At 41.7% G+C, this 1,029,998-nt stretch overlaps 16 protein-coding genes and 3 pseudogenes across 19 annotated transcripts; 3 read left to right on the forward strand and 16 right to left on the reverse strand.

The window, feature by feature from the left end:
- Nucleotides 1–16,749: 16,749 nt before the first annotated feature.
- On the reverse strand, nucleotides 16,750–27,342 carry LOC148105950 (NLR family CARD domain-containing protein 3-like). Its single transcript, XM_087838008.1, has 4 exons — nucleotides 27,331–27,342; nucleotides 20,666–20,901; nucleotides 19,918–19,968; nucleotides 16,750–18,582 (listed from the first exon to the last, which is right to left on the reverse strand). The coding sequence occupies exons 2-4, from the start codon at nucleotides 20,892–20,894 to the stop codon at nucleotides 16,784–16,786; spliced, it is 2,079 nt and encodes a 692-aa protein (XP_087694134.1). The 5' UTR covers nucleotides 20,895–20,901; nucleotides 27,331–27,342; the 3' UTR covers nucleotides 16,750–16,783.
- Nucleotides 27,343–44,570: 17,228 nt separating this feature from the next.
- Nucleotides 44,571–95,650, reverse strand: LOC148105951 (NACHT, LRR and PYD domains-containing protein 3-like). Its single transcript, XM_087838003.1, has 17 exons — nucleotides 95,606–95,650; nucleotides 94,827–94,879; nucleotides 80,120–80,404; nucleotides 76,027–77,800; nucleotides 71,538–71,711; nucleotides 64,271–64,444; nucleotides 60,181–60,227; nucleotides 59,500–60,032; nucleotides 59,367–59,416; nucleotides 59,099–59,130; nucleotides 58,477–58,541; nucleotides 58,116–58,165; nucleotides 50,947–51,161; nucleotides 49,680–49,942; nucleotides 49,226–49,339; nucleotides 48,129–48,270; nucleotides 44,571–46,238 (listed from the first exon to the last, which is right to left on the reverse strand). The coding sequence occupies exons 2-17, from the start codon at nucleotides 94,873–94,875 to the stop codon at nucleotides 45,931–45,933; spliced, it is 4,275 nt and encodes a 1,424-aa protein (XP_087694129.1). The 5' UTR covers nucleotides 94,876–94,879; nucleotides 95,606–95,650; the 3' UTR covers nucleotides 44,571–45,930.
- Nucleotides 78,342–79,054, forward strand: LOC148105952 (uncharacterized). Its single transcript, XM_087838042.1, has one exon. The coding sequence runs from the start codon at nucleotides 78,419–78,421 to the stop codon at nucleotides 79,052–79,054; it is 636 nt and encodes a 211-aa protein (XP_087694168.1). The 5' UTR covers nucleotides 78,342–78,418.
- Nucleotides 95,651–175,108: 79,458 nt separating the features above from the next.
- LOC148105953 (protein NLRC3-like) lies at nucleotides 175,109–196,337 on the reverse strand. The gene is made up of 8 exons (XM_087838007.1): nucleotides 196,215–196,337; nucleotides 187,806–187,937; nucleotides 187,620–187,721; nucleotides 186,231–186,309; nucleotides 178,246–178,319; nucleotides 178,118–178,197; nucleotides 176,142–177,966; nucleotides 175,109–175,286 (listed from the first exon to the last, which is right to left on the reverse strand). The coding sequence occupies exons 2-8, from the start codon at nucleotides 187,892–187,894 to the stop codon at nucleotides 175,109–175,111; spliced, it is 2,427 nt and encodes an 808-aa protein (XP_087694133.1). The 5' UTR covers nucleotides 187,895–187,937; nucleotides 196,215–196,337.
- A 40,644-nt stretch (nucleotides 196,338–236,981) lies between these two features.
- Nucleotides 236,982–237,719, reverse strand: LOC148105954 (uncharacterized; annotated as a pseudogene).
- Nucleotides 237,720–263,899: 26,180 nt separating this feature from the next.
- LOC148105955 (neoverrucotoxin subunit alpha-like) lies at nucleotides 263,900–280,698 on the reverse strand. Its single transcript, XM_087838029.1, has 3 exons — nucleotides 280,487–280,698; nucleotides 265,042–265,088; nucleotides 263,900–264,893 (listed from the first exon to the last, which is right to left on the reverse strand). The coding sequence occupies exons 1-3, from the start codon at nucleotides 280,696–280,698 to the stop codon at nucleotides 264,349–264,351; spliced, it is 804 nt and encodes a 267-aa protein (XP_087694155.1). The 3' UTR covers nucleotides 263,900–264,348.
- A 43,968-nt stretch (nucleotides 280,699–324,666) lies between these two features.
- LOC148105956 (protein NLRC3-like) lies at nucleotides 324,667–376,631 on the reverse strand. Of its 2 annotated transcripts, XM_087838002.1 has the most exons (10): nucleotides 376,558–376,631; nucleotides 370,110–370,394; nucleotides 367,667–369,458; nucleotides 362,883–363,056; nucleotides 362,632–362,663; nucleotides 362,490–362,544; nucleotides 348,767–348,940; nucleotides 338,116–338,289; nucleotides 326,667–326,713; nucleotides 324,667–326,518 (listed from the first exon to the last, which is right to left on the reverse strand). In XM_087838002.1, exons 1-10 carry the CDS (start codon nucleotides 376,604–376,606, stop codon nucleotides 325,983–325,985), a joined length of 3,318 nt encoding a protein of 1,105 aa, XP_087694128.1. In that variant the 5' UTR covers nucleotides 376,607–376,631; the 3' UTR covers nucleotides 324,667–325,982. The 2 variants fall into 2 exon arrangements, with proteins under 2 accessions (XP_087694128.1, XP_087694127.1); XM_087838001.1 differs by having other exon boundaries at nucleotides 362,490–362,663; nucleotides 376,558–376,606.
- Nucleotides 376,632–414,797: 38,166 nt separating this feature from the next.
- On the reverse strand, nucleotides 414,798–418,920 carry LOC148105957 (uncharacterized; annotated as a pseudogene).
- Nucleotides 418,921–428,207: 9,287 nt separating this feature from the next.
- LOC148105958 (uncharacterized) lies at nucleotides 428,208–429,499 on the forward strand. The gene is made up of 4 exons (XM_087838024.1): nucleotides 428,208–428,583; nucleotides 428,768–429,010; nucleotides 429,154–429,297; nucleotides 429,369–429,499. Exons 1-4 carry the CDS (start codon nucleotides 428,208–428,210, stop codon nucleotides 429,446–429,448), a joined length of 843 nt encoding a protein of 280 aa, XP_087694150.1. The 3' UTR covers nucleotides 429,449–429,499.
- An 11,961-nt stretch (nucleotides 429,500–441,460) lies between these two features.
- On the reverse strand, nucleotides 441,461–968,414 carry LOC102787331 (uncharacterized). The gene is made up of 38 exons (XM_087838425.1): nucleotides 968,289–968,414; nucleotides 968,100–968,204; nucleotides 965,626–965,816; nucleotides 962,265–962,330; nucleotides 961,836–962,018; nucleotides 915,461–915,783; nucleotides 912,356–912,444; nucleotides 912,152–912,271; nucleotides 909,748–909,872; nucleotides 908,288–909,631; nucleotides 907,686–908,161; nucleotides 901,535–901,542; nucleotides 897,732–897,905; nucleotides 886,597–886,776; nucleotides 884,124–884,173; nucleotides 781,058–781,159; nucleotides 751,678–751,696; nucleotides 751,478–751,609; nucleotides 711,781–711,882; nucleotides 710,828–710,906; nucleotides 709,935–710,136; nucleotides 704,052–705,852; nucleotides 699,816–699,989; nucleotides 694,091–694,264; nucleotides 687,248–687,421; nucleotides 655,523–655,627; nucleotides 655,454–655,480; nucleotides 649,719–649,892; nucleotides 644,092–644,265; nucleotides 599,440–599,610; nucleotides 599,090–599,263; nucleotides 595,630–595,803; nucleotides 560,161–560,334; nucleotides 503,522–503,695; nucleotides 455,050–455,223; nucleotides 445,142–445,315; nucleotides 442,379–442,425; nucleotides 441,461–442,230 (listed from the first exon to the last, which is right to left on the reverse strand). Exons 1-38 carry the CDS (start codon nucleotides 968,375–968,377, stop codon nucleotides 441,695–441,697), a joined length of 8,760 nt encoding a protein of 2,919 aa, XP_087694551.1. The 5' UTR covers nucleotides 968,378–968,414; the 3' UTR covers nucleotides 441,461–441,694.
- LOC148105959 (stonustoxin subunit beta-like) lies at nucleotides 586,117–587,016 on the reverse strand (the record flags this gene model as incomplete). Its single annotated transcript, XM_087830857.1, has 1 exon — nucleotides 586,117–587,016. A coding segment is annotated over one exon (591 nt), but the record flags the coding sequence as incomplete, so codon positions are not given.
- On the reverse strand, nucleotides 599,730–625,605 carry LOC148105960 (protein NLRC3-like). Its single transcript, XM_087838005.1, has 9 exons — nucleotides 625,238–625,605; nucleotides 607,101–607,227; nucleotides 606,972–607,016; nucleotides 606,600–606,698; nucleotides 606,354–606,467; nucleotides 604,984–605,059; nucleotides 603,163–603,367; nucleotides 601,187–603,011; nucleotides 599,730–599,997 (listed from the first exon to the last, which is right to left on the reverse strand). Exons 2-9 carry the CDS (start codon nucleotides 607,187–607,189, stop codon nucleotides 599,730–599,732), a joined length of 2,721 nt encoding a protein of 906 aa, XP_087694131.1. The 5' UTR covers nucleotides 607,190–607,227; nucleotides 625,238–625,605.
- LOC148105961 (uncharacterized) lies at nucleotides 615,778–617,996 on the forward strand. The gene is made up of 2 exons (XM_087830863.1): nucleotides 615,778–616,158; nucleotides 617,495–617,996. Exons 1-2 carry the CDS (start codon nucleotides 615,824–615,826, stop codon nucleotides 617,994–617,996), a joined length of 837 nt encoding a protein of 278 aa, XP_087686989.1. The 5' UTR covers nucleotides 615,778–615,823.
- On the reverse strand, nucleotides 812,392–840,138 carry LOC148105962 (protein NLRC3-like). Its single transcript, XM_087830873.1, has 7 exons — nucleotides 840,111–840,138; nucleotides 839,752–839,889; nucleotides 832,312–834,091; nucleotides 830,207–830,380; nucleotides 826,850–827,023; nucleotides 813,528–813,574; nucleotides 812,392–813,379 (listed from the first exon to the last, which is right to left on the reverse strand). The coding sequence occupies exons 1-7, from the start codon at nucleotides 840,136–840,138 to the stop codon at nucleotides 812,841–812,843; spliced, it is 2,880 nt and encodes a 959-aa protein (XP_087686999.1). The 3' UTR covers nucleotides 812,392–812,840.
- LOC148105963 (stonustoxin subunit alpha-like) lies at nucleotides 868,843–877,433 on the reverse strand. Its single transcript, XM_087838006.1, has 3 exons — nucleotides 877,363–877,433; nucleotides 869,979–870,025; nucleotides 868,843–869,830 (listed from the first exon to the last, which is right to left on the reverse strand). Exons 1-3 carry the CDS (start codon nucleotides 877,416–877,418, stop codon nucleotides 869,292–869,294), a joined length of 642 nt encoding a protein of 213 aa, XP_087694132.1. The 5' UTR covers nucleotides 877,419–877,433; the 3' UTR covers nucleotides 868,843–869,291.
- On the reverse strand, nucleotides 924,594–928,099 carry LOC148105964 (uncharacterized; annotated as a pseudogene).
- On the reverse strand, nucleotides 957,702–960,549 carry LOC148105965 (protein NLRC3-like). Its single transcript, XM_087838011.1, has 2 exons — nucleotides 959,411–960,549; nucleotides 957,702–957,969 (listed from the first exon to the last, which is right to left on the reverse strand). Exons 1-2 carry the CDS (start codon nucleotides 960,496–960,498, stop codon nucleotides 957,702–957,704), a joined length of 1,356 nt encoding a protein of 451 aa, XP_087694137.1. The 5' UTR covers nucleotides 960,499–960,549.
- Nucleotides 968,415–992,483: 24,069 nt separating the features above from the next.
- Nucleotides 992,484–995,481, reverse strand: LOC148105966 (uncharacterized). 2 transcript variants are annotated; one of them, XM_087838036.1, is made up of 7 exons: nucleotides 995,148–995,481; nucleotides 994,949–995,042; nucleotides 994,753–994,864; nucleotides 994,452–994,678; nucleotides 994,191–994,356; nucleotides 993,964–994,091; nucleotides 992,484–993,855 (listed from the first exon to the last, which is right to left on the reverse strand). In XM_087838036.1, exons 1-7 carry the CDS (start codon nucleotides 995,186–995,188, stop codon nucleotides 993,538–993,540), a joined length of 1,086 nt encoding a protein of 361 aa, XP_087694162.1. In that variant the 5' UTR covers nucleotides 995,189–995,481; the 3' UTR covers nucleotides 992,484–993,537. The 2 variants fall into 2 exon arrangements, with proteins under 2 accessions (XP_087694162.1, XP_087694161.1); XM_087838035.1 differs by lacking the exons at nucleotides 994,949–995,042; nucleotides 995,148–995,481 and having other exon boundaries at nucleotides 994,452–994,666; nucleotides 994,753–994,851.
- A 13,424-nt stretch (nucleotides 995,482–1,008,905) lies between these two features.
- On the reverse strand, nucleotides 1,008,906–1,011,903 carry LOC148105967 (uncharacterized). Of its 2 annotated transcripts, XM_087838040.1 has the most exons (7): nucleotides 1,011,570–1,011,903; nucleotides 1,011,371–1,011,464; nucleotides 1,011,175–1,011,286; nucleotides 1,010,874–1,011,100; nucleotides 1,010,613–1,010,778; nucleotides 1,010,386–1,010,513; nucleotides 1,008,906–1,010,277 (listed from the first exon to the last, which is right to left on the reverse strand). In XM_087838040.1, exons 1-7 carry the CDS (start codon nucleotides 1,011,608–1,011,610, stop codon nucleotides 1,009,960–1,009,962), a joined length of 1,086 nt encoding a protein of 361 aa, XP_087694166.1. In that variant the 5' UTR covers nucleotides 1,011,611–1,011,903; the 3' UTR covers nucleotides 1,008,906–1,009,959. The 2 variants fall into 2 exon arrangements, with proteins under 2 accessions (XP_087694166.1, XP_087694165.1); XM_087838039.1 differs by lacking the exons at nucleotides 1,011,371–1,011,464; nucleotides 1,011,570–1,011,903 and having other exon boundaries at nucleotides 1,010,874–1,011,088; nucleotides 1,011,175–1,011,273.
- Nucleotides 1,011,904–1,029,998: the final 18,095 nt, after the last annotated feature.

Consider the following 1,029,998-nt stretch of genomic DNA (forward strand, 5'->3'; position numbering starts at 1 on the left):
GTGGCTCCGTAAGAAGCATTTGAAAGTCCTGGAGTGGCCTAGCCAGTCTCCAGACCTCAACCCCATAGAAAATCTGTGGCGGGAGTTGAAAGTCCGTGTTGCTCGGCGACAGCCCCAAAACATCACTGCTCTTGAGAAGATCTGCATGGAGGAATGGGCCAAAATACCAGCTACTGTGTGTGCAAACCTGGTAAAGACCTATAGTAAACGTTTGACCTCTGTTATTGCCAACAAAGGTTATGTTACAAAGTATTGAGTTGTATTTTTGTTATTGACCAAATACTTATTTTCCACCCTGATTTACGAATAAATTCTTTACAAATCCTACCATGTGAATTCATGGATTTTTTTTTTCCACATTCTGTCTCTCACAGTTGAAGTGTACCTCTGGTGCAAATTACTGACCACTGTCATCATTTTAAGTGGGGGAACTTGCACAATCGGTGGCTGACTAAATACTTTTTTGCCCCACTGTATATAGAACACATTACATGGAACTATAAACACAAACTGGGGGGGTGCCCATGCTGCAATCATGGTGAACAAATAAGTAAATAATCAAGCAATAGTAATAGAAGTAAAAAAAAGCAAAAACAAAAAAACAACAACAACCAAGTAATGGTGAGATCAAGTGAAGTCAGCCCTCGTGGGGGTAATGAATTGGATCCAATTGTTCCAAATTTGGTAGAATTTGGCTTTTTGATTTCTTAACAGATATGTAAGTTTTTCCATTCCAAACATCTCTAAAATGATCCCAAACCAGTCATCTAGGGTATGCTGGGCTGAACTTAACCATCTTCTAGTAATTGATTTTTTACTTGCCACCAAGAGTAATTTCACCAACTTAATCTCACTCCTACGTTCCAGAAAGGGGACCAAACCATGTATAAAACCTTAAAATCTAAAGGTATTTGAACGTTAAAGACTGCACTTAAGGAGACCTGAACGTTTTTTAAACTTGGGACAGTTCCAAAAGACATGAAAATGGTTAGCAACAGTCGAGCCGCATTGTCTCCAGCATTGCATATAAGCCCCTTTGTATCTCTCCTGATATGGAGTCTTGAGGTACCTAATAATATTCTTCCAGCTCATAGAACTGGACGTGGACCACTGGCAGTACCAAACATTTTCCCACTTCCCCACAGAAATGGCAATCCCTGATTCCCTTTCCCATTTATCCTTAGTGTATAAAGTGTTATCTTTGCTGGCACTAGAGAGAGCTTTGTATAGTTTAGAAATAGATTTAGTAGGGGTCATGGTTGTGGCATTTTTCAATGTGAGGAAAAAATGCGACTCAGCATCATTGAAGTCGGACAGTTTGCATTCATGATCAATATATGCTCTCAGCTATAAGTATCTATAAAAGTCGTATTTTGTCAGGTTGTGATTGTCCCGTAAGGCCTCAAATCTGAGCACAATATTTCTATGAGTAAGAGAGAGGAATGTTGTAAGGCCATAGGATATCCATGCTTTAAAGTTAGAGTCGTGTCAGTTTGGAATAAAATCCGAGTCGAAAGCAACCCACCTGAAAATTTTAAGCATTTTGTGTATCCCACAGATGTTGATTACCTTCTGCCAAACTTGGAGGGTGTGGGTTAACCAGGGGTTCCCCAGCTTTTCCAGCCGGCACATTAGACCCTTATCTGCCATTACAGCTTGTAGGGGGAATCGGTCCAACAGGTTGGACTCCAGTTCCTTCCACCTAGCCGTGTATGTTTCGTTACACCAATATAAGAGGGGGGTTATTTGAGCGGCATAATAGTAATTCCGGAAGCAGGGGAGACCCAATCCTCCCTTTTCCTTGGGGAGCTGGAGGGTAGTATATTTAATCCTTGGCTTTTGGCCCTGCCAGATAAATCTGGGGATCCATTTGTCCCACTCAATGAATTGGTAATCGCTCACTTCTATTGGCAAGTTTCTAAAAAGATAGAGCAGTCTGGGGAGCATGTTCATCTTGAGTGCGGTTACCCAGGAGCTGAGACTCAGAAAAGGACCAGATTCAATCTGTGCAAATCAGCTTTTATACTTGCAGATATTGGCTCGTAGTTTGCCTGAAAGAGCCCCAAGAGGTCCGCAGTCAGATATATTCCCAGGTACTTAATTTTCTCATTATCCAAATTTACTTTAAATTTCCTACGTAAAGCTGCAGAAGCTGTATAATTTAAAGTCATCACCTGTGTTTTTGAAATATTGACCTTATAACCAGGTAACTTCCCAAAATCACTTAAAGTAGACATCAACTCACTAAAAGACCTCTCTGGCTCCCCCAGGCAGACCAGTACATCATCGGCGAACATTACCACTTTATGTTCAACTCCTGACAATGCAATACCCCTAATGTTATGATTTTGTCTAATCGCTTGGCCTAATGTTTCGATGAATAAATCAAAGAGAAGTGGCGAGATTGCACAACCCTGCCTACAGCCACGTTCCAGAGCAAAGGGCGTGGAGAGATCACCATTCACCTTAATACGGGCTGAGGGTCGAGCATACAGACCTTGGATTACTCTAATAAACCTGTCTTGAAAGCCAAACTTCCCCAGAACCTTATACAGAAATACCCATCTGACGGAATCGAAGGCTTTCTCAGCGTCCAAGCTTCCTATTATTGATCGAGTTTTGTTCTTTTGTATTTGAGTAGAGATGTGTAATATTATCCTAATATTGTCAGTTGTTTGTCTATAGTGAATGAAACCAGTCTGATCTAAATTGATGAGGTCAGGTAGCAACTTCTCCAGTCTATGGGCAAGAATAGAAGTAAATAGTTTGTAATCCAAGTTAAGGACACTGATTGGTCGATAGTTTCCACATTATCGTTTATCTTTCCCCTCTTTTGGGATAATTGAAATAGTTGCCTCCCTCCAGGAGGGTGGGATTTCTCCCTCCTGTAGGATGTAGTTAAATTACTTAAGCAATGTGGGGACTAGATCTGCCCTCAGGGTGCAATACCACTGAGAACTGAACCCGTCCGGCCCAACTGCCTTACCTGGTTTTAATCTGGAAAGAGCTGCATTAATTTCTTCCACTAAAATTGGGATGTGTTAGAAACTAATTTTGAGAGACGGGGAGTGAAGGTAATTCTAGAGAGCTAAGAAAGGCATCTATACAAATCTCCTCCGTAGCATTGGGCTGTGAGTACAGCTCCCTAAAGAAGGTCTCAAAACATTTCTGAATGTCTTGTCTTGGGGTCCTTGATTTGGTATATCGTACTTTTCTCTAGTTGTTTGCGTAATGTATGTGCCAGATATTTTGCAGATTTCCCTCCTGTCTCATAGTATTTCTGCCTCAAAAAAATTAAGTTATTTTGGGCCTCCTGGGTGTAAATATCATTAATTTCACCCTGTATTTTCCTAATATCCTTCTCTACAGTAGGATTTGCGGTGTTTATGTCTTCCTGTTCTTTCAACTTTAAATTTACCTGTAGATCTGCTAATTTTTGCCCTTTAATTCTCTTTAAGTGGGAGGCGATAGAAATTAATTTACCTCTCATTACCTTTGCTTTGAGCATATCCCAAAGAATAGTTGGAGATACCTCCCCTGTGTCATTAACATCTAGAAATTCTTTAATGTCTACCTTTAATTTGGAAACTATGGCAGGATCATTAAGGTGCGAGTTAAATTTCCACAGTGTGGTACGTTTTTTCCTAGCCACCTGCAAAGATAGAGAGATAGGACTGTGGTCAGATAGATCTCTTGTTAATATGTCACAGTCCCTGACCCTAAACCTTTCAACTTTAAACATGAAAAAGTAGTCCATCCTTGCATACACTTTAAATGAACCAGAGTAATGAGTGAAATCTCTGGTAGCTGCGTAGCGGTCCCTCCATACATCTATTATCCCCATTTCTACCATATAGGAATTGACTTTTCTAGTAAGTGCTGTTACCTGGTTGGTTGCGGAGGAGGAGTCTAGTTTAGGGTCAAGTCTAAAGTTAAAACCCCCCCACAAACATATTCCTATAGAATAGCATATCGCTCCCGGGGGGAACATAAACATTTAAAATTGTGATTTCAGACCCCTCTATCCTTTCTGTTATTCTAACAAATCTGCCTTCCTCGTCACAGAGTTCTGAGATATGTTCATAGTTAAGTGTACCAGAGATAAATGTAGCAACACCCCTCTTGTGTTTGGACTTAACGGAAGAGGAGAATACATATTTAAAATCATTTCTTTTCAATCTCAAGTGATCTACTTGGTTCATGTGTGTCTCCTGAAGTAGTGCAATCTGGGCCTTCTCCTTCCTTAGTTTGGACAGTATCTTATTCATCTTAATCACGTTCAGAACCCCGTTAACATTAAAAGAGATTACTTGCAAACTCAATAGCAGCAGGCAACCCCCTCTTAAAACAGTAACAAGTGAAAAAGTTAGGAATGAACTGAAAACATTTGAACATAACTGGAGCTTGAAAGTTCCTAAGCTGGCTTCTGACAGTGGAGCACTTCCACTGACACCCTCACAACTTGAAGGGAAACCCCTTATTACTCCCTGAGTTAGGGGGCCTTCCACTGCGACGAGCACACAGCACAAGAAGCCCCACCCATTTTACCTCGACAGTAACCATAATTCACCATGTTGTCCATAGCTAATACATAACATTAAATTAGTTCTCTTCACGTCTGTATACTTGCAGCTTCTCTCTATAGCTGCCGACCACCAACTCCCCGCCACAGCGGGCATCTTTGTAGTTTTTCTCTGAGGGTGGCCGGTGGTGTAATCACCTTTACCGGCAGGCCGCGACTTGCCAGGTCAGCTGTTGCCTCCTCCACCGTGTTGTAGGTTTTCGCTCCTTCTTCGGAAAAAAACCTTAAGGCACGCTGAGTAGAGGGTCCTAAACCGTAGATTCTTCTCTTTTAGGACCTTTCGTGCCTCTGCACACTCCTTCCTCAAAGCCATTATCTCAGGGGGGAAATCGTGGTCGAGGTTGATCTTGCTGGAATTCAGCATAAAACCTTTCTTTTGCCAAACAAGCCTCAGCACTTCTTCTTTAACCATGAAGCACAGGAATTTTACCAGGATTGATCTGGGTTGGGAGCCGTCCGGATGGAGTAACGATAACGCTCTGTGTGCTCTCTGAATTTGTAACGGTGTTGATGGTGGGATGGCGAGATTCTCCCGGAGTAGCTTCTCCACAAAGTGGGCCATAGATGGAGCTCCCGATTCTGCTCCCTCCGGCACCCCGTACAGTCTGAGTGAATCCCTCCTCGAGTAAGCCTCCGGTGATGTTAGTTCTGTTTGAAACTTTTCCTGCATTGTTAGTATCTCAGACAAAATCTCGTCTGTGTTCTGGAGCTTATCTTTGTGTTCAGCAACCCTGGTTTCCACATCGTTAAGCCGCGCATTGGCTTTATCCAACTCACCCCTTATTTCCAGCAGTTGCGCTTTCGTCTCTTTTTGAAATTCTTTCACCTCTTTCCCAACGCCTCTCAGTTCTTTCAGTATCAGCGTCAAACTTGCTGGGTCATCCTAAACTTCTGTCCCAGAATCCTCGCGGCTAGGAGAGTGGCCTCGGCTAGCCCCATAGGGGCTAACATTAGCCCCTTCTGTTAGCTGCACGTTGTCATCTTCCACGTTTTCGAATGTTAACTTCTTAGCTCTTTTGTTCTTTCTGGACTTCATTTAGGCCCCTTTTTCCTCTTTATGTGCATTTAAATGGTAAAAGGCCTGTATTTGTATAGCGCTTTTACTAGTCCCGCCTAGGGACCCCAAAGCACTTTACACACCCAGTCATCTACCCATTCACACACACACATTCACACACTGGTGGAGGCAAACTAGAGTTGTAGCCACAGCTGCCCTGGGGCAGACTGACAGAAGCGAGGCTGCCATATAGCGTCATCGGCCCTTCCAACACCAGTAGGCAGTAGGTGAAGTGTCTTGCCCAAGGACACAACGACCGAGACTGTCCGAGCCGGCAACCTTCGGATTACAAGGCAAACTCCCAGCTCTTGAGCCACGATCGCCCCTTAATACACTTACTGTATTAATTTACTTGGGGCAGTTTTAATAAGTTTTGGTCAAGAGCTCTCTTACTAGGTTGCCATCCCCACGAGCGCCGGAACTGGAAGCCTTGAATAAAATGTTTAATTGGTTCAGTTTAAAAAACAAATGTCAAATGATCTGACCTCAGAGTATTTAGTTTACAGTTTAAACTTTGTAGTCCAGCAGACAGAAACTTCACTCCTGAATCCTGCACATTTTCGATACTCAGGTCCAGCTCTTTCAGAGTAGAGGACTGAGAGCTGAGCATTGAGGACACAGCTTCACAGTTTTCTGCTAAAAGTTCACAGACGTTGAGTCTGAAAATAAAAACATGAACAAAGACTGATGTTAAAGTGTAATCAGGGTGCAATAACTAATCTTATATTTTAAGAATCCTTGTTGTTTTATGCTGAGCAGATGTGCTACGAAACAACAGTAAATTGATCAAGTTTATTTATTTTCTCAGTTAAAAACAAACAAACAAACAAACAAACAAAAGAAAAAGATGAATACAAATCGATCAGACCTCAGAATATTCAGTTTGGCTTGTGGGCTCTCCACTGCATCAGACAGAAGCTTTACTGCTGAATAATTCAGGCTTTTGGTACTCAGGTCCAGCTCTCTCAGACTACAGGACTGGGAGCTGATGACTGACAGCAAATGTTCACAGCCTCTCTCTGACAGGAGACAGCTGCTCAGCCTGAAAAAAATAACAAGAATACCCAAAACAATAATATTTATTATCAAATAAAATCTCTTTATATGTTGAACCTAAGTAATCAAATGTGTACAAATGAGTACACTACAATGCACAATTAACTAAAAAAATGTTCAAGAATTTAAGTGTAACAGAAGAAAAATATTTCAAATTAAACACAATTATTCCAATGTATGTAAATGGAAACCAGTGAAGAGCAGGTTAATTTAGTGACAGTAGTTCAGTGTCTGCTGGCACAGGCCTGTGAGTACTGCAGTATTACAGTTTCTACAGTACTGCTGGTCACTTTATTAATTCTAATATCTGTGATTACTGAAAATGTACTTATAAACCACCTGCAACTCAACACCTCAAAGACTAAGGAACTGGTTGTGGACTTTTGGGAGGTCCAGAGCAGGTCCACTGCCGGTTCAGATAGGGGGGGAGGAGGTGGAGGTGGTCAACAAGTACAAGTACCTCGGGCTGTGGGTGGACAATAAACTGGACTGGTCATGCAACACAGAGCACCTGTACAAAAAAGCCCAAAGCCGACTGTACTTCCTCAGGAGGCTGAGGTCTTTTAACATCTGCATGAAGCTCCTGAGGCTGTTTTACCAGTCGGTGGTTGCTGGAGTACTGTTCTATGCTGTGGTGTGCTGGGGGAGCAGCACAGCAAAGAAGGACTCATCCAGGCTGGAAAAACTGATCAGGAAGGCTGGCTCTGTGGTCGGCATGAAGCTGGACACTCTGGTGTCAGTGGCAGAGAAAAGGACACTAAAGAAACTGCTGGACATTATGGACAATGCTGGGCATCCTCTGCACACGGCCATAAACAACCAGAAGAGTCTGTTCAGTGACAGGTTGCTTCTCCCAAAGACAAGAACCAACAGACTTAAAAACTCCTTTGTCCCACACGCCATCAAACTGTTTAACTCCTCTCTGGAGGGGAGAGGGAGGGGAAACAGGAGGACAAAGGAGGGGGGAACAACTAAGCTGTAGTGCCTCTCCACTTCACTGTGCAATTACCTTTTGTGCAATACTTTTTGTTAATAATCAGCGGTGCAATAGACTCCATACTTGAAATGTGCAATTCACTTGTATTTTTATTTTTATTTTTATTCCTATTTATTCTATTTATCCCCTTTGTATATTTTATCTATATATGTCTTTGTATTTATATATGTGTGTGTGTATATATATATATATACATCCATCCATTCATTTCCGCTTTCCTTTTCAGGGTCGCGGGGGGCGCTGGAGCCTATCCCAGGTGTCATAGGGCGAGAGGCGGGGTACACCCTGGACAGGTCGCCAGTCTGTCGCAGGGCCAACACACAGGGACAGACAACCATTCGCACTCACATTCACTCGCACATTCACACCTAATGGCAATTTGGATTTTCCAATTAACCTATCCCCACAAGCTGCATGTCTTTGGACGGTGGGAGGAAGCCGGAGTACCCGGAGAGAACCCACGCAAACAAGGGGAGAACATGCAAACTCCACACAGAAAGACCCCGGCCTGATGGTGGAATTGAACTCAGGACCTTCTTGCTGTGCGGCAACAGTGCTAACCACCGTGCCACCGTGCTGTATATATATATATATATATAATATTCTTAATTCTGTAACTTCTGTCGGTGCTGTGCTTTTTGGAAAACAAATTTCCCAGAGGAACCCACCCGAGGGATTAATAAAGTTTGTTTTTTTTTATCTATAAATAATGTATCACATCCTGGACTTGGTGCAGACTCTCGTTTCATTTTCTGTCTAAAAGCTGCTTTGGCTCATTCCCCTTTAAAGCCCCGCTCTCCCTAAGGGCCAACTTTATTTTGATTGGATGATTTCATAAAGCACGCTGAAGGGCAGTAGCCAGTTATCATGAACTCCATCTCCTCCACCTTCTGGTTTAGAAATTATAAGAAACTGTAAACCTCATAAAAACTCGTCTTGATGCATAATCAGTCATCCAGGTTAGTAAATCCCAAAAGTTGATTCTGTTCATCTGGACGTAGCGCTTTCAGTAGGAGAAACGTTTCGTCACTCATCCAGGTGACTTCTTCAGTCTCAGCTGACTGCAGGTTTCCAACCCTATAAAAAGAACATTTGCATAATGACTGAAACCAGCCCACTGAAGGAACAATAGGGTGGGAGGTCAGTTCCTTGGTCATTAGGTTTCAGTCATTATGCAAATGTACTTTTTATAAGATTGGGGAAAGCTGCAGTTAGCTGAGCCTGAAGAAGTCACCTCGATGAGTGACAAAACGTTTCTCCCGCTGAAAACGCTACGTCCAGATGAACAGAATCAAACTGTGGGGGGCTCATAAAATCATAATTAGAAATCTTCTCAGATGTATTTTTACATTTTAGATCCACAGCAACAAAGTTCACAGCAGGACGTCTCTGTTCAGTAATTATTATGCCTATTACCTGCAAACTGTGAGGTACGCAGGTAATGTCAGGTAAACACTAGCTGTCTGAAACTGTTCCTGTTAAATGTGTGTATAAAGAAAATAAGCTGAAATACAGAGACTGGATGGATCTGTGCTCTGACTTTGACACCAAACATTTCTTACTGTTAAAAGGGAGTTTTTCCTTCCCACTGTCGCCAAAGTTCTTGCTCATAGGGGGTCATATGATTGTTGGGTTTTTCTCTGTATCTATTACTGTACGATCTACTGTACAATATAAAGTGCCTTGAGGCGACTATTGTTGTGATTTGGCGTTATATAAATAAAATTGAATTGAATTGAATTACATCCCATTTCAGGTACCTGGAACCTGAACCTTCTCTGGAAACCTGGGACGCTGGCGGGTTTCTCTTGCTTACCTATCTGCTCATCCTCTTTCTTTCTGCTCGCATGATGATTTCCTGGTTGAGTTTGTAAAGACTTTTGCTCAGGACCTTCTTGCTGTGCGGCAACAGTGCTAACCACCGTCCGCTGTATTTTTTTCAGTCATTAAATCAAACCATGGAAGATCAGCTTGCTTCTCGCGATGAACCTGTCTGTTTTCGATTCCACACCAGGGTCTGCCCACTGGTAAGTTCGGGGATAAGGGTGGAGGATACTCACACAAACAAAAACAAAAAAAACCCAGATTGCAAATCCAAGTCTCTGTGCTAGTTAACCAGGCCTTTCAGGCTCTTGTTTAATCAGAACCTCATGGAGTCTGAGTTAGCGAGACAGTTAAACATCCCTCTATGCGCCCTTAATCCACCCATTCCCACTAAGTCATTAAATAACCGAGTGTCCCGTCACATAACTCACCGCACAGAGCCTGTCACCCCTGGCAATCACAAGAAAACACCTTTTTTGCTTTTCATGCACCTCACAAACCACTCATACTTGGGTTTCCTTGGCTAGAATTACATAACCCACACTTAGACTGGTCAGGTCAGAGGGTGGAACCGTCAACCAACACTGAGACTGTTTTAGCTCTCTCCTCTGTGCCCACCAAATGTCATGATCTTCAGGAAGTATTTAGCAAAAGTAAAGCGCTTTCACTGCCACCTCACAGACCACATGACTGTACCATAGAACTACTCTCTGGCTCCACCCGGCCTTCTAGCTGGCTGCATAACCTGTCTAGACCTGAGTGTGCGGCTATGGAAAAGTACATTAAGGAATCCCTCGGTGCAGGCATAATCCAACGATTGTCATCTCAAGTTGGAACTTCTTTTTAGAGGGGGAAAATGATGGCTCTCTCTGGCCATGCATTTACTTCAGGGGCCTCAATGATATTACCATCAAGAATACGTACCTATTACCTCATTAGCTCTGCTTTCAGGCCATTTCACAGCGCCACCTCCGCAACGCTTACCACTTTTTCCAGATCAATCAGGGAGACAAGTGGAACACCGTTTTAAACAAGCCATTGGGGGACTATGAGTATTTGGTCATGCCGCCTGGGTTAACTAATGCTCCCGCAATGTTTCAAGATTAGTTAACGACGTCCTCCGGGACTTCCTTGACAGGTTCATATTGGTGTATCTGGATATCATCATCTATTTTTCCAACGTTTGCTGGAGAAAAAAACCATATGTCAAAGCAGAAAAGGGTGAATTCCATTGCTCATCAATAACTTTTTTCGGTTACATTTTGGCACGGGGGCAGGTGAAGACGGATCTGGCAAAAGTCAAAGCTTGCACAGAGTGGCCTACCCCTTGTACCCATTGTAGATTCTAGAAGCATCTCCAATGGGTTTTGGGATTAGCAAATTTTTATAGACGGTTCATTTGCAACCATAGTCAGGTAGCTGCACCACTCAAGTCTCAGCAAGCATCTGAGACCAAGACCTATTTCCGGAAACCTACCATAGAGCCCACTTTATGCTCACAGCTTCAAATTGACTTCCGCCACAGTTCACAGTTTATGTTAAAAATTAAAAGTGTCAAGTTACTGTGTGTAAATAAAGCCTTCACGTCTAGTAATATTCAGTTCCCTCACCTTTGCCTGTATTTTGGGTTCACCATGTTGTTCTGGCCACACCAAGATAACAGATTTATATTTGAAAAAAGAAAAGAGACATTGGGGATAGGGCTGGGCCATATTATACCGTTCACGATAATACCGGTAGAAAGCTAGGCAACGATAAGAAAATGACATATCGCGATAGAATATGGGTAAAACACACATGCGCAGTGCTGAAAAAGCACGGAGAATGCACGGTAACGGAGAATGTGAATGGGGAAAGTAGATTGTTGAGTGAAAAGGATGAGCCAGAATTGTTTTGTAAAAATGGTGCAGCTTAACTGGTTTGGTGCTTGTCCGTCAGATACACAAAAAAGCACTTTTTTTGTAGAACATGCAAGCGGGCCGTTGTAATTGCCGTATTTGTCAGACTAAGGTGCTTGTAAATCTGGGAGGAATCTGGGTCCTAAACTCCGTCCTTTAAAGTCCCAAAGTCAAACGAACATCACTGAGAGTTTAAAACTATCTAAATTCTTTCACCTTTAATGAAATGATCAGGATTGCTACTTTACCAGGTGTAACTATTTAGTTTAACGTCCAGGCATCCATGAAAAAAGAATTCATTACATTTAACGGAGTTAGAAGTTAGCAGGAAGTTAGCAGAAGTTAGCTCGCTAGTTTCGCTAGTTACCTAAACATGATGTAGCATGTTCTGACTGAGAGATTTCTGAAAAAATTCAAACGTAAAGCTCTGCTATCACTTCCAACATAAATAGAGACAGGAAACAAAACAGCAGTGACGTTTGTAGGGTTACTGAAGTTGGGCTAGCTGGTATATAATGATGTGCTACGTGATCGCTAGCTACACAGCTGTGTTAGCATAACATAAACAGTGAAGCTGGAGGATGAACGCTAACACTTTTCCACTCGATAAAAGTTAACATGAAGGTTCCTGATGGTTAGAGACAAATGCAATCGCATGGCAGGATGCTGTAAACGGACCAAACTTCAGTCAGGAGAACAACTGAGATAATCCATCCACAATACGAGGTTAGTCATTAATATACTGCAACAACATGGGAATAGAGCCGCTGTGATAGAATACAGCATTAATGAATCAATGGTACAGAAGTGGAGGAAGCAAGAACAATGAATTGAATAAAGTTTGATTCATCTGACTGCTTTGTTTCGCTTAATGTGTCTTATAATCCCGTGCAGCTTATGGTCTGAAAAATAAGTATTTGACTTTTTTATTTGGCACACTGCAGTTTAATGTTGCAAAGCACCTCTTTTTTAACTTCGGTGGATATTATACATGGTTATGCTCAGGATATGTCAGCCCATTTCAGTGTTGGGAAGGTTACTTTTAAAATATATTCCATTACAGAATACAGAATACATGCCCCAAAATGTATTTTGTAACGTATTCCGTTACGTTACTCAATGAGAGTAACGTATTCTGAATACTTTGGATTACTTAATATATTATCATGCTGTTTACAACAATGTGAATGTACTATTGCTGTGATTTATTACTGTTACTGACGGTCCGCGGCTCCGAACTGTAGTAAAGGGACCTCTGGCTAATACGGTGGGTTCGTGTCGGGCTCGTAGCCGAAAACTAGCTTTACTTTGTTGTCTGGGTCAACTTTGCTAGCGAGAGACAGAGAGAGGCGTTGAACGGCTGCTCCAACGGAGCTTATTGTTTTTGGAGGAAAACACGAACACAGTGTACAGCCGAGTCTTAATTGCTTACTTACAACTGGGCTTGTCAGGCACTCTTCTTGGCTGCAGTGGTTATTATTATATTTACATGCTTCCAGCTCCCGTTTTTGCTCGATGACAGCTCGTACTTTTCCTTTTTCTCCCTCCCTCGCTCACAGACACATCACGTGTATGGCAGTCCATTCTCCCTGCAGCACGGACTACACTGCCCATGATGCTACATTCTTTAGAGCCTGTAGCATTCTGCCTATTAGCTTAGCACAACAACAAGAAAAAGGCCTCTCTCACCCAGGAAACACGCAGAGAGAGAGCGTCACCCTGTAACCATGGCAACCGTAACACTGCCGCCTGGAACAACAGAACGTAGCTGTCAAACAAAACCCAAACAGTCCTGACCCGCCACAATATGAAACAGGAAAGTACCGCCGTGTAATCCATTTATTTCAATAAAGTAACTGTATTCTAAATACCACCTTTTTAAACGGTAACTGTAACGGAATACAGTTACTCATATTTTGTATTTGAAATACGTAACGGCGGTACATGTATTCCGTTACTCCCCAACACTGGCCCATTTCTACTGGAAATGCCTTTTGGTTAAACTTTCAGCAAGGAATTTGCATTTGCACTGTTAAATGTTTATATAGCTTTAATGCCTATAAAAACAGCTACTTGTTTAAGTAAAATGAATGGATCGGGGTTTTTTGGGCTAGTAAAGTTGTGGAGTTGTATTTTGTCTCGCAGAAATTATATCATCAGTTATATCGTTATCGCAAATTTTCAAATATGTATCGTGATATATATTTTTGGCCATATCGCCCTGCCCTAATTGGGGATTGCAATAAAGGTGAGACACAAACCAGACCTTAAAATAAGAACATCTGAAAAAGATGAAGATGCAGTCTGGTAGCTCAAGTATTTGCTTTAGAAAAAACAGAGCTAAAGTCCTGGTTGTTGGAGACAAGTGAACAACTGTCAGAGGGGCTGAAGCAGGGCTGGACTGGGACAAAAAAATCGGCCCGGGCATTTTGACTAGAGACTGGCCCACCAGGTATTATAGAAAAAAAAAACGCTGTTGTCACAGTGATAGACAGTGTCTTGTTGGTATATATGTATCAATCTAATAAACTACACCATCCTCCCTATTCTGGTATTCTAAACAGTACTTAAACCCAAAGACTGCTTGGTCGAGTTAACCTCCTGAACTATCTACAAAACATGGTGGAAACCTGAAATTAAGACAGAGAAGACTAGAGGTGAGACATGATCATTACTCAATATTAAAAAAAATAAAGGACAGATTTATATATATATTCATAAACTATTCATTTGCCACATCAATAAACAGCATGGCAGGGCAATATATTTTTTCCAACATGGCAACCTTTGAAAAGTGAAAAGAAACAGAAAGACAGGTGAGAAAGAATAAAACTTAATTGACTTTTTGATGGCATTCTACACACAGTACTGGTACAGAATCTAGAAAATGTGGAAAATACTGACATCATATACAGTACTTATTATTAACCCTTTAAAGCCGGTCAGAGTGGACACGCTCCATTTTGCGTAACTATTTTAAAATCCCGGTAGCACTGCAACCACGTAAGCTAGCGCAATAATTTTTTTTGCATATGAAACCGGAGGAGTTGTACTTACATCTTATGCCATCAGCTTGTCCTAGGTCACCGTTTCCTTCCACATATAGCTTTGCAAAAACTGCATAAAAAGCACTTGCAGCAACAAAAACATAATATTCCAGAAACACGCTTTGCCGATCCGATCAGCTGTTTGTAACACTTCCTACGTCCATCAGCGTGAACTATTGCATGTCAGAAACCGGAAGTGACGTCATTTTGCGGAAATGTAGTTTTTTACCATCAGAGCCTCATGAGCCTATACTGGTGTTTTTAAAAGTTATCTTTGACTTTATGACTTTCTGTGTCGTTTCTCGGATGCTTAGGACTCATATTGCACTGCTGGAAATAGTTTATTTTGATGCATATGCTGCTTTTTTGCAAATTTGCATCATAATATTTATTTTCGTTTTTCCTGCAGTATATAAAAAAATGGTGTATGGTGTATGTATGTGAACTATGAAGACACGTAAAATAAATTTCCTGTGGTGGGAAACGATTTTTTGTGCAACTTTTTTGTATTTACAGTTTTGAGGGATAAGCCTCTTAAATTTCTCTAACTAGAAATATATGTTTAAAAAAAACAAAAATTATTTTCAATTTTTTTGTAGTTTATTGCACTTTTTTTGCAATTTGTGTAATTACTATGCACTTAATGCATATATATTATTAAAATTTAGGCTGTAATGGTTGTATTGATGTATAGCAACATGAAATGCTCCCAAAAATGGCTCCACAGCATGTAAAAATATAATATAAGCTCTGGTGGACTTGGTTCTATGGTAGGTCTTAAAGGCTTAATTTCTGAAGAAATTAAGATGGGACTCTGAAAAAAATTACTATGTACAATAATGATTTCTTTACATTTTACATCAGATGAAAAGGTTTGGTATAAGACTCAGATAATTATTTGTTAAAAGCTAAACATTTTAAATGAGAATAACATAGAAAAGTATTTCTTTGTGCCCCCCTTTCCCTGTTAATGCCCTACCTGGCCCGCTGGCAAAACTTGACCTGCTAGACCCGCCCCTGCACAGTTACCAGCTGTCAGCTACTTAGAAAAAGATCCTGGTGTTATTTGTCTCTCAGAAACAGTTTATAACTTCAACTCATTCATGTCACCTAAAAGGTAAACCTGTTTCTCCATCACCTGTTCAGCTCTGATGATTCAGTAAGGACATCTCCTGGTTTCATCTTCATGTTTCCCTCTCACCACATATCCAAACTGACATCACGACCAGCAGCTTTACAGCTGTGGTTTCAGCAAACATCAGCTGATACTAGAAATTAATATTAAATTCTAACAACAGCTGATCAAGCTTAAACGTGCTGCTGTTGTTTAACCTCCGCTGGTTTCTTCTTTCTGGCGCAAAGTGAGCAATAAACAAACAAGAGAGAAAAGCCGATCAGCTGATCGTTGATCAGTTTCATGATTGAAATAACAACAGGGGAAAGAGGGAGAGACAATGAGAGAAGAAGAAACAGCTGCAGCATAAAGACGCAGAATAACTCCAGCTTTGTGTCTTTTTCATCCGAACTGTGTTCCTTTTCAGCTCAACACAAATATGTTCTCTGAATACGAGATGATTCCGTGTTTTGCGGGACGGTTGGAAACTAATTAACCTTAATAAAATAAATTTCACTATCAGTAACATCATCATAACCCGCCCAGCAGTATAGAAACTCCATCATGCTAGCTAGTACGCAGTACGAGTTATTGTAACTGACTGTAAAAAGTCAGCATAATGAAAATAAACTCCACCTAAACTTGGTTTATATCTGACCCAGATAGACTGCAGGTCACCTGAAGTTCAGTTCCCCTGACACTCGGACCGACACCGGCGGCCGCCTCGGGTCTCTCCTCCTCCTGCCTCACCTTTCCATCATCCACCTGCCAGCGTGTTGCACCTGCTGGCCTCCACCACTTGCTAATGTTACTCAATCTGTGAAAGTTCCGCAATAGCCACCACCAAAAAGTTGAGTTATTTTTATACATCTGCCAGCATCGGGCCAATATACCACCTTTTAGTGTTTATACCGTTACGAAAAAAAAACCCCATATGCCCCTAAAAATGAAAAAAATCCTCCAGCTATGGGCTGAATGATCAGCGCTCACGTTCTTATAGGCTGGATCTGGATTGTGCTTTGATTAGAGTTAAAGACAAAAATATTTCAGAAATGATGACATGTTCTGCTGGAGTGAAATATTTAAAGTATCATATTTGACTAAGTGACTATGTTTTTATTTTTTATTAAAAGGCGGTGTTCTTTGAACTGAGCACCTCTGATTTATTTCCCATGATTTTAAGAATGAAGCGATGAGTTCATATTTACTTACAGAGCTTTGTTGGAGGCTTTGACCACTGGCAGCAGCATCAGAAGAGCCTCCTCTGAAGCAGAGTATTTCTTCAGGTCAAACACATCCAGATCTTTTTCTGATGACAGTAAGATGAAGACCAGAGCTGACCACTGAGCAGGAGACAGTTCATCTGTGGAGAGACTTCCTGATCTCAGGGACTGTTGGATCTCCTCCACTAGAGAACGATCATTCAGTTCATTCAGACAGTGAAACAGATTGATGCTTTTCTCTGCAGACAGATCCTCACTGAGCTCCTCCTTGATGTACTGGACTGTTTCCTGATTAGTCTGAGAGCTACTTCCTGTCTGTGTCAGCAGACCTCGTAGGAGAGTCTGATTGGTCTGCAGTGAAAGACCCAGGAGGAAGCGGAGGAACAAGTCCAGGTGTCCATTTGGACTCTGTAGGGCCTTCTTCACAGCACTCTGGTAGAAGTGTTTCTCTGCAGATTCTTTTGTGTCAGACCTCTTGGAGGTTGTTTGTTGTTCTTCCAGCAGATTGAGTCCAGAGTTGATGAAGGTCAGATGGACATGAAGAGCAGCCAGAAACTCCTGAACACTCAGATGGACAAAGCAGTGGACTGTTTCTTGGAACATTTCAAACTTATCTGCTTTAAAGATCTGTGTGAACACTCCTGAGTACACTGAGGCTTCTCTGATATCGATGCCACACTCTGTCAGGTCTGGTTCATAGAAGATCAGGTTTCCTTTCTGCAGCTGATCAAAAGCCAGTTTTCCCAGTGACTCCATCATCTTCCTGTTGTCTGGATTCCAGTGTGGATCAGTCTCAGCTCGTCCATCATACTTGGTGCCTTTTGTTTTTAAGAAAAGCAGCAAAAGGCGTAGGTACAGCTCTGTGAGGCTCTTAGGTAGATCTTGACTCTCTCTTTTCTTCATGGCACACTCCAGAACTGTAGCAGTGATCCAGCAGAAGACTGGGATGTGACACATGATGTGGAGGCTTCGTGATGTCTTGATGTGGGAGATGATCCTGCTGGCCTGCTCCTCATCTATGAATCTCTTCCTGAAGCACTCCTCCTTCTGTGGGTCAGTGAACCCTCTGACCTCTGTCACCATGCTAACACACTGAGGAGGGATCTGATTGGCTGCTGCAGGTCGTGTGGTTATCCAGAGGCGAGCAGAGGGAAGCAGTTCCCCCCTGATGAGGTTTATCAGCAGCACATCCACTGAGGTGGACACTCTAGGGTCAGTTAGGATTGTAGTTTTGTGGAAGTCCAGAGGAAGTCGACACTCATCCAGACCATCAAAGATGAACACAACCTGGAAGTCTTCAAAGCTGCTTCCTGCTTCTTTGGTTTCAGTAAAGAAGCGATGAACAAGTCCCATCAAGCTGAACTCTTCCTCTTTCAGCACATTCAGCTCTCTGAAAGTGAATGGAAATATGAACTGGATGTCCTGGTTGGCTTTGTCTTCAGCCCAGTCCAGGCTGTATTTCTGTGTTAAGACTGTTTTCCCAATGCCAGCCACTCCCTTTGTCAGCACTGTTCTGATTGGTTCATCTCTTCCAGGTGAGGCTTTAAAGATGTCTTCTTGTCTGATTGTTGTTTCTGGTCTGTGTGGTTTCCTGGATGCTGTTTCAATCTGTCTGACCTCATGTTCATCATTGACCTCTGCAGTCCCTCCCTCTGTGATGTAGAGCTCTGTGTAGATCTGATTCAGAAGGGTTGGGTTTCCTGCTTTAGCGATCCCCTCAAACACACACTCGAACTTCTTCTTCAGCTTAGACTTGAGTTTAAGTTGACACCTCTGAAGAATCTCTGAATAAAAACAGTAGTTGAGATGATTAGTCTACTATGGTCCATACATTGCCAACAACTTATATATACATCTATTTGCATCTTAATAACTTTTGTTTAAATCTCATTAGATGTTTGTGTAGCATATGAGTTATACTTTTGAATTTCACCAAAACATGCTCTGTTTAGTGAAATATTTAATTTTGTGTTTTAATCTCCTGCCTATGTCATCCGTGTCTGTGTGTTTTTTTGTGTTTGTGTGCGCTTCGTAGGCGCGTGCATGTGTGCCCGGGTCACAGCTCCTTTCAGCATGGCCGGAGGTAAGTCACTGCCACGTTGCTCTCAGCTAATGAAAGTTTATTAAGACCACAAGCTGCAATTTGAGTATAGCTGAACTGCCGCATTTTGGTCTGTTGTTAACAGACTCGTTCGGTATAAGTTTTGTAGATGGCAGATTTCACTAATTTAACTTTTTTTTAATGAGTTTTAGCCCAAAGATGCAGCTGTAACGTTAACATACCATTTTTTTTAAACAGCATGCACTGTTTTCTTTTGTCAGGAGACTCACAGGCCTTTATTTCTATGTGTTGCAGGTATGGGGATGTGGTTTTTCATTGATTGCCTTTGTGGTACAGTGTTGTATTGCCTGTTGGATGGTGTTTATTAATATGATTATATTTGAGTTTAACGTTTGAATTATAAGCACCAAAAAGTTGGGTCCTGGTTATTAAGTTGAATTTGTTTGTCTGATTGTTCAATTATTTTCGAATAATTTTGTTTTATTGTTCCTATAAGTTGTTTTTGATGATTTTTCTGATATATTATTTATTTTATGCTTTTTGTTGTTTTTTGAGAGCTTAATTGAAAATTTTAAAACAATTCATTGTATTTGATGCTACTTCAACAGCGGTCGATCATGGAAATATGGTATCTAACCAGATTCTTACTCTGGATGGCATTACCTTGGCCTCCAGTAACACTGTGAGGAACCTTGGAGTCATTTTTGACCAAGACATGTCCTTCAACGCACATATTAAACAAATATGTAAGACTGCTTTCTTCCATTTGTGCAACATCTCTAAAGTTAGAAATATCCTGTCTCAGAGTGATGCTGAAAAACTAGTTCATGAATTTATTACTTCCAGACTGGACTACTGTAATTCATTATTATCAGGAAGTCCGGAAAATCCTGCTCCTCACATGCAAGGTCTTAAATAATCAGGCCCCATCTTATCTTAATGACCTTGTAATACCATATCACCCTATTAGAGCACTTCGCTCTCGCTCTGCAGGCCTACTTGTTGTTCCTAGAGTATTTAAAAGTAGAATGGGAGGCAGAGCCTTCAGTTTTCAGGCCCCTCTTCTGTGGAACCAGCTTCCAGTTTGGATTCGGGAGACAGACACTATCTCTACTTTCAAGATTAGGCTTAAAACTTTCCTCTTTGCTAAAGCATATAGTTAGGGCTGGACCATGTTGCACTGATTTTGAAAGCGTGAAGGTTTAAATGTTTTATGAAGTCATTGTATAACTTTCCTAAAGCATGATTTGTTTGACTATTTCTGATCAGAGCTCTGATTGGTCAGCTCAGAGTTCATGTGTTTCTGCCTCATCCATGTCTCTTCAGACAGACTGATGAATACTTACCTTCTGATTCTGATGGATGTGATGAGGCTGAGGGAGTTCCTGTTGGAGGAAAGTGCACCTTAAATCATGAGCTTTTTAAAAATGAAAATCAAAACCTGTGTAGATTCAAAATAATGTAAATGTAAACTTGTACTCAAATCAAATCAAATCACTTTTATTGTCACATCACATGTGCAGGTACACTGGTACAGTACATGCGAGTGAAATTCTTGTGTGCGAGCTTCACAAGCAACAGAGTTGTTCAAAAATACAATAACGTAAAACAAGCAAAATATAAGAATGGCTAAATCTGAAAGTAATAAATATATGTACAATATATAAGAGTATATGCATTACTGGATGTGTATACTCAAAGGTTATTTGAGGAGGAAAGAGAAAACTAAGTTCAATATATACAATAAATTATGAGAATGTTGTGTCTTCCTAACACACTGACTGTTTATTTTTTCTCTGACTGACCTTTTTTCATCTTCTTTAAAATCAACCCCGCCACCTCCATCACATGGTCAGTAGTATATGTTTCCACCATGAGATCCACTGTTCTCGTTCTGCTTGCTTTCTCCAGGCGGCTCTTTTTGATGGGCGTGAAATCACCTCCCTTCTGCAGGTGCCAGTGGAAACGGTCAAGCTCCTTTTCTCCCAAATCATCCAGCATGTCCAGCAGCTGCTCCTTAACAGACGCCTCCATCTTTGACCTGTAAGTCATGAGAGAACATGAATCACGGTCTCACCACACTTTATTTTTTACTTATTTAATATATTTCACAGCAGATTACATGTTTATTCTGGATTATTTAGATTTTACTTATGACTGACTTTTCTGGATTATTCTGTGGTGAGAATAACATCACACACTGAATGGTAAAGAATCAATAATGAATAAAATACAGTAGGGGGCAGCCTTGTGGAGAGCTGGTGTTAAGGCTGAGGAAAGATGAAGCCCCCACTGAACACGGTCTGACAGGGAGTCTCTGATCCAGGAACAATTAGAAAACAACCAGAAAACTTAAAATCAGCTGAAGTATATGAAAAATGTAATATGAAGTCAACACTCAAACTAGTTTTTATCAAGATTATACTGGCACCAGTTTGACATGAGGTTTCTAAATCTGCTCTGCAGTCAGGAACATGGTGTCAAGAAGACATTGTCATATAACAGTTCCAATATAATTATCTGATGATGGGGTAACTCTGGTCCTTGGAGATATTCTCAGGTTGCTGTTGATCCTAATGAGCTGTTTCTCCTCTATTACAGCAGACAAACATCAGCTGTACTTAAAGGCACTAAGTGCTGCACACAGGCTGGAGCTGATGCACTCGCTCTACAGAAGCACAGGAGTTTCAAAGTCCAAACTTCTTTCTGCTGGTTTCAGGTGGAAAGTTCTTACTTTCTCACCCTGACTGAACTATTCATCGTCCTCCATCCAGCAACACCTGAGTGGAAGTTCCCACCTACACTGTGTTTGAAGCAAAGCACAAAGGAGATGCCTGCTGGAGCAGCTGGAGTCCTACAGACACAAACACCTCCTACTAGTGATGTTCGATTCGTGAACGAATCGTTCAATACTCGAGAATCACTTTACTGACTCGTGAATCATGATTCACAAGCCCAACTGACTGTTAAGCAATTTTGATAGGAAATTGCTTAATTTTAGAAATGTTTTTGCTCTTTTTTGCTCTATAAAATAGTTGATTTTTTTAGAATCATTCATCTTAGCAGTGGGATTTACATGAAAAAAGAAACAAATTAAGTTTGAGTGAAAATGTACATTTTTTGCACTCTCTGGTCAACTGACTCAGTGAATCAAATGACTCAAAAAAACCCGATTCACTTTGGTGAGTGACTCATTAAAACTCGATTCAGTAAAAAGAATCAAATTTACCATCACTACTCCTACATTCTTTACACCCTGACTGCTGTGTTTGTGGAAACACTCCTACACACACCGCTTCACATATGAACATGTTTGTGAAACAGAGCTGACCTGAAATTAAACATGATTGAGAGGAAACACAAATCATTAATGTGCACATCAACTCAAATCCTCCTTTCCATCATGTGTGCTGTCTATGGTAATAAGAAAAATAAGAAGTGACAGTTTGTCTCTCTAAGTGTGGTAATGTGGACAGAAAACAAAAGGAAGGTGGACGAGGCAACACAAGGTGTCAAAAGATGTATTCTAAGACACTTCTTCAGCTTCGAATCAGAGAGGAGAAACATACAGTTTTTACTTGCAGCAAGGGCAGTCACAGAACACTCGCACAGAAGTGAGCGCTCCGAGACTCGCGCCCTGCCACTGCCCTGGTCTTTATTTATATACATCGGTGGGTGTGTTTGTTCATTACATTGGGATGTGGTTTCGTATATGTGTGCGTGTGGGGGGGGGGCAAAGTGTGACCCCATGAAGACTTCCCTAAACCTGCTGGTCTGGAAGTCCAGCAGTTCATCTAAACAAAAGGCACTTAGAGTAAAACAGATAGAGATACGTTTATCCTATCATAAAACAATAAAAGAAGGTATGCCCCTTTCCCACGCTCCCAGGATGTGGGTGTGGGTGTAAAAGCCAGAGCACTCTGAAGAGGAGTGAACGCACCCCCCTCTTCATGCTACACAGACCTCCTAGGATGAGACATTCTTTCAATATGCCATCAACTATATACTTCTAAACACAAATGATTACAAGCAGTATTCTACCATAAGTAAATTTATATTATTAAAAGATTATAATGACTACTAGGGTACAATTTCCCCTTGACACAAGGATATTGTTTTGATTTTCTGTTGTTGGTTGTTTTTTTCCTAACTGTGAATTTTTGATTTAAAAAGGAGGAGAATTTTAAGAGTTACAGCTCTGTGTTACGTACTCTCTACCCCAAAAGGTGGAGGTGGCAGAGTTTTATTGGGAGTGGCAAACAGGGACACCATTAGAAATGAGTCTATTAGAGGGACAGCTGAGGTCAAACACACAAAGAGTGAGACTGACATATGCTCTTTGAGTTAAGTCTGTGTACAAATAGAAATTGATAACTATTATTTGGTATTATTATATAGGAACATAGCATTTTAGAGTACAAGTAATTATGACTTTTTATACTAAATCTGATTAAAACACTTTGAAAATAAATACTACATTCATCTACATTCGTTTTATTAATTTCTAACATGATTCTTCTGTCTCAACATCTCACTTTGCCTTAGACATACCTGATAACTAATATCTAATTATCTGTTAATGTTTTCACTAATTTAATATAATAATTTTATTTGGTCTAATGAAGTCAGCATAAATAAACAATGCAAACATTTGTGTTGTTGTAATTACTTCCTGTTGAAGCAGATTCAATATAACAAACATTTATATTGTTATAACATTTATAACAAAGGATTTTTAAACAGACAGAAGCCAACAGGTTTAATTCAATTCATTACTACATCTATACATCCACCTGCACTGTAATTATAAAGACCTCCAACCTCCAACAGTTGTTGACACTATAACTGCTTATGGTCAAACAGATGTGCAAATCTGACAGTAGGTGGACCAGTGACCACGCTCAGGCTGCAGTTAGTGAGCAGGAGAGCAGAGGTGATAGTAGGGCTGTGCGATAGGACCAAAATCTCTGATCCCGATATAAGACATCTATCATCCCAATAACGATATAAATCACAGAAATTTAACATTTTCTGTCAATTCTGTGAATCTCGGGGAACTCGAATTGTGTGAAGTGTTTCCAGTGGGGAGTCATGTACCTGGAATCGAGTGTTTTGACCAATGTATGAAACGATACATTTTTTGACGTAAGTTCTTTGTATTTTCTTCGTGAGTATTTATTACACGGTGTGCTGTGGGGAAAAGCCTGTTCTAACGTTTGAGTCTAAGGTTTATTTTTTAGCACCTGACGGCTCTCTGCATCCTCTTTCACCGGATTCCGTTTATTTTGAAAACTCTCAACAGGATCTTGAGCTTTATTGTGAAAGGTTCATGTGCCAAAAAAACAAGATGATGGCAGAGCCACGCTACCTAATACTATGTGGTACTACCCATCCTTAAAATTCCCTGAATTTTAAGGATGGGTCGGTGTAGCCTTCATGGCCAAACATATCCCAGACTTCATAGCGTCGCGGTGGTTTGGATAATTTTGCCGCAGACGGCGGAAGCGGAGTGGCCAAAGAGTAAACTTTGAAAAGTAAGTACTGAATATTATGTCACTTATTTATGCGCAAATGTGTAATAATGAAGAACATTAAAACATTACTGTTGGCCACATGTCGGGAAAGTTATGTGACATCAGCGATGTTTGTACTAACTTGGTTTTAAAGCCTTTACTTCAAAACATACGTTGTTCAATAGTTGACTTTAATCTAACAGAGAATGTGATGATTTTATGGATAATTAAAGTCAGTCATATATCCACAAACACAACAAGCTGAAAGTCAGTGATGCTGCTCGGTTTGCAGTCCTGAATATCACGGCACAAGCAGGATTCACTGCACTGTTAATGTTAGCTATGTTATATTGCTGCCTCTGTTCGGTGGTGTCGAGCCAAACGGACTTTAACGTGTGTTTGAACGAGCTGACGGTTCACTCGTTAAGCTGAAAGAAAGATGCTTTAATCACAGCAGTCACACATGTGTCCACTGTACCATCTGGAACTCTTCTTGTTTAGCACTCGTAATAACACAAACACTAAATCCTCCTGTTTGTAGCAGTGTTGTTGGGCTTCATATCTGTACTGAACAGTCATATAAGATTAGCTAGTAAATAACAAATAGTTAATGTTGTTCATGAGACTAAAGTCAGTGTAAATATGAGATGGCCAATATTATAGTTATTATACTAATCATTATAAGTTATTACAGCAGTGAGTTTGAACTGTCAAATCAAATCACTTCTATTGTCACATCACATGTGAGTGAACTCTGTGTCAAATACTGAGCTTCAGTAAAGATACAAGTTGCAGCTATTTATATGTTATTATATTCATATATTTTCTGTTTTCTATGAACTTTCTTTCATCAGTGATGGAAGTGATGATGTTGCAGAAGCTCAGAGGAAACTTTGAGACTTCATCAAACTGATAGATTCACTCACTGGAAGGTAAAACTGTGATGAACCATCAACTAAGGCTCTCAGGAGGCCAAAGGTCCCTGAATGTAACTGTGCAGTAGATTCATTGAGTGTTTGAAACCTGACGACTTCCATATGTTTTCATTCTACACACAAGAAGTCCTTTTCTCATTGGTTTGATTTGAGTTTTCATTTGAGTTTTCTGAGTCTCGTATTTGGAGTCGAGTCTAATCAATGATCTGACAGAAGAACATTAAAAAGGATTTACCAGTGTTGTCAAAATTAACATGTAGGGTTAGGGTTAGGGGGTTCATCTGTTATCATGATTAACATGATAAAAATCTTTAACACGACACATCTGGAGTGCAGAACGACTCAAAATCCCTGAAATGTTTCTATCAACGCACTTCGGGCAGTTTGTCCAAGTAGAGTTACCTTTGCACACGTGCAGATGTGCAGCACATCTGTTAGTGACGGGCAGCTGAACCAATCAGCTCAATATGGAAGATGATAAACACACACTGACCTCTTGATGGAAAGTTTGAGTATTAAAAAAATAACAAGACGGACCAGCCAACCAACATGAAGGATTCTGCACATTGTGACAGAAGGAATTTTCTTTTCACCGAAGCACTTCCAGCTTAAAATATCACAATAATGCAAAGCACTGATGACACAACTGCCAAGTGGACAAACTGCAGACCTGTTAATATTGTTAATAACATAGTTTTGGTTCCTCGTGTCAAAGACTTGAAGAAGAGTGACAGAGTGTGTTAGACTGCTGCACGATCAGTGCCACCTCCACAGACTTGTGAAGAAAATGATTGTTTTACAGATGGGCTCAGATTCAGGATCAGCTGAGGAGTTTGTGGCTGACAGAATCATGCACGTACAGAGCAGAGCCCATCATTAGCATGCAGGACTGTCCCTGGGGGGGTCGGCTCATTCAGGAGGTTAATCAATGTTTATAGTCGTTCAATAAACATGTTAAGTGTGTAAATTTGCCCTTTTCTTTCGAGTCTGTTTGCTCATGAAATGAAATTTGATTAGTTTACATTAAAAATGATATTTAATCGTGATTAATCCAAATTAATCCACAGTAACCCTGTGATGAATCTGATTAAACATTTTCATTAACAGCAGTAATATAGATTATATATTAGTGCACACTTACCTTTTAGTATATATGTTTGTTACAAAGTTGTATTTACAGGAGAGAAGCTGAGTTAAAGACTGAAGAAAACTATTAAGTCTCTTTGAATTGAAGCGTTTAACATTCTTTGTGTTTATTCTGCATTTACTTCATTATATGGTGTAAACGTCTGTTACAGGCTTAAATATAAAGTTGAAAAAATGTAACTGCAGCTATTGATCAAGTAATTGTGATTAATCACGATTAATGACAGAAAATTGTGTCATTAATTAGTCACGTTTTAATCTACTGACAGCACTAGTGTTTACTCTTGTGCCTCCAACTGTTTTAGACCCTTTCAACACCTTCGTGGTCAAAAACGTACACGCACAAAATCTACAATAAAATCCTCATGCAGCAATAGGACAGACACACAATCATTTATCTCTTTGTCTCAAACACACACACGTGTATTCAAAGCCTCGATTTGTTCATATTTCATTTGTTGTGTTTTTATCTTCAGCGTTTTCAGTGTTGGTGCATTTTACACCAAAAATGTTTCCATTGATGAATCAGATTGATTTGAATGTGTTTCACACACATCCATACAAATCCCTCCCTGGTGGTCACATGACTCTATAACATAACAGGAGTCATGTGACAAGAGTTTCATGCTGTGGCCTAAAATGTCAAAACGGTTGAATGTGGTGGAGTAAAAATGTGAGATATCAACTACTTTTCTTCAATATGAAATGTTTGCAGGGCCTGACAGGAAGTGGACGGACGCTCTGATCACTTCCTGTTTGCTGAAGTGGGTTTTCAGTTGTTTAAAAACCAAAGGCTTGTTTTAAAAGACAGTTTAAATGGGACTGAGGGAACGACGTGTTTGTACTGCAGTTTATATCCAACAACTAACAGCTCACCTCTCTGCAGCAGACACAGAGCTGGGTGGAGGTCCAGGCTGGTTCCTGTGAATAATGATGGAGCAGTGATGTGAGTGCTGAGCTGTGACATGGAGAAGAGTCATGGACAGTTAGAGATGGTCATCTCACCTCTGAGCTTTGGTCTGGCTCTCATGTTCCCCACACAGAGTGCTTTTAGAGGGAGGGACTCCCTCCTCTCTGTCCTCACACTGATCCATGCTGCTCAATTCACATCAGCTCACACACACTTTCTACCTTCACCTGCAGAGGAAACACAAATCATTCATGTGCACATCAACTGGAATCCTCCTTTCATCATGTGTGCTGTCCAAATATCAGCTGCTTCTTTCCTGCTTCATCTCAGTGTCAGCTGAATGCAGTCAGACAGCAGTGTGAGGCAGAGGAAGCTGCCATCAGCTGCTCTACTATCAGTCCACTAGATGGAGCCTGAAGCACACACGATGCATTCACTGACACACACTGATTCACTGTGACTGGAAGCTTCAGTCAGTTCAACACGTGTGAACAACATTTTAAACATTTCAGCTGATCCATGATTCAAAGAGGATCAACAGAGTTAAAGCTTCACACTAATTCTTCCTGCTGAGTGTGCAGAGAACTGCACACACACTGATTTACTGTTTGGGAAATTAGAAAAATGTTCGTCTTGAACTGGCTGCGTAATGCAGACAGGGTAGGACCCGAATATAACGGCGAAACATCTTCAAGCAACTTACAGACGTCCAGATGCTTTTCTTTCCATGCTCCTTAAACTACGATGACCTGTATGACTGAGAACCTTCACAGGAAAAATGAAACACACTGAACAAAGAATACAAGACTTTCACAATAAAACAGCAAACAAAGGAACGCAACACTGACACGTGAGCTTGACAGAGGAGTGGAGGAAAGGCAGACGAGAGTGAGCGAGGGAAAGAGGAGACAAGAGAGACATGACAGGCTGAGGAAATATAGAATGGAGCACCAGGCCTCACACAAACACAGACACACACAGAGACACACAGACACACACAAACACAGAGACACACAGACACACACAGAGACACACAGAGACACACAGAGACTCACAGACACACATAGACACACACAGAGACACACAGAGACACACAGAGACACAGAGGGAATCTAATGATCAAGGAACTAAACAGGAAGTATAAGAAACTCAAAGGAGCATAAATAAGACTGTAAATGAACCAGAACATAAACCATAATACAAAACACAGAAACCCACAGTGTTGGGTCAAAGGGACCCAGAACCATTAAAGTTCTTTTCTTTGCTCTTCACTGTTTGAGTGCAAACAGACTCCACATTAAACTATGACAGCATCGTCCCTGCTGCTGCTGTCAGACCTGTTATTCACTCACTGCTCGCCAGTGTTTCTAATGAGTTTTACTCATCCATGAAAGTTTAAAGCTTGCACTTACAAGCAATGTTCCCTCTAATTTTTCATGTGTCTGAACGAACACACAAACTCCCTGAGCGATCCACTGTGAGCGACATTAGATGTGTGCACTGTGGTCACGCCAGCGTCGAATCCATCCAAGTTACATGTTTGTTAAAATAATCAAATTACAGCATTTATGTTAGACGACTTTTAATTAACTTTTATCCCACTTACAATGAAAATTTAAAAAAAAATCTTGTTCATGACCTGTGTAGTATGTTAACATACTACACAGTATGTTAACATACTAATGCTTTTCAAATTAAAAGCAGCACTTCCTGTTTCCATGGAGGAAATGTAAACCACGTAGGAGCTTTAAACATTAATGTGTTTTCAAATTAAAAGCAGCACTTCCTGTTTCCATGGAGGAAATGTAAACCACGTGGGAGCTTTAAACATTAATGTGTTTTCAAATTAAAAGCAGCACTTCCTGTTTCCATGGAGGAAATGTAAACCACGTGGAAGCTTTAAACATTAATGTGTTTTCAAATTAAAAGCAGCACTTCCTGTTTCCATGGAGGAAATGTAAACCACGTGGGAGCTTTAAACATTAATGTGTTTTCAAATTAAAAGCAGCACTTCCTGTTTCCATGGAGGAAATGTAAACCACGTGGGAGCTTTAAACATTAATGTGTTTTCAAATTAAAAGCAGCACTTCCTGTTTCCATGGAGGAAATGTAAACCACGTGGGAGCTTTAAACATTAATGTGTTTTCAAATTAAAAGCAGCACTTCCTGTTTCCATGGAGGAAATGTAAACCACGTGGGAGCTTTAAACATTAATGTGTTTTCAAATTAAAAGCAGCACTTCCTGTTTCCATGGAGGAAATGTAAACCACGTGGGAGCTTTAAACATTAATGTGTTTTCAAATTAAAAGCAGCACTTCCTGTTTCCATGGAGGAAATGTAAACCACGTGGGAGCTTTAAACATTAATGTGTTTTCAAATTAAAAGCAGCACTTCCTGTTTCCATGGAGGAAATGTAAACCACGTGGAAGCTTTAAACATTAATGTGTTTTCAAATTAAAAGCAGCACGTCCTGTTTCCATGGAGGAAATGTAAACCACGTGGGAGCTTTAAACATTAATGTGTTTTCAAATTAAAAGCAGCACTTCCTTTTTCCATGGAGGAAATGTAAACCACGTGGGAGCTTTAAACATTAATGTGTTTTCAAATTAAAAGCAGCACTTCCTGTTTCCATGGAGGAAATGTAAATCATGTGGGAGCTTTAAACATTAATGTGTTTTCAAATTAAAACAGCACTTCCTGTTTCCATGGAGGAAATGTAAACCACGTGGGAGCTTTAAACATTAATGTGTTTTCAAATTAAAACAGCACTTCCTGTTTCCATGGAGGAAATGTAAACCACGTGGGAGCTTTAAACATTAATGTGTTTTCAAATTAAAAGCAGCACTTCCTGTTTCCATGGAGGAAATGTAAATCACGTGGGAGCTTTAAACATTAATGTGTTTTCAAATTAAAAGCAGCACTTCCTTTTTCCATGGAGGAAATGTAAACCATGTGGGAGCTTTAAACATTAATTTGTTTTCAAATTAAAAGCAGCACTTCCTGTTTCCATGGAGGAAATGTAAACCACGTGGCAGCTTTAAACATTAATGTGTTTTCAAATTAAAAGCAGCACTTCCTGTTTCCATGGAGGAAATGTAAATCACGTGGAAGTTTTAAACATTAATGTGTTTTCAAATTAAAAGCAGCACTTCCTGTTTCCATGGAGGAAATGTAAACCACGTGGAAGCTATAAACATTAATGTGTTTTCAAATTAAAAGCAGCACTTCCTGTTTCCATGGAGGAAATGTAAACCACGTGGGAGCTTTAAACATTAATGTGTTTTCAAATTAAAAGCAGCACTTCCTGTTTCCATGGAGGAAATGTAAACCACGTGGGAGCTTTAAACATTAATGTGTTTTCAAATTAAAAGCAGCACTTCCTGTTTCCATGGAGGAAATGTAAACCACGTGGAAGCTTTAAACATTAATGTGTTTTCAAATTAAAAGCAGCACTTCCTGTTTCCATGGAGGAAATGTAAACCACGTGGGAGCTTTAAACATTAATGTGTTTTCAAATTAAAAGCAGCACTTCCTGTTTCCATGGAGGAAATGTAAACCACGTGGGAGCTTTAAACATTAATGTGTTTTCAAATTAAAAGCAGCACTTCCTGTTTCCATGGAGGAAATGTAAACCACGTGGAAGCTTTAAACATTAATGTGTTTTCAAATTAAAAGCAGCACTTCCTGTTTCCATGGAGGAAATGTAAACCACGTGGGAGCTTTAAACATTAATGTGTTTTCAAATTAAAAGCAGCACTTCCTGTTTCCATGGAGGAAATGTAAATCACGTGGGAGCTTTAAACATTAATGTGTTTTCAAATTAAAAGCAGCACTTCCTGTTTCCATGGAGGAAATGTAAACCACGTGGGAGCTTTAAACATTAATGTGTTTTCAAATTAAAAGCAGCACTTCCTGTTTCCATGGAGGAAATGTAAACCACGTGGGAGCTTTAAACATTAATGTGTTTTCAAATTAAAAGCAGCACTTCCTGTTTCCATGGAGGAAATGTAAATCACGTGGGAGCTTTAAACATTAATGTGTTTTCAAATTAAAAGCAGCACTTCCTTTTTCCATGGAGGAAATGTAAACCATGTGGGAGCTTTAAACATTAATTTGTTTTCAAATTAAAAGCAGCACTTCCTGTTTCCATGGAGGAAATGTAAACCACGTGGCAGCTTTAAACATTAATGTGTTTTCAAATTAAAAGCAGCACTTCCTGTTTCCATGGAGGAAATGTAAATCACGTGGAAGTTTTAAACATTAATGTGTTTTCAAATTAAAAGCAGCACTTCCTGTTTCCATGGAGGAAATGTAAACCACGTGGAAGCTATAAACATTAATGTGTTTTCAAATTAAAAGCAGCACTTCCTGTTTCCATGGAGGAAATGTAAACCACGTGGGAGCTTTAAACATTAATGTGTTTTCAAATTAAAAGCAGCACTTCCTGTTTCCATGGAGGAAATGTAAACCACGTGGGAGCTTTAAACATTAATGTGTTTTCAAATTAAAAGCAGCACTTCCTGTTTCCATGGAGGAAATGTAAACCACGTGGAAGCTTTAAACATTAATGTGTTTTCAAATTAAAAGCAGCACTTCCTGTTTCCATGGAGGAAATGTAAACCACGTGGGAGCTTTAAACATTAATGTGTTTTCAAATTAAAAGCAGCACTTCCTGTTTCCATGGAGGAAATGTAAACCACGTGGGAGCTTTAAACATTAATGTGTTTTCAAATTAAAAGCAGCACTTCCTGTTTCCATGGAGGAAATGTAAACCACGTGGAAGCTTTAAACATTAATGTGTTTTCAAATTAAAAGCAGCACTTCCTGTTTCCATGGAGGAAATGTAAACCACGTGGGAGCTTTAAACATTAATGTGTTTTCAAATTAAAAGCAGCACTTCCTGTTTCCATGGAGGAAATGTAAATCACGTGGGAGCTTTAAACATTAATGTGTTTTCAAATTAAAAGCAGCACTTCCTGTTTCCATGGAGGAAATGTAAACCACGTGGGAGCTTTAAACATTAATGTGATGCTGTTGACGTCTCATTTTCAGACAAATAGAAGAAAGGAAGTGTGAGGTCTGAGGTCTGGTCCTTCTAATAAAGATGCATTTCCTCCAGTATAGCCATGAACTCGTGGGGCTGAATGATCACATGTTATCACAGTGATCATGAGGCTCAAAGTAAAAAGTTCAAATAGACTGAAACACTGTAGATAAAGGTCAGAGGTCACGTTGATGCCTTCATGTTTGACCACAGAACGGTCAGTCTGTGTAACAGACTCTGTGATCAGTGATCAGTGCTGTGGGTCCAGGTCAGATGTTGGATCTCTGATTCTTTCACGTCCATGTTAAACAGCTGCTGCGATGAACTGTGACTGTTAGCAGTAATTAAATATGTCTGCACACTGTGAGAGAGCCGTCCTCCATCAGTGAGGCTGACAAACGCTCACACTGGGAACAGGAAGCAGATTTCTGTCTGACTGTCCTGATGGACAAAGGATGAAATCCTCTGTGACACAGTCAGCCTGTTACAGCCCATAATAACAATGAACACTTATTAAAATATGAAAGGATCACGTTAGATAAAACTGTTTTTAATAACATATGTAAACAGATCCAACAACATTGACACAATTAAGATCAAATCATTAGTTCCAGCTCACATGGACTGGAGTGAGGACACCAGTGACTGAAAGAACCAGTGTTTCCATCAGACTCATGAACATCATCATGTGTTATGTTAGTGTCTCATTCAGCACAGACACATTATTTCTGTTAGGTCCTGTCAGCTGTCAGCACTCTGTACAAGCACGACTGTGAACAACAGACTTCTTTTAAATGTGTCACATAAACATTCAGTGTGGATTTGATCCAGATGTTTCTCCGTATGTAAGTTACTCAGGCATCAAATAGATTTGAAGTCTTTATGATCCTGAGCTGACTTCAAACAAGGAGCTTCTCAGACTAACAGCACGAGCACAAAACTGAAAGGATGAGAAACAAAAGTTTGATTTTAATGCTTCACAGAAAATCTATTTGAATACGCTGGAGACTCATTTAGGTCACTGCTGTTGTTTCACTCAGTGCAGCGTTTCTGAAATGTCTTTGTATTATAGTGAATTTTGAGCTTTGCAGGATACAAAGAAGAAGAAATCAAAGATTACAGCAGGTAGTTGTACAGAGGACGTCAGCTGATGGAGCAGAGGGAGGCCGACTGTGGATGAATGAGGAGGTGAAGGCCTGCAGGCGGGTGGAGACAGAGGAGGTGATGTCACTAATGACTTCAGAGCAGCTTTCTCCTTATTAACATAGTTGTTTGGTCACGTTGTGTTGTAATGAGACACGTACAGTTTGTGGACCCGGGGCTTTGTGTGTTTGTGATCAGTCTTGGTGTTGAGGATTTCTCATGTTCAGCTCCAACAAAGTTGGAGCTAAAACTCTTCCTGTAGCCACGTGTGCTTTGCATTCTGCAGCAAAGTTCTACAGATGTGCAAAGATCTGGGCGAGCAATGAGCTGTGACATCAACATGAACTTTCTGTTTCCTCCAAAAGTCCACAGCACTTCCTGTTGTTGCTCAGACGTGACTGAGAACTCTTTGAAATGACTTAGCGTTAGCTGTATGCTAGCTACACTCTGACTTTCAGCTCAACGTCTTTTGCCACCAGGATGTTTCCCTCAAAGATGCTCGTAGGTGGATCTGACTGTGGACAATCACCACCTGCGCCGCCCTGATCAGATACCCAGCTGGGATAATGAGCTCGCCAAAGGAGAAGACTGAAAGCACTGACACGAGGAAGGAACGAGTCAGAGGACCAGTGAGTGTCAGCAGAACCACTGTTCAGGACGAGACCACAGACATCAGCCACGACTGACCGTGTACTTAGTGAAAACCTCAGACAGCAGAAAGCAGAGAAAGAGGAGGAGCAAGGAGAGCAGCCATGATGGAAGGACGGGTATGTACCAGCAGCAGATAGAGGAAGTGGCTCTGTAGATATTTATAGTCAGTCCTCATGCATGTGCTGTGCATATAGTAAGTGTCTGTCATGAAGCTGTCATGTGTGCATATCTGTGGTCAGTAAAGCTGATTGTGATTAATAGCTACACCACAGAGTGCCCAAAGAGTTGTTGCATTGTTAGCCTTGTTTAGGGAGGGCTGGGGTTTCTTTGGAGCCCCAATTCATTAAAGTTAGTTCAGCACCGAGTGAAAAGAATCCCTGAAGACTCAGCACAGAAAGTGTGGGACACAAGTTTGCTTTGGAGACATGGACTGAGTTAGAAAACTAGCCAACATGATTTATAACGGACAGTCATCATTAATGATGGAGAACTGAAAGGACATGAAGGCTGTGCTGTTACACTTTTTGATAGCTGGAAACTTTAACTGTCATCAGAAAACATCAAATATTCTGGATCCTCTCTGCAGTGTCTCGTCTTTCCTCTGTGACTTCCGTGGATTTTAGCTCAAAAATGTTTTTAAATGGTTTGTCAGCAAACTGACCTCTGACCTCTACAGTACTGACCTGTACAAAGAGCTGTCAGTCTCAGCTCTTCTCTCCCAGCACTGGTGGAGCAGGTGTAGTCGCTGCTGACAGCCATTGTTGGTTTTCTCAGAGACAGGCGGAGGTCTGCAGTGTTGAGAGCATCAGCTCTCATCGATGTGCGCCGCTGTAACGCTGCTTTTGTCCTCTGAGATCACCAGGTATGAAATCCGAGTACTGACAGGGCAGCAGGACAGATCTTTCCCCCTCATTCACTTCCATGAGCACAGCCAAGGCATGCTGGGAAACTGAGGACACACCAACAGATGTAGAAATGACCTGCATGCTGTGGGTTTGTCTCCTCACAGGTGACCAATTAGCTGCAGAAACCCAAGCCAGGTGTGTGAATACTGACACATGGACTCTTCTTTATAATAACTACACAATAGTGAGCATTAGTATGTAGTTTATTAATGGAACCAAACTGTTCCTGTTATAGCTGACTTTCAGGACCTCCAAGTCTGCACTTATGTTTATTATCAGTTGGAGCCCCTCCTCATTCTTCTTCTTCTTCTTTGGTGCAACCCTGTAAATTTTGGGTTACCACTTTGGCCCCTCCCCTTTGCTACAATTCCCCTGTGGGAGAGGTCGGTGTCATTTCTTTCCCAACACTGTACAACACACATATAATGTATATTTAGCCACCCTGATGTTTCTGATTGTGTTTTTAGGTCAATTATTGTCATCATTGTGTCTTTGCTAGATGCTGTGAATGTGTAGTACGTGTGTGCCACAAATGTGTTACAGGCACAGTCTATGCTAGCATTCAATTCAATTCAATTCAATTCAATTTTATTTATATAGCGCCAAATCACAACAAAAGTCACCTCAAGGTGCTTCATTATAGGTTTATTACTCAGAAAATGATTAATGAAGTATTTAGATAATAATGATGTTTCAGATGATTAACATACAGGATAATTCTGGTTCTATAAATGTTATGAAGTTTGATTTCTCTGAGGTTTCATAAATACTCATCTCTGACTGTAATTTCTGGTAACTGAGGCACTTACTAGTCGTTATTGTTAGTTAGTGCTTTTGTCTGATCTCAACGAAGGTGACGATTATTCAGACTTTCAGGAGGTTTTAGATGAAACTGAAAGGCCCACAGAACCAAACACGTCTCAGCTGTGATCACAGCAGAAACAGAAAAACACAAAGTGATCAAACACATACCAAAGCCTACACTGCCATCTAGTGACAGAAACTAGTACTGCTAGACAACCAGGCTGCTTTAAAGCAGGTGATATTTAGGTTGAAAAATAAAAAATAAGTTGATAATAAACATTTGACAAAATCTTTTGGCAGCTAACATCTGGAAGTGAGCTGTTCTTTGGTGGTAATTAACAGTTTATTCTTGTTGGTAATTATGTAATGAAGGGTAGCAGTAAAAGTCACACACACACAGAAATGTTCCTCCATGGCTGACAACAACAACTACAGACACGTCTGTGACTGCGATGAACACCTGAGTGTAAGACGAGGACTGAATATGATACAGTAACAGTCAAATATGAATGTGTGTAACAGCATGATTATGTATTATACATATATCAGAAATATGTGACATTTTACAGCATGTCAAATCTATCTGAACATGAAACCAGTGTTAAAACCATTTCAGTCTCAGTCAGTGTTACTGAAACATTCATCTCCAACAGCATCACTGACAGACAGTTGGAGCAGCTACAGTCAAATCATTGATCAGTGTTTTTAGAACATTAGCTGCTGTTGCTGCACTAGTGCTGCTGCTCTCTTTCTCTTATTGTAGGTCTTTAGCTAACAACATCAAGTGTCTTCATGTGACTGTTGTCTAATGTTCAAATGTAGATAACACCACCTGCACCACCCTGTTCCACAGCACAGCCCTCTCATGTAGGCTTGGCTGCAGCACATATTAGCAGCTGCAGTGACATCAGCTTTCTGTGCAGCACTAGACAGGAGATCCCGCTCCATAGTGTCATCACATCTACAGACGGTTACATGTTCTCACCTGGTAATAAGAAGCTCCAAGATTAACAGACTGAAGGAAATACAAATGAAAGTTACAGTAAACTGAAATCTTGGAAACACAACATGAAACAGCGTGGGAAATATGTTCATGTTGCATAAAACATGTGTTGCATTACAGATATTTATATATTTAAGGTGGGATGGGCTCATCCACCCACTCTCACACCATCATATCACCATCCTGGGTTAGTGTCTTGGTCTCAGCTCACAACATCAGCACAGTCTGGGCTTGGCTGAGGTAGTTGAGTGGTTCTTGTTGTCCCTGACAGCTGCAGGGACAGTGCCATCAGCCATGCAGCAGCACAATGACTGCTCAAAGTCAGTGTGGCTCAGTCTACTGTAAACATTGTCCTAAAGTGGTGGCAAAGTGGCTGCAAGCTGCCTGTACATGCACTCCCAGTACGTGCACCTGCAGATGATATCCACAAAGCTCTGAGTGTCACAGAGTGGGCCTGTGCTCAGGTCACTCTGCCCCATTGAATTCTACTGACAGAGTTTTACAAGTGTGAGGAAAGTTATATATACAAGTTGGTGGCTGATAAGTTCTTGTAGTGACACCTCACCCCGTGGTTCTTATTGGTTAATAGTAGCTTAGAGCATCTGCACCAATCATAAAAGCACCAAGTTTGGAGCTCGTGGGTCTCTGCAAGTAAGTCCCTGTAATGTTGGCCAAGCCTGATATACTAGAAACATCTGTCATTACCAGCAGATGAAGCTGCCCTTAAAGCAGGATCTCACTTTAAACCTGACAAAGAATTTGCTATTAGCATACTATGGTTATATGTCTCTCTCTCCTGTCTCTCACCTGTCTGCCTGGGCGGAGCTCAGCTGGGCTCCGCCCTTGGCCCACGCACCTGCCGTGAATCTACCTGATGACCTGGACTCGTCGTGTGATTACTCTGTTTATGCTCACCGCAGTTCTCTTGTGCTCAGGTTCTCGGACTCGTCCGTGACCCCGATCTGTTTCCCTGGTGGCGTGGAGTGGAGTGAGAGTGAGTGTGCTGAAAACAAATACGAGAGGAGCGAGTGAGCAGAGCGTGTGTTGGACTTTGTCCCTTTTCCCCTGGACCATTGCACATCCTGCCCTGTACACGTGGGGTTTGTAAATAAATGTACGACTGCTGTTCTATGTCTGTGAAGCTTCTCAGTCATCCAGGTCATCGTAGTCAAAGGAGCTTGCAAAGAAAAGCGTCTGGACTTCTTTAAGTTGCTTGAAGACGTTTCACCTTCATCCGAGAAGCTTCTTCAGTTCTAAGGTCAAATGGTGGAGAGTCCCAGATATAAACCTAGTGGGAGTTTCCCCCCACAGAGGGACAAAAGGACCCCTGATGATCCTCAAATCGCCTGAGCCAAGGTGTAAACTGGGTGTGGGTCCCAATCAGCCAGAGTTTCAGGTGAGTTCATTGTGAAACCTGGCCCCACCTTATCATGTGATTTCCTGAGGTCAGATGTCCCAGGATGTGAGTGGGCGTTAAGGCGTCTGGGGAGGGAACTCAAAACTGGATTATAGATGGCAGAGAGTTGGTGTCGTAAACCACCGCCTCTGTTCAAAGATGGTCGCTGACAGTGGACATAGATGCTTCTTTCACTCCTCTTTCAAACCATCTGTCCTCTCTGTCCAAAATGTGAACACTGGCATCCTCAAAGAGTGACCTTTGACCTTTAGATGCAGATGGACAGCTGAGTCTTGTCCTGTGGAGGTGGCTCTTCTGTGTTGTGCGCTTGTGAAGTGGCTGTTTGGTCTCTCCGATGTAGAGGTCTGGGCATTCCTCGCTGCTGTACAGCAAACACCACATTGTTAAGTCTGTGTTTTGGAGTTTTGTCTTTCGGGTGAACCAGTTTGTGTCTGAGTGTGTTGCTGGGTCTGAAGTACACCGGGATGTCATGCTTGGAGAAAACCCTCCTGAGTTTCTCTGATACACCGGCTACATAGGGGATGACAATGTTGTTGCGTCTGTCCTTCTTATCCTCCCTCGCTGGTGTCTGATCTTCTTTTCTGGGCCTCTTTGCTGACTTTATAAACGCCCAGTTAGGATAAATAGGGTGACCGTCTCCCTGACTGCTCCTGCTGCCCTCCAACATCTCCAGCTTCAACGGACTTTAGGATTATTTTCCAACTGTTAATTATCCGAGCCATTTCCTGTCATGTTTGATATATTACACTGACATGTTTTTCACCTTATTTAGCCTCATTTTCAAACTTGTGAGATAAATAAAGCATTTCTTATGTTAAGTAATGATTAATTATGACGTCACAAAGGAATAATCCTATTATCACATCCTGATGAGTTTGATCCTGAAGCAGCTTTTATGTCAAACTTGCTGCCTGTTTGACACCCGTCAGAGTCTCTGCAGAGGTTTTAGTTGCAGGCTGACGCTGCGGTGATGTGCTGCCACCTGCTGGCAGCTTCCTGTAACTACACAGTCTGTGTGAACAGCTCCACAGGCGTTCAGTCCCTGTAGTGTCTACTCCACAGTGGGAGCTTGTGCACTCTGTGTGCTGGTGTGAACACTGAGCTGAGAGCATCAGCGACCATAACCAACTAAACAACCAAATCCCACATGTTGACTTTTTTTTAATTGGTCGACATGGTGCATTTTTCCACTGATAGGAAACGTGGATTTTTTCCTTTCTTTACTGTTTTCGCGATGTCCTTAGAAAACGCTTAAAACACACAATTGAGGACAGTGTTTAGTAAAAAGCGTGGCTGATATATATCATCATAACTCTGGATTTACTGGCCTGTAATTAAAATTTAAAACTTTGAAGTCTGAACTTTCAATGTGGCTGAAACAGAGACTCAGCGTGGCTGCAGCTTGTTGCTGTGTCAGCTTACATCAGTCATGTGATTTGGAGGTGCAGCGTGTCCGTGGACCACAGAGGGTTAATAACACTCACCTTCCTCCATTTCCACAGTGTAACATCCACCCAGCTTTGTAAAATCCGAAATTCCCATGGTGTTGTTCAAAATGTGCTCTGGCACAATCATGAGCATCGCTTGCTACTGAAAACAAGAAGAAAGCCGGTCCTGCTGTGGGCTGAACCATTTGTTAATGGGGGGGGGGGGGGACACTATGCAATATATTCAGTTTTAGCATTTATATTCACTGCTGACTGTAACTACGTTCAAACTGTTAATGCGATCTTATTTTAATAAACAACACTGTCACTCTACACCTGAGCCATAGACCACACCCTCCACCTCAATATACACCACAGTTTTCTCTGCTATGGAAATGAGATCAGGAGGAAATCATTATTATTATTATTGAATAAATGCTCACATTAATGTGGGCTTATTTGTTTCATATTAGAAACATTAGTTGAGTGTTTTTAGTATAAAATGGTGAAAGTCCCTCTTTTTGCTCCTCCCCTCACCTGTGGATGGACGGTGCTGTTACCGTGGTGACAGCTTGGATGTGTTTCAGTCCTGCCTGGTTATCACTGCAGGAATCTTTCACATTTATTACAGGTAATAACTCTGATTTTTCTGTGTATTATGAACTAAATGTATCCTGATACACACAGAGATGGATGAGCAGAGGTCACATGATGAAAGAACAAACATGGAGTCTTTGATTTATTTAGATATTTATTGATGAATGCAAACAAACCCTGACACTGAACCATCGTCCAGCTTTCACAGAACAAACCTGATCACATGACCTGCTGACCCAAACAGTGAAAAGCTCCATGGCAACAACAACAAACAGCCTCACATATGTTAACAGAGGCTGTTAGAAGCACAGAGTCTTTACAGTCTTTCTCCTGTTTGTACACAGATCTCTGCACATCTTCATCACAGTTACTCACAGACGTGCAGAGTGTGTGGATATCAAAGCTAAGTTTCCACCATGTTTGTAGTCTGTACTGGGACTCATGGAGCATCTCTCTATGAGCACTCAGTGCTTTAAACAGTGAGTCCCAGTTTAACCAGCAGCCTTCACACCACACATCACACAGACATGGAAACTTCAAACCCTCAGACTGAAGACACCATCAGAAATAAATAGATTGTGATGAAGATGAAGAACTGGAACAGTTTGCTGTGGTTTCTTCTGTTCCTGTCAGAAATAAGAGTCTGGCAGCACTTTGCTCTCCTTCCACATGTTTAAGGAGGAAGTGAAGAAGAGCGAGTGAGTCGTCTTCCTCTGTGGGCCCAACATCAGGCAGCAGCCACGTATTTTTAAAAACCCAGCACACTGCTTCAGAAACACTGAGTCCAGGTGACCAGAGTCATGTGATCAGTGAGGTCTTCACTCAGGACGTCACAGCTTCAGGACCTGATTCAGAGGTTTATAAGGACGTGGATCATTGGTGCTGATGTTGTGTGAGAGCTGGTGAACCATGGGGAACATAAATAACAACCAGGCCATCAGCAATTCTACCCCCAGCTCTAAAACCTACATAATACACTATACATATAGTTATATAGGTTATAGTATGTTATATATAAACGTAGCTGAAGCAGTTTCATTTGTAGCTTCACGCTGCACTTCATATGTTTGTCCACCAGATGGCAGCACAGAGCCCTGTGTTGGAAAGCTTTGAGTAATGAAGCGTTTTCAATCCAAGCTTCAGAAAGCTTCATGTGGTCATTGTTGGGTTCAATATTGAGGAGGGTTAGAGGAGGTAATCAACTTTCAAAATAACAACACTGATCCGGCCAGGTGGAGTCAAACGATGATTTAATGCACGCGTGGGGGGACCACCGCCGTACGCAGACAGCGCTGATCCCCGACTTACAGAGCATAAGCAGATGCTTTATATACCATCAGGGCTTAAATTTAATACGCCCCTTCAACGTCAATCAGATACAGGTCATACATAGGTTTCAAAACCACAAAGACTTTTAACACAGTTTAAAATAACGTTGTCTCCGTCTCCACAGCAGATGCTTCCTGTCAGCCTTCTGACTTTCACTTCTCGTCTGGAACACCAGACCCACACCCTGCAAGAAACTGTTCCTCTTTTTGCAGAGACAATTTTGCAGTTGCAAGCAAACATGACTAACCTCTCACCTATAAATGAGTCTATCTACTGTGTGTGTGTGTGTGTGTGTGTGTGTGTGTGTGTGTGTGTGTGTGTGTGTGTGTGGCTCGACCTCACACGAACTTTGTCTTATGAGAAGAGAGGCCAATTCTCATGTGCATAATAACCTAACTGAAACTATATCTGTAATATGTTGAATAAATGTTTTAATCAAATGAGTGCCCCTACTTCAAAGCTTAATAAAAAGATATAAATGACTAAAAGATAACAATGAATAACCTGGTTATTCAAATAGCATCCTCCCAACAGCTCCTCAAAGTACCTTTCACAAGCATGCTCTGCAAAAGCCTGCACTTCCTGTCTACTTTGGCACAGAGTGTACTCAGAGTTAGGCCTTTCAGAATCAGCACATACACATTTAAGATTATAACAAGCATTCAAAAGCATTTAAGATCATTGATTTAACTCAACAGTTTAACGTGGTTATAACTGCACCTGTAATAAAGGCTAATTGGGTACCAATATGTTTAAACATCTGAATGCAATATCAATGCTGTAGATTATGTTATTAATGTTAGTACTGCAATGGTAATGATGATGATTATTAACAATAGCAGGAAAATAGTTTCCCTAATCCCCACATCATCAAGGAAGCAACCAGGAAATATCTGCTGTGTGTAAAAACAGCAACACAAGAATCCAGAATGAAGACAAGAAACTCAAAGCTCACACACAAAACAGGTGGAGCTAATTTTGTGACGTGTTTCTGTAAAAACACCACAGAAGTGAATCATCAAAGTTTCCATGTGAGCTGATGATGCTGCTGCAGAGTTTCTGTGAACCTCCTGTGACCCCGCCTCCTCATACAGAGACATCTTATTGCTCTTCAAACTGCATCACGTGGACACATGTGATTGTGTATTGTAGTATTGATCCCAATGCTGGTATTAGTACTGGATCAATAACACTGGATGGATGCGTTCAGCATGGAGCCCCTGAGCTGTGTTACAGACAAACATGAAAACTGACAGGTCTGTGTCATTCACAGTCTGTAACACTTCTAAACAACAGAGGCTGACCCAAGTGCCTCAGAGCCAGGAACGCTCACATCACAGCTCTCTAAATAAGCCAGTTTCAAAATAAGAGCTGAAAGCTGTGTTTGGTTGTGTTAGCTTATTATTGTGGAGACTAACATTCAGTGATTCAGTTTAAATACAGGAGTCACTTTTGGGCCCAGCAGATAAAACAGAGCCAATATTTCCTTCTTTATTTAAGTGACGAGTGTCACAGATGTGACCTAGTAAAGTGTAGCTGAACATTAGTAACGTTATTAACACTCTCAGCTCGTCCTTGTTCCAGACCTGAAGATCCTCTTCTTTCATTCAGCAGCAGCTTCAGGTCTCTGATGGTCCAGGGCTTGTTGTTGGGAAACAGCCCTGCTGGGATGATGGTGTCCTCACAGAAACAGTCAGTGATGCTGTTGATCTCCATCACAGAGCACGTCCCAGTCTGCAGTCTCAGTCCTGCAGGGCCTCGCTGGCTTCCTGACTCCACCCAGTCAACAACAGGAAGTGTTTGAAGTGCAGGAACAAACTGAGGCTGTGGTCAAACAGGAGTTTTTATCTCCTCGCTCTGACTCTCACTGTGGCCCCGCTGCTGTGTCAACATGTGTTTGTGCTAAACAATGATGGAAAGTGTTATAAATGACTTGTTGGCCTCTGATCTGTCACAAACAGCTGAAACGTGTCTCTCATGAGTCACATGAAGGTTTTTGACAGAAAGGACAAAAAGCAGCTGCAGTCAGTTTGTGTCATTTTTATATTTATTCATCTGGGAGAAAAATCTGAGGGACATTAAAATGTGTTTTTCAACAGAGACAAGCACATAAATATAACAGAACAGGTAAATGAACATATTTCAAGTAAACAGCTGGACTGATCAGGTCCAAACACACAGTGATAAACTTGTCAAACAGCTGTCATATCTTTATATATAAGCTCTTTATAAATCCTGTTCACTGCAGTCTGTTTACTAATAATGTCAAACTGTTAGAAACACAGAAACATCAGAATCGTCTTTGTTCACATAAACCTGTCTGGGATCCTTTGTTGTTCTTTTGATGCAGAGTTACATTATAAATATAAAGAGTTTCCCAAATTTCCCAGAGGAACCTACCCGAGGGATTAATAAAGTTCTATCTTATCTCTTATCTTATCTTATTTCAGAGTCTCATCAGTTTTCCTACATGTCTTTATTGAACACATCAGCAGGGCTGAAGCTCTCATGTTAAACACACACTGATCTATGGACACGTTCATGTGTTTCTAACAGAACCAGGCTGTTATCAGCCCTGCACTAACATTATGTCACACACACTGAATGTAACAGTGACAGTTTACATCATCACACAATCAGCTGTGATTGTTTCACTGTCATCAAACTAGTCAACAGGAAGTAGAATCAATAGAAACCAATCATTTACTGACAGCATGTCTGATGGAAATAAGTGCAGATTATGTATGAAGTATAACTGCACACAGTAACTGTATTACAATAAGGACTTAAAAGCGCCCTCTGCTGGAGTGTTTCAGTACTGCGTTAACTAGAATACACCACCTCCTCCTCCTCCTGACACCACCTGCTACAGCTCTACTCTTCTATGACTACAGTCATCCACAGCACTGATGTGAGGTCACATGGTTCATATGTAAGGAGCACAGAGACGTCCTAGCAGCTGACCTCAGGTCAGTTTAATGACTGTGAGCAGCAGCTGTGTTATTGTCACTGTGACAGGGAGACACTCTCAGACACAGCGCTCATGTCAGCTTGTTCTCATGCAGGAGGATCAGGAGCTCCATGTTTGTCTTTGTGTTTGAATCATGATGTGTTTGTGCCATCAGAGTCTGTCATGAGTACTCAGGGTTTCACAGCAGCTCTTCTGAATGCTGACGAGGACTCCAACCTCATGTTTCACCTCTCTGAGCTTCTGATGTCTGTGAACACTCGTGTTTCTTCTCTGGGCTCATCTGGACAAAAACACCTTTCTGTGTTTTATATATGGAAAGCTCCTGACCATGCATGGAGGGTTTCACCCCAAGCCCAGCACTCTGAGGCTGTACGCTAAGCGAGAGGAAAGAGGCCGGGGACTGGTGAGTGTCAGCACCACGGTCCAGGATGAGATAACAAACATCCACGAATACATCAGGAACATGGCCCCAACCGACCGCGTGCTCAGTGAATACCTCAGGCAGTAGAAACCCAAGAAAGAGGAGGAAGAGGAGGCACCATCCTGGAAGAACAGGCCACTGCACGGTATGTACCAGCAGATAGCGGACATCCAGAAATCCTACCAGTAGCTGGACAAAGCTGGGCTGAAAGACAGCACAGAGGCACTAATCATGGCAGCACAAGAACAAGCTCTGAGTACAAGATCCATAGAGGCTGGGGTCTATCACACCAGGCAAGACCCCAGGTGCAGGCTGTGTAAAGATGAGACAATCCAGCACATAACAACAGGGTGCAAGATGCTAGCAGGCAAGGCATTCATGGAACACCATAACGGACTGTCCTTCACAGCCTCGCCTCTGTCAGTGCGCCCCACGGCAGCTGTGGCTACAATGTAGCTGCCATCACCAGTGTGTGAATGTGTGTGTGAATGGGTGGATAACTGGATGTGTAAAGCGGTTTGGGGTCCTTAGGGACTAGTAAAGCGCTATACAAATGCAGGCCATTTACCATTTGTTTTCAGCTGCCATCATGACATTACAATCATACGCAGTACACACAGGAAGTAACTCACAACCAGACACAGCAGGATGGTGCCCAGCAACAGTGAAATTCAGCAATTTCAAGAATCTGTGGACAAATAAAACCCCAACAAAAAACACAGAACACCACAGTATGAAGTGGGCGGGTCTGGATGGGTCCTGAGATACAAAGGTTTTATGTGTCATCAGTTTAAAAGTATGATGATGTATGATGAGTGAAGCATTTAATGTTTAGATCCAGCTGAAGCTCCACCTTAGCTGAGGCCGAGGGTGTCAAAAAGGTGTTTATCCAACTTACGGAGAGCATCAATCAGGAATGAGCTGGCTCTTTCTCCTTTGTTTCGCACCAAATCAATCACATGTCGAGCTCGTTCAGCCCTGGGTTTGATTCTGGCTGCTTCCATTTCCTCCATAGTTATAATTTCTTCTCGGAGCAGCCTGTCCAGCAGCTGATTCAGAGTCGAATCCGACACCTTTTCCACAAACTGAATCCGAACTGAGAACAGACGCTTGTCTGGTGTGAGGCTCTGGAGCCTCGGCTGATTGTCTCTGCTCTGAACATCTGAGGACAGAGCAAAAAAGAAGAGAGATTCTTGATAACAGAACAGTCTAAGTTTTGTTGAATCCAGAGAAATCTCTGCAGGTAATCAATCATCACTGAACGTCGCTGATCTTCACTCAATAACAGCATGAATCATGAAACGTGGCTGGAGACAAATTCAGCAGATACAATTTAATTTAATGTTTATCATGAGAGAGCAGACAAGATCAGAAACGAGTCCATCAGCAGGGTAGCCCGCTGACAGAGAGGCTGAGAAGTTTGCACATGTGCAGAGGAGGGAGAAAGGATGATGAAGATGGAGCTGCCAGGCAAGAGGAAAAGAGGCATACCTCAAAGAAGATTCATGGATACAGTGAAGGAGGACGTACAGAGAGTTGGTGTGACAAAGGAGGATACTAGGATATGGAGATGAGACAGATGATCTTAAATAGAGTGGCTAAAAGAAGAAGAAGAGAAGAATGAAGGAGAAAATGATAAATCATTTACATATATATCCTGAGAACTGCGGGGAAAAGAATCTTCCGTTTCAACTTTTATATGTGATTTTCAGCCTCTATGGAGCTAAGTGGAAATGGAAAGCCCAGGATGTCCTCTATTTAGGACCAAGTCAAAATATATAGACAAAAACAAATGTCCATTACAGAGGACACAAATGAATAGACTGGTTCTCAGGAGAATAGCAGCATATATGTGTATACAGTCAAGCCCATAATCATTCATACCCCTGGAAAATTTTGATTTAAAGTTACTGTTATTCAAGCAGCAAGTTCTCTTTTGACTGGAAATGACAAAGGTGTGTCCGAAAAGATAATAAGACAATGTACAAGAGGTACCATTGTGGGGAAAAAAATAGTTCTCAGCTTTTATTTACATTTGAGCAAAAAGTGTAATTTCCAAAATTATTCATACCCTCACAAACTTTCACAGTCTCTGGGAAAATCCAAAGTTCTTTACCATTCCAAATGGTCCAAGTTACCCTAATTAATTGAGAACAGCTGTGTTAACAGGTTTCAACAGGTAAAAAAAAAAAAGGGCAGCTCTCCCCAGGACCTGCCATTGTGCATTGTGGCTGCTCACAAGTCAGGAAATGGTTACAAGGCCATATCTAAATGTTTCTCAGTTCCAGTGGCTACAGTGCAAAGTATTATTAAATAATATAAGATGTTCTGCACTGTGGAAAATCTCAAAAGACATGGTCGGAAGCCAAAAATGACGAAGACGAAGACGTCAGGTCTTCTGTGTTATGATAAGATGAAACGAAAACTGAATTTTTGGCCAAAGTTATGTTTTCTTCATCGGGGGTTAAAAAAAGGAGAAGCCTTCAACCCCAAGAATACCATCCCCACTCTCAAATATGGTGGTGGGAACCTAATGCTTTGGGTGTGCTTTTCAGCCAATGGACCAGGGAACCTAATTACAGCAAACGACACCATGAAAAAAAGAGCAATACATGAAGATTCTTAACAACAACATCAGGCAGTCTGCAGAGAAACCTGGCCTTGGGCACCAGTGGACATTTCAGCACGACAATGACCCAAAACACACAGCAAAAGAAATGGTGACGAAATGGTTAGCAGACAAAAACATTAGCGTTTTGCAGTGGTCCAGCCAGACTCCTGACTTGAATCCAATTGAGAATCTGTGGAGAGAGCTAAAGATCAGGGTGACGGCAAGGAGGCCGTCGAACCTGAAAGAGTTGGAGCTCATTGCTAAAGATGAATGGGCATAAAGACCTGTGGAGAAAAGTTCATTTGAAATTATAGGAAGTGTTTGATTGCTATAAAGGCTTTTCTGCTCATATATCTAGGTAGATCGATCTATCTATCACACACTCACTGCTTCTATTTTACTTTTAGCTCAAATTAAATTGTGAGTGGATGAAGACTTTACCTGTCACATAAACTTCGTGCTCCCAGACCTCGTTGTCTATTTGGTCTCGGATTGTTAGTGTGAATTCTTTCATGTTTATAGGAAGCTGGATCACATATGTTGGGAAGTAGTTTGGTCCAAACTCCACAGGAAATTCAGCTCTCTGAAAACCAGAAGCAGAGACTCAGTACCTTTATCCAAATGAGTTTTATTAGGTAATATAAGAATGACTGTGCTCAGCAATTGTGATTGAGTGAGTATGAGTCATTGGTATGTTTTGTTTTGGGGTTTTTTTGCTTTTAATTAACTTGTTTCTTTTTTCTTTTCTTTAAGAGTGGATGTCCTGGATTTTAATTTAAAACTTCTTGGGTCCCCCCACATATCTGACATCCTCACTAATGCTGGGCTGACACTGTGTGAGGTTTGGCCCATTTTTAGCCGATTTTTCAGTCATGCGACTGTCTTGGTGATCTGCCCGAATTTCGCCTTCATGGTGTGTCGTGCGTCGTGTAGTATACGTGGGGTAACGAGAAGCGATTAACACCTCATGACCAGCTCCCGCGTTAGTTTTCAGTTCAGTTTAGGCAGCCCTTCAGTCTTTCAGTCAGATGTTCTGATTTTCTGTTCATCCTGTCATCACAATAAACGTCATCCACATTCTTTACTGGCACGCAAATCCAGCATTTGGGTCCATTTTTTTCCCAACATCCTAACCACGACTGTCTGACAAAATGACAAGAACCATGCTGCAAAGACATGGACCCAGCGGACCCAGAACTACACGAGCAGCAGTAAGTAGCGCTCTTTCTGGTGAGGGACCTGGGGATTAGACTGTGGCTAATGCCCCAACATGAGTAAGTCTTTGTGAGTTTCTTTATTTCCCAAAATCCCAAATAACAAAGTTTTAATTAGATGTAATGATCATTTGTTCCTGTGAAACCACTTTTAAAGAAAATTGCACACTTTAATAGGAAACATATGCAGGAGCTTCCTTGATTCCCTCCAAAACAAAAAAAAAATATTGGCGTCATCAGCAAATAATACTAGTTTTTAAACTGCAAAAACCTGGAGGTGGTTATAAACATCTGTTTGGTCTTTTTTCCATTTGGAGAACTTACCTTGGGTCGGATTGTTTCATCTGTTTGAAAGTGAACAGTGTAAGTCTGCTCTTTGATGAGTTTACAGTTAGAAGCCACTGTGATGTTGTAAGAACCTGGATGCTGTGCTTTCACCTTAAGAAACAGGACAGCATTTTATTTAGAAGTTTCATTCTCAACAGAGTCTGAGACATCAGCTCAATCTCTTATTGCTGACCCACAGATGTTGCCATCACATGATGAAAATAAAAAACGCTACTTTTTACAATGGCAACACTAAAACAAGAACAAAATATTTGAATGATATAAGCCTGATATATACACAAAGCTATCTATTGATTCATACACATCCATAAATATATATACTTTATACATACACAACATTTCATGAGCTTCTCGAAGAAAAAAATACTGAGTACTATACTGAGCTTCTGTTAGCACTAAGGAAAAAGATGAAGATGTATTACTGTCTTACCTCGGGCAGTGGGATGTTGCTTGGCAGGAGAAACACATCAAGGTACTTTTCCAACTCTACTTTTCTGAGGAACAATAAAACTTGGGCCCTAACTGGTGTTGTGTTATTCCAAAACCTCTTTAGGAAGTCCCACACAAGGCCCAAGGCAGAAAAGTGGGGAAGTTCCACAATCACATGAGTATCTGTGATCTTCAGCGGCTCAAGAATGTTCATTCCATCATCAGAGAAGTGGATAACAGACAGTGAACTGTCAGAAAGTAGAGCTGTGAAAACAAAGACAGTTTTTGTCACTCAAATGTTCTTAATTGTCTTTCTTAATTTCTTATTCTAGGACTTTAGAACTTTCAAGCAAATAAGTGAACAGTAATTGATGGTACTCCATTGTACTAAAAATACAAATGCATTAGTTTTACTTTACAGAATATAGAGAGTTACAAATTTATTTTGTTATCCGTCTAATAATGAAAATCCACTGAGCCCACAGGTGTAGCTCCCAGTTTTACCCTTGCACTATGTTCTATTACGTGTCTTCTCCTTCCCCCTACTGGCCTATGTGCATGTTGCTATATAGCTTATGTTTTTTGCTCTTGTATTAGAATTTCTTTCATTTATGTGTTGATGTATTCTCTTAGTAACAGCGCTTTTATGTCACCTGGTTTACCATGTCTGGTTCACACAGTTGCAAAGACTGTGGGAGCCTGGTTATTGTATCTCGGGAAATGGGGGCATTCACACAGAAAGCCTGGCACCGGGGAGGAATGCACAGGTAGTGAAGTTTTTAACTCTTTCTTTCGGGGAGACAAAAGGAGTAAGCAACAGCTGTGTAATGCCTTTCATTTTGTAGAAGGTATTTAAACCCAGGACTATGCTGGGATTCGGAGAGACTCTGCTGGTCAGTGTCCTGTTATGGCCGCTCTCTCTCACTTTTTTATTAAAAGATGCTAGCTACTGCTCATAGTTGTATGCAGACTTTATTAAATGAAAATTGCCATAACACTCTCAACACTAAAGAGTTTTTGATCTGGACAGAAGAGCTGATCACTAAAAAGCTGCTTCTCTCACCTCAATCATCATACAGCTGCTGCAGAAGTTTCTGTTTATGACTTCTAGTCTGTTCCCAACTAAGAAAACGGAACAGACTGAAGAGAACACAAATTCCACAAGATATTGGGACAGAAGCTTTTTTTTTTTCAGATTGTGTAACACACTCTGCAGCCTGCAGGGGGCAGTAATAGCTTCTGGCAGTCGCATACAGTAATTTGCTCACCTTCCGCTCTTTCGCAGTGTGGGAAGTGGAGCTGATGAACTGCATCCTCACAGCCCTTGATGTCAAACAGTGGCCCTGCAGCTGTCTTGCCATTTGATTGGAGGATACTCTGATCCCACTGGATAATCCTGTACAGAAGCTCCGCCTCCTGACTCACATCAAACGCCAGTCCAGTCAGAGAACACTGGAACAGACCTGAACCAGGACACTTAAATCTGTGGGACAAAGAAAAGAAGAGAGAAATAGAAATAGTGAAGTAAAATAAAGTCTAGATAGCTGCAGTTTAAAATGTAAAAATACTCTCTCATCCCTGCGGGCGGGCTTTATGCTTTAAGCTCAGGTCCTGTACCAGAGGCTTGGGAGCTTGAGTATCCTGGACTTTTACTGGTCCTAGGACTGCACTCTTCTAGACAGAGATCTTAGATGATGTTCCTGGGACCTGCTGGAGCAACTAGCTGGGGGGTGTTCTCGAGCTCTTCTCCGAGCCCTTAGTACTTCTGTAGTTTTGTGTCTTCACTCTTCCTGATGTTCGTCATTTGGCATCACTACATCTATGTTGGTTGGTTAGCCATCACCATTTTGTCCGTCTGTATCTGGAAGACCCGTCCGCGAATCACTACCTCATCGTGGTGGAGGGGTTTGTGTGTCCCAGGGATCCCAGGGGCTATGTTGTCTGGGGGCTTTTGCCACCTGGTAGGGTCTCCCATGGCAAATTGGTCCTGGGTGAGAGACCAGACAAAGAGGGATTCAGAAGACCCCTATGAAAAGACCATAAAGGGGACAGTTTACTCTGCCCGGGATAGGGTTATCAGTTACCTCAATGCACGGCTTGGGCTCTGGAACCAGTCTCCTAGAGAGGGGATGGACTCTGTCTCAGTCTGGAGTTGCCCCTGGTGAGAGGAGGTTGGCTGGGGTGGGTATCTTGGTATCCCTTCAGCTTGCTGCCTGTATGTTGGGGTTTCTCCCAGTCGACGAGTGTTTAGTTCCCTGCGCCTCCAGGTTGGGGAACGGGTCTTGACCGTCGTATGTGCTTATGTGCCAAGTGGCGGTTCAGAGTACCCAGCCTTCTTGGAGTCCCTGGGTGGGGTACTGGAGGGTGCTCCACCTGTCCTACTGGGAGACTTCAATGCTCACATGGGCAACGACAGCGAGACCTGGAGGGGCATGATTGGGAGGAATGGCCTCCCGGATCTGAACCCGAGTGGTGCTTTGTTTTTGGTTATCTGTGCAAACCGCAGTTTGGCCATAACAAACACCATGTCCGAACATAAGTGTCCATAAGTGCTCATGGCACCAGGACGCTCTAGGCCGCAGGTTGATGATCGATTTTGTAATCATATCATCAGACCTAAGGCTATATGTTCTGGACACTCTGTCAAGTGATCACCACCTGGTGGTCAGTTGGATCAGCTGGCAGGGGAGGAAGCTGGAGAGACCTGGCGTGCCCCAAACATATAGTGAGGGTGTGCGGGGAATGCCTAGCAGAGGCCCCGATATGGGAGATCTTCAACACACACCTCTGCAGAGCTTCAACAGCATTCAGAGGGAGACTGGGGACAGTGAGTCAGAATGGACCATGTTCAGCATCTCCATTGCTGAAGCCGCGGCTCTGAGCTGCGGCCGCGAGGTGGTTGGTGCCTGTCGTGGTGGCAATCCCCGAACCAAATGGTGGACACCAGAGGTGAGGGGAGCCACCAAGCTGTAGGAGTCCTATTGGGATTGGTTAGCCTGTGGGACTTCGGAGGCAGCTGATAAGTACCACCAGGCCAAGCGGAACGCGGCACAGGCAGTGGCTGAAGTAAAAACTCCAGTGTGGGAGGAGTTTGGAGAGGCCATGGAAAAGCACTTTTCCATGGCCTGCCTCGAAGAGATTCTCGCAAACCGTCAGTCGATTCAGGAGGGGAAAGTGGTGTGCTACCTTAACCGTGTATAGTGCGGGTGGAGCACTGCTGATTTCGGCTGAGAAAATTGTCAGGCAGTGGAAGAAATACTTTGAGGACCTCTTTAATCCCACTGGCACGTCTGCCGTGCAGGAAACACAGTCTGGGGACAAATGGGATGACCCGCCAATCTCCGGGGACATGGTCACTGATGCAGTTAAACAACTCTTTGGTAGCAGAGCCCTTGGGATGGATGAGGTCTGCCCCGACTTCCTGAAGACTCTTGATGTTGTAGGGTTGTCTTGGTTGACACGCCTCTGCAATGTTGCGTGGAGAACAAGGGCAGTAGCCCTGGATTAGCAGACCAGGGTGTCGCTTCCCGTCTTTAAGAACGGGGACCGTAGAGTGTGTTCCAAATATACGGGAATCACACTCCTAAGCCTCCCTGGGAAGGTGTATGCCAGGGTGCTGGAAAGGAGAGTCCGTCCGTTAGTCGAACCTTTGATACAGGAGGAACAATACAGTTTTCGTCCTGGTCATGGAACATTTAATCAGCTCTTTATACTCTCAAGGATTCTTGAGGGTGCATGGGAGTTTGCTCAACCAGTCTACATGTTTACAGTGGGAAGAACAGTAAAAACAGTAAAAACTGCGTTTTCTAAGGATAGCGCTAGCAAACACTCTCCGCTTGCGAGTGGGGAAAAAAAAGAAAAAAGACCTTTTCCCTATTGGTGTTAAAGTTTACCATTTCAGCCAATCAAAAAAATTGATATGGCAACATGTGGCACTTGGTTGTTTAGGGAGAAGGGGAAGTTTTAGGAGTGACACCCACGACGGAATGCGGGCCTGTGGTGTTCTCCTCTGTCTTATACTGAACACAAACTATTTTTTGGACTGGCACAAATCATTTGTGTGCCTTCTCATTTGATGCAGCACAATTGATTGTTCTGTAAATAGACTTAAATTGTTATATAAAAAACGCCTGAGGCCTTGGCTACATTTTTAGGCAAATAGTACCATATACCTTTAGTTGTTTGCAAAACTTGTGCATAATTTTTAGAAATGTACAATTTGTATTTGCATTTCAAATTATGAAAATGATTCGTTAATAGTGATGTGCGGATCGATCCTGAAATATCGATTCCTCCGATACCAATCATTTATGTTCTAGAATCGATTCTCACATTAAAATATCGATATTTTAGTAATTTAGGGTAAATTTGTAGTTTATCATTAACAGGAACACAGTGGAAAGAAACTATAACATCCGGATTGTCTACGTTCAAAGGAAGTACTTCCTCTTCCGCCTTTCATAGTCATGTGCAAAATACAGCTGTTTAAATATCTCGCAGCCCCTTGGTGTGCGCACTCACAACAATGGCTGAGCGTAATTGGAGTCGTGCGAACATGCTTCTTATACACACGCAGTTACTGTCCCTCCATTTAGAAAGGCAGAGGCGTCACGGTGTAATTATTTTACATGTAGTTGTTGTTTTCTTGTGTAATAATATTCAACATTTCTATCAATACATTTTTCAAAAAATGCTTCTCTGTGCAAAATGGGTTTAAAAACATAAACAGCTGTGGGATCCTGTTAGTCCGTGATTTAGACAGGGGGAACAAATCGTGTCAGGATCAGCGTGATGTTATTTGTATCCCGCTGTAACTTTACTGTATAAAGAGCTAACATCTCCAAAATGTCAGGAGTAGTTAGTCATTACAACAAGTGTTTGTGAACTAAAAATCAAGAATGTGGAATCCTGTTTGTCTGTGATGTGGAGAGCCCAGCGCTTGCTTCTGACGAAGGGAAAACCAACCCTGCAGGGAGACCTACCTCGGCACTTGTGCAGGTGAAGCCAAAGGGAAGATTTGCTTCACTATATTTTCTAGTCTTTGGCTTAGAATGAAGTTGGTTTGGAAACATATTCAGCGATGCTTCATCTCCTGCTTTGCGTTTGTGTAGGTGCCCTGTGCTAGCAGTGTCCAAGCGTTTTTGTTTTTTTTTCCCCTTTTCATACCGCGCCCCCCCTAGGGGGTGGGCCCCACACAGTTCTGTATTAATGAAAGATTTGTGCCACTTGTTGTATGAACACGTTGATTAATGCTATTTAAAACCGTAACAATGAGGATCAGCAAGAAACCTTTGAAAGCGTTATGGCCAACTGTGACTAGTCCAACAAAGGGTTATTTCAGTTTGGCACTGCTAAGTATATGCATAGGACCTCTTTTCTGTATGCAGCTGCCTTTAACTGGACAGCAGAATCATGCAGCTGTTCGGGTGGCTGTAAAACAAATGCCTGCGGTCCTTTAAGTCGCTGTAAAACAGAAGCATACAGCTCTCTGAATGACTGTAACACAAAAGCAGGCAGCTCTTTAAATGACGGTAAAGGAAAGGCAGGCAGCCCTTTAAAGGGCTGTAATGCAGATGTGTACAGCCCTTTCAATGTTTCTATAAGCAAATAAATCTGCTGAAAGGGTACCAGATAGCAGGAGGAGGGGTCACTGATCCTATATAAGAGGAGGGTTGATATGCTCCAGTGCTGTTTCTTTCCTGTCTCTGTGTGTGTTTTCTGATTGTGCTTTAAGGCTTTACACCCTGGGGTTACTTCAGTTTTCATTTGCTTTGCTTTCTATGTGTTATTTCTGCTATAAATGTACTGTTCTACTGTATAACAATGTTATACAAACTATGTTCTGAGAATTCTACTGTTTTCCAGAGTATCATTATGAGTGATTCAATTTGAATTGGACCTGAAAAGCTGGACCTCCACAGCGTTAGTGGGATAAGGTTATCATATTGGCTTAAAAAATGGCAACCAAAGGTGGTGTGGATCGGTGAAATGATGTCTTGTTCACTCTTGGAATACAGCTTGATGTCATCCATGTAGCTGATGATGATTGCTCTGTTCCATAGTCGGTATCCATAGCCAGTCTTGGCAATGATCTCCTTGAGGGGGTTCAGGCCTATGCAGAACACCAGTGGGAACAGAGCATCTTCTTGGTAGGATCCTGCACTTGATACTGACTTGTGCTATTGGCTTGAAGTTGGCCTCTACTGTTGCACGCCACATCCCTATTGAGTTCCTGATGAAGGCTCTTAGGGTCCTTGTTAATCTTGTATAGTTCTAGACATTCCAGGATCCAGGTGTGGGGCATTGAGTCATAGGCCTTCTTGTAATCAATCCAGGAAGTGCACAGGTTGGTTGGCCTAGTCTTGCAGTCTCAGGTGACTGCTCTGTCTACCAGTAGCTGGTGTTTTGCACCTCTGGTCTTTTTGCCAATCCCTTTCTGTGCCCGGCTCATGTATTAACTGATGAAAAAGCTACATCCAGATGAATAAATCAACCTTTGGGGTTATACTACACACACTATACTGATGATCAGGAAGCCACAAGAACAACACTGGTTATCATCTAGCTAAGTTAATCCAGCATTCCCCCGACACATTCACAAGAAAGAGGTTGAGTTGGCAGCACATGACCAATAACAAAGGGTGTTTCATGCATCATATGACTTTGACAAAAACAAACAATATTTCGATGAGTACCGTCTCAACCAGAGATGTTATTAAAATTGTGAAGAAGTCTGTAAAGAACATAAAAATATAGCAGTAACATACAACACTGCTGTTAAAAAGATGAGATGAATATTGCAGAAGTTTTTTTTAGCTAATTTGTTGATATGACAAACAATAAATCAATGCATACATTATCCTTCTAAACAAACATAAAAGGTAACATTTATTAAGTTATCATGGGGGAATTTGGACTAATTGCAAAAGTCAATTTAAGATGACTACTAGCTTTTTAAATCTGTTAAAAACATCACAGATTCACAGATTGCTCAGCAGAGAAAGACTAAGGAAGAAACATTCTTATATACAACAATTTTTAATAAACTGTCCTTTATTTGCATTTCATGCTGCTGTATGATTTTTATCATGTGACTCTGGCACTGGCACTGAACCCACATGCCTTTCTTTGGATGCTTATGAGATATTTAAGTGTCAGTGGGGATTTGAACAATTCATGAGAATTCTTGAGAAATGCCTCACAATCAGACAATGGATGGAATCCTGGCGGCTATCCTGCCTGTTGTCTTTAACCATCTTTCATCAGGACTTCAGGATTTGTAGTCCACATGTAGTACAGATGTTCCTGTACACTACCCCATCCCATTGATTGTGAGTCTCAGTGTATGCTGTCCCAATCTCCATCTAAATCCTGCTAGTATGTGCTGGATAATCTCCAGGGCACTTGGGCCCTGTCGGCTATGGTAGACTAGTGCCTCTATGGATTTTGTGCTCAGGGACTGTGGTTCCATGATCAGAGCCCTTGTGATGGCTTTTTTGCCTTTGAGCTTTGATATCAGTGGCATCTCCTGCTTCCAACAGCTCATTATTCCAGCTGGGTATCTGATGACCAGTAGGGCATATCTATTGATGGCTTAGATCTCAGTCCTACCGTTCAGCTGTCTGTAACTGTCTTACTTTCTGGAGGTATTTGGCTGTGGCTGACCTTGCTGCATCTTTATCATAGTTTGTATTAGCCTGTGGTATACGTAAATACTTGTAGCTGCCCTGTAAATCTATATCTATATCTTCAATCTGGATCACCTTTGCTGCCTTTGCATCGATTTGGCCACACATATCCAGTCTGAATGAAAACCTGATGTCCTCACTGTAGATCCAGGAGAGGTGGATCAGTTAGTCAATGTCTCACTCACTCCTAGCTTGCAGCTATATATTATCCCTTTACAGGAGATGGTTATTATTTTTATTTGATATTTTTCAGTTTTTTAATTTAAGAGATTATGACTTTACTGTCCCAGTTTTCTGCATGCTTGTTGCATTATATTTATTTCCTTTTGTACATTATCCCATTTCCAACCTGCATGTGATATTATTTGCAATCAGCAGTACATTATCATCATCATTATTCTGAATATCATTTCCCAAAGTTTGCAGGATTTTATCCTTTATCCTCAAGAAGTGAGATAAAGGACAACCTGTAACCCCCCCCCCCCCCCCCCCCCAAAAAAAAAAAAAAAAAAAATCCTCTCTCACTTTCCAGTTTTGTAGGTAATTTCATCACATCAATAAGCTGGTTAGCCTCCCACACTTTAACACAAAACATGAGCGGCCACATCTACATTTTTAACTACAACAGAAGAAAAGTGCGACGACAGGAGGGGGAAGATGTAGTTACCACAGGGACACAAGCAGGGGTCTGATGAGCTTCAGCTGTAACAAACATATACACGCAGACTTAAATGTTTTTACAGGATTACCTGTAGAAGATGTGTGCAGATTCACTGTAGACTTCAGGTGTGAAACTTGACTGAAAACAGCAACATTAGAGGTTTTAGGACAAATACCTGAACATTATTTGGAGAAAAACTTGTGTTGTGCAGGTTGTTAATCACCTGTACAATAAGTAGCAAGAAGGGTAAACAACTGTCCTAAAATTATATTTTACTATGAATGAGAACAAAACCTGATTGCACTCTGATAACACAAAGCTTTCATGTATAGTGATGAATGAGTTCATGTGCTGACAGTTTGTTCTACAAGGGTTAAGAAAAAGTACCAATGTACAACGGAGGCTTGTTAAATCTATGCTTGAGAGTTTTCAAATATCTGAAAGCTCACCTTGATCCTCTTTGTGTTGTCCTCTGACAAACCAGGCTGCGTGTCTGGTTTTACACTGGAAACACCTGATGAGAAGATTGGCAACAGATGATATGAAGAATTTGGCCTTTTAAACAGTTAAGATCACTTTCCAGAAAAGCTATTTGAAGCTACAGGATGTTTGAGTGCTTTCCTCCATATGATGTGTGCTCATAGTTCTGGGGATTGGTCCAAATAATGTGATTCAAATTCTGATTCACTCCCCTTCAAGCTTTTCATGATGTGCATACGAGGGGTGTATATTTTAGTGTTTCAGAGCCAGTTAGTTAGTCTGCTATAACCTGAAAACCCTCTCTGAAACTGGGCACCTCACAAAAACCCCAAAACAATCATGATAGATAAATAGATAAATAAATATTATATTATATTATTTATTATATAATAAATATAAATATAGAAGTGTGTGATAGGGTGGAAAGTCAACTCACAGGTGTGATTACATGTTTGTTTGTTTTTTACCAAGCTTCCACTACAATGTAATAATACATTTGACAGTAATGTATTATCACTGTTTAGACCAGGTCCATTTTAAGATCAGATTTTGTTCTTGATTGATGGATGGGAGGACAGTTTGAGTACTCACAGGAAGTTTTAATCATCTTGAACTCATCAACCCTGCAGAAACAAAAAACAGTATTTTCAAAGTAAATATTTAAGTCTATTCTGACTAAAGGGAACATTAATTGAGTCTGTGTCTGCTGATCCAGTTTATAGGTTAGTCTGCTACCTTGTACATCACACAAAAGTACAAACCTTTCTATCTTAAAAATAACTGAAATTTTATCTGAAGGAAATTATCACATCATTTGTTACTTCATGTTCAGTTTTTTTGGATTTAATAAGGTGGCTACCGGGATGAAGGACTTTCAGCCTCACTCGTCATCTGTGTTCTTCTGGTATCCTGAAATGAACAGGAAAAATATTAGCAAGAAATTCCACATAGCTGATTGTTTCTATGACAGAAAGAGACTGCTGATACTCAACTGCATACAGGGACACTGAGGAACCACGAGACCAGAGTCTAAACCCAGGATAAAGAGTTTGAGTGAATGTGGTGTTGAAGGTGTGGAGGTGGATCAGAGTGTCAGAGGAGACTCTGTAGAAGGACAGAGTGCCAGCAGGACAGTCCACATACACTGCTGCTCTGTTAGAGACAGAGGAGGAGGAGGAGGAGATGGATGTGTGTCTGTTATTGTGCCAGACAGACTCAGGACCATCATCAGAGCACTCCAGACTCCAGGACTGATCATTGTGTCCAAACCCACAGTCATCTCTGTCTCCTTTCCTTCTGGTGCTTCTGTAACTCACTGATATATCAACTCTTCTTCTCCACTCGACCTCCCAGTAACAGCGACCAGTCAGACCATTTCTACACAGCAGCTGAGGACGAACATCAAATCTGTCTGGATGATCAGGATATGACTGAACCTCCTCCACACGTGTCACCTTCCTGTTGTTGTCAGACAGTTGGAGCTTTGTGTTCACTGTGTTTGTGTCGATTGTGAGTTGACAGGAATCTGATGGAGAGAACAAACACAATCCAGCTGCAGTTATTGATCCATCATCTGTTCATTGATGGACCCTTTGATGAATACTCCTGACATGATGAAGATGGTTGAATGTGTGCTGCTTTGTTTTCATGAATCCCATTAAAAACACACTTACACTTCCTCAGACCTGGTCTCAACCATCGGACTCCAGCAGGCTCCACCCTGAAAGGAGGAGGGGGGTCAGAGCAGCACAGTCAGCATGCACACATGGACATTACATGGCTCTCATACACACACTGTTACACACTGAGCTCAAAGCTCGGCTCCACTGTTTTATTCAAAGAAATCTACATTTATTTATCAGCACATTTAAAAACAGCTTGAGCCAAAGTGCTGCACAGAGTAGAGAGAAAATAGGAAACATACACAGTAATTACTATAAAGACTCGTCAGAATTGAAAGCTACAGAGTACAAATGTGTTTCCAACCGGGTTTTAAAAATGTCGAGTGTTGGTGACGACCTGATGTGAAGGGCGACTGTTCCAGAGTTTGGCTGCAGCGATCGATAAAGCTCACCTCTGTTTTTACGTCTAGTTCTGGTCAGAAGCTACTTATCTGCAGACCTGAGGGATCGACTTGGATTATTTTGTTAAAGAGAGATAAGATGGAGCCAATCCATTCAGAGATTTAAAGACAAACAACAAGATCTGGAAGTGGATTCTACCACGTACTGGTAACCAGTGGAAAAAGCTGGAAAAAGCTGGTGATGGGTCGTCTAGCACAGACCCACCGCTGGAACCAGACAATTCATGAGGGAGAGAACTGTGACAGCGCCGTTCCTTCACTTGACCTCAGTCGCTCTCGTCTGCTCCCTCGTAACACTGCTCTTTATTGAGGTTACATGAATATGCATAAGTTCATTAACATATGACGTCTTACACAGGTATGAACAAAGAGTACCAGTCTGTGCATAGTGTAGGTGTGTGTGTGTGTGTGTGTGTGTGTGTGTGTGTGTGTTTGTGTGTGTGTGTGTGTTCCAGATGTGACCCTGTGACCCCAAAGCTGGTGCTAAGAGTCCAGTGGTCCCCCTAACAAAGGGCTCTTATACTTAACCAGACACAGAGTAGGTGTCCTCCTACACCAGGGGTCAGCAACCTTTAAGACCCATAGAGCCACTTGGACCCGGTTTCCACGCAAAAGAAAACTCTGGGAGCCGCAAATACTTTTTGAAATCTAAAATGAAGATAACACTGTATATATTGTTTTTACCTTTATGCTTTGTGTGAACAATTAAGGTGTGTTGCTTATGAAATCCATGAAGTGCTACAGAGAAAATTACATTTTATTTATGCAATTAACACATTTTGAACTCTTAAAGAAATATAACGAAAGGAAAGACACCCAGCTGAACTAAAATGATCCATGTAGCAAACAAAAACTGTTGTGAGCAGCCACCCTTATATCGCCTTTTGGGCTTTTGGAGCCTTGACTTGACTTTTAAAAAATAATTGAAAAAAAGAACTATGCTGCTGAAAGACGAAAAATAGATATTCGCAAAATTCTGCCTAAATATGTTTTTTACCTGGTTAATGTGTGTGGCGGGGCGTGGTCTGCAGCGCCGCTGCAGGGGAGGCGGACGCACCTGAGCGGCACCCGCAATCATGCCTCGACGCCTTAACGTCTGTGCTATCTGTGCTGTTGTGTTGTGTTGGTGTGTGTCGGGCTGTGAGCTGCAAAGCTACAGCCGGCTGTATACGTACAGCAACCGTGTGTGAAAAGTGGTCAATAAAGAGATGCTGAAAAGCGTGTTCATGCAAACATCGTCGGGTCTGCGGTGTGTCGGGTTTACAATGGGACTTCTGCTCCTGAGCCTCTGTGCACAGTGTCTGCAGATCGGGGCTGTACGAAGTCACTTTCATCTTTACGCAGGACTGTAAGCTTCTGTGAGGCGTGAGCGGTGTTTGTTTTTAACATAGTTCACAGTGGAGAACAGCTGCTGACATAATGTGGATTCGAAGACACGAAGATGCTAAGTATGCTGCCATGAGCAGCTAATTCTAATTAGGGGTGAATAATTATTACCAGCTAATGCTAATGTCATTTTCCCTTCCCTTTTAACAATGTGAGCAGCTAGTGCTAGGTAGGCTGATGCTAACAGCTAATGCTAATTTGATATAAATTAGCATTATATTAGTAAGGAGTTAATGTTAATTAGACTGCCATAAGTGGCTAATGCTAATTTTAGGTGAATAGGAATTGGCAGCTAATGCTAATACCATATTTTATTGCCTTATAACAATGTGAACAGCTATTGCTAAGTAGGTTGCCGTTATTAGCTAATGCTAATTCATCTGCTAATGCTAACAATGTTTTTCTCTTACATTTTAACAATATGATTAGCTAATGCTTATATTATTTTTCTTTCAATTTTAACAATGTGATGCGTGTTACCGTTAATAACTATTGCTAATTTGATGTGAATTAGCATTATCAAATAATGCTAACTATTTTCCTTTGCATTAAAACAATGTGAGGACTTATGCTAAGTAGGCTGCCATTACTAGCATTACCATCATCCGTTAATACTAACTCTTTTCCCTTACATTATAACAATGTGAGCAGCTAATGCTAAGAATGCTGCTGTTATTAGCTAATGCTAATTTGATGCGAATTTGCTTGCATTATCAGGTAATGCCAGCAATGTTGTATCTTACTTTTTATTACTTTTTAACAATTTCAGCAGCTAATGCTAAGACTACTTTCATTTCAGTTAAGCCTATTTAACATTAAGTAACTTCATTTAGCATTAAGAAGTTTATGCTAAATAGGCTACCATTAGTGGCTAATGCTAATTTTAGGTGAATAAACATTGGCAACTAATGCTAATACCATATTCTCTTGAATAATACCGTTTTCTCTTTCCTTATAACAATATGAGCAACTAATGCTAATTTGATGTAAATTAGCATTATATTAGGGAGTAATTTGAGGTGAATAAGCATTAGTAGCTAACGCTAATACCCTTTTCTCGTGTGTTATAATGATGTGAGACGTTAATATTGTTCTCAAACAACAGAATGAGAATGAAATATTGATTCTAAATGGGCCCATAAACAACATTAGCTTAGCAGCATTAGCTTATCAGAGTTTCCATCATGGTCACACAAATCCTTAGCAGAGCAAAGTGGCCTACTTAGCAATAGCTGCTGTGGGATTATAATATTACTTTATGCCATGTTAGACCCCTAATTAAAGATTGTGAATTATTATGTAGTTTTAATTTGCATTATTCTCCTGAATTAGAAGAAGGTGATAACTATTACATTTGTTAAACTGATTTGCATTACATTAGACTGCTGATTTAATGTGAATGAATGATATTGTTTTATGATGCATTATACTGCTGAGTTATAAGAAATACTCTTCGCAGAAAGTCATCGCCTTATTTGTCTGATTAGAAGAGAACAGAGCATACCGGAGAGGTTTTCTGCCCCATCTCAGCAGGAGGAGATAAACAGGGAGCCAAGGTCGTAGCTTAGGTGCCGTGTGAGAGAAAGAATATGAATGTTTAGGCTTTTATGATTAGCTGGGGGCCACTAGAGGCTATAAGAGTTTGATCAATGCTCCACCAGTTTGAGATCTGGTGCTGTCTGCGTACGGTGTCCATCTCCCACGCGTGTACATTAAAATCATCGTTTGACTCAAACCGGCCGGACCAGTGTTGTTGTTTTGGTTTTCCTCTTGTATCCATCACCAATATTTGAATAAGTAACACTGCTCAAGTTGTAGAAAGCAAGGGAAAACAGTATTAGCATTAGCTGCTAAATGTGCACTTGAGAACAAATATATTGAATGTGAATGTAGAGTTTCCAGTATTTAAGCTTCCATTTCCAAATGTTAGCTGCTCCTGTCTACCTCTTTGTCACACACACAGACTGAAATGATTCACAGCCTTGTTTCATCCTTCTGTCACTATCACTGAGGACATAGCATGGGAAACATACACATGGCTGACACTTTATTAGGTACACAGTGGCATTTATCTTAGGTACACCTGTGACCTAAATGTTCCTGCAAACAGACTCCTTGGAGACCCCTACATAAATATCCATGTACTATCCAGCTAGACTAGTGTGTCTGTCCCTGAAAATATTCCTGCATGTGTGATTGTTCATGTGTCATCTGCAGGAAACAAACAGGAAGTGAGTGAAGGACACAGGAAATGTTTCCAGCTCTTCCTCCTCTATCAGACATTCTCTCCATACCTGAGAGTGTCCAGTCTCCAGCCTGGATCCTTCAGTCCAGCCGACAGGAGCTTCATTCCTGAGTCACCTGGATGATTGTAACTCAGGTCCAGCTCTCTCAGATGGGAGGGGTTGGAGCTCAGAGCTGAGACCAGAGAAGTACAGCCTTCTTCTGTGATCAGACAGCCTGACAGACTGCAGACACACAAAACATCTCAAGCTGTTTAACAGAGTAAGGTAACAGCCTCCAATATTAGAGAGAAAGCCCCAAACATCAGACAATCCACTGTGAGCAGCACTTGGTGATGGTGGGAAGAAGAACTCCCTTTGACACAAAGATCCTCCCAGTGAAAACAAGCTCCAGGAGGAGCATCTACCAAGACTGGTTGCAGGGTGAGGGGAAAGAGAAGAGATGAGCTCAGAGACAAGAACCAAACAAACTAAGGAGAGAGAAGACAAAAGTTAAGGACATGCAGTAGTGACATATAAAAGCATCAAAAGTGAAAAGAGGGGAGAAGAAAGCAGAGGATCATGGGAAGTCCACCAACAGCCTGAGCCTATAACAGCATAACTAAGGGATGGTTCAGGGTCACCTGATCCAGCTCGAACTATAAGCTTTATCAAAAAGGAAAGTTTGAAGCTGATCTTCAAAGTAGAGAGGGTGTCTGTCTCCAGAACTCAAACTGGGAGCTGCTTCCACACCCAGTCCAACATAGCCAGGCTTTCTTTGCTGATTTGACAAAACCTCAAATGCCAGTCAGAGAGGATGAGCATCATCACAGTGATGATCATTTCTCTGTTAACCCAGGCTTTCTGCTTCAGGATCTGTGCACGCTCACAGAACAAGGAGACCTTTAAACATTATTTCACTAAATGGATGGACTGAGCTCAGCCTACAGATGAACTGGTGCCAGAGATCATAAAGAAAATCAAACAGTCAAATTCAACACTTTTAATGGAAATATGAGATTAATGCTGCAGACAATCATGAACCTGCTGAATTCATGAACATCAAGAATGCAGTGAGTGGTAAAATAAAGATTTGACCTCAGTGTGCTCAGTGTTCCTGTCTATTCCTAACATATTCCTAACATGATAGCTGCACTTTAGAGCTCTAAAACTGGAACTGACACATATTTAAACTCTACATGTGTGGTGGGGCGTGGTCTGCGATGCCGTGCGGACGCACCTGCACGGCATCCGCAATCACGCCCGCCGTGTTAAAACACGGGGACTCAGGGGTTGGTGTGGGGTTGTGGTGGTGTGATGCAAATATTCAATAAAGATGGCTCAAAACATGGATCTGTGGTCCCGTCGTGCCTTAATTCCACCACAACATGTTACTCAGTACATTCAGTTCTGACACTCGCCCACAGTCTAACAAAGGAAACATGGAGATCACATTAGTTTGTCATCAAAGTCTAATTATTAGAGCAACTTAACCTGTTATTATCTTGTTAACTCATTAATTGATTAACGTCAGCAATTATTTTAATCACAGTTTTTAAAATCATGATTATTGTCAAAGTGCTCACTGGCTCTGAATATAAAAGCCATGGGTCACAGGAGGAATGTTGATCAGTGCTGGCTTGAAATGGGAGTCATTATGCATCTCAGCCAATGGGAGCATTGAGGGTGGGCCTAATACTACTGCAGCGCTCACATGACCCAGGACAGAAAGAAAGGGGCGGGGACAGAAACATGGAGACAGGTACAGATCTTTGACATGTTCATTTTAAACTGTTCCAGGAGGCAGTGTTGATACAACTAAAGTTATCTGGAAGCAAAGTTGAGTTTTTTATCGTCGGAGTACTTCATGTCTGAAGTATCACTTAAATGCATTACACGCTGTTGATGGCAGCAAACAAACCACCCAAACAAACAGAGGTGGGAGGCTTGGGCAGACGACGTAGATTCAGCTTGTGGGAGGAGTCTAGATAAACCAAAGAAAGACAAGCTAACATACGCCATAGTGAAGTGAGTAGCTACAAACTTCAGGCCGATTATTGTTGTTGAAGAAGTCGGTCTGAGGAACGTTCTTAGGATCAACAAATGACGGCATGTATGAGCCTCCCTCAAGATGCAGCATCACAAGAAGAACACATGAGCTGTAGAAAAAAGAGAGACTACAAAAGCCACGGTGTTACAACATGAACCAGCTGTTGGTCTCTCTGGAGACTACTGGACGTAGCTGGGTAACCATGGTTACCTGGGAGTTACAGAAACGTGCAGAACATGTGATTCATGTTGCACAGCAGTGGGACATTTGAAATAAAGTCAGCACACTCAGTACAGATAGTGCATCAAATATGATGCTGCTGCCAGACGTCTGCCTTTGAACACGTCCCTGCATCGCGCACAACACCAAGGTTGCCATGGCAATCACAGCTAACAGGGACAAAGTGCACAGCTGGAAGCCTGCAGGTATATTTAACATGATGTATTTCTCAGTGTCCTGTCTGTGTGTGAGAGACAAACAGCCTCTGTATGTGTGTGTAAATACAACATGAATATGTAGAGGACATGTTTGTGGATATAAGTAAATGAATGCTCTGCGTCATTTGAATCTTTGATTCTTGTTTCTGTTGCAGGTTTTTGACTGAACTTCTGGGAGGAGAAACGTTGGTTTCATTTCTGTGATTCTGTGTTTTGTCATCTCTCTCAGGTGAGGGAGAGCTCAGATGATGACCCCGCCTACGTGGTCAAATTCAAGTCTACATTCAGAACAGACCTGGAGACACGCAAGCAAAATGCCAACATTGTATATGTGAAAACTGCTGCTGCACTGGAGCCAGATTCAAGGAGCTCAAGTGTTTACCCAGATCTTACTGAACTTACTGAAGGAACAGAGGGTTGTTGGAGGGAAACCTGTGGAAGCAACAACATCCGAGCCACCAGAGAAAAAGTTGGCCCTATTGGTGCTTCATCAGAGTGTGATTGTGAACAGGAGGAAGACTCAGCTGAGAACAGTGTGGTGGATACAGAGCAGAGCCCACCATCAGTACAGAGGCCTGTCCATTAGAGTGCTGCTCCAAACATGTTGCTGCTCATATTGTACAGAAGAAGAAAGTTTCTTTACCATCAGAAAATGTCAATGAGCTTGTGAGTCTTAGCAGCTGGCTCGGTGCAGAGGAGGAAGAAAATGCCAAGTCAGAGGAAGATAAATGCAGTTCATGTTGTCAACTCAACTTGGACTATTGAAAGAGTTTTTCTTTGTCTTGTTTCTGACTGAGATTCTCCAAAGGAAATCAAGCACAAACTAACACTTCACACACTCAAAGTCCCTGCACAGTAAATGAGCTGATGAGCGTTTGTGCTGCTCCCTGATAACAGAACAATAGTTCTATTTAATATTTTAATATTTTAATATAATAATAATATTTATTTAAAAGACATGCTGTGGAAGAGAGACAGAGGTTAATAACAGATATGATTCAACACAGAGAGGTCTGTTAATACATAGTGAGCGAGAAAGGTGACTGGAAAGGAAAAACTCAATGCATCATGGGAATCCCCCAGCAGCCTACATCTATTGCAGCATAACTAAGGGAGGATTCAGGGTCACCTGGTCCAGCCCTAACTATATGCTTTAGCAAAAAGGAAAGTTTTAAGCCTAATCTTAAAAGTAGAGATAGTGTCTGTCTCCCGAATCCAAACTGGAAGCTGGTTCCACAGAAGAGGGGCCTGAAAACTGAAGGCTCTCACTCCCATTCTACTTTTAAATACTCTAGGAACAACAAGTAGGCCTGCAGAGCGGGAGCGAAGTGCTCTAATAGGGTGATATGGTACTACAAGGTCATTACGATAAGATGGGGCCTGATTATTTAAGACCTTGTATGTGAGGAGCAGGATTTTGAATTCAATTCTGGATTTAACTGGAAGCCAATGAAGGGAAGCCAAAACAGGAGAAATATGCTCTCTCTTTCTAGTCCCTGTCAGTACTCTTGCTGCAGGATTTTGGATTAGCTGAAGGCTTTTCAGTGAGTTTTTTGGACATCCTGATAATAATGAATTGCAGTAGTCCAGCCTGGAAGTAATAAATGCATGAACTAGTTTTTCAGCGTCACTCTGAGACAGGATATTTCTAATTTTAGAGATGTTGCGCAAATGGAAGAACGCAGTCTTACATATTTGTTTAATATGTGCGTTGAAGGACATATCCTGGTCAAAAATGACTCCAAGGTTCCTCACAGTGTTACTGGAGGCCAAGGTAATGCCATCCAGAGTAAGAATCTGGTTAGATACCATATTTCTAAGCTTTTCAGCGCCGAGTACAATGACCAGTTGTACTCGGTTTTATCTGAGTTAAGAAGCAGAAAGTTAGTGGCCATCCAAGTCTTTATGTCTTTAAGACATTCCTGCAGTTTAACTAATTGGTGTGTGTTATCTGGCTTCATGGACAGATAGAGCTGGGTGTCATCTGCATAGCAGTGGATTATAACTTAATGGATTATAACTTGTGACATTCATCAAGGAATCCTGCTCTCCGAATTATTTCCAAGAACACTGAGCTGGAACACATCTACAGTGCTGAAAGTCCCCATCTCACCACCAACCTCTCTGTGCACATTCACTTTTCAACCCTTTGTGAGACACTAAAGGTGTAAATCTGAGTATTTATCTATGTTAGTGCAAAAACCTCTAATAGGTTGGTTTAGTCTTTCCAAGTCATAACTTCCCTTGGATCTGCGGTCCAGGCTCCTAAAATCATCCTAGTTTAACAAGCACTACAATCTAGAGGAGAGCTGCACTAACAGGTGTGACTGATAAGATCTGACCTGCAAGGACACTCATGTTTATGTGTATCAGGACAAGCAGGGAAGACCTGGAAATCAAGACTGTCAGGCTGCCTGAGTCCTCTCACCCACATCAGCTCAGAAATCTGCATTATCTACTGAGTCACACTCAGAGTATCAGAAATCAGAAGTTCTACAAAGAGTAGAACCAGACTTCCTGTATAGAGGTCTGCGGTCTACACACCCTGACCATCACTCCAGCTGAAAACATCACACTTCCATTAAAGTTGGTGAGAAAATGTTGAGCAGGATGAGCTGCTGGCTAATCTGGAGGCTGTAGCAGCAGCTCACAGTCACAGTGGATTTCCACTCATGAAAAAGCTTATATTTACAGTAAGTCTTATCCTTCCCCTTTTCCCTGCCAGTCACCGCCAATGTTCCCTCTAATGTTTCATGTGTCTGAGCGAAACCACAAACTCCCTGAGCGGTCCCTTGGACCACTGTGAGCAACAGCAGACGTGTGCACTGTGGTCACGCCAGCGTCTAATCCATCCTAGTTACGGTTAATTAAAATAATCAAATTACAGCAATTACATTTATGTTAGACTACTTTTGATGAACTGTTTTAGCCCACTTACAATGAAAATGTAAAAAAAAATCTCGTTCATGACCTGTGTAGTATGTTAACACTATTGGAAGGAAAAATAACTTGAACTCCAATTATGAAAACACAACTTTCTTTCTTCTTTTTTTAAAAATAAAGCTCTGACTTGTATTATGAGTCTGTGGTCTGGGAGAGAGTCTGTAACTCTCTGTCTGCAAAATACAGGATATAATGACCAATGTTGGGCAATTAATTATATAGTTACTTCTTCAAAAAAGTTACTGAGTTTTGCATACAACAAAGTTTGTTGCAATAAATACTGAATAGTATCGTTGTTATAAACAACAATACTATTCAAGAAGAAAACCAAACATTTTATATATTTTTATCATAACTCTGGTTTTACGTGGCCGATCAACACAATTTAAAAACTGGTATAAAGTCCACACTTTTTCCGTCAGTTGTTCTGTCTCTCCTGCTCACATCTCCAATGGTTGTACACGTTGTCATTAACGTGGCTTCACTCCACATCAGCCGCTTTGCTAGCTAAAACACCGGTGTCGGCACATAAAGACGCTGACATAGCCTGTCAGCGACATTGATTAGCTGCGTATATACGAATGTGAATCATTGGCTGGACTATGGGATAAGGTGGCATCGTTCTAATCCCATACGGGAGCAGCTGGTCACTTACTGACTAACACTGCAAAACAGAATTGTTAAAGTTTTAATTTTAAATTCAATTGAGATTTGATTTTTTTTTTGTGCGCAACACAGATTTTCTGTGCGCAGAGACCGTGCCAGCAGTGCGCAATTGCGCACCTGCGCATCTTAGAGGGAACATTGGGAACCACCACAGTTCACTTCAACAAAACTTTACTTCAGATTTGTTTTCATGTTGTGATCCAGTGATGAGAGCTGTTTCCCCCATGTCCAGTCCTTGTACTAAGCTAGGCTAAACATGTCCAGTGCCTGTCTCTGTGCAGCTTTTAATCTGATGTTAATAAGGTAGAAATGGAGGAAGAAGAAAATGACTTCATCAATCAACATGCAGCTACCAACCCAAATGGTGAGGTGGTGGTTAGTTATTACTGTTGGTTATGATCCCCTACATTATCCTACATTCAAATATATTCTCCAGCTACAATAGTGTTTGTGTTCGTAAAAGGATTTTATGAATGTGTTATTGTTCATGTCACATCTGTATGAAACAAAGAGGAAGTGAGGTTTATCCTTCATGATCACAAACTGTTCCAGCATGTAAACCTGAGATCTGTGTGGAGCAGCTGACCTGTACGATGTGCTCAACACAAACATTATTTACCATCACTTACTGTGTGACTGAACCACTTGGGTGTATGAAACATCGCTTTTAGTTTTAATAGCTCATGGCAACATTCAGACGTGAATATATATAGTAACACTTTGATTTGTTACAGTGAGGAGACTGTTGAAGGGAACGATGAGGGGAAACTGTAACAGCAGCAACAGAAACCAGGAGACAAAGCTGAGGTCTGGGTTTCCTCTATGCTACACACAGCCTCCTGCTCCTGTACTTTAGTAAACACATAAATATCTCCAAGTACATTTACTTCAGAAACTCTATTAAACTCATTACAAGTTTACTTCAGCTTTAAATTACTCACAACATCAGCACACATGAGTAAACAAAGTAACTCACACAGCTACTGTTCAAGTTTAGTCATCTTTAATACAAAAATACCTCATTATTATGAATCTCACAGCTACCTCCTCATTGAACTGAACAATAATTCTGTTTTACCATTAAAACAAAATATGTGACTGTAAAAAAATCTTCAGACAGTAATTAAGAATCTCCTAAGCAATCCAAAGCTAAAGAAAAGTTCACCTGCCAATTCTATAAAGCTTGGTTGTTTATACAATAATATCATTTAATGATCAGCAGTGGGGATGTTTGTATCCTGACCTGAGAGTTTCCAGTGTACAATGTGGACTCTGCAGTACAGCAGACAGAAACTTCACTCCTGAATCCCGCAGGTCATTGTTACTCAGGTCCAGCTCTTTCAGACTAGAGGACTGGGAGTTGAGAACTGAGGACAGAGCATCACAGATTCTCTCTGAGAGGTTACAGCCACTCAGTCTGGAAGAAAACAAACAAATTAATTAAATCAGTCAAATGAAACATTTTTTAATGCCAGCATGCAATACAATTATTGGTTAACAAAATAGCTTCATTAAAACACAACTCTTTTTCTATATCAGCACTAACTCCTTGTAAGCTCCACCTACTCCACCTTCTGAGTCAGAAGACATGAAAACAAAGTGTAAATCTAGTAGAAACATGATTGGAAATCTTCTCAGATCCATTTGTACATTTAGAGCCTGATACTGAAATATAGCAGCACCAAAATTCACAGCAGCAAAGGGTTCTTGCTGATCTGAGCTGGCTTGGCCCTGGCTTATTGAAGATTAAAGAAAGCGGAATCAGCTGTTCAAAACCCCACAAGGCTGCCCGCTGTGACTGAAACAATGGGCTCATTGAACGCAGCATGGATAAGATCTTGAAGAAGCTCATGGCGGTCATGAGTTCTCAGACTTTGCTAATAACCTCTCGGAGAACCTCGTGGCTCTCCAATGGGAGATTGAGAGACAAGTGACCGACTGTTAGATCAGCTGTGAAATTGACATGCAGTTGTTCGGACAAAAGAAAACCACCATCATTTCATGCGGCTAACATACCGGCGCCAGCTGTGTTCTCAAGGCTGGAGCTGAACATAACAAATCTCACCCTGATAGCAGACGGTGTTTAGACTGTTACTTCCCATCCTAAGCATGATTATCCCCTCCCTGTTGTAGCTCAGTCTGAGGGGAGTTCTTTTTTCTCCTCACCTTTCCTGATGTTGTGCATTTTCCGCTGTTCGGTTCCAAGTCGCTGCTCTAGCGGCTGACCGGCCAGCTACCTAGCCTGATGTGATGTTTGTGTATTGTATGTACAGTTGGCAAGGTCAGTATCCTAATTGCCCCTTAAAAATAAATACAGTGTTCTGAATCTGAATCTGAATAGATTACAGAAGACGACTCTGTTCAGTAAATATTACGCTCATGCTGTCAAGAAATACCAAAGGTAGGTAAAACTCTGGTTGTTGCAGCCATCCAGTATGACATGCTTTGTACTCTTCTGCTGCAGTTTGTGACAGCTGGTTGATGAGTTGTGAAAGATGATGAAACGACCACTTCACTCAATGTTTTTCTTCTAAACTGGATGTAATTTTGGCAGCCGAGAGTTTTTCACAATCTATCCCAGCTGCAAATAAGAACACATCAAATAAATAACTTTACCCACTTGGATCCTTATCATTCAAGATTGTGAAAAGATTCTCTACTCAGAGAATACTGGTTATGTTAGATGAGAGAGATGATTTGGAAGATGATGAAGGGGAAGAGTTTTCAGAACTTGAGGCCTTTTGTCTTCACTGTATAGGACAGAAAAGACAGGAAGGGAGGAGCAGTGAGGAGAATGACACACAGGAAATGGTCTTGGGCAGACTCAAACCAGGCCCTGGAGTCACGACTCTAACTTTCAGTACATGGGTCACCTGCTCAGCCAGGTAAGCTACAGCAGTCAGCAGTGTGTGAGTTAATTTGAAGACAATGATAACTATAAGTCAGGTAAAAAAAAATACTTATCATCAACCAACAAGGGGAAAACTGAGCTTGAATGACCAAGCTTTGACCAAGGGTGGCTCACTCCTCGGTCTTCTTGCCCAAGGAGTGAACCACCCTGCATGGCCATCAATGTGGTGCAACCAAGGCCATCATACAGTACAGGCCATCCAAGCTGATTTTTAACTTTTCATTCCAGATACCACCTTAAAAATCATCTAGATTAGGATATGTTGGCTGATTTGAATTGTGTTCTAGATCCAATCACAACAAACAGAGAGCTGTTGTGTGTCCAAGGTGACCAGGAAGAATATATACATGCATAAAGTCAATAAAGTCAGAAGGTTTGCTTTAGACTGTGCTGCAGTTTATCATCAAAGACTGACAACCAGGCACCATGCTGCCAATAAATGGCATCAAGTCTGACTTTAGTTTACTTTTTTTTTTTAATCAGGATTAAATTTTATAGCAACCACAGCAGAGATAACCAGGGAAGGTGTGCTTGAGGGGATATAGCTACAACAGCTGGTTTCAGACTGAAGATGAACTGAGGTGCTGCACCCAAGTCTGCAGGTTCAGGGAGGGACAAACATCTGCTGCAACCAAATTGGAGTGAGAGGAGTGAGCAGGCCAACAACAACAAAGAAACAACAAACAAACTGTGGAAGACCGAAGCAGAGTTTAGTTTAAAGTGGAACTAAGGATGTTTCTCTGGCTGCCATGATTCACTGAGTAATTCAAATGCTTTCTTTAACCCTCCTCTTGTGTTAGCTTTCTGTTATCATCTCTTATGTTAACGGGTCGGTTTTGACCCGTGAATTAAATCAGTTATAAAATACACTAAAAACAATAAGTGATCATCCAATTTGTTTCTCATCTCTTGGTTATCTTGTTAGGCTTCCTTATCCATGAAAGTGTTGGTTTTAATACTTTTGGTGTGGGCCTGTGGGTCTTTTTTTGTCACAATACCCCTCGATTTCGATTAAAAAAAATTGTAAAATTAACCTCAAGAGAATCATATTAATAAATAAAAGGTTTTTGTGTTACCTGACTATTACTGAGGGGTATAGGACACATCTCTTAAATAAATCTGTTTTATTGATTTTTTTCATTTTAAGTTTAATTACTAAAATGACATCTATGGTGTTACGGGTCAATTTCGACCCATAGATCATCAAGAAAAGACAAAAAAAAATGTTGTTTTTTAGCAGTAGACCTTTAATATAAACTGAAAAAAAAGAAAAAGTCCACTACTCCTTTCTTTTGGTTATAATCGTGGGTAATTGTGGGCTTTTTATCACTTCCCAATGATACAGCTACATCTTTGTGAAGTTCCCTTTGTGAAGTTCTTGTCCGAGGTCATATCTGGTAAAAAATAAAATAAAATATTACAGCTGATATTGTGATCCTGCAGTCCAGTGGTCATATCGAGGACCACACATTTTCATTGTTTCTTCTCAGGGGTGCCACTCACAGCTTTGACTGTGAAAATCTGTACATTCCAGCCATAGTTGGTTTTTGCATCACAAGCTTCCCAGATTTTTCTGCCGTATTTCCCTTGCTTACTGGGTATGTATTGCCGGTAGGGGGCATTTTCCTCGAAAAGTGGACAAGACGTTCATCCACTGTCACCTCTGGCCCTGGGATGAACATCAGGGGAAGAAGCTGCACCCATCTCTCCCAGACATCCCTGATGGGAGCAAGCTTGTCAGACCTCGGTCTGGTCTCTCTGTTGTCAAATCTGAGGACTCGTGAATGAAAATGATATCAAATGTGTGAAGTGACATCGTTGCCCAGAAAATGATCAGATGTGTCTGTGTCTTCTGGATGATAGTCCACATTGTCTTCCTCCTAGAAACCTGCCCATCTGAATCTCTATGCTGCTCTGTGTCCTCTCCTTCATTTTCACCAAAAATATGATGCAGAACTTGGCTCACTGTGAATCTTCTTCTTATTTTTGTATGCTGCAAATTGTAAATGTGCAGTTTGGAAGTCAAATGGCCACTCAAATGAGTGACTTCACCTCACATGTCTTGACATGTCCCGTCTTTATTTTGTTTTGTTTTTGTGCAGGTATACTGCAAAAAACACGCAAAATAAGAATCCCCTAAAGCTCATATGATTAGGAGAGGAGCTTGCTGTCAATGTTTTAGCTGACAGTGCACTTATGATTTCAGTTTTGGCTTTAATTATTGCTTTATACTCATAATATTATACCTGGGTCGAAACCGACCCTAACAACACAAAGGTCATAATTTCAACTAGGGCATTTTATAATTTAGTGAAAATATTTTTTTTTGTTTTATTTTGTAGAAATAGAGGTTCCTGACAAAGTCAAAAAGCCTTGATACAATAAACAAATGTTTGTGATTTGTTTTATGCATTTGAAATTTTAAATGGGTCGGTTCCGACCCTAACACGAGAGGAAGGTTAATGCAGGACCCACCATGCATGTAAAAGCAAGTGTTTCACCAATATTTGTGACTAAAAATAGACCTGCAGTAGAAATGCACCCAGGAGCATGCATGTGAATATAAAGTATCACAACATTAGGCACATGCAGCCTAGTGTTTAAACAAAGACTGATAACATAACAGCAGCAGTGATGATCAGAGTTTATGGTGAATTCAGCGTCTCGAGTACACCGAGTTCTGGAGCCATCAAAGAGGTTACAGTTGTATTGGAGAAATCCCAAAACTTTACAAATTCATACAAAGACAGAAAGCCTGGTGAAATAAATGACTGACACAGTTAGATGTTATAAGTAAAGACATGAGTACAAATGTACTCACAGAGCTTTGTTGGAGGCTTTGACCACTGGCAGCAGCCTCAGAAGAGCCTCCTCTGAAGCAGAGTATTTCTTCAGGTCAAACACATCCAGATCTTCTTCTGATGACAGTAAGATGAAGACCAGAGCTGACCACTGGGCAGGAGACAGTTTATCTGTGGAGAGACTTCCTGATCTCAGGGACTGTTGGATCTCCTCCACTAGAGAACGATCATTCAGTTCATTTAGACAGTGGAACAGATTGATGCTTTTCTCTGCAGACAGATTCTCACTGAGCTTCTCCTTGATGTACTTGACTGTTTCCTGATTTGTCTGTGAGCTACTTCCTGTCTGTGTCAGCAGACCTCGTAGGAGACTCTGATTGGTCTGAAGGGAAAGACCCAGGAGGAAGCGAAGGAACAAGTCCAGGTGTCCATTTGGACTCTGTAAGGCCTTGTTCACAGCACTCTGGTGGAGAGATGGTTCAAACCACCAGTAGGTTGTTTGTTGTTGTTCCAGCAGATTGAGTCCAGAGTTGATGAAGGTCAGATGGACATGAAGAGCAGCCAGAAACTCCTGAACACTCAGATGGATGAAACAGAACACCATGTCCTGGTACAGTCCTCTCTCCTCTTTAAAGATCTGTGTGAACACTCCTGAGTACACTGAGGCTGCTCTGATATCGATGCCACACTCTGTCAGGTCTGATTCATAGAAGATCAGGTTTCCTTTCTGCAGCTGATCAAAAGCCAGTTTTCCCAGAGACTCAATCATCTTCCTGCTCTCTGGACTCCAGTGTGGATCTGTCTCAGCTCCTCCATCATACTTGACCTTTTTCACTTTGGCCTGAACCACCAGGAAGTGGATGTACATCTCAGTCAGGGTCTTGGGCAGCTCTCCTCCCTCTCTGGTTTCCAGCACATCCTCCAGAACTGTAGCAGTGATCCAGCAGAAGACTGGGATGTGGCACATGATGTGGAGGCTTCGAGCTTTCTTGATGTGGGAGATGATCCTGCTGGCCTGCTCCTCATCTCTGAATCTCTTCCTGAAGTACTCCTCCTTCTGTGGGTCAGTGAACCCTCTGACCTCTGTCACCCTGTGAACACAGACAGGAGGGATCTGATTGGCTGCTGCAGGTCGTGTGGTTATCCAGAGGCGAGCAGAGGGAAGCAGTTTCCCCCTGATGAGGTTTATCAGCAGCACATCCACTGAGGTGGACTTTCTAGGGTCAGTTAGGATTGTATTTTTGTGGAAGTCCAGAGGAGGTCGACACTCATCCAGACCATCAAAGATGAACACAACTTGGAAGTCTTCAAAGCTGCAGATTCCTGCTTCTTTGGTTTCAGTAAAGAAGTGATGAACAAGTCCCACCAAGCTGAACTCCTCTTTCAGCACATTCAGCTCTCTGAAAGTGAATGGAAATATGAACTGGATGTCCTGGTTGGCTTTGTCTTCAGCCCAGTCCAGGGTGTATTTCTGTGTTAAGACTGTTTTCCCAATGCCAGCCACTCCCTTTGTCAGCACTGTTCTGATTGGTTCATCTCTTCCAGGTGTGTCTTTAAAGATCTCTTCTTGTCTGATTGTTGTTTCTGGTCTTTCTGGTTTCCTGGATGCTGTTTCAATCTGTCTGACCTCATGTTCATCATTGACCTCTGCAGTCCCTCCCTCTGTGATGTAGAGCTCTGTGTAGATCTGATTCAGAAGGGTTGGGTTTCCTGCTTTAGCGATGCCCTCAAACACACACTGGAACCTCTTCTTCAAGACAGACTTAAGTTTAGGCTGACACTTCTGAAGATCATCTGAATCAAAAAAAGGAAAAAAGAAGGAAAAATACAAATCTGCTTTGAAGGAGATATCTGACGTACTTTGCCCTTTGTTGAGCCTATCATACATTTTAGTTTTTAATATACTTATTCTACCAGAAATTCATTAAAAAAGGGGCTACAGGAATTCCTAAATGTAATTCCTGAAAACAGCCACATTAAATGATTTGAACCTACACATCTGCATTGCTTTGCAACTTTTCATATGTACCTGATGCCAACATGTGCAGGCTAAACAGGTTTCTGCTGTCTGTGCCTCTTCTCCAAACTTTGTTACCAAAAATACCAACATTGAAGTGTCATAATGTACCCCACTGCTATGTTATTTAAAGACGCATCTGAGAGAGATTCAGTAATTCACATTTAATTCTTGTCGTAAATTACAATGGCGAAAGATAATGTAAACCCTTTCTGGCCACACTAAACATGTGCCTTCTCTTTTGGCTCTTGGCGAAGGCAGTCGCACTTTTCTCCTCTCCTCCTTACCCTTATCTTCCCTGCTTAGCCTCTTGTGTCCTTGTTTTGTCTCGTGCATATTTCACTTTCCCTGGAACACTCTCTCACAGTCTGTGTCTAAAAACCTAAAAGAGAATTATGGATTTGATCAACTGGTCTCTGAATCCTATTGACACCCTTCTCTCAACGAGAAGTCTGGGCTCGGGAGAGCCCGAGTGCCCTGGAGGGACTTTCCCTGCCGGATACACGATGGACGGGTGGCAGACATGGAGGGTCGTGTGCCCGGCGGGACTGTCGATCGAGTACGCTGAAGATATCTACCTATTCGGAACCATGATAACAGGGTTCTTGCTGATCGGAGCTGGCTTGGCCTTGGCTTACCGGAGAATTAAGAAAGCGGAACCGGCTGTTCAAACCCCCACAAGGCTACCCGCTGGGATTGAAACGATGGGACGAGGTGCGGCTTCTCAGAAAGGGCTCACTGAATGCAGCATGGTTAAGAGCTTGGAGGTGCTAACGGCTGCAGTGAAGGCTCAGAATAACACCTCTGAGCGTATATTGGATTACATCAGGGAAGAATCCACCCGGAACAACACCTCAGGGCGTAAGCTGGAATACATCGCGGATCAGTTGGCTGTGGTCGTGAGGTCTCAGAATCTGCTCTGTGAGCAAAAGCCTGAAAAGACCACAGAATTGAAGGTAAATAACATAATGGAGAGGCTCGCAGCTATCCAACGGGAGATTGAGAGACCAGTGTCGGTGTCGGAGTGTTAAAAACAGCTTGAAATTCTCATGAGTTGTTTGTAAAAGAAAAATCACCATTATATTGCGGCTACCCCTTCGGCGCCAGTTGTTGGCTCAAGGCCGGAGCTGAACAAAAACTCCCTGATAACGACTGTGTTGAGTCTGTTCCTTCCCATTCCATGCAAGGCCACCTGGGTTGGCTGGTAGACTGTTTACTTAGCCTGATAGGGCGGAGGACACTGTCTCAGCTGAACTATGGACACGCACACACATACACTTACGCTGATAAGCACTCACTCATCCTCCCTCCCCTTCCAATGCCTTCGATGCTTGTTGCCTCCTGGGAACACGAGGCGGGTCTGGGCCCGCGCTGGAGAGTTGGCGCAGTGGCAGGATGGCTGCTGTGTTGCCTGGGATTACTCCTTATCCCCTACCCACCCTGTTGCTGGTCACGTGCTCTATAATGTTGTACTGTGGACATTTATGTGCTTTCTGTGCAGAGGAGTTTTTTTGTTTCCTGTTCTCATGCTGTCCTCCTATAGCCCAGCATGAGTAGAGGTCTCTTTTTTTCCTCTTGTACTTTCCCATTGTAGTGTATATTTCAGTGTTGTTTCTATAATGCAACGTTCTCTGACTTGTATCCCCATGTGATGTCTGTGTTGTGTGTGTATGGTCGGGGGGCGGGTTCATTCCACTGCAGGGCAACCTGCCACTGCAGGTAGCGAATAAATTTGAACTTGAACTTGAACTTGATTATATAAAAATGTGGCATTTTTTTCATTAAACATTTAAGTCAAATGACTGATGCTTTTCTTTTTAAGGCAATCAGTTTGCATGGTTTTTAAAAGTAAAGAACACTTGTGTTTAATTAAATACAGCTCACATTAGATCTAAGTAGTTTCACAGGTTTATGATGATCATCAAAATTCCTCCATGTACTTTAGAAAATATATTTGCAGACATTTAACAAATCCAAACATTCGTCGTAGAATGACGTACTTGCCCTCTCCTTTTTCTTACAATGAATTCTGAGGTTTCACTGTCACATCTCAACAAACTGCAAGGTGACCATTTTTATTCATGGCATGACCTCACCTTGTTGAGCAGATGGATCAGAGTTTAAACGCAGCTGAGAGAAAAGAGAAGGATCTTTGATCTGAAGATGTTTGATTGTTATCTTGCATCCTTTGTCTCCTTTTTTCCTCACTGTGTCGATGAAGCTGCGTGCCTTATCTGCTCTGACTGGGTTCCCCTCCAGTATCGATTCTTTCTCCAACTCATTTAAGACAGTGTCACATACGAGGGCCTCAAGGAGCTGTGTGAGGATTTCTGTTGTTACCCTCCAGACAAAGGCTGACCGCACCCTGGCAAGCTCCTCCTCTACAGAAAGAAGAAAGAGACATAAACATGCCTCTCAGTCAAAATCATGTGAAAAATACAGTGGAACCCCGACTTATGAATACCCCATGTCACGAAATATTCAAGTTACGAAGGCACTGAACAGCAATATTTCTGCCCGTGTTATGGCAAAATGCCCGTGTAACAAAATCCGCTGGCTATGATTGGCTGAGCCTACAATGCCCACAAGGCCTTCCGAATCATGTGACAACCCCTTAGCTTCCGTACTTGCGCTTTGCTGTTCCACTTGAACGACGTATTGTTGTTCTAGTTAGCAATTAGCCTAAAGCCTATCGTTCAGCATCGCCTCACTTAAAAATCGCGATGGGTGCTTCGACTTACAAAAATTCTCGACTTACGAAAGACCCTCGGGAACGGATTCATTTCGTAAGTTGGGGTTCCGCTGTATTCTAACTTTGTTGAATTAACACTTCATCATCTCATCAACAAATACTGAATTTTAGGGTGTGTGGGGTTAAAATGATGCCAGCTTAAAATGAAACTGAAGAAAAAATTGAAACTGAAAAATTGGTCCACCACAAGGATTGGGTCCCCCGACACAAACAGAGTAACATAGTGTACGCTGTTAAGTGCAGGAGGATTGCCAGGATTTATACATCGGGGAAAAAACCTCTGGCGAAGCGGATGGCACAACACAGAAGAGCTACCTCGTCAGGCCAGGACTCTGCTGTCTATTTACACCTACAGGCCAGTGGACACTCTTTCTATGATGAGGATGTACACATCCTGGACAGGGAGGAACGCTGGTTTGAGCGTGGAGTCAAGGAGGCCATTTACGTGAAAAGGGAAAGACCATCTCTGAATCGAGGAGGGGGCCTAAGGGTACATCTTTCGCCATCTTACAGTGCTGTGATTGCAGCCATTCCCCAACTCTCTGTGAATGGTACTCATGGCCATTGATCAGTGGTCTTTGATCAGTGGGTTTTGGTCAGTGGTTGTTGATCAATGGTCATGAGAATTTGCATAATTGTGATTAAGGAACTGACCTCACAGCCCATTGTTCCTTCAGTGGGCTGGTTTCAGTCATTATGCAAATGTACTGTTTATAAGATTGGGGAAACCTGCATTCAGCTGAGACTGAAGAAGTCACTTGGATGAGTGACGAAACGTTTCTCCCAGAAAACGCTACGTCCAGATGAACAGAATCAACTTTTGGAGAAAAATAATATTGTAACCAATACACAGATGATCTGTATTGCTATGCAGCTGTTCTATATTGCTATACAGACGGGCAGGTATACAGGTATACTCAAAAGTGTTAAATGTTTTGGTGTTAGTGGTCTTCTTGCAAAAGTAGAGTTAATTTTACTCTAACTAGAGTCACATTCTTTTAATGCAACTCTGAGGTGTAAAATGAAAGTAGTTAAAATCGAGTGTTAAAAATGAGTGTTTCTATGTCAAATCTGGAGGTGTTACAATGGAAACATTAACTCTTGACCTCTTAACTCTGAACTCCTAGAGGGGCTATGACACCAATAGAGTAAATTCACAGACTCTGCCCCCAGCACCATAGGCTCCAATCGAAGCTGAAGTGAAGCCGTTTCAGAACATTTTGCTCTACATATTTGAGTTGTTTGCCATGCTTGGTAAGTCATGTTTTCAAAGATTGTTTCAATTATTATTATTAGCTTTTACTTCTGTGGCTCTTTGGAGTTGAGGCAAAGCTGTGTGAAAGGCATTAGCCATGCTGCTCGCTGATAGCATAATATTCTGTTTTAGCTAGCTGAAAGGTATTGTTTGCGGGCAAATACCACAGCCTTGAAAAAAAGCTTACATGTGAATTTTCAGTCAAATTTTTGGTCAAATATGCCTAAAACAATGTCTAGAATGTGAAATGTTGGTATAATGGTGCTACTTGAAGCCTGAAAATGATCTCCCACAAAAAAACGAGCAAACAGCAGTAGCAGATGTCCTGACGTTCTACGTTAGCATTTAGATCCCTCCAGAGTTTTGTGCACACGGTTTAGGTAAAAATGAAAAAGGTTGAGGTTTTACATTTAGTTCAGTATTACCTGTTCCTTGTGTCCTTGTCTTTTGGGAAAATACTTTACACAAGTAATGGCTCAAAAATGATTCCTTTTTTTTTACTGTGCTGCAATTGATTACCAGATTATTTGTGCCATTAATTAGTGACAACTAATTTTTATTCACTCTCCACATAGGATATGCTTCTGAAGATGGAATATGGGGGAGAGCAGAAGTGCGTTGAAGTTCCACAAAGTGATGATTGAAGGACATGCATATTGTATTGAAGAAATAAGTGATGAGAATGCTGTTATTTGCATTTACCAGCTCACCTATGTCAGACCTTTTGATAAACAAAATTCTAATGAAAGTGAGAACATGTACACTGTTACATCTTTCAGAAAATGTTTTGAAATTGTGGTGCACAGTTCAGAATAAATGTTTTTCAAAAACCATTGCGTCTTTTTAGTAAATGTTTATTTCCAAAGAAATTTCTAGAAGTTCAGAACAGTAAAATTCCAGATTTTTAGAATTAATTAGAAGATAACTCTTACGTAATTAAACTAAAATACTCTTTGAGAGTTAATATATAAACTCTTAACACCTAGCTTGCATTAGTAAGTGTTAAATTATCAACTCCAGACTCCTGATTTGGTGTTTAACACTAAATCAGAGTTAACGTACCAACTCTCCAAAAAGAATTAAATTAACACTCTCTGGTGTGGACCCATATAGACACTTTAATAGTGTTGAAATCAAATCTGACAGTGTTAATTTGGACATGCTGGAGTGCTATGAAAATATCTACAGTAGTGGAAGCGTAGCTCTCTAACAGTATACACACTATAACAGAGACTACACCATGTCAGTGTCCTAAAACTACAACAGTAACCAATGTGGTGAATGTTGATAATGAAATGATCATGGTCACTGGGAGGAGGAGTGTAGAAGGGTTAGGTGAGTGTGGATGGAAAGGCTCAGCAGAGGACTGAGTTCAGTAGGGTGACAGCTGTGGTGAAGAAGCTGTTCCTAAACCTGCTGGTTTTAGTCTAAAGGCTCCTGTAGCACCTTCTGGAGGGGAGGAGCTGGAAGAGTTTATTGGCAGGATGAGAGGAGTCAGAGAATGATGCGTGCTCGGCGTAGACATCTCTTCCTGTGGACATCCTCAATGGCAGGAAGTGGAGTCCCTGTGATGCGTTGGGCGGTTTTCACCACCCGCTGCAGTGCCTTGTGGTCAGCAACAGAGCAGTTCCCATACCAGACTGTGACACAGTTGGTCAGGATGCTCTCTATCACACAGTGGTAGAAGTTACCCAGTATGTCATTAGACAGGTGATTCTTCTTCAGGGTCCTCAACAAAAAGAGGCGCTGATGGGCCTTCTTGACCAGGCTGGAGGTGTTAGTTGACCAGGACAGATTCTCAGAGATGTGGATCGCCAAGAACTTGAAGCTAGAGACCCGTCCAACAGCTGTGCAATTTATGTAGATGGGGACATGGGGGTCTCTCTTCTCTTTACTGAAGACCACAATGAGCTCTTTGGTTTTGCTGGTATTCAGGAGCAGGCTATTGTCAGCACCACACAGCTAGGTGCTTTACCTCTTCCTTGTAGCAGACTCATCGTTGTCACTGATGAGACAGTCACCGTAGTGTCATCTGCAGACTTGATGATGGAGTTGGATCCATACTAAGGTCTGCAGTCATAGAGGAACGGGCTCAGCACACAGCCCTGTGAAGTGCCAGTGTGAGTGTGACAGTGGTAGAGCTTAAGCAGGGCGATATGGCCAAAAATATTTATCACGATATATATTTGAAAATTTGCGATAACGATATAACTGACGATATAATTTCTGCGAGACAAAATACAACTCCCCAACTTTACTAGCGCAAAAAAAACCCCATCCATTTATTTTCACTTAAAACAAGCAGCTGTTTTTTTTATGTGCATTAAAGCTATATAAACATTTAACAGTGCAAATGCAAAATCCTTGCTGAAAGTTTAACCAAAGGGCATCTCCAGTAGAAATGGGCTGATATATCCAGAGCATAACCATGTATAATATCCACTGAAAGAGGTGCTTTGCAACATTAAACTGCAGTGTGCACAATAAAAAAGTCAAATATGTATTTTTTGGACCATAAGGTGCACGGGATTATAAGGCAACAAAACAGTCAGATAAATCAAACTTTATTCAACTCATTCTTCCTGCACTTCTGTACCATTGATTCATTAATGCTGCATTCTATCACAGCTGCTCTATTCCCATGTTGTTGCAGTATATTAATGACTAACCTTGTATTGTGGATGGATTATTTCAGTTGTTCTCCTGACTGAAGTTTGGTCCGTTCACAGCATCCTACCATGAGACTGCATTTGTCTCTAACCATCAGAAACCTTCACGTTAACTTTTATCGAGTGGAAAAGTGTTAGCGTTCATCCTCCAGCTTCACTGTTTATGTTATGTTAACATAGCTGTGCCGCTAGGACGGAGTTTAGGACCCAGATTGCTCCCAGATTTCCGAGCACCTTAGTCCGACAAATACGGCAATAATGACGGCCCGCTTGCATGTTCTACAAAAAAATGTGCTGACGGACAAACACCAAACCAGTTAAGTTGCACCATTTTTACAAACTAATTCTGGTTCATCCGTTTCACTCAATCTGCTTTTCCCATTCTCATTCTCAGTTACCGCCGTGCTTTTTCGGCACTGCGCATGCGCGATTTACCCATATTCTATAGCGATATTTCATTTTCTTATTGTTGCCTAGCATTGTACCGGTATTACCATGAACGGTATAATATGGCCCAGCCCTAGTAGAGCTGTTATGGCCTGACCTTACATGCTGAGGTCTGTTGGTCAGAAAGTCCATGAGCCATGATCCAGGTACAGATGGAGTTGCTGAGTCCAAGATCCACAAGTTTGGTGATCAGCTTGGAGGATAGAACTGTACTGAATGCTGAGCTGAAGTCAACTAACAGCATTTTTGCACAAGTATTCTTGTTGTTCAGGTGTGAGAGTACACAGTGAAGAGCTGTGGATACAGCATCCTCTGTACTCCATTGTTTTGATTGACAAATTGGTGAGGATCCAGTGTGGGGGCAAGCATGTCTTGAGGTGCATGTCCTGTAATGCGTCAGGGCCAGCAGCTTTTTGAGCTTTGCTTTGTGTAATGTTATAAATAGTTGGATAATCCTCAGAGTCTCTTGACTTTTACATAAAGATATTATATTCAGTTTATTCCTGTAGAAAGTTATATACTTAAAAATATATGTATATATACAGTGGGGCAAAAAAGTATTTAGTCAGCCACCGATTGTGCAAGTTCCCCCACTTAAAATGATGACAGAGGTCAGTAATTTGCACCAGAGGTACACTTCAACTGTGAGAGACAGAATGTGAAAAAAAATCCATGAATTCACATGGTAATTTATTCGTAAATCAGGGTGGAAAATAAGTATTTGGTCAATAACAAAAATACAACTCAATACTTTGTAACATAACCTTTGTTGGCAATAACAGAGGTCAAACGTTTACTATAGGTCTTTACCAGGTTTGCACACACAGTAGCTGGTATTTTGGCCCATTCCTCCATGCAGATCTTCTCAAGAGCAGTGATGTTTTGGGGCTGTCGCCGAGCAACACGGACTTTCAACTCCCGCCACAGATTTTCTATGGGGTTGAGGTCTGGAGACTGGCTAGGCCACTCCAGGACTTTCAAATGCTTCTTACGGAGCCACTCCTTTGTTGCCCGGGCGGTGTGTTTTGGATCATTGTCATGTTGGAAGACCCAGCCTCGTTTCATCTTCAAAGTTCTCACTGATGGAAGGAGGTTTTGGCTCAAAATCTCACGATACTTGGCCCCATTCATTCTGTCCTTAACACGGATCAGTCGTCCTGTCCCCTTGGCAGAAAAACAGCCCCATAGCATGATGTTTCCACCCCCATGCTTCACAGTAGGTATGGTGTTCTTGGGATGCAACTCAGTATTCTTCTTCCTCCAAACACGACGAGTTGAGTTTATACCAAAAAGTTCTACTTTGGTTTCATCTGACCACATGACATTCTCCCAATCCTCTGCTGTATCATCCATGTGCTCTCTGGCAAACTTCAGACGGGCCTGGACATGCACTGGCTTCAGCAGCGGAACACATCTGGCACTGCGGGATTTGATTCCCTGCCGTTGTAGTGTGTTACTGATGGTGACCTTTGTTACTTTGGTCCCAGCTCTCTGCAGGTCATTCACCAGGTCCCCCCGTGTGGTTCTGGAATCTTTGCTCACCGTTCTCATGATCATTTTGACCCCACGGGATGAGATATTGCGTGGAGCCCCAGATCGAGGGAGATTATCAGTGGTCTTGTATGTCTTCCATTTTCTGATGATTGCTCCCACAGTTAGATTCACTCTTCCCAGTCTGGTGCAGGTCTACAATTCTTTTCCTGGTGTCCTTCGAAAGCTCTTTGGTCTTGGCCATGGCGGAGTTTGGAGTCTGACTGGTTGAGGCTGTGGACAGGTGTCTTTTATACAGATGATGAGGTCAAACAGGTGCCATTCATACAGGTAACGAGTGGGGGACAGAAAAGCTTCTTACAGAAGACGTTACAGGTCTGTGAGAGCCAGGGATTTTCCTTGTTTGAGGTGACCAAATACTTATTTTCCACCCTGATTTACGAATAAATTCTTTACAAATCCTACCATGTGAATTCATGGATTTTTTTTTCACATTCTGTCTCTCACAGTTGAAGTGTACCTCTGGTGCAAATTACTGACCTCTGTCATCATTTTGAGTGGGGGAACTTGCACAATCGGTGGCTGACTAAATACTTTTTTGCCCCACTGTATCTGGTTCCTGGTTACTCTGGTATAAATGACTCTGAATCACTTTATGGTAAATAACACACTATTGGCAAAAAAAAAAAAAACCTGTGAAAGAATTCCAGATCACAAGTCTGTAGTTCGACATACAAGTGACGACCTTTGACATTCATCATTTTATTTAATTGCGTCAGAGAAACTCAAACGTGCTCTTCATGCAGCTGAGTACATCAAGTGTTTAAAACTGAAGCTGTGCAGGTCTGAGATCAGCAGCTTTGTGAAACACCAAGCTGAGGTCCTGTTAATGCTGATATATTGTGACTAGGGATGGGTATTGATAAGATTTTCACGATTCCGATTCCATTTTCGATTCTGTTTAACGATTCGATACTTTATCGATTCTCTTATCGATTCTTTTTAAAAAAGGAGAACCCTAAGTTCGATTAGCTTAGAACTTTTTTTTATATCTTCGCTTTGAACAAGATAAAATTTAGGAGTAACATGGCCTTACAATCCCAACAGTGAGATCTTAAGAGATCCAGCCTATGGCTCTTCAATGGGGTGTCACAGGGTCCCCAGGAAACAAAATTGTAAATGTAAAATAATACAGTAAATATTCTTCTGTAGCAATTACACAAGAATATCCAGTAATGTTCCTGCCTACTATTAAACACACTCACTTACCGAAAATCGGGGGCATCTGCTGTGGCAAATGGGTGCAAGCCTTTTACCACAAACTTAGTCACTGCTCGGTGACATTCGTCTATCCTGGCCTGAAAGGAGACGCTAACGGTAGACTGCAGCGAGAACTGCCAGCATCTGAGGCAGCCAGACTCTGTCTCTCTCATCATGGTCACCTAAATGCACAGTAATGGCACGTTTTGTAATAAGGCAGATCGCGCTAATATAATATGCACTCTTAGTTGATTATTTACCTGCCGCATTAACGGGAGAGGACGTGCAAACGTTACCGCTGCTGCTGGGTTGAGATTCACGAGTCCGGAGCGGAATTAAAAACACGACATTCATTTAAGGTCATCGCGTGTTTTGTGAGCAAATGCTTTTGCATTTTCGTAGTGTTTCCTCCCTTAAATGAAATATCTACTTTTCAAGTATTGCAAGTTGCCCTGTTGTCATCCGTTCTCGTAAAGTATAACCAAACTTTTGAGCGTTTGAGCCGCTTAGGCGCCGTGTTTCCTGCCAGGTAAATGACGCTCCGCAACGTGGTGACGTCATTCGGGGCGACTGGAATCGATAAGGGAATCGTTTGCAAAAATGGCAAACAATTCCAAGGAATTGAAACAGTGGGAACCGGTTCTCAACAAGAACCGGTTTTCGATACCCATCCCTAATTGTGACACAGTTACATTTCAATTCAATTTTATTTATATAGCGCCAAATCACGACAACAGTTGCCTGAAGGTGCTTTATATTGTACAGTAGATCGTACAATAATAGTTACAGAGAAAAACCCAACATTCATATGATACATGGGTGATTGATGCTTTTGACTTTGTTTTTATCAATAAAACAGCTGCAGCTTTCACTACAGAACATGTGGTGCTTTAACCTTTGTACTGTTTTCATCAGTTCATTCTGCAGTTAACATGTGAACATGTTGGATGATCTGTCTGCTGTCACTGGGTGGTGCTGAGGTCTGAATCTGAGGACAGCTCCTGTAATCACAAAGACAACAGAACCATCACAAACTGAAATATAAAGTTTATCTCAAATCTGAAATAGAGCTGATCCTTCTCTGTCCTTGTACACCCAGGATCTGAAGTTCTTCTCTTACATTTCTTAAGTTCTTCAGCTCTGCTGACATATGAGCTGTTTATTTTTTAAAGCCGTATATACCAACAGATTTTCCAATATAATGTTAACCTTTGAGTTGTTGGTGCTTTGTGAATGGAAATCTCCATACATGAGCAGATGGAGCAGGTTTCAGTGGTGGTTCAGTCTGCTGCTGCACTGTGGTCACCAACATACAGAGGTATCATAACAAATATTAATGCTTTTAATTAATGCTTTTTTCCCTCTCAAAGGATGTAAGCTGTACTGCACATGTAACTTTGTGAACAATACCTCAAAAAGAATGATTCAGACTGTTTTATTTAACCTGAATATTTGAAACAAACTTAATAAAAGCAATACACAGAGTCAGAGCTTAAAATGTAATCAGTGGAAAAATGAAACACACATTTTAACTTAAGCTGCCAAGCAGAAGTATTTGGTTTGAGTACATAAATATTAGGCTTTGCTATTTAATCTGTAATTAATGATTAATGAGGGGTTACTAAAGTGCAAGCCTTTTTTAAAATATGTGTTAATATCCTTACAGATGTGGCAAAAGAGTGAAAACATGCTGCTGTTTGCACATATTTAATAATCAGCTCTGCACAGGAGCTGCAGAAGAGTCCAGCCTGTTGCTCTTACAGTGTAATACTCATAATAAAAGTACAGTAACTGTGGTTAGTTACTGACTGAGCAGCCCGGTGCGTTTCTGTTAATTTCGTTCACCTGCACGGGTTAGCTAAACAAACTTTACAAAACAAGTTTTCCCCACAGCCAAGTGCCCATCTTAGTTAGCTAGCTAAGGATGTTAGCTACAGATTAGCTTACAAACACCTTTCACTTACCAAAAATATTGTGGCAGCTCTCAGGTCCTTCTGTCAGGTAGATACTGAAGAACACCTGAGTCTGTCAGTTTGAAACAGTCGGTAAACGCTGGACCTCCTCTCAGCGTCCCCGCTCTATGTGCCGTTCAGAGATACGCAAGTTTCTTCATGACTGCGGCTGCTGCAGATATTAGGTCATCCATGATTTCTACAGTCACTGGTCAGCAATATAATGTGCGCAAACATATGTGGCTCATATATGTGGCTCCACCCCTTAAGCGCACCCTCAGATGCCTAAACAGTGCCAGCTAATTGAAGCTGAAAAAATAACTGTACGTGGAAAAAAACGGTGTAAGTGTGAAAACATGGCAGTGAGTGAGTTTTTTCTTTAAATTTCTATATTTATGTTTTTTCACTATCATTGTGTGGATGCTTTAAGGCATCCACACTATTGTTTTCCTGTTTCTCTTTATTCTTTATTATTTATTATTATTCTTCAAGTTGCTCCGTTTTTTCGCCGTTTAACTACTTCCACAATTTTTATGCTATTTTCACCATTCAAACTTTAAACTATTCTGCTATTTCTGCTAATTTATGCTATGATTTTTGCTATTTATAACTATTATACTTTTTAAAATATTAAGCTTTTTTCCTTTAATTTGTCCCATTGAAATGAATGGGAAACTTCTGCAATTCTGCTAAAACTTGCTCGTTTTTGAAACTTAACTACTTCCTCATACTTTCACATAGAAACTCCATTTAAACTTTAAAATGTTCACAAATTATTGAGCTATTCGTGTATGATTCAGCTTTTTCATATCTTTTACCGTTTTCATCTTATCCCTCTTTAAGTTTTGAGTTTCATCTTTCTGATTTTTCACAAAATACATGGGTTGTTATGGTTGCTATGCACTTGGTTCTAAGTGAGGCACTGTAAGTTTCGCAGTCTTCTCTTCATGTCCGAACAACTTCTTGCTACTTGCTCAATTTTCACTCAAATTCCACAAATTATACATCAAAACGTAGGTATTTTTGCTGGCTTTCAGAAAATATCACTATCATTGTTTTGGGATTTATAGAATTTTGGCAAATCTCCTCAGACCAACACAAAGTCGGAAAACTCTCCATAGAAAGTCAATGGAGAGTTTGTTCAAAATCACCGCCTGATTTCTGTAATGAGAGGTATATTCGAATCGTCATATCTCCTTAACGAAGCAAAGTTAAGACATGAGGCTTGTGCCAATATATCTTCAGACACTCCTGACGCTCACAATTCAAGAATTTTTGTCTCACCTATTACCATTTGGCCATGAATTACGTTTGTTTGAGGGTAGGAAATCCGTCCTTCGCTCAGATTTCTTCAGATTTCAAACTCTGGAAATGAACCACTTTTTTCTCTCGTCATATCTTTTTAATGGATTTCTATAGAGACCTGAAAATTTCCATGGTTGTTCACTAAAGCCTGCTGTCTCTTACGGTGAAAGAATGATATCGATACTCCAAATAGATTTTGAGTTACAAAGCGTTGTTTGAGGGCAAGTCAACGCAGTTTTTGGTTCGCCTCTACTCAGTTATGGTGCATTACAAGTCAAATATCTTTAATAATTCATATTTTAATGATAAATTGTCAACACTTGAAGATTCCCCCATCTCTTCTGAACAAAACGGTGTAAGAATGACCGTTCTAGCCCCTACGGTTAGGAAATTATGGCCATTTGTTTGGAGGGTAGTCCTCACTATGAGAAATAGACTGCAAAAATCCTGTCTCTCTGCTGTGTGTGTAAAAACGGCTGCACCTCTTTTGGCGGGAAAAAGTACACAGCCTCTCTGATTGGTGGATTCAAATTTAGCAGCTCCCAGGCTGCTTGACTGACCTACAAAGTTGCTTCTCTCTCCCTCTGTGTGTGTGTGTGTGTGTGTGTGTGTGTGTATTTCTGCTTTTTATAGTATTTCTGCTAAATTATAGTATTTCTGCTTTTTATCGTATTTCTGCTTATTATAGTATTTCTACTTTTTATAGGATTTCTGCTTAATATAGTATTTCTGCTTAATATAGTATTTCTGCTTTTTATAGGATTTGTGCTCAATTATAGTATTTCTGCTCAATTATAGTATTTCTGCTTTTTATAGTATTTCTGCTTAATATAGTATTTCTGCTAAATTATAGTATTTCTGCTTTTTATAGTATTCCTGCTAAATTATAGTATTTCTGCTTTTTATAGTATTTCAGCTTAATATAGTATTTCTGCTAAATTATAGTATTTCTGCTTAATATAGTGTGTCTGCTTGATATAGGATTTCTGCTCAATTATAGTATTTCTGCTCAATTATAGTATTTCTGCTTTTTATAGTATTTCTGCTTAATATAGTATTTCTGCTAAATTATAGTATTTCTGCTTAATATAGTATTTCTGCTAAATTATAGTATTTCTGCTTTTTATAGTATTTCAGCTTAATATAGTATTTCTGCTAAATTATAGTATTTCTGCTTTTTATAGGATTTGTGCTTAATATAGGATTTCTGCTTAATATAGTATTTCTGCTAAATTATAGTATTTCTGCTTTTTATAGTATTTCAGCTTAATATAGGATTTCTGCTAAATTATACTATTTCTGCTTTTTATAGGATTTGTGCTTAATATAGGATTTCTGCTTAATATAGTATGTCTGCTTAATATAGGATTTCTGCTCAATTATAGTATTTCTGCTTTTTATAGTATTTCTGCTTAATATAGTATTTCTACTTAATTATAGTATTTCTGCTAAATCATAGTATTTCTGCTTTTTATAGTATTTCTGCTTAATATAGTATTTCTGCTAAATTATAGTATTTCTGCTTTTTATAGTATTTCTGCTTAATATAGTATTTCTGCTAAATTATAATATTTCTGCTTTTTATAGGATTTGTGCTTAATATAGGATTTGTGCTTAATATAGTATTTCTGCTTAATTATAGTATTTCTGCTTTTTATAGTATTTCTGCTAAATTATAGTATTTCTGCTTAATATAGTATTTCTGCTTTTTATAGTATTTCTGCTTAATATAGTATTTCTGCTAAATTATAGTATTTCTGCTTTTTATAGTATTCGTGCTAAAACATAGTATTTCTACTAAATGTAGTATTTATGCTTAATCATACTATTTCTATATATTACTGCCAGGTCCCCAAGCAGCCAATCCTCTGTGACGACTGAGACATTCAAATTTACAAATCAGGGCCTGCACGGCTTCCCAGCCAGCCAATCATATCTGAGGTGTTCCGTTGCTTCTCTTGTCATATCTCAGCGACGGTTGTACAAAGAGCAATGAAAATCGCAGTCAGGGGTACACCAAAGTCCGCTGATTCACCCAGTACAATAATTATGCTTCTAGTCCACCTAGTTTTTGAGTTACGCGACATTTTGTAACTCCAAAAAACGCCGTTTTTCGCCTCTCACAGCGATCTAATTCTGACTGCTCATGACCCTGTTTTCCAGGCGCCTGTTCTCTTTCCCAGTGGCGCAGTTGGTAATGACAGGGGTCTGCAACCAAAAGGTCGTGGATTCAATTACACCTTGATCAACATGTTTTTCTCCCTACAAATTAATACACTATCACAGACCAGTAATTCATATTGTTTATTTATTACAATTCTTCAAACTTTTATCATTTTACCAGCTTTTCTAATATGGACCTCATATTCTTGTTAACAGTCCATGGCACAAATACTGTTCCCTTTAGGCTCTGTGTATGTGTGTGTGTATCAATATTTCTCCCATTTTAAAGTACTACTCCTCCATAATTGTATTTCTGTTAAATCAAAGTACTTTTACTACATCTTAGTACTTCTGCTCAATCATAGTATTTCTGCTCAATCATAGTATTTTTTCCAAATCATGGTTTTTGTGCCAAATCATAACATTTATGTTATGTTATAGTATTACTACTAAGTGGAGGAATTTCTGTCATGTTACAGTATATGTGCTGATTACAGTATTTCTACTAAATCATATTATTTCTACTATATTATATTTTTCTTTCTAAATATAGCATTTCTGCTATATAATTGTATTTCTGCTATGTTCTAGTATTTGTGCTAAACCAGAGTATTTGTGCTGAAACATAGTATTTCTGCCAAATGATAGTATTTCTGCTTAATTATAGTATTTGTGCTTTTTATAGTATTTCTGCTTTTTATAGGATTTGTGCTTAATATAGTATTTGTGCTTAATATAGTATTTCTGCTAAATTATAGTATTTCTGCTTTTTATAGTATTTGTGCTAAAACATAGTATTAATTTAAAATTACAATATTCATAGTTCATCACAGTGTCTCTGGTAAAACACAGTATTTCTGCTATGTTGTACTATTTTTCTAAATCATAGTGTTTTTGTAATGTTTAAGTATTTTCGGCTAAATATATTCTTTCTGTTATCTTATACTATTTCTCCTAAATCCTTGTATTTTTGAGAAGTAATCATGTTTCTGGTAAGTTACAGTATTTCTGCCAAGTTCTGCTTTGCTATTGTATTTCTGCCAAGTATTATGTTTCCTCTAATATATTGCAGTTCTGCCAAGTTATTACATTTTAGCAAAGTTCCTTTTACAATTTCTGCAACTTTTCAACTTTTTCAGCTAGTTTTTGCAGACAGCTTCAGCTTTAAAGCATCCACACTGCATTTTCGCAGGAAATGCAAATTTTTCTAGTTTTTTTTCACTTTCAATACATTTGTTTCAGTTTCAATATTTTTTCAGTTTCGTTTTAAGGTGGCATCGTTTTAACCTCATATGTGGGTTCGAAGTCCAAAAAAGTCCAGTTGTTTCTCTGCCAAACTCCTCAGACTGGAAGTTCTCATGTTATAAAAAAGTCCCAAAGAAAGATTAAGGCAAAGATTAGGACAGGTTACAACTCGTGAATTTTATGTACTTATCACAGTTACAAAAAAGAATCTGCCTGAAGTCTATACATCCATACATCTCATCATACAAAGCACTGATCTCCTACCTGCTGATGGAGCTGCTTTGACTGGCTGTTCTTTAGGTTCTTCCATCATCTTTCTATAAAAACACGAGGAGATGATTTCACCAAAAGAAACAGTGAACACAGTCTGGGTGTCACATCATATGAATTTGTGTCATGGTTTAGTGTACGGGCCACACAAACTAAAACTGATCTGTGTAAAAGAAAACATCGATGACATGTCAATGCAGTGATAACCTCATGATATTTGGGGAATAGAGGTTTTTACTTTTTCAGATATTTGTTCAGTATAATGAAAAAATAATCTGACAATACAAACCTAAAATACTTTGTTCCCTGTCTGCGACTTTGTGCGTCTCTGCTGTTAGTGCTTAAAGGAAGTTTTAAACTTAAAATACTTCCCCACATATGTGACTGTGGTCTCTGGGGCCATTATCCTGAAACACTGGGGCTCAGCCCTGAAAGCTTTGCTATCTTCATTTGATAACAGCAGCTGTTTAAAGTTCTTATGAATGTAAATGTGAGACACTGTGTGCTCACAGCTAAAGGCTGCAGTCAGCTGTGTTAGAGCGTCCAATGATCCTTTAATAAACACTCAGAGCTCCATGTTAAGGAAGTTATTTAATAAAAGCGGGGTGGAGACGTGACTGTGATGGTCCAAATGTGTCTTAAACCAGATGAAATGACAGTTACAGCTGAGCCTGTGTGTCCTTTGAGACACTGCTCTCCTACAGAGATGAATTTTAGAAACCAGGAAACATCAAATCATTTAAATCAGAGAGTTCATGTTACTAACAGCTCACCTCTCTGCAGCAGACACAGAGCTGGGTGGAGGTCCAGGTGGGTTCCTGTGAATAATGATGGAGCAGTGATGTGAGTGCTGAGCTGTGACATGGAGAAGAGTCATGGACAGTTAGAGATGGTCATCTCACCTCTGAGCTTTGGTCTGGCTCTCATGTTCCCCACACAGAGTGCTTTTAGAGGGAGGGACTCCCTCCTCTCTGTCCTCACACTGATCCATGCTGCTCAATTCACATCAGCTCACACACACTTTCTACCTTCACCTGCAGAGGAAACACAAATCATTCATGTGCACATCAACTGAAATCCTCCTTTCCATCATGTGTGCTGTCCAAATATCAGCTGCTTCTTTCCTGCTTCATCTCAGTGTCAGCTGAATGCAGTCAGACAGCAGTGTGAGGCAGAGGAAGCTGCCATCAGCTGCTCTACTATCAGTCCACTAGATGGAGCCTGAAGCACACACGATGCATTCACTGACACACACTGATTCACTGTGACTGGAAGCTTCACTCAGTTCAACACGTGTGAACAACATTTTAAACATTTCAGCTGATCCAGGATTCAAAGAGGATCAGCAGAGTTAAAGCTTCACACTAATTCTTCCTGCTGAGTTTGCAGAGAACTGCACACACACTGATTTACTGCTAATGAGAAGCTTCTTCCATCCAGTAATTCATCATCCATCAGCTCTGCTGCTGCTCTCAGTCCTGGACTCTGATCACAAACTAAAAGCAGCTTTTTAACTCGTGTCTGTAAGAACTCTTAGTGTTAGCTTAGTGTTAGCTTAGTGTTAGCTTAGTGTTAGCATGCTGTGTGGATGACTGAGAACCTTCACAGGAAAAAAGAAACACACTGAACAAAGAATGCAAGACTTTCACAATAAAACAGCAAACAAAGGAACGCAACACTGACACGTGAGCTTGACAGAGGAGTGGAGGAAAGGCAGACGAGAGTGAGCGAGGGAAAGAGGAGACAAGAGAGACATGACATGCTGAGGAAATATAGAATGGAGCACCAGGCCTCACACAAACACAGAGACACACAAACACACACAAACACAGACACACACAGAGACACACAGACACACACAGAGACACACAGAGACACACACAAACACACACAAACACAGAGGGAATCTAATGATCAAGGAACTAAAGAGGAAGTATAAGAAACTCAAAGCAGCATAAATAAGACTGTAAATGAACCAGAACATAAACCATAATACAAAACACAAGAAACGCAAAGTGTTGGGTCAAAGGGACCCAGAACCATCACAGTACGTTTCTTTGCTCTTCACTGTTTGAGTGCAAACAGACTCCACGTTAAACTATGACAGCATCGTCACTGCTGCTGCTGTCAGACCTGTTATTCACTCACTGCTCGCCAGTGTTTCTAATGAGTTTTACTCATCCATGAGAGTTTAAAGCACTTACAAGCAATGTTCCCTCTAATTTTTCATTTGTCTGAGCGAACACACAAACTCCCTGAGCGATCCACTGTAAGCGACATCAGACGTGTGCACTGTGATCACGCCAGCGTCGAATCATCCAAGTTACATGTTTATTAAAGTAATCTAATTACAGCATTTATGTTAGACTACTTTTAATTAACTGCTTTATCCCACTTACAATGAAAATTAAAAAAAAAATCTTGTTCAAGACCTGTGTAGCATGTTAACGCTATTGGAAGGAAAAATAACTTGAACTCCAATTTTGAAAACACAACTTTCTTTTTTCAATAAAGCTCTGACTTGTATGATGAGTCTGTGGTCTGGGAGAGAGTCTGTAACTCTGTCTGCAAAATACAGTAAATAATGACCAATGTTGGGCAGTTAATTATATAGTTACTTCTTCAAAAAAGTAACTGAGTTATGCAAACAAAGTTTTTTGCAGCTATTTACCTAAAAATGCAGCCAAGACGGTTTTTTTAAATCAACATTTCAAACAATTTACAGAACAATCAGCTGTTCTGCATCAAATCTGATGCCACACAAATTATTTGTGTCACTCCAAAATTAATTTCTGTCCACTATGAGATGAAGGAGAACAACAGCCTGATACCTGCAGGCCTGACAGCAGCAGATGTATCACTGCTGTAACACCTGTAACACTCAGCAGTCGCCTCATTGTTCTGACACACACAACAACACTATTGACTACACTACACACTAACTACACACTAACTACACACTAACGACACACTAACGACACACTAACTACACACTAACTACACAAGATTTGCTCTAAACGTCTCAAATCTCTCACATCTCAAACACCGCTGTCACTCCGTTTCTTAACAACTAAATGCCATGTTTTGATTGGTCGACATGGTACATTTTTCGACCAATAGGAAAGGGTGAGGTTTTTTTGGTGTTGTTTTTGCTCACAGGCTTTTGAGCGTTTTCCTTGTAAAACGCAGTTTTTACCGTTTCTTCCTGCAGTAAATATAAACAACGACAGTATTCAGGAAGAAAACCAAACATTGCAGATATTTTATCATAACTCTGGTTTTACGTGGCCGATCAACACAATTTAAAAACTGGTATAAAGTCCACACTTTTCCCGTCAGTTGTTCCGTCTGTCCTGCTCACATCTCCAATGGTTATACATGTTGTCATTAACGTGGCTTCACTCCACATCAGCCGCTTTGCTAAAACACCGGCACATATTTACTTTAATTTCAATTCAGGTTAGAATTCTTTGTGTGTGCGCAACACAGATTTTCTCTGCGCAGAGACCGTGCCAACAGTGCAATTGCGCACGTGCGCAGCTTAGAGGGAACATTGCTGGTGACTACCAATAAAATGAGTGTGCTTCACTGTCAGAGCTACGGTGATTCAACCAGTAGGTTGAATGACTTGATAATAAAAATATTTGTTTGATGCTTTGCATTGAGGCGCATTGTTGAATTTGCAGGGAAACAATAACCACAGATCAATTGTTCAAACCACTACAGTAGGGAGCCATGTTATGAATAATAAACAAATAATAATACTAATACTACTAATAATAATAATGTTAATTTAAGTAATTGTTTTCGACTGAACATCACATATAATGTAACAAGCAGTAAATTCAGGTTAAGTGCATAATCAGCATTTGGAGGAGCTCCTTATCCTTCTCTTTACTGCTCACCTCTTACAAAGTGTTCACACAGTTTGCTAGCCTCTTTCAGCCTGCTAGCTATGCTAACAAGTCTACTACACACACTTGACTCGGTCACATGACAGACAGCAGAGATAGCTGCTCTGCTAGCTAAGCTAACTCATGTTAAAGGTCAAAGAAATGAGGCGATGCTGCTGGGAGTTATGTCACAGACTAGCAGAATTTAGTTATTCAGCATAATATTTAATCCTTATTATCTGCTCCTCTCACCTCTGTTTACATCTGAAAACAAGAAAATTTAGCCAACAGTTTATTAGCTTTGGTGAAATTATAAACAGGTATCAGCGCGGTCACCTATACTGTCCTTTAATGCTGGAGCAGCAGGAACACCAGTTAATCTAAAATCTCCTTTTCTCTCTAAAAAAGTGACAGCAGAATGAGTCAAAGACAGAAACCTTATATAAACACCAAATATTCACTTCCTGATCCAAGATTCAAAGAGGATGTTGAACTTACTCAGCTTCTTCTTCTCATGAACGTCTTCACTCTGCAGCTCTCTGCTGTCTGGACCAGGTCTGTGTAGAAACAGAGAAAATCCTCTGCTTCTTCTCCGTCAGCAGTCGTCTGTGTCTGCAGACTGCGTCAGATTAAACACTTCACACCAGCAAAGAGTCTGAAGCTCACAGGTCAAAGGTCAGCTGCTGCACCTTTTGTGATATTAATTTGATCAATAGTTAACCTGCAGCAGGTTTCTGCTCCAACTCCAACACACAGAAAACAACCCTGAGAACAAATCAGATGATGTGTGGGTGTGTCTGCAGGCTTCAATAAACGAGCATTAAACACTCAGCAAAGAGGCTGAAGCTCACAGGTCAAAGGTCAGCTGCCACACTGTATATAACAATTCACTTTTGAACAGTAGATAGCCTGCAGGCGTCTCTGCAGTGATAAACAGTTTACACATTAAACACTGAACCATAAAAGAAGCTTAAGCTGCAGCTCACAGGTCAAAGCTCAGCTGCTGCACCCAGTTATGAGTTTAAATAAATCATTAATCATGATCTTTTCCCTCTCAGCACTTTCACTTGGCCTTGGGGTGTTTTGACTGAGCTACACTGTATGTTTCAAATGTTGTAAATAAATTGGGAGTTAGGGCTGGGCAATATGGCCTAAAATCCATATTGCGGTATAATTTGAAGCACGTGCGGTAACGATATATATCGCGATATATTCTTTTCTTCTGTATAACGTGTTTTCCACACTATAAGGCTTAAAATCCTTTAATTTTCTCAAAAATCAAGAGTGTGGCTTATGTATGAATTCTGGTTGTGCTTACTGACCTCGAACCGATTTGGGCAGAAATCTGTTAAAAATGTTTTAGTACAACTTTGGTAAGCCGCACTGCTTGATGGATCGTCAGAGCATTACGGCTGCCGTAGGGAGGAGCTTCACGGAGTAATCTGGGTCCAAAACTCCATCCGCTTCAGGTCCCAAAGTCAAACGAACACTGAGAGTTAAAAACGGTCTAAATTCTTTCATCTTTAATAAAATCATCAGCGTTGCTGCTTTACCAGGTGTAACAATTAAGTTTAACATCCAGGCATCCATGAAAACAGAATTTATTAAATTTAACGGAGTTAGACGTTAACAGGAAGTTAGCTCGCTAGTGTACACCTAAACATTTCATACCATGTTCTGACTGAGAGATCTTTGAAACGAATTCAAACGTACAGCTCTGCTACCACTTCCAACATAAATGAAGACAGAAACTAAACAGCAGTGGCGTTTGCAGGGTTACTGAAGTTGGACTACCTGGTATATAATGTTGTGCTACGTGATTGCTAGCGACACAGCTATGTTAGCATAACATTAGCACAGTGAAGCTGGAGGATGAACGCCAACTTTTCTTCCACTCGATGAAAGTTAACGTGAGGGATTCTGGTGGTCAGGGACAAATGCAATCGCATAGCAGGATGCTATACACGGGCCAAACTTCAGTCAGGAGAACAACTGAGATTATTCATCCACAATACGAGGTTAGTGATTAATATACTGCAACAACATGGGAAAAGAGCAGCTGCAGAGAATTCAACATTAATGAATCAATGTTATGGAAGTGGAGGAAGCGCAGTTTTTGGCTTTCCTCATATTTCAAAAGTGCTTCATCTCTTTGCTATGACTGTCGCCCGCCATAATTGCAGATGATAATGGTTGCTGTAGCCACTGCGATGCTTTCGACCAAAAAAGGCGCAGCTTGATGACATCATCAACATGCGCTAACGCGATAGAGTGATATAGTCAAAGGCCCTTTCTCGCATTCTCGCGTTCTCGGCGAGACCGGACTTGCCGAGAATGCGAGCACGGACTCGCGATTTGTACAATTGGAACGCCAGCATACTTAATGATGTCACAGGTCCGGAGTTTTTACTGCCGTCCCCTCTTAATTTAATAAAAATCTTTAAGAACAGTTCAGTAGCAGCGCCTCGCTCGTCACTTCTCACAGTAGATGACTTTAAACTATGGCCCGATGTTAGCTACATCCACATTATTAATGACTTGTATTTTCCGAAGGTGTTGTTGGCAAGGAATTGTGTAATTATAAGAGCACTGAGGCGTATAATTACCTGCACAGCAACAACATTGATAAAGTACTGCTCAACAAACAAGACGACTTTATTTTTCTTAAAGCAGCTGTAGAGCCGAGCCAGAGCGCTAATCAAGCTAAACACTTAGCATGGCTAATGCTAAGAGAAAGTGGAGTAGTGGAGACAGTCGGCTGTTCCTGTATCGCCGGATTAGGGAAATCATGTAGTCATGCTGCTGTTCTGTGGAGGGTATTTCACTTATCTGGATATCAAAATGTTTAAATGACTGAAACAGAAACACTGGACTGGTCAAAGGCTGACTGGGGAGTCACGCTACTGCCATCTAGCCAAGTATTACATGGAGCACTGTTTACTGTTTACATGTCAAAGCCACTCGTTAACTTTGTGTGGGCTGTATGCTGCACAACCACAGGTTAAATACACCACTTTGTTTGAAGACATCTGTAGCACTGCCTCAGTTCTGGATGTTTCCACAGACTCCTCTGTGCACCTAAAGAAAAGGTCAAAGGTCAGCAGCACACGGAGTTGGGACAATTCTTCATTTACAAACAACAGTCGCACAAACTATACAATTATTTTCCTCCAATTAGGACTTTTCACTTGCAGAAATGGTCCTGTGTGATTTCTAGGCTGTGATATAAAAACTAGTTCCTAATGGCACCGATTCACTCAGTAAACATGTGTTTCCTTCACCAACCTCACACACAGATCCAATAAGATCAGGAAGTGGGCAGTATAGTACAATATGTGTTATTTTGTACTGTACTGCCCAAACTAAAGATCTGCTGAAGTGTTGGAAATGATTCAGATGTTTATTTTGGACGATACAGCAGAAGATCAGACATGAAAGTGGAGATAACACAGAAGACCTGCAGCAAAGGGTCAGAGGTCAGACTGGGCCACTGGATTCAACAATGAGCCAATGATCATCAAGTAGTGACTAAAGCAGAGCCCTGACGTTCTGACATTTATCACACAGTTAGAACAAATGTCTGCTGATGACTTCATCTCATGAAACGACTGATAGATGTCAATTCATTGATCAGCTGAGCTGCTGCTGCTGATCTTCATCGTGCACAGAAACATTCAGCTTGTTTCAATCAGTAAATAACTCCCACTACTCTCAGTTTGAACTGTTCCCACTCAAAATGCTGTGAGAACAATGATCATTGTAGAACTTCACAAACATCACGTGTTGTTTTCCACATGTAAGATCAGCAAACATACAGAAACTTCCTGTTGCCACACACGGCCTCTAAAATCTCTTCCACGGTTTCTGTCTGAAGTCCACTCTCTGTGTCGGATCCACAGGAAACAACAAGATCTTATTAACATGGTTTTCAATGTGTCTCCTTCCAAAAAGTCCAACCAATGAACAAATGTGTGTATTTGTGGAGGCCGAACAAAAGCATGACACATTTCTCTGTTTCTATAAACTGGTGTCAAACACAAATATGAAGAGTTTCCTTGACAGACTCCAAAATGCCCCCGCAGTGAATCAAAGGGAAATCCTACAGTGTGGCCAGAGAATCTTAATGGCTCCAACATCAACACATCCACAATGTTGGATCCAGTTCTACCTCACAGAGTTACTAAGACACAACCTCTGCCAGCATTACAACAGCTCCACCTGCTTCACCTGCCTCCTCAGCATCTGTACACCTGAAGAGAAAAGAAAGGCTCCAACAGCTCAAATCTACAAAGGATTCATGAAGTTTTATCCAACAATAACATGTTTGCCTTCCACAGTGTGCTGTTAGACACCACTGTACCTCTGCCATTTCAAAAAGAGCAGCTTGGTAACATTTTGGCTCCAAACACTTTGTGTTTAAGTTCCTAATCTTTGTTTTCTTTGTGAAGCCGACAACATCTTGAGCTTTTTGACTCATAGAAACATCATTTTGTTCTTTAGATGACAGCAGATTGGGACTGAATAATCAATCACTATCAAACCAATAAAGACAAAAATGCTGATTTTACAGGAACTTTGTTGGAGAAGCTGTAAAGACATGAAACTGGTGGAGATCCCAAACCAGTTGATAGTGCTGATTATTCCAAATAAAGCTGTTTTCCATTTGAGATGAAATGACTTTCTGTCCTGATATATAATAAAGATGTTAGTTGTTTTTGAGCCCCTGTATTAAAAGTAGATCCAGTTTAAAGTCAGCTTGAGTTTGATGTCTTTATGTCAAAGCTGCTCATGATGTTGAGCTGCTGATGGAATAAAAACAGTGATAAATCTCCTCAATATAAAAGCATGTAGTCCAGACTTAAATGTAGCCTATTGTTAGCTGAGGTCCACACACAGTGTTTGACAGTGTAAACTGTGTGAAAGGGCTGCTGGTGGAGCTCACTAGGATGAGCAGGTGACCATGTGCCACGAGGTGGAGAGCAGCTGGCCTGGCTTTGATTCTGACCACGCCCCCTTTCTCTCTCCCTCTGCTTTGCTGTCACTTATCTTCACTGCTCTGTCCAATAAAGCTGAAAAAGGCCCCAAATCAAAGAAATCTGCCTGCAGCCTCTGAAATGTCTTCTGTTTCCTTCCCGACGGCTTTTTCACCGTCAGCCCATCAGACAGTCCAGCAGCATTTATGATGATGTCATGATGTTGAAGAGACTGCTATGGTGGCCTCCCATGACCCCCAGCCTCATCTACACTGAGATGCAGACATTTGAAAACATTCAGCAGACAACTGAATAATACTCCAACACAACAGTCTGTGTACAGACACACACTGACCTTTCATATAGTCAAAGGAGTCAATCAAACACAGCTAGTTGAGTCATTTCTTGTGTGAGTCTAAAGTGAATCTAGTATTTGAAAGTCCACTTCCTGTATTTGTTGTTGAAGACTTCTTCAGCTTCTTCTCGAGGACATCAGCTGCTTGTTTGGCAGCATAGGCAGTTAAGAAGCTTCCTGAAAAACACTGAACAGTGAGTTCACTGTGGCATATGACAAATTCAGCTTTCTATGTGCAAATGTGTCTGTGTCAACCTTTCAAATGCTGTTGAATCCAAAACATCAGCGGCTCCTTGGCTGCTCACTTCATGCACTTCTGTCTTTGTGACAGTCCAATGACATCACAGCTGTTTCCACCCCCAGTGTCTCAGGACTGGACACCTTTAAACATGTCGAGGATCAAACAGCCGTCCAGCTAAACATACATGAAACTATCAAAGCTGACAATCATTCCAATAACATCTAATGGTACATATATATAGACACAGCACTACAAGGAAATGGCTCTCAGCATCTGGCTGTGGTAACAAATGAGTCCCTGTTTGTGTTCAGATTGTGTGCATGTTTTAGACGTGTGTCACATGTAGAAACACAAAAATCCCACAATGACACAAAGATTGGTTTGACACAACTGTGCAGCTGTAAGTTGTTTCTAATGATTCATTGAAGCTCTTCTAACATTCTGGAGACGATCAGTACATGAATCTGTTCAACACGACAACAATTTGACTTCAATGTGAACGTTTGCCATTAAATAACCTTCTTCATCCAGCTGACAGCATCCTTCATCCTATGATATGAACAGTTCCTCCTGTTGATGACAAACCTCTGACATGATCTGCTTGAGGAGCTTTTTCATGTGAAGCTCTCGTGAAAAATGAAGAAATCTAATAGATTTAACTGATGAAAGCATTTTCATTTCAATCATTCTACACTTCCGCCTGTAGTCCGTTGTGCCACGTGCAGGACACACACGCTTCAGCAGTGGATGATCTCCATTTTGTCCGAGGTAAGATTATCTTCATTTGTACGAATATACGACACGTTTTAAACAGTAACGTGTAGCAGTTTAGAGTAAAAGTTCTAAACAGTATGATACGTCAAAATTAGATTAATAATGACCGCTGTAATGACAGTATCGTATTTTTACACAAAATGGCACGAAGTGGACTGCTAGCATAAGGTCACTTTCCAAGCCTTCACAGCTGTGTTACTTCAGAGCTTTGACTAACCACGTTTACCATATTAAAAATATATCAATGATGTATTTCGATGGGCTGTAGCCTCCCTCATTTACTTTTAACATTTTATGAAAAAGTTTTGCACTCAGCAGTGAGTGATGTAGTTAAAATCATTTGTGCAGGATTTTGTCAGTCACAGTTTTTCAAAGCTTTTGTCTCCACGCAGTTTTTCAGTTGTGGTAATGAAGCTAAAGTGGCTCAGTCCAGCAAAATAACTGGTTTTCATTTTCATGCTGTCGGAGCCCCGTGACTTTAGTGCAGGCACAGCTCACATAGAGGGACGATGCAAGTTTCCAGTTAAACTTGGTCGTGTATCAGTGAGACCCATGCTCAGTCACGATGTTTCTGCAGAACGATCTTCAAGACAAAGGTACACTCAGGAAGTAATATAGTAATACGTGTTTAATCTGACATAAGTCTTTCATCATTTCTATGTTTAACACCCGATGGTGTTTGGATACAGAGATGACCTTGTGTAGATTAAAAGGACATCTTTTCAAATATGGGAAGATATATACAGTATATAAATACACAAATAGTGTTATTTCATGTCATGATCTGTCACCAGATCGGTGCAGAAAATAGAGTCTATCCCCTTTTTAATCTAATAAAGAGTTTCATTGTTTTATATGTGAGCCTCACCTTTAAAAATTTAGTATTAATTCAAATTTGTCTTTAACAATTTGTGTGTGTTTTTACTTTGGAGAGTGCGATTGTTATTAATGTTGTGTTCTTTTCAGTTGTTGGAAGATGCCTCAACTTAAATTCAGCTGATCAGTATGTAGACTATGCATTTTGAATAGGTTGTGATGGATGATTGTATTAAATTAAACTACTAGTTTTGAAATTGAAGCAGCAGAAAATGACTAAGTTGACCCTACTTAATCTAACGTAACTTTGCCCATTTACATTTTATTCTAGGTTGAACGAGATAGAGCTCCATGTAATCACTGATGACCAAATGGAGAAGTTGGCTCTTCCATCAGGATCCCACCAACAGTAGAGGAGCTGCAAAGTGTTGTGAAGGATACCTTTGGGATTTCAAACGACTTCAGTCTTCAGTATTTTAAACCAAAATTTCAGGACTACTGTGAAGGTTGTTGGCATCACCCTGGTCATCCTGCCAGTTTTCGGCAGCCCCTCTGATCAACTGTCAACTGACTATGACTCATCATCCAATCCAGTTGTGTCCAATGCAGACTCTGCTGCAACCACATCTTCTCAGGACACCATTATTCTCAAAAGGCAGAAGTTCACAGATCATTGTGAGCCGAAGCTGTTCCCCACAGTCTGCATATGAAACTGAAATGTACCTGGAAAGAGCCACGAGGAGTATAAAAAGAGTGGAAATCTTCTGCCCACCTCCAAAGTAAAGACTGACATTCTCGAGAAGTTGGCTGAAACTGTATTTTCAATTATGGCCTATTCTTCCTATTATTTTGGGGCAAGCACTAGTGAAGAATTTCAGTGCAAACAATCTGAATTAATCAGAAAAATGTTATATTATAAATTTTGTATATGTTTTATATTCCACAATAAAAACAATTACTGTTTGAATGTTGTCTTTGTGAAATTGATTCATTTTACTCAGAAAAGAAGTTAAATTAATTTGATTTTCTCTTATTATTCAGTCATTAATTATGAAGTTTAATTGGAAAATTAGTGAATCCAACTTGAGTTTTAATTAAAAACAAAAAGTTTAAATTTTTTTGTAATGGATATTTTAGTCATTTTTTACTAAACCTTTGCCAGATCGTTAGTAAATTCAAATTAATTTTTCTCAGAGATTCATTTCAAATGAACTAATTTTTTGTTACAATTAGCAATTTTAACCTTCAATTTGAGATTTTGTCCCTAAATTCAACACATATTTACAAGAGAATGTTAATAATATATATTATTGTTTTTTGTTGAAATTTAATTAACATTTTATCTAAATTTTACATAAATCACTTGAAATTAAAATCTACTTAAGTAAAGTAAGTGTCACGTTGTTGCCATGGGTTTTTTAAGTAACCTCTAGTCACAGTTTTTACAGCACATACAGAGAAATGTAGACAGGATGTGCAGCCAGTGCAGTAAATGGTCTAAATATCAGCTCTTTAGAAAATGATCCTGATGAACATGAAACTAACATCCAATGAGAAACACAGCTTCCTTGTTTCATGTCCAATAACAATCAATGAAGAGCTAATAAAGAGCTATTCTATTGTAAAATGCTGAGATGATTATTAGACAGAACCCAGCGGCTCAACAAAAGCCTGCATTGAAAATCTATATGAAAGTAATCTATGCTCATATATGGCAAAATCCTTTAACTGTCACTGTGTTTTTCATCTGTGCTCTTGTTGGTTGGACAAGTTTGTAAATGACAAAGAGCTCAGTGGACTTTACATCCATCAAATCCTGTTAGATGTTCGGATTGTTTTTCCTTCACAGCTTTGTGATGAAGGCTAAAGAACAGAGATATGAACTATTGCCAATATGAATCCTGATGGCATGACATGGGCATAGACCCACCAAAGCAACACTCAGCTCACCTCATTCCAGGCGCTTGTCTGCTGGAGACCATGAGCCTTGTTAGTCACACATTAGCACCGTGGTAGGAAACAGCCTCCATCATTTCATTAGATCTGAATTTGGACTGTTTCCCTCTGGATGAACCAAGTCTGTCAAATCTATTGATCCAACACAAACTATCAAACACATTGGCTCACAGTCAGATTGGCTTTGTATGGATGGTGTAACAGGGGGCTGGGAAAGGATGCTGAAAGCTGAATATAATACAGAACAATAACAGGACATATAATAGTGTAGCAAACATGATCTTCAACAGGCACACTTCTATTATTCATGATCACAAACACAAAGAACTTGTGCAGCCCTGATATCAGCCCTAATATATGAGTGTGTTTGCCCAAAGATTGAAACAGCATCAACATGACAGCTGTAAGAAATCTTCTCTCAGCCTTGTTTGGCAGAAGATCCCTGCAACAAAGATTGTAGCTGAAAGATGACGTGTGTAAAGTTTGCTCTTTGGGAGGGTTGAGGCTGTTTTTAGACCTTTGATAGTTTCCAATCCAGTTCTGAAAGACAGAAATAAAAACAACATCATTAAGATCAGATCATGGAGCTGTTTTCTGCCTTGTTTCTATCTTCACATTACAAGACTTTACTACAATAAAGATGCTAACATGTATCTGTAGCAACAACATCATTGAATCTATAACAACTGGAGCCAAACCAGTGGCCTCTGCTGGCATCACTGGTGAGCCAACACTTCCTTGTTGGATGCAGATTTCAGGGCTTCCTTTTGCTCCTCCGTTATAACTGTTCTCTCTTCTCAACAAATGATGACACAAAGGAATCAGCAGTAACAAAGATGATGCTGAAGAGAAGCACACATTTCACACATATAACAGACCAGTCCAGTTACACACACCTCTGCTTGACATTAGGCCTCAAACAAAGACACAAAACACTAACTTGACTCTAAATAGAAGAAACGAGCAGCTTTTTCTGTTCTGTGCTTATTTATATTTGACACACATGCTTCTCTTTGTGCAAACACACATTGCACTATAAGGGTAACCTAGCACACAATGATTGGACAGCACAGTGATGATGCTGGGAGATCCTATACGCAGCAACACAGAAACACTGAGAACAAAACTTTAAACATTGATTATATTGAGATAAGCAGCCGACCCAGTCTAGATAAAGGCGAGCAGCTGGGACCGCTGCTGCACCAAAAACAGGTTTCAGTGTTTCCATGTGTGTGTGTGATGTCTTTACTTATACTGGTCAATAGACTTTAGTCAACACATTATTGAAAGGTGTTACACATGAAATAAAAACAGTGTTTCATCTTTATTCCTCTGAAGCAGCTGCATTATAACCAATCTGCTCCTTTGTGGCCATTTAAAACAGCCTTAAATAACTGTTGTTATATTTGTTGCAGTTTCTGCTCCTCTTGGACAGACGACTCTTGAAAAGACATTTTTGAATTTCAACTTTTAACTGGATAAATATCGGATATATAAACGTCTGCAACAAACTGATTCCAGCTTCTACCTCATGATAGGAATGTTTTTGTGGCTCAAGATGACCTGATATCTTTCATGATGGAGACATTTGACACATGTTTCACATATTATAGACCAACAAGTTATTCATAGCAGTTTAAATACGGGGAGTCACTTTTGGGCCCAGCAGATAAAACAGAGCCAATATTTCCTTCTTTATTTAAGTGACGTGTGTCACAGATGTGACCTAGTAAAGTGTAGCTGAACATTAGTAACGTTATTAACACTCTCAGCTCGTCCTTGTTCCAGACCTGAAGATCCTCTTCTTTCATTCAGCAGCAGCTTCAGGTCTCTGATGGTCCAGGGCTTGTTGTTGGGAAACAGCCCTGCTGGGATGATGGTGTCCTCACAGAAACAGTCAGTGATGCTGTTGATCTCCATCACAGAGCACGTCCCAGTCTGCAGTCTCAGTCCTGCAGGGCCTCGCTGGCTTCCTGACTCCACCCAGTCAACAACAGGAAGTGTTTGAAGTGCAGGAACAAACTGAGGCTGTGGTCAAACAGGAGTTTTTATCTCCTCGCTCTGACTCTCACTGCGGCCCCGCTGCTGTGTCAACATGTGTTTGTGCTAAACAATGATGGAAAGTGTTATAAATGACTTGTTGGCCTCTGATCTGTCACAAACAGCTGAAACGTGTCTCTCATGAGTCACATGAAGGTTTTTGACAGAAAGGACAAAAAGTAGCTGCAGTCAGTTTGTGTCATTTTTATATTTATTCATCTGGGAGAAAAATCTGAGGGACATTAAAATGTGTTTTTCAACAGAGACAAGAACATAAATATAACAGAACAGGTAAATGAACATATTTCAAGTAAACAGCTGGACTGATCAGGTCCAAACACACAGTGATAAACTTGTCAAACAGCTGTCATATCTTTATATATAAGCTCTTTATAAATCCTGTTCACTGCAGTCTGTTTACTAATAATGTCAAACTGTTAGAAACACAGAAACATCAGAATCGTCTTTGTTCACATAAACCTGTCTGGGATCCTTTGTTGTTCTTTTGATGCAGAGTTACATTATAAATATAAAGAGTTATTTCAGAGTCTCATCAGTTTTCCTACATGTCTTTATTGAACACATCAGCAGGGCTGAAGCTCTCATGTTAAACACACACTGATCTATGGACACGTTCATGTGTTTCTAACAGAACCAGGCTGTTATCAGCCCTGCACTAACATTATGTCACACACACTGAATGTAACAGTGACAGTTTACATCATCACACAATCAGCTGTGATTGTTTCACTGTCATCAAACTAGTCAACAGGAAGTAGAATCAATAGAAACCAATCATTTACTGACAGCATGTCTGATGGAAATAAGTGCAGATTATGTATGAAGTATAACTGCACAGAGTAACTGTATTACAATAAGGACTTAACAGCGCCCTCTGCTGGAGTGTTTCAGTACTGTGTTGTGCATGCTGCTGTGGTGCACCCCACTCTCACTCTACACCTGAGCCATAGACCACACCCTCCACCTCAATATACACCACAGTTTTCTCTGCTATGGAAATGAGATCAGCAGGAAATCATGATTATTATTATTGAATAAATGCTCACATTAATGTGGGCTTATTTGTTTCATATTAGAAACATTAGTTGAGTGTTTTTAGTATAAATTGGTGAAAGTCCCTCTTTTTGCTCCTCCCCTCACCTGTGGATGGACGGTGCTGTTACCGTGGTGACAGCTTGGATGTGTTTCAGTCCTGCCTGGTTATCACTGCAGGAATCTTTACTTTCACATTTATTACAGGTAATAACTCTGATTTTTCTGTGTATTATGAACTAAATGTATCCTGATACACACAGAGATGGATGAGCAGAGGTCACATGATGAAAGAAAAAACATGGAGTCTTTGATTTATTTAGATATTTATTGATGAATGCAAACAAACCCTGACACTGAACCATCGTCCAGCTTTCACAGAACAAACCTGATCACATGACCTGCTGACCCAAACAGTGAAAAGCTCCATGGCAACAACAACAAACAGCCTGACATATGTTAACAGAGGCTGTTAGAAGCACAGAGTCTTTACAGTCTTTCTCCTGTTTGTACACAGATCTCTGCACATCTTCATCACAGTTACTCACAGACGTGCAGAGTGTGTGGATATCAAAGCTAAGTTTCCACCATGTTTGTAGTCTGTACTGGGACTCATGGAGCATCTCTCTATGAGCACTCAGTGCTTTAAACAGTGAGTCCCAGTTTAACCAGCAGCCTTCACACCACACATCACACAGACATGGAAACTTCAAACCCTCAGACTGAAGACACCATCAGAAATAAATAGATTGTGATGAAGATGAAGAACTGGAACAGTTTGCTGTGGTTTCTTCTGTTCCTGTCAGAAATAAGAGTCTGGCAGCACTTTGCTCTCCTTCCACATGTTTAAGGAGGAAGTGAAGAAGAGCGAGTGAGTCGTCTTCCTCTGTGGGCCCAACATCAGGCAGCAGCCACGTATTTTTAAAAACCCAGCACACTGCTTCAGAAACACTGAGTCAGGTGACCAGAGTCATGTGATCAGTGAGGTCTTCACTCAGGACGTCACAGCTTCAGGACCTGATTCAGAGGTTTATAAGGACGTGGATCATTGGTGCTGATGTTGTGTGAGAGCTGGTGAACCATGGGGAACATAAATAACAACCAGGCCATCAGCAATTCTACCCCCAGCTCTAAAACCTACATAATACACTATACATATAGTTATATAGGTTATAGTATGTTATATATAAACGTTCTGACTTTCACTTCTCGTCTGGAACACCAGACCCACACCCTGCAAGAAACTGTTCCTCTTTTTGCAGAGACAATTTTGCAGTTGCAAGCAAACATGACTAACCTCTCACCTATGAATGAGTCTATCTACTGTGTGTGTGTGTGTGCTGCAGTTATTGATCCATCATCTGTTCATTGATTGACACTTTGATGATGACTCCTGACATGATGAAGATGGTTGAATGTGTGCTGCTTTGTTTTCATGAATCCCATTAAAAACACACTTACACTTCCTCAGACCTGGTCTCAACCATCGGACTCCAGCAGGCTCCACCCTGAAAGGAGGAGGGGGTCAGAGCAGCACAGTCAGCATGCACACATGGACATTACATGGCTCTCATACACACACTGTTACACACTGAGCTCAAAGCTCGGCTCCACTGTTTTATTCAAAGAAATCTACATTTATTTATCAGCACATTTAAAAACAGCTTGAGCCAAAGTGCTGCACAGAGTAGAGAGAAAATAGGAAACATACACAGTAATTACTATAAAGACTCGTCAGAATTGAAAGCTACAGAGTACAAATGTGTTTCCAACCGGGTTTTAAAAATGTCGAGTGTTGGTGACGACCTGATGTGAAGGGCGACTGTTCCAGAGTTTGGCTGCAGCGATCGATAAAGCTCACCTCTGTTTTTACGTCTAGTTCTGGTCAGAAGCTACTTATCTGCAGACCTGAGGGCTCGACTTGGATTATTTTGTTAAAGAGAGATAAGATGGAGCCAATCCATTCAGAGATTTAAAGACAAACAACCAGATCTGGAAGTGGATTCTACCACGTACTGGTAACCAGTGGAAAAAGCTGGAAAAAGCTGGTGATGGGTCGTCTAGCACAGACCCACCGCTGGAACCAGACAATTCATGAGGGAGAGAACTGTGACAGCGCCGTTCCTTCACTTGACCTCAGTCGCTCTCGTCTGCTCCCTCGTAACACTGCTCTTTATTGAGGTTACATGAATATGCATAAGTTCATTAACATATGACGTCTTACACAGGTATGAACAAAGAGTACCAGTCTGTGCATAGTGTAGGTGTGTGTGTGTGTGTGTGTGTGTGTGTGTTCCAGATGTGACCCTGTGACCCCAAAGCTGCTGCTAAGAGTCCAGTGGTCCCCCTAACAAAGGGCTCTTATACTTAACCAGACACAGAGTAGGTGTCCTCCTACACCAGGGGTCTCAAACTCGCGGCCCGGGGGCCAATTGCGGCCCGCAGGATGATAGTTTTTGGCCCCCACCTTAATATGAAATTTAATGTTAGTTTGATAATGTATGACACTTTACAGTGTTGTGTGCGGAGCTGAATTAACCCACCAATCAGGGTGGGATATGGATCTCAGGGGACACCAGCCGGGCTTGATGCAAGCAGGGAAACATTTCTCAATGAGTAAAAGTTACAGCAGCGTTGCCCTGGAGTGTTTCTTTCTTTTCTGTGCCTGGCTGGCTTCCTCCTTTCTATTGGGCAAACGCGGACATTCGCCGCAGCGCGCTGCGTTCACAACACTTCAAAAAAAGTTGTTTTTTTTTAAGTTGCTGCCCAGCGGGAGCAATTCATGACGACACAAACGCCACGGTGTTCGTGTCATCATGAAAGACATGAACATCGTGCGTAAAAACAAAGGAGACTGCTACTGGCTTTTTATCTGTCGATCGCCGTGCTACGGTTGTTACGGTAGCTACCAGTCTGTGTGTGTGTGTTCCAGATGTGACCCTGTGACCCCAAAGCTGGTGCTAAGAGTGCAGTGCTCCCCCTAAATAAGGGCTCTTATACTTAACCTGAGGTGGATGCAAAATACCAGGGAGATGAGAGAGCAAACCGGGTTGTTTGATCTTCTTTTCTGTGCCTCTTTGCTGACTTTAAAAACGCCCATTTAGGATAGCCGCACGTTTTGAGTGCTTCCTTTACATGTGTGTGTTCCTTCTTTTTCCCTTCAGGCTTAGAGGGAACATGTTCTGCCCGGTGGTGTAGGGTCTGGAGTAATTAGGACCCTACACCACAAAGAAAAGAAGATCAGACACCAGCGAGGGAGGATAAGAAGGACAGGCGCAACAACATTGTCATCCCCTATGCAGCCGGTGTATCAGAGAAACTCAGGAGGGTTTTCTCCAAGCATGACATCCCGGTGCATTTCAGACCCAGCAACACACTCAGACACAAACTGGTTCACCCGAAAGACAAAACGCCAAAACACAGACTTAACAATGTGGTGTATGCCGTACAGTGCAGCGAGGAATGCCCAGACCTCTACATTGGAGAGACCAAACAGCCACTTCACAAGCGCATGGCACAACACAGAAGAGCGACCTCCACAGGACAAGATTCAGCTGTCCATCTGCATCTTAAGGATAAAGGACACTGTTTCGAGGATGCCAATGTTCACATTTTGGACAGAGAGGACAGATGGTTTGAAAGAGGAGTGAAAGAAGCCATCTATGTCCACTGTGAGCGACCATCTTTGAACAGAGGCGGTGGTTTACGACACCAACTCTCTGCCATCTATAATCCAGTTTTGAGATCCCTTCCCAGACGCCTTAAGGCCCACTCACACCCTGGGCCATCTGACCTCAGGAATTCGCATGATAAGGTGGGGCCAGGTTTCACAATGAACTCACCCGAAACTCTGGCTGATTGGGACCCACACCCAGTTCCACACCTTGGCTCAGGCGATTAGAGGATCATCAGGGGGTCCTTTTGTCCCTCTGTGGGGGGACACTCCCACTAGGGTTATATCTGGGACTCACCACCATTTGACCTTAGAACTGAAGAAGCCTCTCGGATGAGAGGTGAAACGTCTTCAAGTAACTTAAAGAAGTCCAGACGCTTTTCTTTGCAAGCTCCTTTGACTACGAGTAGCTAATGTGAACACTTTTTTTATTCAATTTTAACTTTTCCTCTGCGATGTGAAGAGTTAATGCTAAATAGGACGCCATTAGTGGCTAATTCTAATTTTAGATGAAAAAGCATTAAAAGCTAATGCTAATACCATATTTTCTTGCTTTATATCAATATTAGTAGCTAATGCTAGATATGTAGCCATCATTAGCTAATGCTAATTTAGCCACTAATGCTAACAATGTTTTTGCAAACTCTTTTCCCTTGCATTATAACAATATGACCAGCTAATGCTAAGAAGGCTGCCATTATTAGGTAAAGCTAATTATTATGTGTGTCAGCATTATCCGCTGCTGCTAGCAATGTTTTATCTTACCTTTTAACAATATCAGCAGCTATAGCTAACATTACTTTCATTTCACTTAAGCCTATTTAGCATTAATTAACTTCATTTAGCATTAAGAAGTTTATGCTAAATAGGCTACCATTAGTGGCTAATGCTAATTTTAGGTGACTAAGCATTGGCAACTAATGCTTATACCATATTCTCTTGATTTGTAACAATATGAGCAGCCGTAGGTTGCCGTTATTAGCTAATGCTAATTTATCCGCTAATGCTAACTATGTTTTCTCTTACTTATTAAAAATGATAGTAGCTAAAACTAATACTCTTTTCCGTTGGGTAACAACGAAGTGAGGAGTTAATGCTAAGTAGGCAGCTTTTAGCGGCTTATTCCAATTAGGGGTGAATAATTATTAGCAGCTAATGCTAATACCGTTTTCTCTTTTCTTATAACAATATGAGCAGCTAATGCTAATTTGATGTAAATTAGCATTATATTAGTGAGGAGTTAATGACTAATATAAATTATAAATATAAATTATAAATTAGCATTATATCAGTGAGGAGTTAATGACTAATATAAATTATAAATATAAATTATAAATTAGCATTATATTAGTGAGGAGTTAATGCTAAGTAGGCTGCCATGAGTGACTCTTTTCCCTTGCATTATAACAATGTGAAGGGTTTATGCTAAGTAGGCTCCCATTAGCAGCTAAAGCTAATTTGAGGTGAATAAGCATTAGTAGCTAACGCTGATACCCTTTTCTCTTGTGTTATAATGATGTGAGACGTTAATATTGTTCTCAAACAACAGAATGAGAATGAAATATTGATTCTAACAGGGCCCATAAACAGCATTATCTGAGCAGCATTAGCTTATCAGAGTTTCCATCATGGTCACACAAATCCTTAGCAGAGCAAAGTGGCCTACTTAGCAATAGCTGCTCAAGTTGTAGAAAGCAAGGGAAAACAGTATTAGCATTAGCTAAATGTGCACTTGAGAACAAATTTATTGTGAATTCAGCCGTGAATGTAGAGTTTGTCATTATTTAAGCTTCCATTTCCAAATGTTAGCTGCTCCTGTCTTCCTCTTTATCACACACACAGACTGAAATGATTCACAGCCTTGTTTCATCCTTCTGTCACTATCACTGTGGACATACAGCATGGGAAACATACACATGGCTGACACTTTATTAGGTACACTGGCATCTATCTCAGGTACACCTGTGACCTAAATGTTCCTGCAAACAGACTCCTTGGAGACCCTCTACATAAATATCCATGTACTATCCAGTTAGTGTGTCTGTCCCTGAAAATATTCCTGCATGTGTGATTGTTCATGTCTCATCTGCAGCAAACAAACAGGAAGTGAGTGAAGGACACAGGAAATGTTTCCAGCTTTTCCTCCTATATCAGACATTCTCTCCATACCTGAGAGTGTCCAGTCTCCAGCCTGGATCCTTCAGTCCAGCCGACAGCAGCTTCAGTCCTGAGTCACCTGGATGATTGTAGCTCAGGTCCAGCTCTCTCAGATAGGAGGGGTTGGAGGTCAGAGCTGAGGCCAGGGAAGTACAGCCTTCCTTTGTGATCAGACAGCCTGACAGACTGCAGACACACAAAACATCAATCCGTCTGTTATCCATCTCTATGGCAGCATAACTAAGGGATGGTTCAGGGTCACCTGATCCAGCTCTAACTATAAGCTTTATCAAAAAGGAAAGTTTGCAGCTGATCTTCAAAGTAGAGAGGGTGTCTGCCATCACAATTTTACCTAAAGAAGGTAAGAACAAAGAGTATTGCAATAACTATAGACCCATTTCCCTTCTTGATAACGATTACAAACTGTACGCCTCGATTATTAGCAAAAGACTTCAAAACTTTGTACCAGATTTGATAGAAGTGGACCAAACCGGATTCATTAAGGGACGTCAGGCACAGAATAATATAAGGAGAGTCCTTCACATTATCGACAATGCAGAAAAGACCAATATCAGTACTGTGTTAATAAGTTTAGATCAAGAAAAGGCATTTGATAGTGTTAGTTGGCTCTTCCTATTTGAAGTATTGAAAAAAATTTGGGTTTAAGGACAGTTCAATACAATGTATAAGGACAATTTATAATCAACCTACAGCCAGAATCAAGGTGAATGGTAGCCTGACGGACAGAATTCGGCTACATAGAGGTACAAAACAGGGCTGTGTCTTGTCACCAATTCTTTTTGCTTTATATGCTGAGCCACTAGCGCAAGCAGTGCGGCAGCATCCAAATCTGGAGGGGGTAACTCTTGCCGGACAAAAACATCTTATTGGATTATTTGCTGATGATGTCATTGCTTTCTTACGAGATCCTGACAAGTGCTTTCCAACTTTGATGCAACTATTCCATACCTTCGAACACTTGTCGGGCTACAAAATTAATGTACCCAAAACACAAATTTTATCATTCAGTTATACACCTTCTCAAAAGATTAGAGATGAATATAAATTAAATTGGCACTTGAATACCATGAAATATTTGGGCGTAACCTTGACAAAATCATTATCTGCTATGTTGGACACAAACTACAATCAGGTGCAGGGTAACATAAAAAAAGACCTAGAAAGGTGGTCAACAACACCTACAAACTTTTACTCTAGAATTCAAATAATAAAGATGAACGTTCTCCCAAGATTGCTATACATGTTTCAATCACTCCCACTTCCTATACCTCAAAGAAAATTGAAAGTGTGGGACAAGATGATCTCAAGGTTTATATGGGATGGGAAGAAGCCCAGAACAAGGCTAACAACATTGCAACTCCCGAAGTTTAAGGGAGGGATGGCTTTGCCTAACCTAAGGGAATACTTTTACGCAGCCCAACTTAGACCTCTTGTTGGTTGGTGTAGACCAGAATATGAGGCACGGTGGAAGGAAGTTGAAATTGAAATTGAAATGAAAGGAAATTGAGAAAGAAATTGAGGGAAACAAAATTCAAGTGTATCTCTGACAAACAATTAATGACCTCTTACAAAAGTAGAATGAATCAAATTGTGAAATTTACATTAGACATATGGCACACAGTAATAGAAAAACATCAGTTAAAAGAACAATTATTTTTGCTGAGATGGTTTAGACATGATAAAAAATTTAAGCCGGGACAATTGGACCAAACATTCAAACGGTGGGAGTTAAAAGGGATTACAGCAGTTTGTACTCTAATGAAAAATGGAAGACTAATGAGTTTACAACAATTAAAAATAAATACAAATTGGAAAATAGAGATTTTTTTAGATATCTGCAAGTTAGGGATTATTGCGTAAAGCAAATAAAGTCTGACTGGCTTGAAAAATCATTGGGTATTGTTGGAATAGTAAAAAATTGCTATGAACATAAACAATTTAAAGCCATTTCCACTTTCTATAGATCATTAGAAGAAGATAGACAGGACACAACCTTTTACCTTAAAAAGAAATGGGAAGCTGAACTGGCCATAACTATAACAGAGAAGGAATGGGTCAGTATGTGTGAAATACAACACAGCACAACGAATTCGCCGTTGTGGAGGGAATTTTGCTGGAAAAATTTGACACGTTTTTTCATTACACCCAAAATTAAAAGCAAACAGACCTCAAGTCCACAGAAATGTTGGAGACTGTGTGGAGAAACAGAAGCAGACCATTCACATGTATTCTGGAAGTGCATAAAAATTAAAAAGAAGACCTTAAAATGACCATGGATAATATTCTGGGTTATGCACTTCCAAACACCTGCCAAGTGATGTATCTAGGAAACATAAAAGAACAGATACAAAAGGAGGACTATATCTAGTTAAAATAATTCTAGCCGCAACCAAAAAAGCAATCACAAAGAAGTGGTTACACCCAGACCCTCCCACTCAGCGAGATTGGATTAGTATTGTAGATCTCAGAGATGGAAAAAATAACATTCAATATTAGACTGATGGGATGTAAATACGATAGACAATGGAGGAAGTGGAAAGCATTCCGAGTAAAGTAGAGAGGGTGTCTGTCTCCTGAACTCAAACTGGGAGCTGCTTCCACACCCAGTCCAACATAGCCAGGCTTTCTTTGCTGCTTTGACAAAACCTCAAATCCCACCAGAGATGATGAGCATCATCACAGTGATGATCATTTCTCTGTAACCCAGGCTTTCTGCTTCAGGATCTGTGCACGCTCACAGAACAAGGAGACCTTTAAACATCATTTCACTAAATGGATGGACTGAGCTCGGCCTACAGATGAACTGGTGCCAGAGATCATAAAGAACATCAAACAGTCAAATTCAACACTTTTAATGGAAATATGAGATTAATGCTGCAGACAATCATGAACCTGCTGAATTCATGAACATCAAGAATGCAGCGAGTGGTAAAATAAAGATTTGACCTCAGTGTGCTCAGTGTTCCTGTCTATTCCTAACATATTCCTAACATGATAGCTGCACTTTAGAGCTCTAAAACTGGAACTGACACATAAAAATACTGAGAACACAGACTAGCAGCCACTGCATGGCCTCGAGTACCTATGTGGTGCGTTCAAAGAGCATCAGCACAGACATGGTGGGTTCAATAATATAGGACATAACAATTTCTACGGCAAAAATACTATCAATGAATGAGCCATAACATTTTAGCCATGTAAACATGTTATCAGTGGGCTTTCCAACAATTTACATTGATCATTAAAAGATAAAATACGTGAGTCGAGGTCACTACGAGCCATGTGAGGGTCAAACATGGCAGAGAACCTTCCAGCAGCATCTTGGTTTATAATCCGCCTTTGGGTCATCAGTTTAGGAGATGAAGGATCCAAGTAAAATAACAAGTTAAACTAGAAAGCGAAAATTTCAGAAAAAATTTTAAGTGTGCCTATGCCGCTGCAAATCAGTGTCGTTTGCCATTCATCATTCAGATCTGCAGACGCTGTGCACAGAGGTTCATGAGCAGAAGTCCCATTGTACCACGGCAGACCCGACAATGTTTGCATGAACACGCTTTGTAGCATTACTTTATTGACCACTTTTCACACATGGTTGCTGTACCCACACAGCCGGCTGTAGCTTTTCATCTCACAGCCCGACACACACCAAAAAAACAGCCGAGAGAGCACAGACTTTACGCCTGAGAGGCGTGATTGCAGATGCCGCTCAGGTGGGTCCACCTCCCCTGCAGCGGCACTGCAGACCACGCCCCGCCACACACATCAAACACGTAAAATAAATATTTATGCACTTTTGCATTCACTTTTTGTTATTTTTACACAGTGTTCTGAATGATTAACAATGGTCTACAGCCAATCTTGTGTATTATTATACAAACTTTGGTTGTAAGATTCAGATAACTATTTAATAAAAGCTAAATATTTTATATGAGAGTAAGAAAGAAAAGTATTTCTTTGTGCCCCCCTTTCCCTGTTAATGCCCTACCTGGCCCCCTGGCAAAAGCTTTGCTAGATCCGGCCCTGCACAGTTACCAGCTGTCAGCTACTTAGAAAAGGATCCTGGTGTTATTTGTCTCTCAGAAACAGTTCATAACTTCAACTCATTCATGTCACCTAAAAGGTAAACCTGTTTCTCCATCACCAGTTCAGCTCTGATGATTCAGTAAGGACATCTCCTGGTTTGGACCAGCCCTTTTTTTCAGCTGTGGCTCCAGCAAACATCAGCTGATACTAGAAATTAAAATCAAAGGAATTCTAACAACAGCTGATCAACCTTAAACGTGCTGCTGTTGTTTAGCGCGATAAACAAACAAGAGAGAAAAGCCGATCATTGATAAGTTTCATGACTGAAGTTTCAACAAGCGAGAGAATGACAGGAGAGGCTGTCAGCTGTATAGAAACTCCGTCGTGCTACAAATAAACTACACCTAAACTCGGTTTATATCTGACCCAAATAGAGTGCAGTTCATAACTTCTTACCTGAAATTCAGTTCTTTGTTCTTTGTTCTTTGTTCTGCCCTTTGTTGGAGCTCCGCGTTAGCCACCACCAAACAACTCAGTTATTTTTCCCACATCGACCAGCATCTGGACAACCACCTTTCACTGTTTATACCATTACTAAAATTAATAAATGAATTCATAAGTCCAGCTAAGAAACAGTCTCTTGGCGAGCGATCGGGTGGTGAAACGAGTGTCAGCCGCCTCACTGTAAGCCAAGCCCGGGTGCTTTTTAGTGAAGAGACGCTAGCCGCGCTAGCTACTTAGCCGCGCTAGCAGTAACATCGTAAGTTGCTAATATGGGATGTTTTGACAAAACGAGCAGATATTTGACGTTTACACACCTACATTCTCGCCTGAAAATATCTTAAAAGTTTATTTTCTGACCTAGAAACAGTAATAAAAGCAATATATTAAACAAAGTGGTGGCCGCCATTGTTTGAGTCGGTAGAGGCGTGCTATGAATTGTGGGATATGGAGTTTTCCACCAAGCATACACCCTTGCGGTTACCGTAACTATTCAATGGCACACTTAATAAATGGTTTTTAGAGAACTGACCATCATCTGTGACTCAAATGCAGAAAAGGAGTCCGAGGTCATCAGACTGCATGTGAATCTGTCCTGGTAAACAACAGCGAGTCCTCCACCACGTCCTAAAAGACGTGGAGTTCAGATGACGAAGCAGCCAGTCGGGCAGATTTCATTCAAGTGGACATAATCAATATTCCCTCTAAGCTGTGCGTGTGCGCAATCCGCTGACACGGTCTCTGCACACAGAAAATCTGCATTGCGCACAAAAAGATATCTAACCTGAATTGAAATGAAAATAAATACGTTAATAATTCTGTTTTGCAGTGTTAGTCAGTGACTGTAGTTTTCTCTGGTCCCCTCCCCAATCAGACCAGGAGTGACATGTTTAGCCGCATGTTCTCCTTAAATTGCTGGCTGTCTGAGTGGTGTCCCAGAAACGATGTGGGCTTCATAGATAATTGGCAAACCTTCTGGAGGAAACCTGGTCTTGTTAGGAGAGATGGCATCCATCCCACTTTGGATGGAGCAGCTCTCATTTCTAGAAATATCGACAAATTTATTAAACCCCTCAAAACATGACTATCCAGAGTTGGGACCAGGAAGCAGAGTTGCAGTCTTACACGCCTCTCTGCAGCTTCTCTCCTCCTGCTACCCCCCCAAAAACCCATCTCCATAGAGACTGTGTCTGCTTCCAAAAAGACAAAAAACAAACTAAATACCAGCAACAAACAACTTAAACATTTACAAAGAAAGAACAATACAGTATCCACATCTGAACCAAAGAGTAAAACAGTGAAATGTGGATTATTAAATATTAGGTCTCTCTCCTCCAAGTCTCTGTTAGTACATGACTTAATAATTGATCAACAAATTGATTTACTCTGCCTTACAGAAACCTGGTTGCAGCAGGATGATTATGTTAGTTTAAATGAATCAACACCCCCGAGTCATTCTAACTACCAGAAATCTCGAAGCACAGGTCGAGGGGGCGGTGTGGCAACAATTTTTCACACCAGTCTATTAATTAATGAAAGACCAAGACAGACTTTTAAGTCATTTGAAAGCCTGATGCTTAGCATTGTCCACCCCAGCTGTGAAACTCAGAAACCAGTCTTACTTGTTATCATCTATCGTCCACCTGGGCCTTACACAGAGTTTCTGTCTGATTTCTCAGACTTTTTATCTGATTTAGTTCTGAGCTCAGATAAAATAATTATTGTGGGTGATTTTAACATCCATGTTGATGCTAAAAATGACAGCCTCAACATGGCATTTAATCTGTTGTTAGACTCAATTGGTTTCTCTCAAAATGTAAAAGAACCCACCCACCACTTTAATCACACTCTAGATCTTGTTTTAACATATGGCATAGAAACTGAACATTTAACAGTGTTTCCTGAAAACCCTCTCCTGTCTGATCATTTCTTGATAACATTTACATTTACAATAATTGATTACGCAGCAGTGGAGAGTGGACTTTATCAAAGTAGATGTCTTTCTGAAAGCGCTGTAACTAAGTTTAAGAATATAATCCAGCCACTGTTATCATCGTCAATGCCCTGTACCAACACAGAGCAGAGCAGCTATCTGAACGCTACCCCAACAGAGGTCGATTATCTTGTTAATAATTTCACCTCCTCACTACGTACGACTCTGGATACTGTAGCTCCAGTGAAAACTAAGGTCTCTAATCAGAAGTACCTGACCCCGTGGTATAATTCTCAAACACGTACCCTAAAGCAGATGACTCGTAATCTGGAGAGGAAATGGCGTGTCACAAATTTAGAGGATCATCATTTAGCCTGGAGAAATAGTTTGTTGCTTTATAAGAAAGCCCTCCGCAAAGCCAGAACAGCTTACTACTCATCACTGATTGAAGAAAATAAGAACAACCCCAGGTTTCTCTTCAGCACTGTAGCCAGGCTGACAAAAAGTCAGAGCTCTTTTGAGCCAACCATCCCTTTAACGTTAACTAGTGATGACTTCATGAACTTCTTCACAAATAAAATTTTTATCATTAGAGAAAAAATTACCAATAATCATCCCACAGATGTAATATTATCTACAGCTACTCTTAGTTCCATTGATGTTAAGTTAGACTCTTTTTCTCCAATCGATCTTTCTGAGTTAACTTCAATAATTACTTCCTCCAAACCATCAACGTGTCTTTTAGACCCCATTCCTACAAAACTGCTCAAAGAAGTCCTGCCATTGATTAATTCTTCGATCTTATATATGATCAACCTATCTCTAATAATCGGCTATGTACCACAGGCCTTCAAGGTGGCTGCAGTTAAACCTTTACTCAAAAAGCCATCTCTAGACCCAGCAGTCTTAGCTAATTATAGGCCAATCTCCAACCTTCCTTTCATATCAAAAATCCTTGAAAGAGTAGTTGTCAAACAGCTAACAGATCATCTGCAGAGGAATGGTTTATTTGAAGAGTTTCAGTCAGGTTTCAGAGTTCATCACAGCACAGAAACAGCTTTAGTGAAGGTTACAAATGATCTTCTTATGGCCTCTGACAGTGGACTCATCTCTGTGCTTGTCCTTCTTGACCTTAGTGCAGCATTCGATACTGTTGACCATAATATCCTATTAGAGTGATTAGAACATGCTGTAGGTATTACAGGTATTGCACTGCAGTGGTTTGTATCATATCTATCTAATAGACTCCAATTTGTGCATGTAAATGGAGAGTCCTCTTCACACACTGAGGTTAATTATGGAGTTCCACAGGGTTCAGTGCTAGGACCAATTCTGTTTACATTATACATGCTTCCCCTAGGCAGCATCATTAGAAGACATAGCATACATTTTCACTGCTATGCAGATGACACCCAGCTCTATCTGTCCATGAAGCCAGATAACACACACCAATTAGTTAAACTGCAGGAATGTCTTAAAGACATAAAGACTTGGATGGCCACTAACTTTCTGCTTCTTAACTCAGATAAAACTGAGGTCATTGTACTCGGCGCTGAAAAGCTTAGAAATATGGTATCTAACCAGATTCTTACTCTGGATGGCATTACCTTGGCCTCCAGTAACACTGTGAGGAACCTTGGAGTCATTTTTGACCAGGACATGTCCTTCAACGCACATATTAAACAAATATGTAAGACTGCGTTCTTCCATTTGCGCAACATCTCTAAAATTAGAAATATCCTGTCTCAGAGTGACGCTGAAAAACTAGTTCATGCATTTATTACTTCCAGGCTGGACTACTGCAATTCATTATTATCAGGATGTCCAAAAAACTCACTGAAAAGCCTTCAGTTAATCCAAAATGCTGCAGCAAGAGTACTGACAGGGACTAGAAAGAGAGAGCATATTTCTCCTGTTTTGGCTTCCCTTCATTGGCTTCCTGTTAAATCCAGAATTGAATTCAAAATCCTGCTCCTCACATACAAGGTCTTAAATAATCAGGCCCCATCTTATCTTAATGACCTTGTAGTACCATATCACCCTATTAGAGCACTTCGTTCCCGCTCTGCAGGCCTACTTGTTGTTCCTAGAGTATTTAAAAGTAGAATGGGAGGGAGAGCCTTCAGTTTTCAGGCCCCTCTTCTGTGGAACCAGCTTCCAGTTTGGATTCGGGAGACAGACACTATCTCTACTTTTAAGATTAGGCTTAAAACTTTCCTTTTTGCTAAGGCATATAGTTAGGGCTGGACCAGGTGACCCTGAATCCTCCCTTAGTTATGCTGCAATAGATGTAGGCTGCCGGGGGATTCCCATGATGCATTGAGTTTTTCCTTTCCAGTCACCTTTCTCACTCACTATGTGTTAACAGACCTCTCTGTATTGAATCGTATCTGTTATTAATCTCTGTCTCTCTTCCACAGCATGTCTTTATCCTGTCTTCCTTCTCTCACCCCAACCGGTCGCAGCAGATGGCCGCCCCTCCCTGAGCCTGGTTCTGCCGGAGGTTTCTTCCTGTTAAAAGGGAGTTTTTCCTTCCCACTGTCGCCAAAGTGCTTGCTCATAGGGGGTCATATGATTGTTGGGTTTTTCTCTGTATCTATGAAGCGCCTTGAGGCGACTTTTGTTGTGATTTGGCGCTATATAAACAAAATTGAATTGAATTGAACTGACTGGCTGCTCCCATATGGGATTAGAACGATGTCGCCTTATCCCATAGTCCAGCCAATGATTCACATTCGTATATATGCAGCTAATCAACGTGGTTGACAGGCTATGACAGTGTCCTTATGTGCCGACACCGGTGTTTTGGTTGATGTGGAGTGAAGCCATGTTAATGACAACGTGATCCAGTGATCCAAGGGACCGCTCAGGGAGTTTGTGTGTTCGCTCAGACACATGAAACATTAGAGGGAACATTGGACATAATCCTTATTTTGCTGCCACGTCTCAGTCAGACACATCAAATCTAGAGACTCTTTAATAAAGAGATCGCTTAGAATAAATGATTTGTTTGTTATGGAGCGAACGTTAAGCAGGGCCAACCGAGTTGATGACGGTCGATCTGCAAAATCAACAGCTGACTGCAGCGGCACTTGAAATAAAAACCAATGCACCCCTGTGGACCTGCTGGGCAGGGCGGCGACTCCAGAGCTGGGAGAAGCAATGATCGATGAGCAGACATAACTGTTATCAATAAAAACAGTGAACATTTGATGGACACACCGTGAGAAACTGCTTTTGAGCCACAGAGCCCAGGACCGGCGTAACATATTAACTAAATGTCAGGAGAGGAAGTGGCCGCAGGCACCAGGATTCTCCCCACAGCCAAGAAGCTAGCCTCTGGTACCTTCTCAGTTTCACCTGGACATCGGCCCTCGTTCCCCTTTTCAATCTCTTGAGGGTGGAAGTCCTGCGGGTTGTGAAGAGTAGAGCACCAGGGGAGGAAGAGTTTTTCTGTTCAGCTGTTACAGTAGCTCTCCACTGAATCTTTGATGTTAAACCCTTTAAGACCTACCATAGAACCAGGTCCGCCAGAGCTTATCTTTAGATAAGCTCACAGATACGCAAAGAAGGAGATGAAGCATCGCTGAATATGTTTCCAAACCAACTTCATTCTAAGCCAAAGACTAGAAAATATGGTGAAGCAAATCTTCCCTTTGGCTTCACCTGCACAAGTGCCGAGGTAGGTCTCCCTGCAGATTGGTTTACCCTTCGTCGGGAGCAGCGCTGGGCTGTTTAAATCACGGACAAACAGGATCCCACATTCTTGATTTTTAGTTCACAAACACTTGTTGTAATGACTAACTACTCCTGACATGTTGGAGATGTTTGCTCTTTATACAGTAAAGTTACAGTGGGACACAAATAACATCAGACTGATCCGGCCACGATTTGTTCCCCGGTTCAAATCACAGACAAACAGGATCCCACAGTTGTTGATGTTTTTGAACCAATTTCCACAGAGAGGCATTTTTTGAAAATGTATTGACAGCAATGTTGATTATTATTACAGAAGAAGAAACAACAACTACCCGTGACACCTTTGTAAATGGAGGGACAGTAACTGCGTGTAAAACCTGCAGATACTCAGATTAACAGTATTTTGTCTCTATCTGCCATTCTGCACTTCATCTCATGTAAACAATAACGTGGCGCACAGCGTGACGTGAAAACAGGCGCAACCTTTGACGTTGCCAGATGAACTCTGTATTCCTCGTCTGCAAAAAAGGAGTTTTAAATAATCTCATTTTTTGGTGATTTGAAACGCTGTTTGGATGAAACAGCTGTGTTTTCAAAAATACCCGTGTAGGTGTGGACGTAGCGTAAAAGAGTTAGTAGTTTATTTTCTTACTACCTGTAATTTATTGCAGGTTACTTGTATTTGCGTAATTGTTTACTAAATGTTTGAAGTGTGAAATAAACCGCAATGGAGCAAAATATGGGAGTGTGTGGTTGGAGAATGTGTTAGTGCGTGTGCATGCTGTTCACACGTGGGGGGGCGCGAACGTTTTTCGTGTAAAACAAAGGGGGGGACCAGCAAAAAAAAAGTTTGGGAACCACTGCTGTAGTGCCATTTTGGGGAGCAGTTCAAGTTGCTATACATCAATACAACCGTTATAGCCCAAATTTTAATAATATGTATGCATTCAGTCCATAGTAACTACATATACAGCAAAAAAGTGCAATAAACTAGAAAAAATTTAAAATAGTTTTGGTTTGTATTTTTACATATATTTGTAGTTAGAGAAATTTAAGAGGTTTATCCCTCAAAACTGAAGAACTAAAAAAGTTGCACAAAATAGTTTCCAACCACAGGAAATGTAATTTGAGTGTATCCATAGTTGTATTTTTGAGATACACCAAATTTTATATACTGCATGAAAAACTAAAATAAATATTATAATGCGAATTTGCAAGAAAAACTGCAGTGCATCAAAAAATTTTTTACAACTGTGTAATTTGAGTTCTAAGCCTCCCAGAAACTATACAGAAAAGCATAAACTCAAACATGACTTTTGAAAACACCAGTGTAGGCTTATAAGGCCTTGAAGGTAAAAAAACAAACAACTAGAATTTACGCAAAAATGATGTCACTTCAGGTTTCGGGCAGGTAATGGCGGACATACGATAGTTCGGGCTGACATCTATTCCAATGTAGGAAGTGCTATGAACAGCTGATCGGATTGGCAAAGCGTGTTTCTGGAATATTACTTTTTTGTTGCTGCAAGTGGTTTTCATGCAACTTTTCCAAAGCTATGTGTGGAAGGAAACGGTGACCTAGGATAAGCTGGATGCATAAGATGTAAGTACAACTCCGGTTTCACATGCTTTCACTAGCTTATGTGGTTGCAGATCTACAGGCATTTAAAAATAGTTACGCAAAACTGAGCGTTCCCGCTCTGACCGGCCTTAAAGGGTTAACAGTATCTCCCAATCATAATTTAAAGCAGCAGAAATGAAGTCAGAACTCAAAAGAGCAAAAATGACTTTACAAAAAATGATTGACGACAGTGAAAAACTACATTGTTGCCTCCAGCGAGCTGCAGCAGCAGAAAAGCCAAACACAGGCGCCATCTTGTTTGACAGAAGATCTTAGCACACAGCAGCTACAAGCATAGAATGCACCACTATTGTTCAAATGGAAGAAATAGAAAACACTCAATAAAACCTTCGACAGCTGAAACTAATGTAGACAATGTCAGGGGAGGAAGTCAAACTGAACTTATGACACCAAGCACGATAACTACCAAAATAATGCAGGAAAAGTAAACTAAGACACCCTAAAGCAACTAAACAGAGCAGCTAACAATAAACAAGAAGTGTAAACTATAAAAACACAGAAGCTAACATGCTAACATGGCTAACACTAGCATCACTGTATGTAGCCCAACTCTTCTCACAGCAACATACAACTGTCATGGCTAGACGTCTCACTGATTGGCTCATGTTAGCTTGTGAAAATATAAAGTCCCAGCAGTACTAGCTGTTTTATATACTGTTTAAAATAAGCTAAATGTGCTTATAATGTGTTAATAAAGGCTGAAGCAGCTAGCATTGTTAGCATCAGCACCAAGCCCTGTTACATTTGTACACTGTTAGAGCAATGGCTCCAATCTACAGCCCTTAAAATAATGATTAAAATGCTGTGATTGCAGCCATTCCCCAACTCTCTGTGAATGGTTCTCATGGCCATTGATCAGTGGGCTTTGATCAGTGGGCCTTGATCAGTAGTTGTTGATCAATGGTCATGAGAATTTGCATAATTATGATTAAGGAACTGACCTCATGGACCTGAGACCTCCCTGAAATCTGACCAGCCACTTTAACCAGGTTGTTAAGTCTGGTCTTATTATTCAGGGACATATTACCGTACCAAGCAATGATAAAGAAAGTTAAAACAGATTCAATAAAACTTTTGTAAAAAACAGTCATCATTTCAGATGAAACATTGAAACCTCTCAACCTCCTTAAAAAGTCTTTGTACAACCTTTTTCACTGTAGCAGCAAGATGTGACTCAAAGGACAGAGTCTTATCAAGAACAACCCCCAAATACTTATAACTGTCCACCAGTTCAATGGCTGCACATTTACCACTGTTAGTGCAGGATGGGGGGATGACTTCCTGAAGTCAATAACCATGTCCTGGTTTTCAAGGTGTTGATCATTAAGAAGGACTGATCACACCACGAAACAAACTCATCCCCAACAGGCCCATGGGAATCCTCTTCACCATGAAGGAGGCTTACAATGACTGTGTCATCTGCATATTTAATGAAATGCCTGTTGGCCTGTGTACTGCGACAGTCATTAGTGTACAAAATATACAGTAGAGGAGAGAGACAACAACCTTGTGGTGAGCCAGCAGAAGAGTTCAGCTGTTTGGAAAAACAACCGTTTACTCTCACACACTGAGATCTGTCAGTTAAAAAGTCTAAAATCCAACCAACAAGATTAAGATCAAGTTTAAACTGGTTAAGAAGCTTATCAACTAAAAGATGTGGCTGGATAGAATTAACAGCTGAAGAAAAATCAATAAATAAGAGCCGAGCATGAGCTTTGGCGCCATCAAGATGGCGATAAAGGAAGTTCAACAGAGTGACCACTGCATCATCAACACCTCTACGAGGCCTGTATGCAAATTGTAGTGGGTCTATAAACTTCTCTACTTGCTGCAGGATCTCCTTCCTCACAAGTTTTTCAAAGGACTTCATCACTAAGGATGTTAAAGCAACAGGCCTAAAATCATGTAATGATGTAGGTTTTGTGGTCTTAGCAACTGGAGAAATAATTGATTTTTTCCTCTGGAACCTTCTGTTGCTGAAGAGATAAAAGAAAGATGTAATAAAAAATACTGCATAATTGCTCAGCACATGTTCTAAGCACCTGGACACAAATATTATCAGGACCTGGACTTTTATTAGTCTTACTCTTTTTAAAAAGATTTCCCACCCTTCTTTCAACAAAGAACAAAGCTGGGGGGCTCTGGTGCTCTCTATTAAGGAATCAAGCGTATTCCTTGAATTATTATTATCATTAAATCTCAAATAAAATCTATTCAGCTCATTGGCTAACTGAGAGCCTGAGCTAAAACCAGGGAGACTTATCTTATTACAGTCACTGTAACAGTGGCCAGTCATGTGTTTCATGCCTGCCCAGGCAACCCTTAAGTTATTGCTACCCATCTCCGCCTCTACCTTATCCTTGTATTTTATTTTGGCTTTTTTAATTTCTGATCTGATCTCCTTCCTAATTTCTCTAACTTTCAAGATATTCTCTTCAATAAAAGCTTTTTTCCTTTCATGAATCAGCCTCATAAGAGCTTTTGAAGACCATGGTTTGTTATTAGGGAAAAAATGCACAACCTTTGAAGGGATAATCATGCCTCTGCAAAATGAGATATAGCTGCAGACAACGTCAGTGAGTTCATTAATGTCTCTACATGATTCTGTAAACACCGACCAGTCTGTACAGTCAAAGCGGCCCTGCAGGGCTAAAGAGGCGTCATCACTTGAAATCTTTGTGCGGTGTTTCCTCACTTTCTCTCTTCTCAGTGCAGTCTTGTAAACTGGCAGAAGATGCACCGTGTTGTGATCCGAGGATCCGAGGGCGGGGCCAGCCACAGATGTATACGCACCTTTTATGGAACCGTAACATAGATCCAGAGTCTTATTGAAGCGTGTGGGACAGTTCACATACTGATAAAAACTGCTCAGTGTTTTCTTCAAGTCGCAGCGATTAAAGTCCCCAAGAACAATATTAGGAGCCTCGGGAGAGAGAGATTGTAGTGAGTTGATGACGTTGGAGATGGTGTCAGTCACGTTTTTACACCATTTCTGATTTATATACAAACACACCCCTCCTCCTTGAGATTTCTGGGTAGCTCCGGGGTCTCAATCCAAATGTATGGGAAACCCGAAGCCATTTAGTTCCAGAGAACAATCAGGGTCAGAGTCCTTGAGCCAAGTCTCTGTGAATGCCATTAGACATGTATCCCTGTAGTCACGTAAGTGTGCGACATTCAAATGCAGTTCATCCAATTTACTCCTCAGAGACTGCAAATTAGCCAGGATTATTGATGGTAAAGGAATACTATTGTATCGTATTTACAATCGCTGATGTAGGCCTCCCTTCTTACCCCGCTTCCTTGCTTTGACTCTGTTAAAAACAAAAGTGCCCCTGTCGTTACTGGATAATGCATAGCTGGGAAACACTGGAGGGTGAGAAGAGTCCAGAGACGGGCCTTTCCACCGAAGATCCAGAAGATACTCCCCTGAGTATGTAATTGTTTGAGAGTAGCAATGACTCCAAACGACCGTCAGGATTGCCAATAAAACCATGCGAAATAAAAAACCCTTACTCTTCGTTAAAAGAAGTTCCACAAAGCACAAGCCGATGCTATAGGTTTTCCTCAGGCAAAAAAAAATATATTTAAAGGAATAAAAGAATGAAATAAAATAAGTTAAAACACTGACAGAGAGAGACAACCTGCTGGTTGCCGCAAGAGCAGCGCCCCTCTTTCTAGTCTAGTCTAGATTGAGAATGCATCAAGACCACTCACTCACCCTTCCCTCCCGCCTCTCAGCTGCTGAAACTCACAGTTTGTTACCATGGAAGAGTCACTCCTTCATCTGAGATGAAGCCTGATAGTCTGACTGATGCAACATAACATTTAGTCTACACTTTCGTTTTTGTGCAAAGATGATAAGCAGACTAAAGGAAAAGTATATGAACTCAGTTCCACCACTGTTAAAAAAACAGTGTCTGACTTGCAATTTGCTGCTGCAGTAATGTAAGTAAAATAATCTGAAAGTCACTATTTGACTAAATTATTTAGATGAGAAAATATATATTTAACACATTTGAGGAAATACTAATAAAATAAACAAAATAAATGTCCAATTTAGAAATCTTATTCTTTTCTGCTCTATAAAATAGTTGTTTTTATTTTTCAATCACTCATCGTAGCTGTGGGATTTACATGAAAATAAAAACAAATTAAGTTTGAGTGAAAAAGTACATTTTTGGCACTCTCTGGGCAACTGACTCAGTGACTCAAATGACTTAAAAAACCTGATTCATTTTGGTGAGTGACTCATTTAAACTCGATTCAGTATAAAGAATCAAATTTACCATCACTAATACAAATCCCTTTGGAGAAAACAGCTTTAAAACATGTATTGTTAAATTCCAGATGTTTCTTTGCAAGGAAAACTCAAACACTGAAACAATACCACCAGTAACCTGCTACATATGGAAATGTGGTGTCATTAAAGACATAATAATTTCATTAATACCCAATATCCAGCAAAATATGTAATTTGTACATTTTGTTCCTAACGAAATCAAATGTATATATTGTGGAAGATTAGCCAAATTTATGTAAAATGGCCAGTACATGAATTTTGTTTAAAAATAAACAAACATATGACTGTGACAAATTTTACACAGTAATTCAGAGTCTAATAATCCACTCAAATATAAAGATAAGTTCAGCTAAAAGCTCTATAGATAAGTCAATCAATAATATAATTCACATTTTAAATGATCATATGTGTTAAAGTTTGAATCCTGACCTGAGAGTTTCCACTGCACATTGTGAACTCTTTAGTCCACCAGACAGAAGCTTCACTCCTGAATCCTGCAGGTCACAGTTACTCAGGTCCAGCTCTCTCAGACTGGAGGACTGGGCTCTAAGGACTGAGCACAGGGCTTCACAGCTTCTCTCTGACAGGTTACAGCCACCCAGTCTGAAAAATAAAAGATAATCTATAATACTTATGTAAAGTTTGTTATTATATTACATGCCATCTTTTTTATTTTTGATGAAACCTTAACATACTATGATACAACATCATATGGATGAACTAGAATAAAATGTTTTTTTTTTAATATATCTTTATTTGGATTGGACAGGAAAAAACATCTGCATAGCAGTATATGAATGACATGGGAACAAAGTCCTCCCAGGATTTAGATTAAGTCCAGGAGAGCAAATGATAAACAAAGTGATCAGCGGGTGCATATTAACCTCCACTAGCTATTACTAGGAGAGTTGCTCGCATGCTCTCCCGAAGGAGATATATAGAACACATTACAGGGAACTATAAACACAAACTGGGGTGGTGCCCATGCTGCAATCATGGTGAATAAATAAGTAAATAAACAAGCAATAGTAATAGAAGAAAATGTAACAAAAAACCAAAAAAACAACCAAGTAATAGTGAGATCAAGTGAAGTCAGCCCTCGTGGGGGTAATGAATTGGATCCAATTGTTCCAAATTTGATAGAATTTGGCTTTTTGATTTCTTAACAGATATGTAAGTTTTTCCATCCTAAATATCTCTAAAATGATCCCAAACCAGTCATCTAGGGTAGGCTGGGCTGGGCTTAACCATCTTCTAGTAATTGTTTTTTTTACTGGCCAACAAGAGTAATTGCACCAACTTAATCTCACTCCAATGTTCCAGAAAGGGGACAAAACCCATGTATAAAACCTTAAAATCTAAAGGTATTTGAACGTTAAAGACTGCACTTAAGGAGACCTGAACACCTATCCAAAAGTTTTTTAACTTGGGACAGTCCCAAAAGACATGAAAATGGTTAGTAACAGTCGAGCCGCATTGTCTCCAGCATTGCATAAAAGCCCCTTTGTATCTCTCCTGATATGGAGACTTGAAGTACCTAATAATATTCTTCCAGCCATGTTCCTTCCAGCTCATAGAACTGGACGTGGACCACTGGGAGGACCAAACATTTTCCCACTCCCCCACAGAAATAACAATCCCTGATTCCCTTTCCCATTTATCCTTAGTGTATAAAGTATTATCCTTGCTGGCACTAGAGAGAGCTTTGTATAGTTTAGAAATAGATTTAGTAGGGGTCATGGTTGTGGCATTTTTCAGGATGAGGAAAAAATGCGACTCAACATCATTGAAATGAGACAGGTAGCATTCATGATCAATATATGATCTCAGCTGTAAGTATCTATGAAAGTTATATTTTGTCAGGTTGTGATTGTCCCGTAAGGCCTCAAATCTGAGCACAACATTTCTATGAGTAAGAGAGAGGAATGTCGTAAGGCCATAGGATATCCATGCTTTAAAGTTAGAGTCGTGTCTGTTTGGAAAAAAATCCGAGTCGAAAGCAAACCACCTGAAAATGTTTAGCATTTTGTGTATCCCACAGATGTTGATTACCTTCTGCCAAACTTGGAGGGTGTGGGTTAACCAGGGGTTCCCCAGCTTTTCCAGCCGGCACATTAGACCCTTATCTGCCATTACAGCTTGCAGAGGGAATCGGTCCAACAGGTTGGACTCCAGTTCCTTCCACCTAGCCGTGTATGTTTCGTTACACCAATATAAGAGGGGGGTTATTTGAGCGGCATAATAGTAATTCCTGAGGCAGGGGAGACCCAATCCTCCCTTTTCCTTGGGGAACTGGGGGGGGGGGGGGGGGGGGGCATATTTAATCCTTGGCTTTCGGACCTGCCAGATAAATCTGGAGATCCATTTGTCCCACTCAATAAATTGGTAATCGCTCACTTCTATTGGCAAGTTTCTAAAAAGATAAAGCAGTCTGGGGAGCGTGTTCATCTTGATTACCCGGGAGCTGAGACTCAAGAAGGGGACCAGATTCCATCTTTGCAAATCAGCTTTTATACTTGCAGATATCGGCTCGTAGTTTGCTTGAAAGAGCCCCAAGAGGTCTGCAGTCAAATATATTCCCAGGTATTTAATTTCCTCATTATCCCAATTTACTTTAAATTTCCTATGTAAAGCTACAGAGGCTGTATAATTTAAAGTCATCACCTGTGTTTTTGAAATATTGACCTTATAACCAGATAACTTCCCCAAATCACTTAAAGACCTCTCTGGCTCCCCCAGGCAGACCAGTACATCATCGGCAAACATTACCACTTTATGTTCAACTCCTGACAGCGCAACACCCCTAATGTTATGATTTTGTCTAATCGCTTGGCCTAATGTTTCTATGAATAAATCAAAGAGAAGTGGCGAGATTGCACAACCCCGGCTACAGCCACGTTCCAGACCAAAGGGCTTAGACAAATCATCATTTACCTTATTACAGGCTGAGGGTCGAGCATACAGACCTTGGATTACTCTAATAAACTTGTCTTGAAAGCCAAACTTCCCCAGAACCTTATACAGAAATACCCATCTGACAGAGTCGAAGGCTTTCTCAGCGTCCAAGCTTCCTATTATTGATTGAGTTTTGTTCTTTTGTATTTGAGTAGAGATGTGTAATATTCTCCTAATATTGTCAGTTGTTTGTCTATAGTGAATGAAACCAGTCTGATCTAAATCCATGAGGTCAGGTAGCAACTTCTCCAGTCTACGAGCAAGAATAGAAGTAAATAGTTTGTAATCCAAGTTAAGGACACTGATTGGTCGATAGTTTCCACATTATCGTTTATCTTTCCCCTCTTTTGGGATAACTGAAGTAGTTGCCTCCCTCTAGGAGGGTGGGATTTCTCCCTCCTGTAGGATGTAGTTAAATGACTTCAGCAATGTGGGGACTAGATCTGCCCTCAGGGTGCGATACCACTGAGAACTGAACCCGTCCAGCCCAACTGCCTTACCTGGTTTTAATCTGGAAAGAGCTGCAATAATTTCTTCCACTAAAATTGGGATGTGTTAGAAACTCATTTTGAGAGACGGGGAGTGAAGGTAATTCTAGAGAGCTAAGAAAGGCATCAATACAATTCTCCCCCGTAGCATTGGGCTGTGAGTACAGCTCCCTAAAAAAGGTCTCAAAACATTTCTGAATGTCTTCTAATTTTGTTTGCAGAATATTAGTCTTGGGGTCCTTGATTTGGTATATCGTACTTTCCTTTAGTTGTTTGCGTAATTTATGTGCCAGATATTTTGCAGATTTCCCTCCTGTCTCATAGTATTTCTGCCTCAAAAAAATTAAGTTATTTTGGGCCTCCTGGGTGTAAATATCATTAATTTCACCCTGTATTTTCCTGATATCCTGCTTTACAGTAAGATTTGTGGTGTTTATGTCTTCCTGTTCTTTCAACGTTAAATTTGCCTGTAGATCTGCTAATTTCTGCCCTTTAATTCTCTTTAAGTGGGAGGCGATACAAATTAATTTACCTCTCATTACCGCTTTGAGCGTATCCCAAAGAATAGTTGGAGATACCTCCCCTGTGTCATTAACATCTAGAAATTCTTTAATGTCTATCTTTAATTTGGAAACTATGGCAGGATCATTAAGGTGCGAGTTAAATTTCCACAGTGTGGTACATTTTTTCCTAGCCACCTGCAAAGATAGAGAGATAGGACTGTGGTCAGTTAGATCTCTTGTTAATATGTCACAGTCACAGTCCCTGACCCTAAACCTATCAACTTTAAACATGAAAAAGTAGTCCAGCCTTGCATACACTTTAAATGAACAAGAGTAATGAGTGAAATCTCTGGTAGATGCGTAGCAATCCCTCCATACATCTATTATCCCCATCTCTACCATGAATTGAATTTTCTAGTAAGTGCTGTTACCTGGTTGGTCGGGGTGGAGGAGTCTAGTTTAGGGTCAAGTCTAAAGTTAACCCCCCCCCCCCCCCCCCCCCCCCCACAGACAACTATCCCCTGAGAATCCACCATTAAATCAAACATATTCCTATAGAATAGCCAATCTCTAGCATAAACATTTAATATTGTGATTTCAGACCCCTCTATCCTTTCTGTTATTCTAACAAATCTGCCTTCCTCGACACAGAGTTCTGAGATATGTTCATAGTTAAGTGTACCAGAGATAAGTGTAGCCACACCCCTCTTGTGTTTGGACTTAACGGAAGAGGAGAATACATATTTAAAACCCTTTCTTTTCAATCTCAAGTGATCTACTTGGTTCATGTGTGTCTCCTGAAGTAATGCAATCTGGGCCTTCTCCTTCCTGAGTCTGGACGGTATCTTATTCATCTTAATCACGTTCGGAACCCCGTTAACATTAAAAGAGATTACTTTCACTGACTCACTTCCCATAAAGATATATTAAGTTACCACAGCGCATAAACTCAATAGCACTGTTTTAAGAGGGGGTTGCCTCCCTCTTAAAACAGTAACAAGTGAAAAAAGTCAGGAATGAACTGAAAACATTTGAATATAACTGGAGCTTGAAAGCTCCTAGGCTGGCTTCTGACAGTGGAGCACTTCCACTGACACCCTCACAACTTGAAGGGAAACCCCTTATTACTCCCTGAGTTAGGGGGCCTTCCACTGCGACGGCACTCACAGCACGAGAAGCCCCACCCATTTTAGCTCGACAGTAACCATAATTCACCATGTTGTCCATAGCTAATACATAACATTAAATTAGTTCTCTTCATGTCTGTATATACTTGCAGCTTCTCTCTATATCCCGCAGCTCCTCGGATCTGACGCGGACGCCGACCACCAACTCCCCGCCACAGCGGGTATCTTTGTAGTTTTTCTCTGGGGGTGGCTGGTGGTGTAATCACCTTTACCTGCAGGCCCCGACTCGCCAGGTCAGCTGTTGCCTCCTCCACCGTGTTGTAGGTTTTCGGTCCTTCTTCGAAAAAAACCTTAAGGCGCGCTGAGTAGAGGGTCCTAAACCGTAGATTCTTCTCTTTTAGGACCTTTCGTGCCTCTGCATACTCCTTCCTCAATGCCATGATCTCAGGGGGGAAATCGTGGTCGAGGTTGATCTTGCTGGAATTCAGCATAAAACCTTTCTTTTGCCAAGCGAGCCTCAGCACTTCTTCTTTAACCGTGAAGCACAGGAATTTTACCAGGATCGATCTGGGTTGGGAGCCGTCTGGAGGGAGTAACGATAACACTCTGTGTGCTCTCTGAATTTGTAACGGTGTTGATGGTGGGATGGCGAGATTCTCCCAGAGTAGCTTCTCCACAAAGTGGGCCATAGATGGAGCTCCTGGTTCTGCTCCCTCCGGCACCCCGTACAGTCTGAGTGACTCCCTCCTCGAGTAAGCCTCCAGTGATGTTAGTTCTGTTTGAAACTTTTCGTGCATGCTTTCTTCCATTTGCGCAACATCTCTAAAATTAGAAATATCCTGTCTCAGAGTGATGCTGAAAAACTAGTTCATGCATTTATTACTTCCAGGCTGGACTATTGTAATTCATTATTATAAGCAGGATGTCCAAAAAACTCACTTAAAAGCCTTCAGTTAATCCAAAATGCTGCAGCAAGAGTACTGACAGGGACTAGAAAGAGAGAGCAGATTTCTCCTGTTTTGGCTTCCCTTCATTGGCTTCCTGTTAAATCCAGAATTCAAAATCCTGCTCCTCACATACAAGGTCTTAAATAATCAGGCCCCATCTTATCTTAATGACCTTGTAGTACCATATCACCCTATTAGAGCACTTCGCTCTCACACTGCAGGCCTACTTGTTGTTCCTAGAGTATTTAAAAGTAGAATGGGAGGCAGAGCCTTCAGTTTTCAGGCCCCTCTCCTGTGGAACCAGCTTCCAGTTTGGATTCAGGAGACAGACACTGTCTCTACTTTTAAGATTAGGCTTCAAACTTTCCTTTTTGCTAAAGCATATAGTTAGGGCTGGACCAGGTGACCCTGAATCCTCCCTTAGTTATGCTGCAATAGACGTAGGCTGCCGGGGGATTCCCATGATGCATTGAGTTTTTCCTTTCCAGTCACCTTTCTCACTCACTATGTATTAATAGACCTCTCTGCACTGAATCATATCTGTTATTAACCTCTGTCTCTCTTCCACAGCATGTCTTTATCCTGTCTTCCTTCTCTCACCCCAACCAATCACAGTAGATGGCCCCGCCCGTCCCTGAGCCTGGTTCTGCCGGAGGTTTCTTCCTTTTAAAAGGGAGTTTTTCCTTCCCACTGTCGCCAAAGTGCTTGCTCATAGGGGGTTCATATGATTGTTGGGTTTTACTCTTTATCTATGAAGCGCCTTGAGGTGACTTTTGTTGTGATTTGGCACTATATAAATAAAATTGAATTGCATTGTTAGTATCTCAGACAAAATCTCGTCTGTGTTCTGGAGCTTATCTTCGTGTTCAGCAACCCTGGTTTCCACATCGTTAAGCCGCGCATTGGCTTTATCCAACTCACCCCTTATTTCCAGCAGTTGCGCTTTCGTGTCTTTTCGAAATTCTTTCACCTCTCTCCCAATGCCTCTCAGTTTTTTCAGGAGGTGGGAGAGTGGCCTCGGCTAGCCCCATAGGGGCTAACGTTAGCCTCTTCTGTTAGCTGCACGTTGTCATCTTCCACGTTTTTGAACGTTAACTTCTTAGCTTTTTTGTTCTTTCTGGACGTAATTTAGCCCCCTTTTTCCTCTTTATGTGCACTTAGATAGTATATTAATTTACTTGGGGCAGTTTTAATAAGTTTCAGTCGAGAGCTCTCTTACTAGGTTGACATCCCCACGAGCGCCGGAACCGGAAGCCTTGAATAAAATGTTTAATTGGTTCATTTTAAAAAAACAAAATGTCAATTGATCTGACCTCAGAGTATTTAGTTTACACTTTAAACTTTGTAGTCCAGCAGACAGAAACGTCACTCCTGAATCTTGCACATTTTTGATACTCAGGTCCAGCTCTGTCAGAGTAGAGGACTGAGAGCTGAGCATTGAGGACACAGCTTCACAGTTTTTCGCTAAAAGTTCACAGATGTTGAGTCTGAAAATGAAAACATGAACAAAGACTGATGTTAAAGTGTAATCAGGGTGCAATAACTAATCTTATATTTTAAGAATCCTTGTTGTTTTATGCTGAGCAGATGTGGTACAAAACAACAGTAAATTGATCAAGTTTACCTTTACTGTTTAAATTGCTGGATTTATTTTCTCAGTTAAAAACAAAACAAACAAAAGAAAAAAGAATACAAATCGGTCAGACCTCAGAACATTCAGTTTGGCGTGTGGACTCTCCACTACAGCAGACAGAAGCTTTACTGCTGAATCATTCAGGGTGTTGGTGCTCAGGTCCAGCTCTCTCAGACTACAGGACTGGGACCTGACATCTGACAACAAATCTGTACAGCCTTTCTCTGACAGGTTACAGCTGCTCAGCCTGAAAAAATAGCAAGAACAACAAAAAAATAATATTTATTATCAAATAAAATCTCTTTATATGTTGAACCTAGGTAATCAAATGTGTACAAATGAGTACACTACAATGCACAATTAAATAAAAAAAGTTCAAGAATTTAAGTGTAACAGAAGAAAAATATTTCAAATTAAACACAATTATTCCAATGTATGTAAATGGAAACCAGTGAAGAGCAGCTTAATTTAGTGACAGTAGTTCAGTGTCTGCTGGCACAGGCCTGTGAGTACTGCAGTATTGCAGTTACTACAGTACTGCTGGTCACTTTATTAATTCTAATATGTGTGATTACTGTAAATGTACTTATAAATAATGTATCACATCCTGGACTTGGTGCAGACTCTCGTTTCATTTTCTGTCTAAAAGCTGCTTTGGCTCATTCCCCTTTAAAGCCCCTCTCTCCCTAAAGGCCAACTTTATTTTGATTGGATGATTTCATAAAGCACGCTGATAAAATCATGATTAGAAATCTTCTCAGATGTATTTTTACATTTTAGATCCACAGCAACAAAGTTCACAGCAGGACGTCTCTGTTCAGTAATTATTATGCCCATTACCTGCAAACTGTGAGGTATGCAGGTAATGTCAGGTAAACACTAGCTGTCTGAAACTGTTCCTGTTAAATGTGTGTATAAAGAAAATAAGCTGAAATACAGAGACTGGATGGATCTGTGCTTTGACACCAAACATTTCTTCCTGTTAAAAGGGAGTTTTTCCTTCCCACTGTCGCCAAAGTTCTTGCTCATAGGGGGTCATATGATTGTTGGGTTTTTCTCTGTATCTATTACTGTACGATCTACTGTACAATATAAAGCGCATTGAGGTGACTGTTGTTGTGATTTGGCGCTATATAAATAAAATTGAATTGAATTGAATTACATCCCATTTCAGGTACCTGAACCTTCTCTGGAAACCTGGGACGCTTGCGGGTTTCTCTTGCTTACCTATCTGCTCATCCTCTTTCTTTCTGCTCGCATGATGATTTCCTGGTTGAGTTTGTAAAGACTTTTGCTCAGGACCTTCTTGCTGTGCGGCAACAGTGCTAACCACCGTCCGCTGTATTTTTTTCAGTCATTAAATCAAACCATGAAAGATCAGCTTGCTTCTCGCGATGAACCTGTATGTTTTCGATTCCACACCAGGGTCTGCCCACTGGTAAGTTCAGGGATAAGGGTGGAGGATACTCACACAAACAAAAAAAACCCAGATTGCAAATCCAAGTCTCTGTGCTAGTTAACCAGGCCTTTCAGGCTCTTGTTCAATCAGAACCTTATGGAGTCTGAGTTAGCGAGACAGTTAAACATCCCTCTATGCGCCCTCAATCCGCCCATTCTCACTAAGTCATTAAATAACCGAGTGTCCCCTCACATAACTCACCGCACAGAGCCTGTCACCCCTGGCAATCACAAGAAAACACCTTTTTTGCTTTTCATGCACCTCACAAACCACTCATACCCGGGTTTCCTTGGCTAGAATTACATAACCCACACTTAGACTGGTCAGGTCAGAGGGTGGAACCGTCAACCAACACTGAGACTGTTTTAGCTCTCTCCTCTGTGCCCACCAAATGTCATGATCTTCAGGAAGTATTTAGCAAAAGTAAAGCGCTTTCACTGCCACCTCACAGACCACATGACTGTACCATAGAACTACTCTCTGGCTCCACCCAGCCTTCTAGCTGGCTGCATAACCTGTCTAGACCTGAGTGTGCGGCTATGGAAAAGTACATTAAGGAATCCCTCGGCGCAGGCATAATCCAACAATTGTCATCTCAAGTTGGAACTTCTTTTTAGAGAGGGAAAATGATGGCTCTCTCTGGCCATGCATTTACTTCAGGGTCCTCAGTGATATTACCATCAAGAATAAGTACCTATTACCTCATTAGCTCTGCTTTCAGGCCATTTCACAGCGCCACCTCCGCAACGCTTACCACTTTTTCCAGATCAATCAGGCAGACAAGTGGAAGACCGTTTTAAACATGCCATTGGGGGACTACAAGTATTTGGTCATGCCGCCTGGGTTAACTAATGCTCCCGCAATGTTTCAAGATTAGTTAACGACGTCCTCCGGGACTTCCTTGACAGGTTCATATTGGTGTAAATCAAAAGTGTCAAGTTACTGTGTGTAAATAAAGCCTTCACGTCTAGTAATATTCAGTTCCCTCACCTTTGCCTGTATTTTGGGTTCACCATGTTGTTCTGGCCACACCGAGATAACAGATTTATATTTGAAAAAAGAAAAGAGACATTGGGGATAGGGCTGGGCCATATTATACCGTTCACGATAATACCGGTAGAAAGCAAGGCAACGATAAGAAAATGACATATCGCGATAGAATATGGGTAAAACACACATGCGCAGTGCCGAAATAGCATGGAGAATGCACGGTAACGGAGAATGTGAATGGGGAAAGTAGATTGTTGAGTGAAAAGGATGAGCCAGAATTGTTTTGTAAAAATGGTGCAGCTTAACTGGTTTGGTGTTTGTCCGTCAGATACACAAAAAAGCACTTTTTTTGTAGAACATGCAAGCGGGCCGTCGTTATTGCCGTATTTGTCAGACTAAGGTGCTTGTAAATCTGGGAGGAATCTGGGTCCTAAACTCCGTCCTTTAAAGTCCCAAAGTCAAACGAACATCACTGAGAGTTTAAAACTGTCTAAATTCTTTCACCTTTAATGAAATGATCAGGATTGCTACTTTACCAGGTGTAACTATTTAGTTTAACGTCCAGGCATCCATGAAAAAAGAATTCATTACATTTAACGGAGATAGAAGTTAGCAGGAAGTTAGCGGAAGTTAGCTCGCTAGTTTTGCTAGTTACCTAAACATGATGTAGCATGTTATGATTGAGAGATTTCTGAAAAAATTCAAACGTAAAGCTCTGCTATCACTTCCAACATAAATGGAGACAGGAAAATAAACAGCAGTGACGTTTGTAGGGTTACTGAAGTTGGGCTAGCTGGTATATAATGATGTGCTACGTGATCGCTAGCTACACAGCTGTGTTAGCATAACATAAACAGTGAAGCTGGAGGATGAACGCTAACACTTTTCCACTCGATAAAAGTTAACATGAAGGTTCCTGATGGTTAGCGACAAATGCAATCGCATGGCAGGATGCTGTAAACGGACCAAACTTCAGTCAGGAGAACAACTGAGATAATCCATCCACAATACAAGGTTAGTCATTAATATACTGCAACAACATGGGAATAGAGCCGCTGTGATAGGATACAGCATTAATGAATCAATGGTACAGAAGTGGAGGAAGCAAGAACAATGAATTGAATAACGTTTGATTTATCTGACTGCTTTGTTTCGCTTAATGTGTCTTATAATCCCGTGCAGTTTATGGTCCGAAAAATACGTATTTGACTTTTTTATTTGGCACACTGCAGTTTAATGTTGCAAAGCACCTCTTTTTAACTTCAGTGGATATTATACATGGTTATGCTCAGGATATGTCAGCCCATTTCAGTGTTGGGAAGGTTACTTTTAAAATGTATTCCATTACAGATTACAGAATAAATGCCCCAAAATGTATTCTGTAACGTATTCCATTACGTTACTCAATGAGAGTAACGTATTCTGAATACTCTGGATTACTTAATATATTATCATGCTGTTTACAACTACTTGAATGTACTATTGCTGTGATTTATTACTGTTACTGACGGTCCGCGGCTCCGAACCGTAGTAAAGGGACCTCTGGCTAATACGGTGGGTTCGTGTCGGGCTCGTAGCTGAAAACTACCTTTACTTTGTTGTCTGGGTCAACTTTGCTAGCGAGAGACAGAGAGAGGCGTTGAAAGGCTGCTCCAACAGAACTTATTGTTTTTGGAGGAAAACACGAACACGGTGTACAGTCAAGTCTTAATAGCTTACTTACAACTGGGCTCGTCAGGCACTCTTCTTGGCTGCAGTGGTTATTATTATATTTACATGCTTCCAGCTCCCATTTTTGCTCGATGACAGCTCGTACTTTTCCTTTTTCTCCCTCCCTCGCTCACAGACACATAACGGGTATGGCAGTCCATTCTCCCTGCAGCACGGACTACACTGCCCATGATGCTACATTCTTTAGAGCCTGTAGCATTCTGCCTATTAGCTTAGCACAACAACAACAAAAAGGCCTCTCTCACCCAGGAAACACGCAGAGAGAGAGCGTCACCCTGTAACCATGGCAACCGTAACGCTGCCGCCTGGAACAACAGAACATAGCTGTCAAACAAAACCCAAACATTCCTGACCCGCCACAATATGAAACAGGGAATTACCGCCGTGTAATCCATTTATTTCAACAAAGTAACTGTATTCTAAATACCACCTTTTTAAACGGTAACTGTAACGGAATACAGTTACTCATATTTTGTATTTGAAATACGTAATGGCGGTACATGTATTCCGTTATTCCCCAACACTGGCCCATTTCTACTGGAAATGCCTTTTGGTTAAACTTTCAGCAAGGAATTTGCATTTGCACTGTTAAATGTTTATATAGCTTTAATGCCTATAAAAACAGCTACTTGTTTAAGTAAAATGAATGGACCGGGGTTTTTTGCGCTAGTAAAGTTGTGGAGTTGTATTTTGTCTCGCAGAAATTATATCGTCAGTTATATCGTTATCGCAAATTTTAAAATATATATCGTGATATATATTTTTGGCCATATCGCCCTGCCCTAATTGGGGATTGCAATAAAGGTGAGACACAAACCAGACCTTAAAATAAGAACATCTGAAAAAGATGAAGATGCAGTCTGGTAGCTCAAGTATTTGCTTTAGAAAAAACAGAGCTAAAGTCCTGGTTGTTGGAGACAAGCTGCTCATGATGTTGAGCTGCTGATGGAATAAAAACAGTGAAAAATCTCCTCAATATAAAAGCATGTAGTCCAGACTTAAATGTAGCCTATTGTTAGCTGAGGTCGACACACAGTGTTTGACAGTGTAAACTGTGTGAAAGGGCTGCTGGTGGAGCTCACTAGGATGAGCAGGTGACCATGTGCCACGAGGTGGAGAGCAGCTGGCCTGGCTTTGATTCTGACCACGCCCCCTTTCTCTCTCCCTCTGCTTTGCTGTCACTTATCTTCACTGCTCTGTCCAATAAAGCTGAAAAAGGCCCCAAATCGAAGAAATCTGCCTGCAGCCTCTGAAATGTCTTCTGTTTCCTTCCAGACGGCTTTTTCACCGTCAGCCCATCAGACAGTCCAGCAGCATTTATGATGATGTCATGATGTTGAAGAGACTGCTATGGTGGCCTCCCATGACCCCCATTCTACACTGAGAAGCAGACATTTGAAAACATTCAGCAGACAACTGAATGATAGTACAACACAACAGTCTGTGTACAGACACACACTGACCTTTCATAGAGTCAAAGGAGTCAATCAAACACAGCTAGTTGAGTCATTTCTCTGTGAGTCTAAAGTGAATCTAGTATTTGAAAGTCCACTTCCTGTATTTGTTGTTGAAGACTTCTTCAGCTTCTTCTCAAGGACATCAGCTGCTTGTTTGGCAGCAGAGGCAGTTAAGAAGCTTCCTGAAAAACACTGAACAGTGAGTTCACTGTGGCATATGACAAATTCAGCTTTCTATGTGCAAATGTGTCTGTGTCAACCTTTCAAATGCTGTTGAATCCAAAACATCAGCGGCTCCTTGGCTGCTCACTTCATGCACTTCTGTCTTTGTGACAGTCCAATGACATCACAGCTGTTTCCACCCCCAGTGTCTCAGGACTGGACACCTTTAAACATGTCGAGGATCAAACAGCCGTCCAGCTAAACACACATGAAACTATCAAAGCTGACAATCATTCCAATAACATCTAATGGTTCATATATATAGACACAGCACTACAAGGAAATGGCTCTCAGCATCTGGCTGTGGTAACAAATGAGTCCCTGTTTGTGTTCAGATTGTGTGCATGTTTTAGACGTGTGTCACATGTAGAAACACAACAATCCCACAATGACACAAAGATTGGTTTGACACAACTGTGCAGCTGTAAGTTGTTTCTAATGATTCATTGAAGCTCTTCTAACATTCTGGAGACGATCAGTACATGAATCTGTTCAACACGACAACAATTTGACTTCAATGTGAACGTTTGCCATTAAATCACCTTCTTCATCCAGCTGACAGCATCCTTCATCCTATGATATTAACAGTTCCTCCTGTTGATGACAAACCTCTGACATGATCTGCTTGAGGAGCTTTTTCATGTGAAGCTCTCTGAGCTCAGGGCTAAGTTGCTGTGTTTCATCTTTAAGAGCTGCTGCCTCCTCGCCGGACTTGTTCTTCTTCTCCTAATGACACCATTTCTGCTTCATATCTTTCACTGGGCCTAAAACAGATGAAGAGTAGATCTACTGCTGTTCACTGTTTGTGTCAATATGGAGAAATATGAACAGACAAACACAGCACACACTGTAAAAACTGTGATTTGGGTTAATTAGTATCTAATAGGAAAGTAATACTCAGTAAAAACATGTATGTGTTGTTTTAATTAAATCTAAGCAAAATTAAACATTTTTGAGATGTTCAGTTATTTAAATTTACACAATTTTGTTTGGGGTAAATTAAGCAATAGTTTGTTGAGCAGATTTAACAAAAATGTATGAGTACCGTGAAAAATGAAGAAATCTAATAGATTTAACTGATGAAAGCATTTTCATTTCAATCATTCTACACTTCCGCCTGTAGTCCGTTGTGCCACGTGCAGGACACACACGCTTCAGCAGTGGATGATCTCCATTTTGTCCGAGGTAAGATTATTTGTACGAATATACGACACGTTTTAAACAGTAACGTGTAGCAGTTTAGAGTAAAAGTTCTAAACAGTATGATATGTCAAAATTAGATTAATAATGACCACTGTAATGACAGTATCGTATTTTTACACAAAATGCCACGAAGTGGACTGCTAGCATAAGGTCACTTTCCAAGCCTTCACAGCTGTGTTACTTCAGAGCTTTGACTAACCACGTTTACCATATTAAAAAATATATCAATGATGTATTTCGATGGGCTGTAGCCTCCCTCGTTTACTTTTAACATTTTATGAAAAAGTTTTGCACTCAGCAGTGAGTGATGTAGTTAAAATCATTTGTGCAGGATTTTGTCAGTCACAGTTTTTCAAAGCTTTTGTCTCCACGCAGTTTTTCAGTTGTGGTAATGAAGCTAAAGTGGCTCAGTCCAGCAAAATAACTGGTTTTCATTTTCATGCTGTCGGAGCCCCGTGACTTTAGTGCAGGCACAGCTCACATAGAGGGATGATGCAAGTTTCCAGTTAAACTTGGTCGTGTATCAGTGAGACCCACGCTCAGTCATGATGTTTCTGTAGAACGATCTTCAAGACAAAGGTACACTCAGGAAGTAATATAGTAATACGTGTTTAATCTGACATAAGTCTTTCATCATTTCTATGTTTAACACCCGATGGTGTTTGGATACAGAGATTACCTTGTGTGGATTAAAAGGACATCTTTTCAAGTATGGGAAGATATATACAGTATATAAATACACAAATAGTGTTATTTCATGTCATGATCTGTCACCAGATCAGTGCAGAAAATAGAGTCTATCCCCTTTTTAATCTAATAAAGAGTTTCATTGTTTTATATGTGAACCTCAACTTTAAAAATTTTAGTATTAATTCAAATTTGTCTTTAACAATTTGTGTGTGTAAAATATTTACTTTGGAGAGTGCGATTGTTATTAATGTTGTGTTCTTTTCAGTTGTTTGAAGATCCCTCAACTTAAATTCAGCTGATCAGTATGTAGACTATGCATTTTGAATAGGTTGTGATGGATGATTGTATTAAATTAAACTACTAGTTTTGAAATTGAAGCAGCAAAAAATGACCAAGTTGACCCTACTTAATCTAACGTAACTCTGCCCTTTTACGTTTTATTCTAGGTTGAACGAGATAGAGCTCCGTGTAATCACTGATGACCAAATGGAGAAGTTGGTTCTTCCATCAGGATCCCACCAACAGCAGAGGAGCTGCAAAGTGTTGTGAAGGATACCTTTGGGATTTCAAACGACTTCAGTCTTCAGTATTTTAAACCAAAATGTCAGGACTACTGTGAAGGTTGTTGGCATCACCCTGGTCATCCTGCCAATTTTCGGCAGCCTCTCTGATCAACTGTCAACTGACTATGACTCATCATCCAATCCAGTTGTGTCCAATGCAGACTCTGCTGCAACCACATCTTCTCAGGACACCATTATTCTCAAAAGGCAGAAGTTCACAGAACGTTGTGAGCCGAAGCTGTTCCCCACAGTCTGCATATGAAACTGAAATGTACCTGGAAAGAGCCACCGAGGAGTATAAAAAGAGTGGAAATCTTCTGCCCACCTCCAAAGTAAAGACTGACATTCTCGAGAAGTTGGCTGAAACTGTATTTTCAATTATGGCCTATTCTTCCTATTATTTTGGGGCGAGCACTAGTGAAGAATTTCAGTGCATACAATCTAAATTAATCAGAAAAATGTTATATTATAAATTTTGTATATGTTTTATATTCCACAATAAAAACAATTACTGTTTGAATGTTGTCTTTTCTCTTACTATTCAGTCATTAATTATAAAGTTTAATTGGAAAATTAGTGAATCCAACTTGAGTTTTAATTAAAAACAAAAAGTTTTAATTTTTTTGTAATGGATATTTTAGTCATTTTTTACTAAACCTTTGCCAGATGGTTAGTAAATTCAAAGTAATTTTTCTCAGAGATTCATTTCAAATTAACTAATTTTTTGTTACAATTAGCAATTTTAACCTTCAATTTGAGATTTTGTCCCTAAATTCAACACATATTTACAAGAGAATGTTAATAATATATATTATTGTTTTTTGTTGAAATTTAATTAACATTTTATCTAAATTTTACATAAATCACTTGAAATTAAAATCTACTTAAGTAAAGTAAGTGTCACGTTGTTGCCATAGGTTTTTTAAGTAACCTCTAGTCACAGTTTTTACAGCACATACAGAGAAATGTAGACAGGATGTGCAGCCAGTGCAGTAAATGGTCTAAATATCAGCTCTTTAGAAAATGATCCTGATGAACATGAAACTAACATCCAATGAGAAACACAGCTTCCTTGTTTCATGTCCAATAACAATCAATGAAGAGCTAATAAAGAGCTGTTCTATTGTAAAATGCTGAGATGATTATTAGATAGAACCCAGCGGCTCACCAAAAGCCTGCATTGAAAATCTATATGAAAGTAATCTATGCTCATATATGGCAAAATCCTTTAACTGTCACTGTGTTTTTCATCTGTGCTCTTGTTGGTTGGACAAGTTTGTAAAGGACAAAGAGCTCAGTGGACTTTGCATCCATCAAATCCTGTTAGATGTTTGGATTGTTTTTCCTTCACAGCTTTGTGATGAAGGCTAAAGAACAGAGATATGAACTATTGCCAATATGAATCCTGATGCATGACGTGGGCATAGACCCACCAAAGCAACACTCAGCTCACCTCATTCCAGGCGCTTGTCTGCTGGAGACCATGAGCCTTGTTAGTCACACATTAGCACCGTGGTAGGAAACAGCCTCCATCATCTCATTAGATCTGAATTTGGACTGTTTCCCTCTGGATGAACCAAGTCTGTCAAATCTATTGATCCAACACAAACTATCAAACACATCGGCTCACAGTCAGATTGGCTTTGTATGGATGGTGTAACAGGGGGCTGGGAAAGGATGCTGAAAGCTGAATATAATACAGAACAATAACAGGACATATAATAATGCAGCAAACATGATCTTCAACAGGCACACTTCGATTATTCATGATCACAAACACAAAGAACTTGTGCAGCCCTGATATCAGCCCTAATATATGAGTGTGTTTGCCCAAAGATTGAAACAGCATCAACATGACAGCTGTAAGAAATCTTCTCTCAGCCTTGTTTGGCAGAAGATCCCTGCAACAAAGATTGTAGCTGAAAGATGACGTGTGTAAAGTGTGTAAAGTTTGCTCTTTTGGAGGGTTGAGGCTGTTTTTAGACCTTTGATAGTTTCCAATCCAGTTCTGAAAGACAGAAATAAAAACAACATCATTAAGATCAGATCATGGAGCTGTTTTCTGCCTTGTTTCTATCTTCACATTACAAGACTTTACTACAATAAAGATGCTAACATGTATCTGTAGCAACAACATCATTGAATCTAGAACAACTGGAGCCAAACCAGTGGCCTCTGCTGGGATCACTGGTGAGCCAACACTTCCTTGTTGGATGCAGATTTCAGGGCTTCCTTTTGCTCCTCCGTTATAACTGTTCTCTCTTCTCAACAAATGATGACACAAAGGAATCAGCAGTGACAAAGATGATGCTGAAGAGAAGCACACATTTCACACATATAACAGACCAGTCCAGTTACACACACCTCTGCTTGACATTAGGCCTCAAACAAAGACACAAAACACTAACTTGACTCTAAATAGAAGAAACGAGCAGCTTTTTCTGTTCTGTGCTTATTTATATTTGACCAACATGCTTCTCTTTGTGCAAACACACATTGCACTATAAGGGTAACCTAGCACACAATGATTGGACAGCACAGTGATGATGCTGGGAGATCCTATACGAAGCAACACAGAAACACTGAGAACAAAACTTTAAACATTGATTATATTGAGATAAGCAGCCGACCCAGTCTAGATAAAGGCGAGCAGCTGGGACCGCTGCTGCACCAAAAACAGGTTTCAGTGTTTCCATGTGTGTGTGTGATGTCTTTACTTATACTGGTCAATAGACTTTAGTCAACACATTATTGAAAGGTGTTACACATGAAATAAAAACAGTGTTTCATCTTTATTCCTCTGAAGCAGCTGCATTATAACCAATCTGCTCCTTTGTGGCCATTTAAAACAGCCTTAAATAACTGTTGTTATATTTGTTGCAGTTTCTGCTCCTCTTGGACAGACGACTCTTGAAAAGACATGTTTGAATTTCAACTTTTAACTGGATAAATATCGGATATATAAACGTCTGCAACAAACTGATTCCAGCTTCTACCTCATGATAGGAATGTTTTTGTGGCTCAAGATGACCTGATATCTTCCATGATGGAGACATTTGACACATGTTTCACATATTATAGACCAACAAGTTATTCATAGCAGTTTAAATACGGGGAGTCACTTTTGGGCCCAGCAGATAAAACAGAGCCAATATTTCCTTCTTTATTTAAGTGACGTGTGTCACAGATGTGACCTAGTAAAGTGTAGCTGAACATTAGTAACGTTATTAACACTCTCAGCTCGTCCTTGTTCCAGACCTGAAGATCCTCTTCTTTCATTCAGCAGCAGCTTCAGGTCTCTGATGGTCCAGGGCTTGTTGTTGGGAAACAGCCCTGCTGGGATGATGGTGTCCTCACAGAAACAGTCAGTGATGCTGTTGATCTCCATCACAGAGCACGTCCCAGTCTGCAGTCTCAGTCCTTGCAGGGCCTCGCTGGCTTCCTGACTCCACCCAGTCAACAACAGGAAGTGTTTGAAGTGCAGGAACAAACTGAGGCTGTGGTCAAACAGGAGTTTTGATCTCCTCGCTCTGACTCTCACTGCGGCCCCGCTGCTGTGTCAACATGTGTTTGTGCTAAACAATGATGGAAAGTGTTATAAATGACTTGTTGGCCTCTGATCTGTCACAAACAGCTGAAACGTGTCTCTCATGAGTCACATGAAGGTTTTTGACAGAAAGGACAAAAAGTAGCTGCAGTCAGTTTGTGTCATTTTTATATTTATTCATCTGGGAGAAAAATCTGAGGGACATTAAAATGTGTTTTTCAACAGAGACAAGAACATAAATATAACAGAACAGGTAAAGGAAGATATTTCAAGTGAACAGCTGGACTGATCAGGTCCAAACACACAGTGATAAACTTGTCAAACAGCTGTCATATCTTTATATAGAAGCTCTTTATAAATCCTGTTCACTGCAGTCTGTTTACTAATAATGTCAAACTGTTAGAAACACAGAAACATCAGAATCGTCTTTGTTCACATAAACCTGTCTGGGATCCTTTGTTGTTCTTTTGATGCAGAGTTACATTATAAATATAAAGAGTTATTTCAGAGTCTCATCAGTTTTCCTACATGTCTTTATTGAACACATCAGCAGGGCTGAAGCTCTCATGTTAAACACACACTGATCTATGGACACGTTCATGTGTTTCTAACAGAAGCAGGCTGTTATCAGCCCTGCACTAACATTATGTCACACACACTGAATGTAACAGTGACAGTTTACATCATCACACAATCAGCTGTGATTGTTTCACTGTCATCAAACTAGTCAACAGGAAGTAGAATCAATAGAAACCAATCATTTACTGACAGCATGTCTGATGGAAATAAGTGCAGATTATGTATGAAGTATAACTGCACACAGTAACTGTATTACAATAAGGACGTAACAGCGCCCTCTGCTGGAGTGTTTCAGTACTGCGTTAACTAGAATACACCACCTCCTCCTCCTCCTCACACCACCTGCTACAGCTCTACTCTTCTATGACTACAGTCATCCACAGCACTGATGTGAGGTCACATGGTTCATATGTAAGGAGCACAGAGACGTCCTAGCAGCTGACCTCAGGTCAGTTTAATGACTGTGAGCAGCAGCTGTGTTATTGTCACTGTGACAGGGAGACACTCTCAGACACAGCGCTCGTGTCAGCTTGTTCTCATGCAGGAGGATCAGGAGCTCCATGTTTGTCTTTCTGTTTGAATCATGATGTGTTTGTGCCATCAGAGTCTGTCATGAGTACTCAGGGTTTCACAGCAGCTCTTCTGAATGCTGACGAGGACTCCAACCTCATGTTTCACCTCTCTGAGCTTCTGATGTCTGTGAACACTCGTGTTTCTTCTCTGGGCTCATCTGGACAAAAACACCTTTCTGTGTTTGGCTCCAGCCTCATTCTGACTGACAGGAAGTGTGTTATCCATGAGCTGCACTTCTGTGAGAAAGTTTCCTGCTGTGTTTCCTGTCTGTGGACAAACACGAGTGTTTCAGCTGAGGACTTGGTTCCTTCCACCTGTCCATACAGGACATCACGCTGTCTTTTCTTTGATTTCTCTGACTCGTGTATCATGCATCGTGCATTTCCTGTTAGCTGCCATAACAGGTAACACAGTTAAGGTTTCAGAAAAAGTATTCTGTCGTTTGTTTGCTCGATCATGCCTTAAACACATCAAAATGCATAGTGGGATTATAATACAAGTGAATACTGTGACAAGCACTGGTACTGAATAGGCAATCACTTAGCAGCAAGGTGAATCGGTGATGCATTAGTGTGGTCGGCACTTCCTCTTCTTTGATTGGGTGAAATGAGTTGAAAGTAATTGGATGAGGGAACCATGGGGAGTGCCCTGCATAATTTCAATAAAACGCCGTTTTAAACGCCGTTACAGCTGGCACAGAACGCCGTAAAAAACGCCGTTCAAAGATGCATAAAAACGGCGTTTTCTGCCGAGCGGCGTAAAAAACGGCGTTTCCGTCTGTCTTTGAACGCCGCTTTTTACGTCACTCGGATGGTGCGTTCAGGGCGCCATTCGAGTGACGTAAAAAGCGCCGTTTGTCGGAACAGAACGCCGTTTTTTTCGGCGTTTTGAATAATTTAACGGCGTTTTTTACGCCATTTCTTAGCCAAACGGGTTAGAAAAGTGGCGATTTTTGGCACTAATGGCTTGCCATATTATATGGACGCAAACGCACGCTGGTGCGCGTCTTTTATTTTGACAGCGAATGCGCACATGCGGACCACTTATGTGCACCCGTGTAAATAACATAATGTTCTGCCGGGTGTGTTGTTGGTTTTCCCTCGATTTCTGAGTCGACAAGCGCCTTTGTTACTGGGACCAGTAAATTTAAGAAAGGCCCCCATTAGAACCCATGAGAAATGCAAGAAATGCATTATTACTCAGTCTGCAATATCTTTCCCAGAACAAACACCAACTGCAAATAACATACAAAAAATAAACCTGAAAAATCAGTTTAAAACAGCGTACTATGTTGCAAAGAGTGAACTACCACGGGCACAATGTAGCAGTCTTTGCAAACTTCAAAAAGCAAATGGCCTCGATCTTGGTTCCACTTGCCTCTTACCCGTGACTTCAGTCGAAATTTCAAATTCAGGATCTGACACAGACTGATTCATCTCCTACACAGTTCTTACAAGTTAATAGAAATTTCTGTTCAATTAGAACAAAGTATTTGAGTTGATGATTGTAATTTTTATACAATGTTGTAATTTGTGTTTTTTTGATTAATGTTTTGTTTCCGTTACAATATTATACTTTAATGTATAATATTGTAAAGGAAACAAAACAGGAAACAAAGCATCAATGAAAAAAATTGCTCTCTTTTTTATTCGGGCTACTTAAATTTATTTTGGGCTACCAAAAACTGAAGAGTCCCTGCCCGAAGGGCTACCAGGGATTTTGAAATTTTGCGAGCCCTGATGCTGCTAACATGTCCTCACTCGACATCAGTGCAACTATAAAAAGCTATTTAGTTTAAAAATGACTAAACAATGTTACCAGTATGGGAATGTTAACTTAACTTACCTGACTGTGGCAGCTCTTTGGAGAAAATTCCGCGTGCGTCACAGCTCTCAGACCGCGCGCCTGCGGACTGGTACTAATCAACACTGTGTGGAGTTAAGTCTTCACTCCGTGTCTACAGAACACTGACTTTTAACTCTGACGTTAGAGCTGCTTTACTCCTCACAGAGTTGTAAATACTCTCTCTAGGTTAAAATAGGTTTACACTGAAATATTGACACTCCATTTTTTACTGTGCACCTGTGTAAAATCCCAAATTCCCATGGTGTTGTTCAAAATGTGCTCTGGCACAATCATGAGCATCGCTTGCTACTGAAAACAAGAAGAAAGCCGGTCCTGCTGTGGGCTGAACCATTTGTTAATGGGGGGGGGGGGGACACTATGCAATATATTCAGTTTTAGCATTTATATTCACTGCTGACTGTAACTACGCTCAAACTGTTAATGCGATCTTATTTTAATAAACAACACTGTCACTCTACACCTGAGCCATAGACCACACCCTCCACCTCAATATACACCACAGTTTTCTCTGCTATGGAAATGAGATCAGGAGGAAATCATTATTATTATTATTGAATAAATGCTCACATTAATGTGGGCTTATTTGTTTCATATTAGAAACATTAGTTGAGTGTTTTTAGTATAAAATGGTGAAAGTCCCTCTTTTTGCTCCTCCCCTCACCTGTGGATGGACGGTGCTGTTACCGTGGTGACAGCTTGGATGTGTTTCAATCCTGCCTGGTTATCACTGCAGGAATCTTTACTTTCACATTTATTACAGGTAATAACTCAGATTTTTCTGTGTATTATGAACTAAATGTATCCTGATACACACAGAGATGGATGAGCAGAGGTCACATGATGAAAGAACAAACATGGAGTCTTTGATTTATTTAGATATTTATTGATGAATGCAAACAAACCCTGACACTGAACCATCGTCCAGCTTTCACAGAACAAACCTGATCACATGACCTGCTGACCCAAACAGTGAAAAGCTCCATGGCAACAACAACAAACAGCCTCACATATGTTAACAGAGGCTGTTAGAAGCACAGAGTCTTTACAGTCTTTCTCCTGTTTGTACACAGATCTCTGCACATCTTCATCACAGTTACTCACAGACGTGCAGAGTGTGTGGATATCAAAGCTAAGTTTCCACCATGTTTGTAGTCTGTACTGGGACTCATGGAGCATCTCTCTATGAGCACTCAGTGCTTTAAACAGTGAGTCCCAGTTTAACCAGCAGCCTTCACACCACACATCACACAGACATGGAAACTTCAAACCCTCAGACTGAAGACACCATCAGAAATAAATAGATTGTGATGAAGATGAAGAACTGGAACAGTTTGCTGTGGTTTCTTCTGTTCCTGTCAGAAATAAGAGTCTGGCAGCACTTTGCTCTCCTTCCACATGTTTAAGGAGGAAGTGAAGAAGAGCGAGTGAGTCGTCTTCCTCTGTGGGCCCAACATCAGGCAGCAGCCACGTATTTTTAAAAACCCAGCACACTGCTTCAGAAACACTGAGTCCAGGTGTCCAGAGTCATGTGATCAGTGAGGTCTTCACTCAGGACGTCACAGCTTCAGGACCTGATTCAGAGGTTTATAAGGACGTGGATCATTGGTGCTGATGTTGTGTGAGAGCTGGTGAACCATGGGGAACATAAATAACAACCAGGCCATCAGCAATTCTACCCCCAGCTCTAAAACCTACATAATACACTATACATATAGTTATATAGGTTATAGTATGTTATATATAAACGTAGCTGAAGCAGTTTCATTTGTAGCTTCACGCTGCACTTCATATGTTTGTCCACCAGATGGCAGCACAGAGGCCTGTGTTGGAAAGCTTTGAGTAATGAAGCGTTTTCAATCCAAGCTTCAGAAAGCTTCATGTGGTCATTGTTGGGTTCAATATTGAGGAGGGTTAGAGGAGGTAATCAACTTTCAAAATAACAACACTGATCCGGCCAGGTGGAGTCAAACGATGATTTAATGCACGCGTGGGGGGACCACCGCTGTACGCAGACAGCGCCGATCCCCGACTTACAGAGCATAAGCAGATGCTTTATATACCATCAGGGCTTAAATTTAATACGCCCCTTCAACGTCAATCAGATACAGGTCATACATAGGTTTCAAAACCACAAAGACTTTTAACACAGTTTAAAATAACATTGTCTCCGTCTCCACAGCAGATGCTTCCTGTCAGCATTCTGACTTTCACTTCTCGTCTGGAACACCAGACCCACACCCTGCAAGAAACTGTTCCTCTTTTTGCAGAGACAAGTTTGCAGTTGCAAGCAAACATGACTAACCTCTCACCTATAAATGAGTCTATCTACTGTGTGTGTGTGTGTGTGTGTGTGTGTGTGTGTGTGTGTGTGTGTGTGTGTGTGTGGCTCGACCTCACATGAACTTTGTCTTATGAGAAGAGAGGCCAATTCTCATGTGCATAATAACCTAACTGAAACTATATCTGTAATATGTTGAATAAATGTTTTAATCAAATGAGTGCCCCTACTTCAAAGCTTCATAAAAAGATATAAATGACTAAAAGATAACAATGAATAACCTGGTTATTCAAATAGCATCCTCCCAACAGCTCCTCGAAGTACCTTTCACAAGCACGCTCTGCAAAAGCCTGCACTTCCTGTCTACTTTGGCACAGAGTGTACTCAGAGTTAGGCCTTTCAGAATCAGCACATACACATTTAAGATTATAACAAGCATTCAAAAGCATTTAAGATCATTGATTTAACTCAACAGTTTAACGTGGTTATAACTGCACCTGTAATAAAGGCTAATTGGGTACCAACATGTTTAAACATCTGAATGCAATATCAATGCTGTAGATTATGTTATTAATGTTAGTACTGCAATGGTAATGATGATGATTATTAACAATAGCAGTAAAATAGTTTCCCTAATCCCCACATCATCAAGGAAGCAACCAGGAAATATCTGCTGTGTGTAAAAACAGCAACACAAGAATCCAGAATGAAGACAAGAAACTCAAAGCTCACACACAAAACAGGTGGAGCTAATTTTGTGACGTGTTTCTGTAAAAACACCACAGAAGTGAATCATCAAAGTTTCCATGTGAGCTGATGATGCTGCTGCAGAGTTTCTGTGAACCTCCTGTGACCCCGCCTCCTCATACAGAGACATCTTATTGCTCTTCAAACTGCATCACGTGGACACATGTGATTGTGTATTGTAGTATTGATCCCAATGCTGGTATTAGTACTGGATCAATAACACTGGATGGATGCGTTCAGCATGGAGCCCCTGAGCTGTGTTACAGACAAACATGAAAACTGACAGGTCTGTGTCATTCACAGTCTGTAACACTTCTAAACAACAGAGGCTGACCCAAGTGCCTCAGAGCCAGGCACGCTCACATCACAGCTCTCTAAATAAGCCAGTTTCAAAATAAGAGCTGAAAGCTGTGTTTGCTTGTGTTAGCTTATTATTGTGGAGACTAACATTCAGTGATCATGTGTTCAGACTCATAATGATTACTCTCAGAAATCCTGATCTTTGTATTTACTGTGTGTTGGATCAATAACTGAGATTCATCGTATCACACAGCTGTGCTGCTGCTGCTGGTGATGTCAGCACATCTGGAACAATACGAGGTATCTGCTACCAGACTGAGCAGGACGTGAGACCTGTGGACTGTTTAAAGCTGTCCCTCCACAGCTCACTCAGACCTGATCCACACCTCAGTGATATTCTCTGACTTCCTCAGTAGAGACAGAAACCATTCAGATCTGGGACGATCAGCTGACTGATGATGTCACACAGACTGTGTTTTTCAGGAACAGTGATTCTGATGTGAGCCTGCTAGCTGACAGCAGACCTGATGAAACCACATGTTCACATCTGTGAGGACAGACTGGACTCTTTGACTGCATCTTGGTTCTCCTCAGAGGTCTGTACAGGAGCATGTCCACCCCCACTGAAGATCTCAGTCACTGTGAAACATAGAAAGCTGCTTGTGTAGCCTCTGCCTCACATGTAGATACAGCTACAGGTTTCTCTGTCAGTCAGACTGAAACAGTGTCCTGATGCTGCATCATTCAGCTCTGTGCCCCAGTCAGCATCACTGTGAGCTACCAGTGTCAGTGTTTCTGCCCTTTTCCTGTAACACTACACTCAGCACAGGCTCAGCTGCTATCCAGTGTTGGACTTTGGCTTCAGCTGCTGTGATAGATCCTCTAACATAGATCAGCTCTGCTACATGTTGTTAGATAAGTGCAGCTGCCTGTCATGTCCTGATGTTTCTCTGGCTCAGCAGCTTCTCCATCAGAGGTTCACATGGAGCTGATCCAGTATCTCCAGTAACTGTGTTCTGTGCCTCACTGGTTCATCCTTCTGTCTGTGTGACGTCAGTCAGATGTTGAAGTTAAACTCTGTAATCTTCACTGTGTCACAGAGTTCAGTGAGTCCCGTTATTCACAGTATCAATCAGATCATCAGAGAACAGCTGATCAGCAATCAGTGGTGCCAACAGCACCTCCTGTGGTGAGAGGATGCAATAATGCAATGTAGCATTTTTACACTCAACACTTCCAGTCATGGAAACTGTCTGTTGGATCTGTTTGACGTTGCTTTCTTGTGTTGCTTTCTTGGTTAGAGTTCCTCACAAATGTCCAGATTATTCTTCTAATGAGGCGTCGACCATGTTTTCAGTTCTTTGGAAGAAAACATCGCCCTTTGCCATCCTTACTTTTCTTTGACTTCTTCAAATGCAGCTGAACTCCAGCTGGTATTTTATTGGACTTTGCAGCTGTTTCTGGTCATCAGTTCATTCCTGCAAACCTCTGAACCTGAACAACAATGATGCTGCATTGCTGGCTGATCCCAAAATGTTGATTCTGTTCATCTGGACGTTTTCAGAAACGTTTGCTCACTGATCAGGTGACTTCTTCAGTCTCAGCTGACTGCAGCTTTACAACCTTACAAACAGCACATTTGCACAATGACTGAAACCAGCAGCAGCAGCACCTGATATATATGATACTAATATAATACATATACATATATAATCCATACTAATGATGAAGGAACTGAGCTCACAGTCCATTGTTCATTCAGTGAACTACTCAGTTTATTTTGGGCCTCAGAAATGCTCACTCTGTTTGTACATCACTGTCAGCAATAGACTCATTCTGCTGTGTGGACAGGAACACATGTGACATCACTTCCTGTTTGTTTGTGACTGAAGAGGAAGAAGTTTACAAGGAATCATTTAGAAGAGTTTCAAACATCAACTGATTGAATCCATGAATCTGAAAACGTGTTTGTGAGTGAAAGAGACAGACATGTACAGACTGAACTATCTGTTCAACAGTCAGAGTGTTTCTGTAACAGGGACACTGAGGCACCAGGAGACCAGAGATAAAACCCAAACCCAGGATAAAGAGTTTGAGTGAATGTGGTGTTGAAGGTGTGGAGGTGGATCAGAGTGTCAGAGGAGACTCTGTAGAAGGACAGAGTGCCAGCAGGACAGTCCACATACACTGCTGCTCTGTTAGAGACAGAGGAGGAGGAGGAGGAGGAGATTGATGTTACTCTCTTATTGTGCCTGACAGACTGAGGACCATCATCAGAGCAGATCAGACTCCAGGACTGATCATTGTAACCAAACCTACAGTCATCACCGTCTCCTTTCCTTCTGATGCTTCTGTAACTCACTGATATAAAAACGGTTCCTCTCCACTCGACCTCCCAGTAACAGCGACCAGTCAGACCATTTCTACACAGCAGCTGAGGACGAACATCAAATCTGTCTGGATGATCAGGATATGACTGAACCTCCTGCACAAATATCACCTTCCTGTTGTTGTCAGACAGTTGGAGGTTTGTGTTCACTGTGTTTGTGTCGATTGTGAGTTGACAGGAATCTGATGGAGAGAACAAACACAATCCAGCTGCAGTTATTGATCCATCATCTGTTCATTGATTGACACTTTGATGATGACTCCTGACATGATGAAGATGGTTGAATGTGTGCTGCTTTGTTTTCATGAATCCCATTAAAAACACACTTACACTTCCTCAGACCTGGTCTCAACCATCGGACTCCAGCAGGCTCCACCCTGAAAGGAGGAGGGGGGTCAGAGCAGCACAGTCAGCATGCACACATGGACATTACATGGCTCTCATACACACACTGTTACACACTGAGCTCAAAGCTCGGCTCCACTGTTTTATTCAAAGAAATCTACATTTATTTATCAGCACATTTAAAAACAGCTTGAGCCAAAGTGCTGCACAGAGTAGAGATAAAATAGGAAACATACACAGTAATTACTATAAAGACTCGTCAGGATTGAAAGCTACAGAGTACAAATGTGTTTCCAACCGGGTTTTAAAAATGTCGAGTGTTGGTGACGACCTGATGTGAAGGGCGACTGTTCCAGAGTTTGGCTGCAGCGATCGATAAAGCTCACCTCTGTTTTTACGTCTAGTTCTGGTCAGAAGCTACTTATCTGCAGACCTGAGGGCTCGACTTGGATTATTTTGTTAAAGAGCGATAAGATGGAGCCAATCCATTCAGAGATTTAAAGACAAACAACCAGATCTTGAAGTGGATTCTACCACGTACTGGTAACCAGTGGAAAAAGCTGGAAAAAGCTGGTGATGGGTCGTCTAGCACAGACCCACCGCTGGAACCAGACAATTCATGAGGGAGAGAACTGTGACAGCGCCGTTCCTTCACTTGACCTCAGTCGCTCTCGTCTGCTCCCTCGTAACACTGCTCTTTATTGAGGTTACATGAATATGCATAAGTTCATTAACATATGACGTCTTACACAGGTATGAAAAAAGAGTACCAGTCTGTGCATAGTGTAGGTATGTGTGTGTGTGTGTGTGTGTGTGTGTGTGTGTGTGTGTTCCAGATGTGACCCTGTGACCCCAAAGCTGGTGCTAAGAGTCCAGTGGTCCCCCTAACAAAGGGCTCTTATACTTAACCAGACACAGAGTAGGTGTCCTCCTACACCAGGGGTCTCAAACTCGCGGCCCGCGGGCCAATTGCGGCCCGCAGGATGATATTTTTTGGCCCCCACCTTAATATGAAAATTTAATGTTAGTTTGATAATGTATGACACTTTACAGTGTTGTGTGTGGAGCTGAATTAACCCACCAATCAGGGTGGGATATGGATCTCAGGGGACACCAGCCGGGCTTGATGCAAGCAGGGAAACATTTCTCAATGAGTGAAAGTTACAGCAGCGTTGCCCTGGAGTGTTTCTTTCTTTTCTGTGCCTGGCTGGCTTCCTCCTTTCTATTGGGCAAACGCGGACATTCGCCCCAGCGTGCTGCATTCACAACACTTTAAAAAAAGTTGGTTTTTTTAAGTTGCTGCCCAGCGGGACATTATACGTATATAGATTTATACACACATCAGTGGGAGTTTTAGTTATTTTTTCACAGAGAGAGATCTCATATTAACTCTCAAAGTGACGCGTAGGCGGCGGGATAAAAGAAAAGTAATGAACTCAATGCAGCCCAATTTAGTCTGCAGTCACATAGCGACACCTGTTCATCGGCAAGAACAGTCGAGCGTAGAAACAAAGGAGACTGCTACCGGCTTCTTATCTGCCGATCGCCGTGCTACGGTTGCAAGAAAAAGAAGCAGAAATGACGTTCTCTACGCGTTGAGACGTTTCCCGTCCGTCGGCTAAACGCTTGATTGAAACTTCAATGCGACAGTGACACCAAGTAGAGTTATAAATGTTACATAGCCCCAAACATGTCTTTTTCAAAGCCTGCGGTGAAGAGAAAGGTTGGTGATGAGCACCGACAATTTCAGGAAAAGTGGGAAATGCAATATTTCTTTGTTGAGCACAGGGGCACCCCGACCTGTCTTATTTGCACAGAGAAAGTTGCGCTGCACAAGGAATACAATTTGAAACGTCATTACACAACTAGACATGCTGAGGTGGATGCAAAATACCAGGGAGATGAGAGAGCGAACCGGGTTGCCAGTCTTAAAACAGATCTACTGAGGCAGCAAGATTTCTTCAAGAAACCAAAGAGAATAATGCAGCAGTCGAAGCCACGTGGTTAGTGAGATGATTGCTAAAGCAGGGAAGCCATTCACAGAAGGTGAATTTGTCTAAAAGTGCATGTTGCAGGCTGCAAATATAGTCTGTCCGGGAAAGAAAGGTCAGTTTAGCAACATCAGCCTTTCTGCCAACACCGCAGCAGATCGCATTTCTGACCTGTCAAGTGACATTTATGACCAACTGTGTGAGAAAGCCAAATGTTTCAGTGTATACTCAGTCGCTCTTGATGAGACCACAGACATCACCGACACTGCCCAGCTCCCAATGTATGTCCGTGGTGTTGATGACAGTTTTGAAGTGATGGAGGAGCTGCTCACAGTAATTCCAAAGCATGGTCAGACCACCGCCCAGCAGATATTTACAAGCTGTGTGATGCCATTGAGAATGTTGGTTTGCCATGGAAGAGGTTTGTTGGAATAACAACAGATGGAGCGCCATCAATGACAGCGAGGAAAAATGGACTGGTGGCACTTGTTCAAAAAAAACTGGAAGAGGAAGGCGTGGAGGAGGCCATTGCTCTGCACTGCATTATCCATCAGCAGGTCCTTTGCAGCAAATGCCTGAAGTTTGACAATGTGATGTCTATTGTTGTGAAATGCATCAACCAAATCAGATCCAGGGGCTTAAAGCACCGAAGGTTCTGTGCTTTTTTAGAGGAAATGGAGTCAGAATATGGGGATGTGCTCGACTTCACTGAGGTACGTTGGCTCAGCAGGGGAAATGTATTAAAGAGACTTTTTGAGTTGAGAGCAGAAGTGAAGCCTTCATGGAGAAGGATGGAGTTAGTGTTCCTGTGCTAACTGATCCCAAATGGCTCATGGACTTAGCTTTTCTTGTTGATATAACACATGAGCTTAATGTACTGAACAAGACGTTACAAGGCCAGGGGCAACTTGTCAGTGCTGCCTATGACAACGTGAGAGCATTCTCCACAAAACTTGCGCTCTGGAAAGCTCAGCTCTCTCAGACAAACCTTTGCCATTTCCCAGCATGCAAGGCACTCGTGGATGCAGGCACACCATTCAGTGCTGACAAGTATGTTGATGTCATTTTGAGGCTACAGGAGGAATTTGATCACAGATTTGCTGACTTCAAGACACACAGAGCCACCTTTCAAATTTTTGTGGACCCCTTCTCCTTTGATGTGCAAGATGCCCCTTCTGTGCTTCAAATGGAGCTCATTGAGCTGCAGTGCAACTCTGAACTCAAAGCAAAGTTCAGGGAGGTGAGTGGAAAAGCAGACAAGCTTGGACAATTTTTGAGAGAATTGAGCCCTAGTTTCCCTCGGCTTTCCCCAATGTTCAAGCGGACCATGTGCCTTTTTGGTAGCACATACTTGTGCGAAAATCTCTTCTCCACTTTGAACTTCAATAAGTCCAAGTACAGGTCCAGACTTACGGATGATCATCTTCAAGACATACTGAGGGTCGCAACTGCTTCCTCCCTCAGACCAAATCTGGCTTGACTATGCGAGAGGAAACGCTGCCAGGTCTCTAGCAGCAAGGAGTAGGCAAGAGAAGCCATGTTCAGAAGAACAGTTCATTTTCTACAGTGTTCCATTCATGTTCAGAAGAAGGTTATAGAACTGTTAATACAGACATTTCAATCTAAATACAGCAGCTATAGAAGACTGAAAAAAACCCACAAGTTCACTGACTAAAAATATCTTATTATTTTATTTATGTATTACAGATTGATTTATTTTCTTTTTAATTCTTAATTTGTTTATTTATTTTTCATATTTTGTGTTAAAAAATAAAAATAAAGAGATTTGAGAAGATTGGAATTTTTTGACCATCCCTTTCTTGTGGAAAACCTAAAACGGCCCAGCCTCACCCAGACTCTGCCTGCAGCGGCCCCCAGCTAAATTGAGTTTGAGACCCCTGTCCTACACCATAAATCAGTAAGAGAGGGTACGACCTCTCTCATGGCCCCAAGTGGTGTGTGCATGCCAGAGCACTCTGGAAGGCACACAGAGACTACTAAGGATCAAACCTCTATCATCATGCAATTGATTATACAACTCTAAGCATATATGAGTAAATATTTCTAAGCATAAATGACAATCAATAATATAAACCTTACAGCTGATTTTAATAACAGAATTTATTTGTTTCTCAAATTAGAAAGAGCTATCGAGCTACACTCCTAAATCTTTAGTTCTTAACTTTTCCAGTGGGCCAAGGTCGACATTATTTGCTAATGCTAAATAGACTTATTAACTAATGCTAATTTAATTTGAATTAGCATTATGCACTAATGCTAACACTTACTTTTGTGAGTAGCTAATGCTAACACTATTTCTCTTAACTTTATAACAATGTGAACGGCTAATGCTAACACTCTTTTTCCTAGCATTACAACATCTGAGCTGCTAATGCTAAGTAGGCCGCCATTAGCACCTACGTCTAATTTAAGGCAAATACGCATTAGAACCTAATGCTCATATCGTTTTCCTTTGCTTTATAACAATGTGAGCAGCTACTGCTAAATAGCATTAGCTAATAACAGCAGTCTACTTTAATGCAAGTTAGCATCATTTGCATTATAACGATGTGAGGAGTTAATGCTAAGTATGCTGCCATTAGCAGCTAATTCTAATTAGGGGTGAATAATTATTACCAGCTAATGCTAATATCGTTTTCTCTTCCCTTTTAACAATGTGAGCAGCTAGTGCTAGGTAGGCTGATGCTAAAAGCTAATGCTAAAGCTAAAGCTAATTTGATGTGAATTAGCATTACATTAGTGAGGAGTTAATGCTAAGTAGACTGCCATTAGTGGCTAATGCTAATTTTAGGTGAATAGGAATTGGCAGCAAATGCTAATACCATATTTTCTTGGTTTATAAAAATGTGACCAGCTAAAACTAAGTAGGTTGCCGTTAGTAGCTAATATTAATTTGAGGTTAATTAGCATTATTCGCTTATGCTAACGAAGTTTTTTCTTACTTTTAAACAATAGGAGTAGCTAATGTGAAAACTTTTTTTATTCAATTTTAACTTTTCCCCTGCAATGTGAAGAGTTAATGCTAAATAGGATGCCATTAGTGGCTAATTCTAATTTTAGTTGAAAAAGCATTAAAAGCTAATGTTAATAGCATATTGTCTTGCTTTATATCAATATCAGTAGCTAATGCTAGGTATGTAGCCATCATTAGCTAATGCTAATTTAGGTGAATTAGCATTAGCCACTAATGCTAACTATGTTTTTGCCAACTCTTTTCCCTTGCATTATAACAATATGAGCAGCTAATGGTAAGAAGGCTGCCATTATTAGGTAATGCTAATTATTATGTGTGTTAGCATTATCCTCTGCTGCTAGCAATTTTTTATCTTACACTTTAACAATACCAGCAGCTATAGCTAACATTACTTTCATTTTAGTTAAGCTTATTTAGCATTAATTAACTTCATTTAACAATAAGAAGTTTATGCTACATAGGCTACCATTAGTGGCTAATACTAATTTTAGGTGAATAAGCATTGGCAACTAATGCTAATACCATATTCTCTTGATTTCTAACAATGTGAGCAGCTAGTGCTAAGTAGGCTGATATTAGCAGCTAATGCTAATTTGATGTGAATTAGCATTGTATTAGTGAGGAGTTAATGTTAAGTAGATTGCCATTAGTCACTAATTCTAATTTTAGGTAAATAGAAATTGGCAGCTAATGCTAATACCATATTTTCTTGCCTTATAACAATGTGACCAGCTAATGCTAAGCAGGTGCCGTTATTAGCTAATACTAATTTGAGGTGAATTAGCATTATCCAGTTATGCTAACAATGTTTTTTCTTACTTTTTAACAATACGCCATTAGTGGCTAATTCTAATTAGGGGTTAATAATTATTACCAGCTAATGCTAATATCACTTTCTCTTCCCCTTTAACAATGTGAGCAGCTAGTACTGCTCATACTGTTTGCTTTGTAAGAATGACAGCAGCTAATGATACAAAGTCTACCCTTATTAACTTATGCTAATTTGATGTGAATTAGCATTATCCGGTAATGGTAACTGTTTTCCCCTGCATTACAACGACGTCAGGAGTTAATGCTAAGTAGGCTGCCATTAGGGGCTAACTCTAATTAGGGGTGAATAATTATTAGCATAAGCTAATGCTTAACTAATACTACGTTGACGTGAATTAGCATTATGCACACTGCTAATACTGTTTTCCCTTACTTTTTAACAATGGTCATGTCCAAATTCATGGGCTGCATCCTCCTTAGGCCGCATTTGTAGACCGATTATGTCACAGCGTACTCCTTTTCCCCGAATTTGAAGGATGGGTCGGGTGTGTCCTTCGTGGCCCACCATGTCCCAGAATTCATAGTGCGGCCCAGCCAAACTCCAGTTTCCAACAATGGCGGCAGCTACTAAGTTTTAAAATTACTCATACTAATCCTTCTGGGTCACAAAATAAACTTTTAACATATTTTCAGGCAAAAAAGTAGCTGTGTAAACATCAACTATCTGCTCTGTTTATCAAGATATCGCATATTTGCAAAAGTGCTTTGACGTTTTCGGAGACGTCTGTTACCCAACAGCTTGATAGCTAGCCGAGAGCTCGAGGGTCACTGAAGCCGCCGAGAACGGCACAACTCCCGGCACATCATTTTCAGATCACCGCAGACTTTTGCTACTCGGGTTAAACGTAATATATAAGTCACTTAGACAACCTAAAAATTTTATTGTTGGGCTTTTTTCAGTGTTTTGTTTGTTCGTGAGTAAATCAGTTTGGCTGAGATTAAACTTATTCGATTAGATTAGATAAAATAAAACTTTATTAATGCCCCGGGTGGGTTCCTCCTTGGTTTTTACACAGCTGACAAAAGTCACACAGAAAACTAATTAAACGGTAGTATGAGACGGTCGAGAATTTACGCCAGTGTCCTGTTATATTTTAGATAGCAAGGAGCAGACGGCCGAGTTTATTAAACTCCACGAGACAGCGATGACGCTAATCAGAAGGCTAGACCGTCCAATTTCCCCAGCCGTTTACTTCTGGCCTACCCGACCTTCTGAGGACCTGGCCCAGGTAGACCGCGAAGGCCGGGTCCTCAGGAGGATGCAGCCCATGAATTTGGACATGACCAATGTGAGCGGCTAATTCTAAGTACGCTGTTGTAAATAGCTAATGCTAATTTAATGTGAGTTAGCATTATCCAATAATAATAACACTGTTTTCTCTTACTTATTAAAAATGATAGTAGCTAATACTAATACTCTTTTCCGTTGGATAACAACGAAGTGAGGAGTTAATGCTAAGTAGGCTGCTTTTAGCGGCTTATTCTAATTAGGGGTGAATAATTATTAGCAGCTAATGCTAATAACGTTTTCTCTTTCCTTATAACAATATGAGCAGCTAATCCTGATTTGATGTAAATTAGCATTATATTAGTGAGGAGTTAAAGCTAAGTAGGCTGCCATTAGCAGCTAAAGGTAATTTGAGGTGAATAAGCACTAGTAGCTAATGCTAATACCCTTTTCTCTTGTGTTATAATGATGTGACGTTAATGCTAAATAGGCTGCCATGAGTGACTCTTTTTCCTTGCATTATAATGATGTGAAGGGTTTATGCTTACTAGGCTCCCATTAGGAGCTAAAGCTAATTTGAGGTGAATAAGCATTAGCAGCTAACCCTAATACCCTTTTCTCTTGTGTTATAATGATGTGAGACGTCAATATTGTTCTCAAACAACAGAATAAGAATGAAATATTGATTCTAACAGGGCCCATAAACAGCATTATCTTAGCAGCATTAGCTTATCAGAGTTTCCATCATGGTCACACAAATCCTTAGCAGAGCAAAGTGGCCTACTTAGCAATAGCTGCTCAAGTTGTAGAAAGCAAGGGAAAACAGTATTAGCATTAGCTGCTAAATGTGCACTTGAGAACAAATTATTGTGAATTCAGCCGTGAATGTAGAGTTTGTCATTATTTAAGCTTCCATTTCCAAATGTTAGCTGCTCCTGTCTGCCTCTGTCACACACACAGACTGAAATGATTCACAGCCTTGTTTCATCTTTCTGTCAGTGTCACTGAGACTGTGGACATACAGCATGGGAAACATACACATGGCAGACACTTTATTAGGTACACAGTGCCCACTATCTCAGGTACACCTGTGACCTAATAAAGTCTAAAGTTGCAAAATGTTGTCTCTGTCCAAATATTTATGGACCTAACTGTAGGTCTACTTTTAATGAAAGTCTCAACATGACTTATCAGTTATCATTAATGTTCCTGCAAACAGACTCCTTGGAGACCCCCAACATAAATATCCATGTACTATCCAGCTAGACTAGTGTGTCTGTCCCTGAAAATATTCCTGCATGTGTGATTGTTCATGTCTTATCTGCAGGAAACAAACAGGAAGTGAGTGAAGGACACAGGAAATGTTTCCAGCTCTTCCTCCTCTATCAGACATTCTCTCCATACCTGAGAGTGTCCAGTCTCCAGCCTGGATCCTTCAGTCCAGCCGACAGCAGCTTCATTCCTGAGACACCTGGATGATTGTAGCTCAGGTCCAGCTCTCTCAGATGGGAGGGGTTGGAGCTCAGAGCGGAGGCCAGAGAAGTACAGCCTTTCTCTGTGATCAGACAGCCTGACAGACTGCAGACACACAAAACAACAATCTATCTGTCAACAATCGTTTTCTCTTTGTCACAATAACATCTATCCATTTACATCCATTCAATGTAACTTTATTTAAAAGTGACAATTCCCAAAAGACAACAACAGTCATCTGAAGCTGTTTAACACAGTAAGGTAACAGCCTCCAATATTAGAGAGAAAGCCCCAACCATCAGACAATTGTGGAGATACAGAAATTCTTTTATTGCTGCCGTATAATCTGCATCATTATAACTGCATTAATAACATTCTTTACAGCATTATTCCATCTAATAATATTTCTCACAGTATTGATATTGCATTAAAGTTGTCTATTGAAGATGTTCATTTGAGGATCCTTCCATTATGTTAACTTTTATTACAAGTACGGTCAGAAGTATTTCATACACATTGCAAATTTGTGCTTATTTCGAGTTGATGTTCAGTTCATTAAGGGTCTTAAGCATCACTGGCGTGACTGTCCAGGTGATCCATGCTGAGGGAAACTAGAACAGGATGATTGCATGCATGCTTACAATACATATAACACATAATCTAGGAATGTGTCAGGCCTGAGGCCTTAACTCATTTGGTGTCTCACTATATTTTACTCTACTTGGCAACAGATGACCAGAGTCAATAATTATCCCCAGAGACCCTGAGGGCTTGAAGTTTATTACCTTGTATGGAAGGTGTTATAGAAAAGAGAAGTTCTATGTCTGTTTATAGCCATTAAAGATGTACAAGATGTACCATTAACTGTGACTAATGTCTGGAACCTATTTTAATCTGTAATTGATGCAATGGGGGCGGGGGGGGGGGGGGGGGGGCGTGTACCCCACTGCTTTATAAGTATCCACAACATGTATTTTGGTCAGAAGACATATGCTGATGATTTCTCCTGTGTGTTAATAAACTCATCGTTTGATTGCACTTCTCTGGGGCCTCCGTGGTTTGTCTCACTGCTCTACATTGATCGATTTCACGACACAATCCACTGTGAGCAGCACTTGGTGATGGTGGGAAGAAGAACTCCCTTTGACACAAAGATCCTCCCAGTGAAAACAGGCTCCAGGAGGAGCATCTACCATGACTGGTTGCAGGGTGAGGGGAAAGAGAAGAGATGAGCTCAGAGAGACAAGAACAAAACACAAACTAAGGAGAGAGAAGACACAAGACATGCAGTAGTGACATATAAAAGCATCAGGAGTGAAACGAGGGGAGTGGAGAAGAAAGCAGAGCATCATGGGAAGTCCACCAACAGCCTGAGCCTATAGCAGCATAACTAAGGGATGGTTCACCTGATCCAGCTTGAACTATAAGCTCTATCAAAAAGGAAAGTTTGCAGCTGATCTTCAAAGTAGAGAGGGTGTCTGTCTCCTGAACTCAAACTGGGAGCTGCTTCCACACCAAGTCCAACATAGCCAGGCTGAGTTGTTAGATTAGTCCAACGTAAAGTCAGAAAGTCATCACTTATGTCACATTTTAGTGCAAATGTACAACAACTGTCCAAAAGTTATTTCTAAATCTGATATTAAACAGTTTAAATGGTGAAAAAAGCTGTAAAGAAAACAGAAAGAGTCAATAAAAGCCTCTTTAGAGGGTCACCAGTTTAAAACTCAGACATTTAAACTGGTGATTCTCTTTCTCTGCTCCATTTCCTCTCTAGACTTCCTGTTCCTAGGAGGGATTTGATTGGCTAAACGTCCTTTTAGCCTTTGATTAGTTCTTTGGGTGCTAATCAAAGAGGAAAACACACGAGTCATGTGAAATGACATAAGGAGCGCTCTGATTGGTTGGGATTGACAAAATGCCACAGGTGGCATACCTGCTGCTTCCATGTTAGCATGTTAGCTTCAACAGCTGGTCAGTGTGAGAGCAGAAGATGATATCAGTGACATCCAAACAAGGAAGGAAGAGACTGTTGAAGGCAGCAAGCTGTGACTGCTGTGAACAGTGTTCTCACACTATTTTCTCCCTGTGTCAACATACATGAGGCTGCTTCAGGTGCAACACACCACAAACACCTTTATACAACTAAATATACTGAGAACACACTGCTGTGGTTGCTGTGGTAACCATCCATATATCCAGATGTTTGGGGCCGAGTCTGCTTCCTCATCCTTGGGAAAAACCCTCAAAGTTTGATGTGTTTTTTTTGTGATTTGGTTTTATTTGTTGTTCTATACACTGTGAAACAAAGCTAGAAGCCCCTGTGGTGCAGTGGGGGACTCAAACCCAGGACCCAACCTGCTCCAACAACAGTCAGAGAGAACAGTCTCATTTTCTGTTCATTAGGAAAACATCAATAAAGAGCAGCACATGTTTATAGAGGCACATTCAGACCAATGACAACAGTCCATTCACACTGACCTCCACCTTTTTAAATGTGAGTAAACACATCATGGTTCTGGTGCTGATGTGGTATCAGGGACAGGTGATGATTTTGAACTCAGTCTGAGGTTTGATTACATTGAACCTGCACTGCTTTCTCCTGTTTATGACACATTTATACCCAAAGTCTCAGCTGGATAACAAAGAACAAGGAAAAACACATTTGTTGAGAGAATTGTTAACAAATGTGGTGAGAGTGTTGTAATAGTTACAGACAGAACTATGATTTATTTATTTAAATGCATTCAAGGACATTTTTTTACTCACGTTATGTCTCTTCCACGATGTTATTTTTCTCTCCTACAACGTACGTTACAATTACATTAGCATGACCATTTATCCAAATTAGGTGATGACTTCATCTAGCGACTTCCAGCGACTTTTAGGACAGCCAATAGCAATTTTCCTTACTGAGGAGTTGGCAACACTAGGAGCAGTGGGTGGATGGCAGCATCATCATGAAGGATCAGTGTGAGAATACATCATCATCCACAAAGAAAATCAGTCTGAGTGTCTGACGTTCTTGTTAGAAAGACGCAGTCGCAGCTTGTGGGTGCAGTTAGCTGGTTTGCTAGTTAGCTGCTCTGCTAGTTAGCTGGGAGCCAAGTCACTCGAACATTTGATGCTAAACTGTCTAAACTGTGTGAGCAGCATTCATTGCTGCTCTGTGTTACTCTCCAGCCTCTCTTTAACTTAGTCCTCTCAGTTTTTTCCTCCTTACAAACTAGAAAACCTTCTTTTTCAGCTTCTCCTCCACACCCGAGCTGTGGCTAAGGTGCTACCAGCACGCAGGCTCGGTGTGTCCAAATTCATGGGCTGCATCCTCCTGAGGACACATTTGTAGACCGATAACGTCACAGCGACGCACCGAAGGCTGTCCAAATTCCTCCGAATGCAGCCGACAAATGCGTCCTCCTTTTCCCCGAATTTGAAGGATGGGTCGGGTGTGTCCTTCGTGGCCCACCATATCCCAGAATTCATAGTGCGGCCCAGCCAAACTCCAGTTTCCGGTAATGGCGACCGCTACTAAGTTTTAAAATTACTCTTATTAATCTTCCTGGGTCACAAAATAAACTTTTAACATATTTTCAGGCGAGAATGTGGGTGTGTAAACTTCAAATATTTGCTCGGTTTATCAAGATATCGCATATTTGCAAAAGTGCTTCGACGTTTTCGGAGATGTCTGTTACCCACCAACTCAATAGCTAGCCGAGAGCTCGAGGGTCACTGAAGCCGCAGAGAACGGCACAACTCCCGGCACATCATTTTCAGATCACCGCGGACTTTCGCTACTCAGGTTAAAAGTAATATTAGTAACATATGACTGAATCTATATCTCACTTAAAGCTTTCTGTAAATTAAAGAATCAGTGAAAATGAGGCACTTCAGCTGATTTTAAACAAAAACTCTGAACATAACCTGATCCAGACCAGGTTATTGGTTCAGCATCAGTAACCACGGTGATCTAGCCAGGTAGAAACAGAGCTAGACAGAGACAGACAAAAATTTATGCTCACAATCACACATCTCCAGTTAACCTTACATGCATGTTTTTGGACTGTGGGAGGAAGCAGAGAACCTGAAGACAACCCACACAAGCCACACACGGGGTGGCTGTAGCTCAGGTGGCAGAGCGGATCAGCCACTAACCAGAAGGTTGGTGGTTCAATCCCAGGCTGCTCCAGTCTGCATGCCAAATATTCTTGGGCAAGATACTAACCCCATGTTGCTCTCCGATGCATCCATCGGAGTGTGAATGTGTATGAATGTTAGATACTTAGCACTTAAGCTTAGAAGTGCTTGTGTGAATGGGTGTGATTGGGTGAATGAATTAGCTGTATAAAGCGCTTTGAGTGCTCGGACAGAGTAGAAAAGCGCTATATAAGAACCAGTCCATTTACCATTTACACTATCACTCTTATTTACAGAATTATAATCTAATTAGATGATAAAGTAATAAATTATTTGGTATTTTAATGAAAATACATTTTAGCAATAGTTTATAGGTCAACAATTATAGTTAAAAAAAGTGACAAATCAAACAGTCAATAAAACCTTCTACAGCTGAAACTAACCGACAATGTCGGGGGAGGAAGTAAAAGTAAAAACCAGAGACGATAACTACCAAAATAAAACAGGAAGTGAACAACATTCAAGCTCACTTTAAGCTCAACAGTCAAATTCTGTTTTGTATTAATCTATTGTTTTGAATTTTTATTTACATTTTGTTTAAGTGAGGCAATGAGTCATATCACTATGACCAAATATATATTTCATCTTTTCAGTCAGAAATAATCAATTGATCATATTTTTATTACTAAATGTTTCTGAAAATCAAATTCTGATATCTGAACAAACAGCTCTGTAAAAACCTTAAGAATACAGGAATCGAACTAGAAGGTTTGGTGGATGAAGCACTGCTAAAATAAAGAATTTGAACTCAGAGGAGCAGATGGGACATTTCATTGCAAATGAAAGACAGAAAGTGAACAAATATCACTAAAAACCCCAGACACTAATTTCTACATTAAGACTTTTTTAAAAATCAATTTACTGTTTATGCAGTAATAGAAATCAGGTTTAACGTGATCATCAATGGAAAATTTTTAAATCCTCACCTGAGAGTTTCCATTTTACAGTGTGGACTCTTCAGTCCTTCAGACAGAAGCTTCACTCCTGAATCCTGCAGGTCAGAGTTACTCAGGTCCAGCTGTCTCAGACTAGAGGACTGGGAGCTGAGAGCTGAGGACAGCGCTTCACAGCCTCTCTCTGAGAGCTTACAGTGACTCAGTCTGAAAAATGACAGATAAACATTAAACAAACACTGTTGTTAAGTTGCAATGAGGGTGCACTAAAGAGTTATTAAATTTAGAAATTAATCCTGTTTTTTTACTGAGAGTCAACAAATGGATGACGCTGACATTTGTTAACTGACAATGGTCAATCAATTCTGGTATTCTATTGCAAATGCCAATTGGGCTCCATGTGCCGGGCAGTGCATTAGCACCAAAGTAGCTGACATATTGATCAATAACTCTCTGCTCATTAAATTATCATAAAACTATTACAGAAGTTTAACTGACTTTTTTCCCATTTAGTGGATTCTTATTGGTTAATTCTGTCAAAATTCTTCATTTTAGGCTTTATTTAAAGTTTTAGTCCTTACTTTAAGTCCCAGTCTATATTTCTGACTTTCTACAATCCTACAGCTCTTCTCACATCTGAGATCTTCCAGTCAAAGGCTTTTACTGGTCCCACTAACTCATTTATTCAGACTCTAGTATTCAGAGTGGCCTTTAACTAGTTTTAGGCTGTATGATGTTCAGTGTTTGCTGTTTAATGTTTTTATCTTCTGTGTTTTTTATTGCCTGTTTCTATTGTAAAGCACTTTGTGGTTTTTGAGCTGTGAAAGCTGCTGTATAAATAAATTTTACTTACAGGATGATTCTGGACATGACTTTGATAAAAGCTGACACCCAGATATGTTTAAGACACTCTGACATTTTCTGCTGCTATCAAACATTAACTATAATATACTGTATTTAGTGCTGATGATCATTCAAATAAATATGTTTAAGTTTTTAAGGGTCCATCACACATTACACTGTTTATGTTATAAATAAAAGCCTGATCACATGTTTACTCACAGAGCTTTGTTGGTGGCTTTGACCACTGGCAGCAGCCTCAGAAGAGCCTCCTCTGAAGTAGAGTATTTCTGCAGGTCAAACACATCCAGATCTTTTTCTGATGACAGTAAGATGAAGACCAGAGCTGACCACTGAGCAGGAGACAGTTTATCTGTGGAGAGACTTCCTGATCTCAGGGACTGTTGGATCTCCTCCACTAGAGAACGATCATTCAGTTCATTCAGACAGTGGAACAGATTGATGCTTTTCTCTGCAGACAGATTCTCACTGAGCTTCTCCTTGATGTACTGGACTGTTTCCTGATTGGTCTGTGAACTACTTCCTGTCTGTGTCAGCAGACCTCGTAGGAGACTTTGATTGGTCTGCAGTGAAAGACCCAGGAGGAAGCGGAGGAACAAGTCCAGGTGTCCATTTGGACTCTGTAAGGCCTTGTCCACAGCACTCTCGTAGAAGTGTTTCTCTGCAGATTGAACTTCGTTTTGTAATTCTTTTTTTCCAAACAATTTAAACGACTTGGATGTTGTTTGTTGTTCTTCCAGCAGATTGAGTCCAGAGTTGATGAAGGTCAGATGGACATGAAGAGCAGCCAGAAACTCCTGAACACTCAGATGGATGAAGCAGAACACCTTGTCCTGGTACAGTCCTCTCTCCTCTTTAAAGATCTGTGTGAACACTCCTGAGTACACTGAGGCTGCTCTGATATCGATGCCACACTTTGTCAGGTCTGATTCATAGAAGATCAGGTTTCCTTTCTGCAGCTGATCAAAAGCCAGTTTTCCCAGAGTCTCCATCATCTTCCTGCTCTTTGGACTCCAGTGTGGATCTGTCTCAGCTCCTGAATCATACTTGACCTTCTTCACTTTGGCCTGAACCACCAGGAAGTGGATGTACATCTCAGTCAGGGTCTTGGGCAGCTCTCCTCCCTCTCTGGTTTCCAGCACATTCTCCAGAACTGTAGCAGTGATCCAGCAGAAGACTGGGATGTGGCACATGATGTGGAGGCTTCGAGATGTCTTGATGTGGGAGATGATCCTGCTGGCCTGCTCCTCATCTTTGAATCTCTTCCTGAAGTACTCCTCCTTCAGTGGGTCAGTGAACCCTCTGACCTCTGTCACCATGCCAACACACTCAGGAGGGATCTGATTGGCTGCTGCAGGTCGTGTGGTTATCCAGACGCGAGCAGAGGGAAGCAGTTTCCCCCTGATGAGGTTTATCAGCAGCACATCCACTGAGGTGGACTTTCTAGGGTCAGTTAGGATTGTAGTTTTGTGGAAGTCCAGAGGAAGTCGACACTCATCCAGACCATCAAAGATGAACACAACCTGGAAGTCTTCAAAGCTGCAGATTCCTGCTTCTTTGGTTTCAGTAAAGAAGTGATGAACAAGTCCCACCAAGCTGAACTTTTTCTTTTTCAGCACATTCAGCTCTCTGAAAGTGAATGGAAACATGAACTGGATGTCCTGGTTGGCTTTGTCTTCAGCCCAGTCCAGGGTGTATTTCTGTGTTAAGACTGTTTTCCCAATGCCAGCCACTCCCTTTGTCAGCACTGTTCTGATTGGTTCATCTCTTCCAGGTGAGGCTTTAAAGATGTCTTCTTGTCTGATTGTTGTTTCTGGTCTGTCTGGTTTCCTGGATGCTTTTTCAATCTGTCTGACCTCATGTTCATCATTGACCTCTGCAGTCCCTCCCTCTGTGATGTAGAGCTCTGTGTAGATCTGATTCAGAAGGGTTGGGTTTCCTGCTTTAGCGATGCCCTCAAACACACACTGGAACTTCTTCTTCAGGGTGGATTTAAGGTTACGATGACAAACTACAGCTGGAAGTTCTGAATAATAATAATAAAAATACAACTTTAACAATCACATTTTACAAAATGCTGATGACAATTTCTGACCCACTGAGAAATGACCGAACACACTGGTGTCACAAGTGTCTCATTTATCCAGCAGCTTAAATCTTTAGATAAATCCTCTTACGTCTCTGCAGACGGTCAGCCAGCTCCTCCTGCTTCATTCTCCTCAGGAAGTCCACTGTGATCTTCACAAATGCCTCTCTGCTGCTCCTCTGCTCATCATCCTCCCTCTTAAACTCCAAGCACTGGGGCTTATTTGGATTCAGAGCCTTCTGGATCTTCTTCAGCTCGTTCTTCACAAAAGTGATGATGTTGTCCTCCAGCAGCTGGAACAGAATACTTTATGAATGACCCACCACTCTGAACTTCAGTCTCCACAACATCCACTTCTTTACGATCAAGGGGCATATCATCCACGACCTCTTCACCAATTATAAGTTTGACTTTATCTGATTAACTGAGACATTCTCCACAACGTTGATTCTGTTCATATGAATGCAGCGATTTCAGTGGGAGAAACATTTCACTGGTGTTCAGAGCTGAACTATCAACAGGTTGATGATCAAAGCCAGAAATTTGGAGATGTTATAGGTGACTGAGTTGATCGTACAGACAACTGGTCTTAAAGGTTCACTCTGTTTGCGCATACAGATCTGTATTTAAGGTTTGACTCTCATCATCACTGGAGCACAAGCTGGGTGTCATCAGGACGCTACAACACAGAACAAACACCATCCCCACAGACACAGCAGCCAGGGAAGCAAAAGAACATCACATCAAGAAGGCCTGAGTAAATGTGAACGCTGGTTTGAGGGCGGAGTCAAGGAGGCCATTTATGTGAAAAGGGAAAGACCATCTCTGAATGGAGGAGGGGCCAAAGGGTACATCTGTCACCAGCTTACAATGCTGTGATTGCAGCCATTCCCCAACTCTCTTTGAACTGGACTCATGAGCATTGATCAGTGGTTGTTGATAAATGGTCCTGACAATATGCATACCAATGATCAAGGAACTGACCTCCCAGCCCATTGTTCCTTCAGTGGGCTGGTTTCAATCATTATACAAATGTCCTGTTTATAAGATTGAAACCTGCAGTCAGCTGAGACTGAAGAAGTCACCTGATGATGATGAAATGTTTCTCCCACTGAAAACATCCAGATGAACAGAATCAACTTTTTTGGGATTTACGTACCTGGATGATTGAGCATCAAGACACAACTCAGACTTTTCTCAGATGAATAAATCCTCTCCTCCAGCCTTGTTTACATCTACCAGCCCTGTGGCGCTGCCCAAGGACAATAATCTATGTGAGAGGTGGAAAGTCATACAGGTATCTGCTCCTGCCTTCAGTTATTTTTATCTACTGTGTGTCAACTGGCTGAACCTACTGCAACTGTCTACTGTCTCCCTAAACTCAGCAATGACTTAGTGATCTATCCATTCTCTGACCAAAGACATCCTGCTGCAGGATGTTAACATAGCAGCCAATGATGATCCGGCTCACTGTGAACAACACATTTGGACCTGATTTGCTGCTCTGGTTTACACGTGAACTTTGACTGCTGTCACCAACTTGAGAGGCTCCATAGAAAACTGGACTTGTCCAAAAAAAGATGTATACAAATCACAAACTACATTACAAGGACAGCATTGCTCAATCAACTCTAATTACTATTGCCATGTTATCTCTTCTAATTAAGGTACAGACACTCAAACTAGCTGCTTTCAGTGAGAAGTCAAATGTCTGAATATGAGCTGGAAGCTGCTGAGAGTCCTCCCTCCTTCCCGTGGGGTTTACTTTCTCTACTACTTTCAATATAAACACGCCCCTTTCATGCACCTGCAGAGGGCCACCAGCAGATGGAGCTGTCTTAAACAAATCCACTTGGATAGTTAGCTGTTGATGATTTTATGATTGTAGGATTTTGAGTTATTCTTCAGATTTATTTAAACACTTATATTGTGCACAAGTGTTGAGTGACCCATAATTTCTCTGTACTTTTCATAAGAGCAGCCAGACTTTCAGCTAGTTTTTTTCTTTTTGAAGTGCTCTGCAGGCTTTATGAAGCTGCGTCAAAGTTGTTCTTTGGACATTGGCTGCTTTTTAACCCTTGGATGCACAACCTACCAATACCTACACTCTTCCACGAGTGGGGTCAAAAATGACCCCAAATAGAAACAATGCATTTTGCTACAAACTCGGTTTTTATTTTTCAAAATCTTTAAAACAAAGAGTTGTAATATTTTCATATTTGAGGTATTCCTCATAAAACATGTTTGTGACATGAGGCCCTTTGCATTTTTATTTATTTTTTCATTAATTTTAAGAAATTGGAGTTTTTGTATCACTTCTATAACTTTTGTAAGCTTGCTCGGCATATACTGCAAAAGCTGGGCCTTCCCTCTGAAAGGCACAAGTTGTTCATCCATTGTAACACAATCACTAGGGATGAATTTCTGCCTGCAGTTGACCAGGAACAGGCCCCATATGTAGCGGAAAGCTTCTACGTGGTTTGTTTTCAGTAGGTAGGCTCTGGTCCTCTTGCCATCAAAGTGCAAGACGTGCGAATATCTTCAAATCTTTGAATTGACATAGTGGCCTTAAACAATGGGTTATGCAGAGGACTCCCAAAAAACACACTGACTGGTACATCCCAGTTCTTCTCACTTCCTGCAAGATTGGTCAATCAAATGAAGGCCAGGAGCTGATGTTTGATTACATTTTCCGCTCTTTTCCCCTGTCTGTGGCTACTCTTCGTGCCTCCATGTTTGTGCATGTCAGCACCTCTTCTATTATATTATCAGACATGAACATCTTCCATACATCTATTGGGGAGACAGTACTAAACCCAGGTGCAAGCCCTGGCTGACTAATTCAGAATATTGTGGCTAGAGCAGTAAGAGGGGCTCATTCTGTTGGACTCAATATCCATTTCCTCTTCAAAGGACTCATCAGAGGACTCCTCTGTATCTGACTGGCCTTGTTCAATGGGGGGGACAATAGTCTGGGTCCTCTATAACTGAGATGCCCGATGTCCGAGTCAATGCTGCCGATGGGCTCTTCATCCCATCCATCCTGGATCATTTGTAGGGCAAGGTCCACAGGGATCCTTGCTGGCCTCATAGCAGCCATGTTACTTTAGATATTTAAAAAAAAACATCAGAAAGTATAATGTTTGAAATGCACAGAAAACTATAAACAGGGCTGCACATAAATGGTCCGCAGGTGCGCATTCGCTGTCAAAATAAAAGACGTGCACCATATAAGAAGTTGGAACGCTCGTTTGCGTACATAAGATGTTCTGGAGGAGAACAGACATTTGTTCAGAACTCTTAAAGATGTTGAAGAAGCTCCTTTAAGCAATTACTTTGGTGTTCCTCCACCGCAAAAGAAGTGCATATTCTCAGAATTTCTGGGAACACTTCTATTTTGACAGCGAATGCGCACCTGCAGACCACTTATGTGCAGCCCTGACTATAAATTATATATGTTACTGTGTAAAAATTAATTCCTGATCCATCAGAAGTGTAAGTGGGACAGTCAGAGTTGCTAAGAATGAAAGTTTCATAGAAGATTCCATAGGAACTGCTTGGGGTCATTTTTGACCCCACTTGTGGAAGAGTGGGGTAGTGATACAAAAACTGCATTTTCTTTAAATTAATTAATGAAAAAATAAATAAAAATGCAAATGGCATCATGTTACAAACATATTTTATGAGGAATACCTGGAATATGAATATATTACAACTTTTCATTTTAAAGATTTTGAAGAAAAACAACCGATGGGGTCATTTTTGACCCCACGTGTGCATCTAATGTTAGGAGGTGGTGGGTAGGTGTATTGTTGTTTTTAGGGTTTTGTTTCCCTTCTTGGCACAGGTAGGCAGGGCGGGGCTTGATGGCATTCCGGCACACCTGCGGCGCATCAGACGTCATCAGTGAGCGCTTTTATGGAGCTGAATCTCGGACGTCTGGTGTCGAAGTATTGTCGTTTTCATAAGTGGTAACGTGTTGGTGCAAGCTGAATCTGTTGATTCCACGCGATTGAGCTGCATGTTGTAGGATCCATCATCTGCCTGCTTCTCCTTTGTTTTAGCCTGTCCCGCTGCCTGCTCGCCTGCCTAGTTTTCTGTGTGTGGGCTTCTGTGGATCCGTGACGGAGAATTATTTCATACCAGGCTGTGACCACCGCTACAGCTGTATGTCGGTGTTGCAAGTAAGCTCTCCAACTCTCCTCGTCCAATTTTAGTTTAACTCTCGGCTATCGACGTACTCTGTAACTTTGTTTGTCCCTCGCTTTTAGGTAATTCTGGTGCGTCATCGGTCCGCCCGCATACCTCGGCTCCGTCTCATCCTTTCAGTGCTGCTCTCTGTGCACATTTTTATCTGTCACTGTATATAGCCCCTTCCCTTGTAAATCTGTGTATATAAATCTGCATCACTACAATCCTGTGCGCGTGTGTGTTTCTGCCACTAAATCCATCCGGGTAAAAGTCCCCTTAACATCTAAGGGTTAAATCATTTTCAGTCCTCGTACAGGAACATTCTTCAAGCTAAATCCAAGTGTGTTAGACCAGAGTTAACTTGATAGATATGTGTGGGTGTGTAACTCTTAGAAGCTGTTTGGCTGCTTTTTATGGGGGCTGGGTCTTTGGAAAGTGAGCAAACCACAGTTTTAGTAACACAATCTGAACTGCACACTTTAACAAACAACATGAGATTTTAACAGTAATGTCAAAATCCTGTGATTCACTGTTATTAAGCACAAACACATCTATGGCCCCGTTTCCATTAGTAGCTGCTCAGATCGACTCACCACAGGTCGCCACGACTGGACTGGATCCACTGGTTTCCATTACAGTTGAGGACGACCTAATGTGGTAATTCTCACTGATCTCAACTACAAACTGTTTCGCTTTGGTTTCTGTTTAAAGCCTCGATGTTTAAAACGTTTCCCTGTGATCAATGTTCCCTCTAATGTTTCATGTGTCTGAACACACAAACTCCCTGAGCGTCCCTTGGACCACTGTGAGCAACAGCAGACGTGTGCACTGTGGTCACGCCAGCATCGAATCATCCAAGTTACATGTTTATTAAAGTAATCTAATTACAGCATTTATGTTAGACTACTTTTTTTCTTCTTTTTTTTATGAATTTATATAGTTTGTAGCAACTGAAAATAAAATAAATTCATAAAAAAAAAATGTTAGACTACTTTTAATTAACTGCTTTTGCCCACTTACAATGAAAATGTAAAACAACCTTGTTCATGACCTGTGTAGCATGTTAACACTATTGGAAGTAAAAATAACTTGAAATCCAATTTTGAAAACACAACTTTCTTTCTTTTTTTTTTTAAAATAAAGTTCTGACTTGTATTGTGACTCTGTGGTCTGGGAGAGAGTCTGTAACTCTGGATGCAAAATACAGGATATAATGACCAATGTTGGGCAATTAATTATATAGTTACTTCTTCAAAAAGGTAAAACAAAGTTTTTTGCAGCTGTTTACCTAAAAATGCAGCCAAGGCGTTTTTTTAAATAAACATTTCAAACTATTTACAGAACAATCAGCTGTTCTGCATCAAATCTGATGCCACACAAATTATTTGTGCCAATCCAAAAAATAATCTCTGTCCACTATGAGATGAAGGAGAACAACAGCCTGATACCTGCAGGCCTGACAGCAGCAGATGTGTCACTGCTGTAACACCTGTAACATTCAGCAGTCGCCTCATTGTTCTGACACACACAACAAAACTATTGACTACACTACACACTAACTACACAAGATTTGCGCTAAACGTCACAAATCTCTCACACCTCAAAACACGCCGTCACTCCTAAAACTTCCCCCTTCCTAAACAACTAAATGTCATGTTGCCACATCATGTTTTGATTGGTCGACATGGTTCATTTTACCACCAATAGGAAAGGCTGGGGGGTGTTTTGGTTTCATCTTTGCTCACAGGCTTTTGAGCGTTTTCCTTATAAAACGCTGTTTTTACCGTTTCTTCCCGCAGTAAATATAAACAATGACAGTATTCAGGAAGAAAAACAAACAACCAAACCAACTCCAATGGTTGTACACGTTGTCATTAATGTGCAGGGCTCGCAAAATTGCTAGCCCGACGTCCCGGGGCTAGCGATTTTTCCAGTCGGGCTACCAAAATCTATCTCTGCCCTGCACGTCGGGCTGTCATAGGAAAAATATATGTCAATGCTTTTGCGTTCTTTCAGAAATGTAGCTGGGTAATTATGTCATTGGCATCGGCCACTGTCAATATGTGACATACTGAAATCGCGTTTGAATTTGCGCTTGTTTTTTGCTTTCACTTTGCAATCGCGCGAACTGTGTATAGAGAGCGACAGCACTGATTGGTGAGTGATGATAATTTGCGCACCAATTCTTCTGACATCTTATCAATCGTTACTATGCAAACATGACAAGTGAAATCTCCCGCAGCTTAAACATGTGAGAGGTTGATCGCGCAGAGAATCGCTGAGCGTTATGTGAGTGCGTGTGTAAAAGCAGCAGGATGTATATTTTAGTTCTGCTGAGCCAAATAAGACAGGTCAGGGTGAAGAAGTGACAGCCAAAGAAAAGCTTACCACAAAACGGAAAAGTTATGACAAATCAGACTATAAGGCAAAAAGAAAGTGCAGCTTTATGGTTTCATGGACAAAAGAATTTCTGTGGCTGCAATATGACGAGCTAAATAACCAGGGCTGCACATAAGTGGTCCGCAGGTGCGCATTCGCTGTCAAAATAAAAAACGCGCACAAGATAAGAAGTTGCAACGCGTGTTTGCGTACATAAGATTTTCAGGAGGAGGACAGACATTTGTTTAGAACTCTTAAAGATGTTGAAGAAGCTCCTTTAAGCAGTTACTGTAATGTTCCTCCACCTCCAAAGAAATGTCAGAAGGAGTCCGAACCACAAAAGAAGCGCGTATTCTCGGAAAAGTGGTTGCAGGAGGTGAGCTGGCTTCAAACAAATGATGAACGCACAGAGATGTGGTGCAGAATGTGCCGTGAAAATCCCACTCTAGGACAAAAACAGCCTTTTATATGGACGCAAACTCGTGTTGCAACTTCTTATCTGGTGCGCGTCTTTTATTTTGACAGTGAATGCGCACATGTGGACCACTTATGTGCACCCGTGTAAATAACATAATGTTCTGCCGGGTGTGTTGTTGGTTTTCCCTCGATTTCTGAGTCGACAAGCGCCTTTGTTACTGGGACCAGTCATTTTAAGAAAGGCCCCCATTAGAAATGCATTATTGCTCAGTCTCCAATATCTTCCCCAGAACAAACACCAATTGCAAATAACAAACTAAAAATAAACCTGAAAAATCAGTTTAGACCAGCGTACTATGTTGCAAAGAGTGAACTACCACTGGCACAATTTAGCACAATGTAGCAGTCTTTGCAAACTTCAAAAAGCAAATGGCCTCGATCTTGGTTCCACTTGCCTCTTACCCGTGACTTCAGTGGAAATTTTAAATTCAGGATCTGACACAGACTGATTCATGTTCTACACAGTTCATAGAAATTTCTGTTCAATTAGAACCAAGTATTTGAGTTGATGATTGTAATTTTTATACAATGTTGTAATTTGTGTTTCAACAATTTTTTGATTAATGTTTTGTTTCCGTTACAATATTAAAGTATTGTAACGGAAACCAAACAGGAAACAAAACATCGATCAAAAAAATTGCTCTCTTTTTTATTCGGGCTACTTAAATTTATTTTGAGTCCCTGCCCGAAGGGCTACCAGGGATTTTGAAATTTTGCGAGCCCTGATGTGGCTTCACTCCACATCAGCCGCTTTGCTCGCTAAAACACCGGTGTTGGCACATAAGGACGCTGTCATAGCCTGTCAGCGACATTGATTAGCTGCGTATATACGAATGTGAATCACATCATTGGCTGGAGCAGCCAGTCACTGACAAACACTGCAAAACAGAATTGTTAACGCATTTACTTTAATTTCAATTCAGGTGGATTTTTTTTGTGTGCAACGCAGATTTTCTGTGCACAGAGACGTGCCAGCAGTGCACAATTGCACACGTGCAGCTTAGAGGGAACATTGCCTGTGATCACATTTGCACCGTCTGATTTCAAAGTTTGTTTCTTTTGGACATTTAGTCCACAGAGTCCTTGGTGTTCTGAAAGGGACCTATAAATAAATGTATTATTAACAATAATAAAGTAGTTGTTGTACATGTACAGACCATAAATATGGAGTCCAGCTGTGTTTGATGCTGCTGGGCAGACTGACCACTGGGAACCTCTGAGTTCTGCTGGTCCACTCTGTGGAGGAACCATGGACACACACACACACACACACACACACACACACACACACACACACACACACACACACACACACACAGACACACACACACACACTTTGATGATTGAAATGTGAATTTAGCCTCTAAAAGCTGTGTTCAGTCACTTTTGCTGCTTCCCTTGTTGCATCTGTATTTGTAGTTTCTCTGTCAGAGATCAAAATGATCAATAATACAAATGATCCTCCAGAGTCCTTCCACTGTTATCCTGATCACTGACACTTCTTTGTTGTGTTTTAAACTCTGTAAAAACACAAAGATCATAATTCCCTGAATGACTTCAGTGTTTTTCTAACTGAACTTTGTTTCAAAGGCAGTTTCTCAGTAAATGTACTTGTGTGTACTTGTGAAACGTCATCATTCACAGATCAAGTACGTTTCAACTCAAAGTACGTATAAAGCCAAGTGTGTAAGTTCATCTCTGAATGTTTGTGATTCCTACGTTAAGTTTAACAACGATATATGAAGCTGGGACGTCTGTGCGCTGCTGAGTCTGTTTGTTTGTTCATTCCAACCATCAAACTGTTCACCTGCAGCACAGTTTGTTTGTTTTTCAAAGTAAAACTGTGAAACACTTTTTTCATACTTGTTTTTTTCATACAACAGCTCACACTGACATCATCCTGATAAAAGATGAGTGCAGGAAAACCGTGTTTGCATTTATTTGCACTGCTTTCCATGTGTGAATGAGGCGAGTATCAAAGTGCTCAGAGGAGAAAAGCTCCATATAAGAACCATTACTCCCAGTATTATTCCAAACTGGTCCAGCCTATAAAGATGAACTCTGTGTGAACAGCTGACCTGTGTCATGTGACCAAGAACACAAACATGATCTACTGTCAGATCAGGACACGTCACAGTTACTGTGTTACTGTTTAACAGCACACTGCAACATTCACACGTTCATCTAACAAACTGGATCATTAACAGCTGCATTTTCACACGTCTCACTTTGATTCACTACAGATTCAGCAGACAGAAAGAAGCTGATGAGGAAACAACAGTTCAGTTCATTTCTGTCCTGGTTGATGAAGATGGCAGCACTGCTGAGGAGCAGGAAGTGGGGATCAGACTGAGTGAAGAGTTTCAGGACAGAGAGTTTGAGAACATCTCCTCTTCCTAAAAATAATCTCTGAGTATCTGCTGTGTTTGTGGAAACACTCCAACACACAGCGCTGCACATATGAACATGTGTGTGAAACAGAGCTGACATTAAACATGATGGAGGATTTATTCACAAACACACAACAACATTTACACACACATTACCTCTCTGCAGGACGACACACGTCTGATTTAAAGGTAACAACAGCATCTTTAGACCCGTCACTCTGTAAGGACACAGAGCTGGGTGGAGGTCCAGGCTGGTTCCTGTGAATAATGATGGAGCAGTGATGTGAGTGCTGAGCTGTGACATGGAGAAGAGTCATGGACAGTTAGAGATGGTCATCTCACCTCTGAGCTTTGGTCTGGCTCTCATGTTCCCCACACAGAGTGCTTTTAGAGGGAGGGACTCCCTCCTCTCTGTCCTCACACTGATCCATGCTGCTCAATTCACATCAGCTCACACACACTTTCTACCTTCACCTGCAGAGGAAACACAAATCATTCATGTGCACATCAACTGAAATCCTCTATAACAAGGCGAACTGAACCTTGTGCTACATTAATATAATAATAAAATAATGTTAGCACATGGGAATAGAAACTTTGTTACAGTCTAAATTTTAATTCTAATCAATACTCAGCTTGACCATTGTTGTGTACGTCACAAGCAGAGAAACATAAAGGTAAGAAAAGCTGTATTTTGTTGCCTAAATTGTAGAGGGTGACCTTGCCTCTGCACCTAAACAGAAACATGAGAACAGTCAGACATAAAGTGGAATTCAGCAGGTGGAAGAAGCCTAAGATGTAACCTGACTCTGACCATGAACACTACAGTCACTGTACTGCACTCCAGCACAGTAAATCCACAGCACCGCAACCTGACCTGTAGAGTGTTTGAATAACACAAAGGTAATTTACCTCAGTTTGTTCTGTGGGACATTTCACAATAAAACAAAATCATCAAATACAAATATCTGATTCAACAATGATCAGATAGAAATTACATGTAAAGTCTATTAAAGTCTATAAAACTTGTCCTTCACTCTCTTCTAATATGCCTACATGCTTATATAGGGTTAAACCTGTGGTTGCATTGTGCATTTAGTTGCAACTCATAACTTCAGCATCTGTATTAGAAATAACAGACGGCTTTTTTTGTTGTTTGGGGTTTTTTTTGGGGGGGGGGGGGGCTTTGTTGGGAAAAATATATCTGTAATCACTTTGATTTTTCTTTTGAAGTTTAAAATAGATCAGTGCTAAAATCATGACAATATGAAACAAATTTAATGTTTATTAATGGATACAAGACTTAAATGAACATATCACTAGAACCCCGTGTAATAACCTCCACGCTTTACAAAAACCTGCCTATTTATGCAGTTTTTTAACAAACGTTTTATCAACATTAACCTTTATATTGAACTTAAACCTGTCTTCAGTTGGATTTGTGATTATTTTCAAGTTTCAGCATTTTTAAATGATCAGCATCCAAAATCGCATCATCATATTCACTTCTGTTTACGCAGGCATTTTAACATCCACAGAATTTGTAGATCAAGTTTGTTTGTTAAACTCCTGCATGTTTTTGTTTTGTTCCTGGTACTTTTAAAGGTCTTTCTTATTGTCAGTGCTGCACATGTGGATTTCATTCATCGCACTTGTTTTGACTTCTGAGTGTAGAGTCTATAAAAACTAATTTAAAGCTTTTTCCCTCCAGCTTCTCTGTTATTGTCATCAGTCGGCCACGCTCACACAAATCCACCTAATATGAAGTTAATTAAATAATAAAAGGACTATGAATTATTGACATTTTAGTCCCTGTTGTTTTTAAACCTGTATTACTGCGCTATAAATGAATCATTATACTGTTTTGTTATAAGCTCAGTGATTCCAGCAGCTTCTCTGGGTTATTTCCATCAATTTAGACTCAATTTAGACAGTCAGCTATTACATTTGTTTAGATATTCCACTTTCTGTACTCCAGATTCATCAGTTTCTGTGTTTATCAAAATCTTTAACCAAACTAAAGATATCTGTGAAATGGACGGTATATTCAGTTCATGTAAATATATCTGCATTTACTCCAGGTGACATCACTCCAGTTGTTTTGATGGTGGCTCCTAATATTTAACCTACTCTTTCACAGAAGAGCTGCCTAATCGCTGAGTAACTTTGTTTCTTTTTTGATTCAGGTTTACTTGAGTGCACATGTATTTTGGGTTTAGTCAGTGAAGTAACTTTATGTAATTCAAAGTTCAATTAATTTTTATTTTATTCCAGTTCATCTGTTAATCCCCCCCCCCCCCCTCTCTTTAAATCAGTTTGCTTCTGATTGCTCCTCTGTTACTTCTACAAACAGTATCTGCTGCTTAGGGCCACCACTTCCTCCACGTGTCGCTGCGGAGATTCAGAAAATGAATCTGAACCTGAAAAACAGATTTTCTCTGTGTTTTATTGGAAATCTTTTTTTCTTATATTTTCTCCCCTGACATGTAGATCTGTACTGTATTAGAGTTCATAGCGGGAACAAAGATCCCAGCATGATTTCTCTGTTTGGGAAATCTTCCAGTTATTTCCTTGAACCTGGTTAGTGAACTGAGTCAGTGCTAGACTGTATAAATGCTGTTTCACTGGATGCTACCACATAAAACACATTTAGCAGCTCACCATTCTCTAAGGCTACGTTCACTCTGCAGGTCTTGATGCTCAATTCAGATTGTTTGATCAAATCTGATTGTTTTGTCTGCTCGTTCACACTACAAATAAAATGCGACAGCAAACGCGCTCTAGTGTGAACGCTCAAAGCAGCCGCATGCACAAAAGAAGACGTCACACACAACGCGCTCTGTTTAGACCCAGACCAACAGTATTGTTTGACTGATGGCCCTTAATATAAAGACTTCAGACTTTACCTTTCCTAATTTTTGCTTTAAGTTATTGTGTTATTTCCATAATAATGTAAATAACCTAATAATGATCCTTATTGCTGTTTTAGAGGAGCGCTGCTTCAAAGGATAGTTGCAGATTTCTGTCAGAATCTGCAGATTATACAGAACAAATAAAATGTTCACGTTTCTCCAACGTTGTCTTCCCAACAGTTTCACTGGATGGACAGGAAGCGTTCATGATGTCTTCTCCAGCGCTGATAATTGGCGTCTGTCTCGTGTCAGTGACGTAAAAGACGGATTTAAAGTGACATGACCATCAAACAGCAGCTTTCTGAAACATCAGATATGTATCAGATTCAGGACCACATACGAAAGTGACCCAGATCGGATTTGAAAATATCAGATTTGTGCCGTTCACACTGTCACCATGATGGATTTGGGTCACATAGGGTCAAAAAAGTCGGATTTGATGCGCTTTCGCCTGCAGTGTGAACGTAGCCTAATATGGAGAACACCAGATCTGCAGCAGGGTTTGGATTTTTGTCATTTTATCCTGATGGCATGTGAACAAGGTTTTTGTTTGATTGTTTGTTTTAAATCAGCTAACTTGTGGAGAAACTAGAAAGAAAAACTTCTAAAGATCCTCAAACACAGTCCGATCAGAAGAAGTGGGTCCTGAGCATTAAAGTCAGCATTAGCTCTCTGCTCTGTCTTACATCATTTTCATGAAAAGATATTTTAATGATTTTGGTGTTTTCAGCCAAGGAAACCATGTCCATGAACATTTATAGCACCAAAATAGAAAAACTAGTAGCTGCATGCAGCATAGTTTCAGTTTTCAGAACACCTGATCTCAGTGATGCACCAATGGTAACAACACTCATTTAACAGAGCTGTATAAAGGCTAAGAGACATCAGGGGTTTGATTTAGATCATACATCTGATTTATTTTATGTCATGACATAAAATAAATTTGTTTTATGTCAAGTAAATTAAAATATCTCACTTCCTGTTCTGTTCTATCAACTCCATCAGTTTCTGTGATGCCTCAGTGATCAGCCATCAACAGAAGAAGGTTTAACTTCCTCATGTTTAAGTGCGTCACACTATGCCTGTGTTTGAACATTAAACATGTTATTACATGTAACTTTACTGTGCGCTGTTTCTTCTGTTTTTGAATCAAGTCTTCTGTTTTTCATGAATAAACGAGTCCTTGTTAAAGATGTTAAAGGAAAGCATCAGCAGTCAGGAACAGATGGCTTCGAGCCCTCTGCTGACCAGGAGCAGCACAAGGTCTTAGACAGACTCAGACCTGATCTTCTGGACACAACCGTCTGATTCTTGTTAAAAAAGTTCAGATCTTTCTATCTGAACATTTCCCACACAGGTAAGAATTCACAAAGGACCAAACAACTAATTACTTTTGTCCCTTGAACAGTTCATTTGTGTTTAATTTGAAACAGATCAAACACTAGTATCAGGCTTGCGTTCTGCACTTTATATCTTACACATCTTCAGTTATGGAGTGAGAGGTTTAAATGTGTTTGAGGCTGTGAGACTTTGCTCTTACATTAAAGTCATGATTTACTGAGAATTCATCACAACAAACAGAATCGTAACATGCATCAGTTCAACTATTTAACTCATCTAAATGTACCATTAAGTGACTGGATAAATGGATTTAATACAAGAGTAACCTGGTTCGTTGGCAAAGGTTTGTAGCTAAATTCAGGGCAACAAACTTAAATACAATCAAGTGACTCTTCATTCAGACTGAAAATAGTTCAAAAAGGACAAAGTTCAAGGTGTTCAACAAAAAATTGCAAAGACTTCAATGGGATGGCAACACACAGACACAAGAGACACACTGTGACCAACTAACAGTGATTAAAATCTTCAAACACTAAAAGAAGTCAGACTCAGGTCCCTGATTAAAACACAATAAACACAAAACCCTCAGAGTGTGACAGCAGCAATCAATGTGTTCATCACAATAGAAAGACACAGAAAAGCAGAAGAGTCCAAATATATTTTTAAACTTGTGTATTTTAAACTTGCAAACTCCATATGCAGATATTATCAGCACACACAGCATTTAAAACATGAATCTTATGTCTGATTGACTTTGCAGTGACCCTGAACTAAACTGAGCTGCTTTGTTTTGTGTTTTTTCACTTCAGTAAAACCTGAATGCCAACTTCTTAACAACAAACTGATTTGATCTCTTTGTCCTTGTTTAAAGGGAAAAACAATGTTACATGACGATACTGATTAGTGTCAGTTGGGTCTAAAGTTACACACAGAACCATTTAAACTGTTGATCACAGTAACAAATGTTTAAGTGCAGAGTAACTGACTGATAATCAGTGTGGATTCCAATCAATCAATAATCTATAATCATGTGTCTTCAAACACAAGCGATCCAAAGTGTGTCCTGAAATAAGAGCTGAACATCTGGTCCAAACATCACAGAGCAGAAACAAACAAACTGTTAAAGGAGGAAACAACACAAACGTACAGTTTCTTCAAACACCAACAACAAGCTCCACAGCTGGACACCAAACACAGAAACCCAGGTGAGCTGCTTCCTGGAAGGAGGCGGGACTCCACCTGAAGTAGGACAGGAGTCAGATTTTCACAATAAGAGCATGCTATTCTCTAGTTAATTTAAGATTTGGCTCATTCCTTCTCATTGCCATTTCAAGGTACTAACACAAGTTTATACGTCACAGTTCTTTAATACGTCGGCTCAACTGTCAACAACGTTGAGTCCAGATGTGTGGACAGCTTTCGTGCTTCCTCAAACCTTTGTTCAAGTTCAATACAGTGCTCCCTCATTATAACGCGGTTGTACAAAAGCCAGTTGGCAGAACTGACGAACAGAGCCACATCTGCAGAGTAAATATATCAGCATACAGCTGCCAAATAGCCAATGAGCGGGAAGGCAACCCATCCTCTTCACCAATCAGAAGACACAATTCTACCTCATCATTACGCTTCGACGCAGAGAGTTCGGTCAGAGCTGCAGGTGGGGAGAGTCAGCAGAGGTGTGCGTCCATGAGACTGTAAGTTTCTGTGTTTTATCCTGTTTGTTCTTTGCTGCGGCCATTATCCTCCTTTGTTTACATCCTTGGCGCACACTTAGTTTACCGAATGTTACTGTCATTTACTGCGAAGCAGCCTCTGCCAGGCGCTCATTATGGGACCGTCACTAATTTCTCATGTTGGCACTTGTGTAAAGTGCCTAGTTAGGATTTATGTAAATAGTTGTGACGGAGTTACACCGTCCTGGGCCGCAGACAGCTGATCTGGGCGCATACACGCACCACCACCATTAGTTTCTACAATTACTGTGAATGACGTGTTTGTACTGCCATTTATATCCAACAACATCAAGCAGTTAAATCAGAGAGTTCATGTTACTAACAGCTCAGCTCTCTGCAGCAGACAGAGGCTGGACTTTAAAATCAATGAAGCGATCTTTAGACGCGTCACTCTTTAAGGACACACAGCTGGGTTCAGGTCCAGCAGGTCTCCCATAGATCCTGTTAGAGAAGAAAAATGTGTTTTTCATTTGCAGGCACAGAAGCGATTGAAGACTAAGCACACCTTCATTATCCTAAAGAGAAACTGGTTTGCAGGCTAAACATAAGCAGTGTAAGTCTCTGCAATGTAAGAACAGAGATAAACACTGTCATTTACACTGTTTAGGATTATGGTCGTACTGTGAGCAGCTGGAGTTTAAATGTATTGTATTATATGTATGTAAGAATTCCTCTGGGTTATTCAAAGAAAAGGCTGAGGATGAGTTGGTTAGAGCACAGAGTTTAAATACATGGACTGAACCATGTGACCTTTACAGACAGCTGGGACCAGAGTCGAGCTTTGCCCTGAAATCTTTGCTGTTTTCACTTGATAACAGCAGCTGTTTAAAGTTACTGAGTGTGTTTGACAGTAAAGTGAATGTAAATGTGAGACACTGTGTGCTCACAGCTAAAGGCTGCAGTCAGCTGTGTTAGAGCCTCTTTCACACAATGATCCTTTAATAAACACTCAGAGCTCCATGTTGATGAAGCAGTCATGTGTGAGCTTGTGTGCTGACATGTTGACAGTTTGACTTCAGCTTTTACTGAAGAAAATCCACAGAAGGCTGAAAGTGAAGCATCACTTCCTGTTTGAGGAGAGCCAACAGTCTGTTTACACGTCGTGTCTGAGTTACAGCTGGAATAAATGATCATTTGCAAAGTCAAAGGAGCTTGCAAAGAAAAGCGTCTGGACTTCTTTAAGTTACTTGAAGACGTTTCACCTTCATCCGAGAGGCTTCTTCAGTTCTAAGGTCAAATGGTGGAGAGTCCCAGATATGACCCTAGTGGGAGTGTCCCCCCACAGAGGGACAAAGGGATCCCCTGATGATCCTCTAATCGCCTGAGCCAAGGTGTGGAACTGGGTGTGGGTCCCAATCAGCCAGAGTTTCAGGTGAGTTCATTGTGAAACCTGGCCCCACCTTATCATGCGATTTCCTGAGGTCAGATGACCCAGGATGTGAGTGGGCATTAAGGCGTCTGGGGAGGGATCTCAAAACTGGATTATAGATGGCAGAGAGTTGGTGTCGTAAACCACCGCCTCTGTTCAAAGATGGTCGCTCACAGTGGACATAGATGCTTCTTTCACTCCTCTTTCAAACCATCTGTCCTCTCTGTCCAAAATGTGAACATTGGCATCCTCAAAGAGTGATCTTTGACCTTAAGATGCAGATGGACAGCTGAGTCTTGTCCTGTGGAGGTGGCTCTTCTGTGTTGTGCCATGCGCTTGTGAAGTGGCTGTTTGGTCTCTCCGATGTAGAGGTCTGGGCATTCCTCGCTGCTGTACAGCAAACACCACATTGTTAAGTCTGTGTTTTGGTGTTTTGTCTTTCGGGTGAACCAGTTTCTGTCTGAGTGTGTTGCTGGGTCTGAAGTACACCGGGATGTCATGCTTGGAGAAAACCCTCCTGAGTTTCTCTGATACACCGGCTACATAGGGGATGACAATGTTGTTGCGCCTGTCCTTCTTATCCTCCCTCGCTGGTGTCTGATCTTCTTTTCTGTGCCTCTTTGCTGACTTTAAGAACGCCCATTTAGGGTAGCCGCACATTTTGAGAGCTTCCTTTACATGTGTGTGTTCCTTCTTTTTCCCTTCAGGCTTAGAGGGAACATGTTCTGCACGGTGGTGTAGGGTCCTAATTACTCCAAGTTTGTGTTCCAGAGGGTGATGGGAGTAAACTTCGCAATGATTTGCAAAGTCTGCTGCTCTTTCTGTAACCATCTGACCATCAACTAACTCTGTGCTGCTGCTGCTCTCATTCACAAAGTGCTCAATTACATTTTTAACTCGTGTAAGAGCTCTTAGTGTTAGCTTAGCGTTAGCTTAGCGTTAGCTTAGCGTTAGCTTAGTGTTAGCATGCTGTGTGGCTAGCTTAGCGTCAGAGCTCTGCAGGTGTCTCGTGTGTAAATATTAATCACAGTGACAGTAAAGGAGGTAAAGGGCTGTGACGTCATCACGTACGCTGCGTCCTCTGTGAGTTCACTCAGAGCCCACAAAGTACAAACTACAAGTACACAAACACGAACGTAGCTCAGAGTGGCGGACACACTCGGCCTCGTTGGTCCAGCTGTGAGTCTGTTACCGTGAACTATGGAGCGGCAGATTTGTGCTGAACTAAGCTGCACACAGCTGATGTTAGCCAGGAAAACATTACACACTGACTTTAATGGAGAGACCGGAAATACAAACACACACAGTTTGTTGTGTGAAGAAATCAAACATGAGCTGAACAAACAGTGAAGTTCCTAAAGACAAACTGTTAAAGGAGGAAACAAAGCAAACTTACAGTTTCTTCACACACCAACAACAAGCTCCACTCCACACCTGGACACTAAACACGGACACACAGGTGAGCTGCTTCCTGGAAGGAGGCGGGACTCCACCTGAAACTCAGCACAGGTGGGAGGGGCTCAGCTCTGTGTGTGCTGATGTGTTAATTTTAAAAATATGCGTCTGACTGCTCAGACTGAGTCAGAGTAAAGTTCACATGCTGACGTGTGGAGACATGAAACCTTGTTGTAGCTGCAGGTGTGAACACACTGATCCCAGATCAGCTCTGCTGTATTTGTAACATGAACATTTCTGCTGCAAAGCTTCAAATGTTCAGCATGTTTCTCTGTTTCCAGTCTATAGATCCAGTCACACTTTCTACCTTCACCTGTGCAGGAAAGACTGAGAGCAGAGCTGAAACCAAGCGTCCAATCAGTGAGCAGCATCAACACCTGAGCTTCATTCAGACTCTGTTATTGAAGATGTTGTTGGTACAAAGTTCATCTGCTGCTCACATGAATCCATGAAAGATTTATTTCACTGAATGTTTCTTCAAAGCTCATTTCAACCTGTTGAAGTCAGAGGCGGAGCCAGACCTGGTATACACCCGGTATTTTTTTTATCCATTTATCCATTTACATCATTTACATACATTATCCGGTAATTTATCCATTTACATCAGCTGTGATGGATCAAGGACACATGTAAAACCTGCAGGGACACCAGCCCTCGTGGACTGGGATTGGGGACCCCTGCTTTAAATGGACTGACCAACTTGTTACCTGGGATGGTTTTAGAGGTCTGGACACTGAGTGGATTAATCGAAGCATTATCAGCTGAAATGCAACAAATCTCTGCTACATTTGATGTAACTGAACTCTGGCCTTGAGCACCAGTCCAACACAGCGCTTTACTAAACACTTTAAGGCTCATGTAGCCCCATTCTTTCAGATTGCACAGCTGCCTCCTGGTTTTTGTCACATATTGGTGTTTTGTTGCCCACAGATGTGCATCGTAGTATAGTTTTGGATTTGGACTCAGATACTAACAGACAGAAACAAAGAGAAGCTGTCTTCTCTGAAGATGGTCTGCCTGGACTCGTGATGACACCAGAAGGTGAAGCACACGCGATGCATTCACTGGTACACTTTGAGTTTGAGAGAACTGCACACAGATTCACTGTTTTGGAAACTAGAAAAACGTTCTTGTCATGAACTGGCTGTGTATGCAGGCAGGATAGGACCCAAATGCAGACTCATAGGTGGGACGTTAACTTAATATAACACAGCTTTATTTGCTGAATGGAAAAAGTAATACTAAACTAAACTCACAGAGAAACACACAAAGAATAACACAGCCTTTAGAAACAAGGATGAACACAACAGACAGAAGCAAACAGAGGGCTTCAATACACAATGATGAGGGAACAGAAAACACACAGGGAACACAGCTGAGGCCAATTAGACACAACGAGACCAGGGAAACAAGATGAAACACACTGAACGAGAATGCAAGACTTTCACAATAAAACAGGAAACAAAGAAACACAATACTGACAAGTGAGCTTGACAGGGGAGTGGAGGAAAGGCAAACGAGAGGGAGCGAGGGAGCATGAGGGAGCACAAGAAAGAGGAGACAAGAGAGACACGACGGGCTGGGGAAGCAGAATGGAACACAAGGACTCACACACACACACATTAACACAAACACACATTAACACAGACACACACAGAGATACACAGAGGGCATCTAATAATCAAGGAACTAAACAGGAAATATAAGAAACACAAAACAGCATAACTAAGACTGTAAATGAACCAGAACAAAAACCATAATACAAAATATCACCAAAACACAGAAACCCACAGTGTTGTGTCAAAAGGACCCAGAACCATCACAGTACTTTTCTTTGCTCTTCACTGTTTGAGTGCAGACAGACTCCACATTAAACTATGACAGCACCGTCCCTGCTGCTGCTGTCAGACCTGTTATTCACTCAATACTCGCCAGTGTTTCTAATGAGTTTTACTCATCCATGAAAGTTTAAAGCTTGCACTTACAAGCAATGTTCCCTCTAATTTTTCATGTGTCTGAGCGAACACACAAACTCCCTGAGCGATCCACTGTGAGCGACAGCAGACGTGTGCGCTGTGGTCACGCCAGCGTCGAATCCATCCAAGTTACATGTTTATTAAAGTAATCTAATTACAGCATTTATGTTAGACTACTTTTAATTAACTCTTTTATCCCACTTACAATGAAAATAAAAAAAAAAAACTTGTTGATGACCTGTGTAGCATGTTAACGCTATTGGAAGTAAAAAATAAAGATCTGACTTGTATTATGAGTCTGTGGTCTGGGAGAGAGTCTGTAACTCTGTCTGCAAAATACAGTAAATAATGACCAATGTTGGGCAATTAATTATATAGTTACTTCTTCAAAAAAGTAACTGAGTTATGCAACAAAGGATTTTGCAGCTGTTTACCTAAAAATGCAGCCAAGGCATTTTTAAATAAACAAACTATTTACAGAACAATTAGCTGTTCTGCATCAAATCTGATGCCACACAAATTATTTGTGTCACTCCAAAAATAATTTCTGTCCACTATGAGATGAAGGAGAACAACAGCATGATACCTGCAGGCCTGACAGCAGCAGATGTATCACTGCTGTAACACCTGTAACACTCAGCAGTCGCCTCATTGTTCTGACACACAACAAAACTATTGACTACACTACACACTAACTACACACTAACTACACACTAACTACACGCTAACTACACACTAACTACACACTAACTACACACAACTACACAAGATTTGCTCTAAACGTCTCAAATCTCTCACATCTCAAAACACCGCCATCACTCCGTTTCTTAACAACTAAATGCCATGTTTTGATTGGTTGTCATGGTACATTTTTCAACCAATAGGAAAGGGCGGGGATTTTTGGTGTTGTTTTTGCTCACAGGCTTTCGAGCGTTTTCCTTATAAAACACCGTTTTTCCCGTTTCTTCCTGCAGTAAATATAAACAACGACAGTATTCAAGAAGAAAACCAAACATTGCAGATATTTTTATCATAACTCTGGTTTTACGTGGCCGATCAACACAATTTAAAAACTGGTATAAAGTCCACACTTTTCCCGTCAGTTGTTCCATCTGTCCTGCTCACATCTCCAATGGTTGTACACGTTGTCATTAACGTGGCTTCACTCCACATCAGCTGCTTTGCTAAAACACCGGCACATATTTATTTTAATTTCAATTCAGGTTAGAATTCTTTGTTTGTGCGCAACACAGATTTTCTCTGCGCAGAGACCGTGCCAACAGTGCGCAATTGCGCACGTGCGCAGCTTAGAGGGAACATTGATGGTGACTACCAATAAAAATGAGTGTGCTTCACTGTCAGAGCTACGGTGATTCAACCAGTAGGTTGAATGACTTGATAATAAAAATATTAGTTTGATGCTTTGCATTGAGGCGCATTGTTGAATTTGGAGGGACAAAATAACCACAGATCAACTGTTCAAACCACTACAGTAGGGAGCCATGTTATGAATAATAAACAAATAATAATACTAATACTACTAATAATAATAATGTTCATTTAAGTAAATGTTTTCGACTGAACATCACATATAATGTAACAAGCAGTAAATTCAGGTTAAGTGCATTATCAGCATTTGGAGGATCTCCTTATCCTTCTCTTTACTGCTCACCTCTTATAAAGTGTTCACACAGTTTGCTAGCCTCTTTCAGCCTGCTAGCTATGCTAACAAGTCTACTACACACACTTGACTCGGTCACATGACAGACAGCAGAGATAGCTGCTCTGCTAGCTAAGCTAACTCATGTTAAAGGTCAAAGAAATGAGTCGATGCTGCTGGGAGTTATGTCACAGACTAGCAGAATTTAGTTATTCAGCATATATTTAATCCTTATTATCTGCTCCTCTCACCTCTGTTTACATCTGAAAACAAGAAAATTTAGCCAACAGTTTATTAGCTTTGGTGAAATTCTAAACAGGTATCAGCGTGGTCACCTATACTGTCCTTTAATGCTGGAGCAGCAGGAACACCAGTTAATCTGAAATCTCCTTTTCTCTCTAAAAAAGTGACAGCAGACTGAGTCAAAGACAGAAACCTTATATTCTTATATTCTTATTTATATAAACACCAAATATTCACTTCCTGATCCAGGATTCAAAGAGGATGTTGAACTTACTCAGCTTCTTCTTCTCGTGAACGTCTTCACTCTGCAGCTCTCTGCTGTCTGGACCAGGTCTGTGTAGAAACAGAGAAAATCCTCTGCTTCTTCTCCGTCAGCAGTCGTCTGTGTCTGCAGACTGCGTCAGATTAAACACTTCACACCAGCAAAGAGTCTGAAGCTCACAGGTCAAAGGTCAGCTGCTGCACCTTTTGTTATATTAATTTGATCAATAATTAACCTGCAGCAGGTTTCTGCTCCAACTCCAACACACAGAAAACAACCCTGAGAACAAATCAGATGATGTGTGGGTGTGTCTGCAGGCTTCAATAGATGAGCATTAAACACTCAGCAAAGAGGCTGAAGCTCACAGGTCAAAGGTCAGCTGCCACACTGAATATAACAATTCACTTTTGAACAGTAGATAGCCTGTAGGCGTCTCTGCAGTGATAAACAGTTTACACATTAAACACTGAACCATAAAAGAAGCTTAAGCTGCAGCTCACAGGTCAAAGCTCAGCTGCTGCACCCAGTTATGAGTTTAAATAAATCATTAATCCTGATCTTTTCCCTCTCAGCACTTTCACTTGGCCTTGGGGTGTTTGGACTGAGCTACACTGTATGTTTCAAATGTTGTAAATAAATTGGGAGTTAGGGCTGGGCAATATGGCCTAAAATCCATATCACGGTATAATTTGAAGCATCAAGAGTGTGGCTTATGTATGAATTCTGGTTGTGCTTACTGACCTCGAACCGATTTGGGCAGAAATCTGTTAAAAAATGTTTTAGTACAACTTTGGTAAGCCGCACTGCTTGATGGATCGTCAGAGCATTACGGCTGCCGTAGTGAGGAGCTTCACGGAGTAATCTGGGTCCTAAACTCCGTCAACTTCAGGTCCCAAAGCCAAACGAACACTGAGAGTTAAAAACGGTCTAAATTCTTTCATATTTAATAGAATCATCAACGTTGCTGCTTTACCAGGTGTAACAATTAAGTTTAACATCCAGGCATCCATGAAAACAGAATTTATTAAATTTAACGGAGTTAGAAGTTAACAGGAAGTTAGCTCGCTAGTGTACACCTAAACATTTCATACCATGTTCTGACAGAGATTTTTGAAACTAATTCAAACGTACAGCTCTGCTACCACTTCCAACATAAATGAAGACAGAAACTAAACAGCAGTGACGTTTGCAGGGTTACTGAAGTTGGACTACCTGGTATATAATGTTGTGCTACGTGATTGCTAGCGACACAGCTATGTTAGCATAACATTAGCACAGTGAAGCTGGAGGATGAACGCTAACTTTTTTTTCCACTCGATGAAAGTTAACGTGAGGGATTCTGGTGGTCAGGGACAAATGCAACCGCAAAGCAGGATGCTATACACAGACCAAACTTCAGTCAGGAGAACAACTGAGATTATTCATCCACAATACGAGGTTAGTTATTAATATACTGCTACAACATGGGAACAGAGCAGCTGCAGAGAATTCCACATTAATGAATCAATGTTACGGAAGTGGAGGAAGCGCAGTTTTTGGCTTTCCTCATATTTCAAAAGTGCTTCATCTCTTTGCTATGACTGTCGCTTGCCATAATTGCAGATGATAATGGTTGCTGTTGCCACTGCGATGCTTTCGACCAAAAAAGGCGCAGCTTGATGACATCATCAACATGCGCTAACGCGATAGAGTGATATAGTCAAAGGCCCTTTCTCGCATTCTCGCATTCTCGCGTTCTCGGCGAGACCGGACTTGCCGAGAATTTGAGCACGGACTTGCGATTTGTACATTTGGAACACCAGCGTACTTAATGATGTCACAGGTCCGGAGTTTTTACTGCCGTCCCCTCTTAATTTAACTGTGAGTAATATGTTATGAAGCTTCAATCACAGCCAAACCGGTTTACTCAGGAACAAATAAAACACTGAAATAAACCAAACATTAACATTTAGAAGTGATCTAAGTGACTTATATATCATGTTTAACCTCAGTAGTGAAATCTCTATTAATAAAAATAGTGTACATACCTTAATAAAAACAAGCAGGTGAGATGTTAGAAAGCTTTTATTTTTATTTTAGTGGACACTCAATACAATAGACAGCTGCTGGGGTTTGTTTAACCTCAGTAGTGAAATCTCTATTAATAAAAATAGTGTACATGTACATACGTGTACATACCTTAATAAAAACAAGCAGGTGAGATGTTAGAACGCTTTTATTTTTATTTTAGTGGACACTCAATACAATAGACAGCTGCTTGGGTTTGGGGTTTGTTAACCTGAGCAGCGAAAAGACCGCAGGGGGGTGGGGGGGGTGGGGGGGTTGAAAACAGTCCGCTAATCTCGCCGGCTGTAATAATCCTCGACCTCGCTGTCTGCTATGGAGCTGGCGGGTCACAGACGTCTCCGAAAACGTTGGAGCGCGTTTGGAAATATATGATATCTTGATAAATCGAGCAGATATTTGAAGTTTACACAGCTACATTCTCGCTTGAAATAACTTAAACGTTTATTTTGTTACCCAGAAAGAGTAATATTTAAAAGTTTTTAGCCCCGCTCGTCCGCCATTGCCGCGTTTGAGTTTTGGACAAAATGCATTCTGGGATATTTAGCTGTACCAAGTCCACACAAGTCACCACCGATGCATGCTCGATAAAACGGGCGGAGCGAGAACTCGGCTTGATGCGTACTTTGAATTGGAACAGTACTTGGTCTCCGACTGATGACGTATCACGAGTAGACGAGAACGCAAGTATGCACAAGTACGCATTTTGAGAAAGGGCAAAAATCTCTATCGTTGACCAAATTTAATCGATTCTATCGTCTATCGTTTATATCACCCATTCCTACTGGGAGTGATTTGGTTGTATTGGTTTGTTTGTTGGTTTTATGTTTCCATGTAGATGAATGAAGACAGATTCACTCTTACCTTTTCAAAATGGCTATAAGGTAGACTAGGTCTATGCTTTTCTGCCTCTTCACAGATAATCCCAGTGATTTTCCCTTGGTCTGAAGTCTCACCTGATCTTGTGATATTGAGAGTCATCTGCCTTTGAGGCAGCTAACCAAACAGTGTTCTCTAAACTCTTTAACTTTAATATATTTTGATATATTTCAGATTTCTGAGCTCTGATCTGACTCTGTGCCAGTAGTTCCTTAATATGACTTTAGTTTGATCAATAATTAACCTGCAGAAAGTTTCTGTTCCGACTTGCCGAACAACCCTGAGAACAAATAATATGATGTGGGTGTGTCTGCAGGCTTCAGCACTGTGAGCATTAAACACAATAAAAGACTCACAAGTTCCTGCTCAAAGGTCAGCTGTCTTTAGATCAATCATTAACCTGCAGCAGGTTGTGGCCTGATGTGTTTGTAAGAGTTTCACTTTCAGGAGGAGAAGATTTAAACGAGTCACATAAATGTGAACTACAAAGTCTGTGACACACAATGTTGTGCAAACTGCATGAAATCTGACCTGAAGAAATCCAGTCTTCTGCCTGTTGTGGTCGTGACAGCTGCTCGTAGGAGAGTTTGTTTGTAGGAGGTGGAGATGTTCTCAGAATGAGTGCGTAATCGTCTCTTTGTGTAGACGCTAAAAGCTGTGAGCCAAAACTCTCTGCTCTGAAACTCTTCACTCAGTCCTCACGCTGAGAGTTTAGAGGCTGAACTTATTGTTCCTTCATAACACTGTTTTCATGAAACAGCAGAAATGAGCTTCTGTTTCTCAGCAGTGTGCTCACAGAGAGCCACTCCTCTCTGCTCAGTCTGAACAAATCAAAGTGAAACGTCAGTGAAAATGCAGCTGCTGATCAAACTGTGTCAGATTAATGTCTCAATGTTTCACTGTGAGGTTAAAAAATACATAAAAATGATTTAAAGAAGTAGGAGGCAGATTTTCACAATAAGAGCACTTTGTTTTTAATTCAGTTAATGTCAAACTGTCATCAACACCTCTGCGTTGTCTCCGTCTCCGAGCAGATTCAGGCATTACTCAAATAATAAAGGCTTTTTATTACTATTATACTTTTCATTAGTCTCCAGGTTGATGATTATAAACAGAATTATTAAAGTTTTTATCATTTCAGGCTGAAAATCAACATGAATTTGGTTCTAATCAAAGAAGCTCCTTTAATGTGTGTCATTAAAATCCTCACACAGACTTAAAAAGGCGACATTAACATTAAAATAAATGAAAGAAGCTTCAGCTGAGAGCTTCATGCAGTCATCATAAACAGCTCATAGCAGTCACAGCTCTTTATTACGCAGCTTTGCAGGAATTAAAGTGGCTGAAGTGTCAGAGTTTGAGTGAGAAGCTGCTTTATGAACAGCTGTAGACACTTCTTTACTATTTCTTCATAAATCAAACACACAGGTTTGTCTGTAGATGATTTAAAGTGTGTCGTTGTGCAGTTAAAGCTGTTTGTGTGACGCCCTGACCTCCTGTGAATGAAACAGCCAATCAGATCAATCAGACAGAGAGCAGGAAGTGTTGTGTGTTTGTGACAGAACAAGGAAACAGTGATGATGATGAACATAAAGATCCTCTGATGACGTGTTTGTGTTTCCTGTTACAGTAACGCTTGTTCATCTGTTGCTCTCCTACACTTTCCTATAAATAAAGGAGAAAAAGTCCATTTAGTTTCATTTCCTAAAGCTCAGAGTTACACTTCACATTCCTGCAGTCACATCAAAAAGCTTCACTTTGGTCCAACATCTACATGTTAACATGAAACACAGAGATACTCAGAACATCTGGAACATCTGCACTTTGACCCAAACTGTTATAGCCAGGATATTTTCTACATATTTCTTATGTTGGACCTGTTTGAACTGTAAACGACCTGTAATCATCTGTAAATGGTGTGAGGCACACTGAGGCCACCTACAGGGCAGCTGGGGAACAGCAGGGATCTGAAATCATATGAGATGTTAGTGAGTGAGAAGAACAAACGGACTTAAGATAGCTCGAAGTGATCAAAGTTGATATAAAACAGAAGATAAATCCACTGATTCTTTGTAAAGTTCATCTGCTGCTCACATGAATCCATGAAAGATTTATTTCACTGAATGTTTGTTCAAAGCTCATTTCAACCTGTTGAAGTCATGAATGAAAGTGCAGACTGAGAGTGGATCACATGATGTTTAAGGTGTGTCATGTGACATGTTCAGTATTGTCACACATGTCTAGATTGTCCCTGATATCATAGCTGCTCAAACACTGATGATTATATTTGAAGAATTATTACTGATGGCAGCAAAGTTTGAATGGAGCTCTCTGTCTGTGCTGATTTGTCGCCCTCTGGAGGTCAAAACACAAACTGCATGATGTCACTGTAACCACCACAGTGACAGGAAGTGTTTTTAAATGATGAAATATGTCAGTGATGGTGATAGTGTGTTCATCACAGAAGTTCAGGCTTCATGTTGACATGATTCAAAGTGAAAGCAGAGAAACTGGAATGAATCGGGTGTTTTTACCTGGTGTAAATGGCAACACAAGGTGTATAGACAGTAGAGATGTTTTAAAAATCTTTAAGAACAGTTCAGTAGCAGCGCCTCGCTCGTCACTTCTCACGGTAGATGACTTTAAACTATGGCCCGATGTTAGCTACATCCACATTATTAATGACTTGTATTTTCCGAAGGCGTTGTTGGCGAGGAATTGTGTAATTATAAGAGCACCGAGGCGTATAATTACCTGCACAGCAACAACATTGATAAAGTACTGCTCAACAAACAAGACAACTTTATTTTTCTTAAAGCAGCTGTAGAGCCGAGCCAGAGCGCTAATCAAGCTAAACACTTAGCATGGCTAATGCTAAGAGAAAGTGGAGTAGTGGAGACAGTCGGCTGTTCCTGTATCGCCGGATTAGGGAAATCATGTAGTCATGCTGCTGTTCTGTGGAGGGTATTTCACCTATCTGGATATCACAATGTTTAAATGACTGAAACAGAAACACTGGACTGGTCAAAGGCTGACTGGGGAGTCACGCTAATGCCATCTAGCCAAGTATTACATGGAGCACTGTTTACTGTTTACATGTCAAAGCCACTCGTTAACTTTGTGTGGGCTGTATGCTGCACAATCACAGGTTAAATACACCACTTTATTTGAAGACATCTGTAGCACTGCCTCAGTTCTGGATGTTTCCACAGACTCCTCTGTGCACCTAAAGAAAAGGTCAAAGGTCAGCAGCACATGTAGTTGGGACAATTCTTCATTTACAAAGAACAGTCGCACAAACTAGACAATTATTTTCCTCCAATTAGGACTTTTCACTTGCAGAAATGGTCCTGTGTGATTTCTAGGCTGTGATATAAAAACTAGTTCCTGATGGCAGCGATTCACTCAGTAAACATGTGTTTCCTTCACCGACCTCACACACAGATCCAATAAGATCAGGAAGTGGGCAGTATAGTACCACAGGAAACAACAAGATCTTATTAACATGGTTTTCAATGTGTCTCCTTCCAAAAAGTCCAACCAATGAACAAATGTGTATATTTGTGGAGGCCGAACAAAAGCATGACACATTTCTCTGTTTCTATAAACTGGTGTCAAACACAAACATGAAGAGTTTCATTGACAGACTCCAAAATGCCCCTGCAGTGAATCAAAGGGAAATCCTACAGTGTGGCCAGAGAATCTTAATGGCTCCAACATCAACACATCCACAATGTTGGATCCAGTTCTACCTCACAGAGTTACTAAGACACACCCTCTGCCAGCATTACAACAGCTCCACCTGCTTCACCTGCCTCCTCAGCAAGGAGTCAATCAAACACAGCTAGTTGAGTCATTTCTTGTGTGAGTCTAAAGTGAATCTAGTATTTGAAAGTCCACTTCCTGTATTTGTTGTTGAAGACTTCTTCAGCTTCTTCTCAAGGACATCAGCTGCTTGTTTGGCAGCAGAGGCAGTTAAGAAGCTTCCTGAAAAACACTGAACAGTGAGTTCACTGTGGCATATGACAAATTCAGCTTTCTATGTGCAAATGTGTCTGTGTCAACCTTTCAAATGCTGTTGAATCCAAAATATCAGCGGCTCCTTGGCTGCTCACTTCATGCACTTCTGTCTTTGTGACAGTCCAATGACATCACAGCTGTTTCCACCCCCAGTGTCTCAGGACTGGACACCTTTAAACATGTCGAGGATCAAACAGCCGTCCAGCTAAACATACATGAAACTAGCAAAGCTGACAATCATTCCAATAACATCTAATGGTTCATATATATAGACACAGCACTACAAGGAAATGGCTCTCAGCATCTGGCTGTGGTAACAAATGAGTCCCTGTTTGTGTTCAGATTGTGTGCATGTTTTAGACGTGTGTCACATGTAGAAACACAAAAATCCCACAATGACACAAAGATTGGTTTGACACAACTGTGCAGCTGTAAGTTGTTTCTAATGATTCATTGAAGCTCTTCTAACATTCTGGAGACGATCAGTACATGAATCTGTTCAACACGACAACAATTTGACTTCAATGTGAACGTTTGCCATTAAATAACCTTCTTCATCCAGCTGACAAGCATCCTTCATCCTATGATATTAACAGTTCCTCCTGTTGATGACAAACCTCTGACATGATCTGCTTGAGGAGCTTTTTCATGTGAAGCTCTCTGAGCTCAGGGCTAAGCTGCTGTGTTTCATCTTTAAGAGCTGCTGCCTCCTCGCCGGACTTGTTCTTCTCTTCTTCTCCTAATGACACCATTTCTGCTTCATATCTTTCACTGGGTCTAAAACAGATGAAGAGTAGATCTACTGCTGTTCACTGTTTGTGTCAATATGGAGAAATATGAACAGACAAACACAGCACACACTGTAAAAACTGTGATTTGGGTTAATTAGTATCTAATAGGAAAGTAATACTCAGTAAAAACATGTATATGTTGTTTTAATTAAATCTAAGCAAAATGAAACATTTTTGAGATGTTCAGTTATTTAAATTTACACAATTTTGTTTGGGGTAAATTAAGCAATAGTTTGTTGAGCAGATTTAACAAAAATGTATGAGTACCGTGAAAAATGAAGAAATCTAATAGATTTAACTGATGAAAGCATTTTCATTTCAATCATTCTACACTTCCGCCTGTAGTCCGTTGTGCCACGTGCAGGACACACACGCTTCAGCAGTGGATGATCTCCATTTTGTCCGAGGTAAGATTATCTTAATTTGTACGAATATACGACACGTTTTAAACAGTAACGTGTAGCAGTTTAGAGTAAAAGTTCTAAACAGTATGATACGTCAAAATTAGATTAATAATGACCACTGTAATGACAGTATCGTATTTTTACACAAAATGGCACGAAGTGGACTGCTAGCATAAGGTCACTTTCCAAGCCTTCACAGCTGTGTTACTTCAGAGCTTTGACTAACCACGTTTACCATATTAAAAAATATATCAATGATGTATTTCGATGGGCTGTAGCCTCCCTCATTTACTTTTAACATTTTATGAAAAAGTTTTGCACTCAGCAGTGATGTAGTTAAAATCATTTGTGCAGGATTTTGTCAGTCACAGTTTTTCAAAGCTTTTGTCTCCACGCAGTTTTTCAGTTGTGGTAATGAAGCTAAAGTGGCTCAGTCCAGCAAAATAACTGGTTTTCATTTTCATGCTGTCGGAGCCCCGTGACTTTAGTGCAGGCACAGCTCACATAGAGGGATGATGCAAGTTTCCAGTTAAACTTGGTCGTGTATCAGTGAGACCCACGCTCAGTCACGATGTTTCTGTAGAACGATCTTCAAGACAAAGGTACACTCAGGAAGTAATATAGTAATACGTGTTTAATCTGACATAAGTCTTTCATCATTTCTATGTTTAACACCCGATGGTGTTTGGATACAGAGATGACCTTGTGTGGATTAAAAGGACATCTTTTCAAGTATGGGAAGATATATACAGTATATAAATACACAAATAGTGTTATTTCATGTCATGATCTGTCACCAGATCGGTACAGAAAATAGAGTCTATCCCCTTTTTAATCTAATAAAGAGTTTCATTGTTTTATATGTGAACCTCACCTTTAAAAATTTTAGTATCAATTCAAATTTGTCTTTAACAATTTGTGTGTGTTTAATTGTTACTTTGGAGAGTGCGATTGTTATTAATGTTGTGTTCTTTTCAGTTGTTGGAAGATCCCTCAACTTAAAGTCAGCTGATCAGTATGTAGACTATGCATATTGAATAGGTTGTGATGGATGATTGTATTGAATTAAACTACTAGTTTTGAAATTGAAGCAGCAGAAAATGACCAAGTTGACCCTACTTAATCTAACGTAACTCTGCCCATTTACATTTTATTCTAGGTTGAACGAGATAGAGCTCCGTGTAATCACTGATGACCAAATGGAGAAGTTGGTTCTTCCATCAGGATCCCACCAACAGTAGAGGAGCTGCAAAGTGTTGTGAAGGATACCTTTGGGATTTCAAACGACTTCAGTCTTCAGTATTTTAAACCAAAATTTCAGGACTACTGTGAAGGTTGTTGGCATCACCCTGGTCATCCTGCCAGTTTTCGGCAGCCCCTCTGATCAACTGTCAACTGACTATGACTCATCATCCAATCCAGTTGTGTCCAATCCAGACTCTGCTGCAACCACATCTTCTCAGGACACCATTATTCTCAAAAGGCAGAAGTTCACAGAACGTTGTGAGCCGAAGCTGTTCCCCACAGTCTGCATATGAAACTGAAATGTACCTGGAAAGAGCCACCGAGGAGTATAAAAAGAGTGGAAATCTTCTGCCCACCTCCAAAGTAAAGACTGACATTCTCGAGAAGTTGGCTGAAACTGTATTTTCAATTATGGCCTATTCTTCCTATTATTTTGGGGCGAGCACTAGTGAAGAATTTCAGTGCATACAATCTAAATTAATCAGAAAAATGTTATATTATAAATTTTGTATATGTTTTATATTCCACAATAAAAACAATTACTGTTTGAATGTTGTCTTTGTGAAATTGATTCATTTTACTCAGAAAAGAAGTTAAATTAATTTGATTTTCTCTTACTATTCAGTCATTAATTATGAAGTTTAATTGGAAAATTAGTGAATCCAATTTGAGTTTTAATTAAAAACAAAAAGTTTTAATTTTTTTGTAATGGATATTTTAGTCATTTTTTACTAAACCTTTGCCAGATCGTTAGTAAATTCAAAGTAATTTATCTCAGAGATTCATTTCAAATGAACTAATTTTTTGTTACAATTAGGCAATTTTAACCTTCAATTTGAGATTTTTTCCCTAAATTCAACACATATTTACAAGAGAATGTTAATAATATATATTATTGTTTTTTGTTGAAATGTAATTAACATTTTATCTAAATTTTACATAAATCACTTGAAATTAAAATCTACTTAAGTAAATTAAGTGTCACATTGTTGCCATAGGTTTTTTAAGTAACCTATAGTCACAGTTTTTACAGCACATACAGAGAAATGTAGACAGGATGTGCAGCCAGTGCAGTAAATGGTCTAAATATCAGCTCTTTAGAAAATGATCCTGATGAACATGAAACTAACATCCAATGAGAAACACAGCTTCCTTGTTTCATGTCCAATAACAATCAATGAATAGCTAATAAAGAGCTATTCTATTGTAAAATGCTGAGATGATTATTAGACAGAACCCAGCGGCTCACCAAAAGCCTGCATTGAAAATCTATATGAAAGTAATTTATGCTCATATATGGCAAAATCCTTTAACTGTCACTGTGTTTGTCATCTGTGCTCTTGTTGGTTGGACAAGTTTCTAAATGGCAAAGAGCTCAGTGGACTTTGCATCCATCAAATCCTGTTAGATGTTTGGATTGTTTTTCCTTCACAGCTTTGTGATGAAGGCTAAAGAACAGAGATATGAACTATTGCCAATATGAATCCTGATGGCATGACGTGGGCATAGACCCACCAAAGCAACACTCAGCTCACCTCATTCCAGGCGCTTGTCTGCTGGAGACCATGAGCCTTGTTAGTCACACATTAGCACCGTGGTAGGAAACAGCCTCCATCATTTCATTAGATCTGAATTTGGACTGTTTCCCTCTGGATGAACCAAGTCTGTCAAATCTATTGATCCAACACAAACAAACACATTGGCTCACAGTCAGATTGGCTTTGTATGGATGGTGTAACAGGGGGCTGGGAAAGGATGCTGAAAGCTGAATATAATACAGAACAATAACAGGACATATAATAATGTAGCAAACATGATCTTCAACAGGCACACTTCTATTATTCATGATCACAAACACAAAGAACTTGTGCAGCCCTGATATCAGCCCTAATATATGAGTGTGTTTGCCCAAAGATTGAAACAGCATCAACATGACAGCTGTAAGAAATCTTCTCTCAGCCTTGTTTGGCAGAAGATCCCAGCAACAAAGATTGTAGCTGAAAGATGACGTGTGTAAAGTTTGCTCTTTTGGAGGGTTGAGGCTGTTTTTAGACCTTTGATAGTTTCCAATCCAGTTCTGAAAGACAGAAATAAAAACAACATCATTAAGATCAGATCATGGAGCTGTTTCCTGCCTTGTTTCTATCTTCACATTACAAGACTTTACTACAATAAAGATGCTAACATGTATCTGTAGCAACAACATCATTGAATCTATAACAACTGGAGCCAAACCAGTGGCCTCTGCTGGGATCACTGGTGAGCCAACACTTCCTTGTTGGATGCAGATTTCAGGGCTTCCTTTTGCTCCTCCGTTATAACTGTTCTCTCTTCTCAACAAATGATGACACAAAGGAATCAGCAGTGACAAAGATGATGCTGAAGAGAAGCACACATTTCACACATATAACAGACCAGTCCAGTTACACACACCTCTGCTTGACATTAGGCCTCAAACAAAGACACAAAACACTAACTTGACTCTAAATAGAAGAAACGAGCAGCTTTTCCTGTTCTGTGCTTATTTATATTTGACACACATGCTTCTCTTTGTGCAAACACACATTGCACTATAAGGGTAACCTAGCACACAATGATTGGACAGCACAGTGATGATGCTGGGAGATCCTATACGAAGCAACACAGAAACACTGAGAACAAAACTTTAAACATTGATTATATTGAGATAAGCAGCCGACCCAGTCTAGATAAAGGCGAGCAGCTGGGACCGCTGCTGCACCAAAAACAGGTTTCAGTGTTTCCATGTGTGTGTGTGATGTCTTTACTTATACTGGTCAATAGACTTTAGTCAACACATTATTGAAAGGTGTTACACATGAAATAAAAACAGTGTTTCATCTTTATTCCTCTGAAGCAGCTGCATTATAACCAATCTGCTCCTTTGTGGCCATTTAAAACAGCCTTAAATAACTGTTGTTATATTTGTTGCAGTTTCTGCTCCTCTTGGACAGACGACTCTTGAAAAGACATTTTTGAATTTCAACTTTTAACTGGATAAATATCGGATATATAAACGTCTGCAACAAACTGATTCCAGCTTCTACCTCATGATAGGAATGTTTTTGTGGCTCAAGATGACCTGATATCTTTCATGATGGAGACATTTGACACATGTTTCACATATTATAGACCAACAAGTTATTCATAGCAGTTTAAATACGGGGAGTCACTTTTGGGCCCAGCAGATAAAACAGAGCCAATATTTCCTTCTTTATTTAAGTGACGTGTGTCACAGATGTGACCTAGTAAAGTGTAGCTGAACATTAGTAACGTTATTAACACTCTCAGCTCGTCCTTGTTCCAGACCTGAAGATCCTCTTCTTTCATTCAGCAGCAGCTTCAGGTCTCTGATGGTCCAGGGCTTGTTGTTGGGAAACAGCCCTGCTGGGATGATGGTGTCCTCACAGAAACAGTCAGTGATGCTGTTGATCTCCATCACAGAGCACGTCCCAGTCTGCAGTCTCAGTCCTGCAGGGCCTCACTGGCTTCAACTCAGTGAGTTCACATTAACAGAAGTAACTTGCTGTGTCCCATCTCATGGTCTGCACGCTTGAAGTACGCATTTTAAGTGCGGTTACGTCACCGCCACGCGACGACGGCTGTCCCAATTCGAAGTGTACTTCAAATGCATACTCCAAATGCGCCGTCAATTTCCCCAAATATCAAGCGTGGTCCGGTGCACGCTTCGTGGTCCCGTATATCCCACAATTCATAGCGCGGCGGTGGGTGTGGATAATTTTGCCGCAAAATACGGCAGAATGGAGCGGCCGAATATGACGTCAGTTATTCATGTGCGAATGTTTAATAATGAAGAACATTAAAACATTGCTGTTGGCCACATGTAGGCAAAGTTATGTGACACTAGTGATGTTTGTACTTTCAGCATTAACTTGGTTTTAAAGCCTTTACTTCTAAATATACATATAGTCGACCTTAATCTTACAGAGAATCTGATGATTTTATGGATAATTAAAGTCAGTCATATATCCACAAACACAACAAGCTGAAAGTCAGTGATATATATATATATATATATATATATATATATATATATATATATATATATATATATATATATATATATATATCACTGACTTTCAGACATCACTTCCTGTTTGTTTGTGACTGAAGAGGAAGAAGTTTACAAGGAATCATTTAGAAGAGTTTCAAACATCAACTGATTGAATCCATGAATCTGAAAACATGTTTGTGAGTGAAAGAGACAGACATGTACAGACTGAACTATCTGTTCAACAGTCAGAGTGTTTCTGTAACAGGAGACACTCTTTACACCCCACTCAGCACAGGGACACTGAGGAACCAGGACAGTCAAATCCAAACCCAGGATAAAGAGTTTGAGTGAATGTGGTGTTGAAGGTGTGGAGGTGGATCAGAGAGTCAGAGGAGACTCTGTAGAAGGACAGAGTGCCAGCAGGACAGTCCACATACATTGCTGCTCTGTTAGAGACAGAGGAGGAGGAGGAGGAGGAGATGGAGACTCTTACTCTTTTATTGCAAAGGACAGACTGACCATTTTTAGAGCACCGCAGAGTCCAGGACTGATCATTGCGTCCAAACCCACAGTCATCACTGACTCCTTTCCTTCTGATGCTTCTGTAAATCACTGATATATAAACGTCTCCTCTCCACTCGACCTCCCAGTAACAGCGACCAGTCAGACCATCTCTACACAGAAATTGAGGATAAAAACCATCAAATCTGTCTGGATGATCAGGATATGACTGAACCTTCCACACACGTGTCACCTTCCTGTTGTTGTCAGACAGTTGGAGCTCTGTGTGCACTGTGTTTGTGTCGATAGTGAGTTGACAGGAATCTGATGGAGAGAACAAACACAATCCAGCTGCAGTTATTGATCCATCATCTGTTCATTGATTGACACTTTGATGATGACTCCTGACATGATGAAGATGGTTGAATGTGTGCTGCTTTGTTTTCATGAATCCCATTAAAAACACACTTACACTTCCTCAGACGTGGTCTCAACCATCGGACTCCAGCAGGCTCCACCCTGAAAGGAGGAGGGGGGTCAGAGCAGCACAGTCAGCATGCACACATGGACATTACATGGCTCTCATACACACACTGTTACACACTGAGCTCAAAGCTCGGCTCCACTGTTTTATTCAAAGAAATCTACATTTATTTATCAGCACATTTAAAAACAGCTTGAGCCAAAGTGCTGCACAGAGTAGAGATAAAATAGGAAACATACACAGTAATTACTATAAAGACTCATCAGGATTGAAAGCTACAGAGTACAAATGTGTTTCCAACCGGGTTTTAAAAATGTCGAGTGTTGGTGACGACCTGATGTGAAGGGCGACTGTTCCAGAGTTTGGCTGCAGCGATCGATAAAGCTCACCTCTGTTTTTACGTCTAGTTCTGGTCAGAAGCTACTTATCTGCAGACCTGAGGGCTCGACTTGGATTATTTTGTTAAAGAGAGATAAGATGGAGCCAATCCATTCAGAGATTTAAAGACAAACAACAAGATCTGGAAGTGGATTCTACCACGTACTGGTAACCAGTGGAAAAAGCTGGAAAAAGCTGGTGATGGGTCGTCTAGCACAGACCCACCGCTGGAACCAGACAATTCATGAGGAAGAGAACTGTGACAGCGCCGTTCCTTCACTTGACCTCAGTCGCTCTCGTCTGCTCCCTCGTAACACTGCTCTTTATTGAGGTTACATGAATATGCATAAGTTCATTAACATATGACGTCTTACACAGGTATGAACAAAGAGTACCAGTCTGTGCATAGTGTAGGTATGTGTGTGTGTGTGTGTGTGTGTGTGTGTGTGTGTTCCAGATGTGACCCTGTGACCCCAAAGCTGGTGCTAAGAGTCCAGTGGTCCCCCTAACAAAGGGCTCTTATACTTAACCAGACACAGAGTAGGTGTCCTCCTACACCAGGGGTCTCAAACTCGCGGCCCGCGGGCCAATTGCGGCCCGCAGGACGATAGTTTTTGGGCCCCACCTTAATATGAAAATTTAATGTTAGTTTGATAATGTATGACACTTTATAGTGTTGTGTGCGGAGCTGAATTAACCCACCAATCAGGGTGGGATATGGATCTCAGGGGACACCAGCCGGGCTTGATGCAAGCAGGGAAACATTTCTCAATGAGTAAAAGTTACAGCAGCGTTGCCCTGGAGGGTTTCTTTCTTTTCTGTGCCTGGCTGGCTTCCTCCTTTCTATTGGGCAAACGCGGACATTCGCCCCAGCGTGCTGCGTTCACAACACTTCAAAAAAAGTTGTTTTTTTTAAGTTGCTGCCCAGCGGGACATTATACGTATATAGATTTATACACACGTCAGTGGGATTTTTAGTTATTTTTTCACAGAGAAAGATCTCATATTAACTCTCAAAGTGATGCGTAGGCGGCGGGATAAAAGAAAAGTAATGAACTCAATGCAGCCCAATTTAGTCTGCAGTCACATAGCGACACCTGTTCATCGGCAATAACAGTCCCCGGTAACCCGGACTAATTATAGGGTCTCACTGTAATTTGTGGGTCGATGTTTTTTATTTGCATCACTCCGTTTGCATTGCAGCATATATGAACATTACATATATTTCAATATAATGTAAAAGCAGTCAAAACAACTGACATCAGAAACAGGTAATGTTATTTGTTATATGTCACGGTGTCATTTCCACATCTTTCTCCTGTAACAACAGCCCAGCGCCGTGAGCAGTCACCTTTTTTGCGCTCGCTATCCCTGTACTTTCTAACATCTGCAAATGCCACGGTGTTCGTGTCGTCATGAAAGACATGAACATCGAGCGTAAAAACAAAGGAGACTGCTACCGGCTTTTTATCTGCCGATTGCCGTGCTACAGTTGCAAGAAAAAGAAGCAGAAATGACGTTCTCTACGCGTTGAGACGTTCCCCATCCGTCGGCTAAACGCTTGATTGAAACTTCAATGCGACAGTGACACCAAGTAGAATTATAAATGTTACATAGCCCCAAAGATGTCTTTTTCAAAGCCTGCGGTGAAGAGAAAGGTTGGTGATGAGCACCGACAATTTCAGGAAAAGTGGGAAATGCAATATTTCTTTGTTGAGCACAGGGGCACCCCAAACTGTCTTATTTGCAGAGAGAAAGTTGTGCTGCACAAGGAATACAATTTGAAACGTCATTACACAACTAGACATGCTGAGGTGGATGCAAAATACCAGGGAGATGAGAGAGCGAACCGGGTTGCCAGTCTTAAAACAGATCTACTGAGGCAGCAAGATTTCTTCAAGAAAGCAACCAAAGAGAATAATGCAGCAGTCGAAGCCACGTGGTTAGTGAGATGATTGCTAAAGCAGGGAAGCCATTCACAGAAGGTGAATTTGTCTAAAAGTGCATATTGCAGGCTGCAAATATAGTCTGTCCGGGAAAGAAAGGTCAGTTTAGCAACATCAGCCTTTCTGCCAACACCGCAGCAGATCGCATTTCTGACCTGTCAAGTGACATTTATGACCAACTGTGTGAGAAAGTCAAATGTTTCAGTGTATACTCAGTCGCTCTTGATGAGACAACAGACATCACCGACACTGCCCAGCTCCCAATGTATGTCCGTGGTGTTGATGACAGTTTTGAAGTGATGGAGGAGCTGCTCACAGTAATTCCAATGCATGGCCAGACCACCGCTCAGCAGATATTTACAAGCTGTGTGATGCCATTGAGAATGTTGGTTTGCCATGAAAGAGGTTTGTTGGAATAACAACAGATGGGGCGCCATCAATGACAGGGAGGAAAAATGGACTGGTGGCACTTGTTCAAAAAAAACTGGAAGAGGAAGGCGTGGAGGAGGCCATTGCTCTGCACTGCATTATCCATCAGCAGGTCCTTTGTAGCAAATGCTGAAGTTTGACAATGTGATGTCTATTGTTGTGAAATGCATCAACCAAATCAGATCCAGGGGCTTAAAGCACCGAAGGTTCTGTGCTTTTTTAGAGGAAATGGAGTCAGAATATGGGGATGTGCTCGACTTCACTGAGGTACGTTTGCTCAGCAGGGGAAATGTATTAAAGAGACTTTTTGAGTTGAGAGCAGAAGTGAAGCCTTCATGGAGAAGGATGGAGTTAGTGTTCCTGTGCTAACTGATCCCAAATGGCTCATGGACTTAGCTTTTCTTGTTGATATAACACATGAGCTTAATGTACTGAACAAGACGTTACAAGGCCAGGGGCAACTTGTCAGTGCTGCCTATGACAACGTGAGAGCATTCTCCACAAAACTTGCGCTCTGGAAAGCTCAGCTCTCTCAGACAAACCTTTGCCATTTCCCAGCATGCAAGGCACTCGTGGATGCAGGCACACCATTCAGTGCTGACAAGTATGTTGATCTCATTTTGAGGCTACAGGAGGAATTTGATCACAGATTTGCTGACTTCAAGACACACAGAGCCACCTTTCAAATTTTTGCAGACCCCTTCTCCTTTGATGTGCAAGATGCCCCTTCTGTGCTTCAGTTGGAGCTCATTGAGCTGCAGTGCAACTCTGAACTCAAAGCAAAGTTCAGGGAGGTGAGTGGAAAAGCAGACAAGCTTGGACAATTTTTGAGAGAATTGAGCCCTAGTTTCCCTCGGCTTTCCCCAATGTTCAAGCGGACCATGTGCCTTTTTGGTAGCACATACTTGTGCGAAAAGCTCTTCTCCACTTTGAACTTCAATAAGTCCAAGTACAGGTCCAGACTTACGGATGATCATCTTCAAGACATACTGAGTGTCGCAACTGCTTCCTTCCTCAGGCCAAATCTGGCTCGGCTATGCGAGAGGAAAAACTCAATGCTCATATCGTTTTCCTTTTCTTTACAACAATGTGAGCAGCTACTGCTAAATAGCATTAGCTAATAACAGCAGTCTAATTTAATGCAAGTTAGCCTCATTTGCATTATAACGATGTGAGGAGTTAATGCCAAGTATGCTGCCATTAGCGACTAATTCTAATTAGGGGTGAATAATTATTACCAGCTAATGCTAATATTGTTTTTTCTTCCCTTTTAACAATATGAGCTGGAATATGAGCTAGTGCTAGGTAGGCTGATGCTAGCAGCTGATGCTAAAGCTAAAGCATTTCTACTTATAATAATATAATAATGCTGTTTATGGGCCCTGTTAGAATCAATATTTCATTCTCATTCTGTTGTTTGAGAACAATAACAGAAAAATGTACACTTGAGAACAAATTTATTGTGAATTCAGCTGTGAATGTGGAGTTTGTCATTATTTAACCTTCCATTTCCAAATGTTAGTTGACACTTTATTAGGTACACTGGCATCTATCTCAGGTACACCTGTGACCTACATGTTCCTGCAAACAGACTCCTTGGAGACCCCTACATAAATATCGATGTACTATCCAGCTAGACTAGTGTGTCTGTCCCTGAAAATATTCCTGCATGTGTGATTGTTCATGTCTCATCTGCAAGAAACTAACAGGAAGTGAGTGAAGGACACAGGAAATGTTTCCAGCTCTTCCTCCTCTATCAGACATTCTTCATACCTGAGAGTGTCCAGTCTCCAGCCTGGTTCCTTCAGTTCAGCCGACAGCAGCTTCATTCCTGAGTCACCTGGATGATTGTAGCTCAGGTCCAGCTCTCTCAGATGGGAGGAGTTGGAGCTCAGAGCTAAGGCCAGAGAAGTACAGCCTTCCTCAGTGATCAGACAGGCTGACAGACTGCAGACACACAAAACAACAATCTATCTGTCACAATAACATCTTTCCATTTACATCCATTCAATGTAACTTTATTTATAAGTGACAATACCCAACAGACAACAACAGTCATCTGAAGCTGTTTAACAGTGTAAGGTAACAGCCTCCAATATTAGAGAGAAAGCCCCAAACATGAGACAATCCACTGTGAGCAGCACTTGGTGATGGTGGGAAGGAGGAACTCCTTTTTACACAAAGATCCTCCCTGTGAAAACAGGCTCCAGGAGGAGCATCTACCATGACTGGTTGCAGGGTGAGGGGAAAGAGAAGAGATGAGCTCAGAGAGACAAGAACAAAACACAAACTAAGGAGACAGAAGACAAAAGTTAAGGACATGCAGTAGTGACATATAAAAGCATCAGGAGTGAAAAGAGGGGAGAAGAAAGCAGAGCATCATGGGTCCACCAACAGCCTGAGCCTATAGCAGCATAACTAAGGGTTTGTTCAGGGTCACCTGATCCAGCTCGAACTATAAGCTTTATCAAAAAGGAAAGTTTGAAGCTGATCTTCAAAGTAGAGAGGGTGTCTATCTCCTGAACTCAAATTGGGAGCTGCTGCCACACCCAGTCCAACATAGCCAGGCTTTCTTTGCTGCTTTGACAAAACCTCAAATCCCAGTCAGAGATGACGAGCATCATCACAGTGATGATTAACCCAGGCTTTCTGCTTCAGGATCTGTGCACACTCACAGAACAAGGAGACCTTTAAACATCATTTCACTAAATGGATGGACTGAGCTCAGCCTACAGATGAACTGGTGCCAGAGATCATAAAGAACATCAAACAGTCAAATTCAACACTTTAGATGGAAATATGAGATTAATGCTGCAGACAATCATGAACCCTATTGCCAGTCTTGGCAGCCGGGGGTCAGTCCGCCAGGGCCTCCGCTCCTGGCCGCCACCCGGCACACAATGCACCCGACCCCTATGGCGCCTCCTGCGGGTGGTGGGCCTGCGGGAGGATGGGCCCATGTCTCCTCTTCGGGCTGTGCCCGGCCGGGCCCCATGGACTAAGGCCCGGCCACCAGACGCTCGCCCTCGGGCACCCTCCCCGGGCCTGGCTCCAGGGCGGGGCCCCGGTAACCCTATCCCGGGCAGGGTAAACTGTTCCCTCGGTGTTTTTTTCATAGGGGTCTTCTGAATCGCTCTTTGTCTGGTCCCTCACCCAGGACCAATTTGCCATGGGAGACCCTACCAGGGGGCAAAAGCCCCCAGACAACATAGCCCCTGGGATCCCTGGGACACACAAACCCCTCCACCACGATAAGGTTGCGATTCACGGAGGAGAGGCCCCAGTCCGCGAGATCTTCAACGCACACCTCCGGCAGAGCTTCAACAGCATTCCGAGGGAGGCGGGGGACATCGAGTCCGAATGGACCATGTTCAGCGCCTCCATTGCCGATGCTGCTGCATTGAGCTGCGGCCGCAAGGTGGTTGGTGCCTGCCGTGGTGGTAATCCCCGAACCAAATGGTGGACACCAGAGGTGACGGGAGCCACCAGGCTGAAGAAGGAGTCCTATCAGGCTTGGTTAGCCTGTGGGACTCCGGAGGCAGCCGACAGGTATCGACAGGCCAAGCGGAATGCGGCTCGGGCAGTGGCTGAAGCTAAAACTCGGGTGTGGGAGGAGTTCGGAGAGGCCATGGAAAAAGACTTTCGGACTGCCTCGAAGAGGTTCTGGCAAACCGTCAGGCGTCTCAGGAGGGGAAAGCGGTGCTCTACCTGCACTGTGTATAGTGCTGGCGGAGCGCTGCTGACGTCGACTGAGAAAATTGTCAGGCGGTGGAAGGAATACTTCGAGGACCTCCTTAATCCCACTGACGCGTCTTCCAAGGAGGAAGCAGAGTCTGGGGATGAGGGGAATGACCCGCCAATTTCTAGGGGCGAGGTCACTGAGGCAGTTAAACAACTCCTTGGTGGCAGAGCCCCTGGTGTTGATGAGGTCCGCCCCGAGTTCCTGAAGGCTCTGGACGTTGTAGGGCTGTCCTGGCTGACACGCCTCTGCAATGTTGCGTGGAGATCAGGGGCAGTACCCGTGGATTGGCAGACCGGGGTGGTGGTCCCCATCTTTAAGAAGGGGGACCGGAGGGTGTGTTCCAACTACAGGGGGATCACACTCCTCAGCCTCCCCGGGAAAGTCTATGCCAGGGTGCTGGAAAGGAGAGTTCGTCCGCTAGTCGAACCTCTGATGCAGGAGGAACAATGCGGTTTTCGTCCTGGTCGCGGAACACTGGACCAGCTCTTCATCCTCTCGAGGATACTTGAGGGTGCATGGGAGTTTGCCCAACCAGTCTACATGTGTTTTGTGGACTTGGAGAAGGCATTCGACCGTGTCCCTCGGGGTGTCCTGTGGGAGGTGTTGCGGGAGTATGGGGTGTCTGGCCCATTGCTACGGGCCATTCGATCCCTATACAACCGTTGCAAGAGCTTGGTTCGCATTGCCGGCAATAAGTCGGACTCGTTCCCGGTGGGTGATGGGCTCCGCCAGGGCTGCCCTTTGTCACCGGTTCTGTTCATAATTTTTATGGACAGGATTTCTAGGCGCAGCCAAGTGGCGGAGGGCTTTCGCTTTGGTGGCCTCAGGATCTCATCTCTGATCTTTGCGGATGATGTGGTTCTGTTGGCTTCATCGGGTGAGGGCCTCCAGCTCACACTGGAGCGGTTCGCAGCCGAGTGTGACGCAGCGGGAATGAGGATCAGCACCTCCAAATCTGAGGCCATGGTTCTCAGCCGGAAAAGGGTGGAGTGCCCACTCCGGGTCGGGGATGAGGTCCTGCCCCAAGTGGAGGAGTTCAAGTATCTCGGGGTCTTGTTCGCGAGTGATGGGAGAAGGGAGCTGGAGATCGACAGACGGATTGGGGCTGCAGCTGCAGTAATGCAGACGCTGCACCGGTCCGTCGTGGTGAAGAGGGAGCTGAGTGTAAAAGCGAAGCTCTCAATTTACCGGTCGATCTACGTCCCTACCCTCACCTATGGCCACGAGCTGTGGGTAGTGACCGAAAGGACGAGATCGCGGATACAAGCGGCGGAAATGAGCTTCCTCCGAAGGGTGGCTGGCATCTCCCTTAGAGATAGGGTGAGAAGTTCGGCCATCCGGGAGCGGCTCAGAGTAGAGCCGCTGCTGCTCCACATCGAAAGGAGCCAGCTGAGGTGGTTTGGGCATCTGGTAAGGATGCCCCCTGGGCGCCTCCTGGGTGAGGTGTTCCAGGCATGTCCCACCGGGAGGAGGCCCCGGGGCAGACCCAGGACACGCTGGAGAGATTATATCTCTCGGCTGGCCTGGGAACGCCTTGGTGTTCCCCCGGATGAGCTGGAGGAGGTGGCTGGGGAGAGGGAGGTCTGGGCCTCTTTGCTTAGGCTGCTGCCCCCGCGACCCGGCCCCGGATAAAGCGGATGAAGATGGATGGACAATCATGAACCTGCTGAATTCATGAACATCAAGAATGCAGCGAGTGGTAAAATAAAGATTTGACCTCAGTGTGCTCAGTGTTCCTGTCTATTCCTAACATATTCCTAACATGATAGCTGCACTTTAGAGCTCTAAAACTGGAACTGACACATGTTTAAACTCTACATGTTACTCAGTACATTCAGTTCTGACACTCGCCCACAGTCCAACAAAGGAAACATGGAGATCACATCAATTTGTCATCAAAGTCTAATTATTAGGGCAACTTAACCTGTTATTATCTCGTTAACTCATTAATTGATTAACGTCAGCAATAATTTTAATCACAGTTTTTAAAATCATGAATATTGTGAAAGTGCCCACTGGCTCTGAATATAAAAGCCATGGGTCACAGGAGGGATGTTGATCAGTGCTGGCTTGAAATGGGCGTCATTATGCGTCTCAGCCAATGGGAGCATTGAGGGTTGGCCTAATACTACTGCAGCGCTCACATGAGCCAGGAAAGAAAGAAAGGGGCGGGGACAGAAACATGGAGACAGGTACAGATCTTTGACATGTTCAGTTTAAACTGTTCCAGGAGGCAGTGTTGATACAACTAAAGTTATCTGGAAGCAAAGTTGAGTTTTTCTATTGTTGGAGTACTTCATGTCTGAAGTATCACTTAAATGCATTACACGCTGTTGATGGCAGCAAACAAACCACCCAAACAAACAGAGGTGGGAGGCTTGGGCAGACTACGTAGATTCAGCTGGTGGGAGGAGTCTAGATAAACCAAAGAAAGACAAGCTAACAAACGCCACAGTGAAGTGAGTAGCTACAAACTGCAGGCTGATTATTGTTGTTGAAGAAGTCGGTCTGAGGAACGTTCTTAGGATCAACAAATGACGGCATGTATGAGCCTCAGGACGCACCATCACAAGAAGAACACATGAGCTGTAGAAAAAGGAGAGACTAGGAAAGCCACGGTGTTATAACATGAACCTGCTGTTGGTCTCTCTGGAGACTACTGGACGTAGCTGGGTAACCATGGTTACCTGGGAGTTACAGAAATGTGCAGAACATGTGATTCATGTTGCACAGCAGTGGGACATTTGAAATAAAGTCAGCACACGCAGTACAGATTGTGCATCAAATATGATGCTGCTGCCAGACGTCTGCCTTTGAACACGTCCCTGCATCGCGCACAACACCAAGGTTGCCATGGCAATCCCAGCTAACAGGGACAAAGTGCACAGCTGGAAGCCTGCAGGTATATTTAACATGATGTATTTCTCAGTGTCCTGTCTGTGTGTGAGAGACAAACAGCCTCTGTATGTGTGTGTAAATACAGCATGAATATGTAGAGGACATGTTTGTGGATATAAGTAAATGAATGCTCTGCGTCATTTGAATGTTTGATTCTTGTTTCTGTTGCAGGTCTGTGACTGAACTTCTGGGAGGAGAAACGTTGGTTTCATGCTCTGTGATTCTGTGTTTTGTCATCTCTCTCAGGTGATTGAGAGCTCAGATGATGACCCCGCCTACGTGGTCAAATTCAAATCTACATTCAGAACAGACCTGGAGACACGCAAGCAAAATGCCAACATTGTATATGTGAAAACTGCTGCTGCACTGGAGCCAGATTCAAGGAGCTCAAGTGTTTACCCAGATCTTACTGAACTTACTGAAGGAACAGAGGGTTGTTGGAGGGAAACCTGTGGAAGCAACAACATCCGAGCCACCAGAGAAAAAGTTGGCCCTGTTGGTGCTTCATCAGAGTGTGATTGTGAACAGGAGGAAGACTCAGCTGAGAACAGTGTGGTGGATACAGAGCAGAGCCCACCATCAGTACAGAGGCCTGTCCATTAGAGTGCTGCTCCAAACATGCAGCACATGTACTTGGCCACAGCTGCAACATCTGTACCTGTGAAAGCTTGTTCTCTGTTGCTGCTCATATTGTACAGAAGAAGAGAGTTTCTTTACCATCAGAAAATGTCAATGAGCTTGTGTGTCTCAGCAGCTGGCTCGGCGCAGAGGAGGAAGAACATGTCAAGTCAGAGGAAAATAAATGCAGTTCATGTTGTCAACTCAACCTGGACTATTGAAAGAGATTTTCTTTGTCTTGTTTCTGACTGAGATTCTCCAAAGGAAAGCCAGCACAAACACACACTTCACACACTTAAAGTCCCTGCACAGTAAATGAGCTGATGAGCGTTTGTGCTGCTCCCTGATAACAGAACAATAGTTCTGCTGCTTCCTGTTCTGAAAACACACATTTATAAATGTTCACTTGGTGTTGATCAAAGGTATGTTGGTGGCTCTGGACGCTGAGGGGAACTTTGTAAAAAACTAGATCAAATGTTAACGTCCTGGCAGAGGCAAAGAACTTTGATTTGATATTTGATTAGATTCATGTTTCAGCTCAGACTGACAGAAATATTTGAACTGCTGCTGTGTTAAAGGGAACACTGCTGTTAGAAAGCACCTGATCTGTTTCTGCACACTGAATGTTGCACTTCTCATACTGCAGTACTATTAAAATAAGTACACAATACACTACTTTTGAACTCATGATTGAATGTTGCTGTAACAAAGCCATTAATGTGATTCAAAGTGTTCATGGTTTCCCAGCACAACAAATGATTGCACAAGTGTGACTGATCCACTTTCTAATGTGTGTGTAGCCCACACTGTGTGTCACTGTGTCACAGGTGAGTCTGTGTATCCAGGTTCTATGAGGAGAACAGGATATAGTGACTGAGTCCAGCAGCTTAAAGTCTGACTCCATCCTCCATTTAAATAACTCACACCATGTTACGGCTGTGGCCATAAGAACACTGTGTGGGCTGTTTTGTTCTGTCTCTTTACTGTGCTTAAGACTCTTTGAAGGTCCCTCCCCTAATGAAGAGTAGTGAGCAGCTGATTGGACCGTGGAACACGTGACCGTGTTCAAAAAGCCGCTCTGACAGCTCCCGCCGGAGGGAGAGAGAGAGAGAGTGGAGCGAGCAAGTAGCTTGACAACCTATACTTTTGCTGTATATTTGTGCTCTGTGAGACCTGGTGTATTAACTTAGCCTTAGGCTGAAGCGGAAGGGGTGAGCCGCCTTTTTCTTTGGGAACAGTTTTCTCCTGTTTTCCGGGTTAGGCTAGTATTGTCATTTGTTTGTTCTGTTTTCTTTCGTAGGGTTTAGTTAGTTTTCTCTGGTGGGACTTAGTTGGTTTTGTTTATTATTTTGGCCTGGGTTCACCCTGGAGCTATGTTTCATTACCTTTAATAAAATCACCTTTTTTTACTCACAACTGGTTTCGGATGTTTGGCTTGGGAACCAGGGCGGGTATTTGTCTCTCTCTCCTCCAACCTTATGTGCGTCTCTACACACCTAGACTAGGGCGTAACACACCAACAACTGAATAGCTTTGCCTTTGTGCAGCTGACACTTCATTTTAATGTCCTTCTATTCTGGTTCATCTGGTTTCAGTTTCTATAAGCACACAGGTTTCATCAGTGACTCTATGACCTCAGTAATCTTTGCTGGGCCTTAATGCTCTGAAAAAAGCTGCACATCACAAGACTAAATAGAAATGAATCAGTCTTTCATTTCTCACTGCTGTTGGACTCCAGCTCTCAATGTCCCACCATAACCCATGGAAAGAATTACTGTCCATCCTGGCTCCTGAACATGAAGCTGATGAAGATGGAGTATTGTGAGGGCTGATGATGATGATGATGAAGAATCCAGGAGCAGTGGGTGGATGGCAGCATCAGCATGAAGGATCAGTGTGAGAATACATCATCATCCACAAAGGAAACCAGTCTGAGTGTCTGACGCTCTTGTTAGAAAAACGCAGTCCCAGCAGTTAGCTTGTCTGCTAGTTAGCTGAGAGCTAACTCACTTGTACATTGAATACCAAACCGTGCAAACCAGGGGTGTCAAACATATGGCCCGTGGGCCAAATCCAGCCCTTGAGATAATTTCATATGTCAAATATTGATGAATTTTTAGGCTTGCTGATAATCAATGTGAGCACGGCTGAGATTTTCTTCTGATGAGCAAACCATGTGGCCAAAGACTTTAAGAGACAGACTGCGATCATACCATTATGTGAAAGAAGACGGAAATGTCCCATAGACAGCAAGGGTAGTGGTAGAGACCAGGTACAGAGAAATGGGAGCTGTATTGAAATGCAAGCGTGTCAGGAAAGAGTGGAAAGGCAAAATGAGCAGCATCTGGCTGCATTTCAGTGATATTGGAGACCACAAAGCTGAGTGCAAAATTTATATAGGAGATATACAGGAGACGCTGACAGTAGAACTGATAAAATTAGGAGCTGGCTAAAGTGAGACCCATTTTTATTTCCACCCATTTTCCATTGTGGAGGACAAAAGGTTTCAAACTCGTCCAGGTCTTAAACCTCACGTATGTTCTTCCTAATAGCAGTAAATGGATAAAAATGAGGCTTTTATGAAAACACTGAATAAAACTTGCTGCCTCTAAAAAGACTAAATGTACAGTTCAGTATTGAATACTACATAAAATAAACTATATATAAAGTGTGTCTGAATGGCAGAGATGCAGAAATATGTGCATATAGCACAGAGCCACGGCTCAGTGTCTGAATGAGTCTCACAGACCTGAATGTGCTGTTGAAGCCATTTATAATTATAACGTAATTCTTTACTCGTTTGATCTGCTCCTTTCCAAAAGCGACCAGACGTAGAAGGTTTTGGACTTTTAACTATATTTTCTTACGTTTTACAACTTTTCTTACTGTTAAAAACCTCGTTATGGCCATTCATGCTATACAAAGTAATTAGACATGTGTGGTATCTACAGAAATGTCAGAATCTCAGCTAAAAGTTCACAAAACCATCTCAACAACCACCAAACAGCTAAAACGGCAGGTGAACAGATTACACAAAAAAGATGTAAACACAAATCCCTCTGATCATCTGTTTTTTAAACATGAAGTGTTGTTTTGGATGTTCATTTACTGCTGGTTCAGTGAATTTTGGTTGGACAGTGATGAAACCTGCAGTCTCAGAATCTGTGAGAAGTCTGCTTTCAGCACGCAACAGCATTGTTGTGTTGTGTGCTGTGGATTCACCTCTGCAAACTCATCACTGTTTTACCATCATGTTTCTACTTAGACAATAACAAAGGAAGCAGTTCCCAGGAACTACTTCCTGTCTTGTTAACATAAGAGTATGTTGCCCTTCAAAACACCTCCACTTCTCCTCTTATTAGAGGACTGCCTTATTATTAATATGCTAATTCTGTCAGTTGATGAAAGAAAAATGCTTGATCTCACCTGAGAGTTTCCAGTGTACAGTGTGGACTCTTCAGTCCTTCAGACAGAAGCTTCACGCCTGAATCCTTCAGGTCATTGTTACTCAGGTCCAGCTGTCTCATACTAGAGGACTGGGAGTTGAGAACTGAGGACAGAGCTTCACAGCTTCTCTCTGAGAGGTTACAGCCACACAGTCTGGAAGAAAACAAACAAACAAATTAATTAAATCAGTCAAATGAAATATTTGTTAATGCCAGCATGCAATACAATTATTGGTTAACTAAATAGCTTCATTAAAACTCAACTTTTCTTCTATATCAGCACTTACTCCTTGTAAGCTCCACCTGCTACACCTTCTGAGTCAGAAGACATGAAAACAAACTGTAAATCTAGTAGAAACATGATTGGAAATCTTCTCAGATCCATTTGTACATTTAGAGCCTGATACTGAAATATAGCAGCACGGACATTCACAGCAGCAAAGGGTTCTTGCTGATCTGAGCTGGCTTGGCCCTGGCTTATTGAAGATTAAAGAAAGCGGAATCAGCTGTTCAAAACCCCACAAGGCTGCCCGCTGTGACTGAAACAATGGGACGGGTCGTGACTTCTCAAAATGGGCTCATTGAACGCAGCACGGATAAGATCATGAAGAAGCTCATGGCGGTCGTGAGTTCTCAGACTTTGCTCTTTGAACGCAAAACTGATAACCTCTCGGGGAAACTCGTGGCTCTCCAACGGGAGATTGAGAGACGAGTGACGGACTGTTAGATGAGCTGTGAAATTGACATGCAGTTGTTCGCACCAAAGAAAACCACCATCATTTCATGCGGCTAACATACCGGTGCCAGCTGTGGTCTCAAGGCTGGAGCTGAACATAACAAATCTCACCCTGATGACAAATGGTGTTTAGACTGTTCCTTCCCATCCTAAGCATGCTTATCCTCTCCCGGTGCAGACGGTGGGTCGAGGGGACCAGCGCAAATGCTGCAAGCCCGGATGCGCTGTCTACACCGGCTGTCTCTCACCTTTTACTCATCCCTGTTGCTTGTCATGTGTTTCTATGGCGCATTAAGAGTGTTCATGTGCTCTGCGCTAAAGTCATTTTTTTCTGTTCTCAAACTGATCTCCCTGTTGGACCTCAGTCTGGTGGGAGTTCTTTTTTCTCCTCATCTTTCCTGATGTTGTGCATTTTCTGCTGTTCGGTTCCAGGTCGCTGCTCTAGCGGCTGACCGGCCAGCTAACTAGCCTGACCTGTCTCCCCAATGTGATGTTTGTGTATTGTATGTACGGTTGGCAAGGTCAGTATCCTAATTGCCCCTTGGAAATAAATACAGTGTTCTGAATCTGTATCTGAAAAGATTACAAAAGACGACTCTGTTCAGTAAATATTACGCTCATGCTGTCAAGAAATTCCAAAGGTAGGTAAAACTCTGGTTGTTGCAGCCATCCAGTATGACATGCTTTGTACTGTTCTGCTGCAGTTTGTGACACCTGGTTGATGAGTTGTGAAGGATGATGAAACAAACACTTCACTCAATGTTTTTCTTCTACACTGTATGTAATTTTGGCAGCCGAGAGTTTTTCACAATCTATCTCAGCTGCAAATAGGAACACAACAAATAACTAACTTTACCCACTTGGATCCTTATCATTCAAGATTGTGAAAAGATTCTCTACTCAGAGAATACTGGCGATGTTAGATGAGAGAAATGATTTGGAAGATGATGAAGGGGAAGAGTTTTCAGAACTTCAGGCCTTTTGTCTTCACTGTATAGGACAGAGAAGACAGGAAGGGAGGGAGAAATGAGGAGAATAACACACAGGAAATGGTCTTGGGCAGACTCAAACCAGGAGTCTTGATGCGACTCTAACCTTCAGTACGTGGGTCACCTGCTCAGCCAGGTAAGCTACAGCAGTCAGCAGTGTGTGAGTTAATTTTCTTTATTTTATTTTATTTATATCTTTAATAGTAATCTTTAATGGTTTCAGCACATCGTAGTTCAAGGGGTTAAGAGGGGACTCTGATTACTGCGCCTTCACTGGGTTTTATGTTAGTTCATTTTTCAAAATCATGATCAGGTCTGTGACATACAAAGAAGAGAGAACAGAATACACGAATCTCGTATATACAGGGGTTACAGTGGGCTGGAATGATCCAGAACAGGGCTGTACCTTTCATTTTTTAATTTATTTATTTTCTTTGGAAACTTCTATTTAAAAATTTTTTTTTCACAAATTATGGTCACAATACATAATGAAAACGTTGCCATTATACACAAAAAACAAAAAACAAACAAAAAAGGAAACCCCCCTTCCTCCCCACCCAAGGATCATGTAAAGAGAAACAGAACAATATATGTCACACATCTGGAAAATACATTTTTATATAGTCAATAAATGGGTTCCAAGTCGCAGAGAATTTTTGTTGTGATGAGAGAACTCTGTATCTAAGTTTTTCCAGTGGTAAAAAGAAAAGCACCTCCTTTAACCATTGTATGTATGAAGGAGTCTTATCAGACTTCCAGTGGAATAGAATAAGTCTATGGGCAAGCAATGTAGCAAATGCTATGGCATTTTCCTGAGATTTACTAATTTTGTATTGAGATGGCATAACTCCAAAAATGCGGAAATCAAGCACTAAATTCTGCGCACTAATATAAGATAATGCTTTAAATATATTTCCCCAGTAATTATCCAGGTTCGGACAAGACCACATCATGTGACCCTGATTTGCTGGTTTATGTCCACACCTGGGACAGGCAGGATCGGCTTCTGGGAAAAATTTTGAAAGCCTCTCTCTTGTATAATGAAGACGATGAAGAATTTTAAACTGAACTAGAAAAAAAATTTGCATTTCCTGCGAAAATGCTGTGTGGATGCCTTAACGCTGAAGATGTCTGCTGAAAAAAAAGATTGCCCTGAGCAGGATTTGAACCTGGCCCTTCTGGTCTCAAGGCAGCTACTCATCTCACTGAGCCAAACTCAGTCTCAAAAAGAAGAGGTGGAGAGACTGACAATTCTGCTGAAATGAGCAGGAGCTGCTGAGAATTGTGCTGATAAGAGGTGAAAAGGCTGAAAATTTTTCAGAAGAGGTGAATAAGCAGAATTTGGGCAGAAAAGAGGTGAAAATTCTGAAAAATCTGCTGAAAAGAGTTCAATCAGCAGAATTTCTGCTGAAAAAAGGTGAATGACCAGAATTCTGCTGAAAATAGCAGAAGCTGCTGAGAATTATGCTGATAAGAGGTGAAATGTTTGAAGATTTGGCAGAAAAGAGGTAAATCAGCAGAATTTAATCTCATACTCATCTCACTGAGCCAAACTGGTTCTCATATAACTGAAAAAAGGTGAAAAACCTGAAAATTCTTATTAAAAACAGCAGAAGAGGCTGAGAAAATACTGAACTTTCTGGTGAAAAGAGGCACAACAACCTGGTTCTGCTCAATTTCAGTCCACCAATCAGAGGTAGTGCTTCTGTCTGCTTCATCAGGCTGTGTACTTGTATGTATTTCTGCCATGGACTGTTAACAAGAATCTGAGGTCCATATTAGAAAAGCTGCTAAAATCATAAAACTTTGCAGAATTGTAATAAATTATCAATATGAATTACTGGTCTGTGATAGTGTATCAATTTGTAGTGAAAAAAACATGTGGACAAGGTGGAATTGAACCCACGACCTTTGGACTTCAGACCCGTGTCATTACCAACTGCGCCACTGGGAAACAGAGTAGGTGCTTGGAAAACAGGGTGGTGAGCAGTCAGAATTAGATCGCGGTAAGAGGCGAAAAACGCCGTTTTTTAGAGTTACAAAACGTCGTGTAACTCAAAAACTAGGTGGGATGGAAACAAAATACTTGTACTGGGTTAATCAGCCGACTTTGGTGAACTTTAACTGCGATTTTCATAGCTCTTTGTAACTCTGTCGCGGAGATATGACGAGAGAAGAAACGGCTTCATTTTCAGAGTTGAAAACTGAGAGGAGGACAGATTTAAACCCCTCAAACAAGTCTAACTCATCTCAGAACGGTAATAGGTGAGAAAATAATTCTTGAATTGTGAGCGTCAGGAGTGTCTGAAGATATACGGGGACAAGCCTCATGTCTTAACTTCGCTTCGTTAAGGAGATATGTTGATTTGAAAATGCCTTCAGTTTCAGTATTTCAGCTGTGAGTTTCACAACCTCCCCATAGACTTTGAATGGGGAGTTTTTAGACCTTGTGTCACTTCGAGGCAAATTGTGAAAAAACCGTAACTCGCACGATAATTATAGTTACACGGTCTTAAAGCCAGCAACAATACCTACGTTTTGATGTATAATTTGTGGAAGTTGAGTGGAAATTGAGCGAGTAGCAAGAAGTTGTTCGGACATGAAGAGAAACTTCAGAAAGCACCAGCTCTCACTCTGAGTTAATTGCATAGCAACCATAACAACGCATATATTTTCTGAAAAATCACAAAGCTGCAACTGAAAACTTAAAGAGGCATTAAATGAAAACGTTAACAGATATGAAAAAGCTGAATCACACACGAAAAGCCCAATCATTTGAGAACGTTTTAAAGTTTGAATGGAGTTTCTAGGTGAAAGTATGAGGAAGTAGTTAAGTTTGAAAAACAAGCAAGTTTTAGCAGAATTGTGGAAGTTTTCCATTCATTTCAATGGGACAAAAAAAAGGAAAAAAGTGTAATATTTTAAAAAGTATAATAGTAATAAACACCAAAAGATATAGCTGGAATTAGCAGAAATAGCAGAACAGTTTAGAGTTTGAACGGAGAAAATCGGCTGAAAACTGAGGGAGTAGTTAAGTGCCGAAAAACGTGGAGCAACTATAAGAATAAAGTTTAAAGAGAAACAGGAACTCAATAGTGTGGATGCCTTTGAGGGCATCCACACAATTAAACCATGGCGAATGCAAAGGGAGGACGTATGTATACGATTCAAACAAGATCTCCACTCATCATCAGATAAATCCACCCCAATGTCTTTTTCCCAATTATTTTTATTATTTATTATTTTTTTTCCCCAAGTAATAGGCCTTAAGTTCTGTATCAGTTTGTATATGACGGAGATTCTCCTTTTGCCAAAAGGATCTATTTCCAAAAAGGTATCCACTTGATTTTTAGGAGGTAGGTAGGGGAAAGAAGGAAACAATGTTTTTGCAAAACTTCGTATTTGCAGATATCTAAACATATGTGAGGTTGGTATATTGTAATCTCTCATCAGAGCGTCAAAGGTGTTAAAAGTTTCTCCTGAAAATAAATTGTAAAAAAAACTTCAAACCATTATTGTGCCAAATTTGGAATGCTTGGCAAAAAAAAGTGTTAAAAGCAACTGGGAAAAAATTACTAACCTGTTGCAAACAGAAGTGCCTTCTGAATTGAAACCATATTTTAATAGATGTTGTTACAACTGGATTTGTTATTTTCTGTTTTTGATTTAGAGCTAGGGATGAGGTTAGGAGGGGAAGTGGATTAGACATCAGTTCCATTTTTACCCAAGCCTTACCCTCGCTGTTCTCATAAACATATTTCCAGTGCAATAATTTGGTGATATTAGCCGCCCTGTAGTAAAAGATAAAATTTGGCAACCCTAGACCACCAGCCTCTTTTGGTACTTCCAAATATGATTTTTCTGTTCTGGGATTTGAATTTTTCCAAATAAATGTTGCTATTAATCTGTCTAAATCTTTGAAACTTGATTTGGTTATAAAAAAAGGAACCATTTGGAAAACATAGAGAAATTTTGGCAAGACTGCCATTTTAACTATATTTATTCTGCCTGCTAATGAGATTGGAAGTATTGCCCATTTTTTAAAATCTTGTGATGTTTGTTCTAATAAAGTGTCAAAATTATGAATCCGCAACTCGTTCATTGTGCGGGTTATATTTATTCCCAAATATTTAAACGTTTCTTTTTCTAATTTAAAAGGGAAGGCAGAGAAATCTTGCGCTATGTTATTAATAGGGAACAGTAGGCTTTTTGAATAGTTCAATTTGTATCCAGATATGTGTCCGAAGTGGTCTAATACCTAAAGCAATTTAGGGATTGATGCCGTTGGATTAGATATATACGGCAATAAATCGTCTGCATACAATGATACTTTGTGCACTGTCCTGTCCCTAGAGATTCCGGCAACCTGATCGTCCTCCCTAAGAGCGATAGCTAAAGGTTCAATTACTAAATTGAAAAGATAGGGAGATAAACTACAGCCTTGCCTGCAGCCTCTACCAAGCTGAAAAATGTCAGAGGTTCCATTATTTGTCCTCACTGCTGCAACTGGAGAGGAATACAGTATTTTAATCCATTTTTGAAACAATGGGCCAAATTCAAATTTAATTAGGACCGCATGAAGATATGGCCATTCTATACGGTCGAAGGCCTTTTCTGAATCAAGAAAAATTATTATTTCTGAATTTTCTTTTGGTTCTTATGCATATAAAATATTAAATAGGCGGCGCATATTATAAAATGACTGTCACCCTGGTATAAAGCCGGTTTGATCAGGATTAATAATTTTTGGCAGTATAAGATCGATTCTATTAGCTAAGATTTTTGTGAGAATTTTGTAATCACAATTTAAGAGGCTCACCGGTCTGTAGGAGCTGCATTGTGAGGGATCCTTACCCTTTTTGTACAGCACAGAAATTATGGCTTGTTTCATAGTATCTGGTATTTTCTCTTGAAAGAATATTTCCTTTTATACATCTTTGAGTATTGGCGCTAATTTGTCTATAAACATTTTATATAGTTCAATAGGGAAACCATCAGGTCCCGGTGCCTTGTTACTTTGCATTGATTTAATTACTTCGACAATTTCACTAATGGTTATCTCTCTATCAATTTCTGTTCTGTCATTTACAGATATTTGTGGAATTGGTATTCTATCAAGCATTTCAGCAACCTTTTTTTCATCAACCGGATCTGACGTATAAAGATTGGAATAGAACATTTTAAACTGGTCATTAATGGCTTTCGGATCGGACATCTTTTCTCCAGGGGTTTTACAGATTTCAGAAATTGTGTTAGCTGATATGGATTGCTTAATTTGATGTGCCAAAAGTTTTCTGGCTCTTTCCCCATGTTCATAGAACTTTTGCCTTGATTTGAAAAATAAACTTTCTGTTTGCTGAATGGACAGAATTTTGTTTTCTGAATTTAGAAATAATTTTCTCTTTTAGAGGTCTGGTGTTGGATTTTCCGCATATAAGCAATCAATCTCTTTTATACTGTTGGCTAGGTTGTTCATTTGTTGTAAGTATTTCTTTTTTTGAAATGATACATATGAAATTATCTGGCCTCTAAGATAGTGCCTCCCATACAACAGTCATTTTCATCCCTTGGGTTTGATTTGTCTCTAAGAAAAACTGTATTTGCTCAGAGACCATTTTTTTTTAGTTAAGAGTAAAGGATCAAGTCGCCAGGCCAGTTTTTGACTTGAGCGTTCATAAAAATTAACATCTAATTGTACTGGACTATGGTCTGAGATAACAATAGAGTTGTATTGGCAATCTAAAACCTTGGGAAGAATTCTATTATCTACAACAAAAAAATCTATCCGTGAGTATGACCGGTGCACAGGTGAGAAAAATGAGAATTGTTTAGATGTAGGATTTTTGTTCCTCCAGGGGTCAAAAAAAGCATAGGTTTGCATAAAGGATTTTAGGAACATTACCCGCTTTTGAAATTTTGCTATCAGGTTTTGGATTTGATCTGTCAAGTTGAGGATTAAGCACGCAGTTAAAGTCACCACCCAGAATCAAATGGGACTCTGTTAAATCTGGCAGGTGTTTTAAAAAGGTACAATAAAAATTTGGGTCGTCCCAGTTTGGTCTGTATACATTTGCAAGAATTACTTGTTTCCCATACAACCTGCCCTGTATAATAATATATCTCCCTCTGGTATCCGCCACAGTTGATAGTGGAATAAATGGAATCCCCTTCCTAATTAGAATAGCCACACCCCGTGATCTATCCTCAAATTTTGAGCTAAATATTTGGCTTATCCATGTTTTTTTTAGTTTAATTTGTTCACTTGATCGGAGGTGTGTTTCTTGCAGATATACAACATCGGATCTGAATGATTTGTAATGAGTAAAAACCCTTGTGCGTTTAACGGGATTATTTATACCTTTAACATTCCAGCTTATAAAACGAAGAGGCAGATGACTTTGCGAGCTTGCCATTCAGGTACCAAAATGCAGGTGCAGAAAAAATATGTCCCAACCTCTGGAACCCCCCCTCCCCCCCAAAAAAGAGGGGGAGAAAGAGAAGAAAGAAAAAAAAAGGGAAAAAAAATAAATAAATAAATAAAACAAGCTTCAAAACCCCATGCTGATCTACTATTATCCCTGGGATCGCAACCCTCCAGGCTAGGATAGCACAGTGACTAAACATACTGTTAACCCTCAAACAGCCTCTCAACTGGGCAAATGTATAACATTTAATAACTAAACAAAACTCCAGAACTTATATTTTCCACTTTCCCCGTGTTTATTCTAATCAAATGCCCCAGAATAACAGCAATATCTCGAGCATATCAAAAATCGGAACAAAGTAGGAAGGCACTGTATTTATAATAAATTAAATCAAAATCATTATACCTTCCGGCCTTTTATGAGTATGGCCCAATTAATTACTTGACTTCTCCCCAACACCGACGTATAACTATGTCCCTTGAGTTCAAACAATCGCACATGTGAAGTCCAACTTATCTATTCTCACTCGGCTGTACCTCTCACGGCCGTAGTAAGTCTTTTTTGATGAAGTCTATTGCAGCCGCTGGGTAGGTGAAACGATTGTCCTGTTTGAAACGACTGGAAAAGCAGCTCGTTTCTTTGCCACCATTGCTGTAAAATCAGGAAAAATGCTTATCTTCATGTCCTGCAGCAGCAACGGCTGCGACTTGGCGGCCCTTCGGAACACCTCTTCCTTCTCTTGGTAATAGTGAAACTTCACCACGATTGCCCTGGGGGAGTTTCCCTGTTGACCCGAGCTTCGATGAGCGCGGTACAGCATCGGAATAAAATCGAGGCCCAGTATGTCTTTCAGCATTGTAGCAATAACTGCCGTGGGTTTCCCGGTGTTTTCAAAGCCCTCCTTCACCCCTACAATGCGTGCATTGCACCGGCGTTGTCGCCCCTCGATGTCGTCCAACTTCCTGGTCAACTTAGCAACGTCCGATTTAGGCTTGCTAACCTCGTTTTCCAACTCCACTGTCCGGTCTGAATAAGTATTCAAACCAAACTCAACACTTTCCAAAACGGGTCTCTTGCTTCTCCAGATCTTCTTTGATTGTATCTATTTTATCATTTAAATCTTTTGTGCTTGAATCGATACGGTCCAATATTCTCTTTTCAGAGCTAACAATCGCTCTCATAATCTCACTCATGTCAGGGGGTGGTGCCTCCGGTCTGTCCTCAGCATGGTCCGAGGCTTTTGCGGTCTGCTCTTTCCCCGATCTAGTTTTGCTCATATTTCATACAACGTAGCTTTGAAGATGTAAAAAGTGCCTCAGAGCAGCACACAGGCGTGTTATCGTACTGTTATTAAAAGTTTGTTAGTTTTGGAGCAGTGGAATTATGAAAAAAGTTAGTCCATTGAGGAGCCCTGTACAACACGTCTTCACATGGCTACCAGACACGCCCCCTCCTAGGGGCGTGTCTGGTAGCCATGACACGCTGTGTCTGTGTGAGTTAATTTGAAGACAATGATGACTATAAGTCAGGTAAAAAAAAAAATACTATCATCAACCAACAAGGGGAAAACAGTGAGCTTGAATGACCAAGCTTTGATCAAGGGTGGCTCACTCCTCGGTCTTCTTGCCCAAGGAGTGAACCACCCTGCATGGCTATCAATGTGGTGCAACCAAGGCCATCATACAGTACAGGCCATCCAAGCTGATTTTTAACTTTTCGTCCCAGATACCACCTTAAAAATCATCAAGATTAGGATATGTTGGCTGTTCTAGATCCAATCACAACGAACAGAGAGCTGTTGTGTGTCCAAGGTGAACAGGAAGAATATATACATGCATAAAGTCAATAAAGTCAGAAGGTTTGCTTTAGACTGTGCTGCAGTTTATCATCAAAGACTGACAAACAGGCACCATGCTGCAATAAATGGCATCAAGTCTGACTTTAGTTTACTTTTTTTTATTCTTTGTTTTTTAAATCAAGATTACATTTTATAGCAACCACGGCAGAGATAACCAGGGAAGGTGTTCTTGAGGGGATATAGCTAAAACATCTGGTTTCAGACTGAAGATGAACTGAGGTGCTGCACCCAAGTCTGCAGGTTCAGGGAGGGACAAACATCTGCTGCAACCAGATTGGAGTGAGAGGAGAGAGCAGGCCAACAACAACAAAGAAACAACAAACACACTGTGGAAGACCGAAGCAGAGTTTAGTTTAAAGTGGAACTAAGGATGTTTCTCTGTCTGCCATGATTCACTGAGTAATTCAAATGCTTTCTTTAATGCAGGACCCACCATGCATGTAAAAGCAAGTGTTTCACCAATAATTGTGACTAAAAATAGACCTGCAGTAGAAATGTATCTAGGAGCATGCATGTGAATATAAAGTATCACAACATTAGGCACATGCAGCCTAAGTTCTTAAACAAAGACTGATAACATAACAGCAGCAGTGATGATCAGAGTTTATGGTGGATTCAGCGTCTCTAGTACACCGAGTTCTGGAGGCATCAAAGAGGTTACAGTTGTATTGGAGAAATCCCAAAACGTTAGGATACAAATTCATAAAAAGACAGAAAGCCTGGTGAAATAAATTACTGACACAGTTGGATGTTAAAAGTAAAGACATGAGTACAAATGTACTCACAGAGCTTTGTTGGAGGCTTTGACCACCGGCAGCAGCCACAGAAGAGCCTCCTCTGAAGCAGAGTATTTCTTCAGGTCAAACTCATCCAGATCTTTTTCTGATGACAGTAAGATGAAGACCAGAGCTGACCACTGAGCAGGAGACAGTTTATCTGTGGAGAGACTTCCTGATCTCAGGGACTGTTGGATCTCCTCCACTAGAGAACGATCATTCAGTTCATTCAGGCAGTGAAACAGATTGATGCTTTTCTCTGCAGACAGATTCTTACTGAGCTTCTTCTTGATGTACTCGACTGTTTTCTGATTGGTCTGTGAATTACTTCCTGTCTGTGTCAGCAGACCTCGTAGGAGAGTCTGATTGGTCTGCAGTGAAAGACCCAGGAGGAAGCGGAGGAACAAGTCCAGGTGTCCATTTGGACTCTGTAAGGCCTTGTTCACAGCACTCTGGTGGAGAGATTGAAGTTTTAGTTTGTTAAATAGTTTAGACCACATGGACGTTGTTTGTTGTTGTTCCATCAGATTGAGCCCAGAATTGATGAAGGTCAGATGGACATAAAGAGCAGCCAGAAACTCCTGAACACTCAGATGGATGAAGCAGAACACCTTGTCCTGGTACAGTCCTCTCTCCTCTTTAAAGATCTGTGTGAACACTCCTGAGTACACTGAGGCTGTGCTGATATCGATGCCACACTCTAACAAGTCTGATTCATAGAATATTAGGTTTCCTTTCTGCAGCTGATCAAAAGCCAGTTTTCCCAGAGACTCCATCATCTTCCTGCTCTCTGGACTCCAGTGTGGATCTGTCTCAGCTCCTCCATCATACTTGACCTTCTTCACTTTGGCCTGAACCACCAGGAAGTGGATGTACATCTCAGTCAGGGTCTTGGGCAGCTGTCCTCCTTCTCTGGTTTCCAGCACATCCTCCAGAACTGTAGCAGTGATCCAGCAGAAGACTGGGATGTGGCACATGATGTGGAGGCTTCGTGATGTCTTGATGTGGGAGATGATCCTGCTGGCCTGCTCCTCATCTCTGAATCTCTTCCTGAAGTACTCCTCCTTCTGTTGGTCAGTGAACCCTCTGACCTCTGTCACCATGCCAACACAGTCAGGAGGGATCTGATTGGCTGCTGCAGGTCGTGTGGTTATCCAGAGGCGAGCAGAGGGAAGCAGTTTCTGAGGTGGACTTTCTAGGGTCAGTTAGGATTGTAGTTTTGTGGAAGTCCAGAGGAAGTCGACACTCATCCAGACCATCAAAGATGAACACTACCTGGAAGTCTTTAAAGCTGCAGATTCCTGCTTCTTTGGTTTCAGTAAAGAAGTGTTGAACAAGTTCCACCAAGCTGAACTTTTCCTCTTTCAGCACATTCAGCTCTCTGAAAGTGAATGGAAATATGAACTGGATGTCCTGGTTGGCTTTGTCTTCAGCCCAGTCCAGGCTGTATTTCTGTGTTAAGACTGTTTTGCCAATGCCAGCCACTCCCTTTGTCAGCACTGTTCTGATTGGTTCATCTCTTCCAGGTGAGGCTTTAAAGATGTCTTCTTGTCTGATTGTTGTTTCTGGTCTGTCTGGTTTCCTGGATGCTGTTTCAATCTGTCTGACCTCATGTTCATCATTGACCTCTGCAGTCCCTCCCTCTGTGATGTAGAGCTCTGTGTAGATCTGATTCAGGAGGGTTGGGTTTCCTGGTTTAGCGATCCCCTCAAACACACACTGGAACTTCTTCTTCAGAGCAGATTTAAGGTCACGATGACAAACTGCAGCTTGAAGTTCTGAATGAGAAGAAAAATAAACACTCAATTCCAAAAATAACTCATCTTTAAAACATGTTGCTCCATCTTCCATCTCTGGAAAATGTCTCATTTATCCAGCAGCTTAAATCTTTACAGAAATCCTCTTACTGCTCTGCAGACGGTCAGCAAGCTCCTCCTGCTTCATTCTCCTCAGGAAGTTCACTGTGATCTTCACAAATGCCTCTCTGCTGCTGCTCCTCTGACTCTCTAAGCATTCTGGGTAACCTGGACTCAGAACCTTCTGGATCTTCTTCAGCTCTTTCTTCACAAAAGTGATAATGTTGTCCTCCAGCAGCTGGAACAGAATACTTTATGAATGAGCCAATCAGACTGAAATCATGGAGCCAAACATCAGATCCATGTTGGACACACTGACAATCCACTGGTCTACAAAGAGCAGCATGGAGATGACTGTGAACAGAACAGATGTAACAGTAGTTGTTGTACATGTAGAGACCATAAATATGGAGTCCAGCTGTGTTTGATGCTGCTGGGCAGACTGACCACTGGGAACCTCTGAGCTCTGCTGGTCCACTCTGTGGAGGAACCATGAAGGATTAGATCCACACAGGATAAAGATCCAGGAGTTTCTACTCAAATAACTTCATCTTAATCAGGTTTGTCAAGTTTTAAACTCTCAGATTCTGAAAATATGGGTCATTTTTACTAAGTTTATGGACGTCCTTTCAGTGGTGATGTCAGGGATGATTTTGAAGAAGCTCATTAAACTGAACCATCAGCAGATCACTGCTCCAAAACCAGAACATGATCCGAGGTCTCCCTCCACCACCAGAACACCAGCTTTACTAACGTGGTAGATCAGTGTAGTACAGATCAGTAACTGATGAGTCATTTTATCAAAATCACTGAGTGCTTCACATCTGAGCCTCTGATGTTTCTGTAGACATTTTGCATATTTAATGAATGTCTGACAGCTTTACATTCATTCTATGAATACAGTGGAAATGTTGTGTTATAGTCTCCATGTTTTTTGCAGCATCATAAATTCTTAAGTTCACAAAATTAGATTCTTTTTTCACAGCTGAAAAACAACAACATTTATTCTCTATTGAAATCTGCATCGTCCACTCCAAAGGTCACAATCTGAAGGTAACATCTGGTTTTGTTGCCTGTGATTAAATCTGAGCATCAGTATGGTGGGATTTATCCACTACATCCACACCACTGTGGTTCAGTGTTGTCCTGATGGAGTCTCATTAACAGCAGCCAGTATGATCCAGGCTTTAGCTGCTGGGTCTCTTTGTGACCTCTCAGACTGTTTAACAGATCAGACACAAAGAGAATCAGAGCAGCTCTGTTCTTTAAAGACAAACATGAACCCACTCAGGTCACACTTTCCCCACAGATATGAGCATCACTGTCCTCAAACAGCAAATGACCAAGTCTAACATTTGGATCTTTTCTCTTTCATTGTTTTCTTTTTAATGAATGTTGTAACAATCTGAGGATGTTTCAGGTCATATTTATCCAGGAAACACAAACATGTAAAGGAGTCATCACAGCTCTCTGACCTCGTTGGTCCAGGTTCAGCACTGAAGCCTGGATTAAAATCTTTGGACTGGTCACTCCTCACAGACGGACAGCTGGACCCTGCAGACTGAAGACCAAATATTCACAGCATGTTTCTGTTTGTGGCAGAAACATCTGTTTCACATCATGTACAGCGGCCTCACTTAGGGCGCGGTCGGCCTCGTTGGTCCAGCTGTGAGTCCAGTAAAAGTTGAAGTACTAATTCAATTTCTTTACTAAACTAAAAGTAAAAAGTACAGGTTCTTAAATATACTCAAAGTAAGAAAGTAAAACTAACTCGTTTCTACCACCTGCTTTTGTCCAAAGCTCACTGAACCTTGTGCTATATTAATATAATAATTAAATATCAGTAGATGGAAATACAAACTTTTTAATTCTGATTGTACTCAGCTTGAATCAAAGCACAGTTAGTCTGCCTCGGTTTTTTTGCAGGATGTTGCTGCATTTGAAATGACCTGGCACTTTAAAAATGTTTTTCCCTTTATTCTCCTCTTCAGTAGGCTAGCTAGATGCTGAAGTACCACAACTGCAACTTATGGACACCTGCAGTCATTCACTGTCAGAAAGAACAGAAAGTAATTGTTATGGTCCTGGATCTCTGACCCAGTGTTTATGTGTTTTGTGGGTTAATTAATATTCTTTGATTTAGTGTTAATCATGGTTCAGTTTCCTTGCATCCCCTGTGTACAGTGGCGGTTTTTGATACGAGCGACATGGGCCGCTGCTCACAACTCGCAAGATAAAACAAAATAAAAACAAATCAACAAACACAAAAACTGAAGATATCATGATATAGACTAGTAATTTGCACCGATGTGTTTTCTAAATTCTATCACACACATATACGTGAAAAGTGAGCGCGAGGGCCCTCGGTGCACCTGGAGTCCCAGAAAGAAAAAAAAAACCCTAAACAAAGCAAATCTTTGCACTAAGGTGTAGGTCTGTTAGGTTATGTTGTGGTGATTCTCAGGTTGGGGGATGGGTGTTCATACTGGAGTGAAAAATTAAAACCAATGGAAGATGGACAAGAAAAGGTCAAAGGTCATCAGGCTCTCAGTTTAGAAAAAAGAGAAAAGAAGAGGAGAAACAAGTAAAAGATAAATGTAAGCAGATGTGACTTCGGATGATGGCAGTTATTATGTATCCTGAAACAGGATAACATTCATTAGTAGGGAAAACTGCTGTTTACCTTTGTTAGCCACTTGGCTATGGTAGTAAACAGTAGATAGACAGTAGACACTGATGTGGCTTATTGAATCTTTTGGACTGTGTTCAGTATTAATTAGCCATTAATTAGAAGAAGAGATGTATTGTTGATTTGTCTGTTATTCTCAGTGTGTGATGAATTATAATGGCTGTTTGTTAGCCAATGCTATCTATCTGTGTGTATGTGTATGTGTATGTGTGTACGCACACACACAGACACACATGAACTGGAAAAATTTGAATATCTTGCAAAAGTTCATTTATTTCACTAATTCAACTTAAAATGTGAAACTAATATCAACTCAGTACATATAAAGCAAGATATTTCAAGCCTTTATTTTTTAGAATTTTATTTTTTAGAATTTTTTATAGTTTTGATGATTATGGCTTACACCTTATGAAGTTGATTAGTTCCAGCTTTTGTTTAACTGAATTTCTCTGAGGAACCAACTCGAGGGATTAATAAAGTTCTCTCTCTGTTTCCCCTCTTTAGCCTCGTTACAAACACTACAGCTAACAAGTGGATTTTCCTGTTTTAGCTCAGCCAGCAAACAAAGCAGCACCACTTATTGCTGAAGAGACAGAGAGTGAAAGTTTTTAAATAAGCTCATTGCTGCAGCAAAGAGCAGCACAACAGTGAGACAGATTTTTAGCTTCAGTGTGTTTATTCTCCACTAAGTCATTGGTTCTGTCACTAATTAGCTAACAAAAAACTAATCTATGTCTATTAGCAACCAACCAACTCAAAGAGTTCATGTTACTAAAAGCTCACCTCTCTGCAGCAGACACAGGCTGGAATTTAAAATTAAAGGGCTCATCTTTAGACGCGTCACTCTGTAAGGACACACAGCTGGGTCCAGGTTCAGGTCCAGCAGGTCTCCCATGGATCCTGTCAGAGAAGAAAAATGTGTTTTGAGAATGAGCAGAAGGAAACTCCAAACTAGTGTTTCACAGTGTAAGAAAAGAGCGCCACCCAGGGGTCATTTACACTGTGCAGGACTATTGATGGTCCCACTGTGAGCAGTAGGAGTTTAAATGTTGGACATGTTTTATAGAATAAAGGAATAAAGGTTCAGTGACTTCCTTTGAGATGTAGTTTAGAGACCAGGAAACATCAAACAGTTCATTTAAATCAGATAAACTGACATCAAAGAGTTCATGTTACTAACAGCTCACCTCTCTACAGCAGACACAGGCTGGACTTTAAAATTAAAGATGGCATCTTTAGACTTGTCACTCTGTAAGGACCCAGAGCTCATTATATGGTGTAAACGTCTGTTACAAGCTTAAATATAAAGTTGAAAAAATGTAACTGCAGTTATTGATCAAGTAATTGTGATTAATCACGATTAATGACAGAAAATTGTGTCATTAATTAGTAATTTTTTAATCTACTGACAGCACTAGTGTTTACTTTTGTGCCTCCAACTGTTTTACGCCCTTTCAACACCTTCAAGGTCAAAAGTGTACACGCAAAAAATCTACAATAAAATCCTCATGCAGCAATAGGACAGACACACAATCCATTTATCTCTTTGTCTCAAACACACACACGTGTATTCAAAGCCTCGATTTGTTCATATTTCATTTGTTATGTTTTTATCTTCAGCGTTTTCAGTGTTGGTGCATTTTACACCAAAAATGTTTCCATTGATGAATCAGATTGATTTGAATGTGTTTCACACACATCCATACAAATCACTCCCTGGTGGTCACATGACTCTATAACATAACAAGAGTCATGTGACAAGAGTTTCATGCTGTGGCCTAAAATGTCAAAATGGTTGAATGTGGTGGAGTAAAAATGTGAGATGTCAACTACTTTTCTTCAATATGAAATGTTTGCAGGGCCTGACAGGAAGTGGACGGACGCTCTGATCACTTCCTGTTTGCTGAAGAGGGTTTTCAGTTGTTTAAAAACCAAAGGCTTGTTTTAAAAGACAGTTTAAATGGGACTGAGGGAATAACGTGTTTGTACTGCAGTTTATATCCAACAACATCAAGCAGTTAAATCAAAGAGTTCATGTTACTAACAGCTCACCTCTCTGCAGCAGACACAGGCTGGACTTTAAAATCAATGAAGTGATCTTTAGACCGGTCACTCTTTAAGGACACAGAGCTGGGTGGAGGTCCAGGCTGGTTCCTGTGAATAATGATGGAGCAGTGATGTGAGTGCTGAGCTGTGACATGGAGAAGAGTCATGCACAGTTAGAGATGGTCATCTCACCTCTGAGCTTTGGTCTGGCTCTCATGTTCCCCACACAGAGTGCTTTTAGAGGGAGGGACTCCCTCCTCTCTGTCCTCACCCTGATCCATGCTGCTCAATTCACATCAGCTCACACACACTTTCTACCTTCACCTGCAGTGGAAACCCCAATCATTCATGTGCACATCAACTGAGCGCTGCAGAGGTCGTGTCTGGTGTGTTGGACTAACATCCATCTGCGACACAGCTTTCATCAGTTCACTACAAAAAGTGTTACAGAGCCTAGTTCAGCCTCCTGCAGCATCTGGACTTCCCGGGAACCTATGTCAGGATCCTGTTTGTGGACTTCAGCTCTGCCTTCAACACCATCCTTCCAGACCATCTCCAAGACAAGCTTACCCAGATGAATCTGCCTGATCCCAACTGCCGGTGGATCACTGACTTCCTGACAGACAGGAAGCAGCATGTGAGGCTGGGAAAGAATGTCTCGGACTCCCGGACCATCAGCACCGGCTCCCCTCAGGGCTGTGTTCTTTCTCCTCTGCTCTCCTCCCTGTACACTAACTGCTGCACCTCCACCCACCAGTCTGTCAAGCTAATCAAGTTTGCAGATGACACCACCATTATTGGACTCATCTCGGACGGGGATGAGTCTGCCTACAGGAGGGAGGTTGAACGTCTGGTGTCCTGGTGCAGCGTGTTGTGCGCTCTGCTGAGAAGGTGATTGGCTGCAGACTTCCATCTCTGCAGGACCTACACACCTCCAGGACACTGGGGCGTGCAGCTCGGATCACAGCTGACCCTTCTCACCCTGGACACAGTCTGTTTGACCTGCTCCCCTCAGGCAGGAGACTCCGGTCCATTCGCACCAGAACCTCTCGCCATAAGAACAGTTTCTTCCCCTCTGCTGTTGGACTCATGAACAATAACCGTATGACTGTTCCCACCACTAACACATGACCATACACTGTGTTCACTGCATCTGTTCCATTTTTGCACTGATCACCACCTGCATTCATGTATATATCTATCTACTTAGCACTTTTAATTTTTATTTTTATGTTTCTTTAAGCATTGTCTGCCAGAATGTTTTGCACTAAGTAGCACAGCAATTTCCTAATGTTGTAAACCTGCTCAACATTTGGCAATAAAACCCTTTCTGATTCTGATTCTGATCCCAAATCCTCAATTACTGTAGTTCTACAAAGCAGCAGGTCCAACATGGCTGCAGAGAGCAGCTTTATGTCAGTAACAATGTCCAGGACCAAGCTGACTGCTTAAGTTGGGCATACACTGTGTGATCTTTGGACCATTTTGAGACCATTTTTCACTCTTGTGACTGTTTTGGGGATCGGCCCGAGTTTGCCCTTAATTGTGTGTTGTGCATCGTGTAATACACATGGGGTAATGAGAAGCAATTAATGCCTCACGACCAGCTCCTGATCAGCAATCACAAGAAAATCAAATCTATTTGCATCAGGGCATATAGTGTGAGACCCTGCATCGTGACCTACAAACTTTTAACCCCTGAGATTCAGTTATTTGAGCAGTTTGAGCACAAGCCGAATAACGTGACTGAAAAAAATCACAGTGTATACCCAGCGAGACAGTTCATACTCTGATAACTAGCAGCATTTAGTTCTCCAGCAGTTCACCGGCAGGGATAGCTCAGTAGGTAGAGTGGTCGCCCCATGATTGGAAGGCCAGGGATTCGAATTCACTGAACGGCTACCCTGAGGTACCCTTGAGCAAGGTACTGTCCCTACACACTGCTCCCCGGGCATTACATTATTATATTAAAATTAAAACCTCTGTTTACCTCTGAAAACAAGAACATTTAGCCAACAGTTTATTAGCTTTGGTGAAATTATGAACAGGCATCAGTGCGGTCACCTATACTGTCCTTTCAAGATTCTTTATTTGTCACGTGCACAGTTATACAAGTACAACACGCAGTGAAATGTATCCTGACGCGCTCCTCGACTGTGTACAAAGAGACAGAACATTATATACATGAAGTGAATATATACAGGAGGACATTATGTGCAGTTAGTAGCATTTAGCTTTAGTGCTGAAGCAGCAGGACCAGTTCATCTGCAAAAAACAGGCATTCATTGGCTCTTAAAACAATGGTGGCTTTGCCAAGCACCAAAGTCTTTTGGACTGTCCCTCGATATCAGTGCTGTTATTCAACTTATTTACTGTTTCACAGGAAAATGCATTTAACATGTTAAAGAGCTAAAGCATGACGTCACAGATGATACTGAAGCAAACAATCAGTCCAGACTGAGTTCTTCATCATTGGTACCATTGCTTTGTTTTTAGGCAGCAGCAGTGAAACCTTAAGAAAACAAAGTGTAAATGTTGATGAAGTTTAAACTTTGCCAGCACGTCTCCTCTGCCTGCAAACGATGGAGAGAGATGTTAGTGAAGTTTAGACCTTTGACCCACAGGAAGGTTTTTAAAGACACAATGGCTGTGTCCCATTTCAGGGTCTGCATGCTTGAAGTACGCATTTTAAGTGCGGTTACGTCACCGCCACGCGACGACGGCTGTCCCAATTCGAAGTGTACTTGAAATGCATACTCCAAATGCGCCGTCGATTTCACCAAATATCAAGCGTGGTCCGGTGCACGCTTCGTGGTCCCATATATCCCACAATTCATAGCGCAGCGGTGGGTGTTGATAATTTTGCCGCAAGAAGGGAGCGCCGAAAAGTGAACTGTCAAAAGTAAGTACTAAATATGACGTCACTTATTCATGTGTGAATGTTTAATAATGAAGAACATTAAAACATTGCTGTTGGCCACATGTCAGCAGAGTTATGTGACACTAGTGATGTTTGTACTTTCAGCATTAACTTGGATATACATATAGTCGACCTTAATCTTACAGAGAATCTGATGATTTTATGGATAATTAAAGTCAGTCATATATCCACAAACAAAACAAGCTGAAAGACAGTGATATATATATATATCTATATATATATATATCATAATAATCTGACAATACTATAATATTGGCCATATTATATTTACATTACCATAGTGAGATGACTTTAGTGTCATGAACAACATTAGCTAATTATTATTTACTAGCTACTCTTAAATGACTGTTCAGTACAGAAATGAAGCCCAACAATCATGTTTTACAGTCCTGTGGTCTCAGCCTCAGATACTCAACTAATCAAAGTGATGTCATGACAAAAATGAATGACCAACAAAACATTTTTCTCCTTCATTTCTGTCAAACAAAGCTGTATGAAACGTGTCTCGCGGTTAGTATCATGGCTGCTAGGCAACCTGAACAGCGCGACGAAGGCTAGACCGTCCCATTTCACAAGCCTCTCACTTCCGCACTTCTCGTACTTATAGTACGCACCGTACGTACTACGCGTACTTCAAGCGTGCAGACCCTGAAATGGGACACAGCTAATGATCAGGTTAGTGAAGGTGAGCACGATAAACCGAGCTGATCAGTAATTGTTCAGGTTTTTGTAAAACATGTAATCAGACTGATTTGTGTTTGTGTTGGATTGAAAGCAGCACTTGTGAGTCCTCACACAAACCAATGCACACATTATAAATATTAGTTTACACTGATGGATCATGTTGAACCTATTCGTAGCATTTTGGAGGCATATTTCACATTTCACTGGTTACAGTTTGTTGTCCTATTAAACAATCTGCAGATCTGAACATTTAAAGAGTGTCAGAGTGAAAAACATCACTGAGTGGAAACAGAATCCAACAGGAATGAGCAGCAGAGCGCTGACTGATGATGACTGCAGTAATGACGTGTTTGATTAAGTTTGAGCTGATGTTTAAAATAAATTGATAAATAATCTGTACACAGTTTGATTGGTTTGTTTTTCTAACCAGGACAGCAGAGAGACGAGGAGGAGGAGGAGAGACCAGATGAGACGAAGAGTGCAGCAGATTGATGAAACAGTGAAGAAGAGGAAAGCGTCTGACAGAGCAGACCCAGTTTACAGGAGCCATTATGGCTCAATAGAAGCTCTGAGGTCACTCTGTCAACATGTCAGCACACAAGCTCACACATGACTGCTTCATCAACATGGAGCTCTGAGTGTTTATTAAAGAATCATTGTGTGAAAGAGGCTCTGACACAGCTGACTGCAGCCTTTAGCTGTGAGCACACAGTGTCTCACATTTACATTCACTTTACTGTCAAACACACTCAGTAACTTTAAACAGCTGCTGTGTTTCCAGGGCTGAGCACCCAGTGTTTCAGGATCCAGTGTTTCCCCTGATCAGGTCTAAGATATCTGCCTGCACTGACTGCAGGGCCCAGCTACAGGATCATGTTCAGCTATAAATAGACTACATGTTTTACAGGGACTGTCAGCACTAAGGGAGAAGAGGAAAAACTAAACAGGACACAAACAAACAAACACAGTTTCTTTATAAAGAAATAAGTCAGACTGTTTGATTCCAACCAATCAATAATCTATAATCATGTGGATTTGTCTTCAAACACAAGAGTGATCAAAGTTTGTCCTGAAATAAGAGCTGAACATTTAGGTCCAAACATCACAGGAACAGTCAAACTGTTAAAGGAGGAAACAAAGCAAACTTACAATTTGTTCACACAGGAACAACAAGCTCCAGCGTCTCCACCTGTCAGCCGCGCCAGCTGCTGCTCTTCTCCTGGACCTCAGACAGCAGGTGGTGCAGTCTCAGTGACTGGATGTTCTCTTCAAACTGGTGAAATCTGAACATCAGCACGTCACAGCGGGACACTAAACATAGCTCCGAGCTATGCCGGGAGCAGTCGGGTGGTCGGGCTGTACACAGGCACACACTCTGACGTTCAGCTCTCCGTTCCTCCTTCACATTCTTCATATATCCATGTTGGAGAGTGTAAATACCGGGGCTGAATGCCCTTTGTACCAGAAAATACACCTCTTAACAATGCAAAGCTGTCAGCACAGGTGGTAAAAGTACACACAGTATTTATTTAAGTAGAAGCACTGATACTAGTGTTGAAAAATACTCTAATAAAAAGTAAAGGCTCTGAAATGTACTGAAAGTAAGAAAGTAAAAAGTAGCTCATTGTAGGACAATGGTAACCTATTGTAACTTTAACATTTTTAATATAATACAATATTATCATAATTGATGTGTGGATCACCAGCATCACTAATTGAAGCACTTTAAAAATCTCCCTTATTTCAGCTGTGATCACACACTTTGGTTTTCAGAGAAATGGCCAACAAAAGGAAAGACTTGACTGAGTGAAAAAGGATGGAGATCCAAGCTGGTGATGATCCAGTGCAGCTGGTCTCAGGGAATAAAGAAACAGCCTGATCAGCTTCTCTACAAAAACAAGGAGAGTTTCATGTTGTGCTTGAATATGTCTGTTAGTTATAAACTGCCTCTATTGGAGCTGAATGCTGTGATGTGTCTGCAGCTCTACATGTATTATAGGAACATGAATGATGATAATCCACAGCAGATCTGAGCAAAACCAAAACTCTGTTCTTTCAATGGTAGCGTGTACAAATTCACTTTGTTTTCTAGTCATTTCCCACCTAACTTTTCTCAATACTAAACTTTGTATTTGGATTCTTTGGATTTGAAGCTACATTAACTGCAACTGCTGAAGTTCCTGTATGAAGCCAACAAGTGTGAAAATCCAAAGTGAGTATGTTTTCTTTAAAGCTCAGATGGAACTTGGTGGACTAACATGCAAACTGAGGCTGTATTCAGGACTTTGTCACACTGGTATATGAAGAGTGGGACCAAGAGAAAGTGTGCACACACAATGGTCACTTCATGCTTGCTCTTCTCCAGCCTCTGGTGTCACTTTGTCCTTACTTGTGTTGTTATTGTCTTATTTGTTGTGATTGAGGCTCTGTGAACACAAGCAGAGGCTTTTGCTTGGGAAGTAACCGTGAGCTGGTTTTCAGAGGCTTCTCTAACATTTAATGGTGCTGAAATATGTCAAACTTTTCTCCTCGACTTTAACAGCTGAGAGCATTTTGAGCACAGCGGAGAAAAAGGTGTGCATGAAGGATTTTGATGTTTAAGTGTTGTCACTGCTGAGGATTGGTGGACGCAGATCTTTATTCACTTAGCTGCTGTTTACAGGTTCAAAGTCTTCATCAGAACAAGCTCTTCTAATTGGACTTTGCTCTTAACTGTCTTTGAAAAGCAACAAATCCAGTAAATGTAGTTTGATCTTAAAGTTTGGTCTAAAAACGTCCTGTCAGCCCTGTGCTGAGAGGGCTGTGCTCATCTATCCTTCCTGTTCTAATAAAGCCACATTTCAGGAACACCTTCTTTAAATGTGTTCAGCTTTTTCATACAGCACAACTTAACAAACACATTTAGTCTCAAAGCACATTATATTTATATATAAGACTTTCTTGCTTTAACTGACTGTTTTAACCTCCTTCAGTGGGTAAATGAACCAACCCATGTTAAAGTTATGTTACGGACTAGCCACTCAAATTTTCAAACTGCTGCTAAAATGGCTAAGGCATCTTTTTTTCCAAAGTCATTCTGGCTAATGGTCACAAGCCCCGTATGTTATTTAAAATGTTTAATTCTGTTGTTAATCCTTGTTCTGATATGCCTTTACCATATTCACAAGTTCTTTATGAGCGTTTTCAAATTCTTTTTTTAGATAAGGTTTCATCTTTTAGGTCTTCCTCCTCATCTGCTTCTTGTCCTGTTTTTTCCTCTGAGTGTAATCCAACTTTTTTTTTATCATCAACAATTTTTATTTATTTCATGTTAAGCTTCAATAACAGAACTAAAGGATAAATACATAAATAAATAATTCAAAAAAAAAGTTATCTTATTCTTTCTTTGCACACCAATCCCCACACCACCACTCTGTCATTACTCCTGACCAAAAGGGGGACCAAATACAATCATATTGATGCAATTTGTCTAATAAACCATAAGTCACTTTTTCGTAAGACGCCAACTGAGCCATTGTCTTTAGCCACTCTTCATAGGGAGGGGGGTTCTTTTTCCATCAATGTCTTAGCAGGACACGTTTGGCCGTAGTAAGAGCCAGAATAATCCATCTTTTTGTATAACTGGAAAAATCTCCATCAGAAAGTTCTGTGGTTATACCAAGTATGGACAGTTTTGGTGAGATACCAAATCTCCTATTTAAAACACTGAAAATTACCTCCATTATATTTTTCCACCAATCTTGAAGTGCCAAACAGCTCCATAAGATATGTAAAATCAAAGCATTTTGACCATCACATCTCCAACATTCGTCCGTAGAGGCCAGGTTCCTTTTATACAATTGTTGCAGTGTTCGATGCCACCTATGGATTATCTTAAGCTGAATAAATCTACTGCCTGTTTCTTTATACATAGTATTAACATTTTGAAAACATGAATCCCATTCAACTGAAGATATGTCCAATGCCACGTCCTGGGCCCAGTAGCCCTTAACTTTCAGGAGAGGGTCAGCTGACCGTTCTTGCAATAAGTGATAAATCTTAGCGGTGATGCCTTTACCCAAGGGTGATCTTGAGAGCAGGACTTACACAGGGCTGCCCACAGGACAACATATCTCCAGAATTGATTATGTTGCAACTTATATAACTCCACAATTTTATCAAAGCTTAAAAAACATTTAGTCCCACCGTCAAACAAATCTGATACATTAAGGATGCCTGCCTTACGCCACTGTAACCAGTCAACCGATGTCCCTCCAATTAAAATTATTTTATTCCCCCATAAGGTTGCCGAAGGAGATTTAATAAAGTCCCAGCGACCCGCCCTATGTAATTTACACCACAATGTCTTTGCATTTGCAATTATAGGATGGGTAAGTTTATAACTGGTATCAAACAGCTCCCTCCCAGGAGAAATACTGCAATTAACTTCCGTCTCTATATGGGACCAGATGGGTTTAACTGGTGCAGTAGGTAACCAAGCTCTAAGTTGTTTCACGTTCATCACCCAATAATACCATTGGAAATTAGGCAATGAAACACCTCCTTGTTTTGCACTCGCTTGAAGTTTCTTAATACTTAAACGATGTGGTTAGCTACCCCAAAGAAACTGCCGGATCAAAAAATCCAGATCTTTGAAATACTTATCTGGAATGTGTAATGGAATATTGGATAAAATATAAAAGATCATGGGTGCAGTCATCATCTTAATACAACTAATTTTACCACATATTGTGAGACGTATTCTGGACCATCTACCAAATTCCATTTTTATTCTTTATTCTTGGAGTGTAATCCAACTTTTTATCAATTTGAGCCCGTGTTACTTTCGACTCTGAAGCAGCTGGTTGATCAACTGAAAAACACCATTACTGTGTTTGATATTCTCCCATCATGCATTGTTAAGAGCTGCTTTGATGTAATTGGGCTGAGCATTCTATTCTTAATGAATTTTTCTCTACTCTCTGGATCTGTCCCACTGGCCTTTAAGCATGCTGTAGTCCAGCCTATTCTGAAAAAAAAGAATCGTGATTGTTATGATCTCTTGAACTATGGACCGATCTCTAAGCTTCCGTTTCTGTCCAAGATCCTGGAGCGACTAGTTCTTTCTCAGCTTCAGGCATATTTAGACGTGAACAACATTGCAGAGAAATTTCAGTCTGCCTTTAAGCCACGGCACAGCACTGAAATGTCCTTGCTTAGAGTTCCCAATTACCTTCTTGTAAGCACTGACTCTGGACGCTCTGTGGTCCTGGTTTTATTGGACCTTTCCTCGGCTTTTGATATGGTGGATCATAACATTCTTCAGCTAAGACTTGAGGATACTGTGGGTATTAGAGGCAGTGCCATCAACTGGTTTAAATCTTATCTCGCTGACAGGTCATTCTCGGTTAATTTGGGCAACATCTCATCTTCCTCTGTACCTGTACGCTGTGGTATGCCTCAAGGATCTCTATTAGGCCCTATTCTCTTCTCATTATCCTCTTGGAGCAATTTTTCAGAAGTATAATATTGCCTTTCATTGCTATGCTGATGATATACAGATTTATGTTGAGATTACTGATGATCTTGCTATGTCAGTGAATGCATGCGTGAGGTTAAAGATTGGTTCAAGAGTAATTCTCTTGTCCTGAATGAAAAGAAAATGGAGATCGTGGTGTTCGATAGTAAAATCCCCTGCAACCAATTGTGTGCTGCTCTGATGCCCTTTGCTAGCTCCCCTTCTGATTATGCGAGAAGGGTCTGGCTGCAGCCACTGGGGAGCGCCATATTGGGACCTCCACAGTAACCGGAAACACATGACCTCCACACTAACCGGAAACACGTGACCTCCACACTAACCGGAAACACGTGACCTCCACAGTAGGTGGAAATACGTTCCCGCATGGATTTGTTTTTTTTGTCTCGTTCCTGCATGGATCATTAACCTGGCAAATCGATCGTAAAGATTGGTACAGAGTCTTCCATGTATAAATTTGCTGTTAATAATATATAATTCTAGGAATCATCTACTTTGCTTACACTGATGTTGGCACTTTGTTAGCGTTACAACAACGGTCAGACCCCCGAGGTATCTAAACTTAAGTAAGGAATGTGTGCACTTTTAACACCTCTGACTAGCATTTAGTGGTCCCTTTCAAACGTATTTGATTTTTGCTTGTTATTGAACAAATTCACTGCTTTTCACTATCTGATATCAATGCACATTGTTCCATTTACTGCATATTGTGCTTTATTCATGTCTCTCATTCCACCTGCATCAACATTGTAAAGTTTGTCACAAAGAGATTTATATATTTATAAATACTAATATTCTCTATTCCATTCTGTTCTGCTTTTTTATTGCCCAGATTTTAGTTAGCCTTTGTTCAATTGTCTGTTATATGTCAATAGATACGTATGTCACAAATAAAAGTGTCTTGTAAATTATGTTTTTGTAAAGAATTTTCTCCCCAAATCTCTTACATGCTAACTGTAATGTGTTATTTCTGCTAAAACCTGAACCTAAATGTGTATATGGTGTTTTTCTGTTTTTCTCTCTGTTTAAGATGCAAATATCAAATTGGAATTCTGCCTCCAAGCCAGAATTGCAGGAATGCACAACGTGTTGGCTGTTTCACTGCCCTCTGTGCCCCACAGCCCTAATGTCAGGGCAAAGATTGAGGAGCAAATAAATGGACACATTAAAAATGCTTTGCCTTTCAAAGGTATGTTAGTATTAAATATACCTCATAGTTAAAGTTATAAATATACACTTCTTTTCAGCACTTCTGCAGTCTCTCTGTTGACTTTTCACATTGTACAGTTCAGTTCATTCATCAGCAAGAGAAAAAAGTGTGTTTTCATTAAATATTTTTTTTCTTGTTCACCACATTTCCTGACCGCTCTTGTGATCCACACCATTTTGCTTTCATTATTGACGATGGCTTGGATATTTTTGTTAATATGTACAATCTGATTGTTAGATAAAATGATTGCATTCTATACAACTGCATTTAAATTACATGTTGTTGTTGTTGTTGTTTTTCTCTTTCTTACAGACAAAATGATATGCCGGTGCACTTTCACTGCCCTGTCTGTAACATGACAGTCATACAGCGTGGGGATATGGCAAGGCAATTATTGTCATGTCAGCATTCAGGACTGCTCCCCACTGAACTCTCCGTGGAGCCCCGCCTCCCTCCCGCTGCACTCTCCGTGGAGCACCATCTCCCTCTCAATGTCTTGTCTCCAGCATCTAAACCATTTTCTGAATCTTCAGTTGAACATTAATGTGCTCTACCCTCTGTGCTAAATGAAACTGTGGTTTGTGGAAAGTCCATGATAATGAAACACCCTTACTGTGGTCTTACTCTTCTTACAAAAAAAAAAACTTCAAGGCTCACATGATGAGGAGGCATTCAAACAGGTCAACAGATGTTTGCCTGGCCTGCCATCTGCAGTGTTTTTGTGTAGAGGGACTTCTTCTTCTTTGTTTTTCAGTTTGCAGAGGACATGGAGCTCTTTTTAAATGTGCTGACGAGCAGAGACTACAGGTCAATGTGATGTCTGACACTTAATGGACAGATGAAGGCCCTGGCTGTTTGTTTGTGTTTTTTATGTGTTCTTTGCAAGCTCCTTTGACTATGTGTTGTTGTTGTTTTTTTCAGTGTGGAAAATTCCAATTAAGCTTATTATAAAATGTTGTTCACTTGTTTTATGTCCATACTTATAGTAAAATTTTTTAGTGTAAATGTAACAGCATTGTTTATACTTGTAACGTCAAAGTAAAAAGCTTACAGTTGCTATTAACATTAATGTATTATCCTGTAATCAATAATATTTTTAGACATTTTACGAATTAACCCTCTGATCTCTATCCTCGCCATTTGGGGCCACTTCACTTCTTTTTTTTTTTTGACTACTACACTGCAGTGGATCAAAAGAATGATGCAGGTTTGATCTTAATAGTTGTGTGTGTTTGTGCATGACATTGCAACGCAAACATGTATTTGCAAGATAGACTGGAATAAATTATGATGCATCAAATATTACACAGGCTGCAGTGAATTTTTGTTGATACAGGTTATTGAGCTTTGAGTTTCCCAGTCAAAGTTAGCTTTGACACACATGCTAACACTTTTACTCTTGTACATTTCATAGCAAGACACCATAGCCAAAATATTAGCTCTCAAAAAAAATTCAAAGCTGCAGCTGCAGCACACACAGCAACAAACACTGTTAGTAAATGTGTCCTGGAGTTTCTGCAGGTGCAAAAAGTACTGCTGCTGTAAGACTAACAGCTTCCTCACTTATATTTCTGGAAAGATGGCACGAAGGGCATCACTGCTCATCTCTACAATCTCCCACATCTTGGAATACAAGCCCCTGTCCCATGAAAACCACTTCACAGTAGTAGGAGTCCACTAAAACCTACAAATGAAGAGTGATCCTGGAAGAAATCAGGCGCACACTAGTGACCTCAACAATTGCAAGACAGCCTTGTCCCCGATGCTTATATGAAGAAAAAAAAAATACGAAGATTTATGAAACCATTAGGACTTTATTACTGTTTTATCTGAAAAGCTACTGGTAATATATAACCTAACTGGGATTTAAAGTGTAAAACACAGAATGTCGATAAAATTTTGGTTTTGATGAAAAGGACTGGAGCTAATTTAAAGTGTCGGTCCGTAAAAGTAGATAAATGTTTTAATAAATATACGTTTTACAGCATTTTGTGAACATAAACAAAAGTGTTCATTTTTGGCAACGAACAAGCTGAGAGTTTTATGGATTTTGCTCTCCTTGAACAAAAATAATAGTGCATGATAATCAATGTGGATGTTAATCAATTAGATGTCCCAGACTCTACTATTAATAATATAGCAGTCCCTATCGTGGGAGTTATGTTCGCTACGCAAAGTAGGCAACTTTATTTTTTACAATTATTATAGATGTTTTAAGACTGTAAAACCCCTCACTACATGCTTTATACACTTTTCTCAGACAAGCATGAACATTTTCAAACTTTTCTCTTTTGTTTAAACACTCTTAAAGTTCAACCCACCATAGAAACATAAGTCCAGTATTACAAAATGAAATCGTGCAAACCTTTTCGTGTGCAGATTTATATAAATTCGACAAGCTAAACGCATTCTGTAGTGTACAGCAGTGGTCCCTAACCGTTTTTGCACCACGGTCCAGTTTAATGTCAGACAATATTTTCATGGAGCGGCCTTTAAGGTGTCGCGGATAAATACAACAAAATAAAATGATACAGACAAAGACAAAAGCTGTGGTATTTTGTAAATACTACTACTACTACTAATAATAATAATAATAAACGCAAATTCACTGTGTGACTGTGTAACTTTATTTGCAGGGTCCTCCTGAAATGCACCAACAACATTGAGAGTAACGTCCTCCTCTCTGCTTCTTGATGCTCTCTGGTCGCTATGCTAACGCGTAAATAGTTCTTTCAAAATAAGACACAACAAGACCACAACATGGGAAAAGACCCAGGACCGCTGCTGTACAGGATACACTGTACTAGGTTGATTGGCAATGGTCTACAGCAATCACAATGCACAACACAATGTACTGTAAAAAATAAATAAATAAATTTAAAAAATCAGCGAAACAGTCGGCAAAAGGTGAACCGCGTTATTGTGAGGGACCATTGTACAATAATTTCCAGTAGCACTGCTGATATATGATATGTTGTTTTTTTTTGAGGTTGTCTTCAAACAGGTGCATTGTACTAGAAAAAGGTGTTTGAAGGATTAAAAATGTAAAAAGTCTTTTTTTTTTTAATAAACCCAGATTGTTAAAAAAAACACTTAGAATCAAATTTATTTATCAGCAGCATCAATAACAAAATACACTTTAGTTTTCGCTGTCAAAGTCGATTTAGCTGAAGTTATGTGTTTCCGGTTAGTGTGGAGGTCGCAATATGGTGCTCCCCAGTGGCTGCAGCCAGATGCTCTTGCTGTTTCCTGTGTGAGCGAGCGCCTTTTTGTTATTGTTGTGCTAAGCTAATAGGCAGAATGCTACAGGTATAGCTCTAAAGAATGTAGCATCATAGGCAGTGTAGTCCGTGCTGCAGGGAGAATGCCATACACATTATGTGTCTGTGAGCGAGGGAGGGAGAAAAAGGAAAAGTACGAGCTGTCATCGAGCAGAAACGGGAGCTGATGATGTTGGGAGAACAAAACTTTAAACATTGATTATATTGAGATAAGCAGCCGACCCAGTCTAGATAAAGGCGAGCAGCTGGGACCGCTGCTGCACCAAAAAACAGGTTTCAGTGTTTCCATGTGTGTGTGTGATGTCTTTACTTATACTGGTCAATAGACTTTAGTCAACACATTATTGAAAGGTGTTACACATGAAATAAAAACAGTGTTTCATCTTTATTCCTCTGAAGCAGCTGCATTATAACCAATCTGCTCCTTTGTGGCCATTTAAAACAGCCTTAAATAACTGTTGTTATATTTGTTGCAGTTTCTGCTCCTCTTGGACAGACGACTCTTGAAAAGACATTTTTGAATTTCAACTTTTAACTGGATAAATATCGGATATATAAACGTCTGCAACAAACTGATTCCAGCTTCTACCTCATGATAGGAATGTTTTTGTGGCTCAAGATGACCTGATATCTTTCATGATGGAGACATTTGACACATGTTTCACATATTATAGACCAACAAGTTATTCATAGCAGTTTAAATACAGGGAGTCACTTTTGGGCCCAGCAGATAAAACAGAGCCAATATTTCCTTCTTTATTTAAGTGACGTGTGTCACAGATGTGACCTAGTAAAGTGTAGCTGAACATTAGTAACGTTATTAACACTCTCAGCTCGTCCTTGTTCCAGACCTGAAGATCCTCTTCTTTCATTCAGCAGCAGCTTCAGGTCTCTGATGGTCCAGGGCTTGTTGTTGGGAAACAGCCCTGCTGGGATGATGGTGTCCTCACAGAAACAGTCAGTGATGCTGTTGATCTCCATCACAGAGCACGTCCCAGTGTGCAGTCTCAGTCCTGCAGGGCCTCACTGGCTTCCTTATAAATCCTGTGCAGATTATGTATGAAGTATAACTGCACACAGTAACTGTATGACAACAAGGACTTAACAGCGCCCTCTTCTGGAGTCTTTCAGTACTGTATGGTGCACCCCACCCTCACTCTACACCTGAGCAATAGACCACACCCTCCACCTCAATATACACCACAGTTTTCTCTGCTATGGAAATGAGATCAGGAGGAAATCATTATTATTATGATTTAATAAATGCTCACATTAATGTGGGCTTATTTGTTTCATATTAGAAACATTAGTTGAGTGTTTTTAGTATAAAATGGTGAAAGTCCCTCTTTTTGCTCCTCCCCTCACCTGTGGATGGACGGTGCTGTTACCGTGGTGACAGCTTGGATGTGTTTCAGTCCTACCTGGTTATCACTGCAGGAATCTTTACTTTCACATTTATTACAGGTAATAACTCTGATTTTTCTGTGTATTATGAACTAAATGTATCCTGATACACACAGAGATGGATGAGCAGAGGTCACATGATGAAAGAACAAACATGGAGTCTTTGATTTATTTAGATATTTATTGATGAATGCAAACAAACCCTGACACTGAACCATCGTCCAGCTTTCACAGAACAAACCTGATCACATGACCTGCTGACCCAAACAGTGAAAAGCTCCATGGCAACAACAACAAACAGCCTCACATATGTTAACAGAGGCTGTTAGAAGCACAGAGTCTTTACAGTCTTTCTCCTGTTTGTACACAGATCTCTGCACATCTTCATCACAGTTACTCACAGACGTGCAGAGTGTGTGGATATCAAAGCTAAGTTTCCACCATGTTTGTAGTCTGTACTGGGACTCATGGAGCATCTCTCTATGAGCACTCAGTGCTTTAAACAGTGAGTCCCAGTTTAACCAGCAGCCTTCACACCACACATCACACAGACATGGAAACTTCAAACCCTCAGACTGAAGACACCATCAGAAATAAATAGATTGTGATGAAGATGAAGAACTGGAACAGTTTGCTGTGGTTTCTTCTGTTCCTGTCAGAAATAAGAGTCTGGCAGCACTTTGCTCTCCTTCCACATGTTTAAGGAGGAAGTGAAGAAGAGCGAGTGAGTCGTCTTCCTCTGTGGGCCCAACATCAGGCAGCAGCCACGTATTTTTAAAAACCCAGCACACTGCTTCAGAAACACTGAGTCCAGGTGTCCAGAGTCATGTGATCAGTGAGGTCTTCACTCAGGACGTCACAGCTTCAGGACCTGATTCAGAGGTTTATAAGGACGTGGATCATTGGTGCTGATGTTGTGTGAGAGCTGGTGAACCATGGGGAACATAAATAACAACCAGGCCATCAGCAATTCTACCCCCAGCTCTAAAACCTACATAATACACTATACATATAGTTATATAGGTTATAGTATGTTATATATAAACGTAGCTGAAGCAGTTTCATTTGTAGCTTCACGCTGCACTTCATATGTTTGTCCACCAGATGGCAGCACAGAGGCCTGTGTTGGAAAGCTTTGAGTAATGAAGCGTTTTCAATCCAAGCTTCAGAAAGCTTCATGTGGTCATCAAGGAAGCAACCAGGAAATATCTGTTGTGTGTAAAAACAGCAACACAAGAATCCAGAATGAAGACAAGAAACTCAAAGCTCACACACAAAACAGGTGGAGCTAATTTTGTGACGTGTTTCTGTAAAAACACCACAGAAGTGAATCATCAAAGTTTCCATGTGAGCTGATGATGCTGCTGCAGAGTTTCTGTGAACCTCCTGTGACCCCGCCTCCTCATACAGAGACATCTTATTGCTCTTCAAACTGCATCACGTGGACACATGTGATTGTGTAGTGTAGTATTGATCCCAATGCTGGTATCAGTACTGGATCAATAACACTGGATGGATGCGTTCAGCATGGAGCCCCTGAGCTGTGTTACAGACAAACATGGAAAACTGACAGGTCTGTGTCATTCACAGTCTGTAACACTTCTAAACAACAGAGGCTGACCCAAGTGCCTCAGAGCCAGGCACGCTCACATCACAGCTCTCTAAATAAGCCAGTTTCAAAATAAGAGCTGAAAGCTGTGTTTGCTTGTGTTAGCTTATTATTGTGGAGACTAACATTCAGTGATCATGTGTTCAGACTCATAATGATTCCTCTCAGAAATCCTGATCTTTGTATTTACTGTGTGTTGGATCAATAACTGAGATCCATCGTATCACACAGCTGTGCTGCTGCTGCTGGTGATGTCAGCACATCTGGAACAATACGAGGTATCTGCTACCAGACTGAGCAGGACGTGAGACCTGTGGACTGTTTAAAGCTGTCCCTCCACAGCTCACTCAGACCTGATCCACACCTCAGTGATATTCTCTGACTTCCTCAGTAGAGACAGAAACCATTCAGATCTGGGACGATCAGCTGACTGATGATGTCACACAGACTGTGTTTTTCAGGAACAGTGATTCTGATGTGAGCCTGCTAGCTGACAGCAGACCTGATGAAACCACATGTTCACATCTGTGAGGACAGACTGGACTCTTTGACTGCACCTTGGTTCTCCTCAGAGGTCTGTACAGGAGCATGTCCACCCCCACTGAAGATCTCAGTCACTGTGAAACATAGAAAGCTGCTTGTGTAGCCTCTGCCTCACATGTAGATACAGCTACAGGTTTCTCTGTCAGTCAGACTGAAACAGTGTCCTGAAGCTGCATCATTCAGCTCTGTGCCCCAGGCAGCATCACTGTGAGCTACCAGTGTCAGTGTTTCTGCCCTTTTCCTGTAACACTACACTCAGCACAGGCTCAGCTGCTATCCAGTGTTGGACTTTGGCTTCAGCTGCTGTGATAGATCCTCTAACATAGATCAGCTCTGCTACATGTTGTTAGATAAGTGCAGCTGCCTGTCATGTCCTGATGTTTCTCTGGCTCAGCAGCTTCTCCATCAGAGGTTCACATGGAGCTGATCCAGTATCTCCAGTAACTGTGTTCTGTGCCTCACTGGTTCATCCTTCTGTCTGTGTGACGTCAGTCAGATGTTGACGTTAAACTCTGTAATCTTCACTGTGTCACAGAGTTCAGTGAGTCCCGTTATTCACAGTATCAATCAGATCATCAGAGAACAGCTGATCAGCAATCAGTGGTGCCAACAGCACCTCCTGTGGTGAGAGGATGCAATAATGCAATGTAGCATTTTTACACTCAACACTTCCAGTCATGGAAACTGTCTGTTGGATCTGTTTGACGTTGCTTTCTTGTGTTGCTTTCTTGGTTAGAGTTCCTCACAAATGTCCAGATTATTCTTCTAATGAGGCGTCGACCATGTTTTCAGTTCTTTGGAAGAAAACATCGCCCTTTGCCATCCTTACTTTTCTTTGACTTCTTCAAATGCAGCTGAACTCCAGCTGGTATTTTATTGGACTTTGCAGCTGTTTCTGGTCATCAGTTCATTCCTGCAAACCTCTGAACCTGAACAACAATGATGCTGCATTGCTGGCTGATCCCAAAAGGTTGATTCTGTTCATCTGGACGTTTTCAGAAACCTTTGCTCACTGATCAGGTGACTTCTTCAGTCTCAGCTGACTGCAGCTTTACAACCTTACAAACAGCACATTTGCACAATGACTGAAACCAGCAGCAGCAGCACCTGATATATATGATACTAATATAATACATATACATATATAATCCATACTGATGATGAAGGAACTGAGCTCACAGTCCATTGTTCATTCAGTGAACTACTCAGTTTATTTTGGGCCTCAGAAATGCTCACTCTGTTTGTACATCACTGTCAGCAATAGACTCATTCTGCTGTGTGGACAGGAACACATGTGACATCACTTCCTGTTTGTTTGTGACTGAAGAGGAAGAAGTTTACAAGGAATCATTTAGAAGAGTTTCAAACATCAACTGATTGAATCCATGAATCTGAAAACGTGTTTGTGAGTGAAAGAGACAGACATGTACAGACTGAACTATCTGTTCAACAGTCAGAGTGTTTCTGTAACAGGAGACACTCTTTACACCCCACTCAGCACAGGGACACTGAGCAACCAGGAGACCAGACCCTAAACCCAGGATAAAGAGTTTGAGTGAATGTGGTGTTGAAGGTGTGGAGGTGGATCAGAGTGTCAGAGGAGACTCTGTAGAAGGACAGAGTGCCAGCAGGACAGTCCACATACACTGCTGCTCTGTTAGAGACAGAGGAGGAGGAGGAGGAGGAGGAGGAGGAGGAGGAGGATGTTGGTGTCTTATTGTGCCAGACATAACGAGGACCATCATAATCACAGATCAGACTCCAGGACTGATCATTGAATCCAAACAAACAGTCACCACTGTCTCCTTTCCTTCTGATGCTTCTGTAACTCACTGATATAAAAACGTGTCCTCTCCACTCGACCTCCCAGTAACAGCGACCAGTCAGACCATTTCTACACAGCAGCTGATAAACATCAAATCTGTCTGGATGATCAGGATATGACTGAACCTTCTTCACACGTGTCACCTTCCTGTTGTTGTCAGACAGTTGGAGCTTTGTGTTCACTGTGTTTGTGTCAATTGTGAGTTGACAGGAATCTGATGGAGAGAACAAACACAATCCAGCTGCAGTTATTGATCCATCATCTGTTCATTGATTGACACTTTGATGATGACTCCTGACATGATGAAGATGGTTGAATGTGTGCTGCTTTGTTTTCATGAATCCCATTAAAAACACACTTACACTTCCTCAGACCTGGTCTCAACCATCGGACTCCAGCAGGCTCCACCCTGAAAGGAGGAGGGGGGTCAGAGCAGCACAGTCAGCATGCACACATGGACATTACATGGCTCTCATACACACACTGTTACACACTGAGCTCAAAGCTCGGCTCCACTGTTTTATTCAAAGAAATCTACATTTATTTATCAGCACATTTAAAAACAGGTTGAGCCAAAGTGCTGCACAGAGTAGAGAGAAAATAGGAAACATACACAGTAATTACTATAAAGACTCGTCAGAATTGAAAGCTACAGAGTACAAATGTGTTTCCAACCGGGTTTTAAAAATGTCGAGTGTTGGTGACGACCTGATGTGAAGGGCGACTGTTCCAGAGTTTGGCTGCAGCCATCGATAAAGCTCACCTCTGTTTTTACGTCTAGTTCTGGTCAGAAGCTACTTATCTGCAGACCTGAGGGCTCGACTTGGATTATTTTGTTAAAGAGAGATAAGATGGAGCCAATCCATTCAGAGATTTAAAGACAACAACAAGATCTGGAAGTGGATTCTACCACGTACTGGTAACCAGTGGAAAAAGCTGGAAAAAGCTGGTGATGGGTCGTCTAGCACAGACCCACCGCTGGAACCAGACAATTCATGAGGGAGAGAACTGTGACAGCGCCGTTCCTTCACTTGACCTCAGTCGCTCTCGTCTGCTCCCTCGTAACACTGCTCTTTATTGAGGTTACATGAATATGCATAAGTTCATTAACATATGACGTCTTACACAGGTATGAACAAAGAGTACCAGTCTGTGCATAGTGTAGGTATGTGTGTGTGTGTGTGTGTGTTCCAGATGTGACCCTGTGACCCCAAAGCTGGTGCTAAGAGTCCAGTGGTCCCATTAAAAAAGGGCTCTTATACTTAACCAGACACAGAGTAGGTGTCCTCCTACACCATGGGTCTCAAACTCGCGGCCCGTGGGCCAGTTGCGGCCCGCAGGACGATAGTTTTTGGCCCCCACCTTAATATGAAAATTTAATGTTAGTTTGATAATGTGCTCATCCGTGAATCGCAACCTTATCGTGGTGGAGGGGTTTGTGTGTCCCAGGGATCCCAGGGGCTATGTTGTCTGGGGGCTTTTGCCCCCTGGTAGGGTCTCCCATGGCAAATTGGTCCTGGGTGAGGGACCAGACAAAGAGCGATTCAGAAGACCCCTATGAAAAAAACACAGAGGGAACAGTTTACCCTGCCCGGGATAGGGTTACCGGGGCCCCGCCCTGGAGCCAGGCCCGGGGAGGGTGCCCGAGGGCGAGCGTCTGGTGGCCGGGCCTTAGTCCATGGGGCCCGGCCGGGCACAGCCCGAAGAGGAGACATGGGCCCATCCTCCCGCAGGCCCACCACCCGCAGGAGGCGCCATAGGGGTCGGGTGCATTGTGTGCCGGGTGGTGGCCAGGAGCGGAGGCCCTGGTGGACTGACCCCCCTCTGCCAAGACTGGCAATAGGGACATGGAATGTCACCTCTCTGGTGGGGAAGGAGCCTGAGTTAGTGCGTGAGGTTGAGAGGTACCGGCTAGATATAGTCGGGCTCACCTCTACGCACGGCTTGGGCTCTGGAACCAGTCTCCTGGAGAGGGGCTGGACTCTGTCTCAGTCTGGAGTTGCCCCTGGTGAGAGGCGGCGGGCTGGGGTGGGTATTCTAATATCCCCTCGGCTTGCTGCCGGTACGTTGGGGTTTTTCCCGGTGGACGAGAGGGTTTGTTCCCTGCGCCTTAGGGTCGGGGAACGGGTCCTGACTGTCATCTGCGCTTATGCGCCGAGTGGCAGTTCGGAGTACCCAGCCTTCTTAGAGTCCCTGGGGGGGGTGCTGGAAGGTGCTCCACCTGGAGACTCTGTTGTCCTACTGGGAGACTTCAATGCTCACGTGGGTAACGACAGCGAGACCTGGAGGGGCGTGATTGGGAGGAACGGCCTCCCTGATCTGAACCCGAGCGGTGCTTTGTTATTGGACTTCTGTGCTAATCACAGTTTGGCCATAACGAACACCTTGTTCGAACATAAGAGTGTCCATAAGTGCACGTGGCACCAGGACGCTCTAGGCCGTAGGTCGATGATCGATTTTGTAATCGTATCACCAGACCTGCGACCATATGTTCTGGACACTCGGGTAAAGAGAGGGGCTGAGCTGTCAACTGATCACCACCTGGTGGTGAGTTGAATCAGGTGGCGGGGGAGGATGCTGGACAGACCTGGTGCACCTAAACGCGTAGTGAGGGTGTGCTGGGAACGACTAGCAGAGGCCCCAGTCCGCGAGATCTTCAACGCACACCTCCGGCAGAGCTTCAACAGCATTCCGAGAGAGGCGGGGGACATCGAGTCCGAATGGACCATGTTCAGCGCCTCCATTGCCGACGCTGCTGCATTGAGCTGCGGCCGCAAGGTGGTTGGTGCCTGCCGTGGTGGTAATCCCCGAACCAAATGGTGGACACCAGAGGTGAAGGGAGCCACCAGGCTGAAGAAGGAGTCCTATCGGGCTTGGTTAGCCTGTGGGACTCCGGAGGCAGCCGACAGGTATCGACAGGCCAAGCGGAATGCGGCTCGGGCAGTGGCTGAAGCAAAAACTCGGGTGTGGGAGGAGTTCGGAGAGGCCATGGAAAAAGACTTTTGGACTGCCTCGAAGAGGTTCTGGCAAACCGTCAGGCGTCTCAGGAGGGGAAAGCGGTGCTCTACCTGCACTGTGTATAGTGCTGGCGGAGCGCTGCTGACGTCGACTGAGAAAATTGTCAGGCGGTGGAAGGAATACTTCGAGGACCTCCTTAATCCCACTGACGCGTCTTCCAAGGAGGAAGCAGAGTCTGGGGATGAGGGGAATGACCCACCAATTTCTGGGGGCGAGGTCACTGAGGCAGTTAAACAACTCCTTGGTGGCAGAGCCCCTGGTGTTGATGAGGTCCGCCCCGAGTTCCTGAAGGCTCTGGACGTTGTAGGGCTGTCCTGGTTGACACGCCTCTACAATGTTGCGTGGAGATCAGGGGCGGTACCCGTGGATTGGCAGACCGGGGTGGTGGTCCCCATCTTTAAGAAGGGGGACCGGAGGGTGTGTTCCAACTACAGGGGGATCACACTCCTCAGCCTCCCCGGGAAAGTCTATGCCAGGGTGCTGGAAAGGAGAGTTCGTCCGCTAGTCGAACCTCTGATGCAGGAGGAACAATGCGGTTTTCGTCCTGGTCGCGGAACACTGGACCAGCTCTTCATCCTCTCGAGGATACTTGAGGGTGCATGGGAGTTTGCCCAACCAGTCTACATGTGTTTTGTGGACTTGGAGAAGGCATTCGACCGTGTCCCTCGGGGTGTCCTGTGGGAGGTGTTGCGGGAGTATGGGGTGTCTGGCCCATTGCTACGGGCCATTCGATCCCTATACAACCGTTGCAAGAGCTTGGTTCGCATTGCCGGCAATAAGTCGGACTCGTTCCCGGTGGGTGATGGGCTCCGCCAGGGCTGCCCTTTGTCACCGGTTCTGTTCATAATTTTTATGGACAGGATTTCTAGGCGCAGCCAAGTGGCGGAGGGCTTTCGCTTTGGTGGCCTCAGGATCTCATCTCTGATCTTTGCGGATGATGTGGTTCTGTTGGCTTCATCGGGTGAGGGCCTCCAGCTCGCACTGGAGCGGTTCGCAGCCGAGTGTGACGCAGCGGGAATGAGGATCAGCACCTCCAAATCTGAGGCCATGGTTCTCAGCCGGAAAAGGGTGGAGTGCCCACTCCGGGTCGGGGATGAGGTCCTGCCCCAAGTGGAGGAGTTCAAGTATCTCGGGGTCTTGTTCGCGAGTGATGGGAGAAGGGAGCCGGAGATCGACAGACGGATTGGGGCTGCAGCTGCAGTAATGCAGACGCTGCACCGGTCCGTCGTGGTGAAGAGGGAGCTGAGTGTAAAAGCGAAGCTCTCAATTTACCGGTCGATCTACGTCCCTACCCTCACCTATGGCCACGAGCTGTGGGTAGTGACCGAAAGGACAAGATCGCGGATACAAGCGGCGGAAATGAGCTTCCTCCGAAGGGTGGCTGGCATCTCCCTTAGAGATAGGGTGAGAAGTTCGGCCATCCGGGAGGGGCTCAGAGTAGAGCCGGTGCTGCTCCACATCGAAAGGAGCCAGCTGAGGTGGTTTGGGCATCTGGTAAGGATGCCCCCTGGGCGCCTCCTGGGTGAGGTGTTCCAGGCATGTCCCACCGGGAGGAGGCCCCGGGGCAGACCCAGGACACGCTGGAGAGATTATATCTCTCGGCTGGCCTGGGAACGCCTTGGTGTTCCCCCGGATGAGCTGGGGGAGGTGGCTGGGGAGAGGGAGGTCTGGGCCTCTTTGCTTAGGCTGCTGCCCCCGCGACCCGGCCCCGGATAAAGCGGATGAAGATTGATGGATGGATGATAATGTATGACACTTTACAGTGTTGTGTGCGGAGCTGAATTAACCCACCAATCAGGGTGTGATATGGATCTCAGGGGACACCAGCCGGGCTTGATGCAAGCAGGGAAACATTTCTCAATGAGTGAAAGTTACAGCAGCGTTGCCCTGGAGTGTTTCTTTCTTTTCTGTGCCTGGCTGGCTTCCTCCTTTCTATAGGGCAAACGCGGACATTCGCCCCAGCGCGCTGCGTTCACAACACTTCAAAAAAAGTTGGTTTTTTTAAGTTGCTGCCCAGCGGGACATTATACGTATATAGATTTATACACACGTCAGTGGGATTTTTAGTTATTTTTTCACAGAGAGAGATCTCATATTAACTCTCAAAGTGATGCGTAGGAAGGTTGCCAGTCTTAAAACAGATCTACTGAGGCAGCAAGATTTCTTCAAGAAAGCAACCAAAGAGAATAATGCAGCAGTCGAAGCCACGTGGTTAGTGAGATGATTGCTAAAGCAGGGAAGCCATTCACAGAAGGGGAATTTGTCTAAAAGTGCATATTGCAGGCTGCAAATATAGTCTGTCCGGGAAAGAAAGGTCAGTTTAGCAACATCAGCCTTTCTGCCAGTTGAGTTGAGAGCAGAAGTGAAGCCTTCATGGAAAAGGATGGAGTTAGTGTTCCTGTGCTAACTGATCCCAAATGGCTCATGGACTTAGCTTTTCTTGTTGATATAACACATGAGCTTAATGTACTGAACAAGACGTTACAAGGCCAGGGGCAACTTGTCAGTGCTGCCTATGACAACGTGAGAGCATTCTCCACAAAACTTGCGCTCTGGAAAGCTCAGCTCTCTCAGACAAACCTTTGCCATTTCCCAGCATGCAAGGCACTCGTGGATGCAGGCACACCATTCAGTGCTGACAAGTATGTTGATGTCATTTTGAGGCTACAGGAGGAATTTGATCACAGATTTGCTGACTTCAAGACACACAGAGCCACCTTTCAAATTTTTGCGGACCCCTTCTCCTTTGATGTGCAAGATGCCCCTTCTGTGCTTCAAATGGAGCTCATTGAGCTGCAGCGCAACTCTGAACTCAAAGCAAAGTTCAGGGAGGTGAGTGGAAAAGCAGACAAGCTTGGACAATTTTTGAGAGAATTGAGCCCTAGCTTCCCTCGGCTTTCCCGAATGTTCAAGCGGACCATGTGCCTTTTTGGTAGCACATACTTGTGCAAATAGCTCTTCTCCACTTTGAACTTCAATAAGTCCAAGTACAGGTCCAGACTTACGGATGATCATCTTCAAGACATACTGAGGGTCACAACTGCTTCCTCCCTCAGGCCAAATCTGGCTCGGCTATGCGAGAGGAAACGCTGCCAGGTCTCTAGCAGCAAGGAGTAGGCAAGAGAAGCCATGTTCAGAAGAACAGTTCATTTTCTACAGTGTTCCATTCATGTTCAGAAGGTTATAGAACTCTTAATACAGACATTTCAATCTAACTACAGCAGATATAGAAGACTGAAAAAAACACACAAGTTCACTGACTAAAAATATCTTATTATTTTATTTATGTATTACAGATTGATTTATTATTAATTCTTCATTTGTTTATTTATTTTTCATATTTTGTGTTAAAAATAAAAATAAAGAGATTTGAGAAGATTGGAATTTTTTAACCATGCCTTTCTTGTGGAAAACCTAATGCGGCCCAGCCTCAGACTCTGCCTGCAGCGGCCCCCAGCTAAATTGAGTTTGAGACCCCTGTCCTACACCATAAATCAGTAAGAGAGGGTACGACCTCTCTCATGGCCTCAAGTGGCGTGTGCATGCCAGAGCACTCTGGAAGGCACACACAGTCTTTACAGACTACTAAGGATCAAACCTCTATCATTATGCAATCGATTATAAAACTCTAAGCATATATGAGTAAATATTTCTAAACATAAATGACAATCAACAATATAAACCTTACAGCTGGTTTTAATAACAGAATTCATTTGTTTCTCAAATGAGAATGAGCTATCGAGAAACACTCCTAAATCTTTAGTTCTTAACTTTTCCAGTGGGCCAAGGTCAACATTATCTGCTAATGCTAAATAGGCTGCCGTTATTAACTAATGCTAATTTTATGTGAATTAGCATTATGCACTAATGCTAACACTTACTTTTTAACAATGTGAGTAGCTAACGCTAACACTATTTCCCTTAACTTTATAACAGTGTGAACGGCTAATACTAACACTCTTTTTCCTAGCATTACAACATCTGAGCTGCTAATGCTTAGTAGGCCGCCATTAGTACCTACGTCTAATTTAAGGCAAATACGCATTAGAACCTAATTCTCATATCGTTTTCCTTTGCTTCATAACAATGTGAGCAGCTACTTCTAAATAGCATTAGCTAATAAGCCTCGGCTTCGCACCTTGCACTCACCCTTAGCTAGCCAGGCCCCTGTAGCTGGTGCAGCCGAAGATAGCGCAGGCCCCGCTAGCTGTACCCCGGCAGACCCCAAGCAGCTGGGGAAAGGCTGGGTAACGGTGAGGAGGAAGCGTAGTCCTAAACAGAAGCCCCAGGTACACCACCAACCCGTTCATGTGTCTAACCGTTTTTCCCCACTCGGTGACACACCCGCTGGGGGTCAAACTCTGGTAATTGGTGATTCTGTTCTCAGACATGTGAAGCTAGAGACACCGGCAACCATAGTCAATTGTCTTCCAGGGGCCAGAGCAGGCGACATTGAAGGAAATTTAAAACTGCTGGCTAAGGGTAAACGTAAATTCAGTAAAATCATAATTCACGTCGGCAGTAATGACACCCGGTTACGCCAATCGGAGGTCACTAAAATCAATATTGAATCGGTGTGCAACTTTGCCAAAACAATGTCGGACTCTGTAGTTTTCTCTGGTCCCCTCCCCAATCAGACCAGGAGTGACATGTTTAGCCGCATGTTCTCCTTAAATTGCTGGCTGTCTGAGTGGTGTCCCAGAAACGATGTGGGCTTCATAGATAATTGGCAAACCTTCTGGAGGAAACCTGGTCTTGTTAGGAGAGATGGCATCCATCCCACTTTGGATGGAGCAGCTCTCATTTCTAGAAATATGGACAAATTTATTAAACCCCTCAAAACATGACTATCCAGAGTTGGGACCAGGAAGCAGAGTTGCAGTCTTACACGCCTCTCTGCAGCTTCTCTCCTCCTGCTACCCCCCCAAAAACCCATCTCCATAGAGACTGTGTCTGCTTCCAAAAAGACAAAAAACAAACTAAAAACCAGCAACAAACAACTTAAACATTTACAAAGAAAGAACAATACAGTATCCACATCTGAACCAAAGAGCAAAACAGTGAAATGTGGATTATTAAATATTAGGTCTCTCTCTTCCAAGTCTCTGTTAGTACATGACTTAATAATTGATCAACAAATTGATTTACTCTGCCTTACAGAAACCTGGTTGCAGCAGGATGATTATGTTAGTTTAAATGAATCAACACCCCCGAGTCATTCTAACTACCAGAAATCTCGAAGCACAGGTCGAGGGGGCGGTGTGGCTGCAATTTTTCACACCAGTCTATTAATTAATGAAAGACCAAGACAGACTTTTAATTCATTTGAAAGCCTGATGCTTAACATTATCCACCCTAGCTGTGTAACTCAGAAACCAGTCTTACTTGTTATCATCTATCGTCCACCTGGGCCTTACACAGAGTTTCTGTCTGATTTCTCCGACTTTATATCTGATTTAGTTCTGAGCTCAGATAAAATAATAATTGTGGGTGATTTTAACATCCATGTAGATGCTAAAAATGACAGCCTCAACATGGCATTCAATCTGTTGTTAGACTCTATTGGTTTCTCTCAAAATGTAAAAGAACCCACCCACCACTTTAATCACACTCTAGATTTGGTTTTAACATATGGCATAGAAACTGAACATTTAACAGTGTTTCCTGAAAACCCTCTCCTGTCTGATCATTTCTTGATAACATTTACATTTACAATAATTGATTACGCAGCAGTGGAGAGTAGACTTTATCAAAGTAGATGTCTTTCTGAAAGCGCTGTAACTAAATTTAAGAATATAATCCAGCCACTGTTATCATCGTCAATGCCCTGTACCAACACAGAGCAGAGTAGCTATCTGAACGCTACCCCAACAGAGGTTGATTATCTTGTTAATAATTTCACCGCCTCACTACGTACGACTCTGGATACTGTAGCTCCAGTGAAAACTAAGGTCTCTAATCAGAAGTACATGACCCCGTGGTACAATTCTCAAACACGTACCCTAAAGCAGACGACTCGTAATCTGGAGAGGAAATGGCGTGTCACAAATTTAGAGGATCATCATTTAGCCTGGAGAAATAGTTTGTTGCTTTATAAGAAAGCCCTCCGCAAAGCCAGAACAGCTTACTATTCGTCACTGATTGAAGAAAATAAGAACAACCCCAGGTTTCTCTTCAGCACTGTAGCCAGGCTGACAAAAAGCCAGAGCTCTTTTGAGCCAACCATCCCTTTAACGTTAACTAGTGATGACTTCATGAACTTCTTCACAAATAAAATTTTTATCATTAGAGAAAAAATTACCAATAATCATCCCACAGATGTAATATTATCTACAGCTACTTGTAGTTCCATTGATGTTAAGTTAGACTCTTTTTTTCCAATCGATCTTTCTGAGTTAACGTCAATAATTACTTCCTCCAAACCATCAACGTGTCTTTTAGACCCCATTCCTAAAAAACTGCTCAAAGAAGTTCTGCCATTGATTAATTCTTCGATCTTATATATGATCAACCTATCTCTAATAATCGGCTATGTACCACAGGCCTTCAAGGTGGCTGCAGTTAAACCTTTACTCAAAAAGCCATCTCTAGACCCAGCAGTCTTAGCTAATTATAGGCCAATCTCCAACCTTCCTTTCATATCAAAAATCCTTGAAAGAGTAGTTGTCAAACAGCTAACAGATCATCTGCAGAGGAATGGTTTATTTGAAGAGTTTCAGTCAGGTTTCAGAGCTCATCACAGCACAGAAACAGCTTTAGTGAAGGTTACAAATGATCTTCTTATGGCCTCTGACAGTGGACTCATCTCTGTGCTTGTCCTTCTTGACCTTAGTGCAGCATTCGATACTGTTGACCATAATATTCTATTAGAGCGATTAGAACATGCTGTTGGTATTACAGGTATTGCACTGCAGTGGTTTGTATCATATCTATCTAATAGACTCCAATTTGTGCATGTAAATGGAGAGTCCTCTTCACACACTGAGGTTAATTATGGAGTTCCACAAGGTTCAGTGCTAGGACCAATTCTGTTTACATTATACATGCTTCCCCTAGGCAGCATCATTAGAAGACATAGCATACATTTTCACTGCTATGCAGATGACACCCAGCTCTATCTGTCCATGAAGCCAGATAACACACACCAATTAGTTAAACTGCAGGAATGTCTTAAAGACATAAAAACTTGGATGGCCACTAACTTTCTCCTTCTCAACTCAGATAAAACTGAGGTCATTGTACTCGGCGCTGAAAAGCTTAGAAATTTGGTATCTAACCAGATTCTTACTCTGGATGGCATTACCTTGGCCTCCAGTAACACTGTGAGGAACCTTGGAGTCATTTTTGACCAGGATATGTCCTTCAACGCACATATTAAACAAATATGTAAGACTGCGTTCTTCCATTTGCGCAACATCTCTAAAATTAGAAATATCCTGTCTCAGAGTGACGCTGAAAAACTAGTTCATGCATTTATTACTTCCAGGCTGGACTACTGCAATTCATTATTATCAGGATGTCCAAAAAACTCACTGAAAAGCCTTCAGTTAATCCAAAATGCTGCAGCAAGAGTACTGACAGGGACTAGAAAGAGAGAGCATATTTCTCCTGTTTTGGCTTCCCTTCATTGGCTTCCTGTTAAATCCAGAATTGAATTCAAAATCCTGCTCCTCACATACAAGGTCTTAAATAATCAGGCCCCATCTTATCTTAATGACCTTGTAGTACCATATCACCCTATTAGAGCACTTCGCTCTCACACTGCAGGCCTACTTGTTGTTCCTAGAGTATTTAAAAGTAGAATGGGAGGGAGAGCCTTCAGTTTTCAGGCCCCTCTTCTGTGGAACCAGCTTCCAGTTTGGATTCGGGAGACAGACACTATCTCTACTTTTAAGATTAGGCTTAAAACTTTCCTTTTTGCTAAGGCATATAGTTAGGGCTGGACCAGGTGACCCTGAATCCTCCCTTAGTTATGCTGCAATAGATGTAGGCTGCCGGGGGATTCCCATGATGCATTGAGTTTTTCCTTTCCAGTCACCTTTCTCACTCACTATGTGTTAATAGACCTCTCTGTATTGAACCGTATCTGTTATTAATCTCTGTCTCTCTTCCACAGCATGTCTTTTATCCTGTCTTCCTTCTCTCACCCCAACCGGTCGCAGCAGATGGCCGCCCCTCCCTGAGCCTGGTTCTGCCGGAGGTTTCTTCCTGTTAAAAGGGAGTTTTTCCTTCCCACTGTCGCCAAAGTCCTTGCTCATAGGGGGTCATATGATTGTTGGGCTTTTCTCTGTATCTATGAAGCGCCTTGAGGCAACATTTGTTGTGATTTGGCGCTATATAAATAAAATTGAATTGAATTGAATTGAATTGAATAATAACAGCAGTCTAATTTAATGCAAGGTAGCCTCATTTGCATTATAACGATGTGAGGAGTTAATGCTAAGTATGCTGCCATTAGCAGCTAATTCTAATTAGGAGTGAATAATTATTACCAGCTAATGCTAATATCGTTTTCTCTTCCCTTTTAACAATGTGAGCAGCTAGTGCTAGGTAGGCTGATGCTAGCAGCTAATGCTAAAGGTAAAGATAATTTGATGTGAATTAGCATTACATTAGTGAGGGGTTAATGCTAAGTAGACTGCCATTAGCAGGTAATGCTAATTTTAGGTGAATAGGAATTGGCAGCTAATGCTAATACCATATTTTCTTACTTTATAACAATGTGACCAGCTAATGCTAAGTAGGTTGCCGTTATAACTAATACTAATTTGAGGTGAATTAGCCTTATCTGCTTATGCTAACATTGTTTTTTCTTACTTTTTAACAATACGAGTAGCTAATGTGAACACTTTTTTATTCAATTTTAACTTTTCCCCTGCGATGTGAAGAGTTAATGCTAAATAGGACACCATTAGTGGCTAATTCTAATTTTAGATGAAAATGCATTAAAAGCTAATGCTAATGCTCATAATAATATCATATTTTCTTGCTTTAAATCAATATCAGTAGCTAATGCTAGGTACGTAGCCATCATTAGCCAATGCCAATTTAGGTGAATTAGCATTATCCACTAATGCTAACAATGTTTTTGCCCACTCTTTTCCCTTGCATTATGAAAATAAGCAGCTAATGCTAAGAAGGCTGCCATTATTAGGTAATGCTAATTATTTTTTGTGTTAGCATTATCTGCTTCTTCTAGCAATGTTTTATCTTACGTTTTAACAATATCAGCAGCTAATGCTAACATTACTTTCATTTCAGTTAAGCCTATTTAGCATTAATTATCTTCATTAAGCATTAAGAAGTTTATGCTAAATAGGCTACCATTAGTGGCTAATGCTAATTTTAGGTGAATAAGCATTGGCAACTAATGCTAATACCATATTCTCTTGATTTCTAACAATGTGAGCAGCTAATGCTAAGTAGGTTGCCGTTATTAGCTAATGCTATTTTATCCGCTAATGCTAACAATGTTTTTTCTTACATTTTAACAATGTGATGTGTGTTACTGTTAATAACTATTTGATGCGAGTTAGCATTACCCGATAATGCTAACACTTTTCCCTTCCCTTTTAATATTGTGAGCAGCTAGTGCTTAGTAGGCTGATGTTAGCAGCTAATGCTAATTTGATGTGAATTAGCATTGTATTAGTGAGGAGGCAATGTTGAGTAGATTGCCATTTGTCACTAATGCTAATTTTAGGTAAATAGAAATTGGCAGCTAATGCTAATACCATATTTTCTTGCCTTATAACAATGTGACCAGCTAATGCTAAGCAGGTGCCGTTAATAGCCAATACTAATTTGAGATGAATTAGCATTATCCGCTTATGCTAACAATGTTTTTTCTTACTTTTTAACAATACGCCATTAGTGGCTAATTCCAAATTTAGATGAAAGAGGATTAACAGCTAATGCTCATACTGTTTGCTTTATAAGAATGACAGCAGCTAATGATACGAAGTCTACCGTTATTAACGAATGCTAATTTGATGTGAATTAGTATTATCCGATAATGGTAACTCTTTTCCCCTGCATTATAGCAATGTCAGGAGTTAATGCTAAGTAGGCTGCTTTTAGCGGCTTATTCTAATTAGGGGTGAATAATTATTAGCAGCTAATGCTAATACCGTTTTCTCTTTTCTTTATAAGAATATGAGCAGCTAATGCTAATTTGATGTAAATTAGCATTATATTAGTGAGGAGTTAATGCTAAGTAGGATGGCATTAGCAGCTAAAGGTAATTTGAGGTGAATAAGCACTAGTAGCTAATGCTAATACCCTTTTCCCTTGCATTATAATGATGTGAAGGGTTTATTCTAAGTTGGCTCCCATTAGCAGCTAAAGCTAATTTGAGGTGAATAAGCATTAGTAGCTAACCCTAATACCCTTTTCTCTTGTGTTACAATGATGTGAAACATTAATATTGTTCTCAAACAACAGAATGAGAATGAAACATTGATTCTAACAGGGCCCATAAACAGCATTAGCTTAGCAGCATTAGATTATCAGAGTTTCCATCATGGTCACACAAATCCTTAGCAGAGCAAAGTAGCCTACTTAGCAATAGCTGCTCAAGTTGTAGAAAGCAAAGGGTAAACAGTATTAGCATTAGCTGCTAAATGTGCACTTAAGAACAAATCTATTGTGAATTCAGCCGTGAATGTAGAGTTTCCAATAAGCTTCCATTTCCAAATGTTAGCTGCTCCTGTCTGGCTCTTTGTCACACACACAGACTGAAATGATTCACAGCCTTGTTTCATCCTTCTGTCAGTGTCACTGACTGTCACTGTGACAATGGAAATACAGCATGGGAAACATACACAGGTGTAACCCACATACAATGAGGGTACCACTTTAAGGACTGATATGAGGAGAGATGGACATCCTGCCCAACCAATCAAAATGCACAGGTCCCAGTATGCTTTGACCAATGGGAGAGCAGCTTGCCGCTGTATGTCCCACCCACATGCTCTGTGTTCGCTGCTATGTGTGGAGGTAGTCGCATGCTGGCAGGAGAAAAGAGAGACTGAAGCTTTTGAGCTGGAAAAAGTATTAGATATAAGTTGCAACCAACTGTGCTGCACATAAGTTCACTGGTTATCAGCTACCTTTCATGTTAAAAGTAGCCACAGTGAGTAAACAGGCAAATGCTGAAGTTTCCTGGTGACTTTAGAAAGTACCGCGTGGAGCTAAACTGTTAGCCTTTGTTAGCTCTGGTTGCTATCAACTGCCTGAAAGTTCATCTCAATCTGCTTCCAGAAGTAAGGTAACACTTGAAGCGCAACTTATGTTTATTTTCCTTCACGTCGTATTACGGTTATTAAAGAGAAAAACAACATGTCCTGTTACGTTATTTAGAGCCCCGCATTTTCCGACCGAGAGACACCATGCCATTGTCTTTGGCCGTGATGCACTGAGATCGGTGAGCACATGTTGTATGTCTCAGTTATTTCACGTCTGTTTCACATTTTATTGTTGAGGAACTGAATTAATCTCAATTGTTTGATTAATAATTGTCGCATATGCGACATATATGCATATGCACTGACTTTACTTGGTTTAATGCATAGTTTGTGTAAGAGAAATGTTTTATTTTTGCAAATTTGAGTATTTTTATTGCAAATTGATGTTGAATGTGACTTCAACAATATCCTGAATTGTGAATTATAGCTAGAACAGCATAATTAATATTTGAATTGCTCTTCTGACCCTGTCTGTTGACAGGTCAGGTTTTTTTTTGTATGCTGAATTGTTCCTGAGGTGGATTCCTCTGGTGAAATAGATGGCGAGCCTTCCCACCTGGACTTAGAGAGACTGAGATTCGCTTCTTTTCCACTTGATGATCTGCTGCACCTTGCGGTGTGGTAGGACTGTATCACTCACACTTTCACGCACAGCTGGTTATACATAAGACTACTGACTGACATTCTCTCACCCCTATTTTCTTTCACACCCTGGGAATTTTTTGGACTTTACCCCTTGGACATTTTTTATTTGAGACTTTAAATAATGAGCTGTTGTGTAGAACATTCTCCACAAGTGAAAAGAGTGTGAGATTTTCATTTGAATGTACATTGGATTTGTGTAATCTGTTTGTATAAGAGTTAAGGAGTCAGGTTACTAGCACCCGAACATTGAAACCCGAACATTGAAAACCAAAAGTAACACTTGACCAAGTCATTGCTTTAGCAGTTTATGTGTTTTACTTTTCTTTTAATTTTTGTAAGTTTCCTTTCTACCATTGTAAAGCATCTTTAACCTGTGCTTGTCAACCTTATGGTTTATTTCACTAAAGTTGGCTAGTTCTTTTGAGTTACATTCTTGTCTCTGTGTCTCATTTAAACACACCCCTGTGCTCCTATAGTCGAGCCTATTGGCCCATTGATATATTCTTTTCAACAATTCCCCTTACTGTGTTAAACATGGCTGACACTTTATTGGGTACACAGTGGCCACTATCTCAGGTACACCTGTGACCTAATAAAGTGTATCTAAAGTTACAAAATGTTGTCTCTGTCCAAATATTTATGGACCTAACTGTAGGTCTACTTTTAATGAAACTCTCAACATGACTTATCACTTATCATTAATGTTCCTGCAAACAGACTTCTTGGAGATCCTCTACATAAATATCCATGTACTATCCAGCTAGACTAGTGTGTCTGTCCCTGGAAATATTCCTGCATGTGTGATTGTTCATGTCTCATCTGCAGGAAACAAACAAAGTGAGAAGGACACAGGAAATGTTTCCAACTCTTCCTCCTCTATCAGACATTCTCTCCATACCTGAGAGTGTCCAGTCTCCAGCCTGGATCCTTCAGTCCAGCCGACAGCAGCTTCATTCCTGAGACACCTGGATGATTGTAGCTCAGGTCCAGCTCTCTCAGATGGGAGGGGTTGGAGCTCAGAGCGGAGGCCAGAGAAGTACAACTTTCCACTGTAATCAGACAGCCTGACAGGCTGCAGACACACAAAACAACAATCCGTCTGTTATCCATCTCTATGGCAGCATAACTAAGGGATGGTTCAGGGACACCTGATCCAGCTCTAACTATAAGCTTTATCAAAAAGGAAAGTTTGAAGCTGATCTTCAAAGTAGAGAGGGTGTCTGTCTCCTGAACTCACACTGGGAGTTGCTTCCACACCTAGTCCAACATAGCCAGGCTTTCTTTGCTGCTTTGACAAAACCTCAAATCCCAGTCAGAGATGATGAGCATCATCACAGTGATGATCATTTCTCTGTTAACCCAGGCTTTCTGCTTCAGGATCTGTGCACGCTCACAGAACAAGGAGACCTTCAAACATCATTTCACTAAATGGATGGACTGAGCTCAGCCTGCAGATGAACTGGATAAAGATTTGACCTCAGTGTGCTCAGTGTTACTGTCTATTCCTAACATATTCCTAACATGATAGCTGCACTTTAGAGCTCTAAAACTGGAACTGACACATATTTAAACTCTACATGTTACTCAGTACATTCAGTTCTGACACTCGCCCACAGTCCAACAAAGGAAACATGGAGATCACATCAGTTTGACACCAAAGTCTAATTATTCCAGAGTGCAGTGTTGATACAACTAAATTATTTTTAAGCAAGGTTGAGTTTTTTATTGTCGGAGTACTTAAAGTCTGAAGTATGACTTAAATGCATTACACGCTGTTGATGGCAGCAAATAAAACACCTGCTTGGGCAGACAACGTAGGATCAGCTTGTGGGAGGAGTCTAGATAAACCAAAGAAAGACAAGCTAACAAACGCCACAGTGAAGTGAGTAGCTACAAACTGCAGGCTGATTAGTGTTGTTTAAGAATTCGGCCTGAGGAACATTCTTAGGATCAACAAATGACGGCATGCATGAGCCTCCCTCAAGACGCACCATCACAAGAAGAATACATGAGCTGTAGAAAAAGGAAAGACTACGAAAGCCACAGCGTTACAACGTGCACCAGCTGTTTGTCTCTCTGGAGACTACTGGGCGTGGCTGGGCTACCATGGTTACTTGGAAGTTACAGTACATGATATTAATGAAGAGTGGGAACTGCGTTCTATAGCAAACAATTTGTTATGAGGTAATCAGCTGATCTTAGTTTAACTGGAAGCCCTTCACAATAATTGCAAAGTCTTTATTTTGTCCAACTACCATCAGTTCATCTGTACTGATGGTAACTTAAAGTCACACTAATATCGTTTAGTTTGTATAGTTTATGTAGTAGAAGTATACTACAGTACCCTGATCACTGATAGGATAGATTTATGTAGATATACACCTTTGTGTTTAACATTACTGCATTCTAGTACTGTGATCTTTGTCCTTATATATGGTTATGTTAGCTATACTGATGTATGTACATATATGTACACATATATGTACATACATATAACTGGATATGTAACTTATCTATTCATCTTATTTGTCATGTATTTGTATTGTGTACTTCCTTTTTGTAAGAAACCACACACGTGATCACAGCCACAAGAATCAATCAGTGAAAGAATAAAGTGCCTCAATCCGAACCTTAAGCTCCTTATTCCACACGCTGGGATCATTTGGCCTTCAGTGGTGTTCTGGCTGACACACCGGAGTGACCGGAGTGCTAAAGAGTGAATCAGACACACCAGTGTCATCCCTGATATCTCCACTACATTTAATCGTGCTTCAGATTGTGGCTGCCGTTAGCTGGACTGCTAGTTAGCCGGTGTGCTAGTTAGCCAGTGTGCTTGTTAGCCAGTGTGCTAGTCAGCTGGTGTGCTGACCAGCGAACCAGTAGGTTACAAGATGAGCTTGTCTGTCTGATGAGCCAGCTCTCTCTGCCTTGGTCGTTGTGTCCTTGGGCAAGACACTTCACCTACCGCTTACTGGTGATGACCAGAGGCGCCGATGGCGCAATATGGCAGCCTCGCTTCTGTCAGTCTGTCCCAAGGCAGCTGTGGCTACAACTGTAGCTGCCTCCACCAGTGTGTGAGAGTGAATGAATAGTGGAATTGTAAAGGGTCTTTGAGGGTCTTTGAGGGTCTCGAAAAGCGCTATATAAATGCAATCCATTATTATTATTAAGAACATCTTTAGGCCTGACTGTGCTCATTCTTCCTCCAATCTCTCCTTACCTAAGATAACAACTACATCAGTATTAGCTCAATAACAATTTCTGCAATACAATGGTGGACATTCATTTTTAAACCTTGTGTAAAACGATAAAACCTAAAAGTCTGAGTATTATTCTTTGTGCAAACAGCTCTTGCAGGTTCCCCCGGACTTAATAATTAAATAATAATAATAAAAATAACCTTTCCTTTGAGCAACTGTTCAGGCTACTAAACTCATCCCAGAAATAACAAGTGACACCATTAATAGTGGAGCTACCTTTAACAGGTGAAACTGATTTGACCTATAAGGCTACTGCAGTTACTTCTTATCAGGGTTAGTAGGGAAGACATCTGGATGAGGTAGTTAGTAGTAAGTAGTTAGTACCGGGCGAGTCCCCTCCCCCACACATCGGCACCAGAACCCTGTATTATCTACAGGGTAAGACTGCCTGTTTTATCAAACTATGGCCATTACTACTGTGATCATTTGCAGCCCACTGTGCCGTTCTCTCTGCTGGGATGAACCACTGGAGCTCACCCAGTCATCCCTTTCTTTCTCTCAAGAAGAAGAGAAATAAATATATTTATTATGTTACGAGTCTAATATTCTTTAAATAAAACTGTAATAAATAAATCAAGAAAGAAGATTTGGTGGCTCCAAGTGTTGTAGAAGAAAAGATAAACATCTCATTTTGAGAAATCAGCCTTTAAAATTAAGTAAGTACTGTGAATAAAAAACAAACAGCGAGCCAATCAGTAGTCGCCAATATCCTCCTAATTTCATTCACAAAGAAATCAAATATATATACTATTGGCCCAAAGGAGCCTAAATCTTTAAATTAGGCAGTACATGAAGTATTTTTTAAATAAACAAAGACATGACTATAACAACTTTTAGTAATTCAGAGTCCAATTATCCGCTCAAATGTAAATAAAAGTTCACTTGACAGCTGTATAAAAGTTACCTGTTTATACAACAATATAAATCACATTTCAAATGATCATCTGTGGAAAAGTTTGAATCCTGACCTGAGAGTTTCCACTGCACACTGTGAACTCTTTAGTCCAGCAGACAGAAGCTTCTCTCCAGAATCCTGCAGGTCAGAGTTACTCAGGTCCAGCTCTCTCAGACTGGAGGACTGGGAGCTGAGGACTGAGGACAGAGCTTCACAGCTTCTCTCTGACAGGTTACAGCCACTCAGTCTGAAAAATAAAAGACAGTCTATACAACAAATACTCAGGTAGAGTTTGTTAATACATTTCAGAACATTAAATCTTGACTTTCTATTTTTAAAGGAAACATAAACATACTAAGATATAACATCATATGGATGAACTGTAATTAATAATTCTAAAAACTAAATGTTTTCTGATCTGACCTCAGAGTATTCAGTTTACAGTTTAAACGTTGTAGTCCAACAGACAGAAGCTTCACTCCTGAATCCTGCAGCTTTCTGATACTCAGGGCCAGCTCTGTCAGACTAGAGGACTGTGAGCTGAGAACTGAGGACAGAGCTTCACAGTTTTCCTCTGAGAGTTCATAGATGTTAAGTCTGAAGATAAAAACATGAATAAAGATTGTTGTTAAAGTGTAATCAGGGTGCAATAGCTTATTGTCTTGTGCTGAGCAGGTTAGTAAAACTTCACTGTAACTTGGAAATGAATAAAAATGCTACGAAACAAGGATAACTGGATAAAGACATAAACAAAAACAAACATCAAACACATAAACAAACAGAAGGAAACAGAATACAAATTGATCTGACCTCAGAACATTCAGTTTGGCGTGTGGACTCTCCATTGCAGAAGACAGAAGCTTTACTGCTGAAGCCTTCAGGCTGTAGGTACTCAGGTCCAGCTCTCTCAGACTACAGGACTGGGAGCTGACGACTGACAACAAATTTTCACAGCCTTCCTCTGAGACGTTACAGCTGCTCAGTCCGAGAGAGAAAAGGAAAAAACAAAAACAAAACAAACAATATATGTGATCAAATTAAATTTGTTTATATGTTGAACCTTTTTTTTAAATTTTATTTTAAACCTACGAGACTATGAGTGCTACCAATCCAGTGCACATGATTGGTACCTTGATGGTACCTTGCTCAGGGGTACCACAGGGTAGCTATTTGGTGGATTCGACCCCTGACCTTACAATCATGGTGCGACCACTCTACCTACTTAGCTAATAATTCTGTGTACACTATCATACAATATTAACTAAAACAATTATTTTTAGAAAATTTTACTAATTCAATAATCATTATGCTCATTACCTGTGTACTGTGAGGAACACTGGATTTTAAACACTAGCTGTATAAAACTCTTCCTGTTAAAGGTGCGTATAAATGACATGAGCTGAAATGCAGACTTCATGGAGAATGTTTGCTGTCAGGATATGTCAAAGACAAAGCAGAGATCCATCCAGTCTCTTCCACTAAGCCCACAGAGGGACAGACAACCACAATCACCAGGTAAGCTAACTGCATGTCTGTGGACAGTGGGAGAAAACTGTAGAGGACCCAGAGTGAACCCACTGTATTTCTGTGGTAACAGTGGTTATGGAAGCCTTACAGTTACATATGGTTACTGACAAGAAACACGGCCTTAGAGGCAATTTCAGTAATGAATACCGAAGTTATCCCTCCATACGGGATGAAAACATGACAGCACAGCAGAGATTTATATTTAAAAAGTGAGAGTGTGGACTGAAAGTGAGATACAAACTTGAACTTAAATTACGAACATCAGAAAAAGATGTAGGTGAAGTCTGGCAGGTGAAGTTTGTGCTTTAGAATAAAACAACCAAACTCCTGGAGTTGGAGACAAGTGAACAAGCTGAGGATAATAAACCTGTAAGAGGGGCTGAAGCATCAGAGCTCATGTTCTTATAGGCTGGGTCTGGATTGTCCTTTGATAAGAGTTACAGAACAAAGTGTGTTTCAGAAATGCTGGAGTGAAACTTTAAAACTACCATATATTTACTGAGTGACTGATGATCATTTAATTCACTATTTTAAAAAAAAAATGTTACAGTGCTCTTTGAACTCAGCATTTCTGATTTATTTCCCATGATTTTAACAATGAAGCGATGACAACATGTTTACTTACAGAGCTTTGTTGGAGGCTTTGACCACTGGCAGCAGCCTCAGAAGAGCCTCCTCTGAAGTAGAGTATTTCTTGAAGTCAAACTCATCCAGATCTTCTTCTGATGACAGTAAGATGAAGGTCAGAGCTGAGCACTGAGCAGGAGACAGTTTACCTGTGGAGAGACTTCCTGAAGTCCTGTGCTGTTGGATCTCCTCCACAAGAGAACGATCATTCAGTTCATTGAGACAGTGGATCAGATTGATGCTTTTCTCTGCAGACAGATTCTCACTGAGCTTCTCCTTGATGTACTGGACTGTTTCCTGATTGGTCTGTGAGCTACTTCCTGTCTGTGTCAGCAGACCTCGTAAGAGAGTCTGATTGGTCTTCAGCGAAAGACCCAGGAGGAAGCGGAGAAACAAGTCCAGGTGTCCATTTGGACTCAGTAAGGCCTTGTTCACAGCACTCTGATGGAAAGATAGTTTAAACATCATGGAGGTTGTTTGTTGTTCTTCCAGCAGATTTTTTCCAGAGTTGATGAAGGTCAGATGGACATGAAGAGCAGCCAGAAACTCCTGAACACTCAGATGGATGAAGCAGAACACCTTGTCCTGGTACAGTCCTCTCTCCTCTTTAAAGATCTGTGTGAACACTCCTGAGTACACTGAGGCTGCTCTGATATCGATGCCACACTCTGTCAGGTCTGATTCATAGAAGATCAGGTTTCCTTTCTGCAGCTGATCAAAAGCCAGTTTTCCCAGAGACTCCATCATCTTCCTGCTCTCTGGACTCCAGTGTGGATCTGTCTCAGCTCCTCCATCATACTTGACCTTCTTCACTTTGGCCTGAACCACCAGGAAGTGGATGTACATCTCAGTCAGGGTCTTGGGCAGCTCTCCTCCCTCTCTGGTTTCCAGCACATCCTCCAGAACTGTAGCAGTGATCCAGCAGAAGACTGGGATGTGACACATGATGTGGAGGCTTCGTGATGTCTTGATGTGGGAGATGATCCTGCTGGCCAGCTCCTCATCTCTGAATCTCTTCCTGAAGTACTCCTCCTTCTGTGGGTCAGTGAACCCTCTGACCTCTGTCACCATGCCAAAAAACCCAGGAGGGATCTGATTGGCTGCTGCAGGTCGTGTGGTTATCCAGAGGCGAGCAGAGGGAAGCAGTTTCCCCCTGATGAGGTTTATCAGCAGCACATCCACTGAGGTGGACTTTCTAGGGTCAGTCAGGATTGTAGTTTTGTGGAAGTCCAGAGGAAGTCGACACTCATCCAGACCATCAAAGATGAACACAACCTGGAAGTCTTCAAAGCTGCAGATTCCTGCTTCTTTGGTTTCAGTAAAGAAGTGATGAACAAGTCCCACCAAGCTGAACTTTTTCTTTTTCAGCACATTCAGCTCTCTGAACGTGAATGGAAATATGAACTGGATGTCCTGGTTGGCTTTGTCTTCAGCCCAGTCCAGGGTGTATTTCTGTGTTAAGACTGTTTTCCCAATGCCAGCCACTCCCTTTGTCAGCACTGTTCTGATTGGTTCATCTCTTCCAGGTGAGGCTTTAAAGATGTCTTCTTGTCTGATTGTTGTTTCTGGTCTGTGTGGTTTCCTGGATGCTGTTTCAATCTGTCTGACCTCATGTTCATCATTGACCTCTGCAGTCCCTCCCTCTGTGATGTAGAGCTCTGTGTAGATCTGATTCAGAAGGGTTGGGTTTCCTGCTTTAGCGATCCCCTCAAACACACACTGGAACTTCTTCTTCAGAGCAGATTTAAGGTTACGATGACAAACTGCAGCTGGAAGTTCTGAATAATAATAATAAAAATACAACTTCAACAATCATGTTTTACAAAATGCTGATGACAATTTCTGACCCACTGAGAAATGACTGAACACACTGGTGTCACAAGTCTCTCATTTATCCAGCAGCTTAAATCTTTAGATAAATCCTCTTACGTCTCTGCAGACGGTCAGCCAGCTCCTCCTGCTTCATTCTCCTCAGGAAGTCCACTGTGATCTTCACAAATGCCTCTCTGCTGTTTCTCCTCTGCTCATCATCCTCCCTCTGAAACTCCAAGCACTGAGGCTTATTTGGATTCAGAGCCTTCTGGATCTTCTTCAGCTCGTTCTTCACAAAAGTGATGATGTTGTCCTCCAGCAGCTGGAACAGAATACTTTATGAATGAGCCAATCAGACTGAACTTCAGTGTTCAGTTCAGTTCACTGCTCAGATCGACTCACCACAGGTCGCCACGACTGGACTGGATCCACTGGTTTCCATTACAGTTGAGGACCACCTGATGTGGTCGTCTCAATATAGCCGAGTGTCAACTCACATCATTAGTAAGTGTTAATGCTCCTAATTACCATCATATTTGTCATTTATTGCTCAAAGTTATTGTAGAAACAGTTATTCAGCTTCATTCTCACTGATCTCAACTACAAACTGTTTCACTTTGGTTTTTGTTTAAAGCCTCGATGTTTAAAACGTTTCCCTGTGATCAATGTTCCCTCTAATGTTTCATGTGTCTGAACACACAAACTCCCTGAGCGTCCCTTGGACCACTGTGAGCAACAGCAGACGTGTGCACTGTGGTCACGCCAGCATCGAATCCATTCAAGTTACATGTTTATTAAAGTAATCAAATTACAGCATTTATGTTAGACTACTTTTAATTAACTGCTTTAGCCCACTTACAATGAAAATTAAAAACAATCTTGTTCCTGACCTGTGTAGTATGTTAACACTATTGGAAGTAAAAATAACTTGAACTCCAATTTTGAAAACACAACTTTATTTATTTATTTATTTATTTATTATTAAGCTCTGACTTGTATTATGAGTCTGTGGTCTGGGAGAGAGTCTGTAACTCTGGATGTAAAATACATCCAGAGTATGACCAGTGCTGTATAATGTATAATATAATAACCAGTATAATGACCAGTGCTGGGCAATTAATTATATAGTTACTTCTTCAAAAAGGTAAAACAAAGTAAATGGCCTGCATTTGTATAGCACTTTACTCAGTCCCTAAGGAGCTTTACACTACATTCACCCATTCACACACTGGTGATGCTACATTGTAGCCACAGCCATCCTGGGGCGCACTGACAGAGGCGAGGCTGCCGGACACTGGCACCACCGGGCCCTCTGACCACCACCAGTAGGCAAACATTGGGTTAGTATCTTGCCCAAGGATATGTGGCATGCAGCCAGGAGGCAGCCTGGGATCGAACCACCGACCTTCTGTTTAGTGGCTGACCTGCTCTGCCACCTGAGCTACAGCCACCCCGGTTTTTTTGCAGCTGTTTACCTAAAAATGCAGCCAAGGCATTTTTTAAACAAACATTTCAAACTATTTACAGAACAATCAGCTGTTCTGCATCAAATCTGATGCCACACAAATTATTTGTGTCACTCCAAAAATAATTTCTGTCCACTATGAGATGAAGGAGAACAACAGCCTGATACCTGCAGGCCTGACAGCAGCAGATGTATCACTGCTGTAACACCTGTAACACTCAGCAGTCGCCTCATTGTTCTGACACACACAACAACACTACTGACTACACTACACACTAACTACACACTGACTACACGCTAACTACACGCTAACTACACACTAACTACACACTGACTACACAAGATTTGTGCTAATCTCTGAACCTCTGAGCTCTGCTGCTCCACTCTGTGGAGGAACCAAGGACACACACACACAGACACACACACACTTTGATGATTGAAATGTGAATTTAGCCTCTAAAAGCTGTGTTCAGTCACTTTTGCTGCTTCCCTTGTTGCATCTGTATTTGTAGTTTCTCTGTCAGAGATCAAAATGATCAATAATACAAATGATCCTCCAGAGTCCTTCCACTGTTATCCTGATCACTGACACTTCTTTGTTGTGTTTTAAACTCTGTAAAAACACAAAGATCATAATTCCCTGAATGACTTCAGTGTTTTTCTAACTGAACTTTGTTTCAAAGGCAGTTTCTCAGTAAATGTACTTGTGTGTACTTGTGAAACGTCATCATTCACAGATCAAGTACGTTTCAACTCAAAGTACGTATAAAGCCAAGTGTGTAAGTTCATCTCTGAATGTTTGTGATTCCTACGTTAAGTTTAACAACGATATATGAAGCTGGGACGTCTGTGCGCTGCTGAGTCTGTTTGTTTGTTCATTCCAACCATCAAACTGTTCACCTGCAGCACAGTTTGTTTGTTTTTCAAAGTAAAACTGTGAAACACTTTTTTCATATTTGTTTTTTTCATACAACAGCTCACACTGACATCATCCTGATAAAAGATGAGTGCAGGAAAACCGTGTTTGCATTTATTTGCACTGCTTTCCATGTGTGAATGAGGCGAGTATCAAAGTGCTCAGAGGAGAAAAGCTCCATATAAGAACCATTACTCCCAGTATTATTCCAAACTGGTCCAGCCTATAAAGATGAACTCTGTGTGAACAGCTGACCTGTGTCATGTGACCAAGAACACAAACATGATCTACTGTCAGATCAGGACACGTCACAGTTACTGTGTTACTGTTTAACAGCACACTGCAACATTCACACGTTCATCTAACAAACTGGATCATTAACAGCTGCATTTTCACACGTTTCACTTTGATTCACTACAGATTCAGCAGACAGAAAGAAGTTGATAAGGAAACAACAGTTCAGTTCATTTCTGTCCTGGTTGATGAAGATGGCAGCACTGCTGAGGAGCAGGAAGTGGGGATCAGACTGAGTGAAGAGTTTCAGGACAGAGAGTTTGAGAACATCTCCTCTTCCTAAAAATAATCTCTGAGTATCTGCTGTGTTTGTGGAAACACTCCAACACACAGCGCTGCACATATGAACATGTGTGTGAAACAGAGCTGACATTAAACATGATGGAGGATTTATTCACAAACACACAACAACATTTACACACACATTACCTCTCTGCAGGACGACACACGTCTGATTTAAAGTCAACACCAGCATCTTTAGACCGGTCACTCTGTAAGGACACAGAGCTGGGTGGAGGTCCAGGCTGCTTCCTGTGAATAATGATGGAGCAGTGATGTGAGTGCTGAGCTGTGACATGGAGAAGAGTCATGGACAGTTAGAGATGGTCATCATCAGATATCAACTACTTTTCTTCAATATGAAATGTTTGCAGGGCCTGACAGGAAGTGGACAGACGCTCTGATCACTTCCTGTTTGCTGAAGTGGGTTTTCAGTTGTTTAAAAACCAAAGGCTTGTTTTAAAAGACAGTTTAAATGGGACTGAGGGAACGACATGTTTGTACTGCAGTTTATATCCAACAACATCGAGCAGTTTAATCAAAGAGTTCATGTTACTAACAGCTCACCTCTCTGCAGCAGATACAGGCTGGACTTTAAAATCAATGGGACGATCATTAGACCAGTCACTCTGTAAGGACACAGAGCTGGGTGGAGGTCCAGGCTGGTTTCTGTGAAAAACCATCATGGACATGTTAACAAGCAGCATCACGTGGCACAAACACTTTGTGTTCCTGTCATCTGCAAGCAACAGGAAGTTCATTAATAAAAGTGGGATGGAGACGTGACTGTGATGGTCCAAATGTGTCTTAAACCAGATGAAATGAAATTACAGCTGAGCCTGTGTGTCCTTTGAGACACTGCTCTCCTACAGAGATGCTTTTTAGAAACCAGGAAACATCAAATCATTTAAATCAGAGAGTTCATGTTACTAACAGCTCACCTCTCTGCAGCAGAGAAATCAATGGGGGAAGTTCTAGACCGGCAACTCTTGAAGGACAGGCTGGAATCTGAATCAGAGTCTGAATCAGGTTAAGGTCCATGTTGGTTCCTGTGAATAATGATGGAGCAGTGATGTGAGTGCTGAGCTGTGACATGGAGAAGAGTCATGGACAGTTAGAGATGGTCATCTCACCTCTGAGCTTTGGTCTGGCTCTCATGTTCCCCACACAGAGTGCTTTTAGAGGGAGGGACTCCCTCCTCTCTGTCCTCACACTGATCCATGCTGCTCAATTCACATCAGCTCACACACACTTTCTACCTTCACCTGCAGAGGAAACACAAATCATTCATGTGCACATCAACTGAAATCCTCTATAACAAGGCGAACTGAACCTTGTGCTACATTAATATAATAATAAAATAATGTTAGCACATGGGAATAGAAACTTTGTTACAGTCTAAATTTTAATTCTAATCAATACTCAGCTTGACCATTGTTGTGTACGTCACAAGCAGAGAAACATAAAGGTAAGAAAAGCTGTATTTTGTTGCCTAAATTGTAGAGGGTGACCTTGCCTCTGCACCTAAACAGAAAAATGAGAACAGTCAGACATAAAGTGGAATTCAGCAGGTGGAAGAAGCCTAAGATGTAACCTGACTCTGACCATGAACACTACAGTCACTGTACTGCACTCCAGCACAGTAAATCCACAGCACCGCAACCTGACCTGTAGAGTGTTTGAATAACACAAAGGTAATTTACCTCAGTTTGTTCTGTGGGACATTTCACAATAAAACAAAATCATCAAATACAAATATCTGATTCAACAATGATCAGATAGAAATTACATGTAAAGTCTATTAAAGTCTATAAAACTTGTCCTTCACTCTCTTCTAATATGCCTACATGCTTATATAGGGTTAAACCTGTGGTTGCATTGTGCATTTAGTTGCAACTCATAACTTCAGCATCTGTATTAGAAATAACAGACGGCTTTTTTTGTTGTTTGGGGTTTTTTGTTGTTTGGGGTTTTTTTATTGGGGGGGGGGGGGCTTTGTTGGGTAAAATATATTACAGGCATTTTAACATCCACAGAATTTGTAGATCAAGTTTGTTTGTTAAACTCCTGCATGCTTTTGTTTTGTTCCTGGTACTTTTAAAGGTCTTTCTTATTGTCAGTGCTGCACATGTGGATTTCATTCATCGCACTTGTTTTGACTTCTGAGTGTAGAGTCTATAAAAACTAATTTAAAGCTTTTTTCCCTCCAGCTTCTCTGTTATTGTCATCAGTCGGCCACGCTCACACAAATCCACCTAATATGAAGTTAATTAAATAATAAAAGGACTATGAATTATTGACATTTTAGTCCCTGTTGTTTTTAAACCTGTATTACTGCGCTATAAATGAATCATTATACTGTTTTGTTATAAGCTCAGTGATTCCAGCAGCTTCTCTGGGTTATTTCCATCAATTTAGACTCAATTTAGACAGTCAGCTATTACATTTGTTTAGATATTCCACTTTCTGTCCTCCAGATTCATCAATTTCTGTGTTTATCAAAATCTTTAACCAAACTAAAGATATCTGTGAAATGGACGGTATATTCAGTTCATGTAAATATATCTGCATTTACTCCAGGTGACATCACTCCAGTTGTTTTGATGGTGGCTCCTAATATTTAACCTACTCTTTCACAGAAGAGCTGCCTAATCGCTGAGTAACTTTGTTTCTTTTTTGATTCAGGTTTACTTGAGTGCACATGTATTTTGGGTTTAGTCAGTGAAGTAACTTTATGTAATTCAAAGTTCAATTAATTTTTATTTTATTCCAGTTCATCTGTTAATCCCCCCCCCCCCCTCTCTTTAAATCAGTTTGCTTCTGATTGCTCCTCTGTTACTTCTACAAACAGTATCTGCTGCTTAGGGCCACCACTTCCTCCACGTGTCGCTGCGGAGATTCAGAAAATGAATCTGAACCTGAAAAACAGATTTTCTATGTGTTTTATTGGAAATCTTTGTTTCTTATATTTTCTCCCCTGACATGTAGATCTGTACTGTATTAGAGTTCATAGCGGGAACAAAGATCCCAGCATGATTCCTCTGTTTGGGAAATCTTCCAGTTATTTCCTTGAACCTGGTTAGTGAACTGAGTCAGTGCTAGACTGTATAAATGCTGTTTCACTGGATGCTACCACATAAAACACATTTAGCAGCTCACCATTCTCTAAGGCTACGTTCACTCTGCAGGTCTTGATGCTCAATTCAGATTTTTTGATCAAATCTGATTGTTTTGTCTGCTCGTTCACACTACAAATAAAATGTGACAGCAAACGCGCTCTAGTGTGAACGCTCAAAGCGGCGCATGCGCAAAAGAAGACGTCACACACAACGCGCTCTGTTTAGACCCAGAGCAACAGTATTGTTTGACTGATGACCTTAATATAAAGACTTCAGACTTTATGTTTCCCACTTTTTGCTTTAAGTTATAAAGTTATTGTGTTATTTACATTTGGCCTAATAATGATCCTTATTGCTGTTTTTTGAGGTTTAAATGCGTTTGAGGCTGTGAGACTTTGCTCTTACATTAAAGTCATGATTTACTGAGAATTCATCACAACAAACAGAATCGTAACATGCATCAGTTCAACTATTTAACTCATCTAAATGTACCATTAAGTGACTGGATAAATGTATTTAATACAAGAGTAACCTGGTTCGTTGGCAAAGGTTTGTAGCTAAATTCAGGGCAACAAACTTAAATACAATCAAGTGACTCTTCATTCAGACTGAAAATAGTTCAAAAAGGACAAAGTTCAAAGTGTTCAACAAAAAATTGCAAAGACTTCAATGTGATGGCAACACACAGACACAAGAGACACACTGTGACCAACTAACAGTGATTAAAATCTTCAAACACTAAAAGAAGTCAGACTCAGGTCCCTGATTAAAACACAATAAACACAAAACCCTCAGAGTGTGACAGCAGCAATCAATGTGTTCATCACAATAGAAAGACACAGAAAAGCAGAAGAGTCCAAATATATTTTTAAACTTGTGTATTTTAAACTTGCAAACTCCATATGCAGATATTATCAGCACACACAGCATTTAAAACATGAATCTTAAAACATGAACCGGGATGTTCGTCTCCTCCTGAAGGCCCGCAACACTGCCTTTAGGTCAGGAGATGCACACGCCTACAGTACAGCCAGGGCTAATCTAAAGAAGGGCATCAAAAAAGCCAAACACCACTACAAAAAGAAGGTAGAAGAACACTTCTCCAACTCCAACCCCCGACGCATGTGGCAAGGACTCCAGACCATTACAGACTACAGGACCACCAAACCCTCCCCCGCATCCTCTGATGTCTCCTTCCTCAACGAGCTCAACAACTTTTATGCTCGTTTTGAGCGAGGGAATCCAACAACCACAACCAAAGCAGACATGACGCCAGACCACCAACCTCTGACTCTCTCCCCCACCGATGTAGGAGCGGTGCTGAGCAGGATCAATGTCCACAAGGCTGCAGGTCCTGATGGCATCCCTGGGCGCGTTCTCAGAGCGTGTTCTGGGGAGCTTGCAGGAGTGCTCACAGACATATTCAACCTGTCCTTGGCCTACGCTGTGGTACCGGCCTGCTTCAAATCCACCTCCATCGTCCCGATACCCAAAAACTCCAACCCATCTTGCCTCAATGACTACCGCCCAGTAGCACTCACCCCCATCATCACTAAGTGCTTAGAGCAGCTGGTCCTAGCACACTTCAAATCCTGTCTCCCCCCCACCCTGGACCCCCACCAATTCGCATACCGCCAGAACAGGAGCACAGAGGATGCAGTCTCCATCGCACTGCACTCTGTCCTCTCACACCTGGACAACAACAACACATACACCAGAATGCTGTTTATAGACTTCAGTTCAGCATTCAATACAATCCTCCCCTCACAACTCATCAGGAAACTGACAGACGTGGGCATCAGTTCCCTCATCTGCAAATGGTTACTGGACTTCCTGACCAACCGCCCCCAACATGTCCGGCTGGATAACCACTGCTCATCTACAATCACAATGAACACCGGTGTACCACAAGGATGTGTGATGAGCCCTTTCCTCTACTCCCTCTTCACCCACGACTGCAGACCTGCTGATGTTTCCAACACCATCATTAAGTTTGCAGATGACACCACGGTGATTGGCCTCATCAGTGACAACGATGAGGCCGCCTACAGGGAGGAGGTGGATCGTCTGGCTGAGTGGTGCGACAGAAACAACCTGCTGCTTAACACCGAGAAGACCAAGGAGCTCATCGTGGACTACAGGAGGAATGCTGACCCACATCCACCCATCCACATTAAGGGGACGGCTGTGGAGCGTGTGAGCAGCTTCAAGTTCCTGGGAGTCCACATCTCCGAGGATCTCATCTGGACGACCAGCTGCTCCAAGCTGGTCAAGAAGGCTCACCAGCGCCTCTTCTTCTTGAGGACTCTGAGGAAGAACCACCTGTCCTCAGACATCCTGGTGAACTTCTATCGCTGTACCATCGAGAGCATCCTGACCAACTGTATAACAGTCTGGTATGGGAACTGCTCTGCCTCGGACCGGAAGGCGTTGCAGAGGGTCGTGAAAACTGCCCAGCGCATCGCCGGAGCACCACTTCCTGCCATAAAGGACATCTACAGGAAGCGGTGTCTGAAAAGGGCTGGGAAAATCATCAAAGACCCCAGTCACCCATCACATGGACTCTTCACCCTCCTGCCCTCTGGGAGGCGCTACAGGAGCCTCCGGACTAAGACCACCAGGTACCGGAACAGCTTCTTCCCCACAGCTGTCAGACTCCTGAACTCTGCCTCCTGACATCTGACCCACGTTAAACTCATGGACTGGACATACACACACCCACAACCACCTACACACACACACAATGGACAACCGTACCCTCAAACACACAATAATAACATGGACTGAACCACCATTCACAATCACTAGCACTTTATAGCCTCTGTAGAAATTATCCACATATCTCACTTATCTTAACTGCACTACTGTATAGTTCTGTGTAAATAATCATACGATAATTTTTAATCCTACAACTGTTTATAACTTGCATAGTTCACATTTCTGTATAACTGTATATCTCAGATTTCTGTATAGTTTTTTGATTTTTTTTTTATTTTCATATTTATATCCTGTACATAGCTGTACATAGCTGTACATAGCTTGTACTCACTACAGCCTGTACATACTTATAGTTATAGAATATTCCTAACATACTTCATACCGTGTACATTATAACATACCATAATAGACCCATTTCTGTAACATACTTACATATCTATATTATTGCTAATATATATTGTAATATATCTATATCACTAAAGCACTTCTGGATGGATGCAAACTGCATTTCGTTGCCCTGTACCTGTGCATGTGCAATGACAATAAAGTTGAATTCTAATTCTAATTCTAATTCTAAATCTTATGTCTGATTGACTTTGCAGTGACCCTGAACTAAACTGAGCTGCTTTGTTTTGTGTTTTTTCACTTCAGTAAAACCTGAATGCCAACTTCTTAACAACAAACTGATTTGATCTCTTTGTCCTTGTTTAAAGGGAAAAACAATGTTACATGACGATACTGATTAGTGTCAGTAGGGTCTAAAGTTACACACAGAACCATTTAAACTGTTGATCACAGTAACAAATGTTTAAGTGCAGAGTAACTGACTGATAATCAGTGTGGATTCCAATCAATCAATAATCTATAATCATGTGTCTTCAAACACAAGCGATCCAAAGTGTGTCCTGAAATAAGAGCTGAACATCTGGTCCAAACATCACAGAGCAGAAACAAACAAACTGTTAAAGGAGGAAACAACACAAACGTACAGTTTCTTCAAACACCAACAACAAGCTCCACAGCTGGACACCAAACACAGAAACCCAGGTGAGCTGCTTCCTGGAAGGAGGCGGGACTCCACCTGAAGTAGGACAGGAGTCAGATTTTCACATTAAGAGCATGCTATTCTCTAGTTAATTTAAGATTTGGCTCATTCCTTCTCATTGCCACTTCAAGGTACTAACACTTATTTCATGTGGGAAAGCGCCCTTAACCCCTTCAAAGTTTATACGTCACAGTTCTTTAATACGTCGGCTCAACTGTCAACAACGTTGAGTCCAGATGTGTGGACAGCTTTGTGCTTCCTCAAACCTTTGTTCAAGTTCAATACAGTGCTCCCTCATTATAACGCGGTTGTACAAAAGCCAGTTGGCAGAACTGACGAACAGAGCCACATCTGCAGAGTAAATATATCAGTATACAGCTGCCAAATAGCCAATGAGCGGGAAGGCAACCCATCCTCTTCACCAATCAGAAGACACAATTCTACCTCATCATTACGCTTCGACGCAGAGAGTTCGGTCAGAGCTGCAGGTGGGGAGAGTCAGCAGAGGTGTGCGTCCATGAGACTGTAAGTTTCTGTGTTTTATCCTGTTTGTTCTTTGCTGCGGCCATTATCCTCCTTTGTTTAAATCCTTGGCGCACACTTAGTTTACCGAATGTTACTGTCATTTACTGCGAAGCAGCCTCTGCCAGGCGCTCATTATGGGACCGTCACTAATTTCTCATGTTGGCACTTGTGTAAAGTGCCTAGTTAGGATTTATGTAAATAGTTGTGACGGAGTTACACCGTCCTGGGCCGCAGACAGCTGATCTGGGCGCATACACGCACCACCACCATTAGTTTCTACAATTACTGTGAATGACGTGTTTGTACTGCCATTTATATCCAACAACATCAAGAGATAAACAAGTCAAGATAAATAAGTCTTGGCAATGTAAGAACAGAGATAAACACTGTCATTTACACTGTTCCCGATTATGGTCGTACTGTGAGCAGCTGGAGTTTAAATGTATTATATGTATGTAAGAATTCCTCTGGGTTATTCAAAGAAAAGGCTGAGGATGAGTTGGTTAGAGCACAGAGTTTAAATACATGGACTGAACCATGTGACCTTTACAGACAGCTGGGACCAGAGTCGAGCTTTGCCCTGAAATCTTTGCTGTTTTCACTTGATAACAGCAGCTGTTTAAAGTTACTGAGTGTGTTTGACAGTAAAGTGAATGTAAATGTGAGACACTGTGTGCTCACAGCTAAAGGCTGCAGTCAGCTGTGTTAGAGCCTCTTTCACACAATGATCCTTTAATAAACACTCAGAGCTCCATGTTGATGAAGCAGACATCTGTGAGCTTGTGTGCTGACATGTTGACAGTTTGACTTCAGCTTTTACTGAAGAAAATCCACAGAAGGCTGAAAGTGAAGCATCACTTCCTGTTTGAGGAGAGCCAACAGTCTGTTTACACGTCATGTCTGAGTTACAGCTGGAATAAATGATCATTTGCAAAGTCTGCTGCTCTTTCTGTAACCATCTGACCATCAACTAACTCTGTGCTGCTGCTGCTCTCATTCACAAAGTGCTCAATTACATTTTTAACTCGTGTAAGAGCTCTTAGTGTTAGCTTAGTGTTAGCTTAGCGTTAGCTTAGCGTTAGCTTAGTGTTAGCTTAGTGTTAGCTTAGTGTTAGCTTAGCGTTAGCTTAGCGTTAGCTTAGCATTAGCATGCTGTGTGGCTAGCTTAGCGTCAGAGCTCTGCAGGTGTCTCGTGTGTAAATATTAATCACACTGACAGTAAAGGAGGTAAAGGGCTGTGACGTCATCACGTACGCTGCGTCCTCTGTGGGCTCTGAGTGAACTCACAAAGTACAAACTACAAGTACACAAACACGAACGTAGCTCAGAGTGGCGGACACACTCGGCCTCGTTGGTCCAGCTGTGAGTCCGTTACCGTGAACTATGGAGCGGCAGATTTGTGCTGAACTAAGCTGCACACAGCTGATGTTAGCCAGGAAAACATTACACACTGACTTTAATGGAGAGACCGGAAATACAAACACACACAGTTTGTTGTGTGAAGAAATCAAACATGAGCTGAACAAACAGTAAAGTTCCTAAAGACAAACTGTTAAAGGAGGAAACAAAGCAAACTTACAGTTTCTTCACACACCAACAACAAGCTCCACTCCACACCTGGACACTAAACACGGACACACAGGTGAGCTGCTTCCTGGAAGGAGGCGGGGCTCCACCTGAAACTCAGCACAGGTGGGAGGGGCTCAGCTCTGTGTGTGCTGATGTGTTAACTTTAAAAATCTGCGTCTGACTGCTCAGACTGAGTCAGAGTAAAGTTCACATGCTGACGTGTGGAGACATGAAACCTTGTTGTAGCTGCAGGTGTGAACACACTGATCCCAGATCAGCTCTGCTGTATTTGTAACATGAACATTTCTGCTGCAAAGCTTCAAATGTTCAGCATGTTTCTCTGTTTCCAGTCTATAGATCCAGTCACACTTTCTACCTTCACCTGTGCAGGAAAGACTGAGAGCAGAGCTGAAACCAAGCGTCCAATCAGTGAGCAGCATCAACACCTGAGCTTCATTCAGACTCTGTTATGTTATCATTGAAGATGTTGTGTGAATGAAATGATGTAAATATCCAAACAACTTCTTGTATGAAGCAGTCACTGATACACTACTGTGTCGCTGACACACACTGTGCGAGGTCACTTCCTGTGTTTGCTCTTAGAAACATGGCTGTACAGTGTTGTATGTGAGCAGCACACAGCCATACGTCAGCACATCTTCTACATTTACACAGTCAGGCTGTATTAGCAGAACAAAGAAACGCTGTGGATGCTCCTCATTTGAGCAAATGTCACTCTGATCCAAAACAAACAGGAAAATGCATCAATACAGAAGATGACAGAGCCAATCAGAAATGTGCATATTACTGCTCAGAGCTGCAGCTTCACTCAACAACTTGTCATATCCAGATTGTTGACACGAGTGATGAAAGGTGTGCTTGTGTTCTCAGAGCTCTGCTTTTTAAACTGGAGCTTATTCCTTCTTCTGATTGGTCGATCTGTGAGCGACTTCCACAACAATGAAATACAGTCAGACTGAGATCCACCACAACTCACAGCTCATCTTTACTACAATCATGTTTTTCAGTCCCATCAGGAAAAGTTTGGGATCCAATAAGATCCACTTAGAGTGGATGTTTCCACTCAGTGTTCCCACATCTTCCAAAGCCGTGGAATTTCCCGACACTGCCACAGACAATGAAATAATGTTCCTTTATCTTGTGAACACTTTCCACAGTTCTCAGGTATATTTGATTCTATGTATTGATCCCAGTGCTGTCACATAAATCCTCATTAACCATCTGTGCTGGATTCATCTGAGATGTGCATAAATGTAGTGCGAGCACTTTTCCAAACACTTTCTGATGTTTCACTTTCACAATCTTCCTTCTCGTCCCTCGACTGTTCTGATGAGAACAGCGTCAGTGTGTGATCAAACTTTGAGACGATACCTTTACTGAAACCATGTGAGTTTAGTGTTTCTTCCAGAGCAGAAAGGAGGTTTGGAAAGATGACATATTCTGGTTCACAGACATAAAACTTCTGAGCTCAGCAAGTTCTTCATTCAGGATCTGGTTTCTAAACTCCAGGATCATCCAGAGCAGCAGTTTAGTTTGCAGGTTCACTTTATCTCCTGTATATTTAACTTCAGCTGTGCTCTCAGACCGACCGTGGACCCAGCAGAACTGGGTTCAGATCTCTGGGGCCACTTACATCACCTTCATGTCCCGGGTCCATGAGAGCTCTTCAACACCACCTGGTGTTGAACTCTACAGGACCAGTGACTGTAGTACAGAACCATCACTGTGTGAGGACACAAACCAGTATGTTTGATGGTGAGGACCCAGTAAACGATCTAAACACTGCAGATTTAAGATAAGATAAGATGACCTTTATTAGTCCCACAGGTGGGAAATTTGTTCAAAAAGATAAGAAAGAAACTCAGAATGAGCAGAGCTGCTGTAACAGGCTGCCGCACACGCCGCAAGTAAAGAGGCTGATGCTAAATGATGAGGTCACTAAACAGGAAGTACAGAAAGATTTAACTGTGTGTCACATGATGATGTCACAGTCTCGCTGTCTACCCTGTGGGAGGGGCCTAAAGTAGGCATGAGCATTACAGCCATTTCCTCCAGACTGAGAAAACAAAGCTGAAGCAGAGAAACTAGAGACAGAGCAGCAGCAGCCACACAGACAGGAGGCGTCTGCATCAGTGACTCTTTGACATTATGTCCACATCAAAGCAGACACACACTGGGACAACACACAGGAAGATGATGGACGAGGTGGGAGGCGGAGCTAGTCTCCAGTTTCACCAATCACAATCCATCAGGACTGTTCATCAAATGAAACGCTCGCGTCGTAACGAGACGTCGACACGACCAAACGCCATCACAGACACGTCTCTGCTCGCTGTCAGAAGACGAGGACGATGAAACAGGAAGGATTGAACTCTTCTGTGACATCAACGCCAGCAGAGGCTGAAACACATCCTGACCTTGAACATCACAGATCCCCACGGGCACACTCCCATCTCACACATCACATCCTGTAAGAGGAGGAGAGCGCCGGGGTCGTGCTCAGGAGATATGAAGTTCAGTTAGAGCAAAGAGCATAAAGCAGCATGTAAACAAAGTGCACAGGGTTCATTCATGTTTGCAGGGCGCCCATCACTGCGCCGCCACAGCTGGAAGTGTGTGCGAGTGTTCAGTCACCCTGCAGGGATCTGTGATTACTCTCAGAGAAAACCAATCATGATACAGACACTTTTCTTTCTCCCTGCTGGAGGTTGGCTGGACTTCTTTACTGTCCAACAGCTGAGCTGGACAGAAACAATCCCAGGTTTCCCTGACTGAAGGTCACCATGCTCACCTCAGCGTGGGAGGAGTTTCAGGCCTTCAGACAGACGGCTGCAGGTCAGTGCTGCACCGACGTTGTTGGGTCCTGAGTCATGGGGACAGCAAACGACTTGTCAAAGCATCTGCAGGAGAAGAAAGCTGAACTTTATTAAGCAGCAAAAGGACATCAAAGCACTAGATGTGAGTAAAGAGCTGCTCCTCGGCCCCATCATCGTGTGCTCGCTGCAGCTTCTACATCAGGTTCTAGTGGACAACCATGAACCTGAACTCAACACCTCAAACTGTCCAGCAGCTCTTTGTGTCTCCACGTCTCTGCTGGATGGACTCACCCACTGAAGCCAGGACTCAGTGTGGAGCTGGGTGTGGAAAACGTCCTGTATCACCATCACATGACACAGAGGGTCCACAGAGGGTGTCACGGGTAAGCTCACGGTCACTGGGAGGCTGAGTGTGGAGTCAGTGTTGCTGTGGTTTGTGTGTGTGTGGAGATGAAACACACCAGTGTGTCCTGTCACATCTGTTTGACCTCTGTCACAGTGAGCTGACCTCTGCTCCTCCTGCGTCTCTCACTGGACTAACTTTGTTAGCTGGACAACGATCGTGTCCACAAAATGTTTCCTTACAAGGTGAACGACGTTTCATTTAAACTGAATCTTGGATTTTATTGTGAAAAACCTCCTTCAAACATGTCCGAGCGTTACAGAGTCTGTGGATTTTCCCACAGACGTTGCTCCTGTGCTTCCACAGCTGTCACACAGACACATTACCGACTTCATGTCCAACGAAAGCTGCCAGATTTGTACTTTTCCACATCCTTAAATGTGTTTTCAAATTAAAAGCAGCACTTCCTGTTTCCATGGAGGAAATGTAAACCACGTGGAAGCTTTAAACATTAATGTGTTTTCAAATTAAAAGCAGCACTTCCTGTTTCCATGGAGGAAATGTAAACCACGTGGAATCTTTAAACATTAATGTGTTTTCAAATTAAAAGCAGCACTTCCTGTTTCCATGGAGGAAATGTAAACCACGTGGAATCTTTAAACATTAATGTGTTTTCAAATTAAAAGCAGCACTTCCTGTTTCCATGGAGGAAATGTAAACCACGTGGAATCTTTAAACATTAATGTGTTTTCAAATTAAAAGCAGCACTTCCTGTTTCCATTGAGGAAATGTAAACCACGTGGAAGCTTTAAACATTAATGTGTTTTCAAATTAAAAGCAGCACTTCCTGTTTCCATGGAGGAAATGTAAACCACGTGGAAGCTTTAAACATTCATGTGTTTTCAAATTAAAAGCAGCACTTCCTGTTTCCATGGAGGAAATGTAAACCACGTGGGAGCTTTAAACATTAATGTGTTTTCACATTAAAAGCAGCACTTCCTGTTTCCATGGAGGAAATGTAAACCACGTGGGAGCTTTAAACATTAACGTGTTTTCAAATTAAAAGCAGCACTTCCTGTTTCCATGGAGGAAATGTAAACCACGTGGGAGCTTTAAACATTAATGTGTTTTCAAATTAAAAGCAGCACTTCCTGTTTCTATGGAGGAAATGTAAACCACGTGGAAGCTTTAAACATTAATGTGTTTTCAAATTAAAAGCAGCACTTCCTGTTTCCATGGAGGAAATGTAAACCACGTGGAAGCTTTAAACATTAATGTGTTTTCAAATTAAAAGCAGCACTTCCTGTTTCCATGGAGGAAATGTAAACCACGTGGGAGCTTTAAACATTAATGTGATGCTGTTGACGTCTCATTTTCAGACAAATAGAAGAAAGGAAGTGTGAGGTCTGAGGTCTGGTCCTTCTAATAAAGATGCATTTCCTCCAGTATAGCCATGAACTCGTGGGGCTGAATGATCACATGTTATCACAGTGATCATGAGGCTCAAAGTAAAAAGTTCAAATAGACTGAAACACTGTAGATAAAGGTCAGAGGTCACGTTGATGCCTTCATGTTTGACCACAGAACGGTCAGTCTGTGTAACAGACTCTGTGATCAGTGATCAGTGCTGTGGGTCCAGGTCAGATGTTGGGTCTCTGATTCTTTCACGTCCATGTTAAACAGCTGCTGCGATGAACTGTGACTGTTAGCAGTAATTAAATATGTCTGCACACTGTGAGAGAGCCGTCCTCCATCAGTGAGGCTGACAAACGCTCACACTGGGAACAGGAAGCAGATTTCTGTCTGACTGTCCTGATGGACAAAGGATGAAATCCTCTGTGACACAGTCAGCCTGTTACAGCCCATAATAACAATGAACACTTATTAAAATATGAAAGGATCACGTTAGATAAAACTGTTTTTAATAACATATGTAAACAGATCCAACAACATTGACACAATTAAGATCAAATCATTAGTTCCAGCTCACATGGACTGGAGTGAGGACACCAGTGACTGAAAGAACCAGTGTTTCCATCAGACTCATGAACATCATCATGTGTTATGTTAGTGTCTCATTCAGCACAGACACATTATTTCTGTTAGGTCCTGTCAGCTGTCAGCACTCTGTACAAGCACGACTGTGAACAACAGACTTCTTTTAAATGTGTCACATAAACATTCAGTGTGGATTTGATCCAGATGTTTCTCCGTATGTAAGTTACTCAGGCATCAAATAGATTTGAAGTCTTTATGATCCTGAGCTGACTTCAAACAAGGAGCTTCTCAGACTAACAGCACGAGCACAAAACTGAAAGGATGAGAAACAAAAGTTTGATTTTAATGCTTCACAGAAAATCTATTTGAATACGCTGGAGACTCATTTAGGTCACTGCTGTTGTTTCACTCAGTGCAGCGTTTCTGAAATGTCTTTGTATTATAGTGTATTTTGAGCTTTGCAGGATACAAAGAAGAAGAAATCAAAGATTACAGCAGGTAGTTGTACAGAGGACGTCAGCTGATGGAGCAGAGGGAGGCCGACTGTGGATGAATGAGGAGGTGAAGGCCTGCAGGCGGGTGGAGACAGAGGAGGTGATGTCACTAATGACTTCAGAGCAGCTTTCTCCTTATTAACATAGTTGTTTGGTCACGTTGTGTTGTAATGAGACACGTACAGTTTGTGGACCCGGGGCTTTGTGTGTTTGTGATCAGTCTTGGTGTTGAGGATTTCTCATGTTCAGCTCCAACAAAGTTGGAGCTAAATCTCTTCCTGTAGCCACGTGTGCTTTGCATTCTGCAGCAAAGTTCTACAGATGTGCAAAGATCTGGGCGAGCAATGAGCTGTGACATCAACATGAACTTTCTGTTTCCTCCAAAAGTCCACAGCACTTCCTGTTGTTGCTCAGACGTGACTGAGAACTCTTTGAAATGACTTAGCGTTAGCTGTATGCTAGCTACACTCTGACTTTCAGCTCAACGTCTTTTGCCACCAGGATGTTTCCCTCAAAGATGCTCGTAGGTGGATCTGACTGTGGCCAATCACCACCTGCGCCGCCCTGATCAGATACCCAGCTGGGATAATGAGCTCGCCAAAGGAGAAGACTGAAAGCACTGACACGAGGAAGGAACGAGTCAGAGGACCAGTGAGTGTCAGCAGAACCACTGTTCAGGACGAGACCACAGACATCAGCCACGACTGACCGTGTACTTAGTGAAAACCTCAGACAGCAGAAAGCAGAGAAAGAGGAGGAGCAAGGAGAGCAGCCATGATGGAAGGACGGGTATGTACCAGCAGCAGATAGAGGAAGTGGCTCTGTAGATATTTATAGTCAGTCCTCATGCATGTGCTGTACATATAGTAAGTGTCTGTCATGAAGCTGTCATGTGTGCATATCTGTGGTCAGTAAAGCTGCTTGTGATTAATAGCTACACCACAGAGTGCCCAAAGAGTTGTTGCATTGTTAGCCTTGTTTAGGGAGGGCTGGGGTTTCTTTGGAGCCCCAATTCATTAAAGTTAGTTCAGCACCGAGTGAAAAGAATCCCTGAAGACTCAGCACAGAAAGTGTGGGACACAAGTTTGCTTTGGAGACATGGACTGAGTTAGAAAACTAGCCAACATGATTTATAACGGACAGTCATCATTAATGATGGAGAACTGAAAGGACATGAAGGCTGCGCTGTTACACTTTTTGATAGCTGGAAACTTTAACTGTCATCAGAAAACATCAAATATTCTGGATCCTCTCTGCAGTGTCTCGTCTTTCCTCTGTGACTTCCGTGGATTTTAGCTCAAAAATGTTTTTAAATGGTTTGTCAGCAAACTGACCTCTGACCTCTACAGTACTGACCTGTACAAAGAGCTGTCAGTCTCAGCTCTTCTCTCCCAGCACTGGTGGAGCAGGTGTAGTCGCTGCTGACAGCCATTGTTGGTTTTCTCAGAGACAGGCGGAGGTCTGCAGTGTTGAGAGCATCAGCTCTCATCGATGTGCGCCGCTGTAACGCTGCTTTTGTCCTCTGAGATCACCAGGTATGAAATCCGAGTACTGACAGGGCAGCAGGACAGATCTTTCCCCCTCATTCACTTCCATGAGCACAGCCAAGGCATGCTGGGAAACTGAGGACACACCAACAGATGTAGAAATGACCTGCATGCTGTGGGTTTGTCTCCTCACAGGTGACCAATTAGCTGCAGAAACCCAAGCCAGGTGTCTGAATACTGACACATGGACTCTTCTTTATAATAACTACACAATAGTGAGCATTAGTATGTAGTTTATTAATGGAACCAAACTGTTCCTGCTATAGCTGACTTTCAGGACCTCCAAGTCTGCACTTATGTTTATTATCAGTTGGAGCCCCTCCTCATTCTTCTTCTTCTTCTTTGGTGCAACCCTGTAAATTTTGGGGTACCCCTTTGGCCCCTCCCCTTTGCTACAATTCCCCTGTGGGAGAGGTCGGTGTCATTTCTTTCCCAACACTGTACAACACACATATAATGTATATTTAGCCACCCTGATGTTTCTGATTGTGTTTTTAGGTCAATTATTGTCATCATTGTGTCTTTGCTAGATGCTGTGAATGTGTAGTACGTGTGTGCCACAAATGTGTTACAGGCACAGTCTATGCTAGCATGAATAGATCTTGCTAGCTTGGAAGTTGTGGTGGGTGGAGCTAACCCTTGTCCCTCCTGTTTGCATTTGGTTGTAGGAGCTGGAGCGAGCAAGTTAATGACTTGGAGGTCTTTGTTTCTTTGACCTTTCATTGTCAGACACAACGTAGGAACACGCCGGTTACATTAAGACAGATTTAAAAGATCTGGATCAATAAGTTCAGAACATCATCAGTGACAGCAGTTTTATATGTCTAAAGTATGACACACAGACAGACCAGTTATTTAGGAGCTGTTATGGTTGTAAATTATAGGTTTATTACTCAGAAAATGATTAATGAAGTATTTAGATAATAATAATGTTTCAGATGATTAACATACAGGATAATTCTGGTTCTATAAATGTTATGAAGTTTGATTTCTCTGAGGTTTCATAAATACTCATCTCTGACTGTAATTTCTGGTAACTGAGACACTTACTAGTTGTTATTGTTAGTTAGCGCTTTTGTCTGATCTCAACGAAGGTGACGATTATTCAGACTTTCAGGAGGTTTTAGATGAAACTGAAAGGCCCACAGAACCAAACACGTCTCAGCTGTGATCACAGCAGAAACAGAAAAACACAAAGTGATCAAACACATACCAAAGCCTACACTGCCATCTAGTGACAGAAACTAGTACTGCTAGACAACCAGGCTGCTTTAAAGCAGGTGATATTTAGGTTGAAAAATAAAAAATAAGTTGATAATAAACATTTGACAAAATCTTTTGGCAGCTAACATCTGGAAGTGAGCTGTTCTTTGGTGGTAATTAACAGTTTATTCTTGTTGGTAATTATGTAATGAAGGGTAGCAGTAAAAGTCACACACACACAGAAATGTTCCTCCATGGCTGACAACAACAACTACAGACACGTCTGTGACTGCGATGAACACCTGAGTGTAAGACGAGGACTGAATATGATACAGTAACAGTCAAATATGAATGTGTGTAACAGCATGATTATGTATTATACATATATCAGAAATATGTGACATTTTACAGCATGTCAAATCTATCTGAACATGAAACCAGTGTTAAAACCATTTCAGTCTCAGTCAGTGTTACTGAAACATTCATCTCCAACAGCATCACTGACAGACAGTTGGAGCAGCTACAGTCAAATCATTGATCAGTGTTTTTAGAACATTAGCTGCTGTTGCTGCACTAGTGCTGCTGCTCTCTTTCTCTTATTGTAGGTCTTTAGCTAACAACATCAAGTGTCTTCATGTGACTGTTGTCTAATGTTCAAATGTAGATAACACCACCTGCACCACCCTGTTCCACAGCACAGCCCTCTCATGTAGGCTTGGCTGCAGCACATATTAGCAGCTGCAGTGACATCAGCTTTCTGTGCAGCACTAGACAGGAGATCCCGCTCCATAGTGTCATCACATCTACAGACGGTTACATGTTCTCACCTGGTAATAAGAAGCTCCAAGATTAACAGACTGAAGGAAATACAAATGAAAGTTACAGTAAACTGAAATCTTGGAAACACAACATGAAACAGCGTGGGAAATATGTTCATGTTGCATAAAACATGTGTTGCATTACAGATATTTCTATATTTAAGGTGGGATGGGCTCATCCACCCACTCTCACACCATCATATCACCATCCTGGGTTAGTGTCTTGGTCTCAGCTCACAACATCAGCACAGTCTCGGCTTGGCTGAGGTAGTTGAGTGGTTCTTGTTGTCCCTGACAGCTGCAGGGACAGTGCCATCAGCCATGCAGCAGCACAATGACTGCTCAAAGTCAGTGTGGCTCAGTCTACTGTAAACATTGTCCTAAAGTGGTGGCAAAGTGGCTGCAAGCTGCCTGTACATGCACTCCCAGTACGTGCACCTGCAGATGATATCCACAAAGCTCTGAGTGTCACAGAGTGGGCCTGTGCTCAGGTCACTCTGCCCCATTGAATTCTACTGACAGAGTTTTACAAGTGTGAGGAAAGTTATATATACAAGTTGGTGGCTGATAAGTTCTTGTAGTGACACCTCACCCCGTGGTTCTTATTGGTTAATAGTAGCTTAGAGCATCTGCACCAATCATAAAAGCACCAAGTTTGGAGCTCGTGGGTCTCTGCAAGTAAGTCCCTGTAATGTTGGCCAAGCCTGATATACTAGAAACTTCTGTCATTACCAGCAGATGAAGCTGCCCTTAAAGCAGGATCTCACTTTAAACCTGACTAAAGAATTTGCTATTAGCATACTATGGTTATATGTCTCTCTCTCCTGTCTCTCACCTGTCTGCCTGGGCGGAGCTCAGCTGGGCTCCGCCCTTGGCCCACGCACCTGCCGTGAATCTACCTGATGACCTGGACTCGTCGTGTGATTACTCTGTTTATGCTCAGTTCTCTTGTGCTCAGGTTCTCGGACTCGTCCGTGACCCCGATCTGTTTCCCTGGTGGCGTGGAGTGGAGTGAGAGTGAGTGAGCTGAAAACAAATACGAGAGGAGCGAGTGAGCAGAGCGTGTGTTGGACTTTGTCCCTTTTCCCCTGGACCATTGCACATCCTGCCCTGTACACGTGGGGTTTGTAAATAAATGTACGACTGCTGTTCTATGTCTGTGAAGGTTCTCAGTCATCCAGGTCATCGTAGTCAAAGGAGCTGCAAAGAAAAGCGTCTGGACTTCTTTAAGTTGCTTGAAGACGTTTCACCTTCATCCGAGAAGCTTCTTCAGTTCTAAGGTCAAATGGTGGAGAGTCCCAGATATAAACCTAGTGGGAGTTTCCCCCCACAGAGGGACAAAAGGACCCCTGATGATCCTCTAATCGCCTGAGCCAAGGTGTAAACTGGGTGTGGGTCCCAATCAGCCAGAGTTTCAGGTGAGCTCATTGTGAAACCTGGCCCCACCTTATCATGTGATTTCCTGAGGTCAGATGGCCCAGGATGTGAGTGGGCGTTAAGGCGTCTGGGGAGGAACTCAAAACTGGATTATAGATGCAGAGAGTTGGTGTCGTAAACCACCGCCTCTGTTCAAAGATGGTCGCTCACAGTGGACATAGATGCTTCTTTCACTCCTCTTTCAAACCATCTGTCCTCTCTGTCCAAAATGTGAACATTGGCATCCTCAAAGAGTGACCTTTGACCTTTAGATGCAGATGGACAGCTGAGTCTTGTCCTGTGGAGGTGGCTCTTCTGTGTTGTGCTCTTGTGAAGTGGCTGTTTGGTCTCTCCGATGTAGAGGTCTGGGCATTCCTCGCTGCTGTACAGCAAACACCACATTGTTAAGTCTGTGTTTTGGAGTTTTGTCTTTCGGGTGAACCAGTTTGTGTCTGAGTGTGTTGCTGGGTCTGAAGTACACCGGGATGTCGTGTTTGGAGAAAACCCTCCTGAGTTTCTCTGATACACCGGCTACATAGGGGATGACAATGTTGTTGCGTCTGTCCTTCTTATGCTCCCTCGCTGGTGTCTGATCTTCTTTTCATCTCATCTTCTTCTGACTTTATAAACGCCCAGTTAGGATAACTAGGGTGACCATCTCCCTGACTGCTCCTGCTGCCCTCCAACATCTCCAGCTTCAACGGACTTTAGGATTATTTTCCAACTGTTAATTATCCGAGCCATTTCCTGTCATGTTTGATATATTACACTGACATGTTTTTCACCTTATTTAGCCTCATTTTCAAACTTGTGAGATAAATAAAGCATTTCTTATGTTAAGTAATGATTAATTATGACGTCACAAAGGAATCATCCTATTATCACATCCTGATGAGTTTGATCCTGAAGCAGCTTTTATGTCAAACTTGCTGCCTGTTTGACACCCGTCAGAGTCTCTGCAGAGGTTTTAGTTGCAGGCTGACGCTGCGGTGATGTGCTGCCACCTGCTGGCAGCTTCCTGTAACTACACAGTCTGTGTGAACAGCTCCACAGGCGTTCAGTCCCTGTAGTGTCTACTCCACAGTGGGAGCTTGTGCACTCTGTGTGCTGGTGTGAACACTGAGCTGAGAGCATCAGCGACCATAACCATCCATTTCTTAAACACAGAGGTCTCTGCTGTGGTTCCTCTCACTCACCACCAGGTGAGGATTTCCTGTCATTGACACTCACTGGACCCAAACAGGTAATTATAGTGTAAAAAGCTGTTTGTCTACGAGCTTGTCTCTCACACTATCATGTGATTTCCTGAGGTCAGATGGCCCAGGATGTGAGTGGGAAGGGATCTTAGGGGGACACTCCAACAGGGTTAAATCTGGGACTCTTCACCATTTGAAGATTTAAGCCCTAGAATTGAAGAAGCTTCTCAGATGAAGGTGAAACGTCTTCAAGCAGCTTAAGTCCAGACGCTTTTCTTTCCAAGCTCCTTCGACTACGATGACCTGGATGAACCTTCATGGACATACTGACATAAACTGATCTGTAGAAGAAAATGTAGAAAAATGACTTATATGATAAAACATGTTTATGATAGTTTAAGATATATTTCATACATCACACTGACTCCACTCTGACATCACTGATCAATAATCAAACAGATCAAACTGATTGATCAGCCATCAGAGGAGTGGGATCAATGGAGCTGCTTCTGTTCCTGATGTTTGATCCTGGACCTGCAGAGGAGACACGACAGCTTCACACAGAAACACAATAAAAGAATAAGTGAAAGCAGAGAGAACCAAGTGAAAGTGAACAAACACCTGTAACTGTGAGCAGCACGACTCTCCATCGATGATGTTTCCCTGGCTCCAGGCCACACAGCTGTCTCTCTCTGTGGGGCGTTTAAGGGTCAGGCTGAACCGTCCGCTTTTCACACGCTCGTCTTTCTTTCACTCGGTCTATGTTGCAATCTGGACTGCAGAAACTGAGCCCTTTGAAAACAATGATGCATTTTAGTCATATGATGCAGTCATGTGACCAATTAAACTGAGTGGGTGGACGGCATTATACAGCAGTTCTTTTGTTTGCTCTCAGTTTTGACAGCCCTGTTAAAGATTAATATCAGTTTATACATGCTGCAGATAGCTCCACATAAAACTTTTCCTCCACATTTGGCAGCGAAGCTTCAAAGAGCCGGAAAGTAAATAAACAGCACATGGAGATGACTTCCTGTGTGAGGCTTCAGTGTTAGTGGAGCCGCTAAAAGTGGTGGATCTAAATCTGCACCTCAAAGTGCGTTTGCATACAAGTAGAAGGGGAGTGAGTGGGTCAGCGCTCAGGGCTCAGACACTAAGTTGGCCTTGAACACACCATTTATTTCCATGGAAACAGACACAACCAGAGTTACAGGTTAAAATCCCCTATACAATAAAAAGAGTCTCAACACGCTAAAAACCAGCCGCAGAAATAACTCTACACTGTCAACACAAAGGCTAAACTAATGTTTCCATAGGCTAAAATTCCCATAATGCCACAGTCCAGCCACACGCGGGCAGATGTTCCTGATCTGAAACAGGAGAGGAATTTCTCTTCCGGGATGGAAACCATGCCGGAACAAGGGGGCGGGGCTCCTGTCGCAGACCTGTCTCCTCCTGACAGCGCGTCACAGTCCCGCCCCACTCCACACCTGAACACGGCCTCCGTCGTAGCCAGATGCAGGCAGAGGGACACCTGCTGTGGATTGCATCGCCTCCCACTATGCTGGCTTGTGCGCGTTTCTTTTCCTCCTGCTCGCCTTTCGTGCGTCGCCTTCCCATCTCTGCCTCACTATCCCCTTTAACAGGTCAGCCTGGCAGCTGATAGGCCGCCTCGGGGAACGCCCCCACCTCCACAGGTGCTACTATTGTGCGCTTAGTCCACAGTGGATTAAAAGAATATTGTGCAACAACACTAACACACAATATCAGGATAAAACCTGATATTTAAATAAACAAACATATAAATATGACAATAAAATGATGGAAGTAGAACCAACACTATGTACCAATGCACAGTCTGATCAAACTGTGTGACATCAGCATGTTTCACACAGCTGTGACATTAAAGATCAAACTAATAATGAATCACTTTGTTTGTGCAGCAGCGTCAGGAAATGTTCAGGAGCTCGTCTCTTCCTTCCAGCTGCTCTGATGGATCAATAAACCTGTGATAATGTTGTAAAGTGAGTTTGTTTCTGCACTGTGTGAACTCGACACACACACTGAGTCAGTTTCTGGAGCATCCAGCACACAGTCTGACTGCAGCTCTGCTGGACCTGAGCGATCCCTCTGATCTTCTTCTTTCTAATCCTGTCCATCCTGCTCACCTCCAACCAAACTCTCAGCATCTTCAGCTCTGCCACCTGCAGCTCCTCCTGTCTGTGTGCCACCGTCTCCATCACAGCAGGTCTCACTGCATCTCCTCCTCTTCACTCTTACTGCTCTCCTCCTGTCATAGATCAATCAGCCCTGACCTCCTCCTCATCTCTCCTTGTTTGTACTTTCTCTTCTCTGCAGACTCTCCTCCTCACTCTCACTGCAGATCATAACTTTGTCTGCAAACATCAGAGTGTTCATCAGCACTGCAAACGATAAAGGGCTCAGAGCCACCTCTTTGTGACCCCCACTGCCTGAGCCTGTGAGTATTTAGAAAGTAGAAGGACAGAAACTCCAGGTGTGGACGAGGCTCGTTGCATCATCCCCAAAAACAGCTGCTGCTGTGATTCCTGCTGAAGTGTCTGAATATCAGGAAATGTTAAAGAAACAATCGTAAAGTTGTGTTTCCAGTTTGTCGTTATTAGAAACATTATCAGCCACAGGCTGAATGGATTAAATGGAGTAAACTGATACTGGTCCCACCATGACCTCTGACCTCCTACCTGCATCTACAGCACTGAGCCCTGACAGTGAGCAGCACTTGTTTCTTCAGCAGGATGTTTCCCTCCCTGCTGCAGACGGTGCAGGTGGAGGTGTTTGTGTCTCCATCTGTGGGTATTTCAGGGTCAGACTGAGGTCTCCAGGTTACAGCAGCTTTCTCTTCATCTTCGTTGGGTCTCTGTAAAACTTGTGTGTCTCAGTTTGTTCCTGATGTGTTCCTGACTCGTTCTTTGGTAACTAGTCTGCAGCGTCCTGTAAAGTGCTGCAGACATGTTGGATGAAGAGCAGAAGAACAGACAGACTGAGCCTCCACAGTCGGCCGTGTCTCACACGCTTCGTTTCTTTGGGCCTCAGCATCAGCAACGTGTCTGCAGAGGATGTAGGTTTGAGTGACCACAACTGCGTCTTTGTTGACCTTCACTTGAGGACATGCCATTGGATAAAAGAGTCGATTTTAAACTTTAGACACAAAACTCAGATCAGAAAATGGGAGAAATTCCAAAGTTTTGTTTGACACAATCAGCTGTTGTGTCTCGAGCTGCCTCACCTATAAATGTGCGCTCTACAGCAGACAGCAACAAAAGTCTGATTTTCTGTAGATAAGATCAAAGAAATCGATGACAAACCCCCCCAGAGCGTTCTTGTTGTGGCAGCTCACTGCTGCTCTACTTTTACACCTGTGACATTTGATGAGAATTAGCCGTCTTCAGCTCCCTCAGATATTCTCCCCACAAAGCTTTTTGCCTTGTAAACCGTTTTAACGCTTTTCTTCAGACTGGAGTGTTCCAGCTTTTTCAAACATGCTGTTGTGGAAGCAAAGCTCAGCAAACCCAGCTTAGATCCAACATTATAGATCAGTTTCTCCTTCAGGTCAAAGCTTGTTGAGAAGCCGCTTGCTGCCCACCTCACAGCCTGCTTGAAGAAACACGACATCTATGACCGTTTCCACTCTGGTTTTGGTCAAATGCATCCACTGACACTGCACTACTAACAGGAACCAGTTATACTGTGATGTCAGCAGATGGTGGAAAATACACAGTCCTGGTCTTGTTGGAGCTCTCCTGCTCTGAACATCTGAAGCTCTCCACCACATGACTGAGCACAACTCAGGGAGGAACATTTACTGAAGCTGCTGCAACATTTCCTGTCAGCACATGATTGTGTGACAGTCAAGGAGCCACCAGAGGACACCTGCTAACAGGGCTGGGTATCCTCACTGATTTCTACAATCCATTCACTTTTAATCGCTGAAGTTTGCCTCAGACAGTCAGAAATATTATCATTCATTTCCATATTTTGATATCTATAAAAAGAAAGCTGACACTGTGAGACTTCATCAGAGGTGTGAGCATCACAGCAGATGTGTCAAAGTAACTGAGGATAAAACAGAAAAACATGAAGCAGATTTTCCTGGCCTGGCTTTTTATAGCAGATGACCTTAAAAATATTCTGCAGTAGAACAAAAACACATGTGAACATGACCTGATGAAGTGAAGCAGAGCAAAGTTACAGAGGTTTGATTACAGACACAGCTGAGAGTTTTGCAGTTTTGCATCATTTTACAAAGTTTGTTCAGTTTGAACAGCAGAAATGAGACTAAGTCAAAAACAACAACAAACCCAGCGGCCCACAGCGCTGTCAACAACGGTAGACTGGTGGGTAATAACAAGCCAATAATGCAGAAAACAGAGATTTTTAGATGGAAACTGATTCTGATGCGTCTTTGTGCAGAATCCGTGTTCCTGCTCTCAGTTACTGTTTTAGCTGTTTGATGGTTGTTGAAACTGTGGCAGCTTTAACCTGAGATTCAGCCGTTTCGGGTAAAATACATTTATATTTAAAAATCGATTCAGGATTTTAATGGATCAATGTGACATTATCCAAGCTAGAATCGATTTAATCACTAATCAAAACCCACCCCTACCTGCTAACCATCGGCATTATGGGTAGTGTAGTAGGAGACACTCACCTGACTTAAAATAGTGCCGGAAATGAAATAAAAGACCTCCAGAGACGATGAATACAAGAACCAGGAGAGCCAGGAGAATCAGGAGAACCAGGAGAGCCAGGAGATTCTCTCCTGGTCATGGTCTGCATCTGCACCTCAATCCTTCCATATCCCTCACGGTCCCTGCAATTTAAAAATGAAAACGTCCCCTGAAAACCCTCTTTTGCCCTCTGTCAGCTTATCACAATCAGACATGCACAATCAAGTTGTGCATTGTCTCTTAAAAATTCCCAGGGCTTCTCCCCTGGAGTAGCTTCACTCCAGGCCCTGTCGTAAGAAAAAACATTAGCCAGTGGTGTGTCCTGCTGTAAATCATGTGATTAGATCCCACGATTAACCCTCTGCTGTGGAAAAAGTGATGTAGATGTTAGCGCAGCGCATCTGTATGAACACTTTCTCACAGTGAGCTCTGCACTGTAAACAATACAAGGTCATGAATAACACACTGCTGGTAAATTCACAAAGGCACAGAAAGTGGTGATTAAAAGGTTATATCAGCACGGCCCAAAAGCTCATGCAACCTGCTGCTGTCACCTTTCTGCTCCTGTAAAAAGAAACATACATACATCCACCCTTTTGTCAGGTCAAGGTGGAGGTGCAATCTTGCATACTGGTGTCAACTTAGTCAAAGCTTTCGTCAGTCCAGTCAGTCCCCATTTTTTATTGGCTGACAGTAGAACCTCTCGTGACACAATAAGTTTCTACTGCCAGCAATGACGTCATTTCAAAAAGGAAAAAAAGAATTTAGACTGGATTACCTCGCTGAATCCTTTTGACAGGGACTTGTTTTCTGATTGTCCCAAATAAGTGGCTTTCTCCTGAGCCCATTTTAATTTTGGAGAAGCTCACTTGCGATTGAAAAAATAAAAATATGAAGGCCTCTTGTTAGAACTTGTCTAAGCGTACTCTCTTAGAATGATAGATCATAACTGGTTCAAAGTGGTACCAAAGGAAAATGCATCATAAATATCCAAAACTTTCATCCACCAGTCACACCTCACACAACAGCAATATTCTATCAGATAATGAGTTTTGTTTTCCAAATGTGTGTCATGATAAGACCTCCCCCACACATCAGAAACAAGAAACTCAATAATCTATTAGTCTCCACTCATCTGACCCTCCTGCAGCATTCTGTTCACCCCTGCAATGATTCAATCATCCTTCCCCAAAAATAACACTAGTTCACTCGTCTATGTATCACTTCTTAACCTACTAAGTGAACCGGACAAGATGATGGTAACAGAAATGTAACTTAAAATGCTATTTGGTCTTCATGAGTTTCATTGCATGTGTGTTCTTTTCAATTCTCCACGCAAGGCAGTCGTTTTTCTTCCCAGTTTCCTAAACCCAAATTTCATTCCCACACTACAACAGCCTTCCTCCATGTCCTCCCCTGCTCCTTCCACTGTGGTCTCATCTCTCCCCCTTGCAGCAGTCCAATGAGAGTCAGTTGTCTCTCAGCTTTGTCCTGTTTTCCACTGTCTCATTTTGCCATTTTGCTCCAAAAGTGGCAAATGTCCAACTCAGGCAGTCTTTTCAAAGGTCCATTCACACACAGTGAAGTTGCAGCTCGTTGGAAATGCACATTCATCCATCCAGTCATGATGATGCTATTTTTCTCCTTGCTGTCGCTGTCTTGCACAGCTGCTGCTGCTGCTGGACCTTTTCTTCACTGCTCAGGATACTGCGGTGAGATACATCTCTTTGTTCTGGATCTGCATTTCTTGTCTTCAGAGAGAGATTCTTGGAGCTTGTGTTCTCAGGGTGACAAACACATGGAAGTTAAGCTGTAAAACAATTCAGCCAAAACTTGGCTTGAGTGTTTCTATGTTAACCTATAATTTTCTTCCAACTGCTGCACGTGGAAAATTGATCTGGGTCTGCTCTTCACCTGCAAGTGACACACTGAGACATTTTGATCTCTCGCAGCTTAAAACAACACATCTCCCCTCTCTGGTTCTGAATTACCCTTTCTTAAAAACCCAGAGATATTGTAGTTGTTCTACGTTGAAAACCACCAAACCCTCTTCCTATTTTATTGCTTATTTTTACCAACAATTCTGTTAAAAATAAATTTTTCGTGTGTCCACCCTAGGGGAGCTGGTGGCCTGCAGTACCACCCTCTCCCGCTAGTTGGAAACAACTTTTACAAACATTTCTACACTCCTCTCTCTTTTTTTTTCTTTCTTGTTTTTGTTCCCCATTTTCAACATTTTGTGACCCCATTTCTCACTGTTTTTATACACACATCAACTTTTCCCACACAACCATTCTCTGCAATCTTACACACCACACATTTACTCAATTCTTACCATACAGTCACGTATTGAGTTTTGTCTCTGGCCACCCGGTGAAGTGCTTGCCACAGTCGACCCTCGAGCCGCTAATCTGGCTCCGCTGACTGCCCCTGGAATCTAGATTCTCTATTACTGCACGAGATGTCTCTCGTGAGGTTCCTTGCCTTCTACGGACCAAGAACGAACACCGCCACCCCCAATCTCCTTTGAAGAAGTTAGGATCTTTTAGAAGACGCTAGAGATGTCACTCCGTGATTCAATTCAATTCAATTCAATTTTATTTATATAGCGCCAAATCACAACAAATGTCGCCTCAAGGCACTTCATAGATACAGAGAAAAGCCCAACAATCATATGGCCCCTGTGAGCAAGCACTTTGGCGACAGTGGGAAGGAAAAACTCCCTTTTAACAGGAAGAAACCTCCGGCAGAACCAGGCTCAGGGAGGGGCGGCCATCTGCTGCGACCGGTTGGGGTGAGAGAAGGAAGACAGGATAAAAGACATGCTGTGGAAGGGAGACAGAGATTAATAACAGATACGATTCAATACAGAGAGGTCTGTTAATACATAGTGAGTGAGAAAGGTGACTGGAAAGGAAAAACTCAATGCATCATGGGAATCCCCTGGCAGCCTACATCTATTGCAGCATAACTAAGGGAGGATTCAGGGTCACCTGGTCCAGCCCTAACTATATGCTTTAGCAAAAAGGAAAGTTTGAAGCCTAATCTTGAAAGTAGAGATAGTGTCTGTCTCCCGAATCCAAACTGGAAGCTGGTTCCACAGAAGAGGGGCCTGAAAACTGAAGGCTCTGCCTCCCATTCTAATTTTTAAATACTCTAGGAACAACAAGTAGGCCTGCAGAGTGGGAGCGAAGTGCTCTAATAGGGTAATATGGTACTACAAGGTCATTAAGATAAGATGGGGCCTGATTATTTAAGACCTTGTATGTGAGGAGCAGGATTTTGAATTCAATTCTGGATTTAACAGGAAGCCAATGAAGGGAAGCCAAAACAGGAGAAATATGCTCTCTCTTTCTAGTCCCTGTCAGTACTCTTGCTGCAGCATTTTGGATTAGCTGAAGGCTTTTCAGTGAGTTTTTTGGACATCCTGATAATAATGAATTGCAGTAGTCCAGTCTGGAAGTAATAAATGCATGAACTAGTTTTTCAGCGTCACTCTGAGACAGGATATTTCTAATTTTAGAGATGTTGCGCAAATGGAAGAACGCAGTCTTACATATTTGTTTAATATGTGCGTTGAAGGACATATCCTGGTCAAAAATGACTCCAAGGTTCCTCACAGTGTTACTGGAGGCCAAGGTAATGCCATCCAGAGTAAGAATCTGGTTAGATACCATATTTCTAAGCTTTTCAGCGCCGAGTACAATGACCTCAGTTTTATCTGAGTTAAGAAGCAGAAAGTTAGTGGCCATCCAAGTCTTTATGTCTTTAAGACATTCCTGCAGTTTAACTAATTGGTGTGTGTTATCTGGCTTCATGGACAGATAGAGCTGGGTGTCATCTGCATAGCAGTGAAAATGTATGCTATGTCTTCTAATGATGCTGCCTAAGGGAAGCATGTATAATGTAAACAGAATTGGTCCTAGCACTGAACCCTGTGGAACTCCATAATCAACCTCAGTGTGTGAAGAGGACTCTCCATTCACATGCACAAATTGGAGTCTATTAGGTAGATATGATACAAACCACTGCAGTGCAATACCTGTAATACCTACAGCATGTTCTAATCGCTCTAATAGGATATTATGGTCAACAGTATCGAATGCTGCACTAAGGTCAAGAAGGACAAGCACAGAGATGAGTCCACTGTCAGAGGCCATAAGAAGATCATTTGTAACCTTCACTAAAGCTGTTTCTGTGCTGTGATGAGCTCTGAAACCTGACTGAAACTCTTCAAATAAACCATTCCTCTGCATTCTACACGAAGACTCTCCGTGATTCTACACGAAGACTCCTTCGGAGCTCTTGCCCTGGAAGGTCGTAACACGTTCACCTTCTTGAGCTCCCCGAAGGCTGCAACACGCTCACCTCTTTGGCCAGACACAAAACTTTCCATGACTGTATACAAGTTAGCTACAACTCACCCATCTGCAGGGTCCCCTCAAAATGGTCTCGGTGGTGACTGAAACACACGGCTCCGTGACTCCTCCATTTCCTTTGCTTCAACAGCTGATAGGACAAAAGCAGCTTTTTCCTCAGGGGTGATCAGCCCGTCCACCGGAACCGGTGTTCAGTGACCACGCGGACTATCCCATCCTCGTTGCCATTTTGTTGTGGAAGTTTTCCACTTAAATAAAGCCTGCAGACGAGCGGTGAGCGGTAGCTAACATTCTTTAATCCAAACAGGCAAAGAACATACAACCAAGCTTGATGGAGAGCCTACATGACCACGGGGCATGGTCAGCAGAGTCTCTCTGAGCCTAGCATGGCTCTCAGTTAAACACCTTCTTCAGGAACAAAAGGCAGTACACAGCTGTTTCACACCTTAAGGTTCACACTCCCTTGCTTCCAGAATCCTCGAAGAGACAAAAGACTCTTCCTGTGGAGTTCCTGTTTCCCCCAACATCCTTACTGCACCCCCTCTTAACGTATGAGTGTCAGACATGTTAAAATCCAGTGGCACCAAGGCATCATACAATAATGTGATTAATAAGTGAAAGAAATTCCTATACACGTGGTTAGCCTATTCAACGTAAATTACACACGAACAACATTAAGCTCCTCACGCAGAGAAGAACGGCTGCTGCTGCTGCATCATCATCATTTCTGCTATACTGGCAGGGCTAGGGGCCAGGACTCTCCTCTTTGGGTTTTTGGGGGATGTTGCTAACTCCGGGTCCGATAACAGGCACCACACCTGCAGTAGATGTGCTCGGTGTGAGGTCTCGCAGCAAGCTATCAAATACGGCGCATTTCTCGGCTTTTAAAAAAACGCTATGCGTCGCCAGGTGTTTCATCAGATTTGAGGTGTTACCTCCTTTGACAGTATCACAGTATCAGCTTAAAGCACTTGTTGCAGCTGCTGAGTTTGCATATTTTGCTGTGAAGTACAGCCAGACTTTGACCGCTTCGCCTTGGGCATTTTTAATCTGTAGCTCTGCTCTAAAAGAACGTACGTACCTGGACCCGCCTACTACGCTTGCAAAGGTAAAATGATTGGCTAGAATCTAAAGTGTATCACAGTTCAGGAAAAAAAAGCACAGAAATGTGCGCTGCTTTTCGGTCTGGTTACTACCGTTTATGTCAGAACCGGTGCCATCATGGCACATCATCATCATCATCCCTAATTGTTAGACACCACTGTACCTCTGCCATTTCAAAAAGAGCAGCTTGCTAACATTTTGGCTCCAAACACTTTGTGTTTAAGTTCCTAATCTTTGTTTTCTTTGTGAAGCCGACAACATCTGGAGCTTTTTGACTCATAGAAACATCATTTTGTTCTTTAGATGACAGCAGATTGGGACTGAATAATCAATCACTATCAAACCAATAAAGACAAAAATGCTGATTTTACAGGAACTTTGTTGAAGAAGCTGTAAAGACATGAAACTGGTGGAGATCCCAAACCAGTTGATAGTGCTGATTATTCCAAATAAAGCTGTTTTCATTTGAGATTAAATGACTTTCTGTCCTGATATATAATAAAGATGTTAGTTGTTTTTGAGCCCCTGTATTAAAAGTAGATCCAGTTTAAAGTCAGCTTGAGTTTGATGTCTTTATGTCAAAGCTGCTCATGATGTTGAGCTGCTGATGGAATAAAAACAGTGAAAAATCTCCTCAATATAAAAGCATGTAGTCCAGACTTAAATGTAGCCTATTGTTAGCTGAGGTCCACACACAGTGTTTGACAGTGTAAACTGTGTGAAAGGGCTGCTGGTGGAGCTCACTAGGATGAGCAGGTGACCATGTGCCACGAGGTGGAGAGAAGCTGGCCTGGCTTTGATTCTGACCACGTCCCCTTTCTCTCTCCTTCTGCTTTGCTGTCACTTATCTTCACTGCTCTGTCCAATAATGCTGAAAAAGGCCCCAAATCAAAGAAATCTGCCTGCAGCCTCTGAAATGTCTTCTGTTTCCTTCCCGACGGCTTTTTCACCGTCAGCCCATCAGACAGTCCAGCAGCATTTATGATGATGTCATGATGTTGAAGAGACTGCTATGGTGGCCTCCCATGACCCCCAGCCTCATCTACACTGAGATGCAGACATTTTGACAGACATGTTTCTACTCTTGGACAGACGACTCTTGAAAAGACATTTTTGAATTGAATTGAATTGAAGATCAAACAGATCAAACAAAAGAAACAGGAGTTGTTATCTCCTCGCTCTGACTCTCACTGCGGCCCCGCTGCTGTGTCAACATGTGTTTGTGCTAAACAATGATGGAAAGTGTTATAAATGACTTGTTGGCCTCTGATCTGTCACAAACAGCTGAAACGTGTCTCTCATGAGTCACATGAAGGTTTTTGACAGAAAGGACAAAAAGTAGCTGCAGTCAGTTTGTGTCATTTTTACATTTATTCATCTGGGAGAAAAATCTGAGGGACATTAAAATGTGTTTTTCAACAGAGACAAGAACATAAATATAACAGAACAGGTAAATGAACATATTTCAAGTAAACAGCTGGACTGATCAGGTCCAAACACACAGTGATAAACTTGTCAAACAGCTGTCATATCTTTATATATAAGCTCTTTATAAATCCTGTTCACTGCAGTCTGTTTACTAATAATGTCAAACTGTTAGAAACACAGAAACATCAGAATCGTCTTTGTTCACATAAACCTGTCTGGGATCCTTTGTTGTTCTTTTGATGCAGAGTTACATTATAAATATAAAGAGTTATTTCAGAGTCTCATCAGTTTTCCTACATGTCTTTATTGAACACATCAGCAGGGCTGAAGCTCTCATGTTAAACACACACTGATCTATGGACACGTTCATGTGTTTCTAACAGAACCAGGCTGTTATCAGCCCTGCACTAACATTATGTCACACACACTGAATGTAACAGTGACAGTTTACATCATCACACAATCAGCTGTGATTGTTTCACTGTCATCAAACTAGTCAACAGGAAGTAGAATCAATAGAAACCAATCATTTACTGACAGCATGTCTGATGGAAATAAGTGCAGTTTATGTAGGAAGTATAACTGCACACAGTAACTGTATTACAATAAGGACTTAACAGCGCCCTCTGCTGGAGTTACCATGGTGACAGTTTGGATGTGTTTCAGTCCTGCCTGGTTATCACTGCAGGAATCTTTACTTTCACATTTATTACAGGTAATAACTCTGATTTTTCTGTGTATTATGAGCTAAATGTATCCTGATACACACAGAGATGGATGAGCAGAGGTCACATGATGAAAGAAAAAACATGGAGTCTTTGATTTATTTAGATATTTATTGATGAATGCAAACAAACCCTGACACTGAACCATCGTCCAGCTTTCACAGAACAAACCTGATCACATGACCTGCTGACCCAAACAGTGAAAAGCTCCATGGCAACAACAACAAACAGCCTCACATATGTTAACAGAGGCTGTTAGAAGCACAGAGTCTTTACAGTCTTTCTCCTGTTTGTACACAGATCTCTGCACATCTTCATCACAGTTACTCACAGACGTGCAGAGTGTGTGGATATCAAAGCTAAGTTTCCACCATGTTTGTAGTCTGTACTGGGACTCATGGAGCATCTCTCTATGAGCACTCAGTGCTTTAAACAGTGAGTCCCAGTTTAACCAGCAGCCTTCACACCACACATCACACAGACATGGAAACTTCAAACCCTCAGACTGAAGACACCATCAGAAATAAATAGATTGTGATGAAGATGAAGAACTGGAACAGTTTGCTGTGGTTTCTTCTGTTCCTGTCAGAAATAAGAGTCTGGCAGCACTTTGCTCTCCTTCCACATGTTTAAGGAGGAAGTGAAGAAGAGCGAGTGAGTCGTCTTCCTCTGTGGGCCCAACATCAGGCAGCAGCCACGTATTTGTAGTGTTTCCTGGGAAACGTAGCACACATGGTGTTCTTCTGCTGTTTCCTCCTTTCACTGAGTGTGAAATACTGACGCTGTGCTGTTGTTCACAGAGGGGAGCTGATTCTAGCTGCAGCTGGACTCTGTCATCTAACTGAATGTGTTGGTGCTGATCACGGGGCTCTGAGGGGGGAGCAGCAGGAGGACTCTGGATACTGACGTCAGTGTATCTGTGGAAGCTCACACAGCGTGTCTCTGTCATTCAATATTGTGCTATATATTGTATCTAGCAATATTGCTCCTGTGACCCCGCCTCCTGATACAGAGACATCTTATTGCTCTTCAAACTGCATCACGTGGACACATGTGATTGTATATTGTAGTATTGATCCCAATGCCTGTGGAACTCCAGTAACTGTGTTCTGTGCCTCACTGGTTCATCCTTCTGTCTGTGTGACGTCAGTCAGATGTTGAAGTTAAACTCTGTAATCTTCACTGTGTCACAGAGTTCAGTGAGTCCCGTTATTCACAGTATCAATCAGATCATCAGAGAACAGCTGATCAGCAATCAGTGGTGCCAACAGCACCTCCTGTGGTGAGAGGATGCAATAATGCAATGTAGCATTTTTACACTCAACACTTCCAGTCATGGAAACTGTCTGTTGGATCTGTTTGACGTTGCTTTCTTGTGTTGCTTTCTTGGTTAGAGTTCCTCACAAATGTCCAGATTATTCTTCTAATGAGGCGTCGACCATGTTTTCAGTTCTTTGGAAGAAAACATCGCCCTTTGCCATCCTTACTTTTCTTTGACTTCTTCAAATGCAGCTGAACTCCAGCTGGTATTTTATTGGACTTTGCAGCTGTTTCTGGTCATCAGTTCATTCCTGCAAACCTCTGAACCTGAACAACAATGATGCTGCATTGCTGGCTGATCCCAAAAGGTTGATTCTGTTCATCTGGACGTTTTCAGAAACGTTTGCTCACTGATCAGGTGACTTCTTCAGTCTCAGCTGACTGCAGCTTTACAACCTTACAAACAGCACATTTGCACAATGACTGAAACCAGCAGCAGCAGCACCTGATATATATGATACTAATATAATACATATACATATATAATCCATACTAATGATGAAGGAACTGAGCTCACAGTCCATTGTTCATTCAGTGAACTACTCAGTTTATTTTGGGCCTCAGAAATGCTCACTCTGTTTGTACATCACTGTCAGCAATAGACTCATTCTGCTGTGTGGACAGGAACACATGTGACATCACTTCCTGTTTGTTTGTGACTGAAGAGGAAGAAGTTTACAAGGAATCATTTAGAAGAGTTTCAAACATCAACTGATTGAATCCATGAATCTGAAAACGTGTTTGTGAGTGAAAGAGACAGACATGTACAGACTGAACTATCTGTTCAACAGTCAGAGTGTTTCTGTAACAGGAGACACTCTTTACACCCCACTCAGCACAGGGACACTGAGCAACCAGCCCAGACTCTAAACCCAGGATAAAGAGTTTGAGTGAATGTGGTGTTGAAGGTGTGGAGGTGGATCAGAGTGTCAGAGGAGACTCTGTAGAAGGACAGAGTGCCAGCAGGACAGTCCACATACACTGCTGCTCTGTTAGAGACAGAGGAGGAGGAGGAGGAGGAGGAGATGGATGTTCGACTGTTATTGTGGATGACAGAACGAGGACCATCATCAGAGCAGAACAGACTCCAGGACTGATCATTCCATCCAAACAAACAATCATCACTGTCTCCTTTCCTTCTGATGCTTCTGTAACTCACTGATATAAAAACGTTTCCTCTCCACTCGACCTCCCAGTAACAGCGACCAGTCAGACCATTTCTACACAGCAGCTGAGGACGAACATCAAATCTGTCTGGATGATCAGGATATGACTGAACCTCCCACACACGTGTCACCTTCCTGTTGTTGTCAGACAGTTGGAGGTTTGTGTTCACTGTGTTTGTGTCGATTGTGAGTTGACAGGAATCTGATGGAGAGAACAAACACAATCCAGCTGCAGTTATTGATCCATCATCGGTTCATTGATTGACACTTTGATGATGACTCCTGACATGATGAAGATGGTTGAATGTGTGCTGCTTTGTTTTCATGAATCCCATTAAAAACACACTTACACTTCCTCAGACCTGGTCTCAACCATCGGACTCCAGCAGGCTCCACCCTGAAAGGAGGAGGGGGGTCAGAGCAGCACAGTCAGCATGCACACATGGACATTACATGGCTCTCATACACACACTGTTACACACTGAGCTCAAAGCTCGGCTCCACTGTTTTATTCAAAGAAATCTACATTTATTTATCAGCACATTTAAAAACAGGTTGAGCCAAAGTGCTGCACAGAGTAGAGAGAAAATAGGAAACATACACAGTAATTACTATAAAGACTCGTCACAATTGAAAGCTACAGAGTACAAATGTGTTTCCAACCAGGTTTTAAAAATGTCGAGTGTTGGTGACGACCTGATGTGAAAGGCGACTGTTCCAGAGTTTGGCTGCAGCGATCGATAAAGCTCACCTCTGTTTTTACGTCTAGTTCTGGTCAGAAGCTACTTATCTGCAGACCTGAGGGCTCGACTTGGATTATTTTGTTAAAGAGAGATAAGATGGAGCCAATCCATTCAGAGATTTAAAGACAAACAACAAGATCTGGAAGTGGATTCTACCACGTACTGGTAACCAGTGGAAAAAGCTGGAAAAAGCTGGTGATGGGTCGTCTAGCACAGACACACCGCTGGAACCAGACAATTCATGAGGGAGAGAACTGTGACAGCGCCGTTCCTTCACTTGACCTCAGTCGCTCTCGTCTGCTCCCTCGTAACACTGCTCTTTATTGAGGTTACGTGAATATGCATAAGTTCATTAACATATGACGTCTTACACAGGTATGAACAAAGAGTACCAGTCTGTGCATAGTGTAGGTATGTGTGTGTGTGTGTGTGTGTGTGTGTGTGTTCCAGATGTGACCCTGTGACCCCAAAGCTGGTGCTAAGAGTCCAGCCGTCCCCCTAACAAAGGGCTCTTATACTTAACCAGACACAGAGTAGGTGTCCTCCTACACCAGGGGTCTCAAACTCGCGGCCCGCAGGATGATATTTTTTGGCCCCCACCTTAATATGAAAATTTAATGTTTGTTTGATAATGTATGACACTTTACAGTGTTGTGTGCGGAGCTGAATTAACCCACCAATCAGGGTGGGATATGGATCTCAGGGGACACCAGCCGGCCTTGATGCAAGCAGGGAAACATTTCTCAATGAGTAAAAGTTACAGCAGCGTTGCCCTGGAGTGTTTCTTTCTTTTCTGTGCCTGGCTGGCTTCCTCCTTTCTATTGGGCAAACGCGGACATTCACCCCAGCGCGCTGCGTTCACAACACTTCAGAAAAAGTTGTTTTTAAGTTGCTGTCCAGCGGGACATTATACGTATATAGATTTATACACCCGTCAGTGGGAGTTTTAGTTATTTTTTCACAGAGAGAGATCTCATATTAACTCTCAAAGTGATGCGTAGGCGGCGGGATAAAAGAAAAGTAATGAACTCAATGCAGCCCAATTTAGTCTGCAGTCACATAGCGACACCTGTTCATCGGCAATAACAGTCCCCGGTAACCCGGACTAATTATAGGGTCGCACCGTAATTTGTGGGTCGATGTTTTTTATTTGCATCACTCCGTTTGCATTGCAGCATACATGAACATTACATATATTTCAATATAATGTAAAAGCAGTCAAAACAACTAACATCAGAAACAGGTGATGTTATTTGTTATATGTCACGGTGTCATTTCCGCTTCTTTCTCCTGTAACAACAGCCCGGCGCCATGAGCAGTCGCCTTTTTTGCGCTTGCTATCCCTGTACTTTCTACCATCTGCAAACGCCATGGTGTTCGTGTCGTCATGAAAGACATGAACATCGAGCGTAAAAACAAAGGAGACTGCTACCGGCTTTTTATCTGCCGATCGCCGTGCTACGGTTGCAAGAAAAAGAAGCAGAAATGACGTTCTCTTCCCGTTGAGACGTTCCCCGTCCGTCGGCTAAACGCTTGATTGAAACTTCAATGCGACAGTGACACCAAGTAGAATTATAAATGTTACATAGCCCCAAACATGTCTTTCTCAAAGCCTGCGGTGAAGAGAAAGGTTGGTGATGAGCACCTACAATTTCAGGAAAAGTGGGAAATGCAATATTTCTTTGTTGAGCACAGGGGCACCCCGACCTGTCTTATTTGCACAGAGAAAGTTGCGGTGCACAAGGAATACAATTTGAAACGTCATTACACAACTAGACATGCTGAGGTGGATGCAAAATAACAGGGAGATGAGGGAGCGAACCGGGTTGCCAGTCTTAAAACAGATCTACTGAGGCAGCAAGATTTCTTCAAGAAAGCAACCAAAGAGAATAATGCAGCAGTCGAAGCCACGTGGTTAGTGAGATGATTGCTAAAGCAGGGAAGCCATTCACAGAAGGTGAATTTGTCTAAAAGTGCATATTGCAGGCTGCAAATATAGTCTGTCCGGGAAAGAAAGGTCAGTTTAGCAACATCAGCCTTTCTGCTAACACCGCAGCAGATCGCATTTCTGACCTGTCAAGTGACATTTATGACCAACTGTGTGAGAAAGCCAAATGTTTCAGTGTATACTCAGTCGCTCTTAATGAGACCACAGACATCACCGACACTGCCCAGCTCCCAATGTATGTCCGTGGTGTTGATGACAGTTTTGAAGTGATGGAGGAGCTGCTCACAGTAATTCCAATGCATGGCCAGACCACCAGAGCAGATATTTACAAGCTGTGTGATGCCATTGAGAATGTTGGTTTGCCATGGAAGAGGTTTGTTGGAATAACAACAGATGGAGCGCCATCAATGACAGGGAGGAAAAATGGACTGGTGGCACTTGTTCAAAAAAAAATGGAAGAGGAAGGCGTGGAGGAGGCCATTGCTCTGCACTGCATTATCCATCAGCAGGTCCTTTGCAGCAAATGCCTGAAGTTTGACAATGTGATGTCTATTGTTGTGAAATGCATCAACCAAATCAGATCCAGGGGCTTAAAGCACCGAAGGTTCTGTGCTTTTTTAGAGGAAATGGAGTCAGAATATGGGGATGTGCTCGACTTCACTGAGGTACGTTGGCTCAGCAGGGGAAATGTATTAAAGAGACTTTTTGAGTTGAGAGCAGAAGTGAAGCCTTCATGGAGAAGGATGGAGTTAGTGTTCCTGTGCTAACTGATCCCAAATGGCTCATGGACTTAGCTTTTCTTGTTGATATAACACATGAGCTTAATGTACTGAACAAGACGTTACAAGGCCAGGGGCAACTTGTCAGTGCTGCCTATGACAACGTGAGAGCATTCTCCACCAAACTTGCGCTCTGGAAAGCTCAGCTCTCTCAGACAAACCTTTGCCATTTCCCAGCATGCAAGGCACTCGTGGATGCAGGCACACCATTCAGTGCTGACAAGTATGTTGATGTCATTTTGAGGCTACAGGAGGAATTTGATCACAGATTTGCTGACTTCAAGACACACAGAGCCACCTTTCAAATTTTTGCAGACCCCTTCTCCTTTGATGTGCAAGATGCCCCTTCTGTGCTTCAAATGGAGCTCATTGAGCTGCAGTGCAACTCTGAACTCAAAGCAAAGTTCAGGGAGGTGAGTGGAAAAGCAGACAAGCTTGGACAATTTTTGAGAGAATTGAGCCCTAGTTTCCCTCGGCTTTCCCCAATGTTCAAGCGGACCATGTGCCTTTTTGGTAGCACATACTTGTGCGAAAAGCTCTTCTCCACTTTGAACTTCAATAAGTCCAAGTACAGGTCCAGACTTATGGATGATCATCTTCAAGACATACTGAGGGTCGCAACTGCTTCCTCCCTCAGGCCAAATCTGGCTCGGCTATGCGAGAGGAAACGCTGCCAGGTCTCTAGCAGCAAGGAGTAGGCAAGAGAAGCCATGTTCAGAAGAACAGTTCATTTTCTACAGTGTTCCATTCATGTTCAGAAGAAGGTTATAGAACTGTTAATACAGACATTTCAATCTAAATACAGCAGATATAGAAGACCAAAAAAACACACAAGTTCACTGATTAAAAATATCTTATTATTATTTTATTTATGTATTACAGATTGATTTATTTTCTTATTAATTCTTCATTTGTTTATTTATTTTTCATATTTTGTTGGCTTCATCGGGTGAGGGCCTCCAGCTCGCACTGGAGCGGTTCGCAGCCGAGTGTGAAGCAGCGGGAATGAGGATCAGCACCTCCAAATCTGAGGCCATGATTCTCAGCCGGAAAAGGGTGGAGTGCCCACTCCGGGTCGGGGATGAGGTCCTGCCCCAACTGGAGGAGTTCAAGTATCTCAGGGTCTTGTTCGCGAGTGATGGGAGAAGGGAGCCGGAGATCGACAGACGGATTGGGGCTGCAGCTGCAGTAATGCAGACGCTGCACCGGTCCGTCGTGGTGAAGAGGGAGCTGAGTGTAAAAGCGAAGCTCTCAATTTACCGGTCGATCTACGTCCCTACCCTCACCTATGGCCACGAGCTGTGGGTAGTGACCGAAAGGACGAGATCGCGGATACAAGCGGCGGAAATGAGCTTCCTCCGAAGGGTGGCTGGCATCTCCCTTAGAGATAGGGTGAGAAGTTCGGCCATCCGGGAGGGGCTCAGGGTAGAGCCGCTGCTGCTCCACGTCGAAAGGAGCCAGCTGAGGTGGTTTGGGCATCTGACAAGGATGCCCCCTGGGCGCCTCCTGGGTGAGGTGTTCCAGGCATGTCCCACCGGGAGGAGGCCCCGGGGCAGACCCAGGACACGCTGGAGAGATTATATCTCTCGGCTGGCCTGGGAACGCCTTGGTGTTCGTCCGGATGAGCTGGAGGAGGTGGCTGGGGAGAGGGAGGTCTGGGCCTCTTTGCTTAGGCTGCTGCCCCCGCAACCCGGCCCCGGATAAAGCGGATGAAGATGGATGGATGGATGGATGTTTTAAAAAATAAAAATAAAGAGATTTGAGAAGATTGGAATTTTTTAACCATGCCTTTCTTGTGGAAAACCTAATGCGGCCCAGCCTCACCCAGACTCTGCCTGCAGCGGTCCCCAGCTAAATTGAGTTTGAGACCCCTGTCCTACACCATAAATCAGTAAGAGAGGGTACGACCTCTCTCATGGCCCCAAGTGGTGTGTGCATACCAGAGCACTCTGGAAGGCACACAGTCTTTACAGACTACTAAGGATCAAACCTCTTTCATTATGCAATCGATTATACAACTCTAAGCATATATGAGTAAATATTTCTAAGCATAAATGACAATCAATAATATAAACCGTACAGCTGGTTTTAATAACAGAATTTATTTGTTTCTCAAATGAGAAAGAGCTATCGAGAAACAATCCTAAATCTTTAGTTCTTAACTTTTCCAGTGGGCCAAGGTCGACATTATCTGCTAATGCTAAATAGGATGCCGTTATTAACTAATGCTAATTTGATGTGAATTAGCATTATGCACTAATGCTAACACTTACTTTTTAAAAATGTGAGTAGCTAACGCTAACACTATTTTCCTTTACTTTATAACAATGTGAACGGCTAATGCTAACACTATTTTCCCTAGCATTACAACATCTGAGCTGCTAATGCTAAGTAGGCCGCCATTAGCACCTACGTCTAATTTAAGGCAAATACGCATTAGAACCTAATGCTCATATCGTTTTCCTTTGCTTTATAACAATGTGAGCAGCTACTGCTAAATAGCATTAGCTAATAACAGCAGTCTAATTTAAATCAAGTTAGCCTCATTTGCATTATAACGATGTGAGGAGTTAATGCTAAGTATGCTGCCATTAGCAGCTAATTCTAATTAGGGGTGAATAATTATTACCAGCTAACCACCAGTTTTCTCTTCCCTTTTAACAATGTGAGCAGCTAGTGCTAAGTAGGTTGCTGTTATTAGCTAATACTAATTTGAGGTGAATTAGCATTATCCACTTATGCTAACAATGTTTTTTCGTACTTTTTAACAATATGAGTAGCTAATGTGAATACTATTTTTCATTCAATTTTAACTTTTCCCCTGGGATGTGAAGAGTTAATGGTAAATAGGACGCCATTAATAGCCAATTCTAATTTTAGCTGAATAACCATTAGCAGCTAATGCTAATACCATATTTTCTAATTTGACGTGAATTAGCATCATCTGTTAATGCTAACTCTTTTCCCTTGCATTATAACAATGTGAGCAGCTAATGCTAAGAAGGCTGCTGTTATTAGCTAATGCTAATTTGATGCGAGTTTAGCATTATCGGGTAATGCTAACACTTTTCCCTTCCCTTTTAACAATGTTTGTAGCTAGTGCTAGGTAGGCTGATGCTAGCAGCTAATGCTAATTTGATGTAAATTAGCATTATATTAGTGAGGAGTTAATACTAAGTAGACTGCCATTAGTGGCTAATGCTAATTTTAGATGAAAAGGAATTGGCAGCTAATGCTAATACCATATTTTCTTGCTTCATAACAAACAATGTGACCAGCTAATACTTAGTAGGTTGCCGTTATTAGCTAATACTAATTTGAGGTGAATTAGCATTATCCGCTTATGCTAACAAAGTTTTTTCTTACTTTTTAACAATACGAGTAGCTAATGTGAACACTTTTTTTATTCAATTTTAACTTTTCCTCTGCGATGTGAAGAGTTAATGCTAAATAGGATGCCATTAGTGGCTAATTCTAATTTTAGATGAAAAAGCATTAAAAGCTAATGTTAATACCATATTTTCTTGCTTTATATCAATATCAGTATCAATAGCTAATGCTAGGTATGTAGCCATCATTAGCTAATGCTAATTTAGCCACTAATGCTAACAATGTTTTTGCCAACTCTTTTCCCTTGCATTATAACAATATGACCAGCTAATGCTAAGAAGGCTGCCATTATTAAGTAATGCTAATTATTATGTGTGTCAGCATTATCCGCTGCTACTAGCAATGTTTTATCTTACCTTTTAACAATATCAGCAGCTATAGCTAACATTACTTTCATTTCACTTAAGCCTATTTAGCATTAATTAACTTCATTTAGCATTAAGACGTTTATGCTAAATAGGCTACCATTAGTGGCTAATGCTAATTTTAGGTGACTAAGCATTTGGCAACTAATGCTTATACCATATTCTCTTGATTTCTAACAATATGAGCAGCTACTGCTAAGTAGGTTGCCGTTATTAGCTAATGCTAATTTATCCGCTAATGCTAACAATGTTTTTTCTTACATTTTAACAATGTGATGTGTGTTAGCGTTAATAACTATTGCTAATTTGATGTGAATTAGCATTATCAAATAATGCTAAATACCTTCCCTTGCATTATAACAATGTGAGAAGATAATGCTAAGTAGGCTGATGTTAGCAGCTAATGCTAATTTGATGTGAATTAGCATTGTATTAGTGAGGAGTTAATGTTAAGTAGATTAGCATTAGCGACTAATGGCAATTTTAGGTAAATAGAAATTGGCAGCTAAGGCTAATACCATATTTTCTTGCCTTGTAACAATGTGACCAGCTAATGCTAAGCAGGTACTGTTATTAGCTAATATTAATTTGAGGTGAATTAGCATTATCCGCTTATGCTAACAATGTTTTTTCTTACTTTTTAACAATACGCCATTAGTGGCTAATTCTAATTTTAGATGAAAAAGCATTAACAGCTAATGCTCATACTGTTTGCTTTGTAAGAATGACAGCCGCTAATGATACGAGGTCTACCGTTATTAACTAATGCTAATTTGATGTGAATTAGCATTATCCGATAATGGTAACTCTTTTCCCCTGCATTACAACGACGTCAGGAGTTAATGCTAAGTAGGCTGCCATTAGGGGCTAACTCTAATTAGGGGTGAATAATTATTAGCATCTAATGCTAATACCGTTTTCTCTTTCCTTATAACAACTTGAGCAGCTAATGCTAATTTGATGTGAATTAGCATTATATTAGGGAGCAGTTAATGCTAAGTAGGCTGCCCTTATTAACTAATACTACGTTGACGTGAATTAGCATTATGCACTACTGCTAATACTGTTTTCCCTTACTTTTTAACAATGGTCGTGTCCAAATTCATGGGCTGCATCCTCCTGAGGCCGCATTTGTAGACCGATTACGTCACAGCGACGCGCTGAAGGCTGTCCAAATTCGTAGACTCCTCCGAATGCAGCTGACAAATGCGTCCTCCTTTTCCCCAAATTTGAAGGATGGGTCGGGTGTGTCCTTCGTGGCCCACCATATCCCAGAATTCATAGCGCGGCCCAGCCAAACTCCAGTTTCCAACAATGGCGCCAGCTACTAAGTTTTAAAATTACTCATACTAATCCTTCTGAGTCACAAAAGAAACTTTTAACATGTTTTCAGGCGAGAAAGTAGCTGTGTAAACTAGAGATGGACCGATCCGATATTACGTATCGGTATCGGTCCGATACTGACCCAAATTACTGGATCGGATATCGGCGAGAAATAAAAAATGTAATCCGATCCATTAAATATCAAAAAAGCACCTCACAAAACTTGCTACAGGCGTAACTCGGCTCATAACCGTATGCATCACCTGATCGAGCTGCTGTGTGTATTTGTAGCCTTGCTAGCAAACCAGCATTTCATCTCCAAGGAAGTTTTCCCAGAGAGAAGTAAAGCAAGTGTGTAAGTTCATCTCTGAATGTTTGTAAAGCATTCCCACGTTAAGCTTAACAACCATACCTGGAGCGACTGCCTCTCTCTCTCTCCCTCCTGCTGCTACTTCAATTGTGAAACTGCTTAATGATCAGCTGATCAGCTTTTCTGTCGAGAGTCTGTCTGTCTTCTTAGTTTTTGGCCCACTTCTCACCAAAAAGAGGAAACCAGCGGCTGAACAACAGCAGCACTTTTAAGCTTGATAAGCTGTTGTTAGAATTTATTTAATATTACTTTCTACACCAGGATCTTTTGTAGCTGACGGCTGGTAACTGTGCAGGGGCGGATCTAGCAAAGTGTAGCCAGGGGGCCCGATAGGGCATGAACAGGGAAAAGGGGGCACAAAGACATACTTTTCATTCTTATTCTCATTTAAAATGTCGAGCTTTTAATAAATAATTATCTGACTCTTACACCCAAAGTTTTAATCTGATGTAAAATATATAGAAGTCCATTACTGTATATAGTAACTGTTAAGTCTAATATACCCTAGTAAGCTATAGTACTTTTTCCTTTGGGAAGGTACCATCTGTGCAGTCTGCAATTCTGTTGAAGAAAGATGTTGAATCTATTTAATTATTCTTGAAAAATAATTTATTTCTGTGCATTTTTCCCCCTGCATCAAATTAAATTTGATTACATCAATTAAGCATCATGAGTTGGAGGTTGGGCGGTGGTTCCCTTTTTTTTTTTTTTGCTGGGAGTTTGCAACCCTATTAGTTAGGTTGCTTAATATTTCTGCTAAGTACTATTTAAAATACCAGAATAGGGAGGATGGAGTAGGTTTAAGTGTATTAGATTGATCAGTGTTGCTGAACTATGAAATATAGTGCAGTGTATTTTTTACATACAGGTATAACCGAATAGCTTTAGTTATTTATTTAAACTTGAGTATAAACTTATACAAAATGCAGCAAGGTATTAAAAAAACTTTTATTGATTAAAAAACACACTATATCGGATTCATATCGGTATCGGCAGATATCCAAATTTATGATATCGGTATCGGTATCGGACATTAAAAAAGTGGTATCGTGCCATCTCTAGTGTAAACATCAAATATCTGCTCGGTTTATCAAGATATTGCATATTTCCAAAAGTGCTTCGACGTTTTCGGAGACGTCTGTTACCCACCAGCTCGATAGCTAGCCGAGAGCTCGAGGGTCACTGAAGCCGCCGAGAACGACAACTCCCGGCACATCATTTTCAGATCACCGCGGACTTTTGTTACTCGGGTTAAACGTAATATATAAGTCACTTAGACAACCTAAAAATGTTATTGTTGGGCTTTTTTCAGTGTTTTGTTTGTTCGCGAGTAAATCGGTTTACGATTACGTAATTAAAAATTACGATTAGATTAGATAAAATAAAACTTTATTAATCCCCCGGGTGGGTTCCTCCTTGGTTTTTACACAGCTGACTAAACGTCAAACAGAAAACTAATTAAACAGTAGTATGAGACGGTCGAGAATTTACGCCAGTGTCCTGTTATATTTTAGATAGCAAGGAGCAGACGGCCGAGTTTATTAAACTCCACTGAGACAGCGGTGACGCTAATCAGAAGGGTAGACCATCCAATTTTCCCAGCCGTTTACTTCCAGCCTATCCGACCTTCTGAGGACCCGGCCCACGTCGAACGCGAAGGCGTCCTCCTCAGGAGGATCCATGAATTTGGACATGACCAATGTGAGCGGCTAATTCTAAGTACGCTGTTGTAAATAGCTAATGCTAATTTAATGTGAGTTAGCATTATCCAATAATGCTAACACTGTTTTCTCTTACTTATTAAAAATGATAGTAGCTAATACTAACACTCTTTTCCGTTGGGTAAAAACGAAGTGAGGAGTTAATGCTAAGTAGGCAGCTTTTAGCGGTTTATTCTAATTAGGGGTGAATAATTATTAGCAGCTAATGCTAATACCGTTTTCTCTTTTCTTATAACAATATGAGCAGCTAATGCTAATTTGATGTAAATTAGCATTATATTAGTGAGGAGTTAATGACTAATATAAATTATAAATATAAATTATAAATTAGCATTATATTAGTGAGGAGTTAATGCTAAGTAGGCTGCCATGAGTGACTCTTTTCCCTTGCATTATAACGATGTGAAGGGTTTATGCTAAGTAGGCTCCCATTAGCAGCTAAAGCTAGTTTGAGGTGAATAAGCATTAGTAGCTAATGCTAATACCCTTTTCTCTTGTGTTATAATGATGTGAGACGTTAATATTGTTCTCAAACAACAGAATGAGAATGAAATATTGATTCTAACAGGGCCCATAAACAGCATTATCTTAGCAGCATTAGCTTATCAGAGTTTCCATCATGGTCACACAAATCCTTAGCAGAGCAAAGTGGCCTACTTAGCAATAGCTGCTCAAGTTATAGAAAGCAAGGGAAAACAGTATTAGCATTAGCTAAATGTGCACTTGAGAACAAATTTATTGTGAATTCAGCCGTGAATTTAGAGTTTGTCATTATTTAAGCTTCCATTTCAAAATGTTAGCTGCTCCTGTCTGCCTCTTTATCACACACACAGACTGAAATGATTCACAGCCTTGTTTCATCCTTCTGTCACTATCACTGTGGACATACAGCATGGGAAACATACACATGGCTGACACTTTATTAGGTACACTGGCATCTATCTCAGGTACACCTGTGACCTAAATGTTCCTGCAAAAAGACTCCTTGGAGACCCCCTACATAAATATCCATGTACTATCCAGTTAGTGTGTCTGTCCCTGAAAATATTCCTGCATGTGTGATTGTTCATGTCTCATCTGCAGCAAACAAACAGGAAGTGAGTGAAGGACACAGGAAATGTTTCCAGCTCTTCCTCCTCTATCAGACATTCTCTCCATACCTGAGAGTGTCCAGTCTCAAGCCTGGATCCGTCAGTCCAGCCGACAGCAGCTTCAGTCCTGAGTCACCTGGATGATTGTAGCTCAGGTCCAGCTCTCTCAGATGGGAGGGGTTGGAGGTCACAGCTGAGGCCAGGGAAGTACAGCCTTCCTCTGTGATCAGACAGCCTGACAGACTGCAGACACACAAAACAACAATCCGTCTGTTATCCATCTCTATGGCAGCATAGCTAAGGGATGGTTCAGGGTCACCTGATCCAGCTCTAACTATAAGCTTTAAAAAAAGGAAAGTTTGCAGCTGATCTTCAAAGTAGAGAGGGTGTCTGCCATCATCACAATTTTACCTAAAGAAGGTAAGAACAAAGAGTATTGCAAGAACTATAGACCCATTTCCTTTCTTAATAACGATTACAAACAGTATGCCTCGATTATTAGCGAAACACTTCAAAACTTTGTACCAGATTTGATAGAAGTGGACCAAACCGGATTCATTAAGGGACGTCAGGCACAGGATAATATAAGGAGAGTCCTTCACATTATCGACAATGCAGAAAAGACCAATATCAGTACTGTGTTAATAAGTTTAGATCAAGAAAAGGCATTTAATAGTGTTAGTTGGCTCTTCCTATTTGAAGTATTGAAAAAATTTGGGTTTAAGGACCGTTCAATACAATGTATAAGGACAATTTATAATCAACCTACAGCCAGAATCAAGGTGAATGGTAGCCTGACGGACAGAATTCGGCTACATAGAGGTACAAAACAGGGCTTTGTCTTGTCACCAATTCTTTTTGCTTTATATGCCGAGCCACTAGCTCAAGCAGTGCGGCAGCATCCAAATCTGTAGGGGGTAACTCTTGCCGGACAAAAACATCTTATTGGATTATTTGCTGACGATGTCATTGCTTTCTTACGAGATCCTTACAAGTGCTTTCCAACTTTGATGCAACTATTCCATACCTTCGAACACTTGTCAGGCTACAAAATTAATGTACCCAAAACACAAATTTTATCATTCAGTTATACACCTTCTCAAAAGATTAGAGATGAATATAAATTAAATTGGCACTTTGATACCATGAAATATTTGGGCGTCATTATCTGCTATGTTGGACACAAACTACAATCAGGTGGAGGGTAACAAAAAAAGACCTAGAACGGTGGTCAACAACATCTACAAACTTTTACTCTAGAATTCAAATATTAAAGATGAACGTTCTCCCAAGATTGCTATACATGTTTCAATCACTCCCACTTCCTATACCTCAAAGAAAATTTAAAGTATGGGACAAGATGATCTCAAGGTTTATATGGGATGGGAAGAAGCCCAGAACAAGGCTAACAACATTGCAACTCCCGAAGTGTAAGGGAGGGATGGCTTTGCCTAACCTAAGGGAATACTTTTACGCAGCCCAACTTAGACCTCTTGTTGGTTGGTGTAGACCAGAATATGAGGCACGGTGGAAGGAAGTTGAAATTGAAATTGAAATGAAAGGAAATTGAGAAAGAAATTAAGGGAAACAAAATTCAAATTTGTATCTCTGACAAACAATTAATGACCTCTTACAAAAGTAGAATGAATCAAATTGTGAAATTTACATTAGACATATGGCACACAGTAATAGAAAAACATCAGTTAAAAGAACAATTATTTTTGCTGAGATGGTTTAGACATGATAAAAAATTTAAGCCGGGACAATTGGACCAAACATTCAAACGGTGGGAGTTAAAAGGGATTACAGCAGTTTGTACTCTAATGAAAAATGGAAGACTAATGAGTTTCCAACAATTAAAAATAAATACAAATTGGAAAAGAGAGATTTTTTTAGATATCTGCAAGTTAGGGATTATTGCGTAAAGCAAATAAAGTCTGACTGGCTTGAAAAATCATTGGGTATTGTTGGAATAGTAAAAAATTGCTATGAACATAAACAATTTAAAGCCATTTCCACTTTCTATAGATCATTAGAAGAAGATAGACAGGACACAACCTTTTACCTTAAAAAGAAATGGGAAGCTGAACTGGCCATAACTATAACAGAGAAGGAATGGGTCAGTATGTGTGAAATACAACACAGCACAACGAATTCGCCGTTGTGGAGGGAATTTTGCTGGAAAAATTTGACACGTTTTTTCATTACACCCAAAATTAAAAGCAAACAGACCTCAAGTCCACAGAAATGTTGGAGACTGTGTGGAGAAACAGAAGCAGATCATTCACATGTATTCTGGAAGTGCATAAAAATTAAAAAGAAGACCTTAAAATGACCATGGATAATATTCTGGGTTATGCACTTCCAAACACCTGCCAAGTGATGTATCTAGGAAACATAAAAGAACAGATACAAAAGGAGGACTATATCTAGTTAAAATAATTCTAGCCGCAACCAAAAAAGCAATCACAAAGAAGTGGTTACACCCAGACCCTCCCACTCAGCGAGATTGGATTAGTATTGTAGATCTCAGAGATGGAAAAAATAACATTCAATATTAGACTGATGGGATGTAAATACGATAGACAATGGAGGAAGTGGAAAGCATTCCGAGTAAAGTAGAGAGGGTGTCTGTCTCCTGAACTCAAACTGGGAGCTGCTGCCACACCCAGTCCAACATAGCCAGGCTTTCTTTGCTGCTTTGACAAAACCTCAAATCCCACCAGAGATGATGAGCATCATCACAGTGATGATCATTTCTCTGTAACCCAGGCTTTCTGCTTCAGGATCTGTGCACGCTCACAGAACAAGGAGACCTTTAAACATCATTTCACTAAATGGATGGACTGAGCTCAGCCTACAGATGAACTGGTGCCAGAGATCATAAAGAACATCAAACAGTCAAATTCAACACTTTTAATGGAAATATGAGATTAATGCTGCAGACAATCATGAACCTGCTGAATTCATGAACATCAAGAATGCAGCGAGTGGTAAAATAAAGATTTGACCTCAGTGTGCTCAGTGTTCCTGTCTATTCCTAACATATTCCTAACATGATAGCTGCACTTTAGAGCTCTAAAACTGGAACTGACACATAAAAATACTGAGAACACAGACTAGCAGCCACTGCATGGCCTCGAGTACCTATGTGGTGCGTTCAAAGAGCATCAGCACAGACATGGTGGGTTCAATAATATAGGACATAACAATTTCTACGGCGAAAATACTATCAATGAATGAGCCATAACATTTTAGCCATGCAAACATGTTATCAGTGGGCTTTCCAACAATTTACATTGATCATTAAAAGATAAAATACGTGAGTCGAGGTCACTACGAGCCATGTGAGGGTCAAACATGGCAGAGAACCTTCCAGCAGCATCTTGGTTTATAATCCGCCTTTGGGTCATCAGTTTAGGAGATGAAGGATCCAAGTAAAATAACAAGTTAAACTAGAAAGCGAAAATTTCAGAAGAAATTTTAAGTGTGCCTATGCCGCTGCAAATCAGTGTCGTTTGCCATTCATCATTCAGATCTGCAGACGCTGTGCACAGAGGTTCATGAGCAGAAGTCCCATTGTACCACGGCAGACCCGACAATGTTTGCATGAACACGCTTTGTAGCATTACTTTATTGACCACTTTTCACACATGGTTGGTGTACCCACACAGCTGGCTGTAGCTTTTCATCTCACAGCCCGACACACACCAAAAACAACAGCCGAGAGAGCACAGACTTTATGCCTGAGAGGCGTGATTGCAGATGCCGCTCAGGTGGGTCCACCTCCCCTGCAGCGGCACTGCAGACCACGCCCCGCCACACACATCAAACACGTAAAATAAATATTTGTGCACTTTTGCATTCACTTTTTGTTATTTTTACACAGTGTTCTGAATGATTAACAATGGTCTACAGCCAATCTTGTGTATTATTATACAAACTTTGGTTGTAAGATTCAGATAACTATTTAATAAAAGCTAAATATTTTATATGAGAGTAAGAAAGAAAAGTATTTCTTTGTGCCCCCCTTTCCCTGTTAATGCCCTACCTGGCCCCCTGGCAAAAGCTTTGCTAGATCCGCCCCTGCACAGTTACCAGCTGTCAGCTACTTAGAAAAGGATCCTGGTGTTATTTGTCTCTCAGAAACAGTTCATAACTTCAACTCATTCATGTCACCTAAAAGGTAAACCTGTTTCTCCATCACCAGTTCAGCTCTGATGATTCAGTAAGGACATCTCCTGGTTTGGACCAGCCCTTTTTTTCAGCTGTGGCTCCAGCAAACATCAGCTGATACTAGAAATTAAAATCAAATGAATTCTAACAACAGCTGATCAACCTTAAACGTGCTGCTGTTGTTTAGCGCGATAAACAAACAAGAGAGAAAAGCCGATCATTGATCAGTTTCATGACTGAAGTTTCAACAAGCGAGAGAATGACAGGAGAGGCTGTCATAAAGTTCAACATCAGTAACTTAGCTCGCACACAGCACACAGGCATTTTTTGAAAATGTATTGATAGCAATGTTGAATATTATTACAGAAGAAAAAACAACTACCCGTGACGCCTTTGTAAATGGAGGGACAGTAACTGCGTGTAAAACCTGCAGACAGTCAGATTAACAGTATTTTGTCTCTATCTGCCATTCTGCACTTCATCTCATGTAAACAATAACGTGGCGCACAGCGTGACGTGAAAACAGGCGCAACCTTTGACGTTGCCAGATGAACTCTGTATTCCTCGTCCGCAAAAAAGGAGTTTTAAAAAATCTCAGTTTTTGGTGATTTGAAACGCTGTTTGGATGAAACAGCTGCGTTTTCAAAAATACCCGTGTAGGTGCGGATGTAGCGTAAAAGAGTTAGTAGTTTATTTTCTTACTACCTGTAATTTATTGCAGGTTACTTGTATTTGCGTAATTGTTTACTAAATGTTTGAAGTGTGAAATAAACCGCAATGGAGCAAAATATGGGAGTGTGTGGTTGGAGGATGTGTTAGTGCGTGTGCATGCTGTTCACACGCGCGGGGGGGCGCGAACGTTTTTCGTGTAAAACAAAGGGGGGCCCAGCAAAAAAAGTTTGGGAACCACTGCTGTAGTGCCATTTTGGGGAGCAGTTCAATTGCTATACATCAATACAACCTTTATAGCCCAAATTTTAATAATATGTATGCATTCAGTCCATAGTAACTACATATATAGCAAAAAAGTGCAATAAACTAGAAAAAATTTAAAATAGTTTTGTTTTGTATTTTTACATATATTTGTAGTTAGAAAAATTTAAGAGGTTTATCCCTCAAAACTGAAGAACCAAAAAAAAGTTAAACAAAATAGTTTCCAACCACAGGAAATGTAATTTGAGTGTATCCATAGTTGTATTTTTGAGATACACCAGATTGTATATACTGCATGAAAAACTAAAATAAATATTATAATGCGAATTTGCAAGAAAAACTGCAGTGCATCAAAATAAACTATTTCCAACTGTGTAATTTGAGTTCTAAGCCTCCCAGAAACTATACAGAAAAGCATAAACTCAAACATGACTTTTGAAAACACCAGTGTAGGCTTATAAGGCCTTGAAGGTAAAAAAAACAAACAACTAGAATTTCTGCAAAAATGACGTCACTTCAGGTTTCGGGCAGGTAATGGCGGACATACGATAGTTCGGGCTGACATCTATTCCAACGTACGAAGTGCTATGAACAGCTGATCGGATTGGCAAAGCGTGTTTCTGGAATATTACTTTTTTGTTGCTGCAAGTGCTTTTCATGCAACTTTTGCAAAGCTATGTGTGGAAGGAAACGGTGACCTAGGATAAGCTGGATGCATAAGATATAAGTACAACTCCGGTTTCACATGCAAAAATAAACATTATTGCACTAGCTTATGTGGTTGCAGATCTACAGGCATTTAAAAATAGTTACGCAAAACTGAGCGTTCCCACTCTGACCAGCCTTAAAGGGTTAACAGTATCTCCCAATCATAATTTAAAGCAGCAGAAATGAAGTCAGAACTCAAAAGAGCAAAAATGACTTTACAAAAAATGATTGACGACAGTGAAAAACTACATTGTTGCCTCCATCGAGCTGTAGCGGCGGAAAAGCCAAACACAGGCGCCATCTTGTTTGACAGAAGATCTTAGCACACAGCAGCTACAAGCATAGAGTGCACCACTATTGTTCAAATGGAAGAAAAAGAAAACACTCAATAAAACCTTCGACAGCTGAAACTAATGTAGACAATGTCAGGGGAGGAAGTCAACCTGAACTTATGACACCAAGCACAATAACTACCAAAATAAAGCAGGAAAAGTAAACTAAGACACCCTAAAGCAACTAAACAGAGCAGCTAACAATAAACAAGAAGTGTAAACTATAAAAACACAGAAGCTAACATGCTAACATGGCTAACACTAGCATCACTGTATGTAGCCCAACTCTTCTCACAGCAACATACAACTGTCATGGCTAGACGTCTCACTGATTGGCTCATGTTAGCTTGTGAAAATATAAAGTCCCAGCAGTACTAGCTGTTTTATATACTGTTTAAAATAAGCTAAATGTGCTTATAATGTGTAAATAAAGGCTGATGCAGCTAGCACTGTTAGCATCAGCACTAAACCCTGTTACATTTGTACACTGTTAGAGCAATGGCTCCAATCTACAGCCTTTAAAATAATGATTAAAATGCTGTGATTGCAGCCATTCCCCAACTCTCTGTGAATGGTTCTCATGGCCATTGATCAGTGGGCTTTGATCAGTGGGCCTTGATCAGTAGTTGTTGATCAATGGTCATGAGAATTTGCATAATTATGATTAAGGAACTGACCTCATGGACCTGAGACCTCCCTGAAATCTTACCAGCCACTTTAACCAGGTTGTTTAGTCTGGTCTTATTATTCAGGGACATATTACCGTACCAAGCAATGATAAAGAAAGTTAAAACAGATTCAATAAATTTTTTATAAAAAAGAGTCATCATTTCAGATGAAACATTGAAACCTCTCAACCTCCTTAAAAAGTCTTTGTACAACCTTTTTCACTGTAGCAGCAAGATGTGACTCAAAGGACAGAGTCTTATCAAGAACAACCCCCAAATACTTATAACTGTCCACCAGTTCAATGGCAGCACATTTACCACTGTTAGTGCAGGATGGGGGGATGTCTTCCTGAAGTCAATAACCATGTCCTGGTTTTCAAGGTGTTGATCATTAAGAAGGACTGATCACACCACGAAACAAACTCATCCACAACCATGGGAATCCTCTTCACCATGAAGGAGGCTTACAATGACTGTGTCATCTGCATATTTAATGAAATGCCTGTTGGTCAGTGTACTGCAACAGTCATTAGTGTACAAAATATACAGTAGAGGAGAGAGACAACAACCTTGTGGTGAGCCAGCAGAAGAGTTCAGCTGTTTGGAAAAACAGCCGTTTACTCTCACACACTGAGATCTGTGAGTTAAAAAGTCCAACCAACACGATTAAGATCAAGTTTAAACTGGTTAAGAAGCTTATCAACTAAAAGATGTGGTTGGATAGAATTAAAAGCTGAAGAAAAATCAATAAATAAGAGCCGAGCATGAGCTTTGGCGCCATCAAGATGGCGATAAAGGAAGTTCAACAGAGTGACCACTGCATCATCAACACCTCTACGAGGCCTGTATGCAAATTGTAGTGGGTCTATAAACTTCTCTACTTGCTGCAGAATCTCCTTCCTCACAAGTTTTTCAAAGGACTTCATCACTAAGGATGTTAGAGCGACAGAACTAAAATCATTTAATGATGTAGGTTTTGTGGTCTTAGCAACTGGAGAAATAATTGATTTTTTCCTCTGGAACCTTCTGTTGCTGAAGAGATAAAAGAAAGATGTAATAAAAAATACTGCATAATTGCTCAGCACATGTTCTAAGCACCTGGCCACAAATATTATCAGGACCTGGACTTTTATTAGTCTTACTCATTTTAAAAAGATTTCCCACCCTTCTTTCATCAAAGAACAAAGCTGGGGGGCTCTGGTGCTCTCTATTAAGAAATCAAGCGTATTCCTTGAATTATTATTATCATTAAATCTCAAATAAAATCTATTCAGCTCATTGGCTAACTGAGAGTCTGAGCTAAAACCAGTGAGACTTATCTTATTACAGTCACTGTAACAGTGAGTAGTCATGTGTTTCATGCCTGCCCAGGCAACCCTTAAGTTATTGCTACCCATCTCCGCCTCTACCTTATCCTTGTATTTTATTTTGGCTTTTTTAATTTCTGATCTGATCTCCTTCCTAATTTCTCTAACTTTCAAGATATTCCCTTCAATAAAAGCTTTTTTCCTTTCATGAATCAGCCTCATAAGATCTTTTGAAGACCATGGTTTGTTATTAGGGAAAAAATGCACAACCTTTGAAGGGATAATCATGTCTCTGCAAAAGGAGATGTAGCTGCAGACAACGTCAGTGAGTTCATTAATGTCTCTACATGATTCTGTAAACACCGACCAGTCTGTACAGTCAAAGCAGCCCTGCAGGGCTAAAGAGGCGTCATCACTCCAAACCTTTATGCGGTGTTTCCTCACTTTCTCTCTTCTCAGTACAGTCTTGTAAACTGGCAGAAGATGCACCGTGTTGTGATCCGAGGATCCGAGGGCGGGGCCAGCCACAGATGTATATGCACCTTTTATGGAACCGTAACATAGATCCAGAGTCTTATTGAAGCGTGTGGGACAGTTCACATAATGATAAAAACTGCTCAGTGTTTTCTTCAAGTCGCAGCGATTAAAGTCAACAAGAACAATATTAGGAGCCTCAGGAGAGAGAGATTGTAGTGAGTGGATGACGTTGGAGATGGTGTCAGTCGCATTCTTGGGATTCGCTTTAGGGTGGATGTAAACGACGATGACGTTGATCTGTGGGAATTCCCTCGGCAGATAAAACGACCTCAAAGACACAGAGAGGAGCTCAATGTCAGGCAGACACACTTGTCTACGAACGGTCACGTTTTTACACCATTTCTGATTTATATACAAACACACCCCTCCTCCTTGAGATTTCTGGGTAGCTCCGGGGTCTCGATCCAAATATATGGGAAACCCGAAGCCATTTAGTTCCAGAGAACAATCAGGGTCAGAGTCCTTGAGCCAAGTCTCTGTGAATGCCATTAGACATGTATCCCTGTAGTCACGTAAGTGTGCGACATTCAAATGCAGTTCATCCAATTTACTCCTCAGAGACTGCACATTAGCCAGGATTATTGATGGTAAAGGAATACGATTGCAATCGCTGTAGGCCTCCCTTCTTACCCCGCTTCCTTGCTTTGACTCTGTTAAAAACAAAAGTACCCCTTTCGTTACTGGATAATTCATAGCTGGGAAACACTGGAGGGTGAGAAGAGTCCAGAGACGGGCCTTTCCACCGAAGATCCAGAATGTAATTGTTTGAGAGTAGCAATGACTCCAAACAACCGTCAGGATTGCCAATAAAACCATGCGAAATAAAAAACCCATCTTCGTTAAAAGAAGTTCCACAAAGCACAAGCCGATGCTATAGGATTTCCTCAGGCAAAATATATATATAAAGGAATAAAAGAATGAAATAAAATAAGTTAAAACACTGACAGAGAGAGACAACCTGCTGGTCGCCGTAAGAGCAGCGCCCCTCTTTCTAGTCTAGTCTAGATTGAGAATGCATCAAGAACACTCACTCACCCTTCCCTCCTGCCTCTCAGCTGCTGACACTCACAGTTTGTTACCATGGAAGAGTCACTCCTTCATCTGAGATGAAGCCTGATAGTCTGACTGATGCAACTTAACATTTAGTCTACACTTTCGTTTTTGGGCAAAGATAATAAGCAGACTAAAGGAAAAATATATGAACTCAGTTCCACCACTATTAAAAAAAACAAAAAAAAAAAAACAGTGTCTGATTTGCAATCTGCTGCTGCAGTAATGTAAGTAAAATAATCTGAAAGTCACTATTTGACTAAATTATTTAGATGAAAAAATATATATTTAACACATCTGAGGAAATACTAATAAAATAAACAAGATAAATGTCCGATTTAGAAATCTTATTCTTTTCTGCTGTATAAAATAGTTGTTTTTATTTTTCAATCACTCATCGTAGCAGTAGGATTTACATGAAAATAAAAACAAATTAGGTTTGAGTGAAAAAGTACATTTTTGGCACTCTCTGGGCAACTGACTCAGTGACTCAAATGACTTAAAAAACCTGATTCATTTTGGTGAGTGACTCATTTAAACTCGATTCGGTAAAAATATTCAAATTTACCATCACTAATACAAATCCCTTTGGAGAAAACAGCTTTAAAACATGTATTGTTAAATTCCAGATGTTTCTTTGCAAGGAAAACTCAAACACTGAAACAATACCACCAGTAACCTCCTACAAATGGAAATGTGGTGTCATTAAAGACATAATAATTTCATTAATACCCAATATCCAGCAAAATATGTAATTTGTACAGTTTGTTCCTAATGAAATCAAATGTATATATTGTGGAAGATTAGCCAAATTTCTGTAAAATGGCCAGTACTTGAATTTTGTTTAAAAATAAACAAACATATGACTGTGACAAATTTTACACAGTAATTCAGTCTAATAATCCACTCAAATATAAATATAAGTTCAGCTAAAAGCTCTATAGATAAGTCAATCAATAATATAATTCATATTTTAAATGATCATATGTGTTAAAGTTTGAATCCTGACCTGAGAGTTTCCACTGCACACTGTGAACTCTTTAGTCCAGCAGACAGAAGCTTCACTCCTGAATCCTGCAGGTCACAGTTACTCAGGTCCAGCTCTCTTAGACTGGAGGACTGGGCGCTAAGGACTGAGCACAGGGCTTCACAGCTTCTCTCTGACAGGTTACAGCCACCCAGTCTGAAAAATAAAAGATAATCTATAATACTTATGTAAAGTTTGTTATTATATTACATGCCATCTTTTTATTTTTGATGAAACCTTAACATACTACGATACAACATCATATGGATGAACTAGAATAAAATGTTTTTTTTAAATGATATCTTTATTTGGATTGGACAGGAAAAAACCATCTGCATAGCAGTATTTGAATAACATGGGTCCTTCCAGGTTTTAGATTAAATCCGGGAGAGCAAATGATAAACAAAGTGATCAGCGGGTGCATATTAACCTCCACTAGCTATTACTAGGAGAGTTGCTCGCATGCTCTCCCGAAGGAGATATATAGAACACATTACATGGAACTATAAACACAAACTGGGGGGGGGGGGTGCCCATGCTGCAATTATTGTGAACAAATAAGTAAATAAACAAGCAATAGTAATACAAGTAAATGTAAAAAAACCCAAAAAAACAACCAAGTAATAGTGAGATCAAGTGAAGTCAGCCCTCGTGGGGGTAATGAATTGGATCCAATTGTTCCAAATTTGATAGAATTTGGCTTTTTGATTTCTTAACAGATATGTACAGTGGGGCAAAAAAATATTTAGTCAGCCACCGATTGTGCAAGTTCCCCCACTTAAAATGATGACAGAGGTCAGTAATTTGCACCAGAGGTACACTTCAACTGTGAGAGACAGAATGTGAAAAAAAAATCCATGAATTCACATGGTAGGATTTGTGAAGAATTTATTTGTAAATCAGGGTGGAAAATAAGTATTTGGTCAATAACAAAAATACAACTCAATACTTTGTAACATAACCTTTGTTGGCAATAACAGAGGTCAAACGTTTACTATAGGTCTTTACCAGGTTTGCACACACAGTAGCTGGTATTTTGGCCCATTCCTCCATGCAGATCTTCTCAAGAGCAGTGATGTTTTGGGGCTGTCGCCGAGCAACACGGACTTTCAACTCCCGCCACAGATTTACTATGGGGTTGAGGTCTGGAGACTGGCTAGGCCACTCCAGGACTTTCAAATGCTTCTTACGGAGCCACTCCTTTGTTGCCCGGGCGGTGTGTTTTGGATCATTGTCATGTTGGAAGACCCAGCCTCGTTTCATCTTCAAAGTTCTCACTGATGGAAGGAGGTTTTGGCTCAAAATCTCACGATACTTGGCCCCAGGCTTCAGCAGTGGAACATGTCTGGCACTGCGGGATTTGATTCCCTTCCGTTGTAGTGTGTTACTGATGGTGACCTTTGTTACTTTGGTCCCAGCTCTCTGCAGGTCATTCACCAGGTCCCCCCGTGTGGTTCTGGGATCTTTGCTCACCGTTCTCATGATCATTTTGACCCCACGGGATGAGATCTTGCGTGGAGCCCCAGATCGAGGGAGATTATCAGTGGTCTTGTATGTCCATTTTCTGATGATTGCTCCCACAGTTGATTTTTTCACACCAAGCTGCTTGCCTATTGTAGATTCACTCTTCCCAGTCTGGTGCAGGTCTACAATTCTTTTCCTGGTGTCCTTCGAAAGCTCTTTGGTCTTGGCCATGGCGGAATTTGGAGTCTGACTGGTTGAGGCTGTGGACAGGTGTCTTTTATACAGATGATGAGATCAAACAGGTGCCATTCATACAGGTAACGAGTGGGGGACAGAAAAGCTTCTTACAGAAGACGTTACAGGTCTGTGAGAGCCAGGGATTTTCCTTGTTTGAGGTGACCAAATACTTATTTTCCACCCTGATTTACGAATAAATTCTTTACAAATCCTACCATGTGAATTCATGGATTTTTTTTTCACATTCTGTCTCTCACAGTTGAAGTGTACCTCTGGTGCAAATTACTGACCTCTGTCATCATTTTAAGTGGGGGAACTTGAACAATCGGTGGCTGACTAAATACTTTTTTGCCCCACTGTAAGTTTTTCCATCCTAAACATCTCTAAAATGATCCCAAACCAGTCATCTAGGGTAGGCTGGGCTGGGCTTAAACATCTTCTAGTAATTGTTTTTTTACTTGCCACCATGAGTAATTGCACCAACTTAATCTCACGCCTACGTTCCAGAAAGGGGACCAAACCCATGTATAAAACCTTAAAATCTAAAGGTATTTGAACGTTAAAGACTGCACTTAAGGAGACCTGAACGTTTTTTAACTTGGGACAGTCCCAAAAGACATGAAAATGGTTAGCAACAGTTGAGCCGCATTGTCTCCAGCATTACATATAAGCCCCTTTGTATCTCTCCTGATATGGAGTCTTGAAGTACCTCATAATATTCTTCCAGCCATGTTCCTTCCAGCTCATAGAACTGGACGTGGACCTCTGGCAGTACCAAACATTTTCCCACTTCCCCACAGAAATAGCAATCCCTGATTCCCTTTCCCATTTATCCTTAGTGTATAAAGTGTTATCCTTGCTGGCACTAGAGAGAGCTTTGTATAGTTTAGAAATAGATTTAGTAGGGGTCATGGTTGTGGCATTTTTCAGGATGAGGAAAAAATGCTACTCAACACCACTGAAGTCGGACAGTTTGCATTCATGATCAATATATGATCTCAGCTGTAAGTATCTATGAAAGTTGTATTTTGTCAGGTTGTGATTGTCCCGTAAGGCCTCAAATCTGAGCACAATATTTCTATGAGTAAGAGAGAGGAATGTTGTAAGGCCACAGGATATCCATGCTTTAAAGTTAGAGTTGTGTCAGTTTGGAATAAAATCCGAGTCGAAAGTAACCCACCTGAAAATTTTTAGCATGTTGTGTATCCCACAGATGTTGATTACCTTCTGCCAAACTTGGAGGGTGTGGGTTAACCAGGGGTTCCCCAGCTTTTCCAGTCGGCACATTAGACCCTTATCTGCCATTACAGCTTGTAGGAGGAATCGGTCCAACAGGTTTGACTCCAGTTCCTTCCACCTAGCCGTGTATGTTTCGTTACACCAATATAAGAGGGGGGTTATTTGAGCAGTAATTCCTGAGGCAGGGGGAGCTGGAGGGTAGCATAATTAATCCTTTGCTTTCAGCCCTGCCAGATAAATCTGGAGATCCATTTATCCCATCCATCCATCCATCCATTCACTTCCGCTTCTCCTTTTCATGGTCGCGGGGGGCGCTGGAGCCTATCCCAGCTGTCATAGGGCGAGAGGCGGGGTACACCCTGGACAGGTCGCCAGTCTGTCGCAGGGCCAACACACAGGGACAGACAACCGTTCACACTCACATTCACTCGCACATTCACATCTAATGGCAATTTGGATTTTCCAAATAACCTATCCCCACAAGCTGCATGTCTTTGGACGGTGGGCAACAGTGCTAACCACCGTGCCACCGTGCTGCCTTCCAATTGTCCCACTCAATAAATTGGTAATCGCAGTAATGGGATTCATGGGACGTCTGAGCTAGATGGTCTTCGTTTGTTCCTGGGCTAACGATTGAGGAGAGAGCTGCTGGGAAGGGAAGCAAATAGCCCATCCTGTATTTCTTGGGGATGGTGTGCGTCACATAAACGTGAGTTAATGTTCCATGCTTAAGATGCTTACCCTGCTACTCGTGTGTATTGGTTTTAGTTACCTTTAGCATATGTGGGGGCGATCGTGGCTCAAGAGTTGGGAGTTCGCCTTGTAATCGGAAGGTTGCCGGTTTGAGCCCCGGCTTGGACAGTCTTGGTCGTTGTGTCCTTGGGCAAGACACTTCACCCGTTGCCTACTGGTGGTGGTCAGAGGGCCCAGTGGCGCCAGTGTCTGGCAGCCTCGCCTCTGTCAGTGCGCCCCAGGGTGGCTGTGGCTACAATGTAGCTTGCCATCAACAGTGTGTGAATGTGTGTGTGAATGCGTGGATGACTGGATATGTAAAGCGCCTTGGGGTCCTTAGGGACTAGTAAAGCGCTATATAAATACAGACCATTTACCATTTACCATGTGCTAGTTAGCAATAGCTTTGGCAGCCCAGTTATTTAATTGTTTTGGGCTTGTTACAGCTTTGTTTGTTCCCTCTGCCAATTTATGTGAATTTGTATACTGTAATATCTGTATCACTGTATTACGTAGTGGCTAAGTAGGGGACTGACTGTTTACTAAGTGCATCAGTGTAAATAGATCATCTCTTGTGTTGGAGTGCCCTCTTGTGGCGCCTTTTGGGTAGTGCCTTAGTAAACGTGAACCCTGTAAGAAGTGGTATCAGACTGATTTGTAGTGGAGGAATTTGTTGCCAGTTTTCTTAATCTTTAATCTGTATTCATGTTGTAATGCATACCCTGTTCTTAATCATAGAAACCACACCATATCACCTCTCCACATCCTCCTACTGTATGCCATACCCCCCTGTACCATCCATCTGACCGCCAATAAACTTCACCTGTGGTAATCTAATCCCTGGATGTCAGCCTCTCCTTCTGACTGAGGATAGCTACTATTGCAGCACCACCCAGCATTAAACTGACGTACACCATTCTGTACAGAACCCGTCAGGCCCAACTGCCTTACCTGGTTTTAATCTGGAAAGAGCTGCATTAATTTCTTCCACTAAAATTGGGATGTGTTAGAAAATCATTTTGAGAGACGGGGAGTGAAGGTAATTCTAGAGAGCTAAGAAAGGCATCTATACAATTCTCCTTCGTAGCATTGGGCTGTGAGTACAGCTCCCTAAAGAAGGTCTCAAAACATTTCTGAATGTCTTCTAATTTTCTTTGCAGAATATTAGTCTTGGGGTCCTTGATTTGGTATATCGTACTTTCCTTTAGTTGTTTGCGTAATTTATGTGCCAGATATTTTGCAGATTTCCCTCCTGTCTCATAGTATTTCTGCCTCAAAAAAATTAAGTTATTTTGGGCCTCCTGGGTGTAAATATCATTAATTTCACCCTGTATTTTCCTGATATCCTGCTTTACAGTAGGATTTGTGGTGTTTATGTCTTCCTGTTCTTTCAACTTTAAATTTACCTGTAGATCTGCTAATTTTTGCCCTTTAATTCTCTTTAAGTTGGAGGCGATAGAAATGAATTTACCTCTCATTACCGCTTTGAGCGTATCCCAAAGAATAGTTGGAGATACCTCCCCTGTGTCATTAACATCTAGAAATTCTTTAATGTCTACCTTTAATTTGGAAACTATGGTAGGATCATTAAGGTGCGAGTTAAATTTTCACAGTGTGGTACGTTTTTTCCTAGCCACCTGCAAAGATAGAGAGATAGGACTGTGGTCAGATAGATCGCTTGTTAATATGTCACAGTCCCTGACCCTAAACCTATCAACTTTAAACATGAAAAAGTAGTCCAGCCTTGCATACACTTTAAATGAACCAGAGTAATGAGTGAAATCTCTGGTAGATGCGTAGCAATCCCTCCATACATCTATTATCCCCATCTCTACCATGAATTGACTTTTCTAGTAAGTGCTGTTACCTGGTTGGTCGGGGTGGAGGAGTCTAGTTTAGGGTCAAGTCTGAAGGCGACCATTCTCCCCCCAATTTCTCCCTATTTTCCACCCGGACAACAAAACTAAAAAAAACATTTCCCAGACTGGCCCAGCCAATTCCAGTTTCCAACAATGGCTACTATTACTGCAGCTACTTAGTTTTAATATTACTCTTATTACTCTTTCTGGGTCGCAAAATAAACTTTTAACACATTTTCAGGCGAGAATGTGGCTGTGTAAATGTCAAATAACTTAAACATGTTATTGTTTGGCCTTTTTCAGTGCTTTAGTTGTGTTTTATTTGTTGGTGAGTAAATCAGTTTGGCTGAGATTAAAGTTATTAGATTAAATTAGATTAAATAAAACTTTACTAATCCCTCGGGAGGATTCCTCTGGGTTCTCACACAGCTGAATAAACTGCTGTGTGAAAACAGCAGTTTATTCGACCATCTACGCCAGCGTCCGGTTATATTTTAGACAGCAAGGAGCAGACGGCAGGTGACGTAATTCTGAAGGCTAGACCGTCCAATTTCACAGTCGCTCATTTCCGGTCTACCCGGCTTTCGGAGGACCCGGCCCACTTAGACCACAAAGGCCGGATCCTCAGGTGGACACAACCTCTTAATTTGGACACCCCCGGCCTGTTTCCGGCCGGACAATAATAACGGTGACATTTAACTTATTTTATCCGATAAATAAACACTGTAAGATTTAAGTTTTTTGTATATATATGTACATGTATATCCCCCCAGCCCCTTTGAATGTGTCCCTAATTCTTAGGTCTCAAGGTTGGCAAGTAGGTGCTAGGCTTGTTCCACATCAGTCTAAAATTGTATGTAACCATGAATAATGTGATGCCATGTCCACCAGGAGAGACTGGACAGTATAGATGTAAAACAAATATGCCAGCAGTTCATTTCAGCTAACGAGAGGAGCAGGCATGTGTTTGTTGTGTGGGCATGTAGTCCATGTCTGTTGCTGTAACAGTAGTTCATGTTTAGAGTAAAACATCCCAGCTCACTGATCTGATAGAGGGCAGTAGTGCCTAAAATGTTGCATAATGTTGCTGAGAGATCTTTTACTTTGTGGTAATCTTAGATGAGTAGTTTTATGGACAAAACCCACCAGATCATTCAGTGTTCCCTTAGTGCTAATGTGTCAGAGATGTTGGTGTACTATAACTGAAGCAATGTTGTTAAGTCCTTAAAGTCATATTCTTTTATTGTCATGACTGTATTTGAAGCTATTTTTACTTTTGTATGATACCTGATTTATATGGAATATGGCTGAAGTAAACTAAAGCCTAAAGTCATTTGTTTAATAGTAATTTAACATTATATAATTCACATACAAAACTATGAATTGTAATTTTAAACAGTTTAAAAGCATGTAGAATAGCAGATGTAGGCAAGTATATTTCTCCCTTTTTTTAAAAATCAGGAAGCAAAAACAAAAAGGAAAAAATTAGAAACGGGGCAGGGGTCGATGGTTGAACCATCCATCCCCACCAATGCCACAACCAAATCTACACCCTTGCCCACAAGACTCACTTCCCATAAAGATATATTAAATTACCACAGCGCATAAACTCTATAGCAGCAGGCAACCCCCTCTTAAAACAGTAACAAGTGAAAAAAGTTAGGAATGAACTGAAAACATTTGAACATAACTGGAGCTTGAAAGCTCCTAAGCTGGCTTCTGACAGTGGAGCACTTCCACTGACACCCTCACAACTTGAAGGGAAACCCCTTATTACTCCCTGAGTTAGGGGGCCTTCCACTGCGATGGCACTTACAGCACGAGAAGCCCCACCCATTTTAGCTCGACAGTAACCATAATTCACCATGTTGTCCATAGCTAATACATAACATTAAATTAGTTCTCTTCACGTCTGTATATACTTGCAGCTTCTCTCTATATCCCGCAGCTCCTCGGATCTGACGCGGACGCCGATCACCAACTCCCCGCCACAGCGGGCCTCTTTGTAGTTTTTCTCTGGGGGTTGCCGGTGGTGTAATCACCTTTACCGGCAGGCCCCGACTTGCCAGGTCAGCTGTTGCCTCTTCCACCGTGTTGTAGGTTTTCGCTCCTTCTTCGAAAAAAACCTTAAGGCGCGCTGAGTAGAGGGTCCTAAACCGTACATTCTTCTCTTTTAGGACCTTTCGTGCCTCTGCATACTCCTTCCTCAAAGCCATGATCTCAGGAGGGAAATTGTGGTCGAGGTTGATCTTGCTGGAATTCAGCATAAAACCTTTCTTTTGCCAAGCGAGCCTCAGCACTTCTTCTTTAACCGTGAAGCACAAGAATTTTACCAGGATCGATCTGGGTTGGGAGCCGTCTGGAGGGAGTAACGATAACGCTCTGTGTGCTCTCTGAATTTGTAATGGTGTTGATGGTGGGATGGCGAGATTTTCCCGGAGTAGCTTCTCCACAAAGTGGGCCATAGATGGAGCTCCCGGTTCTGCTCCCTCCGGCACCCCGTACAGTCTGAGCGACTCCCTCCTCGAGTAAGCCTCCAGAGATGTTAGTTTTGTTTGAAACTTTTCCTGCATTGTTAGTATCTCAGACAAAATCTCGTCTGTGTTCTGGAGCTTATCTTTGTGTTCAGCAACCCTGGTTTCCACATCGTTAAGCCGCACATTGGCTTTATCCAACTCACCCCTTATTTCCAGCAGTTGTGCTTTCGTGTCTTTTCGAAATTCTTTTACCTCTTTCCCAATGCCTCTCAGTTCTTTCAGTATCAGCGTCACACTTGCTGGGTCATCCTCATCTTCTGTCCCAGAATCCTCGCGGCTAGGAGTGGGAGAGTGGCCCCGGCTAGCCCCATAGGGGCTAACGTTAGCCCCTTCTGTTAGCTGCACGTTGTCATCTTCCACGTTTTCGAACGTTAACTTCTTAGCTCTTTTGTTCTTTCTGGACGTCATTTAGGCCCCTTTTTCCTCTTTATGTGCACTTAGATAGTGTATTGATTTACTTGGGGCAGCTTTAATAAGTTTCAGTCGAGAGCTCTCTTACTAGGTAGCCATCCCCACGAGCGCCGGAACCGGAAGCCTTGAATAAAATGTTTAATTGGTTCATTTTAAAAAACAAAATATCTTGAGGCTGGGCTTGAGGAACGAGGCTGAAGCTCAAAGGCCACAGTGACTGACAGCTGCGAGTAAAGTGACTTGAATCCTTGTTGACTTACAGGCAATCGGACGATTACAGAGAAGGCAGGCAAGCACTACATGTTTCTGTTACTTCATGGTATACTAGTTGTCACCGTTTTAACACTTGCTTCTTATGTTTCTTTTGTAATATTTTGAATTAATGTTCACTGATCCCTAGAAGGTTCGACTTATACTGGGATATACACTTAGTACTTTAAAGTTAAGGTTATATGGAGTTTCTATGTAGCAGGAGTTTGGGCTAGGAGGTTGAAGTTGTTGGGAATATACTGCGGTCACCTTAGTTCAGAAAGGGGACCTAGTGGGTGGGGTGGGGTGGGGGGAACTATGGCCCCGAGTTATTGTTCCTGTGTTTGTTTGCTTTGGTTGTATGTGGGGTTTTTTTTGTTTTGTTTTGGGGTTTTTTGTTTTGTTTTCTCTTGTCCCCTCCCATGTACGGTCATCTTGTCATTGTCACCAGATTTCAGTAAAACATATATATGGCTAGTTATAGCACTAACAATAGTACTATTAGATTCTTGTCTTGGAATGTGAAAGGCTTGAACAGTCCGGTAAAGAGATCTCGGGTTCTCAGCCACTTAAAACATCTCAGTGCAGATGTAGCTTTTCTCCAGGAGACTCATTTGCGAGTCGAAGATCATAAAAGACTTAAACCTTCATGGATAGGTCATATGTTTCACTCAAACTTTGATATTCGAGCCAGAGGAGTGGCAATTTTAATTAGGAATGAGATACATTTTTCTCTCACTAAATTGATTGCTGACAAAAATGGACGATATCTAATTGTTGTAGGGACCCTCATGAATAACCCAGTGGTTTTAGTGAACGTCTATGCCCCAAACTTTGACAACGCTCTGTTTGCTAATAATCTTTTGAGGATGATTCCTGACTTAAATACACACCTCCTGAAATTCGGAGGTGATTTAAACTGCGATATTGACCCAGCTTTAGACAAATCTGCCACTGGCTCTAAAGCATCATCTGCTATGTCCAGGGCTTTCTCACACTTTATGACCCAAAATGATTGATCCTTGGAGGTTTTTTAATCCCCAAGCCAGAGAATATTCCTTTTTTTCAAATGTTCATCACACATATTCTCGGATCGATTACTTTTTTATACATGGCTCCATGGCTTCTAAGGTTTGCAACTCTGAATATCTCCCGATTGTTATATCTGATCATGCTCCATTAGTCCTGGATATGGCTTTGTCTCCTGGCTATAGACCTCAGCACCCATGGAGGTTGAACTCTCTTCTTTTGTCTGATTCAGCTTTCTGTGACTATATCTCATCTGCAATTGATAACTTCTTAACTACGAATGAGTCTGAGGATATCTCAAATTCTCTGCTATGGAAAACTCTTAAAGCATACCTCAGGGGCCAAATAATTTCCTATTTATCTCACCTATCTAAATCAAAGAAAGCTAAGCAAAATGAACTTTCTGCCAAAATTCAAGCTCTAGACCGGCAACACGCTCAAACTCCCTCACCTGAAATATATAAGCAGCGTCTTAACCTGCAATCGGAGTTCAGTCTCCTGTTGACTCATGATGCAGAGCAATTGTTATTACGGTCCCGTGGCAACTATTATGAACATGGTGATAAAGCCTCTCGTCTGCTAGCCCAACAGCTACGTCACCAATCGGCATCTTGCCAAATTTTGCAAATTAGAAATGAATCGGGAACTTTGACTTCTGATCCAACGGAAATCAACTCAATTTTTAAGTCATTTTATAGTTCTCTGTATACATCAGAGTTCCCCTCTAATTCTATAGATATGAACCAGTTTCTTAACAAATTGGATACCCCTACAATTACAACCTCAACAGCAGCAGAAATTGATGCACCACTCACTTTGGATGAGGTTATATCGTCAATCACATCCTTACAGTCTGGAAAGTCCCCTGGTCCCGATGGGTTCCCTGCCGAATTTTATAAAAAATTCCACTTAAAACTGGCCCCTTTGCTGCTGTCGGTTTTTGAGGAGTCACTGAAATGCGGCTCTCTCCCTCAGACACTAAGACAGGCTTCTATCTCATTACTGCATAAAGAGAGAAAGGATCCTATCTGTTGTGGCTCCTATCGACCAATAAGCCTCTTAATGTAGACTTTAAAATCTTATCCAAACTGCTAGCAACCCGTTTGGAAAGAGTTCTCCCTTCTATTATATCAGACGAACAGACAGGCTTTATTAAAGGAAGACATTCCTTTTTTAATATACGGTCCCTTCTTAATATAATATACTCCAAAAAACATAGCACCGTCCCTGAGGTGGTGATCTCATTGGATGCTGAAAAAGCATTCGATCGAGTGGAATGGGAGTATCTTTTCGCAGTCTTGAGGAAATTTGGTTTTGGTGACAGTTTTATATCTTGGATTCACCTTTTATATACTACGCCACTGGCATCTGTTTGTAGTAATAATGTGAATCACGTGGTACAAATCAAGGTTGCCCACTCTCACTTTTACTTTTTACTTTAGCAATAGAGCCTCTTTCTGTGACTCTCAGAACCTCGCCTCTGTTTCAAGGGGTTATTCGTGGTGGTACGGAATATAGGGTTGCTCTGTATGCAGATGACTTATTACTATATGTTACAAATCCAACAATTCATTTATCCTCTGTAATGAAAATACTTCTGAGTTTTGGCTCTTTCTCTGGGTACAAGATTAATATACAAAAAAGTGAATGTTTTCCTATAAACCCAGCTGCAAAAGAGCTTAGACAGACAGATTTTAATTTCCATTTAGCTTCTTCAGGTTTTAGATATCTAGGAGTGCATATTACCAGTTCATTTAAAGCTTTGCGAACAGCAAATCTTAACCCTTTGCTGACCTATGTAAGGTTGGCTTTTCAAAGGTGGGCAAATCTTCCTGTATCACTTCTTGGCAGGATTAATATTATAAAAATGAATATTCTACCTAAATTCCTCTATATTTTTCAGTGTATCCCATTGTTTCTACCTAAGTCCTTTTTCAAATCTGTGAATCGAATGATTTCATCATTTATATGGGCAAATAAAACTTAAAACTTTCCTTTTTGCTAAAGCATATAGTTAGGGCTGGACCAGGTGACCCTGAATCCTCCCTTAGTTATGCTGCAATAGATGTAGGCTGCCGGGGGATTCCCATGATGCATTGAGTTTTTCCTTTCCAGTCACCTTTCTTACTCACTATGTATTAACAGACCTCTCTGTATTGAATCGTATCTGTTATTAATCTCTGTCTCTCTTCCACAGCATGTCTTTATCCTGTCTTCCTTCTCTCACCCCAACCGGTCGCAGCAGATGGCCGCCCCTCCCTGAGCCTGGTTCTGCCGGAGGTTTCTTCCTGTTAAAAGGGAGTTTTTCCTTCCCACTGTCGCCAAAGTGCTTGCTCATAGGGGGTCATATGATTGTTGGGCTTTTCTCTGTATCTATGAAGCGCCTTGAGGCGACATTTGTTGTGATTTGGCGCTATATAAATAAAATTGAATTGAATTGAATTGAATAAGACCCCCAGGATTAGTATGACCTCATTACAACAGGGTAAGCTCAGTAGGGGTCTTGCTCTGCCCAACTTGATGTTTTATTATTGGGCAGCCAACATTCAGAAGTATACCTATTGGCTGACTGATCCTCAGGCTTCTTGGCGTTGCCTTGAGGCTCAATCATGTTTCTCTTCCTCACTCCCAGCACTATTATTTTCATCCCTTCCTGTCTCCCTGTTAGGATTCACATTCAACCCTGTTCAAATTGGCTCTCTAAAAATATGGTATCAATTCTGGCGTCACTTCAATTCTGTCTCTGCTTCTGCTCTGACCCCAATCTGCAACAACCACCTCTTCCCCCCATTCCTGGCAGACTCCTCTTTCCGTATATGGGCAAGAAAAGGTATCAAATGTTTTTATGACTTCTTCAAAGATAACATTTTTCTCAGCTTTAGTGAACTTTGTTCTTTGTATAATTTGCCCTCGTATCATTTGTTCCGCTACTTTCAAATAAGACACTGTGCATCTTCTATCTTACCAGAGTTTCCAAGTCAACCTCTCAAGCCTTGGTGGGAAGACTTATTCCAGTTGAAGCCTCACAGTAAGGCTCTAATATCACAAATATATACTTTAATTATGGCATCGGGCAATTACTCAACCAAGAAATTTGCCTCGAGTTGGGAACAGGAACTGGGCCTTCAGTTTGTTGAAGGTTACTGGGACAAAGTAATTGACAGAATTCATTCTTCAGCCTCATGTGCAATCTAAAATATACCCCAGCATTCCTGACCTGTGCAACAGATGCAATACCTCCCCCTGTGATTTAAGTCATGTTTTTTGCCTGCGCGTCACATCAATTATACTGGACTTTTTACTCTGAAGTGCTCTCTCATGTTTTGAGCGTTACTCTCAAACCATGTCCACTAGTTGCCATTTTTGGTGTTTCTGAGAACGCCACCCTAAACCTTAGTCGTAAGCAACTGGATATTATCGCTTTCACTTCACTGCTGGCACGACGTCGAATTTTGCTGTCCTGGAAAGCTCCTCACCCTCCAGCCTGATCACGTTGGCTGGAAAATGTTATGTTTTTTTTAAAAATGGAGAAAATAAAATTTAGACTCAGAAGAAATGTTAATAAGTTCTCACAGCTGTGGCAGCCTTTTATCATTTACTTTAACTCATTGAAAACACTTACAACAGACTAAACTTTTGTACCACAGGGTTCCCTTTTGTTATGGTTTTGGGAGGGAGTTAATTTGTTTTTTTAATTATTATTTTGTTTGTTTGTTTGTTTGTTTTTTGTTGTTTTCTGTGTGTGGGTTGTTGTTTTTTTTTGTTTTTCTTCCTTTTTCCCTGTTTTTTTACCTCTTTCTTTTTTCTGTTTTATTGTTATCATCCTAATCTTAATGGCCTAATTTGTTTTGATATGTCTTTATATCGGTTGGTACTTGCTTTATTGGGCCTGATATGTCAAATTACATGTGCAAAACTTTATAAATAAAGAGGGAAACAAAATCTGACCTCAGAGTATTTAGTTTACAGTTTAAACTTTGTAGTCCAGCAGACAGAAGCTTCACTCCTGAATCCTGCACATTTTTGATACTCAGGTCCAGCTCTGTCAGAGTAGAGGACTGAGAGCTGAGCATTGATGACACAGCTTCACAGTTTTCCGCTAAAAGTTCACAGACGTTGAGTCTGAAAATGAAAACATGAACAAAGACTGATGTTAAAGTGTAATCAGGGTGCAATAACTAATCTTATATTTTAAGAATCCTTGTTGTTTTATGCTGAGCAGATGTGGTATGAAACAACAGTAAATTGATCAAGTTTACCTTAACTGTTTAAATTGCTGGATTTATTTTCTCAGTTAAAAACAAAACAAACAAAAGAAAAAAGAATACAAATCGGTCAGACCTCAGAACATTCAGTTTGGCGTGAGGACTCTCCACTGCAGCAGACAGAAGCTTTACTGCTGAATCAATCAGTCTGTTGGTGCTCAGGTCCAGCTCTCTCAGACTACAGGACTGGGAGCTGACGACTGACAACAAATCTGTACAGCCTTTCTCTGACAGGTTACAGCTGCTCAGCCTGAAAAAATAACAAGAACAACAAAACAATAATATTTATTATCAAATAAAATCTCTTTATATGTTGAACCTTTGTAATCAAATGTGTACAAATGAGTACACTACAATGCACAATTAAATAAAAAAAGTTCAAGAATTTAAGTGTAACAGAAGAAAAATATTTCAAATTAAACACAATTATTCCAATGTATGTAAATGGAAACCAGTGAAGAGCAGCTTAATTGAGTGACAGTAGTTCAGTGTCTGCTGGCACAGGCCTGTGAGTACTGCCGTATTACAGTTACTACAGTACTGCTGGTCACTTTATTAATTCTAATATGTGTATTACTGTAAATGTAGTTATAAATAATGTATCACATCCTGGACTTGGTGCAGACTCTCGTTTCATTTTCTGTCTAAAAGCTGGTTTGGCTCATTCCCCTTTAAAGCCCCGCTCTCCCTAAGGGCCAACTTTATTTTGATTGGATGATTTCATAAAGCACGCTGAAGGGCTGTAGCCAGTTATCATGAGCTCCATCTCCTCCACCTTCTGGTTTAGAAATTATAAGAAACTGTAAACCTCATAAAAAGTCGACTTGATGCATGCTCAGTCATCCAGGTTAGTAAATCCCAAAAGTTGATTCTGTTCATCTGGACGTAGCGCTTTCAGTAGGAGAAACGTTTCGTCATTCATCCAGGTGACTTCTTCAGTCTCAGCTGACTGCAGGTTTCCAACCGTATAAAAAAGGACATTTGCATAATGACTTAAACCAGCCCACTAAAGGAACAATAGGCTGGGAGGTCAGTTCCTTGGTCATTAGGTTTCAGTCATTATGCAAATGTACTTTTTATAAGATTGGGGAAAGCTGCAGTTAGCTGAGCCTGAAGAAGTCCCCTTGATGAGTGACAAAACGGTTCTCCCGCTGAGAACGCTACGTCCAGATGAACAGAATCAAACTGTGGGGGCTCATAAAATCATGATTAGAAATCTTTTCAGATGTATTTTTACATTTTAGATCCACAGCAACAAAGTTCACAGCAGGACGTCTCTGTTCAGTAATTATTATGCCCATTACCTGCAAACTGTGAGGTACGCAGGTAATGCCAGGTAAACACTAGCTGTCTGAAACTGTTCCTGTTAAATGTGTGTATAAAGGAAATAAGCTGAAATACAGAGACTGGATGGATCTTTGCTTTGACTTTGACGCCAAACTTTTCTTCCTGTTAAAAGGGAGTTTTTCCTTCCCACTGTCGCCAAAGTGCTTGCTCATAGAGGGTCATATGATTGTTGAGTTTTTCTCTGTATCTATTACTGTACGATCTACTGTACAATATAAAGCGCCTTGAGGCGACTGTTGTTGTGATTTGGCGCTATATAAATAAAATTGAATTGAATTGAATTACATCCCATTTCAGGTACCTGGAACCTGAACCTTCTCTGGAAACCTGGGATGCTGGCGGGTTTCTCTTGCTTACCTATCTGCTCATCCTCTTTCTTTCTGCTCGCATGATGATTTCCTGGTTGAGTTTGTAAAGACTTTTGCTCAGGACCTTCTTGCTGTGCGGCAACAGTGCTAACCACCGTCCGCTTTATTTTTTTCAGTCATTAAATCAAACCATGAAAGATCAGCTTGCTTCTCGCGATGAACCTGTCTGTTTTCGATTCCACACCAGGGTCTGCCCACTGGTAAGTTCAGGGATAAGGGTGGAGGATACTAACACAAACAAAAAAAACCCAGATTGCAACTCCAAGTCTCTGTGCTTTTTAACCAGGCCTTTCAGGCTCTTGTTCAATCAGAACCTCATGGAGTCTGAGTTAGCGAGACAGTTAAACATCCCTCTATGCGCCCTTAATCCGCCCATTCTCACTAAGTCATTAAATAACCGAGTGTCCCCTCACATAACTCACCGCACAGAGCCTGTCACCCCTGGCAATCTCAAGAAAACACCTTTTTTGCTTTTCATGCACCTCACAAACCACTCATACTCGGGTTTCCTAGAATTACATAACCCACACTTAGACTGGTCAGGTCAGAGGGTAATCAGTTAGAGTCTGTTCTGTCAAATTTCCTTGTTTCCGCCCGTCCACCGGAACCTGTGGAATCATCAACCAACACTGATACTGTTTTAGCTCTCTCCTCTGTGCCCACCAAATGTCATGATCTTCAGGAAGTATTTAGCAAAAGTAAAGCGCTTTCACTGCCACCTCACAGACCACATGACTGCACCATAGAACTACTCTCTGGCTCCACCCAGCCTTCTAGCTGGCTGTATAACCTGTCTAGACCTGAGTGTGCGGCTATGGAAAAGTACATTAAGGAATCCCTCGGTGCAGGCATAATCCAACGATTGTCATCTCAAGTTGGAACTTCTTTTTTGTGGGGAAAAAGGATGGCTCTCTGGCCATGCATTTACTTCAGGGGCCTCAGTGATATTACCATCAAGAATAAGTACCTATTACCTCATTAGCTCTGCTTTCAGGCCATTTCACAGCGCCACAGGATTTACAAAACCCCACCTCCGCAACGCTTACCACTTTTTCCAGATCAATCAGGGAGACAAGTGGAAGACCGTTTTAAACATGCCATTGGGGGACTACGAGTATTTGATCATGCCGCCTGGGTTAACTAATGCTCCCGCAATGTTTCAACATTAGTTAACGATGTCCTCCGGGACTTCCTTGAAAGTTTTGTATTGGTGTATCTGGATGATATCCTCATTTTTCCCAAAACCTGCCAGGAACATCAGTCTCATGTCCATGCTATTTTTCCAACGTTTGCTGGAGAATAAACCTTATGTCAAAGCAGAAAAGTGTGAATTCCACTCCTCATCAATAACTTTTTTCGGTTACATATTGGCAAGGGGGCAGGTGAAGACGGATCTGGCAAAAGTGAAAGCTTTCACAGAGTGGCCTTCCCCTTGTACCCATTGTAGATCCCAGAAGCATCTCCAATGGGTTTTGGGAATAGCAAATTTTTATAGACGGTTCATTTGCCACTATAGTCAGGTAGCTGCACCACTCAAGTCTCAGCATGCATCTGGTCCCCCAAAGCTAAAACTGCATTCACCAAACTGAAGTATCTGTTCACCACGGCACCTTTTTGGTTCACCCTGATCACAGTTATCATTGTAAAGGTGGACACATCAGAAATTGGAGAAGGGAGAGGTAAATGATGCCAAGTGAAAGAGAATGCTTTGGGGGGGGGGGGGGGGGTGTCATGCTGCTGTCATGGTCTGTGTGAGCAGCTGTGGCTTCCCACTAGACTCTGGTTTCTGCCTTTGGGTGGAGCCTGGTCAGCCTGTCCATTGTCCACAGTAATCTACTAGGCTGAATATAACATCAGCACTCTCAAGACCTCTACTAACCTCCTAATCCTCGGATCATCTACTCACCCTTGCAGTTCAGTCACGTTTTCCTGGATGCTGGTCTTCTTGATTCACTCACAGCCACATTAATGCCTTTCGTCTCTTAGACTTACTGGACCACTTTGCCTGGATTCAAAGCTAACAAGTACTCACCCAGACCTCACCACCTGCCTTCCCCAAGTTGCTTTTCAACTGCTGACAAGTAAACGGTAAATGGACTGATTCTTATATTGTGTTTTTCTACTTTCCCGGAGTACTCAAAGCGCTCTATACAACATGCCACATCCACCCAATCACACCCATTCTCACAAACACTTTATCTGTACTTAGTGCTTTCTAAGTACATTCACACACATTCATACTCTGATGGATGCATCGGAGAGCAAGTTGGGGTTAGTATCTTGCCCAAGGATACTTGACAGGCAGACTTGAGGAGCCAGGGATCGAACCACCAACCTTCCGATCAGTAGGTCAGATCAGACCAGCTTTACCTCCTGAGCTACAGAAACCCCAAGTAAGACATTGAAGATAACCTCGTTCACTTACTGTAACCTCCACCAGTGATCTTTCTGATGCTGCTCTACCTCTGTTACAGTGAATCAGATTACCATCAACCAAGACCCATTTCCAGGAACCTACCATAGAGCCCACTTCATGCTCACAGCTTCAAGTACTTGACTTCCGCCATAGTTCACAGTTCATGTTAAAAATTCCAAGTGTCAAGTTCCTGTGTGTAAATAAAGCCTTCACGTCTAGTAATATTCAGTTCCTTCACCTTTGTCTGTATTTTGGGTTCACCATGTTGTTCTGGCCACACCGAGGTAACATATTTATATTTGAAAAACAGAGAGACATTGGGGATTGCAATAAAGATGAGACACAAACCAGACCTTAAAATAAGAACATCTGAAAAAGATGTAGGTGCAGTCTGGTAGCTCAAGTATTTGCTTTAAAAAAAAACAGAGTTAAACTCCTGGTTGTTGGAGACAAGTGAACAACTGGAGGATAATAAACCTGTCATAGGGGCTGAAGGATAAGAGCTCATGTTCTTATAGGCTGGATCTGGATTGTGCTTTGATTAGAGTTAAAGACAAAAATATTTCAGAAATGCTGACATGTCCTGCTGGAGAGAAATATTTAAAGTATCACATTTGACTAAGTGACTATTTTTTAATTTTTCTTAAAAGGCAGTGATCTTTGAACTGAGCACCTCTGATTTATTTCCCATGATTTTAAGAATGAAGCGATGAGTTCATGTTTACTCACAGAGCTTTGTTGGAGGCTTTGACCACTGGCAGCAGCCTCAGAAGAGCCTCCTCTGAAGCATAGTATTTCTTCAGGTCAAACACATCCAGATCTTTTTCTGATGACAGTAAGATGAAGACCAGAGCTGACCACTGAGCAGGAGACAGTTCATCTGTGGAGAGACTTCCTGATCTCAGGGACTGTTGGATCTCCTCCACTAGAGAACGATCATTCAGTTCATTCAGACAGTGGAACAGATTGATGCTTTTCTCTGCAGACAGATCCTCACTGAGCTTCTCCTTGATGTACTGGACTGTTTCCTGATTGGTCTGTGAGCTACTTCCTGTCTGTGTCAGCAGACCTCGTAGGAGACTCTGATTGGTCTGCAGGGAAAGACCCAGGAGGAAGCGGAGGAACAAGTCCAGGTGTCCATTTGGACTCTGTAAGGCCTTGTTCACAGCACTCTGGTAGAAGTGTTTCTCTGCAGATTCTCCTGTGTCAGACTTCTTTGGGGTTGTTTGTTCTTCCAGCAGATTGAGTCCAGAGTTGATGAAGGTCAGATGGACATGAAGAGCAGCCAGAAACTCCTGAACACTCAGATGGATGAAGCAGAACACCATGTCCTGGTACAGTCCTCTCTCCTCTTTAAAGATCTGTGTGAACACTCCTGAGTACACTGAGGCTGCTCTGATATCGATGCCACACTCAGTCAGGTCTGATTCATAGAAGATCAGGTTTCCTTTCTGCAGCTGATCAAAAGCCAGTTTTCCCAGAGACTCAATCATCTTCCTGCTCTCTGGACTCCAGTGTGGATCTGTCTCAGCTCCTCCATCATACTTGACCTTCTTCACTTTGGCCTGAACCACCAGGAAGTGGATGTACATCTCAGTCAGGGTCTTGGGCAGCTCTCCTCCCCCTCTGGTTTCCAGCACATCCTCCAGAACTGTAGCAGTGATCCAGCAGAAGACTGGGATGTGGCACATGATGTGGAGGCTTCGTGATGTCTTGATGTGGGAGATGATCCTGCTGGCTTGCTCCTCATCTCTGAATCTCTTCCTGAAGTACTCCTCCTTCTGTGGGTCAGTGAACCCTCTGACCTCTGTCACCATGTCGACACAGACAGGAGGGATCTGATTGGCTGCTGCAGGTCGTGTGGTTATCCAGAGGTGAGCAGAGGGAAGCAGTTTCCCCCTGATGAGGTTTGTCAGCAGCACATCCACTGAGGTGGACTTTCTAGGGTCAGTTAGGATTGTAGTTTTGTGGAAGTCCAGAGGAAGTCGACACTCATCCAGACCATCAAAGATGAACACAACCTGGAAGTCTTCAAAGCTGCAGATTCCTGCTTCTTTGGTTTCAGTAAAGAAGTGATGAACAAGTCCCACCAAGCTGAACTCTTCCTCTTTCAGCACATTCAGCTCTCTGAAAGTGAATGGAAATATGAACTGGATGTCCTGGTTGGCTTTGTCTTGAGCCCAGTCCAGGCTGTATTTCTGTGTTAAGACTGTTTTCCCAATGCCAGCCACTCCCTTTGTCAGCACTGTTCTGATTGGTTTATCTCTTCCAGGTGTGTCTTTAAAGATGTCTTCTTGTCTGATTGTTGTTTCTGGTCTGTCTCGTTTCCTGGATGCTGTTTCAATCCGTCTGACCTCATGTTCATTATTGACCTCTGCAGTCCCTCCCTCTGTGATGTAGAGCTCTGTGTAGATCTGATTCAGAAGGGTTTGGTTTCCTGCTTTAGCGATGCCCTCAAACACACACTGGAACTTCTTCTTCAAGACAGACTTAAGTTTAGGCTGACACTTCTGAAGAGCATCTGAATCAAAAAAAGGAAAAAAGAAGGAAAAATACAAATCTGGTCTGAAGGAGCTATGTGATGTACTAAACAAGTTAAACAGGTTTCTGCTTTCTGTGCCTCTTCTCCAAACTTTGTTACCAAAAATAACAACATTGAAATGTCATAATGTTCCCCACTGCTATGTTATTTAAAGAAGCATCTGAGAGAGATTCAGTAATTCACATTTAATTCTTGTCATAAATTACAATGGCGAAAGATAATGTAAACCCTTTCTGTCCACAATTTACTTTATAATATGTAAATGTGGGATTTTTTTCATTAAACATTTAAGTCAAATGACCGATGCTCAAACAGTATCCTCTTGTTAGAGAAACACTCTGACTTTTCTTTTTTTAAGGCAATCAGTTTGCAAGTAAAGAACACTTGTGTTTAATTAAATACAGCTCACATTAGATCTAAGTAGTTTCACGGGTTTATGATGATCATCAAAATTCCTCCATGTACTTTAGAAAATACATTTGCAGGCATTTAACAAATCCAAACATTCGTCATAGAATGACGTTCTTGCCCTCTCCTTTTTCTTACAATGAATTCTGAGGTTTCACTTTCACATCTCAACAAACTGCAAGGTGACCATTTTTATTCATGGTATATGATACATGACCTCACCTTGTTGAGCAGATGGATCAGAGTAAAAACACAGCTGAGTGGAAAGGTATCTGTCTTTGGTCTCAAGATGTTTGATTGTTATCTTGCATGCTTCGTCTCCCTTTTTCCTCACTGTGTCGATGAAGCTGCGTGCCTTGTCTGCTCTGAGTGGGTTCCCCTCCAGTATCGATTCTTCCTCCAACTTATTTAAGACACCATCACTTACAAGGGCCTCAAGGAGCAGTTTAAGGATTTCTATTGTTACCCTCCAGACAAAGGCTGACCGCACCCTGGCAAGCTCCTCCTCTACAGGAAGAAGAAAAAGACATAAACATGCTTCTCAGTCAAAATCATGTGAAAAATACAGTGGAACCCCGACTTACGAATACCCCATTTAACACAAAAAATTCAAGTTACGAAGGCAATGAATGGCAATATTTCTGCCCCTGATATGGCAAAATGCCCGTGTAACAAAATCCGCTGGCTCTGATTGGCTGAGCCTACAATGCCCACAAGGCCTTCCGAATCATGTGACAACCCCTTGGCTTCCGTACTCGTGCTTCGCTGTTCCACTTGAACGGCGTATTGTTGTTCTAGTTAGCAATTAGCCTAAAGCCTATCGTTCAGCATCACCTCACTCAAAAGGTGCAATGGCTGCTTCGACTTAAGAAAATTTTCGACTTACGAAAGACCCTCGGGAACGGATTAATTTCATAAGTCGGGGTTCCACTGTATTCTAACTTTGTTCAATTAACACTTCAACATCTCATCAACAAATACTGAATTTTAGGGTGTGTGGGGTTAAAATGATGCCAGCTTAAAATGAAACTGAAGAAAAAATTGAAACTGAAAAATAATATTGTAACCGATACACAGATGATCTGTATAGCATACAGCTGTTCTTGTCACAAACAAGGATGCAGTGGACTCAAGAGCAGACTCAATTGCTCGAACTATGTACAATTTATTGAAAGGAAAAGGAACTTAAACAAGACTGGGTCTAACAGAAATTATTCACAGGAACTGAGGGAGGCCCGAGGGCGGCGAAACGAACGTTGAACACAAGGAGAACATGGGCGGGAACTTCTGCAAACACAGGAGAAAGGTTTTACTGAATGGGAAACAATTAAATGGCAGAGGTGAGTGGTACTAGTGGAGAGACTTGTGTTTACTTGAAAACACCGGCTATTAGGCGGGGAAGGGGTTGCCGTGGGAGCGTCCCAGGGATGGTTGAGAGTGTGGGGAAGCTGGTCCAGGTTCCAAGGTGTCCAGGGGAGTTGAATTATGGGCTGGAGGGCAGGCGGAGGAGAAGGTGAGTGTGAAGTCCTAGGGTTCTAGGCAGACTGGAAAATGGGAAGGAAACAGAACCAGCTTAAAAACCCTCTAGATGGAGGCCCGGAAATTGGAAGCAGGTGATGAGCTGGCCAACTCCACCCCAGGAGATGGACAACAGGAACCTGGACCACACCCGACCAGGCACTCCCACGGCATATGACAGTTCTATATTGCTATACAGACAGGCAGACGTGGGTCGAGTATCCAAAAATTGTACTCAAGTAAGAGTAGACTTACTTTAAAATATTATTACTCAAGTAAAAGTGAAAAGTAGTCGTCAAAAAAGTTACACAAGTACTTGGCGAAAAGACTACTCAAGTAGCGAGTAACTGTTTGAAATGTCCGATTTATTTTATAAATAAATGCTATCAGACAAACAAAAATAAATAAATATACAAATTTTAGTATTTTCAACAGGAACATATGTAAAAAACTCAACAAAATAAGGCACAACAATTCTAATTTCCAGATTTCAGTTTTTCACAACATAAAGCTTTTTTCACCAATACCTTCAGTAAATAATATAAATATATAAACAGTGCAAACAATTTCCAGTGACAAGATATGCTGTAAACTTTAGATTCATTTTTGCTCCAAATGGCATAGCAGCCTCAGAGAAAACATTAGAACGAGGCATCTTCAACATATTTTCATACAAGGCAGCTCAGTGTACCATAAGTTGTATGGGTGTGAATCTATTTCTTCATATTTAGCAAAATGTTCCATTTCTTCACTCAGTGGGGTGATGGTTAAGCTTCAGCAGCAGTTTGCTCTCAAGGTTCTTTCTGTGAAGCTCTAACTGTTTAGCAGTGAACAGGAGTCCTGCATGACTGAGAAGTCCTTCACAAGCTCCAGATGCAGGAAGAGCTGTATTGATTTGATCGAGAGCTTCTTGATGTGAGGAACGCCATGCAATAGATCCACATCTCCAGTGAATGGACATGAAAGGTACCTCTCCAGCTCCCCTGCTTCTGGCTTTCCTGACCCCATGGATCCATCATCTTCGTCAAATAGGCCGCTGTTTATGCTGGCCTCATCCAGCTCTGTGTCTAGGTGATGTCTGATGAAGTGGAGACCTGTGGAAAGATGTAAGCTTTTCAAAAGGTCTGGTCATTATAGTGCTGTATACACTGCCAAGCTGCGGATGTTTGGCAAGAAAATTTGATCACACTGGAGATGTTTTTACTAACAAAATCTTGCATTCCGGATCAAGTTTAAAATAAGAACGCGTGCAAGTACGAACGTGAGAATTACGTATATTGTAATAGGTATATTGTACCTACATGATAGTATATTGTACAAACATGAAAAGTATATTGTTAGAACAATATATATCTAATATTGTTAGAACAATAGTATACTATAATAATAAACTTTTCACGTTATAATGTGATATAGCTCTATTTTTCTTTTGCCTGGGTGGCGGCTCTACGCTTCCGTACTACGTTTCTGTATCCAACGCTTTTCAATGTGGCCTCACAAAATTATTATGACTACAACAACCATGAAAAGAGTTGGATGGACATTGCTACTCAATCACAGCTGCCTGGTCAATGTTTTTCATTAGTAATTTTGTATAAGCTTCATGTTATGAATGCACAGTTTAAGTACTCAGGTCGCATCAGAGCATCAGGCCATATAGTGTGAGACCCTGCATCGTGACCTATGAACTTTTAACCTCTGCGATTTAATTGTACAGTTTGAGCAGGAGCTGAATAACGTGACTGAAAGAAATCGCAGTGTTTGCTAGAGATGGACCGATCCCATATTACGTATCGGTATCGGTCCGATACTGACCCAAATTACTGGATCGGATATCGGCGAGAAATAAAAAATGTAATCCGATCCATGAAATATCAAAAAAGCACCTCACAAAGCTTGCTACCCGGCGTAACTCGGCTCATAACTGTAGCACGTAGCAGCAGTGTGCATCACGTGATAGAGCGGCTGTGTGTATTTGTAGCCTTGCTAGCAAACCAGCATTTCATCTATGAGGAAGTTTTCCCAGAGAGAAGTAAAGCAAGTGTGTAAGTTCATCTCTGAATGTCTGTAAAGCATTCCCACGTTAAGCTTAACAACCATACCTGGAGCGACTGCCTCTCTCTCTCTCTCCTGCTGCTTCAATCCTGAAACTGCTTAATAATCAGCTGATCGGCTTTTCTGTCGGGACTCCGTCTCTCTTCTTAGTTTTTGGCCCACTTTGCACCAGAAAGAGGAAACCAGCGGCTGAACAACAGCAGCACGTTTAAGCTTGATAAGCTGTTGTTAGAATTTATTTAATATTACTTTCTACACCAGGATCTTTTCTCCACGTAGCTGACGGCTGGTAATTGTGCAGGGGCGGATCTAGCAAAGTTTAGGCAAGGGGGCCGATAGGGCATGAACAGGGAAAAGGGGGCACAAAGACATACTTTTCTTTCTTATTCTCATTTAAAATGTCTAGCTTTTAATAAATAATTATCTGAATCTTACACCCAAAGTTTTAATCTGATGTAAAATATATAGAAGTCCATTACTGTATATAGTAACTGTTAAGTCTAATATACCCTAGTAAGCTATACTACTTTTTCCTTTGGGAAGATACCATCTGTGAATTCTGCAATTCTGTTGAAGAAAGATGTTGAATCTATTTAATTATTCTTGAAAAATAATTTATTTTTGTGCATTTCCCCCCTGCATCAAATTAAATTTGATTACATCGATTAAGCATCATGAGGTGGAGGGTGGTTCCCTATTTTTTATTTTTTTTGCTGGGAGTTTGCAACCCTATTAGTTAGGTTGCTTAAAATTTCTTCTAAGTACTCTTTAAAATACCAGAATAGGGAGGATGGAGCAGGTTTAACTTTATTAGATTGATCAGTGTTGCTGAACTATGACATATTTTGGACGCAGTGTATTTTTTACATACAGGTATAACAGAATAGCTTTAGTGTTGTTGTCTATTTAAACTTGAGTATGAACTTATACAAAATGCAACAAGATATTAAAAAAACGTTTTGTTGATTAAAAAACACACTATATCGGATTCATATCGGTATCGGCAGATATCCAAATTTATGATATCGGTATCGATATCGGACATAAAAAAGTGGTATCGTGCCATCTCTAGTGTTTGCCCAGCTTAGTGCAGACTGTTTAAACTAAACAAGCTGCTGTTTCACATAATAAACCCTGTCAGCCGCAGTATTGCCTTCTGTTTTAACAGTTAAAGCAGTAGAGATTAGCTGTTTGCATGTGCGTGGAACTCTAGCTTGTTTAACCATGCTAGCTGTTAGCTTATAGCTCACACTAGCTAACCAGCGAGCAGTTAAAAAGACAGCTGACGCTGCACAAAACACCCACAAACTTATCTCACTACAACGTAGCGCCGAAAATATGACTCGCGGCTCGAGCTCGACACAGCGTCTGTAACATAAGACTGACATCCAGCTAACCACAGCGAAAAAGATATTTAGAGAAAACTTACCGTTTCCTCAGGTTACACGAGCTGAGTTGTTTCACGCTGAAAAGTTGGTTTGTTTTGGCTCTCACTGAAGATACAGCTGTTCTTTTGTGCTGCTTTTAAGCGAAACATTCTTTGTATGTGAGGAAAATGCTGTTCATCCTCTTCAGCTCTAGCGTAGACTCTGCCATGTTTTCATGTGTTTCTTCTTTCCATGTGTCGCTACTTTGAAACGCTTGGGCGGCTCTGCCCGCCACAGTTTCAAACTGGTCATGTGACTGCATGGCCACATCTGATTGGTAAAAAAGTTACAGGAAACTCCACCGGCGGCATGTTATCTAATGTGTTAAACTAATTATTTTTTTTAAAGTAACGAGTCGAATTTTGGAAATGTAGCAGAGTAAAAGTACCGTTTCTTCTTCACAAATGTACTCAAGTAAAAGTAAAAAGTATCGTGCAAAAAAGGTACTTTAAAAGTACATTTTTTTCAAAAACTTACTCAAGTAAATGTAACGGAGTAAATGTAACTCGTTACTACCCACCTCTGCAGACGGGCAGGTATACAGGTATACTATGAACAAACATACATATTTGATGAAGCACTGTGAGGTAAACAGATCTACAGAGTGCTATGAAAATATCTACAGTAGTGGAAGCGTAGCTCTCTAACAGTGTACACACTATAACAGAGACTACACCATGTCAGTGTCCTAAAACTACAGCAGTAACCAACGTGGTGAATGTTGATAATGAAAGGATCATGGTCACTGGGAGGAGGAGTGTAGAAGGGTTAGGTGAGTGTGGATGGAAAGGCTCAGCGGGGACTGAATTCAGTAGGGTGACAGCTGTGGGGAAGAAGCTGTTCCTAAACCTGCTGGTTTTAGTCTGAAGGCTCCTGTAGCGCCTTCTGGAGGAGAGGAGCTGGAGGAGTTTATTGGCAGGATGAGAGGAGTCTGAGAATGATGCGTGCTCGGCATAGAAATCTCTTCCTGTGGACATCCTCAATGGCAGGAAGTAGAGTCCCTGAAGAACATACTGAAGAACACCTGAGTCTGTCAGTTTGAAACAGTCGGTAAACGCTGGACCTCCTCTCAGCGTCCCCGCTCTATGTGCCGTTCAGAGATACGCAAGTTTCTTCATGACTGCGGCTGCTGCAGATATTAGGTCATCCATGATTTCTACAGTCACTGGTCAGCAATATAATGTGCGCAAACATATGTGGCTCATATATGTGGCTCCGCCCCTCAAGCGCGCCCTCAGATGTCTAAACAGTGCCAGCTAATTGAAGCTGAAAAAATAACTGTACGTGGAAAAAAAACGATGTAAGTGTGAAAACATGGCAGTGAGTGAGTTTTTTCTTTAAATTTCTATATTTATGTTTTTTCACTATCAGTTTTTTTTTCACTTTCAATACATTTGTTTCAGTTTCAATATTTTTTCAGTTTCATTTTAAGGTGGCATCGTTTTAACCCCATATGTGGGTTAAAAGTACAAAAAAGTCCAGTTGTTTCTCTGCCAAACTCCTTAGACTGGAAGTTCTCATGTTATAAAAAAGTCCCAAAGAAAGATTAAGGCAAAGATTAGGACAGGTTACAGCTCGTGAATTTTATGTACTTATCACAGTTACAAAAAAGAATCTGCCTGAAGTCTATACATTCATACATCTCATCATACAAAGCACTGATCTCCTACCTGCTGATGGAGCTGCTTTGACTGGCTGTTCTTTAGGTTCTTCCATCATCTTTCTATAAAAACACGAGAAGATGATTTCACCAAAAGAAACAGTGAACACAGTCTGGGTGTCACATCATATGAATTTGTCATGGTTTAGTGTACGGGCCACATACACTAAAACTGGTCTGTGTGAAAGAACACATCGATGACATGTCAATGCAGTGATAACCTCATGATATTTGGGGAATAGAGGTTTTTACTTTTTCAGATATTTGTTCAGTATAATGATTAAATAATCTGACCATACAAACCTAAAATACTTTGTTCCCTGTCTGCGACTTTGTGCGTCTCTGCTGTTAGTGCTTAAAGGAAGTTTTAAACTTAAAATACTTCCCCACATATGTGACTGTGGTCTCTGGGGCCATTATCCTGAAACACTGGGGCTCAGCCCTGAAAGCTTTGCTATCTTCACTTGATAACAGCAGCTGTTTAAAGTTACTGAGTGTGTTTGACAGTAAAGTGAATTTAAATGTGAGACACTGTGTGCTCACAGCTAAAGGCTGCAGTCAGCTGTGTCAGAGCGTCCAATGATCCTTTAATAAACACTCAGAGCTCCATGTTAAGGAAGTTAATTAATAAAAGTGGGATGGAGACGTGACTGTGATGGTCCAAATGTGTCTTAAACCAGATGAAATGACAGCTGAGCCTGTGTGTCCTTTGAGACACTGCTCTCCTACAGAGATGCATTTTAGAAACCAGGAAACATCAAATCATTTAAATCAGAGAGTTCATGTTACTAACAGCTCACCTCTCTGCAGCAGACACAGAGCTGGACTTTAAAAGAAATGGGACGACCTTTAGACCGGTCACTCTGTAAGGACACAGAGCTGGATGGAGGTCCAGGTGGGTTCCTGTGAAAAACCATCATGGACATGTTAACAATTCCTGCAGCATCACGTGGCACAAACACTTTGTGTTCCTGTCATCTGCAAACAACAGGAAGTTAATTAATAAAAGCGGGATGGAGACGTGACTGTGATGGTCCAAATGTGTCTTAAACCAGATGAAATGACAGTTACAGCTGAGCCTGTGTGTCCTTATAGACACTGCTCTGCTACAGAGATGCTTTTTAGAAACCAGGAAACATCAAATCATTTAAATCAGAGAGTTCATGTTACTAACAGCTCACCTCTCTGCAGCAGACACAGAGCAGGGTGGAGGTCCAGGCTGGTTCCTGTGAATAATGATGGAGCAGTGATGTGAGTGCTGAGCTGTGACATGGAGAAGAGTCATGGACAGTTAGAGATGGTCATCTCACCTCTGAGCTTTGGTCTGGCTCTCATGTTCCCCACACAGAGTGCTTTTAGAGGGAGGGACTCCCTCCTCTCTGTCCTCACACTGATCCATGCTGCTCAATTCACATCAGCTCACACACACTTTCTACCTTCACCTGCAGAGGAAACACAAATCATTCATGTGCACATCAACTGAAATCCTCCTTTCATCATGTGTGCTGTCCAAATATCAGCTGCTTCTTTCCTGCTTCATCTCAGTGTCAGCTGAATGCAGTCAGACAGCAGTGTGAGGCAGAGGAAGCTGCCATCAGCTGCTCTACTATCAGTCCACTAGATGGAGCCTGAAGCACACACGATGCATTCACTGTGACAGGAAGCTTCAGTCAGTTCAACACTGTGAACAACATTTTAAACATTTCAGCTGATCTATGATTCAAAGAGGATCAGCAGAGTTAAAGCTTCACACTAATTATTCCTGCTGAGTTTGCAGAGAACTGCACACACACTGATTCACTGCTAATGAGAAGCTTCTTCCATCCAGTAATTCATCATCCATCAGCTCTGCTGCTGCTCTCAGTCCTGGATTCTGATCACAAACTAAAAGCAGCTTTTTAACTCGTGTCTGTAAGAGCTCTTAGTGTTAGCTTAGCGTTAGCTTAGTGTTAGCATGCTGTGTGGCTAGCTTAGCGTCAGAGCTCTGCAGGTGTCTCGTGTGGTAAGGAGGTAAAGGGCTGTGACGTCATTGTGTGATTCTTACTCTGAATCTGAATAAGTACGCGGGACCACTGTGTGCGGTAAGACCATCTCTTTACTCACTGTATTGCCATCTCCCGGCATGCATTGCCAGTGCGTAACACGTAATTACACAATCAAACAATGAACACATACTGCCCATACAACAAATGTACCAGAGACAATTATGAATACACCACATCTCCCCTTTTAAACAAAAACAGAATATTACTTTTCTCAGGACAGAACTTTAAACCAGACTACCTCTTGACTCTTTTTTTTCTTTCTCTTTTTCAAAGCCATACAAGAACATCTGGCCAACAATCTGCATTACATTTTTAACCTTTTGTTTTCTTTTTTTTTTGACAACTCTTTTTAGATTTATTTTACTGTGCTCTACAAAACCATTATAACACAGTTATATAACAACAACCTCTTTTTTTTTTCTTACAGATTTAACTTTTTAGGTTTAACTATTGGCCTCCCTGACTTGGTTCTGACCACATCACTGTTAACAGGTGTAGCAGGGATCACACTGGGTGTTTGAGGCTTCTGCAACACAGGCACGTTAACAGGTTCATGCACTGGTGAACTTAAAGGAATCAAATGCACGCGATTACGCCTCACAGTCCCTTGTGGTAACTCCACTGTGTATGATCGGGGTGTAGAGTGATTTTGGATAACAGTGCCTGTAGTTTTGACATCAGTCACCCAAACTTGCTCTCCTGGGGACAGGCTGCATAAAGGTTTTGCGTGGTGGCGCCTGTTGAAGTTTGCCATGTCCATCATCCTCTTCTCCCTTTCCTTTTGAGCGAGCAGTGCATCGTCCGGCAGTGTAGGCTCCAGCTGCGATGGAAGTATCGGCAGTGTGGTTCGCAGACGTCTGCCTATTAAAAGCTCTGCGGGGCTGTATCCGGACTGCAGTGGTGTAGCTCTATAGGCAAGAAGAGCTAGATAAGGATCAGCTGCTTTTTTCAGAAGATTTTTTACAATCTGCACAGCACGTTCTGCTTCTCCATTACTTTGCGGAAACTTGGGGCTGCTTGTGATGTGTTTAAAGCCGTACGCTGCTGCAAAGTCTGTAAAGGTTTGACCTGAATACTGCAGCCCATTATCAGACATGAGGACCTCTGGGATGCCATGATGGGCAAAGAAAGATTTCAGGTGAGTAATGACGTCGTTTGATTTTGTCCTGTTTAACAAAGCAATCTCAACAAATCTAGAGTGATAGTCAACAGCGAGAAGGTAAGTTTTCCCTCCCAGCTCGAAAAGATCTGTGCCCACTCTCTGCCATGGGCGGGCAGGGTATTCTGTTGGCATGAGTGGCTCACTGTTATTGTGTCTTTCTTGAATACACGTTTTGCACTTGAGCACCATCTCAGAGATTTGTTGACTCAGCCCGGGCCACCACACTGTTTGGCGTGCACGAGCTTTGCATTTTACAACACCTTGGTGTCCTTCGTGTAGTTTTTTCAGCACCTCGTTTCTCATTGCTGAAGGAATGACAAGCCGTGTGTCTTTTAGCAAAAGGCCGTCTTCAACAGTGAGCGTGGCTCGGTCAGGCCAGTAATTTCGCAGTAAAGGCTCTTGTTTTGCATGTTCTGGCCAGCCTTTGGTGCACATGACGCGAGCACACACACTGTCGCTTTTCAGTTGTTCCTTCAGTGTTAGCATATATGATGAACTGACAGGCATGTTTGCTACAATACTGTCCACATATATGTCTCTGCTTTCCATTAGCTCTTTGTCTGTAAGGTTCATTGGTTTTTACAGAGGTGAGTGGGACAAAGTATCTGCTGTCCAGAGCGATTTCCCTGGGGCGTACTGCACAGTGTACGAGTAACGCATGAGTCTCATTCTGAATCGCTGGATCCTGGGTGGCAAGAGATCCAGAGCTTGTCCTCCCAGTAAGGAAACGAGAGGTTTGTGGTCAGTTTCAAGACAAAAATGTTTACCAATCAGGAAATCACGAAAACGCTCACACGCCCATGTAGATGCCAGTGCCTCTTTTTCCACTTGTGCGTATCGTTGTTCTGTAGGAGAAAGGGACCTCGATGCATACGCCACTGGTCGCCATCCTTCTTCCCACAGCTGCAAAAGAACACCTCCGAGACCATAGGATGAAGCATCTGCTGATACTTTAATGTCTCTGTTGGGGTCATACATTGCGAGCACTGGGGGTGAGGTCAGGGCATCTCTTAATGTTTTGAAAGCTCTCGCTTGGTCAGTTCCCCAATACCATGCGTTCTTTTTGGAAAGATCTCGCAGGGCTTTGTCTTTTTCAGCTAAATGGGGGTGTCACAACCCGGCTCATAGGAAGTGACAATCAAGAGGGAGACCACACACAGGCTTTAAAGGCTGTAAGACATATTTAATGAAAGTAGATAAAGCAACTTAAAGACGATTTAAAGGACATAACAGCCATCCTGAACTTCCATGACGGGTGGCAGACCGAGAGAGCCAGAGCCCAAAAGCCAGCCTCAGGTTCAGTCAAGGTGTCTTTTATATACACTGGGACTGGCCTCAGGTGTGCTGCATCAATAATTGGGTCAGCTCCACCTACCTGCAAGAAACAGGTAAAAGAAAAAGCAAAACACAAGGCCAGCCCACTGGCCGTCACACTTCCCCCCATAGAACAGGGTCTCACCCTGAATTGGCAAACACGTTTACATTATGAATTTGCAACTAGAAGAACATGCACATATTAAATCCATAACATATATACACACACATGCCACCTCACTTTCAACACCTTTTGTATGCTCAAAAGTCATCTTCAGCTCAACTCCAACCTCAGCAACCTTGGTACCTAGGAGCAATTTAAGAGGAAGGAAAACGATACTGGAGAGGACATACTTTAAAGCATATGAGGAGTGAAGCTGCTGGTTACAAAGGGGCATGGGACAAAGCATCTGCCAAGACATTATGTTTGCCCTTAATGTGCTGGATATCCAAATTGCAAGGCTGCAAAAAGAGGGCCCACCGCATGAGCCTCTGATTTGGGTTCTGCAATGAGTTCAACAAAGTGAGGGGGTTATGGTCAGAAAATACCTCAATTGGCCGAGCAGAATCTAAATATACCCTAAAATGTTGCAAGGCCAAGACTAATGCCAAAGCTTCCTTTTCAATGACCGAATAATTCAGCTGATGGGAGTTGAACTTCTTGGAATAGAAACTAACTGGATGTGCAGTACTTTGCTTGTCAGCTTGGACTAGAACAGCACCTGCACCAATGTGGCTTGCGTCCACATACAGCTTGAAGGGCTGATCCAGACGAGGTGCTAAAAGCACAGGTTCAGAGCACAGTAAAGCTTTTACATCCCAAAAAGCTTGCTGGCATGCTGCAGACCAAATAAACTTTACTTTGGCCTTCAACAAATCAGTCAGAGGAGCAACCACTGTTGAGAAGTTTCGACAAAAACAGCGATAATAACCGACCAGACCCAAAAACCTCATGAGTTCTTTTTTGGTTACTGGAACAGGGAACTCTTTGATGGCCAACACCTTTGCATCAACTGGCCTCACATAACCTTGGCCCACAACCTTACCAAGATAGGTCACAGTTGCTTTTGCAAATTCACATTTTGCCAGGTTGATAGTCAGATTTCCCCAGACTAGTCGTTCAAACAGAGTGCGAATACGATCCAGATGATCCTCCCAAGTGCTACTATATACCACCACGTCATCTAGGTAAACAGCACAGCCTTTCAGCCCATTAACAACCATATTCATGAGTCGCTGAAATGTAGCTGGAGCATTGCGTAAACCAAAACCCATGACTGTATATGAATAAAGACCAGATGGTGTGATGAAAGCAGATATTTCCTGAGCTCTGGGAGTCAGTGGCACCTGCCAATATCCCTTCAACAGATCAAACTTGCTCACATATATTGCTGCACCAACTTGGTCAATACAGTCGTCAATACGAGGCAAGGGATAGGAATCGGGTTTGGTCACTGCATTTACTTTACGAAAGTCTGTGCAACAACGTGGTGATTTATCAACTTTTTCAACCAACAAACATGGGGAAGCCCAGCTTGATGACGACGGCACTGCAATGTTGTTTTCCAACATGTACTGAACTTCCTTATCAATTATCCTCCTCTTTTCCTCAGAGACCCTGTAGAACCTCTGCCGGATTGGTTTTGCATCACCCACATCAATATCATGCTCTATCAAAGTTGTTTTAGAAGGTGTGTCTCTAAACAAGGTTGGATACCTTTTAATTAATGCAGACAGTTCTGCACATTTGTCAGCAGGCAAATGGCCCAACAGCACATTCAAGCTCTGAAGAGTTTCTGAATTCTTCAGACGACCAAGCAATAAAGGATCATCAGGTGCTGCCACATCCTCCCCCCCACAATCTGACTGTGCCATTGTACAAGCAGTCAACCCTGGACTCGATGTGGAAGGAGAAATGAGAGAGCCTGACAGACCGACGGATAGAGGACGAACATGATAGGGTTTCAACAAATTGACATGGCAAAGTTGATTTCTTTTCCGGCGATCTGGGGTAGCAATCAGATAATTCTGTTCAGACAGTTTCTGTACCATGGTGTAAGGCCCAGCAAACCGTGCCTGGAACGGTGATCCTGCAATGGCAATAAAGCCAAAACCTGGTCACCCGCACTAAACTGCTGCTCTTCAGAACGCTGGTCATACAAATATTTCATCTTGACCTGAGCCTTTTCAAGGTTCTGTTTTGCCAACTGACCTGCCACATACAGTCTGTGCTGAAAACCATTAACATAATCTATCAAGTTCACTGGTGGTTCACCTGACAACCACTTATCGCACAGCACTGTCAAACCGAACTTTGTGGCCAAAGACCAAGTCATTTGGGCTAAACCCAGTACTCTCCTGGCACACTTCTCGCGCCGCCAACAGAAGCCACGGTAAACCTTCCTCCCAGTCACTCCTCATTTCGGTGCAATAGGCACGTAACAAGGACTTCAGCGTTTGATGGAAGCGCTCTAAAGCACCTTGGCTCTGTGGATGATAAGGAGAGGCTTTATTATGTACAATATTCAACAGCTTAAGAACTTGTGCAAACAGATTTGACGAAAAGTTTGATCCCTGGTCACTCTGAATAATCTTCGGTATGCCAAATATAGAAATAAACCGCGTCAAAGCCTTCACCACAGACTTAGCTGTGATGGTACGTAGTGGATATGCAGCAGGATAACGCGTAACCTGGCACATTACAGTCAACAGATACTCTGAACCAGATTTTGATCTAGGAAGAGGACCCACACAGTCAATGATCAAATGTTCAAATGGGTTACTCACAGCAGGGATGGGACAAAGTGGAGCAGGTTTAATAGACTGATTTGGCTTACCTACAATTTGGCAAGTATGGCAGGTCTTAATGTAAGCTGAAACATCACGCTTAAGACGTGGCCAAAAGAAGTATCGCAAGATGTAATTATAAGTCTTCGTCACTCCCAAATGCCCAGATTTGTCATGAGAACACATCAACACCTCGTCACGGTATTTAGTTGGAAGCACAATCTGGACAACTGGACTTCCAACACAGTCCAACCCTTGCGGAATCCACCTACGGACTAGTACATCGTTCTGCAGAAAATAACCAGAGGCTGCACTTCTAGCGTCATCACTAGGTTGCACTTTGTGAAACAGCTCAGTCAGTGAAGCATCAGCACGCTGTGCTTGAATTAACTCTTGCTGGGAAACTGACAAATGTTCAGGAACAATCAAATCTGGTTCAACCTGACACTCTTCTGCTTGAGTTACAGGCTCTGCATCCTTTTTAGCTGCAGCCCTTGTAACAACACAAGCTACAAAGTCAGGAAAACCCTGTTCACACTCATGGGACTCATTCAGAACGCTAGATTTAACAGGTAAAGAATTGTCAGCCCAGACTCGATTTCCAGCCAAATCATTCCCTAAAATCACATGTACGCCCTCAAGGGGCAAAGCAGGACGAACACCAAGGCAGATATCATCATCCACAAAACTGCATGACAGTCTGACTTTATGCAATGGGGCACAGATAGTGGTTAAACCCATGCCTTGAACAAGTACACACTCACCAGTATCAGTAACCTGTGAAAATGGCAACATGGAAGCTAAGATAAAAGAATCCTTCGCTCCTGTGTCACGTAAAATCTTTACAGGAACTTTATGAACATCACCCGGGAGTGAGACAAACCCATCTGACACAAAATCCTCAAACCCCGAATAGCTCTCCGAGTCAGACTTAGGCGAAACTGGCGTCTCTCGAGAGACAACTGAAATTTCCCGTGCAGGAATGGTAAGAGCCGCAGGCTTAACCTGTTTGCCTGTACGTGCCAACTTGCTTTTCAACAAGGGACATTCTGCTTTCCAGTGTCCATCGCCATGGCAGTAGTTGCATGCTTGACCAAACTTACTGGGCTTCACACCACCAACGGCCTTCACAGGAACCGATGACATAAACTTAGTTTGACCAAAAGCTCTAGCGGGAGCACCAACTGAAAAACAGTTTCTACCAACCTGCCCCTTACGTGCCAAGATATATTCATCTGCCAATTTAGCAGCGTCAGAAACTGTTGTCACTTCCCGTTCAGCAATGTAAGTGGCAACCTCAGGAGGAACACAATTTTTAAACTGCTCCAATACCATTAACTCACATAAATCCTTAAAAGTTGACACTCTCAGTGCAGAACACCACCTGTTGAAGTGTTTAGTTAAATCCTTCGCAAACTCTATATGCGACTGCTTATCAGACTTCCTCCATGATCTGAAACGTTGACGGTAAGCTTCTGGTACCAACTCATATGCCTTCAGAACTGCATCTTTAACAGTAGCAAAACACCGACAATCAATTGCACTGAGTGCTGAATAAGCTTCCTGAGCCTTTCCAGTCAAAACAGACTGTAACATAATCACACAGTCAGCTTCTGGCCACCCTCCCAATTCAGCAATGCGTTCAAAAAGGGAGAAAAAGGCATCTGGCTCTCTTTCATCAAATTTCGGCACCAAGCGCAAATTACGCACAATATCAAAAGTTTCAAGTCCTAGTGGAGGAGACTCTTTAGCCTCAACACCACCTGATAACTTGCCCGCCTTGATTAGGTCTAGCCGATACTGCTCTAGCTCCAACTTTTCCTTTTCTAAAGAATGCCTTACACATTCTTTCTCAATGTTCAGCTTGTCTCTTTCCATTTGTAATAGTAACAACTCCTTTTGCTGCTCAAAAGACAAAGCAACGGCAGTTGAGACCACGGACTGATCAACCTCAGCCACTAAGGTCTGCATTTTACCTGGCAACACGCCCCTCTTTGCTAATGCAGCCTTCAACACTCCTTTAATCTCATCTTTCAACCGCCGTTTATCTCCAACGTCGACATCATAATGTTCAGCAAGTTTTAAAAGTTGTTCCCTAGTACAACTATTCAAGAAGTCTTCCGAAGGAGACTGAACAAAAGCATCAACCGTAGCCATAACAGCAAAGTATTGATTCTCGACATGCAATTGAAAACAGCACTTTCCCACTAACTGCCTAACCAAAATCTATTTAACTAAAACCTAGTCTTCATGCAGTTACTTACGGTGGGTATTTATGCACTAAAAACCGCCAGAAAGAGAAAGGCAACTGCACAAACTGCGACCCCCTCAAACCTGGGGACGTGCTCCCGAGACAACTGCTCTAACCGTGTTCACCGCAACAGAAATTTCAGTGAATGATTCTCAAGAGAGAAACACTCCTTCAACCTAACCGGGAAAGCACTGATTTTCACTCATGCACATTCAATACTCAACACAGCGCATGCTGTAGCTCACACAAGACAGCAGACCAACAGTAGCTCCAGTAAACAACAGTGTTAACATGACTGCCTCCACTTAATCTGCCTAACCAAATAGCCTCCCAAACACAATACACAGCAAACCCAGAATATCCAAACACCACCAATAACCAAACTGATCAGCAATCAACTCAACAATTGCCTACAAGGCAAGCCCTAGCCAAGACACAACTAGACAAGCAGCTGCAAACAGACCAGCTCTCAATCAAATGTTAGAAAGCTCACCCAAACCAGGAAAATTGCACAGACGATCCCGGACGAGCACCCATTTGTCACAACCCGGCTCATAGGAAGTGACAATCAAGAGGGAGACCACACACAGGCTTTAAAGGCTGTAAGACATATTTAATGAAAGTAGATAAAGCAACTTAAAGACGATTTAAAGGACATAACAGCCATCCTGAACTTCCATGACGGGTGGCAGACCGAGAGAGCCAGAGCCCAAAAGCCAGCCTCAGGTTCAGTCAAGGTGTCTTTTATATACACTGGGACTGGCCTCAGGTGTGCTGCATCAATAATTGGGTCAGCTCCACCTACCTGCAAGAAACAGGTAAAAGAAAAAGCAAAACACAAGGCCAGCCCACTGGCCGTCACAGGGGATGAACTTGCCCACTTGATTCACCATGCCCAGAAAACTGCGCAACTCTGACACATTAGTTGGCTCTGTCATTTCTGTAATTGCCTCCGTTTTCTTCGGGTCAGGACTGATTCCTGTATCCGCAATGATGTGACCCAAGAAAGCAACCTTGCTCTGGGAGAGCTCGCATTTTTCAACATTCAGTGTTATGCCTGCTTTTTCCAATCTTTGCAGTGTAGCATGGAGACGGGAATCATGCTCCTGATGGTTACGTCCCCACACCAACACATCGTCAATGTGACACACCACACCTTCGAGACCCTCGATGACCTCCGCCATCATGCGTTGAAAGTGTTTGGGCGCTGAGTTGATCCCAAACGGTAGACGGTTAAAGTGGAACCGCCCAAAGGGTGTGATGAAGGTGGTGAGTTTGGCAGACTCATTGGACAGGGGAATCTGCCAGAAGCCCATGTTGGCATCCAGTTTGCTAAACACTTTGGCTCCTGCGAGCATTCCGAGACTTTGTTCAACCGATGGCAGCACATATTTTTCCCTGCACACATACTCATTTAGTCCGGTAAAGTCTACGCAAAGTCTTAGCCTAGGGCTGTTTTTCTTTGGAACAACAACCAATTCGTTGGTTCCTCAACTCGGGTAATGACACCAAGCTCTTCCATTCGTTGGAGTTCCTCCTTTACCCTTCCCATTAGAGGCAGAGGAAGCCTTCGCGGAGTTTTGAGTGAGTACGGCACAGCATTCGGTTTGAGTTTAATGTGATAGGCCCGCTGCACTTTCCCTAGACCATTGCAAAGTTTAGGGTAAGTAGTCTTCAGAGTGTCCATTGAAACCGTGTCAACTCGCACCAGCAGGCCAAGAGCTGTAATGGCGGGCAGGCCTAGCAGTGGAGTGCTCAGGTTTCTTACAACATAGACCTTCTCTGTTGTCTGTTTTGCGCCGTAGTTGAGCTGTAGCTTTGTAAAACCTGCAACGTCCAGTGGTGTTTTTCCAGGGCCTAACAAAGGTTTTTCTGGCTGCTGGAGAACTGGTCTGTGTTCGTTAGCAAAAATCTTTGATAAGTCCGAGTCAGCTATTACAGTCACATCTGCTCCAGTATCCAGTTTGAAAGTGATTTTTGCATCTTTCACTTGTATGATGGCTGTCCACGCCTGGCCCTCACTGGAAACTGAGCCTAGGAAGAAACCTTGCTCCTCTTCCTCCTCAATACTTTGCACTGTCTTGCTTTGTCTGCAGACGCGCTGGTAGTGACCTTTTTTTCCACATAAATGACATTTTGCATCATTTGCTGGGCACTCGGGTTTCGGATGTGGAGAGCCTCCGCACTTGTAGCATTTATTACTTTGTCTCTTGCTATATTGCTGTTGTGTTTTGGCAGTTTTATTTTTGAACATGTTGAACTTTGTTTTGTCGTGCTTTTGTATCACTCTGTCAACAGTTTTTGCATTTACTTGCATTATATTTGTTTCGCTTCTCAAAGCTGACTGTTGCTTTTTGATTTCTTCTGACTGCCTGGCCATATTTATAGCTTTATCCAAGTCCAAGTCTTTTCCATCTGCATGCGCTCAGACAGCCTCGTGTCGGCCAAGCCCACTACTATTCTGTCTCTTATCAGCTCATCGTGGAGCGGTCCGTAGTTACAGTGCTCTGCTAATGCATGCAAGGCAGTCACGAATGCATCAACAGTCTCATTCAGCTCTTGTTTGCGCATATTAAAACGTGCGCGCTCATAAACAACATTTTTCCTGACAATGAAAAAGTTGTGGAAGCTATCTCTCACTTTAGCATAGTCCCGTTGGTCTGCATCACTTAACTTTAGTCCTCTCAGGACGTCATCCGCTTCGTCTCCCATACAATATATGAGAGTATTCACTTGATTTTCCTCCGAGCTCGCAGACAGATTACTTGCCTGACGGAATCTCTCGAAGCGACGGACCCATCTTGTCCATTCGTGTGGTTTGGAAAAATCAAAGGGCTCCGGTGGTTGGATGCTAAACGTAGCGCTGGGAGTGTTAGCCGCGGTGCTAACTCCTGCCCTCGGACGATCGTCTACGTCGTCATTCTGCATTTTGTTTCCACCTTCCCCTTCTCCTCACACTCGGCAGATGTCTGGAGTCTTACGATTCACACAGCACTTCTGACACCATGTGTGGTTCTTACTCTGAATCTGAATAAGTACGCGGGACCACTGTGTGCGGTAAAACCATCTCTTTACTCACTGTATTGCCATCTCCCGGCATGCATTGCCAGTGCGTAACACGTAATTACACAATCAAACAATGAACACATACTGCCCATACAACAAATGTACCAGAGACAATTATGAATACACCACAGTCATCACGTACGCTGCGTCCTCTGTGGGCTCTGAGTGAACTCAAAGTACAAACTACAAGTACACAAACACGAACGTAGCTCAGAGTGGCGGACACACTCGGCCTCGTTGGTCCAGCTGTGAGTCCGTTACCGTGAACTATGGAGCGGCAGATTTGTGCTGAACTAAGCTGCACACAGCTGATGTTAGCCAGGAAAACATTACACACTGACTTTAATGGAGAGACCGGAAATACAAACACACACAGTTTGTTGTGTGAAGAAATCAAACATGAGCTGAACAAACAGTAAAGTCCCTAAAGACAAACTGTTAAAGGAGGAAACAAAGCAAACTTACAGTTTCTTCACACAACAACAACAAGCTCCACAGCTGCACACTAAACACGGACACACAGGTGATTCCTGGAAGGAGGCGGGGCTTCACCTGAAGCAGGACAGGTGGAGACTTGATAAGAATTTTCCCCTTACAGGGAGGAGGCTGATCTTCAGATGAGTTCCTGTTAAATGTGATGAAACAAAGTTAAAAGTGGACTCAGTCTTGTCTGATTTCACTCTGTTTTTCACTGAGCAGGTTGAAGTTTTATTAATGAAAATCAGCAGAGCTTGGTACTGATGGAAGAACCTCCTCTAATCGCTGTCATTCAGAGTGATCCAACCTGTTTGTGAATGCAGCTCACAGACTCTCTACAGCTGTTCGTTTTTTTAATGTTTGTCAACATCTACAAAGATTTTAGTTTTATATTATAAACATGTAAAAACTATTCTCACCGAGAAAAAGCAAAGATTGAATGTCACAGCTCAAAGTCTGACTTTTCCTACTAAAATAAAACGTGTGAGTGACGTGTCAGTAGAATTGAGCCAACTGGTTGTCTTCATTTTCAGTTCTGATGAGCTCAAATGTTTAAGATCATCAGTTTAAAAAAGCATAAGGCCGTGGATCCTTAAGGTTTTTATGGTTTGAGTTTACAGTGAGAGGTGTTTATAATGATGTTGGCTGTTTTCCAGTTGAACAATCTTCCAGGGAAGTTTAAACTAGAACAACGAGTCACTGCCTGCAGCAGAGCTTCAGTTGGCAGCATTCCTGATCTTTGTGGAGCAGCAACAACATGTTGTTAACAGAGCTGTATAAAGACTGACTCACCTCACCAGGCTCTCTTTCATTCACATCATACACAACATTTACTTCATTACAAGCTGTGTTGGTCAAGTTACTTGAAATAAGTACTCAGTTACTAATTACTGATTACTTCTCCAAGGAAGTAATCCCATGTCTTTACTGATTACTTATTTTCAAAAGTAATTGGTTACTTTACTCTTTAAAAAACATGACTTGAATACGTAATAAAGTAGAAAGTAGACGTTTCAGCCCGAGACTTTGATTTTTTCTGCATAATCCATCATATAGAAATGAATCAAATTAAAAAGCCTTTCTTTTAATCGTTTTATTGTTTTTAATCTTTTTATTTTATGCAGAAAGAAAAGAAGAAAAAGAACTTTGTGCTGAGAACAAGTGAAAAAGTTGAACTTGTAGCTGAAAAGGGGTCAAGGAGCTGAAATGTTTACTGAAAAGAGCTGAAAAACAGAAAATTGTGCTGAAAAAAGGTGAAAAAGCTGAAAATTCTGCTAAAACAGCAGTCGAGGCTGATATTTTTCAGCTACTCATCTCACTGAGTCACTGGTTCTCAAATAACTGAAAAAAGGTGAAAAAGCTAAAAATTCTGATTAAAAACAGCAGAAGAGGCTGAGATTTGTGCTGATAAGAGGTGAAAACACTGAACTCTGTGGTGAAAAGAGGCAGAACAACCTGGTTCTGCTCAATTTCAGTCCACCAATCGGAGGTGCTGCTTCTGTCTGCTTCATCAGGCTGTGTACTTGTATGTATTTCTGCCATGGAGTGTTAACAAGAATCTGAGGTCCATATTAGAAAAGCTGCTAAAATCATAAAACTGCAGAATTGTAATAAATTATCAATATGAATTACTGGTCTGTGATAGTGTATTAATTTGTAGGGAAAAAAACATGTTGAACAAGGTGGAATTGAACCCAGGGAGCACATGTGGATACGCTAGCATTCATTCACAGGCTAACACAGCTAAGAAATCATTAGCAGCTTCTACAAGCACATTTCCAACAAAACATCGTATCCTGACTGGTTTGATAACTCAGACACCAGACTGTGAACCACAATTCACTTTGCAAATAAACCAGATTCACCAGGATCTTCTTCACAGAATAAACTCTGTGGTTCAACACGTTACTGGACAGAAACTTTGACAACAGCTTTGTGCATCTACAAAACAAAATCAGTGCTCAAAACCTCGTTTCATGGAGCTAAATAAACACAGGCTCTATATACAGAGAAACTCACCCTGCTCCATGCAGACAGATGAGCATGAGCAGCACTACGGTGCATTCACGGGACATGGGGAAACTCACTGCTCTACAAAAAGTAACATTTAAAATAAAACACCATAGCAATAAAATAACCAGAGATTACACTCTCCCTCTCTGAACAGCAGGAGTCTCTTCATGCATCGTTGACCAACGTGGACGTGGTGGAGTAACAGTTTTGGAGAATGCAACAGCTGAGGTTTGAGAAAAGGAGCTAATAGCCAAGGTCAGTGACGGTAAAGGAGGTAAAGGGCTGTGACGTCATCACGTACGCTGCGTCCTCTGTGGGCTCTGAGTGAACTCACAAAGTACAAACTACAAGTACACAAACACGAACGTAGCTCAGAGTGGCGGACACACTCGGCCTCGTTGGTCCAGCTGTGAGTCCGTTACCGTGAACTATGGAGCGGCAGATTTGTGCTGAACTAAGCTGCACACAGCTGATGTTAGTCAGGAAACATTACACACTGACTTTAATGGAGAGACCGGAAATACAAACACACACAGTTTGTTGTGTGAAGAAATCAAACATGAGCTGAACAAACAGTAAAGTTCCTAAAGACAAACTGTTAAAGGAGGAAACAAAGCAAACTTACAGCTTCTTCACACACCAACAACAAGCTCCACAGCTGCACACTAAACACGGACACGCAGGTGATTCCTGGAAGGAGGCGGGGCTTCACCTGAAGCAGGACAGGTGGAGACTTGATAAGAATTTTCTCCTTACAGGGAGGAGGCTGATCTTCAGATGAGTTCCTGTTAAATGTGACGAAACAAAGTTAAAAGTGGACTCAGTCTTGTCTGATTTCACTCTGTTTTTCACTGAGCAGGTTGAAGTTTTATTAATGAAAATCAGCAGAGCTTGGTACTGATGGAAGAACCTCCTCTAATCGCTGTCATTCAGAGTGATCCAACCTGTTTGTGAATGCAGCTCACAGACTCTCTACATTTCCACACGACTTCACAGACTGATGGTGTTTTTCCTTCAAACAAACTTTACTGAGAACACTCAGTGACACTCATGGACGCTCCAACAGAGTGAAGATGGTGATCAGCATGAAGAAAACTTTAGAGAGCTCTCAGAGCTGCTGAGCTACTCACAGTGGAGACTCAAAGTCAGGATTTTAACCTTTTTAAGCATCTGTATTAAAGCAGATGTGCAGATCTAATATTAAACAGTGCTGTCATATACAGGCTCACCTCCAGGAATAAACATGCACACACATAAACTTGTGTTCATGCAGACATTAAATAGGAACATAAAAAATGATTTGATCAACACTTACAGTTCAGATCAGGCAGAGTGGAGCTGTTTATAAAGACCAGTCAAATCTAAGATAAGATCATGAGAGGTGGAAACAAAATCCCCAAATGACTTGTTTGTATTTTAATGTCACAATAACTCGTGTGTTGCTCACCTAAAGTATAGAAAATGAAAAAAGTCCATTGAGTTTAATGTCATCAAATGAATGTTGCAGCTCATTTTCACTGCAGAGAGATAAAAAGGTTTAGTATCTACGTGTTAGCTGATGTTTGTTTGCTTACAGCTGTTCGTTTTATTAATGTTTGTCAAGGAATGACTGAATAACATCTGTAACATCTACAAAGATTTTAGTTTTATATTATAATAATGTAAAATATTCTCACCGAGAAAAAGCAAAGATTGAATGTCACAGCTCAATGTCTGACTTTTCCTACTAAAATAAAATGTGTGAGTGATACGTGTCAGGCACGCTGTCCATCTCAGCTGAGTACACTCAACTTCCCTCTGATGCATCAGTTTGGTTAAGTGCTATAAATAAATAAATAGATCAAATAAAGTAGCAACATAAAGTGTCCTGAGATCTTGGTGTTTAAAAAACTGAATCCTTTTAGAGCTGAATCGTTGTATCTACAGCCTCCAAGGAAACCGGTGACTTCACTTCTCTTGTAATGAAGCACATATTTCTACCAACTGATGGTTTCTGTATCACATCCAGGGGCGATTTTTGCCCATTTTTGGGGGTGCTTTGATTAATTTTTTGGGGGTGCTTCAGCAAATATAAAAATATAAAAAGCATACAGTACTTAATTGAGATGGAACATTTTAACAACAAAAGTATACAGTGGGGCAAAAAAGTATTTAGTCAGCCACCGATTGTGCAAGTTCCCCCACTTAAAATGATGACAGAGGTCAGTAATTTGCACCAGAGGTACACTTCAACTGTGAGAGACAGAATGTGAAAAAAAAATCCATGAATTCACATGGTAGGATTTGTAAAGAATTTATTCGTAAATCAGGGTGGAAAATAAGTATTTGGTCACCTCAAACAAGGAAAATCCCTGGCTCTCACAGACCTGTAACGTCTTCTGTAAGAAGCTTTTCTGTCCCCCACTCGTTACCTGTATGAATGGCACCTGTTTGACCTCATCATCTGTATAAAAGACACCTGTCCACAGCCTCAACCAGTCACACTCAAAACTCCGCCATGGCCAAGACCAAAGAGCTTTTGAAGGACACCAGGAAAAGAATTGTAGACCTGCACCAGACTGGGAAGAGTGAATCTACAATAGGCAAGCAGCTTGGTGTGAAAAAATCAACTGTGGGAGCAATCATCAGAAAATGGAAGACATACAAGACCACTGATAATCTCCCTCGATCTGGGGCTCCACGCAAGATCTCATCCCGTGGGGTCAAAATGATCATGAGAACGGTGAGCAAAGATCCCAGAACCACACGGGGGGACCTGGTGAATGACCTGCAGAGAGCTGGGACCAAAGTAACAAAGGTCACCATCAGTAACACACTACAACGGCAGGGAATCAAATCCCGCAGTGCCAGACGTGTTCCGCTGCTGAAGCCAGTGCATGTCCAGGCCCGTCTGAAGTTTGCCAGAGAGCACATGGATGATACAGCAGAGGATTGGGAGAATGTCATGTGGTCAGATGAAACCAAAGTAGAACTTTTTGGTATAAACTCAACTCGTCGTGTTTGGAGGAAGAAGAATACTGAGTTGCATCCCAAGAACACCATACCTACTGTGAAGCATGGGGGTGGAAACATCATGCTATGGGGCTGTTTTTCTGCCAAGGGGACAGGACGACTGATCCGTGTTAAGGACAGAATGAATGGGGCCAAGTATCGTGAGATTTTGAGCCAAAACCTCCTTCCATCAGTGAGAACTTTGAAGATGAAACGAGGCTGGGTCTTCCAACATGACAATGATCCAAAACACACCGCCCGGGCAACAAAGGAGTGGCTCCGTAAGAAGCATTTGAAAGTCCTGGAGTGGCCTAGCCAGTCTCCAGACCTCAACCCCATAGAAAATCTGTGGCGGGAGTTGAAAGTCCGTGTTGCTCGGCGACAGCCCCAAAACATCACTGCTCTTGAGAAGATCTGCATGGAGGAATGGGCCAAAATACCAGCTACTGTGTGTGCAAACCTGGTAAAGACCTATAGTAAACGTTTGACCTCTGTTATTGCCAACAAAGGTTATGTTACAAAGTATTGAGTTGTATTTTTGTTATTGACCAAATACTTATTTTCCACCCTGATTTACGAATAAATTCTTTACAAATCCTACCATGTGAATTCATGGATTTTTTTTTTTTTTTTTTTTTTTTTCACATCAGTCAGACCATGTTTCTGTTTAGCTGAAAAACATTACACCAGGTAACCTGCAGTGTTGAAAACGTCTTTCCCGACGATGTTTCCTCTCTACAATCCGTCGTGCTCTGAAGTAAAATCAGCGATATTTGACCGTCCTTTTGCTCCCATTGAAATGTATACAAACTATTTAAAATATAAAACTTAAAATTGTCTGTAGCCTGCTGTTGTTACCACTGTCCTGTTTGAAATGTAATGAGAGAAACTGCTTATTTTATCATATGTGCATATTGAACCCAAGGTACTAACTAGCTAACTGACTAGATTTCTATTAATCTTATAACTCCTGGTGTGTGTGTGTGTAGAGAGAGACAGCCAGGTTCATATTGGATATAAGGACGTTTTTTTTCCAAAAAAGGAGCCACATTCAGGTAAAAGTGTAAAATCAAATGATCTGTCAATAAAGGATAATGTTGGATCAGTGTTTTAATATTTATATCCTTTATTAGATGTGCAAGTGGTTTGGTTATTTGCCTTTTGGTTGAAAGTAAACCGAGAGAGGACTTTTTTTATTAGTGATCTTAATAGTAGTTTTTTTTTTAATCTAATTGAATACAATCTATTTGTGTATGATTGTCAGTCCAAAGACGGAGAGAGGAAAGAGGGGAACATGAGGAGAAAGTTCAGGAAGAACCAGGTAAGGAAACAGACAGGGAGTACTAACAGGCAAAACAGAAACTGTTAAACTGGCAAAGAAAACAAAAACTAATTTTACTCATACAATCTGGAATTTGTTTTCTCCCTATATTAAAGCTGCTATAATGAATCTGCTAAACAAACTGGGTTGTCAGCCCTGGCACTGCATTACCATATTGAACTTCAGTCAGAGGAAGTCACGGTCGCCAAAAACTTTTTGAAGCTCAAGAGTGAGGCTGGTGCCATCTCAGATATGTTAACATTGTACAATCTTCTGGATAATCAGATCTTCCTCACACTGAAAACTGTTGTTCAGCTGTATCTGTGAGAGGTCTTTTAATGTCTTGAGTCAGCTCCATACCTGGCTGAGAAGGACCATGGGTGATGAATGGGACTAAAGAATAAGTTTACAGCAGTTTAAGACATAGTGGTCGTGACCTTTTGACACTGATGAAGTAATCAGGTGGCTGCTTGTGCATAGAGTGATTAGTTTAATCATGTGTGTGTATGTATTGTTTAATTTTACCCCAATTCTTTTATCTTTGGGCTGAAGGAAGAACAACACTCGGCGTTTAATGCCAACACGTTCTAACTCCCAAAGCGTAACATTTTATGCTAGGTGACAAATCGTCAACATATTAAGTTTTCAGCCACCCAACACGGTCCTAAATGACGACCTCGTAAAATAAGGAAATATGAGAACCGTTTGGACTCAATCTACATATGTTCGCTCTTTTTCTTCGAATCCCTTGGGAAAACACTATTTAACGTCATTAAAGTGCTGGTTAAGGTAAAGAATAAGGTTATGGTTAGGGATAAGGTTAGGTTAAGGGCTGGAATACAGGGCTGGAACGTCTCTTACCACGGGACCGTCATTCAACTGGAATTCATCCGTAACCCGGCGCGTAACATAAAAACGTGGAAGGTCACCTTTTGCGTTCCTCAGGAACGCCTCGGGATGGGACAAAACGTCGGGATGTTATGCCTTGGGAGTGAGAACGGTCTGTTAATGCTCAATCAACAATCTCTTTATTCCATACAACACTTTGAGCATTACAAACGCCTGGATGGGAGATGTGCACAGGAGGGTGTCTGGCAAAATCTCAAAGTGTCTGACCATTTCTCACATTGTTATAGCTTCGCCCCCCTTCAAAGTCATAAAACCTAAACATTCACATTCTTTCTCTCTCTCAGTGAGCCTAAGTTATGACCTTGGTTTCCTGTTCGGTATGTTCTGTTCCTCCTAATCAGAGAAATAAGGCCATGATTCTACACAAACAACATTTCTTATAAATCAGCATATAATGCATCATAAAAATGTAATATCCCATTCCTGTTTTTTTCTCAGAATAATCAATCAATTAATAAGTATTACATGTACTTGGGGATTTTACTAGCTCAGCATCCAACATCAAAATCCACTGGGGCAGTTCCCGCAGCACACAGACATCAACAACCTTTGGTCGTGTCCAAATTCATGGGCTGCTTCCTCCTGAGGCCGCATTTGTAGACCGATAACGTCACAGTGACACACCGAAGGCTGTCCAAATTCCTCCGAATGCAGCCGACAAACGCGTCCTCCTTTTCCCCAAATTTGAAGGATGGGTCGGGTTTATCCTTCGTGGCCCACCATATCCCAGAATTCATAGCGCGGCCCAGCCAAACTCCAGTTTCCAACAATGGCGGCAGCTACTAAGTTTTAAAATTACTCATACTAATCTTTCTGGGTCACAAAATAAACTTTTAACATATTTTCAGGCGAGAAAGTAGCTGTGTAAACATCAAATATCTGCTCAGTTCATCAAGATATCGCATATTTGCAAAAGTGCTTCGACATTTTCTGAGACGTCTGTTACCCAACAGCTCGATAGCTAGCCAGGAGGTCGAGGGTCACTGAAGCCGCCGAGAACGGCACAACTCCCGGCACATCATTTTCAGATCACCGCGGAGTTTTGCTACTCGGGTTAAATGTAATATATAAGTCACTTAGACAACCTAAAAATGTTATTGTTGGGCTTTTTTCAGTGTTTTGTTTGTTCGTGAGTAAATCGGTTTGGCTGAGATTAAAGTTATTAGATTAGATTAGATAAAATAAAACTTTATTAATCCCCCGGGTGGGTTCCTCTGGGATTTTCACACAGCTGACTAAACGTCAAACAGAAAACTGATTAAACAGAAGTGTGAGACGGTCGAGAATTTACGCCAGTGTCCTGTTATATTTTAGATAGCAAGGAGCAGACGGCCGAGTTTATTAAACTCCACCCACACAGCAGTGACGCTAATCAGAAGGCTAGATCGTCCCATTTCCCCAGCCGTTTACTTCCAGCCTACCCGACCTTCTGAGGACCCGGCCCACGTAGACCGCAAAGACCGGGTCCTCAGGAGGATGCAGCCCATGAATTTGGACACGACTTTTGTCTCTCAAAACTAGGTGCCTGCTGTTCCCTCTCTTTCTCCTTCCTCCTTATCTCATGTCCTTGCTTCCCACTTCTTCGCACACTATGTTCTCCTTGCTTTTTGTGTATATGTGTGTGTGTGTGTGTGTGTGTGTGTATGTGTGTGTGTACGTGCATGTACACATAGCATTTTGCAATGTGGTGGATTATCTCAGGGACATCTTATCACAACCTACACCTGGGATCTTTCATGGTGTGGTAGACCCCAGCCTTTATTACTCTTAAGGCTTGTTCCTTTGGTGTCATGATTAGTTCCTCTGTCCTGTCTTTTAGGCTACATTCACACACGCGGTAAAAAAAAATCTGACTTTTTTTTACCGTATGTGACCCGATCATGGTTGACAGTTTGAACATCACAAATCTGATATTTTCAAATCCGACTCAGGTCACTTTTGTATGTGGCACTGAATCTGATACATATCTGATGTTTTAGAAAGCGACTGCTGTTTGAATGGTCGTGTTGCATTAAATCCGTCTTTTAGGTCACTGACACAAGCCAATTATCAGTGCCGGAGAACACATACCTCTGCACCGAGGTAGCAGCCACTGCTCCAAACAAGGCCATTGTTAAAGCACAGCCTCTATTTTTTCTCAGTGTCCTTCTTTCTCTAATTAATTTGTCAAAATACTGTCGGTTACGATGTGCAGAAATCGATAGACTCCTGCAACAACACCTACTAGCTCTGTAGTTGCCATTTTTATTTCTGTAAACAGACTGCATTGTGTGTGACGTTTTCTTTTGCGCATGCGGCCGCTTTGAGGACCGTGAACCGTTCACACTAGAGCACGTTTGTTGTCACATTTTATTTGTAGTGTGAACAAACAGACAAAAAAAATCAGATTTGATCAAAAAATCAGAATTGAGCATTAAGACCTGCAGTGTGAACGTAGGTCAAGCCAGGCCTCTGGTCAAGGACCCAAACTTGAAGGACAAAAACCACCAGCAGGGGCAACTGGGTAACGTTTATCTTATATTATTGAAAGGTCTTTGTATTCCTAGGTAAAGGAGAGAGGCGCAAGCAGGTGGTGTAAAATCTAGGAAAGTATGTTGCTGGTTGGTGAAAAGCTAGTGTGTTTATCCAGAGTGAGGGATTCTGACAGTCACAGTGATTCTGAAGTAAACATTCGTCCTATTGTGAGAGTGGAAGCAGAAGAACAATGAAAAGACAAAAATAACTGTAAGTGAATATCAAACAGGACAGCAGTCAGGTGAAGAACAGCTGCCACTCCTTAAACACACCAGCCTGATGAAGCTAAACATCACCAGCTGTTTGGGGGAAACTAAATCTACGGATTAAAAATACAAAGTGTAAAGTGAACACAAACTCTCAGATTATGGCAGCAACAATCAAAGTGATCATCACAGCACAACGACATGGAAACACTGAAAACTCCAAATGTATTTCTTAAATATGGACTCGGGTCACAGCCTCCATATTAAGACACTCAGGCTGAAGGATCAACAGACTAACCCAGGGGTGGGCAGTCCCAGTCCACGAGGGCCGGTGTCCTGCAGGTTTTAGATCTCACCTTGGGTCAACACACCTGAATCACATGATTAGTTCGTTACCAGGCCTCTGGGGAACTTCAGGACATGTTGAGGAGCTAATTTAGCCTTTAAATCAGCTGTTGGTTCAAGGACACGTCTAAAACCTGCAGGACACCGGCCCTCGTGGACTGAGATCGCCCACCCCTGGACTAATCCACCAGGCAGGAAGTATCATTGGTCAAAATTTGGAGGGGTTGAATTCAGTGAGGGTCAGAGGTCACTGAACAAACTGCTCTCAATGATAGACAATCTGTCACACCTGCTCTACTCCACAATCCTGAGGCAGCAGAGCTCCTTCTCCCTCAGACTGATCCAACCATAAAGAACGCTTCATTAATTCTTTTCTCTCCATAAAGCTGTAAAATAACTGTTCGTTCTGTGGCAGGTGAACACACCTGTCAGCCACAATATCACAAACACACTTTGTATTAAACCTTCATGCAGCTGTTTTGTAAATATTATTTAATAAGGCAATTTGCACTTCTCTCATGTACAATGACGGTCTTACCTTTACTCTGATTACTTCCTGTTCTCTTTGTTTTGTCCCTGATGTATGTAAAAATCTATATTTCCATCTCACTGACTTTGCTTACAGGAACACTAAACGGAGCTTTTCAATTCTTTTGGTTTCTTTCCACATGACTTCATTCAAACCTGAATGTTGACGTCTTTGGTACAGTGATTTTATCTGTTCTATTGTTCTGTTAGTGATGATTGATTACTGATCAGTGTCTCCTACAGGTTATTCTGATGTTCTCACAATAACAGAAATGTTTCAGTCCAGATGAACTGATAAATGGAATCTGCTTTAAATTCTAAAGAGTGTGTTAGTTTTCAGGTTTCACTCAGAGCTGATGAACCAACAGATTACTGTCTTTGTGCTGAACTGAAAACAGATTGAAGATAAGAGCTTGATGCCAAAGCTTGTCTGCATTCTGATGTCTCGTGTGATGTGGACTGAAGAAAAGCTGCCAGTAGGTCCGACATCGTGTCAGGAAGTGATCCACACTTTAAGTCAGCTCTCTCTGTGGAACAGCAAAGTAGGAAACAACAGCAGGTGTCCATAAAGCATCAAAGTCAAACTAAAGTCTATTTAGTTCAATTCAATCTGATTTATATGGCACCAAATTACAAGAGTCACAAAAAAACTCCCTTTAACAGGAAGAAACTTCCAGCAGAGCCAGGCTCAGGGAGGGGCACTGACCTATTGATTGTGAGGGGAGGGAGACAGAAACTTATAATAACTAATGGTTAAATGGTGAGAGGTATGTCAACACATAGATAGTAAAAAGTGAGTGAAGAAGAAGAAGTGTTCAATGGGGTGGTGTGGCTGTGGTTAAGTAGGAAGCTCATCTATTAGATGGAACATTTGTGGTTTAATATGAGAATGCTCCAGTCTGCATGTTAAATATCCTGTCGCAAGATAACCTCAAGTTTCTGTCACGCATCAGTCAGAGCATGAATCTGTGTGAATGTTCGATGGAGCACCAGTAGAAAAAGTGAATGAAGAAAGGTTTATAAAGTGCTTTGAATGCTTCAGGAAAGTGCTGTTTAAGAAATAGTCCATTTGCAGTTTACCCCATGAGCCTCGGATTATTACAGCATACTTAAGGTAGGTTTCAGGGTCTATTCATTTGATTTCTCACATCAGATTAAACTGTTTGCTGACCTTTATTGGTCAGTTTATTTTCCAAGTATCAAAAACACCGGTGTTAAAGTTTCTCCTGAAATAAGGAAAGACAAATTGAGAAGTCAGGACTCCACCTGAAGCAGGACAGGTGAGAGGGGCTCAACTCTGCATGTGTTTTGATATGCTTGTTTAAAAATCTGCCGTCTGACTGCTCAGACTGAGTCAGAGTAAAGTTCACATGCTGACGTGTGAACACACTGATAACGGCTCAGCTCTGAAAGACTGTTTGTGTCACGGTCCAGCAGATCTGCCTGAGAAATCCTCTGCTACATGTGGGTAATGTGTTCCCCTCTTTTCTCTCTCCTCTGTCGCCTGGGTGGAGTTCATCGTGGGCTCCACCCTTGGCCTACTTACCTGGGAGATGAGTAACACCTGCGTCTCACTAACTGGCCTCTAGTGAAGGGAAGAAGTGAAATTTCTCTTCGCTGGATCATTGCTGGACTGTATCAGTGAAATCCTGGCGAGGACACAACTAATCTAGTGGCCCTTGGTCGTCATTTCCCTGTGTACAGACACTCTGGATCTGCCCTTGTTCTCTACGGAGATTCTGGTGCAAGAGAGGTGTGAGAGACTGGTGAGATGCAGAGAGAGAAGAGGCCCCTGCTTGTCCCTGCACCCTTGTATATAGCACGTTATCACTGTCGAACATTTCACCTCATGAATAAACTCTCTGTTCTTCTTCCTTTGAGCAAAACAGTCCTGCGTTTGAGTCCCTCCAGTTGCTGTAACAGTTTGCTGTATTTGTAACATGAACATTTCTGCTGCAAAGCTTCAAATGTTCAGCATGTTTCTCTGTTTCCAGTCTATAGATCCAGTCACACTTTCTACCTTCACCTGTGCAGGAAAGACTGAGAGCAGAGCTGAAACCAAGCGTCCAATCAGTGAGCAGCATCAACACCTGAGCTTCATTCAGACTCTGTTATGTTATCATTGAAGATGTTGTGTGAATGAAATGATGTAAATATCCAAACAACTTCTTGTATGAAGCAGTCACTGATACACTACTGTGTCGCTGACACACACTGTGCGAGGTCACTTCCTGTGTTTGCTCTTAGAAACATGGCTGTACAGTGTTGTATGTGAGCAGCACACAGCCATACGTCAGCACATCTTCTACATTTACACAGTCAGGCTGTATTAGCAGAACAAAGAAACGCTGTGGATGCTCCTCATTTGAACAAATGTCACTCTGATCCAAAACAAACAGGAAAATGCATCAATACAGAAGATGACAGAGCCAATCAGAAATGTGCATATTACTGCTCAGAGCTGCAGCTTCACTCAACAACTTGTCATATCCAGATTGTTGACACGAGTGATGAAAGGTGTGCTTGTGTTCTCAGAGCTCTGCTTTTTAAACTGGAGCTTATTCCTTCTTCTGATTGGTCGATCTGTGAGCGACTTCCACAACAATGAAATACAGTCAGACTGAGATCCACCACAACTCACAGCTCATCTTTACTACAATCATGTTTTTCAGTCCCATCAGGAAAAGTTTGGGATCCAATAAGATCCACTTAGAGTGGATGTTTCCACTCAGTGTTCCCACATCTTCCAAAGCCGTGGAATTTCCCGACACTGCCACAGACAATGAAATAATGTTCCTTTATCTTGTGAACACTTTCCACAGTTCTCAGGTATGTTTGATTCTATGTATTCATCCCAGTGCTGTCACATAAATCCTCATTAACCATCTGTGCTGGATTCATCTGAGATGTGCATAAATGTAGTGCGAGCACTTTTCCAATCACTTTCTGATGTTTCACTTTCACAATCTTCCTTCTCGTCCCTCGACTGTTCTGATGAGAACAGCGTCAGTGTGTGATCAAACTTTGAGACGATACCTTTACTGAAACCATGTGAGTTTAGTGTTTCTTCCAGAGCAGAAAGGAGGTTTGGAAAGATGACATATTCTGGTTCACAGACATAAAACTTCTGAGCTCAGCAAGTTCTTCATTCAGGATCTGGTTTCTAAACTCCAGGATCATCCAGAGCAGCAGTTTAGTTTGCAGGTTCACTTTATCTCCTGTATATTTAACTTCAGCTGTGCTCTCAGACCGACCGTGGACCCAGCAGAACTGGGTTCAGATCTCTGGGGCCACTTACATCACCTTCATGTCCCGGGTCCATGAGAGCTCTTCAACACCACCTGGTGTTGAACTCTACAGGACCAGTGACTGTAGTACAGAACCATCACTGTGTGAGGACACAAACCAGTATGTTTGATGGTGAGGACCCAGTAAACGATCTAAATACTGCAGATTTAAGAGAAGATAAGATGACCTTTATTAGTCCCACAGGTGGGAAATTTGTTCAAAAAGATAAGAAAGAAACTCAGAATGAGCAGAGCTGCTGTAACAGGCTGCCGCACACGCCGCAAGTAAAGAGGCTGATGCTAAATGATGAGGTCACTAAACAGGAAGTACAGAAAGATTTAACTGTGTGTCACATGATGATGTCACAGTCTCTCTGTCTACCCTGTGGGAGGGGCCTAAAGTAGGCATGAGCATTACAGCCATTTCCTCCAGACTGAGAAAACAAAGCTGAAGCAGAGAAACTAGAGACAGAGCAGCAGCAGCCACACAGACAGGAGGCGTCTGCATCAGTGACTCTTTGACATTATGTCCACATCAAAGCAGACACACACTGGGACAACACACAGGAAGATGATGGACGAGGTGGGAGGCGGAGCTAGTCTCCAGTTTCACCAATCACAATCCATCAGGACCGTTCATCAAATGAAACGCTCGCGTCGTAACGAGACGTCGACACGACCAAACGCCATCACAGACACGTCTCTGCTCGCTGTCAGAAGACGAGGACGATGAAACAGGAAGGATTGAACTCTTCTGTGACATCAACGCCAGCAGAGGCTGAAACACGTCCTGACCTTGAACATCACAGATCCCCACGGGCACACTCCCATCTCACACATCACATCCTGTAAGAGGAGGAGAGCGCCGGGGTCGTGCTCAGGAGATATGAAGTTCAGTTAGAGCAAAGAGCATAAAGCAGCATGTAAACAAAGTGCACAGGGTTCATTCATGTTTGCAGGGCGCCCATCACTGCGCCGCCACAGCTGGAAGTGTGTGCGAGTGTTCAGTCACCCTGCAGGGATCTGTGATTACTCTCAGAGAAAACCAATCATGATACAGACACTTTTCTTTCTCCCTGCTGGAGGTTGGCTGGACTTCTTTACTGTCCAACAGCTGAGCTGGACAGAAACAATCCCAGGTTTCCCTGACTGAAGGTCACCATGCTCACCTCAGCGTGGGAGGAGTTTCAGGCCTTCAGACAGACGGCTGCAGGTCAGTGCTGCACCGACGTTGTTGGGTCCTGAGTCATGGGGACAGCAAACGACTTGTCAAAGCATCTGCAGGAGAAGAAAGCTGAACTTTATTAAGCAGCAAAAGGACATCAAAGCACTAGATGTGAGTAAAGAGCTGCTCCTCGGCCCCATCATCGTGTGCTCGCTGCAGCTTCTACATCAGGTTCTAGTGGACAACCATGAACCTGAACTCAACACCTGAAACTGTCCAGCAGCTCTTTGTGTCTCCACGTCTCTGCTGGATGGACTCACCCACTGAAGCCAGGACTCAGTGTGGAGCTGGGTGTGGAAAACGTCCTGTATCACCATCACATGACACAGAGGGTCCACAGAGGGTGTCACGGGTAAGCTCACGGTCACTGGGAGGCTGAGTGTGGAGTCAGTGTTGCTGTGGTTTGTGTGTGTGTGGAGATGAAACACACCAGTGTGTCCTGTCACATCTGTTTGACCTCTGTCACAGTGAGCTGACCTCTGCTCCTCCTGCGTCTCTCACTGGACAAACTTTGTTAGCTGGACAACGATCGTGTCCACAAAATGTTTCCTTACAAGGTGAACGACGTTTCATTTAAACTGAATCTTGGATTTTATTGTGAAAAACCTCCTTCAAACATGTCCGAGCGTTACAGAGTCTGTGGATTTTCCCACAGACGTTGCTCCTGTGCTTCCACAGCTGTCACACAGACACATTACCGACTTCATGTCCAACGAAAGCTGCCAGATTTGTACTTTTCCACATCCTTAAATGTGTTTTCAAATTAAAAGCAGCACTTCCTGTTTCCATGGAGGAAATGTAAACCACGTGGGAGCTTTAAACATTAATGTGTTTTCAAATTAAAAGCAGCACTTCCTGTTTCCATGGAGGAAATGTAAACCACGTGGAAGCTTTAAACATTAATGTGTTTTCAAATTAAAAGCAGCACTTCCTGTTTCCATGGAGGAAATGTAAACCACGTGGGAGCTTTAAACATTAATGTGTTTTCAAATTAAAAGCAGCACTTCCTGTTTCCATGGAGGAAATGTAAACCACGTGGGAGCTTTAAACATTAATGTGTTTTCAAATTAAAAGCAGCACTTCCTGTTACCATGGAGGAAATGTAAACCACGTGGGAGCTTTAAACATTAATGTGTTTTCAAATTAAAAGCAGCACTTCCTGTTTCCATGGAGGAAATGTAAACCACGTGGGAGCTTTAAACATTAATGTATTTTCAAATTAAAAGCAGCACTTCCTGTTTCCATGGAGGAAATGTAAACCACGTGGGAGCTTTAAACATTAATGTGTTTTCAAATTAAAAGCAGCACTTCCTGTTTCCATGGAGGAAATGTAAACCACGTGCGAGCTTTAAACATTAATGTGTTTTCAAATTAAAAGCAGCACTTCCTGTTTCCATGGAGGAAATGTAAACCACGTGGGAGCTTTAAACATTAATGTGTTTTCAAATTAAAAGCAGCACTTCCTGTTTCCATGGAGGAAATGTAAACCACGTAGGAGCTTTAAACATTAATGTGTTTTCAAATTAAAAGCAGCACTTCCTGTTTCCATGGAGGAAATGTAAACCACGTGGAAGCTTTAAACATTAATGTGTTTTCAAATTAAAAGCAGCACTTCCTGTTTCCATGGAGGAAATGTAAACCACGTGGAAGCTTTAAACATTAATGTGTTTTCAAATTAAAAGCAGCACTTCCTGTTTCCATGGAGGAAATGTAAACCACGTGGAAGCTTTAAACATTAATGTGTTTTCAAATTAAAAGCAGCACTTCCTGTTTCCATGGAGGAAATGTAAACCACGTGGGAGCTTTAAACATTAATGTGTTTTCAAATTAAAAGCAGCACTTCCTGTTTCCATGGAGGAAATGTAAACCACGTGGGAGCTTTAAACATTAATGTGTTTTCAAATTAAAAGCAGCACTTCCTGTTTCCATGGAGGAAATGTAAACCACGTGGAAGCTTTAAACATTAATGTGTTTTCAAATTAAAAGCAGCACTTCCTGTTTCCATGGAGGAAATGTAAACCACGTGGAAGCTTTAAACATTAATGTGTTTTCAAATTAAAAGCAGCACTTCCTGTTTCCATGGAGGAAATGTAAAACACGTGGGAGCTTTAAACATTAATGTGTTTTCAAATTAAAAGCAGCACTTCCTGTTTCCATGGAGGAAATGTAAACCACGTGGGAGCTTTAAACATTAATGTGATGCTGTTGACGTCTCATTTTCAGACAAATAGAAGAAAGGAAGTGTGAGGTCTGAGGTCTGGTCCTTCTAATAAAGATGCATTTCCTCCAGTATAGCCATGAACTCGTGGGGCTGAATGATCACATGTTATCACAGTGATCATGAGGCTCAAAGTAAAAAGTTCAAATAGACTGAAACACTGTAGATAAAGGTCAGAGGTCACGTTGATGCCTTCATGTTTGACCACAGAACGGTCAGTCTGTGTAACAGACTCTGTGATCAGTGATCAGTGCTGTGGGTCCAGGTCAGATGTTGGATCTCTGATTCTTTCACGTCCATGTTAAACAGCTGCTGCGATGAACTGTGACTGTTAGCAGTAATTAAATATGTCTGCACACTGTGAGAGAGCCGTCCTCCATCAGTGAGGCTGACAAACGCTCACACTGGGAACAGGAAGCAGATTTCTGTCTGACTGTCCTGATGGACAAAGGATGAAATCCTCTGTGACACAGTCAGCCTGTTACAGCCCATAATAACAATGAACACTTATTAAAATATGAAAGGATCACGTTAGATAAAACTGTTTTTAATAACATATGTAAACAGATCCAACAACATTGACACAATTAAGATCAAATCATTAGTTCCAGCTCACATGGACTGGAGTGAGGACACCAGTGACTGAAAGAACCAGTGTTTCCATCAGACTCATGAACATCATCATGTGTTATGTTAGTGTCTCATTCAGCACAGACACATTATTTCTGTTAGGTCCTGTCAGCTGTCAGCACTCTGTACAAGCACGACTGTGAACAACAGACTTCTTTTAAATGTGTCACATAAACATTCAGTGTGGATTTGATCCAGATGTTTCTCCGTATGTAAGTTACTCAGGCATCAAATAGATTTGAAGTCTTTATGATCCTGAGCTGACTTCAAACAAGGAGCTTCTCAGACTAACAGCACGAGCACAAAACTGAAAGGATGAGAAACAAAAGTTTGATTTTAATGCTTCACAGAAAATCTATTTGAATACGCTGGAGACTCATTTAGGTCACTGCTGTTGTTTCACTCAGTGCAGCGTTTCTGAAATGTCTTTGTATTATAGTGAATTTTGAGCTTTGCAGGATACAAAGAAGAAGAAATCAAAGATTACAGCAGGTAGTTGTACAGAGGACGTCAGCTGATGGAGCAGAGGGAGGCCGACTGTGGATGAATGAGGAGGTGAAGGCCTGCAGGCGGGTGGAGACAGAGGAGGTGATGTCACTAATGACTTCAGAGCAGCTTTCTCCTTATTAACATAGTTGTTTGGTCACGTTGTGTTGTAATGAGACACGTACAGTTTGTGGACCCGGGGCTTTGTGTGTTTGTGATCAGTCTTGGTGTTGAGGATTTCTCATGTTCAGCTCCAACAAAGTTGGAGCTAAAACTCTTCCTGTAGCCACGTGTGCTTTGCATTCTGCAGCAAAGTTCTACAGATGTGCAAAGATCTGGGCGAGCAATGAGCTGTGACATCAACATGAACTTTCTGTTTCCTCCAAAAGTCCACAGCACTTCCTGTTGTTGCTCAGACGTGACTGAGAACTCTTTGAAATGACTTAGCGTTAGCTGTATGCTAGCTACACTCTGACTTTCAGCTCAACGTCTTTTGCCACCAGGATGTTTCCCTCAAAGATGCTCGTAGGTGGATCTGACTGTGGCCAATCACCACCTGCGCCGCCCTGATCAGATACCCAGCTGGGATAATGAGCTCGCCAAAGGAGAAGACTGAAAGCACTGACACGAGGAAGGAACGAGTCAGAGGACCAGTGAGTGTCAGCAGAACCACTGTTCAGGACGAGACCACAGACATCAGCCACGACTGACCGTGTACTTAGTGAAAACCTCAGACAGCAGAAAGCAGAGAAAGAGGAGGAGCAAGGAGAGCAGCCATGATGGAAGGACGGGTATGTACCAGCAGCAGATAGAGGAAGTGGCTCTGTAGATATTTATAGTATTTATATATTACGCGTGCTAATTTATGGTTCGTAGACAGTTGTTTGGTGTTAGCATTAGCACATTAGCACGCAGCTCCTCAAGTAATTATTTTAATTTCTCACTCATCTACACTGTATTTTATTGTTACAGTTTCACACCTGCCATATAAACCAAAGTCTAAACCCACTCTGGCGTCAGTGACTTTTGTGTGGAGGTGTTTAACTCCTGGATAGTAGAAAGTGGTTCTACGAGGCCAGTACAGAGATAAATAAAGCATTTCTTATGTTAAGTAATGATTAATTATGACGTCACAAATGAATCATCCTATTATCACATCCTGATGAGTTTGATCCTGAAGCAGCTTTTATGTCTAACTTGCTCTCACTCACCACCAGGTGAGGATTTCCTGTCATTGACACTCACTGGACCCAAACAGGTAATTATAGTGTAAAAAGCTGTTTGTCTACGAGCTTGTCTCTCACACTATCATGTGATTTCCTGAGGTCAGATGGCCCAGGATGTGAGTGGGAAGGGATCTTAGGGGGACACTCCAACAGGGTTAAATCTGGGACTCTTCACCATTTGAAGATTTAAGCCCTAGAATTGAAGAAGCTTCTCAGATGAAGGTGAAACGTCTTCAAGCAGCTTAAAGAAGTCCAGACGCTTTTCTTTCCAAGCTCCTTCGACTACGATGACCTGGATGAACCTTCATGGACATACTGACATAAACTGATCTGTAGAAGAAAATGTAGAAAAATGACTAATATGATAAAACATGTTTATGATAGTTTAAGATATATTTCATACATCACACTGACTCCACTCTGACATCACTGATCAATAATCAAACAGATCAAACTGATTGATCAGCCATCAGAGGAGTGGGATCAATGGAGCTGCTTCTGTTCCTGATGTTTGATCCTGGACCTGCAGAGGAGACACGACAGCTTCACACAGAAACACAATAAAAGAATAAGTGAAAGCAGAGAGAACCAAGTGAAAGTGAACAAACACCTGTAACTGTGAGCAGCACGACTCTCCATCGATGATGTTTCCCTGGCTCCAGGCCACACAGCTGTCTCTCTCTGTGGGGCGTTTAAGGGTCAGGCTGAACCGTCCGCTTTTCACACGCTCGTCTTTCTTTCACTCGGTCTATGTTGCAATCTGGACTGCAGAAACTGAGCCCTTTGAAAACAATGATGCATTTTAGTCATATGATGCAGTCATGTGACCAATTAAACTGAGTGGGTGGACGGCATTATACAGCAGTTCTTTTGTTTGCTCTCAGTTGTGACAGCCCTGTTAAAGATTAATATCAGTTTATACATGCTGCAGATAGCTCCACATAAAACTTTTCCTCCACATTTGGCAGCGAAGCTTCAAAGAGCCGGAAAGTAAATAAACAGCACATGGAGATGACTTCCTGTGTGAGGCTTCAGTGTTAGTGGAGCCGCTAAAAGTGGTGGATCTAAATCTGCACCTCAAAGTGCTTTTGCATACAAGTAGAAGGGGAGTGAGTGGGTCAGCGCTCAGGGCTCAGACACTAAGTTGGCCTTAAACACACCATTTATTTCCATGGAAACAGACACAACCAGAGTTACAGGTTAAAATCCCCTATACAATAAAAAGAGTCTCAACACGCTAAAAACCAGCCGCAGAAATAACTCTACACTGTCAACACAAAGGCTAAACTAATGTTTCCATATGCTAAAATTCCCATAATGCCACAGTCCAGCCACACGCGGGCAAATGTTCCTGATCTGAAACAGGAGAGGAATTTCTCTTCCGGGATGGAAACCACGCCGGAACAAGGGGGCGGGGCTCCTGTCGCAGACCTGTCTCCTCCTGACAGCGCGTCACAGTCCCGCCCCACTCCACACCTGAACACGGCCTCCGTCGTAGCCAGATGCAGGCAGAGGGACACCTGCTGTGGATTGCATCGCCTCCCACTATGCTGGCTTGTGCGCGTTTCTTTTCCTCCTGCTCGCCTTTCGTGCGTCGCCTTCCCATCTCTGCCTCACTATCCCCTTTAACAGGTCAGCCTGGCAGCCGCCATGGGGAACGCCCCCACCTCCACAGGTGCTACTATTGTGCGCTTAGTCCACAGTGGATTAAAAGAATATTGTGCAACAACACTAACACACAATATCAGGATAAAACCTCCATCCATCCATTCGTTTCCGCTTATCCTTTTCAGGGTCGCGGGGGGCGCTGGAGCCTATCCCAGCTGTCATAGGGCGAGAGGCGGGGTACACCCCCCAGATAGCAAGGAAACATTGAAACAATGTTGAGTCAATATCAGGCGACATCATTGAATCAACGTTGAAGTGTGACGTTGATCTAACGTCACTCTTGCACCCTTTTTTAATGTTGAAACAACGTCAGGTTTTGATGTTGAATCAATGTTGAAACCTGACATTGATTCAACGTTATATTTTCTAATACTGTTGACATTGAAACAATGTCAGATTCTGATATTGAAACACTGTTGAGCTATGGTGTTGATTTTCCACCTCTTTCGCACAGTTGCTTTTCATTAAAACAACAGTTAAATCATGACTGGAAATCTACCTTTCTTTATAGGTATTTTAACCAATACTAAACTACTGCATGTTTCCATCAATACTTAAACCACCTAAACACATAATTGTGTTTTATAAAAAAAAAGTCTCAAAATGTATTAATATCCTAAAATAAGAAAGCATTGCATGTGATGTAACAGAGAAAAAAACTAAACAAAAAAGGTCAATAGGCATGTTTTGTTTGCTAAATACTTTATTAAAAACACAATTTCCTATTTACATTTATATGTTTCACAGAAGTTTTTCATTTTTTACTCTGGGATGGGGATGCATGATGTGCATCCTGCACCACCCATACGATCTGGGGCGTATCGGAGCCATTTCTGCACTGCTTGTGCAAAGACAAACTCTGACATAGAGTTTGCCCCTAACTGCTGCGTCAGGCCATCTAGGACAAAAATACACACACACAAACAAACAAAGTGAATTAGAGCACATGAATAAGCTCTTGTTAACTGTCTTCAGCGGGGAGAAAGTATGTAAACTCCTAGGCTGATAAACATGAAAGTCACCAGGCGTAAATCTGCAAACTGCCGCATTTGATTCCCAAAGAGCTAGAGCGGAAAAAGTGATAAGTCTTAGCATGGTGTGCCATGTATCCTTTAAAACAAAATAAACATGGGGTCCTAGGGGTGTACAAACTACAACCCGAGGACTAAATAAGCCAAAGACCAAAGACTCCATCTCCAGATTAACCGGACATGAAAGTCTTGTTATTAAGAAAGACAAAGTAATATAGCCAAAAAAACTGTAAACTTACCAAATATGCATTTGCAGAGCGCTGTATCTTTAAATGCCCTCTTTTGCTTTGTCTGGTCTTTTATTTTTTTCCCTGCCCAGTCCAGTAGCGAGGCCAGCTCGTTTGTAATGGCATAAGCCATTACACGGCGGACTCGCACCTCCAGTGTGGTCCCTCCAACCAAGGCAAAGCGTCTCACCTATAGACACATTTTAAGAGATGGAATTAGCGTGTCTCATGTCTTAAATGTGTATGCGTATGCTTGTGTGTTTAATCAACAGGCCGTTGTTATGTATTTAAATCACATCTGACAGCTATTACACTTTATAGTTACAAAGTGTACATAACCTTTATATACTTACCATTGCCTTATTTGCCTCTTATGATTGAAGAGCTGCCTCTGCATTGTTTAGCTCCTCAATGTTGTGCAAGGGCAAATCCAGAGGCAGTACCCCAGCATCTACCGATTGATTGCAGCCGGTATTGCGGATGGCTCTGACCTCCTCGCGGAGTTCGTTAACTGCTCGCGTCAGGTCTGACAGCATAGTTAACATCTTTTGTGAGGTCGCATCTGTTTAAAAAAAACAATTCTAGAAAGATTAATGGCTTAAGCAGTGAGAGGCGAAAAACTAATGTATCCATAAGTGATGGTGTAACATTCTGCATTCAAGTACAAGTTGTTCTAACTGCTAAGAGCTTTTGCTAGTTTTTGCCTGTCACATATATTTGATATTTGTATATGTAGCTGCCATCACCAGTGCATGAATTATGTGTGAATAGGTGGATAACTGAATGTGTAAAGCGCTTTGGGGTCCTTAGAGACTAGTTAAAGCGCTGTACAAATATAGGCCATTTACCATTTATACCATGTAAAATCTGAAATTCAAAGACTTTCGAACTTGCCTTGTAATAGTGGCCTCACAGAGTCTCTGGAATCTACAGAAAAACAAATCACAACAAGATGACATTCAGGAGTATAAACTGGTGTTTTGAAGATAAGAGTACAATGACATTGTGATTCAGCTTTAAAACAATTTTAAAAGCATACCATCTATAGGGAAGGCCTCGACATCAGACTCAGCATGCTGGGGAAATCGCAAAGCTGTGTCGGTTGTGCTGGAGTTGTGCTGGAGTGGAGAAAGGTGCCGCCAGCTGGGTGGGGCATTATGATGCCTGCTGTCAGTGGGCTCGGGGGAAGACTGCGGAGTGGTGAGGGCTGTTTAGAAAAAGATATTTTTTTTTAAAGTATTTAAGAATACAGACAACTTGTCAAAAAAGTTTCCTTGTGTCACACACAGATATGTACAAAGACACTAGACAGTATTTTATTACCTGGTATTTTCACTCGAGGGGCCTGGGGAAACCTTTTTTTTGTGGGCTGCTCATCCTCTGAGTCACTATATGTGTACAGGGGATTTGGTCTAAAGACAAAAAGTTGAAAACGGTCATAAGTAATTACAAATGTGCTTTTGGAATATTTTTTCCTAAAGTTACAGTTTGATTTATAAAAACACACACAGGAAACGGAGATGTGCAAGAAGGTACAGTATACAAGGAATTTTTGAAGTGCACAAGTGTACACGGCTTTGCATTTTGAAAAAGTTTACAAGCTTCCACTTTTTGGACTATATTATGTGGTGATATTGCAGTATGCAAGCACCACAGATATTTATAAAAGACAAGATCATAAATTCTTAGCAATCAAAGATATGTTTGTGAAATAAAAAAAAGTTTTACTTGTGCTTTCTTTTATGAGTGGTATGAGTTTCAGCTTCGGACTGAAGGTCAGACGTATCACAGTGTTCATTTAGATATTTCTGAAGACTGCGTTCTGCTTCGTGAAATGTGTCTGGAAGTACAAACACAATGTATGGCCAGACATAAATTAGGACACGAAAAACTTGTTATTGTTACATTTATACAACATCAACCCAGATGATACCCACCATGGCTTATTAGAAGTCGGACTGGTGTGTAGGTGGGCCATGTTGCACCAGGATGAACTCTCCTCTTTACTGCGGCGTGGATCCTGAATGTGTCTCGCGGAGGATATGGAGGCCATGACAATTTCTCCCCATTTATCCATGAACTAGGGACAATTTCGGTACCACCAGTGCTGAACTGCACAATGCACCAGTCTTTCATTTTTATCTTTTTTATTTTACTTGGAGTCCTTTTTTGCCCTGTCTAGGATAAACAGGAAACATATAATTACAATATATTTCATAGTCACTAAAAAACTTGATCTATTGACTGAACTAAATTATAAATAGTAGCTTAAAATGTATATAGGCAACAATTACAAGCAAACGCGATAAAACAAACTCTTTTTTTATTGACTATGCATGATTGGCAATGCAATGAAAGCTGTGTTGTCTGGACAAAGAAAATATTTGCCAGTAACATTATTGAGCTTTGTAATGCCAGGTCTGCTGTTCAGCTGCGACACTCTGTATCATCCAATTCTGGATGACGGTAAGGGGTACTGAAAGTAAGACTCTTTGTGACAAAACTTTTGGAAAATAACAAATGTGTCACCATCTACTTTCACAATGTTGCGGATTAAAGCAATGTCATCGACTACCTGCACACAGTTGTCCCCATCCCCTACAGACAAGATGTACTTTTCTGTCACTACTTTCTTGTACTGCTCTGAATGGTGTATCGGAGCCACAAGTGGACCATCATAATGCTGATGCATTAACTTTTGTGCTTTTCTTGGTGGTGCTTGCTTCACATCCGGTTTTTCAGAAAGTCTTTTTACAATTTGTTGTAAAGGCAAGTGAGGCTTTCGCAAGAGATGTTTAATCTGGCCTAAATAATTTTCATAGGGGAAAGCAGCAATGTTATCTAACGTGCCAAAGAGTCTATATTCTTCTGACAGGTGTGTCAGCTGGTGTACGTTGTATGTGATTTCATCCCTACCATACAATTCGCCGAAGTGAGAAACAAATGACACCAGGAATTCATTGGCACAATTGACCATTTCATTAGACATAGAGGGGGATAACAGCAGATGCATTGCTACAGAAAACAACATAAAGTTATCATAGAACTCAACTGGAATGCTATTCCTAAGCACTACGGGCCCTGTGTACAACATAAAATTTCGCAACTCTGTTGCTTTCCATCTATCAATTTCAGACAATTCCCTTGGCTTGCGGTTAAACTCATTTGGTGTATAAGGTCGCAGAGCTTTCAACTTTTCTGAAATTTCACCTACTGTTCGACTGGACAGCCTTGTTGCAAGTACTTTGCCCTTTGTCCACAAGTATATGAGTTTTCTTGTGACTCCAAGACAACATAGATGCATATAATCCAAGGGAAACATCGTTATCATCTTAACCATACCAGCTAAAGGAGACAATGTTTGATTCAAGTGGTGGTCTTCATCAATCATCAACTGAAAATCTGCATCCGTTCTAAGCTTTGCATTAACTTCTGGGTACGTCATTTTGTTCTTCCATTCACCTACTTGAACACATTTATCACAACCAGAATAACCATTATGAGCCTTTATGTTTTTAATGAAAGCTCTTGCAGGTGCATCACACACAAATGAACATACTTTAACTGTTATCTGGCAGCTATTGTAAATAATGCCATACTTCACAATGTGCCTGAGGTCCTTCACAAATGGGTCCAAGAACTGAACTACACTTTTTGGCTTACAAAGACCACAGTAGAGACCAACAAGGAATGGTGATTTTGTGTAGTCAACATTTGCAATTGCAAGAATTGGCCAGAACTGAAGTTTACTGCTTTTGAAAAGGGGTAAACCATCTATATTAAACTGCAATTTTAAGTCGTTCAACTTGGCAGGCAAGATCAAGGATTTTAGTCGAGAGACCAACCCTTTAGCCAAACCAAAATGATGGTATTCCCCACCATCCATTTTTATTGTGTTTATTTGACCTTGCGTTCTGAGAACTGTCCAGGCATCTTTTGGTAGGTCTGGGTGAAACACACGCAAAATTCCCAAGAGTGCTGTTACTGCCACCAACGAGACTGAAAATGTAGAAGCCCAGTATCTTAAACTTGTTATTAAGAATTCAGTATTTGGCGCTTCATCATCAGCTTCGTCATCACTATTATCAGAATCAAACGGTGGTGCATGGCAACCAAAGCTGTCAAAACTAAAGTCACAGTCATTATCCGTGTCGGGTGATACATGGGTCTCACATACTTCTGAAATCTGCTCATAACAGCAACTGGTAAATACTTGACTGTCAATACCTGGGTGACAACAGTGGGACACTGTAATTTGCACCTCCTTGACCAGCGTGATGTCATTGTCAGTGTATATCAGATTAAACAAATAGTGCTATATTTGGAAATAGTCAAATAAGCAAATTGTTTAACACTAGGAATTTTTTTAAGGACGTGAGTTTCTTACTTATCGATGGGTGGATGGTAGTTACCAAATCAGATCTGTAAAAAAGAGGAAAAATAGGGAACAATGTCAATAAAGAGGGAAAACTACATACAAAGATGGCTCATAGAAGCCGAGTCCTATGTGTGAAGGGACAGTAACTGCATGTGTATATGTAAGCATTTAAACACTGAAGATAATAAAATTAACAGTATTTTGTCTAAGTCTGCCATTGTATGAATTCATGGCACCGAGACAAAAACTTGGTGCACAGTGTGGCGTCAAAATAGGCGCACACCCTGCGTTTTCTCCGTTTTCCTCGTCCACACGTAAATGCTAAAACGTAAAGTTAGGTGAGCGTGCAGCGTAAAGTTCGGTGAGCGTGCAGCGTAAAGTTCGGTGAGCGTGCAGCGTAAAGTTAGGTGGGCGTGCAACGTAAAGTTTGAATTGAGTGCTAATCGAAGCGGGTGCTCTTCAATCATTAAAAGTAACAAAGTCATTGAACACATTTATACAGTTACCTTTACGTTTATCAATCATATATCTCAGATTTACAATTTTTTGTAGTACTATGCTAAAAAGAAACTACAGAGCGAAAGTCTGGGTCAAGCGAAGCGACGGCAAGAACAAAGGAACCCTCGAAGCGTTAAAGCTAGCTAGCTAGCTAGCTTTGTAAGGGAATATAACGGAAAAGTTTGAAACGAAAATGTTTTCTTTGTTGATAGACTTTGTTCGCTGTGCAATTTATTTGTTGCCGGTTTGTAAGATGAAAGTAGACACAATTTCGGGTTCCCATATTTTGTCCGAAACTTTACATTAACAAGTTTGTTTGTTTTTTACTGTTATTCAAATGCAACTGTGGAAATAACGAATAGAACAAAAATCATTCATTCTTACCTTATACTAATCGTGGTGCAGGCCAGTGCAGTGCATGAACTGATGCCTTCTCCGGTCCGCTGAGAGTAATGTCCCGCTCTACTGTACAAGACAATGGTTACCTGGAGGGATGTACCACTGTGAGAGGGGGTGCTTTGGAATAGTCCAAGTGGTAGCAGCTTAAATTTCCCGCTCAACCATAAATCTATGGTTTTTCAACGTGATTGTTGTCGCCTTGTCAACTATAAATAGATCAACAATCAACGATGACAGAACAACAGTGAATCAATGTTATTTCAATGTCAGTGTCAGGTTTCATCAGTATTTCAGTGTTGTTTCAACATTGGTTTTGTGTTGACATTTCAACCCTGACAATTCTGATGGTTCAGATGGAAAATCAACATCTGTTCAATGTCTCCTTGCTATCTGGGCCTGGACAGGTCGCCAGTTTGTCGCAGGACCAACACACAGGGACAGACAACCATTCGCACTCACATTCACTCGCACATTCACACCTAGTGACAATTTGGATTATCCAATTAACCTATCCCCACAAGCTGCATGTCTTTGGATGGTGGGAGGAAGCCGGAGTACCCGGAGGGAGACGCACGCAAACACGGGGAGAACATGCAAACTCCACAGAGAAAGACCCCGGCCTGATGGTGGAATTGAACTCAGGACCTTCTTGCTGTGCGGCAACAATGCTAACCACCGTGCCACCGTGCTAAATACCGTGCAGGATAAAACCTGATATTTAAATATCAATAAACAAACATATAAATATGACGATGCAAGTAAAACCAACACTATGTACCAATGCACAGTCTGATCAAACTGTGTGACATCAGCATGTTTCACACAGCTGTGACATTAAAGATCAAACTAATAATGAATCACTTTGTTTGTGCAGCAGCGTCAGGAAATGTTCAGGAGCTCGTCTCTTCCTTCCAGCTGCTCTGATGGATCAATAAACCTGTGATAATGTTGTAAAGTGAGTTTGTTTCTGCACTGTGTGAACTCGACACACACACTGAGTCAGTTTCTGGAGCATCCAGCACACAGTCTGACTGCAGCTCTGCTGGACCTGAGCGATCCCTCTGATCTTCTTCTTTCTAATCCTGTCCATCCTGCTCACCTCCAACCAAACTCTCAGCATCTTCAGCTCTGCCACCTGCAGCTCCTCCTGTCTGTGTGCCACCGTCTCCATCACAGCAGGTCTCACTGCATCTCCTCCTCTTCACTCTTACTGCTCTCCTCCTGTCATAGATCAATCAGCCCTGACCTCCTCCTCATCTCTCCTTGTTTGTACTTTCTCTTCTCTGCAGACTCTCCTCCTCACTCTCACTGCAGATCATAACTTTGTCTGCAAACATCAGAGTGTTCATCAGCACTGCAAACGATAAAGGGCTCAGAGCCACCTCTTTGTGACCCCCACTGCCTGAGCCTGTGAGTATTTAGAAAGTAGAAGGACAGAAACTCCAGGTGTGGACGAGGCTCGTTGCATCATCCCCAAAAACAGCTGCTGCTGTGATTCCTGCTGAAGTGTCGGAATATCAGGAAATGTTAAAGAAACAATCGTAAAGTTGTGTTTCCAGTTTGTCGTTATTAGAAACATTATCAGCCACAGGCTGAATGGATTAAATGGAGTAAACTGATACTGGTCCCACCATGACCTCTGACCTCTGACCTGCATCTACAGCACTGAGCCCTGACAGTGAGCGGCACTTGTTTCTTCAGCAGGATGTTTCCCTCCCTGCTGCAGACGGTGCAGGTGGAGGTGTTTGTGTCTCCATCTGTGGGTATTTCAGGGTCAGACTGAGGTCTCCAGGTTACAGCAGCTTTCTCTTCATCTTTGTTGGGTCTCTGTAAAACTTGTGTGTCTCAGTTTGTTCCTGATGTGTTCCTGACTCGTTCTTTGGTAACTAGTCTGCAGCGTCCTGTAAAGTGCTGCAGACATGTTGGATGAAGAGCAGAAGAACAGACAGACTGAGCCTCCACAGTCGGCCGTGTCTCACACGCTTCGTTTCTTTGGGCCTCAGCATCAGCAACGTGTCTGCGGAGGATGTAGGTTTGAGTGACCACAACTGCGTCTTTGTTGACCTTCACTTGAGGACATGCCATTGGATAAAAGAGTCGATTTTAAACTTTAGACACAAAACTCAGATCAGAAAATGGGAGAAATTCCAAAGTTTTGTTGGACACAATCAGCTGTTGCGTCTCGAGCTGCCTCACCTATAAATGTGCGCTCTACAGCAGACAGCAACAAAAGTCTGATTTTCTGTAGATAAGATCAAAGAAATCGATGACAAACCCCCCCAGAGCGTTCTTGTTGTGGCAGCTCACTGCTGCTCTACTTTTACACCTGTGACATTTGATGATAATTAGCCGTCTTCAGCTCCCTCAGATATTCTCCCCACAAAGCTTTTTGCCTTGTAAACCGTTTTAACGCTTTTCTTCAGACTGGAGTGTTCCAGCTTTTTCAAACATGCTGTTGTGGAAGCAAAGCTCAGTAAACCCAGCTTAGATCCAACATTACATCAACAGTTCAGTTTCTCCTTCAGGTCAAAGCTTGTTGAGAAGCCGCTTGCTGCCCACCTCACAGCCTGCTTGAAGAAACACGACATCTATGACCGTTTCCACTCTGGTTTTGGTCAAATGCATCCACTGACACTGCACTACTAACAGGAACCAGTTATACTGTGATGTCAGCAGATGGTGGAAAATACACAGTCCTGGTCTTGTTGGAGCTCTCCTGCTCTGAACATCTGAAGCTCTCCACCACATGACTGAGCACAACTCAGGGAGGAACATTTACTGAAGCTGCTGCAACATTTCCTGTCAGCACATGATTGTGTGACAGTCAAGGAGCCACCAGAGGACACCTGCTAACAGGGCTGGGTATCCTCACTGATTTCTACAATCCATTCACTTTTAATCGCTGAAGTTTGCCTCAGACAGTCAGAAATATTATCATTCATTTCCATATTTTTATATCTATAAAAAGAAAGCTGACACTGTGAGACTTCATCAGAGGTGTGAGCATCACAGCAGATGTGTCAAAGTAACTGAGGATAAAACAGAAAAACATGAAGCAGATTTTCCTGGCCTGGCTTTTTATAGCAGATGACCTTAAAAATATTCTGCAGTAGAACAAAAACACATGTGAACATGACCTGATGAAGTGAAGCAGAGCAAAGTTACAGAGGTTTGATTACAGACACAGCTGAGAGTTTTGCAGTTTTGCATCATTTTACAAAGTTTGTTCAGTTTTGAACAGCAGAAATGAGACTAAGTCAAAAACAACAACAAACCCAGCGGCCGACAGCGCTGTCAACAACGGTAGACTGGTGGGTAATAACAAGCCAATAATGCAGAAAACCTCCAGAGACGATGAGAACAAGAACCAAGAGAACCAGCAGAACCAGCAGAACCAGCAGAACCAGCAGAGCTGTGGCCCAGCATGGAAATGGTTCTGTAGAGAGACACAAATTGGCAGGTGACCTTTGACTGAATGTAATGAATTAAAGAATGTGCTTAGATTTAAAATGGTGAAGCAAGCATGCTTATTGTGACGATATTAAAAGTTCAGTTTGAGTGATTGTGATCGTCTACAGCAGGGTTTTGGTTTGATGTTGACCTTTGACCTGCAGTGGGACATCTCTCAGTCTAAATGATCTGACGGAGCAGGTGTAGGTGGCGCTGTCAGGCAGGTGGAGGTTGGTCAGGTTCAGGCTGAGGTCTCCAGTTTCCAGAGCGTCAGTCTTCATGGATGTTCGGCCGCTGTAACGCTGGTTTGGATCTTTCAGTTCGTCTCCTTGAAGCTGGTGGACGGTTGCAGGACTGAGGTGGGAGCGACTCCACACCACTGTGGGGCGGTCCAGTTCAAAAGTGGGAAACTCACAGGGCAGCAGGACAAACAGCTCTCCCTCATACAGCTCCACAGCCGAGGCATGCTGGGAAACTGAGGACACAGACAGAGTCCATGTGTCACTTTGAGATCAAACGTGGACAGCTTCAGTTACAGAATATCAAATATCTACATATAGAAATAAAATCACTGTGCAGGTGAAATAAATAAATACAGTAAAGAAAGAAATAAGACCTGGTATAAGTGAAAAGTCTGAGTTCAGCTCGTCGGCTCACAGAAACACTGACTTCCTGTTATTAATGAGGTGGCTGTGGGAACAGGTAGGAGGCTCCTGATTGGTTCATAAGGTGTGAATAAATGTGTCATGTAGCAGAAAGCAAAGCCACATCAGGCCTTAGAAGGAATTCATGAAAGTGTGAAATCTGTCTGCAGTGCAGTGGAGTGATCTCCTCCCTATGAATGAAGTTAGAAGTCTGGAAGTTTAGGAAGCAGCTGCACGTCAGGAAGCACAAATGTGATGAGGAGAAGGCGTGGAGCGCTGTGTCAGGCTCTGCTGTGGAAAGCTATGAACTTTTGCATGTTTTCAACTGGAAGAAGAAGCAGGATGTGAACTTTGTAGGTCAAAACAAAGCTCAGGGTCAAATTTGATCCAGTACTCGTGTCACCATCTGTGTTGGGCAAGTTACTTTGAAAAAGTAATTCATTATAGTTACTAGTTACTTCTTCAAAAAAGTAACTGAGTTAGTAACTGACTTACAATATTCTAAAAGTAATTAATTACTTGAAAAGTAACTATTGCGTTACTTTTAAAAAAAAGTTTAACCCTCTGGGGTCTAGGGTATAATTGGCCATTTTAACTACTTTTGTTGTTTCCTCCACATTTTACCTTTAAAAACTATTTATTTGCCTTGTTTGGTCTCATCAGCACAACCTCACATGTCTGAATTTACAGTTATGTTTTCATTTTGACTGTATTAACACAATTGATCTAAAATCACACAAAAAACATAAAATCAGAGTAGAAAAAGTTATTTTTTTACTGTAACAACCACAAACATGTTTAATGAATCATATTTCATAACTAAAAAAATCCTATGCACAAGTTTTGCAAACAACAAAGTTATTTGCATCCATTTACCTTTTACCCTTTTTCAAATAAACATTTCAAACTATTTACAGAACAATCAGCTGTTCTTCAATAAGATGCCACAAATTATTTGTGCCACTCCAAAAACATAATTTCTGTCCACTATAAAGGAAACATCACAGCCTGATACCTGCAGGCCTGACAGCAGCAGGTGTGTCACTGCTGTTTCTACCTGGAGACAGCAGTCGCCTCATTGTTCTGACACACAACACAAAACTATCCACAACACTACACACTAACTACACACTAACTACACATTAATTACACATTAACTACACACTCCAAACACGCTAAATGTCACAAATCTCTCACATCTCAAAACTCTCTCTCTCTCTCTCTCTCTCTCTCTCGCCGTCACTCATAAAACTCCTTTTTGTTTTTTCTCCCATAAGCAGAGAGCGCTCGCTGCGCTGTCCTTAGACTGTAAACGTGAAGAAACTATTGAGGAACAAACACACGTATATCTTGTTTATCATGACTCTGGTTTTACTGGCCTATCAACACAGTTTATAAACTGGTATATGTCACCTTGTTGCTTTGTCATCTTTAAGTGGTCATGCGATTGTTTTGCCCCCTGAGCTCCAGGTGTTGTGCTAGACAGTGATCGTGATCACCGTCCACGGGAGCTTAAAGCTGTAGCGTCCAGATTACTTACAGCTACTTCCTGCAGCTGATATAAGATGCTGTAAGCTGAACACAGCTTCAACCGTCTGTTTGTTGAAAAATAGTAACGGACCACATTTTCTTGTTAGTAACTGTAACGGCGTTGTAACGATAGGAATAGTAATTAGTTAGATTACTCGTTACTGAAAAAAGTAACGCCGTTAGTAACGCCGTTAGTAACGCCGTTAGTAACGCCGTTATTCCCATCACTGGTCACGATACTGATGTCCTGACTGCTGATCAGCTGATCGGTCCTTTCATGGTTTATCAGAGGACAAAGAAACTTGATAACTTGATTTAGCTTGGACACTCCACTAATCAGAGAGCTCCATCAGAGACCTTACAGTAACTACTAAGCTGCTGAGCCTGTTTGCAGACAGAGGAGGAGCTCCTGGTGATCCGTGTGGGACTAAAAAGCTCTGATAACGTCCATCCAGCAGCTGATAACAGGGACATTTGTTGCCATGTCAGAGCTGCACAGTCAATCATCAGTTTGGCTCTTTAGTTTGAAGAGTTCAAAGCAGCAGCAGAGAATCTAAAGTGTGTCACACAGCACCAAGTTTCCTTTGGTCACATATGAAATGTGAGTCAGAGCTTCAACTACACAACAACACACACAGCAGCTGATTGTAACATGAGCTCATCTGAAAGCCACCAAGAAGAATCCAGTGATTTGAAAGTTGCTGCTTTGGATTGTTAGTTTGATCTGAATCAGAATCCAGTGTTTGATGGAAATCTACTCCTGAAACAATGAATCAGGTTAAAATACTTTATATCAGTGAAGATGTATAATGTAATGTACAGTGGGTTGGTCCCGACGTCACTGAAGCGCTTCTTGACAGCTGCCAGTAAGGTTGCTTTCATTGTCTTGACGCCGTGGTCCTCGTCTGTTTCTCTGTTTAGAAGTCTCACTAGCACAGTCACAGCTGGGATGACATCAGAGGCTAGTGCGTCGTAGCTGCTCACTTTTTTAGTTAGTTCCTCAAAGGGGGCGAGGACGGCAACAGTCGTCTCCATAAGAGCCCATTGGTGAGCGGTGAGATAGTCAGGGAGTTTGTGCTCGGACACGCCCAGCACTCGCTTTTGCTCCATGAGGGACTGGACATGTAATACGTGCTGTTCCAGCGCGTCTGTACGTCCTGCTGCAGTCTCTTTATTGGCTGGTTGAGCTGTCCCTGAATGTCCTCGAGGCGGGAGTAGGCTAAGGTGGTTTAAAATGCCCAACTATTTTCTGTCCCACTGCTATAGCATCAGCTATGCTCCTCTGTGCTAATAAGCGTGGGTAAATAAGCGTGGGTAAATAAGCGTGGGTAAATAAGCGTGGGTAAACTCTTTGTACTCGTTGTCGTGTTGGGATTTTGGTGCTTGATTAAATTACTTGTGTTAAATGCGCTACCTTTAGAGCCTCCTCTGGACAATTTCGCTGAGCACAATTTGCAGTCCGCCTTTGTTTTCGCGTCTTCGTTCACTTTGAAATATTTCCACACGGCTGATATGTCTCGCCTCGACTTCTCCCAGCCCTGAGCTGCAGCCGGGGCCTGGGGGCGGGCACTCGGGGCCTGTGGGCGGGCACTCGGCGCCTGTGATTAACCCCTTACATGCCGCTCAAACATAGACAGGTCTCAGACCGTGGTATCGGTCCCTGGTCTTGGGGGACTTTTAACGAGTACGAGTACTTTAGAAAATGTGGTATCGAGCCCGATACCAGATACTGTTATCGGTATCGGTGCATCCCTAGTAATCATTGTGGCAAGCGGGCTGTTGACAGGAACAATGATGGACTCTTTGAAGCATGTCGGAATCTCGGCTTTGGCCAGGGAGAGGTTGAAGATCTCCGTGAACACCAGTGCTAGCTGGTCAGCGCAGGCTCTCAGCACCTGACAAGGGATTGCATCTGATCCTGCTGCCTTCCTTGTCTTCACTTTCCTAAAAGCTTTCATCATGGGATGCTCTGTCATGAAGAAAGCTTTGTCTTCACTGGTGCTCTCTGCATGCAGCCGTTTGTTCTTTTATTTGCCGCAGTGTCGAAGCGAGCATAAAATGTGTTCAGCCAGTGAAGCGTTGACATTCCTCATTTAAGAAGCTGGTTGTTTATAGTCCATTATTGTCCCCAATCCCTTCCACAGACAAATGGTTTTTTTTTTGGTTTTTTTTAAAATTTAAATAGGTTTTAGTGGGCGAAAGAATAAATAATAGACATGGACACAAATATTGTTTACCCCCGCGCCTTTTTTATTTATGGGGGGAAAAAGCATTTAAACTACATTTCAATTCAAAACAGAGAAAAAAACAATATCCCCAGCCAAAACTGGGCAGTCTTAAAAATAAAGTGCTATTTTAAGTTTTTTAAGTACATTTTCAAAATGGTATTGTCTTTAAATAATAATATAAATTTTCAACATAAAGTGCAGTTTTTCTTCTTAATAAAATAAGGCAGCAACATGAAAGGTTATTTGACCAGCTTCACCTTTAAACTCTGAGTAACATTAGCCAAGATTATTTTTAAAACAGTGTGATCATTTTAGTGCAAAAACGAACAAACCCATTGCACTCACAATATCTCCATGCTTATTTAGAGTCTGTCTCTTTCAGCCAGTTATTTAGACAAACTAGCCTGTTCACATTTTCAGAGCTCAGGGCAGCTCTCGTTTTGTTACTATGTGACCTGCAGGTGAGAACAGTCTCTCACATGGGACAGAAGTGGCAGGACTAATCAGACAGGCCAGGACAGACAGCTGTGGGTGGGTCCCTGCTCGACTGGACCATCACTGCAGCGGTAGTCTGTCTGGCTGCTGGTGGATTTTGCTCTGTACAAACTCAGGGCCCTGTTACACAGGGCGTCTTTATCTGAATCACAGAGGAGCAAGCTCTTTGTCTTTGCTGGCTCCTTTGTGGTAGCATTGTTACACTGTTCCTGCAGCAGGACCTCAAGGCTGCTCCAAACCTCTTCTCGCTCTTTCCTTGATAGACACTTTAAAACCTTAAAGTGTGGGTCGAGCACTGTAGCTATCTGGAGCCACTGATGGTTGAGTGTAGCTACACATTGGGATGTGCAAAGCTGGTAGAGACATACCCTAAACAACTGGCAGCTGTAATTGCAGCAAAGGTGGTTCTACAAAGTATTGACTCAGGGGGCTGAATAATTACGCACACCCCACTTTGCAGTTATTTATTTGTAAGAAATGTTTGGAATCATGTGTGATTTTTGTTCCACTTCTCACGTGTGCACCACTTTGTGTTGATTCATGTTTGTGGCTGTAATGTGACAACATGTGGAAAAGTTCACAATACTTTTGCAAGCCACTGTATTTTGAGTCATCGTCGGAACATGAGACGTATGTCTCACCTGCAAGAAGCTCAGTCACAAACCTGTAGTAGACAGTTCAAGAAAGTAATTTTTAATCTACACAATAACTGTCAACTAAAGAGCTTTTTGAAGAAAGAGTAACAATAAGTTAAAACAGTTTTATTTACCTGCATGGCTCAAGGACAGTCGCCAGCTTTTGGATTTTTACCACTTGCTACTGGTGTATTTCCTCCATACTAGTGGGGCTATCTGTAATGCATCTAATTTTGCTTTTTTTTCAGTGTCATAAAGCTGTTGAATATTACTTGAAATAGTCTTTTGGCACAGCAGTTGGAAAGTTGGATCACCTGATGCTAACTTCAGCACATTTTGTCCGATGTTGACTTACTAATTTAGGTTCTGAAGCCAGTCCAGGTTTGGGCTGCCAAACTGGGACTACTAGCACTAACAGCTCCGGCAGTTTCTGTGCTCGCTGCAAAGTGTTTTGCATTTACATGGTACCGTAACGTTGAAGTGCTTCGGTGGTATGCAAACTCATTTTTGCACAGATTGAACAAAACCACGCTATAATCAAGGCTTCCATTGTTGCTTCCATGTTTAGTGGGTAAAAAAAAACAAAACTTCACATTTTAAAAGATGTCTACTAACAGTTTCTGAATGGTACAGAGCTGTATTTCACAATATTACAAAATAAGAAATTTGTAGTGAAAACAAAATGAAGAAAATACTGTTTGCTGTGTAGCCTAAAGAGCTTGGAAGCTGCAGCTTTTTTTGCACTATCCTACTGTATATCCTGTATACTAGTATACAGGATATACAGTAGGATATACAGTAGTGTATTACTGTATACTAGTATTCTTATTGTATATATTGTATGTCTTATTCCTCTGTTCCTCTGTCTCTCTTGCTGCATTGAGCATGTGTATGACAAAAGAATTTCTCTCGGGATAAATAAAGTTCTTCTTATCTTATTTTATCTTATATGCTATATAAATTTTCATTGAACTCTCATGCTGAATTGAGTAAATATGGCAAACTGTACTGCAAAACTATTTTTTTTAATAATATTTAACTAAATATTAAATATTTAAATATTTAATATTTAAATAAATAAATATTTAGTCAGAGTTAAATATTTAACTATTTAACTTATTTTTTGAGTTATAATTACAGAACAATTTGGAAACCAAACCATATTGAATTTTGCACTACCTGGACAGGGCAGTGTAAATGACCATGGCAGACCCGATCTCATTTGAAAGCTCTCCAGCATCTTTATTAACACACGGTTGCTGAAACAGAACACTCAACGGCTGCAGCTCTCCCACTGCCAGCTGCACACATCACCAAGAACGACAAAAAAAAAAAACACAGGAAAGAACAGCTTTTTATGCCGGCGAGGCATGATTGCAGGTGCTGCGCAGATGCATCCATCTCGCCTGCAGCAGCATCACAGACCACGACCCGCCACAGGCAGTCTACTGATAATTAGGTTTTTGAAGTCAAGACATGATCCCTAATAGACACCAGTGGAAACAATTAATGGTTCATCTACATGCAACCCTGATACTGAGTGCAATGGTGTGTGTGTGTGTGTGTGTGTGTGTGTGTGTGTGTGTGTGTCCTCCAGTGTTTCTGAATGTCAGTCCAAACCGTCCTCAGTTCTTCTCAGGAGAGTCTGTGACTCTGACCTGTGAGGGGGTTCACAGCCCTGATGGTTGGACCCTGAAGAGAAGAAATTACATAGAAATAAAGAGCTGTGGTGAAGACTTTGGCCAGTTTGATGGTTCCTCATGCATCATCTCAGATCTGGAAGCGATGTCATCTTACTGGTGTGAGGACAGATCAGGACAGAAGAGTGACGAGCTCAACATCTATGTATCAGGTACAGAATCTTTGTGATGATTTGGTGTCTTTTTCTGTTGTTTTTGTGGTGATTTGAGACTTTGACCTGCTGCAGGTGCTTTTATTTGCTGCTCATGTTGTTTATAAGTCTGTTACAGAGTTGCTGTACAATCATCCACTAGCTTCATGAGTTTGTGTTTCTTTGTCTGTCTGTACTTGTTTAGATGACGTGATCCTAGAAATGCCTGCTCTGCCAGTGATGGCAGGAAGTAATGTCACTTTGAGCTGCAGACCTCGTTATGACAGTTACAGAGTCATCTCCATCGACAGGGAGTCTGACAGGGAGAGCTTCTCTGCAGTCCACACCATCTATAATGTGCAAAGGTCTGATGAAGGCGTCTACAGCTGCAGTGTAATCTACACTGATATGGTGATGGTATCAGGTCATAGCAGGCTGACTGTTGCAGGTATTTAAAGCTAACAGCAACACCTGTTTCTGATTGAGTGACAGCTCATGCTGAAGTAGAGTGTTGACCTTCCAGTATTTAGCACCTCAATGTGACTGAAACACAAACTTGTCCTTATTTCCATGTGTTCTGCTCTTCCTCAGCTCCTCATCCTGATCCCACATCTCCTTCTCCTCCTCTGTCTGTGTCTATGCTCAGAGTCTTCTGCCATCTGCTGGTTGTAAGTCTGTACTGCATCTCCACCATCCTGATGCTGTTGATCTGCTGTAGCAGGAACAGGAACTCAGGTGAAAACTCAGATATGCACTAACACAGACTCTAATCCACCTCCATTATAACATCTTAACTCTGCCTACAGGAGAGGAACCTGCCATATCCATGTATGATGATGTCACTGCTGATGTCACCACTGATGTCACCACTGAGCATGAGTTCTGAACTCAAATCTGAAGGAGCTGCACTGTAACATTTATGCCTAAATATTTCCACATGTAGCATTGTGCTTTAACAACAACAAAAAATTACCTCGTGGCCGCCTGCCACTTCGGAGGTCCTAGAACAATAACTTTACAGTCCTGCGCATTCTAAATTAAAACATAAAATAATTAGAACACCATACATTACAAATTTTCACAATATTATAATACAGTTATAGCAAATGACAAATACCTTGTACAGCTGGTAGACTAACCAGGCCTCTGCAGATAGCTCGCTGAACTCCTTAGCGTGATTATTAAACGTGGGCTCACAGGCTATATTATCACGACCAAACTTCGCGATAATAGCGGTGTAACAAAACTTGTTCTTTGTGACAAGATAAACATGTCTCCTATACAAGATAAACACACCTTTACAATATTGTCCACAGAAATGTACAAGCAAGAACATTTTAACTGCTGCAACCATGAAGATGGTCTAGAAGCCTGTTATTATTATTATTTAAATTTAAGGGAACATCTGATTCCTTCCACAGATTTTTTTAATGACATTAATAAAGATATTTCTTTAGATTTTGTCCCTTAGAAGTAGTTCAAGAATTATTTTAGATTTGAAAGAAGGGGTTTTTTTCTTCAGAATTGGGGATTTGAGTGTCTACGTAGGTTCTCAGTCATCCAGGTCATGGTAATCTGAGGAGCTTGGGAAAAGAAGGGACTGGACTTCTTTAGGTTTCTTAAAGAGGTTTCATCAGAGACACTTCTTCATTTCTAAGACCAAATGGTGGAGAGTATTTAAGCCCTGGTGGAATTTCTCCCTTAAGAAGGCTGCCGACCCACTTTTGATCATGTGACTCATCACATGAACTAAGGTCTTCTCTCAGAAATGCAGTCTTACACGACTCTCATCTCTCCTCCTGTTATCCCCCAAAACCCCATTTCCATAGAGACTGTGTCAGCTCCCAAACAGACAAAAAACAAACTAAAAACCAACAAAAAAACAACTTAAACATAAAAAATCACAAAGAAAGAGTATCCAGTATCAGTAACAGTATCCACGACAGCACCAAAGAGTAAAACAGTGAAATGTGGATTATTAAACATTAGGTCTCTCTCTTCTAAGTTTCTCTTAGTACAGAAACGTATGACTCTGGGTACTGTAGCTCCCGTGAAAAAGAGAGCTTCATATCAGAAGTACTTGAGTCCCTGGTATAGCTCTCAAACCTTAAAGCAGATAACTTGAAAGCTGGAGATGAAATGGTGTTTCACAAAGATCATCATTTAGCCTGGAGAAATAGGGTTTCTGGGTTGGACTCTATATGAGCAGCTTCCACTCTGGTTTCACTGTTAAACACACTTGTTTGATTTCACTTGTAAAAGTTGAAAAATATTTTATTGCAAAATTATTTGTTGGTACATCTTTTGAGGGTCAAATATCTTGTTTGATTTGAGGAATGAACTGTTAGGGTGGAAAAAATGAATCAGGTTAAAATACTTTAAATCAGTGAGGATGTATAATGTAATTTAACATGTTGATAATGGTTGTAGTGGGCTTGTAATTTAAATGTGTTCTGATTAAATGTGACATTAATGGTGACGCTGCATAAACCCTGATTAAACAGTTCTATTAGTGGGTCTGTGTGATCAGCATCAGTGGGTTAAGCTGAGGCCTTGACTAGTAGAACGTCATGTTGGTGACAACACATGAGCCAACATCAGACTCCGAGCGCTACGATGCTAAAGATCAGAAGATCCAGTGTGACATCATCGTTACCTGGCAACAGAAGCCCTCATCTGACTTTATTGGAGGATATTTACACCAGCAACACTGTTTAGTTTGATATGACGGATTAACAACATGCTGTGATGTCCAGTTCATCTTTAATAGATACTGGATCTAATCAGTCAGCAGATATTTGATCAGCTTATTTATAACTATACTAGAAACAAATACAACTGTGTTGGTGATTCATGCAAACTTGCATATCAGCCCTTGAAGGTTTTGTAGTATTGAGAACAAAGAGGCTGTGTTAGGGCTGAAAAGCCCGACTTGTTCTCCTCTGCAGGTCATCAAATGTACCACAGAAGTTTGTATTTGCACAAGCCTGTATATGTTTGATGGCTTTATTATTCTCTGTTCAAAGACAATAACTGTGGAAAATGTCTCATGTAGCATCAGCTTCATTTAAAAATGACTGCAAACATTTAGAGAACATGTGCTGCTGTTTGTCCTACATTTCAACACTGAATGAACCCTGAAAACGTGATGGCAGCTGGCAGATTGGAGTTCACATGAAATATCGGCTGTATGAAGACTGGAAAATATAGATGATACAAATATGCAGCCAAACATTTGTGGACATGGATAAACTCTCTGATCCAAAAAGCAGGAAGTGACACAGCTAGAAAATAAAAGTGTGTAACAGCTGAAGTCAAATGTAATGCAGAGTTGAATCTGCACTTGGATCATCTGTGAAAGGTCCACATGTAGGGATTACATGAGTCCTGATGTTTGTCAGTGCAGCTTGATAACTCCATCTACTGTGGGCTACATATACTGGGCTGGTAGCTCCATAGTGTTGGAAAGAAACTATTAAATGTGCAAATTTAAACTCAGAGGCTCTTCTAACACAGGAGCCATGTTGAGTTTACAGCCGACCTCCAGCAGTCTGAAATGGAATGAAGCCCATTGACAGCCAGCAGGTCTAAACAGGAACGCAGCCATTTGTATGCGTGGCAATGATGTGGCTGCAGCTGACACAGGATTGGTTCAAACTAAACATCAGACACATTTCACAGAGTTCACAAATAAACTCACGTTTTTATCTTTGAAGATCATCATGAAGTAGAATTGATGGTCCAGTAGAAACAGCAGGAGGTTTGAGCCCTTCTGATGCAGCAGAAACAGGATTTGGAGGAAGATGTTAATAGATTAGAAAGAATTGTACACTGTGGATCAATGCAAGTCTTTCTAGATAGACAGATCTTTAATAATCCCTCAGGTAGGTTCCTCTGGGACAGTCACAGATAGAGACACCAATTCTGACGTCCTATGAAAGTTTGAATTTTCATCACTCGTCATGTACACAGATGTTAATTCTACATATTCCTAGTACTGAACTCTAAATCAATATGAAGAAAATGCTCCTACTAATCTGCATATATGTTGATATCAAATCCTTTTCCAGCACATGGATAAATCTCTATAAATCTTTCAGTCTGATCAGAATGGGCACAGTGTTGTTATTGCAGCTCTCCCTGATGTTTGAAAAGCTAAATGTCCATTTTAAAGTGGTCGTGTGTAGGATTGTGTTTCCTTCCTTTGTGCAGTTCTTACAGTAAACATGTTTGAATGTTTCCTGTTCCCCTGATGCTGCTTCCTGTTGGATAAAGTTGGTTTGGAATAACATGTTCTTATAGGTTTCAATGAGCTTCAAACTGTGATCCACTTACAAAACTGTCTCATTTTATTGGAACGATCCACATTTGCATCCATTCACAGTACCTTTGACATCTGAACACGTTTGTACACATGATGAAAGGACAGATGGTGTTTGTGTGTCCTTCTTAAACTCAGTGTGAATGTTTCATCATGTAGAACGACTTAGAACAAAGTCTTTGGGAACATTTGGAGAACACGTTTAGGAAAGTAACATCCTGGTAGAACATTTTCTTAAAGCAAAGCAGAGCTGCAACATGACTGTGAGCATTCAGAAGAATAAAGTCAGAATACTTTATTATTATGAAGACTAAAGTGCACCTTAATGCTGCCAATGAATACACATGTTCTTTGTGAAAGCATGTGTGAGCACAGCTGACATGCACTACACTGACCCCACTCGCCCCATTTCTTCATCCACTTCTTGCTCTTGTGCTTGAAATGAGACGCAGACAAAGCAAAAGTAAGAGGCTCTAAAATCCAAAAAATAGTCTGTCCTGGGAAACGTAGCACACATGGTGTTCTTCTGCTGTTTCCTCCTTTCACTGAGTGTGAAACACTGACGCTGTGCTGTTGTTCACAGAGGGGAGCTGATTCTAGCTGCAGCTGGACTCTGTCATCTAACTGAATGTGTTGGTGCTGATCACGGGGCTCTGAGGGGGGAGCAGCAGGAGGACTCTGGATACTGACGTCAGTGTATCTGTGGAAGCTCACACAGCGTGTCTCTGTCATTCAATATTGTGCTATATATTGTATCTATGCAAAGATGAACAGACTGTGTATTCACTGGTCTCTGTGCTGCTGACTGCTTTGCTGCAGCTCTGATGTCATCATCACTCCCTCCTCCACCCTCAGCAGTCCCAGCATGCTGCTGTGGTGCACCCCACCCTCACTCTACACCTGAGCCATAGACCACACCCTCCACCTCAATATCCACCACAGTTTTCTCTGCTATGGAAATGAGATCAGGAGGAAATCATTATTATTATTATTGAATAAATGCTCACATTAATGTGGGCTTATTTGTTTCATATTAGAAACATTAGTTGAGTGTTTTTAGTATAAAATGGTGAAAGTCCCTCTTTTTGCTCCTCCCCTCACCTGTGGATGGACGGTGCTGTTACCGTGGTGACAGCTTGGATGTGTTTCAGTGCTGCCTGGTTATCACTGCAGGAATCTTTACTTTCACATTTATTACAGGTAATAACTCTGATTTTTCTGTGTATTATGAACTAAATGTATCCTGATACACACAGAGATGGATGAGCAGAGGTCACATGATGAAAGAACAAACATGGAGTCTTTGATTTATTTAGATATTTATTGATGAATGCAAACAAACCCTGACACTGAACCATCGTCCAGCTTTCACAGAACAAACCTGATCACATGACCTGCTGACCCAAACAGTGAAAAGCTCCATGGCAACAACAACAAACAGCCTCACATATGTTAACAGAGGCTGTTAGAAGCACAGAGTCTTTACAGTCATTCTCCTGTTTGGACACAGATCTCTGCACATCTTCATCACAGTTACTCACAGACGTGCAGAGTGTGTGGATATCAAAGCTAAGTTTCCACCATGTTTGTAGTCTGTACTGGGACTCATGGAGCATCTCTCTATGAGCACTCAGTGCTTTAAACAGTGAGTCCCAGTTTAACCAGCAGCCTTCACACCACACATCACACAGACATGGAAACTTCAAACCCTCAGACTGAAGACACCATCAGAAATAAATAGATTGTGATGAAGATGAAGAACTGGAACAGTTTGCTGTGGTTTCTTCTGTTCCTGTCAGAAATAAGAGTCTGGCAGCACAGAGGCCTGTGTTGGAAAGCTTTGAGTAATGAAGCGTTTTCAATCCAAGCTTCAGAAAGCTTCATGTGGTCATTGTTGGGTTCAATATTGAGGAGGGTTAGAGGAGGTCATCAACTTTCAAAATAACAACACTGATCCGGCCAGGTGGAGTCAAACGATGATTTAATGCACGCGTGGGGGGACCACCGCCGTACGCAGACAGCGCCGATCCCCGACTTACAGAGCATAAGCAGATGCTTTATATACCATCAGGGCTTAAATTTAATACGCCCCTTCAACGTCAATCAGATACAGGTCATACATAGGTTTCAAAACCACAAAGACTTTTAACACAGTTTAAAATAACATTGTCTCCGTCTCCACAGCAGATGCTTCCTGTCAGCCTTCTGACTTTCACTTCTCGTCTGGAACACCAGACCCACACCCTGCAAGAAACTGTTCCTCTTTTTGCAGAGACAAGTTTGCAGTTGCAAGCAAACATGACTAACGTCTCACCTATAAATGAGTCTATGTACTGTGTGTGTGTGTGTGTGTGTGTGTGTGTGTGTGTGTGTGTGTGTGTGTGTGTGTGTGTGTATGTGGCTCGACCTCACACGAACTTTGTCTTATGAGAAGAGAGGCCAATTCTCATGTGCATAATAACCTGACTGAAACTATATCTGTAATATGTTGAATAAATGTTTTAATCAAATGAGTGCCCCTACTTCAAAGCTCAATAAAAAGATATAAATGACTAAAAGATAACAATGAATAACCTGGTTATTCAAATAGCATCCTCCCAACAGCTCCTCAAAGTACCTTTCACAAGCACGCTCTGCAAAAGCCTGCACTTCCTGTCTACTTTGGCACAGAGTGTACTCAGAGTTAGGCCTTTCAGAATCAGCACATACACATTTAAGATTATAACAAGCATTCAAAAGCATTTAAGATCATTGATTTAACTCAACAGTTTAACGTGGTTATAACTGCACCTGTAATAAAGGCTAATTGGGTACCAATATGTTTAAACATCTGAATGCAATATCAATGCTGTAGATTATGTTATTAATGTTAGTACTGCAATGGTAATGATGATGATTATTAACAATAGCAGTAAAATAGTTTCCCTAATCCCCACATCATCAAGGAAGCAACCAGGAAATATCTGCTGTGTGTAAAAACAGCAACACAAGAATCCAGAATGAAGACAAGAAACTCAAAGCTCACACACAAAACAGGTGGAGCTAATTTTGTGACGTGTTTCTGTAAAAACACCACAGAAGTGAATCATCAAAGTTTCCATGTGAGCTGATGATGCTGCTGCAGAGTTTCTGTGAACCTCCTGTGACCCCGCCTCCTCATACAGAGACATCTTATTGCTCTTCAAACTGCATCACGTGGACACATGTGATTGTGTATTGTAGTATTGATCCCAATGCTGGTATTAGTACTGGATCAATAACACTGGATGGATGCGTTCAGCATGGAGCCCCTGAGCTGTGTTACAGACAAACATGGAAAACTGACAGGTCTGTGTCATTCACAGTCTGTAACACTTCTAAACAACAGAGGCTGACCCAAGTGCCTCAGAGCCAGGCACGCTCACATCACAGCTCTCTAAATAAGCCAGTTTCAAAATAAGAGCTGAAAGCTGTGTTTGGTTGTGTTAGCTTATTATTGTGGAGACTAACATTCAGTGATCATGTGTTCAGACTCATAATGATTACTCTCAGAAATCCTGATCTTTGTATTTACTGTGTGTTGGATCAATAACTGAGATTCATCGTATCACACAGCTGTGCTGCTGCTGCTGGTGATGTCAGCACATCTGGAACAATACGAGGTATCTGCTACCAGACTGAGCAGGACGTGAGACCTGTGGACTGTTTAAAGCTGTCCCTCCACAGCTCACTCAGACCTGATCCACACCTCAGTGATATTCTCTGACTTCCTCAGTAGAGACAGAAACCATTCAGATCTGGGACGATCAGCTGACTGATGATGTCACACAGACTGTGTTTTTCAGGAACAGTGATTCTGATGTGAGCCTGCTAGCTGACAGCAGACCTGATGAAACCACATGTTCACATCTGTGAGGACAGACTGGACTCTTTGACTGCACCTTGGTTCTCCTCAGAGGTCTGTACAGGAGCATGTCCACCCCCACTGAAGATCTCAGTCACTGTGAAACATAGAAAGCTGCTTGTGTAGCCTCTGCCTCACATGTAGATACAGCTACAGGTTTCTCTGTCAGTCAGACTGAAACAGTGTCCTGATGCCGCATCATTCAGCTCTGTGCCCCAGTCAGCATCACTGTGAGCTACCAGTGTCAGTGTTTCTGCCCTTTTCCTGTAACACTACACTCAGCACAGGCTCAGCTGCTATCCAGTGTTGGACTTTGGCTTCAGCTGCTGTGATAGATCCTCTAACATAGATCAGCTCTGCTACATGTTGTTAGATAAGTGCAGCTGCCTGTCATGTCCTGATGTTTCTCTGGCTCAGCAGCTTCTCCATCAGAGGTTCACATGGAGCTAATCCAGTATCTCCAGTAACTGTGTTCTGTGCCTCACTGGTTCATCCTTCTGTCTGTGTGACGTCAGTCAGATGTTGAAGTTAAACTCTGTAATCTTCACTGTGTCACAGAGTTCAGTGAGTCCCGTTATTCACAGTATCAATCAGATCATCAGAGAACAGCTGATCAGCAATCAGTGGTGCCAACAGCACCTCCTGTGGTGAGAGGATGCAATAATGCAATGTAGCATTTTCACACTCAACACTTCCAGTCATGGAAACTGTCTGTTGGATCTGTTTGACGTTGCTTTCTTGTGTTGCTTTCTTGGTTAGAGTTCCTCACAAATGTCCAGATTATTCTTCTAATGAGGCGTCGACCATGTTTTCAGTTCTTTGGAAGAAAACATCGCCCTTTGCCATCCTTACTTTTCTTTGACTTCTTCAAATGCAGCTGAACTCCAGCTGGTATTTTATTGGACTTTGCAGCTGTTTCTGGTCATCAGTTCATTCCTGCAAACCTCTGAACCTGAACAACAATGATGCTGCATTGCTGGCTGATCCCAAAAGGTTGATTCTGTTCATCTGGACGTTTTCACAAACGTTTGCTCACTGATCAGGTGACTTCTTCAGTCTCAGCTGACTGCAGCTTTACAACCTTACAAACAGCACATTTGCACAATGACTGAAACCAGCAGCAGCAGCACCTGATATATATGATACTAATATAATACATATACATATATAATCCATACTAATGATGAAGGAACTGAGCTCACAGTCTATTGTTCATTCAGTGAACTACTCAGTTTATTTTGGGCTCAGAAATGCTCGCTCTATTTTTACATCCGTCCTTCTCTGCGCCTTGGAGTAGTACTCCTTATTGTTTTGTTTTTGTTTTTATGCTCAGTAGGTGGCTGTGCACTAATAACCTATGACAGACATATGCTTTTGAATCTCCGATTCTCTTACACCCACTGTCCGGATCCATGTTGGACCCTGGGTGACGCAACCCCTCTATGGCCGAACTCCCTCACCAGTATGTCCTGCCTACCTCTCTCCAACGTGCACAGGAAACGTTACAGGAAACGGGGTAGAAGGTTTTTGCGTCCATTTTAAGGCTTACCTTAAAGCCAAGGTTACGGATTATCCATTTGCAAGCCGAGATATTCTACGCGTCATCCACTCCTTCAGAGGCCACCCTGATGCTAAACTGCTGAGTCATCGGTGGATCTGCCCCGCTGGTTTTCAAACCTACCCAGCCCTTCCAGGTGCTTGCCTTCCTGTTCGGTCCTGGATAACGTCCTCCGGTCTTGGCGTCCATCACAACAACCTCAGCGTCCTGCGACGTGCCACCGCTGGTGACCTAGCTCCTCGGACACGGATGGCTTTATTTAATGCCAGGTCGCTGACGAACAAGGCTTTTCTTTTAAATGACTTTTTTCTCGCCGCGGGACTGGACGTTATACTCCTGACGGAGATGTGGATTTCTCCCAGTGAGTTCATCTCTGAGCTTCTCCCTCCAGACTGTGTCTTTTTTAGCTTGCCGAGGTTCACTGGCAGAGGTGGTGGCTTAGCTTCGGTTTTTAAAAACAAACATAAAGTTCGGCTGCTACCCTCCCCTACCTACCCTAGCTTTGAAGCACAGCTACTGGAGATGACTGGCTCTTTGACTACTCTGTGTGTTGTGGTCTATCGTCCGCCTAAATACAACAAGACTTTCATCTCTGAATTTGCTGACTTTTTCAGGATCTGCTCTTTTTAAATATGGCTATGTTCTTATTACTGCCGATTTTAATATACATGTCTGCTGTAAGAACGACCCATTGGCTAAAGATTTTCTTGCATTAACTGACTCTTTTAACCTCACTCAGTGGGTTATTGAACCAACCCATGCTAAAGGCCATACCCTTGACCTGGTCTTCTCATATGGCTTGGACATCTGCATCAAGAATATAAACAATGCTGGGTTCTCTGACCACTCCCCGGTCATCTTTGATGTTGACTTAGGTAATACTGAATTGCACCTTGAGGCCCTCCTTTGCCCTATGCGTACAGTTAATGCTGAAACTGTGGCAAATTTTTCTGCTTCTTTTTTGAATTCTGCATCCACTACGTTTGATTGTTTTACCTCTCATATGGTTGAGGACTTTGCCAACACCTTTTTAACCATATGCTCCTCTATCCTTGACACTGTTGCACCTATTAAAATGAAGCACCCTAGAACTTATTCTCAGTGTTGGTTAAACGACTCTACACGCACCTTACGACGTGTGCGTCGACGCGATGAGAGGAGGTGGAGAAAAGATAAACTCCAGGTATCTTATGAAATCCTACGTACCAGCCGCTCGAAATTCCAAACTGCTGCCAAAATGGCCAAAGCAGCTTTTCTATCAAAAATTATCCTGGCAATGGTCACAACCCCCGAACACTATTTAAAATTTTTAATTCTGTGGTCAATCCCTGCCCTGTTATGCCGCTGGCGTGCTCTCCGGCTCTTTGCGAACAATTTTTAAATCACTTTTTAGATAAAGTTTCATCTCTTAAGTCTTCACTTCCTTTAATGTCAAGCCCTGTTTTTACCCCTGACTGTTCGCCTACTTTCCATCAGTTTGAGCCTGTGTCACTTCTTACTCTCAAGCGTTTAGTTGAACAACTAAGCAATACTAATCCTATACATGATACTCTCCCATCTCGCATAGTTAAGGACTGCTTCGATGTAATTGGACCCAGTATTTTAACGCTATTGAATTTTTCCTTACTCTCTGGCTGCGTCCTGTCAGCTTTTAAACATGCTATAGTTCAGCCTGTTCTTAAAAAAAGGAACCTTGATTATAATGATTATGTGAATTACAGGCCGATCTCTAAGCTCCTGTTCCTGTCCAAAATCCTTGAGAAGATAGTTCTTCTACAACTCCAGGCATAACTGGATGAGAACAACATTAATGATAAATTCCAGTCTGCCTTCAAACCACATCATAGCACCGAAACAGCGTTGCTTAGAGTCCTTAACGATCTTCTTCTAATTGCTGATAATGGACGATCACAACATCTTATTAGCGAGGCTTGAGCATACTGTAGGCATTAAAGGTGTTGCCCTTGATTGGTTTAAATCATACCTCTCCAATAGGTTCTTCTCTGTCAACCTGGGCACTTGCTCTTCCTCCGCTGCACCTGTCTGCTGCGGCGTGCCTCAAGGATCTGTGTTAGGCCCTATTCTTTTCTCACTGTATATGCTCCCTCTACGTGCAATCTTTGAGAAATACCGCACCGCTTTCCACTGCTATGCTGACGATATACAGATCTACTTTGAACTAAATGATGATCTTGCTTTGTCCTTGCACTGTTTCCAAGAGTGCATGCGCAAGGTCAAAGAATGGCTCCTAGCAAACTCTCTTATCCTAAAGGATAAGAAAACTGAATTTGTGGTATTTGGCAGCAACGTTCCTCGTGGCCAACTTCGTGATGCCTTTGGTTCCCTTACCAGCTCCCTTTCTGACACTGTTAGCAATCTGGGCGTGTTGCTTGACAGCTTATTCAAACTCGATAAACAAGTGTCTGCTGTAGTTAGATCTAGTTTCTACCAACTCCGTCTCATCTCTAAGGCTAGGCAGTATGTTCCGCATAAGGACCTGGAAAAGCTCATCCACGCCTTTGTGACCTCAAGGCTGGATTACTGTAACTCACTTTTTTGGTCTTCATTCTGCCCTCCTTCATAGACTGCAGACAGTCCAAAATGCTGCAGCACGCATTCTGACCAGAACTGGGAAGTTTGCCTGTATCACTCCTGTTCTAGCTGACTTGCATTGTCTACCCATAAAATACCGCATCCAATTTAAAATACTGCTGCTTACGTTTAAAATTACCAACAACACAGCACCGAGCTACCTTAAGCTACCTTGCCCTGGCTGCACCAGAGATGTGGAATAAACTTCCGATTGTGATCCGTCTGATTCCATCCAATCTTTTAAATCACGGTTAAAAACCTATTTGTTTAATCTCGCCTTTCCTGGTTGTTAATGCTCGCACCTGACTTTTAGACATATTCTATTTTTTCTTATACATGTTTTTATGGATTGTGCTTTTATTATGTTTTTATTTTGATATGCATTTTATATTACCCCTGTGTATTAGTGGCATTGACCTGTGAGGGTATTTGAAACTTTGCTAGGGCATTATAATACTCGTGTTACTTCTCTGTCTCTTATGTTAAGCACTTTGGTATACCGCTGGTTTTTAAATGTGCTCTATAAATAAAGATTGTTGTTGTTGTAGACTCATTCTGCTGTGTGGACAGGAACACATGTGACATCACTTCCTGTTTGTTTGTGACTGAAGAGGAAGAAGTTTACAAGGAATCATTTAGAAGAGTTTCAAACATCAACTGATTAAATCCATGAATCTGAAAACGTGTTTGTGAGTGAAAGAGACAGACATGTACAGACTGAACTATCTGTTCAACAGTCAGAGTGTTTCTGTAACAGGAGACACTCTTTACACCCCACTCAGCACAGGGACACTGAGGAACCAAGAAAGACTGTAAACCCAGGATAAAGAGTTTGAGTGAATGTGGTGTTGAAGGTGTGGAGGTGGATCAGAGTGTCAGAGGAGACTCTGTAGAAGGACAGAGTGCCAGCAGGACAGTCCACATACACTGCTGCTCTGTTAGAGACAGAGGAGGAGGAGGAGGAGGAGGAGGAGATGGATGTTGATCTCTTATTGTGCCAGACAGACTGAGGACCATCATCAGAGCAGCTCAGACTCCAGGACTGATCATTGTTTCCAAACACACAGTCACCGCCTCCTTTCCTTCTGATACTTCTGTAACTCACTGATATAAAAACGTCTCCTCTCCACTCGACCTCCCAGTAACAGCGACCAGTCAGACCATTTCTACACAGCAGCTGAAGATAAACATCAAATCTGTCTGGATGATCACGATATGGCTGAATCTTCCTCACATGTGTCACCTTCCTGTTGTTGTCAGACAGCTGGAGCTTTGTGTTCACTGTGTTTGTGTCGATTGTGAGTTGACAGGAATCTGATGGAGAGAACAAACACAATCCAGCTGCAGTTATTGATCCATCATCTGTTCATTGATTGACACTTTGATGATGACTCCTGACATGATGAAGATGGTTGAATGTGTGCTGCTTTGTTTTCATGAATCCCATTAAAAACACACTTACACTTCCTCAGACCTGGTCTCAACCATCGGACTCCAGCAGGCTCCACCCTGAAAGGAGGAGGGGGGTCAGAGCAGCACAGTCAGCATGCACACATGGACATTACATGGCTCTCATACACACACTGTTACACACTGAGCTCAAAGCTCGGCTCCGCTGTTTTATTCAAAGAAATCTACATTTATTTATCAGCACATTTAAAAACAGCTTGAGCCAAAGTGCTGCACAGAGTAGAGATAAAATAGGAAACATACACAGTAATTACTATAAAGACTCGTCAGAATTGAAAGCTACAGAGTACAAATGTGTTTCCAACTGGGTTTTAAAAATGTTGAGTGTTGGTGACGACCTGATGTGAAGGGCGACTGTTCCAGAGTTTGGCTGCAGCGATCGATAAAGCTCACCTCTGTTTTTACGTCTAGTTCTGGTCAGAAGCTACTTATCTGCAGACCTGAGGGCTCGACTTGGATTATTTTGTTAAAGAGAGATAAGATGGAGCCAATCCATTCAGAGATTTAAAGACAAACAACCAGATCTGGAAGTGGATTCTACGACGTACTGGTAACCAGTGGTAAAACCTGGAAAAAGCTGGTGATGGGTCGTCTAGCACAGACCCACTGCTGGAACCAGACAATTCATGAGGGAGAGAACTGTGACAGCGCCGTTCCTTCACTTGATCTCAGTCGCTCTCGTCTGCTCCCTCGTAACACTGCTCTTTATTGAGGTTACATGAATATGCATAAGTTCATTAACATATGATGTCTTACACAGGTATGAACAAAGAGTACCAGTCTGTGCATAGTGTAGGTATGTGTGTGTGTGTGTGTTCCAGATGTGACCCTGTGAAGACTCCCCAAAGCTGGTGCTACGAGTCCAGTGGTCCCCCTAACAAAGGGCTCTTATACTTAACCAGACACAGAGTAGGTGTCCTCCTACACCATAAATCAGTAAGAGAAGGTACGACCTCTCTCATGACCTTAAGGTGTGTGTGCATGCCAGAGCACTCTGGAAGGCACACAGAGTCTTCACAGACTACTAAGGATCGAACCTCTATCATTATGCAATCGATTATAAAACTCATGTATGAGTAAATATTTCTAAGCAAATCTTACAGCTGGTTTTAAAAGCAGAATTTATCCATCCATCCATCCATTCGCTTCCGCTTATCCTTTTCAGGGTCGCGGGGGGCGCTGGAGCCTATCCCAGCTGTCATATAGCTATCAAGAAACACTCCTAAATCTTTAGCAAACAGAGTTCTGAACTTTTCCAGTGGGCCAAGGTCAACATTATTCGATAATGCTAATTCTTTTCCTTTGCATTATAACAATGTGAGGAGTTAATGCTAAGTATACTGCCATTAGCGGCTAATTCTAATTAGGGGTAAAAAATCATTACCAGCTAATGCTAATATCGTTTTTTCTTCCCTTTTAACAATGTGAACAGCTAGCAGCTAATGCTAATTTGACGTGAATTAGCATTATATTAGTGAGGAGTTAATGCTAAGTAGACAGCCATTATTGGCTAATGCTAATTTTAGGTGAATAGGAATTGGCATCTAATGCTAATACCATATTTTCTTGCTTTATAACAATGTGACCAGCTAATGCTAAGTAGGTTACCGTTATTGGCTAATACTAATTTGAGGTGAATTAGCATTATCCGTTAATGCCAACAATATTTTTTCTTACTTTTTAACAATATGAGTAGGTAATGTGAACACTTTTTTTCATTCAATTTTAACTTTTCCCCTGCGATGTGAAGAGTTAATGCTAAATAGGATGCCATTAGTGGCTAATTCTAATTTTAGATGAAAAAGCATTAGCAGCTAATGCTCATATTGTTTTCCTTTGCTTTTTAAGAATGAAAGCAGCTAATGATACAAAGTCTACGATTATTAACTATTGCTAATTTGATGTGAATTAGCATTATCCGATAATGGTAACCCTTTTCCCCTGCATTATAACGATGTCAGGAGTTAATGCTAAGTAGGCTGCTTTTAGGGACTAACTCTAATTATGTGAATAATTATTAGCAGCTAATGCTAATATTGTTTTCCCTTCCCTTTTAACAATGTGAGCAGCTAATGCTAATTTGATGTGAATTAGCATTATATTAGTGAGGAGTTAATGCTAAGTAGGCTACCATTAGCAGCTAAAGCTAATTTGAGGTGAATAAGCATTAGTAGCTAACGCTAATACCCTTTTCTCTTGTGTTATAATGATGTGAGAAGTTAATGCTAAATAGGCTTCCATGAGTGACTCCTTTCCCTTGCATTATAAAGATGTGAAGAGTTTATGCTACGTAAGCTGCCATTAGCAGCTAATGCTAATACTGTTTTCCCTTGCTTTATACAACTTGAGCAGCTATTGCTAAGTAGGCCACTTTGCTCTGCTAAGGATTTGTGTGACCATGATGGAAACTCTGATAAGCTAATGCTGCTAAGCTAATGCTGTTTATGGGCCCTGTTATAATCAATATTTCATTCTCATTCTGTTGTTTGAGAACAATAACAGAAAAATGTGCACTTGAGAACAAATTTATTATGAATTCAGCTGTGAATGTAGAGTTTCTCATTATTTAAGTTTCCATTTCCAAATGTTAGCTGACACTTTATTAGGTACACTGGCATATATCTCAGGTACACCTGTGACCTAGATGTTCCTGCAAACAGACTCCTTGGAGACCCCTACATAAATATCCACATACTATCCACATAAACAGGAAAATGTTTCCAGCTCTTCCTCCTCTATCAGACATTCTTCATACCTGAGAGTGTCCAGCCTCCAGCCTGGTTCCTTCAGTCCAACCGACAGCAGCTTCATTCCTGAGTCACCTGGATGATTGTAGCTCAGGTCCAGCTCTCTCAGATGGGTGGGATTGGAGCTCAGAGCTGAGGCCAGAGTAGTACAGCCTTCCTCTGTGATCAGACAGCCTGACAGACTGCAGACACACAAAACAACAATCTATCTGTCAACAACCGTTTTCACTTTGTCACAATAACATCTATCCATTTACATCCATTCAATGTAACTTTATTTATAAGTGACAATACCCAACAGACAAAAACAGTCATCTGAAGCTGTTTAACAGTGTAAGGTAACAGCCTCCAATATTAGAGAGAAAGCCCCAAACATCAGACAATCCACTGTGAGCAGCACTTGGTAATGGTGGGAAGAAGAACTCCCTTTGACACAAAGATCCTCCCAGTGAAAACAGGCTCCAGGAGGAGCAGCTACCATGACTGGTTGCAGGGTGAGGGGAAAGAGAAGAGATGAGCTCAGAGAGACAAGAACAAAACACAAACTAAGGAGAGAGAAGACAAAACATAAGGACACGCAGTAGTGACATATAAAAGCATCAGGAGTGAAAAGAGGGGAGTGGAGAAGAAAGCAGAGCATCATGGGAAGTCCACCAACAGCCTGAATCTATAGCAGCATAACTAAGGGATGGTTCAGGGTCACCTGATCCAGCTCGAACTATAAGCTTTATCAAAAAGGAAAGCTTGAAGCTGATCTTCAAAGTAAAGAGGGTGTCTGTCTCCTGAACTCAAACTGGGAGCTGCTTCCACACCCAGTCCAACATAGCCAGGCTTTCTTTGCTGCTTTGACAAAACCTCAAATCCCAGTCAGAGACGATGAGCATCATCACAGTGATGATCAGTTCTCTGTTAACCCAGGCTTTCTGCTTCAGGATTTGTGCACGCTCACAGAACAAGGAGACCTTTAAACATCATTTCACTAAATGGATGGACTGAGCTCAGCCTACAGATGAACTGGTGCCAGAGATCATAAAGAACATCAAACAGTCAAATTCAACACTTTTAATGGAAATATGAGATTAATGCTGCAGACAATCATGAACCTGCTGAATTCATGAACATCAAGAATGTAGCGAGTGGTAAAATAAAGATTTGACCTCAGTGTGCTCAGTGTTCTTGTCTATTCCTAACATATTCCTAACATGATAGCTGCACTTTAGAGCTCTAAATCTGGAACTGACACATATTTAAACTCTACATGTTACTCAGTACATTCAGTTCTGACACTCGCCCACAGTCCAACAAAGGAAACATGGAGATCACATCAGTTTGTCATCAAAGTCTAATTATTAGGGCAACTTAACCTGTTATTATCTCGTTAACTCATTAATTGATTAACGTCAGCAATTATTTTAATCACAGTTTTTAAAATCATGATTATTGTGAAAGTGCTCACTGGCTCTGAATATAAAAGCCATGGGTCACAGGAGAGATGTTGATCAGTGCTGACTTGAAATGGGCGTCATTATGCGTCTCAGCCAGTGGGAGCATTGAGGGTGGGCCTAATACTACTGCAGCGCTCACATGACTCAGGACAGACAGAAAGGGGCGGGGACAGAAACATGGAGACAGGTACAGATCTTTGACATGTTCATTCTAAACTGTTCCAGGAGGCAGTGTTGATACAACTAAAGTTATCTGGAAGCAAAGTTGAGTTTTTTATCACCGGAATACTTCATGTCTGAAGTATCACTTAAATGCATTACACGCTGTTGATGGCAGCAAACAAACAACCCAAACAAACAGAGGTGGGAGGCTTGGGCAGACTACGTAGATTCAGCTTGTGGGAGGAGTCTAGATAAACCAAAGAAAGACAAGCTAACAAACGCCACAGTGAAGTGAGTAGCTACAAACTGCTGGCTGATTAGTGTTGTTGAAGAAGTCGGTCTGAGGAACGTTCTTAGGATCAACAAATGATGGCATGTATGAGCCTCCCTCAAGACGCAGCATCACAAGAAGAACACATGAGATGTAGAAAAAGGAGAGACTAAGAAAGCCACGGTGTTACAACATGAACCTGCTGTTGGTCTCTCTGCAGACTACTGGGCGTAGCTGGGTAACCATGTTTACCTGGGAGTTACAGAAATGTGCAGAACATGTGATTCATGTTGCACAGCAGTGGGACATTTGAAATAAAGTCAGCACACTCAGTACAGATAGTGCATCAAATATGATGCTGCTGCCAGACGTCTGCCTTTGAACACGTCCCTGCATCACGTACAACACCAAGGTTGCCATGGCAATCACAGCTAACAGGGACAAAGTGCACAGCTGGAAGCCTGCAGGTATATTTAACATGATGTATTTCTCAGTGTCCTGTCTGTGTGTGAGAGACAAACAGCCTCTGTATGTGTGTGTAAATACAGCATGAATATGTAGAGGACATGTTTGTGGATATAAGTAAATGAATGCTCTGCGTCATTTGAATCTTTGATTCTTGTTTCTGTTGCAGGTCTGTGACTGAACTTCTGGGAGGAGAAACGTTGGTTTCATGCTCTGTGATTCTGTGTTTTGTCATCTCTCTGATGGTGATGGAGAGCTGAGATGATGACCCCGCCTACGTGGTCAAATTCAAGTCTACATTCAGAACAGACCTGGAGACACGCAAAATGCCAACATTGTATATGTGAAAACTGCTGCTTTACTGGAGCCAGATTCAAGGAGCTCAAGTGTTCACCCAGATCTTACTGAACTTACTGAAGGAACAGAGGGTTGTTGGAGGGAAACCTGTGGAAGCAACAACATCCGAGCCACCAGAGAAAAAGTTGGCCCTGTTGGTGCTTCATCAGAGTGTGATTGTTAACAGGAGGAAGACTCAGCTGAGAACAGTGTGGTGGATACAGAGCAGAGCCCACCATCAGTACAGAGGCCTGTCCATTAGAGTGCTGCTCCAAATATGCAGCACATGTACTTGGCCACAGCTGCAACATCTGTACCTGTGAAAGCTTGTTCTCTGTTGCTGCTCATATTGTACAGAAGAAGAGAGTTTCTTTATCATCAGAAAATGTCAATGAGCTTGTGTGTCTTAGCAGCTGGCTCGGTGCAGAGGAGGAAGAACATGTCAAGTCAGAGGAAGATAAATGCAGTTCATGTTGTCAACTCAACCTGGACTATTGAAAGAGTTTTTCTTTGTCTTGTTTCTGACTGAGATTCTCCAAAGGAAATCCAGCACAAACACACACTTCACACACTCAAAGTCCTGCACAGTAAATGAGCTGATGAGCGTTTGTGCTGCTCCCTGATAACAGAACAATAGTTCTGCTGGTTCCTGTTCTGAAAACACACATTTATAAATGTTCACTTGCTGTTGATCAAAGGTATGTTGGTGGCTCTGGACGCTGAGGGGAACTTTGTAAAAAACTAGATCAAATGTTAACGTCCTGGCAGAGGCAAAGAACTTTGATTTGATATTTGATTAGATTCATGTTTCAGCTCAGACTGACAGAAATATTTGAACTGCTACTGTGTTAAAGGTAACACTGCTGTTAGAAAGCACCTGATTTGTTTCTGCACACTGAATGTTGCACTTCTCATACTGCAGTACTATTAAAATAAGTACACAATACACTACTTTTGAACTCGTGATTGAATGTTGCTGTAACAAAGCCATTAATGGTGATTCAAAGTGTTCATGGTTTCCCAACACAACAAATGACTGTACAAGTGTGACTGATCCACTTTCTAATGTGTGTGTAGCCCACACTGTGTGTCACTGTGTCACAGGTGAGTCTGTGTATCCAGGTTCTATGAGGAGAACAGGATATAGTGACTGAGTCCAGCAGCTTAAAGTCTGAATCCATCCTCCATTTAAATAACTCAGACCAACAAATGAATAGCTTTGCTTTTGTGTAGCTGACACTTCATTTTAATGTCCTTCTATTCTGGTTCATTTGGTTTCAGTTTCTGTAAGCACACAGGTTTCATCAGGGACTCTATGACCTCAGTAATCTTTGCTGGGCCTCAATGCTCTGAACAAAGCTGCATCAGCATGAAGGATCAGTGTGAGAAAAAGATCGAGGCACAGAAACATTTTGAAAGAGAGATAAAGCAGCTAAAATCAGGTCTAAAAGTAAAGCAGAGTATAAGTTGAATAAAGGACACTCAAGGCTGGCTTGGAAAGGAATGAAGTCCATGGTGGGGATGCAGAACAAGGACCAAAGATGAATGTGATGCTGAATCAGCAGAAGACTTGGACTCATTTGATTCCATCTTTGATATCATTGATTTCAATGAAGAGCTTTGTGATTGTAGCAAAGGGCTGGTAGCGCTGAGAGTGACACTGATGAGGTGTCTGTGAAGGTTCGCAGTCATCTAAAGAGCTTAGAAAAAAAGGCATCTGGACTTCTTTAAGTTTCTTGAAGACGTTTCACCTTTCACCTCTCATCCAAGAAGCTTCTTTATTTCTAGAGTCAAATGGTGGAGAGTCCCAGATTAGCCTCTGTACAAACAGACTTCAGCCATATGAGAGTGATGGTGAGTGAATGAGAGCACACACAGGACACTCTGATCTCTGAATGTGTGTGACTCAGTGAAAAAGAGGATTGTACTGGATATACTGTGACTGACAAACAGAGTTTAAAGAGAAAGGTGTTTGGATTAAAATGGATTATGCTAAAGTGAACGTGCTAATGAAATATGAACTGACTGAAATGTGAAGTGAAGATAATTCAGATGTAAAAGAGAGAGAGGGGGTGATAATAAGGTGGGGCTGAAGATCAGTGAAGGGCATGTAAACACCTGATTGGTTGAGTAGATATGAGATTGACAGTTTCACAGTTTTCCCTGTGGATTATAACTTTAAGAAGATGTGACATTCATCAAGGAATCCTGCTCTCCGGATTATTTCCATGAACACTGAGCTGGAACACATCTACAGTGCTGAAAGTGCCTCCATCTCACCACCAACCTCTCTGTGCACATTTACTTTTCAATCCTTTGTGAGACACTAAAGATGTAAATCTGAGTATTATTCTATGTTAGTGCAAACACCTCTAATAGGTTGGTTTAGTCTTTCCAAGTCATAACTTCCCTTGGAGTCTGCGGTCCAGGCTCCTAAAATCATCCTAGTTTAACAAGCACTACAATCTAGAGGAGAGCTGCACTAACAGGAGTGACTGATAAGATCTGACCTGCAAGGATACTCATGTTTATTTATATCAGGACAAGCAGGGAAGACCTGGACATCAACTCTGTCAGGCTGCCTGAGTCCGCTCATCCACATCAGCTCAGAGCTCTGCATTATCTACCGAGTCAGACTCAGAGGATCAGGGATCAGAAGTTGTACAAAGAGTAGAACCAGACTTCCTGTATAGAGGTCTGTGGGCCTACTGATCCACAGTGTCAGCACAACTTTCACATCATATTCATCTCAGCTCCAAACAGCTGAAGCCAACAGGAAGCAGCTTTAAACAAACACAACAAGAGAAAAAAACGCTGAATGTTTCACATTAAAGTCGTACATTTATCATAAAAACATGAAAAAGTCGTGTTTTTCCTTCCAGGAACCACATGGCTTCACTTTTAAAGGTGAAGTGTGAAAGAAATGGACATATTTGAAGTCCAACACCTTTTTTCCAGTCACATTATTAAAGCAGACAAACTACAAGCTCATTTTCATTCCAACAAGTCATCTTCTGACCTGGACTAACAACACTGGTCTCTATGTGCAGCTGGCTGTGAGACCAGTGCTCAGGGAGCGTCTACAAAGTGCAACACTGAAAGAACATCACACACTTGCTGTGTCCCAATTCGGGGTATGCACGCTTGAAGTACACGCACTACGCGTACTACGGACGGTGCGTACTATAAGTACGAGAAGTGCGGAAGTGAGAGGCTTGTGAAATGGGACGGTATATGCTTCGTCGCGCAACCATGATACTAACCGCGAGACACGTTACATACAGCTTTGTTTGACAGAAATGAAGGAGAAAATTGTTTTGTTGGTCAATCATTTTTGTCATGACATCACTTTGATTAGTTGAGTATCTGAGGCTGAGACCACAGGACTGTAAAACATGATTCAAGGGCTTCATTTCTGTACTGAACAGTCATTTAAGATTAGCTAGTAAATAATAATTAGTTAATGTTGTTCATGAGACTAAAGTCATCTCACTATGGTAATGTAAATATAATATGGCCAATATTATAGTATTGTCAGGTTATATATATATATATATATATATATATATATATATATATATATATATATATATATATATATATATCACTGACTTTCAGCTTGTTGTGTTTGTGGATATATGACTGACTTTAATTATCCATAAAATCATCAGATTCTCTGTAAGATTAAGGTCGACTATATGTATATTTACAAGTAGAGGCTTTAAAACCAAGTTAATGCTGATAGTACAAACATCACTAGTGTCACATAACTTTGCCGACATGTGGCCAACAGCAATGTTTTAATGTTCTTCGTTATTAAACATTCGTACATGAATAAGTGACGTCATATTCAGTACTTACTTTTGACAGTTCACTTTTCGGCCGCTCCCTTCTGCCGTATTTTGCGGCAAAATTATCCACACCCACCACCGCGCTATGAATTGTGGGATATATGGGACCACGACGCGTGCACCGGACCACGCTTGATATTTGGGGAAATCGACGGCGCATTTGGAGTATGCATTTGAAGTACACTTCGAATTGGGACAGCCGTCGTCGCGTGGCGGTGACGTAACCGCACTTAAAATGCGTACTTCAAGCGTGCATACCCCGAATTGGGACACAGCAACTAATTTGCTTCCATCATCCAACCTGAAGAGGAAACAGAGACGCCTCCCCTTCAAAGTAAAAGCTGCTCCTTTTGGACACAGGATCAAAGAAAGTCTACAGTATAACATAGAAAAGACAGAACAAAGTTTTGGTTGTTTTTAAATTGTGCAGAAATGAAACTACACTAAGCTCAAATATGTGACAGACATTTCATCCCATGTCAGTTTGGCCTCATCCTGGGCCGGATTATCCAGCACACACTCTGACCACAGGCCCAGGGGCCACGCACAGCTGGGCTCCATCCAAGAGACAGGAAACAAACCAACACAATAATAAAAAGCACCATGTGATCTTCTTACATCTTCAAGACAAACATAGTAAAAACACAAGCATATTTGTTTCCTGATAAAATGATGTGACAGGTAGAACAGAGTAAAGTGGTGGTGTTACAGCCTTTCTCCCCTCTGCTGCCGAGGCTGTTAGTCTCTCCCAAACTCAGCTACAGGACTTCCAAATGAATGAAAGCAGCAGAAGTGGCTTTACAAATGAAAGAGGAAGAGGAGAAGAAGAGGAGAGGGAGGCCACCTTGACCATCACTCCAGCTGAAAACATCACACTTCCAATTAAGTTGGTGAGAAAATGTTGAGCAGGATGAGCTGCTGGCTAATCTGGAAGCTGTAGCAGCAGCTCACAGTCACAGTGGATTTCCACTCATGAAAAAGCTCTGGCTGCTTCATTTCTCATCTCATATCAGAGACTTTAATGCTTCACTGAAGCTGTACTGTGATGCTTCCTTTCCATATTCAGCCCAATGTGCTCTGTATTGTTTTATGCAGGTCATCTAAACAGGGATGAGCAGCTCATTTCAATATAAAAGGTTGGAACTGTAAATAAAACAAACAGAGCTCATAAACTGAAACTGATTTCATTTTTTCAGCAGGAACATTTTAGTTGTTCCTTTATCAATACATACATAATTATATTTACAGTAAGTCTTATCATTCCCCTTTTCCCTGCCAGTCACCGCCAATGTTCCCTCTAATGTTTCATGTGTCTGAGCGAACACACAAACTCCCTGAGCGTCCCTTGGACCACTGTGAGCAAAAGCAGACGTGTGCACTGTGGTCACACCAGCATCGAATCCATCCAAGTTACATGTTTATTAAAATAATCAAATTACAGCATTTACATTTATGTTAAACTACTTTTAATTAACTGATGTAGCCCACTTACAATGAAAATGTAAAACAATCTTGTTCATGACCTGTAGCATGTTAAGACTATTAGAAGTAAAAATAACTTTGAAAACACAACTTTCTTTCTTTTTTAAAAAAAAATAAAGCTCTGACTTGTATTATGAGTCTGTGGTCTGGGAGGGAGTCTGTAACTCTCTGTCTGTAAAATACAGTAAATAATGACCAATGTTGGGCAGTTAATTATATAGTTACTTCTTCAAAAAAGTTACTGAGTTTTGCAAATAACAAAGTTTGTTGCAATAAATACTGAATAGTATCGTTGTTATAAACAACAATACTATTCAGGAAGAAAACCAAACATTGCAGATATTTTTATCATAACTCTGGTTTTACGTGGCCGATCAACACAATTTAAAAACTGGTATAAAGTCCACACTTGGTCCGTCAATTGTTCCGTCTGTCCTGCTCACATCTCCAATGGTTGTACACGTTGTCATTAACGTGGCTTCACTCCACATCAGCCGCTTTCCTTGCTAAAACACCGGTGTCGGCACATAGGGACGCTGTCATAGCCTGTCAGCGACGCTGTTTAGCTGCATATATACGAATGTGAATCGCATCATTGGCTGGACTATGGGATAAGGTGGCATTGTTCTAATCCCATACGGGAGCAGCCAGTCACTGACTGACTAACACTACAAAACAGAATTGTTAAAGTTTTAATTTTAATTTCAATTGAGATTTGATTTTTTTTTTTTTTGTGCGCAACACAGATTTTCTGTGCACAGAGACCATGCCAGCAGTGCACAGTTGCGCACGTGCGCAGCTTAGAGGGAACATTGGGCACCACCACAGTTCACTTCAACAAAACTTTACTTCAGATTTGTTTTCATGTTTTGATCCAGTGATGAGAGCCGTTTCCCCCATGTCCAGTCCTTGTACTAAGCTAGGCTAAACATGTCCAGTGCCTGTCTCTGTGCAGCTTTTAATCTGATGTTAATAAGGTAGAAATGGAGGAAGAAGAAAATGACTTCATCAATTAACATGAGGCTACCAACCCAAATGGTGAGGTGGTGGTTAGTTATTACTGTTGTTTATGATCCCCTACATTATCCTACATTCAAATATATTCTCCAGCTACAATAGTGTTTGTGTTCCTAAAAGGATTTCATGAATGTGTTATTGTTCATGTCACATCTGTATGAAACAAAGAGGAAGTGAGGTTTATCCTTCATGATCACAAACTGTTCCAGCATGTAAACCTGAGATCTGTGTGGAGCAGCTGACCTGTACGATGTGCTCAACACAACATTACTTACCATCAGTTACTGTGTGGCTGAACCAAGTGGGTGTATGAAACATCACTTTTAGTTTTAATAGCACAGGGCAACATTCAGACGTGAATCTATACAGTAACAATTTGATTTGTTACAGTGAGGAGACTGTTGAAGGGAACGATGAGGGTAAACTGTAACAGCAGCAACATAAACCAGGAGACAAAGCTGAGGTCTGGGTTCCTCTATGCTACACACAGCCTCCTGCTCCTGTGCTTTAGTAAACACATAAATATCTCCAAGTACACTTACTTCAGAAACTCTATTGAACTCATTACAAGTTTACTTCAGCTTTAAATTACTCACAACATCAGCACACATGAGTAAACAAAGTGTCTCACACAGCTACTGTTCAAGTTTAGTCATTTTTAATACAAGTATACCTCATTATTATGAATCTCACAGCTACCTGCTCATTAAACTGAACAATAATTCTGTTTTACCATTAAAACAAAATATGTGACTGTAAAAAAATCTTCAGACAGTAATGAAGAAACTCATAAGCAATCCAAAGATTAAGAAAAGTTCACCTGCCAATTCTATAAAGCTTGGTTGTTTATACAATAATATCATTTAATGATATGTTTGGATCCTGACCTGAGAGTTTCCAGTGTACAATGTGGACTCTGCAGTGCAGCAGACAGAAGCTTCACTTCTGATTCCCGCAGGTCATTGTTACTCAAGTCCAGCTCTTTCAGACTAGAGGACTGGGAGTTGAGAACTGAGGACAGAGCATCACAGCTTCTCTCTGAGAGGTTACAGCCACTCAGTCTGGAAGAAAACAAACAAACAAATTAATTAAATCAGTCAAATGAAACATTTTTTAATGCCAACATGCAATACAATTATTGGTTAACTAAATAGCTTCATTAAAACACAACTCTTCTTCTATATCAGCACTTGTAAGCTCCACCTGCTCCACCTTCTGAGTCAGAAGACATGAAAACAAACTGTAAATCTAGTAGAAACATGATTGGAAATCTTCTCAGATCCATTTATACATTTAGAGCCTGATACTGAAATATAGCAGCACGGACATTCACAGCAGCAAAGGGTTCTTGCTGATCTGAGCTGGCTTGGCCCTGGCTTATTGAAGATTAAAGAAAGTGGAATCAGCTGTTCAAAACCCCACAAGGCTGCCCGCTGTAACTGAAACAATGGGACGGGTCGTGACTTCTCAAAATGGGTTCATTGAACACAGCACGGATAAGATCTTGAAGAAGCTCATGGCGGTCGTGAGTTCTCAGACTTTGCTCTTTGAGTGCAAAACTGATAACCTCTCGGAGAAGCTTGTGGCTCTCCAACGGGAGATTGAGAGACGAGTGACGGACTGTTAGATGAGCTGTGAAATTGACATGCAGTTGTTCGCACCAAAGAAAACCACCATCATTTCATGCGGCTAACATACCGGCGCCAGCTGTGGTCTCAAGGCTGGAGCTGAACATAACAAATCTCACCCTGATAACAGATGGTGTTTAGACTGTTCCTTCCCATCCTAAGCATGCTTATCCCCTCCCGGTGCAGAATGTGGGTCGAGTGGACCAGCACTAATGCTGCAGGCCCGGATGCGCTGTCTACACTGGCTGTCTCTCACCTTTTACCCATCCCTGTTGCTTGTCATGTGTTTCTATAGCGCATTAAGAGTTTTCATATGTTCTGCGCTAAGGTCATTTTTTTTCTGTTCTCAAACTGATCTCCCTGTTGGAGCTCAGTCTGGAGGGAGTTCTTTTTTCTCCTCATCTTTGCTGATGTTGTGCATTTTCCGCTGTTCGGTTCCGGGTCACTGCTCTAGCGGCTGACCGGCCAGCTACCTAGCCTGACCTGTCTCTCCAATGTGATGTTTGTGTATTGTATGTACAGTTGGCAAGGTCAGTATCCTAATTGCCCCTTTAAAATAAATACAGTGTTCTGAATCTGAATCTGTAAAGATTACAGAAGATGACTCTGTTCAGTAAATATTACGCTCATGCTGTCAAGAAATACCAAAGGTAGGTAAAACTCTGGTTGTTGCAGCCATCCAGTATGACATGCTTTGTATTGTTCTGCTGCAGTTTGTGAAACCTGGTTGATGAGTTGTGAAGGATGATTAAACAAACACTTCACTCAATGTTTTTCTTCTAAAGTGGATGTAATTTTGGCAGCCGAGAGTTTTTCACACTCTATCCCAGCTGCAAATAAGAACACAACAAATAAATAACTTTACCCACTTGGATCCTTATCATTCAAGATTGTGAAAAGATTCTCTACTCAGAGAATACTGGTGACTTTAGATGAGAGAGATGATTTGGAAGATGATGAAGGGGAAGAGTTTTCAGAACTTGAGGCCTTTTGTCTTCACTGTATAGGACAGAGAAGACAGAAAGGGAGGGAGAAGTGAGGAGAATAACACACAGGAAATGGTCTTGGGCAGACTCAAACCAGGCCCTGGAGTCACGACTCTAACTTTCAGTACATGGGTCACCTGCTCAGCCAGGTAAGCTACAGCAGTCAGCAGTGTGTGAGTTAATTTGAAGACAATAATGACTATAAGTCAGGTAAAAAAAAACAAAAAACTTATCATCAACCAAAGAGGGGAAAACAGTGAGCTTGAATGACCAAGCTTTGACCAAGGGTGGCTCACTCCTCGGTCTTCTTGTCCAAGTAGTGAACCACCCTGCATGGCTATCAATGTGGTGCAACCAAGGCCATCATACAGTACAGGCCATCCAAGCTGATTTTTAACTTTTCGTCCCAGATACCACCTTCAAAATCATCTAGATTACTACATGTTGGCTGATCTGAATTGTGTTCTAGATCCAGTCACAACAAACAGAGAGCTGTTGTGTGTCCAAGGTGAACAGGAAGAATATATACATGCATAAAGTCAATAAAGTCAGAAGGTTTGCTTTAGACTGTGCTGCAGTTTATCATCAAAGACTGACAAACAGACACCATGCTGCCAATAAATGGCATCAAGTCTGACTTAAGGTTTTTCTTTTTCTTTTTTAAATCAAGATTACATTTTATAGCAACCACAGCAGAGATAACCAGGGAAGGTGTGCTTGAGGGGATATAGCTAAAACAGCTGGTTTAAGACTGAAGATGAACTGAGGTGCTGCACCCAAGTCTGCAGGTTCAGGGAGGGACAAACATCTGCTGCAGCCAGATTGGAGTGAGAGGAGAGAGCAGGCCAACAACAACAAAGAAACAACAAACTCACTGTGGAAGACCGAAGCAGAGTTTAGTTTAAAGTGGAACTAAGGATGTTTCTCTGGCTGCCATGATTCACTGAGTAATTCAAATGCTTTCTTTAATGCAGGACCCATCCATGCATGTAAAAGCAAGTGTTTCACCAACATTTGTGACTAAAAATTGACCTGCAGTAGAAATGTATCTAGGAGCATGCATGTGAATATAAAGTATCACAACATTAGGCACATGCAGCCTAAGTTTTTAAACAAAGACTGATAACATAACAGCAGCAGTGATGATCAGAGTTTATGGTGAATTCAGCGTCTCGAGTACACCGAGTTCTGGAGGCATCAAAGAGGTTACAGTTGTATTGGAGAAATCCCAAAACTTTACAAATTCATAAAAAGACAGAAAGCCTGGTGAAAAAAATTACTGACACAGTTGGATGTCAAAAGTAAAGACATGAGTACAAATGTACTCACAGAGCTTTGTTGGAGGCTTTGACCACTGGCAGCAGCCTCAGAAGAGCCTCCTCTGAAGCAGAATATTTCTTCAGGTCAAACACATCCAGATCTTTTTCTGATGACAGTAAGATGAAGACCAGAGCTGACCACTGAGCAGGAGACAGTTTATCTGTGGAGAGACGTCCTGATCTCAGGGACTGTTGGATCTCCTCCAGTAGAGAACGATCATTCAGTTCATTCAGACAGTGGATCAGATTGATGCTTTTCTCTGCAGACAGATTCTCACTGAGCTTCTTCTTGATATACTGGACTGTTTCCTGATTGGTCTGTGAGCTACTTACTGTCTGTGTCAACAGACCTCGTAGGAGATTCTGATTGGTCTGCAGTGAAAGACCCAGGAGGAAGCGGAGGAACAAGTCCAGGTGTCCATTTGGACTCTGTAAGGCCTTCTTCACAGCACTCTGGTGGAGAGATTGAAGTTTTAGTTTGTTAAATAATTTAGATTTCTTGGAGGTTGTTTGTTGTTGTTCCATCAGATTGAGCCCAGAGTTGATGAAGGTCAGATGGACATGAAGAGCAGCCAGAAACTCCTGAACACTCAGATGGATGAAGCAGAACACCTTGTTCTGGTACAGTCCGCTCTCCTCTTTAAAGATCTGTGTGAACACTCCTGAGTACACTGAGGCTGCTCTGATATTGATGCCACACTCTGTCAGGTCTGATTCATAGAAGATCAGGTTTCCTTTCTGCAGCTGATCAAAAGCCAGTTTTCCCAGAGACTCCATCATCTTCCTGCTCTCTGGACTCCAGTGTGGATCTGTCTCAGCTCCTCCATCATACTTGACCTTCTTCACTTTGGCCTGAACCACCAGGAAGTGGATGTACATCTCAGTCAGGGTCTTGGGCAGCTGTCCTCCCTCTCTGGTTTCCAGCACATCCTCCAGAACTGTAGCAGTGATCCAGCAGAAGACTGGGATGTGGCACATGATGTGGAGGCTTCGTGATGTCTTGATGTGGGAGATGATCCTGCTGGCCTGCTCCTCATCTCTGAATCTCTTCCTGAAGTACTCCTCCTTCTGTGGGTCAGTGAACCCTCTGACCTCTGTCACCATGCCAACACAGTCAGGAGGGATCTGATTGGCTGCTGCAGGTCGTGTGGTTATCCAGAGGCGAGCAGAGGGAAGCAGTTTCCCCCTGATGAGGTTTATCAGCAGCACATCCACTGAGGTGGACTTTCTAGGGTCAGTTAGGATTGTAGTTTTGTGGAAGTCCAGAGGAGGTCGACACTCATCCAGACCATCAAAGATGAACACAACATGGAAGTCTTCAAAGCTGCAGATTCCTGCTTCTTTGGTTTCAGTAAAGAAGTGATGAACAAGTCCCACCAAGCTGAACTTTTCCTCTTTCAGCACATTCAGCTCTCTGAAAGTGAATGGAAACATGAACTGGATGTCCTGGTTGGCTTTGCCTTCAGCCCAGTCCAGGCTGTATTTCTGTGTTAAGACTGTTTTCCCAATGCCAGCCACTCCCTTTGTCAGCACTGTTCTGATTGGTTCATCTCTTCCAGGTGAGGCTTTAAAGATGTCTTCTTGTCTGATTGTTGTTTCTGGTCTGTCTGGTTTCCTGGATGCTGTTTCAATCTGTCTGACCTCATGTTCATCATTGACCTCTGCAGTCCCTCCCTCTGTGATGTAGAGCTCTGTGTAGATCTGATTCAGAAGGGTTGGGTTTCCTGCTTTAGCGATCCCCTCAAACACACACTGGACCTTCTTCTTCAGAGCAGATTTAAGTTTACGATGACAAACTGCAGCTTTAAGTTCTGAATGAGAAGAAAAATAAACACTCAATTCCAAAAAGAACTAATCTTTAAAACATGTTTCTCCATCTTCCATCTCTGGAAAATGTTCATTTATCCAGCAGCTTAAATCTTTAGATAAATCCTCTTACTGCTCTGCAGACGGTAAGCCAGCTTCTCCTGCTTCATTCTCCTCAGGAAGTCCACTGTGATCTTCACAAATGCCTCTCTGCTGTTTCTCCTCTGCTCATCATCCTCCCTCTGAAACTCCAAGCACTGGGGCTTATTTGTATTCAGAGCCTTCTGGATCTTCTTCAGCTCGTTCTTCACAAAAGTGATGATGTTGTCCTCCAGCAGCTGGAACAGAATATTTATGAATGAGTCAATCAGACTGAAATCATGGAGCCAAACATCAGATCCATGTTGGACACACTGACAATCCACTGGTCTACAAAGAGCAGCATGGAGATGACTGTGAACAGAACAGATGTAACAGTAGTTGTTGTACATGTACAGACCATAAATATGGAGTCCAGCTGTGTTTGATGCTGCTGGGCAGACTGACCACTGGGAACCTCTGAGCTCTGCTGGTCCACTCTGTGGAGGAACCATGAAGGATTAGATCAACACAGGAGAAAGATCCAGGAGTTTCTGCTCAAATAACGTCATCTGAATCAGGTTTGCCAAGCTTTAAACTCTCAGATTGTTAAAAAATGAGCCATTTTTACTAAATTTATGGACGTCCTTTCAGTGGTGATTTCAGGGATGATTTTGTAGAAGCTCATTGAACTGAACCATCAGCAGATCACTGCTCCAAAACCAGAACATGATCCGAGGTCTCCCTCCACCACCAGAACACCAGCTTTACTAACGTGGTAGATCAGTGTAGTACAGATCAATAACTGATGAGTCATTTTATTAAAATCACAGAGTGCTTCACATCTGACCCTCTGATGTTTCTGTAGACATTTTGCATATTTAATGAATGTCTGACAGTTTTACATTCATTCTATGAATACAGTGGAAATGTTGTGTTATAGTCTCCATGTTTTTTCCAGCATCATAAATTCTTAAGTTCAGAAAATTAGATTCTTTTTTCACAGCTGAACAACAACAACATTTATTCTCTATTGAAATCTGCATCGTCCACTCCAAAGGTCACAATCTGAAGGTAACATCTGGTTTTGTTCCCTGTGATTAAATCTGAGCATCAGTATGGTGGGATTTATCCACTACATCCACACCACTGTGGCTCAGTGTTGTCCTGATGGAGTCTCATTAACAGCAGCCAGTATGATCCAGGCTTTAGCTGCTGGGTCTCTGTGTGACCTCTCAGACTGTTTAACAGATCAGACACAAAGAGAACCAGAGCAGCTCTGTTCTTTAAAGACAAACATGAACCCACTCAGGTCACACTTTCCCCACAGATATGAGCATCACTGTCCTCAAACAGCAAATGACCAAGTCTAACATTTGGATCTTTTCTCTTTCATTGTTTTCTTTTTAATGAATCTTTGTAACAATCTGAGGATGTTTCAGGTCATATTTATCCAGGAAACACAAACATGTAAAGGAGTCATCACAGCTCTCTGACCTCGTTGGTCCAGGTTCTCCACTGAAGAATGGAGGTTCCTCTTTGGACCGGTCACTCCTCACAGATGGACAGCTGGACCCTGCAGACTGTGACCTCTGAACTCTGCAGACACAAACATGATTGAAGCAGCTGTGATCACACAGACTGCAGATAATGCAGCTGTTTCCTGTCAGTAACAGTCCTCTTAGATCAGAGTTCAGCTTTTTACAGGAAAACTGGACAAAACTGATTTTTGTTACAGATTCATTTTCATTTCCTCTCAGCTCACAAACACAGTCAGACAATCAACCAGAATCAACACTGATTATAATGTCAGTGCAGAATTATTTCTGTAACTCAGTGTGTTCAGCTCTCTGACCTCGTTGGTCCAGGTTCACCACTGAAGTCTGGAGGATTTAGATCTTTGGACTCGTCACTCTTACAGCTGGACCCTGCAGACTCTGCTCTGTCCTCCTCTTCCTCCATCATTTTCTTCAGTCAGTCTGAGAGGTAAACCACAAACACTCAGCGAGTTCACATTAACAGGAGTAACTGAGTTACAGTTGCTGACCTCTGACCTGTCATGTAACCTAGAAACCAGGTCAATATGTCTGTAGGTTCAGTCATCCAGGTCATTTGATCTAAGGAGCTTGGAGAGAAAAGAGACGTCTTTAAGTTTCTTGTAGACGTTTCATCCAAGAAGCTTCTTCAGCTCTAAAACCAAACGGTGGAGAGTCCCAGATATTTAAACCTGAGACAGAAAGAGACGCCCACTATTGATCATGTGATGAGTCACATGATCAATAGTGGGTCAACAATATAACAACAATATAAACACTTATTTCAAGGAGGAAACTGAGAGCCTTTCCACCAGCACAGACATCTGGAGCACAGACACCTGGAGCACAGACACCTGGAGCACAGACATCTGGAGCACAGACACCTGGAGCACAGACACCTGGAGCACAAACACCAGGAGTACAGACATCTGGAGCACAAACACCAGGAGTACAGACATCTGGAGCACAAACACCAGGAACACCAACACCTGGAGCACAAACACCTGGATCACAGACATCTGGAGCACAGACATCTGGAGCACAGACACCTGGAGCACAAACATCTGGAGCACAGACACCTGGAGCACAGACACCTGGAGCACAGACACCTGGAGCACAAACATCTGGAGCACAGACATCTGGAGCACAGACACCTGGAGCACAAACACCAGGAGTACAGACATCTGGAGCACAAACACCAGGAAAACCAACACCTGGAGCACAGACATCTGGAGCACAGACATCTGGAGCACAGACACCTGGAGCACAAACATCTGGAGCACAGACATCTGGAGCACAGACATCTAGAGCACAGACATGTGGAGCACAAACATCTGGAGCACAAACATCTGGAGCAGCATGTCGATGCTGTTGGCTGAGATCCTGAAGACTGAAGTCCAGGCAGCTCCAGCAATGATCCACTGATGTGTTTTTATTCCATGTATTAATGTTTTTATTGACAGAGATGACGTTTGTGTGTCAGTGATGCAGTGACTGTTGTTGTTAACTGTACAGGCTGGTTAGACTCTATGAAACAGATCATACAGATCTCTGCATGTTAGAAGAGACTATTAAAGGTCATGAATGAGACAAAGGCAGGGAGGCGTCCTTTACAGCTAAACAGCAGAGTGAGAGAACAGCCAGCACCTCTACATTTATCACATTATACAGCACATGTATGATACTGACAGGGATGATAAGAATTTAGTGATTCTGATTCCATCATTGATATTACTTATTGATTCTCAGTAGCTCTGCTTTGACAGTCACCACCATCACTGAGCAGCATATCAAAGACATTTGTGCACATTAACTGCATGTTGTGGGTCAAATGTTTGTGCATGTTGGAGGCATTTCCTCTTTGTTGTGATCAGTGTTGGTCATTACTCAAAAAAGTTATTATTACACATATTACACAGAACACTTTAATTAAAGGTAATGGAGTACGTTACTTCATTACTCCTCATAACATTACTTTGATGTTACTGTGTAAAATGAACAAATGAGCATGTAACAATCTAAAGCTGAGGTACAGCCCCACACACCAACACAGATCCTGATGAAGTCACGTGATCTTTCTCTGAGTGTTTATAAATCAAAGATGAAACAGCACAAAGACACTTATGGAAGAAATATAGTATCATCAGAATTCAACTATTTTTAGACATTGAATTTATAACACAAAATTTTTATCCTCCAAATTTCCCTGCAAAAAATTTCACCTGCAAAAATTCAACTGCAAAAGCGATGAACTTGAATGACCCAAGCCAGAGCAATCAGCACTAGATCGAGTCGAGCGGCTCTCAGCCAATTAAATTACTCTGTTTGATCACATGACACCATTAGCCAATAGTGTCTCCCCTAAAAGAGAGCTGTTTAAAGGTGAGTGATTAAGTTTTTCTCCTAAATAGGGATAATTACAGAATGCCTAGTCCTACTTAAAATCCCATTCATTTTTATTTTATTATATCATCTACTCAAACTAAGGAAAACGTTTGACTAACTCAAAGACAATTTCCACGCCTCCCCTGCCTGTCTGCAGAGGCAGTTTTGAAAACAAGGCAAACATTAGAAATATTAAAATGGAAATATAGGATTAATATAAAATACACAGCAAATTCAAAAGTGTTAAATGTTTTGGTGTTAGTAGTCTTAGAGTTAATTTTACTCTAAGTAGAGTCACATTCTTTTAATGTAACTCTGAGGTGTAAAATGATAGTAGTTAAAATCGAGTGTTAAAAATGAGTGTTTCTATTTCAAATCTGGAGGTGTTACAATAGAAACATTAACTCTTGACCTCTTAACTCTGAACTCCTACAGGGGCTATGACACCAATAGAGTAAATTCACAGACTCCGCCCCCAGCACCATAGGCTCCAATCGAAGCTGAAGTGAAGCCGTTTCAGAACATTTTGCTCTACATATTTGAGTTGTTTGCCATGCTTGGTAAGTCATGTTTTCAAAGATTGTTTCAATTATTATTATTAGCCTTTACTTCTGTGGCTCTTTGGAGTTGAGACAAAGCTGTGTGAAAGGCATTAGCCATGTTGCTCGCTGATAGCATAATATTCTGTTTTAGCTAGCTATTGTTTGCGGGCAAATGCCACAGCCTTGAAAAAAAGCTTGCAGGTGAATTTTCAGTCAAATTTCTTGGTCAAATACACTTAAAACAATGTCTAGAATGTGAAATGTTGGTATAATGGTGCTACTTGAAGCCTGAAAACGATCTCCCATAAAAAAACGAGCAAACAGCAGTAGCAGATGTCCCGACTGAGTTCTACGTTAGCGTTTAGATCCTCCAGAGTTTTGTGCACACGGTTTAGGTAAAATGAAAAAGGTTGAGGTTTTAAATTTAGTTCAGTATTACCTGTTGCCTGTGTCCTTGTCTTTTGGGAAAATACTTTACACAAGTAATGACTCAAAAATGATTCCTTTTTTTTTTTTTACTGTGCTGCAATTGATTTGTGCCATTAATTAGTGTCAACTATTTTTTATTCATCTCCACATAGGATATGCTTGTGAAGATGGAATATGGGGGAGAGCAGAAGTGCGTTGAAGTTCCACAAAGTGATGAATGAAGGACATGTATATTGTATTTTGTATTTATTGAAATAAGTGATGAGAATGCTGTTATTTGCATTTACCAGCTCATCTATGTCAGACCTTTTGATAAACAAAGTTCTAATGAAAGTGAGAACATGTACACTGTTACATCTTTCAGAAAATGTTTTGAAATTGTGGTGCAAAGTTCAGAATAAATGTTTTTCAAAAACCATTGCATCTTTTTAGTAAATGTTTATTTCCAAAAGAAATTTCTAGAAGTTCAGAACAGTAAAATTCCCACTTTTTAGAATTAATTAGAAGATAACTCTTACGTAGTTAAACTAAAATACTCTTTGAGAGTTAATATATAAACTCTTAACACCAAGTGTTAAATTATCAACTACAGAGAGATTTGGTGTTTAACACTAAATCAGAGTTAACATACCAACTCTCCAAAAAGAGTTAAATAACACTCTCTGGTGTGGACCCATATAGACACTTTAAAAGTGTTGAAATCAAATCTGACAGTGTTAATTTGGACATGCTGGATTTGCTGTGTACAATTAGGGAAAATGTAAGGAACACAATGTAAATGATATTGTAAAGTCATAAAAACAGCATACTCCGATTAAAAGAAACATGTAATTGGGTAGGATGATAATAATAATAATAATATTAAAAAAACATGTACAAGATGGGCATGTATACTTGTACCCAGAATTAAACTACTATAAAGTTGTAGCATGCCAGACCATCTTGACTGAATGTCACTGCGCTTTTATGGTAGACGTACTCAAATTGGTATCTAATAAATTATTAATTCTTAGATTTTATCAAATGTTAATTTATAAATTGTTTCTGTCTTTATATGTTTGTTTCAGATTATGCAAGATGAAATTATTCAGTGAGCAAGACACTTGCTGTAGTCTTTCTAAAGTAAACCTTGTATTCTGATTCATCACAGCAGCAGTTCGGTTGGATGATGTCAGCAACTGCAGCTGAGAGCCGCTCGACTCGATCTAGTGCTGATTGCTTGGGTCATTCAAGTTCATCACTTTTGGAGGTGAATATTTTTGCAGGGAAATTTGGAGGATAAAAATTCAGTGTTATAAATTCAATGTCTAAAAACAGTTGAATTCTGATGATACTATATTTCTTCCATAGACACTTCAAAGTGATTCTACTGTAGAAACATGAACAGGTAGAAACCTGCAGCCTGACTGCTCATCACTTTGTTACCTGTTCAGGTTCAGCAGCAGCAGCTCACTTTATCACGGTGCTGGTCTGGGGTCAGTGTTTACTCAGCTTTAACGTCCCTCTGGGTTCTTGGCTAGCTTAGCGTTAGCTTAGTGTTTTGTTTTGTTTTTTATTAGTAATATTAACATACAAACAAAATGCATCATATATTACAGATTCAGAGAATAAACATTCCTTACATATTAGCAACTTTCATACATAGGAAAAAGAAAATATAAAGATGGGGTCACATAATTTAACAGACTATTAACTCACTAAATCAAAATCATCCACAAAGGAAACAAAATAGCAGCCTTTTTCTTTTTAACTAAGGTCAAAGATTTAACCAACAGGTTTAAGTCCAGTAAGCTAGTGTTGGTTTAGTCTTAAAAAAACGAAATTTATGTATAAATTGCTTGCACAAGATTAATAACACATTAACACCATAATTAGCTTTCTTTTCTTTCAAAAACACTCCAAACATTATAATATTTAAGGTAAATGGGGTAATTTGAATCCCACTGGAAAAAAGTCAGGTATGAAGTTAGCTTAGCGTTAGCATGCTGTGTGGCTAGCTTAGCGTCAGAGCTCTGCAGGTGTCTCGTGTGTAAATATTAATCACAGTAACAGTAAAGGAGGTAAAGGGCTGTGACGTCACATCCGTCACATCTGTCACATCCGTCACAGATGACGTCACAGTGACTGAGCGAATGAACCCTATTGTAAGCTGAATTAGCGTCATTACAAACGTGTGTTAAATTTGATTTAGTGATAGTCGAGTGTGTTTATGTTTGTCTGTGTGGAGAGGATTGATTGGAATAGTGATGATGATGTCCGCTATCACTGTCAATTGTCAGTAAACACTTCACGTGAAGATTCATCTGGCTGATGAATCTTCACTTGAGATATTACAAAGTCTGTATTATCAACTCTGTAATTAGGCGCCATTCTTCTTATTTTACGGCGCTGTTGTTCAATCGGGGGACGCTCTCTGTTGAGGAGAAAAGCATGAATTTGTTTGTATACGGATTATCTATTGTTTAAATGTCCCAGTAGTCGAAAAGGAGTCAGAGCTGTTGAGAAATGCTAAGAGCTAACTGGGCGCTAACCGTGTCATTCAAATATATTGAATGTCGCAATGTTGGCAAAGAGTGGAAGTGACGTAAGATTTGCGCATGAGGGGTAAGGGTTTCCGGTACGGATCGGGTAGTGACAGTCTCGTGTGTAAATATTAATCACAGTGACAGTAAAGGAGGTAAAGGGCTGTGACGTCATCACGTACGCTGCGTCCTCTGTGGGCTCTGAGTGAACTCACAAAGTACAAACTACAAGTACACAAACACGAACGTAGCTCAGAGTGGCGGACACACTCGGCCTCGTTGGTCCAGCTGTGAGTCCGTTACCGTGAACTATGGAGCGGCAGATTTGTGCTGAACTAAGCTGCACACAGCTGATGTTAGCCAGGAAAACATTACACACTGACTTTAATGGAGAGACCGGAAATACAAACACACACAGTTTGTTGTGTGAAGAAATCAAACATGAGCTGAACAAACAGTAAAGTTCCTAAAGACAAACTGTTAAAGGAGGAAACAAAGCAAACTTACAGTTTCTTCACACACCAACAACAAGCTCCACTCCACACCTGGACACTAAACACGGACACACAGGTGAGCTGCTTCCTGGAAGGAGGCGGGGCTCCACCTGAAACTCAGCACTGGTGGGAGGGGCTCAGCTCTGTGTGTGCTGATGTGTTAACTTTAAAAATCTGCGTCTGACTGCTCAGACTGAGTCAGAGTAAAGTTCACATGCTGACGTGTGGAGACATGAAACCTTGTTGTAGCTGCAGGTGTGAACACACTGATCCCAGATCAGCTCTGCTGTATTTGTAACATGAACATTTCTGCTGCAAAGCTTCAAATGTTCAGCATGTTTCTCTGTTTCCAGTCTATAGATCCAGTCACACTTTCTACCTTCACCTGTGCAGGAAAGACTGAGAGCAGAGCTGAAACCAAGCGTCCAATCAGTGAGCAGCATCAACACCTGAGCTTCATTCAGACTCTGTTATGTTATCATTGAAGATGTTGTGTGAATGAAATGATGTAAATATCCAAACAACTTCTTGTATGAAGCAGTCACTGATACACTACTGTGTCGCTGACACACACTGTGCGAGGTCACTTCCTGTGTTTGCTCTTAGAAACATGGCTGTACAGTGTTGTATGTGAGCAGCACACAGCCATACGTCAGCACATCTTCTACATTTCCACAGTCAGGCTGTATTAGCAGAACAAAGAAACGCTGTGGATGCTCCTCATTTGAACAAATGTCACTCTGATCCAAAACAAACAGGAAAATGCATCAATACAGAAGATGACAGAGCCAATCAGAAATGTGCATATTACTGCTCAGAGCTGCAGCTTCACTCAACAACTTGTCATATCCAGATTGTTGACACGAGTGATGAAAGGTGTGCTTGTGTTCTCAGAGCTCTGCTTTTTAAACTGGAGCTTATTCCTTCTTCTGATTGGTCGATCTGTGAGCGACTTCCACAACAATGAAATACAGTCAGACTGAGATCCACCAAAACTCACAGCTCATCTTTACTACAATCATGTTTTTCAGTCCCATCAGGAAAAGTTTGGGATCCAATAAGATCCACTTAGAGTGGATGTTTCCACTCAGTGTTCCCACATCTTCCAAAGCCAACAACAGCTGAGCTGAACAGAAACAATCCCAGGTTTCCCTGACTGAAGGTCACCATGCTCACCTCAGCGTGGGAGGAGTTTCAGGCCTTCAGACAGACGGCTGCAGGTCAGTGCTGCACCGACGTTGTTGGGTCCTGAGTCATGGGGACAGCAAACGACTTGTCAAAGCATCTGCAGGAGAAGAAAGCTGAACTTTATTAAGCAGCAAAAGGACATCAAAGCACTAGATGTGAGTAAAGAGCTGCTCCTCGGCCCCATCATCGTGTGCTCGCTGCAGCTTCTACATCAGGTTCTAGTGGACAACCATGAACCTGAACTCAACACCTGAAACTGTCCAGCAGCTCTTTGTGTCTCCACGTCTCTGCTGGATGGACTCACCCACTGAAGCCAGGACTCAGTGTGGAGCTGGGTGTGGAAAACGTCCTGTATCACCATCACATGACACAGAGGGTCCACAGAGGGTGTCACGGGTAAGCTCACGGTCACTGGGAGGCTGAGTGTGGAGTCAGTGTTGCTGTGGTTTGTGTGTGTGTGGAGATGAAACACACCAGTGTGTCCTGTCACATCTGTTTGACCTCTGTCACAGTGAGCTGACCTCTGCTCCTCCTGCGTCTCTCACTGGACTAACTTTGTTAGCTGGACAACCATCGTGTCCACAAAATGTTTCCTTACAAGGTGAACGACGTTTCATTTAAACTGAATCTTGAATTTTATTGTGAAAAACCTCCTTCAAACATGTCCGAGCGTTACAGAGTCTGTGGATTTTCCCACAGACGTTGCTCCTGTGCTTCCACAGCTGTCACACAGACACATTACCGACTTCATGTCCAACGAAAGCTGCCAGATTTGTACTTTTCCACATCCTTAAATGTGTTTTCAAATTAAAAGCAGCACTTCCTGTTTCCATGGAGGAAATGTAAACCACGTGGAAGCTTTAAACATTAATGTGTTTTCAAATTAAAAGCAGCACTTCCTGTTTCCATGGAGGAAATGTAAACCACGTGGAAGCTTTAAACATTAATGTGTTTTCAAATTAAAAGCAGCACTTCCTGTTTCCATGGAGGAAATGTAAACCACGTGGAAGCTTTAAACATTAATGTGTTTTCAAATTAAAAGCAGCACTTCCTGTTTCCATGGAGGAAATGTAAACCACGTGGAAGCTTTAAACATTAATGTGTTTTCAAATTAAAAGCAGCACTTCCTGTTTCCATGGAGGAAATGTAAACCACGTGGAAGCTTTAAACATTAATGTGTTTTCAAATTAAAAGCAGCACTTCCTGTTTCCATGGAGGAAATGTAAACCACGTGGGAGCTTTAAACATTAATGTGATGCTGTTGACGTCTCATTTTCAGACAAATAGAAGAAAGGAAGTGTGAGGTCTGAGGTCTGGTCCTTCTAATAAAGATGCATTTCCTCCAGTATAGCCATGAACTCGTGGGGCTGAATGATCACATGTTATCACAGTGATCATGAGGCTCAAAGTAAAAAGTTCAAATAGACTGAAACACTGTAGATAAAGGTCAGAGGTCACGTTGATGCCTTCATGTTTGACCACAGAACGGTCAGTCTGTGTAACAGACTCTGTGATCAGTGATCAGTGCTGTGGGTCCAGGTCAGATGTTGGATCTCTGATTCTTTCACGTCCATGTTAAACAGCTGCTGCGATGAACTGTGACTGTTAGCAGTAATTAAATATGTCTGCACACTGTGAGAGAGCCGTCCTCCATCAGTGAGGCTGACAAACGCTCACACTGGGAACAGGAAGCAGATTTCTGTCTGACTGTCCTGATGGACAAAGGATGAAATCCTCTGTGACACAGTCAGCCTGTTACAGCCCATAATAACAATGAACACTTATTAAAATATGAAAGGATCACGTTAGATAAAACTGTTTTTAATAACATATGTAAACAGATCCAACAACATTGACACAATTAAGATCAAATCATTAGTTCCAGCTCACATGGACTGGAGTGAGGACACCAGTGACTGAAAGAACCAGTGTGTCCATCAGACTCATGAACATCATCATGTGTTATGTTAGTGTCTCATTCAGCACAGACACATTATTTCTGTTAGGTCCTGTCAGCTGTCAGCACTCTGTACAAGCACGACTGTGAACAACAGACTTCTTTTAAATGTGTCACAGAAACATTCAGTGTGGATTTGATCCAGATGTTTCTCCGTATGTAAGTTACTCAGGCATCAAATAGATTTGAAGTCTTTATGATCCTGAGCTGACTTCAAACAAGGAGCTTCTCAGACTAACAGCACGAGCACAAAACTGAAAGGATGAGAAACAAAAGTTTGATTTTAATTCTTCACAGCAAATCTCTTTGAATACGCTGGAGACTCATTTAGGTCACTGCTGTTGTTTCACTCAGTGCAGCGTTTCTGAAATGTCTTTGTATTATAGTGAATTTTGAGCTTTGCAGGATACAAAGAAGAAGAAATCAAAGATTACAGCAGGTAGTTGTACAGAGGACGTCAGCTGATGGAGCAGAGGGAGGCCGACTGTGGATGAATGAGGAGGTGAAGGCCTGCAGGCGGGTGGAGACAGAGGAGGTGATGTCACTAATGACTTCAGAGCAGCTTTCTCCTTATTAACATAGTTGTTTGGTCACGTTGTGTTGTAATGAGACACGTACAGTTTGTGGACCCGGGGCTTTGTGTGTTTGTGATCAGTCTTGGTGTTGAGGATTTCTCATGTTCAGCTCCAACAAAGTTGGAGCTAAAACTCTTCCTGTAGCCACGTGTGCTTTGCATTCTGCAGCAAAGTTCTACAGATGTGCAAAGATCTGGGCGAGCAATGAGCTGTGACATCAACATGAACTGTCTGTTTCCTCCAAAAGTCCACAGCACTTCCTGTTGTTGCTCAGACGTGACTGAGAACTCTTTGAAATGACTTAGCGTTAGCTGTATGCTAGCTACACTCTGACTTTCAGCTCAACGTCTTTTGCCACCAGGATGTTTCCCTCAAAGATGCTCGTAGGTGGATCTGACTGTGGCCAATCACCACCTGCGCCGCCCTGATCAGATACCCAGCTGGGATAATGAGCTCGCCAAAGGAGAAGACTGAAAGCACTGACACGAGGAAGGAACGAGTCAGAGGACCAGTGAGTGTCAGCAGAACCACTGTTCAGGACGAGACCACAGACATCAGCCACGACTGACCGTGTACTTAGTGAAAACCTCAGACAGCAGAAAGCAGAGAAAGAGGAGGAGCAAGGAGAGCAGCCATGATGGAAGGACGGGTATGTACCAGCAGCAGATAGAGGAAGTGGCTCTGTAGATATTTATAGTCAGTCCTCATGCATGTGCTGTGCATATAGTAAGTGTCTGTCATGAAGCTGTCATGTGTGCATATCTGTGGTCAGTAAAGCTGATTGTGATTAATAGCTACACCACAGAGTGCCCAAAGAGTTGTTGCATTGTTAGCCTTGTTTAGGGAGGGCTGGGGTTTCTTTGGAGCCCCAATTCATTAAAGTTAGTTCAGCACCGAGTGAAAAGAATCCCTGAAGACTCAGCACAGAAAGTGTGGGACACAAGTTTGCTTTGGAGACATGGACTGAGTTAGAAAACTAGCCAACATGATTTATAACGGACAGTCATCATTAATGATGGAGAACTGAAAGGACATGAAGGCTGCGCTGTTACACTTTTTGATAGCTGGAAACTTTAACTGTCATCAGAAAACATCAAATATTCTGGATCCTCTCTGCAGTGTCTCGTCTTTCCTCTGTGACTTCCGTGGATTTTAGCTCAAAAATGTTTTTAAATGGTTTGTCAGCAAACTGACCTCTGACCTCTACAGTACTGACCTGTACAAAGAGCTGTCAGTCTCAGCTCTTCTCTCCCAGCACTGGTGGAGCAGGTGTAGTCGCTGCTGACAGCCATTGTTGGTTTTCTCAGAGACAGGCGGAGGTCTGCAGTGTTGAGAGCATCAGCTCTCATCGATGTGCGCCGCTGTAACGCTGCTTTTGTCCTCTGAGATCACCAGGTATGAAATCCGAGTACTGACAGGGCAGCAGGACAGATCTTTCCCCCTCATTCACTTCCATGAGCACAGCCAAGGCATGCTGGGAAACTGAGGACACACCAACAGATGTAGAAATGACCTGCATGCTGTGGGTTTGTCTCCTCACAGGTGACCAATTAGCTGCAGAAACCCAAGCCAGGTGTCTGAATACTGACACATGGACTCTTCTTTATAATAACTACACAATAGTGAGCATTAGTATGTAGTTTATTAATGGAACCAAACTGTTCCTGTTATAGCTGACTTTCAGGACCTCCAAGTCTGCACTTATGTTTATTATCAGTTGGAGCCCCTCCTCATTCTTCTTCTTCTTCTTTGGTGCAACCCTGTAAATTTTGGGGTACCCCTTTGGCCCCTCCCCTTTGCTACAATTCCCCTGTGGGAGAGGTCGGTGTCATTTCTTTCCCAACACTGTACAACACACATATAATGTATATTTAGCCACCCTGATGTTTCTGATTGTGTTTTTAGGTCAATTATTGTCATCATTGTGTCTTTGCTAGATGCTGTGAATGTGTAGTACGTGTGTGCCACAAATGTGTTACAGGCACAGTCTATGCTAGCATGAATAGATCTTGCTAGCTTGGAAGTTGTGGTGGGTGGAGCTAACCCTCGTCCCTCCTGTTTGCATTTGGTTGTAGGAGCTGGAGCGAGCAAGTTAATGACTTGGAGCTCTTTGTTTCTTTGACCTTTCATTGTCAGACACAACGTAGGAACACGCCAGTTACATTAAGACAGATTTAAAAGATCTGGATCAATAAGTTCAGAACATCATCAGTGACAGCAGTTTTATATGTCTAAAGTATGACACACAGACAGACCAGTTATTTAGGAGCTGTTATGGTTGTAAATTATAGGTTTATTACTCAGAAAATGATTAATGAAGTATTTAGATAATAATGATGTTTCAGATGATTAACATACAGGATAATTCTGGTTCTATAAATGTTATGAAGTTTGATTTCTCTGAGGTTTCATAAATACTCATCTCTGACTGTAATTTCTGGTAACTGAGGCACTTACTAGTTGTTATTGTTAGTTAGTGCTTTTGTCTGATCTCAACGAAGGTGACGATTATTCAGACTTTCAGGAGGTTTTAGATGAAACTGAAAGGCCCACAGAACCAAACACGTCTCAGCTGTGATCACAGCAGAAACAGAAAAACACAAAGTGATCAAACACATACCAAAGCCTACACTGCCATCTAGTGACAGAAACTAGTACTGCTAGACAACCAGGCTGCTTTAAAGCAGGTGATATTTAGGTTGAAAAATAAAAAATAAGTTGATAATAAACATTTGACAAAATCTTTTGGCAGCTAACATCTGGAAGTGAGCTGTTCTTTGGTGGTAATTAACAGTTTATTCTTGTTGGTAATTATGTAATGAAGGGTAGCAGTAAAAGTCACACACACACAGAAATGTTCCTCCATGGCTGACAACAACAACTACAGACACGTCTGTGACTGCGATGAACACCTGAGTGTAAGACGAGGACTGAATATGATACAGTAACAGTCAAATATGAATGTGTGTAACAGCATGATTATGTATTATACATATATCAGAAATATGTGACATTTTACAGCATGTCAAATCTATCTGAACATGAAACCAGTGTTAAAACCATTTCAGTCTCAGTCAGTGTTACTGAAACATTCATCTCCAACAGCATCACTGACAGACAGTTGGAGCAGCTACAGTCAAATCATTGATCAGTGTTTTTACAACATTAGCTGCTGTTGCTGCACTAGTGCTGCTGCTCTCTTTCTCTTATTGTAGGTCTTTAGCTAACAACATCAAGTGTCTTCATGTGACTGTTGTCTAATGTTCAAATGTAGATAACACCACCTGCACCACCCTGTTCCACAGCACAGCCCTCTCATGTAGGCTTGGCTGCAGCACATATTAGCAGCTGCAGTGACATCAGCTTTCTGTGCAGCACTAGACAGGAGATCCCGCTCCATAGTGTCATCACATCTACAGACGGTTACATGTTCTCACCTGGTAATAAGAAGCTCCAAGATTAACAGACTGAAGGAAATACAAATGAAAGTTACAGTAAACTGAAATCTTGGAAACACAACATGAAACAGCATGGGAAATATGTTCATGTTGCATAAAACATGTGTTGCATTACAGATATTTCTATATTTAAGGTGGGATGGGCTCATCCACCCACTCTCACACCATCATATCACCATCCTGGGTTAGTGTCTTGGTCTCAGCTCACAACATCAGCACAGTCTCGGCTTGGCTGAGGTAGTTGAGTGGTTCTTGTTGTCCCTGACAGCTGCAGGGACAGTGCCATCAGCCATGCAGCAGCACAATGACTGCTCAAAGTCAGTGTGGCTCAGTCTACTGTAAACATTGTCCTAAAGTGGTGGCAAAGTGGCTGCAAGCTGCCTGTACATGCACTCCCAGTACGTGCACCTGCAGATGATATCCACAAAGCTCTGAGTGTCACAGAGTGGGCCTGTGCTCAGGTCACTCTGCCCCATTGAATTCTACTGACAGAGTTTTACAAGTGTGAGGAAAGTTATATATACAAGTTGGTGGCTGATAAGTTCTTGTAGTGACACCTCACCCCGTGGTTCTTATTGGTTAATAGTAGCTTAGAGCATCTGCACCAATCATAAAAGCACCAAGTTTGGAGCTCGTGGGTCTCTGCAAGTAAGTCCCTGTAATGTTGGCCAAGCCTGATATACTAGAAACATCTGTCATTACCAGCAGATGAAGCTGCCCTTAAAGCAGGATCTCACTTTAAACCTGACTAAAGAATTTGCTATTAGCATACTATGGTTATATGTCTCTCTCTCCTGTCTCTCACCTGTCTGCCTGGGCGGAGCTCAGCTGGGCTCCGCCCTTGGCCCACGCACCTGCCATGAATCTACCTGATGACCTGGACTCGTCGTGTGATTACTCTGTTTATGCTCACCGCAGTTCTCTTGTGCTCAGGTTCTCGGACTCGTCCGTGACCCCGATCTGTTTCCCTGGTGGCGTGGAGTGGAGTGAGAGTGAGTGAGCTGAAAACAAATACGAGAGGAGCGAGTGAGCAGAGCGTGTGTTGGACTTTGTCCCTTTTCCTCTGGACCATTGCACATCCTGCCCTGTACACGTGGGGTTTTGTAAATAAATGTACGACTGCTGTTCTATGTCTGTGAAGGTTCTCAGTCATCCAGGTCATCGTAGTCAAAGGAGCTGCAAAGAAAAGCGTCTGGACTTCTTTAAGTTACTTGAAGACGTTTCACCTTCATCCGAGAAGCTTCTTCAGTTCAAAGGTCAAATGGTGGAGAGTCCCAGATATAAACCTAGTGGGAGTTTCCCCCCACAGAGGGACAAAAGGACCCCCTGATGATCCTCTAATCGCCTGAGCCAAGGTGTAAACTGGGTGTGGGTCCCAGTCAGCCAGAGTTTCAGGTAAGCTCGTTGTGAAACCTGGCCCCACCTTATCATGTGATTTCCTGAGGTCAGATGGCCCAGGGTGTGAGTGGGCGTTAAGGCGTCTGGGGAGGGATCTCAAAACTGGATTATAGATGGCAGAGAGTTGGTGTCGTAAACCACCGCCTCTGTTCAAAGATGGTCGCTCACAGTGGACATAGATGCTTCATTCACTCCTCTTTCAAACCATCTGTCCTCTCTGTCCAAAATGTGAACACTGGCATCCTCAAAGAGTGACCTTTGACCTTTAGATGCAGATGGACAGCTGAGTCTTGTCCTGTGGAGGTGGCTCTTCTGTGTTGTGCCATGCGCTTGTGAAGTGGCTGTTTGGTCTCTCCGATGTAGAGGTCTGGGCATTCCTCGCTGCTGTACAGCAAACACCACATTGTTAAGTCTGTGTTTTGGAGTTTTGTCTTTCGGGTGAACCAGTTTGTGTCTGAGTGTGTTGCTGGGTCTGAAGTACACCGGGATGTCATGTTTGGAGAAAACCCTCCTGAGTTTCTCTGATACACCGGCTACATAGGGGATGACAATGTTGTTGCGTCTGTCCTTCTTATCCTCCCTCGCTGGTGTCTGATCTTCTTTTCTGGGCCTCTTTGCTGACTTTATAAACGCCCAGTTAGGATAACTAGGGTGACCATCTCCCTGACTGCTCCTGCTGCCCTCCAACATCTCCAGCTTCAACGGACTTTAGGATTATTTTCCAGCTGTTAATTATCCGAGCCATTTCCTGTCATGTTTGATATATTACACTGACATGTTTTTCACCTTATTTAGCCTCATTTTCAAACTTGCGAGATAAATAAAGCATTTCTTATGTTAAGTAATGATTAATTATGATGTCACAAAGGAATAATCCTATTATCACATCCTGATGAGTTTGATCCTGAAGCAGCTTTTATGTCAAACTTGCTGCCTGTTTGACACCCGTCAGAGTCTCTGCAGAGGTTTTAGTTGCAGGCTGACGCTGCGGTGATGTGCTGCCACCTGCTGGCAGCTTCCTGTAACTACACAGTCTGTGTGAACAGCTCCACAGGCGTTCAGTCCCTGTAGTGTCTACTCCACAGTGGGAGCTTGTGTGCTGGTGTGAACACTGAGCTGAGAGCATCAGCGACCATAACCATCCATTTCTTAAACACAGAGGTCTCTGCTGTGGTTCCTCTCACTCACCACCAGGTGAGGATTTCCTGTCATTGACACTCACTGGACCCAAACAGGTAATTATAGTGTAAAAAGCTGTTTGTCTACGAGCTTGTCTCTCACACTATCATGTGATTTCCTGAGGTCAGATGGCCCAGGATGTGAGTGGGAAGGGATCTTAGGGGGACACTCCAACAGGGTTAAATCTGGGACTCTTCACCATTTGAAGATTTAAGCCCTAGAATTGAAGAAGCTTCTCAGATGAAGGTGAAACGTCTTCAAGCAGCTTAAAGAAGTCCAGACGCTTTTCTTTCCAAGCTCCTTCGACTACGATGACCTGGATGAACCTTCATGGACATACTGACATAAACTGATCTGTAGAAGAAAATGTAGAAAAATGACTTATATGATAAAACATGTTTATGATAGTTTAAGATATATTTCATACATCACACTGACTCCACTCTGACATCACTGATCAATAATCAAACAGATCAAACTGATTGATCAGCCATCAGAGGAGTGGGATCAATGGAGCTGCTTCTGTTCCTGATGTTTGATCCTGGACCTGCAGAGGAGACACGACAGCTTCACACAGAAACACAATAAAAGAATGAGTGAAAGCAGAGAGAACCAAGTGAAAGTGAACAAACACCTGTAACTGTGAGCAGCACGACTCTCCATCGATGATGTTTCCCTGGCTCCAGGCCACACAGCTGTCTCTCTCTGTGGGGCGTTTAAGGGTCAGGCTGAACCGTCCGCTTTTCACACGCTCGTCTTTCTTTCACTCCGTCTATGTTGCAATCTGGACTGCAGAAACTGAGCCCTTTGAAAACAATGATGCATTTTAGTCATATGATGCAGTCATGTGACCAATTAAACTGAGTGGGTGGACGGCATTATACAGCAGTTCTTTTGTTTGCTCTCAGTTTTGACAGCCCTGTTAAAGATTAATATCAGTTTATACATGCTGCAGATAGCTCCACATAAAACTTTTCCTCCACATTTGGCAGCGAAGCTTCAAAGAGCCGGAAAGTAAATAAACAGCACATGGAGATGACTTCCTGTGTGAGGCTTCAGTGTTAGTGGAGCCGCTAAAAGTGGTGGATCTAAATCTGCACCTCAAAGTGCGTTTGCATACAAGTAGAAGGGGAGTGAGTGGGTCAGCGCTCAGGGCTCAGACACTAAGTTGGCCTTAAACACACCATTTATTTCCATGGAAACAGACACAACCAGAGTTACAGGTTAAAATCCCCTATACAATAAAAAGAGTCTCAACACGCTAAAAACCAGCCGCAGAAATAACTCTACACTGTCAACACAAAGGCTAAACTAATGTTTCCATAGGCTAAAATTCCCATAATGCCACAGTCCAGCCACACGCGGGCAGATGTTCCTGATCTGAAACAGGAGAGGAATTTCTCTTCCGGGATGGAAACCACGCCGGAACAAGGGGGCGGGGCTCCTGTCGCAGACCTGTCTCCTCCTGACAGCGCGTCACAGTCCTGCCCCACTCCACACCTGAACACGGCCTCCGTCGTAGCCAGATGCAGGCAGAGGGACACCTGCTGTGGATTGCATCGCCTCCCACTATGCTGGCTTGTGCGCGTTTCTTTTCCTCCTGCTCGCCTTTCGTGCGTCGCCTTCCCATCTCTGCCTCACTATCCCCTTTAACAGGTCAGCCTGGCGGCTGATAGGCCGCCTCGGGGAACGCCCCCACCTCCACAGGTGCTACTATTGTCTGCTTAGTCCACAGTGGATTAAAAGAATATTGTGCAACAACACTAACACACAATATCAGGATAAACCTGATATTTAAATAAACAAACATATAAATATGACAATAAAATCATGGAAGTAAAAGCAACACTATGTACCAATGCACAGTCTGATCAAACTGTGTGACATCAGCATGTTTCACACAGCTGTGACATTAAAGATCAAACTAATAATGAATCACTTTGTTTGTGCAGCAGCGTCAGGAAATGTTCAGGAGCTCGTCTCTTCCTTCCAGCTGCTCTGATGGATCAATAAACCTGTGATAATGTTGTAAAGTGAGTTTGTTTCTGCACTGTGTGAACTCGACACACACACTGAGTCAGTTTCTGGAGCATCCAGCACACAGTCTGACTGCAGCTCTGCTGGACCTGAGCGATCCCTCTGATCTTCTTCTTTCTAATCCTGTCCATCCTGCTCACCTCCAACCAAACTCTCAGCATCTTCAGCTCTGCCACCTGCAGCTCCTCCTGTCTGTGTGCCACCGTCTCCATCACAGCAGGTCTCACTGCATCTCCTCCTCTTCACTCTTACTGCTCTCCTCCTGTCATAGATCAATCAGCCCTGACCTCCTCCTCATCTCTCCTTGTTTGTACTTTCTCTTCTCTGCAGACTCTCCTCCTCACTCTCACTGCAGATCATAACTTTGTCTGCAAACATCAGAGTGTTCATCAGCACTGCAAACGATAAAGGGCTCAGAGCCACCTCTTTGTGACCCCCACTGCCTGAGCCTGTGAGTATTTAGAAAGTAGAAGGACAGAAACTCCAGGTGTGGACGAGGCTCGTTGCATCATCCCCAAAAACAGCTGCTGCTGTGATTCCTGCTGAAGTGTCTGAATATCAGGAAATGTTAAAGAAACAATCGTAAAGTTGTGTTTCCAGTTTGTCGTTATTAGAAACATTATCAGCCACAGGCTGAATGGATTCAATGGAGTAAACTGATACTGGTCCCACCATGACCTCTGACCTCTGACCTGCATCTACAGCACTGAGCCCTGACAGTGAGCAGCACTTGTTTCTTCAGCAGGATGTTTCCCTCCCTGCTGCAGACGGTGCAGGTGGAGGTGTTTGTGTCTCCATCTGTGGGTATTTCAGGGTCAGACTGAGGTCTCCAGGTTACAGCAGCTTTCTCTTCATCTTCGTTGGGTCTCTGTAAAACTTGTGTGTCTCAGTTTGTTCCTGATGTGTTCCTGACTCGTTCTTTGGTAACTAGTCTGCAGCGTCCTGTAAAGTGCTGCAGACATGTTGGATGAAGAGCAGAAGAACAGACAGACTGAGCCTCCACAGTCGGCCGTGTCTCACACGCTTCGTTTCTTTGGGCCTCAGCATCAGCAACGTGTCTGCGGAGGATGTAGGTTTGAGTGACCACAACTGCGTCTTTGTTGACCTTCACTTGAGGACATGCCATTGGATAAAAGAGTCGATTTTAAACTTTAGACACAAAACTCAGATCAGAAAATGGGAGAAATCCCAAAGTTTTGTTTGACACAATCAGCTGTTGCGTCTCGAGCTGCCTCACCTATAAATGTGCGCTCTACAGCAGACAGCAACAAAAGTCTGATTTTCTGTAGATAAGATCAAAGAAATCGATGACAAACCCCCCCAGAGCGTTCTTGTTGTGGCAGCTCACTGCTGCTCTACTTTTACACCTGTGACATTTGATGATAATTAGCCGTCTTCAGCTCCCTCAGATATTCTCCCCACAAAGCTTTTTGCCTTGTAAACCGTTTTAACGCTTTTCTTCAGACTGGAGTGTTCCAGCTTTTTCAAACATGCCGTTGTGGAAGCAAAGCTCAGCAAACCCAGCTTAGATCCAACATTATAGATCAGTTTCTCCTTCAGGTCAAAGCTTGTTGAGAAGCCGCTTGCTGCCCACCTCACAGCCTGCTTGAAGAAACACGACATCTATGACCGTTTCCACTCTGGTTTTGGTCAAATGCATCCACTGACACTGCACTACTAACAGGAACCAGTTATACTGTGATGTCAGCAGATGGTGGAAAATACACAGTCCTGGTCTTGTTGGAGCTCTCCTGCTCTGAACATCTGAAGCTCTCCACCACATGACTGAGCACAACTCAGGGAGGAACATTTACTGAAGCTGCTGCAACATTTCCTGTCAGCACATGATTGTGTGACAGTCAAGGAGCCACCAGAGGACACCTGCTAACAGGGCTGGGTATCCTCACTGATTTCTACAATCCATTCACTTTTAATTGCTGAAGTTTGCCTCAGACAGTCAGAAATATTATCATTCATTTCCATATTTTTATATCTATAAAAAGAAAGCTGACACTGTGAGACTTCATCAGAGGTGTGAGCATCACAGCAGATGTGTCAAAGTAACTGAGGATAAAACAGAAAAACATGAAGCAGATTTTCCTGGCCTGGCTTTTTATAGCAGATGACCTTAAAAATATTCTGCAGTAGAACAAAAACACATGTGAACATGACCTGATGAAGTGAAGCAGAGCAAAGTTACAGAGGTTTGATTACAGACACAGCTGAGAGTTTTGCAGTTTTGCATCATTTTACAAAGTTTGTTCAGTTTGAACAGCAGAAATGAGACTAAGTCAAAAACAACAACAAACCCAGCGGCCGACAGCGCTGTCAACAACGGTAGACTGGTGGGTAATAACAAGCCAATAATGCAGAAAACAGAGATTTTTAGATGGAAACTGATTCTGATGCGTCTTTGTGCAGAATCCATGTTCCTGCTCTCAGTTACTGTTTTAGCTGTTTGATGGTTGTTGAAACTGTGGGAGCTTTAACCTGAGATTCAGGCGTTTCAGGTAAAATACATTTATATTTAAAAATCGATTCAGGATTTTAATGGATCAATGTGACGTTATCCAAGCTAGAATCGATTTAATCACTAATCAAAACCCACCCCTACCTGCTAACCATCGGCATTATGGGTAGTGTAGTAGGAGACACTCACCTGACTTAAAATAGTGCCGGAAATGAAATAAAAGACCTCCAGAGACGATGAGTACAAGAACCAGGAGAACCAGTAGTACCAGGAGAATCAGGAGAACCAGCACAACCAGGAAGACCAGGAGAACCAGGAGAATCAGCAGAACCAGGAGAAGCAGGAGTACCAGGAGAATCAGGAGAACCAGCAGAACCAGGAGAACCAGGAGAACCAGGAGATTCTCTCTATCTAACTATCGGAAAAAGATCTTACATTTCCACGTGCATGTGAGATTGCCATATTCATGGAACTCGCTTCGAAAAATACGATGGAGTTCTCAGGACGCCAGGACATTCACCACGTAAATGCCTTAACAAATGCTCCAATTTTTTTTACCAAAGGATGGAAAGGACAGAACAGGCAAGAGGGCAATAACAAAGCAAAGAACTGGAAGGGACCTAAAAAAGACACAGGAGTGAAGCAACCATGTTATCGTTGTGGTGGAAAGCATTCAGCACGTGAGTGCAAATTTAAGAGTGAAAAGTGTCATGTTTGTGCAAAAATAGGACACATTGCACGTGCTTGCAGGAATAAAAAATTCAATCAGCAAACTCAGTATTTGGAAACTGAGGATGAATGCTCAAGTAGGAATGATGAAGCTGAACTTTTTGGAGTTTATTCAATGTACTCCATCACCTCCAGTGAGAAGGGATACACAGTGGATGTTGCTCTTGGAAGCAAGAACACCACCATGCTGCTGGATATAGGATCAGCAGTGTCAGTGGTATCAGACAAGTATTATCAGATGCATCTCACTCATTTCCCTATAAAACCAGCCAGTGGGCTAAAGCTCAGGATCCAACACAAACTATCAAACACATTGGCTCACAGTCAGATTGGCTTTGTATGGATGGTGTAACAGGGGGCTGGGAAAGGATGCTGAAAGCTGAATATAATACAGAACAATAACAGGACATATAATCATGTAGCAAACATGATCTTCAACAGGCACACTTCTATTATTCATGATCACAAACACAAAGAACTTGTGCAGCCCTGATATCAGCCCTAATATATGAGTGTGTTTGCCCAAAGATTGAAACAGCATCAACATGACAGCTGTAAGAAATCTTCTCTCAGCCTTGTTTGGCAGAAGATCCCTGCAACAAATATTGTAGCTGAAAGATGACGTGTGTAAAGTTTGCTCTTTGGGAGGGTTGAGGCTGTTTTTAGACCTTTGATAGTTTCCAATCCAGTTCTGAAAGACAGAAATAAAAACAACATCATTAAGATCAGATCATGGAGCTGTTTTCTGCCTTGTTTCTATCTTCACATTACAAGACTTTACTACAATAAAGATGCTAACATGTATCTGTAGCAACAACATCATTGAATCTAGAACAACTGGAGCCAAACCAGTGGCCTCTGCTGGGATCACTGGTGAGCCAACACTTCCTTGTTGGATGCAGATTTCAGGGCTTCCTTTTGCTCCTCCGTTATAACTGTTCTCTCTTCTCAACAAATGATGACACAAAGGAATCAGCAGTGACAAAGATGATGCTGAAGAGAAGCACACATTTCACACATATAACAGACCAGTCCAGTTACACACACCTCTGCTTGACATTAGGCCTCAAACAAAGACACAAAACACTAACTTGACTCTAAATAGAAGAAACGAGCAGCTTTTTCTGTTCTGTGCTTATTTATATTTGACACACATGCTTCTCTTTGTGCAAACACACATTGCACTATAAGGGTAACCTAGCACACAACGATTGGACAGTACAGTGATGATGCTGGGAGATCCTATACGAAGCAACACAGAAACACTGAGAACAAAACTTTAAACATTGATTATACTGAGATAAGCAGCCGACCCAGTCTAGATAAAGGCGAGCAGCTGGGACCGCTGCTGCACCAAAAACAGGTTTCAGTGTTTCCATGTGTGTGTGTGTGATGTCTTTACTTATACTGGTCAATAGACTTTAGTCAACACATTATTGAAAGGTGTTACACATGAAATAAAAACAGTGTTTCATCTTTATTCCTCTGAAGCAGCTGCATTATAACCAATCTGCTCCTTTGTGGCCATTTAAAACAGCCTTAAATAACTGTTGTTATATTTGTTGCAGTTTCTGCTCCTCTTGGACAGACGACTCTTGAAAAGACATTTTTGAATTTCAACTTTTAACTGGATAAATATCGGATATATAAACGTCTGCAACAAACTGATTCCAGCTTCTACCTCATGATAGGAATGTTTTTGTGGCTCAAGATGACCTGATATCTTTCATGATGGAGACATTTGACACATGTTTCACATATTATAGACCAACAAGTTATTCATAGCAGTTTAAATACGGGGAGTCACTTTTGGGCCCAGCAGATAAAACAGAGCAAATATTTCCTTCTTTATTTAAGTGACGTGTGTCACAGATGTGACCTAGTAAAGTGTAGCTGAACATTAGTAACGTTATTAACACTCTCAGCTCGTCCTTGATCCAGACCTGAAGATCCTCTTCTTTCATTCAGCAGCAGCTTCAGGTCTCTGATGGTCCAGGGCTTGTTGTTGGGAAACAGCCCTGCTGGGATGATGGTGTCCTCACAGAAACAGTCAGTGATGCTGTTGATCTCCATCACAGAGCACGTCCCAGTCTGCAGTCTCAGTCCTGCAGGGCCTCGCTGGCTTCCTGACTCCACCCAGTCAACAACAGGAAGTGTTTGAAGTGCAGGAACAAACTGAGGCTGTGGTCAAACAGGAGTTTGACCGCTGCTGTGTCAACATGTGTTTGTGCTAAACAATGATGGAAAGTGTTATAAATGACTTGTTGGCCTCTGATCTGTCACAAACAGCTGAAACGTGTCTCTCATGAGTCACATGAAGGTTTTTGACAGAAAGGACAAAAAGTAGCTGCAGTCAGTTTGTGTCATTTTATATTTATTCATCTGGGAGAAAAATCTGAGGGACATTAAAATGTGTTTTTCAACAGAGACAAGAACATAAATATAACAGAACAGGTAAATGAACATATTTCAAGTAAACAGTTGGACTGATCAGGTCCAAACACACAGTGATAAACTTGTCAAACAGCTGTCATATCTTTATATATAAGCTCTTTATAAATCCTGTTCACTGCAGTCTGTTTACTAATAATGTCAAACTGTTAGAAACACAGAAACATCAGAATCGTCTTTGTTCACATAAACCTGTCTGGGATCCTTTGTTGTTCTTTTGATGCAGAGTTACATTATAAATATAAAGAGTTATTTCAGAGTCTCATCAGTTTTCCTACATGTCTTTATTGAACACATCAGCAGGGCTGAAGCTCTCATGTTAAACACACACTGATCTATGGACACGTTCATGTGTTTCTAACAGAACCAGGCTGTTATCAGCCCTGCACTAACATTATGTCACACACACTGAATGTAACAGTGACAGTTTACATCATCACACAATCAGCTGTGATTGTTTCACTGTCATCAAACTAGTCAAAAGAAAGTAGAATCAATAGAAACCAATCATTTACTGACAGCATGTCTGATGGAAATAAGTGCAGATTATGTATGAAGTATAACTGCACACAGTAATGTGTTACAATAAGGACTTAACAGCGCCCTCTGCTGGAGTGTTTCAGTACTGTGTGGTGCACCCCACCCTCACTCTACACCTGAGCCATAGACCACACCCTCCACCTCAATATACACCACAGTTTTCTCTGCTATGGAAATGAGATCAGGAGGAAATCATTATTATTATTATTGAATAAATGCTCACATTAATGTGGGCTTATTTGTTTCATATTAGAAACATTAGTTGAGTGTTTTTAGTATAAAATGGTGAAAGTCCCTCTTTTTGCTCCTCCCCTCACCTGTGGATGGACGGTGCTGTTACCGTGGTGACAGCTTGGATGTGTTTCAGTCCTGCCTGGTTATCACTGCAGGAATCTTTACTTTCACATTTATTACAGGTAATAACTCTGATTTTTCTGTGTATTATGAACTAAATGTATCCTGATACACACAGAGATGGATGAGCAGAGGTCACATGATGAAAGAAAAAACATGGAGTCTTTGATTTATTTAGATATTTATTGATGAATGCAAACAAACCCTGACACTGAACCATCGTCCAGCTTTCACAGAACAAACCTGATCACATGACCTGCTGACCCAAACAGTGAAAAGCTCCATGGCAACAACAACAAACAGCCTCACATATGTTAACAGAGGCTGTTAGAAGCACAGAGTCTTTACAGTCTTTCTCCTGTTTGTACACAGATCTCTGCACATCTTCATCACAGTTACTCACAGACGTGCAGAGTGTGTGGATATCAAAGCTAAGTTTCCACCATGTTTGTAGTCTGTACTGGGACTCATGGAGCATCTCTCTATGAGCACTCAGTGCTTTAAACAGTGAGTCCCAGTTTAACCAGCAGCCTTCACACCACACATCACACAGACATGGAAACTTCAAACCCTCAGACTGAAGACACCATCAGAAATAAATAGATTGTGATGAAGATGAAGAACTGGAACAGTTTGCTGTGGTTTCTTCTGTTCCTGTCAGAAATAAGAGTCTGGCAGCACTTTGCTCTCCTTCCACATGTTTAAGGAGGAAGTGAAGAAGAGCGAGTGAGTCGTCTTCCTCTGTGGGCCCAACATCAGGCAGCAGCCACGTATTTTTAAAAACCCAGCACACTGCTTCAGAAACACTGAGTCCAGGTGACCAGAGTCATGTGATCAGTGAGGTCTTCACTCAGGACGTCACAGCTTCAGGACCTGATTCAGAGGTTTATAAGGACGTGGATCATTGGTGCGGATGTTGTGTGAGAGCTGGTGAACCATGGGGAACATAAATAACAACCAGGCCATCAGCAATTCTACCCCCAGCTCTAAAACCTACATAATACACTATACATATAGTTATATAGGTTATAGTATGTTATATATAAACGTAGCTGAAGCAGTTTAATTTGTAGCTTCACGCTGCACTTCATATGTTTGTCCACCAGATGGCAGCACAGAGGCCTGTGTTGGAAAGCTTTGAGTAATGAAGCGTTTTCAATCCAAGCTTCAGAAAGCTTCATGTGGTCATCAAGGAAGCAACCAGGAAATATCTGCTGTGTGTAAAAACAGCAACACAAGAATCCAGAATGAAGACAAGAAACTCAAAGCTCACACACAAAACAGGTGGAGCTAATTTTGTGACGTGTTTCTGTAAAAACACCACAGAAGTGAATCATCAAAGTTTCCATGTGAGCTGATGATGCTGCTGCAGAGTTTCTGTGAACCTCCTGTGACCCCGCCTCCTCATACAGAGACATCTTATTGCTCTTCAAACTGCATCACGTGGACATATGTGATTGTGTATTGTAGTATTGATCCCAATGCTGGTATTAGTACTGGATCAATAACACTGGATGGATGCATTCAGCATGGAGCCCCTGAGCTGTGTTACAGACAAACATGAAAACTGACAGGTCTGTGTCATTCACAGTCTGTAACACTTCTAAACAACAGAGGCTGACCCAAGTGCCTCAGAGCCAGGCACGCTCACATCACAGCTCTCTAAATAAGCCAGTTTCAAAATAAGAGCTGAAAGCTGTGTTTGGTTGTGTTAGCTTATTATTGTGGAGACTAACATTCAGTGATCATGTGTTCAGACTCATAATGATTACTCTCAGAAATCCTGATCTTTGTATTTACTGTGTGTTGGATCAATAACTGAGATTCATCGTATCACACAGCTGTGCTGCTGCTGCTGGTGATGTCAGCACATCTGGAACAATACGAGGTATCTGCTACCAGACTGAGCAGGACGTGAGACCTGTGGACTGTTTAAAGCTGTCCCTCCACAGCTCACTCAGACCTGATCCACACCTCAGTGATATTCTCTGACTTCCTCAGTAGAGACAGAAACCATTCAGATCTGGGACGATCAGCTGACTGATGATGTCACACAGACTGTGTTTTTCAGGAACAGTGATTCTGATGTGAGCCTGCTAGCTGACAGCAGACCTGATGAAACCACATGTTCACATCTGTGAGGACAGACTGGACTCTTTGACTGCACCTTGGTTCTCCTCAGAGGTCTGTACAGGAGCATGTCCACCCCCACTGAAGATCTCAGTCACTGTGAAACATAGAAAGCTGCTTGTGTAGCCTCTGCCTCACATGTAGATACAGCTACAGGTTTCTCTGTCAGTCAGACTGAAACAGTGTCCTGATGCTGCATCATTCAGCTCTGTGCCCCAGTCAGCATCACTGTGAGCTACCAGTGTCAGTGTTTCTGCCCTTTTCCTGTAACACTACACTCAGCACAGGCTCAGCTGCTATCCAGTGTTGGACTTTGGCTTCAGCTGCTGTGATAGATCCTCTAACATAGATCAGCTCTGCTACATGTTGTTAGATAAGTGCAGCTGCCTGTCATGTCCTGATGTTTCTCTGGCTCAGCAGCTTCTCCATCAGAGGTTCACATGGAGCTGATCCAGTATCTCCAGTAACTGTGTTCTGTGCCTCACTGGTTCATCCTTCTGTCTGTGTGACGTCAGTCAGATGTTGAAGTTAAACTCTGTAATCTTCACTGTGTCACAGAGTTCAGTGAGTCCCGTTATTCACAGTATCAATCAGATCATCAGAGAACAGCTGATCAGCAATCAGTGGTGCCAACAGCACCTCCTGTGGTGAGAGGATGCAATAATGCAATGTAGCATTTTTACACTCAACACTTGCAGTCATGGAAAGTGTCTGTTGGATCTGTTTGACGTTGCTTTCTTGTGTTGCTTTCTTGGTTAGAGTTCCTCACAAATGTCCAGATTATTCTTCTAATGAGGCGTCGACCATGTTTTCAGTTCTTTGGAAGAAAACATCGCCCTTTGCCATCCTTACTTTTCTTTGACTTCTTCAAATACAGCTGAACTCCAGCTGGTATTTTATTGGACTTTGCAGCTGTTTCTGGTCATCAGTTCATTCCTGCAAACCTCTGAACCTGAACAACAATGATGCTGCATTGCTGGCTGATCCCAAAAGGTTGATTCTGTTCATCTGGACGTTTTCAGAAACGTTTGCTCACTGATCAGGTGACTTCTTCAGTCTCAGCTGACTGCAGCTTTACAACCTTACAAACAGCACATTTGCACAATGACTGAAACCAGCAGCAGCAGCACCTGATATATATGATACTAATATAATACATATAAATATATAATCCATACTAATGATGAAGGAACTGAGCTCACAGTCCATTGTTCATTCAGTGAACTACTCAGTTTATTTTGGGCCTCAGAAATGCTCACTCTGTTTGTACATCACTGTCAGCAATAGACTCATTCTGCTGTGTGGACAGGAACACATGTGACATCACTTCCTGTTTGTTTGTGACTGAAGAGGAAGAAGTTTACAAGGAATCATTTAGAAGAGTTTCAAACATCAACTGATTGAATCCATGAATCTGAAAACGTGTTTGTGAGTGAAAGAGACAGAAATGTACAGACTGAACTATCTGTTCAACAGTCAGAGTGTTTCTGTAACAGGAGACACTCTTTACACCCCACTCAGCACAGGGACACTGAGGCACCAGGAAAGACATAAAACCCAGGATAAAGAGTTTGAGTGAATGTGGTGTTGAAGGTGTGGAGGTGGATCAGAGTGTCAGAGGAGACTCTGTAGAAGGACAGAGTGCCAGAAGGACAGTCCACATACACTGCTGCTCTGTTAGAGACAGAGGAGGAGGAGGAGGAGGAGGAGGAGGAGATGGATGTTGGTCTCTTATTGTGCCTGACAAACTGAGGACCATCATCAGAGCAGTTCAGAATCCAGGACTGATCATTTCCTCCAAACACACAGTCAGCACTGTGTCCTTTCCTTCTGATGCTTCTGTAACTCACTGATATATAAACTCTTCCTCTCCACTCGACCTCCCAGTAACTGCGACCAGTCAGACCATCTCTACACAGCAGCTGATAATCATCAAATCTGTCTGGATGATCAGGATATGACTGAACCTCCTCCACACGTGTCACCTTCCTGTTGTTGTCAGACAGTTGGAGCTTTGTGTTCACTGTGTTTGTGTCGATTGTGAGTTGACAGGAATCTGATGGAGAGAACAAACACAATCCAGCTGCAGTTATTGATCCATCATCTGTTCATTGATTGACACTTTGATGATGACTCCTGACATGATGAAGATGGTTGAATGTGTGCTGCTTTGTTTTCATGAATCCCATTAAAAACACACTTACACTTCCTCAGACCTGGTGTCAACCATCGGACTCCAGCAGGCTCCACCCTGAAAGGAGGAGGGGGGTCAGAGCAGCACAGTCAGCATGCACACATGGACATTACATGGCTCTCATACACACACTGTTACACACTGAGCTCAAAGCTCGGCTCCACTGTTTTATTCAAAGAAATCGACATTTATTTATCAGCACATTTAAAAACAGCTTGAGCCAAAGTGCTGCACAGAGTAGAGAGAAAATAGGAAACATACACAGTAATTACTATAAAGACTCGTCAGAATTGAAAGCTACAGAGTACAAATGTGTTTCCAACTGGGTTTTAAAAATGTCGAGTGTTGGTGACGACCTGATGTGAAGGGCGACTGTTCCAGAGTTTGGCTGCAGCGATCGATAAAGCTCACCTCTGTTTTTACGTCTAGTTCTGGTCAGAAGCTACTTATCTGCAGACCTGAGGGCTCGACTTGGATTATTTTGTTAAAGAGAGATAAGATGGAGCCAATCACTCAGAGATTTAAAGACAAACAACCAGATCTGGAAGTGGATTCTACCACGTACTGGTAACCAGTGGAAAAAGCTGGAAAAAGCTGGTGATGGGTCGTCTAGCACAGACCCACCGCTGGAACCAGACAATTCATGAGGGAGAGAACTGTGACATCACCGTTCCTTCACTTGACCTCAGTCGCTCTCGTCTGCTCCCTCGTAACACTGCTCTTTATTGAGGTTACATGAATATGCATAAGTTCATTAACATATGACGTCTTACACAGGTATGAACAAAGAGTACCAGTCTGTGCATAGTGTAGGTATGTGTGTGTGTGTGTGTGTGTGTGTGTGTGTGTGTGTGTGTGTGTGTGTGTGTGTGAGTTCCAGATGTGACCCCAAAGCTGGTGCTAAGAGTCCAGTGGTCCCCCTAACAAAGGGCTCTTATACTTAACCAGACACAGAGTAGGTGTCCTCCTACACCAGGGGTCTCAAACTCGCGGCCCGCGGGCCAATTGCGGCCCGCAGGACGATAGTTTTTGGCCCCCACCTTAATATGAAAATTTAATGTTAGTTTGATAATGTATGACACTTTACAGTGTTGTGTGCGGAGCTGAATTAACCCACCAATCAGGGTGGGATATGGATCTCAGGGGACACCAGCCGGGCTTGATGCAAGCAGGGAAACATTTCTCAATGAGTAAAAGTTACAGCAGCGTTGCCCTGGAGTGTTTCTTTCTTTTCTGTGCCTGGCTGGCTTCCTCCTTTCTATTGGGCAAACGCGGACATTCGCCCCAGCGCGCTGCGTTCACAACACTTCAAAAAAAGTTGCAGTCGCCTTTTTTACGCTCGCTATCCCTGTACTTTCTACCATCTGCAAACGCCACGGTGTTCGTGTCGTCTTGAAAGACATGAACATCGAGCGTAAAAACAAAGGAGACTGCTACCGGCTTTTTATCTGCCGATCGCCGATCGCTAAGGTTGCAAGAAAAAGAAGCAGAAATGACGTTCTCTACGCGTTGAGACGTTCCCCGTCCGTCGGCTAAACGCCTGATTGAAACTTCAATGTGACAGTGACACCAAGTAGAATTATAAATGTTACATAGGCCCAAACATGTCTTTTTCAAAGCCTGCGGTGAAGAGAAAGGTTGGTGATGAGCACCGACAATTTCAGGAAAAGTGGGAAATGCAATATTTCTTTGTTGAGCACAGGGGCACCCCGACCTGTCTTATTTGCACAGAGAAAGTTGCGGTGCACAAGGAATACAATTTGAAACGTCATTACACAACTAGACATGCTGAGGTGGATGCAAAATACCAGGGAGATGAGAGAGCGAACCGGGTTGCCAGTCTTAAAACAGATCTACTGAGGCAGCAAGATTTCTTCAAGAAAGCAACCAAAGAGAATAATGCAGCAGTCGAAGCCACGTGGTTAGTGAGATGATTGCTAAAGCAGGGAAGCCATTCACAGAAGGTGAATTTGTCTAAAAGTGCATATTGCAGGCTGCAAATATAGTCTGTCCGGGAAAGAAAGGTCAGTTTAGCAACATCAGCCTTTCTGCCAACACCGCAGCAGATCGCATTTCTGACCTGTCAAGTGACATTTATGACCAACTGTGTGAGAAAGCCAAATGTTTCAGTGTATACTCAGTCGCTCTTGATGAGACCACAGACATCACCGACACTGCCCAGCTCCCAATGTATGTCCGTGGTGTTGATGACAGTTTTGAAGTGATGGAGGAGCTGCTCACAGTAATTCCAATGCATGGCCAGACCACCGCTCAGCAGATATTTACAAGCTGTGTGATGCCATTGAGAATGTTGGTTTGCCATGGAAGAGGTTTGTTGGAATAACAACAGATGGAGCGCCATCAATGACAGGGAGGAAAAATGGACTGGTGGCACTTGTTCAAAAAAAACTGGAAGAGGAAGGCGTGGAGGAGGCCATTGCTCTGCACTGCATTATCCATCAGCAGGTCCTTTGCAGCAAATGCCTGAAATTTGACAATGTGATGTCTATTGTTGTGAAATGCATCAACCAAATCAGATCCAGGGGCTTAAAGCACCGAAGGTTCTGTGCTTTTTTAGAGGAAATGGAGTCAGAATATGGGGATGTGCTCGACTTCACTGAGGTACGTTGGCTCAGCAGGGGAAATGTATTAAAGAGATTTTTGAGTTGAGAGCAGAAGTGAAGCCTTCATGGAGAAGGATGGAGTTAGTGTTCCTGTGCTAACTGATCCCAAATGGCTCATGGACTTAGCTTTTCTTGTTGATATAACACATGAGCTTAATGTACTGAACAAGACGTTACAAGGCCAGGGGCAACTTGTCAGTGCTGCCTATGACAACGTGAGAGCATTCTCCACAAAACTTGCGCTCTGGGAAGCTCAGCTCTCTCAGACAAACCTTTGCCATTTCCCAGCATGCAAGGCACTCGTGGATGCAGGCACACCATTCAGTGCTGACAAGTATGTTGATGTCATTTTGAGGCTACAGGAGGAATTTGATCACAGATTTGCTCACTTCAAGACACACAGAGCCACCTTTCAAATTTTTGCGGACCCCTTCTCCTTTGATGTGCAAGATGCCCCTTCTGTGCTTCAAATGGAGCTCATTGAGCTGCAGTGCAACTCTGAACTCAAAGCAAAGTTCAGGGAGGTGAGTGGAAAAGCAGACAAGCTTGGACAATTTTTGAGAGAATTGAGCCCTAGTTTCCCTCGGCTTTCCCCAATGTTCAAGCGGACCATGTGCCTTTTTGGTAGCACATACTTGTGCGAAAAGCTCATCTCCACTTTGAACTTCAATAAGTCCAAGTACAGGTCCAGACTTATGGATGATCATCTTCAAGACATACTGAGGGTCGCAACTGCTTCCTCCCTCAGGCCAAATCTGGCTCGGCTATGCGAGAGGAAACGCTGCCAGGTCTCTAGCAGCAAGGAGTAGGCAAGAGAAGCCATGTTCAGAAGAACAGTTCATTTTCTACAATGTTCCATTCATGTTCAGAAGAAGGTTATAGAACTGTTAATACAGACATTTCAAACTAAATACAGCAGATATAGAAGACTGAAAAAAAACACATAAGTTCACTGACTAAAAATATCTTATTATTATTTTATTTATGTATTACAGATTGATTTATTTTATATTAATTCTTAATTTGTTTATTTATTTTTCATATTTTGTGTTAAAAAATAAATAAATAAAGAGATTTGAGAAGATTGGAATTTTTTAACCATGTCTTTCTTGTGGAAAACCTAACGTGGCCCAGCCTCACCCAGACTCTGCCTGCAGCGGCCCCCAGCTAAATTGAGTTTGAGACCCCTGTCCTACACCATAAATCAGTAAGAGAGGGTACGACCTCTCTCATGGCCCCAAGTGGTGTGTGCATGCCAGAGCACTCTGGAAGGCACAGAGTCTTTACAGACTACTAAGGATCAAACCTCTATCATCATGCAATCGATTATAAAACTAAGCATATATGAGTAAATATTTCTAAGGATAAATGACAATCAACAATATAAACCTTACAGCTGGTTTTAATAACAGAATTCATTTGTTTCTCAAATGAGAAAGAGCTACCGAGAAACATTCCTAAATCTTTAGTTCTTAACTTTTCCAGTGGGCCAAGGTAAACATTATCTGCTAATGGTAAATGGGCTGCCGTTATTAACTAATGCTAATTTGATGTGAATTAGCATTATGCACTAATGCTAACACTTACTTTTTAACAATGTGAGTAGCTAATGCTAACACTATTTCCCTTAACTTTATAACAATGTGAACTGCTAATGCTAACACTCTTTTTCCTAGCATTAAAACATCTGAGCTGCTAATGCTAAGTAGGCCGCCATTAGCACCATTAGGTAGGCTGATGCTAGCAGCTAATGCTAAAGCTAAAGCTAATTTGATGTGAATTAGCATTACATTAGTGAGGAGTTAATGCTAAGTAGACTGCCATTAGTGGCTAATGCTAATTTTAGGTAAATAGGAATTGGCAGCTAATGCTAATACCATATTTTCTTGCTTTATAACAATGTGACCAGCTAATACTTAGTAGGTTGTCGTTATTAGCTAATAGTAATTTGAGGTGAATTAGCATTATCCCCTTATGCTAACAATGTTTTTTCTTACTTTTTAACAATACGAGTAGCTAATGTGAACACTTTTTTTATTCAATTTTAACTTTCCCCCTGCGATGTGAAGAGTTAATGCTAAATAGGATGCCATTAGTGGCCAATTCTAATTTTAGATGAAAAAGCATTAAAAGCTAATGCTAATACCATATTTTCTTGCTTTAAATCAATATCAGTAGCTAATGCCAGGTACGTAGCCATCATTAGCTAATGCTTATTTAGGTGAATTAGCATTATCCACTAATGCTAACAATGTTTTTGCCCACTCTTTTCCCTTGCATTATGACAATATAAGCAGCTAATGCTAAGAAGGCTGGCATTATTAGGTAATGCTAATTATTATGTTTGTTAGCATTATCCGCTGCTGCTAGCAATGTTTTATCTTACCTTTTTACAATAGCAGCAGCTAATGCTAACATTACTTTCATTTCAGTTAAGCCTATTTAGCATTAATTAACTTCATTAAGCATTAAGAAGTTTATGCTAAATAGGCTACGATTAGTGGCTAATGCTAATTTTAGGTGAATAAGCATTGGCAACTAATGCTAATACCATATTCTCTTGATTTCTAACAATGTGAGCAGCTAATGCTAAGAAGGTTGTTATTAGGTAATGCTAATTTGATGCGAGTTAGCATTAGCCGATAATGCTAAAACTTTTCCCTTCCCTTTTAATAATGTGAGCAGCTAGTGCTAAGTAGGCTGATGTTAGCAGCTAATGCTAATTTGCTGTGAATTAGCATTGTATTAGTGACGAGTTAATGTTAAATAGATTGCAATCAGTCGCTAATGCTAATTTTAGGTAAATAGAAATTGGCAGCTAATGCAAATACCATATTTTCTTGCCTCATAACAATGTGACCAGCTAATGCTAAGCAGGTGCCGTTATTAGCTAATACTAATTTGAGGTGAATTAGCATTATCCGCTTATGCTAACAATGTTTTTTCTTACTTTTTAACAATACGCTATTAGTGGCTAATTCTAATTAGGGGTGAATAATTCATTTTCTCTTCCCCTTTAACAATGTGAGCAGCTAGTACTGCTCATACTGTTTGCTTTGTAAGCATGACAGCAGCTAATGATACGAAGTCTACCCTTATTAACTAATGCTAATTTGATGTGAATTAGCATTGATAATGGTAACTCTTTTCCTTTGCATTACAACGACGTCAGGAGTTAATGCTAAGTAGGATGCCAAGAGGAGCTAACTCTAATTAGGGGTGAATAATTATTAGCAGCTAATGCTAATACCGTTTTTTCATTATGCATTAGCATTATGCACACTGCTAATACTGTTTTCCCTTACTTTTTAACAATGGTCGTGTCCAAATTCATGGGCTGCATCCTCCTGAGGCTGCATTTGTAGACCGATTACGTCACAGCGATGCACCGAAGGCTGTCCAAATTCGTAGACTCCTCCGATTGCAGCCGACAAATGCGTACTCCTTTTCCCCAAATTTGAAGGATGGGTCAGGTGTGTCCTTCGTGGCTCACCATATCCCAGAATTCATAGCGCGGCCCAGCCAAACTCCAGTTTCTAACAATGGCGGCAGCTACTAAGTTTTAAAATTACGCCTACTAATCCTTCTGGGTCACAAAATAAACTTTTACCATATTTTCAGGCAAGAAAGTAGCTGTGTAAACATCAAATATCTGCTCGGTTTATCAAGATATTGCATATTTGCAAAAGTGCTTCGACGTTTTCGGAGACGTCTGTTACCCAACAGCTCGATAGCAAGCCGGGGGGTTCAATGGTCAGAAGTGTGAGACGGTCAATAATTTACGTCAGTGTCCTGCTATATTTTAGATAGCAAGGAGCAGACGGCCGAGTTTATTAAACTCCACCGAGACAGCGGTGATGCTAATCAGAAGGGTAGACCATCCAATTTCCCCAGCCGTTTATTTCCGGCCTACCCGACCTTCTGAGGACCTGGCCCACGTAGACTGCGAAGGCCGGGTCCTCAGGAGGATGCAGCACATGAATCTGCACATGACCAATGTGAGCGGCTAATTCTAAGTACGCTGTTGTAAATATCTGATGCTAATTTAATGTGTGTTAGCATTATCCAATAATGCTAACAATGTTTTCGCTTACTTATTAAAAATGATAGTAGCTAATACTAATACTCTTTTCCGTTGGGTAACAACGAAGTGAGGAGTTAATGCTAAGTAGGCTGCTTTTAGCGGCTTATTCTAATTAGGGGTGAATAATTATTAGCAGCTAATGCTAATACTGTTTTCTCTTTCCTTATAACAATATGAGCAGCTAATGCTAATTTGATGTAAATTAGCATTATATTAGTGAGGAGTTAATGCTAAGTAGGCTACTATTAGCAGCTAAAGGTAATTTGAGGTGAATAAGCACTAGTAGGTAATGCTAATACCCTTTTCTCTTGTGTTATAATGATGTGACGTTAATGCTAAATAGGCTGCCATGAGTGACTCTTTTTCCTTGCATTATAATGATGTGAAGGGTTTATGCTAAGTAGGCTTCCATTAGCAGCTAAAGCTAATTTGAGGTGAATAAGCATTTATAGCTAACGCTAATACCCTTTTCTCTTGTGTAATAATGATGTGAGACGTTAATATTGTTCTCAAACAACAGAATGAGAATGAAATATTGATTCCAACAGGGCCCATAAACAGCATCAGCTTAGCAGCATTAGCTTATCAGAGTTTCCATCATGGTCACACAAATCCTTAGCAGAGCAAAGTGGCCTACTTAGCAATAGCTCCTCAAGTTGTAGAAAGTAAGGGAAAACAGTATTAGCATTAGCTGCTAAATGTGCACTTGAGAACAAATTATTGTGAATTCTGGTGTGAATGTAGAGTTTGTCATTATTTAAGCTTCCATTTCCAAATTTTAGCTGCTCCTGTCTGCCTCTTTGTCACACACACAGACTGAAATGATTCACAGCCTTGTTTCATCCTTCTGTCAGTGTCACTGAGACTGTGGACATACAGCATGGGAAACATACACATGGCTGACACTTTATTAGGTACACAGTGCCCACTATCTCAGGTACACCTGTGACCTAATAAAGTCTAAAGTTACAAAATGTTGTCTCTGTCCAAATATTTATGGACCTAACTGTAGGTCTACTTTTAATGAAACTCTCAACATGACTTATCAGTTATAATTAATGTTCCTGCAAACAGACTCCTTGGAGACCCCCTACATAAATATCCATGTACTATCCAGCTAGACTAGTGTGTCTGTCCTTGAAAATATTCCTGCATGTGTGATTGTTCATGTGTCATCTGCAGGAAACAAACAGGAAGTGAGTGAAGGACACAGGAAATGTTTCCAGCTCTTCCTGCTCTATCAGACATTCTCTTCATACCTGAGAGTGTCCAGTCTCCAGCCTGGATCATTAAGTCCAGCCGACAGCAGCTTCATTCCTGAGTCACCCGGATGATTGTAGCTCAGGTCCAGCTGTCTCAGATGGGAGGGGTTGGAGCTCAGAGCTAAGGCCAGAGAAGTACAGCCTTCCTCTGTGATCAGACAGCCTGACAGACTGCAGACACACAAAACAACAATCTATCTGTCAACAATCGTTTTCTCTTTGTCACAATAACATCTATCCATTTACATCCATTCAATGTAACTTTATTTAAAAGTGACAATTCCCAACAGACAACAACAGTCATCTGAAGCTGTTTAACAGTGTAAGGGCCTCCAATATTAGAGAGAAAGCACCTACCATCAGACAATTGTGGAGATACAGAAATTCTTTTATTGCTGCCGTATAATCTGCATCATTATAACTGCATTAATAACATTCTTTACAGCATTATTCCATCTAATAATATTTCTCACAGTATTGATATTGCATTAAAGTTGTCTATTGAAGATGTTCATTTGAGGATCCTTCCATTATGTTAACTTTTATTACAAGTACGGTCAGAAGTATTTCATACACATTGCATATTTGTGCTTATTTCGAGTTGAGGTTCGGTTCATTAAGGGTCTTAAGCTTCACTGGCGTGACTGTCCAGGTGATACATGCTGAGGGAAACTAGAACAGGATGATTGCATGCATGCTTAAAATACATATAACACATATAATCTAGGAATTTGTCAGGCCTGAGGCCTTAACTCATTTGGTGTCTCACTATATTTTACTCTACTTGGCAACAGATGACCAGAGTCAATAATTAGCCCCAGAGACCCTGAGGGCTTGAAGTTTATTACCTTGTATGGAAGGTGTTATAGAAAAGAGAAGTTCTATGTCTGTTTATAGCCATTAAAGATGTACAAGATGTACCATTAACTGTGACTAATGTCTGGAACCTATTTTAATCTGACTATTTTTATTGACGCCATGGGGGGGCGTATACCCCACTGCTTTGTAAGTGTCCACAACATGTATTTTTGTCAGAAGACATAGGCTGATGTTTTCTCCTGTGTGTTAATAAACTCATCGTTTGATTGCACTTCTCTGGGGTCTCCGTGGTTTGTCTCACTGCTCTACATTGATCGATTTCGCGACACAATCCACTGTGAGCAGCACTTGGTGATGGTGGGAAGAAGAACTCACTTTGACACAAAGATCCTCCCAGTCAAAACAGGCTCCAGGAGGAGCATCTACCATGACTGGTTGCAGGGTGAGGGGAAAGAGAAGAGATGAGCTCAGAGAGACAAGAACAAAACACAAACTAAGGAGAGAGAAGACAAAAGACATGCAGTAGTGACATATAAAAGCATCAGGAGTGAAAAGAGGGGAGTGGAGAAGAAAGCAGACCATCATGGAAAGAACCAACAGCCTGAGCCTATAGCAGCATAACTAAGGGATGGTTCACCTGATCCAGCTCGAACTATAAGCTTTATCAAAAAGGAAATTTGCAGCTGATCTTCAAAGTAGAGAGGGTGTCTGTCTCCTGAACTCAAACTGGGAGCTGCTTCCACACCAAGTCCAACATAGCCAGGCTGAGTCGTTAGATTAGTCCAACGTAAAGTCAGAAAGTCATTACTTATGAAACATTTTAGTGCAAATGTAGAAAAACTGTCCAAAAGTTATTTCTAAATCTGATATTAAACAGTTTAAATGGTGAAAAAATCTGTAAAGAAAACAGAGTCAATAAAAGCCTCTTTAGAGGGTCACCAGTTTAAAACTCAGACATTTAAACTGGTGATTCTCCTTCTCTGCTCCATTTCCTCTCTAGACTTCCTGTTCCTAGGAGGGATTTGATTGGCTGAACGTCCTTTTAGCCTTTCTTTAGTTCTTTGGGTGCTAATCAAAGAGGAAAACACATGAGTCATGTGACGTGACATAAGGAGCGCTTTGATTGGTTGGGATTGACAAACTATGGTGCTGTTTGCAAGCTTCTCTTTGCAGAGGCAAGAAAATCTCTTAGATAGGGATGAGACGCTCCACAGTGACGTTTCCACACTTTGGAGCTTCTGAAGTGCAGATGTTTGGAAACGCTGCTCCAACGTGTGGTTCAAACACTCAGATCACGTGACCTCAGCTGCCACAGGTGGCATACCTGCTGCTTCCATGTTAGCATGTTAGCTTCAACAGGTGGTCAGTGTGAGAGCAGAAGATGATATCAGTGACATCCAAACAAGGAAGGAAGAGACTGTTGAAGGTAGCGAGCTGTGACTGCTGTGAACAGTGTTCTCACACTATTTTCTCCCTGTGTCAACATACATGAGGCTGTTTCAGCAGCAACACACCACAAACACCTTTATACAACTAAATATACTGAGAGCACACTGCTGTGGTTGCTGTGGTAACCATCCATATATCCAGATGTTTGGGGCCGAGTCTACTTCCTCATCCTTGGTTAAACCCTCAAAGTTTGATGTGTTTTTTTGTGATTTGGTTTTATTTGTTGTTCTACACACTGTGAAACAAAGCTAGAAGCCCCTGTGGTGCAGTGGGGGACTCAAACCCAGGACCCAACCTGCTCCAACAACAGTCAGAAGGATTTTGTTAAGTCTCATTTTCTGTTCATTAGGAAAACATCAATAATGAAGAGCACATGTTTATAGAGGCACATTCAGACCAATGACAACAGTCCATTCACACTGACCTCCACCTTTTTAAATGTGAGTAAACACATCATGGTTCTGGTGCTGATGTGGTATCAGGGACAGGTGATGATTTTGAACTCAGTCTGAGGTTTGATTACATTGAACCTGCACTGCTTTCTCCTGTTTATGACACATTTATACCCAAAGTCTCAGCTGGATAACAAAGAACGAGGAAAAACACATTTGTTGAGAGAATTGTTAACAGATGTGGTGAGAGTGTTATAATAGTTACAGACAGAACTATCATTTATTTATTTAAATGCATTCCAGGACGTTTTTTACTCACGTTATGTCGCTTCCACGATGTTATTTTTCTCTCCTACAACGTACGTTACAATTACATTAGCATGACCATTTATCCAAATTAGGCGATGACATCATTTAGCGACTTCCAGCGACGTTTAGGACAGCCAATAGCAATTTCCCTTACTGAGGAGTTGGCAACACTAGAAGCAGTGGGTGGATGGCAGCATCATCATGAAGGATCAGTGTGAGAATACATCATCATCCACAAAGAAAATCAGTCTGAGTGTCTGACGCTCTTGTTAGAAAGACGCAGTCGCAGCTTGTGGGTGCAGTTAGCTGGTTTGCTAGTTAGCTGCTCTGCTAGTTAGCTGGGAGCTAACTCACTCGAACATTTGATGCTAAACTGTCTAAACTGTGTGAGCAGCATTCATTGCTGCTCTGTGTTACTCTCCAGCCTCTCTTTAACTTAGTCCCCTCAGTTTTTTCCTCCTTACAAACTAGAAAACCTTCTTTTTCAGCTTCTCCTCCACACCCGAGCTGTGGCTAAGGTGCTACCAGCACGCAGGCTCGGTGTGTCCAAATTCATGGGCTGCATCCTCCTGAGGAAACATTTGTAGACCGATAACGTCACAGCGACGCACCGAAAGCTGTCCAAATTCCTCCGAATGCAGCCGACAAATGCGTCCTCCTTTTCCCCGAATTTGAAGGATGGGTCGGGTGTGTCCTTCGTGGCCCACCATATCCCAGAATTCATAGTGCGGCCCAGCCAAACTCCAGTTTCTGGTAATGGCGACCGCTACTAAGTTTTAAAATTACTCTTATTAATCTTCCTGGGTGACAAAATAAACTTTTAACATATTTTCAGTCGAGAATGTGGGTGTGGAAACTTCAAATATCTGCTCGGTTTAAGTGCTTCGACGTTTTCCGAGACGTCTGCTACCCACCAGCTCGATAGCTAGTTGAGAGCTCGAGGGTCACTGAAGCCGCCGAGAACGGCACAACTCCCGGCACATCATTTTCAGATCACCACGGACTTTCGCTACTCAGGTTAAAAGTAATATTAGTAACATATGACCTAATCTATATCTCACTTAAAGCTTTCTGTAAATGAAAGAATCAGTGAAAATGAGTCACTTCAGCTGATTTTAAACAAAAACTCTGAACATAACCTGATCCAGACCAGGTTATTGATTCAGCATCAGTAACCACGGTGATGTAGGCAGGTAGAAACAGAGCTAGACAGAGAAAGACAAACATTTATGCTCACAATCACACATCTCCAGTTAACCTTGCATGCATGTTTTTGGACTGTGGGAGGAAGCAGAGAACCTGAAGACAACCCACACAGGCCACACTATCACTCTTATTTACAGAATTATAATCTAATTAGATGATAAAGTAATAATTTTTTTGGCATTTTAATGAAAATACATTTTAGCAATAGTTTATAAGTCAACAATTATAGTTTAAAAAAGTGACAAATCAAACAGTCAATAAAATCTTCTACAGCTGAAACTAATGTAGACAATGTCGGGGGAGGAAGTAAAAGTAAAAACCAGAGACGTTAACTACCAAAATAAAACAGGAAGTGAATAACATTCAAGCTCACTTTGAGCTCAACAGTCAAATTCTGTTTTGTATTAATCTATTGTTTTGAATTGTTGTTTACATTTTATGTTTAAGTGAGGCAATGAGTCATATCACTATGACCAAATATATATTTCATCTTTTCAGTCAGAAATAATCAATTGATCATATTTTTATTACTAAATGTTTCTGAAAATCACATTCTGATATCTGAACAAACAGCTCTGTAAAAAACTTCAGAATACAGGAATCGAACTAGAAGGTTTGGTGGATGAAGCACTGCTAAAATAAAGATTTTGGACTCAGAGGAGCAGATGGGACATTTCATTGCAAATGAAAGACAGAAAGTGAACAAATATCACTAAAAACCCCAGACACTAATTTCTACATTAAGACTTTTTTAAAAATCAATTTACTGTTTATGCAGTAATAGAAATCAGGTTTAACGTGATCATCAATGAAAAATTTTAAATCCTGACCTGAGAGTTTCCATTTTACAGCGTGGACTCTTCAGTCCTTCAGACAGAAACTTCACTCCTGAATCCTGCAGGTCAGAGTTACTCAGGTCCAGCTGTCTCAGACTAGAGGACTGGGAGCTGAGAGCTGAGGACAGAGCTTCATAGCCTCTCTCTGAGAGCTTACAGTGACTCAGTCTGAAAAATGACAGATAAACATTAAACAAACACTGTCGTTAAGTTGCAATGAGGGTGCACAAAAGAGTTTTTAGATTTTGCAATAAATCCTGTTTTTTTACTGAGAGTCAACAAATGGATGATGCTGACATTTGTTAACTGACAATGGTCAATCAATTCTGGTATTCTATTGCAAATGCCAATTGGGCTCCATGTGCCGGGCAGTGCATTAGCACCAAACTAGCTGACATATTGATCAATAACTCTCTGCTCATTAAATTATCATAAAACTATTACAGAAGTTTAACTGACTTTTTTCCCATTTAATGGATTCTTATTGGTTAATTCTGTCATAATTCTTCATTTTAGGCTTTATTTAAAGTTTTAGTCCTTACTTTAAGTCCCAGTCTATATTTCTGACTTTCTACAATCCTACAGCTCTTCTCACATCTGAGATCTTCCAGTTAAAGGCTGTTACTGGTCCCACTAACTCATTTATTCAGACTCTAGTATTCAGAGTGGCCTTTAACTAGTTTTAGGCTGTATGATGTTCAGTGTTTGCTGTTTAATGTTTTTATCTTCTGTGTTTTTATTGGCTGTTTCTATTGTAAAGCACTTTGTGGTTTTTGACCTGTGAAAGCTGCTGTATAAATAAATTTTACTTACAGGATGATTCTGGATATGACTTTGATTAAAGCTGAAGTCCATATATGTCTAAGACACTCTGACATTTACTGCTGCTATCAAACATTAAATATAATATACTGTATTTATCATGTAAATAAATATGTTTACGTTTTTAAGGGTCCATCACACACTACACTGTTTATGTTATAAATAAAAGCCTGATCACATGTTTACTCACAGAGCTTTGTTGGAGGCTTTGACCACTGGCAGCAGCCTCAGAAGAGCCTCCTCTGAAGCAGAGTATTTCTGCAGGTCAAACACATCCAGATCTTTTTCTGATGACAGTAAGATGAAGACCAGAGCTGACCACTGAGCAGGAGACAGTTTATCTGTGGAGAGACGTCCTGATCTCAGGGACTGTTGGATCTCCTCCACTAGAGAACGATCATTCAGTTCATTCAGACAGTGGAACAGATTGATGCTTTTCTCTGCAGACAGATTCTTACTGAGCTTCTCCTTGATATACTGGACTGCTTCTTGATTGGTCTGTGAACTACTTCCTGTCTGTGTCAGCAGACCTCGTAGGAGACTTTGATTGGTCTGCAGTGAAAGACCCAGGAGGAAGCGGAGGAACAAGTCCAGGTGTCCATTTGGACTCTGTAAGGCCTTGTTCACAGAACTCTGGTAGAAGTGTTTCTCTGCAGATTGAACTTCTTTCTGTAATTCTTTTTTTCCAAACAATTTAAACCACTTGGTTTTTGTTTTTTGTTCTTCCAGCAGATTGAGTCCAGAGTTGATGAAGGTCAGATGGACATGAAGAGCAGCCAGAAACTCCTGAACACTCAGATGGATGAAGCAGAACACCTTGTCCTGGTACAGTCCTCTCTCCTCTTTAAAGATCTGTGTGAACACTCCTGAGTACACTGAGGCTGCTCTGATATCGATGCCACACTCTGTCAGGTCTGATTCATAGAAGATCAGGTTTCCTTTCTGCAGCTGATCAAAAGCCAGTTTTCCCAGAGACTCCATCATCTTCCTGCTCTCTGGACTCCAGTGTGGATCTGTCTCAGCCCCTCCATCATACTTGACCTTCTTCACTTTGGCCTGAACCACCAGGAAGTGGATGTACATCTCAGTCAGGGTCTTGGGCAGCTGTCCTCCCTCTCTGGTTTCCAGCACATCCTCCAGAACTGTAGCAGTGATCCAGCAGAAGACTGGGATGTGGCACATGATGTGGAGGCTTCGAGCTTTCTTGATGTGGGAGATGATCCTGCTGGCCTGCTTCTTATCTCTGAATCTCTTCCTGAAGTACTCCTCCTTCTGTGGGTCAGTGAACCCTCTGACCTCTGTCACCATGCCAACACAGTCAGGAGGGATCTGATTGGCTGCTGCAGGTCGTGTGGTTATCCAGAGGCGAGCAGAGGGAAGCAGTTTCCCCCTGATGAGGTTTATCAGCAGCACATCCACTGAGGTGGACTTTCTAGGGTCAGTTAGGATTGTAGTTTTGTGGAAGTCCAGAGGAAGTCGACACTCATCCAGACCATCAAAGATGAACACAACCTGGAAGTCTTCAAAGCTGCAGATTCCTGCTTCTTTGGTTTCAGTAAAGAAGTGATGAACAAGTCCCACCAAGCTGAACTTTTCCTCTTGCAGCACATTCAGCTCTCTGAAAGTGAATGGAAATATGAACTGGATGTCCTGGTTGGCTTTGTCTTCAGCCCAGTCCAGGCTGTATTTCTGTGTTAAGACTGTTTTCCCAATGCCAGCCACTCCCTTTGTCAGCACTGTTCTGATTGGTTCATCTCTTCCAGGTGAGGCTTTAAAGATGTCTTCTTGTCTGATTGTTGTTTCTGGTCTGTCTGGTTTCCTGGATGCTGTTTCAATCTGTCTGACCTCATGTTCATCATTGACCTCTGCAGTCCCTCCCTCTGTGATGTAGAGCTCTGTGTAGATCTGATTCAGAAGGGTTGGGTTTCCTGCTTTAGCAATGCCCTCAAACACACACTGGAACTTCTTCTTCAGTGCAGATTTAAGGTTACGATGACAAACTGCAGCTTGAAGTTCTGAATGAGAAGAAAAATAAACACTCAGTTCCAAATTCAATTCAATTCAATTCAAATTCAATCTCAATTCCAAAAAGAACTAATCTTTAAAACATGTTGCTCCATCTTCCATCTCTGGAAAATGTTCATTTATCCAGCAGCTTAAATCTTTAGATAAATCCTCTTACTGCTCTGCAGATGGTCAGCCAGCTCCTCCTGCTTCATTCTCCTCAGGAAGTCCACTGTGATCTTCACAAATGCCTCTCTGCTGCTGCTTCTCTGACTCTCTAAGCATTCTGGGTAATCTGGACTCAGAACCTTCTGGATCTTCTTCAGCTCGTTCTTCACAAAAGTGATGATGTTGTCCTCCAGCAGCTGGAACAGAATACTTTATGAATGAGCCAATCAGACTGAAATCATGGAGCCAAACATCAGATCCATGTTGGACACACAGACAATCCACTGGTCTACAAAGAGCAGCATGGAGATGACTGTGAACAGAACAGATGTAACAGTAGTTGTTGTACATGTACAGACCATAAATATGGAGTCCAGCTGTGTTTGATGCTGCTGGGCAGACTGACCACTGGGAACCTCTGAGCTCTGCTGGTCCACTCTGTGGAGGAACCATGAAGGATTAGATCCACACAGGATAAAGATCCAGGAGTTTCTGCTCAAATAACTTCATCTGAATCAACTTTATCAAGTTTTAGACTCTCAGATTCTGAAGATAGATTTTCTGTTTTCTATGAACTTTCTTTCATCAGTGATGGAAGTGATGATGTTGCCGAAGCTCAGAGGAAACTTTGAGACTTCATCAAACTGATAAATTCACTCACTGGAAGGTAAAACTGTGATGAACCATCAACTAATGCTCTCAGGAGGCCAAAGGTCCCTGAATGTAACTGTGCAGTAGATTCATCGAGTGTTTGAAACTTGACGACTTCCATATGTTTTCATTCTAACACAAGAAGTCCCTTTCTCATTGGTTTGATTTGAGTTTTCATTTGAGTTTTCTGAGTCTCGTATTTGGAGTCGAGTCTAATCAATGATCTGACAGAAGAACATTAATTATTATTTATTATAAATGATTATATATTATTATATATTAGTGCATACTTACCTTTTAGTATATATGTTTGTTACAAAGTTGTATTTACAGGAGAGAAGCTGAGTTAAAGACTGAAGAAAACTATTCAAAGTCTCTTTGAATTGAAGCATTTAACATTCTTTGTGTTTATTCTGCATTTACTTCATTATATGGTGTAAACGTCTGTAATCCTCATGCAACAATAGGACAGACACACAATCCATTTATCTCTTTGTCTCAAACACACACACGTGTATTCAAAGCCTCGATTTGTTCATATTTCATTTGTTGTGTTTTTATCTTCAGCGTTTTCAGTGTTGGTGCATTTAACACCAAAAATGTTTCCATTGATGAATCAGATTGATTTGAATGTGTTTCATCCATACAAATCACTCCCTGGTGGTCACATGACTCTATAACATAACAGGAGTCATGTGACAAGAGTTTCATGCTGTGGCCTAAAATGTCAAAATGGTTGAATGTGGCGGAGTAAAAATGTGAGATATCAACTACTTTTCTTCAATATGAAATGTTTGCAGGGCCTGACAGGAAGTGGACGGACGCTCTGATCACTTCCTGTTTGCTGCAGTGGGTTTTCAGTTGTTTAAAAACCAAAGGCTTGTTTTAAAAGACAGTTTAAATGGGACTGAGGGAACAACGTGTTTGTACTGCAGTTTATATCCAACAACATCGAGCAGTTTAATCAAAGAGTTCATGTTACTAACAGCTCACCTCTCTGCAGCAGACACAGGCTGGGATTTAAAATCAATGAAGTGACCTTTAGACCCGTCACTCTGTAAGGACACAGAGTTGGATGGAGGTCCAGGCTGGTTCCTGTGAAAAACCATCATGGACATGTTAACATTCCTGCAGCATCACGTGGCACAAACACTTTGTGTTCCTGTCATCTGCAAGCAACAGGAAGTTAATTAATAAAAGCGGGATGGAGACGTGACTGTGATGGTCCAAATGTGTCTTAAACCAGATGAAATGACAGCTGAGCCTGTGTGTCCTTTGAGACACTACTCTCCTACAGAGATGCATTTTAGAAACCAGGACACATCAAATCATTTAAATCAAAGAGTTCATGTTACTAACAGCTCCCCTCTCTGCAGCAGACACAGGCTGGGATTTAAAATTAATGGGACGATATTCAGACCCGTCACTCTGTAAGGACACAGAGCTGGGTGGAGGTCCAGGCTGGTTCCTGTGAATAATGATGGAGCAGTGATGTGAGTGCTGAGCTGTGACATGGAGAAGAGTCATGGACAGTTAGAGATGGTCATCTCACCTCTGAGCTTTGGTCTGGCTCTCATGTTCCCCACACAGAGTGCTTTTAGAGGGAGGGACTCCCTCCTCTCTGTCCTCACACTGATCCATGCTGCTCAATTCACATCAGCTCACACACACTTTCTACCTTCACCTGCAGAGGAAACACAAATCATTCATGTGCACATCAACTGAAATCCTCTATAACAAGGCGAACTGAACCTTGTGCTACATTAATATAATAATAAAATAATGTTAGCACATGGGAATAGAAACTTTGTTACAGTCTAAATTTTAATTCTAATCAATACTCAGCTTGACCATTGTTGTGTACGTCACAAGCAGAGAAACATAAAGGTAAGAAAAGCTGTATTTTGTTGCCTAAATTGTAGAGGGTGACCTTGCCTCTGCACCTAAACAGAAAAATGAGAACAGTCAGACATAAAGTGGAATTCAGCAGGTGGAAGAACCCTAAGATGTAACCTGACTCTGACCATGAACACTACAGTCACTGTACTGCACTCCAGCACAGTAAATCCACAGCACCGCAACCTGACCTGTAGAGTGTTTGAATAACACAAAGGTAATTTACCTCAGTTTGTTCTGTGGGACATTTCACAATAAAACAAAATCATCAAATACAAATATCTGATTCAACAATGATCAGATAGAAATTACATGTAAAGTCTATTAAAGTCTATAAAACTTGTCCTTCACTCTCTTCTAATATGCCTACATGCTTATATAGGGTTAAACCTGTGGTTGCATTGTGCATTTAGTTGCAACTCATAACTTCAGCATCTGTATTAGAAATAACAGACGGCTTTTTTTGTTGTTTGGGCTTTTTTGGGGGGCTTTTTTTTTGGGGGGGGGGGGGGGGCTTTGTGGGAAAAATATATCTGTAATCACTTTGATTTTTCTTTTGAAGTTTAAAATAGATCAGTGCTAAAATCATGACAATATGAAACAAATTTAATGTTTATTAATGGATACAAGACTTAAATTAACATATCACTAGAACCCCGTGTAATAACCTCCACGTTTTACAAAAACCTGCCTATTTATGCAGTTTTTTAACAAACGTTTTATCAGCATTAACCTTTATATTGAACTTAAACCTGTCTTCAGTTGGATTTGTGATTATTTCAAGTTTCAGCATTTTTAAATGATCAGCATCCAAAATCGCATCATCATATTCACTTCTGTTTACGCAGGCATTTTAACATCCACAGAATTTGTAGATCAAGTTTGTTTGTTAAACTCCTGCATGCTTTTGTTTTGTTCCTGGTACTTTTAAAGGTCTTTCTTATTGTCAGTGCTGCACATGTGGATTTCATTCATCGCACTTGTTTTGACTTCTGAGTGTAGAGTCTATAAAAACTAATTTAAAGCTTTTTTCCCTCCAGCTTCTCTGTTATTGTCATCAGTAGGCCACGCTCACACAAATCCACCTAATATGAAGTTAATTAAATAATAAAAGGACTATGAATTATTGACATTTTAGTCCCTGTTGTTTTTAAACCTGTATTACTGCGCTATAAATGAATCATTATACTGTTTTGTTATAAGCTCAGTGATTCCAGCAGCTTCTCTGGGTTATTTCCATCAATTTAGACTCAATTTAGACAGTCAGCTATTACATTTGTTTAGATATTCCACTTTCTGTACTCCAGATTCATCAATTTCTGTGTTTATCAAAATCTTTAACCAAACTAAAGATATCTGTGAAATGGACGGTATATTCAGTTCATGTAAATATATCTGCATTTACTCCAGGTGACATCACTCCAGTTGTTTTGATGGTGGCTCCTAATATTTAACCTACTCTTTCACAGAAGAGCTGCCTAATCGCTGAGTAACTTTGTTTCTTTTTTGATTCAGGTTTACTTGAGTGCACATGTACTTTGGGTTTAGTCAGTGAAGTAACTTTATGTAATTCAAAGTTCAATTAATTTTTATTTTATTCCAGTTCATCTGTTAACCCCCCCCCCCCCCCCCCCCCTCTTTAAATCAGTTTGCTTCTGATTGCTCCTCTGTTACTTCTACAAACAGTATCTGCTGCTTAGGGCCACCACTTCCTCCACGTGTCGCTGCAGAGATTCAGAAAATGAATCTGAACCTGAAAAACAGATTTTCTATGTGTTTTATTGGAAATCTTTTTCTCTTATATTTTCTCCCCTGACATGTAGATCTGTACTGTATTAGAGTTCATAGCGGGAACAAAGATCCCAGCATGATTTCTCTGTTTGGGAAATCTTCCAGTTATTTCCTTGAACCTGGTTAGTGAACTGAGTCAGTGCTAGACTGTATAAATGCTGTTTCACTGGATGCTACCACATAAAACACATTTAGCAGCTCACCATTCTCTAAGGCTACGTTCACTCTGCAGGTCTTGATGCTCAATTCAGATTTTTTGATCAAATCAGATTGTTTTGTCTGCTCGTTCACACTACAAATAAAATGTGACAGCAAACGCGCTCTAGTGTGAACGCTCAAAGCGGCCGCATGCGCAAAAGAAGACATCACACACAACGCGCTCTGTTTAGACCCAGAGCAACAGTATTATTTGACTGATGGACCTTAATATAAAGACTTGTTTCGGACTTCACATTTCCCACTTTTTGCTTTAAGTTATTTTGTTATTTCCATAATAATGTAAATAACCTAATAATGATCCTTATTGCTGTTTTAGAGGAGCGCTGCTTCAAAGGATAGTTGCAGATTTCTGTCAGAATCTGCAGATTATACAGAACAAATAAAATGTTCACGTCTCTCCAACGTTGTCTTCCCAACAGTTTCACTGGATGGACAGGAAGCGTTCACGATGTCTTCTCCAGCGCTGATAATTGGCGTCTGTCTCGTGTCAGTGACGTAAAAGACGGATTTAAAGTGACATGACCATCAAACAGCAGCTTTCTGAAACATCAGATATGTATCAGATTCAGGACCACATACGAAAGTGACCCAGATCGGATTTGAAAATATCAGATTTGTGCCGTTCACACTGTCACCATGATGGATTTGGGTCACATAGGGTCAAAAAAGTCAGATTTGATGCGCTTTCGCCTGCAGTGTGAACGTAGCCTAATATGGAGAACACCAGATCTGCAGCAGGGTTTGGATTTTTGTCGTTTTATCTTGATGGCATGTGAACAAGGTTTTTGTTTGATTGTTTGTTTTAAATCAGCTAACTTGTGGAGAAACTAGAAAGAAAAACTTCTAAAGATCCTCAAACACAGTCCGATCAGAAGAAGTGGGTCCTGAGCATTAAAGTCAGCATTAGCTCTCTGCTCTGTCTTACATCATTTTCATGAAAAGATATTTTAATGATGTTTGGTGTTTTCAGCCAAGGAAACCATGTCCATGAACATTTATAGCACCAAAATAGAAAAACTAGTAGCTGCATGCAGCATAGTTTCAGTTTTCAGAACACCTGATCTCAGTGATGCACCAATGGTAACAACACTCATTTAACAGAGCTGTATAAAGGCTAAGAGACATCAGGGGTTTGATTTAGATCATACATTTGATTTATTTTATGTCATGACATAAAATTAATTTGTTTTATGTCAAGTAAATTAAAATATCTCACTTCCTGTTCTGTTCTATCAACTCCATCAGTTTCTGTGATGCCTCAGTGATCAGCCATCAACAGAAGAATGTTTAACTTCCTCATGTTTAAGTGCGTCACACTATGCCTGTGTTTAAACATTAAACATGTTATTACATGTAACTTTACTGTGCGCTGTTTCTTCTGTTTTTGAATCAAGTCTTCTGTTTTTCATGAATAAACGAGTCCTTGTTAAAGATGTTAAAGGAAAGCATCAGCAGTCAGGAACAGATGGCTTCGAGCCCTCTGCTGACCAGGAGCAGCACAAGGTCTTAGACAGACTCAGACCTGATCTTCTGGACACAACCGTCTGATTCTTGTTAAAAAAGTTCAGATCTTTCTATCTGAACATTTCCCACACAGGTAAGAATTCACAAAGGACCAAACAACTAATTACTTTTGTCCCTTGAACAGTTCATTTGTGTTTAATTTGAAACAGATCAAACACTAGTATCAGGCTTGCGTTCTGCACTTTATATCTTACACATCTTCAGTTATGGAGTGAGAGGTTTAAATGCGTTTGAGGCTGTGAGACTTTGCTCTTACATTAAAGTCATGATTTACTGAGAATTCATCACAACAAACAGAATCGTAACATGCATCAGTTCAACTATTTAACTCATCTAAATGTACCATTAAGTGACTGGATAAATGTATTTAATACAAGAGTAACCTGGTTCGTTGGCAAAGGTTTGTAGCTAAATTCAGGGCAACAAACTTAAATACAATCAAGTGACTCTTCATTCAGACTGAAAATAGTTCAAAAAGGACAAAGTTCAAAGTGTTCAACAAAAAATTGCAAAGACTTCAATGGGATGGCAACACACAGACACAAGAGACACACTGTGACCAACTAACAGTGATTAAAATCTTCAAACACTAAAAGAAGTCAGACTCAGGTCCCTGATTAAAACACAATAAACACAAAACCCTCAGAGTGTGACAGCAGCAATCAATGTGTTCATCACAATAGAAAGACACAGAAAAGCAGAAGAGTCCAAATATATTTTTAAACTTGTGTATTTTAAACTTGCAAACTCCATATGCAGATATTATCAGCACACACAGCATTTAAAACATGAATCTTATGTCTGATTGACTTTGCAGTGACCCTGAACTAAACTGAGCTGCTTTGTTTTGTGTTTTTTCACTTCAGTAAAACCTGAATGCCAACTTCTTAACAACAAACTGATTTGATCTCTTTGTCCTTGTTTAAAGGGAAAAACAATGTTACATGACGATACTGATTAGTGTCAGTTGGGTCTAAAGTTACACACAGAACCATTTAAACTGTTGATCACAGTAACAAATGTTTAAGTGCAGAGTAACTGACTGATAATCAGTGTGGATTCCAATCAATCAATAATCTATAATCATGTGTTTTCAAACACAAGCGATCCAAAGTGTGTCCTGAAATAAGAGCTGAACATCTGGTCCAAACATCACAGAGCAGAAACAAACAAACTGTTAAAGGAGGAAACAACACAAACGTACAGTTTCTTCAAACACCAACAACAAGCTCCACAGCTGGACACCAAACACAGAAACCCAGGTGAGCTGCTTCCTGGAAGGAGGCGGGACTCCACCTGAAGTAGGACAGGAGTCAGATTTTCACATTAAGAGCATGCTATTCTCTAGTTAATTTAAGATTTGGCTCATTCCTTCTCATTGCAAACACTAACTTGGACTTTGCTCAAAGAAGTCCTGCCATTGATTAATTCTTCGATCTTATATATGATCAACCTATCTCTAATAATCGGCTATGTACCACAGGCCTTCAAGGTGGCTGCAGTTAAACCTTTACTCAAAAAGCCATCTCTAGACCCAGCAGTCTTAGCTAATTATAGGCCAATCTCCAACCTTCCTTTCATATCAAAAATCCTTGAAAGAGTAGTTGTCAAACAGCTAACAGATCATCTGCAGAGGAATGGTTTATTTGAAGAGTTTCAGTCAGGTTTCAGAGCTCATCACAGCACAGAAACAGCTTTAGTGAAGGTTACAAATGATCTTCTTATGGCCTCTGACAGTGGACTCATCTCTGTGCTTGTCCTTCTTGACCTTAGTGCAGCATTCGATACTGTTGACCATAATATCCTGTTAGAGCGATTAGAACATGCTGTAGGTATTACAGGTATTGCACTGCAGTGGTTTGTATCATATCTATCTAATAGACTCCAATTTGTGCATGTAAATGGAGAGTCCTCTTCACACACTGAGGTTAATTATGGAGTTCCACAGGGTTCAGTGCTAGGACCAATTCTGTTTACATTATACATGCTTCCCCTAGGCAGCATCATTAGAAGACATAGCATACATTTTCACTGCTATGCAGATGACACCCAGCTCTATCTGTCCATGAAGCCAGATAACACACACCAATTAGTTAAACTGCAGGAATGTCTTAAAGACATAAAGACTTGGATGGCCACTAACTTTCTGCTTCTTAACTCAGATCAAACTGAGGTCATTGTACTCGGCGCTGAAAAGCTTAGAAATATGGTATCTAACCAGATTCTTACTCTGGATGGCATTACCTTGGCCTCCAGTAACACTGTGAGGAACCTTGGAGTCATTTTTGACCAGGATATGTCCTTCAACGCACATATTAAACAAATATGTAAGACTGCGTTCTTCCATTTGCGCAACATCTCTAAAATTAGAAATATCCTGTCTCAGAGTGACGCTGAAAAACTAGTTCATGCATTTATTACTTCCAGGCTGGACTACTGCAATTCATTATTATCAGGATGTCCAAAAACCTCACTGAAAAGCCTTCAGCTAATCCAAAATGCTGCAGCAAGAGTCCTGACAGGGACTAGAAAGAGAGAGCATATTTCTCCTGTTTTGGCTTCCCTTCATTGGCTTCCTGTTAAATCCAGAATTCAAAATCCTGCTCCTCACATACAAGGTCTTAAATAATCAGGCCCCATCTTATCTTAATGACCTTGTAGTACCATATTACCCTATTAGAGCACTTCGCTCTCGTTCTGCAGGCCTACTTGTTGTTCCTAGAGTATTTAAAAGTAGAATGGGAGGGAGAGCCTTCAGTTTTCAGGCCCCTCTTCTGTGGAACCAGCTTCCAGTTTGGATTCGGGAGACAGACACTATCTCTACTTTTAAGATTAGGCTTAAAACTTTCCTTTTTGCTAAAGCATATAGTTAGGGCTGGACCAGGTGACCCTGAATCCTCCCTTAGTTATGCTGCAATAGATGTAGGCTGCCGGGGGATTCCCATGATGCATTGAGTTTTTCCTTTCCAGTCACCTTTCTCACTCACTATGTGTTAATAGACCTCTCTGTATTGAATCACATCTGTTATTAATCTCTGTCTCTCTTCCACAGCATGTCTTTTATCCTGTCTTCCTTCTCTCACCCCAACCAATCACAGCAGATGGCCCCGCCCCTCCCTGAGCCTGGTTCTGCCAGAGGTTTCTTCCTGTTAAAAGGGAGTTTTTCCTTCCCACTGTCGCCAAAGTGCTTGCTCATAGGGGGTCATATGATTGTTGGGCTTTTCTCTGTATCTATGAAGCGCCTTGAGGCGACATTTGTTGTGATTTGGCGCTATATAAATAAAATTGAATTGAATTGAATTGAATTGCCATTTCAAGGTACTAACACTTATTTCATGTGGGAAAGCGCCCTTAACCCCTTCAAAGTTTATACATCACAGTTCTTTAATACGTCGGCTCAACTGTCAACAACGTTGAGTCCAGATGTGTGGACAGCTTTCGTGCTTCCTCAAACCTTTGTTCAAGTTCAATACAGTGCTCCCTCATTATAACGCGGTTGTACAAAAGCCAGTTGGCAGAACTGACGAACAGAGCCACATCTGCCGAGTAAATATATCAGTATACAGCTGCCAAATAGCCAATGAGCGGGAAGGCAACCCATCCTCTTCACCAATCAGAAGACACAATTCTACCTCATCATTACGCTTCGACGCAGAGAGTTCGGTCAGAGCTGCAGGTGGGGAGAGTCAGCAGAGGTGTGCGTCCATGAGACTGTAAGTTTCTGTGTTTTATCCTGTTTGTTCTTTGCTGCGGCCATTATCCTCCTTTGTTTAAATCCTTGGCGCACACTTAGTTTACCGAATGTTACTGTCATTTACTGCGAAGCAGCCTCTGCCAGGCGCTCATTATGGGACCGTCACTAATTTCTCATGTTGGCACTTGTGTAAAGTGCCTAGTTAGGATTTATGTAAATAGTTGTGACGGAGTTACACTGTCCTGGGCCGCAGACAGCTGATCTGGGCGCATACACGCACCACCACCATTAGTTTCTACAATTACCGTGAATGACGTGTTTGTACTGCCATTTATATCCAACAACATCAAGCAGTTAAATCAGAGAGTTCATGTTACTAACAGCTCAGCTCTCTGCAGCAGACAGAGGCTGGACTTTAAAATCAATGAAGCGATCTTTAGACGCGTCACTCTTTAAGGACACACAGCTGGGTTCAGGTCCAGCAGGTCTCCCATAGATCCTGTTAGAGAAGAAAAATGTGTTTTTCATTTGCAGGCACAGAAGCTATTGAAGACTAAGCACACCTTCATTATCCTAAAGAGAAACTGGTTTGCAGGCTAAACATAAGCAGTGTAAGTCTCTGCAATGTAAGAACAGAGATAAACACTGTCATTTACACTGTTCAGGATTATGGTCGTACTGTGAGCAGCTGGAGTTTAAATGTATTGTATTATATGTATGTAAGAATTCCTCTGGGTTATTCAAAGAAAAGGCTGAGGATGAGTTGGTTAGAGCAGAGTTTAAATACATGGACTGAACCATGTGACCTTTACAGACAGCTGGGACCAGAGTCTAGCTTTGCCCTGAAATCTTTGCTGTTTTCACTTGATAACAGCAGCTGTTTAAAGTTACTGAGTGTGTTTGACAGTAAAGTGAATGTAAATGTGAGACACTGTGTGCTCACAGCTAAAGGCTGCAGTCAGCTGTGTTAGAGCCTCTTTCACACAATGATCCTTTAATAAACACTCAGAGCTCCATGTTGATGAAGCAGTCATGTGTGAGCTTGTGTGCTGACATGTTGACAGTTTGACTTCAGCTTTTACTGAAGAAAATCCACAGAAGGCTGAAAGTGAAGCATCACTTCCTGTTTGAGGAGAGCCAACAGTCTGTTTACACGTCATGTCTGAGTTACAGCTGGAATAAATGATCATTTGCAAAGTCTGCTGCTCTTTCTGTAACCATCTGACCATCAACTAACTCTGTGCTGCTGCTGCTCTCATTCACAAAGTGCTCAATTCCATTTTTAACTCGTGTAAGAGCTCTTAGTGTTAGCTTAGTGTTAGCTTAGTGTTAGCTTAGTGTTAGCTTAGTGTTAGCATGCTGTGTGGCTAGCTTAGCGTCAGAGCTCTGTGTGTAAATATTAATCACAGTGACAGTAAAGGAGGTAAAGGGCTGTGACGTCATCACGTACGCTGCGTCCTCTGTGGGCTCTGAGTGAACTCACAAAGTACAAACTACAAGTACACAAACACGAACGTAGCTCAGAGTGGCGGACACACTCGGCCTCGTTGGTCCAGCTGTGAGTCCGTTACCGTGAACTATGGAGCGGCAGATTTGTGCTGAACTAAGCTGCACACAGCTGATGTTAGCCAGGAAAACATTACACACTGACTTTAATGGAGAGACCGGAAATACAAACACACACAGTTTGTTGTGTGAAGAAATCAAACATGAGCTGAACAAACAGTAAAGTTCCTAAAGACAAACTGTTAAAGGAGGAAACAAAGCAAACTTACAGTTTCTTCACACACCAACAACAAGCTCCACTCCACACCTGGACACTAAACACGGACACACAGGTGAGCTGCTTCCTGGAAGGAGGCGGGGCTCCACCTGAAACTCAGCACAGGTGGGAGGGGCTCAGCTCTGTGTGTGCTGATGTGTTAACTTTAAAAATATGCGTCTGACTGCTCAGACTGAGTCAGAGTAAAGTTCGCATGCTGACGTGTGGAGACATGAAACCTTGTTGTAGCTGCAGGTGTGAACACACTGATCCCAGATCAGCTCTGCTGTATTTGTAACATGAACATTTCTGCTGCAAAGCTTCAAATGTTCAGCATGTTTCTCTGTTTCCAGTCTATAGATCCAGTCACACTTTCTACCTTCACCTGTGCAGGAAAGACTGAGAGCAGAGCTGAAACCAAGCGTCCAATCAGTGAGCAGCATCAACACCTGAGCTTCATTCAGACTCTGTTATTGAAGATGTTGTTGGTACAAAGTTCATCTGCTGCTCACATGAATCCATGAAAGATTTATTTCACTTAATGTTTGTTCAAAGCTCATTTCAACCTGTTGAAGTCATGAATGAAAGTGCAGACTGAGAGTGGATCACATGATGTTTAAGGTGTGTCATGTGACATGTTCAGTATTGTCACACATGTCTAGATTGTCCCTGATATCATAACTGCTCAAACACTGATGATTATATTTGAAGAAGTATTACTGATGGCAGCAAAGTTTGAATGGAGCTCTCTGTCTGTGCTGATTTGTCGCCCTCTGGAGGTCAAAGCACAAACTGCATGATGTCACTGTAACCACCACAGTGACAGGAAGTGTTTTTATGACTGAAACACTGAAATGATGCTAACGGCTGTCGTTAGGCTCACTGACAGCAGTGCTGATGTGTTCATGTCAAACACTGGCTCAGGTCAGACTCCTTCATCCTTCTCCAACGTGAGGCCGCCCTCAGACCCACAGGAGCTCTGACCTTTGACCTCCTGACCCTAACCATTTTAGTCTTGTTGCATCTTTAAATGCAAATCCATCCAAACTGTCGCCGAGCAAAAGAAGCTGGAAGTTGTTCTATGAATGATGTTCATGCCAGAGTTTCTGTTTCCAGCTCAGACGTGTTAAACGCTGCTGCTGTGCTACGTTTGTCATTTCCTGCTTTCACTTCCATCCGTCAAAGTGCTGAACTCATCTGATCACTTTAATGCAGTAAAACAGGAGCTGTAAGTCTGACATTTATTTACTGTCATTACAAACAGACACAGCTGGATTAGCATCCAGACAAAGGGCTGAAAAGATGAAAATCAGCATTTGATTATTATTATTATTATTATTATTATTATTATTATTATTATTATTAGGGATGCACTGATAACGATACCAGTATCGGGTATCGGCCTCGATACCACATTTTCTAAAGTACTCGTACTCGTTAAAAGTCCCCCGATACCACGGTCTGAGACCTGTCTATGTTTGAGCGGCATGTAAGGGGTTAATCACAGGCGCCAAGTGCCCGCCCCCAGGCCCCGAGTGCCCACCCCCAGGCCCCGGCTGCATCTCAGAACAGGGAGAAGGCGAGGCGAGATAAGTCAGCCGTGTGGAACTATTTCAAAGTGAACAAAAACGTGAAAACAAAGGCGGACTGCAAATTGTGCTCAGCGAAATTGTCCAGAGGCTCTAAAGGTAGCGCATTTAACACAAGTAATTTAATCAAGCACCAAAATCCCAACACGACAACGAGTACAAAGAGTTTACCCACGCTTATTTACCCACGCTTATTTACCCACGCTTATTAGCACAGAGGAGCATAGCTGATGCTATAGCAGTGGGACAGAAAATAGTTGGTCATTTTAAACACTGCGCCTTAGCCTACTCCCGCCTCGAGGACATTCAGGGACAGCTCAACCAGCCAATAAAGAGACTGCAGCAGGACGTACAGACGCGCTGGAACAGCACGTATAACATGCTCCAGTCCCTCATTGAGCAAAAGCGAGTGCTGGGCGTGTCCGAGCACGAACTCCCTGACTATCTCACCGCTCACCAATGGGCTCTTATGGAGACGACTGTTGCCATCCTCGCCCCCTTTGAGGAACTAACTAAAAAAGTGAGCAGCTACGGCGCACTAGCCTCTGATGTCATCCCAGCTGTGACTGTGCTAGTGAGACTTCTAAACAGAGAAACAGACGAGTAAATACCTCTCAGCCCCATGTAGCAGTGTGGAAAGTGAAAGGCTTTTCACACATTATAGATGAAAACAGAAACAGTCTGACTGCTGATAATGCAGAAAAGCTACTTTTCTTAAAACAAAACCTGCCACTCACTTTTTCTCTCCATTAAGTGAGTCATCTTAGACTTGATGTTAATACCTACCTCAGCTGCACTGACTGCCACAGTTCTATGTTGGTGGATGTTGTTAGTTTATTCAAATATTGTGCACTAAATAGCAAAGATGTTTATTAATGCCCCTTGTGTTGTCCCAAGCAGCAGAGTTTACAATAAACTGAAGAAAATAATTGAGTTGCACTGTCACTGTTTAAATTTTTGTTAAATTAAAGGACTAAAGCTGTTACCTGTAAATTTAAATCATGTTTTTATTAAGTACTCGGTATCGGCGAGTACCGAGATGCAAGTACTCGTACTCGTACTCGTTTCCAAAAAGTGGTATCGGTGCATCCCTAATTATTATTATTTTTATATATCCTGTTCATGTGGATTCACTTTTCTGTCAGTGCTGAAGCAGACGTCACTGATCACATGACTCTGAGGGTTGTTTCCAGCACCTCGCTGAATCTGAGCCATGAAGATTTAAGGTGGCTCTGAAGGCAAAGCAGGTCTGAGCCTGTGTTAGCAAGCTGTACCTAATAAACCCACACCCAGTTCCACACCTTGGCTCAGGCGATTAGAGGATCATCAGGGGGTCCTTTTGTCCCTCTGTGGGGGGAAACTCCCACTAGGTTTATATCTGGGACTCTCCACCATTTGACCTTAGAACTGAAGAAGCTTCTCAGATGAGAGGTGAAACGTCTTCAAGTAACTTAAAGAAGTCCAGACGCTTTTCTTTGCAAGCTCCTTTGACTACGATGACCTGGATGACTGAGAACCTTCACAGACATATGTACCTAATAAAGTGGCAGCAAGGACTCAGTCAGTAATGATCAGAGCCAGCAGGGGGCAGCACAGAGAGGTGAGGCGCTGTCAGAGAAGCAGGCTCACATCAGACTGGTCATATTCCATCATCTATACCTGAAATAATCATCAAACACACGCAGAGCAGAAACATGTGGAAACATCTGGAGCTCAGTCTCAGTTTGATCCCTCAGAGGTTTTCCTCAGTCCTGCTCCTCTGCTTCCTGTTTACAGCGCACACATCATGCCGTGTACTGAGAGTCATGTGGTCAAAGCAAGGCCCTGGTACTCTGACAGAGAGCTAGGACACTTATCGTAATGTGTGACATCAATTCTAACCAGAGAGCATTCAGCTTTCACAGCAGCAAACAACCTGTCACACTGAGCATGTGCAAACACAGCAGCAAACATCCCGTCACACTGAGCATGTGCAAACACAGCAGCAAACATCCTGTCACACTGAGCATGTGCAAACACAGCAGCAAACATCCCGTCACACTGAGCATGTGCAAACACAGCAGCAAACATCCTGTCACACTGAGCATGTGCAAACACAGCAGCCAACATCCTGTCACACTGAGCATGTGCAAACACAGCAGCCAACATCCTGTCACACTGAGCATGTGCAAACACAGCAGCCAACATCCTGCCACACTGAGCATGTGCAAACACAGCAGCCAACAACCTGTCACACTGAGCATGTGCAAACACAGCAGCCAACATCCTGCCACACTGAGCATGTGCAAACACAGCAGCCAACATCCTGTCACACTGAGCATGTGCAAACACAGCAGCCAACATCCTGCCACACTGAGCATGTGCAAACACAGCAGCCAACACCCTGCCACACTGAGCATGTGCAAACACAGCAGCCAACATCCTGTCACACTGAGCATGTGCAAACACAGCAGCCAACATCCTGTCACACTGAGCATGTGCAAACACAGCAGTCAACATCCTGCCACACTGAGCATGTGCAAACACAGCAGCCAACACCCTGCCACACTGAGCATGTGCAAACACAGCAGCCAACATCCTGTCACACTGAGCATGTGCAAACACAGCAGCCAACATCCTGTCACACTGAGCATGTGCAAACACAGCAGCCAACATCCTGTCACACTGACCATGTGAAAACACAGCAGCCAAAGAATCAATTTCTGGCTCTCCAAATACCCAAATTCAGTCCTCTTAATTGGTGGAGACTTTAACATCGCTTTAGACAATATGGTTGATAGGTGGCCTCCAGGGCAGCAGTCTTCATACAGTGCAAACTTAAAAAATTTTATGGGAAAATTTAATCTTGTGGATATTTGGAGAGAAAAATTCGCAGATGATAGACTCTTTACTTGGAGCAATAAGACAGGATCCAGGCAATCACGTATTGACTTTTGGCTTGTTTCTGACTGTATTGATAAAGATAATATTACCGTTAATATACTTGCCACCCCTCTCACTGATCATAGAGCAATTCACATTAACGTCCAAATGTTTACATTGGATAATATACCTCATAAATTCTCTTATTGGAAGTTAAATAATTCTTTACTAAAAGATAAAATAGTTAACATGCAGATTAATAAATTAATTGTTTATTATTGGAACAAAGCTAACAGAGAGAAGTCCTTTTGTACCAATTGGGAACTTTTTAAATTTGAAGCATGTAAATTCTTGAGAAGATATGGGAGTCAAATTGCTAAATTAAGGAAAGCTGAAGAACAAGAAGTAATAAGCAGAATTGCCTCTTATTACCAGAAGTCCCCAGAAGAAATCTCAGATGAAGATAAATTAAGTTTACTAGAACTTCAAAATAAATTGGACGGTTTATATCGACGCAAGGCTGAGGGTGCTTTCATAAGATCCAGGAAGAGGTGGCTGGAGGAGGGCGAACAAAATTCTGCTTACTTTTTCAGGCTTGAAAAATACAGATCGAAAACAAACTCTATTGATCAACTAAATATTAATGGCATTGTCTCTGACAATCCTAAAGAAATTTCACATTTCTGTGCCGAATTCTATACAACTCAAAATATAATGAGGATGTCTCAACAGGATTTTTCAATAATATTAAAAACCTAAAAACTATTGTTGTGGAAGATAGAAGTTATTGTGACAGCCCTCTGACTGTGGAGGAAGTTTGTAATTCCATTACTGCACTTAAGGCCAATAAATCTCCCGGCACAGATGGTTTAACTGCAGAGTTTTATAAATCATTTTCTAATCTCCTAGCTCCGTTTTTACTGCAGGTTTTTACAGAAAGTATAGAGAATAACACCCTCCCTCCTTCTCTTACTCAAGGTCTCATAACACTTATTCCAAAACCAAACAAAGACTTACTCTTTATTGATAATTGGAGACCCATCTCCCTGCTCAATAATGACTATAAGATTATGGCTATAATACTTGCTAACAGAATTAAAGAGGTCTTGGAAACAATTATTGATGAGACACAATCAGGCTTTATGAGAAACAGACACATTTCTAATAACATTAGACTGGTTTTGGATTTACTTGATTACTCTGATTTTGTACCTGACAATAGCTTCATTCTCTTCCTGGATTTTTATAAGGCTTTTGATACAATTGAACATCAATTTATTTTCCACTCTTTGGAAAAATTTGGCTTTGGAGAGTTTTTCTGTAAAGCTGTCAAAACCTTATACACAAATGGCAATAGTTCTATTAAAATGATTAACGGCTCCACCCCGAGATTTGACCTGAAACGTGGTATTCGCCAAGGATGTCCTATTTCACCATATTTATTTTTACTTTGTACACAAATTCTTGCAACTAATATTTCAAACAGTGTTGTACAAGGAATCACCATAGCTGATAAGGAGCTTGTCATCAGCCAGTTAGCCGATGACACCACACTCTTCTTGAAGAATGCAAACCAAATCCCTCCAGCTTTTACTGTGATTAGGGATTTCTCTGAGGCCTCTGGTTTATGCCTAAATCTAAAAAAGTGTGAGTTACTAGCAATTAAAGACTGCCCTGCAAATACTATCTGTAATATCTCTGTTAAACAAGAAGTCACATACTTGGGACTGTTAATATCCAAAGACCAAAAATCAAGATGCTCTTCAAACTTCACTCCAATTATACAGAAAACCCTAAAAAAGTTCAACCAGTGGCTGCAAAGGGACTTGTCGTTGAAAGGTAGAGTGTTAATTACTAAAGCTGAAGGGATATCCCGATTAACATATGCTGCTCTCTCCTTACATCTGGATAAGAAAATTAATAAAGATATTGACCGTATGCTCTTTGATTTTATATGGAAAAACCGTACGCATTATATTAGAAAAACTGTTGTGAGGAATAAGTACGAATCAGGTGGGCTTAACGTCTCAGACTTTTCTACTTTAAATAACACTTTCAAAATTAATTGGCTAAACATTTTCTTAAAAACCCTACCTCTATCTGGAACTTTATACCAGATCATATTTTCTCTCGTTTTGGTGGCTTTAATTTTATTTTAAATTGTAATTACAATGTTGAGAAACTTCCTGTAAAGCTTTCATCCTTCCATAAACAGGTCCTCTTAGCGTGGACCCTCATTTATAAACACAACTTCTCACCTCACAAATACCTTATCTGGAACAACAGAGATATTTTATATAAAAATAAATCACTTTTCCTGGAAACTTGGGTCCAAAATGGGATCTTATTGGTGGCTCAACATGTTAATAAAGAGGGACAACTACTTACTTACAACGACTTTATTGCACTATATAATTTTCCAATCAGTGTTCAGGAATTCTCAATGGTGCTTGGTGCCATACCCTCAGGGACTTTAATGTTATATAAAAACACTGACAGCTCAATATCTACCTCAGTCACTCTCCCTGATCCAGCTGAGTCACCAATAGGAAAAATCTGCTTTTCACAGGAACTTGGTAACAGCAATAAGAGAATACGTAGTTTATTCCAAGAAGATATCGTCTCTCTCCCATATATAATATCTTATTGGAACCGATATGTTCCAGATATCAAGTGGAAGACAGTCTGGATGATCCCCCATAAATATTTGATTGTAAATAAGGTGAAAGAAGTCTCATTTAAAATCCTACATAAATGTTATCCAGCCAGTCACTGCATGGTAAAATTTAAAAGGGACATAAATACTAATTGTACTTTCTGTGGGGATCATCCAGAAACTGTGACACATCTTTTTTGGTACTGTTCTTTTACACAGAGATTCTGGAAGGAATTTAGCAGGTTTGTTATTGTCCATATTTTAAGGGAGTTTTCTTTATGATGGGAAAATGTTTTATTCTGTTTCTTTAAGTTCCCCAAGAAGTATGATAAATGTTTTTTTATGATAAATTTGTTAATACTTTTAGCTAAATTTTTTATCCATAAATGTAAGTTTACTAACAAAACACCATATTTCTGTCATTTTTTTAAGGATGTGGAAATGTACATTCAATCAATATCAGACTCCACCAACAAAAAGGCTCTCAAAACAATATATGTATGTGAATTTTTGTGTGTATTCTTATAATTGTTACCTTTTTCTTTTACCCCTGACTTTTTGTGTTCATGTTCTGTTGTTTTGTATACTTCATCTGTTCGTATGTTGTATACTCATTGTTTGTTAAATAAAGTTAAAAAAAAAAAAAAAGGAAACACAGCAGCCAACATCCTGTCACACTGAGCATGTGCAAACACAGCAGCCAACATCCTGTCACACTGAGCATGTGCAAACACAGCAGCCAACATCCTACCACACTGAGCATGTGCAAACACAGCAGCCACCATCCTGTCACACTGAGCATGTGCAAACACAGCAGCCAACATCCTGTCACACTGAGCATGTGCAAACACAGCAGCCAACATCCTGTCACACTGAGCATGTGCAAACACAGCAGCCAAAATCCCGTCACACTGAGCATGTGGAAACACAGCAGACAACATCCCGTCACACTGAGCATGTGCAAACACAGAAGCCAACATCCCGTCACACTGAGCATGTGCAAACACAGCAGCCAACATCCTGTCACACTGAGCATGTGCAAACACAGCAGCCAACATCCTGTCACACTGAGCATGTGCAAACACAGCTCTCAGCTTCCATCGCTCACAAGCTCCACCCTCCACTTAAAAGCCCAGAACAAAGCTTGTGACCAACACAGCGCAGACAGAGGTGATGTCCACGCTCTGTTTCTGGGTGGGAAACTCACCTGTGGGTGTGGCTGTTCCTCCCCTACAATCTCTGATGTCACAGCTGCTAAATTAGACTGAAGCCAAACTCAAACAGAAACAGCCTCAAAGACTCAGAGAGAGAGCGCTGCTCCATCTCTGGACCCAGATATATGTTCCACCACCACGCTGCAATGCATCCTGGGATAGGGTGGGCCCACCTGTCCTTCAAATCCAGGGAGAAGGAGGACACGTTTGTGGGAGTCTGGACGGCCTTCGTGGCCTCGCTGTGATGTCATGAACCTTCAGAGGAAGCAGAGGCTGAATTTAAACACGCCTGCTGACTTCCTGTGTTCTGCTCTGACAGCTGCCATGTGTCTCAGTGTGGATAATAAAGCCATCAAACTGCACTCAGCTCCAATAACACCATCAGTGTTTGATGTCCAGAGGATTCATCAGCTTCAACCATGATAGAAGCAGGAAGTTAAGATGAAGATGAACCATGTTGTGACTGAAGGACAAAGCTGAAACATACAGATGTGTACAGATGTGTGGAAAATTAAGCAGCAGCCATGTTTGGAGGCTCACTGAAGTCCTCCCAGCTACCATGTCTCCATGTGAGGGCAGTGGGTCTCAGGAGGTTCACAAAAACAAATGTTGAATGACTTCTTTGCCTCTTGTCGGTAGGTCAGCTCTGCAGCTACAGAGTTGCTTTTTGTGTCTGTGAACCTGAAGCTTGTCCTCTCTTCAAATCTTTGTCCTGCTACAGCGGACGAGCCTCAGACAGCCTCTCCTTGAGCTGTTTCACCGTCTCTCTTTAGAGTGCAGGTCTCTGCTGAGAAATCATGTAGAGCACACGAAGGCTTCCTGGGTTTGGGCTGATAGATGGTGAAGGCATGGAGAGGTTCTAGTCCTTTCTTAGAAGATCTGCACGAGTCACAAAAAGATGACTCCATCACATCGACTGGACCTTCTGACTGATGCATTATCGCATTATGGGAGGAGGAAGTTATCGGATCCAGGTATACATATTTCTGTATTAGTAGTTAAAATGACTCATTTAGATTCAAACTGAGAGAGCTAACAGTTCCTACTGATAGAAGTGCAGCTCCTTCAGAGATGGGACAAAGAGGAGAAGGTCACCAGTCTGCTGAGGGGGAGATTTCTGCCATCCTGAAAGAGTCCCCGAGTAACGAGACTTTAATGGAACATATGTTTGTAGTCGCAAGTTTTTATTTTCTCTTCCATGTTTGTCCAAGTGACTATTTCAGAACAAGACATCCAACAGTGGATGGAAAGAGAGACAGAAGCTGCCAAACATGCAGTTTTGAAAACAAGACCCAAAGTTTTGTTGATTTGGCCTGATTTGTTTCTTATTGGGTATTCAGGAAGCTGACAGTAGTTACTTCCTGTCTTTAGATTATGTTCCCAGATGGAAGAGGAATGATGTCATTAAACTGGTTAAAGTCAACCAGCTCAGGTAGGACACATTTCTATTTAAGGTCCTGCAACAGCCTCATGCATTAAACTATATTTAGTGTTTTGTTGATAGAATTTCCAACGGTAAGAGTTCAAATGTTAGCAAACATGCAGGTTAACAGCTGTCCTTAGTTTTGTAGACTATATGATGAAGACCCCTGAATCACGAGTCACCCACTGCAGACTGAACACAGGAAGTTAACGTGTTAATGTTACCATTTCTACTACGGTGCCCTTAATCTAATCTGTCTTCTTCCTATTGTGTTTAGACCAGAGATGCTCTTCAAACAGCTGGCAGACACGACCACATTACAAGAAGATTCTGTGAGTCTGACTAGATTTTCCAGTCAATGCTGAGAGACCTTGACCAGGAAGTCAGAGGTCAGCTGATGCTGTGAGCAGGAAATGAAGCAAGGAAGAAGGATCGTTCTACTCAGTCTCTAAGGCCACGTTCACACTGCAGGCGAAAGCGCATCAAATCAGATGTTTTTGACCCTATGCGACCCATATCCGATCATGGTGTGACAGTGTGAACAGCATAAATATTTTCTAATCCGATCTGGGTCCCTTTCATATGTGGTCCTGAATCCGATACATATCTGATTTTTTAGAAAGCGACTGCTGTTTGATGGTCATGTCGCATTAAATCTGTCTTTTACGTAACTGACACAAGACAGACGCCAATTATCAGCGCCGGAGAAGACATCGTGAACGCTTCCTGGCCATCCAGTGAAACTGTTGGGAAGACAACGTTGGAGGAACGTGAACATTGTATTTGTACTGTATAATCTGCAGATTCTGACAGAAACCTGCAACTATCCTTTGAAGCAGCGCTCCTCTAAAACAGCAATAAGGATCATTATTAGGTTATCTACATTATTATGTAAATAACAAAATAACTTAAAGCAAAAATTGGGAAACGTGAAGTCCGAAGTCTTTATATTAAGACCATCAGTCAAACAATACTGTTGCTCTGGGTCTAAACAGAGCACGTTGTGTGTGACGTTTTTTGCGCATGCGGCTGCTTTGAGCATTCACACTAGAGCACGTTTGCTGTCACATTTTATTTGTAGTGTGAACGAGCAGACAAAAAAATCAGATTTAATCAAAAAATCTGAATTGCGCATCAAGACCTGCAGAGTGAACGCAGCCTTAGAGAGAATCCTGGTACTTGTTTCGTTTGCTGTTATTTATATTCATTATGGCCATTATAATGATGAGCCTTTGATATTAATGAGCACTTTTTCATTGTCACAGAGGGAAACATTGTATTTTCTGTGTTACTTCCTCAAAGTAAAGATATTTGTACCGATTCTGCAGGTAAACTGTTGATGGGACAATAAACAAATTTCACTTTGCAAAATGTTGTGCAGGGAGGTTGTGGTTACTTCTTGGACTATCACGACCTGGATGACTGAGAACCTACGCAGACACGTTCTGAAGGAAGGGCTCCAAAGTTATTGTATGGAATATGGCTCCAATATGGAAAACAACATTGTGAGCGGAATATTAATTAATGACATCAGTGATCACCTACCAGTTTTTGCAGTTTATGACACTAATTATAAGAAAAATCAGCATGAAGAACAACTGAGATACAGACGTGTATGGACAGAAGAAACTATGAATGCACTTAAGAATGATCTATTAAATCAGGACTGGGACAATGTGTACAAAGAAACTGATATTGATATTGCATATGGCATATTTTTAAGAATATTCATGGAATTGCACGATAAAAACTGTCCAACAATAAAATACAACAGAAAGCACAAATATTCAGATAGACCATGGATCACTAAGGGTTTACAAAATGCATGTAAAAAGAAAAATACACTCTATAGGGAATTCCTAAAACAACGAACAAAAGATGCTGAAAATAAATATAAAAAATACAAAAATAAGTTGACCAATATTATACGTGTATGTAGAAAGGAGTATTATAGTAAAATATTGAACAACAATAAACATAATATGAAGGGAAAATGGGATGTTTTAAATGGTATCATTAAAAATAATTCTGGACAGCAAAGTTATCCTCAATACTTTATCGACAATGGCAATATTATGGAAAACACTGCTGATAAGGTTTAACAGCTTTAATCATTATTTTGTAAATATTGGACCAAAATTGGCAGAACAAATTCCTGAGTCACTGCCATCAGTAGACTGTAGTGAAAACCTGATTGATAGGAACCCTAACTCAATGTTCCTCACATCAGTGGAGGAAAAAGAAATAATTGACATTGTACACATGTGTAAATATAAAACATCTACTGATTGTAATGATATTGACATGAAAATCGTCAAGAAGGTCATTGAAGGAATTGTAGGACCTCTAACATATATTTGCAACTTATCATTTCAGACGGGAAAAGTGCCAAACAAAATGAAAATAGCTAAAGTTGTGCCGCTGTATAAAACTGGGGATAGACGCCACTTCACAAACTACAGGCCTGTTTCTTTACTACCACAATTCTCCAAAATCCTAGAAAACCTGTTTAATAAACGATTAGACAAATTCTTAGATAAATATAAATTACTCTCTGACAGTCAATATGGATTCAGATCAAAAAGATCAACATCTCTGGCATTAATTGAATCAATTGAGGAGATTACGAATGCTATAGATCAGAAACAGTATGCAGCTGGAGTATTTCTGGATCTCAAGAAAGCATTCGACACAATCAATCATCACATATTAATTAATAAACTGGAACGGTACGGGATCAGGGGGGTTGTACTGCAATGGGTGAAAAATTATTTAAGTGACAGGAAACAATTTGTGAAGCTGGGTGTCCATTCCTCATCATGCTTGGACATTGCTTGTGGTGTTCCACAAGGCATCTGTACTGGGTCCAAAATTATTTATTATTTATATAAATGATATTTGTAAGGCATCTGATATATTAAAATTAGTATTATTTGCAGATGACACAAATATTTTTTGTTCTGGGGGGAACCTAAAGGAGCTGCTGGATACAATTACATCAGAAATGTGCAAAATTAAAAAATGGTTTAACAGGAACAAACTATCGCTAAATCTAAGTAAAACTAAAATAATCTTATTTGGGAATTCCCTTAGAAATGCACAAGTGCAGATTCATATAGATGGTGTGGAAATTGAAAGAGTACTTGAACATAAGTTTCTTGGTGTGATTATAGATGATAAATTAAACTGGAAGTCTCATATAAATCATATACATAACAAAATTTCAAGAAGTGTCTCAATCTTGAGTAAAGTAAAACACATTCTGGACCACAAATCACTCCACATTCTCTATTGTTCCCTGATTGCACCGTATTTAAATTACTATGCAGAGGTGTGGGGCAATACTTACAAATGTTCGCTATCATCAATCTTTATATTACAAAAAAGTGCCATAAGGATAATCCATAAAACCGGTTACAGAGATCATACAAATCCACTATTCTTAAAATCAAAAATTCTAACATTCACAGATCTGGTTCATTTTCTCACTGCACAAATTATATATAAAGCAATAAATAACCTGCTTCCTGACAATATTCTAAAAATGTTTTCTAAAAGGGAACGGGGATACAATTTGAGGGGGGAATTAAATTTAAAACATCCTCGTATCCATACAACATTAAAAAGTTTTTGCATCTCTGTGTGTGGAGTGAAGTAAAGATATAAAGCCGAGCATGGCACAGTTTAAAAAGTGGGTTAAGGAGATGGTTTTTACAGGGTACAGGGACGAGGTAGAGATTTGATCGGGTGTTCTTGTCTAATATTTTCATGTGTGTGCGGGTGCACGGGTATGTTGGTATGGGTATATATATATTTGTAGGTTGTGTATCCTTTGAGGTGTTAATGGGGTTATTGAAAATGTGTATATGTGCGTATGTGTAAATACGTATGTATGGATAGATAGAAACATATATGTATATATATTTAAAAAAAAAAAGAATAATAATAAAAAAAAAATACACATGACATATAATGTAATTGCAAGGAGGTATTTCTGTAGTCTATTGATTACTAGATAGTGGAAAAGGGGTGGGATTAAATAAGCTTATGCTTCTTCCTGCTCCTTTTTGAACATGAAAGTTATTTGTAGTTGTGGTTGCTCGTTTTCTTTTTGTTTTGCTTTGTTTATTTGTCTCTTTTAATTCTATGTTGTTGTACTTTTTAACATGTTCAAAATAAAGATTCAATCAATCAATACTCAACGTAAATTACACACGAAACAACATTAAGCTACTCACGCAGAGAAGAACGGCTGCTGCTGCATCATCATCCTCATCATTTCTGCTATAACTGGCAGGGCTAGGGGCCAGGACTCTCCTCTTCGGGTTTTTGGGGGATGTTGCTAACTCCGGGTCGATAACAGGCACCACACCCGCAGTAGATGTGCACGGTGTCACGCTATCAAATACGGTGCATTTCTCGGCTTTTAAAAAGACGCTATGCGTCGCCAGGTTTCATCAGATTTGAGGTGTTACCTCCTTTGACAGTGTCACAGTATCAGCTTAAAGCACTTGTTGCAGCTGCTGAGTTTGCATCTTTTGCTGTGAAGTACAGCCAGACTTGGACCGTTTCACCTTGGGCATTTTCAATCTAGCTCTGCTCCAATAGAATGTACATACCTGGACCCACCTACTACGCTTGTAAAGGTAACATGATTGGCTAGAATCCAAAGTGTACGACATCTCGGGGGAAATAAAGCACCGAAATAAAGCACCGAAATGTGCGCTGCTTTTCGGTCTGGTTACTACCGTTAATGTCAGAACCGGTGCCATCATGGCACCAGATACCGGTACCCATCCCTAGTGCTGACATCTGCACTTTTCACTTAAATCATGTCTGTGTACAAACAGAAATCAGTAAGTGTTACTTGGTTTTAACATATAGAAATACACTATATTAGAGTACGGGTCATTCGTAATTTTATTTTTAAACCAATTTTTTTTAGTTACATTAGCAGTCTTTAGGTTAGTCTGACTTGAGTTTCTAATATTACTCTTTGGTTCCCCTTGTGTCTCTGTGTGTCTCTGTTTATGTCCTTGTGAGTTTGTTCCCTTTTTTGTTCTCATGTCTCTCCTAATGCTTCAATCTCTCCTCACTCTGTGTCTCATCTCCATTAACTGTGTCCACATCGCTCTCATTGTCTCCTCCCATTATCTCTCTAATCCATCTGGTTTCCCTGAAAGTCTTTTCCACACAAAAGCAACCTCTTGTGTGTTAGTCTGCGCCTTAGTGTTTCCTGTTTTACTTTGGTAGTTTCCTGTCTGGTGTGCTTCATGTTCAGGTTTGTTTGCCTGTTTCGTAAGTTAGATCACCTTCAGCTGTGTTGCCATTTGCCCACATTTATGTGTGTGTCTCCCTCTGTCCTGCATCGCGACTTCCCTCATGGCTGTGTGTTCATTTGTGAGTTTAGTTTTGTGTTTTATCCTGGTCGAGTGTTGTGTTCATTTTTCCTTCACACAATAAAGATGTTTTTGAGCTAAAGTCCTGCCTGCTTCACACAATTTATGACAATTTATTTGTTTATTATTATTACCTTTCTTCTGTCTCAACATCAACTTCACCTGTTGACATACCTGATAACTGATATCTATTTATCTGTTAATGTTTCCAGTAATATAACAATTTTGTTTGGTCTAAAGACGTCACCCTGTATAACAGAAGCAACAACCTCTGTGTCATAGACTGGTGGTCATAATGACTCCCTGTTGAAGTAGATCCAACATTTACTGACTAAATTACTCACTGGAGTACAGTCACATGAGAAAACTAGGACACTCTATAAAAGCGTGTATATTTTAAAATATATTTGGGCATATAGATATTTAATATCAATTTAAATCATATTGAGGGATCCAAATAACATAACTAAACAATTAAAAAATAAGAAAAGCCTTTTTAAAACTTTATGTGAAACGTAATTTAAAAAGAATGCAATTTCTTGTGAGGAATACATGAGGACATCCCCACATGTTATCCCACTTAAGCTGGTTAAACTCACACACAGGTGTATCACGTCAGGTGCTCGTGATCAGTACATTGTTACCCAGCATTTTAAAGGAGCCCTATTTAAACCTCAGATTGAGTCTGTTGTGCTCCTGACTGTTGAAGTGAGCGCCATAGTGAGCTCTAAAGAGCTGTGTGATGCCCTCAGAAAGACGATTGTGGCCCCTTATGAGTCTGGTAAAGGATTCAAAAACATCTCAAAAGACTTTGACATCAGCCCTTCCACCATCCAGAAAATTGTTTAAGTAGAGGACATTCCAAACAACTGCCACCATGCCCAGGTCTGGCCGTCCAAGCGTATTCACCCCCATAGCAGACTGCAAAATGCTCAAAGAAGTCATCAAAAATCCTAAAATGTCATCACAGGAACTACAGCAGGCTCTCTACTGTCGATGTGAAAGTGCACAACTCTACTATCAGACAGACACTACACAAGTTTGACTTTCACAGGAGGTGTGGAAGGAGAAACCCGTTGCTCTCTGAGAGAAACATCAAGGCCAGACTGAAGTCAGACCGAACGTAAACAAAGACCACGACTTCTAGAATAAAGTTCTTTGGAGAGATGAGTCTATTACTGAGTTATTTGGACACCAGAGCAGTCAAGATGTTTGGCGTAAACCTACTCTACTGTCGATGTGTCGAAAGTGCACAAATCTACTATCAGACAGAGACTACACAAGTTTGACACTGCAACATGACAATGAACCAAAGCATACCAGCAAATCCACCAAGGACTGGCTAAAAACTAAGCACAGAGTCCTGATGAACAAGGCATCTGTGATGGCCAAAACCCAAAACATATCCACAGACACCACAGGTGTTATACTTTATATTATGGTTTAATCAGGTTTTGTTTGCTTCTTTAAGTTTAGATTTTGGTTTTTATTTATTATGTATTCGAGGTCTGTGTCAGAGACTGGACTGATTTAGATTCATGCAGATATTAAAAACTGAACTCTGTGAAAGCTGTGACTGACAGACACATCCAACATCTAAATAAATGTCTATCAAGGTTGTCTATCAATGTCTATGAGGCAAGTTCTTCATTTTTATTGTTTTTTTTAGCCAAACTAAAAAACACTAACAGGACATTTCCTATAAAATGTTGTTTAATTTTCAAAAATAATTTCATTTATTATTATCAATAATTTAGCTTTAATTTTTGTGTTTAGTTTTTATTTCTGTTTTAACTTTTTGAGCTCTAGTTTTAGTTGTGAGTTCAGTTTTAGTGAACTACAATAACGTTTGTGTGTTTTGTTACACTTCTTCCTGTTGGAGCGGAGCCAACAGTTTGTGGCGCAGTATTTTTAAGACCGCCATGTTGAATCTGTATCTAACACACATCTATACCAAATATTAATTTAAGTAAATATATCTAAATATTAAGTCATCTCCCGCTGTCCCTGTGAATATAAACATCCAGAACTCAGAGGGTCTCCAGCCGAGCTCAGGACACATTCAGTGTGTTTGGTCTGACTCCCAGACTCTGATAACACACTAACAAAAAATGGCGGACACACTCGGCCTCGTTAGAAAACATTAAACACTGACTTTACCAGAGAGACCGGAAATACAAACACACACAGTTTGACATTATGTCCACATCAAAGCAGACACACACTGGGACAACACACAGGAAGATGATGGACGAGGTGGGAGGCGGAGCTAGTCTCCAGCTTCACCAATCACAATCCATCAGGACTGTTCATCAAATGAAACGCTCGCGTCGTAACGAGACGTCGACACGACCAAACGCCATCACAGACACGTCTCTGCTCGCTGTCAGAAGACGAGGACGATGGAACAGGAAGGATTGAACTCTTCTGTGACATCAACGCCAGCAGAGGCTGAAACACATCCTGACCTTGAACATCACAGATCCCCACGGGCACACTCCCATCTCACACATCACATCCTGTAAGAGGAGGAGAGCGCCGGGGTCGTGCTCAGGAGATATGAAGTTCAGTTAGAGCAAAGAGCATAAAGCAGCATGTAAACAAAGTGCACAGGGTTCATTCATGTTTGCAGGGCGCCCATCACTGCGCCGCCACAGCTGGAAGTGTGTGCGAGTGTTCAGTCACCCTGCAGGGATCTGTGATTACTCTCAGAGAAAACCAATCATGATACGGACACTTTTCTTTCTCCCTGCTGGAGGTTGGCTGGACTTCTTTACTGTCCAACAGCTGAGCTGGACAGAAACAATCCCAGGTTTCCCTGACTGAAGGTCACCATGCTCACCTCAGCGTGGGAGGAGTTTCAGGCCTTCAGACAGACGGCTGCAGGTCAGTGCTGCACCGACGTTGTTGGGTCCTGAGTCATGGGGACAGCAAACGACTTGTCAAAGCATCTGCAGGAGAAGAAAGCTGAACTTTATTAAGCAGCAAAAGGACATCAAAGCACTAGATGTGAGTAAAGAGCTGCTCCTCGGCCCCATCATCGTGTGCTCGCTGCAGCTTCTACATCAGGTTCTAGTGGACAACCATGAACCTGAACTCAACACCTGAAACTGTCCAGCAGCTCTTTGTGTCTCCACGTCTCTGCTGGATGGACTCACCCACTGAAGCCAGGACTCAGTGTGGAGCTGGGTGTGGAAAACGTCCTGTATCACCATCACATGACACAGAGGGTCCACAGAGGGTGTCACGGGTAAGCTCACGGTCACTGGGAGGCTGAGTGTGGAGTCAGTGTTGCTGTGGTTTGTGTGTGTGGAGATGAAACACACCAGTGTGTCCTGTCACATCTGTTTGACCTCTGTCACAGTGAGCTGACCTCTGCTCCTCCTGCGTCTCTCACTGGACTAACTTTGTTAGCTGCACAACGATCGTGTCCACAAAATGTTTCCTTACAAGGTGAACGACGTTTCATTTAAACTGAATCTTGGATTTTATTGTGAAAAACCTCCTTCAAACATGTCCGAGCGTTACAGAGTCTGTGGATTTTCCCACAGACGTTGCTCCTGTGCTTCCACAGCTGTCACACAGACACATTACCGACTTCATGTCCAACGAAAGCTGCCAGATTTGTACTTTTCCACATCCTTAAATGTGTTTTCAAATTAAAAGCAGCACTTCCTGTTTCCATGGAGGAAATGTAAACCACGTGGAAGCTTTAAACATTAATGTGTTTTCAAATTAAAAGCAGCACTTCCTGTTTCCATGGAGGAAATGTAAACCACGTGGGAGCTTTAAACATTAATGTGTTTTCAAATTAAAAGCAGCACTTCCTGTTTCCATGGAGGAAATGTAAACCACGTGGGAGCTTTAAACATTAATGTGTTTTCAAATTAAAAGCAGCACTTCCTGTTTCCATGGAGGAAATGTAAACCACGTGGGAGCTTTAAACATTAATGTGTTTTCAAATTAAAAGCAGCACTTCCTGTTTCCATGGAGGAAATGTAAACCACGTGGGAGCTTTAAACATTAATGTGTTTTCAAATTAAAAGCAGCACTTCCTGTTTCCATGGAGGAAATGTAAACCACGTGGAAGCTTTAAACATTAATGTGTTTTCAAATTAAAAGCAGCACTTTCTGTTTCCATGGAGGAAATGTAAACCACGTGGAAGCTTTAAACATTAATGTGTTTTCAAATTAAAAGCAGCACTTCCTGTTTCCATGGAGGAAATGTAAACCACGTGGGAGCTTTAAACATTAATGTGTTTTCAAATTAAAAGCAGCACTTCCTGTTTCCATGGAGGAAATGTAAACCACGTGGGAGCTTTAAACATTAATGTGTTTTCAAATTAAAAGCAGCACTTCCTGTTTCCATGGAGGAAATGTAAACCACGTGGAAGCTTTAAACATTAATGTGTTTTCAAATTAAAAGCAGCACTTCCTGTTTCCATGGAGGAAATGTAAACCACGTGGAAGCTTTAAACATTAATGTGTTTTCAAATTAAAAGCAGCACTTCCTGTTTCCATGGAGGAAATGTAAACCACGTGGGAGCTTTAAACATTAATGTGTTTTCAAATTAAAAGCAGCACTTCCTGTTTCCATGGAGGAAATGTAAACCACGTGGAAGCTTTAAACATTAATGTGTTTTCAAATTAAAAGCAGCACTTCCTGTTTCCATGGAGGAAATGTAAACCACGTGGAAGCTTTAAACATTAATGTGTTTTCAAATTAAAAGCAGCACTTCCTGTTTCCATGGAGGAAATGTAAACCACGTGGAAGCTTTAAACATTAATGTGTTTTCAAATTAAAAGCAGCACTTCCTGTTTCCATGGAGGAAATGTAAACCACGTGGGAGCTTTAAACATTAATGTGTTTTCAAATTAAAAGCAGCACTTCCTGTTTCCATGGAGGAAATGTAAACCACGTGGGAGCTTTAAACATTAATGTGTTTTCAAATTAAAAGCAGCACTTCCTGTTTCCATGGAGGAAATGTAAACCAACTTTGTTAACTGTTAACTGTAAGCGCTGTTACACTTTTTGATAGCTGGAAACTTTAACTGTCATCAGAAAACATCAAATATTCTGGATCCTCTCTGCCGCGTCTCCTCTTTCCTCTGTGACTTCCGTGGATTTTAGCTCAAAAATGTTTTTAAATGGTTTGTCAGCAAACTGACCTCTGACCTCTACAGTACTGACCTGTACAAAGAGCTGTCAGTCTCAGCTCTTCTCTCCCAGCACTGGTGGAGCAGGTGTAGTCGCTGCTGACAGCCATTGTTGGTTTTCTAAGAGACAGGCGGAGGTCTGAAGTGTTGAGAGCATCAGCTCTCATCGATGTGCGCCGCTGTAACGCTGCTTTTGTCCTCTGAGATCACCAGGTATGAAATCCGAGTACTGACAGGGCAGCAGGACAGATCTTTCCCCCTCATTCACTTCCATCAGCACAGCCAAGGCATGCTGGGAAACTGAGGACACACCAACAGATGTAGAAATGACCTGCATGCTGTGGGTTTGTCTCCTCACAGGTGACCAATTAGCTGCAGAAACCCAAGCCAGGTGTCTGAATACTGACACATGGACTCTTCTTTATAATAACTACACAATAGTGAGCATTAGTATGTAGTTTATTAATGGAACCAAACTGTTCCTGTTATAGCTGACTTTCAGGACCTCCAAGTCTGCACTTATGTTTATTATCAGTTGGAGCCCCTCCTCATTCTTCTTCTTCTTCTTTGGTGCAACCCTGTAAATTTTGGGGTACCCCTTTGGCCCCTCCCCTTTGCTACAATTCCCCTGTGGGAGAGGTCGGTGTCATTTCTTTCCCAACACTGTACAACACACATATAATGTATATTTAGCCACCCTGATGTTTCTGATTGTGTTTTTAGGTCAATTATTGTCATCATTGTGTCTTTGCTAGATGCTGTGAATGTGTAGTACGTGTGTGCCACAAATGTGTTACAGGCACAGTCTATGCTAGCATGAATAGATCTTGCTAGCTTGGAAGTTGTGGTGGGTGGAGCTAACCCTCGTCCCTCCTGTTTGCATTTGGTTGTAGGAGCTGGAGCGAGCAAGTTAATGACTTGGAGCTCTTTGTTTCTTTGACCTTTCATTGTCAGACACAACGTAGGAACACGCCGGTTACATTAAGACAGATTTAAAAGATCTGGATCAATAAGTTCAGAACATCATCAGTGACAGCAGTTTTATATGTCTAAAGTATGACACACAGACAGACCAGTTATTTAGGAGCTGTTATGGTTGTAAATTATAGGTTTATTACTCAGAAAATGATTAATGAAGTATTTAGATAATAATGATGTTTCAGATGATTAACATACAGGATAATTCTGGTTCTATAAATGTTATGAAGTTTGATTTCTCTGAGGTTTCATAAATACTCATCTCTGACTGTAATTTCTGGTAACTGAGACACTTACTAGTCGTTATTGTTAGTTAGTGCTTTTGTCTGATCTCAACGAAGGTGACGATTATTCAGACTTTCAGGAGGTTTTAGATGAAACTGAAAGGCCCACAGAACCAAACACGTCTCAGCTGTGATCACAGCAGAAACAGAAAAACACAAAGTGATCAAACACATACCAAAGCCTACACTGCCATCTAGTGACAGAAACTAGTACTGCTAGACAACCAGGCTGCTTTAAAGCAGGTGATATTTAGGTTGAAAAATAAAAAATAAGTTGATAATAAACATTTGACAAAATCTTTTGGCAGCTAACATCTGGAAGTGAGCTGTTCTTTGGTGGTAATTAACAGTTTATTCTTGTTGGTAATTATGTAATGAAGGGTAGCAGTAAAAGTCACACACACACAGAAATGTTCCTCCATGGCTGACAACAACAACTACAGACACGTCTGTGACTGCGATGAACACCTGAGTGTAAGACGAGGACTGAATATGATACAGTAACAGTCAAATATGAATGTGTGTAACAGCATGATTATGTATTATACATATATCAGAAATATGTGACATTTTACAGCATGTCAAATCTATCTGAACATGAAACCAGTGTTAAAACCATTTCAGTCTCAGTCAGTGTTACTGAAACATTCATCTCCAACAGCATCACTGACAGACAGTTGGAGCAGCTACAGTCAAATCATTGATCAGTGTTTTTAGAACATTAGCTGCTGTTGCTGCACTAGTGCTGCTGCTCTCTTTCTCTTATTGTAGGTCTTTAGCTAACAACATCAAGTGTCTTCATGTGACTGTTGTCTAATGTTCAAATGGAGATAACACCACCTGCACCACCCTGTTCCACAGCACAGCCCTCTCATGTAGGCTTGGCTGCAGCACATATTAGCAGCTGCAGTGACATCAGCTTTCTGTGCAGCACTAGACAGGAGATCCCGCTCCATAGTGTCATCACATCTACAGACGGTTACATGTTCTCACCTGGTAATAAGAAGCTCCAAGATTAACAGACTGAAGGAAATACAAATGAAAGTTACAGTAAACTGAAATCTTGGAAACACAACATGAAACAGCGTGGGAAATATGTTCATGTTGCATAAAACATGTGTTGCATTACAGATATTTATATATTTAAGGTGGGATGGGCTCATCCACCCACTCTCACACCATCATATCACCATCCTGGGTTAGTGTCTTGGTCTCAGCTCACAACATCAGCACAGTCAATGAAGTTGTGCATTGTCTCTTAAAAATTCCCAGGGATTCTCCCCTGGAGTAGCTTCACTCCAGGCCCTGTCGTAAGAAAAAACATTAGCCAGTGGTGTGTCCTGCTGTAAATCATGTGATTAGATCCCACGATTAACCCTCTGCTGTGGAAAAAGTGATGTAGATGTTAGCACAGCGCATCTGTATGACCACTTTCTCACAGTGACCTCTGCACTGTAAACAATACAAGGTCATGAACAACACACCCCTGGTAAATTCACAAAGACACAGAAAGTGGTGATTAAAAGGTTAAGTCAGCACGGCCCAAAAGCTCATGCAACCTGCTGCTGTCACCTTTCTGCTCCTGTAAAAAGAAACATACATACATCCACCCTTTTGTCAGGTCAAGGTGGAGGTGCAATCTTGCATACTGGTGTCAAATTAGTCAAAACTTTTGTCAGTCCAGTCAGTCCCCATTTTTTATTTGCTGACAGTAGAACCTCTCGTGACGCAATAAGTTTCTACTGCCAGCAATGACGTCATTTCAAAAAGGAAAAATAATTTAGACTGGATTACCTCGCTGAATCCTTTTGACAGGGACTTGTTTTCTGATTGTCCCAAATAAGTGGCTTTCTCCTGAGCCCATTTTAATTTTGGAGAAGCTCACTTGCGATTGTTCGACATGTTGTGTAGCGCTTTCGATTCCGATCTTGCCGGCCTGCTTGAAAAAGAGAAAATTGCCAAAAAAAACATCTCAGTGGTCAATAGACTTTAGTCAACACATTATTGAAAGGTGTTACACATGAAATAAAAACAGTGTTTCATCTTTATTCCTCTGAAGCAGCTGCATTATAACCAATCTGCTCCTTTGTGGCCATTTAAAACAGCCTTAAATAACTGTTGTTATATTTGTTGCAGTTTCTGCTCCTCTTGGACAGACGACTCTTGAAAAGACATTTTTGAATTTCAACTTTTAACTGGATAAATATCGGATATATAAACGTCTGCAACAAACTGATTCCAGCTTCTACCTCATGATAGGAATGTTTTTGTGGCTCAAGATGACCTGATATCTTTCATGATGGAGACATTTGACACATGTTTCACATATTATAGACCAACAAGTTATTCATAGCAGTTTAAATACGGGGAGTCACTTTTGGGCCCAGCAGATAAAACAGAGCCAATATTTCCTTCTTTATTTAAGTGACGTGTGTCACAGATGTGACCTAGTAAAGTGTAGCTGAACATTAGTAACGTTATTAACACTCTCAGCTCGTCCTTGATCCAGACCTGAAGATCCTCTTCTTTCATTCAGCAGCAGCTTCAGGTCTCTGATGGTCCAGGGCTTGTTGTTGGGAAACAGCCCTGCTGGGATGATGGTGTCCTCACAGAAACAGTCAGTGATGCTGTTGATCTCCATCACAGAGCACGTCCCAGTCTGCAGTCTCAGTCCTGCAGGGCCTCGCTGGCTTCCTGACTCCACCCAGTCAACAACAGGAAGTGTTTGAAGTGCAGGAACAAACTGAGGCTGTGGTCAAACAGGAGTTTTTATCTCCTCGCTCTGACTCTCACTGCGGCCCCGTTGCTGTGTCAACATGTGTTTGTGCTCAACAATGATGGAAAGTGTTATAAATGACTTGTTGGCCTCTGATCTGTCACAAACAGCTGAAACGTGTCTCTCATGAGTCACATGAAGGTTTTTGACAGAAAGGACAAAAAGTAGCTGCAGTCAGTTTGTGTCATTTTTATATTTATTTATATTTATTTATAGTTACCGTGGTGACAGCTTGGATGTGTTTCAGTCCTGCCTGGTTATCACTGCAGGAATCTTTACTTTCACATTTATTACAGGTAATAACTCTGATTTTTCTGTGTATTATGAACTAAATGTATCCTGATACACACAGAGATGGATGAGCAGAGGTCACATGATGAAAGAAAAAACATGGAGTCTTTGATTTATTTAGATATTTATTGATGAATGCAAACAAACCCTGACACTGAACCATCGTCCAGCTTTCACAGAACAAACCTGATCACATGACCTGCTGACCCAAACAGTGAAAAGCTCCATGGCAACAACAACAAACAGCCTCACATATGTTAACAGAGGCTGTTAGAAGCACAGAGTCTTTACAGTCTTTCTCCTGTTTGTACACAGATCTCTGCACATCTTCATCACAGTTACTCACAGACGTGCAGAGTGTGTGGATATCAAAGCTAAGTTTCCACCATGTTTGTAGTCTGTACTGGGACTCATGGAGCATCTCTCTATGAGCACTCAGTGCTTTAAACAGTGAGTCCCAGTTTAACCAGCAGCCTTCACACCACACATCACACAGACATGGAAACTTCAAACCCTCAGACTGAAGACACCATCAGAAATAAATAGATTGTGATGAAGATGAAGAACTGGAACAGTTTGCTGTGGTTTCTTCTGTTCCTGTCAGAAATAAGAGTCTGGCAGCACTTTGCTCTCCTTCCACATGTTTAAGGAGGAAGTGAAGAAGAGCGAGTGAGTCGTCTTCCTCTGTGGGCCCAACATCAGGCAGCAGCCACGTATTTTTAAAAACCCAGCACACTGCTTCAGAAACACTGAGTCCAGGTGACCAGAGTCATGTGATCAGTGAGGTCTTCACTCAGGACGTCACAGCTTCAGGACCTGATTCAGAGGTTTATAAGGACGTGGATCATTGGTGCTGATGTTGTGTGAGAGCTGGTGAACCATGGGGAACATAAATAACAACCAGGCCATCAGCAATTCTACCCCCAGCTCTAAAACCTACATAATACACTATACATATAGTTATATAGGTTATAGTATGTTATATATAAACGTAGCTGAAGCAGTTTAATTTGTAGCTTCACGCTGCACTTCATATGTTTGTCCACCAGATGGCAGCACAGAGGCCTGTGTTGGAAAGCTTTGAGTAATGAAGCGTTTTCAATCCAAGCTTCAGAAAGCTTCATGTGGTCATCAAGGAAGCAACCAGGAAATATCTGCTGTGTGTAAAAACAGCAACACAAGAATCCAGAATGAAGACAAGAAACTCAAAGCTCACACACAAAACAGGTGGAGCTAATTTTGTGACGTGTTTCTGTAAAAACACCACAGAAGTGAATCATCAAAGTTTCCATGTGAGCTGATGATGCTGCTGCAGAGTTTCTGTGAACCTCCTGTGACCCCGCCTCCTCATACAGAGACATCTTATTGCTCTTCAAACTGCATCACGTGGACACATGTGATTGTGTATTGTAGTATTGATCCCAATGCTGGTATTAGTACTGGATCAATAACACTGGATGGATGCGTTCAGCATGGAGCCCCTGAGCTGTGTTACAGACAAACATGAAAACTGACAGGTCTGTGTCATTCACAGTCTGTAACACTTCTAAACAACAGAGGCTGACCCAAGTGCCTCAGAGCCAGGCACGCTCACATCACAGCTCTCTAAATAAGCCAGTTTCAAAATAAGAGCTGAAAGCTGTGTTTGCTTTTGTTAGCTTATTATTGTGGAGACTAACATTCAGTGATCATGTGTTCAGACTCATAATGATTACTCTCAGAAATCCTGATCTTTGTATTTACTGTGTGTTGGATCAATAACTGAGATTCATCGTATCACACAGCTGTGCTGCTGCTGCTGGTGATGTCAGCACATCTGGAACAATACGAGGTATCTGCTACCAGACTGAGCAGGACGTGAGACCTGTGGACTGTTTAAAGCTGTCCCTCCACAGCTCACTCAGACCTGATCCACACCTCAGTGATATTCTCTGACTTCCTCAGTAGAGACAGAAACCATTCAGATCTGGGACGATCAGCTGACTGATGATGTCACACAGACTGTGTTTTTCAGGAACAGTGATTCTGATGTGAGCCTGCTAGCTGACAGCAGACCTGATGAAACCACATGTTCACATCTGTGAGGACAGACTGGACTCTTTGACTGCACCTTGGTTCTCCTCAGAGGTCTGTACAGGAGCGTGTCCACCCCCACTGAAGATCTCAGTCACTGTGAAACATAGAAAGCTGCTTGTGTAGCCTCTGCCTCACATGTAGATACAGCTACAGGTTTCTCTGTCAGTCAGACTGAAACAGTGTCCTGATGCTGCATCATTCAGCTCTGTGCCCCAGTCAGCATCACTGTGAGCTACCAGTGTCAGTGTTTCTGCCCTTTTCCTGTAACACTACACTCAGCACAGGCTCAGCTGCTATCCAGTGTTGGATTTTGGCTTCAGCTGCTGTGATAGATCCTCTAACATAGATCAGCTCTGCTACATGTTGTTAGATAAGTGCAGCTGCCTGTCATGTCCTGATGTTTCTCTGGCTCAGCAGCTTCTCCATCAGAGGTTCACATGGAGCTGATCCAGTATCTCCAGTAACTGTGTTCTGTGCCTCACTGGTTCATCCTTCTGTCTGTGTGACGTCAGTCAGATGTTTAAGTTAAACTCTGTAATCTTCACTGTGTCACAGAGTTCAGTGAGTCCCGTTATTCACAGTATCAATCAGATCATCAGAGAACAGCTGATCAGCAATCAGTGGTGCCAACAGCACCTCCTGTGGTGAGAGGATGCAATAATGCAATGTAGCATTTTTACACTCAACACTTCCAGTCATGGAAACTGTCTGTTGGATCTGTTTGACGTTGCTTTCTTGTGTTGCTTTCTTGGTTAGAGTTCCTCACAAATGTCCAGATTATTCTTCTAATGAGGCGTCGACCATGTTTTCAGTTCTTTGGAAGAAAACATCGCCCTTTGCCATCCTTCCTTTTCTTTGACTTCTTCAAATGCAGCTGAACTCCAGCTGGTATTTTATTGGACTTTGCAGCTGTTTCTGGTCATCAGTTCATTCCTGCAAACCTCTGAACCTGAACAACAATGATGCTGCATTGCTGGCTGATCCCAAAAGGTTGATTCTGTTCATCTGGACGTTTTCAGAAACGTTTGCTCACTGATCAGGTGACTTCTTCAGTCTCAGCTGACTGCAGCTTTACAACCTTACAAACAGCACATTTGCACAATGACTGAAACCAGCAGCAGCAGCACCTGATATATATGATACTAATATAATACATATACATATATAATCCATACTAATGATGAAGGAACTGAGCTCACAGTCCATTGTTCATTCAGTGAACTACTCAGTTTATTTTGGGCCTCAGAAATGCTCACTCTGTTTGTACATCACTGTCAGCAATAGACTCATTCTGCTGTGTGGACAGGAACACATGTGACATCACTTCCTGTTTGTTTGTGACTGAAGAGGAAGAAGTTTACAAGGAATCATTTAGAAGAGTTTCAAACATCAACTGATTGAATCCATGAATCTGAAAACGTGTTTGTGAGTGAAAGAGACAGACATGTACAGACTGAACTATCTGTTCAACAGTCAGAGTGTTTCTGTAACAGGAGACACTCTTTACACCCCACTCAGCACAGGGACACTGAGGCACCAGGAGACCAGAACCTAAATCCAGGATAAAGAGTTTGAGTGAATGTGGTGTTGAAGGTGTGGAGGTGGATCAGAGTGTCAGAGGAGACTCTGTAGAAGGACAGAGTGGCAGCAGGACAGTCCACATACACTGCTGCTCTGTTAGAGACAGAGGAGGAGGAGGAGGAGGAGGAGGAGATGGATGTTTGTCGCTTATTGTGCCAGACAAACTGAGGAGCAACATCAGAGCACTCCAGACTCCAGGACTGATAATTGTTTCCAAACAAACAGTCACCACTGCCTCCTTTCCTTCTGATGCTTCTGTCACTCACTGATATACAAACTCTTCCTCTCCACTCGACCTCCCAGTAACAGCGACCAGTCAGACCATTTCTACACAGCAGCTGAGCCCAAACATCAAATCTGTCTGGATGATCAGGATATGACTGAACCTCCTCCACACGTGTCACCTTCCTGTTGTTGTCAGACAGTTGGAGCTTTGTGTTCACTGTGTTTGTGTCGATTGTGAGTTGACAGGAATCTGATGGAGAGAACAAACACAATCCAGCTGCAGTTATTGATCCATCATCTGTTCATTGATTGACACTTTGATGATGACTCCTGACATGATGAAGATGGTTGAATGTGTGCTGCTTTGTTTTCATGAATCCCATTAAAAACACACTTACACTTCCTCAGACCTGGTGTCAACCATCGGACTCCAGCAGGCTCCACCCTGAAAGGAGGAGGGGGGTCAGAGCAGCACAGTCAGCATGCACACATGGACATTACATGGCTCTCATACACACACTGTTACACACTGAGCTCAAAGCTCGGCTCCACTGTTTTATTCAAAGAAATCTACATTTATTTATCAGCACATTTAAAAACAGCTTGAGCCAAAGTGCTGCACAGAGTAGAGAGAAAATAGGAAACATACACAGTAATTACTATAAAGACTCGTCAGAATTGAAAGCTACAGAGTACAAATGTGTTTCCAACCGGGTTTTAAAAATGTCGAGTGTTGGTGACGACCTGATGTGAAGGGCGACTGTTCCAGAGTTTGGCTGCAGCGATCGATAAAGCTCACCTCTGTTTTTACGTCTAGTTCTGGTCAGAAGCTACTTATCTGCAGACCTGAGGGCTCGACTTGGATTATTTTGTTAAAGAGAGATAAGATGGAGCCAATCCATTCAGAGATTTAAAGACAAACAACCAGATCTGGAAGTGGATTCTACCACGTACTGGTAACCAGTGGAAAAAGTTGGAAAAAGCTGGTGATGGGTCGTCTAGCACAGACCCACCGCTGGAACCAGACAATTCATGAGGGAGAGAACTGTGACAGCGCCGTTCCTTCACTTGACCTCAGTCGCTCTCGTCTGCTCCCTCGTAACACTGCTCTTTATTGAGGTTACATGAATATGCAGAAGTTCATTAACATATGACGTCTTACACAGGTATGAACAAAGAGTACCAGTCTGTGCATAGTGTAGGTATGTGTGTGTGTGTGTGTGTGTGTGTGTGTGTGTTCCAGATGTGACCCTGTGACCCCAAAGCTGGTGCTAAGAGTCCAGTGGTCCCCCTAACAAAGGGCTCTTACACTTAACCAGACACAGAGTAGGTGTCCTCCTACACCAGGGGTCGCAAACTCACGGCCCGCGGGCCAATTGCGGCCCGCAGGATGATAGTTTTTGGCCCCCACCTTAATATGAAAATTTAATGTTTGTTTGATAATGTCTGACACTTTACAGTGTTGTGTGCGGAGCTGAATTAACCCACCAATCAGGGTGGGATATGGATCTCAGGGGACACCAGCCGGGCTTGATGCAAGCAGGGAAACATTTCTCAATGAGTAAAAGTTACAGCAGCGTTGCCCTGGAGTGTTTCTTTCTTTTCTGTGCCTGGCTGGCTTCCTCCTTTCTATTGGGCAAACGCGGACATTCGCCCCAGCGCGCTGCGTTCACAACACTTCAAAAAAAGTTTTTTTTTTTTTAAGTTGCTGCCCAGCGGGACATTATACGTATATAGATTTATACACACGTCAGTGGGAGTTTTAGTTATTTTTTCACAGAGAGATATCTCATATTAACTCTCAAAGTGATGCGTAGGCGGCGGGATAAAAGAAAAGTAATCAACTCAATGCAGCCCAATTTAGTCTGTAGTCACATAGCGACACCTGTTCATCGCCAATAACAGTCCCCGGTAACCCGCACTAATTATATGGTCGCACCGTAATTTGTGCGTCGATGTTTTTTATTTGCATCACTCCGTTTGCATTGCAGCATACATGAACATTACATATATTTCAATATAATGTAAAAGCAGTCAAAACAACCAACATCAGAAACAGGTGATGTTATTTGTTATATGTCACGGTGTCATTTCCGCTTCTTTCTCCTGTAACAACAGCCCGGCGCCGTGAGCAGTCGCCTTTTTTGCGCTCGCTATCCCTGTACTTTCTACCATCTACAAACGCCACGGTGTTCGTGTCGTCATGAGAGACATGAACATCGAGCGTAAAAACAAAGGAGACTGCTACCGGCTTTTTATCTGCCGATCGCCGTGCTACGGTAGCAAGAAAAAGAAGCAGAAATGACGTTCTATACGCGTTGAGACGTTCCCCGTCCATCGGCTAAACGCTTGATTGAAACTTCAATGCGACAGTGACACCAAGTAGAATTATAAATGTTACATAGCCCCAAACATGTCTTTTTCAAAGCCTGCGGTGAAGAGAAAGGTTGGTGATGAGCACCGACAATTTCAGGAAAAGTGGGAAATGCAATATTTCTTTGTTGAGCACAGGGGCACCCCGACCTGTCTTATTTGCACAGAGAAAGTTGCGGTGCACAAGGAATACAGTTTGAAAAATCATTACACAACTAGACATGCTGAGGTGGATGCAAAATACCAGGGAGATGAGAGAGCGAACCGGGTTGCCAGTCTTAAAACAGATCTACTGAGGCAGCAAGATTTCTTCAAGAAAGCAACCAAAGAGAATAATGCAGCAGTCGAAGCCACGTGGTTAGTGAGATGATTGCTAAAGCAGGGAAGCCATTCACAGAAGGTGAATTTGTCTAAAAGTGCATATTGCAGGCTGCAAATATAGTCTGTCCGGGAAAGAAAGGTCAGTTTAGCAACATCAGCCTTTCTGCCAACACCGCAGCAGATCGCATTTCTGACCTGTCAATTGACATTTATGACCAACTGTGTGAGAAAGCCAAATGTTTCAGTGTATACTCAGTCGCTCTTGATGAGACCACAGACATCACCGACACTGCCCAGCTCGCAATGTATGTCCGTGGTGTTGATGACAGTTTTGAAGTGATGGAGGAGCTGCTCACAGTAATTCAAATGCATGGCCAGACCACCGCTCAGCAGATATTTACAAGCTGTGTGATGCCATTGAGAATGTTGGTTTGCCATGGAAGAGGTTTGTTGGAATAACAACAGATGGAGCGCCATCAATGACAGGGAGGAAAAATGGACTGGTGGAACTTGTTCAAAAAAAACTGGAAGAGGAAGGCGTGGAGGAGGCCATTGCTCTGCACTGCATTATCCATCAGCAGGTCCTTTGCAGCAAATGCCTGAAGTTTGACAATGTGATGTCTATTGTTGTGAAATGCATCAACCAAATCAGATCCAGGGGCTTAAAGCACCGAAGGTTCTGTGCTTTTTTAGAGGAAATGGAGTCAGAATATGGGGATGTGCTCGACTTCACTGAGGTACGTTGGCTCAGCAGGGGAAATGTATTAAAGAGATTTTTTGAGTTGAGAGCAGAAGTGAAGCCTTCATGGAGAAGGATGGAGTTAGTGTTCCTGCGCTAACTGATCCCAAAGGGCTCATGGACTTAGCTTTTCTTGTTGATATAACACATGAGCTTAATGTACTGAACAAGACGTTACAAGGCCAGGGGCAACTTGTCAGTGCTGCCTATGACAACGTGAGAGCATTCTCCACAAAACTTGCGCTCTGGAAAGCTCAGCTGTCTCAGACAAACCTTTGCCATTTCCCAGCATGCAAGGCACTCGTGGATGCAGGCACACCATTCAGTGCTGACAAGTATGTTGATGTCATTTTGAGGCTACAGGAGGAATTTGATCACAGATTTGCTGACTTCAAGACACACAGAGCCACCTTTCAAATTTTTGCAGAGCCCTTCTCCCTTGTTGTGCAAGATGCCCCTTCTGTGCTTCAAATGGAGCTCATTAAGCTCCAGTGCAACTCTGAACTCAAAGCAAAGTTCAGGGAGGTGAGTGGAAAAGCAGACAAGCTTGGACAATTTTTGAGAGAATTGAGCCCTTGTTTCCCTCGGCTTTCCTGAATGTTCAAGCGGACCACGTGCCTTTTTGGTAGCACATACTTGTGCGAAAAGCTCTTCTCCACTTTGAACTTCAATAAGTCCAAGTACAGGTCCAGACTTACGGATGATCATCTTCAAGACATACTGAGGGTCGCAACTGCTTCCTCCCTCAGGCCAAATCTGGCTCGGCTATGCGAGAGGAAACGCTGCCAGGTCTCTAGCAGCAAGGAGTACGCAAGAGACGCCATATTCAGAAGAACAGTTCATTTTCTACAGTGTTCCATTCATGTTCAGAAGAATGTTATAGAACTGTTAATACAGACATTTCAATCTAAATACTGCAGATATAGAAGACTGAAAAAAACACATAAGTTCACTGACTAAAAATATCTTATTATTATTTCATTTATGTATTACAGATTGATTTATTTTCTTATTAATTCTTCATTTGTTTATTTATTTTTCATATTTTGTGTTCAAAAAAATAAAAATAAAGAGATTTGAGAAGATTGGAATTTTTTGACCATGCCTTTCTTCTGGAAAACCTAATGCGGCCCAGCCTCACCCAGACTTTGCCTGCAGCGGCCTCCAGCTAAATTGAGTTTGAGACCCCTGTCCTAAACCAAAAATCAGTAAGAGAGGGTACGACCTCTCTCACGGCCCCAAGTGGTGTGTGCATGCCAGAGCACTCTGGAAGGCACACAAAGTCTTTACAGACTACTAAGGATCAAACCTCTATCATTATGCAATCGATTATACAACTCTAAGCATATATGAGTAAATATTTCTAAGCATAAATGACAATCAACAATATAACAGTACCTTACAGTTGGTTTTAATAAAAGAATTAATTTGTTTCTCAAATGAGAAAGAGCTATCGAGGAACACTCCTAAATCTTTAGTTCTTAACTTTTCCAGTGGGCCAAGGTCAACACTATCTGCTAATGCTAAATAGGCTGCCGTTATTAACTAATGCTAATTTGATGTGAATTATCATTATGCACTAATGCTAAAACTTACTTTTTAACAATGTGAGTAGCTAATGCTAACACTATTTCCCTTAACTTTATAACAATGTGAACGGCTAATGCTAACACTCTTTTACCTAGCATTACAACATCTGAGCTGCTAATGCTAAGTAGGCTGCCATTAGCACCTACGTCTAATTTAAGGCAAATACGCATTAGAACCTAATGCTCATATCATTTTCCTTTGCTTTATAACAATGTGAGCAGCTACTTCTAAATAGCATTAGCTAATAACAGCAGTCTAATTTAATGCAAGTTAGCCTCATTTGCAGTATAATGATGTGAGGAGTTAATGCTAAGTATGCTGCCATTAGCGGCTAATTCTAATTAGGGGTGAATAATTATTACCAGCTAATGCTAATATCGTTTTCTCTTCCCTTTTAACAATGTGAGCAGCTAGTGCTAGGTAGGCTGATGCTAGCAGCTAATGCTAAAGCTAAAGCTAATTTGATGTGAATTAGCATTACATTAGTGAGGAGTTAATGCTAAATAGACTGCCATTAGCAGGTAATGCTAATTTTAGGTGAATACGAATTGGCAGCCAATGCTAATACCACATTTTCTTGCTTTATAACAATGTGACCAGCTAATGCTAAGTAGGTTGCCGTTATAAGCTAATACTAATTTGAGGTGAATTAGCATTATCCGCTTATGCTAACAATGTTTTTTCTTACTTTTTAACAATACGAGTAGCTAATGTGAACACTTTTTTTATTCAATTTTAACTTTTCCCCTACGATGTGAAGAGCTAATGATAAATAGGACGCCATTAGTGGCTAATTCTAATTTTAGATGGAAAAGCATTAAAAGCTAATGCTAATACCATATTTTCTTGATTTAAATCAATATCAGTAGCTAATGCTAGGTACGTAGCCATAATTAGCAAATGCTAATTTAGGTGAATTAGCATTATCCACTAATGCTAACAATGTTTTTGCCAACTCTTTTCCCGTGCATTATGACAATATAAGCAGCTAATGCTAAGAAGCCTGCCATTATTAGGTAATGCTAATTATTATGTCTGTTAGCATTATCCGCTGCTGCTAGCAATGTTTTATCTTACCTTTTTACAATATCAGCAGCTAATGCTAACATTACTTTCATTTCAGTTAAGCCTTTTTAGCATTAATTAACTTCATTTAGCATTAAGAAGTTTATGCTAAATAGGCTACCATTAGTGGCTAATGCTAATTTTAGGTGAATAAGCATTGGCAACTAATACTAATACCATATTCTCTTGATTTCTAACAATGTGAGCAGCTAATGCTTAGTAGGTTGCCGTTATTAGCTAATGCTAATTTATCTGCTAATGCTAACAATGTTTTTTCTTACATTTTAATAATGTGATTTGATTAGTGAGGAGGTAATGGCAAGTAGATTGCCATTAGTCGCTAATGCTAATTTTAGGTAAATAGAAATTGGCAGCTGTTGTGAAATCTGTTTATGTTGTCCTAGTAAGGCTACTATGGGGGCAGCCACTAGAGGTTGCTAGTATACTGGTGTGTATATGTGTTTTCCAGAAATTGATGTAGCCACGTACACTGCTGATACCATTCAATAAAAAGCGGTGCGTGTTTGAGAACCCTGCGTCTTATTGCCTCCGAATATGACATGGTGTCAGAATTGAGGACTTCACGCCGAGTTACACGAAGAAATGGCTAAATTTGGACCTCCGGAGCTGTTCAACTTTACACAGCCGGCAGAGTGGCCGATATTGCGGCAGAGATTCTCCCGTTTTCGAGTGGCGTCCAAGCTAGGGATGGAGAGCGGCGAAGTGCAGGTGAACTCGCTTCTTTACTCCATGGGGAGAGATGCCGAACCAATATATGGCTCATTTGTGTTTCCTGCTGCTACGGAGGCCAGGCCAAGTCCGCAGTTTGAGTATGATCTGGTTATACAAAAGTTCGATGAGAACTTTGTCCCAAAGAGAAACGTTATCCACGACCGCGCCTGTTTTCACAAACGGAGCCAGAGGGCCAGAGAGACAGTCGAGGCTTTCGTGCGGAGCCTGTACGAGCTCGCGCAGCACTGCGAGTTCGGCGGCAGTAAAGACGAGCAGATCCGGGATCGTATCGTCATTGGATTAATTGACAAAGATGTTTCACAAAAACTCCAGCTCGAGGCGGACTTAACTCTGGATAGAGCCATTCAACTAGCACGCCAGAGTGAACAAGTCAAACAGCAAAGTGCAGACCGAGTGGAAAGCACGGTGAATGAGGTGAAACAGAGGCATTATAACAGCACGAGAAGGAGTTACTACCAACCTCATCAGGTACGTGAGCAACAACATGGTGAGAGTAAACCAAAATGCCAAAGATGCAACAGGGTGCATGACAAAAGAGAAAACTGCCCAGCCCGCAATAAAAGATGCAGAAAGTGCCATAAGTTTGGACACTTTGAAGTTGTATGCAAAACCAAAATGCTAAAATAGGTCAGGGCTGAGGCTGTAGGGGACTCAGATGAGGATGCATTCTTCATAGGGGAGCTTTTCCTGGGAGCAGTAACTGAGCCAAAAACAACAGTCATCGAGGAGTCAGGCTCAGATGCCGACTGGGACATTGAGCTACTGGTAAATGGCAGTCCAGTTGATTTCAAAATTGATACAGGCGCAGACACCACTGTTATGACAGAAACGACCCTTAATAAGCTACAGCAGAGACCCAAACTTATCCAGTGTAAGCCAACTGTGTACAGCCCTGGTGGAAAAGTCAAGTGCATGGGTAAATTCCTTGCTACTACAGTGTACAAAGGCCAAAAGTACCAGTACTGGATTACAGTTATAAAAGGGCAATATGCAAGTAACCTACTGGGGACGACAGTGGCAAAGTGCATGGGACTAGTCGCTAGAGTTAACAAAATCAGTAGTGACTTAACAGAGGATGTGTTCAGAGAAATTGGCCTGCTGAACTGTGAACCTGTAAAAATTGAGCTGACCGAAGATGCAGTGCCATACAGTGTAACTACCCCACGCCGGGTGTCTTTTCCTGTCCTCCCAAAAGTGGAAAAGGAAATAAAGCGCATTCTCAAACTTGGCATCATTGAGGAAGTCACCGAGCCAACAGACTGGTGTGCACCAATGGTGCCTGCTCCAAAGCGCAACAAGGATGAGGTCAGGGTGTGTGTGGACTTAAAACGTCTGAATAAGGGAGTAAAGCATGAACGGTACATCTTGCCCACATTGGATGACAAAACTCCCAAGTTAGCAGGTGCTAAAGTTTTCTCCACTTTGGATGCCTCCAGTGGGTTCTGGCAAATACCTCTGGATCCCAGCTGCCAAAAACTAACCACGTTCGTAACTCCCATGGGCAGGTTTTGCTTCAGACGCCTGCCATTTGGCATAACTTCAGCATCCGAGATCTTCCAGCGGCTCATGAGCACCTTGCTCAAGGGCCTAGAGGGGACTGTCGTCATGATGGACGACATATTGGTTTTCGGGGCTAACAAAGAAGAGCATGACCAACGCTTAGATGCAGTATTACAGACAATCAAAGCATCAGGACTTAAGCTCAACAGGTCCAAGTGCCACTTTGGAAAGAATGAACTACAGTTCTTCGGTCACATCATCAGTGCGGATGGTGTGAAACCTGATGATGGCAAGGTGGAGGCTATTGCCAGGATGCCCAGCCCCACCAATGTAGAATAACTCAGGCAGGTACTCGGATTAATAAACTATGTTGGAAAATTCCTGCCAGGCCTGTCCACGGTGCTGCACCCCCTCTCCAACCTACTCAAAAAAGAGACTGTATGGGTGTGTGGCGAGCCTAAGGAGCAAGCATTCAATAAAGCAAAAGCAATGCTCGTGGCTGCACCAGCACTTTGTTATTATGATGCAGGCCGATCAACAGTTGTCAGTGCGGACGCCAGCAGCTATGGCCTGGGTGCTGCGCTGTTACAGGACAATGACGGGGAGTTACGGTCTGTTGCTTTTTGTTCTCGCACGCTCACACACGCAGAGAAAAGATATTCGCAGATCGAAAAAGAGTGTTTAGCATCCGTCTGGGCCTGCGAACGTTTTACCCGCTACATCCAAGGCATGGGTCATGTACGTCTAAAAACTGACCATAAGCCCTTGGTGTCTTTGATCAACTCATATGACCTTGATAAAACGCCACTGAGATGTCAGAGACTGCTGATGCGAGTGATGCGATTCAATGTCACTGCTGAGCATGTTCCCGGTAAACAGTTAGTGGTGGCGGACGCACTCTCCAGACATCCACTGCACGGATGATACCCGTCCGAGACAGACAGCCAGGTCAAGGCATATGTGAGCAACGTAGTGACAAGCAAACCTATCAAGTCACATAAGTTGGAGGAAATTTGTAGAGCTACACAGAGGGACCCAGAGCTTCAAAAAGAAATCATCCTCATCAGACAAGGGTGGCCTCGGAGAATGGCAAAGATCTCACCACTGCAAGGCTTTTATGCAGCCAGAAGCCACCTTTCAGAATCAGATGGTCTAGTGCTTTACCACGATCGCATCGTAATTCCCACAGCACTCAGATCCAGTGTCCTTGACCAATTACATGAAGGCCACCAAGGACTAACTAAATGCAGAGAGCGCGCAAGATCAACAGTGTGGTGGCCCAACATTGGACTTCAAATAACACATAAGGTGAGGTCATGCAACTTTTGCAGAGAGCACAAGCCTACACAGCGACGGGAACCTCTCGTGACTACTTCTCTGCCCAATGGCCCCTGGCAAAAGGTTGCAGCTGATCTTTGCGAGCTTGAGGGTAAGAACTTTCTTGTCGTTGTTGACTATTTTTCAAGAGACGTTGAGATTGCTTCCCTCACTACAACAACCAGCAGACAGGTCATTAACAAGTTTAAACACATGTTTGTTAGATGGGGCATCCCGTTAGATCTGGTCAGTGATAATGGGACGCAGTTCACATCATCAGAGTTCCAAGACTTCAAACTGAGTTATAGCTTCACCCACACTACGTCAAGCCCTCATTACCCCCAATCAAATGGAGCTGCTGAAAGAGCTGTCCAAACGGCCAAGTACATTCTCAAGCAGCCTGACCCCTGCTTAGCCTTAATGAGTTACCACTCTACACCAATTGCAGCAACCGGTGCAAGCCCAGCTCAACTTATGACAGGACGTCAAATCCTCACCACCATTCCAGTACTCGAAAAGACATTGCTGCCCAGTCCAGTCAATAGGGACACGGTGTGCCAAAGAGATGCTGCAGCTAAGGACTCTTACAGATTCTTCTACAACCGCAGACATTCAGCTCCTCCACTTCCTGAGCTTCTCCCAGGCCAGGATGTTGTAGTGAAGCTTGACGGGGAAAAGGGGTGGACGATTCCAGCCAAGGTCATCAGTAAGTCTAAGGAGCCGAGATCCTACTTGGTGGAGAAGGCGAATGGGAACGTGAATGGGAACGTGACTTGCCGCAACAGACGACAACTTTAGCCTGTCCCAGGCACCGCTGATCCTGAGGAGCAGCAGCAGAGCACTGTTCCAGCTACACCGACTACTCCAACTAAAGGGGCGGCTGCTTCCCAAGAACCACCAGTAAGGCAGACATTGCCAATGCCTGTCCCGGGGTCTCCTCTCCATCCTACCACACCTGTGAGAGTGACTTCCAGGGGGGGGGGGATTTAAGTACCTCTCAGATTCAGAGACTGAGGACTATCTCCTTTCTATGTTCTAAGGGCAGAATAATCCCTTATCAGGACAGAGGGTAGTCTACCCCCGTGATGTCCTGCGTTCTGACAACACTGTTTTGTGTTTAAAGTACTTTTGTTAAATGGAGAGATGTTGTGAAATCTGTTTATGTTGTCCTAGTAAGGCTACTATGGGGACAGCCACTAGAGGTCGCTAGTATACTAGTGTGTATATGTGTTTTCCAGAAATTGATGTAGCCACGTACACTGCTGTTACAATTCAATAAAAAGCGGTTCGTGTTTGAGAACCCTGCGTCTTATTGCCTCCGAACATGACAGCAGCTAATGCTAATACCATATTTTCTTGCCTTATAACAATGTGACCAGCTAATGCTAAGCAGGTGCAGTTATTAGCTAATAGTAATTTTAGGTGAATTAGCATTATCCGCTTATGCTAACAATGTTTTTTCTTACTTTTTAACAATACGCCATTAGTGGCTAATTCAAATTTTAGATGAAAAAACTAACTCTAATTAGGGGTGAATAATTATTAGCAGCTAATGCTAATACCATTTTCTCTTGTGTTATAATGATGTGACGTTAATGCTAAATAGGCTGCCATAAGTGACTCTTTTCCGTTGCATTATAACGATGTGAAGGGTTTATGCTAAGTAGGCTCCCATTAGCAGCTAAAGCTAATTTGAGGTGAATAAGCATTAGCAGCTAACGCTAATACCCTTTTCTCTTGTGTTATAATGATGTGATACGTTAATATTGTTCTCAAACAACAGAATGAGAATGAAATATTGATTCTAACAGGGCTCATAAACAGCATTAGCTTATCAGAGTTTCCATCATGGTCACACAAATCCTTAGTAGAGCAAATTGGCCTACTTAGCAATAGCTGCTCAAGTTGTAGAAAGCAAGGGATAACAGTATTAGCATTAGCTGCTAAATGTGCACTTGAGAACAAGTCTATTGTGAATTCAGCCGTCAATGTAGAGTTTGTCATTATTTAAGCTTCCATTTCCGAATGTTAGCTGCTCCTGTCTGCCTCTTTATCACACACAAACACTGAAATGATTCACAGCCTTGTTTCATCCTTTTGTCAGTGTCACTGACTGTCACTGTGACTGTGGACATACAGCAAGGGAAACATACACATGGCTGACTTTTTATTAGGTACACAGTGACCACTATCTCAGGTACACCTGTGACCTAATAAAGTGTATCTAAAGTTAAAAAAAAATTTGTCTCTGTCCAAATATTTATGGACCTGACTGTAGGTCTACTTTTAATGAAACTCTCAACATGACTTATCAGTTATAATTAATGTTCCTGCAAACAGACACTTTGGAGACCCCTACATAAATATCCATGTACTATCCAGCTAGACTAGCATGTCTGTCCCTGAAAATATTCCTGCATGTGTGATTGTTCATGTCTCATCTGCAGCAAACAAAAAGGAAGTGAGTGAAGGACACAGGAAATGTTTCCAGCTCTTTCTCCTCTATCAGAAATTCTCTCCAAACCTGAGAGTGTCCAGTCTCCAGCCTGGATCTTTCAGTCCAGCCGGCAGCAACTTCATTCCTGAGTCACCTGGATGATTGTAGCTCAGGTCCAGCTCTCTCAGATGGGAGGGGTTGGAGCTCAGAGCTGAGGCCAGAGAAGTACAGCCATCCTCTGTGATTAGACAGCCTGACAGACTGCAGACACACAAAACAACAATCCGTCTGTTATCCATCTCTATGGCAGCATAACTAAGGGATGGTTCAGGGTCACCTGATCCAGCTCCAACTATAAGCTTTATCAAAAAGGAAAGTTTGAAGCTGATCTTCAAAGTAGAGAGGGTGTCTGTCTCCTGAACTCAAACTGGGAGCTGCTTCAACACCCAGTCCAACATAGCCAGGCTTTCTTAGCTGCTTTGACAAAACCTCAAATCCCAGTCAGAGATGATGAGTATCATCACAGCGATGATCATTTCTCTGTTAACCCAGGCTTTCTGCTTCAGGATCTGTGCACGCTCACAGAACAAGGAGACCTTTAAACATCATTTCACTAAATGGATAGACTGAGCTCGGCGTACAGATGAACTAGTGCCAGAGATCATAAAGAACGTCAAACAGTCAAATTCAACACTTTTAATGTAAATATGAGATTAATGCTGCAGACAATCATGAACCTGCTGAATTCATGAACATCAAGAATGCAGCAAGTTGTAAAATAAAGATTTGACCTCAGTGTGCTCAGTGTTCCTATCTATTCCTAACATATCCCTAACATGATTGCTGTACTTTAGAGCTCTAAAACAGGAACTGACACATATTTAAACTCTATATTTTACTCAGTACATTCAGTTCTGACACTCGCCCACAGTCCAACAAAGGAAACATGGAGATCACATCGGTTTGTCACCAAAGTCTAATTATTAGGGCAACTTAACCTGTTATTATCTTGTTAACTCATTAACTGATTAATGTCAGCAATAATTTTTAATAATTGATTTTTATATTAATTATTATTGAATTAATAATTCAATATTTATGGATGATGTTTTTAAATTAGGCTCAATTATGTGACAGACATTTAATCCCATGTCAGTTTGGCCTCATCCTGGGCCGGATTATCCAGCACACACTCTGACCACCGGCCCAGGGGCCACGCACAGCTGGGCTCCATCCAAGAGACAGGAAACAAACCAACACAATAATAATAAGCACCATGTGATCTTCTTACATCTTCAAGACAAACATAGTAAAAATATGAGCATATTTGTTTCCTGATAAAATGATGTGACAGAAAGAACAGAGTAAAGTGGTGGTGTTACAGCCTTTCTCCCCTCTGCTGCCGAGGCTGTTAGTCTCTCCCAAACTCAGCTACAGGAATTATCATTAACTTAATATCATTTAATAATCAGCAGTGGGGATATTTGGATCCTGACCTGAGAGTTTCCAGTGTACAATGTGGACTCTGCAGTGCAGCAGTCAGAAGCTTAAATCCTGAATCACGCAGGTCATTGTTACTCAGGTCCAGCTCTTTCAGACTAGAGGACTGGGAGTTGAGAACTGAGGACAGAGCATCACAGCTTCTCTCTGAGAGGTTACAGCCACTCAGTCTGGAAGAAAACAAACAAACAAAGTAATTAAATCAGTCAAATGAAACATTTTTAATGCCAGCATGCAATACAATTATTCGTTAACTAAATAGCTTCATTAAAACACAACTCTTCTTCTATATCAGCACTTACTCCTTGTAAGCTCCACCTGCTCCACCTTCTGAGTTAGAAGACATGAAAACAAACTGTAAATCTAGTAGAAACATGATTGGAAATCTTTTGTATCATTTGTATCAGAATCATTTGTACATTTAGAGCCTGATACTGAAATATAGCAGCACAAACATTCACAGCAGCAAAGGGTTCTTGCTGATCTGAGCTGGCTTGGCCCTGGCTTATTGAAGATTAAAGAAAGCGGAATCAGCTGATCAAAACCCCACAAGGCTGCCATCTGTGACTGAAACGATGGGACGGGTCATGACTTCTCAAAATGGGCTCATTGAATGCAGCACGAATAAGATCTTGAAGAAGCTTATGGCGGTCGTGAGTTCTCAGACTTTGCTCTTTGAGCACAAAACTGATAACCTCTCGGAGAAGCTCGTGGCTCTCCAATGGGAGATTGAGAGACGAGTGACGGACTGTTAGATCAGCACCAGCTGTGGTCTCAAGGCTGGAGCTGAACATAACAAATCTCACCCTGATAACAGACAGTGTTTAGACTGTTCCTTCCCATCCTAAGCATGCTTATCTCCTCCCGGTGCTGACAGTGGGTCGAGGGGACCAGCGCAAATGCTGCAGGCCTGGATGCGCTGTCTACACTGGCTGTCTCTCGCCTTTTACCCATCCCTGTTGCTTGTCATGTGTTTCTATGGCGCATTAAGAGTTTTCATGTGCTCTGCGCTAAGGTCATTTTTTTTCTGTTCTCAAACTGATCTCCCTGTTGGAGCTCAGTCTGGGGGGAGTAATTTTTCTCCTCATCTTTCCTGATGTTGTGTTGTTCAGTTCCGGGTGGCTGCTCTAGCGGCTGACCGGCCAGCTACCTAGCCTGACCTGTCTCCCCAATGTGACGTTTGTGTATTGTATGTACGGTTGGCAAGGTCAGTATCCTAATTGCCCCTTGAAAATAAATACAGTGTTCTGAATCTGAATCTGAAAAGATTACAGAAGACGACTCTGTTCAGTAAATATTACGCTCATGCTGTCAAGAAATACCAAAGGTAGGTAAAACTCTGGTTGTTGCAGCCATCCAGTATGACATGCTTTGTACTGTTCTGCTGCAGTTTGTGACGCCTGGTTGATGAGTTGTGAAGGATGATGAAACAAACACTTCACTCAATGTTTTTCTTCTAAACTGGATGTAATTTTGGCAGCCGAGAGTTTTTCACAATTTTTCCCAGCTGCAAATAGGAACACATCAAATAACTAACTTTACCCACTTGGATCCTTATCATTCAAGATTGTGAAAAGATTCTCTACTCAGAGAATACTGGTGATTTTAGATGAGAGAGATGATTTGGAAGATCATGAAGGGGAAGAGTTTTCAGAACTTGAAGCCTTTTGTCTCCACTGTATAGGACAGAGAAGACAGGAAGGGAGGGAGAAGTGAGGAGAATAACACACAGGAAATGGTCTTGGGCAGACTGAAACCAGGCCCTGGAGTCATGACTCTAACTTTCAGTACATGGGTCACCTGCTCAGCCAGGTAAGCTACAGCAGTCAGCAGTGTGTGAGTTAATTAGAAGACAATGATGACTATAAGTCAGGTAAAAAAAAATACTTATCATCAACCAACAAGTGGAAAACGGTGAGCTTGAATGACCAAGCTTTGACCAAGGGTGGCTCACTCCTCGGTCTTCTTGCCCAAGGAGTGAACCACCCTGCATGGCTATCAATGTGGTGCAACAAAGGCCATCATACAGTACAGGCCATCCAAGCTGATTTTTAACTTTTCGTCCCAGATTCCACCTTAAAAATCATCTAGATTAGGATATGTTCGCTGATCTGAATTTTGTTCTAGATCCAATCACAACAAACAGAGAGCTGTTGTGTGTCCAAGGTGAACAGGAAGATCCAGAGTTGGGACCAGGAAGCAGAGTTGCAGTCTTACACGTCTCTCTGCAGCTTCTCTCCTCCTGCTACCCCCCCAAAAAACCCATCTCCATAGAGACTGTGTCATCTTCCAAAAAGACAAAAAACAAACTAAAAACCAGCAACAAACAACTTAAACATTTACAAAGAAAGACCAATACAGTATCCACATCTGAACCAAAGAGTAAAACAGTGAAATGTGGATTATTAAATATTAGGTATCTCTCCTCCAAGTCTCTGTTAGTACATGACTTAATAATTGATCAACAAATTGATTTACTCTGCCTTACAGAAACCTGGTTGCAGCAGGATGATTATGTTAGTTTAAATGAATCAACACCCCCGAGTCATTCTAACTACCAGAAATCTCGAAGCACAGGTCGAGGGGGCGGTGTGGCAGCAATTTTTCACACCAGTCTATTAATTAATGAAAGACCAAGAAAGACTTTTAATTCATTTGAAAGCCTGATGCTTAACATTGTCCACCCCAGCTGTGAAACTCAGAAACCAGTCTTACTTGTTATCATCTATCGTCCACCTGGGCCTTACACAGAGTTTCTGTCTGATTTCTCAGACTTTATATCTAATTTAGTTCTGAGCTCACATAAAATAATTATTGTGGGTGATTTTAACATCCATGTTGATGCTAAAAATGACAGCCTCAACATGGCATTTAATCTGTTGTTAGACTCAATTGGTTTCTCTCAAAATGTAAAAGAACCCACCCACCACTTTAATCACACTCTAGATCTTGTTTTAACATATGGCATAGAAACTGAACATTTAACAGTGTTTCCTGAAAACCCTCTCCTGTCTGATCATTTCTTGATAACATTTACATTTACAATAATTGATTACGCAGCAGTGGAGAGTGGACTTTATCAAAGTAGATGTCTTTCTGAAAGCGCTGTAACTAAGTTTAAGAATATAATCCAGCCACTGTTATCATCGTCAATGCCCTGTACCAACACAGAGCAGAGCAGCTATATGAACGCTACCCCAACAGAGGTCGATTATCTTGTTAATAATTTCACCTCCTCACTACGTACGACTCTGGATACTGTAGCTCCAGTGAAAACTAAGGTCTCTAATCAGAAGTACCTGACCCCGTGGTATAATTCTCAAACACGTACCCTAAAGCAGATGACTCGTAATCTGGAGAGGAAATGGCGTGTCACAAATTTAGGGGATCATCATTTAGCCTGGAGAAATAGTTTGTTGCTTTATAAGAAAGCCCTCCGCAAAGCCAGAACAGCTTACTACTCATCACTGATTGAAGAAAATAAGAACAACCCCAGGTTTCTCTTCAGCACTGTAGCCAGGCTGACACAAAGTCAGAGCTCTTTTGAGCCAACCATCCCTTTAACGTTAACTAGTGATGACTTCATGAACTTCTTCACAAATAAAATTTTTATCATTAGAGAAAAAATTACCAATAATCATCCCACAGATGTAATATTATCTACAGCTACTCTTAGTTCCATTGATGTTAAGTTAGACTCTTTTTCTCCAATCGATCTTTCTGAGTTAACTTCAATAATTACTTCCTCCAAACCATCAACGTGTCTTTTAGACCCCATTCCTACAAAACTGCTCAAAGAAGTCCTGCCATTGATTAATTCTTCGATCTTATATATGATCAACCTATCTCTAATAATCGGCTATGTACCACAGGCCTTCAAGGTGGCTGCAGTTAAACCTTTACTAAAAAAGCCATCTCTAGACCCAGCAGTCTTAGCTAATTATAGGCCAATCTCCAACCTTCCTTTCATATCAAAAATCCTTGAAAGAGTAGTTGTCAAACAGCTAACAGATCATCTGCAGAGGAATGGTTTATTTGAAGAGTTTCAGTCAGGTTTCAGAGTTCATCACAGCACAGAAACAGCTTTAGTGAAGGTTACAAATGATCTTCTTATGGCCTCTGACAGTGGACTCATCTCTGTGCTTGTCCTTCTTGACCTTAGTGCAGCATTCGATACTGTTGACCATAATATCCTATTAGAGCGATTAGAACATGCTGTAGGTATTACAGGTACTGTGCTGCAGTGGTTTGTATCATATCTGTCTAATAGACTCCAATTTGTGCATGTAAATGGAGAGTCCTCTTCACACACTGAGGTTAATTATGGAGTTCCACAGGGTTCAGTGCTAGGACCAATTCTGTTTACATTATACATGCTTCCCCTAGGCAGCATCATTAGAAGACATAGCATTCATTTTCACTGCTATGCAGATGACACCAAGCTCTATCTGTCCATAAAGCCAGATAACACACACCAATTAGTTAAACTGCAGGAATGTCTTAAAGACATAAAGACTTGGATGGCCACTAACTTTCTGCTTCTTAACTCAGATAAAACTGAGGTCATTGTACTCGGCGCTGAAAAGCTTAGAAATATGGTATCTAACCAGATTCTTACTCTGGATGGCATTACCTTGGCCTCCAGTAACACTGTGAGGAACCTTGGAGTCATTTTTGACCAGGATATGTCCTTCAACGCACATATTAAACAAATATGTAAGACTGCGTTCTTCCATTTGCGCAACATCTCTAAAATTAGAAATATCCTGTCTCAGAGTGACGCTGAAAAACTAGTTCATGCATTTATTACTTCCAGGCTGGACTGCTGCAATTCATTATTATCAGGATGTCCAAAAAACTCACTGAAAAGCCTTCAGTTAATCCAAAATGCTGCAGCAAGAGTACTGACAGGGACTAGAAAGAGAGAGCATATTTCTCCCGTTTTGGCTTCACTTCATTGGCTTCCTGTTAAATCCAGAATTGAATTCAAAATCCTGCTCCTCACATACAAGGTCTTAAATAATCAGGCCCCATCTTATCTTAATGACCTTGTAGTACCATATTACCCTATTAGAGCACTTCGCTCCCACTCTGCAGGCCTACTTGTTGTTCCTAGAGTATTTAAAAGTAGAATGGGAGGCAGAGCCTTCAGTTTTCAGGCCCCTCTTCTGTGGAACCAGCTTCCAGTTTGGATTCGGGAGACAGACACTATCTCTACTTTTAAGATTAGGCTTAAAACTTTCCTTTTTGCTAAAGCATATAGTTAGGGCTGGACCAGGTGACCCTGAATCCTCCCTTAGTTATGCTGCAATAGATGTAGGCTGCCGGGGGATTCCCATGATGCATTGAGTTTTTCCTTTCCAGTCACCTTTCTCACTCACTATGTTGAATCATATCTGTTATTAATCTCCGTCTCTCTTCCACAGCATTTCTTTTATCCTGTCTTCCTTCTCTCACCCCAACCGGTCGCAGCAGATGGCCGCCCCTCCCTCAGCCTGGTTCTGCCGGAGGTTTCTTCCTGTTAAAAGGGAGTTTTTCCTTCCCACTGTCGCCAAAGTGCTTGCTCTTAGGGGGTCATATGATTGTTGGGCTTTTCTCTGTATCTATGAAGCGCCTTGAGGCGACATTTGTTGTGATTTGGCGCTATATAAATAAAATTGAATTGAATTGAAATTGAAAAATATATACATGCATAAAGTCAATAAAGTCAGAAGGTTTGCTTCAGACTGTGCTGCAGTTTATCATCAAAGACTGACAAACAGGCACCATGCTGCCAATAAATGGCATCAAGTCTGACTTGAGTTTACTATTTTTTGTTCTTTGTTTTTTTAATCAAGATTAAATTTTATAGCAAGCACAGCAGAGATAACCAGGGAAGGTGTGGTTGAGGGGATATAGCTAAAAAAGCTGGTTTCAGACTGAAGAGGAACTGAGGTGCTACACTGAAGTCTGTAGGTTCAGGGAGGGACAAACATCTGCTGCAACCAGATTGGAGTGAGAGGAGAGAGCAGGCCAACAGCAACAAAGAAACAACAAACACATGGTGGAAGACCGAAGCAGAGTTTAGTTTAAAGTGGAACTAAGGATTTTTCTCTGGCTGCCATGATTCACTGAGTAATTCAAATGCTTTCTTTAATGCAGGACCCACCATGCATGTAAAAGCAAGTGTTTCACCAACATTTGTGACTAAAAGTAGACCTGCAGTAGAAATGTATCTAGGAGCATGCATGTGAATATAAAGTATCACAGCATTAGGCACATGCAGCCTAAGTGTTTAAACAAAGACTGATAACAAAACAGCAGCAGTGATGATCAGAGTTTATCGTGAATTCAGCGTCTCGAGTACACCGAGTTCTGGAGGCATCAAAGAGGTTACAGTTGTATTGGAGAAATCCCAAAACTTTAGGATACGAATTCATAAAAAGACAGAATGCCTCGTGAAATAAATTACTGGCACAGTTGGATGTTAAAAGTAAAGACATGAGTACAAATGTACTCACAGAGCTTTGTTGGAGGCTTTGACCACTGGCAGCAGCCTCAGAAGAGCCTCCTCTGAAGCAGAGAATTTCTTCAGGTCAAACACATCCAGATCTTTTTCTGATGACAGTAAGATGAAGACCAGAGCTGACCACTGAGCAGGAGACAGTTTATCTGTGGAGAGACTTCCTGATCTCAGGGACTGTTGGATCTCCTCCACTAGAGAACAATCATCCAGTTCATTCAGACAGTGGAACAGATTGATGCTTTTCTCTGCATACATATTCTTACTGAGCTTCTTCTTGATATACTTGACTGTTTCCTGATTGGTCTGTGAGCTACTTCCTGTCTGTGTCAGCAGACCTCGTAGGAGACTCTGATTGGTCTGCAGTGAAAGACCCAGGAGGAAGCGGAGGAACAAGTCCAGGTGTCCATTTGGACTCTCTAAGGCCTTTTTCACAGCACTCTGGTGGAGAGATTGAAGTTTCAGTTTGTTAAATAATTTAGATTTCTTGGAGGTTGTTTGTTGTTCTTTCAGCAGATTGAGTCCAGAGTTGATGAAGGTCAGATGGACATGAAGAGCAGCCAGAAACTCCTGAACACTCAGATGGATGAAGCAGAACACCTTGTCCTGGTACAGTCCTCTCTCCTCTTTAAAGATCTGTGTGAACACTCCTGAGTACACTGAGGCTGTGCTGATATTCATGTTACACTGTTTCAGGTCTGGTTCATAGAAGATCAGGTTTCCTTTCTGCAGCTGATCAAAAGCCAGTTTTCCCAGAGACTCAATCATCTTCCTGCTCTCTGGACTCCAGTGTGGATCTGTCTCAGCTCCTCCATCATACTTGACCTTCTTCACTTTGGCCTGAACCACCAGGAAGTGGATGTACATCTCAGTCAGGGTCTTGGGCAGCTGTCCTCCCTCTCTGGTTTCCAGCACATCCTCCAGAACTGTAGCAGTGATCCAGCAGAAGACTGGGATGTGGCACATGATGTGGAGGCTTCGTGATGTCTTGATGTGGGAGATGATCCTGTTGGCCTGCTCCTCATCTCTGAATCTCTTCCTGAAGTACTCCTCCTTCTGTGGGTCAGTGAACCCTCTGACCTCTGTCACCATGCCAACACACTCAGGAGGGATCTGATTGGCTGCTGCAGGTCGTGTGGTTATCCAGAGGCGAGAAGAGGGAAGCAGTTTCCCCCTGATGAGGTTTATCAGCAGCACATCCACTGAGGTGGACTTTCTAGCGTCAGTCAGGATTGTAGTTTTGTGGAAGTCCAGAGGAAGTCGACACTCATCCAGACCATCAAAGATGAACACAACCTGGAAGTCTTCAAAGCTGCAGATTCCTGCTTCTTTGGTTTCAGTAAAGAAGTGATGAACAAGTCCCACCAAGCTGAACTTTTCCTCTTTCAGCACATTCAGCTCTCTGAAAGTGAATGGAAACATGAACTGGATGTTCTGGTTGGCTTTGTCTTCAGTCCAGTCCAGGGTGTATTTCTGTGTTAAGACTGTTTTCCCAATGCCAGCCACTCCCTTTGTCAGCACTGTTCTGATTGGTTCATTTCTTCCAGGTGAGGCTTTAAAGATGCCTTCTTGTCTGATTGTTGTTTCTGGTCTGTCTGGTTTCCTGGATGCTGTTTCAATCTGTCTGACCTCATGTTCATCATTGACCTCTGCAGTCCCTCCCTCTGTGATGTAGAGCTCTGTGTAGATCTGATTCAGAAGGGTTGGGTTTCCTGCTTTAGCGATCCCCTCAAACACACACTCGAACTTCTTCTTCAGAGCAGATTTAAGGTTACGGTGACAAACTGCAGATTGAAGTTCTGAATGAGAAGAAAAATAAACTCTCAATTCCAAAAAGAACTAATCTTTAAAACATGTTGCTCCATCTGCCATCTCTGGAAAATGTTCATTTATCCAAAACTTTAAATCTTTACAGAAATCCTCTTACTACTCTGCAGACAGTCGGCCAGCTCCTCCTGCTTCATTCTCCTCAGGAAGTCCACTGTGATCTTCACAAATGCCTCTCTGCTGCTGCTCCTCTGACTCTCTAAGCATTCTGGGTAATCTGGACTCAGAACCTTCTGGATCTTCTTCAGCTCGTTCTTCACAAAAGTGATGATGTTGTCCTCCAGCAGCTGGAACAGAATATTTATGAATGAGCAATCAGACTGAAATCATGGAGCCAAACATCAGATCCATGTTGGACACTCTGACAATCCACTGGTCTACAAAGAGCAGCATGGAGATGACTGTGAACAGAACAGATGTAACAGTAGTTGTTGTACATGTACAGACCATAAATATGGAGTCCAGCTGTGTTTGATGCTGCTGGGCAGACTGACCACTGGGAACCTCAGAGCTCTGTTGGTCCACTCTGTGGAGGAACCATGAAGGATTAGATCAACACAGGATAAAGATCCAGGAGTTTCTGCTCAAATAACTTCATCTGAATCAACTTTGTCAAGTTTTAAACTGTCAGATTGTGAAAATATGGGTCTTTTTTACTAAGTTTATGGATGTCCTTTCATTGGTGATGTCAGGGATCATTTTGAAGAAGCTCATTAAACCGAACCATCAGCAAATCACTGCTCCAAAACCAGAACATGATCCGAGGTCTCCCTCCACCACCAGAACACCAGCTTTACTAACGTGGTAGATCAGTGTAGTACAGATCAATAACTGATGAGTCATTTGATCAAAATCACAGAGTGCTTCACATCTGACCCTCTGATGTTTCTGTAGACATTTTGCATATTTAATGAATGTCTGACAGTTTTACATTCATTCTTTGAATACAGTGGAAATGTTGTGTTATAGTCTCCATGTTTTTTCCAGCATCATAAATTCTTAAGTTCAGATTCTTTTTTCACAGCTGAAAAACAACAACATTTATTCTCTATTGAAATCTGCATCCTCCACTCCAAAGGTCACAATCTGAATCTGAATCTCTTTCATTGTTTTCTTTTTAATGAATCTTTGTAACAATCTGAGGATGTTTCAGGTCATATTTATCCAGGAAACACAAACATGTAAAGGAGTCATCACAGCTCTCTGACCTCGTTGGTCCAGGTTCAGCACTGAAGAATGGAGGTTCAGGTTTGGACCGGTCACTCCTCACAGACGGACAGCTGGACCCTGCAGTCTGTGACCTCTGACCTCTGCAGACACAAACATGATTGAAGCAGCTGTGATCACACAGACTGCAGATAATGCAGCTGTTTCCTGTCAGTAACAGTCCTCTTAGATTAGAGTTCAGCTTTTTACAGGAAAACTGGACAAAACTGATTTTTGTTACAAACTCATTTTCATTTCCTCTCAGCTCACAAACACAGTCAGACAATCAACCAGAATCAACACTGATTATAATGTCAGTGCAGAATTATTTCTGGTACTCAGTGAGTTCAGCTCTCTGACCTCGTTGGTCCAGGTTCGCCAGTGAAGTCTGGAAGTCGACCTTTGGACCGGTCACTCCTCACAGACGGACAGCTGGACCCTGCAGACTCTGCTCTGCCCTCCTCTTCCTCCATCATCATCTTCAGTCAGTCTGAGAGGTAAACCACAAACACTCAGTGAGTTCACATTAACAGAAGCAACTGAGTTACAGTCGCTGACCTCTGACCTGTCATGTGACCTAGAAACCAGGTCAATATGTCTGTAGGTTCAGTCATCCAGGTCATGTGATCTAAGGAGCTTGGAGAGAAAAGAGACGTCTTTAAGTTTCTGGAAGACGTTTCATCCAAGAAGCTTCTTCAGCTCTAAAACCAAACGGTGGAGAGTCCCAGATATTTAAACCTGAGAGGGAAAGAGACACTCACCATTGATCATGTGATGAGCCACATGATCAATAGTGGGTCAACAATATAACAACAATATAAACACTTATTTCAAGGAGGAAACTGAGAGCCTGTTCACCAGGAGCACAGACATCTGGAGCACAGACATCTGGAGCACAAACATCTGGAGCACAGACATCTGGAGCACAAACATCTGGAGCACAGACACCAGGAGCACAGACACCAGGAGCACAGACATCTGGCGCACAGAAATCTGCAGCACAGACATCTGGAGCACAGACATCTGGAGCACAAACATCTGGAGCACAGACATCTGGAGTACAGACATCTGGAGCACAGACATCTGGAGCACAGACATCTGGAGCAGCATGTCGATGCTGTTGGTTGAGATCCTGAAGACTGAAGTCCAGGCAGCTCCAGCAATGATCCACTGATGTGTTTTTATTCCATGTATGAATGTTTTTATTGACAGAGATGAAGTTTGTGTGTCAGTGATGCAGTGACTGTTGTTGTTAACTGTACAGGCTGGTTAGACTCTATGAAACAGATCATACAGATCTCTGCATGTTAGAAGAGACTATTAAAGGTCATGAATGAGACAAAGGCAGGGAGGCGTCCTATACAGCCAAACAGCAGAGTGAGAGAACAGCCAGCACCTTTACATTTATCACATTATACAGCACATGTATGATACTGACAGGGATGATAAGAATTTAGTGATTCTGATTCCATCATTGATATTACTTATTGATTCTCAGTAGCTCTGCTTTGACAGTCACCACCATCACTGAGCAGCATATCAAAGACATTTGTGCACATTAATTGCATGATGTGGGTCAAATGTTTGTGCATGTTGGAGGCATTTCCTCTTTGTTGTGATCAGTGTTGGTCATTACTCAAAACAGTTATTATTACACATATTACACAGAACAATTATTAAAAGTAATGGAGTACATTACTTCATTACTCCTCATAACATTACTTTGATGTTACTGTGTAAAATGAACAAATGAGCATGTAACAACATAAAGCTGAGGTACAGCCCCACACACCAACACAGATCCTGATGAGGTCACGTGATGTTTCTCTGAGTGTTTATGAACACAAATCAAAGATGAAACAGCACAAAGACACTTCAAAGTGATTATACTGTAGAAACATGAACAGGTAGAAACCTGCAGCCTGACTGCTCATCACTTTGTTACCTGTTCAAGTTCAGTAGCAGCAGCTCACTTTATCACGGTGCTGGTCTGGGGTCAGTGTTTACTCAGCTTTAACGTCACTCTGGGTTCTTGGCTAGCTTAGCGTTAGCTTAGCGTTAACATGGTGTCAGGTGTCTTGTGTTGAGTGTAAATATTAATCACAGTGACAGTAAAGGAGGTAAAGAGCTGTGACGTCATCACGTACGCTGCGTCCTCTGTGGGCTCTCAGTGAACTCACAAAGTACAAACTACAAGTACACAAACATGAACGTAGCTCAGAGTGGCGGACACACTCGGCCTCATTGGTCCAGCTGTGAGTCCGTTACCGTGAACTATGGAGCGGCAGATTTGTGCTGGAACTAAGCTGCACACAGCTGATGTTAGCCAGGAAAACATTACACACTGACTTTAATGGAGAGACCGGAAATACAAACACACACAGTTTGTTGTGTGACAAAATCAAACATGAGCTGAACAAACAGTAAAGTTCCTAAAGACAAACTGTTAAAGGAGGAAACAAAGCAAACTTACAGTTTCTTCACACACCAACAACAAGCTCCACTCCACACCTGGACACTAAACACGGACACACAGGTGAGCTGCTTCCTGGAAGGAGGCGGGACTCCACCTGAAACTCAGCACAGGTGGGAGGGGCTCAGCTCTGTGTGTGCTGATGTGTTAACTTTAAAAATATGCCATCTGACTGCTCAGACTGAGTCAGAGTAAAGTTCACATGCTGACGTGTGGAGACATGAAACCTTGTTGTAGCTGCAGGTGTGAGCGGGGAGAGCTAATAGCGATTTTCCTTACTGAGGAGTTGGCAACACTGGCTTTGTGGTATAGTATCACTTCCTGTTCCTGCTCAAACACAGTGGTGTTTCTGAGTAGCTTATTTGCTTAGTAGTTTAATTAACAACTTTTAATACATTCTTTTTTCATAGTATGATCTTCACGTGCTTCATCCGAAGCACACTTTCTGTGTACTCACTACCTAATTTATAGCCAAAGTATTCACTCACTGTCTCTGTACTGTTTCGCTAGCTTAGCTCGTAGCCGACTCGCTAGCACCATGGCTACTTCACCTGTCCCTTCTGCACTTTCTTGCTCATTGTGTCAGATGTTTAGTTACTCCTCGGCCTCCTTTAGCAGTAATGATATCTGTAACAAATGTAGCATATTTGCAGCTCTGGAGGCCAGGATTACTGAACTGGAGACTCGGCTTCGCACCCTGCACTCACCCTTAGCTAGCCAGGCCCCTGTAGCTGGTGCAGCCGAAGATAGCGTAGGCCCCGCTAGCTGTTCCCCGGCAGATCCCAAGCAGCTGGGGAAAGACGGCTGGGTAACGGTGAGGAGGAAGCGTAGTCCTAAACAGAAGCCCCAGGTACACCACCAACCCGTTCATTTGTCTAACCGTTTTTCCCCACTCGGTGACACACCCGCTGGGGGTCAAACTCTGGTAATTGGTGATTCTGTTCTCAGACATGTGAAGCTAGAGACACCGGCAACCATAGTCAATTGTCTTCCAGGGGCCAGAGCAGGCGACATTGAAGGAAATTTAAAACTGCTGGCTAAGGGTAAACGTAAATTCAATAAAATCATAATTCACGTCGGCAGTAATGACACCCGGTTACGCCAATCGGAGGTCACTAAAATCAATATTGAATCGGTGTGCAACTTTGCCAAAACAATGTCGGACTCTGTAGTTTTCTCTGGTCCCCTCCCCAATCAGACCAGGAGTGACATGTTTAGCCGCATGTTCTCCTTAAATTGCTGGCTGTCTGAGTGGTGTCCCAGAAATGATGTGGGCTTCATAGATAATTGGCAAACCTTCTGGAGGAAACCTGGTCTTGTTAGGAGAGATGGCATCCATCCCACTTTGGATGGAGCAGCTCTCATTTCTAGAAATATCGACAAATTTATTAAACCCCTCAAAATATGACTATCCAGAGTTGGGACCAGGAAGCAGAGTTGCAGTCTTACACGCCTCTCTGCAGCTTCCTTCCTCCTGCTACCCCCCCCAAAAACCCATCTCCATAGAGACTGTGTCATCTTCCAAAAAGACAAAAAACAAACTAAAAACTAGCAACAAACAACTTAAACATTTAAAAAGAAAGAACAATACAGTATCCACATCTGAACCAAAGAGTAAAACAGTGAAATGTGGATTATTAAATATTAGGTCTCTCTCCTCCAAGTCTCTGTTAGTACATGACTTAATAATTGATCAACAAATTGATTTACTCTGCCTTACAGAAACCTGGTTGCAGCAGGATGATTATGTTAGTTTAAATGAATCAACACCCCCGAGTCATTCTAACTACCAGAAATCTCGAAGCACAGGTCGAGGGGGCGGTGTGGCCGCAATTTTTCACACCAGTCTATTAATTAATGAAAGACCAAGACAGACTGTTAATTCATTTGAAAGCCTGATGCTTAGCATTGTCCACCCCAGCTGTGAAACTCAGAAACCAGTCTTACTTGTTATCATCTATCGTCCACCTGGGCCTTACACAGAGTTTCTGTCTGATTTCTCAGACTTTATATCTAATTTAGTTCTGAGCTCAGATAAAATAATTATTGTGGGTGATTTTAACATCCATGTTGATGCTAAAAATGACAGCCTCAACATGGCATTTAATCTGTTGTTAGACTCAATTGGTTTCTCTCAAAATGTAAAAGAACCCACCCACCACTTTAATCACACTCTAGATCTTGTTTTAACATATGGCATAGAAACTGAACATTTAACAGTGTTTCCTGAAAACCCTCTCCTGTCTGATCATTTCTTGATAACATTTACATTTACAATAATTGATTACGCAGCAGTGGAGAGTGGACTTTATCAAAGTAGATGTCTTTCTGAAAGCGCTGTAACTAAGTTTAAGAATATAATCCAGCCACTGTTATCATCGTCAATGCCCTGTACCAACACAGAGCAGAGCAGCTATCTGAACGCTACCCCAACAGAGGTCGATTATCTTGTTAATAATTTCACCTCCACACTACGTACGACTCTGGATACTGTAGCTCCAGTGAAAACTAAGGTCTCTAATCAGAAGTACCTGACCCCGTGGTATAATTCTCAAACACGTACCCTAAAGCAGATGACTCGTAATCTGGAGAGGAAATGGCTTGTCACAAATTTAGAGGATCATCATTTAGCCTGGAGAAATAGTTTGTTGCTTTATAAGAAAGCCCTCCGCAAAGCCAGAACAGCTTACTACTCATCACTGATTGAAGAAAATAAGAACAACCCCAGGTTTCTCTTCAGCACTGTAGCCAGGCTGACAAAAAGTCAGAGCTCTTTTGAGCCAACCATCCCTTTAACGTTAACTAGTGATGACTTCATGAACTTCTTCACAAATAACATTTTTATCATTAGAGAAAAAATTACCAATAATCATCCCACAGATGTAATATTATCAACAGCTACTCTTAGTACCATTGATGTTAAGTTAGACTCTTTTTCTCCAATCGATCTTTCTGAGTTAACTTCAATAATTACTTCCTCCAAACCATCAACGTGTCTTTTAGACCCCATTCCTACAAAACTGCTCAAAGAAGTACTGCCATTGATTAATTCTTTGATCTTATATATGATCAACCTATCTCTAATAATCGGCTATGTACCACAGGCCTTCAAGGTGGCTGCAGTTAAACCTTTACTCAAAAAGCCATCTCTAGACCCAGCAGTCTTAGCTAATTATAGGCCAATCTCCAACCTTCCTTTCATATCAAAAATCCTTGAAAGAGTAGTTGTCAAACAGCTAACAGATCATCTGCAGAGGAATGGTTTATTTGAAGAGTTTCAGTCAGGTTTCAGAGTTCATCACAGCACAGAAACAGCTTTAGTGAAGGTTACAAATGATCTTCTTATGGCCTCTGACAGTGGACTCATCTCTGTGCTTGTCCTTCTTGACCTTAGTGCAGCATTCGATACTGTTGACCATAATATCCTATTAGATCGATTAGAACATGCTGTAGGTATTACAGGTATTGCACTGCAGTGGTTTGTATCATATCTATCTAATAGTCTCCAATTTGTGCATGTAAATGGAGAGTCCTCTTCACACACTGAGGTTAATTATGGAGTTCCACAGGGTTCAGTGCTATGACCAATTCTGTTTACATTATACATGCTTCCCCTAGGCAGCATCATTAGAAGACATAGCATACATTTTCACTGCTATGCAGATGACACCCAGCTCTATCTGTCCATGAAGCCAGATAACACACACCAATTAGTTAAACTGCAGGAATGTCTTAAAGACATAAAGACTTGGATGGCCACTAACTTTCTGCTTCTTAACTCAGATAAAACTGAGGTCATTGTACTCGGCGCTGAAAAGCTTAGAAATATGGTATCTAACCAGATTCTTACTCTGGATGGCATTACCTTGGCCTCCAGTAACACTGTGAGGAACCTTGGAGTCATTTTTGACCAGGATATGTCCTTCAACGCACATATTAAACAAATATGTAAGACTGCGTTCTTCCATTTGCGCAACATCTCTAAAATTAGAAATATCCTGTCTCAGAGTGACGCTGAAAAACTAGTTCATGCATTTATTACTTCCAGGCTGGACTACTGCAATTCATTATTATCAGGATGTCCAAAAAACTCACTGAAAAGCCTTCAGTTAATCCAAAATGCTGCAGCGAGAGTACTGACAGGGACTAGAAAGAGAGAGCATATTTCTCCTGTTTTGGCTTCCCTTCATTGGCTTCCTGTTAAATCCAGAATTGAATTCAAAATCCTGCTCCTCACATACAAGGTCTTCAATAATCAGGCCCCATCTTATCTTAATGACCTTGTAGTACCATATCACCCTATTAGAGCACTTCGCTCCCGCTCTGCAGGCCTACTTGTTGTTCCTAGAGTATTTAAAAGTAGAATGGGAGGCAGAGCCTTCAGTTTTCAGGCCCCTCTTCTGTGGAACCAGCTTCCAGTTTGGATTCGGGAGACAGACACTATCTCTACTTTTAAGATTAGGCTTAAAACTTTCCTTTTTGCTAAAGCATATAGTTAGGGCTGGACCAGGTGACCCTGAATCCTCCCTTAGTTATGCTGCAATAGATGTAGGCTGCCGGGGGATTCCCATGATGCATTGAGTTTTTCCTTTCCAGTCACCCTTCTCGCTCACTATGTATTAACAGACCTCTCTGTATTGAATCATATCTGTTATTAACCTCTGTCTCTCTTCCACAGCATGTCTTTTATCCTGTCTTCCTTCTCTCACCCCAACCGGTCGCAGCAGATGGCCGCCCCTCCCTGAGCCTGGTTCTGCCGGAGGTTTCTTCCTGTTAAAAGGGAGTTTTTCCTTCCCACTGTTGCCAAAGTGCTGCTCATAGGGGGTCATATGATTGTTGGGTTTTTCTCTGCATCTATGAAGCGCCTTGAGGTGACTTTTGTTATGATTTGGCGCTATATAAATAAAATTGAATTGAATTGAATTGAACACACTGATCCCAGATCAGCTGTGCTGTATTTGTATCATGAACATTTCTGCTGCAAAGCTTCAAATGTTCAGCATGTTTCTCTGTTTCCAGTCTATAGATCCAGTCACACTTTCTACCTTCACCTGTGCAGTAAAGACTGAGAGCAGAGCTGAAACCAACCGTCCAATCAGTGAGCAGCATCAACACCTGAGCCTCATTCAGACTTTCTTATTGAAGATGTTGTTGGTACAAAGTTCATCTGCTGCTCACATGAGTCCATGAAAGATTTATTTCACTGAATGTTTCTTCAAAGCTCATTTCAACCTGTTGAAGTCATGAATGAAAGTGCAGACTGAGAGTGGATCACATGATGTTTAAGGTGTGTCATATGACATGTTCAGTATTGTCACACATGTCTAGATTGTCCCTGATATCATAACTGCTCAAACACTGATGATTATATTTTAAGAATTATTCCTGATGGCAGCAAAGTTTGAATGAAGCTCTCTGTCTGTGCTGATTTGTCGCCCTCTGGAGGTCAAAGCACAAACTGCATGATGTCACTGTAACCACCACAGTGGCAGGAAGTGTTTTTATGACTGAAACACAGAAATAATCCTAACGGCTGTCGTTAACTGATACACTATAACACTGATAGCAGTGCTGATGTGTTCATGTCAAACACTGGCTCAGGTCAGACTCCTTCATCCTTCTCCAGCGTGAGGCTGCGATCTTCTTCGACTATCCTTCTGCAGGCGTTTGCGCTCCATAGCAGTAGTGCTGCCGACACCTGGGGGAACCCCGACCGCGCAACTAAGAGGAACAAGCCATCCCCGGAAAACAACCCTCATAAGAGCAGGCCAGCAAGTCTCGCACCAGTTGTGACATCACATCCTGTGTCGTGCGACACAGTCGTTGTGGTGCGTTGGTCAGTATCACTTAATTTTTGTAACTTGATCCATTGTGCCGTGGTCATTTCAATCATGCTCATTTTCCCACCATTTTAATGATAATCCTGCACCGAAGCTCAGAGACACACGAATACACAGAGTGAGATGTTGAAGCAGTTTGAAAACTTGAATTTGTAGAAAGACCTTTGCAAAAAACACCCTCAACAAAGTCGTGTTGTGCCATTCATACAGGTAACGAGTGGGGGGCAGAAAAGCTTCTTACAGAAGACGTTACAGGTCTGTGAGAGCCAGGGATTTTCCTTGTTTGAGGTGACCAAATACTTATTTTCCACCCTGATTTACGAATAAATTCTTTACAAATCCTACCATGTGAATTCATGGATTTTTTTTTTCACATTCTGTCTCTCACAGTTGAAGTGTACCTCTGGTGCAAATTACTGACATCTGTCATCATTTTAAGTGGGGGAACTTGCACAATCGGTGGCTGACTAAATACTTTTTTGCCCCACTGTACGAGCAGGAACCTCAGAAAGGCCCTCGGTGCTTCACTGGTTAAGAATCAAAGCAAACATTAGTTAACAGTAATGTTAATTAAGGCCCAAAGTTTAGGAAAGAACGTCAGCACTTCACTAATGAATGTAATGCTGATTCATGTACTTGTTTTGTAATGTGCATGTTGTGCGTTGCTATTTCCCATATTCTTTGGCACTGATAGATGACATGAAAAGTCTCAGGCAGGACCCGAGCCTGCCAGCTGCTGACAGTGAGCAGGGAGAGAGCAGCAGAAGCTGGTCCAGAGCAGGGCACCTTCAGCCCCCTTCATCAGGTCAGAAATCATTTGGGTGTCTGTGTGAAATGTCTTATTTTTTAAAATCTTTTTAGTAGACATATTTATTAAATGTTTAACAATTACATAGAAGAAAGACAATGTAAAGAACAAAACATTTGGCCCATAAACACGGTCAGGAGTCACAGTCGAGTGTGAGCTGCATGTATACAAAGAAATAAGAAGGAAACAGCAGTTAGAATGAGCATTGTACATGCTGTTGGAGTAATACTTGGCCCCTCTATGAATATTGTGGCCTCTTGATGGCCCCACACTCAGAAACATAGATCCACCACTTTCTTTTCTACTGCACTGAGGTCTAGCAGGACAAGCACAGAGATGAGTCCACTGTCACCACCACTTGTCTTTTCCAAACCATTAGTCCTGTTATTGCGCCTGTTGATGTGGGTGTGGCCAATGAAATGTCTCCATTACTTGTGTTGACACCAGGGTGTGACATTCTACAGGTGATGGTGGCACACTGTTCAGTCTTGGTTTTGGATCCTGATGTGTGGAGCCAGGGCTTTGGCCACAGCTACTTTCCCCTGTAGACCAAGCCCCTGTAAAACAGGCTGCTTACAGCACCCCCTGGTGGTGTTAAAGTGGAGTAGAGCCATGAGTGAGAGATGATCTCTTTCCTTTGGCTCTGCTGTTTGTCCTCATATGATCCTTCTTCCTGGCAACAGTGGGATGCATAAGTTGGTTGTCATGGTCGCTGCAGTGTCCTCTCCTGCTCAGCCAGAACATTGAGACTTCTGATTTCTTGGGGATATTTCTTTATTTATTTCTATTATTTATATATTTATTTCTATTTATTTTTTTTATATTTCTTGGGGATAGCAATACACTGGAGAGGGGAATCATAGCCAGAGACTCAACTTTGTCTCTGTTTTCTTTGTACTATTGTAGGGTCTTTACCTTACAAAGGACAAAAACAGAAGGTAAAGAGGCGGGAACAACAATCCTGGGAGACTGCCAACAAGCCGACTGTTTTCTGAAATCACACCCTGCACCGCACTTACGGTGTGTTCACACTGATGTAAAGAACAAAACATTCACACACTGGTGATGGACAAGAGAAAGACCTGGAGACCATGAGCCTTGTTAGTCACACTTTAACACCGTGGTAGGAAACAGCCTCCATCATTTCATTAGATCTGAATTTGGACTGTTTCCCTCTGGATGAGAACCAAGTCTGTGAAATCTATTGATCCAACACAAACTATCAAACACATTGACTCACAGTCAGATTGGCTTTGTATGGATGGTGTAACAGGGGGCTGGGAAAGGATGCTGAAAGCTGAATATAATACAGAACAATAACAGGACATATAATCATGTAGCAAACATGATCTTCAACAGGCAAACTTCTATTATTCATGATCACAAACACAAAGAACTTGTGCAGCCCTGATATCAGCCCTAATATATGAGTGTGTTTGCCCAAAGATTGAAACAGCATCAACATGACAGCTGTAAGAAATCTTCTCTCAGCCTTGTTTGGCAGAAGATCCCTGCAACAAAGATTGTAGCTGAAAGATGACGTGTGTAAAGTTTGCTCTTTGGGAGGGTTGAGGCTGTTTTTAGACCTTTGATAGTTTCCAATCCAGTTCTGAAAGACAGAAATAAAAACAACATCATTAAGATCAGATCATGGAGCTGTTTCCTGCCTTGTTTCTATCTTCACATTACAAGACTTTACTACAATAAAGATGCTAACATGTATCTGTAGCAACAACATCATTGAATCTAGAACAACTGGAGCCAAACCTCTGCTGGGATCACTGGTGAGCCAACACTTCCTTGTTGGATGCAGATTTCAGGGCTTCCTTTTGCTCCTCCGTTATAACTGTTCTCTCTTCTCAACACATGATGAAACAAAGGAATCAGCAGTGACAAAGATGATGCTGAAGAGAAGCACACATTTCACACATATAACAGACCAGTCCAGTTACACACACCTCTGCTTGACATTAGGCCTCAAACAAAGACACAAAACACTAACTTGACTCTAAATAGAAGAAACGAGCAGCTTTTTCTGTTCTGTGCTTATTTATATTTGACACACATGCTTCTCTTTGTGCAAACACACATTGCACTATATGGGTAACCTAGCACACAATGATTGGACAGCACAGTGATGATGCTGGGAGATCCTATACGAAGCAACACAGAAACACTGAGAACAAAACTTTAAACATTGATTATATTGAGATAAGCAGCCGACCCAGTCTAGATAAAGGCGAGCAGCTGGGACCGCTGCTGCACCAAAAACAGGTTTCAGTGTTTCCATGTGTGTGTGTGATGTCTTTACTTATACTGGTCAATAGACTTTAGTCAACACATTATTGAAAGGTGTTACACATGAAATAAAAACAGTGTTTCATCTTTATTCCTCTGAAGCAGCTGCATTATAACCAATCTGCTCCTTTGTGGCCATTTAAAACAGCCTTAAATAACTGTTGTTATATTTGTTGCAGTTTCTGCTCCTCTTGGACAGACGACTCTTGAAAAGACGTTTTTGAATTTCAACTTTTAACTGGATAAATATCGGATATATAAACGTCTGCAACAAACTGATTCCAGCTTCTACCTCATGATAGGAATGTTTTTGTGGCTCAAGATGACCTGATATCTTTCATGATGGAGACATTTGACACATGTTTCACATATTATAGACCAACAAGTTATTCATAGCAGTTTAAATACGGGGAGTCACTTTTGGGCCCAGCAGATAAAACAGAGCCAATATTTCCTTCTTTATTTAAGTGACGTGTGTCACAGATGTGACCTAGTAAAGTGTAGCTGAACATTAGTAACGTTATTAACACTCTCAGCTCGTCCTTGTTCCAGACCTGAAGATCCTCTTCTTTCATTCAGCAGCAGCTTCAGGTCTCTGATGGTCCAGGGCTTGTTGTTGGGAAACAGCCCTGCTGGGATGATGGTGTCCTCACAGAAACAGTCAGTGATGCTGTTGATCTCCATCACAGAGCACGTCCCAGTCTGCAGTCTCAGTCCTGCAGGGCCTCGCTGGCTTCCTGACTCCACCCAGTCAACAACAGAAAGTGTTTGAACTGCAGGAACAAACTGAGGCTGTGGTCAAACAGGAGTTTTTATCTCCTCGCTCTGACTCTCACTGCGGCCCCGTTGCTGTGTCAACATGTGTTTGTGCTAAACAATGATGGAAAGTGTTATAAATGACTTGATGGCCTCTGATCTGTCACAAACAGCTGAAACGTGTCTTTCATGAGTCACATGAAGGTTTTTGACAGAAAGGACAAAAAGTAGCTGCAGTCAGTTTGTGTCATTTTTATATTTATTCATCTGGGAGAAAAATCTGAGGGACATTAAAATGTGTTTTTCAACAGAGACAAGAACATAAATATAACAGAACAGGTAAATGAAGATATTTCAAGTAAACAGCTGGACTGATCAGGTCCAAACACACAGTGATAAACTTGTCAAACAGCTGTCATATCTTTATATATAAGCTCTTTATAAATCCGGTTCACTGCAGTCTGTTTACTAATAATGTCAAACTGTTAGAAACACAGAAACATCAGAATCGTCTTTGTTCACATAAACCTGTCTGGGATCCTTTGTTGTTCTTTTGATGCAGAGTTACATTATAAATATAAAGAGTTATTTCAGAGTCTCATCAGTTTTCCTACATGTCTTTATTGAACACATCAGCAGGGCTGAAGCTCTCATGTTAAACACACACTGATCTATGGACACGTTCATGTGTTTCTAACAGAACCAGGCTGTTATCAGCCCTGCACTAACATTATGTCACACACACTGAATGTAACAGTGACAGTTTACATCATCACACAATCAGCTGTGATTGTTTCACTGTCATCAAACTAGTCAACAGGAAGTAGAATCAATAGAAACCAATCATTTACTGAGAGCATGTCTGATGGAAATAAGTGCAGATTATGTATGAAGTATAACTGCACACAGTAACTGTATTACAATAAGGACTTAACAGCGCCCTCTGCTGGAGCGTTTCAGTACTGCGTTAACTAGAATACACCACCTCCTCCTCCTCCTCACACCACCTGCTACAGCTCTACTCTTCTATGACTACAGTCATCCACAGCACTGATGTGAGGTCACATGGTTCATATGTAAGGAGCGCAGAGACGTCCTAGCAGCTGACCTCAGGTCAGTTTAATAATTGTGAGCAGCAGCTGTGTTATTGTCACTGTGACAGGGAGACACTCTCAGACACAGCGCTCATGTCAGCTTGTTCTCATGCAGGAGGATCAGGAGCTCCATGTTTGTCTTTCTGTTTGAATCATGATGTGTTTGTGCCATCAGAGTCTGTCATGAGTACTCAGGGTTTCACAGCAGCTCTTCTGAATGCTGACGAGGACTCCAACCTCATGTTTCACCTCTCTGAGCTTCTGATGTCTGTGAACACTCGTGTTTCTTCTCTGGGCTCATCTGGACAAAAACACCTTTCTGTGTTTGGCTCCAGAATCATTCTGACTGACAGGAAGTGTGTTATCCATGAGCTGCACTTCTGGGAGAAAGTTTCCTGCTGTGTTTCCTGTCTGTGGACAAACACGAGTGTTTCAGCTGAGGACTTGGTTCCTTCCACCTGTCCATACAGGACATCATGCTGTCTTTTGTTTGATTTCTCTGACTCATGTATTATGAACTAAATGTATCCTGATACACACAGAGATGGATGAGCAGAGGTCACATGATGAAAGAAAAAACATGGAGTCTTTGATTTATTTAGATATTTATTGATGAATGCAAACAAACCCTGACACTGAACCATCGTCCAGCTTTCACAGAACAAACCTGATCACATGACCTGCTGACCCAAACAGTGAAAAGCTCCATGGCAACAACAACAAACAGCCTCACATATGTTAACAGAGGCTGTTAGAAGCACAGAGTCTTTACAGTCTTTCTCCTGTTTGTACACAGATCTCTGCACATCTTCATCACAGTTACTCACAGACGTGCAGAGTGTGTGGATATCAAAGCTAAGTTTCCACCATGTTTGTAGTCTGTACTGGGACTCATGGAGCATCTCTCTATGAGCACTCAGTGCTTTAACCAGTGAGTCCCAGTTTAACCCGCATCCTTCACATCACACATCACACAGACATGGAAACTTCAAACCCTCAGACTGAAGACACCATCAGAAATAAATAGATTGTGATGAAGAACTGGAACAGTTTGCTGTGGTTTCTTCTGTTCCTGTCAGAAATAAGAGTCTGGCAGCACTTTGCTCTCCTTCCACATGTTTAAGGAGGAAGTGAAGAAGAGCGAGTGAGTCGTCTTCCTCTGTGGGCCCAACATCAGGCAGCAGCCACGTATTTTTAAAAACCCAGCACACTGCTTCAGAAACACTGAGTCCAGGTGACCAGAGTCATGTGATCAGTGAGGTCTTCACTCAGGACGTCACAGCTTCAGGACCTGATTCAGAGGTTTATAAGGACGTGGATCATTGGTGCTGATGTTGTGTGAGAGCTGGTGAACCATGGGGAACATAAATAACAACCAGGCCATCAGCAATTCTACCCCCAGCTCTAAAACCTACATAATACACTATACATATAGTTATATAGGTTATAGTATGTTATATATAAACGTAGCTGAAGCAGTTTAATTTGTAGCTTCACGCTGCACTTCATATGTTTGTCCACCAGATGGCAGCACAGAGGCCTGTGTTGGAAAGCTTTGAGTAATGAAGCGTTTTCAATCCAAGCTTCAGAAAGCTTCATGTGGTCATCGAGGAAGCAACCAGGAAATATCTGCTGTTTGTAAAAACAGCAACACAAGAATCCAGGATGAAGACAAGAAACTCAAAGCTCACACACAAAACAGGTGGAGCTAATTTTGTAACGTGTTTCTGTAAAAACACCACAGAAGTGAATCATCAAAGTTTCCATGTGAGCTGATGATGCTGCTGCAGAGTTTCTGTGAACCTCCCGTGACCCCGCCTCCTCATACAGAGACATCTTATTGCTCTTCAAACTGCATCACGTGGACACATGTGATTGTGTATTGTAGTATTGATCCCAATGCTGGTATTAGTACTGGATCAATAACACTGGATGGATGCGTTCAGCATGGAGCCCCTGAGCTGTGTTACAGACAAACATGAAAACTGACAGGTCTGTGTCATTCACAGTCTGTAACACTTCTAAACAACAGAGGCTGACCCAAGTGCCTCAGAGCCAGGCACGCTCACATCACAGCTCTCTAAATAAGCCACTGCCTCTGAATCACATGTAGATACAGCTACAGGTTTCTCTGTCAGTCAGACTGAAACAGTGTCCTGATGCTGCATCATTCAGCTCTGCGCCCCAGTCAGCATCACTGTGAGCTACCAGTGTCAGTGTTTCTGCCCTTTTCCTGTAACACTACACTCAGCACAGGCTCAGCTGCTATCCAGTGTTGGACTTTGGCTTCAGCTGCTGTGATAGATCCTCTAACATAGATCAGCTCTGCTACATGTTGTTAGATAAGTGCAGCTGCCTGTCATGTCCTGATGTTTCTCTGGGTCAGCAGCTTCTCCATCAGAGGTTCAAATGGAGCTGATCCAGTTTCTCCAGTAACTGTGTTCTGTGCCTCACTGGTTCATCCTTCTGTCTGTGTGACGTCAGTCAGATGTTGAAGTTAAACTCTGTAATCTTCACTGTGTCACAGAGTTCAGTGAGTCCCGTTATTCACAGTATCAATCAGATCATCAGAGAACAGCTGATCAGCAATCAGTGGTGCCAACAGCACCTCCTGTGGTGAGAGGATGCAATAATGCAATGTAGCATTTTTACACTCAACACTTCCAGTCATGGAAACTGTCTGTTGGATCTGTTTGACGTTGCTTTCTTGTGTTGCTTTCTTGGTTAGAGTTCCTCACAAATGTCCAGATTATTCTTCTAATGAAGAAAACATCGCCCTTTGCCATCCTTACTTTTCTTTGACTTCTTCAAATGCAGCTGAACTCCAGCTGGTATTTTATTGGACTTTGCAGCTGTTTCTGGTCATCAGTTCATTCCTGCAAACCTCTGAACCTGAACAACAATGATGCTGCATTGCTGGCTGATCCCAAAAGGTTGATTCTGTTCATCTGGACGTTTTCAGAAACGTTTGCTCACTGATCAGGTGACTTCTTCAGTCTCAGCTGACTGCAGCTTTACAACCTTACAAACAGCACATTTGCACAATGACTGAAACCAGCAGCAGCAGCACCTGATATATATGATACTAATATAATACATATACATATATAATCCATACTAATGATGAAGGAACTGAGCTCACAGTCCATTGTTCATTCAGTGAACTACTCAGTTTTTTTTGGGCCTCAGAAATGCTCACTCTGTTTGTACATCACTGTCAGCAATAGACTCATTCTGCTGTGTGGACAGGAACACATGTGACATCACTTCCTGTTTGTTTGTGACTGAAGAGGAAGAAGTTTACAAGGAATCATTTAGAAGAGTTTCAAACATCAACTGATTGAATCCATGAATCTGAAAACGTGTTTGTGAGTGAAAGAGACAGACATGTACAGACTGAACTATCTGTTCAACAGTCAGAGTGTTTCTGTAACAGGAGACACTCTTTACACCCCACTCAGCACAGGGACACTGAGCAACCAGGACCCAACCAGAACCCAGGATAAAGAGTTTGAGTGAATGTGGTGTTGAAGGTGTGGAGGTGGATCAGAGTGTCAGAGGAGACTCTGTAGAAGGACAGAGTGCCAGCAGGACAGTCCACATACACTGCTGCTCTGTTAGAGACAGAGGAGGAGGAGGAGGAGGAGGAGGAGATGGATGTTTGTCTCTTATTGTGCCAGACATAACGAGGACCATCATCAGAGCAGTCCAGACTCCAGGACTGATCATTGTATCCAAACACACAGTCATCACTGTCTCCTTTCCTTCTGATGCTTCTGTAACTCACTGATATAAAAACGATTCCTCTCCACTCGACCTCCCAGTAACAGCGACCAGTCAGACCATTTCTACACAGCAGCTGTTCCCAGTAATCAAATCTGTCTGGATGATCAGGATATGACTGAACCTCCTCCACATGTGTCACCTTCCTGTTCTTGTCAGACAGTTGGAGGTTTGTGTTCACTGTGTTTGTGTCGATTGTGAGTTGACAGGAATCTGATGGAGAGAACAAACACAATCCAGCTGCAGTTATTGATCCATCAACTGTTCATTGATTGACACTTTGATGATGACTCCTGACATGATGAAGATGGTTGAATGTGTGCTGCTTTGTTTTCATGAATCCCATTAAAAACACACTTACACTTCCTCAGACCTGGTGTCAACCATCGGACTCCAGCAGGCTCCACCCTGAAAGGAGGAGGGGGGTCAGAGCAGCACAGTCAGCATGCACACATGGACATTACATGGCTCTCATACACACACTGTTACACACTGAGCTCAAAGCTCGGCTCCACTGTTTTATTCAAAGAAATCTACATTTATTTATCAGCACATTTAAAAACAGCTTGAGCCAAAGTGCTGCACAGAGTAGAGATAAAATAGGAAACATACACAGTAATTACTATAAAGACTCGTCAGAATTGAAAGCTACAGAGTACAAATGTGTTTCCAACCGGGTTTTAAAAATGTCGAGTGTTGGTGACGACCTGATGTGAAGGGCGACTGTTCCAGAGTTTGGCTGCAGCGATCGATAAAGCTCACCTCTGTTTTTACGTCTAGTTCTGGTCAGAAGCTACTTATCTGCAGACCTGAGGGCTCGACTTGGATTATTTTGTTAAAGAGAGATAAGATGGAGCCAATCCATTCAGAGATTTAAAGACAAACAACCAGATCTGGAAGTGGATTCTACCACGTACTGGTAACCAGTGGAAAAAGCTGGAAAAAGCTGGTGATGGGTCGTCTAGCACAGACCCACCGCTGGAACCAGACAATTCATGAGGGAGAGAACTGTGACAGCGCCGTTCCTTCACTTGACCTCAGTCGCTCTCGTCTGCTCCCTCGTAACACTGCTCTTTATTGAGGTTACATGAATATGCATAAGTTCATTAACATATGACGTCTTACACAGGTATGAACAAAGAGTACCAGTCTGTGCATAGTGTAGGTGTGTGTGTGCGTGTGTGTGTGTGTGTCTGTGTGTGTGTCTGAGTGTGTGTGTGTTCCAGATGTGACCCTGTGACCCCAAAGCTGGTTGCTCTCGTCGACATCGAGCGTAAAAACAAAGGAGACTGCTACCGGCTTTTTATCTGCCGATCGCCGTGCTACGGTTGCAAGAAAAAGAAGCAGAAATGACGTTCTCTACGCGTTGAGACGTTCCCCGTCCGTCGGCTAAATGCTTGATTGAAACTTCAATGCGACAGTGACACCAAGTAGAATTATAAATGTTACATAGCTCCAAACATGTCTTTTTCAAAGCCTGCGGTGAAGAGAAAGGTTGGTGATGAGCACCGACAATTTCAGGAAAAGTGGGAAATGCAATATTTCTTTGTTGAGCACAGGGGCACCTCGACCTGTCTTATTTGCACAGAGAAAGTTGCGGTGCACAAGGAATACAATTTGAAACGTCATTACACAACTAGACATGCTGAGGTGGATGCAAAATACCAGGGAGATGAGAGAGCAAACCTGGTTGCCAGTCTTAAAACAGATCTACTGAGGCAGCAAGATTTCTTCAAGAAAGCAACCAAAGAGAATAATGCAGCAGTCGAAGCCACGTGGTTAGTGAGATGATTGCTAAAGCAGGGAAGCCATTCACAGAAGGTGAATTTGTCTAAAAGTGCATATTGCAGGCTGCAAATATAGTCTGTCCGGGAAAGAAAGGTCAGTTTAGCAACATCAGCCTTTCTGCCAACACCGCAGCAGATCGCATTTCTGACCTGTCAAGTGACATTTATGACCAACTGTGTGAGAAAGCCAAATGTTTCAGTGTATACTCAGTCGCTCTTGATGAGACCACAGACATCACCGACACTGCCCAGCTCCCAATGTATGTCCGTGGTGTTGATGACAGTTTTGAAGTGATGGAGGAGCTGCTCACAGTAATTCCAATGCATGGCCAGACCACCGCTCAGCAGATATTTACAAGCTGTGTGATGCCATTGAGAATGTTGGTTTGCCATGGAAGAGGTTTGTTGGAATAACAACAGATGGAGCGCCATCAATGACAGGGAGGAAAAATGGACTGGTGGCACTTGTTCAAAAAAACTGGAAGAGGAAGGCGTGGAGGAGGCCATTGCTCTGCACTGCATTATCCATCAGCAGGTCCTTTGCAGCAGATGCCTGAAGTTTGACAATGTGATGTCTATTGTTGTGAAACGCATCAACCAAATCAGATCCAGGGGCTTAAAGCACCGAAGGTTCTGTGCTTTTTTAGAGGAAATGGAGTCAGAATATGGGGATGTGCTCGACTTCACTGAGGTACGTTGGCTCAGCAGGGGAAATGTATTAAAGAGACTTTTTGAGTTGAGAGCAGAAGTGAAGCCTTGATGGAGAAGGATGGAGTTAGTGTTCCTGTGCTAACTGATCCCAAATGGCTCATGGACTTAGCTTTTCTTGTTGATATAACACATGAGCTTAATGTACTGAACAAGACGTTACAAGGCCAGGGGCAACTTGTCAGTGCTGCCTATGACAACGTGAGAGCATTCTCCACAAAACTTGCGCTCTGGAAAGCTCAGCTCTCTCAGACAAACCTTTGCCATTTCCCAGCATGCAAGGCACTCGTGGATGCAGGCACACCATTCAGTGCTGACAAGTATGTTGATGTCATTTTGAGGCTACAGGAGAAATTTGATCACAGATTTGCTGACTTCAAGACACACAGAGCCACCTTTCAAATTTTTGCAGACCCCTTCTCCTTTGATGTGCAAGATGCCCCTTCTGTGCTTCAAATGGAGCTCATTGAGCTGCAGTGCAACTCTGAACTCAAAGCAAAGTTCAGGGAGGTGAGTGGAAAAGCAGACAAGCTTGGACAATTTTTGAGAGAATTGAGCCCTAGTTTCCCTCGGCTTTCCCCAATGTTCAAGCGGACCATGTGCCTTTTTGGTAGCACATACTTGTGCGAAAAGCTCTTCTCCACTTTGAACTTCAATAAGTCCAAGTACAGGTCCAGACTTACGGATGATCATCTTCAAGACATACTGAGGGTCGCAACTGCTTCCTCCCTCATGTCATGCTGCCAGGTCTCTAGCAGCAAGGAGTAGGCAAGAGAAGCCATGTTCAGAAGAACAGTTCATTTTCTACAGTGTTCCATTCATGTTCAGAAGAAGGTTATAGAACTGTTAATACAGACATTTCAATCTAAATACAGCAGATATAGAAGACTGAAAAAAACACATAAGTTCACTGACTAAAAATATCTTATTATTATTTTATTTATGTATTACAGATTGATTTATTTTCTTATCAATTATTAATTTGTTTATTTATTTTTCATATTTTGTGTTAAAAAATAAAAATAAAGAGATTTGAGAACATTGGAATTTTTTAGCCATGCCTTTCTTGTGGAAAACCTAATGCGGCCCAGCCTCACCCAGACTCTGCCTGCAGCGGCCCCCAGCTAAATTGAGTTTGAGACCCCTGTCCTACACCATCAATCAGTAAGAGAGGGTACGACCTCTCTCTCATGGCCCCAAGTGGTGTGTGCATGCAGGAGCACTCTGGAATGCACACAAAGTCTTTACATACTACTAAGGATCAAACCTCTATCATCATGCAATCGATTATACAACTCTAAGCATATATGAGTAAATATTTCTAAGCATAAATGACAATCAACAATATAAACCTTACAGCTGGTTTTAATAAGAGAATTCATTTGTTTCTCAAATGAGAAAGAGCTATCGAGAAACACTCCTAAATCTTTAGTTCTTAACTTTTCCAGTGGGCCAAGGTCAACATTATCTGCTAATGCTAAATAGGCTGCCGTTATTAACTAATGCTAATTTGACGTGAATTAGCATTATGCACTAATTCTAACACTTACTTTTTAACAGTGTGAGTAGCTGATGCTAACACTATTTCCCTTAACTTTATAACAGTGTTAACGGCTAATGCTAACACTCTTTTTCCTAGCATTACAACATCTGATCTGCTAATGCAAAGTAGGCCGCCATTAGCACCTACGTCTAATTTAAGGCAAATATGCATTAGAACCTAATGCTCATATCGTTTTCCTTTGCTTTATAACAATGTGAGCAGCTACTTCTAAATAGCATTAGCTAATAACAGCAGTCTAATTTAAATCAAGTTAGCCTCATTTACATTATAACGATGTGAGGAGTTAATGCTAAGTATGTTGCCATTAGCAGCTAATTCTTATTAGGGGTGAATAATTATTACCAGCTAATGCTAATATCGTTTTCTCTTCCCTTTTAACAATGTGAGCAGCTAGTGCTAGGTAGGCTGATGCTAGCAGCTAATGCTAAAGGTAAAGATAATTTGATGTGAATTAGCATTACATTAGTGAGGGGTTAATGCTAAGTAGACTGCCATTAGCAGGTAATGCTAATTTTAGGTGAATAGGAATTGGCAGCTAATGCTAATACCATATTTTCTTACTTTATAACAATGTGACCAGCTAATGCTAAGTAGGTTGCCGTTATAACTAATACTAATTTGAGGTGAATTAGCATTATCTGCTTATGCTAACATTGTTTTTTTGTACTTTTTAACAATATGAGTATGTGAACACTATTTTACATTCAATTTTAACTTTTCTCCTGCGATGTGAAGAGTTAATGCTAAATAGGACGCCATTAGTGGCCAATTCTAATTTTAGGTGAATAACCATTAGCAGCTAATGCTAATACCATATTTTTTAATTTGATGTGATTTAGCATCCTCCGCTTATGCTAACTCTTTTCCCTTGCATTATAACAATGTGAGCAGCTAATGCTAAGAAGGGTGCTGTTATTAGCTAGTGCTAATTTGACTCGAGTTTAGCATTATCGCGTAATGCTAACACTTTTCCCTTGCTTTAAATCAATATCATTAGCTAATGCTAGGTACATAGCCATCATTAGCTAATGCTAATTTAGGTGAATTAGCATTGTCCACTAATGCTAACAATGTTTTTGCCAACTCTTTTCCCATGCATTATGACAATATAAGCAGCTAATGCTAAGAAGGCTGCCATTATTAGGTAATGCTAATTATTATGTGTGTTAGCATTATCCGCTGCTGCTAGCAATGTTTTATCTTACCTTTTAACAATATCAGCAGCTAATGCCAACATTACTTTCATTTCAGTTAAGCCTATTTAGCATTAATTATCTTCATTTAGCATTAAGAAGTTTATACTAAATAGGCTACCATTAGTGGCTAACGCTAATTTTAGGTGAAAAAGCATTGGCAACTAATGTTAATACCATATTCTCTTGATTTCTAACAATGTGAGCAGCTAATGCTAAGTAGGTTGCCGTTATTAGCTAATGCTATTTTATCCGCTAATGCTAACAATGTTTTTTCTTACATTTTAACAATGTGATATGTGTTGCCGTTAATAACTATTTGATGCGAGTTAGCATTACCCGATAATGCTAACACTTTTCCCTTCCCTTTTAATAATGTGCGTAGCTAGTGCTTAGTAGGCTGATGTTAGCAGCTAATGCTAATTTGCTGTGAATTAGTATTGTATTAGTGACGAGGCAATGTTAAGTAGATTGCCATTTGTCGCTAATGCTAATTTTAGGTAAATAGAAATTGGCAGCTAATGCTAATACCATATTTTCTTGCCTTATAACAATGTGACCAGCTAATGCTAAGCAGGTGCCGTTATAAGCCAATACTAATTTGAGGTGAATTAGCATTATCCGCTTATGCTAACAATGTTTTTTCTTACTTTTTAACAATACGCCATTAGTGACTAATTCTAATTTTAGATGAAAGAGGATTAACAGCTAATGCTAATACTGTTTGCTTTATAAGAATGACAGCAGCTAATGATACGAAGTCTACCGTTATTAACTAATGCTAATTTGATGTGAATTAGCATTATCCGATAATGGTAACTCTTTTCCCCTGCATTATAACAATGTCAGGAGTTAATGCTAAGTAGGCTGCCATTAGGGGCTAACAGGGGCTACCAGCAGCTAATGCTAATACCGTTTTCTCTTTCCTTATAACAATATGAGCAGCTAATGCTAATTTGATGTAAATTAGCATTATATTAGTGAGGAGTTAATGCTAAGTAGACTGCCATTAGCAGCTAAAGGTAATTTGAGGTTAATAAGCACTAGTAGCTAATGCTAATACCCTTTTCTCTTGTGTTATAATGATGTGACGTTAATGCTAAATAGGCTACCATAAGTGACTCTTTTCCCTTGCATTATAATGATGTGAAGGGTTTATTCTAAGTTGGCTCCCATTAGCAGCTAAAGCTAATTTGAGGTGAATAAGCATTAGTAGCTAACCCCAATACCCTTTTCTCTTGTGTTATAATGATGTGAAACGTTAATATTGTTCTCAAACAACAGAATGAGAATGAAATATTGATTCTAACAGGGCCCATAAACAGCATTAGCTTAGCAGCATTAGATTATCAGAGTTTCCATCATGGTCACACAAATCCTTAGCAGAGCAAAGTGGCCTACTTAGCAATAGCTGCTCAAGTTGTAGAAAGCAAAGGGAAAACAGTATTAGCATTAGCTGCTAAATGTGCACTTAAGAACAAATCTATTGTGAATTCAGCCGTGAATGTAGAGTTTCCAATAAGCTTCCATTTCCAAATGTTAGCTGCTCCTGTCTGGCTCTTTGTCACACACACAGACTGAAATGATTCACAGCCTTGTATAATCCTTCTGTCAGTGTCACTGACTGTCACTGTGACTGTGGACATATAGCATGGGAAACATACACAGGTATAACCCACATACAATGAGGGACTGATATGAGGAGAGATGGACATGCTGCCCAACCCATCAAAATGCACAGGTCCCAGTATGCTTTGACCAATGGGAGAGCAGCCTGCCGCTGTATGTCCCACCCACATGCTCTGTGTTCGCTGCTATGTGTGGAGGTAGTCGCGTGCTGGTAGGAGAAAAGAGAGACTGAAGCTTTTGAGCTGGAAAAAGTATTAGATATAAGTTGCAACCAACTGTGCTGCACATAAGTTCACTGGTTATCAGCTACCTTTCATGTTAAAAGTAGCCACAGTGAGTAAACAGGCAAATGCTGAAGTTTCCTGGTGACTTTAGAAAGTACCGCGTGGAGCTAAACTGTTAGCCTTTGTTAGCTCTGGTTGCTATCAACTGCCTGAAAGTTCATCTCAATCTGCTTCCAGAAGTAAGGTAACACTTGAAGTGCAACTTATGTTTATTTTCCTTCACGTCGTATTACGGTTATTAAAGAGAAAAACAACATGTCCTGTTACGTTATTTAGAGCCCCGCATTTTCTGACCGAGAGACACCATGCCATTGTCTTTGGCCGTGATGCACTGAGATCGGTAAGCACATGTTGTATGTCTCAGTTAGTTCACGTCTGTTTTATTGTTGAGAAACTGAATTAATCTCAATTGTTTGATTAATAATTGTCGCATGTGTGACATATATGCATATGCACTGACTTTACTTGGTTTAATGCATAGTTTGTGTAGGAGAAATGTTTTATTTTTGCAAATTTGAGTATTTTTATTGCAAATTGATGTTGAATGTGACTTCAACAAGATCCTAAATTTTGAATTATAGCTAGAACAGCATAATTAATATTTGAATTGCTCTTCTGACCCTGTCTGTTGACAGGTCAGGGTTTTTTTTGTATGCTGAATTGTTCCTGAGGTGGATTCCTCCGGTGAAATAGATGGCGAGCCTTCCCACCTGGACTTAGAGAGACTGAGATTCGCTTCTTTTCCACTTGATGATCTGCTGCACATTGCGGTGTGGTAGGACTGTATCACTCACACTTTCACGCACAGCTGGTTATACATAAGACTACTGACTGACATTCTCTCACCCCTATTTTCTTTCACACCCTGGGATTTTTTGGACTTTACCCCTTGGACATTTTTTATTTGGGACTTTAAATAATGAGCTGTTGTGTAGAACATTCTCCACATGTGAAAAGAGTGTGAGATTTTCATTTGAATGTACATTGGATTTGTGTAATCTGTTTCTATAAGAGTTAAGGAGTCAGGTTACTAGCACCCGAACATTGAAACCCGAACACTGAAACCCGAACATCAAAAACCAAAAGTAACACTTGACCAAGTCATTGCTTTAGCAGTTTATGTGTTTTACTTTTCTTTTAATTTTTCTAAGTTTCCTTTCTACCATTGTAAAGTGTCTTTAACCTGTGCTTGTCAACCTTATGGTTTATTTCACTAAAGTTGGCTGGTTCTTTTGAGTTACATTCTTGTCTCTGTGTCTCATTTAAACACACCCCTGTGCTCCTATAGACGAGCCTATTGGCCCATTGATATATTCTTTTCAACAATTCCCCTTACTTTGTTACACATGGCTGACACTTTATTAGGTACACAGTGGCCACTATCTCAGGTACACCTGTGACCTAATAAAGTGTATCTAAAGTTACAAAATGTTGTCTCTGTCCAAATATTTATGGACCTAACTGTAGGTCTACTTTTAATGAAACTCTCAACATGACTTATCAGTTATCATTAATGTTCCTGCAAAAAGACTCCTTGGAGACCCCTACATAAATATCCATGTACTATCCAGCTAGACTAGTATTTCTGTCCCTGAAAATATTCCTGCATGTGTGATTGTTCATGTGTCATCTGCAGGAAACAAACAGGAAGTGAGTGAAAGACACAGGAAATGTTTCCAGCTCTTCCTCCTCTATCAGACATTCTCTCCATACCTGAGAGTGTCCAGTCTCCAGCCTGGATCTTTCAGTCCAGCCGACAGCAGCTTCATTCCTGAGTCACCTGGATGATTGTAGCTCAGGTCCAGCTCTCTCAGATGGGAGGGGTTGGAGCTCAGAGCTGAGGCCAGAGAAGTACAGCCTTCCTCTGTGGTCAGACAGCCTGACAGACTGCAGACACACAAAACAACAATCCGTCTGTTATCCATCTCTATGGCAGCATAACTAAGGGGTGGTTCAGGGTCACCTGATCCAGCTCTAACTATAAGCTTTATCAAAAAGGAAAGTTTGAAGCTGATCTTCAAAGTAGAGAGGGTGTCTGTCTCCTGAACTCAAACTGGGAGCTGCTTCCACACCCAGTCCAACATAGCCAGGCTTTCTTTGTGTTTGCTGCTTTGACAAAACCTCAAATCCCAGTCAGAGATGATGAGCATCATCACAGTGATGATCATTTCTCTGTAACCCAGGCTTTCTGCTTCAGGATCTGTGCACGCTCACAAAACAAGGAGACCTTTAAACATCATTTCACTAAATGGATGGACTGAGCTCAGCCTACAGATGAACTGGTGCCAAAGATCATAAAGAACATCAAACAGTCAAATTCAACACTTTAAATGGAAATATGAGATTAATGCTGCAGACAATCATGAACCTGCTGAATTCATGAACATCAAGAATGCAGCGAGTGGTAAAATAAAGATTTGACCTCAGTGTGCTCAGTGTTACTGTCTATTACTAACATATTCCTAACATGATAGCTGCACTTTAGAGCTCTAAAACGTGAACTGACACATATTTAAACTCATGTTACTCAGTACATTCAGTTCTGACACTCGCCCACAGTCCAATAGAGGAAACATGGAGATCACATCAGTTTGTCACCAAAGTCTAATTATTCCAGAGGGCAGTGTTGATACAACTAAATTATTTTTAATCAAAGTTGAGTTTTTTATTGTTGGAGTATTTCAAGTCTGAAGTATCACTTAAATGCATTACACGCTGTTGATGGCAGCAAACAAACCACCCAAATAAACAGCGGTGGGAGGCTTGGGCAGACTACGCAGGATCAGCTTGTGGGAGGAGTCTAGATAAACCAAAGAAAGACAAGCTAACAAACGCCACAGTGAAGTGAGTAGCTACAAACTTCAGGCCGATTAGTGTTGTTGAAGAAGTCGGTCTGAGGAATGTTCTTAGGATCAACAAATGACGGCATGTATGAGCCTCCCTCAAGACACACCATCACAAGAAGAATACATGAGCTGTAGAAAAAGGAAAGACTACGAAAGCCACGGCGTTACAACGTGCACCAGCTGTTTGTCTCTCTGGAGACTACTGGGCGTGGCTGGGTAAGTTACAGTACATGATATTAATGAAGAGTGGGAGCTGCGTTCTATAGCAAACAATTTGTTATGAGGTAATCAGCTGATCTTAGTTTAACCGGAAGCCCTTCACAATAATTGCAAAGTCTTTATTTTATCCAACTACCATCAGTTCGTCTGTACTGATGGTAACTTAAAGTCACACTAATGTCGTTTGTTTGTATAGTTTATGTAGTAGAAGTATACTACAGTACTCTGATCATTGATAGGATAGATTTATGTAGATATACACCTTTGTGTTTAACATTACTGCATTATAGTACTGTGATCTTTGTCCTTATATATGGTTATGTTAGCTATACTGATGTATGTACATATATGTACATGCATATATATGTACATACATATAACTGGATATGTAACTTATCTATTCATCTTATTTGTCATGTATTTGTATTGTGTACTTCCTTTTTGTAAGAAACCACACATGTGATCACAGCCACAAGAATCAATCAGTGAAAGAATAAAGTGCCTCAATCCGAACCCTAAGCTCCTTATTCCACACGCTGGGATAATTTGGCCTTCAGTGGTGTTCTGGCTGACACACCGGAGTGACCGGAGTGCTAAAGAATGAATCAGACACACCAGTGTCATCCCTGATATCTCCACTACATTTAATCGTCCTTCAGCCTGTGGCTGCAGTTAGCTGGTCTGCTAGTTAGCCGGTTTGCTATTTAGCCGGTGTGCTAGTTAGCCGGTTTGCTAGTCAACTGGTGTGCTAGTTAACTGGTGTGCTGACCAGCAAACCAGTAGGTTACAAGATGAGCTTGTCTGTCTGATGAGCCAGCTCTCTCTGTCTTGGTCGTTTTGTCCTTGGGCAAGACACTTCACCTACCGCTTACTGGTGATGACCAGAGGTGCCGATGGCGCAATATGGCAGCCTCGCTTCTGTCAGTCTGTCCCAGGGCAGCTGTGGCTACAACTGTAGCTTACCTCCACCAGTGTGTGAGAGTGAATGAATAGTGGAATTGTAAAGGGTCTTTGAGGGTCTCGAAAAGTGCCATATAAATGCAATCCATTATTATTATTAAGAGCATCTTTAGGCCTGACTGTGCTCATTCTTCCTCCAATCTCTCCTTACCTAAGATAACAACTACATCAGTATTAGCTCAATAACAATTTCTGCAATTCAATTGTGGACATTCATTTTTAAACCTTGTGTAAAACGATAAAACCTAAAAGTCTGAGTATTATTCTTTGTGCAAACAGCTCTTGCAGGTTCCCCCGGACTTAATAATTAAATAATAATAAAAATAACCTTTCCTTTAAGCAGCTGTTCAGGCTACTAAACTCATCCCAGAAATAACAAGTGACACCATTAATAGTGGAGCTACCTTTAACAGGTGAAACTGATTTGACCTATAAGGCTACTGCGGTTACTTATTATTAGGGTTAGTGAGGAAGACATCTGGATGAGGTAGTAGTAGGTAGTTAGTACAAGGCGAGTCCCCTCCCCCACATCGGCACCAGAACCCTGTATTATCTACAGGGTAAGACGGCCTGTTTTTTCAAAGTATGGCAATTACTACTGTGATCATTTGGAGCCCACTGTGCCGCTCTCTCTGCTGGGATGAACCACTGGAGCTCACCCAGTCATCCCTTTCTTTCTCTCAAGAAGAAGTGAAATAAATATATTATGTTACGAGTCTAATATTCTTTAAATCAAACTGTAATGAATAAATCAAGCAAGAAGATTTGGTGGCTCCAAGTGTTGTAGAAGAAAAGATAAACATCTCATTTTGAGAAATCAGCCTTTAAAATTAAGTAAGTACTGTGAATAAAAAACAAACAGCGAACCAATCAGTAGTCGCCAATATCCTCCTAATTTCATTCACAAAGAAATCAAATATATATATTATTGGCCCAAAGGAGCCTAAATCTTTAAATTAGGCAGTACATGAAGTATTTTTTTTAAATAAACAAAGACATGACTATAACAACTTTTAGTAATTCAGAGTCCAATTATCCGCTCAAATGTAAATAAAAGTTCACTTGACAGCTGTATAAAAGTTACCTGTTTATACAATAATATAAATCACATTTCAAATGATCATCTGTGGAAAAGTTTAAATCCTGACCTGAGAGTTTCCACTGCACACTGTGAACTCTTTAGTCCAGCAGACAGAAGCTTCACTCCAGAATCCTGCAGGTCAGAGTTACTCAGGTCCAGCTCTCTCAGATTGGAGGACTGGGAGCTGAGGACAGAGAACAGAGCTTCACAGCTTCTCTCTGAAAGGTTACAGCCACTCAGTCTGAAAAATAAAAGATAGTCTATAAAACAAATACTCATGTAGAGTTTGTTAATACATTTCACAACATTAAATCTTGACTTTCTATTTTTAAAGGAAACATAAACATACTAAGATATAACATCATATGGATGAACTTTAATTAATAATTCTAAAAACAAAATGTTTTCTGATCTGACCTCAGAGTATTCAGTTTACGGTTTAAACGTTGTAGTCCAACAGACAGAATCACTCCTGAATCCTGAAGCTTTCTGATACTCAGGTCCAGCTCTGTCAGACTAGAGGACTGCGAGCTGAGAACTGAGGACAGAGCTTCACAGTTTTCCTCTGAGAGTTCACAGATGTTAAGTCTGAAGATAAAAACATGAATAAAGATTGTTGTTAAAGTGTAATCAGGGTGCAATAGCTTATTGTCTTGTGCTGAGCAGGTTAGTAAAACTTCACTGTAACTTGGAAATGAATAAAAATGCTATGAAACAAGGATAACTGGATAAAGACATAAACAAAAACAAACATCAAACACATAAACAAACAGAAGTAAACAGAATACAAATTGATCTGACCTCAGAAGATTCAGTTTGGCGTGTGGACTCTCCACTGCAGAGGACAGACGCTTTACTGCTGAAGCCTTCAGGCTGTTGGTACTCAGGTCCAGCTCTCTCAGACTACAGGAGTGGGAGCTGACCATTGACAACAAATTTTCGCAGCCTTCCTCTGAGACGTTACAGCTGCTCAGTCTGAGAGAGAAAGGGAAAAAAAACAAAACAAAAACAAACAATATATGTGATCAAATTAAATTTGTTTATATGTTGAACCTTTTTTAAATTTTTTTTAAATTTTAAACCTATGAGACTATGAGTGCTACCACTCCAGTGCACATGATTGGTACCTTGCTCAGGGGTACCACGGGGTAGCTATTTGCTGGATTCGACCCCTGACCTTATGATCATGGGGCGACCACTCTACCTACTGAGCTAATAATTCTGTGTACACTATCATATAATACTAACTAAAACAATTATTTTTAGAAAATTTTACTAATTCAATAATCATTATGCTCATTAGTTGTGTATTGTGAGGAACACTGGATTTGAAACACTAGCTGTATAAAACTCTTCCTGTTAAAGGTGCGTATAAAAGAGATGAGCTGAAATGCAGACTTCATGGAGAATGTTTGCTGTCAGGATATATCAAAGACAAAGCAGAGATCCATCCAGTCTCTTCCACTAAGGCCCCACAGAGGGACAGACAACCACTCTCACTCACACCTGCATGAAGTTTAGATCACCAGGTAAGCTAACTGCATGTCTGTGGACAGTGGGAGGAAACTGTAGAGGAACCAGAGTGAATCCACTGTAATTCTGTGGGAAACCTGGTTATGGAAGCCTTACAGTTACATATGGTTACTGACAAGAAACACGACCTTAGAGGCAATTTCAGTAATGAAGACCGAAGTTCTCCCTTCATACGGGATGAAAAAATGACAGCACAGCAGAGATTTATATTTAAAAAGAGAGAGTGTGCACTGAAAGTGAGAAACAAACTTGAACTTGAATTACGAACATCAGAAAAAGATGTAGGTGAAGTCTGGCAGGTGAAGTTTGTGCATTAGAATAAAACAACCAAACTCCTGGAGTTGGAGACAAGTGAACAAGCTGATGATAATAAACCTGTAAGAGGGGCTGAAGCATCAAAGCTCATGTTCTTATTGGCTGGGTCTGGATTGTCCTTTGATAAGAGTTACAGAACAAAGTGTGTTTTAGAAATGCTGGAGTGAAACATTAAAACTACCATATATTTACTGAGTGACTGATGATCATTTAATTCACTATTTAAAAAAAAATGTTACATTGCTCTTTGAACTCAGCATTTCTGATTTATTTCCCATTATTTTAACAATGAAGCGATGACAACATGTTTACTTACAGAGCTTTGTTGGAGGCTTTGACCACTGGCAGCATTCTCAGAAGAGCCTCCTCTGAAGTAGAGTATTTCTTGAAGTCAAACTCATCCAGATCTTCTTCTGATGACAGTAAGATGAAGGTCAGAGCTGAGCACTGAGCAGGAGACAGTTTACCTGTGGAGAGACTTCCTGAAGTCCTGTGCTGTTGGATCTCCTCCACTAGAGAACGATCATTCAGTTCATTCAGACAGTGGATCAGATTGATGCTTTTCTCTGCAGACAGATTCTCACTGAGCTTCTTCTTGATGTGCTGGACTGTTTCCTGATTGGTCTGTGAGCTACTTCCTGTCTGTGTCAGCAGACCTCGTAAGAGAGTCTGAGTGGTCTGCAGTGAAAGACCCAGGAGGAAGCGGAGGAACAAGTCCAGGTGTCCATTTGGACTCTGTAAGGCCTTGTTCACAGCTCTCTGGTAGAAGTGTGTCTCTGCAGATTGAACTTCTTTCTGTAATTCTTTTTTTCCAAACAATTTAGACCACTTGGAGGTTGTTTGTTGTTCTTCCAGCAGATTGAGTCCAGAGTTGATGAAGGTCAGATGGACATGAAGAGCAGCCAGAAACTCTTGAACACTCAGATGGATGAAGCAGAACACCTTGTTCTGGTACAGTCCACTTTCCTCTTTAAAGATCTGTGTGAACACTCCTGAGTACACTGAGGCTGCTCTGATATCGATGCCACACTCTGTCAGGTCTGATTCATAGAAGATCAGGTTTCCTTTCTGCAGCTGATCAAAAGCCAGTTTTCCCAGAGACTCCATCATCTTCCTGCTCTCTGGACTCCAGTGTGGATCTGTCTCAGCTCCTCCATCATACTTGATCTTCTTCACTTTGGCCTGAACCACCAGGAAGTGGATGTACATCTCAGTCAGGGTCTTGGGCAGCTGTCCTCCCTCTCTGGTTTCCAGCACATCCTCCAGAACTGTAGCAGTGATCCAGCAGAAGACTGGGATGTGGCACATGATGTGGAGGCTTCGTGATGTCTTGATGTGGGAGATGATGCTGCTGGCCTGCTCCTCATCTCTGAATCTCTTCCTGAAGTACTCCTCCTTCTGTGGGTCAGTGAACCCTCTGACCTCTGTCACCATGCCAACACAGACAGGAGGGATCTGATTGGCTGCTGCAGGTCGTGTGGTTATCCAGAGGCGAGCAGAGGGAAGCAGTTTCCCCCTAATGAGGTTTATCAGCAGCACATCCACTGAAGTGGACTTTCTAGGGTCAGTTAGGATTGTAGTTTTGTGGAAGTCCAGAGGAAGTCGACACTCATCCAGACCATCAAAGATGAACACAACCTGGAAGTCTTCAAAGCTGCAGATTCCTGCTTCTTTGGTTTCAGTAAAGAAGTGATGAACAAGTCCCACCAAGCTGAACTTTTCCTCTTTCAGCAGATTCAGCTCTCTGAAAGTGAATGGAAACATGAACTGGATGTCCTGGTTGGCTTTGTCTTCAGCCCAGTCCAGGCTGTATTTCTGTGTTAAGACTGTTTTCCCAATGCCAGCCACTCCCTTTGTCAGCACTGTTCTGATTGGTTCGTCTCTTCCAGGTGAGGCTTTAAAGATGTCTTCTTGTCTGATTGTTGTTTCTGGTCTGTGTGGTTTCCTGGATGCTGTTTCAATCTGTCTGACCTCATGTTCATCATTGACCTCTGCAGTCCCTCCCTCTGTGATGTAGAGCTCTGTGTAGATCTGATTCAGAAGGGTTGGGTTTCCTGCTTTAGCGATACCCTCAAACACACACTGGAACTTCTTCTTCAGAGAAGATTTAAGGTTACGATGACAAATTGCAGCTGGAAGTTCTGAATAATAATAATAAAAATACAACTTCAACAATCACATTTTACAAAATGCTGATGACAATTTCTGACCCACTGAGAAATGACAGAACACACTGGTGTCACAAGTCTCTCATTTATCCATCAGGTTAAATCTTTAGATAAATCCTCTTACGTCTCTGCAGACGGTCAGCCAGCTCCTCCTGCTTCATTCTCCTCAGGAAGTCCACTGTGATCTTCACAAATGCCTCTCTGCTGTTTCTCCTCTGCTCATCATCCTCCCTCTGAAACTCCAAGCACTGGGGCTTATTTGGATTCAGAGCCTTCTGGATGTTCTTCAGCTCGTTCTTCACAAAAGTGATGATGTTGTCCTCCAGCAGCTGGAATAGAATACTTTATGAATGACCCACCACTCTGAACTTCAGTCTACACAACATCAAGAAGGTCCTGAGGAAATGTGAACGCTGGTTTGAGGGCGGAGTCAGTTACTCACTCCCTAAGGACCCCAAAGCGCTTGATGACCCACCACTCTGACTTCAGCCATTCACACACACTGGCAATGGCAAGCTACATTGTAGCCACAGCTGCTCTGGAGGCAGCCTGGGATCGAACCACCGACCTTCTGTTTAGTGGTTGACTTGCTCTGCCACCTGAGCTACAGCCACCCCATTATGCACCCTGCAGTATTTTGCAGCCGTGGATTTGAGTCGCCTCATTCTTCTGACGCACACAACAAAACTATTGACTACACTACACACTAACTACACAACTACATTACACTACATACTACATACTACATACTACATACATAACTACACCAGTTTTTTGCAGCTGTTTACCTAAAAATGCAGCCAAGGTGTTTTTTAAACAAACATTTTAAACTATTTACAGAACAATCAGCTGTTCTGCATCAAATCTGATGCCACACAAATTATTTGTGCCACTCCAAAAATAATTTCTGTCCACTATGAGATGAAGGAGAACAACAGCCTGATACCTGCAGGCCTGACAACAGCAGATGTATCACTGCTGTAACACCTGTAACACTCAGCAGTCGCCTCATTGTTCTGACACACAACAACACTATTGACTACACTACACACTAACTACACACTGACTACACACTAACTACACAAGATTTGCGCTAAACGTCGCAAATCTCTCACATCTCAAACACGCCATCACTCCTAAAACTTCCCCCTTCCTAAACAACTAAATGCCATGTTGCCATATCATGTTTTGATTGGTCGACATGGTACATTTTTCCACCAATAGGAAATTGGTTTCATCTTTGCTCTCAGGCTTTTGAGCGTTTTCCTTATAAAATGCAGTTTTTACTGTTTCTTCCCGCAGTAAATATAAACAACGACAGTATTCAGGAAGACAAACAAACATTGCAGATATTTTATCATAACTCTGGTTTTACGTGGCCGATCAACACAATTTAAAAACTGGTATAAAGTCCACACTTTTCCCGTCAGTTGTTCCGTCTGTCCTGCTCACATCTCCAATGGTTGTACACGTTGTCATTAACGTGGCTTCACTCCACATCAGCCGCTTTGCTAAAACACCGGTGTCGGCACATAAGGACGCTGTCATAGCCTGTCAGCCACGTTGATTAGCTGCGTATATACGAATGTGAATCATATGATTGGCTGGACTATGGGATAAGGTGCCATCGTTGTAATCCCATCCGGGAGCAGCCAGTCACTGACTAACACTGCAAAACAGAATTGTTAACGTATTTACTTTAATTTCAATTCAGGTGGATTTTGTTTGTGTGCAATGCAGATTTTCTGTGCGCAGAGACGTGCCAGCAGTGCACAATTGCACACGCGTCCAGCTTAGAGGGAACATTGCCTGTGATCACATTTGCACCGTCTGATTTCAAAGTTTGTTTCTTTTGGACATTTAGTCCACAGAGTCCTTGGTGTTCTGAAAGGGACCTATAAATAAATGTATTATTAATAAAAGTAGTTGTTGTACATGTACAGACCATAAATATGGAGTCCAGCTGTGTTTGATGCTGCTGCGCACACTGACCACTGGGAACCTCTGAGCTCTGCTGCACTCTGTGGAGGAACCATGGACACACACACACACACAGACAGACAGACACACACACACACACACACACACACACAGGTGAGGCCACTTTGATTATTGAAATGTGAATTTAGCCTCTAAAAGCTGTGTTCAGTCACTTTTGCTGCTTCCCTTGTTGCATCTGTATTTGTAGTTTCTCTGTCAGAGATCAAAATGATCAATAATACAAATGATCCTCCAGAGTCCTTCCACTGTTATCCTGATCACTGACACTTCTTTGTTGTGTTTTAAACTCTCTAAAAACACAAAGATCATAATTCCCTGAATGACTTCAGTGTTTTTCTAACTGAACTTTGTTTCAAAGGCAGTTTCTCAGTAAATGTACTTGTGTGTACTTGTGAAACGTCATCATTCACAGATCAAGTACGTTTCAACTCAAAGAACGTATAAAGCCAAGTGTGTAAGTTCATCTCTGAATGTTTGTGATTCCTACGTTAAGTTTAACAACGATATATGAAGCTGGGACGTCTGTGCGCTGCTGAGTCTGTTTGTTTGTTCATTCCAACCATCAAACTGTTCACCTGCAGCACAGTTTGTTTGTTTTTCAAAGTAAAACTGTGAAACACTTTTTTCATACTTGTTTTTTTCATACAACAGCTCACACTGACATCATCCTGATAAAAGATGAGTGCCAGAAAACCGTGTTTGCATTTATTTGCACTGCTTTCCATGTGTGAATGAGGCGAGTATCAAACTGCTCAGAGGAGAAAAGCTCCATATAAGAACCATTACTCCCAGTATTATTCCAAACTGGTCCAGCCTATAAAGATGAACTCTGTGTGAACAGCTGACCTGTGTCATGTGACCAAGAACACAAACATGATCTACTGTCAGATCAGGACACGTCACAGTTACTGTGTTACTGTTTAACAGCACACTGCAACATTCACACGTTCATCTAACAAACTGGATCATTAACAGCTGCATTTTCACACGTTTCACTTTGATTCACTACAGATTCAGCAGACAGAAAGAAGCTGATGAGGAAACAACAGTTCAGTTCATTTCTGTCCTGGTTGATGAAGATGGCAGCACTGCTGAGGAGCAGGAAGTGGGGATCAGACTGAGTGAAGAGTTTCAGGACAGAGAGTTTGAGAGCATCTCCTCTTCCTAAAAATAATCTCTGAGTATCTGCTGTGTTTGTGGAAACACTCCAACACACAGCGCTGCACATATGAACATGTGTGTGAAACAGAGCTGACATTAAACATGATGGAGGATTTATTCACAAACACACAACAACATTTACACACACATTACCTCTCTGCAGGACAACACACGCCTGATTTAAAGTCAATATCAGCATCTTTAGACCGTTCACTCTGTAAGGACACAGAGCTGGGTGGAGGTCCAGGTTTGAGTCTCTGATGGATCCTGAAAAAGTTATAAAGGCTTGTTTTAAAAGACAGTTTAAATGGGACTGAGGGAATGACATGTTTGTACTGCAGTTTTTATCCAACAACATCGAGCAGTTAAATCAAAGAGTTCATGTTACTAACAGCTCACCTCTCTGCAGCAGACACAGGCTGGACTTTAAAATTGGGACGATCTTCATACCGGTCACTCTGTAAGGACACAGAGCTGGGTGGAGGTCCAGGCTGGTTCCTGTGAAAAACCATCATGGACATGTTAACAAGCAGCATCACATGGCACAAACACTTTGTGTTCCTGTCATCTGCAATCAACAGGAAGTTAATTAATAAAAGCAGGATGGAGACGTGACTGTGATGGTCCAAATGTGTCTTAAACCAGATGAAATGACAGTTAAAGCTGAGCCTGTGTGTCCTTTGAGACACTGCTCTCTTACAGAGATGCATTTTAGAAACCAGGAAACATCGAATCATTTAAATCAGAGAGTTCATGTTACTAACAGCTCACCTCTCTGCAGCAGACACAGAGCTGGCTGGAGGTCCAGGCTGGTTCCTGTGAATAATGATGGAGCAGTGATGTGAGTGCTGAGCTGTGACATGGAGAAGAGTCATGGACAGTTAGAGATGGTCATCTCACCTCTGAGCTTTGGTCTGGCTCTCATGTTCCCCACACAGAGTGCTTTTAGAGGGAGGGACTCCCTCCTGTTTGCTCTCACTGCTACCCATGCTGCTGAATTCAGCTCACACACACTTTCTACCTTCACCTGCAGAGGAAACACAAATCATTCATGTGCACATCAACTGAAATCCTCCTTTCCATCATGTGTGCTGTCCAAATATCAGCTGCTTCTTTCCTGCTTCATCTCAGTGTCAGCTGAATGCAATCAGACAGCAGTGTGAGGCAGAGGAAGCTGCCATCAGCTGCTCTACTATCAGTCCACTAGATGGAGCCTGAAGCACACACGATGCATTCACTGACACACACTGATTCACTGTGACTGGAAGCTTCAGTTAGTGATGGTGAGATGAAGCCTCATGATGAACTGAAGCTTTCCACCCAATTGGTCGACTCATGGTTCGAAGCATTGAGATGATTCATTTGCTCTACTGCGCCATCAAATGGACAATTCAAGTGAAGCGGGCTCTGTGATTATAATGACGTGTAAACCTCTAAACTGAATAAATAAATTGTTTTCTTGGTTATTTATCCCGAATATTGTCTCAGTATGTCTGATACAAAAGAGAAAGTGGAAACTATCAGGACAGAGTTTTGGTATGATTGTGTAACTGTTAGCCTCAGACAGTCAGTCAATAGTATAATTCAGATCATAGATTAGTACATTTGCATATTTTTATAACTATAAAAAGAAAGCTGACACTTTCGAGACTTTATCTAATGTGTAAGCATCACAGCAGGTGCCTTAGATTAGAATCAGGTTACAAATGATCTTCTTATGGCCTCTGACAGTGGACTCATCTCTGTGCTTGTCCTTCTTGACCTTAGTGCAGCATTCGATACGGTTGACCATAATATCCTATTAGAGCGATTAGAACATGCTGTAGGTATTACAGGTATTGCACTGCAGTGGTTTGTATCATATCTATCTAATAGACTCCAATTTGTGCATGTAAATGGAGAGTCCTCTTCACACACTGAGGTTAATTATGGAGTTCCACAGGGTTCAGTGCTAGGACCAATTCTGTTTACATTATACATGTTTCCCCTAGGCAGCATCATTAGAAGACATAGCATACATTTTCACTGCTATGCAGATGACACCCAGATCTATCTGTCCATGAAGCCAGATAACACACACCAATTAGTTAAACTGCAGGAATGTCTTAAAGACATAAAGACTTGGATGGCCGCTAACTTTTTGCTTCTTAACTCAGATAAAACTGAGGTCATTGTACTCGGCGCTGAAAAGCTTAGAAATATGGTATCTAACCAGATTCTTACTCTGGATGGCATTACCTTGGCCTCCAGTAACACTGTGAGGAACCTTGGAGTCATTTTTGACCAGGATATGTCCTTCAACGCACATATTAAACAAATATGTAAGACTGCGTTCTTCCATTTGCGCAACATCTCTAAAATTAGAAATATCCTGTCTCAGAGTGACGCTGAAAAACTAGTTCATGCATTTATTACTTCCAGGCTGGACTACTGCAATTCATTATTATCAGGATGTCCAAAAAACTCACTGAAAAGCCTTCAGTTAATCCAAAATGCTGCAGCAAGAGTACTGACAGGGACTAGAAAGAGAGAGCATATTTCTCCTGTTTTGGCTTCCCTTCATTGGCTTCCTGTTAAATCCAGAATTGAATTCAAAATCCTGCTCCTCACATACAAGGTCTTAAATAATCAGGCCCCATCTTATCTTAATGACCTTGTAGTACCATATCACCCTATTAGAGCACTTCGCTCCCGCTCTGCAGGCCTACTTGTTGTTCCTCGAGTATTTAAAAGTAGAATGGGAGGGAGAGCCTTCAGTTTTCAGGCCCCTCTTCTGTGGAACCAGCTTCCAGTTTGGATTCGGGAGACAGACACTATCTCTACTTTTAAGATTAGGCTTAAATCTTTCCTTTTTGCTAAAGCATATAGTTAGGGCTGGACCAGGTGACCCTGAATCCTCCCTTAGTTATGCTGCAATAGATGTAGGCTGCCGGGGGATTCCCATGATGCATTGAGTTTTTCCTTTCCAGTCACCCTTCTCGCTCACTATGTGTTAACAGACCTCTCTGTATTGAATCATATCTGTTATTAACCTCTGTCTCTCTTCCACAGCATGTCTTTATCCTGTCTTCCTTCTCTCACCCCAACCGGTCGCAGCAGATGGCCGCCCCTCCCTGAGCCTGGTTCTGCTGGAGGTTTCTTCCTTTTAAAAGGGAGTTTTTCCTTCCCACTGTCGCCAAAGTGCTTGCTCATAGGGGGTCATATGATTGTTGGGTTTTTCTCTGTATCTATGAAGCGCCTTGAGGCGACTTTTGTTGTGATTTGGCGCTATATAAATAAAATTGAATTGAATTGAATTGAATCAGTGAGCTGTCGGCTTTCAGCCCCGACCGTGTCCGTGCTGTCTGGTGAGAAAGGCGATTGATTCTGATGCGTCAGCACTTTGTGTTTACGTCTTTGTGCAGAATCGGTGTACCTGCTCTCATTTACTGTTTTAGCTGTTTGGTGGTGGTTGAAATGTAGTAATATTTATATTAAAAATCGATTCAGGATTTTAATGAATCGATATCACGTTATCCAAGCTAGAATCGATTTTAATCGATAATCAAAACCCGCTAGTACCTGTGTAATCATGCTTATGTACATCTGGATAATGACACAAACTAGTATTTGGCGCTTCACTTTTTAATAAACTAAAAGACAGAAATCAGATTATAGGATCTGTAGTGTTGTTTATTTATATTATGGTGTTTATCATTTGTGATATTTATTACTGTGTGCACACTTTATTAGGAGAGATAAAATAAAATAAAAATCTCTTCCTTCCTGGTTCCATCGAAGAAGAAATGCTCAAGTAACTATGTAACACGTACGTAATCCAATTCCACAACAGTGTGATGGGAAATCAGCTGTGTTTTTCTGCCCATTTTATTTCGAATCTGGCGCGAACCGGTGAACCAGTCCCTGAATCAGTCACGTGGTACGGACTGCCCGCGAGGCCTCGAACGTCACTGCATACGTAATCAAAGCAAGCCTCGATACGCTTTTCACAGAAACGCCCCGAGATTACCAGACACACGATTTGACGCTTCGACACACAGCACATCACTAGCTTCAGTCAGTCCAACACGTGTGGACAACATTTTAAACATTTCAGCAGATCTATGATTCAAAGAGGATCAGCAGAGTTAAAGCTTCACACTAATTATTCCTGCTGAGTTTGCAGAGAACTGCACACACACTGATTTACTGCTAATGAGAAGCTTCTTCCATCCAGTAATTCATCATCCATCAGCTCTGCTGCTGCTCTCAGTCCTGGATTCTGATCACAAACTAAAAGCAGCTTTTTAACTCGTGTCTGTAAGAACTCTTAGCGCTAGCTTAGTGTTAGCTTAGTGTTAGCTTAGTGTTAGCATGCTGTGTGGCTAGCTTAGCGTCAGAGCTCTGCAGGTGTGTCGTGTGTAAATATTAATCACAGTGACAGTAAAGGAGGTATAGGGCTGTGACGTCATCACGTACGCTGCGTCCTCTGTGGGCTCTGAGTGAACTCACAAAGTACAAACTACAAGTACACAAACACGAACGTAGCTCAGAGTGGCGGACACACTCGGCCTCGTTGGTCCAGCTGTGAGTCCGTTACCGTGAACTATGGAGCGGCAGATTTGTGCTGGAACTAAGCTGCACACAGCTGATGTTAGCCAGGAAAACATTACACACTGACTTTAATGGAGAGACTGGAAATACAAACACACACAGTTTGTTGTGTGAAGAAATCAAACATGAGCTGAACAAACAGTAAAGTTCCTAAAGACAAACTGTTAAAGGAGGAAACAAAGCAAACTTACAGTTTCTTCACACACCAACAACAAGCTCCACTCCACACCTGGACACTAAACACGGACACACAGGTGAGCTGCTTCCTGGAAGGAGGCGGGGCTCCACCTGAAACTCAGCTAGACTTGTAGTCAAGACCGCCTAATCCGAGACCAAGACAAGACCAAGACCAGAGGGTATCGAGACCAAGACCAAGACCAGAGGGTATCGAGACCAAGACCAAGACCAAGACCAAGTTGAGACGAGACCGAGACCAAGACCAAGACAAAAAAAGTCTTTAAACTGCAGCCAGATGCTGCTTCGTTTACGGGTCTCGGGCATATTTATGTGTTTTTGCTTTCGCACAGCCCTCCTCACCGCTGTCTACTGTCTCACTCACTCACTGAGAGGACAGACGCATGCTCCACTTGACTGTTGCGTCTCTCACCCTCTCTGTTTTTCACTTAATTATATTATCCTATATCCTCGCATGTGATTGGCCACAATATGGAGGGATTGGAGCGTAGCTGAGCCACTGTGTGAGAGCTGAGCAGCCAAAGGAAATTAAGTGAGGGTAGAAATGACTGAAAGATTATTAGGCTCTGTTTTGAGCTTTGTTCAAAAAAGAATGACTTCATATATATATACATATATATACACATACATATACATATATATACACATACATATACACATATATACACATACATATACACATATATACACATACATATATATACACATATACACATACATATATATACACATATATATACACATATATATATATACATACACATATATATACACATATATATATATACATACACATATATATACACATATATATATATACATACACATATATATACACATATATATATATACATACACATATATATACACATATATATATATACATACACATATATATACACATATATATATATATATATATATATATATATATATATATATATATACACATACACACACAGGACACCTTAAACGAGTTTTTTAATTAAGCAGCAAGGCAGAACAAAGTCGGGCCTGTATCAAGACACAGGGACTAAACCCCAATTCAACCAGACCCAGAACTGATCCAGAATTAAAACAGGACTACAACAGTAACCAAGACAGAACCAGAATTAGAACTAGATGATAGCAGCACTAAAAATCATCTTAGACCTGCACTACACTTATTTTTTAATTCTACCAAAGTACACTATTTAGATTCTGAAAAGTTTATATAATTATTTAGCCTTGTTGAGCAAACAAGCCTGCATAACTTAATAAATATAGACTTTTAAAAGTAACAAACGCTATCTAAAAAGATACAATAGGTACGAGATACATGTTCTGATAGGTTTTTGGCAAACAACCATTTGACTAACATGTGTGTTTCACCTGCTCTTGTTCCATCTCTGTTCTGTCGTCATTTTCGTCGTCTCTCTCCCTCTCTGTTCCTCTCTCTCCCTCTTTGTGCTGACAATCAAGCCAAACACAAATATACAGTGGAAACCAGATATTTACATACTCTTCAGATAAAAACACAAACACTTTTTAATTGTAACATCAAATCGGACTAAATGTTTCTTTTTTTAGATTGATAAATATAAAAAGCATATTTGTTAAATTTAAGAGTAAAGAGAGAAACTGTCTGTATTTCTTAAGTGTAAATGGCACCAAATTGTATTCAAAATTGAGCCACACTTATGGAGCTCCACAATTCTTTTCCAGGTGTTTTGGTTGACATCTCTTGATTTTTCAAAGAAACTTTCCCATTTCAAAGAAACAGGCTCTGTGTTTTGCCTTATATGCATCCACAGGTGTGCCACCAATTTATCCACATGGACTCTACTAACCAATCAGAAGCTTCTTAAGCTAAGAATGGAATCATCTGGAGTTTTCTTAATTAATCTTAATTAACAATAAACTTAGTGTATATGTACTCCTACATTTGATGAAAGTGATTAAAATAGACAGCTCTCTCTTTTTATTCTGACATTTAACTAATTCAAAAGACATTACAACATTTATTTATCTAAAACAAAAGTTTACTCTAAATTGATGTTTAACAGTAAAAAAAAAAAAGGTTTTATGTTTTCTCCCTAAAGTGTATGTAAATATCTGGTTTCAACTGTGAATATACTGCTGTGTATTGAAATTCCTCTTGTTTTGCATAGATATACTGAACAACATACAAAGCATAATATATAAAATAACATCTACCTGAGTTTTTTCTTTGAAAGAAGCTCCTTATGTCCATTGTTGTGTTCATCAGTACACAACTGAAACCGATTTAGAGAGTTTGTTTAGCAGTGGAGGGTAACAACTGAAAATATGAGATGTAAGCTAAGACTCTCTAAAAAAATCAGCATTGTCGTTCGGCTTTTTATTTATCCATTTGTTGATTCACTCGGAGAGTAAGTAACGCAACCAAGTGATCAGTTTGATATCAATCTTTTGTGATACACCGTCATATTTACATTATTAGTTCAGTACGAATGATTTCCGTTGGTACCTGGTCAAACTTAAGCTCTCCCCTGCAGCAAACTCGCAGGCAGCAGCTTCTCCCCCCCTCGCTCACATGGGTGCTGTGCTCAGTCGCCTAGTGCCAAAGCTCGGATCATACCAAAATCAGGGGGAATTTACGACGGTGCGCTCTGTGCTTCGTGTGTTGTTTTTGTTTTATACAGTTGTCAGTCAGGCATCTAACAAACAAATTACACTCCAAAAAACCCCATGCTTCTGAAAAAATGACCCGGGCTTAAGCCCAGTAAGACACCCCCCGCTCCGCTAATGGTTGACTCCAAATCTCCCGAACACTATGTCGATTTCAGAGCGCAAGACCGAGACAGCGAGACCAAGACCGAGACCAAGACAAAAGTCCGTCGAGACCAATACGAGACCAAGACCACGTAAAAGTGGTCTCGAGACCGGTCTTGGTCTCGAGACCGGTCTCGAGACCAAGACCGGTCTCGAGACATCCAACTCTAAACTCAGCACAGGTGGGAGGGGCTCAGCTCTGTGTGTGCTGATGTGTTAACTTTAAAAATATGCCGTCTGACTGCTCAGACTGAGTCAGAGTAAAGTTCACATGCTGACGTGTGGAGACATGAAACCTTGTTGTAGCTGCAGGTGTGAACACACTGATCCCAGATCAGCTCTGCTGTATTTGTAACATGAACATTTCTGCTGCAAAGCTTCAAATGTTCAGCATGTTTCTCTGTTTCCAGTCTATAGATCCAGTCACACTTTCTACCTTCACCTGTGCAGGAAAGACTGAGAGCAGAGCTGAAACCAACCGTCCAATCAGTGAGCAGCATCAACACCTGAGCTTCATTCAGACTCTGTTATTGAAGATGTTGTTGGTACAAAGTTCATCTGCTGCTCACATGAATCCATGAAAGATTTATTTCACTGAATGTTTGTTCAAAGCTCATTTCAACCTGTTGAAGTCATGAATGAAAGTGCAGACTGAGAGTGGATCACATGATGTTTAAGGTGTGTCATGTGACATGTTCAGTATTGTCACACATGTCTAGATTGTCCCTGATATCATAACTGCTCAAACACTGATGATTATATTTGAAGAATTATTACTGATGGCAGCAAAGTTTGAATGGAGCTCACTGTCTGTGCTGATTTGTCGCCCTCTGGAGGTCAGAGCACAAACTGCATGATGTCACTGTAACCACCACAGTGACAGGAAGTGTTTTTATGACTGAAACACTGAAATGATGCTAACGGCTGTCGTTAGGCTCACTGACAGCAGTGCTGATGTGTTCATGTCAAACACTGGCTCAGGTCAGACTCCTTCATCCTTCTCTAACGTGATGCCGCCCTCAGACCCACAGGAGCTCTGACCTTTGATCTCCTGACCCTAACCATTTTAGTCTTGTTGCATCTTTAAATGCAAATCCATCCAAACTGTCGCCGAGCAAAAGAAGCTGGAAGTTGTTCTATGAATGATGTTCATCCCAGAGTTTCTGTTTCCAGCTCAGACGTGTTAAACGCTGCTGCTGTGCTACGTTTGTCATTTCCTGCTTTCACTTCCATCCGTCAAAGCGCTGAACTCATCTGATCACTTTAATGCAGTAAAACAGGAGCTGTAAGTCTGACATTTATTTACTGTCATTACAAACACACACAGCTGGATTAGCATCCAGACAAAGGGCTGAAAAGATGAAAATCAGCATTTGATTATTATTATTATTATTATTATTATTATTGTTTTATTATTATTGGGATGCACCGATACCGGTATCTGGTATCGGCCTCGATACCACATTTTCTAAAGTACTCGTACTCGTTAAAAGTCCCCCAATACCAAGGACCGATACCACGGTCTGAGACCTGTCTATGTTTGAGCGGCATGTAAGGGGTTAATCACAGGCGCCGAGTGCCCGCCCCCAGGCCCCGAGTGCCCGCCCCCAGGCCCCGGCTGCAGCTCAGAGCTGAGAGAAGGGCAGGCGAGACAAGTCAGCCGTGTGGAAATATTTCAAAGTGAATGAAGACGCAAAAACCAAGGCGGACTGCAAATTGTGCTCAGCGAAATTGTCCAGAGGAGGCTCTAAAGGTAGCGCATTTAACACAAGTATCCCAACACGACAACGAGTACAAAGAGTTTATCCACGCTTATTTACCCACGCTTATTTACCCACGCTTATTTACCCACGCTTGTTTACCCACGCTTATTAGCACAGAGGAGCATAGCTGATGCTACAGCAGTGGGACGGAAAATAGTTGGGCATTTTAAACACTCAGCCTTAGCCTACTCCCGCCTCGAGGACATTCAGGGACAGCTCAACCAGCCAATAAAGAGACTGCAGCAGGACGTACAGACGCGCTGGAACAGCACGTATTACATGCTCCAGTCCCTCATTGAGCAAAAGCGAGTGCTGGGCGTGTCCGAGCACGAACTCCCTGACTATCTCACCGCTCACCAATGGGCTCTTATGGAGACGACTGTTGCCATCCTCGCCCCCTTTGAGGAACGAACTAAAAAAGTGAGCAGCTACGACGCACTAGCCTCTGATGTCATCCCAGCTGTGACTGTGCTAGTGAGACTTCTAAACAGAGAAACAGACGAGGACCACGGCATCAAGACAATGAAAGCAACCTTACTGGCAGCTGTCAAGAAGCGCTTCAGTGACGTCGAGACCAACCCACTGTACTTCATCTCCACCATACTCGACCCAAGGTAAAGTCTGTGTGCTGTAGGTATTCAATGAGTATAGCTACAGTACTAAATGTAAGATTATTTTACATCTGAAATATTATATATTTGTAACTAAAATACACAAATACAAATGTCTGCAATATATATATAATATGAAATACATTTCCCTTATTACTACCAGAAAGTCAAATGGCTGGCATTTGTCACAGTGGTTTAGGGGAAACTAAAATCAGTCCTATTTTTCCACATATTAATACATTTATTCAATTCAATTCAATTCAATTTTATTTATATAGCGCCAAATCACAACAAATGTCGCCTCAAGGCGCTTCATAGATACAGAGAAAAGCCCAACAATCATATGACCCCCTATGAGCAAGCACTTTGGCGACAGTGGGAAGGAAAAACTCCCTTTTAACAGGAAGAAACCTCCGGCAGAACCAGGCTCAGGGAGGGGCGGCCATCTGCTGCGACCGGTTGGGGTGAGAGAAGGAAGCCAGGATAAAAGACATGCTGTGGAAGAGAGACAGAGATTAATAACAGATACGATTCAATACAGAGAGGTCTGTTAATACATAGTGAGTGAGAAAGGTGACTGGAAAGGAAAAACTCAATGCATCATGGGAATCCCCCGGCAGCCTACATCTATTGCAGCATAACTAAGGGAGGATTCAGGGTCACCTGGTCCAGCCCTAACTATATGCTTTAGCAAAAAGGAAAGTTTTAAGCCTAATCTTAAAAGTAGAGATAGTGTCTGTCTCCCGAATCCAAACTGGAAGCTGGTTCCACAGAAGAGGGGCCTGAAAACTGAAGGCTCTCCCTCCCATTCTACTTTTAAATACTCTAGGAACAACAAGTAGGCCTGCAGAGCGAGAGCGAAGTGCTCTAATAGGGTGATATGGTACTACAAGGTCATTAAGATAAGATGTGGCCTGATTATTTAAGACCTTGTATGTGAGGAGCAGGATTTTGAATTCTGGATTTAACAGGAAGCCAAAACAGGAGAAATATGCTCTCTCTTTCTAGTCCTTGTCAGGACTCTTGCTGCAGCATTTTGGATTAGCTGAAGGCTTTTTAGGTAGTTTTTAGAACATCCTGATAATAATGAATTACAGTCGTCCAGCCTGGAAGTAATAAATGCATGAACTAGTTTTTCAGCGTCACTCTGAGACAGGATATTTCTAACTTTAGAGATGTTGCGCAAATGGAAGAACGCAGTCTTACATATTTGTTTAATATGTGCGTTGAAGGACATGTCCTGGTCAAAAATGACTCCAAGTTTCCTCACAGTGTTACTGGAGGCCAAGGTAATGCCATCCAGAGTAAGAATCTGGTTAGATTTATGAATTTTGTGCAGGTATAAAGATCGCTTCTTCTCCAACAACACTGCTCCAGAGGCCAAGATGATGTCCAGAGCTGAGGCAGAGGGGAGTCGGGCAGAAGCTGCAGAACCTCCTGCTAAACTGTTCCTCAAGGCCCAGGCCAGCACTAGCAGCAGTCTGGACACTGTATTTGACGAAGTCGCTAAGGAGCAGCTCCAGGCAGCACAGCTGCTGGTAGCAGGTGCTGCCATTGAGCTCGACACATACCTCGGAGAGGCCCCGAGCCCTCGTGAAGACAGTCCTCTGAAGTACCCACTTCAGAGGACTGTTTGCACACTGAGCATGTGCAAACACAGCTCTCAGCTTCCATCGCTCACAAGCTCCACCCTCCACTTAAAAGCCCAGAACAAAGCTTGTGACCAACACAGCGCAGACAGAGGTGATGTTCATGCTCTGTTTCTGGGTGGGAAACTCACCTGTGGGCGTGGCTGTTCCTCCCCTACAATCTCTGATGTCACAGCTGCTAAATTAGACTGAAGCCAGACTCAAACAGAAACAGCCTCAAAGACTCAGAGAGAGAGCGCTGCTCCATCTCTGGACCCAGATATATGTTCCACCACCACGCTGCAATGCATCCTGGGATAGGGTGGGCCCACCTGTCCTTCAAATCCAGGGAGAAGGGGGACACGTTTGTGGGAGCCTGGGAGTCTGGACGGCCTTCGTGGCCTCACTGTGAAGTTAAGATGAAGATGAACCATGTTGTGACTGAAGGACAAATGTGGAAAATTAAGCAGCAGCCATGTTTGGAGACTCACTGAAGTCCTCCCAGCCACCATGTGTCCATGTGAGGGCAGTGGGTCTCAGGAGGTTCATAAAAACAAATGTTGAATGACTTCTTGGCCTCTTGTTGGTAGGTCAGCTCTGCAACTACAGAGTTGCTTTTTGTGTCTGTGAACCTGAAGCTTGTCCTCTCTTCAAATCTTTGTCCTGCTACAGCGGACGAGCCCAACGGCAAAACAGCTTACCAAAGTTGTACTAAAACATTTTTAACAGATTTCTGCAGCCAAAATCGGTTCGAGGTCAGTAAGCACAACCAGAATTCATACATAAGGCACACTCTCGATTTTTGAGAAAATTAAAGGATTTTAAGCCTTATAGTGTGGAAAATACGTTATACAGAAGAAAAGAATATATCGTGATATATATCGTTACCGCACATGCTTCAAATGATATGGATTTGAGGCCATATCGCCCAGCCCTAAACAACAGGTTATTAAACACAGCTGTATGAACACTAACACATCAGTTTGATCTACAGATCAGATCATACATCAGGTTTACTTCATGTAAAATAAACGTCTCACTCTATGAGCTCCATCAGTCTGTGTAACTCCTCATTATCATTTCTGAGCAAAGTTTACCTGCACACTTCCTCATGTCTGACGGTGTCACAGTGTGTGTGTGTGTTATTAACCAGCTTATCATCAGCTCCTTCATGAATAACTCAGACTGACAGAGTAATGAACAGAGCACAGAGTGAAGCCTCTGCTCTGATCCATCAAGCAGGATTCACATAGTAACATGTTTTTCCTTTGAACACTTTATTGTGTTTCACTTGAAACAGATTAAAAAGTGTTCGATTGTGCACTTCACACAGTCCTGAGTCACAGAGGTTTAAATGTGTTTGATTCTGAGAGGCTTTACTCCTGCATTAACATCAAGTATATGTAGGATTTAAACCGCAGTGAAAACATCCTTAAATATTGATGGTGTGTGTGAGAGTCTGTATTTACTTCTGATTATCTCTGTTTGCAGTGACCCTGAACTGAGCTGGAGCAGCTTCATGTTGTTCTGACGTCACTCAGTAAAACCTGAATGTCGGCTTCTGAAGAACAAACTGGTTTCATCTGTTTCCAGTTAAAGGGACCATCATTGTTCCACCAGTGATGTTGGATCCAAAGTTTCATTCAGATCATTTTAAACTGTTTATCAAAGACAAATGTTTGAGTGCAGAGTTACTGACTGATAACCAGAGTGGATTCAGCCAATCATCAAATCATCTCATTTGTTTTATTTTATGTAAATACAAACGTCTCACTTCCTGATCTGCTCATAAAAGTTCCTAAAGACAAACTGTTAAAGGAGGAAACAAAGCAAACTTACAGCTTCTTCACACACCAACAACAAGCTCCACAGCTGCACACTAAACACAGACACACAGGTGATTCCTGGAAGGAGGCGGGGCTTCACCTGAAGCAGGACAGGTGGAGACTTGATAAGAATTTTCCCCTTACAGGGAGGAGGCTGATCTTCAGATGAGTTCCTGGTAAATGTGACGAAACAAAGTTAAAAGTGGACTCAGTCTTGTCTGATTTCACTCTGTTTTTCACTGAGCAGGTTGAAGTTTTATTAATGAAAATCAGCAGAGCTTGGTACTGATGGAAGAACCCCCCAAGAAAAAGTGCATGTTTCAATTCGCATCACCTCAATAAGACCACGTGAAAATTAAAACAAATCATCCTAGGTGAACTTAAACACCTTTGTTCCCCTTTTGTTAAGACAGAAACACACTCCACACAAAAATACTGCAAAAGGAAACTGTCGCCTTATAAACAGAGTGTATAAACTCAGAATGCACATTTCACTTAAAAATTAAGATGTGAACAAATCAACTTGTTAGATATTCTTCTCCTTCTGAAAAACAACCCAAAAAATAAATAAATAAGTCTTCTCATCAGATATTGATGCTTCTTTCCTGTGTGACAGAAAAGAGGAGACAGATGTTTGTTTGTTTTTAAAGTTAATTCCCAATAAAGCTGTTTTATTGCTAACTACATTGCTGTCTGTATTATTGCTGAAGTCCTAAATGGTCACCTTTAAAGTGTTTGTGCTAATAACATCATGTCAGACTTTAAGAATGCACAAGCATCTACTTAAAATCTATTGAATTTATCATCTGTGATGTTATTATGTACAATCCCAGTGTACTTTGTTCATCGCCCTTAAATAAACAGGCAGCCTTAAAGTATGAAATATTCATATACAAACACACATAAATGTGTGAACTGTCTGAGTGGCTGATTGTGTCCCACAGGCCTCAGTGTGAGCTTGAAGACATTTATAATGTTTAAGTAGTTTGATGTGTCGGTGCTGACCAGAAACACAGTTTGAATGAAACTTTGGTAGCACAGAAAAAGTGGCTATTCTTTGTGACCATATGGATCGGTCCCTCATATTACCGTTATTTCAAATACTCCAAAAAGCTGGGGTCCAGGGTGTAACTGGCTGTTTCTGACTACTTTTGATTTGTTCTCTATATTTCACCTTTAAAAACTGTTTATCTTGCCAATCTGTTATTTACTCATTTTGACAAACGGTAAATATGTAAATATTGTGCTTAAAACATGAGTAGAAAGTGATATTTTTGACTGTAAAAACCACAGGCATGTTTAACGAATCATTTTCATAACTTGAAATGCAAATAGAAATTGTACATTTTAAAAAAATATGCACAAGTTTTGCAAACAACAAAGTTATTTTGTAGGGCTGTGCGATATGACCAAAATGTCATATCCCGATATAAGACATCTATCGTCCCGATAACGATATAAATCACATAAATGTAACATTGTTTGTAAATTCTGTGAATCTCGGGCAGCTCGACTTGCGTGAAACAAAATCAGTGCTCAAAACCTCGTTTCATGGAGCTAAATAAACACAGGCTCTATATACAGAGAAACTCACTCTGCTCCATGCAGACAGACGAGCATGAGCAGCACTACGGTGCATTCACGGGACATGGGGAAACTCACTGCTCTACAAAAAGTAACATTTAAAATAAAATACCATAGCAATAAAATAACCAGAGATTACACTCTCCCTCTCTAAACAGCATGAGTCTCTTCATGCATCGTTGACCAACGTGGACGTGGTGGAGTAACAGTTTTGGAGAATGCAACAGCTGAGGTTTGAGAAAAGGAGCTAATAGCCGAGGTCAGCGGCTCTCCTAATTCCTCATAAGGAAACTTCTCAGGTGGATGTCTTTCTCTGTCAGAGCGCCTCGACCTTACTGGCTGTGGTGCAGTGAGATCTGAGTCAGTCTTGGTAGGAGTCAAGTCAGGTTCATCAATCACAACATGGTCTGAAGACCAAGCAGCTGAGTGAACATAGTCAACACGACTTGTGCCAAAGACTTCAGGTGTGTCAGGTTGGTGGGTTTGCCAATACCAGGTAAGGACATTTCTGGTATAACAGTGTCAGAGAAGTTCTGACGTGCACTGTTGGGGTTCCTGTTAGACTCTCTTGGTAAACCTCAGAGCCTGACGTCTACAAACCAACTGTCCTTTGACATTTTTAGATGTGGGGTCAAAAGCAGAGCTGATCGAGGATTTCAGTGATGGCTCCAAATATCTAACCTGCACTTTGACATAGCAGTTGCTCCGTCTGTCAGTAATTTAAAAACTTTTAATAACCTGCTGTTTCTCACTGACCGTCAGCTGTAGCTGAGCAGGATATCATTGCATTTGAATCCTCCTCGCTCTCTTTAACCCGAGTTCCTTCTGATTTGCTTCTTGGTTCTACAAAGAGAGTCTGCTGTCTGAGGGCCCCACCTCCTCCTCCACCTACTGCTGGGGACATTTACAAAACGTCAATCCAAGAAAAATGGTCTGTTTGTAATAGATCAGGGGCTGGCAACCTGCGGCTCTGGAGCTGCATGCGGCTCTTTAGTCCTTATACTGCGGCTCCGCGTGGTTTGGGAAAATAAATGAGAAGTATTTAGCTGAAGTGTATTTTATTTGTGTTTAGTTCTTTTTTTAACTTGTACTTCTAAATGGGAAGATTATTGTGATTTTGAAATATAAAAATAAAATTATATTATATTATTTTTTTCATCGCTCAAAATAAGCGTCACACTCGCGTAAGCCGGTGTACCCGCTGAAACGCCGTGCATTTATCGAGACTTTCGACCCCAGGTAGGCCAGTTATGGATCTTCGGATCCACATGATGTCAGCAGCTCCACCGTGAACTATGTTAAAACAAACACCGCTCATGCCTCACAGACGACAGCTTACAGTCCTGCGTAAAGATGAAAGCCCCGATCTGCAGACGCTGTGCGCAGAGGTTCGGGACCATAAGTCTTATTGTAAACATATCACGACAGACCGACGATGTTTGCATGAACACGCTTTTCAGCATCTCTTTATTGACCACTTTTCACACACGGTTGCTGTACACACACAGCCGGCTGTAGCTTTGCAGCTCACAGCCCGACAACACAATAGCATAGATAGCACAGACTTTAAGGTGGTGAGGCGGGATTGCGGGTGCCGCTCAGGTACGTCCGACTCCCCTGCAGCGGCGCTGCAGACCACGCCCCGCCACACACATTAACCAGGTAAAATACATATTTAGGCAGAATTTTGCAAATATCTATTTGTCCTTTTTTAGCAGCATAGTGCTTTTTTTTCCCAGTTATTTGTTAAAAGTCAGGTCAAGGCTCCAAAAGTCCAAAGGCGATATAAGGGTGGCGGCTCACAGCAGTTTTTGTTTGCTGGATCATTTTAGTTCAGCTGGGTGTCTTTCCTTTGGTTATATTTCTTTAAGAGTTCAAAATGTGTTAATTACATAAATGTAAGGAGAAAAACCTCAGGAAGTCCTGTGACAGTGAAACACAGTCCTGTGTTTCACTGTCTCTTCTTGCCATTTTCTCCAAAGGTGGCAAATGTCAAACTCCAACAGTCTCCTCAGTTCTCCTCAAACGTTCTTTTCACCTGCACAGTGAATTTGCAGCTTGTTGGGAACACAGTGCCATTCATCCAATCAGGCAGGATGATGGGTTTGCTCTTCTTCTCTGATGCTGTTTGTCCACACTGCTGCTGCTTGCTGGGACTCTTTGCTCAGGACTTTGCTGCTGTCTCTTTATCTGCCATGTTATTGCTCTTTGGAGCTGCATTCCTTGTCTTCAGGGAGGAGTGAGAGCTCGCTTGTGAGTTTGAGAGACACATGGAGCTGTAAATAAGTTGTAATAACTTGGCCTGAATGTTTCTAATGATGTTAAACTATAACTTTCTTCCGACCGCTGCATGTGGAAAATTGATTCAGGTCTGCTTGTCACCTGAAAGTGACAAACTAAAACATATTCATTATTATTATCACTGCTTAATCAACACACATCTCTCTCTCTCTCTGTTTTTGTGAACTCTCCTTTCTTAAAAGCAGAAAATGAGATTGTAGTTGTTCTTGGCTGATCAACACAAAACCTTTTTCCTATGATTATTTTTCATCTACAATGTAAATTTCGTCTCCTTTTTACTCTTTTTTTTTTAATAGCTGGTGACCTGCAGAATCACCGCTCTCACAATCAGAGGCAATTACTTTTACACAGCGCACAAAAACACTGTGATGTCAGACACATTCACACTCACTTTTTTCATCTGCGTAAATAAATCATTTGGCCAATGGCATGTGCCATCGTGATCCATAAGTATGATCACAAGTTTATTTAACTATTTTTTAACCCACCAAAACAAATAAACAAAAACATGATGCTATGAACACTCTACACACATGAGTCAAGATGCAGGAAAACTGCTCAGGAAACTCTGCACACTCCAGTTATCACAGTTATCATAGTTCTGTTTCCTTCTCTTTGAAGAGTTCTCAGCCAGCTCCTGATCTGATAATGTGTAGCTTGCTCATCAGCTCAGAAGAGACCAAAACATAACCTCACACAGTGGTTGCGTGCTTTGCCCCACAGTGGCAAAGACTTGCACTTTCATATTCAATTCAGCTTCTCCGTCATGTAGTTTTCAGCTGTGTCATACAGGGTTCAGCATATTAGTTGTTATTATAGGTTTGCTCTATATCTCAGCAAAGTCTCATCCAGGATGACAGTTTTTCAAACAGGTCAAGTGCCTCTATGCACTTAATTAGTTAAAATATTTACCTATTTTACTTCATATGTCATTGTACTGAATTTGAGCAACCCTAAGCTTAATGCAGATTACTTTCAACAATTATCTACCTCACATCATAACTGACTGAGGTGCCTCTTCATATTAATATTATTTCATCATTAACACCAGTTTACAGGTTGTTATCCTTGCTATTATCAGTATGAATACATTAAAGATAAGTTGTAATTTAGTTTTGCCGTTCGTTTATTTTTCATTATTCAGTCGGGTCTGTTTCCAACCCTTTTTGAACTACTTTAAACTACTTTGATCTCCATGTATAAACACTAATTTGTCCGGCGTCTGGACATTTTTCTCTAGCCACTGCTCGTCAGCAGTGAGTTTGGTGGGCTGATTACCCATTATCACACAACTGCAGAGCCGTCTCTGGCACGAGACGCAGGGGTGGTTGCTGACACGCCCTTCTACTTCATACTACTCATGAAGCGGTGCCAGTTTTATGGGATGAAACCCAACCTTTCCCCTTTGTCACCAGTACTTGAGCTCCTTACAGTAAATAAAAAGACAGTAAAAATGGAAGTAGTTCAGCAACTTAATGTGCTGTCAAAAATCACTTACTTCCGACACACAGAAAACAGACATTTATACACAGTCGCGCAGATCCTTACGGCGGATCACTCCTAAACCCTTACGGCGGGTGAGACCTTTAACGTGTTTTACTTTACAATCCTTTCGGCGGATTAGTCCTATGAGCTCTTACAGTGGGTTAACTTTATTACACGTATTTTTTTAAAAATCCGTACAGTGGATTAGACTGTCAAACCCTTTCGTTTTACGCGAGTGTGATTGAGTGGATTCTTTACCTTTCCAAGATCTCTCCGTCTATGTTTGAGGTCTTACACTGGATCCCAGCGTTGTGGACCGCTTAACCGGCCTGGACCCGAATTTTTTACGTCCCAGGACTTTCGCTCCTTCCTTGAGGAGGCTGTCGACAGTCTGCGGTACGCCCCCCCGACGGCGACAGGATACAGGTAGATCTCTGGTTTGGAGTCACAACAATCGAGTTGCTTTTTCCAACTCCGGCTCAGAGGACCAAGAAATGTAAGGAGAAAAACCTCAGGAAAGCAAAGAATCACGGGCCCAGAGTTAATTCATGTACATGGACGATTGCCTGACATGTTCCGTCGACTACAAAAACGTGTAGGCAAAGCGCGCCAGGCATCTGGTCAGACTTGATTATATACTGCTTACTCACGTAACACTCATGGGTGGAGTACAAGTTAGGAAAAAACAACTTCTTATCTGGTGCTTGCATACGAGGCTGCACAGGATGCAGCCTTGCCAGACAAAGATGGACAAGTTGATTAACGATCTTATAGTGGGTTAGAACAATACATGTGGGTGTTGTCTAAACTTGAGCAACTTCCTCATGTGATCACTTTGTTCCAGCTAAAGAATTTGCTGACACGCTATGTACAGGCATTACTGTGCAATTTAAATAAGCTAAACATAAAGGTAATAAGGTAAAATCTTTTCACAATAAATAACATGTAATTTTCTCTGTAGCACTTCATGGATTTCATAAGCAGCACACCTTAGTTGCTCTGTGGATTCGTTTAAAAAGCAGTTAAAAACTTTTCTGTTCAAACAAGCCTTTTGTTGATCTACGTATTTTATATTTTTTACATTATTTACATTTGATCTTTTACATTGTGTATAATGTCTATGATTGATTGTATTGTTTATTTTAATATTTGTGTACAGCGCTTTGTGACTGCCTGTCTGTGAAAAGCGCTTAATAAATAAACTTTACTTACTTTAGTTCACACATAGCATGAAGGTAAAAAAACAATATATACAGTGTTATCTTCATTTTAGATTTTAAAAAGTATTTGCGGGTCCCAGTGTTTTCTTTTGCGTGTAAACCGGGTCCAAGTGGCTCTTTGGGTGTTAAAGGTTGCAGACCCCTGTGCTATACAGATAATATAATATAAATAAATATAGTAAGGGAGTCCTCTTCTTTACAGTTGGTCATTACTCAAAAAAAGTTATTATTACACATATTACACAAAACACTTTAATTAAAAGTAATGGAGTACGTTACTTCATTACTCCTCATAACATTACTTTGATGTTACTGTGTAAAATGAACAAATGAGCATGTAACAATATAAAGCTGAGGTACAGCCCCACACACCAACACAGATCCTGATGAGGTCATGTGAAGTTTCTCTGAGTGTTTATGAACACAAATCAAAGATGAAACAGCACAAAGACACTTCAAAGTGATTCTACTGTAGAAACATGAACAGGTAGAAACCTGCAGCCTGACTGCTCATCACTTTGTTACCTGTTCAAGTTCAGCAGCAGCAGCTCACTTTATCACGGTGCTGGTCTGGGGTCAATGTTTACTCAGCTTTAACGTCACTCTGGGTTCTTGGCTAGCTTAGCGTTAGCTTAGCATTAGCATGCTGTGTGGCTAGCTTAGCGTCAGAGCTCTGCAGGTGTCTCGTGTGTAAATATTAATCACAGTGACAGTAAAGGAGGTAAAGGGCTGTGACGTCATCACGTACGCTGCGTCCTCTGTGGGCTCTGAGTGAACTCACAAAGTACAAACTACAAGTACACAAACATGAACGTAGCTCAGAGTGGCGGACACACTCGGCCTCGTTGGTCCAGCTGTGAGTCCGTTACCGTGAACTATGGAGCGGCAGATTTGTGCTGAACTAAGCTGCACACAGCTGATGTTAGCCAGGAAAACATTACACACTGACTTTAATGGAGAGACCGGAAATACAAACACACACAGTTTGTTGATGAAGAAATCAAACATGAGCTGAACAAACAGTAAAGTTCCTAAAGACAAACTGTTAAAGGAGGAAACAAAGCAAACTTACAGTTTCTTCACACACCAACAACAAGCTCCACTGCACGAAGTTCAGGAAGTGAAAGTAAACTTTGAGCAAGAAGGAAACACCTAAAGAGACGTTTGAGGACAATCAGGAGCATTGGACACTGTGTGCTGCGTTCAGGTGCACCTCGGAAACTCCATACCTCTGGCAGGCTGTGATTTATTTCTGCTGGTTTTCCAGTTTGAAGCACAAACATCTGTCATCACTTTGTTGTTGTTCTTCCTGCAGCATTTGAATATTTCAGCACTGAACTGATGTTTGTTCAAAGCTCATTTCAACCTGTTGAAGTCATGAATGAAAGTGCAGACTGAGAGTGGATCACATGATGTTTAAGGTGTGTCATGTGACATGTTCAGTATTGTCACACATGTGTAGATTGTCCCTGATATGATAACTGCTCAAACACTGATGATTATATTTGAAGAATTATTACTGATGGTAGCAAAGTTTGAATGGAGCTCTCTGTCTGTGCTAATTTGTCGCCCTCTGGAGGTCAAAGAACAAACTGCATGATGTCACTGTAACCACCACAGTGACAGGAAGTGTTTTTATGACTGAAACACTGAAATGATGCTAACGGCTGTCGTTAGGCTCACTGGTAGCAATGCTGATGTGTTCATGTCAAACACTGGCTCAGGTCAGACTCCTTCATCCTTCTCCAGAGTGAGGCCGCCCTCAGACCCACAGGAGCTCTGACCTTTGACCTCCTGACCCTAACCATTTTAGTCTTGTTGCATCTTTAAATGTAAATCCATCCAAACTGTAGCCGAGCAAAAGAAGCTGGAAGTTGTTCTATGAATGATGTTGTTGAAGGAGCTTGAAAGAAAAGCGTCTGGACTTCTTTAAGTTGCTTAAAGAGGGACTTGGACGTCTTAACGCCAACTCACATCCTGGGACATTTGATCACAGGAAATCACATGATAGCGTGGGGCTAGATCTCACAATGGGTTCACCCAAAACCTTGGCTGATTGTGACCCACACCCATTTTCACACCTTGGCTCGTGTGATTAGGTGGAGAATCAACAGGGGCTCCATGTCCCTGAATTTAAACTGAATCTAAACACACCGTGCACAATGCCAAGTTAGATAAGGGTTAAAGGAACAAGATAAGAATATATAAAAAGATAAAATAAGGATAAAAAATAACTTAAAAAAAATAAAATAGAAAGATAAATAACTGCAAATAAGTACAAATAAGTAACTGAAGACACGTGTGGTCTGCAGATGTCGATGTACATGGATGTACAAAGGAGTTTAATGTGCAAAATGAACTTAGTGTGCAAAGTGACCTGATGTGCAAAGTGCAGTTTGAGGTCAGTCAGCTGTTCAGGAGTCTGATAGCAGTGGGGAAGATGGAGTTGTTGAGTCTGGATGTTCTAGATTTCACACTTCTGAACCTTCGTCTCGAGGGCAGAGGTGTGTCTCTCCTCTGGACTCTGTGATGGTAGCTGCTCTGCAGAGAGGGCAGCGGGGTCCTGATGATCTTCTCCACAGTTGTTATCACTCTCTGCAGGCGTTTGCGGTTTGCAGTAGTGCTGCCATACCATGCAGTGATGCAGCTGGTCAGGGTGCTCTCCACAGTGCAGCTGTAGAACCTGCTGAGGATCTTGGCCAACATACCAAATTTCCTCAGCCTCCTCAGGAAATACAGCAGCTGCTGAGCCTTCTTGACCAGCTGGGTGGTGTTCAGTGTCCAGGTGAGGTCCTCACTGATGTGGACGCCCAGGTACTGCTGCTCACCCTCTCCACTTCACGCTCCCGGGTAAACAGCGGCTGGTGAGGCCTCTTCTTCTTCCTCGTGTCCACTATCATCTCCTTTGTCTTATCAATGTTGAGGGTGAGGTTGTTGTCCTCACACCATGACACCAGACCAGCCTCCTCTCTCCTATAAGCCACGTCGTCCTCTCCAGTGATGCGAACGATCACTGCAGTGTCATCCGTGAACTTCAAAATGAAGTTGTCTTTGTTGGAGGCGACACAGTCATGGGTGACCAGGGTGTAGAGGATGGGACTGAGGACGCAACCCTGTGGGACGCCAGTGTTTGTCTGCCAGTCAAAAAGTCCTGTAGCCAGTCACAGAGGGTGGAGGGTGCATGCCGAGTGTAGCCAGTCACAGAGGGTGGAGGGTGCAGGCCGAGTGTAGCCAGTCACAGAGGGTGAAGCGTGGAGGGTGCAGGCCGAGTGTAGCCAGCCACAGAGGGTGGAGGGTGCAGGCCGAGTGTAGCCAGTCACAGAGGGTGGAGGGTGATGGTCGAGTGTAGCCAGTCACAGAGGGTGGAGGGTGCAGGTCGAGTGTAGCCAGTCACAGAGGGTGGAGGGTGCAGGTCGAGTGTAGCCAGTCACAGAGGGTGGAGGGTGCAGGTCGAGTGTTGCCAGCTTGTGAGTGAGTTTGTGTGGGATCACAGGATTGAAAGCCGAGCTGTAATCAAGCAAAAGTACCCTGATGTATGAGTCTTTGTTTTCCAGGTGGGAGAGGTAGTAGTGAAGGGCAGTTTTCCCACAAAACAGCACAACCAAGGACTCAGAAGCACAACATAAAATACAACAAGTTAAAATGCTGGGTCACAAAGACCCGTGACAGACTCACCTTTAACTGCCCAAGACTGCGTCTGAATCTTTGGACCAACTTCAGGGATTAACTCACTGATGTCAGTAAGACAGAAAAGGTTTTCAAATCAAGCTCACTGGGTGTGTTGCAGAGTATATAGTTAGTGTAGTTGTTGTTTTGTGTGTCAGTTCTACTACTAAGTGTCACAGTTGCTACAAAAAAGCCACCAAATAATAATAATTTACCTTCAAATCGTTCCTCCAACTCATTTAGTCGCCATTCAAGCAGTTTGTTTCTTACAAAATCATCCAAGAAATGAACCTGAAAGATAAACTGTAATATTTAACCAGACTAGATCTCTGTAATACATTTCTGTGTCATGTTCCTGTTCCACACAGGTGCATACTGTGGAAATCTCTGTGGCCATGTAGTGGTGAGGTTGCTACCCAGTGTGGTTATGGGGTTTAAATAGAGCGGCTGTTGGACGAATTTCACCAATTTTCTAAAGAAATATATTTCAGAATGTGCTGTTGACATGAAAATCTCACCAGATGTGGCAACAACCCATCAAATCCACACATGCAAATTAATCAAACCACACGTTTCCATAGATTATGTGTAATAAAGAGAAATAAGACAGGGAAAAAGTCTTCAACACACTTGCTGCAGTTTGTTTAACACTTTGTACAAAAGCCTTTGTGTATGATGACAGCATCAAGATGCCTCCTGTGTGGACAAATTAGTCGTACGCATGTATTCTGTGTGCTGTGGGCGTGGCTCTACACAAAGTGAAAGATAGTCTCCGAGGTAACCACCATGAGATGCTAAAATGCTCTTTACTTGCACATCACATGTGCTCAGATGTTTCTCCACATCAACAGGGCCCCTTCTATAAACTGTGAGGATGATGAAGAGGTTTCAGGATGAGGTGGTCAGCAAGCACAGGATAAAGCAGGGCCATGAACCTCTCTCGTACAGCAGATGTTTAATCAGACTCAGCTTTAGGGTTCTTTTTTCACCTGGCAGCAAAGTAACAGCTTCACTAATGTGAACAGTCACAATGTTAAACGTTTCTATATTTTCATATATTTTTATACGTCATCTGTTGATGCTGCAGAATAAAGTCTGTTAACAGAGTCCAGGATGTGTAGAGCAGGTCCAGCTCTCCCTTTACTGTGTCCACTTTCATCAGCCCCTGTGAAGTGACACAGAGTGCATGTGTGTCTGTTAGCTGTTGTTTATTGTGAAGAAGACAGATGGAACAAATGAACACACACTTTTAGAGAAATCTGAAAAAGAAACACGTGCTTGGGCTCCTTCTGTGCTCGTCTTTATTAATGCTGATCTTTCTTTCCTGTTTGTTCTTTGGCACAAGCTTCACTCTTTTCTCCCAGGGCTCCTTCACACTTATAAATACACCTACATTCATTTATACACAAACATCATGAAACAAAGGGGCTGGGTTTATAAAAGAGGACATAAGATCCTCTCTGAACAGCACATTAATATCAAACACAGGACTAAACAGGATATACTAAGTCTGTGGTGTTTTCATTATTACTTGCTAATTATTTTTCCAGTGGTTTGAAATGTGACTCAAGTCTGATTCTTCTACTGTGTGTGAACTCTAAGCAGCTGCATTAAACACCTGCTTTTCAAACGAGGCTCAATTCTATGACTCTGTGAATGTAAACTTTTGTCACCTGCATAAATAACAATACTTGATCTAGTAAGGACTGCAGTGCTCCTATGATCCCAGCTTATAGATGGAGGCTAGCATAAGAGGCTCACCAGCTAAAGCAGCACACCTGGGTCTCCCAGCCTATTAAAAGCAGCCCTTTGCTTCACCTGCTTCACTAAACATTATTATTATTATTTAAGCAGAGTGGTGTGATTTATGTAGGCATTGCTGTGTGACAGGATGACTTTTCTTGCACACCCACTGTTGTGGATAGGCGTAGCTTTGGGTCACATGGTGTCGGTAATAGTAATAGTGATTGCTATATCACCTGTTCACGTCCCGAGGGAATTTTTGTGAATGAGTGGGTGATGGGAGAAGTCGACTTTTGCTGACCGCTCAAGCTTAGAATGTTTATTTTGATCACTGTTTTTCTGGATTTTAAGGATTTGATAACAAATAAAGACGTTTTTAATCTGGAACTTTGACTTACGTTTTGAACAGCGGGCGCGTCAACATTATTCCCCTATTCAGCTGCTCGGCGACTCAAAGGCTTGACAGTCGCCAATACCCACCAAATGAGGGCGCACATGCTTCCACGCCCACTGGTGACTGCACACATCCTTTCAAGGAAGCATTTCATTCATCCCTAACAAATGGAACAAAACACTGTGCAGCGTGTTCAGGTTTGAACGTGGCCCTGGCCTCTCTCTGCATCCACCTGCATCGGCCTTCTTGTGTGTTGTACCTCCAACAACCCAACAGCACATCCACTCCCTGCTGAACTGCTTGGTAAAGTTTGAATCAATTCTACTTTCTTTGTAGGTACATTTCATCTGTGAACTCCTGAACTCCTTTACAGCAAAGGCTGCAACTCATTGGTGGTTATGTCACCATGAGAAGATTTTATTCTTTTCCAGAATCTTTTAGGATCATTCAGATGTTTAGTAGTTTTTGAAGGACAGGATTCTGATTTGGCCTTTTTAATGAAGGGGGCTGAACGATTTCCGAGCTGCCACAAATCAGCCAATCTGCTCCAGATTTAGTTTCTCTGGCCTGAGCAGCATCCCTGTTTTTAAGGAGACTGCATAGCTGAGGAGAAAACCAAGGATTGTTTCTGCATTTCACTCTAAATCTGAGCATGGGGGCATGCTTATTTATCATTTTGATAAAAGTGTCATAAAAATAATTCCATGCCAGCTCACCATTGGTGATCAGGTAGATTCTGTTCCAGTTATAGTCCCATAAATCATGAAGCTTGCTGACAGAAAAGCTTCAAATCTCCTTTGAAAGCTGTTTGTGGTCTTGATTGTGGGAGCTTCAGTTGGCTCAGTAAAGTACTGTGAAAGTTTACTGACTATAAAACTCAAGTCTGGTCTTGTGCATGTAGCCAAATAGATCAGACTACCAACTGCCTCTCTGTACCTTTTGACATCACTCATCCTTTCTGCATCATCAGCATACAATCCTGCATGTTGAATCTTTCAAGTATTTTTTCCACATATTGTTTTTGTGACATTTTTACACAGTTATCAATCTGGTCAAAATCTATACCAATGAAATGTCTCAGTTTTCCCAAATCCTTCATTTTGAATTTTGCTACAAGCATTTTCTTCACAACAGTTAGTTCACTTTCATCACTAGCAGCAATGATCTGGTCATCTACCCATATAATCAGAATCACCTTCTCATTTTCTGTCATCTTTGTGTAAACACAATGGTCAGCGGGATTCTGCACAAAGTTGTTCTCACTCAGATATTCTCACTCAGAACAACTTGTTCCAATTTCGGCCTGATTGTTTTAGCCCATATAGCGACTTTTTCAACTTGCACACCCATTTTTTGTTTGTGTCGGATTTTACCTCATAGCCCTCAGGTTGTTCCATGAATACCTCACAATCTATTGGTGCATGAAGATAGGCATCTTTAACATCCATCTGATGTAAAAGCATGTTTTCTTGTGCTGCCTTTTGCATCAACACTCTGATACTAGTCAGGTTAGCAGTAGGGGAAAATGTTTCTTCATAATCCACACCTATCCTCTGACTATATCCTTTAGCAACATAACGTGCCTTGTACTTCTCAGATCCATCAACATTGTTTTTGACTGTGTACACCCATCTACCCCCCACTGTCTTCTTACTCTCAGGCAAAGTGGTTAAGGTAAATGTGTCATTTTCTCTTAGTGATTGCATCTCTTCATCCATTGCACTGACCCATTTCTCTGAGTTAGATGAAGTTATTGCTTCCTTGAATGTTTGGGGGATGTTACACATCGCTCTGTAACAATAATCCATGTTTGTGAGTACTTGATCACAATCCTCCTTATCAGTAACATATTCACTTAAGTACCCAGGCCTCTTTCTCACTCTGGAAGGATACCTTGCAGCCTCGCAGTCGAGTTCGTTCTCCTGTGACTGGCTGCTCATCTCAGACATGCTTACTGGGATCTGTTCCTGAGTATCTGTGTGTTCTGTACTCACATCAGTCTGTTCTCTGGTCTTGGTGAACCTGTTTGGTGTCTCAAAGTCACCCTCATCATCTGGCACTTTGTCAGTCTGTGTTTGTCTCTCTACTCTTGTTTTGGTCTCAAACTTCACCAGTCTATGCTTCTGTACTTTCCCACTGTCTGGGTAGTAGACCATATAAGCTGGACTGTTCTTGTCATATCCAACAAAAATTCCTTTCTCACACCTTGAGTCTAGTTTTCTCTTGTTCTGCCTGTAGGCATAACACACTGACCCAAATGTCTGCATCCTGGAAAGGTTTGGCCTTCTTCCTGTCAGCATTAGATATGGTGTCTGTTCTGTGCTTCTGTTAAAACATCTATTCCTCACTACAGCTGCTGTTTACACTGCGTAAGTCCACAACTCTTTAGGTAACTGTTTCTCTATTAACATACACCTGGCCATATCAAAAAGAGTGCGCCAATTGCGTTCTGCAGTACCATTTTGGTGTGGTGAGTATGGTGCTGAGGTCTCATGCCTGATTCCATTTTTGCTTGCCCATTGTTTCAGCCAAAAACTTCTGTGTCGCTTTTGCTGTGTCACTCTTATTTTTCAGAAAATACACAAACACTGCACTGGAATAGTCATCAGTGAATGATAGTGCAAATCTATATCCATCTCTGGACTCTGGCTCTACTGGACCAGCTAGATCTGTGTGTACCAGCTCTAAGGCAGTTTTGGCTCGTGCATCAGGGTCCCTGTTTCTAGTTTGAACAAACTTTCCCTGTGTGCACACTTCACAATGCAGGACAGATTTATCTGTTTTTCCTTTGATTGCCATACCATCAACAACACCTTGTAATCTCTGAATGTCATCATAATTACAGTGACCAAGAATTTCATGCCATGTTTGCATGTCATAGCAACCCTTACACTGGTCTTTACCTTCAGTGTTTACTGTTTGCAGGTAGTACAGTCTGTTGTACTCATATATTGGGAACCTTGTACCGTCTTTGTGTCGCAGAGTGTCTTTTCCTTGCTTGAAGATCATAGTTGCTCCATTTGAGGTAGCTGCTTTCACAGAGAAGATGTCTTGTGGATACGATGGGATGTACAGTGCCTGTTTCAAGGTTGTTTTGTGGCACTGTCCCCTGCTGTCCATCAAACAAAACTCTGCCTCCCCTCTTTGCTCTGCAACTCCAGTGCACTTAGTGCTGTCAGCCAACTCTACGTAGTGTGACCTGGGCTGGAAACTGTCGTCGAATCTCCTGAACTTCGTTATATCTGTAACAATATGCGAAGTTGCCACTGTGTCCACCACAAGACCCTTTTTGTTGATGCCATGCTCTGACTGGAACGCTGCATCCTCGCTGCTTACCCGGAATGCGTAGTCTTTGCTACCCGACTCCTCGGAAACTTTCCGTGCGTTGTCTTGTCGCCGTTTCCGTCTGCATGTTGAGTCCCGATGGGTGGTGCTTTTACACTCGCTACACCACTGCTTGCGCTGACACGTCCTGGCTTTGTGTCCCTTTAGTCCGCATCTGAAACACACTATGTCTGCGTTGCCGGCCCCACGGTCATTCGATTTTTCAAACGTGGGATTGTCGCACGGTCTTGCACGTGCTTTCATGATGTTGTCATCTGACGCTGCGGCGCGCATTTTCTCTGTGTCTTCAAAGCTTCGCAGTTTAGTTTTAAATTCAGCAAAAGTCACTTCAACTTCACTTTGTGTGACATGGATAGCAAACGGTTTGAATGATTCTGGCAGTCCCTTCAAAACCATTGCTACCAATAGCCCATCACTCAATGTTTCTCCAGCATTCCTCAGGGCTGTGATTATTGTCTCTGCTCGTATCACATACTCAGTCACACTGTCACTGCTGGATTTTTGGAGCGAAGTGAGTTCTGTATACAGGCTAATTATACGAGGCTTTCCTTTACCTGCATAATAGTTTCTTAGAATCCCCAGCGCCTTCCGTCCATCATCCGCTGCTTCTCACATAACAAGAGACAAACTTTTGTCATCCAGAAACTGGATCAGCTCCGCGTAGGCCTCTGCATTCTTTGCTCTGTCTTCTTCTTCCTCCGCGTCGGTAGGCTGCTCCAAAATAATGTCTCTTAAACCTTGCAAACGAAGGTGGCCCAAAAATTTCGTCTCCCATAGTTCGTAATTCTTTTCGTCTCCATCAAAAACTAGCCGAGCCCAACGGCTACTTGACTCAGCGGCTCGTCGGCTCATGGCGCTAGCATGGTATGCTAATCCTCACCGAGTGCGCAGTACGTCGCGGCGTTTTCTCTCGGTGGCAAAACCACATGGACTCCTTCGGAAGACTTCTTAGCTTCCTGGGCCCATAACCTGTTGGCAGAGGTATGAAAATGCGCAGGAAAATCTGACGTGCATGGCAAACTTCGCCAACGATATTTAGGGAGGAATATACACACATCAGCCTTCGGCCATTTTGATGAACGCATACGCCCCCTAGAGCGCGCTAACTTTATTAACAGGCACACAAATGTAAACCACACATCAAACATAAATGAACCATTTGACTGTCTCCCTAATTGAGATCATTTTCTCTTCTTATGTCAACACAGGCCATCAGCAATTATACCCCCAGCTCTAAAACCTACATAATACACTATACATATAGTTATATAGGTTATAGTATGTTATATATAAACGTAGCTGAAGCAGTTTCATTTGTAGCCTCACGCTGCACTTCATATGTTTGTCCACCAGATGGCAGCACAGAGGCCTGTGTTGGAAAGCTTTGAGTAATGAAGCGTTTTCAATCCAAGCTTCAGAAAGCTTCATGTGGTCATTGTTGGGTTCAATATTGAGGAGGGTTAGAGGAGGTAATCAACTTTCAAAATAACAACACTGATCCGGCCAGGTGGAGTCAAACGATGATTTAATGCACGCGTGGGGGGACCACCGCCGTACGCAGACAGCGCCGATCCCCGACTTACAGAGCATAAGCAGATGCTTTATATACCATCAGGGCTTAAATTTAATACGCCCCTTCAACGTCAATCAGATACAGGTCATACATAGGTTTCAAAACCACAATGACTTTCAACACAGTTTAAAAATAACATTGTCTCCGTCTCCACAGCAGATGCTTCCTGTCAGCCTTCTAACTTTCACTTCTCGTCTGGAACACCAGACACACACTCTGCAAGAAACTGTTCCTCTTTTTGCAGAGACAATTTTGCAAGCAAACATGACTAACCTCTCACCTATAAATGAGTCTATCTACTGTGTGTGTGTGGCTCGACCTCACACAAACTTTGTCTTATGAGAAGAGAGGCCAAGTCTCATGTGCATAATAACCTAACTGAAACTATATCTGTAATATGTTGAATAAATGTTTTAATCAAATGAGTGCCCCTACTTCAAAGCTTAATAAAAAGATATAAATGACTAAAAGATAACAATGAATAACCTGGTTATTCAAATAGCATCCTCCCAACAGCTCCTCAAAGTACCTTTCACAAGCACGCTCTGCAAAAGCCTGCACTTCCTGTCTACTTTGGCACAGAGTGTACTCGGAGTTAGGCCTTTCAGAATCAGCACATACACATTTAAGATTATAACAAGCATTCAAAAGCATTTAAGATTATTGATTTAACTCAACAGTTTAACGTGGTTATAACTGCACCTGTAATAAAGGCTAATTGGGTACCAATATGTTTAAACATCTGAATGCAATATCAATGCTGTAGATTATGTTATTAATGTTAGTACTGCAATGGTAATGATGATGATTATTAACAATAGCAGTAAGATAGTTTCCCTAATCCCCACATCATCAAGGAAGCAACCAGGAAATATCTGCTGTGTGTAAAAACAGCAACACAAGAATCCAGAATGAAGACAAGAAACTCAAAGCTCACACACAAAACAGGTGGAGCTAATTTTGTGACGTGTTTCTGTAAAAACACCACAGAAGTGAATCATCAAAGTTTCCATGTGAGCTGATGATGCTGCTGCAGAGTTTCTGTGAACCTCCTGTGACCCCGCCTCCTCATACAGAGACATCTTATTGCTCTTCAAACTGCATCACGTGGACACATGTGATTGTGTATTGTAGTATTGATCCCAATGCTGGTATCAGTACTGGATCAATAACACTGGATGGATGCGTTCAGCATGGAGCCCCTGAGCTGTGTTACAGACAAACATGAAAACTGACAGGTCTGTGTCATTCACAGTCTGTAACACTTCTAAACAACAGAGGCTGACCCAAGTGCCTCAGAGCCAGGCACGCTCACATCACAGCTCTCTAAATAAGCCAGTTTCAAAATAAGAGCTGAAAGCTGTGTTTGGTTGTGTTAGCTTATTATTGTGGAGACTAACATTCAGTGATCATGTGTTCAGACTCATAATGATTACTCTCAGAAATCCTGATCTTTGTATTTACTGTGTGTTGGATCAATAACTGAGATTCATCGTATCACACAGCTGTGCTGCTGCTGCTGGTGATGTCAGCACATCTGGAACAATACGAGGTATCTGCTACTACAAGACTGAGCAGGACGTGAGACCTGTGGACTGTTTAAAGCTGTCCCTCCACAGCTCACTCAGACCTGATCCACACCTCAGTGATATTCTCTGACTTCCTCAGTAGAGACAGAAACCATTCAGATCTGGGACGATCAGCTGACTGATGATGTCACACAGACTGTGTTTTTCAGGAACAGTGATTCTGATGTGAGCCTGCTAGCTGACAGCAGACCTGATGAAACCACATGTTCACATCTGTGAGGACAGACTGGACTCTTTGACTGCACCTTGGTTCTCCTCAGAGGTCTGTACAGGAGCATGTCCACCCCCACTGAAGATCTCAGTCACTGTGAAACATAGAAAGCTGCTTGTGTAGCCTCTGCCTCACATGTAGATACAGCTACAGGTTTCTCTGTCAGTCAGACTGAAACAGTGTCCTGATGCTGCATCATTCAGCTCTGTGCCCCAGTCAGCATCACTGTGAGCTACCAGTGTCAGTGTTTCTGCCCTTTTCCTGTAACACTACACTCAGCACAGGCTCAGCTGCTATCCAGTGTTGGACTTTGGCTTCAGCTGCTGTGATAGATCCTCTAACATAGATCAGCTCTGCTACATGTTGTTAGATAAGTGCAGCTGCCTGTCATGTCCTGATGTTTCTTTGGCTCAGCAGCTTCTCCATCAGAGGTTCACATGGAGCTGATCCAGTATCTCCAGTAACTGTGTTCTGTGCCTCACTGGTTCATCCTTCTGTCTGTGTGACGTCAGTCAGATGTTGAAGTTAAACTCTGTAATCTTCACTGTGTCACAGAGTTCAGTGAGTCCCGTTATTCACAGTATCAATCAGATCATCAGAGAACAGCTGATCAGCAATCAGTGGTGCCAACAGCACCTCCTGTGGTGAGAGGATGCAATAATGCAATGTAGCATTTTTACACTCAACACTTGCAGTCATGGAAACTGTCTGTTGGATCTGTTTGACGTTGCTTTCTTGTGTTGCTTTCTTGGTTAGAGTTCCTCACAAATGTCCAGATTATTCTTCTAATGAGGCTTCGACCATGTTTTCAGTTCTTTGGAAGAAAACATCGCCCTTTGCCATCCTTACTTTTCTTTGACTTCTTCAAATGCAGCTGAACTCCAGCTGGTATTTTATTGGACTTTGCAGCTGTTTCTGGTCATCAGTTCGTTCCTGCAAACCTCTGAACCTGAACAACAATGATGCTGCATTGCTGGCTGATCCCAAAAGGTTGATTCTGTTCATCTGGACGTTTTCAGAAACGTTTGCTCACTGATCAGGTGACTTCTTCAGTCTCAGCTGACTGCAGCTTTACAACCTTACAAACAGCACATTTGCACAATGACTGAAACCAGCAGCAGCAGCACCTGATATATATGATACTAATATAATACATATACATATATAATTCATACTAATGATGAAGGAACTGAGCTCACAGTCCATTGTTCATTCAGTGAACTACTCAGTTTATTTTGGGCCTCAGAAATGCTCACTCTGTTTGTACATCACTGTCAGCAATAGACTCATTCTGCTGTGTGGACAGGAACACATGTGACATCACTTCCTGTTTGTTTGTGACTGAAGAGGAAGAAGTTTACAAGGAATCATTTAGAAGAGTTTCAAACATCAACTGATTGAATCCATGAATCTGAAAACGTGTTTGTGAGTGAAAGAGACAGACATGTACAGACTGAACTATCTGTTCAACAGTCAGAGTGTTTCTGTAACAGGAGACACTCTTTACACCCCACTCAGCACAGGGACACTGAGTCACCAAGAGACCAGAACCCAAACCCAGGATAAAGAGTTTGAGTGAATGTGGTGTTGAAGGTGTGGAGGTGGATAAGAGTGTCAGAGGAGACTCTGTAGAAGGACAGAGTGCCAGCAGGACAGTCCACATACACTGCTGCTCTGTTACAGACAGAGGAGGAGGAGGAGGAGATGGATGTTTTTATGTTATTGTGCCAGACAGACTGAGGAGCACCATTATAGCAGTCCAGACAGTACAGACTCCAGGACTGATCATTGTTTCCAAACAAACAGTCATCACTGTCTCCTTTCCTTCTGATGCTTCTGTAACTCACTGATATATCAACGTCTCCTCTCCACTCGACCTCCCAGTAACAGCGACCAGTCAGACCATTTCTACACAGCAGCTGATGAAAACCAAATCTGTCTGGATGATCAGGATATGACTGAACCTCCTCCACATGTGTCACCTTCCTGTTGTTGTCAGAAAGTTGGAGGTTTGTGTTCACTGTGTTTGTGTCGATTGTGAGTTGAGAGGAATCTGATGGAGAGAACAAACACAATCCAGCTGCAGTTATTGATCCATCATCTGTTCATTGATTGACACTTTGATGATGACTCCTGACATGATGAAGATGGTTGAATGTGTGCTGCTTTGTTTTCATGAATCCCATTAAAAACACACTTACACTTCCTCAGACCTGGTTTCAACCATCGGACTCCAGCAGGCTCCACCCTGAAAGGAGGAGGGGGGTCAGAGCAGCACAGTCAGCATGCACACATGGACATTACATGGCTCTCATACACACACTGTTACACACTGAGCTCAAAGCTCGGCTCCACTGTTTTATTCAAAGAAATCTACATTTATTTATCAGCACATTTAAAAACAGGTTGAGCCAAAGTGCTGCACAGAGTAGAGATAAAATAGGAAACATACACAGTAATTACTATAAAGACTCGTCAGAATTGAAAGCTACAGAGTACAAATGTGTTTCCAACCGGGTTTTAAAAATGTCGAGTGTTGGTGACGACCTGATGTGAAGGGCGACTGTTCCAGAGTTTGGCTGCAGCGATCGATAAAGCTCACCTCTGTTTTTACGTCTAGTTCTGGTCAGAAGCTACTTATCTGCAGACCTGAGGGCTCGACTTGGATTATTTGGTTAAAGAGAGATAAGATGGAGCCAATCCATTCAGAGATTTAAAGACAAACAACCAGACCTGGAAGTGGATTCTACCACGTACTGGTAACCAGTGGAAAAAGCTGGAAAAAGCTGGTGATGGGTCGTCTAGCACAGACCCACCGCTGGAACCAGACAATTCATGAGGGAGAGAACTGTGACAGCGCCGTTCCTTCACTTGACCTCAGTCGCTCTCGTCTGCTCCCTCGTAACACTGCTCTTTATTGAGGTTACATGAATGTGTGTGTGTGTGTGTGTGTGTGTGTGTGTGTGTGTGTGTGTGTGTGTGTGTTCCAGATGTGACCCTGTGACCCCAAAGCTTGTGCTAAGAGTCCAGCGGTCCCCCTAACAAAGGGCTCTTATACTTAACCAGATACAGAGTAGGTGTCCTCCTACACCATAAATCTGTAAGAGAAGGTAGGACCTCTCTCATGACCTTAAGGTGTGTGTGCATGCCAGAGCACTCTGGAAGGCACACAGAGTCTTCACAGACTACTAAGGATCGAACCTCTATCATTATGCAATCGATTATAAAACTCATATATGAGTAAATATTTCTAAGCAAACCTTACAGCTGGTTTTAAAAGCAGAATTTATTTGTTTCTCAAATGAGAAAGAGCTATCGAGAAACACTCCTAAATCTTTAGCAAATAGAGTTCTGAACTTTTCCAGTGGGCCAAGGTCAACATTATTAGATAATGCTAATTATTTTCCCTTGCATTATAACAATGTGAGGAGGTAATGCTAAGTATACTACCATTAGCGGCTAATTCTAATTAGGGGTGAATAATTATTACCAGTTAATGCTAATATCGTTTTCTCTTCCCTTTTAACAATGTGAACAGGTAGTGCTAGGTAGGCTGATGCTAGCAGCTAATGCTAATTTGATGTGAATTAGCATTATATTAGTGAGGAGTTAATGCTAAGTAGACTGCCATTAGTGGCTAATGCTAATTTTAGGTGAATAGGAATTGGATCTAATGCTAATACCATATTTTCTTGCTTTATAACAATATGACCAGCTAATGCTAAGTAGGTTACCGTTATTAGCTAATACTAATTTGAGATGAATTAGCATTATCCGTTAATGCCAACTATACTTTTTCTTACTTTTTAACAATATGAGTAGGTAATGTGAAGACTTTTTTTCATTCCATTTTAACTTTTCCCCTGCGATGTAAAGAGTTAATGCTAAATAGGACGCCATTAGTGGCAAATTTTAATTTTAGATGAAAAAGCAGCTAATGCTCATATTGTTTTCCTTTGCTTTGTAAGAATGACAGCAGCTTAATGATACGAAGTCTACCATTATTAACTATTGCTAATTTGATGTGAATTAGCATTATCCGATAATGGTAACCCTTTTCCACTGCATTATAACGATGTCAGGAGTTAATGCTAAGTAGGCTGCCATTAGGGGCTAACGCTAATTAGGTGAATAATTATTAGCAGCTAATGCTAATATCGTTTTCCCTTCCCTTTTAACAATGTGAGCCGCTAATGCTAATTTGATGTGAATTAGCATTATATTAGTGAGCAGTTAATGCTAAGTAGGCTGTCATTATTAACTAATGCTACTTTGACGTGAATTAGCATTATGTGCTAATGCTAATACTGTTTTCCCTTACTTTCTAACAATGTGAGCGGCTAATTTTACGTACGCTGTTGTAAATAGCTAATGCTAATTTAGTATGAATTAGCATTATTCAATAATGCTAACACTGTTTTCGCTTACTTATGAAAAATGACAGTAGCTAATACTAATACTCTTTTCCGTTGGGTAACAACAATGTGAGGAGTTAATGATAAATAGGCTGCTTTTAGCAGCTTATTCTAATTAGGGGTGAATAATTATTAGCAGCTTATGCTAATACTGTTTTCTCTTTCCTTATAACAATATTAGCAGCTAATGCTAATTTGATGTGAATTAGCATTATATTAGTGAGGAGTTAATGCTAAGTAGGCTACTATTAGCAGCTAAAGCTAATTTGAAGTGAATAAGCATTAGTAGCTAACGCTAATACTCTTTTCTCTTGTGTTATAATGATGTGAGACGTTAATACTAAATAGGCTTTCATGAGTGACTCCTTTCCCTTGCATTATAAAGATGTGAAGAGTTTATGCTAAGTAAGCTGCCATTAGCAGCTAATACTAATACTGTTTCCCCTTGCTTTAAACAACTTGAGCAGCTATTGCTAAGTAGGCCACTTTGCTCTGCTAAGAATTTGTGTGACCATGATGGAAACTCTGATAAGCTAATGCTGCTAAGCTAATGCTATTGATGGACCCTGTTAGAATCAATATTTCATTCTCATTCTGTTGTTTGAGAACAATAACAGAAAAATGTGCACTTGAGAACAAATTTATTGTGAATTCAGCTGTGAATGCAGAGTTTGTCATTATTTAAGCTTCCATTTCCAAATGTTAGCTGACACTTTATTAGGTACACTGGCATCTATCTCAAGTACACCTGTGACCTAGATGTTCCTGCAAACAGACTCCTTGGAGACCCCTACATAAATATCCACGTACTATCCAACTAGACTAGTGTGTCTGTCCCTGAAAACATTCCTAAATGTGTGACTGTTCATTTGTCATCTCAGGAAACAAACAGGAAGTGAGTGAAAGACACAGGAAATGTTTCCAGCTCTTCCTCATCTATCAGACATTGTTCATACCTGAGAGTGTCCAGTCTCCAGCCTGGATCCTTCAGTCCAGCCGACAGCAGTTTCAGTCCTGAGTCACCTGGATGATTGTAGCTCAGGTCCAGCTCTCTCAGATGGGAGGGGTTGGAGCTCAGAGCTGAGGCCAGAGAAGTACAGCCTTCCTCTGTGATCAGACAGCCTGACAGACTACAGACACACAAAACAACAATCTATTTGTCAACAACTGTTTTCTCTTTGTCACAATAACATCTATCCATTTACATTGATTCAATGTAACTTTATTTATAAGTGACAATACCCAACAGACAACAACAGTCATCTGAAGCTGTTTAACAGTGTAAGGTAACAGCCTCCAATATTAGAGAGAAATCCCCAAACATCAGTCACACCACTGTGAGCAGCACTTGGTGATGGTGGGAAGAAGAACTTCCTTTGACACAAAGATCTTCCCAGTGAAAACAGGCTCCAGGAGGAGCATCTACCATGACTGGTTGCAGGGTGAGGGGAAAGAGAAGAGATGAGCTGAGCTCAGAGAGACAAGAACAAAACACAAACTAAGGAGACAGAAGACAAAAGTTAAGGACATGCAGTAGTGACATGAAAGCATCAGGAGTCAAAAGAGGGGAGAAGAAAGCAGAGCATCATGGGAAGTCCACCAACAGCCTGAGCCTATAACAGGATAACTAAGGGATAGTTCAGGGTCACCTGATGCAGCTCGAACTATAAGCTTTATCAAAAAGGAAAGTTTGAAGCTGATCTTCAAAGTAGACAGGGTGTCTGTCTCCTGAACTCAAACTGGGAGCTGCTTCCACACCCATTCCAACATAGCAAGGCTTTCTTTGCTGCTTTGACAAAACCTCAAATCCCAGTCAGAGATGATGAGCATCATCACAGTGATGATCATTTCTCTGTAACCCAGGCTTTCTGCTTCAGGATCTGTGCACGCTCACAGAACAAGGAGACCTTTAAACATCATTTCACTAAATGGATGGACTGAGCTCGGCCTACAGATGAACTGGTGCCAGAGATCATAAAGAACATCAAACAGTCAAATTCAACACTTTTAATGGAAATATGAGATTAATGCTGCAGACAATCATGAACCTGCTGAATTCATGAACATCAAGAATGCAGCGAGTGGTAAAATAAAGATTTGACCTCAGTGTGCTCAGTGTTACTGTCTATTCCTAACATATCCCTAACATGATAGCTGCACTTTAGAGCTCTAAAACTGGAACTGACACATATTTAAACTCTACATGTTACTCAGTACATTCAGTTCTGACACTCGCCCACAGTCCAACAAAGGAAACATGGAGATCACATCAGTTTGTCATCAAAGTCCAATTATTAAGTCAACTTAACCTGTTATTATCTAGTTAACTGATTAACATCAGCAATAATTTTAATCACAGTTTTTAAAATTATGATTATTGTGAAAGTGCTCACTGGCTCTGAATATAAAAGCCATGGGTCACAGGAGGGTTGTTGGTCAGTGCTGGCTTGAAATGGGCGTCATTCTGTGTCTCAGCCAATGGGAGCATTGAGGGTGGGCCTAATACTACTGCAGCACTCACATGACCCAGGACAGAAAGAAAGGGGCGGGGACAGAAACATGGAGACAGAAACATGGAGACAGAAACATGGAGACAGAAACATGGAGACAGAAACATGGAGACAGAAACATGGAGACAGGTACAGATCTTTGACATGTTCATTTTAAACTGTTCCAGAAGGCAGTGTTGATACAACTAAAGTTATCTGGAAGCAAAGTTGAGTTTTTTATCGTCGGAGTACTTCATGTCTGAAGTATCACTTAAATGCATTACACACTGTTGATGGCAGCAAACAAACAACCCAAAAAACCAGAGGTGGGAGGCTTGGGCAGACTACGTAGATTCAGCTGGTGGGAGGAGTCTAGATAAACCAAAGAAAGACAAGCTAACAAATGCCACAGTGAAGTGAGTAGCTACAAACTGCAGGCCGATTAGTGTTGTTGAAGAAGTCGGTCTGAGGAACGTTCTTAGGATCAACAAATGACGGCATGTATGAGCCTCCCTCAAGACGCAGCTTCACAAGAAGAACACATGAGCTGTAGAAAAAGGAGAGACTACAAAAGCCACGGTGTTACAACATGAACCAGCTGTTGGTCTCTCTGGAGACTACTGGACGTAGCTGGGTAACCATGGTTACCTGGGAGTTACAGAAACGTGCAGAACATGTGATTCATGTTGCACAGCAGTGGGACATTTGAAATAAAGTCAGCACACTCAGTACACATAGTGCATCAAATATGATGCTGCTGCCAGACGTCTGCCTTTGAACACGTCCCTGCATCGCACACAAAACCAAGGTTGCCATGGCAATCACAGCTAACAGGGACAAAGTGCACAGCTGGAAGCCTGAAGGTATATTTAACATGATGTATTTCTCAGTGTCCTGTCTGTGTGTGAGAGACAAACAGCCTCTGTATGTGTGTGTAAATACAGCATGAATATGTAGAGGACATGTTTGTGGATATAAGTAAATGAATGCTCTGCGTCATTTGAATCTTTGATTCTTGTTTCTGTTGCAGGTCTGTGACTGAACTTCTGGGAGGAGAAACGTTGGTTTCATGCTCTGTGATTCTGTGTTTTGTCATCTCTCTCAGGTGATGGAGAGCTCAGATGATGACCCCGCCTACGTGGTCAAATTCAAGTCTACATTCAGAACAGACCTGGAGACACGCAAAATGCCAACATTGTATATATGAAAACTGCTGCTTTACTGGAGCCAGATTCAAGGAGCTCAAGTGTTTACCCAGATCTTACTGAACTTACTGAAGGAACAGAGGGTTGTTGGAGGGAAATCTGTGGAAGCAACAACATCCGAGCCACCAGAGAAAAAGTTGGCCCTATTGGTGCTTCATCAGAGTGTGATTGTGAACAGGAGGAAGACTCAGCTGAGAACAGTGTGGTGGATACAGAGCAGAGCCCACCATCAGTACAGAGGCCTGTCCATTAGAGTGCTGCTCCAAACATGCAGCACATGTACTTGGCCACAGCTGCAACATCTGTACCTGTGAAAGCTTGTTCTCTGTTGCTGCTCATATTGTACAGAAGAAGAGAGTTTCTTTACCATCAGAAAATGTCAATGAGCTTGTGAGTCTTAGCAGCTGGCTCGGTGCAGAGGAGGAAGAACATGTCAAGTCAGAGGAAGATAAATGCAGTTCATGTTGTCAACTCATTCTGGACTATTGAAAGAGATCTTTGTCTTGTTTCTGACTGAGATTCTCCAAAGGAAATCCAGCACAAACACACACTTCACACACTCAAAGTCCTGCACAGTAAATGAGCTGATTAGCGTTTGTGCTGCTCCCTGATAACAGAACAATAGTTCTGCTGCTTCCTGTTCTGAAAACACACATTTATAAATGTTCACTTGCTGTTGATCAAAGGTATGTTGGTGGCTCTGGACGCTGGGGGGAACTTTGTAAAAAACTAGATCAAATGTTAACGTCCTGGCAGAGGCAAAGAACTTTGATTTGATATTTGATTAGATTCATGTTTCAGCTCAGATTGACAGAAATATTTGAACTGCTACTGTGTTAAAGGGAAAACTGCTGTTAGAAAGCACCTGATTTGTTTCTGCACACTGAATGTTGCACTTCTCATACTGCAGTACTATTAAAATAAGTACACAATACACTACTTTTGAACTCATGATTGAATGTTGCTGTAACAAAGCCATTAATGTGATTCAGTGTTCATGGTTTCCCAGCACAACAAATGATTGCAAAAGTGTGACTGATCCACTTTCTAATGTGTGTGTAGCCCACACTGTGTGTCACTGTGTCACAGGTGAGTCTGTGTATCCAGGTTCTATGAGGAGAACAGGATATAGTGACTGAGTCCAGCAGCTTACAGTCTGACTCCATCCTCCATTTAAATAACTCAGACCACATGAATAGCTTTGCTTTTGTGTAGCTGACACTTCATTTTAATGTCCTTCTATTCTGGTTCATCTGGTTTCAGTTTCTATAACCACACAGGTTTCATCAGGGACTCTATGACCTCAGTAATCTTTGCTGGGCCTTAATGCTCTGAACAAAGCTGCATCAGCATGAAGGATCAGTGTGAGAACACATAATCATCCACAAAGAAAACCAGTCTGAGTGTCTGACGCTCTTGTTAGAAAGACGCAGTCCCAGCAGTTAGCTTGTCTGCTAGTTAGCTGATTGCTAACTCACTTGCACATTGGATACCAAACCGTGTAAACCAGGGGTGTCAAACATATGGCCCGTGGGCCAAATCCAGCCCTTGAGATCATTTCATATGTCAAATATTGATGAATTTTCAAGCTTGCTGATAATCAATGTGAGCATGGCTGAGGTTTTATTCTGATGAGCAAACCATGTGGCCAAACACTTTAAGAGACAGACTGGGATCATACCATTATGTGAAAGAAGACATGTCCAATAGACAGCAAGGGTAGTGGTAGAGACCAGGTACACAGAGAAATGGGAGCTGTATTGAAATGCAAGCGTGTCAGGAAAGAGTGAAAAGGCAAAATGAGCAGCATCTGGCTGCATTTCAGTGATATTGGAGACCACAAAGCTGAGTGCAAAATTTATATAGGAGATATACAGGAGACGCTGAGAGAACTGATAAAATTAGGAGCTGGCTGAAGTGAGACCCATTTTTATTTCCACCCATTTTCCATTGTGGAGGACAAAAGGTTTCAAACTCGTCCAGGTCTTAAACCTCACGTGTGTTCTTCCTAATAGCAGTAAATGGATAAAAATAAGGCTTTTATGAAAACACTGAATAAAAATGGCTGCCTTTAAAAAGACTAAATGTACAGTTCAGTATTGAATACTACATAAAATAAACTATATATAAAGTGTGTCTGAATGGCAGAGATGCAGAAATATGTGCATATAGCACAGAGCCACGGCTCAGTGTCTGAATGAGTCTCACAGACCTGAATGTGCTGTTGAAGCCAATTATAATTATAACGTCATTCTTTACTCGTTTGATCTGGTCCTTACCACAAGCGACCAGACGTAGAAGGTTTTGGACTTTTAACTATATTTTCTTAAGTTTTACAACTTTTCTTACCATTAAAAACCTCATTATGGCCATTCATGCTATACAAAGTAATTAGACATGTGTGGTATCTACAGAAATGTCAGAATCTCAGCTAAAAGTTCACAAAACCATCTCAACAACCACCAAACAGCTGAAACAGCAGGTGAACAGATTACACAAAAAAGATGTAAACACAAATCCCCCTGATCATCTGTTTTTTAAACATGAAGCGTAGTTTTGGACGTTTATTTACTGCTGGTTCAGTGAATTTTGGTTGGACAGTGATGAAACCTGCAGTCTCAGAATCTGTGAGAAGTCTGCTTTCAGCACGCAACAGCATTGTTGTGTTGTGTGCTGTGGATTCACCTCTGCAAACTCATCACTGTTTTACCATCATGTTTCTACTTAGACAATAACAAAGGAAGCAGTTCCCAGGAACTACTTCCTGTCTTGTTAACATAAGAGTATGTTGCCCTTCAAAACACCTCCACTTCTCCTCTTATTAGAGGACTGCCTTATTATTAATCTGCTAATTCTGTCAGTTGATGAAAGAAAAATGCTTGATCTCACCTGAGAGTTTCCAGTGTACAGTGTGGACTCTTCAGTCCTTCAGACAGAAGCTTCACACCTGAATCCTTCAGGTCATTGTTACTCAGGTCCAGCTGTCTCAGATTAGAGGTCTGAGAGCTGAGACCTGAGGACAGAGCTTCACAGCTTCTCTCTGACAGGTCACAGTGACTCAGTCTGAAAAATAACAGATAAACAATTACAAAAATAAAACACTTATGTTGAAGTGTAATGAGATACTATTATATTTAGCAATATTTAAACTTTTTTTTTTCAGGAAACTGAGCACTTATGCAGAGCAACATGTGGAGAGAATCAGAGGAGAAGAAGTGAAGAGAGAACAGCAGTAAAACAACACTGAAATTTTCAGTGTGCTTTTGATATCAACAAAATGTGTCAAATTTCTTTATTTTGTATTTGTTTTAGTAGAATTGATGATTATCACTTAGATAACAACCACAGGCAAGGGCTAAATTGCACTTTGATAACAATTACACCCAGAAATATTTCAGAAATGTGGATAATTTGTGCTCCAATGTATTCAGTATTGAACAATATCTGTACCGATGACCACTTAATATTTTTGATATTTTATTTGAGTTGTTCCACCTGATTTGTGTTAACTAGAATAAACATTTAAAAACTAAAGCTATGATCACATATTTACTTACAGAGCTTTGTTGGAGGGTTTGACCACTGGCAGAAGCCTCAGAAGAGCCTTTTTAAAGGCTCATGTTCTCACTTAGATCATTTATTTCTACTTACATTTCTTTCTGGAAAAATGGGGATTACTTTGAAAACAGCAACTATTTTCCCCAAAAATCAGCCCTGGATTAGTAAATCACTCAAACATCTTCTCAGGCAGAAGAAGCTGTCTTGTTATGAGGGACGGAAGAAAAAGATCGAGGCACAGAAACTTGTCGAAAGAGAGATAAAGCAGCTAAAATCAGGTCTAAAAGTAAAGCAGAGCATAAGTTGAATAAAGGACACTCAAGGCTGGCTTGGAAAGGAATGAAGTCCATGGTGGGGATGCAGAACAAGGACCAAAGATGAATGTGATGCTGAATCAGCAGAAGATTTGGACTCATTTGATTCCATCTTTGATATCATTGATTTCAATGAAGCGCTTTGTGATTGTAGCAAAGGGCTGGTAGCTCTGAGAGTGACACTGATGAGGTGTCTGTGAAGGTTCGCAGTCATCTAAAGAGCTTAGAAAAAAAGGCATCTGGACTTCTGTAAGTTTCTTGAAGATGTTTCACCTTTCACCTCTCCTCCAAGAAGCTTCTCTATTTCTAGGGTCAAATGGTGGAGAGTCCCAGATTAGCCTGTGTACAAACAAACTTCAGCCATATGAGAGTGAGTGTGAGTGAATGAGAGCACACACAGGACACTATGATCTCTGAATGTGTGTGACTCAGTGAAAAAGAGGATTGTACTGGATTTACTGTGACTGACAAACAGAGTTTAAAGAGAAAGGTGTTTGGATTAAAATGGATTATGCTAAAGTGAACGTGCTAATGAAATCTGAACTGACTGAAATGTGAAGTGAAGATAATTCAGATGTAAAAGAGAGAGAGGGGATGATAATAAGGTGGGGCTGAAGATCAGTGAAGGGCATGTAACCACCTGATTGGCTGAGTAGATATGAGATCGACAGTTTCACAGTTTTCCCTGTGGATTACAACTTTAAGAAGATGTGACATTCATCAAGGAATCCTGCTCTCCGGATTATTTCCATGAACACTGAGCTGGAACACATCTACAGTGCTGGAAGTGCCCATCTCACCACCAACCTCTCTGTGCACATTCAATTTTTAATCCTTTGTGAGACACCAAAGGTGTAAATCTGAGTATTATTCTATGTTAGTGCAAACACCTCTAATAGGTTGGTTTAGTCTTTCCAAGTCATATCTTCCCTTAGATCTGTGGTCCAGGCTCCTAAAATCATCCTAGTTTAACAAGCACTACAATCTAGAGGGGAGCTGCACTAATAGGTGTGACTGATAAGATCTGACCTGCAAGGATACTCATGTTTATTTATATCAGGACAAGAAGGGAAGACCTGGACATCAACTCTGTCAGGCTGCCTGAGTCCGCTCATCCACATCAGCTCAGAGCTCTGCATTATCTATCGAGTCAGACTCAGAGGATCAGGGATCAGAAGTTCTACAAAGAGTAGAACCAGACTTCCTGTATAGAGGTGTGTGGGCCTACTGATCCACAGTGTCAGCACAACTTTCACATCATATTCATGTCAGCTCCAAACAGCTGAAGCCAACAGGAAGCAGCTTCAAACAAACACAACAAGAGAAAAAACGCTGAATGTTTCACATTAAGTCGTACATTTATCATAAAAACATGAAAAAGTCGTGTTTTTTCTTCCAGGAACCACATGGCTTCACTTTTAAAGGTGAAGTGTGAAAGAAATGGACATATTTGAAGTCCAACACCTTTTTTCCAGTCACATTATTAAAGCAGACAAACTACAAGCTCATTTTCATTCCAACAAGTCATCTTCTGACCTGGACTAACAACACTGGTCTCTATGTGCAGCTGGCTGTGAGACCAGTGCTCAGGGACCGTCTACAAAGTGCAACACTGAAAGAACATCACACACTAATTTGCTTCCATCATCCAACCTGAAGAGGAAACAGAGATGCCTCCCCTTCAAAGTAAAAGCTGCTCCTTTTGGACACAGTATCAAAGAAAGTCTGCAGTATAACATAGAAAAGACAGAACAAAGTTTTGGTTGTTTTTAAATTGTGCAGAAATGAAACTACACTAAGCTCAATTATGTGACAGACATTTCATCCCATGTCAGTTTGGCGTCATCCTGGGCCGGATTATCCAGCACACACTCTGACCACAGGCCCAGGGGCCACGCACAGCTGGGCTCCATCCACGAGACAGGAAACAAACCAACACAATAATAAAAAGCACCATGTGATCTTCTTACATCTTCAAGACAAACATAGTAAAAACATGAGCATATTTGTTTCCTGATAAAATGATGTGACAGGTAGAACAGAGTAAAGTGGTGGTGTTACAGCCTTTCTCCCCTCTGCTGCCGAGGCTGTTAGTCTCTCCCAAACTCAGCTACAGGACTTCCAAAAGAATGAAAGCAGCAGAAGTGGCTTTACAAATGAAAGAGGAAGAGGAGAAGAAGAGGAGAGGGAGGCCACCTTGACTATCACTCCTGCTGAAAACATCACACTTCCATTAAAGTTGGTGAGAAAATGTTGAGCAGGATGAGCTGCTGGCTAATCTGGAGGCTGTAGCAGCAGCTCACAGTCACAGTGGATTTCCACTCATGAAAAAGCTCTGGCTGCTTCATTTCTCATCTCATATCAGAGACTTTAATGCTTCAGTGAAGCTGTACTGTGATGCTTCCTCTCCATATTCAGCCCAATGTGCTCTGTATTGTTTTATGCAGGTCATCTAAACAGGGATGAGCAGCTCATTTCAATATAAAAGGTTGGAACTGTAAAGAAAACAAACAGAGCTCATAAACTGAAACTGATTTCATTTTTTCAGCTGGAACGTTTTAGTTGTTCCTTTTTCAATACATACATAATTATATTTACAGTAAGTCTTATCATTCCCCTTTTCCCTGTCAGTCACCGCCAATGTTCCCTCTAAAGTTTCATGTGTCTGAGCGAACACACAAACTCCCTGAGCGGTCCCTTGGACCACTGTGAGCAAAAGCAGACGTGTGCACTGTGGTCACACCAGCATCGAATCCATCCAAGTTACATGTTTATTAAAATAATCAAATTACAGCATTTACATTTATGTTAAACTACTTTTAATTAACTGATGTAGCCCACTTACAATGAAAATGTAAAACAATCTTGTTGATGACCTGTAGCATGTTAAGACTATTAGAAGTAAAAATAACTTTGAAAACTCAACTTTCTTTCTTTTTTTTAAAAAAAAATAAAGCTCTGACTTGTATTATGAGTCTGTGGTCTGGGAGAGAGTCTGTAACTCTCTGTCTGCAAAATACAGTAAATAATGACCAATGTTGGACAATTAATTATATAGTTACTTCTTCAAAAAAGTTACTGAGTTTTGCAAACAACAAAGTTTGTTGCAATAAATACTGAATACTATCGTTGTTATAAACAACAATACTATTCAGGAAGAAAACCAAACATTGCAGATATTTTTATCATAACTCTGGTTTTACTGGCCGATCAACATAATTTAAAAACTGGTATAAAGTCCACACTTTGTCCGTCAATTATTCCGTCTGTCCTGCTCACATCTCTAATGGTTGTACACATTGTCTGTAACGTGGCTTCACTCCACATCAGCCGCTTTGCTAAAACACCGGTGTCGGCACATAAGGACGCTGTCATAGCCTGTCATGTCAACCATGTTGATTAGCTGTGTATATACGAATGTGAATCGCATCATTGGCTGGACTATGGGATAAGGTGGCATCATTCTAATCCCATACGGGAGCAGCCAGTCCCTGACTGACTAACACTGCAAAACAGAATTGTTAAAGTTTTCATTTTAATTTCAACTGAGATTTTATTTTATTTTATTTTTGTGCTCAACACATATTTTCTGTGCGCAGATACCGTGCCAGCAGCGCGCAATTGCGCACACGTGCAGCTTAGAGGGAACATTGGGCACCACCACAGTTCACTTCAACAAAACTTTACTTTAGTTTTGTTTTCATGTTTTGATCCAGTGATGAGAGCCGTTTCCCCCATGTCCAGTCCTTGTACTACGCTAGGCTAAACATGTCCAGTGCCTGTCTCTGTGCAGCTTTTAATCTGATGTTAATAAGGTAGAAATGGAGGAAGAAGAAAATGACTTCATCAATCAACATGCAGCTACCAACCCAAATGGTGAGGTGGTGGTTAGTTATTACTGTTGTTTATGATCCCCTACATTATCCTACATTCAAATATATTCTCCAGCTACAATAGTGTTTGTGTTCCTAAAAGGATTTCATGAATGTGTTATTGTTCATGTCACATCTGTATGAAACAAAGAGGAAGTGAGGTTTATCCTTCATGATCACAAACTGTTCCAGCATGTAAACCTGAGATCTGTGTGGAGCAGCTGACCTGTACGATGTGCTCAACACAAACATTAATTACCATCAGTTACTGTGTGACTGAACCACGTGGGTGTATGAAACATCACTTTTAGTTTTAATAGCACATGGCAACATACAGACGTGAATCTATACATTAACACTTTGATTTGTTACAGTGAGGAGACTGTTGAAGGGAACGATGAGTGGAAACTGCAACAGCAGCAACAGAAACCCAGGAGTCAAAACTGAGGTCTGGGTTCCTCTATGCTACACACAGCCTCCTGCTCCTGCGCTTTAGTAAACACATAAATATCTCCAAGTACACTTACTTCAGAAACTCTATTAAACTCATTACAAGTTTACTTCAGCTTTAAATTACACACAACATCAGCCCATATGAGTGAACAAAGCAACTCACACAGCTACTGTTCAAGTTTAGTCACCTTTAATACAAATATACCTCATTATTATGAATCTCACAGCTACCTGCTCATTGAACTGAATAATTCTGTTTTACCATTAAAACAAAAAAATGTGACTGTAAAAAATCTTCAGGCATTAATTAAGAATCTCCTAAGCAATCCAAAGATAAAGAAAAGTTCACCTGACAATTCTATAAAGCTTGGTTGTTTATACAATAATATCATTTAATGATCAAAAGTGGGGATGTTTGGATCCTGACCTGAGAGTTTCCAGTGTACAATGTGGACTCTGCAGTGCAGCAGACAGAAGCTCCACTCCTGAATCCCGCAGGTCATTGTTACTCAGGTCCAGCTCTTTCAGACTAGAGGACTGGGAGTTGAGAACTGAGGACAGAGCATCACAGCTTCTCTCTGAGAGGTTACAGCCACTCAGTCTGGAAGAAAACAAACAAACAAATTAATTAAATCAGTCAAATGAAACATTTTTTAATGCCAGCATGCAATACAATTATTGGTTAACTAAATAGCTTCATTAAAACACAACTCTTCTTCTATATCAGCACTTACTCCTTGTAAGCTCCACCTGCTCCACCTTCCGAGTCAGAAGACATGAAAACAAACTGTAAATCTACTAGAAACATGATTGGAAATCTTCTCAGATCCATTTGTACATTTAGAGGCTGATACTGAAATATAGCAGCACGGACATTCACAGCAGCAAAGGGTTCTTGCTGATCTGAGCTGGCTTGGCCCTGGCTTATTGAAGATTAAAGAAAGCGGAATCAGCTGTTCAAAACCCCACAAGGCTGCCCGCTGTGACTGAAACAATGGGACGGGACGTGACTTCTCAAAATGGGCTCATTGAACGCAGCACAAATAAGATCTTGAAGAAGCTCATGGTGGTCGTGAGTTCTCAGACTTTGCTCTTTGAGCACAAAACTGATAACCTCTCGGAGAAGCTCGTGGCTCTCCAATGGGAGATTGAGAGACGAGTGACGAACTGTTAGATCAGCTGTGAAATTGACATGCAGTTGTTCGCACCAAAGAAAACCACCATCACTTCATGCAGCTAACATACCGGCGCCAGCTGTGGTCTCAAAGATGGAGCTGAACATAACAAATCTCACCCTGATGACAGACGGTGTTTAGACTGTTCCTTCCCATCCTAAGCATGCTTATCCACTCCCGGTGCAGACGGTGGGTCGAGGGGACCAATGCAAGTGCTGCAGGCCTGGATGCGCTGTCTACACCGGCTGTATCTCACCTTTTACCCATCCCTGTTGCTTGTCATGTGTTTCTATAGCGTATTAAGAGTTTCCATGTGCTCTGCGCTAAGGTCATTTTTTTTCTGTTCTCAAACTGATCTCCCTGTTGGAGCTCAGTTTGGGGGGAGTTCTTTTTTCTCCTCATCTTTCCTGATGTTGTGCATTTTCCGCTCTTCGGGTCTTCCGGGTCAGTGCTCTAGCGGCTGACCGGCCAGCTACCTAGCCTGACCTGTCTCCCCAATGTGATGTTTGTGTATTGCATGTACGGTTGGCAAGGTCAGTATCCTAATTGCCCCTTGAAAATAAATACAGTGTTCTGAATCTGAATCTGAAAAGATTACAGAAGACGACTCTGTTCAGTAAATATTACACTCATGCTGTCAAGAAATACCAAAGGTAGGTAAAACTCTTGTTGTTGCAGCCATCCAGTATGACGTGCTTTGTACTGTTCTGCTGCAGTTTGTGACACCTGGTTGATGAGTTGTGAAGGATGATGAAACAAACACTTCACTCAATGTTTTTCTTCTAAAGTGGATGTAATTTTGGCAGCCGAGAGTTTTTCACAATCTATCCCAGCTGCAAATAGGAACACAACCAATAAATAACTTTACCCACTTGAATCCTTATCATTCAAGATTGTGAAAAGATTCTCTACTCAGAGAATACGTGATTTTAGATGAGAGAGATGGAAGATGATTAAGGGGAAGAGTTTTCAGAACTTGAGGCCTTTTGGCTTCACTGTATAGGACAGAGAAGACAGGGAGGGAGGGAGAAGCGAGGAGAATAACACACAGGAAATGGTCTTGGGCACACTCAAACCAGGCCCTGGAGTCACGACTCTAACCTTCAGTACATGGGTCACCTGCTCAGCCAGGTAAACTACAACAGTCAGCAGTGTGTGAGTTAATTTGAAGACAATGTTCTAGATCCAATCACAACAAACAGAGAGCTGTTGTGTGTCCAAGGTGAACAGAAAGAATATATACATGCATAAAGTCAGAAGGCTTGCTTTAGACTGTGCTGCAGTTTATCATCAAAGACTGACAAACAGTCAGGTAAAAAAAAAAAAAAAAATACTTATCATCAGCCAACAAGGAGAAAACAGTGAGCTTGAATGACCAAGCTTTGACCAAGGGTGGCTCATTCCTCGGTAGGGATGGGTATCGTTTAGGTTTTATCCGATACCGGTGCCAAACCGGTACTTTTGAAACGGAGCCGGTGCTTAAACGGTGCTCAAACCGGTGCTTAAAGAATGGAGAACACAAAATTGGTCCAAAAACCTCTCATATTCAGCTGTTTTTTTTGTAAAAAGATAACAATGTTAGCCTTTTCTGCAGCTATAGGGCATATATGGTATCATTCTTGGCTGGAAGCAGTGCTTAAACAATGGAAAAAACACAAACTTTGTCCAAAAACCTCTCATGTTTAACTGTTTTCCACTTTTTCTTTGGTCATTTTAGCCTTTTTGGCCAGGGTGAAGGGAGCATCTGCCATCAAACAAGAAGACAGCCGCATGTAACTAAGACGTTGTTTGCTAGTTCACCTTACATGCATTAATGTAATAACGTGGTTAGCCTACTCAACGTAAATTACACACGAACAACATTATGCTACTCACGCAGAGAAGAACGGCTGCTGCTGCCGTCATCATCCGTCATCATTACTGCTACACTGGCCGGGCTAGGGGCCAGGACTATCCTCTTCGGGTTTTTAGGGGATGTTGCTAACTCCGGTCCGATAACATGCAACCCACCCGCAGTAGATGCGCTCGGTGTGAGGTCTCGCAGCAAGCTATCAAATACGGCGCATTTTTCGGCTTTAAAAAAACCGCTATGCGTCGCCAGGTGTTTCATCAGATTCGAGGTGTTACCTCCTTTGACAGTATCACAGTATCACCTTAAAGCACTTGTTGCAGGCTGCTGAGTTTGCATCTTTTGCTGTGAAGTACAGCCAGACTGACCGCTTCGCCTTGGGCATTTTAATCTGTAGCTCTGCTCTAAAAGAACGTATGTACTTGGGCCCGCCTACTATCCTCGGAAACGTAAAATTGTTGGCTAGAATTCAAAGTGTATCATATCTCAGGAAAAAAAAACGCACCGAAATAGTGCACCGAAATGTGCGCTGCTTTTCGGTCTGGTTACTACCGTTTATGTCAGAACCGGTGCCATCATGGCACCGGATACCGGTACCCATCCCTACTCCTCGGTCTTCTTGCCCAAGGAGTGAACCACCCTGCATGGCTATCAATGTGGTGCAACGAAGGCCATCATACAGTACAGGCCATCCAAGCTGATTTTTAACTTTTCGTCCCAGATACTACCTTAAAAATCATCTAGATTAGGATATGTTGGCTGATCTGAAGTGTGTTCTAGATCCAATCACAACAAAGAGAGAGCTGTTGTGTGTCCAAGGTGAACAGAAAGAATATATACATGCATGAAGTCAGAAGGTTTGCTTTAGACTGTGCTGCAGTTTATCATCAAAGACTGACAAACAGGCACCATGCTGCCAATAAATAGCATCAAGTCTGACTTGAGGTTTTTCTTTTTTTTTTTTTTAAATCAAGATTACATTTTATAGCAACCACAGCAGAGATGACCAGGGAAGGTGTGCTTGAGGGGATATAGCTAAAACAGCTGGTTTCAGACTGAAGATGAACTGAGGTGCTGCACCCAAGTCTGCAGGTTCAGGGAGGGACAAACATCTGATGCAACCAGATTGGAGTGAGAGGAGAGAGCAGGCCAACAACAACAAAGAAACAACAAACACACTGTGGAAGACCGAAGCAGAGTTTAGTTTAAAGTGTAACTAAGGATGTTTCACTGGCTGCCATGATTCACTGAGTAATTCAAATGCTTTATTTAATGCAGGACCCACCATGCATGTAAAAGCAAGTGTTTCACCAATATTTGTGACTAAAAATAGACCTGCAGTAGAAATGTATCTAGGAGCATTCATGTGAATATAAAGTATCACAACATTAGGCACATGCAGCCTAAGTGTTTAAACAAAGACTGATAACATAACAGCAGCAGTGATGATCAGAGTTTATGGTGAATTCAGCGTCTCGAGTACACCGAGTTCTGGAGGCATCAAAGAGGTTACAGTTGTATTGGAGAAATCCCAAAACTTTAGGATACAAATTCATACAAAGACAGAAAGCCTGGTGAAATAAATTACTGACACAGTTGGATGTTAAAAGTAAAGACATGAGTACAAATGTACTCACAGAGCTTTGTTGGAGGCTTTGACCACTGGCAGCAGCCTCAGAACAGCCTCCTCTGAAGCAGAGTATTTCTTCAGGTCAAACACATCCAGATCTTCTTCTGATGACAGTAAGATGAAGACCAGAGCTGACCACTGAGCAGGAGACAGTTCATCTGTGGAGAGACTTCCTGATCTCAGGGACTGTTGGATCTCCTCCACTAGAGAACGATCATTCAGTTCATTTAGACAGTGGAACAGATTGATGCTTTTCTCTGCAGACAGATTCTCTCTGAGCTTCTTCTTGATGTACTGGACTGTTTTCTTATTGGTCTGTGAGCTACTTCCTGTCGGTGTCAGCAGACCTCGTAGGAGAGTCTGATTGGTCTGCAGTGAAAGACCCAGGAGGAAGCGGAGGAACAAGTCCAGGTGTCCATTTGGACTCTGTAAGGCCTTATCCACAGCACTCTGGTAGAAGTGTTTCTCTGCAGGTTCTCCTGCTTCAGACTTCTTGGAGGTTCTTTGTTGTTCTTCCAGCAGATTAAGTCCAGAGTTGATGAAGGTCAGATGGACATGAAGAGCAGCCAGAAACTCCTGAACACTCAGATGGATGAAGCAGAACACCTTGTCCTGGTACAGTCCTCTCTCCTGTTTAAAGATCTGTGTGAACACTCCTGAGCACACTGAGGCTGCTTTGATATCGATGCCACACTTTGTCAAGTCTGATTCATAGAAGATCAGGTTTCCTTTCTGCAGCTGATCAAAAGCCAGTTTTCCCAGAGACTCAATCATCTTCCTGCTCTCTGGACTCCAGTGTGGATCTGTCTCAGATCCTCCATCATACTTGACCTTCTTCACTTTGGCCTGAACCACCAGGAAGTGGATGTACATCTCAGTCAGGGTCTTGGGCAGCTCTCCTCCCTTTCTGGTTTCCAGAACATCGTCCAGAACTGTAGCAGTGATCCAGCAGAAGACTGGGATGTGGCACATGATGTGGAGGCTTCGTGATGTCTTGATGTGGGAGATGATACTGCTGGCCTGCTCCTCATCTCTGAATCTCTTCCCGAAGTACTCCTCCTTCTGTGGGTCAGTGAACCCTCTGACCTCTGTCACCATGCCAACACAGACAGGAGGGATCTGATTGGCTGCTGCAGGTCGTGTGGTTATCCAGAGGCGAGCAGAGGGAAGCAGTTTCCCCCTGATGAGGTTTGTCAGCAGCACATCCACTGAGGTGGACTTTCTAGGGTCAGTTAGGATTGTAGTTTTGTGGAAGTCCAGAGGAAGTCGACACTCATCCAGACCATCAAAGATGAACACAACCTGGAAGTCTTCAAAACTGCAGATTCCTGCTTCTTTGGTTTCAGTAAAGAAGTGATGAACAAGTCCCACCAAGCTGAACTTTTCCTCTTTCAGCACATTCAGCTCTCTGAAAGTGAATGGAAATATGAACTGGATGTCCTGGTTGGCTTTGCCTTCAGCCCAGTCCAGGCTATATTTCTGTGTTAAAACTGTTTTCCCAATGCCAGCCACTCCCTTTGTCAGCACTGTTCTGATTGGTTCATCTCTTCCAGGTGAGGCTTTAAAGATGTCTTCTTGTCTGATTGTTGTTTCTGGTCTGTCTGGTTTGGTCCTGGATGCTGTTTCAATCTGTCTGACCTCATGTTCATCATTGACCTCTGCAGTCCCTCCCTCTGTGATGTAGAGCTCTGTGTAGATCTGATTCAGGAGGGTTGGGTTTCCTGCTTTAGCGATACCCTCAAACACACATTGGAACTACTTCTTCAGTGCAGATTTAAGGTTACGTTGACATACCGTAGGAAAATGTTCTGGAAAAAGAATGCAAAACATTATGTCTCATTTCTATAAAGCATGGATATTTGGCTACCTGTTGGTCCATCTCTTAAGACAATAACAAATGTTCTAGTCGTCGATCCATCCATTTATATTTTTCCAGTTATCCAGGGCCGGTCAAGGAGGCAGCAGCCTAGGTAGAGAAGCCCAGACAACCCTCTTTATGACCACTTCCTCCAGCTTGTCTGGGGGAACATCAAGGTGTTCCAAGTTAAGCCAAGAGATGTAATCTTTCCATCGTGTCCTGGGTCTGCCTCGGTGGGACATGCCCAGAACACCTCACTTAATAGGTGCCCAGGGGGCATCCTTGTCAGACCCAAACGACCTCAACTGGCTCCTTTCGATGTGGAGGAGCAGCGGCTCTACTCTGAGGCCATCCCAGGTGGCCGAACCTCTCACCCTATTACTAAGGCAGAAGCCAGCAGCCCTTCAGAGGAAGTCCATTTCCACCGCTTGTATCTGCAAACTTGCTCTTTTGGTCAATAACAACATGACTATAAGTGAGGTTAGGGATGTAGATCGACAAGTGAGAATTTTGCTTTTAAGCTCAGCTCTCTCTTCACCATGACGGACTGGTACAGCGTCCGCATCACTGCAGCAGTAGTACCACCAATCCGTCTGTTCTCCCGTCACTTGTTAACAAGGCCCCGAGATACTTGAACTCCACTTGGGGCAGGAACTCATTCTTGTCCCGGAGTGAGCACTCAACCCTTTTCCGGCTAAGGACCATGGCCCCAGATTTGGAGGTGCCAATTCTCATTTCCACCACTTCACAATCAGGCATGAACCATTCTGGTACGAGCTGGAGGCCATCACCTGATTAGGGCAGCAGAACCACATTATCTGCGAAAAGCAGAGATCAGATTCTGAGACCACCCAAGGGAAACCCGACAACTACTTGTCGGAAATTCTGTCCATAAAAATTACGAAGAGAATATGCGGCAAATGGTAACACAGGCAGAGTCCATCACCCACTGGAAACAAGTCCGGCTATGCAAACCAAGCTCCTGGAACAGGTGTATAAGGACCCTATAATAAAATGTATAAGGAATACCCTTAGCAACAGGCCAGACACTCCATACCTCCCAAAAGATTACTCAGAGCGACACTGCTGAATGCCTTCTCCAGGTCCACAAAACACATGTAGACTGTTTGGACAAACACCAATGCATCCTCAAGTATATTTGAGAGGATAAAGAGCTGATCCAGTGTACCACAACCTGGATGAAAACCACATTTTTCTTCCTGCATTCTAGGTTCAGACGGACAGACGGACTCTCCTTTCCAGCATCCTGGCATAGACTTTCCCAGGTAGGCTAAGGAGTGTGATCCCCCTATATTTAGAACACACCCTTGGGACCCCCTTCTTAAAAATGGGTACCGGAGGAAATCCCCTAGCAAAATTGTATAGAGGCGTGTCAACCAAGACAGCCCTATAACATCCAGAGTCTTCAGGAAACCTCATCCACCCCAGGTGCTCTACACTGTAAACCCTAAAGTACAATGGGTTCAAAAGTTTTATAATCATAGAAATCAAAAGTAGCCACCAAGTCAAAACACCGTAAAAATTATAAGCAGATTCAACTTTTACTTAAGGGATCTTTATTAGAATAGAAAGTTATGAGTAAATAAAACCTTCGTGTCAAAGTTATTAAGTTAAGAGACTTGATGACATCATGGCGTACGTTCGTGAACCTGAACTACATACTCTGAAAAGTTTTCAAGATGGCGGAGGTCTGAAGTGAAGTGAAGAAAAGCAAAGCAAGAAAATATGTAAGTAAAATGAAAGTCAACGTTTTCTGTTTGTTTTTTTTATTCTTTGAGCTGCTGTCGATTGTTACCAGAGGAATGTTGCGTCCGTGTTGAGTCATTTCGGTTGAAAAACTGAAGTTTTTTGTCGACGAGTCGGCGCACATTTTGGAGCTAACTGCTCACTATTTTAATGCAAGCCTAAATTGAGACTAAAACGCCAGTGGCAGCCACGTACTAGTTGTTGGGAATTATTATTGCCAGTGGTTTACTTATTTTCACCATAAGCTTTGTGATATGGTAATGGTTACGTTTTGGCGAAATATGTTTTACATATTAATCTAATAACCGCCGCGGTGTAAATGTCGGCTAAGCTAGCTGTCTCATGGTAACGTGAGTTGTGGTTTTTCTTTTTGTTCGAACAGCTTGAAGTGGCATTTGAGCATTAAACACAGTTATCACCAAGCTCCGAGGTAAGTTATTTTTTTATTGTATTTTAATATTGTTGTGGTCAGTGCAGCAGCTGTAGTGGAAGATGAGCTTGTGGTAGACGACATTCCCAAGTGGGCTGATGCATTTGTCTTGTTGTTCAGATTGTTTTATGTCTTGCATCTGGACTATCCAAAAAACCTGGTTAACACATTCATATTCATCCAGAAACCCCTGATGGGCCTTGAGGATGGTAAACAGTTGAAACCATGTCTTCTTCGCCTCAAAAACAATCTTTTACTGCCCGAGTAGCAGGAACACGTGCTGGCACTATACTGCTGGCAAAATTCAAACTGTTCCACTGAAGTTGATGCCTCGCATGAGTAGTTGTACTAAACTGTAGTAAAGTTTCATACAAAGTTCTGTAGGTTTAGGACATCTGCTGCTATCTGTTCCCCATAGCCTGAGACAGACTGAGAAAAACATGCCTCTAGATAGCTTTTTTTTATATGGTGGGTGTTCTATTTAACTTAGTCTTATAATGAAAACGTGGAAGAAAATGCTCATACATATTTTTTTGTTTTAAATGTTTCTATTTTTAAAAGTTTTAAAAGGGAACAACTGGAGAAAAAACTGATGCACTATATTATTAGTTATAAAAATACTATTTATGTTGAAGTTTAAGGGAAAAGGTAAAGAGTAGACTGAGACTATTTATTTTGTTTAAATGTTTATAAAAATGCCTTTTATTAGTTTTATAACAGCATCAGGCTGATACTTTTTTTATGTTGTTTCCAAAATTATTTTTAAAAGAGAAAGCCAAAGAAAAGGCTGAAGCACTATATTGTTTAAAATTTTCACTGTAAAAGTTGTACAATAAGCACTAAAGACATGTTCAAATGCAGAAGCATGTAAAGTTTTGTGCAGGTGGTTATAAATAAACTTGCAATTGCAAATCTGTCTCAGTTTTTTTTCTTTACAGAAAGACCCTGTCTATGAAGGGTTAGACTTAGCGTGCGCTTTAATAGGTAATTAGAGTTTATATAAGTTATAATATTTAAGTTAGTAAAGTAATGAAATAAAGTTTAAATAGAATAAAATATACAAGTTTAGTGAAATTAAACTTTGTAAGTTACTTAAATACTAAGTTACAGGTTGGAGGTAGTTCAATTCTTTGATCTTATTCAGGTCATATGTTTTAAGTTACAATGAACTTATAGTTTTTAAGTAAGTTAACTTAAAAATTATTATGTAATCAGTTTCCTCATGAATGTTGAGTTCACTGAACTTATTCGGGTTTACAGTGTACCCAACAAGGAGTCATTTATCTCTCTTAGGGACCTCGCCCCCGGAGACAGGTAAGTCGTCCCCTCATCCACAGACTCTGCTTCTTCTACAGGAGGAGGAAGCCAGTGGGATTAAGGAAGTCCTCAAAGTATTCCTTCCACCGCCCGACAATATTCTCTGTCGACGTCAGCAGTGCTCCACCCGCACTATACACAGTGCAAGTAGAGCACCAGTCTCCCTCAGACTGCAGTTGAAGCTCTGCCAGAGGAGTATGTTGAAGGTCTTGAAGACCAGGGCCTCTGTGAGGCGTTCACACGCACGTTTAGTTGTGCCAGGTGTGTCCAGCATCCTGCCGTGTCCTGGTGCCACGTGCACTTATGGACCCTTATGTTCAAGCATGCTGTTCATTAAGGACAAACTGTGATTTGCACAGAAGTCCAAAAACAAAACACCACTCGGATTCAGATCCAGGAGGCCGTTCCTCCCAATCACGCCCCTCCAGGGCTCACTGTCATTGCCCACATGAGCGTTGAAGTCTCCCAGTAGGACAGCAGTGGTTGTTTAATGACTGATGAAGTCATCAATCAGCTTAAACGCTTACAGAAATGCTCTTACTGCAATAGAGACGCTCAGCCAGCTCCTCCTGCTTCAGTCTCCTCAGGAAGTTCACTGTGATTGTCACAAGTGCCTTTCTGCTGCTCCTCTGCTCCTCATCCTCCCTCTGACTCTCTAAGCATTCTGGGTAATCTGAACTCAGAACCTTCTGGATCTTCTTCAGCTCATTCTTCACAAAAGTGATGATGTTGTCCTCCAGCAGCTGGAACAGAATACTTTATGAATGAGCCAATCAGACTGAAATCTTGTAATCATGAAAACATGTAAACACAAAGTGTGGATCATTAACCTGATGTTTACACCTCTGATGAAGTCTCAGCTTTGTTTTTATACCACAGTAGTTTACACGGAGTTTGTAGTTGCAGAGAAAGACTCAAATCATTTGGAATTAAATGTTTTTACTTTACAAGGTTTAGAGGTTCTTTCAACAGTGAAATCCAAGATAAATAATCATGATTATAATATTTCTGACTGAGTCAAAACTGAATTTGTGAATCAGAACTGAATCATTGTAAAAATCTGCAAAGTACACAAAGTCTGTACTTTTGTTTAAGTAGAAGGACAACTACTACTATTAAAAACTACTCCAGTAAAAGTTGAAGTACTCATTAAACTTAAAAGTAATAGTAAAAAAGAAAGCAGCTCTTTGGAGGACGTTTCTACTTTTAAGAAGTAGAAAGTTCAGATATTTGTTTAAAAATGTACGGAGTAAAAGTAAAAAATAGTTACTACTCAAGTAAACTAAAGATACCTGAAAATAGTAATTAGGTTATGTAATGAAGTATTTGTACTTTGTTCTCAGCCCTACAGACAATCCACTGGTCTACAAAGAGCAGCATGGAGATGACTGTGAACAGAACAGATGTAACAGTAGTTGTTGTACATGTACAGACCATAAATATGGAGTCCAGCTGTGTTTGATGCTGCTGGGCAGACTGACCACTGGGAACCTCTGAGCTCTGCTGCTCCACTCTGTGGAGGAACCATGAAGGATTAGATCAACACAGGATAAAGATCCAGGAGTTTCTGCTCAAATAACTTCATTTGAATCAAGTTTGTCAAGTTTTAGACTCTCAGATCCTGAAGATAGATTTTCTGTTTTCTATGAACTTTCTTTCATCAGTGATGGAAGTGATGATATTGCAGAAGCTCAGAGGAAACTTTGAGACTTCATCAAACTGATAAATTCACTCACTGGAAGGTAAAACTGTGATGAATCATCAACTAATGCTCTCAGGAGGCCAAAGGTCCCTGAATGTAACTGTGCAGTAGATTCATCGAGTGTTTGAAACCTGACGACTTCCATATGTTTTCATTCTACACACAAGAAGTCCTTTTCTCATTGGTTTGATTTGAGTTTTCATTTGAGTTTTTTGAGTCTCGTATATACAGAAGAACATTAAAAAGGATTTACCAGTGCTGTCAAAATTAACATGTAGGGTTAGGGTTAGGGGGTTCATCTGTTATCATGATTAACATGATAAAAATCTTTAACACGACACATCTGGAGTGCAGAACGACTCAAAATCCCCGAGTTTCATGCTGTGGCCTAAAATGTCAAAATGGTTGAATGTGGTGGAGTAAAAATGTGAGATATCAACTACTTTTATTCAATATGAAATGTTTGCAGTGCCTGACAGGAAGTGGACGGACGCTCTGATCACTTCCTGTTTGCTGAAGTGGGTTTTCAGTTGTTTAAAAACCAAAGGCTTGTTTTAAAAGACAGTTTAAATGGGACTGAGGGAACGACGTGTTTGTACTGCAGTTTATATCCAACAACATCGAGCAGTTTAATCAAAGAGTTCATGTTACTAACAGCTCACCTCTCTGCAGCAGACACAGGCTGGACTTTAAAATTAATGGGACGATCTTCAGACCGGTCACTCTGTAAGGACACAGAGCTGGGTGGAGGTCCAGGCTGGTTCCTGTGAAAAACCATCATGGACATGTTAACAAGCAGCATCACGTGGCACAAACACTTTGTGTTCCTGTCATCTGCAAGCAACAGGAAGTTAATTAATAAAAGTGGGATGGAGACGTGACTGTGATGGTCCAAATGTGTCTTAAACCAGATGAAATGACAGTTACAGCTGAGCCTGTGTGTCCTTTGAGACACTGCTCTCCTACAGAGATGCATTTTAGAAACCAGGAAACATCAAATCATTTAAATTAGAGAGTTCATGTTACTAACAGCTCACCTCTCTGCAGCAGACACAGGCTGGACTTTAAAATTAATGGGACGATCTTCAGACCAGTCACTCTGTAAGGACACAGAGCTGGGTGGAGGTCCAGGCTGGTTCCTGTGAATAATGATGGAGCAGTGATGTGAGTGCTGAGCTGTGACATGGAGAAGAGTCATGGACAGTTAGAGATGGTCATCTCACCTCTGAGCTTTGGTCTGGCTCTCATGTTCCCCACACAGAGTGCTTTTAGAGGGAGGGACTCCCTCCTCTCTGTCCTCACACTGATCCATGCTGCTCAATTCACATCAGCTCACACACACTTTCTACCTTCACCTGCAGAGGAAACACAAATCATTCATGTGCACATCAACTGAAATCCTCCTTTCCATCATGTGTGCTGTCCAAATATCAGCTGCTTCTTTCCTGCTTCATCTCAGTGTCAGCTGAATGCAGTCAGACAGCAGTGTGAGGCAGAGGAAGCTGCCATCAGCTGCTCTACTATCAGTCCACTAGATGTAAACTACTAGAGTAAAGTTTTTAAATAATTCTGTTTCTGTGTCATTAAATAAAGTTTTTAGAAGAAGACATGGATCTGTAAACTTCAAATATCTGCTTTAAAACTATTTTGAAAAAGTATATTTGCTCTGGCAGGAAACATAAAACCAGGTAACCACCCACTAAGCAGGAAATATTAATCACAGTGACAGTAAAGGAGGTAAAGGGCTGTGACGTCATCACGTACGCTGCGTCCTCTGTGGGCTCTGAGTGAACTCACAAAGTACAAACTACAAGTACACAAACACGAACGTAGCTCAGAGTGGCGGACACACTCGGCCTCGTTGGTCCAGCTGTGAGTCCGTTACCGTGAACTATGGAGCGGCAGATTTGTGCTGAACTAAGCTGCACACAGCTGATGTTAGCCAGGAAAACATTACACACTGACTTTAATGGAGAGACCGGAAATACAAACACACACAGTTTTTTGTGTGAAGAAATCAAACATGAGCTGAACAAACAGTAAAGTTCCTAAAGACAAACTGTTAAAGGAGGAAACAAAGCAAACTTACAGTTTCTTCACACACCAACAACAAGCTCCACTCCACGAAGTTCAGGAAGTGAAACTAAACTTTGAGCAGGAAGGAAACACCCAAAGAGACGTTTGAGGGCAATCAGGAGCATTTGACACTGTGTGCTGCATTCAAGTGCACCTCGGAAACTCCAAACCTCCGGCAGGCTGTGATTTATTTCTGCTGGTTTTCCAGTTTGAAGCACAAACATCCGTCATCACTTTGTTGTTGTTCTTCCTGCAGCGCTTGAATATTTCAACACTGAACTGATGTTTGTTCAAAGCTCATTTCAACCTGTTGAAGTCATGAATGAAAGCGCAGACTGAGAGTGGATCACATGATGTTTAAGGTGTGTCATGTGACATGTTCAGTATTGTCACACATGTCTAGATTGTCCCTGATATCATAACTGCTCAAACACTGATGATTATATTTGAAGAATTATTACTGATGGCAGCAAAGTTTGAATGGAGCTCTCTGTCTGTGCTGATTTGTCGCCCTCTGGAGGTCAAAGCACAAACTGCATGATGTCACTGTAACCGTTCATGTTGACATGATTCAAAGTGAAAGCAGAGAAACAGGAATGAATCAGGTGTTTTTACCTGCTGTAAATGGCAACACATTAAAGGTGTATAGACAGTAGAGATGTTTAAAAAATCTTTAAGAACAGTTCAGTAGCAGCGCCTCGCTCGTCACTTCTCAAGTTAGATGACTTTAAACTATGGCCCGATGTTAGCTACATCCACATTATTAATGACTTGTATTTTCCGAAGGCGTTGTTGGCGAGGAATTGTGTAATTATAAGAGCACCAAGGCGTATAATTACCTGCACAGCAACAACATTGATAAAGTACTGCTCAACAAACAAGACAACTTTATTTTTCTTAAAGCAGCTGTAGAGCCGAGCCAGAGCGCTAATCAAGCTAAACACTTAGCATGGCTAATGCTAAGAGAAAGTGGAGTAGTGGAGACAGTCGGCTGTTCCTGTATCGCCGGATTAGGGAAATCATGTAGTCATGCTGCTGTTCTGTGGAGGGTATTTCACTTATCTCGATATCACAATGTTTAAATGACTGAAACAGAAACACTGGACTGGTCAAAGGCTGACTGGGGAGTCACGCTACTGCAATCTAGCCAAGTATTACATGGAGCACTGTTTACTGTTTACATGTCAAAGCCACTCGTTAACTTTGTGTGGGCTGTATGCTGCACAATCACAGGTTAAATACACCACTTTATTTGAAGACATCTGTAGCACTGCCTCAGTTCTGGATGTTTCCACAGACTCCTCTGTGTACCTAAAGAAAAGGTCAAAGGTCAGCAGCACATGTAGTTGGGACAATTCTTCATTTACAAACAACAGTCGCACAAACTACACAATTATTTTCCTCCAATGACGACTTTTCACTTGCAGAAATGGTCCTGTGTGATTTCTAGGCTGTGATATAAAAACTAGTTCCTGATGGCAGCGACTCACTCAGTAAACATGTGTTTCCTTCACCAACCTCACACACAGATCCAATAAGATCAGGAAGTGGGCAGTATAGTACAATATGTGTTATTTTGTACTGTACTGCCCAAACTAAAGATCTGCTGAAGTGCTGGAAATGATTCAGATGTTTATTTTGGACGATACAGCAGAAGATCAGACATGAAAGTGGAGATAACACAGAAGACGTGCAGCAAAGGGTCAGAGGTCAGACTGGGCCACTGGATTCAACAATGAGCCAATGATCATCAAGTAGTGACTAAAGCAGAGCCCTAACGTTCTGACATTTATCACACAGTTAGAACAAATGTCTGCTGATGACTTCATCTCATGAAATGACTGATAGATGTCAATTCATTGATCAGCTGAGCTGCTGATGCTGATCTTCATCGTGCACAGAAACATTCAGCTTGTTTCAATCAGTAAATAACTCCCACTACTCTCAGTTTGAACTGTTCCCACTCAAAATGCTGTGAGAACAATGATCATTGTAGAACTTCACAAACATCACGTGTTGTTTTCCACATGTAAGATCAGCAAACATACAGAAACTTCCTGTTGCCACACACGGCCTCTAAAATCTCTTCCACGGTTTCTGTCTGAAGTCCACTCTCTGTGTCGGATCCACAGGAAACAACAAGATCTTATTAACATGGTTTTCAATGTGTCTCCTTACAAAACGTCCAACCAATGAACAAATGTGTATATTTGTGGAGGCCGAACAAAAGCATGACACATTTCTGTGTTTCTATAAACTGGTGTCAAACACAAATATGAAGAGTTTCATTGACAGACTCCAAAATGCCCCCGCAGTGAATCAAAGGGAAATCCTACAGTGTGGCCAGAGAATCTTAATGGCTCCAACATCAACACATCCACAATGTTGGATCCAGTTCTACCTCACAGAGTTACTAAGACACACCCTCTGCCAGCATTACAACAGCTCCACCTGCTTCACCTGCCTCCTCAGCAAGGAGTCAATCAAACACAGCTAGTTGAGTCATTTCTCTGTGAGTCTAAAGTGAATCTAGTATTTGAAAGTCCACTTCCTGTATTTGTTGTTGAAGACTTCTTCAGCTTCTTCTCAAGGACATCAGCTGCTTGTTTGGCAGCAGAGGCAGTTAAGAAGCTTCCTGAAAAACACTGAACAGTGAGTTCACTGTGGAATATGACAAATTCAGCTTTCTATGTGCAAATGTGTCTGTGTCAACCTTTCAAATGCTGTTGAATCCAAAACATCAGCGGCTCCTTGGCTGCTCACTTCATGCACTTCTGTCTTTGTGACAGTCCAATGACATCACAGCTGCTTCCACCCCCAGTGTCTCAGGACTGGACACCTTTAAACATGTCGAGGATCAAACAGCCGTCCAGCTAAACACACATGAAACTATCAAAGCTGACAATCATTCCAATAACATCTAATGGTTCATATATATAGACACAGCACTACAAGGAAATGGCTCTCAGCATCTGGCTGTGGGAACAAATGAGTCCCTGTTTGTGTTCAGATTGTGTGCATGTTTTAGACGTGTGTCACATGTAGAAACACAACAATCCCACAATGACACAAAGATTGGTTTGACACAACTGTGCAGCTGTAAGTTGTTTCTAATGATTCATTGAAGCTCTTCTAACATTCTGGAGACGATCAGTACATGAATCTGTTCAACACGACAACAATTTGACTTCAATGTGAACGTTTGCCATTAAATAACCTTCTTCATCCAGCTGACAGCATCCTTCATCCTATGATATTAACAGTTCCTCCTGTTGATGACAAACCTCTGACATGATCTGCTTGAGGAGCTTTTTCATGTGAAGCTCTCTGAGCTCAGGGCTAAGTTGCTGTGTTTCATCTTTAAGAGCTGCTGCCTCCTCGCCCGACTTGTTCTTCTCTTCTTCTACTAATGACACCATTTCTGCTTCATATCTTTCACTGGGCCTAAAACAGATGAAGAGTAGATTTACTGCTGTTCACTGTTTGTGTCAATATGGAGAAATATGAACAGACAAACACAGCACACACTGTAAAAACTGTGATTTGGGTTAATTAGTATCTAATAGGAAAGTAATACTCAGTAAAAACATGTATGTGTTGTTTTAATTAAATCTAAGCAAAATTAAACATTTTTGAGATGTTCAGTTATTTAAATATACACAATTTTGTTTGGGGTAAATTAAGCAATAGTTTGTTGAGCAGATTTAACAAAAATGTATGAGTACCGTGAAAAATGAAGAAATCTAATAGATTTAACTGATGAAAGCATTTTCATTTCAATCGTTCTACACTTCCGCCTGTAGTCCGTTGTGCCACGTGCAGGACACACACGCTTCAGCAGTGGATGATCTCCATTTTGTCCGAGGTAAGATTATCTTCATTTGTACGAATATACGACACGTTTTAAACAGTAACGTGTAGCAGTTTAGAGTAAAAGTTCTAAACAGTACGATACGTCAAAATTAGATTAATAATGACCGCTGTAATGACAGTATCGTATTTTTACACAGAATGGCACGAAGTGGACTGCTAGCATAAGGTCACTTTCCAAGCCTTCAGCTGTGTTACTTCAGAGCTTTGACTAACCACGTTTACCATATTAAAAAACATATATCAATGATGTATTTTGATGGGCTGTAGCCTCCCTCATTTACTTTTAACATTTTATGAAAAAGTTTTGCACTCAGCAGTGATGTAGTTAAAATCATTTGTGCGGGATTTTGTCAGTCACAGTTTTTCAAAGCTTTTGTCTCCACGCAGTTTTTCAGTTGTGGTAATGAAGCTAAAGTGGCTCAGTCCAGCAAAATAACTGGTTTTCATTTTCATGCTGTCGGAGCCCCGTGACTTTAGTGCAGGCACAGCTCACATAGAGGGATGATGCAAGTTTCCAGTTAAACTTGGTCGTGTATCAGTGAGACCCACGCTCAGTCACGATGTTTCTGTAGAACGATCTTCAAGACAAAGGTACACTCAGGAAGTAATATAGTAATACGTGTTTAATCTGACATAAGTCTTTCATCATTTCTATGTTTAACACCCGATGGTGTTTGGATACAGAGATGACCTTGTGTAGATTAAAAGGACATCTTTTCAAATATGGGAAGATATATACAGTATATAAATACACAAATAGTGTTATTTCATGTCATGATCTGTCACCAGATCGGTACAGAAAATAGAGTCTATCCCCTTTTTAATCTAATAAAGAGTTTCATTGCTTTATATGTGAACCTCACCTTTAAAAATTTTAGTATTAATTCAAATTTGTCTTTAACAATTTTTGTGTGTAAAATTGTTACTTTGGAGAGTGCGATTGTTATTAATGTTGTGTTCTTTTCAGTTGTTGGAAGATCCCTCAACTTAAAGTCAGCTGATCAGTATGTAGACTATGCATTTTGAATAGGTTGTGATGGATGATTGTATTAAATTAAACTACTAGTTTTGAAATTGAAGCAGCAGAAAATGACCAAGTTGACCCTACTTAATCTAACGTAACTCTGCCCTTTTACATTTTATTCTAGGTTGAACGAGATAGAGCTCCATGTAATCACTGATGACCAAATGGAGAAGTTGGTTCTTCCATCAGGATCCCACCAACAGTAGAGGAGCTGCAAAGTGTTGTGAAGGATACCTTTGGGATTTCAAACGACTTCAGTCTTCAGTATTTTAAACCAAAACTTCAGGACTACTGTGAAGGTTGTTGGCATCACCCTGGTCATCCTGCCAGTTTTCGGCAGCCCCTCTGATCAACTGTCAACTGACTATGACTCATCATCCAATCCAGTTGTGTCCAATGCAGACTCTGCTGCAACCACATCTTCTCAGGACACCATTATTCTCAAAAGGCAGAAGTTCACAGAACGTTGTGAGCCGAAGCTGTTCCCCACAGTCTGCATATGAAACTGAAATGTACCTGGAAAGAGCCACCGAGGAGTATAAAAAGAGTGGAAATCTTCTGCCCACCTCCGAAGTAAAGACTGACATTCTCGAGAAGTTGGCTGAAACTGTATTTTCAATTATGGCCTATTCTTCCTATTATTTTGGGGCGAGCACTAGTGAAGAATTTCAGTGCATACAATCTAAATTAATCAGAAAAATTTTATATTATAAATTTTGTATATGTTTTATATTCCACAATAAAAACAATTACTGTTTGAATGTTGTCTTTGTGAAATTGATTCATTTTACTCAGAAAAGAAGTTAATTTGATTTTCTCTTACTCATCAGTCATTAATTATGAAGTTTAATTGGAAAATTAGTGAATCCAATTTGAGTTTTAATTAAAAACAAAAAGTTTTAATTTTTTTGTAATGGATATTTTAGTCATTTTTTACTAAACCTTTGCCAGATCGTTAGTAAATTCAAAGTAATTTTTCTCAGAGATTCATTTCAAATGAACTAATTTTTTGTTACAATTAGCAATTTTAACCTTCAATTTGAGATTTTGTCCCTAAATTCAACACATATTTACAAGAGAATGTTAATAATATATATTATTGTTTTTTGTTGAAATTTAATTAACATTTTATCTAAATTTTACATAAATCACTTGAAATTAAAATCTACTTAAGTAAATTAAGTGTCACGTTGTTGCCATGGGTTTTTTAAGTAACCTCTAGTCACAGTTTTTACAGCACATACAGAGAAATGTAGACAGGATGTGCAGCCAGTGCAGTAAATGGTCTAAATATCAGCTCTTTAGAAAATGATCCTGATGAACATGAAACTAACATCCAATGAGAAACACAGCTTCCTTGTTTCATGTCCAATAACAATCAATGAAGAGCTAATAAAGAGCTATTCTATTGTAAAATGCTGAGATGATTATTAGACAGAACCCAGCAGCTCACCAAAAGCCTGCATTGAAAATCTATATGAAAGTAATCTATGCTCATATACGGCAAAATCCTTTAACTGTCACTGTGTTTTTCATCTGTGCTCTTGTTGGTTGGACAAGTTTGTAAATGACAAAGAGCTCAGTGGACTTTGCATCCATCAAATCCTGTTAGATGTTTGGATTGTTTTTCCTTCACAGCTTTGTGATGAAGGTTAAAGAACAGAGATATGAACTATTGCCAATATGAATCCTGATGCATGACGTGGGCATAGACCCACCAAAGCAACACTCAGCTCACCTCATTCCAGGCGCTTGTCTGCTGGAGACCATGAGCCTTGTTAGTCACACATTAGCACCGTGGTAGGAAACAGCCTCCATCATTTCATCAGATCTGAATTTGGACTGTTTCCCTCTGGAGGAACCAAGTCTGTCAAATCTATTGATCCAACACAAACTATCAAACGCATTGGCTCACAGTCAGATTGGCTTTGTATGGATGGTGTAACAGGGGGCTGGGAAAGGATGCTGAAAGCTGAATATAATACAGAACAATAACAGGACATATAATAATGTAGCAAACATGATCTTCAACAGGCACACTTCTATTATTCATGATCACAAACACAAAGAACTTGTGCAGCCCTGATATCAGCCCTAATATATGAGTGTGTTTGCCCAAAGATTGAAACAGCATCAACATGACAGCTGTAAGAAATCTTCTCTCAGCCTTGTTTGGCAGAAGATCCCTGCAACAAAGATTGTAGCTGAAAGATGACGTGTGTAAAGTTTGCTCTTTGGGAGGGTTGAGGCTGTTTTTAGACCTTTGATAGTTTCCAATCCAGTTCTGAAAGACAGAAATAAAAACAACATCATTAAGATCAGATCATGGAGCTGTTTTCTGCCTTGTTTCTATCTTCACATTACAAGACTTTACTACAATAAAGATGCTAACATGTATCTGTAGCAACAACATCATTGAATCTAGAACAACTGGAGCCAAACCAGTGGCCTCTGCTGGGATCACTGGTGAGCCAACACTTCCTTGTTGGGTGCAGATTTCAGGGCTTCCTTTTGCTCCTCCGTTATAACTGTTCTCTCTTCTCAACAAATGATGACACAAAGGAATCAGCAGTGACAAAGATGATGCTGAAGAGAAGCACACATTTCACACATATAACAGACCAGTCCAGTTACACACACCTCTGCTTGACATTAGGCCTCAAACAAAGACACAAAACACTAACTTGACTCTAAATAGAAGAAACGAGCAGCTTTTTCTGTTCTGTGCTTATTTATATTTGACACACATGCTTCTCTTTGTGCAAACACACATTGCACTATAAGGGTAACCTAGCACACAATGATTGGACAGCACAGTGATGATGCTGGGAGATCCTATACGAAGCAACACAGAAACACTGAGAACAAAACTTTAAACATTGATTATATTGAGATAAGCAGCCGACCCAGTCTAGATAAAGGCGAGCAGCTGGGACCGCTGCTGCACCAAAAACAGGTTTCAGTGTTTCCATGTGTGTGTGTGATGTCTTTACTTATACTGGTCAATAGACTTTAGTCAACACATTATTGAAAGGTGTTACACATGAAATAAAAACAGTGTTTCATCTTTATTCCTCTGAAGCAGCTGCATTATAACCAATCTGCTCCTTTGTGGCCATTTAAAACAGCCTTAAATAACTGTTGTTATATTTGTTGCAGTTTCTGCTCCTCTTGGACAGACGACTCTTGAAAAGACATTTTTGAATTTCAACTTTTAACTGGATAAATATCGGATATATAAACGTCTGCAACAAACTGATTCCAGCTTCAACCTCATGATAGGAATGTTTTTGTGGCTCAAGATGACCTGATATCTTTCATGATGGAGACATTTGACACGTTTCACATATTATAGACCAACAAGTTATTCATAGCAGTTTAAATACAGGGAGTCACTTTTGGGCCCAGCAGATAAAACAGAGCCAATATTTCGTTCTTTATTTAAGTGACGTGTGTCACAGATGTGACCTAGTAAAGTGTAGCTGAACATTAGTAACGTTATTAACACTCTCAGCTCCTCCTTGTTCCAGACCTGAAGATCCTCTTCTTTCATTCAGCAGCAGCTTCAGGTCTCTGATGGGCTTGTTGTTGGGAAACAGCCCTGCTGGGATGATGGTGTCCTCACAGAAACAGTCAGTGATGCTGTTGATCTCCATCACAGTTATTAAGAGTCTGCTGACTGTAACTACGCTCAAACTGTTAATGCGATCTTATTTTAATAAACAACACTGTCACTCTACACCTGAGCCATAGACCACACCCTCCACCTCAATATACACCACAGTTTTCTCTGCTATGGAAATGAGATCAGGAGGAAATCATGATTATTATTATTGAATAAATGCTCACATTAATGTGGGCTTATTTGTTTCATGTTAGAAACATTAGTTGAGTGTTTTTAGTATAAAATGGTGAAAGTCCCTCTTTTTGCTCCTCCCCTCACCTGTGGATGGACGGTGCTGTTACCGTGGTGACAGCTTGGATGTGTTTCAGTCCTGCCTGGTTATCACTGCAGGAATCTTTACTTTCACATTTATTACAGGTAATAACTCTGATTTTTCTGTGTATTATGAACTAAATGTATCCTGATACACACAGAGATGGATGAGCAGAGGTCACATGATGAAAGAACAAACATGGAGTCTTTGATTTATTTAGATATTTATTGATGAATGCAAACAAACCCTGACACTGAACCATCGTCCAGCTTTCACAGAACAAACCTGATCACATGACCTGCTGACCCAAACAGTGAAAAGCTCCATGGCAACAACAACAAACAGCCTCACATATGTTAACAGAGGCTGTTAGAAGCACAGAGTCTTTACAGTCTTTCTCCTGTTTGTACACAGATCTCTGCACATCTTCATCACAGTTACTCACAGACGTGCAGAGTGTGTGGATATCAAAGCTAAGTTTCCACCATGTTTGTAGTCTGTACTGGGACTCATGGAGCATCTCTCTATGAGCACTCAGTGCTTTAAACAGTGAGTCCCAGTTTAACCAGCAGCCTTCACACCACACATCACACAGACATGGAAACTTCAAACCCTCAGACTGAAGACACCATCAGAAATAAATAGATTGTGATGAAGATGAAGAACTGGAACAGTTTGCTGTGGTTTCTTCTGTTCCTGTCAGAAATAAGAGTCTGGCAGCACTTTGCTCTCCTTCCACATGTTTAAGGAGGAAGTGAAGAAGAGCGAGTGAGTCGTCTTCCTCTGTGGGCCCAACATCAGGCAGCAGCCACGTATTTTTAAAAACCCAGCACACTGCTTCAGAAACACTGAGTCAGGTGACCAGAGTCATGTGATCAGTGAGGTCTTCACTCAGGACGTCACAGCTTCAGGACCTGATTCAGAGGTTTATAAGGACGTGGATCATTGGTGCTGATGTTGTGTGAGAGCTGGTGAACCATGGAGAACATAAATAACAACCAGGTCATCAGCACTTCTACCCCCAGCTCTAAAACCTACATAATACACTATACATATAGTTATATAGGTTATAGTATGTTATATATAAACGTAGCTGAAGCAGTTTAATTTGTAGCTTCACGCTGCACTTCATATGTTTGTCCACCAGATGGCAGCACAGAGGCCTGTGTTGGAAAGCTTTGAGTAATGAAGCGTTTTCAATCCAAGCTTCAGAAAGCTTCATGTGGTCATTGTTGGGTTCAATATTGAGGAGGGTTAGAGGAGGTAATCAACTTTCAAAATAACAACACTGATCCGGCCAGGTGGAGTCAAACGATGATTTAATGCACGCGTGGGGGGACCACCGCCATACGCAGACAGCGCCGATCCCTGACTTACAGAGCATAAGCAGATGCTTTATATACCATCAGGGCTTAAATTTAATACGCCCCTTCAACGTCAATCAGATACAGGTCATACATAGGTTTCAAAACCACAAAGACTTTTAACACAGTTTAAAGTGTGTGTGTGTGTGTGTGTGTGTGTGTGTGGCTCGACCTCACACGAACTTTGTCTTATGAGAAGAGAGGCCAATTCTCATGTGCATAATAACCTAACTGAAACTATATCTGTAATATGTTGAATAAATGTTTTAATCAAATGAGTGCCCCTACTTCAAAGCTTAATAAAAAGATATAAATGACTAAAAGATAACAATGAATAACCTGGTTATTCAAATAGCATCCTCCCAACAGCTCCTCAAAGTACCTTTCACAAGCACGCTCTGCAAAAGCCTGCACTTCCTGTCTACTTTGGCACAGAGTGTACTCAGAGTTAGGCCTTTCAGAATCAGCACATACACATTTAAGATTATAACAAGTATTCAAAAGCATTTAAGATCATTGATTTAACTCAACAGTTTAATGTGGTTATAACTGCACCTGTAATAAAGGCTAATATGATAACAGTATGCATAAACATTGGTAAGGCAAAGATTATACTGCAGATCATATTGTACTGATAAAATACTTTTGTTCAATCCCAAAAGAAATATATAAACGTAGCTGAAGCAATTCATTTTAATTTGTAGGTACATGCTGCACTTCATATGTTTGTCCACGAGATGGCAGCACAGAGGCCTGTGTTGGAAAGCTTTGAGTAATGAAGCGTTTTCAATCCAAGCTTCAGAAAGCTTCATGTGGTCATTGTTGGGTTCAATATTGAGGAGGGTTAGAGGAGGTAATCAACTTTCAAAATAACAACACTGATCCGGCCAGGTGGAGTCAAACGATGATTTAATGCACGCGTGGGGGAACCACCGCCGTACGCAGACAGCGCCGATCCCCGACTTACAGAGCATAAGCAGATGTTTTATATACCATCAGGGCTTAAATTTAATACGCCCCTTCAACGTCAATCAGATACAGGTCATACATAGGTTTCAAAACCACAAAGACTTTTAACACAGTTTAAAAATAACATTGTCTCCGTCTCCACAGCAGATGCTTCCTGTCAGCCTTCTGACTTTCACTTCTCGTCTGGAACACCAGACCCACACCCTGCAAGAAACTGTTCCTCTTTTTGCAGAGACAATTTTGCAGTTGCAAGCAAACATGACTAACCTCTCACCTATAAATGAGTCTATCTACTGTGTGTGTGTGTGTGTGTGTGTGTGTGTGTGTGTGTGTGTGTGTGTGTGTGTGTGTGTGGCTCGACCTCACACGAACTTTGTCTTATGAGAAGAGAGGCCAATTCTCATGTGCATAATAACCTAACTGAAACTATATCTGTAATATGTTGAATAAATGTTTTAATCAAATGAGTGCCCCTACTTCAAAGCTTAATAAAAAGATATAAATGACTAAAAGATAACAATGAATAACCTGGTTATTCAAATAGCATCCTCCCAACAGCTCCTCAAAGTACCTTTCACAAGCACGCTCTGCAAAAGCCTGCACTTCCTGTCTACTTTGGCACAGAGTGTACTCAGAGTTAGGCCTTTCAGAATCAGCACATACACATTTAAGATTATAACAAGCATTCAAAAGCATTTAAGATCATTGATTTAACTCAACAGTTTAACGTGGTTATAACTGCACCTGTAATAAAGGCTAATTGGGTACCAATATGTTTAAACATCTGAATGCAATATCAATGCTGTAGATTATGTTATTAATGTTAGTACTGCAATGGTAATGATGATGATTATTAACAATAGCAGTAAAATAGTTTCCCTAATCCCCACATCATCAAGGAAGCAACCAGGAAATATCTGCTGTGTGTAAAAACAGCAACACAAGAATCCAGAATGAAGACAAGAAACTCAAAGCTCACACACAAAACAGGTGGAGCTAATTTTGTGACGTGTTTCTGTAAAAACACCACAGAAGTGAATCATCAAAGTTTCCATGTGAGCTGATGATGCTGCTGCAGAGTTTCTGTGAACCTCCTGTGACCCCGCCTCCTCATACAGAGACATCTTATTGCTCTTCAAACTGCATCACGTGGACACATGTGATTGTGTATTGTAGTATTGATCCCAATGCTGGTATTAGTACTGGATCAATAACACTGGATGGATGCGTTCAGCATGGAGCCCCTGAGCTGTGTTACAGACAAACATGGAAACTGACAGGTCTGTGTCATTCACAGTCTGTAACACTTCTAAACAACAGAGGCTGACCCAAGTGCCTCAGAGCCAGGCACGCTCACATCACAGCTCTCTAAATAAGCCAGTTTCAAAATAAGAGCTGAAAGCTGTGTTTGCTTGTGTTAGCTTATTATTGTGGAGACTAACATTCAGTGATCATGTGTTCAGACTCATAATGATTCCTCTCAGAAATCCTGATCTTTGTATTTACTGTGTGTTGGATCAATAACTGAGATTCATCGTATCACACAGCTGTGCTGCTGCTGCTGGTGATGTCAGCACATCTGGAACAATACGAGGTATCTGCTACCAGACTGAGCAGGACGTGAGACCTGTGGACTGTTTAAAGCTGTCCCTCCACAGCTCACTCAGACCTGATCCACACCTCAGTGATATTCTCTGACTTCCTCAGTAGAGACAGAAACCATTCAGATCTGGGACGATCAGCTGACTGATGATGTCACACAGACTGTGTTTTTCAGGAACAGTGATTCTGATGTGAGCCTGCTAGCTGACAGCAGACCTGATGAAACCACATGTTCACATCTGTGAGGACAGACTGGACTCTTTGACTGCACCTTGGTTCTCCTCAGAGGTCTGTACAGGAGCATGTCCACCCCCACTGAAGATCTCAGTCACTGTGAAACATAGAAAGCTGCTTGTGTAGCCTCTGCCTCACATGTAGATACAGCTACAGGTTTCTCTGTCAGTCAGACTGAAACAGTGTCCTGATGCTGCATCATTCAGCTCTGTGCCCCAGTCAGCATCACTGTGAGCTACCAGTGTCAGTGTTTCTGCCCTTTTCCTGTAACACTACACTCAGCACAGGCTCAGCTGCTATCCAGTGTTGGACTTTGGCTTCAGCTGCTGTGATAGATCCTCTAACATAGATCAGCTCTGCTACATGTTGTTAGATAAGTGCAGCTGCCTGTCATGTCCTGATGTTTCTCTGGCTCAGCAGCTTCTCCATCAGAGGTTCACATGGAGCTGATCCAGTATCTCCAGTAACTGTGTTCTGTGCCTCACTGGTTCATCCTTCTGTCTGTGTGACGTCAGTCAGATGTTGAAGTTAAACTCTGTAATCTTCACTGTGTCACAGAGTTCAGTGAGTCCCGTTATTCACAGTATCAATCAGATCATCAGAGAACAGCTGATCAGCAATCAGTGGTGCCAACAGCACCTCCTGTGGTGAGAGGATGCAATAATGCAATGTAGCATTTTTACACTCAACACTTCCAGTCATGGAAACTGTCTGTTGGATCTGTTTGACGTTGCTTTCTTGTGTTGCTTTCTTGGTTAGAGTTCCTCACAAATGTCCAGATTATTCTTCTAATGAGGCGTCGACCATGTTTTCAGTTCTTTGGAAGAAAACATCGCCCTTTGCCATCCTTACTTTTCTTTGACTTCTTCAAATGCAGCTGAACTCCAGCTGGTATTTTATTGGACTTTGCAGCTGTTTCTGGTCATCAGTTCATTCCTGCAAACTTCTGAACCTGAACAACAATGATGCTGCATTGCTGGCTGATCCCAAAAGGTTGATTCTGTTCATCTGGACGTTTTCAGAAACGTTTGCTCACTGATCAGGTGACTTCATCAGTCTCAGCTGACTGCAGCTTTACAACCTTACAAACAGCACATTTGCACAATGACTGAAACCAGCAGCAGCAGCACCTGATATATATGATACTAATATAATACATATACATATATAATCCATACTAATGATGAAGGAACTGAGCTCACAGTCCATTGTTCATTCAGTGGACTACTCAGTTTATTTTGGGCCTCAGAAATGCTCACTCTGTTTGTACATCACTGTCAGCAATAGACTCATTCTGTTGTGTGGACAGGAACACGTGTGACATCACTTCCTGTTTGTTTGTGACTGAAGAGGAAGAAGTTTACAAGGAATCATTTAGAAGAGTTTCAAACATCAACTGATTGAATCCATGAATCTGAAAACGTGTTTGTGAGTGAAAGAGACAGACATGTACAGACTGAACTATCTGTTCAACAGTCAGAGTGTTTCTGTAACAGGAGACACTCTTTACACCCCACTCAGCACAGGGACACTGAGTCACCAAGAGACCAGAACCCAAACCCAGGATAAAGAGTTTGAGTGAATGTGGTGTTGAAGGTGTGGAGGTGGATCAGAGTGTCAGAGGAGACTCTGTAGAAGGACAGAGTGCCAGCAGGACAGTCCACATACACTGCTGCTCTGTTAGAGACAGAGGAGGAGGAGGAGGAGGAGGAGGAGGAGGAGGAGGAGGAGGAGGAGATGGATGTTTTTATGTTATTGTGCCAGACAGACTGAGGAGCACCATTATAGCAGTCCAGACAGTACAGACTCCAGGACTGATCATTGTTTCCAAACACACAGTCATCACTGGCTACATAACTGTCTCCTTTCCTTCTGATGCTTCTGTAACTCACTGATATATCAACGTCTCCTCTCCACTCGACCTCCCAGTAACAGCGACCAGTCAGACCATTTCTACACAGCAGCTGATAAAAACCAAATCTGTCTGGATGATCAGGATATGACTGAACCTCCGCCACACGTGTCACCTTCCTGTTGTTGTCAGACAGTTGGAGCTTTGTGTTCACTGTGTTTGTGTCGATTGTGAGTTGACAGGAATCTGATGGAGAGAACAAACACAATCCAGCTGCAGTTATTGATCCATCATCTGTTCATTGATTGACACTTTGATGATGACTCCTGACATGATGAAGATGGTTGAATGTGTGCTGCTTTGTTTTCATGAATCCCATTAAAAACACACTTACACTTCCTCAGACCTGGTCTCAACCATCGGACTCCAGCAGGCTCCACCCTGAAAGGAGGAGGGGGGTCAGAGCAGCACAGTCAGCATGCACACATGGACATTACATGGCTCTCATACACACACTGTTACACACTGAGCTCAAAGCTCGGCTCCACTGTTTTATTCAAAGAAACCTACATTTATTTATCAGCACATTTAAAAACAGCTTGAGCCAAAGTGCTGCACAGAGTAGAGATAAAATAGGAAACATACACAGTAATTACTATAAAGACTCGTCAGAATTGAAAGCTACAGAGTACAAATGTGTTTCCAACCGGGTTTTAAAAATGTCGAGTGTTGGTGACGACCTGATGTGAAGGGCGACTGTTCCAGAGTTTGGCTGCAGCCATCGATAAAGCTCACCTCTGTTTTTACGTCTAGTTCTGGTCAGAAGCTACTTATCTGCAGACCTGAGGGCTCGACTTGGATTATTTTGTTAAAGAGAGATAAGATGGACCCAATCCACTCAGAGATTTAAAGACAAACACCAAGATCTGGAAGTGGATTCTACCACGTACTGGTAACCAGTGGAAAAAGCTGGAAAAAGCTGGTGATGGGTCGTCTAGCACAGACCCACCGCTGGAACCAGACAATTCATGAGGGAGAGAACTGTGACAGCGCCGTTCCTTCACTTGACCTCAGTCGCTCTCATCTGCTCCCTCGCAACACTGCTCTTTATTGAGGTTACATGAATATGTAGGTGTGTGCGTGTGTGTGTGTGCGTGTGCGTGTGTGTGTGTGTTCCAGATGTGACCCTGTGACCCCAAAGCTGGTGCTAAGAGTCCAGTGGTCCCCCTAACAAAGGGCTCTTATACTTAACCAGACACAGAGTAGGTGTCCTCCTACACCATAAATCTGTAAGAGAAGGTAGGACCTCTCTCATGACCTTAAGGTGTGTGTGCATGCCAGAGCTCTCTGGAATGCACACAGAGTCTTCACAGACTACTAAGGATCGAACCTCTATCATTATGCAATCGATTATAAAACTCATATATGAGTAAATATTTCTAAGCAAACCTTACAGCTGGTTTTAAAAGCAGAATTTATTTGTTTCTCAAATGAGAAAGAGCTATCGAGAAACACTCCTAAATCTTTAGCAAACAGAGTTCTGAACTTTTCCAGTGGGCCAAGGTCAACATTATTAGATAATGCTAATTCTTTTCCCTTGCATTATAACAATGTGAGGAGCTAATGCTAAGTATACTACCATTAGCGGCTAATTCTAATTAGGGGTGAATAATTATTACCAGTTAATGCTAATATCGTTTTCTTTTCCCTTTTAACAATGTGAACAGGTAGTGCTAGGTAGGCTGATGCTAGCAGCTGATGCTAATTTGATGTGAATTAGCACTATATTAGTGAGGTGTTAATGCTAAGTAGACTGCCATTAGTGGCTAATGCTAATTTTAGGTGAATAGGAGTTGGATCTAATGCTAATACCATATTTTCTTGCTTTATAACAATGTGACCAGCTAATGCTAAGTACGTTACCGTTATTAGCTAATACTAATTTGAGATGAATTAGCATTATCCGTTAATGCCAACAATATTTTTTCTTACTTTTTAACAATATGAGTAGGTAATGTGAACACTTTTTTTCATTCCATTTTAACTTTTCCCCTGTGATGTGAAGAGTTAATGCTAAATAGGACGCCATTAGTGGCAAATTTTAATTTTAGATGAAAAAGCAGCTAATGCTCATATTGTTTTCCTTTGCTTTGTAAGAATGACAGCAGCTTAATGATACGAAGTCTACCATTATTAACTATTGCTAATTTGATGTGAATTAGCATTATCTGATAATGGTAACCCTTTTCCAGTGCATTATAACGATGTCAGGAGTTAATGCTAAGTAGGCTGCCATTAGGGGCTAACGCTAATTAGGTGAATAATTATTAGCAGCTAATGCTAATATCGTTTTCCCTTCCCTTTTAACAATGTGAGCCGCTAATGCTAAATTGATGTGAATTAGCATTATATTAGTGAGCAGTTAATGCTAAGTAGGCTGCCATTATTAACTAATGCTACTTTGACGTGAATTAGCATTATGTGCTAATGCTAATACTGTTTTCCCTTACTTTTTAACAATGTGAGCGGCTAATTTTACGTACGCTGTTGTAAATAGCTAATGCTAATTTAGTATGAATTAGCATTATTCAATAATGCTAACACTGTTTTCGCTTACTTATGAAAAATGACAGTAGCTAATACTAATACTCTTTTCCGTTGGGTAACAACAATGTGAGGAGTTAATTATAAATAGGCTGCTTTTAGCGGCTTATTCTAATTAGGGGTGAATAATTATTAGCAGCTTATGCTAATACCGTTTTCTCTTTCCTTATAACAATATTAGCAGCTAATGCTAATTTGATGTGAATTAGCATTATATTAGTGAGGAGTTAATGCTAAGTAGGCTACTATTAGCAGCTAAAGCTAATTTGAAGTGAATAAGCATTAGTAGCTAACGCTAATACTCTTTTCTCTTGTGTTATAATGATGTGAGACGTTAATGCTAAATAGGCTTCCATGAGTGACTCCTTTCCCTTGCATTATAAAGATGTGAAGCGTTTATGCTAAGTAAGCTGCCATTAGCAGCTAATACTAATACTGTTTCCCCTTGCTTTAAACAACTTGAGCAGCTATTGCTAAGTAGGCCACTTTGCTCTGCTAAGAATTTGTGTGACCACGATGGAAACTCTGATAAGCTAATGCTGCTAAGCTAATGCTGTTTATGGGCCCTGTTAGAATCAATATTTCATTCTCATTCTGTTGTTTGAGAACAATAACAGAAAAATGTGCACTTGAGAACAAATTTATTGTGAATTCAGCTGTGAATGCAGAGTTTGTCATTATTTAAGCTTCCATTTCCAAATGTTAGCTGACACTTTATTAGGTACACTGGCATCTATCTCAAGTACACCTGTGACCTAGATGTTCCTGCAAACAGACTCCTTGGAGACCCCTACATAAATATCCACGTACTATCCAGCTAGACTAGTGTGTCTGTCCCTGAAAATATTCCTAAATTTGTGATTGTTCATTTGTCATCTGCAGGAAACAAACAGGAAGTGAGTGAAAGACACAGGAAATGTTTCCAGCTCTTCCTCATCTATCAGACATTGTTCATACCTGAGAGTGTCCAGTCTCCGGCCTGGATCCTTCAGTCCAGCCGACAGCAGCTTAATTCCTGAGTCACCTGGATGATTGTAGCTCAGGTCCAGCTCTCTCAAATGGGAGGGGTTGGAGTGCAGAGCTGAGGCCAGAGAAGTACAGCCTTCCTCTGTGATCAGACAGCCTGACAGACTACAGACACACAAAACAACAATCTATTTGTCAACAACCATTTTCTCTTTGTCACAATAACATTTATCCATTTACATCGATTCAATGTAACTTTATTTATAAGTGACAATACCCAACAGACAACAACAGTCATATGAAGCTGTTTAACAGTGTAAGGTAACAGCCTCCAATATTAGAGAGAAAGCCCCAAACATCAGACACACCACTGTGAGCAGCACTTGGTGATGGTGGGAAGAAGAACTCCCTTTGACACAAAGATCCTCCCAGTGAAAACAGGCTCCAGGAGGAGCATCTACCATGACTGGTTGCAGGGTGAGGGGAAAGAGAAGTGATGAGCTGAGCTCAGAGAGACAAGAACAAAACACAAACTAAGGAGACAGAAGACAAAAGTTAAGGACATGCAGTAGTGACATAAAAGCATCAGGAGTCAAAAGAGGGGAAAAGAAAGCAGAGCATCATGGGAAGTCCACCAACAGCCTGAGCCTATAGCAGCATAACTAAGGGATAGTTCAGGGTCACCTGATCCAGCTCGAACTATAAGCTTTATCAAATAGGAAAGTTTGAAGCTGATCTTCAAAGTAGAGAGTGTGTCTGTCTCCTGAACTCAAACTGGGAGCTGCTTCCACACCCAGTCCAACATAGCAAGGCTTTCTTTGCTGCTTTGACAAAACCTCAAATCCCAGTCAGAGATGATGAGCATCATCACAGTGATGATCATTTCTCTGTTAACCCAGGCTTTCTGCTTCAGGATCTGTGCACGCTCACAGAACAAGGAGACCTTTAAACATCATTTCACAAAATGGATGGACTGAGCTCAGCCTACAGATGAACTGGTGCCAGAGAGTTAACTCATTAACTGATTAACATCAGCAATAATTTTAATCACAATTTTTAAAATTATGATTATTGTGAAAGTGCTCACTGGCTCTGAATATAAAAGCCATGGGTCACAGGAGGGATGTTGATCAGTGCTGGCTTGAAATGGGCGTCATTCTGTGTCTCAGCCAATGGGAGCATTGAGGGTGGGCCTAATACTACTGCAGCGCTCACATGACCCAGGACAGAAAGAAAGGGGCGGGGACAGAAACATGGAGACAGAAACATGGAGACAGGTACAGATCTTTGACATGTTCATTTTAAACTGTTCCAGAAGGCAGTGTTGATACAACTAAAGTTATCTGGAAGCAAAGTTGAGTTTTTTATCGTCGGAGTACTTCATGTCTGAAGTATCACTTAAATGCATTACACACTGTTGATGGCAGCAAACAAACCACCCAAACAAACAGAGGTGGGAAGCTTGGGCAGACTACGTAGATTCAGCTGGTGGGAGGAGTCAAGATAAACCAAGGAAAGACAAGCTAACAAACGCCACAGTGAAGTGAGTAGCTACAAACTGCAGGCCGATTAGTGTTGTTGAAGAAGTCGGTCTGAGGAACGTTCTTAGGATCAACAAATGACGGCATGTATGAGCCTCAAGACGCACCATCACAAGAAGAACACATGAGCTGTAGAAAAAGGAGAGACTACGAAAGCCACGGTGTTACAACATGAACCATCTGTTGGTCTCTCTGGAGACTACTGGACGTAGCTGGGTAACCATGGTTACCTGGGAGTTACAGAAACGTGCAGAACATGTGATTCATGTTGCACAGCAGTGAGACATTTGAAATAAAGTCAGCACACTCAGTACAGATAGTGCATCAAATATGATGCTGCTGCCAGACGTCTGCCTTTGAACACGTCCCTGCATCGCGCACAACACCAAGGTTGCCATGGCAATCACAGCTAACAGAGACAAAGTGCACAGCTGGAAGCCTGAAGGTATATTTAACATGATGTATTTCTCAGTGTCCTGTCTTTGTGTGAGAGACAAACAGCCTCTGTACGTGTGTGTAAATACAGCATGAATATGTAGAGGACATGTTTGTGGATATAAGTAAATGAATGCTCTGCGTCATTTGAATCTTTGATTCTTGTTTCTGTTGCAGGTCTGTGACTGAACTTCTGGGAGGAGAAACGTTGGTTTCATGCTCTGTGATTCTGTGTTTTGTCATCTCTCGCAGGTGATGGAGAGCTCAGATGATGACCCCGCCTACGTGGTCAAATTCAAGTCTACATTCAGAACAGACCTGGAGACACGCAAAATGCCAACATTGTATATATGAAAACTGCTGCTACACTGGAGCCAGATTCAAGGAGCTCAAGTGTTTACCCAGATCTTACTGAACTTACTGAAGGAACAGAGGGTTGTTGGAGGGAAACCTGTGGAAGCAACAACATCTGAGCCACCAGAGAAAAAGTTGGCCCTATTGGTGCTTCATCAGAGTGTGATTGTGAACAGGAGGAAGACTCAGCTGAGAACAGTGTGGTGGATACAGAGCAGAGCCCACCATCAGTACAGAGGCCTGTCCATTAGAGTGCTGCTCCAAACATGCAGCACATGTACTTGGCCACAGCCGCAACATCTGTACCTGTGAAAGCTTGTTCTCTGTTGCTGCTCATATTGTACAGAAGAAGAGAGTTTCTTTACCATCAGAAAATGTCAATGAGCTTGTGAGTCTTAGCAGCTGGCTCGGTGCAGAGGAGGAAGAAAATGTCAAGTCAGAGGAAGATAAATGCAGTTCATGTTGTCAACTCAACCTGGACTATTGAAAGAGTTTTTTCTTTGTCTTGTTTCTGACTGAGATTCTCCAAAGGAAATCCAGCACAAACACACACTTCACACACTCAAAGTCCTGCACAGTAAATGAGCTGATGAGCGTTTGTGCTGCTCCCTGATAACAGAACAATATTTCTGCTGCTTCCTGTTCTGAAAACACACATTTATAAATGTTCACTTGCTGTTGATCAAAGGTATGTTGGTGGCTCTGGAAGCTGAGGGGAACTTTGTAAAAAACTAGATCAAATGTTAACGTCCTGGCAGAGGCAAAGAACTTTGATTTGATATTTGATTAGATTCATGTTTCAGCTCAGATTGAAAGAAATATTTGAACTGCTACTGTGTTAAAGGGAAAACTGCTGTTAGAAAGCACCTGATTTGTTTCTGCACACTGAATGTTGCACTTCTCATACTGCAGTACTATTAAAATAAGTAAACAATACAATACTTTTGAACTCATGATTGAATGTTGCTGTAACAAAGCCATTAATGTGATTCAGTGTTCATGGTTTCCCAGCACAACAAATGATTGCAAAAGTGTGACTGATCCACTTTCTAATATGTGTGTAGCCCACACTGTGTGTCACTGTGTCACAGGTGAGTCTGTGTATCCAGGTTCTATGAGGAGAACAGGATATAGTGACTGAGTCCAGCAGCTTAAAGTCTGACTCCATCCTCCATTTACATAACTCAGACCACATGAATAGCTTTGCTTTTGTGTAGCTGACACTTCATTTTAATGTCCTTCTATTCTGGTTCATCTGGTTTCAGTTTCTATAAGCACACAGGTTTCATCAGGGACTCTATGACCTCAATAATCTTTGCTGGGCCTTAATGCTCTGAACAAAGCTGCATCAGCATGAAGGATCAGTGTGAGAACGCATAATCATCCACAAAGAAAACCAGTCTGAGTGTCTGACGCTCTTGTTAGAAAGACGCAGTCCCAGCAGTTAGCTTGTCTGCTAGTTAGCTGAGAGCTAACTCACTTGCACATTGAATACCAAACCGTGTAAACCAGGGGTGTCAAACATATGGCCCGTGGGCCAAATCCAGCCCTTGAGATCATTTTATATGTCAAATATTGATGAATTTTCAAGCTTGCTGATAATCAATGTGAGCATGGCTGAGGTTTTATTCTGATGAGCAAACCATTTTGCCAAACACTTTAATAGACAGACTGGGATCATACCATTATGTGAAAGAAGACAGAAATGTCCCATAGACAGCAAGGGTAGTGGTAGAGACCAGGTACACAGAGAAATGGGAGCTGTATTGAAATGCAAGCGTGTCAGGAAAGAGTGAAAAGGCTAATTGAGCAGCATCTGGCTGCATTTCAGTGATATTGGAGACCACAAAGCTGAGTGCAAAATTTATATAGGAGATATACAGGAGATGCTGAGAGTAGAACTGATAAAATTAGGAGCTGGCTAAAGTGAGACCCATTTTTATTTCCACCCATTTTCCATTGTGGAGGACAAAAGGTTTCAAACTCGTCCAGGTCTTAAACCTCACGTGTGTTCTTCCTAATAGCAGTAAATGGATAAAAATAAGGCTTTTATGAAAACACTGAATAAAAATTGCTGCCTTTAAAAAGACTAAATGTACAGTTCAGTATTGAATACTACATAAAATAAACTATATATAAAGTGTGTCTGAATGGCAGAGATGCAGAAATATGTGCATATACAGTAGGGCAAAAAAGTATTTAGTCAGCCACCGATTGTGCAAGTTCCCCCACTTAAAATGATGACAGAGGTCAGTAATTTGCACCAGAGGTACACTTCAACTGTGAGAGACAGAATGTGAAAAAAAAATCCATGAATTCACATGGTAGGATTTGTAAAGAATTTATTTGTAAATCAGGGTGGAAAATAAGTATTTGGTCAATAACAAAAATACAACTCAATACTTTGTAACATAACCTTTGTTGGCAATAACAGAGGTCAAACGTTTACTATAGGTCTTTACCACGTTTGCACACACAGTAGCTGGTATTTTGGCCCATTCCTCCATGCAGATCTTCTCAAGAGCAGTGATGTTTTGGGGCTGTCGCCGAGCAACACGGACTTTCAACTCCCGCCACAGATTTTCTATGGGGTTGAGGTCTGGAGACTGGCTAGGCCACTCCAGGACTTTCAAATGCTTCTTACGGAGCCACTCCTTTGTTGCCCGGGCGGTGTGTTTTGGATCATTGTCATGTTGGAAGACCCAGCCTCGTTTCATCTTCAAAGTTCTCACTGATGGAAGGAGGTTTTGGCTCAAAATCTCACGATACTTGGCCCCATTCATTCTGTCCTTAACACGGATCAGTCGTCCTGTCCCCTTGGCAGAAAAACAGCCCCATAGCATGATGTTTCCACCCCCATGCTTCACAGTAGGTATGGTGTTCTTGGGATGCAACTCAGTATTCTTCTTCCTCCAAACACGACGAGTTGAGTTTATACCAAAAAGTTCTACTTTGGTTTCATCTGACCACATGACATTCTCCCAATCCTCTGCTGTATCATCCATGTGCTCTCTGGCAAACTTCAGACGGGCCTGGACATGCACTGGCTTCAGCAGCGGAACACGTCTGGCACTGCGGGATTTGATTCCCTGCCGTTGTAGTGTGTTACTGATGGTGACCTTTGTTACTTTGGTCCCAGCTCTCTGCAGGTCATTCACCAGGTCCCCCCGTGTGGTTCTGGGATCTTTGCTCACCGTTCTCATGATCATTTTGACCCCACGGGATGAGATCTTGCGTGGCGCCCCAGATCGAGGGAGATTATCGGTGGTCTTGTATGTCTTCCATTTTCTGATGATTGCTCCCACAGTTGATTTTTTCACACCAAGCTGCTTGCCTATTGTAGATTCACTCTTCCCAGTCTGGTGCAGGTCTACAATTCTTTTCCTGGTGTCCTTCGAAAGCTCTTTGGTCTTGGCCATGGCGGAGTTTGGAGTCTGACTGGTTGAGGCTGTGGACAGGTGTCTTTTATACAGATGATGAGGTCAAACAGGTGCCATTCATACAGGTAACGAGTGGGGGACAGAAAAGCTTCTTACAGAAGACGTTACAGGTCTGTGAGAGCCAGGGATTTTCCTTGTTTGAGGTGACCAAATACTTATTTTCCACCCTGATTTACGAATAAATTCTTTACAAATCCTACCATGTGAATTCATGGATTTTTTTTTCACATTCTGTCTCTCACAGTTGAAGTGTACCTCTGGTGCAAATTACTGACCTCTGTCATCATTTTAAGTGGGGGAACTTGCACAATCGGTGGCTGACTAAATACTTTTTTGCCCCACTGTAGCACAGAGCCACGGCTCAGTGTCTGAATGAGTCTCACAGAACTGAATGTGCTGTTGAAGCCATTTATAATTATAACGTCATTCTTTACTCGTTTGATCTGCTCCTTACCACAAGCGACCAGACGTAGAAGGTTTTGGACTTTTAACTATATTTTCTTAAGTTTTACAACTTTTCTTACTGTTAAAAACCTCATTATGGCCATTCATGCTATACAAAGTAATTAGACATGTGTGGTATCTACAGAAATGTCAGAATCTCAGCTAAAAGTTCACAAAACCATCTCAACAACCACCAAACAGCTAAAACAGCAGGTGAACAGATTACACAAAAAAGATGTAAACACAAATCCCCCTGATCATCTGTTTTTTAAACATGAAGCGTAGTTTTGGACGTTTATTTACTGCTGGTTCAGTGAATTTTGGTTGGACAGTGATGAAACCTGCAGTCTCAGAATCTGTGAGAAGTCTGCTTTCAGCACGCAACAGCATTGTTGTGTTGTGTGCTGTGGATTCACCTCTGCAAACTCATCACTGTTTTACCATCATGTTTCTACTTAGACAATAACAAAGGAAGCAGTTCCCAGGAACTACTTCCTGTCTTGTTAACATAAGAGTATGTTGCCGTTCAAAACACCTCCACTTCTCCTCTTATTAGAGGACTGCCTTATTATTAATCTGCTAATTCTGTCAGTTGATGAAAGAAAAATGCTTGATCTCACCTGAGAGTTTCCAGTGTACAGTGTGGACTCTTCAGTCCTTCAGACAGAAGCTTCACAGCTGAATCCTTCAGGTCATTGTTACTCAGGTCCAGCTGTCTCAGATTCGAGGTCTGAGAGCTGAGACCTGAGGACAGAGCTTCACAGCTTCTCTCTGACAGGTCACAGTGACTCAGTCTGAAAAATAACAGATAAGCAATTACAAAAATAAAACACTTATGTTGAAGTGTAATGAGATACTATTATATTTAGCAATAATTAATCTTGTTTTTGTCAGGAAACTGAGCACTTATGCAGAGCAACATGTGGAGAGAATCAGAGGAGAAGAAGTGAAGAGAGTACAGCAGTAAAACAACACTGAATTGTTCAGTGTGCTTTTGATATCAACAAAATGTGTCAGATTTCTTTATTTTGTATTTGTTTTAGTAGAATTGATGATTATCACTTAGATAACAACCACAGGCCAGGTCTAAATTGCACTTTGGTAACAATTACACCCAGAAATATTTCAGAAATGTGGATAATTTGTGCTCCAATGTATTCAGTATTGAACAATATCTGTACCAATGACCACTTAATATTTTTGATATTTTATTTGAGTTGTTCCACCTGATTTGTGTTAACTAGAATAAACATTTAAAAACTAAAGCTATGATCACATATTTACTTACAGAGCTTTGTTGGAGGGTTTGACCACTGGCAGAAGCCTCAGAAGAGCCTTTTTAAAGGCTCATGTTCTCACTTAGATCATCGATTTCTACTGACATTTCTTTCTGGAAAAATGGGGATTACTTTGAAAACAGCAACTATTTTCCCCAAAAATCAGCCCTGGATTAGTAAATCACTCAAACATCTTCTCAGGCAGAAGAAGCTGTCTTGTTATGAGGGAGAGAAGAAAAAGATCGAGGCACAGAAACTTGTCGAAAGAGATATAAAGCAGCTAAAATCAGGTCTAAAAGTAAAGCAGAGCATAAGTTGAATAAAGGACACTCAAGGCTGGCTTGGAAAGGAATGAAGTCCCATGGTGGGGATGCAGAACAAGGACCAAAGATGAATGTGATGCTGTATCAGCAGAAGATTTGGACTCATTTGATTCCATCTTTGATATCATTGATTTCAATGAAGAGCTTTGTGATTGTAGCAAAGGGCTGGTAGCTCTGAGAGTGACACTGATGAGGTGTCTGTGAAGGTTCGCAGTCATCTAAAGAGCTTAGAAAAAAAGGCATCTGGACTTCTGTAAGTTTCTTGAAGATGTTTCACCTTTCACCTCTCCTCCAAGAAGCTTCTTTATTTCTAGGGTCAAATGGTGGAGAGTCCCAGATTAGCCTGTGTACAAACAAACTTCAGCCATATGAGAGTGAGTGTGAGTGAATGAGAGCACACACAGGACACTATGATCTCTGAATGTGTGTGACTCAGTGAAAAAGAGGATTGTACTGGATATACTGTGACTGACAAACAGAGTTTAAAGAGAAAGGTGTTTGGATTAAAATGGATTATGCTAAAGTGAACGTGCTAATGAAATCTGAACTGACTGAAATGTGAAGTGAAGATAATTCAGATGTAAAAGAGAGAGGGGGGGTGATAATAAGGTGGGGCTGAAGATGAGTGAAGGGCATGTAAACACCTGATTGGCTGAGTAGATATGAGATCGACAGTTTCACAGTTTTCCCTGTGGATTATAACTTTAAGAAGATGTGACATTCATCAAGGAATCCTGCTCTCCGGATTATTTCCATGAACACTGAGCTGGAACACATCTACAGTGCTGGAAGTGCCCATCTCACCACCAACCTCTCTGTGCACATTCAATTTTTAATCCTTTGTGAGACACTAAAGGTGTAAATCTGAGTATTTATCTATGTCAGTGCAAACACCTCTAATAGGTTGGTTTAGTCTTTCCAAGTAATATCTTCCCTTGGAGTCTGTGGTCCAGGCTTCTAAAATCATCCTAGTTTAACAAGCACTACAATCTAGAGGAGAGCTGCACTAATAGGTGTGACTGATAAGATCTGACCTGCAAGGATACTCATGTTTATTTATATCAGGACAAGAAGGGAAGACCTGGACATCAACTCTGTCAGGCTGCCTGAGTCCGCTCATCCACATCAGCTCAGAGCTCTGCATTATCTACCGAGTCAGACTCAGAGGATCAGGGATCAGAAGTTCTACAAAGAGTAGAACCAGACTTCCTGTATACAGGTGTGTGGGCCTACTGATCCACAGTGTCAGCATAACTTTCACATCATATTCATCTCAGCTCCAAACAGCTGAAGCCAACAGGAAGCAGCTTCAAACAAACACAACAAGAGAAAAAACGCTGAATGTTTCACATTAAAGTCGTACATTTATCATAAAAACATGAAAAAGTCGTGTTTTTTCTTCCAGGAACCACATGGCTACACTTTTAAAGGTGAAGTGTGAAAGAAATGGACATATTTGAAGTCCAACACCTTTTTTCCAGTCACATTATTAAAGCAGACAAACTACCAGCTCATTTTCATTCCAACAAGTCATCTTCTGACCTGGACTAACAACACTGGTCTCTATGTGCAGCTGGCTGTGAGACCAGTGCTCAGGGAGCGTCTACAAAGTGCAACACTGAAAGAACATCACACACTAATTTGCTTCCATCATCCAACCTGAAGAGGAAACAGAGATGCCTCCCCTTCAAAGTAAAAGCTGCTCCTTTTGGACACAGTATCAAAGAAAGTCTACAGTATAACATAGAAAAGACAGAACAGAGTTTTGGTTGTTTTTAAATTGTGCAGAAATGAAACTACACTAAGCTCAATTATGTGACAGACATTTCATCCCATGTCAGTTTGGCCTCATCCTGGGCCGGATTATCCAGCACACACTCTGACCACAGGCCCAGGGGCCACGCACAGCTGGGCTCCATCCACGAGACAGGAAACAAACCAACACAATAATAAAAAGCACCATGTGATCTTCTTACATCTTCAAGACAAACATAGTAAAAACATGAGCATATTTGTTTCCTGATAAAATGATGTGACAGGTAGAACAGAGTAAAGTGGTGGTGTTACAGCCGTTCTCCTCTCTACTGCCGATGCTGTTAGTCTCTCCCAAACTCAGCTACAGGACTTCCAAATGAATGAAAGCAGCAGAAGTGGCTTTACAATTGAAAGAGGAAGAGGAGAAGAAGAGGAGAGGGAGGCCACCCTGACCATCACTCCTGCTGAAAACATCACACTTCCATTAAAGTTGGTGAGAAAATGTTGAGCAGGATGAGCTGCTGGCTAATCTGGAGGCTGTAGCAGCAGCTCACAGTCACAGTGGATTTCCACTCATGAAAAAGCTCTGGCTGCTTCATTTCTCATCTCATATTAGAGACTTTAATGCCTCACTGAAGCTGTACTGTGATGCTTCCATATTCAGCCCAATGTGCTCTGTATTGTTTTATGCAGGTCATCTAAACAGGGATGAGCAGCTCATTTCAATATAAAAGGTTGGAACTGTAAATAAAACAAACAGAGCTCATAAACTGAAACTGATTTCATTTTTTCAGCTGGAACATTTTAGTTGTTCCTTTATCAATACATACATAATTATATTTACAGTAAGTCTTATCATTCCCCTTTTCCCTGCCAGTCACCGCCAATGTTCCCTCTAAAGTTTCATGTGTCTGAGCGAACACACAAACTCCCTGAGCGGTCCCTTGGACCACTGTGAGCAAAAGCAGACGTGTGCACTGTGGTCACACCAGCATCGAATCCATCCAAGTTACATGTTTATTAAAATAATCAAATTACAGCATTTACATTTATGTTAGAATACTTTTAATTAACTGATGTAGCCCACTTACAATGAAAATGTAAAACAATCTTGTTCATGACCTGTAGCATGTTAAGACTATTAGAAGTAAAAATAAGTTTGAAAACACAACTTTCTTTCTTTTTAAAAAAAAAAATAAAGCTCTGACTTGTATTATGAGTCTGTGGTCTGGGAGGGAGTCTGTAACTCTCTGTCTGCAAAATACAGTAAATAATGACCAATGTTGGACAATTAATTATATAGTTACTTCTTCAAACAAGTTACTGAGTTTTGCAAACAACAAAGTTTGTTGCAATAAATACTGAATACTATCGTTGTTATAAACAACAATACTATTCAGGAAGAAAACCAAACATTGCAGATATTTTTATCATAACTCTGGTTTTACGAGGCCGATCAACACAATTTAAAAAATGGTATAAAGTCCACACTTTGTCCGTCAATTATTCCATCTGTCCTGCTCACATCTCTAATGGTTGTACACGTTGTCATTAACGTGGCTTCACTCCACATCAGCCGCTTTGCTAAAACACCGGTGTCGGCACATAAGGACGCTGTCATAGTCTGTCAACCATGTTGATTAGCTGTGTATATACGAATGTGAATCGCATCATTGGCTGGACTATGGGATAAGGTGGCATCATTCTGATCCATACGGGAGCAGCCAGTCACTGACTAACACTGCAAAACAGAATTGTTAAAGTTTTCATTTTAATTTCAACTGAGATTTTATTTTATTTTATTTTTTTGTGCTCAATGCAGATTGTCTGTGCGCAGAGACCGTGCCAGCAGCGCGCAATTGTGCACGCGTGCAGCTTAGAGGGAACATTGGGCACCACCACAGTTCACTTCAACAAAACTTTACTTCAGATTTGTTTTCATGTTTTGATCCAGTGATGAGAGCCGTTTCCCCCATGTCCAGTCCTTGTACTAAGCTAGGCTAAACATGTCCAGTGCCTGTCTCTGTGCAGCTTTTAATCTGATGTTAATAAGGTAGAAATGGAGGAAGAAGAAAATAACTTCATCAATCAACATGCAGCTACCAACCCAAATGGTGAGGTGGTGGTTAGTTATTACTGTTGTTTATGATCCCCTACATTATCCTACATTCAAATATATTCTCCAGCTACAATAGTGTTTGTGTTTCTAAAAGGATTTCATGAATGTGTTATTGTTCATGTCACATCTGTATGAAACAAAGAGGAAGTGAGGTTTATCCATCATGATCACAAACTGTTCCAGCATGTAAACCTGAGATCTGTGTGGAGCAGCTGACCTGTACGATGTGCTCAACACAAACATTATTTACCATCAGTTACTGTGTGACTGAACCACGTGGGTGTATGAAACATCGCTTTTAGTTTTAATAGCACATGGCAACATTCAGACGTGAATCTATACATTAACACTTTGATTTGTTACAGTGAGGAGACTGTTGAAGGGAACGATGAGGGGAAACTGCAACAGCAGCAACAGAAACCCAGGAGACAAAGCTGAGGTCTGGGTTCCTCTATGCTACACACAGCCTCCTGCTCCTGGACTTTAGTAAACACATAAATATCTCCAAGTACACTTACTTCAGAAACTCTATTAAACTCATTATAAGTTTACTTCAGCTTTAAATTACTCACAACATCAGCCCATATGAGTGAACAAAGCAACTCACACAGCTACTGTTCAAGTTTAGTCATCTTTAATACAAATATACCTCATTATTATGAACCTCACAGCTACCTGCTCATTGAACTGAATAATTCTTTTTTACCATTAAAACAAAAAAATGTGACTGTAAAAAATCTTCAGGCAGTAATGAAGAATCTCCTAAGCAATCCAAGGATAAAGAAAAGTTCACCTGACAATTCTATAAAGCTTGGTTGTTTATACAATAATATCATTTAATGATCAGCAGTGGGGATGTTTGGATCCTGACCTGAGAGTTTCCAGTGTACAATGTGGACTCTGCAGTGCAGCAGAGAGAAGCTCCACTCCTGAATCCCGCAGGTCATTGTTACTCAGGTCCAGCTCTTTCAGACTAGAGGACTGGGAGTTGAGAACTGAGGACAGAGCATCACAGCTTCTCTCTGAGAGGTTACAGCCACTCAGTCTTGAAGAAAACAAACAAACAAACAAATTAATTAAATGAGTCAAATGAAACATTTTTTAATGCCAGCATGCAATACAATTATTGGTTAACTAAATAGCTTCATTAAAACACAACTCTTCTTCTATATCAGCACTTACTCCTTGTAAGCTCCACCTGCTCCACCTTCTGAGTCAGAAGACATGAAAACAAACTGTAAATCTACTAGAAACATGATTGGAAATCTTCTCAGATCCATTTGTACATTTAGAGCCTGATACTGAAATATAGTAGCACGGACATTCCCAGCAGCAAAAGGTTCTTGCTGATCTGAGCTGGCTTGGCCCTGGCTTATTGAAGATTAAAGAAAGCGGAATCAGCTGTTCAAAACCCCACAAGGCGGCCCGCTGTGACTGAAACAATGGGACGGGTCGTGACTTCTCAAAATGGGCTCATTGAACGCAGCACGAATAAGATCTTGAAGAAGCTCATAGCGGTCGTGAGTTCTGAGACTTTGCTCTTTGAGCGCAAAACTGATAACCTCTCGGAGAAGCTCGTGGCTCTCCAACGGGAGATTGAGAGACGAGTGACGGACTGTTAGATCAGCTGTGAAATTGACATGCAGTTGTTCGCACCAAAGAAAACCACCATCACTTCATGCAGCTAACATACCGGCGCCAGCTGTGGTCTCAAAGATGGAGCTGAACATAACAAATCTCACCCTGATAACAGACTGTGTTTAGACTGTTCCTTCCCATCCTAAGCATGCTTATCCACTCCCGGTGCAGACGGTGGGTCGAGGGGACCAACGCAAGTGCTGCAGGCCCGGATGCGCTGTCTACACCGGCTGTCTCTCACCTTTTACCCATCCCTGTTGCTTGTCATGTGTTTCTATGGCGTATTAAGAGTTTCCATGTGCTCTGCGCTAACGTCATTTGTTTTCTGTTCTCAAACTGATCTCCCTGTTGGAGCTCAGTTTGGGGGGGTGTTCTTTTTTCTCCTCATCTCTCCTGATGTTGTGCATTTTCCGCTCTTCGGTTCCGGGTCACTGCTCTAGCGGTTGACCGGCCAGCTACCTAGCCTGACCTGTCTCCCCAATGTGATGTTTGTGTATTGTATGTACGGTTGGCAAGTTCAGTATCCTAATTGCCCCTTGAAAATAAATACAGTGTTCTGAATCTGAATCTGAAAAGATTACAGAAGACGTCTCTGTTCAGTAAATATTACGCTCATGCTGTCAAGAAATACCAAAGGTAGGTAAAACTCTGGTTGTTGCAGCCATCCAGTATGACATGCTTTGTACTGTTCTGCTGCAGTTTGTGACACCTGGTTGATGAGTTGTGAAGGATGATGAAACAAACACTTCACTCAATGTTTTTCTTCTAAAGTGGATGTAATTTTGGCAGCCGAGAGTTTTTCACAATCTATCCCAGCTGCAAATAGGAACACAACAAATAACTAACTTTACCCACTTGGATCCTTATCATTCAAGATTGTGAAAAGATTCTCTACTCAGAGAATACTGGTGATTTTAGATGAGAGAGATGGAAGATGATTAAGGGGAAGAGTTTTCAGAACTTGAGGCCTTTTGGCTTCACTGTATAGGACAGAGAAGACAGGGAGGGAGGGAGAAGTGAGGAGAATAACACACAGGAAATGGTCTTGGGCACACTCAAACCAGGCCCTGGAGTCACGACTCTAACTTTCAGTACATGGGTCACCTGCTCAGCCACGTAAACTACAACAGTCAGCAGTGTGTGAGTTAATTTGAAGACAATGTTCTAGATCCAATCACAACAAACAGAGAGCTGTTTTGTGTCCAAGGTGAACAGAAAGAATATATACATGCATAAAGTCAGAAGGCTTGCTTTAGACTGTGCTGCAGTTTATCATCAAAGACTGACAAACAGTCAGGTAAAAAAAAAAATAAAATACTTATCATCAGCCAACAAGGGGAAAACAGTGAGCTTGAATGACCAACCTTTGACCAAGGGTGGCTCATTCCTCGGTAGGGATGGGTATCGTTTAGGTTTTATCCGATACCGGTGCCAAACCGGTACTTTTGAAACGGTGCCGGTGCTTAGACGGTGCTCAAAACGGTGCTTAAAGAATGGAGAACACAAAATTGGTCCAAAAACCTCTCATATTCAGCTGTTTTTTTTGTAAAAAGATAACAATGTTAGCCTTTTCTGAAGCTATAGGGCATATATGGTATCATTCTTGGCTGGAAGCAGTGCTTAAACAATGGAAAAAACACAAACTTTGTCCAAAAACCTCTCATGTTTAACTGTTTTCCACTTTTTCTTTGGTCATTTTAGCCTTTTTGGCCAGGGTGAAGGGAGTATCTGCCATCAAACAAGAAGACAGCCGCATGTAACTAAGACGGTGTTTGCTAGTTCACCTTACATGCATTAATGTAATAACGTGGTTAGCCTACTCAACGTAAATTACACACGAACAACATTATGCTACTCACGCAGAGAAGAACGGCTGCTGCTGCCATCATCATCCGTCATCATTTCTGCTACACTGGCAGGGCTAGGGGCCAGGACTCTCCTCTTCGGGTTTTTAGGGGATGTTGCTAACTCCGGTCCGATAACAGGCAACCCACCCGCAGTAGATGCGCTCGGTGTGAGGTCTCGCAGCAAGCTATCAAATACGGCGCATTTTTCGGCTTTAAAAAAAAAACGCTATGCGTCGCCAGGTGTTTCATCAGATTCGAGGTGTTACCTCCTTTGACAGTATCACAGTATCACCTTAAAGCACTTGTTGCAGGCTGCTGAGTTTGCATCTTTTGCTGTGAAGTACAGCCATACTGACCGCTTCGCCTTGGGCATTTTAATCTGTAGCTCTGCTCTAAAAGAACGTATGTACTTGGGCCCGCCTACTATCCTCGGAAACGTAAAATGGTTGGCTAGAATTCAAAGTGTATCACATCTCAGGAAAAAAAAAGCACCGAAATAGTGCACCGAAATGTGCGCTGCTTTTCGGTCTGGTTACTACCGTTTATGTCAGAACCGGTGCCATCATGGCACCGGATACCGGTACCCATCCCTACTTCTCGGTCTTCTTGCCCAAGGAGTGAACCACCCTGCATGGCTATCAATGTGGTGCAACGAAGGCCATCATACAGTACAGGCCATCCAAGCTGATTTTTAACTTTTCGTCCCAGATACCATCTTAAAAATCATCTAGATTAGGATATGTTGGCTGATCTGAAGTGTGTTCTAGATCCAATCACAACAAAGAGAGAGCTGTTGTGTGTCCAAGGTGAACAGAAAGAATATATACATGCATGAAGTCAGAAGGTTTGCTTTAGACTGTGGTGCAGTTTATCATCAAAGACTGACAAACAGGCACCATGCTGCCAATAAATGGCATCAAGTCTGACTTGAGGTTTTTCTTTTTCTTTTTTAAATCAAGATTACATTTTATAGCAACCACAGCAGAGATGACCAGGGAAGGTGTGCTTGAGGGGATATAGCTAAAACAGCTGCTTTCAGACTGAAGATGAACTGAGGTGCTGCACCCAAGTCTGCAGGTTCAGGGAGGGACAAACATCTGCTGCAACCAGATTGGAGTGAGAGGAGAGAGCAGGCCAACAACAACAAAGAAACAACAAACACACTGTGGAAGACCGAAGCAGAGTTTAGTTTAAAGTGTAACTAAGGATGTTTCACTGGCTGCCATGATTCACTGAGTAATTCAAATGCTTTATTTAATGCAGGACCCACCATGCATGTAAAAGCAAGTGTTTCACCAATATTTGTGACTAAAAATAGACCTGCAGTAGAAATGTATCTAGGAGCATGCATGTGAATATAAAGTATCACAACATTAGGCACATGCAGCCTAAGTGTTTAAACAAAGACTGATAACATAACAGCAGCAGTGATGATCAGAGTTTATGGTGAATTCAGCGTCTCGAGTACACCGAGTTCTGGAGGCATCAAAGAGGTTACAGTTGTATTGGAGAAATCCCAAAACTTTAGGATACAAATTCATACAAAGACAGAAAGCCTGGTGAAATAAATTACTGACACCGTTGGATGTTAAAAGTAAAGACATGAGTACAAATGTACTCACAGAGCTTTGTTGGAGGCTTTGACCACTGGCAGCAGCCTCAGAAGAGCCTCCTCTGAAGCAGAGTATTTCTTCAGGTCAAACACATCCAGATCTTCTTCTGATGACAGTAAGATGAAGACCAGAGCTGACCACTGAGCAGGAGACAGTTCATCTGTGGAGAGACTTCCTGATCTCAGGGACTGTTGGATCTCCTCCACTAGAGAACGATCATTCAGTTCATTCAGACAGTGAAACAGATTGATGCTTTTCTCTGTAGACAGATTCTCTCTGAGCTTCTTCTTGATGTACTGGACTGTTTCCTGATTGGTCTGTGAGCTACTTCCTGTCGGTTTCAGCAGACCTCGTAGGAGAGTCTGATTGGTCTGCAGTGAAAGACCCAGGAGGAAGCGGAGGAACAAGTCCAGGTGTCCATTTGGACTCTGTAAGGCCTTATCCACAGCACTCTGGTAGAAGTGTTTCTCTGCAGGTTCTCCTGCTTCAGACTTCTTGGAGGTTGTTTGTTGTTCTTCCAGCAGATTGAGTCCAGAGTTGATGAAGGTCAGATGGACATGAAGAGCAGCCAGAAACTCCTGAACACTCAGATGGATGAAGCAGAACACCTTGTCCTGGTACAGTCCTCTCTCCTGTTTAAAGATCTGTGTGAACACTCCTGAGCACACTGAGGCTGCTTTGATATCGATGCCACACTTTGTCAAGTCTGATTCATAGAAGATCAGGTTTCCTTTCTGCAGCTGATCAAAAGCCAGTTTTCCCAGAGACTCAATCATCTTCCTGCTCTCTGGACTCCAGTGTGGATCTGTCTCAGATCCTCCATCATACTTGACCTTCTTCACTTTGGCCTGAACCACCAGGAAGTGGATGTACATCTCAGTCAGGGTCTTGGGCAGCTCTCCTCCCTCTCTGGTTTCCAGCACATCCTCCAGAACTGTAGCAGTGATCCAGCAGAAGACTGGGATGTGGCACATGATGTGGAGGCTTCGTGATGTCTTGATGTGGGAGATGATACTGCTGGCCTGCTCCTCATCTCTGAATCTCTTCCTGAAGTACTCCTCCTTCTGTGGGTCAGTGAACCCTCTGACCTCTGTCACCATGCCAACACAGACAGGAGGGATCTGATTGGCTGCTGCAGGTCGTGTGGTTAACCAGAGGCGAGCAGAGGGAAGCAGATTCCCCCTGATGAGGTTTGTCAGCAGCACATCCACTGAGGTGGACTTTCTAGGGTCAGTTAGGATTGTAGTTTTGTGGAAGTCCAGAGGAAGTCGACACTCATCCAGACCATCAAAGATGAACACAACCTGGAAGTCTTCAAAGCTGCAGATTCCTGCTTCTTTGGTTTCAGTAAAGAAGTGATGAACAAGTCCCACCAAGCTGAACTTTTCCTCTTTCAGCACATTCAGCTCTCTGAAAGTGAATGGAAATATGAACTGGATGTCCTGGTTGGCTTTGCCTTCAGCCCAGTCCAGGCTGTATTTCTGTGTTAAAACTGTTTTCCCAATGCCAGCCACTCCCTTTGTCAGCACTGTTCTGATTGGTTCATCTCTTCCAGGTGAGGCTTTAAAGATGTCTTCTTGTCTGATTGTTGTTTCTGGTCTGTCTGGTTTGGTCCTGGATGCTGTTTCAATCTGTCTGACCTCATGTTCATCATTGACCTCTGCAGTCCCTCCCTCTGTGATGTAGAGCTCTGTGTAGATCTGATTCAGGAGGGTTGGGTTTCCTGCTTTAGCGATGCCCTCAAACACACATTGGAACTTCTTCTTCAGTGCAGATTTAAGGTTACGTTGACATACCGTAGGAAAATGTTCTGGAAAAGGAATGCAAAACATTACGTCTCATTTCTTTAAAGCATGGATATTTGGCTACCTGTTGGTCCATCTCTTAAGACAATAACAAATGTTCTAGTCGTCGATCCATCCATTTATATTTTTCCGCTTATCCAGGGCCGGTCAAGGAGGCAGCAGCCTAGGTAGAGAAGCCCAGACAACCCTCTTTATGACCACTTCCTCCAGCTTGTCTGGGGGAACATCAAGGTGTTCCAAGTTAAGCCAAGAGATGTAATCTTTCCATCGTGTCCTGGGTCTGCCTCGGTGGGACATGCCCAGAACACCTCACTTAATAGGTGCCCAGGGGGCATCCTTGTCAGACCCAAATGACCTCAATTGGCTCCTTTCGATGTGGAGGAGCAGCGGCTCTACTCTGAGGCCATCCCCGGTAGCCGAACCTCTCACCCTATTACTAAGGCAGAAGCCAGCAGCCCTTCAGAGGAAGCCCATTTCCACCGCTTGTATCTGCAAACTTGCTCTTTTGGTCAATAACAACATGACTATAAGTGAGGTTAGGGATGTAGATCGACAAGTGAGAATTTTGCTTTTAAACTCAGCTCTCTCTTCACCATGACGGACTGGTACAGCGTCCGCATCACTGCAGCAGTAGTACCACCAATCCGTCTGTTCTCCCGTCACTTGTTAACAAGGCCCCGAGATACTTGAACTCCACTTGGGGCAGGAACTCATTCTTGTCCCGGAGTGAGCACTCAACCCTTTTCCGGCTAAGGACCATTGCCCCAGATTTGGAGGTGCCGATTCTCATTTCCACCACTTCACAATCAGGCATGAACTGTTCTGGTACGAGCTGGAGGCCATCACCTGATTAGGGCAGCAGAACCACATTATCTGTGAAAAGCAGAGATCAGATTCTGAGACCACCCAAGGGAAACCCGACAACTACTTGTCGGAAATTCTGTCCATAAAAATTACGAAGAGAATATGCGGCAAATGGTAACACGGGCAGAGTCCATCACCCACTGGAAACAAGTCCGGCTATGCAAACCAAGCTCCTGGAACAGGTGTATAAGGGCCAAATACCCTTAGCAACAGGCCAGACACTCCATACCTCCCAAAAGATCACTCAGAGCGACACTGCTGAATGCCTTCTCCAGGTCCACAAAACACATGTAGACTGTTTGGACAAACACCAATGCATCCTCAAGTATATTTGAGAGGATAAAGAGCTGATCCAGTGTTCCACAACCTGGATGAAAACCACATTTTTCTTCCTGCATTCTAGGTTCAGACGGACAGACGGACTCTCCTTTCCAGCATCCTGGCATAGACTTTCCCAGGTAGGCTAAGGAGTGTGATCCCCCTATATTTAGAACACACCCTTGGGACCCCCTTCTTAAAAATGGGTACCGGAGGAAATCCCCTAGCAAAATTGTGTAGAGGCGTGACAACCAAGACAGCCCTATAACATCCAGAGTCTTCAGGAAACCTCATCCACCCCAGGTGCTCTACACTGTAAACCCTAAAGTACAATGGGCTCAAAAGTTTTATAATCATAGAAATCAAAAGTAGCAACCAAGTCAAAACACCGTAAAAATTATAAGCAGATTCAACTTTTACTTAACGGATCTTTATTAGAATAGAAAGTTATGAGTAAATAAAGCCTTCGTGTCAAAGTTATTAAGTTAAGAGACTTGATGACATCATGGCGTACGTTTGTGAACCTGAACTACATTTTCTGAAAAGTTTTCAAGATGGCGGAGGTCTGAAGTGAAGTGAAGAAAAGCAAAGCAAGAAGATATGCAAGTAAAATGAAAGTCAACGTTTTCTGTTTGTTTTTTTTATTCTTTGAGCTGCTGTCGATTGTTACCAGAGGAATGTTGCGTCCGTGTTGAGTCATTTCGGTTGAAAAACTGAAGTTTTTTTTCAACGAGTCGGCGCACATTTTGGAGCTAACTGCTCACTGTTTTAATACAAGCCTAAATTGAGACTAAAACGCCAGTGGCAGCCACGTACTAGTTGTTGGGAATTATTATTGCCAGTAGTTTACTTATTTTCACCATAAGCTTTGTTATATGGTAATGGTTACGTTTTGGCGAAATATGTTTTACATAATAATCTAATAACCGCCGCGGTGTAAATGTCGGCTAAGCTAGCTGTCTCATGGTAATGTGAGTTGTGGTTTTTCTTTTTGTTCGAACAGCTTGAAGTGGGATTTGAGCATTAAACACAGTTATCGCCAAGCTCCGAGGTAAGGTATTTTTTTATTGTATTTTAATATTGTTGTGGTCAGTGCAGCAGCTGTAGTGGAAGATGAGCTTGTGGTAGGCGACATTCCCAAGTGGGCTGATGCATTTGTCTTGTTGTTCGGATTGTTTTATGTCTTGCATCTGGACTATCCAAAAAACCTGGTTAACACATTCACATTCATCCAGAAACCCCTGATGGGCCTTGAGGATGGTAAACAGTTGAAACCATGTCTTCTTCGCCTCAAAAACAATCTTTTACTGCCAGAGTAGCAGGTACAGGTGCTGGCACTATACTGCTGGCAAAATTCAAACTGTTCCACTGAAGTTGATGCCTCGCATGAGTAGTTGTACTAAACTGTAGTAAAGTTTCATACAAAGTTCTGTAGGTTTAGGACATCTGCTGCTATCTGTTCCCCATAGCCTGAGACAGACTGAGACAAACATGCCTCTAGATAGCTTTTTTATACGGTGGGTGTTCTATTTAACTTAGTCTTATAATGAAAACGTGGAAGAAAATGCTCACACATATTTTTTTGTTTTAAATGTTTCTATTTTTAAAAGTTTTAAAAGGGAACAACTGGAGAAAAAACTGATGCACTATATTATTAGTTATAAAAATACTATTTATGTTGAAGTTTAAGGGAAAAGGTAGAGTAGACTGAGACTATTTATTTGGTTTAAATGTTTATAAAAATGCCTTTTATTAGTTTTATAACAGCATCAGGCTGATACTTTTTTTATGTTGTTTCCAAAATTATTTTTAAAAGAGAAAGCCAAAGAAAAGGCTGAAGCACTATATTGTTTAAAATTTTCACTGTAAAAGTTGTACAATAAGCACTAAAGACATGTTCAAATGCAGAAGCATGTAAAGTTTTGTGCAGGTGGTTATAAATAAACTTGCAAGTGCAAATCTGTCTCAGTTTCTTTTCTTTACAGAAAGACCCTGTCTATGAAGGGTTAGACTTAGCGTGCGCTTTAATAGGTAATTAGAGTTTATATAAGTTATAATATTTAAGTTAGTAAAGTAATGAAATAAAGTTTAAATAGAATAAAATATACAAGTTTAGTGAAATTAAACTTTGTAAGTTACTTAAATACTAAGTTACAGGTTGGAGGTAGTTCAATTCTTTGATCTTATTCAGGTCATATGTTTTAAGTTACAGTGAACTTATAGTTTTTAAGTAAGTTAACTTAAAAATTTTTATGTAATCAGTTTCCTCATGAATGTTGAGTTCACTGAACTTATTCGGGTTTACAGTGTACCCAACAAGGAGTCATTTATCTCTCTTATGGACCTCGCCCCCGGAGACAGGTAAGTCGTCTCCTCATCCACAGACTCTGCTTCTTCTACAGGAGGAGGAAGCCAGTGGGATTAAGGAAGTCCTCAAAGTATTCCTTCCACCGCCCGACAATATTTTCTGTCGACGTCAGCAGTGCTCCACCCGCGCTATACACAGTGCAAGTAGAGCACCAGTCTCCCTCAGACTGCAGTTGAAGCTCTGCCAGAGGAGTATGTTGAAGGTCTTGCAGACCAGGGCCTCTGTGAGGCGTTCACACGCACGTTTAGTTGTGCCAGGTGTGTCCAGCATCCTGCCGTGTCCTGGTGCCACGTGCACTTATGGACCCTTGTGTTCAAACATGCTGTTCATTAAGGACAAACTGTGATTTGCACAGAAGTCCAAAAACAAAACACCACTCGGATTCAGATCCAGGAGGCCGTTCCTACCAATCACGCCCCTCCAGGGCTCACTGTCATTGCCCACATGAGCGTTGAAGTCTCCCAGTAGGACAGCAGTGGTTGTTTAATGACTGATGAAGTCATCAATCAGCTTAAACGCTTACAGAAATGCTCTTACTGCAATAGAGACGCTCAGCCAGCTCCTCCTGCTTCAGTCTCCTCAGGAAGTTCACTGTGATTGTCACAAGTGCCTTTCTGCTGCTCCTCTGCTCCTCATCCTCCCTCTGACTCTCTAAGCATTCTGGGTAATCTGAACTCAGAACCTTCTGGATCTTCTTCAGCTCGTTCTTCACAAAAGTGATGATGTTGTCCTCCAGCAGCTGGAACAGAATATTTATGAATGAGCCAATCAGAGTGAAATCATGTAATCATGAAAACATGTAAACACAAAGTGTGGATCATTAACCTGATGTTTACACCTCTGATGAAGTCTCAGCTTTGTTTTTATACCAAAGTAGTTTACACGGAGTTTGTAGTTGCAGAGAAAGACTCAAATCATTTGGAATTAAATGTTTTTCATTTACAAGGTTAAGAGGTTCTTTCAACAGTGAAATCCAAGATAAAAAAATCATGATTATAATATTTCTGACTGAGTCAAAACTGAATTTGTGAATCACAACTGAATCATTGTAAAAATCTGCAAAGTACACAAAGTCTGTACTTTTGTTTAAGTAGAAGGACAACTACTACTATTAAAAACTACTCCAGTAAAAGTTGAAGTACTCATTAAACTTAAAAGTAATAGTAAAAAAGAAAGCAGCTCTTTGGAGGACGTTTCTACTTTTAAGAAGTAGAAAGTTCAGATATTTGTTTAAAAATGTACGGAGTAAAAGTAAAAAATAGTTACTACTCAAGCAAACTACAGATACCTGAAAATAGTAATTAGGTTATGTAATGAAGTATTTGTACTTTGTTCTCAGCCCTACAGACAATCCACCGGTCTACAAAGAGCAGCATGGAGATGACTGTGAACAGAACAGATGTAACAGTAGTTGTTGTACATGTACAGACCATAAATATGGAGTCCTGCTGTGTTTGATGCTGCTGGGCAGACTGACCACTGGGAACCTCTGAGCTCTGCTGCTCCACTCTGTGGAGGAACCATGAAGGATTAGATCAACACAGGATGAAGATCCAGGAGTTTCTGCTCAAATAACTTCATCTGAATCACGTTTGTCAAGTTTTAGACTCTCAGATTCTGAAGATATATTTTCTGTTTTCTATGAACTTTCTTTCATCAGTGATGGAAGTGATGATGTTGCAGAAGCTCAGAGGAAACTTTGAGACTTCATCAAACTGATAAATTCACTCACTGGAAGGTAAAACTGTGATGAACCATCAACTAATGCTCTCAGGAGGCCAAAGGTCCCTGAATGTAACTGTGCAGTAGATTCATCGAGTGTTTGAAACCTGACGACTTCCATATGTTTTCATTCTAACACAAGAAGTCCTTTTCTCATTGTTTGATTTTAGTTTTCATTTGAGTTTTCTGAGTCTCGTATTTGGAGTCGAGTCTAATCAATGATCTGACAGAAGAACATTAAAAAGGATTTACCAGTGCTGTCAAAACTAACATGTAGGGTTAGGGTTAGGGGGTTCATCTGTTATCATGATTAACATGATAAAAATCTTTAACACGACACATCTGGAGTGCAGAACGACTCAAAATCCCTGAGTTTCATGCTGTGGCCTAAAATGTCAAAATGGTTGAATGTGGTGGAGTAAAAATGTGAGATATCAACTACTTTTCTTCAATATGAAATGTTTGCAGGGCCTGACAGGAAGTGGACGGACACTCTGATCACTTCCTGTTTGCTGAAGTGGGTTTTCAGTTGTTTAAAAACCAAAGGCTTGTTTTAAAAGACAGTTTAAATGGGACTGAGGGAATAACGTGTTTGTACTGCAGTTTATATCCAACAACATCAAGCAGTTTAATCAAAGAGTTCATGTTACTAACAGCTCACCTCTCTGCAGCAGACACAGGCTGGACTTTAAAATTAATGGGACGATCTTCAGACCGGTCACTCTGTAAGGACTCAGAGCTGGGTGGAGGTCCAGGCTGGTTCCTGTGAAAAACCATCATGGACATGTTAACAAGCAGCATCACGTGGCACAAACACTTTGTGTTCCTGTCATCTGCAAGCAACAGGAAGTTCATTAATAAAAGAGGGATGGAGACGTGACTGTGATGGTCCAAATGTGTCTTAAACCAGATGAAATGACAGCTGAGCCTGTGTGTCCTTTGAGACACTGCTCTCCTACAGAGATGCATTTTAGAAACCAGGAAACATCAAATCATTTAAATTAGAGAGTTCATGTTACTAACAGCTCACCTCTCTGCAACAGACACAGGCTGGACTTTAAAATTAATGGGACGATCTTCAGACCAGTCACTCTGTAAGGACACAGAGCTGGGTGGAGGTCCAGGCTGGTTGCTGTGAATAATGATGGAGCAGTGATGTGAGTGCTGAGCTGTGACATGGAGAAGAGTCATGGACAGTTAGAGATGGTCATCTCACCTCTGAGCTTTGGTCTGGCTCTCATGTTCCCCACACAGAGTGCTTTTAGAGGGAGGGACTCCCTCCTCTCTGTCCTCACACTGATCCATGCTGCTCAATTCACATCAGCTCACACACACTTTCTACCTTCACCTGCAGAGGAAACACAAATCATTCATGTGCACATCAACTGAAATCCTGCTTTCATCATGTGTGCTGTCCAAATATCAGCTGCTTCTTTCCTGCTTCATCTCAGTGTCAGCTGAATGCAGTCAGACAGCAGTGTGAGGCAGAGGAAGCTGCCATCAGCTGCTCTACTATCAGTCCACTAGATGTAAACTACTAGAGTAAAGTTTTTAAATAATTCTGTTTCTGTGTCATTAAATAAAGTTTTTAGAAGAAAACATGTAAATATTTGCTTTAAAACTATTTTGAAAAAGTATATTTGCTCTGGCAGGAAACATAAAACCAGGTAACCATCCACTAAGCAGGAAATATTAATCACAGTGACAGTAAAGGAGGTAAAGGGCTGTGATGTCATCACGTACGCTGCGTCCTCTGTGGGCTCTGAGTGAACTCACAAAGTACAAACTACAAGTACACAAACACGAACGTAGCTCAGAGTGGCGGACACACTCGGCCTCGTTGGTCCAGCTGTGAGTCCGTTACCGTGAACTATGGAGCGGCAGATTTGTGCTGAACTAAGCTGCACACAGCTGATGTTAGCCAGGAAAACATTACACACTGACTTTAATGGAGAGACCGGAAATACAAACACACACAGTTTGTTGTGTGAAGAAATCAAACATGAGCTGAACAAACAGTAAAGTTCCTAAAGACAAACTGTTAAAGGAGGAAACAAAGCAAACTTACAGTTTCTTCACACACCAACAACAAGCTCCACTGCACGAAGTTCAGGAAGTTAAAGTAAACATTGAGCAGGAAGGAAACACCCAAAGAGACGTTTGAGGGCAATCTGGAGCATTGGACACTGTGTGGTGCGTTCACATGCACCTCGGAAACTCCAAACCTCTGGCAGACTGTGATTTATTTCTGCTGTTTCTCCTCTTTGAAACACAAACATCCGTCATCACTTTGTTGTTGTTCTTCCTGCAGCGTTTAAATATTTCAACACTGAACTGATGTTTCTTCAAAGCTCATTTCAACCTGTTGAAGTCATGAATGAAAGTGCAGACTGAGAGTGGATCACATGATGTTTAAGGTGTGTCATGTGACATGTTCAGTATTGTCACACATGTCTAGATTGTCCCTGATATCATAACTGCTCAAACACTGATGATTATATTTGAAGAATTATTACTGATGGCAGCAAAGTTTGAATGGAGCTCTCTGTCTGTGCTGATTTGTCGCCCTCTGGAGGTCAAAGCACAAACTGCATGATGTCACTGTAACCACCACAGTGACAGGAAGTGTTTTTAAATGATGAAATATATCAGTGATGCTGATAGTGGGTTCATCACAGACGTTCAGGCTTCATGTTGTCATGATTCAAAGTGAAAGCAGAGAAACTGGAATGAATCAGGTGTTTTTACCTGGTGTAAATGGCAACACATTAAAGGTTTATAGACAGTAGAGATGTTTTAAAAATCTTTAAGAACAGTTCAGTAGCAGCGCCTCGCTCGTCACTTCTCACAGTAGATGACTTTAAACTATGGCCCGATGTTAGCTACATCCACATTATTAATGACTTGTATTTTCCGAAGGCGTTGTTGGCGAGGAATTGTGTAATTATAAGAGCACCGAGGCGTATAATTACCTGCACAGCAACAACATTGATAAAGTACTGCTCAACAAACAAGACGACTTTATTTTTCTTAAAGCAGCTGTAGAGCCGAGCCAGAGCGCTAATCAAGCTAAACACTTAGCATGGCTAATGCTAAGAGAAAGTGGAGTAGTGGAGACAGTCGACTGTTCCTGTATCGCCGGATTAGGGAAATCATGTAGTCATGCTGCTGTTCTGTGGAGGGTATTTCACTTATCTGGATATCACAATGTTTAAATGACTGAAACAGAAACACTGGACTGGTCAAAGGCTGACTGGGGAGTCACGCTACTGCCATCTAGCCAAGTATTACATGGAGGACTGTTTACTGTTTACATGTCAAAGCCACTCGTTAACTTTGTGTGGGCTGTATGCTGCACAATCACAGGTTAAATACACCACTTTATTTGAAGACATCTGTAGCACTGCCTCAGTTCTGGATGTTTCCACAGACTCCTCTGTGCACCTAAAGAAAAGGTCAAAGGTCAGCAGCACAGGTAGTTGGGACAATTCTTCATTTACAAACAACAGTCCCACAAACTACACAATCATTTTCCTCCAATGACGACTTTTCACTTGCAGAAATGGTCCTGTGTGATTTCTAGGCTGTGATATAAAAACTAGTTCCTAACGGCAGCGATTCACTCAGTAAACATGTGTTTCCTTCACCAACCTCACACACAGATCCACACATTTCTCTGTTTCTATAAACTGGTGTCAAACACAAATATGAAGAGTTTCATTGACAGACTCCAAAATGCCCCCGCAGTGAATCAAAGGGAAATCCTACAGTGTGGCCAGAGAATCTTAATGGCTCCAACATCAACACATCCACAATGTTGGATCCAGTTCTACCTCACAGAGTTACTAAGACACACCCTCTGCCAGCATTACAACAGCTCCACCTGCTTCACCTGCCTCCTCAGCAAGGAGTCAATCAAACACAGCTAGTTGAGTCATTTCTCTGTGAGTCTAAAGTGAATCTAGTATTTGAAAGTCCACTTCCTGTATTTGTTGTTGAAGACTTCTTCAGCTTCTTCTCAAGGACATCAGCTGCTTGTTTGGCAGCAGAGGCAGTTAAGAAGCTTCCTGAAAAACACTGAACAGTGAGTTCACTGTGGCATATGACAAATTCAGCTTTCTATGTGCAAATGTGTCTGTGTCAACCTTTCAAATGCTGTTGAATCCAAAACATCAGCGGCTCCTTGGCTGCTCACTTCATGCACTTCTGTCTTTGTGACAGTCCAATGACATCACAGCTGCTTCCACCCCCAGTGTCTCAGGACTGGACACCTTTAAACATGTCGAGGATCAAACAGCCGTCCAGCTAAACACACATGAAACTATCAAAGCTGACAATCATTCCAATAACATCTAATGGTACATATATATAGACACAGCACTACAAGGAAATGGCTCTCAGCATCTGGCTGTGGGAACAAATGAGTCCCTGTTTGTGTTCAAATTGTGTACATGTTTTAGACGTGTGTCACATGTAGAAACACAAAAATCCCACAATGACACAAAGATTGGTTTGACACAACTGTGCAGCTGTAAGTTGTTTCTAATGATTCATTGAAGCTCTTCTAACATTCTGGAGACGATCAGTACATGAATCTGTTCAACACGACAACAATTTGACTTCAATGTGAACGTTTGCCATTAAATAACCTTCTTCATCCAGCTGACAGCATCCTTCATCCTATGATATTAACAGTTCCTCCTGTTGATGACAAACCTCTGACATGATCTGCTTGAGGAGCTTTTTCATGTGAAGCTCTCTGAGCTCAGGGCTAAGCTGCTGTGTTTCATCTTTAAGAGCTGCTGCCTCCTCGCCGGACTTGTTCTTCTCTTCTTCTCCTAATGACACCATTTCTGCTTCATATCTTTCACTGGGCCTAAAACAGATGAAGAGTAGATCTACTGCTGTTCACTGTTTGTGTCAATATGGAGAAATATGAACAGACAAACACAGCACACACTGTAAAAACTGTGATTTGGGTTAATTAGTATCTAATAGGAAAGTAATACTCAGTAAAAACATGCATGTGTTGTTTTAATTAAATCTAAGCAAAATTAAACATTTTTGAGATGTTCAGTTATTTAAATTTACACAATTTTGTTTGGGGTGAATTAAGCAATAGTTTGTTGAGCAGATTTAACAAAAATGTATGAGTACCGTGAAAAATGAAGAAATCTAATAGATTTAACTGATGAAAGCATTTTCATTTCAATCATTCTACACTTCCGCCTGTAGTCCGTTGTGCCACGTGCAGGACACACACGCTTCAGCAGTGGATGATCTCCATTTTGTCCGAGGTAAGATTATCTTCATTTGTACGAATATACGACACGTTTTAAACAGTAACGTGTAGCAGTTTAGAGTAAAAGTTCTAAACAGTCTGATACGTCAAAATTAGATTAATAATGACCGCTGTAATGACAGTATCGTATTTTTACACAAAATGGCATGAAGTGGACTGCTAGCATGAGGTCACTTTCCAAGCCTTCACAGCTGTGTTACTTCAGAGCTTTGACTAACCACGTTTACCATATTAAAAAAATATATCAATGATGTATTTCGATGGGCTGTAGCCTCCCTCATTTACTTTTAACATTTTATGAAAAAGTTTTGCAGTCAGCAGTGAGTGATGTAGTTAAAATCATTTGTGCGGGATTTTGTCAGTCACAGTTTTTCAAAGCTTTTGTCTCCACGCAGTTTTTCAGTTGTGGTAATGAAGCTAAAGTGGCTCAGTCCAGCAAAATAACTGGTTTTCATTTTCATGCTGTCGGAGCCCCGTGACTTTAGTGCAGGCACAGCTCACATAGAGGGATGATGCAAGGTTCCAGTTAAACTTGGTCGTGTATCAGTGAGACCCACGCTCAGTCACGATGTTTCTGTAGAACGATCTTCAAGACAAAGGTACACTCAGGAAGTAATATAGTAATACGTGTTTAATCTGACATAAGTCTTTCATAATTTCTATGTTTAACACCCGATGGTGTTTGGATACAGAGATGACCTTGTGTAGATTAAAAGGACATCTTTTCAAATATGGGAAGATATATACAGTATATAAATACACAAATAGTGTTATTTCATGTCATGATCTGTCACTAGATCGGTACAGAAAATAGAGTCTATCCCCTTTTTAATCTAATAAAGAGTTTCATTGTTTTATATGTGAACCTCACCTTTAAAAATTTAAGTATTAATTCAAATTTGTCTTTAACAATTTGTGTGTGTAAAATTGTTACTTTGGAGAGTGTGATTGTTATTAATGTTGTGTTCTTTTCAGTTGTTGGAAGATCCCTCAACTTAAATTCAGCTGATCAGTATGTAGACTATGCATTTTGAATAGGTTGTGATGGATGATTGTATTAAATTAAACTACTAGTTTTGAAATTGAAGCAGCAGAAAATGACCAAGTTGACCCTACTTAATCTAACGTAACTCTGCCCTTTTACATTTTATTCTAGGTTGAACGAGATAGAGCTCCATGTAATCACTGATGACCAAATGGAGAAGTTGGTTCTTCCATCAGGATCCCACCAACAGTAGAGGAGCTGCAAAGTGTTGTGAAGGATACCTTTGGGATTTCAAACGACTTCAGTCTTCAGTATTTTAAACCAAAATTTCAGGACTACTGTGAAGGTTGTTGGCATCACCCTGGTCATCCCGCCAGTTTTCGGCATCCCCTCTGATCAACTGTCAACTGACTATGACTCATCATCCAATCCAGTTGTGTCCAATGCAGACTCTGCTGCAACCACATCTTCTCAGGACACCATTATTCTCAAAAGGCAGAAGTTCACAGAACGTTGTGAGCCGAAGCTGTTCCCCACAGTCTGCATATGAAACTGAAATGTACCTGGAAAGAGCCACCAAGGAGTATAAAAAGAGTGGAAATCTTCTGCCCACCTCCAAAGTAAAGACTGACATTCTCGAGAAGTTGGCTGAAACTGTATTTTCAATTATGGCCTATTCTTCCTATTATTTTGGGGCGAGCACTAGTGAAGAATTTCAGTGCATACAATCGAAATTAATCAGAAAAATGTTATATTATAAATTTTGTATATGTTTTATATTCCACAATAAAAACAATTACTGTTTGAATGTTGTCTTTGTGAAGCTGATTCATTTTACTCAGAAAAGAAGTTAAATTAATTTGATTTTCTCTTACTATTCAGTCATTAATTATAAAGTTTAATTGGAAAATTAGTGAATCCAACTTGAGTTTTAATTAAAAACAAAAAGTTTTCATTTTTTTGTAATGGATATTTTAGTCATTTTTTACTAAACCTTTGCCAGATCGTTTGTAAATTCAAAGTAATTTATCTCAGAGATTCATTTCAAATGAACTAATTTTTTGTTACAATTAGCAATTTTAACCTTCAATTTGAGATTTTGTCCCTAAATTCAACACATATTTACAAGAGAATGTTAATAATATCTATTATTGTTTTTTGTTGAAATTTAATTAACATTTTATCTAAATATTACATAAATCACTTGAAATTAAAATCTACTTAAGTAAATTAAGTGTCACTTTGTTGCCATGGGTTTTTTAAGTAACCTCTAGTCACAGTTTTTACACCACATGCAGAGAAATGTAGACAGGATGTGCAGCCAGTGCAGTAAATGGTCTAAATATCAGCTCTTTAGAAAATGATCCTGATGAACATGAAACTAACATCCAATGAGAAACACAGCTTCCTTGTTTCATGTCCAATAACAATCGATGAAGAGCTAATAAAGAGCTATTCTATTGTAAAATGCTGAGATGATTATTAGACAGAACCCAGCGGCTCACCAAAAGCCTGCATTGAAAATCTATATGAAAGTAATCTATGCTCATATATGGCAAAATCCTTGCACAGTGCAAGATTCAGTCAGATTGGCTTTGTATGGATGGTGTAACAGGGGGCTGGGAAAGGATGCTGAAAGCTGAATATAATACAGAACAATAACAGGACATATAATAATGTAGCAAACATGATCTTCAACAGGCACACTTCTATTATTCATGATCACAAACACAAAGAACTTGTGCAGCCCTGATATCAGCCCTAATATATGAGTGTGTTTGCCCAAAGATTGAAACAGCATCAACATGACAGCTGTAAGAAATCTTCTCTCAGCCTTGTTTGGCAGAAGATCCCTGCAACAAAGATTGTAGCTGAAAGATGACGTGTGTAAAGTTTGCTCTTTGGGAGGGTTGAGGCTGTTTTTAGACCTTTGATAGTTTCCAATCCAGTTCTGAAAGACAGAAAGAAAAACAACATCATTAAGATCAGATCATGGAGCTGTTTTCTGCCTTGTTTCTATCTTCACATTACAAGACTTTACTACAATAAAGATGCTAACATGTATCTGTAGCAACAACATCATTGAATCTAGAACAACTGGAGCCAAACCAGTGGCCTCTGCTGGCATCACTGGTGAGCCAACACTTCCTTGTTGGATGCAGATTTCAGGGCTTCCTTTTGCTCCTCCGTTATAACTGTTCTCTCTTCTCAACAAATGATGACACAAAGGAATCAGCAGTGACAAAGATGATGCTGAAGAGAAGCACACATCTCACACATATAACAGACCAGTCCAGTTACACACACCTCTGCTTGACATTAGGCCTCAAACAAAGACACAAAACACTAACTTGACTCTAAATAGAAGAAACGAGCAGCTTTTTCTGTTCTGTGCTTATTTATATTTGACACACATGCTTCTCTTTGTGCAAACACACATTGCACTATAGGGGTAACCTAGCACACAATGATTGGACAGCACAGTGATGATGCTGGGAGATCCTATACGAAGCAACACAGAAACACTGAGAACAAAACTTTAAACATTGATTATATTGAGATAAGCAGCCAACCCAGTCTAGATAAAGGCGAGCAGCTGGGACCGCTGCTGCACCAAAAACAGGTTTCAGTGTTTCCATGTGTGTGTGTGTGATGTCTTTACTTATACTGGTCAATAGACTTTAGTCAACACATTATTGAAAGGTGTTACACATGAAATAAAAACAGTGTTTCATCTTTATTCCTCTGAAGCAGCTGCATTATAACCAATCTGCTCCTTTGTGGCCATTTAAAACAGCCTTAAATAACTGTTGTTATATTTGTTGCAGTTTCTGCTCCTCTTGGACAGACGACTCTTGAAAAGACATTTTTGAATTTCAACTTTTAACTGGATAAATATCGGATATATAAACGTCTGCAACAAACTGATTCCAGCTTCTACCTCATGATAGGAATGTTTTTGTGGCTCAAGATGACCTGATATCTTTCATGATGGAGACATTTGACACATGTTTCACATATTATAGACCAACAAGTTATTCATAGCAGTTTAAATACGGGGAGTCACTTTTGGGCCCAGCAGATAAAACAGAGCCAATATTTCCTTCTTTATTTAAGTGACGTGTGTCACAGATGTGACCTAGTAAAGTGTAGCTGAACATTAGTAACGTTATTAACACTCTCAGCTCGTCCTTGTTCCAGACCTGAAGATCCTCTTCTTTCATTCAGCAGCAGCTTCAGGTCTCTGATGGTCCAGGGCTTGTTGTTGGGAAACAGCCCTGCTGGGATGATGGTGTCCTCACAGAAACAGTCAGTGATGCTGTTGATCTCCATCACAGAGCACGTCCCAGTCTGCAGTCTCAGTCCTGCAGGGCCTCGCTGGCTTCCTGACCCCACCCAGTCAACAACAGGAAGTGTTTGAACTGAACAAACTGAGGCTGTGGTCAAACAGGAGTTTTTATCTCCTCGCTCTGACTCTCACTGCGGCCCCGCTGCTGTGTCAACATCTGTTTGTGCTAAACAATGATGGAAAGTGTTATAAATGACTTGTTGGCCTCTGATCTGTCACAAACAGCTGAAACGTGTCTCTCATGAGTCACATGAAGGTTTTTGACAGAAAGGACAAAAAGTAGCTGCAGTCAGTTTGTGTCATTTTTATATTTATTCATCTGGGAGAAAAATCCGAGGGACATTAAAATGTGTTTTTCAACAGAGACAAGAACATAAATATAACAGAACAGGTAAATGAACATATTTCAAGTAAACAGCTGGACTGATCAGGTCCAAACACACAGTGATAAACTTGTCAAACAGCTGTCATATCTTTATATATAAGCTCTTTATAAATCCTGTTCACTGCAGTCTGTTTACTAATAATGTCAAACTGTTAGAAACACAGAAACATCAGAATCGTCTTTGTTCACATAAACCTGTCTGGGATCCTTTGTTGTTCTTTTGATGCAGAGTTACATTATAAATATAAAGAGTTATTTCAGAGTCTCATCAGTTTTCCTACATGTCTTTATTGAACACATCAGCAGGGCTGAAGCTCTCATGTTAAACACACACTGATCTATGGACACGTTCATGTGTTTCTAACAGAACCAGGCTGTTATCAGCCCTGCACTAACATTATGTCACACACACTGAATGTAACAGTGACAGTTTACATCATCACACAATCAGCTGTGATTGTTTCACTGTCATCAAACTAGTCAACAGGAAGTAGAATCAATAGAAACCAATCATTTACTGACAGCATGTCTGATGGAAATAAGTGCAGATTATGTATGAAGTATAACTGCACACAGTAACTGTATTACAATAAGGACTTAACAGCGCCCTCTGCTGCAGTGTTTCAGTACTGCGTTAACTAGAATACACCACCTCCTCCTCCTCCTCACACCACCTGCTACAGCTCTACTCTTCTATGACTACAGTCATCCACAGCACTGATGTGAGGTCACATGGTTCATATGTAAGGAGCACAGAGACGTCCTAGCAGCTGACCTCAGGTCAGTTTAATGACTGTGAGCAGCAGCTGTGTTATTGTCACTGTGACAGGGAGACACTCTCAGACACAGCGCTCATGTCAGCTTGTTCTCATGCAGGAGGATCAGGAGCTCCATGTTTGTCTTTGTGTTTGAATCATGATGTGTTTGTGCCATCAGAGTCTGTCATGAGTACTCAGGGTTTCACAGCAGCTCTTCTGAATGCTGACGAGGACTCCAACCTCATGTTTCACCTCTCTGAGCTTCTGATGTCTGTGAACACTCGTGTTTCTTCTCTGGGCTCATCTGGACAAAAACACCTTTCTGTGTTTGGCTCCAGCCTCATTCTGACTGACAGGAAGTGTGTTATCCATGAGCTGCACTTCTGTGAGAAAGTTTCCTGCTGTGTTTCCTGTCTGTGGACAAACACGAGTGTTTCAGCTGAGGACTTGGTTCCTTCCACCTGTCCATACAGGACATCACGCTGTCTTTTCTCTTTAAATGCAGCTCCAGGTCCTTCCACGTGCTGCTCTGTATTTGTGCAGTTTGTAGTGTGTCCTGGGAAACGTAGCACACATGGTGTTCTTCTGCTGTTTCCTCCTTTCACTGAGTGTGAAACACTGACGCTGTGCTGTTGTTCACAGAGGGGAGCTGATTCTAGCTGCAGCTGGACTCTGTCATCTAACTGAATGTGTTGGTGCTGATCACGGGGCTCTGAGGGGGGAGCAGCAGGAGGACTAAGGATACTGACGTCAGTGTATCTGTGGAAGCTCACACAGCGTGTCTCTGTCATTCAATATTGTGCTATATATTGTATCTATGCAAAGATGAACAGACTGTGTATTCACTGGTCTCTGTGCTGCTGACTGCTTTGCTGCAGCTCTGATGTCATCATCACTCCCTCCTCCACCCTCAGCAGTCCCAGCATGCTGCTGTGGTGCACCCCACCCTCACTCTACACCTGAGCCATAGACCACACCCTCCACCTCAATATACACCACAGTTTTCTCTGCTATGGAAATGAGATCAGGAGGAAATCATGATTATTATTATTGAATAAATGCTCACATTAATGTGGGCTTATTTGTTTCATATTAGAAACATTAGTTGAGTGTTTTTAGTATAAAATGGTGAAAGTCCCTCTTTTTGCTCCTCCCCTCACCTGTGGATGGACGGTGCTGTTACCGTGGTGACAGCTTGGATGTGTTTCAGTGCTGCCTGGTTATCACTGCAGGAATCTTTACTTTCACATTTATTACAGGTAATAACTCTGATTTTTCTGTGTATTATGAACTAAATGTATCCTGATACACACAGAGATGGATGAGCAGAGGTCACATGATGAAAGAACAAACATGGAGTCTTTGATTTATTTAGATATTTATTGATGAATGCAAACAAACCCTGACACTGAACCATCGTCCAGCTTTCACAGAACAAACCTGATCACATGACCTGCTGACCCAAACAGTGAAAAGCTCCATGGCAACAACAACAAACAGCCTCACATATGTTAACAGAGGCTGTTAGAAGCACAGAGTCTTTACAGTCTTTCTCCTGTTTGTACACAGATCTCTGCACATCTTCATCACAGTAACTCACAGACGTGCAGAGTGTGTGGATATCAAAGCTAAGTTTCCACCATGTTTGTAGTCTGTACTGGGACTCATGGAGCATCTCTCTATGAGCACTCAGTGCTTTAAACAGTGAGTCCCAGTTTAACCAGCAGCCTTCACACCACACATCACACAGACATGGAAACTTCAAACCCTCAGACTGAAGACACCATCAGAAATAAATAGATTGTGATGAAGATGAAGAACTGGAACAGTTTGCTGTGGTTTCTTCTGTTCCTGTCAGAAATAAGAGTCTGGCAGCACTTTGCTCTCCTTCCACATGTTTAAGGAGGAAGTGAAGAAGAGCGAGTGAGTCGTCTTCCTCTGTGGGCCCAACATCAGGCAGCAGCCACGTATTTTTAAAAACCCAGCACACTGCTTCAGAAACACTGAGTCCAGGTGACCAGAGTCATGTGATCAGTGAGGTCTTCACTCACGACGTCACAGCTTCAGGACCTGATTCAGAGGTTTATAAGGACGTGGATCATTGGTGCTGATGTTGTGTGAGAGCTGGTGAACCATGGGCAACATAAATAACAACCAGGCCATCAGCAATTCTACCCCCAGCTCTAAAACCTACATAATACACTATACATATAGTTATATAGGTTATAGTATGTTATATATAAACGTAGCTGAAGCAGTTTAATTTGTAGCTTCACGCTGCACTTCATATGTTTGTCCACCAGATGGCAGCACAGAGGCCTGTGTTGGAAAGCTTTGAGTAATGAAGTGTTTTCAATCCAAGCTTCAGAAAGCTTCATGTGGTCATCAAGGAAGCAACCAGGAAATATCTGCTGTGTGTAAAAACAGCAACACAAGAATCCAGGATGAAGACAAGAAACTCAAAGCTCACACACAAAACAGGTGGAGCTAATTTTGTGACGTGTTTCTGTAAAAACACCACAGAAGTGAATCATCAAAGTTTCCATGTGAGCTGATGATGCTGCTGCAGAGTTTCTGTGAACCTCCTGTGACCCCGCCTCCTCATACAGAGACATCTTATTGCTCTTCAAACTGCATCACGTGGACACATGTGATTGTGTATTGTAGTATTGATCCCAATGCTGGTATTAGTACTGGATCAATAACACTGGATGGATGCATTCAGCATGGAGCCCCTGAGCTGTGTTACAGACAAACATGAAAACTGACAGGTCTGTGTCATTCACAGTCTGTAACACTTCTAAACAACAGAGGCTGACCCAAGTGCCTCAGAGCCAGGCACGCTCACATCACAGCTCTCTAAATAAGCCAGTTTCAAAATAAGAGCTGAAAGCTGTGTTTGGTTGTGTTAGCTTATTATTGTGGAGACTAACATTCAGTGATCATGTGTTCAGACTCATAATGATTACTCTCAGAAATCCTGATCTTTGTATTTACTGTGTGTTGGATCAATAACTGAGATTCATCGTATCACACAGCTGTGCTGCTGCTGCTGGTGATGTCAGCACATCTGGAACAATACGAGGTATCTGCTACCAGACTGAGCAGGACGTGAGACCTGTGGACTGTTTAAAGCTGTCCCTCCACAGCTCACTCAGACCTGATCCACACCTCAGTGATATTCTCTGACTTCCTCAGTAGAGACAGAAACCATTCAGATCTGGGACGATCAGCTGACTGATGATGTCACACAGACTGTGTTTTTCAGGAACAGTGATTCTGATGTGAGCCTGCTAGCTGACAGCAGACCTGATGAAACCACATGTTCACATCTGTGAGGACAGACTGGACTCTTTGACTGCACCTTGGTTCTCCTCAGAGGTCTGTACAGGAGCATGTCCACCCCCACTGAAGATCTCAGTCACTGTGAAACATAGAAAGCTGCTTGTGTAGCCTCTGCCTCACATGTAGATACAGCTACAGGTTTCTCTGTCAGTCAGACTGAAACAGTGTCCTGATGCTGCATCATTCAGCTCTGTGCCCCAGTCAGCATCACTGTGAGCTACCAGTGTCAGTGTTTCTGCCCTTTTCCTGTAACACTACACTCAGCACAGGCTCAGCTGCTATCCAGTGTTGGACTTTGGCTTCAGCTGCTGTGATAGATCCTCTAACATAGATCAGCTCTGCTACATGTTGTTAGATAAGTGCAGCTGCCTGTCATGTCCTGATGTTTCTCTGGCTCAGCAGCTTCTCCATCAGAGGTTCACATGGAGCTGATCCAGTATCTCCAGTAACTGTGTTCTGTGCCTCACTGGTTCATCCTTCTGTCTGTGTGACGTCAGTCAGATGTTGAAGTTAAACTCTGTAATCTTCACTGTGTCACAGAGTTCAGTGAGTCCCGTTATTCACAGTATCAATCAGATCATCAGAGAACAGCTGATCAGCAATCAGTGGTGCCAACAGCACCTCCTGTGGTGAGAGGATGCAATAATGCAATGTAGCATTTTTACACTCAACACTTCCAGTCATGGAAACTGTCTGTTGGATCTGTTTGACGTTGCTTTCTTGTGTTGCTTTCTTGGTTAGAGTTCCTCACAAATGTCCAGATTATTCTTCTAATGAGGCGTCGACCATGTTTTCAGTTCTTTGGAAGAAAACATCGCCCTTTGCCATCCTTACTTTTCTTTGACTTCTTCAAATGCAGCTGAACTCCAGCTGGTATTTTATTGGACTTTGCAGCTGTTTCTGGTCATCAGTTCATTCCTGCAAACCTCTGAACCTGAACAACAATGATGCTGCATTGCTGGCTGATCCCAAAAGGTTGATTCTGTTCATCTGGACGTTTTCACAAACGTTTGCTCACTGATCAGGTGACTTCTTCAGTCTCAGCTGACTGCAGCTTTACAACCTTACAAACAGCACATTTGCACAATGACTGAAACCAGCAGCACCTGATATATATGATACTAATATAATACATATACATATATAATCCATACTAATGATGAAGGAACTGAGCTCACAGTCCATTGTTCATTCAGTGAACTACTCAGTTTATTTTGGGCCTCAGAAATGCTCACTCTGTTTGTACATCACTGTCAGCAATAGACTCATTCTGCTGTGTGGACAGGAACACATGTGACATCACTTCCTGTTTGTTTGTGACTGAAGAGGAAGAAGTTTACAAGGAATCATTTAGAAGAGTTTCAAACATCAACTGATTGAATCCATGAATCTGAAAACGTGTTTGTGAGTGAAAGAGACAGACATGTACAGACTGAACTATCTGTTCAACAGTCAGAGTGTTTCTGTAACAGGAGACACTCTTTACACCCCACTCAGCACAGGGACACTGAGGAACCACGACCGACCATAAATCCAGGATAAAGAGTTTGAGTGAATGTGGTGTTGAAGGTGTGGAGGTGGATCAGAGTGTCAGAGGAGACTCTGTAGAAGGACAGAGTGCCAGCAGGACAGTCCACATACACTGCTACTCTGTTAGAGACAGAGGAGGAGGAGGAGGAGGAGGAGGAGATGGAGGAGGAGGAGATGTATGTTCCTCTGTTATTGTGCCTGACATAATAACCAATTGTCTCAGAGCAGATCAGACTCCAGGACTGAGTATTTCCTCCAAACTCACAGTCATCACTGTCTCCTTTCCTTCTGATGCTTCTGTAACTCACTGATATATAAACCTCTCCTCTCCACTCGACCTCCCAGTAACAGCGACCAGTCAGACCATTTCTACACAGCAGCTGTTCACAAACATCAAATCTGTCTGGATGATCAGGATATGACTGAACCTTCCTCACATGTGTCACCTTCCTGTTGTTGTCAGACAGTTGGAGGTCTGTGTTCACTGTGTTTGTGTCGATTGTGAGTTGACAGGAATCTGATGGAGAGAACAAACACAATCCAGCTGCAGTTATTGATCCATCATCTGTTCATTGATTGACACTTTGATGATGACTCCTGACATGATGAAGATGGTTGAATGTGTGCTGCTTTGTTTTCATGAATCCCATTAAAAACACACTTACACTTCCTCAGACCTGGTCTCAACCATCGGACTCCAGCAGGCTCCACCCTGAAAGGAGGAGGGGGGTCAGAGCAGCACAGTCAGCATGCACACATGGACATTACATGGCTCTCATACACACACTGTTACACACTGAGCTCAAAGCTCGGCTCCACTGTTTTATTCAAAGAAATCTACATTTATTTATCAGCACATTTAAAAACAGGTTGAGCCAAAGTGCTGCACAGAGTAGAGAGAAAATAGGAAACATACACAGTAATTACTATAAAGACTCGTCAGAATTGAAAGCTACAGAGTACAAATGTGTTTCCAACCGGGTTTTAAAAATGTCGAGTGTTGGTGACGACCTGATGTGAAGGGCGACTGTTCCAGAGTTTGGCTGCAGCGATCGATAAAGCTCACCTCTGTTTTTACGTCTAGTTCTGGTCAGAAGCTACTTATCTGCAGACCTGAGGGCTCCACTTGGATTATTTTGTTAAAGAGAGATAAGATGGAGCCAATCCATTCAGAGATTTAAAGACAAACAACCAGATCTGGAAGTGGATTCTACCACGTACTGGTAACCAGTGGAAAAAGCTGGAAAAAGCTGGTGATGGGTCGTCTAGCACAGACCCACCGCTGGAACCAGACAATTCATGAGGGAGAGAACTGTGACAGCGCCGTTCCTTCACTTGACCTCAGTCGCTCTCGTCTGCTCCCTCGTAACACTGCTCTTTATTGAGGTTACATGAATATGCATAAGTTCATTAACATATGACGTCTTACACAGGTATGAACAAAGAGTACCAGTCTGTGCATAGTGTAGGTATGTGTGTGTGTGTGTGTGTGTGTGTGTGTGTTCCAGATGTGACCCTGTGACCCCAAAGCTGCTGCTAAGAGTCCAGTGGTCCCCCTAACAAAGGGCTCTTATACTTAACCAGACACAGAGTAGGTGTCCTCCTACACCAAGGGTCTCAAACTCGCGGCTCGCGGGCCAATTGCGGCCCGCAGGACGATAGTTTTTGGCCCCCACCTTAATGTGAAAATTTAATGTTAGTTTGATAATGTATGACACTTTACAGTGTTGTGTGCGGAGCTGAATTAACCCACCAATCAGGGTGGGATATGGATCTCAGGGGACACCAGCCGGGCTTGATGCAAGCAGGGAAACATTTCTCAATGAGTGAAAGTTACAGCAGCGTTGCCCTGGAGTGTTTCTTTCTTTTCTGTGCCTGGCTGGCTTCCTCCTTTCTATTGGGCAAACGCGGACATTCGCCCCAGCGCGCTGCGTTCACAACACTTCAAAAAAAGTTGTTTTTCTTAAGTTGCTGCCCAGCGGGACATTATACGTATATAGATTTATACACACGTCAGTGGGAGTTTTAGTTATTTTTTCACAGAGAGAGATCTCATATTAACTCTCAAAGTGATGCGTAGGCGGCGGGATAAAAGAAAAGTAATGAACTCAATGCAGCCCAATTTAGTCTGCAGTCACATAGCGACACCTGTTCATCGGCAATAACAGTCCCCGGTAACCTGGACTAATTATAGGGTCGCACCGTAATTTGTGGGTCGATGTTTTTTATTTGCATCACTCCGTTTGCATTGCAGCATACATGAACATTACATATATTTCAATATAATGTAAAAGCAGTCAAAACAACTAACATCAGAAACAGGTGATGTTATTTGTTATATGTCACAGTGTCATTTCCGCTTCTTTCTCCTGTAACAACAGCCCGGCGCCGTGAGCAGTCGCCTTTTTTGCGATCGCTATCCCTGTACTTTCTACCATCTGCAAACGCCACGGTGTTCATGTCATCATGAAAGACATGAACATCGAGCGTAAAAACAAAGGAGACTGCTACCGGCTTTTTATCTGCCGATCGCCGTGCTACAGTTGCAAGAAAAAGAAGCAGAAATGACGTTCTCTACACGTTGAGACGTTCCCCGTCCGTCGGTGTTACGGCTGTGGCAATGTGTGGGCTGTTCTGTCTTTGTCTCTTTGCTGTGTTTCAGACTCTTTGCAGGTCCCTCCCCCCAATGAAGAGTAGTGAGCAGCTGATTGGACCGTGGAACACGTGACAGTGTTCAAAAAGCCGCTCTGACAGCTCCTGCCAGAGAGAGAGAGAGTGTGGAGCGAGCGAGCAGCTTGACAGCCGACGCGGTCCTGACCCTGGTTACCAACCTATACGTTTGTTGTACATTTGTGTGAGCGTGCTCTGTGAGAGCCACTCTGGCTGTGTTAACTTAGTGCTTCGGCACCCTTAGGCTGAAGCGGAAGGGGTGAGCCCCCTTTTTCTTTGGGGACAGTTTTCTCCTGTTTTCCGGGTTAGGGAGCGAGGGCTAGTATTGTTATATGACAGTTTTTCTGGACATTTAGGTATTAGAAAAACCTACCACCGCATTCTGCGTCATTTCTTTTGGCCAGGATTGAAGAATGACGTTGCTAAGTATTGTCGTTCTTGTCACACCTGTCAGATTAGCGGTAAGCCTAACCAAGTCATTCCACCCGCTCCATTACACCCTATTCCAGTTTTAGGGGAACCTTTTGAACACATACTCATCGACTGCGTTGGTCCACTTCCTAAAACAAAGTCGGGCCACCAGTACCTCTTGACTTTGATGTGCATTGCTACACGTTTTCCCGAGGCAATCCCATTGCGCACCCTTAGGGTTAAACCAGTTGTTAAGGCGTTGGTGAACTTCTTTTCTACTTTCGGGTTACCAAAGGCTGTCCAAACCGACCAAGGCTCTAATTTCACGTCTAAGATTTTTGCTCAAGTTTTGCAATCACTTGGCATTAAACACCAGAAATCTAGTGCCTATCATCCGGAGTCGCAAGGTGCACTCGAGCGGTTTCATCAGACCTTGAAATCTATGATGCGGAAATTTTGCCTTGAGTCTGAAAAGGAGTGGGATGAGGGGTTGCCGCTGCTCCTTTTAGCAGTGAGAGAAAGCGTGCAGGAGTCGCTAGGATTTAGCCCTGCTGAGCTGGTGTTCGGTCACACAGTGCGTGGCCCGTTGCGACTGCTCAAGGAGAACTTCCTGTCCGACACAGAAGCTCCTAAGGAAAATGTGTTGGATTATGTGAGTTCATTTAGAGAGCGCTTGCATAAGGCATGTGCAATCGCACGCGATGCTCTCGTTGCAGCGCAAGGTAAGATGAAGAGGAAATTTGATGAAAAAGCTGTGCAAAGGACATTTGAGGTTGGTGATAGAGTTTTAACACTCCTACCGGTCCCTGGATCTTCTCTCCAGGCTAGGTTCAGTGGTCCGTATACAGTGCAGGCGAAATTGAGTGACACGGATTATGTCATCGACACCCCAGAGCGAAGGAAAAAGTGTCGTGTGTGTCATATTAATATGATGAAACCCTACTTTGCTGGTGGTGTGTCAACAGTTGCGACTGTGGGGGTGCCAGGCTCCGAAACCCGGTATGACCCAGTAGGCGATGATTTGGTTTTTGGTGGTGCTGTGGGCTGTGCACGATTTAGGAATTCTGAAATCCTACGTGATTTAAGGTCACATTTAACTGAGGTAGATGAGGGTGTTCGAAACGACATGTGTCGGTTGATTGAGAATCATCCTAATCTTTTCTCGGACACACCATCCTGTACCACCGTGCTGGAGCATGATATTGATGTGGGGAGCCATCCTCCAATCAAACAGCATGCCTACCGGGTGAATCCCACTAAACGTGCTCTTTTCCAGACAGAGGTCTCTTATCTGTTGGAAAACTGTCTTGCTGTTCCTAGCTCTAGTGCGTGGAGTTCCCCGTGTCTCCTAGTGCCTAAAGCGGATAAGACCCCGCGGTTTTGTACGGATTTTCGGAAGGTGAACAGCGTGACCAAACCTGACTCCTATCCTCTTCCCAGGATGGAAGATTGTGTCGATAGGGTCGGTTCTGCGAAGTTTGTTACCAAGCTGGACTTGTTAAAGGGCTATTGGCAAGTTCCTCTAACATCACGTGCGGCCGAAATCTCTGCCTTTGTTACACCTGACCACTTTCTTCAGTACACTGTCATGCCTTTCGGGTTGCGCAACGCTCCCGCCACATTCCAACGGCTCATGAATATCGTGCTGGGAGGCGTCTGCAAGTGTGAGGTGTATCTAGATGATATTGTTGTCTATTCAGACACCTGGCCAGAGCATATGGAGACACTCACTGATGTGTTCCATCGCCTGGAAAAGGCATCCCTCACCCTCAACCTCGCCAAGTGTGATTTCGGTAAAGCCATGGTGATGTACTTGGGGAAACAAGTGGGTCAGGGACAAGTGCGCCCTATCTTGGCCAAGATCCAGGCCATACTGGATTTTCCTGCCCCTCGGACTAGGCGTGAGCTCCGTCGTTTTCTCGGCATGGTGGGCTACTACCGGGGTTTCTGTAAGAATTTCGCAGAAGTGGTCGCACCCCTCACTAGCCTCACTAGTGTGTTGACACCTTTTGTGTGGTCCTCTGCGTGTCAGGGTGCGTTCCAGGCTGTTAAGACTCTCCTGTGCAGTGCGCCAGTGCTGGCTGCCCCTGATTTTGCGCGCCCTTTTAAATTAGAGGTAGATGCTAGTGCAAACGGAGCAGGTGCCGTATTGCTGCAAGAAGACCATCATGGTGTGGATCACCCAATCGGCTATTTCTCAAAGAAATTTAATGCCCATCAGCGAGGGTACAGCACGATTGAGAAAGAGGCCCTCTCTCTGCTGTTCGCATTGCAGCATTTCGAGGTGTACGTTGGTTCCAGCCCCTCGCCTGTGATCGTTTACACCGACCACAATCCCCTGGTGTTCCTGATGCGCATGCAGAACTCGAACCAACGGCTGATGAGATGGTCTCTCCTGGTGCAGGATTTCAATTTGGAAATCCGCCATAAGAAGGGCACCGAGAATGTGTTGGCGGATGCCCTATCCCGTGTCTTCCTCTAAACAGAACTGTTCAAAGCAACTACAAAGGAGATGTCTTTGATTTTGGGAAGGGGGGTGTTACGGCTGTGGCAATGTGTGGGCTGTTCTGTCTTTGTCTCTTTGCTGTGTTTCAGACTCTTTGCAGGTCCCTCCCCCCAATGAAGAGTAGTGAGCAGCTGATTGGACCGTGGAACACGTGACAGTGTTCAAAAAGCCGCTCTGACAGCTCCCGCCAGAGAGAGAGAGAGTGTGGAGCGAGCGAGCAGCTTGACAGCCGACGCGGTCCTGACCCTGGTTACCAACCTATACGTTTGTTGTACATTTGTGTGAGCGTGCTCTGTGAGAGCCGCTCCGGCTGTGTTAACTTAGTGCTTCGGCACCCTTAGGCTGAAGCGGAAGGGGTGAGCCGCCTTTTTCTTTGGGGACAGTTTTCTCCTGTTTTCCGGGTTAGGGAGCGAGGGCTAGTATTGTTATTTGTTTGTTCTGTTTTCTTTCGTAGGGTTTAGTTAGTTTTCTCTGGTGGGACTTAGTTGGTTTTGTTTATTATTTTGGCCTGGGTTCACCCTGGAGCTGTGCTTCATCACCGTCAATAAATCACATTTTTTACTCACAACTGTTTCGGATGTTTGGCTTGGGAACCAGGGCGGGTATTTGTCTCTCTCTCTCCTCCAACCTTATGTGCGTCTCTACACGCCTAGATTAGGGGCGTAACAGTCGGCTAAACGCTTGATTGAAACTTCAATGCGACAGTGACACCAAGTAGAATTATAAATGTTACATAGCCCCAAACATGTCTTTTTCAAAGCCTGCGGTGAAGAGAAAGATTGGTGATGAGCACCGACAATTTCAGGAAAAGTGGGAAATGCAATATTTCTTTGTTGAGCACAGGGGCACCCCGACCTGTCTTATTTGCACAGAGAAAGTTGCGCTGCACAAGGAATACAATTTGAAACGTCATTACACAACTAGACATGCTGAGGTGGATGCAAAATACCAGGGAGATGAGAGAGTGAACCGGGTTGCCAGTCTTAAAACAGATCTACTGAGGCAGCAAGATTTCTTCAAGAAAGCAACCAAAGAGAATAATGCAGCAGTCGAAGCCACGTGGTTAGTGAGATGATTGCTAAAGCAGGGAAGCCATTCACAGAAGGTGAATTTGTCTAAAAGTGCATATTGCAGGCTGCAAATATAGTCTGTCCGGGAAAGAAAGGTCAGTTTAGCAACATCAGCCTTTCTGCCAACACCGCAGCAGATCGCATTTCTGACCTGTCAAGTGACATTTATGACCAACTGTGTGAGAAAGCCAAATGTTTCAGTGTATACTCAGTCGCTCTTGATGAGACCACAGACATCACCGACACTGCCCAGCTCCCAATGTATGTCCGTGGTGTTGATGACAGTTTTGAAGTGATGGAGGAGCTGCTCACAGTAATTCCAATGCATGGCCAGACCACCGCTCAGCAGATATTTACAAGCTGTGTGATGCCATTGAGAATGTTGGTTTGCCATGGAAGAGGTTTGTTGGAATAACAACAGATGGAGCGCCATCAATGACAGGGAGGAAAAATGGACTGGTGGCACTTGTTCAAAAAAAACTGGAAGAGGAAGGCGTGGAGGAGGCCATTGCTCTGCACTGCATTATCTATCAGCAGGTCCTTTGCAGCAAATGCCTGAAGTTTGACAATGTGATGTCTATTGTTGTGAAATGCAGCAACCAAATCAGATCCAGGGGCTTAAAGCACCGAAGGTTCTGTGCTTTTTTAGAGGAAATGGAGTCAGAATATGGGGATGTGCTCGACTTCACTGAGGTACGTTGGCTCAGCAGGGGAAATGTATTAAAGAGACTTTTTGAGTTGAGAGCAGAAGTGAAGCCTTCATGGAGAAGGATGGAGTTAGTGTTCCTGTGCTAACTGATCCCAAATGGCTCATGGACTTAGCTTTTCTTGTTGATATAACACATGAGCTTAATGTACTGAACAAGACGTTACAAGGCCAGGGGCAACTTGTCAGTGCTGCCTATGACAACGTGAGAGCATTCTCCACAAAACTTGCGCTCTGGAAAGCTCAGCTCTCTCAGACAAACCTTTGCCATTTCCCAGCATGCAAGGCACTCGTGGATGCAGGCACACCATTCAGTGCTGACAAGTATGTTGATGTCATTTTGAGGCTACAGGAGGAATTTGATCACAGATTTGCTGACTTCAAGACACACAGAGCCACCTTTCAAATTTTTGCGGACCCCTTCTCCTTTGATGTGCAAGATGCCCCTTCTGTGCTTCAAATGGAGCTCATTGAGCTGCAGTGCAACTCTGAACTCAAAGCAAAGTTCAGGGAGGTGAGTGGAAAAGCAGACAAGCTTGGACAATTTTTGAGAGAATTGAGCCCTAGTTTCCCTCGGCTTTCCCCAATGTTCAAGCGGACCATGTGCCTTTTTGGTAGCACATACTTGTGCGAAAAGCTCTTCTCCACTTTGAACTTCGATAAGTCCAAGTACAGGTCCAGACTTACGGATGATCATCTTCAAGACATACTGAGGGTCGCAACTGCTTCCTCCCTCAGGCCAAATCTGGCTCGGCTATGCGAGAGGAAACGCTGCCAGGTCTCTAGCAGCAAGGAGTAGGCAAGAGAAGCCATGTTCAGAAGAACAGTTCATTTTCTACAGTGTTCCATTCATGTTCAGAAGAAGGTTATAGAACTGTTAATACAGACATTTCAATCTAAATACTGCAGTTATAGATATAGACTCTGCCTGCAGCGGCCCCCAGCTAAATTGAGTTTGAGACCCCTGTCCTACACCATAAATCAGTAACAGAGGGTACGACCTCTCTCATGGCCCCAAGTGGTGTGTCCATGCCAGAGCACTCTGGAAGGCACACACAGTCTTTACAGACTACTAAGGATCAAACCTCTATCATCATGCAATCGATTATACAACTCTAAGCATATATGAGTAAATATTTCTAAACATAAATGACAATCAACAATATAAACCTTACAGCTGGTTTTAATAACAGAATTCATTTGTTTCTCAAATGAGAAAGAGCTATCGAGAAACACTCCTAAATCTTTGGTTCTTAACTTTTCCAGTGGGCCAAGGTCAACATTATCTGCTAATGCTAAATAGGCTGCCGTTATTAACTAATGCTAATTTGATGTGAATTAGCATTATGCACTAATGCTAACACTTACTTTTTAACAATGTGAGTAGCTGATGCTAACACTATTTCCCTTAACTTTATAACAGTGTGAACGGCTAATGCTAACACTCTTTTTCCTAGCATTACAACATCTGAGCTGCTAATGCTAAGTAGGCTGCCATTAGCACCTACGTCTAATTTAAGGCAAATACACATTAGAACCTAATGCTCATATCGTTTTCCTTTGCTTTATAACAATGTGAGCAGCTACTTCTAAATAGCATTAGCTAATAACAGCAGTCTAATTTAATGCAAGTTAGCCTCATTTGCATTATAACGATGTGAGGAGTTAATGCTAAGTATGCTGCCATTAGCAGCTAATTCTAATTAGGAGTGAATAATTATTACCAGCTAATGCTAATATCGTTTTCTCTTCCCTTTTAACAATGTGAGCAGCTAGTGCTAGGTAGGCTGATGCTAGCAGCTAATGCTAAAGGTAAAGATAATTTGATGTGAATTAGCATTACATTAGTGAGGGGTTAATGCTAAGTAGACTGCCATTAGCAGGTAATGCTAATTTTAGGTGAATAGGAATTGGCAGCTAATGCTAATACCATATTTCATACTTTATAACAATGTGACCAGCTAATGCTAAGTAGGTTGCCGTTATAACTAATACTAATTTGAGGTGAATTAGCATTATCTGCTTATGCTAACATTGTTTTTTCTTACTTTTTAACAATAAGAGTAGCTAATGTGAACACGTTTTTTATTCAATTTTAACTTTTCCCCTGCGATGTGAAGAGTTAACGCTAAATAGGACGCCATTAATGGCTAATTCTAATTTTACATGAAAATGCATTAAAAGCTAATGCTAATAACATATTTTCTTGCTTTAAATCAATATCAGTAGCTAATGCTAGGTACGTAGCCATCATTAGCTAATGCTAATTTAGGTGAATTAGCATTATCCACTAATGCTAACAATGTTTTTGCCAACTCTTTTCCCTTGCATTATAACAATATAAGCAGCTAATGCTAAGAAGGCTGCCATTGTTAGGTAATGCTAATTATTATGTGTGTTAGCATTATCCGCTGCTGCTAGCAATGTTTTATCTTACCTTTTAACAATATCAGCAGCTAATGCTAACATTACTTTCATTTCAGTTAAGCCTATTTAGCATTAATTAACTTCATTTAGCATTAAGAAGTTTATGCTAAATAGGCTACCATTAGTGGCTAATGCTAATTTTAGGTGAATAAGCATTGGCAACTAATGCTAATACCATATTCTCTTGATTTCTAACAATGTGAGCAGCTAATGCTAAGTAGGTTGCCGTTATTAGCTAATGCTATTTTATCCGCTAATGCTAACAATGTTTTTTCTTACATTTTAACAATGTGATGTGTGTTACTGTTAATAAATATTTGATGCGAGTTAGCATTACCCGATAATGCTAACACTTTTCCCTTCCCTTTTAATAATGTGAGCAGCCAGTGCTTAGTAGGCTGATGTTAGCAGCTAATGCTAATTTGCTGTGAATTAGCATTGTATTAGTGAGGAGGCAATGTTGAGTAGATGGCCATTGGTCGCTAATGCTAATTTTAGGTAAATAGAAATTTTCTTGCCTTATAACAATGTGACCAGCTAATGCTAAGCAGGTGCCGTTATTAGCCAATACTAATTTGAGGTGAATTAGCATTATCCGCTTATGCTAACAATGTTTTTTCTTACTTTTTAACAATACGCCATTAGTGGCTAATTCTAATTTTAGATGAAAGAGGATTAACAGCTAATGCTCATACTGTTTGCTTTATAAGAATGACAGCAGCTAATGATACGAAGTCTACCGGTATTAATTAATGCTAATTTGATGTGAATTAGCATTATCCGATAATGGTAACTCTTTTCCCCTGCATTATAACAATGTCAGGAGTTAATGCTAAGTAGGCTGCCATTAGGGGCTAACTCTAATTAGGGGTGAATAATTATTAGCAGCTAATGCTAATACCATTTTCTCTTTCCTTATAACAACTTGAGCAGCTAATGCTAATTTGATGTGAATTAGCATTATATTAGTGAGCAGTTAATGCTAAGTAGACTGCCCTTATTAACTAATACTACGTTGACGTGAATTAGCATTATGCGCTACTGCTAATACTGCTAACACCGTTGTCTATTACTTATTAAAAATGATAGTAGCTAATACTAATACTCTTTTCCGTTGGGTAACAACGAAGTGAGGAGTTAATGCTAAGTAGGCTGCGTTTAGCAGCTTATTCTAATTAGGGGTGAATAATTATTAGCAGCTAATGCTAATACCGTTTTCTCTTTCCTTATAACAATATGAGCAGCTAATGCTAATTTGATGTAAATTAGCATTATATTAGTGAGGAGTTAATGCTAAGTAGGCTGCCATTAGCAGCTAAAGGTAATTTGAGGTGAATAAGCACTAGTAGCTAATGCTAATACCCTTTTCTCTTGTGTTATAATGATGTGACTTTAATGCTAAATAGGCTAAAATAAGTGACTCTTTTCCCTTGCATTATAATGATGTGAAGGGTTTATTCTAAGTTGGCTCCCATTAGCAGCTAAAGCTAATTTGAGGTGAATAAGCATTAGTAGCTAACGCTAATACCCTTTTCTCTTGTGTTATAATGATGTGAAACGTTAATATTGTTCTCAAACAACAGAATGAGAATGAAATATTGATTCTAACAGGGCCCATAAACAGCATTAGCTTGGCAGCATTAGATTGTCAGAGTTTCCATCATGGTCACACAAATCCTTAGCAGAGCAAAGTGGCCTACTTAGCAATAGCTGCTCAAGTTGTAGAAAGCAAAGGGAAAACAGTATTAGCATTAGCTGCTAAATGTGCACTTAAGAACAAATCTATTGTGAATTCAGCCGTGAATGTAGAGTTTCCAATAAGCTTCCATTTCCAAATGTTAGCTGCTCCTGTCTGGCTCTTTGTCACACACACAGACTGAAATGATTCACAGCCTTGTTTCATCCTTCTGTCAGTGTCACTGACTGTCACTGTGACTGTGGACATACAGCATGGGAAACATACACAGGTGTAACCCACATACAATGAGGGTACCACTTTAAGGACTGATATGAGGAGAGATGGACATCCTGCCCAACCCATCAAAATGCACAGGTCCCAGTATGCTTTGACCAATGGGAGAGCAGCCTGCCGCTGTATGTCCCACCCACATGCTCTGTGTTCGCTGCTATGTGTGGAGGTAGTCGCGTGCTGGCAGGAGAAAAGAGAGACTGAAGCTTTTGAGCTGGAAAAAGTATTAGCTATAAGTTGCAACCAACTGTGCTGCACATAAGTTCACTGGTTATCAGCTACCTTTCATGTTAAAAGTAGCCACAGTGAGTAAACAGGCAAATGCTGAAGTTTCCTGGTGACTTTAGAAAGTACCGCGTGGAGCTAAACTGTTAGCCCTTGTTAGCTCTGGTTGCTATCAACTGCCTGAAAGTTCATCTCAATCTGCTTCCAGAAGTAGTTTAACACTTGAAGTGCAACTTATGTTTATTTTCCTTCACGTCGTATTACGGTTATTAAAGAGAAAAACAACTTGTCCTGTCACGTTATTTAGAGGCCCGCATTTTCCGACCGAGAGACACCATGCCATTGTCTTTGGCCGTGATGCACTGAGATCGGTGAGCACATGTTGTATGTCTCAGTTAGTTCACGTCTGTTTCACATTTTATTGTTGAGGAACTGAATTAATCTCAATTGTTTGATTAATAATTGTCGCATATGTGACATATATGCATATGCACTGACTTTACTTGGTTTAATGCATAGTTTGTGTAAGAGAAATGTTTTATTTTTGCAAATTTGAGTATTTTTATTGCAAATTGATGTTGAATGTGACTTCAACAAGATCCTAAATTGTGAATTATAGCTAGAACAGCATAATTAATATTTGAATTGCTCTTCTGACCCTGTCTGTTGACAGGTCAGGTTTTTTTTGTATGCTGAATTGTTCCTGAGGTGGATTCCTCCGGTGAAATAGATGGCGAGCCTTCCCACCTGGACTTAGAGAGACTGAGATTGGCTTCTTTTCCACTTGATGATGTGCTGCACCTTGCGGTGTGGTAGGACTGTATCACTCACACTTTCATGCACAGCTGGTTATACATAAGACTACTGACTGACATTCTCTCACCCCTATTTTCTTTCACACCCTGGGAATTTTTTGGACTTTACCCCTTGGACATGTTTTATTTGGGACTTTAAATAATGAGCTGTTGTGTAGAACATTCTCCACATGTGGAAAGAGTGTGAGATTTTATTTGAATGTACATTGGATTTGTGTAATCTGTTTCTATAAGAGTTAAGGAGTCAGGTTACTAGGGTGCACCCGAACATTGAAACCCGAACACTGAAACCCGAACATTGAAAACCAAAAGTAACACTTGACCAAGTCATTGCTTTAGCAGTTTATGTGTTTTACTTTTCTTTTAATTTTTGTAAGTTTCCTTTCTACCATTGTAAAGTGTCTTTAACCTGTGCTTGTCAACCTTATGGTTTATTTCACTAAAGTTGGCTGGTTCTTTTGAGTTACATTCTTGTCTCTGTGTCTCATTTAAACACACCCCTGTGCTCCTATAGTCGAGCCTATTGGCCCATTGATATATTCCTTTCAACAATTCCCCTTACTGTGTTACACATGGCTGACACTTTATTAGGTACACAGTGGCCACTATCTCAGGTACACCTGTGACCTAATAAAGTGTATCTAAAGTTACAAAATGTTGTCTCTGTCCAAATATTTATGGACCTAACTGTAGGTCTACTTTTAATGAAACTCTCAACATGACTTATCACTTATCATTAATGTTCCTGCAAACAGACTCCTTGGAGACCCCTACATAAATATCCATGTACTATCCAGCTAGACTAGTGTGTCTGTCCCTGAAAATATTCCTGCATGTGTGATTGTTCATGTGTCATCTGCAGGAAACAAACAAAGTGAGAAGGACACAGGAAATGTTTCCAGCTCTTCCTCCTCTATCAGACATTCTCTCCATACCTGAGAGTGTCCAGTCTCCAGCCTGGATCCTTCAGTCCAGCCGACAGCAGCTTCATTCCTGAGTCACCTGGATGATTGTAGCTCAGATCCAGCTCTCTCAGATGGGAGGGGTTGGAGCTCAGAGCTAAGGCCAAAGAAGTACAGCCTTCCTCTGTGATCAGACAGCCTGACAGACTGCAGACACAAAAAACAACAATCCGTCTGTTATCCATCTCTATGGCAGCATAACTAAGGGATGGTTCAGGGTCACCTGATCCAGCTCTAACTATAAGCTTTATCAAAAAGGAAGGTTTGAAGCTGATCTTCAAAGTAGAGAAGGTGTCTGTCTCCTGAACTCAAACTGGGAGCTGCTTCCACACCCAGTCCAACATGCCAGGCTTTCTTTGTGTTTGCTGCTTTGATAAAACCTCAAATCCCAGTCAGAGATGATGAGCATCATCACAGTGATGATCATTTCTCTGTAACCCAGGCTTTCTGCTTCAGGATCTGTGCACGCTCACAGAACAAGGAGAACTTTAAACATCATTTCACTAAATGGATGGACTGAGCTCGGCCTACAGATGAACTGGTGCCAGAGATCATAAAGAACATCAAACAGTCAAATTCAACACTTTTAATGGAAATATGAGATTAATGCTGCAGACAATCATGGACCTGCTGAATTCATGAACATCAAGAATGCAGCGAGTGAGATCACATCAGTTTGTCACCAAAGTCTAATAATTCCAGAGGGCAGTGTTGATACAACTAAATTATTTTTAATCAAAGTTGAGTTTTTTATTGTCGGAGTACTTCAAGTCTGAAGTATCACTTAAATGCATTACACGCTGTTGATGGCAGCAAACAAACCACCCAAATAAACAGCGGTGGGAGGCTTGGGCAGACTACGCAGGATCAGCTTGTGGGAGGAGTCTAGATAAACCAAAGAAAGACAAGCTAACAAACGCCAGAGTGAAGTGAGTAGCTACAAACTTCAGGCCGATTAGTGTTGTTGAAGAAGTCGGTCTGAGGAACGTTCTTAGGATCAACAAATGACGGCATGTATGAGCCTCCCTCAAGACACAGCATCACAAGAAGAATACATGAGCTGTAGAAAAAGGAAAGACTACGAAAGCCACGGCGTTACAACGTGCACCAGCTGTTGGTCTCTCTGGAGACTACTGGGCGTGGCTGGGTAAGTTACAGTACATGATATTAATGAAGAGTGGGAACTGCGTTCTATAGCAAACAATTTGTTATGAGGTAATCAGCTGATCTTAGTTTAACCGGAAGCCCTTCACAATAATTGCAAAGCCTTTATTTTGTCCAACTACCATCAGTTCGTCTGTACTGATGGTAACTTAAAGTCACACTAATGTCGTTTGTTTGTATAGTGTAAGTAGTAGAAGTATACTACAGTACCCTGATCACTGATAGGATAGATTTATGTAGATATACACCTTTGTGTTTAACATTACTGCATTATAGTACTATGATCTTTGTCCTTATATATGGTTATGTTAGCTATACTGATGTATGTACATATATGTACATGCATATATATGTACATACATATAACTGGATATGTAACTTATCTATTCATCTTATTTGTCATGTATTTGTATTGTGTACTTCCTTTTTGTAAGAAACCACACACGTCATCACAGCCACAAGAATCAATCAGTCAAAGAATAAAGTGCCTCAATCCGAACCTTAAGCTCCTTATTCCACACGCTGGGATCATTTGGCCTTCAGTGGTGTTCTGGCTGACACACCGGAGTGACCGGAGTGCTAAAGAGTGAATCGGACACACCAGTGTCATCCCTGATATCTCCACTACATTTAATCGTGCTTCAGCTTGTGGCTGCCGTTAGCTGGACTGCTAGTTAGCCGGTGTGCTAGTTAGCCAGTGTGCTTGTTAGCCAGTGTGCTAGTTAGCCAGTGTGCTAGTTAGCCAGTGTGCTAGTTAGCCGGTTCGCTAGTCAGCTGGTGTGCTGACCAGCGAACCAGTAGGTTACAAGATGAGCTTGTCTGTCTGATGAGCCAGCTCTCTCTGTCTTGGTTCTTTTGTCCTTGGGCAAGACACTTCACCTACCGCTTACTGGTGATGACCAGAGGGGCCGATGGCGCAATATGCAGCCTCGCTTCTGTCAGTCTGTCCCAGGGCAGCTGTGGCTACAACTGTAGCTTGCCTCCACCAGTGTGTGAGAGTGAATGAATAGTGGAATTGTAAAGGGTCTTTGAGGGTCTCGAAAAGTGCCATATAAATGCAATCCATTATTATTATTAAGAGCATCTTTAGGCCTGACTGTGCTCATTCTTCCTCCAATCTCTCCTTACCAAAGATAACAACTACATCAGTATTAGCTCAATAACAATTTCTGCAATTCAATTGTGGACATTCATTTTTAAACCTTGTGTAAAACGATAAAACCTAAAAGTCCGAGTATTATTCTTTGTGCAAACAGCTCTTGCAGGTTTCCCCAGACTTAATAATTAAATAATAATAATAAAAATAACCTTTCCTTTAAGCAGCTGTTCAGGCTACTAAACTCATCCCAGAAATAACAAGTGACACCATTAATAGTGGAGCTACCTTTAACAGGTGAAACTGATTTGACCTATAAGGCTAATGCAGTTACTTCTTATCAGGGTTAGTAGGGAAGACATCTGGATGAGGTAGTTAGTAGTATGTAGTTAGTACCGGGCGAGTCCCCTCCCCCACATCGGCACCAGAACCCTGTATTATCTACAGGGTAAGACGGCCTGTTTTATCAAAGTATGGCCATTACTACTGTGATCATTTGCAGCCCAGTGTGCCGCTCTCTCTGCTGGGATGAACCACTGGAGGTCACCCAGTCATCCCTTTCTTTCTCTCAAGAAGAAGTGAAATAAATATATTTATTATGTTACGAGTCTAATATTCTTTAAATCAAACTGTAATGAATAAATCAAGCAAGAAGATTTGGTGGCTCCAAGTGTTGTAGAAGAAAAGATAAACATCTCATTTTGAGAAATCAGCCTTTAAAATTAAGTAAGTACTGTGAATAAAAAACAAACAGCGAACCAATCAGAAGTCGCCAATATCCTCCTAATTTCATTCACAAAGAAATCAAATATATATATTATGGGCCCAAAGGAGCCTAAATCTTTAAATTAGGTAGAACATGAAGTATTTTTTAAATAAACAAAGACATGACTATAACAACTTTTAGTAATTCAGAGTCTAATTATCCACTCAAATGTAAATAAAAGTTCACTTGACAGCTGTATAAAAGTTACCTGTTTATACAATAATATAAATTACATTTCAAATGATCATCTGTGGAAAAGTTTGAATCCTGACCTGAGAGTTTCCACTGCACACTGGGAACTCTTTAGCTGAGCAGACAGAAGCTTCACTCCTGAATCCTGCAGGTCAGAGTTACTCAGGTCCAGCTCTCTCAGACTGGAGGACTGGGAGCTGAGGACTGAGGACAGAGCTTCACAGCTTCTCTCTGACAGGTTACAGCCACTCAGTCTGAAAAATAAAAGACAGTCTATACAACAAATACTCAGGTACAGTTTGTTAATACATTTCACAACATTAAATCTTGACTTTCTATTTTTAAAGGAAACATAAACATACTAAGAAACAACATCATATGGATGAACTTTAATTAATAATTCTAAAAACAAAATGTTTTCTGATCTGACCTCAGAGTATTCAGTTTACAGTTTAAACGTTGTAGTCCAACAGACAGAATCACTCCTGAATCCTGAAGCTTTCTGATACTCAGGTCCAGCTCTGTCAGACTAGAGGACTGCGAGCTGAGAACTGAGGACAGAGCTTCACAGTTTTCCTCTGAGAGTTCACAGATGTTAAGTCTGAAGATAAAAACATGAATAAAGATTGTTGTTAAAGTGTAATCAGGGTGCAATAGCTTATTGTCTTGTGCTGAGCAGGTTAGTAAAACTTCACTGTAACTTGGAAATGAATAAAAATGCTATGAAACAAGGATAACTGGATAAAGACATAAACAGAAACAAACATCAAACACATAAACAAACAGAAGTAAACAGAATACAAATTGATCTGACCTCAGAACATTCAGTTTGGCGTGTGGACTCTCCACTGCAGAAGAAAGAAGCTTTACTGCTGAAGCCTTCAGGCTGTTGGTACTCAGGTTTAGCTCTCTCAGACTACAGGACTGGGAGCTGACCACTGACAACAAATTTTCACAGCCTTCCTCTGAGACGTTACAGCTGCTCAGTCTGACAGAGAAAAGGTAAAAACAAAAACAAAAACAAAAACAAAACAAACAATATATGTGATCAAATTAAATTTGTTTATATGTTGAACCTTTTTTTTAAATTTTATTTTAAACCTATGAGACTATGAGTGCTACCAATCCAGTGCACATGATTGGTACCTTGATGGTACCTTGCTCAGGGGTACCACAGGGTAGCTATTCGCTGGATTCGACCCCTGACCTTACAATCATGGTGCGACCACTCTACCTACTGAGCTAATCATTCTGTGTACACTATCATACAATATTAACTAAAACAATTATTTTAGAAAATTTTACTAATTCAATAATCATTATGCTCATTACCTGTGTACTGTGAGGAACCCTGGATTTTAAACACTAGCTGTATAAAACTCTTCCTGTTAAAGGTGCGTATAAATGACATGAGCTGAAATGCAGACTTCATGGAGAATGTTTGCTGTCAGGATATACCAAAGACAAAGCAGAGATCCATCCAGTCTCTTCCACTAAGCCCACAGAGGGACAGACAACCACTCTCACTCACACCTGCATGAAGTTTAGATCACCAGGTAATCTAACTGCATGTCTGGGGACAGTGGGAGGAAACTGTAGAGGACCCAGAGTGAACCCAATGTAATTCTGTGGGAAACCTGGTTATGGAAGCCTTACAATTACATATGGTTACTGACAAGAAACACGACCTTAGAGGCAATTTCAGTAATGAAGACCGAAGTTCTCCCTCCATACGGGATGAGAACATGACAGCACAGCAGAGATTTATATTTAAAAAGGGAGAGTGTGCACTGAAAGTGAGATACAAACTTGAACTTAAATTATGAAAATCAGAAAAAGATGTAGGTGAAGTCTGGCAGGTGAAGTTTGTGCTTTAGAATAAAACAACCAAACTCCTGGAGTTGGAGACAAGTGAACAAGCTGAGGATAATAAACCTTTAAGAGGGGCTGAAGCATCAGAGCTCATGTTCTTATAGGCTGGGTCTGGATTGTCCTTTGATAAGAGTTACAGAACAAAGTGTGTTTTAGAAATGCTGGAGTGAAACATTAAAACTACCATATATTTACTGAGTGACTGATGATCATTTAATTCACTATTTTAAAAAATGTTACAGTGCTCTTTGAACTCAGCATTTCTGATTTATTTCCCATGATTTTAACAATGAAGCGATGACAACAAGTTTACTTACAGAGCTTTGTTGGAGGCTTTGACCACTGGCAGCATTCTCAGAAGAGCCTCCTCTGAAGTAGAGTATTTCTTGAAGTCAAACTCATCCAGATCTTCTTCTGATGACAGTAAGATGAAGGTCAGAGCTGAGCACTGAGCAGGAGACAGTTTACCTGTGGAGAGACTTCCTGAAGTCCTGTGCTGTTGGATCTCCTCCACTAGAGAACGATCATTCAGTTCATTCAGACAGTGGATCAGATTGATGCTTTTCTCTGCAGAGAGATTCTCACTGAGCTTCTCCTTGATGTACTGGACTGTTTCCTGATTGGTCTGTGAGCTACTTCCTATCTGTGACATCAGGGCTTGTAAGAGAGTCTGAGTGGTCTGCAGTGAAAGACCCAGGAGGAAGCGGAGGAACAAGTCCAGGTGTCCATTTGGACTCTGTAAGGCCTTGTTCACAGCACTCTGATGGAAAGATAGTTTAAACATCATGGAGGTTGTTTTTTGTTCTTCCAGCAGATTGAGTCCAGAGTTGATGAAGGTCAGATGGACATGAAGAGCAGCCAGAAACTCCTGAACACTCAGATGGATGAAGCAGAACACCATGTCCTGGTACAGTCCTCTCTCCTCTTTAAAGATCTGTGTGACCACTCCTGAGTACACTGAGGCTGCTCTGATATCGATGCCACACTCTGTCAGGTCTGATTCATAGAAGATCAGGTTTCCTTTCTGCAGCTGATCAAAAGCCAGTTTTCCCAGAGACTCAATCATCTTCCTGCTCTCTGGACTCCAGTGTGCATCTGTCTCAGCTCCTCCATCATACTTGACCTTCTTCACTTTGGCCTGAACCACCAGGAAGTGGATGTACATATCAGTCAGGGTCTTGGGCAGCTCTCCTCCCTCTCTGGTTTCCAGCACATCCTCCAGAACTGTAGCAGTGATCCAGCAGAAGACTGGGATGTGGCACATGATGTGGAGGCTTCGTGATGTCTTGATGTGGGAGATGATCCTGCTGGCCTGCTCCTCATCTTTGAATCTCTTCCTGAAGTACTCCTCCTTCTGTGGGTCAGTGAACCCTCTGACCTCTGTCACCATGCCAACACAGTCAGGAGGGATCTGATTGGCTGCTGCAGGTCGTGTGGTTATCCAGAGGCGAGCAGAGGGAAGCAGTTTCCCCCTGATGAGGTTTATCAGCAGCACATCCACTGAGGTGGACTTTCTAGGGTCAGTTAGGATTGTAGTTTTGTGGAAGTCCAGAGGAAGTCGACACTCATCCAGACCATCAAAGATGAACACAACCTGGAAGTCTTCAAAGATGCAGATTCCTGCTTCTTTGGTTTCAGTAAAGAAGTGATGAACAAGTCCCACCAAGCTGAACTTTTCCTCTTTCAGCACATTCAGCTCTCTGAAAGTGAATGGAAACATGAACTGGATGTCCTGGTTGGCTTTGTCTTCAGCCCAGTCCAGGCTGTATTTCTGTGTTAAGACTGTTTTCCCAATGCCAGCCACTCCCTTTGTCAGCACTGTTCTGATTGGTTCGTCTCTTCCAGGTGAGGCTTTAAAGATGTCTTCTTGTCTGATTGTTGTTTCTGGTCTGTGTGGTTTCCTGGATGCTGTTTCAATCTGTCTGACCTCATGTTCATCATTGACCTCTGCAGTCCCTCCCTCTGTGATGTAGAGCTCTGTGTAGATCTGATTCAGAAGGGTTGGGTTTCCTGCTTTAGCAATCCCCTCAAACACACACTCGAACTTCTTCTTCAGGGTGGATTTAAGGTTACGGTGACAAACAGCAGCTGGAAGTTCTGAATAATAATAATAAAAATACAACTTTAACAATCACATTTTACAAAATGCTGATGACAATTTCTGACCCACTGAGAAATGACTGAACACACTGGTGTCACAAGTCTCTCATTTATCCATCAGGTTAAATCTTTAGATAAATCCTCTTACGTCTCTGCAGACGGTCAGCCAGCTCCTCCTGCTTCATTCTCCTCAGGAAGTCCACTGTGATCTTCACAAATGCCTCTCTGTTTCTCCTCTGCTCATCATCCTCCCTCTGAAACTCCAAGCACTGGGGCTTATTTGGATTCAGAGCCTTCTGGATCTTCCTCAGCTCATTCTTCACAAAAGAGATGATGTTGTCCTCCAGCAGCTGGAACAGAATACTTTATGAATGAGCCAATCAGACTGAACTTCAGTCTACACAACATTCACTTCTTTACGATCAAGGAGCATATTATCCACGAACTCTTCACAAATTATAAGTTTGACTTTATCTGATTAACTGAGACATTCTCCACAACGTTGATTCTGTTCATATGAATGCAGCGATTTAAGTGGGAGAAACATTTCACTGGTGTTCAGAGCTGAACTATCAACAGGTTGATGATCAAAGCCAGAAATTTGGAGATGTTATAGGTGACAGAGTTGATCGTACAGACAACTGGTCTTAAAGGTTCACTCTGTTTGCGCATACAGATCTGTATTTAAGGTTTGACTCTCATCATCACTGGAGCACAAACTGGGCGTCATCATGATGCTACAACACAGAACAAACACCATCCCCACAGACACAGCAGCCAGGGAAGCAGAAGAACATCACATCAAGAAGGCCAGAGTAAATGTGAACGCTGGTTTGAGGGCGGAGTCAAGGAGGCCATTTATGTGAAAAGGGAAAGACCATCTCTGAATGGAGGAGGGGCCTAAGGGTACATCTGTCACCATCTTACAATGCTGTGATTGCAGCCATTCCCCAACTCTCTGTGAACTGGACTCATGGGCATTGATCAGTGGTTGTTGATAAATGGTCCTGACAATATGCGTACCAATGATCAAGGAACTGACCTCCCAGCCCATTGTTCCTTCAGTGGGCTGGTTTCAGTCATTATACAAATGTCCTGTTTATAAGATTGAAACCTGCAGTCAGCTGAGACTGAAGAAGTCACCTGATGATGATGAAATGTTTCTCCCACTGAAAACATCCAGATGAACAGAATCAACTTTTTTGGGATTTACGTACCTGGATGATTGAGCATCAAGACAACTCTGTGACTTTTCTCAGATGAATAAATCCTCTCCTCCAGCTTTGTTTACATCTACAAGCCCTGTGGCGCTGCCCAGGGACAATAATCTATGTGAGAGGTGGAAAGTCATACAGGTGTCTGCTCCTGCATTCAGTTATTTTTATCTACTGTGTGTCAACTGGCTGAACCTACTGCAACTGTCTACTGTCTCCCTAAACTCAGCAATGACTTAGTGATCTATGCATTCTCTGACCAAAGACATCCTGCTGCAGGATGTTAACATAGCAGCCAATGATGATCCCACTCACTGTGAACAACACATTTGGATCTGATTTGCTGCTCTGGTTTACACGTGAACTTCCACTGCTGCTGTCACCAACTTGAGAGGCTCTACAGAAAAACTGGACTTGTCCATAAAAATCATAAACTACATTATAAGGACAGCATTGCTCAATCAACTCTAATTACTATTGCCATGTTATCTCTTCTAATTAAGGTACAGACACTCAAACTTGCTGCTTTCACTGAGAAGTCAAATGTCTGAATATGAGCTGGAAGCTGCTGAGAGTCCTCCCTCCTTCCCGTGGGGTTTACTTTCTCTACTACTTTCACTATAAACACGCCCCTTTCATGCACCTGCAGAGAGCCACCAGCAGATGGAGCTGTCTTAAACAAATCCACTTGGATAGTTAGCTGTAGATGATTTTCTCAGTGTGATTGTAGGATTTTGAGTTACTCTTTAGATTTATTTAAACTCTTATATTGTGCACAAGTGTTGAGCGACCCATAATTTCTCTGTACTTTTCATAAGAGCAGCCAGACTTTCAGCTAGTTTTTCTTTTTTAAGAGCTCAAAGTTATTGAAAAAACAATTATTCAGCTTCATTCCCACTGATCTCGACTACAAACGGTTTCACTTTGGTTTTTGTTTAAAGCCTCGATGTTTAAAACATTGCCTGTGATCACATTTGCACCGTCTGATTTCAAAGTTTGTTTTCTTTTGGACATTTAGTCCACAGAGTCCTTGGTGTTCTGAAAGGGACCTATAAATAAATGTATTATTAATAATAATAAAAGTAGTTGTTGTACATGTACAGACCATAAATATGGAGTCCAGCTGTGTTTGATGCTGCTGGGCAGACTGACCACTGGGAACCTCTGAGCTCTGCTGGTCCACTCTGTGGAGGAACCATGAAGGATTAGATGAACACAGGATAAAGATCCAGGAGTTTCTGCTCAAATAACTTCATCTGAATCAACTTTGTCAAGTTTTAAACTCTCAGATTGTGAAAATATGGGTCATTTTTAGTAAGTTTATGGACGTCCTTTCAGTCGTGATGTCAGGGATGATTTTAAAGAAGCTCATTAAACTGAACCATCAGCAGATGACTGCTCCAAAACCAGAACATGATCCGAGGTCTCCCTCCACCACCAGAACACCAGCTTTACTAACGTGGTAGATCAGTGCAGTACAGATCAATAACTGATGAGTCATTTGATCAAAATCACTGAGTGCTTCACGTCTGACCCTCTGATGTTTCTGTAGACATTTTGCATATTTAATGAATGTCTGACAGTTTTACATTCATTCTATGAATACAGTGGAAATGTTGTGTTATAGTCTCCATGTTTTTTCCAGCATCATAAATTCTTAAGTTCACAAAATTAGATTCTTTTTTCACAGCTGAAAAACAACAACATTTATTCTCTATTGAAATCTGCATCGTCCACTCCAAAGGTCACAATCTGAAGGTAACATCTGGTTTTGTTCCCTGTGATTAAATGTGAGCATCAGTATGGTGGGATTTATCCACTACATCCACACCACTGTGGCTCAGTGTTGTCCTGATGGAGTCTCATTAACAGCAGCCAGTATGATCCAGGCTTTAGCTGCTGGGTCTCTTTGTGACCTCTCAGACTGTTTAACAGATCAGACACAAAGAGAATCAGAGCAGCTCTGTTCTTTAAAGACAAACATGAACCCACTCAGGTCACACTTTCCCCACAGATATGAGCATCACTGTCCTCAAACAGCAAATGACCAAGTCTAACATTTGGATCTTTTCTCTTTCATTGTTTTCTTTTTAATGAATCTTTGTAACAATCTGAGGATGTTTCAGGTCATATTTATCCAGGAAACACAAACATGTAAAGGAGTCATCACAGCTCTCTGACCTCGTTGGTCCAGGTTCACCACTGAAGAATGGAGGGAAATCTTTGGACCGGTCACTCCTCACAGATGGACAGCTGGACCCTGCAGACTGTGACCTCTGACCTCTGCAGACACAAACATGATTGAAGCAGCTGTGATCACACAGACTGCAGATAATGCAGCTGTTTCCTGTCAGTAACAGTCCTCTTAGATTAGAGTTCAGCTTTTTACAGGAAAACTGGACAAAACTGATTTTTGTTACAAACTCATTTTCATTTCCTCTCAGCTCACAAACACAGTCAGACAATCAACCAGAATCAACACTGATTATGATGTCAGTGCAGAATTATTTCTGTAACTCAGTGAGTTCAGCTCTCTGACCTCGTTGGTCCAGGTTCAGCACTGAAGGCTGGATTTAGATCTTTGGACGTGTCACTCTCACAGCTAGACACTGCAGACTCTGCTCTGTCCTCCTCTTCCTCCATCATCATCTTCTTGTGGACTTCAGTCAGTCTGAGAAGTAAACCGCAAACACTCAGTGAGTTCACATTAACAGGAGTAACTGAGTTACAGTCGCTGACCTCTGACCTGTCATGTAACCTAGAAAGCAGGTCACATGATCCAGATCAGGGATCACAGAAACCTGATCTCACCTGCTGACTTTGACATTTAAGACCTCCCAATAACAAAACACAAAAAGCTAGAAACTGACATAACATTAGGAACAGCAATGAGTGTGATACAGTCAGCTCTCTGCAAACTCCGACCGTATGAAACTATATTAAAGCTCTTTTATGGGCTCTCAGACACTTTAGGATCACGTGGTGTTCACACATGATATCTGTGACTGTCCTAGTGAACTTCATGTTGATGCAGATCTCAGCTCCACATCAGCTCTGCTGAATTATGTTAAGTTTCTCTGACATCAGGAATCAGACGCTTCCATGAACACCTCCATGTTTCTGTTTCTCTGACTGTTTGAATTCAAACAGTCTGAGGAAACAAGGATGAACTTGGAGCTCCTGTAGGCTCTGACTTTATTCCTGGAGACGCATGAATCACATGGTTTTATCCACATTTGGACTGTTTTATCTCCTCAGTTTGCATTGAAGATGTTTAATCATGAGTGAAACTAACACATCAGCTGACAGCTGTAATCAGCACCAATCAGCTGTCAGAGAGACTCATTCACATGCAGCACAAAACTCTTCTTTGCTGAATTGGAAAACTTTGTTTCTGTGACTGTGTGAAACTCTGATCCACAGCAGAAGAGTTCACCTGAGTTCACATGAAGTAGATCCACAGTGAAGCTTCTCAGTGTAGAAACACTTTGGAGACCTGATCATTGTTCCCATGCTGTCCTGACTCAGATCATTTTCTTGTTGCTTAGTTTTAGACATTTGTGCACACAGGAAGGGTCTTGAAAGAAAAAAGTTATCACCAACTTAAACCGAGTCTTGTCTCCAAAGTTCCACACACATCACTGTGTAACCGGTTTCTGCTACCCCCTGCTGTAACAGGCCGGCACAAATAACTCCTCCACTCTGCCTTGTTTTGTATTTTTAAGAAGACAAAGAGTCTGGTTGATTGTTGCAGATTTATTTCCTGAATGGAAACATAACGGTGTTGGTGCAAATGGCTCAGCACACTGCTCTGCACAGCTGAACAGCCCATTACTACAGAGCTTTACACAATATTCATAAACAACAGGACATAAAACTGGTGTCAGGAACGTGCCCACTAAGCACTTATTACCCTCTGTGTCCTTCAGCTGATAGAACAAGTTGTATGTATCTCTACTTAACTATATTATGTGCTGAACAACACAACTCACCTCTCGTACGGCTTCAGCAGGCTGGCAGTAATCACTGCCAGCCTCACCTAATCGGCCACACCAAGGGGGTGGGAGGGGGGCGGGGGGGTGTGCTCCCTATTGCACTGTCATTTGTGGCAAGTGGAATAATACCATACAAAAACTGTTACAACTGCACACATGTTTAAATCTTGGTTTGTAACAGCGCACACACTCATCACACTTTTTCCTGATCTAACCAATCAGATCATTGCATTTGGCAACCACTGTGGCACATGTGGCACTCATAGATCAAATCAAACACCTGTATTAAATATACAACAACATGGAAATAGTAAAAAGTGCTGTTTTACTGGGACACACAGCTGGAGCTGCTATGGCTCACTCAGCTCTCTGAAAGGATTCCTCTGCCTCCTCAGATGTGATCCCAACTCTGCTAACAAGAGTTCAAACTAAAGTAAACTAAAGTAAACTAAACTCCTAACTGACATCCTGAAATATGAGCCAAAGCTTTAACTCCTGGATCTAACCCTGATATTCTCCCTGCTGCTGCTCTGAGAACCAGAATCTCTCTTTCTTTCTTTTCAGGAACATGAGGACCAGCTCATCATCACTTCATCTCAGTTTTTTTCACAGTCCAATTTCTGAGGAGAAATTTTTCATAAAGACGTGTTTCTGTGTTTCTAGGTTACACGATCAGTTCAGATCTGTAAAATTCTGAATTTCATGTTGTTTTCATGCAACGTGCTGAGTGTGTAACTTTAACTTTCGATCCGAGGCTACTGAACAAACATCTGGGACAGAGCCTCAAACACAGAGACTAACGGAAAACTTCTCTTTTAAAATCAATGCGACAGCAGAGCGACAGATACAGAAACGTCCTTACAAAACAAATATTCATAAAACTGAAACTGAACTGAACAGATTTGTGCTGTTTGTGCTCAAAGTAAGAAAGTAAAAGTACCTCGTTTCTGTTTTGGTTCAAAGCTCCCTGAACTTTGTGCTACAAAGAAAATTAAATCAATGAGAGGTCAAATTTGAGGGGGTAGGGACTAATAAGTGTATACTTCTGCCTACTCCTTTTCAAACAAAAGAATGGAATTATATTTTGTAATGATTGTGAATGCACATGTTTGAAATAAAAATGAACTGAACATTAATATCATAAATAAATATCAGTAGATGGGAACACAAACTTTTTAATTCTGATTATACTCAGCTTGAATCAAACACAGTTGGTCTGCCTCAGTGTTTTGCAGCACGTTTCACAATATGAAAAAAACATAATGTCACATGTACAGACCAAACATGTGATTTAAAAACATGAGATTTACATTTCCAGTTTATCCAACACTAATAAGCAGGCTTTACCTTTAAATGGAAGCTCTCTTATCCCTGTCCTTTCTTATCTTTCTTCAGCTCTCTTTCTTTTTGTGTGTTAGTTTGTCAGCTGAAGTTTTTGAGCTGAAAAAACTGCTGCATTTGAAATTACCTGGCAAAATAAATCCCTGTTCCACATTTAACCCACGGCTTTGGCATACGTCGTCTGGTTTTATGTTACATCTCCTGGTGATAAATAAAGGAACAGAAGCCTTTCATATGTTTCTTCCATTAATACTCTTTGATTAGTGTTAATAATGGTTCTGTTTCCTGGCCTCTCCTGTGTACAGTGCTGGTTTTTGATACAGGCGACATGAACCGCTGCTCAGGGCGGCATCGTGGTGGGGGCGGAGTCAATGTTGGCATTGGCAAAAAAAGGTAGCTCACAGCTATGCTCCCCCAAAATCAAGCCAGCACATTTTTGTGATTACATGGGCACCGATCGGTTTTCTATCGCTCATTTGCAGGGATTAAAGGCACCCTCTGTTTGTGAAGTACACCTGCTGCTTGCTGCACATGGGGGAGAGGGGCGGGGCGGCGGGGGGATTCTCAGCATCTAATAACCATCTCGCAAAATACAACTGAATAAAAACAAACCAACAAACACAAAAACTGAAGACATCATGATAGAGACTAGTCATTTGCGTTTTCCAAATTCTATCCGTGAAAAGTGAGCGAGATCTCTTGGTGCGCCTGCTGTGCTGAAGTCTCACACATAACCTGTCTAAAGGGGAGGGGGGCGGGGGGTCTGCTTACAACGAGAGCACATTTCATTCATGTCTTAATGATTTTTCCTGGGTTGTGTGAAATCCCAGAAATAAAAATCCCTATACAAACTGAATCTGTGAACTAAGGTCTGTTAGGTTATGTTGTGGTGATTCTCAGGTTGGGGGGTTTGTGTTGATACTGGAGCGCAAATTAACAGCAATGGAAGATGGACAAGAAAAGGTCAAAGGTCATCAGGTGCTCAGTTTGTCTGAAAATGAGCTGAGATCTTTTTTTGGGACTCTTCATCCAAGAGAAACCCTCCCTGTCACCTGTATCCATGGTTACTGCCTGTCACCTGTGTGCACTGAGAGCAGAGAGAGGCTGTGCAGCTGTGCAGCGCTGCCGTCAGTGTGCGCAGCTGCGAGTTTCTCGCTGTTCTCCAGAATAACTCGGTGACGTAATGACGCTGGGCCTGCGTGTTTCTGTTCCTAATTATTCAGATTTAGATTCATCTGTTTCTGATGTGACTTCATCCCAGACACACGATGACAAACAGCTTTACTTTAACTTTACATTTCTTTCTTTCAGGAGAGTCCAGATTCCTACACAAACACTCAGAGCCTGAAACACAGAGACTAACGGGAAACGTTTTTTTCCTCTTAAAATCAAAGCGACACCAGAGCGTGCAGAGAAAGAAACAACAGAGCAAATATTCACAGCATGTTTCCTTTTTTCGGCAGAAACACGTCACGTACAGCGGCCTCACTCAGAGCTCAGGGCGCGGTCAGCCTCTTGACCAGCTGTGAGTCCGTTACCGTGAACTATGGAGCGGCAGATTTGTGCTGAACTAAGCTGCACACAGCTGATGTTAGCCAGGAAACATTACACACTGCTAACGTTACCTTAACACAGAGCTTCACACGGAGACGATCAGCGTCAGGCACAAAGTTCAGGAGAGAAAAACTTCGGGAAGTGAAAAACCAGGAGGGGCTTGTGGGACAGAGGGACCACAATCCCACAGCCACAAATATTCTGACCAATCACAGCACTCCATTTCACTCTGCTTTTGTTACGCCCCCTCCGCTTTTCCACAGCAGTAAACTGTAGCAGTAACAGGCTGTTTCCCAATTCAGAGTCTGCAGCCTCAACGATCCTCAAGGGCCGCGTACTCAAAGACCGCTGAGGCCGGAAGTGCGAGGCTTGTGAAATGGGACGGTGTAGCCTCCGTCGCGCTGCCCAGGTTGCCTAGCAACCATGATAGCTGGAAACGTGTGGTTGACAGAAATGAAGGAGAACATGTTTTGTTCGTTTGTTTGTTTCTACATGAGCTTTGTGTGATTTAATAAGTATCTGAGGCTGAGACCACAGGACTGTAAAACATGACTGTTGGGCTTCATTTCTGTACTGAACAGTCATTTAAGATTAGCTAGTAAATAACAATCAGCTAATGTTGTTCATGAGACTAAAGTCAGTGTAAATATGAGATGGCCAATATTATAGTTATTATATTAATCATTATAAGTTATTACAGCAGTGAGTTTGAACTCTCAAATCAAATCACTTCTATTGTCACATGTGCAGGTACACTGGTACATGTGAGTGAACTCAGTGTCAAACACTGAGCTTCAGTAAAGATTCAAGTTGCAGTTATTTATATCACCTATCTTATCACCTTAAATCTTCACTCAAAGACACTCAAGTATCTGTGACAGTGTATATATAGATGTATTATATATAAGAGACAAATGTTGTTCCTTCAGTATGTTGGCATTACTAAATTTGGCTCAATCCTTACAAATATCTGTAAAAAGCAAATGTACGAGCTGTGATAACTGTGTCTGATAAAATGAAGAGTAGACTGATATATGAAATATTCCTTTATTGGGTGAGAAAATCAGACCATGTCATAACTGCTTTAAGTCACACAGAATAGATATCAGAGCCTTAAACAGGCTGACTTCTGCTAAATGGGTCAAACTGGGCAGAAAGTCTACAAACACATAACATCCTTATAGAATATGATGTAACACTATAGATCAACTTAGCTCAGAATATATAAATCATATAAACAATTACAGCGATATGATGCAACAAACACAGCACTGCTACTAATCCAAAATACTCAAAGCGTCATAGAACTGAAACAAACATTTATTTTAGCTCCATTCTGCTGCTGATACATACTTTAGGTTTCTGAACATTAAACTTGTTGCTGCCTTTCATAGTGTGTAACTTGAAGGCCCTGAGTACTTTCTCCCACACTGAAAACACTGGATTGATCAAATTATTTGAACATTACCTAATAAGACTGATTCAGGACAGACAGACAGGTGACAGTCTCAGGTGTACACACTGCTACAAACAGGAGGATTTAGTGTTTGTGTTATTACGAGTACTAAACAAGAAGAGTTCCAGATGGTACAGTGGACACATGTGTGACTGCTGTGATTAAAGCATCTTTCTTTCAGCTTAACGAGTGAACCGTCAGCTCGTTCAAACACACGTTAAAGTCCGTTTGGCTCGACACCACCGAACAGTTTAAGATATATTTCATACATCACACTGACTCCACTCTGACATCACTGATCAATAATCAAACAGATCAAACTGATTGATCAGCCATCAGAGGAGTGGGATCAATGGAGCTGCTTCTGTTCCTGATGTTTGATCCTGGACCTGCAGAGGAGACACGACAGCTTCACACAGAAACACAATAAAAGAATAAGTGAAAGCAGAGAGAACCAAGTGAAAGTGAACAAACACCTGTAACTGTGAGCAGCACGACTCTCCATCCATGATGTTTCCCTGGCTCCAGGCCACACAGCTGTCTCTCTCTGTGGGGCGTTTAAGGGTCAGGCTGAACCGTCCGCTTTTCACACGCTCGTCTTTCTTTCACTCGGTCTATGTTGCAATCTGGACTGCAGAAACTGAGCCCTTTGAAAACAATGATGCATTTTAGTCATATGATGCAGTCATGTGACCAATTAAACTGAGTGGGTGGACGGCATTATACAGCAGTTCTTTTGTTTGCTCTCAGTTTTGACAGCCCTGTTAAAGATTAATATCAGTTTATACATGCTGCAGATAGCTCCACATAAAACTTTTCCTCCACATTTGGCAGCGAAGCTTCAAAGAGCCGGAAAGTAAATAAACAGCACATGGAGATGACTTCCTGTGTGAGGCTTCAGTGTTAGTGGAGCCGCTAAAAGTGGTGGATCTAAATCTCCACCTCAAAGTGCGTTTGCATACAAGTAGAAGGGGAGTGAGTGGGTCAGCGCTCAGGGCTCAGACACTAAGTTGGCCTTAAACACACCATTTATTTCCATGGAAACAGACACAACCAGAGTTACAGGTTAAAATCCCCTATACAATAAAAAGAGTCTCAACACGCTAAAAACCAGCCGCAGAAATAACTCTACACTGTCAACACAAAGGCTAAACTAATGTTTCCATAGGCTAAAATTCCCATAATGCCACAGTCCAGCCACACGCGGGCAGATGTTCCTGATCTGAAACAGGAGAGGAATTTCTCTTCCGGGATGGAAACCACGCCGGAACAAGGGGGCGGGGCTCCTGTCGCAGACCTGTCTCCTCCTGACAGCGCGTCACAGTCCCGCCCCACTCCACACCTGAACACAGCCTCCGTCGTAGCCAGATGCAGGCAGAGGGACACCTGCTGTGGATTGCATCGCCTCCCACTATGCTGGCTTGTGCGCGTTTCTTTTCCTCCTGCTCGCCTGTCGTGCGTCGCCTTCCCATCTCTGCCTCACTATCCCCTTTAACAGGTCAGCCTGGCGGCTGATAGGCCGCCTCGGGGAACGCCCCCACCTCCACAGGTGCTACTATTGTGCGCTTAGTCCACTAAAACACACAATATCAGGATAAAACCTGATATTTAAATATCAATAAACAAACATATAAATATGACAATAAAATGATGGAAGTAAAAGCAACACTATGTACCAATGCACAGTCTGATCAAACTGTGTGACATCAGCATGTTTCACACAGCTGTGACATTAAAGATCAAACTAATAATGACTCACTTTGTTTGTGCAGCAGCGTCAGGAAATGTTCAGGAGCTCGTCTCTTCCTTCCAGCTGCTCTGATGGATCAATAAACCTGTGATAATGTTGTAAAGTGAGTTTGTTTCTGCACTGTGTGAACTCGACACACACACTGAGTCAGTTTCTGGAGCATCCAGCACACAGTCTGACTGCAGCTCTGCTGGACCTGAGCGATCCCTCTGATCTTCTTCTTTCTAATCCTGTCCATCCTGCTCACCTCCAACCAAACTCTCAGCATCTTCAGCTCTGCCACCTGCAGCTCCTCCTGTCTGTGTGCCACCGTCTCCATCACAGCAGGTCTCACTGCATCTCCTCCTCTTCACTCTTACTGCTCTCCTCCTGTCATAGATCAATCAGCCCTGACCTCCTCCTCATCTCTCCTTGTTTGTACTTTCTCTTCTCTGCAGACTCTCCTCCTCACTCTCACTGCAGATCATAACTTTGTCTGCAAACATCAGAGTGTTCATCAGCACTGCAAACGATAAAGGGCTCAGAGCCACCTCTTTGTGACCCCCACTGCCTGAGCCTGTGAGTATTTAGAAAGTAGAAGGACAGAAACTCCAGGTGTGGACGAGGCTCGTTGCATCATCCCCAAAAACAGCTGCTGCTGTGATTCCTGCTGAAGTGTCTGAATATCAGGAAATGTTAAAGAAACAATCGTAAAGTTGTGTTTCCAGTTTGTCGTTATTAGAAACATTATCAGCCACAGGCTGAATGGATTCAATGGAGTAAACTGATACTGGTCCCACCATGACCTCTGACCTCTGACCTGCATCTACAGCACTGAGCCCTGACAGTGAGCAGCACTTGTTTCTTCAGCAGGATGTTTCCCTCCCTGCTGCAGACGGTGCAGGTGGAGGTGTTTGTGTCTCCATCTGTGGGTATTTCAGGGTCAGACTGAGGTCTCCAGGTTACAGCAGCTTTCTCTTCATCTTCGTTGGGTCTCTGTAAAACTTGTGTGTCTCAGTTTGTTCCTGATGTGTTCCTGACTCGTTCTTTGGTAACTAGTCTGCAGCGTCCTGTAAAGTGCTGCAGACATGTTGGATGAAGAGCAGAAGAACAGACAGACTGAGCCTCCACAGTCGGCCGTGTCTCACACGCTTCGTTTCTTTGGGCCTCAGCATCAGCAACGTGTCTGCGGAGGATGTAGGTTTGAGTGACCACAACTGCGTCTTTGTTGACCTTCACTTGAGGACATGCCATTGGATAAAAGAGTCGATTTTAAACTTTAGACACAAAACTCAGATCAGAAAATGGGAGAAATTCCAAAGTTTTGTTGGACACAATCAGCTGTTGCGTCTCGAGCTGCCTCACCTATAAATGTGCGCTCTACAGCAGACAGCAACAAAAGTCTGATTTTCTGTAGATAAGATCAAAGAAATCGATGACAAACCCCCCCCAGAGCGTTCTTGTTGTGGCAGCTCACTGCTGCTCTACTTTTACACCTGTGACGTTTGATGATAATTAGCCGTCTTCAGCTCCCTCAGATATTCTCCCCACAAAGCTTTTTGCCTTGTAAACCTTTTTAACGCTTTTCTTCAGACTGGAGTGTTCCAGCTTTTTCAAACATGCTGTTGTGGAAGCAAAGCTCAGCAAACCCAGCTTAGATCCAACATTATAGATCAGTTTCTCCTTCAGGTCAAAGCTTGTTGAGAAGCCGCTTGCTGCCCACCTCACAGCCTGCTTGAAGAAACACGACATCTATGACCGTTTCCACTCTGGTTTTGGTCAAATGCATCCACTGACACTGCACTACTAACAGGAACCAGTTATACTGTGATGTCAGCAGATGGTGGAAAATACACAGTCCTGGTCTTGTTGGAGCTCTCCTGCTCTGAACATCTGAAGCTCTCCACCACATGACTGAGCACAACTCAGGGAGGAACATTTACTGAAGCTGCTGCAACATTTCCTGTCAGCACATGATTGTGTGACAGTCAAGGAGCCACCAGAGGACACCTGCTAACAGGGCTGGGTATCCTCACTGATTTCTACAATCCATTCACTTTTAATCGCTGAAGTTTGCCTCAGACAGTCAGAAATATTATCATTCATTTCCATATTTTTATATCTATAAAAAGAAAGCTGACACTGTGAGACTTCATCAGAGGTGTGAGCATCACAGCAGATGTGTCAAAGTAACTGAGGATAAAACAGAAAAACATGAAGCAGATTTTCCTGGCCTGGCTTTTTATAGCAGATGACCTTAAAAATATTCTGCAGTAGAACAAAAACACATGTGAACATGACCTGATGAAGTGAAGCAGAGCAAAGTTACAGAGGTTTGATTACAGACACAGCTGAGAGTTTTGCAGTTTTGCATCATTTTACAAAGTTTGTTCAGTTTGAACAGCAGAAATGAGACTAAGTCAAAAACAACAACAAACCCAGCGGCCCACAGCGCTGTCAACAACGGTAGACTGGTGGGTAATAACAAGCCAATAATGCAGAAAACAGAGATTTTTAGATGGAAACTGATTCTGATGCGTCTTTGTGCAGAATCCATGTTCCTGCTCTCAGTTACTGTTTTAGCTGTTTGATGGTTGTTGAAACTGTGGCAGCTTTAACCTGAGATTCAGGCGTTTCGGGTAAAATACATTTATATTTAAAAATCGATTCAGGATTTTAATGGATCAATGTGACGTTATCCAAGATAGAATCGATTTAATCACTAATCAAAACCCACCCCTACCTGCTAACCATCGGCATTATGGGTAGTGTAGTAGGAGACACTCACCTGACTTAAAATACTGCCGGAAATGAAATAAAAGACCTCCAGAGACGATGAGTACCAGAACCAGGAGAACCAGGAGAACCAGCAGAACCAGGAGATTCTCTCCTGGTCATGGTCTGCATCTGCACCTCAATCCTTCCATATCCCTCATGTCACGGTCCTGCAATTTAAAAATGAAAACGTCCCCTGAAAACCCTCTTTTGCCCTCTGTCAGCTGAGCACAATCAGACATGCACAATAAAGTTGTGCATTGTCTCTTAAAAATTCCCAGGGATTCTCCCCTGGAGTAGTTTCACTCCAGGCCCTGTCGTAAGAAAAAACATTAGCCAGTGGTGTGTCCTGCTGTAAATCATGTGATTAGATCCCACGATTAACACTCTGCTGTGGAAAAAGTGATGTAGATGTTAGCGCAGCGCATCTGTATGAACACTTTCTCACAGTGACCTCTGCACTGTAAACAATACAAGGCCATGAATAACACACTGCTGGTAAATTCACAAAGACACAGAAAGTGGTGATTAAAAGGTTAAATCAGCACGGCCCAAAAGCTCATGCAACCTGCTGCTGTCACCTTTCTGCTCCTGTAAAACGAAACATACATACATCCACCCTTTTGTCAGGTCAAGGTGGAGGTGCAATCTTGCACACTGGTGTCAACTTAGTCAAAGCTTTTGTCAGTCCAGTCAGTCCCCATTTTTATTTGCTGACAGTAGAACCTCTCGTGACGCAATAAGTTTCTACTGCCAGCAATGACGTCATTTCAAAAAGGAAAAAAAGAATTTAGACTGGATTACCTCGCTGAATCCTTTTTGCTGTGACTTGTTTTCTGATTGTCCCAAATAAGTGGCTTTCTCCTGAGCCCATTTTAATTTTGGAGAAGCTCACTTGCGATTGTTCAACATGTTGTGTAGTGCCTTCGATTCCGATCTTGCCGGCCTGCTTGAAAAAGAGAAAATTGCCAAACAAAACATCTCAGAGCACTGCTAAAAGTAAAAATATGAAGGCCTCTTGTTAGAACTTGTCTAAGCGTACTCTCTTAGAATGATAGATTAAAACTGGTTCAAAGTGGTACCAAAGGAAAATGCATCATAAATCTCCCAAACTTTCATCCTCCAGTCACACCTCACACAACAGCAATATTCTATCAGATGATGAGTTTTGTTTTCCAAATGTGTGTCATGATAAGACCTCCCCCACACATCAGAAACAAGAAACTCAATAATCTATTAGTCTCCACTCATCTGACCCTCCCGCAGCATTCTGTTCACCCCTGCTATGATTCAATCATCCTTCCCCAAAAATAATACTAGTTCACTCGTCTATGTATCACTTCTTAACCCACTAAGTGAACGGGACAAGATGATGGTAACAGAAACGCTTAAAATACTATTTGATCTTCATGAGCTTAATTGCATGTGTGTTTGTGTTAGTAGGATTAATGCATTTTTCTGTTTGGGTAATTTTTGTGTACCTCTCCTCTTTGCGGTGCTCCAGACTGTAATAGAGTGAATTGTTGCCCCCCCAGTGGTAAAATACAGAAGTGCCTGTTACAGGGCTAGTTCTTGGTTGACCAATACATAACAACAAAAAGGGTAGTTTGTGCACCGCTAAGAAAACAAGTTAGTGTGTGATGTCCTGCTGTTCAATAAAGCACCTATCCACGTCCTTCTGTCCTGATCTTTTCAAAGAGCCTAATCCAGAATAACAGAATAACAACTGGCGACGAGGATTCTAAAGATTTCCACAGCGTGACAGAGGCTGTAGAAGGGCTGTGCTCACATGTAAAGAAAAAGACAAACCAAGACGTTTTCTTCATGGCTGCAGTGAAACAGCTTTTGGTGAGCTAACATGGCGATGCATGTGGGTCGTGTTGAAGAGTATAATGAATCGAAGGAAGATTTTGAGTCATATTTGGAGCGGTTGGAGCAATGGATGTTGGCAAATGATGTTTCCGATGAGAAGAAAGTGTGCGCGTTTCTCTCTGTGATCGGAGCAGATACATACAGGCTTGTGAATCTTGTGTCTCCGAGGGTACCAAGTACCATGGGATATGCAGCGCTGACTGCAGCGTTAAGTGCGCATTATAAGCCGACTCCAGTGGTGATAGCTGAGCGTTTTTCAGAAACGTAACCAGAAAGAAGGGGAGGCAGTTTCAGACTATGTTGTCGCCCTGAGGCAGTTGTCAGCCACATGTGATTTTGGACAATATTTGGATGAGGCCTTGAGGGATCGTTTTGTTAGTGGGCTGCGTTCTGATGCTGTGCAGCACAAGCTACTATCGGAAAAAAGATCTTACATTTCCACGTGCATGTGAGATTGCCATATCCATGGAACTCGCTTCGAAAAATACGATGGAGTTCTCAGGACACCAGGACCCTCACCACGTAAATGCCTTAACAAATGCTCCAATTTTTTTCAACAAAGGATGGAAAGGAGAGAACAGGCAAGAGGGCAATAACAAGCCAAAGAACTGGAAGGGACCTAAAAAAGAAGGAGTGAAGCAACCATGTTATCGTTGTGGTGGAAAGCATTCAGCATGTGAGTGCAAATTTAAGAGTGAAAAGTGTCATGTTTGTACAAAAACAGGACACATTGCACGTGCTTGCAGGAATAAAAAATTCAGTCAGCAAACTCAGTATTTGGAAACTGAGGATGAATGCTCAAGTAGGAATGATGAAGCTGAACCTTTTGGAGTTTATTCAATGTACTCCATCACCTCCAGTGAGAAGGGATACACAGTGGATGTTGCGCTTGGAAGCAAGAACACCACCATGCTGCTGGATACAGGATCAGCAGTGTCGGTGGTATCAGACAAGTATTATCAGTTGCATTTCACTCATTTCCCTATAAAACCAGCCAGTGGGCTAAAGCTCAAGTCCTACCCAGGCCAACACATTGCTGTGCGTGGATATATTATGTTACCAGTACAGTATGGCACCCAAAACATCACCCTACCACTGATTGTTGTTCAGGGAGACAGACCAGCTCTGATTGGACAAAACTGGTTAAAGAAACTACAGCTGAACTGGAAACAGATTTTCACAGTAAACAAGGTACTGCTGCAGAAAGAAGCAAAGCCAGGAGTACTAGAAGTGATTCAGCGCCATCAGGCAGTGTTTTTGGATGACCAAGGCTGCATAAAGGGATTTAAAGCTAGAATCCACACTAAACCAAACACTACACCAATTTTCTGTAAAGCTCGCCCAGTTCCTTATGCACTAAAAGAAGCTGTGGAAAAGGAGCTGGACAGATTGGAAAAGGTGAAGGTTATTTCAAAGGTTGAGAAAAGTGAGTGGGCATCCCCTATTGTTACTGTGCCAAAAGCAGACAAAACAATTAGGATATGTGGTGACTACAAAGTCAGTGTCAACCAGTGTGTTGAAGAGGAAAGATACCCACTTCCTAAAACGGAAGATTTGTTTGCTACTTTAGCTGGAGGAACATCCCTCAGTAAACTTGACCTTTCTCATGCCTATCAGCAGCTACAGTTAGGTGAAGAATCAGAGAAGTATCTGGTCATCAACACACACAAAGGTCTCTATAAATACAATCGCCTCAGCTATGGTGTTTCCAGTGCTCTGGCTTTTTTCCAGTCTGTGATGGATCAAATCCTTCAGGGGATGGAGCATGTGACCTGCTTTTTGGATGACATCCTCATCACTGCTTCATCTGAAAGGGATCATTTGAAGAGGTTGGAGGAAGTACTCACACGTCTGGAGAAGCATGGTGTCAGAGTGAAGCTTTCCAAGTGCCATTTTCTTCAGAGCAGTGTGGAGTACCTGGGACATCGTATTGACAGGGATGGTCTCCATCCTTTAGAGGAAAAGGTAGCAGCCATAGCAAATGCACCAGAACCAACAAACGTCACTGAACTGAAGTCCTTTCTTGGTCTTCTAAATTACTACAGTCGATTTTTGGAAACTCCATCCACCATTCTTCGGCCTTTGCATAACCTGTTGAGAAAAGATGCTAAATGGATTTGGACCATGGAATGTGCAAAAGCATTCAGGGATGCAAAAAGTCTACTGTTGCAGAACAAAGTGTTGGTGCACTACAGCACAAATCTGCCATTGAAGTTAGCCTGCGATGCGTCACCTTATGGATTGGGCGCAGTCATCTCTCATGTCATGGAAAATGGAGAGGAAAGGCCTGTGGCTTTCGCATCAAGAACATTAACTGAAGCTGAGCGAAAGTATGCCCAGATAGAAAAAGAGGCCCTCGCCATAATTTTTGGAGTAAAGAAATTCCATAAATATCTGTATGGAAGGAAATTCACCCTCATAACAGATCATAAGCCACTGCTGGCTATACTAGGGCCAAAGTCAGCTGTCCCAACACTCGCTGCACTAAGAATGCAACGCTGGGCTCTTATTCTAATGGCATACAACTATGACATTGAATATAGAAGATCAGCTGAACATGCCAATGCAGATGCATTGTCACGTCTACCTCAGAATACGCCAGACAACATCGCAGAGGAGGGAAGTATCTTCTATTTCTCACATGTGGAAGAGCTACCAATAGTAGCTAAAGACATTGAGAGAGCAACCATGAAGGATCAAATCCTCAGCAAGGTCTGGAGCTACACCATGAATGGGTGGCCGAGTTATATGCAAGACGAATCACTTAAGCCTTACTTTACACGCAGACACGAGCTGTCAGTAGAACAAGGATGTGTTCTTTGGGGACAACGGGTCATCATTCCACCAGTTTACCAACAGAAAGTGCTGGAAGACCTGCATCATGAACATCCAGGTATCTGTCATATGAAAGCACTCGCTCGCAGTTACCTGTGGTGGCCAGGCTGTGATGGTGATATACAAGAACTGGTTCAAAGCTGCTCAGTCTGTCAGGCTGTACAGAAGTCACTCCATCCGTGGAAGTGGCCTGGGAGAGTTTGGCAACGGATTCACATTGATTTCGCTGAGAAAGGCAAGCATTACTTTTTAGTTGTCATTGACAGTCATTCAAAATGGTTGGAAGTGTTCCCTATGCCATCCATTACCTCACACAACACCATTGAAGTTTTGAGAGGGTTATTTGCTTCATATGGACTTCCAGAAGAGCTTGTTTCAGACAATGGACTTCAACTTGTGTCAAAGGAATTCAATCAGTTTCTGGAGTTAAATGGGATCAGACACACGGCTGTTCCTGCCAATCATCCTGCATCAAACGGGGCAGCAGAGAGGTCAGTACAAATCCTGAAACGATCCCTGATGAAAAATGTGCTGGAAGCAGATGGTAAGGCCACATTGCCACTCAGTCATCGTTTGGCAAACTTCCTTATCATGTATCGCAGTACACCGCACACTGTGACGGGTCGTACACCAGCAGAGTTGTTCCTGAAACGTCAGATCCGGACTCGCTTCAGCCTGCTGAAACCTGAACTAAGCAGACACATTGAACAGAAACAGTCTGAGCAAAAGCGACATCATGATTACAAAACCCAACCTGTTCGTGTTTTTTCGGAGGGAGACACTGTGCGTATCCAAAACTTCGGGGGGGAAACAAAATGGACTCAGGGAACAGTTCTGAAGAAAATGGGAAGTGTTACTTACCTGATACAAGAGGGACAGAGAACACGCACAATACATGTGGACCACCTGTTACCATGGAGACAGACTGTGGAGAAACCCCCAGTTATATTTTCACTGGTTTCAGAGGGACGACCAGAAGTGATTATGGACGATGTTGTTCCAGAGGTACCACCAAGTCCACATGGGATTTTAACATCACACCCGTTACCTCCTGAACCACCTAAACAGACAACCGATGAACCACCAGTATCCACCCCAGAAACCACCCAAAGCCCATCTGTGGAACGCAGATACCCAGAGAGACGCAGAGTTCCCCCAAAGAGACTGAATCTTTGAAAATGTAGAGTTATGTTTTAGTTATTTTACTGCCAGTTATTTTAGAAGTGAACAGTTTAATAATAAAAGTAATTCATACTGTTCATTGTTCGTAAAGGCCACAGAATATTTCTTTTGGTGGGGGCAGTGAAATACATTCTTTAAAGGGTTGCTTATTTAGATTACAAATCTAAAAGGGGAGGAATGTAATAGAGTGAACTGTTGCCCCCCAGTGGTAAAATACAGAAGTGCCTGTTACAGGGCTAGTTCTTGGTTGACCAATATATAACAACAAAAAGGGTAGTTTGTGCAACGCTAAGAAAACAAAGAGTTAGTGTGTGATGTCCTGCCGTTCAATAAAGCACCTATCCACGTCCTTCTGTCCTGATCTTTTCAAAGAGCCTAATCCAGAATATCACAACCGACATACGCAAAACTGGGGTGGCACTTGGGGTGACAAGGGATCATTTTAGAGTGGCACTTGCCACCCAATGCCACCCTTCTAGATCCGCCCCTGGTGGGCATAGACCCACCAAAGCAACACTCAGCTCACCTCATTCCAGGCGCTTGTCTGCTGGAGACCATGAGCCTCGTTAGTCACACATTAGCACCGTGGTAGGAAACAGCCTCCATCATTTCATTAGATCTGAATTTGGACTGTTTCCCTCTGGATGAACCAAGTCTGTCAAATCCATTGATCCAACACAAACTATCAAATACATTGGCTCACAGTCAGATTGGCTTTGTACGGATGGTGTAACAGGGGGCTGGGAAAGGATGCTGAAAGCTGATTATAATACAGAACAATAACAGGACATATAATAATGCAGCAAACATGATCTTCAACAGGCACACTTCTATTATTCATGATCACAAACACAAAGAACTTGTGCAGCCCTGATATCAGCCCTAATATATGAGTGTGTTTGCCCAAAGATTGAAACAGCATCAACATGACAGCTGTAAGAAATCTTCTCTCAGCCTTGTTTGGCAGAAGATCCCTGCAACAAAGATTGTAGCTGAAAGATGACGTGTGTAAAGTTTGCTCTTTGGGAGGGTTGAGGCTGTTTTTAGACCTTTGATAGTTTCCAATCCAGTTCTGAAAGACAGAAATAAAAACAACATCATTAAGATCAGATCATGGAGCTGTTTTCTGCCTTGTTTCTATCTTCACATTACAAGACTTTACTACAATAAAGATGCTAACATGTATCTGTAGCAACAACATCATTGAATCTAGAACAACTGGAGCCAAACCAGTGGCCTCTTCTGGGATCACTGGTGAGCCAACACTTCCTTGTTGGATGCAGATTTCAGGGCTTCCTTTTGCTCCTCCGTTATAACTGTTCTCTCTTCTCAACAACAAATGATGACACAAAGGAATCAGCAGTGACAAAGATGATGCTGAAGAGAAGCACACATTTCACACATATAACAGACCAGTCCAGTTACACACACCTCTGCTTGACATTAGGCCTCAAACAAAGACACAAAACACTAACTTGACTCTAAATAGAAGAAACGAGCAGCTTTTTCTGTTCTGTGCTTATTTATATTTGACACACATGCTTCTCTTTGTGCAAACACACATTGCACTATAAGGGTAGCCTAGCACACAATGATTGGACAGCACAGTGATGATGCTGGGAGATCCTATACGAAGCAGAAACACTGAGAACAAAACTTTAAACATTGATTATATTGAGATAAGCAGCCGACCCAGTCTAGATAAAGGCGAGCAGCTGGGACCGCTGCTGCACCAAAAACAGGTTTCAGTGTTTCCATGTGTGTGTGTGTGATGTCTTTACTTATACTGGTCAATAGACTTTAGTCAACACATCATTGAAAGGTGTTACACATGAAATAAAAACAGTGTTTCATCTTTATTCCTCTGAAGCAGCTGCATTATAACCAATCTGCTCCTTTGTGGCCATTTAAAACAGCCTTAAATAACTGTTGTTATATTGTTGCAGTTTCTGCTCCTCTTGGACAGACGACTCTTGAAAAGACATTTTTGAATTTCAACTTTTAACTGGATAAATATCGGATATATAAACGTCTGCAACAAACTGATTCCAGCTTCTACCTCATGATAGGAATGTTTTTGTGGCTCAAGATGACCTGATATCTTTCATGATGGATACATTTTACACATGTTTCACATATTATAGACCAACAAGTTATTCATAGCAGTTTAAATACGGGTAGTCACTTTTGGGCCCAGCAGATAAAACAGAGCCAATATTTCCATCTTTATTTAAGTGACGTGTGTCACAGATGTGACCTAGTAAAGTGTAGCTGAACATTAGTAACGTTATTAACACTCTCAGCTCGTCCTTGTTCCAGACCTGAAGATCCTCTTCTTTCATTCAGCAGCAGCTTCAGGTCTCTGATGGTCCAGGGCTTGTTGTTGGGAAACAGCCCTGCTGGGATGATGGTGTCCTCACAGAAACAGTCAGTGATGCTGTTGATCTCCATCACAGAGCACGTCCCAGTCTGCAGTCTCAGTCCTGCAGGGCCTCGCTGGCTTCCTGACTCCACCCAGTCAACAACAGGAAGTGTTTGAAGTGCAGGAACAAACTGAGGCTGTGGTCAAACAGGAGTTTTTATCTCCTCGCTCTGACTCTCACTGCGGCCCCGCTGCTGTGTCAACATGTGTTTGTGCTAAACAATGATGGAAAGTGTTATGGGTAAATGAACATATTTCAAGTAAACAGCTGGACTGATCAGGTCCAAACACACAGTGATAAACTTGTCAAACAGCTGTCATATCTGTATATATAAGCTCTTTATAAATCCTGTTCACTGCAGTCTGTTTACTAATAATGTCAAACTGTTAGAAACACAGAAACATCAGAATCGTCTTTGTTCACATAAACCTGTCTGGGATCCTTTGTTGTTCTTTTGATGCAGAGTTACATTATAAATATAAAGAGTTATTTCAGAGTCTCATCAGTTTTCCTACATGTCTTTATTGAACACATCAGCAGGGCTGAAGCTCTCATGTTAAACACACACTGATCTATGGACACGTTCATGTGTTTCTAACAGAACCAGGCTGTTATCAGCCCTGCACTAACATTATGTCACACACACTGAATGTAACAGTGACAGTTTACATCATCACACAATCAGCTGTGATTGTTTCACTGTCATCAAACTAGTCAACAGGAAGTAGAATCAATAGAAACCAATCATTTACTGACAGCATGTCTGATGGAAATAAGTGCAGATTATGTATGAAGTATAACTGCACACAGTAACTGTATTACAATAAGGACTTAACAGCGCCCTCTGCTGGAGTGTTTCAGTACTGCGTTAACTAGAATACACCACCTCCTCCTCCTCCTCACACCACCTGCTACAGCTCTACTCTTCTATGACTACAGTCATCCACAGCACTGATGTGAGGTCACATGGTTCATATGTAAGGAGCACAGAGACGTCCTAGCAGCTGACCTCAGGTCAGTTTAATGACTGTGAGCAGCAGCTGTGTTATTGTCACTGTGACAGGGAGACACTCTCAGACACAGCGCTCATGTCAGCTTGTTCTCATGCAGGAGGATCAGGAGCTCCATGTTTGTCTTTCTGTTTGAATCATGATGTGTTTGTGCCATCAGAGTCTGTCATGAGTACTCAGGGTTTCACAGCAGCTCTTCTGAATGCTGACGAGGACTCCAACCTCATGTTTCACCTCTCTGAGCTTCTGATGTCTGTGAACACTCGTGTTTCTTCTCTGGGCTCATCTGGACAAAAACACCTTTCTGTGTTTGGCTCCAGCCTCATTCTGACTGACAGGAAGTGTTTTATCCATGAGCTGCACTTCTGTGAGAAAGTTTCCTGCTGTGTTTCCTGTCTGTGGACAAACACGAGTGTTTCAGCTGAGGACTTGGTTCCTTCCACCTGTCCATACAGGATATCACGCTGTCTTTTCTTTGATTTCTCTGACTCGTGTATTATGAACTAAATGTATCCTGATACACACAGAGATGGATGAGCAGAGGTCACATGATGAAAGAACAAACATGGAGTCTTTGATTTATTTAGATATTTATTGATGAATGCAAACAAACCCTGACACTGAACCATCGTCCAGCTTTCACAGAACAAACCTGATCACATGACCTGCTGACCCAAACAGTGAAAAGCTCCATGGCAACAACAACAAACAGCCTCACATATGTTAACAGAGGCTGTTAGAAGCACAGAGTCTTTACAGTCTTTCTCCTGTTTGTACACAGATCTCTGCACATCTTCATCACAGTTACTCACAGACGTGCAGAGTGTGTGGATATCAAAGCTAAGTTTCCACCATGTTTGTAGTCTGTACTGGGACTCATGGAGCATCTCTCTATGAGCACTCAGTGCTTTAAACAGTGAGTCCCAGTTTAACCAGCAGCCTTCACACCACACATCACACAGACATGGAAACTTCAAACCCTCAGACTGAAGACACCATCAGAAATAAATAGATTGTGATGAAGATGAAGAACTGGAACAGTTTGCTGTGGTTTCTTCTGTTCCTGTCAGAAATAAGAGTCTGGCAGCACTTTGCTGTCCTTCCACATGTTTAAGGAGGAAGTGAAGAAGAGTGAGTGAGTCGTCTTCCTCTGTGGGCCCAACATCAGGCAGCAGCCACGTATTTTTAACAACCCGGCACACTGCTTCAGAAACACTGAGTCCAGGTGACCAGAGTCATGTGATCAGTGAGGTCTTCACTCAGGACGTCACTGCTTCAGGACCTGATTCAGAGGTTTATAAGGACGTGGATCATTGGTGCTGATGTGGACAGGAACACATGTGACATCACTTCCTGTTTGTTTGTGACTGAAGAGGAAGAAGTTTACAAGGAATCATTTAGAAGAGTTTCAACAATCAACTGATTGAATCCATGAATCTGAAAACGTGTTTGTGAGTGAAAGAGACAGACATGTACAGACTGAACTATCTGTTCAACAGTCAGAGTGTTTCTGTAACAGGAGACACTCTTTACACCCCACTCAGCACAGGGACACTGAGGCATCACGAGTCAAGAACCCAAACCCAGGATAAAGAGTTTGAGTGAATGTGGTGTTGAAGGTGTGGAGGTGGATGAGAGTGTCAGAGGAGACTCTGTAGAAGGACAGAGTGCCAGCAGAACAGTCCACATACACTGCTGCTCTGTTAGAGACAGAGGAGGAGGGGGAGGAGGAGGAGGAGGAGGAGGAGGAGGAGGATGTTAGTCTGTTATTGTGCCTGACAGAATAACCAAATATCTGAGAGCAGTTCAGACTCCAGGACTGATCATTGCGTCCAAACAAACAGTCATCACTGTCTCCTTTCCTTCTGATGCTTCTGTAACTCACTGATATATTGACCTCTCCTCTCCACTCGACCTCCCAGTAACAGCGACCAGTCAGACCATTTCTACACAGCAGCTGATAAACAAAACCATCAAATCTGTCTGGATGATCAGGATATGACTGAACCTCCTCCACATTTGTCATCTTCCTGTTGTTGTCAGACAGTTGGAGCCATTTGTTCACTGTGTTTGTGTCGATTGTGAGTTGACAGGAATCTGATGGAGAGAACAAACACAATCCAGCTGCAGTTATTGATCCATCATCTGTTCATTGATTGACACTTTGATGATGACTCCTAACATGATGAAGATGGTTGAATGTGTGCTGCTTTGTTTTCATGAATCCCATTAAAAACACACTTACACTTCCTCAGACCTGGTCTCAACCATCGGACTCCAGCAGGCTCCACCCTGAAAGGAGGAGGGGGGTCAGAGCAGCACAGTCAGCATGCACACATGGACATTACATGGCTCTCATACACACACTGTTACACACTGAGCTCAAAGCTCGGCTCCACTGTTTTATTCAAAGAAATCTACATTTATTTATCAGCACATTTAAAAACAGCTTGAGCCAAAGTGCTGCACAGAGTAGAGAGAAAATAGGAAACATACACAGTAATTACTATAAAGACTCGTCAGAATTGAAAGCTACAGAGTACAAATGTGTTTCCAACCGGGTTTTAAAAATGTCGAGTGTTGGTGACGACCTGATGTGAAGGGCGACTGTTCCAGAGTTTGGCTGCAGCCATCGATAAAGCTCACCTCTGTTTTTACGTCTAGTTCTGGTCAGAAGCTACTTATCTGCAGACCTGAGGGCTCGACTTGGATTATTTTGTTAAAGAGAGATAAGATGGAGCCAATCCATTCAGAGATTGAAAGACATATAACAAGATCTGGAAGTGGATTCTACCACGTACAGGTAACCAGTGGAAAAAGCTGGAAAAAGCTGGTGATGGGGCGTCTAGCACAGACCCACCACTGGAACCAGACAATTCATGAGGGAGAGAACTGTGACCTCACTTGACCTCAGTCGCTCTCGTCTGCTCCCTCGTAACACTGCTCTTTATTGAGGTTACATGAATATGCATAAGTTCATTAACATATGACGTCTTACACAGGTATGAACAAAGAGTACCAGTCTGTGCATAGTGTAGGTATGTGTGTGTGTGTGTGTGTGTGTGTGTGTGTTCCAGATGTGACCCTGTGACCCCAAAGCTGGTGCTAAGAGTCCAGTGGTCCCCCTAACAAAGGGCTCTTATACTTAACCAGACACAGAGTAGGTGTCCTCCTACACCAGGGGTCTCAAACTCGCGGCCCGCGGGCCAATTGCGGCTCGCAGGATGATCGTTTTTGGGCCCCACCTTAATTAACAATTAATCAATTAAACAATTGCGGCCTGTGAGTTTGATAATTTATGACACTTTACAGTGTTGTTTGCGGAGCTGAATTAACCTACCAATCAGGTTGGGATATGGATCTCAGGGGACACCAGCCGGGCTTGATGCAAGTGTAACCACGGTGACTTCTGTCCCCACTTCCGCCAGTCCCTTTATTGTGGCGGGAATGAACCCCATATAACTTCCGGGTTCAATCAGCTGCATCCTCCCTGCTTCCCTGGCTGCTGTTGTCCCTGTGGTTGGCGTACTTGTCAGATATTGACAAACTTTACACTGCATACTAGTTGACAGCGTGCAATAACCCGGCCGATTCATTCATCTTTACACTACCTCACAATCGACTCAACGGTGAGTTATTTGTTTGTTTTGTTTGGTCGCAATCAATGTAAATGCGGAGCGGCGGTCGCACATCCTAAAACGCCGGTAAGCCGATGCTAGGCTAGCGACAGTAAGTGCAATTACTGGTTTTATTTATTGAATATTGTTGTTTTGTTTATTCTACTATGGCCGAATGTTGAATTAACGTATCTAGAGTTGAACGAGTGATTTGATTTCTGTAGTTTTGTCCGTTTTGGATGTTTTTTGTTACTTTTCTGATGAAATGCCAAAACGGCCTATGAGATTTTGCATTGAGTTAAAATCCATTTAGATTATTGAATCTGTTGTGGAACATCTGTGATTAAATGAGTTTTGTGAATATATTTGAATAACTTTGGATAATGTTTATTAGCTTTATTGCTGATATACTTTGATGGGACCCATGATAATGTTTTTCTATAATAGATTTTGATTGAGATTCATTATAAGAGAAGATGGTTTATTGATTGTTGTATGACACATGGCATTAATTACTTGACTTTGTTATTTATGGAGTTATGTATTTATTTTGTCACAGCAGTAGAATGCTGTTTCATTTTCTTCTGTGAATGACAATTTATGTTTTTGACCTTGTGTAGGTCAGGTTTTTTTCCCCCGCGATCAGCCCTGATCAGCGCGGGATGGCGAGCCACCCGACCCACCCGACCACCGCTACGTTGCGGTAGGAATCGTAAACCTATGGACTGAATTAAAAAAACTGTTGACACATGACCTATCACAGGTCCATGGAACTGAAATCTTATACTGGACTAAACCTCATCCCACCTCCTTTTGGAACATAATAAGCTGTTTTGTATTGTTAGCTTTATTTTGTTTGTGATATATATACATATATATTTTTGTATATCTGTCTCTATATTTATCATAACATACACAATATATATATATTTTTGAGCTCTATTTTTGGTTTCCTGTGTTTTCTTCACACACTCAGGCTCCATAGTCGAGACTACTTCTGAGAGCTCATTGTCTATGTAGCTCCAGTCAGGCGCCCTGGTCCTTCAACCGCGTTACACAAGCAGGGAAACATTTCTCAATGAGTAAAAGTTACAGCAGCGTTGCCCTGGAGTGTTTCTTTCTTTTCTGTGCCTGGCTGGCTTCCTCCTTTCTATTGGGCAAACGCGGACATTCACCCCAGCACGCTGCGTTCACAACACTTCAAAAAAAAAAAATTTTTAAGTTGCTGCCCAGCGGGACATTATACGTGTATAGATTTATAAACACGTCAGTGGGAGTTTTAGTTATTTTTTCACAGAGAGAGATCTCATATTAACTCTCAAAGTGATGCGTAGGCGGCGGGATAAAAGAAAAGTAATGAACTCAATGCAGCCCAATTTAGTCAGCAGTCACATAGCGACACCTGTTCATCGGCAATAACAGTCCCCGGTAACCCGGACTAATTATAGGGTGGCACCGTAATTTGTGGGTCGATGTTTTTTATTTGCATCACTCCGTTTGCATTGTAGCATACATGAACAATACATATATTTCAATATAATGTAAAAGCAGTCAAAACAACTAACATCAGAAACAGGTGATGTTTTTTGTTATATGTCACGGTGTCATTTCCACTTCTTTCTCCTGTAACAACAGCCCAGTGCCGTGCCTTTTTTGCGCTCGCTATCCCTGTACTTTCTACCATCTGCATGTGTCATCATGAAAGACATGAACATCGAGCGTAAACACAAAGGAGACTGCTACCGGCTTTTTATCTGCCGATCGCCGTGCTACGGTTGCAATAAAAAGAAGCAGAAATGACGTTCTCCACGCGTTGAGACGTTCCCCGTCCGTCGGCTAAAAGCTTGATTGAAACTTCAATGCGACAGTGACACCAAGTAGAATTATAAATGTTACATAGCCCCAAACATGTCTTTTTCAAAGCCTGCGGTGAAGAGAAAGGTTGGTGATGAGCACCGACAATTTCAGGAAAGTGGGAAATGCAATATTTCTTTGTTGATCACAGGGGCACCCCGACCTGTCTTATTTGCACAGAGAAAGTTGCGGTGCACAAGGAATACAATTTGAAACGTCATTACACAACTAGACATGCTGAGGTGGATGCAAAATACCAGGGAGATGAGAGAGCGAACCGGGTTGCCAGTCTTAAAACAGATCTACTGAGGCAGCAAGATTTCTTCAAGAAAGCAACCAAAGAGAATAATGCAGCAGTCGAAGCCACGTGGTTAGTGAGATGATTGCTAAAGCAGGGAAGCCATTCACAGAAGGGGAATTTGTCTAAAAGTGCATATTGCAGGCTGCAAATATAGTCTGTCCGGGAAGGAAAGGTCAGTTTAGCAACATCAGCCTTTCTGCCAACACCGCAGCAGATCGCATTTCTGACCTGTCAAGTGACATTTATGACCAACTGTGTGAGAAAGCCAAATGTTTCAGTGTATACTCAGTCGCTCTTGATGAGACCACAGACATCACCGACACTGCCCAACTCCCAATGTATGTCCGTGGTGTTGATGACAGTTTTGAAGTGATGGAGGAGCTGCTCACAGTAATTCCAATGCATGGCCAGACCACCGCTCAGCAGATATTTACAAGCTGTGTGATGCCATTGAGAATGTTAGTTTGCCATGGAAGAGGTTTGTTGGAATAACAACAGATGGAGCGCCATCAATGACAGGGAGGAAAAATGGACTGGTGGCACTTGTTCAAAAAAAACTGGAAGAGGAAGGCGTGGAGGAGGCCATTGCTCTGCACTGCATTATCCATCAGCAGGTCCTTTGCAGCAAATGCCTGAAGTTTGACAATGTGATGTCTATTGTTGTGAAATGCATCAACCAAATCAGATCCAGGGGCTTAAAGCACCGAAGGTTCTGTGCTTTTTTAGAGGAAATGGAGTCAGAATATGGGGATGTGCTCGACTTCACTGAGGTACGTTGGCTCAGCAGAGGAAATGTATTAAAGAGACTTTTTGAGTTGAGAGCAGAAGTGAAGCCTTCATGGAGAAGGATGGAGTTAGTGTTCCTGTGCTAACTGATCCCAAATGGCTCATGGACTTAGCTTTTCTTGTTGATATAACACATGAGCTTAATGTACTGAACAAGACGTTACAAGGCCAGGGGCAACTTGTCAGTGCTGCCTATGACAACGTGAGAGCATTCTCCACAAAACTTGCGCTCTGGAAAGCTCAGCTCTCTCAGACAAACCTTTGCCATTTCCCAGCATGCAAGGCACTCGTGGATGCAGGCACACCATTCAGTGCTGACAAGTATGTTGATGTCATTTTGAGGCTACAGGAGGAATTTGATCACAGATTTGCTGACTTCAAGGCACACAGAGCCACCTTTCAAATTTTTGCGGACCCCTTCTCCTTTGATGTGCAAGATGCCCCTTCTGTGCTTCAAATGGAGCTCATTGAGCTGCAGTGCAACTCTGAACTCAAAGCAACGTTCAGGGAGGTGAGTGGAAAAGCAGACAAGCTTGGACAATTTTTGAGAGAATTGAGCCCTAGTTTCCCTCGGCTTTCCCGAATGTTCAAGCGGACCATGTGCCTTTTTGGTAGCACATACTTGTGCGAAAAGCTCTTCTCCACTTTGAACTTCAATAAGTCCAAGTACAGGTCCAGACTTACGGATGATCATCTTCAAGACATAGTGAGGGTCGCAACTGCTTCCTCCCTCAGGCCAAATCTGGCTCGGCTATGCGAGAGGAAACGCTGCCAGGTCTCTAGCAGCAAGGAGTAGGCATGTTCAGAAGAACAGTTCATTTTCTACAGTGTTCCATTCATGTTCAGAAGAAGTTTATAAAACTGTTAATACAGACATTTCAATCTAAATACAGCAGATATAGAAGACTGAAAAAAAACACATAAGTTCACTGACTAAAAATATCTTATTATTATTTTATTTTTGTATTACAGATTGATTTATTTTCTTATTAATTCTTAATTTGTTTATTTATTTTTTATATTTTGTGTTAAAAAATAAAAATAAAGAGATTTGAGAACATTGGAATTTTTTAACCATGCCTTTCTTGTGGAAAACCTAATGCGGCCCAGCCTCACCCAGACTCTGCCTGCAGCGGCCCCCAGCTAAATTGAGTTTAAGACCCTTGTCCTACACCATAAATCAGTAAGAGAGGGTATGACCTCTCTCATGGCCCCAAGTGGTATGTGCATGCCAGAGCACTCTGGAAGGCACACAGAGTCTTTACAGACTACTAAGGATCAAACCTCTATCATTATGCAATCCATTATAAAACTCTAAGCATATATGAGTAAATATTTCTAAGCATAAATGACAATCAACAATATAAACCTTACAGCTGGTTTTAATAACAGAATTCATTTGTTTCTCAAATGAGAAAGAGCTATCGGGAAACACTCCTAAATCTTTAGTTCTTAACTTTTCCAGTGGGCCAAGGTCAACATTATCTGCTAATGCTAAATAGGCTGCCGTTATTAACTAATGCTAATTTGATGTGAATTAGCATTATGCACTAATGCTAACACTTACTTTTTAACAATGTGAGTAGCTAATGCTAAGAAGGCTGCTCTTATTAGCTAATGCTAATAAGTGCTAAGTAGGCTGATGTTAGCAGCTAATGCTAATATGATGTGAAATAGCATTGTATTAGTGAGGAGTTAATGTTAAGTAGACTGCCATTAGTCGCTAATGATAATTTTAGGTAAATTGAAATTGGCAGCTAATGCTAAAACCATATTTTATTGCCTTATAACAATGTGACCAGCTAATGTTAAGCAGGTGCCGTTATTAGCTAATGCTAATCTGAGGTTAATTAGCATTATCCGCTTATGCTAACAATGTTTTTCTTACTTTTTAACAACACGCCATTAGTGGCTAATTCTAAATTTAGATGAAAAAGGATTAACAGCTTATGCTCATACTGTTTGCTTTGTAAGAATGACATCAGCTAATGATACGAAGTCTACCGTTATTAACTAATGCTAATTTGATTTGAATTAGCATTATCCGATAATGGTAACTCTTTTCCTCTGCATTATAACGATGTCAGGAGTTAATGCTAAGTAGGCTGCCCTTATTAACTAATACTACGTTGACGTGAATTAGCATTATGCGCTACTGCTAATAATGTTTTCCCTTACTTTTTAACAATGTGAGTGGCTAATTCTAAGTATGCTGTTATAAATAGCTAATGCTAATTTAATGTGAGTTAGCATTATCCAATAATGCTAACACTGTTTTCTTTTACTTATTAAAAATGATAGTAGCTAATACTAATACTCTTTTCCGTTGGGTAACAACGAAGTGAGGAGTTAATGCTAAGTAGGCTGCTTTTAGCGGCTTATTCTAATTAGGGGTGAATAATTATTAGCAGCTAATGCTAATACCGTTTTCTCTTTCTTTATAACAATATGAGCAGCTAATGCTAATTTGATGTAAATTAGCATTATATTGGTGAGGAGTTAATGCTAAGTAGGCTGCCATTAGCAGCTAAAGGTAATATGAGAAGAATAAGCATTAGTACCTAACGCGAATACCCTTTTCTCTTGTGTTATAATGACGTGAGACGTTAATATTGTTCTCAAACAAAAGAATGAGAATGAAATACTGATTCTAACAGGACTCATAAACAGCATTAGATTAGCAGCATTAGCTTTTCAGAGTTTCCATCATGGTCACACAAATCCTTAGCAGAGCAAAGTGGCCTACTTAGCAATAGCTGCTCAAGTTGTAGAAAGCAAAGGGAAAACAGTATTAGCATTAGCTGCTAAATGTGCACTTGAGAACAAATCTGTTGTGAATTCAGCCATGAATGTAGAGTTTCCAGTATTTAAGATTCCATTTCCAAATGTTAGCTGCTCCTGTCTACCTCTTTGTCACACACACAGACTGAAATGATTCACAGCCTTGTTAAATCCTTCTGTCAGTGTCACTGACCGTCACTGTTACTGTGGACATACAGCGTGGGAAACATACACATGGCTGACACTTTATTAGGTACACAGTGCCCACTATCTCAGGTACAATACACCTGTGACCTAATAAAGTGTATCTAAAGTCACAAAATGTTGTTGACTTAACTGTAGGTCTTCTTTTAATGAAACTCTCAACATGACTTATCAGTTATCATTAATGTTCCTGTAAAAACACTCCTTGGAGACCCCTACATAAATATCCATGTACTATCCAGCTAGACTAGTGTGTCTGTCCCTGAAAATATTCCTGCATGTGTGATTGCTCATGAATCATCTGCAGGAAACAAACAGGAAGTGAGTGAAGGACACAGGAAATTCTTCCAGCTCTTCCTCCTCTATCAGACATTCTTCATACCTGAGAGTGTCCAGTCTCCAGCCTGGTTCCTTCAGTCCAGCTGACAGCAGCTTAATTCCTGAGTCACCTGGATGATTGTAGCTCAGGTCCAGCTCTCTCAGATGGGAGGGGTTGGCGCTCAGAGCTGAGGCCAGAGAAGTACAGCCTTCCTCTGTAATCAGACAGCCTGACAGGCTGCAGACACACAAAACAACAATCCGTCTGTTATCCATCTCTATGGCAGCATAACTAAGGGATGGTTCAGGGTCACCTGATCCAGCTGTAACTATAAGCTTTATCAAAAAGGAAAGTTTGAAGCTGATCTTCAAAGTAGAGATGGTGTCTGTCTCCTGTACTCAAACTGGGAGCTGCTTCCACACCCAGTCCAACATAGCCAGGCTTTCTTTGCTGCTTTGACAAAAACTCAAATCCCAGCCAGAGATGAACATCATCACAGTGATGATCATTTCTCTGTTAACCCAGGCTTTCTGCTTCTTCTTTCTGCACGCTCACAGAACAAGAAGACCTTTAAATATCATTTCACTAAATGGATGGACTGAGCTCAGCCCACAGATGAACTGGAAAAATAAAGATTTGACTTCAGTGTGCTCAGTGTTCCTGTCTATTCCTAACATATCCCTAACATGATAGCTGCACTTTAGAGCTCATAAACTGGAACTGACACATATTTAAACTCTACATGTTACTCAGTACATTCAGTTCTGACACTCGCCCACAGTCCAACAAAGGAAACATGGAGATCACATCAGTTTGTCACCAAAGTCTAATTATTCCAGAGGGCAGTGTTGATACAACTAAAGTTATTTTTAAGCAAAGTTGAGTTTTTTTTTGTCAGAGTACTTCAAGTCTGAAGTATCACTTAAATGCCTTACACGCTGTTGATGGCAGCAAACAAACCACCCAAACAAACAGCGGTGGGAGGCTTGGGCAGACTACGCAGGATCAGCTTGTGGGAGGAGTCTAGATAAACCAAAGAAAGACAAGCTAACAAACGCCAGAGTGAAGTGAGTAGCTACAAACTTCAGGCCAATTAGTGTTGTTGAAGAAGTCGGTCTGAGGAACGTTCTTAGGATCAACAAATGACGGCATGTATGAGCCTCAAGACGCACCATCACAAGAAGAACACATGAGCTGTAGAAAAAGAAGAGACTACGAAAGCCACAGCATTACAACGTGCACCAGCTGTTGGTCTCTCTGGAGACTACTGGACGTAGCTGGGTAACCATGGTTACTTGGGAGTTACAGTACATCATATTAATGAAGAGTGGGAGCTGCGTTCTGTAGCAAACAATTTGTCATGAGGTAATCAGCTGATCTTACTTTAACCGGATACCCTTCACAATAATTGCAAAGCCTTTATTTTGTACAACTACCATCAGTTCGTCTGTACTGATGGTAACTAACTAACTGATGGACACACCGGAGTGACCAGAGTGCTAAAGAGTGAATCAGACACACCAGTGTCATCCCTGATATCTCCACTACATTTAATCGTGCTTCAGCATGTGGCTGCCATTAGCTGGACTGCTAGTTAGCTGATCTGCTAGTTAGCCGGTGTGCTAGTTAGCTGGTGTGCTAGTTAGCCAGTGTGCTAGTTAGCCGGTTCGCTAGTCAGTTGGTGTCCTGACCAGCGAACCAGTAGGTTACAAGATGAGCTTGCCTGTCTGATGAGCCAGCTCTCTCTGCCTTGGTTGTTGTGTCCTTGGGCAAGACACTTCACCTACCGCTTACTGGTGATGAACAGAGGAGCCGATGGCACGATATGGCAGCCTTGCTTCTGTGAGTCTGTCCCAGGGCAGCTGTGGCTACAACTGTAGCTGCCTCCACCAGTGTGTGAATGTGAGAGTGAATTAATAGTGGAATTGTAAAGGGTCTTGGAGGGTCTCGAAAAGCGCTATATAAATGCAATCCATTATTATTATTAAGAGCATCTTTAGGCCTGAGTGTGCTCATTCTTCCTCCAACCTCTCCTTACCAAAGATAACAACTACATCAGTATTAGCTCAATAACAATTTCTGCAATTCAATTGTGGACATTCGTTTTTAAACCTTGTGTAAAATGATAAAACCTAAAAGATGAGTATTATTCTTTGTGCAAACAGCTCTTGCAGGTTAACCCAGACTTAATAATTAAATAATAATAATAATAAAAATAACCTTTCCTTTAAGCAGCTATTCATGCTACTAAACTCATCCCAGAAAAAACAAGTGACACCATTAATAGTGGAGCTACCTTTAACAGGTGAAACTGATTTGACCTATAAGGCTACTGCAGTTACTTCTTATCAGGGTTAGTAGGGAAGACATCTGGATGAGGTAGTTAGTAGTATGTAGTTAGTACCGGGCAAAAACCCCACATCGGCACCAGAACCCTGTATTGGTTCTGGTGCCGAAAACAGGCAGGGTAAGACTGCCTGTTTTATCAAACTATGGCTATTACTACTGTGATCATTTGCAGCCCAGTGTGCCGCTCTCTCTGCTGGGATGAACCACTGGAGCTCACCCAGTCATCCCTTTCTTTCAAGAAGAAGTGAAATAAATATATTTATTATGTTACGAGTCTAATATTCTTTAAATCAAACTGTAATGAATAAATCAAGCAAGAAGATTTGGTGGCTCCAAGTGTTGTAGAAGAAAAGATAAACATCTCATTTTGAGAAATCAGCCTTTAAAATAAGGTAAGTACAGTGAATAAAAAACAAACAGCGAACCAATCAGTAGTCGCCAATATCCTCCTAATTTCTTCCACAAAGAAATCAAATATATATATTATGGGCCCAAAGGAGCCTAAATCTTTAAATTAGGCAGTACATGAAGTATTTTTTCAAATAAACAAAGACATGACTATAACAACTTTTAGTAATTCAGAGTCCAATTATCCACTCAAATGTAAATAAAAGTTCACTTGACAGCTGTATAAAAGTTACCTGTTTATACAATAGTATAAATCACATTTCAAATGATCATTTGTGGAAAAGTTTGAATCCTGACCTGAGAGTTTCCACTGCACAGTGTGAACTCTTCAGTCCAGCGGACAGAAGGTTCACTCCTGAATCTTGCAGGTCAGAGTTACTCAGGTCCAGCTCTCTCAGACTGGAGGACTGGGAACTGAGGACTGAGGACAGAGCTTCACAGTTTCTCTCTGACAGGTTACAGCCACTCAGTCTGAAAAATAAAAGACAGTCTATACAACAAATACTCATGTAGAGTATTTGTTTACTCACAACATTAAATCTTGACTTTCTATTTTTAAAGGAAACATAAACATAATAAAGATACAACATCATATGGATGAACTTTAATTAATAATTCTAAAAACTAAATGTTTTCTGTTCTGACCTCAGAGTATTCAGTTTACAGTTTAAACGTTGTAACCCAGCAGACAGAAGCTTCACTCCTGAATCCTGCAGCTTTCTGATACTCAGGTCCAGCTCTATCAGACTAGAGGACCGTGAGCTGAGAACTGAGGACAGAGCTTCACAGTTTTCCTCTGAGAGTTCACAGATGTTAAGTCTGAAGATAAAAACATGAATAAAGATTGTTGTTAAAGTGTAATCAGGGTGCCATACCTTATTGTCTTGTGCTGAGCAGGTTAGTAAAACTTCACTTTAACTTGGAAATGAATAAAAATGCTATGAAACAAGGATAACTGGATAAAGATATAAACAAAAACAAACATCAAACACATAAACAAACAGAACTAAACACAATACAAATTGATCTGACCTCAGAACATTCAGTTTGGCGTGTGGACTCTCCACTGCAGCAGACAGAAGCTTTACTGCTGAAGCCTTCAGGCTATTGGTACTCAGGTCCAGATTTCTCAGACTACAGGACTGGGAGGTGACCACTGACAACAAATTTTCACAGCCTTCCTCTGAGACGTTACAGCTGCTCAGTCTGAGAAAGAGAAAAAACCAAAATAAAAAAAACCAAACAATATATGTGATCAAATTAAATTTGTTTATATGTTGAACCTTTTGTTTTTAAAATTTATTTTAAACCTATGAGACTATGAGTGCTACCAATCCAGTGCACATGATTGGTACCTTGATGGTACCTTGCTCAGGGGTACCACAAGCTAACTATTTGGTGGATTCGACCCCTGACCTTATGATCATGGGGCGACCACTCTACCTACTGAGCTAATAATTCTGTGTATACTATCATACAATATTAACTAAAACAATTATTTTAGAAAATTTTAGCAATTCAATAATCATTATGCTCATTACCTGTGTATTGTGAGAAACACTGGATTTTAAACACTAGCTGTATAAAACTCTTCCTGTTAAAGGTGCGTATAAAGAAGATGAGCTGAAATGCAGACTTCATGGAAAATGTGTGCTGTCAGGATATATCAAAGACAAAGCAGAGATCCATCCAGTCTCTTCCACTAAGCCCACAGAGGGACAGACAACCACTCTCACTCACACCTGCATGAAGTTTGGATCACCAGGTAACCTAACTGCATGTTTGTGGACAGTGGGAGGAAACTGTAGAGGACCCAGAGTGAACACACTGTAATTCTGTGGTAACACTGGTTATGGAAGCCTTACAGTTACATATGGTTACTGACAAGAAACACGACCTTAGAGGCAATTTCAGTAATGACGACCGAAGTTCTCCTTCCATACGGGATGAAAACATGAAAGCACAGCAGAGATTTATATTTAAAAAGGGAGAGTGTGCACTGAAAGTGAGATACAAACTTGATCTTAAATTACGAACATCATAAAAAGATGTAGGTGAAGTCTGGCAGGTGAAGTTTGTGCTTTAGAATAAAACAACCAAACTCCTGGAGTTGGAGACAAGTGAACAAGCTGAGGATAATAAACCTGTCAGTGGGGCGAAAGCATCAGAGCTCATGTTCTTATAGGTTGGGTCTGGATTCTCCTTTGATAAGAGTTACAGAACAAAGTGTGTTTTAGAAATGCCGGAGTGAAACATTAAAACTACCATATATTTACTGAGTGACTGATGATCATATAATTCATCCATCCATCCATCCATCCATTTGCTTCCGCTTATCCTTTTCAGGGTCGCGGGGGGCGCTGGAGCCTATCCCAGCTGTCATAGGGCGAGAGGCAGGGTACACCCTGGACAGGTCGCCAGTCTGTCGCAGGGCCAACACACAGACACAGACAAGCATTCGCACTCACATTCACTCGCACATTCACACCTAGTGGCAATTTGGATTATCCAATTAACCTATCCCCACAAGCTGCATGTCTTTGGACGGTGGGAGGAAGCCGGAGTACCCGGAGGGAACCCACGCAAACACGGGGCAAACATGCAAACTCCACACAGAAAGACCCCGGCCTGATGTTGGAATTGAACTCAGGACCTTCTTGCTGTGCGGCAACAGTGCTAACCACCGTGCCACCGTGCTGCCAATTCACTATTTTAAAAAAAATGTTACAGTGCTCTTTGAACTCGGCATTTCTGATTTCTTTCCCATGATTTTAACAATGAAGCGATGAAAACATGTTTACTTACAGAGCTTTGTTGGAGGCTTTGATCACTGGCAGCATTCTTAGAAGAGCCTCCTCTGAAGTAGAGTATTTCTTGAAGTCAAACTCATCCAGATCTTCTTCTGATGACAGTAAGATGAAGACCAGAGCTGAGCACTGAGCAGGAGACAGTTTACCTGTGGCGAGACAACCTGTAGTCCTGTATTGTTGGATCTCCTCCACTAGAGAACGATCATTCAGTTCATTAAGACAGTGGAGCAGATTGATGCTTTTCTCTGCAGACAGATTCTCACTGAGCTTCTCCTTGATGCACTGGACTGTTTCCTTATTGGTCTGTGAGCTACTTCCTGTCTGTGTCAGCAGACCTCGTAGGAGACTCTGATTGGTCTGCAGGGAAAGACCCAGGAGGAAGCGGAGGAACAAGTCCAGGTGTCCATTTGGACTCTGTAAGGCCTTGTTCACAGCACTCTGGTGGAGAGATGGTTCAAACCACCAGTAGGTTATTTGTTGTTGTTCCAGCAGATTGAGTCCAGAGTTGATGAAGGTCAGATGGACATGAAGAGCAGCCAGAAACTCCTGAACACTCAGATGGATGAAGCAGAACACCTTGTCCTGGTACAGTCCTCTCTCCTCTTTAAAGATCTGTGTGAACACTCCTGAGTACACTGAGGCTGCTTTGATATCGATGCCACACTCTTTCAGGTCTGATTCATAGAAGATCAGGTTTCCTTTCTGCAGCTGATCAAAAGCCAGTTTCCCCAGAGACTCAATCATCTTCCTGCTCTCTGGACTCCAGTGTGGATCTGTCTCAGCTCCTCCATCATACTTGACCTTCTTCACTTTGGCCTGAACCACCAGGAAGTGGATGTACATCTCAGTCAGGGTCTTGGGCAGCTCTCCTCCCTCTCTGGTTTCCAGCACATCCTCCAGAACTGTAGCAGTGACCCAGCAGAAGACTGGGATGTGACACATGATGTGGAGGCTTCGTGATGTCTTGATGTGGGAGATGATCCTGCTGGCCTGCTCCTCATCTCTGAATCTCTTCCTGAAGTACTCCTCCTTCTGTGGGTCAGTGAACCCTCTGACCTCTGTCACCATGCCAACACAGACAGGAGGGATCTGATTGGCTGCTGCAGGTCTTGTGGTTATCCAGAGGCGAGCAGAGGGAAGCAGTTTCCCCCTGATGAGGTTTATCAGCAGCACATCCACTGAGGTGGACTTTCTAGGGTCACTTAGGATTGTAGTTTTGTGGAAATCCAGAGGAAGTCGACACTCATCCAGACCATCAAAGATGAACACAACCTGGAAGTCTTCAAAGCTGCAGATTCCTGCTTCTTTGGTTTCAGTAAAGAAGTGATGAACAAGTTCCACCAAGCTGAACTTTTCCTCTTTCAGCACATTCAGCTCTCTGAAAGTGAATGGAAATATGAACTGGATGTCCTGGTTGGCTTTGTCTTCAGCCCAGTCCAGGGTGTATTTCTGTGTTAAGACTGTTTTCCCAATGCCAGCCACTCCCTTTGTCAGCACTGTTCTGATTGGTTCATCTCTTCCAGGTGAGGCTTTAAAGATGTCTTCTTGTCTGATTGTTGTTTCTGGTCTGTTTGGTTTCCTGGATGCTGTTTCAATCTGTCTGACCTCATGTTCATCATTGACCTCTGCAGTCCCTCCCTCTGTGATGTAGAGCTCTGTGTAGATCTGATTCAGAAGGGTTGGGTTTCCTGCTTTAGCGATCCCCTCAAAAACACACTGGAACTTCTTCTTCAGTGCAGATTTAAGACATACCGTAGGAAAATGTTCTGGAAAAAGAATGCAAAACATTACGTCTCATTTCTTTAAATCATGGATATTTGGCTACATGTTGGTCCATCTCTTAATACAATAAGAAATGTTCTAGTCATTTATCCATCCATTTATATTTTTCCGCTTATCCCGCGCCGGTCAAGGAGGCAGCAGCCTAGGTAGAGAAGCTCAGACAACCCTCTTCATGACCACTTCCTCCAGCTTGTCTGGGGGAACATCAAGGTGTTCCCAGGCAAGCCAAAAGATATAATCTTTCCAGCGTGTCCTGGGTCTGCCTCGGTGGGACATGCCCAGAACACCTCACTTAGTAGGTGCCCAGGAGGCATCCTTGTCAGACCCAAACGACCTTAACTGGCTCCTTTCGATGTGGAGGAGCAGCGGCTCTACTCTGAGGCCATCCCAGGTGGCCGAACTTCTCACCCTATTACTAAGGCAGAAGCCAGCAGCCCTTCAGAGGAAGCCCATTTCCACCGCTTGTATCTGAAAACTTGCTCTTTTGGTCACTAACAACATGACTATAAGTGAGGTTAGGGATGTAGATCGACAAGTGAGACGTTCGCTTTTAAACTCAGCTCTCTATTCACCATGACGGACTGGTACAGCGTCCGCATCACTGCAGCAGTAGTACCACCAATCCGTCTGTTCTCCCGTCACTTGTTAACAAGGCCCCGAGATACTTGAACTCCACTTGGGGCAGGAACTCATTCTTGTCCCGGAGTGAGCACTCATCCCTTTTCCAGCTAAGGACCATGGCCCCAGATTTGGAGGTGCCGATTCTCAAAAACAAGTCCGGCTATGCTAACCAAGCTCCTGCAACAGGTGTATAAGGACCAAATACCCTTAGCAACAGGCCAGACACTCCATACCTCCCAAAAGATCACTCAGAGTGACACTGCTGAATACCTTCTCCAGGTCCACAAAACACATGTAGACTGATTGGACAAACACCAATTCATCCTGAAGTATATTTGAGAGGATAAAGAGCTGATCCAGTGTTCCACAACCTGGATGAAAACCACATTTTTCTTCCTGCATTCAAGGTTCAGACGGACAGACGGACTCTCCTTTCCAGCATCCTGGCATAGACTTTCCCAGGTAGGCTAAGGAGTGTGATCCCCCCTATATTTGGAACACACCCTTGGGACCCCCTTCTTAAAAATGGGTACCGGAGAAAATCCCCTAGCAAAATAGTATAGAGGCGTGTCAACCAAGACAGCCCTATAACATCCAGAGTCTTCAGGAAACCTCATCCACCCCAGGTGCTCTACACTGTAAATCCTAAGCTCAAAAGCTTTAGTGAAGGTTACAAATGATCTTCTTATGGCCTCTGACAGTGGACTCATCTCAGTCCAGGCTGGACTACTGCAATTCATTATTATCAGGATGTCCAAAAAAACTCACTGAAAAGCCTTCAGTTAATCCAAAATGCTGCAGCAAGAGTACTGACAGGGACTAGAAAGAGAGAGCATATTTCTCCTGTTTTGGCTTCCCTTCATTGGCTTCCTGTTAAATCCAGAATTGAATTCAAAATCCTGCTCCTCACATACAAGGTCTTAAATAATCAGGCCCCATCTTATCTTAATGACCTTGTAGTACCATATTACCCTATTAGAGCACTTCGCTCCCGCTCTGCAGGCCTACTTGTTGTTCCTAGAGTATTTAAAAGTAGAATGGGAGGGAGAGCCTTCAGTTTTCAGGCCCCTCTTCTGTGGAACCAGCTTCCAGTTTGGATTCGGGAGACAGACACTATCTCTACTTTTAAGATTAGGCTTAAAACTTTCCTTTTTGCTAAAGCATATAGTTAGGGCTGGACCAGGTGACCCTGAATCCTCCCTTAGTTATGCTGCAATAGATGTAGGCTGCCGGGGGATTCCCATGATGCATTGAGTTTTTCCTTTCCAGTCACCTTTCTCACTCACTATGTGTTAATAGACCTCTCTGTATTGAATCATATCTGTTATTAATCTCTGTCTCTCTTCCACAGCATGTCTTTTATCCTGTCTTCCTTCTCTCACCCCAACCGGTCGCAGCAGATGGCCGCCCCTCCCTGAGCCTGGTTCTGCCGGAGGTTTCTTCCTGTTAAAAGGGAGTTTTTCCTTCCCACTGTCGCCAAAGTGCTTGCTCATAGGGGGTCATATGATTGTTGGGCTTTTCTCTGTATCTATGAAGCGCCTTGAGGCGACATTTGTTGTGATTTGGCGCTATATAAATAAAATTGAATTGAATTGAATTGAAAAGTTTTATAATCATAGAAATCACAAGTAGCAACCAAGTCAAAACACTGTAAAAATTATAAGCAGATTCAACTTTTACTTAAGGGATCTTTATTAGAATAGAAAGTTAGGAGTAAATAAAACCTTCGTGTCAAAGTTATTAAGTTAAGAGGCTTGATTACATCATGGCATACGTTCATGAACCTGAACTACATACTCTGAAAGGTTTTCAAGATGGCGGAGGTCTGAAGCGAAGTGAAGAAAAGCAAAGCAAGAAGATATGTAAGTAAAATGAAAGACAACATTTTCTGTTTGTTTTTTTATTCTTTGAGCTGCTGTCGATTGTTACCAGAGGAATGTTGCGTCCGTGTTGAGTCATTTCGGTTGAAAAACTGAAGTTTTTTGTTGACGAGTCGGTGCACATTTTGGAGCTGACTGCTCACTATTTTAATGCAAGTCTAAATTGAGACTAAAACGCCAGTGGCAGCCACGTACCAGATGTTGGGAATTCTTATTGCCAGTGGTTTACTTATTTTCAACATAAGTGTTGTGATATGGTAATGGTTACGTTTTGGCGAAATATGTTTTACATATTAACCTAATAACTGCCGCGGTGTAAATGTGGGCTAAGCTAGCTGTCTCATGGTAACGTGAGTTGTGGTTTTTCTTTTCGTTCGAACAGCTTGAAGTGGGATTTGAGCATTAAACACAGTTATCGCCAAGCTCCGAGGTAAGTTTTTTTTTATTTATTTTTATTGTATTTTAATATTGTTGTATTATTCGTGTACTGAAGAAGACAAAATACAGGTCGGCAAAATTATATATGACTCCCTCCCGGGCCAAGTAAACATTCACCTACGTCGAGCACATTTGGTTTGAATGCATAAAAAATACACACAAAAAATTGCTTGCACTATTTTAATGTGATGTTTTACAAAAGCGTTTTTTCATCCTGAATTAGGCCCTGGTTTAGAGAAAAATCTATTGTTGTAGTTTGCTTAATACTAAAAACGGTATTTGGCCGATGGTTGATTTATTGTTCATACTGTGTAGCCGGTAAAATATTTGAAAATCACTGTTTTATGTCCACTTTTTTCCTTATCAAACCATATGTTCTAAAACACTTTATAGGCACAAGTTTAAAAAGCTGTAAACATGTAGGGTTACATTACCAATAAACATATTTAAGATGTTGTACAAAAAGGGACATTTTTGCTTGGCATTATTTTATTTTTCTATTTTAAATATATAAATGGCAAAAAATATCAAAAAGTTAAATTTGGGTAGGCTACTAGTGTAAACTACACAGAGGTTCTAATCATCAAACTTAAGGACTTCTTGATGAAATACTTTTGGGGAGAAACAGCAGCAGTAGTAATTGCAGTTTGAACTGAGCACATGGTTTTAGTATAATTTAATCCCCTGTTTCTTAGCTTAGATGTGGGATTCTAAAGAATTAGGAGTTTATCAGGAACCACCAGCCTCTATTGGTAACCTATAGTATATTAACTTATAGAATGAGTAAAATGTATTTAATGTATTGGACTAATACTACTTATTAAATATGTTACAGGAACATACACCAGGGACCATTACAGGAGGAGGAGTTGATTCATTAAGGGCTTTTGTACTTGATTTCAAGGGTTCAAGGTTCTTTATTTGTCACATGCATAGTTATACAAGCAGTGTTGGGGAGTAACGGAATACATGTACTGCCGTTACGTATTTAAAATACAAAATATGAGTAACTGTATTCCGTTACAGTTACCGTTTAAAAAGGTGGTATTTGGAATACAGTTACTTTGTTTAAATAAATGGATTACACGGCGGTAAGTCCGTGTTTCATGTTGTCGCGGGTCAGGCCTGTTTGGGTTTTGTTTGACATGTTCTGTTGTTTCAGGTAGCGTTACAGTTGCCATGGTTACAGGGTGACACGCTGCGTGTTTCCTGGGTGAGAGAGGCCTTTTTGTTGTTGTGCTAAGCTAATAGGCAGAATGCTACCGGTATAGCTCTAAAGAATGTAGCATCATAGACAGTGTAGTCCGTGCTGCAGGGAGAATGGACTGCCATACTCGTTATGTGTCTGTGAGCGAGGAGGGAGAAAAAGGAAAAGTACGAGCTGTCATCGAGCAAAAACGGGAGCTGGAAGCATGTAAATATAATAATAACCACTGCAGCCAAGAAGAGAGCCTGACGAGCCCAGTTGTAAGTAAGCTATTAAGACTCGACTGTACACTGTGTTCGTGTTTTCCTCCAAAAACAATAAGTTCCGTTGGAGCAGCCTTTCAACGCCTCTCTCTGTCTCTCGCTAGCAAAGTTGACCCAGACAAAGTAAAGCTATTTTTTGTCTACGAGCCCGACACCGAACAGATGTATTAGCCAGAGGTCCCTTTACTACAGTTCGAAGCCGCGGACCTTCAGTAACAGTAATAAATCACAGCAATAGTATATTCATGTAGTTGTAAACAGCATGATAATATATTAAGTAATCCAAAGTATTCAGAATACGTTACTCTCATTGAGTAACGTAACGGAATACGTTACAGAATACATTTTGGGGCATGTATTCTGTATTCTGTAATGAAATACATTTTAAAAGTAACCTTCCCAACACTGTATACAAGTATAACACACAGTGAAGTGTAACCTGAGTCGCTTCTTGACTTGTGCAAAAATGTGTGTGTGTGTGTGGGGGGGGGGGGGGGGGGGGGGGGGGTAGAAGAAGAACATTATATATAATATATAATATATATATTATATACGGGTGGGGGGAAAAATCGATACTGTGTAGTATTGTGAAATTTTGTTTGCTAATAATTAATCGATACAGGGACAGCAGAAATCGATATTTTGTTACAAAAAACGTTTTTGTGGACTGGAACATGCTCCGACTTCACAGCATGTTGATCAGCTCCTTTTTCTGAGCAAGAATCCTGACATTCCTTCATTGTCCAAATGTGTTTGATTTTTTTTTTGGCAGCAATAAACATGTTTTATTTTAATTAAGTTTAAAACTTTTTTATTTAATATAAAATTATATTTTGTTTTAATTTACTTTCAAATTCTTCAGTTGCTGAATGGGGTGCATTGTTTTCATAAATTGCATAGTTCAGAATAGCTATAATTGTACCAGATGGTTGCATTCAGTTAAGTTGGACTAGACTGTAATACAAACCGTTCAAGTTTGTCAACAATAAAACTGACTGAAATGAGAGAAAGACTGAGTGTGAGACTTTGATATTAGATAAAATGAATATTGATGAAGTTTACCTTTATGTACAGAATCTGAATATCGCAAAATATTTTAAAAAATTGCAATAATATCGTATCGTGCGTTAAGTATTGTGATAATATCATATCGAGGGATGTATGGTGATTCCCACCTCTAATATGATATATATAAATTTTGAGACTAGTATATTATATTTTGAGACTAGTAAGGGCACTGGGTTTCTAAAGTGAAATGAACTGCAAATGCAAGTTAAGCGTCCACTCCTCAGACACCCGGACAAAATTATTGGAACACTACCGTTTAAAACACAGCCATTTCTCCAAAAAATCTCATGTTGATTGACAAGCTCATGAAGATGACACCTGCACTTCGTTGCCTACAGATTGTCAAGGAAGACCCAATAATCGGCGAGTTCTTACAAAAATAGCCCGCTCTTTGCATTGATTCACAGGTTAAATGTTTTCTTTTTTTATTTATTTGAGTAGATTTTTCAGAAGTGTTTAACAATTCTTTTCCTTTTACTATTTTTTAGATTTGTGCTGCGTTTCATCGCATCACAAACGTGAACTTGTGAAACCTGTTTTATTCTGAGCTGGACAGACTGACACCCAGACTGGTGATCTTGTTGAGACTAGAGATGGCACGATACCACTTTTTTATGTCCGATACCGATATCATAAATTTGGATATCTGCCAATACCGATATGAATCTGATATAGTGTTTTTTAATCAATAAAACTGTTTTTTTAATATCTTACTGAATTTTGTATAAGTTCATACTCAAGTTAAAAAACAACAACAACACTATTCTATTCTGTTATACCTGTATGTAAAAAAAACACACTGCACCCAAAATATTTCATAGCTCAGCAAAACTGATCAATCTAATAAACTCCCTATTCTGGTATTTTAAAGAGTACTTAGCGTAAATATTAAGCAACCTAACTAATAGGGTTGCAAACTCCCAGCAAAAAAAAAAAAAATAGGGAACCACCCTCCACCTCATGATGCTTAATCGATGTAATCAACTTCAATTTGATGCAACATGGGGGAAAAAATGCACAGAAATAAATTATTTTTCAAGAATAATTAAATAGATTCAACATCTTTCTTCAACAGAATTGCAGACTGCACAGATGGTATCTTCCCAAATGAAAAAGTACTATAGCTTACTAGGGTATATTAGACTTAACAGTTACTATATACAGTAATGGACTTCTATATATTTTACATCAGATTAAAACTTTGGGTGTAAGATTCAGATAATTATTTATTAAAAGCTAGACATTTTAAATGAGAATAAGAAAGAAAAGTATGTCTTTGTGCCCCCTTTTCCCTGTTCATGCCCTATCGGCCCCCCTGGCTAAACTTTGCTAGATCCGCCCCTGCACAGTTACCAGCCGTCAGCTGCGTAGAAAAAGATCCTGGTGTAGAAAGTAATATTAAATAAATTCTAACAACAGCTTATCAAGCTTAAACATGCTGCTGTTGTTCAGCCGCTGGTTTCCTCTTTCTGGTGAGAAGTGAGACAAAAAGAAACGAGAGAAACGGAGTCACGGCAGAAAAGCCGATCAGCTGAAGTAGCAGCAGGAGAGAGAGAGAGGCAGCCACTTCATATATCGGTTGTTAAGCTAAACGTGGGAATGCTTTACAAAGATTCAGAGATGAACATACACACTTGCTTTACTTCTCTGTGGGAAAACTTCCTCGGAGATGAAATGCTGGGTTGGTAGCAAGGCTACAAATACACACAGCCGCTCTATCATGTGACCACACTGCTCCGACGTGCTACGGTTATGAGCTGAGTTACGGCGTGTCGCAAGTTTTGTGAGGTGCTTTTTTGATATTTAATGGATCGGATTACATTTTTTATTTCTCTCCGATATCCGATCCAGTAATTTACGTCAGTATCGGACCGATACGTAATATCGGATCGGTCCATCTCTAGTTGAGACAGAAAGCGGCTCGAACTGGCAAGACTGCAGAGGCTCTACGCGGCATGCTGAATCTATATGATAAACAGTTAATGTAACTGCATGGTGTAAATAACATTACGTAGTTGTTTTGCTAGATTGAAGATGCATCAGTAGGTCTGGGTCAGTTATGTTCAAATTAATCACCAAGACATTTTAATTTAGTGAATAAATAAGTTCTTGAATTTAAAATACCAACATCAATCCCATTTACATTTGTATATATACACAAATTAGTGTTGCTGTATGAGGAGTTTAGATTTTTATTTTGAAAATGCTGGACAGCTTAGATATTTCATGAGAGGTGAACTGAACTGAGCCAGGCTGAAGCGTGTAAATGCACTTGTGCAGCAAGAACAGGACGCTGATGTCAGACGTACTCTGGTCCTGCACGGTCTTATACCTACGGGAGGAGGAGCCACAACTCTTCAAAGTTTGGAATGTAAGTACTTTTTATGGATAATGTGTTCAATAAATAGTACAGGTTAAATGTTGGGTCACAGATGCTACTATATTTACAGAATGTGACATAATAAGCCGAATCGGGTCCTGTCTTAGGTTCATTGTCTGCAAATCTGAAACAGAAGCATGCGTATTAAAAAAGGAGCACGGGAGTTCCAATGTTTACAAAATTAAGAGCTGTGCTGGTCAATAATCCAAATCTGCAGACAATATAACCTAACTAGAAAGCAATGAGCACATTAACTCCAACAATTGTATACTCCAGCACATCCTGTTGCAAATAAACAGTGAACTCCCTTTTGCTGGTCTTAAGTTGTAACGGCTTTGAAAGATTTTTGAATCCAGACGGTGAGCCAGATAAGTCCCAAAATCGAATTCCTTCTTTTATGTGTCATTCCTGACCTTAGCTGAAAATGTCATCCAATCACATGCTGTCATTTTTGTTTAAATTGCTAACAAATACACACAAACCAATGCTGCAGAAAACGTTCCTTCCCTGTTGGAATTTATAATAATTAAGCATCTTTTTTCCATGTAACTATTAAATCTGTGTCTTTAATTCAAAACTGTTTTTGTCCTTTGCAGATGGAAGAATCACCAGAGCCAGACATCAGCAACACCTCTGTTGGTATTCTGACCATTGTCAACAGTACGAGCCCAACGCACTTCAGTCCGGTCAGTGCAGCAGCTGTAGTGGAAGATGAGCTTTTGGTAGGCGACATTCCCAAGTGGGCTGATGCATTTGTCTTGTTGTTCCGATTGTTTTATGTCTTGCATCTGGACTATCCAAAAAACCTGGTTAACACATTCATCCAGAAACTCCTGATGGGCCTTGAGGATGGTAAACAGTTGAAACCATGTCTTCTTCGCCTCAAAAACAATCTTTTACTGCCTAAGTAGCAGGTACAGGTGCTGGCAAAATTCAGACTGTTCCAATGAAGTTGATGCCTCGCATGAGTAGTTGTACTAAACTGTAGTAAAGTTTCATACAAAGTTCTGTAGGTTTAGGACATCTGCTGCTATCTGTTCCCCATAGCCTGAGACATAGACTGAGACAAACATGCCTCTAGATAGCTTTTTTTATATGGTGGGTGTTCTATTTAACTTAGTCTTATAATAAAAACGTGTAAGAAAATGCTCATACATATTGTTTTGTTTTAAATGTTTCTATTTTTACAAGTTTTAAAAGGGAACAACTGGAGAAAAAACTGATGCACTATATTATTTGTTATAAAAACACTATTTATGTTGAAGTTCAGGGGAAAAGCTAAAGAGTAGACTGAGACTATTTATTTGGTTTAAATGTTTATAAAAATGCCTTTTATTAGTTTTATAACAACATCAGGCTGATACTTTTTTATGTTGTTTCCAGAATTATTTTTAAAAGAGAGCCAAAGAAAAGGCTGAAGCACTATATTGTTTAAAATGTTCACTGTACAAGTTGTACAATAAGCACTAAAAACATGTTCAAACGCAGAAGCATGTAAAGTTTTGTGCAGGTGGTTATAAATAAACTTGCAATTGCAAATCTGTCTCAGTTTTTTTTCTTTACAGAAAGACCCTGTCTATGAAGGGTTAGACTTAGCGTGCGCTTTAATAGGTAATTAGAGTTTATATAAGTTATAATATTTAAGTTAGTAAAGTAATGAAATAAAGTTCAAATAAAATAAAATATACAAGTTTAGTGAAATTAAACTTTGTAAGTTACTTAAATACTAAGTTACAGGTTGGAGGTAGTTCAATTCTTTGATCTTATTCAGGTCATATTTTTTAAGTTACAGTGAACTTATAGTTTTTAAGTAAGTTAACTTAAAAATTATTATGTAATCAGTTTCCTCATGAATGTTGAGTTCACTGAACTTATTCGGGTGTACAGTGTACCCAACAAGGAGTCATTTATCTCTCTTAGAGACCTCGCCCCCGGAAACAGGTATGTCGTCCCCTCATCCACAGACTCTGCTTCTTCTACCACTCTTACTGCAATAGAGACGCTCAGCCAGCTCCTCCTGCTTCAGTCTCCTCAGGAAGTTCACTGTGATTGTCACAAGTGCCTTTCTGCTCCTCTCCTCCTCATCCTCCCTCTGACTCTCTAAGCATTCTGGGTAATCTGAACTCAGAACCTTCTGGATCTTCTTCAGCTCGTTCTTCACAAAAGTGATGATGTTGTCCTCCAGCAGCTGGAACAGAATATTTATGAATGAGCCAATCAGACTGAAATCGTGTAATCATGAAAACATGTAAACACAAAGTGTGGATCATTAACCTGATGTTTACACCTCTGATGAAGTCTCAGCTTTGTTTTTATACCAAAGTAGTTTACACGGAGTTTGTAGTTGCAGGGAAAGACTCAAATCATTTGGAATTAAATATTTTTAATTTACAAGGTTTAGAGGTTCTTTCAACAGTGAAATCCAAGATAAAAAATCATGATTATAATATTTCTGACTGAGTCAAACCTGAATCTGTGAATCAGAACTGAATCTTTGTAAAAATCACAAAGTACACAAAGTCTGTACTTTTCTTTAAGTAGAAGGACAACTACTACTAATAAAAACGACTCCAGTAAAAGTTGAAGTACTCATTAAACTTAAAAGTAATAGTAAAAAAGAAAGTGGCTCTTTGGAGGACGTTTCTACATTTAAGAAGTAGAAAGTTCAGATATTTGTTTAAAAATGTACGGAGTAAAAGTAAAAAATAGTTACTACTCAAGTAAACTACAGATACCTGCAAATATTAATTCGGTTATGTAATGAAGTATTTGTACTTTGTTCTCAGCCCTACAGACAATCCACTGGTCTACAAAGAGCAGCATGGAGATGACTGTGAACAGAACAGATGTAACAGTAGTTGTTGTACATGTACAGACCATAAATATGGAGTCCAGCTGTGTTTGATGCTGCTGGGCAGACTGACCACTGGGAACCTCTGAGCTCTGCTGCTCCACTCTGTGGAGGAACCATGAAGGATTAGATCAACACAGGATAAAGATCCAGGAGTTTCTGCTCAAATAACTTCATCTGAATCAAGTCTGTCAAGTTTTAGACTCTCAGATTCTGAAGATATATTTTCTGTTTTCTATTAACTTTCTTTCATCAGTGATGGAAGTGATGATGTTGCAGAAGCTCAGAGGAAACTTTGAGACTTCATCAAACTGATAAATTCACTCACTGGAAGGTAAAACTGTGATGAACCATCAACTAATGCCCTCAGGAGGCCAAAGGTCCCTGAATGTAACTGTGCAGTAGATACATCGAGTGTTTGAAACCTGACGACTTCCATATGTTTTCATTCTACACGCAAGAAGTCCTTTTCTCATTGGTTTGATTTGAGTTTTGAGTTTAGAGCAGAGCCCATCATTAGCATGCAGGACTGTCCCTGGGGGGGTCGGCTCATTCAGGAGGTTAATAAATGTTTACAGAGTCGTTCAATAAACATGTTAAGGGTGTAAATTTGCCCTTTTCTCTCGAGTCTGTTTGCTCATGAAATGAAATTTGATTAGTTTACATTAAAAATGATATTTAATCGTGATTAATCCAAATTAATCCACAGTAACCCTGTGATGAGTCTGATTAAACATTTTCATTAACAGCAGTAATATAGATTATATATTATTATATATTATTGCACACTTACCTTTTAGTATATATGTTTGTTACAAAGTTGTATTTACAGGAGAGAAGCCGAGTTAAAGACTGAAGAAAACTATTCAAAGTCTCTTTGAATTGAAGCGTTTAACATTCTTTGTGTTTATTCTGCATTTACTTCATTATATGGTGTAAACGTCTGTTACAGGCTTAAATATAAAGTTGAAAAAATGTAATTGCAGCTATTGATCAAGTAATTGTGATTAATCACGATTAATGACAGAAAATTGTGTCATTAATTAGTCATTTTTTAATCTACTGACAGCACTAGTGTTTACTCTTGTGCCTCCAACTGTTTTACGCCCTTTCAACACCTTTGTGGTCAAAAGTGTACATGCACAAACTCTACAATAAAATCCTCATGCAGCAATAGGACAGACACACAATCCATTTATCTCTTTGTCTCAAACACACACACGTGTATTCAAAGCCTCGATTTGTTCATATTTCATTTGTTGTGTTTTTATCTTCAGCGTTTTCAGTGTTGGTGCATTTTACACCAAAAATGTTTCCATTGATGAATCAGATTGATTTGAATGTGTTTCACACACATCCATACAAATCACTCCCTGGTGGTCACATGACTCTATAACATAAAAGGAGTCATGTGACAAGAGTTTCATGCTGTGGCCTAAAATGTCAAAATGGTTGAATGTGGTGGAGTAAAAATGTGAGATATCAACTACTTTTCTTCAATATGAAATGTTTGCAGGGCCTGACAGGAAGTGGACGGACGCTCTGATCACTTCCTGTTTGCTGAAGTGGGTTTGCAGTTGTTTAAAAACCAAAGACTTGTTTTAAAAGACAGTTTAAATGGGACTGAGGGAATAACGTGTTTGTACTGCAGTTTATATCCAACAACATCGAGCAGTTTAATCAGAGAGTTCATGTTACTAACAGCTCACCTCTCTGCAGCAGACACAGGCTGGACTTTAAAATTAATGGGACGATCTTCAGACCAGTCACTCTGTAAGGACACAGAGCTGGGTGGAGGTCCAGGCTGGTTCCTGTGAATAATGATGGAGCAGTGATGTGAGTGCTGAGCTGTGACATGGAGAAGAGTCATGGACAGTTAGAGATGGTCATCTCACCTCTGAGCTTTGGTCTGGCTCTCATGTTCCCCACACAGAGTGCTTTTAGAGGGAGGGACTCCCTCCTCTCTGTCCTCACACTGATCCATGCTGCTCAATTCACATCAGCTCACACACACTTTCTACCTTCACCTGCAGAGGAAACACAAATCATTCATGTGCACATCAGCTGAAATCCTCCTTTCCATCATGTGTGCTGTCCAAATATCAGCTGCTTCTTTCCTGCTTCATCTCAGTGTCAGCTGAATGCAGTCAGACAGCAGTGTGAGGCAGAGGAAGCTGCCATCAGCTGCTCTACTATCAGTCCACTAGATGGAGCCTGAAGCACACACGATGCATTCACTGACACACACTGATTCACTGTGACTGGAAGCTTCAGTCAGTTCAACACGTGTGAACAACATTTTAAACATTTCAGCTGATCCATGATTCAAAGAGGATCAGCAGAGTTAAAGCTTCACACTAATTATTCCTGCTGAGTTTGCAGAGAACTGCACACACACTGATTTACTGCTAATGAGAAGCTTCTTCCATCCAGTAATTCATCATCCATCAGCTCTGCTGCTGCTCTCAGTCCTGGACTCTGATCACAAACTAAAAGCAGCTTTTTAACTCGTGTCTGTAAGAACTCTTACTGTTAGCTTAGTGTTAGCTTAGTGTTAGCATGCTGTGTGGCTAGCTTAGTGTCAGAGCTCTGCAGGTGTCTCGTGTGTAAATATTAATCACAGTGACAGTAAAGGAGGTAAAGGGCTGTGACGTCATCACGTACGCTGCGTCCTCTGTGCTCTGAGTGAACTCACAAAGTACAAACTACAAGTACACAAACACGAACGTAGCTCAGAGTGGCGGACACACTCGGCCTCGTTGGTCCAGCTGTGAGTCCGTTACCGTGAACTATGGAGCGGCAGATTTGTGCTGAACTAAGCTGCACACAGCTGATGTTAGCCAGGAAAACATTACACACTGACTTTAATGGAGAGACCGGAAATACAAACACACACAGTTTGTTGTGTGAAGAAATCAAACATGAGCTGAACAAACAGTAAAGTTCCTAAAGACAAACTGTTAAACGAGGAAACAAAGCAAACTTACAGTTTCTTCACACACCAACAACAAGCTACTCTCCACGAAGTTCAGGAAGTGAAAATAAACTTTGAGCAGGAAGGAAACACCCAAAGAGACGTTTGAGGGCAATCTGGAGCATTGGACACTGTGTGCTGCGTTCACGTGCACCTCGGAAACCCCAAACCTCTTGCAGGCTGTGATTTATATCTGCTGTTTCTCCTCTTTGAAACACAAACATCCGTCATCACTTTGTTGTTCTTCCTGCAGCGTTTAAATATTTCAACACTGAACTGATGTTTGTTCAAAGCTCATTTCAACCTGTTGAAGTCATGAATGAAAGTGCAGACTGAGAGTGGATCACATGATGTTTAAGGTGTGTCATGTGACATGTTCAGTATTGTCACACATGTCTAGATTGTCCCTGATATCATAACTGCTGAAACACTGATGATTATATTTGAAGAATTATTACTGATGGCAGCAAAGTTTGAATGGAGCTCTCTGTCTTTGCTGATTTGTCGCCCTCTGGAGGTCAAAGCAAAAACTGCATGATGTCACTGTAACCGCCACAGTGACAGGAAGTGTTTTTATGACGAAAACACTGAAATGATGCTAACAGCTGTCGTTAGGCTCACTGACAGCAGTGCTGATGTGTTCATGTCAAACACTGGCTCAGGTCAGACTCCTTCATCCTTCTCCAACGTGAGGCCGCCCTCAGACCCACAGGAGCACAAACCTTTGACCTCCTGACCCTAACCATTTTAGTCTTGTTGCATCTTTAAATGCAAATCCATCCAAACTGTAGCCCAGCAAAAGAAGCTGGAAGTTGTTCTATGAATGATGTTGTAGAAGGAGCTCGGAAAGAAAAGCGTCTGGACTTCTTTAAGTTGCTTGAAGAGGGACTTGGACGTCTTAACGCCCACTCACATCCTGGGCCATTTGATCACAGGAAATCACATGATAGCGTGGGGCTAGATCTCACAATGGGTTCACCCAAAACCTGAACGGCTGATTGAGACCCACACCCGTTTTCACACCTTGGCTCGTGTTATTAGGTGGAGGATCAACAGGGGCTCCATGTCCCTGAATTTAAACTGAATTTAAACACACCGAGCACAATGCCAAGTTAGATAAGGGTTAAAAGAACAAGATAAGAATAAATAAAAAGATAAAATAAGGATAAAAAATAACTTAAAATAAAAAGATAAATAACTGCAAATAAGTACAAATAAGTAACTGAAGACACGTGTGGTGTGCAGATGTCGATGTACATGGATGTACAAAGGAGTTTAATGTGCAAAATGAACTTAGTGTGCAAAGTGAGCTGATGGGCAAATTGCAGTTTGAGGTCGGTCAGCTGTTCAGGAGTCTGATAGCAGTGGGGAAGATGGAGTTGTTGAGTCTGGATGTTCTAGATTTCACACTTCTGAACCTTCGTCTCGAGGGCAGAGGTGTGTCTCTCCTCTGGACTCTGTGATGGTAGCTGCTCTGCAGAGAGGGCAGCAGGGTCCTGATGACCTTCTCCACAGTTGTTATCACTCTCTGCAGGCATTTGCTGTTTGCAGTAGTGCTGCCGTACCATGCAGTGATGCAGCTGGTCAGTGTGCTCTCCACAGTGCAGCTGTAGAACCTGCTGAGGATCTTGGCCAACATACCAAATTTCCTGAGCCTCCTCAGGAAATACAGCAGCTGCTGAGCCTTCTTGACCAGCTGTGTGGTGTTCAGTGTCCAGGTGAGGTCCTCACTGATGTGGACGCCCATGGGCTGCTGCTCACCCTCTCCACTTCACGCTCCCGGGTAAACAGCGGCTGGTGAGGCCTCTTCTTCTTCCTCGTGTCCACTATCATCTCCTTTGTCTTATCAGTGTTGAGGGTGAGGTTGTTGTCCTCACACCATGACACCAGACCAGCCTCCTCTCTCCTATAAGCCACGTCGTCCTCTCCAGTGATGCGACCGATCACTGCAGTGTCATCCGTTAACTTCAAAATGATGATCCTATGCAGGTGCAGGCTGAGTGTAGCCAGTTACAGAGGGTGGAGGGTGCAGGCCGAGTGTAGCCAGTCACAGAGGGTGGAGGGTGCAGGCCGAGTGTTGACAGTCACAGAGGGTGCAGGCCGAGTGTAGCCAGTCACAGTGGGTGGAGGGTGCAGGTCGTGTGTAGCCAGTCACATAAGGTGGAGGGTGCAGGCCGAGTGTTGACAGTCACAGAGGGTGGAGGGTGCAGGCCGAGTGTAGCCAGTCACAGAGGGTGGGGTGCAGGCCGAGTGTAGCCAGTCACAGAGGGTGGAGGGTGCAGGCCGAGTTTAGCCAGTCACAGAGGGTGGAGGGTGCAGGCCGAGTTTAGCCAGTCACAGAGGGTGGGGTGCAGGCCGAGTGTAGCCAGTTAAAGAGGGTGCAGGCCGAGTGTAGCCAGTTAAAGAGGGTGCAGGCCGAGTGTAGCCAGTCACAGAGGGTGGAGGGTGCAGGCCGAGTGTAGCCAGTCACAGAGGGTGGAGGGTGCAGGTCGAGTGTAGCCAGTCACAGAGGGTGGAGGGTGCAGGTCGAGTGTTTCCAGCTTGTGAGTGAGTTTGTGTGGGATCACAGGATTGAAAGCCGAGCTGTAATAAACCAAAAGTACCCTGATGTATGAGTGTTTGTTTTCCAGGTGGGAGAGGTAGTAGTGAAGGGCAGTTTTCCCACAAAACAGCACAACCAAGGACTCAGAAGCACAACATAAAATACAACAAGTCAAAATGCTGGGTCACAAAGACCCGTGACAGACTCACCTTTAACTGCCCAAGACTGCGTCTGAATCTTTGGACCAACTTCAGGGATTAACTCAGTGATGTCAGTAAGACAGAAAAGGTTTTCAAATCAAGCTCACTGGGTGTGTTGCAGAGTATATAGTTAGTGTAGTTGTTGTTTTGTGTGTCAGTTCTACTGCTAAGTGTCACAGTTGCTACAAAAAAGCCACCAAGTAATAATAATTTACCTTCAAATCGTTCCTCCAACTCATTTAGTCGCCATTCAAGCAGTTTGTTTCTTACAAAATCATCCAAGAAATGAACCTGAAAGATAAACTGTAATATTTAACCAGACTAGATCTTTGTAATACATTTCTGTGTCATGTTCCTATTCCACACAGGTGCATACTGTGGAAATCTCTGTGGCCATGTAATGGTGAGGTTGCTACCCAGTGTGGTTATGGGGTTTAAATAGAGCGGCTATTGGACGAATGTCACCAGTGTCACCAATTTTCTAAAGAAATATATTTCAGAAGGTGCTGTTGACATGAAAATCTCACCAGATGTGGCAACAACCCATCAAATCCACACATGCAAAGTAATCAAACCACACGTTTCCATAGATTATGTGTAATAAAGAGAAATAAGACAGGGAAAAAGTCTTGAACACACTTGCTGCAGTTTGTTTAATACTTTGTACAAAAGCCTTTGTGTATGATGACAGCATCAAGATGCCTCCTGTGTGGACAAATTAGTCATACGCATGTATTCTGTGCGCTGTGGGCGTGGCTCTACACAAAGTGACAGTCTCCGAGGTAACCACCATGAGATGCTCAAATGCTCTTAACTTGCACATCACATGTGCTCAGATGTTTCTCCACATCAACAGGGCCCCTTCTATAAACTGTGAGGATTCAGGTCAATGGAAGAAGAAATGACATAAAAGTTTATATTCAATAAACTGAAAATAACAAACCCAAAGCAACAAATGAGTTTTGCATCAATCATTGGTTTTTAATTTGAGATCTACGTAAGAATGCTAATCACAAACTGCTAATGAACTTCTACCATGGAGATCCTTCTGCTGCACACTGTGGTTCAGCTGCTGTGGAGGACAAGAGGAAACTGCAGCGGGTGGTGAGGGCAGCAGAGCGGCCCTGGGCCCGACACTAACCTCCCTCAGAGACATTTATATACTGTCGTCCTCAAGGACCCCCTGGACACTCACTCCACCCCCACCCCTTCCCTCTGGTAGGTGCTACAGGTCGATCAGGTCAATGACAAACAGACTCAATAAAAGGTTTTACCCACATGAACTTACAATGCCCCACTGTGTGCGTGTAGAGCAAAGATGTGAAGCAGCATAAGACTCACATGTGATGCTGTCCTACATGCATAGAACTAAGTGACAAAGTGATCATGAAATAAAGAAATGTCCCATCACAGATGTTTTGCCTGACAGCTGTGTTCAGCTCACAGAATAAAGAGTTTGAGTCCCTCACTGACTCAAACTCCTTCAGTGACACTTCCAGCCTTGCAGATTAGTTTGCTGATCCTGATGCATCTCTGGAGCTGATGCTGTCCCCCAGCAGACAACAACAACATAGATGCACTCACTAGACCACTTTACCCTCTAATCACATCTCTGACATCTGCAGGTTGCTCCAGTAGAGACTCTTGTGCAATGCCAGGTGTTTGTGTTTGTATTTGTCTGTAGGTACACATTAGATATGACCATAGACGCACACACACAAGTGAACACAGGAGCACAGATGGTTTCCATCTCCACCTGCTTCCCTCTTTCTTCACACAACTGTGAGGATGATGAAGAGGTTTCAGGACGAGGTGGTCAGCAAGCACAGGATAAAGCAGGGCCATGAAGCTCTCTCGTGCAGCAGATGTTTAATAAGGCTCAGCTTTAGGCTTCTTTTTCCACCTGGCAGCAAAGTAACAGCTTCACTAATGTGAACAGTCACAATGTTAAACGTTTCTATATTTTCATATATTTTTATACGTCATCTGTTGATGCTGCAGAATAAAGTCTGTTAACAGAGTCCAGGATGTGTAGAGCAGGTCCAGCTCTCCCTTTACTGTGTCCACTTTCATCAGCCCCTGTGAAGTGACACAGAGTGCATGTGTGTCTGTTAGCTGTTGTTTATTGTGAAGAAGACAGATGGAACAAATGAACACACACTTTTAGAGAAATCTGAAAAAGAAACACGTGCTTGGGCTCCTTCTGTGCTCGTCTTTATTAATGCTGATCTTTCTTTCTACTTTCTTTGTAGGTACATTTCATCTGTGAACTCCTGAACTCCTTCAAAGCAAAGGCTGCAACTCATTGGTGGTTATGTCACCATGAGAAGATTTTATTATTTTCTAGACTTTTTTAGGATCATTCAGATGTTTAGTAGTTTTTGAAGGACAGGATTCTGATTTGGCCTTTTTAATGAAGGAGGCTGAACGATTTCCGAGCTGCCACAAATCAGCCAATCTGCTCCAGATTTAGTTTCTCTGGCCTGAGCAGCATCCCTGTTTCCAAGGAGACTGCATAGCTGAGGAGAAAACCAAGGATTGTTTCTGCATTTCACTCTAAATCTGAGCATGGGGGCATGCTTATTTATCATTTTGATAAAAGTGTCATAAAAATAATTCCATGCCAGCTCACCATTGGTGATCAGGTAGATTCTGTTCCAGTTATAGTCCCATAAATCATGAAGCTTGCTGACAGAAAAGCTTCAAATCTCCTTTGAAAGCTATTTGTGGTCTTGATTGTGGGAGCTTCAGTTGTCTGACTCCAGCTGCCACACAGTGGTCACTGATATCATTTGCAAAAACCCCAGTGTGACAATATTTATCAGTGAAACAGAAATCAGGAAGTGACGACTTTTCTTTGAACATTTGCTAAGGCTAAGCTGTGCTTTATACCACAGTTGGGAAAAGAGGAAAGAGAGTATATTATCCTTAATGTATTAGGAAAAAAGAAATCTGTTACCAAACTGATATAACCACAATAGTCACATATCAAGTAACCAGAGTACAGCTATGCAGGACTTTTATTGTGAAAAGTAGGAAGAGGAAACAGTTTTCATGAGCAAGCTTTTCTGACATGTGTATTCAGTGGTTGAGAGGAGGCGGCAGACAGCAGGACAGTCAAAAACTCCGACCACACTGGTACTGGGAATCCCACAGTGCTCGTCCTTTAATAAACACTCCTCACCAACAAGGCCCAGCTGAACGGCTGCTGTCTTATCATACATGAAGCGAGCAGCGTTCATACAACAGAGGGCAGGGGCGCATGCTTGTGACATCACTAAACATGAAGTTGTCTTAAAGAGACACCACACTATTGCGACTGTTACACATGGAAACTTATAAGCATAACTTCTCTCCAACAAACGTGGAATAACAGGAAGATCCTTTATAAACACAAGTCATTTCTTCTTCTTTATATGGAGGAATTAACTGGAAACAAACTTGGCTGCATGGAGGACAATTTAAAGGAGTTTCTTATAAAATACTACAGAACTTTAAAATTTAGAGACGAAGCCAAGAAGACACTGCAGAGGTTTCAGCCTGATGTGAACTGTTCTGCTTCTTTCTGTGAGTTACGCACTGAAACTATTTATCATCTATTTGATCAGAATATAAACAGCAGAATCAGAGTTATTTCTAACAGCAGTCTGTTTCATTATTGATCCAACAGCACAGATTTATCACTGATCTGTTAAACCTGATCACTTAACCCTTTCACACACAGTGGTCACTACAGTTACAGCTATTCAAAGGCTACAACCATTTAAAAATATTACTAAAACTAAAATGAAAGAACAATCAGGTGTCGCAATAAGTTGCCCCACAAATGATGTGTGTTAGTAAAACAAGTTTGTCCACCAAAAGACAGAAGAGCACAGGGATAAACCTGCAGCCTGACAACAGCAGGTGTATCACTGCGCTGGTTTTCTACTTAGTGACAGTGTTTACAAATGTGCCTTTGTGACATTCATTAGTGCCCTCACTGACACACAAAACAAAACGACTACACAACAGAACAGCTACACAACACACTAAGTAAACACTCCACACTAAACGTCACAAATCTCCCACATCTAAAACCTCTCTCTCTCTCTCTCTCTCTCTCTCACTCACTCGCTCTGTCTCGTTACCGTCACTCCCAAAACTTTTCCCTCTTCCTGAACAACCAAATCTCACACGTTGACTTTTTTTTTTTAATTTTAAATTACACCTGAGCCATAGACCACACCCTCCACATCAATATACACCACAGTTTTCTCTGCTATGGAAATGAGATCAGGAGGAAATCATTATTATTATTATTGAATAAATGCTCACATTAATGTGGGCTTATTTGTTTCATATTAGAAACATTAGTTGAGTGTTTTTAGTATAAAATGGTGAAAGTCCCTCTTTTTGCTCCTCCCCTCACCTGTGGATGGACGGTGCTGTTACCGTGGTGACAGCTTGGATGTGTTTCAGTCCTGCCTGGTTATCACTGCAGGAATCTTTACTTTCACATTTATTACAGGTAATAACTCTGATTTTTCTGTGTATTATGAACTAAATGTATCCTGATACACACAGAGATGGATGAGCAGAGGTCACATGATGAAAGAACAAACATGGAGTCTTTGATTTATTTAGATATTTATTGATGAATGCAAACAAACCCTGACACTGAACCATCGTCCAGCTTTCACAGAACAAACCTGATCACATGACCTGCTGACCCAAACAGTGAAAAGCTCCATGGCAACAACAACAAACAGCCTCACATATGTTAACAGAGGCTGTTAGAAGCACAGAGTCTTTACAGTCTTTCTCCTGTTTGTACGCAGATCTCTGCACATCTTCATCACAGTTACTCACAGACGTGCAGAGTGTGTGGATATCAAAGCTAAGTTTCCACCATGTTTGTAGTCTGTACTGGGACTCATGGAGCATCTCTCTATGAGCACTCAGTGCTTTAAACAGTGAGTCCCAGTTTAACCAGCAGCCTTCACACCACACATCACACAGACATGGAAACTTCAAACCCTCAGACTGAAGACACCATCAGAAATAAATAGATTGTGATGAAGATGAAGAACTGGAACAGTTTGCTGTGGTTTCTTCTGTTCCTGTCAGAAATAAGAGTCTGGCAGCACTTTGCTCTCCTTCCACATGTTTAAGGAGGAAGTGAAGAAGAGCGAGTGAGTCGTCTTCCTCTGTGGGCCCAACATCAGGCAGCAGCCACGTATTTTTAAAAACCCAGCACACTGCTTCAGAAACACTGAGTCCAGGTGACCAGAGTCATGTGATCAGTGAGGTCTTCACTCAGGACGTCACAGCTTCAGGACCTGATTCAGAGGTTTATAAGGACGTGGATCATTGGTGCTGATGTTGTGTGAGAGCTGGTGAACCATGGGGAACATAAATAACAACCAGGCCATCAGCAATTCTACCCCCAGCTCTAAAACCTACATAATACACTATACATATAGTTATATAGGTTATAGTATGTTATATATAAACGTAGCTGAAGCAGTTTAATTTGTAGCTTAACACTGCACTTCATATGTTTGTCCACCAGATGGCAGCACAGAGGCCTGTGTTGGAAAGCTTTGAGTAATGAAGCGTTTTCAATCCAAGCCTCAGAAAGCTTCATGTGGTCATCAAGGAAGCAACCAGGAAATATCTGCTGTGTGTAAAAACAGCAACACAAGAATCCAGAATGAAGACAAGAAACTCAAAGCTCACACACAAAACAGGTGGAGCTAATTTTGTGACGTGTTTCTGTAAAAACACCACAGAAGTGAATCATCAAAGTTTCCATGTGAGCTGATGATGCTGCTGCAGAGTTTCTGTGAACCTCCTGTGACCCCGCCTCCTCATACAGAGACATCTTATTGCTCTTCAAACTGCATCACGTGGACACATGTGATTGTGTATTGTAGTATTGATCCCAATGCTGGTATTAGTACTGGATCAATAACACTGGATGGATGCGTTCAGCATGGAGCCCCTGAGCTGTGTTACAGACAAACATGAAAACTGACAGGTCTGTGTCATTCACAGTCTGTAACACGTCTAAACAACAGAGGCTGACCCAAGTGCCTCAGAGCCAGGCACGCTCACATCACAGCTCTCTAAATAAGCCAGTTTCAAAATAAGAGCTGAAAGCTGTGTTTGGTTGTGTTAGCTTATTATTGTGGAGACTAACATTCAGTGATCATGTGTTCAGACTCATAATGATTACTCTCAGAAATCCTGATCTTTGTATTTACTGTGTGTTGGATCAATAACTGAGATTCATCGTATCACACAGCTGTGCTGCTGCTGCTGGTGATGTCAGCACATCTGGAACAATACGAGGTATCTGCTACCAGACTGAGCAGGACGTGAGACCTGTGGACTGTTTAAAGCTGTCCCTCCACAGCTCACTCAGACCTGATCCACACCTCAGTGATATTCTCTGACTTCCTCAGTAGAGACAGAAACCATTCAGATCTGGGACGATCAGCTGACTGATGATGTCACACAGACTGTGTTTTTCAGGAACAGTGATTCTGATGTGAGCCTGCTAGCTGACAGCAGACCTGATGAAACCACATGTTCACATCTGTGAGGACAGACTGGACTCTTTGACTGCACCTTGGTTCTCCTCAGAGGTCTGTACAGGAGCATGTCCACCCCCACTGAAGATCTCAGTCACTGTGAAACATAGAAAGCTGCTTGTGTAGCCTCTGCCTCACATGTAGATACAGCTACAGGTTTCTCTGTCAGTCAGACTGAAACAGTGTCCTGATGCTGCATCATTCAGCTCTGTGCCCCAGTCAGCATCACTGTGAGCTACCAGTGTCAGTGTTTCTGCCCTTTTCCTGTAACACTACACTCAGCACAGGCTCAGCTGCTATCCAGTGTTGGACTTTGGCTTCAGCTGCTGTGATAGATCCTCTAACATAGATCAGCTCTGCTACATGTTGTTAGATAAGTGCAGCTGCCTGTCATGTCCTGATGTTTCTCTGGCTCAGCAGCTTCTCCATCAGAGGTTCACATGGAGCTGATCCAGTATCTCCAGTAACTGTGTTCTGTGCCTCACTGGTTCATCCTTCTGTCTGTGTGACGTCAGTCAGATGTTGAAGTTAAACTCTGTAATCTTCACTGTGTCACAGAGTTCAGTGAGTCCCGTTATTCACAGTATCAATCAGATCATCAGAGAACAGCTGATCAGCAATCAGTGGTGCCAACAGCACCTCCTGTGGTGAGAGGATGCAATAATGCAATGTAGCATTTTTACACTCAACACTTCCAGTCATGGAAACTGTCTGTTGGATCTGTTTGACGTTGCTTTCTTGTGTTGCTTTCTTGGTTAGAGTTCCTCACAAATGTCCAGATTATTCTTCTAATGAGGCGTCGACCATGTTTTCAGTTCTTTGGAAGAAAACATCGCCCTTTGCCATCCTTACTTTTCTTTGACTTCTTCAAATGCAGCTGAACTCCAGCTGGTATTTTATTGGACTTTGCAGCTGTTTCTGGTCATCAGTTCATTCCTGCAAACCTCTGAACCTGAACAACAATGATGCTGCATTGCTGGCTGATCCCAAAAGGTTGATTCTGTTCATCTGGACGTTTTCACAAACGTTTGCTCACTGATCAGGTGACTTCTTCAGTCTCAGCTGACTGCAGCTTTACAACCTTACAAACAGCACATTTGCACAATGACTGAAACCAGCAGCAGCAGCACCTGATATATATGATACTAATATAATACATATACATATATAATCCATACTAATGATGAAGGAACTGAGCTCACAGTCCATTGTTCATTCAGTGAACTACTCAGTTTATTTTGGGCCTCAGAAATGCTCACTCTGTTTGTACATCACTGTCAGCAATAGACTCATTCTGCTGTGTGGACAGGAACACATGTGACATCACTTCCTGTTTGTTTGTGACTGAAGAGGAAGAAGTTTACAAGGAATCATTTAGAAGAGTTTCAAACATCAACTGATTGAATCCATGAATCTGAAAACGTGTTTGTGAGTGAAAGAGACAGACATGTACAGACTGAACTATCTGTTCAACAGTCAGAGTGTTTCTGTAACAGGAGACACTCTTTACACCCCACTCAGCACAGGGACACTGAGGCACCAGGAAACCAGACTGTAAACCCAGGATAAAGAGTTTGAGTGAATGTGGTGTTGAAGGTGTGGAGGTGGATCAGAGTGTCAGAGGAGACTCTGTAGAAGGACAGAGTGCCAGCAGGACAGTCCACATACACTGCTGCTCTGTTAGAGACAGAGGAGGAGGAGGAGGAGGAGGAGGAGATGGATGTTTGTCTCTTATTGTGCCTGACATAATAACCAAGAACATCAGAGCACTGAAGACTCCAGGACTGATCATTGTATCCAAACCAACAGTCATCACTGTCTCCTTTCCTTCTGATGCTTCTGTAACTCACTGATATAAAAACGTCTCCTCTCCACTCGACCTCCCAGTAACAGCGACCAGTCAGACCATTTCTACACAGCAGCTGAGGAGCATCAAATCTGTCTGGATGATCAGGATATGACTGAACCTCCTCCACACGTGTCACCTTCCTGTTGTTGTCAGACAGTTGGAGCTTTGTGTTCACTGTGTTTGTGTCGATTGTGAGTTGACAGGAATCTGATGGAGAGAACAAACACAATCCAGCTGCAGTTATTGATCCATCATCTGTTCATTGATTGACACTTTGATGATGACTCCTAACATGATGAAGATGGTTGAATGTGTGCTGCTTTGTTTTCATGAATCCCATTAAAAACACACTTACACTTCCTCAGACCTGGTCTCAACCATCGGACTCCAGCAGGCTCCACCCTGAAAGGAGGAGGGGGGTCAGAGCAGCACAGTCAGCATGCACACATGGACATTACATGGCTCTCATACACACACTGTTACACACTGAGCTCAAAGCTCGGCTCCACTGTTTTATTCAAAGAAATCTACATTTATTTATCAGCACATTTAAACACAGGTTGAGCCAAAGTGCTGCACAGAGTAGAGATAAAATAGGAAACATACACAGTAATTACTATAAAGACTCGTCAGAATTGAAAGCTACAGAGTACAAATGTGTTTCCAACCGGGTTTTAAAAATGTCGAGTGTTGGTGACGACCTGATGTGAAGGGCGACTGTTCCAGAGTTTGGCTGCAGCGATCGATAAAGCTCACCTCTGTTTTTACGTCTAGTTCTGGTCAGAAGCTACTTATCTGCAGACCTGAGGGCTCGACTTGGATTATTTTGTTAAAGAGAGATAAGATGGAGCCAATCCATTCAGAGATTTAAAGACAAACAACAAGATCTGGAAGTGGATTCTACCACGTACTGGTAACCAGTGGAAAAAGCTGGAAAAAGCTGGTGATGGGTCGTCTAGCACAGACCCACCGCTGGAACCAGACAATTCATGAGGGAGAGAACTGTGACAGCGCCGTTCCTTCACTTGACCTCAGTCGCTCTCATCTGCTCCCTCGTAACACTGCTCTTTATTGAGGTTACATGAATATGCATAAGTTCATTAACATATGATGTCTTACACAGGTATGAACAAAGAGTACCAGTCTGTGCATAGTGTAGGTATGTGTGTGTGTGTGTGTTTGTATGTGTGTGTGTGTGTGTGTGTGTGTGTGTGTGTGTTCCAGATGTGACCCTGTGACCCCAAAGCTGGTGCTAAGAGTCCAGTGGTCCCCCTAACAAAGGGCTCTTATACTTAACCAGACACAGAGTAGGTGTCCTCCTACACCAGGGGTCTCAAACTCGCGGCCCGCGGGCCAATTGCGGCCCGCAGGACGATAGTTTTTGGCCCCCACCTTAATATGAAAATTTAATGTTAGTTTGATAATGTATGACACTTTACAGTGTTGTGTGCGGAGCTGAATTAACCCACCAATCAGGGTGGGATATGGATCTCAGGGGACACCAGCCGGGCTTGATGCAAGCAGGGAAACATTTCTCAATGAGTAAAAGTTACAGCAGCGTTGCCCTGGAGTGTTTCTTTCTTTTCTGTGTCTGGCTGGCTTCCTCCTTTCTATTGGGCAAACGCGGACATTCGCCCCAGCGCGCTGCGTTCACAACACTTCAAAAAAAGTTGTTTTTTTTAAGTCGCTGCCCAGCGGGACATTATACGTATATAGATTTATACACACGTCAGTGGGAGTTTTAGTTATTTTTTCAAAGAGAGAGATCTCATATTAACTCTCAAAGTGATGCGTAGGAAGGTTGCCAGTCTTAAAACAGATCTACTGAGGCAGCAAGATTTCTTCAAGAAAGCAACCAAAGAGAATAATGCAGCAGTCAAAGCCACGTGGTTAGTGAGATGATTGCTGAAGCAGGGAAGCCATTCACAGAAGGTGAATTGGTCTAAAAGTGCATATTGCAGGCTGCAAATATAGTCTGTCCGGGAAAGAAAGGTCAGTTTAGCAACATCAGCCTTTCTGCCAACACCGCAGCAGATCGCATTTCTGACCTGTCAAGTGACATTTATGACCAACTGTGTGAGAAAGCCAAATGTTTCAGTGTATACTCAGTCGCTCTTGATGAGACCACAGACATCACCGACACTGCCCAGCTCCCAATGTATGTCCGTGGTGTTGATGACAGTTTTGAAGTGATGGAGGAGCTGCTCACAGTAATTCCAATGCATGGCCAGACCACCGCTCAGCAGATATTTACAAGCTGTGTGATGCCATTGAGAATGTTGGTTTGCCATGGAAGAGGTTTGTTGGAATAACAACAGATGGAGCGCCATCAATGACAGGGAGGAAAAATGGACTGGTGGCACTTGTTCAAAAAAAACTGGAAGAGGAAGGCGTGGAGGAGGCCATTGCTCTGCACTGCATTATCCATCAGCAGGTCCTTTGCAGCAAATGCCTGAAGTTTGACAATGTGATGTCTATTGTTGTGAAATGCATCAACCAAATCAGATCCAGGGGCTTAAAGCACCGAAGGCTCTGTGCTTTTTTAGAGGAAATGGAGTCAGAATATGGGGATGTGCTCGACTTCACTGAGGTACGTTGGCTCAGAAGGGGAAATGTATTAAAGAGACTTTTTGAGTTGAGAGCAGAAGTGAAGCCTTCATGGAGAAGGATGGAGTTAGTGTTCCTGTGCTAACTGATCCCAAATGGCTCATGGACTTAGCTTTTCTTGTTGATATAACACATGAGCTTAATGTACTGAACAAGACGTTACAAAGCCAGGGGCAACTTGTCAGTGCTGCCTATGACACCATTTCCCAGCATGCAAGGCACTCGTGGATGCAGGCACACCATTCAGTGCTGACAAGTATGTTGATGTCATTTTGAGGCTACAGGAGGAATTTGATCACAGATTTGCTGACTTCAAGACACACAGAGCCACCTTTCAAATTTTTGCGGACCCCTTCTCCTTTGATGTGCAAGATGCCCCTTCTGTGCTTCAAATGGAGCTCATTGAGCTGCAGTGCAACTCTGAACTCAAAGCAAAGTTCAGGGAGGTGAGTGGAAAAGCAGACAAGCTTGGACAATTTTTGAGAGAATTGAGCCCTAGTTTCCCTCGGCTTTCCCGAATGTTCAAGCGGACCATGTGCCTTTTTGGTAGCACATACTTGTGCGAAAAGCTCTTCTCCACTTTGAACTTCAATAAGTCCAAGTACAGGTCCAGACTTACGGATGATCATCTTCAAGACATACTGAGGGTCGCAACTGCTTCCTCCCTCAGGCCAAATCTGGCTCGGCTATGTGAGAGGAAACGCTGCCAGGTCTCTAGCAGCAAGGAGTAGGCAAGAGAAGCCATGTTCAGAAGAAGTGTTCATTTTCTACAGTGTTCCATTCATGTTAAGAAGAAGGTTATAGAACTGTTAATACAGACATTTCAATCTAAATACAGCAGATATAGAAGACTGAAAAAAACACATAAGTTCACTGACTAAAAATATCTTATTATTTTATTTATTTATTACAGATTGATTTATTTTCTTATTAATTCTTAATTTGTTTATATTTCATATTTTGTGTTAAAAAATAAAAATAAAGAAATTTGAGAAGATTGGAATTTTTTAACCATGCCTTTCTTGTGGAAAACCTAATGCGGCCCAGCCTCACCCAGACTCTGCCTGCAGCGGCCCCCAGCTAAATTGAGTTTGAGACCCCTGTCCTACACCATAAATCAGTAAGAGAGGGTACGACCTCTCTCATGGCCCCAAGTGGTGTGTGCATACCAGAGCACTCTGGAAGGCACACAGTCTTTACAGACTACTAAGGATCAAACCTCTATCATCATGCAATCGATTATAAAACTAAGCATATATGAGTAAATATTTCTAAGCATAAATGACAATCAACAATATAAACCTTACAGCTGGTTTTAATAACAGAATTCATTTGTTTCTCAAATGAGAAAGAGCTATCGAGCTACACTCCTAAATCTTTAGTTCTTAACTTTTCCAGTGGGCCAAGGTCGACATTATCTGCTAATGCTAAATAGGCTGCCGTTATTAACTAATGCTAATTTGATGTGAATTAGCATTATGCACTAATGCTAACACTTACTTTTTAACAATGTGAGTAGCTAATGCTAACACTATTTCCCTTAACTTTATAACAATGTGAACGGCTAATGCTAACACTCTTTTTCCTAGCATTACAACATCTGAGCTGCTAATGCTAAGTAGGCCGCCATTAGCACCTACGTCTAATTTAAGGCAAATACGCATTAGAACCTAATGCTCATATCGTTTTCCTTTGCTTTATAACAATGTGTGCAGTTACTTCTAAATAGCATTAGCTAATAACAGCAGTCTAATTTAATGCAAGTTAGCCTCATTTGCATTATAACGATGTGAGGAGTTAATGCTAAGTATGCTGCCATCAGCAGCTAATTCTAATTAGGGGTGAATAATTATTACCAGCTAATGCTAATATCGTTTTCTCTTCCCTTTTAACAATGTGAGCAGCTAGTGCTAGGTAGGCTGATGCTAGCAGCTAATGCTAAAGGTAAAGATAATTTGATGTGAATTAGCATTACATTAGTGAGAGGTTAATGCTAAGTAGACTGCCATTAGCAGGTAATGCTAATTTTAATAGAATAGGAATTGGCAGCTAATGCTAATACCATATTTTCTTACTTTATAACAATGTGACCAGCTAATGCTAAGTAGGTTGCCGTTATAACTAATACTAATTTTAGGTGAATTAGCATTATCTGCTTATGCTAACATTGTTTTTTTGTACTTTTTAACAATATGAGTAGCTAATGTGAACACTATTTTTCATTCAATTTTAACTTTTCCCCTGCAATGTGAAGAGTTAATGCTAAATAGGACGCCATTAGTGGCCAATTCTAATTTTAGGTGAATAACCATTAGCTGCTAATGCTAATACCATATTTTTTAATTTGATGTGAATTAGCATCCTCCGCTAATGCTAACTCTTTTCCCTTGCATTATAACAATGTGAGCAGCTAATGCTAAGAAGGCTGCTGTTATTAGCTAATGCTAATTTGATGCGAATTTAGCATTATCGCGTAATGCTAACACTTTTCCCTTCCCTTTTACAATGTTTGCAGCTAGTGCAAGGTAGTATAATGCTAGCAGCTAATGCTAATTTGATGTGAATTAGCATTATATTAGTAAGGAGTTAATACTAAGTAGACTGCCATTAGTGGCTAATGCTAATTTTAGGTAAATAGGAATTGGCAGCTAATGCTAATACCATATTTTCTTGCTTTATAACAATGTGACCAGCTAATACTTAGTAGGTTGCCTTTATTAGCTAATACTAATTTGAGGTGAATTAGCATTATCCCCTTATGCTAACAATGTTTTTTCTTACTTTTTAACAATACGAGTAGCTAATGTGAACACGTTTTTTATTCACTTTTAACTTTTCCCCTGCGATGTGAAGAGTTAATGCTAAATAGGCCGCCATTAGTGGCTAATTCTAATTTTAGATGAAAATGCATTAAAAACTAATACTAATACCATATTTTCTTGCTTTAAATCAATATCAGTAGCTAATGCTAGGTACGTAGCCATCATTAGCTAATGCTAATTTTGGTGAATTAGCATTATCCACTAATGCTAACAATGTTTTTGCCAACTCTTTTCCCTTGCATTATGACAATATAAGCAGCTAATGCTAAGAAGGCTGCCATTATTAGCGTTATCCGCTGCTGCTAGCAATGTTTTATCTTACCTTTTAACAATATCAGCAGCTAATGCTAACATTACTTTCATTTCAGTTAAGCATATTTAACATTAATTATCTTCATTTAGCATTAAGAAGTTTATGCTAAATAGGCTACCATTAGTGGCTAATGCTAATTTTAGGTGAATAAGCATTGGCAACTAATGCTAATAAATATTCTCTTGATTTCTAACAATGTGAGCAGCTAATGCTAAGTAGGTTGCTGTTATTAGCTAATGCTATTTTATCCGCTAATGCTAACAATGTTTTTTCTTACATTTTAACAATGTGATGTGTGTTACCGTTAATAACTATTTGATGCGAGTTAGCATTACCCGATAATGCTAACACTTTTCCCTTCCCGTTTAATAATGTGAGCAGCTAATGCTAATTTGCTGTGAAATAGCATTGTATTAGTGAGGAGTTAACACTAGGTTTACTAACCTGCGCAAATTTGCGTAACTTCCCTAAACCCAAACCCCCCTAGAATTACTGGCTTTTTTATTTTCTGGTGCAAGTCCCGAGGTGTTAATCACCCCTGCTGAGATTTTTACAGGTCGTCAGCTCGTTTCTCCTCCAGCTTTTGTTGTGCAAACCACCCATTATCCTTGAGGCCTGGCACATTTGCATTTGTTTACTCTGAGTTGCTGAGAATCAAGTCAGGCCAAACCTCTGTGTTACAACTTTCAGAAATGCCTGTATATATATATATATATATACATATATATATATATACATATACACATATACATATATATATATATACATATATACATACATATATATATATACATATACACACAGCTGGATAGCGTAGTGGTTAAACTACACGCCTTTGGAGCAGAGGATCGCAAGTTCGATTCCTGCCTGGGGCGTCTGTATCCAGTAAGGGTCCTAAGGCTAGACCCCCTATGCTAAGTGAGCCTACCGCAGACATGAGCGAGACAGATAAATATGAAGGCATGCCGGCTCGGACGTCGCCCGGATCAACAAGGTCCGCGTCAGGTGTTGAGGAACCAGGGCACCCTGACGAGAAGTGGGCTACTGGAACAAGAAGGCATCGGTGGGCAAGAGACGAAAACAGGGCGTTGTTGGAATGCTACTACGCAAGTAACCCCGGCGGAAGGGGCTACATGAATAGGATGAGGGACCTATGGATTCTTCGATACCCAACATCCACAATGACGGCGAAACCAACCAGAGATAACCAGAGTACAACATAAATGCTACGGCAAGGAGGAGTCAGGACGCCAGGTCAGGGGGGAGATATCATCACCCCCACCCGAGATTGGGTACATAGCCCCAAGTGCGACAGGAGAAGGATCATTGAGTGCGAGAGGAACTGACCTGAAAGATAGGATCATGGCCAAGCTTGAAACCTGGACCCCCCGTAGCCGGTTACCAAGATTACGTGAAGTACCCTCAGAAGGTCTGCTAGATGATGTTAATGCAGCACTACGGACGATACCTACAGCCACGATTACCGACACTAACAAGCTGATCTACAATACGGCAGCAGTGATCAGTGAGATGCTTGGCTACAAGTTGAACAGCCACAAGGGGCAGTACCCTCCATGGAGAAGGAGGCTAGAGGGCAAGATCAAAGTAGCACGGAGGGAGGTGAGCCAACTAACCGAGTTGCAGAAAGGTGCGACAAAGAAGGTGCATAAGAAATACAGCAAGCTGTCCATACCTGAGGCCTTGGAAACTGCCAAGCAAAGACTCACAGCCTTGGCCAGCCGCTTGAGGAGGTACACCAGAGAGATAGAAGGCAGGAGAATAAACCAGCTGTTCTCCACAGAACCAGCAAAGGTGTACTCTCAATGGCAAGGGAACAATAATAAGAGAACAGCACCACCAAGGCTGGAGACGGAGCAATACTGGAAGAGCATATGGGAGAAGGACGCAACCCATAACGGCAATGCTCAGTGGCTAGTGGATCTGAGGGCAGACCATAGCGACCTCCCTGAACAGGGTCCAGTAACCATCACAGTGGCAGATATCCAAGAAAGGGTCTCCAGTATGAAGAGTTGGACAGCACCAGGGCCCGACATGGTTCACGCCTACTGGCTGAAGAAGCTGACTGCACTCCACGAGCGTCTGGCAGCACAAATGAACCAGCTGCTAGTTGATGAGAGACACCCGGAATGGCTAACCGAAGGTCGGACGGTCCTGATCCCCAAGGACCCCAAGAAGGGACCAGTCCCCTCCAACTACCGACCAATAACCTGCCTCAGTACTACATGGAAGCTCCTGTCAGGCATCATATCGGCTAAGATGAACAGGCACATGGGTCAATACATGAGCGGGACACAGAAAGGAATTGGCAAGAATACCAGAGGCGCAAAACACCAGCTACTGGTAGACAGAACAGTCAGCCGAGACTGCAAGACCAGACTAACCAACCTGTGCACTGCCTGGATTGATTACAAGAAGGCCTATGACTCAATGCCCCACAGCTGGATACTGGAATGCCTAGAATTGTACAAGATCAATGGGACCCTAAGAGCCTTCATCAGGAACTCAATGGCGATGTGGCGTACAACACTAGAGGCCAACTCCAAGCCCATAGCACAAGTCACCATCAAGTGCGGGATCTACCAGGGAGATGCTCTGTCCCCACTGCTGTTCTGCATAGGCCTGAACCCCCTCAGTGAGATCATTAACAAGACTGGCTACGGATACCGACTACGGAACGGAGCAGTTGTCAGCCACCTCCTGTACATGGATGACATCAAGCTGTATGCCAAGAGTGAACGAGACATCGATTCACTGATCCACACTACCAGGCTATACAGCAATGACATTGGAATGTCGTTCGGGCTGGAGAAGTGTAGTCGGATGGTAACAAAGAGAGGGAAGGTAGTCAGAACTGAGGGGATTGAACTACCAGAAGGCAACATTGCAGACATAGAGGACAGTTACAAGTACCTGGGGATCCCGCAGGCGAATGGGAACCATGAAGAGGCCGCTAGGAAAGCTGCAACCACCAAGTACCTGCAGAGGGTCAGGCAAGTCCTGAGGAGTCAGTTGAACGGTAAGAACAAGATCCGGGCCATCAACACGTACGCCCTGCCCGTGATCAGGTACCCTGCTGGGGTAATAGGCTGGCCAAAGGAGGAGATAGAAGCCACTGACATAAAGACAAGAAAGCTCCTTACCATGCATGGAGGGTTTCACCCCAAGTCCAGCACCCTGAGGCTGTACGCTAAGCGGAAGGAAGGGGGTCGGGGACTGGTGAGTGTCAGCACCACAGTCCAGGATGAGACAACGAACATCCAAGAATACATCACGGAGATGGCCCCAACTGACAGCGTGCTCAGTGAATACCTCAGGCAGCAGAAACCCAAGAAAGAGGAGGGAGACGAGGAACCATCATGGAAGGACAGGCCCCTGCACGGTATGTACCACCGGCAGATAGAGGAGGTGGCTGATATCCAGAAATCCTACCAGTGGCTGGACAAAGCTGGACTGAAAGATAGCACAGAGGCACTAATCATGGCAGCACAAGAACAAGCTCTGAGTACAAGATCCATAGAGGCTGGGGTCTATCACACCAGGCAAGACCCCAGGTGCAGGCTGTGTAAAGATGCCCCAGAGACAATCCAGCACATAACAGCAGGGTGCAAGATGCTAGCAGGCAAGGCATACATGGAACGCCATAACCAAGTGGCCGGCATAGTGTACAGGAACATCTGTGCCGAGTATAACCTGGAAGTCCCGAGGTCAAAATGGGAAATGCCCCCAAGGGTGGTGGAGAATGACCGAGCTAAGATCCTGTGGGACTTCCAGATACAGACGGACAAAATGGTGGTGGCTAACCAACCGGACATAGTGGTAGTAGACAAACAGAAGAAGACGGCCGTAGTGATCGATGTAGCGGTTCCGAATGACAGCAATATCAGGAAGAAGGAACACGAGAAGCTGGAGAAATACCAAGGGCTCAGAGAAGAGCTCGAGAGGATGTGGAGGGTGAAGGTATCGGTGGTCCCCGTGGTAATCGGAGCACTAGGTGCGGTGACTCCCAAGCTAGGCGAGTGGCTCCAGCAGATCCCGGGAATAACATCGGAGATCTCTGTCCAGAAGAGCGCAGTCCTGGGAACAGCTAAGATACTGCGCAGGACCCTCAAGCTCCCAGGCCTCTGGTAGAGGACCCGAGCTTGAAGGATAAACCGCCCGCAGGGGCGTGCTGGGTGTTTTTTTGTTGTTATAGAGAGAGAGAGAGAGAGAGAGAGAGAGAGAGATAGATAGATATAGATGTGTGTGTGTATAACTAGACTTTATGCATATTATGTAAGGTGTGGCTGTATAAATATATGTACAACTCTGTGTATATGTGTTTATGGGCAGGCATGCAATGTAGTGACAAGGATTGACAAGAACTAACATGGTGTATTGTACGCTGCAGGTAAGGAAGGAAAGTAGCCTTGCAGGGAAGGAAAGACCTGAATCTCTCATGGTTGGGGGTTGGGGGAGGGTGTCTTTGCACAACAAAAGCAGGAGAACAATGGAGCTGAAGACCTGTGAAAATCTCAGCGGGGTGCCAAGAGGTGTTAGGGTCGGGGGGAATTTACGCAAATCTGCGCAGGCTAGTAAATCTAGTAGTAGGGACTGCAGCAGGGAAAAAAAGGCTCAGTAATTCTAGTGTTAATGTTAAGTAGATTGCCATTTGTCGCTAATGCTAATTTTAGGTAAATAGAAATTGGAAGCTACTGCTAATACCATATTTTCTTGCATTATAACAATGTGACCAGCTAATGCTAAGCAGGTTATTAATGTTTTTTCTTACTTTTTAACAATACGCCATTAGTGGCTAATTCTAATTTTAGATGAAAGAGGATTAACAGCTAATGCTCATACTGTTTGCTTTATAAGAATGACAGCAGCTAATGATATGAAGTCTACCGTTATTAACTAATGCTAATTTGATGTGAATTAGCATTATCCGATAATGGTAACTCTTTTCCCCTGCATTATATCAATGTCAGGACTTAATGCTAAGTAGGCTGCCATTAGGGGCTAACTCTAATTAGGGGTGAATAATTATAAACAGCTAATACTAATACCGTTTTCTCTTTCCTTATAACAACTTGAGCAGCTAATGCTAATTTGATGTGAATTAGCATTATATTAGTGAGCAGTTAATGCTAAGTAGGTTGCCCTTATTAACTAATACTACGTTGATGTGAATTAGCATTATGCGCTACTGCTAATACTGCTAACACCGTTGTCTCTTATTAAAAATGATAGTAGCTAATACTAATACTCTTTTCCGTTGGGTAACAACGAAGTGAGGAGTTAATGCTAAGTAGGCTGCTTTTAGCGGCTTATTCTAATTAGGGGTGAATAATTATTAGCAGCTAATGCTAATACCGTTTTCTCTTTCCTTATAACAATATGAGCAGCTAATGCTAATTTGATGTAAATTAGCATTATATTAGTGAGGAGTTAATGCTAAGTAGGCTCCCATTAGCAGCTAAAGCTAATTTGAGGTGAATAAGCATTAGTAGCTAACCCTAATACCCTTTTCTCTTGTGTTATAATGATGTGAAACGTTAATATTGTTCTCAAACAACAGAATGAGAATGAAATATTGATTCTAACAGAGCCCATAAACAGCATTAGCTTAGCAGCATTAGCTTATCAGAGTTTCCATCATGGTCACACAAATCCTTAGCAGAGCAAAGTAGCCTACTTAGCAATAGCTGCTCAAGTTGTAGAAAGCAAAGGGAAAACAGTATTAGCATTAGCTGCTAAATGTGCACTTAAGAACAAATCTATTGTGAATTCAGCCGTGAATTAAGAGTTTCCAATAAGCTTCCATTTCCAAATGTTAGCTGCTCCTGTCTGGCTCTTTGTCACACACACAGACTGAAATGATTCACAGCCTTGTTTCATCCTTCTGTCAGTGTCACTGACTGTCACTATGACTGTGGACATACAGCATGGGAAACATACACAGGTGTAACCCACATACAATGAGGGTACCACTTTAAGGACTGATATGAGGAGAGATGGACATCCTGCTCAACCAATCAAAATGCACAGGTCCCAGTATGCTTTGACCAATGGGAGAGCAGCCTGCCGCTGTATGTCCCACCCACATGCTCTGTGTTCGCTGCTATGTGTGGAGGTAGTCTCGTGCTGGCAGGAGAAAAGAGAGACTGAAGCTTTTGAGCTGGAAAAAGTATTAGATATAAGTTGCAACCAACTGTGCTGCACATAAGTTCACTGGTTATCAGCTACCTTTCATGTTAAAAGTAGCCACAGTGAGTAAACAGGCAAATGCTGAAGTTTCCTGGTGACTTTAGAAAGTACCGCGTGGAGCTAAACTGTTAGCCTTTGTTAGCTCTGGTTGCTATCAACTGCCTGAAAGTTCATCTCAATCTGCTTCCAGAAGTAAGGTAACACTTGAAGCGCAACTTATGTTTATTTTCCTTCACGTCGTATTACGGTTATTAAAGAGAAAAACAACATGTCCTGTTACGTTATTTAGAGCCCCGCATTTTCCGACCGAGAGACACCATGCCATTGTCTTTGGCCGTGATGCACTGAGATCGGTGAGCACATGTTGTATGTCTCAGTTAGTTCACGTCTGTTTCACATTTTATTGTTGAGAAACTGAATTAATCTCAATTGTTTGATTAATAATTGTCGCATATGCGACATATATGCATATGCACTGACTTTACTTGGTTTAATGCATAGTTTGTGTAAGAGAAATGTTTTATTTTTGCAAATTTGAGTATTTTTATTGCAAATTGATGTTGAATGTGACTTCAACAAGATCCTAAATTGTGAATTATAGCTAGAACAGCATAATTAATATTTGAATTGCTCTTCTGACCCTGTCTGTTGACAGGTCAGGTTTTTTTTTGTATGCTGAATTGTTCCTGAGGTGGATTCCTCCGGTGAAATAGATGGCGAGCCTTCCCACCTGGACTTAGAGTGACTGAGATTAGCTTCTTTTCCACTTGATGATCTGCTGCACCTTGCGGTGTGGTAGGACTGTATCACTCACACTTTCACGCACAGCTGGTTATACATAAGACTACTGACTGACATTCTCTCACCCCTATTTTCTTTCACACCCTGGGAATCTTTTGGACTTTACCCCTTGGACATTGATTATTTGGGACTTTAAATAACGAGCTGTTGTGTAGAATATTCTCCACATGTGAAAAGAGTGTGAGATTTTCATTTGAATGTACATTGGATTTGTGTAATCGGTTTCTATAAGAGTTAAGGAGTCAGGTTACTAGCACCCGAACATTGAAACCCGAACATTGAAACCCGAACATTGAAAACCAAAATTAACACTTGACCAAGTCATTGCTTTAGCAGTTTATGTGTTTTACTTTTCTTTTAATTTTTGTAAGTTTCCTTTCTACCATTGTAAAGTGTCTTTAACCTGTGCTTGTCAACCTTATGGTTTATTTCACTAAAGTTGGCTGGTTCTTTTGAGTTACATTCTTGTCTCTGTGTCTCATTTAAACACACCCCTGTGCTCCTATAGTCGAGCCTATTGGCCCATTGATATATTCTTTTCAACAATTCCCCTTACTGTGTTACACATGGCTGACACTTTATTAGGTACACACTATCTCAGGTACACCTGTGACCTAATAAAGTGTATCTAAAGTTACAAAATGTTGTCTCTGTCCAAATATTTATGGACCTAACTGTAGGTCTACTTTTAATGAAACTCTCAACATGACTTATCACTTATCATTAATGTTCCTGCAAACAGACTTCTTGGAGACCCCCTACATAAATATCCATGTACTATCCAGCTAGACTAGTGTGTCTGTCCCTGAAAATATTCCTGCATGTGTGATTGTTCATGTTTCATCTGCAGCAAACAAACAGGAAGTGAGTGAAGGACACAGGAAATGTTTCCAGCTCTTCCTCCTCTATCAGACATTCTCTCCATACCTGAGAGTGTCCAGTCTCCAGCCTGGATCCTTCAGTCCAGCCAACAGCAGCTTCATTCCTAAGTCACCTGGATGATTGTAGCTCAGGTCCAGCTCTCTCAGATGGGAGGGGTTGGAGCTCAGAGCGGAGGCCAGAGAAGTACAGCCTTCCTCTGTGATCAGACAGCCTGACAGACTGCAGACACACAAAACAACAATCCGTCTGTTATCCATCTCTATGGCAGCATAACTAAGGGATGGTTCAGGGTCACCTGATCCAGCTCGAACTATAAGCTTTATCAAAAAGGAAAGTTTGCAGCTGATCTTCAAAGTAGAGAGAGTGTCTGTCTCCTGAACTCAAACTGGGAGCTGCTTCCACACCCAGTCCAACATAGCCAGGCTTTCTTTGTGTTTGCTGCTTTGATAAAACCTCAAATCCCAGTCAGAGATGATGAGAATCATCACAGCGATGATCATTTCTCTGTTAACCCAGGCTTTCTGCTTCAGGATCTGTGCACGCTCACAGAACAAGAAGACCTTTAAACATCATTTCACTAAATGGATGGACTGATCTCAGCCTACAGATGAACTGGATAAATAAAGATTTGACCTCAGTGTGCTCAGTGTTACTGTCTATTCCTAACATATTCCTAACATGATAGCTGCACTTTAGAGCTCTAAAACTGGAACAGACACATATTTAAACTCTACATGTTACTCAGTACATTCAGTTCTGACACTTGCCCACAGTCCAACAAAGGAAACATGGAGATCACATCAGTTTGTCACCAAAGTCTAATTATTCCAGAGGGCAGTGTTGAAAGTTGAGTTTTTTATTGTCGGAGTACTTCAAGTCTGAAGTATCACTTAAATGCATTACACGCTGTTGATGGCAGCAAATATACCACCCAAACAAACAGAGGTGGGAGGCTTGGGCAGACTACGTAGGATCAGCTTGTGGGAGGAGTCTAGATAAACCAAAGAAAGACAAGCTAACAAACGCCACAGTGAAGTGAATAGCTACAAACTTCAGGCCGATTATTGTTGTTGAAGAAGTCGGCCTGAGGAACGTTCTTAGGATCAACAAATGACGGCATGTATGAGCCTCCCTCAAGACACACCATCACAAGAAGAACACATGAGCTGTAGAAAAAGGAGAGACTACGAAAGCCAAGGCGTTACAACGTGCACCAGCTGTTGGTCTCTCTGGAGACTACTGGGCGTGGCTGGGTAAGTTACAGTACATGATATTAATGAAGAGTGGGAGCTGCGTTCTATAGCAAACAATTTGTTATGAGGTAATCAGCTGATCTTAGTTTAAGTGGAAGCCCTTCACAATAATTGCAAAGTCTTTATTTTGTCCAACTACCATCAGTTCGTCTGTACTGATGGTAACTTAAAGTCACACTAATGTCGTTTAGTTTGTATAGTTTATGTAGTAGAAGTATACTACAGTACTCTGATCACTGATAGCATAGATTTATGTAGATATATACCTTTGTGTTTAACATTACTGCATTATTGTACTATGATCTTTGTCCTTATATATGGTAATGTTAGCTATACTGACGTATGCATATAACTGGATATGTAACTTATCTATTCATCCCTTGAGGCGACATTTGTTGTGATTTGGCGGTATATAAATAAAATTGAATTGAATTGAAAATTTAATCTTATTTGTCATGTATTTGTATTGTGTACTTCCTTTTTGTAAGAAACCACACACGTGATCACAGCCACAAGAATCAATCAGTCAAAAAATAAAGTGCCTCAATCCGAACCTTAAGCTCCTTATTCCACACGCTGGGATCATTTGGCCTTCAGTGGTGTTCTGGCTGACACACCGGAGTGACCGGAGTGCTAAAGAGCGAATCGGACACACCGGTGTCATCCCTGATATCTCCACTACATTTAATCGTGCTTCAGCTTGTGGCTGCCATTAGCTGGACTGCTAGTAAGCTGGACTGCTGGTTAGCCGGTGTGCTAGTTAGCCGGTTCGCTAGTCAGCTGGTGTGCTGACCAGCGAACCAGTAGGTTACAAGATGAGCTTGTCTGTCTGATGAACCAGCTCTCTCTGCCTTGGTTCTTTTGTCCTTGGGCAAGACACTTCACCTACCGCTTACTGGTGATGACCAGAGGCGCCGATGGCTCAATATGGTAGCCTCGCTTCTGTCAGTCTGTCCCAGGGCAGTTGTGGCTACAACTGTAGCTGCCTCCACCAGTGTGTGAATGTGAGAGTGAATGAATAGTGGAATTGTAAAGGGTCTCTGAGGGTGTCGAAAAGCACTATATAAATGCAAGCCATTATTATTATTAAGAGCATCTTTAGGCCTGACTGTGCTCATTCTTCCTCCAATCTCTCCTTACCAAAGATAACAACTACATCAGTATTAGCTCAATAACAATTTCTGCAATTCAATGGTGGACATTCATTTTTAAACCTTGTGTAAAACGATAAAACCTAAAAGTCTGAGTATTATTCTTTGTGCAAACAGCTCTTGCAGGTTCCCCCAGACTTAATAATTAAATAATGATAATAATAAAAATAACCTTTCCTTTGAGCAGCTGTTCAGGATACTAAACTAATCCCAGAAATAACAAGTGACACCATTAATAGTGGAGCTACCTTTAACAGGTGAAACTGATTTGACCTATAAGGCTAATGCAGTTACTTCTTATCAGGGTTAGTAGGGAAGACATCTGGATGAGGTAGTTAGTAGTAAGTAGTTAGTACCGGGCGAGTCCCCTCCCCCACATCGGCACCAGAACCCTGTATTATCTACAGGGTAAGACGGCCTGTTTTATCAAAGTATGGCCATTACTACTGTGATCATTTGCAGCCCACTGTGCCGCTCTCTCTGCTGGGATGAACCACTGGAGCTCACCCAGTCATCCCTTTCTTTCTCTCAAGAAGAAGTGAAATAAATATATTTATTATGTTACGAGTCTAATATTCTTTAAATCAAACTGTAATAAATAAATCAAGCAAGAAGATTTGGTGGCTCCAAGTGTTGTAGAAGAAAAGATAAACATCTCATTTTGAGAAATCAGCCTTTAAAATTAAGTAAGTACTGTGAATAAAAAACAAACAGCGAACCAATCAGTAGTCGCCAATATCCTCCTAATTTCATTCACAAAGAAATCAAATATATATATTAATGGCCAAAAGGAGCCTAAATCTTTAAATTAGGCAGTACATGAAGTATTTTTTAAATAAACAAAGACATGACTATAACAACTTTTAGTAATTCAGAGTCCAATTATCCACTCAAATGTGAATAAAAGTTCACTTGACAGCTGTATAAAAGTTACCTGTTTATACAATAATATGAATCACATTTCAAATGATCATCTGTGGAAAAGTTTGAATCCTGACCTGAGAGTTTCCACTGCACACTGTGACCTCTTTAGTCCAGCAGACAGAAGCTTCACTCCAGAATCCTGCAGGTCAGAGTTACTCAGGTCCAGCTCTCTCAGACTGGAGGACTGGGAGCTGAGGACTGAGGACAGAGCTTCAAAGCTTCTCTCTGACAGGTTACAGCCACTCAGTCTGAAAAATAAAAGACAGTCTATACAACAAATACTCATGTAGAGTTTGTTAATACATTTCACAACATTAAATCTTGACTTTCTATTTTTAAAGGAAACATAAACATACTAAGATACAACATCATATGGATGAACTTTAATTAATAATTCTAAAAACAAAATGTTTTCTGATCTGACCTCAGAGTATTCAGTTTACAGTTTAAACGTTGTAGTCCAACAGACAGAATCACTCCTGAATCCTGAAGCTTTCTGATACTCAGGTCCAGCTCTGTCAGACTAGAGGACTGCGAGCTGAGAACTGAGGACAGAGCTTCACAGTTTTCCTCTGAGAGTTCACAGATGTTAAGTCTGAAGATAAAAACATGAATAAAGATTGTTGTTAAAGTGTAATCAGGGTGCAATAGCTGATTGTCTTGTGCTGAGCAGGTTAGTAAAACTTCACTGTAACTTGGAAATGAATAAAAATGCTATGAAACAAGGATAACTGGATAAAGACATAAACAGAAACAAACATCAAACACATAAACAAACAGAACTAAACAGAATATAAATTGATCTGACCTCAGAACATTCAGTTTGGCATGTGGACTCTCCACTGCAGCAGACAGAAGCTTTACTGCTGAAGCCTTCAGGCTGTTGGTACTCAGGTCCAGCTCTCTCAGACTACAGGACTGGGAGCTGACCACTGACAACAAATTTTCACAGCCTTCCTCTGAGACGTTACAGCTGCTCAGTCTGAGAGAGAAAAGGAAAAAACAAAAACAAAAACAAAACAAACAATATATGTGATCAAATTAAATTTATTTATATGTTGAACCTTTTTTTAAAATTTTATTTTAAACCTATGAGACTATGAGAGCTACCAATCCAGTGCACATGATTGGTACCTTGATGGTACCTTGCTCAGGGGTACCACAGGGTAGCTATTTGGTCGATTCGACCCCTGACCTTACAATCATGGTGCGACCACTCTACCTACTGAGCTAATAATTCTGTGTACACTATCATACAATATTAACTAAAACAATTATTTTAGAAAGTTTTAGTAATTCAATAATCATTATGCTCATTACCTGTGTATTGTGAGGAACACTGGATTTTAAACACTAGCTGTATAAAACTCTTCCTGTTAAAGGTGCGCATAAACGACATGAGCTGAAATGCAGACTTCATGGAGAATGTTTGCTGTCAGGATATATCAAAGACAAAGCAGAGATCCATCCAGTCTCTTCCACTAAGCCCACAGAGGGACAGACAACCACTCTCACTCACACCTGCATGAAGTTTAGATCACCAGGTAATCTAACTGCATGTCTGTGGACAGTGGGAGGAAACTGTAGAGGACCCAGAGTGAACCCACTGTAATTCTGTGGTAACACTGGTTATGGAAGCCTTACAGTTACACATATGGTTACTGACAAGAAACACGACCTTAGAGGCAATTTCAGTAATGAAGACCAAAGTTCTCCCTCCATACGGGATGAAACCATGACAGCACAGCAGAGATTTATATTTAAAAAGGGAGAGTGTGCACTGAAAGTGAGAAACAAACTTGAACTTAAATTACGAACATCAGAAAAAGATGTAGGTGAAGTCTGGCAGGTGAAGTTTGTGCTTTAGAATAAAACAACCAAACTCCTGGAGTTGGAGACAAGCGAACAAGCTGAGGATAATAAACCTGTAAGAGGGGCTGAAGCATCAGAGCTCATGTTCTTATAGGCTGGGTCTGGATTGTCCTTTGATAAGAGTTACAGAACAAAGTGTGTTTTAGAAATGCTGGAGTGAAACATTAAAACTACCATATATTTACTGAGTGACTGATGATCATTTAATTCACTATTTAAAAAAATGTTACAATGCTCTTTGAACTCAGCATTTCTGATTTATTTCCCATTATTTTAACAATGAAGCGATGAGTTCATGTTTACTTACAGAGCTTTGTTGGAGGCTTTGACCACTGGCAGCAGCCTCAGAAGAGCCTCCTCTGAAGTAGAGTATTTCTTAAAGTCAAACTCATCCAGATCACCTTCTGATGACAGTAAGATGAAGGTCAGAGCTGAGCACTGAGCAGGAGACAGTTTACCTGTGGAGAGACTTCCTGAAGTCCTGTGCTGTTGGATCTCCTCCACTAGAGAACGATCATTCAGTTCATTCAGACAGTGGATCAGATTGATGCTTTTCTCTGCAGACAGATTCTCACTGAGCTTCTCCTTGATGTACTGGACTGTTTCCTTATTGGTCAGTGAGCTACTTCCTGTCTGTGTCAGCAGACCTCGTAGGAGAGTCTGATTGGTCTGCAGTGAAAGACCCAGGAGGAAGCGGAGGAACAAGTCCAGGTGTCCATTTGGACTCTGTAAGGCCTTGTTCACAGCACTCTGGTAGAAAGATAGTTTAAACATCATGGAGGTTGTTTTTTGTTCTTCCAGCAGATTTTTTCCAGAGTTGATGAAGGTCAGATGGACATGAAGAGCAGCCAGAAACTCCTGAACACTCAGATGGATGAAGCAGAACACCTTGTCCTGGTACAGTCCTCTCTCCTCTTTAAAGATCTGTGTGAACACTCCTGAGTACACTGAGGCTGCTCTGATATCAATGCCACACTCTGTCAGGTCTGATTCATAGAAGATCAGGTTTCCTTTCTGCAGCTGATCAAAAGCCAGTTTTCCCAGAGACTCCATCATCTTCCTGCTCTCTGGACTCCAGTGTGGATCTGTCTCAGCTCCTCCATCATACTTGACCTTCTTCACTTTGGCCTGAACCACCAGGAAGTGGATGTACATCTCAGTCAGGGTCTTGGGCAGCTGTCCTCCCTCTCTGGTTTCCAGCACATCCTCCAGAACTGTAGCAGTGATCCAGCAGAAGACTGGCATGTGGCACATGATGTGGAGGCTTCGTGATGTCTTGATGTGGGAGATGATCCTGCTGGCCTGCTCCTCATCTCTGAATCTCTTCCTGAAGTACTCCCCCTTCTGTGGGTCAGTGAACCCTCTGACCTCTGTCACCATGCCAACACAGACAGGAGGGATCTGATTGGCTGCTGCAGGTCGTGTGGTTATCCAGAGGCGAGCAGAGGGAAGCAGTTTCCCCCTGATGAGGTTTATCAGCAGCACATCCACTGAGGTGGACTTTCTAGGGTCAGTTAGGATTGTAGTTTTGTGGAAGTCCAAATTAAGTCGACACTCATCCAGACCATCAAGAATGAACACAACCTGGAAGTCTTCAAGCCTGCAGATTCCTGATTCGTTCGTTTGATTAAAGAAGTGATGAACAAGTCCCACCAAGCTGAACTTTTCCTCTTTCAGCACATTCAGCTCTCTGAAAGTGAATGGAAACATGAACTGGATGTCCTGGTTGGCTTTGTCTTCAGCCCAGTCCAGGGTGTATTTCTGTGTTAAGACTGTTTTCCCAATGCCAGCCACTCCCTTTGTCAGCACTGTTCTGATTGGTTCATCTCTTCCAGGTGAGGCTTTAAAGAGGTCTTCTTGTGTGATTGTTGTTTCTGGTCTGTCTGGTTTCCTGGATGCTGTTTCAATCTGTCTGACCTCATGTTCATCATTGACCTCTGCAGTCCCTCCCTCTGTGATGTAGAGCTCTGTGTAGATCTGATTCAGAAGGGTTGGGTTTCCTGCTTTAGCGATGCCCTCAAACACACACTGGAACTTCTTCTTCAGAGCAGATTTAAGGTTACGGTGACAAACAGCAGCTGGAATTTCTGAATAATAATAATAAAAATACAACTTCAACAATCATATTTTACAAAATGCTGATCACAATTTCTGACCCACTGAGAAATGATCGAACACACTGGTGTCACAAGTGTCTCATTTATCCAGCAGCTTAAATCTTTAGATAAATCCTCTTACGTCTCTGCAGACGGTCAGCCAGCTCCTCCTGCTTCATTCTCCTCAGGAAGTCCAGTGTGATCTTCACAAATGCCTCTCTGCTGCTGCTCTGCTCATCATCCTCCCTCTGAAACTCCAAGCACTGGGGCTTATTTGGATTCAGAGCCTTCTGGATCTTCTTCAGCTCGTTCTTCACAAAAGTGATGATGTTGTCCTCCAGCAGCTGGAACAGAATACTTTATGAATGACCCACCACTCTGAACTTCAGTCTCCACAACATCCACTTCCGAACGATCAAGGGGCATATCATCCACGAACTCTTTACCAATTATAAGTTTGACTTTATCTGATTAACTGAGACATTCTCCACAACTCCATGATCCCAAAGCATGGATTCTGTTCATATGAATGCAGTGATTTAAGTGGGAGAAACATTTCACTGGTGTTCAGAGCTGAACTACCAACAGGTTGAGAATCGAAGCCAGAAACTTGGAGATGTTACAGGTGACTCATACAGACAACTGGTCTTAAAGGTAGATATTAAGATATTACGTATCGGTATCGGTCTGATACTGACCTAAATTACTGGATCGGATATCGGAGAGGAATAAAAAATGTAATCCGATCCATTAAATATCAAAAAAGCACCTCACAAAACTTGCGACATGGCGTAACTCGGCTCATAACCATGGCACGTAGGAGCAGTGTGGTCACGTGATAGAGCAGCTGTGTGTATTTGTAGCCTCGCTACCAAACCAGCATTTCATCTCCGAGGAAGTTTTCCCAGAGAGAAGTAAAGCAAGTGTGTAAGTTCATCTCTGAATGTTTGTAAAGCATTCCCGCGTTAAACTTAACAACCGATATATGGAGCGACTGCCTCTCTCTTTCTCTCTCTCTCTCTCTCCTGCTGCTACTTCAATCATGAAACTGATCAATGATCAGCTGATCGTCTCTCTTCTTTGTTTTTTGCCCACTTTGCACCAGAAAGAGGAAACCAGCGGCTGAACAACAGCAGCACGTTTAACCTTGATAAGCAGTTGTTAGAATTTATTTAATATTATTTCTACACCAGGATCTTTTTCTACAGCTGACAGCTGGTAACTGTGCAGGGGCGGATCTAGCAAAGTTTAGCCAGGGGGGCCGATAGGGCATGAACAGGGAAAAGGGGGCACAAAGACATACTTTTCTTTCTTATTCTCATTTAAAATGTCGAGCTTTTAATAAATAATTATCTGAATCTTACACCCAAAGTTTTAATCTGATGTAAAATGTATAGAAGTCCATTACTGTATATAGTAACTGTTAAGTCTAATATACCCTAGTAAGCTATAGTACTTTTTCCTTTGGGAAGGTATGATCTGTGCAGTCTGCAGTTCTGTTGAAGATGTTGAATCTATTTAATTATTCTTGAATAATAATTTAATTCTGTGCATTTTTTTTTATTTATTTATTTATTTTTTTTTCACACTGCATCAAATTAAAGTTGATTACGTCGATTAAGCATCATGAGCTGGAGGGTGGGGGGTGGTTCCATTTTTTTTTTTTGCTGGGAGTTTGCAAACCTATTAGTTAGGTTGCTTAATATTTCTGCTAAGTACTCTTTAAAATACCAGAATAGGGAGGATGGAGCAGGTTTAAGTTTATTAGATTGATCAGTTTTGCTGAACTATGAAATATTTTGGGTACAGTGTGTTTTTTACATACAGGTATAACAGAATAGCTTTAGTGTTGTTGTTTATTTAAACTTGAGTATGAACTTATAAAAAATGCAGCAAGATATTAAAAAAACAGTCTTATTGATTAAAAAACACACTATATCGGATTCATATCGGTATCGCCACGGGCCAGTTGCAGACACACTGCTGGTCCTGTGCTGGCCCAGAACAGCTTCAGCTCTGGCCCCAGATGTCAGCCTAATGTGTACCTTAATTAAGCCATGTAATAACAACATGTGGATAATAGTGCAAAAGTAACATGACAAAACCCTGTTCGGACAGTGAATGGACTGATTCTTATATTACTCAAAGTGCTCTACACAACATGCCACACTCACCCAACCACACACTTTCTCTTAACTTAACTGAGTGCTTCCTAACTACATTCATACACATTCACACTCACGGCATGCAGACTGGAGGAGCCAGGGATCGAACCACTAACCTTCCGATCAATAGGAGACCTGCTCTACCGCCTGAGCTACAGCCACCCACTGGCAAAGATGAGTAAACCCTCACTAGGTTTTGGATAAAGTGTACACTCGCAAACCTGTCAAACCTGCATTTGAAACATTAGCTACCATAGCAGTATAGTATTGCAACATGGCATTTGGTTCTTCCCACTAAAATAGGAAAATAGGAACATAAATAGTGGCATCATTGCCAGACCTGGCCCACATCTGGTTGACATAGACCCTGCCATGACACCAGTCAGTCAGAAGTGCCAGCTTGATGCCGGATCCCAGCCAGACCTGTTTTCTATGAGCCTGGGCCACATACACAAAACCACAATCGGGCCAGAAATGGCATGCTATCGCATAAACAGTGGCGTTATTGCCAGACCTGGGGCACATCTGGTTGACATACGTCTTATCATGCCTGAACTGACCTCCCAGCCCATTGTTCTTCAGTGGGCTGGTTTCAGTCATTATACAAATGTCCTGTTTATAAGATTGGGGAAACCTGCAGTCAGCTGAGACTGAAGAAGTCACCTGATGATGATGAAATGTTTCTCCCACTGAAAACATCCAGATGAACAGAATCAACTTTTTTGGGATTTACGTACCTGGATGATTGAGCATCAAGACAACTCTGTGACTTTTCTCAGATGAATAAATCCTCTCCTCCAGCTTTGTTTACATCTACCAGCCCTGTGGCGCTGCCCAGGGACAATAATCTATGTGAGAGGTAGAAAGTCATACAGGTGTCTGCTCCTGCCTTCAGTTATTTTTATCTACTGTGTGTCAACTGGCTGAACCTACTGCAACTGTCTACTGTCTCCCTAAACTCAACAATGACTTAGTGATCTATCCATTCTCTGACCAAAGACATCCTGCTGCAGGATGTTAACATAGCAGCCAATGATGTTCAGGCTCACTGTGAACAACACATTTGGACCCGATTTGCTGCTCTGGTTTACACGTGAACTTCCACTGCTGCTGTCACCAACTTGAGAGGCTCTACAGAAAAACTGGACTTGTCCATAAAAATCATAAACTACATTATAAGGACAGCATTGCTCAATCAACTCTAATTACTATGGCCATGTTATCTCTTCTAATTAAGGTACAGACACTCAAACTTGCTGCTTTCAGTGAGAAGTCAAATGTCTGAATATGAGCTGGAAGCTGCTGAGAGTCCTCCCTCCTTCCCGTGGGGTTTACTTTCTCTACTACTTTCACTATAAACACGCCCCTTTCATGCACCTGCAGAGGGCCACCAGCAGATGGAGCTGTCTTAAACAAATCCACTTGGATAGTTAGCTGTAGATGATTTTCTCAGTATGACTGTAGGACTTTGAGTTATTCTTTAGATTTATTTAAACTCTTATATTGTGCACAAGCGTTGAGCAACCCATCATTTCTCTGTACTTTTCATAGGAGAAGCCAGACTAGCTAGTTAGTTTTTCTTTTTTAAGAGCTCAAAGATATTGAAGAAACAGTTATTCAGCTTCATTCCCACTGATCTCGACTACAAACTGTTTCACTTTGGTTTTTGTTTAAAGCCTCGATGTTTAAAATGTTTCCCTGTGATCACATTTGCACCGTCTGATTTCAAAGTTTGTTTTCTTTTGGACATTTAGTCCACAGAGTCCTTGGTGTTCTGAAAGGGACCTATAAATAAATGTATTATTAATAATAATAAAAGTAGTTGTTGTACATGTACAGACCATAAATATGGAGTCCAGCTGTGTTTGATGCTGCTGGGCAGACTGACCACTGGGAACCTCTGAGCTCTGCTGGTCCACTCTGTGGAGGAACCATGAAGGATTAGATCAACACAGGATAAAGATCCAGGAGTTTCTGCTCAAATAACTTCATCTGAATCAAGTTTGTCGAGTTTTAGACTCTCAGATCCTGAAGATATATTTTCTGTTTTCTATGAACTTTCTTTCATCAGTGATGGAAGTGATGATGTTGCAGAAGCTCAGAGGAAACTTTGAGACTTCATCAAACTGATAAATTCACTCACTGGAAGGTAAAACTGTGATGAACCATCAACTAATGCTCTCAGGAGGCCAAAGGTCCCTGAATGTAACTGTGCAGTAGATTCATCGAGTGTTTGAAACCTGACGACTTCCATATGTTTTCATTCTAACACAAGAAGTCCTTTTCTCATTGGTTTGATTTGAGTTTTCATTTGAGTTTTCTGAGTCTCGTATTTGGAGTCGAGTCTAATCAATGATCTGACAGAAGAACATTAAAAAGGATTTACCAGTGCTGTCAAAATTAACATGTAGGGTTAGGGTTAGGGGGTTCATCTGTTATCATGATTAACATGATAAAAATCTTTAACACGACACATCTGGAGTGCAGAATGACTCAAAATCCCTGAAATGTTTCTATCAACGCACTTCGGGCAGTTTATCCAAGTAGAGTTACCTTTGCACACGTGCAGATGTGCAGCACATCTGTTAGTGACGGGCAGCTGAACCAATCAGCTCAATATGGAAGATGATAAACACACACTGACCTCTCGATGGAAAGTTTGAGTATTAAAAAAATAAAAAGACGGACCAGCCGACCAACATGAAGGATTCTGCACATTGTGACAGAAAGAATTTTCTTTTCACCGAAGCACTTCCAGCTTAAAATATCACAACAATGCAAAGCACTGATGACACAACTGCCAAGTGGACAAACTGCAGACCTGTTAATATTGTTAATAACATAGTTTTGGTTCCTCGTGTCAAAGACTTGAAGAAGAGCGACAGAGTGTGTTAGACTGCTGCAGGATCAGTGCCACCTCCACAGACTTGTGAAGAAAATGATTGTTTTACAGATGGGCTCAGATTCAGGATCAGCTGAGGAGTTTGTGGCTGACAGAATCATGCACGTACAGAGCAGAGCCCATCATTAGCATGCAGGACTGTCCCTGGGGGGGTCGGCTCATTCAGGAGGTTAATCAATGTTCACAGAGTCGTTCAATAAACATGTTAAGTGTGTAAATTTGCCCTTTTCTCACATCCATACAAATCACTCCCTGGTGGTCACATGACTCTATAACATAACAGGAGTCATGTGACAAGAGTTTCATGCTGTGGCCTAAAATGTCAAAATGGTTGAATGTGGTGGAGTAAAAATGTGAGATATCAACTACTTTTCTTCAATATGAAATGTTTGCAGGGCCTGACAGGAAGTGGACGCTCTGATCACTTCCTGTTTGCTGAAGTGGGTTTTCAGTTGTTTAAAAACCAAAGGCTTGTTTTAAAAGACAGTTTAAATGTGATTGAGGGAATGACATGTTTGTACTGCAGTTTATATCCAACAACATCAAGCAGTTTAATCAAAGAGTTCATGTTACTAACAGCTCACCTCTCTGCAGCAGACACAGGCTGGACTTTAAAATTGGGATGATCTTCAGACACAGGCTGGGATTTAAATTCAATGTAGCGATCTTCAGACCGGTCACTCTGTAAGGACTCAGAGCTGGATGGAGGTCCAGGCTGGTTTCTGTGAAAAACCATCATGGACATGTTAACAAGCAGCATCACGTGGCACAAACACTTTGTGTTCCTGTCATCTGCAAGCAACAGGAAGTTCATTAATAAAAGCGGGATGGAGACGTGACTGTGATGGTCCAAATGTGTCTTAAACCAGATGAAATGACAGCTGAGCCTGTGTGTCCTTTGAGACACTGCTCTCCTACAGAGTTCATGTTACTAACAGCTCACCTCTCTGCAGCAGACAAAGGCTGGACATTAAAATTAATGAAGCGATCTTCAGACCGGTCACTCCTTAAGGACACAGAGCTGGGTGGAGGTCCAGGCTGGTTCCTGTGAATAATGATGGAGCAGTGATGTGAGTGCTGAGCTGTGACATGGAGAAGAGTCATGGACAGTTAGAGATGGTCATCTCACCTCTGAGCTTTGGTCTGGCTCTCATGTTCCCCACACAGAGTGCTTTTAGAGGGAGGGACTCCCTCCTCTCTGTCCTCACACTGATCCATGCTGCTCAATTCACATCAGCTCACACACACTTTCTACCTTCACCTGCAGAGGAAACACAAATCATTCATGTGCACATCAACTGAAATCCTCTATAACAAGGCGAACTGAACCTTGTGCTACATTAATATAATAATAAAATAATGTTAGCACATGGGAATAGAAACTTTGTTACAGTCTAAATTTTAATTCTAATCAATACTCAGCTTGACCATTGTTGTGTACGTCACAAGCAGAGAAACATAAAGGTAAGAAAAGCTGTATTTTGTTGCCTAAATTGTAGAGGGTGACCTTGCCTCTGCACCTAAACAGAAAAATGAGAACAGTCAGACATAAAGTGGAATTCAGCAGGTGGAAGAACCCTAAGATGTAACCTGACTCTGACCATGAACACTACAGTCACTGTACTGCACTCCAGCACAGTAAATCCACAGCACCGCAACCTGACCTGTAGAGTGTTTGAATAACACAAAGGTCATTTACCTCAGTTTGTTCTGTGGGACATTTCACAATAAAACAAAATCATCAAATACAAATATCTGATTCAACAATGATCAGATAGAAATTACATGTAAAGTCTATTAAAGTCTATAAAACTTGTCCTTCACTCTCTTCTAATATGCCTACATGCTTATATAGGGTTAAACCTGTGGTTGCATTGTGCATTTAGTTGCAACTCATAACTTCAGCATCTGTATTAGAATTAACAGACGGCTTTTTTTGTTGTTGGGGGCTTTTTTTGCGGGGGGGGGGGGGGGGGGGGGCTTTGTTGGGAAAAATATATCTGTAATCACTTTGATTTTTCTTTTGAAGTTTAAAATAGATCAGTGCTAAAATCATGACAATATGAAACAAATTTAATGTTTATTAATGGATACAAGACTTAAATGAACATATCACTAGAACCCCGTGTAATAACCTCCACGTTTTACAAAAACCTGCCTATTTATGCAGTTTTTTAACAAACGTTTTATCAACATTAACCTTTATATTGAACTTAAACCTGTCTTCAGTTGGATTTGTGATTATTTTCAAGTTTCAGCATTTTTAAATGATCAGCATCCAAAATCGCATCATCATATTCACTTCTGTTTACGCAGGCATTTTAACATCCACAGAATTTGTAGATCAAGTTTGTTTGTTAAACTCCTGCATGCTTTTGTTTTGTTCCTGGTACTTTTAAAGGTCTTTCTTATTGTCAGTGCTGCACATGTGGATTTCATTCATCGCACTTGTTTTGACTTCTGAGTGTAGAGTCTATAAAAACTAATTTAAAGCTTTTTTCCCTCCAGCTTCTCTGTTATTGTCATCAGTCGGCCACGCTCACACAAATCCACCTAATATGAAGTTAATTAAATAATAAAAGGACTATGAATTATTGACATTTTAGTCCCTGTTGTTTTTAAACCTGTATTACTGCGCTATAAATGAATCATTATACTGTTTTGTTATAAGCTCAGTGATTCCAGCAGCTTCTCTGGGTTATTTCCATCAATTTAGACTCAATTTAGACAGTCAGCTATTACATTTGTTTAGATATTCCACTTTCTGTACTCCAGATTCATCAGTTTCTGTGTTTATCAAAATCTTTAACCAAACTAAAGATATCTGTGAAATGGACGGTATATTCAGTTCATGTAAGTATATCTGCATTTACTCCAGGTGACATCACTCCAGTTGTTTTGATGGTGGCTCCTAATATTTAACCTACTCTTTCACAGAAGAGCTGCCTAATCGCTGAGTAACTTTGTTTCTTTTTTGATTCAGGTTTACTTGAGTGCACATGTATTTTGGGTTTAGTCAGTGAAGTAACTTTATGTAACTCAAAGTTCAATTAATTTTTATTTTATTCCAGTTCATCTGTTAATCCCCCCCCCCCCCCCCCCTCTCTTTAAATCAGTTTGCTTCTGATTGCTCCTCTGTTACTTCTACAAACAGTATCTGCTGCTTAGGGCCACCACTTCCTCCACGTGCCGCTGCGGAGATTCAGAAAATGAATCTGAACCTGAAAAACAGATTTTCTCTGTGTTTTATTGGAAATCTTTGTTTCTTATATTTTCTCCCCTGACATGTAGATCTGTACTGTATTAGAGTTCATAGCGGGAACAAAGATCCCAGCATGATTTCTCTGTTTGGGAAATCTTCCAGTTATTTCCTTGAACCTGGTTAGTGAACTGAGTCAGTGCTAGACTGTATAAATGCTGTTTCACTGGATGCTACCACATAAAACACATTTAGCAGCTCACCATTCTCTAAGGCTACGTTCACTCTGCAGGTCTTGATGCTCAATTCAGATTTTTTGATCAAATCTGATTGTTTTGTCTGCTCGTTCACACTACAAATAAAATGTGACAGCAAACGCGCTCTAGTGTGAACGCTCAAAGCGGCCGCATGCACAAAAGAAGACGTCACACACAACGCGCTCTGTTTAGACCCAGAGCAACAGTATTGTTTGACTGATGGACTTTATATAAAGACTTCAGACTTTACGTTTCCCACTTTTTGCTTAAAGTTATTTTATTATTTACATTTGGCCTAATAATGATCCTTATTGCTGTTTTAGAGGAGTGCTGCTTCAAAGGATAGCTGCAGATTTCTGTCAGAATCTGCAGATTATACAGAACAAATAAAATGTTCACGTTTCTCCAACGTTGTCTTCCCAACAGTTTCACTGGATGGTCAGGAAGCGTTCACGATGTCTTCTCCAGCGCTGATAATTGGCGTCTGTCTCGTGTCAGTGACGTAAAAGACGGATTTAATGCGACATGACCATCAAACAGCAGCTTTCTAAAACATCAGATATGTATCAGATTCAGGACCACATACGAAAGTGACCCAGATCGGATTTGAAAATATCAGATTTGTGCCGTTCACACTGTCACCATGATGGATTTGGGTCACATAGGGTCAAAAAAGTCAGATTTGATGCGCTTTCGCCTGCAGTGTGAACGTAGCCTAATATGGAGAACACCAGATCTGCAGCAGGGTTTGGATTTTTGTCGTTTTATCTTGATGGCATGTGAACAAGGTTTTTGTTTGATTGTTTGTTTGTTTTAAATCAGCTAACTTGTGGAGAAACTAGAAAGAAAAACTTCTAAAGATCCTCAAACACAGTCCGATCAGAAGAAGTGGGTCCTGAGCATTAAAGTCAGCATTAGCTCTCTGCTCTGTCTTACATCATTTCATGAAAAGATATTTTAATGATGTTTGGTGTTTTCAGCCAAGGAAACCATGTCCATGAACATTTATAGCACCAAAATAGAAAAACTAGTAGCTGCATGCAGCATAGTTTCAGTTTTCAGAACACCTGATCTCAGTGATGCACCAATGGTAACAACACTCATTTAACAGAGCTGTATAAAGGCTAAGAGACATCAGGGGTTTGATTTAGATCATACATTTGATTTATTTTATGTCATGACATAAAATTAATTTGTTTTATGTCAAGTAAATTAAAATATCTCACTTCCTGTTCTGTTCTATCAACTCCATCAGTTTCTGTGATGCCTCAGTGATCAGCCATCAACAGAAGAATGTTTAACTTCCTCATGTTTAAGTGCGTCACACTATGCCTGTGTTTGAACATTAAACATGTTATTACATGTAACTTTACTGTGCGCTGTTTCTTCTGTTTTTGAATCAAGTCTTCTGTTTTTCATGAATAAACGAGTCCTTGTTAAAGATGTTAAAGGAAAGCATCAGCAGTCAGGAACAGATGGCTTCGAGCCCTCTGCTGACCAGGAGCAGCACAAGGTCTTAGACAGACTCAGACCTGATCTTCTGGACACAACCGTCTGATTCTTGTTAAAAAAGTTCAGATCTTTCTATCTGAACATTTCCCACACAGGTAAGAATTCACAAAGGACCAAACAACTAATTACTTTTGTCCGTTGAACAGTTGATTTGTGTTTAATTTGAAACAGATCAAACACTAGTATCAGGCTTGCGTTCTGCACTTTATATCTTACACATCTTCAGTTATGGAGTGAGAGGTTTAAATGCGTTTGAGGCTGTGAGACTTTGCTCTTACATTAAAGTCATGATTTACTAAGAATTCATCACAACAAACAGAATCGTAACATGCATCAGTTCAACTATTTAACTCATCTAAATGTACCATTAAGTGACTGGATAAATGTATTTAATACAAGAGTAACCTGGTTCGTTGGCAAAGGTTTGTAGCTAAATTCAGGGCAACAAACTTAAATACAATCAAGTGACTCTTCATTCAGACTGAAAATAGTTCAAAAAGGACAAAGTTCAAAGTGTTCAACAAAAAACTCCAAAGACTTCAATGGGATGGCAACACACAGACACAAGAGACACACTGTGACCAACTAACAGTGATTAAAATCTTCAAACACTAAAAAGAAGTCAGACTCAGGTCCCTGATTAAAACACAATAAACACAAAACCCTCAGAGTGTGACAGCAGCAATCAATGTGTTCATCACAATAGAAAGACACAGAAAAGCAGAAGAGTCCAAATATATTTTTAAACTTGTGTATTTTAAACTTGCAAACTCCATATGCAGATATTATCAGCACACACAGCATTTAAAACATGAATCTTATGTCTGATTGACTTTGCAGTGACCCTGAACTAAACTGAGCTGCTTTGTTTTGTGTTTTTTCACTTCAGTAAAACCTGAATGCCAACTTCTTAACAACAAACTGATTTGATCTCTTTGTCCTTGTTTAAAGGGAAAAACAATGTTACATGACGATACTGATTAGTGTCAGTTGGGTCTAAAGTTACACACAGAACCATTTAAACTGTTGATCACAGTAACAAATGTTTAAGTGCAGAGTAACTGACTGATAATCAGTGTGGATTCCAATCAATCAATAATCTATAATCATGTGTCTTCAAACACAAGCGATCCAAAGTGTGTCCTGAAATAAGAGCTGAACATCTGGTGCAAACATCACAGAGCAGAAACAAACAAACTGTTAAAGGAGGAAACAACACAAACGTACAGTTTCTTCAAACACCAACAACAAGCTCCACAGCTGGACACCAAACACAGAAACCCAGGTGAGCTGCTTCCTGGAAGGAGGCGGGACTCCACCTGAAGTAGGACAGGAGTCAGATTTTCACATTAAGAGCATGCTATTCTCTAGTTAATTTAAGATTGGGCTCATTCCTTCTCATTGCCATTTCAAGGTACTAACACTTATTTCATGTGGGAAAGCGCCCTTAACCCCTTCAAAGTTTATACGTCACAGTTCTTTAATACGTCGGCTCAACTGTCAACAACGTTGAGTCCAGATGTGTGGACAGCTTTCGTGCTTCCTCAAACCTTTGTTCAAGTTCAATACAGTGCTCCCTCATTATAACACGGTTGTACAAAAGGCAGTTGGCCTTGAACTGACGAACAGAGCCACATCTGCCGAGTAAATATATCAGCATACAGCTGCCAAATAGCCAATGAGCGGGAAGGCAACCCATCCTCTTCACCAATCAGAAGACACAATTCTACCTCATCATTACGCTTCGACGCAGAGAGTTCGGTCAGAGCTGCAGGTGGGGAGAGTCAGCAGAGGTGTGCGTCCATGAGACTGTAAGTTTCTGTGTTTTATCCTGTTTGTTCTTTGCTGCGGCCATTATCCTCCTTTGTTTAAATCCTTGGCGCACACTTAGTTTACCGAATGTTACTGTCATTTACACTGTTCAGGATTATGGTCGTACTGTGAGCAGCTGGAGTTTAAATGTATTATATGTATGTAAGAATTCCTCTGGGTTATTCAAAGAAAAGGCTGAGGATGAGTTGGTTAGAGCACAGAGTTTAAATACATGGACTGAACCATGTGACCTTTACAGACAGCTGGGACCAGAGTCTAGCTTTGCATGAACAGTTTCTAACTGGAAGCTGTAAAATAACAGATCAAAGACCAGTGAGAGTTTGAACTGTTGAAATAGAGGAGACAGAAATAGAAACAAAATTTCCAGTGCACATTAATTTATGCATCACAATCCCAGGATATACAAAAAAAAGCAAAGAGAAATCTCTCTTCCTGTCCAGTTCAGGTTTGGCTTTAATCCGGATCTGCGTCAGCAACATGTATGGCTGGATTATTTTCCTTTAGGGTTAACTTAGATTTTTAAGTTAATCAGTTCTAAGTTATCCACTCAGTTCTAATATCTTAATGTAACTAGGTGCAGTTCAGATTAATGCAACCCTTTCACTCACTGGACCTACAGAGTGATCATTTAGGAACGTTCAGTGAAACCTAAATGAGTTACCGGTCCAATGCCAACAAAGTGATTGGAATTAGTGCTAGAGGCACAAGATCAAGTTTCCATAAAACTCAGAGAGAAACTATTCAAACTGACAGTTTGTAATCTGGTCTTGAGATAAGCCCTCAGAGATTATGGTCCTATTAAAATCTTTCTTTCTTAAATGGGAGGTGATCCAGCGTTAACAAAGAGGGTGGAAGCTGTGCTAGGGCTGTCTCGAGACAGTCGAGGATTTTCAATGCGAAGATCTCTAATTGGTATAAAAACCTGGCTTGTCGGCAAAATGACGTAAAATACACTCTCTAGTTTTTATCTATCAGTGCTTCAACAGCAGATTTGGTAAAGAAAACAAGGGAACAAGGTGCTAAATGATAGTATAGAAAAAAACTTTGACTCAGGTCTAAATAAAAACCCAAACAAATCAGATTTTAGCTACAAGGACTAAAGTTTACGTCATTACTCTCTTACTCTTTTCCCTTGTCCAGCTTTCTCTTGCTTGCTCTCTTCTGCTGCTTTTCCCCTCCCACTAGTGAGTGGGACTCTGGTTACAGGATGGATGGGAAGCTTGAAACAGACATGTTGACACTGTGCCAAGCTTCCCAAGCGCAGATGTTTCGAAACACTGAACCACACCAGTGTTTTGAACCACACTGCTCAGAAGTTTGGTGTAAAACAACCAGGTGGCCTGACCCTGACTACACAAGGCTTTAGTGCCCCAGTCTCAACACGTTGCATAGCTGCTGCTTCTCGTCATTGCCGGGCACAAGGATTCCTATTTTTTAATAACCAGACTCTATTACTGAAATAATGTTTTTGATACTATCACTTCTATTTATTACAGAGAGAAAGTGAGAGACAGAGACTAATGACTGAGAACATTAACTCATATTAGCAGAGACAGAGTGGCACACTGAGCTCTATAATAATTAAAATATCTCAATAAAAACGGCGTCTGCTTGTGGACGCACAGGTAAGACTTGCTTGTAAAAAGCTCACCAGTCTGATCACCTGAGTTTATTCCAAATAATCATTGCACTAACAGAGAAATGCTTATCATCCTTGTTCTAAGCAAAGGTTTTGGGATAACCAGCAGAGCCTCTGCTGAGGACCTCAGATTATAATTAGGTTATGAATATTATGAATGGATTATGAATAATATGTGACAAGATCTGATTCCAGAGCATGATGATGGGTTACAAAAATCTAACCTAGAGAAAATCTAACATGTATATCACCATCTTTAATGTCTTTTGGATAGACCGTGCTGATGTAACTGAGTCTTCTACATGGCTTAAAACAAGACTGATTCAGGATCAGGTGGTTGTCAAAAGTGAAGTGGGGACGTTTAGAAAACTGGTTCATCTTCAGGGACAAAGCACTCAGAAGTGTTGAATATGGGTTAGCTGCAATAGGGCAGGAATAATGACAACGGTTTGATCTGTATTTAGCTACAAGATGTTTTGTGCCATCTAGGATTTAATATTATGGATGTGGTCATTCAATGTGCTGAGTTAGGGTCACAAATCATTCATGTGCACATCAACTGAAATCCTCCTTTCATCATGTGTGCTGTCCAAATATCAGCTGCTTCTTACCTGCTTCATCTCAGTGTTATTGATATTGACCTAAATCTGTCCTGATGATGATGAGAAGCTCTGATGAGTTGTGACTCTCTGAGGTGTTACTAGGATGTAGAAACACTGGAGCTCAGCCCTGAAATCTTTGCTGTTTTCACTTGATAACAGCAGCTGTTTAAAGTTACTGAGTGTGTTTGACAGTAAAGTGAATGTAAATGTGAGACACTGTGTGCTCACAGCTAAAGGCTGCAGTCAGCTGTGTTAGAGCCTCTTTCACACAATGATCCTTTAATAAGCACTCAGAGCTCCATGTTGATGAAGCAGTCATGTGTGAGCTTGTGTGCTGACATGTTGACAGTTTGACTTCAGCTTTTACTGAAGAAAATCCACAGAAGGCTGAAAGTGAAGCATCACTTCCTGTTTGAGGAGAGCCAACAGTCTGTTTACACGTCATGTCTGAGTTACAGCTGGAATAAATGATCATTTGCAAAGTCTGCTGCTCTTTCTGTAACCATCTGACCATCAACTAACTCTGTGCTGCTGCTCTCATTCACAAAGTGCTCAATTACATTTTTAACTCGTGTAAGAGCTCTTAGTGTTAGCTTAGTGTTAGCTTAGTGTTAGCTTAATGTTAGCTTAGCGTTAGCTTAGTGTTAGCTTAGTGTTAGCATGCTGTGTGGCTAGCTTAGCGTCAGAGCTCTGCAGGTGTCTCGTGTGTAAATATTAATCACAGTGACAGTAAAGGAGGTAAAGGGCTGTGACGTCATCACGTACGCTGCGTCCTCTGTGGGCTCTGAGTGAACTCACAAAGTACAAACTACAAGTACACAAACACGAACGTAGCTCAGAGTGGCGGACACACTCGGCCTCGTTGGTCCAGCTGTGAGTCCGTTACCGTGAACTATGGAGCGGCAGATTTGTGCTGAACTAAGCTGCACACAGCTGATGTTAGCCAGGAAAACATTACACACTGACTTTAATGGAGAGACCGGAAATACAAACACACACAGTTTGTTGTGTGAAGAAATCAAACATGAGCTGAACAAACAGTAAAGTTCCTAAAGACAAACTGTTAAAGGAGGAAACAAAGCAAACTTACAGTTTCTTCACACACCAACAACAAGCTCCACTCCACACCTGGACACTAAACACGGACACACAGGTGAGCTGCTTCCTGGAAGGAGGCGGGGCTCCACCTGAAACTCAGCACAGGTGGGAGGGGCTCAGCTCTGTGTGTGCTGATGTGTTAACTTTAAAAATCTGCGTCTGACTGCTCAGACTGAGTCAGAGTAAAGTTCACATGCTGACGTGTGGAGACATGAAACCTTGTTGTAGCTGCAGGTGTGAACACACTGATCCCAGATCAGCTCTGCTGCATTTGTAACATGAACATTTCTGCTGCAAAGCTTCAAATGTTCAGCATGTTTCTCTGTTTCCAGTCTATAGATCCAGTCACACTTTCTACCTTCACCTGTGCAGGAAAGACTGAGAGCAGAGCTGAAACCAAGCGTCCAATCAGTGAGCAGCATCAACACCTGAGCTTCATTCAGACTCTGTTATGTTATCATTGAAGATGTTGTGTGAATGAAATGATGTAAATATCCAAACAACTTCTTGTATGAAGCAGTCACTGATACACTACTGTGTCGCTGACACACACTGTGCGAGGTCACTTCCTGTGTTTGCTCTTAGAAACATGGCTGTACAGTGTTGTATGTGAGCAGCACACAGCCATACGTCAGCACATCTTCTACATTTACACAGTCAGGCTGTATTAGCAGAACAAAGAAACGCTGTGGATGCTCCTCATTTGAACAAATGTCACTCTGATCCAAAACAAACAGGAAAATGCATCAATACAGAAGATGACAGAGCCAATCAGAAATGTGCATATTACTGCTCAGAGCTGCAGCTTCACTCAACAACTTGTCATATCCAGATTGTTGACACGAGTGATGAAAGGTGTGCTTGTGTTCTCAGAGCTCTGCTTTTTAAACTGGAGCTTATTCCTTCTTCTGATTGGTCGATCTGTGAGCGACTTCCACAACAATGAAATACAGTCAGACTGAGATCCACCACAACTCACAGCTCATCTTTACTACAATCATGTTTTTCAGTCCCATCAGGAAAAGTTTGGGATCCAATAAGATCCACTTAGAGTGGATGTTTCCACTCAGTGTTCCCACATCTTCCAAAGCCGTGGAATTTCCCGACACTGCCACAGACAATGAAATAATGTTCCTTTATCTTGTGAACACTTTCCACAGTTATCAGGTATATTTGATTCTATGTATTGATCCCAGTGCTGTCACATAAATCCTCATTAACCATCTGTGCTGGATTCATCTGAGATGTGCATAAATGTAGTGCGAGCACTTTTCCAATCACTTTCTGATGTTTCACTTTCACAATCTTCCTTCTCGTCCCTCGACTGTTCTGATGAGAACAGCGTCAGTGTGTGATCAAACTTTGAGACTATACCTTTACTGAAACCATGTGAGTTTAGTGTTTCTTCCAGAGCAGAAAGGAGGTTTGGAAAGATGACATATTCTGGTTCACAGACATAAAACTTCTGAGCTCAGCAAGTTCTTCATTCAGGATCTGGTTTCTAAACTCCAGGATCATCCAGAGCAGCAGTTTAGTTTGCAGGTTCACTTTATCTCCTGTATATTTAACTTCAGCTGTGCTCTCAGACCGACCGTGGACCCAGCAGAACTGGGTTCAGATCTCTGGGGCCACTTACATCACCTTCATGTCCCGGGTCCATGAGAGCTCTTCAACACCACCTGGTGTTGAACTCTACAGGACCAGTGACTGTAGTACAGAACCATCACTGTGTGAGGACACAAACCAGTATGTTTGATGGTGAGGACCCAGTAAACGATCTAAATACTGCAGATTTAAGATAAGATAAGATGACCTTTATTAGTCCCACAGGTGGGAAATTTGTTCAAAAAGATAAGAAAGAAACTCAGAATGAGCAGAGCTGCTGTAACAGGCTGCCGCACACGCCGCAAGTAAAGAGGCTGATGCTAAATGATGAGGTCACTAAACAGGAAGTACAGAAAGATTTAACTGTGTGTCACATGATGATGTCACAGTCTCTCTGTCTACCCTGTGGGAGGGGCCTAAAGTAGGCATGAGCATTACAGCCATTTCCTCCAGACTGAGAAAACAAAGCTGAAGCAGAGAAACTAGAGACAGAGCAGCAGCAGCCACACAGACAGGAGGCGTCTGCATCAGTGACTCTTTGACATTATGTCCACATCAAAGCAGACACACACTGGGACAACACACAGGAAGATGATGGACGAGGTGGGAGGCGGAGCTAGTCTCCAGTTTCACCAATCACAATCCATCAGGACCGTTCATCAAATGAAACGCTCGCATCGTAACGAGACGTCGACACGACCAAACGCCATCACAGACACGTCTCTGCTCGCTGTCAGAAGACGAGGACGATGAAACAGGAAGGATTGAACTCTTCTGTGACATCAACGCCAGCAGAGGCTGAAACACGTCCTGACCTTGAGCATCACAGATCCCCACGGGCACACTCCCATCTCACACATCACATCCTGTAAGAGGAGGAGAGCGCCGGGGTCGTGCTCAGGAGATATGAAGTTCAGTTAGAGCAAAGAGCATAAAGCAGCATGTAAACAAAGTGCACAGGGTTCATTCATGTTTGCAGGGCGCCCATCACTGCGCCGCCACAGCTGGAAGTGTGTGCGAGTGTTCAGTCACCCTGCAGGGATCTGTGATTACTCTCAGAGAAAACCAATCATGATACAGACACTTTTCTTTCTCCCTGCTGGAGGTTGGCTGGACTTCTTTACTGTCCAACAGCTGAGCTGGACAGAAACAATCCCAGGTTTCCCTGACTGAAGGTCACCATGCTCACCTCAGCGTGGGAGGAGTTTCAGGCCTTCAGACAGACGGCTGCAGGTCAGTGCTGCACCGACGTTGTTGGGTCCTGAGTCATGGGGACAGCAAACGACTTGTCAAAGCATCTGCAGGAGAAGAAAGCTGAACTTTATTAAGCAGCAAAAGGACATCAAAGCACTAGATGTGAGTAAAGAGCTGCTCCTCGGCCCCATCATCGTGTGCTCGCTGCAGCTTCTACATCAGGTTCTAGTGGACAACCATGAACCTGAACTCAACACCTGAAACTGTCCAGCAGCTCTTTGTGTCTCCACGTCTCTGCTGGATGGACTCACCCACTGAAGCCAGGACTCAGTGTGGAGCTGGGTGTGGAAAACGTCCTGTATCACCATCACATGACACAGAGGGTCCACAGAGGGTGTCACGGGTAAGCTCACGGTCACTGGGAGGCTGAGTGTGGAGTCAGTGTTGCTGTGGTTTGTGTGTGTGTGGAGATGAAACACACCAGTGTGTCCTGTCACATCTGTTTGACCTCTGTCACAGTGAGCTGACCTCTGCTCCTCCTGCGTCTCTCACTGGACTAACTTTGTTAGCTGGACAACCATCGTGTCCACAAAATGTTTCCTTACAAGGTGAACGACGTTTCATTTAAACTGAATCTTGGATTTTATTGTGAAAAACCTCCTTCAAACATGTCCGAGCGTTACAGAGTCTGTGGATTTTCCCACAGACGAGATTCTCTCCTGGTCATGGTCTGCATCTGCACCTCAATCCTTCCATATCCCTCATGGTCCCTGCAATTTAAAAATGAAAACGTTCCCGTAAAACCCTCTTTTGTCCTCTGTCAGCTGAGCACAATCAGACATGCACAATCAAGTTGTGCATTGTCTCTTAAAAATTCCCAGGGATTCTCCCCTGGAGTAGTTTCACTCCAGGCCCTGTCGTAAGAAAAAACATTAGCCAGTGGTGTGTCCTGCTGTAAATCATGTGATTAGATCCCACGATTAACCCTCTGCTGTGGAAAAAGTGATGTAGATGTTAGCGCAGCGCATCTGTATGAACACTTTCTCACAGTGACCTCTGCACTGTAAACAATACAAGGTCATGAATAACACTCCGCTGGTAAATTCACAAAGACACAGAAAGTGGTGATTAAAAGGTTAAATCAGCACGGCCCAAAAGCTCATGCAACCTGCTGCTGTCACCTTTCTGCTCCTGTAAGAAGAAACATACATGCATCCACCCTTTTGTCAGGTCAAGGTGGAGGTGCAATCTTGCATACTGGTGTCAACTCAGTCAAAGCTTTTGTCAGTCCAGTCAGTCCCCATTTTTATTTGCTGACAGTAGAACCTCTCGTGATGCAATAAGTTTCTACTGTCAGCAATGACGTCATTTCAAAAAGAAAAAGAAAGAATTTAGACTGGAATACCTCGCTGAATCCTTTTTGACAGGGACTTGTTTTCTGATTGTCCCAAATAAGTGGCTTTCTCCGGAGCCCATTTTAATTTTGGAGAAGCTCACTTGCGATTGTTCAACATGTTGTGTAGCGCTTTCGATTCCGATCTTGCCGGCCTGCTTGAAAAAGAGAAAATTGCCAAACAAAACATCTCAGTGCACTGTTAAAAATAAAAATATGAAGGCCTCTTGTTAGAACTTGTCTAAGCGTACTCTCTTAGAATGATAGATCAAAACAGGTTCAAAGTGGTACCAAAGGAAAATGCATCATAAATCTCCAAAACTTTCATCCAGCAGTCACACCTCACATAACAGCAATATTCTATCAGATAATGAGTTTTGTTTTCCAAATGTGTGTCATGATAAGACCTCCCCCACACATCAGAAACCAGAAACTCAATAATCTATTAGTCTCCACTCATCTGACCCTCCTGCATCATTCTGTTCACCCCTGCAATGATTCAATCATCCTTCCCCAAAAATAACACTAGTTCACTCGTCTATGTATCACTTCTTAACCCACTAAGTGAACCGGACAAGATGATGGTAACAGAAACGCTTTAAACTGTTTGATCTTCATGAGCTTCATTACATGTGTGTTTGTGTTAGTAGGATTAATGCATTTTTCTGTTTGGGTAATTTTTGTTAATTTTCTCCTCTTTGCGGTGCTCCAGACTGTAATAGAGTGAATTGTTGCCCCCCAGTGGTAAAATACAGAAGTGCCTGTTACAGGGCTAGTTCTTGGTTGACCAATACATAACAACAAAAAGGGTAGTTTGTGCACCGCTAAGAAAACAACAAGTTAGTGTGTGATGTCCTGCTGTTCAATAAAGCACCTATCCACGTCCTTCTGTTCTGATCTTTTCAAAGAGCCTAATCCAGAATATCACAACTGGCGACGAGGATCTAAAGATTTCCACAGCGTGACAGAGGCTGTAGAAGGGCTGTGCTCACATGTAAAGAAAAAGACAAACCAAGACGTTTTCTTCACGGCTGCAGCGGAACAGCTTTTGGTGAGCTAACATGGCGATGCATGTGGGTCGTGTTGAAGAGTATAATGAATCGAAGGAAGATTTTGGGTCATATTTGGAGCGGTTGGAGCAATGGATGTTGGCAAATGATGTTTCCAATGAGAAGAAAGTGTGCACGTTTCTCTCTGTGATCGGAGCAGATACATACAGGCTGCTAAAGAATCTTGTGTCTCCGAGGGTACCGAGTACCATGGGATATGCAGCGCTGACTGCAGTGTTAAGTGCGCATTATAAGCCGACTCCAGTGGTGATAGCTGAGCGTTTTTCAGAAACGTAACCAGAAAGAAGGGGAGGCAGTTTCAGACTATGTTGTCGCCCTGAGGCAGTTGTCAGCCACATGTGATTTTGGACAATATTTGGATGAGGCCCTGAGGGATCGTTTTGTTAGTGGGCTGCGTTCTGATGCTGTGAGATTGCCATATCCATGGAACTCGCTTTGAAAAATACGATGGAGTTCTCAGGACACCAGGACCCTCACCACGTAAATGCCTTAACAAATGCTCCAATTTTTTTCAACAAAGGATGGAAAGGACAGAACAGGCAAGAGGGCAATAACAAAGCAAAGAACTGGAAGGGACCTAAAAAAGACACAGGAGTGAAGCAACCATGTTATCGTTGTGGTGGAAAGCATTCAGCACGTGAGTGCAAATTTAAGAGTGAAAAGTGTCATGTTTGTGCAAAAATATGACACATTGCACGTGCTTGCAGGAATAAAAAATTCAGTCAGCAAACTCAGTATTTGGAAACTGAGGATGAATGCTCAAGTAGGAATAATGAAGCTGAACTTTTTGGAGTTTATTCAATGTACTCCATCACCTCCAGTGAGAAGGGATACACAGTGGATGTTGTGCTTGGAAGAAAGAACACCACCATGCTGCTGGATACAGGATCAGCAGTGTCGGTGGTATCAGACAAGTATTATCAGTTGCATCTCACTCATTTCCCTATAAAACCAGCCAGTGGGCTAAAGCTCAGGATCCAACACAAACTATCAAACACATTGGCTCACAGTCAGATTGGCTTTGTACGGATGGTGTAACAGGGGGCTGGGAAAGGATGCTGAAAGCTGAATATAATACAGAACAATAACAGGACATATAATAATGTAGCAAACATGATCTTCAACAGGCACACTTCTATTATTCATGATCACAAACACAAAGAACTTGTGCAGCCCTGATATCAGCCCTAATATATGAGTGTGTTTGCCCAAAGATTGAAACAGCATCAACATGACAGCTGTAAGAAATCTTCTCTCAGCCTTGTTTGGCAGAAGATCCCTGCAACAAAGATTGTAGCTGAAAGATGACGTGTGTAAAGTTTGCTCTTTGGGAGGGTTGAGGCTGTTTTTAGACCTTTGATAGTTTCCAATCCAGTTCTGAAAGACAGAAATAAAAACAACATCATTAAGATCAGATCATGGAGCTGTTTTCTGCCTTGTTTCTATCTTCACATTACAAGACTTTACTACAATAAAGATGCTAACATGTATCTGTAGCAACAACATCATTGAATCTATAACAACTGGAGCCAAACCAGTGGCCTCTGCTGGGATCACTGGTGAGCCAACACTTCCTTGTTGGATGCAGATTTCAGGGCTTCCTTTTGCTCCTCCGTTATAACTGTTCTCTCTTCTCAACAAATGATGACACAAAGGCAGCAGCTCTTTGTGTCTCCACGTCTCTGCTGGATGGACTCACCCACTGAAGCCAGGACTCAGTGTGGAGCTGGGTGTGGAAAACGTCCTGTATCACCATCACATGACACAGAGGGTCCACAGAGGGTGTCACGGGTAAGCTCACGGTCACTGGGAGGCTGAGTGTGGAGTCAGTGTTGCTGTGGTTTGTGTGTGTGTGGAGATGAAACACACCAGTGTGTCCTGTCACATCTGTTTGACCTCTGTCACAGTGAGCTGACCTCTGCTCCTCCTGCGTCTCTCACTGGACTAACTTTGTTAGCTGGACAACCATCGTGTCCACAAAATGTTTCCTTACAAGGTGAACGACGTTTCATTTAAACTGAATCTTGGATTTTATTGTGAAAAACCTCCTTCAAACATGTCCGAGCGTTACAGAGTCTGTGGATTTTCCCACAGACGAGATTCTCTCCTGGTCATGGTCTGCATCTGCACCTCAATCCTTCCATATCCCTCATGGTCCCTGCAATTTAAAAATGAAAACGTTCCCGTAAAACCCTCTTTTGTCCTCTGTCAGCTGAGCACAATCAGACATGCACAATCAAGTTGTGCATTGTCTCTTAAAAATTCCCAGGGATTCTCCCCTGGAGTAGTTTCACTCCAGGCCCTGTCGTAAGAAAAAACATTAGCCAGTGGTGTGTCCTGCTGTAAATCATGTGATTAGATCCCACGATTAACCCTCTGCTGTGGAAAAAGTGATGTAGATGTTAGCGCAGCGCATCTGTATGAACACTTTCTCACAGTGACCTCTGCACTGTAAACAATACAAGGTCATGAATAACACTCCGCTGGTAAATTCACAAAGGCACAGAAAGTGGTGATTAAAAGGTTAAATCAGCACGGCCCAAAAGCTCATGCAACCTGCTGCTGTCACCTTTCTGCTCCTGTAAGAAGAAACATACATGCATCCACCCTTTTGTCAGGTCAAGGTGGAGGTGCAATCTTGCATACTGGTGTCAACTCAGTCAAAGCTTTTGTCAGTCCAGTCAGTCCCCATTTTTATTTGCTGACAGTAGAACCTCTCGTGATGCAATAAGTTTCTACTGTCAGCAATGACGTCATTTCAAAAAGAAAAAGAAAGAATTTAGACTGGAATACCTCGCTGAATCCTTTTTGACAGGGACTTGTTTTCTGATTGTCCCAAATAAGTGGCTTTCTCCGGAGCCCATTTTAATTTTGGAGAAGCTCACTTGCGATTGTTCAACATGTTGTGTAGTGCTTTCGATTCCGATCTTGCAGCCTGCTTGAAAAAGAGAAAATTGCCAAACAAAACATCTCAGAGCACTGTTAAAAATAAAAATATGAAGGCCTCTTGTTAGAACTTGTCTAAGCGTACTCTCTTAGAATGATAGATCAAAACAGGTTCAAAGTGGTACCAAAGGAAAATGCATCATAAATCTCCAAAACTTTCATCCAGCAGTCACACCTCACACAACAGCAATATTCTATCAGATAATGAGTTTTGTTTTCCAAATGTGTGTCATGATAAGACCTCCCCCACACATCAGAAACCAGAAACTCAATAATCTATTAGTCTCCACTCATCTGACCCTCCTGCATCATTCTGTTCACCCCTGCAATGATTCAATCATCCTTCCCCAAAAATAATACTAGTTCACTCGTCTATGTATCACTTCTTAACCCACTAAGTGAACCGGACAAGATGATGGTAACAGAAACACTTTAAACTGTTTGATCTTCATGAGCTTCATTACATGTGTGTTTGTGTTAGTAGGATTAATGCATTTTTCTGTTTGGGTAATTTTTGTTAATTTTCTCCTCTTTGCGGTGCTCCAGACTGTAATAGAGTGAATTGTTGCCCCCCAGTGGTAAAATACAGAAGTGCCTGTTACAGGGCTAGTTCTTGGTTGACCAATACATAACAACAAAAAGGGTAGTTTGTGCACCGCTAAGAAAACAACAAGTTAGTGTGTGATGTCCTGCTGTTCAATAAAGCACCTATCCACGTCCTTCTGTTCTGATCTTTTCAAAGAGCCTAATCCAGAATATCACAACTGGCGACGAGGATCTAAAGATTTCCACAGCGTGACAGAGGCTGTAGAAGGGCTGTGCTCACATGTAAAGAAAAAGACAAACCAAGACGTTTTCTTCACGGCTGCAGCGGAACAGCTTTTGGTGAGCTAACATGGCGATGCATGTGGGTCGTGTTGAAGAGTATAATGAATCGAAGGAAGATTTTGGGTCATATTTGGAGCGGTTGGAGCAATGGATGTTGGCAAATGATGTTTCCAATGAGAAGAAAGTGTGCACGTTTCTCTCTGTGATCGGAGCAGATACATACAGGCTGCTAAAGAATCTTGTGTCTCCGAGGGTACCGAGTACCATGGGATATGCAGCGCTGACTGCAGTGTTAAGTGCGCATTATAAGCCGACTCCAGTGGTGATAGCTGAGCGTTTTTCAGAAACGTAACCAGAAAGAAGGGGAGGCAGTTTCAGACTATGTTGTCGCCCTGAGGCAGTTGTCAGCCACATGTGATTTTGGACAATATTTGGATGAGGCCTTGAGGGATCGTTTTGTTAGTGGGCTGCGTTCTGATGCTGTGAGATTGCCATATCCATGGAACTCGCTTTGAAAAATACGATGGAGTTCTCAGGACACCAGGACCCTCACCACGTAAATGCCTTAACAAATGCTCCAATTTTTTTCAACAAAGGATGGAAAGGACAGAACAGGCAAGAGGGCAATAACAAAGCAAAGAACTGGAAGGGACCTAAAAAAGACACAGGAGTGAAGCAACCATGTTATCGTTGTGGTGGAAAGCATTCAGCACGTGAGTGCAAATTTAAGAGTGAAAAGTGTCATGTTTGTGCAAAAATATGACACATTGCACGTGCTTGCAGGAATAAAAAATTCAGTCAGCAAACTCAGTATTTGGAAACTGAGGATGAATGCTCAAGTAGGAATAATGAAGCTGAACTTTTTGGAGTTTATTCAATGTACTCCATCACCTCCAGTGAGAAGGGATACACAGTGGATGTTGTGCTTGGAAGAAAGAACACCACCATGCTGCTGGATACAGGATCAGCAGTGTCGGTGGTATCAGACAAGTATTATCAGTTGCATCTCACTCATTTCCCTATAAAACCAGCCAGTGGGCTAAAGCTCAGGATCCAACACAAACTATCAAACACATTGGCTCACAGTCAGATTGGCTTTGTACGGATGGTGTAACAGGGGGCTGGGAAAGGATGCTGAAAGCTGAATATAATACAGAACAATAACAGGACATATAATAATGTAGCAAACATGATCTTCAACAGGCACACTTCTATTATTCATGATCACAAACACAAAGAACTTGTGCAGCCCTGATATCAGCCCTAATATATGAGTGTGTTTGCCCAAAGATTGAAACAGCATCAACATGACAGCTGTAAGAAATCTTCTCTCAGCCTTGTTTGGCAGAAGATCCCTGCAACAAAGATTGTAGCTGAAAGATGACGTGTGTAAAGTTTGCTCTTTGGGAGGGTTGAGGCTGTTTTTAGACCTTTGATAGTTTCCAATCCAGTTCTGAAAGACAGAAATAAAAACAACATCATTAAGATCAGATCATGGAGCTGTTTTCTGCCTTGTTTCTATCTTCACATTACAAGACTTTACTACAATAAAGATGCTAACATGTATCTGTAGCAACAACATCATTGAATCTATAACAACTGGAGCCAAACCAGTGGCCTCTGCTGGGATCACTGGTGAGCCAACACTTCCTTGTTGGATGCAGATTTCAGGGCTTCCTTTTGCTCCTCCGTTATAACTGTTCTCTCTTCTCAACAAATGATGACACAAAGGAATCAGCAGTGACAAAGATGATGCTGAAGAGAAGCACACATTTCACACATATAACAGACCAGTCCAGTTACACACACCTCTGCTTGACATTAGGCCTCAAACAAAGACACAAAACACTAACTTGACTCTAAATAGAAGAAACGAGCAGCTTTTTCTGTTCTGTGCTTATTTATATTTGACACACATGCTTCTCTTTGTGCAAACACACATTGCACTATAAGGGTAACCTAGCACACAATGATTGGACAGCACAGTGATGATGCTGGGAGATCCTATACGAAGCAACACAGAAACACTGAGAACAAAACTTTAAACATTGATTATATTGAGATAAGCCGACCCAGTCTAGATAAAGGCGAGCAGCTGGGACCGCTGCTGCACCAAAAACAGGTTTCAGTGTTTCCATGTGTGTGTGTGATGTCTTTACTTATACTGGTCAATAGACTTTAGTCAACACATTATTGAAAGGTGTTACACATGAAATAAAAACAGTGTTTCATCTTTATTCCTCTGAAGCAGCTGCATTATAACCAATCTGCTCCTTTGTGGCCATTTAAAACAGCCTTAAATAACTGTTGTTATATTTGTTGCAGTTTCTGCTCCTCTTGGACAGACGACTCTTGAAAAGACATTTTTGAATTTCAACTTTTAACTGGATAAATATCGGATATATAAACGTCTGCAACAAACTGATTCCAGCTTCTACCTCATGATAGGAATGTTTTTGTGGCTCAAGATGACCTGATATCTTTCACGATGGAGACATTTGACACATGTTTCACATATTATAGACCAACAAGTTATTCATAGCAGTTTAAATACGGGGAGTCACTTTTGGGCCCAGCAGATAAAACAGAGCCAATATTTCCTTCTTTATTTAAGTGACGTGTGTCACAGATGTGACCTAGTAAAGTGTAGCTGAACATTAGTAACGTTATTAACACTCTCAGCTCGTCCTTGTTCCAGACCTGAAGATCCTCTTCTTTCATTCAGCAGCAGCTTCAGGTCTCTGATGGTCCAGGGCTTGTTGTTGGGAAACAGCCCTGCTGGGATGATGGTGTCCTCACAGAAACAGTCAGTGATGCTGTTGATCTCCATCACAGAGCACGTCCCAGTCTGCAGTCTCAGTCCTGCAGGGCCTCGCTGGATTCCTGACTCCACCCAGTCAACAACAGGAAGTGTTTGAAGTGCAGGAACAAACTGAGGCTGTGGTCAAACAGGAGTTTTTATCTCCTTGCTCTGACTCTCACTGCGGCCCCGCTGCTGTGTCAACATGTGTTTGTGCTAAACAATGATGGAAAGTGTTATAAATGACTTGTTGGCCTCTGATCTGTCACAAACAGCTGAAACGTGTCTCTCATGAGTCACATGAAGGTTTTTGACAGAAAGGACAAAAAGTAGCTGCAGTCAGTTTGTGTCATTTTTATATTTATTCATCTGGGAGAAAAATCTGAGGGACATTAAAATGTGTTTTTCAACAGAGACAAGAACATAAATATAACAGAACAGGTAAATGAAGATATTTCAAGTAAACAGCTGGACTGATCAGGTCCAAACACACAGTGATAAACTTGTCAAACAGCTGTCATATCTTTATATATAAGCTCTTTATAAATCCTGTTCACTGCAGTCTGTTTACTAATAATGTCAAACTGTTAGAAACACAGAAACATCAGAATCGTCTTTGTTCACATAAACCTGTCTGGGATCCTTTGTTGTTCTTTTGATGCAGAGTTACATTATAAATATAAAGAGTTATTTCAGAGTCTCATCAGTTTTCCTACATGTCTTTATTGAACACATCAGCAGGGCTGAAGCTCTCATGTTAAACACACACTGATCTATGGACACGTTCATGTGTTCCTAACAGAACCAGGCTGTTATCAGCCCTGCACTAACATTATGTCACACACACTGAATGTAACAGTGACAGTTTACATCATCACACAATCAGCTGTGATTGTTTCACTGTCATCAAACTAGTCAACAGGAAGTAGAATCAATAGAAACCAATCATTTACTGACAGCATGTCTGATGGAAATAAGTGCAGATTATGTATGAAGTATAACTGCACACAGTAACTGTATTACAATAAGGACTTAACAGCGCCCTCTGCTGGAGTGTTTCAGTACTGCGTTAACTAGAATGCACCACCTCCTCCTCCTCCTCACACCACCTGCTACAGCTCTACTCTTCTATGACTACAGTCATCCACAGCACTGATGTGAGGTCACATGGTTCATATGTAAGGAGCACAGAGACGTCCTAGCAGCTGACCTCAGGTCAGTTTAATGACTGTGAGCAGCAGCTGTGTTATTGTCACTGTGACAGGGAGACACTCTCAGACACAGCGCTCATGTCAGCTTGTTCTCATGCAGGAGGATCAGGAGCTCCATGTTTGTCTTTCTGTTTGCATCATGATGTGTTTGTGCCATCAGAGTCTGTCATGAGTACTCAGGGTTTCACAGCAGCTCTTCTGAATGCTGACGAGGACTCCAACCTCATGTTTCACCTCTCTGAGCTTCTGATGTCTGTGAACACTCGTGTTTCTTCTCTGGGCTCATCTGGACAAAAACACCTTTCTGTGTTTGGCTCCAGCCTCATTCTGACTGACAGGAAGTGTGTTATCCATGAGCTGCACTTCTGTGAGAAAGTTTCCTGCTGTGTTTCCTGTCTGTGGACAAACACGAGTGTTTCAGCTGAGGACTTTGTTCCTTCCACCTGTCCATACAGGACATCACGCTGTCTTTTCTTTGATTTCTCTGACTCGTGTATTATGAACTAAATGTATCCTGATACACACAGAGATGGATGAGCAGAGGTCACATGATGAAAGAAAAAACATGGAGTCTTTGATTTATTTAGATATTTATTAGGGGTGCAACGATACAACAAAATTCACGGTTCGGTTCGGTTCGATACTTTGGTGTCACAGTTCGATATTTTTTCGATACAAAAAAAATGTTCATGCCTTTTTATTAATTTGTCATTTATTAAATTTTCACGGCACATTCTGCACCACATCTCTGTGCGTTCATCATTTGTTTGAAGCCAGCTCACCTCCTGCAACCACTTGTCCGAGAATACGCGCTTCTTTTGTGGTTCGGACTCCTTCTGACATTTCTTTGGAGGTGGAGGAACATCACAGTAATTGCTTAAAGGAGCTTCTTCGACATCTTTAAGAGTTCTAAACAAATGTCTGTCCTCCTCCTGAAAATCTTATGTACGCAAACACGCGTTGCAACTTCTTATCTTGTGCGGGTTTTTATTTTGACAGCGAATGCGCACCTGCGGACCACTTATGTGCAGCCCTGGTTATTTAGCTCGTCATGTTGCAGCCACAGAAATTCTTTTGTCCATGAAACCATAAAGCTGCACTTTCTTTTTGCCTTATAGTCTGATTTGTCATAACTTTTCCGTTTTGTCACTTCTTCACGCTGACCTGTCTTATTTGGCTCAGCAGAACTAAAATATATATCCTGCTGCTTTTACACACTCACACAACGCTCAGCGATTCTCTGCGCGATCAACCTCTCACATGTTTAAGCTGCGGGAGATTTCACTTGTCATGTTTGCATAGTAAGCTAACGATTGATAAGACGATGTCAGAGGAATTGGTGCGCAAATTATCATCACTCACCAATCAGTACTGTCGCTCTCTATACACAGTTCACGCGATTGCAAAGTGAAAGCAAAAAACAAGCGCAAATTCAAACGCGATTTCAGTATGTCACATATTGACAGTGGCCGATGCCAATGACATAATTACCCAGCTACATTTCCGAAAGAATGCAAAAGCATTGACATATATTTTTCCTTCCTACGATAGGCCGACGGGCAGGGCAGAGATAGATTTTGGTAGCCCGACTGGAAAAAAGCCCCAGGACGTCGGGCTAGCGATTTTGCGAGCCCTGTATCTGATTGAGGAATAACTCATCTTTGGAAATGAGAGTTTATTACAGAGAAATGGCTCTTTCCAAAATAAAAGCTATACTATACGCTTCTTCTGGGCTATATTCTCAGCAGCATATTAAACATATCAGGTCCCCATAAGGAGAATCATGTGCTAACGGCTGTCTAAATGACTCGGGTAAAGTTTGTAGCATGCTTGCTTGCTTGTTTTTGTCTGCTTCCACTTGTCTTTGCACTAGGATGATGTCGGCATAAATGTGCAGTCATATTCGTTGTGTTCCCACTAGTGCTGTCAGCGTTAATCTGAAATGACGTTAAGGTCACAACACGGCAAATCTCCGTTAACGAGCTACCGCGGATCGCCCCGTGCGTGGGGCTGGAAGACGTCAACACATTAACGAGCTAACTGCGCTAACACACTAGTTCCCACCAATTGAGCATTGCTGGCACATCCAACATACTGTTTTACTTTTGTCCATGACGCGCTTACCTTCAGGGTCATACGTCACATGAAAACCAAAATAGTTCCAAACGCCAGATCTGAATGAGGGTGGGGGAGGTTCAATTTGCCATGTTGCAACGAGCTTAACTTCTGTCTAGCTAGCTTGCCCTGCGCTCAGTGAATCTGTGTTCGACTACTCCGCCTAGGCTGCACTGTCGAGCGCAGATCCACTGAGCGCTCAAAACAGACAGCATCGTCAGAAGGAAAGTTGATAAAATAAATTAAAAATGTTGTATTGTTCGATACATATGCGTACCGAACCGAAAGCACTGTATCGAACGGTTCAATATCGATACGAGTGTCGTTGCACCCCTAATATTTATTGATGAATGCAAACAAACCCTGACACTGAACCATCGTCCAGCTTTCACAGAACAAACCTGATCACATGACCTGCTGACCCAAACAGTGAAAAGCTCCATGGCAACAACAACAAACAGCCTCACATATGTTAACAGAGGCTGTTAGAAGCACAGAGTCTTTACAGTCTTTCTCCTGTTTGTACACAGATCTCTGCACATCTTCATCACAGTTACTCACAGACGTGCAGAGTGTGTGGATATCAAAGCTAAGTTTCCACCATGTTTGTAGTCTGTACTGGGACTCATGGAGCATCTCTCTATGAGCACTCAGTGCTTTAAACAGTGAGTCCCAGTTTAACCAGCAGCCTTCACACCACACATCACACAGACATGGAAACTTCAAACCCTCAGACTGAAGACACCATCAGAAATAAACAGATTGTGATGAAGATGAAGAACTGGAACAGTTTGCTGTGGTTTCTTCTGTTCCTGTCAGAAATAAGAGTCTGGCAGCACTTTGCTCTCCTTCCACATGTTTAAGGAGGAAGTGAAGAAGAGCGAGTGAGTCGTCTTCCTCTGTGGGCCCAACATCAGGCAGCAGCCACGTATTTTTAAAAACCCAGCACACTGCTTCAGAAACACTGAGTCCAGGTGACCAGAGTCATGTGATCAGTGAGGTCTTCACTCAGGACGTCACAGCTTCAGGACCTGATTCAGAGGTTTATAAGGACGTGGATCATTGGTGCTGATGTTGTGTGAGAGCTGGTGAACCATGGGGAACATAAATAACAACCAGGCCATCAGCAATTCTACCCCCAGCTCTAAAACCTACATAATACACTATACATATAGTTATATAGGTTATAGTATGTTATATATAAACGTAGCTGAAGCAGTTTAATTTGTAGCTTCACGCTGCACTTCATATGTTTGTCCACCAGATGGCAGCACAGAGGCCTGTGTTGGAAAGCTTTGAGTAATGAAGCGTTTTCAATCCAAGCTTCAGAAAGCTTCATGTGGTCATTGTTGGGTTCAATATTGAGGAGGGTTAGAGGAGGTAATCAACTTTCAAAATAACAACACTGATCCGGCCAGGTGGAGTCAAACGATGATTTAATGCACGCGTGGGGGGACCACCGCCGTACGCAGACAGCGCCGATCCCTGACTTACAGAGCATAAGCAGATGCTTTATATACCATCAGGGCTTAAATTTAATACGCCCCTTCAACGTCAATCAGATACAGGTCATACATAGGTTTCAAAACCACAAAGACTTTTAACACAGTTTAAAATAACATTGTCTCCGTCTCCACAGCAGATGCTTCCTGTCAGCCTTCTGACTTTCACTTCTCGTCTGGAACACCAGACCCACACCCTGCAAGAAACTGTTCCTCTTTTTGCAGAGACAAGTTTGCAGTTGCAAGCAAACATGACTAACCTCTCACCTATAAATGAGTCTATCTACTGTGTGTGTGTGTGTGTGTGTGTGTGTGTGTGTGGCTCGACCTCACACGAACTTTGTCTTATGAGAAGAGAGGCCAATTCTCATGTGCATAATAACCTAACTGAAACTATATCTGTAATATGTTGAATAAATGTTTTAATCAAATGAGTGCCCCTACTTCAAAGCTTAATAAAAAGATATAAATGACTAAAAGATAACAATGAATAACCTGGTTATTCAAATAGCATCCTCCCAACAGCTCCTCAAAGTACCTTTCACAAGCACGCTCTGCAAAAGCCTGCACTTCCTGTCTACTTTGGCACAGAGTGTACTCAGAGTTAGGCCTTTCAGAATCAGCACATACACATTTAAGATTATAACAAGCATTCAAAAGCATTTAAGATGATTGATTTAACTCAACAGTTTAACGTGGTTATAACTGCACCTGTAATAAAGGCTAATTGGGTACCAATATGTTTAAACATCTGAATGCAATATCAATGCTGTAGATTATGTTATTAATGTTAGTACTGCAATGGTAATGATGATGATTATTAACAATAGCAGTAAAATAGTTTCCCTAATCCCCACATCATCAAGGAAGCAACCAGGAAATATCTGCTGTGTGTAAAAACAGCAACACAAGAATCCAGAATGAAGACAAGAAACTCAAAGCTCACACACAAAACAGGTGGAGCTAATTTTGTGACGTGTTTCTGTAAAAACACCACAGAAGTGAATCATCAAAGTTTCCATGTGAGCTGATGATGCTGCTGCAGAGTTTCTGTGAACCTCCTGTGACCCCGCCTCCTCATACAGAGACATCTTATTGTTCTTCAAACTGCATCACGTGGACACATGTGATTGAGTATTGTAGTATTGATCCCAATGCTGGTATTAGTACTGGATCAATAACACTGGATGGATGCGTTCAGCATGGAGCCCCTGAGCTGTGTTACAGACAAACATGAAAACTGACAGGTCTGTGTCATTCACAGTCTGTAACACTTCTAAACAACAGAGGCTGACCCAAGTGCCTCAGAGCCAGGCACGCTCACATCACAGCTCTCTAAATAAGCCAGTTTCAAAATAAGAGCTGAAAGCTGTGTTTGCTTGTGTTAGCTTATTATTGTGGAGACTAACATTCAGTGATCATGTGTTCAGACTCATAATGATTACTCTCAGAAATCCTGATCTTTGTATTTACTGTGTGTTGGATCAATAACTGAGATTCATCGTATCACACAGCTGTGCTGCTGCTGCTGGTGATGTCAGCACATCTGGAACAATACGAGGTATCTGCTACCAGACTGAGCAGGACGTGAGACCTGTGGACTGTTTAAAGCTGTCCCTCCACAGCTCACTCAGACCTGATCCACACCTCAGTGATATTCTCTGACTTCCTCAGTAGAGACAGAAACCATTCAGATCTGGGACGATCAGCTGACTGATGATGTCACACAGACTGTGTTTTTCAGGAACAGTGATTCTGATGTGAGCCTGCTAGCTGACAGCAGACCTGATGAAACCACATGTTCACATCTGTGAGGACAGACTGGACTCTTTGACTGCACCTTGGTTCTCCTCAGAGGTCTGTACAGGAGCATGTCCACCCCCACTGAAGATCTCAGTCACTGTGAAACATAGAAAGCTGCTTGTGTAGCCTCTGCCTCACATGTAGATACAGCTACAGGTTTCTCTGTCAGTCAGACTGAAACAGTGTCCTGATGCTGCATCATTCAGCTCTGTGCCCCAGTCAGCATCACTGTGAGCTACCAGTGTCAGTGTTTCTGCCCTTTTCCTGTAACACTACACTCAGCACAGGCTCAGCTGCTATCCAGTGTTGGACTTTGGCTTCAGCTGCTGTGATAGATCCTCTAACATAGATCAGCTCTGCTACATGTTGTTAGATAAGTGCAGCTGCCTGTCATGTCCTGATGTTTCTCTGGCTCAGCAGCTTCTCCATCAGAGGTTCACATGGAGCTGATCCAGTATCTCCAGTAACTGTGTTCTGTGCCTCACTGGTTCATCCTTCTGTCTGTGTGACGTCAGTCAGATGTTGAAGTTAAACTCTGTAATCTTCACTGTGTCACAGAGTTCAGTGAGTCCCGTTATTCACAGTATCAATCAGATCATCAGAGAACAGCTGATCAGCAATCAGTGGTGCAAACAGCACCTCCTGTGGTGAGAGGATGCAATAATGCAATGTAGCATTTTTACACTCAACACTTCCAGTCATGGAAACTGTCTGTTGGATCTGTTTGACGTTGCTTTCTTGTGTTGCTTTCATGGTTAGAGTTCCTCACAAATGTCCAGATTATTCTTCTAATGAGGCGTCGACCATGTTTTCAGTTCTTTGGAAGAAAACATCGCCCTTTGCCATCCTTACTTTTCTTTGACTTCTTCAAATGCAGCTGAACTCCAGCTGGTATTTTATTGGACTTTGCAGCTGTTTCTGGTCATCAGTTCATTCCTGCAAACCTCTGAACCTGAACAACAATGATGCTGCATTGCTGGCTGATCCCAAAAGGTTGATTCTGTTCATCTGGACGTTTTCACAAACGTTTGCTCACTGATCAGGTGACTTCTTCAGTCTCAGCTGACTGCAGCTTTACAACCTTACAAACAGCACATTTGCACAATGACTGAAACCAGCAGCAGCAGCACCTGATATATATGATACTAATATAATACATATACATATATAATCCATACTAATGATGAAGGAACTGAGCTCACAGTCCATTGTTCATTCAGTGAACTACTCAGTTTATTTTGGGCCTCAGAAATGCTCACTCTGTTTGTACATCACTGTCAGCAATAGACTCATTCTGCTGTGTGGACAGGAACACATGTGACATCACTTCCTGTTTGTTTGTGACTGAAGAGGAAGAAGTTTACAAGGAATCATTTAGAAGAGTTTCAAACATCAACTGATTGAATCCATGAATCTGAAAACGTGTTTGTGAGTGAAAGAGACAGACATGTACAGACTGAACTATCTGTTCAACAGTCAGAGTGTTTCTGTAACAGGAGACACTCTTTACACCCCACTCAGCACAGGGACACTGAGTCACCATGAAACCTGAACATAAACCCAGGATAAAGAGTTTGAGTGAATGTGGTGTTGAAGGTGTGGAGGTGGATCAGAGTGTCAGAGGAGACTCTGTAGAAGGACAGAGTGCCAGCAGGACAGTCCACATACACTGCTGCTCTGTTAGAGACAGAGGAGGAGGAGGAGGAGGAGAAGATGGATGTTTCTCTCTTATTGTGTCTGACAGACTGAGGACCATAATCAGAGCAGCTCAGACTCCAGGACTGATCATTGTATCCAAACAAACAGTCATCACTGTCTCCTTTCCTTCTGATGCTTCTGTAACTCACTGATATATAAACTCTTCCTCTCCACTCGACCTCCCAGTAACAGCGACCAGTCAGACCATTTCTACACAGCAGCTGAGGACGAACATCAAATCTGTCTGGATGATCAGGATATGACTGAACCTCCTTCACATGTGTCACCTTCCTGTTGTTGTCAGACAGTTGGAGGTTTGTGTTCACTGTGTTTGTGTCGATTGTGAGTTGACAGGAATCTGATGGAGAGAACAAACACAATCCAGCTGCAGTTATTGATCCATCATCTGTTCATTGATTGACACTTTGATGATGACTCCTGACATGATGAAGATGGTTGAATGTGTGCTGCTTTGTTTTCATGAATCCCATTAAAAACACACTTACACTTCCTCAGACCTGGTCTCAACCATCGGACTCCAGCAGGCTCCACCCTGAAAGGAGGAGGGGGGTCAGAGCAGCACAGTCAGCATGCACACATGGACATTACATGGCTCTCATACACACACTGTTACACACTGAGCTCAAAGCTCGGCTCCACTGTTTTATTCAAAGAAATCGACATTTATTTATCAGCACATTTAAAAACAGCTTGAGCCAAAGTGCTTCACAGAGTAGAGAGAAAATAGGAAACATACACAGTAATTACTATAAAGACTCGTCAGAATTGAAAGCTACAGAGTACAAATGTGTTTCCAACCGGGTTTTAAAAATGTCGAGTGTTGGTGACGACCTGATGTGAAGGGCGACTGTTCCAGAGTTTGGCTGCAGCGATCGATAAAGCTCACCTCTGTTTGTACGTCTAGTTCTGGTCAGAAGCTACTTATCTGCAGACCTGAGGGCTCCACTTGGATTATTTTGTTAAAGAGAGATAAGATGGAGCCAATCCATTCAGAGATTTAAAGACAAACAACAAGATCTGGAAGTGGATTCTACCACGTACTGGTAACCAGTGGAAAAAGCTGGAAAAAGCTGGTGATGGGTCGTCTAGCACAGACCCACCGCTGGAACCAGACAATTCATGAGGGAGAGAACTGTGACAGCGCCGTTCCTTCACTTGACCTCAGTCGCTCTCGTCTGCTCCCTCGTAACACTGCTCTTTATTGAGGTTACATGAATATGCATAAGTTCATTAACATATGACGTCTTACACAGGTATGAACAAAGAGTACCAGTCTGTGCATAGTGTAGGTATGTGTGTGTGTGTGTGTGTGTGTGTGTGTGTGTGTGTGTTCCAGATGTGACCCTGTGACCCCAAAGCTGGTGCTAAGAGTCCAGTGGTCCCCCTAACAAAGGGCTCTTATACTTAACCAGAGGTGGATGCAAAATACCAGGGAGATGAGAGAGTGAACCGGGTTGCCAGTCTTAAAACAGATCTACTAGGGCGATCGTGGCTCAAGAGTTGGGAGTTCGCCTTGTAATCGGAAGGTTGCCGGTTCGAGCCCCGGCTCGGACAGTCTCGGTCGTTGTGTCCTTGGGCAAGACACTTCACCTGCCGCCTACTGGTGTTGGCCAGAAGGGCCGATGGCGCGATATGGCAGCCTCGCTTCTGTCAGTCTGCCCCAGGGCAGCTGTGGCTACAACTGTAGCTTGCCTCCACCAGTGTGTGAATGTGAGAGTGAATGGGTGGATGACTGGACGTGTAAAGCGCTTTGGGGTCCCTAGGCGGGACTAGTAAAAGCGCTATACAAATACAGGCCATTTACCATTTACCATTTACTGAGGCAGCAAGATTTCTTCAAGAAAGCAACCAAAGAGAATAATGCAGCAGTCGAAGCCACGTGGTTAGTGAGATGATTGCTAAAGCAGGGAAGCCATTCACAGAAGGTGAATTTGTCTAAAAGTGCATATTGCAGGCTGCAAATATAGTCTGTCCGGGAAAGAAAGGTCAGTTTAGCAACATCAGCCTTTCTGCCAACACCGCAGCAGATCGCATTTCTGACCTGTCAAGTGACATTTATGACCAACTGTGTGAGAAAGCCAAATGTTTCAGTGTATACTCAGTCGCTCTTGATGAGACCACAGACATCACCGACACTGCCCAGCTCCCAATGTATGTCCGTGGTGTTGATGACAGTTTTGAAGTGATGGAGGAGCTGCTCACAGTAATTCCAATGCATGGCCAGACCACCGCTCAGCAGATATTTACAAGCTGTGTGATGCCATTGAGAATGTTGGTTTGCCATGGAAGAGGTTTGTTGGAATAACAACAGATGGAGCGCCATCAATGACAGGAAGGAAAAATGGACTGGTGGCACTTGTTCAAAAAAAACTGGAAGAGGAAGGCGTGGAGGAGGCCATTGCTCTGCACTGCATTATCCATCAGCAGGTCCTTTGCAGCAAATGCCTGAAGTTTGACAATGTGATGTCTATTGTTGTGAAATGCATCAACCAAATCAGATCCAGGGGCTTAAAGCACCGAAGGTTCTGTGCTATTTTAGAGGAAATGGAGTCAGAATATGGGGATGTGCTCGACTTCACTGAGGTACGTTGGCTCAGCAGGGGAAATGTATTAAAGAGATTTTTTGAGTTGAGAGCAGAAGTGAAGCCTTCATGGAGAAGGATGGAGTTAGTGTTCCTGTGCTAACTGATCCCAAATGGCTCATGGACTTAGCTTTTCTTGTTGATATAACACATGAGCTTAATGTACTGAACAAGATGTTACAAGGCCAGGAGCAACTTGTCAGTGCTGCCTATGACAACGTGAGAGCATTCTCCACAAAACTTGCGCTCTGGAAAGCTCAGCTCTCTCAGACAAACCTTTGCCATTTCCCAGCATGCAAGGCACTCGTGGATGCAGGCACACCATTCAGTGCTGACAAGTATGTTGATGTCATTTTGAGGCTACAGGAGGAATTTGATCACAGATTTGCTGACTTCAAGACACACAGAGCCACCTTTCAAATTTTTGCAGACCCCTTCTCGTTTGATGTGCAAGATGTCCCTTCTGTGCTTCAAATGGAGCTCATTGAGCTGCAGTGCAACTCTGAACTCAAAGCAAAGTTCAGGGAGGTGAGTGGAAAAGCAGACAAGCTTGGACAATTTTTGAGAGAATTGAGCCCTAGTTTCCCTCGGCTTTCCCCAATGTTCAAGCGGACCATGTGCCTTTTTGGTAGCACATACTTGTGCGAAAAGATCTTCTCCACTTTGAACTTCAATAAGTCCAAGTACAGGTCCAGACTTACGGATGATCATCTTCAAAACATACTGAGGGTCGCAACTGCTTCCTCCCTCAGGCCAAATCTGGCTCGGCTATGCGAGAGGAAACGCTGCCAGGTCTCTAGCAGCAAGGAGTAGGCAAGAGAAGCCATGTTCAGAAGAACAGTTCATTTTCTACAGTGTTCCATTCATGTTCAGAAGAAGGTTATAGAACTGTTAATACAGACATTTCAATCTAAATACAGCAGATATAGAAGACTGAAAAAAAAAACACATAAGTTCACTGACTAAAAGTATCTTATTATTATTTTATTTATGTATTACAGATTGATTTATTTTCTTATTAATTCCTAATTTGTTTATTTATTTTTCATATTTTGTTTTAAAAAATAAAAATAAAGAGATTTGAGAAGATTGGAATTTTTTAACCATGCCTTTCTTGTGGAAAACCTAACGTGGCCCAGCCTCACCGAGACTCTGCCTGCAGCGGCCCCCAACTAAATTGAGTTTGGTGTCCTACACCATAAATCAGTAAGAGAGGGTACGACCTCTCTCATGGCCCCAAGTGGTGTGTGCATGCCAGAGCACTCTGGAAGACACACAGTCTTTACAGACTACTCAGGATCAAACCTCTATCATCATGCAATCGATTATAAAACTAAGCATATATAAGTAAATATTTCTAAGCATAAATGACAATCAACAGTATAAACCTTACAGCTGGTTTTAATAACAGAATTCATTTGTTTCTCAAATGAGAAAGCTATCGAGAAACAATCCTAAATCTTTAGTTCTTAACTTTTCCAGTGGGCCAAGGTCGACATTATCTGCTAATGCTAAATAGGATGGCATTATTAACTAATGCTAATTTGATGTGAATTAGCATTATGCACTAATGCTAACACTTACTTTTTAACAATGTGAGTAGCTAATGCTAACACTATTTCCCTTAACTTTATAACAATGTGAACGGCTAATGCTAACACTCTTTTTCCTAGCATTACAACATCTGAGCTGCTAATGCTAAGTAGGCCGCCATTAGCACCTATGTCTAATTTAATGCAAATACGCATTAGAACCTAATGCTCATATCGTTTTCCTTTGCTTTATAACAATGTGAGCAGCTACTTCTAATTAGCATTAGCTAATAACAGCAGTCTAATTTAATGCAAGTTAGCCTCATTTGCATTATAACGATGTGAGGAGTTAATGCTAAGTATGCTGCCATTAGCGGCTAATTCTAATTCGGGGTGAATAATTATTACCAGCTAATGCTAATATCGTTTTTTCTTCCCTTTTAACAATGTGAGCAGCTAGTGCTAGGTAGGCTGATGCTAGCAGCTAATGCTAAAGCTAAAATAATTTGATGTGAATTAGCATTACATTAGTGAGAAGTTAATGTTAAGTAGACTGCCATTAGCAGGTAATACTAATTTTAGGTGAATAAGAAGTGGCAGCTAATGCTAATACCATATTTTCTTGCTAATGCTAAGTAGGTTGGCGTTATAAGCTAATACTAATTTGAGGTGAATTAGCATTATCCGCTTAACTATGAGTAGCTAATGTAAACACTATTTTTCATTCAATTTTCACTTTTCCCCTGCGATGTGAAGAGTTAATGCTAAATAGGACGCCATTAATGGCCAATTCTAATTTTACGTGAATAACCATTAGCAGCTAATACTAATACCATATTTTCTAATTTGACGTGAATTAGCATCCTCCGCTAATGCTAACTCTTTTCCCTTGCATTATAACAATGTGAGCAGCTAATGCTAAGAAGGCTGCTGTTATTAGCTAATGCTAATTTGATGCGAGTTTAGCATTATTGGGTAATGCTAACACTTTTCCCTTCCCTTTTAACAATGTTTGCAGCTAGTGCTAGGTAGGCTGATGTTAGCAGCTAATGCCAATTTGATGTGAATTAGCATTATATTAGTGAGTAGTTAATACTAAGTAGACTGCCATTAGTGGCTAATGCTAATTTTAGGTGAATAGGAATTTGCAGCTAATGCTAATACCATATTTTCTTGCTTTATAACAATTTGACCAGCTAATACTTAGTGAGTTGCTGTTATTAGCTAATACTAATCTGAGGTGAATTAGCATTATCCCCTTATGCTAACAATGTTTTTTCTTACTTTTTAACAATACGAGTAGCTAATGTGAACACTTTTTTTATTCAATTTTAACTTTTCCTCTGCGATGTGAAGAGTTAATGCTAAATAGGATGCCATTAGTGGCTAATTCTAATTTTAGATGAAAAAGCATTAAAAGCTAATGCTAATACGAAATTTTCTTGCTTTAAATCAATATCATCAGCTAATGCTAGGTACGTAGCCATCATTACCCAATGCTAATTTAGGTGAATTAGTATTATCCACTAATGCTAACAATGTTTTTGCCACCTCTTTTCTCTTGCATTATGACAATATAAGCAGCTAATGCTAAGAAGGCTGCCATTATTAGGTAATGCTAATTATTATATGTTTTAGCATTATCCGCTGCTGCTAGCAATGTTTTATCTTACCTTTTAACAATATCAGTAGCTAATGCTAAAATTACTTTCATTTCAGTTAAGCCTATTTAGCATTAATTAACTTCATTTAGCATTAAGAAGTTTATGGTAAATAGGCTACCATTAGTGGCTAATGCTAATTTTAGGTAAATAGAAATTGGCAGCTAATACTAATACCATATTTTCTTACCTTATAACAATGTGACCAGCTAATGCTAAGCAGGTGCCGTTATTAGCTAATACTAATTTGAGGTGAATTAGCATTATCCGCTTATACTAACAATGTTTTTTCTTACTTTTTAACAATACGCCATTAGTGGCTAATTCTAATTTTAGATTAAAAAGGATTAACAGCTAATGCTCATACTGTTTGCTTTGTAAGAATGACAGCAGCTAATGATAGAAGTCTACCGTTATTAACTAATGCTAATTTGATGTGAATTAGCATTATCCGATAATGGTAACTCTTTTCCCCTGCATTATAACAATGTCAGGAGTTAATGCTAAGTAGGCTGCCATTAGGGGCTAACTCTAATTACGTGTGAATAATTATTAGCAGCTAATGCTAATACCGTTTTCTCTTTCCTTATAACAACTTGTGCAGCTAATGCTAATTTGATGTGAATTAGCATTATATTAGTGAGCAGTTAATGCTAAGTAGGCTTCCCTTATTTACTAATACTACGTTGACGTGAATTAGCATTATGCGCTACTGCTAATACTGTTTTCTCTTACTTATTAACAATGTGAGCGGCTAATTCTAAGTACGCTGTTGTAAATAGCTAATGCTAATTTATTGTGAGTTAGCATTATCCAATAATGAAAACACTGTTTTCTCTTACTTATTAAAAATGATAGTAGCTAATTCTAATACTCTTTTCCGTGGGTAACAACGAAGTGAGGAGTTAATGCTAAGTAGGCTGCTTTTAGGGGTGAATAATTATTAGCAGCTAATGCTAATACCGTTTTCTCTTTCCTTATAACAATATAAGCAGCTAATGCTAATCTGATGTAAATTAGCATTATATTAGTGAGGAGTTAAAGCTAAGTAGGCTGCCATTAGCAGCCAAAGGTAATTTGAGGTGAATAAGCACTAGTAGCTAACGCTAATACCCTTTTCTCTTGTGTTATAATGATGTGACGTTAATGCTAAATAGGCTGCCATAAGTGACTCTTTTCCCTTGCATTATAACGATGTGAAGGGTTTATGCTGAGTAGGCTCCCATTAGCAGCTAAAGCTAGTTTGAGGTGAATAAGCATTAGTGGCTAACGCTAATACCCTTTTCTCTTGTGTTATAATGATGTGAAACGTTAATATTGTTCTCAAACAACAGAATGAGAATGAAATATTGATTCTAACAGGGCCCATAAACAGCATTAGCTTAGCAGCATTAGATTATCAGTGTTTCCATCATGGTCACACAAATCCTTAGCAGAGCAAAGTGGCCTACTTAGCAATAGCTGCTCAAGTTGTAGAAAGCAAAGGGAAAACAGTATTAGCATTAGCTGATAAATGTGCACTTGAGAACAAGTCTATTGTGAATTCAGCCGTGAATGTAGAGTTTGTCATTATTTAAGCTTCCATTTCCAAATGTTAGCTGCACCTGTCTGGCTCTTTATCACACACACAGACTGAAATGATTCACAGCCTTGTTTCATCCTTCTGTCAGTGTCACTGACTGTCACTGTGACTGTGGACATACCGCATGGGAAACATAGACATGGCTGACACTTTATTAGGTACACAGTGGCCACTATCTCAGGTATAGTACACCTGTGACCTAATAAAGTGTATCTAAAGTTACAAAATGTTGTCTCTGTCCAAATATTTATGGACCTAACTGTAGGTCTACTTTCAATAAAACTCTCAACATGACTTATCAGTTATCATTAACGTTCCTGCAAACAGACTCCTTGGAAACCCCCTACATAAATATCCACGTACTATCCAGCTAGACTAGTGTGTCTAACCCTGAAAATATTCCTGCATGTGTGATTGTTCATGTCTCATCTGCAGGAAACAAACAGGAAGTGAGTGAAAGACACAGGAAATGTTTCCAAGTCTTCCTCCTCTATCAGACATTCTCTCCATACCTGAGAGTGTCCAGTCTCCAGCCTGGATCCTTCAGTCCAGCCGACAGCAGCTTCATTCCTAAGTCACCTGGATGATTGTAGCTCAGGTCCAGCTCTCTCAGATAGGAGGGGTTGGAGCTCAGAGCGGAGGCCAGAGAAGTACAGCCTTCCTCTGTGATCAGACAACCTGAAAGACTGCAGACACACAAAACAACAATCCGTCTGTTATCCATCTCTATGGCAGCATAACTAAGGGATGGTTCAGGGTCACCTGATCCAGCTCTAACTATAAGCTTTATCAAAAAGGAAAGTTTGCAGCTGATCTTCAAAGTAGAGAGGGTGTCTGTCTCCTGAACTCAAACTGGGAGCTGCTTCCACACCCAGTCCAACATAGCCAGGCTTTCTTTGTCTTTGCTGCTTTGACAAAACCTCAAATCCCAGTCAGAGATGATGAGCATCATCACAGTGATGATCATTTCTCTGTTAACCCAGGTTTTCTGCTTCAGGATCTGTGCACGCTCACAGAACAAGGAGACCTTTAAACATCATTTCACTAAATGGATGGACTGAGCTCAGCCTACAGATGAACTGGATAAATAAAGATTTGACTTCAGTGTGCTCAGTGTTACTGTCTATTCCTAAAATGATAGCTGCACTTTAGAGCTCTAAAACTGGAACTGACACATATAGGGCTGGGCGATATGACCCAAAATTCATATCTCGATATTTTTTACCTGGACGGCGATATAAGATATATATCTCAATATATTTTTTCAAAGCCATAAAGTAAGAACAAAAAGAGAGTTCTTAGTCAAAGCTGTGTCCCAGATGTCACACAGGCACTTTTATTAACATAGAGTATAGATGTACATAAAATTTACTCAAAAATAAATTATGAACATTTATTAAATAATAATGCTCCATAAATAAAAGAAAACAATGTTGTTTTTGTGCATAACAAAAAGCTCACAATTGTGCAGTCAAAATGTAAACTAAAAGACGCAGAGCATAGTAACAAAGACAGATTTCACAGCTGCTCTGTTCCCAACTTCTACTGTGTGAGTGACAGCACTGAGTTTGAAATCCTCTTCGTAACCACGTCTCTTAACAGGTGCCATTTATGGTCCTTATATACAGTAGGGTAATATTACGTTGAAGCACAGTACGTATCACTCCGCGAGGCTGCTCGGTAGCCGTAATGCTCTAACAATCCATCAAGCGGTGCAGCTCCGTAGCTTAGCAAAGTCGTACTAAAATATTTTTTGACAGATTGCTGAGCGCCGTGTTCCACATAAAATCAGTTCGCGGCCATCAAGCACAACCAGAATTCATACATAAGGCGCGCTGTCAACTTTTGAGAAAATGAAAGGATTTTAGGCTGTGTAGCGCCTCTGGGCTGCATGGCGTTAGCGTGGTTAGCTTGTTAGCGTGGTTAGCTAGCTAACACGTTGACGCCGTCCAGCGATGTGCAGTAACTCGTTAAAGGAGATTTGCCGTGTCCATCTTGTCGCTTCCTGCAGGTGAAGCGATGGGGGACGAGGGGGAGTTGTGTTCAGTGAAGGAGGGGCGAGGCCGAGTAATGTTGCGTAAAGACAAAAGTGGACGAAAGAGAGGCAAACTTGCGGCTCCACAAGTATAGTTATAAGGTAACATAGACTATATCGATATAAACGATATTGTCACATCTTATATCTCGTATAAAAATATATCGATATTTTTTAAAAACTCGATATATCGCCCAGCTCTAGACACATATTTAAACTCTACATGTTACTCAGTACATTCAGTTCTGACACTCGCCCACAGTTCAACAAAGGAAACATGGAGATCACATCAGTTTGTCACCAAAGTCTAATTATTCCAGAGGGCAGTTTTGATACAACTAAAGTTATTTTTAAGCAAAGTTGAGTTTTTTATCGTCGGAGTACTTCAAGTCTGAAGTATCACTTAAATACATTACACGCTGTTGATGGCAGCAAACAAACCACCCAAACAAACAGAGGTGGGAGGCTTGGGCAGACTACGTTGGATCAGCTTGTGGGAGGAGTCTAGATAAACCAAAGAAAGACAAGCTAACAAACGCCACAGTGAAGTGAGTAGCTACAAACTTCAGGCCGATTAGTGTTGTTGAAGAAGTCGGTCTGAGGAACGTTCTTAGGATCAACAAATGACGGCATGTATGAGCCTCAAGACGCACCATCACAAGAAGAACACATGAGCTGTAGAAAAAGGAGAGACTACGAAAGCCACGGTGTTACAACATGAACCAGCTGTTGGTCTCTCTGGAGACTACTGGACATAGCTGGGTAACCATGGTTACCTGGGAGTTACAGAAACGTGCAGAACATGTGATTCATGTTGCACAGCAGTGGGACATTTGAAATAAAGTCAGCACACTCAGTACAGATAGTGCATCAAATATGATGCTGCTGCCAGACGTCTGCCTTTGAACACGTCCCTGCATCGCGCACAACACCAAGGTTGCCATGGCAATCACAGCTAACAGGGACAAAGTGCACAGCTGGAAGCCTGCAGGTATATTTAACATGATGTATTTCTCAGTGTCCTGTCTGTGAGAGACAAACAGCCTCTGTATATGTGTGTAAATACAGCATGAATATGTAGAGGACATGTTTGTGGATATAAGTAAATGAATGCTCTGCATCATTTGAATCTTTGATTCTTGTTTCTGTTGCAGGTCTGTGACTGAACTTCTGGGAGGAGAAACGTTGGTTTCATGCTCTGTGATTGTTTTGTCATCTCTCTCAGGTGATGGAGAGCTCAGATGATGACCCCGCCTACATGGTCAAATTCAAGTCTACATTCAGAACAGACCTGGAGACACACAAGGAAAATGCCAACATTGTATATGTGAAAACTGCTGCTGCACTGGAGCCAGATTCAAGGAGCTCAAGTGTTTACTCAGATCTTACTGAACTTACTGAAGGAACAGAGGGTTGTTGGAGAGAAACCTGTGGAAGCAACAACATCCGAGCCACCAGAGAAAAAGTTGGCCCTGTTGGTGCTTCATCAGAGTGTGATTGTGAACAGGAGGAAGCTGAGAACAGTGTGGAGGATACAGAGCAGAGCCCACCATCAGTACAGAGGCCTGTCCATTAGAGTGCTGCTCCAACATGCAGCACATGTACTTGGCCACAGCTGCAACATCTGTACCTGTGAAAGCTTGTTCTCTGTTGCTGCTCATATTGTACAGAAGAAGAGAGTTTCTTTATCATCAGAAAATGTCAATGAGCTTGTGAGTCTTAGCAGCTGTCTCGGTGCAGAGGAGGAAGAAAATGTCAAGTCAGAGGAAGATAAATGCAGTTCATGTTGTCAACTCAACCTGGACTATTGAAAGAGTTTTTCTTTGTCTTGTTTCTGACTGAGATTCTCCAAAGGAAATCCAGCACAAACACACACTTCACACACTCAAAGTCCTGCACAGTAAATGAGCTGATGAGCGTTTGTGTTGCTCCCTGATAACAGAACAATAGTTCTGCTGGTTCCTGTTCTGAAAACACACATTTATAAATGTTCACTTGCTTTTGATCAAAGGTATGTTGGTGACTCTGGACGCTGAGGGGAACTTTGTAAAAAACTAGATCAAATGTTAACGTCCTGGCAGAGGCAAAGAACTTTGATTTGATATTTGATTAGATTCATGTTTCAGCTCAGACTGACAGAAATATTTGAACTGCTGCTGTGTTAAAGGGAACACTGCTGTTAGAAAGCACCTGATCTGTTTCTGCACACTGAATGTTGCACTTCTCATACTGCAGTACTATTAAAATAAGTACACAATACACTACTTTTGAACTCATGATTGAATGTTGCTGTAACAAAGCCATTAATGGCGATTCAAAGTGTTCATGGTTTCCCAGCACAACAAATGATTGCACAAGTGTGACTGATCCACTTTCTAATGTGGGTGTAGCCCACACTGTGTGTCACTGTGTCACAGGTGAGTCTGTGTGTCCAGGTTCTATGAGGAGAACAGGATATAGTGACTGAGTCCAGCAGCTTAAAGTCTGACTCCATCCTCCATTTAAATAACTCAGACCAACTGAATAGCTTTGCCTTTGTGTAGCTGACACTTCATTTTAATGTCCTTCTATTCTGGTTCATCTGGTTTCAGTTTCTATAAGCACACAGGTTTCATCAGGGACTCTATGACCTCGGTAATCTTTGCTGGGCCTTAATGCTCTGAACAAAGCTGCACATCACAAATTCAAATTCAAATTTTTATTATTTGTCACATACATAGTCATACACAGTACGATATGCAGTGAAATGCTTGGACAACTGCTCGTGACCTAAAGAAAAAAAAAGAGAAGGCTATGAATAAGATAGGAAATAAATATGAAAATAAAAAAGGCTAAATTTAACCAGGAAGGAATAAAATAAAATAAAATAAAATATAAAAATTAAGTTAAGAATGAGATAACTGTACAACACAAATTAGAATTAAGGGTAAATTTAACTGGGAAAGAATAAGATAAAATATATAAATTAAAGTTGAAAATAAAATAACTGTACAACAAAATACACAGTACAGAAATATATAAGAATGTATGAAGAAATATAAATATAAATATATATATATACACACACACAATAACAGCAGCTGTACAAATATTAACTGGAAATGAGGAATATAATGTCCAGTGTTGTGCAATCCACATTATATAGTGTCTTGTGCAGTGCAAATATGCTTAAAGTGGTTTAAGTGATGAAGTGCAAAACAATGTCCAGAATGTCCAGTGTATGTGTAAGAACTATATGTGTGGGTCAGTACTGTGTGGTGGTGTGATTGAGAGACCGTATCGCCTGCGGGAAGAAGCTCCTCCTCAGTCTCTCTGTGTTGGTCTTCAGGGAGCGGAATCGCTTTCCTGACCTCAGCAGAGAGAACAGTCTGTTGTTGGGATGTCTGAGGTCCTTCACGACCATCCACAAGACTAAATAGAAATGAATCAGTCTTTCATTTCTCACTGCTGTTTGACTTCATGGAAAGAATTACTGTCCATCCAGGCTCCTGAACATGAAGCTGATGAAGGTGGAGTATTGTGAGGGCTGATGGAGATGATGATGAGGAATCCAGGAGCAGTGGGTGGATGGCAGCATCAGCATGAAGGATCAGTGTGAGAACACATGATCATCCACAAAGAAAACCAGTCTGAGTGTCTGACGCTCTTGTTAGAAAGACGCAGTCCCAGCAGTTAGCTTGTCTGCTAGTTAGCTGAGAGCTAACTCACTTGTACATTGAATACCAAACCGTGTAAACCAGGGGTGTCAAACATATGGCCCGTGGGCCAAATCCAGCCCTTGAGATAATTTCATATGTCAAATATTGATGAATTTTCAGGCTTGCTGATAATCAATGTGAGCATGGCTGAGATTTTATTCTGATGAGCAAACCATGTGGCCAAACACTTTAAGAGACAGACTGGGATCATGCCATTATGTGAAAGAAGACGGAAATTTCCCATAGACAGCAAGGGTAGTGGTATAGACCAGGTACACAGAGAAATGGGAGCTGTATTGAAATGCAAGCGTGTCAGGAAAGAGTGAAAAGGAAAAATGAGCAGCATCTGGCTGCATTTCAGTGATATTGGAGACCACAAAGCTGAGTGTAAAATTTATATAGGAGATATACAGGAGACGCTGAGAGAACTGATAAAATTAGGAGCTGGCTAAAGTGAGACCCATTTTTATTTCTAACCATTTTCCATTGTGGAGGACAAAAGGTTTCAAACTCGTCCAGGTCTTAAACCTCACGTGTGTTCTTCCTAATAGCAGTAAATGGATAAAAATAAGGCTTTTATGAAAACACTGAATAAAAATTGCTGCCTTTAAAAAGACTAAATGTACAGTTCAGTATTGAATACTACATAAAATAAACCATATATAAAGTGTGTCTGAATGGCAGAGATGCAGAAATATGTGCATATAGCACAGAGCCACGGCTCAGTGTCTCACAGACCTGAATGTGCTGTTGAAGCCATTTATAATTATAACGTAATTCTTTACTCGTTTGATCTGCTCCTTTCCACAAGCGTCCAGACGTAGAAGGTTTTGGACTTTTAACTATATTTTCTTAAGTTTTACAACTTTTCTTACTGTTAAAAACCTCGTTGTGGCCATTCATGCTATACAAAGTAATTAGACATGTGTGGTATCTACAGAAATGTCAGAATCTCAGCTAAAAGTTCACAAAACCATCTCAACAACCACCAAACAGCTAAAACAGCAGGTGAACAGATTACACAAAAAAGATGTAAACACAAATCCCCCTGATCATCTGTTTTTTTAAACATGAAGCGCAGTTTTGGACGTTCATTTACTGCTGGTTCAGTGAATTTTGGTTTGACAGTGATGAAACCTGCAGTCTCAGAATCTGTGAGAAGTCTGCTTTCAGCACGCAACAGCATTGTTGTGTTGTGTGCTGTGGATTCACCTCTGCAAACTCATCACTGTTTCACCATCATGTTTCTACTTAGACAATAACAAAGGAAGCAGTACCCAGGAGCTACTTCCTGTCTTGTTAACATTAGAGTATGTTGCCCTTCAAAACACCTCCACTTCTCCTCTTATTAGAGGACTGCCTTATTATTAATCTGCTAATTCTGTCAGTTGATGAAAGAAAAATGCTTGATCTCACCTGAGAGTTTCCAGTGTACAGTGTGGACTCTTCAGTCCTTCAGACAGAAGCTTCACGCCTGAATCCTTCAGGTTAATGTTACTCAGGTCCAGCTGTCTCAGATTAGAGGTCTGAGAGCTGAGACCTGAGGACAGAGCTTCACATCTTCTCTCCGACAGGTCACAGTGACTCAGTCTGAAAAATAACAGATAAACAATTACAAAAATAAAACACTTATGTTGAAGTGTAATGAGATACTATTATATTTAGCAATATTTAATCTTGTTTTTGTCAGGAAACTGAGCACTTGTGCAGAGCAACATGTGGAGAGAATTAGAGGAGAAGAAGTGAAGAGAGAACAGCAGTAAAACAACAATGAATTGTTCAGTGTGCTTTTGATATCAACAAAATGTGTCAAATTTCTTTATTTTGTATTTGTTTTAGTAGAATTGATGATCATCACTTAGATAACAACCACAGGCCAGGTCTAAATTGCACTTTGGTAACAGCTACACCCAGAAATATTTCAGAAATGTGGAAAATTTTTGCTCCATTGTATTCAGTATTGAACAAACTGAGTACCGATGACCACTTAATATTTTTGATATTTTATTTGAGTTGTTCCACCTGATCTGTGTTAACTTGAATAAACATTTAAAAACTAAAGCTATGATCACATATGTACTTACACAGCTTTGTTGGAGGATTTGACCGCTGGCAGCAGCCTCAGAAGAGCCTTTTTAAATGCTCATGTTCTCACTTAGATCATTTATTTCTACTTACATTTTTTCTGGGAAAAATGGGGATTACTTTGAAAACAGGAACTATTTTCCCCAAAAATCAGCCCTGGATTAGTAAATCACTCAAACATCTTCTCAGGCAGAAGAAGCTGTCTTGTTATGAGGGAGAGAAGAAAAAGATTGAGGTACAGAAACTTGTTGAAAGAGAGATAAAGCAGCTAAAATCAGGTCTAAAAGTAAAGCAGAGCATAAGTTGAATAAAGGACACTCAAGGCTGGCTTGGAAAGGAATGAAGTCCATGGTGGGGATGCAGAACAAGGACCAAAGATGAATGTGATGCTGAATCAGCAGAAGACTTGGACTCATTTGATTCCAGCTTTGATATCATTGATTTCAATGAAGAGCTTTGTGATTGTAGCAAAGGGCTGGTAGCTCTGAGAGTGACACTGATGAGGTGTCTGTGAAGGTTCGCAGTCATCTAAAGAGCTTAGAAAAAAAGGCATCTGGACTTCTTTAAGTTTCTTGAAGACGTTTCACCTTTCACCTCTCATCCAAGAAGCTTCTTTATTTCTAGGGTCAAATGGTGGAGAGTCCCAGATTAGCCTGTGTACAAACAGACTTCAGCCATATGAGAGTGAGTGTGAGTGAATGAAAGCACACACAGGACACTCTGATCTCTGAATGTGTGTGACTCAGTGAAAAAGAGGATTGTACTGGATATACTGTGACTGACAAACAGAGTTTAAAGAGAAAGGTGTTTGGATTAAAATGGATTATGCTAAAGTGAACGTGCTAATGAAATCTGAACTGACTGAAATGTGAAGTGAAGATTATTCAGATGTAAAAGAGGGAGAGGGGGTGATAATAAGGTGGGGCTGGAGATCAGTGAAGGGCATGTAAACACCTGATTGGCTGAGTAAATATGAGATCGACAGTTTCACAGTTTTCCCTGTGGATTATAACTTTAAGAAGATGTGACATTCATCAAGGAATCCTGCTCTCCGGATTATTTCCATGAACACTGATCTGGAACACATCAACAGTGCTGGAAGTGCCCATCTCACCACCAACCTCTCTGTGCACATTCACTTTTTAACCCTTTGTGAGACAATAAAGGTGTAAATGGGGGTGGCTGTAGCTCAGGTGGTAGAGCAGGTCATCTACTGATCGGAAGGTTGGTGGTTCGATCCCTGGCTTCCCCAGTCTGCATGCCAAATATCCTTGGGCAAGATACTAACCCCAAATTGCTCTCCGATGCATCCATCGGAGTATGAATGTGTGTGTGAATGTTACTTAGATAGCACTTAGAAAAATGTGCTGGTGTGAATGGGTGAATGTACAAGTTGTGTACAGCGCTTTGAGTGCTCAGAAAGAGTAGAAAAGCGCTATATAAGAACCAGCCCATTTACCATTTAAATCTGAGTATTTATCTATGTTAGTGCAAACACCTCTAATAGGTTGCTTTGGCCTTTCCAAGTCATAACTTCCCTTGGAGTCTGCGGTCCAGGCTCCTAAAATTTAAGGAGCAGTTAAAGCACTTTAAGGAGTGCTTTAACAAGCACTACAATCTAGAGGAGAGCTGCACTAACAGGTGTGACTGATAAGATCTGACCTGCAAGGATACTCATGTTTATGTATATCAGGACATGCAGGGAAGACATGGACATCAACTCTGTCAGGCTGCCTGAGTCCTTTCACCCGCATCAGCTCAGAACTCTGCATTATCTACCGAGTCAGACTCAGAGGATCAGGGATCAGAAGTTCTACAAAGAGTAGAACCAGACTTCCTGTATAGCGGTCTGCGGGCCTACTGATCCACAGTGTCAGCACAACTTTCACATCATATTCATCTCAGCACAACTAAAACGTGTGACTGACCTCAGAGTTTCAAATCGACATCGTGGATTCTCCAGAAGAACAGACAGCTGCTTCACTCCTGAATCCTGCAGGTTGTTGTAGGTTCCATTCAGGTCCAGCAATCTGGGATACGAGGGGTTGGATTTCAGTGCTGCTGCCAGATAATCACAGCTGATCTCTGACAAATCACAGTCCTTCAATCTGAATAAAAAATGAAATATGTAAGTTTATTAGTGCTTGAAATCCTTCAGTGTTTCATCATCTGTTCAGAGCTGAAGAAGGTTCAGAATGTAGAAGTTTAGAAAATGGAAACTACAAACAGCTGAAGCCAAAAGGAAGCAGCTTCAAGCAAACACAACAAGAGAAAAAACTCTGAATGTTTCACATTAAAGTCGTACATTCATCATAAAAACAGGACAAAGTCGTGTGTTTCCTTCAAGGAACAACATGGCTTCCCTTTTAAAGGTGAATTGTGAAAGAAATGGACATATTTGAAGTCCAACACCTTTTTCCAGTCACATTATTAAAGCAGAAAAACTACAAGCTCATTTTCATTCCAACAAGTCATCTTCTGATCCTTTATTATTATTGTTATTATTCAGTATTTATGGAGGATGTTTTTAAATTAGGCTCAATTATGTGACAGACATTTCATCCCATGTCAGTTTGTCCTCATCCTGGGCCGGATTATCCAGCACACACTCTGACCACAGGCCCAGGGGCCACGCACAGCTGGCCTCCATCCAAGAGACAGGAAACAAACCAACACAATAATAAAAAGCACCATGTGATCTTCTTACATCTTCAAGACAAACATAGTAAAAACATGAGCATATTTGTTTCCTGATAAAATGATGTGACAGGTAGAACAGAGTAAAGTGGTGGTGTTACAGCCTTTCTCCCCTGTGCTGCCGAGGCTGTTAGTCTCTCCCAAACTCAGCTACAGGACTTCCAAATGAATGACAGCAGCAGAAGTGGCGTTACAAATGAAAGAGGAAGAGGAGAAGAGGAGAGGAAGGCCACCCTGACCATCACTCCAGCTGAAAACATCACACTTCCATTAAAGTTGGTGAGACAATGTTGAGCAGGATGAGCTGCTGGCTAATCTGGAGGCTGTAGCAGCAGCTCACAGTCACAGTGGATTTCCACTCATGAAAAAGCTCTGGCTGCTTCATTTCTCATTTCATATCAGCAACTTTAATGCTTCAGTGAAGCTGTACTGTGATGCTTCCTCTCCATATTCAGCCCAATGTGCTCTGTATTGTTTTATGCAGGTCATCTAAACAGGGATGAGCAGCTCATTTCAATATAAAAGGTTGGAACTGTAAAGAAAACCCAAATGGTGAGGTGGTGGTGAGTTATTATTAGTGGTGCAACGGATCAAAAATCTCACGGTTCGGATCGGATCACGGTTTTAAGTCACGGATCGGATCACTTTTCGGATCAGCAAAAATAGAAAAATAAGACAGAAATTTGACTCGCCATTTACTTATTTAAGTTTGTGACCCGTGGTAGGTCCCTATCTAAAATAGGACAGAGCCGTAGGCGCACAGTCAGTTAAAAAAAGAATTAAATTTTTAATACAAAATAAAAGTAACAGTGTAACAGCGGCACCTAAAAACAATTAAAAACTTTACCTTATTAAAACCAATAAAACTGTATGATTGCCCGTGAGACGGGACAAGCGCTGCGGGGAACTGTTTAAGAACAAATCGACATAATACACTGGTTAATAAAGGACGGCAACTCACATCACCCCAAATGGGCAAAACTCTATAAAAAAAGACAAATCTTCAGTGCCGTCTTCACTCCGGCCCACCGCTGGGCATGCAAAAGCGGTGAGACAAAAAAAGGATTTGTTTTCCCTGCAGCGCCTTCACCGTCTGCGACAATATATAGGTTAAAAAAAGGGTTAAAATACTAAAAGAATCAATCTCTATGGTGCCTACTGATACAGAAAAATAAAACAAGAAACAAATAAAATCGACAGCCGCAGCAGTCAAAATTACATCAGAATAAAACAAATTAAAACACACTGATGTGTCGGGTCCTGTGCCCGCAGTCAGAAATCCACTGGGCAAAGCAGCAGCTTGATACTCTGTAAATAAAAGGCAGGAGATGGCTTACACTGGACAGTAAAACACAGGAATATTCCTCAACTGTATTGTTTTTGTTACCTGTCCACAAGTTCACGTCACACCCTAATAAATGTGGGTCAGTGGCGGTGAAGTCCACTACCCTGTTCTGACGGGAACGCAATGTTTCCCACCTACAAGGGTGCAAATAGCTGTAAACCTCGACCACAACAACCAAAGCTCAAGTGGTACATTGTTGTGTAACCTACCGTTCTGACAGAGTTTCCTGGAAAGAAGTTAAAAACACAAACTTGCCCAACTGGGACCAAGCACTGGCAGCTTCAGGTTTGCTGAGGTATGCCTAATTGCCCACACCTGAGCTTATAAAAGGAGCAAAGACCAGCTCCGCCCACCAGGGGCGGTTCCCCAACTAAGGTCACACCTGTCACAATCACTTTTTGCCTATTAAAAAACATTCAACTGAAGACTCATTTCATGCACTTTAATATAAAAACAAAATTACGGTGCAATATGGACCATGCTGGGCATCCTCTGCATCCTCTGCTCACGGCCATAAACAACCAGAGGAGTCTGTTCAGTGACAGGTTGCTTCCGGTACTTCCGGTTGCGCCGTAAGATGGCTGCACCGACGAGAGCTCCCAGTCATCTAAGCAAAAATGTTATTATTTATTTTGTTCTGCTTTCAATTTCTGTGCGCACAGCGCGATCATACACTCGGTATGACAGACAAACGCTTTTGGAGCTACGTTCGTCAGCCAGTTCGGACTTTACAGCGGGTTTCGACTCCGTGGACGCTCTGGTGCCTGGGATCCTTTGTTTACTCGCGCGACGTCGAGGGAAAACAAAGAGGGGGAAACGCGCCGGAGTTTTGTGCCGAACGCGACAGAGAAACAGCAAGCCACCTCTCCCCAGCATCCTGCTTGCGAATCTCCAGTCTCTGGACAACAAACTTGACGAGCTGTGTGCACGGATTAAACACCAACAAGACATCAGGAACTGCTGCGTTCTGGCCTTCACAGAGACATGGCTGGAGCCCAGCGTCCCCGACTGCGCCATCACGCCGGATGGATTCACTGTTTACCGGGGAGACCGAACGAAGGACTCAGGCAAGAAAAGGGGAGGAGGGGTGTGCTTTATGGTTAACTCCTTGTGGGCTAGAGATGTGTGTATCTTAAAAACTTACTGCTCTCAGAGCCTCGAACTACTGACCATTAAAGTCAGGCCTTTTTACCTCCCGAGGGAGTTCAGCTCAGTTCTCCTCTCAGCTGTTTACATTCCTCCACATGCTGATAAAACTACGGCTATGGACGAACTGTATGACATCATTACTGGACTTGAGAACAATAATCCAGAAGCTGCCTTTATTGTGCTGGGAGACTTCAACAGAGCCAACATGAAGAAGGTTCTCCCCAAATACTATCAGCACATCTCCTTCCCCACAAGAGGTGATCAAACATTGGACCACTGTTACACTCCATTCAAAGAGTGCTACAAACCCCTCCCCGCCCAGCTTTTGGTAAGGCAGACCATTGTTCCTGCTGCTGCTGCCTGCATACAGACAAAGACTGAAACAGGAAAAACCAGCTTCCAAGGTTATTTACAAATGGGACAGTGAGGCTGAGGAGGTCCTGCAGGACTGCTTTGAGACAACTGACTGGCAGATATTTGTGGATGCAGCTGATGGCAACATCAATGAACTCACAGACTCTGTCATTGGATATATTGGAAAGTGCATGGATGATATCATCACAAAAACCACCGTCTGCATATATCCAAATCAGAAACCCTGGGTAAATAAAGACGTTCGCGCCAAGCTAAAAGTGCGGACCTCTGCCTTTAACTCCGGGGATGCTGATGCTTATAAAGCAGCCAGGTATGACCTCCGAAAGTCCATAAAAAAGACCAGAAAGGACTACAGGGACAAAATGGAGTCCAGCTACCACAGCTTTGACACCAGGCGACTGTGGAATGGACTGCGCTGCATCACTGACTACAAGAAGGTCAACACAGTCAGTGTTCAGCCCACTGCATCTCTCGCAGACGAGCTCAACAACTTCTATGCTCGTTTTGATGCAGACAACAGAGAGCAGATCCTCGACCCTCAGGAGGACAGTGAGGCTGCAACTTTAACTCTGAGAACAGAAGCTGTGAGACGGACCTTTAAAAAGGTCAATCCTCACAAAGCTCCAGGACCAGACGGCATCCCAGGCCGGCTACTCAGAGTGTGTGCAGACGAGCTGGCAGAGGTGTTTACCAACATCTTCAACCTCTCCCTGAGGCAGTCAGTGGTCCCCACATCCCTCAAAGCATCCACCATCATTCCCGTTCCCAAAAAATCAGTGGTCTCCTGTCTGAATGACTACCGTCCTGTTGCACTGACATCAGTCATCATGAAGTGCCTGGAGCGGCTGGTCAAAGGTCACATCTGCTCCTCCCTCCCTGACACACTGGACCCTCTTCAGTTTGCCTATCGGACAAACAGAGCCACAGAGGATGCCATCGCCCTGGCAACGCACACCACCCTCACTCACCTGGAGAAAGGGAATACATATGCAAGGATGCTCTTCATCGACTACAGCTCTGCATTTAACACCATCATCCCCTCGAAACTTGCCACGAAGCTCGTCGACCTTGGGCTGGGAACACCAATCTGCAGATGGATTCTAAACTTCCTCACAAACAGCACACCTCCTCATCACTCATCTTAAACACAGGTACGCCACAGGGTTGTGTGCTTAGCCCCCTCCTATATTCCCTGTTCACACACGACTGTGTTGCTAAACACGAGTCCAACACCATCATCAAGTTTGCTGATGACACAACCATCATAGGCCTCATCACAGGCAATGATGAGACGGCCTATAGAGAGGAGGTGATGGCGCTGTACGAGTGGTGCCTGGAAAATAACCTGACTCTCAACATCAGCAAAACTAGAGAGATGATAGTGGACTACCGGAAACGACCAGTCAGAGAACACCAGCCCATCCACATCAACGGTGTCGAGGTCGAAAGGGTCAGCAGCTTCAAGTTCCTTGGAGTCAACATCACCGAGGACTTCTCCTGGACCCTTCACACAGACACTGCTATCAGGAAAGCTCGCCAGCGGCTTTACTTCCTGAGGAGGCTGAGGAAGTTTAGCATGAACGCCAACATCACCTCAAATTTCTACAGGTGTACGATCGAGAGCTTGCTGACGAGCTGCATCACAGTTTGGTACGGAAGCTGCTCTGCTAGCAGCCGTAAATCACTACAGAGGGTGAAGGCAGCAGAGCACATCACTGGCACGAGGCTTCCTGCCATTCAGGACATTTACCTCCAGCGATGCCTCCGTAAAGCTCACAGCATCATCAAGGACCACAGCCACCCAGCACATCAGCTGTTCTCCTTGTTACCATCTGGCAGACGTTACAGGAGTCTGTCTGCTCGACTACAAGACTTAAAAACAGTTTTTACCACCAAGCCATACGACACCTCAACCACAACACTTAAACACACACAACACAGCACTCAGAAGCTGCAGCTTCACAAGTGTTTAATCTGCACTGGTCACTTCACTTTATTGTTATTGATATTTATATTTAAAGTGCAATACTGTAATTTTCTGCTGCTCATTCCTGTGCAATATCCCATCTACCCTCCTGTCATATTTCTTTTCAAGATTTTCTTATTTAATCACTAGTGTACATATATTTATATTTATAGATACATATATATTTAGTCATCTTTTCTCTTTTACCATGTCTCTCTAATATTTAGCTCCTTACTATTTTTGTATTTTATTATATTTTCTCCTACTGTATCATGCTGCTGAGTGACTGCTGCTCGTAAAACACATTTCATTGCAATGTTGACCCTGTGCTAACTTGCATATGACAAATAAAACTTGAAACTTCTCCCAAAGTCAAGGACCAGCAGACTTAAAAAGTCCCACACGCCATCAAACTGTTAACTCCTCGCTGGAGGGGAGAGGGAGGGGAAACAGGGACAGAGGAGGGGGGAACAAATAGCTGTAGTGCCTATTCACTGTGCGATAGTTTTTGTTAATATCCAACGGTGTAATAGACTCACAATACTTGAAATGTGCCGTTCCCTTGTATTCTTATTCGTATTTATTCTATTTATCCCTTTTGTATTCTCTGTATTTATATTTGTGTATATTTGGTATATTTCTGCTCACATTCTGCAACTTCTGTGGGTGCTGTGCTACTTGAAACTGAATTTCAGTTTGAACCAACCCAAGGGATAAATAAAGTTTCATCTAATCTAATGTAATCTTTAGGGCAGTGCAGGGCTTTGTATGTACCACTCTGCTGTGATATAACGAGCGGTAGCGGTCACATGGCTTTCCGTTGCCCTGGAGGTCCACCTATTTGTAGTTAGAGCAACAGAAGATGCCTGGGACAGTTCATCCATAACTTTAAACTTCTCCTGCTCATACATGCTTGGATCAATCTTGTCACTGAAGTGGACGCGCAATGAGATATCATAGCGTGGCTCAAGCACGTTCATCACAGTTTAAACCTTGTTTTGCACAACAGAATATGGCCTCCCGTCTGCAGCTAAACACCCCAATAGCTTTTGTAATAGCTTTAGCTTTAGCCCGGTCGGATTGGGCAGCAAAGGGCTGCTTAAATGCCGCAAACTCCTCTGCTCCGCCACTTGGACCGCTAGCGCTGACCATAACTACCGCTTGACAGACTGACCACGCCACCATACACATACATTTTTTTTTTCTTTTTCGAATCTTCGGATCACGTGCGTACCAAACCGTGGAGTGGGAACGGTTCAGATTTCGGAATAACCGTGATCCGTTGCACCACTAGTTATTATTGTTGTTGATGATCCCCTACATTCAAATATGCTCTCCAGCTAGAATAGTGTTTGTGTTCCTAACAGGATTTCATGAATGTGTTATTGTTCATGTCACATCTGTATGAAACAAACAATCCTTCATTATCACTGTTCCAGCATGTAAACCTGAGATCTGTGTGGAGCAGCTGACCTGTACGATGTGCTCAACACAAACATTATTTACCATCAGTTACTGTGTGACTGAACCACGTGGGTGTAGGAAGCATGGCTTTGAGTTTGAATAGCAACATTCAGCAACACTTTGATTTGTTACAGACTGAGCGGAGAGAAGTGACTCACTGTGAACGCAGTGATGAGATAAGAAGCTCAGCTCATTTCTGCTCTGTTTCATGACAATCCTTTTATTGAAATATCCTGGACTTTAGTAAACACATAAATATCTCCAAGTACACTTACTTCAGAAACTCTATTAAACTCACTACAAGTTTACTTCAGCTTTAAATTACTCACAACATCAGCACACATGAGTAAACACAGTAACTCACACAGCTACTGTTCAAGTTGAGTCATCTTTAATACAAATATACCTCATTATTATGAATCTCACAGCTACCTGCTCATTGAACTGAACAATAATTCTGTTTTACCATTAAAACAAAATATGTGACTGTAAAAAATCTTCAGACAGTAATTAAGAATCTCCTAAGCAATCCAAAGATAAAGAAAGTTCACCTGCCAATTCTATAAAGCTTGGTTGTTTATACAATAATATCATTTAATGATCAGCAGTGGGGATGTTTGGATCCTGACCTGAGAGTTTCCAGTGTACAATGTGGACTTTGCAGTGCAGCAGACAGAAGCTTCACTGCAATACAATTATTGGTTAACTAAATAGCTTCATTAAAACACAACTGTCTTTCTATATGAGCACTTACTCCCTTTAAGCTCCACCTGCTCCAACTTCTGCCGTGAGCACTCAAACTTTGCTCTTTGAGCGCAAAACTGATAACCTCTCGGAGAAGCTCATGTCTCTCCAACGGGAGATTGAGAGACGAGTGACAGACTGTTAGATCAGCTGTGACACTGACATGCAGTTGTTCGCACCAAAGAAAACCACCATCATTTCATGCGGCTAACATACCGGCGCCAGCTGTGGTCTCAAGGCTGGAGCTGAACATAACAAATCTCACCCTGATAACAGACGGTGTTTAGACTGTTCCTAACCAAGGCCACCTGGGTCGGCTGGAAGACTCTTTACTTCACCTGGCAGGGCGAAGGACACTATCTCAGCTGCCGACCAGCTACCTAGCCTGACCTGTCTCCCCAATGTGATGTTTGTGTATTGTATGTACGGTTGGCAAGGTCAGTATCCTAATTGCCCCTTGAAAATAAATACAGTGTTCTGAATCTGAATCTGAAAAGATTACAGAAGACGACTCTGTTCAGTAAATATTACGCTCATGCTGTCAAGAAATACCAAAGGTAGGTAAAACTCTGGTTGTTGCAGCCATCCAGTATGACATGCTTTGTACTGTTCTGCTGCAGTTTGTGACGCCTGGTTGATGATTTGTGAAGGATGATGAAACAAACACTTCACTCGATGTTTTTCTTCTAAACTGGATGTAATTTTGAGAGTTTCCCACACTCTGTCCCAACTACAAATTGGGGAGAACACAACAAATAACTAACTTTACCCACTTGGATCCTTATCATTCAAGATTGTGAAAAGATTCTCTACTCAGAGAATACTGGTGATTTTAGATGAGAGAGATGATTTGGAAGATGATGAAGGGGAAGAGTTTTCAGAACTCGAGGCCTTTTGTCTTCACTGTATAGGACAGAGAAGACAGGAAGGGAGGGAGAAGTGAGGAGAATAACACACAGGAAATGGTTTTGGGGAGACTCAAACCAGGTCCTGGAGTCACGAATCTAACCTTCAGTACATGCTGATACATACGTGCCTTGAAATTGATATGGTATCACTGTGGGGTTGGACACTATTGGATACTATTGATCTAACATCCTGTGGAAAAATGAAATTTCAATTTAAGAGCATTTTGAAATTGTTAAATGAGTAAGTCATTTTGGAAGGCAGAATCAGACTTGATATTGATATAGTATCAGTTTGGGGTTGTATACTGTTGATCTAAATAGTTGCAAGAGTAAGTCAGATATGTCAACAAGACAAAACTGCAAACAAGAACGTATTTTTTTTTCTCACTCTTACTATCTGACGCCGTTCATTGAACTACTAAATAAACAGCTCTTTCTGTCCAGACACGTGGCAGCACTTCTGCTATAATTTTGTTTGTATTTAACAAAATAAAAATGCAGGCATAAGCGTACACATTAGTCTTTGACTGCAAGTTAAAAACTGTTTTCTTTCCAAATAAATCTGTCACTGAACTAACACAGCCAATCCATCAACATGTTTACGAAACACTTATTTTATTTCTATTAGATCTGAAAGTGTTGTGTAACACTACAACCTGAAACGACAAATAGATTGTGTTTGCCTGTACAGGAGATAAAGGAAAGAAACAACAGCTGTGAAATGGAATCGTCCAAATCACCAAAGCAAACTGGACCTGGGCTTGTTGCAGGGATCTGAAGTTACTGAACATTTTGTGAGTGTATGCACTCACACTTAGGACCATACAATAATAAATATGTGCGTGATGAAAGTTGGGCAGCACACTAACGTGCTTACTCCACTCTGTATGCTCCTATGGGTCTGACCCTTTCACTCCTTTGATTTTTTCCTCGTCCTTTCTTTGCCTTTCCGTCACGTCTGTCTTTGTACGGAGCTGCCGTGTTCTTCATCGTTTTGTACATAACTGTTTTTGGGGCAAATAAAATGCAAGTAGAGATTAAAGCCGCAGAATTAATGATTACCGGTGCTGGAAATGCTAGCGCTTCATGCAGTGTCTTGATGTTGTTGCCACGGGTACCCACAAAGTCGACAATGTCAATCTCTATAGATAAGTTTTTTTGTTTGTTTAAATCACCTCATTGCCTAGTGAGTTGTTTCAGTAACAGTTTTCAGTTGTGGTAATAAACCTTTTGTTTTTCTTTTTTATCTGACCTTCCTGTCTCTGGGCTCATTCATGTTACCTCCCCTGTCGCCTAGCAGAGCCGGGGCGTACCATGTTTCTCAGGTTAGGGTTAATCCATTCATTCTACAACTGCACGTGAATTATACTTTATACACAGATCCACAGTCTCTGATTGCTCTGACATCTCACTGACAGCCAACAGGGAAAAAGGAAAGTCCAGACTGACAGTCTCTGTGGGGTTAGGCAGTGAACTGCTCATGCTGCGTTCAAGTGCATCACAAACTACTGGAATTGGAACAAACTTTGTGAAGCAGACTTCCTACCAGCTGCTGATTTGAACATTTCTCATTTCCTCATGTACTGTATTAAACTCTGTAAATGAACTGAGAACTATTTCTACATTTGAAACTATGGATTCATTTTCCCATTCACTTCTGTACGTTAGTGTATAAATGAATGTTAGACTGGGCTCCATGGAAACACTTGGACTGGTCTCAGCTGCCTTCTTTCTGTAGTCCAACAGAGTCCTTTCTCTTCTCCAGCTTCTGTTTGAAATCCTCTCACAGAGCCTGAATCCTGCTTTGCTGTCATGTTTGGGCCTGTGTTCGGCTGCTCTGTTCCTCTGCTTTAACACACACCTCACCACAGCAGCTGTGTGGGTCGTCTCTGTAGCAGCCAGATCAGCTTCTGATACCATGAACATCATCACAGCTCCAAACTTCACCTTTATTAGCTTTGACATTAATGTCTTTCTTTTCTCTCTCTCTGTTTCCACAGAAGCTCAAAGTCTCTGCAGCCTGTTTTTATCTGCTATCATCAGATCTTCATCATCCTCATTCACATCCCTCACACACTCTACAGCCTCATCAGCACTGACTTCATCTTCACTGACTGATGGAGCACAACATGAACCTGTGGAGGCTGAAACACTGTCCTGTCAAACATCTCCCCGTCACCACTCCACTTCTGTCAGCCTTTAAATGAACCCTGCTCAAGTCTGTCATTTCTGTTTGGAGCCAAAAGGAAAAACTTGTTCAGTCGCTTGGAAAGACAACATTTCTGAAAGCACTAAAACTTCTTCACATTTGTCTTCAGACACACCCTGAACATTTAGGAACTAAAGACAGTTTCAAACATCAATCAAAGACATGAAATATAGAAAAACAACAACAGCCGCAGTCAATGAACTCACCTCAGAGTCTCCAGTCGACAGTTTGGACTCTCCAGTCCAGCACACAGAAGCTTCACACCTGAATCCTGCAGCCAGTTTCCACTCATGTCCAGCTCTGTCAGATGGGAGGGGTTGGACTTCAGAGCTGAGGCCACAACTTCACAGTGAGACTCTGAGAGTCCACAGTTTATCAATCTTTGATGATAGAAAATATAAAATGTGTTATTATAAAAGCAGAAAATCTGCATTATAAAAACAGACTGAATGTATATGAAGACAAAACAGAGTGAGGTCATAATCTGATGAAGCTGCTCTTCACATCTGTGCTTCAGCTCCTCTTACTGTGTTTGACATGACACAACGATTGAGTCTCTCTCAGACCTGCAGACTTTTAATGAGAATCTTTGTTTGGCTTTAATCTGCAGATGAAGGAGGAAGATGGTGTCACATTTAGGCTTCCATAATGTCCACAGTCTGTCACTGAGATCCAGAGTCAGAGTGAAGACACACATTTGGACTGTTTCCTGTTTTGAATCTGACTCCAGAACATTTTGAATGAGTTCAGCTCAGTGAAGAGTTCCAGCTGGAAAGCTGATCTCTGTTTGCTACCTGCTGTCAGGTACGACTGTTCCCGTCCACACGCAGGAAAAACCTGCTGACTGTTACCAAACGGAGCAGAAATCTCATCACTGGACAATAATGATGAATGAACTCAGAGCTGCTGATATCAGATCTGATTTCAGGGGAACTAAACACAGAAATGATTGGCTCAATTTAGCTTTCTGAGCCATTATCTGCTGGTGTGTCGCTAGTTGGTAGAAAATGATTTGTATTCCTGTTCAGGGCTTCAGTGTTTATGAGTCCAGATCCAGGTGACAGCAAGTCAAAATGATGTTACCTGTCTGTGTCCAGCAGCAGCCTGTATTCACTTTGAATATTGTTATAACCTGACATGGATCAGTTTGTCTTTGATTGGTTTGTAAATGTCACTGTTTCCATTGGACCTGAGTGACGGTACAAAGACAGAGAGGGAGAGAAAGGAGAGAGAGGATGGAGACAGCAAAGAGAGAGCAAACACAAACAGGTGAGAGTGGACAGGTGACCAAGGTCAGCAACCAATCAGAAATGGTAAATGGCCTGTATTTGTATAGCACTTTTACTAGTCCCCCCTAGGGACCCCAAAGCGCTTTACACACCCAGTCACTCTCAAATTCATACACTGGTGGAGGCAGCTACAGTTGTAGCCACAGCTGCCCTGGGGCAGACTGACAGAGGCGAGGCTGCCATATCGCGCCATCGGCCCTTCTGGCCAACACCAGTAGGCAGTAGGTGAAGTGTCTTGCCCAAGGACACAACGACTGAGACTGTCCGAGCCGGGGCTCAAAAGCTTCTGTTTGACCCACAGTCAGAGACCCACATGACTGCACATAACCATCAGTGTGTTACTCTGATATCAAATATGGATCCTGCTCTTATAATAATGATCATTAGATTATATTATTGTGTTATTTTGTAGCTGAATACGTAGGGGTGGGTGATAGAAACGATATACGATAGAAACTGTATAAATGTGGCCAACTGTTCGCGAATAGCAGATAGAGCGTAGGCTCTGAGAGGTGTTAAGTGTTAAGTTAAACGTGTTTGTAAGCTAATCCGTAACTACCGTCCTTAGCTAGCTCCTGAGACCTAGCTAGCTAAAATGAGCACTCGGCTGTCAGGGTTCGTTTAGCTGTGCAGGTGAATGAATTTACTAAAGAAATCAAGAGAAACGCCCGGAGCTGCTCAGTCACTAATTATTGTTAATGTACTTTTATTACAAGTATTATACTGTAAAAGCAACAGGCTGCACCCTGCTGCAGCTCCTGTGCAGAGCTGAATATTAAATATGTGCAAACAACAGCATGTTTTCAGTCTCTTGCCACATCTGTAAAGACAGTAACAATTTTTTTAAAAGCTTGTACTTCAGTAACTCCTCATTAATCAGGAACTATGGATTAAAGTACTGTAATACTGAAAAAAATGTAAGAGAAGAACTTCAGATCCTGAGTGTGTGAGGACAAAAGAATCAGCTTTATTTCAATATTGAGGGATAAAATTTATATCTGAGTTTGATGGTTCTGTTGTCTTTGTGATTACAGGAGCTGCCCTCAGATTCAGACCTCAGCACCATCGAGTGACAGCAGACAGATCATCCAACATGTTCACATGTTAACTGCAAAATGAACTGATGAAAACAGTGCAAAGGTTAAAGCACCACACGTGCTGTAGTGAAAGCTGCAGCTGTATATTGATAAAGTTAAAGACAAAAAAACAAAAGGATTAATCACTCATGTGACCGTGTCACTATGTATCAGCATTAACAGGACCTCAGTTTGGTGTTTCACAAAGCTGCTGATCTCAGACCTGCACAGCTTCTGTTTTAAACACTTGATGTACTCAGCTGCATGAGGAGCATATGAGATTTTGTCTAACACAATTAAACAAAACCTGATGAAGGTCAAAGGTCGTCACTTGTATGTTAAACTACAATCTTGTCATCTGGAATTCTTTCACAGTGTTTTGCAGATAGTGTGTTATTTACCATAAAGTGATTCAGAGTTATTCATACCAGAGTAACCAGAGAGGATCACATATTTTTAAATATATAACTTTCTACAGGACTGAATATAATATCTTTATGTAAAAGTCCGAAGCCTCTGGGGAGTATCTGAGTATTTATAACATTACACAAACCAAAGGTCTCATCACAGTGTTGATGAAATGCTGGGTTTATCCATCTCCTGGGGCGGGCCTACGGAAGAGTGCTGAAGATTTCCCTGTGAGGGAGCTGCTGGTGAAGATCATGAGTCCTGCTTGATCCATGCCATGAGCTTCAGTCTTCCTGGTGTTTCTTAAATGAAGCCTCTTACAGCGGGTCAACAGAACTTCTGGCACAGGACAGCTGTGATGAAAGAAAGGGAAGAAGTTTCTCCAAACCTCTGGACCCAGGAAACTCAGCTTGGTCCTGATGGTCTCCCTCACTAGTTTCTCTCCAGGGTGAATGTAGCTGTTGATATAATATGGACTCTATTATTAAATGAAAAGAACAATTTAGACTACACTACTGAAACCTGCTGCTGTTTTTAAAGTTTCCATGTTACCAGGCTGTAGAGGGCTCTGAAGATTTAAACAGTTTTAGATCCATTACACTCAGTCTTATGTTAAAATCTCAAAGGACAGCATTATATTTTTGATATTAACAGTAACTCTGGGCCTCTGTAGAGTGTGCAGCTGATCTCATCGCTGTCTAAAAATGGATAAAAAAAAAAACATAAGTGTTGAAGACTCTTAAGAGTAGCAGGTGTGTAGCATTGCTAACTAGCTAGCAACAAGCCTCCAACACAGTGCGTATGCTAGCGGCTAATCTAACTAACGAATTAACAACAGAGTGATTTTAGAACTATAAGATGATGAGGTGTGTGTCTTTTTTATAAAAGTGACATGGTTGTATTTACCGTAATTAAACGAGTCGTCAGTCGCGGTAAACCAGAGAAAAACTCGAGCAGCCGGGCTACGTAAAAAGTGTAGGGGGCGTGTTTGCAGTCACGTCCAGCGGGTGTGTGGGCGGGAGTGTTACACAGTCGCTCCACCTCAAGTCACTACTGCGCAGACTCTGGCTCCAAATTTGCAAGATGGCAGCCTCCACAAGTGGGATATTTTGGCTTCATTTTTGCACAATGGTAGGAGGCGGGGTCACGTCGTCCATGTTTTCTACAGTCAATGTTTCCAACAATGGCGGCCGCTACTAAGTTTTAAAATTAGTCTTATTAATCTTTCTGGGTCACAAAATAAACTTTTAACATAATTTCAGGCGTGAAAGTAGCTGTGTAAACATCAAATATCTGCTCGGTTTATCAAGATATCGCATATTTGCAAAAGTGCTTCGACGTTTTTGGAGACGTCTGCTACCCACCAGCTCGATAGCTAGCCGGAAGCTCGATGGTTACTGAAGCTGCCGAGAACGGCACAACTCCCGGCACATCATTTTCACATCACCGCAGACTTTCGCTACTCGGGTTAAACATAATATATAAGTCACTTAGACAACCTAAAAATTTTATTGTTGGGCTTTTTTCAGTGTTTTGTTTGTTCGTGAGTAAATTGGTTTGGCTGAGATTAAAGTTATTAGATTAGATAAAATAAAACTTTATTAATCCCCCGGGTGGGTTCCTCCTTGGTTTTTACACAGCTGACTAAACGTCAAATAGAAAACTGATTAAACAGAAGTGTGAGACGGTCGAGAATTTACGCCAGTGTCCTGTTATATTTTTTGGTTATGGTTATGGTTTAATTATTTATGTAGCACATTTAATTACAACAGGAGCGCTGACCAAAGTGCTGTACAAGAATACAACATACATAATAAAAAAAACTGTACAAGAATACAACATACCTAATAAAATAACAAATAACTCTCATGCTGTATTAAAAGCCTGTAAATAAAAATGCGTTTTAAGATAAGAGTTAAAAAGATTGACAGTGGGAGCCTGTCTCATGTGTAGGGGTAAATTATTCCACAGCTTAGGCGCTACGACTGCAAATACTCAATCGCCTCCATGAACCAGCCTCGACCTCGGTACAGCTATAAGCAAAAGATCACTTGATCTAAGAGATCTAAAGGGGGTATAAGTCTGCAAGAGGTCAGACAAATACCCGGGAGCCTGTCCATTCAGGGCTTTGTAGGTCAACAATACAATTTTTTAGTTAATTCTGAAGCGGACAGGGAGCCAATGAAGAGAGGCAAGCACCGGGGAAATGTGTTCACATCCTTTAGTACATGTCAGAAGACGAGCTGCAGCATTCTGGACCAACTGAAGCCTTGCCAGGCAGGTCTGGCTAACTCCAGCATATAAGGAGTTACAATAGTCCAGCTGGGATATAATGAAAGCATGAATCGCCCCTTCGAAGTTTTTAAAAGATAAAAATGATCTCACCTCAGATAAAAGCCTGAGTTTGAAGAAGGACCGCTGTATGACTGAGCTAATTTGTTTTTCAAAGGTGAAATTGCTGTCAAATATACCCCCAAATTTTTGGCATGCAATTTGACAAAAGGCTCAAGACTGTGCAGGTTAAAATTAGAGGTGCTGGGATAGCCGCTTGGTCCAAAAATTATGACTTCGGTTTTGTTCTCATTGAAGTTAAGGAAGTTAGAGGCCATCCAAGATTTAACTTCACCGAGACACTGAAGTAAGGTTCTAGTGAGGCAGAACTATTTCCCTTCAGTTGAAGATAGATCTGAGTATCATCGGCATATGAATGAAAACAAATGTTATATTTTCTAAAAATTAGACCTAGAGGAAGTATATAAATGGAGAACAATATTGGCCCAAGTATAGATCCCTGGGGAACACCACAAGTAAGGGGAGCTGAGGAAGAGATAAAATCTCCAAAGCTCACAGAGAAAGTCCTGTCAGACAGGTATGACCTGAACCACTCTAATGGGGTGCCCTTTACGCCACAATGCTCCAACCGTGAGATTAAAACGCTGTGGTCAACAGTATCGAAGGCAGCGGTCAGATCTAAAAGCAGAAACACAGCTGAGTCACCTGAGTCAGTGGCTAATAAAAGATCATTAAAACTTTTAAAAGTGCAGTTTCTGTAATATGAAGAGTTTTAAAACCAGACTGAAACCTCTCAAGAACATTGTGTCTGTTTACAAAAGATTGCAGCTGAACAAACACAATCTTTTCCAAAAATTTTTGACAGGAAGGGGAGCTTTGAAATAGGCCTGAAGTTAGTGAGGACGGAGGAAGCAAGATTAAGTTTTTTAAGTACAGGCTGTACAACAGCATGTTTAAAACAGGCTGGCACAACACCTGAGCTAAGGCTGCTATTAAAAATAGCTAAAATGTCAGAACTGACAACCTTAAAATTCTTTTTTAGAAGATGTGTTGGAATAATGTCATTTGGACACGATGATGTCTTTGTGCCACTACATACTTCCTCCATCTGATCAAGACACACCGGCTCAAACTGATCAAAAACAGCAGAGCAGGTGAATATTTTAGAAACGTCATGTGAAGGCAGGGCGATCATAGACCATAATGATAAAAAACTGCAAGAACCTTTCACATGTGTCTGAGGAACTATTAATACAAGAAGCTGGGGAAATATTCAGGGCAGAGTCAATAATTGAAAAAAGAATCCGAGGATTATTGGAGCTATTCTCAATAACATTAGAAAAAAACCTAGACTTTCCTGCTTTTACAATGTCCTGATACCTGTACAGACTGTCTCTCAACATGAGAAAGGACACCTGCAGCCCATCTTTTTTCCACTTACGTCCAGCCTTCCTGCACTCTTGTCTGGCTGAACGAGTGGCCTTATTTATCCATGGGTCTGGTCATGGTTTCAAGCTTATAGTTTTAAAAGGAGCGACCTCATCAAGGACAGTTTTACATATATCATAAAAATTAACTGTCATTTCCTTGGTACCAAAGCCAAGGGGAAATCTTAAAACTTTTTTTAAAAGCAATAGAAAATTGTTCTGTTGTAGGTTGTTTAAAGGCACAACAACGACGTGTAGAAATAAGAGGTGTAAAATGGCGGAGAGATAAAAGTATATCAAACACAACAGCACAGTGATCAGAAAAAACAGCATCACATATTTCCATGTTTAGGACCGGTAACCCTAGAGACAGCACAAGATCCAATGTATGACCCTGTTTCTGGGTTGGCCCAGACACAAGTTGAGCAAGACTGAAGGAGTCTATCAAACTTAAAAAGTCTCTGGCCAGTGAATTAGAGGGACAACACACGAATATTAAAATCTCCAACGATTAAGATTCGATCATAGTTTGGCACAGTTCCAGCTAAGAAGTTTGAAAAGTCTTGGATAAAATCCTTGTGATATTTTGGAGGCCTGTATACAGCTGCAACGAGTGTCGGGCGGGGATGCCCCAATTCAAACGTCAGAAGTTCAAAACTAGAATACGAGTGAGTTAAGAGTTGTTTGCAAGAGAACTTCTTCCTAAAAAAAGCTCCCACTCCACCACCACGCCCAGTCATCCTCAGCACATTAAGATATTCACAGTCAGGCGGTAAAAGTTCAGAAAGACAGCTGGAATCAGCGACTCTCTGCCAAGTTTCCGTTATAAGCATTAGATCCAGTTCCCGATCAGTAAAGAAGTCCTTAAGAATAAAAGTTTTGTTTGCTAGCGATCGAGCATTAACAAGACTTAATCTTAATGGTACCGGTGGCTCAACGGCCGAAGCAGATGCCCGACCTATCGGCCGTAGGTTCTGAGGGTTTACTCCACCTGAGCGAATACGGGGGGAACGCTGGCGAGGGGTTATGGTCGTAAGCCCAACAACAGGTGTCAGGCAAGTGTAAGCCATGTCCAGAGAGTGCCAGTAGTTGACGGGGTCAAATCCAGTCGGGATAGGGTGAGGTATTTTTCGAAATCGTGTCCAGGTAGCCTTGATTCTCACCAATAAGCCACTGCGTTTCTCACGGCATCTACAGCGCCCTCTCAGTTGAGGTAGTGCCGGAACACAACGGAGACAAGCTGGAACTCCTGACAGAAGCGGTGGGGAGAAGGTTCCCTGATATCCACGATTGCAATAAAGAGTTTTTAACTGAGAGGATCTTAAAGCTAGCAGCATTTGGCGATCATAAACAAGCAGAGAGATAGCATGTTTTAAAACAAAGTAAAAATAAAACACTAGTACAAGATAGCAAGGAGCAGACGGCTGAGTTTATTAAACTCCACCGAGGCAGCGGTGACGCAAATCTGAAGGCTAGACCGTCCAATTTCCCCAGCCGTTTACTTCTGGCCTACCCGACCTTCTGAGGACCCGGCCCACGTAGACCGCGAAGTCCGGGTCCTAAGGAGGATGCAGCCCATGAATTTGGACACGACTATTGATTCATTAATGTTAAATTCTCTCGCTGCCGCTCAGTTTGGCCGGTGTATAGCATCCTGCTATGCGATTGCATTTGTCCCTGACCACCAGAATCCCTCACATTAACTTTTATTGAGTGGAAAAAAAGTTGGCGTTCATCCTCCAGCTTCACTGTGCTAATGTTATGCTAACATAGCTGTGTCGCTAGCAATCACGTAGCACATTATATACCAGGTAGTCCAACTTCAGTAACCCTACAAACACCACTGCTGTTTAGTTTTCTGTCTTCGTTTATGTTGGAAGTGGTAGCAGAGCTGTACGTTTGAATTAGCTTCAAAAATCTCTCAGTCAGAACATGGTATGAAATGTTTCTGTAAACTAGCGAGCTAACTTCCTGTTAACTTCTAACTCTGTTAAATGTGATAACTTCTGTTTTCATGGATGCCTGGATGTTAAACTTAATTGTTACACCCGATAAAGCAGCAACGCTGATGATTTAATTAACGATGAAAGAATTTAGACCGTTTTTAACTCTTAGTGTTTGTTTGACTTTGGGACCTGAAGCGGACGGAGTTTTGGACCCAGATTACTGCATGAAGCTCCTCACTACGGCAGCTGTAATGCTCTGACAATCCATCAAGCAGTGCGGCTTACCAAAGTTGTACTAAAACATTTTTTAACAGATTTCTGCAGCCAAAATCGGTTCGAGGTCAGTAAGCACAACCAGAATTCATACATAAGGCACACTCTCGATTTTTGAGAAAATTAAAGGATTTTAAGTGTGGAAAATACGTCATACAGAAGAAAAGAATATATTGTGATATATATCGTTACCGCACATGCTTCAAACTATACGATGATATGAATTTTAGGCCACATCGCCCAGCCCTATGAATACGATGTTTGTGTGATTATCAGTGAAAGAAGCAGTGAGGAGGATGGAGAGAGAGAGAGGACAGAGGGTGAAGTTAGAAACACTAGAAGGATTTTTCATGGATTTCATGGATGATTTGAGTGATTTCCAGCAGGACACTTAAACATGTCAGTGGACGTCCTAAAGAACATATTCACTGATATGAAACGTGTCTTTGAACAGGATTAATATCAGTGGAAACATGGTGGAAACAGCTGTGACTGCATGGACACACTTCAAATCTGTTCTCCACTCTTGGATTTGGGATCCATGGAGCTGCTGCTGAGTCTGTACAATAAAGGATGGTGTGGAAGGTTGCAGCGTACGGACACAAACACTTTGTGGTTACAACATGAACCTCACACCGTCTATAAAACACTGATGACATCATGTCGTTTGCCAGGAAGTTAGCTCGGGGATGTAAACAGCAGCCAGAAACACAGCAGTGAATTCCATCAGCAGAAAATAGGGACGACATTTCAGCAGCAACAACTAAACACTGAAAAATCAGCTCTGTGATTAATGAGGACATGAAGACAGACATTAGGAGCAGCAGCAGGAATGAGAGTGAATCCATGAGCTGCTGTGACATCAGCGTTAGCTCACATATTGGACACATGTTCAGTCCAGATGTCAGCAGTGTCTTCTCACTCAGTTTGTCCCACTGTGGGCAGTAAGAGAGCACAGCTGGTTCACCTCTGAGCCTCACTCTGAACCACAGCACTGTCACTCATCAGTACATCACACTTTAATCACACTAAACCAGAGTCTTCCTCAGCACCTTCATCCTCACTCACCATGTTTATGCCACTAAACTGTGTCTGTAGTCAGAGGAGAAGCTCAGACGGTGACTGCTCTGGATATTTGTCTCTGTTTGTAACATTAGAGTTCACTTTACTACAAAGAAGCTCTTCATAGATTCTTATTTCTGTCTCTCTCTAACAGCAGCGTCTGAATGACCAACAACAGCAGCAGGTTTAAAATACTGCCCCCTGATGACACCACACAGGTACTACATGTAGATGTGAGTCTACAGCACACAGCGTAAGTGCACACACACATTTTATCTGAGAAACTCAAACTAAGGAGAGTCGTTTAGTACTGCGTATATCTGAAGAACTAAACTACTGATCTACACTAATTAATGATGTTAATGATCACATCTGGACTCACCGAGCCTTTCTGCAGTTCCTCACAGCTGGAATCAGTCTCTGTCGTCCCTGATTTGATGTTTTGTACTTCTGCAGGTCCAACTCATCCAGAACCTCCTCTGACATCTGCAGCATGAAGGCCAGAGCTGAGCACTGGATCTCAGAGAGTCTCTCTGATCTGTTCTCTGACTTCAGGAACTCTTGGATCTCCTGAAATAATGAGAGGTCGTTCATCTCCATCAGACAGTGGAAGATGTTGATGCTTCTGTCAGGAGAGATTTCATCACTGTTCATCTTCTTCAGGTTGTTGATGACTCTCTGGATGGTTTCTGGACTGATCTCTGTCTGACCCAGCAGACCTCCTAAGAGTCTCTGGTTGGACTCCAGACAGAGGCCATGAAGGAAGCGAATAAACAGGTCCAGGTGGCCATCTTTACTCTGGAGGGATTTATACATGACTCTCTTTAGAAATGATCGGGAATTTCTGTTATGCAAAGGATGTTCTTTTTTAATTTGGAGGTGTTTCAACAGGTAATCATCCAGAGGATGATCACTATGGCCATCATCTTTATCATCATCATCATCATCACTATGACCACCATCCTCCTCATCACTGTCATCGTCATCACTGTCATCATTCCAGTCTTTCCCCAGGAAGTTCGTCAGCACCTCTGTCTTCCTGTTGGTGAAACAGTGGAACATGTAGACTGCAGCCAGAAACTCCTGAATGCTCAGATGAACAAAGCAGTAGACTGGTTTCTGGAAGATCACACACTCTCTTTTGAAAATCTCTGTACAAACTCCTGAGTACACCGAGGCCTCTGTCACATCCAGACCACAATGCTCCAGGTCTTCTTGGTAGAACATGATGTTTCCTTTCTCCAGATGTTCAAACGCCAGCCTCCCCAGCTTCAGAAGAACTTCCCTGTCAGCGTCCGTCAGCTCCTGTGGACTCGTCTCATGTCCCTCATGGTACTTGTTCTTCTTCCTCTTTGTCTGAACCAGCAGGAAGTGTGAGTACATGTCAGTCAGGGTCTTGGGCAGCTCTCCTCTCTGCTCTGTAGTCAACATTTGCTCCAGAACTGTAGCAGTGATCCAGCAGAAGACTGGGATTCTACACATGATGTGGAGGCTCCTGGATGTCTTCATGTGGGAGATGATTCTGCTGGACAGCTCTTCATCACTGAACCTCCTCCTGAAGTACTCCTCCTTCTGGGCGTCAGTGAAGCCTCGTACTTCTGTTAGCCTGTCAACACATGTAGGAGGGATCTGATTGGCCGCTGCAGGTCGGGAAGTTATCCAGATGAGAGCCGAGGGAAGCAGATTCCCCTGGATGAGGTTTGTCAGCAGCTGGCTGACTGATGACTTCTGTGTGACATCAGACAGCAGCTTCCTGTTGGTGAAATCCAATGAAAGTCTGCTTTCATCCAGGCCGTCAAAGATGAACAAAAGCTGAGAGACAGCCAGCTTCTCTGCTGTGACCTTCTGTAATGTTGGATGGAAAACATGGAGCAGCTCCAGAAGACTGTACTGCTCATCTCTGATCAGGTTCAGCTCCCTGAATGAAAGCAGAACCACCACACTGACATGTTGGTTCTCCAAGCCCTCTGCCCAGTCCAGAGTGAACTTCTGCACTGAGAAGGTTTTTCCAACACCAGCCACGCCGTTGGTCAGAACCACTCTGATGGGTGTCTGTTGGTCAGGTAAGGCTTTAAAGATGTCCTGGCACCTGATTGGAGCGTCATGGAGGGCGTCCATCTTGGAAGCTGTCTCCAGCTGCCTCACCTCATGTTGGGTATGAACCTCTTCACTCTGTCCCTCTGTGATGTAGATCTCAGTGTAGATCCTGTTGAGGAGGGTTCTACTTCCTGTTTCATCACTTCCTGTTTCATCACTTCCTTCAGTCACACGTTCACATCTCCTCCTCAGACTGATCTTATGTTCATCTAAAACCTCCTGCAGACCAACATCTGCTGAAAGAAAGAAAAGCAATGAGACTAGAGAGAAAGAAAACTCTTCAATGTCTGAACAACACAAGAAGTCCAGTTTTCAGAAATGAGTCCATCAGCAGACAGATGTTCAGTCTTACTTTGTACACAGCTGCTCTGACTGACTGTCTGCAGTCCAGCTCTGCTTCTGGATCCTTCTCCACACTGGGGACAGGAGGAGTCTCCTGATGAAGCAGACTGGTCCCAGTAAGAGCAGATGCACTGTCTGGAGAACCAGTGTCCACAGCTGGTAGAGACTGGATCCTTCGTGCTGCACAATAATGTTTAATATTTAGTATTTACTGTTATATTCCCATATATCATCATGATGTTGTTTATTGTATTGCTCTCTTTTTCTTCTGCTTGTTTTCTTTTTTCTTTCTCAACAGGTGATCCAGGTGATTGATAGATGTATTTTTTGTCTGCTTATTTTGTTGGTTTTTGTTTTTTGCCCTTTATCCCCGTCCCTCTTCCCCGCCGTTTTTCTTTCCCTCCTTCTTTTCCTCAGTCAAGTCTGTCCCGTATCTAGCAGGTGAAAATAAAAAATAAAATAAACAATAAAAGGTGAATCAAATGGACCATTACGGCAAGGCTGGGATGGTCCATTTGGTAAAGTAAATCCGTTGGGCATCTTTCTTCGCCTTTAGACAATAATTCTGATGCAAAAGAACCAAACGGGACAGGCAAAAAAAAAAAGAAAAGAGACTGGATCCTTCAAGACGTCCTGACACAAAGCACAGCAGGACAGCTGCTCATCCTCACAAACACCCCTCCTCTTCCTCGCTCTGTGAACACATTTCTTTATTACTGAAATCATTAACTGACTGTTGCTAAAAACTATTCAAATTTGACAAGATTGTGCAGAAGTTCTCCTCCTGTAGGCCCCCTACCAATAGATGGTGCCATAGGGGTCAGGTGAAGTGTGTGCTGGGCGGTGGCCACGAGTGGAGATCCTGGCAGACTGGTCCCTGGCTACTGAGACTAGCAAGTGGGACATGTCAGCTCTCTGGTGGGGAAGGAGCCTGAGCTAGGTTGAGAGGTACCTTCAGGCCTTCAGGTATATAGTCAGGCTCAGCTAACAAGAACCAGTTTCCTGGAGAGGGACTGGACTGTCTCAGTCTGGAGTTACTCTTGCTAAGAGGCCGTAGCTGGGGTGGGTATTTTAGTATCCCCTCGGCTTGCTGCTTGTATGTTGGGGGTTTAGTAGTAGAAAGCTTCCACTCAGGTGGTCTCAGAATCTCATCTCTGCTTTTCAGATGATGTAGTTCATTTTGTTTCTTTGCTGATCAAAATACAAGATCAGAAATAAAGACTGCTAAACACTAATTTAGGAAACAGATTATTGTGGTTTCCAAAAGCCTTTTAGTAATTATTATTTATTAATGAGTCATATCCAGGAAGCAGATAAAAAGAAAACAAAGAAATGACACAAAAACATTGAACTTAACCATTCATTGCAGTTTTACTCATCTATAAGATAAAAGTATGAGAAACATTGCTGACAGTATGTGCTGTGACGTCTTTGTGCAACTATAAACATATCGGTAAACTCCTTATCGGTTTTTTGGTAAATCAGAAGCATTTTATTACACTGGAGTTGTTAAAAGTACATGGGCACGTAGGCTTGGTTTTTTCCTAGCAGGTTGTTTTGGACATAAGACAGAATCCGTTTGCGGTCAGAAACATATTTGCATCATTGTGTCTGAGACCAGACCGAATGAAAGCTGTTAGGATTCGGCTTCCTTAGCAGTTGGGATGGACTCTGTGGGCTCAGGGAAAAAAGGAATGATTTCACAAACAGATTAAAAGTGTCAATAAAACCAGTGTTAAGAGCTCTGTACTCTGGAGCCTGGTGCTGAGGCTAAACAGTCTGCTAAAACACTTGAGCCATCATTCAGAAAGAGCTCTGAGTCCCTCTGTGACTACCACTCAGGACCACTAATGTGGAGGCGTGGAGCAGGAGGACGAGGACAGGTGGAAGAAACCACTGACATCAAAGAGTTCATGTTACTAACAGCTCACCTCTCTGCAGCAGACACAGGCTGGGATTTAAAATTAATGTCATGATCAATAGACCAGTCACTCTGTAAGGACACAGAGCTGGGTTCAGGTTCAGGTCCAGCAGGTCTATCATTGATCCTGTCAGAAAAAGAAAAATGTGTTTTTCATTTGCAGCCACAGAAGCTGAAGGAAACTTAAAATACTCATCATCCCAAAGAGAAACGTGTTTGCAGGCTGAGCATGACCAGAAGGAAAATCTGAACTAGTATTGGCAGTGTAAGAACAGAGTGCCACCCAGAGGTAAACACAGTCATTTACACAGTGCAGGACTATTGACGGTCCTACTGTGAGCAGCAGGAGTTTAAATGTTGGACATGTTTTATATAATAAAGGAATTCCTCACTCGGTTACTTCCTTTGAGATGACGTTTAGAGACCAGGAAACATCAAACAGTTCATTTAAATCAGACCTGAGATCAACGAGTTCATGTTACTAACAACTCACCTCTCTGCAGCAGACAAAGTCTGGACTTTAAAATGAATGGGGTGATGTTTAGACCAGTCACTCTGTAAGGACACATAGCTGGCTTCAGGTTCATGTTTACGTTTAGTTCCTTGTTTCTTCCTGTGAATAATGATGGAGCAGTGATGTGAGTGCTGAGCTGTGACATGGAGAAGAGTCATGGACAGTTAGAGATGGTCATCTCACCTCTGAGCTTTGGTCTGGCTCTCATGTTCCCCACACAGTGTGGTTTTAGAGGGAGGGACTCCCTCCTCTCTGTCCTCACACTGATCCATGCTGCTCAATTCACGTCAGCTCACACACACTTTCTACCTTCACCTGCAGAGGAAACACAAATCATTCATGTGCACATCAACTGAAATCCTGCTTTCATCATGTGTGCTGTCCAAATATCAGCTGCTTCTTTCCTGCTTCATCTCAGTGTCAGCTGAATGCAGTCAGACAGCAGTGTGAGGCAGAGGAAGCTGCCATCAGCTGCTCTACTATCAGTCCACTAGATGGAGCCTGAAGCACACACGATGCATTCACTGACACACACTGATTCACTGTGACTGGAAGCTTCAGTCAGTTCAACACGTGTGAACAACATTTTAAACATTTCAGCTGATCCATGATTCAAAGAGGATCAGCAGAGTTAAAGCTTCACACTAATTCTTCCTGCTGAGTTTGCAGAGAACTGCACACACACTGATTCACTGCTAATGAGAAGCTTCTTCCATCCAGTAATTCATCATCCATCAGCTCTGCTGCTGCTCTCAGTCCTGGATTCTGATCACAAACTAAAAGCAGCTTTTTAACTCGTGTCTGTAAGAACTCTTAGCGTTAGCTTAGTGTTAGCTTAGTGTTAGCATGCTGTCTGACTAGCTTAGCGTCAAAGCTCTGAAGGTGTCTCGTCTGTAAATATTAATCACAGTGACAGTAAAGGAGGTAAAGGGCTGTGACGTCATCACGTACGCTGCGTCCTCTGTGGGCTCTGAGTGAACTCACAAAGTACAAACTAGTACACAAACACGAACGTAGCTCAGAGTGGCGGAAACACTCGGCCTCGTTGGTCCAGCTGTGAGTCCGTTACCGTGAACTATGGAGCGGCAGATTTGTGCTGAACTAAGCTGCACACAGCTGATGTTAGCCAGGAAAACATTACACACTGACTTTAATGGAGAGACCGGAAATACAAACACACACAGTTTGTTGTGTGAAGAAATCAAACATGAGCTGAACAAACAGTAAAGTTCCTAAAGACAAACTGTTAAAGGAGGAAACAAAGCAAACTTACAGTTTCTTCACACACCAACAACAAGCTCCACTCCACACCTGGACACTAAACACGGACACACAGGTGAGCTGCTTCCTGGAAGGAGGCGGGACTCCACCTGAAACTCAGCACAGGTGGGAGGGGCTCAGCTCTGTGTGTGCTGATGTGTTAACTTTAAAAATATGCGTCTGACTGCTCAGACTGAGTCAGAGTAAAGTTCACATGCTGACGTGTGGAGACATGAAACCTTGTTGTAGCTGCAGGTGTGAACACACTGATCCCAAATCAGCTCTGCTGTATTTGTAACATGAACATTTCTGCTGCAAAGCTTCAAATGTTCAGCATGTTTCTCTGTTTCCAGTCTATAGATCCAGTCACACTTTCTACCTTCACCTGTGCAGGGAAGACTGAGAGCAGAGCTGAAACCAAGCGTCCAATCAGGGAGCAGCATCAACACCTGAGCTTCATTCAGACTCTGTTATTGAAGATGTTGTTGGTACAAAGTTCATCTGCTGCTCACATGAATCCATGAAAGATTTATTTCACTGAATGTTTCTTCAAAGCTCATTTCAACCTGTTGAAGTCATGAATGAAAGTGCAGACTGAGAGTGGATCACATGATGTTTAAGGTGTGTCATGTGACATGTTCAGTATTGTCACACATGTCTAGATTGTCCCTGATATCATAACTGCTCAAACACTGATGATTATATTTGAAGAATTATTACTGATGGCAGCAAAGTTTGAATGGAGCTCTCTGTCTGTGCTGATTTGTCGCCCTCTGGAGGTCAAAGCACAAACTGCATGACGTCACTGTAACCACCACAGTGACAGGAAGTGTTTTTATGACTGAAACACTGAAATGATGCTAACGGCTGTCGTTAGGCTCACTGACAGCAGTGCTGATGTGTTCATGTCAAACACTGGCTCAGGTCAGACTCCTTCATCCTTCTCCAGCGTGAGGCCGCCCTCAGACCCACAGGAGCTCTGACCTTTGACCTCCTGACCCTAACCATTTTAGTCTTGTTGCATCTTTAAATGCAAATCCATCCAAACTGTAGCCGAGCAAAAGAAGCTGGAAGTTGTTCTATGAATGATGTTGTTGAAGGAGCTTGGAAAGAAAAACGTCTGGACTTCTTTAAGTTGCTTGAAGAGGGAATTGGACATGTTAACGCCCACTCACATCCTGGGACATTTGATCACAGGAAATCACATGATAGCGTGGGGCTAGATCTCACAATGGGTTCACCCAAAACCTTGGCTGATTGAGACCCACACCCGTTTTCACACCTTGGCTCGTGTGATTAGGTGGAGGATCAACAGGGGATCCATGTCCCTGAATTTAAACTGAATTTAAACACACCGTGCACAATGCCAAGTTAGATAAAGGTTAAAAGAACAAGATAAGAATAAATAAAAAGATAAAATAAGGATAAAAAATCACTTAAAAAAATAAAATAGAAAGATAAATAACTGCAAATAAGTACAAATAAGTAACTGAAGACACGTGTGGTCTGCAGATGTCGATGTACATGGATGTACAAAGGAGTTTAATGTGCAAAATGAACTTAGTGTGCAAAGTGACCTGATGTGCAAAGTGCAGTTTGAGGTCGGTCAGCTGTTCAGGAGTCTGATAGCAGTGGGGAAGATGGAGTTGTTGAGTCTGGATGTTCTAGATTTCACACTTCTGAACCTTCGTCTCGAGGGCAGAGGTGTGTCTCTCCTCTGGACTCTGTGATGGTAGCTGCTCTGCAGAGAGGGCAGCGGGGTCCTGATGATCTTCTCCACAGTTGTTATCACTCTCTGCAGGCGTTTGTAGTTTGCAGTAGTGCTGCCGTACCATGCAGTGATGCAGCTGGTCAGTGTGCTCTCCACAGTGCAGCTGTAGAACCTGCTGAGGATCTTGGCCAACATACCAAATTTCCTCAGCCTCCTCAGGAAATACAGCAGCTGCTGAGCCTTCTTGACCAGCTGTGTGGTGTTCAGTGTCCAGGTGAGGTCCTCACTGATGTGGACGCCCATGGGCTGCTGCTCACCCTCTCCACTTCACGCTCCCGGGTAAACAGCGGCTGGTGAGGCCTCTTCTTCTTCCTCATGTCCACTATCATCTCCTTTGTCTTATCAGTGTTGAGGGTGAGTTTTTTGTCCTCACACCGTGACACCAGACCGGCCTCCTCTCTCCTATAAGCCACGTCGTCCTCTCCAGTGATGCAACCGATCACTGCAGTGTCATCCGTGAACTTCAAAATGCTGTTGTCTTTGTTGGAGGTGACACAGTCATGGGTGACCAGGGTATAGAGGATGGGACTGAGGACGCAACCCTGTGGGACGCCAGTGTTTGTCTGCCAGTCAAAAAGTCCTGTAGCCAGTCACAGAGGGTGGAGAGTGCAGGTCGAGTGTAGCCAGTCACAGAGGGTGGAGGGTGCAGGCCGAGTGTAGCCAGTCACAGAGGGTGGAGGGTGCAGGTCGAGTGTAGCCAGTCACAGAGGGTGGAGGGTGCAGGCCGAGTGTTGCCAGTCACAGAGGGTGGAGGGTGCAGGTCGAGTGTAGCCAGTCACAGAGGGTGGAGGGTGCAGGTCGAGTGTAGCCAGTCACAGAGGGTGGAGGGTGCAGGTCGAGTGTTGCCAGCTTGTGAGTGAGTTTTTGTGGGATCACAGGATTGAAAGCCGAGCTGTAATCAACCAAAAGTACCCTGATGTATGAGTCTTTGTTTTCCAGGTGGGAGAGGTAGTAGTGAAGGGCAGTTTTCCCACAAAACAGCACAACCAAGGACTCAGAAGCACAACATAAAATACAACAAGTTAAAATGCTGGGTTACAAAGACCCATGACAGACTCACTTTTAACTGCCCAAGACTGCGTCTGAATCTTTGGACCAACTTCAGGGATGAACTCAGTGATGTCAGTAAGACAGAAAAGGTTTTCAAATCAAGCTCACTGGGTGTGTTGCAGACTATATAGTTAGTGTAGTTGTTGTTTTGTGTGTCAGTTCTACTACTAAGTGTCACAGTTGCTGCAAAAAAGCCACCAAGTAATAATAATTTACCTTCAAATCGTTCCTCCAACTCATTTAGTCGCCATTCAAGCAGTTTGTTTCTTACAAAATCATCCAAGAAATGAACCTGAAAGATAAACTGTAATATTTAACCAGACTAGATCTTTGTAATACATTTCTGTGTCATGTTCCTGTTCCACACAGGTGCATACTGTGGAAATCTCTGTGGCCATGTAGTGGTGAGGTTGCTACCCAGTGTGGTTATGGGGTTTAAATAGAGCGGCTATTGGATGTATTTCACCAGTGTCACCAATTTTCTAAAGAAATATATTTCAGAAGGTTCTGTTGACATGAAAATCTCACCAGATGTGGCAACAACCCATCAAATCCACACATGCAAAGTAATCAAACCACACGTTTCCATAGATTATGTGTAATAAAGAGAAATAAGACAGGGAAAAAGTCTTGAACACACTTGCTGCAGTTTGTTTAATACTTTGTACAAAAGCCTTTGTGTATGATGACAGCATCAAGATGCCTCCTGTGTGGACAAATTAGTCGTACGCATGTATTCTGTGCGCTGTGGGCGTGGCTCTACACAAAGTGACAGATAGTCTCCGAGGTAACCACCATGAGATGCTCAAATGCTCTTAACTTGCACATCACATGTGCTCAGATGTTTCTCCACATCAACAGGGCCCCTTCTATAAACTGTGAGGATTCAGGTCAATGGAAGAAGAAATGACATAAAAGTTTATATTCAATAAACTGAAAATAACAAACCCAAAGCAACAAATGAGTTTTGCATCAATCATTGGTTTTTAATTTGAGATCTACGTAAGAATGCTAATCACAAACTGCTAATGAACTTCTACCATGGAGATCCTTCTGCTGCACACTGTGGTTCAGCTGCTGTGGAGGACAAGAGGAAACTGCAGCGGGTGGTGAGGGCAGCAGAGCGGCCCTGGGCCCGACACTAACCTCCCTCAGAGACATTTATATACTGGCAATGTCGTCCTCAAGGACCCCCTGGACACTCACTCCACCCCCCACCCCTTCCCTCTGGTAGGTGCTACAGGTCGATCAGGTCAATGACAAACAGACTCAATAAAAGGTTTTACCCACATGAACTTACAATGCCCCACTGTGTGTGTGTAGAACAAAGATGTGAAGCAGCATAAGACTCACATGTGATGCTGTCCTACATGCATAGAACTAAGTGACAAAGTGATCATGAAATAAAGAAATGTCCCATCACAGATGTTTTGCCTGACAGCTGTGTTCAGCTCACAGAATAAAGAGTTTGAGTCCCTCACTGACTCAAACTCCTTCAGTGACACTTCCAGCCTTGCAGATTAGTTTGCTGATCCTGATGCATCTCTGGAGCTGATGCTGTCCCCCAGCAGACAACAACAACATAGATGCACTCACTAGTCCACTTTACCCTCTAATCACATCTCTGACATCTGCAGGTTGCTCCAGTAGAGACTCTTGTGCAATGCCAGGTGTTTGTGTTTGTATTTGTCTGTAGGTACACATTAGATATGACCATAGACGCACACACACACGTGAACACAGGAGCACAGATGGTTTCCATCTCCACCTGCTTCCCTCTTTCTTCACACAACTGTGAGGATGATGAAGAGGTTTCAGGACGAGGTGGTCAGCAAGCACAGGATAAAGCAGGGCCATGAAACTCTCTCGTGCAGCAGATGTTTAATAAGACTCAGCTTTAGGGTTCTTTTTCCACCTGGCAGCAAAGTAACAGCTTCACTAATGTGAACAGTCACAATGTTAAACGTTTCTATATTTTCATATATTTTTATACGTCATCTGTTGATGCTGCAGAATAAAGTCTGTTAACAGAGTCCAGGATGTGTAGAGCAGGTCCAGCTCTACCTTTACTGTGTCCACTTTCATCAGCCCCTGTGAAGTGACACAGAGTGCATGTGTGACTGTTAGCTGTTGTTTATTGTGAAAAAGACAGATTGAACAAATGAACACACACTTTTAGAGAAATCTGAAAAAGAAACACGTGCTTGGGCTCCTTCTGTGCTCGTCTTTATTAATGCTGATCTTTCTTTCCTGTTTGTTCTTTGGCACAAGCTTCAGTCTTTTCTCCCAGGGCTCCTTCACACTTATAAATACACCTACATTCATTTATACACAAACATCATGAAACAAAGGGGCGGCTTTGTAAAAGAGGACATAAGATCCTCTCTGAACAGCACATTAATATCAAACACAGGACTAAACAGGATATACTAAGTCTGTGGTGTTTTCATTATTACTTGCTAAGTATTTTTCCAGTGGTTTGAAATGTGACTCAAGTCTGATTCTTCTACTGTGTGTGAACTCTAAGCAGCTGCATTAAACACCTGCTTTTCAAACGAGGCTCAATTCTGTGACTCTGTGAATGTAAACTTTTGTCACCTGCATAAATAACAATACTTGATCTAGTAAGGACTGCAGTGCTCCTATGATCCCAGCTTATAGATGGAGGCTAGCATAAGAGGCTCACCAGCTAAAGCAGCACACCTGGGTCTCCCAGCCTATTAAAAGCAGCCCTTTGCTTCACCTGCTTCACTAAACATTATTATTATTATTTAAGCAGAGTGGTGTGATTTATGTAGGCATTGCTGTGTGACAGGAGGACTTTTCTTGCACACCCACTGTTGTGGATAGGCGTAGCTTTGGGTCACGTGGTGTCGGTAATAGTAATAGTGATTGCTATATCACCTGTTCACGTCCCGAGGGAATTTTTGTGAATGAGTGGGTGATGGGAGAAGTCGACTTTTGCTGACCGCTCAAGCTTACAATGTTTATTTTGATCACTGTTTTTCTGGATGTTAAGGATTTGATAACAAATAAAGAAGTTTTTAATCTGGAACTTTGACTTACGTTTTGAACAGCGGGCGCGTCAACATTATTCCCCTATTCAGCTGCTCGGCGACTCAAAGGCTTGACGGTCGCCAATACCCACCAAATGAGGGCGCACATGCTTCCACGCCCACTGGTGACTGCACACATCCTTTCAAGGAAGCATTTCATTCATCCCTAACAAATGGAACAAAACACTGTGCAGCGTGTTCAGGTTTGAACGTGGCCCTGGCCTCTCTCTGCATCCACCTGCATCGGCCTTCTTGTGTGTTGTACCTCCAACAACCCAACAGCACATCCACTCCCTGCTGAACTGCTTGGTAAAGTTTGAATCAATTCTACTTTCTTTGTAGGTACATTTCATCTGTGAACTCCTGAACTCCTTTACAGCAAAGGCTGCAACTCATTGGTGGTTATGTCACCATGAGAAGATTTGATTCTTTTCCAGAAGCTTTTAGGATCATTCAGATGTTTAGTAGTTTTTGAAGGACAGGATTCTGATTTGGCCTTTTTAATGAAGGAGGCTGAACGATTTCCGAGCTGCCACAAATCAGCCAATCTGCTCCAGATTTAGTTTCTCTGGCCTGAGCAGCATCCCTGTTTTTAAGGAGACTGCATAGCTGAGGAGAAAACCAAGGATTGTTTCTGCATTTCACTCTAAATCTGAGCATGGGGGCATGCTTATTTATCATTTTGATAAAAGTGTCATAAAAATACTTCCATGCCAGCTCACCATTGGTGATCAGGTCGATTCTGTTCCAGTTATAGTCCCATAAATCATGAAGCTTGCTGACAGAAAAGCTTCAAATCTCCTTTGAAAGCTGTTTGTGGTCTTGATTGTGGGAGCTTCAGTTGTCTGACTCCAGCTGCCACACAGTGGTCACTGATATCATTTGCAAAAACCCCAGTGTGACAATATTTATCAGTGAAACAGAAATCAGGAAGTGACGACTTTTCTTTGAACATTTGCTAAGGCTAAGCTGTGCTTTCTACCACAGTTGGGAAAAGAGGAAAGAGAGTATATTATCCTTAATGTATTAGGAAAAAAGAAATCTGATACCAAACTGATATAACCACAATAGTCACATATCAAGTAACCAGAGTACAGCTGTGCAGGACTTTTATTGTGAAAAGTAGGAAGAGGAAACAGTTTTCATGAGCAAGCTTTTCTGACATGTGTATTCAGTGGTTGAGAGGAGGCGGCAGACAGCAGGACAGTCAAAAACTCCGACCACACTGGTACTGGGAATCCCACAGTGCTCGTCCTTTAATAAACACTCCTCACCAACAAGGCCCAGCTGAACGGCTGCTGTCTTATCATACATGAAGCCAGCAGCGTTCATACAACAGAGGGCAGGGGCGCATGCTTGTGACATCACTAAACATGAAGTTGTCTTAAAGAGACACCACACTATTGCGACTGTTACACATGGAAACTTATAAGCATAACTTCTCTCCAACAAACGTGGAATAACAGGAAGATCCTTTATAAACACAATTTCTTCTTCTTTATATGGAGGAATTAACTGGAAACAAACTTGGCTGCATGGAGGACAATTTAAAGGCGTTTCTTATAAAATACTACAGAACTTTAAAATTTAGAGACGAAGCCAAGAAGACACTGCAGAGGTTTCAGCCTGATGTGAACTGTTCTGCTTCTTTCTGTGAGTTACGCACTGAAACTATTTATCATCTATTTGATCAGGATATAAACAGCAGAATCAGAGTTATTTCTAACAGCAGTCTGTTTCATTATTGATCCAACAGCACAGATTTATCACTGATCTGTTAAACCTAAATGAGAGAACAATCAGGTGTTGCAATAAGATGCCCCACAAATGATGTGTGCCAGTAAGAAAAAGTTTGTCCACCAAAAGACAGAAGAGCACAGGGACAAACCTGCAGCCTGACAACAGCAGGTGTATCACTGCGCTGGTTTTCTACTTAGTGACAGTGTTTACAAATGTGCCTTTGTGACATTCATTAGTGCCCTCACTGACACACAAAACGACTACACAACAGAACAGCTACACAACACAACACACTAAGTAAACACTCCACACTAAACACACAAATCTCCCACATCTAAAACCTCTCTCTCTCTCTCTCTCTCACTCGCTCGCTCTGTCTCTCTGCCGTCACTCCCAAAACTTTTCCCTCTTCATAATCAACCAAATCCCACATGTTGACTTTTTTTAATTGGTCACATGGTGCATTTTTCCACTGATAGGAAACGTGGATTTTTTCCTTTCTTTACTGTTTTCGCGATGTCCTTAGAAAACGCTTAAAACACACAAACGTGAGGACAGTGTTTAGAACAAAGCGTGGCTGATATATATCATCATAACTCTGGATTTACTGGCCTGTAATTAAAATGTAAAAACTTTGAAGTCCGAACTTTCAATGTGGCTGAAACAGAGACTCAGCGTGGCTGCAGCTTGTTGCTGTGTCAGCTCACATCAGTCATGTGATTTGGAGGTGCAGCGTGTCCGTGGACCACAGAGGGTTAATAACACTCACCTTCCATTTCCACAGTGTAACATCCACCCACACAGTAAAAAACAGAGTGTCAATTTTACACTTAGAGAGTTGATTTTAACTCTGTTTCAGATAACATTTGGTCCCACTCAAAATTAGAGTAAAATTGACTCTATGGCCAGTGTTAACTTTTTAGTGTTAATTCTACTCAGTTTAGTGTCAAAATTAACAACAAAATGTGTAAAAATATTTAACACTGAGGGTTATTCACACTGTTTAGAGTAATATGATTTCACTTTATAGAGTTATTTTTAGTCCAAGTTCACTCTAATGTGTAATAATATTTCATTTTCATTATTTTTTCATATTTATCATATGATGCTATATTTCTAAATGGCTGTGATCTATCCTATATTGTGAAAATAACTACAAACATACAGGTTACAGTAACAGCATTTATTAGCATAACAAACTCTTACAAATGACAGTAGCTATGATGCTCACCAGAGAAAGCAATATGGGACCACAAAGAGAGCGTTGTCATTCACTCCATACGACAATTGTATGTCAAAAGGCCTGGGATAATGCAGGCTGTCAACATGAAAGACAACTAAATCTTGCTTTGTCCTGGTCAACTCATAGGCATGGAAATGTTCTTGAAAGGCTACTGTACATAATGGCAAAGTGAGAAGTACCAGTTTCTCGTGTATTATCAGAACTGACTCAATCTGGTAAAACAGGCATTTCAGACACTGCCACAAATAACCAAATGCGGGCGGTAAACAATACCATTCTGTTTAGCCCAGTTCACTTTCATAACTTGAACTCTATTGGGCAGTTGCATTGCTATTGAAAATCCAGAACCTCCTTTTACCATATCTAAAGACACCATTTTTCCTGGATCAATGTCTAACCGACTAAAGGCTGTTGAAGATTGCCAAATGTATGCCATATAATTCTGCTGTTTTTTGGCCAGCGTTTTGGTGATATTTTTGAATGATTTGAGCTGTTTCTTGAAAAAATTGTGCTTACCTTCATAGCGCATGCACCAACTATGAAGTACAGGCCCTATTTTTTGGATGCAGCGAGGATAATGGATAAGAAAATGGTGCTTTGGTAAAAGGTTTTTCTGGGGATACAACATCTTGAACAGTTTGTGGTGTTCCACAATCAAATGTTTTAAATATACACACATACCTTGAGATAACATAGGAGAAAATACAATATTAACTATCTGTAGTAATAAAAGTAGTAGGCCCCAATGTTGGTCAGTAGAGGTTACCAAATCTCCAAACATGAGGGGAACATTCCTCAGTAAGCACCATGTCTGAATAGCATTCAGTCCCAGATCATTAGACTCTCCACCTAAATTCACAGCCACTGGCCTATTGTTTTTCTCCATGAATCCATAATCAAAACTTTGTATTCTCAAATTCAGTTCTCCCAATGTAAGATGTTGTTCTTTTAAATACAAAAACAATAACTTCAGTTCGTACTGGGCCACTCCTTCCAAAACATCATGCATCACATCAACTGAGAAGTTCTCAGTTGTGTGAAAATATGTCAGTGAATTCAATAAGCATGAACTCTTTACACCAAAAACATAAGGAAGCAATGGATTATTAGACATTTCCTGACAGTGAGCAGTGTGGTTGTCTTTGGTGCGCAACACTATTTTGGGGGAATCTTCAGAGAATTCTGTTTGAAAGTCGTCTTTTTCAGCTAAACAAAACCTGCAACAGTACCTTGCACTGAAAGACTCCACCAGACCAAACAAGCTATGTAAGCCTAAATTATCACCAGTGACCTGTACCACACTACCACGAACATAACCACCAAACAGTGGAATCTCAATACCATCGCTCTCTAACACTTTAATGTCTCGAACAATAGGAGCAAGAATTTCACTAAAACCATAACGTTTCAGATCTTGTGCATGAAATAAGGCACAAAGGTGTATGTTGGCCAAAAATGAATTCCATTTGGGAGAGAAGTTTCTTAAGGTAAAATATACTGCACCCAACTCGTGAATACCTCGCTTGGAACCAAGAGGATTTGCAACCTCAAAGTCATCATAGAACATTTGGATCTGAACTGTGTGCTTTTCTGTTGAAAAAAGAGTCTTCAATAGAGATCCATCACAAATATCTCTGAGTCTTGAATCACAAGTGTCGGATTTTTTCAACATTTCTCCAACATGCTGACTCTTAAATATTGATTCCAATGTTGATAATATTGGAACATACATGAATTTATCTTGAACAACTGCCTGATCATATGTTCCAGTCTTTTTATTTCGCCTTGTGTCAAATCTTGAGCCAATTACACATTCAACTGGTTCTACAGTTTCCCACTTGTCTGATAAATATTTTGACCTCTTGTACTCCGAATTAAGAACTGAGAAAGGATTCTCTAACTCATCAAAACATGCTTCAACTTTCTTGCACATTTCTGTTTCTCTTTCATTACTAAATACATGCTTAATGACTGTTTCTTTAGCATGTTGTTGGATATCTTGAACAATCTCTTCCATGGAATTCACTACAGGATTCACTACACTTTGGCCTACACCTGCTGCCTTTAGATCAGAAATAACAGCTGCACAACTATTTACAAGGTCTGCTGAAGATAATTCCCACTCAGCCTCTAAATGTTCAGGCACCACATCATCATTAGCAGCAGTACTTGTGTCCGTAACACTTTGAACTGGTGAAAAATCTAGTTCTGCAGAATCAAATGAACTGCTTACGTGGCATTTGTTCAGGTGCTTTCTAAAGCCAGAAAAACGACTAAAAGAACGTGAACATCCCACTTGGCCACATTTGAGATATAGTGTCCTGCCAGTACAGAGACCATGAATTACCTTAAGGTGTTTTACAAGGCTGTTTGGTCTACCATGATCACTTTTGCAAAGAAAGCACTTCATTATTTTGATCTCAATGGATACTAACGCACCATTCTTGCTCGCAACTCTGCAACTCAGGGAGTTTCCTTTGTTTCCCCAACATCAATGTTGTAAATGGTTGTTTGCAGAAAAGTGAAAAGGTTGGTCAGGGATGAACTGTAAGACGTATCAAAGACATAATGGGCCTTAAAGAGTTCATCAAGGGCTCCTACTGAACCTGTCGCTTTACATGGAAGTGCATGCTTGTCAATCACAATGAAGAAGGTGTGAATGCTGCTTCTTGTGGGTCCCTGAGCAAGAAGGTAGGGCTGACTGCTTCGGGTGATGTTGTCTAGATGCTGCTGTACACTGGTTCCAGCCTACAACAACACATTAAACAGCAGTATTTAGTGACTATCCCATTAGATTAGATCACCTTACTGTACATTACAATGGCGGTGATGGAATATATATTTTAAATAACATACCTTTAGGAATTTGATGAGGTTATCGACAGCTTGAGATGCAGACATCTTTCCTGGTCTCTTTCGCCCTTGTGCAGATGGTGGTAGCAGATGTAGCAGCAGCAAGATAGCAGACATGTCACTGTCCCAGCCTACAGACGAATAAACAAAGAATTACTCCAAAAATACATTCAATAGACAGAATTACCTATATAACCAACAATGGCAGATAAAAACAGTCAGAGTCATACCATTCTCAACTTCAGTAGCTGACTCAGCATTGCACATCAACTCCAAGAGCTCCGAGGTGGGTACAAGTCCATGACTTTCCTTTACAATCTTTGATTTGAGATCGATGGGCCACCTCTCCAAGAATTTGTTGGCAGTGACCTCATCAAACAGGAAATCTTGTTCTATCTATAATGCAAAAACAGAAGATAAGAGAGGTGTAATGAGTGAAACTGCAAGCTGCATGGAATATTTCAGTGATTCAACAAATGAAGATGTCTTACCAGTCCTGGTGTGTCCAGAAACCGCGGGAAGACTGTGAAGACATCTGCTGCATTCTTATCATCGCTGACCATTGAATGCCGATAAATGAAGGTAGCTTTCATCTTTTCACGGATAGTGTCTTCATCAGCAGAGTGTCTCAAAAGCGCAATAGCTGCTTTTACATCCTCATCTGATAACACTGTCTCAGTGGTGAGTGGTCTGGATCGACCACGGCCTGGCCCGCCAACTTAAGAAAAAACTATTTGATTGACTCCTACCTACAAATTAGATCAGAATCATTTAAATCACAAGTGAACTTACTTTTAGGAGATTTGGAAAGTGAGACACTTCTTTCCTCTGCAGCTTTTCTTTGAATGGTCTTCAACCGCCACGCAAGGTATCCTGAAGCGCTCTCTGGATCATAGTAATGTTCCTGTGTAATTAAATACAAGCAGAATGTTATCAACATTTCTGAGGGCAACTATGTGTTTAATGTTGCAAGGTCCCCTTTACTTACATATCCATGTTGTGAATATGGGTCTTCCAGATATGGAAACAGAGCAACAATCCCCTGCGCATACATCACTCTTACACTTTTAGGGGGAGATGTCCTAATGTATAAATTCAGTGATGACCGTCACTCAATTGGCATTGAACATCACAATTAAAAATAATACTAAAAATGTTTCTTTATAGACTACATTTATGATTCTTACCCATGTGCTTCTGTCATCTCAGCAGCAAGTATGTTTATCATCTGTCAGAGATTTGGTTTTTGCATACTCTTGTATGATGTGTTCACCACCAGGCTTTGTTGTTAGGATTTTTTCAATCAGCTTAAATAGACATAAAATATGAAGTCAGAAATGTTTTAAACCTTGAGAAAAACTGGAAAATGATTACATAAAAACACTTCACATCAAACATGCAAATTAGGCTAACAATGTTCACTACCCACAGCTTTTGCTTCATAGTTTATATGGCATGGCCTTTTAGGTTGTCTTCCTTCAGTGGTGGCTGCTTCTTCAGGAGGTTCACACATTGTGAAGTTTAGCATGATTGTATCATCAGATGGAGAAGATGATGATGATGATAGAGATACACCTGTGCATTAAGGAACATGACCAAAGCAGAAGCATTAAATTTAACTGTTAATGCTTCAATCTCAACCTTTATATTTAATATAAACATATACGTATGTGAGTGATTACCAAGTTCTTCATTGCTCAGCATGACTCGGAAGGTTACAGGTGACCCCTTCACTATTTCTTCAAACACCTCTGCGTCTACTTCTGTGTCAGACTGGTCAAACACCTTCATATCTAGCTGTCTGCCTTCTGCTATGTTAAATTTTAGGCACACTGAAGTAAGGTAAGAGAAAAGAAATGTTACAGAAATTGTTAAAAAAAAAAACGCCATGCATTTTCTTATTAAATGGTAGAGTAAGGCTATGTCTTCACAAAATATTGATGAGCTGAAGCTTAAGCATATAGGTAATTCTCATTCATTGTTGAAGTAGAAACAATTATCAACTTAGGTAGTTGAGTAAGAATATAATTAAGCTTATAATTAAGCTGGTATATTGACCAGGTAAACATTGTTATCTTGTTTTATCCTGATATTCTAACCTTCTTTCATGAAAGCATCAAATGTCAGGTCAGACAGCCTAACATACTTCTGCTCCCCACCAAACAAAACACGCAGCAACATATTCTGTTCACAAAACAAAGAGAAAAAAAGAATAAAGGAAAGAGTTTAAGACTGTGGATGTACTTTAGAGCTTTAGTTTCTATACAAAATAGAAGCAGTTAAAAGTTAATATTACTTAGCAGCTACAGTATGAAGAAATAAGTAACAGATTAACTGCTAATAAAGATCCTTTATCAACCAGTGTTACTGCAAATGGACCAAGTGTGACTAACATCTAATATTGTTTAATAACTTTAGTCTACTTATCAAGTATTGGTCAACTTACTGCAATTCGCTTTATTTCTGTGAACAATTAATGTATATTAACATATCATTAACATTGCTGTCAGTTAATTTATACAAAATAATCTAAATTAATTCTAAATTAGTGTATGCCTTTGGCATTTGCTTAAAAGAATATAAATCAGTAGAGTAAACTTTATTGTAATGTCCCACTTTTTCTGATAGTTTCTTCGAAGCTAATTAGCGATTATTAGCTTACTATTAAACGGTCATTTAGTTGCTAAAACTATCCCATTAGACATGTGACAATAATATTATCTAAGCTGCACTTAGAAGAAATACATAGTTAACATGTTTTAGGTTAATCTTAACTCAGTGAGAAGATAACGAACATTTGAACTTTTAGCAACGGTTAGCATGTAGCTACTCGACAATATCATTAAACCTGTGGGTAAATGCTGCTAACATGTCCTCACTCGACATCAGTGCAACTATAAAAAGCTATTTAGTTTAAAAATGACTAAACAATGTTACCAGTATGGGAATGTTAACTTAACTTACCTGACTGTGGCAGCTCTTCGGAGAAAATTCAGCGTGCGTCACAGCTCTCAGAGCGCGCGCCTGCGCACTGGTACTAATCAACACTGTGTGGAGTTAAGTCTTCACTCCGTGTCTACAGAACACTGACTTTTAACTCTGACGTTAGAGCTGCTTTACTCCTCACAGAGTTGTAAATACTCTCTCTAGGTTCAAATAGTTTACACTGAAATATTGACACTCCATTTTTTACTGTGCACCTGTGTAAAATCCGAAATTCCCATGGTGTTGTTCAAAATGTGCTCTGGCACAATCATGAGCATCGCTTGCTACTGAAAACAAGAAGAAAGCCGGTCCTGCTGTGGGCTGAACCATTTGTTAATGGGGGGGGGGGGGGGGGGGACACTATGCAATATATTCAGTTTTAGCATTTATATTCACTGCTGACTGTAACTACGTTCAAACTGTTAATGCGATCTTATTTTAATAAACAACACTGTCACTCTACACCTGAGCCATAGACCACACCCTCCACCTCAATATACACCACAGTTTTCTCTGCTATGGAAATGAGATCAGGAGGAAATCATGATTATTATTATTGAATAAATGCTCACATTAATGTGGGCTTATTTGTTTCATATTAGAAACATTAGTTGAGTGTTTTTAGTATAAAATGGTGAAAGTCCCTCTTTTTGCTCCTCCCCTCACCTGTGGATGGACGGTGCTGTTACCGTGGTGACAGCTTGGATGTGTTTCAGTCCTGCCTGGTTATCACTGCAGGAATCTTTACTTTCACATTTATTACAGGTAATAACTCTGATTTTTCTGTGTATTATGAACTAAATGTATCCTGATACACACAGAGATGGATGAGCAGAGGTCACATGATGAAAGAACAAACATGGAGTCTTTGATTTATTTAGATATTTATTGATGAATGCAAACAAACCCTGACACTGAACCATCGTCCAGCTTTCACAGAACAAACCTGATCACATGACCTGCTGACCCAAACAGTGAAAAGCTCCATGGCAACAACAACAAACAGCCTCACATATGTTAACAGAGGCTGTTAGAAGCACAGAGTCTTTACAGTCTTTCTCCTGTTTGTACACAGATCTCTGCACATCTTCATCACAGTTACTCACAGACGTGCAGAGTGTGTGGATATCAAAGCTAAGTTTCCACCATGTTTGTAGTCTGTACTGGGACTCATGGAGCATCTCTCTATGAGCACTCAGTGCTTTAAACAGTGAGTCCCAGTTTAACCAGCAGCCTTCACACCACACATCACACAGACATGGAAACTTCAAACCCTCAGACTGAAGACACCATCAGAAATAAATAGATTGTGATGAAGATGAAGAACTGGAACAGTTTGCTGTGGTTTCTTCTGTTCCTGTCAGAAATAAGAGTCTGGCAGCACTTTGCTCTCCTTCCACATGTTTAAGGAGGAAGTGAAGAAGAGCGAGTGAGTCGTCTTCCTCTGTGGGCCCAACATCAGGCAGCAGCCACGTATTTTTAAAAACCCAGCACACTGCTTCAGAAACACTGAGTCCAGGTGACCAGAGTCATGTGATCAGTGAGGTCTTCACTCAGGACGTCACAGCTTCAGGACCTGATTCAGAGGTTTATAAGGACGTGGATCATTGGTGCTGATGTTGTGTGAGAGCTGGTGAACCATGGGGAACATAAATAACAACCAGGCCATCAGCAATTCTACCCCCAGCTCTAAAACCTACATAATACACTATACATATAGTTATATAGGTTATAGTATGTTATATATAAACGTAGCTGAAGCAGTTTCATTTGTAGCTTCACGCTGCACTTCATATGTTTGTCCACCAGATGGCAGCACAGAGGCCTGTGTTGGAAAGCTTTGAGTAATGAAGCGTTTTCAATCCAAGCTTCAGAAAGCTTCATGTGGTCATTGTTGGGTTCAATATTGAGGAGGGTTAGAGGAGGTAATCAACTTTCAAAATAACAACACTGATCCGGCCAGGTGGAGTCAAACGATGATTTAATGCACGCGTGGGGGGACCACCGCCGTACGCAGACAGCGCCGATCCCCGACTTACAGAGCATAAGCAGATGCTTTATATACCATCAGGGCTTAAATCTAATACGCCCCTTCAACGTCAATCAGATACAGGTCATACATAGGTTTCAAAACCACAAAGACTTTTAACACAGTTTAAAATAACATTGTCTCCGTCTCCACAGCAGATGCTTCCTGTCAGCCTTCTGACTTTCACTTCTCGTCTGGAACACCAGACCCACACCCTGCAAGAAACTGTTCCTCTTTTTGCAGAGACAATTTTGCAGTTGCAAGCAAACATGACTAACCTCTCACCTATAAATGAGTCTATCTACTGTGTGTGTGTGTGTGTGTGTGTGTGTGTGTGTGTGTGTGTGTGTGTGTGGCTCGACCTCACACGAACTTTGTCTTATGAGAAGAGAGGCCAATTCTCATGTGCATAATAACCTAACTGAAACTATATCTGTAATATGTTGAATAAATGTTTTAATCAAATGAGTGCCCCTACTTCAAAGCTCAATAAAAAGATATAAATGACTAAAAGATAACAATGAATAACCTGGTTATTCAAATAGCATCCTCCCAACAGCTCCTCAAAGTACCTTTCACAAGCACGCTCTGCAAAAGCCTGCACTTCCTGTCTACTTTGGCACAGAGTGTACTCAGAGTTAGGCCTTTCAGAATCAGCACATACACATTTAAGATTATAACAAGCATTCAAAAGCATTTAAGATCATTGATTTAACTCAACAGTTTAACGTGGTTATAACTGCACCTGTAATAAAGGCTAATTGGGTACCAATATGTTTAAACATCTGAATGCAATATCAATGCTGTAGATTATGTTATTAATGTTAGTACTGCAATGGTAATGATGATGATTATTAACAATAGCAGTAAAATAGTTTCCCTAATCCCCACATCATCAAGGAAGCAACCAGGAAATATCTGCTGTGTGTAAAAACAGCAACACAAGAATCCAGAATGAAGACAAGAAACTCAAAGCTCACACACAAAACAGGTGGAGCTAATTTTGTGACGTGTTTCTGTAAAAACACCACAGAAGTGAATCATCAAAGTTTCCATGTGAGCTGATGATGCTGCTGCAGAGTTTCTGTGAACCTCCTGTGACCCCGCCTCCTCATACAGAGACATCTTATTGCTCTTCAAACTGCATCACGTGGACACATGTGATTGTGTATTGTAGTATTGATCCCAATGCTGGTATTAGTACTGGATCAATAACACTGGATGGATGCGTTCAGCATGGAGCCCCTGAGCTGTGTTACAGACAAACATGGAAAACTGACAGGTCTGTGTCATTCACAGTCTGTAACACTTCTAAACAACAGAGGCTGACCCAAGTGCCTCAGAGCCAGGCACGCTCACATCACAGCTCTCTAAATAAGCCAGTTTCAAAATAAGAGCTGAAAGCTGTGTTTGGTTGTGTTAGCTTATTATTGTGGAGACTAACATTCAGTGATCATGTGTTCAGACTCATAATGATTACTCTCAGAAATCCTGATCTTTGTATTTACTGTGTGTTGGATCAATAACTGAGATTCATCGTATCACACAGCTGTGCTGCTGCTGCTGGTGATGTCAGCACATCTGGAACAATACGAGGTATCTGCTACCAGACTGAGCAGGACGTGAGACCTGTGGACTGTTTAAAGCTGTCCCTCCACAGCTCACTCAGACCTGATCCACACCTCAGTGATATTCTCTGACTTCCTCAGTAGAGACAGAAACCATTCAGATCTGGGACGATCAGCTGACTGATGATGTCACACAGACTGTGTTTTTCAGGAACAGTGATTCTGATGTGAGCCTGCTAGCTGACAGCAGACCTGATGAAACCACATGTTCACATCTGTGAGGACAGACTGGACTCTTTGACTGCACCTTGGTTCTCCTCAGAGGTCTGTACAGGAGCATGTCCACCCCCACTGAAGATCTCAGTCACTGTGAAACATAGAAAGCTGCTTGTGTAGCCTCTGCCTCACATGTAGATACAGCTACAGGTTTCTCTGTCAGTCAGACTGAAACAGTGTCCTGATGCTGCATCATTCAGCTCTGTGCCCCAGTCAGCATCACTGTGAGCTACCAGTGTCAGTGTTTCTGCCCTTTTCCTGTAACACTACACTCAGCACAGGCTCAGCTGCTATCCAGTGTTGGACTTTGGCTTCAGCTGCTGTGATAGATCCTCTAACATAGATCAGCTCTGCTACATGTTGTTAGATAAGTGCAGCTGCCTGTCATGTCCTGATGTTTCTCTGGCTCAGCAGCTTCTCCATCAGAGGTTCACATGGAGCTGATCCAGTATCTCCAGTAACTGTGTTCTGTGCCTCACTGGTTCATCCTTCTGTCTGTGTGACGTCAGTCAGATGTTGAAGTTAAACTCTGTAATCTTCACTGTGTCACAGAGTTCAGTGAGTCCCGTTATTCACAGTATCAATCAGATCATCAGAGAACAGCTGATCAGCAATCAGTGGTGCCAACAGCACCTCCTGTGGTGAGAGGATGCAATAATGCAATGTAGCATTTTTACACTCAACACTTCCAGTCATGAAACTGTCTGTTGGATCTGTTTGACGTTGCTTTCTTGTGTTGCTTTCTTGGTTAGAGTTCCTCACAAATGTCCAGATTATTCTTCTAATGAGGCGTCGACCATGTTTTCAGTTCTTTAGAAGAAAACAACGCCCTTTGCCATCCTTACTTTTCTTTGACTTCTTCAAATGCAGCTGAACTCCAGCTGGTATTTTATTGGACTTTGCAGCTGTTTCTGGTCATCAGTTCATTCCTGCAAACCTCTGAACCTGAACAACAATGATGCTGCATTGCTGGCTGATCCCAAAAGGTTGATTCTGTTCATCTGGACGTTTTCAGAAACGTTTGCTTACTGATCAGGTGACTTCTTCAGTCTCAGCTGACTGCAGCTTTACAACCTTACAAACAGCACATTTGCACAATGACTGAAACCAGCAGCAGCAGCACCTGATATATATGATACTAATATAATACATATACATATATAATCCATACTAATGATGAAGGAACTGAGCTCACAGTCCATTGTTCATTCAGTGAACTACTCAGTTTATTTTGGGCCTCAGAAATGCTCACTCTGTTTGTACATCACTGTCAGCAATAGACTCATTCTGCTGTGTGGACAGGAACACATGTGACATCACTTCCTGTTTGTTTGTGACTGAAGAGGAAGAAGTTTACAAGGAATCATTTAGAAGAGTTTCAAACATCAACTGATTGAATCCATGAATCTGAAAACGTGTTTGTGAGTGAAAGAGACAGACATGTACAGACTGAACTATCTGTTCAACAGTCAGAGTGTTTCTGTAACAGGAGACACTCTTTACACCCCACTCAGCACAGGGACACTGAGGCACCAGGAGACCAAGGAAACCCAAACCCAGGATAAAGAGTTTGTGTGAATGTGGTGTTGAAGGTGTGGAGGTGGATCAGAGTGTCAGAGGAGACTCTGTAGAAGGACAGAGTGCCAGCAGGACAGTCCACATACACTGCTGCTCTGTTAGAGACAGAGGAGGAGGAGGAGATGTATGTTCCTCTGTTATTGTGCCTGACATAATAACCAAATGTCTCAGAGCAGATCAGACTCCAGGACTGATCATTTCCTCCAAACTCACAGTCATAACTGCGTCCTTTCCTTCTGATGCTTCTGTAACTCACTGATATAAAAACACTTCCTCTCCACTCGACCTCCCAGTAACAGCGACCAGTCAGACCATTTCTACACAGCAGCTGATAATCATTAAATCTGTCTGGATGATCAGGATATGACTGAACCTCCTCCACACGTGTCACCTTCCTGTTGTTGTCAGACAGTTGGAGCTTTGTGTTCACTGTGTTTGTGTCGATTGTGAGTTGACAGGAATCTGATGGAGAGAACAAACACAATCCAGCTGCAGTTATTGATCCATCATCTGTTCATTGATTGACACTTTGATGATGACTCCTGACATGATGAAGATGGTTGAATGTGTGCTGCTTTGTTTTCATGAATCCCATTAAAAACACACTTACACTTCCTCAGACCTGGTGTCAACCATCGGACTCCAGCAGGCTCCACCCTGAAAGGAGGAGGGGGGTCAGAGCAGCACAGTCAGCATGCACACATGGACATTACATGGCTCTCATACACACACTGTTACACACTGAGCTCAAAGCTCGGCTCCACTGTTTTATTCAAAGAAATCTACATTTATTTATCAGCACATTTAAAAACAGCTTGAGCCAAAGTGCTGCACAGAGTAGAGAGAAAATAGGAAACATACACAGTAATTACTATAAAGACTCGTCAGAATTGAAAGCTACAGAGTACAAATGTGTTTCCAACCGGGTTTTAAAAATGTCGAGTGTTGGTGACGACCTGATGTGAAGGGCGACTGTTCCAGAGTTTGGCTGCAGCCATCGATAAAGCTCACCTCTGTTTTTACGTCTAGTTCTGGTCAGAAGCTACTTATCTGCAGACCTGAGGGCTCGACTTGGATTATTTTGTTAAAGAGAGATAAGATGGAGCCAATCACTCAGAGATTTAAAGACAAACAACCAGATCTGGAAGTGGATTCTACCACGTACTGGTAACCAGTGGAAAAAGCTGGAAAAAGCTGGTGATGGGTCGTCTAGCACAGACCCACCACTGGAACCAGACAATTCATGAGGGAGAGAACTGTGACAGCGCCGTTCCTTCACTTGACCTCAGTCGCTCTCGTCTGCTCCCTCGTAACACTGCTCTTTATTGAGGTTACATGAATATGCATAAGTTCATTAACATATGACGTCTTACACAGGTATGAACAAAGAGTACCAGTCTGTGCATAGTGTAGGTATGTGTGTGTTTGTGTGTGTGTGTGTGTGTGTGTGTGTTCGAGATGTGACCCTGTGACCCCAAAGTTGGTGCTAAGAGTCCAGCGGTCCCCCTAACAAAGGGCTCTTATACTTAACCAGACACAGAGTAGGTGTCCTCCTACACCAGGGGTCTCAAACTCGTGGCCTGCCGGCCAATTGCGGCCTGCAGGACGATAGTTTTTGGCCCCCACCTTAATATGAAAATTTAATGTTAGTTTGATAATGTATGACACTTTACAGTGTTGTGTGCGGAGCTGAATTAACCCACCAATCAGGGTGGGATATGGATCTCAGGGGACAACAGCCGGGCTTGATGCAAGCAGGGAAACATTTCTCAATGAGTAAAAGTTACAGCAGCGTTGCCCTGGAGTGTTTCTTTCTTTTCTGTGCCTGGCTGGCTTCCTCCTTTCCATTGGGCAAACGTGGACATTCGCCCCAGCGCGCTGCGTTCACAACACTTCAAAAAAAGTTGTTTTTTTTAAGTTGCTGCCCAGCGGGACATTATACGTATATAGATTTATACACACGTCAGTGGGAGTTTTAGTTATTTTTTCACAGAGAGAGATCTCATATTAACTCTCAAAGTGATGCGTAGGCGGCGGGATAAAAGAAAAGTAATGAACTCAATGCAGCCCAATTTAGTCTGCAGTCACTGTTACGGTCGCTGACCTCTAGTGGCTCTCCCTCTGTAGAAGAGTTTTTTTCTCCTTTTATTGTGTTGCAGGTCTGCCTCATGAGCCACAGCTGAGGTGTGTTCCAGCTCGTCAGCCACGGCATATAGTCTGCTATCCTAAACTGCCACACCCCTGCCACTTCCCCCATTTTTGCCAGGGCTGTGAGCTATAGTGTTTTGGGCAGCGGGCCTTAGTGTGTGTGTGTGTGTGTGTGTGTGTGTGTGTGTGTGTGTGAGTGAGAACTTGAACTCTGTGAAACTTTGGTTGTCTTTCTTTTATTGTAAGCAAAGGTGTGCCCTTACTGTGTTATTTAGTTCATCGTTGTGGAAGCAGGTAGGGATTCTCTGCCATTTTTGTTTCAACTGTTTTCTCCTGTTTTTGGTTAGGCAGGGAGCTCAGCCATTGTATTTTGTTTTGGTTAGAGAGTACTTGGTTTGATTATTAGCTAAAGGGGGTGTTTTGTTTGTTGTTTTGGCTTTGGAGACCCTGAAGAAAAGAGCTTCCCTGTGTTTATTTTTACTGCAGTAGTTTTGGGAAATAAATCATGTTTACTGACATCTATTCTCCAGTAGTTTCTTTTCTCTTTCACTTTGTGTTACCCCTCACCCCAGTCAGCACTTCATTTTTAAGTGGGGCGTAACATAAGTGGGGGCTCCTCCGGGATTCATTTTGGATATGGCACAGTTTAGCCTGGGTGATTTTATAGGTAAGCCTGCGTTGGACCAGCTTGATGCATGTAGGAAGGAGGATTTATGTGCTGTTGCCGCGCATTATGAAATCCCTGTGGCTAAGTCCATGAAGAAGAGCGAGTTGAAGTCTCTTGTTGTCAGTGGGTTGGTTGGGAAAGGTGTGTTCCCTTTAGACGTGGACTCGGGGGATGCCGCGTCGGTCCTTGAAACCCCTGATCAGTCTAAGGTTTGTGCTGAGGAGGGGGCGGGGACACCAACGATGGTCAAACCGGGTGGGGGGAAAGCCACCAGCCTCTCTTCCACGGTTTGAGGCCTTCTCTGTCGAATCCAGTAATCCCAGTGTTAGTGCACGCTTAAAGGTACGTTTGGCTCGACTTGAACTTGAGGCCAAAGAAAGGGAACGTAAGGATGAGCTTGCGTTCAAGCTAAAGTGTCAGCAGTTAGAAGCTGAGACATCTATTAGGTTGCGTCAGCTGGAGTTGCAAGCTAACAAATTGTCTCCTGAGCCTTCTGCTCCACCTTCAGTGAAGGATGAAGATAACGATAGTAATCCTTCAGATAATTCTCCCCCTGCTCCTGCACCTCCAACATTTGATGTAGGCAAAAACATTGCCCTAGTTCCACCATTCAGGGAGATTGAGGTGGAGGCCTATTTTAATGCGTTTGAGCGCATTGCTATGGCTTTACATTGGCCCAAGGAGGTTTGGCCCCTTTTGCTTCAGTCCAAATTAATTGGTAAAGCACAGGAAGTATGCGCAGCTCTCACTATCGAGGACAGTCTTGTGTATGACAATATCAAAAGCGCTATACTCAAAGCCTATGAGTTGGTGCCTGAAGCTTAAAGGCAGCGTTTCAGGACCCTTAGGAAATCCACTGCTCAAACATTCCTCGAGTTTGCAAGGGAAAAAGGGATACTATTTGATAGGTGGTGTCAAGCAAGCAAAGTTTCAGGGTTTAACGCACTGCATGAACTGATATTGTTTGAGGAATTCAAAAACTGTGTTCCTGACCGTACAGTGCTGTACCTGAATGAACAAAAAGTCGCCACTTTGCAGGGGGCAGCTGTCTTGGCAGAAGAATTCGCTTTGACGCAAGAAAGCGTGTTTGCGGTTAAATCCGAATCACACTATCATGAACAAATGAAAAAGGACACAAAGCCGCACCCTCAACCTAGGGGTTCTTCGAGTTCCAAGTCTGATAGACAATGTTTTTACTGTCACAAAGTGGGGCATATAGTTTCTGAGTGTTTGGCTCTTAAATGTAAACCAGTGCCCCAGCAATTAAAACAAGCTAAAGGGGTTGGCCTAGTCAAGTCGCTGAGCTCCCCCTCTCATGTGACCATGAGTGAACCTGATAACTGTTTTAAACCCTTCATTTTTGATGGTTATGTCTCCTTAACAGGGTTTCCAGGGGATCAGAAGCCCGTGAGAATACTGAGGGACACGGGTGGCTCACAATCATTTCTATAGCGCCAAATCACAACAAATGTCGCCTCAAGGCGCTTCATAGATACAGAAAAAAGCCCAACAATCATATGACCCCCTATGAGCAAGCACTTTGGCGACAGTGGGAAGGAAAAACTCCCTTTTAACAGGAAGAAACCTCCGGCAGAACCAGGCTCAGGGAGGGGCGGCCATCTGCTGCGACCGGTTGGGGTGAGAGAAGGAAGCCAGGATAAAAGACATGCTGTGGAAGAGAGACAGCAATTAATAACAGATATGATTCAATACAGAGAGGTCTGTTAATACATTGTGAGTGAGAAAGGTGACTGGAAAGGAAAAACTCAATGCATCATGGGAATCCCCCGGCAGCCTACGTCTATTGCAGCATAACTAAGGGAGGATTCAGGGTCACCTGGTCCAGCCCTAACTATATGCTTTAGCAAAAAGGAAAGTTTTAAGCCTAATCTTAAAAGTAGAGATAGTGTTTGTCTCCCGAATCCAAACTGGAAGCTGGTTCCACAGAAGAGGGGCCTGAAAACTGAAGGCTCTCCCTCCCATTCTACTTTTAAATACTCTAGGAACAACAAGTAGGCCTACAGAGCGAGAGCGAAGTGCTCTAATAGGGTAATATGGTACTACAAGGTCATTAAGATAAGATGAGGCCTGATTATTTAAGACCTTGTATGTGAGGAGCAGGATTTTGAATTCAATTCTGGATTTAACAGGAAGCCAATGAAGGGAAGCCAAAACAGGAGAAATATGCTCTCTCTTTCTAGTCCCTGTCAGTACTCTTGCTGCAGCATTTTGGATTAACTGAAGGCTTTTCAGTGAGTTTTTTGGACATCCTGATAATAATGAATTGCAGTAGTCCAGCCTGGAAGTAATAAATGCATGAACTAGTTTTTCAGCGTCACTCTGAGACAGGATATTTCTAATTTTAGAGATGTTGCGTAAATGGAAGAACGCAGTCTTACATATTTGTTTAATATGTGCGTTGAAGGACATATCCTGGTCGAAAATGACTCTTCGGTTCCTCACAGTGTTACTGGAGGCCAAGGTAATGCCATCCAGAGTAAGAATCTGGTTAGATACCATATTTCTAAGCTTTTCAGCGCCGAGTACAATGACCTCAGTTTTATCTGAGTTAAGAAGCAGAAAGTTAGTGGCCATCCAAGTCTTTATGTCTTTAAGACATTCCTGCAGTTTAACTAATTGGTGTGTGTTATCTGGTTTCATGGACAGATAGAGCTGAGTGTCATCTGCATGAAAATGTATGCTATGTCTTCTAATGATGCTGCCTAGGGGAAGCATGTATAATGTAAACAGAATTGGTCCTAGCACTGAACCCTGTGGAACTCCATAATTAACCTCAGTGTGTGAAGAGGACTCTCCATTTACATGCACAAATTGGAGTCTATTAGATAGATATGATACAAACCACTGCAGTGCAATACCTGTAATACCTACAGCATGTTCTAATCACTCTAATAGGATATTATGGTCAACAGTATCGAATGCTGCACTAAGGTCAAGAAGGACAAGCACAGAGATGAGTCCACTGTCAGAGGCCATAAGAAGATCATTTGTAACCTTCACTAAAGCTGTTTCTGTGCTGTGATGTGCTCTGAAACCTGACTGAAACTCTTCAAATAAACCATTCCTCTGCAGATGATCTGTTAGCTGTTTGACAACTACTCTTTCAAGGATTTTTGATATGAAAGGAAGGTTGGAGATTGGCCTATAATTAGCTAAGACTGCTGGGTCTAGAGATGGCTTTTTGAGTAAAGGTTTAACTGCAGCCACCTTGAAGGCCTGTGGTACATAGCCGATTATTAGAGATAGGTTGATCATATATAAGATCAAAGAATTAATCAATGGCAGGACTTCTTTGAGCAGTTTTGTAGGAATGGGGTCTAAAAGACACGTTGATGGTTTGGAGGAAGTAATTATTGAAGTTAACTCAGAAAGATCGATTGGAGAGAAAGAGTCTAACTTAACATCAATGGTACTAAGAGTAGCTGTAGATAATATTACATCTGTGGGATGATTATTGGTAATTTTTTCTCTAATGATAAAAATTTTATTTGTGAAGAAGTTCGTGAAGTTCTATTGGTCGATGTTTTGCCAGTCAGTGATGAGTCATCTTGTAACGCGAGTACAATACTCGCAATAATAATACAATACAATAAGGTATTGGGATGGCCTACATACCTGCACCATTACATTGTGTTCATGTGCAGTCAAAGTTAGCCTCTGGATTTTTCAAGGTTGCAGTGAGAAGCTCATTTCCTATTCAGGGTGTTGAGTTTATAATGGGAAATGATATTGCTGGGGACAAGGTACTCCCTGTTCCTGAAGTGGTTGATAAACCCAGCTGTATCCCAGAAGAGGATGAGCTGTTGAAATCCCACCCTGATGTGTTTTCTGTCAGTGTTCTTACCAGGTCGCAAGCTCGTAAGCTGGAGGAAGTGAACCTGAGTGAGACTGTTCTTGGATCTGTTCTAACTGGGGACAGAGAGCTGGCTGCTAGCCCTGCTAAATCAGCACTCGATGAACGGGGTCTGACTACTCTGAGGTTCTTCCTTTGCCCGTCTCACGTGAGTGTTTGAGCCATGCTCAGGAAAAGGATGAGTCACTCGCTAAGTGTTTTAAAGAGGTAAGTGAGTTAACAAACAATAAAAAAGCACACAGGTTTTATCTTGAGGATGGGTTAATGCTACGGAAGTGGGTCTCAAGACCTGCATTACAGCAGGAAGGAGGTGATGAGGGTTGGGGGGTGGTACGCCAAATGACTATTTGGTGTACCACCCCCCAGGGTGGCATATTGCAGCTTGCGCATGAACACCCATGGTCAGGTCATTTAGGAATCACTAAAACCTATGACTGCGTTCTTCAGCACTTTTTCTGGCCAGGTCTGAAGAAAGACGTTGCCAAGTTCTGCAAAACATGCCAGGTTTGCCAAATTGTGGGTTAACCTAATCAGACGGTGCCACCTGCTCCTCTTAAACCCATCCCGGTAGTTGCGGAGCCTTTTGAGCGTGTTTTAGTGGACTGTGTGGGTCCTCTACCCAGAACAAAAACGGGTAATCAGTTCCTCTTAACAATCATGTGTACCACAACCCGTTTTCCTGAAGCCATACCACTTCGAAGAATCACTGCTCCCACTGTAATTAAGGCGCTACTTAAATTCTTTTCAACATTTGGACTGCCTAGAGTTGTTCAAACCGACCAAGGCAGCAATTTTCAGTCAAAACTGTTCAAGCAGACTTTACAATCACTTGGTATCAAACACATCCCTTCCAGCCCTTACCATCCCCAGTCACAAGGTGCACTAGAAAGATGATGCGAGAATATTGTCTGGTGACTGACAAGAACTGGGATGAGGGAATGCCATTCCTACTGTTTGCAGCTCGTGAAGCAAAACAGGAGTCCCTTGGTTTCAGCCCTGCTGAGTTAGTTTTTGGGCATAGTGTGAGAGGGCCACTAAAAACTCTGAAAGAACAGTTTTTATCTGGTGTGCAGCCACAATCAAATGTGTTTGAGTTTGTCACGCAGTGTCGGGAACGATTTTACCATGCTTGTGCAATGGCTAAGAAGTCTGTCAGCAGCCCAAGGGAAGATGAAGCGGAAGTATGACAGGAAGGCAGTGCAGCATTCTTTTAAACCTGGTGATCGGGTACTCATGTTGGTGCCCACATCTGGTCCATCTCTGTCAGCCCAATTTGCGGGACCAAATGTGGTAGAGAGCAAAGTCAATGACACAGACTACATTGTTCGCACTCCGTATAGAAGGCGCAAAACACGGCTCTGCCATATAAAAATGCTGAAACTGTTTCACTCTAGGGAAGACGATCGCGAAGGCTCCATCTCACTCATTTCTGTGCCCATAAACCATGATGATGGTTTGGTGAAGGGTAGTGAAGGTCAGCAGAGCGGCAGGCTCGCAAACTCAGAGGTTCTTGGTGCCTTAGACACGTACCTCTCCTATCTTCCTCATGACGAGAAAGATGACGTGAAAAATCTGATCCAAGCGCACCCTAGTCTGTTTGGGGATGTACCATCTAGGACTCCAGTGTTAAAGCACGACATTGACGTGGGTGATGCGTGCCCTATTAAGCAACACGCATACCGGTGCCCCCCACTCAAGAGGGAATTAATGAAAAAAGAGGTACAGTACCTGCTTGAAAATGGTTTGGCGATACCTAGCCATAGCTCTTGGAGCTCTCCATGTCTGCTGACACCAAAGTCAGATGGTTCTCCTCGTTTTTGTACTGATTTTAGGAGGGTAAATGCAGTCACAGTCCCTGACTCATACCCGTTGCCTCGCATGGAAGACTGCATAGACAGTATTGGACCCACCACCTACATAACAAAGCTAGATCTGTTAAAAGGGTACTGGCAGGTTCCTCTAACTAGCAGAGCCTCTGATATCTCAGCATTTGTTACTCCAGACCATTTCTTGCAGTACACAGTGATGGCGTTTGGCATGCGGAATGCACCAGCCACTTTCCAACGACTTGTGAACTTTGTGTTAGCGGACATTAACAATTGTAATGTGTATTTGGATGACATTGTGGTATATTCTTGCTGGACTGATCATTATTAGCCAATACTAATTTGAGGTGAATTGGCATTATCTGCTTATGCTAACAATGTTTTTTTTTGTACTTTTTAACAATATGAGTAGCTAATGTGAACACTATTTTTCATTCAATTTTAACTTTTCCCCTGCGATGTAAAGAGTTAATGCTAAATAAGACGCCATTAGTGGCCAATTCTAATTTTAGGTGAATAACCATTAGCAGCTAATGCTAATACCATATTTTCTAATTTGAAGTGAATTAGCATCCTCCGCTAATGCTAACTCTTTTCCCTTGCATTATAACAATGTGAGCAGCTATTATTATATTATTCTTATTAGCTATTATTATTAGCTAATGCTAATTTTTTACAAGTTTAGCATTATCGGGTAATGCTAACACTTTTCCCTTCCCTTTTAACAATGTTTGCAGCTAGTGCTAGGTAGGATTATGCTAGCAGCTAATGCTAATTTGATGTGAATTAGCATTATATTAGTGAGGAGTTAATACTAAGTAGACTCTACAATGTTTTTTCTTACTTTTTAACAATACGAGTAGCTAATGTGAACACTTTTTTATTCAATTTTAACTTTTCCCCAGCAATGTGAAGAGTTAATGCTAAATGGGACGCCATTAGTGGCTAATTTTAGATGAAAAAGCATTAAAAGCTAATGCTAATACCATATTTTCTTGCTTTATATCAATATCAGTAGCTAATACTAGGTACATAGCCATCGTTAGCTAATGCTAATTTAGGTGAATTAGCATTATCCACTAATGCTAAAAATGTTTTTGCCAACTCTTTTCCCTTGCAATATGACAATATAAGCAGCTAATGCTAAGAAGGCTGCCATTATTAGGTAATGCTAATTATTATGTGTGTTAGCATTATCCGCTGCTGCTAGCAATGTTTTATCTTACCTTTTAAAAATATCAGCAGCTAATGCTAACATTACTTTCATTTCAGTTAAGCCTATTTAGAAAGAAAGTACTTTATTGATCCCCGTGGGGAAATTCCTCTCTGCATTTAACCCATTCACTCAGTGAAGCAGTGGGCAGCCATTGGGTGCCCGTGGAGCAGTGTGTGGGGACGGTACCTTGCTCAGGCCACCACTCTACCTACCGAGCTATCCCTGCCCAATTTAGCATTAAGAAGTTTATGCTAAATAGGCTACCATTAGTGGCTAATGCTAATTTTAGGTGAATAAGCCTTGGCAACTAATGCTAATACCATATTCTCTTGAATCTAACAATGTGAGCAGCTAATGCTAAGTAGGTTGCCGTTATTAGCTAATGCTAAATTATCCGCTAATGCTAACAATGTGGTTGCGGCTCCTCCAAACTATGGCCGCGGCAGGCTAAACATGAGGACACAGATGACGCGGAACAATAAAAACATAAAATACACTTCTGTACCATTTGCTCCTTTTATTCCACATGCAACTGTCCAATATACAAATCAGGGCCTGGGATTAACTATTAAACAAATAACTGAAACTCACCAATAACTGCACTAACTACTATGCCAAATTACAACTTGGTCTATGGCAGTGGTTCCCAAACTTTTTTTGCTGGGCCCCCCTTGTTTTACAAGAATAATGTTCGCGCCCCCCCTCGCTCGCGCGCGCGCGCACGCACGAACACATCCTCCAACCACACACACCCATATTTTGCTCCATTGCAGTTTATTTCACACCTCAAACATTTAGTAAACAATTAAGCAAATACAAGTAATCTGCAATAAATTACAGTTAGTAAGAAAATAAACTAATAGTCTTTTACGCTACGTCCACACCTACACGGGTATTTTTGAAAACGCAGCTGTTTTGTCTCACCGAAAACGGAGATTTTTTAAAACTCCTTTTTTGCGTTTACATGTGGACGAGGAATACAGAATTCGTCATGCAGCATCAAAGGTATGTGCCTTTTTTCACGTCATGCTGTGCGCCACGTTATTGTTTACATGAGATGAATTGCCGAATGGCAGATAGAGATGAAATACTGTTAATCTGACTATCTGCAGGTTTTACACACTTACATATAAACGCAGTTACTGTCCCTCCATTTAGAAAGGCAGAGGTGTCATGGTGTAATTATTTTACATGTAGCTGTTTTTTTTTCCTGTGTAATAATATTCAACATTGCTATCAATACATTTTTCAAAAAAATCCCTCTGCAAAATGGGTTCAAAAACATAAACAACTGTTGGATGCTGTTTATCCGTGATTTGAACCGGGGGAACAAATCGTGGCAGGATCAGCCTGATATTATTTGTATCCCGCTGTAACTTTACTGTATAAAGAGCTAACATCTCCAAAATGTCAGGAGTAGTTAGTCATTACAACAAGTGTTTGTGAACTAAAAATCAAGAATGTGGGATACTGTTTGTCCGTGATTTAAACAGCCCAGCGCTGCTCCCAACTAGTGATGGGATTTCCTGCTCTTTTTAGAGATCCGGCTCTTTCGGCTCCGAACCGGCTCTTCAGGTTGTTTTGTTGCTTTAATTATTTAATCATTAACAATAATATAAAATTTTGCAGAAAAGGAATAACTAATATTAAAAAAAGTGGTTTTATTTATATATGTTTATATATGGCCCCTAGAGACAAAGCACGTACAAACTCTAAAGCATATACAAACAAAACACATTTCTAGCGTTAACTGAACTTCCAAAACAGAGCTACCCAGATCACTTAAATTACATAATTGAAAGCATATGTGTATTGTTTGTGTATTTATAGACAAGCACTCATATTTATTCAAATAATTAAAAAAAAAGTTCATTTACCCGTTACTACCACACACCAAATCCGGTTGTTGATACTTCCTGGCTTGTGTAGCCACTAGGTAACAAAAGCTCAACACTGCCCCTAGCATCCTGGAGCACTTCCATTGTCTTTTGTACTTGATTCTGAGTTTGTATGTGCTTCTGAGTTTTTACGTGTTTTGGAGTTTGTACATGCTTAGGAGTTTGTACGTGCTTTGTCTCTAAGGACCACCATAAATATACTTTATTTATTCACTCCACATAAAATGTAATGAATAAATCATATAATACAAAAAACAACTATTTACATTTTAAATTTTAACTATTTAAATTTTCAGCTTTTTCCTTTTAAACAAATTTAACGTGAAACAACACAAAACACTGCAAACCACAACACAATTAAATATAAATTAAAATATTAAAACAAAATTAGATGCACATTCTCAGTCATATGGGCCTGCATGATTTCTGAATCCTTTATCATCTGCAACTGAAAATAGTGGATGATTACTATACCTTTCTAATGTGACGTTGTTGACCCTCGCTCTCTTTCTCTCTGGCTCTGTTCCTGTGCTACTGCGAGTGTAACTAACGCCCCTCCCCCCTCTGCCCAGCGCAAAGTACAGGCCGCGCGTGCGGAGTTTAGCGGAAAAAAGGGCGTGAGAGAAAGGGGGGGGAAAAACAAAACCTCACGGCTCCCAATAAGGAGCCGGCTCGCATCGTTCACTTCAAAGAGCCGGCTCTAAGAGCAATTTCGTTCGCGAACGACCCATCACTACTCCCAACGAACGGAAAACCAATCCTGCAGGGAGACCTACCTCGGCACTTGTGCAGGTAAAACCAAAGGGAAGATATGCTTCACCATATTTTCTAGTCTTTGGCTTAGAATGAAGTTGGTTTGGAAACATATTCAGCGATGCTTCATCTCCTGCTTTGCGTTTGTGTGGGCTTATCTAAAGATAAGCTCTGGCAGACTTGGTTCTATGGTAGGTTTTAAAGGGTTTAACATCAAAGATTCAGTGGAGATGCTAGCAGTGTCCAAGCGTTGTTGTTGTTTTTTTTCCCTTTTCATGCCGCGTCTCCCCTGCAATGGCTCTGTGCCCCCCCCAAGGGGGCGGACCCCACACTTTGGGAACGTCTGGTCTATGGCATCAATTAGTGCACAAATATACAAAAACCATCAAGTTACAGTCAAAATACATCAAAATAATTCAAGCTGCGCTAAAGCTACGTTCAACAGAAAGTTTTGCCTCACGCTCACCCTACCTTTCTGCTCATCAACATCAGGTGCTGTGAACAGGTGAGTGCAACCAAATTTATCATCTAACACACCCATGAGACACGCCCCATACCCGTGCACCAATACAGTGAGTCCATTTAAACCAACCCACTTAGTCAAAAAAGGAACAACTCATATGGCTCCTACAAATGTTTTTTCTTACATTTTAACAATGTGATGTGTGTTACCATTAATAACTATTGCTAATTTGATGTGAATTAGCATTATCAAATAATGCTAACTACTTTCCCTTGCAGTATAAAAATGTGAGCAGCTAATGCTAAGAAGGCTGCTGTTATTAGGTAATGCTAATTTGATGTGAGTTAGCATTACCCGATAATGCTAACACTTTTCCCTTCCCTTTTAATAATGTGAGCAGCTAATGCTAAGGAGGCTGATATTAGCAGTTAATGCTAAGTTGATGTGAATTAGCATTGTATTAGTGAGGAGGTAATGTTAAGTAGATTGCCATAAGTCGCTAATGCTAATTTTAAGTAAATAGAAATTGGCAGCTAATGCTAATACCATATTTTCTTGCCTTATAACAATGTGACCAGCTAATGCTAAGCAGGTGCCATTATTAGCTAATACTAATTTGAGGTGAATTAGCATTATCCGCCCTTGCTAACAATGTTTTTTCTTACTTTTTAACAATACGCCATTAGTGGCTAATTCTAATTTTAGATGAAAAAGGATTAACAGCTAATGCTCATACTGTTTGCTTTGTAAGAATGACAGCAGCTAATGATACAAAGTCTACCGTTATTAACTAATGCTAATTTGATGTGAATTTGCATTATCCGATAATTCCCCTGCATTATAACAATGTCAGGCGTTAATGCTAAGTAGGCTGCCATTAGGGGCTAACTCTAATTAGGGGTGAATAATTATTAGCAGCTAATGCTAATACCGTTTTCTCTTTCCTTATAACAACTTGAGCAGCTAATGCTAATTTGATGTGAATTAGCATTATATTAGTGAGCAGTTAATGCTAAGTAGGCTGCCCTTATTAACTAATACTACGTTGATATGAATTAGCATTATGTGCTACTGCTAATACTGTTTTCCCTTACTTTTTAACAATGTGAGCGGCTAATTCTAACGCTGTTGTAAATAGCTAATGCAAATTTAATGTGAGTTAGCATTATCCAATAATGCTAACACTGTTTTCTCTTACTTTTAAAAATGATAGTAGCTAATACTAATACTCTTTTCCGTTTGGTAACAACGAAGTGAGGAGTTAATGCTCAGTAGGCTGCTTTTAGCGGCTTATTCTAATTAGGGGTGAATAATTATTAGCAGCTAATGCTAATACCGTTTTCTCTTTCCTTATAACAATATAAGCAGCTAATGCTAATTTGATGTAAATTAGCATTGTATTAGTGAGGAGTTAATGCTAAGTAGGCTGCCATTAGCAGCTAAAGGAAATTTGAGGTGAATCAACACTAGTAGCTAATGCTAATACCCTTTTCTCTTGTGTTATAATGATGCGATGTTAATGCTAAATAGGCTGCCATAAGTGACTCTTTCCCCTTGCATTATAATGATGTGAAGGGTTTAATAATAATAATAATAATGGATTGGATTTATATAGCGCTTTTTTTCAAGGCACCCAAAGCTCTTTACAATGCCACTATTCATTCACTCTCACATTCACACACTGGTGGAGGCAAGCTACGGTTGTAGCTACAGCTGCTGGGGCAGACTGACAGAAGCAAGGCTACCCCTCTGGCCAACACAGTAGGCGGTAGGGTAAAGTGTCTTGCCCAAGGACACAACGACCAGGACAGAGAGCCCGGGGATCGAACCGGCGACTTTCCGGTTACAGATACGCTTCCCAACCCCCTGAGCCACGGTCGCCCCATTAATGCTAAGTTGGCTCCCATTAGCAGCTAAAGCTAATTTGAAGAGAATAAGCATTAGTGGCTAATGCTAATACCCTTTTCTCTTGTGTTATAATGATGTGAAACGTTAATATTGTTCTCAAACAAAAGAATGAGAATGAAATATTGATTCTAACAGGGCCCATAAACAGCATTAGCTTAGCAGCATTAGCTTATCAGAGTTTCCATCATGGTCACACAAATCCTTAGCAGAGCAAAGTGGCCTACTTAGCAATAGCTGCTCAAGTTGTAGAAAGCAAGGGAAAACAGTATTAGCATTAGCTGCTAAATGTGCACTTGAGAACAAATCTATTGTGAATTCAGCCGTGAATGTAGAGTTTCCAGTAAGCTTCCATTTCCAAATGTTAGCTGCTCCTGTCTGGCTCTTTGTCACACACACAGACTGAAATGATTCACAGACTTGTTTCATCCTTCTGTCAGTGTCACTGACTGTCACTGTGACTGTGGACATACAGCATGGGAAACATACACATGGCTGACACTTTATTAGGTACACAGTGGCCACTATCTCAGGTATAGTACACCTGTGACCTAATAAAGTGTATCTAAAGTTACAAAATGTTGTCTCTGTCCAAATATTTATGGAACTAACTGAAACTCTCAACATGACTTATCACTTATCATTAATGTTCCTGCAAACAGACTCCTTGGAGACCCCCTACATAAATATCCATGTACTATCCAGCTAGACTAGTGTGTCTTTCCCTGAAAATATTCCTGCATGTGTGATTGTTCATGTGTCATCTGCAGGAAAAAAACAGGAAGTGAGTGAAGGACACAGGAAATGTTTCCAGCTCTTCCTCCTCTATCAGACATTCTCTCCATACCTGAGAGTGTCCAGTTTCCAGCCTGGATCCTTCAGTCCAACCGACAGCAGCTTAATTCCTGAGACACCTGGATGATTGTAGCTCAGATCCAGCTCTCTCAGATGGGAGGGGTTGGAGCTAAGAGCTGAGGCCACAGAAGTACAGCCTTCCTCTGTGATCAGACAGCCTGACAGACTGCAGACACACAAAACAACAATCCGTCTGTTATCCAACTCTATGGCAGCATAACTAAGGGATGGTTCAGGGTCACCTGAAAGTAGAGAGGGTGTCTGTCTCCTGAACTCAAACTGGGTGCTGCTTCCACACCCAGTCCAACATAACCAGGCTTTCTTTGCTGCTTTGACAAAACCTCAAATCCCAGTCAGAGATGATGAGCATCATCACAGTGATGATCATTTCTCTGTTAACCCAGGCTTTCTGCTTCAGGATCTGTGCACGCTCACAGAACAAGGAGACCTTTAAACATCATTTCACTAAATGGATGGACTGAGCTCGGCCTACAGGTGAACTGGATAAATAAAGATTTGACTTCAGCGTGCTCAGTATTACTGTCTATTCCTAACATATTCCTAACATGATAGCTGCACTTTAGAGCTCTAAAACTGGAACTGACACATATTTACAGTGGGGCAAAAAAGTATTTAGTCAGCCACCGATTGTGCAAGTTCCCCCACTTAAAATGATGACAGAGGTCAGTAATTTGCACCAGAGGTACACTTCAACTGTGAGAGACAGAATGTGAAAAAAAAATCCATGAATTCACATGGTAGGATTTGTAAAGAATTTATTCGTAAATCAGGGTGGAAAATAAGTATTTGGTCAATAACAAAAATACAACTCAATACTTTGTAACATAACCTTTGTTGGCAATAACAGAGGTCAAACGTTTACTATAGATCTTTACCAGGTTTGCACACACAGTAGCTGGTATTTTTGGCCCATTCCTCCATGCAGATCTTCTCAAGAGCAGTGATGTTTTGGGACTGTCGCCGAGCAACACGGACTTTCAACTCCCGCCACAGATTTTCTATGGGGTTGAGGTCTGGAGACTGGCTAGGCCACTCCAGGACTTTCAAATGCTTCTTACGGAGCCACTCCTTTGTTGCCCGGGCGGTGTGTTTTGGATCATTGTCATGTTGGAAGACCCAGCCTCGTTTCATCTTCAAAGTTCTCACTGATGGAAGGAGGTTTTGGCTCAAAATCTCACGATACTTGGCCCCATTCATTCTGTCCTTAACACGGATCAGTCGTCCTGTCCCCTTGGCAGAAAAACAGCCCCATAGCATGATGTTTCCACCCCCATGCTTCACAGTAGGTATGGTGTTCTTGGGATGCAACTCAGTATTCTTCTTCCTCCAAACACGACGAGTTGAGTTTATACCAAAAAGTTCTACTTTGGTTTCATCTGACCACATGACATTCTCCCAATCCTCTGCTGTATCATCCATGTGCTCTCTGGCAAACTTCAGACGGGCCTGGACATGCACTGGCTTCAGCAGCGGAACACGTCTGGCACTGCGGGATTTGATTCCCTGCCGTTGTAGTGTGTTACTGATGGTGACCTTTGTTACTTTGGTCCCAGCTCTCTGCAGGTCATTCACCAGGTCCCCCCGTGTGGTTCTGGGATCTTTGCTCACCGTTCTCATGATCATTTTGACCCCACGGGATGAGATCTTGCGTGGAGCCCCAGATCGAGGGAGATTATCAGTGGTCTTGTATGTCTTCCATTTTCTGATGATTGCTCCCACAGTTGATTTTTTCACACCAAGCTGCTTGCCTATTGTAGATTCACTCTTCCCAGTCTGGTGCAGGTCTACAATTCTTTTCCTGGTGTCCTTCGAAAGCTCTTTGGTCTTGGCCATGGCGGAGTTTGGAGTCTGACTGGTTGAGGCTGTGGACAGGTGTCTTTTATACAGATGATGAGGTCAAACAGGTGCCATTCATACAGGTAACGAGTGGGGGACAGAAAAGCTTCTTACAGAAGACGTTACAGGTCTGTGAGAGCCAGGGATTTTCCTTGTTTGAGGTGACCAAATACTTTTTTTCCACCCTGATTTACGAATAAATTCTTTACAAATCCTACCATGTGAATTCATGGATTTTTTTTTCACATTCTGTCTCTCACAGTTGAAGTGTACCTCTGGTGCAAATTACTGACCTCTGTCATCATTTTAAGTGGGGGAACTTGCACAATCGGTGGCTGACTAAATACTTTTTTGCCCCACTATAAACTCTACATGTTACTGAGTACATTCAGTTCTGACACTCGCCCACAGTCCAACAAGGGAAACGTGGAGATCACATCAGTTTGTCACCAAAGTCTAATTATTCCAGAGGGCAGTGTTGATACAAATTATTTGTAAGCAAAGTTGAGTTTTTTATCGTTGGAGTGCTTCATGTCTGAAGTATCACTTAAATGCATTACACACTGTTGATGGCAGCAAACAAACCACCCAAACAAAAAGAGGTGGGAGACATGGGCACACTACGTAGATTCAGCTTGTGGGAGGAGTCTAGATAAACCAAAGAAAGACATGCTAACAAACGCCACATTGAAGTGAGTAGCTACAAACTGCAGGCTGATTAGTGTTGTTGAAGAAGTCAGTCTGAGGAACGTTCTTAGGATCAACAAATGCCGGCATGTATGAGCCTCCCTCAAGACGCAGCATCACAAGAAGAATACATGAGCTGTAGAAAAAGGAGAGACTACGAAAGCCACAACTCTACAACATGCACCAGCTGTTGGTCTCTCTGGAGACTACTGGGCGTGGCTGGGTAACCATGGTTACCTGGGAGATACAGTACATGATATTAATGAAGAGTGGGAACTGCGTTCTGTAGCAAACAATTTGTTATGAGGTAATCAGCTGATCTTACTTTAACCGGAAGCCCTTCACAACAATTGCAAAGCCTTTATTTTGTCCAACTACCATCAGTTCGTCTGTACTGATGGTAACTTAAAGTCACACTAATGTCATTTAGTTTGTATAGTGTAAGTAGTAGAAGTATACTACAGTACAATGATCACTGATAGGATAGATTTATGTAGATATTCACCTTTGTGTTTAACATTACTGCATTATAGTACTGTGAGCTTTGACCTTATATATGGTTATGTTAGCTATACTGATGTATGTACATATATGTACGTACATATAACTGGATATGTAACTTATCTATTCATCTTATTTGTCATGTATTTGTATTGTGTACTTCCTTTTTGTAAGAAACCACACACGTGATCACAGCCACAAGAATCAATCAGTCAAAGAATAAAGTGCCTCAAACCAAACCTTAAGCTCCTTATTCCACACGCTGGGATCATTTGGCCTTCAGTGGTGTTCTGGCTGACACACCAGAGTGACCGGAGTGCTAAACAGTGTCACCCCTGATATCTCCACTACATTTAATCGTGCTTCAGCTTGTGGCTGCCGTTAGCTGGACTGCTAGTTAGTTGATCTGTTAGTTAGCTGGTGTGCTAGTTAGCCAGTGTGCTAGTTAGCCGGTTTGCTAGTCAGCTGGTGTGCTGACCAGCGAACCTGTAGGTTACAAGATGAGGTTGTCTGTCTGATGAGCCAGCTCTCTCTGTCTTGGTTCTTTTGTCCTTGGGCAAGACACTTCACCTACAGCTTACTGGTGATGACCAGAGGGGCCGATGGCGCAATATTGCAGCCTCGCTTCTGTCAGTCTGTCCCAGGACAGCTGTGGCTACAACTGTAGCTTGCCTCCACCAGTGTGTGAATGTGAGAGTGAATGAATAGTGGAATTGTAAAGAGTATTTGAGGGTCTCGCAAAGCGCTATATAAATGCAATCCATTATTATTATTAGAAGCATCTTTAGGCCTGGCTGTGCTCATTCTTCCTCCAATCTCTCCTTACCAATGATAACAACTACATCAGTATTAGCTCAATAACAATTTCTGCAATTCAATGGTGGACATTCACTTTTAGGCCTTGTGTAAAACGAAAAAACCTAAAAGTCTGAGTATTATTCTTTGTGCAAACAGCTCTTGCAGGTTCCCCCGGACTTAATAATTAAATAATAATAATAAAAATAACCTTTCCTTTAAGCAGCTGTTCAGGCTACTAAACTAATCCCAGAAATAACAAGTGACACCATTAATAGTGGAGCTACCTTTAACAGGTGAAACTGATTTGACCTATAAGGCTACTGCAGTTACTTCTTATCAGGGTTAGTAGGGAAGACATCTGGATGAGGTAGTCAGTAGTATGTAGTTAGTACCGGGCGAGTCCCCTCCCCCACATCGGCACCAGAACCCTGTATTATCTACAGGGTAAGACTGCCTGTTTTATCAAACTATGGCCATTACTACTGTGATCATTTGCAGCCCAGTGTGCTGCTCTCTCTGCTGGGATGAACCACTGGAGCTCACCCAGTCATCCCTTTCTTTCTCTCAAGAAGAAGTGAAATAAATATATTTATTATGTTACGAGTCTAATATTCTTTAAATCAAACTGTAATGAATAAATCAAGCAAGAAGATTTGGTGGCTCCAAGTGTTGTAGAAGAAAAGATAAACATCTCATTTTGAGAAATCAGCCTTTAAAATTAAGTAAGTACTGTGAATAAAAAACAAACAGCGAACCAATCATTAGTCGCCAATATCCTCCTAATTTCATTCACAAAGAAATCAAATATATATATTATGGGCCCAAAGGAGCCTAAATCTTTAAATCAGGCAGTACATGAAGTATTTTTTTAAATAAACAAAGACATGACTATAACAACTTTTAGTAATTCAGAGTCCAATTATCCACTCAAATGTAAATAAAAGTTCACTTGACAGCTGTATAAAAGTTACCTGTTTATACAATAATATAAATCCCATTTCAAATGATCATCTGTGGAAAAGTTTGAATCCTGACCTGAGAGTTGCCACTGTACACTGTGAACTCTTTAGTCCAGCAGACAGAAGCTTCAGTCCTGAATCCTGCAGGTCAGAGTTACTCAGGTCCAGCTCTCTCAGACTGGAGGACTGGGAGCTGAGGACTGAGGACAGAGCTTCACAGCTTCTCTCTGACAGGTTACAGCCACTCAGTCTGAAAAATAAAAGAGAGTCTATACAACAAATACTCATGTAGAGTTTGTTAATACATTTCACAACATTAAATCTTGACTTTCTATTTTTAAAGGAAACATAAACATACTAAGATACAACATCATATGAACCAGTCTTACTTGTTATCATCTATCGTCCACCTGGGCCTTACACAGAGTTTCTGTCTGATTTCTCAGACTTTATATCTAATTTAGTTCTGAGCTCAGATAAAATAATTATTGTGGGTGATTTTAACATCCATGTTGATGCTAAAAATGACAGCCTCAACATGGCATTTAATCTGTTGTTAGACTCAATTGGTTTCTCTCAAAATGTAAAAGAACCCACCCACCACTTTAATCACACTCTAGATCTCGTTTTAACATATGGCATAGAAACTGAACATTTAACAGTGTTTCCTGAAAACCCTCTCCTGTCTGATCATTTCTTGATAACATTTACATTTACAATAATTGATTACGCAGCAGTGGAGAGTGGACTTTATCAAAGTAGATGTCTTTCTGAAAGCGCTGTAACTAAGTTTAAGAATATAATCCAGCCACTGTTATCATCGTCAATGCCCTGTACCAACACAGAGCAGAGCAGCTATCTGAACGCTACCCCAACAGAGGTCGATTATCTTGTTAATAATTTTCACCTCCTCACTACGTACGACTCTGGATACTGTAGCTCCAGTGAAAACTAAGGTCTCTAATCAGAAGTACCTGACTCCGTGGTATAATTCTCAAACACGTACCCTAAAGCAGATGACTCGTAATCTGGAGAGGAAATGGCGTGTCACAAATTTAGAGGATCATCATTTAGCCTGGAGAAATAGTTTGTTGCTTTATAAGAAAGCCCTCCGCAAAGCCAGAACAGCTTACTACTCATCACTGATTGAAGAAAATAAGAACAACCCCAGGTTTCTCTTCAGCACTGTAGCCAGGCTGACAAAAAGCCAGAGCTCTTTTGAGCCAACCATCCCTTTAACATTAACTAGTGATGACTTCATGAACTTCTTCACAAATAAAATTTTTATCATTAGAGAAAAAATTACCAATAATCATCCCACAGATGTATTATTATCTACAGCTACTCTTAGTACCATTGATGTTAAGTTAGACTCTTTCTCTCCAATCGATCTTTCTGAGTTAACTTCAATAATTACTTCCTCCAAACCATCAACGTGTCTTTTAGACCCCATTCCTACAAAACTGCTCAAAGAAGTCCTGCCATTGATTAATTCTTCGATCTTATATATGATCAACCTATCTCTAATAATCGGCTATGTACCACAGGCCTTCAAGGTGGCTGCAGTTAAACCTTTACTCAAAAAGCCATCTCTAGACCCAGCGGTCTTAGCTAATTATAGGCCAATCTCCAACCTTCCTTTCATATCAAAAATCCTTGAAAGAGTAGTTGTCAAACAGCTAACAGATCATCTGCAGAGGAATGGTTTATTTGAAGAGTTTCAGTCAGGTTTCAGAGCTCATCACAGCACAGAAATAGCTTTAGTGAAGGTTACAAATGATCTTCTTATGGCCTCTGACAGTGGACTCATCTCTGTGCTTGTCCTTCTTGACCTTAGTGCAGCATTCGATACTGTTGACCATAATATCCTATTAGAGCGATTAGAACATGCTGTAGGTATTACAGGTATTGCACTGCAGTGGTTTGTATCATATCTATCTAATAGACTCCAATCTGTGCATGTAAATGGAGAGTCCTCTTCACACACTGAGGTTAATTATGGAGTTCCACAGGGTTCAGTGCTAGGACCAATTCTGTTTACATTATACATGCTTCCCCTAGGCAGCATCATTAGAAGACATAGCATACATTTTCACTGCTATGCAGATGACACTCAGCTCTATCTGTCCATGAAACCAGATAACACACACCAATTAGTTAAACTGCAGGAATGTCTTAAAGACATAAAGACTTGGATGGCCACTAACTTTCTGCTTCTTAACTCAGATAAAACTGAGGTCATTGTACTCTGCGCTGAAAAGCTTAGAAATATGGTATCTAACCAGATTCTTACTCTGGATGGCATTACCTTGGCCTCCAGTAACACTGTGAGGAACCTTGGAGTCATTTTCGACCAGGATATGTCCTTCAACGCACATATTAAACAAATATGTAAGACTGCGTTCTTCCATTTGCGCAACATCTCTAAAATTAGAAATATCCTGTCTCAGAGTGACGCTGAAAAACTAGTTCATGCATTTATTACTTCCAGGCTGGACTACTGCAATTCATTATTATCAGGATGTCCAAAAAACTCACTGAAAAGCCTTCAGCTAATCCAAAATGCTGCAGCAAGAGTACTGACAGGGACTAGAAAGAGAGAGCATATTTCTCCTGTTTTGGCTTCCCTTCATTGGCTTCCTGTTAAATCCAGAATTGAATTCAAAATCCTGCTCCTCACATACAAGGTCTTAAATAATCAGGCCCCATCTTATCTTAATGACCTTGTAGTACCATATTTCCCTATTAGAGCACTTCGCTCCCGCTCTGCAGGCCTACTTGTTGTTCCTAGAGTATTTAAAAGTAGAATGGGAGGGAGAGCCTTGAGTTTTCAGGCCCCTCTTCTGTGGAACCAGCTTCCAGTTTGGATTCGGGAGACAGACACTATCTCTACTTTTAAGATTAGGCTTAAAACTTTCCTTTTTGCTAAAGCATATAGTTAGGGCTGGACTAGATGACCCTGAATCCTCCCTTAGTTATGCTGCAATAGATGTAGGCTGCCGGGGGATTCCCATGATGCATTGAGTTTTTCCTTTCCAGTCACCTTTCTCGCTCTCTATGTATTAACAGACCTCTCTGTATTGAATCATATCTGTTATTAACCTCTGTCTCTCTTCCACAGCATGTCTTTTATCCTGTCTTCCTTCTCTCACCCAAACCGGTCGCAGCAGATGGCCGCCCCTCCCTGAGCCTGGTTCTGCCGGAGGTTTCTTCCTGTTAAAAGGGAGTTTTTCCTTCCCAATGTCGCCAAAGTGCTTGCTCATAGGGTGTCATATGATTGTTGGGTTTTTCTCTGTATCTATGAAGCGCCTTGAAGCGACTTTTGTTGTGATTTGGTGCTATATAAATAAAATTGAATTGAATTGAATATGGATGAACTTTAATTAATAATTCTAAAAACAAAATGTTTTTTGATCTGACCTCAGAATATTCAATTTACAGCTTAAACGTTGTAGTCCAACAGACAGAAGCTTCACTTCTGAATCCTGCAGCTTTCTGATACTCAGGTCCAGCTCTGTCAGACTAGAGGACTGTGAGCTTAGAACTGAGGACAGAGCTTCACAGTTTTCCTCTGAGAGTTCACAGATGTTAAGTCTGAAGACAAAAACATGAAAAAAAGATTGTTGTTAAAGTGTAATCAGGGTGCAATAGCTTATTGTCTTGTGCTGAGCAGGTTAGTAAAACTTTACTTTAACTTGGAAATGAAAAAAATGCTATGAAACAAGGATAACTGGATAAAGATATAAACAAAAACAAACATCAAACACAAAAACAAACAGAACTAAACTGAATACAAATTGATCTGACCTCAGAACATTCAGTGTGGCGTGTGGACTCTCCACTGCAGCTGACAGAAGCTTTACTGCTGAAGCCTTCAGGTTGTTGGTACTCAGGTCCAGCTCTCTCAGACTACAGGTCTGGGAGCTGACGACTGACAACAAATTTTCACAGCATTCCTCTGAGACATTACAGCTGCTCAGTCTGAGAGAGAAAAGGAAAAAAACAAAAACAAAAACAAAACAAACAATATATGTGATCAAATTAAATTTGTTTATATGTTGAACCTTTTTTTTTTTTTTTTTTTTAAACCTATGAGACTATGAGTGCTACCAATCCAGTGCACATGATTGGTACCTTGATGGTACCTTGCTCAGGGATACCACAGGGTAGCTATTCGGTGGATTCGACCCCTGACCTTATGATCATGGTGCGACCACTCTACCTACTGAGCTAATAATTCTGTGTATAATATCATACAATATTAACTAAAACAATTGTTTTAGAAAATTTTAGTAATTCAATAATCATTATGCTCATTACCTGTGTATTGTGAGGAACACTGGAATTTAAACACCAGCTGTATAAAACTCTTCCTGTTAAAGGTGCGTATAAAGGAAATGAGCTGAAATCCTTTCTTCCTTCTCTAACCCCAACCGGTCGCAGCAGATTGCCGCCCCTCCCTGAGCCTGGTTCTGATGGAGGGTTCTTCCTGTTAAAAGGGAGTTTTTCCTTCCCACTGTCGCCAAAGTGCTTGCTCATAGGGGGTCATATGATTGTTGGGTTTTTCTCTGTATCTATGAAGTGCCTTGAGGCGACTTTTGTTGTGATTTGGTGCTATATAAAAAAAATTGAATTAAATTGAATTGAAAATGCAGACTTCATGGAGAATGTTTGCTGTCAGGATATATCAAAGACAAAGCAGAGATCCATCCACTCTCTTCCACTAAGCCCACAGAAGGACAGACAACCACTCTCACTCTACACCTGCATGAAGTTTAGATCACCAGGTAATCTAACTGCATGTCTGTGGACAGTGGAAGGAAACTGTAGAGGACCCAGAGTGAACCCACTGTAATTCTGTGGGAACACTGGTTATGGAAGCTTTACAGTTACATATGGTTACTGACAAGAAACACGACCTTAGAGGCAATTTCAGTAATGAAGACCCAAGTTCTCCCTCCATACGGGATAAAAACATGACAGCACAGCAGAGATTTATATTTAAAAAGGGAGAGTGTGCACTGAAAGTGAGATACAAACTTGAACTTAAATTACGAACATCAGAAAAAGATGTAGGTGAAGTCTGGTAGCTGAAGTTTGTGCTTTAGAATAAAACAACCAAACTCCTGGAGTTGTAGAAAAGTGAACAAGCTGAGGATAATAAACCTGTCAGAGGGGCTGAAGCATCAGAGCTCATGTTCTTATAGGCTGGGTCTGGATTGTCCTTTGATAAGACTTATAGAACAAAGTGTGTTTTAGAAATGCTGGAGTGAAACATTAAAACTACCATATATTTACTGAGTGACTGATGATCATTTAATTCACTATTTAAAAAAAACTGTTACAGTGCTCTTTGAACTCAGCATTTCTGATTTATTTCCTGTGATTTTAACAATGAAGCGATGACAACGTGTTTACTTACAGAGCTTTGTTGGAGGCTTTGACCACTGGCAGCATTCTCAGAAGAGCCTCCTCTGAAGTAGAGTATTTCTTGAAGTCAAACTCATCCAGATCTTCTTCTGATGACAGTAAGATGAAGGTCAGAGCTGAGCACTGAGCAGGAGACAGTTTACCTGTGGAGAGACTTCCTGAAGTCCTGTATTGTTGGATCTCCTCCACTAGAGAACGATCATTCAGTTCATTCAGACAGTGGATCAGATTGATGCTTTTCTCTGCAGACAGATTCTCACTGAGCCTCGCCTTGATGTACGTGACTGTTGCTAGAGTGATTCCTGAGATACTTCCTGTCTGTGACATCAGGGCTCGTAAGAAAGTCTGATTGGTCTGCAGTGAAAGACCCAGAAGGAAGCGGAGGAACAAGTCCAGGTGTCCATTTGGACTATGTAAGGCCTTGTTCACAGCACTCTGGTAGAAGTGTTTCTCTGCAGATTCTCCTGTTTCAGACTTCTGGAAGGTTTTTTGTTCTTCCAGCAGATTGAGTCCAGAGTTGATGAAGATCAGATGGACATGAAGAGCAGCCAGAAACTCCTGAACACTCAGATGGATGAAGCAGAACATCATGTCCTGGTACAGTCCTCTCTCCACTTTAAAGATCTGTGTGAAGACTCCTGAGTACACTGAGGCTGCTCTGATATCGATGCCACACTCTATCAGGTCTGATTCATAGAAGATCAGGTTTCCTTTCTGCAGCTGATCAAAAGCCAGTTTTCCCAGAGACTCCATCATCTTCCTGCTCTCTGGACTCCAGTGTGGATCTGTCTCAGCTCCTCCATCATACTTGACCTTCTTCCCTTTGGCCTGAACCACCAGGAAGTGGATGTACATCTCAGTCAGGGTCTTGGGCAGCTGTCCTGCCTCTCTGGTTTCCAGCACATCGTCCAGAACTGTAGCAGTGATCCAGCAGAAGACTGGGATGTGGCACATGATGTGGAGGCTTCTTGATGTCTTGATGTGGGAGATGATCCTGCTGGCCTGCTCCTCATCTCTGAATCTCTTCCTGAAGTACTCCTCCTTCTGTGGGTCAGTGAACCCTCTGACCTCTGTCACCATGCCAACACAGACAGGAGGGATCTGATTGGCTGCTGCAGGTCGTGTGGTTATCCAGAGGTGAGCAGAGGGAAGCAGTTTTCCCCTGATGAGGTTTATCAGCAGCACATCCACTGAAGTGGACTTTCTAGGGTCAGTTAGGATTGTAGTTTTGTGGAAGTCCAGAGGAAGTCGACACTCATCCAGACCATCAAAGATGAACACAACCTGGAAGTCTTCAAAGCTGCAGATTCCTGCTTCTTTGGTTTCAGTAAAGAAGTGATGAACAAGTCCCACCAAGCTGAACTTTTCCTCTTTCAGTACATTCAGCTCTCTGAAAGTGAATGGAAATATGAACTGGATGTCCTGGTTGGCTTTGTCTTCAGCCCAGTCCAGGGTGTATTTCTGTGTTAAAACTGTTTTCCCAATGCCAGCCACTCCCTTTGTCAGCACTGTTCTGATTGGTTCATCTCTTCCAGGTGAGGCTTTAAAGATGTCTTCTTGTCTGATTGTTGTTGCTGGTCTGTCTGGTTTGGTCCTGGATGCTGTTTCAATCTGTCTGACCTCATGTACATCATTGACCTCTGCAGTCCCTCCCTCTGTGATGTAGAGCTCTGTGTAGATCTGATTCAGGAGGGTTGGGTTTCCTGCTTTAGCGATCCCCTCAAACACACACTGGAACTTCTTCTTCAGTGCAGATTTAAGGTTACGTTGACATACCGTAGGAAAATGTTCTGGAAAAAGAATGCAAAACATTACGTCTCATTTTTTTAAAGCATGGATATTTGGCTACATGTTGGTCCATCTCTTAAGACAATAACAAATGTTCTAGTCATCCATCCATTTATATTGTTCCGCTTATCCAGGGCCGGTCAAGGAGGCAGCAGCCTAGGTAGAGAAGCCCAGACAACCCTCTTCATGACCACTTCCTCCAGCTTGTCTGGGGGAACATCAAGGTGTTCCCAGACAAGCCTGGGTCTGCCTCGGTGGGACATGCCCAGAACACCTCACTTAGTAGGTGCCCAGGGGGCATCTTTGTCAGACCCAAACGACCTCAACTGGCTCCTTTCGATGTGGAGGAGCAGTGGCTCTACTCTGAGGCCATCCCAGGTGGCCGAACTTCTCACCCTATTACTAAGGCAGAAGCCAGCAGCCCTTCAGAGGAAGCCCATTTCCACCGCTTGTATCTGCAAACTTGCTCTTTTGGTCACTAACAACATGACTATAAGTGAGGTTAGGGATGTAGATCGACAAGTGAGACTTTTGCTTTTAAACTCAACTCTCTCTTCACCATGACGGACTGGTACAGCGTACGCATCACTGCAGCAGCAGTACCACCAATCCGTCTGTTCTCCCGTCACTTGTTAACAAGGCCCCGAGATACTTGAACTCCACTTGGGACAGGAACTCATTCTTGTCCAGGAGTGAGCACTTAACCCTTTTCCAGCTAAGGACCATGGCCCCAGATTTGGAGGTGCCGATTCTCATTTCCACCACTTCACAATCAGGCATGAACCCTTCTGGTACGAGCTGGAGGCCATCACCTGATTAGGGCAGCAGAACCACATTATCCGCGAAAAGCAGAGATCAGGTTCTGAGACCACCCAAGGGAAACCCTTCCGCTACTTGTCGGAAATTCTGTCCATAAAAATTACGAAGAGAATCTGCAGCAAAAGTAACATGGGCAGAGTCCATCACCCACTGGAAACAAGTCTGGCTATGCTAACCAAGCTCCTGCAACAGGTGTATAAGGACCAAATACCCTTAGCAACAGGCCAGACACTCTATACCTCCCAAAAGATCACTCAGAGTGACACCGCTGAATGCCTTCTCCTGGTCCACAAAACACATGTAGACTGATTGGACAAACATCAATGCATCCTCAAGTATATTTGAGAGGATAAAGAGCTGATCCAGTGTTCCACAACCTGGATGAAAACCACATTTTTCTTCCTGCATTCGAGGTTCAGACGGACTCTCCTTTCCAGCATCCTGGCATAGACTTTCCCATGTAGGCTAAGGAGTGTGATCCCCCTATATTTGGAACACACCCTTGGGACCCCCTTCTTAAAAATGGGTACCGGAGGAAATCCTCTAGCAAAATTGTATAGAGGCGTGCCAACCAAGACAGCCCTATAACATCCAGAGTCTTCAGGAAACCTCATCCACCCCAGGTGCTCTACAGTGTAAACCCTAAAGTACAATAGGCTCAAAAGTTTTATAATCATAGAAATCAAAAGTAGCCACCAAGTCAAAACACCTTAAAAATTATAAGCAGATTTAACTTTTACTTAAGGGATCTTTATTAGAATAGAAAGTTATGAGTAAATAAAACCTTCGTGTCAAAGTTATTAAGTTGAGAGGCTTGATGACATCATGGCGTATGTTCGTGAACCTGAACTACATACTCTGAAAAGTTTTCAAGATGGCAGAGGTCTGAAGCGAAGTGAAGAAAAGCAAAGCAAGAAGATATGTAAGTAAAATGAAAGACAACCTTATTATTCTTTGAGCTGCTGTCGATTGTTACCAGAGGAATGTTGCGTCCGTGTTGAGTCATTTCGGTTGAAAAACTCAAGTTTTTTGTCGACGAGTCGGCGCACATTTTGGAGCTAACTGCTCACTATTTTAATGCAAGCCTAAATTGAGACTAAAACGCCAGTGGCAGCCACGTACCAGTTGTTGGTAATTATTATTTCCAGTGGTTTACTTATTTTCACCATAAGCTTTGTGATATGGTAATGGTTACGTTTTGGCGAAATATGTTTTACATATTAATCTAATAACCGCCGCTGTGTAAATGTGGGCTAAGCTAGCTGTCTCATGGTAACGTGAGTTGTGGTTTTTCTTTTTGTTCGAACAGCTTGAAGTGGGATTTGAGCATTAAACACAGTTACCGCTAAGCTCCGAGGTAAGTTATTTTTTTATTGTATTTTAATATTGTTGTGGTCAGTGCAGCAGCTGTAGTGGAAGATGAGCTTGTGGTAGGCGACATTCCCAAGTGGGCTGATGCATTTGTCTTGTTGTTCGGATTGTTTTATGTCTTGCATCTGGACTATCCAAAAAACCTGGTTAACACATTCACATTCATCCAGAAACTCCTGATGGGCCTTGAGGATGGTAAACAGTTGAAACCATGTCTTCTTCGCCTCAAAAACAATCTTTTACTGCCAGAGTAGCACGTAGAGGTGCTGGCACTATACTGCTGGCAAAATTCAAACTGTTCCACTGAAGTTGATGCCTCGCATGAGTAGTTGCACTAAACTGTAGTAAAGTTTCATACAAAGTTCTGTAGGTTTAGGACATCTGCTGCTATCTGTTCCCCATAGCCTGAGACATAGACTGAGACAAACATGCCTCTAGATAGCATTTTTTATATGGTGGGTGTTCTATTTAACTTAGTCTTATAATTAAAACCTGGAAGAAAATGCTCATACATATTTTTTTGTTTTAAATGTTTCTATTTTTACAAGTTTTAAAAGGGAACAACTGTAGAAAAAAAATGATGCACTATATTATTAGTTATAAAAATACTATTTATGTTGAAGTTTAAGGGAAAAGCTAAAGAGTAGACTGAGACTATTTATTTTGTTTAAATGTTTATAAAAATGCCTTTTATTAGTTTTATAACAGCATCAGGCTGATACATTTTTATGTTGTTTCCAAAATTAATTTTAAAAGAGAGCCAAAGAAAAGGCTGAAGCACTATATTGTTTAAAATGTTCACTGTACAAGTTGTACAATAAGCACTAAAAACATGTTCAAACGCAGAAGCATGTAAAGTTTTGTGCAGGTGGTTATAAATAAACTTGCAATTGCAAATCTGTCTCAGTTTTTTTTCTTTACAGAAAGACCCTGTCTATGAAGGGTTACACTTAGCGTGCGCTTTAATAGGTAATTAGAGTTTATATAAGTTATAATATTTAAGTTAGTAAAGTAATGAAATAAAGTTCAAATAGAATAAAAAATACAAGTTTAGTGAAATTAAACTTTGTAAGTTACTTAAATACTAAGTTACAGGTTGGAGGTAGTTCAATTCTTTGATCTTATTCAGGTCATATTTTTTAAGTTACAGTGAACTTATAGTTTTTAAGTAAGTTAACTTAAAAATTATTATGTAATCAGTTTCCTCATGAATGTTGAGTTCACTGGACTTATTCGGGTTTACAGTGTACCCAACAAGGAGTCCGACAATATTCTCTGTCGACGTCAGCAGTGCTCCACCTGCACTATACACAGTGCAGGTAGAGCACCAGTCTCCCTCAGACTGCAGTTGAAGCTCTGCCAGAGGAGTATGATGAGGGTCTTGTAGGACAACAGTGGTTGTTTAATGACTGTTGTAGTCATCAATCAGCTTAAACGCTTACAGAAATGCTCTTACTGCAATAGAGACGCTCAGCCAGCTCCTCCTGCTTCAGTCTCCTCAGGAAGTTCACTGTGATTGTCACAAGTGCCTTTCTGCTCCTCCTCTCCTCCTCATCCTCCCTCTGACTCTCTAAGCATTCTGGGTAACCTGGACTCAGAACCTTCTGGATCTTCTTCAGCTCGTTCTTCACAAAAGTGATGATGTTGTCCTCCAGCAGCTGGAACAGAATATTTTATGAATGAGCTAATCAGAGTGAAATCACGTAATCATGAAAACATGTAAACACAAAGTGTGGATCATTAACCTGATGTTTACACCTCTGATGAAGTCTCAGCTTTGTTTTTATACCAAAGTAGTTTACACGGAGTTTGTAGTTGCAGAGAAAGACTCAAATCATTTGGAATTAAATGTTTTTACTTTACAAGGTTTAGAGGTTCTTTCAACAGTGAAATCCAAGATAAATAATCATCATTATAATATTTCTCAAAACTGAATTTGTGAATCAGAACTGAATCATTGTAAAAATCAGCAAAGTACACAAAGTCTGTACTTTTGGTCAAGTAGAAGGACAACTACTACTATTAAAAACTACTCCAGTAAAAGTTGAAGTACTCATTAAATTTAAAAGTAATAGTAAAAAAGAAAGCAGCTCTTTGGAGGATGTTTCTACTTTTAAAAAGTAGAAAGTTCAGATATTTGTTTAAAAATGTACGGAGTAAAAGTAAAAAATAGTTACTACTCAAGTAAACTACAGATACCTGAAAACAGTAATTAGGTTATGTAATGAAGTATTTGTACTTTGTTCTCAGCCCTACAGATAATCCACTGGTCTGCAAAGAGCAGCATGGAGATGACTGTGAACAGAACAGATGTAACAGTAGTTGTTGTACATGTACAGACCATAAATATAAAGTCCAGCTGTGTTTGATGCTGCTGGGCAGACTGACCACTGGGAACCTCTGAACTCTGCTGCTCCACTCTGTGGAGGAACCATGAAGGATTAGATCAACACAGGATAAAGATCCAGGAGTTTCTGCTCAAATAACTTCGTTTGAATCAACTTTGTCAAGTTTTAAACTCTCAGATTCTGAAGATATATTTTCTGTTTTCTATGAACTTTCTTTCATCAGTGATGGAAGTGATGATGTTGCAGAAGCTCAGGGGAAACTTTGAGACTTCATCAAACTGATAAATTCACTCACTGGAAGGTAAAACTGTGATGAACCATCAACTAATGCTCTCAGGAGGCCAAAGGTCCCTGAATGTAACTGTGCAGTAGATTCATCGAGTGTTTGAAACCTGACGACTTCCATATGTTTTCATTCTAACACAAGAAGTCCTTTTCTCATTGGTTTGATTTGAGTTTTCATTTGAGTTTTCTGAGTCTCGTATTTGGAGTCGAGTCTAATCAATGATCTGACAGAAGAACATTAAAAAGGATTTACCAGTGCTGTCAAAATTAACATGTAGGGTTAGGGTTAGGGGGTTCATCTGTTATCATGATTAACATGATAAAAATCATTAACACGACACATCTGGAGTGCAGAACGACTCAAAATCCCTGAAATGTTTCTATCAACGCACTTCGGGCAGTTTGTCCAAGTAGAGTTACCTTTGCACACGTGCAGATGTGCAGCACATCTGTTAGTGACGGGCAGCTGAACCAATCAGCTCAATATGGAAGATGATAAACACACACTGACCTCTCGATGGAAAGTTTGAGTATTAAAAAAATAACAAGACGGACCAGCCGACCAACATGAAGGATTCTGCACATTGTGACAGAAGGAATTTTCTTTTCACCGAAGCACTTCCAGCTTAAAATATAACAATAATGCAAAGCACTGATGACACAACTGCCAAGTGGACAAACTGCAGACCTGTTAATATTGTTAATAACATAGTTTTGGTTCCTCGTGTCAAAGACTTGAAGAAGAGTGACAGAGTGTGTTAGACTGCTGCATGATCAGTGCCACCTCCACAGACTTGTGAAGAAAATGATTGTTTTACAGATGGGCTCAGATTCAGGATCAGCTGAGGAGTTTGTGGCTGACAGAATCATGCACGTACAGAGCAGAGCCCATCATTAGCATGCAGGACTGTCCCTGGGGGGGTCGGCTCATTCAGGAGGTTAATCAATGTTTACAGAGTCGTTCAATAAACATGTTAAGTGTGTAAATTTGCCCTTTTCTCTCGAGTCTGTTTGCTCATGAAATGAAATTTGATTAGTTTACATTAAAAATGATATTTAATCGTGATTAATCCAAATTAATCCACAGTAACCCTGTGATGAGTCTGATTAATCATTTTCATTAACAGCAGTAATATAGATTATATATTATTATATATTAGTGCACACTTACCTTTTAGTATATATGTTTGTTACAAAGTTGTATTTACAGGAGAGAAGCTGAGTTAAAGACTGAAGAAAACTATTCAAAGTCTCTTTGAATTGAAGCGTTTAACATTCTTTGTGTTTATTCTGCATTTACTTCATTATATGGTGTAAACGTCCGTTACAAGCTTAAATATAAATTTGAAAAAATGTAATTGATCAAGTAATTGTGATTGATCACGATTAATGACAGAAAATTTTGTCATTAATTAGTCATTTTTTAATCTACTGACAGCACTAGTGTTTACTCTTGTGCCTCCAACTGTTTTACGCCCTTTCAACACCTTCGTGGTCAAAAGTGTACACGCACAAAATCTACAATAAAATCCTCATGCAGTAATAGGACAGACACACAATCATTTATCTCTTTGTCTCAAACACACACACGTGTATTCAAAGCCTCGATTTGTTCATATTTCATTTGTTGTGTTTTTATCTTCAGCGTTTTCAGTGTTGGTGCATTTACACCAAAAATGTTTCCATTGATGAATCAGATTGATTTGAATGTGTTTCATCCATACAAATCCCTGCCTGGTGGTCACATGACTCTATAACATAACAGGAGTCATGTGACAAGAGTTTCATGCTGTGGCCTAAAATGTCAAAATGGTTGAATGTGGTGGAGTAAAAATGTGAGATATCAACTACTTTTCTTCAATATGAAATGTTTGCAGGGCCTGACAGGAAGTGGACGGACGATCTGATCACTTCCTGTTTGCTGAAGTGGGTTTTCAGTTGTTTAAAAACCAAAGGCTTGTTTTAAAAGACAGTTTAAATGGGACTGAGAGAACGACGTGTTTGTACTGCAGTTTATATCCAACAACATCGAGCAGTTTAATCAAAGAGTTCATGTTACTAACAGCTCACCTCTCTGCAGCAGACACAGGCTGGACTTTAAAATCAATGAAGAGGTGATCTTTAGACCAGTCACTCTGTAAGGACACAGAGCTGGGTGGAGGTCCAGGCTGGTTCCTGTGAATAATGATGGAGCAGTGATGTGAGTGCTGAGCTGTGACATGGAGAAGAGTCATGGACAGTTAGAGATGGTCATCTCACCTCTGAGCTTTGGTCTGGCTCTCATGTTCCCCACACAGAGTGCTTTTAGAGGGAGGGACTCCCTCCTCTCTGTCCTCACACTGATCCATGCTGCTCAATTCACATCAGCTCACACACACTTTCTACCTTCACCTGCAGAGGAAACACAAATCATTCATGTGCACATCAACTGAAATCCTCCTTTCCATCATGTGTGCTGTCCAAATATCAGCTGCTTCTTTCCTGCTTCATCTCAGTGTCAGCTGAATGCAGTCAGACAGTAGTGTGAGGCAGAGGAAGCTGCCATCAGCTGCTCTACTATCAGTCCACTAGATGGAGCCTGAAGCACACACGATGCATTCACTGACACACACTGATTCACTGTGACTGGAAGCTTCAGTCAGTTCAACACGTGTGAACAACATTTTAAACATTTCAGCTGATCCATGATTCAAAGAGGATCAGCAGAGTTAAAGCTTCACACTAATTCTTCCTGCTGAGTTTGTAGAGAACTGCACACACACTGATTCACTGCTAATGAGAAGCTTCTTCCATCCAGTAATTCATCATCCATCAGCTCTGCTGCTGCTCTCAGTCCTGGACTCTGATCACAAACTAAAAGCAGCTTTTTAACTCGTGTCTGTAAGAACTCTTACTGTTAGCTTAGTGTTAGCTTAGTGTTAGCATGCTGTGTGGCTAGCTTAGCATCAGAGCTCTGCAGGTGTCTAGTGTCATGTGTAAATATTAATCACAGTGACAGTAAAGGAGGTAAAGGGTGTGACGTCATCACATACGCTGCGTCCTCTGTGGGCTCTGAGTGAACTCACAAAAGTCGTGTCCAAATTCATGGGCTGCATCCTCCTGAGGACCCGGCCTTAGCGGTCTACGTGGGCCGGGTCCTAAGAAGGTTGGGTAGGCCGGAAGTAAACGGCCGTGAAATTGGACGGTCTAGCCTTCTGATTTGCATCACCGCTGTCTCAGTGGAGTTTAATTAACTCGGCCGTCTGCTCCTTGCTATCTAAAATATAACAGGACACTTGCGTAAATTCTCGACTGTCTCATACTTCTGTTTAATTAGTTTTCTGTTTGACGTTTAGTCAGCTGTGTAAAAACCCAGAGGAACCCACCCGGGGGATTAATAAAGTTTTATTTTATTTAATCTAATACCTTTAATCTCAGCCAAACTGATTTACTCACGGACAAAGAAAACACTGAAAAAAGCCCAACAATAACATTTTTAGATTGTCTAAGAGACTTATATATTACGTTTAACCCGAGTAGCGAAAGTCCGCGGTGATCTGAAAATGATGTGCCGGGAGTTGTGCCATTCTCGGCCGCATCAGTAACCCTCGAGCTCCCGGCTAGCTATCGAGCTGGTGGGTAACAGACGTCTCCGAAAACGTCAAAGCACTTTTGCAAATATGCGATATCTTGATAAACCGAGCAGATATTTGATGTTTACACAGCTACTTTCTCGCCTGAAAATATGTTAAAAGTTTATTTTGTGACCCAGAAGGATTAGTATGAGTAATTTTAAAACTTAGTAGCGGCCGCCATTGTTGGAAACTGGAGTTTGGCTGGGCCGCGCTATGAATTCTGGGATATGGTGGGCCACGAAGGACACACCCGACCCATCCTTCAAATTCGGGGAAAAGGAGGACGCATTTGTCAGCTGCATTCAGAGGAGTCTACGAATTTGGACAGCCTTCGGCGCGTCGCTGTGACGTAATCGGTCTACAAATGCGGCCTCAGGAGGAAGCAGCCCATGAATTTGAACAGGACCAAAGTACAAACTACAAGTACACAAACACGAACGTAGCTCAGAGTGGCGGACACACTCGGCCTCGTTGGTCCAGCTGTGAGTCCGTTACCGTGAACTATGGAGCGGCAGATTTGTGCTGAACTAAGCTGCACACAGCTGATGTTAGCCAGGAAAACATTACACACTGACTTTAATGGAGAGACCGGAAATACAAACACACACAGTTTGTTGTGTGAAGAAATCAAACATGAGCTGAACAAACAGTAAAGTTCCTAAAGACAAACTGTTAAAGGAGGAAACAAAGCAAACTTACAGTTTCTTCACACACAAACAACAAGCTCCACTCCACACCTGGACACTAAACACGGACACACAGGTGAGCTGCTTCCTGGAAGGAGGCGGGGCTCCACCTGAAACTCAGCACAGGTGGGAGGGGCTCAGCTCTGTGTGTGCTGATGTGTTAACTTTAAAAATATGCCGTCTGACTGCTCAGACTGAGTCAGAGTAAAGTTCACATGCTGACGTGTGGAGACATGAAACCTTGTTGTAGCTGCAGGTGTGAACACACTGATCCCAGATCAGCTCTGCTGTATTTGTAACATGAACATTTCTGCTGCAAAGCTTCAAATGTTCAGCATGTTTCTCTGTTTCCAGTCTATAGATCCAGTCACACTTTCTACCTTCACCTGTGCAGGAAAGACTGAGAGCAGAGCTGAAACCAAGCGTCCAATCAGTGAGCAGCATCAACACCTGAGCTTCATTCAGACTCTGTTATTGAAGATGTTGTTGGTACAAAGTTCATCTGCTGCTCACATGAATCCATGAAAGATTTATTTCACTGAATGTTTCTTCAAAGCTCATTTCAACCTGTTGAAGTCATGAATGAAAGTGCAGACTGAGAGTGGATCACATGATGTTTAAGGTGTGTCATGTGACATGTTCAGTATTGTCACACATGTCTAGATTGTCCCTGATATCATAACTGCTCAAACACTGATGATTATATTTGAAGAATTATTACTGATGGCAGCAAAGTTTGAATGGAGCTCTCTGTCTGTGCTGATTTGTCGCCCTCTGGAGGTCGAAGCACAAACTGCATGACGTCACTGTAACCACCACAGTGACAGGAAGTGTTTTTAAATGATGAAATATGTCAGTGATGCTGATAGTGTGTTCATCACAGACGTTCAGGCTTCATGTTGACATGATTCAAAGTGAAAGCAGAGAAACTGGAATGAATCAGGTGTTTTTACCTGGTGTAAATGGCAGCACATTAAAGGTGTATAGACAGTAGAGATGTTTTAAAAATCTTTAAGAACAGTTCAGTAGCAGCACCTCGCTCGTCACTTCTCACGGTAGATGACTTAAAACTATGGCCCAATGTTAGCTACATTCACATTATTAATGACTTGTATTTTCTGAAGGTGTTGTTGGCGAGGAATTGTGTAATTATAAGAGCACCGAGGCGTATAATTACCTGCACAGCAACAACATTGATAAAGTACTGCTCAACAAACAAGACGACTTTATTTTTCTTAAAGCAGCTGTAGAGCCGAGCCAGAGCGCTAATCAAGCTAAACACTTAGCATGGCTAATGCTAAGAGAAAGTGGAGTAGTGGAGACAGTCGGCTGTTCCTGTATCGTCGGATTAGGGAGATCATGTAGTCATGCTGCTGTTCTGTGGAGGGTATTTCACTTATTTGGATATCACAATGTTTAAATGACTGAAACAGAAACACTGGACTGGTCAAAGGCTGACTGGGGAGTCACGCTACTGCCATCTAGCCAAGTATTACATGGAGCACTGTTTACTGTTTACACGTCAAAGCCACTCGTTAACTTTGTGTGGGCTGTATGCTGCACAATCACAGGTTAAAATAATATTAAAAAAAGAAAAGATTGAGGGCAAATTTACAAGACAAGAAAAAAATACAGTTATAAGAAGATGTGACGCAGGGTTGCATCTATATATATATATATATATATATATATATATATATATATATATATATATATATATATATATATACACACACACACACACACACACACACTACTTTGAAAAAAAAATTAGACTGTGGATGTATGTTGGATGCAGTACGATGAAAAACTAGTTTTGTCCTGCAGATGGCGATCTTGCACCGTGTTCAGAGAGCCGACACTTTGATGAAGCTGCTCTACTCAACTTACTTTAGCCTGGGTTGGACTCTATATGAGCAGCTTCCACTCTGGTTTCACTCTTAAATACACTTGTTTGATTTCAATTGTAAAAGTTGAAGAATAAATATTTTATTGCAAAATTATTTTTTGGTACATTTTTTGAGGGTCAAATATCTTGTTTGATTTGGGGAATGAACTGTTAAGGTGGAAAAAATGAATCAGGTTAAAATACTTTAAATCAGTGCAGATGTATAATGTAATTTAAATGTTGATAATGGTTGTAGTGGTCTTGTAATGTAAATGTGTCTGATTAAATGTGACATTAATGCTGACGCTGCATAAACCTGATAAAACAGTTCTATTAGTGGGTCTGTGTGATCAGCATCAGTGGGTTAAGGTGAGGCCTCGACTAGTAGAACGTCATGTTGGTGACAACACATGAGCCAACATCAGACTCCGAGCGCTATGATGCTAAAGATCAGAAGTGTGACATCATTGTTACCTGGCAACAGCAGCCCTCATCTGACTTTATTGGAGGATATTTACACCAGCAACACTGTTTAGTTTGATATGACGGATTAACAACATGCTGTGATGTCCAGTTCATCTGTAATAGATACTGGATCTAATCAGTCAGCAGATATTTGATCAGCTTATTTATAACTAAACTAGAAACAAACACAACTGTGTTGGTGATTCATGCAAACTTGCATATCAGCCTTTGAAGGTTTTGTAGTATGTATGAAAATGTCTCATGTAGTATCAGCTTCATTTAAAATGACTGCAAACATTTAGAGAACATGTGCTGCTGTTTGTCCTACATTTCAACACTGAATGAACCCTGAAAACGTGATGGCAGCTGGCAGATTGGAGTCCACATGAAATGTCGGCTGTATGAAGACTGGAAAATATAGATGATACAAATATGCAGCCAAACATTTGTGGACATGGATAAACTCTCTGATCCAAAAAGCAGGAAGTGACACAGCTAGAAAATGAAAGTGTGTAACAGCTGAAGTCAAATGTAATGCAGAGTTGAATCTGCACTTGGATCATCTGTGAAAGGTCGACATGTAGGGATTACATGAGTCCTGATGTTTGTCAGTGCAGCTTGATAACTCCATCTACTGTGGGCTACATATACTGGGCTGGTAGCTCCACAGTGTTGGAAAGAAACTATTCAATGTGCAAATTTAAAATCATCGTCTCTTCTAACACAGGAGCCATGTTGAGTTTACAGCCGACCACCGGCAGTCTGAACTGGAATGAAGCCCATTGACAGCCAGCAGGTCTGAATAGGAATGCACCCATTTGTATGCGTGGCAATGATGTGGCTGCAGCTGACACAGGATTGGTTCAAACTAAACATCAGACGCATTCCACAGAGTTCACAAATAAACTCACGTTTTTATCTTTGAAGATCATCATAAAGTAGAATTGATGGTCCAGTAGAAACAGCAGGAGGTTTGAGCCCTTCTGATGCAGCAGAAACAGGATTTGGAGGAAGATGTTAACAGATTAGAAAGAATTGTACACTGTGAATCAATGCAAGTCTTTCTAGACAGACAGATCTTTAATAATCCCTCAGGTAGGTTCCTCTGGGACAGTCACAGATAGAGACACCAATTCTGACGTCCTTTGAAAGCCTGACTTTGAATTTTCATCACTCGTCATGTACACAGATGTTAATTCTACATATTCCTAGTACTGAACTCTAAATCAATATGAAGAAAATGCTCCTACTGATCTGCATATATGTTGATATCAAATCCTTTTGCAGCACATGGATAAATCTCTATAAATCTTTCAGTCTGATCAGAATGGGCACAGTGTTGTTATTGCAGCTGATGTTTGAAAAGGTAAATGTCCATTTTAAAGTGGTCGTGTGTAGGATTGTGTTTCCTTCCTTTGTGCAGTTCTTACAGTAAACATGTTTGAATGTTTCCTGTTCCCCTGATGCTTCTTCCTGTTGGATAAAGTTGGTTTGAATAACATGATACGTTAAGATAAGATATATACAGTATATAAATACACAAATAGTGTTATTTCATGTCATGATCTGTCACCAGATCGGTACAGAAAATAGAGTCTATCCCCTTTTTAATCTAATAAAGAGTTTCATTGTTTTATATGTGAACCTCACCTTTAAAATTTTTAGTATTAATTCAAATTTGTCTTTAACAATTTGTGTGTGTAAAATTGTTACTTTGGAGAGTGCGATTGTTATTAATGTTGTGTTCTTTTCAGTTGTTGGAAGATCCCTCAACTTAAATTCAGCTGATCAGTGTGTAGACTATGCATTTTGAATAGGTTGTGATGGATGATTGTATTAAATTAAACTACTAGTTTTGAAATTGAAGCAGCAGAAAATGACCAAGTTGACCTACTTAATCTAACGTAACTCTGCCCTTTTACATTTTATTCTAGGTTGAACGAGATAGAGCTCCATGTAATCACTGATGACCAAATGGAGAAGTTGGTTCTTCCATCAGGATCCCACCAACAGTAGAGGAGCTGCAAAGTGTTGTGAAGGATACCTTTGGGATTTCAAACGACTTCAGTCTTCAGTATTTTAAACCAAAATTTCAGGACTACTGTGAAGGTTGTTGGCATCACCCTGGTCATCCTGCCAGTTTTCGGCAGCCCCTCTGATCAACTGTCAACTGACTATGACTCATCATCCTATCCAGTTGTGTCCAATGCAGACTCTGCTGCAACCACATCTTCTCAGGACACCATTATTCTCAAAAGGCAGAAGTTCACAGAACGTTGTGAGCCGAAGCTGTTCCCCACAGTCTGCATATGAAACTGAAATGTACCTGGAAAGAGCCACCGAGGAGTATAAAAAGAGTGGAAATCTTCTGCCCACCTCCAAAGTAAAGACTGACATTCTCGAGAAGTTGGCTGAAACTGTATTTTCAATTATGGCCTATTCTTCCTATTATTTTGGGGCGAGCACTAGTGAAGAATTTCAGTGCATACAATGTAAATTAATCAGAAAAATGTTATATTATAAATTTTGTATATGTTTTATATTCCACAATAAAAACAATTACTGTTTGAATGTTGTCTTTGAGAAACTGATTCATTTTAATCAGAAAAGAAGTTAATTTGATTTTCTCTTAGTATTCAGTCATTAATTATAAAGTTTAATTGGAAAATTAGTGAATCCAATTTGAGTTTTAATTAAAAAGAAAAAGTTTTAATTTTTTTGTAATGGATATTTTAGTCATTTTTTACTAAACCTTTGCCAGATGGTTAGTAAATTCAAATTAATTTTTCTCAGAGATTCATTTCAAATGAACTAATTTTTTGTTACAATTAGGCAATTTTAACCTTCAATTTGAGATTTTGTCCCTAAATTCAACACATATTTACAAGAGAATGTTAATAATATATATTATTGTTTTTTGTTGAAATTTAATTAACATTTTATCTAAATTTTACATAAATCACTTGAAATTAAAATCTACTTAAGTAAATTAAGTGTCACGTTGTTGCCATGGGTTTTTTAAGTAACCTCTAGTCACAGTTTTTACAGCACATACAGAGAAATGTAGACAGGATGTGCAGCCAGTGCAGTAAATGGTCTAAATATCAGCTCTTTAGAAAATGATCCTGATGAACATGAAACTAACATCCAATGAGAAACACAGCTTCCTTGTTTCATGTCCAATAACAATCAATGAAGAGCTAATAAAGAGCTATTCTATTGTAAAATGCTGAGATGATTATTAGACAGAACCCAGCGGCTCACCAAAAGCCTGCATTGAAAATCTATATGAAAGTAATCTATGCTCATATATGGCAAAATCCTTTAACTGTCACTGTGTTTTTCATCTGTGCTCTTGTTGGTTGGACAAGTTTGTAAATGACAAAGAGCTCAGTGGACTTTGCATCCATCAAATCCTGTTAGATGTTTGGATTGTTTTTCCTTCACAGCTTTGTGATGAAGGCTAAAGAACAGAGATATGAACTATTGCCAATATGAATCCTGATGGCATGACGTGGGCATAGACCCACCAAAGCAACACTCAGCTCACCTCATTCCAGGCGCTTGTCTGCTGGAGACCATGAGCCTTGTTAGTCACACATTAGCACCGAGGTAGGAAACAGCCTCCATCATTTCATTAGATCTGAATTTGGACTGTTTCCCTCTGGATGAACCAAGTCTGTCAAATCTATTGATCCAACACAAACTATCAAACACATTGGCTCACAGTCAGATTGGCTTTGTATGGATGGTGTAACAGGGGGCTGGGAAAGGATGCTGAAAGCTGAATATAATACAGAACAATAACAGGACATATAATCATGTAGCAAACATGATCTTCAACAGGCACACTTCTATTATTCATGATCACAAACACAAAGAACTTGTGCAGCCCTGATATCAGCCCTAATATATGAGTGTGTTTGCCCAAAGATTGAAACAGCATCAACATGACAGCTGTAAGAAATCTTCTCTCAGCCTTGTTTGGCAGAAGATCCCTGCAACAAAGATTGTAGCTGAAAGATGACGTGTGTAAAGTTTGCTCTTTGGGAGGGTTGAGGCTGTTTTTAGACCTTTGATAGTTTCCAATTCAGTTCTGAAAGACACAAATAAAAACAACATCATTAAGATCAGATCATGGAGCTGTTTTCTGCCTTGTTTCTATCTTCACATTACAAGACTTTACTACAATAAAGATGCTAACATGTATCTGTAGCAACAACATCATTGAATCTAGAACAACTGGAGCCAAACCAGTGGCCTCTGCTGGGATCACTGGTGAGCCAACACTTCCTTGTTGGATGCAGATTTCAGGGCTTCCTTTTGCTTCTCCGTTATAACTGTTCTCTCTTCTCAACAAATGATGACACAAAGGAATCAGCAGTGACAAAGATGATGCTGAAGAGAAGCACACATTTCACACATATAACAGACCAGTCCAGTTACACACACCTCTGCTTGACATTAGGCCTCAAACAAAGACACAAAACACTAACTTGACTCTAAATAGAAGAAACGAGCAGCTTTTTCTGTTCTGTGCTTATTTATATTTGACACACATGCTTCTCTTTGTGCAAACACACATTGCACTATAAGGGTAACCTAGCACACAATGATTGGACAGCACAGTGATGATGCTGGGAGATCCTATACGAAGCAACACAGAAACACTGAGAACAAAACTTTAAACATTGATTATATTGAGATAAGCAGCCGACCCAGTCTAGATAAAGGCGAGCAGCTGGGACCGCTGCTGCACCAAAAACAGGTTTCAGTGTTTCCATGTGTGTGTGTGATGTCTTTACTTATACTGGTCAATAGACTTTAGTCAACACATTATTGAAAGGTGTTACACATGAAATAAAAACAGTGTTTCATCTTTATTCCTCTGAAGCAGCTGCATTATAACCAATCTGCTCCTTTGTGGCCATTTAAAACAGCCTTAAATAACTGTTGTTATATTTGTTGCAGTTTCTGCTCCTCTTGGACAGACGACTCTTGAAAAGACATTTTTGAATTTCAACTTTTAACTGGATAAATATCGGATATATAAACGTCTGCAACAAACTGATTCCAGCTTCTACCTCATGATAGGAATGTTTTTGTGGCTCAAGATGACCTGATATCTTTCATGATGGAGACATTTGACACATGTTTCACATATTATAGACCAACAAGTTATTCATAGCAGTTTAAATACGGGGAGTCACTTTTGGGCCCAGCAGATAAAACAGAGCCAATATTTCCTTCTTTATTTAAGTGACGTGTGTCACAGATGTGACCTAGTAAAGTGTAGCTGAACATTAGTAACGTTATTAACACTCTCAGCTCGTCCTTGTTCCAGACCTGAAGATCCTCTTCTTTCATTCAGCAGCAGCTTCAGGTCTCTGATGGTCCAGGGCTTGTTGTTGGGAAACAGCCCTGCTGGGATGATGGTGTCCTCACAGAAACAGTCAGTGATGCTGTTGATCTCCATCACAGAGCACGTCCCAGTCTGCAGTCTCAGTCCTGCAGGGCCTCGCTGGCTTCCTGACTCCACCCAGTCAACAACAGGAAGTGTTTGAAGTGCAGGAACAAACTGAGGCTGTGGTCAAACAGGAGTTTTTATCTCCTCGCTCTGACTCTCACTGCGGCCCCGCTGCTGTGTCAACATGTGTTTGTGCTAAACAATGATGGAAAGTGTTATAAATGACTTGTTGGCCTCTGATCTGTCACAAACAGCTGAAACGTGTCTCTCATGAGTCACATGAAGGTTTTTGACAGAAAGGACAAAAAGTAGCTGCAGTCAGTTTGTGTCATTTTTATATTTATTCATCTGGGAGAAAAATCTGAGGGACATTAAAATGTGTTTTTCAACAGAGACAAGAACATAAATATAACAGAACAGGTAAATGAACATATTTCAAGTAAACAGCTGGACTGATCAGGTCCAAACACACAGTGATAAACTTGTCAAACAGCTGTCATATCTTTATATATAAGCTCTTTATAAATCCTGTTCACTGCAGTCTGTTTACTAATAATGTCAAACTGTTAGAAACACAGAAACATCAGAATCGTCTTTGTTCACATAAACCTGTCTGGGATCCTTTGTTGTTCTTTTGATGCAGAGTTACATTATAAATATAAAGAGTTATTTCAGAGTCTCATCAGTTTTCCTACATGTCTTTATTGAACACATCAGCAGGGCTGAAGCTCTCATGTTAAACACACACTGATCTATGGACACGTTCATGTGTTTCTAACAGAACCAGGCTGTTATCAGCCCTGCACTAACATTATGTCACACACACTGAATGTAACAGTCACAGTTTACATCATCACACAATCAGCTGTGATTGTTTCACTGTCATCAAACTAGTCAACAGGAAGTAGAATCAATAGAAACCAATCATTTACTGACAGCATGTCTGATGTAAATAAGTGCAGATTATGTATGAAGTATAACTGCACACAGTAACTGTATTACAATAAGGACTTAACAGCGCCCTCTGCTGGAGTGTTTCAGTACTGCGTTAACTAGAATACACCACCTCCTCCTCCTCCTCACACCACCTGCTACAGCTCTACTCTTCTATGACTACAGTCATCCACAGCACTGATGTGAGGTCACATGGTTCATATGTAAGGAGCACAGAGACGTCCTAGCAGCTGACCTCAGGTCAGTTTAATGACTGTGAGCAGCAGCTGTGTTATTGTCACTGTGACAGGGAGACACTCTCAGACACAGCGCTCATGTCAGCTTGTTCTCATGCAGGAGGATCAGGAGCTCCATGTTTGTCTTTCTGTTTGAATCATGATGTGTTTGTGCCATCAGAGTCTGTCATGAGTACTCAGGGTTTCACAGCAGCTCTTCTGAATGCTGACGAGGACTCCAACCTCATGTTTCACCTCTCTGAGCTTCTGATGTCTGTGAACACTCGTGTTTCTTCTCTGGGCTCATCTGGACAAAAACACCTTTCTGTGTTTGGCTCCAGCCTCATTCTGACTGACAGGAAGTGTGTTATCCATGAGCTGCACTTCTGTGAGGAAGTTTCCTGCTGTGTTTCCTGTCTGTGGACAAACACGAGTGCTTCAGCTGAGGACTTGGTTCCTTCCACCTGTCCATACAGGACATCACGCTGTCTTTGTTTGATTTCTCTGACTCGTGTATTATGAACTAAATGTATCCTGATACACACAGAGATGGATGAGCAGAGGTCACATGATGAAAGAACAAACATGGAGTCTTTGATTTATTTAGATATTTATTGATGAATGCAAACAAACCCTGACACTGAACCATCGTCCAGCTTTCACAGAACAAACCTGATCACATGACCTGCTGACCCAAACAGTGAAAAGCTCCATGGCAACAACAACAAACAGCCTCACATATGTTAACAGAGGCTGTTAGAAGCACAGAGTCTTTACAGTCTTTCTCCTGTTTGTACACAGATCTCTGCACATCTTCATCACAGTTACTCACAGACGTGCAGAGTGTGTGGATATCAAAGCTAAGTTTCCACCATGTTTGTAGTCTGTACTGGGACTCATGGAGCATCTCTCTATGAGCACTCAGTGCTTTAAACAGTGAGTCCCAGTTTAACCAGCAGCCTTCACACCACACATCACACAGACATGGAAACTTCAAACCCTCAGACTGAAGACACCATCAGAAATAAATAGATTGTGATGAAGATGAAGAACTGGAACAGTTTGCTGTGGTTTCTTCTGTTCCTGTCAGAAATAAGAGTCTGGCAGCACTTTGCTCTCCTTCCACATGTTTAAGGAGGAAGTGAAGAAGAGCGAGTGAGTCGTCTTCCTCTGTGGGCCCAACATCAGGCAGCAGCCACGTATTTTTAAAAACCCAGCACACTGCTTCAGAAACACTGAGTCCAGGTGACCAGAGTCATGTGATCAGTGAAGTCTTCACTCAGGACGTCACAGCTTCAGGACCTGATTCAGAGGTTTATAAGGACGTGGATCATTGGTGCTGATGTTGTGTGAGAGCTGGTGAACCATGGGGAACATAAATAACAACCAGGCCATCAGCAATTCTACCCCCAGCTCTAAAACCTACATAATACACTATACATATAGTTATATAGGTTATAGTATGTTATATATAAACGTAGCTGAAGCAGTTTAATTTGTAGCTTCACGCTGCACTTCATATGTTTGTCCACCAGATGGCAGCACAGAGGCCTGTGTTGGAAAGCTTTGAGTAATGAAGCGTTTTCAATCCAAGCTTCAGAAAGCTTCATGTGGTCATTGTTGGGTTCAATATTGAGGAGGGTTAGAGGAGGTAATCAACTTTCAAAATAACAACACTGATCCGGCCAGGTGGAGTCAAACGATGATTTAATGCACGCGTGGGGGGACCACCGCCGTACGCAGACAGCGCCGATCCCCGACTTACAGAGCATAAGCAGATGCTTTATATACCATCAGGGCTTAAATTTAATACGCCCCTTCAACGTCAATCAGATACAGGTCATACATAGGTTTCAAAACCACAATGACTTTTAACACAGTTTAAAATAACATTGTCTCCGTCTCCACAGCAGATGCTTCCTGTCAGCCTTCTGACTTTCACTTCTCGTCTGGAACACCAGACCCACACCCTGCAAGAAACTGTTCCTCTTTTTGCAGAGACAAGTTTGCAGTTGCAAGCAAACATGACTAACCTCTCACCTATAAATGAGTCTATCTACTGTGTGTGTGTGTGTGTGTGTGTGTGTGTGTGTGTGTGTGTGTGTGTGTGTGTGTGTGTGGCTCGACCTCACACGAACTTTGTCTTATGAGAAGAGAGGCCAATTCTCATGTGCATAATAACCTAACTGAAACTATATCTGTAATATGTTGAATAAATGTTTTAATCAAATGAGTGCCCCTACTTCAAAGCTTAATAAAAAGATATAAATGACTAAAAGATAACAATGAATAACCTGGTTATTCAAATAGCATCCTCCCAACAGCTCCTCAAAGTACCTTTCACAAGCACGCTCTGCAAAAGCCTGCACTTCCTGTCTACTTTGGCACAGAGTGTACTCAGACTTAGGCCTTTCAGAATCAGCACATACACATTTAAGATTATAACAAGCATTCAAAAGCATTTAAGATCATTGATTTAACTCAACAGTTTAACGTGGTTATAACTGCACCTGTAATAAAGGCTAATTGGGTACCAATATGTTTAAACATCTGAATGCAATATCAATGCTGTAGATTATGTTATTAATGTTAGTACTGCAATGGTAATGATGATGATTATTAACAATAGCAGTAAAATAGTTTCCCTAATCCCCACATCATCAAGGAAGCAACCAGGAAATATCTGCTGTGTGTAAAAACAGCAACACAAGAATCCAGAATGAAGACAAGAAACTCAAAGCTCACACACAAAACAGGTGGAGCTAATTTTGTGACGTGTTTCTGTAAAAACACCACAGAAGTGAATCATCAAAGTTTCCATGTGAGCTGATGATGCTGCTGCAGAGTTTCTGTGAACCTCCTGTGACCCCGCCTCCTCATACAGAGACATCTTATTGCTCTTCAAACTGCATCACGTGGACACATGTGATTGTGTATTGTAGTATTGATCCCAATGCTGGTATTAGTCCTGGATCAATAACACTGGATGGATGCGTTCAGCATGGAGCCCCTGAGCTGTGTTACAGACAAACATGAAAACTGACAGGTCTGTGTCATTCACAGTCTGTAACACTTCTAAACAACAGAGGCTGACCCAAGTGCCTCAGAGCCAGGCACGCTCACATCACAGCTCTCTAAATAAGCCAGTTTCAAAATAAGAGCTGAAAGCTGTGTTTGCTTGTGTTAGCTTATTATTGTGGAGACTAACATTCAGTGATCATGTGTTCAGACTCATAATGATTACTCTCAGAAATCCTGATCTTTGTATTTACTGTGTGTTGGATCAATAACTGAGATTCATCGTATCACACAGCTGTGCTGCTGCTGCTGGTGATGTCAGCACATCTGGAACAATACGAGGTATCTGCTACCAGACTGAGCAGGACGTGAGACCTGTGGACTGTTTAAAGCTGTCCCTCCACAGCTCACTCAGACCTGATCCACACCTCAGTGATATTCTCTGACTTCCTCAGTAGAGACAGAAACCATTCAGATCTGGGACGATCAGCTGACTGATGATGTCACACAGACTGTGTTTTTCAGGAACAGTGATTCTGATGTGAGCCTGCTAGCTGACAGCAGACCTGATGAAACCACATGTTCACATCTGTGAGGACAGACTGGACTCTTTGACTGCACCTTGGTTCTCCTCAGAGGTCTGTACAGGAGCATGTCCACCCCCACTGAAGATCTCAGTCACTGTGAAACATAGAAAGCTGCTTGTGTAGCCTCTGCCTCACATGTAGATACAGCTACAGGTTTCTCTGTCAGTCAGACTGAAACAGTGTCCTGATGCTGCATCATTCAGCTCTGTGCCCCAGTCAGCATCACTGTGAGCTACCAGTGTCAGTGTTTCTGCCCTTTTCCTGTAACACTACACTCAGCACAGGCTCAGCTGCTATCCAGTGTTGGACTTTGGCTTCAGCTGCTGTGATAGATCCTCTAACATAGATCAGCTCTGCTACATGTTGTTAGATAAGTGCAGCTGCCTGTCATGTCCTGATGTTTCTCTGGCTCAGCAGCTTCTCCATCAGAGGTTCACATGGAGCTGATCCAGTATCTCCAGTAACTGTGTTCTGTGCCTCACTGGTTCATCCTTCTGTCTGTGTGACGTCAGTCAGATGTTGAAGTTAAACTCTGTAATCTTCACTGTGTCACAGAGTTCAGTGAGTCCCGTTATTCACAGTATCAATCAGATCATCAGAGAACAGCTGATCAGCAATCAGTGGTGCCAACAGCACCTCCTGTGGTGAGAGGATGCAATAATGCAATGTAGCATTTTTACACTCAACACTTCCAGTCATGAAACTGTCTGTTGGATCTGTTTGACGTTGCTTTCTTGTGTTGCTTTCTTGGTTAGAGTTCCTCACAAATGTCCAGATTATTCTTCTAATGAGGCGTCGACCATGTTTTCAGTTCTTTGGAAGAAAACATCGCCCTTTGCCATCCTTACTTTTCTTTGACTTCTTCAAATGCAGCTGAACTCCAGCTGGTATTTTATTGGACTTTGCAGCTGTTTCTGGTCATCAGTTCATTCCTGCAAACCTCTGAACCTGAACAACAATGATGCTGCATTGCTGGCTGATCCCAAAAGGTTGATTCTGTTCATCTGGACGTTTTCACAAACGTTTGCTCACTGATCAGGTGACTTCTTCAGTCTCAGCTGACTGCAGCTTTACAACCTTACAAACAGCACATTTGCACAATGACTGAAACCAGCAGCAGCAGCACCTGATATATATGATACTAATATAATACATATACATATATAATCCATACTAATGATGAAGGAACTGAGCTCACAGTCCATTGTTCATTCAGTGAACTACTCAGTTTATTTTGGGCCTCAGAAATGCTCACTCTGTTTGTACATCACTGTCAGCAATAGACTCATTCTGCTGTGTGGACAGGAACACATGTGACATCACTTCCTGTTTGTTTGTGACTGAAGAGGAAGAAGTTTACAAGGAATCATTTAGAAGAGTTTCAAACATCAACTGATTGAATCCATGAATCTGAAAACGTGTTTGTGAGTGAAAGAGACAGACATGTACAGACTGAACTATCTGTTCAACAGTCAGAGTGTTTCTGTAACAGGAGACACTCTTTACACCCCACTCAGCACAGGGACACTGAGGAACCACGAGACCAGACTGTAAACCCAGGATAAAGAGTTTGAGTGAATGTGGTGGGGCGACCGTGGCTCAGGGGGTTTGGGAAGCGTATCTGTAACCGGAAGGTCGCCGGTTCGATCCCCGGGCTCTCTGTCCTGGTCGTTGTGTCCTTGGGCAAGACACTTTACCCTATCGCCTACTGGTGATGGCCAGAGGGGCCGATGGCGCGATATGGCAGCCTCGCTTCTGTCAGTCTGCCCCAGGGCAGCTGTGGCTACAACCGTAGCTTGCCTCCACCAGTGTGTGAATGTGCGAATGAATGAATAGTGGCATTGTAAAGCGCTTTGGGTGCTTTGAAAAGCGCTATATAAATCCAATCCATTATTATTATTATCATTCCTGATCTTTGTGGAGCAGCAACAACATGTTGTTAACAGAGCTGTATAAAGACTGACTCACCTCACCAGGCTCTCTTTCATTCACATCATACACAACATTTACTTCCTTACAAGCTGTGTTGGTCAAGTTACTTGAAATAAGTACTCAGTTACTAATTACTGATTACTTCTCCAAGGAAGTAATCCCATGTCTTTACTGATTACTTATTTTCAAAAGTAATTGGTTACTTTACTCTTTAAAAAACATGACTTGAATACGTAATAAAGTAGAAAGTAGACGTTTCAGCCCGAGACTTTGATTTTTTCTGCATAATCCATCATATAGAAATGAATCAAATTAAAAAGCCTTTCTTTTAATCGTTTTATTGTTTTTAATCTTTTTATTTTATGCAGAAAGAAAAGAAGAAAAAGAACTTTGTGCTGAGAATAAGTGAAAAAGTTGAACTTGTAGCTGAAAAGGGGTCAAGGAGCTGAAATGTTTACTGAAAAGAGCTGAAAAACAGAAAATTGTGCTGAAAAAAGGTGAAAAAGCTGAAAATTCTGCTAAAACAGCAGTCGAGGCTGATATTTTTCAGCTACTCATCTCACTGAGTCACTGGTTCTCACATAACTGAAAAAAGGTGAAAAAGCTGAAAATTCTGATTAAAAACAGCAGAAGAGGCTGAGATTTGTGCTGATAAGAGGTGAAAACACTGAACTCTGTGGTGAAAAGAGGCAGAACAACCTGGTTCTGCTCAATTTCAGTCCACCAATCGGAGGTGCTGCTTCTGTCTGCTTTATCAGGCTGTGTACTTGTATGTATTTCTGCCATGGAGTGTTAACAAGAATCTGAGGTCCATATTAGAAAAGCTGCTAAAATCATAAAACTGCAGAATTGTAATAAATGATCAATATGAATTACTGGTCTGTGATAGTGTATTAATTTGTAGGGAAAAAAACATGTTGAACAAGGTGGAATTGAACCCAGGGAGCACATGTGGATACGCTAGCATCCATTCACAGGCTAACACAGCTAAGAAATCATTAGCAGCTCCTACAAGCACATTTCCAACAAAACATCGTATCCTGACTGGTTTGATAACTCAGACACCGGACTGTGAACCACAATTCACTTTGCAAATAAACCAGATTCACCAGGATCTTCTTCACAGAATAAACTCTGTGGTTCAACACGTTACTGGACAGAAACTTTGACAACAGCTTTGTGCATCTACAAAACAAAATCAGTGCTCAAAACCTCGTTTCATGGAGCTAAATAAACACAGGCTCTATATACAGAGAAACTCACCCTGCTCCATGCAGACAGATGAGCATGAGCAGCACTACGGTGCATTCACGGGACATGGGGAAACTCACTGCTCTACAAAAAGTAACATTTAAAATAAAATACCATAGCAATAAAATAACCAGAGATTACACTCTCCCTCTCTGAACAGCATGAGTCTCTTCATGCATCGTTGACCAACGTGGACGTGGTGGAGTAACAGTTTTGGAGAATGCAACAGCTGAGGTTTGAGAAAAGGAGCTAATAGCCGAGGTCAGTGACAGTAAAGGAGGTAAAGGGCTGTGACGTCATCACGTACGCTGCGTCCTCTGTGGGCTCTGAGTGAACTCACAAAGTACAAACTACAAGTACACAAACACGAACGTAGCTCAGAGTGGCGGACACACTCGGCCTCGTTGGTCCAGCTGTGAGTCCGTTACCGTGAACTATGGAGCGGCAGATTTGTGCTGAACTAAGCTGCACACAGCTGATGTTAGCCAGGAAAACATTACACACTGACTTTAATGGAGAGACCGGAAATACAAACACACACAGTTTGTTGTGTGAAGAAATCAAACATGAGCTGAACAAACAGTAAAGTTCCTAAAGACAAACTGTTAAAGGAGGAAACAAAGCAAACTTACAGTTTCTTCACACACCAACAACAAGCTCCACTCCACACCTGGACACTAAACACGGACACACAGGTGAGCTGCTTCCTGGAAGGAGGCGGGGCTCCACCTGAAACTCAGCACAGGTGGGAGGGGCTCAGCTCTGTGTGTGCTGATGTGTTAACTTTAAAAATCTGCGTCTGACTGCTCAGACTGAGTCAGAGTAAAGTTCACATGCTGACGTGTGGAGACATGAAACCTTGTTGTAGCTGCAGGTGTGAACACACTGATCCCAGATCAGCTCTGCTGTATTTGTAACATGAACATTTCTGCTGCAAAGCTTCAAATGTTCAGCATGTTTCTCTGTTTCCAGTCTATAGATCCAGTCACACTTTCTACCTTCACCTGTGCAGGAAAGACTGAGAGCAGAGCTGAAACCAAGCGTCCAATCAGGGAGCAGCATCAACACCTGAGCTTCATTCAGACTCTGTTATGTTATCATTGAAGATGTTGTGTGAATGAAATGATGTAAATATCCAAACAACTTCTTGTATGAAGCAGTCACTGATACACTACTGTGTCGCTGACACACACTGTGCGAGGTCACTTCCTGTGTTTGCTCTTAGAAACATGGCTGTACAGTGTTGTATGTGAGCAGCACACAGCCATACGTCAGCACATCTTCTACATTTACACAGTCAGGCTGTATTAGCAGAACAAAGAAACGCTGTGGATGCTCCTCATTTGAACAAATGTCACTCTGATCCAAAACAAACAGGAAAATGCATCAATACAGAAGATGACAGAGCCAATCAGAAATGTGCATATTACTGCTCAGAGCTGCAGCTTCACTCAACAACTTGTCATATCCAGATTGTTGACACGAGTGATGAAAGGTGTGCTTGTGTTCTCAGAGCTCTGCTTTTTAAACTGGAGCTTGTTCCTTCTTCTGATTGGTCGATCTGTGAGCGACTTCCACAACAATGAAATACAGTCAGACTGAGATCCACCACAACTCACAGCTCATCTTTACTACTATCATGTTTTTCAGTCCCATCAGGAAAAGTTTGGGATCCAATAAGATCCACTTAGAGTGGATGTTTCCACTCAGTGTTCCCACATCTTCCAAAGCCGTGGAATTTCCCGACACTGCCACAGACAATGAAATAATGTTCCTTTATCTTGTGAACACTTTCCACAGTTCTCAGGTATATTTATATATGTATTGATCCCAGTGCTGTCACATAAATCCTCATTAACCATCTGTGCTGGATTCATCTGAGATGTGCATAAATGTAGTGCGAGCACTTTTCCAATCACTTTCTGATGTTTCACTTTCACAATCTTCCTTCTCGTCCCTCGACTGTTCTGATGAGAACAGCGTCAGTGTGTGATCAAACTTTGAGACGATACCTTTACTGAAACCATGTGAGTTTAGTGTTTCTTCCAGAGCAGAAAGGAGGTTTGGAAAGATGACATATTCTGGTTCACAGACATAAAACTTCTGAGCTCAGCAAGTTCTTCATTCAGGATCTGGTTTCTAAACTCCAGGATCATCCAGAGCAGCAGTTTAGTTTGCAGGTTCACTTTATCTCCTGTATATTTAACTTCAGCTGTGCTCTCAGACCGACCGTGGACCCAGCAGAACTGGGTTCAGATCTCTGGGGCCACTTACATCACCTTCATGTCCCGGGTCCATGAGAGCTCTTCAACACCACCTGGTGTTGAACTCTACAGGACCAGTGACTGTAGTACAGAACCATCACTGTGTGAGGACACAAACCAGTATGTTTGATGGTGAGGACCCAGTAAACGATCTAAATACTGCAGATTTAAGATAAGATAAGATGACCTTTATTAGTCCCACAGGTGGGAAATTTGTTCAAAAAGATAAGAAAGAAACTCAGAATGAGCAGAGCTGCTGTAACAGGCTGCCGCACACGCCGCAAGTAAAGAGGCTGATGCTAAATGATGAGGTCACTAAACAGGAAGTACAGAAAGATTTAACTGTGTGTCACATGATGATGTCACAGTCTCTCTGTCTACCCTGTGGGAGGGGCCTAAAGTAGGCATGAGCATTACAGCCATTTCCTCCAGACTGAGAAAACAAAGCTGAAGCAGAGAAACTAGAGACAGAGCAGCAGCAGCCACACAGACAGGAGGCGTCTGCATCAGTGACTCTTTGACATTATGTCCACATCAAAGCAGACACACACTGGGACAACACACAGGAAGATGATGGACGAGGTGGGAGGCGGAGCTAGTCTCCAGTTTCACCAATCACAATCCATCAGGACCGTTCATCAAATGAAACGCTCGCGTCGTAACGAGACGTCGACACGACCAAACGCCATCACAGACACGTCTCTGCTCGCTGTCAGAAGACGAGGACGATGAAACAGGAAGGATTGAACTCTTCTGTGACATCAACGCCAGCAGAGGCTGAAACACATCCTGACCTTGAACATCACAGATCCCCACGGGCACACTCCCATCTCACACATCACATCCTGTAAGAGGAGGAGAGCGCCGGGGTCGTGCTCAGGAGATATGAAGTTCAGTTAGAGCAAAGAGCATAAAGCAGCATGTAAACAAAGTGCACAGGGTTCATTCATGTTTGCAGGGCGCCCATCACTGCGCCGCCACAGCTGGAAGTGTGTGCGAGTGTTCAGTCACCCTGCAGGGATCTGTGATTACTCTCAGAGAAAACCAATCATGATACAGACACTTTTCTTTCTCCCTGCTGGAGGTTGGCTGGACTTCTTTACTGTCCAACAGCTGAGCTGGACAGAAACAATCCCAGGTTTCCCTGACTGAAGGTCACCATGCTCACCTCAGCGTGGGAGGAGTTTCAGGCCTTCAGACAGACGGCTGCAGGTCAGTGCTGCACCGACGTTGTTGGGTCCTGAGTCATGGGGACAGCAAACGACTTGTCAAAGCATCTGCAGGAGAAGAAAGCTGAACTTTATTAAGCAGCAAAAGGACATCAAAGCACTAGATGTGAGTAAAGAGCTGCTCCTCGGCCCCATCATCGTGTGCTCGCTGCAGCTTCTACATCAGGTTCTAGTGGACAACCATGAACCTGAACTCAACACCTGAAACTGTCCAGCAGCTCTTTGTGTCTCCACGTCTCTGCTGGATGGACTCACCCACTGAAGCCAGGACTCAGTGTGGAGCTGGGTGTGGAAAACGTCCTGTATCACCATCACATGACACAGAGGGTCCACAGAGGGTGTCACGGGTAAGCTCACGGTCACTGGGAGGCTGAGTGTGGAGTCAGTGTTGCTGTGGTTTGTGTGTGTGTGGAGATAAAACACACCAGTGTGTCCTGTCACATCTGTTTGACCTCTGTCACAGTGAGCTGACCTCTGCTCCTCCTGCGTCTCTCACTGGACTAACTTTGTTAGCTGGACAACGATCGTGTCCACAAAATGTTTCCTTACAAGGTGAACGACGTTTCATTTAAACTGAATCTTGGATTTTATTGTGAAAAACCTCCTTCAAACATGTCCGAGCGTTACAGAGTCTGTGGATTTTCCCACAGACGTTGCTCCTGTGCTTCCACAGCTGTCACACAGACACATTACCGACTTCATGTCCAACGGAAGCTGCCAGATTTGTACTTTTCCACATCCTTAAATGTGTTTTCAAATTAAAAGCAGCACTTCCTGTTTCCATGGAGGAAATGTAAACCACGTGGGAGCTTTAAACATTAATGTGTTTTCAAATTAAAAGCAGCACTTCCTGTTTCCATGGAGGAAATGTAAACCACGTGGGAGCTTTAACCATTAATGTCTTTTCAAATTAAAAGCAGCACTTCCTGTTTCCATGGAGGAAATGTAAACCACGTGGGAGCTTTAAACATTAATGTGTTTTCAAATTAAAAGCAGCACTTCCTGTTTCCATGGAGGAAATGTAAACCACGTGGAAGCTTTAAACATTAATGTGATGCTGTTGACGTCTCATTTTCAGACAAATAGAAGAAAGGAAGTGTGAGGTCTGAGGTCTGGTCCTTCTAATAAAGATGCATTTCCTCCAGTATAGCCATGAACTCGTGGGGCTGAATGATCACATGTTATCACAGTGATCATTCAGTGTTAACTTTTTAGTGTTAATTCTATTCAGTTTAGTGTCAAAATTAACAACAAAATGTTTAAAAATATTTAACACTGAGGGTTATTCACACTGTTTAGAGTAATATGATTTCACTTTATAGAGTTATTTTTAGTCCAATTTCACTCTAATGTGTAATAATATTTCATTGTCATTATTTTTTCATATTTATCATATGATGCTATATTTCTAAATGGCTGTGATCTATCCTATATTGTGAAAATAACTACAAACATACAGGTTACAGTAACAGCATTTATTAGCATGATGCTCACCAGAGAAAGCAATATGGGACCACAAAGAGAGCGTTGTCATTCACTCCATACGACAATTGTATGTCAAAAGGCCTGGGATAATGCAGGCTGTCAACATGAAAGACAACTAAATCTTGCTTTGTCCTGGTCAACTCATAGGCATGGAAATGTTCTTGAAAGGCTACTGTACATAATGGCAAAGTGAGAAGTACCAGTTTCTCGTGTATTATCAGAACTGACTCAATCTGGTAAAACAGGCATTTCAGACACTGCCACAAATAACCAAATGTGGGCGGTAAACAATACCATTCTGTTTAGCCCAGTTCACTTTCATAACTTGAACTCTATTGGGCAGTTGCATTGCTATTGAACTTCCAGAACCTCCTTTTACCATATCTAAAGACACCATTTTTCCTGGACCAATGTCTAACCGACTAAAGGCTGTTGAAGATTGCCAAATATATGCCATATAATTCTGCTGTTTTTTGGCCAGCGTTTTGGTGATATTTTTTGAATGATTTGAGCTGTTTCTTGAAAAAATTGTGCTTCCCTTCATAGCGCATGCACCAACTATGAAGTACAGGCCCTATTTTTTGGATGCAGCGAGGATAATGGATAAGAAAATGGTGCTTTGGTAAAAGGTTTTTCTGGGGATACAACATCTTGAACAGTTTGTGGTGTTCCACAATCAAATGTTTTAAATATACACACATACCTTGAGATAACATAGGAGAAAATACAATATTAACTATCTGTAGTAATAAAAGTAGTAGGCCCCAATGTTGGTCAGTAGAGGTTACCAAATCTCCAAACATGAGGGGAACATTCCTCAGTAAGCACCATGTCTGAATAGCATTCAGTCCCAGATCATTAGACTCTCCACCTAAATTCACAGCCACTGGCCTATTGTTTTTCTCCATGAATCCATAATCAAAACTTTGTATTCTCAAATTCAGTTCTCCCAATGTAAGATGTTGTTCTTTTAAATACAAAAACAATAACTTCAGTTCGTACTGGGCCACTCCTTCCAAAACATCATGCATCACATCAACTGAGAAGTTCTCAGTTGATGTGAAAATATGTCAGTGAATTCAATAAGCATGAACTCTTTACACCAAAAACATAAGGAAGCAATGGATTATTAGACATTTCCTGACAGTGAGCAGTGTGGTTGTCTTTGGTGCGCAACACTATTTTGGGGGAATCTTCAGAGAATTCTGTTTGAAAGTCATCTTTTTCAGCTAAACAAAACCTGCAACAGTACCTTGCACTGAAAGACTCCACCAGACCAAACAAGCTATGGAAGCCTAAATTATCACCAGTGACCTGTACCACACTACCACGAACATAACCACCAAACAGTGGAATCTCAATACCATCGCTCTCTAACACTTTAATGTCTGGAACAATAGGAGCAAGAATTTCACTAAAACCATAACGTTTCAGATCTTGTGCATGAAATAAGGCACAAAGGTGTATGTTGGCCAAAAATGAATTCCATTTGGGAGAGAAGTTTCTTAAGGTAAAATATACTGCACCCAACTCGTGAATACCTCGCTTGGAACCAAGAGGATTTGCAACCTCAAAGTCATCATAGAACATTTGGATCTGAACTGTGTGCTTTTCTGTTGAAAAAAGAGTCTTCAATAGAGATCCATCACAAATATCTCTGAGTCTTGAATCACAAGTGTCGGATTTTTTCAACATTTCTCCAACATGCTGACTCTTAAATATTGATTCCAATGTTGATAATATTGGAACATACATGAATTTATCTTGAACAACTGCCTGATCATATGTTCCAGTCTTTTTATTTCGCCTTGTGTCAAATCTTGAGCCAATTACACATTCAACTGGTTCTACAGTTTCCCACTTGTCTGATAAATATTTTGACCTCTTGTACTCCGAATTAAGAACTGAGAAAGGATTCTCTAACTCATCAAAACATGCTTCAACTTTCTTGCACATTTCTGTTTCTCTTTCATTACTAAATACATGCTTAATGACTGTTTCTTTAGCATGTTGTTGGATATCTTGAACAATCTCTTCCATGGAATTCACTACAGGATTCACTACACTTTGGCCTACACCTGCTGCCTTTAGATCAGAAATAACAGCTGCACAACTATTTACAAGGTCTGCTGAAGATAATTCCCACTCAGCCTCTAAATGTTCAGGCACCACATCATCATTAGCAGCAGTACTTGTGTCCGTAACACTTTGAACTGGTGAAAAATCTAGTTCTGCAGAATCAAATGAACTGCTTACGTGGCATTTGTTCAGGTGCTTTCTAAAGCCAGAAAAACGACTAAAAGAACGTGAGCATCCCACTTGGCCACATTTGAGATATAGTGTCCTGCCAGTACAGAGACCATGAATTACCTTAAGGTGTTTTACAAGGCTGTTTGGTCTACCATGATCACTTTTGCAAAGAAAGCACTTCATTATTTTGATCTCAATGGATACTAACGCACCATTCTTGCTCGCAACTCTGCAACTCTGGGAGTTTCCTTTGTTTCCCCAACATCAATGTTGTAAATGGTTGTTTGCAGAAAAGTGAAAAGGTTGGTCAGGGATGAACTGTAAGACGTATCAAAGACATAATGGGCCTTAAAGAGTTCATCAAGGGCTCCTACTGAACCTGTCGCTTTACATGGAAGTGCATGCTTGTCAATCACAATGAAGAAGGTGTGAATGCTGCTTCTTGTGGGTCCCTGAGCAAGAAGGTAGGGCTGACTGCTTCGGGTGATGTTGTCTAGATGCTGCTGTACACTGGTTCCAGCCTACAACAACACATTAAACAGCAGTATTTAGTGACTATCCCATTAGATTAGATCACCTTACTGTACATTACAATGGCGGTGATGGAATATATATTTTAAATAACATACCTTTAGGAATTTGATGAGGTTATCGACAGCTTGAGATGCAGACATCTTTCCTGGTCTCTTTCGCCCTTGTGCAGATGGCGGTAGCAGATGTAGCAGCAGCAAGATAGCAGACATGTCACTGTCCCAGCCTACAGACGAATAAACAAAGAATTACTCCAAAAATACATTCAATAGACAGAATTACCTATATAACCAACAATGGCAGATAAAAACAGTCAGAGTCATACCATTCTCAACTTCAGTAGCTGACTCAGCATTGCACATCAACTCCAAGAGCTCCGAGGTGGGTACAAGTCCATGACTTTCCTTTACAATCTTTGATTTGAGATCGATGGGCCACCTCTCCAAGAATTTGTTGGCAGTGACCTCATCAAACAGGAAATCTTGTTCTATCTATAATGCAAAAACAGAAGATAAGAGAGGTGTAATGAGTGAAACTGCAAGCTGCATGGAATATTTCAGTGATTCAACAAATGAAGATGTCTTACCAGTCCTGGTGTGTCCAGAAACCGCGGGAAGACTGTGAAGACATCTGCTGCATTCTTATCATCGCTGACCATTGAATGCCGATAAATGAAGGTAGCTTTCATCTTTTCACGGATAGTGTCTTCATCAGCAGAGTGTCTCAAAAGCGCAATAGCTGCTTTTACATCCTCATCTGATAACACTGTCTCAGTGGTGAGTGGTCTGGATCGACCACGGCCTGGCCCGCCAACTTAAGAAAAAACTATTTGATTGACTCCTACCTACAAATTAGATCAGAATCATTTAAATCACAAGTGAACTTACTTTTAGGAGATTTGGAAAGTGAGACACTTCTTTCCTCTGCAGCTTTTCTTTGAATGGTCTTCAACCGCCACGCAAGGTATCCTGAAGCGCTCTCTGGATCATAGTAATGTTCCTATGTAATTAAATACAAGCAGAATGTTATCAACATTTCTGAGGGCAACTATGTGTTTAATGTTGCAAGGTCCCCTTTACTTACATATCCATGTTGTGAATATGGGTCTTCCAGATATGGAAACAGAGCAACAATCCCCTGCGCATACATCACTCTTACACTTTTAGGGGGAGATGTCCTAATGTATAAATTCAGTGATGACCGTCACTCAATTGGCATTGAACATCACAATTAAAAATAATACTAAAAATGTTTCTTTATAGACTACATTTATGATTCTTACCCATGTGCTTCTGTCATCTCAGCAGCAAGTATGTTTATCATCTGTCAGAGATTTGGTTTTTGCATACTCTTGTATGATGTGTTCACCACCAGGCTTTGTTGTTAGGATTTTTTCAATCAGCTTAAATAGACATAAAATATGAAGTCAGAAATTTTTTAAACCTTGAGAAAAACTGGAAAATGATTACATAAAAACACTTCACATCAAACATGCAAATTAGGCTAACAATGTTCACTACCCACAGCTTTTGCTTCATAGTTTATATGGCATGGCCTTTTAGGTTGTCTTCCTTCAGTGGTGGCTGCTTCTTCAGGAGGTTCACACATTGTGAAGTTTAGCATGATTGTATCATCAGATGGAGAAGATGATGATGATGATAGAGATACACCTGTGCATTAAGGAACATGACCAAAGCAGAAGCATTAAATTTAACTGTTAATGCTTCAATCTCAACCTTTATATTTAATATAAACATATACGTATGTGAGTGATTACCAAGTTCTTCATTGCTCAGCATGACTCGGAAGGTTACAGGTGACCCCTTCACTATTTCTTCAAACACCTCTGCGTCTACTTCTGTGTCAGACTGGTCAAACACCTTCATATCTAGAACAAGAAGAAAGCCGGTCCTGCTATGGGCTGAACCATTTGTTAATGGGGGGGGGGGGGCACTATGCAATATATTCAGTTTTAGCATTTATATTCACTGCTGACTGTAACTACGTTCAAACTGTTAATGCGATCTTATTTTAATAAACAACACTGTCACTCTACACCTGAGCCATAGACCACACCCTCCACCTCAATATACACCACAGTTTTCTCTGCTATGGAAATGAGATCAGGAGGAAATCATTATTATTATTATTGAATAAATGCTCACATTAATGTGGGCTTATTTGTTTCATATTAGAAACATTAGTTGAGTGTTTTTAGTATAAAATGGTGAAAGTCCCTCTTTTTGCTCCTCCCCTCACCTGTGGATGGACGGTGCTGTTACCGTGGTGACAGCTTGGATGTGTTTCAGTCCTGCCTGGTTATCACTGCAGGAATCTTTACTTTCACATTTATTACAGGTAATAACTCTGATTTTTCTGTGTATTATGAACTAAATGTATCCTGATACACACAGAGATGGATGAGCAGAGGTCACATGATGAAAGAACAAACATGGAGTCTTTGATTTATTTAGATATTTATTGATGAATGCAAACAAACCCTGACACTGAACCATCGTCCAGCTTTCACAGAACAAACCTGATCACATGACCTGCTGACCCAAACAGTGAAAAGCTCCATGGCAACAACAACAAACAGCCTCACATATGTTAACAGAGGCTGTTAGAAGCACAGAGTCTTTACAGTCTTTCTCCTGTTTGTACACAGATCTCTGCACATCTTCATCACAGTTACTCACAGACGTGCAGAGTGTGTGGATATCAAAGCTAAGTTTCCACCATGTTTGTAGTCTGTACTGGGACTCATGGAGCATCTCTCTATGAGCACTCAGTGCTTTAAACAGTGAGTCCCAGTTTAACCAGCAGCCTTCACACCACACATCACACAGACATGGAAACTTCAAACCCTCAGACTGAAGACACCATCAGAAATAAATAGATTGTGATGAAGATGAAGAACTGGAACAGTTTGCTGTGGTTTCTTCTGTTCCTGTCAGAAATAAGAGTCTGGCAGCACTTTGCTCTCCTTCCACATGTTTAAGGAGGAAGTGAAGAAGAGCGAGTGAGTCGTCTTCCTCTGTGGGCCCAACATCAGGCAGCAGCCACGTATTTTTAAAAACCCAGCACACTGCTTCAGAAACACTGAGTCCAGGTGACCAGAGTCATGTGATCAGTGAGGTCTTCACTCAGGACGTCACAGCTTCAGGACCTGATTCAGAGGTTTATAAGGACGTGGATCATTGGTGCTGATGTTGTGTGAGAGCTGGTGAACCATGGGGAACATAAATAACAACCAGGCCATCAGCAATTCTACCCCCAGCTCTAAAACCTACATAATACACTATACATATAGTTATATAGGTTATAGTATGTTATATATAAACGTAGCTGAAGCAGTTTAATTTGTAGCTTCACGCTGCACTTCATATGTTTGTCCACCAGATGGCAGCACAGAGGCCTGTGTTGGAAAGCTTTGAGTAATGAAGCGTTTTCAATCCAAGCTTCAGAAAACTTCATGTGGTCATTGTTGGGTTCAATATTGAGGAGGGTTAGAGGAGGTAATCAACTTTCAAAATAACAACACTGATCCGGCCAGGTGGAGTCAAACGATGATTTAATGCACGCGTGGGGGGACCACCGCCGTACGCAGACAGCGCCGATCCCCGACTTACAGAGCATAAGCAGATGCTTTATATACCATCAGGGCTTAAATTTAATACGCCCCTTCAACATCAATCAGATACAGGTCATACATAGGTTTCAAAACCACAAAGACTTTTAACACAGTTTAAAATAACATTGTCTCCGTCTCCACAGCAGATGCTTCCTGTCAGCCTTCTGACTTTCACTTCTCGTCTGGAACACCAGACCCACACCCTGCAAGAAACTGTTCCTCTTTTTGCAGAGACAAGTTTGCAGTTGCAAGCAAACATGACTAACCTCTCACCTATAAATGAGTCTATCTACTGTGTGTGTGTGTGTGTGTGTGTGTGTGTGTGTGTGTGTGTGTGTGTGTGTGTGTGTGTGTGTGTGTGGCTCGACCTCACACGAACTTTGTCTTATGAGAAGAGAGGCCAATTCTCATGTGCATAATAACCTAACTGAAACTATATCTGTAATATGTTGAATAAATGTTTTAATCAAATGAGTGCCCCTACTTCAAAGCTTAATAAAAAGATATAAATGACTAAAAGATAACAATGAATAACCTGGTTATTCAAATAGCATCCTCCCAACAGCTCCTCAAAGTACCTTTCACAAGCACGCTCTGCAAAAGCCTGCACTTCCTGTCTACTTTGGCACAGAGTGTACTCAGAGTTAGGCCTTTCAGAATCAGCACATACACATTTAAGATTATAACAAGCATTCAAAAGCATTTAAGATCATTGATTTAACTCAACAGTTTAACGTGGTTATAACTGCACCTGTAATAAAGGCTAATTGGGTACCAACATGTTTAAACATCTGAATGCAATATCAATGCTGTAGATTATGTTATTAATGTTAGTACTGCAATGGTAATGATGATGATTATTAACAATAGCAGTAAAATAGTTTCCCTAATCCCCACATCATCAAGGAAGCAACCAGGAAATATCTGCTGTGTGTAAAAACAGCAACACAAGAATCCAGAATGAAGACAAGAAACTCAAAGCTCACACACAAAACAGGTGGAGCTAATTTTGTGACGTGTTTCTGTAAAAACACCACAGAAGTGAATCATCAAAGTTTCCATGTGAGCTGATGATGCTGCTGCAGAGTTTCTGTGAACCTCCTGTGACCCCGCCTCCTCATACAGAGACATCTTATTGCTCTTCAAACTGCATCACGTGGACACATGTGATTGTGTATTGTAGTATTGATCCCAATGCTGGTATTAGTCCTGGATCAATAACACTGGATGGATGCGTTCAGCATGGAGCCCCTGAGCTGTGTTACAGACAAACATGAAAACTGACAGGTCTGTGTCATTCACAGTCTGTAACACTTCTAAACAACAGAGGCTGACCCAAGTGCCTCAGAGCCAGGCACGCTCACATCACAGCTCTCTAAATAAGCCAGTTTCAAAATAAGAGCTGAAAGCTGTGTTTGCTTGTGTTAGCTTATTATTGTGGAGACTAACATTCAGTGATCATGTGTTCAGACTCATAATGATTACTCTCAGAAATCCTGATCTTTGTATTTACTGTGTGTTGGATCAATAACTGAGATTCATCGTATCACACAGCTGTGCTGCTGCTGCTGGTGATGTCAGCACATCTGGAACAATACGAGGTATCTGCTACCAGACTGAGCAGGACGTGAGACCTGTGGACTGTTTAAAGCTGTCCCTCCACAGCTCACTCAGACCTGATCCACACCTCAGTGATATTCTCTGACTTCCTCAGTAGAGACAGAAACCATTCAGATCTGGGACGATCAGCTGACTGATGATGTCACACAGACTGTGTTTTTCAGGAACAGTGATTCTGATGTGAGCCTGCTAGCTGACAGCAGACCTGATGAAACCACATGTTCACATCTGTGAGGACAGACTGGACTCTTTGACTGCACCTTGGTTCTCCTCAGAGGTCTGTACAGGAGCATGTCCACCCCCACTGAAGATCTCAGTCACTGTGAAACATAGAAAGCTGCTTGTGTAGCCTCTGCCTCACATGTAGATACAGCTACAGGTTTCTCTGTCAGTCAGACTGAAACAGTGTCCTGATGCTGCATCATTCAGCTCTGTGCCCCAGTCAGCATCACTGTGAGCTACCAGTGTCAGTGTTTCTGCCCTTTTCCTGTAACACTACACTCAGCACAGGCTCAGCTGCTATCCAGTGTTGGACTTTGGCTTCAGCTGCTGTGATAGATCCTCTAACATAGATCAGCTCTGCTACATGTTGTTAGATAAGTGCAGCTGCCTGTCATGTCCTGATGTTTCTCTGGCTCAGCAGCTTCTCCATCAGAGGTTCACATGGAGCTGATCCAGTATCTCCAGTAACTGTGTTCTGTGCCTCACTGGTTCATCCTTCTGTCTGTGTGACGTCAGTCAGATGTTGAAGTTAAACTCTGTAATCTTCACTGTGTCACAGAGTTCAGTGAGTCCCGTTATTCACAGTATCAATCAGATCATCAGAGAACAGCTGATCAGCAATCAGTGGTGCCAACAGCACCTCCTGTGGTGAGAGGATGCAATAATGCAATGTAGCATTTTTACACTCAACACTTCCAGTCATGAAACTGTCTGTTGGATCTGTTTGACGTTGCTTTCTTGTGTTGCTTTCTTGGTTAGAGTTCCTCACAAATGTCCAGATTATTCTTCTAATGAGGCGTCGACCATGTTTTCAGTTCTTTGGAAGAAAACATCGCCCTTTGCCATCCTTACTTTTCTTTGACTTCTTCAAATGCAGCTGAACTCCAGCTGGTATTTTATTGGACTTTGCAGCTGTTTCTGGTCATCAGTTCATTCCTGCAAACCTCTGAACCTGAACAACAATGATGCTGCATTGCTGGCTGATCCCAAAAGGTTGATTCTGTTCATCTGGACGTTTTCACAAACGTTTGCTCACTGATCAGGTGACTTCTTCAGTCTCAGCTGACTGCAGCTTTACAACCTTACAAACAGCACATTTGCACAATGACTGAAACCAGCAGCAGCAGCACCTGATATATATGATACTAATATAATACATATACATATATAATCCATACTAATGATGAAGGAACTGAGCTCACAGTCCATTGTTCATTCAGTGAACTACTCAGTTTATTTTGGGCCTCAGAAATGCTCACTCTGTTTGTACATCACTGTCAGCAATAGACTCATTCTGCTGTGTGGACAGGAACACATGTGACATCACTTCCTGTTTGTTTGTGACTGAAGAGGAAGAAGTTTACAAGGAATCATTTAGAAGAGTTTCAAACATCAACTGATTGAATCCATGAATCTGAAAACGTGTTTGTGAGTGAAAGAGACAGACATGTACAGACTGAACTATCTGTTCAACAGTCAGAGTGTTTCTGTAACAGGAGACACTCTTTACACCCCACTCAGCACAGGGACACTGAGGAACCACGAGACCAGACTGTAAACCCAGGATAAAGAGTTTGAGTGAATGTGGTGGGGCGACCGTGGCTCAGGGGGTTTGGGAAGCGTATCTGTAACCGGAAGGTCGCCGGTTCGATCCCCGGGCTCTCTGTCCTGGTCGTTGTGTCCTTGGGCAAGACACTTTACCCTATCGCCTACTGGTGATGGCCAGAGGGGCCGATGGCGCGATATGGCAGCCTCGCTTCTGTCAGTCTGCCCCAGGGCAGCTGTGGCTACAACCGTAGCTTGCCTCCACCAGTGTGTGAATGTGCGAATGAATGAATAGTGGCATTGTAAAGCGCTTTGGGTGCTTTGAAAAGCGCTATATAAATCCAATCCATTATTATTATTATCATTCCTGATCTTTGTGGAGCAGCAACAACATGTTGTTAACAGAGCTGTATAAAGACTGACTCACCTCACCAGGCTCTCTTTCATTCACATCATACACAACATTTACTTCCTTACAAGCTGTGTTGGTCAAGTTACTTGAAATAAGTACTCAGTTACTAATTACTGATTACTTCTCCAAGGAAGTAATCCCATGTCTTTACTGATTACTTATTTTCAAAAGTAATTGGTTACTTTACTCTTTAAAAAACATGACTTGAATACGTAATAAAGTAGAAAGTAGACGTTTCAGCCCGAGACTTTGATTTTTTCTGCATAATCCATCATATAGAAATGAATCAAATTAAAAAGCCTTTCTTTTAATCGTTTTATTGTTTTTAATCTTTTTATTTTATGCAGAAAGAAAAGAAGAAAAAGAACTTTGTGCTGAGAATAAGTGAAAAAGTTGAACTTGTAGCTGAAAAGGGGTCAAGGAGCTGAAATGTTTACTGAAAAGAGCTGAAAAACAGAAAATTGTGCTGAAAAAAGGTGAAAAAGCTGAAAATTCTGCTAAAACAGCAGTCGAGGCTGATATTTTTCAGCTACTCATCTCACTGAGTCACTGGTTCTCACATAACTGAAAAAAGGTGAAAAAGCTGAAAATTCTGATTAAAAACAGCAGAAGAGGCTGAGATTTGTGCTGATAAGAGGTGAAAACACTGAACTCTGTGGTGAAAAGAGGCAGAACAACCTGGTTCTGCTCAATTTCAGTCCACCAATCGGAGGTGCTGCTTCTGTCTGCTTTATCAGGCTGTGTACTTGTATGTATTTCTGCCATGGAGTGTTAACAAGAATCTGAGGTCCATATTAGAAAAGCTGCTAAAATCATAAAACTGCAGAATTGTAATAAATGATCAATATGAATTACTGGTCTGTGATAGTGTATTAATTTGTAGGGAAAAAAACATGTTGAACAAGGTGGAATTGAACCCAGGGAGCACATGTGGATACGCTAGCATCCATTCACAGGCTAACACAGCTAAGAAATCATTAGCAGCTCCTACAAGCACATTTCCAACAAAACATCGTATCCTGACTGGTTTGATAACTCAGACACCGGACTGTGAACCACAATTCACTTTGCAAATAAACCAGATTCACCAGGATCTTCTTCACAGAATAAACTCTGTGGTTCAACACGTTACTGGACAGAAACTTTGACAACAGCTTTGTGCATCTACAAAACAAAATCAGTGCTCAAAACCTCGTTTCATGGAGCTAAATAAACACAGGCTCTATATACAGAGAAACTCACCCTGCTCCATGCAGACAGATGAGCATGAGCAGCACTACGGTGCATTCACGGGACATGGGGAAACTCACTGCTCTACAAAAAGTAACATTTAAAATAAAATACCATAGCAATAAAATAACCAGAGATTACACTCTCCCTCTCTGAACAGCATGAGTCTCTTCATGCATCGTTGACCAACGTGGACGTGGTGGAGTAACAGTTTTGGAGAATGCAACAGCTGAGGTTTGAGAAAAGGAGCTAATAGCCGAGGTCAGTGACAGTAAAGGAGGTAAAGGGCTGTGACGTCATCACGTACGCTGCGTCCTCTGTGGGCTCTGAGTGAACTCACAAAGTACAAACTACAAGTACACAAACACGAACGTAGCTCAGAGTGGCGGACACACTCGGCCTCGTTGGTCCAGCTGTGAGTCCGTTACCGTGAACTATGGAGCGGCAGATTTGTGCTGAACTAAGCTGCACACAGCTGATGTTAGCCAGGAAAACATTACACACTGACTTTAATGGAGAGACCGGAAATACAAACACACACAGTTTGTTGTGTGAAGAAATCAAACATGAGCTGAACAAACAGTAAAGTTCCTAAAGACAAACTGTTAAAGGAGGAAACAAAGCAAACTTACAGTTTCTTCACACACCAACAACAAGCTCCACTCCACACCTGGACACTAAACACGGACACACAGGTGAGCTGCTTCCTGGAAGGAGGCGGGGCTCCACCTGAAACTCAGCACAGGTGGGAGGGGCTCAGCTCTGTGTGTGCTGATGTGTTAACTTTAAAAATCTGCGTCTGACTGCTCAGACTGAGTCAGAGTAAAGTTCACATGCTGACGTGTGGAGACATGAAACCTTGTTGTAGCTGCAGGTGTGAACACACTGATCCCAGATCAGCTCTGCTGTATTTGTAACATGAACATTTCTGCTGCAAAGCTTCAAATGTTCAGCATGTTTCTCTGTTTCCAGTCTATAGATCCAGTCACACTTTCTACCTTCACCTGTGCAGGAAAGACTGAGAGCAGAGCTGAAACCAAGCGTCCAATCAGGGAGCAGCATCAACACCTGAGCTTCATTCAGACTCTGTTATGTTATCATTGAAGATGTTGTGTGAATGAAATGATGTAAATATCCAAACAACTTCTTGTATGAAGCAGTCACTGATACACTACTGTGTCGCTGACACACACTGTGCGAGGTCACTTCCTGTGTTTGCTCTTAGAAACATGGCTGTACAGTGTTGTATGTGAGCAGCACACAGCCATACGTCAGCACATCTTCTACATTTACACAGTCAGGCTGTATTAGCAGAACAAAGAAACGCTGTGGATGCTCCTCATTTGAACAAATGTCACTCTGATCCAAAACAAACAGGAAAATGCATCAATACAGAAGATGACAGAGCCAATCAGAAATGTGCATATTACTGCTCAGAGCTGCAGCTTCACTCAACAACTTGTCATATCCAGATTGTTGACACGAGTGATGAAAGGTGTGCTTGTGTTCTCAGAGCTCTGCTTTTTAAACTGGAGCTTGTTCCTTCTTCTGATTGGTCGATCTGTGAGCGACTTCCACAACAATGAAATACAGTCAGACTGAGATCCACCACAACTCACAGCTCATCTTTACTACTATCATGTTTTTCAGTCCCATCAGGAAAAGTTTGGGATCCAATAAGATCCACTTAGAGTGGATGTTTCCACTCAGTGTTCCCACATCTTCCAAAGCCGTGGAATTTCCCGACACTGCCACAGACAATGAAATAATGTTCCTTTATCTTGTGAACACTTTCCACAGTTCTCAGGTATATTTATATATGTATTGATCCCAGTGCTGTCACATAAATCCTCATTAACCATCTGTGCTGGATTCATCTGAGATGTGCATAAATGTAGTGCGAGCACTTTTCCAATCACTTTCTGATGTTTCACTTTCACAATCTTCCTTCTCGTCCCTCGACTGTTCTGATGAGAACAGCGTCAGTGTGTGATCAAACTTTGAGACGATACCTTTACTGAAACCATGTGAGTTTAGTGTTTCTTCCAGAGCAGAAAGGAGGTTTGGAAAGATGACATATTCTGGTTCACAGACATAAAACTTCTGAGCTCAGCAAGTTCTTCATTCAGGATCTGGTTTCTAAACTCCAGGATCATCCAGAGCAGCAGTTTAGTTTGCAGGTTCACTTTATCTCCTGTATATTTAACTTCAGCTGTGCTCTCAGACCGACCGTGGACCCAGCAGAACTGGGTTCAGATCTCTGGGGCCACTTACATCACCTTCATGTCCCGGGTCCATGAGAGCTCTTCAACACCACCTGGTGTTGAACTCTACAGGACCAGTGACTGTAGTACAGAACCATCACTGTGTGAGGACACAAACCAGTATGTTTGATGGTGAGGACCCAGTAAACGATCTAAATACTGCAGATTTAAGATAAGATAAGATGACCTTTATTAGTCCCACAGGTGGGAAATTTGTTCAAAAAGATAAGAAAGAAACTCAGAATGAGCAGAGCTGCTGTAACAGGCTGCCGCACACGCCGCAAGTAAAGAGGCTGATGCTAAATGATGAGGTCACTAAACAGGAAGTACAGAAAGATTTAACTGTGTGTCACATGATGATGTCACAGTCTCTCTGTCTACCCTGTGGGAGGGGCCTAAAGTAGGCATGAGCATTACAGCCATTTCCTCCAGACTGAGAAAACAAAGCTGAAGCAGAGAAACTAGAGACAGAGCAGCAGCAGCCACACAGACAGGAGGCGTCTGCATCAGTGACTCTTTGACATTATGTCCACATCAAAGCAGACACACACTGGGACAACACACAGGAAGATGATGGACGAGGTGGGAGGCGGAGCTAGTCTCCAGTTTCACCAATCACAATCCATCAGGACCGTTCATCAAATGAAACGCTCGCGTCGTAACGAGACGTCGACACGACCAAACGCCATCACAGACACGTCTCTGCTCGCTGTCAGAAGACGAGGACGATGAAACAGGAAGGATTGAACTCTTCTGTGACATCAACGCCAGCAGAGGCTGAAACACATCCTGACCTTGAACATCACAGATCCCCACGGGCACACTCCCATCTCACACATCACATCCTGTAAGAGGAGGAGAGCGCCGGGGTCGTGCTCAGGAGATATGAAGTTCAGTTAGAGCAAAGAGCATAAAGCAGCATGTAAACAAAGTGCACAGGGTTCATTCATGTTTGCAGGGCGCCCATCACTGCGCCGCCACAGCTGGAAGTGTGTGCGAGTGTTCAGTCACCCTGCAGGGATCTGTGATTACTCTCAGAGAAAACCAATCATGATACAGACACTTTTCTTTCTCCCTGCTGGAGGTTGGCTGGACTTCTTTACTGTCCAACAGCTGAGCTGGACAGAAACAATCCCAGGTTTCCCTGACTGAAGGTCACCATGCTCACCTCAGCGTGGGAGGAGTTTCAGGCCTTCAGACAGACGGCTGCAGGTCAGTGCTGCACCGACGTTGTTGGGTCCTGAGTCATGGGGACAGCAAACGACTTGTCAAAGCATCTGCAGGAGAAGAAAGCTGAACTTTATTAAGCAGCAAAAGGACATCAAAGCACTAGATGTGAGTAAAGAGCTGCTCCTCGGCCCCATCATCGTGTGCTCGCTGCAGCTTCTACATCAGGTTCTAGTGGACAACCATGAACCTGAACTCAACACCTGAAACTGTCCAGCAGCTCTTTGTGTCTCCACGTCTCTGCTGGATGGACTCACCCACTGAAGCCAGGACTCAGTGTGGAGCTGGGTGTGGAAAACGTCCTGTATCACCATCACATGACACAGAGGGTCCACAGAGGGTGTCACGGGTAAGCTCACGGTCACTGGGAGGCTGAGTGTGGAGTCAGTGTTGCTGTGGTTTGTGTGTGTGTGGAGATAAAACACACCAGTGTGTCCTGTCACATCTGTTTGACCTCTGTCACAGTGAGCTGACCTCTGCTCCTCCTGCGTCTCTCACTGGACTAACTTTGTTAGCTGGACAACGATCGTGTCCACAAAATGTTTCCTTACAAGGTGAACGACGTTTCATTTAAACTGAATCTTGGATTTTATTGTGAAAAACCTCCTTCAAACATGTCCGAGCGTTACAGAGTCTGTGGATTTTCCCACAGACGTTGCTCCTGTGCTTCCACAGCTGTCACACAGACACATTACCGACTTCATGTCCAACGGAAGCTGCCAGATTTGTACTTTTCCACATCCTTAAATGTGTTTTCAAATTAAAAGCAGCACTTCCTGTTTCCATGGAGGAAATGTAAACCACGTGGGAGCTTTAAACATTAATGTGTTTTCAAATTAAAAGCAGCACTTCCTGTTTCCATGGAGGAAATGTAAACCACGTGGGAGCTTTAACCATTAATGTCTTTTCAAATTAAAAGCAGCACTTCCTGTTTCCATGGAGGAAATGTAAACCACGTGGGAGCTTTAAACATTAATGTGTTTTCAAATTAAAAGCAGCACTTCCTGTTTCCATGGAGGAAATGTAAACCACGTGGAAGCTTTAAACATTAATGTGATGCTGTTGACGTCTCATTTTCAGACAAATAGAAGAAAGGAAGTGTGAGGTCTGAGGTCTGGTCCTTCTAATAAAGATGCATTTCCTCCAGTATAGCCATGAACTCGTGGGGCTGAATGATCACATGTTATCACAGTGATCATTCAGTGTTAACTTTTTAGTGTTAATTCTATTCAGTTTAGTGTCAAAATTAACAACAAAATGTTTAAAAATATTTAACACTGAGGGTTATTCACACTGTTTAGAGTAATATGATTTCACTTTATAGAGTTATTTTTAGTCCAATTTCACTCTAATGTGTAATAATATTTCATTGTCATTATTTTTTCATATTTATCATATGATGCTATATTTCTAAATGGCTGTGATCTATCCTATATTGTGAAAATAACTACAAACATACAGGTTACAGTAACAGCATTTATTAGCATGATGCTCACCAGAGAAAGCAATATGGGACCACAAAGAGAGCGTTGTCATTCACTCCATACGACAATTGTATGTCAAAAGGCCTGGGATAATGCAGGCTGTCAACATGAAAGACAACTAAATCTTGCTTTGTCCTGGTCAACTCATAGGCATGGAAATGTTCTTGAAAGGCTACTGTACATAATGGCAAAGTGAGAAGTACCAGTTTCTCGTGTATTATCAGAACTGACTCAATCTGGTAAAACAGGCATTTCAGACACTGCCACAAATAACCAAATGTGGGCGGTAAACAATACCATTCTGTTTAGCCCAGTTCACTTTCATAACTTGAACTCTATTGGGCAGTTGCATTGCTATTGAACTTCCAGAACCTCCTTTTACCATATCTAAAGACACCATTTTTCCTGGACCAATGTCTAACCGACTAAAGGCTGTTGAAGATTGCCAAATATATGCCATATAATTCTGCTGTTTTTTGGCCAGCGTTTTGGTGATATTTTTTGAATGATTTGAGCTGTTTCTTGAAAAAATTGTGCTTCCCTTCATAGCGCATGCACCAACTATGAAGTACAGGCCCTATTTTTTGGATGCAGCGAGGATAATGGATAAGAAAATGGTGCTTTGGTAAAAGGTTTTTCTGGGGATACAACATCTTGAACAGTTTGTGGTGTTCCACAATCAAATGTTTTAAATATACACACATACCTTGAGATAACATAGGAGAAAATACAATATTAACTATCTGTAGTAATAAAAGTAGTAGGCCCCAATGTTGGTCAGTAGAGGTTACCAAATCTCCAAACATGAGGGGAACATTCCTCAGTAAGCACCATGTCTGAATAGCATTCAGTCCCAGATCATTAGACTCTCCACCTAAATTCACAGCCACTGGCCTATTGTTTTTCTCCATGAATCCATAATCAAAACTTTGTATTCTCAAATTCAGTTCTCCCAATGTAAGATGTTGTTCTTTTAAATACAAAAACAATAACTTCAGTTCGTACTGGGCCACTCCTTCCAAAACATCATGCATCACATCAACTGAGAAGTTCTCAGTTGATGTGAAAATATGTCAGTGAATTCAATAAGCATGAACTCTTTACACCAAAAACATAAGGAAGCAATGGATTATTAGACATTTCCTGACAGTGAGCAGTGTGGTTGTCTTTGGTGCGCAACACTATTTTGGGGGAATCTTCAGAGAATTCTGTTTGAAAGTCATCTTTTTCAGCTAAACAAAACCTGCAACAGTACCTTGCACTGAAAGACTCCACCAGACCAAACAAGCTATGGAAGCCTAAATTATCACCAGTGACCTGTACCACACTACCACGAACATAACCACCAAACAGTGGAATCTCAATACCATCGCTCTCTAACACTTTAATGTCTGGAACAATAGGAGCAAGAATTTCACTAAAACCATAACGTTTCAGATCTTGTGCATGAAATAAGGCACAAAGGTGTATGTTGGCCAAAAATGAATTCCATTTGGGAGAGAAGTTTCTTAAGGTAAAATATACTGCACCCAACTCGTGAATACCTCGCTTGGAACCAAGAGGATTTGCAACCTCAAAGTCATCATAGAACATTTGGATCTGAACTGTGTGCTTTTCTGTTGAAAAAAGAGTCTTCAATAGAGATCCATCACAAATATCTCTGAGTCTTGAATCACAAGTGTCGGATTTTTTCAACATTTCTCCAACATGCTGACTCTTAAATATTGATTCCAATGTTGATAATATTGGAACATACATGAATTTATCTTGAACAACTGCCTGATCATATGTTCCAGTCTTTTTATTTCGCCTTGTGTCAAATCTTGAGCCAATTACACATTCAACTGGTTCTACAGTTTCCCACTTGTCTGATAAATATTTTGACCTCTTGTACTCCGAATTAAGAACTGAGAAAGGATTCTCTAACTCATCAAAACATGCTTCAACTTTCTTGCACATTTCTGTTTCTCTTTCATTACTAAATACATGCTTAATGACTGTTTCTTTAGCATGTTGTTGGATATCTTGAACAATCTCTTCCATGGAATTCACTACAGGATTCACTACACTTTGGCCTACACCTGCTGCCTTTAGATCAGAAATAACAGCTGCACAACTATTTACAAGGTCTGCTGAAGATAATTCCCACTCAGCCTCTAAATGTTCAGGCACCACATCATCATTAGCAGCAGTACTTGTGTCCGTAACACTTTGAACTGGTGAAAAATCTAGTTCTGCAGAATCAAATGAACTGCTTACGTGGCATTTGTTCAGGTGCTTTCTAAAGCCAGAAAAACGACTAAAAGAACGTGAGCATCCCACTTGGCCACATTTGAGATATAGTGTCCTGCCAGTACAGAGACCATGAATTACCTTAAGGTGTTTTACAAGGCTGTTTGGTCTACCATGATCACTTTTGCAAAGAAAGCACTTCATTATTTTGATCTCAATGGATGCTAACGCACCATTCTTGCTCGCAACTCTGCAACTCTGGGAGTTTCCTTTGTTTCCCCAACATCAATGTTGTAAATGGTTGTTTGCAGAAAAGTGAAAAGGTTGGTCAGGGATGAACTGTAAGACGTATCAAAGACATAATGGGCCTTAAAGAGTTCATCAAGGGCTCCTACTGAACCTGTCGCTTTACATGGAAGTGCATGCTTGTCAATCACAATGAAGAAGGTGTGAATGCTGCTTCTTGTGGGTCCCTGAGCAAGAAGGTAGGGCTGACTGCTTCGGGTGATGTTGTCTAGATGCTGCTGTACACTGGTTCCAGCCTACAACAACACATTAAACAGCAGTATTTAGTGACTATCCCATTAGATTAGATCACCTTACTGTACATTACAATGGCGGTGATGGAATATATATTTTAAATAACATACCTTTAGGAATTTGATGAGGTTATCGACAGCTTGAGATGCAGACATCTTTCCTGGTCTCTTTCGCCCTTGTGCAGATGGCGGTAGCAGATGTAGCAGCAGCAAGATAGCAGACATGTCACTGTCCCAGCCTACAGACGAATAAACAAAGAATTACTCCAAAAATACATTCAATAGACAGAATTACCTATATAACCAACAATGGCAGATAAAAACAGTCAGAGTCATACCATTCTCAACTTCAGTAGCTGACTCAGCATTGCACATCAACTCCAAGAGCTCCGAGGTGGGTACAAGTCCATGACTTTCCTTTACAATCTTTGATTTGAGATCGATGGGCCACCTCTCCAAGAATTTGTTGGCAGTGACCTCATCAAACAGGAAATCTTGTTCTATCTATAATGCAAAAACAGAAGATAAGAGAGGTGTAATGAGTGAAACTGCAAGCTGCATGGAATATTTCAGTGATTCAACAAATGAAGATGTCTTACCAGTCCTGGTGTGTCCAGAAACCGCGGGAAGACTGTGAAGACATCTGCTGCATTCTTATCATCGCTGACCATTGAATGCCGATAAATGAAGGTAGCTTTCATCTTTTCACGGATAGTGTCTTCATCAGCAGAGTGTCTCAAAAGCGCAATAGCTGCTTTTACATCCTCATCTGATAACACTGTCTCAGTGGTGAGTGGTCTGGATCGACCACGGCCTGGCCCGCCAACTTAAGAAAAAACTATTTGATTGACTCCTACCTACAAATTAGATCAGAATCATTTAAATCACAAGTGAACTTACTTTTAGGAGATTTGGAAAGTGAGACACTTCTTTCCTCTGCAGCTTTTCTTTGAATGGTCTTCAACCGCCACGCAAGGTATCCTGAAGCGCTCTCTGGATCATAGTAATGTTCCTATGTAATTAAATACAAGCAGAATGTTATCAACATTTCTGAGGGCAACTATGTGTTTAATGTTGCAAGGTCCCCTTTACTTACATATCCATGTTGTGAATATGGGTCTTCCAGATATGGAAACAGAGCAACAATCCCCTGCGCATACATCACTCTTACACTTTTAGGGGGAGATGTCCTAATGTATAAATTCAGTGATGACCGTCACTCAATTGGCATTGAACATCACAATTAAAAATAATACTAAAAATGTTTCTTTATAGACTACATTTATGATTCTTACCCATGTGCTTCTGTCATCTCAGCAGCAAGTATGTTTATCATCTGTCAGAGATTTGGTTTTTGCATACTCTTGTATGATGTGTTCACCACCAGGCTTTGTTGTTAGGATTTTTTCAATCAGCTTAAATAGACATAAAATATGAAGTCAGAAATTTTTTAAACCTTGAGAAAAACTGGAAAATGATTACATAAAAACACTTCACATCAAACATGCAAATTAGGCTAACAATGTTCACTACCCACAGCTTTTGCTTCATAGTTTATATGGCATGGCCTTTTAGGTTGTCTTCCTTCAGTGGTGGCTGCTTCTTCAGGAGGTTCACACATTGTGAAGTTTAGCATGATTGTATCATCAGATGGAGAAGATGATGATGATGATAGAGATACACCTGTGCATTAAGGAACATGACCAAAGCAGAAGCATTAAATTTAACTGTTAATGCTTCAATCTCAACCTTTATATTTAATATAAACATATACGTATGTGAGTGATTACCAAGTTCTTCATTGCTCAGCATGACTCGGAAGGTTACAGGTGACCCCTTCACTATTTCTTCAAACACCTCTGCGTCTACTTCTGTGTCAGACTGGTCAAACACCTTCATATCTAGAACAAGAAGAAAGCCGGTCCTGCTATGGGCTGAACCATTTGTTAATGGGGGGGGGGGCACTATGCAATATATTCAGTTTTAGCATTTATATTCACTGCTGACTGTAACTACGTTCAAACTGTTAATGCGATCTTATTTTAATAAACAACACTGTCACTCTACACCTGAGCCATAGACCACACCCTCCACCTCAATATACACCACAGTTTTCTCTGCTATGGAAATGAGATCAGGAGGAAATCATTATTATTATTATTGAATAAATGCTCACATTAATGTGGGCTTATTTGTTTCATATTAGAAACATTAGTTGAGTGTTTTTAGTATAAAATGGTGAAAGTCCCTCTTTTTGCTCCTCCCCTCACCTGTGGATGGACGGTGCTGTTACCGTGGTGACAGCTTGGATGTGTTTCAGTCCTGCCTGGTTATCACTGCAGGAATCTTTACTTTCACATTTATTACAGGTAATAACTCTGATTTTTCTGTGTATTATGAACTAAATGTATCCTGATACACACAGAGATGGATGAGCAGAGGTCACATGATGAAAGAACAAACATGGAGTCTTTGATTTATTTAGATATTTATTGATGAATGCAAACAAACCCTGACACTGAACCATCGTCCAGCTTTCACAGAACAAACCTGATCACATGACCTGCTGACCCAAACAGTGAAAAGCTCCATGGCAACAACAACAAACAGCCTCACATATGTTAACAGAGGCTGTTAGAAGCACAGAGTCTTTACAGTCTTTCTCCTGTTTGTACACAGATCTCTGCACATCTTCATCACAGTTACTCACAGACGTGCAGAGTGTGTGGATATCAAAGCTAAGTTTCCACCATGTTTGTAGTCTGTACTGGGACTCATGGAGCATCTCTCTATGAGCACTCAGTGCTTTAAACAGTGAGTCCCAGTTTAACCAGCAGCCTTCACACCACACATCACACAGACATGGAAACTTCAAACCCTCAGACTGAAGACACCATCAGAAATAAATAGATTGTGATGAAGATGAAGAACTGGAACAGTTTGCTGTGGTTTCTTCTGTTCCTGTCAGAAATAAGAGTCTGGCAGCACTTTGCTCTCCTTCCACATGTTTAAGGAGGAAGTGAAGAAGAGCGAGTGAGTCGTCTTCCTCTGTGGGCCCAACATCAGGCAGCAGCCACGTATTTTTAAAAACCCAGCACACTGCTTCAGAAACACTGAGTCCAGGTGACCAGAGTCATGTGATCAGTGAGGTCTTCACTCAGGACGTCACAGCTTCAGGACCTGATTCAGAGGTTTATAAGGACGTGGATCATTGGTGCTGATGTTGTGTGAGAGCTGGTGAACCATGGGGAACATAAATAACAACCAGGCCATCAGCAATTCTACCCCCAGCTCTAAAACCTACATAATACACTATACATATAGTTATATAGGTTATAGTATGTTATATATAAACGTAGCTGAAGCAGTTTAATTTGTAGCTTCACGCTGCACTTCATATGTTTGTCCACCAGATGGCAGCACAGAGGCCTGTGTTGGAAAGCTTTGAGTAATGAAGCGTTTTCAATCCAAGCTTCAGAAAACTTCATGTGGTCATTGTTGGGTTCAATATTGAGGAGGGTTAGAGGAGGTAATCAACTTTCAAAATAACAACACTGATCCGGCCAGGTGGAGTCAAACGATGATTTAATGCACGCGTGGGGGGACCACCGCCGTACGCAGACAGCGCCGATCCCCGACTTACAGAGCATAAGCAGATGCTTTATATACCATCAGGGCTTAAATTTAATACGCCCCTTCAACATCAATCAGATACAGGTCATACATAGGTTTCAAAACCACAAAGACTTTTAACACAGTTTAAAATAACATTGTCTCCGTCTCCACAGCAGATGCTTCCTGTCAGCCTTCTGACTTTCACTTCTCGTCTGGAACACCAGACCCACACCCTGCAAGAAACTGTTCCTCTTTTTGCAGAGACAAGTTTGCAGTTGCAAGCAAACATGACTAACCTCTCACCTATAAATGAGTCTATCTACTGTGTGTGTGTGTGTGTGTGTGTGTGTGTGTGTGTGTGTGTGTGTGTGTGTGTGTGTGTGTGTGTGGCTCGACCTCACACGAACTTTGTCTTATGAGAAGAGAGGCCAATTCTCATGTGCATAATAACCTAACTGAAACTATATCTGTAATATGTTGAATAAATGTTTTAATCAAATGAGTGCCCCTACTTCAAAGCTTAATAAAAAGATATAAATGACTAAAAGATAACAATGAATAACCTGGTTATTCAAATAGCATCCTCCCAACAGCTCCTCAAAGTACCTTTCACAAGCACGCTCTGCAAAAGCCTGCACTTCCTGTCTACTTTGGCACAGAGTGTACTCAGAGTTAGGCCTTTCAGAATCAGCACATACACATTTAAGATTATAACAAGCATTCAAAAGCATTTAAGATCATTGATTTAACTCAACAGTTTAACGTGGTTATAACTGCACCTGTAATAAAGGCTAATTGGGTACCAACATGTTTAAACATCTGAATGCAATATCAATGCTGTAGATTATGTTATTAATGTTAGTACTGCAATGGTAATGATGATGATTATTAACAATAGCAGTAAAATAGTTTCCCTAATCCCCACATCATCAAGGAAGCAACCAGGAAATATCTGCTGTGTGTAAAAACAGCAACACAAGAATCCAGAATGAAGACAAGAAACTCAAAGCTCACACACAAAACAGGTGGAGCTAATTTTGTGACGTGTTTCTGTAAAAACACCACAGAAGTGAATCATCAAAGTTTCCATGTGAGCTGATGATGCTGCTGCAGAGTTTCTGTGAACCTCCTGTGACCCCGCCTCCTCATACAGAGACATCTTATTGCTCTTCAAACTGCATCACGTGGACACATGTGATTGTGTATTGTAGTATTGATCCCAATGCTGGTATTAGTACTGGATCAATAACACTGGATGGATGCGTTCAGCATGGAGCCCCTGAGCTGTGTTACAGACAAACATGAAAACTGACAGGTCTGTGTCATTCACAGTCTGTAACACTTCTAAACAGAGGCTGACCCAAGTGCCTCAGAGCCAGGCACGCTCACATCACAGCTCTCTAAATAAGCCAGTTTCAAAATAAGAGCTGAAAGCTGTGTTTGCTTGTGTTAGCTTATTATTGTGGAGACTAACATTCAGTGATCATGTGTTCAGACTCATAATGATTACTCTCAGAAATCCTGATCTTTGTATTTACTGTGTGTTGGATCAATAACTGAGATTCATCGTATCACACAGCTGTGCTGCTGCTGCTGGTGATGTCAGCACATCTGGAACAATACGAGGTATCTGCTACCAGACTGAGCAGGACGTGAGACCTGTGGACTGTTTAAAGCTGTCCCTCCACAGCTCACTCAGACCTGATCCACACCTCAGTGATATTCTCTGACTTCCTCAGTAGAGACAGAAACCATTCAGATCTGGGACGATCAGCTGACTGATGATGTCACACAGACTGTGTTTTTCAGGAACAGTGATTCTGATGTGAGCCTGCTAGCTGACAGCAGACCTGATGAAACCACATGTTCACATCTGTGAGGACAGACTGGACTCTTTGACTGCACCTTGGTTCTCCTCAGAGGTCTGTACAGGAGCATGTCCACCCCCACTGAAGATCTCAGTCACTGTGAAACATAGAAAGCTGCTTGTGTAGCCTCTGCCTCACATGTAGATACAGCTACAGGTTTCTCTGTCAGTCAGACTGAAACAGTGTCCTGATGCTGCATCATTCAGCTCTGTGCCCCAGTCAGCATCACTGTGAGCTACCAGTGTCAGTGTTTCTGCCCTTTTCCTGTAACACTACACTCAGCACAGGCTCAGCTGCTATCCAGTGTTGGACTTTGGCTTCAGCTGCTGTGATAGATCCTCTAACATAGATCAGCTCTGCTACATGTTGTTAGATAAGTGCAGCTGCCTGTCATGTCCTGATGTTTCTCTGGCTCAGCAGCTTCTCCATCAGAGGTTCACATGGAGCTGATCCAGTATCTCCAGTAACTGTGTTCTGTGCCTCACTGGTTCATCCTTCTGTCTGTGTGACGTCAGTCAGATGTTGAAGTTAAACTCTGTAATCTTCACTGTGTCACAGAGTTCAGTGAGTCCCGTTATTCACAGTATCAATCAGATCATCAGAGAACAGCTGATCAGCAATCAGTGGTGCCAACAGCACCTCCTGTGGTGAGAGGATGCAATAATGCAATGTAGCATTTTTACACTCAACACTTCCAGTCATGGAAACTGTCTGTTGGATCTGTTTGACGTTGCTTTCTTGTGTTGCTTTCTTGGTTAGAGTTCCTCACAAATGTCCAGATTATTCTTCTAATGAGGCGTCGACCATGTTTTCAGTTCTTTGGAAGAAAACATCGCCCTTTGCCATCCTTACTTTTCTTTGACTTCTTCAAATGCAGCTGAACTCCAGCTGGTATTTTATTGGACTTTGCAGCTGTTTCTGGTCATCAGTTCATTCCTGCAAACCTCTGAACCTGAACAACAATGATGCTGCATTGCTGGCTGATCCCAAAAGGTTGATTCTGTTCATCTGGACGTTTTCACAAACGTTTGCTCACTGATCAGGTGACTTCTTCAGTCTCAGCTGACTGCAGCTTTACAACCTTACAAACAGCACATTTGCACAATGACTGAAACCAGCAGCAGCAGCACCTGATATATATGATACTAATATAATACATATACATATATAATCCATACTAATGATGAAGGAACTGAGCTCACAGTCCATTGTTCATTCAGTGAACTACTCAGTTTATTTTGGGCCTCAGAAATGCTCACTCTGTTTGTACATCACTGTCAGCAATAGACTCATTCTGCTGTGTGGACAGGAACACATGTGACATCACTTCCTGTTTGTTTGTGACTGAAGAGGAAGAAGTTTACAAGGAATCATTTAGAAGAGTTTCAAACATCAACAAATTGAATCCATGAATCTGAAAACGTGTTTGTGAGTGAAAGAGACAGACATGTACAGACTGAACTATCTGTTCAACAGTCAGAGTGTTTCTGTAACAGGAGACACTCTTTACACCCCACTCAGCACAGGGACACTGAGGAACCAGGATACAAGATTTTAAACCCAGGATAAAGAGTTTGAGTGAATGTGGTGTTGAAGGTGTGGAGGTGGATCAGAGTGTCAGAGGAGACTCTGTAGAAGGACAGAGTTCCAGCAGGACAGTCCACATACACTGCTGCTCTGTTAGAGACAGAGGAGGAGGAGGAGGAGGAGGAGGAGATGGATGTGTTTCTCGTATTGTGCCAGACAGACTAAGGAGCACCATTATAGCAGTTCAGACTCCAGGACTGATCATTCCATCCAAACACACAGTCTCTGTCTCCTTTCCTTCTGATGCTTCTGTAACTCACTGATATAAAAACGTCTCCTCTCCACTCGACCTCCCAGTAACAGCGACCAGTCAGACCATTTCTACACAGCAGCTGAGGATAAACATCAAATCTGTCTGGATGATCAGGATATGACTGAACCTCCTCCACACGTGTCACCTTCCTGTTGTTGTCAGACAGTTGGAGGTTTGTGTGCACTGTGTTTGTGTCGATTGTGAGTTGACAGGAATCTGATGGAGAGAACAAACACAATCCAGCTGCAGTTATTGATCCATCATCTGTTCATTGATTGACACTTTGATGATGACTCCTGACATGATGAAGATGGTTGAATGTGTGCTGCTTTGTTTTCATGAATCCCATTAAAAACACACTTACACTTCCTCAGACCTGGTCTCAACCATCGGACTCCAGCAGGCTCCACCCTGAAAGGAGGAGGGGGGTCAGAGCAGCACAGTCAGCATGCACACATGGACATTACATGGCTCTCATACACACACTGTTACACACTGAGCTCAAAGCTCGGCTCCACTGTTTTATTCAAAGAAATCTACATTTATTTATCAGCACATTTAAAAACAGCTTGAGCCAAAGTGCTGCACAGAGTAGAGAGAAAATAGGAAACATACACAGTAATTACTATAAAGACTCGTCAGAATTGAAAGCTACAGAGTACAAATGTGTTTCCAACCGGGTTTTAAAAATGTCGAGTGTTGGTGACGACCTGATGTGAAGGGCGACTGTTCCAAAGTTTGGCTGCAGCGATCGATAAAGCTCACCTCTGTTTTTACGTCTAGTTCTGGTCAGAAGCTACTTATCTGCAGACCTGAGGGCTCGACTTGGATTATTTTGTTAAAGAGAGATAAGATGGAGCCAATCCATTCAGAGATTTAAAGACAAACAACCAGATCTGGAAGTGGATTCTACCACGTACTGGTAACCAGTGGAAAAAGCTGGAAAAAGCTGGTGATGGGTCGTCTAGCACAGACCCACCGCTGGAACCAGACAATTCATGAGGGAGAGAACTGTGACAGCGCCGTTCCTTCACTTGACCTCAGTCACTCTCGTCTGCTCCCTCGTAACACTGCTCTTTATTGAGGTTACATGAATATGCATAAGTTCATTAACATATGACGTCTTACACAGGTATGAACAAAGAGTACCAGTCTGTGCATAGTGTGTGTGTGTGTGTGTGTGTGTGTGTGTGTGTGTTCCAGATGTGACCCTGTGACCCCAAAGGTGGTGCTAAGAGTCCAGTGGTCCCCCTAAAAAAGGGCTCTTATACTTAACCAGAGGTGGATGCAAAATACCAGGGAGATGAGAGAGCGAACCGGGTTGCCAGTCTTAAAAGAGATCTACTGAGGCAGCAAGATTTCTTCAAGAAAGCAACCAAAGAGAATAATGCAGCAGTCGAAGCCACGTGGTTAGTGAGATGATTGCTAAAGCAGGGAAGCCATTCACAGAAGGTGAATTTGTCTAAAAGTGCATATTGCAGGCTGCAAATATAGTCTGTCCGGGAAAGAAAGGTCAGTTTAGCAACATCAGCCTTTCTGCCAACACCGCAGCAGATCACATTTCTGACCTGTCAAGTGACATTTATGACCAACTGTGTGAGAAAGCCAAATGTTTCAGTGTATACTCAGTCGCTCTTGATGAGACCACAGACATCACCGACACTGCCCAGCTCCCAATGTATGTCCGTGGTGTTGATGACAGTTTTGAAGTGATGGAGGAGCTGCTCACAGTAATTCCAATGCATGGCCAGACCACCGCTCAGCAGATATTTACAAGCTGTGTGATGCCATTGAGAATGTTGGTTTGCCATGGAAGAGGTTTGTTGGAATAACAACAGATGGAGCGCCATCAATGACAGGGAGGAAAAATGGACTGGTGGCACTTGTTCAAAAAAAACTGGAAGAGGAAGGCGTGGAGGAGGCCATTGCTCTGCACTGCATTATCCATCAGCAGGTCCTTTGCAGCAAATGCCTGAAGTTTGACAATGTGATGTCTATTGTTGTGAAATGCATCAACCAAATCAGATCCAGGGGCTTAAAGCACCGAAGGTTCTGTGCTTTTTTAGAGGAAATGGAGTCAGAATATGGGGATGTGCTCGACTTCACTGAGGTACGTTGGCTCAGCAGGGGAAATGTATTAAAGAGACTTTTTGAGTTGAGAGCAGAAGTGAAGCCTTCATGGAGAAGGATGGAGTTAGTGTTCCTGTGCTAACTGATCCCAAATGGCTCATGGACTTAGCTTTTCTTGTTGATATAACACATGAGCTTAATGTACTGAACAAGACGTTACAAGGCCAGGGGCAACTTGTCAGTGCTGCCTATGACAACGTGAGAGCATTCTCCACAAAACTTGCGCTCTGGAAAGCTCAGCTCTCTCAGACAAACCTTTGCCATTTCCCAGCATGCAAGGCACTCGTGGATGCAGGCACACCATTCAGTGCTGACAAGTATGTTGATGTCATTTTGAGGCTACAGGAGGAATTTGATCACAGATTTGCTGACTTCAAGACACACAGAGCCACCTTTCACATTTTTGCGGACCCCTTCTCCTTTGATGTGTAAGATGCCCCTTCTGTGCTTCAAATGGAGCTCATTGAGCTGCAGTGCAATTCTGAACTCAAAGCAAAGTTCAGGGAGGTGAGTGGAAAAGCAGACAAGCTTGGACAATTTTTGAGAGAATTGAGCCCTAGTTTCCCTCGGCTTTCCCCAATGTTCAAGCGGACCATGTGCCTTTTTGGTAGCACATACTTATGCGAAAAGCTCTTCTCCACTTTGAACTTCAATAAGTCCAAGTACAGGTCCAGACTTACGGATGATCATCTTCAAGACATACTGAGGGTCGCAACTGCTTCCTCCCTCAGGCCAAATCTGGCTCGGCTATGCGAGAGGAAACGCTGCCCCAAGTGGTGTGTGCATGCCAGAGCACTCTGGAAGGCACACAAAGTCTTAACAGACTACTAAGGATCAAACCTCTATCATTATGCAATCAATTATAAAACTCTAAGCATATATGAGTAAATATTTCTAAGCATAAATGACAATCAACAATATAAACCTTACAGCTGGTTTTAATAACAGAATTTATTTGTTTCTCAAATGAGAAAGAGCTATCGAGCTACACTCCTAAATCTTTAGTTCTTAACTTTTCGAGTCGTCCAAGGTCAACATTATCTGCTAATGCTAAATAGGTTGCTGTTATTAAATAATGCTAATTTGATGTGAATTAGCATTATGCACTAATGCTAACACTTACTTTTTAACAATGTGAGTAGCTAATGCTAACACTATTTCCCTTAACTTTATAACAATGTGAACAGCTAATGCTAACACTCTTTTTCCTAGCATTACAACATCTGAGCTGCTAATGCTAAGTAGGCCGCCATTAGCACCTACGTCTAATTTAAGGCAAATACGCATTAGAACCTAATGCTCATATCGTTTTCCTTTGCTTTATAGCAATGTGAGCAGCTACTGCTAAATAGCATTAGCTAATAACAGCAGTCTAATTTAATGCAAGTTAGCATCATTTGCATTATAACGATGTGAGGAGTTAATGCTAAGTATGCTGCCATTAGCAGCTAATTCTAATTAGGGGTGAATAATTATTACCAGCTAATGCTAATATCGTTTTCTCTTCCCTTTTAACAATGTGAGCGGCTAGTGCTAGGTAGGCTAATGCTAAAGCTAAAGATAATTTGATGTGAATTAGCATTACATTAGTGAGGAGTTAATGCTAAGTAGACTGCCATTAGCAGGTAATGCTAATTTTAAGTGAATAGGAATTGGTAGCTAATGCTAATACCATATTTTCTTGCTTTATAACAATGTGACCAGCTAATGCTAAGTAGGTTGCCATTATTAGCTAATACTAATTTGAGGTGAATTAGCATTATCTGCTTATGCTAACAATGTTTTTTCTTACTTTTTAACAATACGCCATTAGTGGCTAATTCTAATTAGGGGTGAATAATTATTACCAGCTAATGCTAATATTGTTTTCTCTTCCCCTTTAACAATGTGAGCAGCTAGTACTGCTCATACTGTTTGATTTGTAAGAATGACAGCAGCTAATGATACGAAGTCTACCCTTATTAACTAATGCTAATTTGATGTGAATTAGCATTATCCGGTAATGGTAACTCTTTTCCCCTGCATTACAACGACGTCAGGAGTTAATGCTAAGTAGGCTGACATTAGGGGCTAACTCTAATTAGGGCTGAATAATTATTAGCAGCTAATGCTAATACCTTTTTCTCTTTCCTTATAACAACTTGAGCAGCTAATGCTAATTTGATGTAAATTAGCATTATACTAGTGAGGAGTTAATGCTAAATGGCTGCCATTAACAGCTAAAGGTAATTTGAGGTGAATAAGCACTAGTAGCTAATGCTAATACCCTTTTCTCTTGTGTTATAATGATGTGACGTTAATGCTAAATAGGCTGCCATGAGTGACTCTTTTTCCTTGCATTATAATGATGTGAAGGGTTTATGCTAAATAGGCTCCCATTAGCAGCTAAAGCTAATTTGAGATGAATAAGCATTAGTAGCTAACGCTAATACCCTTTTCTCTTGTGTAATAAAATGTGAGATGTTAATATTGTTCTCAAACAACAGAATGAGAATGAAATATTGATTCTAACAGGGCCCATAAAAAGCATTAGCTTAGCAGCATTAGCTTATCAGAGTTTCTATCATGGTCACACAAATCCTTAGCAGAGCAAAGTGGCCTACTTAGCAATAGCTGCTCAAGTTGTAGAAAGCAAGGGAAAACAGTATTAGGATTAGCTGCTAAATGTGCACTTGAGAACAAATTATTGTGAATTCCGCCGTGAATGTAGAGTTTGACATTATTTAAGCTTCCATTTCTGAATGTTAGCTGCTCCTGTCTGGCTCTTTGTCACACACACAGACTGAAATGATTCACAGCCTTGTTTTATCCTTCTGTCAGTGTCACTGACTGTCACTGTGACTGTGGACATACAGCATGGGAAACATACACATGGCTGACACTTTATTAGGTACACAGTGCCCACTATCTCAGGTACACCTGTGACCTAATAAAGTCTAAAGTTGCAAAATGTTGTCTCTGTCCAAATATGTATGGACCTAACTGTAGGTCTACTTTTAATGAAACTCTCAACATGACTTATCAGTTATAATTAATGTTCCTGCAAACAGACTCCTTGGAGACCCCCTACATAAATATCCATGTACTATCCAGCTAGAGTAGTGTGTCTGTCCCTGAAAATATTCCTGCATGTGTGATTGTTCATGTGTCATCTGCAGGAAACAAACAGGAAGTGAGTGAAGGACACAGGAAATGTTTCCAGCTCTTCCTCCTCTATCAGACATTCTCTCCATACCTGAGAGTGTCCAGTCTCCAGCCTGGATCCTTCAGTCCAGACGACAGCAGCTTAATTCCTGAGTCACCCGGATGATTGTAGCTCAAGTCCAGCTCTCTAAGATGGGAGGGGTTGGAGGTCAGAGCTGAGGCCAGTGAAGTACAGCCTTCCTCTGTGATCAGACAGCCTGACAGACTGCAGACACACAAAACAACAATCTGTCAACAATCGTTTTCTCTTTGTCACAATAACATCTATCCATTTACATCCATTCAATGTAACTTTATTTAAAAGTGACAATTCCCAACAGACAACAACAGTCATCTGAAGCTGTTTAACAGTGTAAGGTAACAGCCTCCAATATTAGAGAGAAAGCCCCTACCATCAGACAATTGTGGAGATACAGAAATTCTTTTATTGCTGCCATATAATCTGCATCATTATAACTGCATTAATAACATTCTTTACAGCATTATTCCATCTAATAATATTTCTCACAGTATTGATATTGCATTAAATTTGTCTATTGAACATGTTCATTTGAGGATCCTTCCATTATGTTAACTTTTATTACAAGTACGGTCAGAAGTATTTCATACACATTGCATATTTGTGCTTATTTCGAGTTGATGTTCGGTTCATTAAGGGTCTTAAGTTTCACTGGCGTGACTATCCAGGTGATAAATACTGAGGGAAACTAGAACAGGATGATTGCATGCATGCTTACAATACATATAACACATATAATCTAGGAATGTGTCAGGCCTGAGGCCTTAACTCATTTGGTGTCTCACTATATTTTACTCTACTTGGCAACAGATGACCAGAGTCAATAATTAGCCCCAGAGACCCTGAGGGCTTGAAGTTTATTACCTTGTATGGACGATAATATAGAAAAGAGAAGTTCTATGTCTGTTTATAGCCATTAAAGATGTACAAGATGTACCATTAACTGTGACTAATGTCTGGAACCTATTTTAATCTGACTATATTTATTGACACCATTGGGGGGTGTATACCCCACTGCTTTGTAAGTGTCCACAACATGTATTTTTGTCAGAAGACATAGGCTGATGTTTTCTCCTGTGTGTTAATAAACTCATCGTTTGATTGCACTTCTCTGGGGCCTCCGTGGTTTGTCTCACTGCGCTACATTGATCGATTTCGCGACACAATCCACTGTGAGCAGCACTTGGTGATGGTGGGAAGAAGAACTCACTTTGACACAAAGATCCTCCCAGTCAAAACAGGCTCCAGGAGGAGCATCTACCATGACTGGTTGCAGGGTGAGGGGAAAGAGAAGAGATGAGCTCAGAGAGACAAGAACAAAACACAAACTAAGGAGAGAGAAGACAAAAGACATGCAGTAGTGACATATAAAAGCATCAGGAGTGGAGAAGAAAGCAGAGCATCATGGGAAGTCCACCAACAGCCTGAGCCTATAGCAGCATAACTAAGGGATGGTTCACCTGATCCAGCTCGAACTATAAGCTTAATCAAAAAGGAAAGTTTGAAGCTGATCTTCAAAGTAGAGAGGGTGTCTGTCTCCTGAACTCAAACTGGGAGCTGCTTCCACACCAAGTCCAACATAGCCAGGCTGAGTCGTTAGATTAGTCCAACGTAAAGTCAGAAAGTCATTATTTATGTCACATTTTAGTGCAAATGTAGAAAAACTGTCCAAAAGTTATTTCTAAATCTGATATTAAACAGTTTAAATGGTGAAAAACGCTGTAAAGAAAACAGAAAGAGTCAATAAAAGCCTCTTTAGAGGGTCACCAGTTTAAAACTCAGACATTTAAACTGGTGATTCTCCTTCTCTGCTCCATTTCCTCTCTAGACTTCCTGCTCCTAGGAGGGATTTGATTGGCTGAACGTCCTTTTAGCCTTTCTTTAGTTCTTTGGGTGCTAATCAAAGAGGAAAACACACGAGTCATGTGACGTGACATAAGGAGCGCTCTGATTGGTTGGGATTGACAAACTATGGTGCTGTTTGCTAGCTTCGCTTTGCAGAGGCAAGAAAATCTCTTAGATAGGGATGAGACGCTCCACAGTGACGTTTCCACACTTTGGAGCTTCTGAAGTGCAGATGTTTGGAAACGCTGCTCCAACGTGTGGTCAAACACTCAGATCACATGACCTCAACTGCCACAGGTGGCATACCTGCTGCTTCCATGTTAGCATGTTAGCTTCAACAGGTGGTCAGTGTGAGAGCAGAAGATGATATCAGTGACATCCAAACAAGGAAGGAAGAGACTGTTGAAGGCAGCGAGCTGTGACTGCTGTGAACAGTGTTCTCACACTATTTTCTCCCTGTGTCAACATACATGAGGCTGCTTCAGCTGCAACACACCACAAACACCTTTATACAACTAAATATACTGAGAGCACACTGCTGTGGTTGCTGTGGTAACCATCCATATATCCAGCTGCTTGGGGCCGAGTCTACTTCCTCATCCTTGGTTAAACCCTCAAAGTTTGATGTGTTTTTTGTGATTTGGTTTTATTTGTTGTTCTACACACTGTGAAACAAAGCTAGAAGCCACTGTGGTACAGTGGGGGACTCAAACCCAGGACCCAACCTGCTCCAACAACAGTCAGAAGGATTTTATTAAGTCTCATTTTCTGTTCATTAGGAAAACATCAATAATGAAGAGCACATGTTTATAGAGGCACATTCAGACCAATGACAACAGTCCATTCACACTGACCTCCACCTTTTTAAATGTGAGTAAACACATCATGGTTCTGGTGCTGATGTGGTATCTGGGACAGGTGATGATTTTGAACTCAGTCTGAGGTTTGATTACATTGAACCTGCACTGCTTTCTCCTGTTTATGACACATTTATACCCAAAGTCTCAGCTGGATAACAAAGAACGAGGAAAAACACATTTGTTGAGAGAATTGTTAACAAATGTGGTGAGAGTGGTGTAATAGTTACAGACAGAACTATGATTTATTTATTTAAATGCATTCAAGGACATTTTTTTACTCACGTTATGTCGCTTCCACGATGTTATTTTTCTCTCCTACAACGTACTTTACAATTACATTAGCATGACCATTTATCCAAATTAGGCGATGACATCATTTAGCGACTTCCAGCGACTTTTAGGACAGCCAATAGCAATTTTCCTTACTGAGGAGTTGGCAACACTAGGAGCAGTGGGTGAATGGCAGCATCATCATGAAGGATCAGTGTGAGAATACATCATCATCCACAAAGAGAATCAGTCTGAGTGTCTGACCCCCCTGTCAGAAAGACGCAGTCGCAGCTTGTGGGTGCAGTTAGCTGGTTTGCTAGTTAGCTGCTCTGTTAGTTAGCTGGGAGCTAACTCACTCGAACATTTGATGCTAAACTGTCTAAACTGTGTGAGCAGCATTCATTGCTGCTCTGTGTTACTCTCCAGCCTCTCTTTAACTTAGTCCTCTCAGTTTTTTCCTCCTTACAAACTAGAAAACCTTCTTTTTCAGCTTCTCCTCCACACCCGAGCTGTGGCTAAGGTGCTACCAGCACGCAGGCTCGGTCTGTCCAAATTCATGGGCTGCATCCTCCTGAGGACACATTTGGAGACCGATAACGTCACAGCGACGCACCGAAGGCTGTCCAAATTCCTCCGAATGCAGCCGACAAATGCGTCCTCCTTTTCCCCGAATTTGAAGGATGGGTCGGGTGTGTCCTTCGTGGCCCACCATATCCCAGAATTCATAGTGCGGCCCAGCCAAACTCCAGTTTCCGGTAATGGCGACCGCTACTAAGTTTTAAAATTACTCTTATTAATCTTCCTGGGTCACAAAATAAACTTTTAACATATTTTCAGGCGAGAATGTGGGTGTGGAAACTTCAAATATCTGCTCGGTTTATCAAGATATCGCATATTTGCAAAAGTGTTTTGACGTTTTCGGAGACGTCTGTTACCCACCAACTCAATAGCTAGTCGAGAGCTCGACGGTCACTGAAGCCGCAGAGAACGGCACAACTCCCGGCACATCATTTTAAGATCACCGCGGACTTTCGCTGCTCAGGTTAAAAGTAATATTAGTAACATATGACTGAATCTATATCTCACTTAAAGCTTTCTGTAAATGAAAGAATCATTGAAAATGAGGCACTTCAGCTGATTTTAAACAAAAACTCTGAAAATAACCTGATCCAGACCAGGTTATTGGTTCAGCATCAGTAACCACGGTGATGTAGCCGGGTAGAAACAGAGCTAGACAGAGACAGACAAACATTTATGCTCACAATCACACATCTCCAGTTAACCTTGCATGCATGTTTTTGGACTGTGGGAGGAAGCAGAGAACCTGAAGGCAACCCACACAGGCCACACTATCACTCTTATTTACAGAATTATAATCTACTTAGATGATAAAGTAATAAATTATTTGGTATTTTAATGAAAATACATTTTAGCAATAGTTTATAAGTCAACAATTATAGTTTAAAAAAGTGACAAATCAAACAGTTAATAAAACCTTCTACAGCTAAAACTAATGTAGACAATGTCGGGGGAGGAAGTAAAAGTAAAAATCAGAGACGATAACTACCAAAATAAAACAGGAAGTGAATAACATTCAAGCTCACTTTGAGCTCAACAGTCAAATTCTGTTTTGTATTAATCTATTGTTTTGAATTTTTGTTTACATGTTATGTTTAAGTGAGGCAATGAGTCATATCACTATGACCAAATATATATTTCATCTTTTCAGTCAGAAATAATCAATTGATCATATTTTTATTATTAAATGTTTCTGAAAATCTAATTCTGATATCTGAACAAACAGCTCTGTAAAAACCTTCAGAATACAGGAATCGAACTAGAAGGTTTGGTGGATGAAGCACTGCTAAAATAAAGATTTTGGACTCAGAGGAGCAGATGGGACATTTCATTGCAAATGAAAGACAGAAAGTGAACAAATATCACTAAAAACCCCAGACACTAATTTCTACATTAAGACTTTTTTAAAAATCAATTTACTGTTTATGCAGTAATAGAAATCAGGTTTAACGTGATCATCAATGAAAAATTTTAAATCCTGACCTGAGAGTTTCCATTTTACAGTGTGGACTCTTCAGTCCTTCAGACAGAAGCTTCACTCCTGAATCCTGCAGGTCAGAGTTACTCAGGTCCAGCTGTCTCAGACTAGAGGACTGGGAGCTGAGAGCTGAGGACAGCGCTTCATAGCCTCTCTCTGAGAGCTTACAGTGACTCAGTCTGAAAAATGACAGATAAACATTAAACAAACACTTTTGTTAAGTTGCAATGAGGGTGCACTAAAGAGTTTTTAGATTTAGCATTTAATCCTGTTTTTTTACTGAGAATCAACAAATGGATGACGCTGACATTTGTTAACTGACAATGGTCAATCAATTCTGGTATTCTATTGCGAATGCCAATTGGGCTCCATGTGCTGGGCAGTGCATTAGCACCAAACTAGCTGACATATTGATCAATAACTCTCTGCTCATTAAATTATCATAAAACTATTACAATTAAACTGACTTTTTTCCCATTTAATGGATTCTTATTGGTTAATTCTGTCAATTAATGAAAAGCACAACATAACTTGATCTCACCTCAGAGTATTCAGTTTACAGTGTGGACTTCTCAGTCCTGCAGAAAGAAACTTCACTGCTGGATCCTGCAGGTTGTTGTTACTTAAGTCCAGCTCTCTCAGTGTAGAAGACTGGGAGCTGAGAACTGAGGACAGAGCTTCATAGTCTCTGTCTGAGAGATCAGGGACACTCAGCCTAAAAAACAAAATAAAAGCACAATTTGAAAAACTGTAATTTAATAACAAACTGTTATCAAATGACAAGTTAAATGAACTCTCTGACAAGTTACAGAGACTCGTTCTGGGGGAACAGAAAATGTTTTAAAAGTCCACGTAGTAAAGAGATTCGAAATGTGGCAGATGATTATAACTTTAGACCAAAAAGGTCCTTCTCGCTCATATATTTATTAAAACAAGAATAAACGCTTATCTTGATTAGCTTAGAATTTTTATTGACTCCTTATGCTAATTCATAAAGAATATGACTTCATCTGACCTGAGAGACTGAAAAAAAATCAAGCATGCATGATTGAATCTGCCAGCAGCTGCAGATCCTTGGAGCTGTACTGGTGATGCTGATTGTAACATATAGAAGTGAACTCATCTTCAGCTGAGCAGTGCACTGATGCAGAGCAATAAGACCAGAGGAGGAATGAGGGAGTTGATGATTATCACCTATGGCTCCATCACAGTCTTTGAACGTCTTCAGTCAGTACAGAATCATGCTGCGAGGCTTTAACCAGCACGTGAAACAAACTGGACATTGTTCCACTTTAATCTCTTCACACTGGTAACCAGTTCATTTTAGGCGTTATTTAAAGATTTAGTCCTTACTTTAAGTCCCAGTCTATATTTCTGACTTTCTACAATCCTACAGCTCTTCTCACATCTGAGATCTTCCAGTTAAAGGCTGTTACTGGTCCCACTAACTCATTTATTCAGACTCTAGTATTCAGAGTGGCCTTTAACTAGTTTTAGGCTATATGATGTTCAGTGTTTGCAGTTTAATGTTTTTATCTTCTGTGTTTTTTATTGCCTGTTTCTATTGTAAAGCCCTCTGTGGTTTTTGATCTGTGAAAGCTGCTGTATAAATAAATTTTACTTACAGGATGATTCTGGATATGACTTTGATAAAAGCTGACACCCAGATATGTTTAAGACACTCTGGCATTTACTGCTGCTATCAAACATTAACTATAATATACTGTATTTATCATGTAATTAAATATGTTTAAGATTTTAAGGGTCCATCACACATTACACTGTTTATGTTATAAATAAAAGCCTGATCACATGTTTACTCACAGAGCTTTGTTGGAGGCTTTGACCTCTGGCAGCAGCCTCAGAAGAGCCTCCTCTGAAGCAGAGTATTTCTGCAGGTCAAACACATCCAGATCTTTTTCTGATGACAGTAAGATGAAGACCAGAGCTGACCACTGAGCAGGAGACAGTTTAACTGTGGAGAGACGTCCTGATCTCAGGGACTGTTGGATCTCCT

The sequence above is a fragment of the Neolamprologus brichardi genome, chromosome 3, assembly GCF_056152115.1.
Source record: "Neolamprologus brichardi isolate AB-2024 chromosome 3, ASM5615211v1, whole genome shotgun sequence".
NCBI classification, from domain to species: Eukaryota; Metazoa; Chordata; class Actinopteri; order Cichliformes; family Cichlidae; genus Neolamprologus; species Neolamprologus brichardi.

Bases quoted from the DNA above. Each gene is read 5' to 3' on its own strand.
- LOC148105966 (XM_087838036.1), bottom strand. From the start codon at position 995,188: ATGATAAACATACTTGCTGCTGAGATGACAGAAGCACATGG. The intron at 995,043-995,147 runs GTAAGAATCATA...TTTATACATTAG, and splicing joins GAGATGACAGAAGCACATGG to GACATCTCCCCCTAAAAGTG. The intron at 994,092-994,190 runs GTATGACTCTGA...ATTCGTCTGTAG, and splicing joins AGCTACTGAAGTTGAGAATG to GCTGGGACAGTGACATGTCT.
- LOC148105963 (XM_087838006.1), bottom strand. From the start codon at position 877,418: ATGAAGCTGCTGTCGGCTGGACTGAAGGATCCAGGCTGGAGACTGGAC. The intron at 870,026-877,362 runs GTATGGAGAGAA...TCCTCCTTTCAG, and splicing joins TGGAGACTGGACACTCTCAG to GGTGGAGCCTGCTGGAGTCC. The intron at 869,831-869,978 runs GTAAGTGTGTTT...TCTCTCCATCAG, and splicing joins GAGACCAGGTCTGAGGAAGT to ATTCCTGTCAACTCACAATC.
- LOC148105950 (XM_087838008.1), bottom strand. From the start codon at position 20,894: ATGGAGGCGTCTGTTAAGGAGCAGCTGCTGGACATGCTGGATGATTTG. The intron at 19,969-20,665 runs GTCAGTCAGAGA...TTGAAAGTAGAG, and splicing joins TTTAAAGAAGATGAAAAAAG to ATAGTGTCTGTCTCCCGAAT. The intron at 18,583-19,917 runs GCCTGAAAACTG...GTTTTTATTCAG, and splicing joins GCTGGTTCCACAGAAGAGGG to AGATTCTTCAGAGGTGTCAA.
- LOC148105967 (XM_087838040.1), bottom strand. From the start codon at position 1,011,610: ATGATAAACATACTTGCTGCTGAGATGACAGAAGCACATGG. The intron at 1,011,465-1,011,569 runs GTAAGAATCATA...TTTATACATTAG, and splicing joins GAGATGACAGAAGCACATGG to GACATCTCCCCCTAAAAGTG. The intron at 1,011,287-1,011,370 runs GTAAGTAAAGGG...TTAATTACATAG, and splicing joins CATATTCACAACATGGATAT to GAACATTACTATGATCCAGA.
- LOC148105961 (XM_087830863.1), top strand. From the start codon at position 615,824: ATGCTCCAGTCCCTCATTGAGCAAAAGCGAGTGCTGGGCGTGTCCGAG. The intron at 616,159-617,494 runs GTAAAGTCTGTG...AATTTTGTGCAG, and splicing joins TCCACCATACTCGACCCAAG to GTATAAAGATCGCTTCTTCT.
- LOC148105956 (XM_087838001.1), bottom strand. From the start codon at position 376,606: ATGATGGAAGAACCTAAAGAACAGCCAGTCAAAGCAGCTCCATCAGCA. The intron at 369,459-370,109 runs GTGAGGTCATGT...TTTTTGATTCAG, and splicing joins TGATCCATCTGCTCAACAAG to ATGCTCTTCAGAAGTGTCAG. The intron at 362,664-362,882 runs GTCTGACCGATT...TTTCATTTTCAG, and splicing joins GCCAAACTGAATGTTCTGAG to ACTCAACGTCTGTGAACTTT.
- LOC148105952 (XM_087838042.1), top strand. From the start codon at position 78,419: ATGGATTTGATCAACTGGTCTCTGAATCCTATTGACACCCTTCTCTCA.
- LOC148105951 (XM_087838003.1), bottom strand. From the start codon at position 94,875: ATGATGGAAGAACCTAAAGAACAGCCAGTCAAAGCAGCTCCATCAGCA. The intron at 60,228-64,270 runs GTATGGAGAGAA...TCCTCCTTTCAG, and splicing joins TGGAGACTGGACACTCTCAG to GGTGGAGCCTGCTGGAGTCC. The intron at 48,271-49,225 runs GTAAGTTCTCCA...TCTGGTTTTCAG, and splicing joins ATGAAACAATCCGACCCAAG to AGAGCTGAATTTCCTGTGGA.
- LOC148105960 (XM_087838005.1), bottom strand. From the start codon at position 607,189: ATGGGTAGCAGTGAGAGCAAACAGGAGGGAGTCCCTCCCTCTAAAAGC. The intron at 607,017-607,100 runs GTGAGATGACCA...CATTATTCACAG, and splicing joins AGCCAGACCAAAGCTCAGAG to GAACCAGCCTGGACCTCCAG. The intron at 603,368-604,983 runs GTCTGTACATGT...ATTCTATTCCAG, and splicing joins AGCTGGACTCCATATTTATG to CTGCTGGAGGACAACATCAT.
- LOC148105962 (XM_087830873.1), bottom strand. From the start codon at position 840,138: ATGTCCAGCCTTTGTCTGCTGCAGAGAG. The intron at 834,092-839,751 runs GTGAGCTGTTAG...ATTATTATTCAG, and splicing joins CCTGTGTCTGCTGCAGAGAG to AAATTCCAGCTGCTGTTTGT. The intron at 813,380-813,527 runs GTAAGTGTGTTT...TCTCTCCATCAG, and splicing joins GAGACCAGGTCTGAGGAAGT to ATTCCTGTCAACTCACAATC.
- LOC148105953 (XM_087838007.1), bottom strand. From the start codon at position 187,894: ATGGATCAGTGTGAGGACAGAGAGGAGGGAGTCCCTCCCTCTAAAAGC. The intron at 186,310-187,619 runs GTAATGTGTGTG...GTTCCTCCACAG, and splicing joins GTGTGTCGTCCTGCAGAGAG to AGTGGACCAGCAGAACTCAG. The intron at 178,320-186,230 runs GTCTGTACATGT...ATTCTGTTCCAG, and splicing joins AGCTGGACTCCATATTTATG to CTGCTGGAGGACAACATCAT.
- LOC148105955 (XM_087838029.1), bottom strand. From the start codon at position 280,698: ATGGATAACAGACGGATTGTTGTTTTGTGTGTCTGCAGCCTGTCAGGC. The intron at 265,089-280,486 runs GTATGGAGAGAA...TCCTCCTTTCAG, and splicing joins TGGAGACTGGACACTCTCAG to GGTGGAGCCTGCTGGAGTCC. The intron at 264,894-265,041 runs GTAAGTGTGTTT...TCTCTCCATCAG, and splicing joins GAGACCAGGTCTGAGGAAGT to ATTCCTGTCAACTCACAATT.
- LOC148105958 (XM_087838024.1), top strand. From the start codon at position 428,208: ATGATCCCTAATAGACACCAGTGGAAACAATTAATGGTTCATCTACAT. The intron at 428,584-428,767 runs GTACAGAATCTT...GTACTTGTTTAG, and splicing joins GCTCAACATCTATGTATCAG to ATGACGTGATCCTAGAAATG. The intron at 429,011-429,153 runs GTATTTAAAGCT...GCTCTTCCTCAG, and splicing joins TAGCAGGCTGACTGTTGCAG to CTCCTCATCCTGATCCCACA.
- LOC102787331 (XM_087838425.1), bottom strand. From the start codon at position 968,377: ATGGATCAGTGTGAGGACAGAGAGGAGGGAGTCCCTCCCTCTAAAAGC. The intron at 699,990-704,051 runs GTGAGTACATTT...GTTTTCTTCAAG, and splicing joins AAAGCCTCCAACAAAGCTCT to ACTGAGTGGCTGTAACCTCT. The intron at 503,696-560,160 runs GTCAGGATCCAA...GTCATTTTTCAG, and splicing joins TGTACACTGGAAACTCTCAG to ACTGAGTCACTGTAAGCTCT.
- LOC148105965 (XM_087838011.1), bottom strand. From the start codon at position 960,498: ATGGTGACAGAGGTCAGAGGGTTCACTGACCCACAGAAGGAGGAGTAC. The intron at 957,970-959,410 runs GTAAGTAAACAC...TTTCTCTCTCAG, and splicing joins AAAGCCTCCAACAAAGCTCT to ACTGAGCAGCTGTAATGTCT.